The sequence below is a fragment of the Choloepus didactylus genome, chromosome 20 (genome assembly GCF_015220235.1).
Source record: "Choloepus didactylus isolate mChoDid1 chromosome 20, mChoDid1.pri, whole genome shotgun sequence".
Lineage (NCBI taxonomy): Eukaryota > Metazoa > Chordata > Mammalia > Pilosa > Megalonychidae > Choloepus > Choloepus didactylus.
Window position 1 is genome coordinate 17397629 of NC_051326.1, and position 1153433 is coordinate 18551061.

At 43.2% G+C, this 1153433-nt stretch overlaps 4 protein-coding genes and 2 long non-coding RNA genes across 15 annotated transcripts; 3 read left to right on the forward strand and 3 right to left on the reverse strand.

The window, feature by feature from the left end:
• Nucleotides 1–26884: 26884 nt before the first annotated feature.
• Nucleotides 26885–82709, forward strand: TOGARAM2 (TOG array regulator of axonemal microtubules 2). Of its 7 annotated transcripts, XM_037813139.1 has the most exons (23): nucleotides 26885–27078; nucleotides 31393–31749; nucleotides 37854–37992; nucleotides 39904–40017; nucleotides 42119–42400; nucleotides 44981–45180; nucleotides 46411–46583; nucleotides 51057–51103; nucleotides 53615–53781; nucleotides 56596–56740; nucleotides 56968–57132; nucleotides 60539–60692; nucleotides 61228–61333; nucleotides 62190–62425; nucleotides 64133–64291; nucleotides 67759–67876; nucleotides 68256–68350; nucleotides 69755–69998; nucleotides 70893–71109; nucleotides 77846–77932; nucleotides 80299–80351; nucleotides 80482–80609; nucleotides 82269–82709. In XM_037813139.1, the coding sequence occupies exons 3-23, from the start codon at nucleotides 37956–37958 to the stop codon at nucleotides 82651–82653; spliced, it is 3312 nt and encodes a 1103-aa protein (XP_037669067.1). In that variant the 5' UTR covers nucleotides 26885–27078; nucleotides 31393–31749; nucleotides 37854–37955; the 3' UTR covers nucleotides 82654–82709. The 7 variants fall into 7 exon arrangements, with proteins under 7 accessions (XP_037669067.1, XP_037669066.1, XP_037669068.1 ...); XM_037813138.1 differs by lacking the exon at nucleotides 31393–31749; XM_037813140.1 differs by lacking the exon at nucleotides 31393–31749 and having other exon boundaries at nucleotides 69806–69998.
• On the reverse strand, nucleotides 34606–35422 carry LOC119516714. The gene is made up of 3 exons (XR_005213357.1): nucleotides 35268–35422; nucleotides 34789–34863; nucleotides 34606–34685 (listed from the first exon to the last, which is right to left on the reverse strand). It is a non-coding gene; the product is annotated as an uncharacterized LOC119516714 (long non-coding RNA).
• A 9864-nt stretch (nucleotides 82710–92573) lies between the features above and the next one.
• On the forward strand, nucleotides 92574–228118 carry CLIP4 (CAP-Gly domain containing linker protein family member 4). 4 transcript variants are annotated; one of them, XM_037813120.1, is made up of 16 exons: nucleotides 92574–92591; nucleotides 156147–156294; nucleotides 174058–174197; nucleotides 174905–174998; nucleotides 176031–176192; nucleotides 177941–178059; nucleotides 184479–184715; nucleotides 195195–195330; nucleotides 200310–200441; nucleotides 201825–201914; nucleotides 202675–202818; nucleotides 206622–206756; nucleotides 209730–209853; nucleotides 214148–214212; nucleotides 220530–220602; nucleotides 225900–228118. In XM_037813120.1, exons 2-16 carry the CDS (start codon nucleotides 156162–156164, stop codon nucleotides 226219–226221), a joined length of 2106 nt encoding a protein of 701 aa, XP_037669048.1. In that variant the 5' UTR covers nucleotides 92574–92591; nucleotides 156147–156161; the 3' UTR covers nucleotides 226222–228118. The 4 variants fall into 4 exon arrangements, with proteins under 4 accessions (XP_037669048.1, XP_037669050.1, XP_037669046.1 ...); XM_037813118.1 differs by lacking the exon at nucleotides 92574–92591 and adding an exon at nucleotides 150839–150983; XM_037813119.1 differs by lacking the exon at nucleotides 92574–92591 and adding an exon at nucleotides 150844–150979.
• On the reverse strand, nucleotides 93156–100944 carry PCARE (photoreceptor cilium actin regulator). The gene is made up of 2 exons (XM_037812769.1): nucleotides 97250–100944; nucleotides 93156–93501 (listed from the first exon to the last, which is right to left on the reverse strand). The coding sequence occupies exons 1-2, from the start codon at nucleotides 100942–100944 to the stop codon at nucleotides 93156–93158; spliced, it is 4041 nt and encodes a 1346-aa protein (XP_037668697.1).
• A 6003-nt stretch (nucleotides 228119–234121) lies between the features above and the next one.
• Nucleotides 234122–959145, reverse strand: ALK (ALK receptor tyrosine kinase). Its single transcript, XM_037813067.1, has 29 exons — nucleotides 957877–959145; nucleotides 754253–754372; nucleotides 734728–734892; nucleotides 595767–595968; nucleotides 440163–440290; nucleotides 375395–375526; nucleotides 368012–368143; nucleotides 366842–366942; nucleotides 345796–345965; nucleotides 324607–324701; nucleotides 324332–324460; nucleotides 297571–297733; nucleotides 286859–287009; nucleotides 281341–281472; nucleotides 280541–280685; nucleotides 277645–277827; nucleotides 276412–276510; nucleotides 275799–275951; nucleotides 274848–274952; nucleotides 272958–273144; nucleotides 270177–270267; nucleotides 270005–270069; nucleotides 268352–268481; nucleotides 262393–262490; nucleotides 258946–259038; nucleotides 256832–256933; nucleotides 240674–240808; nucleotides 239920–240010; nucleotides 234122–236995 (listed from the first exon to the last, which is right to left on the reverse strand). Exons 1-29 carry the CDS (start codon nucleotides 958541–958543, stop codon nucleotides 236315–236317), a joined length of 4845 nt encoding a protein of 1614 aa, XP_037668995.1. The 5' UTR covers nucleotides 958544–959145; the 3' UTR covers nucleotides 234122–236314.
• LOC119516679 lies at nucleotides 361685–363376 on the forward strand. Its single transcript, XR_005213348.1, has 3 exons — nucleotides 361685–361710; nucleotides 362644–362779; nucleotides 362908–363376. It is a non-coding gene; the product is annotated as an uncharacterized LOC119516679 (long non-coding RNA).
• Nucleotides 959146–1153433: the final 194288 nt, after the last annotated feature.

Genomic DNA, 1153433 nt, shown 5'->3' on the forward strand with positions numbered 1-1153433 from the left:
CTGGGGCTTTTTCTCTGTGTCTTTTATCCTCTTATAAAGGACTCCAGTAAGAGGATTATGACCCACCCTGAAAGAGGGGGGTCACATCTCAACTTAAGAACCTAGTCACCAAAAGATCATTCTTAGAGCGGGTCCACACCCACAGGAATGGATTAACTATAAGTGCATGATCTTTTTTTGGGAAACATACAGCTTCAAACCATCACAAGAGTCTGCTTGGATTTTGATTGGGTTTTCGATGGTTTCTAGATCAATTTGGGGTGATTTGACATCTTAATAATAGTGACTGTCCCAATCCAATACCATGATGTATCTATCTATAGGTTTAGGTCTTCATTAAGTTCTCTCAACAGGTTTTATGGTTTTTAGGGTACATGTTTTATACACATTTTGTTAAATTTATCCCTAGGAAGTTTCATGTTTTTAAATGTTATTGTAAATGATAATGTTTTAAAATTTTTGTTTTAAATTTTTTGTTGCTATTATATATAAATACAATGGATCTTAGTCTATTGACCAAAGTGTACTGAGACTTTCCTAAACCCATGTACCAATTCTAATAGATTCCTTGGTATTTTCTATGTACACTGTCATATCATCTGTGAATAAAGACAGTTTTATATCTTCTTTTCCAATCTGTATGCCTTTTCTTTTTCTTGCCTTAGTGCACTTGCTAGGATCTACAGACAATGTTGAATAACAATGGTGGAAGGAAGATATCTGTGTCTTGTTTCTGATCTTAGGGAAAAATAATTCATTCTTTCATCATTGAATATGATGTTAACTGTAGGTTTTTTGTAGATGTCACTATTATGTTAAGGATGAGCACTTCTATTCTTAATTTGTTGAGAATTTTTATCATGCATGGATGTTGAATTTTACCAATGATTTTTCTGCACCTACCAGGTGATCATTTGGTTCTTTTCCTTTATTCTGGCATATAGTGGGTTAAAGGGATTGATTTCTGAATGCAAAACCAACTTGCTTTCCTGAAGTGAATCCCATTTGGTCATGGTCTGTTACCCTTTTTATACAGTGCTTGCTTCAATTTATAAGACTTGGGCAAAAAATTTTTTTGTACATGTATTCATGATGGTTGTGGGCCTCTAGTTTCCTTTGTCTGGTTTTGGTGATCAAGGTAATAATGGCCTCAAAATGAGATTGTATGTCATTCCTCCTCTATTTTCTGAAAAAGTTTGAGTTGGATCAGCACTTCTTCCTTAAACATTTGCTAAAATTCACCTGAAAAGCCATATTGGCCTGTAGTTTTCTTTGTGGAGGGATTTAAATTATGAATTCAATTTCTTTACTAGACAGAGAGCTATTCACATTTTCTATTTCTTCTAGAGTTAGTTTTGGTAACTTGTGCCTTTCAAGAAATTTATCAATTTCTTCTAAGTTGTTGAAATTATTGCCCTGGAATTTTTCATAATGTTCCCTTTCTTTTTATGTCTGTAGAATATATAGTGTCATTCCTCATATTGTGAATTTGTGTTTTCTTTTCTTCTTCATCAGTCCAGTTAGCTAGAGATTTATCAATTTTATTTATTTTCCTCAAAGGACCAGCTTTTGATTTTATTGATTCTATTATTTTTATTTTCTATTTCATTGATTTCTGTGCTTACCTTTATTATTTATTTTCTTCTTTCTACTTACTTTGAGTTTAATTTGCCATTTTTTCGCACTGGCTCCTTGTAGTGAAAACTTATTTGTTGGGTTGGAGACTTTCTTCTTTTCTAATGTAAACATTGAAAACTAAAATTTTCCTCTAAGCACTGTTCTTCCTGTATCCCACAAATTTTGATATACTTTATTATTTTTATTCAAGTTCAAAATGTTCCCCAGTTCTCTTTTCTGTTGTGATTTATTCTTTGATCCATAGGTTCTTTAGAAATGTGATTTTTATTTTCCAAAGATTTGTTATTTTTTTTTAGTATAATTCTGTTGTAGTCAGAGAACATGCTCTGTATGTTTATATTTACTGAGATTTTTCTTATGGCTCAGTATATGATCTGTCTTGGTGGATGTTTCTTATGTACTTGAAAAATATGTGTACCTTCTATTGTTGGGTGGAGTGTTCTATAAGTATCCATTAGGTCAAATTGTTTGATAGTGTTGTTCAGATTTTCTACTTTTTGTGACTACTTATCCTCTCAATTATCAAAAGAATCCTGTCAAAGTCTTCAGCTATGAATATGGATTGTGTATTCTTCCTTTCAGTTCTGCTCTATTTTGCTGCATGTATATTGAACTTTGTTACAGGGTCCATACACATTTAAGATTGTTACACCTTTTTGATGAATTGACTACTTTGTCATTATGAAATGTCTCTCTTTATACCTGGTATTATTTCTTTGTTCTGATGTCTCCTTTGTCTGATATTAATATGCCCCTCCAGTTATCTTATGTTTTTTTTGTTTGCATGACATATGCCTTTAAAGTGTTTTTCTTGTAGGCAGCATTTAATCGGCTCTTGCTTTAATCCAGTCTGACTTTCTTCAATTTAATTTGAATGTTTAGACCATTTACATTTAATGTAATTATCAGGATGACTGGAATTAGCTGTAACATTTTCCTATTTATTTATTTTTATTTTTATTGCATTTTTATTGAGATATATTCACATCCTATTTATTGTTTGTCCCAACTCTTCTTTGTTCCCCCCCCTTCCTTTCATGACTTTCAGATTGAGTACTTTTTAAAATCCCACTTTATCTCCACTATTGGCCTATTAGATCTCCTTTTTCAGTCTATATTTTTAGTGATGGTTGTATATATGCATCATATATAATATGCATCATAACATGCATGGAACTTCTGAGTTCTTTACTGAATGCCTTGAGTTATCAACAGGGACTCCTCTTTCCAGCCTGTGGCCAGTGAGGCAGACAAGGATTCCAGAAGAGTCCCAAGGGAACTTGGGTCATTAATGCTAAGAGATTCTCTTTGTGCCCACGACATCTTGGTGTTAGGGAAAAAAAAAAAAGGGAAAACAAGGTCTCAAATGAACACTCGTACACCAATGCTCACAGCAACATTGGTGTACAATGTCCCAAAGCTAGAAACAACCCAAGTCCATGTGCAATTGATTGAATAAACCAACTGCGGTCCATACAAACAATGGACAGTGTTTGGCCATAAGAAGAAATGAAGTTCTGAGACATGCTGCAACATGGATGAACCTGAAAACCTTCTGCTGGCTGAAGTAAGCCAAGCACATAAGGGCAGACACTGTATAATGTCACTTACACGAGGGACCTAGAAGTAGCAAATTTGCAGACAGAGAAGAAGGTAGATTAGACGTTACCAGGGGATGGTGGAGGGGAAAAAGTGTAGTTGTTGCTTGGTGGGTGAGTTTTTATAAATAAAAATTAATTTAAAAAATCTTTTTAAAAAGGTGTTTTTGAGCCAGATAGACCACAGACGGAATCGTGACTTGTGGGTTTCCCGACTGTGACTTTGCTGACACATGACTTTCCCCTGAGGCTCCTTGTCTTTCTTGCAGAATGAGAACCTACTAAGCCATTTTAAGGAACCCTGTCACTGCCTGGCCCCTGCTCTTCATTAAACAGGTGCTTGAAGAATGTTAGTTCCCCTGTTTTCCTCACCCCCCCCAAACTTGGGTTACCTTTAACATGAAATGGGTTCAGGGAAATTGTGTGAATTGTATGGTTTGCACAAGGCCACAGAGACTGAGCTGTGTCTGGAACCCATTTGTCCTGACAACAGAACTGCTGTGAGACCCCACAAGCTGGGTTTGAATCCTGGCTCTCCCACTACAAGCCAAGGGACCTCTCTGAACCTCAGTTTCCTCATCTTTAAATTGGGGATAATAAGCGTATCTACCCCCCATGGTGTCATGAGAATAAATGAGCTAGTATCTGTGAAATGCTTAGACTGGCAACTAATAAGTGATACCAGAATTTCTATTTAGGTTGATTATAAAGTTTTGGAAATGGATGGTGGTGATAGTAGCACAACATTGCGAGTGTAATTAACAGCATTGAATTACATACTTGGATGTGGTTAAAAGGGGAAATCTTGGGTCATACATATGTTTCTAGAATAAAAATTAAAAGATAAAAATAGGACTGTACGACACAGTGAATCTCATTGTAAATGACGGACTATAGCTCATAGTACAATTATAAAAATGTTCTTTCATGAATTATAACAAATATGCCACACTAATGCAGGGTTTAATAATAGGGTGTGTTTTGGTTTGCTAAAGCTGCTGGAATGCAAAATACCAGAAATGGGTTGGTTTTTTCAATGGGGATTTATTAGGTTGCAAGTTAACAGTTCTAAGGCCATGAAAATGTCCAAATTAAGGCATCAAGAGGTAGACACCTTCTCTGAGGAAAGGCCAATGGCATCCTGGGTTCCTCTGTCACACGGGAAGCACATGACAACGTCTGCTGGTCCTTCTCCTGGCTTCTGGTTTCAAAATGACCGTCTTCCAAATGTCTCTGGGCTTCTGTCTCTCTTAGCTTCGCTGAGCTCTCTCCAAAATGTCTCTGCCTTTTCTCCTCTCCTAAAGGACTCCAGCAACGGGATTGAGACCCACCTTGAATGGGTGGGGTCACATCTCCATGGAAACAACCTAATCAAAAGGTTCCACTCACAATAGTTCTGCCCCCCCCCAGATGGATTAAAAGAACGTGGCCCTTTCTGGGGCACAGAACAGTTCCAGATCAGCAAAGAGTGGTATATGGGGAAAAATACACCCTAATGTAAACTATGAACTGTAGTTAAGAGTACGATTATAATGTTTTATCATCAGCTGTAACAAAGGTACCACACTAATGCCAAGTGTTAGTTATTGGGGGAAGATACTATCTGGGAACGCTGTATTTTTTACATGATTTTTTCTTTAAATCTATAACTTCTCTAATTAAAAAAATAAAAAATAATAATTGGTTCTGATTATTAAATGAGCCTTTGGAAGACCTGCTCTCAGGGGCTTGTTTCTGGATATTTTCTTTGAGCCGTCCTGGGGAAGTGCTCTTTGGAGTTTGGGGTGTCCTGCCTATCACTGCGGGGAAAGGGAGTTAATCGATGTCCACCTGGTGGTGAGCGTGTGCCCACGTGCGGGGGTGTGTGTGCTGGGTTAGAAACCCAGGTGGGCTCCCCGCAGCCAGGTGCCCATGGCGTCCCCTCTGCCAGCAGCCCTGAGCTTGCTGTCAGCCTCGTTTCCCGTGTGTGTCTCCGCATGACCGAGGCGCAGAGAGAGCTCACTCTTTATATTCAACTGGTGACTGATGAGCGCCAAAAATTGATTTATATCCATGGTAACGGTCACCCAGGGGAACAGTGAGAAACAACAGCCTTTTCTTTTCGTCCACATCAAACCAATCCAGTGCCCGGAGCTCATCGGGCCTGGCTGCCCCTCTGGCTGGACCTGGCTTGCCTCTGAGCAGAGGATGGGGGTGACAGCTTGGCCTCGCTGCTGCCTCCCAGGGAGCCCCGGCTGACAGGCCCGGGCCTGTGAGGACCAGCAGGTGCCCGCGAGTCCTGGCGGCTGCAGAACCAGCACTGGGACTTCCCGCCTTTGAAAACTCCTCTGAAGTCTGGCTCCCCAGGTAACGGGGAGGGAAATCCGCGGAAGTGCTTGTCAGACCCGTTCCAGAGGGGGTTTGAAATTGTTCAGAAAGGCTTGTGCTTTAGTAATTTATAGTTTTAGAGAAAGGATTGGCGTGTGGTGGAGGGTAGGGAGTGGGGAGCTGCAGGGAGGGGGACCCCCTGTCAGCTTTCTCACAGTGAGAAGGCGTGTTCTCTGTCTCTTTCAACTCTTGGTGCTGGTTTTATGTTTCCTTGTAGGTATTTTTTTTCTCTAAAGGGTTTCTCCTCCTTTTTTGCTTCTTATGACTTTTCTGGGAGGAAAAGGGAGAGAGAGAGGGAGAGCGGGGAGAGGGAGAGGGGGAGGGACTTGCTTCGACTAATTTGGACAACTTTGTTGAGATGTAATTTTTCTTGATGATCCCAAGTGGTAAAACATTATTTGAATGGGATTATGAATTTGTTATTCTGTTGAGCTCAAGTTCTGGTGTAGTTGCCTTGGAAACTTTGAGACAGATTAGAGCAGTGTTTTACAACTTGTGTTCTTTAAAATTCTGGTCCCAAGAAATAGTTTATGAACAAATGGGTCTATGGTCATAGGGCTTTGGAAATTGCCTCATATTCTACCTCTTCATGGAACATCACGATACATAGAGCATATTAAAGACCCTGAGAAGTTATATCATTTGGACACTAGTTCAGTTTTTTTTTTTTAAAGATTTATATCCTACTTTTATTTTTTTTTAATCTTCATTTTATTGAGATATATTGACATACCACGCAGTCATACAAAACAAATCGTACATTCGATTGTTCACCGTACCATTACATAGTTGTACATTCATCACCAAAATCAATCCCTGACACCTTCATTAGCACACACACAAAAATAACAAGAATAATAATTAAAGTGAAAAAGAGCAATTGAAGTAAAAAAGAACACTGGGTACCTTTGTCTGTTTGTTTGTTTGTTTCCTTCCCCTATTTTTCTACTCATCCATCCATAAACTAGACAAAGGGGAGTGTGGTCCTTATGGCTTTCCCAATCCCATTGTCACCTCTCATAAGCTACGTTTTTATACAATTGTCTTCGAGATTCATGGGTTCTGGGTTGTAGTTTGATAGTTTCGGACATCCACCACCAGCTACCCCAATTCTTTAGAACCTAAAAAGGGTTGTCTATATTGTGTGTAAGAGTGCCCACCAGAGTGACCTCTCGGCTCCTTTTGGAATCTCTCTGCCACTGAAGCTTATTTCATTTCCTTTCACATCCCCCTTTTGGTCAAGAAGATGTTCTCCGTCCCATGATGCCAGGTCTACATTCCTCCCCGGGAGTCATATTGCACGTTCCCAGGGAGATCCACTCCCCTGGGTGTCTGATCCCATGTACGGGGGAGGGCAGTGATTTCACCTTTCAAGTTGGCTTAGCTAGAGAGAGAGGGCCACATCTGAGCAACAAAGAGGCATTCGGGAGGAGGCTCTTAGGCACAATTATAGGGAGGCCTAGCCTCTCCTTTGCAGCAACCGTCTTCCCAAGGGTAAAACCTATGGTAGAGGGCTCAACCCATCAAACCACCAGTCCCCTATGTCTGTGGTCATGTTAGCAACCATCGAGGTGGGGTAGGCCAATACCCCTGGATTCTCCACAGGCTCCTCAAGGGGGCACTACATATTTTTTTCCTTGTTTTTCTTTTTTTTTTTTTTAACTTTCCTTTCTTTTTTAAATCAACTGTATGAAAAAAAAATAAAAAAAAAAAAAAAACATACAATAAAAGAACATTTCAAAGAGACCATAACAAGGGAGTAAGAAAAAGACAACTAACCTAAGATAACTGCTTTACTTCCAACTTGTTCCTACTTTACCCCAAGAAAGTTACCTAATATAGCAACATTTCTGTGAACTTGTTCCTACTATATCCATCAGAAATTAACAGACCATAGTCATCCCTGGGCATCCCCAGAACGTTAAATAGCTTATCTGTTCTTCTTGGATTATTGTTCCCCCTTCCTTAATTGCTCTCTATTGCTAGTCCCCCTACATTCTACATTATAAACCATTTGTTTTACATTTTTCAAAGTTCACATTAGTGGTAGCATGTAATATTTCTCTTTTAGTGCCTGGCTTATTTCGCTCAGCATTATGTCTTCAAGGGTCATCCATATTGTCGTATGTTTCACGAGATCGTCCCTTCTTACTGCCGCGTAGTATTCCATCGTGTGTATATACCACATTTTATTTATCCACTCATCTGTTGAAGGACATTTGAGTTGTTTCCATCTCTTGGCAATTGTGAATAATGCTGCTATGAACACTGGCGTGCAGATATCTGTTTGTGTCACTGCTTTGCGATCTTCCGGGTATATACCGAAAAGTGCAATCACTGGATCAAACGGTAACTCTATATCTAGTTTTCTAAGGAACTGCCAGACCAGAGAACTGTCTTTTCATATGTTTTGCCCATTTTATAATTGGGCTGTCTGTACTACTGTCATTGAGTTGTAGGATTTCTTTATATATGTAAGATATCAGTCTTTTGTCAGATACATGGTTTCCAAAAATTTTTTCCCATTGAGTTGGCTGCCTCTTTACCTTTTTGAGAAATTCCTTTGAGGTGCAGAAACTTCTAAGCTTGAGGAGTTCCCATTTATCTATTTTCTCTTTTGTTGCTTGTGCTTTGGGTGTAAAGTCTAGGAAGTGGCCGCCTAATACAAGGTCTTGAAGATGTTTTCCTATATTATCTTCTAGGAGTTTTATGGTACTTTCTTTTATACTGAGATCTTTGGTCCATTCTGAGTTAATTTTGGTGTAGGGTGTGAGGTAGGGGTCCTCTTTCATTCTTTCGGATATGGATATCCAACTCTCCCAGCCCCATTTGTTGAAAAGACCATTATGACTCAGTTCAGTGACTTTGGGGGCCTTATCAAAGATCAGTCGGCCATAGATCTGAGGGTCTATCTCTGAATTCTCAATTCGATTCCATTGATCTATATGTCTATCTTTGTGCCAGTACCATGCTGTTTTAGCAACTGTGGCTTTATAATAAGCTTCAAAGTCAGGGAGTGTAAGTCCTCCCACTTCGTTTTTCTTTTTTAGAGTGTCTTTAGCAATTCGAGGCATCTTCCCTTTCCAAATAAATTTGATAACTAGCTTTTCCAGGTCTGCAAAGTAGGTTGTTGGAATTTGGATTGGGATTGCATTGAATCTGTAGATGAGTTTGGGTAGAATTGACATCTTAATGACATTTAGCCTTCCTATCCATGAACGTGGAATATTTTTCCATCTTTTAAGGTCCCCTTCTATTTCTTTTAGTAGAGTTACGTAGTTTTCTTTGTATAGTTCTTTTACATCGTTGGTTAAGTTTATTCCTAGGTACTTGATTTTTTTGGTTGCTATTGAAAATGGTATCTTTTTCTTGAGTGTCTCTTCAGTTTGTTCATTTCTAGCATATAGAAACATTACTGACTTATGTGCATTAATCTTGTATCCTGCTACTTTGCTAAATTTGTTTATTAGCTCTAGTAGCTGTATCGTCGATTTCTCAGGGTTTTCTAGATATAAGATCATATCATCTGCAAACAATGACAGTCTTACTTCTTCTTTTCCAATTTGGATGCCTTTTATTTCTTTGTCTTGCCGGATTGCCCTGGCTAGCACTTCCAGCACAATGTTGAATAACAGTGGTGACAGCGGGCATCCTTGTCTTGTTCCTGATCTTAGAGGGAAGGCTTTCAGTCTCTCACCATTGAGTACTATGCTGGCTGTGGGTTTTTCATATATGCTCTTTATCATATTGAGGAAGTTTCCTTCAATTCCTACCTTTTGAAGTGTTTTTATCAAAAACGGATGTTGGATTTTGTCAAATGCTTTTTCAGAATCGATTGAAATGATCATTTGACTTTTCCCTTTCGAATTTTTAATGTGTTGTAATACATTGATTGATTTTCTTATGTTGAACCATCCTTGCATGCCTGGAATGAACCCCACTTGGTCATGGTGTATGATTTTTTTAATGTGTCTTTGGATTTGATTTGCAAGTATTTTGTTGAGGATTTTTGCATCTATATTCATTAGGGAGATTGGCCAGTAGTTTTCCTTTTTTTGTAGCATCTTTGCCTGGTTTTGGTATTAGATTGATGTTAGTTTCATAAAATGAGTTAGGTAGTGTTCCATTTTCTTCAATGTTTTGAAAGAGTTTGAGTAAGATTGGTGTCAGTTCTTTCTGGAAAGTTTGGTAGAATTCCCCTGTGAAGCCATCTGGCCCTGGGCATTTATTTGTGGGAAGATTTTTGATGACTGATTGGATCTCTTTGCTTGCGATGGGTTGGTTGAGGTCTTCTATTTCTTCTCTGGTCAGTCTAGGTTGTTCATATGTTTCCAGGAAATTGTCCATTTCCTCTACATTATCCAGTTTGTTGCCATACAGTTGTTCATATTATCCTCTTATAATTTTTTTAATGTCTTCAGGATCTGCAGTTATGTCACCTTTTTCATTCATTATTTTGTTTATATGGGTCTTCTCTCTTTTTGGTTTTGTCAGTCTAGCTAGGGGCTTGTCAATCTTGTTGATCTTCTCAAAGAACCAACTTTTGGTGATATTTATCCTCTCTATTGTTTTTTTTGTTATCTATGTCCTTTATTTCTGCTTTAATCCTTGTTATTTCTTTTCTTCTACTTGGTTTAGGATTGATTTGCTGTTCATTTTCTAGCTTCTTCAGTTGATCCATTAGTTCTTTGATTCTGGCTCTTTCTCCTTTTTAATATATGCGTTTAGTGCTATGAATTTCCCCCTTAGCACTGCTTTTGCTGCATCCCATAGGTTTTTGTATGTTGTGTTCTCATTTTCATTTGTCTCTATATATTTAGCAATTTCTCTTGCTATTTCTTCTTTAACCCACTGATTGTTTAGGAGTGCGTTGTTTAACCTCCAGGTATTTGTGAATTTTCAAAGTCTCTGATGGTTATTGACTTCTAATTGTATTCCATTGTGGTCAGAGAATGTGCTTTGAATAATTTCAATCTTTTTAAATTTACTGAGGCTTGTTTTATGTCCCAGCATATGATCTATTCTGGAGAAAGTTCTGTGAGCACTAGAAAAGTATGTGTATCCTGGTGATTTGGGATGTAATATCCTGTATATGTCTGTTAAATCTAATTCATTAATCATATTGTTTAGGTTTTCAATTTCCTTATTGGTCTTCTGTCTGGTTGATCTATCTATAGGAGAGAGTGATGTGTTGAAGTCTCCCACAATTATTGTGGAAACATCAATTGCTTCCTTTAGTTTTGCCAGTGTTTCTCTCATGTATTTTGTGGCACCTTGATTGGGTGCATAGACATTTATGATTGTTATTTCTTCTTGTTGAATTGCCCCTTTTATTAGTATGTAGTGGCCTTCTTTGTCTCTCAAAACATTCCTGCATTTAAAGTCTATTTTATCTGAGATTAATATAGCTATACCTGCTTTCTTTTGGCTGTAGCTTGCATGAAATATTTTTTTCTATCCTTTCATTTTCAATTTCTTTGTGTCCCTGTGTCTAAGATGAGTCTCTTGTATGCAACATATTGATGGTTCATTTTTTTTGATCCATTCTGCGAATCTATATCTTTTAATTGGGGAGTTTCATCCATTTACATTCAATGTTATAACCATGAAGGCATTTCTTGAATCAGCCATCTTATCCTTTGGTTTATGTTTGTCATATTTTTCCCCTCTCTCTATTAATATCCTTTATTGTACCCATACCGAATCTCTTTAGTACTGAACCTTTCTCCAAGTCTCTCTGTCCTGTCTTTGTTTCTCTGTCTGTAGGGCTCCCTTTAGTATCTCCAGTAGGGCAGGTCTCTTGTTAGCAAATTCTCTCAGCATTTGTTTGTCTGTGAAAAATTTAAGCTCTCCCTCAAATTTGAAGGAGAGCTTTGCTGGATAAAGTATTCTTGGTAGGAAATTTTTCTCCCTCAGAATTTTCAATATATCGTGCCACTGCCTTCTCACCTCCATGGTGGCTGCTGAGTAGTCACTACTTAGTCTTATGCTGTTTCCTTTGTATGTGGTGAATTGCTTTTCTCTTGCTGCTTTCAGAACTTGCTCCTTCTCTTCTGTGTTTGACAGTGTGATCAGAATATGTCTCGGAGTGGGTGTATTTGGATTTATTCTATTTGGAATTCGCTGAGCATTTATGATTTGTGTATTTATGTTGTTTAGAAGATTTGGGAAGTTTTCCCCAACAATTTCTTTGAATACTCTTCCTAGACCTTTACCCTTTTCTTCCCCTTCTGGAACACCAATGAGTCTTATATTCGGATGTTTTATATTATCTATCATATCCCTGAGGTCTGTTTCGATTTTTTCAATTTTTTACCCCATTCTTTCTTGTATGCTTTCATTTTCCATTCTGTCATCTTCCAGGTCACTGATTCATTGTTCAACTTCCTCTAGTCTTGTACTGTGAGTGTCCAGAATCTTTTTAATTTGGTCAACAGTTTCTTTAATTTCTATAAGATCATCTATTTTTTTATTTAGTCTTACAATGTCTTCTTTATGCTCTTCTAGAGTCTTCTTGATATCCTTTGTATCCTGTACTATGGTCTCATTGTTCATCTTTAGTTCTTTGAGTAGCTGCTCTAGGTGCTGTGTCTCTTCTGATCTTTTAATTTGGGTGCTTGGTCTTGGGTTATCCATATCGTCTGTTTTTTTCATATGCTTTATAATTTTCTGTTGTTTTTGGCCTCTTGGCATTTGCTGAACTTGATAAGGTTCTTTTAGGATTTGTAGACCAATTGAAGTCCTTATCTCTAATTTATCAGATCTACAGCTTCGTGGAGTACACTTTCTCTAACTAACCAGCAGGTGCCGTCCACGAGCCACCTGTTCTCCACAAGCCAGTTCTCCCCTGCTTAGCCTTTGTGGTGAGTGGGGGAGTGAGTCTTGTGGGGTCCAATTGGTGAACCAAGCTTGTGTTTGTAGTTGGTGTTGCCCGCCCTGTATATGGGGCGTGTTTCTGGGCAGTCGGGTGGGGGGGAGGTGGCTCTAACAATCAAATCTCCCTGGTGATCCTGGAGTTTTAAAGCTGCTGCAATAGTCTAATCCTTCAGTTCAGTCCTGCCACAGTTCGTCTCTGCCACTGACCCACAAGTCCTTGGTATTGGCGTATGGCTCCTGAGACTTGCAAGTGGGCCCCTCTTCCAGGCCGTGCACCCCTGGTCCTCTGTTGAGGGATGACTGTGCTATGTCACTGGTGAGTACCGTCCTCCCAGGGCAGTTCTGGGCTGCTGGGCTGTGTAGGGAGGCTCCCAGTCTGCTGAAATGGTGGCTGAATGGGGCTTTGTTAATTCACACTGCTCCACCTTCCCAACTCTGGGACAATCAGCTGAGGTTGCAGGGAAGGCTAATGTCCATGCCCAGTTTTGTGGTGTGTGCCTGTTATTTGAAGCACTTCCGTCACACTGGGTTGTCTGGGGCAGCTCTGGGCTATGGGGCTGGCGATGGGCAGGAGCGTTTCCTGTCCACCAGGATGATGTCTGTGAGCAGACACTCCCCTTTTCTTGGGAAGTTGTGGTGTTTAGTGAATTTTCTCAGCCACTGGATTATTACCTTTTGTCTCAGAGCTCTTTTAGTTCTGGTCTTGTCTTGACCTGCCCAAATTGCAAGTCTTTGAAGCTTTCTGTATTGGGCTTCTTAGAGTAATTGTTTTAGAAAAAGAAAAAAGGGTTAAAAAAAAAAAGGCCCTCCTCAGAGATCTAATGGGCTATTGAAATGCTAAGAGACAAAGCAATTAGGGCCATTAAGGAAAGGTCCACAGGGCAGAGAGATCAGCTTTTCTTCGGGATTTGCATATGCACCTCAGGGCCTGAGCTCTGCCCTTCCCCTTTCTATGTTCACCAGAACTCCAAAAATCCTCCGCTTTTATTTTGGAGTTTTTCGTGTTGTTTTTTTCTATGCCTGTCTCTTCTCTGCTGGGCTGGCTGCTCTCAGATTCTCTGGTGTCTGGTCTCAGTCTCTCTATGGTTGGAGTTTGGATCAGTAGAATGAGTTTCTGATAAGGACTGCCACTGCAGTTCTCCCTTCTCCTTCCCGGAGCTGACAGCCCCTCCTCCCACAGGACTGAGCCTGGCAGGGAGGGGTGCGGGTCCCCTGGCCACAAAAACTTACAGATTTCGCTGATCTCAGCAGTTCGACGTTTTCGTGAGTGTTGTATGAAGTATGCCCAAAGTCAGATTGCTCTGTGGTGTCCAGTCCACGCAGTTCCTGGCTTGCTACCTACTTTCCTGGAGGAGTAACTAAAACATACAGCTCACCAGACTGCCATCTTGCCCCGCCCTCCAGTTCAGTTTTATTTAAGCCCATATTTCCCAAACTTTCTTTCCCATAAAACCTTTTTCATTGTATTCATATTCATTCCACAAAACAAGATTGGGGAGCAGGTGGCTGGAGATTTCCATGATCCTGGGGCAGGTTTGGCCTAGGGTGTTTTTCTGGACTGTAAACGAACCTCCCATATCCCCCGTATTCCAGAACCACCGAGCTCTGAAGGTTCTTGGGGTTGGGGGCCTCGGTCCCTATTAAGCGTCTTTGGAAGTTGCTCTCTTGAACAGCTCTAGGGACGGAGAAGCCACTGCTTTCTGGGAAGTCCTTGGTTAGCGTGTTTAGAAGTTCATCCCCCTGCACACCTGTCAAATAGCATCCTGGTTCCTGGAGCCGGGCGGCTAAGCCCTGTCCATCGGGGCTTCTTACATCCCTCGCTGGCTAGTGGAGTTTACAGTTCCCTTCCGAGCTTTCTTCTGTCTTCACTGTTGCATCTGAGGAGGTCTAGAGCCCCTCCCCGCCACACCTGCCTTCCTCCAGGTGGGCTGCACTTGCTGACACCTTCACGCGGTATGATGCGGGGGACCAGGTCTGCACACAGTCGGCAGGTTTTGTTGGTGTCTGGTCCAGGAGGGTCAAGCCTGCCCTCACCTGTTTGCCTTTCTTCCAGGGTGGTAACTGCTAAGGTGTTGGGGAAAGGGTCTCTGACTCGCCTGCCCTTGCCACACAGGTCTACACCACAGACGTGATTTATGTTCATGTGGGATGAATTAAGATTTGTCAAGGCTTTCAGTTCCCGCCAACACAGTCTCCTTGGCACCTGAAACTTTGATTGGATCAGGAGCCTTGTCAGTTAGGAGCCGTCAGTTTCAAGTAACAGAACCGCCCCCACCTAATGGCTTAAACAATAAAGGGGCTTCACAAGCACACTAACTTGCACCCAGCAGTAGAGCTTGAGGGATGCTTGATCAGAGGCTCCAAATGCTCAAAAATGCTCCTTCCATTTACCCTTTGTTGGTATCCAATTGTGTGAGTTGGGCCTGGGGATCAACAAGCCTTGGGAAACACTCTGCCCCATCCCACACATCTGCTCTGTGCCAGAAAGGAGAATAGTTTATTATATTTACCCATATTTTTACTCTTTCCTTGTTCTTTCTTCATTCCTGGTATTTCCAGTTTCCTCCTTTTCTCATTTCCTTCCTGTTTGAAGAACTTCCTCTAGCTGTTCTTTTAGAGTAGGTCTAATGGTGACAAATTGTCTTAGTTTCTTTTATCTAAGAATGGCTTGATTTCATCTTTGTTCAAGGATGTGTTCACTGGGTATAGAATTCTCGGTTGATGTTTTTTTCCTGTTGACATCTGACAAATGTTGTGCCACTTCCTTTCGGCTTCCATGATTTCTGGTGAGACGTCTGCTACCCTTCAAATGGCTTTTTCTCTGTAGATAATGTGTTGTTTCTCTTTAGTTGCTTTTAAGATTTTTTCTTTGTCTTTAGTCTTCTAAAATTTGATTATGAAGTGTCTTGTGTGGATTTCTTTGGGTTTATTGTGTTTGGGTTTTGTTTACCTTCTTGAATCTGTAAATTTATGTCTTTCACCAAATTTGGGGAGTTTTCTATCATTATTTCTTCAAATACTTTTTCAGCTCCACACTCTTTCTCTTCTCCTTCTGGGACTCCAATAATACAAATGTTGGATGTTTTGTTATTTTCCCACATTCTGATTATAATATCCCACAGCTTGGGTCTATTTGAGTTTATCCTGTTTGGAATTCAGTGAGTATCTTGGATGTATATATTCATGTATATCATTAAATTTGGGAAGTTTTCAACCATTATTTCCTTGAATATTCTCCCTGCCTCTTTCTCTCTTTCTTCTCTTTCTGGGACTCCCATAAGGCATATATTGGTATGCTTGATGGTTTCTCATGGATTCCTCAGGATCTGTTCACTTTTCTCCATTCTTCTTTCTGCTTCTCAGACAGGATGATTCCAATTGTCTTATCTTCAAGTTCCCTGATTCTTTCTTCTGCCAGCTCCAATTTGATTTTGACCGTGTTCTGGTATGCTAATGCTGCCGTTATGAAAAATAACAAAAAATGGATAGGCTTTTATAAAGGGGATTTATTCAGTTACAAATTTACAGTTCTAGGCCACAAAACTGTCCAAACTAAGGCATCAACAAGAGGATACCTTCACTGAAGGAAGGCTGATGGTATCCGGAACACCTCTGTTATCTGGGAAGGCATGTGGCTGGCATCTGCTGGTCCTTTGCTCCCAGATTTTGTTGGCTTCAGCTTCTGATTTCAGTGGCTTTCTCTCTAAGCATCTGGGAGTCCTCTCTTAGCTTCTCTGGGGAAAACTCTGGGCTTCATCTCTTACCATCTCCAAATGTCCTTCTGTCTGCATCTCCCAAATGTCTAAGCCTCAGCAAGCATCTGGGTCTGTGTTGGCTCTTAGCTTCTCTCTTAAGTACTCCAGTGAACTAATCAAGACCCACCCTGAATGGGCAGGGCCACACTTCATGGATATAATCTAATCAAAAGTATCACTCACAGTTGGGTGAGTCACATCTCCATGGAAACACTCAATCAAAAGTTTCCACCCTAATCAAAAGACTAATAAATCTGCCCCCACAAGATTGCATTAAAGAACATGGCTTTTGGGGGAACATGATATATCCAAACCAGCACAACCCCCTCTAGGGAATTTTCAGTTTCTGTTACTGTGGTCTTCAGCTCTGTTTGACTCCTTTTCATAATTTCCATCTCTCTATTGAGATTCTTTTTATGTTCATCTATTGTTTTTCTTTATCCATATTTTCCTTTATGTCTTTGAAGACCATTTTTTAAAGTTTTGTCTGGCGTGTCCCAGATCTGATCCTCTTCATTTTTCATAGAAGTTGTGGGTTTACAGAATAATAATGGATAAAATAGAGTATTCCCATATACCACCATATTATTAATACCTTGTATCAGTTTGGTACATTTGTTACAATTGATGAATGTATATATTTATAATTGTACTATTAACTATAGTCCATGGTTTAATTTAGGGTTCACTGTTTGTGTTGTGCAGTTCCAAGGATTATTTTTAAAAATTGTATTCTAGTAACATGTAGACAATCTAAAATTTCCTCTTTTTAGCCACGTTCAAATATATAATCTAGTGCTACTAATTACATTCACAATGTTCTGCTACTGTCACCACTATCCATTACCAAACCTTTTCCATTGTCCCAAACAGAAACTCTGAACCTTTTGAGCTTTAATTTGTGGTGTAGTCAGCACCTCTCCTGGGTTTGAGGGGGCAGGGCTGGGGTAAGAGGGGGCTGGAGTGATATTTTGGGAGGATGAGTCAGCCCAAATGTCAGCCTAGAGACTTGCCAACTTGTTTCCATTATTCTGTTTCTCTGTCTAGGGGCTGTTGATGTGGAAGGGAGGGAGGCCTCCAGCTCTTCCCTTAAACTGGGTTGCAGTGGAACACGGCGTCAGAGCTTGAAGGGTCCCAGGAGGTTGTCCAGTGTCTGATCGGCTTGTTTCACACATGACAGATTGGAAGCCCAGGGAAGACAGGGACTTGCTGGAATTGACACAGTAAAGTTGGTGGCAGTGTCAGGAGTGGAGTCCAACTCCCTTGTCTCTCCCTGTCTGGAGCTCTGGCCCTGTCACATGCTTTTGGGGGTTGAATCACATCCCCCACCAAAGGCATGTTCAGGTCTCAGCCCCTGGTCCTGGGGGTGAGAACCCACTTGTAAATCGGACCTTTAAAGATGTTATTAGTTAAGATGCCCAAACTGAACAAGGGTAGGCCTTAATACCAAAATGGCTGACATCCTTATAAGCAAAGGAAATTGCTCATGGAAAGAGAAGCCATGGGGAGGAGCAGAAGCTGAGGCCAAGAGAACCCAGAAGAGAAAGGAGAAGATGCCACCATTTGCATTGCCATGTGACAGAAAAGCCAAGGACCAAGGATCGCTGGCAATCAGACCCAGAATACTCTAGTCTTTGAAGAGAAAGCATCACCTTGTTGATGCCTTGATCTTGGACTTCTCCTAGCCTCAAAACCATGAGCCAATAAATTCCCATTGTTGAAGCCCGTCCATTGTATGGTATTTGTTTTAGCAGCCGGGAAACTAAAACACATGGTAATCACCATTAGTCTGGACTCATTTCATCCTCAGGAACAGGAACCTGAGACTGAGAGAAGGGGCTGCCCAGCCTTCTTTCCCTGGGCTCTGCCTGGGCATCCCACCTCTCTGGGGCCCCCACCAGGCAGGCCTTACCCCACACATGCCATGTGACCAGACCTCTAACTGTGACAGGATGGTCCTGGTTTTTAATGGGGCAGTGCCCGCCAAGGGACCAGAGTCTAACCCTCTGTGCTCGTTTGGATGTATCATGTCCCCTCAAACACCATTATCTTTGATGCAGTCTTGTGTGGGCAGGAAACATACTGGTGTTGATTGGGTTGGAGTCTTTTGATTGGATGTTTCCATGGAGATGTGATCACTCAACTGAGGGCGAGATCTTTCATTGGATAATTTCCAGGCAGCTGTGGCCCTGCCCATTCAGCATGGGCCTGTTTACTAGAGCACTATATAAGCTCAGACAGAAGGAGCGAGCTTGCTACAGCCAAGAGGGACACTTTGAAGAATACACAGGAGCTGAGAGGAGCTACAGATGAGAGACAGTTTGAAGATGACCGTTGAAAGCAGACTCTTGCTCCAGAGAAGCTAAGAGAGGACAAACACCCCAAGAGCAACTAAGAGTGACATTTTGAAGAGGAGCAGCAGCCTAGAGAGGAACATCCTGGGAGAAAGCCATTTTGAAACCAGAACTTGGAGCAGATGCCAGCCATGTGCCTTTCCCAATAACAGAAGTTTTCCGGACACCATTGGCCATCCTCCAGTGAAGGTACCTGATTGTTGATGACTTACCTTGGACACTTTATGGCCTTAAGACTGTAACTGTGTAACCAAATAAACCCCTTTTATAAAAGCCAACCCATCTCTTGTATTTTGCATTCCAGCAGCATTAGCAAACTAGAACACCCTCCCTCTCCGAACACAATGCATGGTGCCCAGGGACTTGCTGGGCAAGTCTGGTTGTGGGAAAAGCAGTGAATGTTGTAGGGAAAGAGGACTCATTCCACTAACAATCCCCTCTCCCCCACACAGTCAGGATTTGTCTTTTATTCACTTTCTCCCCACAGGCATTGCGTGTCTACTGGGTGCTCTGGTGGTGCTCGGTTCTAGGGATATGAAGCCATGGACCCTGCTCTCCAGGAGCTCACAGTTAGTGAGCACACATGGCTGCTGGTAGGACGGACAGTTCTTGCCCACGGTGATGAGTGGGCTGTGATAGGGGGGTGCCGGGGCTAGAGGAGCAGAGAAGAGGCCCCTTTCCTAGCCCAGGGGATTCGGGGAGCACTTCCCTAAAGGATGAGTGGGAGTTGGCGAGGGGAGGCATATAATTGTGAAGCGGTAGGAAGGGGTATGGAAAGGTTTTCTGTGTGGAGGGAACAGCACAAGCAAAGGCTGGGAGTGAGGAGGAGAAGGGTCTTCTGCATCCCAAACCCCAAGGGGGAGGAAAAGGCCCCTCACTGAGGTCCTTACTACATGTGGCCAAATCCAGGTCCCGCCTGAGAAAGGGGGAAGGTACGCTGTGAGATCCGAACTGGATGCCTGGGACAGGGCGTACGACCTGGGCCTGTTGTGGGTGACCTCACTGGCAGGAGCCCACCTGCAGGGAGTAAAGGGCCAGGAGCTGGGCATCCCGACTCCCATTGTTTGTTTTTGATGCAGCCAAGAAGCTAAAGCTCAGGGCGTGGGGCTGGAGGGAGGAGAGAGGTTCTGAGTGAGTGGGTTGGGCTGGGGGAACCCCGAGTCTGCGAGATACTGGAGGCTCTATCTCCAGTCCAGTGTGGAGGGGCTGTAGGAGACAGTCTGAGGCTTTCACTGGCTGTCATTTGTCTAGAGCGGCCACCAAAGGGGGGCAACGGCAAGGGGAAGCTGGCAAAATGTTTGTTTTAATCTAAATGTTACTTTTGTTATTTGTCATCTTTTTGGGTGTGTGTGTGAATTAAATTGTTTTATTTATTTTCCTTCAATCTTGATTTTATTAATATTTTACTGTTTTCATGTTCAGATTTCATGAAGGCAATGGAATGTAGTTAACAAGTGAACAAGTATACATGCAATTGACAAAGACTTAACTTTCTAAAAAATTTTATTGTGGTTTTATATATATATGTGTATATATATCACAAAATTTCCCATTTTAACCATGTTCAAGCATACAATTTAGTGTTAATTACATTCACAATATTGTACTAACATTACCAATAGAAAAATCATATAAAAAATACAGTGTTCCCATATACCCTCCCCTATTAATACTTTGCATTAGTTTGGTACCTTTGTTATAATTGATGAAAAAAGATTATATTATACTTGTAATTTTAAGTGTAGTCCATAGTTTACAATAGGGTGTATTTTTTCCCCAGATACCACTCTATTAACCTTGTGTTAGTGTGGCATATTTGTTATAATTCATGAAAGAACATTTTAATAATTGTACTATGAACTATAGTCCATCACTTACAACAGAGTTCACTGTGTTGTACATTCCTATGTTTTATCTTTTAATTTTTATTCTAGTAACATTTACAACCTAAAATTTCCCCTTTAATCATAGTCACACATATAACTCAGTGCTGTTAATTACACACAATGTTGTGCTATCATCACTACCTTCCATTTCCAAACTTTATAATCAACTCAAATAAAAATTCTGTATCAATTAAGCATTAACTCCCCATTCCCCACCCCACCTAGCCCTTCATAACCTTTATTCTAGTTTCTGACTCTGTGAGTTTGCTGTAACTACTTCAAATCAGTGAGACCATATGTGCAGGTTTGGATATACTATGTCCCCCAAAATGCCATTTTCTTTGATGCAGTCTTAGGGGGGCAGACGAATTAGTGTTGATTAGGTTGGAATCCTTTGATTGAGTGTTTCCATGGAGATATGACTCAATCATCTGTGGGTAAGACCTTTGACTGGATAATTTCCACGGAGGTGTTGCCCCACCCTTAATGGATGGGTCTTAATTGAATCACTGGGGTGCTGTAAAAATGCTCACAGACAGAAGGAGGTGCTGCAGCTGAGACAGACATTTTGCAGATGGCCATTGAAAGCTGACACTGACATTTTGGAGAATGCCGTTTTGAAATGCAACCTAGGAGCAAGCAGACGCCGGCCATGTGCTTTCCCAGCTAACAGGTTTTCCCGACGCCGTTGGTGTTCTTTGTGAAGGTTCCCTGTCATTGACACCTTAGCTTGAACACTTTTATGGCCTTAAGACTGTAACTTTGTAACCAAATAAACCTTTATAAAAGCCAATCCGTTTCTGGTGTTTTGCCTAATGGCAGCGTTTAGCAAACCAGAACACCACACAATATTTGTTGTATTGTGTCTGGCTTATTTCACTCAACATGATGTCTTCAAGACTCATCCATGTTGTGGCATGTGTCAGGACTTCATTCCTTTTTACAGCTGAATAATATTCCATCATATGTGTGTACCACATTTTGTTTATCCATTCATCGGCTGGTGGACACCTGGGTTGCTTCCACCTTTTGGTAACTGTGAATAATGCTGCTATGAACATCAGTGAACACGTATCTGTTCCTGTCCCTGCTTTCATTTCTTTTGGGCCTAAACCTATTGTTGATAGTTACCTTTTGTCCACTTGGTTTTAAAGAGGATTTGAGACTTTAAAGACCATTTTCTCCCTTCATCTAGACCCCAGATTGAGATGGAGAAGTTTCCAAATTTTTCCCCTTTGCTGGGGGCAGATTTTTCTCAAGTCTGCACTTTGAGCCTGTGAGCGTCCCATATCTTGAGTCCCTTTTTGTGGGTGCAGTCCTCGTCTCCTGTGCCTACTGCCTTTTTAAAGAAACAAACTTTTTATTTCAGAGCACTTTTAGATTTACAGAAAAATGACAGAGTACAGAAAGTTCCCACAGAGCCCACACCAGTTTCCCCTATTATTAGCATCTTCATTAGTGGTGCATTTGTTATAATTAATGAACCTGTATTATACATTCTTATGAACTGAAGTCCATACTTCACTTAAAGTTCCTTAGTTTTACCTAATGCCCTCTTTCTGTCCTAGGACCCCATCCAGGATGCCAGGTCACAGTTGCCACATCTCCTTAGGCTCCTCTTGGCTGGGACAGTTTCTGGGCATTTCCTTGTTTTGACACCTGGGCAGCTTCAAGGCGTGCCGGGCAGGTGCGCTGTGCTGCTGCTCGATTGGAAAGTGTCTGAGTTTTAATGATTAGACTGGGGTGGGGGGGGGGTGGGGGGCAGGATTTCTGGAGGAGGATCACAGAGGTAAATTGCCCCATCCATGGCCTCACTATCCACGTGATTTAGGACTGTCGATGCTGACCCTTGCTACCTGGCCGAGGCGTGCCTCTCAGGTTTCTCTGCTCTAAAGTTACCTTCTATCCCCATTTCCATGCTGCCCTCTTGGGAAGGACGTCACTCTGTGCAGCCCACACGGGAGTTGTGGGGAGCCATGTTCCACCTTCTTGGGGGCAGAGTGGAACTTGTCTCTTCTCCCCCATTTATTAATTTACTCAGTCATTTATTTCTATCAGTATGGGCTCATGGGTATTTATTTTATACTTTGGGTTATAAACGAATACAATTTTTAATTTATTTTGTTGCTCAAATTTTTTCCCACTTGGGCCATTGGGGCTCTTTGAGTTGGCTTCTGCCTCTCTCTGCCCCACATCCCCACCAATGTAGTCTTTTTGTTTTTTTTTGTTTTTTTTTGTTTTGTTTATGTTTTGTTTTGTTTTGTTTTTTAGCACTTCCTTAACTTCCTTACACTACAAGATTCTCCAAGATCACCTTGTATATTTTCTGTCCCAGTCCTCTTGCCTTTTAAATGAAGATAAATAAAGGGATGGGCAAACACCCGCAGACACCCTGGTGTCAGCCCCCCCCACCTCCTTTTCTCAGCATTGTCTTCCTTTTCTTGGCCTTTGGTAACCCTTAATTTCTTTGAGCTCAGCTAGGCATTTGGAAGGCCATTTGCATGCTTAAACCAGGATTTCCAGATATTTGGCAATGGGAGATGTTTTCGGATATTGAGTCCTTCATGTTACTTGACATAAAACAGTTTAGTACATTTATAAACCAACAAGGACCAAAAGGCCTTTGGTGACATTGTTATTGAGGGAACAGGGGGGTCAGAATTGAATTGTCATCCACTGAACCAAATTCGTCAATATTGGAAGTTATAGGATATCTGATTTTGAGACCTTGCACTTTTCTGGGGTGGAGGGAGGGCTGTCCTGTGTGGAGGTAGCAGGGGCCACTTACTTGGTGCCTTCAAGAGCCCTCCTCCTGGCTTGCCATCCTGCACTGTCGTTAGCCAGTTTCATTCATTTATTTCAGGTACTTACTGAACACCTTCCAGGGACAGGCAAGGCCGCATGCCCTGTGCTGGGCAGAGAGAAATTAATCGCTCATGGCCGTCGCCCTCCGGGAGCGCACAGGCAGAGGTGGGGGGCTCAGACAGGTGAACCACCAAGGGTCCGGGGGGCGCCAGGAGGGATGGCGGCGAGCAGTAGGGATGGCCGGAGGCAGACCCGTCCTCAAGGTGGGTGGTTGCAGGAAAGTTTAATGGAAGGAGAATTCATGCAGGTGCTGGTTGGATGAGGAGGAGCCGTGGGGCGGGTGTGGCCTGGGGCCTAGTCGTGCAGGCTGGAAACCTCTATGGCCCCTAGGTCTGAAAGGGCAAGGTGGGCAGTGGTTATGGGACCCCAGACCCCGAGAGAGCTGTGTGGAGGGGGCTGCCTGTTAGGAGCCCTGAACTGCAGGGGTGGGGCATGACCTTCAGGAGTAGGGCATGACTTTCAGGGGTGGGGCGTGACCCTCAGGGGAGGAGTGTGACCTTCAGAGGAGGGGCGTGACCTTCAGGGGAGGGGCACCACCAGCTACCCAGTCCCCTGGGCTGAGGCAGCCTGGGGAACAGGGACCCTGGTCTCACTGTCATCTGTCCCTCTGTTGGCCAAAGCTGGGAAACCAGCAGGCTGGACCTGCTGAAGGAGCCCCTATGGGTTAGGCCGGGGCGGGACGGGTGGAGAGGGGAGGGAGCGAGGACCCGGGGCAGCCGGCGGGTCCCTTCCTCCGGCCCAGCAGCCGTCTGGGCTCTGCTTGGGCAGGGTCAGGGAGGCTTGGCCCAGGGGCTGATTCGTGAGCTGTATTGAAAGATGGGTGGGGGTCACCAGGCAGACCAGCTTGTGGTCTGCCCAGGTGGAGCTGCAAGAGGGCCCCCCAAAGCCTAAGTGCTGCATGTTTGGGGTCTGATCTGGTCCCCCCCACCCCCATCTCATCCCTTTCTGCTGCTCACTCTCCTCCCAGCCTCTGTCCCGCCAGCTTCCCCCCACCAGGAACCCTTTCAGAGGCTCCAGGGTGCTGTGGCGTCTGCACAGGGTCCGCCCCTCCCTGCACCCTCTTCTCCATCAGGGGCCGCCCAGGCTCGTGAACAGGTGGGGGTCTCCTTTAAGAAAGTAGACAACACTAGGTATGAAAGCAACTGTTTACTGAGAATAGTAAAAGACATCACCACAAACCGCTAGAGCTTGGAGACTCAGGTCCCTTCCTCCTGCTGTCTCTTCAGGGGAGGTACCAAGGGGCCCAGTCTCCCTCCCTTCCTACTCCTAGACTCCCCCACTCACTGTGACCCCGACACTCACAGCCACCCAGGGCCCAAGCACCCTTAGCTTCCCTGCTCCCACCCCCTCTTCACCCAGCTCTCAGGGGCAGCTTGGATCACACCCCACTTCCCCGGGGCTCGCTCCTCACATCCTCACAGTAGGGGTGAGTGTGTGCTGAGCGCTTACTGTATGCCTTGGTAGTGTGCTTGAGTGCTTACTGTATGCCTTGGTAGTGTGTTTGAGTGCTTACTGTAGGCCTCAGTGTTGTGCTGAGCGCTTACTGTATGCCTCAGTGGTGCGGTGAATGTGTGATTTTTTTTTTTTTAATTGGAGAAGCTGTAGCTTTACAGAAAAACCAAGCAGGAAATACAGAGCTCCCGTAGACCACGCTCTGCGATGAGTGCTCTCTGAGGGTCTCCTCACACCATCCCAGCAGGGGAGGAAGGTGGTTCTCCCTTCCCGGCAGGTGAGGAAACCTGGGCTCACACAGCTTGCTTCCTGCCCGGGGTCGTAGTTTGCTGGGATCAGAAGCCGGCGTGGCTTCAGAGCCACATTCTTAAAGGCTCCGCGGCATGCGCCTCCCTCATTCCAGGAGCGTGCGGGAGCAGGTGTTACCTGGTGGGGTCTCTGGGGCAGGGCTGGGCTCTCTCACAGAGCCTGGCCCGGGTCAGCCCTCGGCAAACGCCAGATGCTGGAACAGTTCAGCAGAGGGTTGAAGGAGGTGCAGGGCCCGAGGGTGCAGGGCCTGAGGGTGCGCCTTACCCGAGGCCAGGGGAGCCAGGGAGGCGGCCCAGAGGGGGAGACAATCAGATCCGACTGGGGACGCTCCAGCTGTGGGGCTGGGAGGGAGGCTGGGCTTTGCAGAAGGACGGAGCATCCTTGGAGCACCCGTGTCCTTGGGGCACCCTTCCCGGGCAGAGCCAAGAGACTCCAGGGCCTCTCCCCATCCCTGCCCTTTCTGGAATTACGCTTACAAGCTGCATATGCCTTGCAGCAAGGGCGTAACCTTGCTGGGCCTCAGTTTCCCCATCTGTAAACTTGGGCTTCTTCATACTGACCTCAGAGGGTGAGTCCCAGGAAGGGCGTAGGAAGTCTGGCTCCAGTTGCTGGAGGGAGTCAAGGGGCTCGGTAGCTCTCTGGTGACCTCAGCGGGCCTGCGGGTTCCAGCTGGGGCCAGTGCCTGAGTCGGGGAATCTTGTTCTACATCCTCGTTGGCCATCTGCCTTGGCCCCTCCTGCAGCACGGGGGTCTCAGGGAGGAGGAGAGAGGCCAGGACAGTGCCGGGAGGGCCCAGGGGTGGGCTCAGTGGGCCAGGCCTCCTTCTGGGTTTGTGTGCAAACAGCCTTGTATCTGAACTACAAGCTTTTGCAGCTCACCCTGCTCTGTGTTTCATAAGCCTGCTGATTTCTCTGTAAAGAATATGGGGAGGATCCACTTGGAACAGTTCTTAGTGTCTTTGGGCAAGTGGCTGCATAACTGAGTGAGACCTCTGGCTCCCCAGCTGCACCCCTCAGGTCGGGGATCAGAAGGGATAGGGAGAGGAGTGGGAGCAGCTGTCGTTCGAGGGGCAAGAAGGCAGCCTGGGATTTCTCCCCAAGGGCTCAAGAGGAACCACATGTGAACTGCTAGGGTTCAAATTTGCCATAATTTGGGGCAGCAGAATCTTGTTGAGGAGGTGGCCGCAGACTTCCTGCTATGGAAAGTATTTCTGGGGAAGGGCGTCACCAGTGAGGGAGGGCCTCCTGAGTGTGGGACATAACCACAAGCCGGTTATAGGCATCTGTTTAATCCTTATGACAACACTAGGAAGTTAGCACTAGTAGTACCCCCATTTCATGGATGAGGAAACTGAAGCTGAGAAAGGTTAAGTATCGGCCAGAGGTCACAGAGCTAGAAGGAGCAGGGCCCGGGTTCAAAACCATGCACTCTGCTGGCCACCAAGGCCTCGCGCTCGCCCCGTCTGCCTTTTGCTGCAGGTTTCACCATAGCAGAACCAGAATCGGGCCCAGAGCCAGCCGTGGGCCTGCCACTGACGTCCCTGCCCCAAGCCTGCCATGCACCCCCTGGCCAGAGGGCCCCCCCGGCGAGGCTTGGCCCCCCTTCTCCTGCGTATGTGGCCCCTCGGGCAGGTGGCCCCTGGGAGTGCCCAGCCTGGCCGAGCCACAGAGGAAACGTGGCCATGGGGAGAAGTCCCCCAGCTCCCCTCTCTGGCTCCCAGGGAGCTGCAGACTCCTTCAGAGCTGGTTGCTATGCAGCCTTGTTTATTCAAGGAGAGTCTCTGGGAGAGCAGGGAGCGCCAGCAGCAGGACGGGCGGCAGCTCCCAGCCCCTGCCCCGACAGGAGGGCCCAGCCCTGAGCCGGGCCGGGTGTGGGGCTGCCCCATCCTTGCCCCCTGGACCCATGGGCGGCATCGTCTCTCCAGGGTCCGAGGATCCTGGATTCCTTTGGTGACAGGGGTTTGGCCTCTGGACAAGAGGTGAGGGGCCGTGTGTTCATCGAGCTGTTTGTGAGTGGGAAAAGAGGGCTGGGCAGGTTGGGATCCCTGAAGCCCTTGGAGGGAGGGACAAGGACCGGACATATTGCAAACAGAAAGGGCACGGTTTGAGCAAAAGCACCACACCAGGAAATGGAGGCTGTGTGACTTTGGGGAGGCCCCCACCCTCTCTGGGCCTTCATGTGTCCACTAAAGGAGGAGGTTAGACTTGCTGCTGTCTGAGAGGCTGCAAGCCAAGGAGGGGGGGGCTGGCCTGGGCGGTGGCCTCTGTCAGTGGGTGGTGCTTTCTGTCTGGGGGTCTGGGGTAAACCCAGAGTGTCTGGGCACCAGCTTGGGAGTGCAGAGGCTGGTGGTGCCAGGAGGGTTTGGGGGTATAGCAGGGAGGGCAAGTTGCCGAGGAGCAGTGGGGCCCAGGTAAGGGGTTAGGGATACAGTGGGGAGGGCACATTGCCGAGGGGCAGTGGGGCCCGGATGAGGCACAGATGTTGTAGAGACTCTGCTCTGGTTTGGATTCTGTCTCAGTCTCTTCCTGGCTGGGTGGACTGGGATCGTCGCCTCTCTCAGCCTCAGTTTCCTCACCTGTCAAGTGGGGTTTAAAAAGTTCTGTCTTGGGGCTATTTGTGTGAGGTGATGATAGAGCAACTGGTATGTTGGCCCATGTGCTAAACAGAAGCTGTTTCGTGGAGGCTGTTATCATTATTGGGGAGATTTTTGGGTTCTGTTCGGGAGCAGATTTTGGCCTCCTGAAACTAGGGTTTGGCAAACCGTCTCTCCCGGACAAGGGCCCACAATTGCCTGGGGACCCTGGACAGCTGGCCTTTACCCGGGAGCACTGGAGGGGCCATCCAGAGCCCAGGCGTTGTTGAAGAGCATCTTGGGGCCCGGCCCTGGAGGGACCATGCAGGGTCACAGTTGGTCCAGCGCTGAGTCTGACACACCCCGGCTGCCCTCTGCCCTGCCCAGGCAGGACCCAGCTCTGCTGCCTTCCTAGCCCCTGGCTGACAGCCTCCCATGGGTGGTCTGGTCCAGCCCATGGGGACTTGGCCTAGTAGATTTGAAGGAGAGGGCTGTAGAGGCAGGGGCGTGGGGAAGGTCAAGCTGAGCTCTGCAGAGACCTGCCTCAAAGGCATCCCCCATTGCCCCCACGGCCACCTCAGAGGCCCCAGACTCTGCTCCTGCAGTATGGACACTTGGAGGTTTCTTATTATTATTTACATCCAACCTCTTACAGACAGCACAATGTATGAAGCACATGAACATCAAATAATGATTATAAAATGACTGTGTAGCTACTACCCAGGTCAGGAAATAGAAAGCTGGCAGCTTCCCAGGGCCACCTCCCTTCCCCGGGGTTTAACCTCTCTCCTAATTATTCCCCGCTTTTCTGTAATGCTTTACCATCTGTGTATGCATTTCTAAACATTATAGTTTAATTTCATTGACTTTGGAATCTTATATAAATAGACTAACTCTCCATGCTGTCTTTTGCAGCTGGCCTTTTCATGAAACGTTAGGCTGGGGAGTCATCCATGGTGCTGGACAGAGCAGAATTTTGTTCATTTTCATCACCATGTAATATTCCACGGCACTAACATACCGCTGTGCATGCCTCCACTTTCCTGTGGGACGTTTGGATTGTTTCCAGATTGTGGCTTTTGTCAATAAAGCTGCTATGAACATTCTTGCACTTCTTTTTTCCAGTTCACGTGTGCAAGATTCCTCAAGAGTCTATACCTCACCCTGGGATTGCTGGGTTGTTGGGGTTTGCATGTCTTTAACTTTATGAGCTAAAGCTGAACTGCTTTCCGAAGTGGTCCTGCCCACTCTCACTCCCACGGGCCACGAGTGGGGAGGGTCCCCCTTGCTTTGCCCTCTGGCATCCACACTTGGTCCGGTCTTGCATCTTTAGCTCCCCCAGTCTTGCGGAGCGATGGTGGTCTCTCACTGTGGTCTGATGTGTATTTTCCTAGGGAAGCTGAGTCCCTGCCCTGGCCTTTTCCTTCCCCTTTGGGTGCCCCATTCTCTCAGTCTCCATTCACTCTGGCAGTTCTCTGATCTCCGTTTTGCTCTCTGCCCTTCCCGCCCTCTGTCCCTCTCCCCAGCTCCTTCGTGGAGGTCCAGTCGCCGGGCCACACTGCTTCTCCGCTGTTGATTTTTGAGCTACCGACCCAGCTCCAGAGCAGTTGCCTGGAGCCCCAAGTGCTTCCACTTTGGCTCTGCTTTAAACCCTCTGTAACTTGGCCCAGCTCACATCCCTCCCTTCCTGGGCTCAGATGTCCCCTCAGTGAAACAAGGATGGAAAAAAATGACCTTCCAGAAAGGCCATTTCGGTTTGCCAGGCACAAACAGCCCGTGCCCTGGAGAGGTGGTGGGCGGCTCCTGGCCATGCTCAGGAAGGGGAGTCTGCTTCCTCCTGGGGTCCTTGTGGAGAGGACAGCGGCGGTGGCTCCGGAGGCTTCTGAGCTTCTTGCAGGGAGGCCTTTGTCAGGAGCCCCGTGCTGGCTGTGACAGGCATTCAGATGAGAGTCACGGTAAATAACTGCTGAGACGCGGATGGCAAAGGCTGGTTTACTTCTTCCCAGTGCTTTCGGATCCTCTGGGTACCTGTGTGTTCACAGACTACATTTTTTTTTAATGCAAAGTTTTATTGAGATAAAATCATACATGATACAAACCATCCAAAGTGTACAACCACTGGCTCACAGTATTGTCACATGGTTGTGCAGACAGCCCCGTGATGATTTTAGAATATTTTCATTACTCCATAAAAGAAATAAAAATAAAAAAGGAAACCCAAATCCTCCCATATACCTTGTCCCTTCCATTATTGATCTATAGTATTGATTTAGTACATTTGTCACTGTTGATTAAAGAGTATTAAAATATTACTAATAACTATAGTCCATAGTTTGCAATACATACTATTTTACCCATTTACCCCTCTATTATTAACTCCTTGTAATAATGTCCTACCTTTGTTCCAGTTCACGAAAGAACTTTCTAATATTTGTACAGTTAATCACAGACATTGTCCACCACAAGATTCACTGTGTTATACATTCCCATGGTTTAACCTCCAACTTTCCTTCTGGTGGCATACATGACTCTAAACTTCCCTTTTCCACCACATTCAGACACCATTCAGCACTGTTAATTATTCTCACAATAATGTGCTACCATCACCTCTGTCCATTTCTAAACACTTAAGTTCAGTCTAGTTAAACATCTGCACATATTAAGTAACCACTCCCCATTCTTTAGCCTTATTCTATATCCTGGTAACCTATATTCTATATTTTATGTCTGTGAATTTACATATTATAATTAGTTCATTATCAGTGAGATCATACAATATTTGTCCTTTTCTGTCTGATGTATTTCACTCAATGTAATGTCCTCAGGGTTCATCCATGTTGTCATGTGCTTGAGGACTTCATTCCTTCTTACTGCTACATAAAATTCCATCGTATGTATAACCACATTTTGTTAATCTATTCATCTGTTGATGGACACTTGGGTTGTTTCCATCTTTTGGCAATTGTGAATAACGCTGCTATGAACATTGGTGTGCAGATGTCTGTTCATGTCCTTACTTCCAGATCTTCACAGACTACATCTTTTATTGTACATATTATTTTGCTTTTTTTAGTTTCTAAGATGGAATAAATAGCAGGGGGTTCTCCCCCACCTTTTGTATGGAAAACACAAACTCAAAATGTATCACTGGTCAAACAAGAACAAGCTCTAATGTTGCCTTTCCCCCATTCACCTCCTCTCTCACCCCCTCCCTTAGACGCAGATGGGTGGGGATGGGAGGGATCCGTGCCAAAAGAGAGTTGCAGGTATCTGCTCTCTTGCACTTTGGAAAAGCTTCAATGCATCCCAGCAGGACAGAGGGCTGGAGTCCTGGGAGCTTATAGGTTGGCGGTAGTCTTGGAAATCTGTAGACCAGAGTAGGTGCACATGGGATATAATCGAAGTTCTGTACCAACAGCAGTCAGATATTCATAGACAGGATGTTCTGGTTTCTTAGAGCTGCCATTATGCAAGATATCAGAAATAGATTGGCTTATGTAAAGGGGGTTTATTAGGTTACAAATTTACAGTTCAAAGGCCATTAAAGTGTCCAAACCAAGGCATCAACAAGAGGATACCTTCACTGGAAAAAGGCCGATGGCGTCCGGAACACCTCTGTCAGCTGGGAGGGCACGTGGCTGGCATCTGCTGGTCCTTTGCTCCCGGGTTGCATTTCAGAATGGCTTTCTCCAAAATGTCTCTGGCCTTCTGTCTCCACAGACTGCATTTTGAAGAACTGAGCCATAGCCACTGGGCAGGGGTCCTTGAACTGTCATACCATGCAGAAAGCACTCCTGGAAGGGAGCACCAGGCCATTTTTCATTCACGACTCCAGGACTATGATCAGGCTCTAGGAGAGCTCACACCTCATTGGTGGAAGGCTCAGAGCAGACAGAAGGCTAATTAAATAATTAACTTCAAGCAGCGACTGACACATGGCACCCAGCCCCACTGAGAGCTTGTTGCCTGGGCACACTGTAGTGGACCCTGACCTGCTGCTGTGGGTGCCAGGTGGAGAAGGAAAGCTTTCCTCCCAGCTGCTCTGAGAGCTGACGGGCACTCGCCAGCTGGTGGCCGGTATGATATTGGTGGGGTGTGGGGCCGGGAGAGGCAGTGGCTTCTGGGTGACAGTGGGCAGGTTGCATAACCTCTCTGGACCTCAGATTCACCCTTTGTTTACCCGCGAGGAGACTAGCTGACTCTAATGGCCTGGCCAGCTTGAAATTTAGTGAACAGAGAAGCAGCTACAGGAGCAGGCTGTCCCACAGTGTGAAACTTTGTTAAATTACTAGCACACATTCTGATTCATCTAATTTACAATAGGATCAACATGAAACTCAAAGGTGGGGCCAGATTTGGAAGGTTTTGAATTTTGTAAATTTACGTAAAAGTTACATCTCCTTTGTCACTAGGGCCACCCCTTGCTTGTGTGGTGCCTTTGTGCATTAGAAAAAGACGTCTCTTTCTCAAGATGCTTGGCTACAAGTCATCATAAAACATCTGTAGAAAATGTACAGATTTCTAATGTCTGAAGTATGAGTGACATACCCTTAATTACAATGCCCTTGTGAAGTGCACAGCCTAGACAACCAGACATGACAGCCCTGCTTATCACCTCTCTTCAGGGTTTTCCAACACAGCTTAAAGATAAACTTCCTCTCACCCATAGGCTTTCCTGTATCTTCTAGACCAATGACCTTCAGATCAGAATTCCCTGGGGAGACTGTTCATATACCATTAGCCCTGGCACCCATGCGGCTCTCCCCAAACTCTCCCTACCCTGCCCACCCAACCCCCCCAATCACATTGAGCTGCTACAAATGCCAGGCCACAACCCTGAGCTGTGTGAGGCATAAAACAGTTGAGAAGCTCTGCTTTGGACTCCACCCTGTCCCGGGAGGTCATTAAGGTCCTTTGCCCACCTCTGCCCAGCACTGTTGTCCCCTGGAGCCTTCCATGGCTCGGGGCACCTTCTCTCGGCCAGGTCTTCTTGGTTGATGGCATCTACTCCTGTAGTTCCAAGTGTCATCCGAGGATGAGGATTTCCAAGCCTGTAGCTCTAGCCTAAACCTCCCTCCCTTGAGCCTCAGATCAGCTGACTTCTGGGCAGCTCCACGTGGGGGTCCGAGAGGAGACACAAACCAACCTGCCCAAGCCAGGACATGGTGCTTTGTCAGACCAGCTCCTCCTCCTGTGTTCGCCGTCTTGGCCGATGGCACCCATCCTCCAGCCCCCCAAGCCAGAACCGAGGAGTCAGTCTAGACGCCCCTTCTCCCAGCCTCCCTCATCTAATCAGCCTCCTATTGACTTTACCTCTTAAATATTTCTCAGATCTGTTCTCTCTCCCCATATTTGAACCACTACTGCCCTGAGTCCAACCCTTCGCATCTCTCACCAGGATTATTTCCACAGCCTCCTGCCCTATCCACCCAAATATCAACTCTGCAGCAGCGCCAGGCAGAGTCTTAAATGCTTTTCATGTTTTACCGAATGTTCATGATACTCTTATGAATAGGTATTATTATCTGCATTTTACAATTAAGGAAATGGGTTCAGAGAAGTTTCGTAACGGGCTTGCAGGCACAAGCTAGTGGGTGCTGGAATTTGGTTTCACTCACCTTCGTAGCCTAGCGCCTAGCACGTGGCCTGACACATAGCAGGTGCTGATATAAACCAGATGAATGAATGAGTGACTCTCAGCTTTTCAGTGATTGACTGAACCCTGCAGAGCAGAGCCCAGTAGGTAGGCTCTGTCCTCGGGGGGCCTGTGGGACAGGGAACCTCTTTGGGAGGAGCAGGCACAAGTGGATGGGGTGAGATGTGTGGGTATCATGAGCAGAGGGGCCGGTGGCTGGCCCTTTACCCTCAGGGGGACACTTTGGGGGTACAGCAAGGAGTGCTTGGCCCGGTCTAAACTCTGCCAAGTGTCAAATCTTGGTAATGTCACTCATTCTCTCCATCCCTAGTCCAGAGGTTTCTAAGTGTCAGCCTTAAAATTCTGTCTAGGGCCCTCCTTCCCTAGGAAGTCCCTCCCAGCTCCCACTCGAGGGTTCCAAATGAAAACACAGATCAAACAATGTCCTTCTCTTCTTCCCAGGGTCTTCAGGGTTCCTTTTGGCTGCAGAGCATGTCCAGACCCTTTGGCCGAGCATCCCAGGTCTCCCCAGTGGCCCTGGCTCGGGACCACTTGCAGTTCCCAAACTCACGGGCACTTTCCTGCCTCCTTGCCTTTGCTCAGACCATTTCTTCACCCAGAAGTCTCGCTTCCCTACCCCTCTGGAACCCACCTCCTTCCAGGTCCAGCCCGGTTTCTGCCTTTTCCACGGAGCATCTCTGGGTCCCCGGGTCGGCCAGTGCCTATGGTCTCCCTCTGTGACCGTGCCTGGGGTGGCTCCCCTCTGCCTGGCAGCCCAGTGAGAGTTCACCGAGGGTCATAAATCAGGGCTGAGGACTCGGGGAGGCGGGTCAAAGGGATGGTCCAGTTCGACCGTCTTACTCCATAGACCTGAGTGACAGCGTCGCCTGGGTCTATCTTGTAGGAATGGAGGGCCGCGTGACTTTGAAGATAGTGGGTATGCATGCCCGTGCATGTGTGTGCTGTGTGTAGGTAGATGTGTGTGATACGTGTGGGTGCATGCATGTGTCTGCCTGTCATGGGTGCCCACATGTGCATGTACATGCATGTGCATGTGTGTGCATGTGCGTGTGTGTGTGTGTGTTCGAGGGGAGGAGGAGCAAGGATTTAGCCTGGCATTATTGAACATCTGCTATCTACTAGCAATGGTACTAAATTCTTTCTCTATGTGACTTCACTTAATCCTAACAAAGCCCTTTCTTAGGACATTTTCCAGATGAAAAGAGTCAGGCTCAGAAGGGTTAAATAGCATTCCCAAGTAATACAAGGGGGCTGGGGCAGGATTCCAGCCCACCTGTGTCCAATCCCAAAGCCAAAGTTCCAGGTGTTCCAAGCTGGGAGTTCAGGAGCACTTTGCGGTGTGGGATGGGTGGGGTGCCTAGGGCAGAGAGAGGGACATATTATGGGGTTTAAAAATTAACTTGGTAAACTCCCATCTTTCCCCTCATCCTGGGTCACCCCTCCTCCCTTTCTCTACTCACGTTCGCCTGGGCACCATGGTTGCCACCAAACAAGTCCGTGGAGACGAGGACTCTGACTTCCTGGGGCTGATGTATCTAAAGAGGGGGTAGTGTCATAACCGGGGTGGGGGTGGGTGGAGCTGGGTCTCAGGGCCTTGGGCCCCCTCCTCCCGGCCTCCTCCTCAGAGCCCTTCCCTTGTCCTCCTGTCCAAGAGCTGTTCTCTCGGGGACGATTCTCTTCCCAGCTCCCTTGTGAGTGGGGTGGGCGTGGAGCAGGGCTCTGGCTTCCTGCAGGCCGAGCGAGGCCACTGGTGTGGTGGGAGTCTGCCCCTGGGGCTGACATTCTTCGGTGGGCCAGCCCTAGCTTTTGTTTCCTTTCCACATGAAACTTGAGTCCCTTCTGACTACCTTTCTTCACTTCTGTGGCACGGTCACCATGGAACCTCTGCCGCCGTAGCTCTGGAAGTGGACAACAGAAGGAGTGGACAACGGTCACTTACCTTGGGCCACCCCATTCCCTGGTTGGGAACTAGGCCGAGGGTGTTGGAGCCAGCCCTCCCGGACAATCCAGAACACCAGGGAGCAAGGACAGGGCCCTGGTCCCCAGAAACCCCAGGCTGTGGGGCAGGGCTGGGGGATCCAGTGTGGGAGAACAATGCCTTGGTGCCTGGAATGATGCCAACGGGGCTCAGTGAATTGTGCTTTGGGAGTCAGAACTTCTGATTCTGAAATGTGTAGTTTGGACTTGGGTCTACAGGCCTGAGTGATTTTTCTGGGAGGTGTGGTTGTTTGTCCACAAGCAGCTTTTGTCAGCTCTCCTTGGGCAGCTGCTAGGAGACCAGAGGTGTGGACCTGGGGGGCAGGGGGTGGGGTGAGGGCTGCAGGGGCTCTGCCCAGTGCGATGCCTTGGCAGCGATCGAGGGGCCCCAGGTTTCCTTTCTCTGCTGCTGGTGAACCTCGGGGCATGGAGAAGGTGGGCTGCCTTGGCCTGAGGCCATTCTGTGGGCAGAGGGGTGGCAGCTCCTGGTCCAGGGGCTCTTTGCGGTAGAGGTGGCTGCTGATCCCTTGGCAGCACCAAGTCTTCTCTTTAGCTCTTTAGGCAGCAGTACCCGCTTTGACAAGCATAAGGTGAGAGAGGATGGTGTAGAGCTGAGAACTTATTATAAAGTGAATCTTCACTGTAGCCCCTGTTCTCAGTCCTGTTTGAACATTAAAATCATGTGTTGTTATTATTTTTTACTACTTCTCCCTAGAAGACACAGCAGGGCTGGGATGTGGCCTGGGACCCTGTAATAAGTTGAGAACGAGGACCGTAGCTAAACCTCCCATTTCTGCAGACAATCTGTGGAGAAAGTCATCTCTGTTTAGAGCTGAGGTAGCAGGGGTCCGTGGGGCCTGCAGCTCTCGTTGCCCGCAAGCCCCTGGGCTCCAGCTGTTTTCTTTAATCCAGCTGTGGAAATCTATCACAGCCTGGAATGTTCCTGCTGGGCTCTGCTGGTGGGCAGCAGCCTTGCCAATCTCCCGGGTCTCTTCCCTGGCTCACTGGGTGCCTGTGGAATGGGACCCCCACCTTGCTCGGGAGAAGGGCTGCGTCTCACAGAGAAGGCTGCTTTCCATGCCATGAGGCCAAAGTCTTCTTACCCCAGTAGTTATTGGACAGGCATTGCCTTTTCCCCTGGTTGAGAGGAAAGTTCTCCAGGACAGACAACCCAAGTGGCTTGATGTCCTAAGGGCGGGACAGGCAGGCGCCCAGTGGGAGCTGGGGCAGCAGGGCCGGGTGGCAACCTCTGTTTGGCCAGAGGGGTTGCTAGGAGCTGCCCTGCCTTCCAGGCCGGGGTGGGGCCGGGCAGGGTGGCTTCAGGGCGGGAGGCCCGTTTCCTCAGCTCCTGAGCTGGCCGTGCATCCTGCCTTGTCCCTCGGGGCTGTCTCGGGGGAGCTGCTCTCTGGAGCGGGAATTGGGAGACGTGGGCTTTAACCCTGTTTCATCACCGCTCAGCTCTGGCTGGTCACTTGTCTCAGGTTCCTAGGGCTTCTGGACCTCAAACAGGGTGTAGACGGGGCCGTGCTCCCTCCGCAGCCTCCCTGGGAGTCTCCTTGCTCGCCTCCAGCTTCTGGGCTGTGGCCGCCTCGCTCCCGGCCCTGCCTCGTCTTCTCCCCGCGTGTTCTCTGCGCCTCCGTATCCAAAGCTCCCTCTCCTTCTCTTATAAGGACACCGGTCATTGGAGTTGGGGCCACCCTAATCCCGGCTGACCCCAAGTTAGCTCATCACCTCTGGGAAGACCAGATTTCCAATTGGGGCCACGTTGGAGGTTGTACGTAGACATGAATTTTGGGGAAGGCCATTCAACCCCCTGCAGCCTCCCTTACCTGTCAGGTGAAAATAGGCCACCATTATGTCAGCAAGTTGTGTGAGCCGTCGAACCTGCAAGTGAGACCCTGTCACGCGGAGAGAAAATGAAGTCAGTCAAGGAGACGAGCCGATGGCCGACCCCGAAGGCTTCAGGGAGGCCGGGCAAGCGGTCGGCTGCAGCCCGTGGAGGGGCCGAGAGGGACAGAGCCGGCTTGTTCGGTGAGGGAGGGTGAGGGCTGCGAGCCCCAGGCAGGCAGACAGGCGCGTCCCAGAGAAGACGGGAAAGCTGGTCTCTGGGGAGGCCCCAGGCCCTGAGTGATGAGCAGACGGCCGGGGCTCTGCATTCACAGCCTTTCGGGGCAGCTGCCACAGGGAGGGGGGGCCGTGAAGCAGCTAGGGGCTGACGGAGAAACAGAGGGTGGACTCCGCACTGAAACAGCACACCTTTCCCCGGGACCCGCACAGTACCCAGGTCGAAGCGACAAGCAGAGGTGGTTTGTTTGTGGGTGTCTTGGACATGCTTTGGAATCAACTCTGCCCCCAGAGCCAGGCAGGCTGGGCCCTTAGAAACTCTGAAGCTGCCGAGGGAGTTAAAGTGTCGGAAAAAGAAGTGTGGTCAGGTCCCAGGCAGGTGTCTCCGCGGCCGGACTGCTGCACTCCTGCTGGGCTTTCTGCCAGCGGCCTGGAAAGCGTTGGTTGCGGGTTTGCTGACTGCCCTCCGTCCTCTCCACCCCAGGCCCCTGGATGGTGCGGGCTGGGACCCCCTGGCCCCCCGAGGATGGTGCTGACGGCCCAGTGAGCAGCGGCTGCCTCAGGACAACCCCCGGGTGCCTCCACCATGCAGGGCATGGGCACGCGTGACAATGTCCCCCCAGGTAAGCGGTGCCTCGGCAGGCCTGTGCCTGGTGTTTCCCGGGTGGGAGTGGGGTGGGCTGGGGGGGGGGGGTCTCCCCCGGGGGGTCCCAGGGGCTGCAGTCTGCTGCCTGCCGTGCCTTCCCACCTGCCCACACTGGCCCTCCCCACCAGCAGGCCGTCTGGGTGGCTCCCGGGCCTGGGGATGCACTCAGAGTGTGCCGGGCACTCGGTCCGAGCTTTGCCTCCCTCCCTGGGGTGGGTGGGCTGGCTGGGGGGCTGATGCCTTTCTGTGGGGTGGGCAAAGGACATGGGACAGGGACCTGGGGGAGGCCCAGGTGACCCTTCCTTAGCTGCTGAGTGTGCAGCAGACAGACCAGGAGGCGTCTTCCAGGCCTGGCTCAGCCTCTGGGGGCTGGCTGTGCGAGCCTCAGTTTCCCGCCCCAGATGAAGTGGGCAGCTGGCGAGGTAGAGAGCTGCTTAATTAGGAGGGGTGGAAGCAGGGGCCGTTGGAAGGGATGTGGGGAGAACCCCAGAAGCCCAGACCAGGGCAGTTCCGGGAGCAACATCCTGGGGCTCTGCTACGTTAATATGAAAACATCTGCATGATGCAGTGCTGAATCAGGAACTAACTACTGCCTGCCATTGGGTTCTAGCAGGAAAGTGGGCGGGGCTGAAGGCTTAAGAACAATCTGTACATCTAGATATAAAATGAAGAGTTTATTCACTAATTTGATTTTCTCTGAAACACAGAAAATGGCCTCTGCTTCCTTAAGTGGAGGGGACGTAATGTGGGAACCCCTGGCTTTGCGCACCTCCTTTGTTTTACAGAGAAAGGAACTGAGATGCAGAGGCTGACTCCAAGGCCTCACAGGTGGCAGAAATAGGAAAGGATCCTGGCTCCTGACTCCCAGCCTAGTGGCCTTTGGTCCTCGGGGTGCGCGGGCTGGGTCTCCCCCTGTAGGGAGTCAGGGCCCCACGGGTGGTCCCGAGGTGTGCTGGGAAGGGGCTGGGCCGGGAGGGTGTTGGACCAACCCATCAGCTTGGCAGCATTTGCTGAGTGCTTTCCTGGTGTCGGGTGCCACCACACAGAGATGGGCAGGCAAGACCCCTGCCGGGAGGGGCTGCAGGGCAGAACGCAGGAGGCTTCTGGAGAGGCGACTGGAGATGGGAGCGGTAGGGTCCCAGAGGGTCTGTGCAGCTGGGTGGCCCCTCCTCTCTTCCTGGCTGCTCCTGCTGCTCGGTGAGGTCTCAGCTCAGCGGGCCCCTCTCTCCAGCCCTGCCCGGAAGGCCTCCTGCTGTGCAGACCAGGACCACCCAACCCCCAGGGTTTTGCTTGTCAATCACTGTCTTCCCCACTTGGGGACAGGGCTGCCTGCCTCACTCCCTGTGTATCTACAGGGCCTGTGAGGCCCGAGTCCTGACACACAGTGGGCACTTCGTATGTCCCTGCTGCAGGGATAACGAAGCCACTTGCTGAGATGGGGGAGGTTGAGAAGAGAAGACAAAAGGTTAGCATAGGACACACCTGTGAAGTGCTTGAGGGCTCCCAAGCGAGGGGAGCTGAGCAGGTAACCAGATGCTCTGCACAGCGGCTGAAGCCACAGATTAGAGGACAGGGCCCAGCATTGCTGGGGTGATGGAGGAGCCCGGGAAGGAGACTGAAAAGGCCTGGTGGGAGGGTTTGGAGCAAAGCGGGGAGGGAGGGGGGAGGAAGGAGGGAGCAGCTCTGCTGAGAGGCCCAGGGACCAGGTGACAGGGTGGCGTCCTGGCTGGCGGGCCCCTCCACCACCAGTCTCTGGTGTGGGAGGCTGGGCCCCCTGCCCATGCTTCTCTGGGCAGGGGCTGTGAGGGGCTCACGGACCTGGCACCAGCATTCTGCTCCTGGCCTCAGAGGCCTCTAAGACACGGCTCTCCCGCGGTTCTGTCCCCAGCCAAGGTCCTGGCTCCGGTGGCCGTGTACTGTGGGAGTGTCCCCCGGACCAGTGCCGGGCTCCGTGGGCTCCCAGGCAGAAGTGTCAACCCCAGCCTGCAGGCCAGTGGAGAAGGTGAGTGCAGCCAGCCATGCCAAATGGCCTTCGAGTCCCTTGGTGGCCATCTGGGGACTCCAGGCAGAGAATGGGGGATCCACCCAGCAGCTGCCCCCCCCCCCCCAGGGCCCCTGACTACAGGATAGAGCTCGGGCCTGATCCCGGGGGGAGGAGATGAGGGTGTTTAGATGCCCGGCTGTGTTCTAAAGCAAATAGCAGGTGTTACTTTCACTGAGGTCTCTACTGAAAACGCCCTTCGGTTTTAGGTAGGCTCTTCCAATTCTGTGCCTCAGTGGGTGGAAGAGTTTGGAGGCAGACGGGCAGGAACTGGCAGGTGGGGATTTCTCCTGGGGGCCAGGAGGGCATTCAGCATCCAGGGCAGCAGCCGGGCAGTGGGCACCCAGCTTCTCTGCCGCTCTCTGCTCGGAGGCTTTCTGCTTTAGCTTCCAGCTGCGAAGTGGGTGCAAAGTGCAGAGCTCCAGTTTCAGGGTTTGAAAGGAGACTGATTGTTCTGGTCCATTTCCCTCTCAGTGAGGGGGCACAGCTTTGGGGCCAGACCCCTTTCAGGCCTGGCCAGCATTTGCCTTTCCAGGGGTCTGGTGCCCGATGTTGGTGGCTTGGGGGCCAGGGTCTCATGGCTTAGTCCAGGGACTCCCGAGAAGAGGCGGCGTGGGGTGGGGATTCTGCAGGGGTCCGTCTGTGGGCTTTTCCCTGCTCCTCCACATTCCAGGGCTCACGCCAAGGTGCAGTTCACACGCTGCCACGTCACGAAGGGCTTTCAGACCATCCTTCCCCTCCTCTAATGCACAGAGCATTTTGTTTTCAGCTCTTTTTTGACACGTTCCACTTTGTACCTTGTAATGAACCTATTTATGGACAGATCTTATTTCCCCTTTAGTAACAAAGGCTGTGCCTCACTTCTCTCGGGATCTCCGCTGCCTAGACAGAGCCTGACCCATAGTAGATGCTTATTAAATGTTTGTTGAATGAGTAACTGGATAACTTTGCATCTGCTTGTGAGTGTGATTTGTTCAATCCATTTCCCGGTTCAATCTGTGCTTAATAATAATGAATGAATTTGGTGGATCCCAGAGATGGAAGGAGGTGGCCTCTGGCAGGCAGATGGCTGTCTGTAGGATTTGCGGCCAGTTGTCTGATCTGCAGTTGGGCTGTGTTCTAGTTTGCTAATGCTGCTGGAATGCAAAACACCAGAAATGGATCAGCTTTTATAAAGGGGGTTTATTTGGTTACACAGTTACAGTCTTAAGGCCATAAAGTATCCAAGGTAACACATCAACAATTGGGTACCTTCACTGGAGGATGGCCAATGGCATCTGGAAAACCCCTGTTAGCAGGGAAAGCAAGTGGCTGGCATCTGCTCCAAGTTCTGGTTTCAAAATGGCTTTCTCCCTGGATGTTCCTCTCTAAGCCACAGCTCCTCTTCAAAATGTCACTCTCAGTTGCTGTTGGGGTGTTTTTCCTCTCTTAGCTTCTCCAGAGTAAGAGTCTGCTTTCAACAGCCATCTTCAAACTGTCTCTCATCTGCAGCTTCTCTCTCAACTCCTGTGCATTCTTCAAAGTGTCCCTTTTGGCTGTAGCTCCTCTTCAAAATGTCACTCACAGCTACACTGAGATCCTTCTGTTTGTCAGCTCATTTATATGGCTCCAGTGATTTAATTTAGACCCACCCTGAATACGTGGGGTAATACCCATGGAAATTATCCAGTCAGAGTCATCATCCACAGTTGGGTGGGACACATCTCCACGGAAACACTCAAAGAATTACAATCTGATCAACACTGATAAGTCTGCCCACACAAGATTACATCAAAGAATATGGCTTTTTCTGGGGGACATACTATATTCAAACCAGCACAGGCTGCCTATTGGGTCCCGCTTTTATCCCCAGGGTAGCTGCTGACACAGGACTGGTCTAGGTTACGGGCTTCACTTACACGGCGGATGAATGAACGGGTGGCAGGAGCGACTGAAACTTGGGCTGGCTGGGTTCACCGGGCTGTGGCTGTCTGTTTCCAGAAGCAGCACCAGAGAGTGTGCTGGTGCCTGGTGCCACCCTGGCCCCTGGCTGTCAAGCCACTTGAGCCTCTGTCTCCCTCAGCCTCCCTTCAGCCAGTGCCGGGCATCCTGCTGGAGAAGCCGGAGCAGCTCCTGAGTGGCCGTGGGGACCCTGGCAGCCTCAAGCATGACTCTCCTTTGAAGGGCTGGCAGGTCAGGAATGGCCACCCCAGGGGCCTCGGGGCGCTGTCTCTGGGGCCCCGTCCCCTCGCTGCCCTCCCCTCGCTGGAGTCGGAGGCCAATAGTGTGGCCCGGGACACCACCCAGATCAAGGACAAGCTCAAGAAAAGGAGGCTCTCGGAGGGCTTGGCAGCATCTTCCCAAGGTGAGCCCTGGGCCCTGCCCTGAGGTCAGAGACCCCTGTGAGGGTCCACAGGTGGCCAGGGGGCCTGCTGGGATCCAGTCAGGTCTGGCCTGGGGACCCCACCAACATCCTCTCTCCGTATCTGTCGCTACCTCCCTGGAGCACTGTCCCCCACCTCCCCAGCTGACCTCTTCATTGCCACCATGGCCTCCTTCTAGTCTTTTCTCCAGAAGCATCTTTCGTAAACACAAATCTGATCATATCCCCTCATTCCCTGCTCCCATACACACACCAGCGGTGCTTTAAAACCACCCAATAACTTTCTGATGCACCTAGAATAAATCCCCACATCTTCATACATGCAGCAGGCCCCCCCCCCCCTCCATGCCACTCTCTCCGGGTGATCCCTGGCATCGGACACACTGGCTTCCAGTTCCTCGAGCCCAGGGACGGGATCCTCCTGCAGGCTTCGGAACGCACCGCTCCTTCCAGCCTCCGTGCGAGCCTCGTGCCTCGCCTGGCTGAGCCCCCTCCTCCCCTGGTCTCGGCTCAAAGCCCTTCCTCAGAGGCCTCCTTGAGCCCCTGGGCTGAATCTGTCCCGTGGGATGCTCTCAAATAGTGCCCTCTAGCTTTGCCTCTTGGTTCTTCTTGCGGTTTGCATTTGTACATTTACTTCTGAGGTCATTTGTCTAAAACCTGCATCTTGCGCTTGACTGTAAGCTCCAAGAGGGCAGGATCGAGTCCTCTACCGTGAGGCAGAGGCACACAGGAGGTTTTTGAGAAATGTTTACAGACTAGGTTTACAGACGGCAGCACTTCATGCCTCTCTCTCGTCTGGTGGCGGGCACACTGGGTACACGGGCCAGGTTCAAATCTCAGCCCTGAGAGTCCCCGGCTTTAGGGCTTCGGGCAAGTTGGTGACCCCTCGGAGCCTCAATTTTGTCCTCCGTGTAATGAGGAGACTGATCTTTCTGCGTGAGCATGAGGGTTTACAGAGAAATTGCCCTCAGAATTCTCAGCTCAGTCACTTGCACATGGACGCGCTTAGTAAGTTAATTTCCCTCTCACCTCCTCTTTCCTTGGCAAATCGTGTTGCTGGTTCCTTCTTAGCTCCAGGGATGCTCGGGTGACACAGGACTAGGAGGCCTCTAAGTCTCAGGAAGAAAGCGGGAGCCACTCAGAGGACAAGTGGCTGCCTTTGTCCAGACCTCGGTGGTGGCTGTGCCCCTGTCCCCGCAGCAGCTGACCCTCCCTGCTGAGACTTCCCGTGGTGCCAAGGGCAGGGTGGGCCGTCCTTGGCTCCCCGGGGGCCCCGGAGGGCGCAGGGGTGTCTCCGAGAAGGAGTCACGCTGTGGCTGACCTGAGGGTGGCAGCAAGTGGGGCTGGAGGAGCCTGTGTACAATTCCCAACTTCTGCCGTTGCAAAGCCAATGACTCTCCCCTTTAGAGGTGTGGCCTTTCCTAGACATTTCATTTCTTTTTACAAAGTTCAGGTGGGAGTGGAAAAGCACAGAGGCTCGTCTACTCAGTGGATGGATGGGAGGCGATCTCTGACTTGTGTGTGGGCCCCCAAGCGTGGCCAGGCCGCCCCTGCCCCCCTGCGTTGAGGTGGTGTTGGCTCCGCCATGCAGCTTCCAGGGTGGCAGGGGCTGGGGGGCAAGGCGGCCGTGCTGCTGGCTCAGGCTCCACCTGGATGGCCACGGCTCCTGTCTCCATCCCCTCCACACACCAGCTCTGCTGACAACACCATGACCGCACCCAGGGGTGTGCAGGCAGCCAGCTCATACGGTACCTTGGCGGTTCTGACACAGCCATTTTGACACAGCAAGAATAAAATGGCCCTTGAAGTTTGAAACATACGTTTCGTGTTTTTTTTCCACCATCAACAAGGTTTGCAAAAATAATCCTGAGCTCTAGCCCACACTGGTCCCTCTTGACCCGGGCCGTTACCTGGGGATGGGATGGGGGATGCCTCTGGGGGAGAAGGGACAGGGTAGGGTTGGAGCGAGGATGTCAGTTGCACACGTAAGTTACTCATCAAAGAGCTGCAAGGGCAGGGGTCTGGGTTTCCGACTGTGTCGAGTGTCCCCTGAGCTGAAACAGCCGCCCCCCCCACCTCGTTAGCTAAAAAAGAAGAGGTGAGGCAATTGATGGCGGCTGCCACGTGCCAGCCATTGCCTGGCATTTGAGAGTCACGGTGGCTTGAATCTTTGTGCCGGCCCAGGATGCCACCACCTCCGTTTTTCAGAAGAGCAAGTGGGAGTTGAGAGGGAGGGTGACTTGCCGAGGTCTCGCGGCTTCTACATCTTCATCCGCCATCCTTGCTCCTAATCTAGCGCTGATTTTGTTTCCCTTCCTACCCACGGTGCCTCTGAATTGTAGACAGGTGCCTTTGATGGACACTTTCTAGCACATATCTCAGGAATGGAAAAGGACACTCAGCGTGGTCTGCTGCTGTGTTTGAGGGTGGGCCTGGGGCCAGGGGCCGTCCGACCCTCCCCGCTGCCACCCCAGCCTTCCCCCGTCGCTGGCATCGGAATGCCCCCCACCACCACCACTTTCCTCCAGGGATTGACTTACTCCCTCCCCCTCTTCCCTACAGCCGGTCTGGGTCCTGGCGGAGGCCTCCTGAGGAGCGCCCTTCCCCGGGCCACCTCGCAGAGGCTGCTGAGGGTGCCCAGGCCGATGCCCCCCATCCAAAGCATCCCCCCCACCCCTGAGGCCGGCGGAGCCAAGGAGAAAGGCCCGGACTCACCGGGGAGCAGCCGGGGCCCCCCAGAGCTGAGACCCGGGGCCCAGGAGGTAAGGTGGTTCCCACGGCTGTGAGTCCTGCCTGCGGCACCCTGTGTCTCCCTGTCCTTCTGTCTGTCCTTCCATCCTTTCCCAAACACCCTGGGGGCGGGGAGGGCAGCGCGGTTCAGCTGTGGCAGAGATGGGGGCCGAGCAGGATGGGGATTGGGAAACCCACATCTACGCTGGAGAATTCTGGGTCTGGACCTCAGAGGGTCCCCAGGTGGGGAAGGGGCGGAGGTGATCTGGATTTTCTCCCCCAGATGAGGGTGGGCAGGGCTGAATGATCTGGAATTCTGGCTCTTAGGGCCTAGTGCCTGCCCCTCCAGGGCCTCTCGGCTGTGCTCTGCAGCTCCACTTCCTACACCCCCAGGGAAGAGGGAGAGGCCCCAGGTGGGCAGGAGGAGAGCTGGGCTCCAGTCCCAGTGAAACCACCAACTCGCCAAGCGAACCAGGGTGAACACGTCCCCCATTTTCTTCAGCAGTGGAATGAGGGATTGCACGTTGCCATCTGTGCTTGCCACGCTGTGCCCTGGAAACCTGGGGGTCTCTGGAGGTTTCTCAGGAGCTGCTCTTCAGGATGGGGGTGGAGTTGGGCATTGGAGGGGCTCAGGACCCTCAATTCACCTGCCCTCAGAAAGTCTAAAATCTTTTTAGCTGGGATCCTGGGGTGGCTGCCCTGGAGGTGGTGAGCTCCCCATCCCTGAAAGTGCTCAAGCAGAGGCTGTGTGACCACTGGTCCTAGAACTGGTGTTCCCCAGGGCTTCTCTGGTCTGAAGATTCCAGAATTCCACGTGCATTCTGACTCTCCCCATTTGAAGCACAGGGGTGTGACAGAGGGGAGAGAACGCTGGGCCAGGACTCGGGAGGTGGGCCCCAGCTTCCCGCCCTGCCTGCACTGGCCGCGAGGCCTTGGGCAAGTCACTCTCCTCCCCGGGCCTGTTTGCACAGCTGTGAAAAGAGGGCAGTGGGCCTGAGGGTCTCTTCCAGCTCTGATGTTCTGGGGTTTTCCTGCAATGAGAAGAACAGAAAACAAATAGTAATCACGACAAAAGGGGTTGAGTGGGGATGCAGGGAGCACCCCAGCAGCTTCTCACCTGGAGTGGCCAGAAACGATGAGCCCTCTGGGGGGCCTGGGTGGAGTGGCCGGGAAGAGAGCCAGGAGGACACCCCCAGGGGTGGTGTGGGCTCTGAGAGGACTGTTTCCAGGGCCAGAGCCCGCAATCCCCCCTCTGCTCACAGGTGCAGATGTCCCCACAATACCTGCACTGCAGGGACGAGAAGATGAGCAAGTCTCTCGGGGGCATTGTGATCCCGCCCATCCCCCCGGCGGGGCGGCCCTCTGGGACCTCCTCCGGGGTGCCCAGCTCCCCGCCCAGCCCCCCACCTCCGGGCCTGCAGGCCCCATGCACGCGGTAAGCAGCCCCAACTCCAGCCTACCCTGCAGCCCCCTCCCCCTCCACCCCCAAGCAGCTGAACCTCCATGCCTGGGTGAGCTCTGGGGGCACCGGGTGGGCAAAGGGCGGGGTCCCCAACCTGTGGCCACATCCTTGGGGAGGCCCCCACATTGCTGCCTGGCTCCTCTGATTCTTGACCCTGCCAACCCGGTGCGTGGGCATAAAAAAACAATGTCTTGGGTCTCTACCTTCTTCAGATTTCCAAATGTATGTCATTGCAGTTGTGATGAATAAAAGAAATTGTTTTAAATCATGATGGAGTTCCTGGTGGAGCTTACAACCATTATCAAGCTGGGGTTGGGGTGCACAAAGCACTAGGAACTTCAACAGCCTGGGAACACGGGGGCTCGAGGGCCTCTGTGTTGTAATGAACCTGGGCTTGGGGCCTGTCAGTGGGACAGACAGCGCTGCCAGGTGGCCGGGAGTGACCCCAGGGCAGTGGGGACTGACGGGGAGCAGGTGTGCATGTCTGAGGGCCACGGTGCGGTTCACGCCGGGACCCACTTCTCTCCCAGGTCCGTGGGGCCTCTGCAGCAGCACTCTCCCATTTCTCTCAAGCTCCCACCCTCTGTCCCCTGGGCTGCCTTCCCCTGCCCACACGCCCATCTTGCCCGCCCTTTGGACCTGCTCTGGTGTGTGTTCTTCTGCCCGGTTTTCACCATCAGCCTCCTTGGACTCGTGCCTGCTCCATGGACCCCTGCCACTAGCTGTCTGATGTTTCCTCCTTTCCTGCTTGGACACCTGTCCCCGCTCCCTCTGAGAGGTGCTCTCGGGGGTCACCTGAGCCTCCAGTAACTCTCCTCCCACCTCGTTATTCCTGACTTGGCGTTGTCTGAGCTGTTGGTGAACGCTGAGCTTTTCTCCTTCCTCACCTCCTCCCTGCCTCTCGACCTTCCAGTCTCCTGTATCCTCTCCTTCATCCGCTTCTTAAATGCAGCCATCCCCGATGTCCCCGTGTCCCTGTTCTCCCCCTGTGCTGGGGGCTCCAGGTTCTCCCAAGTCTGGGCGACCTCCACAAGCCCCCCTGGGGCCCTGCCTCCCGCTCCCCCGGGCCGGGCTGCTGGCCCCCCAGCCCCTGCGCTGCTCTCCCCCGGGACGGCCAGTGCCGGGCAAGAGGCAGAGAGGACGGGCCGCCTCTCCGTCATTGCCGGGCTCCTCGTGTTCCCAAATTGCGTGCCTCCCTTCCAAGACCCCCTTGTTTCTGTCCAGGTGCCGCTGCTCTCCTCGGTCTCCAAATTTCTCCCGCGCTACTGTCTCCCGTCTCCAACAGATCTCCACCTCCCATCCAATCTTTCTCAAAACCGCAGAAATTCAAGACCCCACCACCATTTCCTGCCCCCTGCCTTTTCCTCGCAGTTTGCTTTCACCAGCTCTTTCTTGGCCTCCCACAGTTTTCTCCTGGCCTGTTCCCACGCAGCCCTCTGCCGCCCATTCTAATCTTCTACTGTCATGCATCCCCCTTTGTGACTCCTCTGCCACCTTCAGACTTTCCACAGCTGCCCACAGCTTAGAGACGACTCTCCCTGGCCCGATGTCCGGGGTCCGTCCCCAGCCCCCCTCTACACACCCGGGGACCTGCCTTCCCCCGCAGACCCACTGCTGATGAGCTGGGCCCTGGACCTCACTTCTGAGACGGCGCTTTCCCTCCCAGCACCTGCCACCCCAACTCGGGCCTTTCATCTGCTGCCCCCCACCCCACCCCGTCTGGTTTCTACTGTGCTGTGGCCCCCACTTCACACCTGCCCTTGCTTTAAAGCCTCCCTTGCTCTCCTCTGCACTGTCCCCGTGGCATCCGGCACATGGACTGCCTGGCTGCTCGCCCTCTACTATTTTTATGGCTTTTATTTAAACCTCATTCTGTTACTTAACTTGGAGCGAGTGCGAGGGGCTGGGGACCTTTTATCTCGACATCTCCCTGGCTCCCATGTGCCAAGCACTGGTGCCTGGCACAGGGTCCTCACACTATAACTACCGGCCCACCTGCTGTGAGGAGGCGGCACCGTCTTCCCTTCACTGACTCTGTGAGGCTCTGCAGCAAATGGTGGGGGGGGGGGCACATTACCATTTCGCTCACCTGCTCCCGCCCTTGCTCACTCATCCATCCACTTATTCCCATGGAAGGTATTAAGCACCTACTGTGTGCCAGGGGCTGTGCTTGGTGCTGTGATAGGAAGTCAAATGAAGCCTGGTCTCTGTGCTCTAGGAGCTCACAGGAGAGATTTACAAGAAAATCATTGAATCAAAGTCCAGTGAGGTAAGTGCTAAGATAGGAAGCTGCCCGACAAGCTGGTGAGCTCAGTGGAAATAATCGTAGAATCAGGCTGGGGAGGCTTCCTGGAGGAGGTGAGGCTACACCAAGTGTTGGAGGCTGAGGGAGAGCTTGTAGGATGGAGACGTGATGGAGGAGCAGGTGAGGAATTTAGGAGCCTGGAGGAGCCTGTTTGGCTGCACCTGTGTTTGAGTGAGACAGGTGGGAAGGTTTTCCGGGCTGAAGGGCCCTGGGCCCTAAACTGAGGAGTGTGGGTTTGATCCTGGAGTAATGAGGTGCCACTGAAGGCTTTCAAGTGTGGGGGTGACATCAGGTTTTACTCAGAAAGGCCATTAGGGCAAGCGCAGAGCTGAGGCGGTGGCTGTGTGGGGGATCCAGGGAGATGCTGGGGCGCTGCGGCAGGCCAGAGGCTGGGGGTCTGCGACGGAGGCAGAGGGGCCGCCCGCCCGCCCAGGGGCCTGGTGGTTGGGGACCAGCCAGGGCTCCTGCTTCAGCAGCTGGACCAAGGGGGGTGCCCTTCACGGAGGCTGGGGACTAGGAGGGGAGCAGGGAGGGACATGTGGGTCCGTTTCTGGGTGGGGTGAGCCTGGGACAGCTGGGAGGCAGGTGGGTGTACAGGGCTGGGGCAGGGAGAGGGCTCTTGCCGGAACTGAGTTTCGTTGTCCCTGCCTCTCTCCCTGGGGCCTGGGGAAGAACCTTAGGCGGCGGTGGGGTTTCTGCCTGGTTTTGCAGAGGCAGGGAGGGTTTGGGATGCTGCCTGGAGAAAGGCAGAGGCCCTGTGGGATGTCCATCTTGGCTTCAGGTCCTTTCTGCCGAGGGGCCTCTAGAGAAGGGGAGGGTCAGAAAGGAGCACAGCCAGGTCCCCAGATGCTGGGTCTCTTGCTCAAAGAGGGAGGAAAAGCAGCCTAAGCTTGAGGACAGAGGGCCAAAGCCGTGGGCCCTGAGCAGGATGAGCCAGGCCTGGGAGAAGGAAGCAATGTGGGAGAAGAAAGGAAGGGTTTTAGGTACCCCCTGTCCCCATCAGGCAGCCTGAGGCCTCCACGCGATCTCAGGAGCCAGGGGCCACTGCGGGACTTGCAGCTCACTCTCCCTCCTGAGCTGGGCCCCTGCCCTAATCCTGCTGGTGCAGCCTGAGCAGTGGTGGCTCCACTGGCAAAGACCTGGTGGCTGAGCTCTCTGGGCCGGGCTGGCCCTGGGGCCTTCACCCACCATCGCAGCCCTCCTGAGCCTCCCAGGTGGGTCTAGATGGAAGAGGTGACCCCTGTTCCAGGGAGGAATGCCGAGGCCTGCCTGGTGCAGGCCCACTTGGAAGCCTACCCCTCCACAGGACCCAGGGCCCCCTTTGACCGCCACAGTCGCCCAGGTTAGGGGGCCCCTGGGTTAAGGCAGGCAGTGACATGGGCTCTTCCCCTGGCTGCCCACCCTGCCCAGGGTCGGTCTGCTGAGTGACTCCTCTGAGAACAGAGCAGAGGATGTCGTGGCCGTGACACCCCGCCGGCCCCCAGGGGGTTCCGAAGGCCATGCATTTCCCTGCGGAGAAGAGAAAACCCGCGTTGGATAATACACAACTGGCCCTTTTGGAACATAAGCCCCCGGAGGGCAGGGTTGTCATCCGTCTCATTCTTGCTGCAAAGGGATTGAACCTGCTAGACCCTGGGAGGAGCTGGGGGGATGGGGCTGCTACCCTGAGGAGGAGGATATTTTATGGGTCAAGGAACTCTTACTGGGCAAGAATTTGGAGAACTTGAGCTCATTCATCTCTGAGATGACAGGAAATTTAGCCCTGATCTGCTCCAGCTGCTTTCCTCCTGCTGGGCAGTCCAAGAAGGCACAGCAGGGAGGGGGCTTCCTTTAAGACCCGGTGGTTTCCACATGGATGCCAGCTGCCTGGCGAGTAAAAGGGGACACACAGCCTGAGATATGGGGCTGAGAGCCACGTCTCGATGCCAAGCCTGGCCTGGCCTGGCCTGGCCTGCTGGGCAGCCTGCCCTTGCATCTGCATCTCTCGTGGCCAAGTGTCTCCTTACAGAGCTGCCCGCAGCCCCCCTCGCTTGTGGACCCCATCTCAGTACCTCCGCACCTGGAGCTGCCCCTCATTCCTCACAGCAGTGCCTCTAGCTTGCCTTCCCTCATGGTGCTTTTTTCTCCCCCATTCTTTTAAGATTGTTTCGGGAGAGTGGGCCTCAGGAGAAGACCCCTAAATCTCTGGGTACGTACTCTCCACGGGCATCCCCCTTTTTGTTATTCAATTCTCTGGGTTCCTGGACTGGGTCATAGCATCAGAATTGGGGCCAGAGGATACCTGAGAGAATTTGTGCCCAACACGTCATCTTATGGGCAGGGAGCTGAGGTCATCTGTGGTTCCACGGACCTGGACGAGGAGGGGCAAGAAGCAGCCTTTCGGGAGCCCCTGCTCTGGGCCAGGCACGGGGATGGACGCTGGCTCACGGAGCCTTCCCAAGGAGCCCGAGGCCGAGATGCTGCTGTCCTACCCTGTAGGCAGGGGCCCGCTGTGGCCTGGCCAGCTGCCCTGACTGTAGAGTGGGCGTGCCAGGATGTTTACCCGGATCTGCACGGCTCCAAAGCCACTGATCTCACCCCACTGTGCTGTGGCCTCTTGCGCTGTTTTTAATTCTTCTTTTTTTTATTAAAGAAGTTGTGGGTTTATGGAACAATCATGCATAAAATAGGATTCCCATCTACCACTCTCTTAGTAACACCTTGCACTGGTGTGCGACATTTGTCACAACTGATGAAAGCACATTTATTAATTGCTCTTGCACCATTTTTAAGCAAGCGGAGCAGAGCATGACTCACTGGACAGCAAGAAATTAAAGCAGGTCCCACAAACCCTTTAGTCCGAATGGTCAGGGTGGCTTAAGTGTCAGGGGAAGGGGGCCACGCCTGGGGAGGCCGAGGCTCAGGGAAGCTTTCTCAAGAGCTGAGGGGGGTGGGTGGGTGGAGGGGGAGGAAGCCCCCGTGAGCCGTGCTCTGACTGCAGAGGCAGGGGGTGGTACGGAAGCTGAGTCTTGGCTGGAGGGCAGGGGGCACGAGGCCACAGTTGTGGCTGAGGGGCCCTGGGTGGGGGAGCCCCCTTGGTGCAGGCTGCAGGCAGCAGGGGCGGGGGGCAGCTGCGGTGCTGGGCGGCAGGAGGGGCTGGCCTCACCCGGACGGGGTTCCCTGCAGGTCACTCTGCTTATCAGCTCAGCGGGTTGATCAGAGTCTGCTCAAGAAGTCCCCAGATTAGGACACACAGTTGGGCCCGAGGGCGGGCCTGGCACCGAAACCCCTGTGGCAGCTGCTTCTCGTGGCTTCTCATTGCCGGGCTGCAGTGGGGCAAGCTCTGCAGTCTGACCTGATGCATGGCACCCCGAGTTCTCCTCAAGAGCTAACCCTGAGGATGCTGGAGTGATGGTTTTGGCCAGGGGGCCACCGTCAGTAAGCGCCCCCTCCTCTGGCTCATCAGACTTGCTGCTGCTTGAGAACCCAATCCCCTGGGGCCTGTGGGCAGGGGCCAGGCTGCTGGGACAGGGCTTTCGAAGGTGCCTCTTGGAGGTGGAGCTGAGGAAGGGGATATAAAAGGGCCAGTGCTTCAAGGGCTCTGGGACCCTCCCGCTGCCAGCTGGGGCCTGCACTGCCCCATAGGTGTTCCATGCCCAGCACAAAGAAGGGTTTCCATGGTTATGTCTGAAGCTGGGGCTCCCCTGCACCCTGTGGCATCTTGTAGTCTTCGGGCCTGGCCAGCTGGGAGCTGGACCCTGGGGCCTTTGGCCCTGCCTCTTACTTCCGGGCAGATGGAGGGTCGGCTGGGCCCTCTTCCCCTTGGCCCTTGGTCCTTCTATCGGGTTCTCGGCTCTTGCTGCTCCAAGCGGAGGGATCCTGCACAGATGTGCAGGCTGGGCCTGTGGGGCCCCCAGCTCATGGCGCCCCTCCCAGTCTCTGGGGGTCCCAGATGGTGGCCGCCATCCCAGCTGACCCCTGATTTGCCAGTTCACCCAAGGACAGTGAGTGCCAAAGTTTGTGAGCAGGAGAACCTGTTTAACATAAAAAAAGAAAATTAACGAATCTACCCCCACTCTGCCTCCGTAATAAGACAGGTACTTTAACATCCATTGGTTGGGAAAACAGAGAATGACAAAGAGATGCTATGGATTTAATGACATTTGGAAGTGCATTTGCTTTTTATCAGTTACGAGAACGGCTCAAGGTCAGCTTTCCCGTATGTAAAATGAGAGGATTGGGCTGGCATTCCTTAGTCCTCTGGCTCCTTCCACTCTCTTTCAGACGGGCCCTTGGTGGCATAAAATGCTCTGTGTGTCCATTTTATTTTTTCTCTCCCTGAGGTACATACCTTCCAGGGAAGCTAAACTTATGATTTTTAAAATCTTCAAATAACTTAAAACTCTTAGAAAACATGTTTCTTCCCTCCCCTGTCTTATTAGGGGTGCGCAATCATTGTCGAATGAATGAATAAATGAAAACAAGCTTGAGTTGGAGCTTCCCAGCCCATTCCATGCCTGCCAGTGCTGCTCTGTAGACTAAATTTAATTTGTATTTTCTCCATCAAGGAATGTTGGGCGGAAGGATGGAGGGTGGAGGGCTTAGGCAGGAAAGGTTACACCGACGACAGGGTCATAGATCTTCAAGGCAGCCCAAAGGGGTGGCGGCTGCTTCAGGGTGCTGGGTGTCCCCAGCTCCATTCTTGTTTTCAACTCCTCAGAGCCAAGACCTTCGGCCCCGCCCGTCAGAGTCAGGTCTGCAGCTGCCGAGAAGCCTGCCCTGCCTTCATCTCAGTCTGCTCCTGCACTGACAGCCTTCTCCTTCAGCCACGCCAAAGAAGCCCACGCTTTGCTAAAAGGAGAGGACCAGAAGGAGAGCAGCACCAAGGTATCTGTGAAATGAGGAGAGGATGCAGCTGGGGTCAAAGTGGACCACTGATGAATGCAAGCCTGTTTTTTAACTATACAAACATGGGTCCAGCTAGCAGAAAACAGAGGAGAGCAAGGGAGAACCCCAAGGCAGCTGCCCCTAGTACTTAAGGCTGAATAAAGGGAGAGAAACAAAGGAGTGGAGAAGGATGGGGGGGAGGGGCTAGATGAAGGGGAGAGTACAGTGGGGAGCTGAGGAGGAAGGGATGAGGGAAGGAGGCAGGGCACGAGGAGGTCACACATGGTTCAGAAGGAAGCAGGATGTGGGGGAGAGTCCAGAGGGGCTTAGGTGAACCAAGCCGAGTAATCTGAGCACCACCCAAGATAGCAGCCGAGAGGCAGCTGACTCCCAGGCGGATCCCAGAGGCCCTGCAGGACAGGCGGACAAAGGCCTTGGCCTTCTGAAGTGGCCTTGGGGAGGTGGCTTTGCTTCCTGATCCTGGTGAATTTAGTAAAATTTGGAGAGTTGCTGTTATGGGCACCTGTCTGTGCCCATTAAAGTTCCGTTCACTAAACATATCTGGAAGGCCTACTAGGTGCATGTACTATGTTAGAGATGGGGACGCAGTGTTGACTCTTACCAGGTCCAGTCACATGGCAGAACATGAAACAAAAAACTGATAACTCAGTGCAATGAAATGATCTCGTCCTCTCCCCCACCTTTGCCACTCACCCCCACGGTCGTACCAAGGCCTCAGTGCTGCAAAGACCTTCACCCCCACCGCTGTCTCATTACCAAGCATCCCACTCTCCCACTACCATCTCCTCTTGCTCTAGCTCAATCCACCCAATACCCTGACACCCACACTTGTTCTCTCTCTTGCATCAACAGTATTCTCTCAACTGGACCACTCCTATCAGCATATTAGCTCTCTGCTGTCTCTCTTATTTTAAGAAAACAAAACAAAGCATGCACAATACTACTGCCACTCCTCTCCTCCCTTTCTCCTCTGAGTCTTCTCTATTCAGGTCTTCGTCCCACCACCCTGCTGAGACTGCCCATTGCAGTCTCCCCAAATGCAGGCATGCCTCACTCCTCTTCTGACTTGATTTAGTTGCAGCTTTTGTCAGGACTCATTGCTCACCCTGGAAATTCTCCATCTAGGGATGGAGGTGTAGGGATGGCTTCTTTACCTGCAGCCAAGGCAGCTCCTTCTAGACTGTCCTTTGCAGGTCCCTCTTCATCCTCCTGTTCTCTAGATGTTGGTGCCCCCCAGGGCTCAGCCTTCTGGCCTCTTGTCTGTTTCTGTTTATCCCTCAGTCCATGGCTTTCAGTATATGCTGAAGACCCCAAAATTGCCCTCTCCAGCCCAGACCTTCCCCTGCCCTCCTGACTTGTATATTTAACTGCTACTCAGAATCTCCATTTAGGTCTCTAACTGATTCTTCAAGCTTACTGTGTCTGACACTCAATGTTGAATCCTCATCCCCCCAAATTCCTCTTTCTCCAGGGCCCCTTCTCAGTGATTGGCTATAAAAGACAACTCCAGCCTTCCAGTGCCTCAGGGAGAAAATCTTGGGCCCATTCTTGCCTCCTCTCTTTTTCTCCTCCACCACAACCCACATCAGCAAAAGCAGTGGGCTCTACTTTTGAAACGTGTCCGAAATCTGCCCATTTTCACCGTTCCCGTTACCTCCTGCTTGAACTGTTGCAGGAGGCTCTTTCCTAATTGCTCTCCTGGCTTCCAGCCTGGTGTCTGCTCCAGACTCTTCCATATGCAGCTGCCAGCATGAGCCTTTTAAAAATGGAAATCAGAATTTCCTATGATTATGGAAGTTATTGTTGGAGGAAGCTGCATGAAGGGTACAGGAACTCTCGGGTATATTTTTACAACCTCGTGAGTCTTAAACTATTTCAAAATAAAAAATTATTTAAAAAAATACTTAGAGAACCCCCTCCTCCAATCCCCCAATCATGAAAGTCAGGTTACTTCACTCCTTTGCACAAAATATTCAGTGGCTTCCGTGTCCTTCACAGAAAGAGCCCAAGTCCTTTCCATGGACCATGAAGCCAGGTGATATGGATCCTGCCCCCGTCCCTCCTCCCTGTGTCAGGCCACTCCTCTGACTCAGAGTGCTCCAGCCGGTGTCCTCCTTCTGTTCCCAACCACAGCCGGCCTCAGGGCCTCTGCAGTTTCTGGTCCCTGCTGCCCTGGGAATCTGCATGACCTGCTCCCTCAGTTCATTTGTGTCTCTGCTGCAAGTTCACATTTGCAGACCCCCCTTGGCTTTCCTATCTAAAATGGAAGCCCCGTCACCCTCTGCCTCCTTACTTTTCTTTCTTTGAGCACTTACTGCCTGTCATTGTAGATTGGTCTGTTTATTGACTGCCTCCTCCACTCTAAGTTCTTTGGAAGCAAGGACTTTTCTTTTGTTCACTCCCAGCATCGTGATTGGCACTTAGGAGGCACTCACAGTTTTGTTGATCAAATGCATGAAGGTATAGAAAGTCCAGAGAAGGAAATGCATGGCTTTGCCTGGCCATGGGGTGTGGGACTGGGGAGAAGAAGGTGACATCTGAATAGGATTCTGAGGGCAGATCACAGCTGGTGGAACATCTTAGAAATGGCCTCAAGGCCACTGGAATCACAGGCTCAGGAATCAGATGGAGCAGAGGCCACTAAAGGGTCCTCAGCTCATGGGGGTGGAGGGCAGAACCAGGACCAGGTGCCTGGAGTGGCCGTTTTCCTTCTTGAATGGCTTCAGTGCCCTGGGCCCCGGGGGTGCGGGGGAGTCCCCAAGGATAACGGAGTTTGCCTTGAACCCGTGCCAGCTCCAAGTCACCATCTCCAAGTCTGCCCAGGAGAAGCTGCGGCTGAAGCAGATGAAGGAGATGGAGCTGTTTCAGAGGGTGAAGGAGCCAGAGAGGGAGCTCGCTTCCCAGAACCTGGGCTCGGGGAGAACCCTGATGAAGGAAGGTACTGGATGCTGGGGGTAGGATTCCCTCGACCTGGGGAAACCTCTTGGGTTCCCAACCTACAAAAGAGAGGCTGTCCACAGCTCCCTCCCCTGCCCTCCCTGAGACTGGAGAGGGAATGGGGTCTACTCTCATGTAGCCCACCAATGGGCCTGTCTCCAAAGGAGGACGCTGGGGTGCTGGGCAGGCAGGACCGGCTCAGCCCTAGGATTGTCTCTGCCTGCACAGGCCTCCTTCCCCTCCGGGGCAGCAGGACCCTGTCTGTGCCCACTGGGCTGAGCAGTCCACACAGAAACAACACCGGCATTGTCCTGAGGAAGCGCGCCAACCGGTCCTCGCTCCCCAGCATCCCCGTCAGCAAGCAGGAGCCCGGCTTTGCCCGCCACGCATCAGGTGGGGCCCGGGCCCGACTGGCTGGGGCGCGTCCCCTCCCCGGGCTGCCTTGGGATTCTTTGGGGCATGGCGAAGGTGACCTTGACTGCTCTGCTGCTGCCTGCTGCCCACATCAGACCAGCGGGCAGCCCGAGAGGTGGGCACCTTGCCAGAGAGAGGTCAACAGTGTCTGGGACTCAGGTGCCTGCCAGGTGGGCTGGGGATGGGAATTGTGGGTGCTGGGCAGCTGCTCCCAGCCTGTGCTGACACGTCCTAGGGGCTCACCAGGGCACCAGGACCAAAGGATACTGGAAAACAGAGTCCAAGGAAGTAACCGGAAGCTCCAGGAGGAGAGGATTCTGGGCAGAGCTTGATTTCCTGCCTGATGTCTCATAAAATGTCAGGCCAGGCAGGGATGGGATCGGAGGAGCCCAAAGTTTCCACTGTGATGCCTCGGGGAGGGGGCCAAGGGGATGTTCCCTTCCTACCAGAGGAGCTTCTATTTTTACCTCACATTTTTGCATATTGGGCACCCATATGCGATTTCATCTGAAAAAATTTTCCTGCTAAAAAAATGTCGGAGACAATCAACCTGGTTCAGAGTTGCCTTAGGTGCAGGATGTGGGCAATGATGGCAGATTAGAGCAACATGTTTGAGCTACAAATAATTTCCACTCACCTCCCTTTTCACTTCTCTTTCTATCCTTTTGATTCCATCACTGAGGAAATTCTTGAAGCAAGGACCATCTCTCCTACTCTCGTACGACATGCAAATCTCTCCCACCCCACCTTCCCCCCCTTTTATTAGCAAAGAGAGCCTCTTTCAGGCTCAGAGAGATGGGAAGCTGGCTATAATTTTATAGCTAGAGTTTATAGTGTTGTTTTATTTTTATTGTAAATCTTCATCAATTTATTTATGAGAAATGATATTGGTTTACCAATTATGGTATTGACATAAAATTTCCTTTTAAAATACATTATTTAGTATTTCTTCAAAATACTTTTGAAGAAAAGTATGTAAATAAAAGTATAGATAATTCAGAGAAAACAGCAGAAAATCATGAAAGTGGTAACTGAATGGCTGGCACTAGGAAATGCTGATCTGTTAACCCAACCCACTTGTGGTGTAGACGGCAGAACCGAGGCCAGAGACCCGAATCCCTCCAGATGATGGGCGACTGTCGGTTCAGGGCGGTCTGTTATGGCCTCGTTATGTCACCTGCTGTGTAGGTGTGTGTGCAGGCGAGTGGGTGAAAGGAATCCTGCAGGCGGGTTCACTGGGTGAGAGACCAAAAAAAAAAAAAAAAAAAAAAAAAGCCGACAATGAATCTCCTCTTGCGACTGCACTGGAAGCTGATCTTCCTCGTTCTCTCTCCTTATGGTGAACAAAGAATTTTCCAAATTTGGACCTGCCTTTACTTTTTGGTCTAGTTGGAAAGGACAGACATTGAGGATTATAAACTTGGTCATCCTCCTGATTTTCTCAGTAAATCCCCTAAGATTCTGGCCTGTTTCAGGAAACCTGGTTGGTTAGGTGAAGTCAGCTGTGTCTCCTGAACTCCCTGTTTTGTGTGTGCAAAGAACGATTTCCCTATTAAGGATTATTTCCTTAGGATGTAGTCCCAGGCTGGAGATTACTGGGACACAAGGTATAGATACGAACATATTTGAACAGGTGTCACGGGAGGGGTTAGGCAAAGGAAAACACAAACCCCACCCTCGAGAGGCTGGAGGCTGGTGCCCCTCTGCTGGTGCCGTGTGTGTGTTAGAGCTGTTGTAGGTTTACAGAAAACCCGTGCAGAAAGCACACAGTTCCCCTGGTCCCCCCTCCCTCACACACCGTTTCCCTATTATTAACATTTTGCATTAGTGTAGTGTCTTTGTTACAGTTGATGAACCAATATTATGATAATGTTATTAACTAAAGTCCATAGTTTACATTAGGGTTTACTCTTTGTGTTGTATGGGTTTTTAGAAAGTTTTTATTGTGGTAACATAGACACAACATAAAATTTCCCATTTTAACCGTGTGTGTGTGTGTGTGTGTGTGTGTGTGTGTGTGTGTGTGTGTTAATTCTAGGTGGACATTGATGTCACTGGAGGGTGAGGCTGGGGCGGGGCTGGGGGTGTTGGGGACCGAGTTACTTTCCCCCTATGTCAGTGCCTCTTTAGAGGACCTCAGATGGCATCTAATTCATTCCGTGTCGCCCAGGGAAGGACATGGAGTGGGCTGTTACCTCCTGCCCACCAGAGGGTGACCTAGTGGACTTATTAAGAGACCTCACACGCAGGGGCAGGGCTAAGAGGAGATCCAGGAAGGTGGACTTTGTGTCTTGGCTTTAAATAAAGGATGGCCTCCTAAATCGGATTCCCCAAGACCCCTTGGATATACCTGCCTGAAAATCCTCCCAAAAGTTCTGGTAATGGATGGTGGGGATGGTAGCACAACATTGTGATCGTAATACCACTGAATTATATATTTGAAAATGGTTAAAATGGGAAAATTTACATTGTAGATATGTTACCACAATTAAATTTGTTTTTCCCCAAACCCCTAGAACTTTAAAAAAAAAAAAAAGAAAAAACCATCCCGGTAGAGATAACTTCTGAATAGAACAATCCAGAAAGTGAGATGTAGTAGCGAGAGCCCTGGAGTCGGAGGAGACTGTCCCGGCTCCGCTTTCGGAGAAGCTGAGGGACCGTGGAGAGGGGAGGGGCCCTGGCCTTTCTAGGTCTCTGACACCTCAACTAATTAGGGCGTTCCAGTAGGTTCCTCTGGTTCTTTTTCTAGGGTTTCATGATTCTAGTGTCTGTCCCCAAGGAAGGAGAGCCTGGAAAACGTGGTCTGATTTTTAATAACACCCGTACTTGCCGTTGGTCCCTGGAAGTGTGGCCGCCCCTTGGCCATGTGGGTGCCGGTTAGCCACCCCAAGTCCGGGGCCTTTTCCTGAGCCTCTGCTTTCCTCCACCCTCTGCCCTAGGACCTCCTCCCTGCTCAAGGGCAGCTCCGCAGAAGGAGGGAGAGTGGGGATGTGAGAGGAGGGGCTGAGAGCACGGGCTCCTGGGTGGGGATGGGGTAAGAGCGAGTATGGGGTCTGGGGTCCTCCGTCGAGGCTCACTGGGCCTCCCCCCACCACGGACATGGGAGGACTGGGAGGTGAGCGGCTGGTTTCCTGGGCCTTGTCACGTGACACCCAGCAGCATGTCCCAAAGCTGCCTCTCTGTTTGTAATATGGTCACCGGGTTGGGCCTGGTGGGAATGGGAAGGGTCCCCAAAAGGGGAGGGTCGGTCGGTGTCCTTGGCGTCACAGCTCTCACCAGCCCCCTCGTCCCGTGTCCCCCTGGGGGTGGGCCCAGGTGCTGCACCCCCAGGGCTGAGCCTCTTGCCTGTTCGCCTGCCATGTTCTCTTCCCTTTTGCGGGTGCAGCGAACTCCTTACCTGCGGTGCTCACTTTGGGGTCTCCGGAATGGGAAGAGGAGGAGGAGGAGCTGGACCTGCGAGCCTTGAAGGAGTTGAGACCGTTCTCGAACCCAGAGCTGGGGCTGGTGGATGCCCTCCAGGGCCTCAGCAGCAGCGACTGGTGAGCAGACGCCTTTCCCCCCAGCCCCCAGCCGCCCTCCCCACCCCACTCGGGTTCTGCAGGAGGAGGGCTGTGGGGCTGTGGGGGTAGTTTCCTGCGTTTGCCCCGGGCCCCTCCCCACAGGCCCCTCTGAGGCACACCCGGGCCGGGTGAATCTGAGTCCACAGCTGTGGGCCCCACAGGTCACAGCCCTTTGTGTCTCTAAATCAAATGTCATCCGCTCTGAATGTTCCTCCCTCGGGCTGGTGGGGCACAGGGCCTGGGCCATGGGCAAGTTCCCCACTGGGGGTCCAGGACATTGGAGGGGAGCCGTGGAGGGCAGCCAGGTTTGGAGGTGGGCTCCATCCCAGCACAGCCAGAGCTGAGGGCCAGCCAGGGGCCTCACAAAGTGGCTGTCACTGAACGGTAATAATTCAGGCCCGAGTGTCCCCTGAGGCCAGCCCCTGCTGCCGGGAGGAAGGGGGAAACCGGGCCGCCCCTGGTCGTGGAGGGAACAGCCACCCCCACCTGCTCGAGGCCTGCACTTGCTTCCCAGGCAGATGAAGGAGAGGGGCCTGGCGAGCCTCCGGCGCCTGGCGGCCTGCCACGCGGACGTCCTCGCCGGGAGGCTGCACGACGTGACCTTGGCCGTGACTGGGGAGGTGAGGCTCCCGGGCGGTGTGCGCTGTGCCCTCCCCTCCCCACCCCCTGGCACTGCCCAGGGGTCGCTCAGCAGCCAGGAGGGGCCAACAGAGCCCCGCAGCATGGGCATCCCCCATGTATTTCTCAGCCCTTGGCCACTAAGGGAGACAGCTGTCCATTCTCCAGGTTGGAAAACTGAGGCCTGGGGTCTCCTTATTTAAAATCTGTTGGCATTTACACCATCAGAATCCTGTGTCCTTCGTCACAGCCCTGCCCTATCCTCTGCATTCAAAATGCCTTCAGAGTGGTGGGGTGTCCTGGGCCAGACCCCCAACCTCAGGGCACTGGTAGCATTTCCCAGGCCCATTCAACCCCAGAGGGGCAAGAAGATGCATTTTATCACAGGTGAAGGTGGCGTCCCACCCTTGGGAACGGGAGGTGAGGGATGCGGAGGCCGCGGGCTTGGCTTGGAGGGCCCGGGCTTTCTCAGCTCCATCCCTTCTGCATGTAGCCTGCAGGCTTGGTTTCTTCTGCTGCAAAACGGATGCCATTACCTACTGCTCACTGTAGTTGTGAAGTTCAAGTTGGATGCTATTTGTAGCTCCAAAGACTAATTGTTGAGCACGTATCAGGGGATACTGATACCAATGGAATTAAAAATGAGAATGATAAATAGTGGTGATGATAGCAGTTGTCACTGTCATTGGGATAAAATGCGACTGCTTTGTCCGGGGTGGCTGCAGGGTTTTCCTCTCCAGCCGGGCAAGGCCTGGGCCTGGGGTGAAGGTGGCGCAGCTGGGGGTGGGGGCGTGCAGGTCCCCGTACGTGGAAGGTTCTGGAGCCCCTGGCAGGGCCCCTCTCCCCTCTCTCCCCCAGGTCATGAACCTGCGCTCCAGGGTGTCCCGCCTGGCCATCGGCACCCTGGGGGACCTCTTCCGGGCCCTGAGGCGGAGCATGGACCAGGAGGCCGAGGGGGTCGCGCGCTGCCTGCTGCAGCGGATGGCCAACACCAGTGAGTTCCTGCAGAGGGCCGCGCGCCGGGCACTGGGTGCCGTGGTGGAGAGTGTGACGCCCGCCCGCGCCCTGCTGGCCCTCACCGCCGCCGGCGTCTAGTACGTGGGGGCCGCTGGTTTGTGGGTGGGGGGAGTCGGGAAGGGAGGAGGCCGTGGAAGGTGCTGGGAGGGCGGCGGACTGTGGAGGGTTTGGGGGCACAGGTGATGGAGCAGAATGAAGAAGGGCCCTGAGCTCCGGCCATTCAGCTCCGAGGCTGGTGACTGCCCATGGCCGTGGTAACAGCCCCCCCAGGACACCCCGCTGCAGAGTGAGGCAGGAACTCTCCCACTCCAGCCGCCTCCCCTTCGCCTCCTGGGGCTGAGGGAGGTCCTTGGCTACCATGGGGGCCTTTCTGCAGCCAGATTTCCTTTCCCCTCAAGTAAAAACCCAAAGCAAAAGCAAAACCAGAAGCATTTTCCCAGCCTTACGCCCCAAGAGGCCAACAGACTCTCCAGCCCCGTGATCAATCCCGTGTACATAGGAGGGTCTCACCTGTGCCCCCGGCCCCTGCACCGGCCCCGGGACCTCGGCCAACTTCATCATGGCATAGTGGGAAGCAAGAGGTTCCCAGAGCCGCGCTGTCTGGGTTCACATCCCTGAGGGCCACGAACTCTGCACCTCAGTTTCCTCGTCTGTGGAATGGGGATACTAGTGGTGTCTAGTTGTTACAAGGGGTAAATGAATGATTCATGAAAGAGCACTTGGAGCAGCGTGTACACACCTAACCTGTGTCAAGTGCTTCTGCAGATGCTCATGAGAGAAATTAGTTGCACTGTGTTCTGGATTCCTCCCTTTGCCTCAGCTTCACGTGCAGAATGATGGGAGCTTGCAGGGTTGATGTGGGACGATGGATGAAAGTGCGTGGCACAGAGGTCCTGCAGGCTCAGGGTAAACTGAGGCGTGATCATGGTTCAGAACCGGGTCAGGTGACCCCAGGGGAGCCTGGAATCGGGCTCTGTGCCTGTGAACTCCCCTGGGGAACTTGCAGAAATGCAGAGACACTCTGAGTAGGGAGAGCCTCTGAGACACACTCCCTGCCAGTTCTTTGGGGACCATTGGGGTGGTGCCATAAGGAGAAAGCTCTCTATGGGGTCTGCGTGGCCTGATGGGCTGTGGCCATACAGACCCTGCTTGAAAAAGCTGAAAAAGAAAGTGGTGACATCCTGACGGATTTCCCTTGTTGGGATTCAGGTTCCACCTGTGATGGTTAGCAAACCACCCATTCATTCCCTCTCCCTCAGTTCAACAAACGTGCACTCAGTACCTGCTGAGTGTCAGGCGTGTGCCAGGCACCCACTCGGCCCTGGGGAGTCATCACAGTCGACTGGTCCTGGCTCCCAGGGAGCTCCCAGACCCCAGGGAACCACATGGGTGCAACCGAGCTTCCCAGCAGACGAAGGCTGTGCTGCCCAGGGGAGCACCTGTTTCTGCCTGGTGAGGCTGGGGGAGGAAGAGAAGGATGCCTTGGTTGGCAAGGACTTTTCTAGGTAGAGAAAAGATGGGAGCACGCGTCTGGCACAGTGGAACTCTGGCGTTCAGGAAGGCAAAGAGATCGGTGGGTCTTCCTCCCCCTTCGCTGCTGTCGTCCTCTTTGATCCTAATAGCAGGAAGTGCTTGGTCTTTCTCCAAAGAGCCCTTTATTCCACCCAGCACAGATTTGCAGCCCGTCACTGGCATGAAGCCCAGGTCTGCAATGGAGTCTGTGTGTCAGTCCGGAGACCCCCACGCCCGCATCACTTGGCTGACAGTGACGCGTTTCCTTGCAGCCACCGAAACCCCTTGGTCCGCAAATGCACAGCCGAGCACCTCTTGATTGTCCTGGAGCAGATGGGTGCCGAGAAGCTTCTCTCAGGCAGCAGGGACAGCACAGACTTGCTGGTGCACAACCTGGTGAGGCTGGCCCAGGACTCCAACCAGGACACCAGGTAACGGCAGGGCCAGGGCAGGGAAGTTGCCAGCAGCTGCCCGGGCACTGTGTGGAGGGTGCTGTCATATGGACGGAAGCAGGGTGCCTTCCTTCCAGCGGCCATCCCATTTCTCTCCCCATCGTCGTAGCCACCAGGCCCATTCAGAGAATGGCTGCTACTCCCGTCCCCCACGTCCTCACCCTCCACTCACCCCTCCATCCATTGCCATCTGGGTCTTGTTCCTTTCCCACCCAAGCTGCATTCTCTATAAGACCATCCACTCTTTTGGGAGATATTTAACCAGCATTCTTTTTGTTACTGTGGATACAGCTCTGAATAAGAAAAATTAGGCCCCTGTTCTCTTGGAGTTTACCTCCACTTGGGGGAGATGGATAATAAATGAACAAAGCATTATGATAATTTTGGATGCAGATAAGGGATGTAAAGGGGAAAACCCTTTAATGATTTAACGCTTCATTAAATGAAGGCAGATCTAATGGGGAGTGGAGGTGAGGGCCACTTTAGAGTGGGGGTTGGGGAAGGTCTTCCTCGGAGTGTCATTTGAGCTGAGAGCTGAGTGACCAGGAGGAGCCAGCTGTTTGATGATCCCAGTGAGAACGTTCTGAGCCAAGGACATGACACAAAGGTCCCAAGATGGGAGCGAGCTCGGTGTTCACAGAAGGGAAAGGTCAGAAAGGGTAGGTGAGGGGAGGTGGCACCATCCGCGCAGCCTTCTAGGTTGCATCCCCCTCGGTGAATCCCCATGGAGTATGGTTTGAGTGCTGCACCCTGGCAGGGGGCAATGAGTGGTAGCCCCCCACTCATCACCATTGCAGACAGGGCTGCTCCTATCGTCCTCCGTGGCTCCTTATGGAGCTTGTCTTTGGAAGCAGGCCTGGGAGCCGGACTGCTGGGTCAGGGGTGAGTGTGGACTTAAACAGCCGAAGCACAGCCAGAATCTCTCCAGGAGGTTGTAGCTGTCCACCTCCTTCCAGCAGAGCATGCGCGCCTGTGTCCGTACTACCTGGCTAATGTGTGGCAATATCTGGTTTTCTAATTTTTGTTGATCTCTTGGGTATGCATGATAGCTTCTTGACATGTCAGAGTGCTTTCTGATGACCAGTGACTTTGAGTGTTTTTTGACATGCTTGCTAGTCTTTTGGCTTTTTGAAACAACACCCCTTTGGATGGCTCAGTGGAAGATTGATTGGTGGTGGTGGTGGTGGTGGGGGTTTGCAGAATGGAGGAGGGACATCAGGGAGATGATTACTCCTTGGTCCAGGCCAGAGGTGCTGGAGCCTAGAACTGGGGAGAGCTGTAGAGGGGTCTGGGTATATTTTGAAGCAGAACAATAGGATGTGGGTGGTGAGGCTTTCAAAGAGCAATCAAAGAAGACTGTTAGGTTTTTAAACAGAGTAACTCCATGAATGATGGTGCACCATTTACTGAAATAGAGAATATGGGTGGAAAAGTCAGGTTTTAGGGATGGAAATTAAGATCTCAGTCTCCAGATCCCATACCCCTCTCAATTCTGACCTCTGTCTTCCATTGCACGGTGTTGACTGCATTGTGTTTTCCCTCTTGGAACCCCTTGCTTTCCGGGTTCCATGGCATAGTGCTCTCCTGGTGCTCCTTGCCCCTCCGTGGTGGACTTCTCCACCCTGCCGGCCCTCTGAAAGCAGGCGACTGCTCGAGTGTGTTGTTGGTCCTGATCCCTTCTCTTGGCTTTCCGCAGGGGGTCTTATCCCCTCCGGTGTCTCCAGCCACCAGCAAACTCTGCTGCTCCTCTGCTGAGCTCGCTTCTCTATTGTTAAATGTCACCCAAGATGCAAAGTGGGGAAACTCATATTTCCTTGTTTGTAAGACACATTTTTTTTTCTTTTTTTTACACATTGTAGTATCTTTGAAATTGGCATGCTTCTTACAGTCAGAGGGGTCTCACAATTGCTGGTGTTCCAGAGGCAATTATGATTTGGTTTAGACTATCTGCACATTCTCAAACTTAGTCATTGTATAACTGTTTAATTAAGTTTTATATATATTGTAGGATCTACACTATGAGCCTTTCTTTGCTTGTTAGTTTTTTGATTTACTCTTAAAAAATCACTTTGGATGCTTTGTGGAGAATTGTTGACTTTAACTCTGTTTAATTTTCTTAGGAATCTTACCCTATTATTTGGCACTGAAATGAAAAGTTATTGCGCGTGAGAAAAGCCACGGCAATAGAGCAGTGGGGCGTAAATTAGATATTAATGAAGCAAACATTTGGTTGTTCAAGGAGTGAACACAATTCCACATTTTCTTGCAAAGCAACAACCAGATACTTTACCTGACTTAAGAAAGGAAAATACCCACAAGTAATGTTGCCTTTTGTTTCTGAGATAACTCGGAAAAGGATTGCCTTTCACACATGGGGCAGCTTAATGGAAGGCAGTAGAAATTGCCAGTGATTTCTTTTTGTCTTTTCCCTAGTGGAAAGTAAGGAATTGATGGAGTCTTAGGTCAACTGAAATATAATTCTAGCAGCTTCAGGTTTCACCTCCAATCAGCTACAAAGACCCCCTTGACAACTCCTATGTCTGACCACCTCCTCTTACCTCACTCTATCACCTCATTTCAGGCCTTCAGAGTCTCTTGCCTGGCTTCCTAACAGCTCCCCTGCCCCCTGGCCTTGTCTCCAGTGACCTGTCCTCCACACTGCTGCCTATAGGTGAAAGGTGCCTATAGGCAAAAGCCTACCTCTCTGAACTGGGTCCCACCTTCTTCTCCAGCCCATTCTACCCCTGGGCCCACTCCCCGCCTGCTGTTCTCCAAGCACATGCCTGCTGACGTGTCAGAGGATGCCATGGACCCTGGAATGGCCTCCTCTTCCCAGTTACTCCTCAATCCCATACCACGTGTGAACTCCTACTCATCTTTTGAGTCCTAACCCAAGGGTCACATCTTCCATGAAGTCCTCCTAGATTCCCTCCTTTGCCCCCCACTGTCCACCAGGGAGGATTGAACACTCACTCCTAAGCTGACCCACTCTGCCCATCCTCTGCCTTCTCAATGCCCCATACTGGAAAAAAGTTAAGCACAATTTGGTAGAGCCACTCAGTGGAATATTATGTACCCACGAACAAGAAAGTTTATGAAGACTTTTGAATGGCATGGAAAGACGATTAACAGTAAAATGAAAAAAAAAACAGGATATAGGTTGTATATACATTCATATATCAACTAAACATACATAAGCATAGAAAAAAGACTAGGAGAAAATATTAATAATTAATAATAATTGATTTAATAGTGGTTTTCTCTTGGTAGTGGGATTATGGATGATGTTTATTCTTTTCTGAATTTTACCTGGGTAAGCATACTTTCATAATTAGCAAAAGTATTAAAGACTGTTATTACAATTAGAAGACTGTAAAGCTGTAAAGCAAATTTATGATGCATTTCTGTGGCTGCTTCTTTACCTTCCTCTCTTTCTCGTCTGGCAGGTTTTATGGCCGGAAGATGGTGAATATCTTGATGTCCAATGCGAAGTTTGACGCGTTTCTGAAGCAGTCCCTCTCGTCTCACGACTTGCGGAAAGTCATGGCGGCCATTAAGCAGCGGGTGAATGTCGGCAGTGCAGTGGGCCACCGTCTCGGGGTTGGGGATCCAGGCTGAGCTGGCAGCCCCCATGTTGGCCAAGGACATGGAGAGTGGGTTCCAGAGGCTTTAATTTCATCCACGGCCCCTGACGGGGGGACACGTGATTCTCTCCCTAATTGTCTGCCTGGTTCTGCCCTCACTGCCCTTGTTTCTGGAGCCTCTGGGGCCACCTCGTCTTCATCTGTTAAATGTCGATCCTTGCCCCGAATACTCCTTGGCCCTGGACGGCTCAGAGGTGCCCTCTGAAGTCCTCCCAAGGGGAAGGGGTTTTTCTCTTGCACGGTCTGTGCTGGGTGCCTGGCAGCCACTGATGACTCATGCTCCCCGTGTGTTTCTCAAGGGAATAGAAGATAATGATGAACTTCCATCCGCCAGAGGCCGCAAGGTGACGAGGAGCCTGGTGGTGTGTGAGAACGGGTTGCCCGTCGAGGAGGGGTAGGGCTGCTCTCGTCTCTCTGGGCTCCGCATCCAGGAAGGGGTGGCTCTGGGGAGGCTGGGGGGGCCTGGGCTGTGCCGAGATCTGGTTGGTGGATTTATAGGTTCTGTTCTCCCATCCCATATCCTGGTGAGACCAAATCCTGGCTCAGGGGCATCTGCCAGGAGAAATTGATTCCTGTGGTCTCGGCTAAGCAGGTGCAATTCCGCAAGTACTGAGGGATGAGGGGATGTGCTGTTGGCCGGGCTCTCTGGGGGCCCAGAGTTTCTCCCGTGCACTTAGATCAGCAGGTCCTTTAATTTGGGGACTGAGCTGGGACAAAAGCAGATGAGACAGAATGGGCTGGTCTGGGTGGCTGGAGGGTGGGTGCTGTGGGAGGTTAGAAACCAAAACCAAGCGGGAATCGAGGGTCACTCCTGTGCTTGAAACCCTCTGCGATGCCCCGTGAGGATCTGAGCTCCTCGGCAGGTCATCTGGGGAAGCCCCTGGCTACCTCCTCAAGGGTGACCTCCCGCACATCCTGTCTCAGCAGGACCCGAGCAGCTCGTGTGCCCTGGCCCTCTGCCCTCTCCCTGTCCCTGTCCCTTGGCTTATGCTGACCCTTTACCTAGTGATGCCCCCATCTGCAATATCCCTATTTCAACTACAAGATTTGGCTTGCCTCACCTTCTCCTGGAAGCTCTCTCTGACACCTTGTGCCCCATGTCCTCGGGGAGGACAGCCTGTCCCTTTTCTTCATACATCTCTCTGTGCTGGTGTGAGCTCTTCAAGGGCAGAGATCGTGTCTCTCATCCCATTGTTCTCTGCATCTACACGGACCCTGGCACCCAGTGTGCGAAGGGCCATAGGATGACAGAATGAATGATGTCGGGGCCCAGGAATAGGGCATGAGCTCAAAGACCCAGGCTTTGAGCTGGGGTGAGGGGCTTGGGGTTTGCACGGCTGCTCTTATGGTGGCTGGAACAGGCCAGGGGGACAGGATGGGCATGTGGTCCCGACCCAAGGGGACAAGGCTTCTCAACGTTTCCCAGTTACTGGAGGAGGCTGAGCAGAACCAGAAAACTAGGGCTCAGGATCCTGGCATCAGGAAGACACTGGGCACTACCTCCAAGATCTTTCCTCTCTGTTAAGATTAAACATTCACCAATCATGCTTTTGTGGATTGCTGACCCCTCACTCTAAGCTTTGTTTCCCCCCATTCTCTGCATGTCTTCTGGACAGAGAACAAAAGGGCAGAAAGAGAGAGCTCTGACCTCTGACAAGGGGACCAGGCTCTAGGGAAACCTGTTGTTGGCCCCTGAGAGAAGGGGTTTCCAGAGATCCTAGGCCAGTGTTCCCCAAGCAGCAGGTGGAGAACCTGCGGGTGGACTAAGTTGGGGATGACACTCTTGTCTCTGCCCCAGGTGTGTGCCCATCCCTTGGGGCTGCGCGGGTCAGATGCTCCTTCCCCATAGGCTCGTCTCCAATGGGCCCCGGCTGCTGGGGCTGCGCTCCTCCATAAGGGGTGGCCTGGAGACGGTGGAGCAGCTGCGGGAGCTGACACGGCTGCTGGAGGCCAAGGAGTGCCAGTCTCGGATGGAGGGCGTGGGGCGGCTCCTTGAGCACTGCAAGACCAAGCCGGAGCTCATCACTGCCAACCTGGTCCAGGTGGGTGCCCTGTCCCCTGCCCTCCCACCTCTACCTCCCCTGCAGGTGCAGCTTTAATTCAGAAAACCCTGAACAAGATTGGACGCTGCCAAGCCCTCAGGTCTAAGGGAGCCCGATAAGTCTTTGCTGCCCAGATGGGCATTTGTCATGACCAGGGTTGGGGATGGGGGCCCTGCTTCCTGCCAGGCATCTTGCAACCACACAGAGATGTCCTTGGCGTCTCTCATCCCTCTGGCAGAGTTATGATAGGGAGGGTGGGGGTAGAGGAACTGGTGGCCATGGCTGAGGCCTCAGGTCTGCTTCTGGGTCCGTTATGTGCTTGCAGAGCAGCTGGAAGGCTGGATGGGTGGGTTAGGAGTAGATCCAGGCCTCTTGTGGGCTGAAAACCAGGACAGGTGTCTGCTTTTTCTGGGAGTGCAGCTATGGTCATGCCACGTAGCAGAGTAGTTAAGACACAGGCTGGAATTGGCAGATCCGGGTTTCCAACCAAGCTACCTAATAGCCATGTAACCTTGGGCAAGTCCTTTAACCTCTCTGAGCATCTGACTTTTTTCCACTGGTAAAGTGGGGGTGATCATGCCTGCCTCTTGGGTTGTTAAAATCATTCAATGAAAGAAACAGTACAGGGTACCTGACAAGAGGCCTGAAGGCTTTGCCTGCAGTGGGTGCTCAGGACACATCAGTTCCTCCTCTCTTGTCCCTACCTTTTGGCAGAGGTGAGGTCCCCATTGTAGGATGGGTTCTGGTGTCCATGGGATGGCCCTTGTCAGGGATGCAGGTGGGCTTCCTCCGAGGGTGGCTGGCTGGGCTGGGTGAATACCAAGGTACCTGGCGCCACGGGACCCCAGCCCAGTCTCAGTGCCCACGGGCACTTGGTTTCTGTTTCCTCCATAGGTCTTTGATGCTTTCACTCCAAGGCTCCAGGATTCCAACAAGAAAGTGAACCAGTGGGCACTGGAGTCCCTCGCCAAGATGATTCCCCTCCTTGGAGACAGCTTACACCCCATGCTGCTCTCCATCATCATTGCCATGGCAGACAACCTCAACTCCAAGAACCCGGGGATCTACGCTGCTGCAGCAGCTGTGCTGGATGCCATGCTCGAGAGCCTGGGTGAGCCCCCGGCCCCAGCTACTTGGCGCTGAGAGGCAGCCAGCTCCCTACATTCACCACTCCACCCCCTCCTGCTTAGGCATCAGGAGAGGGGCTAAAGGCACTGGTTGGTTCGTAGGCCCAGTGCTTCTGCAAAGGCTGTGGAGGGCAGGGGTGGGCCTTCTGGGACCCCTAAGGTCACACCCACCCATGCTTCTTAGCTGGTTAGAATCAGAGAAGGTTTGGAGATTCCCTAGTCAAGCAAGCCTCATGGACCCAGGAGGAAAATGACTTGGTCAGCATCAAAAACAGCTCAGCAGGGGAGCCAGTGAGCCACGAGTGCTGGGGTGGGCTCCAGGTGGGCACTGAAGGAAGAACAGGCTGGGATTGTGAGGAAGGAGTGGGGAAGTTTTGTCAGCACTTGCTACAGCTGCAGAGATGGTAGCAGTGCATGTAGCTTCTGTGGGGACAAGGAGGGAAGCTGGTGAGACAGCAGGGCACGGCTTTTGGAGCCAGGTGAGGTGCCACCTTGATTGCCTGGCTCAGGGGTCGGGCTGGAACCCCATTGGCTTTTTGAGCATGGAATGGATGAGTGTGGCCTTTTAGGAATGTTGTTTGGGGCCAGAGCTCAGAGATGGGGGGATATGTGGTGATGGGCAGGGAGGGAGGGTACAGTAGGAGTTGGAGGAGGAGAGAAAAGAAAAAAAGGAGGGAACTTTGGGAGAAGCGTCAGGAGAGGTGAGAACTTCTCAGTTCTTTATGTGCTTTTGCAGGATCACATCTTGATTCTCAAACATTAGGTGAAATTTTCTGGGGCCTCTCCTTGTATTCTCCCATTCTCTTCATGGATGATCAGAAGGCGATTTTTAGTGTATCCAGTATCTAGACTGAGGTGTAAGTTCAAACCTTCTGGTGTATGTGAGAAAGCAACACATGGGCAGGCTTCTGTCCAGGCCAAAAGAATTGTGAGTTTCTTGAAAGAGTTTCTGTGTCGATGTGAGAAAGTGTATGACTGGGACTGCCTTTGTTTGCCTTGTTGCTGTGTAGCCAGATGGACACTGAAGCTTTGTCTTTCCTTCCGCACCTACAGACCATCCCCATGGTGGGCTGGAAACACACCTGCCCCTTCTCCCATCACTGCTCCCTGGCCGGAGCCCAGCTCCCCGGGGCTTGGGACGGAGGCTTTGTCCTTGGTTGGAGCTTCTGGGAGAAGTTTCAGTCACAAATCAAAGGCCTGGTCAGGCCCTTCTCCACCTCTTGAGTTCATAAATATTGTCAATTTCCCTTCTTCATCTCAGAGGGAATTTATGATTTGCTGAGTTTGTTGCTGTAGAACAAACAATATAAATCCACCTCTAAATTATGGCTTGTTCTCAGAGTTGCTCTAGGTAAGTGCAATTGCTGCTGCCAGTAACCAAGGCTCTTGGTAAATCACCGCGGGCCCTGGATTTATTGGGAAACCTGCACCAACCAAAATAGGCTTTAGCTATTTGAAGAGGATAGCACCCTTGTCTGGGGAGGGAAACTTTTAACTCTTTCCCCCTCCAGGTGTTTGCGTTTTTCACTCTGGCACCAGGCCAGCTTCCCTGACATGCAGGAACTCCAGGGCTCACATGGTCACAAGGCTTGGGCCCCTCTACTTGGTATCTAGCTGTACCCTCCTGGGCTGGTCCCCCTGGAAAGGGGGGCCCTGGGAAGGGCCTGCCTTTGGGATTGGACAACTCTGAAGGCAAGGGTGAAGCTACAAGAAGGATGCCCGTGGTTCTCCTTTCCTTCCGGACAGGGTCTCTTTGGTAGGACTCATGGTATCCTCATGGTATCCCATCTGGTCCACCAGCCAGAGGAGCTAGTAGGGGGCAAAGGGAGGCAGGCCTAAGGGGGACTGACTGTTTTCTTCTCCAATCTTTAGGTCAGTGCTAGGGCTGGAGTGCCACTGGCCTCCAAAGGATGAATGGGACCCAAGAAATACCTGGCAAAGTCTCCCGTAGAGCCCAAAGGGTGTCTCGGCTCCAGGTGATTTTGGAGTTGGTGAAGCAATGGGCTTTGTGGGCCACAGGCTTTCAGGCCAACAGGCAACATTATTTTGGAAGTGACCAGCAGATTTATACATTCGCGTAAGTCAGGAGTGGAGTTAACCTGTCCAAACACTAGCATGAGAGATTTCAGTTACCAACATGGAGAATTCATGGTTGCCAGAGAATACCAAGGGTGGGCTCACGCTCCCTCTGGGAATGGGCCTCATCTGCCTGGAACGGTCAAAGCCTGGCCTTGCAGAAGGAGAAATGGATGCGAGTAACTCGACTTCCTACTACCCCAGGGGACGGGGGAGTAACAGCAGAGGCTGGGGCAGGTGGGACAGAAAAGAAGGAGGGTGTACGTCTTCCTTGCTAAACCACCCAGGCTGAGCTTCATGGCTCTAGTGGTTCCTTGGGGAACCCTGAGCTTCCCGAGGCCCCTCCTGGAAGTGGCTTGGAGCCCTTTGGATTGGAGGGAGCGTTCTCCCCAGCCTGCTTCTTCTTGCCCCATGGGGATTCTGGGCTCCAGGCTGGAAAAGAGCTATTAAAGGCTGGGAAATACTTAAATGTGGCAAGTCGCAAAACAATGGAGCAGCATGTCCTGATTGGTTTCCTGCTAAAATCTGGAAATGGATCCTGCTAAAACAGATCTGCTCCATGTTTCCTGCTAAAACGTAGGACCAGGGGACTCTTGGGGCCGTCTTCTGGCACTGAGTCCAGATGGCTCAGCCAAACTGGTGAGCTGGCAACCTCTTAAGATCCCTTTGGGTTCTGGAATTCAGTGACAAGGACCTCAGTCTCTCCTAGTCTCTTGGTTTTCCTTATGGCGGGTGGGGTCGGGTGGTGTGTTGGTTGGTGGAGTGTGTGGGATTTCTGCCCATGCCTCCTTTTGGGTGGGGGTGAAGGGGAGACATGAGGGGCAGCTTGCTCTCTGCCCTCTGCCTTCTGGCACAGCATCCCTTAGGGCCCCTCCAGGGCTGAGGCTGGAGCAGCTCATCCTTTCCACCGGGCACCTCAGCCTTCTGGTTCCAGGGGAATTATCCCGGGGATCAGGGATTTCCTAGGAGCAGGTTGGTTCTGTCTTCGGGCTCTGTTACTGGGTCAGTTACAGAAGACTCGTCACTAATTAAAACATCAGGCTGCTGACGGCTCATTCTGCTCCGAGTCAGAGCTCCCCATTCAGCCTTCCCAGGTGCTCTCAGCCCACCCCCTGGCCAGGCTGGGGAGAGCAGCTAAGTGAGCTCCAGTGCTGGCAGCTTCAGCTCTGCTTTCGCCATTTTGCTCTCTGACTTTAAATTTATTGCCTTCTATTACTCATATGGCCAATATTATATTGTTAATGGAATTTAAAAAATCATCCATGCTGCCACTCTAATATATCAGCTGCTTAAAAATTTCTCTGTAGCTTCTATTTTTTGTTTACAGGTATACAGATTTCCCTGGTTAAAATTCCAGGTAAATACAATTTTGATTTTGCTTCTTCCATTTAAAGCTATATTGTACCCAGTTTCCCTTCTACTATGAAGTCTTTGTAGTTAACTTCACAATTTAAGTTTATTTTCTACCACAGTACAAGTCATGCTTATTAATTATTGAGAAATGGGAAAATACAAACTATTTGAATGAAAAAAAATTCACTTAGAGTCCCAACTCCCAGAGGAAGCTATTATTAGCGTTTTGGCATTTTTTCATTTTAGTCTTTTTTTCTGTGCGTATTTGTATACGTAGTTGTGATCACATTATACATTTAAATTTGCACCGTGCTTTTAAAAAATGAGCATTTGTGTATGATTACACTTGAGGCCCTTTTATCAGCGGCATCATGTGGCTATGCCGTAGTGTGCATGTTGCCATACAATTAGATTATTCCCCATTTTTCCCTGAAATGAACAAACCTGGTTTCCATGGCCACAGAGAATTCGGCCCTGTGACATGACTTAGGAGTCTGGTGTTTAATGTCAGGAGTCCAGTTTGACTCCGGTTTCTTTGCTGCCGTGGCCCACACTGCCGTGTGTTTTGTGCTTTCCTAAAAGCTCCTCTCTGACTGCCCGGCAGCCTGGGGGTGACATGGCCCTGTGGCCTCAGGGCTTGGCTGAAGGGGTGGGGGTGTCAGGACAGCAGGAGGCTCCCGGGACCTCCACCCCATTGTAGAGGGGGGAGCCTGAGCCCGGGGAGGGGTCTCTGCTCTGCACAGCTTTGTTTTCCTTTCTAAGCGTGGGAAGCAGCAGCCTTGGTTTCCTCGTGATGCAGAAAAGGACTTGAGGCTGGGCTATCAGAGCATGGATGTTCAGAAGTCAGACTTCAGCCTCTTAATTGGTCTCCTCTGCCACGAAGGCTGTAATGAGCATTTTGGAGTAATAATAATAATAATAATAATAATAATATCTGATAGTTGCACAGGGTTCATTCAGTCTAGGCACTCTCACTTAATCCTCACAGCAACTCTTTGAGGAAAGTGCTATTATTGCCCCCATTTTATAGAGGGGTAAACTGAGGCAGGGAGTGGCAATGTTAAAACAGAGGTGCTACGCTCGCTCAAGCTGGTTTCCTAGCCAGAGCACTAGGCCCAGGTAGCTGGCCTCCCTTCCTCTGGCGACTTTTATCAGGAAGGCTCGCTTCGGGTCTCGTGGGTTTAATGAGAGGCAGTAAAGCACAACGGTAAAGGGCGTAGGCCTGGGTCCAGATGACCTGGGTTTGTTACCCTGCTCCTCCACATTTTACCGTGTAACATTGCCCCTCACCCCTCAAGCACTTATTGAGCACCTGCTGTGTGCCCGCACCATGGGAACATAATCCGGCACAGCTGTCTGCTGGATGTGTTTTCAAGCATCCTCAGATCTGCTTCTTCTGGCTCTGGGAGGCCGTGTTGGTGACCAGGAAGGAGAGGTCCAACTGTGTCCTGAGAGTGTCCTGGACAGAGCATTGTGAGGGAGGCTGAGGAGGGAGAAATCCTTGGCATCAAAGGTGAACTCACAGCGAGTGGGGGGTGGGGGGTGGCAAATAGAAGCAACTGGAAACAACAGTACAGATGATGTCAATATAAAAATATATTCGTACAGAATTACAGCTTTACCTAGACACCTTGAGACCATTTCTTGCTAGCTGAAACATTCTAGAGGCTGGCATCTTTCATCCACCTGAACAAATTATTTGAAAGATTCTTGCCTTGTGGATGGAGCTTTTGCAAACAGCAGACATGTGTACACTTTCTCTTCTATATCCCTCAGGAGAGCAAGGGAAGCAGGAATTATGTCTTAGGTAGAACTGTTGCCTGATGGGAACTAAGTCCCCAGAAGATGGAAAACCAGCTTTGATTGCCCCTTTGTGGGGATGCTAAGGCTCCGTGCTGAAATATTGAAGGAACTTGGAAAAGATGGAACTTGTCAGGAAAGATTTCCTCAGGCAGGTCTCTAATCATTGTTCATGCAAAGAGAAATCTGGCCTTGGGGTTGGCCGGCTCCTGGGCCCCCAGGACACACTTGCTTGGGCTGGCCATGGTCACTCCCACACAGGCCCTTGCCCTCACCTCCCTGACAGGTGCAGGGAAGCCCCACAGCCACGTGCCCCACAGCCACGTCCCCGACAAATGCACTTTTTTTTTTACTTGTCCCACCTCCCATTGAATTTTGCTGCGACTGCTGTGGTTGCGAAATGTTGGCAGCTGGGTGAGCTGGGTGCATCCATGGCTCACGTCAGAGACAATCTGGAGGTAAAGGAGAATGTTCTGATCCTGTGCATTTTGCAGGCTGGCACACCTTTCTCAGGTGAAGGGCTGCTTTGCTTACCTGGAGTATGTTTGTGAGGAATGCAGGTTTGAGAAGCCAGAAGTCAGCTAGAAAAGGAAAGAATGAGCAGCTTCCAAATTCAGTGTCTATGAGGTCCTGCTGGCATTGAGTTTAGAAATGCAATCAAAGGATGCTTGCGCCCCTGAGCCCCAAAGAGCCCCCCACCCTGTTGTCTGTGATTTTGCCTTTTGTGATTCATCTCTGTAATAAACACTATTTTAGTTCTTTCAAGCCCCAGATGGGGAAGTGTTTGGTTCTCGGCGCTCTGCCCATGGCATGGCTAGAAGCAGGGAGAGCTGGGCTCTGGGGCTGGGTGTGGCTGACATGCTCATGGGACTGGATGGGCGTGGGGACAATAAAAACAAAGATTAAAATCCCTTGTCCCCCCAAACCTCCAGCAAGGTGAAGTGGGGCACATGGAGGATAAACTCTGCTGTCTTTACAAGGTTGTCCACGCTGGGCCTGGGTCTCTCACGACCCAGGACTTACAAGCAAAGGGGAAATCAAGTCCAGGCATGTGGTGATACAAAAACTTCTCGGAGGTCACACATGTCCCCCACCCCCATAAATTCCCTCATCTATGTGGGCAATGGATAATCCAGTTACATAAACGATGACTGAGCCCTTTCTGTGTGGAGGGCCCATGCCAGGCTCTGCTGGGGCCCAAAGCTGCCTAAAACATTCTTGCCCTTTTCGAGGAGCGATATATATAGGAAAATATCTTTACTACTTATGGAGAGGGCTAGAATGGAGATATTTCAGGCCACTCACCCTTCCCCAAACATGCTATGTATAGTCACTCTTTTAAGTGGCCCATTGAGACCTGGAAAAATTAATTCACCTCCCCAGAGGGCCTCTTCCCCACGCGGGTGACGTGGGCTCCTGGCCCCGCAAACACTGGGGCCTCTGTGCTTGGCCCCCCCAACCATGCCCGACGACGTTCTCCACTTCTTGCAGACAACCTGTGCCTCCTGCAGGCATTTGCGGGGCGCGTGCGTTTCCTGAGTGGCCGTGCGGTGCTGGATGTCACAGAACGCCTGTCAGGTAAGCTCCCCCAGCCGCCCCTCCATGGCCTTCTCTCCTGGCATGTGGTTGAACCACCCACTTATCCATGACCTAAAATAATCCCCACACATCAGTTAACATTTCTGATATTCTGTTTTTATGTGTGTGCCAATCCCTTCATTGTCAGAAGACCATCTTTGTTTTTGGTCAAAATGAGGCAGGTTGGGTCATAACTAAAATAGTGGTTAAAAAAACAGTGATTCTGCGTTTCTTCCTCTTTGCAAACAGGGCTTCCACTGGCCCATAGGGTACCTTGTTTTTGAGAATCAGAAAAGCCACCCTTCTGGGTAGTTGCTGCCTCATGGGTTCCCGGCTGGGTGGGCAGACGACACTGTTGTGAGAATCAGAAAACGTTGCCCCTTCCTCGGCATGCACAGCCTGGCAAGAAGAGCCCATGCTGGGTTTCCACCCCGCTCAGCCCCCGCCAGGTGCCTGGGCCCAGGTTGCCTGGAGCTGGGACTTAGCCTGGATCTGCTCTGCTTTATTCAGCTTCGGCTAAGACAAGGTTGGCCCAATCCTATTTCTGCTTTGAGCCTGTAGGATAAGTCTCAAGAGATTTCATTCCAGGATTGAAACCTGTGCCCTTGAAGTGCTGCATGGGTAGGACACAGATTTGCGGCTGGCAGACACAGTTGCTACCCATCCCCTCCCACCCTGGGCGGGTCATTCACGTAGCTTTATCATCTTTCTCGCTTGCCAAGAGCCTGCTCTCCCTTCTTGCAAAGAGCCCATCTGGGGAGTGGGAAGGAGGATTCAGTCTGTCCTCTAGCCATCCACAGGACAGTGACCAGGCTCCCCAGGGTGGGCCCGCTCCCCTCGCCAGGCTCTTCCCTCCCAGCCCTACACCCAGTTGCCTGCACTGTATCCATCATCCAGTCCCAAGATGTCAGTGTCATGGTAATCCTTTTTGGAGAGAGAAGGAAAAGGAGGCTCAGGAAGGTTAAGTGCCCAAGGTCCCTTGGCCAGTAGCCTGGGATTCGGCCCCAGGTGCCTGGCTGTGCTGCCTCTCCCCGAGAAGCTCCCGCTGTCACCCCAGCACGCCCCCTCCTCGCATGGCACGGTGGGTCTCCCATCCTCACAGCGGGTCTCCCATCCTCTCGCCTGGCTCTTGGCCAACCCACAGGCTGCTCCCCTGCCCGAAAGGCCCTTCTCCAGCCTCCTCCTCCCCTGGTGATGCCCAGTAGGTTCTGGCCTCACCTCCTCTGACCCTGTGCCCCTTCTCCCCAGCCCTCCTGCCTGAGTTACTTTGCTGGCTTCTCTGGTGCCATCCAGGCCCCTCAGAGCAGGCACCACCCAGCACCCCAGCACTCCAGCAGCGGTGGGCCCTTAGAGGGGGCTCCACAAGGGCTGCCTGGCTCAGCCCTGCCTCTGCCCCAGCTTGCTCCTCTGTGTCCTGGTGCGGTCCTCTCTGCTCGCTGCTGCGGCCCCCGACCTCCCATTGATCACCTTCTCCTCTTAGTGTCCCTGGTGGTGCCAGGGCCTTCCCCAGCAGGTGGGGCGAGTGAGGCAGGGTGAGGGGCCACGAGGGCAGCCGTAGCGCAATGCCGAGGGTGCCCTGGGTGAGGACAGGGGCAGGCTCCAAGGCCACCCCAGGGACCAGACAAGAACGCTTTCCTGGTGCTCAAAATCAGTGTTCTCCGGGAGAAAGCCTTCCCTGCCCTTGGTTAGATCATTTAGGGGGCCAGATCTGGGTGAGCAGCCTCACTTCAGATCGCCTACAGCTTTTCTCTTTTTCTGTCTATATCCAGGGGTCCCCCCAAAAACAACAGTTTCTCCTTAGCTCTCCTGTTAACTGGGTTTCAGCCAGGAACAGAGAAGGTAATTTTGACCGACAAGGCATTGACTAATAATAGCACAGCTTAATGGGAGTAAATCTCTGGCTGATCACCTCAGCGGCCTTTGAAGCTTGAGTTGAAGGGGATTTCTTGTCTCGATGGCTTCCAGAAGGGCTCCAGCCACTGCTGTCAGCCTGAAAGACCCCACCTGCTAGCCTGAGGCTCCAGATCCCCGTGCGTGGGGAGTATGGTTCCCAGCTGGCCGAGTTCCGCCAGCAAAGGAGAGCAGGAAAGCAAGTGCGGGCTGTGGCAGCGAGTGGGGCCCGGCGGCTTCTCCTGCAGTGATGTCTCCTAGGCTGGGGTCCCGGGGTGGAGCTGAGTTTCACAGTCCTGCGGGGACACAGGCTCTGGTCTGAGATGCGCCGCGGCAGGGAGGATGAGCTGGAGAGTGTGGTGCGACTGGGCAGGTAGCTGTGCCATGGGCAGGTGAACTCCCCCCACCCTTTGGTGGGTGAGGAAGGAGGGGTGCCTGGGCCCGGATCTCAGGGAGGCCCTTAACTTCCTCTGCAGATGAGATTCAATGGAGATTTTGCAGACCTTTGAATTGGATTTGTTTAGTGAAGGTAACCAGTCATTTTCTTTTGATTCCTTCCACCCCAGCCTGCCCCTCACTCCTCCCACCCCATCCTTGGGGCTGACTGGGGGGCTTGGGGTGGGAGTGGCTTTCCTGTTGACTGTCCCCTCCCTTTGCAGCCTGATCCAAACCCAGCGAGCAAGCTCTCAGCCCTGTGGTGGGTGCAGCTCCTTGTCCCACTTTATAAAGTGGCTAGAGGCCCCTGTCCTGTAGGAGGCCTTTCCTGGAGAAGGCTGACGTGGCTGAGGTGACTCATGGGTGCAGCCCTGCCTTCCCCATGCACGAGGGCCACCTGCACTGAGCCCTCTGTGGCACTTGAGGGTCCCCAGGGGAGACCCCACAGTGTGGGGTGCAGGGGGAGGTATGGCCCCAAAGCCAGCATACCCATTCCATGGCAAATATCACCAAAAGTTGTTGGCTGAGCCGAGGGGCTGGCCAGGTCAGCTTCCTGGTTCTCCATTGTCCTGGGCTGGCTCTGAAAGCCGAGGGACCCCTGGGGCTCCCGGGGGAAGAAGAGATCCTGGGGGACTGGATGAGGTTAAGCTGCCGAGGGGAGGAAAGATTGGGGGTTTCATTAAAATTACAACAAAACTCCAGACCAGCCTGTGGAAGGTGGAGCCCCTAGAGGTGTGGGGGGCAGCCCGGGCTGAAAGCACACAGGCAGATTCCACCTCTGTCCCCAGCGCTGCCCGTCTCAGCTGTGGGTCTTGGGCAGGCTCCTGGGCTCCTGATCCTGGTCCCCACTCCCTTGGACCGGGCTGTGGTCCTGCCACTCGAGGCTGCGGGAGGTTGACAAGCAGGAATGCCGGCCAAGCCCCGCACTGGGCTAGGCAAGATTAGCTAACGTTGCGGTTTCTTTGCCCATATATAAAGCACTGCTCTCAGCGCCGATTGTCTTCCCCGCACTCACCCTTGCCGGTGGGGGGCGGGCTGTCAAGTGGGCTCTGATGGCACCAATGCCCCCAGGGAAGGCCCGACAGCCCTGCGAGTGGCCTGGCTCAGCCTCCACATGGCTCTGAGCGTGTCGCTGAGGCCCGGCCTGGCATCTCCTCTGATGGTGGAGGGCTGGGCTGGCTTCTGGCCTCTCTGAGGTGAGCAGCTGTGGGGGGTGGCATTTCATCCCTGGAGAGCAGTGGCCTCGTGGACTGCGCTGTTCTCAGTGCAAGGTGTGCCCACCGGGGCTGCAGAGGCCCCGGCGTCTCGCCTCCCTTTTCCTGCTAGCCCTGTTAGTTGCCAGAAGACTTGCCTGGGAGCGTGCTGACTTCTCTCCCCTTCCTGTTTCTCCTCCGTGTGTGCGGACTCTCACGGGCGGTGACCTGGGTGGAAGCAACACCAACCCTGGCTGCCGCTTGCCCCCTGCCCACCAAGGGCTGGGCTCTTTACTTCACTTTATTACCCAATCTCTGCACCAGCCTGGAGAGGGGGGTTCAGGATCGTTCTCTTTGTTCAACTGATTAGGAAAAGGGCTCAGGCTTGGAAGGGCGCTGCCTTGCTCAGGCTGTCACAGCTGGAAGGCAGGGGAGGCGGGCCTGAAATCCAGGGGGGCGGGGTCTGCCCCTTCCCCCTGCCCTGGGCTGCAGGGACACGTTGGCCCTGAGCACTTTTGCCTTGGCAAACCCCTTCACCCATAAAAAATATTAAAAATTATATCTTGCAAGTGGTTGCAATAAAAACAAATACAATCCAGGCTGGCTATATTCCTTTTTTTTCTTCTGATTTTAAAAGAAATGAGGACATTTCCCTGGGCCCCTGAAAGCATCCTGGTGCACCTTCAGCACAGGGCCTGGTGGAGAAGCTGTCCCCGTGGGCTGCCCACCCTTTGGGGCCAGAGTGGGTGTCCCGGGAGAGGACAGTGGGAGAGGGAGAGACGCCCGATAAGTGATTCCTGTTCTTTCCCGCCCAACAGTGTTGGTGACCTCAGTTTACCCCCGGAAGCCTCAGGCCGTGGAGCGGCACGTCCTGCCTGTGCTCTGGCACCTCCTGAGCAGTGTGAAGGGGAAGGGCGTCCTGCCCGGGCACAGCGGGAGCCTCCGCGCCGTGCTGGGCCGGCTCTGCAGGAGCCTCCGGGAGCAGATGGGCTCCCGGCTGCAGGACTTCACTGCTGGGCAGCCAAAGCCAGTCCTCAAAACACTCCAGGAACTGCTGGACACGGAATCCTCATGAGACCACCGCTGGGTCACCGACAGACGGCCAGGCCTCCAGCGGGACAGCGGGCAGCTCACACCCCTTTCATTTGTTATTTTTTATTTGCTTTTTGTGATGGACTAATCTTCCCCTGGGCCATCCCTTAGACTTCCAGATGTATATAGTCTATTTTGAAGTAGAAATAAAATAATTACTTATTTTTCTAAGGTTTTATTGTCTTGCATTTTCTCAACCTCAGAGAATTTTACAGTAGCTGTGTTTGTGACAAAGAAAAGTGACAACAAAACCAGTTGCAGGCGATTCTGTGTTGAAGAATGAGGAAGGAGGAGTGCGGTGCAGAGTGTGTGCTACTGCCCGTTTGCCGGGAGAGCCCCCCATCTGTCAAGAGCTGGACGAGCCCTCCTAAACCCAGAAAGCCTGATTTGTCATTCAGATCCAGTCCATGTGTTTGGGTCTGATCTGAGGTGAGTGCAGCAAACATCTCTGGGGCAGCACGCGAAATCCCCCGTGCACTGTCTGCCAGTCCTCCGGGAACCTTCCAATGGATGCTGCGCAGCTTAGCACAAAGGAGAGGGAATTTGACATTTGCGTTGCTAAAAGCCTTCTCTAGAAGTTGGCATCCTGGCTACTTCCGATAGGCACTAGCTGTGGTTTCACACCTGAAATGCTGTACATGAAAATGCTTGTAGAGCACAGAGTACCACACGGTGTACAGATGTCATGCAGAGGCCTTACAGTGGCACAGGTCACTCCTATTGGGCCATGACGTGGAGCTGGAGAGGCGTCCTGGGTGCTGGATGGGCCGGGACGTGAGAAGCTGTTGGCTGCAGGGGTCCCGGCAGTGGGAAGGGGATGTCTGGGCCGCGGGCTCTGCACACCGGCTGGGGCTAGTGGGAGGTTAATGATGGTGTGACCAGGAGGCACTGGCTGCAGGCTGATGTAGAATATTCTGGTCCTTGCCAAGGGACCACAGTTCCAGAGCCTCAGCAAGGTTTCTGGAGGGCCCCACCAGCGGACCTCTTTCCACTGGCATCTACCCCCCAGGTGCAACTAGGGAGTCTGGCCCAAATCCACTGGTTTATTTCCCAGTGCTGTGGCTGCCCCTGGGCTGGGGTGGCCCCTTTTCCACCCCTGCTGAGCACTGCCCGGCCGCCCTGGGATCTGGGCTTTACACAGGGGCTTACTGGCTTTGGGCGATTCCAGCCCCAGCGTGTGCTGCTTTTCTGTTAATTGTGACCAGGGCAGTGGCTTCTCTGCCACCAGATCACTCTTTGTTGATTCTAACCAGGTTAAAGACCTCCTAGACAGGGAACCGGCCCAAGGGGCCCAAGAGGCTCATTTTAAATGTTTTTGAAGTTTGACGCAATTTAATTAATTGTGTTTGCTTGTCTTCTGAGCAAACGTTTTTGTTTTGGTTGGTTAACGAGCATTTCTTGCTTGTCAAGATGCTAGAAGCCATCAGAATATTCCAGGATTTTTTGGTTTGTTTGTTTAAGAACCGCAGAAGCACAGGAACAAAGAATCTGGCAGGGATTTTGAAGGCAGAAATAAAGCTCAACCTTCCTGCCTCGTGGACCTGCCTCCCAGGCCTGTCCTCTGGCACCAAACTGCCCGTCCCCCTCATGGTGGGGAGGTTTAAAACAGCAGTTGAGAAGCAAACGATACAGGTTGGCATGGTTGTGCTTTTCTTCACTATTTCGGGTTTTAACCTGCTGGCAGGGGCAGGTAGCTGTGGGCTCTGCCGGCCACACCCCTGGATGTTGGGGAGGGGCTGGGTGGTTCTGGTGCTCCTTGGGGAATTTCAGTCTCAAAAGATTTTCCCACATCATTACTTTTAAAACACAGAGAAGACAGCCTATTAGTAACCTGGGCCTGTGCCTGCTGGGAGTGTCAGCAAAAACTCAAGCTTAATGGGAAGGCCATATAAGCAAACTAAAAATTTTCCCGAGAGTGCAGGGAGGTTTGGGCTGAGCTCACTCCGTTCTTTGCCCGGCTTTGTGAGTGGCCAGGAGCTCTTCTTACCGACAGCAGAAAAACTCTTCATACAATTTAGGATCTTTATTGAGCTTTATAGAGTGACTCATGAACGGGGCAGCACCCCATTCAGAGAGTAGAAGGGAGCTCCGCAGGGGTGGAAAGGGGGCCTCTTAGAGGGTGACACAGAAGAAGTGAGGAAATGTTCCCACTGGCTGACAGTAAGTTTCCAATTTTACTTGTGGGGGGGGGTCTTACAAAGTGGGGAGCTGGAAGTTGCTTTGAAATGAGGCGGTACCTGGAGCTGGCGATTACTGATTGGCTGTATTTAAATTTGGTTTTCTCGGCAAGCTGAGCATCTACAGGAAATAGAAACTAGCTTAGGTTTTTGGTTTTGCTGACATGGGGCTTGGCACCCCTGTTTTGGGCCTGCTAGATTTTATTTATCACCGCCCAAGATGCTCTTGGGGATATAACCTCAAGCTGAGGGAGAGTTCCCATTCTCTCTCTCTCTCCAGTATGAGAATCACAGGCCACAGGCTTGTCTGTTCACATCAGCCAGGACTTCCTTTCTCATCAAGTGGAATTTTTGAGGTTTTAAGAAATTTTCCCACAGGCTCTGCCTTTTCTTGCCTTGTTTTCCTCTTCCTTTCTTCATCTGCTAACTTCTAAGAAAGTATATGTTTCTCACTTTAACTGTACCTTAGAATAACCTAGTGAGGTTTTAAAAGAATACTGATGTCTGGGGCCTACCATACAGGTTTTTAATTTTATGGGGCCCAGGCAGCTGTATTTTTTTGTCGCCCCCACCGCCACCCCCACCCCCAACTCCCCAGGTGATTCTGGTGGGTGGCTAAAAATCGAAGGCATAGAAAAGCAACAATGGCTTTGGGCTAGACCCTCCTGACCTGGGTGTTCTGGGGTTGGGGATAGAGACAAAGGCCAAAGCTCAAATCTAGGTACTGTCACATGCTGGCCTATAGAATTGGGCCAGCTGGTCAACCTCTCTAATCTTTGCTTTCCTTATAAGTCAACTGTGTGTGTGTGTGTGTGTGTGTGTGTGTGTGTGTGTGTGTGTGTGTGTAGTGGGTGGGGGGATAACAATAATGCCCGCGTTAACAGGCCTGTTGTGAAAACTAATGAGTTAATACATGTAAAGTCCTTGGCACAGGTCTTGAGTACCAGAAGTGCTGGAGACACATAGGCCATTGTGTTTTGGGGGCTTACTGCCTTGGGAGCAGGTAGTGGTGGGTGGGGAGGGCTGGGGGTCTTGAATGGGCTATGCTGCCCTTGGAGTAGGAAGAGGGAATGTGCTGGAGGCTCGACTGGGCTGGGCTTGTTTCTGAGACTGAAGCGTGCTCTGCCCTCTCTGTTAGGAATTTAGGACTGTTCTCTTCGTTTGGGGTGAAAACTGCAGTTTCTCTCCAGTTGCCTTCCTCTTTCTCCTTACATTTCCCCCACAGCCAACCTCAGGATTTTCCACCCCACCCCTCCCCATGGAGAAGAAAACCAGGAAGCTCTTTCCCTGCAAAGTTGTTCCCTTCTCTTCTCTCCTTCTTGGACTCTTGCAGCTGGAAAAGAGCAGCGGATTTCTTGCTGAATGCATTTTTCTTGCTTTATAACTCAGTTCTGCCATTAGGAAAAGAAAGGGGGTGTGTTGTGAGGGTAAAGGGGCCTGTCATCAATTCTTCTTGGAATGGAGGAAGGAAAACAGAGGCCTGGGAAAGGAAGATGAGAGGAAGAGCCAGCCTTTCAATCAATGTCTGCAGTGTTTCAGGTCTGTCCTTCTTCCCGACTTCTTATAAGGAAGGTATCATTGCCCTCATTTCCTGATAAGGAAACTGGACCTCCAAGGTGCTTGAAGAGTTACCTCAGCCAGTGTTTTCAACTGTAGGTTGCATAGGCATTGCCCCAATCTTGTTAAAGTGCAGATGCTGATTCACTAGGTCTGGGATTGGCCTGAGATTCTTCATTTCCCACAAACCCCTAGGTGACTTTGATGGGCAGGCCCCGAGACACAGCTAGAAAGTGGCTGGAGCTGGGATCGGCACTCAGGTCTGTTTGCCTCCAAAGCCCTTGACCTTCTGTTCCATGATGCTCAGATGGCTCCAAGTATTTACCTCCCCTGGAATTAGTCCGAGCCCTGTGAGAGGTCCAGCTGGAGTCCCGTGGACTCCTGGAGTTAGCCTGATCCCTGAGCACCTCCAGGCAGAGAGGGCCTCATTCTGCTCTGATCTCAGCATCGGGGCGTGCTGCAGGCACTTGGCCTCTGGTGACATGGGATTCCAGATTCTGGCTTTCTACATTCCAGGAGCCCTGGTCTAAGCTGGTCTAAGCTGGTCTAAGCCCTCGAGAGGGGGGTTCACCAAGGAGGACATGGTTCTGGGCATGGGTGGCCCCTAGTGCATGAGTATGATGTGGTTTTTCCAAATGCTGAAGTCGTGTTTCACAAAGCGGGGCTGGGCTGGCTTGCAGCAGCACCCCCCACGGTGCTTGTTAACGTGCAGATCCCTGAGTCCTGCGTCAGACCTGCTGAGTCAGAACCTCGGTGATACGTCCCGGGAGATCCTTACACATCCTCAAGGCTGAGAACCTCTGCTAGAGCCTCAAGGCTCAGTGCTCTCGATGGTTGTTAGGTGTCCGGGTGTTCTCTCACCTGGGATTCAGCATCCCTAAACCAGTTAGTTCCTAAACTGGGTTGATGAGAAGATTTGCTTGGGGGTGAGGGAGAGGAGATGCTTTTGGAAAAAAAAAAAAGAAATACCACCTCAGATTCCTAGTCTAACTGTAGACCTGTCTCTGGAGGGAGAGGCCTGGGAATCTGCAAATTCATCAAGCAACCTGGTTGATTTCCTAAAATCAGGTGGGAGAAGCAGCACCCTAACTGTGCCTGCTACCAGTGGGGTTCCAGGAGGCCTGCAGTGGGCAGGCAGGATTGGCAGAGGTGTGCTTGGGTTTCTCTTCAGGTGGGTGTTTCTGAGTCAGGGACCCCTTGGGAGCTCCAGTTTGGCCCTTAACATGACTGGGGTTTATTCAAGAGGCATCGCGGCTTTGTGCAGCCTGTCTCCTGGTGTTACAAAGAAGAACACTATAAAGTTTGAAGGTTTTGTTTTGTGTTAATCACAGCTTTATAATTACCTCTCTGTGGGTTGACAGCTGTTATTAGCGTCACCTTGGGTTCTCCTTGAGACTTTTTACATCCAGAAAGTGATCCAGCATTTCTGCTTCTGGTGTCAGAAGCCATTAACTTAACAATAGCCTTTAAAAGTCCCCAGGTTTTATAAACACAGCCCACCCTGTCCCCTGCCAAAGGGAAAAAGAAAAGCTAGATAAATAATTTTCATGAAGGCCATTTGTTTCCCAGGGTCTATATTTCTTTTCTGTCTCATCCGCTGGTTTTTACTGCTTTGGGGCAACCGCCATAAAGCGAGAGTTGTCTCCTGAAGGGGGCTGGGTCTGCTCCTGCTGGGTGGTGATGTTTTTTTTTTTTTTTTTAACCTGGAAGCCCACTTTAGGGGTTCCTGGAAATGAAGAGCAAAGAGTTTGGGAGAAATATTTTTCTTTTTCTCTTAGTATTGGGGGAAGTTTTTTATGTGTGGGGGAAGTGGATGGTTGAGGTACAGGTAGAGAGGATTGTTATTTTAAAAATTTTCTTGGAAATTTTGTTTTGTTTCCATCCAAGCTAGTTTAGGAGGGATGGCTAAAGTTGCAGCTTGACTTTGACCGGAATGAAGAATAATTTCCTATTTGCAAATGTTGGGAAAAACTGAAATTTCTTCCAAGTGGGTTGTGGTATCTCCTTCTGGAGCTGCCCCCTGGAGTAACCTAAGTCCTGCCTCCAGAAGGTGTTAGGACAAAGGCAGGCTGGGGGCCAGGGGACCGGTTCTGCCACTAGCTGGCAATGCAGCCTTGGAGCAGGACACCCGACAGCCCTCAGCTTCATTTCTTCATGGGGAAAAGGGTATTTAAAAAATACTTGCTTTGTTCATCTCATTGGATTTTTTCAAAGATTTAATGGAACAATGCAGATAATTGTGCTTTGAAGAAGTGGAGTGTTCCATGCAGGACAGGGTATAATCATCATCAACTCTGGCCTCTTCCCAGGGCTTTGTGTGGAAGCCGTGGCTCTGGAGGCTCTTGGGAAGGAATTGTTCACCATCTGACGAGGACAGACCGTCCCATGATGTGACACGGGAATAGATGGGAGATGCAGGAGTTCAATTTTTTTTTTTCCATTTGGCCTATTTGACAAGAGTGGTTGTGATGGAAAGCAAAGTGTTTTAAAGTCTTTCCTCTTTACTTTAAAAGACATGGAAATCTTCAAAGCAGGAAGTCAGTTCTAGCTTAATTTGACAGCTCTTTTTTACTTTCTCCAAGTCTCAAAGCCCAGCTCTGGCACTACGAAAAACAGTACTGAGTTCTTTTCTTAATCAGAATCTCAAAGTACAGAGATGGCAGAGGTGAGCAAACAAAAATGGCTACTTTTCCAAGATGGCTCAAAGAAAAGGTTAAAAAAAAAAAAAAAAAAGACCTAATTCACCCATGCCTTGCAAATGGCAGGATAAGGAGGCTGACGTTACAACTTTTTCCAAATGAAGAAACAGACCCACAGAAGCCACCAGGTCACAGAGCTGGGTATTGGGGTGTCAGGACTCAAGCACCTGTTTTCTCCTCCCAAGCATCAGAAGAAGTGTGGGAAATCCCAGCTCCCAAGACTAACCATTACATTTCCCACATCCCTCCTTCCTTTCTCCTCCTCCTTTTTTGTTCTTCTCCCTTTCTTCTTCCTCCAATTCTGGCCTATCAGGTTTATCAATGGGCATTCACTTAACCCCCCGTCCAGCTAAAAGAGGTCATCGACTTGTGTGCTAGACAGCAGGGTGTTCTGGAATGACAGCATCAAGAACCTGGGCTTCTAGATGACTAGAATTCTATGGCCCCCCGATGCAAGGCCTACCCCAAATCAGTGAAGTTACCCTGGGAAAGGCTGTGTGTGTAATCAAGCCAGCAGGGTCCAGAGTCCTCCATAAAATTGAATTAGAGTGCTGAGTGAATTAACTGTTTGCTCCTCTGCATGTGCAATGCATCTTTAATTACATTTCATAAAAACGTCTGCATGGATTGATGGAACTTTATTTAAACTTCAGGTAGGCAGTATAACACATTCCGTTAATATAGGCTCAGAACACATTGACTTTATGGCAGTTCAACAGACTCTTTGATGTGGGGCTACTTAAAAATATATTACCTTTGGAAAAGATTTCTTTTGGAAGATGTAGTGGATGCTTGGCCGCCTGTAAGCCGCCAACCCTATGATCAATAGACAAACGTGTCGACACTCATAATTCATTGCATCAGCTCCCCTGATACATGCAAAACACTGGTTTATTTTAGGAAAAGAATATACTTCTCAAATCCCCTTTGATTTACATCGTAGGATTTATGAGGCAAGTCTTTTCAAACATAAGCTCCTCACAATGAAGGAAAAGTCTCTTTGGGTTGTCCTGCGTGTTCTGTCAACATAGACTATTTTAGGTTCCGAACTGGGTATATGACATGAGGAAGGAAAATAGATGCTACTATAGTAAAAAATGGCACAGACCCAGGCTGCAGAGGGATGTTATATTTCCTCTTGAAGAGTATATTTATATTTACAGAAAGCTACCACTATTCTGCCAGAATATTATATTTGCTTTTTTTCTCTATGAATCCTTTTGATGGCACCAGAAACCTGTGTTTTTTCCCTGAGGCAAAACTGTTTACTATACTCCTGCTGTGATAAAGGACTGGGTTGAGTGTCCCTCTCTCCGGTAGCTCTGGGGGCCGCCATGAGTGTGGACGATGAAGGCTGTCCGCTCCCAGAAGGGAGTTGGCCCAAATAAGAATATGAAAATGATATGTAGCTCTTTCAGTTGGTCTCCTGGGGTGGGCTCCCCCTTTTTCCTTTATACTCAAATTTCCTTCTTGGTTTCTAAGTCTGTGAAGAAAATGTGTTGACTCAGGGTCGTTGGTGGGTTGGATTTAGTGGCTTAATTAACTAAAATAATAAGTAGATACAGACTGCCCTTCCTTCTCCCTTGAGCAAGGGAAATGGATTTGGCCAAGCAAGGACCAGGTTCTCGGGTGGAGGTGGCGAGCACGGGCAAGCATGGCTGTGGCGTCGGGCCTGCACGGCGCAACCATGGACACGGGTTGGCAGAAAGGCCTCCTCTCCACAAGGGGTGATGCTGAGCTGATGCCACAACATTGGTTGTGGAGGATTTCACTTCTTTTGTACAAAGTCTAATTCGAAGTAATTTGAGCTAAGCCCTATAGTTAGTATGGTAGCCCCCAAAATGTATCTAACCCACCCAGGCCCATGCCCGCTCAGTAAGGCTTCACCTTTGACCTTTATTGCTCCCTGCCCCCCCTGGTCTTGTCAAGCCCTCCCCCTCTGCCCTGGGGAAAGCTCACCCTGGATTCTCATAGCCTTTGGCCCCTGGCCATCAGCACAGCTGTGCTAACTCAGTGTCCCTTCTGCCGGGGCCTGGAGGCAGCAGGGACCTTTTGTCACATTGTGTATGGGGACAGATGGCATGAGCCTACTGCTGTCCTGTACACAGTAGGTGCTTGGTAAATGAGGGATGAGGAGGGGTCATGCAGTGCTTCATGATGGGTTGGTGGGAATCCTGGAAGCCACTTACCCCCAACCGGCTGCCTCCTGCAGGGTGGGCAGGGGTGGGTGAGTCTTGCTGCTTACCAACCTGGCTTGGGGTACGGGGCAATCTCTAGTCCCAGAGAGGCTCCTGCCACACTCTCCTGGAGGGCAGCAGTGGCTCTTTCCAGACTCTTCCAGGGCACGCACTTGGGTGCTGACCTCTCCCAGCTCCCAGCTGCTCACCTCTAACTCTTACTGCCGCAGCTGGGTGAGCTCAGCCACCACCTGCACACTTAGGTGGTGAGAAACCCTGCCCCAGAGTTGTGGGATGAGAGGCTTGAAGGAAGGAGGCTGGGCTGGTGGCTCAGCCCCCTTTCTCCTTTCTGATGACCTGGTTCCCGCTCAGATTCTGGTTCCAGTAACTAGACTGGTAATCGTTCCTGGGGTCACATCTCCATGTTGAACCCCAGTTGCATCAGCGGGTCCCTGGCCTGTTTCCCTGCAGCTAGGGTTCTGCCTTGGTTTCAGACCATCTGGGCTGCTAGCACACGGCGTGGGCCACCTTCTGAGTGGACCTGTGAGCGGGGCCTCTCCACGCTGTTTGCCTCCTGCTTTCCTCTCTCGGCTCCATGCTGGGCTTACCTGGGGCCCACCCCCTTGTTACCCACACCACCTGCCTAACCATTCAGGGAGAAGGCCCGGATCTAGAGCAAACAAGTCCCCGAAGCCTGGCTCGTTCTCACGCTTTTACCTTGGCCGCTGACCAGCCAGGGCATGGCTCGGCTCCAGAACCGGCCCTGCCACTCCGGAGCTTGGCTCGGATGCTCCACGCAGAAACCTGAGCAAGTGTGAGCACATGCCTGGGGCTGCATGGGCATGTCACCATGGGGGATGGGTTGTGACCTCAGTGGTTTCATCAGCTGTTCTTTGGGGTGACAAGCCCTGTCGCCCCACTTGAATAACTGGCCAAGTCAAGGTGGGGATCCTTCACTTGGGGCATGGCTTCTCCCTGGGGGAGGCAGTTGTAGTCCTCAGAAACAAGTTTAACATATTCCTGAGCCCACGATCTGTTCCAAAAAGAAAGCATTTGAGATCTATAATTTTTCCAAACTTCAAAAACCCCCAGCTCTGCGGCAGGCCTGGAGGCTGCCCTTTAGCTGCACCCTGTGGGTGAGAAGCCTCTTGACAGTGCTCTCAGCGGCACTGAATCACCCAATTACTGCAAATTCCTTTCTAAATAGAAAGCACTCCTCAGCCTCTGATGGAAAAATTCCAAGCTCCACCGCAAGTATCCAGCTCATCGGCAGAGGCAGGTTTTTTGGCACAAACGACTGTTCTTCACTTTCATTTCGACTCCAGCAGAAGTTCTGCAGATGATCTGGAATGAGGTTGGTCAAGAGGCCTAAGGGGGAGGTGGCAGGCAGGTGCATGTGCCTTGACCAGGCCGTCCGCTCAGGGCTCAAGCTGCAAACTGTAAGTTTGGGGTGCTGGAGCAGAGCCTGGGGAGGAGAGGGGAAGAGGGTGGGTGGGACCAAGCAGTCTTAATTCCTGCTCAGTCTGCTTACCTCTGGAGGCTTTCTGAACAAAGCTTTTAATTAATGGGCACTTCAAAGCTGTGCCACCACTTAATCTTTAAAAAAAAACAAAAAAGCTTTCTCCTGATTGTATAACCACGACTGCTTAACACACAAGCGATCAAGCAGTCACTGGTAATCAAAGATAATGAAAAGAGCATAGATTCCGGAGCCAGACAAACCTGTTCAAATTTTTCTCTACTCTCCTCTTAGCTGTGTGAACTTGGGCAAAACCCTTGCCTGTCCTGGCGTCAGTTTTCTGATCTACAAAACAGGAGAATGGAATCTACTCTATTCATGGTCATGAGGATTACATGAGGATGCGATACATACATTTTTCCCCTCTAAGTTACTTTAAGGCCAGCAGTTGGAGGATTACCGCATGCCATGGTGGGGTCTAAGGTTATGGCTAACCTTTGAACCCCAAGGCAAATCAGGAACTAGGACTGAAAGTGATGACTGTTTAAAAGTTGTCTCCCTGCAATGCTTTAGCGGCCCTTCCCGGCTCTGCCAGGACACCTGAGTAGGAGAAGTTTGGTTGACCCACCACCTGAGAGGGCAGCCTGGAGGCTTGGCTGTCCCCCTTTGATTTCTGGGGTGACTGCACCAGTGGGACACCATCTGCCAGCCAGTCAGACCCCTTCCTTCTGCTGGGGCTGGACCCGCTGGCGCCGGCCTCCCGCTGCAGCCCGTGGCCCCGCACGCAGAGCTCGGGGGGAGAATCCCGTCTGCTGCCGCCCCTCAAGTCTGGGGCCCAGGGGCTGCTCCAAGGCTCAGCGTCCTTTTTGGGGTTCTCCTCACTGTGGCTGCTGAAAGAAAGGACAGGTGCAGATGAAACCCTCTTTCTCTGTTGTCCCACCTGCCCGCCTTCCCTGCTAAGCCTGGGTGTGGGGTGCCTGTCTCTCAGCCTGGCACCGTGGGACACCAGCTGCGGGCTGTTTCGGCCAACAGGTTGAGTCACATTCTTTTCCCTTCTGCTCTGAGCGAAGCGACTCTCTCACAGGGTCTGGGAACTGGGCCTTTATTTTGTTTTTGTTTTGAAAACCCTTCTCATTGTATAAAGGGCTGGGTTTAGCTAGTTGAATTAAAAAAATCCCACAACCCTGAAAAACCACTTCACTGAATTGTCCCTCTGAATGCAGGAAAACAGCAACTGCTTGTCAGGGCCCAGATGCAGCATTTGGCTAGAACAGAAGCTTCCCAGCAGCTGAGCCCCACACGACACAGCCTGGGAGGGCTTTGGGAGCAGCAGAGACACCCAAAAACAACCCTTGGTGGGACTGGGCATGCTCTGGGGAAGCAGAGCAGAAGGTGGGCCCACCGTGCAGCCAGCCTACCCCTGGGGAATGGGCAGCTCAGAAAGCCATTTGGCCATGCTCTGGCAGGCCGACCTCACGACAACAGGGTGGGGGTCAGGGTCTGGCACCTGGGCTCAAGCCTTGGCTCTTTCTCCTCGCCAGTGATGTGACCTTTCCTTTTCTTGTGAAATGGAGATAATAACAGCACCCATCTTGTAGGACACTCACAGGTATCGCTATGGTTGAGACAGGTGAAAGTCTTAGCTCCTAACTAGCACATAATAAATGCTCAGCAAACACTTGGCTGTCGCTCCAGTGCTCCTTTGTAGAATTAATGGAAAATCACACCCAGAAAGGACCCTCAGGACCACCCAGTCATACCACAGGTGGGTGCCTGAGTTGGGAACCTTGGTCAGAGCCTCAGGGCCAGGCCGGAAGACCCTTCTCTGTGCCCAAGACGGCATCTTCCTGCCTCTTCCGTGAGTTTTATTAGCCTGTCTGCTCAGCTTTATGTGGCTAGGTTCCCTGGGACACCAAACAGTGGAGGAGAAGTTTGCAGGCCGGGCCAGGCAAAGGCTTATAAGTTCTGCATCTAGGGTGAGAGGCTAGACCTTTCTTGGAGGTGCACAGCGCCCCAACGTCCTGAGACCTAGAGACTGGTATCTCAACTAGGGGAGTCAACGCATAAATGACAGTTGGCACTCTGTAATTGAACTGCCTGGGGAAACCCCAAAGGATATTCCCAATCCCTAGGGCCCCAAGATTGGGAGGGTGGGGGGTGGTGGTGGTGGGTATAAGCATCATCCTTTTTTCTCTAGAAAAAAGAGTTCATTCCCAGCCTGGATTGACCAGAAGGGCATCAGGGCTGGGTGCAGGCCCGGTTTCCCCTGCAAGCCCATCTCTGAGCTGCAGGAGTGGAGGGGTGTGGCTGTGCCCCCTCCCAGTTTCTGGCTCTCTGGCACTGGCTTGTTGCATGAGCCTGAGGAAACAGTACCCAGTTCCCTGATGGTGTTTCCCCATCTGCAGGATGGCAGGGAAAGGGCCTGCCATCTACACAGTGGCCAGTGCTTGGGATCCCCTTGCCACCAGCGTGCTTCTGCTCCCAAATGCCAAATTTACACCTTGGGGGGCTGGGGCAGGGGCATTTTCCCATCCTGTGCTCACAATTTGGAATGGCTTAGAGGAATGTCTTCTCAGGAAGCTGAGGAACGGGGGCCAGTCATTAAGTGCCCTTCTGCGTCCGACCTTGGAAAGCTCCTGTGTACGCATCACCCTCTCTCTTCCAAAGCCGTGAGCCTCCCTCCCCCCCTCCCACGTATTTCAATTCAGGACATAAAACAACCTTTCAGGCTGCACTATTCTGAGGAGAAGGCTGAGAGAAGGGCATTATTTTCTTCTTGAGCAATTTTATGTTACTTTATTATTGCTCCTGCTGTTTTAAAATGTTAGTGTTTTTAATTAATGCCATTTTATTGTCTCTGTTCTTTCAAGCTGTTCTCCTGAAGGGCACAGTTTTAGAAATCTAATAACTGAATAAGTGGCTGGTGTGAAGAATAATGCATTAACATTTATAGAGGTTCTTAGAGGAAAGCCACTGTGCTATGGGAAGCTCATTTGAGATTTAAGAAAAAACAGCAGCATTACATTAAGACTCTTGCAAAAATAATCAATATTTCATTCCTTTTAAGTGGCTGGGAAGTTTATATAACTATAATAACGCACAAGTTTCCTGAGATGGTATCTTTATGTAAAACTGACAGCCAAGTACTTTAAAAAATTACCATTTATGCCCCGACAGGCCGTTGAAGTGTGCAACACGTTTCACAGTGGCAGAAATTAACTGCTGATTCGCACAAGGGCAATGCAAAGAGAGCAAGTTGGTTGAGTTTTGTCTGATGTGATATCGAGATACATTGGTAAGACTTCCTCTCTCAGAGGCCTCAAATTTACAGTTTTGTTCCCCATGCCAGAATTCCAGAAAAGGCACATTTTCTAATGTGTTCTGTTAAAAAAAGATCCCTTGAGCATATAAGTCACATTCTTTTCCCTTCTGCTTGGGCAGTTGCTATACGTGGACCTTGCACCAGTATAGCCCCGGGCCTGGGCCTGGCTGGCTGGCTGCGCCAATGGCGTACAAATCAGTTTCCCCCAGTGAGAAAAGAGCTCTTGGAACTCAGTTGCCAAGCAGGCAGGGCAGCCCCTCGGCCTGGATTCTGATGCTCGGTGCTCATAAAGGGTCTCATTGTTACTCTGTGACCTGTGACCTGGTAGGTAGAGTTCAGGCGAGGTTGGAGAAGTGAGGCTGGGTCCTGGGGACCATGGGGAAGCCAAAAATGTCCACTCTGTACCTTCAGGACCAGCCATTCTCAGGGCATGTTCTGGGGACCACTGGTTATCCCCAAGACACATTCTGGGGGCCCGGAGGTCAAAACTCTTTTTATAATTCTATCATTTCCCTTTTCCACTCTCATTCTCTCATAAGTGTAGACTGGAATTTTCCAGAGTCTACATGACGTGTGCTATCACAACAGATTGCCTGCAGGAGCGGAAGTGAGAAGCCAGCTGTCTTCCATTGGGCCAGACACTAAAGAGATTTGCAGAAGTGGGAGACAATGCCACTCTTTCCACAAAAATAGTTTGGGAAAATATAGTTATTTTTCATATGAATATTTTATTTATGTTAACATGTAGTGGGTTTTAAAATTAATTAATAAATATTTTAAACATTCTCAGTTTTAGTTTCTAATATGGTAAAAACAGATAGATATAACTCACATAAACAAAGGCTCCTTTGGGTTCTCAATAATTTTTAAGAGTTTGTAGGGGCCCTGGTCCCCAAAAGTTTGAGAACCACTACCCCAGATGCAGTCAACCAGAAGCAATAGAAACCAGGTTGCGGGGCCTGGGAGAGGCACAGAGTCAACAGAAGGGGCAGCTTCACTTTACCTCAGTTTCCCTGTCTGTAAAATAAGGGAGACAGGGGTGGGCTGGACTAACTTGATTGTTTTAAACTTTCTTTTTAATGCAGTAGAGCCTCTTTACAATGAAAATATTTTTAACCCCTCCCCCAATGTGTAAGAGGTAGAAATTGCTCAAGGTGGAAGCTGGGGAGACTGGAACTCCACTCCTCACCCCTTTTCCCCACCTGCCTTTTTTCTTAGAGCTAAAACCACTGACCCCAATGATCCTAAGGGCCCAGTAGCTCTACTCTCCTCTGTCCTGAGCGCCCAAAGGGCAGAGGCTGGATGCCACACCTTACCTGCTCTGGCCCGGCTGGGAATCACAGGCCGTTCTGGAGATGGGCAGCCGGAGGCGGCTGCCTGGCGGGCGGTCAGAAGCTGTCCATCTGACGAAAGGCTGAGGGTTGAGGGCACACAGAGCCAGCCTCCTTTGTGAATCCACCCTCAGTCGTGGCCTTGAGCTGCTCCTCCAGCATCCTGCAGGGGTCCCCAGAGGACCCCCCACCGCTGGTGGCAGTGATGATGGAGTCAGCAGGTGGGCTCCTGAGAAAAGTGACTTAGCTGCAAACAGAGAGGAGGTGGCTGGGCAGAACATGGACCATGTATTCCCAGACCGCCTGGCTGGGGCTGCCTGCCCATCTTCAGAATCTGTTTCCTTGTGCCCCTGGGAGGGGGACTCTGGGGGAGAAGGAGAGGGGCCAGAGGAAGGAGAACTCGATCCTCTGTGCTGAGCGGGTGGGCTCTCCAGAGGAGGGCTGAGCAGCCTGGGCTGGGGCTGTGGGGAAGTTTGTTGTTTTGGCATGGGTGGACTTTGCACCCTGGGGTCCACAGTGGGGCTGGGAGCTCCAGGGCTGAGTGGCGGGCTGGGGGACCCGGGTTCAGCAGGGAGACTTGGCTGGGCCGTCCTGTGAGACGAGGGCAGGCTCGAGCACCTCTTCTCCATCCGGGGCACCCAGTGGGCCCTTGTGGGAGAGGCCTTCCTGACCACTGGGGGGCTTCTCTTGGGGCTCTGCCTCGCGGCCTCAGGGGAACGTGGCCCTCGCGCTGGTCTGGCCAGGCTGGCTTCCCAGGTCCTGTTGTGCCCAGACGTGTGGCTGGAGGGGTGCAAGGGCATTGCCTTCTGGGGGTGCTTGTAGAGGCTTGTGGCCTCCTCTGCTTGTGCCTGACGCCGAGCCCCACCTTCCGCCTCCACGTTTTGGCCGCTTGCTGGTGGGGGGCTCAGGCCTGAGGCCAGCTTTCTGGGGTCGCAGCTGCTCTTGCTGCTCCCTGGCCCTGTGCTGCGGAGCCTGCAGGGGCTGGCAGTGCCCTTGCTGGGCAGCAGGTCGAGGGGGCTCACGGAAGCTCTCAGCTTTGGGGAAGCCCATGTCCTCCTGGCAGGGCCGACCCCATCCAGGGCCCCTTCAGAGCCACTCCCTGCTGGCTCGCTGCTTTCCAGGGGCTCCAGAGAAATGAATGATTTGTCCATCAGGATTTCCAGAGCTGGAGGAGGGAGGTTCTCTGGGTCCTCCATTGCACAGTTGATGTCCTCACTGGCGGATGCTTCCGGCATAAGCAGGGGAGGAAAGCTGGGTGCTGGAGACCTCCAGCCTGTGCCCATGCTGGGAGATTCTCTGCCTGCTGCTGGAGAAATGCGGGGCTTGGGATACAAAGGGGCAAGCCCCCTGTAAATGGGAAATCTGTGAGGCACGATGGGAGCCCCCCACTTCCTGAGGCAGGAGCTTGACTCAGAGTCCTTGGCCTTCCCCAGTGTCCTCAGACTCTCGGGGGGACTGAAAGTTTCAATCAGCTTCTTGACTGATGTCCTGGTGGGACGGGCCCCGATGCTCCAGTCCTCACTTTCCTTCCCCCCTGATGGGATAGACTTTGGAAGCTGCTCTGGGCTCCCCAGCCGGGGCTGCTCTCCCTCAGGGTGGGGGCTGCCCTTCTGCCAAATGCTCCTGTCTTGACTGGGCAAGATGCTGAAGTTCTTGGTGAGGGAGGCCTTCAACCTGCTGCTGGTGTTGCTGGGGGCGACCCTGCCATTATTGGGCCACAAAGCCGCGGCTCGGGGTTTCAGAATCCGCTCCCCGCTGCACCCCTGCTGTTGGGCACCCTGGAGGTAAAACGCTGCCAGCCTCTGGCTGAGGTCCCTCTGGACCCTCCGAAGCTCCTGGAGGGTGGGGTCCTCTGTGTGGCTCTTGAGACACCCCTCTGACTGGGACCTTCTCTGCCTCACGGGGGCCCTCCTGCTCCCACTGACTGTGCTGGGTCTTGGTGGCACCGTCATCCTCCTTTCCCCCTCCTCAGCCCAATCTGGGTGCCCACAGGGCACAGGGACAAATTTGATCCTTTCACTGATGGCTTCCTTCATCTTCAGAATCATTTCCTGGGCCTGGGGGTTCCTAAGGCTCCTGGAGTGTGGCCAAAATGCACTTTCCCAGCCAGCAGGTGAAGACCGGGGCCTTGGAAGTGGCACTTCTTCCCTGCATGCACACAGACTCCTGCTGCTAACTTCCTCTTCCTCCTCCTCTGGGCTGCTGTCCTCCTCTTCACTGAGGGATGGAGCATCCAGCAACCCGGAGCCTTTAGAAAGGCTTGCTGCCATGGCAACCCCACCTCCAAGGGAATCACACGGAGGGCTCTTGGCTGGTCCCAAAGACCTGGAGAGACTATTTTCTGGGCTGGTGTTGGAGGGGTCTGGGCTCCCGGCATGCCCATGTGATGCTGGCTGAACCTTTGCCATAGGAGGCCTTGACAGTGGCCAGTCCTGGGGTCTGTCGGAACCCATCCAGAATGGACTTTGCTGCCAGCCATGTCCTGCCAGCTTGACCTCCATTTGGGGTGAGACCATGGGCTTCCATTCCGTGGGCTCCACCACAGAGTCCCAGCTGGCTGGCTTGCCCAGCTTGTCCGTGGACTGCACGGCTTCATTGTCGGCACCAATGCCACTGTCCTCGGAGAACAATGGCAGATCCTGCGCCCCTGGGTCACTGTGGCCACTCGCCAAGCTCTGTAATTGCCCCAGGGCCATTAGGAGGCGTTCATCTGCACCCCGCTTCACCTTCAGCTTCTCTTCCAAGTGGCTTGCAGCGGAGTGGAAGTATTTGCCGGAGCCCTCCAGAAAGCTGCAGGAGAGCGGGGCCACCAAGCCACTGAGGGACTGTAGCTTGCCAACTGTGTACTGCAGGAGCTGTTGCAGGAGATCCGGCTGCTCCTGGGGCTCTCCTTTCCTCAAAGGCCATGCCAGATCCTCCCTAACTTCCCGGAGGAGTGCTTCTCCATCCTTGGAGATCTCCCCCAAGAGCTGGTTGATCTTCTCAAAGCACAGCAGCAGGAAGCTGACCATGGGCTGCAGCAGCTCCTGGGTCTGGGTGGCCTGATGGGTGATGCACAGGATTGCTTCATATTTGGAGAGGCTGGAGTATAGATAGGTGTAAGCTTGGTGATGGGCCTGTATCAGGGGCTCAGGGAAGTCCACCTTGCCTTCAGATCCCTGAGCAGAAAGGATGGGTTGGCAGAAATGGCCCTGTAGGTCCAACCTGTGACAGTTTAGGTGCTTTTCCCATTTGGAGGTCTCCTGGGTATTACTTTCCTCACTCTGTTCTCCAGAAATATCTGCTCCTTCTGACCCGTGGGAGTTCTGTGTCTTAAACAGGATGTCCTTAGCCATGAAGCCTTGTGATTTGGTCTGCTGGGATGGGGAGGTTTTGGTTTCCGGCATCCATCCTTCCATATCTTTCCTTTTGCCTGAAGGAGCATCTTCCATGAGCTGACAGAGACCTTCAGTGGTGGTTTGGTTCCACTTAGAACTTGGCTGCTCCTCTGCCAGCCTCTGTCCCTGGGGCAGGTGTCCCCCACAGTCATAGCAGGTGGAGCTTTTCACCAGCAAAGGGATTGAGCTTCTCTCATTAGCTTCCTGACATCCCGGCAAAACCACTTTGGGCTTTTTCAAAAACTGAATGCCACTCTTTGCCACACTGTTGACAATATCACTGTGGGAAGGTGTACACCCCATGATTTCAGCTTGTAGTCATCTTCCACCCATAGTCTTAACAGTTTTCAGAGACCCTTATTTGAAATAGAAACAAAAGACAGTCTTACCTGTCCAGCCAGGCAATTTCCAGACTGGAATCCTTGGAAGCCCGTGGCGCCATGTCCTAAACTTGAGACCAGCTGTCTTTACTTCCTTGGCCCCACTGTGAAGAGGCAGTGGTGCCCACCATCCTGTTGTCTTCCTCAGTCTGGGATCCTTTGCTGTTAGTGAAGAGCAGGAAAATTCTAAGGGTCCTCAGTCTCCTGGATTACAGGGGCTGTGTTTCGCTCATGTCCCAACAGATGTGGATGGCAAGTGGGGCTCTAAGCTTATTAGGCTAATCATGCTTGCACCCGTCAGCACTCACAGTGTGTTCTAATATAGAACTTCTCAGCAGTTGCTATATTGGGAAGTGGATTATTTTCGCACGTGCCTATGTTTTTCACTCTGCCCAGATGCTGCCATATGAAATCTAGACAAAGGAGCCACAATTGCAAAAAGGCTCTGGAAGAGACGATCTTCTGTGGAGGGGAAGCGAGGGCTGGCGATTACAGACCCTGGCAGGGTAGAAGTGACCTTCACAGGCTAAGAAGGGCAAATCAGCCAAGTGTACTCCAACCTACTGCTATTGAGAAAGGCCCCCAAAATATAACAGACAGTATCTGTAGCAATAATACATACGACTCTAGTGATGGGGAACTTCTCGAAATAAGGCAGTAAATGAAGAAGGCAAGTTTCCTTCTCTTTTTTTTAATTTTTTATTTTTTATTAGAGAAGTGAGTTACATAGCTGGGAACCTGTCCTTCTTAGTTTGGAGGAGAAAAGCAGAAAAACTCACTGCCTTTTAAAGCTCAAGTCTTGTCACTAGGGACCTTGGAGACTCAGGAAGGGCTCATGGGAAGTGGCTTTTTATTAAACCTTTCTCATAGGGAAACAAGCTAAAACCAGGCAGTGGAGAGCCATTTAGTCATTAGGAGAACTCAAGGGGGAAAACGTAGTTTTCTTCCAAGCACAGCTCTCTGCTCAGTCTGAGCATGGTGTGTGTGACTGTGCTAAGGGTAGTGCCCACCCGTTTTAAACTTCTTTAAACTTTATTGTCAGTCAAGTCTAGAGCTAGGGCTTGGAATAGGGAGAATTGGGTTTAAATCCTGACTCCCCTTTTTAGCTGGAGGAACATTTTGCCAGTTATTTAACTTCCCTGAGCCAGAACTCATCCTTGAAATGGAAGAAGGACGCCTGCTTCATGGAGAGCTGTGGGGGTTCACTCAGTTGAGGTTGTTAAGTGCCTGGCATGTGGTAGGTTCTAAAAAATGTAATTCCTTATTTCTTTCCCCCCTGGCAGCTAGACCACTTATAATAATGAAAGTCCAAGAAAATTCATTGGTTTGTCAAAGACCAAATCCTGATCCTCTCCTGAACTGTCAGGAAGTGACTGTGTGCTGCTGAGCTTGGAGCCCTGTGGATCTGGGCTTTTTTTTTTTTTTTCCTTGCCAATCTATGTTTGTCTAGAATGGCTCTCAGCTCAGCCCACTGCTGCCTCATTGGATTGTTCTAAGGCCTCATTGTGTAATTTCTCTGTTCTTAAATGCACAACAATCCCCACTATCTGCTGGAGAAAGAGGGGCCTTTATTTAACCATTTTCCATTTGGGGACATTTAGCTTGTTGTCATTTTAAAATTTTCCTGTTAGACAAAAATATTGCATTGAGCATCTTTAAGCATTTTCTGAAGCTGCTGAGATTGGAATTGATTTTTTGGCTTTACAGTCTTCGTTTTCTCTTCCTGAGCCATGTACCACCTATGAAAATCACACTGTGGGCATCGGGATAGTCTCGGAAGCAGGAAGAGTTAGAGCCACCTGCTCTGCTGTGAGCGAGCTGGAACCTGGCTGGGGCGGAGGGTGGGAACGGCTGAGGAGCCTGACGCTTGTCACAGTCCTATGCCCCGGTGTGCGTAATTAATAAAGTTCTCCGATTTGTTTGTTTGAAGCAGTGTGCAAGGGAAACACAACGCGGAGTCAGTGCCCTGGGTGAGCTGTTTGTTAGGCTTCAAGGTGTTGATGTTTCCACTGGGTGGGCCCAGGAAGCAAGGGTGCCGTGTGGGAAGTCTCTTCTCTCCCCTTCGGCTCCTCCATCAACAGAGTGAAAAGCTCATCCGGACAGTTCTTCATGGAGATTCATCCCCTCTCAAGATTTGGGCCCCTGCTCGAATCATCTCTGTGAAAACCTTTGATCTAGGTGGCTAAACTGATTTCCAACCCAATGATCAAAATCACAGTATTTGCTGGGAGGAGCAGCTGCCAGGGAGGCCTGTACCTGGCAGACTGGTTTTCTTGACTAGCCTAAATAATTTCGGAAGCTTCGTAGCCATTGCCACACATTTTTTTTTTTTATTAAAGACCAACTTTTGTTTTTCTTCCTTTTTAAACTGGGGTTGCTTCAAATAAAAAAAAAAAACACTTGTGTGGGAATGAAAATGGTGTAACTACTTTGGAAAACTACAGCTACTTTGACAGTTCAACCCACGCCTATCTTATGATCAATTCCATGCCTAACAGTTTACACAACAGGATTGAATGACTAGGTCCACAAAATGACTGGTGCAAAACTGCTCACAGTAACTTTATTCATAATAGCCCCAAATTGGAAACAGTTTGAATGTCTAGCAAAAGGGAAATAAATAAGCAAATTTGGTGTAACTGTACAATGAAACTCAATCCAGCGGTAAATTGAACAAGCTACTGAAACAGTGTGGATGAATTTAAAAATTATTATGTTGAGTGAAAGAAGCCAGACATAAAATACTACATACTGAATGATTGCATTTATATCATGCTCAAGAACAAGGAAAATTAATCTATGGTTGTAGAACTCAGAAAAGTGGTGCCCTCTGGGGAGAGCTATTGACTAAAGAGGGTCATGAGAGAACTTTTTAGAGTAATGGAAATGTCCTGGTCTTGACCTGGGTGGTGGGTACATGGGCGTGTACATAGATAAAATTTCATTTGAGTTGTACACTTAAGTTGTGTTATGTTACCCCCCCCCCCCACACACATGGATAACTAAAATGAAGTATTGTTTGTTTTCCTTTATGCTCTTAGTCTTAGAAAAAGGTCCCTGTTTTAGTTATCTATTGTTGCATAACAAATTATCCCCAAAATTAGAGTTTAAAACAACAAATATTATCTCACCGTTTCTGGGGTCAGGAATGCAGGGACAGCTTAGCTGGGTGGTTCTGACTCAGGGTCTCTCATGAGGTTGCAATCAAGACATCGGCCGGGGTTGCAGTCATCAGAAGGCGTGACTGGGGCTGGACAATTTGTTTCCACACTGGCTCATCCACATGACTCTTGACAAAAAGCCTCACTTCCTCATCATGTGGCTCTCTCCATGGAGCTGCTTGAGTGTCCTTACAACATGGCAGCTGGCTTCCCCCAGAGCGAGTGGTCCAAGGGAGAGCAAAGAGGAAGCCACGATATCCTAGTCTCAGAAGTCACATACTTTCACTTTCTCCACATTCTGGTCTTTCAAAGCCAATCCCTAAATACTGTCCACACTCAAAGAGAGAGAAATTAGGCTCTGCCTTTTGAGGGGAGGAATATCAAAGAATTTGTGGACATATTTTAAAAGCACTATAGCCTGTCCTTTGGCCACAGATCATGTATCTTTCTCCCAGTTGCAAAATATGCAAAATTCTCTCCCAAGACTTCTCAAAAGTCTCATCCTCATCCCTTTATAGCAGTAGCTCATGATCTAGGATGTTGGCACTTATGTCAGGTCCAGAGTGGCCAAGTCTCAGTTTCTTCATCTGAAGCATGAACATAAAAATACTTGCCAGGCTGCTCCTTGGAGGGGTCATGAAGGTCAGTATAAAAAAGAAATAGTGTTTATCGAGGTGTTTTATAAATGGAACTCAGAAATTCAAATGTAAGAGGATTTTCTTGGAATTTGATAAAAATATTTATATTCATATACTTATAAGGCTAACAGTAAATCTCAGACTTACATAAACAATTAACATGTAGCACAAACATTCATATGACCACATGTCAGTCTTCTTCTATCTCTGTGTCAAAAACAAATTTCTATGTGTAATGTAATATTCAACCTTCCTGGAAAGTTATAAAGCTATCTCTTGAAATTATTCTGTTTTGGAAAGGAAAGGTTGTTCAACAATAACATCATAGCAACTGAAGACACATTCTGAAAAGGTATAAAGGTTAGGAGGGCAGTTCTCTTCACATTTACTGATAGACTTTTCAGTTCGCTCAAGACTATAAATTACAATAGCTCTATTTCTACAGAGATCTGCAGGAAAGGCTCTTGCCTAAGCCTATCTTTTTTTTTTTTTTTGGTACCTGGGCACCAGTTGTACTACTTCAAACAATCATCCTTTTGTTTGGAGTACAGATTCCAGCCGCTACTGAGATGAGCATTCCCTAATTATACTTGCCTAATAGTTTTCTAATTGGTAGTTTAATAGTTGAAGTGTCATGAAAGTAACAGATACAGCATTACCTGTGATCTATTTGTGCTGGCATGCTACTTCATTCCTCTTACAATTCATCATTGTGGGCAAGATGGCATTTTTTTTTTTTAATTCAGTTTTATTGAAATATATTCATAAACCATACAGTCATCCATGGTATACAATCAACTGTTCGCAGTATGATCATATAGTTATGCGTTCATCACCACAATCTATTTCTGAACATTTTCCTTACATCAGAAAGAATCAGAATAAGAATAAAAAATAAAAGTGAAAAGAGAATACCCAAACCATCCCCCCATCCCACCCTATTTGTCATTTAGTTTTTACTCTCATTTTTCTACTGATTTTTTTTCAATTTTTTAACTTTGTTTATCAAAAAATTAAAAACAAACAGGCAAACAATAACCAAAAAACCCCCACAACATTTCAAACAAAGCAATGGATTAAGGAAAACAAATAACCTAAAATAATTACTTTGCTTCCAATATGTTCCTACCATACCCCAAGAAAATTAATAAACCATGTCCAAACAGAGGAGTAAGAAAAACAAATAATCTAAAATAACTACATTGCTTCCAACATGTTCCTACCATACCCCAAGAAAATTAACAACCCCTAAGAAAACAAAGGAATAAGAGAAAAAAAAAAAACCTAAAATAACTCTATTGCTTCCAACATGATCTTACTATATCCAAGAAAGTTTACAAACCATAATCATTCCTGAGCACTCCCATAACATTGAGATTACCCTCCATAGTTTATCTGTTCTTATTAGATTATCATTCCCCCTCCACTAATTGGTATCTCTAGGTCCCCTACATTCTACAGTATAAAACATTGTACATTTTTCACAGAATTCACATTAGTGGTAACATACAATATCTCTCTTTTCGTGCCTGGCTTATTTTGCTCAGCATTGTGTCTTTTTTTTTTTTTTTTTTTTTTTTTTTTAATCTTCATTTTATTGAGATATATTCATATACCACGCAGTCATACAAAACAAATCGTACTTTCGATTGTTCACAGTACCATTACATAGTTGTACATTCATCACCCAAATCAATCCCTGACACCTTCATTAGCACACACACAAGAATAACAAGAATAATAATTAGAGTGAAAAACAGCAATTGAAGTAAAAAAGAACACTGGGTACCTTTGTCTGTTTGTTTCCTTCCCCTATTTTTCTACTCATCCATCCATAAACTAGACAAAGTAGAGTGTGGTCCTTATGGCTTTCCCAATCCCATTGTCACCCCTCATAAGCTACATTTTTATACAACTGTCTTCGAGATTCATGGGTTCTGGGTTGTAGTTTGATAGTTTCAGGTATCCACCACCAGCTACCCCAATTCTTTAGAACCTAAAAAGGGTTGTCTAAAGTGTGCGTAAGAGTGCCCACCAGAGTGACCTCTCGGCTCCTTTTGGATTCTCTCTGCCACTGAAGCTTATTTCATTTCCTTTCACATCCCCCTTTTGGTGAAGAAGATGTTCTCCGTCCCACGATGCCAGGTCTACATTCCTCCCCGGGAGTCATATTCCACGTTGCCAGGGAGATTCACTCCCCTGGGTGTCTGATCCCACGTAGGGGGGAGGGCAGTGATTTCACCTTTCAAGTTGGCTTAGCTAGAGAGACAGGTCCACATCTGAGCAACAAAGAGGCATTCGGGAGGAGGCTCTTAGGCACAACCATAGGGAGGCCTAGCCTCTCCTTTGCAGCAACCGTCTTCCCAAGGGTAAAACCTGTGGTAGAGGGCCCAACCCATCAAACCACCAGTCCCCTATGTCTGTGGTCATGTTAGCAACCATGAAGGTGGGGTAGGCGAATACCCCTGCATTCTCCACAGGCTCCTCAAGGGGGCACTACATCTTTTTTTTTCCCTTGTTTTTTTTTTTTTTTTTTAACTTTCCCTTCTTTTTTAAATCAACTGTATGAAAAAAAAGTTAAAAAGAAAACAAACATACAATAAAAGAACATTTCAAAGAGACCATAACAAGGGAGTAAGAAAAAGACAACTAACCTAAGATATCTGCTTAACTTCCAACATGTTCCTACTTTACCCCAAGAAAGTTACCTAATATAGCAACATTTCTGTGAAGTTGCTCCTACTATATCCATCAGAAATTAACAGACCATAGTCATTCCTGGGCATCCCCAGAACGTTAAATAGCTTATCTGTTCTTCTTGGATTATTGTTCCCCCTTCCTTAATTGCTCTCTATTGCTAGTTCCCCTACATTCTACATGATAAGCCATTTGTTTTACATTTTTCAAATTTCACATTAGTGGTAGCATATAATATTTCTCTTTTTGTGCCTGGCTTATTTCGCTTAGCATTATGTCCTCAAGGTTCATCCATGTTGTCATATGTTTCACGAGATCGTTCCTTCTTACTGCTGCGTAGTATTCCATCATGTGTATATACCACATTTTATTTATCCACTCATCTGTTGAAGGACATTTGGGTTGTTTCCATCTTTTGGCAATTGTGAATAATGCTGCTATGAACATTGGCGTGCAGGTACCTGTTCGTGTCACTGCTTTCCGATCTTCCGGGTATATACCGAGAAGTGCAATCGCTGGATCGAATGGTAACTCTATATCTAGTTTTCTAAGGAACTGCCAGACTGACTTCCAGAGTGGCTGAACCATTATACAGTCCCACCAACAGTGAATAAGAGTTCCAATTTCTCCACATCCCCTCCAGCATTTGTAGTTTCCTGTTTGTTTAATGGCAGCCATTCTAACCGGTGTTAGATGGTATCTCATTGTGGTCTTAATTTGCATCTCTCTAATAGCTAGTGAAGCTGAACATTTTTTCATGTGTTTCTTGGCCATTTGTATTTCCTCTTCAGAGAACTGTCTTTTCATATGTTTTGCCCATTTTATAATTGGGCCGACTGTACTACTGTCATTGAGTTGTAGGATTTCTTTATATATGCAAGATATCAGTCTTTTGTCAGATACATGGTTTCCAAAAATTTTTTCCCATTGAGTTGGCTGCCTCTTTACCTTTTTGAGAAATTCCTTTGAGGTGCAGAAACTTCTAAGCTTGAGGAGTTCCCATTTATCTATTTTCTCTTTTGTTGCTTGTGCTTTGGGTGTAAAGTCTAGGAAATGGCCGCCTAATACAAGGTCTTGAAGATGTTTTCCTACATTATCTTCTAGGAGTTTTATGGTACTTTCTTTTATATTGAGATCTTTGGTCCATTTTGAGTTAATTTTTGTGTAGGGGGTGAGGTAGGGGTCCTCTTTCATTCTTTTGGATATGGATATCCAACTCTCCCAGCCCCATTTGTTGAAAAGACCATTATGACTCAGTTCAGTGACTTTGGGGGCCTTATCAAAGATCAGTCGGCCATAGATCTGAGGGTCTATCTCTGAATTCTCAATTCGATTCCATTGATCTATATGTCTATCTTTGTGCCAGTACCATGCTGTTTTGGCAACTGTGGCTTTATAATAAGCTTCAAAGTCAGGGAGTGTAAGTCCTCCCACTTCGTTTTTCTTTTTTAGAGTGTCTTTAGCAATTCGAGGCATCTTCCCTTTCCAAATAAATTTGATAACTAGCTTTTCCAAGTCTGCAAAGTAGGTTGTTGGAATTTTGATTGGGATTGCATTGAATCTGTAGATGAGTTTGGGTAGAATTGACATCTTAATGACATTTAGCCTTCCTATCCATGAACATGGAATATTTTTCCATCTTTTAAGGTCCCCTTCTATTTCTTTTAGTAGAGTTATGTAGTTTTCTTTGTATAGGTCTTTTACATCTTTGGTTAAGTTGATTCCTAGGTACTTGATTTTTTTAGTTGCTATTGAAAATGGTATCTTTTTCTTGAGTGTCTCTTCAGTTTGTTCATTTCTAGCATATAGAAACATTACTGACTTATGTGCATTAACCTTGTATCCCGCTACTTTGCTAAATTTATTAGCTCTAGTAGCTGTATCATCGATTTCTCAGGGTTTTCTAGATATAAGATCATATCATCTGCAAACAATGACAGTTTTACTTCTTCTTTACCAATTTGGATGCCTTTTATTTCTTTGTCTTGCCGGATTGTCCTGGCTAGCACTTCCAGCACAATGTTGAATAACAGTGGTGATAGCGGGCATCCTTGTCTTGTTCCTGATCTTAGAGGGAAGGCTTTCAGTCTCTCACCATTGAGTACTATGCTGGCTGTGGGTTTTTCATATATGCTCTTTATCATGTTGAGGAAGTTTCCTTCAATTCCTACCTTTTGAAGTGTTTTTATCAAAAAGGGATGTTGGATTTTGTCAAATGCTTTTTCAGCCTCTATTGAGATGATCAATTGATTTTTCCCTTTTGACTTGTTAATGTGTTGTAATACATTGATTGATTTTCTTATGTTGAACCATCCTTGCATGCCTGGAATGAACCCCACTTGGTCATGGTGTATGATTTTTTTAATGTGTCTTTGGATTCGATTTGCAAGTATTTTGTTGAGGATTTTTGCATCTATATTCATTAGGGAGATTTGCCGGTAGTTTTCCTTTTTTGTAACATCTTTGCCTGGTTTTGGTATTAGATTGATGTTAGCTTCATAAAATGAGTTAGGTAGTGTTCCATTTTCTTCAATGTTTTGAAAGAGTTTGAGTAAGATTGGTGTCAGTTCTTTCTGGAAAGTTTGGTAGAATTCCCCTGTGAAGCCATCTGGCCCTGGGCATTTATTTGTGGGAAGATTTTTGATGACTGATTGGATCTCTTTGCTTGTGATGGGTTGGTTGAGGTCTTCTATTTCTTCTCTGGTCAGTCTAGGTTGTTCATAAGTTTCCAGGAAATTGTCCATTTCCTCTACATTATCCAGTTTGTTGCCATACAGTTGTTCATAGTATCCTCTTATAATTTTTTTAATTTCTTCAGGATCTGCAGTTATGTCACCTTTTTCATTCATTATTTTGTTTATATGGGTCTTCTCTCTTTTTGATTTTGTCAGTCTAGCTAGGGGCTTGTCAATATTGTTGGTCTTCTCAAAGAACCAACTTTTGGTGATATTTATCCTCTCTATTGTTTTTTTGTTCTCTATGTCATTTATTTCTGCTTTAGTCCTTGTTATTTCTTTTCTTGTACTTGGTTTAGGATTGGTTTGCTGTTCATTTTCTAGCTTATTCAGTTGATCCATTAGTTCTTTGATTTTGGCTCTTTCTTCCTTTTTAATATATGCGTTTAGTGCTATAAATTTCCCCCTTAGCACTGCTTTTGCTGCATCCCATAGGTTTTGGTATGTTGTGTTCTCATTTTCATTCGTCTCTATATATTTAGCAATTTCTCTTGCTATTTCTTCTTTAACCCACTGATTGTTTAGGAGTGTATTGTTTAACCTCCAGGTATTTGTGAATTTTCTAAGTCTCTGATGGTTATTGACTTCTAATTGTATTCCATTGTGGTCAGAGAATGTGCTTTGAATAATTTCAATCTTTTTAAATTTATTGAGCCTTGTTTTATGTCCCAGCATATGATCTATTCTGGAGAAAGTTCCATGAGCACTAGAAAAGTATGTGTATCCTGGTGATTTGGGATGTAATGTCCTGTATATGTCTGTTAAATCTAATTCATTTATCAGATTGTTTAGGTTTTCAATTTCCTTATTGGTCTTCTGTCTGGTTGATCTATCTATAGGAGAGAGTGATGTGTTGAAGTCTCCCACAATTATTGTGGAAACATCAATTGCTTCCTTTAGTTTTGCCAGTGTTTCTCTCATGTATTTTGTGGCACCTTGGTTGGGTGCATAGACATTTACGATTGTTATTTCTTCTTGCTGAATTGCCCCTTTTATTAGTACGTAGTGGCCTTCTTTGTCTCTCAAAACATCCCTGCATTTGAAGTCTATTTTATCTGAGATTAATATTGCTACACCTGCTTTCTTTTGGCTGTAGCTTGCATGAAATATTTTTTTCCATCCTTTCACTTTCAGTTTCTTTGTGTCCCTGTGTCTAAGGTGAGTCTCTTGTATGCAACATATTGATGGTTCATTTTTTTTTGATCCATTCTGCGAATCTATATCTTTTAATTGGGGAGTTTAATCCATTTACATTCAACGTTATAACCGTGAAGGCATTTCTTGAATCGGCCATCTTATCCTTTGGTTTATGTTTGTCATATTTTTCCCCTCTCTCTATTAATATCCTTTATTGTACCCATACCGAATCTCTTTAGTACTGAACCTTTCTCCAAGTCTCTCTGTCCTGTCTTTGTTTCTCTGTCTGTAGGGCTCCTTGAGTATCTCCAGTAGGCCAGGTCTCTTGTTAGCAACTTCTCTCAGCATTTGTTTGTCTGTGAAAAATTTAAGCTCTCCCTCAAATTTGAAGGAGAGCTTTGCTGGATAAAGTATTCTTGGCTGGAAATTTTTCTCACTCAGAATTTTAAATATATCGTGCCACTGCCTTCTTGCCTCCATGGTGGCTGCTGAGTAGTCACTACTTAGTCTTATGCTGTTTCCTTTGTATGTGGTGAATTGCTTTTCTCTTGCTGCTTTCAGAACTTGCTCCTTCTCTTCTGTGTTTGACAGTGTGATCAGTATATGTCTCGGAGTGGGTTTATTTGGATTTATTCTATTTGGAGTTCGCTGAGCATTTATGATTTGTGTATTTATGTTGTTTAGAAGATTTGGGAAGTTTTCCCCAACAATTTCTTTGAATACTCTTCCTAGACCTTTACCCTTTTCTTCCTCTTCTGGGACAACAATGAGTCTTATATTTGGACGTTTCATATTATCTATCATATCCCTGAGGTCCATTTCGATTTTTTCAATTTTTTTCCCCATTCTTTCTTTTATGCTTTCATTTTCCATTCTGTCATCTTCAAGGTCACTGATTCATTGTTCAACTTCCTCTAGTCTTGTACTATGAGTGTCCAGAATCTTTTTAATTTGGTCAACAGTTTCTTTAATTTCCATAAGATCATCCATTTTTTTATTTAGTCTTGCAATGTCTTCTTTATGCTCTTCTAGGGTCTTCTTGATTTCCTTTATCTCCCGTACTATGGTCTCATTGTTCATCTTTAGTTCTTTGAGTAGTTGCTCTAGGTGCTGTGTCTCTTCTGGTCTTTTGATTTGGGTGCTTGGGCTTGGGTTATCCATATCGTCTGGTTTTTTCATATGCTTTATAATTTTCTGTTGTTTTTGGCCTCGTGGCATTTGCTGAACTTGATAGGGTTCTTTTAGGATTTGTAGATCAATTGAAGTCCTTATCTCTAATTTATCAGATCTACAGCTTCGTGGAGTACACTTTCTCTAACTAACCAGCAGGTGACATCCATGAGCCACCTGTTCTCCACAAGCCCGTTCTCCCCTGCTTATCCTTTTTGGTGAGTGGGGCAGTGAGTCTTGTGGGGTCCAATTGGTGTACCAAGCTTGCGTGTGTAGTTGGTTTTGCCTGCCCTGTATATGGGGCGTGTTTCTGGGCAGTCGGGGGTGGGGTGGCTCTAACAATCAAATCTCCCTGGTGATCCTAGAGTTTTAAAGCTGCTGCAATAGTCTAATCCTTCAGTTCAGTCCTGCCACAGTTTGTCTCTGCCACTGACCCACAAGTCCTTGGTATTGGCGTATGGCTCCTGAGACTTGCAAGTGGGCCCCTCTTCCAGGCCGTGCACCCTGGGTCCTCTGTTGAGGGATGACTGTGCTATGTCACAGGTGAGTGCCGTCCCCCCAGGGCAGTTCTGGGCTGCTGGGCTGTGTAGGGAGGCTCCCAGTCTGCTGAAATGATGGCTGAATGGGGCTTTGTTAATTCACACTGCTCTACCTTCCCAACTCTGGGACAATCAGCTGAGGTTGCAGGGAAGGCTAATGTCCACGCCCAGTTTTGTGGTGTGTGCCTGTTATTTGAAGCACTTCCGTCACACTGGGTTGTCTGGGGCAGTTCTGGGCTATGGGGCTGGCGATGGGCAGGAGTGTTTCCTGTCCACCAGGATGATGGCTGTGAGCGGACACCCCCCTTTTCTTGGGAAGTTGTGGTGTTTAGTGAATTTTCTCAGCCACTGGATTATTGCGTTTTGTCTCAGAGCTCTCCTAGTTCTGCTCTTGACTTGACCTGCCCAAATAGCAAGTCTTTGAAGCTTTCTGTATTGGGCTTCTTAGAGTAATTGTTTTAGAAAAAGAAAAAAGGATTTAAAAAAAAAAAAAAAAAAAAGGGCCCTCCTCAGAGATCTAATGGGTTATTGAAATGCTAAGAGAGAAAGCAACCAGGGCCATTAAGGAAAGGTCCACAGGGCAGAGAGATCAGCTTTTCTTCAGGATTTGCATATGCGCCTCAGGGCCCTTCCCCTTTCTATGTTCACCAGAACTCCAAAAATCCTCCACTTTTATTTTGGTGTTTTTCGTGTTGTTTTTTTTCTATGCCTGTCTCCTCTCTGCTGGGCTGGCTGCTCTCAGATTTTCTGGTGTCTGGTCTCAGTCTATCTATGGTTGGAGTTTGAATCAGTAGAATGAGTTTCCGATAAGGGCTGCCACTGCAGTTCTCCCTTCTCCTTCCCAGAGCTGACAGCCCCTCCTCCCCCGGGACTGAGCCTGGCAGGGAGGGGCGCGGGTCCCCTGGCCGCAAAAACTTACAGATTTCGCTGATCTCAGCAGTTCCACGTTTTCATGAGTGTTGTATGAAGTATGCCCAAAGTCAGATTGCTCTGTGGTGTCCAGTCCACGCAGTTCCTGGCTTTCTACCTACTTTCCTGGAGGAGTAACTAAAACATACAGCTCACCAGTCTGCCATCTTCCAAGATGGCATTTTAAAGCTAACATTTAAAAATGTAGATCTAGACATACCATAGGTCAAATCATGACATCCAAAACAGAACTTTGTATAGTGAACCTTTGTTTCCAATGTGCTAGCCTTGCCCTTCAGCCTGTTAAATAAATTCTACCCTCTTTGGTTTCATGTGGCACTGAACTAATTGATCAGCAAAAGGTAGTTCCAACATGGCATCAGTTTTGAGCCAAGCCTGAAGACAACTCAAGCAATTTGAAGAAATGTCCCATCTTTCCAGTTCTATCACCATCAGCAGTGGACTTTCTTAAAACTTAAAAGCTAAGACAATTTTCCCACTAGCCAAGACTTGGAACATACCTGAAGAGATGTTCTTTGCATCCCAATTCCCTGATCTACATGTGGAATGAACAGGCAACACTGTTCATCCAAACATTTTGGATCATTGTATGGTGTGTGAATATATTTCAATAAAATTGCATTAAATAAGTTAAAAAAAAAACAAACAAAAAACCACCCACAGGACCAGGGGTTGGGACCTGAACAAGCCTTTTTAGGGGGACGTGATTCAATCCCCCACAAAACTCTATTGTTGATGTTGCCAAATCTGCTGACTGCCTATTATTGTTTGTTTGAAGTCAACCTGTTTTTTCTCTAGTTTTATTTATGATTTGTCTCTTTGCGTTTGCTGTACTATTGTTTTATGATGAAGAAACTGGATGAAGATTTACTTTTATTATCCTGCTTAGGATTTGTTGTGCTTTGTGTGTATGAGGACTTATATCTTTCATTAATTCTGAAATTTGTTTTTTGAAATTTGGCTTTTATAAAGGGATTTATTAGTTTACAAATTTACAGTTCTAAGGCTATAAAGGCATCAACAAGAGGATAATTTCACCAAAGAAAGGCCAATAGTGTCCAGAACACCTCTGTCAGCTGGGAAGGCACGTGACTGGTGTCTGCTGGTCCTTTGCTTCTGGGTTCTGGTTTCAAAGTGGTTTTCTCCAAAATGTATCTGGGCTTCTGTCTCTCTTTTCTCTCTCTCTCAGTCTCTGTGCATCCTTGCTTGTTCTCCCAGGATATTTCTCTCTAAGTGTCTGGGGGTGAGGGGGTGGAGGAGGTCCTCTCTTAGCTTCTCTGAGGCAAACTCTGGGCTTTATCTCTTCACTTAGCATCTCCAAACATCCTTCTGTCTGCATCTCCTAGCATCTCCAAGCATCTGAGTCTGTGTTGGCTCTTAGCTTCTCCCAGGTGCAAAGTCTGAATTACGTATCTTAGCTTCTCTCCAAAATGTCTCTCTCAGCATGTCTGAGCTCCTTCTCTCTGTGAGCTCTCTTAAAGGACTCCAGTAAACTAATTAAGACCCAACTGGAATGGGTGGGCTTACAGCTCCATGGAACTTTTCCCTTCTCTGAGGAAAGGCTGATGTCATTCAGGGTTCCTCTGTCACATGGGAAGGCACATGGCTGGCTCTGCTGAACCTTGTCTCCTGGGTTTAGCTTCTAGCTTCAGTGGCTTTCTCAAAAATGTGCCTAAGTATTTTTAATTTCTGTGACTATACATTCCATCGACAGAGTCTTATTATTTTTATACTGATTAGCTTTTCATGTATCTCATAATTTTAAAAATACTTAATTTGTAGTTTTTTGTTTTTTTTTTGGTTGTTTAATTTTTCCATATTCTGGGGATCTCTATTGACTAATAATTATGGTAAATTATTTTCTCATGTGCTTGGCAGGTTTTGATTATGTGCTCCTTATAAGTTGGGGCTTTTTTTAAAATGTGAGATTTCTGCACAGCTTTGCTGTAATGGTGTTTCTCCACAGTGTTATCTGTTTGCTTCTGCCAAGTGCCCCAAGAAAAACCACCAGACCAAAGCTAAATTTTCTGTTAAATTTTCAGCTGGGAGAGTCCTACAATATGTGGGACTGTACATTAGAACTTTGAGGCTGGATGTAGTATAAGGGTGAGGTTTGGAAATCTTTCTTCTTTCCTACACAGAGTCCTCAGGTAGAGACAAGCTTCCTTACCATCACCCTGACTGGAGAAGGAGCATTCTCTTTTCACTGAGGTTGCCACTGTTGAGTGTCCTGGCTTTGTACAGCTTTCTCAGGATGAGCTTCCTGCTGTGTGTGGCTCAACCCCCAGCCCTGCTCCTGGGTGGTCATGAAATCCAAGCACTGACCATTAGGTCAGATAACATTCTGCAGCCCAGGCCCCCTTGGCCACTTGGTCTGGGTTGGTACATTCACTATTTTGACTGCCAGAGCTTTGTTGGTATCTAGGGACATTTTTTTCTCTAGTAAGTTCAGCTGTGTATGTATATTTTTAAAATTATGCTTCAGACAACATTTTTATGTGTTTTTTAGTGTGAGGGGTTGCTGGAACAGGAAACAATCATTCTTTACTCAGATATTCAAACAACCTAATGGAGGGCCTATTCTGTATTTGGCTCAGGGAGTTACAATGATGGTAAGTCATTGTCCTTGAACTCGGAGAGCTTATGGGGCTATTGAGGGTTGGGGGGGAGGGGAGCAAGAAAGGGGGAAAGCTGGGCATGTACATGATAACCATCATCCAGCCCATAATACAAATTCCACAACATTAAGAAGTAAAGTAAATGAAGCACAGGAAAGGAGATGTCTAATTTCAACTTGGTGGTAATTGCGAATTCTTCCCAAACTGCTAGACCATGGCTCAGACACATGTTAGCTATCAGAAGGACCTGTGGAAAAACTATGTTCATCTCCCTATAACTGGGGAACAATTTTGCTTGTTTTCTCTAAGAACATGCTAGCAGAACTTAAGTTCTGAAATTGTGACTGGTTGTTGATCTGTGTATTTACTTTCTTTATTGTGATTTTTTTAATGAAATTTTATGAAGATATATTCACATACCATACAATCAACCAAAGTGTGCAATCAGTTGTTCACAGTATCATCATATAGTTGTGCATTCATCACCACAATCAATTTTTGCACATTTTCATTACTCCAAGAAATAACAATGAAAATAAGAATAAAAGTAATAGTACAAAAGAATACCTAAAACATCTCTTACTCCCCCCCCATTATTCATTTACTTTTTGTCCCCCTTTTTTCTACTCATCTGTCCATACACTGGATAAAGGGAGTGTGAGCCACAAGGTTTTCATAGTCACACAGTCACTCCGTATAAGCTCTATAGTTATACAATCCTCTTCAACATTCAAAGATAATACTGAATTGCAGATCAACAGTTTCAGGTATTTCCTTCTAGGTATTCTAACACACTAATAACTAAAAAGGGATATCTATAAAATGCATAAAAATAACCTCCAGAATGACCTCTCGACCCCATTTGAAATCTCTCAGCCATTGAATCTTTGTTTCATTTCTCTTCTCTCTTTTGGTCAAGAAGATTTTGTCAGTCCCATGATGCCGGGTCCAGGCTCATCCCTGGGAATCATGTCCCATGTTGCCAGGGAGATTTACACCCCTGGGAGTCATGTCCCATGTAGGCGGGAAAGCAGTGAGTTCACCTGCAGAGTTGGCTTGGACAAAGAGGCCACATCTGAGTAATAGAAGAGGTTCTCTGGGGGCACAATTTAAGTAGGCTTAGCCTCTCCTTTGTAGTAACAGGGTTCATAAGAGCAAGCACCAAGATCGAGGGCTTGGCCTACTACAATGAGAATATCAGGAATTCCCCAGGGAGGGAGAGTTTAATATTTCCAATCTTTCCTCAGTCCCTCAAGGGGGCTTTGTAAATACATTTTTATTCTCTGCCCAAATTACTCTAGCATGTATTGGGACTTCATGCTAAACTGTAAAAACTAAACAGATCTCACCCCCTATTCAAGTTTCCATGTAATTATGGTGTTTGAATAAACTGACCATACAAGTTAAATTATATAGTGTGCTACAGAAAATATAGATTTTCCTCCAAATAAACATCAATTCCTTTGGTCTCACATAGAAGTTAAAAAGTTTTAAAACACAGTCAATATCATCCTTTTCCCTTTAGGCTGGTTTGCCTTAGTCCTAACGAAGTCCATTTTGTTCATGTCTCTAATTATAAAGTCTGATATCTTTCTCAGCTTCTTTAACATTTGCTGTATGGGGTAATGCTGACATTCATAGCTGCCAACTCTGGCTCTGAGTCTCAGGTGTCACACAGATACCCAAAGTTCCAGGGACCGACCAGATTATACACAAAGAGCTCAGCATCTCAGAATTTAGAATTACCTATTACAACTCATGAATAGATGTGACTGCTGTAAGAGCTTACAATCTAGGAAACTTTACCCTAAGCCTTTTCCCTGATAACCTATGCTCTCAGATTCAATTCTCAGAATTTGCACATTGTAGTTAGTCCACATTAGTGAGGCGTCATGATGTTTATCTTTTTGATCCTGGCTTATTTCACTCAACATACAGTCCTCAAGTTCCATTCACCTAGTTGCATACCTCATAAACTCATTTCTTTTTGCCACTGCTCAATTTTCCGTATAATGTATACACCACAGTTTGTCATTCTGTTTATCAGTCAATGTACCCTTAGACTACCTCCATCCATTGTTAATCATGAATACTGCTGCCTTAAACCAGTGTTCAATGTCCATTCATGTCCCTGCTCTCAGTTCTTCCAAGTATACACACAATAACAGGGTTTCAGGACCGTATGGCAACCCCGTAGTTAGCTTCCTATAGAACCACCACACTGCCCTCCAGCTGGGCTGTGCCATTCTACTTCCCCACCAGCAGTGAATAGGTACATCTTTTTTCTCTGCATTTTCTCCAGCACTTGCATCCCTCTGTTTATTTTTTAAACAGTTTATTTTTACACCATACAATCCATTCTAAGTAAACAATCAATGATTCCCGGCATAGTCACATATTTATGCATTCACCTCCACAACCTATATGAGGACATTTCCATTTCTTCCTCAAAGAAAGAGGAAAAGGAGAAAAAAAATGAAGACTAAAAATATAAAAGATTGAAGAAAAATAAAAATAAAGTAAAACACAATAAAATGATCAGACAACACCACCACCACCAATAATCCCATATCACTCCCTTATAGCACCCCCCCTTATAGACATTAAGCTTTGTTATATTGCCTTTTTAAAAAAAAAATGATGGAAGCATCTTACAATGTTACCATTAACTATAGACTCTAGTTTGCATTGACTGTATTTTTTTCTCTTGTACCATCCAATTTTCAACACCTTACAATTCTGCCATTCATTTGTTCTCTCTCTTTATATTTGTACATTTAATCACCATCACTGACCACTCTAGGTTTCACTAAGTTATGCAATCCCAGTCTTTATCTTCTATCTTTCCTTCTGGTGTCATACATGCCCTTAGCCTTCCTCTTTCAACCATACTCATACACACTTGTTCAGAGTGCTTACAATATTGTGCTCCCATCACACAGTATTATGCTATCCGTTTCTGGATCCATGCTATCACCCTGTTTACCTTTATGTACTCCTTTGGCATCAAATGCCCAATTTCTAACCTCTTTCTATCTCTTGATAACCTATATTCTCAACTTTAACACTCAAATTTCACTCATCAATGTTTGTTCACATTATTGGGTCCATAGAGTACCTGTCCTTTTTTTTCTGGCTAATTTCACTCAACGTAATGACTATTGTTTACAATTTTGACTTTTAGAATTGATATGTTATATCTTATTTTATTTTCCCTCTCTCTCTCTTTTTACTCTCATTGGTAGTCTACATTTCTACTCTCTTCTCCAAACCTCTCTCTCCTGTCTTTTCCTATCTGCCTATAGTGTTCCCTTTACTATTTTTTGTAGAACAGGTCTCTTGTTCACAAACTCTCCCAGTGTCTGTTTGTCTGAAATATTTTAAACTCTCCCTCATATTTGAAGGACAGTTTTTCTGGATATAGAATTCTTGGTTGGCAGTTTTTCTCTCTCAGTATCTTAAATATATCATGCCACTGCCTTCTTGCTTCCATGATTTCTACTGAGAAATCTGCACATAGTTTTAATGAGCTTCCCTTGTACGTGATGGATCATTTTTCTCTTTCTGCTTTCAGAATTCTCTCTTTGTCTTCGACACTTGATAATCTGATTATTAAGTGTCTTGGAGTAGGTCTATTTGGATCTATTCTGTTTGGGGTATGCTGCGCTTCTCGAATCTGCAATTTTATGTCTTTCATAAGAAATGGGAAATTTTCAGTGATTATTTCCTTCATTATTGTTTCTGTCCCTTTTTCCTTCTCTTCTCCTTCTGGGGATATGTGTCTGGGACACCCATGACACATATATTTATGTGCTTCATGTTGCCATTCAGTTCCCTGAGGCACTGCTCATATTTTTCCTTTCTTTTCCCTATCTGTTTTTTTGTGTGTAGGATTTCAGATGTCTTGTCCTCTAGTTCCTGAATCCTTTCTTCTGCATCATCAAATCTACTGTCGTATGTCTCCATTCTTTTTTTCATCTTTTGTATTGTGCCTTTCATTCCCTTACATTCTGCCAATTGTTTTTTCAAACTTTCAAGTTCTTCCATATGTTCACCCAATGTCTTCTTTATGTCCTTCATCTCTTTTGCCATATCTTCCCTCAACTCATTAATTTGATTTTTGAATTGATTTAGCATATTTGTTTGAAGATCTTTAATTGGTTGTTTCAACTCCTGTATCTCATTTGAAGTACAAGTTTGTTCCTTTGAATGGGCCTGTTCTAGTTTGCTAATGCTGCTGGAATACAAAACACCAGAGATGGATTGGCTTTTATAAAAGGGGGTTTATTTGGTTACATAGTTACAGTCTTAAGGCCATAAAGTGTCCAAGGTAACACATCAGCAATCGGGTACCTTCACTGGAGGATGGCCAATGCTGTCTGGAAAACCTCTGTTAGCTGGGAAGGCAGGTGGCTGGCATCTGCTCCAGAGTTCTGGTTTCAAAATGGATTTCTCCCAGGACATTCCTCTCTAGGCTGCAGTTCCTCAAAAATGTCACTCTTAGTTGGGATATTTGTCCTCTCTTAGCTTCTCTGGAGCAAGAGTCTGCTTTCAACGGCCATCTTCAAACTGTCAGCAGTTACTCTCAGCTCCTGTGCATTCTTCAAAGTGTCCCTCTTGGCTGTAGCTCCTCTTCAAAATGTCAGTCTCAGCTGCACTGAGTTCCCTCTGTCCGTCAGCTCATTTACATGGCTCCAGTGATTCAACTTAGACCCACCCCGAATGGGCAGAGCAACACCTCCATGGAAATTATCCCATCAGAGTCATCATCCACAGCTGGGTGGGGCACATTCCAAAGAAACACTCAAAGAATCACAATCTAATCAACACTGATAATGTCTGCCCACACAAGATTACATCAAAGATAATGGCATTTGGGGGGACATAACACATTCAAACTGGCACAGGGTCATATCTTCATTTTTTTTCTAGTGTGATTCATAATTTTTTTGTTGTCTAGGCATCTGGTTTCCTTGATTACCCCATCAGATTTTCTCAGACCAGATGGGCCCTGGTCTCAGGAGGGTGTAATCTGTATCAGGTTTCCCTGAAGATGAGACCCAGAAAGTTGTCAGACTTTCCTGTGAGGCCTCTAGATGCTGTACTTTTCCTATTCTGCCCAGCAGGTGGCTCATCTTAGCCAACAGCTCCCCACTGGCATAAAGTGGTGTATTGCCTGTAATTCTCAGTTTACCCTGTCCCTGCCAGGTGTGAGAGTGTCAGAAGCCAAGTTTAAGCCATTTCTGTTTTTTTCCCTCCCAGACCCTGGGGTCTGAGTCTCTGAGGGAGGGCAGCCACTTGAGCTGGGCTCTGCCTCCCCCTTTTCTTAGGGAAGATAAGCCCTTTAGGGATTTATCTCCTAAAGTTGACATCTTCCTTTGTCTTTCTAACTATCTTAACTCCATCTTTGCCTGGGTCAGTGCTGACAATTGAAAATGCCTGAGGCTTTCTCTAATGAGCTACTTAGAATGAGAGAAAAAAAAAGGAAAAAATAAAGAAATCCCCTTTTCAAAGCCAATCCCCAGACCCCAATTACCAGTCAGGAACCGGAGTTTGTGCCCAGTTCTCTGTGCCCCTTTTCTTGGCACACAGCCTTTTTTCAGTATTCTGAGCTCAGCCAACTCCAAAAGCCTCTGTTTTTATTTATTTGTGGTTTTTTTTCCATCATCCCTGCCTCCTCTCTGCCAGGAGAAACCTTGGGTTCCTTTCCTGCTTGCTCCAGGTTTATCTGCACTTGTGCCTTGTATTCAGTAGTCCAAATTCATTAACTAAAAGCACAATTGGAGCTTGGTTGAGCTACCTTCCCTTTCTCCTAGTAGACTGCTTCTTTTCCCCACAGGGAAGTGTTTCAGCTCAGCTTGCTGTGCTGGTGGGGGAGTGATGCCATCTTCACAGTTTGGGGAGCTTTACTTACAATTCTTAGGCTGCAATCTCAGCCATTCCACCCATTCCAGACTGGTGTACGATGTGTGACCAGTCACAGATGTCCCCCAGAAGTTGTTCCAGACTATTTACTAGTTGTTCCTGGCTATATGCTAGTTGTTTCAGAGGACTAACTAAATGTCATACCTCCCTATGCTGCCATCTTCCCCACATCCTGTATGTATTTCTAAACATATGTACCCTATACTTTGGTAAGATGATGCGTTTTAGTTGTAAAAACTCCTCAAAATAGACTCCTCACTCTTTTTGTGGTTTACGGCTTTGCAGGTGTGTGTGACCAATTTGGGAAAGGTCACTGGGTGGTAATATGAATTCATGGTGGAATGTAAGTCAGAAGTGAGTCTCAGATTTTCCCAGGGTTAGCAATGATTCAGAGAAAGAACAGCTAAGAGTTTTTGTAACATTGTAGACAACTAGGTGCATTTCTTTTCTTATACTTAAATGCTGTAAATTTTTCCAAAAGAATTCAACAAAATTACACCTGGATTGAAGAGCAGATGGCAAACAGTTTCAATTCTCATTTAACATAACCATGGTTTGTCTATGCTGAATGGGAGATGGGACACCAATCCCATTTACAACTTTATTTCTGGGAAATTTCATTTCTGTTTTCCCACAACTTTTAAAAAAATATGCTCCAAAATCTTAAATGTAGGGTTACTAAGGCAAAAATAACAAAAATAAACAACCAAATGTTCATAGGAATGTTCAAGGGAGATAAATTATCCAAGACTTACTCTGAAGAACAATGCAGGGAGGTGACGATTGAAATATTTGGGCCTTATGAAAGGAGCATAACTCTGGACTGATTTAATTTTATTTTGGCATTTATACAGAACAAGAAGTTAATCTCTACAGGCATTATATTTTTTAAAATTCAGTTTTATTGAGATATATTCACATACCATGCAGTCTTACAAAGCGTACATTCAGTTGTTCACAGTACCATTATATAGTTGTGCATTCATCACCAAAATTAATTTTTGAACATTTTCATTACCACACACACAAAAAGAATAAAAATTACAGTGAAAAAGAACAGTGGGTGACCCCCTCTTTTTTTTTTTTGCTCCCATTTTTTTACTCATCCATCCATACACTGGACAAAGGGGAGTGTGGTCCACATGGCTTTCCCAATCACATTGTCACCCCTCATAAGCTACATTGTTGTACAATCATCTTCAAGATTCAGGGGTTCTGGGTTGTAGTTTGATAGTTTCAGATATTTACTGCTAGCTATTCCAATTCATTAGAATCTAAAAAGGGTTATCTGTATAGTGCGTAAGAGTGCCCACCAGAGTGACCTCTCGGCTCCTTTTGGAATCTCTCTGCCACTGAAGCTTATTTCATTTCCTTTCACATCCCTCTTTTGGTCAAGAAGATGTTCTCCAGCCCATGATGGCAGGTCTAGATTCCTTCCTGGGAGTCATATTCCATGTTGACAGGGAGATTTACTCCCCTGGGTGTCTGATCCCACGTAGGGGGGAGGGCAGTGATTTCACCTGCCAAGTTGGCTTAGCTAGAGAGAGAGGGCCACATCTGAGCAACAAAAAGGCATTAGGGAGGAGGCTCTTAGGCACAATTATAGGGAGGCCTAGCCTCTCCTTTGCAGCAACTGTCTTCCCAAGGGCAAGTCCTGTGGTAAAGGCCTCAGCCCATCAAACCACCAGTCCCCTGTGTCTGTGAGCACATCAGCAACTACCGTGGTGGGGCAGGCCAATACCCCTGCATTCTCCACCAGCTCCTCAGGGGGGCTCTGCATATTTTTTTCATTTTTTTAAATTAACTCTTTTTTTTAATGTAACTATTAACTATATCAAAAAAAAAAAACACAATAAAAAAACATTTCAAACAAACCATAACAAGGGAGTGAGAAAAAGACAACTAACCTAAAATTACTTTACTTCCAACATGTTCCTACTCTACCCCAAGAAAATAACCTAATATAGCAACATTTCTGTGAACTTGTTCCTACCATACCCATCAGAAATTAACAAACCATAGTCATTCCTGGGCATTCCCAGAATGTTCAATTTACCCACAATAGCTTATCTGTTCTTATTGGGTTATTGTTACCCCTTCATTAATTACTCTCTATTGCTAGTTCCCTCACATTCTACATTATAAACCATTTATTTTATATTTTTCAATGTTCACATTAGTGGTAGCATACAATATTTCTCTTTTTGTGCCTGGCTTATTTCACTCAGCATTATGTCTTCAAGGTTCATCCATGTTGTCATATGTTTCACGTCATCGTTCCTTCTTACTGCCGCGTAGTATTCCATCTTGTATATATACCACATTTTATTTATCCACTCATCTGTTGAAGGACATTTGGGTTGTTTCCATCTCTTGGCAATTGTGAATAATGCTGCTATGAACATTGGCATGCAGATATCTGTTCGTGTCACTGCTTTCAGGTCTTCTGGGTATATATCGAGAAGTGCGACTGCTGGATCGAAGGGTAACTCTATATCTAGTTTTCTAAGGAACTGCCAAACTGACTTCCAGAGTGGCTGAACCATTAAACAGTCCCACCAACAATGAATAAGAGTTCCAATTTCTCTACATCCTCTCCAGCATTTGTAGTTTCCTGTTTGTTTAATGGCAGCCATTCTAATTGGTGTGAGATGATATCTCGTTGTGGTCTTAATTTGCATCTCTCTAATAGCTAGTGAAGCTGAACATTTTTTCATGTGTTTCTTGGCCATTTGCATTTCCTCTTCAGAGAACTGTCTTTTCATATCTTTTGCCCATTTTATAATTGGGCTGTCTGTACTACTGTCATTGGGTTGTAGGATTTCTTTATATATGCAAGATACCAGTCGTTTGTCAGATAGATGTTTTCCAAAAATTTTTTCCCATTGAGTTGGCTGCCTCTTCACTTTTTTGACAAATTCCTTTGAGGTACAGAAACTTCTAAGCTCGAGGAGTTCCAATCTATCTATTGTTTCTTTTGTTGCTTGTGCTTTGGGTGTAAGGTCTAGGAAGTGGCCACCTAATACAAGGTCTTGAAAATGTTTCCTTACATTATCTTCTAGGAATTTTATGGTACTGTCTTTTATATTGAGATCTTTCATCCACTCTGAGTTAATTTTTGCATAGGGTGTGAGGTAGGGGTCCTCTGTCATTCTTTTGGATATGGATATCCAACTCTCCCAGCCCCATTCGTTGAAAAGACTGTTTTGTCCCAGTTCAGTGGCTTTGGGGGCCTTATCAAAGATCAGTTGGCTGTAGATCTGGGGGGTCTATCTCTGAATTCTCAATTTGATTTCATTGATCAATAGATCTATCTTTGTGTCAGTACCATGCTGTTTTGACTGCCATGGCTTTATAATAAGCTTCAAAGTCAGGGAGTGTAAGTCCTCCCACTTTGTTTTTCTTTTTTAGAATGTTTTTAGCAATTCGAGGCATCTTCCACCTCCAGATAAATTTGATAACTAGCTTTTCCAAGTCTGCAAAGTAGGTTGTTGGAATTTGGATTGGGATTGCAGGCATTGCATTTAAATGGGCTACTCAAAAATCACCAAGACGCAGCATGTCTCTAACCTGTTATACATCCAATGACCCTTCCCTTTTTGTTTGCTCTGATATTAAATTGAGAAAGAGGCCACTTTTAAGAACTCATTTGTTTCAGAAGCCCACATTGTTAGCTTCCTTTCTTCAGCATTTTTTTTTGAGATATAATTGCCATCTTTATTTAAAATATACAGTTTGATAAGTTTTGATATAATATATACCCATGAAACCATTACCACAAGATAATGAACATATGCATCACCCCAGTCAGTTTCCTCTTGCCCCTCGGTAATCCCTCCCTCTACCCTCTCCCCACCCCTCGGCCGGGCAACTACTGATCTGCTTTCTGTCACTGCGATTGCGTTGTCTAAAATTTCATAGAAATGGAATCATCCAGTATGTACTCTTTTTATTTGGTTTCTTTCCCCTCAGCATAATTATTTTGAGATTCTTCCTGCTATTGTGTAAATCACTAGTGCATATCTTTTTATTTGCTGCGCAGAATACCCACATGATTAACTTTTGATTAATAGCTTGACAATTCTCCTTAGAGAATTTGCCCACTCGCAAGCAATCTAATATAAGCAATGAACTAGTCTGTCTATCTCTGGAGCTGATCACTAGCTTTGCAATACTGCCCTGTTAACATGAGAGTTACAGGCAAATTTTGTCTTCATCATTGCCTACATGATGCAAAATATTGTGTAGAATTTTTGTAATAGGATGAAACCTAAAAAAACAACAAAACTCTTTCCTTTCAAATTAGCCAAAAGGAAACATAAAAATGAGTTATTCTCAAATATTACTGTATCAAGGTTCTTGCAAGAAATCTATCTGGTTCAATTTCTGAATAGTGGATTGAAAAGCTTAGTCACTCAAATTTTGTTTCTTTTTCTTCGTGAAAATATTGTCCTACATCTTTTGGACTAGGAACTTCACACGTGTAATTAATGGAAGGTTGGATTATAGAATACAGGTAAACCAATTTAAGGAATTTGTGAGAGACTCAGTACTGATATAGACAGCAGGGTGCCCCGAGAACAATTTATTTAGCTGTTATCTTTTAAAAACAACATATATATATTTTTTATTTATTAGAGAAGTTATAGGTTTGCAGAAAAATCATGCAGAAAACACTGTTCCCACATACCCTCTCTATTATTAATACCTTTCATTAGTGTGGTACATTTATTACAATTGATGAAAGGCTACTACTATAATTATACTGTCAACTATAAATGCTATATAAAAATTTAGAAAATATAGATGAACTCCAAAAAGAATAAAAATGAATCATATCATCACATATTCTTATATAGCATTTTAAATGGTTGCGCGGTATTCCACAGAGTAGAGGAAAGGTAATTTCTTTTGTCAGACTCTTATCATTGAACATATTAGATGATTTCTATGATAAACAATGCTGAAATATCCTTGTAGGTAAATCTTTGCCCACATTTGTGGTTATTATTCTCAGGATAAATTCTGGGATGTGGAATTGCTGAGCCAAAGAATATAAACATCTTTTAAAATTAAAAAATGCTTTATTTTTTAAGAACACATTTAGGATTAAAGAAAAATTGAGCTGAAAGTACAGCGTTCCCACAAACCTCCTTCCCCCAGTTTCCCCTATTATTATTAGCAACTTACATTAATATGGTACTTTTGTTACAATTAATGAACCAATATTCATACATTATTATTAAAGTTGATAGTTCATTCAGATTGCCTCTGTTTTTACTGAGTGTCTTTTTTTCCAAATGTCGTAATCCCATCTGGGACACCACATTACATTTAATCATCATGTTTCTCTAAGCTCCTCTTGGCTGAGGCAGTTTCTCAGACTTCCCTTGTTTTCGATGACCTTGACAGTTTTGAAGGGTACTGGTCAGGTAGTTTGTAGGCTGCCCTATTGGAATTTGTCTGATGTCTTTCTCATGATTAGACCGGGGATATGGGTTTGGGGGAGGGAAACTGCAGAGGTAAAATGCCATTTTCATGACATCGTGTCAAGAGTACTTAACTAACGACATGATTTGTGACCTTGATGCTGACCTTGACCACCTGGCTTAGGTCATGTTTCTCTGCTGTAAGTTTCCTCCCCTCCCCTTTCCATACTGTACACTCTGGGAGGTAGTAATCATGCACAGCCCACACTTAAGGAGTGGGGAGTTATGCTTCCGTAAATGTAAACATTTTCAAGGCTTTTCCTCCAATTGTGAAATTACTCTCCAGAAAGATTATACCAGCTTACACTGGTAGTGTGAAAACATCCACCCCCTTGCAAGCTTTCCAGTGTTGGATATTATCCTTTAAAGAAGGAAGCTCTGCTGTTTTGAAAGAGGAAAAATAGTATCTCATTTTAATTTGCATTTACTGGTTTATTAGCAAGACTAGACATTTAAAAATACTTATGCTTTGTTGGCCACTTGCATATTTTCTTTCAGGGTTTACCTACACATAAACTTTGCCCATTTTTAAAAATTGGGGTGTTTGCTATAATTTTATTAATTTTCAGGGATCTTTCTGTATGGAGAATTTTAACATTTTGCCTTTTGTTTTGCCTAGTGTTTTCCTTTTGCCTTTTAATTTTGTTTATGACATTTTGGGGTTACAGAAGTTTTTGTTTTTATGTAAACAACTTCACCAGTTGTTTTCTGTGTAATTTCTATCTTTGTTGTCATGTTTAGAAAGTCTAACTTTATACTTTTAAAAATACCTTGATAAATTTACATCCCCAAATTTATTGCTTTTAAAAGTTAAATTCCCATGAAATGGGAGGACATATTTTGGCTAGGATTGAGCTTAAACAGGAATCAAGTAGACACATTCTTAGATGGAGCATGTAAGTGATGGTTCCTCTGAGGGCTCCCTGGGACTGGGTGGTTTTTTTTTTTTTAAACAACTGGATGGATTGGAACAAAGCTTCAGTATATGGATTATTTTAACCCTGAAGTCTGTTTCCTTAGTTCTTTTTTAAATTAAATTTTATGGAGATATATTCACATGCCATACAATCATCAAAGTGTATAATCAATTGCTCACAGTACCCTTATATAGTTGTGCATTCATCACCACAATTAATTTTTGAACATTTTCATTACCCCCCACCAAAAAAAGAATAAGAATAAAATTTAAAGTAAAAAAGAACACCCAAAACATCCCATACCCCCCATCCTTCCCTGTTATTCATTTACTTTTTGTCCCCATTTTTTCTACTCATCTATCCATACACTGGATAAAGGGAATGTGAGCTACAAGGTTTTCACAATCACACAGTCACACAGTGTAGGCTATATAGTTATAAAATTGTGTTCAAGAATCAAGGCTACTGGGATGCAGTTCAACAGTTTCAGGTACTTCCTTTTAGCTGTTCCAATATGCTATATAACACATAAGAATAACCTCCACAATGTCCTCTCAACTCCATTTAAAATCTCTCAGCCACTGAAATTTTATTTTGTTTCATTTCTTATCCCCCTTTTTGTCAAGAAGGCTTTCTCGCTCCCACGATGCCATGTCCAGGCTCATCCCCGGGAGTCATGTCCCATATTGCCAGGGAGATTTACACCCTTGGGAGTCATGTCCCGCATAGCGGGGAGGGCAGTGAGTTTACCTGCAGGGTTGGCTTAGAGAGAGAGGCCACATCTGAGCAACAAAAGAGGTTCTCTGAGAGTGATACAGGCACAATTATAAGTAGGCTTAGCCTCTCCTTTGCAGTAACAAGTTTCATAAGGCAAGATCGAGGGCTTGGCCTTCTAAATTGGCAGTCCCCAATGCTTGTGAGAATATTGGTAATTCCCCAGGTGGGGAAGTTTATTACTTCCACATTTTCCCCCAGTCCCTCAAGGGGGTTTTGCAAATACATTTTTTTCCTTGCACAAATCACTCTGGGATGCAGCAGGGCCTCACACCAACCTGTACAAGCTATACAGATCCCACTCTCCACTCAAAGCTCAATGCAATCATAGTGTTTGAGTAAACTGGCCATACAAGTTCAATTATATAGTGTGCTACAGAAAATAGAGATTTTGCACCAAATAAACATCTCTTCCTTTGGTCTCACACAGAAGTTGAAGTTTTAAAACACTGTTCCAGGTATAATCATATAGCTATGCATTCACCACCACAATCTATATGAGAACATTTCCATTTCTTCCACAAAGAAAGAGGAAGAGGAAAAAAAAAATAAAGAAAGATGACTAAAAAAATTAAAGAAAAAATAAAGATAAAATAAAATAAAATAAAAAATTTAGACAACACCAACACCAAGAGTTCCATATCCCTTCCTTATATCCCCCTCTCATAGACACTTAGCTTTGGTACATTGCCTTTGTTACAATTAATGGAAGCATATTACAATGTTACTGTTAACTATAGGCTCTGGTTTGCATTGATTGTATTTTTTCACCAATACTATCCCATTTTCAACACCTTGCAAAGTTGACATTCATTTATTCTCTCTCATGTAAGAAACATTCTTATATTTGTACATTTAATCACAATCATTGACCACTCTAGGTTTTACTAAGTTATATAGTCCCAGTCTTTATCTTCTATCTTTCCTTCTTGCATCACACATACACCTAACCTTCTTTCAACGATACTCACAGTCATTTTTGTTCAGAGTTCTTACAATATTGTGCTACCATCACACAGTATTGTGCTATCCATTTTTGGGTCTACACAATCAGTCCTCTTGAACATTCCATACTCCTTCAACATCAAATGCCCAATCTCTACCCTCTTTATATCTCCTGATATCTTCATTTCTACACTCTTCTCCAAACCTCTCTCTCCTATCTTTTCCTATCTGTCTGTAGCACTCCCTATAGTATTTCTCGTAGAGGTCTCCTATTCACAAAGTCTCTCAGTGTCTGTTTATCTGTAAATATTTTAAATGCTCCCTCATTTTTGAAGGACATTTTTGCCAGATATAGGATTGTTGGTTGGTAGTTTTTCTCTTTAAACTTCCCCACCTGGGGAATTACCAGTATTCTCACAAGCATTGGGGACTGCCAATTTAGAAGGCCAAGCCCTCGATCTTGCCTTATGAAACTTGTTACTGCAAAGGAGAGGCTAAGCCTACTTATAATTGTGCCTGTATCACTCTCAGAGAACCTCTTTTGTTGCTTAGATGTGGCCTCTCTCTCTAATATGATATATCTTGAATATATCATACCCCTGCCTTTTCACCTCCGTGGTTTCTGCTGAGAGATCTTTACTTAGTTTTATTGAGCTTCCCTTGTATGTGATGGATTGCTTTTCTCTTGCTGCTTTCAGAATTCTCTTTGTCTTTGACATTTGACAACCTGCTTAGTAAGCGTCTTGGAGTAGGTCTATTTGGATCAATTCTTTTTGGGGTACACTGTGCTTCTTGGACTTGTAATTTTATGTCTTTCATTAGGGTTGTGAAATTTTCATTGATTATTTCCTCTCTTATTCTTTCTGCCCCCTTTCCCTTCTCTTCTCCTTCTGGGACATCTATAACATGTGTATATTCTGTGCTTCATGTTGTCATTCAGTTGCCTGAGACCCTGGTCATATTTTTCCATTCTTTTCCCTATCTGTCCTTTTGTGTGTGTGATTTCAGATGTCCTGTCTTCCAGTTCACTGATCCTTTCTTCTCCCTCTCCAAGTCTGCTGTTGTATGTCCCCATTGTGTTTTTAATCACTTCTATTGTGCCTTTCATTACCATAAGTTCTGCCATTTGTTTTTTCAAGTTTATGAATTCTTCCTTTTGGTCACCCAGTGTCTTTTTTATATTCTTCATCTCTTTTGTCACATTTTCTTTCAACTAGTTGATTTTATTTAGAAGATTCATTTGAACATCTTTAATTAGTTGTTTCAACTCCTGAATCTCAGTTGAGGTTAGTTTGTTCCTTTGACTGGGCCATATCTACATGTTTCCTGGTGTGGCTCATGATTTTTTACTGTCCAGTCATCTGATTTTCTTGATTAGTTTATTCTGGAGGTTGTTTTCTCTCTTTTACTTATTGGTTATCTTTGATCTCTGTCTTTTCTTTATTTCTCTTGCTGCTAGTTGTCAGATTGGCTCTGCCTGCCAATCATCTCCCTCCCTCAAAGCATGTGCCCACCGTGGCCTGGGTAGGCACTGGGCACCCCAGCAAGTTCACTGTGTGTGTTAATACAACTCTGCTGGCTTCTAGTGGTACTCTGCTTTCTGCTGGCCAGCAAGACCTGGGTTTGTTTCAGAGCCCTGCTTAAACAGTTGGGTCTTCTGTATTTCTCAGCCAAAACAGGGCTGGGTTTCCATACAGCACATGTAAACCAATCCTTGTTATCCTAAGAAAAGGTCTGAAGCATCTTTTTACAAGTTTTTAATTCCCTTGCACCTTCCAGACTGTCCACCAGATGATACTGTTCAGTTACTTAATTGACCTCAGAAGCTGCTTGACCTCTGAGCAAAGGCTGTGTATACACAGGTGAGCTAAAACTGTGGGATTCCTATGCCCTCACTTTGCCAGCCAAAATCTGGCTCACAAAGTACTTCCTCAGCTGACCCAGTGCTCCAGCCATCCACCAGGCAAGGAAATGGCCACCAGCTGCTGCGTCCCTCAAGGGTGGGGGAAGGGCTTTCAGACCCAGGGCTGTAAACACAGTGTCTGTCCACGTTTTCTCAGTCTCTTTGTCCCTCAGTGACCTGGGCCTTGAAATGTCCTCCCCTATCCCCTGGGTCTTCAAATGGTGGGGTATGTCTCACTGCTGTGAGAGATTTTGTAGTCTGTGTCCTCGGTGGGAGGGGTCCCATCTGCTGATTCTGTGCCTTTCCTACATGAGACTGAGTGAGGTGGAAGGGAGGGGTCTGGCTGGTCTGGGACAGAAGATTCCTACTGGATATTTCTTCTCTTTCTACAACTCAGCATTTGCAGGGTCCTTCTCTGTCTGTATCTTTTTCCAGAGTTTCAAACAATTAAAATTGTCCTGTTTTTTGTTGAATCTCTGGAGAGAAGTTCTCAGTAGCTGTTTATGTTGCCATGTTGATGACATCACTCCTGGGGCCTGGTTTTAATGTTTCAAAGACTCAAAATGGAAGTGAACTGGCTCTCATGATGCTAAATTATTTTGGGTCATGAAATGGCAAACTAATGGGATTTCCTGGGAAGGTGACTCAAAAATGTGTGAACATTTAAATGAGACAAGCATTCGAGCATATAAAGCTAGGAGATTCAAATTGTTAAGAGGCTAATTTTTTATCATCCTTCCATAATTTACATACCTAAATGAGCAGACAGTGGTGGAGACGAGGCGGTGGTGGCAATAAACTTGCCTCCGTACCAGTATCTAATTCTCAAAACTATTTTTAGAACAAGCAGTTTTTTAATTTTCTTCTGAGCCAATTTCAGCCTTGAAATAAGATTACTCTGATGACTGCTAGTTGTGCCTCACAAGGTAATAAAGTAAGTGGAAGTAAGCCCAGCTCTGGTGGTAGAAGGGCATGTAGGAAGTTAATGGATGGGCTTTCTTTCCCCTTCTACTCGTCAGATTCCTCTAGTGCACCGCAAGCTCCTTTCCTCATTTCCATGCTGGCTGCTGTTATGGGAGAAGCAGCTCAGGGAGGCACCTGAGACAAAGTCAGTGAATTACTGACTTGTAAATTCAAAGGCTCCACCCAAGTATAAGATAGAAAAGGTCTGTAAGGGGATGGAACAGAAAGAATATTTCCCCCCACCTCCATACCAGCTAAAAAATACCCTCTGAGTGGGTGATGGGGACAGAGTTTGGCAAGAAGCCACAGGGTTATCTATGAGCATGGGGGCTCTCTGCCCCTCTCCCAACCCAAGGCCCCACCTGAGGGCACTGTCAGAAGGGTGCTTGTGCGCCTCTGCCTGAGCCATAGTTGAGGGTGGAGTGAGACAGCAGGCTGGCAAGCCTTGGGGAGAAATGCCTCATGTCAGCCTGCTGAGGCAGAGCAGAAATGGGGTGTGGCCTGCCCAGGTGCAGAAAGAGGGGAGAATGCCAGCCCCAGTGCCCCACAGGCCAGCGGGCACAGGAGAGCCACAAGGTTCCAAAGGTTGCTGTGTGGAGACAGAGACTGTGCTGGTGGGTCAGCCAGGATGAGAGAGGAGCAATCCCAGTGCAGGCCAGGCGAGGCCAAGTGAAGCCAGGTGCGGCCAGGTGTGGCTGAGCTGAGGTGTGCTCTCAATGGAGAGGACAGATGGGCACCCCTTGTGCTCCCACGGACCACCCAGGTCACCTCTCAAGGGAGCACCTGACATCTGCTCTGCCACAGCTGGATGGGACAATTTAAGACCAAGAAGTAGACTCCTTGGATAAGCCCTTGAGAGCTTAGATTCAATTCCAAGGAAGAGGAGGGGGGTGAGGGATAGAGGAAGTTTTAAACCTACCTGTGACTGAATTATAAAGTTGAATTGACCAAGAAATGACCGAATTTGAATGAGTTTATCTGAAAGTGACTAATTAAATTTTCTCTGCTTTGAGGCAGAAGGGAGGCTCAGGGCAGAAATTATGCTCAATTATAGCAGAATAGAGAAAATTACATTTCTGTACACTCAAGTCAGTGACTGTGAAATTTGTACTGGCTACAGTGATCACAGGCAGCCAGGTGTCAGTGAAATCTCAAGAATAGACCAAAAAGTCATTGTGGGCTGTTCTTCCAAGTTATTGCCTGATCTGTGGCTGCCATTCAAAAGGCCAACACTGTGTCTTGTTATCAGAAATCAGACAACACCCATTCAAATTTCGGTCTAGAATATTCTCTTTGTATCAGAGGAGTCTAAGGTTTGTGAAGCATACGTGCATTGCAAGAGTTCCAAGGAGGCCTGTCCCAGATTATGACCCTGTGACCAAAACGGGGAAACTATGCAATTGCAGGCTGTGAGCTGGACAGCTTCTGTTTGCACCATCCAGACTCACACCTCTGCACACTGCTCTGTGTCTTGGGTGGCACGTCCTTATGGACAGTGTCACTAGAGCTCTTTGTCCTTGAGACACATTGACGGAGGTGGGAGAAGAGTGAGCCAGGGGTATTTATTTCCTCACCCTCCCTGCCAGCTCCCCAGGTCCCAGCTCTCTCTGGAAAGCCACAGCTCCCATGTAGGTGCTTTATGAGTTCCAAACATTGACTGATCCCGTCTCCCTAAGGCTGGGGTAGTAATATGCTGCTAGCACTTTCCAAGGGTACTGCCCTTTCCCTTGTGGTTTTCCTTAACTTTTCCCACTCCCTTGAAAATCATCCCTTTTAAAATCTTCTCAAATTACTCTTTTGAGTCTACCATGGTGTCCTGTCAAGACGCTGGCTGCTTCTTGGCTGATGTTTTAGGGACAGTAATGGATGTGCTACTGGCATGGAGACCAGGAAGTGAGTCAGGCTGTCATCACGGTACAAAGCATGTTTTCCTTCCACAGTCAAGTCAGAGGCCCTGATTTCATAGGCACCATGCTCACTCTACTACAAATTCCACAGTCTTTTGTGCATGGTTCTCAATGTACTTGGGGATCTTTCAACTCTAAGAGTCTTCATTATGAATAATAACCATATAGAAGTGAAAAAAGGATAATCAGTAGACAATTCTGGACACCAAAAGGCTGACTGTCCTTTACATGGTGAGTAATAAACTCTTTAGGTTAGGGATTTTTGTTGGGTAGGCAATGGCTGAGAGTTCATATTCAGATTGAAGTAGAGAAGGGAGTTGTTGTGTTGACTTTTGTCTTAAAAAAAGGCACTTGACATACATAGCTTCTGTCCTGTCACAACCAACAGTATTATTCAATAAAACCATTTTTCCCCAATCTTTCTGGCTGCTTCCCAATGGTTCACTTTGAAGAAAGCCCCAGAAGCTGTAAAGTCCCCCTCACCTTGATATACTTGACAGAGGGACAACTCCTCAATTTCTTCAATGTTTCTTGTGCCATTAACTCAAAATTTTTTATTTTTAAAATGATGTATGATTCTGATAACTAGAGTTTTATTTTTTTTAGAGGGGAGAGGGAAGAAGCTTCCTTTTAGAAATTGCATGGTAGCTGTTGGGTCAAAAATGCTTGCAATTCATTAAGATCTAGAGCTGTGCCCCGAGTTTTGTGTGGAGACTAGAAAAATATGACTGCATATTATTTTTAGCTAACTTGAATGAAGTTAGACTTTCTCTCTCTGCAAGTCTTGCTTCAAGCCAGCAAGCTATAGGCCTGGCACTGGAGAGCACATCTTTCCTTGAGCATGAGGTGATTGCTTGATGTGTTTACAGAAGAGAAACCCAGCAAAAATCCAGCAATTCCTGTTGCCTCACTGCCTTCCTGAGAGTACACCCAAGGGCATGATTTCAAAACACACTGGGGCCACATGTCGCTCATTAGTCAAAGAAACTCCTGCAGCCTAGTCCTCGGTGATGGCGGCAATTTGGGCCAAGATGGGAATTGTTTTGTCCTCCAAAGCTGACCCTCTGTGAGCAGCCCCTCCCGATAGCAGGAAGTGCTGAGTTTTCCTCAGACAGGCTGCTACCCACCCCCCCAGTGCTCACCATTGGGGATTCCCTGGCACGGAATGAAGGTTAACGTCTTGTAGATATAATACCCAATTCTGGAACCAGTCTTTTCTTGGTCCACCTGAAGAAGCTAGGCAAAAGTTCAGGCAAGCTGAAGTAGAAGAATCCCTGGATTGGAATTCTGCATGACTGAAGTCCTTAACTCCTTGATAGTCACCTAGGTAGGTGCTCTTAAGTTTCCTGGGCATCTGCTTTGCTTGTAAAATAAAGGGCCTGGCACCCTTAAAGTTTCTTCTCTCTTTGCCATTGCTGCTGGCAGCCTCAGAGGTAGGTTACAGCTCATAGATAGCCTCTGGCCCTTTAAATCTGGTATCCATAGCACCACTGCAATGCCATTATTACACGTCTGTGGCCTCTAGGGACCAGCTGGAGCGCTCAAAGCAGACCTGCCCCGAAGGGAGGACAGGAGGCAGCCAAAGCAGCCATCTCCACCCTGGCGTCCCGTAATTGGAATCTGCATATGGGCCCGAAGGGAGCCCATTTTGACAACACATATTTCCATACACTCCCAACCAACACCAAGCAATTTGTGCTCTTGCTGAGGAAGACTCCGGAGGGATTGAAAACCCTACTTCTGGGTGACATTGAGAAGCCAGTCACATGATTTGGGTAAGTCTCACTATAAAACGGATCGCCTGCCCACCCAGGTTCCCATGCAACCTCATTTCCGCTGAGACGGTGGTGAGCACTCCGGACAAGGCAGGGCACTGTTACAAATGTGCATGGGTTTCAGCAACTGGACAGATGCCGTGAAACAGTTTAGACATATTTTATAAAAATGTATCATTTCCTGCATGCTAGCATAATCAAAGAGTCAGATCAGTGCTACAAACTTGAAGGGAGTATTAAAAACGCTCCCCAGTCTACTTTTAAAAGACTTCTTTGCCCTCTTCTCCTTCTGTCTCTTGAAAGAGAAGAAATCAGGAGAAAGACATTAAATTAAATTTTAAATTTAATACAGCAGGTAGGTACTGAATGCTTTTAGGCACACAAAAGAAATGTTCCTTGCCCTCATGGAGATTACAGCCTCACTGGGAAGGTAGGGCAAAATATCTCCATAGCAGCAACTAATATAAAAGAGGATACAATTTGGTTTTAAAGTGTGTCCTCCCTTGGTGAAGGGGAGAAATCAGTGTGGTTTGGAGTAGTTGGGGCTCTTACGGAGCAGGTGAGTTGTAGGAGGGATGGTAGGGTTTGGATGGGCAGCAGAAGGGATTTCATTCATGAGGGTGCAGTGGTGGGAAGGTTGAAGGCTTTATCACACAAGGCAGAGGTGGAAGAGGAGCTTGAAGAACAAAAAGAATAGAAGTCCTGAATGTCAGAATCAGAATTAAAGAGAGTTGCGTGTCTAAGGAGATCCTTTGCATCTGGATCTTTTAAGGCCATTACTTTTTGGTTTCACATATATCTTTTTTTTTTTAATTAAAAATTATTCTTGTAACATATATATGACCTAAAATTTCCCCTTTCGTCTGTGTTCAAATATATAATTCATTGCTGTTAATCACATTCACGATGTTGCACTACCATCACCACCATCCATTACCAAAACTTATCCATTGTCCCAAATAGAAACTCTGTATTGGTTTCACATATATCTTAAGGTGGATATTCTGAACCATTTGCTTCTTTGAATCAGAATTAAAGTCTCATGCCAGGGAATGTTTCTAAAGAGTAGCATTGCCCTTCTGGGGGAGAGCTCCCAGGTGGGGGCCATGGCTTTTTCACTTGCTGCAAGAATGAATTTCAGGGACACATATCAGGAAGGAAGCCACCAGCTTCGAGGTAATGTAGACCCTACAGGTAAGTTGCCTTGAGTCCGCCAGCCCCCTCGCTGGCTCTGCTGTTCTCACTCTCTGTGGGGGCTTTGCCATTTCTGGTGGGCAGGAGACCCTGTGGGGTGTCTCAGGAGGGGGGAAAGCAATCCTGTTGCTTTAATTTCCTTTCACTACCAGGGGAAGAGCAAGGAGGGCATTAAATGCCCTATTTTCTTTCCCCAGGTCTTAGTTAACTTACCTCAAGAGGCCTGTCTAAATTAACCTGTAATTGCTTATTCAGGTCATCAATGAGAACACTGCAGGGACTCGAGCCAGTGTGCAGGGTGCAAGGACACATTCATTTTTGGAATTTTGGTCACTTCCTTCTCCCACAGACCTTACCTTCCTTCATAATATCTCTGTGCAATCTCCCCTTCCCTTTTGTCCTGGTTCTACCCGGCACCCCCGAAGTTCCGGCCACCCATGGGACCATAAGGACAGCCACGTTCTCAATCTCCCCAGCCGTGGTCCCTCTCGTGGTGGCTGGCTTCAGAGCACTGGCCCTCCTTGGATCCCTTCTTTCCCTTTGTGGAGTCTGTTCATTCTTTCCATGAAGCATCTCTTCCTTTTGATCCCACCTTTCCCCAGGACCACAGCATCTTACCTCTAACTCTCCTGTGTATTCTGCATCAAATCCAGACTCGTTGGCCTGGATCTCAAGTTTCCTTCTCAAAACAGGCACCAAGGCTGCCTCGTGCACTGCTGATACTTTTGGTCCATGCTGCCCAGGTTCATCCCTGTCTGCCATTGTTTGTTCCATCCTTCAAAGGAGAATTTAAATTCTCCTACCCTAGGTAAGGTTTCCATTTTCAGCAAATAAATATACTAGATTCCCAGTTGAATTTGAATTTCAGATGAAACAACAAATACTTTTTCCAAATACGAAACATACTTATACTAAAAAATACTTATCATTTATCTGAAATTCAAATTCAGCTGATCATCCTTTATTTTCTCTGTCAGTCTTACCACAGTGGAGTGCCTATTCTTAATGCTAGAGTTCTCACTGATCTTTTTTTGTTCTGCTTTCCTAAAATACCTAATTTAGACCTTCATGATATGCTATTTTGTACTTATTAATTATATATACAGTATTAATACTTACTGAGCAATTATTGAGTACAAGGCACTGTGCTAAGTACTTTTCATGTAATAGCTCATTGAAGTCTTACAAGAAATGTTTGATAAAATATATAAAACTATGAAGCTCTTTGTATGAGTGAGGAAGCTGAGTCCTTGCAAGGTTAAGTTATTTTATTTGCTAAGGTCCCAAATTTAGTTTTGAACTTGAAGCTGGATCTGTCTATCAGGTGACCAACTCATCCTGGTTTGCCTAGCACTGTTGTGGTTTTAGAACAAAAAGTCCCACATCTCAGGAACCCCCTCCAACATGGGCAGAGCCCTACATGTCTGACATTCAAGTCTGGAATTCTATCCTGTTTCCCATTTTTTGTGAGTTTTAATTTTCTCTGTTGGGTTAAGAAGTCCCTAAGGACAGGGGCCTTAGCTGATTGTATTTCCTGATACCAAGAATTACTTAAGAAGTGCCTGACAAATGAGGAATACAGAGGCCACCCCAGAGGCCACACTTCTCTTCTTGGGCCTCTGTGGATTGCAGCAGCTGAGGTCTGTGTGGGGCTTGGTAGTGGCCAATATTCGATACAGTTTGGTCTTTGTGATGGGGCACACAAGCTCCCATGATGTCACTGGCCACTGCTTGCAAAGGCAGAAGGTCACGGTTGCCAGCCCCAGTGCTTCTAAATTGTGAAGACGCAACTCCTTGGTAAGTGTGTGGTGGGGTCTCAATTGACCAAGCGGAACCTCGATAGACAGGGCTGTGAAGGCTGGGTTTGGGCAAGGCACCCAGAGCTGCAGAGCTGCTTGGGGCAGGCCGCAAGCCCGTCAGCACCGGGTGGATGGGACAGCACCCCAGGAAGCACTGCGGAGGCTGTTTCTTTGCTGGGACTGTCCAAGGGGGCACATATCCAAAGGATTATGATATTGTTATTACATAACTGATAAAGACATGACTATATAGGTGTTATTTTCTTCCTGCAAAGTGGTTAATTTGTGATGGGAAAGGCAGGGACAATAGATTTCCATCCCCACAGGGCAACTGTGCAACTTGTCTCAACTTTATTTCAAATGCAGGTCATCGAGTGCACATTAAGTAGAAGGGCTAAACTGTTTGTGGAGAAGTTGTTTGTAAAAAATAATTTACTATTTAAAGAAAAAATATATCAAAGTTAAATTGATAAAGGCTAAGAATCTCAAGGCAACTTTATTTTTAGCTGCTAAATTTCACTTCATAATGCTTAAATTCTTTTATGTGCATTTAGTGTTTTGGACTTTATTAGGAGACTGGAACAGATATGGGGCATACAGGTTAGGCAGGGTTTCCTTTTGAACACTGATGACAGATTCCTCTGTCTTTCCCACCTTCGAAATTCATGACAGCTTTTCCTCCTCCCCATGGGATAGACTCAGCCCCTTAGCATGATCCATAAGGCCATTCCTAGTCCAGCCCCGACATACCTTTTCAGCTTATCTCCTACCAGGCTCTTTCCATAAGGCTCTGTTCCTACCGGACTCTTCTCTTCCCAAACTCCAAACACACACTGAGCTTTTCTGCCTCCACGGCTTTCTCTTGCAGAGTGTTGTGGTTAAGAGTGCAATAACTGGATCTAGATTGCCCGGGCTCAAATCCTCATTCTGCTACTTACTCTGTCACCTTGGACAAATTGCGTAAGCACTCTATGCCTCGATTCCTCCAATTGTAAAATGAAACTAAAAATAATATTTATCTTATGTAGGAATAAAGGAATTAATCATGAAAGTACTTAGAACAATGCCTAATACAGACTAAGCACGCAGATGCTAGCTCCCCATTTACCAGAGTTAGATCTCATTATCCTCTCACTTAGCTGAAAACCTATCCCCTCCCCAAAGCCTTTTCTGACCACTGCATCCCACAAATTGACCCTTTTTATTTGGCAGGTGGTTGGATAGCCTTTCTCATGCTCAAGTCTTAATGATCGCGAGCTGCAGTTTTCATCTAGCTATTTATTGAGCACTCACTTTCAGTCAGGCCTTGAGCTCATGACAACTTTCAAGGCAGGAATTATCTCTCACCTTACAAAGGAGTAAACTGAGGCTCATGGAGGTTAAGGAGCTTGCATATTGTTAAAGAGCTAGTACGAGATGATTTGGGGGTTCCAACTCAGGCCTATGAATGAAACCAAGACATACTCTCTCTTCTCCTAGAACACAAGGAGTGAATCTTACACTTTATCACAACTACCCTTCATGCAGGAGGAGCTCAGTGTATTTCTGCTGATTTGATTAACAAGTATGTAATTTGGTTGCTTTTCTAAGTATTATTTAGTGCCTTATGGTTGTGATTATCTTGATGATGATAAAATATAATTTGATGAACCTTAAAAAGATAGGCTATGAAAACCCCGCTTTCAATAATGGACAGAAGAACTAGAGAGAAAATCAATAAGAAAATAGAGAACTTGAACCAGTCTATAAACCAACTAGACCTAACAGACATGTATAGAATACTCTACCATTAACATCACAATACACATACTTCTCAAGTGTGCATGGAACATTCTCCAGGACAGACCATGTGTTGGGCCACAAAATGAATCACAATAAATATTAAAGGATTGAAATCATACAAAGTATCTTCTCTGAGCACAATGGAATGAAGATAGAAATTAATAATAGAAAGAAGACTGGAAAATTATGAAAATATGTGAAAATCAACAACACTGGGTTAGTTTCCTAGGGCTGCTATTGCAAATGACAACAAAGTTGGTAGCTTAAAACAACAGAAATTTATTCTTTCACAGTTCTGGAGGACAGGAGTCCGTAGCTGAGGTCTCGGCAGGGCAGTGCTCCCTGTGAAGTCTCTAGGAAGAATGTTTCCTGCCTCTTTCCTAGTTTCTGGTGGCTCCCAGAAATCCTTAGCCTTCCTTGGCTTTAGCCGCATCCCTCCAATCTCTGCCTCCATCGTCACATGGCCTTCTTCTTTCCATGTGTGTCCATTTGTCTTCCTCTTTATAAGGACACTGGCATGGATTCAGGGCCCACCCTACTCCATCATATGACTTCATCATAACTGGTTTACATACATCTGCAAAGGCACAATTTCCAAATAAAGTCCTATTCACAGGTACTTGAAGTTAGGACTTCAACATATCTTTTTGGGAGACACAATGAACCCACTATGAACACACTATTAAACAACCAATGAGTCAAAGAAGAAGTTACAGTGGATGTTAGAAAACACTTTGAGGTGAATGAAAATGGAAACACAATATACCAAAACTTACGGGTGCAGTAAAAGCAGTGCTCAGGGAGAAATGTATAGATGTAAACCCCTACATTAAAAAAAGAGGGTTGCAAATCAATAATCCGACTTTACACCTTGTAGTGGGTTGATAGACATAGATCAATGGAATAGAACTGGAAGTCCAGAAATAAACCCACATATCTATGATCAATTGATTTTTGACCAGGGTGGCAAGACCATTCAATGGGGAAAGGATAGTCTCTTCACTAAATGGTGCTGGGAAAACTGGATTTCCACATACAAAACAATGAACTTGGATTCTTATGTCACATGATATAGAAAATTAACTCAAATAGATCAAATACCTAAATAAAAGAGCTAAAATTATAAGATTTTGGAAGACATTATTTTGTGGTCAATCTTCCTTTGGGAATGGTTTTTTTGGATGTGATACCAAAAGCATAAGCAACAAAAGAAAATATAGATAAATTGGACTTCATCAAACTTATAAACTTTTGGGCATCAAAGGACACTATTAAGATAACCCACAGAATGGGAGAAAAAAATTGCCAATCATGTATCTGATAAAGATCTAGTATTCAGAATATACAAAGAACTCTTTTATTTTAACAACAAAAGACAACCTGATTTTAAAACAAAGGACTTGAATAGTCATTTCTCAAAAGAAGATATGCAAATGGTCACAAGATGTGCAACATCATCATTAGTCACTTGGGAAAGACAAATCAAAAGCACAATGAGGTGCCACTTCACATGCACTAGCATGGCCATGATAAAAAAAAAAACGGAAAATAAGTGTTGACAAGGATGTGGAAAAATTGGAACCCTCATACACCGCTCATGGCGAACAGTTTGGGGGTTACTTAAAAAGTTAAACAGAGAATTACATATGACCTTGCAATCCCACTCCTAAGCATATACCCATGAGAAGTTTAAACAGGGATTCAAACAAGTTCGTCGACATGCATATTCATAGCGGCACTATTCACAATAGCTAAAGAGTAGAAATGACCCAAATGTCCATCAGCAGATGAATGGATAAACAAATGCAGTATGCTCATAACTGATACCGGACAAAGGTCGTGGATTCTTTGCCCGATGAGCTCAAATGATGAATTCCTGGGACACCGGATTTCAAGGAGAGAAAGAGTTTATTGCTAGGCGCAAAGCAGGAGATCAGATGGCCCTGCAGCTTAAAAATCTGTCTCTCCAAGTATAGGGGGTTCAAGGTTTTTATGGATTCTAACAAGGGGAGGTGAAGTCATTACAATTTCAATAGCAAGTTATAAGCAGAAAAGAGGGGAGGTGGGGCTATTATCATTTAGGTAGCAAGTACAGGCAGAAAAAAATTATAAATGTACAGGAGTGGAATGGAGCTGGAGCCAAGTTAATGATTAATGCTGAGCTGATTCAAGTCCCTCCATTAGCATAGAGATGGTTGCTCTTGTGATTACATTTCTCAAGTTAATAAAAAATGGATAAGGGGAGTACCAGATTTTTACAATCACAGAGGCACAAGATAAAGGCTTTTACAACCATTATCAGATATCAGGCAGCTGGATTACAGTTCAGAGATTTCAAGTATTTCCCTCTGTCTACTCTAATACACCAGAAAGCAAAAAGGAATATATATGTAATGATTCAGTAGTCACAATCATCCCTTAAATCCTAACTTCTCGGTTACATCCAGGGGAATATTATTTGGTTGTAAAAAGTAATGAAGTACTGATACATGCTACAGCATGGATGAACCTCCAAAATATTATGCTAAATGAAAGAAGCCAGACATAAAAGGCCACTTATTGTGTGATTCCCTTTATACGAAATATCCGGAATAGGCAAACCCGTAGAGACAGAAAGCAGATTAGTGGTTGCCAGAAGCTAAGGGGTGGGCGGGATAGAGAGGGGCTGCTCAGTGGGTACGGGTTTTCCTTCCGGAGTGACAAAAATGTTCTGGAACTAGATAGTAGTGAGAGTTGCACGATATTGAGAATGTACTAAATGCCGCTGGATTGTACACTTTATAATGGTGCATTCCATGTAATGTGAATTTTACCACACATGAAAAGATAGACTATAACTTATTATTCCTGTGCTGAAGCCCATGTGAACCTAAAAAAATGAAGCAATTTCTACTTATTCTTACCTTAACTGTTTGTTACCTGATGTTTCAAGCAGTCTAGATGAGGAATGTCAGAATCAGGTTTATTACCACGGCTATTTTTATCCCAAAGGGCCTCTTCTCATGACTCAGTACCAGCTAACTGGTCTGTCAAGGCTTTCCTTGGTTAGCTGTGTCATTTGATCCGTTGTTGGCAAGGTACAAGCTGCTTTCTCTCCACACTGTGGAAACCCCAGTGGGTCTGACATCCTTTCAGCTGCTAACCGAGATGCTCTCAAAGCAGCTGACGTTTACAGTGCATGGGAGGAAGCTGGAATAGCTCTGTGAATGGCCAGTGTAAAGACAATTAGATGGAGCCGCAGTGATGTTTGAACACCTCACGTTTTACAGTGTGTAGGGGGCACAAAGGCGACTTCTTTGATGTCTAAATTCCTTGGACATAATAGTTTCTCTCTATTGAGACTGAAATTGTAAATAACCCAACCCATTCAATCGATATTTATTGAATTTGTACTATGTACCACATACTATTCTAGTAGTTGGGATATAGTAGTGACAGAAATGGACTAAAATTCTGGCTCTTTTGGAGCTGCTTCTTTTAAAATTTTTTATTGTGGAAAAATTTCAAATTCACAGAAAAGAAGAAAGAATAATAGACCCATCATTCAGCTTTAATAATTATCAGTATTTTGTTGTTTTAGTTCCATCTACTCCTACACTCCCCATACACTATTATTTTTAATGGAACAACTTAAAGCAAATCCCACATATCAAGCATTATATCATAAATACTTCAGTATGAATCTCTTAACGGAGAGGCTTTTAAATAAAAATATAATTCCAATGTCATTATAACACCTAACAAAATTAACAAAGATTTCTTGATATCATTACCAGCCAGTCTGGGTTAAATTTTCCCCAATTGTTGCAAGAATTATTATTTTTTAATGCATTTGTTTGAATCCAGGTCCAAACAAGGTCTGCACATTATAGTTTGTGTATATAGCTCTAATGTCTCTTTTAACCTGTAACATGTCCCCTCAGCCATTTTTTAATTGTAGGGATTGGCTTATTTGTTCTTTAGAATTCCCGCATTTTGGATTTGGCTGATTGTATCATCATGGTGTTATTTACCATATTTTTTATAGCTCATATTTCCTATAAAATGGTAGTTATATCTGAAGGCTTGATTAGGGTCAGATTCAATTCTGGGGGGAAGGTATTGGAACAAACATTTGGTAGAAACTGGGTTGAAGCTGTTCTTGTGTGCCGCAGATTTTTCCGGAGGTGCCGTGGTGACCAAAAGTTTGGAGGCTAAGATGAAAAACTTTGTTGTTGGACACTGGCAGTTTTGATCCTGGTATCCTGAAACATTCCCTTCGTTCCTGCTTCCTTCACATTGTTCTGTAAAGAAGACTTTTAAAAAGTAGTGTGTTATGCAACAGAAAGTGGTGGTAAACATTAAAATTATAGATATATGTGGAATTAAGGCCAAATGATGATTAAAGGAAGCTACATACACATATGATGTAGATATAGTAAATCTATAAAAGTAACAGAAGTGCGAATGGAGACAGCAAGTACTAAACTGATGTCAGTAACTACAGGTGGCAGTATTTGGAGTGGTATTCCAAGACTGCTGTGTGTGTGTAATGTGGGATAAATCAAATGAGGAATTATGGGATATTTTAATTTTCTTATCCATTATATACTGTAAAACAAGAATTCGCAGAGTGTTAAATCTTCATGACCTTGGATTTGGGAAAGAATTCTTAGATATGACACCAAAAGCAAGAGCAACAAGGAAAAAAAATAGATAAATTGGATTTCATAGTTTCTGATTCCATTAATTTACTTATTTTAATTATATCACATGAGTGAGATCATACAATATTTGTCCTTTTGTGTCTGGTTTATGTCACTCATCATGATGTCTTCAGGGTTCATCCATGTTGTTGCATGGATCAGAACTTCATTCCTTTTTCCTGCTGAATAATATTCCTTTGTATGTATATACCACATTTTATTTATCCATTCATTGGTTTATGGACACTTAAATTGCTTCCACCTTTTGGAAATTGTTCATAATGCTGCTATTAAACATCAGTGTGCAAGTATATGTTCAATCCCTGCTTTCAGTTCTTTGGGGTATATACCCAGTAGTGGGCTTCCCAAGTCATATGGTAGTTCTATACTTAACTTTTTGAGGAACTGCCAAACTCTTTTCCACAGTGGCTGCACCACTTTTCCTTTTTATCAACAATGAACAAGTCTTCCCATTTCTCCATATCCTCTCCAACACTTGTTATTTTCTGTTTTTTTTTTTTTTTTTTTTTTTTTTTAATAGTAGCCATTCTAGTGGGTGTGAAACGGTATCTCATTGTGGTTGGATTTGCATTTCCCTGATGGCTAATAATATTGAGCATCTTTTCATAGAACCAGACATAATGTCTGGCAGGGCAGGTCTCCTTTCTTTGTTCTTGTTTTTCAAAATGGACTTATTTATTTAAAATTTTAATTTTTCTTCTTCATTTTATAAGTTTATTCAGTTCCTTCCAATTTTAGTTCCTGTGGAAATTTTGCTTGGCATAACATTGAGTTTAGAGAATGACATTTTTACAATGTAAAGTCATTGTATCCATGGTATAGTTCATTTATTCAGTCTCCTTTTACACCCTTTTAGAGTTTACAAATTTTCTCCACAAAGTTCTCCATGAAGTTCTTGCAAGCTGCTAGGTTAATTCCTAGATACTATGCTTTAGAGTTTTATTGTTATTGTGAATGATTCTTATTGTCTATTGTATCTTCTGGTTTCTCACTGCTGATGTAGAGGAACACTACTGATATTTAGAAATTGATCTTGAATTTGGCAACTCTGCTGAACTCATTACTTCTAATAGTTTGCTGATTCTATTGGTTTTCTATGGTGATGATCATATCATCTGCAAGCATGACAAAGATTTTTGGGGCTCCACCCAATAGTTCTGATACTCTGCATTTAACCAATTAAATTGGTTAGTTGGGCCCCAATCTGGTGTCCTGATTCCAATAGCGGTGTCTTCTACGATCCTATAGCCTGTTGTTCCCCTTGGGCACCCAAATTCTGGAAACTGGGTCATGGTCTTCCTCCCATAGTCACAATATCCTGCCTAATCTCTCAGTCCATGTAGGGGCAATGACCCTGCCTTCTTTAGGCTATTCCTCCTGACCCTCGTCTCACGGTTCGGGTCCTGTTAGCTACCGTCACACCTTCTCGATGTTGCCTGTCTGAGCGTCTGCCTGAATTTCTGAACGACACCAGTAGTTCAATGTGGCATTTCTGAGTCCCATATGCCCAAAAGGCGATCCTGCGTAAGCAGTACAAAATAGACTTTCTAGTAGACAGATTCAGGTTTGAATCTTATTTAAGCCACAGGGTACATTGAGCAAGTTACCCAGCCTCCCAGACTCTGTTTCCTCATCAATAAAGTGAGGGCAAAGAAGATCCCACAGCAAAGTGCCCCACGGCGGTCAGTTGGAAATATCTCTTCTCCACTACTGCGATGCCGGTCAGGGGTGCTGATCATCACCTGGGACTGTGGCCTACAGTTTATTGCTACATTTTCCAGGAATGTGTTGCTACAGATAAAATTGAATTCTCAGCAGCTGCAATGGGTGGTTTGAGTTCCAGGTTCTGGCGCCACATCATTGCCTAGTCTGACTCATTAACTGGGCAATACCTGGTTCTAATACCTGTGTTGGCTATAGAGTGTTCCAGGAAGCATGATTCCAATGAGCACTTGCCTTCTTGATGATGGTCCAGGGGGGTAACTTCAATTTTTTGAACAAAGGGAACTAGGGAGTGGGGAACTCTCTTGCTAGTGGGTTGGTGTCCTGGAAATTTGCCCGGGTACTGTACAGTATTTGGGTGTAGCAGAAAACATCCATGGCCTGACTGGTTCTAACAGAGAGCTTTGTTAGAGCCAAGAACAACTCAGCTAGCTACACCCTGTCGCCTACCAGTAGTGGTATCTCAGACAGATAATTTAGATCAGCAATGAAAGTACATGTGTGAAAACTTCACCCTAGCTCCTCTGTTAATACACAGATTTTTATGTGCTTCTCTGGCTCAATGACAATAGGCCTTATTTAAAGTTGCATAAAGCCAACCAAGGGCAGAGTGCCTTCTTTCTTTTAGCCAGTTAAAGAGGTAGGTGGGTGAACAAGAAAAGGGTGTGATGGGAGCCCAGAGAAGGAGGTGCAACCCCCAAAGGGAGAAGGAACAATCTGTGTCACATTATCAGCCGTGGGGGTGCACAAAGATGCCGAGTCTGCAGGGAAAGAGAAATGGCAGCTGACCAGGCCTATGGGATGGTCATGACATCTCAATGTTGCTCAGACTATGCATTTTAGTTGACAGTTTGCTTTACCCAATTCAACAATGTGACATGACTGCTGAAAAAGATCTATTTTGATATTTTGAATGGTTTTAGTAGGACCTAGAAAGTGGTGGCAGTCTTTCTCTACTTGACAGGCCACTCCATTCTCTCCTGAGGGTCACACTTAAGAGAGCTCTAGACAAGCTGAGATGCAGTCTCAACAGTTCCTCACAGGGCTGGTGAGTGAGAGTGTAAGCATGTCATATGAGTGGCTTAAAGGACAGGGAGTGCTTGTCCTGGTTACCTTGGAGTCAGACTTGATCTGGGGATCCCCAGGACAGAAATAGAAGCCATGGAGGAGGAGATATTGGGAGCCAGATTTTAGCTTTCCAATAGGGTTGGTCAAAGATAAAATGGCTGTATTGAAAGGTCGAGAGTGCCTAGTTACTGGAGGTAACTATGCACTATGTCTCATGGTCTCATGGTGGGAGGAAATTGTAAGGACTCAACAACTGGAAGGCGTTCTTTTCTAGTCCCTGGAATCGATGATTCTAAAAGGCAAAGCTACTCTGGTTTTCCTTGAGCCCTTACCTCTTGCTTTCTTGCAGAGACACTGATAGGCATTATTCATTCATTCATTCAGCATCTGTTATGGGCCAAGCCCTGGTGAACAAGGCAGCACAGGGTAGTATATGTGTAATCAGAGCCATAAACAAAAGAGCCTCAGAGAGCAGTCATGGCGTAAAACTATTGACATAGACAGTGTCGTGGGTTAGGAAACACCTTTGTTTTTCCACGGGATGATGGAGAACTAGGATGTTAGCACCATGCCTGTCCTGTTTCACCACATCTGGTTCCTGGGGGATGGCGAAGGGGATTAGGAAGGAAGGTAGGTGACGAGGAAGCAAAGAAATAAGCGAAACAAACTTCTGGATGACTAATCCGCGTCTACCGTCTGCTCCACACTGACACCCTGGGGTGACATTATGCGACTTGGGTAGAGTATCACCTAGGCTTCTTACAGAAAGACCTGCCAACGGGACGAATGACGCACGCTGGGCCCAGTACGGGGCTAGACACTGGGGAGCCCCAAAAGGGTAAGCCTGGGTCCCTGCCCCTACGCAGCTGGCAGGAGCGCTTCTCGCCCGGGGACATGAGACGAAGAGGGAGGTCAGACTGGATTGCTAAGGGCGGAACGAAGGACTTCAGGTACACAGTGCCAAGGCCTGCCTCTCACGGCCCACGGGCTGCTGCCACAAATCACCGCCCCGGACCAGGCGAGCTTCCCCCAAGAGCCTGCCTGGAGCTGGGGTGCGTGGAAGTGTCACAGCTGCACGCCACGTTAACCGACGATGCCCACCAGACAACCCTGACCCGGAGGCAGAAGCAGCGCCCGGCGGAGCTGAACTTGCGCCAGTTGCGGGGCGGCGGGGGCGCAGCCCGAAGGCGAGCCAGCGGCGGCGCGCGCTCCTCGGGGCTCTCCCGCGCGTGCGCGGGGCCGAGGCCGAGGCCTGCGCGCAACCCGGGCGCCTGCACTGCGCGCGCGCGCCGACCCCGCGTGGGGCCCTGCCTGGCGCGCGCGGCGCGGCAGGAGGCTCGGCGGCCCGGGACAGCCTGTGGGCGCCGCTCGCCGCGCGGGCGGCCCGGCGGCGGGGCGCGCGCCTCGGCCTTTCCTCCGTGACCCCGCGTCCCCGGCCCGCCGCCCCGGGAGGACCCGGCCGAGGCAGGTGGGGCGGGCACGCGCCGGGCCTCCCTGGGTGTGGGTCGGCTGGGTCGCAGGTGCTCGAGGGGACGGTGGCGGTTCGGGGGGCGCCGCGCGGAGGCTTCTCGTGGGCGCCGGTGTCGCCGGCCGCGGGGAGGCCTCCCTGGGGCGGCGCCGGCGGCGGATGCAGGTTTCTCGTCTCGGTGGAGGAGGGACGGTTTAACTTTAGGATGAGAGGTCGTGAGGTCGTGGCACGTGCGGGACCCGGGGGCGCAGCTGGGCGGGCGTCCCCGCTCTGCAGCCCCGGGCAGGACCCCCCGGACGCGGGTTCGCACCGGGCGCCCCCTGACTGCCTCCCCCCCAGCACCGATGTGCTGTACGCTGTGCCCTGACCTTCGCCGTTTTCCAGCAAGGTGCCTCTAGATTTCTCCCGCACCTCCCCCTCCTCCCCTTTCCGTTTCTTTTTCTTTTTAAATCAAATAGACGGTATCCTGTTTGAGAAGCTTTTTGCTAATGGGCAGTGAAAGCTCAGCTAAATGATTTGGCGTCCTTTGCTTCCCAGAGATTCCTTAATTCTAAATCTTCTGAATTGGGAAGGGGAGTTGGGGAAAACTTGAGACCTGGCCTGAACGGAGACACGGTTTAGCTTGCCTCATCACGGATTAGATTGATGGGGTTATCATGCCAGCATCCTTTTGAATTCGATGTCAGCTTGTTCTCTTCATCCGGAGACCGTGTGAGCAATTTGGATGTAAATTCTGAGACAATGTGTTGAGATGTATCAGAGGATGGTGTTCTTATGGGATACGAGTTTGCCATATATTCCAATCTAGACTGCAGTTCATATGGTAGCAAGAAAACAGTGTAAATTGGTGCCTTTGAGATATTTTAATAACCACCCTCCTCCTTAGAAAGGGCTAAATACTTGAATTGTACTTTCACATTGACATTTGTCATTTGTGAGTCTTCTGCACAATTTAAAGTAAGTTGTCTACTTTCCATAGTGCAAGACCAGGCAGTGCAGGACATGTAGCAACTACCAAGGGCAAGCAGAGACTTGAAAATGGCAGGAGTCTAGCTTTCTACAACTTACCATCCTGGTTCCATCTTATTTTGCTAACATAGATATATAATGATGCAATTGTAATGCTTTTTATTTGATATAGACCACCTGGACTATAAGATTGGATCTCAAAATTAAGGGAATATTTTTACTGTTATTCTATAGAAGATTTAACACATGATATATTATTTATGAGATTTACTTGTGACGTTTCTGATTTAACAAGTACAGTTGAATCAGCAAGGCCTTTTAAAATAAGTAGTAATATGTCTCTTATTGCTTGTGATTATTCCAGATTTGAAACATAAAATACTGATATTTGTTATAGAATCAATTTAACTCTTTTTCTTTACAATAACGTACAAACATCTGGTTATTTTAGGCTTGCCTGTTCCCTTGTTAATTATATATAATTTACTGTGCTGCGGTGGGCTGCTTAGTTTGTTAGCATATCTTTGTTTCTTGTTTTTTCAAGCATCTATATATTGTTTCCTTAGCTGGATTGTAAGCTGCACTGTTTTCCTTTAGCTCTGTTTGGTAGAACTTTCTGTGATTAGGGAAGTGCTCTTTCGGCCCTGTTTAATATGATAGCCACTAGCTACATGTGGCTACTGAGCACTTAAATGGGTCTAGAGCAATGGAGGAAGTGGAGTTTTAGTTTCTTCTAAATAGTACAGCTTTAGATTTTTTAGCCCCCCAGGAAACCCCCACTGATCCTCCTGAATGTGAGTTAGGTACTCTGCTCTCTCACAGTACTGGCACTACCTGGTCATGGCATTTATCACAGTTATACAGCAATTGTAGCTTCCTGATAGGAATCCTATGCTAGGTTGTAATCTGCATGGGGGCAAGGGCATATCTCTGCTTTTCCTTTGCTATCCCCAGCCTAGAACTTAGTTGGAAACAATAAATATGTATTGTTGGATCTAAAATGTACTTCTTGAGGGCAGGTAGCTTACCTTTTATATTCTCTCTAGGGCCTAGAGCTGACTAAGCATCAGATACTGTCAATAAATACCTGTTTTGTGATTGAACAGGTAGCAAATAAATGGATGCATGCTTAAATGCCTGTTTTGGTTAGGTTCCTTTTTTTTTTTTTTGAATCCTGTGAAAATGAAGACTTGTGACAATGCACTATTTACTTTATTTATTTATTTATTCATTCTGTTTATTTATTTATTCATTCTGTTGAATGAAGAGCTGGATGATTCCAACTCATTTGTGGGCACTGCTTGGAAATTTTGCTAGTTGAGCAGCACAAGGATTCTCTCCTTGAACCATACTCAGGTAGATCTGAGTTGACTGCAGTGAGGTTCTGTTGTGGGGACCTGTCAACCCTGAATTGCCCTAAGGAAGTTAGTGGACGTGTCTGCTCACCAACACTCTGTGTTTGGGCTTGTCTTAGTTTTCCAGGCTGCTATGACACATACCACACAATGGATGGCTTAGACATCAGGAATTTACTGTCTCACGGTTTCGGAGGCTACAAGGCTGGCTTCCTCCCGGGCTTGGTGGCGTTCTGGTGCTGGCTTGCCGCAATGCTTGGCTTGACTCTCTGCTTCTGGTCACATGGTGAGGTCCTCCCTTTTCTCTCCCAGATTCTGCTTGCTTTCAGCTTCTAGCTCATCCCTGCGGCTTTCTCTTTATAAGGCTCCAGTAATCTGCACTAAAGCCCACTGGTTCAATTGGCCACACCTTTACTAAAAATAACATTTTCAAAAGGTCAGGGTCCTATTTACAATGGGTTCACACCCACAGCAATGCAGATTAAGAACATGTCTCTTTTGGGGTACATAATTCAGCCTTACACAGGCATGGACCAGGAATCCCCGAAAAACCTAAGATATTAGAGCCATGTTACAAAATGCTTTTGCTCAGGAATACTTAGAATTCCCATCTAAATCAAAGTTTGAGGAACTTGATTCTTAGCTATCTTAACTCTCAGAGGCATCTGTTATGTACACAGTTATGTAGGGCTAACTTTCTTTTGTCTTAGGTTACTTTCTGTAATTAGTTATCACTGGTAAATCATAATAGAATTTGGAGTGTGAGTATGTACTCAACCCATATGAGTTCATCTCTAAGTTTGACTAAGATTCCTAGGTGTCCTGGGTCATCGGATCCAGCAATTGCTTTTAAGGAAGGATTCTAAGACTATAAAAAAAGTTTGTAGAGGTGTATGGTTTTCTTTGCTGGGACATGAGGTAGGATGTTGGGTTTATCATGGAGGAGAGGAAATGAGACTAGGGAAAATTGCAACAGGACACAGAAAACATGGAATTTTCACTAAATTGGTCAGGCAATATTGTAACTTCTCTGGGCCTGAGGTTTCTAACAGGGGAAATGATGAAGTTGACTAGGTCTCGTTGGATGCATTATCTTTCTGCTTTGAAGCCAGGCTTGGAATATTTATTAAATATGTGTAAGACAGTGTTCCAGGTCTTGTGGCAATTGATAGTTATAAAGTAGAATTCTTATCTTTAAGGGCCTTAGCAGTCTTCAAGGAGATGAAAAGTACACTGGGAGATAACCTTCACCATTTCTGACTCACAGAAGATCCCATGACAAATGTTCTTGTACTTGTGTTAAGGAACATATCCCAGTCTGTCTCAGAATCTATGGTTATTTGTGTTATTTTTGTAATCCTTGAAACATCTAGAATAGTGCCTGTGTACATAGTGGTTCCTTAATAGATACTTATTATACTTCATTTCTGTTCTCTGATTTTAAAAGAAGCTTCTTACCCTGGGTAGAATAGTTGGCCAAAATTTACTGCCAAGGAAGTAAAGGCCAGCAGTAGAATCTTGAGTTAGAGAGAAGCTGTGATATTAAAGGAGGGCTGTCTTTTGGGTGTACCTTACTTTTTAGAATTGATAGTATTTGACCAGCTTGCCACTGCTGTGTAACACCAATTCCTTTTCCCCATCACCTTCCTATATATGTGGCCAAATTAATGTCAGAATGATTGGAAGTATTGGGTGCCAGGTAATTTTAGCATCCCAAAAAGCTCGAATACCTCTATCATAGTAACACTGGATTAGGTTATTCACATATACTTCCATATAAGCATATATATCATGAGATAAAAGAAAGCATTCTACTCTTCACCAGTTCCTGCTAGTATTGAGGAACATATGACTCGTATTGGAAAGAAACCAGTTAGCTTTGAGAGGCATTATTATTATTACTAGAGTAAGTTATCACCTTACTTATTCTACTCTTTCTACTGAAACAATCTAAAAATCAGTTATATTTGATTTTGTAATATGATTTTCTGCTTATATTTAAAAACGTATAAGTATTTGAGACTTTAAAGATCTGATCAAAAGAAACTGGAAGGTTTCGGTCTTCAAAGTTCAGTTCTACATAGCATTTTCTCTGCTTTCAACATCATTTCTGAGATGTAGGCCTAGGGTACAGCACAAGTTTGACTTAGAACAAATTTATTCTAAGTCCTCTTGTTTTCTGGGAAAAAGAGCTAATATAAATGATATGGTTCAAGAGACATAGTCTTCTGTCTTCTGCTGGATAGAATAAACAGCTCCTTGTGCATTATTAATTAAGAAGTGGAATAATGACAGTAAGCTAATAGATTTGTAAGAGTGATGTCATTAATTTTCGGTACAGTCTTCTTGGGTTTCAGAAAATAATGGGAGCATCCTAAAACTAGATTATTTTCATTTGCTGAGCACATGGCAGTGGGCTATTTGATGACATGATATAGCCTGTGTCAGCATCTATGAGAAGTTAAAGATCCAGCAATAATATGCCCTTGTTTATTACTGTGAGTAAAGAGAATGTCATCCATTTAGATTAGCACAGCATTTAAAAATTGGTTTCACCTATTATGGGGAAATATATAGTTTATTATTCCCGAGCTTTGTCTAGAAAGATTACATGTGTTACTGACTGTATAAGAGGCAACCTGAAGTAATGTAAGTTCTTTAACGAGTTTGCTTAAAGGAAGTTTTATTCCCCCTCCCTTACTTTAAAAGATACTCTTGAAGGTTGAAGTTGAAAATGGTAGTAGGCTAGATATTTAAAAACATGGTCTTTTTGCTATTGATGGCCATCATTGTAAGTTGCATACAAATAAATAGATTTGCTTTTTGTTTCTCATTAAAGGTGGCTTTCTAGAAGATGACCATAGAGGACCTTCCAGATCTTCCATTAGAAGGAAATCCTTTGATTGGAAGATACCCATTTTTATTTCCAGGTTCTGATACACCTGTTGTCTTTTCAATTTCTGCAGCACCAATGCCTTCTGACTGTGGTATGTTAATAGCTGTTTTATTTTCTGTGTTCTGGTAACTTGACTTCTGGTCTGTGCTATTTTTGCATTCATATTTTTCCTAAAACCATTTGTTATGGTTTTCATAAAATTGCTATAGTTTTCCTTTCTTAAAAAAACAATTGCTTATTGCTTTTTCAGCTTCTTAAGCTAAATGTTGTATTTCTGCTGTCAGCATTTTTATTATGTAAAAACATTCATTTTAGCACTATGGTGAATTTAGAGGATTTTATTTTTAGAATTCAATGGTGCTTAGATATCAAGCATTCTTCTGCTATTGATGTACTTATTTTGGTTAAATATACAAACTTCCAAAGAAAGCCACCCTTTAGCTTCTTAGACAGAGGAGGTTGAGAGACTCATCCCTGGAATGTGGAGTGGAATTGGTTCAGTTTCTTCTTTCAATCTCCTCTGTAAAATGTAAATTTAGAAGTGTTCTGGTTTTCATCTATTTAGACTTATTTCCCCAGGACCACATTTTATCAGGTTGTAGATAAGTGAATAAAAGAAAACCAGGAGATAAATTTGATAGAATCGTTACATTTCCAATTTGGAGTTTTTGGCGTAAAATATTGGGTCACCATTGCAAAATGTCTTTGGAGGCAGAGATAACATGGATTCTAAATACTAGTAGATAGGAGATTATTGGAATGGGAATTTGTCTTTTTAGTCATATTCATTCTAATACCTCTTCATCTCCAATCTGAATTTTTGTGTTCAGATTCTAAAGCAACTTAACCTTGGAATCATCAAAAGTAGTACACAAAACCTGTACCTAGATCCTAGGAGTTATTTGCCCCCTTTACAAAAAACTTAACTGGGCTTATTTTCAGATGTAAAAAATTCGGTTATGTGGAAAAGACCTTGAACTAAAGCATGTTATACTTTGTTTATGGCCCTTATCTCATGCTGTCTTGATTTATAGTTGTCTTATTTCCTTTCCCAGACTATAGCTGTTTGGGATGGGGTGGCAGTCATATTTTATTTCTGTTTATCTCATAAAGGCTACTGTAGTCATTCATTGCTATTATTTGCTCAGTTAGTGTTTGTTGAATAAATACATTGAACAACAGATGATAATGGATACTGACCCCTTTGTACAACTGAAATTAAACATTGCCTTTATTCTTAGCATTATAGGTTCTTAGAACTGGTGTGGACCTATAGGTAACTTTCCCTATTTATCTCTCCATAGAGAAAATCTCTTTTCAGGATTTCTTGAGTATCTTCAATGGTGGGAAAACTAATGAAGTCATCCATTTCATGTTAATAAGCTTCAGTTTTAATAAAATTGTTTTTGCATGTGGACTCAAAATATGTCTCCCTGAAACTTTGGCCAACTGGTACTAGTTTGATTAGAGGAACAAATGCTTCTTTATCTGCTAGGCTTTAAAAATTTGAAGATAATTTGAATATTTTTACTTAGTCTCTGCTTCCTTAGGCTACACTTTCCTGGTTCCTTCACCAGTCCCTCATTGTTAGGATTTCTAGGCTCTTATTATCCTAGTTGTTTTCTTCTTAGTGCACTGTAGTTTACCAGTGTCTCCTTAAAAAGTAGCATATAGAATTGTATTTATTGTGCAAGTGTTTGTTGAGGGCTTGTTGTGTGCAAGGTCCTGTCCTAGATGCTGGGGATGCCACAGTGACCCGGACAAACATTCTAGAAGGGAAGACAGACAATAAACAAATGCATACAGAAAATATATATCATAGGTTATAAGGTCTTCTGTGGAGAGAAGAAACAGGGTGCTGGGATAGAGAATAACGGGAGCAGAGTGGCTACTTTAGATGGGGTGGTCATTTGAAGAACCAGAAGGAAGCTGGTCAAGAGAAGAGCCTGGGGAAAAGTGTTCTGGCAGGAGAATAGAAAATTGGAGGCAGAAGGCTGGGGAAAAGACCTTGGTGTATCCTAAGAATTAGGGGGAAGCCATTGTGGCAGAGAAGTGAAGTGATTGAAGGTCAGAGTGGCAGAAGAAGAAGTTGGAGAGGAAGGCAGGGGCCAGACCATGCAGGGTCATGTAGGCTTTGGCAAGGAATTTCTCTCATCCTGAGTATAATGGGAAACCATTGAATGTGAGACTGATTGAGATAAAAATCAAGAAACAAAGAATAACAAACCAATCCAAATAAGCCAGAGCTTGGACACCTAGTTCAATGTTGACTATCCCCGCGGTTACCCTCTAAGACTATATACTGTCCTTACGTAGGGATTTTTGGAGTCTTTTTTTTTTTTTTTATTAAATTCAGTTTTATTGAAATACATTCACACACCGTACAATCATCCATGGTATACAATCCACTGTCCACAGTATGATAACATAGTTATGCGTTCATCATCACAGTCTCTCTCTGAACATTTTCCTTACATCAGAAAGAACCAGAACAAGAATAAAAAATAAAAGTGAAAAAAGAACACCCAAATCATCCCCCCATCCCATCCCATTTGTCCTTTAGTTTTTATCCCCATTTTTCTACTCATCCATTCACTAGATAAAGGGGGTGTGATCCACAAGGTCTTCACAATCACACTGTCACCCCTTGTAATCTACATTATTATATAATTGTCTTCAGGAGTCCAGACTGCTGGGTTGGAGTTTGGTAGTTTCAGGTATTTACTTCTAGCTATTCCAGTACATTAAAACCTAAGAGGTGTTATCTATATAGTGCATAAGAAGGTCCACCAGAGTGACCTCTCGATTCCAATTGAAATCTCTCAGCCACTGAAACTATTTCGTCTCATTTTGCATCCTCCTTTTGGTCAAGAAGAAACTCTTAGTCCCACGATGCCGGGTCCACATTCTGGAGTCTTTTGCTTTTGAAATGCTTTGAGTCAGTCTATACAGAATATACATTGCATATGTTACAAACCCTACAATGCATTGTTCTTTTTGCTTAAACAGTGAATCTGTTAAAGAGATTTAATAATAGGAAAAAAGTTTATTTGCCCATGTAGTTACGTTTCAAGTGCTCTTCATTCCTTTGTGTAGATCCAGATATCCACCTGACATCACTTCTCTCTGCCTGAAGGACTCCCTTTAATAACATTTCTTGTAGTGCGGATCTGTTGGTGATGAATTCTTTCAGCTTTTGTATGTCTGAAAACATCTTTATTTGGCTTCCTTCTTTGAAAAATATTTTCACTGGTATAGAATTATTCCAGGTTGATAGTTTTTTCTTTCATTACTTCAAAGTTGTTGCTCTGCTGTTTTCCCACTTTCATAATTTCTAATGGGAATCTCCTGTCTCTCTATAATTGTTTCTCTGTGTGTAACAGGTCTTTTTTTATTTGGCTGCTTTTAAGAGTTTTTCTTTATCACTGGCTTTGAGCAATTTTATGATGATGTACTGTTCCAGTTTGCTAATGCTACTGTCATGCAAAATACCAGAAATGCATTGGCTTTTATGAAGGGGGTTTATTTGGCTACAAAATTTACAGTTCTGTGACCATAAAAGTGTCCAAACTAAGGCATCAGCAAGAGGATACCTTCACTGAAGAAAGGCTGATGGCATCAGAAAAGCTTTGTTAGCTGGGAAGGCACATGATGGTGTCTGCTGATCCTTTGCTCCTGGGTTCCGGTTTCACACTGGCTTTCTCCAAAATATCTCTGGGCTTTTCTCTCTTAGCTTCTCTGGAGCAAACTCTGGGCTAGCATCTCCAAGCGTCTCCAAGCATCTCCAAGTGTCAGTGTCATTGTCAGCTCTTAGCTTCTCTCCAAAATGTCCCTGTCAGCTGTTCTGAGCTCCTTCTGTCTGTGAGTTCTGTTATAGGACTCCAATGATTTAAGACCTACCCTAAATGGGCAGGGTCCATATCTCTATGGAAATAATCTAATCAAAAATATCACCCACAGTTGGGTGAGTCACATCTCCATGGAAACAATCAAAAGTTTAATGTTTGCCCTCACAAGACTGCATTATAGAACATGAATTTGAGGGACATAATATATCCAAACTGGCATATTCCACCCCTGGACCCCAAAAAGACATGTTCTATCCATACATAAAATGCATTCATTCCATCACAATATCGTAAAAGCCTAAATCATTTCAGTAATAGGTAAGTACAAGAGCCCATCAAAAATCAGATACTGGTGTGGTCTGTACTAAGGCAAAATTCCCCTCTGGCTGTGGACTTGTGAAATTCAGAACAAGTTATCTGCTACCAATATACAAAGGTGGGAAAATCATAGGATAAATGTTCCCATTGTCATAGGGAGAAACTGAAAGGAAAACAGGGGTCACGGGACCATAGCAATTACTAAAACCCACAAGGCAAACTTCTTTAGATTTCAAAGTCTGAGAGTCATTTATAGAACAATGTTTTATCATCGGGGCCTGAGAGAGCGGCAGTCCCACGCATTCCAAAAGCCTACATGGCAGCTCTTTTCTCTCCAAATTCTGGGGTGAGTAACATATTCACACGCTGGAGAGACCACCACCTTTTCAGCCCCACATTCCTCAGGCATCGGGGTGCCACCTGGACTCTGCTTCTCCGGGGCAAAGGCTGTCCCCTCTCTGAACAGTGACTCTTCCCAATGCCCAGGGAATGTGCTCTACCCTCACTGAAGCCTGGGGTGGCAGCACTGTTCCTGAGCATGAAGGTGGAAGGCCCGTACTCTGCCTCTGGGGCAAACACTCTTTCTAGGTGCATGGGTTGCTCTGCTCTCCTTGCCTAAGATTTCTTGACTCCATACCTCCACTTCCATGGTTCTGTCTTTGAGAAATTTTTCCTTTGATTTGTTCCTTCTCTGTCCCCTCCAGTCCAGACTGGCAGTGGTTCTGTTTATACAGATCTTGCAAAAAAATTTGTTGGCTTGGCATGAAGCATACAGGGGTCAAAACTGTCAGACAGTAGGACTTTCCTCAGATCCTTTCTGGATAACTCCTTTTCTAATCCTGGCTTGTACTGAAATGGTGATCAGGTTCTATGTTTGGTTAAATCCTCATGTGAGGCCTCTGGGGTCTCACTTCTGGAAGCCCAGAGTTCTCTAGACCATCAATTTCTGATTTCTTTGTACCCAGGAGTTCGGTTCTTAGCTTATCTCTTTCCTCTAGCATTTTACTGTAAGCTGCAAGGAGATACCAGGCTGCATTTTCAACATTTAGTTTAGAAAACTTAATGTCAGCTAAGTATCCGAGCTCATTGCTTTCAAATTCTGCCTTCCATCCGACATGAGGACACAATTTTGCCAAATTCTCTGCCACTTTAAAACAAGGGTTGACTTTCTTCCAGTTTGCAACAACACATTCAACATTCCTGTCTAAGGCCTCATCAGAGCTATCTTTAGACTCCGTATTTCTACCAACAGTCTCTTCAAAGCAATATAGGCCTTTTCTAGCAAGCTCCTCACACTTTTTCTGGAATCTTCCCCTTAACCATTTAAAAAGCCCTTCCAACATGTTTGGTATTTGCAAACTCAGTAGCACCCCACTTTTCTGGTACCAAAATCTGTTCCTTGGTGTAATTTTCTTTGTTTCTTTGTTTCTTGTGTTGGGGTTTGTTGAGTTTATTGGATCAGGGTTTTAGTTTTCATCATGTTTGGAAAATCATTATTTCTTCAATTGTTTTTTTTTTTTTAACCTAAAATAACTACTTTATTTCCAACATGTTCCTAATCTACCCCAAGAAAATAACCTAATACAGCAACATTTCTGTGAACTTGTTCCTACCATACCACCAGAAATTAACAAACCGTAGTCACTCCTGTGCATTCCTGGAATGTTAAATTTACCCACGATCGCTTATCTGTTCTTATTGGGTTATCTTTCCCCCTTCATTAATTGCTCTCTCTCGCTAGTTCCCCTACATTCTACATTATAAACCATTTATTTTATATTTTTCAATGTTCACATTAGTGGTAACATATAACATTTCTCTTTTTGTGCCTGGCTTATTTTGCTCAGCATTATGTCTTACAAGGTTCATCCATGTTGTCGTATGTTTCACGATATCGTTCTTTCTTACTGCTGCGTAGTATTCTATCATGTGTATATACCACATTTTATTTATCCACTCATCTGTTGAAGGACATTTGGATTGTTTCCATCTCTTGGCAATTGTGAATAATGCTGCTATGAACATTGGCATGCAGATATCTGTTTGTGTCACTGCTTTCAGATTTTCCAGGTATATACCGAGACATGCAATCACTGGGTCGAAGGGTAACTCTATATCTAGTTTTCTAAGGAACTGCCAAACTGACTTCCAGAGTGGCTGAACCATTATACAGTCCTACCAATAATGAATAAGAGTTCCAATTTCTCCATATCTTCTCCAGCATTTGTAATTTCCTGTTTGTTTAATGGCAGCCATTCTAATTGGTGTGAGATGGTATCTTGTTGTGGTCTTAATTTGCATCTGTCTAATAGCTAGTGAAGCTGAACATTCTTTCATGTGTTTCTTGGCCATTTGTATTTCCTCTTCAGAGAACTGTCTTTTTCATATCTTTTACCCATTTTATAATTGGGCTGTCTGTGCTATTGTCGTTGAGTTGTAGATTTCTTTATATATGCAAGGTATCTGTTTTTTGTCAGATACGTGGTTTCCAAAAATTTTTTCCCATTGAGTTGGCTTCCTCTTAACCTTTTTGACAAATTTCTTTGAGGTATAGAAACTTCTAAGCTTGAGGAGTTCTGATTTATTTATTTTTTCTTTTGTTGCTTGTGCTTTGGGTATAAGGTCTAGGAAGTGGCCACCTAATACAAGGTCTTGAAGATGTTTCCCTACTTTATCTTCTAGGAGTTTTATGGTACTTCTTTTATATTGAGGTCTTTGATCCACATTGAGTTAATTTTTGCATAGGGTGTGAGGTAGGGGTCCTCTTTCATTCTTTTGGATATGGATATCAACTCTCTCCCAGCCCCATTTGTTGAAAAGACTTTAACTCCAAGTTCAGTGGCTTTGGGGGCCTTATCAAAGATCAGTTGACCGTAGATCTGGGGGTCTATCTCCGAATTCTCAATTCGATTCCATTGATCAACATGTCTGTCTTTGTGCTGGTACCATGCTGTTTTGACTACTGTGATATAATAAGCTTCAAAGTCAGGGAGTGTAAGTCCTCCCACTTCATTTTTCTTTTTTAGTGTTTTTAGCAATTCAAGGCATGCTCCCTTTCCAAATAAATTTGATAGCTAGCTTTTCCAAGACCTGCAAAGTAGGTTGTTGGAATTTTGATGGGGATTGCATTGAATCTGTAGATGAGTTTGGGTAGAATTGACATCTTAATGACATTTAGTCTTCCTATCCATGAACATGGAATATTTTTCCATCTTTTAAGGTCCCTTTTTATTTCTTTTAGTAGAGTTATGTAGTTTTCTTTGTAGAGATCTTTTACTTCTTTGGTTAAGTTTATTCCTAGATACTTGATTTTTTTAGTTGCTATTGAAAATGGTATCTTTTTCTTGAGTGTCTCTTCAGTTTGTTCATTTCTAGCATATAGAAACATTACTGACTTATGTGCATTAATCTTGTATCCCACTACTTTGCTAAATTTGTTTGTTAGCTTTAGTAGCTGTGTTGTCGATTTCTCACAGTTTTCCAGATATAAGATCATATCATCTGCAAGTAATGACAGTTTTACTTCTTCCTTTCCAATTTGGTTGCCTTTTTTTTTTTTTTTTTTTTTTTTAATCATCATTTTATTGAGATATATTCACATACCACGCAGTCATACAAAACAAATTGTACTTTCGTTTGTTTACAGTACCATTACATAGTTGTACATTCATCACCTAAATCAATCCCTGACACCTTCATTAGCACACACACAAAAATAACAAGAATAATAATTAGAGTGAAAAAGAGCAATTGAAGTAAAAAAGAACACTGGGTACCTTTGTCTGTTTGTTTCCTTCCCCTACTTTTCTACACATCCATCCATAAACTAGACAAAGTGGAGTTTGGTCCTTATGGCATTCCCAATCCCACTGTCACCCCTCATAAGCTACATTTTTATACAACTGTCTTTGAGATTCATGGGTTCTGGGTTGTAGTTTAATAGTTTCAGGTATCCACCACCAGCTACCCCAATTCTTTAGGACCTAAAAAAGGTTGTCTAAAGTGTGCGTAAGAGTGCCCACCAGAGTGATCTCTCGGCTCGTTTTGGAATCTCTCTGCCACTGAAGCTTATTTCATTTCCTTTCACATCCCCCTTTTGGTCAAGAAGATGTTCTCCGTCCCACGATGCCGGGTCTACATTCCTCCCCGGGAGTCATATTCCACGTTGCCAGGGAGATTCACTTCCCTGGGTGTCTGATCCCACGTAGGGGGGAGGGCAGTGATTTCACCTTTCAAGGTGGCTTAGCCAGAGAGAGAGGGCCACATCTGAGCAACAAAGAGGCATTCAGGAGGAGGCTCTTAGGCACAAATACAGGGAGGCCTAGCCTCTCCTTTGCAGCAACCGTCTTCCCAAGGGTAAAACTTATGGTAGAGGGCTCAACCCATCAAACCACCAGTCCCCTATGTCTGTGGTCATGTTAGCAACCATGGAGGTGGGGTAGGCGAATACCCCTGCATTCTCCACAGGCTCCTCAAGGGGGCACTACATCTTTTTTTTTTTTTTTCCTTGTTTGTCTTTTTTCTTTTCTTTTTTTTTTTTTAACTTTCCCTTCTTTTTTAAATCAACTGTATGAAAAAAAAAGTTAAAAAGAAAACAAACATACAATAAAAGAACATTTCAAAGAGACCATAACAAGGGAGTAAGAAAAAGACAACTAACCTAAGATAACTGCTTAACTTCCAACATGTTCCTACTTTACCCCAAGAAAGTTACATAATATAGCAACATTTCAGTGAACTTGTTCCTACTACATCCATCAGAAATTAAAAGACCATAGTCATTTCTGGGCATCCCCAGAACGTTAAATAGCTTATCTGTTCTTCTTGGATTATTGTTCCCCCTTCCTTAATTGCTCTCTACTGCTAGTTCCCCTACATTCTACATTATAAACCATTTGTTTTACATTTTTCAAAGTTCACATTAGTGGTAGCATATAATATTTCTCTTTTTGTGCCTGGCTTATTTCGCTCAGCATTATGTCTTCAAGGTTCATCCATGTTGTCATATATTTCACCAGATCGTTCCTTCTTACTGCCGCGTAGTATTCCATCGTGTGTATATACCACATTTTATTTATCCACTCATCTGTTGAAGGACATTTGGGTTGTTTCCATCTCTTGGCAATTGTGAATAATGCTGCTATGAACATTGGCATGCAGATATCTGTTCGTGTCACTGCTTTCCGATCTTCCGGGTATATACCGAGAAGTGCAATCGCTGGATCGAATGGTAGCTCTATATCTAGTTTTCTAAGGAACTGCCAGACTGACTTCCAGAGTGGCTGAACCATTATACAGTCCACCAACAATGAATAAGAGTTCCAATTTCTCCACATCCCCTCCAGCATTTGTAGTTTCCTGTTTGTTTAATGGCAGCCATTCTAACCGGTGTTAGATGGTATCTCATTGTGGTCTTAATTTGCATCTGTCTAATAGCTAGTGAAGCTGAACATTCTTTCATGTGTTTCTTGGCCATTTGTATTTCCTCTTCAGAGAACTGTCTTTTTCATATCTTTTACCCATTTTATAATTGGGCTGTCTGTGCTATTGTCGTTGAGTTGTAGATTTCTTTATATATGCAAGGTATCTGTTTTTTGTCAGATACGTGGTTTCCAAAAATTTTTTCCCATTGAGTTGGCTTCCTCTTAACCTTTTTGACAAATTTCTTTGAGGTATAGAAACTTCTAAGCTTGAGGAGTTCTGATTTATTTATTTTTTCTTTTGTTGCTTGTGCTTTGGGTATAAGGTCTAGGAAGTGGCCACCTAATACAAGGTCTTGAAGATGTTTCCCTACTTTATCTTCTAGGAGTTTTATGGTACTTCTTTTATATTGAGGTCTTTGATCCACATTGAGTTAATTTTTGCATAGGGTGTGAGGTAGGGGTCCTCTTTCATTCTTTTGGATATGGATATCCAACTCTCTCCCAGCCCCATTTGTTGAAAAGACTTTAACTCCCAGTTCAGTGGCTTTGGGGGCCTTATCAAAGATCAGTTGACCGTAGATCTGGGGGTCTATCTCCGAATTCTCAATTCGATTCCATTGATCAACATGTCTGTCTTTGTGCTGGTACCATGCTGTTTTGACTACTGTGATATAATAAGCTTCAAAGTCAGGGAGTGTAAGTCCTCCCACTTCATTTTTCTTTTTTAGTGTTTTTAGCAATTCAAGGCATGCTCCCTTTCCAAATAAATTTGATAGCTAGCTTTTCCAAGACCTGCAAAGTAGGTTGTTGGAATTTTGATGGGGATTGCATTGAATCTGTAGATGAGTTTGGGTAGAATTGACATCTTAATGACATTTAGTCTTCCTATCCATGAACATGGAATATTTTTCCATCTTTTAAGGTCCCTTTTTATTTCTTTTAGTAGAGTTATGTAGTTTTCTTTGTAGAGATCTTTTACTTCTTTGGTTAAGTTTATTCCTAGATACTTGATTTTTTTAGTTGCTATTGAAAATGGTATCTTTTTCTTGAGTGTCTCTTCAGTTTGTTCATTTCTAGCATATAGAAACATTACTGACTTATGTGCATTAATCTTGTATCCCGCTACTTTGCTAAATTTGTTTGTTAGCTTTAGTAGCTGTGTTGTCGATTTCTCACAGTTTTCCAGATATAAGATCATATCATCTGCAAGTAATGACAGTTTTACTTCTTCCTTTCCAATTTGGTTGCCTTTTATTTCTTTGTTTTGTGGGACTGGCCTGGCTAGCACTTCTAGCCCAATGTTGAATAACAGTGGTGACAGCGGGCATCCTTGTCTCATTCCTGATCTTAGAGGAAAGGCTTTCAGTCTCTCACCATTGAGTACTATGCTGGCTGTGGGTTTTTCATATATGCTCTTTATCATGTTGAAGAAGTTTCTTTCCATTCCTACCTTTTGAAGTATTTTTATCAAAAAGGGATGTTGGATTTTGTCGAATGCTTTTTCAGCATCTATTGAGATGATCATTTGATTTTTCTCTTTTGATTTGTTCATGTGTTGTAATACATTGATTGATTTTCTTATGTTGAACCATCCTTGCATGCCTGGAATGAACCCCACTTGGTCATGGTGTATGATTTTTTTAATGTGTCTTTGGATTCAATTTGCAAGTATTTTGTTGAGAATTTTTGCATCTATATTCATTAGGGAGATTGGCCTGTAGTTTTCCTTTTTTTGTAGCATCTTTGCCTGGTTTTGGTATTAGACTGATATTAGCTTCATAAAATGTGTTAGGTAGTGTTCCATTTTCTTTGATGTTTTGAAAGAGTTTAAGTAAGATTGGTGTCAGTTCTTTCTGGAAAGCTTGGTAGAATTCCCCTGTGAAGCCATCTGGCCCTGGGCATTTATTTGTGGGAAGTTTTTTGATGATTGACTGAATCTCTCTGCTTGTGATTGGTTGGTGAGGTCTTCTATTTCTTCTCTGGTCAGTCTAGGTTGTTCATATGTTTCCAGGAAATTGTCCATTTCCCCTACATTATCCAGTTTGTTGGCCTACAGTTGTTCATAGTATCCTCTTATAATTTTTTAAATTTCTTCGGGATCCACAGTAATGACACCTTTCTCATTATTTTGTTTATATGGGTCTCCTCTCTTTTTGATTTTGTCAGCCTAGCTAGGGGCTTGCCAATCTTGTTGGTCTTCTCAAAGAACCAACTTTTAGTGTTATTTATTCTCTCTATTGTTTTTTTTTTTTTTTTTTTTTGTTCTCTATGTCATTTATTCTGCTTTAATCCTTGTTTTTCTTTTCTTCTACTTGGTTTAGGATTGGCTTGCTGTTCATTTTCTAGCTTCTTCACTTGCTCCATTAGTTCTTTTATTTTAGCTTTTTTTCCTTTTTGATGTATGCGTTTATTGCTATAAATTTCCGCCTCAGTACTGCTTTTGCTGCATCCCATAGGTTTTGATATGTTGTGTTCTCATTTTCATTTGTCTCTGTATAGTTAGCAATTTCTCTTGCTATTTCTTCTTTAACTCACTGATTTTTTAGGAGTGTGTTGTTTAACCTCCAGGTATTTGTAAATTTTCTAAGTCTCTGATGGTTATTGACTAATAATTGTATTCCATAGTGGTCAGAGATTGTGCTTTGAATAATTCCGTCTTTTTTTAAATTTATTGAGGCTTGTTTTATGTCCCAGCATATGATCTATTCTGGAGAAAGTTCTGTGAGCACTAGAGAAGAATGTGTATCCTGGTGATTTGGGATGTAATATTATATATATGCCTGCTGAAGCAAATTCATTTATCAGATTGTTTAGGTTTTCAATTTCCTTATTGGTCTTCTGTCTGGTTGATCAATCTATAGGAGACAGTGATGTGTTGAAATCTCCCACAATTATTGTGGATTCATCAATTGCTTCCTTTATTTTTGCCAGTGTTTCTCTCATGTATTTTGTGGCACCTTGATTGGTGCATAAACATTTATGACTGTTATTTCTTCTTGTTGAATTGCCCCTTTAATTAGCATGTCGTGGCCTTCTTTGTCTCTCATAACATCCTTGCATTTAACATCTATTTTTTGTGAGATTAATATTGCTACTCCTGCTTTCTTTTGGCTGTAGCTTGCATGAAATATTTTTTTCCATCCTTTCACTTTCAATTTCTTTGTGTCCCTGTGTCTAAGATGAGTCTCTTGTATGCAACATATTGATGGGTCATATTTTTTGATCCATTCTGCCAATCTGTATCTTTTAATTAGGGAGTTTGATCCATTTACATTCAACTTTCTTACTGTGAAGGCATTTCTTGAATCAGCCATCCTATCCTTTGGTTTATGTTTGTCGGATATATTTTTTCTCTCTCTCTTAATGTCCTTTGATGTACCCATACTGAATCTCTTTAGTACTGAACCTTTCTCCATATCTCTTTCTCCTTTCTTTGTTTCTCTGTCAGTAGGGCTCCTTTAGTATCTCAAGTAGGGCAAGTCTCTTGTTATCAAATTCTCTCAGCATTTGTTTGTGAAAAATTTAAGCTCTCCCTCAAATTTGAAGGAGAGCTTTGCTGGATAAATAATTCTTGGTTGGCAATTTTTCTCTCTCAGAATTTTAAATATGTCATGCCACTGCCTTCTCACCTCCATGGTGGCCGCTGAGTAGTCACTACTTACTCTTATGCTGTTTCCTTTGTAAGTGGTGAATTGCTTTTCTCTTGCTGCTTTCAGAACTTCCTCCTTCTCTTCAGTATTTGACAATCTGATCAGAATATGTCTTGGAGTGGGTTTATTTGGATTTATTCTATTTGGAGTTTGCTGAGCATTTCTGATTTGTGTATTTATGGTGTTTAGAAGATTTGGGAAGTTTTCCCAAACAATTTCTTTGAATACTCTTCCTAGACTTTTACCCTTCTCTTCCCCTTCTGGAACACTGGAACACCAATGAGTCTTGTATTTGGATGTTTTATATTATCTATCATATCCCTGAGGTCCATTTCAATTTTTTTGATTTTTTCCCCTTTCTTTCTTTTGTTCTTTTGTTTTCCATTCTGTCATCCTTGAGGTCACTGATTCGCTGTTCACCTTCCTCTAGTCTTGTACTATGAGTATCCAGAATCTTTTTAATTTGGTTGACAGTTTATTTTATTTCCATAAGATTGTCTATTTTTTAATTTAGTCTTGCAATGTCTTCTTTATGCTCTTCTAGGGTCTTCTTCATGTCCTTTATATCCTGTGCCATGCTCTCACTGTTTGTCTTTAGTTCTTTGATTAATTGCTCCAAGTACTGTGTGTTTTCTGATCTTTTGATTTATGTATCTTCAATTGTTTTTTCTGTCCCCCACCCTCCCCCTTCTTTCAGGGACTCCAATCACAAGTATGTTAGACTGCCTGAAGTTGTTCCACAGTTCACTGATACTCTTCATTTAAAAAACATTTTTTATTTCTGTGTGTTTTAATCATGGTTCTCTAGGGAAACAGCCAACAGTAGATATCTGTAAATACTGTGCGAATTTATAAAGGTGACTCATGCAACTATGGGGTTGCACAGTCCGTAGGGCAGGCTGCAAGCTGGCACTCCGATGAAGGTCTTTGATGAATTCCCCAGGAGAGGCAGGCTGGCTGAAGTAGAGACAGAAGTCCTCTTTTCTGACTGCTGAAGTCATCACCAGCCCCTTAAAAGCCTTCAACTGATTAGATTAAATGTCTCTCACTGTGGAAGACATTCCCCTTAGCTGACCGCAGATATAATCAGCCGTAGATGGAATGGTCATACTGATGATTTAAGTACATGCAGCAACAGATAGGCCAGCACATGTTTGACCAGACACCTGGGCACCATCACCTGGCCAAGTTGACCATCATGTTCTGTTTCACTTTGGATAGTTTTATTGCGATGTCTTCAAGTTCATTAATCTTTTCTTCTGTAATGTCTAATCAGCTGATGATTTCATCCATTGTATTTTTAATCTCAGACATTGTAGTTTTCATCTCCTGAATTTGATTTGGTTCTTTTTTTCTATCTATCTTGTCTCTACTTAACCTTTTTAACACTTGGAATACAGTTATAATAATTGTTTTAATGTTCTTTTTGTTAATTACATCATCTAATTCATATCTAGGTCTGTTTTGATATATTGATTATCCTCCTGATTGTGGGTCATATTTTCCTGTTCCTTTGCATACCTGATAATCTTTGATTAGATGCCAGATAATGTGCATTTTACCTTGTTGGGTCCTGGATATTTTTGTAATCCTCTAAATGTTCTTGAGCTTCGTTCTGTGATGCAGTTAAGTTACTTGAAAATAGTTTGATCCTTTAACGTTTTGCTTTTGTGACTTGTTGGGTGGTTCTGGTGCAGTGTTCAGTGTATTTTCCCCCACTACTGAGTAATCTACCCAATGCCCTGTGCATTATGAATTTTTTCAGTCTTTGTGGTGGGAACAGGCACAGTTCTAGACCCTTTGTGAGCACCTTGCACTGATCCCTCTAATTCTTTTGGATAGTTTTTTCTCTGACTTAGGTATGTATTTCCTCACAAGCATGCAAGCATGTGCTGATCAGTAGTCTGCTGAATGCTCGAGGGCCCTCTGCTGCTCTCTGTCGTTCTCTCTCAGTGCATTCTCTCCTCCCCAGTACTCTGCCCTGTGAACTCCAGCTGCCACCACCTCCTAGACACTGAGCTCTGTCTCCTCAGCACAGGGAGCCAGCTGGGCTTTTCCTCGGCCCCCCTCCCCGCAGCGTGGCATGAAAATGCTCTGAAGTCAGTAGCAGGAGGCAGTTGCAAGACACACCTCATTTGTATCAGGCTTCTTGGGCATCAGTCGCCCATTGCCTGATGTCCATGGTCTTGAAAATCATTGTTTTATATATTTCCTGGGTTTTGGTTGTTTCAGGTGGGAGGGTAAATCTGGATCCCTTGACCTGAAGTGGCAACCACCCCACTTTTTTTAAAAAAATAAAATATCCTCCCCACTTTCTTTTGACTAAAACATTCTTTTTTGAGGCACAGAGGTTTAGGATTTGAATGTGGTTGGATTCTCAGTATACCACAGTACAGTGTAAAGGTTGAGATTGTGCATACTGGAGCCAGCCTGCCTTTAGCCCTGGCTCACCCGCTTACTAGGTGTGTGATCTTAGGCAGATTGCTTATTCCCTCTGTGCCTTCATTTCATCTTCAACAAAATGAGAACAGTAATAGTAGCTACCTTGTATGGCTGTTACGAAGATGAAATACGTCAGTATACATAAAGTGCATAGAACATTCTCTGGCAACTATTAAGCACTTAAGTGTAACCTGTTATTATTATTTAAACAAGTTCTCTGTTGTTTTGTCATTACCTCATTATTTAATTACTGAACCATTGTTACATGCTTTGGTATTTATTGGGCTAATCCGCTCCCTCCGTTATTCCTCTGTGCTCACATGTTCTTGCTTCTCTCTCTTACATTTACTTTCCAATCTTTGCTAGTCAAGGTGTGGTCCTCAGTCTAGCAGCATCAGCATCACCAGGAGCTTGTTAGGGCCCCACCCCAGACTTACTGGGTCAGAACCTGCATTGTAACAATGTCTCCAGGTGATCTGTATGCGCAGTGAAGTTTGAGGAACTCTGGCATAGACGAATATTAGATAATTTTGTGTGGTTTCCTCCTGTAAATAAATCATGATGAGATTTTGATTAGAATTGAAATGATTTAAAAGATTGTTTTTGGGAAAATTGACAGCTTTATAGATATTTTATCTTCCTATCCAGGAACATGATGTTTCTCTCTGGTTATTTAATTTCCCCCCCCCTTTCCTTAACAAAGTTTGTAAGTTTTCTTTAAATAAGTGTCCCACATTTATTGTCATATTTGTTATTTTTATTGTTATTGTGTATGGAATCTTTTTTCCACTGTATATCTTTTTAACAGTTGAATAAATGAATTAGATATCTAAGTCATGTATTGATAAGGATAAATTTCAAAACATATTGATACATAAATACAATACATACAATATCATTTACATAAAATTGTAAATACACAAAACAACACTGTTATTTACAGATCCTGTATAGGTAGTAAAAGTATAATAACAAGGCCTGGAAAATGTCACTAAATATGATGTGGTGGTTGCCTTTGGGGAGCAAGAGGAAGGGGAATAGGAAGGGAATTTCACTTTATCTTTAAGGTCTTATTTCTATTAATTAAAAACCAGAGAAAAAGGAAATATGACAAAAGGCTAATATTTAATTATGCTGCTAGTACATATATGTGATGTATGTATGTTCTGCAAAATTAAAATTTGTCATTTACCAGTTGTGTGACTTTGAGAAAATTATTTAGGAGTTTTGGTTTCCTCATTTGCAAAATGGAAATAATAATAATACCTGCCAGGTAAGATGTTTGTAAGGATTTGTAAGGTATTAGTAAACTGTAAGCACTCAGCAAATGTTAGTTTTTTAATGCTTTTTTAGATCTTTCTGTTGTTCAATATTCCCTACCTCTTTTAGATTGTTCAAGGCAATAGGATCTGATTTTCTTCTCTTAAAAAGTTTCATTTCCTTCATGAGCCAGTCTGTTTTATTCTCTACTCATAGGAAAGAATCATGAATCCTAGTAAAGAAGTTTTAAGAAATATTTAGATCACATGTTCAGTTTTATGTAGTTTTCCATGTTTTTATTAATACAGATTCCAAAATAACCTATTCACTTTGCCCCAAGGTTTCATTCATTTTTACATTGCCAGATATTGCCTCCTTCTTGGCTGGAATAGCAGTTCCCCTCATGCTTATTTGCTGGGTAAAAAGTAGTACATGTTTATTATAGAATGTTAGGAAACTACAGAAACCACAGAAAAGTAAAATTAGTTAGCGTTCCTGTACAGTGCTAATATTTTGACGTTTCTTCTTTTTGGCTATGTTTTAATCATAGATGTGAATCCATTGTTCATTATATATTTATGTTTGAGAGGCAAAGATACTGATAAAGTTTGATAAACTTTCTGTGCCCTAGAAATAGTAATTGGAAAGTTCAGGGTTTGAGATCTGTGCATTCACTATTTTGTTTCATCTAAAATAAAATGTGGAGTGATAAATGAAAATCTCACTCTCACAACAATTCAGGAATGCCTCATACATTTTGAACATCTTGATTTTGGTTTTGAAAATTGCTTAAGGTAAACATTTTTCTAGCTTCTAAAAATATTTGTAATTTTAATCTTGATCTTATTATTTATTATTTTCAACATGTTTGCTTGAAGCTTTTAATAAATGTAAATTACACCTTTTATTTCAGAATTTTCTTTCTTTGATCCTAATGATGCATCGTGCCAGGAAATTCTCTTTGATCCCAAAACTTCAGTATCAGAATTATTTGCCATTTTAAGGCAGTGGGTTCCTCAGGTCCAGCAAAACATTGACGTTATTGGAAATGAGGTAAGGAATTCTTAGCTTTTAAGCTTTGCATCGTTAGGATTGTTAATGATACAGAATCCCACCCCACCCCCCATTTCCCCCCATCTCAGTGGAAGGATGATAGAGACCTTTTAAAGATTCTGATGGTTGTTCTTTGTATTGCCATGTTTTTCATGGGGCAGTGAGTTGGTACTTAGGTTCTTCCATTATCCCCTCATGTCTCTCTTATACCTGGAATCCCGACATTACAGACTCTTGGTGGGTGTAGGGAGAGACATTTTTCATATTTCCTTTCTTTGTACAAATTAATTTTGCAAAAAATTGTTATGCATTTCATTAAGGGATTTGATTATCATCATGTTCTATCTAAACATTTGGGTGGTTTGATAAAGATCTGGGCTTAAATAGAATTTTTTAAAAAATATTTGATTGAGTTGGGGAGTGAAAAAATAAGTAGGTTCCTTGACCAACATGTTGTGTTTTAGGAAGCGAGGACTTACACGTTTTTCAAATACCATTACACCCATTAGAAATTTTTGCTTTTCTTTGAGAGGATTAGGGAACATGCTTGGAGGGCCAGGTTACCTTGGAATGTGCTTTAAGAATTTCCTCTGGTCTGGTGACAGGTTAAATTTTCATTGTTGTTGGTAGACTAGCTGTGATGCTCAGCACTGATGCATAGTCCGTCAGCCATCACGTTCTGATTGTGTTTTCCTTGGTTTCCTCAGATCCTTAAGAGAGGCTGCAATGTGAACGACAGAGATGGACTGACAGACATGACTCTGCTACATTACACCTGCAAATCGGGAGCTCATGGTATTGGTGAGTTCATGGTAAATCTATCTTTATGATCGTCAGTGAGATGCAGTTCCCTTCCCTCCTGCCCCTAGGGTGGCATCCAGCTGCTGATAATGTTGCTGGAATAGGGGAGGATTCAGTTAGGTGGTTTCCTCTCTTTTCTCAGGGCGAGGTGGGGATGGGGTCTTTATACCCTCCTGGAGCCTCCAGCTTTTCTGGAGAAAGCTACGTGCCTTTTTGCCCAGTAGAAAACTGCTGGGGGTTTACAGCAAGGCCAGTTTCCCATCCCCTAGCAGGCCCCAGTCTCCAGGCCTGTCTGAGGTCTTTTCCTCCACACAGCACACATATCTGTTTCCCAAAATTGGTATCCTCCTGTGCTTTACCGTTGTTATAAACCTACTTCTCTTATTCAACTACATACTGTGAACATCTCTCTCTGTTTCAGTGGTTGGATAGTTTTCAAACTATTGGTAGCTAAGGATTTTTTGTTTTCCTGATCCATGATAGACTGATTTTTGGAAAATAAAATAAAAATTAATTGGTAGAAAAACGAAATAAAAAAGACCTACAAGACATGAGACCTGAAATCTCAAATATTTTCAAAAAGAAGTAAATTACATTTAAATTAATATAATCAGAAGAAACATTACATAGAGAATAAGGAAAGATTATAAAAAGTACCAACAAATATTACTGTTTGGAGCCTGGCAGCCAAAGCACCCTTTTGAGTAGCACTGGTCTAGTATGTTGTGTTTAATGGCTTTGTGGTATTCCACTGTATGGATTTATCAATTTACTTAACCTTCTAATTGTACTTTTAGGTTGTTTCAGAATTATATTTATAACAAACAGTTCTATAATGAACACCTCTGTAGTAAGTGTTTATCCACATCCGTGAGTATGATTATTAGAATAAATTCCTAAAAGTGAAAGTTCTAAGGTGTCGTATATATTCAGGATGGCTTTCATTTTGACTTTTTAAATGAAGTATAGATAGCCATCCATTGGAACTTATAATTTGTACTGAAGAGAAATAATTTAGTGAATTTCTTTTAGGTGATGTGGAGACAGCTGTCAAATTTGCAACTCAACTTATTAATCTGGGAGCAGATGTTAGTTTGCGGAGTCGCTGGACGAATATGAATGCTCTGCATTATGCTGCTTATTTTGATGTGCCGGAGCTTATAAGAGTGATTTTGAAGACATCTAAACCAAAAGGCAAGCACTATATTATCACAGTTTGATGTTATTAATTGAATACTTTATTTGTGGCAGAGGAATTATAATTCAAGATTTTTACTTCCAGTCCATCTTCTTCATACAGCCCATCAAGTTTTCTCTCAAATAGTTTAAAATTCCTTTGTTGAAGATTAATTAGTGACTTTTTACAAAAGGTACAATGCAAAGAGATACAAAATTTAAAAATGCTCTCTGGGTTTTCATATTTTGCAAATTCCCCGAGATAACATGTATTTTATATGTGTATTATTGAATCTATGTGCCAAATAATTGTCTTGTCTTGCTTGGGTAGCCAGGGGTAGAGGGACAAAAGCCTTCAGAGCTGGGCATTAAAATAATAAAGAATATTTATTTTAGATGGCATCCAGTTCTGAATTTCTGATTCCACATAAAGGATATAATTTCAGGATTTTTTTTCCCCTGCCTTGAAGGTGATATTCTAAAATTGAACATTAGCATGTCTGAATTATAGTCCTAGTATTTTTACTTTCCTCTCTGGTTCTCTCAGTGGGTTAGTTTTCTTTTGAGGTAAAAAATGAGAGCAAAGGAAATAGTATTACTTTAAGTTAAAGTATATGATATTTTTCCCCATTTGTAGAAGACATGTTTTAGAGTAGTGATTCAATAGATAAATTTCCCAGAGTGTTTGTTTCTGACCTCTGCTTTGTATAATTGTCCATTTTCTCTTTAAAAATTTTACCTTTCAAGTTTTGAATGATGTTAGGAAGGGAGCCTCTCTTGATAGTAATGTATCTTTTAAGCTCAAGAGAGTTTTTCCTGAGCATGTCTGGGTTGTTTGAGATTGGAGGAAGGGCATGTGGGGTTGTCATTTGGGGGAAGGTAGGGCTTGCCCACCACAGGTCTGTTAAACCCTTGTTACAGAAAACATTCAAAATGGGATTTCAAAGAGTTAAGAATAGCATAATAATGATTTATTGAAAGTTGTATCTTTAGAATTGCAAGATTCTTAATTAAGCCCAAATTCATTTGTTGAGTAGAGTATTATGAATCAATACTATATGTAAATATCGATTTGCTCAATTAGTATTTAACTGATTCCCGCTTTGAAAATTCTGCATAATTTTACCTACCATGGTCAGAAACTTTTTCAGTAAAGGGTCAGATTGTAAATATTTTAGGCTTTGCAGGCCATGTGGTCTCTGTTGCAACTATTCAGTTCTGCTGTTATAGCGTTTAAGTAGCCATAGAGAATATATAAATGAATGACTGTGACTGTTTTCCAATAAAACTTTATTTACAAAAACATATGGTGGGTCATATTTGGCCCATGGGCCATAGTTTCTTGATCCCTGACCTAAACCACACTACCTTACTGTAATTGTTATGGCAAATATGCAAGAGGTTTGATGAGAGATTGTGTTAACTTAGTTTCTTTTACAAATATGAATTATTGCCATTGATTGCTCTTAAATATGGCTTAGTTTATGATAGTTAGAAAATCCATCATAATATTACTCCATTGTAATGAAATTTTATTGTACTAGGAAAGTAATTACTTAGCGATATTGCGATATAATATGTAACATAATATGTAATATAATATGTAATATGTTACATTGTGAGGTGGTGCTTCTGGAGAGTTGGTTTAAGTCTCATAAACAGCTAAAAAAAGGCATCCTCCCCACCAAAAAAAAGTATGTGTTCTTTTAAATTTTAATAGCTAAATTTAAATTTGTAGTTAATACAGTTGTGATGTTTAATTGCAGATGTGGATGCCACTTGCAGTGATTTTAACTTTGGAACAGCTCTGCACATTGCAGCATATAACCTGTGTGCAGGTGCTGTAAAATGCTTATTGGAGCATGAAGCAAATCCTGCATTTAGGGTAAGAGGTTATATTAAAAGTGGAAAAAAGTAAAAGAATTAAAAATCTTTTCTCTCAGTAAAGAGTTGATCTATCATTATAATAGAACCTCTATGTGAGCAAATAATTTTATACTTTTGTGCCGCATGTAAATAGTGATGATAAACTTTTTATTGAATAAATTTAGCTTCTAACAGTGGATTTCATTCCCCTTATATTGATCACCTGTTAAAAACGTCCGTCAGGAAAGTAAAATGCTTCTTATGTTGTCATAATTCTTTGAGTTTAAGTATCTTTCATTTAGCATTTTTGATGTATTTGTGAAAAGTTAGCTGATAAATAAAAACATGCATATTAAAGTTATATTTTTCTGTTAGATGATATTTTAAATTCTTTTGGAAAGAAATTTCATTCCAGGAAGTTAAAAAATGCACTGTAAAGAATGGAATAAATCTTTAAAAATTAAATGTGTAAAGGAAAATTATTTTTCTCATTGTAATAATGTCACCAATTTATGAAGTTAACACACAGAATTGACTTTCATGATCTTCAAATCCTTTGTTATTTTATTGTCTTCAAGAAAGTGTTTCTCAATTTTCTTTTCCCTTGTATGAATAGCAGTGACTTGCTCTGGCAGCGATTCTTAATTGGGTGTGTGCCTTCCCTCGAAGGGATAGGAGTACGCAGTGGTTGAAAAGCCTCCTCTTCCCTCTTTGTGCTCTCACTCTCCCTTCTTTTCTATTTCTCCTGCCCTTCCTGCTTCTTTGCCACGTTTCTTTCTGTCGAACCTCATCAGTTAGTTCCCAAATTTTAATGTCCATCCTTCCTTTCATCCATCTGTCCGTTTGTCCATCCTCCCTAGTAGTTCTTGAGACTCTATTGTTTTTGGACACTGGGAGACTACAACAATAAATAAGGTAAAGTCCTTGTCATCAAAGAGAACATAATCAGGAGGGGATGAGGGACGGGCAGCAGTCGGCTGGACTGGTGTGGCCGTTGTGCCATGGGGTGACGGCACGGACATCTCTCCGAGCCTCAGGGAGGCTTCCTGGCAGAGGTGACGCCTCAGTTGAGTGCTTCAACACAGGCGAGAGCTAACCAAGTACAGGAGGGAGGTGAGAAAGCATTCTAGGCAAGGAGAAAGTGGCTTGCACGAAGGCTGGGAGATAATTCAGTTTGCCTGGGATGTGAAGGTGGCACATTTGCTTTCGCCACTACAATGGTTGAGAAAACCCTATTAGTGGGGGGAATATTTTGAATTTAGTAAGATGCAGTGAGTTATGTCATTGAGATAAATTACCAATTCATGCCAGAAAAAAATTAATAGCTTCACATATTATGAAGGTTAACCTTAAACAAAAAAAACATGCTTAACATGTGGGTCAGCAGTAGCCCCTGAATATCATACAATAGTGGCTACTTTAGAAGAAAATGTAATTTTATATTTAATCATGAATAAGCATTCTTACATTAGGAAGACCTCATCATTTTTGGTTATTTTATTATTATTATTTAGTGTTTTTCATGGCAAGGTTTGTTTACTGAATTGTGTGGGAACTGGTAGGTGCAACTTCCTCTAGAAAGGTGAGAACTTTATAAAAGTCTAAAGTAAAATAGTCATTGTAAACATAGCTTACAACTTCTCAGTATAGGTTTTTAAAAATTTGCCTCTCTTTTCTTAAAGTGAACAAATTAGCACTATACATATCTTCCTTATGTGTTGTAGTTTTTCTTTGAAATCTGGGACTAAAGCAGTCTATCACCATCTCAGAAATTTGATAATATGCCTTTCTGCCATATTTTTACTTAGGACCAAACTGACATGAATTTTAAAACACAGTGTGAGGCAGTTGCAAATTATGTGTTCTTTTATCTTTATTTGTTCTTTTAGAATAAAGCCTTATTCTTTTATCTATATGAATTATTGGATGGTTGTTAGTGGAAAAGAAAGGGAAAAAAATATTTACCATTAAAAAAAGAAGATTACTATCTGATTTTTTTCTCATAAAAATCTAAGTTTTTTAGTTAGGGAAAATAGGGATGAGGACATCTCATTTTGGGGAAGGATAGCATGGAACTGTAGGAAGGCTCAGAATCCAGTGGATTATAATGTCCTCTCCACCTGTATAATCATATAAATGACTTTGAGCAAGTCATTAATCCTTCCTTGCCTAATTTTCCTATCTGGCAAAATGGAAATATTAATAACATTTTACTTGTTTAACTGGTTAATGTTTGTCTCTCTTTCTGGGATGTAAGCTCTTAAATCTCTTAAAGGGCAGGGCTTTTTCACAAGCTGCTGCTTTTTTTTTTTTAAAATTAAGAAAAGTTGCATGTTTACAAAACAATCATGCATAAAATACAGGACCCTTACACCACCCACCACCAACACCTTGCATTGGTGTGGGACATTTGTTGTTATTGATGATAGCACTTTAAAAATGTACTATTTTTTTTTAATAGTAATTGCCTTTGTTATAATTGATGAAAGATTATTAAAATAGTTGTATCTATCGTCCATTATTTAGATGTATTTTTTCCCTATATGCCACCCAATTATTGCCACCTTGTATTAGTATTGTACATTTGTTATAACTCATGAAAGAACATTCTTACACTTTTTCTATTAACAATAGTTCATCATCTGCAATACAGTTCACTGTGTGTACTGTCCTCTGTTTTCCCTTTTAATTTTTATTCTAGTAATATATACATCTTAAGTTTCCTCTTTTAGCCACATTAACCTATATAGGTCAGTGAGTTGATTACACTCACAATAATGTGCTACCACCACCACCAACCATTTCCATCAGCCTATATAGAAATTCTTCACAAGTTAAACATCAACTTCCCATTCTCTAACTTAGATTCTAGATTCTAACTTTGTGAGCTTATTATAATTAGTTCATATCAGTGAGACCATAGAATATATGTCACTCAACATGATTATCCTCAAGGTTCATCCATGTTGATACATGCATCTAGACTTCATTCCTTTTTATAGCTGAGTAATATTCCATCATTTTATGTATATACCACATTTTGTTTATCTGAGTTGATGGACACTTGAATTGTGTTTGTCTTCTGACAATTGTGAGTAATACCGCTATGAACATAGGTGTGCAAATGTCTATCCAAGACCCTGCTTCCAGTACTTTTGGGATATATACCTAGTAACAGGATTGGCAGATTGTAGGGCAATTCTATACTTGGCTTCCCGAGGAACTGCCAGACTGTCTGCTGCAGTGGCTGCACCATGATACATTCCCACTGGCAATGACTGAGTGATCCTATGTTTCTCTATATCCTCTCCAACACTTATAGTTTCTGTGTTTTTTTTTTTAATAGTGACCATTCTGGTAGGTGTGAATTATCTCACTGTGGTTTTGATTTGCATTTCCCTAATCACTAGTGATGTTGAGTATCTTTTCATGTGCTTTTTACCTATTTGTATTTCCTCTTTGGAAAAGTGTCTGTTCTTTTGCCCATTTTCTTATTGGGTTTTTTGTCTTTTTATTGTTGAGTTGTAGGATTTCTTTATATATTCTGGATATGAAACCCTTATCAGATATGTGGTTTCCAAATATTTTCTCCCATTGAGTAGGTTATCTTTTCACTTTCTTGATAAAGTTGTTTGATGCACAAAAGTTTTTAATTTTGAGGAATTCCTATTTATCAATTTTTTTCTTTTGTTGCTTGTGCTTTGGGTGTAAAGTCTAAGAAACCATTGCCTAGCACAAAATCTTGAGGATGCTTTCCTACATTTTCTAGGAGTTTTATAGTTTTGGTTCTTAATCCATTTGAGTTAATTATTGTAAGTAGTGTGAGATAGGGGTCCTCTTTCATTCTTTTGGCTATGGATATCCAGTTCTCCCAGCACCATTTGTTGAAGAGACTTTTCTTTCTCAGTTGAGTGGACTTGGCAGTCTTGTCAAATATCAACTGGCAATTGATATTGAGGGTCTATTTTTGAACTTTCAGTTCAATTCTTTTGGTCAATATGTCTATCTTTATGCCATGACCGTGCTGTTTTGATCACTATAGCTTTGTTATATGCTTTAAAGTCAGGAAATGTGAGTCCTCCAACTTGGTTCTTCTTTTTCAAGATGTTTTTGGCTATTCTGGCCCCCTTATCCTTCCAAATAAATTTGATAATTGGATTTTCCATTTCTTCAAAGTAGCCTGTTGAAATTTCGATTGGGATTGCATTGGATTTGTAAATCAATCTGGGTAGAATTGACATCATGACGCTATTTAGTCTTTCAGTCATGAACACAGAATGTCCTTCCATTTATTTAGATCTTTAATTTCTTTTAGCAATGTTTTGTAGTTTTCTGGGTACAGGTCCTTTATATCCTTGGTTAAATTTATTTCTAGATATGTGATTCTTTTAGTTGCTATCATAAATTGATTTTTTTCTTGCTTTCCTCCTTCGCTTGCTCATTACTAATGTATAGAAATACTACTGATGTTTGTGTGTTGATCTTGTATACTGCCACTTTGCTGAACTTGTTTATTAGCTCCAATAGCTTTGTTGTAGATTTTTCTGGACTCTCTGTATAGGATCTTGTCATCTGCAAATAGAGGAAGTTTTTCTTCTTCCTTTCCAATTTGGATACCTTTTATTTCTTTTTTTTTGCCCAACTGCTCTGGCAAGAATTTGCAGCACAATGTCAATTAACATTGGACATCTTGTCTTATTCCAGATCTTAAAGAGAAAGCTGTCAGTCTTTCACAATTGAGTACAATGTTAGCTGTGGGTTTTTCATATACACCGTTTATCATGTTGAGGAAGTTTCCTTCTATTCCTGTCTTTCAAAGTGTTTTTGTCAGGAAAGGATGCTGAATTTTGTCAAATGCCTTTTCTGTGTCAATTGAGAAGATGATGTGTTTTATCCCCTTTGATTTGTTAATGTGATGTATTGCATTAATTGATTTTCTTATGTTGAACCACCCTTGCACACCTGGGACGAAACCCACTTGATCATGGTGTATAATTCTTTTGATGTGCTGTTGCATTTGATTTGCAAGTATTTTGGTGAGGATTTTTGCATCTGTATTCATAAAAGAAATCTGTAATTTTCTTTTCTTGTAGTATCTTTACCTGGCTTTGCTATTTGGTTGGCCTCATAGAATGAGTTAGGCAGTCTTCCCTCCTCTTCAGTTTTTTGAAAGAGTTTGAGCAGAATTGGTATTAATTCTTCTTGGAATGATTGGTAGAATTCACCTGTGAAGCTTTCTGGTCCTAGGCTTTTCTTTGTTGGGAGGTTTTTGATGACTGATTCAATCTCTTTACTTGTAATTAGTGTGCAGAGGTTTTTAATTTCTTCTTGAATCAGTGTGGGTAGTTTGTGTGTTTCTAGGAATTTGTCCACTGAATCTAGGTTTCATCACAGTTCTTCAATGTAGTTTCCCAGCCTCTTCCTCCTGCTCTTTCCTGGATTCTGTACAGTGTCCTTCTGGCTTCCAAATTCCCAGAACAGTTGTTTCAGACAGTTCCTGCCTGTTTACTAGCTGTTCTGGAGGAAGGAGTGAGTCCTGGAGCTCCCTCCTGCACCATCTTCCCCAGAAGGCATGAGCTTTTTCTTGATGTGAGAACTAAGAGAGAATTTATGTGATAGGGTTCTGATGATATAAACACCCTGTAAATGCTAGTGGGCTGTTTTGTAGCTGTCCATTTTATCTTGTCACACGATAAATCACAGAATATTATCTCTGCTTATAGTGAGAGCAGAGCTGTGTTTGTGATTACAGCCCAAATTTTAGAGGTCTCGAAATACAGCTTGTGTTCCTGAAACTCGAGTCACCCTGTGGGAGGTTAGGACAGGTTGAGCCGTGGCGGCCGCTCTGGAATGCTGGAGAGGTTCTCAGATCTGGGACTGGGAAACCAGCCAGTCCTGTGGCTTCTGTTTCCAAATGTGCCTTCTCCATAGCGTCCCCTCTCATGGCCTTTGCACGGCTCTTCCCTGTGCCTGGAATGCTTTCCCCTACCAGATAACCTGGATGGTTACTCCTTCACCTCCTTTGGGTTCTGGGCAAATGAATCTTACCTGTGAGGGAACTTCCCTGACATTGTGCAGGTATCCACCCCACCTCCCCCCAACCACATTTGTCCCCATGTTCTCTGTGTTCCTTCCCTGCTTAGGTTTTTTTCCATGATGCTAATTACCATTTAATATACCATCTATTTTACATATTTGGTTGTTTATAGTCTCTTTCTCTCACAAGAACACATTCCCTTCATAGCAGGGCTTTTCATTATCTTTGCTGTGGTATGTTCGGCATCTAGAATAGTATATGGCATATAGTAGGTGCTTAGTAAATATTTTTGAATAAATGATGAATAATTTGACTTAAAATTCCTCTTAAATAATTTTATATGACTCTGTAGAGGTCTAAGTAGCTATGAATTGAATTTTGTTTCTTTTCTTTATTTGTAGAATGACAAAGGACAAATCCCTGCTGATGTTGTTCCAGACCCAGTAGACATGCCATTAGAAATGGCAGATGCAGCAGCCACTGCTAAAGAAATCAAGCAGATGCTGTTAGATGCAGTGCCCCTGTCATGTGACATCTCAAAGGCCATGCTTCCAAACTATGATCATGTTACTGGCAAGGCAATGCTTGCATCACTTGGTCTGAAGTTGGGGGATCGTGTTTTTATTGCAGGACAGAAGGTACAGTAAGTAACTGCAGTCACTGAGGCTGTGTCCATGGCCTCTGTGCCAAGGGATCCATATAGTACAGTCAGAGTTTTGAGATTAAAAAAGCGTGTTCAGTGTATAGGCAGAAAGGTACTTAGTGGGAAATGTGAAACTTAGATGTAAGTTTACTATACAGTATGAATTAAATATATAAATGGTTTGGACTTAATGATGAAGGTGTCTTTATTAGAGTGGGAGAAGAGTAGAGTGTAGCAGAACTGTTGAGTGAATTTAGAAGCATTAGAAATTTTTGAGCCTGGAGAGTGTTCCTTGCAGCTTCTCCAGGCCCCCAGCGGTGCTTCCCCCACAACTACTACTTCACAGAAATAAATTTCATTTATTTCTGCTCTAAACTTTGTTATTTCTTTCCTTCTGCTTGCTTTGGGATTAGTTCATTATTCTGTTCTACTTCCTCCTGGTGTGCAGTTAGGTTTTTGATTTAAGCTTGTTCTCCTTTTTTAGTATAAGTGTTTAGGACTATAAATTTCCCTCTCAACACTGCCTTTTCTGTATCACGTAAGTTTTGATATGTTGTGTTCTCATATTCATTTGTCTTGAGATATTTATGATTTCCCTTGTAATTTTTTCTTTCTCCCACTGATTGTTTAAGCATGTGTTGTTTAACTTCCATGTATTTGTGAATTTTTCAGTTCTCTGCCTATTGTTGATTTCCAGCTTCATTCCATTATGGTTAGAGAAAGTCCTTTGCATGATTGCATTCCTTTTAAATTGAAGAGACTAGCTTTGTGACCCAACATGTAGTCTATCCTGGAGAATGATCCGTGTGTACTTGAGAAGAATGTATATTCTGCTGTTTTGGGGTGCAGTATTTTGTATATGTCTGTTAGGTCTAGTTCATTTATCATATTATTCAAGATCTCAGTTTCCTTATTGATCTTCTGTCTAGATGTGCTATCTATTGATAAGAGTGGTGTATTGAAAGCTCCAGCTATTATTGTAGAGCTGTCTATTTCTCCCTTCAGTTTTGCTAGTGTTTGCCTAATGTATTTTGAGGTACCATGTTTAGGTGCATAGATATTAATGATTGCTATTTCTTCTTGGGAAATTGACCCTTTTATGAATACATAGTGCCCTTCTTTGTTTCTTATAACAGTTTGCATTTAAAATCTATTTTGTCTGATATTACTATAGCTACCCCAGTTCTTTTTTTGTAACTGTTTGCATAGGATATCTTTTTCCAACCTTTTACTTTCAATCTATTTGTGTCTTTGAGTCTAAGGTGAGTCTCTTTTTTTTTTTTTAAGTTTTTTTTTTATTATTCATTTTATTGAGATATATTCACATACCATGCAGTCATACAAAAGAAATCGTACGTTCGATTGTTCACAGTACCATTACGTAGTTGTGCATTCATCACCAAAATCAATCCCTGACACCTTCATTACCACACACACAAAAATAACAAGAATAATAATTAAAGTGAAAAAGAGCAATTAAAGTAAAAAACAACACTGAGTGCCTTTGTTTGTTTGTTTGTTTTTTTCCTTCCCCCATTTTTCTACTCATACATCCATAAACTAGACAAAGGGGAGTGTGGTCCTTATGGCTTTCCCAATCCCATTGTCACCCCTTATAAGATACATTTTTATACAATCGTCTTCAACATTCATGGATTCTGGGTTGTAGTTTGATAGTCTCAGGTATCCACCACCAGCTACCCCAATTCATAAGAACTTAAAAAGGGTTGTCTAAAGTGTGCGTAAGAGTGCCCACCAGAGTGACCTCTCGGCTCCTTTTGGAATCTCTCTGCCACTGAAGCTTATTTCATTTCCTTTCACATCCCCCTTTTGGTCAAGAAGATGTTCTCCATCCCATGATGCCAGGTCTAGATTCCTCCCCAGGAGTCATATTCCACATTGCCAGGGGGATTCACTCCCCTGGGTGTCAGATCCCACGAAGGATAAGTCTCTTTTAAGCAGCATGTAGTTGGATCATTCATTATCTATTCTTCCAATCTGTCTTTTGATCGGGGTGTTTAATCCATTAACATTCAGTGTTACTACTGTAAAGGCAGAACTTACTTCAGCCATCTTGTCCTTTGGTTTTTATGTGTCATATCTTTTTTCTTCTTTGTCTCTCTTTTTCCCTTTTAGTTACCCTTACTAATAATGTTCATTTCTTCACACTACTCCAAGCCACTTTGTCTTTCCTTTTCCTTTCAGCCTGCAGAACTCCCTTTGTACTTCTTGTAGGGCAGGTCTCTTGTTCATGAACTCTCTCAGTTTCTGTTCATCTTTGACTATCTTAAACCCTCCCTCATTTTTGAAGGACAGTTTTGCTGGATAAAGAATTTGGGGCTAGGAGTTTTTCTCTTTCATTATCTTAAATTTATCATACAAGTGCCTTCTCACCCCCATTGTTTCTGATGAGAAATTGACAGTCTTATTGAGGATCTCTTGTATGTGATGCATTGCTTTTCTCTTGCTGCTTTCAGAATTCTCTTTTTATCTTTGGCATTTGACACTCTGACTGGTATGTCTTGAAGTAGGTCTGTTAGGATTTATTCTGTTTGGAATATGTTGCGCTTTCTTGCATGTGTATATTTATGTCTTTTATAAGAATTGGGATATTTTTGGCCATCATTTCCTCAAATATTCTTTCTGCCCCCTTTTCTTCTCCTTCTGGGACATCCATGATGTGTATTTTTGTCCACTACATGCTGTCATTCAAACATCTGAGACTCTGCTCAATTTTTTTCCTTTTTTTCTCTATACATTCTTCTGTAAGATTTTAAATCTTCTGTCTTCTAGTTTGCTGATTCTTTCTTCTGCCTGTTCAAATCTGCTGTTGAATACCTCTAGTGTATTTTAATTTCCTCTGTTGTGCCTTTCATCCCCATAAATTATGTTTCTTTTTTATACTTTCCAATTCTTCTTCATGCACACACATTGTATTCTTAATATCCTTTTATCTCTTTGGCCATATTTTCCTTCATCCCCTTGAATTGACTTAGTAGATTTGTTTGAATATCTTTGATTAGTTGTTCCAAATTCTGTGTCTCCTTTAAGGTTTTAATTTTTTCCCTTGTCTGGGCCATATCTTCTTATATCTTAGTAGGCTGGTAATTTTGCTGATTTCTAGACATTTGATTATCTTGAAGAGTTTACTCTAAAAGCCCATTTCTCCCTCTTGTCTAGGGTTTTATTGTTGATTAACTTTGTGTTAAGGGTCTTCTTTGATGCTTAGTCCACTTTATACTCTACGTTTAGAATAGCCTGAGTTTAACTGATCAGATTTTTTCAGCTCTTCTTCATCTGATTCTTGCCCTGGATATGTGGTATAATTTTTAAGATTGCATTTTTTGTGTAGTTGTTTCACCTGCAAGAGAAAGCTTTCTTTCCTCTGTTCCTTCCCTAGGAATCTTGGTTTGTTCTGTTTGTTTTATTTTGCCTCTGTAGTTTTTTACACTCCTTTTGTTGTCTTTATGCTGCTTCTGCCTGGAGGTCAAATTCTTGAAGGAGGGACCCTCACCAGAAGACTTTCCCAAGTCAATATTTCTCAGCCAAAGCAGGATTAGAGACCAATGAAATAGGCACCGACTGGCTCCGAAATTCCCTGGGGAAAGGGGATCAGGAAAGGGCGCCCAAAGTCTCCTTGATGTCTCCCCAAATCTGTGCTTTCCTGGACTGCCCAACAAATGTGGCCTTTCGGATAACTGCCCTCCATCTTTAAATCTCCACTGGTTCTGCCCCACTCTGGGGCAGGTTGAAACAGTGGCTGCCCCTGCCTGTCTTCTGGACAGGTTGAAACACTAGCTCAGAGCCAGGACAAGTGATCTGAATTTACTAATCAAAAGCTGTGTGATCAGAGATCAGAAATCCACTGTGCCCAAGATCCCTGTTCTTGGGGGAGAGGTTTTTTATGTCCCTTCCTGTCTCCAGTGAACAAGTCAGAGATTGGATCCCAAGGCAGCCTACTGAGAGAGTAGGGGATGGGCACTGGCACCCACTGTGTAGAGAGAACAACTCACTGTCTTACCACAGTTTGTCAGCCTCTTCCTCCACCCTTCCCTTCTGTTACCATGTTTTTCTGGCCTCTGGAGCCCCAGAACTGTTGTTTCAGACAGTTCCTACCTGTTTAATAGCTGTTTCAGTAGAAGAACTGAGTCCTGGAGCTCCCTCCTCTGCCATCTTCCTTGGAAATTCCTCTAGTCCTTCAGTTTTGTTCTTTTCTTTTCATAATTGTTTTGGCTATTCTTGTTTACTTTCCTTTCCATATATATTTTAGAATTAGCTTGTTATTTAGAAATAAAATTTTTTGTCTTGTAAAAAAGAATTTTTTTTACAAGAAATCTTATTGGTATTTTGATTGGAGTTGTATTGAATCTATACATCTGGTTGGGGAGAAATGACATCTTAGAAATGTCAGGTCTTTCAATTCACAGACATTGTGTATCTCTCCCTTTACATTGCTCTTTTGTTTCTTTAGTTAGGGTTTTAAACAGATTTTACATATATTCTATTAGATTTAAGTAAGTCTTTCATGTTTTTTGGTGCTATTGTAAATGGTGGGGTTTCTTAAATTTTATTTTCCAATTGCTCATTGTTAGAATGTAAAAATACAATTGATTTTTTTTAGCTTTTTTTAAAACTTTTATTTTGAATTAAATTCAAACTTACAGTAACAGTTGCAAAAATAGTACAAACCCCATACATAGAACTCCAGCATACCCCAACCCCCCTCACTGATACCCCGATTTACCAACTTTAATATTTTGTCACTTTACCATTTCTTTCTTTCCCTCCCTCCCTATCATCCATCATCTATTGTTCTGTCTTTTGAACATATGAGAGCAAGTTGCACACATCCTTGAACAAATGATATAATTCACATATACATTTCCTATGAACAAGAATATTCATTTATATAATCACATTAAATGTAGTTAAGAAGTTCAAGAAATTTAACATTGATATAAATCTTACATTCTATATTTCATTTTTTTCTTATGTCCCAATTGTGTCCTTTTGAGCCTTTTCTCTTCTATTCTTAGATCTCGTCCAGGATCATCTATGGCATTTAATTGTCATTATCTATTTAGACTGTCTTTTTTTCAATTGTGGAAACATATATACAGCACAAATCTTCCCATTCCAACCCCTCCCAAGCATTCCATTGAGTGGGATTAATCACCTTCACAATGTTGCAATGCCATCACCTTCCCACCATCCATTACTAGAAATTTCCCTTCACCCCAAACAGAAACCCTACACTCATTTCTTATTAACTCCCCATTGCCCCTTCCCCAACTTCTTGTAACCCATACTCTACTTTTCATCTCTATGATCATATTCTCTGATACTTTCTTTGTGTTTACCGTGGGGCTTAAATTTAACATCTTAAGTCTATAACAATCATGTTTTCTTTGATACCGACTTAACTTCAGTAGGACACATAATATGTTCCTATACTCTTCCATCCCCCCACCCTTATGTAGTTCTTGTCAAAAATTACATATTTTACATTGAGTCCAAAACCACTGATTTATCATTACACTTTATGTATTATAGATCCTGTAGGAAGTAAATAGTGGAATTACAATTCAAAAATACAGTAGTATTGGTATTTATATTTACCATGTGATCTTTACTGGAAATCTTTATTTCTTCATGTGGTTTCAGTCAATTGTTTAGTGTCCCTTCCTTTCAGCCTGCACAATTCCGTTTAGCATTTCTTATAGGACTATAGGACTGTAGGACTGATCTACGGGTGATGAAGTCCCTCAGCTTTATTTTCTTTTTTTTTTTTTACATTTTATTTTGAAATAAATTCAAAGTTATAGGAACAGTTGCAAAAACAATACAAACCCCATACACAGAACTCCAGCATTCCCTGATCCCCCCACCCTGATACCCTGATCCACTAACTTTAACATGTAGTCATTAATTGTAACAAAGGCAATATATCAAAGCTAAATGTCTATTTCTTTCCCTCCCTCACTCTCTCCCTATCTATCATCCATCATCTGTTGGATGATAGAAGCTCTGTCTTCTGAACATATGAGAGCTAGCTGCATACATCCTTGAACAAACACTTTAATTCACATATACAATTCCCATGAACAAGAACATTCTTTTATGCAATCCCATTAAGCGCAGCTAAGAAGTACAAGAGATTCAACAATGATACAAAGCTTATATTCTGTATTTCCTTTTCCTTTTGTCTCAACTGTATCCCTTTGAGCCTCCTGTCCTCCATCCTCAGATCCCATCCAGGGTCATCCTTGGCATTCAGTTGTCATCTATTTAGACTTTTTTTTTTTTTTTCCTCAATTGTGGAAACATATATACAGCCTAAATCTTCCCATTCCACCCCCTCCCTAGCATTCCTTTAGTGGGATTAATCACATTTAGAATGTTGTAATGCTATCGCCTTCCCACCATCCATTACTAGAAATTACCCTTCACCTCAAACAGCAACCCTATTCTCATTTCTTAACTCCCCATTGCCCCTTCCCCCATTCTCTTAACCCATACTCTACTTTTCATCTCTATGGTCATATTTTCTGATAATTTCTTTGTGTTTACTGTGGGGCTTAAAATTAACCTCTTAAATCCATGACAATCTTGTTTGTCTTTGATACCAACTTAATTTCAATAGGACACATATACTATGTACCTATACTCCTCCATTCCCCCACCTTTATATAGTTCTTGTCAAAATTTACAAGAGTTCAAAACCACTGATTTGTCATTAGAGTTTGTGTATTTTATATCATGTAGGAAGTAAATAGTGGATTTACAATTCAAAAATTAGTGACTTCTATTTGTATTCCATTGTGGTCAGAGATTGTGCTTTGAATGTGTTCAATATATTTTTTTTTTTTTAATTTATTGAGGCTTGTTTTATGTCCCAGCATACGGTCCATTCTGGAGAAAGATCTGTGATCACTAGAGAAAAATGAGTGTCCTGGTGATTTGGGATGTAAGGTTCTATATCTGTCTGTTAAAATTCTCTGTATCTCTTTCTCCTTTCTTTGCTTCTCTGTCGGTAGGGCTCCCTTTAGTATCTGAAGTAGGGCAGGTCTTTTATTAGCAAACTCTCTCAGCATTTGTCTGTCTGTGAAAAATTTAAGCTCTCCCTCAGATTTTAAGGAGAATTTTGCTGGATAAAGTATTCCTGGTTGGAAGTTTTTCTCTCTCAGAATTTTAAATATGTCATGCCACTGCCTCTCACCTCCATGGTGGCCGCTGAGTAGTCACTACTTAGTCTTATGCTGTTTCCTTTGTATGTGGTGAATTGTTTTTCTCTTGCTGCTTTCAGAACTTCCTCCTTCTCTTCAGTATTTAAAAGTCTGATCAGAATATGCCTTGGAGTGGGTTTATTTGGATTTATTCTGTTTGGAGTTCGCTGGCATTTATGCTTTGTGTATTTATATTGTGTAGAAGGTTTGGAAAGTTTTCCCCAACAATTTCTTTGAATACTCTTTCTAGACCTTTACCCTTCTCTTCCTCTTCTGGGACACCAATGAGTCTTAAATTTGGGCGTTTTATTTTATCTATTGTATCCCTGAGATCCTTTTCGATTTTTTCGATTTTTTTCTCCATTCTTTTCTTTTGTTCTTTCATTTTCTGTTCTGTGGACCTCTAGGACACTGAGTCATTGTTCAACTTCCTCTAATCTTGTATTATGAGTATCCAGAGTCTTTTTAATTTGGCCAACAATTTCTTTTATTTCCATAAGATCTTCTATTTTTTTATTTAATCTTGCAATTTCTTCTTTATGCTCTTCTAGGGCCTTCTTCATGTCCTTTATATCCTGTGCCATGCTCTCATTGTCTTTAGTTCTTTGATTAATTGCTCCAAGTATTGTGTCTCCTCTGATCTTTTGATTTGGGTGTTTGGGTTTGGGTTATCCATATTGTCTGGTGTTTTCATACGCTTTAAAATTTTCTGTTGTTTTTGGGCTCTTGGCATTTGCTTTACTTGATAGGGTTCTTTTAGGATACGAAGGATTATTCAGACCCCAATCTCTAATTTGTCAGATCTACAGCTTGGTGGTGTATACTTTAACTAACCAGCAGATGGCATCCATGAGTCACCTATTCCCCTCAAGTCAGTTTTCCCCAACTTTGTCTTTGTGGTGTATGGGGGTCTGGTTGTTGTGGGGTCATTGGTGCACGAAGTTTGGGTGTGTTGTTGGTGCTGTGGGACATGTGTCTGAGCAGTTAGCGAGGCAGGACAGCTTTAATAATCAAACCTCCCAGGTGTTCCAGGAGATTCAAGGCTGTTGCAAAAGTATAAACCTTTATTTCAGTGTCACCACAGATTTTCTCTGCTGCTGACCCGCAAGTCCCTGGTATTGGCGTAGGGTCTCTGGGTTTTCCGGGGGGTTTCTCTTCCCAGCCATGCCCTTCTAGGGCCTTTGCTGAGGGAAGGCTGTGCTACATCACAAGTGTGCTCCATCCCTCAATGGAAGTTCTGGGCCACCGGGGCATGCAGGGGCGTTCCCAGCCTGCTGTAAAGATGGCTGAATGGGGCGTGTTAATTTCCTCCTTTTCACACAGCTCCACCTTCCCAGCTCTGGGACAATTAGCTGTGGGTGCACGAAAGCCTATTGTCCACGCCCGATATTGTGGCATGTGCACGGTGTTGCCGGAAGCACTTCCCATCACACTGGGTCCCTTTGCGCAGCTCTGGGCTGTGGGTCCAGCGCCAGGCAGGAGCATTCCCAGCTGCCAGGAAGATGGCTGCAAGGGGCATGGTTTTTTCCCCTTTTGGCTCACCTCTTCCCTCCTTGCTCTGAGACAACTAGCAGTGGGTATGTGAAAGGGTATCTTCCACACCAGATATTGAGGCGTTCGCACAGCCCTTTCCTGTTGTGCTTCACTGTGTGGTTCTTGCTGCCTTATCTGCAGCCGCTTTTGAGTTTTTTTAAAAAAGAACTAGTCTGCCTTCGAATGTCAAGCCACGGTTTCCTCACACCTCAGTGTGGCTACCGGACATTCAGCTGACTTACTCACTCGTTTTCAGAACGCAGACTCCCGGTTTCACCAAGTGCATGGTCCCTGTGGATTTGGCATATCTTGTCCAGCTGGTGCATAGCTGGAACTGCTGTTCTGGGTCACTTTCTGGCCTCCAGCTAGTATTTTTCACGAAGGTGTTTTTTTGCCCTGTCTCTCCTAGCTGCTATCTTAGTTTCTCCACAATTGATTTTTTAATATTGGCCTTGTATCCTGTACCTTGCTGAACTTACTTGTTCTATTGGCTCGTTTTTTTTTGTTAAGTTTTTTGGAATTTCCAGTATAGACAATCATGTTGTCTGTGAATAGAGACAGTTTTCTTTCTTTCTTTCTCATCCATTTGCTTTTTATTTGTTTTCCTCTCCTTACTCCACTGGCTAAGACCTCTAGTACAGTGCTGACAGTAGTGGCATGAGCCGCCACCCTTGCCGTATTCCTGATATTAGAAGGGAAAACACTCTTTCACTGTCAAGTATGATAATTGTTGTCAGTTTTTGGTAGGTGTTCTTTATCAAGTTGAGAAGTTTTCATCTATTCCTGATTTGCTGAGTGTGTTTTTAAAAATCATAACAGGATATTGAGTAGTTTATAAATATTATTGTTCTTTCCAAAGGTACTAGATTTTGGTTTCATTGATTTTCTCTATTTTTAAAATCTGTTCTCAATTTCTTCTCTTCTCTTTATTATTTCCTTCTTTTTCCTTGCAGTGGGTCTTCACTTTCAAGTTTCATAATGTGGAAGCTTAGATCATTGGTTTGAGACATTTTCTTCTAATACAATCGTTTAATGCTCTAAATTTCCCTTTAAGCAGTGCTTTTGCTTTGACATATTGTGTTATCATTTTCATTCATTTCAAAATATTTTATAATTTCTCTTGTGATTTTCTCTTTCAACATGATTTATTTAGGAGTATATTGTTTAATTTTCAAATATTTGAGGATTTTCTATATATCTTTCTGTTAATGATTTCTAGTTTAATTCTATTATGATCCAAGGATATATTTTGTCTGATTTCTATTCTTTTAAATTTGTATTCTGCTGTTTTGTATGGAGAGGTCTATAAATGTCAGTTAGGTCAAGTTGGTTTATAATTGGTTTCACTCTTTTATATCCTTACTGATCTTCTACTTACTTGGTCTATTGGTTACTGAGGGAGGAACTGTGAAGTGTTTGACTCTAAATGTGGATATATCTATTTCTTCTTTTAGTTCTAATAGTTTTTGCTTCATATATTTTGAATCTCAATTGCTAGGCACGTATGTGTTTAGGATTGTTATGTTTCTTGGTGATTCAACTCCTTTATCATTATTTAATATCCCTTTTTTCCCCCTGGTATTATTCCTTATTCTGAAGTCTGCTTTGAGAGAATAGTTTTTAAAAGCTTCCATGGTAAAGTAAATTTTAAAGATAGGACACTTAGAATTACCAATGATAATCAAAAGTTATGCTGGTATCATATTTTCTTATAGGTTGGAACATTAAGATTTTGTGGAACAACAGAATTTGCAAGTGGGCAGTGGGCTGGCATTGAGTTGGATGAACCAGAAGGAAAAAACAATGGAAGTGTTGGAAAAGTCCAGTACTTTAAATGTGCCCCCAAATATGGTAAGGTAGATGTTATTTAACTTAATAAGAATTAATTTAAAACAATCAAATTTTACTCTCTTATAGTTTTTAAATAAACAAAAATTTTCTCTAGTTACTTATGTAATACATGAGGGGGAGTTAGGGAGGGCTTTAAAGATAGGAGATTTTACAGTATGTTTATGTACACTGATGAGAATGATACTGGAGAGAGGGAAGAATTGACGTTGCAGAAGAGAAACGGGATAATTGTAGGAGAAAAGGGGAGGGACTCCAGTACACAAGTTGGCTTTGTGTTAGATCAGGTGCAGCTTGCCCTTTTTTGAGGAGAGAAATGGTGAATGATGAAGCTATTCTTTTTTTTATTATTTTATTTTTTTATTGTGAAATATAACATATATACATAAAAGTGATAACTTTCCAAGTGCAATTTAACCAGTACTTAGAGAGCAAATTTCAAAGAATGTTATGGGTTACAGTTCCACAGTTTCAAATATTTCCTTATTGTGAAATGTAACATACATGCAAAAAGGTAATATCTTTCAAAGTATGATTTAACAAGTAGCTATATAGGAAATTTCCAAAAATGTTATGAGTTACACTATCATAGTTTCAGTTATTTCCTTATTGTGAGGTATAATATATATACAAAAAAAGGTGATAACTTTCAAATTACAATTTACCAAGTAGCTATAGAGCAAATTTCAAAGAATGCTATGGGTTACAGTTCCACCATTTCAGTTCTTTCCTTCTAGTTATTCCAATACCCCAGCAACTAAGAAAAAGAAAATTATGTAGAGAGTCAGTATTCATAATTCTTTGCCAAATTCCATCTTGTCTGTTGCTACCCCCTCTTCTAGTTTAATCACTTTCCCAATATTTGGGGATATCTAGGCAGTGACAACCCTAACTTGTTCATCTTGAAAAGGGGTGTTGATATCATGGGAAAAGGAGACACAACCTGGTTGATGTTCTTGAAGAGGCTATTGCCTTTGGGTTTTGGGACTTAGCTAGCATAGGATCTCTCTGGAGGATTTAAGTTTCTGAAGAATAAACTTAATGCATGAAATTTTATAGAATCTCAGATAGGGATGCAGGTATTCTTTAGGGTTTTGGGGACTACTGTTGACTTGGGCTTATCGTATTGTGGCTATTTAGCATATCTAGCTGAAGCTTGCATAGGAGTAACCTCCAGGACAGACTCTTGACTCTATTTGAATGCTCTTAGCCACTGAAACCGTTTTGTTGGCTTTCTTTTCCCCCTTTTGGCCAAAGAGGCATTCTCAATCCCTTGATGCCAGGGTCAGGCTCATTCCTGAAATCCATGTCCCACATCGCCAGGGAGACTCATTCACTTGGGGTTTCCTGTCCCATGTTGGGGGGAGGGTGATGAATTTATTTGCAGAGTTGGACTTAGAGAAAGTCCACACTTGAGCAACAAAAGAGGTTCTCTGGAGGTGACTCCCGGGCATAATTATAGGTGGGCTGAGCCTCCCCTTGACAACCAAAAGTTTCATAAGCACAAGCCTCAAGATCAAGGGCTTGACTTACCAAGTAGGGGGTTCCTAAGTTCACATAGCCTATCTTCTGTCCATGATAATCCATCCATATCTCACACTATCATGAATTAGTTGAAGGGCACCTCTCAGTTCTCACCTGACCAGTGAGAGGTTTCCAGCTCTGAAATGTGTCCACCGCATGGAAACAGCATTAAAGTACGGTGCATAGAGGATTTAAAACTCCAAGAAAGACCCAGAAGAGCTAATTACTTGTCCTGAACTTGAGTTATGAAGAAAATAGCGACAGTTTATTAGCAAATGAATTGACCGGGGACATTCTTCTAAGGCATTTTAATGTAGGCCAACTACACTTTAATAGCACTTTTTCAGGTTTGCAAAGGCGGTTTGGGAGACTCGCCATAGTCTCTCAACTTTTCCTTCCTCCCATATTCTACTAAGGGAAAAGAAAGTAGGATAGCGGAATAGCACAATGTAGGTCTTCCAGGGGAGAAAGGCAGACATGGGCCTGACCCCCATCATTAGAAATCAAGTGACAACAAGAAGGAAGCTTATTAACTCCTCTCCTCCCCCTCCCCTTTCCCTGGTGAGAGCCGGCTGCTCCTCCTCCTGGTCTTGCAACCCTGGTGCAAAATGCAAACACCACTTTACCCTGCTCTGGTCTCCCAGCGGAGGAGGAGGGAAGAGGGGAGGGCGCAGCCCAGTCAAGAAGGTTTGACAGTGGCGTGTGAAGTTCCCGAGCGAGGCAACCTGGGCGTCGGACCCTCCGCGCCGACCGGGCACCGCAAGCACTCTGTTTACCTGCCTCTCTGGAGTTCGCACCCAGCACCCCAACTCCTAGCCTGATCCCTCAACCCCGCGGCGCCCTCCGAAACCCTGAGCCTCGCGCCGGGGGTACAAACACCCCTGCCCTCTGGCGCCCCCTGCCGGGCAGAGGGGAGACGGCGGTTGTGGCGGCGGAGGAGCGGGACGCAGGGCCTGGAGGGCACTGGAGCGCGGGAAGAAGCCGGCGGCCTCCCTGAAGGTGCCGCGGGAGAGGAGCGGCGAGGGGCAGCCGGCCAGGGGCCTGGGTCCGCTGCTGCTGCTCCCGGCGCTGGGACACTCGTGGTCGTACCGAGAGAAGCCCGAGGTCGGCGACAGAGAAATTTGCTCAGAAAGCAGGCGAACGAGGACCAAATACCCGCCTGAAGCCTTCGGGCGAGCTCACCGCTTGTTGCAGATCGGAGAAGTGAGGCTCGGAGATACTGCCCAAGGAACTCATGATTCCCAGAGTTAGAGTTGAACCTGGGTTTGCCTGACTCCAGAACCCAAACCTTATTTACTAGAACGTCCTGTTTTATCATGGGAGGTATTCTTGTTTGATTGTTTCTATTGTCTTCAGAACATCAGAATTGAAGTTATTAGCTGCTGTTACGAGAGGGAAGGATGGCTAGAGATTAGAGGTGTTTTTCGGTGGGGAGACGGGTGAAAGTGATGACATGGGGAGGGATGTTCCCATCAGTAAAATATGGGGTTGTGTGGGCTGCTTTAAGCCTCAGGTTTGGTTCTCCCAAATGATTTGGTTAATTAAAAAAAAAAAAAAAAGAGTGAGAACTATAGAAATGAGGTTTCATATGTTATAGAAATCTTTTTAAACCGTAGAATTAAATATTCTTTTTAAAACAAATGTACTTTTCATATAGAAATTTTGCGATAAGACCTTGAAAGGGAAACCACATGTTTCCTGAGATGAAAAAAGGTCATTCATTGAACGACATCATCATGACATTAATGACACATCAAACAAGTTAGAAAAATAATTCTAAGTTTGACTACACTCATAAATGTTTTCTTTCCAAATCTTTCCTTTATCCACACGTAATTTTTACTGAAATTAATTATGATGTAATCAAATATATAACTTAATTTTAATTTTCTTTACTGTTCATATTTTTGTGTTGCTACTTAATTTTTATCCTTCACCCTTTTTAATGGTGATGTAATAATTTATTCACATAGTTAACTCACTCATCCTATTGCTGGGCAGTTACGTTTCTTCTTATGTATGAATAATATTACAGTGATGAAATACTCGGACTTACATTTTTTCCTTTTACTTGGCTTATTTTCTAATGATAAACTTTCCAGAAAGTGGTTGAATCATACAATCATTTTTTTGGCTCTTGAAATCTTTTTCTTATGATGTGCAAATGTAATATTGTATCCTTTGCACACACCTTTATTTCCTTACAATTAATTTCATAAAGGAATTAGGTCTAGATTCTTGTCTTCCAGAAAAGATTGTACAAGTTTACATCCCAAGAGTACAGAATAATTTCTTTCTTCAAACACCTGGCAATAGTGGATCCAATCATCCATTTCATCATCATCAGGCTTTGCAGTATATGTAAGTGTGTTTCCAAGGAAAAGAATTTAGAGACAAGAATGAAAAACCGAGGAATACTTTATAGGTAGGAGACATAAAGGAGAGAGAACACTGTGGATAAGTCAAAAAAGAATTGGGATAATCAGTATAGAATCCAAAGAAGGAAAGAATGTCAAGTTGAGCAGAAAAGAAGTAGAGTTGGCACTTTTTAGCTATTAGCAAAGCGCTCACTCTTTGTAGAGTCTTAAGCATTTCTATTCTGCTTGTAATATATTACATTTTAGTCATAACGTGTCTTTGTTGGTAAGTGAAATGAAAGGGTTTCATATATAAGACAATTTATTTTCCCTTTTAAATGTGCAAGCCACATAATCTTGGTATTCAGAGTCTGTATTCACTGTCTGTGATGTCTGTGCATACTTACACTAGAGTTTTATTCCTTGGAAAACTCCTTTTTAATGACATTTTATGCTCCCAGCCCTTGTATATAGGCAACCCTCTCCCTCTGCTCCCCTGCCCCCTCCATGTCTCCCACCCCCAACATACACTCTGCTGTTTCTGATTGTCAGGAGTGGAGGACTGGGCCTTTTGGGGGATTCTATTTTATACTCCCAAGATTAATTATATTCCTACCATATGTAAGGCACTGTGACTAGGTACAATAGGAGAATGCAGAGAAGAGTAACATTTGAATTTTGTCAAGAGGTGTTGAAGATAGATAAGATATAAACATAAAAAGTTATAATGGGGGAAATATGAAGTGATATAGAAGAACAGGTTTTTATATTATATAGTGCACTATTTGACAGTCACTTAGTCAGAAATAATAGAAAACTATCACCTTACTCATTTCTCTTTTCCATGAATTACACTTACCGCTTGCTTATGTATTTATGTGGTTCTTAAATTATTGTGTGTTTGTGTTTGTATTGGTTTTGACAAGTAGATTGTAAGCTCTTTGAAAATATTATGCCTGGATTTTTTTTTCTGTCACTTGCTACAGGACATAGAGTAGCAAAGAACTTAAAGATTTATATTACTAAATAGTTGTTCTTGCCTCTTTACTTGAAATGCTTTTAATTGCTAAACACTGACTAAAATTCTCCATTCTCCCTTAGGTATTTTTGCGCCTCTTTCAAAGATAAGTAAAGCAAAAGATCGAAGGAAGAATGTAGCGTCTACAAAAGCTATACCTTTAACCAGGTCCCGGAAAGTTGATGTGACCCATGTAACATCAAAAGTAAATACTGGTAGGTCAAACCAGAAAGTTAATTATCTTCTTCAGCATTTTGAATGTGGACCCTTCCTCACAACATGTACAAAAATCAGCTCAAAATAAATCAAAGATCTAAATATAAGAACCCGAAGTAGAAAACTCCTAGAAGAAAACATAGGAAAGCATCTTCAGGACTTTGTGTTAGGCAGTGGTTTCTTAGACTTTACACCCAAAGCACAGGCAACAAAAGAAAAAATAGATAAATGAGATCTCACCCAAATTAAAAACTTTTGTGCCCCCAAGGTCTTTATCATGAAAGTAAAACAACAGCCTACACAATGGGAGAAAATATTTGAAAACCACATCTCTGATAAGGGTCTCCTATCCGGAATATGTGAAGAGATGCTACAACTCAACAACAAAAAGACAAATAATCAAATTTAAAAATGGACAAAAGACTTGAATAGGCATTTTTCCAAAGATGAATACAAATGGCCCAAAAGCACAGGAAAAGATGCTCAACATCATTAACCACTAGAGAAATGCAAATCAAAAACCACATTGAGATATCATTTCACACCCACTATAATGGCTACTATTTAAAAAAAAAAAAAACAGAAAATTACAACCGTTGGAGAAGATTTGGAGAAATAAGAACATTCTCTCATAACTGATGGTAATGTAAAATGGTGCAGCTGCTATGGAATGCAGTTTGGCAGTTCCTCAGCAAGTTAGATATAGAATTACCAAATGGCCTGGCAATCCCACCTCTAGGTATATACCCAAAAGATCTGAGAGCAGGGATGTGAATGGATGTTTGCACACTGATGTTTATAGAAGTGTTATTCACAACTGCCAAAAGATGGGATCATCCTAAGTGTCCATCAACTGACAAATAGATACACAATACCTGGTACGTACGTACAGTGGAATATTATTCAGCCATAAAAGGGTTGAAGTTTTGATACATGTGACAACATGGATGAACCTTGAAGACATCATGTTGAATGAAATAAGCCAGACAAAAAAGGACAAATATTGTATAATCTCAGTGATATGAAATAGTCAGAACAAGCAAATTCATAAAGATGGAAGCTAGAATATAGATTGCAAGTGGCTAGAGTGGGGTTAGGGAATAGGGAGTTGATACTTAAGTTGTAGTTTATTTAAAAGACATTTTAGTGATATTTGGTGAAATTGAGGTTTTCAAGTAGGCTGGGAATACATTCTTATCTTTTTTCATTTACGTGATGAAATATTGGCCCCTGCTGTTTGTGAATTTAGTATCCAATATGTTTTCAGAAGAGGATAAGATTTTGATAATGTAAGGTGTCTGGACTTTTAAAAAATACATTTTTATGTTAAATGGTTTTTAAAAATTCTTTCCTTCTGTAAGTGTTTTGTTTCTGTTTCCTAGGATTAATGACACCAAAAAAAGATAGTGCTTCTGAATCAACACTTTCATTGCCTCCTGGTGAAGAATTGAAAACTGCAACAGAGAAAGATGGTAATAATGATTTGTTTCTCAAAATATTGATTTACGGATGGCACTTTGAAATAATATAGTGAAAAAAATCAGCTTATATGGGGATTGAGTTATAAAGTCAGTTAAGGGAAAGTAAAAATTACCCTTGAAAATTGCTTAAATAGCTCATAATAAAGTATATGCGTATTTTTTGTATACAGTCCTATACTGTGATTCTTATTTAGAGAACTAATGCAATAGTTTAAAAAAGGAATAAAAAGAGATTGCATGGTGTACATGGCTTGACCAAAATGTTTATTGCCTTTAGTTATTAAATCATTAGTTTTATAGAAAATAAGTAGAAAATTCAAAAGTATTCCTGCTTGCCTCCATGCTTTACTCAAAACATTTTAATATTAAACTTTTATTACCTGAAAATGTATTAATAGCTTTTTTTGTTTTTGTGTTTAAATGAGATAGGACTCCACTCTCTTATCTAAAATGAGTCGCTGGAGACAATGGCGGTTAGATTAGTCAGTTTATGTTAACTGATGTGATGATGTTACTGTATATGAGATTATGATCTTACAGTGTGAATCCTTGAAATGTTATTGTTTGGGTTATAAAATCTTCTATGTACAACCTACGATATATTTGGATGGAATCAGGCATTTAGCAAAGGATGATCCACAGCTGAGGAAGCGACAGAGAGTTTCAGAAAGATTTTCCTGGAAAACTATCTTGTCCACTTCTTTTCTAATTTTCCACCCTTTGATATATGCTTTTTCTTTAACTGCTTTAGTTACTCTGCTTGGATCCATCAGCACCTCTTCTTCTACATCTTCTTTGGAACACAGACAGAGCCATCCCAAGAAAGAGAACGCTGGCAGCCATGCCAAGAAGACAATGTGCAAAAGCCCCTCTGTTTCATCTAGAGCCAGTGCTGGTATCTGTGGCTTTTTCAACCAGGCTTTCTTGGTGTTTTCTTTTTTTTTTAATTCAGTTTTATTGAGATACATTCACATGCCATACAGTCATCCGTGGTGTGCAATCAACTGTTCACAGTACAATCATATAGTTAATGCATTCATCACCCCAGTCTATTTTTGAACATTTTCCTTACACCCGAAAGAATCAGAATAAGAATAAAAAGTAAAAGTAAAAAAGAACACCCAAATCATCCCCTCCTCCCACCCTATTTTTCGTTTAGTTTTTGTCCCCATTTTTCTACTCATCCATCCATACAGGATAAAGGGAGTGTGATGATCCACAAGGCTTTAACAATCACACTGTCACCCCTTGTAAGCTACATGTTATACAGTCGTCTTCAAGAGTCGACTACTGGCTTGGAGTTTGATAGTTTCAGCTGTTTACTTCTAGCTATTCCAATACATTAAAACCTAAAAAGTGTTATCTATATAGTATGTAAGTATGTCCACCAGAGTGACCTCTCGACTCCTTTGAAATCTCTCAGCCACTGAAGCTTTATTATTTTGTTTCATTTCACTTCCCCCTTTTGGTCTAGAAGATGTTCTCAATCCCACGGTGCCGGGTCCAGATTCATCCCCAGGAGTCATATCCTGCGTTGCCAGGGAGATTTACACCCCTGGGAGTCAGGTCCCACGTAGGGGGTCTTGGTGTTATTTTTATCTTGGTTTGTTTGTAAGTAGATCTGCTCTTTTTAAACGTGTAGAAGGAACCTTTACTTCAGTCTGATTGAACTACTTGTGCTCCTGTCTGCCTCCCCACTCAGTCCCCACCACTCACCCCTTTGTAAACATACTTTAGATTTCGCTCATTTTTTTGGTAGTACACGCTGTTTTCCTTGTCTTGGCTGGCGACTTCTCTTTCCCATGTATCTAAGTCCTCCATTCCTTTAATGTACATGTTAGAACTTTATGATAGATCGTTAGATACTTGGAAACCATGAGGTTTTATGATGTTTCTTGACTTATCTCTTTTCTAGGCTAAACCCATTAATAACAACTAACATTTTTGTGTACTTTCTATTTCATATACTGTGCTAGGCACTTTGCATACACTATTTCATTTAATTCTCAAAAAAAAAAACCTGGGGGTATTAATACTATCGTTTTGTGAATGAGGGAACCAGGGCTTAAGGAGGCGTGTCCCTGGGCCCTGTGTGGCACAACTGGGCTTTACCCCAAGCTGCTGGATGCTGTCACCCAAGCGCCCTCAGCCACTGTTAGATTCAGCTTTTGCTCCTGGTGCCTTCAGTGGTTCCTCCTGTGACATGCTTTCCAAACCCCTTGATGCGGAGTTGAACCGTTGCTTCTCAGTTTTACAGATATGGTCTAAGGCTGCTTTCAGTCACCTAAGTACTGTCAGCTACTGTTATGCCATCTTCATAGCTAAAAAGCATGCTTTCTCTGATTTTCCTCCATGTCATTGTTTAAAACCATTTCTAGGAGAGGGTCAAAGGATCTCCTAACAGGTTGACAATAATAACCTGTTCTGGAGATTATATATATATATATATGTATGTGTACACACACACACACTTTTTGTTTTTTTTTAACTATCTGTGATTCCTGCATACTCTGATTCAGTTCACATTTTTTCAATTAGGTGTAAGGATATATAAAACTATTTATCAAACTTGTTGAAATCAACATATATTGTGTCTAATGTAGTTCACTTTTTTATGTATATGTAAACTTGTTCAGCCGGGAAATGAAGCCATTTTGGCATAAATTGTTCTTAAGGAAGCTCATAATTATTGACAGATTCTTTTTCTAGTACTTCTGATATTTATACGGACTGATATTTTATTACAGAAAATGTTCATGACAATTTTTTCTCTTTAAAATACTTTATTTTATGGAGGAGAAAAAAATCAAACCCCTTAGCAATAACATTGACATAAGAACCTAAAAGTTTTGCCTGAAAGTGTTTACCTAGAAGACATTTTCTTTGAATAGCTCCCCCCACCCCCCCATGGCCAGTTTCTCGGTACTGTGCTAAGGAGCTGGGGTGAGAGGATGCAGTGATGCAGCAATCTTATTTGTCCTCATTTTCTTCATATTTTAAGGTTCATTTCATTTGGTATTTGAGTTTTGACATTGATTTGACTTTAAAATTTATATGTGAAAGTGGAGTTAACTTCTTTTACCTTTTACAAGAAGTTCTAGTATGCCTCTAAATTTTAATTTTCCTTCCTTTTTATAAATTTGAGGGGCATGTATACTTAAAAATAATGAAGATAAAGAAAGTTATCAAATAGAGAGAGAAAGAGGACCTTTTAAAAGAGAGAATGAGTGAGAGTGTGTGAATGAACATGGAGATATGTGAGTGAAAGCCCATGTTTGAAAACCCAGAGACATTGCCTTGAGAAATTTTTCTAGAGGGAGTGGATATTCCACTTTTTCTATAATTTTGCACTTGAGGGAGATGTGGACTGCAGAGAGTGGATACCGATGGAAGGTGAGGATAAAGAATTCTGGAGAAAGACGAGCAGAAAGAAAGGATCGGGGAGTGGGAAAGAGAAGAGGAGGTCTGGGCTCTCCTGGCCTCGGCATCACCTTGTCCCACCCTTGAATCTGCCCTCCTTGGCCCGTTGCCCACAGGCAGCGGGGACACAGCTTGGGGAGTCTGGCACAGGTTCTCCGCGTCAACCGTGGGGTGCCACTTCTCACTGTGAACACTGTATCTTAGGTGATTTCTGAGTCTGTGTCTTATCATTTATCATTGCCATTCTTATGCAAAGTACTGTTGAAATAACGGTTGCTCTGAGAGCCTAGAGCTTTTTGGTGTGTCACTTCATCCACATGTTCCTTCTCCATGGGTCTGTGTTCCTTCATTTTCAGTGTTCCTTCCTGCTTTCAATTTCTCTCCCATTCATAATGCACCTTGCCCTCCATCCCATGCCTCATCCCCAGTTCTGTAAGCCTTCTAGATGGCAGCTTGGCAGCTCTGCAAACCTAATGGGAGAACAGTCGGGGTCATCTCCTCTCTTTCAGCTGTTAAGTTTGAACAGCTTTCTAGAGACAATATTTCTCTAGTATGTCCGCTATTTAATATTGGGTATTTCAGAGTTTAGGTCTGAATCCAGCTGAGAGGAGAGTGGTTTTGCTCCTGATAAGAAAATCAATTGGGGATGATTAGAACTTTTCAGCAATTGTACTTTCAAATCACGTTCTATATGTGTCTCTTACACTGAGTTCCAGTGAACTCTTTAATTCTAGCATTTCACCAGGACAGGGATTGGCGACATCTGACCCACTGCCTGTTTTTGCAAATAAAGTTTTATTGGAACACAGCCATGCCTATTTGCTTATTCTCTTGGGCTGCTTTAGTGCCACAGCAGCAAAGTTGAGTGGTTATGACAGAGACTGTATAGCTTGCAAATCCTAAAATGTTTACTATCTAGCATTTTAAAAAAAAAAAAAATTTGCTTACCTCTGTTCTAGTAGAGGGAGAGCCAGGCAATTCTGGTCTAGTTGCCACTGTACTAGGAATCAGGTCGTGTTAATTTCCATACTTAACTCTGGCAATAATTTTCTTAGGAAACCCTTCCAATTCCCTTTGAGTAGCTTGACCTTACATGTGAGAGACACAATTAGAGATGATGTGTACAATAGAAAGGCTTCAAATATAGAAATCTCCAACTAATTATACTGGCTGGAATACATAACAGTTTCTTTGAATTTGCTTTTTGAGTTTTGTTTTTTTCTGTTTTCTCTCCCCTCCTTCTGCTCTCCCACTTTCCCCCATCCACCAACTAAACAGGTCTGAATTCCTCAGCAGCTTCTGTGGCAACTAGTGCCCGTAGTGAAGGAGAGCTACGTCTTGGAGCGAGAGTGTTGGTGGCGGGCCAGAGGATTGGGACCATTAAGTTTTTTGGGACAACAAACTTTGCTCCAGGTAACTTATCTGTATATTCTTTGCTCAATTTGAATTCAAAAGGTTTAAAATTTTACAAGTGAGTAAAATTCAATTATGGAGAGTTCTTGTGTATGGTGGTTATGACAGAAAATGCAAAACAATGATTAAAACTCAGACAGTTTTTATACAGGTTTACTGTTGTCCATAAATTTTTCTTGCCAATTGTGTTTTAAATTGTCTAATGTTGAAATTATTGTCACTTTCTTATTTTATTCTTACTGAATGTGTGTGTTAAATAACAGGAATAGCATTTTAGGATTAGGTTTTTGCTAAGGATAATCTCTAAAATGAGTAGTAAGAAGTAATTGTATATGTTTTAACATAGTGGCTTGGAGAGGAAAGCAAACACAGGGGTTCTGAGGAAAATGAAAAAAAACAAAAACATATATTTATATATTCATTCTAATCTGGACTTAATGTTATGTTTCCAAAAGCAAAAATTACCTTTCTTTTGCACCTCATTGATTGTAGTTTCAAATAGAAGCCAGTTGAATGAAGCCATGTTCTTTATGTTTTAAATAGCAGTATGCTATTTTGACACATGGTGGCATTGCAGTATTTTAGGAAAATGTTACCTAGAAATTTGATTTTTTTTCCCCAAAGTTTGTAACATTCATTCAAGAACTGTGAAGGATCTGGGATTTCACCCCATTTGCAAGCTAACAAGTTAGTCTGCCGCAGTCTCACGGATGTTGGTGGAAGATACTAGACTCCTGGCTCAGAGAGGAAGGACGTGTCACCCACAACTGGGGATGTAGCAGTAATCAGAGTGGCCGCGCTTTCCTGCACCGCTTCACTGAGCTTCAGTTCCCACACGGCGACCCGAGGAGCGCTAGGCACACCTGCACACTCTGGTTTATACCATAGGAGAGGAACCCTGAGCTTAGGAATCTGGACCTTTATACTAAACAATAAGCATGCCCGTGCCTGGCTCTGTCCCTGTACAAATGTCCATGAAAAGATGGTCTGGGATAAAGGCAAACACTCAGGAAGTGAGAGACACACGTGGTGTCATTTTTATGACTTTTAATTGCAGTCCAACTAGTTGATTTGAGATAGGTTGTTGTGGTTTATAATGCATGTCTCTTTCAAGTCTCCAGGTAGCGAGTGAGGTTAGTTCGGATGTTCCTACTAATAGTTCTCAAATAAAAACTTAGGGAACCCAAAAGTTAGGTTATTTTTCACAATAACCACATGTCTTTTAAGTTTTTCTCTGGTTATATTAAACAAGACCAGAATGGTTTGATTTTTAGGATACAATTCATCTTTTTATATTGATTTTTGATTTTGAAATTCCTAGGTAATGCATTTAGAAACTTGGGAAGTAATAAACCAATGTTATAACAGCTGGAAACATTTTTTGCCCTTGAAGAAAGTAGTAGTGTATGTTTCTTGTGGCATCAAAATCTAGACCAAATGACTCTACAGAATGGTTGCAATATCTAGGCTTTTAAAAATTAAAAGATCTAGACTTGAGATGGGTCTTGTTTCACTTTGGCATTTTTATCAGTGCCACCTCTGAAAGAAAATTAACATTTAAATGGGAACATATCCTACCACAATACCACCAGACAGTATGTCATCACTATCGTTAACATGTCTAATGTATTTCTGTTAATGTGTTACATGTTTTCAAGAGATGGAATATTTAGAACCCCAGAAAGCAGTTATATGGTAAACTAAAGTGGGAAAATGCAGTTATATAGGAAAGCATCAAAGGCAGAAGGAAATACTCTTGAACACTCTGAGAAATACCAATGGCAACCGCTAACCTGGGTTACACCACCTGTTTTCAGAGCATTAGTGTGGTTGAGCAGTAGGTTTGTAGCTACTGTTCTGTACCTACCCATGGTATGTAAGCATAAAATACACTGGTCATGGCGTTAGTCTCTGTAACCCAAACCCCAATACCTGGAATGGGTTCAGGTGTCATCTTTTTGAAGGTAAGAGAAAAAAAAGTAAGAGCTTCTAGGTTGGCTTTTTAGAGGTCGTATAACTGACTCTTTGAACTAGTAATCTGAAAGAAACCAATAGTTTTGTGTTTGGAATTTGCAAAGTTTATCAGTATCTTTGCCCATATTTTTTTATTTGATACTGATTGAAAGGGACCAAATAAATTACTATTCTGCTCTCCTTTTAAATTGCAAATAAATGGACTATTAGGCACTTTTAACTGATCTTGAGGCACCCTCAATTCCAGAATCATTGCTCTGGGAATGTTTGTCCATTTCCCTAATGTTGGGTGGAACCATACTAAAAGCACCTCATTACTTTAATTTTAGGCTCTCTAGGAAAAGGAAACCCTATTACTGCCCTCAGAGTGGGACCTTTTAAATATTAAAAGCCTTTTAGAAAATTCTTCCTGTTAGCTAACCTAAGTGTTTTCATTTAGGTTTAAAATAGTTTTTCTTTCCATTCTGGATAAAATAATAAAATAAAAACACACACTCATCATGATGTCTAGTTGTATTTTTCCATATTGTTTTCATCCTACTTTATTTAGGAACTGTTTGTGGTGTTCTAATATTAGAATATAATGAAAAGATTGCATGTTCATTTTATTATTCATCTCACACTTCTCTCTCAAACATATTATATTATCAAGTAAAGGACAGTTTCTTATTTATTATAGATTTATTATAGATTTTATATACATTTTGATCATATTCTACTTGCATAATAGCTAATCCTTGTCAAATTTGTGTTAGTGCATTTTGTTTTCCTCCCTTAATGTACTACTATGCAATTATGCTTATAAAATGTAATTCCTGTTCACTTTTCAAATTTTATTTTTATTATTTTTATCATTTGAAAGTCTAATGATAATGATGATCTTCTATCATTCTGGTCATTTGTGAAAATGTTAGACTATCTAGACTTTGGATTTGTATAATTGCATAACAATTTTGAATAAAGTGCAGATGCTTTTAAAATCTAATATTCATGTTCTAGGATATTGGTATGGTATAGAGCTTGAAAAACCCCATGGAAAGAATGATGGTTCAGTTGGAGGTGTGCAGTATTTTAGTTGTTCGCCAAGATATGGAATATTTGCTCCCCCATCCAGGGTGCAAAGGTGAGAAAAATGGAATTTCTGATTATTCACAGGAAATTCTTTTTGTAATTTGCAGTGGTTTTTAGTTAGTCCCAAATTTTGCATTAAAAACATGCTCGTGTCTTCTTTCAACGGGTTAACCAAGCACCTTCTTCAGAAAGGAAGGCTCATAGAAAGCTAAATTTGCTTTGCTGAGGATTTGCAATTTTAAGAAACCTCCTTTATTCCTCATTTGCAAACCCTGTGAGTATGTGTAGGCTATTAGAAGTGGCGTTTGCAGCTAAGAACAGTGAGAGCAGCAAGCTTAATCTGTCGTGCAAACAAAAGTAAAAATGCTCTCTGATTGCTTCAGTCACATCCTAACTACATTAAATTTCCTGCCAGCAGGCACCCCATTCATTCTCCTACAAACCTAATGGAACCAAAATGGCTTTTTCCTCTCATTTCTTTAGTTTTCAAAAATAGATAGGCAGAAGATCTTTGGGGGGAAGTGAAGCTTCAGGATTTATATATGATATACCTTGTTGGTGTTTCTTCTTAAGATGGTACACTTTTGTACCAGTTCACTCTTGCTTTAAAAACTAAACTGAGCAGAAACAAGAACTCATGGAATTTTAGGTACCGTTATGTGAAATGACTTTTCTTATGTGCTATAAGAACGTGGCTTGGTGTGCTTTCCAGTGGTTGGAAAATGGGACGATCTTTAAATAGGAAATAGCATGTATGGTATAATCACATTCATAACAGATCTACAGTCACAAACCAGGAGTCTCTTCTAGTTCCCTTCCAATCAAAGCACTGGAAAATTGGGTGGAACTAGAATACTCTCAGCAAATGTTCATATGTATTATTTCAGACTTTGTTGTAGCAATTTTGTTTAATATTTTATATACTTCTGTAGTATGTTTAATTTTCTTTTTTAGGACAATTGGGATAAATTTACATTTCTCTTGGGTTTTGTGTTCAGTGAACTCTGTTCCAAAGATTGTGACTACCTCCTGGCACATAGAACAGTTTTTATATCATTTTGGTCCTCAGTTCATTTTCCTTATTGAATAATTATATATAATTTTTGTATTAACTGATTTTCTTCTTTGATGTATTTGGTATAATTCTTACTGTTTATGATAATATAGCATTCAACATATAATGCTTTGTAGGTTTTTAAACATTTGATCCTAATAAGCAATTTAGTCAGGTAAGCTGAAAAACAGTAGTAACCCTTATATTTATGGAGCTTTTAATAAGTGGCAGGCACTGCACATTGTTCTATTGATGCATATGTTGTTAATCCCCCCAAAACCTAGCGAGGCAGGTATTAGGATCATGACAAGTTTCAAAAGAGAAAGTCAGGAGCTAGTCAGTGGTCCGTCTGGACTCAGCCCAGGGTTGTTATTGTTATTTTTTTCCTAAGCCCTTGTTTTAGACAGTTTGTTCTATTCTTATGGACATTTTCTAAATACAGGAAAAGATGATAGCTCATGACCAGTGCTTGTGTGTGCCAGGCCCTGTTTTAAGTGCTTTACGTACATTTGCGCTTGTAATCCCCTGCACCTTCCCTGAGTGTGGGGTGCTGTGGTTACCCCTCTCACAGCCGAGGAAAGTAAGGCGTGCAGTTGTGCACAGCTGCCGAGTGGGGAATTGAACCCACGTAGTCTGCGGTCACCATGTAATGGCTTGAAGAGGTCAGTGATGTTTCCAGGACCGTGTCTAGGAAACTATGGGTTCAAGAGTAAAATCCACACCAGGTCACCAGCCAGTCTTACCTGTTCTCATATTACTTTGGGCATATCTTCACCAACACATTGCTGCAGTCTCTTATAAGTTTTGTTTGTCTCTTACTCAGGAGGTCTGGGGTTCTTTTTTCATGTTTGATTACCCAGAGAAACATAGTTTGGTATATTGTAGGCACATTAAGTATTGATCAGATGCACTCTCTGTCTCCTAGTTGAGTGCTTTTTTGTGCTGCAACAGCTTTTTCTTCTTTATGTTCTGGAGCCACTTTCTCATGGTTTTATCTTTTTTTCTCTCTTTGTTTATGGAACACGTTTTTTTTTTGTTTTTTTTTTTTTTTACTTCTTCTTTCCAATTTGGCCTCTTTAAGGTGGTTCATTTAAAAGCAGACCCCCACCCCCATCCCGCAAAGAGACGGCTGTCTAAATGAACTGCTCTCTGAGCCAGCTGTCTTCCTGTCATCTTCTGATTGTTTCATTCATCATCGTCAGATACTATTAAGGGTCTTTTAGTACTTTGTGCTGTGCTAGGCATTCTATAAGCAAATAAAACAGACATGGTCCCTGATTTTGTGGAGTTTTTAATCTAAGCCATCCTTGTCGCTCTTTAAAGACACCACTGATATTTAAGATGGAAGAGTTTTAAACCAGGCACTGCTTCCTGACAGCCTTAATAAGAGAGCAACCTGTCACAGTCTCACCTTGCATTGCATGCCTCCTCAGGGTTGCAGCTGGCCTTTTCTTTTCTTTCCATTTTTAAAATTTTTGTCCCAGAATCTGTGCACATGTTATTTCTTCTGCCTGGATGGCTTTCTAGGTCCACCTACAACCACCCAATTTTCGTCTAGCTAATTTCTTCTGTTAATGTGTAAGTCAGTCACTACTTCTTTACAAAAACTCTAAGAAAATTCACTGACTAGATCAATTCTCATCTCTTATAAGCTAGTAATGTGTGCTGCTCATGTGGTCTCCATTAGCTTAGTGCTCATTAGTTTAGTTCTCACAATTAGGTATTTATTACTAAAGAACTGGTCACTTTTCAAATTAATTTCCTCTCAACTATACCTTGCTAAATTCGAGTATCTGTCCTCTTCCTCAAGTCATTGTCTTTCTATCCATCAGTCTCTCATCAATGGATATATGTTGTATATCATGTAAAAATGATGCATATGAATTACAAGATGAAATTTCAAATATTGCAAGCGTTGCAGGATTTCTAGATGGTAATGATATATGTGGGAGGAATGATAGACAAATGAAAGCATGGCCAATTTAGATCAGTAAGCAATCAAAAGAAAATGAGTCTGTCAGGATTGACTTTAAAAAAAGAAAAAGAATGATTTGAATAGCAAAAAGGGAAGGGAAACCCATAGGGAAAGCAACCTTTACGATTATGCTTAAAGTCAAATATGAAGTAACTGATGTTGAATTGTATAAGCCAGGCTGTTGTAGCAGAATAATTACATATATACATAAAACTAGCCATCTTTTATTTTTTTGTTCAATTTAAGAGTCACATTTTGCAATTATAAGCTAATAATTGTTAAATATAATATAAAATAAACTTATTTTCCACTTTTTTAGTCTCACTTTTGAGGACAAAGTTCCAAAGAAATAAAACTACATCCCTATTTTAAGTGAATCCACTCTAAGTTGGTGTTCTAGTTTGCTAATGCTGCCAGAATGCAAAACACCAGAGATGGATCGGCTTTTATAAAAGGGGGTTTATTTTGGTTACACAGTTACAGTCTTAAGGCCATAAAGTGTCCAAGGTAATTTCATCAGCAATAGAGTACCTTCACTGGAGGATGGCCAATGGTGTCCGGAAAACCTCTGTTAGCTGGGAAGGCACATGGCTTGTGTCTGCTCCAAAGTTCTGGTTTCAAAATGGCTTTCTCCCAGGACATTCCTCTCTAGGCTGCAGTTCCTCAAAAATGTCACTCTTAGTTGCACTTGGGGTATTTGTCCTCTCTTAGCTTCTCCGGAGCAAGAGTCTGCTTTCAACGGCCGTCTTCAAACTGTCTCTCATCTGCAGCTCCTATACTTTCTTCAAAGTGTCCCTCTTGGCTATAGCTCCTCTTGAAAGGTTCACTTTCAGCTGCACTGAGTTGCCTCTGCCCATCAGCTCATTTATATGGTTGCACTGATCAAGGCCCACCCTAAATGGGTGGGGCCATGCCTCCATGGAAATTATCTCACCAGAGTTATCACCTACAGTTGGGTGGGGTGTGTCTCCAAAGAAACACTCAAAAAAATCTAATCAAAACTGATAATGTCTGCCCACACAAGATTACATCAAAGATAATGGTGTTTGGAGGACACAATACATTCAAACTGGCACAGTTGGTTTTCAGTACTAATTATCCTTAGCCAATGGGAACTTCTTCTATTTGATTACTGCCTGTCTCCTATACTAGATTGAAGCTCATTCTGGCTCATAATGGGGGCTCAATAAATGTTTGTGGAATGAATGAAATAACAAAGTAATAGTTGGTGTGAGAAACTCAGCTGAGAACCAGTCTTAAATCTGAAGACCACCTGCTTCTAATGAGATATGCATTGTTTGTTTGTTTTATTCATAGAGTAACAGATTCCATGGACACTCTTTCAGAAATTTCATCAAATAAACAGAATCATTCTTATCCCGGTAAGATTACACACTTTGATATTCCTAATAAATATGTCTTTTAAAAAATTTTTTGTGAAATATGTCTGTTTATATATCAAGCAGTGTGCAAAAGGTATTTGTATAGTTCACATCTTCATAAAGCAAATGTCTATACCCACCTCCCAGCTGAGGAAGAAGAGCATTTCCTGTGCCATAGAATCCCCCCCCCAGTACCCTCCCAGTCTCGTCTACGTCCCTCTGCACATACTCCATCCTCAGGTTATGACTGTCTTGAATTTTGTAGTAATTATTCACTTGTTTGCCTTTATATTGTTACCCATAAATAATATACATTTAGTTTTACTTACTGTTTGCTATATTTTACTGTTATTTAGTGTTGCAATGAAATATATTATTTATTCATTCTGCAGTTGACAGATATTTGGGTTATAGCTATATAAACTGCACTGTGTGTGTCCCGGTGCACATGTGCAGAAGCTTCTCTAGGATTGTCTGGTCCTGGGATGAGCATATCGTCAGCTTTCCAGCAGTGCCAAACTGTTTCCAGTGCACACCCCCACTTCCATTGTTCCTTACCTCACTGGTACTGGGATCATTTGATTAAAAAGTTTTTGCCAATCTGGTCGGCATAAATAGTATCTTATTGTGGTTTTAATTTGCATTTTCCAGATTACAAATGAGGGTGAGCCTTGCCTAGTTTGTGGCTTGTCTTTTTACGGTGTCTAGATGTCTTTTGATAAGCACAGGTTCTTAATTTTAATATAGTCAAAATTAACAGTCTATTCCATTACGGTTTGCATTTTTTGTCAAGAAACCTTTTCCTAAAAGAGACATCATAAAGATATTCTCCTGTATTGCCTTCTATAACTTTTATAGTTTTGCCTTTCACAAATCTAATTCAGTCCACCTGGATTAGATTTCTGTGTTGGATAAGGATCTAATTTCTTTTTTTTTCTTTTTGTATGGATATCATTTGTGAAATTGCAGATCTCCACAGATGTACAATACCTGTATTTTCACAAATCAGTTGCATTTTATGCTCTGGAGTGTTACTGGCCTCGCTCTTCTGTTTCAGTCGTCTGTTTTTCTATCCTGTGGTTTTCTTAATTAGTATGGATTTATAGGAAAACTTGATATCTGGTAGGTTAAGAACTGGCCACTCCATCTCCTCCCAACCTCATACCCCCATCCCCGCCCCCAATATACCTTGTTATTACTCTTCAGGAACATCTTAGCTCTTCCTGGATTTTGTGGTTCCATATACATTTGGAATAAGCTTTATCAAGTTCCACAGTAATTACTGGGATTTCTGTTAGTGGTGCATTGAGTTTTTAGCTCAATTTCAGATCAAATTCCTGAGTCTTTCCTTCCCAAGGACATATATCTCTCATTTGTTTAGGTGGCCTTTAATGGCTTTCTGTGAAGTTTTGTATTTTTTTTTTCTCCATAAAGGTCTTGCATAGCTCTTGCTAAATGTATTCCTAAATACTTTATAATTTTTGTGCTTTGTAAATGGGATCATTTAAAAATTGTAATTCATGGTGGCTTGTTCCTGTTGTATGGAATTGCCTTTAACTTATTTATATTGATTTTTTTATTCCAGCAAACTTCCTAGACTCTTTTATACCAATAACTTATCTGTAGAGTCTACTGTGTGTGGGTGTATGTGTTTTACATGGACAATCACATCACATGCATATAATGGCAGTTGTTTTCTCCTTTCCAATTATTACACCCTTTGTTTCTTTTTTTTCTTACTGAAGTGGATTGAACCTCCAATACCTTCTTGAACAGAAGTGGTGATAAAAGGGGATCCTTGTCTTGTTCTTTAGGGACTGTTTTCAACATTGTATCTTTGTGTATGGTGTTGCTGTGTTTTTAAAAACAGATGTCCTTTATTACTCCTTTGCTAAGGTCTTCTGAATTTTTGCTATCATAAATGGATATAGAGTTTTATTTATTGTTTCTTCATCTACTGAGATGTTCTTACGGTTTTTCTCTTTAAACTTTTAATGTAGTAAATTACATTATTTGATTTTCTAATATTGAACCAACCTTAGATTTTAGGGATAAGCCTTATTTGGTCATAATATATATTATTTAAAAAAATATCTCTGGATTAGGCTTTTTAGTATTTTAAATGAGGATTTAAGAATATTGTATTCAATAGTAAAAGGGCCTGTAATTTTTCTTCATATATTGTCTTTGTCTGTTTGGTATCAGGGTTATGCCAGTCTCATAAAATGAGTTAGGGGAGAGTATTCCTTTTGTTTGTTTTGTTTTTGTTTTCAGGTTGTGTTTGTTTAAGACTGGAATTGTTTGTTCCATTCATTTTTGGTAGAACTCACCTGGCTCTGTTGTTGTTTACTATTTCATTATTGATGCTCCCCTTTTTTTTTTTTTTTTTTTTTTTTAATAGTTTTAGGACTTCAGGTTTCTCTATTTCTTCTTGAATTGGTTTGGTGAGTTCTCTTTTTTCCAGAAATTTGTACATTTCATCTACGCTTTCAAATTTATTGGTGAAAAGCTATTACCAATATCCTGTTATTATATGTTTAACATTTAATACGTGTTAAAATTATACTTCTGCCTTCCCATTCTTTTTTTATTGTTTATTCTCTCTTTTTTCCCTCTATCTCACCCCCCTGATTAATCTTGTCAGGAATTTAGTCTTTTCAAAGAAACTGTTTTTGGCTGACTCCTCTCCATTTATGTTTGTTTTCTCTTATTAATTTCTTTTATTGACCTCATTTTCTTCCACTTTCTTTGGCTATATTCTGTTTTTCTAACTTTTTAGGTTACATGCCTGGTTTATTAACTCAGCCTTTTTCTTTTCTAATGTTACCATTTAAGGCATTAAGTTCTCTTCAGCTACTACTTTCACTGCTTCTCTCAAGGTTGGTCACATAGTATTTTATTTTTCAGGGCTATGTTTTTTATCCAGTTTTATTTCTTCTTTGACACTTAGTTGTTTACAATTGTGTTTTAAAATTTTCAAACAAATAGAGTATTTCTAGTTATCTTCTTGTTTTTATTTTCTTTCTTAGAGGCTGTGGTCAGAGAATGTGATTTGTATCATAACCACTTAAATATTTGTTAAGGCTAACCTTATGGTCCAGCACCACGTTTTAAAAAAAATTTATTTTTTGTTGGAGAAGTTTTAGGTTTGTAGAAAAATCATGCAGAAAATATAGAGTTCCCATATACCTCACCCTGCCCTCCCCCGTTTTCTCTATTATTAATACTTTGCGTTAGTGTAGCACAATAGTTTGATAAATGATCTATGCATGCTGAAGATGTGTACTCTCTAGGTGTGTGCAATACTTAATAATGTATTTTAGATCAAGTTTGTTAATTGTGGTATTTAATTGATATCTTTATGAAGTTTTTGTCTGCTTGATCTGTCAATTACTGAGTGAGGTATATGGCAATCTCTTACTTGTCAAATTTTCTTTGGGGTGATAACTGTTGGATTTATACATTTTGAAGCTATAGTTTTTGATACATATGAAGTTAGAATTACTGTCTCTTCCTGTGAGTTGAACCCTTAATCATTATTTTTTGAGACTCTTTTTTTCCTATAGTAATTATTTTTACTTTTATTAACTTGGTTAAGTATTTCCCTAGTGTATCTTTTCTTATCCTTTGACTTCTGACTTTTCTATGTCCTTTTGTTTGGGGTGTGTGTTCTAAATAGAATATATTTGGGTTTTGCTTTGGTTTTTAATGTGGTCTGACAATCATTTTCTTTAACCCAAGAGTTTCACCCATTTGCATTTATTGTAGTTACTGATATACTTGGATTTATTTATCTTATTTGTTTTCTATTTGCTCAAATTTTTTCCTTACTTAAATAAATGTTTTTTTTTTCTTGACTTTGTTCTGGTTATAGTTGTACTCCCTGCACTCCTTTTTTTCCTGTTGAATTTTCCCTCTCTACTTGTTTAAAGTCTGCTAGTATGCTTCTTAGTAATCACTGTAAGTATTTTAACATACATACTTACAAAGTCTTAAAGTTAATCATTATTTTTACACTTTTGCCAAATAATAGAACACTCTTAGAAACTGAGTTATCCAATTTCTATTTTAGGTATTATTATAATAGTTTAATATAATCGGTGTTTACTTAATTTGCTCACATATTTGCTCATTTATCCTTAGAACTTCCATCTGGGATCATTTTCTACCTCATGTACCTTCTTTAAAATTTCTTTTAGAAAAGCTCTGTTAGTAGGAAACTCCCTGTTTTTGTTTGTTTTGATTTTTGTTTTGTTTTGTTTTTGTCTTTTCTAAATGATAGTATTACTGGGTTAGAATTTTAGCTTGAAACCTATTTTCTCTCAGTACAATGACAGTATCATTCCACTGTTTTCTGGCTTCTGTCATTGTTGATAAGTCAGCTGTCAGTCTAATTTGTTCTGTTGTAGGTGATGTATCTTTTGTCTTTGCTTGTTAAGATCTTCTCTGTTTCCTTTGTATATTATAATTTCACTATGCTGGTGTGTCTGCGTGTGTAGATTTCTTTTTTATTTATCCTGTTTGGAATTTATGGGTCTTTCTGGATCTGGGAATTGGTATCTTTGATCAATTCTGTAAAATTTTTATCCATTATTCTTTTGTACTTCAAATAGTCTCTCTTCTCCACTCTATTATCTACTTCTGAAACTATGATTAATAGTTTGTTAGACTTTCTCACTCTTGTTTCTTTTGCCTCTTTAATATCATATTTTTCACAGTTGTCTCTCTGGACTGTTTTCTGGGTATATCTTCAGATCCAGCTTTGAGTTTCCCGATTCTCTCTTCATCCGTGTCTATTCTGGTGCTTAATCCAGCCACAGAGTTTTTAATGATAATATTTTCATTTATTTTTCCTTTTTTTTTTTTTAACAAGTCTGCTTGGTTGTTACTTATAATTTCTTTTTCTCTTGTTCTTTATGGGAAATAATTTCAAGTTTTCCTTTTATGTCTGTAAATATTATAAATATTGTCATCTTTTAATTTGTATTGAACAGTTCAATATCTGAAGTCTTTGTGGGTCTGCTTATTTCCATGTGTTTCTGCTGAGCCTAACTTATGGCTTCTTCTTTCGTTGTGAGTTTTTTTACTTATTACTGCAAGGTGCTTATTTTCCTCAGAATTTTATAAATGGGAATTATTTGAGGCCTGGGTTGATACCTCTAGAGAAGATTATATTAACATCCGCCAGTGGCCTGGAGGTACTGCCAACCTGGGACTACTTTAATTTATATTCTCTTGAATGAATGTTGTTTTATATTAAATAGATAACATGAATTTGGGTTATGGTCATGGATTCTGAGGGGATAAATTTTTTTTTGGGTTATGGTCATGGATTCTGAGGGGATAAATTTTTTCCCTCTGCTGAGCACTGAGGTTGATGTAGCCACTTTCCTTATTGTCTCTGTCTGAATGGTGTCTCAGTTTGTTTCTCATTTACCCTTACACTACGGGTGAGCTGTTTGGGGTCCTAACTTAAACCAGGAGGCTTTTGTTAGAATCCCCATCTTGGCTGGCCATATACTTTATTTCCTGCACAGCCAGTAAGGCTGATACCCAGTTTCTCTAGAATTCAGTGGAAATTCTTGTGGTACAAGACAATCGATTGCTTTGGTGTCCAGTTACCCCTCACGGTTCCTCTGTTTAGTTTTTGGCCTCTTTAGAATTGTGCTTTTTATGTCAGCTCAATAGTCTTGCTTAAAAAAGTTACAGTTGCTTTAAATTGTAGTTATTTTAATCAAGAGGTTTAGTCAGCACCTCTGGTCTCCCATAACTGCCAAAACAAATCCTATGGCTCTAAAAAATAAATTTTTAGAACTTTTACCTTTGGGAAGTCTTTTTAAAAAAAATTCTGTCATTTGGAGATGCTAGTAATCATTAAATTCTCGTAAGTTTTGTTTTTAAAATGGGATATTTTTGATGATTTTTAAAACCATTTTTATTCTTTTTAATATGCTTTATCAAGATTATGATATTTGATAGTAAAGAGACAGCTTTATCAATGTGTTTAATTCAATTTTATTTGGTTTTCAAGAATCTTATAATAAAAACTTCCAAAAGTAACATCTGATCTTAACTTACTCATAGTTATGCATAGTTTGATGTGAAAGGCAAAGAGCCATTTCAATTTTGGATAAAAATTTGTGAAGAAATCTAAGCTACAGTTATGTTCTAACTATTTACTTTCTTTGCTTTCCATTTCTAAAGAAACACTTGATAAAATAGAACATCTATAGAAGAAGTGATAAAAAATAACATTTAATAAGGATTGCAAATTTGTGATTTATTTTTCCTTTCCTAACGTTAACTTTCATATTTAGGTTTTAGGAGAAGTTTCAGTACAACTTCTGCCTCTTCCCAAAAAGAGATTAACAGAAGAAATGCTTTTGCCAAGTGAGTATTAAGAAGATTTAGAAAAACACCTTTCAAGATGAACATGACTGGGGATTCAGTGAAGGAGTATAAGTGGAGTTTTATATCTTTTACATCCCTTGGTAGAATTTTAACACTTAGAAGAAAAGGTGTGATGAGTGTATTGAGATGAGTACTTTGTCCCTCCTTTGCAAACTCAAATATGTCACCAGTGACTAAAAATAGCACACCACATTTATTTTCTCTTCAATGAGGTTAGTACTGTTAATAAAAGTTGGAGGAATTTGCATTAATTTTGTGTTACCCTTGAATAGAGGAGATCGATTTTCGACTCCATTTAAAGTATTGGTCAGAGATTTCATTCAATATTGTCAGCAATACCGAAAATACATAAAAGAAATGTAAGATCTGTTTACATAAGGTAATTTTATTGTTTTTAAAAAGTTCCCACCACTTCCTCTTTTACAGTATACTGTTCAGAAAGCTTTTTTTCGTTTATTTGTGGAGAGAATGCCCTTTTCCCTTTTAATTTTATGTTTATTTCCCTCTGATGTACTTTACTTCCCCCAAAAGTTTTCTGAAACTTTTGGAAACATTTTTGCTTTTAGAAGAATATGAGATGTTTCTAGACTGATTGGGTTAAGGAGTTTTCTGTTAGTTTGTTTTTAAGCCTTCCAATTAATATGTGCGTAATGCTTGGGAAAAAAGGGCTAAGCAGGGAAGCGCACGTCCTTGCTTAAGCCCGGGAGCCCTCTGTGTCGCTAGAAATTAGAACCCTAGCCACAGCAGCTGGTGGTTCATGTTCAGACAGTAGTTTGGTGTGAAGTTGTTGGGAGGCATTGCCAAAATCTGAAATTTCACCTGAGAGCCCTAGCTCGTCCTAGGGCACTGTGTGGGTACTGCTAAGGGGGGGTTGGATGCTTTTGGTTTTTTCCCCCTTCTGCCTGCCTGAAGGCCTTCACCGGTTTTGAGACTGTTGAGATTGGTCTCCTCACTTGAGTAGCAGAAAGAGTTAAGAGCAGTAACTTTATGCTCCAGTTTATTGAAGATATTCAAGAGTTCTTAGGCAGGATGGAAGAAATTACTAAGACGAGACAACCAGGATATAAAGAATTCTGAAGGGTGAGAGGTCTCAAAATCAGTGCCAAGAAGTTGGTGTGAAGAACATGATACAGAGAAATGAGGGGAGGAAGAGGAATTCTGAGCCCTCGGAATTATATGGCAGGTTCGGCTACGCACAAGACAGGCTGCTGGTGTGAGAAGATGAGATCAGCACTTCTGTTTATTTTCTATAAAAGTAAAAAGAAATTAAGCACTGTATTACCTAGATCAGTACTAGTACTTGTTTTTTAAAAAAGAAATAAACATGCTTTTATTGAGGATATATGATAAATTGTTTTTTAACTTTATGGATCTTGTGACCAAAATGTTTGGTAATCTCTGATCTAAGGAACAAAAGAAAGACATTAGGTGCTGGCAGGTACTGGGAAATACACTCTCAACTTAGGGGTTAGCGAGACACAGCAGTGACTGGAGGCTCACCTGTGGAGGGCACTGTGCTGATTGCACATTGTCAGCCACTGTTCGTCTGGAAGTGTGGTGTGTTCTGAAGGACGTGTTGAGAAAATGAGTTTATTGAAATTTACCAACCACTATACAACTTCGTTGCTTGTTCAAATGGAAATAAATGATATTCCCAGAAGAGACATGGAAAACATAGAGATGATGAAAACTCCTTGGCAAGGATCTTGAAAGACTGGGGCGTGGGCCATGTTTGACCCTTGTGGGTAATGGGTGCCCGAGGGCAGAGGCAGTGTCAGTCCACCCCACCTTTTTGTGAACGGACGGGATTTGTTTCTCTAGCTCGTATATTGAGATGGCAGTGACGAATGTATTTCATTTAGAGGAGGAAACTACAGAAAGGGGTTTGGAAGCAATGCTTGTCTTCAGAATTCTCTCTGTATCTAATGCCAAGATGGGACTGATAAGGAAAATGTGCTTGAGAGTTTAACACAGGTGCCCCTGAGACCCGCTGGGCACAAGGCTCCTTTCCCACAGCCCCTGCACCCAGTCTTTGATCTCCCTCATCTGTCAGTGTGCCTCCTCCCTGCTGTTGCCAGCTTATTTCAGCTCCTCTTTGGGAGCTGCTTATAGCTCTTCCCTGGTCCTGTCAGTGGAACCAGCCTGTTGACTTGATCTGGGTGGTCTTTAGGGTAGAACTCACACAGGCCAGTTTCCTGCAGGTGTCATCATTTCATGTCATGTGTTTTCACTTTCTGCCTGTCCCTGAAGCTTCTGAATTCTCAAACACAGGATGAAATCCAGAGTCGTTGGCATATAATGGGCTGCGTGATTGGCTTCTGTTTCTCCTGACTTATCCCTCATGGTAAAATTCTCACAAGTGACCAGCCGTTCTCTAAACTCTGTGCTTGTTTGCAAAAAAAAAAGTAACATATGCATATAATTTGCTTTCCTAACTGTCTCTGCTTCCCCTTTTCTGTTGGCTCAAGTATTACTTCCTCATCGAAGTCTTCGCTGATACTTGCAGTGCAGCCCATCCTGGACTGTACTGAGGAACCTGAAACATTTTACTGATCATTGCTCACAATTTCCCAGAGCCTTGCCCCATGCTTGCCGTTTTGTAGGTAGTCAATAAATATTTCTGAATGAGTAAATGTAGTTTTCAAGTGTACTTGAATTTTAAGTCCATGGACATTTGAACTTTGATATAACTTAAATACATTCTTAATAGAATGTTGTGTTTACCCAGCCATTCATTTTTGGTTTAGATATTGGATTCACTTATTACTTGTTTCTTTCTTTAAAAACTTTTTTGATTATGAAAGTGGATTGTACAAAATTTGAAAAATTAATAAACATGAAACATATATATATATATGTAAAATCTATAATCTTATCACCTACATGAGATTATCACTATTAGCATTTGGTGTGTATGTTTCCAATTTTTTTTATGCATGTATTTGAATTCTTAAGCTAAGTTAGATGAATCTTACTCTGGATACTCTTTTGTAAGCTTTTCCCACTTAATATCTTATGAAAATATTCCCATATTTATTATTTGTCCTCAGTGTGATCATTGAAATGTTTTTAAAGACAATGCTGTGCTATGGAAACATTTTAATGGCATAATTATAGATGAAAAATAAACCCATCAGAATCATAATTTAATAGCAGATGCCCAACTTTTAGTGAGCATGTACCTCACTGAGCTATCTTTTGCTGCCATCACATTTGTGCGATTCTCCCCCCCACCCCCCATGGGTTTGTGTGAGATCAGATAAACATCTTGCTTTTTCATTTAGTTCTTTTCTTTTTTTTCCATTTATGCTTTTAACTCTTTAATAAATTTGAAATTTATTTTAATATATAGTGAATGCTAACAATCATATTCTTATTCATTCCTTTTCCACTTATTTGACATTCTACTTTTTCACTTATAAAATAATTGTGTGTTTTTCCAAGATCTCTTTTCTGTGTCATTTAAAAGTACATTCTGTGCCGGATCCATGTTGTTTTAATTATTGTAACTTTATAATATATCTTAATAAAATGGCAATGTAAATCTTCCCTTATTATTATTATTCAATATTTCTTAACTACTAATACCCATTGTGGTAGTAAGAGCCTGGCTTTGTACTTGGACAGTGCTGGATTTGAATCCCATCTCTACTCTTTACCATCTCTCTGATCTAGGCAAATAGATTGATTTCTCTGAGCCTTAGATTCCTTTTCTGTTAGAAGGAGATAAGTATACCTACTTTGCTGGTTTGGATGAAGTTGCACATGATATGTATTTGGTACATGGTTAGTTCCAAGTAAATGAGTGCTATTGTTATTATTTGTGTGAAATTTAGAATAATTTTGTTGGTTGCAAAAAATATCCCTTTGAGGATGAACTTGGGAAGAATCGATAAAGCTCTTTCATTTTTCTTTTGTATATTCTTTGGTAAAGATTTATAGTTTTTCTTACAAGCATTACACATTTCTTTGTTATTCATCATTGTATTTGTGCACCTGATGTGGTTAATACACTTTTTCATTATATTTTCTATCTGGAATTCTACCACTCATTGGCAAATATGGCTCAGGACAGGTCTCTGAGTCTCAATTTTCTTATCCATAAAATCAGAGTGACTCATTCATGCACATCATTTCTTACAGGGTGGTTAATAGGAGCACATGAGACAGTGTGTGTGGTGTGTTAGAAAACACGGGTAGTGACATCAAATATAAAATAAGCAGGACCCAGGTTCTGTTCATAATAAGACCCGATGCAATTTTGGTAACAGTTCCCTTATTTTATCTGCTGCAGGGGCAGGAGAAGGCTTTTTTGTTTTTGTTTTTGATGGAGGGGTGGCACAGTGGACAGGAGGGAGGCGGGAAGGCTCCATGAAGCACTGGTGGTGGTTTCTGCCTCCCTGTTTTGGAGGGTCTCAGGTTTGGGGCCCTGAGATACCTGGGAATGTTCCTCTCTTGGGGCCGGTATCAGGGTCAGCTGTTTGCGGTTGACAGAGGAGGGGGCTTGGGACAGTGTTGGCAGGTGCTCTCAGGTGAGTTCACCTGTGGGTCTCAAAAGAGTTTTACTCTTGGGTTAGGTTAGTGGTGGGTGCTAGGAGGCTTCTAGAGTGCGTTAGAGTAAGTGACACTGTAGAGAAAAGGAAATAAATCCTGCGCAAGGCAGCTAAGACCCTTTTTAATTTTAGTGGCAGGTTGGGCAGTAAACCATGAGTGTGATTGCACTTCATACACAGAAGACATGTAAAAACTTATTTTCCAAAGTTATGGATTCACAAGTTTTAAAATTTGTTTTCTTATGTAGAAATGTTTTAAAAGTGAACAAAAGGTAATTTTAATTTAGCATATCCAAAATACTAGGTTTTTTCTGTTTGCTTTATTTGACAATATTGATAATAAAGAGGTATTAGTGTATTTTCTTATTTTCCTAATTGTTATTTTACTGAAAGTACACACACACACACACACACACACACATACACACACACATATATATGATCCCTCCTTCCTCCCCAGAAATTGCAAATGAAATCTTAAATCTAGATTAGGGTAGTATTAAAATAGCCAAACGAGAAAGACTTTCTTAATGCTAAGTAAAAGTGTATTCTAATACTGCTATTTAGATTTTTTTTTTAAATTCAATTTGTGATTTTTAAAGTGTTCTCCTTTGTACTGAATTTAAATAATGAATTCTGAGTCTGGCAGTGGAAATGGGTTTGAAGAATTGCATGGCGTGGCCCTGGCACCTGAGCGTTTTTCTTCCTTGCCCCTCCGCACAGATCGCGGTCGGCTCTGCGGCGCAGCTGGAGCAGCGCGGGCGGCGCGGGCGGCACCGAGGGGCGCGTGCGGCTGCACCGGGGCTCCCAGGTCCTCCTCACCAGCTCCAACGAGATGGGCGCCGTGCGGTACGTGGGCCCCACCGACTTCGCTTCGGGCATCTGGCTTGGACTTGAGCTTCGAAGCGCCAAGGGGAAAAATGACGGCGCGGTGGGCGACAAGCGTTACTTCACCTGTAAGCCGAACCACGGGATCCTGGTGAGACCCAGCAGAGTGACCTACCGGGGGATCAACGGGTCCAAGCTTGTGGACGAGAGCTGTTGAGCGAAGCTTCTAACCAGTTGAATTGTTAGCTCTAGCTTACTAGATATATTAGGGTGTAACATAAAGAATCCATGGCAAGTGGTTTGCTTTATTTAGCTACTATTTAAATTTTGAAAATATAGTTATCGTCATAAAAACCATTATAACCATTATAACAATTCAGAGAGAATCCTTTAAAAAAGCCAGAAGACCCAGGAGAGTCATGGGTCTCTTAAAACAATTTGAAAATAAGCAATTTTTAGAGCTCTTAAAGCTTTAGACCCCAGAAAATTTAGACCCATGGTAAAAATGTGCCATTTACTCCGTTTCATTTTGCACATAGTATTGGAGTTTTCATAGTGCCTGTAATTGTGAAGGTTTTCATTAGCTTTACTTAACATATGATTTCCACAAGACCTTTTCCTGTCAAGTAGTTTTGGGGTTTTTATCACTTTCTGTGCTTTACTATGGATAAGTATGAAAAGAGAACAATATCTAGATTTTTCTGTAAATTAACTGCTCTTTCAGGGATGCCTCATCTAAAGACATACTAGAATTTCAGAGTTGGATGTGGCCTTAGAGGCTCCCAACTCAGCCTCTTGCCCAGTGCCAAATATGGAGATATATGTCTAAAGCAGTTCTTCTCTTACCAAGGCCTCCTAACTAGCTGGTTAACAGAACCGAGCATAGGACATGGGTCCGACTTGTGGCTCAGTGCTTGTTCTTTATACAAAGTGTCTAATCTCAGATTTTTCTTCTGTGCTGCTTGACTGCCTCATCTGGATGAGCTATGAAAACCCACGATTAAGGTTTATGAATTCAAGTCATAGTTAGAATTTTTTACACATACTTAACTTCCTTATTGGTTATATCTGTAAAACACACACACACTCACACACGAAGCACTTTTAACACATGATGCACTTTCATCTCTGTGGAGAATTTGCCATCATTTCCCCCTGGGATATGAAAAACATTTTTAAAAAATGTTTAAGAAAGGAGAACAAATTAATATGTGTTTGGAAGAGTATAGCAGTTATTTATGTCTGTGTTTATGATTCATCAATGGTTTTGTTTCATTATTCTTGAAACTGGTATAGTGTTTGCTATAGCTGCTGTTTTTATACTGCCAGTTGTTGCAGAATGCAGCCTGTTGCAAAGCTATAGAACTGTATCATGTTTTTATTTTCCTTCTTGTGTACATGTTAACAAACTAAGTTTCAAAATAGTGTGGTGTAATAATGCAAAACATTTGTGTTGTGTATCTGTATTGAAGTTTGTGTCCTATTTGTGTAAAAGATTTATCTTTTATTGTAGATATTTAGACTTAAACTACCTTAGGAATATTGGAACAATTTACTTTATAAGAGTAAAAGCATCCTTCAGAATGGAGCTCTCTTTGTGCTTAGAAATAATATGTTGAACTATTTTGCAATATACTATTTTTAATCTAAATTCTGTTGCTTTGCTGCCTTTTTTTTTAAGTGTGGTATTTCAAATATTGCTAGAGCTATTTTCTTGAAATACATTTGCAAAATAAGGCTGCTTTGTACTCAAGGAATATTTTTATTGATTGACGAAAATGACTGTACCGCAATTCAAAAGTAAACTTATTTTATTATACAGATTATTTCTTAAAAACTGTGTTTATACCTTCATACAAAATCTATGACTACGCTGAACTTGGGTGTCCATAATTCTTCTGTTAAATATAAAACCCCGTTAAGTTAGGAGCAGTAATGTCAACACTGAATTTATTTTTTAGGTCAAAGAACCATCCTCATATTTAGATTAAGTACATATAAATGCCTATGTTTACATACAATATACATGCAAATCAGGTGTTTTATGTTTTGCTTATTAAATGTCATTCAACATTTACTTTTTGAGCATTAATAAAATGGGAAGCTGCTCTGGATTTGGAATGGTATCTTTTCATCTACCCTTATTGGCAACTCGCCTGTTCTGGGTAATTCAGGGTGCCTGTGCTTTGTACTGAACAGTTTCTTTCCTCCACAATGGCTGTCGCTGTAGGGAGTCTACAAACTACACGCTTGACTCAAGACATAAAGTTTTGTAAGTTTTGTATTTAGCTATTATCCACCCTCCTATGAAGATTGTTTTGATGGGCAGAGGGCCATTTTAGAAAAGTGTGTTTTCTTCAGTTTTCTAAAAAATCTCTTCAGTCCTCTTCTCTCTCTCTCTCTCTCTCTTTTTTTTTTTTTTTTTTTTTTTTTTTACAGCTAGGGTTTCATTTGTTTATTTAGAGTAAGATGGAATACTTTGAATTTAGATTTTAAAAGCCAGATATAAATAATCACCTACATTCTACTAAAGAGCTTTGTTTTTATATTTTAGGGTAATTGGGGGGATGTTTTTAAGTGCTTAAAAATGAGATTCAGATGTTCTCCAGAGGTGGAGGGAGACACTGTCATCTCAGCGAGGCCCCCTTGCCCCCTCCTCCCCAGAACTCACCCCCCTCTCTTGCTTTCTGTTTCTCCTTAGCATTTACCACTGTCGGCCATGCTGAACTTTTTACTTACTTCTCTCTTCTCCACTAGATGAGTGATGGATTTTTTACTGTTTTTGTTCTCACTTTATCCTTAACACCTGGAATAATAACTTGGCACCCAGTAGAAGCTCAGTAAATGTTGTATGAACTATAGCAGTGAAGGCCATTGCTTGCTGGAAAGATAGCCACTAGCTAGCTAGCTTGAGATGCTTGGCCTCAAGAGACTGGAGAACGGGAGCAGATGCATTTGTACATTTTGCCATGTAAGGGGGTAGGAGGACAGAGAGGTTCGAATCATGGTTGCCCATCTTTGCCCCCTGAAGAGCGACATGTAGGAGAGAGAAAAGTTGGTGGCAGGTTTGGGAAGCGGGGATGAAAGCCACAATAGGTCACCCATGACAACCCCGTAACCCTTTTGCCTGGGGCCAGCTTTGGATTTCCGTTTGGCTGTGATGACAATTTAGAGGATATGGGGCGGGCTACCGTGGTCTAATGAGAACAAAGTGGATCCCACCCGTGTCCACAACATCAGCCTCAGGTGTTAAGCATTTTTTTTTTCAAAGTTGTATTTTGAAGCTACCTTTTCAGAATGTGTGATAATATAATTCAAGCCACATTTGCCCATGGCTTGAAATCCAATATGTTAAGAATCATTCTTAATTGAGAAACTGATGTAGTAATTTTAACTACTCACTGGACATGTTATCTAAATTGGCACATTGCAAATCAATAGGAGAATTTATTTTTGTTTTCTTCGTTCCCTTTGCTTCACTGTTTATAATACAAATATGTAGTTAACACAAAACTCACATTATGACATATGTTTTTACTAATCATTTAATAATATCCCTTGGTACATAGGCCCTTATTTATAAACCATGCCACATAAGCTGTGTGTATATACCACAGACACTTTAAATGAAATTTCTATATACGCTGACATGTTAAGTAGGACCCACTATGATTTCACTACAAGCAGAATATGATTGCCTTTGCATAGGCAAAAGGAATGTTTTCTACCAAAAATTTTGCTAATGCTCCTTTTTATAGGAGGGAAAAAGAAGTTAAATGTGGAAGAATTAGAGTAGATGGGCACATATTACAAACAACATGTTTTCATTTTATTTGGTAGAAATGAAATTGTTTTCTACTTATAGCCTCTCCCTTGGGGAGAAAGGCACCAAGGGTGGGGAATCTTGTCCTCTTATCCTTTTAGAAGAATATTTCACAATGGAATTCTCATGATAATAAAGCAGCAGCAAGTATACATGTTGTACTTGTTCGTAATTTACATTTTAAATAGGGAAGTGTGGTAGGATATACTGAGGAGGGGGCAGTGAGTTGTGAATTATGTGTAGTAAGATATTTTAGGTATCTTTTAGGTATTTAGATGGAGGCTATTAGCTTAAAATACAACCTGTTCCCGATGATCACTGAAATAATGTTATTGAAATAATGGTCATAAATCTGCTTTAAGTTAAACTCGAAAATCATAAATGAACTCAGACATGAGTTTGTTGCTACCATAATCATTTAGAAACTTAAACACATGCACACTGCAATAGACTTCCTTGTCAGGGGGTATTTGGTCTCAGCATTTTATAATATGTAGCCAGAGCTTTTTAGCCAAATGGAGTGAAATAGGGAGTCTTAAACCCACTTAAGCTCTACTGAATTTTAGCTATTTCAGTATAGCAGGTTTAAATATCTAAAATGCTGTGTTCTTTCTGACCGTGTCAGTCTTACAGAGATGAAGTTCTTTAAATTCTAGCATAATCAGGATTTTCATGAGTTTACCTGTAGTAGACTTACCTTCTTGAAAATTGAACATTATTTTTCACTAATCAGATTGACATAGAAACGAGTCGTGTTAAAATTATAAGCACAGATACAAGCTGTTCTTTTTAATTCTCTCTCTAATACTACTTCTGAGATGCGGCTTAAAACTCAGTCAATAGTGTTAATGATATCAGCTGCCCCTGACAGTCCTTGGTATGAAGGATAGCCATCACTATCCAATATCTAGAAAAAATATCCCCAAAAGGATTTTAAATGAATTTTAATAGTCATGAAAAGTCTCATATTGATTGTAGGGGAAAGTAGATTTTGCATTATAGATAATAGGTAGAACAGAAGAATAAAGTGAAAATTTTCAATCTCCTTACTGACCTTGCCAATAAAAATGGATTGCTAATACAAATTTCAATAGATCACACATATCAATTAAAACATTGTACTTTTCTTAAATGATCATTTCTTCTTGGAGGGACTAGAGCTTAGGGCATTAAGAAATAGCTTGAGATTCTTGAAGCCTCACGTCACACTCCTTGGCATGTGACTGAGGAAAATCTGGTGAAATGTTCCGCTTTAGTTTCTTTTCCCTTATAAGACATCGCAACCTGCTTATTGGTACATAAACGAGGAAAAAGAATTTCTGTCTTTAAAATTTGCCTGAAGTCGTCACAGTCTTGTCTTTTGGTGGGATGGCTGACATGGATATCTTTTTGGATTCCCTCTTTCTAGATGCTTTATAGAGCTATATTATTCACAAAAAGTTTTGAAAAATGGCCATCCAACACCAATGGGTATCGCTATAAACTTGAAAAGAGGGGTTCGATCCTCTCCTATGGTAATTGGGAGGGAGGACGCCTGTTATTAGTGAATTTATCATCATAACTGCACTGCAACCAGGACAGGCTCAATCTCAAATGTCTGGCTACTCTGGGCTTTGTCACCATGCTCAACACAAATTGATAATTGAAAAAGAAAGGGCATTGGATCTATTGCCAAATATTAGGTGTGGTAAAAACTAACCTTCAAAGGCTAAGTTTTGTGATTTTACTTTGCTAAGGGGGCTGAATCGGTAGCAAATGCAAAAAGAGAGTGATACATGGTATGACATGGAAAGCATCCAGGTCAGTATGTGGACACAATTTTCATAGCCTCTCCAGCTTTGCTACTTTCAGGAAACCATCCCGGATTAACTTCATGTTAGTATGTTAATGATTTTATGATTTGCAAAGGTCTTTGAATGGAAAGAATACAGAACTGATCCTAAACTTCTTTCTAGTCTAATTTTGTATAAATATTAAATATAACTTGGCTCCTGGGGGTTGTTCACAGAATTAATTGGCTTTGACTCTAAATGAATTAAGTAAGGGTCAAGGAAAAGGACACATACACACATGCAAGTGCCAATCAGTCATGTCGTAGTGATTATGGGCTGGGTGTTGGGATTTACCTTACAGAGGTGAAGTCTTACAGAATCACAGATTTCAGTCATAAAAGGGCCTGTGTGAGACCAAGCTGCTGATTTTGTAAATGAGAAAATGAGAGTTTAAGGGACTTGCCTGAGTCACAGGTAGGTAATTGCCATTAAGTATCTAGCTCTTAAACTCCTGCCCAGTCTGCTTGCTGCTTTTCAAGTAATTGATGAGTGAAGACCTGTCTCAAATATGTCATCTGAGTTTTTATCAAGCTGATATTCATCTCTGTTGAAAAATATGCTCTCTTAAAATGTAAATATTCTAGGCAGAATTAATACCGAGTTGCTAAGGCTTAATATGAATTTTATTTGATTGCCTTTCAACAAACACCAAGTGAAATCAGCCTACCCAGCAAGCATTTTAGCGATAGAGGGATAAATCATGGCCAATAGCTGCTTAAAAGGAGGCAGGTAGGCCAATGTAGACTTACAGAGTTGGGAGATAGTTTGAGGGGGTGTCAGGAAGAGGGATTTAAGAAAGGCCATGGGAAGGCATTAAAAACAAACTTTGGTACTTGCATGGTTTTTCTAATGTTAGCCCTGTCGTGCCATCTTTATATGTGAGGGGTTACATACTTGTTTCACATTTACTGAATTTGAAGTAAAAGTAATTGCTTTAGTTTTGTGGCCATAGTTCATGAACTCTCTTCCCTGCTAATTGTGTATAATAGTCAGTTCTTACTGAGCTTTTCAGATGTTTTCAAGTTGTTAAGCTAGAGCTAAAATTAGCTTTGTACTTAAGTAGTATATTAAAAATTAAACACACACTCAGTATACCAAATGCAAGTGGAAGCTTAGTAGAAGCCTTACTATTTGTTCTCAGTAATTATTTTTTATTTTAGGGCATCATGTTGGAGTTTATGGGAATGCCAGTTTTGTTTTATATGCTCACACAACAACATAGGGAACCAGCTGCTGCAAGGAAATTAGCAAAGTCAAATTTTGTGTTCTTTGGAGACCCATTTGAAAAATCATTTGTTAAAGACAGATTGACAACACACTTCATACAATTTCATGAATCTTGTCGTAGGAATCCTGTTATTCCGAGTAGTCTGAATTCATACGCATCTTGTTTTAGGTCTACAAAACTTAAATGAATTCTAATCCAGCCATTATTGGAGAAAATTTATTAAAATAAGCTGATCACTTAGAATTTCTTAGTGGTATGACCTGTGAATTTGGATATAAAGGCCCCACATTTTTACAGAATAAATATAACCTACAATTATGTAATGTTACAACTACAGCGTTTTCCAGGTACTATATGGAGAGGCAAAAAATGACCAAAAGAATGATTCAGATGGATTAGATACTTCCATTTCTGTGGTACCTATTTTTAAAATTTAGAACCTAGTTTTAAGTGTGATAGTCTTAATTCCCCTATTTTGAGCTGAAGAGGTCATGGACCTGGTAGAGTTCCTACTATTGTCATTAAAAATTGACAGATGAGGTAAAATAGGCCCAAATGGAAGACTGAAGGGGGCTGGGCGTGGGTGGGCGTAGGAGCCACCACTGACAGAGAGTGGCAGATCTAGGGCATGCACAGATCTACTCTTTTCAAGTCTTTCCACACCAAAACCCAAGTCACGTGACAATTTAAAAGGTTTAAGAGGAAACGCTAGAGCTGACACATGTTCTGTAGTCTCTCTGAGGTGCAGGGGGGAAGGGAAGTGTTACCCACATTTTGTGACTGGAGACACTGAGGTACAGACAAATCAGATCCCACAGGGCCAGTACTAAGAGCCTAAATGATGGAAGGGTTCTGGTTTTTCAACTAAGAAGATCATACTCTTTTTGAAGCACAGATTTAGTCCCACTGTCTTGATTGACTCTGTTTTTGAGATGCCACATGTTAACAAACGGGCCATTCTTCACAAATACCAATTTCCCAAAAGAATGGTTTGAAAACTCTTAAGGAACAGCTTGATAGACATGGGATATAAATTATAACATTATATATTATGATTTCATTACCATAGCTTCTGCAAACTTTCATAGTGCCTGTTCGAGCTGTAGGTAATAAAATACTGAAGTCCACAGTGTCCATAGGAAGTGCTGTGGTCATCTGGCTGAAGTGACATTTGCGTGGGCAGTGTTCAGAATCATGTCACACCTAGGGGTTACACTGAAGTAAATGAAACATCTTGAGGTCATCATATCTCCATGTGGAGTTGTTTATTTCCTTATCCACATATACAGGCTTTTAAGATTTGACTATCATTTACATGAAAATTGATATTAATACAGACGATTAGGATAAATCAACAAATCAATCTCCATGGTAGTAAGGCACAACCTGAAAATGTAATGGATTTATAGCTTTTAAGAATAGAAAGGGTTAAGGTTTTTTTTTTCTTTTTGTCATTAATAACAGTAAAGAGTTAGCTAACCACGTAGCACTCTCTCTGTTTAATTGGTTACTGGTGTGACAAATATAAAATGAATTTGTTTTTCTCAGTTTTTGACAGCTTCTCTGTCATTATCCTTTAGGAGAGTGTTTCTCAAAGTGCAATTCTTGCTCTCCTTCAGGTGGTTAGTGACATAGATAAATGTTTATGTAATTATACTATTTACTTATGAGCTTGGCATGAAGCAAAACTTCACTGGTATAGTTATTTAGAGGTGAGTTCATTGATATTTCATCTTCATGTGTGTTTGATGAAAATATTTTTGGCAGTTAAGCAGGTAAAGAAAGTGGTCCCCAGGGTATTAATGTTTCTACAGATGTACACAATGAGCAACTCCGGGAAAGGGGACTGCATTACAGGAAACAAACAGTTGTCCAGTGTTGGCTTGGGACATAATGGCTTTCCCACATTCAAAGTGATGCTTTTGATTTAGATAAAATTTTGACCTATTTAAAACTAGAAGACGGTATGTGTGTGTGTGTGTGTGTATATGTGTATATATGTATGTGTATGTACATACACATATACATACACAGGACAGGGAATCAAATCCTTTTGCTTGAGAATTTCGCAGTGCCTAGTAAGGACTACAAAATGTTTTCCTTCCAAAGTGATTCTTTGGCACAGCTACTACCAGGAAAGAAAATGGGGCATGGGAATGGAGGAAAAGCAGAAAAAAAGAATGAAGTGGAAACTCATTGATAACAAAAAGCAAAGCATTATTGAATTAGTACATTTGTAAAATTTAACAGATTCCCAAGTCAGTTTCATGGAAATAAATTTCATCTGTGCAAACCAAGTTCAGGACTCCTGCAGTTACAAGTCAACCTCAACACTCCAAGTGTTTAATTCCTTTGTTCATTGCTACACAGAGGAAAAATTCTTTGCTTTAATTTGCATTTGATAGCCACACAATTTATGCTCTGTATATTTCAGCCAATCTGTGTTCCCATGTATACTAGATCACTCAATTAAGGGCAAGAAAACCAGGGTAAACATTGGAAGGAAAGATACTGCATTAGAAATTCTTCTCAAGGTCATCGGAGGGCCTTCTATTCCGATGACCTGGTCATTCGCTACAAGTAGAAACACTTCAATTTGGCAGGTTTCATAACTGAAACTATTAGAAGATTTTGGCCTAAAACATACTGACACTTATGCCCATAAATGGGTATGTTTCTATGCTTCATGTAAGTAAGTACTTCCTAATTTAAATCTTTAGTTTTGAATCAGTAGGAAACCTCACACTCAGTTTCACGCTTTTAGTAGGAGGGTATTCTTAAGGCATGAGGTATATTAACAGGATGTTTGACTCTCTGGACGCGTACTGGCATTTTATACACAAAGCTCTCGGAATGCCTGCATTTCCTTTAGATGGATATCTACACATTTTCTCTATACTACCCAAACTATTCATTACGATTTTACAATCGTCGGATGAATCGCCACAATTGAAAGCATCAAGGTGAAGTTTCAGTTGTCCATGATTTTTCTTTCCCAAATGAAGAAAATCTCTCCCCATGCTGAATCAGTACAAAGAATCCTTTATTCTTATTCCCACTCCCCTCATATGGTTCATGTCCACATCAACAAGATAGGGAAACTCCTGTGACCCCAACTAGGACACACACAGCAGCTAATTCTGACTACGCTGGAGCAGAGCACACACATTTTAAAGGAAGCATTAGGAAGTGTACAACAACCATGCATAAAAACCGGATGCGGCCGAATCTGGGCCTTAGGCTTGTCCCTCGTTTGTATATTTTCTTCTTTCGAAAGAAGAGAATGAACCCATGCTCAAAACTTTTCTAAAGCATTTTGAAAATACAGCTTTTTTTTTTTAATGTGGCACTTCAAAACAAGTTGGCACAAAATGAAAGGTGACGTTTGGTTGGGGGCACGGCGCCCCGGCTGCTCGGCGGGCGCGGCTCAGGGCCCGGGCTGGCTCCCGCTGCGCTTGGTTTTCAGCAGGGCGGCGTCGTAATGGCCCGTTCCGGGCGCGGCGGCGGCCTCCAAAGGTAGGCCCTGCTGCTGGTAGCCGTAGTTGACGTTTCCACAGGGGAAGTGGCGCAGCCTGAACAGAGGCACCCCCTTCATGCTGGCGGTCAGCGAGGACGGTTCCAGGAGCAGGGAGGCGCCGGGGGGGACAGTACAGCTCCCCTCGCGCCCCGCGCGGCCCCTCTCGGGAGGCTCCTTCTTTGCCAGAGGACTGTTCTTTTTGGCGGGTTTCTCCGTGAACCACGAGCCGTAGGTCGGGTTCCACAGGCTGGTCGGTTTGTTCCTGGATCCCTGGGCTCTGCGCAGCTCCGGCGGCGGGTGGGCCTGGGAGAAAGCCAGGTTGACGTGGCCGCCTTCCAAGGCGGGCCCCCCGGGGCCGCGCGCCGAGCGCTCCGCCGCCGCCGGGGGCTTCTTCCCGGCCTTGTCCGAGGCGGCGGCGGGCAGCGGCGCGGGGGCGGCCGGGGCGCGCGCCTCCTCCCGCTTGCCTTGCTGAGGAGAGACCAGGAGCGGTGGCGCTCTCTCGGGGTCCTCGGGCCTCATGGGCACCTTCTCCTCTTCCTCCAGCAGGGGGCCGTACTCCACAGGCAGGGCGGTGTGGATCACATCCGGGTCCTGCAGGGAGACACGCATGGGTTAAACTCGACTCTCGGACAAAACCCGTTGGCTCCCGAAGGTAACTCAGAGGTAATCCGTCCAAACGTGTTACAGGTGAGGAATCCCGTGTTTATTGAGAGGACACCAGTTTCTAGGCACTGGGGAGATGAACGTGAAATCATCCGTTCCCATGAAGAACTCAGGGGATGCACTGAAATGGAGCTGTGCGCCCGCCCCTTCGGGCCGCGGACGGGGTCGGGCAGGGCTTGGCGGAGGACGCGATCCTGCGACCAAACCATGCAGATTAACAGACTTCTTAAAAACTTAGAAATTAGTTTTTGCTTTTTATTATTCCATTCCCACTAAATTCATTCTGACTGAAAAGAAAAATTTGTGTGAGGTTCCAAGTGTGTGGGGGGCGGGGAGGAGAGAGGAAAGAGAGAGACACACACCGAGCCTGCTTACAGGGCCTTAGTGTGTTTGTCCCCGAGCCACCTCCCATTTTGATCATATCTTTATAAAATACTTGATATTTTATATAGATACATAATATATTTGATATATATTTGAGCATATCTTTATAAAATACTATATCATTACATCATTGCACAGATGGATATCACAATACAGCAGCCCTTTCTGGAGCCCAGGAAATACTGAAATGCTATGAATAAAGACAATTAGAAAAACAATTTTGTGTTAGATCATTTTTACAGTAATAGATTGTAAAGTAGAAAGCAGAAGCAATCATAGAGGTTTAAGGAAATTTTGTGGAAGAAAACTTACGCTGGGAGAAATTTATGCAAATTGGGAGAAGACCTCCATTTCTTAAGTTTAACAGCACACAGGGGCCCAGTATTCATGAACAAAGCATTTGAAGAATAAAATAACTTCCTTCTGATTTTAATTCTTTATTCCCCTCCCTGTTTATGATTAACTTTCATAGCGAGTCATTTAAAATATTGTGCTGTTTGGATATATTATGTTCTCCACGAAAGTCATGATCTGTTAACCCAATCTTGTTGGGTGGAACCTCCTGATTGAGTGTTTCCATGGAGATTGACTCACCCAACTGTGGGTGATACCTTTGATTAAATTATTTCCATGGAGGTGTGGACCCCGCCCACTCAGGGTGGGTCTTGATTGGTTCACTGGAGTACTTGAGAACTCAAGAGCCGACACAGATGCTTGCTGATGCTTGGAGATGCTTGGAGATGCAGACAGAAAGATGTTTGGAGATGTTAAGCTGGGAGATGAAGCCCAGAGTTTGCCACAGAGAAGCTGAGAGGACCCCCAGATTCTTAGAGAGAAATGCCCTGGGAGAATAAGCAAGTATGCACAGGAGCTGACAGAGAGGAGCGAAGACAGAAGCCCGGGGACATTTTGGGGAAAGCCATTTTGAAACACAACCCGGGAGCAAAGGACCAGCAGACGCCAGCCACGTGCCTTCCCAGATGACAGAAGTGTTCCGGACACCATCAGCCTTTCTTCAGTGAAGGTATCCCCTGTTGATGCCTTAGTGTGGACACTTGTATGGCCTTTGGACTGTAAATTTGTAACCTAATAAATCCCCTTTATAAAAGCCAAACCATTTCTGGTATTTTGCATAATGGTAACTCTAGCAAGCAGTAACAAATATGCTTGTATAAAACCACCTGCTTTTAACAGAAGTGGTAAATACTTTGGAGAAAAATTACTCTAAAGTATATGCCTTTAAGTGGGAGTATTCTGTTATTATGACATAACAACCTAAAATGTCATTGAACATAAAGTTCTCTGAAAGAACCCCAAATAACTTGATAAATGATGTCCATGTATATAAATGCCAGTTCACTTACACTGGAGTTGAAAGTACTTGTGAGGTTGGTATAGCGAGGCTAGAAAACTACTTTAGTTTGAAAATGTGTGCATCTTTTGTTGCAATTAAGATGGGGAAATTTGGAGAGGTAGAGATTTATCTCTTCTAAAATATTCTCCAGAATGAGATATTCTGCCAGATTGAGAGCCAAATGAAACAGATTCCATGAAGAGAGTAGATATGTGAAGGATCAGAGTCCCTGAGGGGGCAGTGGGTGATGGAGGTTGATGGGTCAGCCTCTAGTAGGGAGGGGATGCCACTCCTGCTGACCCAGAGGGAAGGTGCTGAGAATGGGTGCAGATCAAGGTTCCATCAGAGAACGGGAGGAAATTGAGGGAGTCTCTCCTGCCAGCCTCTATTTTCTTGATGAGCTAGGATGCGTATTGGTTTCTTGAAAATGGGGGAGAGAAACGAAAGTTTATAGTCATTACAGAGGGAAATGGGAGACAGATCTGCATGGGAATCCAAGGGATTGCTAGAAAACCATGTGGCTTGGATAACCTAAGCCTCCACTTCTTGTCTGAAAAATGGGGATATCATAGTTACCTCAAAGAGACAAAATGAGATTATGCACATGAAAAGCAATTTGTGTCTTATAAATGCTATGCAACTGCTATTAATGATAAAACTTTTGCAGATTACCTTGAAGCTTCCCTCAATCCCTGTAACATAATTTAACAACTGTATATTGTGAATTATTTTACACAGTTTCTCCAGCCAGGCTGTAAACTGTTTAAGAGCAGTTGTGTTCCATACCTCTCTGAAGGTCCAGTTTTGTCTAGTAAAACAATAGGTACCTGGTAGGACTTAGTTAATACTGTATTTGAACTGATTCTCACTCTGCTATTATGAAGTGTCTGGTGCTGTGTCACCTGCTGATGGAGAAAGTGGCAGTTACCAGTATTTATTTTATAAATCAGGCAAACTAAGATACCAAGCATTTCACTTTATAGATAATTAATATCCATTCTTGAGATCATAAATAATATAATGTTTAATTTTTATTTCATATTTTGGTATTTATCATCATTAAGATTTTTCCATATAGAGTAAATGCTGGTCAAGGGTAAAAGTATGTTTATACCTGGGTGCAGTATTCGATCCTCTCCAAAATTATGGCAAAGTTGGGCCTGTCTTCCGGCTGATGTTGCCAGCACTGAGTCATTATCCGGTACCTAAAGGAAGAATAAACACATGCTTTAAAGTCAGGATGAACACAAGGATGAAAAATATCTTTTTTCCCCAGCAGGTTTCTAATTGGGGCCAGGTGGCGCCTCATCTAGGTCCTCCGTGGCTGGCAGGTGCTGCCCTCTGCTGCTGGGTCGAGGACTAGCGGCCAAGTGTCCAGCTGTTAGAGGATCCCAGCGCGTTAACAGACAGCCTGGGACTGCGCCCTCTAGGACGCCTCTCGTTCCATTCGGGAACTAGAGCCGCTTCTGGGGCAGAATATTCTAATTATACTTCCCATCAGCCTTGCTTGGGGGAAGGGGGTGAGGAATGTCAGGCCAGCAGAAAACCCAGGGAGTGGCAGTGTTTAAAGGAGACGCGGGCATATGCTCTTTGGCACATGAGGTGGGGTGTGGGACTGGGACTCCTTGAGGAGTGGAGGCCCGCTGAGTCCCAGCCTCCAGCCCGACAAGTGGAGCCCTTTTCTAGCACGGCATGGGCTTGCCCATCTCATTAAAGTCACAGGAACACATATTCCCATTTTGGGGAATACTAATTGCGGTCAGCCATCTGCCCCTTCATTCTAAAATAAAGAAGCATATGTGGCTGTGGATAGTTTTTGAGAAAACTCTGCTTAGTGACCAGTAGAAATGTTCATAGAAGAGTCATACACAGGCCCAGGGCAGTTCTTAGGTGGGTCCATCCGTCCGCCGCTGGTGACGAACTCCAGAACTTCCTGGTTGCTTTTGCTGGGGTACGGCATATACCCAAGGGAAAATATTTCCCACAGCAACACTCCAAAGGACCTGGGCACAGGGTGGAAGAAGATACTGATGTTATATATACACACACACATATACACCTGCTGCACACATACCACACTCGAGATGTTTTAAAATTTCAGTGTATTTCTCATTATACGTTCCTACAATAGAGAACTTTTAAAATACAGAAAAGCTGAAAGATTGAGATAGTACCACATGGAATGCTCCATGAAACGTAACTGTTAACATGTAGTTTTTGTTCCAGTCACGTTTCTGTGCTTTGATTATTTTTTGTTACATAATTTCAGTTATATTCAATATGTGATTTTGGACCTTGATTATTTTTTTCACATTCCATTATAGCATGAACATTTTCCATGTTAATACAAACTTTCTATAAATAGAATTTGAAATAGTTGCAAAACATTCCATTGAAAGGTCATGCCATAATTTTCCTTAACACTTCCTTATTGTTTTCATTTTTAGAAATGTTTAACATAGTGTGATGAACATCGTGCATTTTTAAAAGGCAATTTCCTTACGATAATTCTCTGAATACTGGATTAGGGTCATCTAGTAAAAAGTAGGATAATTCTAGTGAGATTATTAGATTCCACTAGATTCTTGGTGCACATTATCAATTTGATTTCTAAATCTGTCACTCTAAACGTGTATTGCTAGCACTGTACAAAAGGGCTGCAGGCACTCTCCCCAACATGTGTATTCTTATTAATAAAAGGGAACTTTTGCTGATTTTAAGGCAAAAAAATGATAGAATACCTTAAATTGTTTGACTTAATAATCAGCAAATTTGAATTTTTCCCAAATGTTTATTAATTTGATTCATTTTTCCCTATGAATTATCTTCATATCTTTTGCCCATTTTTATATTGTTTCAGTATCAATTTCTTTTTGATTTGTAGACACTATATATCAGAGATACTAATCTTTTTCATAAATTCAAACACTTCTGTTAGTTTTTTAATTCTATTTTTAGCATAAAAAACCTTTAAGATAGCTAAATCTATTGATTTTCTTCATTTTGCGATTTCTTCAATCTATTTTATAGAAGATGGAATCTTCCCTTCACCAAAGATTAGATGATTACTTGCTATTTTCTTCTGGTTGTGTGTTTTTTCTTTCTCTCTTCTCCGACCCAGGTGGAATTTAATTTGGTATATAGCATGAGGTCGGGATCTAAACTGAATGTTTTTCCAAACAACTGCACTTCTGACACTATTCATAAAGTGATTTTCCCCTTACCTATTGACTTGTGATAAAAACAGGTCTGTTTCTGTCTTCTCTGTTTCATCTATTTATTTGTCTGCTTCTCGCATCATACTGTTCTGTTTCACTTTTCATGCATTTATGTTTTAATATCTGGTAGTACATGTTTTCCTTTGGTTCTGTTTTTTTAAATGTATTTTTTTCTCATTTTTTATCTGCTTTAAATGAATTTTAGAGTATTGTTATGTTCCAAAATCAACTCCTTTGATATTTTGATTAGAACTTTATGTTAAATCCTTAATTTATGATTAGATTTTTGACAGAGAAAGCCAGAAAATCATGGTTTTCTCATGTTAATAAATACTACCACAAAAATTGTAGAGAACTATAACTTCCCCATCTTCTAAGGAACACTAAGGGCTTCCATTGGGCATCATCTTGGTGAAATTCCAAAGACTCTTGTGAGGAGGATTAAACAAAGATATTTTCCACATTTTTCAAGTGTGAAGGATAAAGCAGAGGATTTTATGCAACTTATTTAAGACAGATTGGAATACGTTATTAGCTCTCTTGATTCCACTACCTATAAATTGCTTGGCACAGATATCCTCTCCCTACCAATGGCCTGGCATAGATGTTTCTCTCTTTGGTGACCTTCCTGCCTCCAAGAAACACATCAAGGACTAAAGAATCCCAGCTATATATTTTATGTCTGTCTAGAAAGATAGATAGAAAAATAGATAAACATACAGACAGGTCATAGTATGTGTTGAGGGAACTAGTATGTAGACTGCAAATAGATGTTAATTTTCTTGGTTTTCAGTTCAAGGAAGCAAGAAGTAGTGTTGATCATAGAACTTTGATAATTTTAGGTAAGTAGGATTGTCAGATTTAGCAGATAAAAATACAGGATACCCAATTAAATTTTAATTTCATATAAAACAACAATGATTTTTTAGATAAGTATGTCCCAAACATTGCAATTTTTCATTGTATATCTGGCCATTTTTATTTTATCTAGTAATCCCATAGTAATTTTGTATGCCAGATGGTTCTTTAATGACCTATAATCCTGTCCTAAATAGGAACAATGAGGTCCAAGGCTTTGTACCAAAGCATACAAAATTAAATAAAAATGAATATTTTTAAAAACTCCATCTTGTTTCTCTCAGTACTGGGTTTGTTCTGCCTGAAATTACAGAAATAGCAAAAGTAGTTGCTGATTAAACTGCTATTTTTAATATTTGAATCAGTGAGGATAACAATTGAATGAAAAGGTTTTTAAAACACCAATTGTGCTAACTGTACTTATCAGTGTTTTTAATGCTACATTTTATTTTCCTTTATTCATAACTTGAAGGTGGAAGATTGCCTCCAGGTGTGGGGGAGGGGTACTCTCAGAAAAAATGGGAGCCCAGAATTCCTGTATTACACTCAGATGTCCAGTTAGCTGATGCGGTGCTCTCTTACAGTTCCCCTGTTTCAGACTCACGTACCAAATACTTACTCAGCATCTCCATTTGCCTGCCAAGAGGCAAATCAAAGTTAGTATGTCCAAACAGAACCCTCTCCGCACACAAGCCTCGTCCCCCTCTTCTTTCCCAGCTCAGAGGCACCGCTGTTCATCCACTTACTGAAGCCACAAGCATGGGGCTGTCCTTGGTTCTGCATTTGCCCACATTTGTCCTTCAGCAAGGCTACGTTCAGGGTAGATCTTGAAGTGGACCACTTTTCACTACTGCCACTGCTACCATGAAGCCAAGCCCCTCTCGTTTGTCACCTACAAATGTGCAGTTCCTAACTAGTTTCCCATTTTCAGCTGCCCCCTCTAGCCCACTTTTAGTGGCAGCTGGAGGGATCTTTCAAAAACAAAGATGATGTCACACGCCTGCTTACAGCCCTCCACTACTGTCCCTTTGTGCATTCTGTAACCCAGGTTCCAAGGCCCTACACTTTCTGTTACTGCCCTCCTCTTCCATCGCATCCGCATGCACCTCTTGGCTCACTCAGCCCCAGCCCATTCTCAAACAATCTAACCTTCTTCTTCCTCCTTCTGGCCTTTTCCGCTCAACCCTCTCTCTGCCTGCAAAGCCTTTCTCCCAGATCTGTACCTGGTTTGCTCTTTCTGTAATTCATGTGTTGACACGTTGCCTCCTCCAAGGAGCCTTCCTGACCATCTTTCCTAAGACAGCCCTTCCCCGCAACACACACTCTTTATCCCCTCACTCTACTTTTTTACCTTTCTAGCACTTATTCATATCTGAAATTATGTACTTTGTTTCTTTAACTGTTTTAATTATGAAACAATTTAAAATTTAAGAAGTAAAGAAACCCAAGAAGTAAATGGCTCACAAAATGCCCCCCCCCCAAAAAAACTAAAGATGGCAATATATAAGATAGCTATGTATCTAGATGTTAATATTTTGCCTTATTTGTGTCAGTTGTACCTCTCTTTTTGAAGAAATAAAATAGATAGAGGTAAGCCTTGCCTTCCATTACTTCATCCTCCCTCCATCCCCTCTTCTGAAGTTAGAATGTATCAATTCCCATGTATATTTTTGCATTTTTTTTTACAATGGGTGAAAGCACAAATAATAAAGAATCTAGACTATAGATTTTTTGTATTGTAGTTTATATATAAATTATATCCTATCTTATATTTCCTTTTTGCAACTTGTTTCTTCCACTAAATACATCGGTTTTGAGATGCATCCATGTTGATGTATGTAGATTTAGTGAATTCTTTTATCACAGTTTTCCACAATATGAATAAACCACAGTTTATTTTTCCGTCCCCCATTTGAGGGACATTTACATTTTTAATGAGTTTCTAGGTGATGCCGATGCGGCCGATCCATGGACCATAGTTAGGTTAAGCCAAAGCTCAGGACTTCAACCAACCGAGGCTTCTGGCTCACATTATCCACCACAGGTCAGAGAGGGGGCTCTGTTTACTGTGGTTGCACCATCTTAAGACATTATCTCAATGCAAGGCTTTCAGAATTTTGAGGACATTCTTCCATTGTCTTCTTGCGTGTTTTTGTGTGTTTGTGTTTGTGTGTGTGTGTGTGTGTGTGTGTTGCTGTTGAGAAATTCGATGCCAGTTGGATTCCTTATCTTATATCCATGGTCAATTTTACTATTAATTAGTTAATTTTATTTTTCTCCCTGGAAGCTTGCAGAATTTTTCCTTTGTCACCATGGATCTGAAATTCCTTGATGTGCTCTTGTGTGGCTCTTTTTATCCATGGTGCTTTGCGCTTTGTGGATGCTTTCATTCTGAAAATTTATCTCCTTCCATTCTGGGAAAGCTTCTTGAATTATTTTTTTGATAATTTTATTCCCTTCATTTCCTCTGTTCTTCCTTTCTGGGACTCCTCCTTGTCAACTAATTGGATTTATTGGTCTAACTCTCTCACTTTTCTTATCTTTTCTTTCCTATATCCGATCTCTTTATTATAGTTGCCTTATTTTCTAGAAGAGTTAATCCTCCAACCTTTATGTTGGCTTTTATATTTCTATCATACTTTAAAAAAAAAAACTTTTATTTTTACAGCAGTTTTAGGTTTACAGAAAAATTGTGAAGATTATACAGATAATTCCCCTATACTGTGCACTCAGTTGCCCCTAATTTTAGCATTTGTTAACATTTGTTACAATTAATGAACCAATATTTTGTTATGATTTAGTTATTATTTAGTTTTTTTTTAGTTATTTAGTTATTATTAATTAAATCCATACTTTATTCAGATTTCCTTAGTTTTCCCCTGATTTCCTTTTTCTGCCCCAGGACCCCATCCAGAATCCCATGTTAATTTAATTGTCATGTCTCTTTAGGCTCCTCTAGACTGTGCCAGTTTTTCAGACTTTCTTGGTTTTGATGTCCTTGTTATGAGGAATATTGGTCAGGTGTTTTGTAGAATGTCCCTCAGTTGGATTTGTGTGATGTTCTCATGGTTAGACGGGGACTATGGGGTTAGGGAGGAAAATGGCAGAGGAAAGTGCCGCTCAGCACAGATATCGAGGGCACCTGCTGTCAAGGTGGCCTGTCGCTTGATGCTGGCCTGCATCACCTGGCTGAGGTAGGGTCTAGCAGGCTTCCCCAGGGCAAGGCTCTCTTCTCCCCCTTCCATAGTTTGCTCTTTGGCAGGAAGTTGTTATATGAGGAGAAGTGGGGACTCCTTGAGGGCTGGATCATATTTTTATCTCTAAGAGCCTGCATTTTTTTTCCAGAAAAAAAAAGTTTTAAATAACTTTTGGTCTTTGATTTATGGTTCCAATAATTTATCTTCCTGGGGACATTATAGTTTTTACAAATTTTCTTAAGTTTCTCTGTATTTTTCTGCCTCCAAGTTCCTTTTTGTATGTTTGTTTTCTTTAAATTAGACTGTTTTCTCAACCATTTGGTGATTCTTGGCTGTTTGTTCAATTTCGAGACAGGAACCCTGAAAAACTGATTCAATGTAGGTGAGGCAGTGCAGCTACTGTAACAAATTACCAGAAACCACGTTGGCTTCAAACAACAGAAGTGTTTTCTCTCACAATTCTTGAGGACTGAAGACTGAAACCAGCTGCAATGAGCTGAAGTCAAGGAGGCAGCGGGCAGCATCCCTGCAGAGGCTCTAGCGGAGAGCCCCTTCCTCGCTTCTCCAGCCTGGGGTGGCCGCCAGCATCCTTTGACTGTGGCCACGTCACTGTGGTCTCTACCCCTGTGGTGATGTTGCCTCCTTGTCTTCGGTGTGTGAAATCTCCCTTTGCTTCCCTTATAGGATGCTTGTGATTGGATTTAGGGCCACCATGCTAATCTTCCTTTGTCATGATGCTCAATATACTCACATCTACAAAGACCCCTTTTCCTTATAAGGTAACATTTGCAGTTCCAGGGAGTAGGAGCTGATATCTTTGAGAGGCCATTATTCAGCCCACCTTACTGGGCATCCTCAAGTATCAGTATCTGTAGTTGTTCCGGTTTAGCAGAGCTGCCATTATGCAAATACCAGAAAAGGATTGACTTTAAAAAGGGGATTTATTAGCTCACAAATCTACAGTTCTAAGGCCATAAAAGTGTCCAAACTAAGGCATCAACAAGAGGATACCTTCACTGAAGAAAGGCTCATGGCATCCAGAACACCTCTGACAGCTCAGAAGGCAGATGGCTGGTGCCTGCGTGTCCTTTGCTCCTGGGTTCTGGTTTCAAAATGGCTTTCTCCAAAATGTCTCTGGGCTTCTGTCTCTTTTAGCTTCTCTCTCTCAGTTCCTGTGTATCCTTTTTTATTCTCCCAGGGTTTTTCTCTCTAAGCATCTCGGGGCCCTCTCTTAGCTTCTCCAGGGCAAAGTCTGGGCTTCATCTCTTAGCTTAGCATAGTCAAACATCTTTATGCCTGCATCTCTGAGCGTCCTTCTGTCTGCATCTCCAAGTGTCTGGGTCTTTGTCAGCTCTTAGCTTCCCCCAGGGACAAATTCTGGATTATATATGTTAGCCTCTCTCCAAAATGTCTCTCTCAGCTGCTCTGCACTCCCTCTCTGTGAGCTCTCTCAAAGGACTCCAGTAAATTAATAAAGACCCACTTTGAATGGGCGGGGTCACATCATCATGGAAATAATCTAACCAAAGGATCCCACCCACAATAAGTCTGCTCCCAGAAGATTGGATTAAAAGATCATGGCTTTCCTGGGGCCCATAACAGTTTCAAACAAGCACAGTAGTTTTTGTCTTCACTGGTCAGTTCCTACAAAGAGGAATTCTCTAATCTCCTGCCAGGAGTTCTTGAAGCAGAGAAGAAGGGGGCCATATATCCTTAAAGTCATGTTTTAGTTTTCCAACTGCTAAAGCAAATACCATAATGGGTTGGCTTAAATAACAGGAACTTACTGGCTCACAGTTTTGAGGCTAGAAGAAGTTCAAAATAAAGGGATCAGCAAGCCAATGCTTTCTCCTCAAGGCTGTGTGTTCTGGGGCTGGCTGGTGGCGAAACTTGTTCCTTGGCTTTTTAATAATTTATTTATTAAAAACTTAAAAAATAGAGACATTGTAGATTTACAGAAAAATCATGCAGAGATCCCAGTATCCCTCCCTCCACACAGCTTTCCCTATTATTAACATTTTGCATTAGCATGGGACCTTTGTTACAGTTTATAAAACAATATTATAATTACACTGGTAACTTGTATTCTAGTTTCTGACTCTATGAATTTACTAATTCTAATTATTTCATATCTATGAGATCATACAATATATATTCTTTTATGATTTTCTGATTTCTGTAGCACTGTAAAATAAGTTTTAAAGTTGGGAAGTATCAGTCCCCAACTTTGTTCTTTTACAAGATGGTTTTCACTGTTTGGGCCCTTTACTCTTCCATGTAAATATGATGATTGGCTTTTCCATTTCTGCAAAGAAGGCTGTTGGAATTTTGATTGGGATTGCATTGAATCTATAATTTCTTCGGGTAAAACTGACATCATAACAAAATGTAGTCTTTCTATTCATGAACATGGAATGTCTTCCATTTATTTAGGTCTTCTTTGGTTTCTTTTAGCAAAATTTTCAGTTTATCATGTATAGGTCCTTTATATCCTTAGTTAAATTTATTCCTGGATATTTGATTCTTTTAGTTTCTACTATAATGGGAATGTTTTCTTGATTTCCTATTCAGATTGTTCAGTACTAGTGTACAGAAACATAACTAATTTTTGCTTGTTGATCTTGAACCCTGCCACTTTGCTAAATTCCTTTATTAAGTCTACTACCTTTGGTGTGGATTTTTCAGGATTTTCTCTGTATAGGATCCTGTCATCTACAAAATTTGCAAATAGGGAAAGTTTTTCTTCTTCCATTCCAATTTGGATGCCTTTTATTTATTTTTCTTGACTTACTACTCTGGCTAGCACTTCCAGTCTAATGTTGAATGAAAGTGGTGACAGAGGGCATCTTTGTCTTGTTTCTGATCTTAGAGGGAAAATTTTCATTCTTTCACCATTGAGTAAGATGTTCACTGTGGGTTTTTCATATATATATCGTTATCAGGTTGAGGAAGTTTCCTTCTATTCCAAGTTTTCAGACTGTTTTTATCAAGAAGGGGTGCTGAATTTTGTTATATGCCCTTTCTGCACCAACTGTGATGAATGCATTTGTTGTTGTTGTTCCTTCATTCTGTTAATGTGGTGTATTACATTGATTGATTTTTTTATGTTGAACCACCCTTTCATACATGGGATAAATCCAACTGTATCATGGTATATAATTATTTTAATATGCTGTAGTGTTCAGTTTCCTAGTATTTTGTTGAAGTTTTGCATCTATATTTGCAACGGTTCTTGGTCCATAATTTAATTTTTTTGTGGCATTTTTAATTGAATTTGGTATTAGGGTGCTGTTGGCCTCATATAATGATTTAGGATGTGTTCCTTCCTCTTCAACGTTTTGGAATAGTTTGAGCAGGATGATATAAAATTTTTCTTGGAATGATTGGCAACTTCACCAGGGAAGCCATCTGGTCCTGGGCTTTTCTCTGTTGAGAGGTTTTTGATTACCAATTCAATCTCCTTACTTGTTATTGGTCTGCTGAGGTCTTCTGTTTTATCTGAGTTAGTGTAGGTACTTTGTGTGTTTCTAGGTATTTGTCCATTTCATCTGGGTTATCTAATTTGTTGGTGTATAGTTGTTCATAGTATCTTCTTATAATCCTTTGAAAGTAATGTCTATTAGGTCTAGTTCATTTATCATACTATTCATGTTCTCAGTTTTCTTATTGATCCTCTGTTCTATCTATCGATAAGAGTGGTGTATTGAAGTCTCCAACTATTATTGTAGAGAGGTCTATTTCTCCCTTCAGTTTTGCCAACATTTGCTTCATATTATTTTGGGGCATCGTGGTTAGGTGCATAAATATTTATGATTGCTATTTCTTCTTTGTGGATTGCCCTATTATTAATATATAGTGTCCTTCTTTGTCTCTTATAAGAGTTTACATTTAAAGTCTATTTTGTCTGATATTAGTATAGCTACTATACTAATAGTATAGGTTACTATTTGCATGGAATATCTTTTTCCAACCTTTCACTTTCAACCTATTTGTGTCTTTGTGGCTAAGATGAGTCTCATATATAGAACATATCAAATATATCTCAATAAAACGGAATTTAAAAAAATTTAAAAAAAAAGAACATATCATTGGATCATGCTTTTTTTTTTTAAATCCGTTCTGCCAACCTGTGTCTTTTGATTAAGGAGTTTAATTCACTAACATTCAGCATTATTACTGTAAAGATAATACTTCAGCCATTTTGTCCTTTGGTTTTTATATATCTTTATGGTCTCTCTTTTCCTTTATTGTAACTTCTTTTCTGTATAGTTGATCTTTTGTGTTATATCTGACTATCCCTTTCTCATTTCTCTCTGTGTTTATTTTTAAAATTCTTTGTGGTTGCTCTGGGGTTTATACTGTACAACTTACATCTATAATCTACTAATTTGAAAAGATACTAATTTAGGTTCTGTAGCATAAGTGTTCTCTGCTCTCATATCCCCATTTCCCCTGTTTATGTTGCTTTTGTCCCCCTTTACCACTTTATATGTTGTGTGTCCATTATCAGGAAATATGCCTTTTTCTTGCTCAATTATATTCTGACTCTTATAGGAATTAAAGAGTAGAGTTGTATATTGAGGATAAGGTACTACTGGGTTTTACATTTAACCTTTTAGTTGCCCTTACTGATAATCTTCATTTATTTACACTACTCCTAGCCACTCTCTCCTGTCTTTCTCTTTCAACCTGCAGAACTCCCTTTAGTAATTCTTGTAGGGCAGGTGTTTTGTTGACAAAACTCTCCCGGTTTCTGTTTATCTGTGAATATCTTACACTTTGCCTCATTTTTGAAGGACAGTTTTGCCAAATATAAAATTTTGGGCTGGCAAGTTTTCTCTTTCAATACCTTAAATATATCCTCCCACTGCCTTGTTGCCTTCATGGTTTCAGATGAGAAATTGGCACTTGGTCTTATTAAGGATCCCTTGTGTGTGACAAATCACTTTTCTTTTGCTGCTTTCAGAATTCTCTCTTTATCTTTGATATTTGACAGTCTGATTAGTAAGTATCTCAGAGTTAGGTCTATTAAGATTTATTCTGTTTGGAGTACATTGCTCTTCTTGGACATGTACCTTTATGTCTTTCATAAGAGTGTGGATATTTTCAGCCATTATCTCCTCAAATATTGTTTCTGCCCCTTTTCCCTTCTCTTCTCCTTCTGGGACACCATGATGCATAGTTTGTGTGCTTCATGCTGTCACTCAAATACCTGAGACACTGCTTTTTTTTTTCCTATTCTTTTCTCTATCTGTTCTTCTGACTGTATGATTTCAATTGTCCTGTCTTCTAGTTTGCTGATTCTTTCTTCTGTCTGTTCAAATGTGCTGTTATATACCTCTAGTGTATTTTTAATCTCTACCAATGTGCCTTTCATTCCCGTAAGTTCTGTTATGTTTCTTTTTTACTTCAAATTCTTCTTTGTGCTCACAGATTGTCTTCTTAATATCCTTTGTATCTTTAGCCATATTTTCCTTCCTTTCCTTGAATTGACTTAGGAGATGTGTTTAACATATTTGATTAGTTGTTCCAAATTCTGTGTTTTAACTTTTTTCTCATGACTGAGCCATATATTCCTGTTTCTTAGTATGGCCTGTCATTTTTTCCTGATGTCTAGGCTTCTGATTATTTTCATGAGGTAACTCTGAAGGTCAGTTTCTCCTTCTTGTCTAGGATTGTATTGTTGATTGGCTTTGTGTTAAAGCTCTTCTTTGACACTTGGTCCAACTTATTCTGGAACTTTAGAATCGCCTGAGTTTAACTGATCAGATTTTCTCAGTTCTTCTCCATCTGATTCTTCCTGCATATGTGGTACAATTTTTTAGATTGAGTTTCTTGTGTAATTGTTTCACCTCCAGGAGAAAGCGTCCTTTCCTCTCTTCTTTCTCTGGGTATCCTGATCTGGGTATCCTGATCTGTTTGTTTCTGTGCAGAATTTTCTCCCAAGCGCCTATGACTTGTTTGAATTCTCTCCCTCACTCAGTGCCTCATTTTCTTTGCACTTTTCAGTTCTGGGACCCTCCTATCTTACAGCAGTTCAGCTTAAAACCGCTCCCGCCTTTTTCCTCTTTGAGGCTTTCTGCATCTTGTTTCTTCCCCGTTAGGGTAATTCTGCCCTCAGGGGCAAATAGGGTCAATCCAAAAAGGTGGGTGAGTCCAGAAAACTTCCTTTTGTGTTCTGATGGTCAGCTGACAGTAACCAGATTGAGTGAGTACACCACTTGGCAGCCACCATTCAACTGCTGTCTGTCTTTTTTTCTTCTCCTCTCTCCCTGGGGACCTTTGGTATGCTGTACCCCTGTGCTTGTGTTCTGCCCTGAGTCTCTGTGGACTTGGGTACCTGTGCATGGATATATGTCAATTCTAACTCATTGCTGCAAGTGACTTTAAAGTCTGTGTCCTTGGTGGGAGAGAGGGATCTAGGCCACTGCCTCTGAGTAACTCCCAAGCTGCGTGGGGTAAGGAAGAAGACTGGTGGGTCTCGGACAGAAGTTTCCTACCTGATATTTTTCTCTTTCTTTGATTCAGTATTTGTGGAGTCCTCTAGTCTCTACCATCCTCCAGAGTTCTAAGCAAGTAGGATTTGTCCTTTTATTTGCTGAATTTCTCAGGAGGTTTTTTCAGGGGATATCTTACATCACCATGTTGATGATGTCACCTCACCCTCAATTTTGAAAGAAAGTCTAGATGGATGTAAAATTCTTGATTTGCAATTGTTTTCTTTTAGCACTTTAAATATTTTTTCTCATTGCCTTCTTGCCTCCATGGTTTCATATGAGGAATTGACAATCTTATTAGGACTCCCTTGTACGTAATACATTGATTTTCTCTTGTACTTTTTAGAAATCTCTCCTTGTCCTTGGCATTCAGCGGTTTGGCTTTATGTGTCTAGGTGTGGTTCTCTTTGACTTTTTCCTGTTTGAGGTTTATTTGGTTTCTTTAATGTGCATATTCATGTCTTTCCTTATAAGGATGTTTTCTGCCATCATTTATTTGAATATTCCTTTTGCTACTTTCTTTCTTCTCCTTCCGGCACTCCCATAAGGCATATATTGATATGCTTGATGGTGTCCCACAGGTCTCTTAGGCTCTGTTCACTTTTTGTCATTTTTTTTTCTTTCTGCTCCTCATCCTGAATCATTTCAATTTTCTTGTCTTCAAGTTCACTGATTCTTTCTTTTGCAAGTCCAATCTTCTGTGAACCCTCTAAGGAATTTTTCATTTCAGTTATTGTGGTCTTCAACTTCAGTATTTCTGTTTGGTTCTTTTTAAAATTTCTGTGTCTTTATGGAGATTCTCATATTGTCCATTCATTGTTTTCCCGATAGATATCCTTTGGCTATTTCTCTGCATTTTCCTTTATCTCTTTGAGCATATTGAGGATCATTTTCAGAATTTCTTTGTCTGGTATATCCAAACTCTAGTTGTCTTCATTCATTGTTTCTGGATTTTTATCTTGTTCCTTTGGATGGAAAGGAACAGGAAAATTTTCTAGTTTCTTTCTTTGTCTTGTAATTCTTGTAATCTTTTGTTCCACAGTGAACATTTTTATATTTTAAAGTGTTAACTATGGAATTTAGTCCCTGAGCTGTCTGTTTCTTAAGTTGGAATCCAGATTGTGATATGACAGTGACTTCCTTGAGTGCTAGGAGGCAACAAAAGCAAAAGAAAGCAATGCAACAAATAGCTTTTACAGTCTTTGCAAATTGGTTCTGCATTGGCTGGTGCTCTCCTTCAGAGTTTAGCTACCCTATCAAGAAGATCAGCCCATGTCATGTGTGAAGTGCAAGGTCCTCTCCATCACCGATGATCCTGTGTCTTGTCCTGAGCTTATGTTGCTTGTGGCCTTGAGTATTCCCTCATTTACAGGATTTCCAGTGCCCCCTCTATTCCCTATGGAATAGACTTTCTCCCCCTCATGAGTGCTCTATGGTATGACCTAAAGCAGGTAATCCTTTGCCCTAGGCTGCTTTGACTTAATTGTTTCTTATGCTGCTAAAGCTGTCTGCAAGCTGCTTCTGCCTGCCATGCAAGTTCTGGGAAGGCAAGCCAGAGAGGAGCTCCTGGTTTAGTGTTCCAGGCTGCCACCCAAAAGATTGGCACTGACATAAAGGCACTGCAGTATATGCATGGGGTTTACTCTGCTCCCTATGGAACAGGGACAGGGTCTCACAACAGGAGCACAGACTGGCTCCACACTGTGCCAGAGAGAGGTGGGGGAGAGGCCAGCAAGGGCATCATGATCTTCTAGCATTTTTTAAGCTGCATTTTCTTTATTTGGCATTTGCCCTTTTGCTGCAACTCTGAAATGTTTTCCAGGGTTCTGAGGAACATGGCTCTTTCAGTTTTTGCTAGTTGTTCAGAGATTCCATGGTGGAAAGGCGCCTTGGAGCATCTTATCCTGCCTTCTTGGTTGACTGCACTGTACTGGTTCCTGGCTTTTCTGTCACATGGCAATGCACATGGCAATGTCTTCTTTCTTCTCCAGGTTACACTGGGTTCCAGCTTCTTCCTGTGTCTTGCTTGCTCTAGGTCTGAATGTCACTCTGCTTATAAAGGACGCCAGTAATCCAGATTAAAACCCAATCTGATACAGTTTTGCCACACCTTAACTGAAATAACATATTAAAGAGATCCAATTTATAATTGGTTCACACCTACAAGAATGTGGACTAAGAACAAGAACATGTCCAAACTGGAGTACACAATCAAAACCACCAAAAATATGTAGGCTGTTCAAAAATTTAAGAGTAGAGTACCCCATCCTTGATGACATCTAATGTTTCTTCAGAGAGGGAACCCCAGGTCCTGTGCCAGTGGTAGGGGAGGGACAGTCACCAAGCTTCATGAAGTGTAAGAATTGACCAGAGGATCTAGTTACTTCTTAGATTTTTTAACTGATCTTCCTGTTTTCTATGGCCTTGTTTTCAGAGGTCCTGATCCCTTCAATTCCAGGCCCTTTCTGGGGCTGTAAAGCAGAAGGAGTCAGTTACTTCTGGATGTTAACTTTGGTTTAGATATCAACTCTCTAGCCTCCTAAGTAAGATACTAATTGTCCATAAATTTTCCAGTTTCTGAAATATTGTCATTGTTTTTGTCTTTGTCCTTGTGAGTTTTTTTATGTAATTAAAAAGGCTCTTTTTACTGTTGTATGTGTGTATGTATATTTTGGGAGGGAGCATGGGTTCAATCCTTCATTTAAACGTCAAGTCCAGATGTATGTTTTTAAATTTGGGGGTTTTGTTAATGATTTCTAATTTTATTCAGTTATTACAGATAACTGGTTTGTATACTTATTTTTGTTGTATGTACACACGTGGCCTTGGGCTCCAGGAGTCAGGCTCCTGATTGGATGAGTGGCTTCCAGGCAAGTCCACCAGTCCGGCCATAGACTTAAGTGCTAGGCCTTCTGAAGGGAGCCTACTGTCGTCTGAATGGGGAGGCAGGGCTATTTTTTACTTGTTTATTGTCTGTCTCCCAATGGCATAGTCTATGTCCATCTTGTTCAAGGCTGAATCCATAACACCCAGAACTTTGCCAGACACATAGCAAATGTCCAACATTGCATGACACATGCCCAGTGTTGGTCGAATAAAACAATGCATGGATGAGCTGCTAGAACATAGCCTTCAGGATGGTCAGGGAGGTGGTCTGTTCATGGACTGCACTTCAAGCTCTCTAGGTCCCTGTCATCTCCTTTCTCTGTCGCTGCTGTGATGGTTAGGTTCATGTGTCAACATGGCCAGGTGATGGTACCCAGGTGTCTGGTCAAGCAAGCACTGGCCTAACCGTTACTGCAAGGACATCTGTGGCTAGTTAATAAACCAGAAGGCTGGTTTATTAAATCATCAGTCAATTGGCTGCAGCTGTGACTGATTACATCGGCAAAGGGTGAGTCTTCCACAATGAGAGAATTCAGTCAGTTGGGATTCAGTCCAATCAGTTGAAGACTTTTAAGCGAGACAGACAGAGGACCTTCACTTTTTCCTCGGCTAGCCAGTGAAGCATGCCCTGAGGAGTTCGTTGAAGATCTTCATTGGAGTTGCCACTTTGCTGCCTGTCCTATGGAATTTGGACTCGTGCATCCCTACAGTTGCATGAGGCACTTTTATAAAATCTTGTATTTAGATATCTCTTGTTGATTCTGTTTTCCTAGAGAACCCTAACTAATATACCTGTAGAGTCAGCTCTGCCAGGCTGCCTGGTCCTGCCCTTATCACTTTGGGTCAGTAGGAATTTACCTTCTCCCTCCTCACTGCTCCCTCATGTATAACTCTCTGCTTTCAGCACCAATAATTTCATTGTCTTGAATAATCGATATATAGACCCTCCACATGATGTGGAGTTCTCTCATTCACTCTGTTCCAAATAAGCCCTGTTTGTGCCCTGTGCTGGCAGAGACAATGTGGCTGAGACTTTTCTTGAAGAGAGTGATTCTCAGCATTGGTCCCTGGGCCAGCAGCAGCAGCACTTGGGAACTTGCTGGAAATGCAGACTCTCAGCCTGACCCCAGACCTTCTGAATCAGAAACTCTGGTTGAGGGCGTCCAGTGATCTGTATTTTAACAATCCCTCCCAGTGATTCTGACACATGGCAAAGTTTGAGAACCACTGTTGGATATTGACAGTTCTTCTCCTCTTCTCCTTCCCCAGTACCACATGGCCTCCCTGATGAGAGTGTGGAGTCATCTGGCCCATGTGCACCAACGTAAGGCTGGCAGTGATACCTGCAGGGGGGTATCAAAAGGACTCACCAGGTGTCTGTTTTAGAAGTGAATATTCCTTCCATGAAGGCCTCTGGGGGCATCCATTTAACTGGCAGCATTGCGCATCCTCCCTTTCGGTAGTAGCTTGCTCTGTGGGCGAGAAGAGGAAAACCAAACTTTGTTCCAGAGATGGCAATGAGCAGAACTCTGCCAGGCAACTTGAGAAAGGGACAGTGAGATAGTCTGCTCATTAAAGGATGGAAATTAACAAGGTGTTGTTATAGTTCAGGAGGGGAACAGGGGAACACAGATCATTTAGTTAAGATCTTTGGTGTCATTTAATAGGGGACAAAATAGCCCACTAGAGGCATGAAAGAAAAGATCTATGCAATGAATAAAATACTCACTAGCAGATGTTTAGATTTCCCTGTTGAGTTTTATTATAACTCATATTACTCCAGCCTTATAAGTACAACCTGTTCTTGATGATCCACAGTAATGGATGATCCTAACTAGGTGCATGGAGAGCAGAGCTTGGGTCTAGTTTTGGGTTCTCCATGGCACTCTACAGTGTCTAGGTCAATATAGGCACCCAATAAATAATTGGTTTCATCACTGACATCACCAAAAAAAAGCTAATAAATTACTCGTACCCATTTTAAGCCAACTCCATGCCTAGCCCTGTGTTTTCCTGTCTGTGTGTGGAGGCACTTCCAGCTGGCTGCCTACATTAATTAATTGCTTCAATATACATATATTGAGTATTTAGTGTGTATCAGATAGTCTCCTATATTCTCAGCACATAAATAAGTCATAGTTTCTCCCTTCCAAGGATACAGTTTAGAAGAAGACACATGGATAAACAATTTCAGTACAAAATGACACATTCAGATATGTACAAAGTTCAAGGTACAAATGAAGAATTGATTTGTTCTACCCAGTGTGTGAGGAGTGGGAAACTGTTGAGTTGAGTGGTGAAGATACTTTCCCTGGAAGACCACTCCAGACATGAAATTGCATGGGGCATATGGGGATTGGTGAGGTCTGTAGGTAATTTGGGGTGGTTGAAGCCGAGAGTTGGGAAGTTGTCAGAGATGAGCCTGGAAAGGAACAGCCAGCTTAAGAGGGCTTGCTCAGCCAGGCCGCTACCTTTGGATGTTAAACAACAGGTAGCCCAGGAGTATTCTGAGAAAGGAGGGGAAAGAAGGCTGCAACTCTCTGGATTGTAAAAGAAGGTAAAGTGAAGCATATAAAGTAACATGATAGATACCAGTGGTTGACAATTAGTTTAAAACATTACTAACTCATAAGCTTCTGTGTATTACTACCTGTGGTAGCATGATGAGATCAGTGTTCTCATCCCTGCAGAGACTGTTACTAGTTCTGACTAAATTCTTGAGGGGAGTTTGGTCTGAGCTCACTTATTCTCCAGAGTTAAAGCTCTAGTAGCCCCGTGTCCTCATGCTACTCCACTGGGGAAGGGGAGGTAGAAATGGTGACGATGCAAAAGAGTGACTTGCTCAGCTCAGGGATTGAGTCACTGTTGTAGATAATTAGAAAAAAAAAAAAAAAAAAAAAGAAATGAGGACTTGAGAAGAGAAGGAGGAGAGAGAAATTAAAGTAGAATTTTTTTTTTTTTAATATGGTCTGGGGAATCAGATGGGAACAAAGAAAGGAAGCTGATCTAAATACCTGTGAGCTTTTGAACTATATTCTGTGTGTCCTGGTGTGAGTAAGGAAGACCAATGAGTTGGGCCCAGTATTTTGCTGGTTCCGAGTGTTCTTGTCTGGGGTGATGGAAGCTAAGGGCTTTCAGTATTCCGTTTGGTATCCCCACTAGAGGCTCTAAGGAGAGGGGTTAAGTTAAATCAAGTTTACTTAGCAGCTTTTTCCATATCAAGTATCTTAGCTGTTCTGTCTCAGGACGTGAGCGTATGAGGGGGTTGGAACCAGAAAAGCAACCTAATTAAGAACTTGGTGTCAATAATTGCAGGCAATGTGGTCCTAGAATTAGACCTTCAAGCAGAGGTCTGAGAAGGAATTTAATGAAAATTTAGTTGGAGATTTTGATGAGGTGTCAGGAAATGACAAGAAGCCACTTGCTGTTCACGTGCGATGAGGTTGAGGACAGGTTTTGATGGGTCGGGGCTGTCTCTACTCACCTGTAGATATCTCGGGCCATCCCAAAGTCTCCAATCTTGGCCACCCTTCCAGGACCTGGACAGGTCAAGAGGCAGTTCCTAGCAGCTATGTCCCTGGGAAGAAGGAAATAAGAAAACATGTCTTCAGTTTATCCCTGGGAAAGTGAATGTATAATATCTGTCTTTGGGATTTTCACCTTCAATCAGAAGCTCAGATGATTTCCTCCTCTGCCTTTTATTTCTTATGTTATATTAACTTGAGTGTGAAAGAAACAGCTATACCAATTCTAGGCCTCAGCAGTAGCAGGGATGTAAAAAAGGATTGGAAATGATTGAAAATGTTTAATGGGATAATCATAATGGAAGTAACTATAGTAGGCACTGGAGTTTATTGGCCCTTTACTACATGCTAAGCATTGTTGTAAGTGATTCTTATGTAATTCTCACAACAATACTATGAGCTATAGGTCCTATTATTCTCATTTTATTAAAAATATTAAGCTAACAGCAGATAGGATAGGGACATAAGAAATGCCATTTGGCCTTAGGCTACTGTTTTGCTCAAACCACTGGTTGGTTTCTGCCAGTTGTTAGAAGAAGTATTTTGGAATAGTATGACATCAAGTAAGTTAAGGTATTCTCTAATTATTTCTAGTTCTCTTTTTTAAATAAGCCATTATGGTTCTTACATCCATGATTTCATCTAAAGCCTTTATTCAGCTGTATACATCAGTGCTATCTGTCTGAAGAATCACTTCTTTCAAGTTATAAAACTTGTCTTCTTTGTTGTAATACTCCAGATGGCCTGGTTTCCTGTAGCATGCCTCAAAGGCATGATCAAAAGCTTTCCAAGACTCATCAACTTCTACTCACTGCTTATCCATTTTTGACATACATGTGAGAATGAAGGATGCAGCCAGAAAAAAATCTGGAATGGGTCCCTATTAATAGTAAAGCCCTGGGCAGAGAAAAAGAAGGACTTAGGGGGCAGAAGTGGTGCTTTCATATTTCCAATGGGCTTTATAAAGGTATCGCTTTTTGGTTAAGAAAGAAGGACATGGAAAATAAACAACTGACTGTTAAGGTCATATTTAAGAAAAGGATTTGGCTTGGGGATCATGGCTTAGGATGTGAGCACAGTGGGCCAAGAGGAGGAGATGGATGTTGCTAATGTCACTGACCTGATCAAGAAGGCTTAAATTGAATATTGAGGGGCAATGGTGCATAAAATGCTCCAATAAACCTATAAAATATAGCATGTATGACGTCACAAATGGGAAAAAAAATAGGATATATATCTATTAATTTTCAAGAGAAATACAGTGAGGTAGACCAGGAACGAGATTTATGGCTCCAGAAAGGTCTTTATGCTGATAGGTATGGTGTGGTTGTTTAAAAGAGTGAACTTGAAATAAATGGAAGAAAGTAAATGTAATATGGAACACACCAAGAACTGGTAGAATGACCCATAATACTTGAAATGGCAATAAACTGTGTCCAAAGGAAACAGATGTAATTTTTAAAAAAAGGTAAGTGTGTGTCAGGTGAGAGAGCACCACTGATTTTAGGAGGTGTACATGTATGGAAGTCCATGTATCTTAAGGATAGAAACCGGGTGGAGAGGGAGAGTGCATGCGTTAGAAGTAACTTGGGGGAGTACGCCACATTCTTCCAAGCCAGGTGGAAGATGTAAAAGATGCTTTCCTAATACAAATCACCTAATTATCCCCAGAAGAGAAGCTTTGTTTGAGATAGAAATTTTCTGTTAGGAAGCATTCTCCTTGTGCTTAAAACAGATCATCTGATACGTTCTTGATTTGATCTTGGACAATTTCATTTCTCAAAAAAGATAAAAGGAGCAAAAAGCTATTACTCTGGGCTCTCAGTTGGACCTTCAGTTACTATTTGGGGATGTGGAAGCGACAGGAGTCTTGAGAGGGTGTGATCCTGTTATCATCCATAAAAACAAAGCTCTGGGAATAGTCAAAATGTATCATGCCTTTAGGAAAGCAGATTTCAAAATGTCAGAGGCAAGATGGATATGATCCCTCAGCCCAAGAATCTGTGTGATGTGGTGACTGGTGCAGGGTGGAGACTGAAAAGCAGAAATGGCCTTGGTGAGAAGCAAAGGGACACATCCAAGGTCACCAGGGTGACCACACAGGGCACTCTCAGATGAGTCCAGATGTAGGGGACATAGACGGGAAGACCAAGGACTTCCCAAAGACCAAGTCTGACCAAGGACGGATTCCCAAAGCAGCACAGCCGTGTAATGACTGAGCAACAGTGAAGCCCAGGGTTGAGATGAATGGAAAATTCTGAGTACAACCAAAGGGGCCAGAACAGCTATGGCGGGACAGGCCCATCTCTGCAGGAGAAGGTGTAGCTTTGAGTGAGGATATAAAGGGACCATCATGCTCCTATTTTGCTTCTATTATTTCTATAAAGCAGAATGATCCTCAATTTAGAATCAGGAGGAAGACTTGACTGAAATGATGAAATAACAGTAAAAGGATATGCTATTGTTAGAAAGTTTATTGCCTTGTTTTTGGAGGGACTTTAGGAATTTGGGCAAGAGTATTTCCTAATCTTCAGTTTCCCCATTTTTAGTAAGCGGAAAACATAGCTTGTTATCTACTTGCATGCTTTTTGATGTCTAAATTTCTATAGTGCCTCTTGTTTTCTACTTTGGACTTTAATATTCTAATTATTATGAACATGCCTTATGCTCTTTGAGGACTGGTTAGTAAAGGATTGTAATTAACCAGATTATTATTGGCTAAATTGGCAGCAAAACATTAGGAAGAACTGCAGAGAACCTAATAATCTATTTTTCTTTTCAGATTTCAGAATCAGGCTGTCAGCCAAGAATGTAACAGCATTCACAAGGAAAGAAATATATGTAATCTACAGCATCACATGTGGGCGTGGTGTCTAAGCACCGTTTAAACACAAGGTTCATAAGTAGCAGAAGATTGAAGTTTGGAAGTAAAGAAAGTAGTCACTGTGCTTTGCTTCACAGTATTTTAGAAAGGTTAATTTATCCAACAAACATTTGCTGTGCCCTTGCTCTATGCCAGGGACACAAAGATGAAGGCAGCAGGGTCCTTGCCTTCAGGTTACCCATCTTCAGGTACTGTGAAAATACGCTTTCCTTTAACATCCCCCTGGGAACCCAATTTCCTAGGTGAAGGATACTGTCAAGTGCTCTGGGACTTCAACCTTCTTCTCCAAGACACAGGCAGGAGGCCAGGGATAACTTGCCCAGCTCTCCAGCCCTGGTATCCATGGTTTATGATATCATTTCACATATGGGGCAAATGAAGCCCGGCTGGAATAAGTCATCATGTTGTGTACAAAGAAGTCTGAGTCATTCAAGAAACTCTGGAGAGAGATCTATTATTCTGATCTATTATTCCGACACTGTGCATCAGAAGGCGGAGGGAACGGCAGGCCACTTTGACTCACCGATGGATGAAGTGGTTTTCCTCTAAATACTGACAGCCACAGGCAATGTCCCGAGCCACGTGCAGAAGGTCCAGCATGGCCAGGGAGGAGGGCTGATTCTGTGGGGAGAGAGAAGCACCTGCTGAGGAGAAGGTCCCGTGGGCAGGAGAAGGTCTGAAACACGGCCTTGCCCGCAAGGAGGCCCAAGGCCGACAGGCGGCTCCACTGGGAGTTCTCAGCCCTGGGCTGCACTGGGGCTTTAAAGAACACAGATGCCTGGGCCCACCCCGCACCCAGGAACCCACCTGTGTGGGTGGGACACAGCAGTTCTCCTTTGAACATGTAACCAGGGCAGGGATTCCCTGAAGGACACGAAGGCAGGGTGGGGAGATGGCCCTTTCCCTTCTCATTTATTCCGTACAGTCTTCCGTCTCAAACTTTATCAACATTTAACTCATAAACAAGCTTGTTGAGGAAACCAAGAGGGTGATAGATATATATTTAAAATTTATTTAAATGTTTAAAAAAATTTTTTTAAATTAATTTTCTTCAAGAATATCCAGAGCTCAAGCGGACTGAAAAAGAAAAGCTTTTGGGATTGCTGCGCAATTAAGGAAGGATCTCAAGCTTTTCTGCATGACGTTTCTTTCAAGCAAAAGGAGGTGTCACCCCACTTCTGGGATACACCCCCATCTCCACTTCTGGATGGACTTGTTGGCCACCGTGAAGTCTTTTTCCAAAGGCTGCATCCTGTTTTACTCCCTCTCTAATTCCTGAGGTACTGAATCCGGCTTTGACCCTCTGGCCACTGGAGTGTAGCACTTCTGGCAACCAAACGTTCTTAACACATTTACGTCAGGGACGTAAATGCTGGGGGCACTCAGGCATCCTTGCCCAGCGTTTCCCAGGCTTGTGGGAGGGGATCCAAAAGTCAGACAGATGCGGGAATTCCTGAGTTCAGCAATAATCAGTCGTCACCACATGCTAACATGCACTGAGAATTAAGGAGGGAAGACAGCAGGCAGTGGCTCTGAAGTTTGTTCACACACTGAATTCTTTTGAGCGAGCATATGAGTGTGTAGTATCTCAGGCACTGGCAATCCTTTTGGGGACATGTTTAGGCCAATATCCTAATTTTACAGGTGAGAAAACTAAGGCCCAGTGAAGTGAAATGGTTTGGTGTCATGGCTTCTGAGGGGCAATTCCCAAAGGATAATATATAATAATTTGTACTATTAAAAGAGAATAGTATTGATAAGATATTTCCTGCCTCTGAGTGTGGCCTCACTTTTCACTAGCACCCAAAGCCCCTTGTGCACTCTGGAGCCAGCAATCGTATTCAAAGGCCAGAGCCAAAGATTCAAACCTGAGCATTTGTCCAAAGCAGAGGTTCTTACCCGTAGCCTGTGCACCTCTAGGACCCAAGAAGCTATTTGTGTGCTGAGCATTTTCTGGAAACCACTCCCGCAGGCCTCTTGAAGCTCCAATTATAAGGAGTTGTGTGGTTAATGACCTACCCCTTTCATAAAGAGGTCACTGGCTTCATAATGGCTTTTCTCATTATTGTTTTCCATGATCAGTGGACGCCAAGAGACAGCTACCAGCCTATACCTGGCAGATCGTAAGCCCTTTGATAAGTATTGGTTGAATAAACTGGAGGTCTAAAAAAACTTTTTTGACATAAAAAAGGGGTCTTCATTCTTGAAGAGGTTGGAGTCCCAGGGACCCAATGATGTTTTTTTTTTTTTTAATAATAAATTTTATTTTGAAATAAGTTCAATCTTACAGGAACAGTTGTAAAAACAGTACAAACCCCATACATTGAATTCCATCATACCCCGACCCCCACCCCGATACCCTGATCCATCACCTTTACGATCCTGTCACACCACTTTCTCTCCCTCCCTCCCTCCCTAACACCCATCATCTATTGCTCTGTCTTCTGAACATATGAGAGCAAGCTGCACATATCTTTGAACAAACAATATAATTCACATATACCTTTCCCATGAACAAGAACATTATTTTATGCAATCTCATTAAACACAGCTAAGAAGTTCAAGAAATTCAACACTGATATAAAGCTTACATTCTATATTTCCTTTTTTTTTTTTTTCTTGTGTCCCATCTGTGTCCCTTTGAGCCTCCTCTCCTCCGACCTCAGATCCCATCCAGGATCATCCTTGGCATTTAATTGTCATCTATTTAGACTGTCTTATTTATTTTTTTTCAATTTTGGAAAGATATATATAGCCTAAATCTTCCTATTCCACCCCTCCCTAGCAGTCCCTTAGTGGGATTAATCACATTTAGAATGTTGCAATGCTATCACCTTCCGACCATCCATTTCTAGAAGTTTCCTTTCACCGCAAACCAAAACCCCTACTCTCATTTCTTAACTCCCCATTGCCCCTTCCCCCATTTCTTGGAACCCCTACTCTACTTTTCATCTCTTTGGTCATATTCTTTGATACTTTCTTTGTGTTTACCATGGGGCTTAAATTTAACCTCTTAAATATAGAGCAATCTTGTTTTTCTTTGATACCAACTTAACTTCAATAGGACATGTAAACTGTGTTCCTATACTCCTCCATTCCCCCACCTTTATGTAGTTCTTGTCAAGAATTACATATTTTACATTGAGTCCAAAACCACCGATTTATATATGTATTTTAGATCCTGTAGGAAGTAAATAGTGGAGTTATAAATCAACACTACGGTAGTATTGGTGTTTATATTTACCATGTGATCTTTACTGGAAATCTTTATTTCTTCATGTGGTTTCAGTCAATTGTTTAGTGTCCCTTCCTTTCAGCCTGCTTAGGACTGATCTACTGGTGATGAAGTTCCTCAGCTTTTGATTGTCTGGGAATGTTTTCATCTCCCCCTCAGTTTATCTTCCAGGTGTTTGTGAATTCTCCAAGTCTCTGATGGTTATTGACTTCTGTTTGTATTCCATTGTGGTCAGAGAATGTGCTTTGAACAAATTCATTTTTTTATTTTTTATTTTATTGAGGCTTGTTTTTATGTCCCTGCATACAGTCCATTCTGGAGAAAGATCCGTGATCACTAGTGAAGAACGTGTGTCCCGGTGACCTGGGATGTAATATTCTATATATGTCTGTTAAAAGTCTCTATATCTCTCTTTCATTTCTTTGTTTCTCTGTCGGTAGGGCTCACTTTAGTATCTGAAGTAGGGCAGGTCTTTTATTAGCAAAATCTCTCAGCATTTGTTTGTCTGTGAAAAATTTAAGCTCTCCCTCAAGTTTGAAGGAGAGTTGTGCTGGATAAAGTATTCTTGGTTGGAAATCTTCCTCTCTCAGAATTTTAAATATGTCATGCCACTGCCTTCTCGCCTCCATGGTGGCCGCTGAGTAGTCACTACTTAGTCTATGTTGTTTCCTTTGTATGTGGTGAATTGCTTTTCTCTTGCTGCTTTCAGAACTTGCTCCTTCTCTTCAGTATTTGACAGTCTGATCAGAATATGTCTTGGAGTGGGTTTGTTTGAATTTATTCTATTTGGAGTTCACTGGGCATTTATGTTTTGTGTATTTATATTGTGTAGAAGGTTTGGGAAGTTTTCCCCAACAATTTCTTTGAATACTCTTTCTAGACCTTTACCCTTCTCTTCCCCTTCTGGGACACCAATGAGTCTTAAATTTGGACATTTTATTTTATCTATCATATCCCTGAGATCCATTTTGATTTTTTCGATTTTTTTCCCCATTCTTTCTTTTGTTCTTTCATTTTCTGTTCTGTGCTCTTCAAGGAGGCTGAGTTGTTGTTCCACTTCCTCTAATCTTGTATTATGAGTATCCAGAGTCTTTTTAATTTGGCTTACAGTTTCTTTAATTTCCATAAGATCTTCTATTTTTTTATTTACTCTTGCAATATCTTCTTTATGCTTTTCTAGGGTCTTCTTTATGTCTTTTATATTCTGTGCCATGCTCTTCTTCAAGTCTTTTATATCCCATGCCATGCTCTCATTGCCTGTCTGTAGTTCTTTGATTAACTCTGCCAGGAACTGTGTGTCTTCGGATCTTTTGATTTGAGTGTTTGGGTTCGGGTTCTCCATGTCGTCTGGTTTTATCATATGCTTTAAGATTTTCTGTTGTTTTTGGCCCCTTGGCATTTGCTTTACTTGATCTTTAATTTTTAGAATTGCAGCTTGGTGACATACACTTTCTCTAACTAACCAGCAGATGGCGTCTGTGAGTCACTTGTTCCCAAGTCAGTTCTCCCCAACTTTGTGGTGTGTGGGGATCTGATTCTTTTGGGGTCCAATTGGTGCACTTAATTTGGGTGTGTTGTCGGTGCTGTCTGCCCTCAATGAGGGGCGTGTGCCTGAGCAGTTAGGGAGGAAGGGCAGGTTTAACCCTCAAACCTCCCGGGTGTTCCCGGAGAGTTAAGGCTGTTCTCTGCTGCTGACACAAAAGTCCTTGGTATTGGCGTAGGTTCCCTGGGATTTCCGAGCGGCTCCCCCCTCCCTGCTGTGCTTTTCCAGGACCTCTGTTGAGGTGGGGAGGGCCATGCTACGTCACAAGTGAGCGCCGGCCTCCAGGGTAGCCCTGGGCCGCCGGGCTGTGTAGGGGTGTTCCCAGCCTGCTTCAAAGATGGTTGAATGGGACGCGTTAACTTTCCCCTTTCCGCACAGCTCCGCTCTCCCAGCTCCAGGATGATCAGCCGTGGGTGTATTCAAGGCCACTGTCCACGGCCGATATTGTGTCGTGTGAGCGGTGCTGCGGGAAAGACTCCCTGTCAGGCTGGGTTTCTTGGCTTGGCTCTGTGCTGTGTGTTCGGCCCCGGGCAGGAGCAGCCCCACCCACTGGGGAGATGGCTGCGAGACTGGGCTTCTCAGCTCGGCTCCGTGCTGTGTGCTCGGCCCTGGGCAGGAGCAGCCCCACCCACTGGGGTGACGGCCGCGAGGCTGGGCCTCTCGGCTCGGCTCTGCGCTGCATGCTCGGCCCCGGGTAGGAACAGCCCCACCCGCTGGGGAGACGGCTGCAAGTCGTGTGTCTCCCCTTTGTTTCCCTGGACCCGAGACAATCAGCAGTGGGTGTGGGAAGGGGTATCCTCCACCCCAGACACCGAGGCGTTAGTCCAGACTGCTCCCATCTTATCTGCAGCTGTTCCCAGGCTTCTTTTTTAAAAAAAAAAAAAAAAACGCCAACCCACCGTTTCCCCACACCGCAGCGTGGCCGAGGGATTCAGCCTACTCACTCACTCGTTTCAGAATGCAGACTCCTGGTTTCACCAAATGCACATTCCCTGTGGCTTTAGCAGAGCTTGTCTGGCTGGTGCTACTCTGGAGATGGTGTTCTGGGTCCTTTCTGTTTTTTTATCTAGTGTTTTCCACGGAGGTGTTTTTTTCTCTGTCTCACCTAGTCGCCATCTTAGGTTCCTCCCCAATGATGTTTTTATCTGTACCCGTGGATGTCCCCTCTGTGGACAGACATAATGGACCTGGACGTCTGTCCTGCCACTTTGTGTCTGGGACCAGAGCCTCATAGGTTGCCTTATGTGACATTTTCCTAAATATTTCAGCATGTTATTTATTTTTTTCTGGTAAAACTACAAGATTGGCTTGGCCAGGTATTCTCCCTGTCTGTCCAATGAGGGAAGTAGGGTTCAAACCAGGTGGCTGGGGAGTGGCCTGCCACATTGGTCAGCTGGGTTAGCGATACGGCTGGCATGGACCCCGCTCTGTGCTCGTTTCTAGTGTGGTTTTCCAGAACCAGCAAGCTGCAAAAATGGATCCAGGCTGCAGAACCCACTGCACTCGCCTCACCCAAGCTCCTCAGGGCTCGGGCTCAGCCACTGCCCACTTCTGTCCACTCTCTCCTGTTTGCTCCCCCACCTCAACCCCCAGGGCCAACTCCATTGCTCCTGCTGAGCAGGTTGCTTTCTGGGCTGCACCCCTCACTCCTCCATATGGCCCCCTTCCCGCCGGCTGCTGGAGGAAGGGCTGCTGCTTACTCACCGGGCGAGGGCGGGTCTCCCGGAGGAAAGACTTGAGGTCTCCACCTGTCATGAGCTCCAGCAGGATAAACCGAGGCAGGGCTTGCAGACTCACCCCAATACAGCGCACGATATTCTGGTGGTTGAATTTGCTGCAGAGCAGAGGGGTGCAACTGAGTTTAACTGGGCTCAGTCTGGGGAAATTGTAGGGAGTTAAGTGGGGAAAGCAGGATACAGAGACACATTTTCAGTAGCCACTGATGTGAATGCGTTCTGTAAATGCCATAGTGGAGGTCCCAGGTTGAGCCTAGGCTGAGGCTCTCAATTTGCTGGGATTACAATTTGGCTGGAGCTGGGCAAGTTTTGCACTGGCACTGGTGGGGAGAAAGTGAGATGGAGGCCAGGAGAGTGCCTTTCTCGGATATTGGGGCATGATTTGGTTGCTGGGATTCATGTTTGGATTCTCTGGGGGACTGAAGGTGGAAGATGAAGGAGCTGCTTCCACGAGGGACTGTGTGGACCTGCCCGGCGGCAGGGGAGAGGCAGGGCCTTCTTTATGGACTCTCCTGCGGGTTCCTCGTGGGGGAGGGAGTCACGTGGGCAGGGGCAGGAGGCCCTGAGACTTGGGTTTTCTTGTTAACTTGATCCTGTTAGTTCACACAGGGCAGGGTGGTGGGGCCAGGGAATTCCTCATGGCTGTGTGTGCAAGGGTGTGTGTACATATGCACATGCACACACACACAGTTAAAAGACTGACACACCGAAATATATTCTAGTGTTTGGTTATTGCCGAGTAGTGAGATTGAATGATTTGGGTCTCCTTCCATGGATATTTTCTAAGTTTTATTCAATAATCATGTATTACATGTGTAATCAGAAAAAAAAATGTTGTCTTTAAAGCAAGGTGCTGACCCCACTGTCTGCCGTCTGTGGCCCCCAACCCTATAAGCCCATCATGCACCCTGCCCTGGCCTCACCCACTCCTGCCACTTCCACCAAAGGGAGACCCCAGGCCAGCCTGTCCTGCGAGGATGCTTGGAGCCTTCCCAGTGGGACAGGGGGCTGTAAGACCCCAGCTAGACCTGATGCCAAGTATCTTCCTCCTCCTTCAGGAGATCTGGTATCAGAGCAGACACCCTCAGAAGTCTCAGGCCCTGAGATTCCCCAGACTAGGGGTCCCCCACTTAAATTGAGACCTGGGAGCCACAAGCTAAAGGGCGCAGGTGAACTGAGGCTGCCCTTTGGACGGGGACCCAGGGTGGGGTCTCCTCTCTGACTTAGGGGCACATTTCCTTTCCACGAGATCTAAGAGCTGGGGTTGGTGAAGGGTCTTGGGGAAGTGTTACTTGGAGGGAGATTATAGCTTCTATCAAAAACTAGCATGCCGTGTTTCTTAAGAAAAGAACCAGTGGATGAAAACAGAGATGCCGGCTGCAGGCAGGGTCTTATCAGTGGGATTACTGGGCACTGGAGATGTTTTCCTGGGACAACATCCTGGGGCTGTGCCATGCTGGCAGGCTGTGTTGGGAATTTGGGGGCTCCTGCTTTGGGGAGGAAGGGACATGCCAGAGGACATCAATCCCAGTTCCCTTGCAGACATCTATCTGCTGGAAATGTCTCCATGTTCTCTACAAGGCTGGGGAGGCTGGGTGGGGGCATCTCCCCATGGCCTTACCTGATGATCAGGGCTTCCATGAGGAAATCTAGCTCGTCCTGTTCTGAACACACCTCTGGTAGCGTCTGGACACAGAAGGGGAGGATGGAAAGGAGGAGGCCATGAGCAGCGAGAGGGAGAGAGCCAAGAGCTGCCGCCCACAGAGACTTGGTGGGAGGGAGCCGCCTCTTACCTTTACAGCCACTTGCAGGGGGCTCGGGTCGCTGGGCATTCCCGACACCTGACCTTCATACACTTCCCCAAACGCACCATGGCCCAGACCCCTGCGCAAAGGACAAGACAAGATGAGCAGAATTGGGCTGCACCACCGGCTTCCCTGACATCCCTGTTGCTGACAAAGGGGCAGCTGGGCCCCCAAGCCTGACGGTCACAGTTAGTGGGTGCACGCGAGAGGTCGGGGGAGTATACACTCAAGAGGAAACGCTCTCAACCTGGCTTTGCTGTGCAATTCCAGGCCTCAAATTCTTTATCTGGAAATGGAAACAGGGGATCCAACCAGGGATTCACCACAGTGGTTAAACATTCATTCGTTGAGTTGAGTCGCTGCTGTCTGGCAGGGACCTGGAGGGCATGAGACCTGGCCCTTGCCTGGGGGTGGTTGGCAGATACTTCCCGTGGAGCACTGTCAGGGACGACAGCAGAGGGCACGGGGGCTCTGGGAGCTCGGAGGAAGGGCACTTTGAATCCTGACTGGATTCTGAGGAGAGTGCTAGGAGTGTCCTCCCATTTTCCAGGAGCACTGGACTAAATGCTGAGCTTGTTTCCAAGGGCCTTGGGGACCCAGATTTGAAGCTGGGCATCCTTTGGTGCTATAGCCTGGGTTGGGGGTGCAGCCACCTCCCAGCCTCCTGGCAGATCTGCCCTGATTTTGCTCCCAGAGACGCACTGAGCACACTCTGTCCCAGCCTCCATCCTCCAGCCCGCAGCCTGGTGCCTCGCCTCTCTCCAGCCTTTGTTTTAAGAGAAGCACAGGGATCAACACTGGCTTCCATAGTTTGCTTTTAATAGTTAGAGTTGAGGGAAAATGGGAACACAGGTGAAGGCCTGGGCATTTAACAACTGAACCCCCCACGCTTCTTCAAGACCGGGTGGGCCTTGCTCATCTGTGCCCCACCCCCCACCTCCCCACAGGCTGGCATTCCTGGTAATCGATACACATCTGGGGAATTAGAGGTTCCTCTCCCGACAGGGCCAGTCGCTCAAGAGGCTTTAAGGAAGGGAGCCTTAATTCATACTGGATTATCAGACACCTTTGAGCCGGATGACTTAGTGTCAACAGCTGCGTCTATGGGTGAAGAACGTCTGCTAATTTATTTGCAATTGGTGAACACACCCGCAAACTCACTCGCCTTTGTATTTTACCTCTCTGAAATAGTCTACTGAATTTATTTTTGAGGATTCATGTTTGTAGCTAAACTAGGAAAACATTTCGGTCTCTATATTTGTTTCACTAAGATAATTTTATATTTGTTGCTAAATAAAATCCCTAATGCATACGCTTATTGTATTGTAGTTAAATGAGAATGTTTTAAAATTAGTTGTTTTTGTAGAAGCTGTTGTCCTCCTACAGCAGGACAAGAAAGTCCCCAATGTCTTCAGTGCTCCTGTGGGATCAGACCCACTGCCACCCCCAAGTCCCCAGCTATCTACTCCTCCAGTGAATTCAGTAAGTCAAACACTGAATTTGAAAAGTCAGAGAAAAAAGAAACCCAGCTTTCTTTTAAGTCACAGGTATATGAATTAAAGTTACTAATAAACTCCAGCAATTGTTTGGTGCTTAACGGTTTTAAGTATTTAATATACATTATAAAATTTAATTCTTCTAACAGCCCCACGAGCTGGGTGGTAATATAAGCTCCCCATTTTTCAAACGAGGAAATTGAGGCTCAGCAGATTTAGTCTCCACCTGAGTTCAGCTGGCTCCTGGGTACTAGGGATCCACCCTCAAACCCCAAAGATACAAGCCCATTAAATTAGCAGCCAGACTGGCGGTTTGATGTGCTGAGCCCTCGAGCATGGGACTTGCCCTTATGAAGCTCATTACCACAAAGGAGAGTCTAAAGTTGTATGTAATGGTGCCTAAGAGTCTGCCCCTGAGTACCTCTTTGTTGCTCAGATGTGGCCCTCTCTCTCTCTAACTGAGCCATCTCGACAGGTGAACTCGCTGCCCTCCCCTCTACATGGGACCCGACTCCCAGGGGTGTAAATCTCCCTGGCAACGCAGAGTATGACTCCCGGGGATGAATGTGGACCTGACATCGTGGGACTGAGAGTATCTTCTTGACCAAAAGGGGGATGCAAAATGAGACGAAATAGTTTCAGTGGTTGAGAGATTCCAGATGGAGTCGAGAGGTCACTCTGGTGGACATTCTCATGCACTATATAGATAACACCTCTTAGGCTTTAATGTATTGGAATAGCTAGAAGTAAATACCTGAAGCTACCGAACTCCAACCCAGCAGTCTGGACTCCTGAAGACAATTATATAATAATGTAGATTACAGGGGGTGACAGTGTGATTGTGAAGACCTTGTGGATCACACCCCCTTTATCTAGTGTATGGATGAGTGGAGGAATGGGGATAAAAACTAAAGGACAAATGGGGTGGGATGGGGGGATGATTTGGGTGTTCTTTTTTCACTTTTATTTTTTATTCTTGTTCTGGTTCTTTCTGATGTAAGGAAAATGTTCAGAGATAGATTGTGGTGATGAACGCATAACTATGTTATGATACTGAGGACAGTGGATTGTATATCATGGATGATTGTATGGTGTGTGAATGTATTTCAATAAAACTGAATTTAATAAAAAAAAAAAAATTTGCAGTCAGATACCAATGCCCCCGCTCCCGCCCCCAGAGGCCCCGAGTGGTGGCTTCGCCAGCCTGTTGACGACGGTGCTGCGGTGACTCCCAGCCCCCAGCACCCTGCCGGGGGAGCTTGCAGGCGCTCACCGGATGAGGGTGATGTGTTTCCGGGGCACCTCCTTCAGGTCGCTGATGGAGGAGGTCTTGCCGGCAAAGCAGTAGTTGGGGTTGTAGTCGGTCATGACAGTCGAGGTGCGCAGCTTGCTCAGCTTGTACTCGGGGCTCTGCAGCTCCATCTGCATGGCCTGCAGCTCCTGGTGCTTCCGGCGGTACACTGCAGACAGACAGGCCACCTCCTCCAGGAAGCCTTTCTGGAGCACCACCTCCTCCCTGAGCTCTAGACCTTCCCATCACACTTAGCAATACTGACATGGATGATTACGGAGGTGAAGGTGCCACTGAAACACTGTTAACGTTTAATGGAAACGCTGTTTGAAGTTCAACGTAAAGCTTGCAATTATGTAAATGGGAAAGATTTTGTTGCTCTCATACAGGGGCAGGGGCATGTAAATCTGGGTCCTCTAAAAAGCAGACCCAAGACGATATTGGGGGAACCGCCCATGAGAGAAAATGGGGAGCGAGCTGGGGGAGGCTGGAGCGCCACCCAGCTGCAATGCAGGTCTGACCCCGAGTGAGGAGAGGGCAGGGAGTTGGGGTGGGAGACCTGGAGGGTCTGAGGAGGTTGGGGCAAGGCTGCTGGGGAGTCCTGGAGCCAAGTCGGCGGCTAGTGGAGTCCTGTGTCTCCCAGACAAGGACCTTCATTTTTCTGTTATGCTCAGTCCCTGCATGGGGCAGCCTGGGCTCTGTGCAAACCCGGCAACGGAACTGAAACCCCAGCCGCTGGGGGTCTCAGGAAACCACAAATCCCAGAGTCAGCAAACTGCCATGCGTGGCTGCCATGTGGCAGAAAGGTCTCTGAGCCGGTGCCTGAGGACCTGTGTCCTGATCCCACCTCTGCGCCTTACGAGCTGAGTGACGATGACCAGGTCACCTGACCTCCCTGGGCTTTACTTTCCTTCTTCCTCAGCAAGGACAGTAACTCTGCTGTCTCCCTAACCTCACCCACACCCCCTAGGGTTATCCTGATAGAATGAATTCACAAACACAGAATGGTTTGGAAGATTTCCAAAGAGCGCCACTGATGGTGCTCTGTACGGCAAACCCCGTCGCAGACGCACACTTGTGGTTCCGAGGGTGGACTCTGGGCTTTAACCCCAGCCCTGGCACGTACTGGCCAGTGGGGCCACTGCTCTGTGCTCAGTTCCCTCCTCTGTGAAATGTGCCAGCCACCGTCATAGGTTGTTTGGGGATTCCGTGAACGGACATGTGCAAATTGACAGGCAAATAGTCACGATCTCTTTGAATGATGGTGTCATAGGGAAACGTACATGTGCTGCCTTCCTCCGTTCCCCCATCCCTTGCCCACAAGGGGCCTGGCCTGCGAATGCCGCCAGCAGCAAGCCTGTCCTCTGCCTTCCTCCACGCCCCTGCCCCTCTGTCCTGGGCGTCTCCAGCAGTGAGGGCCTGGCGGGACCCCACTGACAGCTGTGCAGCTGGCAGACCCAGCCGGCCCCACTCGCAGGCCTAACGGGACCAGGCCCGGAAACCCACCCCCTTCTCTCTGTCTGGGAGGGAAGGTCTGGGGGCAGGGTGGGGCTTGAGGTGTAGTGACCCAAGCAGAAAGCTGTGTCCATTTGGGCACATCATCTGCTGAGAGATGAAAGCCATGTCTGGGGATTCCCTCGAAGCTTGAGCCCCCCACCCAGCTGATCTGAGAAGCCAGGAGGGAGGCCCCAAATTGGACCGAGGATGGGGAGGTTCTGCTGTGCGTGGACAGGGCTGCCATCCCTGCTACCCCACCCGCAACTCCAGGGATGTCAAGGACATCGTCACCCGTGGCACAGCCTGGGACACTGTTGGGGCCCCTGGACCTGCCTTCCCGCCCGTCTTTGGAAGCCGCGGGCTCTGCACACTCACCGATCATGATGCCGGAGAAAGCCAGGACGAGGGCGGCCACGAGGGCAGAGGTCACGACGGAGAGGACCAGCGAGAGCGGCAGGTGGGGCTCTGGGGTGGGTGACACTGCAAGACAGCACGCACAGCTGAGCGCCACGGTGTCCCTGGAGCTGGCCCCCGTGGGAGACACTGCCCTCTCCTCGCCGTCCCTGCAGACCCGCCACACCCTCCTTTCATGGGACCCGGGGTGGTGCTACAGGCATGGCAGAGAGAAAACTCAACAGGATGCACATCAGATTCTGGACACTGGTTCAAAACATCACCTGCACAACTCTAGGCGGAGGGAGAAAGGCGAGGCAATGGCACATGTGGACGGCACGTAGCAGCGACACCCCACTGAGCTGAGTGTCTCCCTAGTCCCCACATACCGGGCCGATCGCATGTGGGGTGTGTGTGTGTGTGTGTAGCTGTCCGTGTGCCCTCTGCTTGTCAGTCCCCACCCAAGGAACCCGGCCTGGTCTGGACTCGACCTTTCAAAAGGACGGGCTGGGGCATCATGAAGCCGTGCCCTGGATGAATAGACACAAACAGGGTTATTTAATCTGGGGAAGGATTGAAGGAGGAAGACAAAGGCGCGGTCCCCAGCTGCTGTGCCTCAAGGCTGTCACCTATCAGAAACCCCGTGGGCAGGGGCTAAAGGGGACAGGGCTCCAGCACCGTCAGCCCCCATGGAGCACAGAGCTGGGTGTGTTCCAGTGGGGACGCCCTGGACGATGTCCTTGGTTAGGGATGGGATGCCCTTTAGAGCCCTTGGGGGTCTCGACCCCCTTCCGTACACAGGCCCCTCTGCCCAGGGAGCAGAGTGCCCGCGCGGGGGCAGGTGGAGTCCAGGGTGCCCTGGAGTCACAGAGACCAGCTGCAGCAGCAAGCTGGGCTCCCCCCAACCCCGGCCCTGCACCCTCTTCCCCTCACCAATGCAGGAGACGCCATCCTCGGCCAGCACTGTCCCGTGATCACAGAAGCAGATGACCCGGTGGCTCTCTGGGTCCACGTGGCACTCGTCCACCTCACAGTGGCTGCAGTTGAGGTAATGCTTAATGTTCACTTCCCCGTGGCCCTCCATCACTGGCGACAAGGAGGGAGATGAGCCAGGACTGGGCTGGTGGACACCGCCCTGCACCCTGATCCCTGGGGCAGGGGGACGGGAGGCCTGGGTGCTGTGCCTTCTCCCTGGCTGGCCACTGTGGGCCTCTGGGTCCTGTCCTAGGTGCCCCCGGCTCTGGAAGGCAGTCTGTGCTGTCTGGCGGGTGGAGTGCAGGGTGCGTGGGCGCCCGTGAGTGTGTGCAGGAGGGGCTGGGGCGGGCGTGGGGACTGTGCCGCTGCCTTTTCCAGGCCGGCCTCATCAGACCACACATCCCGACCTCCAGGAAACTCGCTGAGATGAGTGTTAGGAAGACTTGCCTGCCAGGGACCCACAATCGTGCCTCTGCCTCCTGGGTGTGGGGCAGGGACCCCAAGGTTTTAGGGTGGTGGGAGAGCTGGCCTGGGGAGGTTGCACCTGCCATCTGGCGTGGGGACAGGGTACCTTTTAAAGCCGGGGTGTACAGGATACCCAGTGGACTGATGAAGGAGACCCCATCCTCCCCATCCATTTCGGGGTCATTGTTTGAGGCTGCGTTGCCCCCTGTGGCAAACCAGAGAAGAGATTAACACAGAGAGGTGGGTGCCAAGTCTGCACACACGCATGCGCGCGCGTCTGCAGGGCGGGTGGCACTGGCCGAAGCCAGGCGGGTCAGTGAGGGGCCTCGTGGGGCAGGGGCCAGGGAGGGAAGGGAGGGCTCAGGGCACAGAGGCTGCAGTGGGCTTGGCTCAGTAGGTGCCGGGTGTGTGGGCCGCTCTCCCCTGCCAGCGCCAGGCCAGCTCCCATGGGGCGCTTCCACCCCTCTGCTGGGGCTCACTTGAAACAGTCAGTGTGAGCAATGGGTCACCCCCTGGGGGCTGCTTCTAGCAGCACTGAGTAGCTGCTCCCCAGTCCCAACTGCTCAGGGTCGGGGCATGGAGGGAGATTAACAAACAGGAGGAAGGGTCCTGTGCCCTGAGGCTCCCGTCCCTCCTGTCATCTGGGGCTGGGCTACTCTTGGGCTTCCCCCTCTCCCCCTCTCCCCACCCCAGGCTCCTCCCACCCACCCAGGGCTCAGGAAAGAGGAGCACATGGTTAACACAAGCAGCCAACACACAGTGTCAAAGCAAAATGCGGGGCGCGCACACCACATGCATGCATGCATCGTCTCCTAGTCTGTGGGGTGGCTTGGCCGCCATCTCCACCCTCTCGGCCTCCCCAGGCTCTCCGTCTGCGCGCGGCGGCCGAGAGGAGGCAGCGGGGTCAGGGGCCGCCGGCCGCCTGCTGCAGGGCCGTCAGCATGGAGAGTGGCGGCTTGGGGGCAAGGAAGGGAGAGGGCGGGGGCCCTGAGGCCAGAGACAGCAAGGACTCAGGCCCGGCCCCAAGGCTCTCATGCGAGCGCGTCCTTGGGGGTGGCTCGGAGGAGAGTCCGGAGCAGCCAGTCTCTGTAGCAGTGGCTTTGGGGGAGATCAAGAATCACGGGGGATCTTGATGCTGCTTCTAATGGCGCCTCGAGGCGGGATGCTGGCTCGCAAGCCGACACCCCGCCTTGGGCTGCTCTGGCCAGGGGAGGGGCGCGTGCAGTTCTGCTTGGCCGGGCGGGGAGGTGGGGTGCCGAGCAGGGCGCGGGGAGGGCGGGGGGCGCCTAGGGCTAGGGGTGAGGGAGGGACTGACACCTTGAACACGAATCATCTTTACCTATGTATCCTCCGCCTCCTCCACCTGAGGAGCACCCCCCGCCACCCCCTCCGAAACCCCCTCTTGTCTCCCACCCCCACTTCTTCATGGCCTGGGGGCAGGAATGTCCTCCAGCAGCACCCTCCAGCAAAGATTTTCCAGACCAGAGCAAGGAAGTGTTATCATTCCAGCCACCTCCTCCACCTGCGGGGAGACAGGAGAAAGCCCTCCCTGAGGACGCTGGCCGGGTGACGGCGCCCCGCCACGGCCCAGGACGCAGCAAGGGGTGCGCAGGACGGGCGCCTGCGCCGCCTGGGGGTGGTGGGGCGGCGGGGCCTGGGGCTTCAGAGCCCACCGCTGCACCGCTGGAAAACGAGGGGCGGGCGCCTTGCCCTGGGGAACGCGCTTGGGCTACAGCCGCGCACGTCCTGAGGGGAGCAGGCCTCCCGCCGCGGCTCGGGTCAGGGGCTGGGCCTGGGGTGGGTGCAGAGTGGAGGGGCAGGCAGCGGGCCGCCCCAAGTGCTCCTCTGCTTCTCTCCGTGCCCGCTTCCTTGACTGCCTCCCCTCCTCACAGGTACCAGACGCCGCTGGTCCTCGGGAAGCCACCTTCAGAACCCCACAGAGGTCACTGTGGTGCGGCATCCTGAAGGAATCCTGGTGGCCCGGGAACCGGATGACCAATGGGATGGGCTTGACCCTTTACAGGCTGTGACACCCTGGGCAAGCTCCTCCCTAATTCTGAGCCTCAGTTTTCTAGTCTGTGAATTGGGGAAACAAGACCTGCTTTGCGGGGTTGGTATTAGGGTCCAATGGGACCGTGCGTGGGTGTAATAAACTGCCAGGCATAGGGACTATGAGGAGTTGGTGAGGCAGAGCTCAGCCGGGCCTGGCTGAGGGGGAGACAGTCCACACTTGGGGTGGGCCAGGGGAGGGCCGGGGAGGTGAGGAGCCGAGGACGGAGAGGGCCGGGCTCTCGGGCAGCCTTGCCTGCCTGCTGCTAGGGAGCTGCTCTCAGGGCAGGGGCAGAGAAGCCCTGGGGGAGCTGGTGAGCGGCCCGGGGGCTACGGGGGCAGCCGCCTGGAGCTGTGCTGCCAATGCCATGGGCTGCTTTGAGTTCTGCCCAGGGAGGCCAGCTAAACAGCTGGGGCTGAAACTGTCCTCACCCTAAGGCCACATGGCAACCACGGTCAGTCTCTCCTGCTGGTCCGTGAGACTCCAGGACCTGCCCACTCCACGCTTTCACGGGACATGTCAACAGCAGGCCGGCTCCAAAGACCCCAAAGCCGTGCTGCTCTCACAGACGATGGGTGGTGGGGGCTGGAGGCAGGAGCAGAGTCCATGAGACGGACGCAGAAGAAACAGGGAAACGGGTGCGCAGGGCTGCGGGAAGTCGACGGGCCACCGGCCTGGAGGGGCTGTCTGGAAGAACATGGCTGAGGCTCTTCTGGACCCAGAGTGGGCAGCACAGCTTTGGGGTGAGGGCAGAGGGGAGCTGAGGATGGGGATGAATACTGTTCCAGAAAGAGGTTTCAGAAAATGAGGCCGAAGCTAGGAAGGAGCTAGGAATCTAGAATGGGACAAGCAGAGTTGAGCAGAGGCCCAAGGCCGGTTGTGGGGACCTTCAGGCAGTTCAGGAAGCTGCAGGGCTGGGGTGTCCCACTTGGGCTTCCAGCGGGCAGCCTCCCTTCTGCCGCCAGAGGGTGGGGGGTGGGCCTGTCGAGGCTGTTGTTTCCCGGGGTACAGGCAAGGCCCCAGAGCTGCATTAGGGGCCAGAAGTGGGTCTGGCAGCTGTGCAGGGCTGTGAACACAGTACGTGCACAATAAACGAATTGGGATGAGATGGGTCTGATAACATCTCCTGTTCTCTCTCCCCTGACCCCACTGTCCTTCCGTGTCACCCTGCCCTGAGGACAGCACGGCGCCCAGCTGAGGGGCTTTCTGACCCCTGTCCCCATCTGGCAGCCTTCAACCAAATGTGTGGAAAAGAAAGCAATGGGATTAAAACAAAAGAAAACAAACCAACATCAACAATTATTTTTAAATAATGGACTCAGCCCTGTCTCCGTCATGAAACAATTTGGTCCAGTTGGGAAAAAAAAAATTCCCTGAACCTTCACGACCCTAGAGACTCTTCTGTAAAAATAGGAAAAATAATACCTGCCTGGAACACTCAATAGGATTATTTTGAAAAGCATGTGTAGGAGAGGTGTAGCAGGGCTCTGTCCTTTATTAAATGCCGCACCGGCGTGAGGGCTGCCATAAACGTCGTCGGTGGTGACCTCGCTCTACTCTTTCTTCTATCTCTAGCCATCTCTTGATTGAAGAGAAATTGGTTTGTTTGAAAATTTGTTTTTAACTGACCCCAAATCTTAAATGCCTCCAAAGAACCTCCCTCAGTTTGATTGTGGAAAAAACAAAATGCATTTCTCTTTAGAGACGGCTGACTTCAGAGCAATCGGAGGTCAGGTCCCCTTCAAAATCTGTCCCCCCTTTCTGCATCTCTGGCTCTCCCTGATGAGGAAAGAGGGCGCAGCCAGACAACGGAAGAGACACTTTTCCGCGAGGCTGTGGGTGAGGCCGGCCGCTGGGCTTGGAGTCTGCTCAGATTTCTTCCAACTGCTCGCGTCCTAACAGGAGGTCCCGCCCTCCTCCGGAGGAAGGAAGAACCTAACAAACGGGTTTTGGTAAACCCCAGGCAGGAGGGTCAGGCCGATTGGCCTCGTTTTCTCAGTGACCTTCGGCAAGTCCAAACCCAAGGTTGGAAGCAAGATATGCGGTCCCGAGACCCCCAGGTGCCCGCTGCCTCCACAGGTACCAACATCCAGAGCTCCCAGCATCTCCCGCCCTGCGACGGAGACACCCACAGGCGTGCCAGGGCGTGGGGTTCTGGGAGAGGGTGGCACGTGCAGCGCGTTACCTGCGGCTCCGGAATTGCCGTTCAGCCCCAGAACCGAGGAGTTGTTCTCCAGCCTCTCAGGGTGGAAGGTGTCTGTCTTGGCCCCGTAGGCCCTGCCGCCACCGCCGGCTGCGATGATCAGGGGCACTGCCACGCCGTCCCTCATCTGGCCAAGGCAAGACAGTCAGAAACCAAGAAACCGGAGCTGGGCTCCCACCCTGCCGACGCCCGACCCTGGGTTCAACGCTGACATGTGTCTGAGTGCTGGCCGGGCAGCGGGGTGGCCTCGCGGGGGTTAAGGGCTTTGAACTCAGCCCCCAGATCAGTGTCACCCAGAGAAGCATAACACGGGGAGATACAGCTATGAATCCCAGCAAGTGGGGACTGCTGGGGGCTGTCCTGGGGGCTGCTTTCCAAAGCCCCTTTCCAGAAGCTCCTCAGTCTAGCCTCACGGGACTGGATGCTGCTGGTTGGATGCAGGGCTCTCTGTCCGCTTCTTCTTCTCAATTCTTAGGGTCTCTGTCTCTGACCCCCACAAATGCAAGATCGAGTCCTCAGCACCACTGGGCAGGAAGTGTCCACCTTTAATTTCTGGCCTGGCTGTGGCCATGTGAGAAAAGCCCAGCTTTGGACCTGAGAGCTGGCCTAGGGGAGATAGCAGGAGCCTCTGGAACTCGGAAGAGGGGAAGGCAAAGCCCCTACCTGGGGAGAAATCTGCGAGGGAAGGGGCAGACCTTTCTCGGACAATGGGGATTAGGAGCAACTGGGGCAGTTCTACCCTGGGGGTGTTGTGAGGCTCCAACACCATCACTGCCCCTTACCTTAAACACGTATGTGGCTCCGCCCCCACCTCCGCCGCCACCGGCCCACTCGTGCACGCTTCTGTTCACGCGGATTTCTTCTTCTATCACGTTGTTCTCTCCAATGCAGACTTTCTGGATTAGTTCGTTTGCCTGTCGAAACGTAAAGCACATCAGGTTTGTGCCCAAACCAGGGTCCTTCTCGGCAGTTAGTCCTTCTATGCTTAAAGTAGGGTCTGAACTCTCAAAGAGCTTACAGTTGAACTGAGGAGACAAAATATACCCACAAATGGGCAGTGTTAGAGAAGAACCACAAGGATGGCTTAGCTGCAAAATGCTTTGGGAAGCTGGGGAGGGAGAGTAGCCTTTAGTCCTGACTGATGATCATGGAGGACTTCCTGCAGCAGGTGGCATTTGAATTGGGCCTTGAAGGGTAGGGAGAATTTTTAAAACACAGATAACAGAGTAAAGTAAGGGCATGCTGGGAGGAGGAGCAGCCTGAGCCCGGAGGGAAGGAGGTGAGAGGAGTGTCTGGGGAAACGCACAAGGAGTCCCTTTGGCTCAGAAAAGACTATGTTAGAAGAGAGAGATGGTCTGGAAGGACCTGCTGGGCTCCTGTGGACTCTGAAGAGAAGAGAAAGGCTCTCCATGATGAGATAGAGCTGGAGGGAGTGTAAATGGGGGAGGCTGGAAGGAATGAAACTGGACGGTCAGATCGTGGCCAGAGACTTGGAATACAATCAGATTCCCCTGCAGCCCTGACATAAAGACTAGGATGGGGCAAACCCTGGATTCACACCCCACGACTGTGGAGGAGACATTCACTCCCTCTGAGCCTCAAGAGTGGAACGGGCATGAAGACCCCGTCGGCTGGTGTGCATTTCACAGGGTGGTACGAGTGAGGTGTCATACGCTAGGGACTGAATAAGTGGCAGCTATTTTGCATCGATTCTCTGCTGGGTCCACACAAGCACCTGTGGGGACCCAGGCATCTGGGAGTCCCTGTGGACGTGCCGGGAATTCCTGTGGCACAGAATCCTGGAATTCCTGAATAGAGAGGACAGTGCTGCAAGAGGCCACCACAGCTCAGGTGCATTCTCCAGACAGGAGCCAGACCTCAGAGGAAAATGACTTTTCTCTTGCTTAATATGAAACAAAGCCAATAGAACATCACATTTCTGTCGAAAGCTGCTGTGTAACCAGCCAGTGGACATGGCAATTTGTCTTGAGTCTCTCCTTATGCTAAAGCATTCAGGGATGCTGGCAATGAATAAGTAGTAGAGAAATTTCCAGATAAATAGCCAAGATGCAATTTGTTTTATGGCATTTTGGATTTAATGATGGAAATAATTTGATATGTTTTTGAGTGGATTTAGTGTGGGTGGAAGGCTCTGAATTGCTACTGCAGAAGGCTGACATTTCTGCCGTGTGTGCCGTGCTGTCCAGGGCTGGGGGTGGGGTAGAGACTGCTGGAAGCAAACCTTCCTAACTGCTGCCTGGGAAGGACCTGACGTGGGATGGGGGGGACATGCCCATGAGGGCCGAGCCCAGGGGCAGCGGAAGGAAAGGTGGGCTCTGGACTGAGGCTGCCAGCTGGACAGAGCATGGGAAACGGGGCCTTGACCGGCTCTAGAGGTTTCACTGGGCCACACTAGGTGAAGCACCTAACCGTCCTGAACTTGCCTCCTGATCTGGAAATCGAGGGGCTGCCCCGTAGGACCCCACCGTGCTAAGAAGTCCCTTCCCTCAGGCCCTGCAATGGGACCGCTACCCCTCCTGGATGCCCCCTTCCTGTGGACAGATCTGCAGATGGCTGGGGTGGGGAGGAGAGAGTAGTTGGCTGGAGGACGGCCTTTGGTGGAACTAGAGCCCAGACTCATGCTCGCGCCGGGCAGCCCCCATTAGGGTGTCTCCTTTAAATTGGGGTGGGGGTGGGGCAATGGTCGATCCTCAGTCTGCACTTGGGAAGAACTGGTCACTCCTCCCCCAAAGCAAGCCTCCTTGCCCCGACTTCCAGGATTCCGCATTCTTTTGAGTCTATTTCTCCCTCCCTGTCTCCTTTTCAGGTTCCTTTGCTGGTTCCTTCTCTTTTCCATGACCTCTAAATGTTGGGCTCCATCCTTGGTCCTCTTCTCTATCTTCACCATTGTCTAGGAAATCTCATCCTGTCTCAACTTTATGGTGATTTTCCCAACTTTATGTCTCCTGTCTCCTGAACGCCTGCGAATCTCCCGTTGACTACCTGACATCTCCACAGACCCCGATGACTCAGCATGTCCCACAATGAAATCCTGATCTTGCCCCCCAAGCCGGATCCTTCTGTAGCATTTCCCAACTCCTTCCTTCCAGTTGCTCAAGCACAATCCTTCATTCTCTCAGTTTCTCATCTGATCTGGCAGGAAATCCTTTTGGATTTCATTTTCAGAATATGATCAGAATTCAGCCACTTTTCACCTCCTTCACTGTTCCAACCCTCCATCATCTCCTGATTGGATTAAAGCAGCCCACTAATTCATCTCCCTGATTCTTCTCTCGTTCCCACATGGTCTATTTTCCAAACAGCAGCCAGAGCCAGCCTTTTAACACCTACATTGAATTGCACCACTATTCAAAACCCTCCTTAGGCGTAATCCTTACCATGCCCCCAGCCCCTCCCTCATCTGGTTCCATCACCTTTGAACTCATCTCCTACCTACTCTCCGTCTCGCTCCCTCCGCTCCACCTGCCTGCTCCTTGGGCAGCCCGGCACGTTCTGACCTCAGAGTCTTGCCTCAGCCCGGGCCACTCTCCCCAGATATCTTCCTGGTTCAATCCCTCACCTACTTCAGGACTTTGCTCAATAGTCACTTTTTCACCCTTGTCCACCTTGTTGAAAATTGCAAACTGCTCCCCAACCCCAGCTCTCCTGACTTCCCTTAACCTGTCTGCTGTTCACCCCACTACTTTTGCCTTTGGACATTAACTAGACAATTAACTTATTCTGTGTACCTGTTACCGTCTGTCTTTCCCTTCACACCCTACGTGAATGTCAGCTCTCTGAGAGTGGAGACCTTTCTTTGGCTTACTGATGTATCCCAAGTTCCTAGAATGGTGACTGGCACATAATGGGAACCGAATAAATATTAGTTGAATGTGTCTGAATGAATTGGGCGTTGTCAGGGTTGCGGGCTGGCCCTTTACAATATTTGCCTTGGAGGTGATGAGAGTAGTGACATTTAACACGGAGTCCTGTGATTTTGCCTCCCGGGGGCATCTGGAAATGTCTGGAGACATTTTTGATTGTTATGATGTGGAGGTGGGGGGGGGTATACTACCGGCATCTAGTAAGTACAACTCAGGGATGCTTCCTAGCAAACTACAGAGCATGGGACAGTCCCCTGCAATAAAGAATTTTCTGGTAAAAGATGTCAATTGCGCTAGTGTTGAGAAACCCTGATTTACGCTGGTGCTGCCAGGTGAGGTTTGGAAGGGAAGTCGAGGGGAGGGGGTGTGTGCACCGGTGAGAGTTCACAGCTGGAATCCGTCCAGGCAGCAGGAGCTCAGGTGTGGCCAGGTACCCAGGAACGTGAGTTCCCACAGATGTGCAGGTGAACCAGCAAAGCTGCCAAATCCTGCAGTTGACTTCTTAGAGGGTCCTCTCTAGGCAGGGAGAAGTGGAGACTGGCGTAGTGCCTGGAAACCGGCTTTCTCTCTCCCTCTGCCTGTGGCTGATGGGGGTGCAGGAGGGGCCAGGCAAGACGGATGACTTTCCCACACCCCCTGCTATGCCTAGTCCGATCAGCAGAGGGGGCTGTCCTTGTCCCTAGAGGAGGATCACCTGGGCCCAATGGATTCTGAACTCGCCTTGTGCACTCACAAAGTTGGCAGCAAGTGGGTTGATTAATAAAGTGATAAAGTGCAGCAACCCAGAGGAACAAGTAGATTACAATTGAATTAAAAAAAAAAAATGTGGTCCTGTAAAAAGACATAACTGATTACTATCCAATCAAGTAAAAGTTCCTTGCAGAAGTCAATGCAATCTTTCTGCTTAGATGAAAGAATTACATTAGCACTCAATACATTCCTGTGAAAATTACAGCAGCCTGTAATTTAATGATTTAATATATCAGGGTGGAAAGTCCTGATTATAGTTGCTAAATAAAAGTTGGAGTTGAGACATTTTTCATTTAAAGGTTGTTCCTGCTAAGCATCCTCTAGTTCCCTGCCTTAACCCAGGTGGCAGGTGAGGCCTCCCAGGAGCAGAGCTGGGTGAGCTCTGCGGGGGGCTGTGCTTGATTCCTGGCTGCGTCTTTGGCTCCCAGCCTGAGGCCTGGCTCTTAGGGGCCCTGAGTTTACTTTGTGGACTAGAACTGCTTTCTCAGTAGCCCCGATCCCACACCTGCCCTCCAAACCTGTTCTCGGCTAATTTCCTGGAGAAGGAGCCTGTGTCCTGGGCACTAAACCCAGCTCCCTGCCCCGGCCCCCAGCCCAGGTGGAAGCTGTGCTTCAGGTGAGGGTGGGGAGTCCGTGCAGGGTGCTGAATCCCCTCCCCACAGGGTGGCCTCATGCCTGGCGCCCGCCTCCCACTGACGCAAATAAATGGGGTGCAGGGAGTTGGCACAGCTACTGCTTCCTTAGGCATCGCTCGCTCACTCTCCCTCTCTGACAGCTGGTCACCATCTCTCTGGACTGGTAACACTCCAGTGGGGTCAGAAACTGAATGACAGGCCATCCCTGGGGCTCAGAGGATGGCAGCCTGGCTTGTCAAGTGATGGACACAGTGGAAAAGGGAAAAAAAGGCCATGGACACCCAGACCCAAGCAATTGCAGGGTGTCCTGGGCGCAAGAGCCTGGAGACCCTGCCCTGAGCTGCGTGCTGAGTAACTCGGGCGAGTCCCTTCACTTCTGTGATCTCTACTGTCCTCTTCTGTAAAATGGGTGATATGGACGACATGGCCTCCCAGCTCTGGATGTAGGATTTTAAAACTATATATATATATATATATATATATATATATATATATATATATATATATATATAGTTTTAATCACACCAATCATAAATAATATAAGAATAATTTCTTTACAACAATTTCAGACATTACTGATAGAGCACCCTCAAATCCAGTCCCCTCCCGAGGAAGTAATGTATGTGGCTATGAGTCTGATGTTGAGCTGAACAAGAAATGTTCAATCTGGTATTCTCCTGTTTGTAATCACATGGAGAAATGCAACAGTGCCTCAGCAAGAGAGGCCAGGGGGTGGGCTTCAACTTGTACTTCTGCAGAGATCAGTAACCATTTGCTGGTTCAGGTAGGATCTGGATTTTCAGTTTCAGGGGTCACTTCTGAAAGCCACACCCCAGCCTGCAGGGACAAGAAGCTCCAAGCGCCGCGTGCCACCTGCTTTCCCTGCACCCAGACGGCCCTGGGAGAGGAGGGGCGTTTGCAGGCAGGACTCCAGCGCCTCCCGCTCGGGGCTGAGCCCTTTGCACGTGCAGCCCTCCAGGAGCCTCCGGGGCCCCGGGTGAGGGTGGGGAAGCCCTGCTCTGGGCACTTACGCTGGGGCAGGCGTCCTCCCCCTGCTGCCCGACCAGGATGTACAGCGAGTCGTCCTTCTCCAGGTTGAAGATGCCCAGCACGGACACGCCGTGGGAGCGCGTCATAGTGTTCCTCCCGCCCTTCCCGCCGGCGGCTCCGTAGCCCGAGATGCTGCAACGGGACAAAGCACACCGGCTCCTGCAGGCGCCCCGACCCGAGCCCCTCCTCCGGCCCCACAGATCCCGGGCCCCATGGGCCTTGCCCGCATCAGCCCTGGGCGGTCAGCAGCAAGGTCACGGTCGGAGGCGGGCAGTGTGTTGCCCACTCACGGGGCTAGGAAGGGGAGGCACTGCGGGGGAGAGAGGGAGGGAGCCTGTGCCTGCGGTGTGGTAATGGGGGTGCTGGGGTGATGCTCTCCCAGATGCCCGGGGCTTCCCCGCTCCGGCTTCCCTCCCTGCTCAAGCTCAGAGGACTCGTGTGTTAGTGCCTAGCAGCTGTGTGAACCTAGTCAAGTAGTCTGAGCCCCCTGCTCCACATCTGCCAAATGGGGATAATGAGAGAATTTACCTATTTCCCCATGTGTGTTATGAGGACATGGAGAGTCTTACATAATCAGCGCTCAGTTGCACCTGTTGTTATTATTACTATTATCATCACTAATGGTGGTAGTAGCAGCCGTGGACTCGGGACAGTTTTACCGTTTCCCCACGGGGTCTACAACAAGGAGCTCCCACCCGGAGCGCCCGCGGAGGGCAGCATTTGCCAGCACAGACTGTTTATTCCCATCCCACCAGTAACTCCTGCTGGAGCACTATGTGCGCAGACAACAAACAACCCATCAGGATGAAAATGAAAACAGAGTGTGGGGATGTGGGATTACTTCTGCTGCTTCTCAGATTGTTCAGATGAAGTTAAGCAAGGATGGAGGGAAAAAACCCAATTCGTGAACCATATCAAACGTGGCGTGCCTTGAAGACAGCTTGCACACCAGCTACAAATGTCTCCCCAGAGGTCTGCTGACAGGGAAAAGGGACTCGGGGGATTGTCATGCCCCCAAGTATTCAAAGCCACGTCCTTTTGAAGAGCTTCCAGGAAGAAATGTCAGGCGGGCTTGCACATACGCACATGCAGCGGCTTCTCGGCTTCTCCCCGTGCAATTCTAGGAGAGACCCCATGCTGTAAACTTGCAGAGGGGCTCCAGGGGGCTCTCCTAGGGAGGGGTTCAGGCCCCTTCTGCAGAGACAAGCATGGAGGGCTGGTGTTTGCTCACGTGGCAGGTGAGGAACCAAGGTGGAATGCAAAGGGGGAGGATCTCATCCCCACTGCCATGGTGGGTCGTTGAGCACCTACCCCCTGTAGGGCACTGCGTAAGGAGCCCTGAGACAGAGTCCAACCCTCAAAGGGCTTACAAGGAAACTGGAGAGGTGGATCCTGGTTATAAAAACAGAAAGGGCTCCACTGGGGAGACAGAGAAGATTGGCCAAAGGGCTGTGGGTCTCCATGATCAGATGGACCATTTCCTCCTTGTGAGCCTCTCAGAGTCCTGGCTTCCTCCCTAGAAAAAGAACTTCTTTTCCAAGTTCACAGGGTAGTGGGTGGGCCAACATCCAAAAGGGATAATGGGGCGGAATCCCTGAGAAAGCTGCAAATCACTGCCCAAAGGTGAGGGCCATGGGCACTTAGGGCACAGGAGGGAGACAGGTGGTTGGGATAGGATTTTGGAGGCAGCAGCATGCTGGAAGGGGGTGCCTTGGCTGATTGGGGGTTTCCTTGGCTGGATGAGGGTGCCTGGCTGGATGGGGTTCCTTGGCTGGATAGGGGGGTGCCTTGGGTTGTTGGGGGGTTCCTTGGCTGGATAGGGGGTGCCTTGGCTAGTTGGGGGATTTCCTTGGCTGGATGAGGGTGCCTGGCTAGTTGGGGGGTGCCTTGGCTGGTTGCGGGTGGCAGTTTGAAGATGGCTCCAAGGAAGAGCTGATGGGTAGCAAGGACTCTTGGACAAGCAGAGAGAGGAGGAAGGTATGAATCAGGGCTTGTATGAATGGAAGTGAAGAGGCAGGAAGGCATTTGGTTTGTGACTGTAGGGGTGGCTGGAGGTGCCAAGTGGGAGTTGTAGGGTTGGAGAGGGAAGTGTTGAGCATCTCACCACACACAAGGCATGAATGTGTGCTCGCATGCTTTATGGACCCCCAAAAGCCATAAACAGTAGACCCTATTAACATCATTTGGCAGGTGAGGAAACAGGCTCAGAAGGGTTAAGTAACTTGTTTGCAGTCACACAGCTGTTAACTGGCAAACACAGGCCCAAACCCATACATCGCCCCTTACTGAGGCCACTTCCTCTCCCACATGCTGTTGGGGGGCTCATTTGGATGCCCACCTGGGTGGTCTGAGAAGCTACTGTCCTATCCTAATTCACTCAGGCCCTCAGCCAAATACTTCAAATACCCACTCCTGCTCCATTAGAAATGGAAAAGGTGATAAGGATAATTAAAAGGCTGAGGAAAAAAGAAGACTTCTTGGTAATAGGTGAACGGAAGCAGAATTATTTAGCTCTGACAAGGGAAGGCTGGGGCAAGGGACGGTGGTGGGAGGTGACCAGGTTCCAGAGACTATCTGCATAGAGTTTAGGGAGAGCAATGCGGACGGGCCCCAGCTCTGTCCTGCACCTGCTCCAGGTTTCCGGGGCTCTGTCCTGAACATGTGGTTTGCTTGGAAAACTGCTGGCAACAAAGTCCTGACCCTACCCACTCCTGCTTCTAGGAGGGTTGACTGAGAGAGGTAAGCTTTACCTTTCTCATCCCTTTTTGCATCATTTGCATCAATCTGCATGCATTATGAATCATTCTGAACTTTTCACATGTTAAATTTAGCCAAATTATTGTGTTTTAGAAGATGTTTGTTCCTGATTCGTGTTTTCCTCCCTGAGCTGTCCCTATTTCTCCTGCTCCCAACCAAACTGGCATGCCAGCCCCATCTGTTCTGACCTAGCTCTTGGCGGTGAAGTGGAACAGATGGAGTCATGTGGCTGGTTCTGGTCCTCATTCTGCTGGCTGTGGGATCTGGGGCAACTCAGTCAACCTCCGGAGCCTCAGTTTCCCCTACTGAGGAATAACATCAGGCTGAAAACCCTGCCCTCAATGGGATAGTGGACTGGAAAATGCTGCAAAATGATGCAAAATACAAGGTAGATCTCGGGGCTGGGGTCAGCTCTATAGATCTCAAAGTAGAAAGTAGAGCTTGGCAACCAGGCGCCAGAAACCAGATTTTGCTTTCCTGTGGGTGGTCTGAGCCCTGCACGTCCATCCTGGACTAGGGGCGACTTTAAAGCCGGAGGGGGCAGTGGTGGGCTAATTGGAGGGGCCCTGGGAAGGAGTGCCTCCCTCATCACCCTCTGAGAACCCACATCCCATCAGAGCTTCACTGCTTTGAAAACTTTCAGTTGCAACTACAAGGCTGAGGAGTCAGAAGTGGAGTGTGTCACAGTGAGAAAAGCAAGGGCGTGAATGCAAACAGACCTGGGCCCAAATCCTGCCAGACACCTCCGTCCCAGGTGCCAACCCTGCACTTGAACGACCCTGAGAGTGAATTCCTCCTTAAACATTATGCCCTAGGCACCTTGCTTACTTTGCCCTTGTCCTGGCCCTGGCTACTCACTAGCTGTGCAACCTTGCATAAGTTATTTAGCCTCTCTGAGCCTGAGTCTCCTCATCTGTAAAATCAGGATAATTACACCTACCTGGAAAGACAGGTGTGAGAATTAACTGAGATAATGCATGCCAAAGTGCCAGTGCCAGAGGGCAGTCAGAGGGCAGCAGAAGAGAGCTGCTATTGTGACGTGCCACTGGGGGGTGAGTCCCTGCACTCTTTTCCCAGGGGTGACATCTGGGAGGGAGAAGGGGCCAGAGAATGAGACCCTGACTCCTAGGGGGCAGGCGACAGGTGGAGAGAGTATGGCCAGCAGAGTCTGGGGTCAGGGCTGATCAGTCTTACCTAGAGCCCATGTCTTTAGGGAGTCAGTGGAGCAGAGGCCAGCCTTGGCATCTCTGAAGACCCCCAAATTCTGTGAGTCTCTTCCTACAAATTCATGCCAGAATAATAACCCCAGACTGAATCTCTGGAGCTTTCTCCCCATCCCCTGTAAACAATTTATTTTTGATGGTTGACAAATGACAAGAAATTAATATACCTGCCACTCAAGTGGGGAAAATGACTCGCAGTGATTCCAATTTACTGAAAATTACAAGATACTGTTCTCGACGAGCTGATGCTGTAATTTTTTTGTTTTTTTTCATCTAAATCCATGTCCCCTGGTCAGAATGGATGTTTATTGGGTTTGCATTTTATATTATTGACTGTGAGCTATTGTTACCTGATGTAATTGAGTTATGAATCTTTTTTAAATAAAGAATTAGCAGCAAACCAAAGTGGCTGCCTGCCAGTTTCTGAAATGAGAGCACAGCTCTGTGCAGCACAGGAGCTGCGCCTGCTCCACACCTAGAAGGGGCAATGGGGGACGGGAGAGGGAAAGGAGTGAGTGGACCCCCACTTTAAAGAAAAGGTCTGGGGGAAATATGAAGCACCTCATTTCTCTCTGGTACCACCCACTGGAGAAGTGGGAGATCTGACCACACTCTGGGCGCTGCCTCTAACTCCCTGGGGGCCCTAGGGTGAGTCCCTTCCCTAGGCCTCGTGTCCTTATCTGTGACATCCGGAGAGTACGATCTGCCCTGCCCACCCTACAGGGTTACTGTGGGAACCTATGAGGCCACGTGACTGTGCACAGGGCTCGATCAGTAGGTAATTTCTGTTCAGACACATAATAGCATCACCCAGGTGGGTCATTTGAGTACTCAGGTGACACCCCTGGGTATCAGCACTGGGGGCAGGGGGACAGTTGTAGAGGCACCTGCTCCTTGTGTAGGCCCTGGAGGGGTGTCCCAGGTTCCTTTCTGGGTTGTGTCAATGAGCGAAGTTCATCCCGTTCAGCCCTAAGTGCCCGGGAATATCAGAGCTAGAAGGGATCCTCTCACTACAACCTCCCACGCTACAGATGAAGCCGCTATTGAGCGGGAAAGGTACACTTTCAAGGTCAAGGTACACTTTCAAGGTCACCCAGCACATCACTGGCAGAAGACGGGCCCATTCTGCCTGCAGCCCATCCATCTTTGTGCGCCACCCCTGTCTCCAGCTTTCACTGCTCTGTGCTCTTTATTGTGATGGCTATCTGCACAATTACTCCGGCAATTAATCATGCCTCATGACATCTCCTCTATTACTTTTGAGAACTTTCTTGGCACTGTGGACTGTTATTTCACTCCTCTGTCCCGCGGCCTTCCTGAGACCATGGGTCTCTAGAGGGCTGCGTCTCAGCCCCCTCCGGAAGTGCTGCCGTGCCTGCTACACGGTAGGAGCCCGTCCGTGTTCGCGGACCCCAGAGCCAGGTGTGGAAATGGGTGTCAGTGACGGAGAGGATCAGGAACAGCTGAGGCCCAGGTCGGCCGGATCTGGGGCCTTGTGTACATTACACGCAAAGAACAAGTGAGCCGTGGGAGAACGGCCACGAGGAGCTGTGTGTCGGGCTTGACAAATGTTTTATAGATGATCTGTGTGCGCGTGGCGGGTGGGTGGGGAGGACTGAGGCTGGGAAGGCTGCTGGGCCCTAGAGGTGGGACGGAAGGAGTGGGGAGGGAGGGGCGAGGAAGGGAAGACGGAAGGAAGGAGGCGTGAGAGGCGGGCAGGCCGCCCTCTGCCCGGTGCCCTCTGCCCTCTGCGTGGGGTGCGTCACACCCAGATCTCCTTAACCCCATCCCCAAGGGTCCTCGGAGCGGGACTGCCATTTCCTGCTGGGGTTGAGCATCTCGCCCGGAGCCACCCACCCCAGCACACGCCCCACAGCCCACGCTCTCTTGGTGGCATCTGTGGTCTTCCACCACTCTCTCCATGGCATCTGCTAGACGTCGTCGTCACTCAGAACCACGACCCAGCAATCTTCCTTAATCAGGTGCCTCTCTCATGAGGACCCCAGTCCTCACCTTTCCTTCTCACCCAAACCCCTTGAGGGAGGGGGTCACTCATCGTCCTGGCCTCCTCAGCCCCCCACGCCAGAAGCGTGGCTGCACCCTGGGCAGGGCGCCCCCCGCCCCACATCCTCTCAGTCCTCCAGTCATGCTGGATCTTCCTCCCAAACACTTCTTGGCCCGGCCCCCCCTGTCCACCCAGATCTCTCCGCTGTGGTTTGGCCCTCAGACTCCCGCTTCCCTCCGCACCGTCCTCACACGGCCGCCAGGGGGAGCGAGAGGCATTCGGAGGGGAGACTCCAGGAGCCGATGGGTCTCCAGCCTCCTCCCCTGCAGGCCCACGCCTAGTCCCTCATGCACCGGGGGCACCCCACTTCTGTCATCCCAAGCCCCAGCTGGAGCTCAGGCTGCCCCTTCCACAGGAAGGCCCCCCACCCTTCTTCGCTCAGACAACTACTGTCTCCTTCAAGGCCCAGTGCAGGTTTCTGTCTCCTTGAGGAAACCGTTCAGGAGCCCAGGCTGAGTGAAAGGCTGCTCCCCTGGCCTCCGAGAGGGGTGCTGGGCCAGACCCCCGTTTTGGCATCGCCTCCTCCACGGGCTGCTGCTCCTCTTGGGCAGGGATGGAGCTTACTCACTTCTGCACACCTGGCGGAAGGCACTGTGTCCTCCTAGCAGGTGACTGATGTGGTTCATTGAGACTTGAAAATCAGCAGGGGAGCAAGGCTGCTCGCCAGGACAAAGTTCTAACAGAGGAAGTGGACTTATGGGGGAAGGGGGAGCCCAGGGCAGGGGGAGCAGGCGTGTGTGTGGGGTGGGGATTTAGGTGCCTGCTCTCTCCTCCTCCCCGGCCCCTCCCTTCTCTCCTTCTCTCCGGGCTTCTTCCTTGGGGGTGCTGGGCAGAGGAGTAGAGGGTGGGAGGTGGGTCCCTCATAAATTATTGATTAAGGGTGGGGTGGGGACCGGTATTTTCAACTGTGTCTATCCCCGAGGAGCCCCAGGCAATGATCTGATGAATGCTAGTTCCCTCCCCTCCCCTCCTGGCTGGGCTCAGCGGTAGGCAGACGGCGCTAGCCCAGTGCCCACCCACTTCTGGTGGAAACTTCAGTTTCCAGGGAGCTTCTTCTCAAATTCTCTGGTGTGTCCCCTGTTTTTCTCATCAGATGAACTGCACTTATTAAATAAAGATTAATATGGAGACAAGGTCTTCCAGAAAAAGAGCACTGACCCTTCATCATGCATATTTTGACTTGGGGACAACTTGCTGTGATCTAAAAAACAAATCATTAAACTCTCAGCTTCCTTGATACCCAAATGACATTGTCATCAAAGTCCTGAGCCTGCTCCATGGCCGAGGATCAGGGAGGCTCAGGAATATTTGATTTAAAAATGAATTAAACACATCAAGAACACCCAAACCCAGTGTTGTTTGGTTTTGATTCTTCCATTTCAACTTGGCTTTACCTCAGGCCAGTTCAAAAAAGTCTCCTAGGTCAAAATGTCCCCTTGCCCAATTTGGACACTTCGAAGTGCCCAACTTCACCAGAAAAACAGCTCCTTGTGCAGGTTTCCAGTCAGGCGTTCACCAGATAATTCTGGAGGCTCTGAGCTAGTCTTAACATTTCAAAGAGATAAATGGAAATAATTCTTGGATTTAGGCTGGAGTTATGTTGACGCAGTGTGACAACACTGGTAATACGTTGATCAGAAACCTGATGTGGTGGGTTGGAGCTGTGCACCCCGGAAAAACATGTTCTTAAATCTAACCCATTCCTGTGGGGTTTGAGCCCATTGTAAGTAGGACCTTTTGATAAAGTTACTTTGATTAAGGTGAGGCCCAGCTCAATCAGGGTGGGTTTTAATCCTATTACGTCCTTTATAAGTGGAATGAAATCCAGACACAGAGAAAGCCACAGAGGGAGCAGCCAGGAGCTGAAATCAACGAACGAGAATGGAGAGGCTGCCATGTGCCTTGGCGTGTGACTAGCTAAGGACCAGCAGCCAGCTCCAGAACGCCACAGTCTTCTTGGAGAAAGCATCGTCTGATGACGCCTCTATCTGGACTTTCTTTTTGCTTCAACACCAAAAGCAAATGAACTCCCCTTGTTTAACCCGACCCACTTCATGGTGTTTGCTTGAGCAGCCCAGGAAACTAAATCACCTGACTAGCAGTTCAATACAGCTGTGATTAATAAAAGATGGGAAAATGAATTAATTATTACTTAATAAGTGCAGTTCGTCTGGCAGGCAAAATCTTTCAAAATGCAGCACCTACCTGAGGAAGTCAGAAAAAAGCCACTGGAAACAGAAATGGCAGGACTATTGCCTGCAGTGACAGTCTGTTCCCGGACATGCTGTTGGCTGCTGCGCTGTGGGGTGCTGTGGGGTGCTGTGCTATTGGGGTGCTGCGCAGTGGGGTGCTGCACTGTGGGCTGCTATACTGTGGGGTGCTGTGCTGTGGGGTGCTGCACTGTGGGGTGCTGTGCTGTGGGGTGCTATGCAGTGGGGTGGTGTGCTGTGGGGTGCTGTGCTGTGGCGTATTGCGCTGTGGGGTACTGCACTGTTGGGTGCTATGCTGAGGGGTGCTATGCTGCAGGGTGCTGTGCTGTGGGGTGCTATGCAGTAGGGTGCTATGCTGCAGGGTGCTGTGCTGTGGGGTGCCTGAGGCTCCTTTCACCCGGCTCCTTTCTCTGCGGTCAGGTCAGGGAGGTGAAGGGAAAGTGACCTCAGGCACGTGCCCTCCTACGGGCAGGCCTGGTGCCGGGAACTTGACCCCAATCTCCACCACAAACCACATAGGTGTCAGTAGCCCCTTATAAAGGATGGGAAACAGTCTCAAGAGATCACGTGAATAACTTGTCCCGCTCACCCGATTTGGAGGTGGTTTGAGTCGCTCTGTCTCGGAGGGAACGTGCCCCGGGTGGGCCTGGGATGTGACATTTGTCCACCCCTGCAGGAAAGTGCAGGGCAGGAGCAGGGCCTATGGGGGCTTCCTGTGGGAGACCCGCCCCCTCACAGCCCCTGTGCTTGCCTCCTTGTGTTGCTCTTTACCTCTGGGGATCTGAAACACGGGGCTGCGCTGGTCAGCACCCCATCAGGAGGTGGGGCCTCCTCCAGGCTCCTCGTTTCCACAGAGGCTTCCTGGAGGAGGTGGTGGGTGATGCCCCTGCCCACTCTCCCTTCCTCCCCCTCCTCTTGTCCCTCGTGTGCCTCTCTGAGTCTAGGTCTTAGCGAAAAAAACGCAGACTTTGATGCAGGGGGTCCCGGGCTCCCACCCCAGCCCTGCTGCTGATCGCGGGGCCCGAGGTCTGCTGCCCAGTTGACCTCTGACCCCAGTTTCCTCAGATAGAAACACGGGAATAGCAGTAATAATAATAAGGACACTCACTGCCAGACAGGGGTGAGATACCTGGTGGATCCTCAACAAACATTTGTCCCCTCTCTCCGGGAGTCCCTCCTGCCCTGCCCTGGGAAGGGTGCAGGACCCAGGGAACTTGTGCCTGCAGTACGGCGGGGCCGGGGTGGCTGGGTGTCTTCAGGCCATTTACTGGGGGTGCATGGGGACCTGGAGCAGCTAATCGGATTGCGGCCAAACCTGGTTATGGCATTCCTTCCCAGAATGTCATGGACAAAGCACTTATGGCTCTCTCTATAATGCGTTTCCATGAGGTCCCCGGGCTGGGGCAGCCCAGAAAACCTTAAGCTAAAGAGAAAACAGGGCAACCGGAGAAGCCCCTTCCTTCCCAGGGGGCTGAGGACCTGGTGGGGGTTGGGGGCTGCAGTAGGGAGGGAGAACTCGCACCAACAAGGGCTTCCTGCAGTGTGGCAGGAGCTCAGTGAGGGAGGCAGGGCCTCAGAAGGGTGGGGATGGAGGCCGTCCATGGACCGAGTGACCATGGAGCATCTCCTGAACTCTCCGAGCCTCAATTTCCCCATTGGTGAAATGGGGATGGCAACACTGGCCCTGCTGATGTCAGGGAGCTGGTGTGGGGGCCACACAGGCTTACCTAAGTCACAGGTTTGATGTACCTCAGTGATTCTCAAGGTTTGGTCCCTGCACAGCAGCTTCTGCATCACCTGGGAGCTTGTGAGCAATGCAAATTCCAGGGTCCCACTCCCGACCATCTACAGAGTCCGACACTCTGGGGCTGGGGCCAGCAACCCATGTTTTAATCAGCTCAAGTTCGAGAACCACTGGTCTTGCCATTAGCTTGCCTTGGTGCTGTGGCCTCCAAGTGGCCCAGTGGCCTGTCTCCCTGCAGCCTGGCCTTGGGGGTAGGAGAGAGCTGGACAGAAGTGGGAGAAAAATCTGCTTTACTTCTCAGGGAAGGCCCAGGGGTGGAGGCTCACGGGTAAGAACATCATCTTGTGTGTGCATCTGACTTTTGTTCCCCACCATTCTCACATCCATTGCCTCATTTGAACAGCACCAAGCACTATAGCTATAATTATTAATAATAAAATAAAGAATGTTCTGAAGCTGGTTCTTGCATGCATATCATCTCTGTCAACAGCCTGTGGCCTCTGTGAGGGCAAAGGACCCGTCTCCCTTTGTTGCCATGTTCTGGTGCCCCAAATCTCCCATCTGCAGCACTTATACCCCACTCTGGGGCCAGAGATTGTGGCCCCTGGGCCGTGACGTGAATCCACAGGCAGGACTCCAGTGCTCCAAGGGAGGGTTGGGTGCCCCTACCTACCCTTGCTCCCTCTGTACGCACCTGTAGGTGTCGGTGGCTGGCACCCTCCAGATCTGGACGCCCTTCAGGGGGCCCTCGCTGCCCACCACCACACTCAGGTTGGAGTTCCGGTAGGCGTTGTTGCACTGGGCCTGCGTGGGGCCATGGGGCCCGCTGGCCCCGCACGTGGTGAACAGCCAGTGAACTGTGGCACAAGAGGAGAGGCGGTCACTCACTGGGCCAGGCCCTCCCTCCTCCACGGCCCTCCCCAGGCTGCTTCCGAGCTATCTGCTCCACGCTCCCAAACCCATGTTCCTAGGTGGCACCAAGATCAGGGCAAGAAACACTTCCTGATCAGTTGTTCAAACTGAGAACTTCTGTTGAGAACCCATAATGTGCCAGGCCCTGTGTCAGATGCCAGGGAAGGTACAAAGACGGAGCAGACTTGGACCCTGGTCTGAAGATCAAAAGGGATGTAACCAACCATAATATAGGTTGGTAAGGAAAAAAAGAAAAAGCTGCAGGAGGGCTCCAGAAAGCACTGTGCAGTGAGCATTCTGGGCAAGGAGAGAAGGACTCCTTCAGCTGGGACAGGCATGGCAGTGCCTGGGTCTTCTCTGGGCCTCTGAGTGGGTCTGGCAAGGGGTCAGGCAACAGCAGGTGCTCAATCAGTGCTATGGGGGCTGCATTTAACCTACTCCCAAAGGTTAGGCATCTACATGAAGATCATCTTGGTTTGGAGAAGACTGAAGAGTAAACTGGACATGGTACAGGTCCATGACCCCAACATTGGCCCCGGGACCCAGGGCAATGGCGGGCAGCAGGAACCTCGCACTGCCTGGCTAGATGCTTTCTCCTCGACCAGGTGCTCCCTCACAAGCCCTCAGCAGGGCTCAGCCTCCTCATTTACAACCAAGTTGTGTCTGGAAAGACCTTGAGAGAAGCTTCTGGGCTTTCTACACAACAGAGTATAAAAAAATAGGGAAACAGGTCAAGTTCGCCTTTGGAGCATGCCCCTCCTTTTCCAAGCTCCTCATCCACTTCTGGTGCTCTCAGTCCTCTCTCCGAATACCCCGTGTCCTTAGGTGGTCTTCTGGGGGGCGCCCCAGGAACATGCAACACAGTGCCCCCACCCCCACTCCGGGCCTTTCTCTTTCCACCTTCCTATCTTAGAGCCAGGCCAGACCTCAGGGAGCTGTCGTATCTCATGTTGGCCAGAATTCTAACATTTTACAATCTATAAAAACATTATTGAAAAGGTGTTTCTTGATGAACTATTTTTACATAAAGTACAAAAATCTCATTGTAAAATTGCAAAAATCATTTCTCTTTAAAGAGAAATTAAGTGAAATTCTACCTACAGAAAATTACGGGAAAGTTAATTTGGGTGAACATAGTTTTATTCACTAAAATGTTTGGGTGAATTTTTTTTGAAGATGTTTAACTACTTAATGATTAGTTAAATTAATTTGCATATTAATCAATAATTAAATATGAAAGGTTAATCTGGGTTGCAATCAGATTGAGATATTGGTGGCCAGACTTGATCATCTGAAACTGGGCTGGTTGCAGCGGGACCTGTGACAGGGCCCTGGCCTGGGGGTCAGGAGTCCAGGGTTCTAGGTGGGCTTCCTGTACATGTGGCTACTCAAAACTTTTCTGGGTTCTAGTATTTTCAAATGCAGATGTTGACTTCTGGTTGGTTTCTGATGGTCCTTTCAAGGGCTAGAGGGTGATGAATCCACTCCCATTGGGGTATTAATGGCTGATTGTTAATTTTCTGATCTATTTGTATTATAAAGGGGTAACCCGTTAACTCAAAGTACTAAATCTTTACTGTAGGAAGTGCAGAAGAGCTCTTTTGGCCAGATGCCCTTGTACCCTCCCCAGTGTCCAAATCATCTGTGTGGGCTGTGCCCGAGGGGTGAAGTGGAAAGAACAGGGGCTTTGAAATCAACAAGAACACCTGGGTATGGGGGCAGCCTCATCAACTGATTGTGGGACCTTGATCAAGTTCCTTCATCTATAAATGGGGCAGGATTGGCCTGAGGATCAAAGGAAGCAAGGGATAGAAGGGTCGTCGGGAACTGCAGGACTCTCAGTATGGGAGTTGCGTCAATGACTCCTACCGACACCCATGGCTGGAGCTGCTCCTGACAATGACAAATGGGGCCATGGGAGTTTCTGAGAATACAGATCCACACCAGCAGCATCTGGGGGGTTCCCAGTGAGTTGGGAATCAGGATGGGGGCAGGGAGAAAAAGAAAATCTAGGGAAGGGAGTTAAAAAATCTACCCCTCCCATTAGCTCCGGCTCCTTGAAGCTTGTTCTGCAGATCCAGTCTGCAGCACACAGCAAGCGGTCTGCAGAAGCCTAGTGATTCATTTAGTTAATTCCATCCTGGAAATGGAAGAATATATATTTTTCTTAAAGATAAAGGGCTTGGGATCCTACCTGAGCATCTAACTTTCACTGGGACCCATTTCTAACTTTAGTCTAGGTTGACACTGTTCCAAAAAGTTCTGAGAGACCCCGGGCTTCTACCTGTTGGCCAGGTAGAAGAAAGAAGAGGGACATGGGCTTGGGATTCAGACAGGCCAAGTTTGCTCTTTCTGGTTTTTGCCCCTTATTATCTGTGAGGCCCAGGGCAAATTATATAACCTCTCAGAGCCTCAGTTCCTTAATCTCAACAAATGTGATAGTAACACCTACTACTTAGAATTCCCATGAGAATTAGAAGGTGGACCTAAGCAAAGTGCTTGGCATATTTGGCACTAGAGAGACAAAATTTATGTAGTTTTAAAAGTGTGAAACTTCATGTTGCATTTCTGACTGTAGGAAGCAGAGAATGTAGGAGGCCATTTCTCAATAAAGGGACCAGTATTTTCCCAGCTCAGTGGACATATATTAGTCTCAGGTGGTTTCTTTAGACAGCATTTTCTTTTCATTTTCAGCAATTTCTGATGGAAAGGTCCAGGGATGGAACTCTTTCCAAGTGGATTCCATGGGAACAGAAGATCACTATTCTGGGCCAGACCCATTTTTCATCCATCCAGAATTCTGTTGCTTCCAGCAGCCTTCAAATCACGGTGGTCTTCTCCGCTCCCTTGGATGACTCTGACCTCCATAAATCTGCCCAAAGTCACTTGGAATCAATTTATGTTTCCCACCAGCACCATCTCTTGGGGGTTGTGGAGTTTCAGAGATTATTGCCCATTGTGCAATGGCTGTCCTGCTTCTTCTGTATGTGGGCTTGTGTTGCTCAAGCTTCATCCTTTTGCTTTCTTTTCTTTACTCTGTCTGGAATCTCATGACACTATAGAATATCCCAGCATGATGGGATCTGGGAGATTACTGAAATCAGTGGTTCCCAAACCACTGAGGGCCTTTAAAAATACAGATTCCAGGGCCCTAGAGATTCAGATTCAGTAGATCCCATGATATAAAAATCTTCCCAGGAGAATCTGAGGCTTAATCAGATTTGTGAACTAGCCCCCACCTACCTCATTTTTCAGATGGGGAAGGAGCATCCTAGAGAGGAGATGCTTCTTCTCTGAGCCAATCAGCATTGGAGGAAGAACCAGAACCAAGGGTATCTCCTTCCCTATCCAAAGGTCCTTTTGGTGGTGATCAAGCCCTTGTCAGCTTTCTACCCTGGAGACTCCCATTCTTTTCATAGTGTCTCTGCATGAGTCCCTGTTTCCCCAAGCACCTGATGTGTCTTTCTCAGGACCTTCTTAACAATGCCAGAATATGCCTCTCGAGATGGGGTGACCAGAACTGTGGATGCTTTTGGATAAGGGCACAATCACTTATTCTGCTTATGTGGAAGGCGCCCAACCTGGTGTTGGCTTTCTGGCCTCCTTTGGCTGAGGCTTGCTGGGAACAGACACTTTCCAGATCCTTGTTGAGGGGTGGGCTATTGCTCTGAGTCTGGTGGTATTAACTGTTGTGGGGCTAGGAGGGTCCCACAGGAGGGATCTGCAGCAGGGAGCCTTGGGAGCAGGAAGGGTCTGGTAGGTTCTTCAGGCAGGGCAGGCATAAGAGAAGTCCTAGGCTAAGGCGGATAGAGTTAAAACCATGAGAGGCACACACTTTCAGAAGTGTCCCTGGGGTTAGAAGACATTAGGTACAACCTTGTAGATGAAAGCAGACAAATCTAGAACCTAAAGGCAAGAGAGTTAGTGGCTCCAGGGGCAGGAGAAGCCAAGATGAGCTTTGATTCCCTGGTAGAAGCTGTTTGTTTCTTCACCTGTTTTATGCTCCCTTTTGGGAGAAGGTGGCTCCTGAACCTCAGCTACCTAAGAGGTAATATCCAGCCATGAAGGGGGACAGAAACCCCTCAGTTCTTATGGTGCAGCTAATACAGGTCAGGCACCAAACTTTGATATATATATATATATATATATATAAATATATATATATATAATGCCTTTATATAGATTATCTTGCTTACATTTTGCAGTCCTGGAGGGAGAGTTACAGTATGTCCTTTAAAAATCAGGAAACTTGAATTCAGAGAAGCTGAGCGAGGGACTGTGGTACACACAATTGAGTAAATGTAGATCATCTGAGTCCAAATTCAAGGCCTGAAAAAGTGCTAGGATCTCCAGGAAATCCTCACAGAACTTTTCTGAGAGTCTTTTATTTTTCTTTTTAAATCACTGAAAGCCAGGACAGACCAGCCCAAGTTTGCTCAGGCCCAGCGAGAAGGCAGGCCACATTTGGGGACAGCTGAGAGTGCTGTCAGGGTGGCTCCTGGGTGGCCGTGGTGGGGGCTTCTCAGTTCCACAAAGTCCCACAGCAGGCCCAGGAGCAGCCGAGCATGACAGAACGTGATAAAGGAAAGCAGATCCTCAGGGTCAGGGTGCTGATCCGGGAGAGGTCACGGGGAGCCAGGGGGTGTCAAAATCCAGTAACTGGAACGTTTACAAGGTCAGGAAACAGAGCTATTAGAGAGGGGGCTGGGTCCTGAGCACTAAGATGAAACGTTAATTTGGGAGAGGAGATCAAGGTCATGGCGAGACCAGCGTGAGGCAGGCTTGATGCTGAGCTAGCTGCCAGTCTGAGGGTACAAGGATCCCCGTATTTCCCCTCTTGAGGGTCTGCATTGGTCCCCGAGTCTTTTCAGAGCTGTAGGAGGGATCAAATAGCCCCATGGAGGAGGCTAAAAGGCTGAATTAGGGGGCAGGGAAGGAAGAAAGAGTTTCTTAATTTAAAAAATTTAATTAATTTTAATAATTTTTCGCTTCTCTTAATTAAAAAAAAAAACTATTGTATTAAAACTCATTTATTGAAAAAAAGAACTATTGATTTATCTTGTTCTTACACATACTACATATTGTAAACCTAGTTTAATATTCACTCACATCTCAATTGTATAAAGAACCCACAAAACCAAAATACTGATTGGTTATAGACAGCTGAGTAAAGAAAACATATTAAGCACTGGATTTCTTTTTAAGTGTATTGCAGAACCCTCCAAGAAGAAACAAATCAATTAGTAATATGCAGCAGAATGCCAAAAAAAAAAAAAAAAAAAAAATAGGCTAGGCAGTGACTGTACTGCTTTTATTACTGTTGCTAAGCCATCCCATCTCCTCAATTCAGTGCAAAGAAATAAGGCATGGGACAAAGGCAAATAAGTTCTCAGCCATCACTATGACTCACAGTAATGAGGCTCTGCCCTCTGTTGAAGGCCTGGGAGTATTACCCCACAGAGGAGCACTCAATGGCCCATGTGGGTCATCTGTACCATTATGACTCTTATCCATGGAATTGAATTGTTCCCATATCTGCTGAGATAAACTTTATGGGAGCTGTGGCATACTGAACAGTTTAGATGGCCACTCTAAAGCCCAAAAAATCAGAATCATGACCAAAATCCAAGTAAATCTAATCATTCACTGGTCCAGAAATGGATAGTAAACATTTCTTTATTATAAATTGGAACAGTATTCTCCTTTTTTGAGCATATATTATGGCAATAAATTGTTCTCCTTATTAGGACAAAATGAAAATAAATACATATTGTAGTCATTGTGAGGTTAAAACATTTCTACTATCCATCTCAACTCCTTAAACAATGGAGCAATGTCCCTTTCTAGATATAGAATCAATCTGATATAGGCACTGCAACTAGCTAGGAAACTCACTAACTACCAAGGAGAAATTAATAAATTGTACCATATGGTGATCTGAAGCTGAATGTACCCAGAAAAACATGTTTGTAAATCTAATCCATTCCTGAGGGTGTAAATCCATTGTAAGCAGGACTTCTGATGAGGTTACTTCAGTTAAAGTGTGGCCCACCTACATTGGGATGGATCTTAATCATATTACTGGGGTCCTTTATAAGAGTATGAAATTCAGGCACAGAGAGGGAAAGCCATGGAAACAAGAAGCTGAAATCAATGAAACTGGGAAGAGAAGGGAGAGACCAGCAGATGCCACCATGTACCTTGATGATGCCCTGATTTAGACATCTTCCCGATCTTAAAGCTGTGAGCAAATAAATCCCATTGTTTAACCCAACCCATTTCATGGTATTTGCTTTGAGTAGCCTAGGAAACTTACACAGACCACCTCATATCTATTATTGTAACAGATGCTTCTGTTTTAGAAAGTCCTGGCTTGCATCTTTGACCTGCGGCAAATGGAAAGAAGATAAGAAACCACTTCTCTAAGTGTGCGGTGGAGAACTATCCTAGTTCATTCTGTTGATGCCATGGTATCATGAAACGCTTGAACAATAAGAAGGAAGCTTTTTATTATAAAATAAAGCACAGATACAGCAAACCCCACAAAAACGAATGTATACTTAACGAGTTATACAGCAAACACCTATTTTAACCACTGACCTGGTTAAAAAATAGAACTTCACCAGCTCCTTCAGAAGGAAGAACTTTGCCAGCTCTCTGCCGCCCCCAATATCAACCCCATTTACCCCTAAGAGGAATCATGGTCCTGGCTCATATAGTAATCACTTTCTACGCTTCTCAATAGTTGCACCACCCAAGCATGTGTATTGTTCCTAGGTATCGTTGCTTAGTTTTGCCAATTAATTGTTTTTGTTATTATGTTTTTTGCCTCTTTAAATCTATAGAACCACTCTCTACTCCTTTCTTTTCCCTATTTTACCTATTGAGGAGACTTGGCTATTTGACTTGCAATGTTTCCCAGAGTCTGGATTTTGCTGATTGTGTCCCCATGGTGCAGTTCAACACGTTCCTCTGTCCTGCAAATTGCAGGTTGTTCCAGAGGCTTGTTCAGACTCAGACTTGATCCTATTGCAAGACTATATGTGATGTTCTTTTATCAGGAAGTACTTAATTATTGCTCTTTTTTGATGTTAGCAGTTTTGAGGCTCAATACCTAGAACCATTTATTTATTGAGGGTTATAAAATCATGATCTTCTAATTATCACTGTTTTCTCCTTTATTAGTTGGAATATGTTTATAAAAAGATGCTTTCCTTCATCTACTATTTGGTTACCCAGTGATGCAGTTCATACAGGAAAGGCAAGATGAATGCTCAATTCTTCCTCCTTATTTACAGTTTTCAAGATAAGGAATAGTTCTCTACCATCCTCTCAATTGAGGATTAGATTTTTTTAAAATACCCTTATGATATTTAATTATAAACATCATTGATATTTTTAGAATATCAATACATTTTAAATCATTATGAATTTAAACATATTTTTGAGTTTTAATGACACAATTTTTAGCCTTTTGGGGAGTCCAGTGGTCCCATCTTTGGGGTGGTGACCTGAGTCCTTTGACTATGATACTCAAGACCCTTGACAGCTTCCTTGCTGTCTGGTGTGACAAAATGCTCCTTCTGCAGATATGGAATCAGCCATTTCTCCAAAAGTCCAGATTTCTTTCAATGGGAAAAGGTATTTAAAGTATACAATCTGGGGCTATGGGTACTTATTGCTCCTGGGTTGGTGATTGTTTCTAGGCCTCTTTAATGGACAGAGCTAGAAAATAACATATGTGTGTGTGTATGTATATATGTGTGTGCACATGTGTAAACACACACATGCATATGACAAAATGCCTCACAAGATCCTAGTGATGCTTCCAATTCAAACAGAGCATTTTTTTTACCCTTGTCTATATTACATCTGTATTTCTTTTCTCACACTGAGAATCTTGGTTCTTAAGAACGCAGGGGATAATAGAATTAGAATATTCTATAATTAACTTATTTACTTTATCTTTCATTATACACCCAACAGTGCCAGAGTAACAAAATTAATACCATTACATCATCATCAATATAAAAATGGAGAGCAGTTAAATATTATTTAGTTTTTAGTATATGTGCTCTCCATCATCCTGTAATTTTTTGGTAGTTGTACTAATGTACACTGTTTGGGCGTATGGCCATTACGTATGATACTCTCTCCCCTGTAACTGTTAGTCTTTGTTCTGTAAATACTATATGTTCAATGTTCAGCTAAGTCCTATGTCATTATTTCTCCAGTCATTTTGGTTGTCTGAAGATTGCTTTCAAGTAGCTTCCTCAGGAAGGGCTCACTGGGACAGTATCAAGTATATTAAATATATTAATCCATTTTCTTAAAAACTCTGATGCCAATCCAAACTTCTTTCCTTAATAAATCACTTGCTGTTTTTGCTTAGGTGCCCAATCTTTTTTTTCTCTTATAGTCTGGCAGTTTTACTAGAGTATGCTTTGATACTGCTTATGCTGGGTCAGTATTCTGAGGTACACATTAATAAGTAGTTTCAACAGGGAATCTTTTTCTTGAGTTATAGCTTTAAGTATTTGATCTGTTCCCGTTCTTGATTGTCTTCTTCAGGGACTCTTATCATCTGCCATAAAACCAAAGTGTCCTGTTGGATCTTATTCACGTTATCTTTGATATATGTCATCTTTTTTATTTTTAAAATTTTCTTTTCACCCTCCATTTCTTGTAAAGCACTGGCCATTGTGTTTCTTTGCTCTTGTGTTCCTTTGAGTCTTCATTTCTGAAATTATTTCTTCTTTTATTTCAAATTCTTTTCCGAGTTCTATCACCTAATTTCCGAGTTTTTTTAATACTGATATATGTTGTTTTTCAGGTCTTGCACCACTGATTTAATGCATTATTTAAGCTTATAATTTTGATCTGTTTGGCAGCCCTGTCTTCCTGGTATGCTTTCATTTTCTGTAGGGATGTTCCTATGCCTTCTGTGTTTCTGTGGGTTTTTTTCCCCTTATAATTTTGTATGGAATTTGACCTTGATACTTCTCTGCTATGAATTTTTTATGAAATTAGATTTTTGAACTTTTAGGGTTCAGGAGCTTTTCTGACTTCCCAGGCTCCCTCTACTTTTGGTTTCATAAAGTCCTGAAAACATGGCAGTTTGCTGTCTGAGGTTTCTGGATCTATTTCTTTCTTCCTCTTCTATCTGGACAGTGTCTTATTTTTTGCCTCTGTTACCCTCTGTTAGCAATATTGGTTCCACCCCTAGAAGTTTCTTCTCAGTCTGGGCCCCTTCCCGCCTGGGCTGCTCTGGGCCCTTCACCCTATTGCCGGTCCTGAAGATCCACACACCGCTGGGCCGGGCAAGGACCCACACACCGCTGGGCCGGGCAAGGCCTCTGCCGGTTCCAGCCGCAGCTCTCAAACTGGCCTCCTGCCTTTTCCAGCAAATATTTGTTTGTTTGGGGTTCTGTTGTTGTCAGGCTGGTAAGACAACCTGCTGCTTTCTTGTTCTTTCTTCCACACAGACGCTGATCCTGTGCGGGTCTTGTAGTTGTTGGGGCCTCGTCCTCGCCCACTTGTATTTTGGGGTTTCAGGGGAATACCTTATCACCAAAGTGTGGTGCCCATGGGTTTTCAGTTTTGATTTATCGTTGTTCTGATTTCATGTAGGGATTCAGAGAGAGTCAAAAATTATGCTGCTACCATCATCATTGCCATCTTCCCAGAGTCCTTGAAAAAATTTTTAAATTAGAAATCACTTAAGATCATTTGCTATGATTAGTCCCTTTATGCTACCTTGCCAAGTCCCTCACCTGGATCTCTACTCTTATGGCTGCAGAGATTTTCAGATTTCACCTCAGGGAATCTCCCATGTTTGCACCTATAACCTGCTGTCACATCCGGTTCTGCCTTTCTGACACAGGACACTAAGTGTAATTAAAGTTTTTACTGATAGTGCCACTTGGACTTAGCGAGTTGTTTAGGGCTATTTTCCCCTTCACTAAATGGCCCCAGGTACAAATATTTTATACCGACTCTCTTTCTGCTCTCTCTGCCTCTGGGGTGCTTTCTCAGCACTTTAGCATGCCCTCCTGTGTTTAATCTAATAACCAATGTCTGCTGAGGGCTTGAAGGGGGCCCTGGAGCTCCCTGGGTATCAGCTGAGGGCATCTACCTGCAGGAAGCCTTACCTGCACGGCTTTGGAATGTATTCATATTTTGGTATTTATACTTTGTAGATGGTGGAAGGTCCTGGAAGTTTTACCTTGGATAAAAGGGTGCTACTATGGTTCTGAAAGGACAGGGCTGGGAATGTTGAGGCCTCCAATTTCAATGTATTTAATTGCAGCACCTTTATGTAGCATCTCCGTCCTCCAGTAAGCTTAGTGCCTTACAACCATGTTTGGCTGTAGATAGGGAGGAGGGAAGGATTGTTACTTTTACCTCATGGTGGAGGCCACCGCATAAAGAAGTTAAATAACTGGCCTGTAGTCACTGAGCAAGCCTGATGCCAAGCGAGCAGGGACAGGCCATGTCTACTCTTTCTGCAACATGGTGCTCAGTTGGTGGATACTCCATCTTATTCTTCCAGTTTGTTTCTCAGACTGAATGTGGTTGCATGTGTGTGTGCACAAACACACCTATGCTTGCACACACGCCATTCATTCATGCCCGACTTTCTGGTCATTCCTCTGTTGTTCGTTTCTGCTGATGAGAAATTAGGAGGTGGTAATAAAAATAATTATAACCCTAGCCCTGTATTTTGTACTAGACGCACTCACACACATTTTCTCTATTTTACTTCAATATCTTTCTCTCCTCTGCTCCTCACACAGCTCCTCCAGACGGGCAGGATGCCTGAAAACACTGAGGTGTCCCAGGGAACAAAGGCCAGAGGCCCCCAGCCCTCCCTGCTGGGAGCTGGACACCCCTTCCCAGAGAGGAACCTCCGAGTAGAGCTCGTCCCCACCCCACAGTGCAGGGCAGCAGGGCGGGGCTGGTGAGATAAAAGCCGCTCTCAGGACTGAGGTCCCCTAACCAGCCCTGACACCCAGCGATCTGAGGCAGTGCTTAATGGCTTCCGTGCTGGTTGCTGTGTTGTGTTCTCAACCACCCCTGCTCCCCGAGGGAAAGTCAGTAACACATGAGAGAAGGGGAAGGTCACAGGAAAAACACTACCCTGAAAGCAGAGTGGTAAAAATTAAGTTAAGGGAGGCCTCATGGCTAATTTGGTTATTCCCCAGCTGGCTTCAGGCCAGAGGTGTGTTAATCAAATATTTGATATTGATTTGGGCACTCTAGACTCACCCGTCTGGTGGTTGCACGTAATGGATTTGGTTTTGCGGCTTAAGTGGGAAGTGGGAGTGGTTCAAATACCAGCTCTGCCCCACTCGGGTCCCAGGGCTTGGGCCCTGTCTATTTTGCCTGCAGGCTGGGGAAAGAAGGCCTTTGCCAGGCAAAAGGCTGTGCCTCTAGGATTCACCGCTTCTTGTTGTAAGGTCCACTGGGTCCTAAGAGAGAGGTAACAGTGCGGGAGACCAGAACCCCTCACTGCTTTATTCTTGGTAGTTACTGCTTTTTTTTTGGTTACAACTTGCCAAGGGTGAAGTCCTTACAAAGCCCTTGGGTTGTGACCCCACTGATGGATGAGCACACGAGGTGCGGGCAGCCCAAAGCCAGGTGTTTGAGTTAGAAAGAACAAATGTCTCAACTGCTGGGTCCAAGTCCCAGATCTCTGAGGTGAACTGGAGAACAGGGACATGTGTGAGAGGGTGGGAAATCCAAATGTCAAGGGCAGAAAGGAAAGCAGTGAGGGAACAAATAGGGTCGAATGGTGCACCAAAAAGAGAAAGCAGAAGCCTCCCTGTTCAAGATGGCAGAGTGAGAAGCTCCGGGACTCCACCCCCCACCCCCCCCAGAAGCTTTGCACAACCATCAGAAACTGGTAGGAACATCTTTCTCAAAGCCCCAGAAAACAATGAAAGAACTGGAGTCACAGGACGAGTACCTAATCAAGAAAAAGGGTAATTAAAATTGTAAGGATCTCCTGGTGCCCTGGCTGGCCCCTCTCTGACTCTGCATGGAGCTGGCCCATGTTCCCAGCGTGGGGTCCTGGCCCTGGCTCCAGAGAGAGCAGAGTCACCCTCACAGACATACTGGGAGCATGTCTGGCCTCATCTGTCTGTGGTGGCCGAGGGACTGACCATTCCGGAACTTGCCCTGCATGCAGAAGGCAGCTCATGAGCTCTCCTGCAGAGTGCTGTGGGGGAGCAGTCAAGCTGGGCTGTAAGGAGCAAGGGATTGCTGACTGTGGGATACAAAGCACAGAGTTTGGGACCTTGAAGAAACTGTTCACTAGAAAAGAGGGCAGATTTGTATAGTGTAAATGGGGGAATTCCTAGGGCCACACACGTGTGCCTAAGACAAGACACATGTACAGAAAGGACCAGGGAGGCCCCTGTGCTTTGTCCTGGAGCTATTCTCTAAACTTATTATTTGGATAGGCCCTGAAGTTGAGCACTGGCACAGATCAATCTGCAAAGACTGGAAAAGGTGTTTTATTTTTCCCTCCCTCCCTTCCTTCCTTCCTTCCATGTTAATTCCTAGCATACAAGTAAAGCTCAGTCATAAGAGTAGCTGGATACAAGCTTAAGGGAACAGATACCTCAGAGTCTAAATTCCAATGAAAACACATTAAAATATCAAAATGTCCAGGTTTCAGCAAAGGATTACAAACCACACAGAGAAATAGGAAGTGATGGCCCAGGCAAAGGAAAAGGTTTAAAGCATTAGGAATGATCAATGAGGAGGAACAGGCCTGGGACACAGCAGACAGCTTTAAAAAAAAAGGTCCCCATTATGCTCAAATTGCTAAAGGAAAACATAGACAAAGAACTAAAGGAAACCAGGAAAAGGATACAGGACCATAGGAAGAATATTAATAGAGGGATGGAAATTGTGAAAAGGAGCCAGAATTGAGGACCACAGTCACAGAAACTAAAGATTCCCTAGAGGTTCAACAGCAGATTCATGCTGGCAGAAGAAAGAATCAGTGAACTTGAAGATAATATAATTGAAATCATCTAGCTTGAGGAGCAGAAAGAAGAAAGAATGAAGAAAAGTGAACAAAATCTGAAGAATCTGTAGGGAACTATCAAGCATATTAATATGTGCATTATGCAAGTCTCATAAGGCAGAAGAATGAGAGAAAGGGCAGAGAGAATATTTCAAGAAATAATGGCTTAAAATTTCACAAATTTAATGAAAGCCATGAATATACACATCCAAGATGCTCAACAAACTCCAAACAAGATAAACCCAAAAAGACTCATGCCACGGCATATTATAATCAAACTGTTACATGCCAAAGATAAAGAGAATTCTGAAAAATGCAAGATAGAAGTAACGTGTCATGTACAAGGGAGCCTCAATAAAATTAAGTGCTGATTTCTCATCAGAAACCCTGGAGGCAAAAAGGGAGTAAGACGACATATTTAAAGAGCTGAAAGCAAAAAATTGCCAACCAGGAATTCTATTTCCAGCAAAGCTGTCTTTAAAAAATGAGAGAGATTAAGACATTCCCAAACGTACAAAAGCTGAAGGAGTTTGTCACCATTAGACCAGCCCTACAAGAGATGATACAGAGTTCTGTAAGTTGAAAGGAATGGACAATAGATAATAGATTGAAACTGCATGAAGAAATAAAGATCTCTGGTGAGGGTAATGACAGGGATGAATATAAATGCCAGTACTACTGTATTTTTGGTTTGCAACTCCATGTTTTATAGGATCTAAAGGCAAATGCATAAAATGTAATGATAAATCAGCGATTTTGGACTCATAATGTAGAAACACGTAATTTGTGACAAGAACTACATAAAAGCAGGGGATAGTGGAGGGGTAAAGGAACATAGATTATAAATACTATTCAAGTTAAGTTGGTATCAAAGCAAACAAGATTGTTATAGATTTAGGATGTTAGATTTGTACCCTATTGTGGCTACTGGGGGTTATCAGAAAATATGCAAGCTCATGGGGACAGAGATTGGCATGCAGGTTGCCAGGGGTGGGGGACAGGGGGAGTGGGGGTTGATGGAGAATGGGTATGGGGTTCTGTTTGTGGAGATGGGAAAGTTTGGGTCATGTAGGGTGATGAGAGGGTTCTGCAACAGAGTATATGTGAGTTCTCCCACTGAATAGTATGGTTGGGGAGTGGTTGAGTTGGGAAAGTTTATGTTATATATATGTCCCCACAATAAAAAAAAGAGAAAGAGCAGCTAAAAGGATGATAGCAATTAAAGGCAATGCATGATCCTGGATGGATCAGAGGAGGAGAGAAAACTCAAAAGGACATTGTTGGGACATATGAAAAATGGAATATAGACTACAAGCTTTATATAATGTTAAATTTCTTGAACTTCATGACTGCACTCGAGGTGGTTACATAAATGACTATCCTTGTTCTTAGGAAATGTACATGGCAGTACTAAGGGTTCAAGAAGCAAGATGTATACAAACTGCACTCAAGCGTTCAGAGGATGGACTAATGGATAGACAGGCAGTTCCACAGATAGATGGAATGATAGATAGATGGACTGATAGAATGATGGATAGATAGGTAGAATGATACAGCAAATGTGTCAAATTGTTACAATTGGTGGATCTGGATATCTAGGGGAATAGGGGTGTATTGGCAGTCCCTGTATGGGGTTTGCATTATTTTTCTAACTTTCCTATAAGTTTCAAAGTATTTCAAATTAAAATTTTTTTAAAAATAAAAATGAAATAAAATGTAAATAGAGAAGACAGAGTGAAGATGAGAAGGCTAGAGAAAAGAAGGGAAGAGGCACCTGTCTATTACTCCTGCCTGCAATGCAGTCATGGTGGTGGGAGGTGCAGCAGCTGTTTTGAGGCCATGTGGTCACAAGCTTGAGGAAAAGGCCAAAAGGATCACAGAGATGTAAGTCTTAGAATCATTGGGCATTGACCTAATGACAGCAGTCACTTACTGAGCCAATGAATCAACATCAGCAGTCAGGTATAAACAATTGCTTTTATAAGACTGGGCCCTCCTTGGGCTCCCAGCCATTGTGTGGGTCCTCCTTCAACCTGAATGGAGCATTCTAGAATCAAGATGTTTCATCCACTTGCGATGAAAACACCACTGACCAGAGAGTCCTGATGCTACCCTGCATACAGCATTATTAGCCTGGATTGGGACCAGGTTTCCCACGCCTCTGCGGACACTGTAATGTGGCCTTCCACCTGCCTTCCTTGGTGGAGAGCCAGGTGTTCGAGTCTGCTCAGTCGGAGCGGGCTCACCTCTCTCCACCAGAGCTCTGCTGTGTCTCAGCAAACTTCACTGTCAAGGTCTTCAGGGGCTGACAGCGTAGCTTTTGTGAAGGCCCCTGAAGGTTTCTCCAGGCCACACCAGCCTGAGTCAAAGGTAGGATTGTAATCATAGTAACACATAGTAACTTCCTGGTTCTCCTCTGCCTCACACTCAAAGGAACCTCAAGTTTTCTCCTTCAACACCCACCTCTGAAATAACACACAGGCACTCAATGCACACGGGCTGCTACTGTTATCGCTACCCACTTAACGGGCTTCATTTTCTTCATGACACATCATTATTTGACATCATGTGAGCTGTACACTTGTTTATTGTCTGTCTTCCCCACTAGGGTGTAAATGCTGTGTGACTGGGGCTCAGCCTGTTTTGCTCACTTTTATTTCCAATGCCCAAAACTGCACCAGTCACATAGAAGGTGGTTAGTAAATCTTAAGTGAAAACCCTCAAACAAAGCAAAATACAAAGAAGAGCATGGGCCAAATACCAGCCCTCCAATCCACATGAGCAGTCAGAGGATGTTTTAGTTTCTTAGACCGCTCAAGCAAATACCATGAAATGAGTTAACGTAAAGAATGAGAATTTATGCTCTCACAGTTTTGAGGCCAGGAAAAACGTCCAAATCAAGGCATCATCAAGGTGATGCTGTCTCCCTGAAGACTGTGGTGTTCTGGGGCTGGCTGCTGGTGATCCTTGGCTCCTCTGTCACATGGCAACATCTCCTGGTCTCTTCCTTCTCTGCTGGGATCCGTTTTAGCTCCGTGCTTCCTGCGGCTTTCTCTTTCTCTATGTCTGAATCCATTCTGCTTATAAAGGACTCCAGTAATCCTGATTGGGCTGAGCCACACACACCTTAACTGAAGTAACCTACTTACAATGGTTTCCCACCCACAGGAATGGATTAGATCTAAGAACATATTTTTCTGGGGCACATACAGCTTCAAACCACCACAGAGGGGAAGGTCGTGCCTCCTGGGGGTCTGCTGGCCCTTTGGAGTTCCTTAGCTATCTATTAGAGCAATCAGTACAGCACAGGGTTAACCAGAGGTATTCTGGGAGTATAAATGTTTTGTTGAAAGGCATTTTGTCTCTTACTGGATAGTTGCACAGCAGAGAGGGGGCAGCTCCCTAGCAGCTGGCACACAGATTCACATGCCTGCACGCACACTCACACGTGCACACAGTAGCATGCTCCTATGTGCACGACCACACACACCCATGCTGAAATGCAAGGAGCCCTTCAGTCTTTGAGACAAGCTGGAGTCCTGCTTAGCTGGAGTCCTTAGCTCTGTGGACACTCCACTCACCTGATGGTCCGTGGAACTGATCCACTGATAGCCAGATGGACTAGTCAACAGGATCAAAATCATGCAGCAGGTTGAGGGAAAAGACATAGCCCTCTTTCCCCGAGAGCTGTTCTGAGGTCTGGGGAGCTTTTCTGATACTCAGGTGACTGGACAACCCCGGGCTGTGCCTTATTCTCCTTACGCGTTAACGTTAATCCTGACATAGAGCATTAAATCTGTCAGTTACTTAATTAAAAAAACCAATTACATGAATAAAATTTGCTCTCACTTTATTATGAAGTCACTGTCAATATTCACTATAAAAAAAACAAATCAGTTCTCTCAGATGCGATCACTTAGGATTTGACAAATTTTTTCTGTATAAAGTTCTGGAGTCCCAATATTTCTGAAATCCCGACAAACTTTAAAAGATGAAAGACACTCTTTCTAGTGATAGCGATGAGTGGATTCCTTGGGGGCAATTCTATTTGTCCTCACCCATGCAGGTCACTTATTTCATCCAAGTGGAGTTTGAGGGGTTCATTTGCAAATTGATGACGGATTGTATTGTGAGATTGACTGAAAGAGAGGACACAGAATGCAAAATGCCTCCCCTACCCCCTTTAAGAGGTTTAAGAGGCTAAAACTGGAATTCACTTGAAACTTTTGCAAACAAAAATTCAGGACAATGTACCCAGAATGCATACTAATACACACACACAAAAGAGTGTGTGGTTCATAGGATGGGAACGAGGCAGATTGCAAATGCATGGAATATTATTAGTAGAAGGCAACATACGAGGCACAAGTTAATCGGCCCAAACTTTTTGGTTACAGATTTTAACAATAATATTAATAACGTGACAACACTTTATATCAGTATATTGGGTGTACTTTTCAAAGCCCATTCTTCAAAATGATCTTATTTGCTTACTAAAGTAGCCAGCTCTGAGAAAGAAGTGGGGTGGGTAATTAGGATCCCTACTTTATGGATGAGGAAATTGGGGCCCACGGTGTTTGGCTCTTCTGAACCTGCACAGCTAGAACCTAGGACTCCAGGACTCTGCGCTGATCCACTTACATCTTGCTATTGCCTGGCACTCAGTAGGTACTTCGTGAATATCTGAGTGTCTGTGGAATGCCAAGTAGATAGGCTTGAGGTTGCTTCCAGGAATTCTGCCCATCTGAATCCCCAAGAGCTCTTGGGTCTTCCTGATCTCAAGTACACAAGAGCAGCTGTGGAAGGCAGGCTGCAGGACAACCCCAGTGATCCCCACCTCCTGGCATTCACATCCTATGCGGGCCCCTCCCCTTGGGTGTGGGCACGATGTGTGAGTTGCTTCTAGCAATAGGACATGGCACAATGATTACATTACAAAAGACTGTAATGTCCGTCTTGCTCTCTCTCACTACTGGATTTGATGAAGCAAGCTATCATGATGGTGGTGGGGGGTCTACATGGCAAGAAGGAACCAAGGGTGGCCTCAGTTGGGTAGGAGCTGAGGCCCTCAGTCCCACGGCCCTCTAGGAACTGAATTCTGCCAACAGCCATGTAAGCTTGGAATTGAATCTTTCCTCAGTTGAGCTTTCAGATGATACCCCAGCCCTGGCTGACACCTTAATTGCAGCCCCATGGGAGACCAGGAAGCAAAGGACCCAGATGAGCCAGGCCCAATTTGCATATAATAAATACTTGTATTAAGCTACTTGTTACACAGCAACAAGTAGAGATAACTAATACAGCCAACCACCCCAAATCTCCTGCCCAACTCCCAGTACTTGCTTTGGCTTCCCCACCTTTTGTACAAGCAGCCAGCATGGAGGGCACTGGCTAGGCTGAGTTTTGCTCTCTGCTCTCTTTCCTCCTTGACTCAATGATAGCTAAGGTGATTCCCTCTTGGAAGGAAAAGGGGGACCCCTCTTTTGTGTCTAGAGTTAGCATTTCAGCCTTTCAATTTCTAGTTCCTCTGTCCAGTTCTGGGCCCAGAAAAATTAAAAAAAAAAAGTCTCTGTCCAAGACCACTGAAGCTCTGCTATGACCAGCAGAGAGCTAAATGGGCGCCAAGGGGACGCAGCACTGTTTTGCAGGCAGAACCAGCATATCTGGGAGAAGCATGATAATTAAATGCGGTCTTTGCCCACAAGTGCTCATGCACTTGCACTGATGGAGGAGCCCTTTGCCTTCTGCTGGTCTTCGAGCTAAATGATCTTCATCAAGGCATGCTGAGCCCAGAGTTCCCGCATCATTTATTGTCTCCCACCTATGTAACTTTTCACTAAAACAAATGGAAAAAAGCAACATGTTTTCTCAGGTCAGTCAGGAGAAAGAAAAGCACTGAGTCCTCTCTGCTGTTCAGAGGAGACCTGGCATCATGGGAAGGATTTTTGTTGATTGCATTGCCCTAATTCTGAGCACATGTATCTTTACACAAGATTTTGAGTTCCCCAGAGCGGGGAGATGCCGCACTGTTTCTTGAGTGGAGGCCAGGGTCAGGGAGTTCTGAAGTAAGAGGATAGATTGCTTGCTTTCTTGTGTGACAGCAGGTTTCTTTTAGAAGATGATGATAAGTTCAGAATAACTTGGAATGAATGATTCTTGGACGTGGAGACCTTCTCACCATCCCAGGGCAGGACGTAGTCAGGGCCATGGAGCGGGAGGCCTTACTTAATTCCAGATATGATCAGAACGGGAATATGGAAAGGGGACTGGTTGGCTGGGGTACCGCTGGCTTCGTGTCGGGTTTGTGTGGCCAGCACTGGGTGATGCCTTTTCTAAGTGTGGCGCTTTGTCTCATTCACAGCCCCACATCCCAAGGCACCCAGCACTGGGTTTGGCACAGAGAAGGCAGCTAGTGCATGTCCGTGAAATTGCTTTCAACCCTCTAAGAACTTTTTTCTAGGATCGGGATTCAGGAAATTGTGACGACTTTAACTAGAAAGCAATGTTGTTTCGTGTGTTGAACACTGAATTGAGTCTCCCATGTGGAAAGAGAAAATGGGCTGATTTGGACGCAGCAAGAGCTCCATAAACGCTGGCCTACAGCCCAGCACGTTTGGTACCATTCCTAAGGGGCACTGGGTTAGAGCGGGAAAGCTTCTGGAGGGAGCCGGTTGGATATGAATCCTGGCTCTGCAGCTGATGGGGAGGGCAAGCCGCAAACCTTCCAGATCCTGGGATTCCTCTGCTCTGAAGTGGGGAAAAGCAAGATGGCTCACACAGTTCACCATGTTGGGGCTGCTCTAGGCCCTTGACATGTATTCACCCACGTGGTCCTTTCACCAACCCTGTGAGGCACAAGTACCGAGTACTAAGCACTAAGCATATAAGCATCGATGTCTGATGTGAGGAAACAGAGGCACAGAAAAGTTCGGCTGTTCTTTGGAAGTGGCATAGCTGGGATTTGAACAGGGTAGTCTATGTGCTTAAAAACCTCACTGATTCCAGAGAGCGTCTCCCCTCAGGGGGTCTGAAGGGATCAAATGAGGCATCCCCGAACAAGCTTAGTAACTGCAGACCCTTGTACAGACGAGAGGAGGTGCCCCGCGATGGAACCACTCGGGGTGTTCTCGTGCCGGTGGGCATCTGCATTTCCACCCTGTCGCCGCCCCCTCGGCCCCCAGCCGGCCCCGGGGCCTGATGTCGGCCGCCTCTCGGGGATGCTGACTGGCTCTCCAGCGAGCAGAGCTTCTTCCGCTGGAAGAGACTAGTTGCTGCTGGGAAAGGCAATCTGGAATCATGAATTAGTCCCCTGCCACCTCTCTTCCTGGAGCTGCCGGGGAAGGGAGACGCATCGGAACGAAGAGTGACACACTAATTGGGAGGGCACCGACCTGCCACAGTGACTGGGGGCCCACGAGCCTCGTTAAGGCCGGTGACCGTGCGTCATCACTAGTACGCTTGCTATAAATAGGTGGTGACCTAAAATTAGTAAAAAAGAGAGAGCACACAGCACGTGGTTAAACAGCAGGGCAGCTGAGCCCGGAAGTGGCCAGTGCCCACGCAGGCTTCCAGGGCTACATCTATGACGCCCTGCCTGCCACTCCTTAAAGAGCTGCTCCCCCCAGTTGAAGACGTGCTGCCCAGAGTGCCTTCCACGTGCACCGTGAAGCCTAGGCAGCACGGAGGAACACCAATTAGCTGCAGTTAGCTGCTTTCTTACACGTGCATGCACAGTGCACTGTCTCAAATATTAGCAAAGATGCCGATGTGCTCAGTTTAAGCAAATTCTGATATAAGAAACAGTGTTTTTCAGAGAAGAGAGATTCCTTTAGAAGACCTATTCAACAGTGGGGTTCCTTTAAGGTTTCTCTTTCACAACTTGGCCCATTTCCTTCCCAATGTTGTCTGGCTTAGAAAATTTTATTTTTTGACATGATTTTTAAGAAACATATTCCATAGCCTTTTCCACACACTGTATAACTTAGGGCAAGTTAGTTAACCTTGCTGGGTGTCAGTTTCCTCAACTGTAAAAGGGGGGTAATGCTATTGTATCAACAGACGAGACAATGTCTGCAGAAGAGCATGGCACAGCTCCTGGCACACAGCAAGTGCTCAGTGAAGAGTGGTTATCCTGGTAAGTCAAGAGAAAACAACAAAATACAAGGCCTTTTGCTGTCTCAGAGATGGAACTGGCTCGAGCTGTCTCTTCATCTTCCCCAGGAGGGGTCAGGCAGGGGAAGGGGAAGGCAGGGGTTCCTAAACTTTGTTCTGAATCAGACTTCCCTGGAGGGCTTGTTAAAAATGCTTTGATCTCCTATTTCCAGACATTCAGACTCCACAGGTCTGTGGGGCCAGGAATCTACCTTTTTTAACAAGTCCCCAGCCCTCCACCCCACCCCTCAACCAGAGGACCCTGATGCAGGTGGCGTGAGGACAGGCTTAGAGAAGCCCTGGGTGGGGTCTAGCTCCTGAGAAGCCAACCTGCTCACTGCTGCACTTAAGAAGTCCTGAACTGTGTGTGGGCATTGCTGGAGAAAGCTGTCAGTGATACAATTAACTCAAGAATTGAGTCTCTTCTGAGCCCCCTCCCAGCCCCACAGTGAGGAGGGGTTCGCAGAAAGACTCCCCATTCCTTGGCTCCTGTCTCCGAAACTGGGATACAATGAAGAGCTGCTGCCAAAGAAGGGATCCTGGTTTCCTACCCTCTCTCTCCAACCTGGCATGGGATCATCTGCAATGCCAACAGATGATAAGATGGTAGGATGATATTTTTGGAATTGGTTCAGAATCTGTTCATTCATTCATTCATTTATCCATTCATTCATCCATCTATCCATCCATCCATGGGTGGATCCACAGGGAAGAGGCTCCAGTATTGGGGTGTGCCCCTGAAGAAGGCTTGGCCTTGGCTGGCAGGGCCTGAGTGCAGTGGTCACTGAGGGAAACAAAGACCCCAGAAAGGGAGACAGGTTCCGATGAAGCTGGCCAGGCCGGCAAGCCAGCCTCCAACAATGCCATCATCCCCCAAAGGGCGAGCTGGCAGCACGATGGCTCTAGCTACAAATTCTATTAACTCTAATCGTTGTTCTGTGGTGAATGGATAATGCATTTAGCAGAAATAGACCCAATCAATTTATATGAAACACATAAAACTTTCTCTTTGGAATTGGCATCTGTTCTTGAATCATAGGAGCGTGTGTGGAAATGGACAGTCTGCCACCCCGACTTCTGGGCACATTAGCAGTGCCGTGGGTTAATTGGAGAGACGGTCCAGATAAAGTTATTGCTCCCCAATGCCATATTCCTTCAGCCCTTGGGATTGTGGAATTGCAAATGGGAAGGGACATGGGGACTTCTACTTCAAACCTTGACTTTTAAAAAAAGAAACCCACGATCTTCTGCCGTTGCCTGTGTTCACATACAGCCCTTTCGCTCCCAGGGGAGCTCTGTTACTGAGGGTTTGCTGGCACGGCCCTGCCGTCAGACAGGGGATGGAAGTCTGATGGAGGAGGGACTGTCCCGGGGTCACAGCTTGCTAGCATAGAACCAGGGCCCGCTGTGGGTGTTCTCACTCCCAGCTCACTGCTTTTCCCATGCTTCTACGTAATTTTAATTTCTTTTTACTCCTTTTTCATCTTTGGCAAGGAGATGAGTCCTCAGCAAAGGGCAAACCAACCTGTCACCAAACAACCAAGTGGCAAGACTGTGGGTTTGATGCCAGGTTCCACAAGTAACCGTCAGTGGTGGGACTGGGCCCAGTCTGGCCTGGCTCTCACTGAGCTCACTCACCTTGGCCCTCCCGATATAAGATCTGAGCTTGCAGGAGCAGGAGAGAGGGTAGGACGCCAAGGCCCTGGGGGTCCTGAGTGTCTTCAGCAGAGCTTTTTGGGAGAGAGGGTGGCAGATTTTGCTTGCACCTTCTCACCCTAACAGTCACTCCTGCCAGAGAGAGACAAGCACAGCTCTGCAGCCCATGATTGCATTATCCCAACCATTTGGTTAGTGTAATTGTATGTGCAAAGCTGACAAATGTAATTTTCCTGGACTTAATACCTGCCCCATTTTCTCCTTCGGCTTCTTCATCTGATTAGCTGAAGTGACTCAGAGGCTTCCGAGAATGCTGCGTGAAGCGCCTGGGCAAGCTTTTCCCCGCCCAGCTGTGTCAGCAGCTCAGCTCTGCCCATGGATTTGGGAATGAGGGAACCCCCAGACCCGGGGGGTCAGGTTGAATCCCCCTGGGCACGGCTTAGGAGATGAGAGGAGTGTTTAGGGAATTTGGAAACTTTGTGAGTAACTGTTTTCAAAAGACCTGATTTGGACTCTGCATTTCCCATAGCTGCTCTGAGGCCTGCCGGGAGGACTGGTGAAGTGTCACCAGCCAATCCAGACCAGCAGAAGATGCTGGCACAGAACTTTGGAAAGAAAATCTGATTGTGTTTTCTCCTGGATACTTTGTCAGGGTTGGGAGATGATTTGTTTATTCTTTATTGTTCTTGTGGGGACTCCTTTACTCTTCTTTTCCATTTTAGTGTTTACTTCCGATTGGAGACATTAAGGCCTAGCATTGGCTTAGTTAATTGAAAGAACGTGGACTTCAGGTTCACACCCTGGCCCCACTACCAACCAGCTGTGTGACCCTTGAATTCTTCTTTACCGTGTCCTCTTCCCTAAAACGGTAATGACAGCACTGTCCCCGGGCCAGTGGGGCCTAAGGGCTGGCACGCTGGCTGATGTTTGTTTCTTGGCCTTTCCTGCCCATGCCCCACCCTCTCTCCTTCTCCAGTGGGGCCTCCAAGGTGGAAGTTCCGAGCTGGATTTCAGCCCTGGGTTGTAGGCCTTGACCTGCCTGTTCAGAAGCCACAGATCCCCTCCCTGCACCGGAAGCTCCAGGATGGCAGAGGGGTGCCGGTGATGAGAACTGAGTGGGTGAGTCCTGGCCCTGGCCTCTGCCAGCCTCATGGGTCTGGCTGGACCTCACTCCTCCAAGACCTCTCCTTTGCACGGCACCTGGCTCTACCCTAACCACCTGTCTACCTGGGCTCCTCCAGACTGAGAGTCCTTTGAGCCCCTGACCTGGATCTGTCCTTTGCAGCATCTCCTGGTTGAGCACAGAGCTGGCCACAGAGGAAGGCTGCAAGAACTGTGGGTGGGTCTGGATTAAAGGTGGGTGGGGAGAGGTATTATTGGGAGCCAATGTCCTCGGGAGCTCAGCACGGCCCAGGCTGGAGCCTGTTCACCCTGACCAGGAGGTTGAGTTCTGGTCAAGTGCCACCTTGGGGGGCTCAGTGGATGTTGTCTCGTGGGTGGCACGGAAAGGAGCCCTGCTCTCCTGGGTAAATCTCCTGATGAAAACAGACACCACCCCCACCCCCCCATCACACACTCCTAGGAATCTGCAGCAGGGCAGGACTGTAGATGGAAGTCATAATGAGAGAGAGAAACCTGCTACTGGAACACAGGCAGGGGGAGGGTTGTTGGGAGCCTGGCCCAGATTCTTCCTCACCTAAGCTAACTCCCTGAGGTGGCAGCAGGGTCTTTGGAAAACAGTAGCTCTCTTTTCAGTGTCCTACAGCCTTTCCAAGGAGACTCAGGGAGTTGGGCAGTTTCCCAGGCCACAGGGACATATTTGGCTCAATGTCCTCTTTCTCTTAAGTTGGGGTTACTCCAGAACAGTGTCTGGAGACAGCAGATTGGCCCATAACCACTTGCTAAGTCACTCCTGCCAAGGGGCTGGGGTCAGGGATTGGGGGATAAAGTGACTCAGTGGAAGAGACTTGAGTTCCAGCTTTTGTCATCTCCAGCCTCTCAGGCAGCCACTCATGTCTAATTCTATTTGGCAGTGGTAGCGAAGTCATCACCGTTTTTGAGCCACCATGTGATTTCATTAGTTTGAGTGGCTACTGGGCAGTTCCTTATCGATTAGCCTTTTAGGGACAGTGGGAGTTATGTGGCAATAAACCTGGGAGTTAGGCAGGGTGGCTGGTTGTGTCCTAAATGCTGGCTGCAGGGGAGCCGGCGGCCGACATCCGAGAGCCAAGCTGAAGCATCAGGCCTCCCACCAGTCAATCAGTAAGTGTCTCTGGAGGCCCTGCTGTGCCATCAGAGCTGCTTGTTAGACCCGGATCGGAGTCTGGCGGTGATGTTTGCTTAACATGATCACCCAAAAGGGGGAGGTCTGGCCTCTTTCCTGAATTTATTGCAGGGAGGTGGCATTTGACCCAGGGCTGTGAAGTGAATGGAGACTAATCCCTGGGGTTGGGTGGCAGGGAGGGGCATCGAATGAATGAGCTCCAAAGATGGCTCCCCCAAGTTAGACGTTTTCATTAACCACACCCCAGAGTGAGGAAATGGCGAGAGCGTGCAGCTTAGCGGGCAAGGCCTGCTTTGAGTGGAAAAATGAAACATTTTGAGGTTCTAGTTAAAGGTGAAGAGGGGGAAAGGGAGTGGTGATAAGAAATCAGGCAGGGGGTGAAAATTCATCCTGGGACAGCTTTTCAGGGCAGAGAAGGGAACGGATTTCTTCAAAGACAAAGCACAGTTAATACTTAGTTAATTACTTGAGAGCCAATGAACTTAGTGATAAAGGTAGATGCTTCTACTTTTTTTTGGTACTTTGCATTAAACAAGGACTTCACATTATAAGTAGAATGAGAGACTTATTACCTGTCTGCTATTTTAACAAAGAGTCATCTTTTTAAGGAAAAAGAGTGAAGGGGGAATGTGTGCTGTATACCTGCTTCTCCACGTTACTCACACCAGAGGAAGTTTCACATGACCGGGCACCAACGTCCCCCTGGGGGACCCCTCTCTTGCTGATGTGGGACCCAGGTGATCTTAACCAGCTTCTCTGGGGCCATGCTCATAGCCCCTGATCTAATAGCAGGTGAGGAACCATCAGACGTCTTCCTGATGCAAAGAGCAGCTGAGAAGTCCCACCCATGGTTTCCGACCAGAGGCTGCAGAGGCCTGTGTTTGAATCAGCTGGAGCTCCCATGAGAAGCCTTTCGGCCTGGGATGTGCCGAATGCAACAATATGGGAAGGGAGCCAAGCTTTGTGGAATCGTGTTGAAGTGGAAGCTTTTGGGGCTTCATCCATGATGGGGTAGCCAGCCTTCGGGCAAAGGAAAACCTTGGCCTTTGGTCCAACTCTTTCTACCAGGAGAAGAATCTGACGGAAGGGCTGCTTTTGTTCAGTAAAGGGGAGTGGTTTCAAGGAACTGAGTTTTGGAGAGAATGCCAGCCTGGATCTCCTGTTGGGGCCAGGCTATGCCTCAGGCCTGGAGGATGGTTGCTGTTCTGCATGCAGCCTTCCAGAAGCCCCCTTTCCCTGGGCACTGAGAGAACCAAGGGCTTCCCCTTGGAGCCCCAGAGCCAGAGGGTAGGTTCTTTCTAAAGGCTGACAGATTTATTCCTTAAACACTGCTCCCCACCCCAAGTATAGCACACATCTTTCTTGTCTTTTGCAAAAAGAAATGATTCTGCTTATACTTGTAAGTTGAGCCCTTACCTGTAGGGTCAAAGATGAGGGTCTCTCTGGGTGAATTTTCCCAGGGTTTCGGTTCCTTGTTTGGGTTTCTTTCAAACAGATTTCTCGATTTGGGGGCTGCATTCTGTGGCATCTTGTCCTCCCCGCTGACTAGAATAGAGAAGACCCAGGGTCTGAGTTAGGGGAGGCTCAACTGAAGGGGTGGGGGGGGGGGCAGACTTAGCTTATGCAGGGATGACCAGAACACCGGTAGTCTGGGTTGAGGGGACACAAGTGCAAGCACAGGAAGAACTCACTGGTTAGGTAGCAATCCAGGCTGATGGAGATATTGTCAAAAGCCACGGTGGCTCTGGATCCTTTTCCCCACCATGCGGCGATCTGCAGCCAGAACCTGTAGACATCAGGAAGAGCGTGTGTGAGGGAGAGCTGGGGTTGGTCACATCTTAGCATTCGGCATCTAGTACATGAGTGCAGAGTACCCTGCCTGTAACTTTAGTTTCCTATCAGCCTCTCCTAATCTCAGTGCAGCGACAGGAGGTGGGCAGCCAACTCCTCTGCCTACTTCTCTAGCACAGAGTATCCCCCTTTCTGGAATATTATTCTGCTATCTCAAAGGCCACCCCCGACCCTTCAATCCAATTTGGAGCTTGGGGCTTGGTACTGGGACTCTCTGATAAATTCAGAAGACCTTTTCTGCTTTATGGGTAGGCTTGGTATTTTGCTGGTGCTCACCGGTGGGGCTGAAACTGTTGTTAAAATATTGAAATGCTTCTGTACCAAGTGATAAAGAATGCTATCCCCTGAGTGCCCCCGGGCTTGTTGTCCCAGATGGCCCTGGTTCTTTCTCAGGTGCCCCCCTGGACTTCTCCACTATCCAGCAACCAAAGGGTTAACCCCATGCACAGCAGGGATCTCAAGTATCCTGTGACTTGCCCAGAATATGTTCTGATTAGTCAGCACAGTGTCTGACTAACTCATTAAGTGGTTTTGTAACCAGTACGGAGTGGATCAGGAAGGGTTAGCAGTAAATCCATGGAGGTGTTGTTTCTTTCCACTTCCTCGAGAGTCTTGGAGGGTCAGGTCCCCGGGTTGTGGCCAGGGAAGGCTTTAAAGTGAGACCAGTAGAAAACATCTTTGGTTCCTTGGTGTTCTGGGGAAATGCTCCTCCTGGGGGACAGTCAGTCCACCAGCCCTTTCCTGCTCTAAACGGAAGGTTTCCTGAGAACTCCACAAACCTTTGGAAAGTCAATCCAGAATGACCTGTAAACTGCAGGAGCACAGCATGTGCACTCTCTGGTGTGGATGGAAAGTGTCAAGACACGGAGCCCACACCCATCACCTGGTGACTGGTAAACAAAAGGAGGTAGAGCCATACAACGGAAGCTACTCGGCCATGAAAGAAGGGGCCATGGGGACATGCTACGGAATGGACGGAATCAGAAACACTGTGCTCAGAGGAAGAGCCAGATACAAAGGCCACGTATTCTATGATTTCATTAATATGACACATCCAGAATGCACAAATCTACATAGACAGAAAGTGGATCATGTTTTCTTGGGGTGGGGAATTGGAATGGGAAGCAACTACAAGCTAGCATGAGGGTTCTTTTTGGGGATATGGAAATTGGATTGTGCTGCTCTTTACACAACTCTACAAATTTGCTCGCAGTCACTGAATTGTACAACTTTAAAAGGGGAATTTTCTGGCATGTAAATTACACCTCAATCAAAGCTGTTAGGAAAAAAGGGAGAGAGAGAGGGAGCCCAGGCAACAGAACTTAGGCAGCGTGGGGTGACAAGAAGAGAAATCAGGAGCACTGGCCAGAGTAGGAGCCCCAGTGTGGAGAAAGGAGGGCAGAGGGCATGGAAACTGCAGAGACAGAAGTCTCCAAGAACCTCCAAGCGAGGTTGGAAAGGCACCTAGGAGAGAAGCAGGCAGGAGAGAGAACGTCCACTCGTAAGGCTTTGCAGAGAGGGCAGCAAAGCTTAAAGTCCGTGGACTTCAAGGCCACGGAAGCCACTGGGGTGGCCGGAGCAGATGACTTCTGATGGAGATATAATGGGGCTAGGCGCTGGCTGGGTTATTCCTGGCCAGAGAATGGTTCTTGGCTCCCATGGGTGAAAGACTTGAAACCAGAAGTAAACTTTTACCTAATCATCATGTTCCTGACTGATTATTCTGAACGGAACTACTTAGTCAACATGTCTCTGCCTTCGCCCATCTTATGAAACCTCGTCATTCACAAATAATCCTTTTGGTCATTAAGTCACAATTAGAGGACCTGAAATCTGGTTCAATTTTCAAGAAGAAACACCTGAATCTGTTGTACTGTGGCCAACCCTGCCAGTGCCATCTCAGGGCACACTGCCTGTCATGGGGCCTGATGATCCCATGGTCCAGACAGATCAGGAGGGCGTAGTGGGTGGCGGGGTGTGGAAGGGGGGGGGCCCAGTGCAGAATCCCCAGATCTTGCTCTGAACCACTCGGCCAACTGGGTAAGTGTGGTTGAGGGGAGTGTGGTTGAGGGGACAGGCAGCGGGAGAATCCACTCAACTTTTCCAGCCAACACTCGACACTCGGCCTCAACAGGCCTCTGAGAGGCCCCCTCTGGGCCTCGGTAAGCACCTATTGAAGGGGTTTTTATTTCATACACACCTGTTGGGGGTTGGGCCCTGCTTTGAACCCTGGGGGCTTCTAAGAGTCATGAAATAGGAAGACTGCATTCAAGTTGCTTACTGTTCACTGGTGAGATGAAGTATCTAGAAATCGGCATAGAAAAGGGTAGAAGGAGGTCAGTGCCTCACGAGAGGCAGAGGGAAAGTGCTCGGAGAGCTCAGAGGAAGGAGGAATTGCAGCTGGCTGGGGAGGCTGGGAGGACTTCACGGAGGAGGAGGTATCTGATCTGGTTTTGAAGGAAGGGAAGGATTCAAAGATGCAGACTTGGGGATGGGGAGCAGGGAGGGGAGGACAGCTCAAGCTGAGGGAACTTTCAGAGGAGGGAAAGGGCCAGTCTGGCTCACATGCGAGGGGAACAGAAAGAGCCAAAGATGGTGGGAGCGTTTGAACGTCTGGCTGTAGTTTCTCTGAAACTGGGGAGCCATGGAAGGTTTCTGACATGAGAGTGACAAGACCAAAGCCCTCTTTCTGGATGATTAGGGAGGGATCAGTAAGCAGGACAGAGAAAAGGAGACTTGAGGCCGAGAGATGAGGCAGGAGGTGACGGTGAGAGAGCCCGTTCCGCCCGTGCATCTCCCACGCCCGCGCTGGCTTCTGTCACGTCTTGGCACGGTCACAGCCATGGTTCCCGGGTCTCCAGAGGGGTCGCAGCCCAGGGGAGCACCTGGCTTGAGCCCGCATGACCTGGACAGAGCCCAGACCTGGGATTCCCATCTCTAAAATCAGGGTCTGAAGGCTGCTGTGCCCTCCTCTTTAAAGCAGTTGCAAGGGTTAGTGAGATTCTTCTCTCAGCTGGACAGAGGACAGGCACTTGGGGCTACTCGGAGAAACTGAATAGAAAGAACTGTGTCACCTGTGCAGGTGTGAAGACGGCAAAGCTGCCTGCACTCGCCCGCAGCAGTGGGTGAGGGCCCCGCAGCCCACCTTGCAGATGCTCCGTCCTGGTCATCATCCCTGCTGAGCCGCACTGTGGGTGAAACCTCCGGGGCCCGAGGCACCCGATCAAGTGCACTAAACGCGTGTGCCTGTGGAGCGTGGGGGCCAGGGGACCCTTCCAGGGAAGCTGCAGGCCTCCCTCCGCTCTCTCCTCCCTGCCCCTCTCCCTGCCTTCATTCTTTATCACCAAGAGATCAGAGCTACAACGTTCTCGGACAGACACTGGGCCTCTTAGCATGGATGGGATGAGGCAAGCTGGAGCTGGAATGGTTTCTAAATAGAAGAGTTTCTAAAGTGCTCTGTGAGGCTACAGCAGTGGCAGCTGCTGTTTTAAAAGCTTGATTGACACTGGGAATTGCACATATTTTGAGTCAGGCACACTCATAACAATCAGGGAAGACTCCGTCAGATGCCGCTGTGTACACATGTGCTGCAGCCTCTGTCACCCCTGGGGGGCCACTGCCAACCCTTCCCCAAACGCAGGGAAGGGACAGGGGAGGCAAGAGGGCCACCCGGGTGTGGGCAGGGTGGCAAGGAGCAGAGGCAGACTGGAAATAAAGCTGAGATGGGTCTGGGCATGTAGGTGAGGGGCAGTAGGGGATTCTTTTTGGGGGGCATTGGCCTGGAGACCAGGTGGGCCTCAGGGCCACCCAGACTCACACTTGTCTACTTTGGATGGTACCTGGCTGGGTGCCTTTACCTGGGCCTTAGGTGGAGAGGAGGCTGCTCCTGGCTCTGCTCACCCTCTCCCTGGTGGAGGTGGCGAGACTTCCTCAAGGCTCTCAGTGTCTCCGTCCAAACACTCTCCCCTGCTGAGCCCCGCAAAAGGGTTGGCACTAAATCACTCTCCAGGCCAGGTGGAGGCTGGGATTGTGGCCTGAGACCTCAAGTTCCAGCAAATACCAGATGGATCCCTCTGGGTTTGAGGGGAAGCAAGGGCCACACCGCATTGCTGCCAGGGTCGGAGGGGCCAGAGTTCTAACAAACATACGGGCTACGCGGCTGCCCAGCCCCAAAGCCTCGGTTCTCCCAGGGGAAAGGGAGTTGAGCCCCCGGGCTAGCAAGGTGCTTCCCCTTCCACTCGGAGGGCTGCCTGGCCAAGAAGAAGGGGAGAGTGAGCTCTTTGGGGCTCCTCCATGTTATTTAAGAACATGCCAGGAAGGCCACCTCTCCTCCTAAGTCCTTAGCAATGGAGAGTTTGCTCCCCACCCCTCAATAGTTCACACCTACTCCTCCCTTTAGAATTTTCTTAACTCCTTTGAATCCACAGTTGTGTTGCTTTTTCTATTTTCCCTAGTCAGGGGGGTTTGGAGCTTGCAGCTCAAACAGACTTGGTTAGAAATCTTGGTTGGAGGCTGGCTTTGCACAAAGAATGCATTACCCTGCTAACTCATCTGGTGAGTTACGGAGATGCCTGGTGAAAACCAGCCCAGTGGGATTCTGGGAAGGGGGTGGCCATTCTGGCCTTGGGTCAAGTTCAGAGGGGGCGGCCTTGGAACAGGGGGGGCCTCCCAGGCTCTCTGCCAGGGATCTGCCTGGGAAATGCTGATGCTGCTCATGCAAGGCTCGGAAACGGCACCATCTCGTTCAGGCAACAGACTGTCAATGGGCGGCGCGTAGAATGCCTATTTGCCACTCTGCCAGCCTTGGGGATTGACAAACCTAATTAAGTTCACTTAATGATTTTAAGTAGCTGACAAAAGGTGTGTGTCTGAATGTGGACGGAGAGAGTAGGAAGGCCTTGGAGAGAGAGCAAGAAAGCATGGCTGGACTGGATAAAATCCATTTACCGGACGGACACCCCATCTCAGATTCTGTCACTGGCCACTTAGTGGGCTCAGAAGGAGGGAGGGTTCTGCATCTCTTTTTGCAGCCAAGGCTTGTCTGGGCTCTGGTTGCTTAGGACAGAGCTGGCAGAGACTGCGGAGGTAAAAAGCTCTCTCCAATTTCTCACTGCGCAGTTGATTTGCTCAGCAAAAGTCTTCTAAAATGGACTGTCACAAAGCTACGGTCACAGTGTGCATTTCTACTGGGATAATGTATGGGATGGAAAACCCTGCCACATCCGTCCTATTATCTGTGTAATTGACTTGAGTTGCCGGTTGAAGAGGAGGGGCCGCTGGACAGCTTAAGAGGCAGAGGACCTCCAGGCTGCCTTGGCCGGGCTGGACGTGGCCAGGGCCGGACGCGTGGGCCCTGCCTCGAGGAATGTTTGCCACCTGCACAGTAGGGCAGGGGACAGGCTGGAAGTTCAAGGTCAGACTCGGCAGTTGGGGTGTCCCCTACCCCCTCAGAAGGAATTAACCACCTCCTGACTTGATTTCCCTCTGGGACTAATGACCCCATAAGCAGTGAGGGAAAAGCCATACTGTGTTGATTCTGGGGCTTTCGAGGGCCACAGAGATCTTTCATAATGAAGCTGGCTTCTGAGAGGGAGCCCTTCTGGGTAAAATAGGGGAGAAAATGAATTTTCAGTCAGGCCGAGCAAGCCTGGAGAATCACTCAGACACTTCAACAGCCACACTCTCAGCTAGAGGCTTCCAGGCACTGGCTTCCTGTGCTCCTTTTGGGGGCTGAGGCTCGAGAGTCTCGGTGCCCACGCGAGCCCTGCCCCTTTACTGCAGACTGCAGGGTAGGGAGGGTCCTCCTTCAGCGAGGGCATTCCTGCTCTTTTGCTCCCATTCCGGGCCCTGCTCTGTGCCCTCCCTGCGCCCAGGCTTTGGGTGGGGGGTGTCTGGGGCGGGGGGGCTGTGGCTTCCTGCAGCCCTGGTCCAGCAGGTTGGATGCCTGTGCACAAAAGCCTCTGCCCCAAAGGCTCCCCTGTGCCAAGTGCTCCACTGGGGGAGAAGTAAAGCACTATCCAGAGGAAGAGAGGGAGGAAAACAGAGCGGGAGAGAGGAGCGGAGACAGCAGAGGGAAAGAGAGGGAGAGACAGAGGGAGAGAGATGGAGGGAGAGAGGGAGGAAAGAGAGAGGAAGAGAGAGAGAAAGAGAGGAGACAGAGAGTAACAAAGAGGCTTCTTCTTTGGGTTGGATGTCCACATGGGGGTTACTTAGGCCAGATTCTCTCCAGGCGACAAGGCCTAAGAGGAGCACTGAAGGAGGCAGGCACCCCTTGAGAGCATCACTTACAGATACAACAGCTAAGGAGCAGTGCACCCCGGGCACCAGCAAGAGCCAAGAGGAGAACCTAGGCCGCCCACTTCCAGCCCTCGTGGACGCTGGACTCGTGGCCCATCCAAATTCTTCAAGCTCATTTAGTCCCAAACGCACTCCATACTATTTACGAAGCATGGCAAGCTCCTCGGGACAACTAGAAAGCCCCTGCTAGTGCTTCAGAGGGCTGAGACGGTACCAGAGAGGCTGGCATTCCCACAGTGGAGAGAAAACCCAGGAAAGGGCAATTTCTAGCTCCCTCCTCCCCTGACAAAGACGTCTTTATGAGGGCGAGTTGGCAGCCTTCCTGCTCCTGGGGGCAGGTACCGAGAGGCAGGGAGGAGTGAAGTCTGGGCCATTTACTTTGTGGGGCCCCAGGTAAGCCACTGCAGCTTTTTGAGCTTCATCTTGTTTTTAAAAATCAATGTCAGGTGTGTATGTTCACAGTGGAGCATGAGAGATTCTAATTTTTGTTCCTGTTTTATATTTCCATCAGATATCTGTGCTTCCTCAGGCAGTGTGCCAAGGAACAGATCTCCCCCACGGCCTCTGCCACGCTTCCTTCCAGCAAGATGGCTGGACCACTGCAATGAGTCAGACACGTGCTTGCAGCTGGGAGTCTGGAGACGTAGAAGACATGGGCCTGGCCCTTGGGGAATTCAGATGGACTTGTAATTCATGTCATCCACTGTTTAGGGGATTTCTAAGTCCCTTTCAGTCCTGCCTCCATGGAACAAAAATCTATGCAACATGGGAAAACACTGACTGTGGGCAGTGAGAGAGAAGTCAAGATGACTTTGAAGTCCTGGATGTCTAGGAGAACAGTAGCCGTGGACAGAAATGTCGCTCAGGAGTGGGGGCTGGGGGTGTGGCTGGTCTTTGGGGGAGGCCATTGCATCAGACATCTGGAAAGGCAGTTATGGGACTCAGGTGTAAACAAAGATGTATGTGTCAGCTGCACGGAGCTGATGGTGGGATCTGTGAGTGCCGATGAGGTTCCTGGGGGACAGCATATACAAAATTGCACTCTGCTTTGCTACTAATATCAGCAACCCGATTGTTCCCTAAATTCCAGAGCTGCAGACTTTATGCTTGGGGAGAGAGGAGGCTGAAAACACAGAGCTACACTTTTAGAGGCACTAAGAATTATGAAAAACATATGCATCTGTTGATTTATAAACTGAGCTGTGGATGTTACCAAGAAAATCTCGAGCAGATCTGAACATCCTGTTATTCTAAAGGGGTTCACTTTTGCCATTTTGAGCAACTATTTCTTGAACCAGGCTTCTGGGCCGGATCTGTCTCACTGCTTTGCACTCTTGATTGCAGCAACTTAGCAATCGAAAGCAACTACTTGTCCCGAATGTCACGGTAAATCAGTGTTAGAAATAGGATTGAAAGCTCAGAATTGCTAACCTACTCCTTGCTCCAATGATCTGGGATATTTTCTGGGCAAAAAACAAGACCAGATCCTTCCAGAGTTATGAATGTTTGATTCATATGTATCCATGCCTGGTTGCACATGGCACTGATGAACCACTGGCCACAGTTCTCCCCTCTTCTTGGCGGAGAGAGGACGGAGCTGACCCAAGGCTGCCCTAGGCCCGTGCGCAGGGTCTCTTCTCCTCCAGCTTCCTTCTTTCCCTTCATGTCTGCCCCCTCTCAAAAGCCTCCACTGCTTCTGGTTTCTCCATCCTCCAGTCCGTCCGTACCGCCCTTTCTGAAGTCTTTGGATATGTCACCACCCTCTGCTCTCCATGCTCAGTGGTTCTTTATCCCATGACCTAAAGTCCAAAGCATTTGCTTCAGACTCTCTGACCCAATCTAGTTGGCCACTCATTCTAGAACTCAAAGGAAACATCCCTGTCTGGGAGCCGCTGCTCATCCTGATGGGCTTCCCTGGAATGCCCTTGCCCCTTGGCCAAGGTTTTCCTTGAGATCCAGCTTATAATGAAACCATTTCCTCCAGGAAGACTTCCTGACTGCAATGGTAGATGAAGGTCACTGCACCGTCTGAGCCCTGGCTGCTCTCTGCCAGCCCTCCACAAAGCCATGCATGCTGCCGTTTACCTATCGGTGACCATGCTGCCTGTCCCCCAGTGAGTAGGCCTGTGGCCCAACATTAGGCTGCAATATACACCTTTCTATCCTCTGTGCTTGATGTAGGCTGAGGATATGTTTGCTGACAATGTGACAGCCAGGGACACCTCCCCAGTCACTCCTTGCTTCCCTGCCTTGCCCACGTGAGGGTGGATCTGACATTTATGCCAATAATTTCCAAATCTGGTTGCTCATCAAAATCACCCATGGTTCTTTTAAAAAATACAGATTCCTGGGCCCAACACACGATCTAATGAAACAGAATCTGTGTGTTTGGGGCCCAGAATTCTGGTTTTTTTTTTTTTTTATTTTTAAAAAGAATTTTCCTGGTGATTATAATGTTCAGCCAAGTCTGTAGACCATTGTCGTATGCAGTCCTGCTAATTTTAAGCCTTTTCCTCTTTATTTACTTCAGGGGGAGAAATTCTGGGCTGAATTCTGCCAGAAAGTAAGGCTTTGCTATATCATAAAATTTGGGGAATGGAACATTTATATATATTTTAGAATAGATCCTGGAATTGATTTCAGTCTTGAATTATGAAAGTCCTCAGAGAAGAAGCCTGATCAATGTTTAGAGGGGCTAAACAAGAAAGCAGTGTTCTCAAGTGACCCTCTAATAGATGTCAGAGATGAGAACTGTATTCCTTGGCTCATTCCATGACACAACATCTCATTTTTGTCCATTGAGCCCATTTCCCCTTCTTCTGGGCACATGGCTAGATGACATTCCCCAGCATCCCTTGCAGGCAAGGGCAGCCATGTGACTGAGTTCCAGCCAATCGGGAGTGAGCAGAGTGGTGCACACTAGCTCAGGGATGGCCCATAGAACCTTCCTACGTGATACCCCCCACACTCTTTCCCCCTGGGTAGGCTGAGGGCAAAGGATTCCAAGGTCTGAGGCCAGCCTGGGGCCCTAGTGTGGAAGGAGCTGGGTCCCTGAAAGACTGTGGGGAAAGCCACCCACCAACCAGCACTCAGCACTCTCATTTTGGACTTCGTGTGAGTCAGCCATACACATCTTTTTGTAGATCCCTGCGGTTCGGAGGTTTCATTTGTCACTTCAGCTAGTGTTTACCCACTTAAAATAGCATGGAGTGCAGGCTGGTTAGTCAGGTGTGTTGAGTGCACCTGTAATGGTTGGAGTGATGACTAAACCACTCCAGGATGGGGGCAGAGGTAACTTAGTCCTTAGCTGGGTGCCTTGGCTGGTGGTGGACTCTGCAGTAGCCTTCCCTTACAGCGGTGACCCTACCACCACTGCAAACTCCTGCACCACTCCAGGACTCGGAACACCCCCGAGCAAGGCAGGGTGGATTTAAGGAGCATGGTCTCGTGCTCTGGGATGCAGGTGCTGACTCACTCCTTGTGCCAGGCTGTACCCCTGGGCTCCAGCCTTACTGGGTGGGTCTCGATGAGCCTGGCCTGCTCTGACCAGGCCAACCTCCTTTCTCTGGATCCTAACCAGTGTCTGGGCCCTGCAGGTGCCGGCTGACCCCGTCACAGCTGACAGCCTGCCTGACTGGGCCTCCAGGTGGCCAGGCCTGGCTTCTCTGCCACAGTTCCTGCACATCAGCTGCCCGTGTGATACCACCTGCTGCCAGCTGTCACTGAGATTCACAGAAGAAACTTTTTTGGCCGTGAGAGCATGGTGTTGAAAGTAGGTGCTTTTTTGTTGTTTTGTTTTGTTTTTGAGAACTCAAACATTTATTCTACTTTGGGTGCTAAGGGGTAGAAATGAGGAATTAAACGCATGGGCCACCGGCAGGCAGGCCTTATGCAAAACTACTGGAAAAATGTAACGACAGCAAGCATCTACCATAAAGAAATTAGGTCTCAGGAGTGATCTTGTCACTGAACTAGGGTCCCAGGACTCTTTCCAGTGTGGGATTTCGAGCTAGGAACTTGGGTCTCGAATGCTCACCCTTCCACTTCCTAATGCATGCCTCTGGGCAGATGCTTTCACTATTCTGCGCCAGTTTCTGATTGTCACCAAGGCCACTAAAATCTGGCTTAGGATGGTGAGGACAAATGAGCACAGATGGGTGCGATGCTCGGCTCGATGGAGATACGGTCCCTCTTCTTTCCCCTGTCATGACCTCCAGAGGCACAAGCCAGGGGCTCGAGGACACAGCCCATCCCAGGCCAAGTCCCCTTGGCCTGGCAGGCTGCTGGTGAAGTCAGGGTCCTGCTCATGGGTGTGAGCAAAGCCAAGGGTCCTTGCAGGCTGATTCTGTGCAATTTACTCCCCTTGGCCTAAAATTGCCCCCAAGCCCACCACTCTCCCTCCATTCAAAGATTTGATTCAGCCTTGTGTTAATGGGCGTGTGGCGGTTCCCAGCCCCTGCAGCTTCAGGAAGGGGACACGTGCTGCCCACTGCCAGTTAGGAGCAGAGAGCTCCTTTTGTTTTCTTCAACTACTGTGGGGGGGGGGGGGTGGTGCTGGTAAGGGGCTGGGTCTTGCCACCTTATATGGATTCAGCACAATCAGACTCCCCTGAGAAAGGGCAGGTACTGCCTGGGGAAAGCAGACATGAGATATTCCACTCCCCAGACCTACACCCCTGAACCAGGAGCCTCAGGAGCTGATCTGGGGCACGTCCCCGATGTGGGTCTGTTGGCGGGGAAGAAGTGAACAAGTGCGGTCCTCCAGGACTACAGTCATGATCTCTGTTTCTGGTGGGGTGGGCAGACCCAACAACCAGAGAGGCTGGGTTTTATGGGGCCCCATGCCGCCTCTGCACTGACTGCCCTGTTTTCCCGCCAGTCTCCCCCATTCGAAGAAACCCCTGGGAGACAGAGCTGTATTGTTTAGCTAGCTAAGCCCATCCTGTGGCACTGATCCGGTCAGCAAACATTGGGTGGATAAACAAATACATAAAACCTGCATGCTCTTGATGGTTACTTCCATTTCATGCTTGAGGGTCACCAGGATTCTGCCTGGTGATGAGGAAGGAGGGGGGCAGGGGGCTCTAGGGGGAAGCCTCCATGTTCAGTCACCTGCAGACTTTTAGCAAGTTATTTAAGCCCTCTGTGCCTCAGTTTCTCACCTGAAAATGGGGGTGGGGTGGGGTGGCACCTTCCCTAGCTAGCCCACAGAGGCAGGGGCCCAATGGAGAGAAGCCCTGGGAGGGAGGCGGTGGGCTGATTAGAGCCGGGACAGCGTGGGGCAGAGAGTGTGGGGGCACGGGAGTCACCGTGACCCCCCCGAGTGGCCTGTCCATCAGGCGGCAGCAGGCGCTGGCTTGTGGGGTGCTCCCAGGCATGTGGCACGCACTCCTTCCCGAAGGCAGCCTCCTCCCTGGGCAAGGAGGGCAGGGGGAAAGCAGTTACACAAGGAGACTTTCCAAGAAAGGAGAAGCAGGCAGAGGGGAAGGATGTGTGCACGGCCTGGCCCCCACGTTCTCCCAGGGCAGAGAAGGGCTCTACTGAGCAGCTGGCCAACCTCGCCGCCCGGATTTTCTGTGTCAGTCCTAATTGCAGTGAATGCTATCCTGTACTGTGGGAAGACTCTTCAAATGTGTAACTAAATGTATTTTATTTTTATAAAGAGATCCCCTTGTTAGAGTTCGTTAGACTTCCTACATTGATACCTTTGCAAGTAAAAAAATGCCTATCAAGACTTATGCTCAGAGTTTGGAGTAAGACACTTGGTGTGGGGAAGGTCAAGGCTGGCTAGACGGGTGACTTGCAAAGGCATGTGGGGAGGGGCTCACTGCAACCTCTGGGTGGGGGTGGGGGTGATCCAGCCACAATGGCCTGGAAGGAAAAGGGAGAATTGCCTTCTGCTGGTGGTGCTGCCCCGGGGGTGCTGTGAGAGAAGGAGAGGCAGGAGGGTGGGCGAGGGTGGGTGAGGGTGGGGAGTGGTCTGTAGCCAGAGGTGGTGGTGGTGGGAAATTAAGATAGATTTCAGGCGCTGGATGAAACAAAGGAAAAACAATAAACTAACTCAAAATGAACAAGTGGTCTGGCCTAAAAAAAAAAAAAAAAAAAAAAACCAAAATATTTTAATAATCATGGCTGCTTCTTACTAAGTGTTCTCCTACATGCCAAGCACTGCACAAGCATTTCCTCAGGCCTGTACATAGGAAGCAGAGTAGCACAGAGGTGAAGGGAAATTTGCTTAGCCTCTTTAGACCTCAGATTCCTCATATATACATATATATATTAATTATGCTATCTACCCCAAGGGGCTGCTTTAGGGATGAGATGAGATGTGCACATAAAGGCACAGTGATGGGTAAACTTAAGGGAAGCACTCAGCAAATGCTTGCTCTAATCATTATTAGGTTTAACTCTTCCAAAGGTGCTAAGAAGAAAGCTGTGGTTCAAATCTACAAAAATTTGAGTTAAACTCAACTTTTTCAGGGGCATGTCTAAACCTGCAAACAGACTCACTGGGAATCTCTGCTCTCTAGTCAGTTTAGAAATAAGTAATGAAAATGTCTTCATCACAGAAAGATGCTACACAAAAGGAGAGAGTTGTTATTGAAAGCATACCCTATAAAATGGGGATTCTTTGGATCATAACAAGAATTGAAGAGGAAAAACGCCTTGGCTTTATGGCTTTTCTGGTCTAAATACTGAAGACATAGCTCTCGGTTAAACTGATCCCACTTGAAAGATGAGTTTGTGAAACACATCAGTTGTTGTTTAGGACAAAGAATGCCAAGGGAACAGGAAATCTAAATATCTCCAGAAGGAACGTTTTTTCTTGTTAGACTATGTACATGATGCACAGCTAAAAGCCTTTCTAATGATAATGCGAGGGAACAGAGCCTACACAGGTGTGATAAGTTATGTACTTTGTTTTTAACTGTAAAATTGCAGTGATTTGTGGGACAGAATTTGATCCATGGGGTTTCCAAATCCATCTAGTAATGAGTTGAGCTTAGCTTCTGCTCTGTAAGCACATCAAAGCTTATGATGGTGTGGAAACACTGTGTTTAATCTAGCAGGATATATGATTATAAACAGGAAAACTAGGAGTATGTCCCTGCCGGAGACTGATAGAATAAGGGGAGAGAATTTGCCTTTCCTTCATTTAGAGAAAAGGCAGATTTAATTGCAGCAGAAAAAGTAGTAATCGCGTGGTGGGAAGCTGATGGATGGGGGAGAGAGTGAGGTTTCAGCTGAAGAAAAATAGTTATTTATATAAGGTTGCAGCAAAGTAATGAGATAACTTTTAAGCACACATCAAACCAATATTTGAAGTGGTGTTGTCCTTCAGATTTACCTGGACATCATATCTGTATTCCAGACTGTCGCCATCTTGGACATTGCTCTTTGGAGATTTTTCTTGTTAATCTTTATAGTATGGTTGTACAGTTAGCATCACTTCAGAATGATCACAGACTATTGCATTATTTCTATCGCTTTGCCTATTTGTGAATGGACAGGAGCAATATCACTCCATGGATCAAGGGCTCCCTGTCATCAGCCCTAATGTCCATATGCCACATTTATTAAGCCTTTGTGGAAAGCCTAATGTGTGGTGGAAGTACCCTGACTTTTGCTCTTTATTCTCAGTGATCAGCTCTCACTCTCTAAATTCAAGGATCAAAGTCTTTCTTATAAAGTGATTCTGACAGGATAGTGACCAGAGACAAAGAAAGCACAGATACTAGGCAAGTGACTGAAGATAATTTCTTGTCACAAGAGTTTCAAATGCTGTTTTGGTTCATCTGATGGGGCACAGGTGTTGTTTTGTTAAACAGAACGCTTTTCAGTAGTCCTTGTAATAATGTCATTTTATCTATTTTGTTGGATACAGGTTGAACAAAGGATGGATGTTGTATGAATTCCAACAAGCAAAATTCTCAATGAGTTCTTCTGGGATTTGGAAATGTATGCAATTTTTCTCAATAAGTTATTCAGTCAACACATTGATTAGACATGCAATATGTCAGATATCGTACTAGAGGTTCAGAAAACAGTGAAATAGATAAACATGGCTCTTGCCTTTTTGGGGCACAGATTCAGTTTTTAAAAGAAATAGGTAATAAGAATTGAGGAGTTCCTGTAGGGATGTCCCAGGAGCTATGAGAATATATTGTCTGTGTACTATATGGTCTAGGTCTCAGGGAGGCTTCTTTAAAATGTGATGAAGGAAGAGTGGGAGTTAGGGAGATGGAAGGTAGAGTAAAAGCATTACAGATGGAGAGAATGTCAGGTGCAAAAGCTGGGAGGCAGAGTTAGCGTGGTACAAGTGAGTTGAAAGAAGTTCATGTGATTACTGGATGGGTGATGAAGGATGAATGGTACAAGATGGGGCTGGTGAAGTTAGGGTGGACAGAGCACACATGGGCTTTTGAGATCATATTAAGGAGTTTGCTATGCACCCACAAAACCATGGCAGTCATGGAAGGGGTTTTAAAAGAGGGAAATATGTTTAGAGAAGTTTATTCCAGCTGCCTTGTGTATACTGGATTGGGTGGGAACAAAAATGGAGGCAGAGACACATTGGGAGGCTACTGTCATATCCAGGCCAAAAAGATAGTAGCCTAGACTAGTTTCATGTAATAACCGTGGCTATGACCATTGTCTAGAGCCCAGGAGTTCTTTAGGGTGACCTCTATGCCCTAATGAAGCTGCTTTAAAAAAACTTTGAACCAATAAATTAGACAACCTAGATGAAATGGCCAAATTCCTAGAAACACATGAACAACATACACTGACTCTAGAAGAAATAGAAGATCTCAACAGACCAATTACAAATGAAGACATTCAATCAGTCTTCAAAAACAAAGAAAAGCTCAGGACCAGATGGCTTTACAGGTGAATTCTTCTCATCATTCCAAGGAAAATTAATACCAATCCTGCTCAAACTCTTCCCAAAAAAAACTGAAGAGGAGGGAACATTACCTAACTCATTCTATGAGGCCAACATTACCATAATACCAAAGCCAGAAAAATATAATACAAAAACAGAAAATTACAGACCAATTCCTCTTACGACTATAGATACAAAAATAATCAACAAAATACTAGCAAATTGAATACAACAGCACAATAAAAAAATTATACACCATGATCAAGTGTGATTTATCTCAGGCATGCAAGTGTGGTTCAACATAGGAAAATCAATTAGTGTAACACACCACCTTAAGCAAACGAAGGGGGAAAAAACACTTGATCATCTCCATTGATGCAGAAAAGGCATTTGACAAAACCCAGCATCCTTTCTTGATAAAACACTCAGAAAAATAGGAATAGAAGGAAAATCCCTCAACATGATAAAGGACATGCATTAAAAACTCACTGCTAAAAATGGTGAAATACTGAAAGTTTTCCCTCTAAGATATGGAACAAGACAAGTATGCCCACTGTCACCACTGTTATTAATCTTTGTACTGGAAATTCTAACCAGGGCAATTAGACAAGAAAAATAAATAAAAGACATCCAAATTGGTACAGAAGAAGTAAAACTTTCATTATTTGCAGATGATATGATCCTATATATAGAAAGTCTCCAAAACTACAACAAAGCTACTAGAGCTAATAAACAAGTTCAGCAAAATGGCAGTGTACAAGATCAACATGCAGAAATCAGTAGTGTTTTTATACACTAGTAATGAGCAATATAAGTAGGAAATCAAGAAAAAATTTCTGTTTACAATAGCTACGAAAATAATCAAATATAGAGGAATAAATTTAACTGAAGATGTAAAGGACTTATACACAGAAAGCTATAACACTTTGCTAAAAGAGCAAAGAAGATCTAAATAAATGGAAAGGCATCCCATACCCATGGATTGGAAGACTAAATATTATTAAGATGCCAATTCTACCCAAGAGAATTTAAAAATTCAATGCAATTCCAATCAAAATTCTAACAGCCTTCTTTGCAGAAATAGAAAAACCAATAATCAGATTTATTTGAAAGGATAAGGGGCTCTGAATAGCCAAAACTATCTTGAAAAAGAATGAAGTTGGAGAACTTACGCTTCCTGACATTAAAACTGTTACAAAGCTATGGTGATCAAAACAGCATGATACTGGCACAAGGATAGATATATAGGCCAATGGAATTGAATTGAAAGTTGAGAAATAGACCATCATATCTATGGCCAATTGGGTTTTAACAAGGCTGCCAAGTCCACTCAATTGGGAAAAAATAGTCTCTTCAACAAACGGTGTTGGGAGAACTGGAATATTCGTACACGGGAATGAAGAGAGACCCCTGTCTCGGACCATCTATAAAAATTAACTCAAAATGGATCAAAGACCTAAATATAAGAACCAGGACTATAAGATTCTTGGAAGAAAACACTGGGAATCATCTTCAGGATCTTGTGTTAGGCAATGGTTTCTTGGACTTTACACCCAAAGCACAAGTAACAAAAGAAATAATAAATAAATGGGACCTGATCAAAATAAAAACTTTTGTGCATGAAAGGACTTTATCATGAAAGTGAAAAGACAACCTACAGAATGGGAGAAAATATTTGGAACCCACATATCTGATAAGGGTTGAATATTCAGAATATAAAAAATCCTATAACTCAACCATAAAAGACAAACAACCCAATTAAAAAGTGGCAAAAAGAATTGAATGGACATTTCTTCAAAGATTATATACAAGTGGCCAAAAAGGACATGAAAAGACGCTCAATATCATTGCTATTAGGGAAATGCAAATCAAAACCATAATGAGATACCATTTCCCACCCACTAGAATGGCTTCTATTAAAAAAACACAACAGAAAATTACAAGTGTTGGATAGGATGTGGAGAAACAGGAACACTCATCGTTTGCTGGTGGGAATGTAAAATGGTGCAGCCACTATGGAAGACAGTTTGGCAGTTCCTCAGAAAGTTAAATACTTTATAGAATTACCAGATGATCTGCCAATCCCACCTCTAGGTATGTACCCCCAAAGAACTGAAAGCAGGGACTCACACAGATATCTGTACATCAATGTTCATAGCAGCATTACTCACAATTGTCAAAATATGGAAGCAACACAAGTGTCTATCAATCGATGGGTGGATAAGTAAAATGTGGTATATACATACAATGGAATATTATTCAGCCATAAAAAGGAATGAAGTTTTGATGCATGTGACAACATGGATGAACTTTGAAGGCATCTTGTTGAGTGAAATAAGACATAAAAGACAAATATTGTCTGATCTCACTGTTATGAAACAATTAGAATAAGCAAACTCATAGATCCAGAATACAGAATATAGGTTACCAGGGGCTGGATTGGGGGTAGAAGCTGGGGAGTTAATGCTTAAATTGTACATAGCTTCTATTTTTTGTGATGGAAAACTTTTGGTAATGGATGGTGGTGATGGTAGCACAACACTGTGAATGTGATTAACAACACTGAATTATATGTATATGTGAATGTGGTTAAAAGGGGTATATTTTAGGTTGTATATATGCTACTAGAACAGAAATTTTTAAAAAAGAAATGGGATTAATAACATAGACAGTGAACCCTATTAAAAACAATGGGCTATGGTTAATAGTACAGTTATAAAAATGTTCTTCCGTGAATTGTAAAGTATGTGCCAAACTGATGCAAGGTGTTGATCATGGGGATGGGTATGTGGGAATTCTGTATTGTAGATATTTTATGTATGTTTTCTGTAAGCCTTCAGCTTCTCTTAAAAAAAAACAACAAAAAAACTTTGTAATGTGTGGAAGTTGGGGAACTCGAAGGCAGTGGTGCTTTGGGATAGAGTAACAAAGTTTACGGCAGCTCAAAGATTCATGGTGGGGGAGCTGTCCAGGAGGTAAGTGCTGAATGGCTGAAGCCAGGAGCAGCGTAAGGAGGATTCATGGCATGTGGGCTGTTGGCCTGAGGTGCTGACTCCCACCTCAGAATTGGGAGGAAGGGAGTTGGTCTGTCTTTGTTTTTTGTTTTTTTTGTTTTCTGTTTCTCTCCATTTTCTTTTTCTCTTATTACTCTTTTTCTTTCTCTACCTTCCCCCTCTTCCATTTCCTTTTTCTGGCTATCCAGGAAGCTATAGGGCACTCTCCTCGGAAGGAAGATGGAGGAGTGAGGTCCTAGTTCCTCCGTCTTCCCCTCATGGGAAGGCCACAAAACAGTGATGGCGACATATTTGTGAGAACCCCACCCTTATTTTAGGATTGTGCAACTAGTTGTTATTTCTAGGTTGGTTATCCCAGCCTCTTCTGAGACATTAGGTGGGAGATATTATTATTACTATATTTTATTATTAATATTTAACCCCAATTAAGCACTTACTGTAGGTCAGGCTATTCACCAAGCACTTTACTTCCTCAAGCCCAAGAGGTAACCTTTATCTCTGTTTTATAAAACATAGCTTGACTTTGAACATCAGAGGTTGTAATTTGGGCTATTTTTCCAATAAATTACTACTGAACTTACAAAGCGACCTGATGAGGATGGAGGAGATGAGAAATATAATTCATTGATTCCTACTATGTTTAGATGCTTTTGACAGTTGCTTTATTTAGTCCTCACAACGATCCTGCCAAGTTGTACTGTTAGTGTCCTAATTTTACAGCTGAGGACACCAAGTCTCAGAGATGTTAAATAACAGGCTGAAGTCACACAACTAGTAAGTGGCTGAGCCAGTTTTTAAGCATGGAACTATGTGATTCTAAAGCCCATGCTCTCTCATACACTGTATTCTTTAGTTTTATGGGACCATCACATCTACAATCTAGTTTGATTTTAACAAATGAAAGCTGTGCCTCACTCTCCTGCAGTTCCATCTGCCTCTGGGTCTTGATGTCTCCTATATCATCTCTAGCTCTGGAAGGGCAGCTTCCAACATCAGCGCATGGCAGTGCTGTGCTAGAAAATGGAATGAGGGTACTCTCGTTTTCTGTAATTGTGCCCTTATTAGGTAACGAGGCATTACCAGACCAAGCTGCCCTTTGTCTGAATCCCCACTGGACAGTTGGGTCTCAGCATCAATATTGGAAATGTCAGTCTAGTAAACAGCCTTTAACAGGGAGAAAGGAGACAGAGAACAAAGCCTCCTTCAAACAAAACTCTAGTGGATAGGACTGAACAGAGTCAACATCTCACTTGCTGTAAATCCTCTGGAGTGGCCATGAAAGAGAGAGGACTTGCAGGATGGAGGAGAAAAAAACACACCTTTGATTCATCTGAATTAATTTAGCATCTCCCAGGAGGGAGGACTCTGGCATCAGTCACCCCCATGTTCTCCATCCTTGCCCACAGCCCCCACAGTCCCAAGGGACAAAAGGCTTGTCTGAGAGGGTACTGCCCATGCTCCCCGTTCCTACACTTTAATTAAATCCATTTGTCTTGAGGGCACTGAGCCTCAGAATGACCACGGGCTTTGATCTTTAACGCACACACATCTGAAGGAGTGGGCAGCTGGTGCTCAGAGGCAATGCCTTCTTCTTATGACACCCTGGCTCGAGTTATGAACTCTTGGAAATAACAGACTCTGTGAAACTTGGGTGAAGAATTTGAGACCCAAATTCATACTTACAAAGCTGGGTGCCAAGTGGCACCCCCCTCACATTGCTTTAAGCCCTGGGCCCTGGTTTTCAAAGGAGGATCTGCCAGGACGGTAATTTGAATGTGGTTAGGAGTCGAATGCAGAGGCTGCTCTGGACTGTAGGACTGGACAGTTAGCTTAGAAAAGACGTTTTCCCCTCCCGCGGATCCATCTGTATGGACTGTTTACAGAAATGAGCCCCTTATGGTCTGGAACAGATGAGCATGAACCCTGGAGAGTTCAGTGTGACACAGCTGAGCATCATGTGTGGGCTGCCGTGCCCAGGCCATCTTTTATTTGGGCACGGCTGGCTCCAGGCAGTCTGCAGGTGGCAGGCTGGAGCCACCCTGGGGGACAAGTGGCAGCTGAACTCTGGCGGTCACTGCTCCACTTCAGAGCCACACACAGTTCATGACCTTCTGCCCAACGTTCTCAGCTTAAAGATGAGGAAACAGAGGCCCAGAGAAGTCAAGTAACTTGTTCAAGGTCACAAAGGTCATTCACGACAGAGCCCAAACAGGAACGAGGATCCCAGGTTGAGGCACTCCTCTGTGCACCGAAGCCCCTGCTGGCCACCTTTGTCCACCTGCCCAGGGCCGCCTCAGCTGAGCTCTGAACTTGGAGTCAGGGCCTGGACTCCAGTCTCGACTGTGACCCCAACTTCACCTCTTTGGTTCTCAGTTTCTGCACTTGTATTAAGGGAAGAGCGGGGAATGATGATAAGGCCTATCCTACCTACCTTATGGGAAATTTTCTTTAAATATATAAAGTAAGGATTAATTAAAATGACAAATGAGCAAATAAGGTAAAATCCACCAAGTGAGAGAAAATGCTATACACATGTAAAGCCTGATTGTTTGGGAGTGATGTGGGTTGTTCAGTTCAGTTTTTTCTCTTCCTACAAATATTCGAGGCAGCCAATCAGACAGGGTCAGAAATGAGGGAGACGGGTGCCATGGGGAATCTCCATGCTCCCTGTAAGCCTGCCGGAAGCATGTGTGTGCATGCGCTGGTGCATGTGTGTGTGCACGTGTGTGTGTGTGTGTCTTGGGTGGAAGCAGTGGTGGGGGTGGAGGAAGACATGGGCCCCTCCTGCATTTCGGCTGATAGAGGGAAGGGGGCTGAAGGGGGTGGGTACCTACCTGTCCGACACGTTGAGGAGAGGCAGCACTGTCCACTGCCACAGGCTCAAGCCTTCATTGGTGGCCACATGCCAGACCATCCTGCTTTGTTCCTTCCCAGTTTTGTTCTCTACCAGCACTAAAGAGAGGTTTCCCCTTAGGTCTCCACTGATGAGCCAGGACATTCGGAGCTGTGAGGGAGGGAAGAGCCAGGAGAACACGGTGTTAATGTTAAAAGGAAACCTGAGGTCCCCTTCCTGGGGTTCTTAATTGAAGCCTAATAGACTTTGCTGGAGAAGCAGCTGAGGTCTCCCCAGTGATGACAGCTGGATACCACGGCCTGACTTCGCTCACTGTCCCTCACCTTTTCATTAAGTTGCAAGGAGCTAGGGAGGGGCAACTGCTGGGAAAATCTGATGCTTGGTTTAGGCGTATGCTTTCCTCCTAAATTTCACAAGATGGTGCCTCTGAGAGCAAATCAACATCAACGCATCATTCAGTGAACCACCCAGAGAAGAGCCAAAGATCTGTGGCTCCAATTCACTTTGTGACCTTGGGCAAGGAATTTCTTGACTTATATTATTTTCCTGATTTAATCATGTTAGTCCTTCTCCAAATACTTTAATCATCTTATTTCAACGGTACTATAGTCCATGTCACTTGTTAACTAATTGCAGACCCTAGGACTTGATATCTGTGGTACTCGGAAGGCAAAGGTTAGACAAAAGTCTACATATCAAGATCTTTTAATATGGTTGTCTCTCAGAATGAAGATGTACTTTGCCAAAAGGAAGCTACAGCCTTCTGTTCTCATAGTATCTTTATTAAAGGTTTCTATGGAATGGTTCCCTGGACATTATATTTGAAAGGAAATTGTAACTAATAATTTTCCTGAGAAAGTTTAGGTACAGTTTTGCCCAGAGGCAGTTATACTATAAAGAAGGTCTCTGGTCTTTGTGTTTAAAATAATAGAGGTTGTATGTTTGAAAGAAGCAACCTATAAACATTTAAAACTTGGAGCAACTACATCATATCATTGTCCAAAACATTCCTGTTCAGATCCAGTAATAAAAAACGGCTAATGTAGAAAGGAAGATAAAATACATCGTATGGCCCGCTGAAGTTTCCATCAGCTATGGAGCCATGTTTCCTCTGATTCGCATTGTTGAACATGTGCTTCCTGGTAAAACATTCCTTTGTCTCCCTGGGTTCATGGCTACCTTACAATTTGATCAAGGAAGTTAAGTCCCAGGAAGTGCTGAAGCTAAAGCCTTCTTGTTCCCTTGTGTGCAAACCCTTGGCTAACAAGGTTACCCCTGGGCACTGGAGTCTCCAGGTTCTACTACTGAACCTGGTAAAAGTCTGGTCTATTACCATTGCCTCTTCACTTATATCTTTCCCATTCCCCCACATCCAGTGTACCAAATACTTGTCTCCATTAAGAACTCCCAGGATAATTTAATGAATTGGTTAATTTTTTTTCTGGCCCACTTGGCTTTCCTGTGCAATCTGGCTGCCAATGATTGGGACATTTTAACCCCACCCTGTTAACCCCAAACTCTCTCAGTCCTCAGTCTGCTATGCAGTGCTCAGCTTGGGGAAATGCTCAATGCATCCTTTCTCTCCTTTTGCTCCTTGCTTAGGAATACTGCTGATTTGGGCTCCTATGAATTCAGGCATTGAACCACAATGCATTGGATGGTTGGTAGTTCTTATTCATCCAAAGTTGATTTCAACAATTGATTTCTAAGCACACTCAGCACAATGGGCATGAGTGCTTGCTGTAACTTCCTGGTTTCTCTACTCCTGCTGCGTTATTTTGATTCCTACCTTACTGAGAGGATGTACTAGATTAGGTGTAATTGCCTTTAGCCACTCCTCTTTTTTTTTTTTTTTAAACAACAGCATAGGTATCTATTTATCTACCCTCTCTTCCTTTCCTGTCTTAGAGGAAGATGTATCCTTCATTTTCTTCTGCGACAACCCCTTCCCAGTTTACCTCTCCCTGGTCCTTGAGCTCTTAATTATCGCTCCAGCGTTTTTAGAGTCTTTCTCCCTCCTGGCTCCTTTGTCTACAAATAAGATGAAGTTTCACCCATTCAGGAAAAATACCCTTTACTTGGTCCTCCTAGCTCCTCTGGCTTACAGCCTATTTTTGCACCTTCCTTCAGATGCTACCATCTTGGATAACTGGCAAGCAAAAGTTGCTCTATTTCCTTGTCACCCATTCTCTCTTTAAACTCTTTCATCCTGGCTCCTACTCGCATTATTCTAACAAAGTAACACCCACTACGTCCTTTATAAGTTGCTCTCTGAACTATTTCCATAGACTCCTATCATGCCTCCCCCTCTACTCTTTCTCCCTTATACATTATTTTGCATTTCTTTGTCACATTTTCCTGCCTATCACTGCCTGCCTTCTGTGACTCAGTGCTCAACAACCTTCAATGGTTTCTCATTCCTTATTAAATAAAAGCAAAACAGGCATTCATAGTTCTCTTTAATCTACGCAAATGAACTTTTTATGCATTCAATGAATATTTAGTGAGCACTTATGCTAAGCCACATGTATTCTCTACTCTAGAATGATCTTAGAGCTCTAGAATCAGAGAGCTGGGTAAAGAACCTACTCTTGCTATTTGGCCAAGCCATTTAATCTTTTTGAAGTCAGTTTCCTATTCTCTAAGATAGGAATGATTCTATTACTGTAGGGTTATAGTGAAAATTAAATGAGCTAATAAATCATATAACAAAATTTTTGGCTGAAGCACTGAGATAGCAGATATGACATTTAAAAGAGCTATTAGAGCCCTGTGGTGCAGCACTTTCAAAAGACATGGATGAAAACTGATTCTACAGTTCTCAACCCTCTTACCCATACCTTGGGCATAAAAAAGTTGGTGGTTGGCTATTCAGAGGGAGGCTTTGGGAAATGCTTTGGTGTACCATGAGTTCCACATCAGTCCCGCTAAGAAGGAGAGTGGGGAGGTGATTCTCTCTTTGTCCCAAGTCAAGAAAGAAAGGTTTTAAAGATACCGCATTGAGCACTTGATACTTATTTCCTACAGCTTGGGGACACAGCGGGTTAGTATCTACGCTCTACCTGGAACATCTAAGGTGTGAACAAGGGACTGGGTAGCTGCTCTGATGGCAGAGCCAAGGAGAAGTGGTACCATTAGGTGACCTACATTCCCAGAGTTTTCCAGGGCCAAAAAATGCATGAGTGCTGCACACAGAGGTTAGCCATGTTCAAGGGAGCACACTGTGGGGGCCGATTTAAACTTTATCCAACAGACCTGTTTGAAGGGGTAATAGACCTCAGTAAAAAAACAACACTGCATGTATCTTGAGATGCCCAAGGGCTGAAGAACGAGTAAGTGACCACATGGAATAGAGACACATATGCCATAGTCAGAGCAACTGCAGGTAAAAGATTCTCTGCAGAATCCCCATTGGAGAGAAGGGGAGACTCCAAAGAACCCACCAAGTGCCTCAAGAGAGCTCTGGTAAGCCTGGAACACTTTTCACATCCAGAGAGTACCAATGCCAGGTGGCCAGAGCAATCCCAGGCAAGTAAGAACTTTCTTGTTCTCTTTACTTCTTTTCCCTCCTATGCTTACAATCCTGAAGGGTCAGAAACCACAGTTAGCAAGATGACAGAAGAGAAGTAGTGGCTGTGTGGAGAGAGAGAGGTCATTGACCATATCCTTCCCCGGTTTCAGGCTCTCCATCTCCAATAGGCCCAAATCGGGCTGGGGGTGCAAGCGGGAAAGAAGCCCTGACTTTAAAGCAAGACTGAAGTTTTGACTGGAGTGGGCATTTTGGTTACTAAATAAGCCTGTGTTCCATTATTTGAAGTGACTGAAGAACTGTCTGCACTATCTTAGGGCGACCAGATAAGAAATGGGAGCAGGAGTTTCCATCCAGCAGCTGACACATGAGTACTCAATAAATGCCACCTTTGCACCTGCCTCACATTTTTCTGCTTCTGTGCTTTTGATCCTTCTATTTCCTCTAACTGCTCTTTCCTTCTCTCTCTTAAAAAATTAACTCTATTTTCTTTTAGGAAATCTCTTACTTTCATCCCTCTCAGAAATGCCCTCTTCCTCCTCTGAACTCATAACTGAGGCTGTTGGGAGCCTCACAGGACATAACTTTGCTACGTGTACTCTGTTCCCACTCCCTTGAACCATAGGTTCCTTTGGGAAGGGACTGTCTTCGTCATCGTGTACTCCTGGTAGCCCTGTGGGGGAGCACATGTGGTCAGAGCCGAGCAATGTCAGAATGAATACGAAAATATATATACAGGCAGACGCTCCCCTCTTCTCTGGGTTCTCCTTTCAGGCTCAGTAAATCCACTTTCCATCCTGTGAAGCTCCCTACTTCTTTCCTGCATTCTAGGAGTCAGATGCCAGGAAAGGGAGAGGATCCACACACTGTTCAGCCAAATGGCCATATTCTAAACTTCCCAGTTCTCAGCTGCTCTTGGGGAAATTAAGTCTGCTGGTGGCAAGAGCATGTCAGAGAGACGTAACCCTGTCCTGTACACACTGGGAAAGGGCCACCTGACTGCTGCACTTTCTCCATATTCCTGCACTCCATCTTTCTCCCAACCAGCCTGGGAGAGAGAGAGGAGAGAGGAGAGAGGAGAGAGGAGACAGGACTGGGCTGGCAGCTAATGGATGGTGCAAATTATGGTACCCTTAGCCTCCCAGGGAGGACCACCAGCACCCCTCTTGGTGTCAGTCCTTGAGGGAGAGGATCACCCATCCATTCAAAAAACATTTAGTGTGTACCTAATATGTGCTACCTACTGTGCACATCTTTCTTGCCTTCATAGAGCTTATTATCTAGTCAGGAAGTCAGAAATTAAACAAGTGATTACAAGTGTGTTGAGTACAGCAAAAGGGGAAAAAGTTGGAGCCACCTGATGCAACTTAATTGTTCATACTTTTGGATAAATAGGATAATTAAAAAATTGACTCTTCCTTCATATTATGATATTGCCATCTATGGTATAGCAGAAAACACATATTTATAGTCATGATTGAAGCCAAACAGTGCACTGAGTTTCAGCAATGTCTAGTTCTAGAAATACATGCCACAAGAGGTTTGGAGTCAGATCACAAATGGCAGCCAGTGAGTGCTTAGCAAATGTGTATTTTTTTGGCCATTCTTTTTTTTTAACCCACTGAGTATTTGGTAAGTTGAAGTAGCCAGATAGATACTCCTACTCAAGACACAAGCAGTCCAGCATCTACTGTCTTTCACTTGGCTGACTTCTCACCTGTAGTTATATTTCTAGTGACTTCCAAATTCTGCCTCTAGGAATCAGTTAGTGCTTTGCTACTAAAGTATGGTCCTTGGACTGGTTGCATCAGTGATACCTGAGGGTTATTAGAAATGTAGAATTTCTGGCCAACCCCAGACATACTGAAACAGAATTTACACAGAAGCACCGAGTTAGAGTACAGCCACTGGGGCCCATCCCTGGGCTTCTATGACTCATCTGCTACCTTTCTGGAATGCGCTGGAAGCAACTGCCCTTTGCATTGACATTCACTCTCCAGTGGCTGGTCAAACCATCGTTGTTTTCTCACCTGTTGACTATTGGAGTAAAAGACACACCTAGGTTTGTGCTCCAAGGTGAATGTATGTTAACTGTGTGACTTTAAGTTAACTGCTTGCCTTCTCTGAGCCTCTAATTTCTTACCCACAAATCTGTAAAAATAGCCATGCTTTCTCTGCCTGCCTTAAAGGGTGGTTATAAAGATTGAGTGAGATAAGGAAGAAGTAGAGCCCATGTGATATTGTGAATGGAATGATCAAACAATGGTTTTCAACTTTGACTGCAAATCAGAATCACCTGCGGAGCTTTCACAACCACCTGTGCACTGCCCCAGAGATTCTGATTTAATTGGTCTTGGGTAGGGCCTGCGCATCAGGAGTTTCTGAAAGCTCTCCAGGTGATTCTAAAGTGCAGCCCGGGTTGAGAACCCTGGGGAGATGAGACTACTTAGTGCAGGACATAGCCTGGCCCTCTCAGTGAGGGGTCCATTTTTGTCCTGGACTTTGAGTAAGAGGCAATTCTTAATAATGAAAAAGATGGCTTAAAATATGCCTGCCATCACCAATCTGTAGAGAGAGTGTTTTTCCTACAGGGAGAAAGCTGCAGACCCCAGCAGAGGCCGTCTCCCACTCCCAGACCAACTGGGGCAACCCTGCGAGGGGGAGATGTGCGAGTTGAGGGTGAGGTTAGCAAGATGGGGACCATTCCTTGGACGTACAGGGTAAGGTTCCCACCAGTTTCTTAATTAGAACTGGAGAATGATGTTAGTTATTGGTGAATATTCCTTATTAATTACTTGCATCTAAGTGTATGGAGCCACTGTATGTGTTCCCCAGGGAATACTGCAGACTTAAGTTCTTCTCAAAGTCTTCCCTTTTCCTTATACAGTCCGAAGTTAAAAAGCCCATGGAATATCATTATGTGTAGATCTGGCCTGTGTCCAGAGTGGGAAAAAAATGCTCTTGATCTGAATAAGTCCTATTTCTACTTGGGTGGCCAAAGGATATGAAATCATTCATTAATTGAAAGAAAGCTGTGCTAGGCACGTGCCTAGTTGCTGTGGTATTTTGTATGCACGACATTCGTGTAGGTATTATCACTCCCATTTTTCAGATGTGGAAACTGAGAGAGGTTAAGTCAGCCACCTGGGGCCACTGAGCCCATATGCTGAAGCCCAGGTTTCCACACTCGACTCCATGCTCCTTCTACTGAACCTGGAGTGCCGTGAACATATACTACATTATGGCGATACTTTAATGTCTTGAGAGGTATTGTGAATGAAGGTTTTCTAGATCCTCGTTCAAAGTGTAGCCCAAGGACCAGCAGCCTTGGCCTCACCCGGGAGCTTGTCAGAAATGCAGGATCCCAGGCACAATCCCAGACTAACTGAATCAGAATCTATATTTTAACAAGATCTTGTTCTAGAAACGCCTTCATATTGGGGGGATTAGAGGGACAATGGATTTTTAAACCCATTCTCAGCCTTTGCCCCTGCCAGACAATTAAGTCATATACATGTGTGTACATATATATATGTTACAAATGTATTTATACAAATATGGGAACTCCTTTACAAATCGTAAATAATATTTACAGGAAATAACACTTGTTAGCGCCTTTACCAATAAAAATTTTGATCCTTCTAGACATATCCTAGTAGATATAGGTTATAATTGACAGCTATAATAAACTCTTTTACATGCAGACAGCAAACGAGACGAGTGAAAAGAGACACCCCCGGGAGCACGTCGCCAGCAATTATATCTTCTGGCTCCAGCCGGCCCTTTCACGAGGGCCTTTTCTCCCCCCTCTCAGTGGGGCCTGATAGACTTTCCAATTATGCGCTACCAGTGTTTGTCATTTTATTAATTAAAGTTCTGTATGTAAAGCAGGAACAGGCATTGTGGCTAGACCTAACGCTATTATTTCCGTCATGGCCCTTTCCTCCTCCAGAGGTAATTACTGCAATTTTACGTCCAGAATATGCCCCATGCTGGCTGCGCATACCTTGTGGCAGCTTCAGAACAAATTCTTGAACCCATAAAAGAAATTCAGCATGGAATTCAGCTGAAGCTGGATAAAAGAGATTCAATGGTGTCATAAAATGTCCATTCTGCATACAATACCCCCAAATGTAGGAAATGTTATAAGGGAGAAGTGCCATCTTTCTTTGAATTTCCAAAAAGCTATATGAATTCCAGTAGCAGAGACAAACCAAGGATGGATGCTCTAGTGTGTATTTCACGTCAAAGAAGAAATACTTTTTAATGGGCAGAATGCACAAAGACGTAAGGTGCTTGCTGGGATGTGAGTGCAGGGTGCTCCTTGGGTATCTGCCCTGGGAGGTCTTTCAGCAAAGACAGGTCACCAGGCCTGGGCTTGTCAGGAACATCAACCTCTGGATGGAGGTTAAAACTCCACCTGCCCCCAACCTAATATTCCACAAGGATGTGATTCTGGGCATGAACTCATAATGTGAAGAGTTCCCAGATTTCAATGGGGTCCCTAATTTATTAATGGTCTAAACACATTAGCTGAGAGTAATGACTCACTGCGAAACTCAGTGGTTTTGAACAATTCTTCTAATTCACCTGGAAAAAATAAACACCAACTCTCTGGCTATAAATAGCCTAATGAAAAATCAACGCACCCCAGCAAGAAGCAGGCCAGATGCAAAGTTCCGATAACAAGCAAATTACACGTGGTGCTGGCAAGTCCTTGCATTTACAGAGGCTTAAAGAATGCTGGATTCCTGGTCACGGAGGAGACCTCAAAGACTAGATCCTTCCTGAAAACACCACCCCTTGTTTCCTTCTTTCTCAGGCATCACATTGAAGCTGGTAACTCCCAGCCAGGGAATCCACCCGCCCCCTTTGTAAAAAACATAGCCACAAAACCTGAAGGTAATACGTAAAAATAATAACCATGAATCCCTGGGTGGTGAGGTTATGGAGTTACAGACACTGTTTTCTTCTTTGGATTTCTCTTTCTTTTCTAAATTTTCTACAGTGAACATGTATGACTTTTGATGACTAGAAGAAAAAACAAAATAAATTTAGGGTCTGCAGCTACTCAAAGCATGTTTATAAAGATGAATTTTGATACACAAAAATGTAACATTAAGTGAAGACTGAAAACACAAAATGCCTCTATGGCATAACATCAAATTGGAATAAACCCTTTATCTATGGCTATGCTCAACTCCACATCTATCTGTCTGGAAAAGGAATGTACCAACAAAGTAACAGACATTATCTTTCGGGGGAGGGGGGAGGTAGGAAAGTGGGCAATTTCAGCTTTCTTCTTTGTACTTTACTGTACTGTCCTAATGTTCTAGTACTTTTGTAATCAGAGAAAACAATAAATGCTATGTTAAAAAAAGGCAGTGATGTCTTGGGACTTGCCCCTATGAAGCTCGTTACTGCAAAGGAGAGGCTAAACCTGCTTATAATTGTGCCTTAGAGTCTCCCCCTGAGTGCCTCTTTGTTGCTCAGATGTGGCCCTCTCTCTCTAACTAAGCCACCTCATCAAGTGATCTCACTGCCCTCCCCGCTATGTGGGACCTGACTCCCAGAAGTATAAATCTCCCTGGCAATGCAGGATATGACTCCCGGGGATGAATCTGGACCCAGCATCGTGGGATCGAGAACATCTTCTTGATCAAAAGTGGGATGCAAAATGAAACAAAGTAAAGTTTCAGTGGCTGAGAGATTCCAAATGGAGTCGAGAAGTCACTCAGGTGGGCACTCTTATGCACTATATAGATGACCCTTTTTAGGTTTTAATGCATTGGGATACCTAGAAGTAAATACCTGAAACTATCAAACTGCAACCCAGTAGCCTTGATTCTTGAAGACGATTGTATAACAATGTAGCTTACAAGAGGCGACAGTGTGATTATGAAAGCCTTGTGGATCGCACTCCCTTTATCCAGTGTATGGATGGATGAGTAGAAAAATGGGGACAAAAATTAAATGAAAAATAGGGTGGGAGAAGGGGTGTTTTGAGTGTTCTTCTTTACTTTTATTTTTTATTCTTATATTCACTTTTTCTGGTACAAGGAAAATGTTCAAAAAATAGATTGAGGTGATGAATGCACAACTATATGATGGTACTGTGAACAACTGACTGTACACTTTGGATGATTGCATGGTATGTGAATACATCTCAATTAAAATTGAATTAAAAAAAAAAGGCAGCAAGGGAGGATTCTAATACTGTTGAGAAGCAGGAAAGCAGAGTGCCGTCTTTTCACCCACTCAGGAGGAAGCAGGTTTCGTGCCTGAACCGTGGGTTTTGTGAGCGAGACCAGCGGAAGACAAGAGGGAGCTTCTGAGGCAAGAGAAGGGAGGTTCTGTGGACAGAACATGGGCTTGGGAATGGGAAAGAGTGGTTATGTTCTTATTTATTACATAATATCTCAGAGACTCAGATTCTTCATCTGCAAAATGGGACCAACAGGACGCTCCTTATAGAGTTACTGGGAGACTTTAAACAAGATGATGTGGGGCCCAGCTTAACAAATGTAGTTCATAAATGTTAGTTCATTTTCCTGTATTTCAGAGAATAGTGTGTTGGAGACAGAGTTCACAAAAAACATAATCGGACCACTGCCTGTGTGAAGGACCTGTATTAAAGATTTCAGTACAATTTCTTATTCCAGGTTCCCTAGAAATTTATCTTCCCAGTCTTACAGGGAAAAAAAAATGATGTTTTCTTCCAAGGTACATTATCATGGCGTGATCTTGGGCATACAGTCTCCTCTGTGTCTTGGTTTCTCTGTGTGTGATGGGGATGATGCTGAGAAACATCTTTGCAATTTTCCTGCCGGGGTACAGGACCAACTCTATCCAACGAAACTCCTTCGACCCTCCCAGAGAGCCACTGGAAAGAAAGCAGACTCCGGGCACAGGGGTGTCCGCAGGGCCCAGAACCATCTGGGAGTGTTTATTCCCTGACAGCTGGGGTGAGTCTGTGCTTTCAACAGGTGTCGCACTGCGCACGGGCCACACGGATGTGTTATAATGACTATGAGGGTCCACGATCAGTGTACAGCTTTGTGCCAGGTGCCAAGGAAGACTTTATTCACACCCCTGAGACTTGACAGTAATTCTTCATGATGTAATGTTAGTGGTATTAACTCTGCCTGCCCCAAAGGTATTAAATTATGTCCGACCACAATTACAATTGCTGTTGATTACTTTCGTCCTTAGCATGAATCTGGTAGTGGCAACCAAGTAACGGTAAGTGGTGATAGAACGCTGGGCTCCAGCCGCCCTCCGGTTCTGGGTAAGGAGTAGGAATTACTTGGCTCAGAAATCTCAGGTAGGGCCTCATTGGTTGGATCCTTGAGAATCAATGAGGAATATCCTTGTTAGCTTTTATCCTGGACCGGGATTATGCTTACAGTGGTGGGGAGGGTGCAACACAATTAATTAATTAGGTAAGCAGGTTTATTGGGCATGGCCTTCTGGTGCTCATGCTGGGCTCCACGGAAAAGGATGCCCCCCACCTGCCCACATGCAGCAAATTGACTGAGAGGAGAACTAGGAGCACACAATGTCTGAATGTATGTCAGCAGTGACCTCGTCGTGCCTGTGCAAAGTAAGCGGAAGGATCCTGTTCGCTGCTGCCATGGATAAAGTACTTTAGAGATTTACAGAGTTTTCACATTTTCATCTGATCCTCACTACAACCTCATGTAGCAAGTACAACCTTGAGGTATTTTTATCTTCAAGATCATGTGGCTCATGAGAGGTGGAGCTGGGATTTAAACCCAGGTGACCTAAGTCACATGCAGGGGACTTATGGAGCTTGTGGATTTGGCTTTGGAGTGGGACACACCCGGGTTTGAATCCTGCTCTGCTGCTTACCAGCAGGGTGGCCTTGGGCAAGTCCTGTAAGCTCCAAGCCTCAGGTTCACTGTCAGTAAGTGGGGCTAATAACTCCTCATGATTTTGCTTTGATTATAAGATAATGCACATGAAATGCTTAGCCCAGTGTCAGCCTTAGAAAGGGGATCGATATTCTAAACAGTCCTCTCTTTGGCTTTACAGGTACTAAAGTTCTTTTTCCCTGACCCCAGACTCATAGAAAGCTTCTTTCTCTAGGAATGCAAAGAATTGAATGTTTGAGCATTCCAGTTAAGAGTTTCAGCTTCCATTTTAATGCCACATAGCTGAGTGATCCATAAGAAACCTGGAGACCAGAACCTTTCATACCAAAAATAAGTTCTCTTAGTTTTTCTGTCAAGAACAAACCCCCAGATTCCCACGGTCTGTCTTTGCAGGCCAGGCTGCCTGGGGTACGGGCTGCGCTCAATACTTGCTGGTTCACTCCTGACCAGGGCCCTCTGAGTCCCCCTTACCCCTCCTGCCAGCTGTCTACACACGCACCCCAGCCAACTAAGCTCCATGCTGCCTCTGCGCATCCACCTGGCAGCCTTGACTGCAGTGGCCCACCCTTTCCCCCCAGAGCATGACCCCCCATGGATGGTCCATCCTGGGATGACTGACGAACGCCCTTTGGAGTCAGGTGAGTAGGATTTGAACCCTGGCCACTGCACTCCTTGGCTGTGCAACCTGGGGAAAGCTCTTTACCTTCCGAGACTCAGGTTCCTGAGGTTCTTCTCTGCCTGGATGTGGGGTGGGGAAAGGCTCTGTAATCTTTGAGGTATGGGGTTCATTATAATAGTGAAACTATTATAAGTTTATGGGATGGTGGTTTCTAGAAACTGAAAGTGGAGCTCCTAAATCTCTCACTCATCAGAGATTCTTTGGAAAAAGCCATTTGGAAAATGCCTCCGAGAACCACTTCCGGCCTCCCCCTGCCCCCCGCCATGCAAAGTAGGACATGCTCGGACCCCTGGACCCCTGTTGAAGGTTTCCATTGCTGGCATGTCAGCAGCTGCCAGAGGCAAGGACCCCTGTGGTTTCAGACGCAACATTAGGGTCAGGGAGATTTACAGGGCAGAGAGGGGGCAGCCCTGGCCGAGGCCGGTCTGAGCGGCCTCAGGCAGGGCAGATGCTTGTCCAAACGTGCCCTCTCCGGGTCTCACCGGGACCAGGGAGGACTGTGGGAGCTCACACAAGGCAGGGACCCATATGGGTTTGGGGAGAAGCCGTGGGGCAGAAGCACCTCCTCCGAGCCTCTAATAGGCGATACATATGCCTCTCGGGTGTCGGGGGGTGGGGGGACCCAGAGCCCCAGGACTCACAGGTACACCTCCCTGGGACATCGACCACTCGGGAATTGTGCTTTTGTATTTAAACGAACAGGTGTGTTAGGGAGGAAAATACAGAATTGGCATTTATTTTTGAGTTAAAAAAGAGGTTTTAAGAGAAAAGTCAGGCTTGTGATAGTCTGTTCTGGGCCACTCTGCCAGACCCCCTCCAAGGGGAGGTGACCTCCCTGCCTTGGCTCGCTCCCCACTACGCTGCTTGTCCTCGGGAGCCGGTCGCCTCATTTACGGCAGCTGCCCCAAGTGCAGCATCTCTCCTCGGGGGAAAGTGGGGGGGCCTTGGCTGCCAAGGACACCATCCTGCCCAGCATGGTCCTGGGTGACAGGTCTTCCTCCCTGGGCATTAGTTTCCCCATCTGTAAAAGGGTGACAGCACCTCTCCCATGTGGGGACGGGGCTGGGTGGGCAAAGCCTCTCTATAAACAGGTTGAGCCTATGCAAAGGCAAGGGGATATCTTTTTTTTTTTTTTAGATATCTGCTGGGAATGGGGGGAAGGAAGGGGAGGGCAGTGGAGGCAAAGGAACTTTTGCCAGATCGGAAGAAAGTGCTCCCTGGCCCTGGCACAGTGGGGATGGTGGAATGGGGTGGCAGGCCCCATCGGCTGCAGGTAGCACGTTAGCTTCCTTGAACCCCAGTCACCGAGCTGGGTAGCTCCCCCATCCCTGCTATGGCCACCCAGGGCAGAGCAGAGGTCAGATTCTCCAGACTTAGGCTCCCTGGACAGGGCAGGCCACAGCCTTTGAACTTAGAATCATCATAAAAGTCAGATTATACTAGTAACAGCAGCAGAGTAGCAGAAACCAATGACCCATGCAATGAGCATCTACCATGTGCTTGGAAGCAGGCTGTGAACTGTTGACACCCATCTCACTTGTTTCTTTGGGGAGAGGATGTGGAAGCTGAGAGGAGTGAGATGGTTTGCCCATTTGCCCAGCTAAAGAGTGGTGGGATCCCACCAAGGTCTACGGGATTCCAAGTCCCTGCTCTTCCCACTACCCCACGCTGCCTCAATGACGGCCCTTTGGTCTTGGCCCCACACAGCCAGCTGAATTCCTCTGGACACAGTAGATGTCATGGCTGTTGGACCAGGGCAGGGCCCTGGGCAGGAGGGAGGCAGCTCCCTGGAGTCAACAAGCTGCCCCAGCTGGCTTTAGGATCCCCATGGGAGCCAGGGGACACTGTGCTTCCTGCTTTACATCCTTCTATCATGACAGAAGTGTCTATCTTGGAGTCTTTGCCTTTGTTCCTGGAAAGTCCCCAGAGGTGGAAAAGGAGGGGTGCAGAGAACAGAGAGTGGAGAACAATCCCTGGTGCACCCAGCTGGCTCAATGCTCCATATAGGCAAGCCCAAAACTGGGAGCCATCCGAAGGTGAGCTGGATGTCCTACTGAGGCAGGGAGCTCTCTGTCCCTGCAGGGGATGATGTACAGCCGAGTCAAGCATCACACGAGAACAGGATTGGATATCCCTGGGAGTGCTGTGTGATGGGTGTCTTGGTTCCCAAAATACCTGTCCAAAGGAGTGCAGGCTTGGCGGGAAGGGAGATAGAGGTGATGGAGACCCTCAGCCTTGGCACTGGTTCCTAACTACAAAGTGTTTGTGCAGTATCTCCTGGCCGCAGGAGGGCAGAGGCTGGTCCTGGGCAGGAGAACGGGTGAGCAGGGAGGGGGGATTTTCCTTTTCCCCAAATGGACACATGTTCTTCTCTGCAGAGGGTAGAATGGACCCAGGCAATGACAACCTTATTAGGGTCAAAATCATGAGGCCTCTTGGAATAGCTTCTCCTTCCTGATTTGCTAAAATAAATGAGCCCACATGGGGCTAAGACAAGGGCACACATGAGGAATGAGTAACATTTGAGTTGCAGCAGGACCAAAAGCCCCACAGGGGAGCAGCCGTGTCTCTCTGGTTGCTCAGGAATTAGGGCCAGTGACTGGTTCCCACCTGAGGAGAGCCTAACTGGATAAGGAGGTTCTTACAAAATGGGGCAGCATTTCCTTTCTGCCTCCAGAGTTAGAGGAGAGCGAGGCCAGTCCACAGTCCAAGCCTGAGACAGGGGCTGGTCCTGGGGCTGCTGTCGCCATCGGGGCTCATGTGGGAAAGCCTCACATGCCCCCTCACAGGAAGACATGAGGCTGAGGGCCACGGGGGTCTAAGTTTGATCTTAATGTTGTATCAACCGGCCATGGATCTTTGTGTAAATGTCTTTCCTCCCCTGCAAGATGGGCTGCTTCTGTTTCCTTGGCAACCCTGCCTGCACCCCAACCGGAACACAGTCCTGGAAGCCCCGACAACGAGGATCTGCACAGTAGATGTGAGCTGAATTGGACATCCTGGTCCACGTCTTTTGGCTCCCACCTTGGTGAGGTTTGGTGGGGGCTGAGAAAGGAAGAGACCACCTGCTTTTGTTTTTTCTGCTCTACCTTAAGACATTTATAATAACTGTTACTGTCATCGTCCTTTTCTTGTCTTTCCATGGGAGATTTTGCCATTGGATTTAGTAAGTTTTAAAATACAGTTGTCAGAACTTTTTCCCATGTTCAATGTCTTATTTGTCTGCTAACTGGGAGGAAGAGAGGGCAAGCTTGAATCAGCCCCATCAGCACAGCCAGGGCTCTTACTTATTTTTGCTTCTGAGTCACACTGAGATGCTAGAGAAATCCCCACCAGCCAAATCCCTGGGAAAGGATGAGCCCTGTTTCCAGAAATGATCACCAAGGGAACAAAGAGCTAACTCATGGAAGGGTTCCTCAGCCTCTAGCCTTGGGGTCTGGCCCACCGCAGGGGGCCTCCTTGTCAGGGGTGCGGAGGGCGAGTCCAGATGCCGGCTCCTCCTCCACGTGTCTCAGGGCCACATTTGCCAGCTTTAAAGGCGCAGAGAGAAGAGCCTTGCAGACATGGAGGTGTCCAGCCGGGCTGCCTTCTGTCCCAAGGCTCAGCAGCCCCAACTGCTAATCAAAGTCAGCTCTTTATCACCAGTGCTGACGTCAGTGGCAGCAAGGTCCTGGCTGCATTCCAGGATCCCTGCATGTGCGCACGCGCGCGTGTGCGTGTGCGTGTGTGTGTGTGTGCGCGCGTGCACGCGTGTGTGCTGGGATTGGGGAGAGGCAGCTGCAGCTCCACAAGGTAAGGAAACCAGCAGTCACGGGGAGCTGGCCTGCCTGGGTATTGCTACAAAATTGGGTAGGTCACACTCCACTTCCCGGGGCCCTTTCATTCCTGCAGTAGGTAGAAGGAAAAATGCTTCCATGTTTGGGAAGGGGAAAGAAAATGAGGGAAGCCCACTATTTTCTGGGCCATGTCTGTCTTGTTTAAATTATTCTAGTCACAGGCAGGCTATTCAAATAACACAGAATTTCAAACCACACAGGGCTTGTTGAAACATTCAGACAGAGGGAGGGCGGGAGATGGGCCCTTGCCACTCTCCTGTCCCCTTTATTACCAGCAGCTGCCATGCCAGACACATCCCTGAGTGTCTCAAAGCCAAAGCGGACGCCGGCAGGCCTGACAGCAAACGAACACGTGAAAGCCACCGCAAGCCCCCCTCCCTGATGGCAGCTCTAATTATTTGAACTGCAGCTCAGCAAAGTGAAAATTAAATAAAATCAGAATATATTGTAAATATCTCCCCAATTTCCTGCAGAGAAGAGCTTTGGGGAAGGGGTTAGAGGGAGCGGGGTACAAAAAGAAAATAACTCTCTCTCTCGTCTGTGGCTGGGCTAGGCAGAGGTCTTTAAATATTCATGCCCCGTGTGCAGCGGAGCAGAGTGTGAGAGGAGGCCCTGCTGACAGCCGCGGGGAGGCAGGAGGCAGGAGGCGGGAGGCAGGGGTGGAGGCTGCGGGCATCTGGGGCAGAGGCCAGAACTGTGTGTGGGGAGAGTGCTCTGGAGGCCGGGCTGGCCCACAGGTGCCCTGGCTATGTCTCCAGCGTTAATGGGATCTGACCTGCTCACCTGAACTCCGAGGGACGTTCTCCCAGGCCTTCTGTCTCCTCTGTGTCTGCCTCCCCCATCGCATCATTTCTAACTCATTCTCTAACTCATCTTTCTAAAATGCAAGCTATATTGGGCCACTGGTGGTCACAGCTACTGAGGAAAACTCTCTGCAAGGGCTCAGGATGAATTCTGGTAAACATTGTCAAATACATCTTATGGCCAATAACTCTGAAGTTTCAATGTGCTGCCAAGTCACCAAGGTGAGTGTTTGAAAATACAGATCCCCTGGCCCCACCCAGTGATGTCAGGCAGGAGGGCTGGAGTAGAGCCCAAGAATCTGCATTTATTACATTCTCTGGGTGACTGTAATTGGTTGGCTCTTTTCTAGATTTCTGAGGAAATTCATCTAAGAAGACATCAGGCTCCTTTGGGAATCCACTGATGACTGTGGGGTGTCTTGAAGGAGCATTTTGAGATATTCTGCAATTACCTTAACTCCCATGGAGGTCTCATGCACCAGAAATGGTCTGGGCCTAGAGAAGATGCTCTGTGGTGGGCTGGGGGCTGTTGGGTGTCAGCCTGGAGCTCGGCTTGGCCAGCCGCCCACCCCTGTGGGTGTGACCCTCACCAGGGACCTCGACCCTAAGCCCTATCTAGTGTCACCCTTCCTGTACTTGGGCCCCACAGCCAACGGAGACCCCTGTAGGGCTTGTGGGGTTCAACAGCCCTGATGTAACTGCACAGTGATGCAATGTCCCATTTCCCTGCCACTGGAGTCCAGTAGACCTGGGAGAAGGAAATCGATTCCCTGCCTTCCGCATTCAGAATTCAAAAATAAAATAAAATAAATGGTGGGGCTTAACAGACCTTAAAATACATTTCCCTATTTTGGTTATTTATTTCTCCCCCAACATTGGAAATTAAAAAACCCAGCAGTATTAGATGGATGGCCTGAGAGCCTGAACGTGAAACAACCGCGAGCTGAGGATGAGCTGTGCTCGCTGCCTTCCTTTCAAGAGGCCTGCTGGGCCAGGGGCTAGAAGACGGCAGGAAGCAGCAGAAATAGCCCAGAGCAAATGTGACTGGAGGAAAAAAAGAAAACGTGCCGATAAAACAAAACACTTGTTTAAGCTATTGATCAGCTCAAAGGCTATTAGAGAAATGATGAAGTATTAGAAAAATAGAAAATTTTACCTTGACATCTCTTTTTCTGAAGTTAGGCTCATATTAAATCATGTGAAAAGTAAATTTACAGATCAAATGATTTTAAGATTCACCTGCCCCGCAGGGGGGCCACCCATCTCTCCTCATTTGTATTTCCTCTAGGAAGCCTTCCTTTCAGGCACCTGCCCCCCGAGGCCCCGGAGTGTATCAGGGATGGCTGGGCATCAGAGAGCACAGCTCCTCAGATACAGCTGGACTTTTTTTTTTTTTTTTTTTAATCTTCATTTTATTGAGATATATTCACATACCACGCAGTCATACAAAACAAATCGTACTTTCGATTGTTTACAGTACCATTACATAGATGTACATTCATCACCTAAATCAATCCCTGACACCTTCATTAGCACACACACACAAATAACAAGAATAATAATTAGAGTGAAAAAGAGCAATTGAAGTAAAAAAGAACACTGGGTACCTTTGTCTGTTTGTTTCCTTCCCCTATTTTTCTACTCATCCATCCATAAACTAGACAAAGTGGAGTGTGGTCCTTATGGCTTTCCCAATCCCACTGTCACCCCTCATAAGCTACATTTTTATACAACTGTCTTCGAGATTCATGGGTTCTGGGTTGTAGTTTGATAGTTTCAGGTATCCACCACCAGCTACCCCAATTCTTTAGAACCTAAAAAGGGTTGTCTAAAGTGTGCGTAAGAGTGCCCACCAGAATGACCTCTCGGCTCCTTTTGGAATCTCTCTGCCACTGAAGCTTATTTCATTTCCTTTCACATCCCCCTTTTGGTCAAGAAGATGTTCTCCGTCCCACGATGCCAGGTCTACATTCCTCCCCGGGAGTCATATTCCATGTTGCCAGGGAGATTCACTCCCCTGGGTGTCTGATCCCACGTAGGGGGGAGGGCACTGATTTCACCTTTCAAGTTGGCTTAGGTAGAGAGAGAGGGCCACATCTGAGCAACAAAGAGGCATTCGGGAGGAGGCTCTTAGGCACAACCATAGGGAGGCCTAGCCTCTCCTTTGCAGCAACCGTCTTCCCAAGGGTAAAACCTATGGTAGAGGGCTCAACCCATCAAACCACCAGTCCCCTATGTCTGTGGTCATGTTAGCAACCATGGAGGTGGGGTAGGCGAATACCCCTGCATTCTCCACAGGCTCCTCAAGGGGGCACTACATCTTTTTTTCCTTGTTTTTCTTTTTTTTTTTTTTTAACTTTCCCTTCTTTTTTAAATCAACTGTATGAAAAAAAAAGTTAAAAAGAAAACAAACATACAATAAAAGAACATTTCAAAGAGACCATAACAAGGGAGTAAGAAAAAGACAACTAACCTAAGATAACTGCTCAACTTCCAACATGTTCCTACTTTACCCCAAGACAGTTACATAATATAGCAACATTTCTGTGAACTTGTTCCTACTATATTCATCAGAAATTAACAGACCATAGTCATTCCTGGGCATCCCCAGAACGTTAAATAGCTTATCTGTTCTTCTTGGATTATTGTTCCCCCTTCCTTAATTGCTCTCTATTGCTAGTTCCCCTACATTCTACATTATAAACCATTTGTTTTACATTTTTCAAAGTTCACATTAGTGGTAACAGCTGGACTTAATGAAGCTATTTCTTTGTACCTGCACCTCTTCCAAAAGATTTAAGGTGGAACACAAGGATACATAAAATCTAGTAAGATGACAGAAGCCACAAGAGGGTGAGAAGGATGGGGCAAATGGCGAGTAATCAGATCAAGTCAGAAGGGAGCCCGAAGTCCTATTTGCTTACTAAGGGCGATCTCAGATGTAATTTAACCATTCCTCAGATTTAAGCAAAAGATCATTTATTCATATTTCCCAGTCTTACTTGTTTTAAGTCTGTGAATCTTTCTTTTTTATCCATAAAAAAATCTGGAGGGCTTGAATTTGCCTGCGCCTCTTAGCAGGGGGAAAGCTCTCCAAAGCGCCACCTCCCTCAAGTTTCGAGCAGCCAAAGGAAGGGAAGAGACTATTCCATTTGACAATGTCCACAACTTGAAAGGAAACCAACTGTGCAGAGGTGGCCCAGCAATTCCTGAAACTAAGCCAGAAAGGAAATTTCTCCTGCGAGTTTCCAAAAGGAGGGGACTGGCCAAACGTAAACTCTGAGTTGGCTTTCTACCGCGTGTAGGATGTAGGTGGGGACGCCACGGGGAAAGCAGGGAGCCTCAGGCACACCCTGCTCTCAAGAGCTTAGTTTCTTGGTCACTTCACTTCCTCCGCTCCTGTTCTCCTTCTGAATGTTCAAGTGACTATGGATTGAGGCCTGCTGGGTGCCGGGCACTGTTAGTTTGCTAAGAGGTGCCATGTCTGGGTTATTACATCGTCTAAATAACAACAGTGGCCAACCATGGCAGTGCTTGCTTTGTGCCGGACACCATATATTGACCTACTTAATCCTCGCCCCTTTGGGTAGGTGCCATTGTCGTCTCCACTTTGCGGGTGAGGAAACTGGGGACCTGGGGGTGGTTAATTAACTGCCCGAACAAACTGCACACTAGTCAGTGGTAGGACATAGCTTTGGACCCAGGTAGTTTGACTCCACCATTCATGAGCTTAACCACTATGTCATGTTGGAGCCTAAGCACATATTTTGGCCCCTAGAAAGTATGACTTTCTGTTAAGGAATGTGGCACCTGTTGCTCAGTCCTCACCCAAAAGGGATAAAGCCACAGCTACCATTTGGGTAAGTAGCTTTCATCACCGTATGCCATCGATATCAGTGAAATTTAGGCAAATCAAGTTTGTGATGCTTTATCATATTTGAAATGTATTACGAGAGCTTGCTATTTTTAAAAGGAAGTTCTGTAGAAAGTCTTTTGCAAGTCCCTGTTACCCTCCCCGTTAGGTTTTGGGAAATATTTTCTGGGTGTGCTTAAATTAAAGTCCTCCTGTAAACAATGCAGTGCAGCTGATGTACATCATAGTGGGGCTTCACCATGGTGATGGATGTTCTCTGCAGAGAGGGACCTCCCATCCTGCCCTACCCCGAGGAGAACAAGCAGCCCCAACATCCAGGCTACTGTCTTCATCTTTTTTGGGTTCATCTAGAAGTAACCAAGGTGAAGGTTGGGAAGAGAAGTAAGACAATCAAAGGAACTGAGACTTGCCTCACATGGAGAGTTCTTCATTGGTGCTGGAAACGTGGCGCTGGTCAGTGTAGCACTTTCAGAAGTGGGGGCATCAGTGGTGCTGAGCCACAGGGCATGGCCTGGGGGAGAGAGGATAAAAGTCAAGAATGTGCCATCACCATGAACTGAAGAGCCCAAGGGTGCCACAAGAAAAGTGTAGAGTTAATGGATGTTATGGGTCCCACTGAGCCTAGGAACTATTTTGAGGACACTTGTTTCGACTGCCTAAAATGGCTGAGTCAGCCAAATTGTCACCATCAAGGAACCTGGCTCATGCAAGGGCCTTCCTTCCAAACTTCCTGCAGTGTCCATACTCCTGTCTTCTGCATCTCTGCCAACCCAAGGTCATGAGCATTCAACCATAGCATGCAGGACTCCCCGGGCCCCATCCCCACCCCATATCCAGTCATGCCACCAGTTTGCCCTCCAGTGGTCCCTGTGACCTTCACTCTCCTCTCCTACCTCCTGGGCCCAGGTCATCCTGTGACCTGTGCCCTACCTAGGGAGGCTAATTTCCTTGTTATCTAAGCAGCAATCTGCCTGCAAATCTGTGAGAACACAAGCCCCGAACCCCATTTGCATGGAAAGCACATCTGTAAGCCTCCAGGAACTGTGTAGCATTTTGTGGGTGGTGAGTTCTATGGAGATGGATGCCAGTGCAAGCACGCAACCTTTTAGGCATCTCACAGAACCACTTTAGTCATTCATTTCTACCTCTCTCCATCTCTCAGTAAAGTCTGTGATTGAGTAACTACCCAAGTGACAAACTCGTGTGGGTCCAGAGTGGAGAAACCAGGACAGACCTGAGATCTTGGAAAGCATGTCAACTATCCTTGAGAAAGATTCACAGAGCTTGGGATTTGTCACTGGGGAGAGAAAAGACCATGTGCAGGTGGGTGGGTCCTGATTGTTTTCTTCAAGTAAAAAAAGGTGACATCTACCTTGGCTCCAGATTGGATCATTCTTAAGCCCAAGAAGCCTGAAGAGGGAACTGTGTGTGAACACCGCAGGGAAAGCTTTGGGCAGGTACTTAAGCTTGCCCTGTAGGGTTGGGTGGGGGCTAGCTACTCTGGAGTGGGGCCCTGCATCTCATTTATCCAGGTGGGCACCAAGATGGGCACAGGGGGGAAGGGAAGGGAGGGGCTGTACCTTGGTGGTCCTGGAACCGTCCATCCTTTAAGGTGCTGACCTGCCACTGGGGTGTGTGGGTCGAGAGTGTATCTTGGGTCCAGCCGCAGAAGCCATCTTCGAAGTTGCAGTAAAAACCAGCAGGGAGTTTACCTGCAGGGAGAGCACAGGGGGCACAGTCATTCCCAAGACTGCCAAAGGTAAAATATACCAACATCAGGCAAAACTAGTGGGTATAACCAAATTATCCTCATTGGGAAAAGCCCCCCAGCAGAACCTTGATGTATAATGATACTGATCACAATGAAAAGAAGCCTCCAGTCCTTTACTTGTGCGTATGCTGGTTTACTACCTATACATTATTTTCAGATAGATTATTGTATCTGATTTGATCTTCAGAAAAAAAGAATAGTAACCCTACAGCCTGGAATTGTTAACCCAGTTTTATATGGTGAAGCAGAGGCTCAGAAATATTAAGCAAAGCTACCAAAGTCATATAGCTAGCAGATAACCCAGTTGGGGCTTGAACCAGATCTTCTAGATTCCAAACCCAGTGCGCTTTATACTGATATACCATGAATGTGAGTCCCAGGAGAGGCCGATGTAGGACTTGTTAGACTACATTTCTAATGGTCGAGACAATGACAAGAAATGGTGGTGGTGGTGGTGGTGGTAGCTGGGGAGTGGCTTGGGTCCTTCACATCACCCCTGTCCACAGAGACATACATGGTTCAAAACTTCCCATTTGCTCCCCTTCATCTCCCAAATCCCATGTAGTTAAGTAGAGTCACATGACTAGTTCTGGCCAAAGAAATGTGAGTGCATGTGATGTGTGTCTCCTCTGGATGGAGGCCATGAAGAGCCGTTGTATAGTTCTTCAGTCTCTCTCTTTTCCTGGCCTTAGTGGTCAAGGAGAGTGCTTTTTCCTGAGGGTGCTGCTACATGGGGGAGCTTCTGCCAGCCTGGGTCCCTCTCGCTCCCAGTCCTCCCTGGACAGGTACAGTTTGCCACCAAGATTCTGAGATTGTTTATTACTGCAGCATAACCGAGCCTATCCTGACCAAACAATCCCCAGGCCCTGTGGTCTCTTTGTATCAACGACTGGCTCAGCATTATGGATCCCGTAATACTTTTCTCTATACCAGACTGATCTCAGGTCCCATTTAAGAGGCTGCAATCAATTTTAGAGACCATTTGTCTCCTAAGTGGCCCCAGAAGGAGGAGGAAAGAAGAAGAGGGTTAAAGAGAGCTCACTTTATCTGGCTTCCTCTGAAAGTGGCTCCAGGGAAGGCTCTCAACTTTGAGGAGCTAGTGGGCCATTTCAGGCTGCTCTGATAGTACCCCCAACAACTCCAGGCCAAGCTAGGAGCTGTGGAAAAGCAGAAGGGCTCTGTCTCTGTGTTGGAGGAAAGGTGCTTTCTCACGGAGACCTACCACTCTCCATGTCCTTCATCTCTTTCAGTGTTCTTGGCAGCAGCAGGCTGAAAAAGAGGGCCCTAACACTTCCTGGCTGTGATAGCACCTTAGTGAATTATTACTCATTTCCCCCTGATTCTCAGTGCATTTCACACAGAGGCAGAATTATAAATTAAAACAGGCTGTCACTGACTTTGAGCATCTCTTCCCATTTATACCCCCCTGAAGAAATCATTTCTCCCCCAAGTCCCGCATGTTCCTCTGATTAAAAATCCAAAAGCAAGGAGAGCTTTCTGTTTTATTTTTTATTTCTCCCTCCAGGGACCCCAAATCCACTTCCTCTTGCAGAAACTAACTGGTTCCTGGAAATGTCCTTCTGTTAAGTGTCCTTCACAAGCTGAGCGTTCCACCAGGAGCCTGATGGAAGGCTCTGCAGGCAATGGGCTCCTGGTGGAAGGAGGAGGCTGGGTTGAGCTAGGTCCTGATGGCCTGTCACTCCCTTCTTACCCTTTTAGGAGGAGGAGGTAAGAACTTAGCCTGACTTACGGGCATTGGTACCCAACAGCACCTTACTGCTTCCCGGCTGTTGGACCTCAGAGAAGTCACTTCATTCCCCACAGCCTCAGGTTCCTCATCTGTAAAATGGGGCAATAGTAGTACCCATGTCACAGGGCAGTTTTGAGGATAACATAAGGGACAGAGTGTGGAAATGTTTAGAAAGAGCTGCACAAATGTGAAGTGGTGGGATATTAATTATCATCCACACCTGGATCGGAGGAGCTCATCAGCCTATGGACCAAAACAGCAAAATCTTCCATGGACAGCAGAGACAGGTCCCTCAGCTGCCCCTTTCTCACTAGGAAATGCATCACGGGTGGCAGCTCTGCCCATGCCTTCTGCTGGGGCAGGACTGAGGGAAGCCATTGGCATTCTCCACCTTCTGGAAGCCCATCCTTGCTCTCGCTTAGCATAGGACCCAGGCTAAGCTGGGATGAGAAGCCCTATTTCTCTTTGGCTGATGGAAAAAAAGGAGAGGAGGCAGGCAAAATAGCTAGACAGGTCAACCAGTAATTTATGTGGCAATTAAAACCTTTAAGGGAGGGAGGGAGTGCTGAGAGGATTTTTACTATGATAAGCACATCAGGGCAGTTTGCTCAGCAAGAAGCCATTCCTGAGGAAGCTGGTGGGGTGAGGTGGGGGCAGACCAAAGACTGTTCGTGGATTAGGTCGGGTTTGAGAAATAGCTGATAAAGGCCAATTGCCGAGTGAGAGGTTGGCTTACAGATTTGGGTCTAATGGTGTCTTCTCATCTTTGGATCTTCCCTCTCTCCTCTCTTTCACCCCTATGCACCTACTCTGTGCTTGGCACATTGTAAGGCCTGAATTCTTATTTACTGAATGAAACTGAAGTGGGTTCAATCCTCTAACCCCTTGAACTCAAAGTGTGGTCTAGAGATGAGCAGTATCCCCATCACCTACAAAACTGTTAGAAGGGGAGAACCTCAGGCCCCACCCCAGACATACTAAAGAAGATTTTGCATTTTAAACAAGTTATCCAGGTGATTTCTACGCATCTTAAATATTTTGAAGATATGTTTTAACCAACCCAATTCTTGGATGGCAGCCAGTTTTTTCATTGGTGAGATGGCCAAATAGGGCTGTGTGTCGGTCAATCAATTGTACAACATTTGGCAATTATGATGCCTGATTCCGCTCTAAGAGAGACAAATCGGTAGAGCTGAAGAGATGTGACCTCAGCAGCAGCGGCAGGAGCTGCCAAGTATAAACTCTAGGCCAAATGACACTACTTTTCCTTCCTGTGTGACAACTCCGTTAACATTTTTGATAAATATGTGTTATACATTCCCTTGAAAATATAGAGTCGTGGGGAAAAAGCTAGAAGAAATACATCAAAATTTTATGGTTATCTCTAAATGTCTGAGAGGTAGGATTATGGGTGATAGTTATTTTCTCCTGTGCACTTTCCTAGATTTTCCAAATATTTCACAACAAGCATGGTTTATTTTACAATAAAAAAAACAAACTTTGTAAAAACTGTTTTCACCTGGCAGGAAGGGTATCCCCACCATACGGACAAGATTATGGCATCCCTGGAGGGGCAGGGATCTGCCTGTGTTATCCAGTGAGTCAGTAGCTCATCCAGGGAATGAAATGGGGACACTTGGGTCCTTTCTGGGAAGCCACATTCCATTGAGGCCATTGCTCAGGGCACATCAAGGAATCTAGAAGACACACTTCGATGGACTACAGCATCCTGGGGTGCCTCCCTCGGTTTGACTGTTGAATTGGTGTGCTGGAGAGGGCATGGAGGATGGTGTGTGGGTTTGGAGGAGGGGGTATGAATGGACAGATGGGTGTCATGCTTGGATGGAGGAGGGCAAGGGCAATGTGGCCTCCATCTTGGGCTTACCACTCATCCCGGCCAGTTTCTAGATTTGGTAAGGACTGAAAAAGATCCATAAGGGTGGGTCAGGGTTGAGTCTGATAATCTGAATGCGGCCCCAGAGTATGTGAGGAGCTCCCTCTGGGGAAGGTGTGGGGAGGTGAGGCCAGGTCTTCTGGTAGAATGAGCTGGTGGATGCAACCTATTCTTTCCCTCCAAATACCTGGCCCAAGATTAATGACCCTTATGGGGTCAATAGAGCTTGGTGAGACCACCTACTCAGAGAAAATGTTCTAGCAGGTTCCAGACCACCTGTGTGATCAAGGGCATTTCATGAACATCAGCATATAAGCAGGTGCCGTATTCCAACTCATATTACAGAAGGGGAAACTGAGCCCCAGAGAGGGTAGAGGCAAATGACCTGAGGTCCCCAAGAAAGGTGGTGGCAGAGCCCTGGATCTTCCCTGACTTTTCTTGGCCCCACCTTCCTGGGTGGATACACAGCTAGGTTTTGAGTTTAGCACAACCAAACATTGGAAACTCATAAAACAAATGAGTTTGGCTTGCAGTGGTTCCGAGTTGTGGGCTTTGGAGTCAGACTGCGCCTGAATCACTGCCTACCCACTGGCTAACAGTTTGATCAGGGACAATCACTCACACTCTCTGAGCTTCAGGTTCCTCAGCTGTAAGATGGAAGATGGATATAATAGCACCAGCAGGATTGTGGTGAGGATTCAACAAGTTAACATATGAAAAATGTTTAGAGCAGCTCCTGGCACACAGTAAATGCTCAATGAATGTTAGCTATTGTTGTCAGCTTAATGGGGATGCTTTCCAAAATCAGCATCAATGTGAAAAGGAAAACAGCAAAAATGCCAGAAAGAATGGGGCATGTGAATAAGGAAAAGGGTATTTGCCAAGAGTTCTGCCAAGATCAGAGTGACAAAAAGATCAGAACGATTCTCCTGAATTGAACTTCCCCTCCTGGCAACCAATTTCTGTAGCAAAGAACTTGGTGGGTGTTCTCCGGGGCCGAGCTATATTCTAACAGAGCAGCTTTTCAAGTGTGACTGAAAAGACCTCTGGACCCCAGATGCCTGCCCTTGGTGCTGGAGCTGGCTGCCCTTGAACTTGGAGCTGGCCCTGGAATCCTGCTAATGGCAAGCTCTGGAAAGGTGGGGAAATGCCCAGAGCCCACAGTAGTGGGCTGGATCCCACGGGCTCAGTGCTCTAATCACATTTCTGTTTTCGACATGCTGTGTGACCCCAAACAAATCCATGACCTCCTCTGGGTCTTTGTTTGCCCGACTGTAAACCAGGGCCTTGGCTTGCCTGACCTGTGTCCCACTGGGAACTGGCTCCCAAGAAACTTTTAAAAGGCAAAAGCAAAATCACACAGTGCAGAGGCACTGCTGGAAATACTGCAGAGACAAGTAACTAGAGAGACAGCCACGCAGTGTGGGCTTCACTGGGGCAAGTGCTGTGGAAGGGCCAGAAGCAGAGCTGTGCGGGAGTAGCAATGTGCTGCCTGCAGCTCTCTCCAGAGAGTTTTATCTAAACACACATGACAATTGCATGATAACTGGACAGCCCACTCAGAAGTTTTGTAAAAAAATGAAGTTTTCAAAACTGAAAAATAGATTTTATTGTTTCATTGAAAAGAGAATAAATAAAACCTTTTTTTCCCCCACAGGGTGTCCAGATGACTTGGGGGACATTGTTAACTTCTTTAAACACTATTTTGCAAAAATTCTGCTCAGTCAATAGCACCTCAGGTCCTTGCACAGGCGAGGCGCTTGCCCCTGCAGCTGTGCTCCCCGGATCCCAGGCCCACCTTGGCCACATCTGTTTCCAGCTGAGGCTCAGCTGTGTCACTCCTGCCTCCTGCGTTGGATTCTCAGCTCTTTGAGGGCAGAGGCTGTGTTATTCGTCTTTGCTCCAGGACCTATCCCATTTTCTAGTTTACCTCATAGGTATTCTGTGTTTGTGGTTTCCCTGGGGAAAAAGTAAAGAACTAGCGAGGCAGCTGCTAAGACCTCTGAGTTTGAGAGGTGTGAGCACTGGACTGGGGTCCAACTCTTCCTAACTGCCAGTGGAGCTACGGGCAATTCGTTTTCTTCTATGGAGCCCCAGTTTCTCAACTCAGTCATTCATTTAAATCAACAGAGAGTCTGTAAGTGCCCATGCTGGGCCAGGAACCCTGAGAGACATTGGTATGGGGAGAATAACTAGATGATAAGCTGCCCACAGAGGAGAGAGACATGGAAACAACCTCCAAAAAAAAAAAATGGATGCATACCAACTAGGATGGCTAAAACAAAAAAGAGACAGATAATAACAAGGGTTAGTGAAGATGTGGAGAAAATGGAGTGCTCATACAATGCTGGTGAGAATGTAAAATGTTACAGCCACTTTGGAAAACAGTCTGGCATTTCCTCAAATGGTTAAACATAGCTACCATATGACCCAGCAATTCTGCTCATAGGTATCTACTCAGGAGAAATGAAAACATAGGTCTACATAGAAACCTGTACACGAATGTTCATAACAACATAATTCACAATAGCTGAAAAGTGGAAACGACACAAATGCCTATCAACTGACGAATGGATAGACAAAATGTGGTATAGCTATAAATGACATGTTATTTGGCAATCAAAAGGAATAAAGTACTGATACATACGACAACATGGGTGAACCTTGAAAAGTCAGTCACAAAAGGCCACATATTGTATGATTCCATTTATGTGAGATGTGCAGAATAGATAAATCTATAGAGAAAGTAGATTAGTGGTTCCAGGGGATTGGTGGGAGGTGGGTGGTGGAGGGAAATGGGGTGGCCTTTCTTTTGGGAGTGATAAAAATGTTCTAAAACTAGATGGAGTTGATGGTTGCACAGCCACGTGAGTACTCTGACTTTGAAAGGGTGGCTTGTATGGCACGTGGATTGCATCTCAGTAAAGCTGTTGGGAGAACTTCATGAGGTCATGATGGGTGGACACATTGCGTTGAGGGTGGTGGGTCTCGGGCAGGAAGAACCACCTCCACTCATGAGGGTGGTCAGGGGAGGCCACTGCAAGAACGGACCCCTGAGGTGAGTCTTAAAGGAGCAGATGTGACTCGAGGAAGGAAAGGACACTTCGGGCAAGGGAGACCTTATGATCAAAGCCACGAGGGCCTGAGAAAGCTGAGAAATGGGTATGGCTGGAGCTGGGGGATGAGGAGGACTGGGGAGTTGTGGGGATAGGTGGGTGCTAGGTCAGGCTTGAAATGGGTGAAGTCTGGGCACAGAAGCCCTCTCATGTCGTGTTACAGAGTTGGGCTTATTCTGCACATGATGAAGCTGAGAGAATAACCCATAAGGTTCCGTTTGCTACTTAACTTATATGACCACGGGCCACGGGGGATTGTGTTGTTTCTAGATCATGAAGCTACATCGTGTGGCTTTTGGAAGCTGCCATGTAAGAGGAGATAAAGCAGACTCCGGAGGTCAGGAGGTTATCTGAGCTTGCAGTGCCTGGGGTGGTGGGGACAGAAGGGGGAGTGGGCTGGGCTGGGCTGGAGGCAACCCCCCATCGACTCACTGCATAGCTGGCCCTCGTCTTCTCCCTGGCTGCAGTCCCGGTGGAAGTCGCAGGCCTGCCCGAGCTGGAGGACCGTCCCGTTCCAGCATGTGAAGGAACTCTGCAAGGCCATCTTGGAGCCCGAGGACGTCCCTAGAGAACACAGAAACACACACTCTGGTCAGTGTGAGTGGCCCCGGCATGGCTGTCCATGGGAAGGCTGCAGGGAGAGCATCATTCCTGCCGCCTTTCACACCCCAAGGCCTCACCGAGACACCCTGTCTTACTCTGACCACACTTCTGGGCCAACACTAGGAGGCTGAGTGGAAGTTGGAGCCCCTAACACCCACCCTCAGCCCTCTTTCCAGCAATGGGGAGGAGCATCCCCGAATGCTCTGGAGCTTTCAAATCCACGGCTTCAGCGTGCCCAGAGGACACCCTCTGGGTGGGGTCTCATCTGCTCATAGGCAGCTCCACCTCAAGGTAGAATTTAGGGGTGCCAAGGGGCACATCTGGTCCAGTGTATCACCCCACATTCTGGACCCCAGATTCCACCACTGGAGTGATTACTGAAAGGATTCTAGAAACTTGCAGCCCTTTCTGCTGGGGAATGTAAACAGCACCGTGGAAAAAGCCCAGGCCCTGGGCCCTGCACCTGGCTCCTCTGTGACCGGCTGTGTGATGCCCAACACGCCCCTCCTGCTGCCCCCAGTCTCTCCTGCATAGGGAGGGATTTTGACCCTACCTCTAAGGTCCATTCCAGTTCTGATATTCTTAAATCACATTATCCAGTGGGTGGAGGGGGATGGGGCAGTTTGACACACTTTGTACGGAACTTATTAGTGGTAATTAGTTTCCTGCATCCAGAACAATTTGTTATGAAAATTAATTCACCCATGACCACTCCCATCTCTGTGGGCCCCAGAAAGCCACAATGCAGGAGGAGAGAGCTGACGGGGCCTGCCCCACTGAACGGGTGACCACGTCTGGGGACCCCCTATTGAGGGCCAGGCTGTGGCTTCTGACTGCACCTCCTGCCACCCAGCTCTTGGCTGGGCAGGTTGGGGGGCATCTGGTCACAGTGGAGAAGGGCTGGCAGGGCCCATCTGGGTCACTAACCCCCACTGCCCAGTCGGCTGCCATGTACCCAGCTTCTTTCCTAGCTCCATCCCCACAACAGCTGGTGCCTGGGCAGCCTTCCACCCCCGGCCCATGCACTCAGTGCTCAGCTGGGGGTGGAGAGGATAAACCAGGGGCCTCTCTGAGCTTCACAGAAAGGGAGGGCTCCTCCAGTCCTGGTTGTGAAATCAGACTCCCCAGGGTCGGACTGGGCCTCCCTGCCCCGAGGGGATGTGGGACTCTCCAGGCTAAGTGAACTTCCATGTCTAAAATTCCAGGGTTTTCAGGCTCTTGGAACTGTTTCTAATAGCATTGAAAACATAATCAAGCCCAGGCTGCTCACTCCTAGAGCTCCGTCTACCTTAGGACATCTAGTGAGGATGCCAGGCAAGCCTTCCTAAGTGGGGAAACTGAGGTCAGAGAAGGTCAGTGACTTGTCAAAGGTTGCACAGCTATATGGGACCTGGAGCCAGCCAGTCCGATTGCAAAGCGGCTCTCTCCAGCTCGGGTTTTCAGGTGACGGCAGAGGGACACACGGCATCCTTAGACAGCCCCCAGCCCACTGGCCATTGTCTTTAAGTGCTGGGCTTGGGAAACACAGGCCCTACTGTGAGGGGTGAGACTTTTCAGGGAATCTGATGGAGCTCTTTAACCTTTTCTTCTAGGTCTTCCGTGATCTGGGTTCCGGAAGTCTCGCCTCCCTGGTCTCTCCCCACCAACGCAGTGCTCCAGGCTCCCTGGGAGAGGCCACCCTGGCCACGTGCTCACCCCATTTTCTGCTGACCACCCAGGTCCAGCTCATGGACACCACCTGTGATGGTCGTCACCCTGTTCCCTCATACTCCATGCTTAGCTGGCATTTGTGACTCTGGGCAGCCAGACTCTAGGACATGGGTATATCTTCCCATTTGCTCCATCAGCCATGTGAGCCTTGGCAAGCTTCCCCAGCCCCAGGCAGTGCTGGCCCCTCAGAGAGTCTACAAAGAGCAAGGGGACTAAGTCACCAACCCCACCAGACTCCCGCCAAAGTCACAGACCAAGTCAGTGACGCCCTGGCCACCTGAAGCCCAGCGACTTTAGATCAACTGCTTACTTCTTTCACTTGTTTTTGTGGCCAGATCTTCACTATTCCCTGGACTAGTCACTTCCACCCCCTTCTTCCACACAGAGAGAAAAATGCCACCCCTGTCTGTCCCTGCGTCTTAGAACAGCCTAAAACAACGCTCGTCCCAAGCCCATTACAGAATTGAAGTGCAGGGACATGCACAAAACAGCCCCCTCCCCACCCTGTTCCAGTTCCAAATATTCTCAGAACAAACACACAGGATTAAAATGTAAAGAGAATGACAGAGAGAGACACTCTGCTCATTTGTAAAGGTAAAATGTCACTTTCATTCTATAGCTGTCATTTTGTGCTCCAACCCTCCACGGTCAGTCATCCCCTTGGATGCCGGGAGGGAACACGCTCCCCACACGCTGGCCCTGGTCCACTGGAAGGGGCCGTCCTCTGGGACAGAGAGGGAGGAAATGCGTCCTCTTCGAAGAGCTGACCACCGAGGTGTGGCCGAGGGTGGCCGCGGACCCGGTCCCAGGAACCAGAGGCCTGGCGAGGACACCGGCGTGCAGCACCAGCCTCCTGGCTGACCCTCGTGACAACAGGACAGGGTGGCCCGGCGAGTTCCACTTGCTGTGGGGAAAGGGGGCGGGCGGAGGGCTGTGGCAGGCGGGGCCCTCCAGCGGGGGCTGCTCCTGGGAGCCAGGACGGGAGTTCAGCTCGGCTGGAGGGCTCGGCCTGCCCTGGGACCCCACTCACGGTGGCCTGACCTTTCAGGACAGAGGCATTTGGGATAATAAAATTTTCTTTCACATTTGTACAGTGATAGCCTCCAAAACATTTTTAAAAATACCTTCTCAAATGGGATCATTAAGTCCAGATAGAAACACCTTATCATTGTTCCCAGCCCTACCCAAGAAAACATAAGCAGAAGCAAAACCTGTAAGGTCCTTCTCCATCGGAGGAGTAAATCTAAGCTTTGTAGAGCTTGACTCACGTGAGATCACATCTCATACCCCTGCTTGTGCTTCTTTCCAAACACATATGCGTTTCACAACCAATTACTTGTCATTCCGTGAATATGTTACAGTTTCTTTCCCTTTCTTTCATTCCAAAAAACGTGTGGCTATTTTCTAAAGTTTGAAACCAGAGTAAAAAGAAACAAAAATAATGCCCAGAATCCCACCATGCAGAGGTAACAATTTTTAACATCTTGATATATTTCTCTCTTGTTTTTCCCCTATGTATTACCCCATATACATGTTTATGTCTATGAAAATTTGCATCCTGCCTTCAAATAATTAAGGTTATAGCATGAGCTTTTCCAAGGGCTTTCAAATTCCCCATAAGAATACTTTCTAATGGCTACAATACTGGGTATCTACCATCAGTTATTTAAACATTTTCTTAAAGCTTTCAGGCCATTTATAATGATACTTTGAAGACTTATCTTTGAGCATAAACCTTTGCCTGCATTTCAATTATTTTCAGAGGATAGATTCCCAGAAGTAGAATTACTGAATCAAAGGATAAAAACATTTTAAAGGCTCTTGATACACATTGCCAAATCGCTTTCTAGAAGTTAATTCAATTTATACTCTCACCAGCTGTGTTCATACACACATGCTCCTCTTACCACATCTTGGTCAACCCTGAGGATTATCGTAATTTTTTTTTTAACTGAAGGTATCTCCCTGCTGTTTTATTTTGTGTTTCTTTGCTAGTTAGTGATGTTGAATATTTTTTCTCACATGCTGCTACCCCCTTCCCCCCATCCTCCCTTTTTTTTTCCTATGGCTTTCAGAGGATTGCCTATTTACTTTTGCCAATTATCTGTTGGGTTCTTCATGTTTTCATATTGAATTGTATTAGGTAATCAATAAGGAGGTTGAATTAGTTTCCTGTGACTGCTGTTAACAAATTACCAAAAACTGGGTGGCTTAAAACAACAGAAATATATCCTTGCACGGTTCTGGAGGCTGGGATTCCGAGACCAAAGTTTGGCAGGGCCAAGCTCCGTCCGAAGGCTCCAGGGAAGAATCTCTCCAGCCCCTTCCAGCTTCTTTTGGTATCCGGCAGTCCCGGGTGGTCCTTGGTGAGTAGCTGCATCTCTGCACTCGCTGCCTCCATCACCATGTGGCTTCCTGCCCCGTGCGTCTGTGTCTCAAATCCCCTCCTTATAAGGACTCCGGCCACTGGATTTAGGGCCTGGTATGATCCCATCTTAACTTGACTATATCTGCAAAGATCCTGTTTCCGAAGAAGGTCCCATTCATAGGTGCTGGGTGAGGACTTCAACGTATCTTTCTGGGAGATGCAATTCAATGTACTACAGATGTGAAACTACTGATATTATATGTTTTCCAATGTTTCCTATATTTTATGTGCATTTTCATTCTGTTTTTACTGTAGCTTGGTGTAGAGGAGTTTTAAACGTGTTTGTAATCCAAACCTATCCACACTTTCCTTGGAGATTTCTTCTTCGACACCGAGAGGGTTCTTGCCATCTGGGATGGGTAAGTAATGTGTGGACCACCTTTGCAGTTTTTGTTCCTTTTCACCCCCTCACCTGTGAAAGCCTTCACAAACTCCTCACCTTTTGGCCTGGGACATCAGGATCTGTATATCACCACCTCACCTGTGACACTTTCATGGACTCTCCCTTTCTTCCCCTCCATGAATTGTCCTTTCATTTGGGCCTCTCTAGTATTTTCCTTTTTCTTGTATTTAACATGGCAAACATTCTGCCCTATGTTACTTTTAGCTGTTACTATGCTTGTTTCCCTCATCAGACTGTAAGTGACTTGAAAGGAATATCAACTCCTGTCTTCATGAGTCTACAACAGTGTCATGTATATAGAATTCCCTTCCCCCCCAAACATTCTGGAATGAACTGATCCTGGGCAGTAGCTGTGGAGGGTATTATTATGCACATTTTATAGCTGAGGACATGAAAGGCTCAGAGTGGTCACATGTCTTGTTGAGGGATTGGTGGAAATCTTCATTTCTTGACATCTTGTTCTCTATTCTTTGCACTGGATCTGCCTGTGGGTGTCACACAGGTGACGGGTGTCCTCGAGAGTGGTGACAGTGGGTCAAAAGGGCAGACAGTTGGTCTCCCTGCCCTTTACTTGCAAACCTTGACAAAGGTCCAGATGGTCCAGGAGTGGGAAGACAGTGGGGCTTTCACGCTCTGCACACCCTGAGCTTTGTCCCCAGGACCTGAAGCCTAGCAGTGTTCCAGAGCAACCCTCCCCTTCAACCCGGCTTCCATCCCCTTCCCCCGGCTGAAGCCTTCCCATCTCCCTGGTGTAGGCTCCTCCATTCCACAGGAAACTTTATGCTTATGAGAGATTCAATTAGATGGATGCCTGGTACTCTGATCTCTACCACCAGCCCAAACTCAAAACTAATGAGGCACAACAGAAAACAACTGCTCTGTCTTCTCAAGTTCTTGTTTTTTATGGGGCCCATAAATTCCAAGGAGGAAAGTACCCTTGGTGAATGGTTTTAATCAAGGGCCTGAGTTTCCTGAACAGCATCCTCTCTGTGGCTGTGCAATGATGGCTCTGTCTTAAGGAGCAGGACTACCTGAGGCCCTGACACTCGGAGCTCACCTCCAGGGCAGCAAGCGAGTAGCAGTGTCTTGGCCATGAAGAGCCAGTCCAAGGGCCCAGGGACTCTTTCTGATGCTTTTTGTCCATGGGTGCTTGTGATTCCTGGTGATGCCATCGAACACCTGAATACCCAAATCACAAGAAGGTAATACCCAAGTCACTATGGGGGTGTTTTTCAGTAAGGGAATCTTTTTCAGTAAGGGTCTTCTCTAGGGGAATTTACTAGTTAGCCTTGGAAACAGCTTTTCTTCTTTGACTAACAATGTAAGTCACTGTGCCTAGTAGATTATCTTTATTTCTTACCTTTGTACAGTGTTTCAACATATCTCAACATGCTTCCCTAACCTTTCCATGTTTGAACCTCATGAAAAGTTGGCAGTGTAGTTACTATTATTCCTATTTGATTAATCAGAAGACTGAGGATTCAAGAGACTAAAGTATGTACAGAGAAATGCTTTTTAAACAGTAAGGCACTACAGAAAGCAACCAGCTACTTTCTAGGTGCTCTGCCTAAGGGAACCAGGGTAAACCACCGATGAAAGCCAGCAAACTCGGATGATCCCAGGTGGAGCTCCTCCCTCATGACTCAGGCTAGACCACTTTCCAGCACAGAGGTTCTCAGCCGTCACTGCCCATGGGGGCCGCTTGGTGAGTTAGAAATAGTCGATGTATCAGTCTCTCTGAAGGTAGGGCCCTTGGTGTTGGTGGTTTTAAAAGCCCCCTGTGTGTTAAGAGCCACTTCCTTGGAGGGCTGGAGGATCTGCTACTGAGCACCTGTGAATTCTGGTGGATCCTTTACCTCCCTGTCCTCAACTGCTCCCTGGTAGAGAGAGGGTGTTGGCCTCAAATCCAACCTCCAAGGCCCCTTCCATCTTGAGGCCCCTGATTCTAGGGTTCTGGGCAGTGGTTGTTGCTGGCCATATTTTCATAAGGCTGATTTGATGTAGTCAGTGCCATCTGTATTAATGAGGGCCATTGTGCCGGTTTGAATGTATTGTGTCCCCCAAATGCCATTGTCTTTGTAGTCTTGTGGGGCAGAAGTTTTGGTGCTGGTTGGATTTGCTTGGAGTGTGCCCCACCCAGCTGTGTTTTGATGAGATCTTCCCATGGAGGCGTGGCCCCGCCCATTCGGGGTGGGCCTTGATCAGTGGAGCTATATAAATGAGCTGACTCAAAGAGAGGGAACTGAGTGCAGCTGGGAGTGATGTTTTGAAGAGGAGCAAGCTTGCTAGAGAGGAATGTCCTGGGAGAAAGCTGTTTTGAGGCCGGAGCTTTGGAGCAGATGCAGGCTGCCTTCCCAGCTAACAGAGGTTTTCCGGACGCCATTGGCCATCCTCCGGTGAAGGTGCCCGGTTACTGATGTGTTGCCTTGGACACTTTATGGCCTTGAGACTGTAACTGTGTAGCGAAATAAACCCCCGTTTTATAAAAGCCAATCCATCTCTGGTGTTTTGCATTCTGCAGCATTAGCAAACTAGAACAGCCATTGTTAATGATTCTCCATGAAGCCTTCTGCTCTCCTATGCATCTTTAGTCAACGGCTCACCCAGCCTGCTTCCCTTGTCACCTCACATTGGCATTTCCCATCTCAGTCATCCGTCATTTGCATCCTGGAATATCTCTCCCAAAACGCATGCCACGTTTGTTTGTCCATGTATCTCCTCTCTGGATGGAGTAGAAACTGGTGTAGCTTTGCATTGGAGGCACATATGGCCCAGGTAAGGGTATGTGAACTGCTGTTCTACACCACAGGTGACTTCCTGGGTGCACTCACGGCCAGGGATCCCTCTTCACTCGTTGGGCATTCCAAACAGAAACCCACACCTACACCCTTTTTCCATCATGTCTTGGAGATTCGATGCTACAAAATCAATACAATGTTCCTAACTCAGATTTCTTTTTTAAATGAATGTCAAATTTTAGGGCACTTAATTAATTTTTAATTATGGTGATTTATGTGGCATTAAAAAGGCAGATTAGTGTCAGCTCTCTGGCCGTCTCCCACCTGCTTGCTCTTGCCTAACCAATGGCACTCGTTAAAGGGGAAAAATTTAGCATTGCGCCGGTGAGAAGGGGTTCCTCTCTTAAATCAAGAAGAGGAGCCTGGCTTCTAGGGCAGGTAGAGGTCTGGAGGAGGGGCTGGAACTGGAGTCCAGAGACTGGGCTGAGCTCCCACCTTCTGGGTAGAACCTTAATGTTTCCCACAACCAGGAGAATCAGGTGCTCAAGGGTGAATAATCCCAGAGACATGAAAATGGATGGTGATATGATGAGGATGGAGGCAAACAGTACACCCAGACTAACAGCGGCAGGTGCCTTGCTGATGTTAACAGGGGTGTCGGAGGCCTGGGGACTGCATAAATAAGGCATGGCAGAGAGCAGTCCTGCTGAGGGCTTTGGGCCTTATAAATCATAGTTTGGACAACCTCATTAAAGAGCTGGCATCTTGGATTCCTACTTTGAATGTACATTGGTGAGGAGAAGGCCTGGCTATGGGTGGCAGGTAGAGGGTTGGGTAAGAAAGCACTGTACTGGGGATCAGGAGAGCTGGTTCAAGTCTAGCCCTGCCACCTGCACTCTGGGACTGTGAGTGAGTCACCTTCCCCTGTGGGACTCAGTTTCCATGTCTGAAGATGTTCCGTGTCAACCCTCCAAAGCCACCATTCACATTTACAGTGGCTTAGGGTATTGCAGTTGTGGTGTGTCCACACACACCCTGTGTCAGTCAGGCAGCAGCTTGGCAACCATGCTGGTTCCTGAGCCCCACCACAGACCTATGGGGTCAGAATATCTAGGAGTGGGGCCCTGGAACCCAGCATGTTCCAAAAGGTCCCAGATGAAAGTTGAGTACACCAAAGTCAGAACCTCCAGTGTAAGAGAAATGGATCATCAGTTCCTTCTCCCTTGGAGAAACCCTAAACCTCCAGCACCACCCACCCATCCTCTGACCACGACTAGGGCCTAGAGCTCTCTGAGTTCCTTTTGCAGCTAGATTCCCTTTCTGTTGTTACTCCTGTGGCCCAAGACATCACTTTGTTCAGTTTGTGTTGATGAGACCCCTAACATGTAGGGGAAATAATGCTACTTTCCAGCCTCTCTTCTATTAGCCAGCAATAAGAACTCTGACATGATTCACAGGTTTTTGGTCTTCTGTCAATTGGGGAATGTGTGAGGATCAAATGGAGTCACACCTGCATAAAACAAAGCATTTGTTTCTAACTACGAGCTAATTTCAGAAGCCATACCAAGTACTTTGGGAGAATTGGCCTTGGGAAGGTGAGTGGAAAGATGTCAAGGAGGGAGTTGGACAGCATGAATCTTGGGGACAGACTGAAACTTTGGCCAAAGTGCACATCACATGGTGGAGGTGAGGATCTATAAGGCCAGGACACTTTCAGCAAAACAATGGGAACAAATCCAACAGTAATTTGCAACAGAAATTATAACTATTAAAAATAATAAATGCAGTGATGAATTTCCAGGATTATTTCTCTCTGGAGTTATCCCACCAACCAGGGTTAACTTTCCAAACCTGGCTCCTCTCAGGTCCTAATTCAACTATAAACCTTTCACAGAATTCAGTCCAAAGCAAGATTTTGTGAACCTGGCAGAATCTACTTTTCCAGCTTCACCATGTCCCTTTGAATCTTTAGTTAAACACAATGACTTGCAGTTTCTTGAACTTGCCTCAATTGTGACAGCCTTCATGGCTGGAATCACCTTCTCCATCTGAACAATTCCTCTAACTCAGATGTCACTTTCTCCAATTGCCTGTTCTTCTCCCTCGAAGAAAGGCACGAGTCTCCCTCTGGGCTGCTCTGGTAATTGCTACGTGCCTTTAACTGTGCACTCACTTCATTCTATTGCATGTGTGCATTGCTATCATCTCCCACTAAGTCCTAAATTCCTTGAGGCAGGGGGTCTGCCTTACTTATTTTATCTCCTGGAGAGTGCCTGGCACACAGTGAATGCTAATAAACTGTGTTGAAGGAGCACAAAATAGATCAACAAGTTTAAGGACAAGAATGTCATGAGGTGGGATTTCCTTGCATTCTGGAAATTGCTAAATCCCTTGGGCTACACCATACAAATTCCACCCACCCTAAATTTTTTTTTTTACCCCATCCAGTTCAATCTTTGATTTATTGAACAACTATTTTCAGAGCTTCTGTTATGAGCTGGCCCTGGGACGAGAGTGGTGAACAGACAGTCACCTGCATGCCCTGGTTTGATGGGTGGACCCCAAGAGTGCTCTCTGAGGAGGACAGTGGAGCTGATCCTGAGGCCAGGAGAGTCAGCCACATAAAAAGGCTGGGGAGGAGCAGGACTGCAATGGCCAGGGATGGGAAAGGACATTCACGATCAAAGGCCAGTGTGGCTCCAGAGGGTCACAGAGGGCCATGAACATCATGAGGGTTGTCAGGGGAGGGAGGCAGGGGCCCATTGGACAGGACCTTGCAGGCCGTGGGAAGGGGTATAGATTTTATTTAAGCAGTCAAGACAAGGGCTGAAAATTTTGGTTAGTCTTTAAAAAGATCATTCTGAAAGATGTTAGTGTAATGGATTGGAGGGGGCAACAGAAAAGTGGGAAAGGCAGTTCAAAGGCTGCTGTTGTAACTGACCAAGCAAGAGACGGTGGTAGCTTGCATAGAGCTGGTGACCATGGAAATGAGGTGAGCAGGTTGAGTTATCTGCTGGAGGTGAACCTGGTAGGTCTGGCTGATGGCCTGGAGGTGAGGGTGAGGGTTAGGGCAAAATCAAGGAAAACCCTAGGAAGACACCAGGCTGCCAGCTGACAGAGCCCACTGAGGATTTGTTTTTAAAAGCACAGCGCTTCTGACAAAGTCTGTCTCCATGTAAATTTAATAAGAACCACAAAGAATCCTGTAGGCCCTCAATTGGAAAGCACAATGTGTTTCATTTTTGCGGTTGAACTCTCTGAAGAAATTAAAAATTTTCTTATTCCTTTGCAGCCTAAACAGTCCCTTTATTTTGTTGCATGGTCTTTTTTCCAAGGTTCCCCAATTTGACATTTATATTCATTGCTTTGCTGAAAAACTCCCACCAATAATTTTATTTTTAATATTACAAATGACCTCCATGCACATTTTACCATTAATCTTCCCGAAAAGTGTTGACATTTAACCATTCTGCACCACAGCGCCCCATAAAATATGCCATTCTTTCCTCTTGTTTGTTCAGTAAACAATGAGCAGTTCCAATTTTACCTTGAAGAATTAATACTAATCACAAACAAATTATAGCTACAACTGAGACCACTGCAGGAACCAGGCTTTAAATTATGCAGTGGAGAACGCAGCCTGGAACTGGAGAGCAAAGGCAATTGGGGGGCTTGAGGATCATTGCAACTGGAGGAATAAGCACAGAGACCCTGAGTGTGACGAGTGGCCTCTTGAGGGACCCCCACTTAATGGAGCCTGGTGGTTTAGCTGTCTTGAAAATCAATGAGACACCCTCTTACCTCCTGTTCTGGTTTGCTAACGCTGCTAGAATGCAAAATACCAGAAATGGATTGGCTTTTATAAAGGGGGTTTATTTGATTACAAAGTTACAGTCTTAAGGCCATAAAGTGTCCAAGGCAAGGTGTCAACAATCGGGTACCTTCACAGAAGAATGGCTAATGGTGTCTGGAACACCTCTGTTGTCTGGGAAGGCACGTGGCTGGCGTCTTCTTCCTTGGCTACCAGATTGTGTTTCAAAATGGCTTTCTCCCAGGATGTTTCTCTCTAGGCATCTGGGGGTATGCTGTTAGTTTCTCCAGAGCAAACTCTATTGCAGCAAAAGTCGACTTTCAAAGGCCGTCTTCAAAATGTGTCCCTCAGCTACAGGTCTGAGTTCCTTCTGTTTGTCAGCTGTTTTATATGGCTCCAGTGAGTTAATCAAGGCCCACGCTGAATGGGTGGGGCCACATCTCCTTGGAAATATGTAATCAGAGTTATCACCTACAATTGGGTGGGTCACATCTCCATGGAAACAATTTAATCCCAATATCCCACGAGATTGGATTAAAAGATCATGGCTTTTTCTGGGGGACATAATATATCTGAACTGGCACACCTCCTTTCCATCCCTGGTGGCCAGGATGGAAGGATGGCTGCTTGGCGAGGAAACAAGATAGTCATTGGGTGCCGATGCAGGTATCCGTCGCTGTCATAGCATGACTATGACCCTTACCATTTACTGAGTACTGTACTAAGGGCTACCTATGCTTTGTCTAATTTAGATCTTACCACAACTGTGTGAAGTAGTCATTTCTGTCCCCATCTTATTGAGAAGGAAACTGAGCTCCAAAGATCTGTAAAAACATTCTTAAGGTCATAGAGAATTGGCAGAACCTAGATTTAACCAAGTCTGCCAGACTCTGAAGCACATGCTCTTAATTGATACAATGGACCTGCCAGAATGGAAGAGGCCATTATAGGCACCCCAGGAATAAACGAGAGGGAGACGCATGGCCTGCCAGCCGGTGGAGCCCCAAAGAGAGCGCCTGCAAGAGACTAGAGATGAGGGCACAGGCAAGAATGCTGGCAGGCTCAGGGCACGAGGGAGAGAGCATGGAGGGGTGGAGAGAGAGGCCCGCTGGGATCTGGAGTAGGATTCCAGTCCTGCAAAGCATTGGCAAGAGTGTTTTCAGAGGAATGAAGTACCAGGTAGGTACAAAGACAGGGTCTGGGCACAGGGGAGCAAGACAGGACTTAATATCAGAATTCACAGCTTGTCCTCCTGGGCCAGGCAAAAGCCTCATCTCTCTCAGAGGCTGCTGGGGTCAGATGAGATAATCAGGGAAAAGTACTGTGTAAACCACTGAGTGCTGGCAAATGATTAAGACTTTATTTTTATATTAACCACTTGACATTCACACAGGATCTCACCAAACTGCTAAGAGGCTCACTCCCTCTTGTTCTTGTCTTTACTCAAATGTTACCTTCTTAGGGAGGCTTTCCCTGGTGACCTTAACTAAAATCTCTCCCCTGAATCCCATAACAAAACACAGCCACTTCATATTTTCTTTCTCTGCTACTTATAATTAGGCAATATGCACTTCCTTAATTAATTAATTAATTATTGTGGTAAAATACATATACCACGAAATTTACTAATATGACATTTAATACAGTCACAATATTGTACAGCCATCACCACTATCTAGTTCCAGAACATTTTCATCACCCCAAGATGAAATTCTCCCCTCCTGCCAGCCCTTGGCAACCACTAATCTATTTTCTATCTCTATGGATTTGACTATTCTGACATTTCATATAAATGGGATCATATAATACATGATTGCTCTTGTGCCTGGCTTCTTTCATTCAGCAGTGTGTTCAAGTTTCATCCATGTTGAAGCATGTATCAGTACTTCATTCTTTTTCTTGGCTGAGTAATGGTCCATTGTATGGATATACCACAATTTGTTTATCCATTCAGTTGTTGATGTATGTTTGGGTTGTTACTATCTTTTGGCTATTGTGAATAATGCTGCGATGAACATTCACATACAAGTCTTTCTTTGAACACTTGTTTTCAATTCTTTGGGGTATAGCCCCAGGAGTAGAATTGTTGGGTTAAATGGCAATCCTATGTTTAATTTATTGAAGAACTTCTTATTGGTTTGGTTGCTAGTCTTCCTCCTCCACCAGCCTCAGGGGTCAGAGACTTTGTTCTGTGTTTTCACTGCTGAATCCCAGTGCCTAGAACCGTGCTTGGCATATAGTGGGATCTCAGTAAATGTTTTGTTGAAAGAATAAGTCAATATGTGCTCCTTAGTGAATAATTATTGGTAATGGATTCAAAATCAGGGTTTATATTTTATTTGCAGTGTGGAACTAGCATTTCAGAGAAAAGGCCTTCCACCCAGCTCCACCCCCAAGGGCCACATGTGAACAAAGCTGCGATTTGTACATATAAAAAGCAAATCATGTAAGAGGCTGCTTGTAGTGACTGTGGCCTTCTAGGTTTCTAAAACCCTCACTCCAGGGCTGCAAACTCCACTCAGGATGGCAGTCATGTGCTCACATCCCCAGCTGGGCACTAACTGTGGGCCTAAGGCAGCTGCAGCAGGCGCAGGCTGCTGGGGTCCCCCATGGAGGAGAGATGGGTCAGCCACAGTAAGAGCTGAGAGGCGAGGAGACCTCCAGAAAGTGCCACCCATCCCAGTCACAAAACCAAGCGGGAGGCTGGGACCAGGCCCTAGAGAGCAGTGCTCATTGGGTGGGACATACAGCCAGAGCACTCACACACCAGCGTATTCTACTGGAAGCCAAACCAAAGGAGAATTTTTAGGAAAAAAGGAAGCAACTGATTCCCCCCAGGCCACTGTCAGGTGTGTCATTAGACCATACCGATTTCTCCCTGCCCTATACCTCAGGGCCTGCATAACCAGTTACCCCCCCACCAAGGAAGCAGTTTCCTTGGAGGAAATGTAAAGAGCATCAGGTTCACTCAATTCGATCTACACAGTCCAGGACAAAAACAAACAAACAAACAAATCATAAAAGAGGTAGAGTCTCCTTTGAAAAGATCTATGTCACTAGATCTTGCATTTTTTAGTTTTTCCTTCATTTCTTGAGACCTTCATTTTAGGATCCAGCCTTTTCAGAACCACAAAATTGGGAGAGACCCAGGGAAGGAGGAATGCTGGATGGATGGCAGGAAGGGAGGAAGGCTGAGTACTGCTGCTTCTACAACAAATAAGGAATAACAAACAAGGAATAACAGCCAATGAGGACCTTGTATGAGGAAATTTGCTCAGTACTTTTCTTGCATTTATCTTCCACTGGATTCCCAGAATGGACATAACTGAAATATGCAAGGAAGACGACTGGTTATGCTGGCCCTGATGTGCGGGGCAGGGAGAAATCGGTGTGGTCTAATGGCACACCTGACAGTGGCCCGTGAGTTGTTCAGGCACTTCGTTTTGTTCCTAAAAATCTCCCTTTGGTTTGGCTTCCTGTGGAATACGCTGGTGTGTGAGTGCTCTGGCCTGGGAGCAAGGAGGCCTCAGGCCTCTCCTGACACTGCCACATCCTGGAGCGGTCATCTCGTGGCCCTCTCCAACCAGCCCCACTTGCTCACCTGTGGGATGAGGGGGTTGGAACAGGTGATCTCTGAGAGGCCCTTCCTTCTCCCTGCCCTGTGGGACAAGGCCTTGGCTAATAACAAGGAACAGAGGAGAAGAGTTCCCTGATGCAGGAGGAAGGCGTCGGGGTTTCGAAGTGGGGACACCTGTGGATGACAATTTGGAGTGTCTGGGGAGACTCCCAGCTCAACCAGCCCCTCGCAGCCCCTGCTTTTGCTCTTAAACATGGGTTCATCTCACAGAAGGCTGCACAGGCCCCCAGGTACATGGGCTCCATTTCTACTTTTTGAGGATTTCTGGATCACTCAGGGGTTTTCTGCCAGGTACTAATATACTTGAGATCAAAGAGCTGCTGGATAGAGTTTACAATTACATTTAGAGAAAATAGGTGAGAAAACAGACAAGGGGTGAAGGGACACGACTTTGAGGACACCTACAGGCCTCGGGCAGACCCGCCGAGACGCAGAGGCACCCGGCACACCTGTCCTCCCTTCTGGTTCAGGAATGGTCTAGATAGGAAAGTCGTTCTGCCATGGAACCCCAGGCTTCACCCAGAAATCCGACTGGGTGGTATGGAGATGACCCACTTTAAATGGGCCTGAAGTAAAGTCTTAATCGCCGGCTGCCCTGAATCTCAGCTTGTCTTTGTAACTTGCTGAGCATGTGCCAGAGGCTGAGGAAAGGACTGGTTCTGGAGACTGAAGGACCAAATTGGAATCATGGTTCTACCACCTGGGAGCTTGGTCTTGGGCAAGATCCTCCACTGCCTTAAGCTTCAGCGGCTGTCTTATAGGGCTCTTTCAAGGTGTATGAAAACTCCAGGTAAGGCTTGGTGCTTGGGACATGGTAGGTGTTCAGTAAAAGGTGGATGACAAATAAAACATAATGAACATCTCAGAATATTGGAGCAAACATATGGATAAATAATATGTTATGTGCTAAAATAGCTATGTGTTATGGCAGCTTTAAAATTTATCACATTAGTATTATTGTTGTTGGATTACATTTTACATGAGTTTTAACGAGACTCTGGGGCTGGAGACCTCTGCAGCATCATTCTGAGCTTACGATGCTTCAGAGGGGGAAATGGAGGTGAGGACCATGCGTCACAACAGCTGAGAGGCAGGGGACGCGGGCACCCCTGATCTGCCACCACCGAGCAGTTTTTCCTTGGATTTTCTTATAAAGTCCATTTGACTGGTAGCAAATGAGCTCTCTTCAGTGAGAATAAATAAGCTCACGTCTCTAAAGATAAAAGATGAAAAACTATTTCTGCATTAAAGGTGATTCAATTCAATTCACCTTCAATTGCAATTACATATAATATAAACATTTAAATAGATAAATCAGAGTGATCTAAAGGTAACATGTTGGCACAAATGTGCCATAAGATTTCTCCACGGTAACTAAAATTTGGCTAGCATGAATTTCTGTGCTTCCTAACAGCCAACACAAAAAGGGAAACAGGATCAATTACAAGATTCAAAGTGTTCATAAGGTTGAAATATATTTACTTAGGAAAATGAATATTTTCCCAGACATTGAGCTCTGAGAGAAATTGCTTTTGTGGATCCTCCAAAGTGCCACAGTTGGCAACATCTTCACCTATGTCTGACAGTGCTATCTCAAGCACATACATTAACTGAGGGGTAGATTAAAAAATTGGGCTGTTAGCAAAGATTTAAAAATAATACTCAATATTAGCAAGGATGTAAGGAGTGAGGCACTTTTACACACTGCTGGTGAGAATGCAAATAGATAGAACTTCGAGAAAACAATTTGGCAATGTTTCAAGAACCTTCAACATTTTGCTCAGAATCTTAGACCCAGAGTTCCACTTTCTTGAGAAAATATAGTTATACAGATATTTAGACCCAAAAATAGTTCCAGCAGGTTATCATATATAAAAGTAAAAACAAAGAAACAAAAAGTCCAATGACAGAAGAATGATAATAAAAACTTGCACACCTGCATCACAGAAAGAGGTTTTTGAGGAAATTTTACTAACATGAGAAAATTTTCATGATAAATTAAGTGGGGGGAAACATAACACCTGTATCTACAACTGTTGGAACAGCATGTAAACCCCACTTATATACACAGAAAGAGAAACTAGAAGGAAATATGTCAAATTATTAAGCCAAGTTGCCTCAGGGCTGGAGGATTATGAATGCTTTGAGTTTTCTTTTTGATACCTTTCTGAATTTATGTGATACATAATAGGCATCTATAACTCTTATCATCAGAAAAAAGGAAGTAAGGTTATTCCAAAAGAAGCATGAGCTGGTCAGGACTTCCTTCTCCCCTCCTAGACAGGTTCTCTCATTCTAAGAACACCAACTTGCACCCCAGAACCTCCACTCCACCCCACTCATGTGCATTCTGGAAACTCTTCAAATTACTTTCATGTCCATTATCTCATTAGTTCCTCACAATAGCTCCAGGAGGCAGGTGGAGTGGGGGTTCTGCCCTCTTCAGGGGTAAAAATGGTCCATGGGGAGGTACCATTGAATGGAGGGTCCACTTTATTTTCAGGAATCCACACTCATCCACCCCCCGCCCACTCCTGAGAGCTGCCTGCAGAGTCAGGACTGGTGCAATGAAGACAGTGATGGGGACGGGGTGATGGCTTGACCGGGGCTGGACCGCCAAGCTGTCAGCACTTCTCGAGGTGACCATGTTCCTAAGATGCCCACACTGTGGGGACAGGTTTCTAAATCACGGTTTCAGACCCATACCTCTGACAGGGGCACAAATTGCCACTTTACCACGGCAGTGAATCTCGACATCTGATTTCCACTGACAGAAAAATTAACAAACCAACCTCCAATATATTTTGCATCCTGTCTTGTGACAAATTTAATGTGTTCTAGGAACAACACAGTGCAGAGGAGGTTGAATTTACTGGCTCCTGGGTAAACTGTCAACTCTTCACCTTGTCCTTTTTACTCAGTGAAGTAGGAAGCAATTCTTAAGTCCATCTGTCAGTCTCTGAACTGGGAGGAGACGGATGAATCAGAGGCAAGGACTGAGCCAGCCCGTCCCCCAAGAGATGGTCATTTGCTCCACAATGTGCTTTCCGGGACTTCATTCCAATCAGTGGGATAATTTCACTGGTAATTTCTTGGTCAGACTTGGTCTACACCTGCTTCTCTAAACTCACTTGTCTCCCTTGAAGAGCAGTGACTCAGAATAATGAAAGCACTCTCCAGCTTTTGAAGTTCAACAAGATAAATTATTTCACTAAATCCTGACGACCCTATGCCACGGTATCTCCACCCCTATTTTACAGCTGGGGAGCTGGCTCAAGGTTAGATAGGCGATAAGGAACCAGAACCATGGTCTCCTGGCTTCTGGTCCAGTGCTCCTTCTAGAACACTCTAAGAGTGGGCATCGCTGACTCAGCTTGTGGCACGAGGTCCCTGACCACTCCCCTGAGGCCCTGGTACCCTTCCTCTGCTGAGAACCTGGTTTCCCAGGCAGGCGTCTGCTGGGGGAGGACATGGTGACCAGGCATCGAGACTCCAGCCCAGCCGGCGGATGACCTTTTTGTTTTGAGAATGGAAGAACCGGCTTCTAGTCCACAGTTGCTAAACCAGCCTCATGAAAACCTGCGGTGCCTGAGGCCTCTCCTCCATTCCTTTTCTTTCTTACCAACTTTATTGAGGATTCTTTATGTATAATAAATGACATTCATTTAAAGTGTACAAATCGATGAGGTATGACACTGATATACATCTGTGAAACCATTACCATAATCAAAATTCAGAACATTTCCATCATCCCAGAATGATTCCTGGTCCCCCTTTTCAATCCATCCTTTCCTCACTGTGGGTCCAGACATCTATGGAACTGCATTTTGTCACTCTAAATTCGTTTGCATTTTAGACAAATGGGATCATTTGGTACGATTCTCCTGTGTCTTCTTGCCCATTCTTGATCATGCCACCCGTTGAGCTCTGGGCCCAGACCTTGGAGGGTGGGGACAGCGATGGGGGACATTTGTTTGGCATTAGTGCCTGCACTGGAAGGACTCACGACAAGGTTCTGGGAAGCCCCCCAAATCAGCCAATGACCATCACCTGCTTCGAGTGCAAGCCTAACTCCACAGACTGGTGTGGCCAGATCATTTAAGTGTTTACTCACTCCACAAGCCCACATGCAACTAATTTAGAACATATTTCCCCTAAATGTTAAGACTCTAAGATTCCTGTGTCTCTGCCCTAAAGTACTGAGTCCTGAGAGGGGTTGGGGAGAGGAGAAAGTAATACTCTGTGATAAGGTGGCTTTGCATATGACGGCTCACTTAATTTTCACAGCAACGCTGGCGGGTAGGCATTGCTATTTCCATTTTCCGGATGAGAAACAATCTTTGAGCATCTAGTAACTTGCCAAGGCAATCTGGGGTAAATTAGTGCTGCAGCCCCAATTCTCCTGGCCCCCCCCTTAAGTATGGGTACCCTGAGGTCAGACCCAATTGACCCATCCAGACCACAGATCCCTGACCCACATTTCCTTCCATCTCTTTCAGTCTGCCCACCCCTCTCCTAGTCACCCCCATCCCCTTGGCAGAATTTCCTGCTTGTCCAAGGTCTCCATCCGATCTGATCCCTGCTCACCCTGACCTGTGTCTCGAGCTGGCCCCACATCCTTCCAGGCCCTGCCCGTGGCAAACCCCAGCCCTCCCGGGACCACTAATTGCCACCACGGGTCATGGCTCCACATGCAATGCTCTTCCCTCACCCCGGCTCTGCTGGTGCCACTCTGGTGAACCCAGGGTGGATTTCACCCAGTTCACAAGCAACTACCCAGCACCTCTGCCTGCCATTTGGAACTGCAGAGATGAACGAGACGTGGGATGGTCTTTGCCCCGAGGTTCTCTCAAGTCAGATATGCCAATGGTGGTGGTGGGGGGTGGTGGTGGTGCCAGACTAAACAGAAAGTGTGCCTGCTTGCTTCTGATCACCTCATGGTTATTAATTAACCTGGAACTACCTGTCAAGAACAGATTTCCCCACTTAGCAATGAGTAGTGGGAGCATTTCCATTATCACTTGGGAGAAACACTGAACAAGTCCACTAAAGATAACCATTTGCTTTGGATGGGGGTGAGTGGGGAGGGAATATAACAAGGCTGCTACTTAGAGCTGCTGCGTCTGCCTGCACCTGAGACCTTGGCCCCTTGGAGGGCAGAGAAGAGAGTTAGTTTCAAATTCTGGGCATCCAAACAAAGAATTTGGGGAGCTTATCTCCTCTTCCTCTAATTATGAAAGAACTGGATGTGTAGTCCCATCCACCCCTAAAATGTAGGGGCTACTTGGGCAGCAGCGTAGAAGGCAGGTGAGGTGTCCATCTGTGCTGCTTTCAGGCTGCAGCCTGGGGAGTAAGGTCGGCTCAGCACAGGAATTGCCACCAGGCTCACCCTCTACACCTGCGGAAAGTGCCCCCAGGAGCTGCAGATCTTTTCTACCTGGGATTTACTCCAAGGGAGTTCTCAAACTTTGGTCTGTATCAAAATCACCTGGAGGGCTTTGTGACCCAGTGTTGGGTCTCTCCTAGACTTTCTGATTCAATAGGTCTGGGGTGGGGCCCGGTCATTTGCATTTCTAATTGTGAACCTTCTGGTGCTGCTGGGACCACACCCTGAGAGCGTCTGCTGGGAGGGTCTCCCCAAAAGGGACTGTTGTAGGGGGTTGCAGTGTTGCCTTGCAGGCTTTCCCTTTAAGCAGATGTGAGCCCAGGACATGATCCCCAAGGAGAAGGGGAGATTTGGGGGTAAAGGGGTCTGGTGAACGGGTCTGCCTTCTCTTGGAGGCAACCTGGTCTGTGCTGGGTTGGGTGGGGGGTGAAAGTGTGAGTTACAGGATGCTGCCCCTGCCCCTGTGAGCCAGAATCTCCCTTTCTATCCGAGGCTTCCTTGGCACTCTCTCCCCGGCCAGATGGTTCCCCAGGGTGGTCCATCTGGGTCTGCTTATGAGAATGAATGAACAGTGTCTGTGAAGTGCTGGCAGCTCGCTGGAGAGGGCATCTGAGCGCAATCACCGTGCTAATAAAAGCTTTCCGTTCATATGGTGAGCTGTGCGTCCTCAGGGCACCCGCGAACCTTAGCACATTGCCACTGTATTGCAACTTGGACAGGTCAGGAGGAAGGAAGGTGAGACGGTGACCATGTGGCAAAAGCATTAGTTTATGGTGGAAAAGCTGAGGCTCAGAGATACTAATTTACCAGGTTAGTTGGGCAATTTCGGTTAGTTAGTTAGTAGCAGGGCCCGGGCAAACAATGGCCCTCCATACAACACCAACAAGCACGAACGGCTCCTGGTAAACGTCATCGTTTATGAAGCACTCTGACCCATATTAGGAGAGTTAATCGTAGTAATCATTCTCTGAGGTGGAGGATTGGTTTTTGCCCAGGTCACAAAGATGGAAAGCAGCATAACTGAAGGCTGCCAAGTTTCTACTGTTCATAGCTCCCTCTCTAACAACAGACTCCGAATCCAATGCTCTGGCCAGATCAACTGTTCACTGGGGACCCTTAGGGTTAGTGCAGGACAAAATGACATATAATGTATCCAAAGTGATGTGCACAGGAATTGGTCTTGAGCAGGTACTCAATGACTGCTCACTATTGGGTTTTTGGTGCTTAATCACTGAGTTTACTCAAGAGTAGTTGCTGGTTCATAAACATAGTATGGTGGGTAAGCCTGGAAGTCTCCTGGTAGTCAACAGAAATCTAGCAAGGTGACTCTTGGCTCCACCACTTACCTGCTCTGTAAGCTCAGGCAAGTGGTCTGACCCCTCTAAGCCTCAGTGTCCTCCTGTGCGTAATGGGGATAATCAGAGTACCTTCTTCAAGGGGCCTTGGTGAAGGGTGAATGAGTCAGAGCCCATTGAACCCTTACATGTGCCAACTCAGAGCAGGGCTCGAGAAGCCTGGCTGCATTACTTCCCTCCACCCTTTGATGGGGGCTTGGCAGTGCTGTGCTCGCATGGGCTTGGAGGAGACAGTGGAGTCAGCCTCTTCTGGAAGGCTTGCTGGGTCCTAATTACCCGGAGGCAGTGGGTTTCCTGGCCCGAGGCACAGCCTGCCCCTTCATTCTTGACCCCCTATTGCGACTGTTCTTTACAAGAGGCCTCAGCCTGGGTTTTGGCCTTTGCTTGTTGTGCCTCATCCCAGGAAAGTCATTTCAAACACTTGTTTGTGACTGCTGCCTCACACGGGGCAACACTGGTTTAATAGTCCATTACAAATCACAGCGGGGAAATCAGAGTACATTATGTTGAGGCAATTGGCCCATCCTCTACCAGGGCAGGGGGCAGTGGCTGGGGAGAACTCCACATCTAGGTAGCAGGGCTCTGCCTCCAGTGCAAACACCGGTGGCAGCCTGCACCCTGGCTGGTGGCCTCTCCTTTCATTATTTCCATCTCTTGAGGAGCACCTGGCAGGTGGTAGGAAGGATGTGCAGATGGTGGTCAGGTGACAGCTCCTGGAGAGGGACCTGCACATTTAACACCCCCGGGAATACATCCTGCTGTGGGCAGGGAGGGAGAACAGCATGGGGTGTGTGTGGTGAGGCCTGTGGGGAATGCTGGCTCCAAGCTGGACAAATGGAACCAGTGCCCGCAGAGTCACTGAGACCACAGCTACCAGAGAAGGCTGGTAGGAGGGACCTGGCTGGGCAGCTGGGGCCCAGGCCAATGAGGATCATTGAGACAGGAATATTCCACACTCCAGGTAGGAGCAGGTAGGACCCAGAGCCCCGGAGGGCAATCTGTGATCTGGAAGAGCATCTCCAGCACGAAAAGCTGACAGGCTGCTGATCTTAGGGCAAAGTCTTGGCAACTGGCTTATTCTTGCCAAGGCTTACTTTTCTCATCTGTAAAATGGGCACAAACAATCCTTGCCCTGCTATCTCACAGGGTGGCTGGGATTAGAACTGTCTTATTGCACAACTTCAGGGTATCCCAAGTGAGTGGCACCTTCTGATGTGCAATTCATCAGACCTGGTTGAAGTGATGAGACAGAAGTCATAAAGGAAAGTTTTTGTGAACTTGAAAGAACCATGAGAATGTAAGTGACTTTATTATTTTATTCAGCATGTTGGGTGAGTGTGGCCTCAGGCCAGCAGGCTTTCATTGTATCCAGAAAGAGGCTAGTGGCCCATCAGTGACCCCTGGTTCTGACGAGAGCCCAGCAGAAATGGGGATCATGCAAGGATCCCTCCACTGAGCTGAATGGTTAAGTCAGCTTGTCCCACAGGGGTGGCTCCCGTTGGGTCTGGCCTTGCTAGATTTCTGTTGACTACCAGGAGACTTCCAGGCTTACCCACCACACTATGTTTATGAACTAGCAACTACTCTTGAGTAAACTCAGTGATTAAGCACTGAAAACCCAATAGTGAGCAGTCATTGAGTACCTACTCAAGACCAATTCCTGTGCACATCACTTTGGATACATTATATGTCATTTTGTCCTGCACTAACCCTAAGAATAGGTATTATTATCTTAGTTTAACAGATGAGGAAACCCAGGCCCAGAGAAGTTAAGTGACTTGCCAAGGTCACAGAGCATGAGTGGAAGAGCCAACTTTTAACTATGGCTTGTCCGCTCCTGAGTCTAAGCAATTTCAACTATATCAGTGTCATTCAAACTGTTTTATGCAGGAAACACTGGTTCTGGGAGCTGTTCTTGAAGCATCATGACAAGATGGTTTCATGGCAATAAGTACAGGAAAGCTACATACTCTGTTTTCCTCTTGGGCATTTGCATTGCCTGTTAGCAAATTTAAGAAGTCCTAAACTAGAGAAATGTGGGCAACCCTTAAAAACCCAGCATTTATTACATGTATTTGAACATGGAACTCTTTTTTTTTTTCACCCTAACAGCATCACAGAGCACCAGTTGGGAAAATACCAAGTTACATCATGGCTTTTTTTGAGTCAACATACAGAATTATTAAAGAGAGGAAAAACACTTTCAATTTTTCGGGATCTTATATTCTTGTTGGGGTTAAGACATATCTGAATACTGAGGAAGGAGATGAGGAAGCCTAGTGGGAGGGCTGAGTCATTCTCAGTGAGGGCTTCACAGAGGAGGTGACACTTGAGTACGCCCAGGATGGATCATAGGGGCCAATCCCCAAGCAAAGGTAGGGGCATGAGTCACACGATGCCTCTGCCACCCAGAGTTCCTGTATCTTGTTGGGGGGGCATCTCTGTACCTCGTAGCACCTACTCCAGCCATTTCTGATTGAGCCAAGTGCAACCACTTTCTGGGCTGGCCACACATGGTGTGAAGTTTGGCTCAAAGAGGAGCTAGAGCCATCAGATCCTCAACCTGGGGAAATCTGATTAAAAAAAATTATGAAAAGAAAGTGCAGCTGAAAAGTCCTGAAGTGGACTCAGGCTGGGGAGGCCTCGGTGGGCCAGGTGCAACTCAGTTACCCCACGGGGAGGTCCAAGGACTTTCGTGTCCAGGTTCCTGCAGCCCCTGGTTTGGGAACCTCCTCAGCTCCGGCTGCAGTGAAGCCAGCTCTGTCAACACCCCGATCCTGGCAGCCACCATCTTTTTCCCACTTCCCTCTGCGTAAAAAGTTGAAAGCGAACACCAGTTTGGAGAATAGAGGTGCAGGATTGTGGGAAGGGCACCGGGTAGGAGTTGGTGATCCCGGGGGCCGGTTCCAGTTTTGGTAGTTATTAGCCGCACCACCACACATCTAAGCTGCACCCTTCCCTTCCCTGGGAAACAGGAGACAATAGAGAGTGTGAGGGAGAGCAAATTAGATACATGTGCAAAGACCCTTTGTAAACTGTTACCAGTGGCACTGACTCATTCCTGTTATTCATCGGGGAAATGTGGGTAAAAAGCAGAGGTGGCGATGGCTTTAAGAGCTGCACGGGGGGTCCAGCAATGTGCAGGGGGCAGTAGACTCTCCCAACATCGCTCTTGAACATCTCCCCCAAAATGTCACATGCCGGCCCGGCAGTGGCGGTGAAGACACTGAAGCAGAGGTGCAGAGGACAGCATGTCAGAGCTCAGGGGACTTCTGGAGACCCGGCATCTCATTCTCTTAATTTACAGATGAGGAAACTGAGGTCCTGAGAAGTGATGTGAAACCTGATGCGAAACCGTGATGGTAACTAATTCATCTGGCAAGTCGGGCACTTCCAGACCCAGCTAGGAAGGAGGTGGCCCCCCGTGGCTTAGACTGTGACAGGACAGAGGAAGGAGGAGAGAGACCAGAGGGTGGTGGGGCCGAGGAGGCCTGTGGGGTATGAGGAGGGGGCAGGGTCCAGAAAGGATCAGGGCCACGGGAGGTCGGAGGGGAAGTGTTCATTCACCTTTGCAGGGGGCTCGGGCCCACCCTGGCTGCCCCCTCTCATTTCTAGACTGTGTACTCCCATCTCAGAGGTCAGCGGTGCTGAAGGGAGGAGAGCACACTGAACCGATTCTTTATTCAGGAGAAGAGGAAACCGAGGCCCACAGGGGGAGAGTAGCCAGTTCGGAGGCACCTGTTGTCAGTGACCAAGTTGCCCCCAAGATGGTGTCTCTGGATTCTCCCTCAGCTGCCTCCTCACCCCTCACTCCTGCACCTCCCCCGGGGCTCTGCCTGGGCTGGGAGCTGCAGGGCCCACCGGTGGCCAAGTGCTGCTGGCTGGCAGTGTGCTGCCCCGGCGGCGAACATAATGAGCTCGACGCATTGTTCTTCCCTATCAATCAACCATCAATTTTTCGCTTTTTGTGTATTTACATTTGCAATTACTCCAATTTTCCAGGAAGACAGAAAAATAACTTGATTAAGCAGAAGATTCATTTCTGAAATTTTCCAGCCTGAGAACAGAGAGCTTTTGCTGCCTTGCCAAGTCCGGGTCTGGCACAAGCAAGTCTGCATTTCTAGAGGGCAGGGGATGGGGATGTGCAAGGCGGTATCTGAGCTAAATAAAGCCTGCTCCGTTTGAACCCTCCTTTCTGCACCTGAGGGAGAAATGTTTTGTGCATTACACACTTGTGATTGCACAGTCAGTGGCCCAAAGACAGTGTGTCTAGGTTTCAAAGTGTTTTCTGACCAGGAGGTCCTGGTGCAGTGATGGTCTAAAGAAAGCATTCAATGCTTCCTTTTAATTTGAACCATATGAAATTGCCGATATTGGACCTTTGCGCACCTATAGAAATGGCAACTTCATATGGTTCAACCTAATACATATGGATTCTGTGCTGAATTCTTCACAGCACACCTCAGGGAAAACGTTCACACTTTTTTCCTGATTGGGATATTGAGATTCAATGATAGGGACCAAGTTCAAGTTTCATCATTCTTCCGTTTCCATCCCATGGTGATTTGCACATGGATGTACCCCGGAAAAACATGTTCTTAAACTTAATCCATTCCTGTGGGGGTGAACCCACTGTAAGTAGGACCTTTTGATGGGGTTATTCTAGTTAAGGTATGGCCAAACCCAATCAGATGGGTCTCAATCCTATTATCAGAGTCCTTTATAAGCAGAATGAAATTCAGACACAGAGAAAAAGCCATGGAAAGAAAGAAGCTGAAATTCAGTGGAACCTGGAAGACAAAGGGATTGGCCAGGAGAGGCCACCATGTGCATGGCCGTGTGACAGAGGAGCCCAGGACCGAGGATCCCCAGCAGCCAGCCCCAGAACGCCAATCTTTGGGAAGAAAGCATCACCTTGATGACACTTTGGTTTGGACTTTTATCTTAGCCTTAAAACCTGTAAGCTAATAACTTCCCATTGTTCAAATTCTCCCATTGCATGGTATTTGCTTGAGCAACAAGGAAACTAAAACACCTCCCTGTCTTTGAATATCAATATCCCAACCAGGAAAAAAGAAGTACGAATGTTTTCCTTGTGGTGTGTCACAAAGAATTCATCACAGTGTTTGTATGTATAGGGTTGGTGAGATGACAGTTAGGAGGGATGTTTGAGCTGCGGAGGTGAAAGAAGCCTTCGCCTCAGAATTAGCCCTGACACCGTCTGCCTGACCTTCAGAGTGGTCTCATGGGCAGCCTGCAAGGTCTTCAGGGTTTTATTTCTGCCATGAAAAGGCTGGAAACATGTTCAAGGAAGGCAGAGTGACCCAGAGGCTGACTGGTCTGCTCCCTGCTCGGCTCCTAGCGATGTCTGCCCTCAGCAGCCCCGTTTGTTCTGCACTGCGGGCCCTCTTCCCGGCCGTGGTGGGAGGGCAGCCCCCCACAGGCTGACCGGTGACCCATGACTTACATGGCCTCGCTCAAACGGCTGATCTTGGCCCATCAAAGTCCCTTCCTCAGAATCTGAAACTGTGTCTGTGCTGTTGGCTGTGAGGGCTGAGCCGACAGGTCCTGGCATGGATTTGAGAGCTGCATTGGGCCTTCTAAGCCGTGTTCCCCCAAGGGAAAGAGGGAGCGCATTAGCGGAACCAGGAGGACAGGGTGGCACCCCGACCCAACAGACACAGAAACACTGTGCATGACAGACACACTCACTCTTCACCCCACTCCTCTCCCTCCTCCTCATCCCAGTTTTAGAGACAGAGAAGCTGAGGCTCATGGGCTTTAACTAGTGCATAGATGCTCACACTTCTTGAGGAGTGAGGTGAAGAGCTGCTTTCTTGGTGCCTGTAGCTTTCTGGCCAGCTCTGTCTGCATCCACTTTCCTGGAGGTGATGAGTAGGTGTCTTCTACCTGCCCCAGAACTGACTGGTTTTGGAGGCATCTCGGCAACCCCTGGGTGTTTTGCCACTTATCAGATGAGTACAGCTTAACCTCCTCCATCTGTATAGCGCTTTCACGGAGATTCTCTCACTTGAGCCTCTAACACCTTGTGAAAAAGGTGTGGTGGATGGCAAGATTCTCATATTTTCAGGTGAGGAAATGAAGCCACACAGTGTGGGGCCTGAAAACCTAGGCTCTTGGATTCCCAGTCCAGGGTGTTTTCTACCTAATTTCTCAGTTCTTTGGTCACTTTCTACTAGAGTAACTGAATATCTAAGCCCAACATGCTCAGTGCATTCCAGCCTGTGCTGCCCAACACACACACGCACACACCATGCGTCCTTGAAAGTCCAGGGATGCCTGTCGCAAAGCCATGACCCCCTCTCCCAGCTGAGGCCATTGTCCAGTAGGCCCTGGCAGTAACTGAATGGCTGCACTTGAAGGGAAATCCTTTTAGCTCCAGGAAGCAGTTCTGCTCATTCGATCTCATCTAATTAAGAGTCACTGAACTGTCAGACACCCTGCCTTTTGAATGAGGCATAAAACCAAGGCCCAGAACTCTCTGGACTCTTTCCTTCTTGCTCCACTTCTGCTCATTTCCTTAATGTTTGCCCAATATTGTGGGGAGCTTAACTCCAAAGTTCAGGCTACCCTGAGGTAGGACAAGAAAGGCAGAGCCAGGAGGGAGCCCTGAGACTCCCTGGGTCCCACGCTGGGCTGCTCGGTGTCTGAGGGTCCGTGGTGTACTGGAACCAAGTGTGTGCATCTCTTTCCAATTCTGTGTTCAGTGACCCCATGGTGGTGGCCTGAAATTGGCCATGAGGGGGGCCCTATCTGCAGCCTAGGGCCCTTCCTCTTCCAGTGTTCTGCAGGTGGCTTCCCTTCCAGAGTAATCCAGGTTTTAACTGGGGGACCTGAGGGTTCCCTTCCACCTCCTTGCTCTTTGCTGCCTCTGGTTCTGAAACTTAATAGAAGCTGCTTGCCCTAAGTTGGCTCAATCAATAAGTGATACGGATCCTTCAGAAACGCCAAACTTGTTCCACCCCACCTGGTCTTATTTTGGGACGGAAGACTGAGCAGACCCACTGGGGTGATGGAATCACTCAATCACACTGAAAATGACATCTGAATGAATAAAGAAAATCAGGGGTGCCATCTGGGCCCAGCACACAGCATGGTCCTGTGCAGCTGCTTGGTATTTATTCTGGGCTGTGTGGGACAGAGAAGGGGAGAACTGAGTTCAGCTGAGGTTAAGGAACCATTCCTGAGTAGGAACCGAAGCTGGCAGCGCCAGGAGCCTTCCCTGCCATTTCTAATCCCACCCTGGACTTCTCCAACTCTGCCTTTCCTCAAAGACTCTGGAGTCACACCCTGTGGCCTTCAGCCACACCAAATTACTTACAGCTTCTGAGCTAGCCCCAGGTTTCTTTCCCTATCTAAGTGAACAAAATGATTCAGTCAGGCCACTGCTCTTACCTCCACTATTACATATCAGCTAGAATTAAAGTATCTAAATTTTAGCTTCTTCATCTCTAGTAACCAACAACCAGGTGGGTTATGGTGAGGAGAAGACAACCCATCTAACGTGCTTAGCACAGATTTGGTACCTAGTCAGGACTAAATTCATGCAAGCAGTTATGAATGGTGATGATGACAATGCCAGTTCCTTGCTCATACCCTTTCCTCAACTTGATTCTCACCAACCCCTGTTCATGGAATGCCCTCTGTTCTGGTTTGCTAATGCTGCCGGAATACAAAACATCAGAGATGGACTGGCTTTTATAAAGGGGGTTTATTTGGTTACACAGTTACAGTCTTGAGGCCATAAAAGTGTCCAAGGTAACACATCAACAACCAGGTACCTTCACTGGAGGATGGCCAATGGCATCCGGAAAACTTCTGTTAGCTGAGCAGGCACGTGGCTGGCGTCTGCTCCAAGTTCTGGTTTCTAAATGGCCTTCTCCCGGGACATTCCCCTCTAGGCCACAGTTCCTCCAAAATGTCACTCTCAGTTGCTCTTGGGGTGTTTGTCCTCTCTTAGCTTCTCCGGAGCAAGAGTCTGCTTTTAATGGCCGTCTTCAAACTGTCTCTCATCTGCAGCTCCTCCCTCAGCTACTGTGTGTTCTTCAAAGTGTCCCTCTTGGCTGTAGCTTGCTCGCTCCTTCTGTCTGAGCTTATATAGTGCTCTAGTAAACTAATCAAGGCCCATGCAGAATGGGCAGAGCCACACCTCCATGGAAATTTTCCAATCAGAGTTATCACCTATAGTTGGGCGGGTCACACCTCCATGGAAACACTCAATCAAAGAATTACAATCTAATTAACACTAATCCATCTGCCCACACAAGATTGCATCAAAGATAATGGCATTTTGGGGGACACAAAACATTCAAACTGCCACACCCTCCATATCTATTTGTCTAAATTCTGCACCCCTAGCAGGGCCCAGCTCATGCTGTAATTCTTTGAAGACTGCTGTGACTCTTCCAGGGTGAAGTGGGCTCTCTCTCCCTTCACACAGCCTCACAATTCTGCCTCTAGAAAGAACCGGAATCTCAGCAGTCTGGCAAACTTTCATGGCAGTTGCCTTTGCTATTTAGTCATAGCACAGAGTCAACTCCCATCCTATCCTCCTGAAGATGGGTAAGTGCTGCTGCAAATCCCCAGGCACTTCAGGCTTGTAAAAAGGCAGCCTTCACCTCCCCTGGCCTGCCTGTCCATCAGAATAGTCTAGATCCCTCTTACCAAGTGCCAGGCTCCAGCTGGGATTTGGCATGGCATGCTCTTTATGTCAGCTTCCCCCTTTCCAGGATCTGCACACTGACTTACCAGGAAGCAGGAGGTCTGGAGTGAGCTCTATCTGGATTTCATAGGGAGGCAGGGGAAGAGTTTTCTCCTTGCATACAGTGATCAAGGGTGTATCTCAGGAACTGTACCCTCAATTTCTGAGACATTTATAATTACCAGTTGTCAAGTCTCCGTGTGTATTACACACTGTGACAGACACAGAATATGCAATATCTTTTTCCACTCAACAATCCTGTGAGGTAGTGGTTCACAGATGAACAAACTGAGAAGCAAAGAACTTGCCCACATAGCTGGTAAACAGGAGAATGGAGAACTGAGCCCAGAACATCTGAGTCTAGAGCTAGAGTTCTTAATCAATATGATATTGAGTTTGTATCTCCGAAGGTTTTTTATTTTTTTGTGCATCAAGAGCAACAAGGCCAGGAAAACAAGGACTACATTGAGATAGACCTTGTTCTTTGAAATAAGTGATGAGGTTCTTAGCAGATATTTTATTATATTTATTTGGAAATTTAAATCTCTGGGTGATGTCTGACAGGACTGAACAGATTCTGTAATTTCTAAGAAACGTCTGGTCTCAGATGAAACGATGGAGAAAACATCTTGCTCGGCTAAATATTTAAGCCTCACTCAGAGTGTTGGGATCCAGTCTACTTCTGCTTAGGCCTGCCTGTCTTGTTTGTCTCCAAATAAGAACAAAAGAGCCTCAGCATATGGCTCCCTGGAAGCAGTCTGCCTGTCTGACAGCGAATTCTTCCAGGTGCTCTGGAGGAGCTGCTTTAATCTCACATCCACTCAAGTGTCCAGAGAGTCGACTGCTCACCAACATGGGGTGACTGAGCCCACGGGTGTCCATCTTTCTGTACAACTTCTCATCTGCATCTCCATTGTGGTCTCGGTGAGGGGCAGGCACCCATACAACTTCTCCCATTTCTCTGCTTTCACAGCTTCTTCCCATGGTTGGACTTAATTTCAGAATAATTACTTGTAATCCATCCTTCTACTTTACTATCTTATAAGCTCTGTGAGGATCAGTGATGCCCCACTATGCCCACTTGCAGATGATTAATAAATGTTTGGGAGATTAATAAATTAATGGTTCCAGGCTATGCACAATTAACAGTAATCTAGATAGATATGGAAGGATGACCCAAATCAGAATTTAAAAGGAGCCCTTAAAGCTTGCACTGCCACATTCACACACGTCTCCAACTGGGACTGGTGACTTCCAAGTTGATACTGCAGCCAGTTCCCTGTCCCTTGAAGAGAATTATTTGGGCGGGCACAGCATCCCTCTGCACTCCTGATTCCCACACCTCCATCCCTTCTAGCCCCACCGAGCTCTGCGATGCGACTTTCAGATTGTCACCCACACAGAGGTGGGTTCCTGGGAGGGTTGGTATCCAGGCTTTCTCAGCGAGGTGAGCTTAATTAGCTCAGAAACCTGTTCTCTCTTCACTGGGGTGTTTTCTTGTGGTGGAGCCAAGTCATGGTATTTCATTAGGATAATAAAAGGGAGAAAGTCAGACCCTAAGAATTTGAAAGTCTCCCACATAATAAAAGCTGACTGGTAATTTATAGCTGTTCCACCTGAGGGTGACGTTGGGATCAATACTCTCTCTGGCTGGACTTCCAGAGACTCAATTCATAAAGGCTCTCAGTGTATCATTAGTAGGCCAGGTCTGCCAGATCGCCCACCTCCCGGAAGGTGGCCAGTGTGAGCCAGCTCATCCCCAGACTGAAAATCTCATGAGCAGGCGGTCTGGTTTGGAGCTCTCACTCCTTCTCACCTCCTCTCTCGGCATGGAGGCAATTCCATCTAACACAGAGCTGATGCAGTGCAACCCTTCGGAGGTGCTCATGACTCTGCAGACTTCATCTAAATGCTTCCTCATCCTTGTGAGGAAGGAGTGGGCATGTCAACTCCCCTCTGACATCCACAGCAGTCAAGTGTTCCGAGTCTGAAAGCCCCGACCAGATTTCTAAGCTGGGACCTGTGGCTCTTCTGGCTCAGCTCGGACCTCCTGGCTCCAGGCCTTCTACTGTCCCCCAGCTCTTCCCTCTCTGGGCAGGGTCTTCGCAGCCATGGGTGAGACTTCTGGGTCCCAGGGGCATCGAGTGTGCTCTTTTCCCTTTCATTTTGGACAATTTGCCTGCCGTCTCTCACTTGGCCAGCCATTCGCTCCGCAACCCCTGCCACATCACAAGTCTAGCCTCCGGGCAGCCCACTCGCCTCTGCCTCTGGAGAACGCGAAGTGTGAAAGAAGTCCACTGCGCATTGCTGCTCAGCACAAGGCTCACCCCGCACCCACTGGGTACCTTTTTCTAAAGCCATGTATTGAACACACCTTTGTCAATCACCTCATGCTGATTACCTCATCTTTACACGCACATCCATGTGTGCATCTGCGTGGGAAGCATCGGGTGCTGGGGGAGTGCACAGATGATTCATTAGCTCCTCTCAAAGGCTAACAGTCTCAGGGCAGGTATGACAGGAGCACAGGTTTGCAGGAATTGCAGTAAAACATAAGTACTATCAAGGTGGCAAAAATGAGCTGACAGACATTTAGAGGAGGAAAAGTTATGTCGGGTTGACACGGTGAATTAATTATGCTTAATTTATGTGCTTTATAGTTGAGATGCTTGTATATGAGGTTTCTTTAAAGCTGGGTGGTAGGATGCAATGTGTTCTGGGTTCTTCAAAGAATGGGGTGCTTCTCTAAATCTCGTCTCCCCCATCACGGGGGCCTGGAACCAAATCGGCTGGCCAGGGGCTCAGGGAGAGATGCAGAGATGAGGCAAGTGGCCACATCTGCGGGAGCCCCCCCACCCAGGGCCGCGCTGTTGGAAGCTCAGCAGCGAAGTCTTGCCGGATCCCCCTTGTTGGCGAGACTCTCTCAGGAGCCCTCAGGAAGCCGATGAATCTGCGGGCAGATCGAGGCTTTCTCAAATCTATACCCCTGATTGGCAAAACAGGTCCCCTGCTATTAGGAGTGGTGACAGCTTTCAGATGAGGCATAAACCAATTGTTAAAGACCCATCAGCATTATTCACCGGGGTGGGAGCATTAGTTTTGGTATCCCGGAAAAACAGCCGTTTGGGTAATTACATTCTGTTTCCCCGCATCTCCTCGAATGCATTAGCAGGAGATAATATTCCACATTCTGAGTCCAGACCCATCCCGCAGAGCTGTGATTAAACAGCTGTCACCTTCTTCCCCATAACTGGACTCATTTCTCAGCAGGAAGAATGACTCCCTGGCTGTGTCAGTGGCATCCATCCTGGCACGTAGGAAATGGCTGGCTGCAGTGAGAGGCAATGCAGGAAAAACACAGGACTGGGAGGTGAGACATTCTGGTTTTGGCTCAGTCATGAATTGCGGTGTGACCTTGGGTAAGTTGCTTAATCTCTCTGGTGCCTGGGCTTCCTAAACTCTAGAGTGAGGGGGTTGGGATGGGTGAACCCGAGGACCTGATGAGACCTGCAGTTTGGGGGTGCCAGGTAGGTTCTTTTTCAGCAGAGTAGGGGCTATCGTTGACACCTGCTTTGGGCGGAAACTCTCGTGGCCGTGTGATTTCTGTATACTGTGATCTACTCACTGCCAGCAACCCTACCCCTTCCTCCCTCCTTTCTTCATTCTTTCCTTTTAATGAACATTTATTAGCAACCCACAATCTGATGCATGATATTCTACATCAATATTCTAGATGCAAACATGAATAAAACATGATCCTTGCATGCAAGGAGTTTATAGTATATTAAAGGAACGCAGACTACTAATGTGTGACAAAACGTGGTAAGATCAGCATAAAAGGGGTGTGTATACAGCAAGGAGGAATGGATCATTTCTACTGGGATAAGGGAAGGAGGGTCAGGAAAGCTTCACGGAGCTGGATTGGTCTTGTGAGATGAGTAGAGTTTTTGTGTTCTTCTATTATGCAGCTCCCTCTTTACAGCTTGGTCATATTCCCTTCTGTACCAGTTTGAATGTATTATGTCCCCCAAAATGCCTTTGATGCAATCTTCTGTGGGCAGATGTATGGGTATTGATTAGATTGTAATTCTTTGAGTGTTTCCATGGAGATGCAATCCACCCAACTGTAGATGATAACTCTGATTGGGTAATTTCCATGGAGGTGTGGCCCTGCCCATTTAGCGTAGGCCTTGATTAGTTTACTAGAGCACTATATAAGCTCAGACAGAAGGAGCAAGCTAGTGACCATTGGAAGCTAGCACTGATATTTTTGAGAATGCAATTTTGAAACGCAACCAGGGAGCAAGCAGATGCCAGCCACGTGCCTTCCCAGCTAACAGAGGTTTTCGGATGCCATCTGCCATCCTTCAGTGGAGGTACCCTGTGTTGATGCCTTACCTTGGACACTTTATGGCTTTAAGACTGTAATTCTGTAACCAAATAAACCTCCTTTTATGAAAGCCAATCCATTTTCTGGTGTTTTGCATTCTGGCAGCATTAGCAAACCAGAATACCTTCCTTCACACAGGCCCGTAGTGGCTCCATCCTCCATACCGCCATGGCACCATGACACAGCTTCATCCACATTCACCCCACTGTACTGTACTCACTTCCTTCCAAGTCTGGTTTACCCACTAGACTGTGCTCTTTAAGGCCAGGAAATTTGGCTTAATTGCCTTGTATTTATACTGCCTAACACCTAGCATGGTGCCAGTAAACAGCAGGTGCTCAAAAAAAAAAAATGTTTGTTGAATGGCAGAGTAAAGCACATATAATTTCTCTTCTATGGTTCCCTCTTACATGTGTTACCATAACAACTAACTACTCACCCAGTACTTCCATCACATCATTGCCATTTGAGTGGAAAAAAGGGAAGGATGTTTCTCTGAATGCTTTAATCAACATCTGTGCCTCACCTTCCCTTGCCTTCCCTTGCCCTCTCTCGCCTTTCCCTTCCCTTTCATTTTCTTTTGCATCTGCCTCTTCCCCACGCCAAGGAGCCTTAATAGAAGTGGCTTAGTCTGTTTCCCTTTCATAACAGCCACCTAGAGCTGTTTTCTAAGAACGTGGGGCTATCAAGGATCCGTCCTCAGGCAGGGCCAGTGGCGTGTACTAACGTAATAAATCAGTGACTCTTGGGAATATATCTTCCTTGGGAGCACAGAACCCATTTGGCTTCCTTCTTCCTTCTTCCTAAGAAGCCCTCTGTGCCGGTTTGAATGTCTTCTGTCCCCCAGAAAAGCCATATTCTTTGATGCAATCTTGTGGGGCAGACATTTTAGTGCTGATTAGATTGGAATTCTTTGAGTGTTTCCATGGAGATGTGACCCACTCAACTGAAGGTGATAACTCTGATGAGATGATTTCCATGGAGGGGTGGCCCCACCCATTCAGCAAGGGCCTTGATTACTGGTGCACTATATAAGCTCAGACAGAAGGAGCAAGCTTGCTACAGCCAAGAGGGACACTTTGAAGAAAGCACAGGAGCTGCAGATGAGAGACAGTTTGAAGATGGCCATTGAAAGCAGACTCTTGCTCTGGAGAAGCTAAGAGAAGACAAATACCCCAAGTGCAACTAAGAGTGACATTTTGAGGACCTGCAGCCCAGAGAGGAACATCCTGGGAGAAAGTCATTTTGAAACCAGAACTTTAGAGCAGATGCCAGCCATGTGCCTTCCCAGCTAACAGAGGTTTTCCAGACACCACTGGCCATCCTCCAGTGAAGGTACCCGATTGCTGATGTGTTACCTTGGACACTTTATGGCCTTAAGACTGTAACTGTGTAACCAAATAAACCCCCTTTATAAAAGCCAATCCATCTCTGGTGTTTTGCATTCCGGCAGCATTAGCAACCTAGAACAGCCTCATTCATCCCTCACTGCTGGGCTAGTTCTTTGATGACAGTATATCCAGCTAACTGGAGGCGTGGCCCTTTCCACAGAGTGGGTACCTTTGAGCTTACACCATTCAGCCCCAGAGAGGTTGGTCTGTTGACTTGAAATCTCTCACCCTCCTGAAAACTTCAGTTCGAACCAGACACACCCTCTGGCTGCATGAGCTTGCTGGGCCACTATCACCTCCAGATCTAAACGGCAGGATTGCACAGTTGTCTGGACTGTTGTTAGCTTGGCCTACATACAAGTTGCACAGTCTGTTTTTCTGAGGTTGTTGTGCCTTTTCATCTTTGTACACAGGCCCATGGATGTCAGTGATGGACACATTTTAAAAATTGAAATAACTAACTCTTCAGTTCATCATGCCCAGCTCTGAAAGCAGGATTCTTAGAAAGCTGGCACAATTTGAATCAACAATTCAGATTCAGTAGTCTCTTCAGAAAAGTTATTAAGAAATGTGTAGAAGAAACCAGATTGCAATCTGTTTGTGAAGAGCACTGGGAGACTATAATACTTTAGCCGGTAACTGGGGTAACACTGGTGAGAACTGGCACACCCTCCCCTATGAGACCTTCTCCTTCCTCTCATTTTGGGAGTGAGATTATGAAACCCTTCAATGGTCTCCCCAAAGCAAATCTAAGCCCTTGACAATATCACCTAGCCTCACAGTGTCTCATGCTTAAACACAAAGCTATAAACACAGATGCAAAATGGGAAAGTCTAAATATTAACGAGCTAATGCTCTTTGTGATTAGAGATTAATTAAAGGAGGCTACACAGACACATACGTCTAAAACAGCTACCCCAACTTTTTGGCAGATACCTGGCATTTTCAGACCAGGAAAAGAACTGCCCAGCTGGGTAATGAGAACACTTAGTGGGTGGGGCTGAGGGGCTGTGATATTTCTCCCTGTTCTATTGTAAAGGGAGATGAACCTGTGTGAGGGGCTGTGGCAACTTCCCCAAGATGCAGGTCAGAGGTGGAGCTGGGGAAGGGCCAGCTAACCTGCTCATCACACCTCAGGCTTCATGTCACTGCTGCGAAAAGCTGGAAGCCCCTAGCATGTTCATGCTGAGAGGGAAGGCACTTCTGATAGGAAACTTGCCAGTTCTTTCTGAAGGACACACCGACCTTGAGGAAAGCTCCAACTTCATCTCTTATACACTCTCTTATTTTCACTGTCAAGGAAACTGCAGCCTGGCTCAGGGATCCTGTCTAAGCTCCTCCTTAACTAAATGGCTGAAGGAGATACAAGGCTCAGGGCAGTGGTGAGGAGGCCTCTGCAGGGGCACGGCCAAGCCACTCCCGTGGAGACCAAATGTGGAGTAGGGAGCAGACGTGGGTAACGCAGCATCCCCGGCAAGGCAGCTCCCCTGATGTGTCATTCATTCGCATTAGTCCATTCATCCATTCATCATCCATCCACCTAGTAAATCTTTATTGAGTACTTCTTTATGTTTTGGGCATCCTGCCAGGCCTTTTGGTGGGTGAGGGAAGGGATGGGGTGAGCACACACAGCTACACAGGGAGAGAAGGAAAAATCAGTTCTTTTGCACATTTCCTGTGGCCTGTGCATTATATAGGTTGTCTCACTGACTCCAATTCCATCCCTTCAAGGTTGGGATTATACCAGTTCCCATTTTACGTATGAGAAAAACCAAGGCTTAGTGAAGTTGAGTTAGGAAAGTGCTATAGGAGGTTCCGAAATCTTTCTCACTGTAGCCCAGCAGCCTCAGGGAAGTGAGCCCATTCTCATGTGTGCTGAACGAACCTAAAGTTGATAGGACCCAGAACACAGACCTATACTGAAAACAAAGTCACATTACACAAGATGCCACAAGGCAGCAGATGGTTTAAGCCTAGGGCCAATGAGTGGTTTAAACCATGATGCTGCAGGAAGGGCTCACGCAAGCTGCAGAGTGACCAGGGAGGAGCTGAGATTTGTGACGGCCCTTGAAGAACAGATGGGATTGGGGCAAGTGAAGGGAGCAGCCCTGGCCTTTTCAGAGGACAGGCTGTTGATCCGGAGGGTGGGAGTAGAATGTGGGATTCAGTCAGGGGCTGGGATGGTGAAAGCTGCAGCAGGTATGTTGGGGCCCAAGAAAGGGAGTCCTGGCTTCCAGGTCTTTGAATTTTAGAGGCAATAGGGATCTTAAGCAGGAAAAAACATACAAGTGGTGCTTTCAGAAAATGGATCTGGCTATAACAGATCACAAGCTGGATCCTGCTTTGGTCATCTTCTGTTTGCCAGGGGGAGAATATGGCATAAACCACAAAAGATTTACATACAGTTCCATGGGCTCTGCAGCTGATGAAGAACTACAGTCAACACACAGAAGGGGTGGGTGTTTGGGGGCATGTCTTAGAAATTAAAATCTTTTGAGTTCTGGTCCCCCCATGTTGGGAGGTGGTGGCCTGAGCCCAGCAGCAGTGCTGCTTCCATGGCACCGTGGGCCTCCAGGAGTGAGCTGGTGGTTGTGCAGCTCCCCACCCTAGGAGAAGCCACCTTGGACCCCAGCGGACAGGCATCCCCAGGAGTCCCTGAGCCTGGCTTGAGGCCCAGGGCCTGAGGCAAATGCCAAACCCACGTGGTGCTGTTTGCAACTTTCACCCACTGTAGACTGCTGAAAAGGGGCAGCTTACCCCTGGGGAACAGTTTTCTGTTACCTTCCACATAATCACCTCCTGAGTCCTTCCTCACACAGGTAGCCCACTGTCCATTCATCATGTACCCCTCAGCCCTGCATGGTGTGTCCACACCCAGGCAGCAGAAAAACACCCTCAGGCTATGGGGATCATGATGGCAGGGTGAGAAGCTTCAGGGCTCCATGCCCCCAACAGAAGAACTGAACAACCAGCAAGAACTGGCAGAAACATCTTTCTCAAAGCTCTAGAAAGCAGTTAAAGGACTGCAGTAACAGGTGAGCACCAAATCAAGGAAAAGGTTACACACAAGTGGTAGGATTTTATGGCACCCTGGCTAGCCCCTCTCCTACCCCTCACTGGCTTGGCACTAAGCTAGCCCATGATTCCAGTGTGGTCCCTAGTCCTGGCATGGGAGGAAGCAGACTAATCCTTGTGCACATACTGGGAGCATGTAGGTCTGCCTCAAACTATCTGGTGGTGGCCTGAGGCACTTGTCATTCCAGAATTTGCCCTACATGTAGAAGGTGGCCCACCATGCTCTCCTACTGAATGCTGTGGGAGAACAATCAAGTTATGCTGCCTGGGGCCAGAGATCTCTGGGTGCAGGACATTCAGTGCAGTGCCTGGGAGCATGAGGAAACTGTTTCCTAGGAAAGAAGAGATTTTATATCTGTATAAATGGGGAAAGTCCTAGGGCCACATGTGCAAGCTTAAGTCCTAGGGCCACATGTGCAAGCATAAGGCAAGACGGATGTGCAGAAAGGACCAAGGAGTACCTACACTTTGGCCTGGAGCTATTCTCTAAGCTCACTGTATGGATAAGCTCTGAAGAAGTGTACTTGCACAAGTCAATCTGCAAAGATTGGGAAAGACAGTCTTTTTCCTTCTTTTCTTCCCCTTCTCCCTTTCCCCCTTTTGTTTTATTAGCTCCTGGCATCAAGGAAAGATTTATCTTAACACTAGCTGCATGCAAGCTAAAGGAACAGATACCCAGAGTCTAAATTCCAGTGGTAACACATTAAAATATCAAATTGCCCAGGTTTCAACAAAAGATCACAAAACATACTAAGAAATAGGATGTGATGGCTTGGGCAAAGGAGAAGATTAAAGCTTAAGAAACCATCAAATACTTAAAAAATAAGGGTCTTAAATATGCTCAAAGAGCTAAAGGAAAGCATGGATAAAGAACTAAAGGAAACCAAGGAAAGGAAAACAATAGATAAACACAAAAAGAATGTCAATAGAGATAAGGAAATTATGAAAAGGAACCAAATAGTAACAGAAAATAAAAATTCCCCAGAGGAGTTCAACAGCAGATTGGAGTTGGCAGAAGAAAGAATCAGTGAACCTGAAGATTAGAGAGTTGAAGTAATTCAGTCTGAGGAGTTTAAAGAATAAAGAATGAAGAAAGTAAACAAAGCCTGAGGAATTTGTGGGACACCATCAATGCTTACCGATAAACGCATTGTGTAAGTCTCAGAAGGAAAAGGAGAGAAAGTGGCAGAGAGAATATTCCAAGAAATAACAGCTGATGACTTCCCGAATTTAACAAGACATGAACACACACATCCAAGATGTTCAAGGAACTGCAAACAGGATAAAGACCCACACTGCGCCATGTTATAATCAAACTATTATATGCGAAAGATAAAGTGAAAATTCTGAAAAATGCAAGACAGAAACAATGTGCCATGCATAAGGGAGCCTCAATAAGATTAAGTGCCAATTTCTCATCAGGAACCACAGAGGCAAGAAGGCAGTGGAATGACATTTTTAAAGTGCTGAAAGCAAAAAATTGCCAACCAGATGTAATTGTGCCTAACAGTCTCCCCCCGGGTGCCTCTTTGTTGCTCAGATGTGGCCCTCTCTCTCTCTCTGACTGAGCCAACTTGGCAGGTGAAATCACTGCCCTCCCCCCTACGTGGACCCCGACTCCCAGGGGTGTAAATCTTCCTGGCAACACAGGATATGACTCCCAGGGATGAATCTGGACCCCGCATCGTGGGATTGAGAATATCTTCTTGACCAAAAGGGGGATGCAAAATGAGATGAAATAGTTTCAGTGGCTGAGAGATTTCAAATGGAGTTGAGAGGTCACTCTGGTGGATATTCTTATGCACTATATAGATAATACCTCTTAGGTTTTAATGTATTGGAATAGCTAGAAGTAAATACCTGAAACTACCAAGCTCCAACCCAGTAGTCTGGACTTCTGAAGATGATTATATAATAATGTAGATTGCAAGGGGTGACAGTGTGATTGTGAAAACCTTGTGGATCACACTCCCTTTGTCTAGTGTATGGATGGATGAGTAGAAGAATGGGGATAAAAACTAAATGACAGGTGGGGTGGGATGGGGGGATGGTTTGGGTGTTCTTTTTTTACTTTTATTTTTTGTTCTTATACTGATTCTTTCTGATGTAAGGAAAATGTTCAGAAATAGATTGTGGTGATGAACGCATAACTATATGATTGTATGGTGAACAGCTGATTGTATACCAGGGATGATTGTATGGTATGTGAACATATTTCAATAAAACTGAATTAAAAAAAAAAAATTGCCAACCAGGAATTCTATTTCCAGCAAAATTGTCTTTCAAAAATGAGAGAGGGATTAAAACATTCCCAGATAAACAAAGGCTGAGGGAGTTCAATACCACTGGACCAGCCCTACAAGAGATGCCAAAGGGAGTTCTGTGGATTGAAAGGAAAGGACAGTAGACAATAGATCAAAGCCACATGAAGACATAAAGATCCCCAGTGAGGGTAAAGACATGGGTAAATATAAATGCCAGTGCCATTTTACTTTTGATTTGTAAATTCACTTTTTTTTCCTACAGGATCTAAAAGGCAATACATTAAATGTAATGAGAAATCAGTGGTTTTGAATTCAATGTATAAACATGTAATTTGTAACTATGTAACGATGGGGGATGAAAGAGTCTAAGAATTTAGTTTGTTTATACTATTGAAGTTAAGTTGATACCAAAGCAAACAAGATTGTTATATTTTTAGGATTAAATTTAAGCCTCATGGTAATTACAAAGAAAATATTGGCAAATATACAAGCTCTTAGAGGCACAAATTAGAGTACAGTTTGCTAGGGGAGGGGGCTGGCAGGGGGATTGTGGAGCTAATGCATAATGAGTGTAGGGTTCTATTTGGGGAGATGGCAAAGCTTTAGTAATGGAAGGTTGTGAGGGTACCACAATATTGTGAATGTGATTAATCCCATTGAATGGTATGCTTGGGACTGGTTGGAATGGGAAAGTTTATGTTGTATATATGTTCCCACAATTAGCAAAAAAAAAAAAAAAAAGGAAAGAGAGCAATTAAAGACACAGTGACAATTAAATGCAATGAGTGATCCTGGATGGGCTCTAACAAGGAAGAAGAAAGGCTTAAAGGGACATAATTGGGACATATGAAAAAACTGGAATATAGATTATAAACTATTATCAATGTTAAATTTCTTGAACTTGACAACTACACTTAAGGTGGTTACATAAGTGAATATCCTTGTTTTTAGGAAATGTACATGGCAGTATTAAGTGTTCAAGGAGCATTATATATACAACCTACACTCAAGTGTTTAGAAAATAGGAAGGAAGGAAGGAAGAGAAAGATTTGGCAAATGTGGCAAAATGCTAAAGTTGGTGGATGTAGCTACCTGGTGAAGTATATTGGAATTCCATGTACAGGGTTTGCATTATTTTTGTAACTGTCCTGTAAGTTTGAAAGTATTTAAAAATAAAAATTTAAAAAACAAAAACCTTTTGAGTTCTTTGTGTTCATCGTAATTGTTGTGGAAACTCTTTCCATGAAGATCTTCAGAAAGAACACTGATAATTCTCCTTGGTGACTGTTTAGCTTGAGGCAGGGCAGGAAAATAGACAAGTGGAAGCAGGGGATGTGGTGATGTCTATAACATAACAGTATTTTGAAATGTCCCCTGACAGTTCTTTATCCTGAGTTTTATGAATTCCTCCCTTACCCTCCTCATTAGACAGTAACTATAGCTTTCTCCATGCACTGCCTTGTGGGGAGGTCAGAAACCCTTGAAACATAGATTTTCAACAGTAAGATCTGGACTTTTAGAGACTGAATCAGATTTTGAGTCCAAAAAGCTAAGCCTTGAATATCTGGCACTAAGACAGACCCCCAAACATAGATCTATACTAAAAATCACATAGGGAGGCAGAATGTACAATGGCGTGGATAGACACCACAGATTGGGAGCAGAGAGACAATTAGAAAACAAGAACAATACAGTGGTTCTGCTAGGGCAACAGGGTTTGTGCATTTCCTACCTGGGACTTAGTCTTCCGGGAGAATAGGAAGAAAAGACCAGAAAGGCTGACAGGACTTGTGAGCAAGAAGACATGTGTCAGCTCTGGGCTGCTTTAGCAGTCAGCAGAGTTGAGAGGAGCCTCTGGGATGTCCTTGGAAGAGAGGGTCCCGGAACGCAGAACAGCCTGGGAGAGCAGCAAGAGTCTCAGTGTCTCCCTGAGAGGGTCACAGAGGTGGTTAAGAAGGTGTGGGCTGAGCCATGTGGACTCCACAACCTGAAAGCAGGCTCCTCCGTCACACCCCGTGGGCTGGGCGCTAATGACCACAGACCACAGGGAGTGAACCTCTCAGTGGAGGCCAGAGAGGATGGCTCTTCCATCTCCCAGGCGCTGTGTAAGCCTTTTCAATTTTAGTCATGCCCCAGGGAATGGGAAGGAGAATGGAAAAGGGAGAGTTCTAAATTGTCTTGTCTATACAAAAGAGACGGAGAAAATTCCCAAGTATCAGATCAAGCTGTTTGCCATTGATCAAAATGAGAGTTTTCCTAAGAGCTAATGTAAATTTAAGTTTTAAGTTTTGCATGCACACTGTAAAATTTTCATCCTCTATATGATGTTTAAATCCATTCCAATTGACTGATTCTCTTATACCTCAACTAGGCTGGCTGTTCTGCCTCCCTCCATGGCTGTCTTCTTAAGCATGCCTTCTCCCTGGGGTGACCTTGAGCTGATCTGCTTGTTGAAGATATAAGCTGAGACATAAGGTTCCGGGCTGCTTATCACCCATGTAATACTTTATTGGGATGCCATGTGTTCAGTTTATTTCAATTAAAGACCACTGACCGAGCATCTAGCAGCAGCACTGCACCTGTTGTGAGGAAAGAGAAATATATAGATTTTAAAGCCACCTTTGAATCTCTTCAAGGTTGAGAAGTAGCAAGGAGAGGCTGAAGGAACAACGGACTGGGAGATAAAAGAGCTGTCATTACTTGGCCATTTGGTAGTTATGGAACCTTAACTTCTTTGGGCCTTAGGCTGCTATCTGTAAAATTAAGGGGGAAGAAAGAAAAAAATTCTTTAGGTACTTTCTAGATGGTGTGAATGTATGAATCCTATGATTTTTAACAGTGAAGAATTACATATGGTCAACTGAAGCCCCAGAGGGTGAGGAAGTTGAGAGAATACATTGAGTCCAAGTACATTTGCTGCTCAGTTCTGTTGTAACATCTTCAGAGCAGCAGAAAAGTCCCATCTTAAGCAGATCACATGGGGGTATGTGCATCTCTGATTAATTAGGACCCAAGAAAGGAGTTTCTAGATTGTGTGTACCGAAGGGCCCACTCTTGCAATTATTCTTGTTATTTATTATTACTGGCAGGGGAGAATCAGGGAATTTAGGCATATGCTACAGGTGTGTTTGTGCTTATACCTACAAAGTAGAGTGGCCATGTAAAATGATTAACTGGATATCTGAAATCATCTGAAATATTGATACATTTGCCTTGTTTACATTTTCTAGCTACTGATCTCAAATTTCCACTCTGCTTTGCATTCATAGACAGCTTCCCACGCCATCCCTTATTAACTCATTTGCTCATTCATTCATTCAACACTCCGCAAACATTCATGGAGCCCCTACTGTGGGCCAGGCTTTAAGCCAAGTGGTAGGGATGCAGAGAGGAAGCAGACGGTCACAATTTAGCAGGAGGGAAAAATAACAGAAGCAGAAGTCACACAGGCACTTGGATGATCCATCCGGGTAATATGGAACCTCGCTAGAGCCTACTAGAGCTTTGGGAACAGCATGCCGGCTACCACTCATAGCACACACACCTGAAGAGATTGTCTGTGTGCTGGAACCAAGGGCTGGGGGGTGGGGGTGGGCAGTGGGAGAGGAGGGAGCGATTCTACACCTGGAAAACCCCTTCAAATGGGATGGGACTGTGTGACTCCCTTTCTATTCTTTACCTCGGAGGAGCAACAACCAATGACGGGAGACGGTGGCACCTCCTATGTCAGTGGAGCTTCTGACGAAGTCACACAGGATAACAGAATAACATGGAGAAGCAAACAAGATTTAAGAACATCGCAAAGAGTTTGGGTTCTTTAATAAAGCCTCCTGCCTTGGTTCTGGAGGCATAAGCATAGATTCCAGTTGTGAAAGCTGTTACTAGGAGGGGCTGTGCTGAGGTGGTGGGGAAATGCAGAGCAGTTTGTGCATCCAAATAGTAATCTGAGTAGGAAAAGTCACGTTGCTGAATCAGTTCAGCTCAGAACCAATAAGTCTGGCACAGAAGAACTTCCTGGCAGTGGGAGTGGCTGGGCTTCACAGCCCTTTCCTCCCCTTCTCTCTCATCCTTCCCTCCTTCCCTTCTTCACTCCTTCCTATGCTCTTCTTCTGAGACTCACCATCCCTTGGAGAAGCCTATGGATCACTACTGCCATCATCAATGTGGTCCCAGGGGTGATGTTTAAACCTTTTAAAACCCTGGCCACAGCCCAGAGAAAACTCTGGGAGCACAACCAAAAGAAGCTGGAATGTTCAATATGACCTGACTAAAGTGTGGGTGAAGACAAGGTGAAAATTCTCCAGTGCTCACAAGTTTAGACACTGCTTTGCTGATGCCAGAAGGTAAGAGACTTTTCCCAAGGCCCTCTTTCCTGGCGTCTAGTCTCCTCCCATGTAGTGAATGCAATATGCAAGCTCAGCTCCCATTACTCAATAGCTCACTCCAATCTAATTCCTTGATCCCAAGGAGCATTCTGTACCCTGTTATCGAACCAGCTATGCCTTTGTCATGTGATCCAGACCAGGAAAGACGTCACACTTATGTAAGACCTCACTCTTCAACTCCAATCTCTGGCCTCGCCCTGCAGCCAGCCCTCCTTAGGATGTTTGTGTCCAAATACCTCACAAAATCCTTCACTGTTTGTGTGTGTGTGTGTGTGTGTGTGTGTGTATGAGAGAGAGAGAGAGAGAGAGATAGAGAGAGAGAGGTCTCCTAACTGAGGAATGAAAGTCACCTTGAGGGAAAGGAGGAGAAATAGCAGAAGGGAAAAAGGGAGAGACAGAGAATCTATGCCTAGAGTAGGAAGAAAAGAGAGGAAAGTTCCATCGGTGCACAGCCTTGGAGCAGGACCCCAGAGTGGCCAATCTGACCAGTCAGCCCTCCTGCCACAGATGCAGGGCCTCAGTCCCGGGCTGGATGCAAGTGCAGCAGACTTCACTGATGACTGAGAGGCCACAGGGGTCAGGCAGCTGATTCCACCTCACAGGCCGAGACAAGAGGAACGGAAGACATTGAGAAGTGAGAATGAGTGAAAGGACAAGCAAAAAGACAAAGACATCCAGAGTCTGGGACAAACACAAAGCAAGAGCAGCTGAGGGTGGGGAGACGTAGGGAGAGCCTGGCCACGAGATGCCAAACCAAACAGCCAAGGGAAATGATGTATCTGCACTTATTTATTATTGCACAGAGTAAACATATGAAATAGCTCTGACTCAAGTAGATGTTTTGACATTGTGTACAGCCATGGATAGAGAAATGGAGAGAAAAGAATGGGAGATAAAGACCACTTAAGGGGAAGACTGGAAGAGAGTGGAAGGAGGGCAGTCCTCACACATTAGTTTACACACATGCTTGTTGCATCTAACAGAAGAGAGCATGTGCAAACCAGCAAGCAGGAGTTTGTGTCCACGCGCCAGCAAGAAAGACGGACACAGGCCCTGAGACATTAAGATGAAAAGGAAAACAGAGACTGTCTCTCCTTATAATTTTCTGCTTTCTCTTCTAATCCACATCATGTAATTCTAGCGATTCCTCACCCCAGTTTTACACACCTGTAAGCCCATGTCCATAGGTCAGAGGCTTAGGCCACTCACTGGCTCTCCTTGAGGTCTGGGAAATGAGGTGCAGAGGGCTTGCTTCCTGCCCCATCATCCCTGAGACCAAGCCAGGTCCTCTCCAGGTTTTTCCGCGGCTTTTCTGCTGCTGTTCCCAGCGGAGGCAGCTCCTTCACCTGCCTTCCTTAGGAGGGGAGGAAGACAGGCTCCCTATCTCGCCCTAAACTCAGGCTGCCTTGGCCCTGTGGCTTTGGAGAGCTAACCAGAGCCACTGCCCAGAGCCAGTGTTTTTATTACATTTAAATTTCATGAATGATTGAAAGAACTGGCTTATAAAAGCAAAGAAAGTTGAGGCATTCACCCTCGCTGGGCCTTTGAAGACAATCGACTTATTATGTCCATGTGAATTTCCAGGAAGAAGCCTCTAATTAAAACCCGTTGCCTCTCAGCTGCCATTGGCCAGCGATTTGGCTCTTCCTTCCTGTGAATTAGAGCAGAAGAGCAATCTAGTGGGGTGGCAGCCTTCCAGAGCCCCGCGCCCACCTTCCGGCCCACTCCCGTGTGCTCGGCTGTCCTGCCGTGGCGGCCCCTTCCCCTCCTAGGTGCGAGGCTCAGGATCCCCACAGGCTATTGCGCCTTGTTCTTACAGGAAATGTTAAGACCCTAGTCTCCCAGTTGCATGAATGATTAATAAGGGGTAATTAGTCAATGTTTGTTAAGCTTTTTATAGACACAAAATGCTGGCTAAGAGCTAAATGAAGATACAGAAGCAGCAAAAGCCATAAGACCTGACATCCACCCAAATGCGGAAGACTGGCGCTGCGGGAAGGAGGGATCTCAGAGGCGGTCCAGCCCTGTGGTTTGCAAATTAGGCATTGAGGGGCCTCCCGGCAGCTACCCAGCAACCTGTCTCCCAATGTTTCCTCCCCAAACAAATCACAACAACGGCAAAATAAAATTGTACAAATAAACCATGTTCTCAGCATAACCTGAAGACAGAGAATGCCAATACTTCAAAAGCATCAAGTCCCAGTGGTGTGCAGTCTTGTACTTCTGCCCTATGTCCTTCAGCGAACAAAAGGCTCCCTCTGTCCACACACAAAGTCCTCGGCTCCCTCTGTCTTTGGAGTTCTGATTCCCACAGCCCCTGGTGTGAGGAACCCTCTTCAGGGTTGACCAGAGAAGAAAAGTCTCCAGGATCTTCAGGTAAAGGGTCAGCGCTGCCCTCTCCACGCCCCTCCAAACTATGAGATCAGTTCTGTCCTTGGGGAAATTTAAGCTTTAGACCAAAACACAGGTGGCTTTTAAATGTAATATCTGGTAAGTCTGGCTTTGACCGGGTCCCTCAATCATTTTAGGCTCTGAGTCCTTAATTTGGGAGGTTAAGGCCCTGCTGCTAATCTCCGGTGTCACCTCAGGATACTCCCACCCTGGCTCCATCCTGCCCACCGATGGCTTGCACTTAAGGGATATCTTCCCCTCTGGCCCCAGATCTCCAGCTGGCAATGCCAGGCTTGGCTGTACCTCCTCCCATGCCAATGCCCCCTTGTCCCCTGGAGTGAGTGGTGCTTTACTAACATCCCTTCTGGTGTGCTGCAAATGGCAGAAGAGGGTGAAGTCATCCCCCAGACTCTGGGGACTCACTACAAGCATGAAAGTTCTTTGAAATCTCATATTTTACCTTAAAATTTGTGTGCAGCTTGCATTTGAACCCAGTAGATACCCATGCTTGTTTTAATATAAAAACGCTCTCCAACCCAATCTTTCGGGAAAACTGAAGCCCTAGGAAAGTGAACCGTGTTGATTTTGTGGGTCTGCACCCTCCCAGAATACCACCACATCCCCTGGAGGTACAAGCATCTGAATGAGTGTGAGAAGCACGGCTGGCCTCAGTTTACCCCCACTCTTTTGTTGAATCCTGGTACCCCCCAATTTGCCCAGGGCCAGATGCCTTTAGCTGCCCTCTCTGTGGAGAGGCAGGAAAGCGAGCGGTTCTCAGACCTAGGGGTCAAGGCACTGACAGCTGTGTCCTCCTGCCCCTTCTCCAGGGGATGCCCTTCACCCTTCATCAATTCTCTGAGTTGGACTTTTGGTCCCATTTTTCTTGATGGTCCATAATAATTGTACCATGGGTTAAGGAGGAGTTGCCAAGGCCACTGGGTCAACGAGACTGCAATAGGCTCTTTGGCCTTAGGGATCGGGTAGGCAGTGGTACTGCTGGATTTCCCACTGGGTTCCAGGCACTGTGCCAGGTGTTGTTATCTTCCTTTCACACAAGAAGTATCTCGTACGAAAGGTCATAATGGATGGATGGGTAGCCACACACAAAAGACTCAGGGTTCAAATCCATGTTTTTCTTACTCCTGGTCCACTCCTATTTCACGGTCCATGTTGCTACATCATTTGCTTTTCTTTTTGTTGCACTTTCTTTTCCCCACTTCACTCAGTATGGTCTATCAAAGAATGAAAGAAACAGAGACAGGAGAGGAGCTGAGGCTGGAGAGTCTGGATTCTGCCCTCAGCTCTACTGGTGCTTCAGGGAGACAGAGAGGGTGTGAAAGAGGTGGTGGACTGAACCCCATGTCTAAACTCACATTTCTCTCATCAGCTCTGGAATTAATTTTTCTGGGTCCTCCCTGTTGGCCTCACAGCCACAGGTTTCAAGTAAAGGCTGCAGGGGGGCCTTAGAGACTGAAGGAGGAAGCATAGCTTCCCCAAGCCCCTCGGCCATCACGGCTGGAGTGTCAACCTCATTAGTAACTGGGCTGAATCCTCCACATTCAAAGAGTTTCCCATTACCCAAAACAATAATTTTTTTAATTACCCAGTCAGAGTGGCAATGGCATATTGAACACTAAGGATGTTTTAAAACTAATAAATACTTTCGGAATTTCCTTAAACATTTTAATGAAATTAAAGTTGTGAAATATTTATAAGCAGTAACAACACCACTTAGTACCATCAATAAAATAAATACATTAGTCAGAGAAGGAAATTCATGTCCATTTTACGACTGGACATTGATGTCAATGACTGAATATTGCTCCAAATTACTTGTAAAATAGACCAACTATTTTAGTGTGATTAATCTTTTCAATTATTCTTTTATGTAGTTGTAATTTGAAAATGGTTTTCTTCAGGCAGTACAAGGACCTCAGCACACTGGTTCCTTATTTATTTACATTTAAAAACGTTTTGTGTCTGCCCCAATTTCCGGTGAATTCCAATGGTCGAACATTTAAAATAGTCACCTAAGCAATCACGACTGTTCCTCAGCATTTTGTGGAACACTTTTAAGTGGCTTTATTACTGGTCATGAATAAGCTGTTCCAAAGTGAGAAAGCCTCTGCCCACAGCGGCTCTGCCTGCAAAGTTGGCTCCTGGCACCGCTGCCTTGGCACTCTGTTTTTTTGGATTCTGCGTCTCGGTCCACCCAAAGGGGATGGTGTGAGGAGCCTGTCCAAGGATCTCAGGCTCACCCTGGGCTCCCAACCATCCCCACATGATTCAACAGCCCAACATCTGAGCAGGACACCAGGGACCTTGTGCACCAAGCCACAAGGGCAAAAAATGATGTGATCTGGGGTAAAGGTGCAGCTTGTTGCGGGGAAGAGAAGCAGTCACCCTCAGAATCAGAAATTGGATCTGGGCAGTCAGAGTCTCTGCTGAAAGTTACTTTCCCTTGACCCAAAGGCTTGGACAAGGCACAGACAGAAAGCAAAATGTGGGTGTGAACCTGCAAACACACCTTGGACTAGTTGTGCAGATTGCAACATGGTCAAGGGACCTGGGACAGACAGGGCAAGGGTGTTTATTATGCCAGGGACTGTGCTAGGGGTCTCCAGATAATATCTGCTTTCATTTTCCGACAAGCCTATAATGTACGTTTTATCAACCAGTTTTACTGATGAGAAAACCACAACACAGAGATTTAAGAAACTCTTCCAACTGAAAAAGGTGATGGAGCTGGGATTATGCACTGATTCAGTCTGACCCTAAAGCCTGCAATCTCTCTCCACATGGTCATAAGCAAACCTTTATTGAGGGCTTATCATGATGAAAGGACTGTTAGTTGCTATTTGGGATACAGAGATATAAAAAAGGCACAGTCTTTGATTCTAGGAACTTACTATTTATTGAGTGAGATACACAAATAACTGAACAAAGTAGACTGTCCTAAAATAAAAATATACAGAAACATAATTCTGAGCAGAGAGAACAGTATTTGAGCTGGAATTTCAGAGAAGTGAAGACTGAAAGGTGGATATAGATGGGGGGAGAACACTCTGCAGAGGTACAGCTAGAATGAAAGCCTGCAGCGGGGAGGTTGGAGAACTGTGAGTAGAAATGTAGTGGCTGATGAGATCATAATTCTAATGCATATACTTTAAACAGTAAAGTCTACAGATAAATTAAGGACAGGGGGTTTCAGAAATAGGAAGTTAATTTTAAGAAGGAGGGTGTTTTGCAAATAGGAGTAAGCATCCACCTGGAGTTAAACACAATGAGAACACAGTGAGGACACGAGGTGGGGCTGTGATTCCTCCTTGGCTTTCACTTCTAAGTCATTTATCCCAAACCAGGCAGAGGCCACCTTGGTGCCAGCCTCGGATTGGCAGCACTTCCTCTCCTCACCTGCTTGGCATGTGGTCATTATTAACATCACAAAGTTTTGCTGGAGGTGTCAGAGGAGCCAACTGGTTTCAGTGCAGGGCAGTTTCTCCATGCGATGCTGTGGGAGCAAGGTTGCTGCCAGGAGATCTTAGAAGGCTTCAGGCCAGGTAAGGCCCAAAGAGGTCACGCAGCTCCTGGCATAATTTACAGAGCACCTGCCCAGCCATCTCCATGAGAAGATCAATTTGAGGATAGCTATTGCACATATTTTAATCCCTATTTTTTAAAAAGATCAATGTGCCAATTCTGGGGGAGATCCTTGATGCCCCCTCCAATCCAAGAGTCGGGATATTGTACGGTAAATTAGAGGTGGAAAGGCAACTTAAATTCAGGTTTTCTTATTGCTGGATCAGGGGTCACTCTGTGGTCTCTCCCAGAAAGAGAACATTGGAGCTGCTTTGGAGGAAGGCATCTTTGCAAATGAAGCACCCATTCAACACCTCTGGTGCAAACTGAACATAAATTCAGGGGTGCCTTGGGGGAGTAGTTTCTGTGCAAAGCAGAATAGAGATTTTCAAGCCACCACACCAAACTCAGTCCTAAGATAGAAACAACAATTTTATTGCAGTGTAAATATGCATTCAGTTGAGTATTTGTTCAGTAAATCCTGCTTATGAAATGGGTGGATGCACGGATGGATGGATGGATAAGTCTGCTACATAAAGAGTTTTCTGTTGGCAGCCACAAGACAGAGTACAGTAATTTCCATTTTACAAGCACACACTGAGGATCCTGCTGGGGTGTTGCTTGCAGTTAGAACAGAAAATGCCCAGTTTAGCCCAAGCTGCCAGGATCTCACTCACCAAGTAATTCCTCATTTTACACAGCTGGCTTTTGGAGCCTTCTCCACAGGCTGATTGGTTCCACATGGCTGGCCAAAGATTAGAATCTGTTTGTTCAGCTTCTCCCATTTTCTCTTGGCTCCTCTTGGCCTAATGAGGACATCCTCCACTGCCCGTGATTATCTTTGGTGGAGTAGGAGACAGACGGGACAAGCCTGGGAGAAAACACCCATTTTTTACTAGTAACAATTGTCAGCTCCACTTCCAGCTTCTCAAAGCCGAGATACATCAGGAGCAGAACTTGCTGTGTGAAAATGGTCCAAATGGCCCACATTCAAAGTATAACAGCCTTGCCTTTAGCCCTAATCTTTTAAAGAAGGCATGGGTAATATAACTATTTTTGGCTTTCACATTTTAAGTAAATACAGAATCACAGGATCCAAAAAGCTGGAGTAAATAGGAAACTTGGAAATCAGACTGCTTAGTGGTTCTCAAACTGTATTTCACAGAGTCCCATGGAAGGAGGCGGTTCAGGGGTCTTGGAGGAGTTGGGTTCTGGGCTCCCCACACTTGCTTTCCAAGGGCAGCGCTACCTATGTAATTTTACATACTGGACTCCTAAAGAAGATTTCGTTTGACTTAAGCCTCGGTCTCTAAAATACGTGGATTTAGTCCGAGGCCCTCATTCTCAGTCCTGAGAGGTTGACATCCAGGCATCTCCAGTTCTCTGGTGACATGTGTATTAAGGTGTCCATGGTGGTAGGACTGTCTTTGGCACCTTGGATTCCTCTCCCTTCCTGAGCTAGAGAAGTTAATGAAATAACCCCTCATGGTTGAGGTGAGGACATAACACCCTCTTAGTTGAATGGATGAAAAGAGGCAATATGTGGCAAAGCGTCTTGACAGCATAAGGGACTGAGATTACTTTTGGTCGAGAAGTCCCTGTGAGTGAGCTCAATGTGGCTTTGACCTGGGAAACCTCAGACCTGACTCTTGTAGGTTCTTGAAAGGGAAGAGGAGCTCTGGTGGCCTGCAGGAAAATGTATTTAGGTGCACACCGGAGCCATTCATAGCTACTTGCTTTTCATGGGTCGAGGGGTCCACTCTTGATCACCAGGCGGTGGGACACCTAAACTGTCTTTGACCAACCTGGGCAGGAAGAGGGAAGTTCTGAGTTGGTTTCTTAGAGAACTGGACTTGCTTCTGCCTTGAGTTCTGGCTGTTGCTATCTAAATGCAGTTTCAGGTGGAAGCAGAAAGCACATTGTGCTGGGACAGTCTGGTTTTCGCCTAGCCAGTAATTTACTGTGCCGAATTTTGAGTTAAGTCTTTGAGGTTTTATTCCTTCAGTTTCCAGGCAGAAACGGAGGTGGATTAGATGCTCTCCCAGCAGAGACCTTCCACGGAAGCAGCAAGGCCTGGTAGCTAAGAGCATGGATTCTGGAGTCAGATGACTGGCTAAATGACTTTGGGTACATCACTTAGAGTCTCTGTGCCTAGACTTTCTCATCCATATAATGGTAGTGATGATAATAACAGTACATAGCTCATGGCATTATTGTGCTTTTCTGTGGCCTACTCTGACCTTATGAGTGGAATCCTACTGCTCTGGGCTGTCTGCTGAAGAGAGGTCTCTGTGCCTGGGCTAAGGGTTCTCTGGGGGTCCAGGCATGAGTGTCTTAGGGGGCTGATGTCCTGTCTGTGCTAAATGTACAATCTGCTCCTTCAAGATCACTTGGAAAAACTCCTTCTGAGCAACTTCCATTCACTGCTAGCTTCTTTTGGAAGTAGTAGGGTAATAGCCTAAAGCTATAAAAGCAGGAGCAGCATTTATCAATTGATTGATGAACCAATCAGTCAACAAGTATTTAGGTGGTGTTTACTATGTGTTTAGCACCTTGTTAACTGCTGCCTGGAGAAATAAAATAAATATAAGACAAGGTCCTGAACTTCAAATTAGTGTCCCCAAACGACTAATTCGGAAATAATTATAAAACAGGGACCAAATTTAAATGCAGAGAACCAAGGCTTCAGAGCTGAGAATAATGTTCTGGAGGTGCTGGGCCCCAAGGTGGGTCTTTAAGATGAGTTTGTCTTCAAAAAGGAAGGCCTGGGACCAAGGAGGCCATTCCAGATGTGGTGCACAGTTTGATCAGAGGGCAGATAAGTGTGAGAGTGGAGACGGCACAGTGCTGGGCAGGTACAATGGGACCAAATTATAAAGGATCTTGGAAATTGGGCAGAGACACTGGGCCTTTCCAAGCAGGACTGGATTGTGGTGAAAGCACCAAGCCCAGAGTCCAGGTGCTCCTTGGAGTTAGTCCCAGCTTCACCACCAACCATCCCATTGCTTACCTGGCCCCAGAAAATCAGTGAGGTTGTTTCACTAGTTTCTGATGTGGGGAGCAATAAAAAGTCACTGGAGTTCCATGAAATTTTCACCAGCAAAGGGAACATTGGGGAGATTTGTCTGACAATGTTTGAAGGATGGGTAAGGGTGTTAAGCAGACCAGCTGACTGCTGCTTACATCCAAGTTTGAGTAGATGGAGGCCCACATACTCTATTGAGTTGATTTTTCTACTCATTAAAGGTAGTATTTTCTTTGCAAGTCTGATAATTTCATATTGGGTGCCAGGCATTTTGAATTTTACCCTATTGTTTGTTGAATTTTTTGTTGTTTTTTTTTTACATTGTTTTGAGGTGTGTTGTGGTATTTAGTCAAGTCATTTAAAAACAATTTGACTCCTTAGACTCTTGTTTTTCAACTCTTTTATACATAGTAAGAGCAACCTTGTATCTACGACTGTTTTCTCACTCCTGAGCTATAGATTTATGTGTAGTACACCAAATGCCCAATGAATTATGAGATTTTCCTTTCTGACTGATGGGAACATAAACTGTTCCTGGCTCTGTGTGTACTATGGGAATTATTTCCTCTGTTCATAGTGGATAGTCTTTCCACAGCATTGCATAATTTTCTTAAACTTGAATAGTGATAAATACTTAGCTGAAGATGGGTTTTCAACTTTTTGAGAAGGTACATAGCTAGGAAATGAAGTCAGAAGTGTAAATTAAGTGGCAGCACAGTAGCGTCTAGACAGTAACAGAGAGAACTCAAGGAAGAAGCAAGCCTACAGCTCTAGACCCTGTCTATTTGGATGTAGGGTAAAGAGGAATAAAAAGGGTCACGGATAATTCTAAGGTTTCCAGTAATAAATAAAACCTCAGCTTCTTTGTGATCAGATCAACTTGGGATAAAGTTCATCTCTTTCCTTCACTAACTGAATAATCTTGGCAAATTTTGAAACTTCTGTTTGCTTCAGTTTCCCTACCTGTAACACAAGGATAGGGTGTTCTAGTTTGCTAATGCTGCAGAATGCAAAACACCAGAGATGGATAGGCTTTTATAAAACGGGGGTTTATTTCACTACACAGTTACAGTCTTAAGGCCACAAAGCATCCAAGGTAACACCTCAGCAATTGGGTACCTTCACCGGAGGACGGCCAATGGCGTCCGGAAAACCATTGTTAGCTGTGAAGGCAGCTGGCGTCTGCTCCAAAGCTCCGGCCTCAAAACGGCTTTCTCCCAGGACGTTCCTCTCTAGCAAGCTTACTTCTCTTCAAAACATCACTCCCAGCTGCACTCTCTTTTTCCCCCCGAGTCAGCTCATTTATGTAGCTCCACTGATCAAGGCCCACCCCAAATGGGTGGGGCCACGCCTCCATGAGAACATCTCATCAGAATCATTGCCCACAGCTGGGTGGGGCACATTCCAAGCAAATCCAACCAACACCAAAACTTCTGCCCCACACAAGACTATAAAGATAATGGCATTTGGGGGACACAATACACTCAAACTGGCACATAGGGATAGCTAGCAGTACCTGCTTTATAGCCTGTTGTAGAGCTTGCTTATTGTCTCTGCACTGGCAATGGCTCCATCAGTGTTAGCTTTGATTGTCGTTATGAGCCCATATTAACTGAGCACCTATTAAGTGTTGCATACCATGATAGGTGTCAGGATATGGAGAGGAACGAGGCATGGCCTCTGCCCTGATGGTACCCACAAGTAGATATCATCTCCTAGGTTGCACACTCAGGGAGAATTATCCCAGTGTCCCTTGTAAGGCTCTTTCTGATTACATATAATGGCACCTCTATTCATGTGGGCTAAGGAAAAGCTATAGAATTTTACAGCTATTCTCCCCCTCATGCTCTGTATGTGCCTCATTATTAGTGGACCAAGTTACTATCAGAAAATAGACCAGGCTTCCTGCAGACCTACCCACAACCCTTGCTAGTATGTCACCAGTCCTGTTCAATAACTGCCCCAAAGTTACCACTTCTTGACCTACCCAAAGCAATGATCCCTCAAAACATAGACATTTGTCTACACCAAATAAGTCTTGAGTATTCTTTCCTCTTTTTAAGTATGTGAATGTATTTTAAGATGCTTCTTATGTGTGCAAATAGGCCACACCAGGTGATGTGCACCTGAATTTGTTCTGCTGTGGGAAGAAGAGGGAGAAGTTCTCAGGAAGCACTGGGATCTCTGTTCTTCTCTCTTCTCTGCTTTACACACTCACACCAATCACCAATGCCTCCACATCCCGAGGTGGCCACAGGGGGTCCAAACCAGGGAAGGAGTGCAGGGAACATTTGCTTCCCCATGGAGACCATCTGTTCTTTAATCAAGAGTTCTGAAGGAAGGTAGCTGGGCCATGAGAACCTTCTCAGGTCTCTTGACCAATCTACCTACCCTAGGGAATCAGAAGCAGACTTCTCTGATCCTTTCCCTAAGAGGGTACTCTGCCAGCAGAAACATCCTCTGGATCATGAAAGAAAGTGTAGGAAGGCCAACTCTATCAGTTTCATAAGGGTAGAGAAGCAGACAAGGAACAGGACTTTCAAATGCTTAGACTTACTGCAAATACGTACAGCACTTGCTACAGAGCAAGAATTTTACAGGAGAAGGGGAGTTGCAAGGGTAAGGGAGGAAATATCCGCACAAGTGGTTGAGATCCTTGATTCAAAGGTACAAAGATGCAAAGAATTTTTGCAAGAAAAGAGATTTTGCAAGAGTATCTGTGCTGGGCCACATTTCAGGAGTTTTGTAGCCTTTTATTCCCTTCTCCCAATGTTGCTCAAATGAGATTACAATTCTGGGAACTAACACCTTTTTCCCATCACATTTCCACTAACTGGCTTCATTTCAACAGATGGCCTCTTTGGACAGTACATAGACCCTTGACATCTGCAAGGGCTGATGATGTCCTGAGACAATCACAAATCCCCAAGTTCTTGAGTGCCGAAGCATTTGTACAAACTCCTGGCTTGCTCCCAAACCATGTTTCTTGTACATTGCGTCACATCGTAGGCTAACCACCTTTTCAACCTGAACTGAAGTTCAATCTTTTACATTATGGTGATATTTTTTCCTCCACATAAACCATTTTGATTTAAAAAACCCACAACATTTTTGAAAGTTCTTGCAAGGCCAGCAAGGAATGAAAAACCTCAGCTGCTAAGGAGCTGGGTGATCAATGGGACCCCCTAACGAAGGGAGTCCCTTTTGTACAGCAACTCCAAGAGGCACAAGATTCAAATCCAGGACTCGACAAGCAACAGATGACTATTTTATGGGCCTTCACAGTTGTTCACGAATAGTCTACATTGAGCGTTTAGATCTGGGGATATTACAGGCCTCCTTCCTGTTTACACTCCATTCTTGGGCCTTTCAGACCACGGATTCCACGGCACAGGGGAAAGCTCCCTCCCACGTGAACCTCTAGGCAGAAGGAGGCACAGAGAGAACTGTAGGGAAGGAGTAATGAAAGCAACAACCTGAGGATTCATATAATTAAAGCCCATCTCCTATACTCTCCGCAACTGGGAAACAATAAAGGATGTTTATAATGATGACCCGGTGCATTTTAAAGACTCAAGGAAAGATAACACTTATATAGCTATTGATGATCCATTTTATCCAAATCTACCAAACAGACTTGAGGCATATCTAAAGAAAACTACATAGAAAATATGATCTTAAAAATATGAACAGATCAAAAACTCTGTAGAGGGAGGGAGCAAACAAGCTTATCAAATATCTACACAGGCCTCTGGTTGATCATAAGCCACTCCAGGCTACTGTTCCTCCACAGCATCTTTGAATAACTAGCAAAAACTGTCACAGCCATCTTCCTCAGAACTCTGGAAAAGAGTTAAAAGGTTACAGTATCTGGGAAAATGCCAAATCAAGAAAACACTGCTTTAAAAACAGCTGGAGAAACTCATGGTGCCTTGCTGCCCCCTTCACAAACCCTCCCTGGCATGGTGTGGAGCCAGCCTGCTCTCTCCTTGTGGGTCTCTGGTTCTCCCTCCCAGAACTTGCCCTGCAGTCAGAAGCAGCTTGCAGATAGTGAAAACAGCATAAAAAACAATTAAATCAAAGTGGCATGGGGGCAAAGGATTACCTGCTTTAAGTCATTCAACAGGACACCCAGGAAGGGGAGAAAGTCTATTTCCTAGGGAATACAGGGGGCATTGGAGTTCCTGTAAATGGGGGAATTAATTCCTAAGGCCATAAGCCAAAACAAGCCCAGGATAAGATGCAGGCTCAGAAAAGATGGAGAGCATCCTGCACTTCATATTCACCTTGGGGTTATCTTTTTTATAGGAGTGCTAAACTCTGAAGGAGAACACCAGCCAATGCAGAGCCAAACTGAAAAGACTGCCAAAAACTGTGTGTGTGTGTATGTGTGTGTGTGTGTTTGCATTTGTTTGTTTCTGTTACCTCCTGGCACTCAAGGAAATCTCTGTCATATCACTAGGTAGACACAAACCTAAGGAGTAGACATCTCAAGAACTAAATTTAAGGGTTAACCTTTTAAAATATTAAAATGTACAGTGTGCAACAAAAGATTACAAGACAAAAAATGAAACAGGACATGGCCCACCAAAGGAACAAGATAAAAATCCAGAAACCATCAAAGCAGGTCCTTATATACTGATAAAGGGGTCAACTGAACAAGAATACATAAAAATTATAAATGTGTACACACATAATGGTAGAGCCCCAAAATAGATGAAGCGAATATTGACAGATTTGAAGGGAGAAATGGACGGTTCTGCATTAATGGTAGAAGACTTTAATACACCACTTTCAGTAATGTATAGAACATCTAAACAGAAGATTAATAAGGAAATAGAAGACTTGAATGATGCTATAAACCAACAGGCATATATCAAACACTTCACCCCAAAGCAGCAGAATACACATTGTTCATGAGTAAAAATGGATCATATTCCAGGATAGACCAATAATTAGGTCACAAAACAAGACTCAATAAATAAAATAAATATTAAAATCACACAATGTATCTTCTCCAACCACAATGGAATGAAGCTAGAAATCAGCAACAGAAGGCAAAATGGACACTTCACAAGTATGTAGAAATTAAACAATAGACCCTCAAACAACCAATGGGTCAAAAAAAAAAAAAATCACAAGGGATATTAGGAAATATATTGAGGCCAATGAAAATGAAAATACAGCATACCAAAATTTATGGGATGCAGAAAAGGCAGTGCTGAGAAGGAAATTTATAACTGTAAATGCTTACATTAATAAAAGAAATATCTCAAATCAGAGACCTAACCTTACAACTGGAGGATCTAGAAAAAGAAGAGCAAGCTAAACCCAGCATGCAGAAGGAAGGAGATAATAAGATTAGAGTAGAGATAAATGAAACGGAGAATAAAAATTGATAGAATCAACAAAATAGAAAGTTGGCTCTTTGAAAAGGTAAATAAAAATTGCCAAACCCTTAGGTAGACTGATAATGAAAAAAGAGAGAGGATGTGAATAACTAAAATCAGAAATGAAAGGGGGGCATTACTACTGACTTAACAGAAATAAAAACAATTATAAGAGGATACAATGAACAACTACACTCCAACAAATCAGATAACCTAGATGAAATGGACAAATTTCTAGAAACACAAAAACTAACTACATTGACTCAAAAAGAAATAGATCTCAACAGGTCAATAACTAGTAAAGAGACTCAATCCATAATCAAAAACCTCATAACAAAGTAAAGCCCAGGACCAGATTGTTTCACAGGTGAACTGTACCAAACATTCCAAGAATTAACCCTATCCTGCTCAAACTCTTCCAAAAAATTGAAGAGGAGGAAACACTCTTTAACTTATGCTATAAGGCTAACATCACCCTAATACCAAGGACAGATAAACACACCACAAGAAAAGAAAACCATAGACCAATATCCCGCATGAATCTACAAGCAAAAATCTTCAACAAAATACTAGCAAACTAAATCTAGCAGCACATTAAAAGAATTATAAACCATTATCAAGTGGGATTTATCCCAGGTATGCAAGGGTAGTTCAACATAAGAAAATCAATAAATGTAATACACCACATTAACTGAACAAAGAAAAAAAAAAAAGACACATCTCAATTGATGCTGAACAGGCATTTGACAAAACCCAGTATCCTTTCTTGTTAAAAATATTAGAAAACCAGGTATAGAAGGAAACTTCCTCAACATGATAAAGGCTACATATGAAGAACCCACAGCTAACATCATACTCAGTAGTGAAAGACTGAATGCATTCTCTTTAAGATCAGGAACTAGACAAGAATACCAACTGTCACTATTATTCAACATTGCACTAGAAGTCTTAGCCAGAGGAATTAGGAAAGAGAAAAAAATAAAAAGTATCCAAATTCTAAAGGAAGAAGGGAAACTTTCCTTATCTGCAGATGACATGATCCTTCATACAGAAGATTCCGAAAAATTCACAACAAAGATATTGGAATTAATAAATAAGTTTAGCAAATTGGTGTGGTACAAGATCAACATGCAAAAACCTAGTAGTATTCTATACACTAGTTATGAACAAACTGAAGAAGATATCAAGAAAAAAATTCCATTTACAATAGCACCTAAAAGAATCAAATATCCAGGAATAAATCCAGCCAAAGATGTAAAAGACTCATACACAAGAAAACTACAAAATATTGCTAAAAGAAATCAAAGAAGACCTAAATAAATGGAAGGATATTACAAGTACATAGATTGGAAGATTAAATATTGAGATGTAAATACTACCCAAAGTGATTTACAGATTCTATGCAATCCCAGTCAAAATTCCAACAGTCTTATTTGCAGAAATGGAAAGGCCAATCATCAAATTTATTTGGAAGTGATAAGGGACCCTGAAAAGCCAAAGCCATTGTTAAAACAAAAAAAAGAATGAACTTGAAGGACTCACACTTCCTGATCTTAAAACTTATTCCAAAGTAACAGTAATCAAAACAGCATGGTACTGGCAAAAGGGCAGACAAAGGGACCAATGCAATCAAATTGAAAGTTCGGAAATCAACCCTACTGTTTAAGGCCAATTGACTTTTAACAAGAGTGCCAAGCCCACTCAATTGGGAAAGAATAGTCTCTTCAACAAATGGTACCCAGAAACATGGATCTCTATACACAAAAGAATGAAGAGGACCCCTACATCACCATATTAAAAAAAATCAACTCTATAAGATATATCAAAAACCTACATATAAGAGCCAGAACTACCAAACTCCTAAAAGAAAACAGGGAAGCATCGTTAGGACCCTGTGTTGGGCAATGGTTTCTTAGACTTTACACCCAAAGTACAAGTAACAAAAGAAAAAATAGATCATTCAGACCTCATCAAAATTAAAAATTGCTATGCATCAATGGACTTCATCATGAAAGTAAAAAGGCAACCTATTCAATGGGAGAAAATATTTGGAAACCACATATACAATAAGGGTTTAATATCCAGAATATATAAAGAAATCCTACAATTCAACAATAAAAAAGGTAAGCAACCCAATTAAAACATGGGCAAAAGACTTGAAAAGACATGTCTCCAAAAAAGATATACAGAAGACCAAAAGCACATGAAAAGATGCTCAACATCATTAGCTATTAGGGAAATACCAATCAAAACTGCAATGAGATACCATTCATACCCACTAGAATGACTTATATTAAAAAAATAACAAAATAACAAGGGTTGGAGAGGACGTGGAGAAACAGGAAGACATTCATTGGTGGTGGGAATCTAAAATACTGCAGTTGCTGTGGACCACAGTTTGGCAGGTCCTCAGAAAGTTAAATATAGAATTACCATATGACCCAGCAGTTCCATTTCTAGGTATATATAATTGAAAGCAGGGACTTGAACAGATATTTGTCTACAGCACTATTACTCACAGTTGCCAAAAGATGGAAGCAACCCATGTGTTCAATTGATGAATGTATAAACAATATGTGGTATAAACACACAATGGAATATTATTCAGCCATAAAAAGAATGGAGTCCTCATATGTGCAACAAATGCATTGACCTTGAAGACTTCAAGTTGAGTAAAACAAGCCAGACACAAAAGGACAAATATTGTATGATGTCACCGACATGAAATAATTAGAACAAGCAAATTCACGGAGTCAGAAACTAGAATGTAGGCTACCAGGAGCCGGGTGGGGGTAGGGATTGGGGAGGTAATCCTTAAATTGTACAGAGTTTCTCTTTGGATTGATGGAAAAGTTTTGGTAATGGATGCTGGTGATGTAGCATGATGTTGTGAACATAATTAATAGCACTGAATTATATATTTGCATGTGGTTAAAAGGGGAAATTTTAGGTTGTATATATGTTACTAGAAGAAAAATGAAAAAAAAAGATATAACTGTACAACACAGATAGTGAACCTTATAGTAAATGATGGACTATAGTTAACATTACAATTATAATACTACTATTTCATCAATTTTACCAAAGCTACCACACTAATTGAAAGTGTTAATAATAGGGAAAACTGTATTTGTGTGTGGTTTTTTGGGAATTCTGTATTTTCTGTGTAGTCTTTCTGTAAAACTATAGGTTCTTTAATCAAAAAAGACACATACAAAAAATCCCAAAACAATACAAATGGCCAATAAACACATAAAGGATGCTTAACATCATTAACTATTAAGGAAATGACAATCAAAACTGTAATGAGATACCATTTCACACCAACTAGAATGACTTCTATTTAAAAAATGGAAAATATCAAGTGTTGGACATACGCAAAACATTGTAATATACTTTCACTTAGTTAAGGATTTGACAACCAGGTCACTTGTACACTTAAGCAGCGTTACTCATTTTTGCATTATCTAATTCATTTCAATCTGTAATGTATTTTTTAAATATCTTTAATATATTTTTCAATTAATATATATTTTCAAGAAAGTAGGTAAAAATAGCACAAATTACCATCCTGTATAAATTTGATGTAGATGATCTTGCACATGATAACATGCCCCAGAATTCATACATTTTGTGAAAGATGTCATTCAACCTTTTAAAAATAAGATCTATGCAACTTTAGCTTTTGTTATTTCAATATCTAGCCATAAGGTAAAAGTAAGCACTTTCTTGGAAAAGAACCAGGTCAAAAAAAAAAAAAAAAAAAATCTACACAGCTATAATTCCTCTGACTGGGTATTACATTTAGTTGAGAGCTTCCTGGCAGCAACAGCAAAAAGAAAAATGACGTCCACAAATTAATCCTCAGTAGAGACATGCCTTCCTTTGGTACTAAATCCTGAAAGGAATTCACAAGGTGGGACTTAAGCAAAAAGAATTCAATGACATAGTGAACAATGTCCTAAAATTTTTTTTTTTAAATACACTGAAATATTTTCATATAACCATTTTTCATGTTGTCCCTCAATAACAGCTGAAGGCATGTCCTTAAAAATAACTTAGCTGTAAATTTTACTTCAAAAAATATATAAAATAGTCGGAGTGGGGCAGGCGGGATGAGGAGTGGGTGAGAGTGTAGATATAGGTGAAACAAAAACAGCAGACTGTTACTAATTGTTGAAACTGAGTGAGGGTATAGAAAAAAATAAAAAAAGAATAAGAACAACAACAACATAGGGAAGGCATCTGGAAGCCAGGGAAGTTATTCTAATGTGTTATTTAATAAAGACTACGCTCTATTTGATGAAGTTTTAAGTTCAGCAAATAAAATTGCTTACTCGATCTTTGAAAATTGATCATCTGGGCTATGCACACTTGTTATATTCAGAACCACCCTCGAAGCATTGAGAACTTTTCTATATGGTGTGCGCACGCCTAGCTGAGCATGGCTGCAGAGTATCAGCATGCCTAAGACAACAAGGTACCAAGGAGTGGAGGGAAAAGCCAGATTCAGATACCTTCGCTGCAGTTCTTCAGGGCAAAGAAGTCCACCGCAGACAGGCTTCGGTTTCCACTTGAGATGTATTCCAGGGCCACTCGGAATGGGTTCTCTGGGCGCCCAACTCTTCCCTGCAGCACGGTCCAGCTGGTTGCATGACAAGCAGAGGGGAAAAGCATAGAGCACAGTGGTGAGAAGCAGCCTAGGGCACGTGTTCTCCATGGACATTGAGAATGGAACTTGAAGAGACTCCAAGACAGTGACCCTGACACAGTACACAAACGCTTGTGCTTCCTTCTTCCCCAGCTAATGCATAGACCCAAATCTCAGCCCAGCTGTAGCCACTGATGATTCTTTTGTCATCTTTTTAAGGCAACTGCAGATCTTTGGAATACTTTAGTAGCTAGTCTTTGAGGGAAAGAGTATGTATACTTGAGGAAACCTCAGAGTCAAGGAAAAGTCCTCAAAACCTTTATCAGTCTTTTCATAATTATCTCTGGACAGAATGCTTGGTTATCACAATTTTATCTGATCTGAAAGTCTCAGAACCCTCAGGTTTGCTATATAGTTACTTAAAGGAGGCTAGCATAGGCTATTTATTTACTGCAGGAAAATTAAAGTGCACTGAAGCATGTATTTTAGGGTAAAAGGTACCTAAGATTGACGTGGACTGCAAAAAGTGCAAATAGAAGAAGACGGAAGCAGGTCAAATGGTAAGCTCTGCATCCATTCATAATCAAGGACACTGACATTGCCAGAGAACAAAGGATAAGCCAAATGAACATTTTTACACCTCACTCATGTTATTAACCTTTGGAATAGCCTCCTGTCACTGATTGGAACATCAAATTTATTTTTCAACATCAAAATTCAGGTATTTTAAAAATATTTATTTTGACAATTTTGTCTGGAGAATGAAAATTTCTTAGATTGTTTCATATTTTCTTTCATTTAAAAAAACTTTATTGAGGTGTAATAAACATACCATAAGTTGCATATATTACAAGTGTACAATTTGATGAATTAAAGTGTACAGTTTGATGAGTTTTGACAAATCTATGCACCCATGAAACTATCACAGTGTTCTGTATTTTCTTACCACTAGGTTTGGCTCAGGAATGGCAATACAGGTGGTCAGGAATTTAGGAATAGTCTATTTTTTAAAATATGCTCCCCCCACCAAGTATAAAGTGATGGGGATGCTGCAAAAAAAAAAATTGAACAATTCAGAAAAGCTGGTATAGGAAGGTCAAAGTCATTCGAAGACATCCAAGGTTCACAAGTTGGTGAACAGCCTTTCAGCAATGATTTTATGAAACCAAAACCATCCTATATGGTTTGCTCTGTGACTGCATTTTCCCACTCAGTGATCTTTCATGAGACAATAAATATAGATTACATTATAATTTCAATGATTGCACTTCTAATGATTTGTGTATTGCTTCTGATTTCTCTCTATCATGATTGTGCTGAGGCTAGCCACCCCCATACGTGTAACTCTGTCAACTTATCTGATTACTACCTTAGGGCAAGTTCTTCGAATCTGAGTCAAAGTGAATGTACATTTGAAACTCTGATGCATATTCACCAACGTGCATCAGAGGGCCCATGTCTCCATCTGCAGCTAACACTTGATCCCATCCTTCTCGTCCGTCTTGGCTGACTTCTGGTGATGAAGGCATTGCCGAAGGCAATTGAGGATCTCTTTCAATGCGAGCTCCTCTAAGGCAGTTTGCATCTCTGGATCCCAGCACCTTGCTGGGCAAGCAGCGGGAGTCTGCTGAATGGAGGAGGAAGTTTTGTTCCCTTCTATGTTCTTCTATAGTTAATTCAGATCACTGAAGCCAATTCCTCAGCCATTTAATAAAAGTGTATTAAGTTTCCCCACAATAGATTCTGTAGAAGGGATTATTGCTGCTGTAAAGTTTGCTTTCTGTTACTGTACCCAGCAGGATTTCTACACAGAATAAAACCAGTGCAATTGAATAAGTAAAAGGGTGCCTTTCAGTTTAAATGTGGGACTGTCAGAGAAAGAAATATTTGAAAATAAACTGTAAACGAGGAGTTCTTAAGAAAATAAACAAAAACAAACAGCAGATTTTTTTCCTTTTTTTTTTTTTTTTTGGTCTTCTGAAAAATAAAGGACCTTATTTTTGGGAAAAGATGGTGGGAAATGGCCTGGGTATACATACTCTGCCAAAATCGTAGCTCTCGCTCCAAAGAATGATGGATTTTAATTCCACGTACACAGTGGCCCTTGACAATGATTTCCACTTCTATATTGGCAGTAGCCCTCTGGATAAATGTGTCAAGAGTTTTAGGAATTCGTTTCTGAGTTACCGATGCAATAACTTTTGTCTGAAATCCTCTGGCCTCCCATAGTTTACTGCTGCAACTTTAATAACTTTCAGAGAAGTTGCGAAGCATATATTTTATGTCCAGGGAAGTTGGGACTAGAAAAGGGCAAGCTTACACCTAGGGTCAGATTTATTTTAGAGACAGCCAAAAACTCAGTGCAAAACAAGTCCATCTCTGTCTGCCTCCATTTTTTTTGCTTACATCCCAACAGTTATGAAACTAGCTCATTAGAGTCCTGTTTTCCCTGCTTTGACTGGTAGCAACATTATTTAAGTTTGCAAGGGGGAAGGTTATCTTCTGACCTAGAGCCTCCTAGAAAGAGACATGCAGCTGTACCCATGTGTTGGGGATTTGTGACCATCTTAGCACTGGTGCTTCAATCAGTCAATTTGACAGTGTGGGGAGCCCATCTGGACATCAAGAAGCTGGAAGGGCTGAACAGACAGCCTGTCACCATCCATTATCCTCCAGTCATCTCTCTAGAGCTCTCTGGTTTCAGTTCTGGCTCTGCCCTTCATTTGCCTGATAACTTTGAACAATGCACTTTACTCTGGATGCCTGAAATTTTGGACGTTTTCTGATCAATTGTACTCTCAACTAGAAAAAGTGTCTCCGACTTTGTATGGATTTTTTGAGAGATGACTGACCATACATTTTTGTTGAGTGGCTACATCATGACTAATAAATTAGAGTTCACCACAAAAGGCAGGAGGGTTGGTTTATGGATATCAAGGTCTATTTCTGACCTGGAGTCTAGAAGTAGTATGTACAAAGGCCATTGAGAGTCTTGCATTCTTGTCATGGATTTTCCACGTACAGTTTGAATGGACATGGACAAGCCCTGTACCTCCTTGAGTTATAGAGTTTCTTCATCAGCAAAATGCAGGTGTTGAATTAGATGTCCACAAAGGTCCCTTACTTATCTGATGCCAATGCTTCTCTAACAGATAGCAGGAGTCCTAATGACAGAACATTTTATGAAACCCTTGAAAGCTGCAATTGAAAGGATAATATCCTCATAGAAGGTGGAAGGAGAGTGATTAGGAAGAATCACAGGGACTCGGTTCAAGCCCCTCCGAGAGATGGAGAGACTTGCCCAAGGTCATATGTTTGGTTACCTGCAGACCTAAGATTAAAATAAAATATATTATTGCTCCTAGATTGCAAGAACCAGAAACAATGCAGCCTATGGATCAGTCTGTACAATCAGTTGCACTTCATGTCACTAAAATCACAGAGATAGAAAAGGATATGTCTACCTGGCATTACTAGAAAGATCACCAATTTGGGTTTTGAAGATACATATGCCAGCCAAACACCGAATGACAGTGAAATACATTGTCAGAAAAGTCCACACACACACACACAAAATCATAAGAAGCTCTGACATGGAAACAGAAAGAATCTCTAAGTCTCCCACAACTCCATATCAGGTTATTCTCTAAGTGTTTAAAGGACACTGTCTAGCACACCTGATGTGAGGCAAGCTGCTGATGAGATTGAAGGGTTGGCAGCAGTGACTCAGGAGAGGGTGAAGACACTGTGTTATTTTAAGTACAGAATGAAGGAGCACTTTTTGACAGCACACGGAGGCAATGGATGGCAGATGACAAGACAAAGGAACAAAGGAACATGAATTACTTTGCACTACACCATATTACAGTAGGTATAATGGTGATGTACGGCTTGCTCACAAAAGTGAGCCCTCAAACCCTACAAACTGTTCATGAAATGCCTTTCTGAGATGGTTTTAGCTGTAGTGAGGTCTAATTTCAGCTCTTGGCTCCACCATCTACCAGCTAAGTGACCTTAAGCAAAGATTTAACTTCTTTGAACTTCAGTTCCCTTATTTTTAAGATGGAGGTCATAATCTTTACCTTACTGGATTGTCGTGAGGATTTAAGAGAAGGATGTATGTGAAGTAACTAGTAGTGCTTGATGCATGGCAGGGGCTCCAGGTGGGAGCTATTCTTAAAGAAGACCATACCTTTCTTTAAGGAGTGGCATTTGACCAGGCAAATATCTGCATATCAACCCATTTATGAGATTCAACAGGGAAAGGAATGTAGATAAAAGAGAGGTGGGCAGGGATTTGTTTAAACCAAAAACAATACTAATTAAATGGATCATCACACAATAAGCAAAACCCCGAGAACACTGTTACAACAAGATATATTAGGACTGAGCTATGATAGCAAATCAACCTTCTGCTCAAAACCCTCCAAAGGCTCCCATCTCAGAGTAAAAACTTCTTATTTGCCTTGTATCTAGTTCCCTCATACAGTCTGTTGAATTGAATTCCATTTCTCATGTATTTATTGGTGCATCGTTTTACACTAGAGTATTAGAACCTGTAAGGATATTAAGGGTCTAGGACTTAGCTTCACCCTCAAGAAGGGCAAAGACTAAGATTAAAAGTATGTACCAAAATTTATAATGTGTGGCAGTATTTAAGAACTGAGTGGCACAGGTACAATGTATTAAGGAAGCTTAGAGGGCAAGGGGATGTCTCATGATGACTGATCAGGACAGGTGAGACTTTAAGGATGAGTTGTGAAGAGGAGGCAGGGATTGAGCAAAGGACAATAGACTCATGTGGTCATATGAGCAGAGGCCACAGAGAGTGTGTGTTCAGAGAACAAGTGGTCCATGCTGGTGGGCGTCAGTGTTTTCACTGGCCTCCACAAGATAGAGGTCCTTTGTGTCTCACCTCCCTATCCCCTTGAGGCTAGAGTGATGGGTCATTCACCATCGTGTCTCCAGTGCCTGATGCATTATAGATACTCAACAAATATTTGTTGAATGAGAGAACAAATCGATAGACAGACTTCTGTTAAGTTAGACAAGATTCAGACACTATTGGACAAAATTTATGTTGCAGTGGAGATGAGTTAATCAGAAAGTTTCATGTTAATTCACTACTGTTAGCTGTCATCCATTCATGTGTTAAGAATGCCTTCACTACCAGGAAGGACCCAAGGACTGGGGAAGTTTGGGGGTTGAGAGAAGAAGCTTGTATGCCCACAGGGTTTATCTCATAGCTCTTGGCCCCCCACTTGCCCACAAGGACCTTGCTGAAGGGGGCAGGGCCATGGAAAGCAGCCATCAAATTAACTCTTGTTCATGTTTAAAGAAGGAAACATAGAATTAGAGTAATTGAGATGTGGAGTGGACCCGAGTACTCAACTAGGAGAGTTCTCATCTGATGCATGAGTTCTCATTGGTGCATAGCAGGGATCAACAGGTGGGGGCTATTCTATTCTCTCTTTAATGCAGGTCAGGCTTGAACCAAATCTATATGAAGACAACCAACAGCAGCAACAAAATTATACCAACAGTACTGATATCATGATCAACACAAGAATTAATATTTATTGATGGTCTACCCTATGCCCTGCTGATAGCTGGTTTTTAAACCCAGGTTAGTGTGAATCCAAAGTCTTTACAACTACCATCTTACATTGCCCTTCTAAGTTCCTTGAGGATAAAAACCATGTCTTCCTGAGGCTTTGTTCAACTTTTGACTCTGGTGATACGTTTGGGCACCTGAAGCTATAGTAAGTGGCCATCTTCATGTTCTGTCCTGGCCACCAGAATTGAGATTCCCATGGTGACCAACCCCCTTGCTGGAACAGCCAAAGGGCATGGGTTAGATGGAGGATGATGGGAACCACATATATTAAGCAAAGGCCACGTCCCTGTCACATAGTGCTTGGTCACATAACTATTAAAACTACCAAGTGTGACCCTGGCAAGGCTCGGGCCATGCTGTTGACATTCCTCCATATGTCTCTTTGCTAAGACACTCTCTTGACAAGTGACCGGACCTGGGTGTGAAGGTGTGAGAATTTGTTAGAGATGAGGAACTGAGCCTGTGGGAGCTCATCTAGATCAATACAGGAAAAAAAGCCAATTGTACCTCTTTCTCTAATCTTATCCTAAAGGGAAAAAAACTCACGTAACTTTCAAGTTTTCCTTAAAATATACCTTGTAGTAATTCTGCAGCAAATATAAACCATTCAGCACTATTTTTATCGTTTCCATTAAATCAGCCTGCATTTAAAGCATTTTTATGGGAGACAGCAGGGAAAAAAATGCCAGATCAATGTAAATTTGAGGGTGAAGTCCTTTGTTGTTTGTTAATTTTCTGTAATAATAATGCTTGGTTTGTGGCATGGGGTCTTTTATCCAAGTAGCCTTGGCTTTGTTATCCACTGCCCTTCACAATTTCCCAGAAGCTGGATGAATATGCCCAGGAGAGAATCAGATCCAGACAGAAACAAGGTTTCAGTTGATTTGGGATCTGGCTCCTGCTGCAGAGACGCTGCATGGGTGATGGGATCTCTAAAGTGGCCTGGCATTCCCAGGGTAGGGGATGAGACAGTACTCCCCAAATGCTCTCCTCCTAATAATTTCCTCATGCTTTTGAAAAAAGAGAAAAATGAACGGTCTTGGGCTCCCTTTAGTTTTTTCTAATTTTCCCCTCCCTCCACTTTTCTTTTCCCTCCTTCCTCTTTTCCTTCCCTTCCTCCTTCCTTCCTTTGAGAGAAAGATGAGTAAGAGCACAAATTTTAGAGCCAGTCAGCCTGAGTTCTAATCTCAGTTCTGCCTCTTATTGGCTGTGATACCTTGGGCCAGCTTCTTAACCTAACTCCTCTGGGCCTGAGCTCCATCAGCATGAAGCTTACAAGGTGGTTGTGAGGGTCACACAAGTTAAGACATGTAAAGCAGTCACTAAGAGTTAGCTAATCCTCTTACTAGGTTAGGGTTTCTTTTCTTTCCTAAACCCACAATGGCAGCTGACCTTACAAGGAATGACTTCACAAGGAGGTGAAATAGGAAACTGGCCATGTGGTGGGGTTTCAGGGATTTGGGGAGAGCTTCCCACTTGAGAAGAATCATGATTTTGGAGCTGCTGTCATTCTCCCACTTGGAGGGGAGGAGACACATGTACAGATAGATGCCGGTGTCCCAGGGAACATCGTTCCAGGCACCTGATACATATATCATTTTTGTGTGAATATTTACTTATGTTCTGCCTCATTCCAGGAAGGATTTCAGCCAGTTATTTTACTTTATCTGAATTAATTTTCACAAAAATTGCATGAAACCGATATTATCACCCCTATTTTGTAAGTGAGAAAATTGAGGCACTGGGAGAGCTTACATAACTTGTACTTTCTCTGATAGTGCACATGGGTTTAAAATTTATGCCAAATGTAAATGATTACTATCAGAACATTTTATAAGAAGAGCTTTTTGGTTGGGGCTGGGAGTGGGGGGATAGGGGTGTTTGAAGAAGAGCAGGACTAAGAAAAGGGAGCATCCAAGAAATATTTTGGCTCCTTCCTTGTTTTACCACAGGCTGCCCTATTCCTTCCCTATTCAAGTTTGATATCATCACAATTCCAGGTTGGGATATGCAGGCCTGTGGGAAGTAGGCATCTTTCCTGAACCCTGGCTGAGATTTTTTTCCTCATTCTATATATGGGGTTAGGAAGTAGGAGAATTGTGAGTCTAGACTTAGAGCTAGCCCTTAAATCCTGGGTGGGGGTTGGGGGTTGGGGGTGGGAGTAGACTGATCATAACCACAGCTGTAAGGAAAAATAACAGGAGAGGAAGTAGAAGCAGAAGAAGCTTCCATGAGACCAATCTGCTTACTGGATTAGCACAAGCCCTACATTTCACATTCAGAAAACCCCCTGTGCCCTCAGCATGCTCAGCAGTCAAGCTTACTTTTGAGTACCCTTGCACTTTCTGCTTCCACTACCTGAGCTTTATGACTACTAAGAGTCAGTTGTGTTTGTTCCCAAACCTGTTTATGCCAGTTGTACTCATTAAATTGGTACAATGTGAGAGAGAAAAATTTGAATACCTTGGAAGGACTGGTAATGGCAAGTCACTAAAAATAATTGCTGTTGAATTACGTGTGAGTGGGACAACCGAAAAGATCAGGAAAAAAAATCATTAAAAAGAACAAAAAGCCTCCACAGTCAGATTCATTCACAAGCATTTAAAATTATTTTTATTTTAAAGCAACTGAAACTAAAAATCATGGATGTGATTTATGCAAAAAGGCAATGTAGAACTCTGATCAGCAGACCCACGGTGGAGGCAAAGGCCTTGGCCCTACATCAAGAGGTTGGTACATTAGCATGTATTCAGAAATTGAAAGGTAAAATAAAATGATTAAGGATATAAGTTGATTGTCAACCAACTATTGGTCCCCATCTTATTGTCTAAGAAGGTTTCAGCTTTGCTCCAGTTTGAATAACGAAATACACAGAAGTTTCACTAGTGATTTTCCTTCTTTGTTAAGGAAGGAATGCTGATTATTCAGGCAAAAAAATTCAAATGGGAGAGCACTTCTTTGAACCTAGAGTAGTGACCCTGAGAATCCTGACGTTTCTGTTTCCTTTCCTCTGAATTTTGGATTAGGTCCCAAGCGAACCACCTCCTCCTCCAGCATCTGCAGAACATCCCTCCTTGGGGAGCTGTGGGGAGGGTCTCAGATGGATTCCGGGCAGGGGAAGTGAGGAGAGAGTTTGGTTGGAGCCCACATTCTAGTAATCACTTAAAATTACAGAAGTGAACACAAGAGGGGATTCTGGCAGGGTTTCTCCCTTCAGAGATTTCTCAACTTCTCTGGCAGGAGTGTCTGGGGGTGGGGGCGGTTACTCTGATTAGAGCCCCCCGCAATCATCTTGCCTTTCTAACTCCTTCTTAATGAAGTTTGGGCACATCACCTACCAGTGGCCAGTGGGAATCTGGAATCTGGTTTCCTAATTTCCTCTTCCTTCTGATATCTTTCTAGCACCATCTGTTCTTTTCAAGTACAATCTTTTCTTATGCGCCAACTTTTGGCAGTAGGTTCTTTTGTTGTGTTTTAATACCTCACCCTCAGGAAGAAGGACAAAGACAAGATTGAAACCCAAAATGTGGCTGTTTCAGTAGGTTCCTCCTTTGGTGCCCCCCGTGGAAGTACTGGGTCCTGGGCGGGGCGGGGCTGGGCCTGGGCCCAAGCATTCATTCTGTACGTCCACCTCAGGGCGCAGCTCCCAGGATTTCCCTCAAAGCAGCCCTCCCTGTCAACGCTCAAGTGATACCCACTAGCCCAACCTGCTCCCTGGAGAGGCAGCCTACATGCCACTTAATGTGTTAGTGTCTTGATTGATTCTAATAGAACACATGCCTCGGAGCCAAGCAAAATGCTGAGGCCCAAGGCCAGAGGCTCCACTTCAGTCACAAATTCATGGTCAAGCCAAGCTACTGTGCTGAAATTTTAATATGGTAGAGTGGACCCAGCCATAACCTGCAGTTCCCTAAGAAAAACCTGGAGCTGAGATAGTGGTCAGCCTGGAAAGGCTGATGGACCCGGCAGGCCCAGTGAGGGGGAAAGGATGGCCCACAGACTTGTACCAGCCAGATGTGATCCTCCAGTCCACATGCTGCTCCTGCCCACCCCTTCACTGGGATGCCGAGGTAGGTGCCAGAGCCTTTGATGGATTGTGTTCTGAGCCCCTGGGAACACAGGAGCTCATGAGCTCTGCTGCAGTGCTTACACTGTACCATGGCAAGAATTGTGGATGATCGTGTTATTCTGTGGATGAAAGGTGTTAAAACTAGCATGACACTTGGAAATCACTGTCTCGTATTCTCAGGTAGCAGGCAAGGACTGAGGCTGAGGGATACACCCCCCTCCACTCTGCAGACATCAGAGGGCTCCACTTGACACCCCTTATCCGGAATAATCTTCTTAAAATTCAAACAGGACCACAGCATCCTGTTTCCTTCAGAGACAAGTCCACAGTTGGACCCCTGCCTGCCCTGTGCCTTCGTCACCATCTCCTGCCTCCCTCCCCCACTCCTGATGGTCTAGCAACTCAGACCTGCCTCTGGTTCTCTGCACAGGCCAATGCTCTTTCATGCCTCGCACATTTGCTCATCGTGTTCCCCGTACCCAGAACCCCCTTCTACTTTTTCTCTACCTGGCTCTTCTTCATTGATCAAGACTCAATTTGGAGAAGATTCATGGACAAGGTGACATCTGTTATTATTGGCTTGCTTCCCCTGCTCCTAGGAGGGATGGGCAGGAAGGGTGGATAATTCGAAACCACTCCTACCAACTGGAAAAACAACCTTTTAAATATTTTTACAGACTATGGGTGAGTAGCATCATCTTTCTGTGTGACAACCAGCCCACGGACAGTCTCACGAGCCGGAAAAACAACTTAGTTTTCACAAAGCAGCCTCATTTTCCTCGGGACCAGAAAGAACACAGGGCATGTTCTTACACATGTACCTCTGCTTCCCCAAAGAACAACATCACCATTGCCTTCAGGGAGGCCCCTCTGTAGAATGGCACTAGGAAGTGCTTCTTAATAGCCCACTAGATTTGCCCAGGTAATGCTCACACCTTTAAGCCATGCTTGCAAAAACTAACAGAATTTGGACTTGAGGCTTCTCCTGCATCAGCCATGTGGGAACTTTCCAGAACACAGCAGAAAGAACTGCTTGAGAGGTCCTGAGATTGCACCAATGCTGTGCTCACCTCGGAGCTGATTCCTGGGCTGGAACTGCCACTACCAATTTTCATATGATTTTACGGGTTAGCTCAAGATCTTGACCTGGAACTTAGGACAATGCTGAGCCTGTGCTGGAAGCAGAGACACAAGGAAGAGCTGGAAAGATCTGGGCCGAGGTGGGTGGGAATCCCCAGTCACGGGACCAGCCTTTCCTCCCCTCTCCTGATCCCTCTCGGGCTTTGACTATCTACAGTAAGAAAGCATTAAACACTCAGACTCTTTGACTCTGGCCCTGGTCCTATAAACTGAAAAACGGCAATTTTCTAGAAGAGCAGGATCCTGATTTGGGGCTGCTTCAGGCTTCCAGTGGTACATTCAATCAATAAGGGCTTGGGGAATGGTCACCTCCAGAAGAGGAATAGCCCATCTTCCTCCACCTGCCTCCCCAGAGATGTATGCCAAGTAATTAAGTGCTGCCAGGATATTCACTGCATTATAAATGTCACCATAGCCACCGAAGAGAAACCCAGAGCCGGCCATGCAGTTCTGTTAAAACCAGACCAAACCAAACTGAAACCTCCAAAGAGTCAATTTTTATTTTTACTGGCTCCCGGGGATGAGGCTGTAAAACCCATCTCTTTGCCCAGGCCTTTTAGTGATAGATCGTGGACGCTCATGTCTGTCCAGGTGTTTGACATGTTTCTCATGGAGCAGAGAGGGAGTGCAGAAGCCTGTCCTCCCTCCCAGCCGTGGGTGTTCTCAGAGGCCGGAGGACCGCAGGAACGTTCTATGACAGCGGCTGGGAAGACGGAGTCCGGTAGATGCGCTCCTGGCTCGTATGAGCTCTGGGTGGTTCCAAAGCTCTGTCAACAGCCCTGAGCAGGTTCAGAGACACCATTCAAAACAGCCCCGAGCCTCTGAGTTAGAGGGCTGGTGGCCTCTGCACCAAAGACAGGCTCCTCGACATGTGTCTCAGCTCTTCCTCCACAGAGTGGGCTTTGGTGGGGGGTACTGCTGTGAGCGGATCCTGAAAGATATGGAAGGGAGCCTCCGACTGTGGACTGGGGTCCCCCGAGCAATGGTGTAATAATAGTTCCATTGATGGTCTATTATTATAATTATTATAATGCTGACCACTTCTTAAATACTAACTCTGTTTCAGACACAGTGAATGAGCTTTTCACAGTTACCTCATTTAATCGATCCTCTCGGGAGCAGTGAGTAGGAATTGTGGCCCCCGTGGTACAGATGAGGACACTGAGATGGCGTGAGGAGAATTACCTTGTTCTAGGTTTAGTAAGTAACCGAGCCGAGGCACAAACCCAGGCCTGTCACACTCCAATCCACAGCTGTTCCCATGTGCCCTGTAGTCTCCTACGGAAGCAATGCCACCTGGGCTGCTGTGGGGAAGGGGAAGGGCAGCCTCAGACATGCGGAGAGACCCAAACCTCAGAGACGGTGAGATAGGGCAGTTTCCTGAGCGCCCATCAGTACTTACGGCACCCAGGACAGGCTCAGGACACAGATGGACCCCACTCCAGAAGGCTCAGTTCCAAAGGGTCAGTGCCTCGGGGTCCCGCCTCGGCACACTCACGCCCATCTGGACACACACCTGCCTCTCATCTGAATCTTCCCCCTGGCAGGCAGGGAAGGCAGGTGTTCTCACACCCTTTGTCGCACAGCTTGCTCGGAAGGACGGCTAATATGCTCTGGAGCTTGGTCTTGTGATTCCAATACTGGTGCTCTCCTATCTATCCCTTGAAGACTCCTGAAAAGTAGGAAGTGCCTCGGAGTTTAGGGATTAGCTGCTGTGTTGCCTGCCTGGGGTTTGCACTTGTTGGGCCTGACTGACGTCCCGAGTGCATGGCCATCCCTCGTGGGGGCACGAGGGGTGTGGGGGCGGGCAGGGGCAGGGCCTGCCTCACCTCCGATCTGGGAGTCTCCTCCTTCCCTGGTGGGTTCACATGGAAGGAAACGAACATCAGTTCTTGTAGGGCAGGGATAATGCATGTTTATTTCCATTTGTAGATGAGGAAACGGAAGCATGGAAAGCAGAAGAAAATGCAACCCGTTTTTTCCTTAGGAAAGAACACAGATGCCAGGAAGCTAGGCCCAGGATCTGGACCCTGAGCCCTGTAACCTCTTATGAAATGAGTACAGGTAACCCAGGGCCTCTGGTCCTCACCTACAACTGCTCGACTCCTCGTGGGCCTGTGGATGTGAGCTTGCCAACTGGAGTAGGGCTGGAGCCCCATGTTCAATTAAATCATATGTTACTGTATTCCCTGTGTCTAACACAAAATCTAGTTTACAATATTTTATTAATTATTTACCTCTGTTAGAAAAAACTTTTTGAGCACGAACCCTGATGTATATACATATATACACAAACACACAAACATAAACATATACGTACTGCTGTCCATCTGATACTAGACATTAGTAAAATTTAACATCTTATTTTTAAATAAATGGTAAATATAAGTAGATATGTAAATAGTACCCTGATGAATCATTTTGCATACTCCTTCCTAGATGTACTGCAAACCATTTGAAGACCCAGTGGCTTAGCCCATTGCTGTATTAGAAGATCCAGCTCTTGAGTGACTAAGGCTCCTGTTGCTTTGGTCCAGCCCTTTGATCGCCTTCTAGCAGACTAGGCTTGCCAATGCAGGCCACTCCCATTTAACTTCCAAAGGGCTGCTGACAGCAGGCCGGGAAAGACCTCACCAAGGTTGGGGAGACTCCATCCCCTCTTGGCTGCCTCTACCCAAGGATTGGACTTGGATCATCCACGTGTGAGCACCAGCCTTGGTTTTTCTCCTTTTGTCCCTAGCTTCTTTGGTGGATTCACCTTTTCTTAGGCTGCGCTCTGTCCCCCACCCAGCCCACTGTCTCCCAACAGAAGCAGATGCTTTCAGCTTGCAAGTAAACCTTCTTTCAGCAGTTGGTGATTCTGGATACAGAGTTATGCATTTCTTCCCCACAAATTGCTGCCACCAGATACAAAGCACTGACACCTCGGGGGTGGCTCCTGTGGCTAGTCGCACCCCACCTTAGCACCTTCACTACACCCTGATCTTTGGGGAGCAGGCTAGTAGCTTGCTTTCACTCTTGGCTTTCTCTTCGCCCCATGGCACGGCTGCCCACTGCAGACTGCTGCTGCTCCTGTTTCCTTTTTCTGTCCCAGGGGAGGCAGGACCCTTTGCAATACTGGACAACCCCTCAGCATCTGTTTTTACTTTCCCCAAAGCATTACAGGGCTCCCTAGAGTTCAGTTGAGAGATCTTTCCTCTCCCTGACCCTTCCACCCTGAACCCCCACATCATATTCCTTCAAGCTATTTCCCTTAGAAGGAGTCCCAACATGCATCTGCATGTCCACAGAATTGTGTAGTTTATAAAATGAGCATGAAAGGACATGCACATCTAACACGTCTATTTCTTGTTTGCTACCTGGAAGTAAGGGAGTGGAGGTAGAAGTGGGCATTATCCCTAACTCAAAACTCTTTTGGAGGGGAGACTCCTTTCCCAAGAATTCTGGGGCTCCTTGGTGGGACTGCAGATCAAACCCGGTATCTTCAAACCAGGCCACACGGCCTGAGCCTTGCATGCAGGCCTCCAGTGGAGGTGACACAAGCAGAGTATTTAGATAGGCCGGGTTCCAGGGGCTGCTCTGTGGAAATAATTGAAGTCTTTTAAGAGAGGTGTCTAAGAGAGCGATTAAAAGGGAATTGCAATTATTGAGCCCAGAGGTAAAATTTCAGAACTGGCCCATAAATCCTGGTCTGACATGAAATTTAAAACTCCCCAATGGTCTCCAATGCCATATTAAAAGAGTTTTAATACTAAGAAGTAGAAATAATGAATGATAATCAGGGTATTGTTTCTGGGAGTAGGGGCAGCTCTGAGGGAACAGCTTGCAGGGCACTGCGGGGGAAGCTTTGGTTGCTTTACATCAGTTACTTCACAAGAGATCAGTGAAGGAAGGGAAGGCTGGTTTGGCAGAAGGGCAGGAGTGAAACGCATGGAGAGACATTCCCCAGCTAACTCCAGCCCAAGCTCTGCTTAAAACCCAGAGGCGCCGATAAGGGTTTAATATCCAGAATGTATATAGAAATCCTACAACTCAACAACACAAAGAGAAACAACCCAATTTATAAATGGGCAAAAGATTTGAATAGACACTTCTTCAAAGATGATATACATACACAAGTGGCCAATAAGCACACGAAAAGATGCTCAACGTCATTGGCCATTAGGGAAATGCATTAGGGATGCCATTAGGGAAATGCAAATCAAACCTACTGGGATAGCTATTTTAAAAAACCTACTGGGATAGCTATTTAAAAAAAAAGGAAAATAACAAGTATTGGAGAGGATGTGGAGAAACAGGAACTCTTGTTCACTATTGGTGGGAATGAAAAATGGTGCAGTTGCTGTGAAAACCGGTTCTGTGGTTCCTCAGAAAGGTAAGTACAGAATTACTATATGACCCAGCAATCCCACTTCTAGGTATATACACAAAAGAACTGAAAGCAGGGACTCAAACACTGATGTTCATAGCATTATTCACAATCGTGAAAAAATGTAAGCAACCCAAGTGTCCATCAACAGAAGAATGGATAAGCAAAATGCGGTATATATGTACAATGGGATATTATGCAGCATTAAAAAGGAATGAAGTTTCTGATACATGCAACAACATGGATGGACCTTGAAGATAGCATCTTGAATGAAATAAGCCAAACACAAAAGGACAAAAAAATATTGTATGCTCTCACTTACATAAAATAATTAGAATATGCAAATTCACAGAGTCAGAAACTAGAATACAGGTTACCAGGGGCTGGGGTAGGGGTTGAGAATGGGGAGTTAATACTTAATTGGTGCAGAATTTCTCTTTGGGGTGATGGAAACATTTTGGTAATGGAGGTGGTGATGGTAGTACCACATTGTGAATGTAATGAACCCCAATGAATTGTATATTTGAAAGTGGTTAAAATGGGAAAATTTAGGTTATATGTATGTTAACAGAATTAAAAATTTTAAAAATCATACGTCTGTACAACACAGTGAACCTAATTTAAACTATGGACTACAGTTAATAGTATAATCATATTAATAGTGTTTCATCAATTGTGACAAAAGCACCATACTAATGCAAAGTGTAATAATAGGAAAAACTGTGAGGGGGAAGTATATGGGACCTCTGTACTTTCTGCATGATTTTTCTGTAACCCTACAACTTCTCAAAATAAAAACTAACAACGGCTCTCCTCCCAAGTTTTGAGTCATCAGCAAACGAGGCCTCCTATGGAATGAGATAAGGTACATGAATGTGTTAGCGCCATGCCAGGAATGCAGTAAGTGCTGAACAAATGTTAGATTCTTTCTCTGCCACCATCTTGGTCATGGATTCAGAGCCCTGAGGAGCCACAGGCCATGGCAGAGGACTTTGGTGGTTTTACTAGAGACACCTTCCAGGTGGAGAAAACTCATACTATGCCTCTTCAGATGAAAGTGCTCGATTTCCTGCAGACCCACCTACCAGAATATCAAGGGAAACATTGTCAATTGCGTTGCCTAAATCACAATTTCAGTGTCTGTCACATTCCTCGAACCTACTAATCGCTCAACCCCACTGAAGGAGTTTTCGCAGGACTTGTTCTAGGGGACTCTTGGAATCACCACATTCTCTTCTAAAAGTTCCCAAACCACCTCTTCAGCAACTTGTTTAGAATTTGACTGGGGTTAATCCTTTTAAATGCAACTTTTTTTGATTGACTCTTCAAGTAAACAAAATCCTAAAAATATGTCATTGAGAGCCTTGTCTTTATATATCTAAAAATAAAATTGGCTATAAAAGGAAATCTAATCACACTAGCCTGGTTTCCTTTTATGTAGAGAACATATAAATATTCACTCAAACAGAGCAGTTTACAGTTCATGTTGGGTTGGGAGGAAAAAAAACCTACTTTAAACAAAAGTAATTGTGTCCATCCAGCATGTGGACAACCTGTAAAGTAAAACCCTAACAAGTGTTCTAGAGGGAGGGAAAGGAAGAATTAGACAAGAATCCTAACTTCAAGGAATCTGTAGTTGTGAAGACTGAAGAACTGGTACAAAATAAAAGGCAAATAAGTCCAAGAAAAATATAAGCATGTTTACTGAATTCTGTTAACATTTATCGAGCATCGTATGTGCCAGGCAACATGGTAGGTTCTAGATATGGATGATGAGACAAACTCCCTTGATGAGAACTTGTGTTCAAGAGTTTGCATATTGAGGCTGCCAAATGCTAAGGAATATGAAAGTAAGGGAGAGCCCACCCCAGCATGGGATAGGATTAATTACTTAATTAACTGGAGAAAGAGGAATCTGAAGAAAGTAGAGGCAGAGGAAAGATTCACGGTGGGCACCCGGTGTCAGGAAAAGCCTATTTCAATCCTTCTGTCCAGCTCCAGTGAGGAGGGGCGAGGGTTTCTCGTGAGAGGACAAATTTGGGATTCTGCCACCTGATTGCTCCAGACTTCTGAAGTTCAGATCCCCCAGTAAGGGATAATGGCAAAACTGCTGACAGGTGCAAATTTCAAGTTTAAAAGGGAATAGATAATGTTGCAGGTCAGGGAATCTGTTTCAAAATATGACTTTCTTTTTGACAGTGTCCATATTTAAATGATATGAACCTGAGGACTTACCCTGGCTGAGCATCTGCCACCCTCCACAATAATTTGCCAGCAACATATTTTCCTCGTTGTTCCTCAAAGATTAATGAGAGGCGGTGGTAAAGGCCCGGTTAGATGGAGAAACCCTGAAGGGTTCGTCTGAACCTTTCATATCTGTTCCTTTCGGAAAGTCTGATAAACAGGTTATCAATACAACAGTGGCCGTCTGCCTTCTAACCTACAATATGTCTTAGGTGGAAGCTCAGACGTCTCTGGCATGCTGTCTCTGCCATCAGCTTTTAAAGCACAGGCACGAAAGGAGGCAGAACAGATGTCTGGGCTTCTGCAGCAGCGAGAGCACGTTGCATGCCAAAGTGATGGGCATTTTCAGCAAACTGTGTCTCCTTGCTTTTGTGCCGAGTTCCTAAGGTACCAGCAAATAGAAACTCCAGGTTACCAAGGTGCCACTGTGCAAACACAGCAAGATCTGGCCAATGTGGAGGCAAGTTCTCCTTGACGTATTTATTTTGTTCTAACTGTTAGATTTTGGCTTGTTCACCCCCTGCAGACAGCCACTTGGTGAGTGGCAGATAGGTGATAAAGAGAAAGTTTATTTAACAAAAGGGATAAAAGGAAAATGAATGGAAGTTTAAATACTCCTAGTTAAAAGTAGGCAGCTGAAAATCATGACTACAGGAGTGATAAAGAAGGTGCGGGAATAATTAATACCCTGCTGGACTGTAGGTGTCTCTGGCCCTTTAAGATTAGCTCACACGAATGGATTCAGGCTGATTTAGATCTTCCTACTCAGAGTGTTGCCTGATTTGGTCCACTTTCTGCTTTTTCCCCTCTTTCATTTCTGAGTCTGTATTTGGTGCCTTTAGTGTCTTGTAAATGCCACGTACCCAGAGGAGCTGAAAGCCCATTAATAGATGATGCTGATGATGCCGATAATCAGAGCTGGATTGTGTTATAAGCAAAGCACGTGAATAATTGCAGAGCCAACAAGGCCCGCAGCGACATTTCTCCACGCCCTATCACTGATGAACATGACCTTGGGACAAGTCAGCTCCTACTGTTCCCCTGGGACGCAAAGCAGGGAAGGCTGGGCATCTTCTATGAAGAAAAAAAAAAAACTCCAGAGGGACAAATCATCCTGTCACATCTGCTGCCCTGCATCTTCCCTAGGGACTCTGACCTCCTGAAGCTCCTCTTCACAGCTCTCCATTCTTTATTCCTCCCTCCCAGAACCCCTTTGCATGAGGACTCCTTAGGATTTAAGGATTTGAGAATCCATGAGGCTATGAGTTGCATTATTCCAAATCCCGTCCTCAAGTCTGCTTTCAATAAATATGAGCCTCCTCTCAGATTCACAGGCCCCAGCCTGGGGGGTGACCAATGCCAGTGAGTGCGAGTTCACCAGTCAGTGCCTGCAGGTGCAGCCTGGGAAGCCTGGGCACCACCCGATACACAGACCTCTGTAAGAGGAAGTTGAAACAGCATAATTGTCAGGAAAGAACTGGCCTGAGTTGTAACTGAGAGGTGGGACCTTGTGCTCCCCCATCCCGTGGCACTCTCTGGTTTTGCTGTCCCTATCTACAGCACATATTATTTTGTGTGTGAAGTCCACGCACATCCACTGTGCTCCATCATCGATCCTGGGTAGCCAAAACTGTCCCTTAACTTTCCAGCAAACACTTCTAACAGCCTAGAATGCATAACTTTCTGATTGTGAGACAGCGCTTTATCTTCTTAGCAGAATATGTGTTCTGCCAGGCTCAACCACAGATAAAACCGTGAAGTAGAATTTGTCTCCCATGGGTGAGATGTAAAACACCCTGGATGAGGGATTCAGGAGGCCTGTTGCTATTAAAGCTAACATTTACTGAGATCTTATTAAGTGTGCTAAACACTTTGTATATATTATTTTATTTAACCTTCACCACAACCTTATGAGGTAGGTCTTTCATGATGAGAACATTGAAATCCAGAAAAGTTAAGTGGTTTGCTCAAGATCACACAGCCAGTAAGTGCCAGATGTGGGCTCTGAACTCAGGACCCAGGTCTGATTGATTTCCAAGCCACTGTTCTTAACTACTACCCTCTACTGTCTCCTACACCATGTGGTCCCAGGCAAGCCCCTTGGGTGTCTGGGACTTAGTGTCTTCATTATATGGAAAATAAGGGAGTAGGTCTAGGGTTCTTCTGGGTCCTCCCCAGCCCCACTCTCACAAGCTGTGCATCAAATCCCCACACACCCTCTCGGACCCACTGGACCCCACTGGACATTTATCTCCCCCAAGCGTCATGTCATGGTGGCCCAGCTGACAACCACATCACTGGGCAAACTCCGTGCTCCTCTACCTCACCTTCTAGATGAGAGTGAGCCTTAAGGGTTGGGTCTGAAGAGGAGGTGAGCAAAACAAAGGCCAATTCCTAGTAGTGTGGTTTTGGTAATCAAGAAGTCCTTACTAGTGAAGGGAGAGAAAGATACACAACCGTGAGTAGGAGAAGAAGGAGAAAGCGTGAGCAGGCAGCGGAGGTGGGGCCTGGGAAGACTCCTGGTGGCAGACGTGCTCAGGGGAAATCCTTCTACAGAAACAGTCAGGAGCTCAGGATGTGAGTGGGTCAGGAAGGGCAATAGCCGCCTGGAGCTCGGGACGTGTGCAAGTGGGAGAGGGCCCTGCAGGGGAGGACTCCCCACCAGTCACCTTGAACTAATCCACCTTGAACTAGGGGATTCTTAACCTGGAGTCTGGGGTTTCTTAGAGAAGTATATATAAGAATATAATACATATATGCATGTACTGTAGGAACGTGAAAATAATTTTCTTTCTTTTAAAAGGTGCCCATACACTTTGATTTGAGAAATATTTATCTAATCCATTCTATGTACTAATGACCTTGAGCAAGCCATTTCATCTCTCCAGACTGGATCCTTACATTTAAAACAATTAAATGGGGGTGGGGGTGAGTGGGAGATTGGGGTGGGTAGATGAGAAAACTTTTAATTCTATGAATTTCGGGCTAAGAGGCATTTGGGAGACATGCAGACCCCTCTGAGGTTGCTGCCCTGGCTGACAGCTTCAAGGTCACCTGTCTTGAAACTGAGAATGCTCAGTTAGAAAAATGAATCAAGAAAAAAGCAGGACTTGCTGATTTTTCTCTGGAATGGAATTGCCCAGGGAAAAGGAAACATGCAAACATCCACAGCTAGAGGCTGATTTATTTCTGTGACTTCCACATCTCAACCCACACTCCTTTCTGAAAGAAAGGAAAACCAGGGGCTGTCATTTGTGTTCTGGAGACAATGGAGATACCAACTCATCAGTGAACAATAATGTACGCGAGGGAGGGACACAGACAGGTGCATCTGATGATATGCACCCAAGGAGGTAAGCCCACGTTTGTTCTCCTGTCCACTGAAATGCCACTCGTCCTTTCTCCCACCTGCCTGCAGTATACACCTCACTGCAGCCTCTAGTCAGGTAAGAGGACAGGTTGCCTTTTAATTTATTTCTCCAGTCAGAATGGGGGCATTCTCCAAGGTCATCTTTGATCTTTCTCTTTCTCTCCTCTACTTCCCTCTGCAGAGAGCTTGTCCAGTCTCACAGGCCCAGTGCTGCCTTCTGGGGGGGATGACTTTCAGATGTTCTGGCCTGATGTCTCTTCTGGGCTTCAGCAATGCATTTTCTGCTGCTTTGAACTATTTTCACTTGGTGCCGCCTATCAGGTGGGGCTCCCTTAGTCAATCGGGCAGTCCCTGTGTCCATTATTCCTACACGTCTCTAGAGGAGACAGACAATCCAGGGATTCCTTTCTCTCTGTTAATCAGAGGAGATGCCTTTGGACTTCTGGCCTTTACCCTCACTGGCAGGGTTAATAACCACCCCCATCAAGCCTCATCCTCTTCTTTGAGGCTCAGGGCCCGTGCCCCGATTTTCTTGCCGAGTTTTGCTTTTCTTTGCCAAGACTACATTCTGGATCCTTGATTCCTAATGGATGTCCCACCCGCCTTTCTGCTGTGCTCCACTGACGACTCCAAATCTATGATTCTCCTGAGCTCTGGATTCTCCTGTCCACTTCTTTACCCTGTCGCCATCTCCGGCACCTCTGGCTGCCCACTCTCTTTGTACCCTGCCAGCTGCTCATATGTTCTCTGCTTGGTCCTGGACCTGGATGGATTTCCCAGTCCTCCATCTTGCCTAAGCCTTTATCTCAATCATGTACCTCACCAAACATGTGTTCAACCTTCATTACATGTGTGTCAGGAAGCCTTGGAGAAGCATGGTATTGGAAAAAACTCTTACTATCCTCACAAGTAAGTCAAGGTGGTTTAATTGAAGATCTCTAAGATCTCTTCCAGCTCTTAAGTACTAGGGTTCAAAAACACTAGAAAACCATTTAGCTAAACTCTTTCATTTGAGAGATGAGAAACTGAGACCCAGAAAGAGAAAGTAAGTTGACAGCCTGGGGACTGGGCTGGAATTAGGATTTAGGTTTTTTGCGTCTTGGCTCTTCCCCCAGTTCTCAGCTTGGCCTTAACTGCCCCCCTCTCTCCCTGAGAGCAGGCCCCACTTAAGCCCCCCGGGCCTTCTGTTGGATTGATGTCACTTGGAAATGAGGCTGAAAAATAACATACCCTTGCTCCCAGGCCACTCCTTGCATTAGCAGCTTTAAGATGACAGTGGGAATGTACCACCCACTTATGAGAACAAACTGTTTTTAAGGACTTGAGCACATTGATTGTTTGTGTGTGAGTAGCCCCACTAATTACCAATAAGTCCTGTCTATTTATTAAAGCAGGCCCCTTTCAGACATTTCCCGCATGCAAACGATCCTTCCCTACAATTAGGGTAAATTAGTAAGGTTTTACTGAACTAATGAGACAATGTTTGTGAGGCTTGTCTTTATGTTTTCCAGGCTGTTTTGAGACAAGAGTCTATAATAGGGATTCTTAAACTGCCATACTCAAGGAAGCCTGCATGAGAAGTGACTTCAGAGGATGCCACCAGAGGTGTTGCTACAGGCCCGTGTGTGTACAGAGACGTGCACACACTCACACACACATACATGCACACACACATAGTTATACATACACGTAAAATGAAATCACGTTTGTTTTTGAGTTAAGCTTCCCCTTCCCTCATAACACATGACCATCCAAATGCCACGGTGCTGACATGAAAGGATGGAAATCCTGCCCAACTCATGAGGGACAATACAAACAAAGCAAAAATAATAGCAGGTACCATTTGTTGCCAGCTACTCTTTTGCCCTGTATTAGCAATTATCTGCACAACCTTCCAAGGGAGTATTATTATCCCTGTTTACTACAGGAAGACCCTGATGCCTGGAGACCCAAGGCACATACCTGAGCTGACATTCAAGCCCATGATCTTTCCACAGTGCCCCAATGGTCTGTTCTTTATCCGGAGTCCAGCTTCCTAGGCCAAAGCTCTATGTGGTTGCCTGTCGAGGCATGTTCTTCTTGAGAACTGGTTTTCCTTTTAGCAGAAGATGGAGCCCAGACACAGGTCACCAGCCTTCCCCTAACACCCATCCCGAACCCTTTGATCCTACAGATGTCTGTCCCTGTAGCCCTACAAGAGACAGCGGGTGAGGAGTTATCTCAGGGTGGTGCAGAGCAGCCTCGATGCCTCACTGCTTCAGGTTTGGAAAGAACAGGCTGCTGAAATAGAACCACTGTGTTAGGACATGGGCCTGAAGGCTGCAGTGGGTCAGCAGGGGCTTGAGGGTGTGATGGAGACAGAACCCTCTGTGGGTTTTCAGTCTCAGCCAGGTCCCTGAACATCCCTGTGCAAATTCAACAAGAAGCCAGAGGACCTCTGGAATGGGGTTAGGGAAAGAAACTCTAACTTGCAGGAGAGTCATCTTTTGGGCATTTCTTCAAGTGAATTATGATTTGAAATAGGACTAAATTCCCTTTTAGCTTCTAGAAACATCAACTATGCACCCAAGAATCAGGCTTCAGGTCTCTAGTTCTGAGTTTTCCAGAAGCATTTTTTCAGGGGCTTAGCATGATTCATAGAAAATGCTTCTACAGAAAATATTAAGGGAAGTGAGGGATAGTCAGAGATCATCAACCTTTGGGGATAGTGTCAGGAAGCACAAAAATATCTCCCTGTGGTGGCTCTATTAAAAAGACTACCAGGGATGTCAGATCAAGGCTCATGTTCCAGACCTCACCCATTTTGGCTTTTCTGTCTCAATTTCTAGGATGCAACATGATGTGTTGCAGCCTTCAGAGGGATGTGGCTTTAAATCCTGAGTTCACACACCAAGAGCTATGTGACCTTGCACAAATTACTTCAACTCTCTAAACTTCAGCTTCTTCGCCTGTAAAATGGGATTAGGCTCTAAGCTCCATGTTCACATCCAGTCCTGGCTCGGTGCTATCTCACTATGCAGTCAATAAATATTTGCTTATAAAAGTCATAAGTGAACTCCTGTTTTATAGATATTTGGTGCATTTTAAACATTCTAGCAGGTCATCATTTTCTTTGCTTTGTAAATTGATTTTTAAAATATTTTCTCCTTCCATTTCTCAGAATTCCTTAGGATAGTCATAAGTGTTAAACTTGTACTGCAAAATGAGAGTCCTGTCGATGCTATAAAGAACAGAGTCAGAGAATCATGGAATTTCATCAATAAGAGAGAGTGCTAGGGTTGATGGGGACAGAGAGACCCTCTGGTCTAATCCTTTTGTTCACCACATAAAGAGACTGATGGAGAGGGAAATGCTTATCCAAGATCACACAGCTGGTGAGTGACAGTCTGTTCTTTCCAAGGCAAGGCTGTTTCTACTGGTTACCCCACTTCTAGCCTATGTCCTGGGATCACCAGCCATATCGTTTCCCACCCAACTAAAAAACCCAGATATGACACCAGGGAAGAGACTCTCCTCCAGGGCTCTCCCACACCTTGTGCATGAGGAACAGAAAAGCTGGGTCATATTTTTGCAGCTGCTAAGCTTGACTGTCCCAAGTACTGTAATATAATATAATACCGTGCTTAAGACCGAGGGTGCACTTACCCTACCGGCTGAGCTTGTAAATTGTATGCTGTGGGACACATTTATTTTATGTACTTATTTTCCACAAGTACAGTTGTAATTCTATTTGTGAAAATCAACAGAAGAAACTCTTAGCCTCACAATCTTGGGACGTGGAGCCCCTCTAAGTTCGCGCTTCCTGGCCTTCTTCCCTTACACTAGACTTAAAAACCACAAGAAGTGGTTTGCTTTCACTGGTTGGATTTGATTAGTTCTTTAATATTTTAACTTGAGCAAAACCACAGAGAGCTAGAGTTCCCAAGCCCATGATCTCTGAGGTTGCGTCAACGCTGCAATTAAAACAATATTCACCTAGACCAGATAACAGCCAACCTCTTGTGCTCTGGCTGGTCCAGTTCTGATGTTTTCTCATTCCTTTACCTCAGCACTCCTTGGGGACTCCTGGGACCAGAAAATCCAGCCTCTACGCCCAAGTTTTTATGCTCTTCTCTTTTAAATTATTTTTGCAGTCAATGAGTCCAGAGAAAAAGCATAAATAGTAGCTGATCTTTTATAATCTTGCTTTGCAAATCACAATACTTATAGATAAGCTGCTTTCCTTTTGGTGGCACAAGAAAATAGGGACAAGAAGTTAAGGAAAGGCATGTCTAGTATTAATCAGTCAACTATTTGTTGATCACTCGTTCATTTATATATTCATTCCTCATTTAAGAATTATTTACTGCGTCTGTGATATGCAAAGCAGTGGACTAATGAAGATGAAGGCGCAGGGTAAAAATACAAAAAAAGCCTGGCCTCTGCTCACAATGATGCTGTGTCCTACTGGGGAAGGCAGGACATTTAATCAAGCACTTATAATACAAGCAGCACCAAAGGAGGAGTCATTAATGAAGACACAGTGACCTTGGCACATGACTTCGGATACCACAGGCAGACATGGGAGGTAAAGTCATTCCTGGTGGAGGGTAGAGCAAAGTGAAGCTGCAGAGCTGGAAGGTGCAAAGATTGATTAAAAATGAGGAGTGAACCCGCTTGGCTGGAGTGGAGAGCTCATGTCGAGGATCAGGATGATATAAAGTGGGAACAGTATAAAGGACCCCAGCTGCTCTGTACAGGAGTTTGGTTTTTATCTGAGAGTCAGTGGGGAGCTTATGAGGTTTTTGCATCAAGAAAGGTATATAAATAAAGTAGCACCCAGAGGAAGACTGATTTGGCATGAGCAGTAACAAAGCTCTTTGGTGGTGAGAGGTCTGTGAGGAGTGGGGGCAGATTCAAGCTCTCGCAGGAGTCAATCTTTGGGGGTGGGGGTGGGGGTGGGGGTGGTAAGACTTTAACCACAGTAGTGACAGTTGGACTAGAAAGGTGGGGCCCGCACTAGAAGAGTCTCCAGGTCATTCTACTGACACACATGGCATTGAATTTCTAAAGAATAATAATTCCATTCAGTCTTCCCTAACCTGTAATTTAGGGACCAAAGGTACTGGGTAGACAGGGGTGAAGATATCTTAATAAAACAAACTCTCCCTGATGTTTGATGGTTTCCGATGATGCTTAGAACTGGTTAGAAGAATACTTGTGTGCCCAGAGGCAGGAATTTCACCCTGATGGCGCTGCTCCCAGGCTCATTACTGTCTTTACATTTCAGTTCTTCTTCTCATTTGAAGAAAGCTTTCTGATTGAGGGCTGATTTTTCCTTCCAGCCTCCAACCCCTGGCCTGTGAAACTAGAGTCTCCTAACATAGCTTGTCCATTGGAGAGAAAAAAGCATTTCCTGCTTAATGTTCTGCAAATGGCACCAGCAAATGTCTGAAGTCAATCATCAAGAATGAAGTCATTTAAAATTGAGGCCTGTGACTCTTCTGTGAGGAGGAATAGCCAGGCGGAGGGGATCACCAGCAGAGAAGACTCACGGTGACTCCCTTTCTGCTTTGTCACCCTTTATGACCCGCCTTACAGTCCCAGAGCCCTTCACGGGAATGTCTTGCTTTGCAAAAAGAAACAGCTAATAACCATAGAGAGAGAAAATGCTATCCCTGCAGCCTGTTATTAAAAAGTCTGGAGAAATTGAATGCTGGCCAGACCTTACTTTTTCACAAACCCATATGCCCGAGAGCATCAGCAGAAGCAGCAGTATGGGATGCGGAGGCCACGGTCCCTCCTCCATCACAGAACTTATCCAGGGAGTAATGGCCAAGGGGGCAGCTGGTGGCTCACGACCCTTCTTCTCTCCAAGCTGTTGGTCTATGGTCCATCCAGGATGGCTGTGGCAGGACAGCACTGTTGGTTAAATCTTTCCTGACTGCTAAAGGGGAAGATGGCCCGAATCCATTCCCTAAGACAGTGCATATCCTTTGCTGGCACTGGAGGCTGCAGCCTCCTCCATCCAGAGGTCAACACAACAGCAAGAGGAAGAGCTGGACAGATTGAGTGCAGACAGCAGGCCATCTTTTGCAAGTCTGTGTTTAGCTTCCAGCGACTGTGTTTGGATGTGCTGATTTGGCAGTGTTGAGTGTTGACTTGACGAGTGAGTGGGGGAGAAAGGGGAGTCAGTCTTGCATACTAATTTTAGCTCTACCACTGAGTCACCAGCACACATAAATGTACAGTCATTCATTCAACATTTCTTGAGCACTAATCAAGTTTCAGAAAGCCTGCTAATAGCTGAGAACGTTAAGGTGAATGAAACCCCCTAGATGCTCACTGGTAGAGCAGGCATTTGGAAGGCCATTTGATCACTCTGGGCCTGTTTTCTCTAAAAGCAGCAGCAGACTTTATTTCTCAGGTCCTTTTCCATTCTCACAGTCTGTGATTCCATGATTGGTCTTTATGACAACACCAGAGATAGGTACCAGATTAGAGATGTAGGTTCTGACTCCCAGTTCCGTTTGATGCTCAGCCTCGGCTGCCTCCTGTATCTCAGAGAGACCAGAGAGTATAAGGCAAGAGAAGAATCCCAAGTGCCAGGTCATGGCCAGTGATCCTGAGTAATTTCTTCTCATGTCACAGCCAGAGTGGGGGCTCTAACATTTGAACCTTATATCAGGGCCCCTTTCTGCAAACCACAGACTTTATAGAATACCCTACTGCAAGGTCTGGAGGAAGAGTCTTGCTTTGCTAGAAATTCTAGAAAAGAAATGCATTCCAGTCAACCTCCCTTTTTCTTAACCTCCAGGAGGGTTTAAGATTAGCTTTTAGGTTGATTCCATTCTGAATATTGCTCAGACAACTTCATTGTGGTAAGGTCTCTACACTGAAACTTCTGGAGCGGAAGCCATGGAAGGAGAAGCTGGAGACTATGGCCAGAATAGTCTTCTGGGAGCCTGTAGGGAAGGTAGGCGTGCCTCAGCCACTCCAGGCCAGAGTTCCAGGATTAAAAGGCTGCAGGAACTTTAATGATTGTCAAGTCCTTTTCAAAATGTCTAAAAGGTACCCAGCAAAAATGGGCAAGATCCGGCAGGGTGACTCAGTTCTCTCCACTTTCTGACTTGTAGAAAACACGGTCCACCTTGCTGGAGAGACAGCCCTCAGGGTGACTGACTGCAGGCCCTGGACTGGTGGCCTCCCGAGAGGCTTTGCAGTCCCAGGCTTCTGACAACACATGCCAAGTCTCGCCTAGACATTAGTGTGGGGTTTTTCTGAGGTGCCAGTCAAGTGGGACACTCACTATCCCTTTTCCCAGCTACCCTAATACTTACTTTCTGAGAATATGTTTGATGAAAGCAACATGCAGTTCAAAAAGTTTTCATCTAGTTTTACTTCTTCCTGAGACTTGTTAGAAATCCTTTACACCAAACTTGTCCTTTGGAAATATGAAATGCCAATGACATCTCCAGCCAGCTGCTGTTTCTTCCTGAGAGTCCCTTTCAAGGACGGAAGCATTTGGCATGGCCTGGGGCCACTGTCCCTCAAGGGGCCCAGTTCTCACTCCTACAGATACTGGAAGTCTTTCATCTTAAAAGCTTTTTCAGGAGCTGCTTCACAAGTGGTGTCTGGTCTCTGACAACTCCAAACCTCCATCAGAACAGCACAGCACTTGGTGCCTTTTTTTTTTTCCTTTGCAGCAAATTTCTGTTCACTCTAAAGGCTCTTACCTCTAAGTGACAATGGCAAGGCCGGGGGAGATGGCATGGGTGGGGACTGCTCCTCACGTTCTTGAGAAGGAGAAACAGAGGGCACATTAATGCCAAAAGAAGGAGCAGGATTTTTTTTTTTTCTGTCTTAAAAGAAGGAAAGGGAACTGGGAATCAGAATTCGAACACTTTTTTATGCACCCCAGCATGCCAGCATTCACATGAAAGTAAGTTCCTTCATATGTCATTGCATTTAACTCTTTAAAAAAAGACAGGAAGAAAAAGGAGAAGGAAAAGGAGGAGGAGGAGGAGGAGAAGGAAGAAAGGAAGGAAGAAACTGAGACTGACCTGTAAGAAACTGTGACTTGCCTTCAGTTAGTAAGATACAAAACTAGGATTTGCATCAGGATTGAACCCCTGAGGTCCTTCCTCTTTCCAATACATCTCACCTTACATCACACAATACATCACTCTTTCCAATACATTGACCTAACCACCAACCTGGGTCTCTCTGTGGCTAACTACATGCAGCAATCACTATGAACTGGGGAGATGGTCCCAAAATGCACTACGGGACGTTCCATACCCCAACCCGTCTTCATAGGCTGCCTCAATGCTAATCTCCAAGCAAGGAAGTAACTTGCTGTTGGTGACAGAATATGCCCTTAAAAGAACCCCTTCAATTCTCTTTGCTTCTTTAGGATCAAGATGGTGTTTTACTGGACAAATAATCTAAGCAATAAAATTGCCATAAACTGCAGCAGACCAAGTGAATAGAAAATGTACACGGTAGACAAAAAAGGCACAGAGAGAAATAATGATTCCTCATTTCTCCTAGTCAGGAAAAAAAGATAATGAGGAAGAGGTGAGTGACTTCTGGAGGCAGTGGGGGGAATCACTAGAAGGTTTAGGCTGAATTTACTTTATATACACATTCATACTTGAAGAATGCCGGTGAGCAAAGGGAACACAAAGATGAGAAGGATGCGTTCTCCGTATAAAATATTAAAACTTCCCAGATGAGCCGAGTATTCTCTTTGACCAGCAGGCTCCTTCCTTCCCCTCCCCATTTCCATCCCTGGAGGTAACTAGTATATTAATTTTGGAGTATATCTTTTAAGGCCCTTTTCCATGTGTTATACACACAAATATGTATCTTAGAAACTTGCAAAAGGAGAATAAATTTATGTGTTACTTGTGTAATTTGAATTTAAATCTAACAAAGAAAAAGGAGAGAAAGAAAAAAAATGGACTGCTAAAATAAAGCTCACTTCTGGAAAGAAGCCACTGATTCAACTTTTAGAGTGCCCAGTAGATGAATTATTTGTCATAAATAGATTCACGTGCAATCACTCTGTGAATGGCATATTTGACCTGAGTTACTTAACAATGCAGCACTGAAGATGGCCAAACTAAAAACAGCCAATCTGGCAGATTATGCAAAAATTAAACAGTGCACAAGAAGACTACTATGATATCTCACTGAAATAAACTCAAAGGGAAAAATTTTTTTGCAAGTTCCAGAGAACTAACACTATATGTCTTGAACATCATGGCTACACAATATCCATTGACTTAATTTAATGAATTTAGGGTTAAGGTTATTCTTATATATTATGATTCCATTAAGGCAAAGGAACTGTAATTAGGGAAGTCAGGAGGGTTTCCGTGAAGGTGAATCCTTCAGCCTGAAAACGAATTGTGAAAAGGGTGAGGATGGCTGTGTGTTGATAGATCTTCTTAAGCTTCTGGTGCCTAAGAATTTAATTATTTGTTGATTTATTTACAATTTTTTCCCCATTCATTCAGCCAGCACCAGTATCCCAAGCAGGGTTCTAGGTGCTAGAGGCACAGTGATAGCACGATGCAGCGGGAAGCCCATGGCCTTTGGAAAGAGACTTGGTTTGGATTCTTGGCTCCAACACATACTAATGGTGAGTGTATTAGTTCCTTGGGCAGCCATAATAAATTACCACAAACTTGGCAGCTTAAAACAACGCAAATGTATTTTCTTGGGTGGTTTTGGAGGCCTTAAGTGCAAAGTCAAGGCAGGACTGTGAAGGCTCTGAGGGAGAATCTGGTCTATGCTTTTCTCTTGGCTTCTGGTGGCTTCTGGCAAACCTTGGTGTTCCTTGATTTTTGGACACATCACTTCTGCCTCTGCCTCCCCTGTTTATGTCTTCTACTCTGCTTGTCTCTCATAAAGACACTTGTCATTGGATTGAGGACACACCCTAATCTGGGATGATCTCATTTTGAGACCATTAACTTAATTACACCTGCATTGTTTCCAGTTTTCAGGTTCCGGGGATTAGGATATGGACTTATCTTTTTGAGGGCCCCACTGAAACCACATTAATGAGATTTTAGACAAGACACTTACCATCTTAAGCCTCAGTTTCTTTACCTGTAGAGTGGTGATAATAATCACTTTGCTATTCCAGAGATTAGAAATAAAATTCACAGAGCACCTAGCATAGTTCCTGACACTTAGTAAACAGCCAGTATGCTTGCATGTGGATTGGGCAAGAGAAAAATAAGGAATTGCAGAGAGGCTCCTCATTCAGAATGGTAATACAAGGAGTTCTGCAGACTTGCTCCCCAGCAGAAAAAGCATAACTGGTGAAAATTATTTTTTTAAACCAAAACCCAATTATTTAAAGTCTCTGGAAATTGTTCTCAGGGTATAAAGAAAACAAAGAAACACTAATTCAAGAAAATCTACTAAAACTCAGTAAGAACAGTGAGAGTCTGTGCTACCTGAATCAAACCAGCTCCCTCACTCCTCACCCCCTCTCCACTCCACTTGGCAGGCGCAGCCAAAAAACAAAGAACTGCTTCTCCCCCAGCTCCCAGCCAAGGGCTCCAGTTTCTCCCCAGGAAGCGCAGGCCTCGGCATTTCTCCTGTTCTCCAGCTAAGTGATGCATATGCAGAATCTAGGTTCCTGGTGATTGTAGCCAAGAGGCTGGGGACTTCCTTTCTCCATATAGCCCCGACATGAAAACAGGCTATACATCAAGCATGATAAACTGAGACTATTGGGGCCCTGATCACCCTTGCCACAGCACACTTGTAGGTCAGGGGTTAGATCTGGGAGAGGGAAGCTGTGAAGAACAGAGGCTACCAACCCCATCCAGCCCCTGCCTGTAAACCAGGGCTGCCTCTCGGAAAGAAGCAGGACACTATGCCTGTTCCCAGCCCTGCAGCTGTGGCTCAGAGATTTTGCCATGGAGAGAGGTAGGCCATAAGAACAGAGGTCTCTAAAACTCTCCCCTAAGGAACTGACTTTATTTGAAACAGTGCAGAGAAATTTCAAATCTAAAGATATTCTCAAAAACAATAGTGGCAAGTAATTAAGAGACGGTTGGTAGCTTCAGGAAAGCAACAAGTTAAACACCACAGGCCACTGTTTCAGGTTCCCGGCTGCTATAATAAATATCATATGATGGGTTGGCTTAACAACAGGAATTTACTGGCTCACGGTTTCAGAGGCTGGAAGGCTGGCTTCCTCCCAGGGTTGGTGTCTTCTGGCTGGCTGGCAATCTCTGGGGTTCGTTGGCTTTTCTGTCACATAGCAATGCAGAATGTGGCATCTTTCCCTTTCTCTTCTGGGTTCTGTTGGCTTCCTGCTTCTGTGGCCTTCTCTATACAGCCTCTAGTAATAGGATTAAGACCCATCCTGAATGAGGTGGGCCACACCATAACTGAAGTAACCTCATCCAAAAGCACCCACAGGAATGGGTTAATATTAAGAACGTGTTTTTCTGGGGTACATAACTCAAAGCCACCACAGCCAGCTAGTTTGCCAGAAGGAACCAGGGAAGGAGACTGCTAAGAAGAGCCCTCCTGGAGTCAGAACAAACTTCAAAGACTGGTTTCAAAGCAACCCCTGCAAAGGGACTCAAATTTATTTGGATTAGATTGTGGAGCAATTTATGTCCCAGAGCATTGCCAAAAACAATAGAGCAATCAGCAGGTAATTAGTGGAGGCAAACAGCTGGGTGTGATACCAACAGAGGAAGACAGTTTAACAGAGAGATCAGGGAAAAAGACAGTCAAAGAGAGCCCTGTTGAAACCACTGTCACCCCAGGGTGAGTGTGCACACGGATAAAGCTGCATTCTCTGAGGAGCAACATCAGAGGCTTCACACTGTGGGGAAAACAGACTTCACAAAAATAGTCCAGCAAATGGCTAAACAAATAGACAAGCAAACAATAGTAACAAGCCCCAGAGGTGGTGATGGGGAGCCAGTACCCAGAGCTGCTACAATATATTATCTGAAATGTCCATTTTCCAGCAAAAATTTATGAGACAGGCAAAGAAACAGGCATGTCTGATCTATGCACAGGGAAAAAAGAAGGCAAGGGAAACTGCTTATGATAGGTCCAGATGTCAGACTTAATAGACAAAAATGTCAAAGCAGCCATTATTAATATGTTCAAAGAACTCAAGGAAACCATGCTTAAAGAAGTGAAGGAAGGTATGATGACAACATCAATAAAGAGATAGACATTATATAAAAAAAGAACCAAATAAAAATTCTAGAGGGGTTCAATAGTAGATGTGAACTGCCAGAAGAATCAGTGGACTTGAAGATAGATCAATAGAGGTTATGCAATCTGAAGAAGAATGAGAAAAAAAGAATGAAGGAAATGAACAGAACCTCAGAGAAATGTAGGACACCATAAAGTTCACCAGCATACCTGTAATGGGAATACCAGAAGGAGAGGGGAGAGACTAAAGGGCAGAAAAAGTATCTGAAAAATTACTGGCTGAAAACTTGCCATATTTATAAGACAAAACAAAGCAAAACATTATTCTTTCCAAGAAGCTTGATGGACTGTAAGTAGGATAAATGCAAAGAGATCCACATGCAGACACATCATAGTAAGAGTGCTGAAAACCCAAGACAAACAGAAAATCTTTAAAGAGGCCAGAAAATAGACTCATCATACTTACAAGGGAACCCCAATAAGATTAATAGCTGATATTTCATTAGAAACAATGGAGGCCAGAGGGAGTAGGATGTCATTACATATTTTTTTAGTTTCCTGGCTACTAAAACAGATACCCTACAATGGGTTGGCTTAACAATGGGAATTTATTGGCTCATGGTTTTGAGGTTAGGGGAGGTCAAAAACTGAGGCATTAGCAAGGCAATGCTTTCTCTCCAAAGACTAGCATTCTGGGGCTGGCTGTCAGTGAGTCTTGGTCCTTGTCTCTTCTACCACAAGGCAATGCACATGGCAGCATCTTCTTTCTCATCCAGGTTCTGTTGACTTCCAGCTTCTTACTTCTCCAGTGGCTGCTCTCTCTGTGGCCCTCTCTGTAAGGCCTCCAGTAAAAGGATTGAGATCCATCCTGATTCAGTTGGATATACCTTAAGTTAAGCAACATCATCAAAAATTCCTATTTATAATGGGTTCTCACCCACAGGAATGGATTAAGATTGAGAACATGTTTTTCTGGGGTATGTAACTCTAAGCCACCAAACACGTAAAGAAGACATTTTATAAAGATAAAGGGTCAATTCATTAGGAAGATATAATAAGTATAAACCTACATGCACACAACAACAGAGCCCGAAAATACATGAAGCAAATGTTGACAGAATCGAGGGAGCCATAGATAATCAATCAGTAATAGTTGGAGATTCAATGTCGCACTTTCAATAATGGGGGAAAAAAACAGGGAGGAAGATCAACAAGTAAATAGTAGGGTTGAACAAAATTACAAATCAACTAGACCTAACAGATGAATATGGAACACTCTACCCCAAAACAGCAGAATACAAATTCTTCTCACGTGAACATAGACCATAAGACAAGGCTCAATAAATTTAGTAGGACTGAAATAATACAAGATATGTTCTCTGACCACAATAGAATAAAATTACAAATCAGAAACAAAATAGAAAGGCAGAAAGAAATTTGGGAAATTTACAAATATGTGACAAATTTAAACAATAAACTTCTAAACAACCAATGGGTTAAAGAAGAAATCACAAGGAAAATTAGAAAAAACTTTGAGATGAATGAAAATGAAGATACAACATACTGAAACATATAGGATACAGCTAAATCAGGGATTAGAGGGAATTTATAGATGTAAATTCTATTTTTTAAAATAATAAAGATCTCAAATCAATTAGCAAACCATGTATCTTAAGAAACTGGAGATAGAAGAGAAAACTATACCTAAGCAAGCAGAAGGAAGCAAATAATAAAGATTAGAGAAGGGATTAATAATACAGAGAATTGAAAAACAAAGAAAACCAATGAAACCAGTCTTTAGCTAGACTGACCAAGAACAAAAGAGAATAGACTCAAATCACTAAAACCAGGAATGAAAGTGGGGTCATTATGACAGACTTTACAGAAATAAAAAGGATTATAAGGGAATACTATAAACAACTGTATGCCAATAAAATAGATGGACTTAGATGAAATGGACAAATTCCTCGATAGAAACAAGCTACTGAAATGGCCTCAAGAAGAAACAGAAAATCTGAGCAGACATATAACAAGTAAAGAGATTAAATTAGTGATAGGAAAACTACACACAAAGAAAGCTCAGGCTCAGATGGCTTCAGTGTTGAATTAAAAACTTAATACCAATTTTTCATAATCTCTTCCAAAAAAGTAGAAGAGGGACTACTTCCTAATTCATCCCATAAGGCCAGTATTACTCTGATATCAAAACCAAAGACATCGCCATAAAAAACAAACTATGACTAATTATTTCTTACGACTCAAGATGCAAAAATCTTTAACAAAATACTAGTAAACTGAATCCAGTAACAAATAAAAATGATTACACACCATGACCAAGTGGGATTTATGCAAGGTTGGTTTAACATCTGAAAATCAATTAACGTAGTACACTACATCAATAAAATAAAGAACAAAAACTACACAATCATCTCAATAGACACAGAAAAGCACTTGGCAAAATTCAACACATTTACATAATAAAAGCACTCAACAAATTAAAAATAGAAGGAACTTCCTTACTCTGATAAAGGATATTTACAAACAAAAAACAAAAAACAAACTCACAGCTAACATCTTACTTAATTATGAAAGACTGAATGTTTTCCTCTAAGATCAGGAACAAAACAAAGCTGTCCACTCATGCTACTTCTATTCAATATTGTTCCAGCCAGGGCAATCAGGCAGGGAAAACAAATAAAACGCACCCAGATTGAAAGGAAGAAGTAAAACTATCTGTATTTGAGATGACATGATTTTATATATAGAAATTATTAAGGAATCTTATAAAAAATTTAGAACTAATAAACAAGTTCAGTCAATAAGGTTTCAGGACATAAGATCAATATACAAAAATCAATTGTATTTCTACAGACTTGCCATGAACAATCCAAAAATAAAATTAAGATAATCCCAGTTACAATAGCATCAACAAGAATAAAAGGGTTAGAAATAAATTTAACAAAGGAGTGCAAAACTTATACTCTGAAAACTATAAAACATTGTTGAAAGAAATTAAAGAAGACCTAAATAAATGGAAAGATAGTCCAGGTTCATGGATCGGAAGAATTAACATTGTTAGGATGATAATACTTTTCCAATTGATCCATAGATTCAATGTAACTCCAATCAAAGTTCTAGTCTGGCTTCTTTGAAGAAACTGGGAAGCTGATCCTAAAATTCATATGAAAATTCAAGGGACCACGAACAGTCAAGACAATCTTGAAAAAGAACAAAGTTGGAGGACTTCACACTTCAAAATTTACTACTAAGCTACAGTAATCAAAAGAGTGTGGTACTAATGTGAACACTAAAAAATATAAAATAAATGGTTTATAATGTAGAATGTAGGGGACCTAGAGATAGATAGCAAATAGTGAAGGGGGAACGATAACGTAATATGAACAGATAAGTTATTGAGGGTAAATTTAACGTTCTGGGAGTGCTCAGGAATGACTAAGATTTGTTAATTTCTGGTGGGTCTGGTAGGAACAAGTTCACAGAAATGTAGTTATCTTAGGTTATCTGTTTTTCTTATTCCTTTGCTGGGTTATAGTCTGTATATTTTCTTTGGGTAGAGTAGGAACATTATGGTAGTAATGTAGTTCTTTTAGATTGTTTTTTTTTTAATATTCCTTTGTTTTGGTTTTGTTTGAAATGTATTATTTTATTGTCTTTTTTTTTTAATTTTTTACAAAGTTAATTAAAAAATGAAAAAAAAAGAGTGTGGTACTGGTATAAGGATAGCTGTATACATCAATGTAATCGAATTGAGAGTCCAGAAATAAACTCTCAAGTTTATGGTTAACTGAATTTTAAAAACCATATCGAGACAATTCTGAAGAAAATGTAAAACAGTCAGACACTCTAGAAAAGAGTTTGGCAGTTTCTTACAAAAATAAACATGCACTTACCATAAGACCAAGAAACTATGCTTGCACATTTTACCCCCAAGACATGAAAAACTGTGACCACAGGAAAACCTATACTCAAATGTTCATAGCAACTTCATTCAAAACATCCCTAAACTGGAAACAACCCAAATGTCCTTTACTGTGTGAATGGTTAAACGAACTGTGGTACATCTGTGCCATGGACTACTGCTCAGCAATAAAATGGAAGGAGCCACTGATAAAATTTGGATGGATCTCAAGGGAATTATGCTGAGTAACTGGAAAAGCCAATCTCAAAAGGCTGTATACTGTATGGCTCCTTTTATATCATATTCATGAAATGGCAAAATTTTAGAGATGAAGAACAGATTAGTGGTTCTCTAGTGGTTGGGTGGGGAAGGAGAGACAAGTGGAGTGGTATGCGAGTTCCTTGGGATGGAACTCTTCTGTATCTTGACTATGGCCCTGCTTGCATAATCTACAAATGATAAAACTGTGTAAATCTAAATACACACACACAAATGAAAGTATGTAAAACTGGTGAAATGGGAATGGGATAGGCAGAATGTATCAATGCCAATTTCCTGATTGTTATGTAAGATAAGATGTTACCTTTGGGGGAAACTGGATGAAGGGTATATGGGATCACTCTGTATTATTTCTTACAACTGCATGTGAATCTACAATTATCTTGAAATCAAAAATATTTTTAAAAGAGTAAATGTGAAAATCAGAGGTCAATTTTTAGCAGACTTGAAAATGTTTTTCAAGTTGACATAATAAAATAATTACCAATATTTTAATTAAAAGTAAACGATCAGTGGGGAAATTTTTTTTCTGTAAACGGACAGATAAGATCATACTTTAGGCTTGTGGGACATACTATCTCTATTACAACTACATAGCTCCGCTACTGTAGTGTGAAAGCAGCCATAGAAATAGGTTACAATTAAGGATGGCTGTGAGCTGATGAAATTTTATTTACAATAACTGGTGGGCTATAGTTTTCCAACCCCTGCCTTAGAACAACTCTTGAAAAATAAAGCAAAGAGATAAAGCTAATAAGCCAATTGTTAAGATAAAATGCAATCTGTGTTGAACACCAGACTTTGATCGGTGCTCACCGGCATAAAGAGAATACTTAATGAATACTGTTTAACAGATGAACAAAGAAATGAATGGGGCGAGAACACATATTGTGTATGATGCATGGTTCCACACAAGTCTCCTGACGCCCGGTATTTCAGGGCAGCGCTGGTACACGCTGTCAGCACTCCAGATTGAACACATCCGTGCGGAAACGCTAGGCGAGGGCAAGGAGGCTGCCCTGCAAAGGGAAGGCTTTCTGGAATGGGGGAATAAGAGTAAGAGTTCTGAGAAATATAATCACCTCCACAAAAGACAGATTTGGAGATGCCAGACACGAGAGAATCAGTAAAAGCTATAAGCCAGAAAGGACAACAGTAAACTAGCTGAAAGTAAAGGGAAAATTGATTTATGTGACTCAATCAAATGATTTCTGATATAGGACACAAAAGGACCTAGGAAGTTGGAAAATCAAACCAAATGATAAGAATGGGAAGATAACATGCCCTCAGGTTGTATCCCACAGGAGTCATTAGAGTGTATTTAAGGCTATGTCTACAAGACAGAAAAAAGACAGTTAATGGATTAAATAGGAGATGGAAGATGGAGGATATGAATCAATCCTCTTGACTCCTATAGTCGACTGACTAAATTTTAGTTCAAACTAAATCACAAATAGAAATCACTGAAGTGACTTAATTTTTCCATTTGGAATGATTTATTTTAGGCACATGGGAACTGACACATCATTTCTGGTCAAATTTTTCTTTTTGCTCAGGATTTTGTATCAACTGTCTGCTTGTCCCTTGACTCAGCTGACTGACAGATGTGTGTACTCCGGCAACTGTAGCTAAGAACAACAAGAGGGACTTGGAGGTGTCTGGGTGGGTCTATACCCCTGGCAGTGGCTGTTAGTAGACCTGGGGTTCCCTGAGCCTCCTGCAGTAATTCTTGAGATAGACGCTAAGTCAATCTGTGAATTGTAAAAGAGCTTCCCGTAAAGGTTCCACCAAGCAAACAGGGATTGAAGGCCTACTAGGTAGGTACTAGGTGCTTTGGAGATACAGATAGAATCAGATGTGCTATTTTCTCTTCAAGGAGCCCCCAGGCCAGCAGAGAAAACAGTTTTCTGACCTATTCCACTCCACTCCACTCCATCCCATTCCCATTATCATTGAGTGGAAGATGCAGCATTTTAGCTGGCCTTTGAAGGAAGGATGGGAAGGGCACTTCAGCATGAAAGGAGCTTTATGGAAATCCCCTCAAGTCTTGGGGCTTGGGTAACAGGGAGGCCTCACTCCAGCATAAAAACTTCCTAGGTTGTCAAGGAACAGGTAACCTCAATGTGTATGATAACTGGGTCATTTATTTGATGATTAAAGCTTGGTCATTCTCCATGCCATCCCTGACTGATACCATAGCACTAACTATGTTTCACACGAGACACGTTTCTATGATTCTATGTTCTCCCCTTGAGATGTGGCTTTAAGCAATGGATCCTTTACCCAATGGTAAATTAGATCTGGTCATTTTTTACTGATTATATGATCCATTGCACAGCAACTGATTTGTAAGTGATTTATCCAGACAAGCCCTTCAGCCTCTATCTTCATTTCTCAATCTGGTAGAGGTGAATAGCACTAAATATTAAGTTTAGAAATCTCAATTCTAGTCCTGGATCTCCTATTTACTAGTTATGAGATGTTGATCATTTCCCCACTTTGCATTTCCTTATCTGTATTAGGAAATAAATAATCAGTAAGATTCTTCCCAACTGTACCATCTACGATTCCACATAATCAACAGAAATGTCCTCTTTACTGGAGTTTTGGAGAGAATCCATAATTATTTTCAAAGTGATCAGGCAATGTTTAAGGATTAGAAGAGACTGTTGTAACAATATTGGACACACGGTAGGGGCTTCAAGATGCCCCTTGTGAGCATCTTTCGCAGGCTAAGTGATTGTGTCTCAGACCCCCGTGGTCTACAGCAGCGCTTCTCAAAGTTCAATGTGCATATGAATAACAGGCAGATCTTGTTATAATGCAGATTCCAATTCAGTAGGTCTGGGGTGGGTTTCGAGGGTCTGAAGTTCTAACAAGTTCCCACGTAATATTGATGTAGACTCTTTGAGTAGTAAGCTTTAGAGGGTTTCGATGAGGCACAAGAGACCAGTGTTAGGTGGCTTGATACTCACTGCATCTGAAAGAAATCTGAATTTCAACTAATTTGTGTTCTCTCCCAGGAGCTTACTTCAAGACCTTGCTCAAAGCAGGTGCTAACAAGTGCTTGCTCATGGATGGATGGATTTTACTCTTTTGCAAAAGATTAGAAGAAAATGTACCTCCTTCCTTTTTCAACCCCAAGATGAGATAGCCCAAATGGCTTTGCTCTTGATATCGTCACACCCCATCCTACCTGAGATTCCTACTAAGACTTTCTAAATCTCTTAGGCCAAGTTTAATGCAATATCTGCAACAACATATTTAAAAACTCAGGGCTTCCTTGACTCCAACCTCTCCATAGCTGGAACCAGTCATTTGGCTTTCTCAAAGTAAAGGCAAAGTGTGGAGAAGGAGTGGACATGAGGATGATTTCTTTCACCCGGAATTTTATGAAGGATGTTTCCCATATCACTTCACCACTTGCACTAATGTGTCACCCTTGTGTGTCAGTTTGGATATATTATGTCCCCCAGGAAAAAGCCATGCTCTTTTAATCCAGTCTCATGGGATATCTTATGTATCTAACGGGCATGCTCTAAGTAGGCACATTTTGTCCTTTAAAAAATTGGACAGAAAGCAGAAAGCAGTCTCGAGTCTTGAGCCCCATTCTCATCCCTGCTTTGTTTCCTGGGAATATCAAATTCATAGTGATTGCTCTCTGATGAATGATTTGCACGGCTAAAATGAAAGCATGTTCATCAATTTAAGCCCTGGTTGGCCACAATGTGTTCCTTCCTGAATGTTAGTGTGTGTTACTTGGAAGCAATGCTAGTTGCATCATAAGTATTTCAGCTGCCAATGTTTGGTACTTATTTCTTTGACCTGGCTCTAAATCAGTCAATAAGTATAACAATGGGTTTGGTCTTTAGAGTTTGACAAGTGCTGACAATCCAAATGATTAAAATTCATAAGATAGGCCTTTATCAAAATAACACTTCACCCACGAAAGAAAGGCATTGATCAGTCCCCAACATGTATAACAACCACTTACAATGGGGACCTGCCTTCCAATTCTAATGGACATTGCTGGGGTCATGGTTGAGTGATGAGGCAATTATGTCTTTTCCCATTAGGTCAAAGCATGCGGTCAGTCAATCTTGGACTGCAGATCATTAGCACTGAAAGGAATAATAGAAATCATCCAGCTCAAAGCTGTCATTTCACAGATAAGAAAACTGAGACCTAGAAAAGTGAAGGGATTTGCCCAAGGCTGTACAGATATTTAAAGTACCCAGTTCTCCTGGTTGTTCGGCAGGTACAATTCAAGAAAGCACCTATACTGTATCAAACAGTACCTTAGTGGAGCTCCCAATTTAGTGAGCTCTTATCATTTCTGCCACTAGAGTTTTGTGCATTTGACCCAAAAACACAGTGGAAATGAACTAACTGATAAAGGAAACAAGCAGAGTCTCCACCACTCAACATACATTTATTCCACAAAATACATATTGTGACTACTCTGTGCCAGGCCTTTAAATGGTTAAATCCCCTAGGAATCATGGAACCCTCCTACCTATGGACCTGAAACTTCAGAACTCCTTTCTCAACAGATAGACTCATAGGAGTGTTCAGAACCACCAAGTCCAGGCTGCTGAGTTTACATCGAGAGTGATGCTTTATGCATCGTCAGAGGTGGCCCTGCCAGGTGCTGTAAATAAGAGGGTAATTGAGAACAGCATAACGTCCAAGAGTTGTTGAATGTCCGAGTGCCAGGTGCTTTCACATGCATGATCCCACCTAGCTCTGGCAGTAACACAATGAAGAATTCCCCCATTCCCCCACCCTCACCTTTTTTAAAAACTTAAGAATACAGAAGCTTGCAAAGATTTTATGAAGTCAATCCAAGGTCACACAGGTAATAAAAGCTGGAGCTAAGATTTGAATACAGGTAAACTGGATTCCAAAGGCAGTATACACTTCTCCCTCTATTTATCAATTTTATTGAGGAATTGTATGAAGAAGAGCCAGCTAGACAGACTGGGGCAACCATCACCCCTAATGTAGCAAAGGGTAGGATCCGTTTAACCATTAAGCTTCTTTCCTCCTCCTTATCAACATTGTAATTTCCCTCCATCATCTTAGGTATTTTTATTTTTTGTATAAAACAGGACCTTAATAATGGCTTTGATTATAACTTTAGTCCAAAACTGATAGTAAGAGGCAAAGAAAGCATGACAAGCAAAGCCAGAGAACTTTTCCTAATAATGCAAGAAAAATGCAGAATACATATATTACAAAACCATCAGTAAGACTTGCACTCCTTAGAAATCTGACTGTCATTTACAGTTTTCTTACTGATAAATTGTGGACCAATTTAAGCACATCGCCCCTTTCGAGTGAGGCATGTTGAACTGACAGGAAGGAGGCAGGAACCCGCAAGAGCAGGCACTCTCTGCTTCCTCGTCTCCTCCCGGCTCTCCTTGCCTATTCCCCAGGGGACTGGTTTCCTAATGTCATCATTTTTCAGCTGATATATCAGCATCAAATTATCACCTCCAAACTCTTCTACATCATTTTCATTAGTCCCTCTAAATTAATCTGATTCAACTGAAGCTATTAACTGAGCTGTGGCAGGTATCGAGAGTTCATCTTCCACTGGGTATCGCGAGGTCTTTGAGAAGAGCCCCTTTCAATGGAGGCCAATTTTGTTGCTATCATACTGATGTTCTCTCATCAGCTGATAACTCTCCATTAGCCCATCAAGTTTAGCTTCTAATGGCCAAACCGTATCTGTGACTGCAATTCAATCTCCACTCTGCACTTTTGTTTCCTTGATACCTTGGAATTCTTTAAACCTGCTTGATTAGCCACCTAAGGCAAATGGCTTAGTCATTTTAAGTTTTATGAAACATCTGTGCATTTTGATCACAGACCAGCCGGAGAAGAAAATGGCTCTGAAACCCTTCTCAAACCTTTCAGGAAGCACAGACACCATCTTATGTGACATTAAATTTAAGGGGAGTGGGAGAGATAGTCACTGTATCAAAAAGGACAAATCCATAACCAATCCCAGGATTGGACTAAAGCGGTGCCCTTTCAGGGAATCAGGCAGTGCTGGTGTTTTCTAGACTAACCATTTGATGTTTTCCCCTGATAGTGGCCTCGTGTGAGGTGGAAAATACTCAATCCCTTTTAGTTCTTCCTCTGCTCTAGGAGAATCTTGGTGGATGAGCAAACACACTACAACCTCATAATTTCTTTTCCCCTTTACGTTTCTCCTTCCTTCCTCCCTCCCTTTCTTTCTCCTTCCCTTCTCTCCGTCTCTCTTACTCTGAATACATCCATTTTTGAAACCCCAGGTGGGCTCATGGTCCTACAGAGAATCTATTGGTTTGAACGTGTGCATTGTGAGAAAGATGAAAAGAGAAGCCCCTGATGTTCAGAAACTAGCCGGGCACTCCCACCCTGGCCATGTTTCTCTCTTGTTAGACACAAACAGTCTCACAGAATACCAATCTCAGGACAAGGTTACTCAGACCATGATAAAAAGAGACAAAGTAACACCGTTTCTAGGCATGGACAAAAATAAGATCACTATGCTATCTACAAAATGCAAAAAAATACCACCCACAAAATACCAAACACCCCCTCTCTTGACCTGCTTCCTCACCAACTAGAGCTTTATGCTCCTGCTGGTCCTCCTTCCCTATAGATAAGATTTATTGAGATACCCAGTCATAGTATTGCCCCCACTTTCTGACAGCACCCAATCTAAAGCGAGTCTCTGCTTCCCTCCATCCTCCGTGGAATCATCCAAACAAAGCCCAAATCCCATAGTAGGTTCTTTGCAACCCCCTCTTACTGAAACACTCCATGGTTCCCCATGGTGTGTGATCTCCAGTGCAACAAGTAGTGAACCCAACTTGTTTACCTACAGGTGTGCTTGTTCTTGGTTGTCTTCGGCTGCAGGGCATTGACAAGTGGCAAAAATAACTTGCATTTAAACAGTAATTTACATTTTAAAAAGCTTTCACGCCCATTATCTTGTACAACCTTCGTGACAACCCCAATGAAGAAGACTGGCAGGAATTATTGTACCCCATTTCCAGAAAGTAGGAAACTGTGGTTCAGTATGGTTAAATGAGCTATGTAACTTCACACATATATTAACTATTAGAACCAGAGCTTGAGCCAAGTCTTCTTGCTCCATAGTCAGTGTTTTTTCTCCTTGGCTGTCATAGCAAAAAGAAGCTCCTCAACTCTTGGTTATTTAGTGCTTCACCAACTGGGGACTGCCGGTGAGGCGGGAGGGAGGCTGCTGATGGTATCTACCATTTAGGATAAACCTGGCATCTTTCAGAAGCATCAGTCATAACTAAAGATTTCTGAAGAAACAAATTAGTTTAATATTTTTTAAAAAGCAGGAGGTTGAAAAATTTTAGAGTTGACACAAAACTCAAGGGAATTTTAAAGAAAAAAACAGAAAGCTAAGAAATGTGTTATTAGCTGCAAGTGGCTTAAGCTCATTTCCCATTCCCCACCCTGCCCCCCACCCTCCTGGGTCTGCATTTAGAAATACTCAGGTGGGGCTGAGATGCCCCCTTAATGCCCATCCATCTGTTTCTGGGTCAAACACCCTGGACTGGCATTCAGGCTCTCTTGTCAAGATGCCAAAGGCAAACCAGAGCAGTAGGTTACAACGTCCCCCTGGGAGCCCCACTGATTCTGGGGGAGGCAGCTGTGGACTTGCCCTAGACTCCAGTTCTTCCCCAGGGGTTCAGGTGCTTGGCTATCTCCAGACCAGGCCTGATTCTGGACTCCAAGACAGACTCTGACCACCCTGGTCCAGATATTACTGTGGAGAGACAGGGTGTGGCTCTAGAAGGCTTAGAACTGATCTAGGCTCCAGGCCATTTCAGAGCCCAGCACTGACCTCAGGGCATTTGCTGGTCGTAAGAAGTGCAAACGCTTTCAGAGAACTTGAAATCTGACCAGCTCCTTTTAACTCCTTTTAAGCTCCTTTTAACTGGCCTGCTCACACACACAAATTTTTGAAAGGCATAGTCTCCACTCACTTCTAGAATTCATCTAGACCCCAGGGGCTCTGGTACTGAAACGCCATGCAGCTACTTTAAATAAAACAAATAAAACTGTCCAAGACTACCTGAACTGACAAATTATTCGTAGTATAATGTTATTTAAAAATGTATAACATAAAATTGAGTATAAACTCCTTGTGCATAGAGCTCTTGTATCACTACTAACACCGAACAAAATAATTACAATAATTATTTTTAAAATAAATACAAACACATGTATGAAACCATACAATTCAAATTACCAGCATCAATTCAGTGTGATGAAGGATGCTATTTACTGAAATAATATCCCTGCTCACAGAACAATTAGGGCCCATTCTGCCCCCTCCCAGTTTCTTTCCAGTTGACCTGCCCATACTACATGGGTTGTGGGACAAGTTTGGCCCTTCAAGGACAAGAACCCTCACCAGGTCTGCCTTTTCTTTCTCAGGCACCATGACAATTACAGCACTACTCTTTGGTACCAAAGTGATTGAAAACGCAAACCCAAAGGTGGAAGTAAAAATGCCTTTTTCTTAGATTCTCATCAAAATAAAAACATAAAATTTAAATTAACATAGAGAATTCATATACCCCTATGTATGCATGGACTCTGGTTCGAGAAGAAAAATCTCTAGCCTTTATTCATTTCTCATTCTCTCTTGCCCCCCTGGTTCTCTGACTCCTGCTTGGCTCTAGACCCCAGATGGTAACTCTTGGTTCGAGAGCCCCCGGCTTCAACAGCCAACACACCCGACCGCAGCTTGGCCTGGTCAGGCAGCCTCCAGCATCTCCCACCTGGACCACTGTCCGAGGCAGGGCTGGCACATCCTGCTCCAGGGCCAGGACCTACCCTTGGGCCTGCCCATGTCAACCTCACAGCCAACGGAGGGCACTGCACACCAGCATCAGTCCTTGTGAAAAACATGGGCCTCCTTGCACACCTGGCTGAGTAATTCAAAGACACAGTGTGATATCAAAACCATTTAGCAGCCAGTCACTCAGGACACTCTGGGGGACGTGGGTCCAGTGTCTGCCAGGAAAGCCTTCTCTCTTGGGAGAGTGGGAGGGTGGGGACAGGGAAGCACTGCTCTGGCTGGGAGAACAGAGGCTGGTACACAGGAATCTTGGTGGCCCAACTGGCTGGTTGGTGGGTGCCAGGGTTCCAGGGTAGCTCTTAATCCGTGATCGCCTGGGCTCTTGGGTCTGGGGCAGCTGGAGAAGTGATAGAGCACTTGTAGGCTTGGAGAAGTGGCTCTTTTCCAACTGATTTGGGAATATGTCAATGTTTTCATAACCTGCACGGCTCAAGTGCTGTCAGCATCTGAACACCAGCCCCATGTTACAGTGATAGGAGGGCCAGTTACGTGCTCCCAAGGAATGCTTTGGAAGGGGCTGTGTGTTTCTGAAGACCTTGATTTGGGCTTATGACTGCATTGAAATGAAGGAGTAACAATGTCTTTTTGAACAATGGCAGGGACGGGAATAGCCGTCGTTTCTCTGCAGCCCGGCAACACCCCTGTCGCATCCATCTGGTCCATTGTGAGGAGAGTAAAGAGTTACGGTCACTGGAAAGAAAACAACTTCCAGTTCTGATGTCTTGTAGAGGCGCAAATCATTTCCAAACAAGCTAAATGAGCACTAATTGAGAAGCAGATGTCCGACTCCTTGTCTGGGACGCACTGGTTTAATCATTCAGAGTCTCCCGGGACACAGGCCTCCCGGGTGCGCTGGAGAGTACCTGGGTGGCTACCGACAAGCCCAAATCCCCACCCTTCCCCCACCTCTGGCGGGTGTTGTCCCCTCCACCGTGATCCTTGTGATAATGCCACCGGGCCAGTAAAGAGCATCTGTCAGGAGGACGCACTGAATCAAAAAAAACCTGACAGTACTAGGAGCTTTGGGGCGTTAATTACACAAATTGCCCATCAAGTCCATTGTTACTTTCCTCTGATAAATTAAAAAAAAATGTTGAGACTTCTAAGCATGAATGCAGTTGTGCCAGAAGTTTTCATATAAATATGAATGGGGATCCTGGCTGCCTGATAATCGCCACAGCCAAAGCACTCCGAGGCGGTGTGGGGAAAAAGAGCCCCGTTTGGGTGTCTGGAGTCAGCTCAGCTACAATAGTCTCCTTTAATCCGGGGCAGCCTCGGCTTCTTCACTGGTAAAATGGGGACATATGACTTTTTCCCAGGCTGGTTGCTGAAAGGATGAATAAAATAATGAAAGTGAAAGCACACCTAGACTCCCAAGCATGTAGAAACGGTGTGTATATGCGCGTGCACGCACATGAATGCTACCCACGTACTCACACCTACAGTGAAATGAAGCCTGGACTGGGAATCTGAAGTCCTGGATTTTAATCCTGACTTCTTTGCTGGATTAGACAAATGATTTCCCAAGTCCCTTCCAGGGTAAATATCTCTGATGCTAATTCAGAACATGAAAGGGACAAAGTCATAACTCTCCTGCTGGCTACAGTTAAATGCCCCACGTTGGTTGCAATGTGACAGCGATGCAGATGGCTGGGAGCACGTCCCGAGTGTCCTCTCAAAGGATGACCACGGAAGGAGAAAGAGGGCACAGGCCTTGACACTCTAGGCAGTTGTGGGTGTCCCTTCTCTCCCCAGTGACAATCACACGTTTGTCTCCCTTGCTTTTCTCTTCTTTCTCCTGGCCTGCCTGCTTCTCTCCCTGCCCCTGCCTTCTCACCCCTTAGACTGCAGGCCTGCTGGAGGTTGACCAAGGACTTCAGAAGAGGTTGGGTTTGGGCGCTGCCAAGCTGTCACATTGTAACTGGGCCTTTCACCAGCCGTGGGGGAGGACTGAGAGCACTCGACAATCAGGGTCCTTTTAATAGGGGTGAGAGTCATCGGTGGTGATTCAGGAAGAGGGTAGAGGAGGACGCTTTGACCATAAATGCAGGAAGTCCCTATTCCCTGGGAATGCTGAGGGGGCTGGCTCCCTGGTAATCACACTAATAATAACTCCAGGCTGAGCTGGAATCTTTCTTCTGAAGGGCTTTGAGCACTGTCCCAGGTGGTAATTCATTCCTCTTCCCATGGCTATAAGGCCATCCTTATTAACCCCACTCCGCAGATGGAGAAACTGAGGCACCGAGAAGAGAAAGTCACTTCATGAATCGGCACTGGTCCTCCCATTTGCTATAGTAAAGAACAATATTGAGAGGCACTGAAATATGTATTACTCGCTACAACACTTCCTGAGTGACGAGGCTCGGGGAGGGTGGGCGCCACGTGACAATGTGAGCCAGGCACTCCCAGGTCCTCAAACTCCCCCTCCTCGCTCCTGCTGTGTGGCGTGAGAAGGCTGGGGGCTGTGCACAGGAGCCCGAGGAAACTGCGGGGTGCAGGGAGATGCCAGCTGTGGCAAGATACAGGGCAAGTGAATGACTGAGTCTGGACAAACCAAAGGCCATTTTGATTTAAATGATCTCCTCAGAAAGGTGGGTTCTCACGGGGCATCCTGGGGTGCTGGGGGCTGGGTCAGCACAAGGCCCGCTGATTAGGATGCTCTTTTGCAAATGGCTGCAGATTGAACAGATGAAGAGTAGGTGCCCTGGGGATGACACAGGACTGGGCAGGAGCACCCAGGTCTGCAGAATGACATTCAGGGGACCCAGGCACTTTGGCCATTATCGGTCCCTTCCTCCAAAAAATATATTAAAAATTGAATTTTATGACTATGTTGGCATAAAGACCAAAGTATTAATATTAAATATTAAAACATTTTCTTTTGCCTAAAAGTTTATATTTTTTTCTTCTGATTTCAAAAGAATTTAAGGCATTGTCATGGGGCCTTCAGAATATTGTGGGCCTCAGCACTATGCCATAGTGTCTGTTGGACTCATCAGCCCTGAGAGGATCCTCTCCTTCCCGGGGCTGCCGGCTGCCGTAGCTGACCCCCCAAACCTGCCCGCTCCACTCCAGGCCAGGCTCACCCACACTTACAGCACCAGCCTCAAACCATCAGTTTGAGCAAATAGAAGGTGCAGATGCCCTGCCATGGGCATTTTATGGAGGATAACTCCGGCCTTCCGAAGAAGGAAACATCCCAATTTTAATTTTACAGATGAAGAATCTGAAGCTCAGAGGGTCCAAGTAATTTGCCCAAGGTCACGTGAGCAAAGATGGAGGGGCCAGGATTTGAACCTAGCTCTGTCTGGCTCTAAAACCCGTGATCTTGACTCCTGCTTCCCAAGTGCCTCCCCTGGGTGCTGCTGGGCCCCACTTCCCCAGCCCGGAGGCCTTCCCACCCAGGGGCCTGCGGTAGAAACCTTTATATGTATTTTAGCAAATATGGAGATTAGCAATTAGACCAGGGTGATGGCAGATCCCAGGGAAAGCGGCCTAAAAATAAATTCTACACCAGGCAATGGAAAAGGTCCCACCGTGATGCACAGAGGAAAAAGAAATCATCCCAGAGGATTAATGTTCTAGTAAACGGTAAGCTGCTTAGATTTTCATCCCATTACCATAACTTTCAAATAACTGTCTCAAACAATAAAAAGGCAATTACTTAGGGCCAGATGCCGCAGAGGCTGGGCCACGCTGTTCTGAGCCGTCGGGGGTTTCCCTTCCACCGCTTCCCGATGGCAGTGTAAAGAGGAGGCTCTGGATTAGCAGTAAATTGGGACACTGAGCCTCTTCTCCAGGGGACGCAGGACCAATTCTCAGAACACCGGCCTCCGAGAACCAGATCCAGGCCTGAGGGTTTACTAGCGTGTAACTGCCACTTAACCTCGCCGGGCCCAATCCCCTGGCTAATTAAATGTTCACAGCAATCCCAGTCCCAACAAGCACATGGGTTTTTGTGAGGCTTAAATGAAACTCAGGATGTAAATGGGGTTTGTGAACTGCCTAGTGCTGTACAGACGTTTGTTTTAAAAGTTAGAATGCCTGAGGCTTTACCCTGCCCAAAAGACTTCCCTGTTCTCCAAGCTTGATTGTGTGAGTTCACCCCTGGATACACTGAGCCAGCCAGCCGTGGTCAGTGCTCCCTAAATCCCGCTCTTTGCATTTCCTGCCGCTGGCCCCCTCCACTGCAACCCCTGAGCTGGGCTGTCAGACAATGGCAGTAGATTACACTAACTCGTTTTATTTTATTTGACATACTTGGAATTAAGGCTTTTTGAAAGCACTATGCAAATGTATGTAAATAACTATATTTCATGCAAAATAATGTGCCAATAGTGTCCCTATATTGGTTTAGGAAAGTCTGGTGGCCAAAGGTGCTTTATAGCATCACAAAAATCAGAAAAAAAATTTTAAACTTCAGTTACTCCTCCAGATGTTTAAAAAAACACAGATGTTAGGGAACATAGAGTCTAAGCGGGTGGCTTATTAGCTGTGTGGTTATTTTCCTTTTACAGTTATCATCAGGATAGCGGACATCATTTAAGCAAAGTCTTTCGTTCATTTATTCCTTCAACAGTGATGGTGCCGGCCACTCGCTCATTGGAGGAGGAATGAGGTGACAGCTCTCCCTTAGGGACCTCATGGCAACAGGGCTGCAGAAGTCGGCCATTAAATCAGAGCTGGGGCAGCAGTTTCCCGGCAAACAATTGTGGGGTGCACCCCATTCCATTCCAAATACCAGAGGGAGGCACTCTAGACCTTCCACAACCTCGCCCCACTGCCGTTCCTCTCAGAATACCCCCTACCCCGCTGCCTTCTCGTTTCCCACGTGTTTAGTATTTCATATTATTCCAAACACACCTGCCTGCTTCACCCCTTCCCCTTCTCCGGGTCTCTGATCCCACTTGTCTCCCAAACACTAAAGAGACTTATGTCACTGCTCCTGGCCCCAGTGTCCAGATTACAGACAAATAAGTGTGTTTTGTTGGTTTATGTTTCTAAAGCCTTAGAGCTTAGAGCCGGTGGGCCTTTGGTGATCAATCACATAATGTAACACCCTTGTTCTACAAATGGGTAAACTGAGGCCCGGAGAAGGGAAGGGACTCGATCAAGGTGGTAGAGTTAGAACAAGGTCCCAAGTGTCCTGTCCTCACTCACAGTCACAGCACACAGCCATAGGCACATGGGCCTGATTAGAAAAAATGGAATTGATCTTCCCGGGGGTCATCGTAACAAATCAGGCTCTGTTTACTGAACACCTACCCTGGATGGAAACTAGTGAGGAGACACTAGAGATTTTTCAGAAGATGCCTTTGCATCCAGGGTCTTAGTATCTAGATGCGAGCAGCCTATGGATTAACAATAACAGTAGTGAGAACAGCTCACTGCTACTGACATTTATCTCCGGGTTGGGCATCCTCTAGAGTCTGGACAGGAGGGTTCCAACCTTGGCTGCACCCTAAAATAGCTTGGGTAGTTCTAAAACATCAAAGCTCAGGCCCCACCCAGACCAAATAAATGGAAGCTCAGGGGTCAAGCCCAGGCATCTGCATTTTTAATATACCTGGAGGAGATTAAAATACCAGGCTGCAGAGAGGTGAAGCGAGGCTCCCTCACTGTGTCCAGGGACTTGCTCTGTGCCTTGACTCTGCTACCATGATGCCCCGCACTTGGTTCATTCCCGGTGGAGATAGCACAGCTGCAACCCTGCACTCCTCCTGCCCCGGGCTGAGGGAGCAAGCAGGGCACAGAACATCACTTAACCCAACTGTCTTGGGGCAACCATATCACTTATCCAGAGGCCATTTGTTGCTGTTTGTTAGCACTGTCCATTAAGATTTCTTGCAGAAATCTCTCTGGCAGAGACACCAGCACCTGGGCAGGGAATGCTCAGATTGAGCACCCACAACATCTGGGTAGGATGGGAGCAGAGAGTACATATGGAACAGGTTTGCTGACATGTGGCGCTTTTGACAGATTGGGAAATTATTTTGAGCAGCACAGCAAGTAGTGGATTCAGGAAGAGAAAAAAAAAAATCCCATGTGTTTATTATAATACAGTCCAAGATGATTGTCCTAAAAGGACAAAATATTACAGTACTGGAGCTGGTGCTGGACACACACACAAGAAAAGCAAATGGACTCAGGCCCCAGCCTTCTCTCCACAGCTGTCTTTATGAGGAGATGAGACGATGCCGTGGCACCTTTGGTGAAAAAGTGGGTGGCTGGGGGAGAGGATGAGGGGCTTCCCCTTGAACACAGATGGCCATTTTAAACTCCTGCAGGCCCTCCAGGTAAGCACCTGGCTTTGTTTCTTAAGTGGAAACCCACCCACCCAGGTTGTCTTTAGTAAGGAAGGCCTTACGCTTCTCAACTTTTCCCAATCTCTCTGATGCTTGCATTTGTGTGATTTTTTCAGCAAAAGTTATTGCTTCATGGAGGGGTGGGGAGAAAGGGATGTTGCTTTTGATGCAGTTTACAAAATTGGTGAAGTAAAAGGGTGACCAAAAAGTGACGACGAGGAAACTATTTTTAAAAAAAATGACAAAGGAGGGTAACATTTTTGGTTTCTTGCATTGTTGCTTTCTTTATAAATTTAAGGCCAGATGCCGCAATTTGTGGTTTCTTATTCTTTCCTGTGGCGCTAGCTAAAAATTTCAAAGCTATACTATACTGACTTTTTTTTCCTCTTTGTATTTCACGGCTAGCAGACAGTTTGAATCAGATCTCTAACAAAGAGAGAAGGCGCAGAGCCTGCTTGTTTGCTGAAACTGCTGGAAACCCTTTTGATTTTCCAGGAAGCCATGGAAGGCACAGAGGTTTCTGTAGTCCATAGACTTAATATACGAAGTAATTTAGGAGGGAGGCTGGTTTGGTTTTGCTGGTAATGTGAGTTCATTTGCAATTCTCTTGTCTTCTTAACAGACCTGAAAATGAGTGTTGAAATTCAGAAGAGGGTGTGTGTGCCTCCTGGATGCGGTAAGCTGGAGTGTGTGTGCTCTCGGCCTGCACTCAGGGGAAGGGAAGGGATGGCTAGCCATGCATCATTTTTTACAGCTGTATTTGCACAGGTGGGAAATAACAGTGTCATCTTCAAACAGCAGACACAATGATATACATGTTTGGGGGCATCTATGGAGCCAAGTATATCATACAACACACGCGTCAGCCCCACTATAAGTCAATCCGCAGTTCCCACCTAAAGCTCCTTAGGTAAGTGGAGAGGCTGCTGTCAGATTACTCTGGAAGATGAAAAATATCCCCATATCTATTCAGACCAATAAAGCAGCCATGCCGTTGAATAAAATGATATCAGAAAGTCTCGAGGTTGGAAGAAACCTTAAAAGTGTCTAGACCAGCCAGCCACCCAACACCCTGCTTGAATCCTCTATATAACATCTTCGCACAGTCTTCTCCAGTGTCTGGTTTAAATCCCTTCTGCGATGGGGATCTCACTGCCTTCCCCAAGGCAGTCAACCCATCTAACTTTTAATGTCTAGACTGCTGGTTAAAATCATAGCACCCACTATTCAATCCTGGTTCTACCCCATATTGCACAAAGAGCAAATACAGTCTTCTGCATGACAGTCTTCCAGTAGCCAAAGAGAGCTGTCGTGCCGTGCCATACCATACCACTTAATGCATTCATTCGTTCATTCCTCAGGTGAACATGCATTGAGCACCTACTCTGAGCGAGAAAGCAGGCATAGGGGAACAAGGTGGAAAAGCTGTGGGACCCGCTCTCACAATATGTAGGGGAATCCAGCACTTAATCAAGTAATTCAAATGGACCATGGTAAGTGATGGCAGAAACATGTCCCCTAGTAGCTACAGGAAAGCGCATTTATTTGTCTAGTGGGTGGGTGGGTGAGTGGAAGCAGAGAAGGCCTCCCAAAGTGGTGGCTTTTGTCTTGGGCTTTGAGGGCTGAATATTTCCCACCTTCTCTTCAAGCTGCTCAGCAAATTCATCAGTAGGAGATATGTGTGTTGGTGCCTGCCAGCCACCGTGATGGGGTCTTCATCACAGTAAGCTCAAACAGACCTGTTACTTCTTCACTCACAGCCCAGACCTAACTTGTTTCACCTGGACATACCACCTGGCGGCACTTCACCTGAACCAGGGATGTGCTTGGAAGAGGACAATGCCCTAAATTGCTGGCTCAGTTGTGGGAACTCATGGATGTTCGTTTCCTCCCCACTCACTTCCGTCCAGAACTGTCTGTGCAGATAAGGCTCTTGTCTCAAAACCCCCGTCTGCTAACCAGAGGCACAGATTGCCAAAGGAAACCTTAAGACTCCTTTCTCAAGCATTTTGTCTGAAACATGACATATTTGGAAGAAAGGGGCCAAGTTAAATTGTGCAAGTCTCCTTACTTCTGTGGAATTGAAGGAAACATCTGTAATTATCACCCTCTGGGCTCCCCTGGTACCTGTGAATTGGGAACACTCATCCTGAAGATGTACTAATGGAATAGCTTTCTGCTAGTGCCCGGACATGTGGCATTGGAGAAATAGGGGGAGAAAGTGCCAGAGTTGGAAGTGAATGGCAGCAAGCAAAGCCCAAAGGGCAAAGGGGAGAAGCTGTTACCTTCCAGGTCTCTGCTTTGTGGCGGGGCTCCTATGACCCCAGGGAAAGACCACTGGCGTCACTAGGCACCTACACCCCTGACGCAGTATGGTGAAGAGCACAATGTATGGGATGTGGTGGGGTTCAGAAACCTTGGTTCCAAACCACCCAGGCAGTTATTGTGAGCCCTTAAGCCTGCTACTGAAACCCTCTGAGACTCGGTGGTCTCATCTGTGAAATGGTTTTAATAACTATTCCAGTTCAGGGTGGTTATTAGAACACATGTGGTACTAGTTGGGCCAGAGCTCTGAGGAGGGTCCTTAACTGGGGAAAGTCCAGGGCACCCATCCCTGCAGGGTTCATGGAAGTGACTCCAACCAGATCCCTGTCCTCACAGGGCTTTTGCTTGTATAGGGAAGTCATATAAGGGATAAGTGGGTGAAGGGTACACAAATGAAGGCATGGAAATCAGCACATGGGAAAAGGGAGAGATTGAAAGGGTAATTATTTATGCCTCTTCTAAGTGGATAAAATAAAAAGGAAATGTAAATAGAAAAATGTGTTACAGTTCTCTTAAATTGACTAATTCATGGAGGTGGCCAAATGCAAAATGGGAGAGGAACTTTTTTTAAATCTGCAGGGCTACAGTCGATGAATAGGGAGAAGGGGGCATCTGTTAACTTGAGGACAGAAAGCTTAAAAGGAAATGAGAGTGGGCAGTGTTTCTCAAGTGCTTTTCTTCACATCACTGTCCACCCTAATCATGGCTCCTTCTTGCCAAAATGCAGATTCCTAGGGCCCAGGCCTGACCTTTTAAATCAGAATTTCTGGGGGGTGAGACCCAGGACTGTGTATTTTAATGAGCTGCCCAGTGATTTCTATGAGCAGTAAACTTTAGAAACCTCTGACTTAGGGGGTTAAACGTGCCCAAAGAGCATCTGTTTATCAAATATCCTAACCAAATCCTGTGAGTCTGATGTTTGCTTGCTATAAAGAGTAAATGGTATGTTTTCAAATCTTAAGGTTTATTTCTGAAATGTTATATTTCAAGCATCCTGTCCTTATGTGCTTGAGAATGTTTTCAGTTTTCATAAAAATATGTGCTGGAACATGAATGACCTTACATCTGCTCCACTGCAAATAGATTTCCAACCCTCTTTCTGCAATCAAGCTCTTCCCACCACATTCCACCTCGTACATGGCAGACAGACCAATCTTTCTGAAGCACAGCTCTGATATAGTTACTTCTTTGGTAAAAACCACCCATGGCTCACCACTGTCTATGGGATAAAGATAAAACTCATTAGCCTGGCTCTGAGGCTCTCCACAATGTATCACCTTCCTACCTGCTCCTGTTCTCTCATGTTCTCCTACGCACACTTCCAAACTCCAGCCAATTCAGACAATTTGTTAGTCTCTTCTTGTACTTTCAGGATCCAAAATCCCAACTCATGCCAAACTTTCCTTTGGGACTGACCTCCTCCTCTTCACCTATCAGACTCTCATCTAAGTGCTGCTTCTCCATGAGGCCTTTCTTCATGTCTGGATGACTACAGCATTTTTCTGGGGCCAGGCTCACGGTTCTTATTACATGCTTCCTGGTATTGATTTATTTATTTGTCTGCTAACCTTGAAGTCACTTGGGGACAGGGACCGTAACTCACTCAACTCTCTATCTCCCATAGAAACTAACGTAATGAATGGCCCCAGAAGGCATATACAGTGCTGCTGTCCAATAGAACTTTCTGTGATGAAGGAAATGTTCTGAATCTGTGTTCTCCAATATGGTAGCCACTAGACACAATGGTGACTAGTGAACACTTACAATGTGGCTAGTGTAGCTGAGGGGATGAATTTTGTATTATATTTAATTTTAATCAAAAGAATTTAAAATTTAAATAGCAGATGTGACTAGTGACCACTGTACTGGACCACACAGATATAGAACATGTTTGCTGAAGGAAGTTGATCTATGCTTAGAAAACTTCCCAACTCTCTACCCTGCCTACAGGGTTTACCTGGTTTGGTTCTATCTACCTCTACATCCTCATTTCCCATACCCTCAGGCACTTCACTTGAGCGATGCTATCACTTCCTTTTCTCAACCAGGCCTGACTCATTCTGGCTTCAGGGTTTTTTGCTTTTGCTGGGTATTTGGCCCAGAATACGTTTCTCTTAGATCTTACTGGGCTGGTTTTTGCCATTCTAGTATCAGCTCAAATGTCACTTCCTTAGACAGGACTTCCCTGATGAGTCAACTAAAATTGATCTCTCTCCTTCTGTCACAATACCCTCTTACATTTTATTTACAATGCTTTTACTACTTAAAATCATATAATTTATTTCATTACTTCTTTATTGTTTCACTCCTCCTAATAAAAGGTAATCTTCTTGAGTAAGAAGTGCTCAAAAAACAATGGATGGTAAAATTAATGGGTGAAAGGATGATGAGAAAGAGGAGATGTGCATAATGTCAAAGTATCTCCCAACAAGATGCTAACTGATTATAAAGAGGAAAACCAAAACTTTATTACAGAGACGCAAACTAGCAAACACCTCCTCAACAAGTAATCAGGGTTTGCATCACCAGTGATAAGACATTTTGACATCATGTACTCATTTATATGAGGTATGGAGTCTCCTTCCCAAGGACGTATAACTTCCACTCAATCATGAGAAGGCACAGACAAACCCAGATTGAGGGGCGTTCTACACAATACCTAGCCAGAGGGGTCAAGGTCACAAAAGACAAAGAAAGACTGAAGAACTGCGGTAGATTGGAGAAGACTAAGGAGACATGACAACTAAATGCCACGGGGGATCCTGGATTGGATGCTGAACCAGAAAAAAGGAGTAAGAAAACTGACAACATTCCAGTATGATCTGCAGAATGGTTAATAGCATTGTAACAATATTAAGTTCCTGATTTCGGTAATTATATCAGTTATATAAGATGCTGGCATCAGGTGGAACTAGGCAAAGGTATATAGAAACTCTGTCCTATTTTTGCAACTTTTCTTTGAGCCTAAAATTATCTCAAAATAAAGTTTTTCTGTTTTTAAAGATAAGCTTCTTGAGAGCAGGTAACTTATCTGTCTTGTAGGGGAGTACCTAATACATAGTTAGGTAATAATTATTTAAGGAAGGGTGGGAAGAAAGAAACAAAGAAGTAAGGAATAGCAGAAAGGAGAAACTGATGAAGGGAAGGGAGGGAAGAGGAGACGGAGGAAGTGTGGAGGGAGTGTTTGGCTTCGGAAAGCCTTGACGTGTCCCTTGAAGAAGAAGATGTGGAACATGACAGGCTTGTTAAGGTCCCCAAGGAAAAGGCTCCCTTGCAGTGTCCACCACAAGCCGTGCACACACAGAGGCATGGGGCGCTCACCAGACGGGCTGGGGTTATTTATCTTTGTGTCCCCAGAGCCTAGCATCCATGACACAGTCTAGGTAGCTATTCAATACACATTTATTGTGCTTGATCTAATTAAAGTAGTTAATGACTTGGACTAAATGCAATGCTTGGATTAACACATGCAATGCCCTCCTAAGAGAATTCTGCTTTTGGTGGGCAGGTTAATGACTTTGGCTGCTGAACAGAAATAGCACAGTCTAAGGGCTGGGTCCTGAGGACTCAGATAAGTAAGTCTTCATAGATTGTTGGAAATTGGAGCAAAAATAACTCCATGAAACATAGGCCATCCTGGGATAGACTACAAAACTGAATTTATTTTTAACTGCAGGACATATAAAATTATGCGTCTTTCTAGTAGAAGGAATGGCCTTTCACTGATGACAATGATTTTACTTCCATGTATCAGCTGATAACAGTGTGTCTAGCTTCTAGTTATATACTCCCTCAGTTGTTCATAAGAAGAATCCTATGAGGTTGGGTTAGTATATAAGCTTCACAGATGAGGAAACTGGGGCTCAGGGAGGTGAAATAGCTGATCCAAATTTACACATTAGGTAAAATGGTGAAGCCAGGAATTCAAACCCAGCTCTCTTTGATATAAAACTCTTGAAATGAGCCCTAGACATCATTTAATCTAAACTCTACATTTCTTTGCCCCATCTTCCATGCTGCTAGTAACAGGTGTTTGCAGGTGAGATCGACTAGTCTTCAAGGGGATGAGCCGTGGCTGTACAAGGTGCTGAAGCAGGAGACGTGGGGGAAGAGAGTCCAGACAGCCGAGGGCACAGCCAGCACACTAAGGTCTCTACCCTGTTTCAGCTGGGAGAGCTCAGTCAAGGCACCTGCCTTTCAGATGAGGAAGCTACGAAGCCCCTTCCCATCTATTGAAGGAGAATGACAAGGTGGGCCTCAAGTCTGGTCTCCTGCTGGAGACTCATTTGTCCCGGGCCAGGGATGGATAGTGGGGCTTGCTTAGCTAGCAAAAAGGCCATGTGATGCTCACTGCATCAATCTCACAATCCTCTCTTTTGCTCTCTCCTCTCTCACTGCTTCTCCTTCTCTGTCTCTTCCTCTCTACCTCTCTCGCTCACTCTCAGCCTTCAAATAAGAACTTTTTTTTTCACCTGCACAATGAAAATGATAATTGGGTGCAGAAAGGAACATGCATGAAGTCCCCAGAGGAACCTTCGTCCAGAAGCAAGAAAGAAAAGGTCAAAAACCACTTGACTGAGAGAAGTAAGAGAAGCATGAATGCAAAAGCCTCTATTTATAACTGTAGAAACTGAAGTTTCGAGCTGTGCTCCTGACTAGGCAAATGTGTCCAAGAGACAGACTCTTAATACTCCGCTGGCTCTATGAAATAAAAGCTAACTCAATTGGGCTTTTCTCCTAAATGGACTCTCTCTTCTGTGATCCCCTGGGGCTCTGAATTCCTAGCGTCGAGCTGATGAATTGAACACAGCAAATGGTTTTGCGGCCAAGAGGTCTAGATTAAAATTGAGCCTCTTTTGGTTACTAACAGCCTAATGCTGAATACATCACCATCATTTTTGAACCTCAGCTTCCTTGCCTATAAAATGGGAGTAATGCCACTTACCTTGCAAGGTTATTCTGAAGATTAAATTAGATGTCATATAAAATATCTAGATCAATGTCTGCCACATGTAGTAGCTCAGCACTTACTGATTTCCTTCTCCATACAGAATATATAAATTACATGGAGTCTTTCCTTGCCTTCTGGGTCAGGAAATTTTAACTGAAAACTGGCCACACCAATAGAGATAGAAGAACATTCCAACACAAAGATAACTAAGACCAAAGAAGGAAGAAATTAATTATGGGTCAGTCTGGAGACCCTGCTTCCTTCTATCATATGCCTTACATATAATCAATTTCTTGACACAAACCAAAAGCAGAGAGGTCCACCTGAGGGGCCATTGTGAATTCCTCTTGGATTTCAAACAAGAGGGAAGAAACACCTCTCTGAGCTGAAAAGAGAAGGAAAAGTACCCTTAGCTACCTAGTGCACTGCTCCAACAAGCATTTCGGCACCAGCCTGATGCAGGTGTGGGAAATGGAAACTCACCCACTTTGCCGAAAGGTGTTCCTAGATGAGTAGTCATCACACCTTCTACCTATGCTCAGGTGACCTTCGGAAGCCAGATGAGGAGGTAAACAGGGGGACAGGTCCCTGGAGTGAGGCGTGGAGAGGGGTTTTGCAGCTGGGGTGTGAAATGGACTTCCAAGGCATGATGCCAAGGAGTGTTTCTCTAAGGCATCTTCCAAACCCAACTTCCATTGCTTCTGGGACCTTTGCGTTTGGACAGGGTGACACCTGCAGGGCTCGGGGGGACTCTTCCAGTATGAGCTCAGGCCAGCCCTGACACACTGCACACCTGTCCAGGACAGGCCGGGACTCTGTCGCCAGGATGATACTTTCTGAACCAGGTTCCTCCTTTTCAGGAACCTGGTTCAAATACTGTGAATCAGGAAGTCTGGGCTCCAGTCACTTCTCCAAACCTATCACATCTAAATGTAGAGAGTAATACAGTGGAAAAGAGTAGTAGTTTATCACACTATTGTCAGAGACAATATAGCGGCACTTTTGTTCTATAAGAGAATCCTTTGATGTTGGTGTTATTCCCATCTCGTGGATGAGGTAACTAAAATTTAGAAGGTTAGGTGTCTTGTCCAAGGTAAAAACAAAACAAAACAAATTCTCCTCCTCCCAGTTTTTTCCCTTTCCACTTCTAAAGTTTCAGCATCCTGAAGGTACAATCAACACTTTAGGAAGTTTAGGAAGATCTCAGATGCTGCTGTGTGTACACTCACCAATAGCCTTGTGCAAGTTCTGGAGGTATGCTTAGTTTGTAGGAAAAAGAGTTCAAAGAATTACAAATGGAGATATGCAATCTACTTTTTTAAACCAATAACATGTTGACTCTGTGGCTCCCATGGTGTTTTTACAATGTGTACATGTATATGCCTGTAGGTATGTGTGTGTCTGTGTGTATATTTAATTATATGTGTGTATATATACATTTAAATATGTGTGTGTGTATTTGTGTTTCACTTTCATTTCAGCTCTAGGTACATAACTTGCAACACACAGCCTGGAATGATTATCCATAACTTGATTAATTTGTTTAAACACCAACGAGGAAAGCATCTGTTCAATCACACCCAGATACTTAGCGATATTGTTATATTACGTAGACTATTCAGCATTCTGCCAAGGGTTTTGTAGTAATTTATCATCTGCCCTTCCCAACACTCTGGGCTAAGGAGATGCCACGAATCATTACACCATGACTTTGTATTATGGTGTCTATCTTTTGAGGAACTCTATATCCTTGATAGATACTGCATCAGTCTTGCAAACACCCTCAAAATAATCTTGAGGCCTTAAATTTCTTATTGATCTACAGAATGTGTTGGAACTTTTCTATTGCTCCCTGTGGATTGAATAAGGAGACTTCAGTGGTGTCTACCAAAGGCAGACACGAACAATGGTGGATTTATTTCACAGCTGGTGACTAAATAACCAAACCACTGCTGAACCAACCATTAGGATCTAGTCTCCTGGAGCTGGAGAAAACTGTCAATAATAATAAAGGTTGTCAACATTACTGGTGCTTCAGTTGTCTGAGGGGCTGTGATAAAAGAAGGTACAGTTATGTTCAGTATTCTGCCCCTTTGAATTCCCCTTTCTCATGACCCTAAAATACAAGAATGCTTGATTCTACCTCATTTTGTGGCCCCCAGTCAGGCCAGCCCATGGTTCTCAAATCTGAATAGGTGTAAAAATTACTTGGGAAATATTTTTAAATGTAGGCTCCTCGGACCCACCTAGATGTCCACTTTCCGTAGGTCTGAATCTACATTTTTAATAAACAATCCTTCTGATGCCTTCTGATGCAGGCCTCATGGGTCTATACTTTGAGAATCATGGACCAAGGACTTTCAATATCATTCTTATCTGCCACTGAAATTTTCTCCTTCCTTCATTCTTCAAACATTCACTGAGTGCTCAACATAATGAAGAATGTCATTTCTCTGGAGCTTTTAAAATTTTAAGCTCACTTTCACATATACCCTCATTTGAGGCTCATGGCAGCCATCTAAAATCTATCAGCCAGGTATGGGGGTAGACATGTCAGACACCAGTGACCACTCATTCTCTGGCCCTTCCCCTCTGCCAGCAAGACCCCGATGTGTCTAGATGTTGGTCTGGAGAGCCCTTGAAACTTGAAGGCATAAGTTCTTATCCCAATGAGGAGAGGGGGTGGGGGGTAATTTTAATTGGTCCAAACCCATTACTTCTGGTAGCTGATCAACTAAAGATGGACATATTCTAGTTAATGAGATTTAAAAGGAAGTGTGCTCGGGGGTATTTCCCTTTCCGAATTAAAAATCAAACAAACAGCTTCCTGAGGTGGATGCTCTGTCCCTTCTTTACCCCTGGGATTCATAAGTGAGCAGCCATCTTATGACCTTGGAGCACAAAGCATAAGGATGAAAGCCAAATTGCTAAGGATGGTGGACCAGAGAGACAGAAAGAGCCCAAGTCCCGAAAATATCATTGAACCACTGAATCCACCTCAGCAATTGCCCACATCTGAACTTAAGTTTATAAAACTTAAGTTTAGGTAACTATAAATTGGATTTTCTCTGTTATTTTCATCTAAAAGCGTTCCTAATTGATATAGAGATGCTGTTGTTTTTTTTTATTCTTCTTACATAGAAAACTACCTCAGAGAGGTTAAGTAATTTGCTCAGAATCACTCAGCAATAAATAGTGGGTTCAGAACTTGAAATCAGATCGACTGACTCTTAAAATCTGAACCATCTGCTCTGGAGCCTCACAGTTCAATGAAGGAACTTTAGTGATGACCTTACAATAGAAGTGGAAGGAAACCAGTGAGTACAGATCTAGGTTCCTCATTTCACTGCAACCAGAGGAATTCCTGTTAATCTATTTTCTATATTGGGTTTGCACATAAGATATTATTAAATGAAGGGCTCTGCTGATTTAAAAAGTTATTTAAAATAAAATGGCAGTGTGTCACACTGCTTTCCTCTTATATGCAAAGCATTGTAGATACAAAGAACTATAATGCTTACTTTTAGTTTGCAGAAGATTTTTTACCTAGTTAAGGAGATAAGGCATATACACATATCATTTTGAGGTGCAGCACAACAGTTAAAATAAAGCTGTCTCAAAGCAACGGCTACTTTTCACTACAATATAGCCCTGAAAACAGTGTTATAAAGCAAATCATTATAAAGTGATTCCTATTTTTCCCATAGGAATTATGTCATAAAAAGGGCTGTGCTCCTAACCAAAGACTTAGGATCCAATTAATTATAAATATAGCCAATAACAAGGCACAAGGGCAATGTGTAACATAATTTGAAATAATAAAATGATGGTCCAAGTCCTATAAAATTGGAATAAATATATTGAACATAATATAGCACATTTGGGCTTATTGTATAATCAGAGTGGTCATATAACATAAATATAAAAACGTTCACATAAATATAACGTAAAACTAAGATGCTAACAATAATAAACCAAAGATATGAAATAAATGATAATTTTGTTTCTTTTAGAACTTAGATGAATGTTGCAGGGCAATTTAATTGCCTACTTCTCTTTTAAGAGAGAAATCAAAGGAAGTTAGTGCTTTTGCCCTCCCTTTTCTGGATTGTTTCCTGCAGTAAGCAGAAGTATTTCAAACATTCCACTGAATCAAAATAAGATGATGTAAAAGACCAACAACATGGCGATGTTAAGAGAGCCCCTGAAGAAACCTCCCAGAGCTTATATGAATAAAAGGACAAACCCATCTTCCTTAGAACTCTGGAGGATGGTAGAGACTGGAGAAGGGCTCCACAAATGCTGAACCAAAGAAGAAGAAAAACATCAGTAGGAAATTTCCATCCCAGACACGCTGGTCCTCTTTCCTCCCCTCGCTTGGTCCTGTGAAGCTTGGGCGTTTCTCAGAGGCAGGGTCCCAGATCCCTCCCAACCCCCACTGGGACAGAGATGATAAAGCCACTCACTGCAGGAAGTCAGAGCCCCATGCATATCCAAGCACAGGGACCTAAGTCCACAGAGACCCAGGGTGGAACACCAGCTGCTGGGGAGGGCTGCACACAAAAGGGCCCCCAGGTTGGGGAAGAGAGCAGAATGGTGGCTGTCAAGGAGTGTACTCACTCGATCCAGTTTCAGTCAGCTGACCACCTAAACACAAACCGGACTTTTCTGGAGTGACCCACCTTTATGGATTGACCCCATCTGGTTCCCCAGGACAAGATATCCTAACAGGGAAGAAACAAGCAGGAAAGCCTCACAGAGATTTAAAAGGGAGTCAGGGGGAGGCTTAAACTGAACTGCTTTAAGACAGGAGGATCCCAGAACTGAAAAGGGTAAGGAAAATGGGGCACAGAGTGAGGGAGAGACTTTAAACAAGTCAAAGGAGTGTGGAGAAAATTCTGCACAAAAACAGAAAAGATAAAGATTCCCAGAGAAGAAGAGAGAAAATGAAGCTTTCTCCTGAAGGTGAAACACTTACATAAAAAGTACAATCTTAAAAATTATATCATATATCCTTGGCAAGAATCAGATGAAGAAGAACTGAGAAAAATCTGATCAATTGAACTCAGACTATTCTAAAGGTCTAAAATAAGTTGTACCACAGGGACAAAGAAGAGAGCCTTAATACAAAGCCAGTCAACAGTAAAACCCTAGACAAGGGTAGAAACTGACCTTCAGAATTAATGCATCAGGATAATCAGATGAATAGAAATTGACAAAAAATTACAAGATATAATAACAAACAGGAAGATATGGTCCAGTCAAAGGAACAAATTAAAACTTCAGAGGAGACAGAATTTGGAACAACTAATCAAAGAAGTTCAAACAAATCTCCTAAATCAATTCAACAAAGTGGAGGAAAATATATATAAGAAGATAAAGGATATTCAGAAGACAATGTGTGAGCATAAAGAAGAATTAAAAATACAAAAGAAACAACAGAAATTATGGGGATGAAAGGCACACAAAAATCAATGAACTAAACATAGGGCAATTAAAATAATATAGTCAGAAGAAACAGAAAAAAGAATAGAAAAAAATTGTGCAGTGTCACAGGGATTCGAGTGATAGCAGGAAGTGCACAAACATATGTGTCATGGGTGTCCCAGAGGAAGAAAAGAAGGGAAAAAGAGCAGAAAGAATATTGGAAGAAATAATGCCCCAAATTTCCCAACTCTTATGAAAGACATACACAGTCAAGTCCAAGAAGTACAAAATGCTCCAAAAATAATAAATCCTTATACATCTACTCTGAGGCACAAAGTAATCAGAATGTCAAATGCCAAAGATAAAGAGAGAATACTGAAAGCAGCAAATGAAAAGTGATTCATCACATACAGATATCATCAATATGACTAAGTGCCAATTTCTCATCAGAAACCATGGAGGTGAGAAGGTAGTGATATGATATATTAAAGGTACCAAAAGAGCAAAACTGCTAGCCCCAAATTCTTCCTCCAGCAAAGCTCTCCTTAAAAAATGAGACTTCAACATATTCAGATAGACAGAAAATGAGACAGTTCATCAACAAAAGACCTGCCCTACAAGAATTACTAAAGGAAGTTCTTCAGGTTTAAAGGAAGACAGGAGAGAGTGGCTTTGATTAGTGTAAAGAAATGAAGATTATCAGTAAGGGTAAATAAAAGGGCAAATGCAAAACCCAACAGTACTGTTTGCTCAATATATAGCTCTATTCCTTAATTCCTATAGGATTCATAATACAATTGAACAAGAAAAATGCATATTTCCTGATAATGGACAGGCAAAATATAAAGTGGTAACACAGGAAAAGAATAACATAAAGAGGGAAACAGAGGGATATAGAGAACATGTATGCTATTGAACCTAAATTGTTATCTTTTCAAATTAGTGGGTTATAGATGTAGCTTGTGTAATAAAAATCCAAGGGTAATCACAAAGAAAGTATATAAAAATATACAGAAACAAAAAAGAGAAAGGGATCAGTCAGATACATCACAAAGAAAACTATACAAATAAAGGAAGTGGTAATAAAGGAAAAGAGAAAAAAAAAAGATCTGACATACAAAAACCAAAGGAGAAAATGGATGAAATAAGTACTGCATTTACAGTAATAACATTCATTGAATGTTAATGGATTGAACCTCCCCAATCAAAGGACACATAGTGGTAGAATGGATAAAAAAGCACGACCCAACTATAAGTTGTTTACAAGAGACTCACCTTACACCCAAAGACACAAGCAGGTCGAAAGTGAAAGACTGGAAAAAGGGATGCTATATAAATAGTAATGGAAAAAGAGCTGGGGTAGCTGTACTAATATAGGACAAAATAGACTTTAAGTCAAAAGCTGTTACAAGAGACAAAGAAGGACACTACATATTAAGAAAAGGGGAAATCCACCAAGAAGAAATAACAATCATTAAGAATTTATGCACCTAACTATGGTGCCCCAAAATACATGAGGCAAACACTGAAAAACCGAAGGGAGAAATAGGCACCTCTAAAATAATAGTTGTAGACTTTGAAACCCTACTCTCTTCCATAGATAGAACACCTAGACAGAAGATCAATAAGGAAACAGAGAACTTGAATAATATGGTAAATGCACTACACCTAAAAGATATATACAGACAATTGTACAACCAAACAGCAGGCTATATATTCTCAAGTTCACATGGATTGTTCTCCAGTATAGATGATATTTTGAGTTACAAAACAGATCTCAATATACGGTAGGTTAGTATAGGCCGGAGTGAAATAGTGACACATCCCAGAGTAATTTGGGCAGATAATAAAAAATATATTTACAGCCTCCCCCTCCCCAGCCCCAAGGATCTGGGGGAAGGTGCGGATGTGTTGGACATCCTCACCTGGACTGGTGTTGATGTTGTCACAAACATTGGGACTGGCGGTTTGATGTGCTGAGCCCTCAATCATGGGACTTGCAAAGGAGAGTCTAAACTTGCATGTAACTGTGCCTAAGAGTCTCCCCCTGAGTACCTCTTTGTTGCTCAGATGTGGCCCTCTCTTTCTCTGAGCCATCTCAACAGGTGAACTCGCTGCCCTCCCCTCTACGTGGGACCTGACTCCCAGGGTGGTAAATCTCCCTGGCAATGCAGGATATGACTCCCGGGGATGAATGTGGACCCGGCATCGTGGGACTGAGAGTATCTTCTTGACCAAAAGGGGGATGCAAAATGAGACGAAATAGTTTCAGTGGCTGAGAGATTTCAAATGGAGTCGAGAGATCACTCTGGTGGACATTCTTATGCACTATATAGATAACACCTCTTAGGTTTTAGTGTATTGGAATAGCTCGAAGTAAATACCTGAAACTACCAAACCCCAACCCAGCAGTCTGGACTCCTGAAGACAATTATATAATAATGAAGATTACAAGGGGTGACAGTGTGATTGTGAAGATCTTGTGGATCACACCCCCTTTATCTAGTGTATGGATGAGTAGAAAAATGGGGATAAAAACTAAAGGACAAATGGGGTGGGATGGGGGGATGATTTGGGTGTTCTTTTTTCACTTTTATTTTTTATTCTTGTTCTGGTTCTTTCTGATGTAAGGAAAATGTTCAGAGAGAGACTGTGGTGATGAACGCATAACTATGTTATCATACTGTGGACAGTGGATTGTATACCATGGATGATTGTATGGTGTGTGAATGTATTTCAATAAAACTGAATTTAATTAAAAAAAAAAAAAGCAGATCTCAATAAATTTAAAAAGATTTAAATTATACAATGCATATTCCCTGACCACAATGAAATGAAACTGGAAATCAACAGCAGGTGGAGAACTGGAAAATCCACAAATATATGGAAGTTAAATAACACTCTCTTAAACTATAAGTGGATCAGAGAAGAAATTGTGAGGGTATATCAGTAAATATCTTGAAGTGAATGAAAATGAGAACACAACATATCAAAGCTTATGGAATGCAGCAAAGGTAGTGCTGAGAGGGAAATTTAAAGCCCTAAATGCTTACATTAAAAAGGAAGAAAGAACTAAAATCAAAGACCTAACTGCACACCTGGAGGAACAGAAAAAGAATAGCTAACTAATCTCAAAGCAAGCAGTAAGAAAGAACTAAAAAAGATTACAGCTGAAATAAATGAAGTTGAGAATAAAAAAAACAATAGAATTAACCAAAAGTTGGTTCTTTGAAAAGATCAATAAAATTGACAAACTCTTAGCTAGACTGACAAAGGAAAAAAGAGAGAAGATGCAAATAAGTAAAATCAGAAACAAGAGGGGGGGATATTACTCCTGATTACACAGAAATAAAAAGGAACATAAGAGGATACTATGAACAACTGTATGCCAACAACTTAGACAATTAGATGAAATAGACAAATTCCTAGAAACACATGAGCAACCTACACTGACTCTAGAATAAACAGAAGACCTCAACAGACCAATTACAAGTGAAGAGATTCAATCAGTCATCAAAAATCTCCCAACAAAGGAAATCCCGGACCAGATTAAGTCACAGGTGAATTCTACCAATCATTCCAAGGAGAATTAATACCAATCCTGCTCAAACTCTTCCAAAAAATCGAAGAGGAGGAAATAAATACCTAATTCATTCTATGAAGCCAACATCACCCTAATACCAAAGCCAGATAAAGATACTACAAGAAAAAAAAATTGCAGACCAATTTCTCTTATGAATAGATACACACAAATCCTCAACAATATACTTGCAAACCAAATCCAACAGCACATTAAAGGAAATATATGACATGATCAAGTGAGTTTTATCCCAGGTATGCAAGGGTGGTTCAACATAAGAAAATCAATAAATGTAATACTTCATATTAACAAAATGAAGGGAAAAAAAACCACATGATCATCTTGATTGACATGGAAAAAGCATTTGAAAAAACCCAGCATCCTTTCTTGATAAAAAAACATTTAGGAAAATAGGAATAGAAGGAATCATTTTCAACATGATAAGGGGCATAAATGAAAAACCCATAGCTAACATTATATTCAATGGTGAAAGACTGAAAGCTTTCTCTCTAAGATCTGAAACAAGATGAGGATGCCCATTGTCACCACTATTATTTAACATTGTACTAGAAGTTCTAGCCAAAGCAGTTAGGCAAGAAAAATAAATAGAAGGCATCAAAACTGGAATGGAAGAAGTAAAGTTTTCACTGTTTGCAGATCACATGATCCTATATATAGACAGTCCTAAAAAATTAACAATGAAGATACTAGAGTTAATAAATGAATTTGCCAAAATGGTGGGGCACAAGATCAACACGCAAAAACCAGTATTGTTTCTATACACTAATAATGAGCGATCTGAGGAGAACATCAAGAAAAAATCCCATTTCCAATAGCAATTAAAAGAATCAAATATCTAGGAATAAATTTAATCAAGGCTATAAAGGACTTATATACAGAAAACTACAAAACATGGCTAAAAGAACTGGAACAGCATTCCGTGCTCATTGATTAGAAGACTAAATATCATTAAGAAGTCAATTCCATGCAAAATGATTTACAGATTCAACACAATCCCAATCTAAATTCCAACAGCCTACTTTGCAGAAACGGAAAAGCCAATTGTCAAATTTATTTGGAAGGGTAACAGGCCCCAAACAGCAAAAGACATCTTGAAATGGAGTTGGAGGTCTTACACATCCTGATGTTAAAGCATAGTACAAAGATTCAGTGGTCAAAGCAGCATGGTATTGGCACAAAGATAAATATATTGACCAATGGAATAGAATTGAGAGTTCGGAAATAGGTTCTCTCATCTATGGCCAATTGATTTTTGACAAGGCTGCCAAGTCCACTCAACTGGGAAAGAATACTCTCTTCAACAAATGGTGTGAGAGAATTAGATATTCATATGCAAAAGAATCAAAGAGTACCCCTACCTCACACCATCTACAAAAATTAACTCAAAATGGATCAAAGACCTAAATACAAGAACCAGAATGGTAAACTCCTAGAAGAAAATGTAGGGAAGCAATTTTAGGATCTTGTGTTAGGCAATGGTTTCTTAGTCTTTACACCTAGAGCACAAGCTATGAAAGAAAAAATAAATGGGACCTCTTCAAAATTAAAAACTTGTGCATCAAAGGGTGTTACAACAGTGAAAAGATTGCCTCCTCAATGGGAGAAACATTTGGAAACCACATTTCTGATAAGGGGTTGAAATCCAGAATATATAAAGAAATCCTACCACTCAACAATAAAGAGACAAATAACCCAATTTAAAAATGGGCAAAAGACTTGACATTTCTCCAAAGAAGATACACAAATGGCCAAAAAGCACATGAAAATATGCTCAACATCATTAGCTATTAAGGGAATGTAAATCAAAACCACAAGGAGATATCATTTCACACTCAAGAGAAAGCTACTATTAAAAAAAAAAAAAAACAGAAATCTGTAAGTGTTGGAGAGGATGTGGAGAAATAGGAATATTCATTCATTGCTGGTAGAAATATAAAATGATGCAGTCGTTGCGGAAGACAGTTTGGCAATAACTCAGGGAGCTAAGTATAGTATTACCATATGACCCAGTCATCCCTCTACTAGGTATTAACTCAGAAGAAAGGAAAGCAGGGACTCGAAAAGATATCTGTGCACCTATGTTCATTGCAACATTATGGACAATTGCCAAAAGATGGAAGCAATCCAAGTGTTCATCAACAGATGAATGTATAAATTAATTGTGGTATATTCATGCAATGGAATATTATTCAGCCACAAAAAGGAATGAAGTCCTGATGCATGCAACAACATGGATGAACCTTGAGGACATTATACTGAGTGAAATAAATCAGACAGAAAGGGACAAATACTGATCTCAATAATATGAACTAATGAGCAAACTCATAGAAGAAGAATCTAGAATATAGGTTATCAGGGGATAGTTTGGGATGAGAGAATGGGGACTTGATCCTTGATTTGTAAAGAATTTCTCTTCTGGTTGATTTCAAAAGTTTGCAAATCAAAGGCAGTGATAATAGTACATTATTGTGAGTGTTAGTCACCAGCACTGAATTACATAGGTGAATGTGCTTAACAGGGGAAACTTTAGGTCACATGTTACTTGAATAAAAATTAAAAGATAAAACTGTATACCATAGTGAACCCTATTGTAGACAATGAACTATAGTTAATAATACAAGTAAAAGATTTCATTCATGAATTATAACAATGTGCAATACTAATACAAGGTGTTAATAATAGAGTGGCATCTGGGAAAAAATACACCCAGTGTAAACTATGGACAATAGTTAATGGTACTATTTTAAAAATCTTTCTTCAATTGTAACAAAGGTAACTACTGTTTAAAAAGTAGTACAATTATAAAAAAGGACTATCATCAATTGTAACAAATGTTACACATCAATGTAAGGTGTTGGAAGGAGGGTGGTATATGGAAATCCCGTATTTTATGCATGATTGTTCTGTACACCACAATTTATCTAATAATTTTTTTTTTAAAATACCATGGAAGATGATAACTAGTGCTCATAGAGAAACAATAGTAGGGGTGGTAGTTCTCATACCAAAAAAAAAAAAAAACGTTTCAAATATAAAAATATCCTGTTGCTTTGGTGTATTCAAAATTCATCATGGAGGTAATTGCTATAGGAATTACCCTTCTGCCATAAACAATTAGAAACCTGGATACTACATAAAATGCTAAGTTTCAGACATTGGACAATCGGCTGCACAAGACTGTGATAACTGAGAAAAGAGAAACAAATGAGGTGAGCCTTACTATTTCCCCCAGATTATTGCCTGAAAGCAGTTTCCAGGCTGCAATGCAAAGAGTGTAAAACAAGGTAGGACATGATGACCTTTCTGAGTTGAGGGGGCAGAGATGGAAGTGGGGGGGTGGGGAGCCAAGGAAACTACACTTTTCACAGATGAGAAACAGAGAATAAGAAGTTGCTAAGTACTAATTTATGCATGCATGAGAGAAAAGTACCCCAGGACAGCAAATAAGCACCAGAAAGCAATAAGTTGAATAATTCTTGGAGTAACACAAGGCAATGAATATCTGTGACCTAACTAGCCAGAGTGGAGAGATCTAGTAATACACAGGTCATTCGGTAGAGTTTTCAGAAGAATCACATTTTAGTGACTCTTTAGTAGTATAGTTAAATTAGTCCCAGAATAAAAATGATGCTGAGCTTAACACAGCAAAACTTAAAGCAAGCCTCAAAAGAATCAAACCAATCTGCAGATTACTTAACTATATGCCAGGACAAAATCCAATACTCTTTAGGAGAATGCAGCAAAATCCAGCACTCAACATTTAAATTTCATAATGACCAGCACCCTACTGAAAAATACCACACATGCAAAGGTGAGGAATATATGACCCAAAATCTGGAGGAAAATTAATCGGTGGAAACAGATTCAGAAATCATAGAGATAATGGAATTAGTAGACCACAATCTTAAAGCATGTTATAAACTCTATAAATGTGCTCAACGATGTAAAGCAGGGGTCATGAAACTTTTTTGTAATGAGATAGAGGGTGATATTTTAGGCTCTGCAGGCCATATTGTCTCTGTCTCAATTACTGAACTCTGCCATTGTAGCATCAAAGCAGCCATGACATATGTAAATGAATGAGCACGGCTCTGTTCAAACAAACCTTTATTACAAAAACAGGGTGGTAGGCCAGATTTGGCCTGTATGTTGTAGTTTGTTGACTCCTGATGTGAAGAGAAACATGAATGTATTAAGGGAGAAATTAAAGATAAAGACCTAATGGAAATCCCTGAGATGAAAAATATATTGGATGGGATTAAGAGCAGATTAGACTCGGTAGTGGAGTGGTGCTCAACAGATGAGTTCTCACTATCTGGACATTATTCTGCTTGACACAATTGGGGAGGGGTTATGCTATTGGTATCTAGTGGGGAGACACCAAGGATGCAGCTAAACATCCTATAATGCACAGGACAGCTCTCCACAACAAAGAATTATTTAGCCTCAGATATCCATAGTGCTGAGGTTGAGGTTGACAACTGTTCCTGTCTAGGAAAACATCAGTGGACTTAAAGAAAAAATTATAAAACTATCCCAAATGAAATATTGAGAGAAAAAGACTGGTAAAAAAAAAAAAAAGAGCTTCAGGGAAATATCAAATAGCCTAATCTAACATATGTGTAATTGCAGTCCCAGGACTCAGAAGGAGGGATACCGATTTTAAGAAATAATAGCTGAAAAATTTCCAAATTTGTTGAAAATGATAAAGCCATAGATCCAAGATGCTCAATGAACACTAAGCAGAAAAAAAAAAAACATGAAGAAAATCACACCAAGACCCATCATAATAAAATTGCTCAAAACCAGTGATAAAAAGAAAATCTTAGAAAAAAAAAATCATAAAAGCAGTCAGAGGAAAAAGGAATTATGTAAAGATGAGTCAACATAAGAATGGCAGCAGACTCACTGTCTAAAACTATATAAGCCAGTAGAAAATACAACATCTTTAAAGTGCTGAAGGAAAAAAACTGTCAACTTAGAATTCTATCCTCAGTGAAAACATCTCTCAAAAATGAAGGTAAGAAGATAGCAGCATAGGGAGGTGTGGAATTTAGTTTGTCCTCTAGAGCAGCTAGTAAACAGCCAGGAGAAACTAGTAAATAGTCTGGAACAACTGTTTGGGGGAACATCTGTGACTGGACACACATTGTACACCAGTCTGGAATGGGTGAAAGGGATGAGGTCACAGCATTGAACTGTAAGTAACGCCCCCAAACTGTGGAGCTGGTGCCCCCACCCCACTGGCATGGCAGGCTGAGTTAGAACACTTCCCTGTGGGAAAAAGAAGCAGTCTCTTCTAGGAGCAAGGGAAGGTAGCTCAACCAAGCTCCACTTGTGGTTTTAATTAACAAATCTGGACTACTGAATACAAGCTATGAGCACAGATGAACCCAGACTGAGCAGGAAAGGAACCCTAAAATCTCTCTGGCAGAGAGGAGGCAGGGCTGAACCTGGCATTGAGGGATTGAGAATGCCTTTTTGACCAAAAGGGGGAAAAGAAAGGCAACAAAATAAGGTTTCAGTGACTAAGAAAATTCAAATAGAGTGGAAAGGCTGTCATGGAGGTTACTACTATGCAAGCTTCAGCTAAATATGCCAAATGGTCACAGTATGGTAAGCCGAAGTCAATAGTAGTCCTGAAAACCCTAAAGAATACCTGGATCCCTATCTGAGATCTATAAAAGTTTCATTCACTGAGTTTATTCTTCAGAAACTTAAATCCTCCAGAGAACTCCTATGCCAGCTTAGTCCCAAAACTCAGAAGCAACAGGCTCTTCAAGAACATCAACCAGATTTATCCCCTTTTCCCAATAACGTTGACGCTGTTTTTCAACATGAACAAGTTAGGGCTGTCACTGCCTGGACGTCCATGAAGATTGGGAAAGTGATTAAACTAGAAGAAGGAGTAGCAATAGACAAGATGGAATTTGATGAAGGATTGTGAATACTGAATCTCTATATAATTTTCCTTTCCTTAGTTGCTAGGAAATATAATAGCTAGAAGGAAAGAACTGAAATGGTGGAACTGTAACCCATAGCATCTTTAAAATTTGCTCTCTAGCTACTTGTTGAATTATAATTGGAAAGTTATCACCTTTTTGTATGTATGTTATAAAAAGTAATGAGGAGAATCTAAGATGGCGGCTAGGTGAGACAGGGCAAAAAAACACCTCCATGAAAAATACTAGATAAAAACCAGAAAGTGACCCAGACCACCACTGCCAGCGATGCACCAGCCGGACAAGGTCTGCTGAATCCACAGAGAACGTGCATTTGGTGAAACCAGGAGCCTGCATTCTGAAATGAGTGAGTGAGCCAGCTGAAAGTCCTGAGGCTGCGCTGCAGTGTGGGGAAATGGTGGGCTGGCGATTGGAGATGGACTGGTTCTTAAAAAAAAAAAAAGCCCAGGAGTGGCTGCAGATTCGACGGGGAGAGCCACACAGTGAAGCATGGCAGGAGGAGGCTGGGCTAACGCCTCGATGTCTGGCGTGGAGGATACTCCTTCCCACACCCGCTGCCAATTGTCTCAAGACCAGAGGAGCAGAGGGGAGCCAAAAGGAGAAAAAAAACCGCATTCCTTGCAGCCATCTCCCCAGCTGAAGGGGGATGCACCTGCCCAGGGCCAGACCCACAGCCCAGAGCCGCGCCAAGAAACCCAGCATGACGGGGAATCTTTCCTGCAGCACTACACACAAGCCACGATATCGGCCATGGACAGTGGCCTTTAATACACCCATGGCTGATTGTCCCAGAGCTGGGAGGGCGGAGCTGTGTGAAAAGGGGGAAGTTAATGCGTCCAATTCAACCATCTTTGAAGTGGGCTGGGAGCACCCCTGCACAGCCCAGCGACCCAGGGATTCCCTGGTGGGCCGGCGTGCACTAGTGACATGGCGCAGCCCTCCCTCAGCAGAGGTCCTGGAAGAACACAGCTGGGAAGGGGGAACCACTCGGAAATCCCAGGGACCCTACGCAAATACCAAGGACTTGTGGGTCAGTGGCAGAGACAATCAGTGGAAAGACTGAAATGATGGCTTAGGCTCCTGCAACAGCCTTAAATCTCCGGGAACAACTGGGAGGTTTGATTACTAAAGCTGCCCTGCCTACCTAACCACCCAGACATACACCCCACATTCAGGGCGGACAGCACAAGCAACACACCCAAACTTGGTGCACCAATTGGACCCCACAAGAATCAGACCCCCACACACCACAAAGACAAAGTGGGGGAGAACTGACTTGAGGGGAATAGGTGACTCACGGATGCCATCTGCTGGTTAGTTAGAGAAAGTGTATGCCACCAAGCTGAGTTCTGTCAAATTAGGGATCAAGTAAAGCAAATGCCAAGAGGACAAAAACAACAGAAAATCTTAAAGCATATGATAAAACCAGACGATATGGAGAACCCAAACCAAAACACCCAAATCAAAAGATCACAAGACACACAGTACTTGGCACAATTAATCAAAGAATTACAGATAGGCAACAAGAGCATGGCTCAGGATATAAAGGAAATGAAGAAGAGCATGGCACAGGATATAAAGGACATAAAGAAGACCCTAGAAGAGCATAAAGAAGAAATTGCAAGAGTGAATAAGAAAACAGAAGATCTTATGGAAATAAAAGAAATTGTTGGTCAAATTAAAAAGACTCTGGATACTCATAATACAAGATTAGAGGAAGTTGAACAACAACTCAGCCTCCTCGAGGACCACAGAACAGAAAATGAAAGAACAAAAGAAAGAATGGGGAAAAAAATTGAAAAAATCGAAATGGAACTCAGGGATATGATAGATAAAATACAACGTCCAAATTTAAGACTCATTGGTGTCCCAGAAGGGGAAGAGAAGGGTAAAGGTCTAGAAAGAGCATTCAAAGAAATTGTTGGGGAAAACTTCCCAAACCTTCTACACAATATAAATACATAAAGCATAAATGCCCAGAGAACTCCAAATAGAATAAATCCAAATAAACCCACTCCAAGACATATTCTGATCAGACTGTCAAATACTGAAGAAAAGGAGCAAGTTCTGAAAGCAGCAAGAGAGAAGCAATTCACCACATACAAAGGAAACAAAATAAAACTAAGTAGTGACTACTCAGCGGCCACCATGGAGGTGAGAAGGCAGTGGCATGACATATTTAAAACTCTGAGAGAGAAAAATTTCCAACCAAGAATACTTTATCCAGCAAAACTCTCCTTCAAATTTGACGGAGACCTTAAATTTTTCATAGACAAACAAATGCTGAGAGATTTTGCTAATAAAAGACCTGCCCTACTTCAGATACTAAAGGGAGCCCTACTGACAGAGAAAAAAGCTGAGGACTTCACCACCAGTAGATCAGTCCTATAAGAAATGCTAAAGGAGTTGAGCAGGCTGAAAAGAAGGGACACTAAACAATTGACTGAAACTACATGAAGAAATAAAGGGTACCACTAAAGATCACATGGTAAATATAAATACCAATACTACTGTATTTTTGATTTGTAACTCCACTATTTACTTCCTACAGGATCTAAAATACATAAACTATAATGATAAATCAGTGATTTTGGACTCAATGTAAAATATGTAATCTTTGACAAGAACTACATAAACGTAGTTCTTTTTTTGAATAAATCCAAATAAACCCAATCCAAGACATATTCTGATCAGACTGTCAAATACTGAAGAAAAGGAGCAAGTTTGAAAGAAGCAAGAGAAAAGCAATTCACCACATACAAAGGAAACAAAATAAAACTAAGTAGTGACTACTCAGCGGCCACCATGGAGGTGAGAAGGCAGTGGATTTTTGACAAGAACTATATAAATGGGGGAATGAGGGAGTATAGGAACACAGTTTATGTGTCCTATTAAAGTTAGGTTGGTATCAAAGAAAAACAAGATTGTTATAGATTTTAGATGTTAAATTTAAGCATCACGGTAAACACAAAGAAAGTATCAGAGAATATGACCATAGAGATGAAAAGTAGAGTAGGGGTTCTAAGAAGTGGGGGAAGGGGCAATAGGGAGTTAAGAAATGAGTGTAGGGTTTCTGTTTGGGGTGAAGGGAAACTTCTAGAAATGGATGGTGGGAAGGTGATAGCATTGCAACATTCTAAATGTGATTACTCCCACTAATGGAATGCTAGGGAGGGGGTGGAATGGGAAGATTTAGGCTGTATATATGTTTCCACAATTGAAACAAACAAAAAAGACAATCTAAGTAGATGACAACTAAATGCCAAGGATGATCCTGGATGGGATCTGAGGATGGAGGAGAGGAGGCTCAAAGGGACACAGATGGGACATAAGGGAAAAAAAAAAAAAGGAAATATAGAATGTAAGCTTTGTATCAAGGTTGAATTTCTTGAACTTCTTAGCTGTGTTTAATGGGATTGCGTAAAAGAATGTTCTTGTTCATGGGAAATGTATATGTGAATTATATTGTTTTTTCAAGGATGTGTGCAGCTTGCTCTCATACGTTCAGAGGACAGAGCAATAGATGATGGATGATAGGGAGGGAGAGAGGGAGGGAGGGAGGGAGGGAAAGAACGTAAGAAATGGTGGTGTGACAGGATGTGAAAGGTGGTGAATCGGGGTATGCTGGAGTTCTATGTATGGGGTTTGTACTGTTTTTGCAACTGTTCCTGTAAGTTTGAATTTATCTCAAAATAAAATTTCTTATTAAAAAAAAGTAATAATAAAGAAATAAAAACAGAGGTTTTTGGACTTGGCTGAGCTCAGAATACCAGAAAAGGGTTGCATGCCAAGAAAAGGTGCACGTAGAACTGGGTACCAATTCTGGCTCTTGGCTGAAAAACTGGGGGGCGGGGAGTGGCTCTGAAAATGGGATTTCTTTCTTTTTTTTCTCTCATTCTAAGTTGCTCAATGGAGAAAGCCTTGGGCATTTTCAATTGTCAGTGCTGTCCCAAGCAAGGGTGGAGTTAAGATAGAGAGACAAAGGAAGAAGTCAAGTGAAGGAGGTAATTCCCTAAAGAGCATATCTTCCCTAAGAAAAAGGAGGGGCAGAGCCCAGCTCTAGTGGTGGCCTGCCTGCGGAGAATTCAGACCCCCGGGACTGGGGGGGATAAAAAAAGCAGAAAGAGCTTAATCTTGGTTTCTGACTCACCCTTGGTCCCTGGCAGGGATGGGGTCTGCTTGAAAATTAAAGGTACCACACCTCCTTACACTGGAGGGGAGTTGCAGGCTGAGAAGTACCACCCACTGGGCAGGTTAGGAAAAGCACAGAGTCTAGAGGCCTCACAGGAAAGTCTGACAATCTGCTGGGTCTCATCCTCAGGGAAACTTGATACTGATTACACCCTCCTCCTGAGAACTGGGTCCATCTGGTCTGGGAAATTCTGATTGGGATAAACAATGAAAGCAGATGCCTAGACAACACAAAATTATGAGTTACAGTAGGAAAAACAAAGATATGGCACAAAGGAACAAACTCACACTTCAAATGAGATACAGGAGTTGAAACAACTAATTAAAGATGTTCAAACAAATATGATAAATCAATTCAAAAATCAAATCAATGAGTTGAGGGAAGATATGGCAAAAGAGATGAAGGATATAAAGAAGACATTGGATGAACATAAGGAAGAACTCTAAAGTTTGGGAAAAAATTGGCAGAACTTATGGGAATGAAAGAAACAAAAGAAGAGAATAAAAACAAAATGGAGATATACAACAACAGATCTGAAGAGGCAGAAGAAAGGAATCATGAACTATAGGACAGAACACCTGAAATCCTACTTACAAAAGAACAGATAGGGAAAAGAATGGAAAAATATGAGTGGGGTCTCAGGAAATTGAGTGACAACATGAAGCACATGAATATATGTGTCATGGGTGTCCCAGAAGGAGCAGAGAAGGGAAAGGGGGCAGAAACAATAATGGAGGGAATAACCACTGAAAATTTCCCATCTCTTATAAAAGACATAAAATTACAGACCCACGAATTGCAGCATACCCCAAACAGAATAGATCTGACTAGACCTATGCCAAGACACTTAATAATCAGATTATCAAATGTCAAAGACAGAGAATTCTGAAAGCAGCAAGAGAAAAGCAATCCATCACATACAAGGGAAGCTTGATAAGACTATGTACAGATTTCTCAGTAGAAACCATGCGGGTGAGAAGGCAGTGGTATGATATATTTAAGATACTGAAAGAGAAAAACTGCCAACCAGGAATTATGTATCCAGCAAAGCTGTCCTTCAAAATTGAGGGAGAGTTTAAAATATTTTCAGACAGACACCAAGAGAGTGTGTGAACAAGAGATCTGCTCTACAAGAAATACTAAAGGGAGCACTACAGGCAGATAGGAAAAGAAAGGAGAGAGAGAGGTTTGGAGAAGAGTGTAGAAGTGAAGATTATCAGTAAGGGTAAAAAGAGAGAAAGAAAGTAAATAAAAATAAAATAAGTTATAACATGTATCTCCAAAAGACAAAATGATAGACAGCAGACATTACATTGAGTGAAATTAGCCAGAAACAAAGGACAAATACTGTATGGTCTCACTAATATGAACTAACAATAATGAGCGAACTTTGACAGTTAAGGTTGAGAACACAGGTTATCAGGAGATAGAAAGAGGGCACAGATAGGGCATTTGATGCTGAAGAAGAGTTTTCAACAGGATTGACTGTATAGATCTAGAAACAGATAGCACAATACTGTGTTATGGTAGCACAATATTGTAAGTACTCTGAACAAAGATGAGTGTGAGTATGGTTGAAAGAGGAAGGCTAGGGGCATGTATGACACCAGAAGAAAAGATAGAAGATAAAGACTGGGCCTGTATAACTTAGCAAAACCTAGAGTGTCAGTGATGTTAATTAAATGTACAAATACAAGAATGTTTTTATATGAGAGAGAACAAATGAATGACAACCTTCCAAGGTGTTGAAAAATAGATGGTATAAGGGAAAAATACAATCAATGCAAACTACAGTCTATAGATAACAGTAACATTATAATATGCTTCCATTAATTGTAACAAACAAAAGTATTTGCAGTGCCCCCTTGAGGAACTGGGGGAAAATGTAGAACTATTAAACTTCCCCATCTGGGGAATTTCCGATATTTTGCAAGCATTTGGGACTACCAGTTTAGTAGGCCAAGCCCTTGATCTCGGGGTTTCCCTTATGAAGCTTGTTACTGCAAAGGAGAGGCTAAGCCTACTTATAATTGTCCCTAAGAGTCTCCCCCAGAGAACCTCTTTTGTTGCTGAGATGTTGCCTCTCTCTCTAAGCTGATTCTGAAGGTGGACTTGCTGCCTTTCCCTCTACGTGGGGCACGACTCCCAGGGGTGTAAATCTCCCTGGCAATGTTGGACATGACTCCTGAGGATGAGCCTGGACCTAGCACTGTAGGACTGAGAAAGCCTTCTGGACAAAAATGAGGAAGAGAAATGAAAGAAAATGAAATTTCTGTGGCTGAGATATTTCAAATGGAGTTGAGAGGTCATTCTGGAGGTTATTCTTATGCATTATATAGATACCCCTTTTTAGTTTTTAGTTTATTAGAATAGCTAGAAATCTGAACCTGTTGAACTGCCATTCAGTATCCTTGATTCTTGAAGACAACCATGTAACTATACAGCTTATAATGGTGTGACCATGTGATTGTGAAAACCCTATGGCTCACACTCTCTTTGTCCAGTGAATGGACAGATGAGTAGAAAAATGGGGACAACAAGTAAAACAATAATAGGGGGGAGAGGGGTATGGGAGTTTTGGGTGTTCTTTTTCTCTTTTTATTTTTTGGAGTAATTAAAATGTTCAAAAATCATCACAACTATATGATGATTCTATGAACAACTGATTGGACACTTTGGAAGACTGTATGGTAAGTGAATATATCTCAATAAAATTGCATTAAAAATGAAGGCAAAATAATGAGTTTTTCAGACAATAAAAGCTGAAACTTACAATATAAGAAATCTGAAAGAAAGCTCTCCGGGCAGAAGAGAAAATGACTCTAGTTGGAAATTTTTATCTACACAAAGGAATGAAGAATGTCAGAAATGCTAAATATGTAGGTAAATATAAAAGTTTTCAGTATAATTTTAAAATCTGAAAGATTTGACTGTTTAAAGAAAAATAGTAACAATACATTTTCGTGGTTATAACATGTAGAATTAAAAGGTATGACAACAGTATAACAAAAGTGGGAGGGGGGGTTGGGAGGAATGGAAGTATACTAATATTAGAATTTTATACCCTCCATGGGGTGATGCTATTTGAGGTAGACTGTGATAAGTTTAAGATGAATACTGAAAACCCTAGAAGACCCACTAAAAAAAGAAGTATAGCTAATGGAGTCATAAAAAATGCTCAAGTAATCCAAAGTCTTTAATGATCCCAGAGCAACTGTGCACTATGTGGACAGCTGTCTGAATTCTTCCTTCTTTAGAAATCCATGAAAATGCTTGGTCTTGAGAGTTTGGGACTCTTTCTTACAGATAACAACTGATCACTGATGGCTTCTGAACAGAGTGAAATAATGACAGAAATAATATCCCAAATCTTTCTAACTGTGTTGGTTTCCTAGCTCCCTTTGTCTGTTGTCTTTCTATGTCTAGAAAGTCATGGACAACACAACACACATATATATACACATATACATTAAAGGTAGTGACTATTGAGCAATGGGAGTTTATTAGGCAACATCAGCAAAATCAAGAAAGAAATATATCATGAGCGAATCAGTAAATTCTGAACATATGGAGCACAGCACAAGCATTATGAATTCGGAGAAGGGTAAGATCATTAGGAGGACCTTATGGCTGAGATGAGACTTGAGCTGGTCCTTCCAGGAATTATTATAGGTGAGGCAGCCTGGGGGTGGAGATGGGTGGGGAAGGTGGGGATGGGTAGGTGAATGGGTGGATATAATGACATGATAAGCAAATATATAGAGGCTAAAGTGCACATAGCATGCTTCAGAGAGGAGAAGTCTTACTGAAATAAAGGGTACAATTAGGGAAGATTTAAAGATACTGTTGGAAAGGCAGATAATGATCAAAATCTGGAAGATTTTGAAATGTTATAACCTGTAGTGCAATGGGAATGTTGATGAGGGTGTAGGAAGAACCACACACACACACACACACACACACACACACACACACACACACACACACACACATATCAAGCTTTATCTGGAGACTGAATGCCAAATATGTCTTACATGTATATACACAACAATTTTCAATGTATATGGATGCTGTGATGATGGAAATCTATTTTAAAGTATTATGAAATTTATAGTAACTTGCTGTCATTTTTTAAATCAATCAATTATTATGACTAACAATTAACTTCGATTACGTGGGAGTCATTTAAAAGGGCTCCTCAATTATGAAGAGACTAGGAAGCTTGGAAGTACTGTGATGGACTGAAGGACTTGGATTCTTTCTTACAGGTAATAAGCAATCGCTGATGGTTTCTGCAGAGAAGGAAATAGTGACAGCAGTGCTCTCACACATTTTACATTTGGTGAAAGTGAGGGACAGAAAAAAGCCAAATGGTTTCCTCTAAGACTCACTAACTAAAACTAAATAAAATAATCACAAATTGATCACTGAATTATTGACTTAGTTGGCAAACAGTTTCTCTCATTCATTGAAGTGATCAGAACACATATTATACATGTGATATATGTTTATACTTGATTGGATGAGAATTTTGTTGATAGGTTGTTGGTTATCTTTGGTGGATTTTTGTAATTTTGTGTGTGTGAATGTACTCAGCATCCCTTTCTTTTGGTAAGTGCCATGTCCCCACGTAACTTGATTCTGTTGTGGGTGTTAATAATTTCACCCTCCCTCCCTTTCTAAGCCCTTTCTAAGCTGATAACCAGATATCCATACTCCTCACATATAATAGTTAAATTATCTTGGGCTCATGACCCAATAATAACCAAAATTTTTCCTTTTGGGGGAATAATATAGATGCTGAATGAAGGAAGGTTTGACCTTTTCTCCCAGATCATGAGCTCTAAGTAACATGTTATATCTGAGCTACCACGCGCCATCTTGACAACATAGAGAAAGTCTGACTATAAAAGAAAAAACAAGAGACAGGAGAGTTGAGGAATGGCACTGGAATCTTGCTAAGAATCATTAATGTATTTAATTAATTAACAAATATATATTGAGTTCCTATGTGCTAAGCAGTATTCTTATCTTTGGGGATATGACAATGAACAAACTCTCTAAAAGCGTACATTCTAAGGAATTTTTGAGCTTCTTTATAGAGCTGTGGTAGTTTGAAGCTGCTATGTACCCCCAGAAAAGTCCATGCTCTCTTAATCCTTTCCTGTTGGTGTAGACCTATTGTAGGTGGGACCTTTTGATTAGGTTATTTTAATTGAGATGTAAATTGGTAATCTGAGATGTAAATCTGGTAAACTTACCAGAATCCTTTATAAGAGGATAAAACACATACAGAAGCAAAGAGATGAAATTCAGAGAAACATCCAGAGAAGTTTAGAGAAAAAGCTGCAGACAAAGAAGCTGAAACTGAGAAGTTTCAGCAGACATTGCCATGTGCCTTGTGATTTGACAGAGGAACCCAAGCTCAGGGTTACCAGTCTTCACAGAAGGTATCATCCTGTTGATACCTTAATTTTCAGGGCCTTAGAACTGTAAATTTGTAAGCTAATAAATCCCCATTGGTAAGTCAATCTATTTCTGGTATATTGCATTTTGGCAGCTATACCAAATCAAAACAAGGGCTGAACATGAAATTCCTTTTTCATTTAAATTCTTTATCTTTTATTTCTGTCACTTGCAAGAGTCCAAGTATACTCTCTATTAATTCTGATTTGAGAAGCTAAGATGAACATTTAAAAAGACGAGCCTGGTTTAAGACCAGAACTTGAAATTCACCCACTCTGGTTTGAAAACCTATCAGCTAGATCAGCGGTTCTCAAAGTGTAGCCCAGGGACCACGTGAAGTCTCCAAGACCATGTCACAAAGGGTTCACAAAGTCAAAATTATTTTCATAATAATACTAAGACATTATTTCCCTTTTCTATTCTCATCCTCTCATGAGTGTGTTGTAGAGTTTTCCAGGGGCTACATGACTTCTATTAAGTCAGACATTAAAGAGATTTGCAAAAATGTACAACCATGGCACTTGCTTTTAATTAAAATATATTATTTATGTCAGTACATAATGGATTTATTATTACTTTTAAGTGAATTCATAGATAAATATTTTTAAACTTCTCAGTTTAATCTCTAATATGGTAAAATCAATAGGTATAACCTGCGGTCGCAGTTGACTCGTCTGGGGGGGGGAGGTGGCGGCCGGTTGCCAAATCCTAGGCTCTCAGGATTGCTTGGAGGGTACCGGCGGCGGGGGCTCTTTCCCGGAGGCGAGGGCGAGGCGGGGGACTGGGCCCGGTCCCCGGCGTAGGCGTGCAAAGTATGGAGGGCGGCGAGAAAGGAACAGGCGGGACACGGTTCTTTTAGGGTGAAGAAGCCAAGAGAGTTTATTAGGGGAGAGTACAAGCTTATATCGGGCGTTTAGAGGGCGGGGTAGCTGTAGAGGTTAAAGGCTTGGATTGGTTCTGAGAGGGCGCGGAAGTTGATTGAAAAGGGGCGAGAGTTGCTCCGGTAACGGTGTCTGGCAACAATGTATGCGCACTGGTGGTGATGGGAGTTGCACTGGCAACGGGGAGTGTCCGGGCAAGATAAGGGGGTGGGGAAAAGGCGGTTCCCTCCGGCAAGCCTCCCCTAACAGTGGTATTTTGGGTGAGGAAATGGGGCCTGCCTCCGGCCTCACTTTCCCAGGCCCGGGGGGCTGTGGAGGGCGCTGTCGCCTGTGCCCACCACCCTCCCCAGGGGCTGATCAGGTCCCCCAGCCCAGGCCCGCCAAGTTGAAGCACGTAATCAGTGTCCCACAATAACCCACATAAACAAAACTTTTTGGTGTCTTCAATTATTTTTAAGAATGTAAAGGGGGTCCTGAGACAAAAAGTTTGAGAACCATGACTAGACCAATACTAAGAGTCAATACAATATTTTGTGGTGAAACTGAGGAGTCATGGAGATACAGAATTAGAATAATATTGGCTTACTGGAGGTATGAGAACCATATAAGTCCACAAGCATAAATTTTTCACTTCTATCCTTCTAAATGAAAAATAAATTCCTGGTTCACACTGAATTGGCACATAAAAATGTACAGTAATTGCCTAGCCATTAATGGCACAGACCAATCTGTCTTGGAAGTAACCAGCCCTAGTGAGGCCTGAGAGGGTAAAGGTGCTGCTACCAAGCTTTCCTAAACAAAGCCACTCTTTTCTAACAACCTGAGTGAAGGAGCAGGCATTCAGTCAACACAATAATGGAAAGATGAATGTTCAGGTCTATTCCACATCATTGGATAGGTTAGGTCAACATTAGGAATTAGACAAACCAGCTACTATCTTGCGCAAAAGTGACTTCTCGATACCTAGAGCCACTGGCTTGACAGTGACTGATAAGAGCCAGTAAAAGCAACAGTAATTTCTGACAAGGAAGAAGCAAGTGGTCCTCTGAAAGTTCAGTTTAGTATCAGCCTGAATACTTTGGTAAAGGACCTGTCACTTTAATTTTGACCTGTATTTCAAGGAGCTTTCTCCCCAACAGTTAAAATCACTGTATCCATTCAGCCCCAACAACCTTTCACAGGCATGCTTAATCTCTGTAGTAATCAAACCCCTCCTTGCTTTTCCCCAATTTTGACCCTTGTTACATCCTCCTCCTTATCAATGAGGTTTTCTGCCCCAAAGTGTTTGATTTTTCCTCTCTTGTAGGACTTGATGTCCCCTCTCAATCCAGGCCCCACCAGTTTTCAAGAAGTGGTCAATTCTACCAAGTCTTACATTGAGATTTCATGAATCATGTAAGTCCTCGATTGGATCAAGGTGACCTGCCTGCCAAAAGCAAACAAAACTTCTCTGAAGAATAACACCATCCAGAGCTTCTCATTTTTTTAGGTGTTTGGAATTCAATACAATATTACCAGAAACGACAGGAAACAGAAACGACCTAAAGCCAAGATAAAAATTTAAAAACCCCAGAAAGAAAAATCAGAACCTGAAGTCTGGTACTGGAGTTAGCAAACACAGACTTTAAAATAATTACATGAAGAACAACTTTAAGAAAATAGATGAAAAATGAAGAATTTCATCATAGAAAAGGAAGCCATAAAATAGGAATCAAAGGAAATTCTAGAAGTGAAAAATACAATAATTGAAATTAACAATTCAATACATGGGTTTAAGAGCAGATTAGACACAGCAGATGAGAGAATTAGTAAACTGGAAGAGAGAGCAGTAGATATGTGCAGATTAGATCATAGAGAGAAAAATGATGGAAAATACAGAAAAGAGTCCAAGAGACATATGAGACACAATGAAAATGTCTAAGATACATGTAATTGAGGTCCTTTGTAATTGAAGCCCCAGAAAAAGAGAGAGAAAAAAGGACAAAGGCAATATTTGAAGAAATAATGGCTGAGAATTTTCCAAAATTGACAAAAACATACACTTCTTGGTGAGTCTCACATAGAATAAATATAAATAACATCTAGTCATATCATAATAAAGCTGCTGAAAATCAAAGACACAAGAAATCTTTTAAATTGCCAGAGAGAAAAAAACCTTGACTCCAAAGAAGTGTCAATAAAGCTGACAGCTGACTTTTCAACAGAGATAATGCAAGCCAGAAGATAACAGAGTAATATATTTAAAGTGCTGAAAGAAAATGACTGTCAAGTCAAGAATTGTTTACTCAACGAAAATAGTCTTCAAAAATGAAGGTGAAATAAAGGTCTTTACAGACAATACAGCTGAGAAAATTCTTCCTAGCAGACCCTCATGAAAAGGAAATATTAAAGAGAACTCTTGTGGCAAAAGGAAAGTTATCCCAGATGTAAGCATGGTAATGCATGAAGGAATAAAAGCACTAAAAGGGAAAATATGTGGCAATATTTAAATGAATGCTGACTATCTGACATAGTAGTAATTATGTCTTGAAAGATATAAATATATGTAGATTTAAAACATAACAAAAATAGTACAAATGATAGGTTGGGAGTAGAGTTTGAGTAATCTAATGTCTTTGCACTGTTCAGGGGTCACTGTATTCATTTAAGATATACTCTAATGATGTCTAGAGTAACTACTAACAGCACAGTAAAAGAATATATAACTAACAAATTCATAGAAAACATAAACAATTTTCTACAAAGAGCATTACAGGCTAAGATGGCTTTGCCAGTGAATTCTTCCAAATATTTAAAGATCGAGTAACACCAATTTCACACAAACTCTTTCCAGAAAGTAGAAAAATAAGTAAGATTTCTCATCTTATTTTATAGGGTTAGCATCACTATGATAATAAAAGCTAAGAAGGCTTATAAGAAGGGAGGATTATAAGCCAATTTCTCTTCATGAACACTGATGCAAAAGCCCTAAACAAAATATTAGCAAATCAATATGAGTTGTATATAAAATTGATAATACATCAGAACAAGATGGGCTTATTCTAGGATATAAGTCGGTTTAATTCTCAAAAATCAATCAGTGTAATTCACTACATTAATAAAAAAGAATAAACACAATCATCTTGATAGATATGGAAAAAGCACTTGATATATGATTCATGATTAAAACCCTCAGCACACTAGGAATAGAAGTTGTGACTGCCTGTATTTTCCAAAAATGGCCACAGCAATATTTCTGTTCCCACATGCTCTTCTAGAACTTGTGACTGTCATATAGAATAGAATGCAGTGGAGGTGACAGATGTATGACCTTTGAGGCTAGATCATAAAAGGCAATAGAGATTTTGCCTGCCTCTGCCATGGGACACTAGCCCTTCAAACCCAGTCACGATTCTGAGGAAGCCTAAATTAGTACTATAGGTGAGACTAAATGGAAAGACCCAAGTAAAGGGGAGATGAGCCCCCAGCATCAGCCACCAGATGTGTGGGTGAACAATCTATCAAGAACTCCACCCTTTAGCCATCAAGTCTTCCAGCTCCAAGGCCCCAGATATTGTGAAGCAAAGACAAGCCTCTCTTTTACTCCCTATTCAAATTCCTGACACAGAACCTCTGAGCATATTAAATGGTTGTTTCTTGCCACCAAGTTCTGGAATAATTTCTTTATACAGACATAGGAACTGGAAATAAAGGAAACTTCCTCAACCTGATAAGCAGCATCTACGAAAGTGCCACAGCGACCATCCGTACCCAGTGTTGAGACAGTGAAAGCTTTCCCCTGAGTTCAGGAATGAGACAATGATGCTCACTACCAGCAGTCCTCACATACCTTTTACTAGCTCTCTTAGCTAGTGCAATAAGCCGGATAAAGAGATAAAAAGCATACACACATAACAGCGTGGAAAATCTAAAAACATAAAGTTTTATAATCAATATGTACATTTAGCATGATCTCTGGATACAGAGCTAATACATAAACATAAATTGTATTTTTAAATGCTAATCACAAAGAGTAAGATGATTTTTTTATGATTACCTTTATGAACACATAACATGTCACATAGGAATAAATCTAAAGAAGCATGAGCAAGCACACAAAGAAAACGACAAAGTATTTCTGAGTGACATTAGGAAGACCTAAGTAAATGGAAGGTTATCCTGTGCTAAGAGACTGGAAGACTCAATATTGTAAGAATTTCAGTTCTACTAAAATTAATCTATAGATCAAATGCATTCCCAATCAACCTCTCAATAGTTTGTGTGTGTGTGTGTGTGTGTGTGTGTGTGTGTGAATATTTATGAGATGATTCTAAAATGTACATAGATATGCAAAGGGCCAAGCATGGCAAAACAATCTTGAGAAGAACAAAATTGGAATACTTACAGTACCAGATATTGAGATATATTATAAAGCTAGATTAACTAAAAGGAGTAGTAGTGGTGTAAAGATAGACATATAGACCAACAGAATAGAGCCCAAAAACAAACTGACACTTATGGTCTCCTGAATATATATATATACATATATAAAGATGTCATTGTAATGCAAGGAGAAAAGGAGGATCTCTGCAACAAATGGTTCTGGATTAATTGGGTATCTATATGAAAAAAATGAGTCTGCGCCTCTACTCATGCCATGCACAAAAACCCATTCCTGATGAGTTAAAAGACTTAAATGTCAAAGGCAAAACCATAAAGCTTCTAGAAGATTAATAAAGGAAAATATATCTATGACATTGGGGTAGGCAAAAATTTCTCAAAGAGGACACAAAAAGTAAGCACAAAAGTAAATTGGACTTCATCAAAATCAAAAACTTCTCATCAAAAGATACTTTAAGGAAATGGAAAGGAAAGCCACATACTGGGAGAAAGTATCTGCAATATTTACAGTGTTTATATTTGTGAGAGGATTTTTATCCAGAATGTACAAAGAACTCCTAAAATCAGTAAGGAAAATACAGACAATACAACAACAACAACAACAAAAGGACAAAATATTTGCACAGGACTTTTACAAAAGAAATGTCCAATAAGCATATTAAAAGGTTATTATTCACCAGCAAAATGCAAATGAAAATTACAATGAAATACCATTTCACACCCACCAGAATGACTAAAACAAAATGAAACAAACAAAAGAAAACAAGTGAACAAACAATTGACCTTCCCAAGTTGGTGAGGACATGGAGCAGCTGAAGTCTGCTATCCTGCTGAAGAGGGTTATAGATTGGTACAATCCCCTTGGCGAGCTGCTTAGCACTATCTTCCAAAGTTAAACAGATATGCACGTCTGACCCTCCTAACCAAATGTCCAAAAGAATTGCCTACCTGTGTGCACCAACAGACATGTACAAGAGCAACCTAATTCATTGGATAAACTGTGGTATATTTACAAATTAGAAAGTTATACAACAATGAAAACTGAATTAATGCTACATACAGTTAAGTGGAATTATCCCACCTAAACAAAACAGTTCATACTATTCATATACTTATTCATACAAAGTTATATAAATTTCAAAAGCAGGAAAACCTAATCTATAATGAAAGAAGTCCAAATAATGAATATCTTTATGGATCGGTAATGGTTAGGGTGGGTCACTGGGAGATTCCTTGAGTAGTATTCCATATATTGATCGGGGAGGCAGTTATATAAATAATTCCATTTTGTAAAAATTCATCAACTGACATATGGTTTTCAGTGTGTGTCTGTGTGTATATTTCATAAAAAGGGTTTACAAAACAAAAGAAGTGTTAGAAGCAGCAGTAACTAGGGTGGCGATGGCAGCAGTCATTCTTTCTGATCCTAGGCAGACTCGTGGGTCTGGCCTTCTCCAAATGTCCAAGGAGTGGGCCCTATGTAAACATCACATATAGCTTTCCAGTTACCACTGTGTAACTAGCTCTACAGCAATGATATCTGACTATTTTGCCTCTGGGAAAAAATCATGGATACAAGAATATGTTCACTTTGACAAGATAGTATTGCAGTACAGAAACTTACTCTTGAATTCATTTCTTATTCTGTTGGATTTGGAGAAGTTTAGTTCAGGTTGCTCTCCTAGAGAAGTAAAAGAGGGGAAGAAAGATGGATGTGGGGAGGGTTGATTCATCAGATCAAAAGCGAAGACAGAAGAGCACAAAGCCTGAGCCACTCAAGTGCTGCCCAGGGCAGGGCCTCTGTCTCCAAAGTCATTTTGAAGAAGGACTTTAGGGGACCCCTTAAAGCTCCGGAAGAAGCTGCAGGGCTCCTCCGTGTGATCCGATGCCCTGGCATTTCTTCCTTCTATCTCCCCCTTCCTGGTGGGTCTCAGATTTGTCGGATTGCCTGCTGGGGAAGCACCACCCAGGGCCCAGTCCCTACCTGCGAGGGAGGGGAGTGGAGGAGAAACCATGAGACAAAGCAGTAGGTGAGGAGCGAGGCCCTGCAGCCAGGCGAACTCCTCCAGCCTGGGAGAAATCCCCTCCTAGCTCCTTGCTGCACTGTCACATGGCTGGGACAACCCAGGCCTCAGGGAGCCCAAAGGGGGCAGTGAAAGAAGAGGACTTCCCTTTACTGAATGTCTACTACACATGCCACTATCTCAGGTAACCTTTGATTCCCATTGGATTGATGAGGAAATAGGGTCAGAGGGTTGAAGCTCCTTGCCCAAGGCCCTGTAGAAGCTCCTTTCCCTCCATCTTATCCCAGAGCCCCGCCCTACCCTGCAGCGTCATCCTCCATTCTCCAGGGGAACCTTCCTGACCAGCCCGGGTTAGCAGGAGGAGGCTCCATCTCCAGGCTCCATCTCCAGGCCCTCCCAGACAGTACTAGAGGGAGACACTTGTCTTTCTCTTCACTTTTTCCCGTCAGTGGATGCCTCAATCCCTGCTGGCTCTGTGTCGGCACTGGCAGACCCATCGGGCCAGTCTCAGCTTAGTCCTGGCTTCTCAGTCAAAGGTTTGGAAAATCTGGCTGAAAGTTTATGACCGCCGAGAGCACAACTGGCTCCCACTGAGTAAAGAAACTGAGCCCCCGATAAAGGCTCATTCATCTATAGGAGTTTCATGCTTGAAAGGCTCTGTGCGCCTGAAGAGAAATTGTGCAAGCTGACATCACAATAAACAGAGAAACATGTCTATAAAATCCCAGGCAGGCAGCAAATGCAGCCGGTGACATCAAGCCCCACAACTGCAATGAAAAGAAGGTCTCAGTTGTCCTGTGTAGGGCTGTCTCAGCCAGGTGGGATGGGGACATAGAGCATTTCAGCAGCAGAGACCCTAGACAGAGAGCAGCACCCCCACCACTGCTTGCTATGGGAGGGGATGGTTGTGAGACCCCCCCCTCCTTAGGACTTGCCACCTACTTTAAAGATGATGAGACTTGGGCTCAGATCCAGGTCTTTAGTTGCCATGCCAACTGCTGCCCTCCTCTCTCCCTTCACTCATTCATTCATTGCACATACAATGACCACATTCTAGATTCTAAGCTCTATACTGAAGACAAATGTAGTGGGTTGAATAGACCCCACCACCACCACCGCCACTAAAATTTATGTCCAACCTCAGAAAAGGGGTGCTATCATCCTGGATTTAGGGTGGGCCCTAAATCCAATGATTGATATCTTCATAAGAGAAAGGAGAATAAGATTTGGACACAGAGACACAGAGAGAAGAAGGCTATGTGAAGACAGAGGCAGTGATTGGAGTTCTGCTGCTACAAACCCAAGGAAACTAAAACAAGTAAAAAATAATAATGAAACCTGGATCCTGGCCTTGACAATCTCATACTATAGTGAGGGTGATGGATATAAAATAACAACTTTTTATAAGCACCAGTGTGCTGGTCTGGAGCTATCATGTATCCTAGATAACACCATGTTCTTTCATTGTATCCCTTTGGGGGCAGACCTACTGTAGATGGGACCTTTTGATTAGGTTGTTTCAATTGAGATGTGACTGAAAACATTGAAGGTGGGTCTTAATCCTTTACTAGAGTCCTTTATGAGAGGATAAAAGGCAGCTAAAGCAGGAGAGCTGAGAGAAACTCCCAGAGACATTTGGAGACAGCCATTGAAACCAGAACCAGGAGAGAAGGACCAGCAGACATCGCCAAGTCCTTCCCATGTGATAGAGGAACCCCGGATGGCAGCAGCCCTTCCTCAGAGAAGGCATCTTCCTCTTGATGCCTTAATTTGGACATTTCCATGGCCTTAGAACTGTAAATTTGTAACCTAATAAAACACTATTGAAAAAGTCAACACATTTCTGATATATTGCCTTCCGGCCGCTTTAGCAAACCAAAACAACCAACAAATTATTATTTTTTTCTGTTTATAAAGATAATTATACAAAAGATATATTGGAGAAAAAAATAGAAATGATAGGAAAGTATCAAGATGGGAAAAAAAAATTAAAAGAACCGAAACAGGCAAAATCCCTTATCCAGAGAGAACCACTGTGTGTGTGTTTTTAGGTATATGGATTTATATCCATGTGACCATGTGGACCTTACTATGGAGGAGACATGAATTGAGTAGGAGCCCAGAACAGTGCTGGCCTTCGCTGGCTGAGCCTGAGAGACAGAAGGAGTTTCCAGGTAGAGAAGGAGGGCAGTGTGTCCCTGGGAGAGGGGGCAGGAGGCAACAGGAAAGCATGCGGCTTAGGCTCATGTAGTCTTAGGGTTCCCAGGGGAAGTGGTGGGAGAAGACAATGAGAAGACAGGCCAGGAGGCTGTACAGGGGCCCCGGGCAAGCAAAGAACACAGATTCCATCCCCTGGGCCAGCCTTTCTCCCCGTGGAGTCACACTGCAGCAATTAATCAAGAGGGGGGTTGCTAGTTATGGAGGACCCTCCAGGTATTGGTTGGTTCCCCATTTATAGTTAATGTAAATGAGAGCAGATGCCCCTCACTCTCACTCCCTGGTATTTTCGTGGGTGCCCAGGAAAGAGCACCTATCAGACCTGCCCGTGGATAATTACTCTTTCATTTCCCCTTCCTGTCCTGATTTACTGTAAGTTCTGTGAGGGCAGAGACCATACCCACCTTCATGGCACATGTTACGTATTCAATCATTTATTCATTCAGTAAGGATTTACTGAATGTCTACTATGTACTAAGCAGTGGATTTTTTTCATGGCGGTGAAAAATCTTCCCTGCCCTCAAGGAGCTTACAGTGGAGTCGGGATGAGAGGGCACTTTAAACAAGCACACCAATAAAGGTATAATTGTAAATGGTGATAAATACTGTGAAAGTACAGTACAGGGGGGCTCTGCATGAGTATAATGAGGAGGGCTAACTAGACTGGGGACGGTGAACAAATTGCTGAGGAAATTACATTTCAGTTGATACTCAAGGAGCCTGGTGCATACTAGGCACAAAATAATTGTTTAATCGAAAAGAGTCAAAATGTACATGTACCAACAGATGTGTGTCTGGAGGAAGCTGACACTTGTCATGACTGAAGCTCAGCTTCTGTACCCTACAGCACTGAAGAGTTTTTAGATTGGGGTGACACAATCAGACTTGTGTTTTAAAAAGACAGCTGCGTCTTTTGGGCCTTTGTTTCTTTCCTGTAACTTCTGGGATCAGGCCTAGGGATTCCTAAGAACACTCTACCACTCCAGAATCCTGTCCCATCAGTCAACAAGTACCCGGCCGTCAGGCAAACTTGGCAAGTAGGCAAGGTCAGGTTTGCCCCTTTTCCTCTTCCCCCAGGCAATGTCCTCCCCCCAGTGGCTGTCGGTCTTTTCATTGTCCTGGAGCCACTTCTGCTCACCAGTTCTCCCTCTCCTTCTCAAAACTACTTTCATAAAGTAAAATGAAAGAATGCCGTAAATGTCTGATAAGGCTTGATGCATTTTTACTTCCACTGCTTTCTTGGCAAGGATAAACTCTTGAGCCAAATAAATGAATGCTCTAATGAAATTCCAGCCAAATCAAGGCTCAGGGATGGCTGTCGCCAGGGTCCATGCTGAAAGTTCCTGTTGGGCCCTGCACTCTGCCTTCAGGGACCACATCTGTGGGGTGGGCATGTGGGACTCCCACCAACCACCTGGTGGGCAGTGGAGGCAGAAGGTTCCAGGTGGAATTAGATGGAAAAGCCCCAAATAGAAAGGCTGTGGGTGTGCAGAGGGAGGGGTGAGCCAGGAGGGAGAAGCCTGGGAATCATCCTGGCCAGGATGAGAGCTGAGATGAGCAGCGTAGGTTGGGTAAGGAAGACAAGCAGGGAGGTGGTTCCTGGTGTAGATGGTCTAACAGGGTCATTTATACCCACTTATACCAGCCTTACTCACTACCCAGAGACAGCATCACACAAAAGAGAAAGCTGCCCCATCACTGACTGGCCATGCAGTCTGGAGGACATTAGTTAACCTGAGACTCCATGTTACATAAAAGAATTTGCAATAGTTAACCTATTCAGTTGTGGCGAGGATTTTCTAACACTGAAACTATGAGATTGCCATGTAGAGTGTCAGGCCCACGATGTGCAGCAGTTGATGCTAATTTCTTTTCCTGCCAGATAAGCACATCAGTAACTCCCACCCTCGGGTTCAGGCAGTTTAATCAGAGGCATTATATGATTCCTAATAACCTAGAGCTGTTCCCAGAGTTTGAAAGTCCCAGACTGTGGTGGTTTGAAGCTGTATATACCCCAGAAAAACATGTTCTTAAATCTAATCCGTTCCTATGAGTATAAACCCATTTAAGCAGGACTCTTTGATGAGGCCTCTTCAGTTAAGGTGTGACCCAACTCAATCAGGATGGGACTTGATGCTCTCACTGGAGTCCTCTGTAAGAGAATGAAATTTAGACAAAAAGAGAAAACCACAGAAGCAAGAGGCAGAAATCAGCAAAACCTTGAAGAGAAAGGAGAGACCAGCAAACACCGCCAAGTGCCTGGCCATGTGCAGAGGAGCCAAGGGTCACCAGCAGGCGGTCTTCGGGCAGAAAGCATCACCTAGATGATGCCTTGATTTGGACATTTTCTTGACCTCAAACTGTAAGTTAATAAATTCCCATTGCTAAGCCAGCCCATTTCAGAGCATCTGCTTTGAGCAGCCTAGGAAACTAAAACAGAGACTTTCAAAGAGGTCTGAAAAGGGATGAACTCTCAAAGGTTCCGGCTGTTTCTGTTTTGGGACACAGCAGTTCTGAGGGTGACAGATCTAACTGGTTGGCAGTTTCCGAGGTGCAGTGATGGGGGGCTTCGGAGGTTTAGAGGGGTGTGAGGGAAAGTGGGGGCTCTGTGTGGCAAGGGGCAATGAAGAAATGTCGGGACTGGAGGACTCGGAGCAAATTGCTCACCTGGCAGTCAGGGAATCTGAGCTGAATCTGAATGAGATTTAGAATCCAAAAGTTTGGGTTCTAGCTAGGGGTGTTATGTGGGAGCATACAGGGAAGGCAAGCGAAGGTCTTTTGCCAGCAGATAACACATCGATTTTAAACAAAAAAGAAAGCAGACTATTTTCCTGAGTCTGAGTTCAATATTGATAAGCTGTGCAAAGCCTGATGTATGTTTCTCCATCCATAAAAGATGAAGAGACTGTCTGGCTTTCGGCTTCTCAGAGCTCCCTGGGTTCCCTGCTTTTGATTCCAGATTCAACACACAAAAGTATGAATTCAGCTGCAAATGTGAATATGAATACAAGCACACATATGAATATAAACGTATATACAAACATGAATACATGTCCTTCCCTCCTCTAATCTCTGGGGAAAGACCACTCTCACTCCATGTTCATTTTAGAGGCAATCAGCAGACTATCTTTTACTGAACAGATGACTATGGTGGTCCTTATTTCGTATAAAACCCTGTCTAGTACCCCCATCTGCTGTGAGTCACACCAACTCCTTCTGAAAAAGGTAGGGGAGGTGCTTGCCCACTAGTGGCCCTGCACTCTCGTCTCTAGCCCATCACCCCATGCTAAACTTTACGAGGGCTTTGAAGTACAGGGATTACTCTGTGTTCTCAAGGCTCCTATGGACCGACTGGGAATGAGTCCTTGGCATATGCAGATCAATTTATACCATGAGGTTATTTAGGACAGATGCCCAATATGTGTTAACAATAACTGCTGGATATATTCAAAGGAAGGAGCCATTCAAAGGTCCTGGTGGCCTGAGAAGACATCGTGGAGGACATTCGCATTTAAGCTGGGGTTTGAAGGACAGGTAAGGGAGGAGACTGTGTCATATTGCAAGAATGGCAAACACAGAGATGTACAATGATACCTGGCTTATAAATTTGGTTACTGTTAAGTAAGGCTCCTAGAGAACAAGGCATTTTGGGTACACTGAAAGAAATCTAGTGTCTAGTACTGCTAAGGATAGGGCCCTAGACCAAGGTGAAATGCCAGGTTAATTCCATCGATGAGGCCCCGTCTGGGGCATAGCTTCTCCTTAGGCAACTGGTAATGCCCCATGCTGGTATGAAGGAAGGAAGGCTTGGATACTCTGAGAGTGCTGGGGCCTGACTGCACTGGAGATGGAAGTGGGATGTGTTAGAGAGAGCTCTAGGGCTTGTGGCCACTCCGAGGTCCTGGTGTGTCTCTTGTGTCCCAGGATGGGAGGTTCCCTCCACAGTGAGCAGAGTCACACTGTCCTGGGCAAAGATTCCAGCCTGAGTTTTCTAGGCTTAGGGCCAGACAAAGTTGTGGGCTCTGAGCCTTTAACCAAAGCCACAGATTTCGACTGCCTCTCAGTCTAAATCTGATCCAGTCTTCCTCTGTACACAGCTCTACTGCCAAGACCTAGGAGGGAGCTAACAAGCAGGCCCAGGGGATGCTTGAACACACAGGCCTGAAACTCACTTCTTACCCGCTTGATGATTTTGGAATTAATTAAATATCCCATTTTACCGAAGCTTTAGGGTGTTTTTGCACTAGAAAGCTTCTTTTCTCTTAACTAAATTGAGGCCCATAAATGAGAAATACAGTGCATGAAATCTCTGGATGTCACACCATAAATCTCAGGCATGCGGCTCTGCAAATCTCCTTTAGAATAAATTGTAGCAATAAAGTGTTTGAATTTTCTCCATGTATTGTGAGTGCAGGGAGTTGAGCCTTCGCCAGTCACGGGCACGTTGACTGAAGCCCACAAGGTAAGACAGAGGGAAGTGAAGCAGCCTGGCTGCACCCCAGGGGTGGCCTCTCCTCCGCCCTCCTCAGAACAGCCATGGACATAGGTGCTCTCTGCTCCGGCAGTGACCCTGGGAGGAGACGAGAAGACCTGGAGGAGAGCATTCATCTCAGTGGGTGAAGGTCTGAGTTCATACCAGGAAAAGGGGAATAGGATTTTTGGAATCTGGTACAAGAAATCTTTGACCTAAACTACAGTAGACACATAACTTAAATTATTATTTCTTTTTTTAAGCAGCCTTCCTCATTCCCTTCAATCTCTCAGGAAGGAAATGAATAAATAAATAGTGGTTTATTCATTCAGTTAAACACTAAACTGGAGTTAAAAAAGAGTGAATGAGCTCTATATATTCCAAATGCAGAAAAATCTCAAAAATACAATGTGGAGTGAAGAAATGCGAGTTCCCAAAGAACATAGAGAGTGTGATATAAGCAAGAGTATGCACTGACTACAGACACACACGTGCATGGTAAAAGTATGAAGTCTCACATGGAAAAACAAGCAGCAACTTCAGGAGTGATAGAGGAGGAAGAAAGGGAATGGGGTAAGGCTTTAGCTTTATCTCTTTAAAACGGTAAAAAAAAAACAAAGCAAATGGGCCGAAATGTTAATCTCTATTAAAGTGGTAGAGACACGGCTGTTTGCCACATTTGTTATACTATTTTCTGTATGTTTGCAATATCTCACAGTTAAAAGTAAAATAACATTTTAAAAAGAGTAAAAATGATTATTTTTATTTTTTTGCCATTTGGAGAGGTGTGAGATGATATCTTATTGCTTTACTTCGAATTTCCTGAGGTTGAACATCTTTTCATGGATTACTGACCATTCTACCTTCTCTTTGGTGAATTGCCTGCTGATATTCTTGACTTTTCTTCTATTTATTTTTCTTCTGTAGGCTTTTTAAAATTCTGGAACTAGAAGAACTTGTATAAAAACTCCTTAAGTAGACATAATTTAACCCCTTTCTCTTATTGCATTATAAGCACTTTGGTAATTTGCCGAGTTGTCTGAGACTGTTTATCTCTATACTAATGGTCCCAGTCCCTGTCTGTTTATATTTCTTGTCTCTGCTTTTCATTGTCCCCTTGCCCCAGGGATGCACTGACATTTCTTGCTGTTGTCCACCAATGTGCTCAACTTACCCACTTACAAGTTGGGAGGAGAGGCTTGGCTAGACCAGGAGGAAAGCAAAAGTGGGGCTGGCTGGGTCGCCACAGGCGTGATGGAAGCTATCTACCACACACAAGTGCAAAAGGAGAAACTGAGGAATCTCAAAGGAAAACCACTATCATCTGGGACACCGGGTGATGTGTCCCAAGCCAGAGTGTCTCAACTTCAATGTGTGTATCAATGGCCTCGAGATCTTGTTTCATGCGGATTCTCATTTGGCAGGTCTGGGAGGGGCCTGAGGTGCATTTCTGATGAGCTCCCAGGTGATGCTGCTCTTGTCCAACGACCACACATTGTGTAGCCAGGTTCTACAGAACTAAAGAGAAAAGGGTCAGCATGGTCCACATATCCCTGGGTGTGTTCCTCTCTTGGGGGCTCAGCTTCAGGGTTATGGAAAGGGGGGCCCTAGTGATTAGTCTGGAACAGGTGAGGAAATAGATGTCCAGAGAGGCTCAGTGTCTCACTCAAGGTAACACAGCTGGTTGGTGGCAGAGCTAGATCAAGAACTTGGCTTTAAGTAACTCCTTATGGACAAACCCAGATTTAAAATAAAAGATCAGTGGGAAGGGAAGAAAATCATTTTCCAGGCTTCATCATAGGATTCCTGTAAACTGCAAGCTCCCATAATAGACTCCACATATAACTTGATTTTACCAAAAACCAATTTATGTCCACTATTTTTATCAGTGCACAATACATAAAGAGAGGCCTGCTTTAACTGATTATTCTGCCCCTGTCAAACCCTAGGTCCCTGTCTTTCTTTAACTTTCAAGAATCCCTGACTTTGGTAAAGCCACTTCTGTAGGCTTCAATTTCTTCACCTAAAGATGGTGTTGGACTCATTGTCTCCAAGGCCCTTCAGCTTTAATAGTTTCTGAGTCTAAAGTTTTCTTCTTTGTACCTTAAATATGGTTTTCTGGGACTCTTCTCTCTAGCTGTCATTTTCTTCTTTACATGGTTCATAGCTTTCTTGCCCAGAAAAGTGATAAGTAAATGGAAGGACTATTGACACAGTGGTTATTTATATTCTGGAAAGAGGGTCCAGGTACTATTTAAAAACTAACAAAAACATGACTTGTGGATTGATTTTCAAAGGCTCTTAAGCCTCAGTTTCATAAAGAAAGAAAGTAATTAATTGCCCCATACCCTATCTACCTCAGAAGAAGGTACAGGATCAGTGCAATCATCCTGTTAGAAACGTAACCAGGCCAATTGTGGCTTTCCCTTCCTGCCTCTTGACCACAGATCTGAAATGGGCAAAGCATGAACCTCTCAGTATAACCCCTTGGGTAAATTCTGCCCCAGCCACTGTCTTTTTCCCCTGAGACAGGCCTGGTTTGAGATCAATATTGGGAATGAAAGCCTGAATAGAATTGGATCCATGCAGGCTATCCCCGGGTAGGGAGGGTATTTCCAGGGCGGGGGCCCAGTTGTTGGGGTTTGGCTAAACCACCAGGCAGGGTGCCGTGAGCTAGGAAAGTTACTTCACTGCTCAGGGCCTTGGTTTCATGAAACAAAAGTGCCGACCCATGAAACTGTGTAGTCTCTTTAACTCCCAATGGCGTATAGTTTTAGGATTCTGTATCTGAAGGTGGATGGAGTGTAGGCATAAATCCCACATCTTCAAGGTCAAGGGGAGCTAAAGGAGAAAGATGTCTATGTCTACATCTGAGGGACAAGGGATCTAATAATGGTTGATTTGTAAGGAAGAAGGGAAGTCATGGCTAGAATAGAAAAAAGAAAGCTGCAAACATCTGGGAAAAGTTGCCCAATGCTTTTAACCTGTTCCAAGCTAACTGCACGACATGAGGTCATAGACTTCATCTTTCCTCAGCTATCCACGCCATATAGCTCATGGGGCCTTTGCACATAAATGAGTATTTTGGTGCAGAAGATGGACTAGCAGAGTCTTTTACTTTAGCTAAAGAATGTGCTGTAGAAGAGAAAGCAAAACAAAACAAAACAAAATTCTGTGGCCTGGTTTTTGGAGGAGAAAATTCTTCCTCCATGATGACAGCTTCTGATTGTGTATGGAGAGGCAGCGGCTGGGGAGGGAGGTGGGTGGAGAGTGCCAATGGCAGCCTGGCTTGATTTAAACCTCACTTTCGATCTGCCCAACTCTCTTTCACTAGGCTGTGACCACATAGTTGTTCAGCTAAAAAGAGTGAGCACTGCGGGCCCTAAAATGGGAAGCTCAAAGGGCAAGAACTTGAAAAAGTCTGAAATAAAAATTTGCACTTGGAAAGAGAACAGGAGTGAGATTTGCAAGAATAGATTCTAGCCCCTCTCTGCCACCTGCAAGCTGTGAGACCCCGAGTAAACATTGACCTCTCCGATGTCTTAGTTGCCTTATCTATAAAATGAGGGAATAGCATAGCTCAATGGTTTTTAAACCATGTCTGCATATTGGCATCGCTTGAGGCACTCTGAATAAATACCAATATCTAGGTCCCTCCCCTGACATATTCAGAGTATCTGGGGGTGGGACACACGCAGCAGGTTCTTTTTTACAGTAAGTTTCCCAGCTAATTCTGCTCCCCGTCCAGGTTTCAGAATCACTGAATTGGACACACCATGCGACTCAAGGTGTGGTCACTGCACCAGCCCATCAGCATCACTTGGGAGCTGTTACAAATGCAGCCTTAGGTCTCACCCCAGACCTACTGAACTGGAATCTGCATTCCAATGAGATTCCTAGATGATTCATGTGCACATTCAAGTTTGGAAAGTCCCAAGATAGATGATCTCTACGTAACATTTTATGTTTAATTGTGAGATATTTTTATCATATAGAGAAGTATAAGGACACATTTTATTAACACCTGCGTACCCAATCCAGCTTTATCAATCATTAGTAGTTTGTATTTTTTCTTCTTTTTTTTAAATAACATTTTTGCTTTAGATTTTGTTTAATATACTAAAACACATTTTCAGCTGAAGCCCAGTGGGTATTCCTACTGGGTCCTATTCTTTTTCCACTCTTCATAGATGTAGTCACTATCCTGAATCTGGTGTTTTCCACCTCATGCATGTTTACATTTCATTATTACATAGGTGGGCAATCACAGGTATAGTACAGCTTTGCACATTTAATAGATTTTCTTGTCTTGAACCATCCTTGCATTCCTGGGATAAATCCTAATGGGTCATGATGCATATTTTTAAAATACTGCTGGATTTGGATGCTAGTATTTTATTCAGGACCTTTGGTATTAAATGAGATTGGTCTAAGGTGTTTCTTCATTGCTAGTTTTTAGTATTAAGGATATGCCAGCCTCATTAAGTAAGTTGGGTATTCTCACCTTTTTTTTTTTGCTATCCTCTAAAATAGTTTGTAAAAGATAGGATTTGTCCATTTCTTGAAGGGCCAGAAAAGATTGCCTAAAAAAAAATCTGGGTCTTGTGTATTTTGGGTGATGTTGTGAGGGGAGTCTTTTGATTAGATTCCTTTTAATGGATGCTTATCAATTTATTCAGTGTTTCTATTTCTTCTATGGTCAGTGTTGGTAATTTATATTTTCCTAGAAAAGTATGTATTTTATCTCAGTTTTCAAATTTATTGATGTAGTTTATTCATTTTTTTAAAGTTCTACTCTTATCTGTGGTTAATGCTTGATTTTTCTTTTTCCTTCATCTCTTTTACTTTATTTTCTTTAACTCTAATTTTTTTTCAAAAGAACCAGCTTTGATAACTACTCTTTATTACTTTTTTCTTATATATATTTTTTAAGTTTAGTTAGGTTTTATATTTGTAGCTTATTGAATTGAAACTCATGCACTTTTTTTAAATACAATAGGCATAAATTTGACCTCAAAGTTCACTTCAGCTGCCTTTCACAAATTTTGATTAGTGCTTTCATTTTCTCTCATTTCTAAATATATAGTAATTGCCACTGTGGTGATTTCTTTAATCCATGAGCTATTTAGGAAGGCATTTTAATGTTTCCAAACATATGTTGTTATTGTTTTTGAACTCTTATTCTTATTATTACTTTGAATTTAATTGCATCAGTCCTGTGAAATATAAGACTTCCTTTGTATACAGAATGGGATCAATTTTTATAATTGTTCCATTCTTGTTCCAAGAATGTATACTTTCTATTTGTTGACCCAGGATAAGATCTTGCATGCTAATGTTGTTGTTCAAATCTTCAATACCCTTAGAAATTATTTTTCTGCTTGCTCTTCAAATTTTTGATAGAGTAGTTTTGTCAACTCCTCTTTGTATTTCTGACAACTTAACTTTACGCATAAGAAGGTCATATTATTAAGTACATGAAAGTTTGCGCTTACTAGATCTTCTTGACAGATTCTTCTTTTATTGTTTTGTTGTGCTCCTGTGCTGGTTTGGATGTATTATGTCCCCTAAAACTCCATGATCTTTGATGTAATCTTGTGTGGGCAGATGTATTAGTGTTGATTAAGTTGGAACCTTTGGATTAGGTTGTTTCCATGGAGATGTGACCCACCCAACGGTAGGTGATAACTCTGATTAGATAATTTCCATGGAAGTGTGGCCCCACCCATTCAGCATGGGCCTTGATTAGTTCACTAGAGTCTTATCAAGGGGCTCACAAACAGAAGGAATTTGGAGCAAATGAGGGTGACATTTTGGAGGAGGTGCAGCTAAGAGAGAACAAAATGCCCCAAGAGCAACATTTGGAGAACGCCATTTTGAAATGTGACCTGGGAGCAAGCAGATGACAGCCACGTGCCTTCTGAGCCAACAGAGGTTTTCCAGACGCCAGTGGCCTTTCTCCAGTGAAGGTACCTGTTGTTAGTGCCTTACCTTGGACACTTTATGGCTTTAAGACTGTAACTCTGTAACCAAATAAACCCCCTTTATAAAAGCCAATCCATTTCTGGTATTTTGCATAGCAGCAGCATTAGCAAACTGCAACAGTCCCTTATCCACATTATGAGTTTTTGTCTTAAGTTTCATTTTGACCACCATTAACCATTTATTTTGGTCAAATGTTAAATATTTTTCCATCTCTTTTTTTCAAACTTTCTGTGTGATTTTGTTCTAGTAAAGCAAGGTATCCTTCTTATAAGGACTAGATAGCTGGATTCTGTTTTTCTTTCTAATTTGGTCTGATAATCTGTCTCTCTAATAGGTGAATCTAGTCAATTTAACTTTTTATGTGATTAATGATATATTCAGCCTATTTCTACCAATGGCCCCTTATTAAGTTTTTGTTTATTTACAATCTTCCTTCTTCTATTTTTCTCCCTTGACATCTGCTGGGTCAATATATTTTCTATATTCCTTTTATCGGTAACTGGTTTGGAAGCTACAGATTATCTTTCTATTTTTTCAAATTGTCTTCATCTTTTACATGCATATTTAACTAGAATTTGTTTTGAAGAAAAACTAAAATTAATTTTTTCAGTATTTTTATCCTTCTCTCCTAAACAACATAGACCTTAGCATGTTTTAAATATCCACTGAACATTATCCATCCAAATTTGTTATTTTTTTGAGTTGAATTTTACCTTTTTAAAGCACTCTAAATTATTTCTTATAACCAGTGATTCACTGTAGTATTTACAAATTTCCAACACATTGTAATTTTTTCTATGCTACCCATACTGTCTCCTCTAGATTTACTTTCCTTCTTGCTGAAATACATTCTTTAATGTTCTTTTTCATGAGAGTCTACGGATTGTAAAATCCCTTAGTCCTTAAAAGTCTGAAGATGTCTTTATTTTCCTTATTCTTTAATAATACTTTAGATGGCTTTAAAATTCTAGGTTTTCAACTATTTCTCCTCAGCATTTTGAAGGTATTAGTTGACTGTCTCCTGGTAATATGATATGAATGAGGAGTTTCCTGTCATTCTGTTTATAAATAAGCCTTTTAAAAATATTCTAGCTTTAAGATTTTTGGATTTATTATCCTTGATAATCTCAAGTTTCACTATAATTTAAGCATAGATATATCTTAATTTTGCTGCATACTTGGAGGGCACTTTTTATCTAAATAATTCTGCCTTTCTTCAGTTCTGGAAAATTCTCATACTATTTTCCCAAGTTGTACTTCTCTTCCATCCCCTCCACTCTCTTCCCTGATATCCTGTTATATTACATAAAATCTTATCTCCCATGTCCCTAAACTACTTTTGCAAAATTTTAAAAATCATTTTGTCTCTTTCCACTGTGATCTTTGAGTGTAACCATCCAGTTCATCTACCTCCCATTTGAACAAGACCATTCCAGAGTTCTATTTTTCTTTTTTTTTTTTTAAGTTTTCCTTCATTTATCTATTTGAGTATATCCTAAATGTACTCCTCTTAAAGCCTATTTAGACTGTTACAAGAACTTCTTTTTAATCTGAAGAGAACTCCCATCTCGATATTGATTTTTGGCTTTCTTCATTGACATATTTTCACATTATAGACCTTTTTATTTGCTGGCCCATTATAAGAGGTGTCTGTTTTCCTGCCTCCCCTCCCCAAGCACACTTACCCTCCCTGCTAGTGCTTAGCCTTGCCTCTGCTGCCTCTTCCCAACTTCAGCCTCCAAGCTGAACCAGATCCAATCGCTGGGTAGTTGGGTCCAGTTCTGGAGTTCTAGGGCTGTAGCCTGCTAAACACAGTAGACTCGGTGGCACTTTTAAGACTCCCTTCATGATTAGTGGAGCTTATTGTGTGTCAAACCTAGCTGTGGGCACGGAGCCCTGAGCAGTGCAGCTGAGAACTCTTTACCCTGCAGGGGCCCAATTTCTGGTTCTGTGGGCTGCTTCCTCGCTCAGAGCCCGGTAGGCCTGCGGCTTGTCTACTTTCCATTTCCATCCTGGATGTGAAGCATGCAGCCATGATGTCTATATTTTTAGCTCAGATATATTATTCCCTTGTTACACATCACTGCTATATATTTGGAGCTGGGGCATGCAAAATGCACCATCTTGCTGAAAGTCTGCATTTGCTGAGAATGGCCCAGGGACTGTCACCAGGCTAAAAGAAAATCCAGTTGTCTTGGGGGTGGGGGTGATCAGCTTAATTACGGCACCTCTTACCCTTTAGAATACAAGTTCAGGAAAGAACAGGGACTATGGTCCTCTATCATTTCATGCATTTCCAGGATCCAGAAGACTGTTTGGCATGAAATGAGTGCTTCACGAATGTTATAAAGAAAAATAAATAAGCTACTCTTTGGGAATTTTTCTGAACCTTTCTGATAATGTTGTTAGACTTAATTCAAACATCTACCCCCTGGACCATAACTTTGGTGTTTCACTGAAAGTCAGCACATTTTTAAGATTGGTGACATCTTGGAAGTCAGCCATTAACTGCAAAAGTCAGAACTGCTTAAGAGAGTCATAGACATGCCCTATTTTATCACAAAGAAGCAACATTCAAAAATATTCACCGCTAAACATCCTACCTATAAATTAAAAATAATAAGCAAATACCTTCAAATTGTTTCCATGGTGTGTTTTGTATGTCTTTCTCTTTGAATATTATTTATGAGGGATAATTTACTTATATTGTTGTTATCCCAAATTATATACCAAAGAAAATTAAAAGCATTACAGAGGAGGAAATAATGAATAGTAGCATTTAATTAAAACCCAAGTGGTATAATCAATGCCTGTCTAATACAGTAATGAGCTTAATTTAATTTTTATTTAATGGGAAAATAATCAACTCTCTATGGAATTAAAAGACATTAATTTCAAAAATGGAAGTTTTTTTAAAAGCAGAGTCCTAAGAGAATAACAATGACCAAAAAAAAAGCCCAATTAAAGGTCCACAGCCATTGCCCAGTAGTGTCTGAGGGAACAATTCCCCTGGTTAGCTGGACTCTGCATTTTAAGCTTACAGAAAGTGAAATTAATTAAAAAGCAATGGTCTTACTTTCTAAACTTTAGAGTCACCAACAAATAGATTTCTAAGGATTGCCAGAAAGGGGTGCAAATAAGCAGATTACCATATGGAGAAGTTTGGATGGATACTTCCCACCAGATGTCTGCTGGCTGTAGGCCAGAAGGCGAACTCCAGGTGGGAGACAGGTACGGAAGTGGACCTTGGACCCCCCCAGGCAGCTCTGTGGCTATGACTGAATGTGAAGCCGAGGGATTAGGATTCAGTTTAGATATGGGGTGGGATGGTTTTTTCAAGTCCCAATTTCGACTTTGAGGAAAGGAGTTTGCACTTATTTACAATAATGCTATTTATGAACTCCAACTTTGACTGAAGGAGGGACTCTACCTGAGTTGGTTAATCCATGACTGTGAGACGGGAGGCAACGTGGTGTAGTACCCTAGCATCAGATTCAAGGGTTAAGTCCCTGCCCTGTAGCCTAGCAGCTCTTTGACCTTGGCAACTCAACCTCTACGAGGCTCTGTCTCCTATCTGTAAGTGGGCTTGAAGTATTCATCTTGTCCCACCTCATGTGCTGTTTTGATGAAGCTGAGGATGGGGAGAAGACATTTGTTCAATGCCTGCTATGTACCAGTCACCTTACTAGGCATAATACATTATTTCATTTAGTTTCCTGCCCATTTACTGAGCTAGTTGCCATTTTGCTGAGACAGAATCAGGGCCACAGATGGGGCCAGACCCAGAACTTGCATCCTATGCATCTGCCCCTTCCCAGAAAGCTGCTTGTGCTGCATGAGATCCTGGGCTTGTTCCTGGATCTCAGCTCCTATTTGAAGGGAAAGGTGTCCAGTGTGGTTGGAGTCATTTTGGTCCTCTCTGCTTGGCTCAATTTATTGCTTTTCTTTTTCTTTCCATTGGACTCTTTTACACAATAGTTATACACATATACATAAGTAAACACACACACACACACATACACACACACACATACACCAACCCCTTCTGCATTCTGTCTGCCCTGCTTAGACTGGACTTCAGAGCAGCAGGGACCATTCTCACACACAGTTCTAGGTTAATTCCAGAATAGTTCTCTGGACAAAGCAGGCTTTTAATATATATCTATGTAAATGACTAAACAATTTGCATCCTTTTGATTTCTGCAAGCTGCTACTGAGGCAACTGACAAGTTCCTGTTATTTACTCCTTAATAAACTGTCACTGTGCTCTCCAGGAGTCTACTTCCTATAAGCCTGGGTAGCATTTCATCATGCTGTTGTATTAAGCAGAATGCTGGGGTCACACCCTAACTCTTAAACACCGATGACTCATCAGCTCCCCGAAGCATCTAATCAATCACAGCAGCACTGGAGCAGAACGGGATTTGCTAAAGGTGTGCCAGGTAGTTCTCCCAGCATGACTGATAGCATCCGGGTTGGGTTTGGCTTGGGCCAGATAACATTGGTAAGAATCCAGATAGCCTTCTTGGTCATATTTCATACATTTCATTGAGGTTGTTTCGAAAAGCAAAGAATAGGGAAAAAATGAGGTCCAATTCTTTTCCTTCATAATTTACTCATGATATTCACCTCTCATTTAGTAATGAGGGTTTGTGGGAGAACAGCAAATCATTCAGACCCAAGGGAGCTCCATAACCACCGCGCATGCTCCCAGGAAGACGAGGGTGCTGGGAATGGGAACACCAGGTAGGCTTAGCAGGAAAGGGAAGTTAGTCGTGCACGTTTGATCACAGCCTGGCCCTCCTCTGTGTCTTTATCTAAGCTCATTACTTTTGTTTCATGGAGCAAAGGGAGGTAATCACTTTATTAGCCAACTCAACACAACTGACCACTGGGGTATGAGGCCACAGGATATGAGAAGAAAGCATCAAGACTGAAAGTCTGCCAAAGGAGAACTCTAAGCTGGTCACCTTCAGGGTTTTTTTTTTTTATTTTTTTAAGCCACCTGTTCTAGTTTGCTAATGCTGCCAGAATGCAAAACACCAGAAATGGATCGGCTTTTATAAAAGGGGGTTTATTTGGTTATACATTTACAGTCTTAAGGCCATAGAGTGTCCAAGCTAACACATCAACAATCGGTTACCTTCACTGGAGGATGGCCAATGGTGTCCAGAAAATCTCTGTTAGCTGGGAAGGCAAGTGGCTGGCATCTGCTCCAGAGTTCTGGTTTTAAAATGGGTTTTCTCCCAGGATGTTCCTCTCTAGGCTTCAGCTTCTCTCCAAAATGTCACTCTCAGTTGCTCTTGGGGCATTTGTCCTCTCTTAGCTTCTACTTTCAAAGGCCATCTCCAAAATGTCTCTGTAAACTGCAGTTCCTCTCTCAGCTCCTGTCCATTCTTCAAAGTGTCCCTCTTGGCTGTAGCTCCTCTTCAAAATGTCACTCTCAGCTGCACTGAGTTCCTTCTGTTTGTCAGCTCATTTATATGGCTCCAGTGTTTTAATTTAGACCCACCCTGAATGGGTGGGTTAACACCTCCATGGAAATTATCCAGTCATCACCATAGGTGGGTAGGATGCATCGCCACAAAAACACTCAAAGAATTACAATCTAATCAATACTGATACATCTGCCCACATAAGATTACATCAAAGACAATGGCGTTTGGGGGGACATAATACATTCAAACCAGCACACCACCCAAAGCAGAATTAGAGATAGACTATTAACTAGAACAGAACTATGCAGATGAATATGCAAAGGAGACGAAGAGAGGCCACAATTATTTATTTACATGTTACATCTCATATTAGTCTGTGCATTATTCAAAACAAGGCCTAAATCTTGTTTTACCCTTTTTACCCCTACTACTTAAAAGGTGCTCAATAAATGATTAATTAAATGAAATATTCTACAAGAATAAGGTTTTCCAAGAATGTCATATTAATGTGATGTTTGCTTCTGCCCCAAATAACAATGTATGACAAATATGTTATCTAGGGTGTGCTGGGGTATGTCACAGTGGACTCCAGCAGGAAGGGTTGACTGAGGCAGGCTGGAACCTGGACCTCAGAGCCTTGTTCTAGGATGGAGCAGGTGCATGGGGAAACCGCTTCAGGTGCTGGGGCTAGAAATGGTCAACAATCTTGTATCTGGAGACCATGGCAATAGCTGACTGGTTATGCAGGTGTTCTGAAGGGGGTAGGAGAGGCCCCACAGAGCAGAGAAACATATTAACAGGAAGACCAATAGCACGTGATGCTCAGGCATGCAGGAAGGTGGGAATTCTATAGGTAATGAGACTTAGTCGTTGCGATACCTCCAGGGCTAGGACTCCAAACACCAAGAATGGGGGTGGCTCCTGTCTAACAGGGACCAAGGCATGAATCAGAGATTCATGTACCAAGGAATAAAGCAGGAGCCAGGTATTATCCCTGGGGCCAGGGAATATGCAGTTAGAGTTGGCCATGAAGCAAGTATGGCTTGATCCAGAATCCCAGAATATTACATGCTTCTTAAATTGCCCCTCCCTAAAGACAGAGCTGGATCTAGAAACAGGAAGTGGCTGGCCCACAAGCAGCAAGGTACATGACCCGGTCCTTGGGATAAAGCTCATCATGGCCTGGCCAGCACGGTCAGGTGGCATGTTAACCTGTTGCTCCGGCTCATTTGCTAGCATGCCAATCACTGGAACGAGTTCCCATGCCAGGTCAATGTGTGGAGGAGACAACATTCAAATACTTACTAAACACTTACATACCACACTCAAAGATGACCACGAGCATCACTGAAGAAGTTATTAGAAATGCCATTTATCAGCCTCTGCCCCACAACTGCTGAACCAGAAACTCTGGAGGTGGGGGGTTTTAGGCAGGCAGGAATGTGTGTTTTAACAAGCCCTTCAGGTGATTCTGATGCCTGCTCAGGTTTAAGAACTACTGTAGTAGACAACATTTAAGTCAGGGGCTCTTAACTATTTTTATGTGTCACTTGTTCCTTTGGCAATCTGATGAAACCTCTGGAACCCTCCTTAGAATAATATTTTCAAATACATAGTTATATAACAGAAACTGAGAGAGTTCGTCAACAAGAGACTTGCCCTGCAAGAATTATTAAAGGGAGTTCTGCAGGTTGAAAGGAAAAGACAGGAGGAAGCAGCTTGTAGTAGTGTGAAGAAATGAAGATTACCAGTAAGGGTAACTAAAAGGTTAAATGCAAAACCCAATAATACTGTATCCTCAATATACAACTCTACTCTTTAATTCCTATAAGAGAATACAAGTAACCAAGAAAAAGGGGTATATCCTGATAAAAGACACACAAAATATAAAGTGGTAAAGTGGGACAAAAACAACATAAGGAGGGAAAACTGAGGGATATGGGAGCAGAGAATGTGTATGCTATAGAAGCTAGATTGGTATCATTTAAAATTAGTATGTTAGAGATGTAGGATGTGTAATATAAACTCCAGGTTAACCATGAAAAAAGTATTTCAAAAATATACAGAAACAGAAATGAGGAAGGGATCAGTCACATACGTAACAAAAGGTCAACTTTACAAAAAAAGTGGTTGCAATAAAGGAAAAGACAGACAAAAAAAGATATGACATAAAAACCAAGGAAAAAATGGCTTAAGTAAATACTGTCTTTATGGTAGTAATATTGAATATAAATGGATTAAATTCCCCAAAGGACAAAGAGTCTCAGAATGGATAAAAAGGCATGACCCAACTATATGGTGTTTACAGAGACTCACCTTAGACCCCAAGACATGAATAGACTGAAACTAAAAGGTTGGAAAAAGATATTCCATGCAAATAGTAACCAAAAAAGAGCTTGGTAGCTGTACTAATATCGAACAAAATAGACTTTAAGTCAAAAGTTGTTACAAGAGACAAAGGACACTATATATTAATAAAAGGGGCAATCCACCAAGAAGAAATAATCATAAATATTTATTTACCTAACCATGATGCCCCAAAATACATGAGGCAATCACTAGCAAAACTGAAGGAAGAAATAGGCACCTCTAAAATAATAGTTGGAAGCTTCAATAAACCACTGTCATTAATAGACAGAACAGCTAGACAGAGGATCAATAAGGAAACAGAACTTGAGCAATATGATAAATGAACTAGACTTAACAGACATATGTAGAACAATGAACCCCAAAACAGCGGGATACACATTATTCTCAAGTGCACATAAATCGTTCCCCAGGATAGACCATGTGTTGGGTCACAAAACAAGTTTCAATAAATTTGAAAAGGTTTAAATTATACAAATGCATATTCTCTAACTATAATGGAATGAATTTGGAAATCAATAACAGATGGTGAACTGATAAATCCACAAATATACAGAAGTTAAAACACTCAAACAATCAGTGGGACAAAGAAATTGCAAGGTAAATCAGAAAATGTCTTGAGGCAAATGAAAACAAGAACACAATATATCAAAACCTATGGGATGCAACAAAGGTAGTGCTGAGAGGCAAATTTATAGTCATAAATGCTTACACTAAAAAAGAAGAGCTAAAATCAAAGACCTAATTGCACACCTGGAGGAACTAGAACAAGAATAGCAAACTAATCCCAAAGCAACTAGAAGGAAAGAAATAACAAAGATTAGAGCAGAAATAAATGAAATTGAGAATAAAAACATAATAGAATTAACACACCAAAAGTTGGTTCTTTGGGAAGATCAATAAAATTGACAAATTCTTGGCTAGACTAACAAAGAGAAAATGAGAGAAGGCGCAAATAAAATCAGAAATGAACGCGGGGACATTATTACTGACTGCACAGAAATAAAAGGATCAAAAGAGTACACTATGAACAATGTAAGTCAACAATTAGATAAGCTAGATGACATAGACAAATTCCTATAAACACACAAACAACCTACAATGACTCAAGCAGAAACTGAAGACCTCAACAGATGAATTACAAGTAAAGAGCTTCAATAAGTCATCAAAAACCCCCAACAAACGAAAGCCCAGGATCAGATGCATTCGTAGGTGTATTCTACCAATCATTCCAGGGAGAATTAATACCAATACTGTTCAAACTCTTCTAAAAACTGAAGAGGTGGGAACACCACCTAAATCATTCTATGAGACCAACATCACCCTAATACCAAAGCCAAATAAAGATACGACAAGAAAACTACAGACCAATTTCTCTTATTAATATACATGCAAAAATCCTCAACAATATACTTGCAAACCAAATCCAACAGCACTGTAAAATAATTCTACATCATGATCAAGTAGGTTTTAACTCAGGTATTCAAGCATGGTTCAACATAAGGAAATCATAAATGTAAGACACCTCATTAACAAAACAAAGGGAAGAAAACCACATGTTCATCTCCATTTATGCAAAAAAAGTCATTTGACAAAATTCTGCATATATATATATTTATTTTGTGCCTGAAAACAACATCCATTTATTATCTCAGTTTCCGTGGGTTAGGAGTATGGGCATGGCTTTGCTGGGTTTTCTGCTCAGGTTCCCACAAGGTTACAATCAAGATGCTGGCCAGGATGTGATCTCATCTGAGGTTCAGGGTCCTCTTCCAAACTCCCTGGTTGTTTTCAGAGTCCAGATCCTTAGCAGTTGTTGGACTAAAGCTGTCAGCTCCAGAGGCCACCTGTCATCCCTGCTTGGGACCCACTCCACAACAGGCAGTTTGCTTCTTTAAGGCCAATGGGGTAACATCTCTGCTGCTTTGGGTCTCTGACTTCTAGACCTTCTTTTAAAGGGCTCACCAAGTTAGGTAAGACCCATCTAGGCCAGCATCCTTTATTGATAAAAAGCATTTAGAAAAACAGGAATAGAAGGAAATGTCTTCAGTAAGGAGCATATATGAAAAACCCACAGCTAGCATCATACTCAATGGTGAAGGGCTGAAATCTTTCCTTCTAAGATCTGGAACAAAACATGAATGCCCACTGTCACTGCTGTTATTCAGCATCATGCTGGAAGTTCTAGCCAGAGCAAAGAGCAGAGCAAAGAGCAAAGAAAAATAAATTAAAGGCATCCAAGTTGGAAAGGAAGAAGTAAAACTTTAAATATCTGCAGATGACATGATCCTATATATAGAAAGTCTGGTACAATCTACAACAAAGCTACCAGAGCTAATAAATGAATTCAGCAATATGGCCAGGTAAAAGATCAACATGCAAAAATCAACAGTGTTTCTTACATGAATAACAAACAAGCTGAAGAGGAAATCAAGAAAAAAATTCTGTTTGCAATAGCAATTAAAAGAAGCAAATATCTAGGAACAAATTTAATCAAGGGTATTAAAGACTTATACACAGAAAACTACAAAACTTTTCTAAAGTAAATCAAAGAAGACCTAAATAAATGGAAGGACATTCTGTGCTCATGGATGGGAAGACTAAATATCATTAAAATGTCACCTCTATCCAAAATGAGTTACAGATTCAATGCAATCCCAACCAAAATTCCCACAGCCTATTTTGCAGAAATGGAAAAGCCAATTATCAAATTTATTTGGAAGGGTAAGGAGCCCTGAATAGCCAACAACATCCTGAAAAAGAAGAATGAAGTTGGAGGACTCACACTTCCAGACTTCAAAGCATATTACAGAACTATGGTGGTCAAAATAGCATAGCATTGGCAAAAGTACAGATATATTGACTAATAGAATTGAATTGAGAGTTTAGAAACAGGCCTTCACATCTAGGGCCAATTGATTTTTGACAAGACTGCCAACTCCACTCAACTGGGAAAGAATAGTCTCTTCAAGAAATGGTGCTGAGAGAAATGGATATCCATATGCAAAAGAACGAAAGAGGACTCCTATTTCACACCATATGCAAAAAGTAACTAAAAATGGATCAAAGACCCAAATATAAGAACCAAGACTATAAAACTCTTAGAAGAAAATGTGGGGAAGCATCTTTAGGATCTTGTGTTAGACAAAGGTTTCTTAGACTTTATATCCAAAGCACAAGCAACAAAAGAAAAAATAAATAAATGGGACGTCCTCAAAATTAAAAACTTTTCTGTCTCAAAAGACTCTGTCAGCCTACTCAATGTGAGAAAATATTTGGAAGCCACATATCCAACAAGGATTTAATATACATAATATATTGAAAAAGCCTACATCTCAGCAAATAAAAACAAAAACCCAATTAAAAATGAGCAAAAGAATTTGAATAGATATTTCTCTAAGGAGGATATACAAATGGCTAAAAAGCACAGGAAAAGATGCTCAACATCACTAGCTATTAGGGAAATGCAAATCAAAACCACAAGATATCATTTCACAACTATTAGAATGGCCAGTATTAAACAAACAGAAAACTAGAAGTGTTGGAGAGAATATGGAGAAATAGGAACACTTATTCACTGCTGGTGAGAATGTAAAATGGGACAGCCATTGTGGAAGACAGTTTGGTGGTTCCTCAGGAAGCTAAATGTAGAACTGCCAAATTATTTGGCAATCCCACTACGAGGTATATACTCAGAAGAACTTAAAGCAGGGATTCAAACAGATATTGAAGAATTATTCAAAATTGTTAAAAGATGGCAACCATCCAACTGTCCATCAACCGATGAATGGATAAACAAAATGTGGTATATACATATGATGGAATATTATTCACCTATAAGAAGAAATGAAGTCCTGATGCATGCAACAACATAGACGAACCCTGAGGACATTATGCTGAGTGTAATAAGCCAGGCACAAAAGGAAAAATATTTTTTGATCTCACTAATATACATAAATATAATGAGTGAACTCATGGAATTAATATCTAGAATACAGGTTACCAGCAGATAGATGATGATAGAGAATGGGGAGTTGATGCTTAATTTGCACAGAATTTTTAAGAAAGTTTACTGTAAGTGTTTGGAAATGAATAGAGGTATTGGTAACACATTAGTAAGTATGATTAGCTGCGATGAATCATGTGTGTGATTGTGGCTGGAAGGGGAAGTTTATGGTCATGCATGTCACCAGAAGGAAAAGCTAGGGGATGAAGCTTGGGTCTGTATAACAGCGAACTCTGTTGTGGATGATGAAGGTGGTTAAATAAGAATGTTCTTCTATGAACAAATGTATGTCACTATTACAAGGTGTTAATAATAGGGTGGTATATGGGAAAAATATAACTAATGCAAACTATGGACTGTAGTTAACAGGCATATCTTAATGTTCTTCCATCAGTTGTAACAAAGGTACCACACTAATGCTAAGTGTCAAAAATAGGGCAGTATAGGAGGTAAGGGATTTTTCTTTTTGGAGCAGTGAAAATGTTCTAAAATTGACTGTAGTGATGAATGCACAACTCTGTGATTATACTGAAAGCCAATGATTGTACAAATCGGATGGATTGTGTGATATGCGAATAAAACTGCTTTTAAAAAATACATCCAATTTAAAAATGGGCAAAACACTTGAATAGATATTTCTCCAAAGAGGAAATGTAAATGGCCAAAAAGCACAATAAAAGATTCCCAACATCACTAGCTATTAGGGAACTGCAAGTTAAAACCACAATGAGGTATCACTTTATACCCACTAAAGTGGCTACTATTGAATAAACAGAAACCACAAGTGTTGGAGAGGAGGTGGAGAAATAGGATCACCCATTCATTGCTGGTGGGAATGTAAAATGGTGCAGCTGCTGTGGAAGAGAGTTTGGCAGTTTCTCAGGAAGCTAAGTATAGAATTACCATGTGACCTGGCAATTCAACTACTAGGTATATACCCAGAAGAATGGAGGGCAGGGAATTGAACAGATATTTACACACTGATGTTCATCTGGCATTATTCACAACCGCCAAAAGATGGGAGGAACCCAAGTATTCATCAACAGATGAATGGATAAATTAATTGTGGTATACAACGGAATATTATTCAACCGTAAAAAGGAATGAAGTCTTGATGCATGTGACAACATGGATGAACCTTGAGGACATTATGCTGAGTGAAATAAGTCAGACACAAAAGGATAAATATTGTATGCTCTCACTGATATGAACTAATTATAATAAGTAAACTCATAGGGTTAGAATCTAGGATGTAGGTTACCAGGGGATAGACTGAGGTTAGAGAATGGGGAGTGAATGCTTAATTTGCACAGAATTTCTATTTAGTTTTATTGTAAAGGTTTGGAAATGGTTGATAGTGATGGTAGCACATTATTGTGAGTGTAATTAGCAGCACTGCATTGTATAGGTGAAAGTAGTTAAAAGGGGAACTTTTAGGTAGTGTTAAGTAACTAGAATAAAAATTAAAAGATGAAAGCATAGGACTTTATAACACAGTAAACCTTACTGTAGATTATCGACTACAGTTTATAGTACAAGTATAAGAATGTTCTTTAATGAATATAACACATGTATGACATTAATACAAGGTGTTAATCATAGGCTGATATATGGAAAAAATACACCTAATGTAAACTATGGATGATAGTACTTTTTTTCATAATTTTTTATCAATTGTAACAAAGGTAACTACTGTTACAAAACAATTAGTACAATTACAAAATAGTGTTATCATCAATTGTAACAAAAGTTCCACACCAATGTAAGGTGGTGGTGGTGGGGTGGTATATGGCAATCCTGTATTTTATGCATGATTGGTCTGTATACACACAACTTCTCTAATAAAAAAAAATCATAAATCTATCAAGGAAACTATACAGAAATATACTCATCAAAATATAAAAAATGATGTAGTAATATGTGTACTTCTTTATTAGTATCTTAAATAAGAGTATCTAATGTTGGATCTAATAATATCTGCAATTGGAAGCAGTGATAAGCATAAACTGCATTTCAAGATGTCTGCCACGACTGGAATGTGATTTCTATTGGCAACAAAGTCACGTATACTGCCACTATTACTGTGGTTTGTTGCCTACATTCATAATCGCAACTGGAAAAAAAATTGGTAAATTTCAGTCAGAAGTAGTGAAAATAAAAAGGTGTTTTTTTTCAATGCAATGCCATCCACAGTCCTCTAAAGCTCCAGGGACCCTAGATTAAGACCTCCGGTATAAGTACTTAAATATTTTATTTTAACTCTTTCAACCATGCTATTCTTAATATTCCCATTCAATGGATGATGAAATTGAGGCTCAGAGAATATAAGTGACATATCCAATGTCTAGGCAGCTAGTAATACATGCAGTGAAGATTCCAAGTCCTTGTGAAATCAGATTTTCCTATCTGATTCACTAATGTCTCCCCAGTGCCTAGAACAGTGCTGGTTTCATAACAGGTGCTCAAGAAGTATTAAATGAATGAATGAATTGAATGAAAGCCAGGTCTGCCTATCTCAAATGCCCTTGCTCTGTCCACTACCCATCTACCTTATCTTACCATTAAAGGGGGGACATTTCTCCTTGTTTATCCAGAAGGCAGGGAAAGGAAAGATCAGATCCCTGATCTGTTAGAGCTGACAGCTGAGCTTTGATTCTAAAATTCATTTTGAGTACACACACATCATGAGAAACATTATTCCATCAAAATCAGAAAACAATTCAACAAATTGAGAAGAGGAGCATCTCAGCAAGGAACATGAGTCCCTCTGTTTCCTCTTGGAAGCAGCTCAGCTCATTTATGAAATAGATTACTTTCACTCCACGTATGTCCTTCTTTAACTGACAAATTAATTAGCGCCAGCAGGAGAGGAAAGAAGGCAGAGGCTAGCAGGGAGGGGGTGTGAGGAACCCAGGCTCCGGGAGAATTGCAAAATGAGGATAAAGAAACATAAAAGGGCTTCCTATCTTCTAAGCAAACTAAATTTTTCTTGGGGACTTTTCATAGGTGTCTAATGTTCTTAACTAATCACATTTAATTAAATTACCTTAAAGGATAATTGGATGCTGGAAATCCATTTACATAAGAGCAATTCGAATTCTTATAAATTGTACAATCAATTAAACCTTTAAGAACAAATGTATAGGTTGTAAATGAAATATCCATCTAGCAGGATTAATCAAAGCTAATCATTTCATAAACTGTGAAAAATATCACCCCTGGTCTGACTGGAAGAAGATACTACAGTTACCAAGTCAAATGACAGCATTGCAGAGCTTGTCTTAAGACATATGAATTGACATTGAATTCATATGAATTGGCAGCACTATACTTAATGTGGTTCCATAGCCCCTTCCTTCTGAATCAGACTTCATTCATCTTTAGGCTTCTGGTCTTGATGGACCACCATCAGCAGTGTTACCTCTGTGACAAGCACGTATTGAATGTGTTCTCCGGGAGGACGTAGGGCTGGCCTCTGGGGAGGCATTGCGAAATAAGACCCAGTCCTGTCTTTGATGGGAGGAGAGACAAAGATCCAGATCCTTGATGGTTCTGCCAGAACTGTTTAAAGAAAAGTGGTAGAAGAGTCACCAGGAGTGGGAAGAAATAACTCAGGGCATTAGGGTGAGATTCCCACATTGAACATAACCTCAAGGAGGTGGTCCCCTCAGCTAGGAAGTTGTCTAAGGCCACATGTGGACACCTGCTGCAGACTAGATGTCAGGAAGTGTTCTGATTTTAGAAATCGACTTTATAGTGGTAATTTGGGAATAGATCTTTGGCCAAATTTTAAAACAGATTTCTAACCAGATGTTTGGGGGTATTTAGAAAAGAAAGCAGGGATGACTAAAAAGCCATGATGGTAAACTCAGTATCAGGGGTGAAAACCAATCTTGTTTTCTTCTGATAGGCTTGGTGCTTGGCAGGCTGGGAACACAGTGGCGAGTATGCACCTCATTTCAGCATCTGATAAAATCTCATATGCCATCCTTTTGAGTAATAAGATAAACGAGAATTGGTTGACAACCGTATTAAGTGGATCTGCAGTTACTTGACCATAAACAGCAAGGAGTGTGGATTGACGTGCGTCTTCTGGCCTGGCCTTTTCAACGTTTTAATCTAAGGTTGGGATGAAGGCTGGAAGGCTTGCCTTTCAGGTTTTCAAATGGCTCCAGGTGGGTAGCTTACTCCTGAGATTTTGACATCTCCAATTTCCTTGTGAACTCTGCTCCAGTCCCTGGTCCTGAAGTCCAGTCCCCAAACTCTGTTCCCTCCCCATCCCCAGTCCAGCTAAGGCCAAAAGCTTATGCAACACTGAGTGAGCGTTGTCTTCAGTTGTCCACAACAGAATGAGCTTCCTTGGGAGGGAAGTTAGGAGGTGTATTAGTTAGGCTTCCCTAGGAAAACAGAACCAACAGGAGATATCTGTCAACTACGAGATTTTATAAAAGTGTCTCACACAACTGTGGGGATGCATGAATCCAAGTTCCACAGGGCACGCAGCGAGCTGGCAACTCTGATGAAGGTCTTTGATGAACTCCCCAGGAGAAGCTGGTTGGCTGAAGAAGAAATGAAAGTTCTCTCTCCTCTCCCTTAAGAGTCTTCAAGTGACTGGACTAAATCCAGTTGATTGAATTCTCTTCATTGCAGGAGACACACCCTTCATCGATGTAATCAGCCACTAGAGCTGCAGCCAATTGATATGATTTCATAAACCAGCCTTCTGGTTTATTAACCAGTCACAAATGTCCTTGTAGTAACAGTTAGGCCAGTGCTTGCTTGACCTGACACCTGGATACCATCACCTGGCCAAGTTGATACATGAACCTAACCATCACAGGAGGTTTTCTAGGAGGTTCCGGTATCAAGAAGGAGTTGACTAAGTTGTTGTCTGAAGCTTGCTTCTTTTATTCTCTGAGCAAGCAGCGGACAGTGGAAAGAACACTGCCTTCAAGACATGGCTTCGCTCTTTACTCCTTGGGTAAATCTCAGGTTCCTCATCTGCATGATGCAAATAACAATTCCTGCCTCACAGGGTTGTGGGAAACTGAGGTGATTGTGTGTGTGTGTGTGTGTGTGTGTGTGTGTGTGTGTGTGTGCGCGCGCGTGCGTGCATGCACCAAGAATCTCAAAATTCTGATTAAACCTCAATTGGAACTCATTTCTTTCATTTATTTTTTCATTCTATAAATATATATCATTCACCTACTGTGGCAGACTCTGTACTTTTTTGCTGTATTCCCCCAAATTGCACAAAGGAGGGCACAAAGGAGGCCCTCAATAAATGCACGCTCCCTTCCCTCTCCGAGCACCCAGGTCTGGAGTGTGCACTTTGGGAGGGGGCTGGACAAAGCTCCCGGCCGCTGCCTGGCCACAGCCTGGGGGCTCGGCTAGTGATGCAGCCCACTGCACCCTTTTCTGCAAAGCCATCCCTGCTAGGATGAGATGGCGCCAAACATGGTGAAGTAGCACGTGACTTCTACCCTTGAAAGTCTTCGATTCTGCCAGAGCAACAGGGAGGCAGTGGGGTGAGTGCAGAGAGAATCTGGTTTTCCCACTAACCTGTCAAGGAGCCGAGGGCAGGTTGCTTAGCCCCGCCGTGAGAACACCATCCCTGTGTCCTCAGATAAGCGGTAAGGAGCAGAATCCCCAATTTGATGGGTATGGGGAGGGCTGGATGAGACGAGGGCAGTGAGATCACCTGGATCACAGCCTAGCACTCAGAAGGCACTGAATAATAGCAGTTTTTAGTATTGTTTTCAGCAATAATAATATCAAGAGAACACCCCAGCGTTTAGGTCTTCAGACCTGGTAACAGTCCACCCAGCATCTCTGTTAATGGTGCGGGAGAGTGCAGACAAGAGAACTTAAGCAGAAGCTGTGGAGGAAATGTGTGGTGGGAGGTGGTGATGCTGCAGAGAGCTCAGGGAATCAGACGGCACTGGAAGGCCACTCACAGTGGGACAGGAGGAGCGAGGCTGAAGGTGGGGAGGTCACAGCTGGGCATGGCTCGAAAGTAGGCTCTGTCCTGTCTAGGTCTGGGAAGCCAGTTTCCTGGGCAGCACGCAGCAACCCAAGTCTTTCCCAGCCTGAAAACCCCAGGATTCCAGGTCTTGCTGGCTTTGGGAGATGGTATTACAATGGGATTCTTGGGGTGCTTCAATCGTTTTGCCTCAAGGCTGAGGTTTCAGGATTGACTCACTGCACAGTGAATTCCATGCTATTGTAAGAAGCTCAAAGTTATTTAGAGACTGTGTATGTGTGTGTGCGCGCACGTGCCAAGAATCTCAAAATTCTGATTAAACCTCAATTGGAACTCATTTCTTTCATTTATTTTTTCATTCTATAAATATATATCATTCACCTACTGTGGCAGACTCTGTGCTTTTTTGCTGTATTACCCCAAATTGCTAGCATGTTCTCTACTAAAAAAATTATTCTAATACATTTGCTTTTTGGCATACGGCAGAGGACAAAATTCTTGTGTACATGAAGGAAATTCCTAGAGCTGGGATGGACCTTAGAGAATGTGCTGGATAGACCTGTCTACCCCCAGATCTGCTCTCTGCCCTCAGCTCCCCTCCACTTTGTGCCTCCCAGGCTGAGCTCTATGCAGTATGTCCCCAGCTCCCTTACTCTCTGGCTTCTTACTGGGTTTGGCCAATGGGGAGCACTACAGAAGATCAGAGGGAGGGAGGAGAGTGGAGTAGGGGAATGCATTTCTCTAGCTTTCTTTCCTGTAGCAATGCCACAGTCTGTCCCTAAACAGAGGTTACTGCCCCTCTTGAGGCAGCCTTCTCTACACAACTCCCTCCCTCTGGATTCTAGTGACCATGCCCTCCCCTCCCCTTTCCAGGACTGGGATGGTGGGGTACTGCCCCTGGGGTACTGCTCTCTCTCTTTCCCCACCCTGCCCTCTCCTCCTTTGTAAAGAATCTCCTTTTTCAAAATCCCCTCCCATAATCCCATTTGAATGTGCCAGCTCTTTCCTGCTGGGGCCTTGAATGATAGAGATCATCTAATCCAACCTCCTCTTTTGACAGGAAGTCACTTTCCCAAGGTCGCTCAACAGGATAGAAAGCCAGGATACATATTTAAGAAGCCCATGATGAATATACTGAAAATTGACCCCGATTTTTCTGTTTTCTTGTGTTTAGTCTTTTTTTCTCAGTCCCTGGAAAACAATGTCAAGAGGTTTCACAGTGTAATTAATTATGCTGGCACATCCAATGAGTGGAGCTATGATTTAACAAGTCTACCCTAGATGCTGATAAATTAAATAATGAAATGCACATTTCAGTTTCACTTAAGAGAATCCAATCCTAGTTAAGGGAAAGAGCACAACCTCACATTCGTTTTTTAAAAAGGAAAGGGGGGGGGGTTCTATAACACCTACTTTAAAATCTCATCTCCCCCCTACCCCCACTCTGACTGATGATTCCACGCCATTCTTTGTTCCAGAATCTACTATAGCCCCACTTGCAGGGGTCACATGAAATCACCTATCTGAGGTATTTTTAAAAGTGCAACGTTTCACAAAATGCAAAACATTATAGATATTCAGCTGATAAATATCTGATTTAAGGATAGCATATACTTATAAACAGCCTATTTGTTCTTAACCATTATATCTGTATCCAAACTCTTGAGAAAAAAAAAATTAAGGCCCTCTAAAAATGTACTGGCATTTTTCCTACACCTCACTCGGTTTCATTAAGGCAATGTGGAGTAGTGGGACTAATACAGACAATCCATATACAAATTCTGGTTTGGGGCCATTGTGTACAGCTGCCCAGGTTGTGCACTGGCACAAGGATGCTACATCCGAGGATTTGCATCACAGATGCTGCTGATCTTTATATTTTTATGACAATTTTCCATAAGAGGGTAGTAAAGTGACTTGCTCTGTTAAAATTGGTATATTATGTCAATTTTACAATAGATGAAAGTGAAATGCCCTGAGGAAGGGAGGACTTTTCTAATTATGATCTTGTCCTGGCTTCACAAAAAGCAACTATGTGAGTTTATGAAAGCTCTTTAACTTAACCCTGGTTTCCTGGCATCCCTTACAATAGGGATAGCAATTATTTGCCAAGAATACAACAGAGACTCCTACAACCAATCCTGGCCCCCTTCCTCATGAAGCCAGGATGCAGCCCCCACAGTACCCCACACAACCACTTCTAACCAAATGGGGTTGGCATGCTGGCTGACACTCATTTCCCTTCACTGCCTAAGAGGGTTGTTATGAGGATTTCAATTGATGAATCTATAGTGTTTGGAACATGATGATGATTATTGTTATGTGAGAAACACAAAACTTCCACCAGCGCTCTGGGAATTTTTTCCATGTCTCTGCAGAACACTCCCTTTATCAGCAATAAACCAATGTTCTGTCACAATTCATTGATCAAATAATGCTCTGGGTCAGTCAGTATGCTTGTGAACCAGTGTGACCTGGCTCCCAGCTCTAAGCCCATCCTCACCGACCTCAGCTCCTGCTCTCTTGATAAGCTCTGCACAGACACATACTTCTTGTTCTCTAATAAACAGCACTTGATGTGCAACTTTATAAAACCTGTTAACTCTTTTATGTGTCTAGGCCCTGTATTCCTATCAGGAGGGTAAATCTCTTGAGGACAGACTCTGTCTCCCCATTTAGGTTCTCCTTCCTTGCCTGGCTCAATGTTCCACTCATATGGGGACCAAACTGTTTTGTTCATGGGGTGGGGTAGGGGGGTGGGACTTGAAAAATAAGGCATGATCATTTGTTATAACCAGTTCCTGATTACCTTTTTTTCATCTGATGCTAAAAAAATGAATAGTAATACAATGATTTTTGCTCTCCTGGTCTAGAAAGTAAACTTAATTTTTTTTTCTATCTTCTCAATTCCAGCAAAACAAAATAAAACAAAAACCCACAAAACTAACTGAAAGTACCTGATATCTTTATAATACCATCACTTATAATAATTAATAGTATAAGTCAAAATACTGTCCTTTATACCATTATTAACTTCCTTAGGATTCATTTATTCCTTCCTTCCTTCCTGTCCTCTTTCCTTCCTTCCTTTCTTTCTCTCATTTAGCCAAATGAATTTCAATAAGTGCACATGGGAGCTGAGAGGATGATAAAGAATTATGGGTTTCAGTACTTATTCCTTGCTCTCCTAAAATTGCAGCTGTATTCCTTCCAGATGGGATGGCGTTTTGACTGTAGGTGATATGATTAATGTTCAAATATGGCTTGAAAAGTGGGATGGATGGTGTGGCTGAGTGGTGGGTGTAGACATCTTTTACTGAGTGGTAAGCCATTCAGGCAAGGAATTAATCATTAAAAAATAAAGAAAAACAACAGAATAGTTGAAATGCGACCTAGATCTCGTGGAGTCAGCATATGTGCGTGGAGAGCCTACTAAACATAGGGACAATTACTGAAGCTTTGTGTGTTCTGATTTCTTCAGCTGAAAAATGGGAGTATTGACCTTGCTTTCAATGATGCCTCTGTTGCTAGGAGGTTTGAAATAGGGGTCACAGGTGCAGCTGTGCAGGTTGGGTCCCATTGGGCCACCCTGCAGATAGGAGAAGTGGGAACCGGATTAGCCAGGCCACAGGCCCAGCCCTGAGAAGGGGTGCCTTTGCTCATTCATCTGCCCAGAGTGGGGGATCTTTTCCTAATCTGCAAGAAAGAATTAGTTGTGCTGGCAGCCCCCTGACTGAGATGAGTATGTAACAATATTAATATTCCACCAAGGGCTTTCACTTTTTCCTAATGGGTGTCTTTCCCTCCCATGGGTGGAGAGATTATCATTCTAATCGAACACAGTCAGAAAGGGCTGCAGGAAGAGGCCAACGACATAGATTACAAGACAGTATGCCGAAGCTAGAAGACCACCTATTTCCAACACTCCACTTGGCAGAACAGGAATCAAGACTCAGAGGAACACACACCTTCAACCACCACCCCCAGCCGCCCAAGCTCCTAAAAAGGTTTACCTGAGGTCATGAACCTGGCTGGTGGCAGTTGAAGGAGAACCCAGGTTTCCTGACTGGCAGGCCTAAGCACCTTAGAATTAGGTGTCCCCCATTCCCAACCTTAGAAACAGATGTCCCCCATTCCCAAGACATGTCTATCCTAGGTTTGTTGGCACTTGACATTCCCACATTCAAGCACTTCTCCGGACCTCCTACTTGGGTGCCCTCCACATTCAGGGTGATGGTGGCTAGTTTAGCAAATATTTAGATGATGATGCTTTCCTCCCCACATCTCCCTCCCCAACTCCACCCCACCCGAATCCTGTTACTTCTCTCTAGGCTACGTCTTCATCCAGGTTTCCACAATTATTGACCAAGCTGTAGATCTCCAACTCCTGCATTCTCTTTCCAACTCTCACTCCTCTGCACGTGGCCTCCCCTTTTCCCACAGTGAACACTCTTCAGTGGAAGTCAATCCCTGCCCCCAACCCTATTCCTTCCTGGCTGCCTGGCTCAGGCTCCTGATGCCTCCAGGTTGCTTCCCAACAGTAGATACACCTCTGTCTTTCAGCAAGTTCTTTTTCTTTGTGTCCTTGCCATCCAATCAGCCCTCCCCCATCCCATCCTCTGCTCTCCCCAGTGACTGATTTCCTTATTCATCTAACACATTCACCTCATCACCCTGTTACCATCCTTGGGGACATTTCAACATTCTCCAAATACCTGGACCTCACAGATTCTCGACTTAAATGTGAATGGTCTCCCCACCTCACCAGCCCTGCTCTCCTTGGACCCTGACCTCCATTAGAACTGCTCCTCGACCATGATTTCAGACTCCAGAGGACCTCTCAGACCACCATTTCCTTTCCTTCACCCTGGCCCAGCCCCCCTCTTTCTGCCAGAACCATCTCTTCACCCTCATCATGACTCTAAACTCTGACTTCTCCATATCCTTCTAGCTCCCTTGGATCCTGATTTCCTGACCATCCAGTTTGGCCTTCACGGCCCTTAGTTTTGTTCACACTTTTGCCTGCCCTGGGAAAGCATGTCCCTATGGTCTGCCACTGACCCCACCTTACCCATCACCACCCTGGTGAATCTATTTGCTCTCTGCATTCAGGTCACTGGGAGCCAAGCATGGCCAGGACATGTCATGTCTCAGTGCCGACTGGTCCTCTCACGAACACAGAGGCTGGCTCTAATACTTTTATTCATCTCCAATTTCTTCCTTACCACATTCCCCGTAACACTGGCTCCAAACTCTCCAACTCTTCTCCAACCCTTAGGCCCTTGCCTATCTTCTCTTGCTCAGCACTTGGTCCTGCCACCTGCCTCCCTATGTAGCCTGGGCTGTCTACCAGGAGCCTCCAACTCTCTCCTCTCCTCCTTACCTTTTCCTGAGACCTCCTCTATCTCCTTATCTTACCCTTTCATTATTGGGTATGAGGGCAGAGACAATTGCTGGTTCCTTTCGTGGCCCCAAATCCCTAGCAGAATCTCTTGCACGGGTTGATGCCAAATAAAGATTTGTTGAATGAGTGAATGAGTGAACCTAATACACATTTGCAAATAGATCAGTTTTATAAATAACTTAAAATCTTTCTCTTGAAGTTTCTTCCCCAGAGAGTGTTGGCAGAAGTCACCTCCAAACACAGCATGGATTACTCGAAGTTTTACTACTGAGAGATTCTTGTGATTCCATAAATCTTGAGATCTCCCAATGCAATTGCCATTAAACAAGCAGAACAATGACGTGGACATTCTTTTTATCAGAGGCCTAGTATCAAAACAGATTAACTTGGAGAGAACAGTACCAGTCTGGGTATCTGCCCCATTCCTCATTCTTATTGTGATTAATGAGATGGGGCACGTATTTTTTTCTACTCTGCCTGAAAACATATTGAGTTTATGCCTCATCCCACAATGTTAAATATTGTCTTAGGGTTATATTAGCTCTTACACAGATGGATGGCCCAGTACTGTGTGTGCTGCTGACAGTTTTCCTGAAGTGGAACCAGGATTGGTAAGGGAATCATTCAGCCATGATAAGAGCTGGAAAGCATGCAGAAACCTCCAGTAAAATTAGGATATATAAGTATGAAATGAATCCAAAAGCAAAGGATTAATGACAAGACACAAAGATGCTCTCAACCAAGAACCAAGGCAGTAAGAGGTAGACCTGTATTTATGGTGGGCAACTACCTGGTAATAATGGCCATCATGAAAGGGATGATGTCCTATATTTGTAACTTAAGTGCCTTGATATTAAGTAAGGACTCAAATATTTTCAAAATGAATGAATTTATATTTTTCAAAGTATTTTCACACTTAGTATTTTATTTTATTGTTAAAATAACCTTATGATATAGATAAGTAATGAATTATCATTCTCATTTTCTAGATGAAGAAACTGAGGTACAAAGTGGCATTAAGGTTACTCTGGGTTACCAGGGAGCTGGGGTTAGTAATCTGGTATCTTGGATTTACATCCAAGGACTACTCTTGCACATAATTCATTCATCTTTTCAACAAATGTTTGCTGAGGAACTAATATGTTCTAGGATCTGTTCTTGATCATGGATGAGGTTCGGGGAGATGAATAAGGTATGTTCTCTTTCCTTGAGGATATATCAGCTTGCAGAGGATGTGGATATGAGAATGAGTTGTCACAACCAAGTTATCAAGAGCAAGAACAGAGGCTTAGGCGCCATGCTGTGGCATTTGGAGGTCTGAGGGTCTAATTTGGCCTGGAAAAGCTAGGAAAACTTTGGAGAGGAAATGACATTCAATTAGTGGAGTTTTCTAGGTAGACATGGCGACTTAAGACAATCCCAGCCCAGGACCTGTGGAAAGATACAAAACTGTCTGTATCTTTAGGGAATTCTCAGTTAGTCAGCATAGATGGAATATGGGTGTTGGGGTGAGTAATGGCAAGGGAGAAAGTCTAGAGAAGTAGCAGGGGCTAGATTCATTTGACATTCAAGAGATAAAATTTATGGAGGGCCTAGCAAGTGCTATCAACTGCACTTGATGCTGTAGATCCAGTAGATAATGAGTAGATGATCTTCTTATCCTCACAGAGCTTTCATTCTAGTGAAGGGAGTGAGGCAATAAACAGGAAAACAAAAAAATTAATTAAATAATTACAGATTGTAAGTAAAAGGAAATAAACAAGATGCTGTGACAGAGAAAAACAGAGGTCACAGAAGGCATTCCGAAGTGGTGGTATTTTAGCTGAAATGCAAAGGATGAACAGATGATAGCATAGAGCTGAGGGAAGGATATTCCATGCTGAGAGAGCAGTAAGTGCAAAGGACCTGTGGCCGGGAGAGAAAGAAGTGCAGCAGGTGATGGGAAACAGTATGAGAGACGGTCAGAGAAGGTCAGAGAAGTAGGTGGGCCAGGTCACGCATGGCTTTCGGCCAAGACTTTATTCTAAGACAACGGGAAGCCATTCAAGGATTTTATATGGCAGTGACACCATTTGATTTATACTTAAGAAGTTTACTCTGGCAGCTGTGCAGAGAATGAACTAGAAGGGAGAAAAAGTAAAAGCAGGGGAGAGATGATGCTGGCTTGGACTACGGAAGTGGTGGGGAGAGAGAAGGGTAAGTGGGTAAATATATATTTTGGAGGTAGAATTAACAGGATGTGCTGCCAGAGTAGAGAAGTAAGGGGTGAAGGAGGAGACAAGAAAAATCAAAGCCTTTAGTAATGCACAGATGGTGGCACCATTTCCTGAGGGTGGGGGGTCGGTGCTGGGGGCCAGACTAACACGGAGAAACTGGATCAATTTGAGGCTAGTCAGCAAGATTGGGTTTGATGCCATAGGAAATAAGGAGCTGCCGAATGATTCTAAGCAAAAGAATAATAGACTGGCCTTTTAGAAGATCGTTTTAACTGCTGTGTTGTGTGAGGAATGGCGGCAAGGAGCCTGGAGGCCGGGTGATGGGTCCAGAGGTGACGACAGTGATCAAGACAAGAGGTGACCTAGGGCAGAGACCACAGGCTGCTTATAACCTGCTGAGATTAGGCAGACCAACGACAGGTCACTCCAGATACCCAGCTTTGCGAGGATTATGAAGGAAAAGTTTCTGCCTGGGAGCAGTTAGAAGTTGGATGGAGGTAAGGGCTGAGAGTAACTCGAAAGCCTTTGGGGCCCCTTGATGGGGTATAACACGAGAAGACATGAAGCTGAACGGCTCGACAGTGCTTGGGGGAGGATGGCTGATAAATTCCTTGCTGGGCTGGTTACCCTGATGGCGGTTTCCAAACGCTCTGGGGCACCCAGACCTCACGCAGTCCTCCAGCACACCTTCCCCAAGACTTCAAGGAGGAGCAGTGGGTCCAGAGTCCCACAGCTGTCCCAAGGCTTGGAGGTCATCTCTTCTCCCTGGACATATGCCAGCTTCTTCTCCGTAGACTCATAGAGACACTGACAGCTCTGGAATGAATGTTCCATCTAAAGATGGATTTAACCCTCTTTGGGAGAAGTAAGTTCCCTGTCACAGGAGATGTTCAAATAGACTGGACACCCACTCAGCAGGGGCCTCAACTACCAGATGGAAGTTGGACTCACTGCCCTGAAGGTCACCTTCCTGCCAATGATTCTAGTTCCCCTCAGGTTCTGATGGAGCTTGGGAGGAGCTCTATGTAGGGTTAAGTTCTCCTGATACAGGAGTGAAATCCCACTCTGGGTAGAGGAGGTCAAAATGGGGTTCCTGGCATCCTGGGCCCTGTCTGTGACGGCAGCAGGCTACAGGTCATTGCTTCACACTGGTAAATGGACAAGCCAGGAATAGCAGTGGCCATGCCACACTTAGAGCATTCATGGAATGGCACAGAAGTCAACATAATAAGGCATGAAACCAGCACCATTAGCCTTTTCTATAAAAAAAAAAAAAAAAAAAAAGGCAGTTGAAGGGTACTATAGCATCCCTGAAGAAAACAATCAGAGGTTGAAAAGATTGAAAACTCAAAGAGGGGAGGATTAAATGAAGGGGAAAAGAGACAGAGTACCTTTTGTCTGGTTTGGCAGCCGGCAGCAGCCCCGCTGGGGCTATTTACTGGCGTTCAATATGGCGATGCCCTAGAATGTGGAAGAAAACTCAGCCCTCGTGTAATGTGAGGGGCTGCGGACATTGTAATGAAACCCCCATGGACTCCCGCAGCAATCCCCTGAACCGATAAAGTCCGGTTTGCTACAGACTTGTGGCCGGCTCTCCACAGCTAGTCCTCCTTGGAGAAGCATTTCCACTCATCAGATGATCTTAGGGTCGGCGCTCCTCAAAATGAGTGTGGCCAGGAGAGGGATGTCTGGCTAGCATGTCCCCATCAGAGAAAATGTCCTGGGGGCTACAGGACTCCGTTTACTTCTCCATGTACCAAGTTCTCAGACCAGGGAACAAGCTTTGGGCATTAGATCCCTTTTTCAGATTCTGCATACTTCTGGCTTTTCTTTATTTTAGTCTGTCAGACAAATTGCAACAGATACCAATTGCTTCTTCTGTTTGGGAAGACCAAGGAGCAAAAAGCATGACTTCAGGTTGGGGTAACCAGAGGCAAATAGAGGACAAGGGGCTCATCAGCAAGGGAACACATGGGTGCTCTCAGATACAGACAGGGTGAGTTCATCATGGGCTAATGTCGGCAGACATTTTAGAAAACGTGGGACTTGGCTTTAGAGATTGAGCGGGATTAGAAGCAGGCGGGCAAGGGTGGCTGCTTCAGGTGGGACACTGGGACCATGGCTCAGCTTACAGCCGAGGAAGCCACTTACAGTAAGAAGCAGGTTGACCTGAATCAGGGGGAGCAGGGCTCAACGGTCACGAGCATTCCTGTGATCTCAGAGCCCAGCACAGCACCAGGGCCTGGGAGATGTTTAATGTTTTGAGGGATGAAGGGACAAGTTGAATTCAAACACGTCATCAGAGGCAGGAACTTGTCAGAACAGGAGCAGGAAAGGCAGGCCATGCAGATGGGGGTCCTCATGTATGACCCAAGCTGTGAGTGTGTCCCCTTGATAGAGGGAGACCACTGAGATCACTCAGTGGGAGCCTCTGAAGGCCTGCTGGCCAAGCCACCTGCTGATTATAATCGGGTGCTACGTTTTGGCTCCCCACATGGACCTGCCTGCAGACAGAGAATGCACTGGTCGGCCAAGGAGAGAATTCAGTCAGATCAGTGTGAGTTTTATTGGACCTTTTTAAAATTAGTGTTTATAGCCTACATGTCTTTTCGGAGTGTGGTTAGCTGGATCCTAGCATATCTGGCCCTGCAAAACTGAAGGTCTGATCTGGAAGTTGGTGAGTGACCTAGAAACTGCTGCCTGCAGGACTGTGCTGGCTTACTTGAGAAGCTTTTCCACCGTCAGTCATCAGATGTATAAGGAGAGCAGAAGGTATGTTTATTCCCTCTCTAACTTTGTTCTGATCTCTAGCCTCAATTAACATCTCTGTGTGGTCACCCAGGTGCATTTCCTTTAGACACTTGCTGCCCAAAAGTGTTCCCAGCAGTATCAGCATCACCTGGGAACTTGTTAGAAATGCAGAATCTCAGCCCCATTCTTCACCTACTGAATCAGAATCGGCATTTCAACTAGACCCTTAGGTGATTCACATGCACCATGAGCTTTGAGAAGCACGGCTTCAGACCATCAATTCAGTGTTTCCCAACTTTGCCCAGTCGCAGGAATCATCTGGGGTGCATTACTAAACAAAGAGATTCCCAGGAACCTCCCTGGGTGATTCTGTTTCAGTAGAAAGATTAGAAATGGAATATAAGTAGTGTGTGCAGGTACCCCCAGGTGTGAACACACAGAGAAGAGGGAGACCCAAGCCTGGGAACCATGGTCACACTCGGGAGGCTTCCCTTTAAATGAAAGCTTCTAGAGGAAAGGGCATTGATTTTGGTGACTATTTATAGGCAATATGTAGCAAATTTGGGTTATTCAACATTTAAATAATTCTGGCTTTGACCTTTATCAGCATTACTGATTTCAGCTTCATCTTTCACTGAAGCATCTACAAAACATCCCTGGTTTCCTCTAATACATTAAAAGCAGCTTATTATTATTTTTTTTTTGTTAAAGAAAGTAGCCAAGATGGAAAAGCTTAAGGAGAACAGGGATCCTTTCAACCATGGAGAAGGCTGTTTTAAGAGTAAATACGATCAGCAAAATCATTCTGTGTTCACTTGTACAATCCCTTCCAGTCTCTTCCTACTCTCATGCTTTTCACTGAATATAAACTCTGAAATCTGGAAGAAAAGAGTCTTTCTACCTTCAAGGCAAGATCTCACTCTGGGTCCTCATTAAACCTTGGAAACCTTCATTTATGAACAAATCCTTATCCCCCCACTGATTCATCAAGGAACTGTGATTCACCTGAAATTATGCAAAAATAAAGATGTGTAATTGGAATCTAGGTTTCTTAACATGTTCCTCTTCTTTCGTTCCAATTATTTCTAACAGAATGCCTTTCAGAACAACTAAGAAACTTCTAAGTAAGCAGTTAAAATGCAGACTTTTGAAGATACTAGGGAGCCAGAAAGAAAGAAGGTAAGGTAGGGGAGAGCCATTTAAAGAGCACTATGGAGAGGAACTTCTTTGCAAGGCAATGAAGAGGTAGTTCTGGTGTTTGGCGATTATGGTCCGTTTGTGTTTCAGGTTTGGGATGTGAACACCTGGCAATCAGTAAGAAGAAAAGCCAAGCAGTGGCTTCAGTCACTCTCTGCTCCAGGATTCCCTGGGGTCACAGTGGGTAATGGAAGCTCCTGCACTGGGCCTGGGCCAACGTGGTCAGTAGGAGTGACCACAATCCCCAGACACACTTATGGAAAGGAAAGAAGTCCCAGAGGAGGCAGAGAGAGAAGGAAGCTGACTTACCCATCTCTCCTCCTACCCAGGCAGTGACAAAAAGCCTAGGGTTCCTTTAATTAATTCCTGCATCTGCTCTGGCAAGGATGAAATATATCTACTAATTGACATTCTTAAAGCCTCTTGAGAGTCCCTCATGGTAGGTGGTAGCTATTTTAAAGCATAAAAATATTAGTTGAGGGACTCAATCAATGCATAGATCAATATTTGCATTGCATCTGCAATGTGCTTAACTCCATACCAGTTGCAATGTGAGTAAAGAAGGCATGAAACATAGCCCTGACCAGAAGGAGGCCTTGTCTAGAGTGCTCGTGAGAACACTAAAGGGTCAGAAAGACCTGAATTCGACTCCTAGCTCTACTGCTTTGAGAAGTTACTTAATTCCCCCATGCCTTACTTTTTTCCCCTGTAAACTGAAGTTAATTTAACAACATTTATTTTATAGGCTGTTACAAGTATTCTATGTATATAAAAATTTGTAAGATGATTAGCTTATAGCAAAAAATCAATAACTGGCTGCTAAAGAACAGTCTCTTTGGGAAAACCAGAAACACCTACACAGAACAATTTGTAGGCAAAGATGCGCTGGATTTTGATAGACTAAGGAGACAGAGTACAGTATAGCAATTTACAGGCGTTCTCTAATCAGGTGGGACACTAGTTTGTAGTCTAGACAGCTTTATAGAGTTGGAGAAAGAAGACAGAGTGGGTTGAGTCTCTGAGTACAACTTCATGAAGGAGGTGATTCAGGGAGGGCTCAGAAATACCAGCTCCATCTTGCCTAGTCGTCCCCGAGCCACAGACGTCAGGGGGGCAGGTGGCAGGAGGAGAGCTGAGCCTCGATCCCTCTGTCCTTCCAGCTGCCACCTGACTGCTCACCAACCGTTCACAGTTAAATGCCTCAATATGATTGTCTGCAGGTGCACACCCCACTTCCACATCCCCCTTTCACCACTCAGACTTCTCTCACCTGGCTTTTGCCCTCCAAGACCCTACTAATCTCTAATTGTTAGTTTTAAAAAATGATATACCACTTAAAGTCAGTCTAATACAAGTTAAGGCCCAAATCCCCACTCTGTCTCCCACCTTGTGCCTCAGCTTTCCATCTGTAAAATGAGGAGAATAATAGTATTTTTCTTGCAGGGCAGTTTTGAGGTCCAAATGTAGTGGACCCTGACCCATTTTTCATACCACCCACCCACCCCCACCCTGCTGACCACTTTCCAAAGCTGCTCCCTCCCTCACTACGTTGTAAAAGTTTCCATTTCTCTTTTCTCCGATCTCATAGATAGTTTCCTGTTTTTTAACAGCTCCACTAGACTAGCCTAATTGGCTTTAACTGCCAAGGTATGCATAATTAAGAAGAAAGTTAACCTAAAAGAAAACTTTGCCTAATTATGACAACAAAAAACACACTCACTGAACTGTAACGCAGATGCTTTCTTTTACTGATGCTATCTGTGCTTTGAAACTGTACCCTGTAACCAAAACAATTCGTGATTGACCTTGCTTGCATCCCCTTATCTTGTTTTGCAACCCTGAAGTCGGATGCCCTTTGCATGTAGCCTTGAAGTCGGGTGCCCTTGCACTCAGCCCCTTACTGATCAATATAAGGCAGCCCAGAACTAACCACCCCAAATTCCTACACTATCTTGCTGAACCAAGCCAGTTCTAATCAAAGTTAGCCTGCCTGACATGCACAGCAGCCGAACTATGCAATCACTCTATACATACTCAGCAATTAGACTATCCCTGATCTTGTCATCCAAAACAGCTTGCTTATTATCCTAAGCCTGCCTGTCTTTGATTGAATGCTATAAAACAATGAATTTCTCCAGTTCAGGGAGACTGATTTGAAGAAATTGTCCTCCTGTCTTCACGAGGCTAATTTTTGCTAAATAAACTTTTCCTTTTCTCAAAATCTCAGTGTCTACTGATTGACTCTGTGCACATCGGGCAAGGACTCACTTGTGAGCCGCAACACAGATGTGTAAACAGTGTCTGGGCACATACAAAGGAACTGACAAGTGTTGGCCATTAACATCACCATTGCCTTCCATAAAGCTACATCCAAGGAGGAGCACCTTTAGTCTCCATCTTACCTGACTTCTCCGACACATTCCACCTCTGGTGACCACATTCTTGTCCTCGTGCAAACTCTTCTCCTGCCACTTACTGACCCGTCTCCTCTGGGGGGCCCTTCCATGAGGGCCTCCTTTTCTCTGGCTCGTCGTCCTCCCCTACTCTTGGCTTCTGTCTTCCCACTCTGCTTTCTCCCCAGGTATTTCTTTAAATTAACACGATTGAGGAAAAATTTACGTACATTAAACAGCATCCTCTAAAGTCTACCATTTGATGAGTTTTAATGGTTGTTACACCAGGAAACCACAAACACATTCAAAATATAGAACATTTCCATACCATCCCCCTGCAAAGTTCTCTCACCCTCTGCAGTCAATCTGGTCCTACTCCCCAGGCAACCACTGCTCTGCCTCCTGTTGCTACAGATTGGTAGGTTAGTTTGTATTTTCTGGAATTACATATAAATGAAAGTATACATATACACACATAGATATATGTGGTCTTTTGTGCCTGGCTTCTTTCACTCTGCTTAATGATTTTGAGATTCATCCACACTGTTGCATGTATCAGTAGTATCAGTTCTTTTTATTGTTGGACAGTGTTCTACAGTATGCATATACCCCATTTCTTCATCCACTCACCTCTTGATGGACAATTGGAGGCTACTGAGAATAAAGCTGCCATGAACATTAGTGCACACATCTATTTGGATATAGGTTTTCATTCTCTTGGGTAAATATCTGGAGTGAAATGGCTGAGTTGTGTGGCAGATGTATAACTCTTTAAACAGCTTCCACCTTGTTTTCCAGTGTGGTTATACCAATTTACAGTCTGACCAGCAGCATATAAGAGTTCTAGCTCCTCTATGTGCTCATCAACACTTGGTATGGTCAGTCTTCTTAATTTCAGCAATTCTAATTTTCCTGATGACTGATGATACTGAGAATCCTTTCATGTTCCTAATGGTCATTTATACATCTTTTGTGAAATGTCTATTCAAATTTTTTGCCCATTTCTTGATTTGGTAGGCACAAGTCCTTGGCCAGAGATATGTATTGCAAATATTTTCTCCCATTCTGTGTCTTGGCTTTCATATTTTAAATGTAATGTTTTGAAGAACAAAAGTTTTTAATTTTGATAAACTCTAATTAATATTTTATTTTATGGTTTACGCTTTTTGTGTCCTATCTAAGAAATCTTTTGCTTACCCAAGTTTACAAAGATTTTCTCTTATGTTTTATTCTAGACATGTCATGGTTTCAGATTTTACATTTAGGTCTATCATCCATTTTGAGTTAATTTCCTAAGCATTTTAATATATTCCCATGGCTCCAAGGCCTGTCTATATGCCAAGAATGCCTAAGTTTCTCCAGCCTACATCCTTCTTCTGGATTCCAATCCCTTGTGTCCACCTGCACGTCCACTTGGATATTTTCAAGTTCCTAAAACTCAACATTTCTACATTTCTCCCTGCTGCCTTCATTTTTCACCTGTTTTAGTGAATGGCTTCATCCACCCAATTGCTCAAGCCAAAAATACCTTCCTCTCTCCCACCTGCATCCACTCATCACCACATCCCAGCCATCTCACCTTACACATGTCTGTAAGCCCATTCACTTCTCTCTATCCCTCTGACTAGTCAGGCCTACCATCCTCTTCCCCTGGGCTTCTCCAAAGGTCTGAGGTCTCTATCCCCACTCCCACCCTACCTGCAATTCACATGCAGTCCCTTGACTCCTAAGATAAAGATTAGGATCCTAAATGTTCCTGACCCATCCTCTGCCTGTCTTTCTCTCCATCCTTCTCTCAATCAGTCCTCTATTCCCTTCAGGTCTTGTGCATCCATGTTCCTTGATTGCCTCAAAAAAATGCTTCATCTCACTCCCTTCAGGGCCTTCATATGCTGCTCCCCCTCCCAGAACCAGTCTTGCCACTTGTCACCCCCACTTGCCCTTCAGAAATCAGTTCAAATGCCACTTCCTCAAGGAAGGCTCCCTCATTCCCCCACGTGTAAGAGTTCATAGAAGCCTGTGTTCCTCATCATGTTTCCCTGCGGTGATTACATGATTAACTATTAATGTTAATTAGTAATTTAATGTTCAGTTCCTCTTCTAGAAAGGAAGCTTCATGAGGATCAGCAACTCGTTCTGCTTGTCCCCAGCTCTATTTCCATCATCTAGTACATTTCCCTACACATGGAGAAAGAATTCTTATTGAGATCAGGATTTACTATAATGAATGAATGAATGAATGAATGAAGAGAAAGAGAAGGGCAACCCTGGATGGGGGAGAAGGGAAGGAGCAGGTCACAGGGTAAGAGCTTCACAAGACACGGAGGTCAGAATGGAATTATGTGGTTGCGGAAAACATGTCTGCTGATTTTCTTTCTGAATTGAGAATCAATAAATAATTTTCTTCCCCCAATCATGGAAGCAGACTACTAATTATACCAAGATTGGTGGGACTTACATTGCTCTCATCAAAATCAACCTGTAACCAGCTTTAGCAATGCACGGTAAAATAGTTTTAGCACAAAAGCTGCAGATGTAACTTTGAATTCTCTGATCACAGCAGTTTCCTGTTTAAAAGCTATTAAGTACACGAATCAAAAGGCATGGACTAGAGGGGAAAGTTCAATTAGAGGAAGATATTTTCATAAGGCAATGTGAAAAAAGAGAGAGAGATTTTTCACTTTCCTCTAGAGCTTTTGGAAATCCTATTTACATATATGTGAAAGGCCCGTTCAAGCTTGACTGCGTGAGCCTGAGGAGAGACTAAACCTGTGTGCAGTGATCTGAGTGCAGCTGGGCAGCGAGAGCTGCAGTCTGGGACGAAGCGCGGCAGCACAATGCATGCCGACTTGGTTTACTTCCATCTTGCCTCGGTTCATCCAATAATACATTATGTATGTGTCCTTCCTTTTAGTGGTTTGTTATTCAATTTAGTCTATGACTAGAATAAAACAACTTCTTTAAGTGCATTGCTAGGGATTTGGTTGGATGGCAAATCAGATCCTGCCTCCCACTCCCGACAAATGTCCCCACTGACACAAGGATGTGTCTCTTGTGCTCACACTGAAAGCGCAAAGGTTCTGCTCTCTTTTTTCCCAAATCCAGTACCGGCTGGCTTTGCATAGGATCCTCCCTTCCAGGTCTTAATGGTATGTGAATTAGCAGGGCCCAGTTCTCTATCCTGCAGGGGATGGTGTGTCCCTGGGCAGGTGGGTGGAGATGTTTCATGTGGAACATGTAGAAGAGACAGTCTCCTTTCACTGGTGTGTGCCCGGTCCACCTAGCATGTCACTGGGCCTCTGACAGCTCCCACACTTGTGAATTCCCCAGCACTCCACCGTCTGCTGCTCCCCCCCTGCCACCTCGCTGCTCCTCCTGTTTGCAACTTTTGGAGAGGTCACATCATATGGCGTGGTGATCATGGGCTCTGGGGCTAGACCCTGTGGGTTCAAATCTCAGCTGTGTCCATTAATGAGCTCTGTGGCTGTGGGCAAACTCGGCCTCTTCTTCTATATAGTGGGAATAATAATAGTGGGTTTAGCATATGGCCATTGGGAAGGTTAAGTGGGTAAATATAGGTAAGGCACTTTAGATAGTGAGTGCTATAAAAGTGAGAACTATTGTTATTTTAAGGCAATGAGCTTGGTTATCACTGAGTCTTTATGCACTCTTTTCTGATATCTGGTTAGAGATTCTACGACTTTAGGCCTGACCAGCACAAAACGCATGAGATACTCTCTCACTTATAATCTACTTCAACACAGAAATCACTGTGACAAAATCTTTGAGGCTTAATTTGGGAATTTTACTCAGTCTACAAACATTTATTGGAGCATATTCCATGCCAGGCATGATTCAGACTTTGGGGACACCAAGATGAAAGTAGTGTACCTGCCTTCCTGAAATTCAGATTCCACTGGGAGAGGTGACCAACATGCACACTGTGGTGAATTTCCACAGGCCTGGGACTGCTACTTACAGGGGGCAAAGATAGGGGGGCTTCTCAGGGGCAGACCTCCCTGAGAAGGTGCCGTTATGTTGCTGGTAGTTGTGCACCTTGGGGCTTTGTGACATTGTGCAACCGATATCTTATTTCTCTTGTATAGCTAATGGATCACCATGTTTCTAAACATACAATTAAAATAGACTGAATAGATTCAACTAGCTTTTGCTGAGGCACTGTGCTAAGGGCTTTCACACACATTATATCATTTAACCAATTCTCTGTGATGACATCCAGGTTTCTTCAGAAACTAGGAAGCCCGATAGAATAATTTTTTGATGGATGGAGTCCATTATCAGTTTAGGCCATGAGCCCAGGTGATGGAAAAAGCATAAATCAGGCAATTGTGCTGGTGTTGCCACTGTCTCCTATTTTTAAGTCTTCTGCTATTAATGGAGATATTACCTGACTCTCTTGATGATAAAAGAATTAGCTCATCAAATCACCACATGATCATCTGTATTGAAGCGTTTCTTTCTCACCAGTTTCTGAACACTGTTTAATTTTTTAAACTGGAGAGAGTTGGCAAGTGTCTTTTGTTTCTTTGTGAAGGTTTTCTTTTACCTCCAAAGATTTCTGGCTGCCTGATTTCTAGTTAAACCTAGGTGTCGTGTGCATGAGATGCATGATGAAACAGAAAGAGAACCTCGCCTCCCCATTGTCTCCGGCATCACCCGGCTTTGCTTCACTCTGAGATCACCAAATCAAACTCAGTTTGTTAATCAGGTTCCCAATTCTGAGCTCTTAAAAGATGTCATGTAGTTCAAGCTCTCCCCACAGGGACAGAGAATAAAACAAGGCTAGTGATGGGCTCTAGGGTCCCCCAGTTCCCTTCTGTGGAGTCCAGTGCAGGGAATGCGGTAGAATAGTCATGCAGCCCGTTTTAAATAACACATCTAAATGTTAATGCACACTTAAGACAACAGGGCAGCTCATACTCCTCCCAAATTGATTCATTTTGCAGTGAGCCTGATACAATTTACTCAGTATAAAAATGTCTCTGGCAATTAAGGGAACAAAGGGGCAAAGCTGATGGTACAATGGGGATGACAAACAAAGCAAGATGATGTGAAAGATGGGCCAGAATTAAATTTCATTTTGAATCAGACACTGGGGGGAATGTCAATAGGAAACAAGAAAGGCCTTCTCTGCCTGCAAGAGAAACTTGAGGACTCTTCACCAGGAAGAAAAGATGCAAAGAGCCCAAGAAATGGTTTCAGTGACATGTTCCAGCAGCCTCACCGGTTCCTAACGGTTTCTGCTTTAAGGATGGTTGGGTTCAAACAGCAGGATGTGGCTAGTAAAGGTGTGAGCCAAGCTTAAGCTGCATCTGTGGGTAGAGGTGTCCAGATCACTGATTAGACCCCTCATCTATTCACTGACAATAGGTTTACATCTGAAGAATGTGGCTCTGGAAAACATGCTTTATAAGAAATCAAAATTTTTTTGTCTAGGAAAAACAGTTAAGAAAAGACATGCAAACTCTACTCCAAGTGATGAAAATTGCCTTGGGTAGGAGAAAATAGGCATGTTCTATATGATTACAAAGGACTAATATAGGATCAACCAGATTATAGTGAAATAGGAGAAGAATTGAACTTTTTTGGGTGCTCCAATTATTCTAGGTGCTGTGTATGCATTATCATAATGCTACTTCAAAGGAAAATTGTAATATTAAAGGCAATCATATCTTAGCACTAATAACATAGTAAACACCCAATAAATCTTAGCTATTATTAAAAGAAATAATCCTTACAAAGATCTGACAACATAGATATTACTATTCCCATCTTATGGATGAAACATCTGAGGCTTAGAGAAATTATATAACATTTTAGAGGACTTAAGTAAAATTTTAAGGTCACAAAGCCAGTGGGGTCATTAGCAAGTTCTTTCAAGCAAAAAAGCTGCCCTACTACGAAGCAGTCTCCTTCATGAGGTAGTGAGTTTCCTATTTTTTGGAGCCAGCTAAGCCCAAGCCAGATGAGCTTTAGAAGATGAGCTTTCATTGTTCTGGAGTGAGGGTAAAGGGACTGAATTCAATTACTTTTAAAGGTTCTTTTCTGCTCAATGATTCTACAATTGAGCTATTTTTCAACTTCTTGCCGGCTAGATTATACCTTTAGCCCGTTTTAGCATAAATGCTTATGTGGAACGGTGAAACTGGAGAGGCAGCCACAGAAGAGTCAAGGACCAAGGACATACAGTGGAAGGTGGGGTTTTATTTCCATGTGAACTCTGGCTTCACCAACCAGCGAACCTCCAGCTCATATTCCGTACACAGTGAATTCCTGCCCCCCGCACTCCAAACCTCAGAGACCAGCCTTACGTTAGACAAGGTGGCAGAGTTAATCAAGAAAGTTGCTAGACAGAGGAGGACTTTTAGAAGTGGAAATCACCTGGGTTACTGAAAGGAAGAGAGAGTGGGCAGCAAGAGGCTCCCCAGGGAAAGTGAGCAGCAGCTGAGAGAAAGGCTGGAACTACCCAGACGGGAGGAAAAACTCTGAGAATCCAGCAGAATAATGATTAGAGTTTCCTACAGTCAGGGAAGAATTTTGCTCCTGGGAGAGAAAAACAAAATAACGGAGGAAATATTTAAGGAACAGTTGGAGAGAAGGCAATTGAAATTCATCCTAGCTTGTCTGAGAAGATAAAAAAACAAAACAAAACAAAACAAAACACCTCATCAGGAGTCAGTGTGCTTAAGTGGGGATGTAAAGATGAGTGAAGTACAGAGGAGGAGGAATCGGGAGGTATGCAAGTAGAAGTTGTGAATGGAAGATTAGCAAATACATATCAGAAATTACCCTGAAAGTCAGAAGAGCTAAGAGGAGCACAAGGAGGGCCATCGGCTGGCATTGTCACCGTCTTGTTTCAAGGCTACCATAGGCCAACATTTCCTTAGCAGCGTGGGATGGTTAGAGCTATAGATGTAGATGACACAGCCGAGGGCAGGGGGATGGAGAATGGAGATGAAATTTAGGTCAAGAGCTTCCTGGATGCCTTTTTTTCTTAAAAATGTATCTCAAGTTTTCAGGGAAGAGTTTCTGGTCCAGTTAATAATTTGAAAATGTGTTCATATAGTAAGCACTTATTGTGCATATGCTATGAGTCAAGCATTGTGCTAGGCACGGGAGATACATCCCTATTCTTAGGGAGCCTAAGTGGTAAGAAAGATGTGAGGACTCGAATCTTAACATGGAAATGAACATGCAGCAGAGATTGGTGCAAAGGATGGTGTACGTCGCTCTGGAGTGAGACTGGGGTCTCAGGGACGGCTTCATGGAAGATGAGCTAAGAGATTCTTTCTTGAAGGAGGAGAAGGAATGAACTAGGTGGTCAGGGAGGTTGGGGAAGTCCGGGCGGCTTGCAACAGCTTGTTTCACTTGGTGCACTGTGAGCGGTTTAGCATGAATGAAGCAGGAATACAAAGGAATGGAGTAAGCCACAGGAGACTCGAGAAGGGTGGGGCCAGATCAGGGGCTTCATATGCTGTAGTAGACTTGATGCTGCATTTGACAGAGGGCCACTGCAATGTCTGAAGCTGGAGATTAATAGCTTGTGACAGTCACCTGCCAGTTCTCTCATCAAAGTCTTGATTTGCTCCACTTGGAGATGTCTTAATGCCCAGAAGAGTCATTGAAGTTTTTCAAGCTTCTGAATCATACTTTTACCCAACGACTTCAAGGAACTTTATAGAGAATTAACAATGCAGGGTTTTCCTTTGACTGGGGCTTCTCCCTGTACTCCATCATTGGAATTGTGAATTGAATTTTCAGTGAACTGAAAGTTTCTGTCAAGAAGCGGGCCAAGGAGGAAGCAGCACAGGACACGGCTCTCTCCTTAGACTCCTGCTGTCTGCCAGTCAGCTGAGCTAAGCTGTCCTCCAGGGCAGAAGAAGGCCCCAAATCCTCAGGTAGCCTACTGCCCACGGGTGACTGGTCTCAAGAAACATCCCCAGGCTCTGACAATGGTAGTTCACAGACTTGGGCTTGCCTGCTCTCAGTTGAAAAGCTTTGGCCTTCCTTCTGTGCCTGCCCCGTTCTTGCTACCACAGGACTTCCATTCAGCAGAGAGAAAGCGATCAGTGACTCGAAAGTAATGGGAGCCCACATTTTCTGGGTTTAGTGATGTAAGATACTCTCAGGAATAGACATTGCACCAAATCTGTGTGCAGATTTTCTAAAACCTTTTAAATTTGAAATCCCTTTGTTGGTTTGGCTCTTAACTAAGGCTCTGAACCACAAGAAAATGAATTTCTCTATAAAAGCAAGGAGTTTAGCCAGACATGTGAGCGTGGAACTATAAACACAACAAAACAAAATAACGGAGGAAAAGAAAGTCTATCAGCGAGCCAGGTAGTGAGAAACAAGGTGGTCTACTTTGAGGCTTGGGGCGAATGCAGGGTAGAGCTGAGTGATTCAACGGGCCATGCTGTTTCTTTCCTCTCGTGCCCTCTGCACAGTCACCTAGACTTTTTCCATTATAACCAAAGGAGACGGCAATTCTATCCCTGATGCTGCCTTCTCCTCATAGACAAACTTGGTTTCTGAAGGCAAGGAGGCCTGAATTGGAGTCTCTGGATGGACTTTCCATGACCTCCCGCAGTGCCAGGCTTGATGCTTTGCAATCCCTGTCCTCAGGATTGCCTGATCTCCAAACTGTGTTTCTTCTGCAGGCAAGGCCTTAGACTTTCACCCTTTATTTTGTGTGGGAAGCATTATATATACACTGTAGAAAATACGCAATTGGGTATTTATTACAAATAAATAATAGTTAATAATTATAAACAAACAATTTATTCTTTATTACCAGTTGGTAACAGGGAGGCCCATAGGGTAGTGATCAGGGGCATGGACTGGGAAGCTAGACTGGTGAGGTTCATATCGAGTCTGCTCCTCACTAGCTGTGTGAACCTGGGCAAGTTACTAAACCTCACTGAACCTCAGCTTTCTCACTGTAAAATGGAGGTAACGGCGGTACAGCCCTCGTGGAGTGGTGGTGATATTATAGTAAGTGAGATGACCCATGGAAGCACTTAGAACAACGTCTGGCACCACAGGGTAAGCACCGAGGAACTATTCCTCCTTCTCCTTCACATCTTCCTCCTCCTCATCCTACAAATTAAGGGGAATGTGGGAAGGGAACTAAGTTCCTGTTTAGGCTGCCAGAGTCCTGACTCTGCCCCAGCCTGTGGCCTCATTCCTTCCCTGTGTGTCAGCACTTAGGGGCCAACAAATGGAAGTATACCTGGTCTCTGTCCTCAACTAGGGAGACTGGAGTTGGGGACAGCCAGGGACAGACTGGTTGAGTAGATGGGTGGGTAACTAGAGTATCCCAAGGCTGCAGGGTCAATGCTATTCCAGAAACCCTAAAAGGGCTTCTCAGAGGAGGCATCATTGAAGTGAGTGCTGAAGAATGAGTTGGGATCTTTGTGGTAGAAAAATGGGTGAAGAGTGATCCATGAGGTATAACCAACCTTAGCCACTCTTCCTACAAAGGTGGAGGGGAGGGAAGAGACAATGGGAAACTCCCAGAGTCTGAACCAACAGGAGGCAAAAAGTATGAGGCTCTATTTTCTTCATCTATAAATAGCCTGTTCTTTGAAATCCACTTGTGGTGGGGTAAAAAATGATTGCATACATGGATTTTCCATGGGAAGCTTCCACAGGAACTTGATTGAAGTCTTCACTGGGGAGGAAGATGCTACCATTGAGAAAAGTGTCTGGACCAAAAGCAAGGTCTTTTGTATCTCTGTAGTCAAAGATCAGCCACAAGAGCAGCCTGTTTTGGTGGGAAGAGGAGTGAGTTTTGTTGCCACACAAGCCAGAGGAACACCTTGTGAAAGCATGCACACCTTGAGGGACTGGATGAGGGGTTGTGTGGTCAAGTGATAACTCGAAGGACCACACAGCCATAGCACAGAACTTACCTTCTCAGACCGCCAGTCCCTGGCACGTGTGCTCTCTCTGCAAGGGATGCCTTCCTCTGATTGTTCGCCTGACAAACCCCCTTCTTCCTCAGAGCCAGTTCAAGTTCCCTTCCCTGAGCCACCATGCCTGTTGGCCACCTGTTGGGCATGCCTCTCTGCAGCCCCATGGCACCCATGCCCAATATCCATTATAGCCCTTTTCCTCAGCATCACAATTGTCCACTGTCATCTAACACTGAACTTACTGTGAGCCCCTTGAAGGCACGATCAGAGCTTCCAGGGTCCAACCAGTGCCAGGAGTGAGTGCCACTCAATAAAGATATGTTGACAGAATGCATAAACGAATGAAGTAATGAGTGGATTGCTTGACACCAATGGTCTATTGCCTAAATTCCACCACTTATTTTTAATATCTCCATCTCCACAAGGAAATGGTAAGGCTCAAAAAACACTTCTGAGATTAAAAGTGATTGTTTCTATGCATTTTGACTTCTCTTTGTATACAACATATATTTAACATTATGGTATTTACCAAAATGCCATTCTGATAAGCCAAAGGGATACAGATATGCACAATTCTCTCATCTTCCTAGTGTTCAATCTATCAAACATCCACAGAACAGTGAGAAAATGAAAGCAACCAGTTCAAAAGAGCTCCACTACAAGCCTTTGGATGTCAAGTCTTGAAGGTCAAAACTGGCAGAAGCTGATGGTCTTTTCATTTATTTTTCTTGATGCCCATCAATGAAAGCAATCGTGAGTAAAAGTTGTACCTGCCAGGAAAGGTATTGTCCTTTGTACTTAGTGGCAACCTTCACAGTTGAGGTGCACTTTGACAGCAGCTTCCTGAGCCCTGGGGAAGATTATACATCTATCACTGGGCATGGGTGGAGGGCAGGGAGAAAACAGTTCTCATCAATTGGAGACTCTTCTGTGATCTCAGACTATGCTTTAATTTTTAGATACAGAGCTTAGGTTTAAGAAGAGTCACATCATAACACTGCCTTAAGTTGATCTGGTATCTATTCATCTACCATTTAACACCTACTATGTACCAATTGGCGCTTTGTGCTAGGCATGCCGGGAATAAAAAGATGTACAAGCTGAGGTCTCTGACTTTGAGGCTTATGATCCAGCATTAGATGATTATTGGATAAGTAGTCTTGAGAAGACCTTTCCTGACTGCACGAGAACAGGTCTCAGTCTTCTCAGAGCCAGGCATAACACAGGGTTCAATTTCAAGGCCCTCTAAAGGAACGGCATAAAAAAAGAAGGAAAAAAAAAAAACAAAACTCAAAAGATCTGCGTTTCCCCACGCACTGGTGGGATGACCATGGGTAAATCATTGCTTCAAATGTCTCCAAGTTTCAGTTTACTCATCTACAAAGGGAGGATAATAAAATGTATCACAAAGAATCACATTGAGGATGAAATGAATTGATGCACCTGATAAACTGAATGCACACTCTACAGGTACTCACCATTAACAATATATTAACTGTCTCCTGAGGACAAAAAGGAGTATCTTAACACAGGACCTAGTGTGAGTGTGTGGGTAGGTAGATTGGATGAGTGGGTCAGTGGACGGGTGGATGGGTGGAAGGATGGATGGATGGGTGGATGGGTGAATGGATGGGTAGAGGGGTGCATGGATGGGTAGATGGGTGGGTCAGTGGGTATATGTATGGGTGGGTAGATGGGTGGGTGGGTGGATGGATAATTGGATGGGTGGATGCATGGGTGGATGTATGGATTACTGGGATGAAGATTCCCTCTGCCTCTGAAAGGCTCTGGCTTCTTTGTAGTCCACTGTACTCTTCTCAGTACCCTGTGGCTTTGAAAGTCACAGTTCTTTTGAGAGAGAGAATACTATGAGTCATAAGTAGATCCTACAGCGGAGAAGAGTCACATACATGGCTTTCGACACACCCCAGCTACCCCAGCGTGGGGGCTAAACAGGCAGGATTAAGCCAGGGTTGACAGCCTAATCATCAGCCTGTCTACCCTGTCTCTATAGCCTGAGTGGGTGAAAAAAGGCTCTCCAACCTGCACATAAGTCTGTCCCCTTCTCTATGTTTTCTTGTTTTATTTTTCTCCTTAGTTTTTGGTAACCGGTTATATAAAGCTACCAGCTTATGTGATCAACCAATTCAAGCTAAGGTATTAGCCATGATTCTCAGTTTTTGATGCATATCAAAATCCCTGTGAAGTTTTTTAAAAATGCATATGCTCATGACTCTTCCGAAGACTAATAAAAACAAAATCTCCCAGGATGGGACTCAGTGTTGTGGACTTTATAAAATGTGTAGCACTGATTTGTGCCACCATGAGCTTGAGAGCCACCATGTTCATAGCTTAAAGTCTAGCTCCTCTAGAAAGGACTTAGCATTTTACCAGCTGCCTTCAATATTATTACTCAAAGGGGTGAGGAATATGGTAACTCCAGGCATCTTGGCCCAGCCAGTGGGACTGGTACTTTGGGGTCCAACATAGAGAACAAGAATGAAGGGCATGAAATCCCTTGCCTTGGACCCCTTCCTGCACAACCCCGAGCAGTGTGTTGGAAGGAAGGCCCTGGAACTGTCAGAGGGGCTGGGGTAGGCAAACACTACTAGCACCTGCTCTGCCTTGGCACTGTGTGAGAAGTTTTGCATTTTATCTTTTTTAATCCTCACAACAATCCCATGAGGTGGGGCAATTATTGCCATTTTACAGATGAGAAAGCTGAGGCTCACAGAGATTCAGAGTCTCTCCCAAGCTCACGCTGCATGTGGGGGGCTACGTCCCAGGGCACCTGGCCTCCGTCTCATGACCGCCCTGTGCCTGGTTCTCTGAGCTGCACCTTTGTCCCTGTGCCAGAGTATCCAGGAAATATGCCCCTGACAAGCCTGCGTTGGGTGTTTTAAGACTTTGAAAAATTATCTTTAAAGCCTTTGAATGGCTCTCTCTTTTTTAGTGTAAATCACCCAGACATTAAAGCCCTTATTGTATATTTATTAGTGTGTTATTCAGATCAAGTGGAAAAAGAGAAGCTGACACTATGAATGACTTTGAAAGTGAGAAAAAGCTGGGCCTGAAATTAAATCATTGTGACACTGCCACTTGAGGGCATCAATTTCAGTAAATGATCACCTTTTTTTATTCCTGATCCCATTTATTATGCAGGCAGGATGTGAGGAGAACTTTGGTGTGGATGCTAAATGCCACAGGCCTCTGTTTTCCCCAACTGGGCAGGCCTGCCACATCGCCAGGGGCCTACTGAAGTTAAAACCCCACCACAGCCTGAGAAAAGCAATCAGAGTTCTTTCCGGAAGCACATGCTTTGTGGCATCTTTCCATGTATGTCCTACTCTGAGGCCGTCCCCCACTCAGCTGGTGGGAATATGCCCAGCCAGCCAATTTGCAGTGAAACTCAGGGGTCTGTAGATTAGCAGTGGAAGGTCCTGTGGGCCGATAAGGGGTAACTGTCCTGCTCACCAGACTGGGAAGGCCCAAAGAGCAAGAGTCTGGGAGGGGAAAATCACTTCCTGGAGGCCATCCTGAGCTGGCGTCGCTGGTGCTGCAGGAATGGAGGAGGGGAGCAAAGGGAATGCAACCCGAATCTCCACCTCAGAGGGCAAGCAGCTGACCCTGGGAAGAAATGGGGTTGTCACATAACCGTGCTGCTTATTAGTGGTGGGACCAGGGCTGAAACCGCATCCCCGCCTCCCACCAGTCTCCTTGGCACATCTATTAGGATGTTACTGATTCTTAAAGCTGGGATCTTTGGTCGAACTGCCTGGCTTACATAAACGTGGTGGCCACATGGATACCCGGTGTGGACACAGGTTTTTTCCTCATCCCAGGTGTGTGGCTGTGGATTTGAATCGAAGGGCAGTGAGGGCTGAGGGTTTCCTGATGTAGCTGCTCAGCGGGGAGACAGAAGACAGTGTGGGAAGCCTCGGCTGGGGACTGCTGAGGTGGAGGTGAGTCCTGGCTTCACCACCAGCAACCGTTTGCCTTTAATCGCATCACATCAGTCCGGAGGCCTCAGTTTCCCCATCAGGGAACCAGACCCATCACGGAGGAGATGGAACTTGAGTTTCTTCTGGGTCTAGGGGTCAAGGTCCTGTGTAAGAGTGAGGCTCAGAGAATTCTACTTCTCTGCTACCCTCAGGAACGAGCTTTGTCTGTGCTGGGCAGTGCCCCTGGCAGCTTATTTGGCTGAAGCCTGAGTATCACCAAATCCTTTCAATTTAAACCGTCTTTTCAAATATTAGTAATTTGAACGATTGGCAACTTCTATCCCCTTGGGACCCAATTCTTCTCCCCACACACTGTGAACTCCGGTCACACATAATAAAGTCCCCAGACACCCGCAGCTGCAGGAGAAACCCTGCCCTTGGAGAGGAAGGAGGGCTTGAAAGGGGAAAGCAGCCCTTGAGTGCCTCTCCAAAGCTGCTACAGCCGGAAACACCACCAGTCTTTCACCCTGGGTCCCGCATTCAAGAGGGCTCTGATTTCACACAGCCAATTGCAGCCGGATGGCTCTTTCTAGAACATTGTGCTCACTGTTGAATAGACAGGTTGAAGTCCTAACCCCTGGTAACTTAGGGTGTGCCCTCACTGCAGATGGAATGAGTAAGTTTAAGATGAGGTCATACTGGGGTAGAGCGAGCCCTTAATCCAGTACGACTGGTGTCCTGATATGAAGAGAAGAGCAACAAGACACGAGAGAAGAGGCTGTGTGACGGTGGAAGCAGAGACTGGAGCTGTGCTGCCACAAGCCAAGAAGCAGCTGGGACCCCCACAGGCCAGGAGGGAAAGTGGAACAGATTGCTCCCCAGAGACTTCCGAGGGAGAATGGCTCTGCTGACACCTTGATTTCAGACATCTAGCCTCCAGACCTGTGATACAATCAATTTCTGTTGTCTTAAGCCCCCATTTGTGGAACTTTCTTACGGTGGCTTTAGGAAACCAATGTATGTTGCTTTCAGCAGAGGAGCAGTACAGATGGTGGGAAGGAGCCGGGCTGCCTGGCTGGCTCTGCTGGCCAGTGAACTTAGCTCAGTCTCTTAATATCTCTGGACCTGAATTTAAAAACATCTGTACCAGCGTGTGCTGCTGTTGCAATCTTACTTGTATCTTTCCCCAGTGGACCGGATATTTCTGGCAAGCAAGGAACCATATTGTTTTTGGCTTTGTATTCCCAGCCCCTCTTACACAGGAAGCACTTAATCCATGTTTGTCAAATGAATATGTGAACTGAGAAGGATCTAGCATTGATTAAACATCTACTACAGTCTAGGCACAATGAGCCCTTTCCTTATGTCCTTTCACAGCTCACCATTCTAAACAGAACATACCAAGAGAACTTTGCAGCCTCTCATTTCTAGCTAAGATACTCTATGCCCATTCGATTCTGTGGACAGCCAGGGCTGAAACATTTGGCAGACCCAGTTTCTCTGCTTCCTTGCTCCTGCGGCCATCCAGCTGGGCAGATGAGCGGGCTGGGCCCTCATTTGTCTGCCCTCTCCGAGACCCCAGCCAAAGCCAGGCCGCCTTGGCAGACTGGGCCGGCACACTCTGATTCATGCGGCCCACGCCGTCTGCTGCTTTCCGCTCTGCCTCCCCCTACCTCCCAGGGCCTCGGGCAGGCTGCGGCTCCCTCCTGATGTCGCACGCCTGCCAGCACCGTGTGCTCACGACTTGGTGGTTTCCGGGGGACCTGGTGGTGTCTCACTTGTCATTGTTCCTAAGCCCCCTCCTCTGAGTCAGGCTCTCCTCAGCCAACTTTGTTATTACAACTTCTTCCCTTGTTACTACAAACACCGAATGCTGCTTTCCAAATAGCATCCCCAAATCGCCATCTTCTCTTATGAGAGGAAGCCAGCCCCATTTGCAGTCAGCACAATCATTGCCCCCAGGATATCACTGTGTCCCCCCTTTCCACTCTGAGCACAGCGCTACTGGGGTCATCTCTGACATTAAAGGAGGGGAGCTTTCTGCAAGGCTAACTGCTGACCTCATAACCAGAGAGCAGATGAGTCCTGAGCCCTTGTGATCCCAAACTCTGAGCAAAGCAGATTAGGACTAATGACCTCTCACATTTGCATCATGCTCGGAATGCAAAACCCTTCACATCCTTTATTGCATAGACCTCACAACAACACATGGGCCAGGCAGGCATCATCATCCCCCACTTCACAGATGGGGAAACTGAGGCTTGGGACGGTATGGGATTTGCCTGAAGACATACAGCTAGTTCGCGGAACATCCTTGGTGAGAGGGCTGGCCTATGTGTCCCCAGCACCTCCGAGGTCCTAAGAAAATAGCAATTACTCAATAAGAGACGGTTCATTGAGCTGAGGATCAAATGGTGAGCTAGGACTTAAATTCAGGGCTGTAATTAATAGCATCACAATATTTCTGCTGCACGGCCCTGCTGAACCGAGCTTTTCCAGCGATGGATTAAAACAATTCGAAGCCAGCTGGCTACACTCAGCCACCTCCCACCCGGTCTAGCCAGTGACCTTGGACAAGTTATTTGACCTCACTGAGTTTCCTCATCCATAAAATGGGGAGATAATAACAGCACCTGCTTCATCCAGTTGTTGCAAGAAAATGCATGTAAAGTGCACAGAAGTAAATGGCTAGTGCATCTTGTAACTGCTTAATAAATATTAGCAGTAGTTACTATTACTCGAGGATGGGGACCGGGCCTTATGTATCTTTATAACTCCAAGACCTACTATGGTGATTGGCCCACACAAATGAGTGTGGGTCCCTTCCCCTTTCTGGGCCTCAGTGTGTGCAGAGAAATCCCATGGTCCTTCCCATCTCTAAAATGCTCCATTTAACTCACTGGTTCTCAAGGAGGGAGGGGAGGAGTTGCACACACACATCTCCTCACTGGGGACATCTGGCAATGTCTGGAGACATTTTTGGTTGTCACATCTGGGGGATGCGCCTGGCATCTAGTGGGTAGAGGTCTTGGAGGCTGCAGAACAATGCATAGGACAGCCCTCACAACAAAGAATGATCTGGTCCAAAATGTCAATAGCGTTGAGGTTGAGAAAGCTTGATCTAATGCTACCCAAATACCCAAATACCCATAGCTCTGTGATTTGTTGGGCAAATGCCTTGTGTTTGCAGCTTGCCAAGACATCCAGGGAGCAGAGTTCCTTGATGCAGTAGAGTGCTCTGTCAATTGCCCCTTCAGCTGCCACCTCCAACCTCACCACACTGATCTTGTTGGAGGGGGTTAGGCTGGCCCAGACACCTTTTAATCTAACAGTTTGGAAGTACTCTTGCTCATCACTAAATTCCAAGATGGGAATGGCTCTGCCACAGCTAGGGGAGAACATTTCTATGCCTAAGATGCACAGAACTGGGCATGAGACAAAGTCCCCATGTATGTAGGGTCTGCCCCAGACAAAGCCACCAAACACCTCTAGCTCCCTTTCTCCTGCTTCAGTTCACAACCCCTGGAGGGCACACCAATTCCTCTGGGGACAGGAGAGTCACCTCGTGAAGGGAATGTTTTGGCCAGAGGCGTGGACCTTTAGACTGGTGGTCACAGCAAGCTCCAGAAGGGGTCCATGTCCCACCCACACCACGCGGGTTTGGTCTCCTTATTCTCACCACACAGGAAGGACCGGCTGCCCCTGAGGCCCCTAACATCACATGCCCCAGAGATTCTAAATGATCTCTTTTTGGAAGGTTCCTTTGCTTTCCATTCTCTCTTTCCCAACCTACCCTTTCCCTCTAAGTTCCTGCTAAGATGCTGTGGGTTTCCTAGAAAAAGCCTGAATGAGGAAAGGAGAGGCCTGGAGTCCAGTTTGGGCCCTGTCACTACCTCCTTCTTCTCTCTGCCTCAGTTTTTCATCTGCTCCATGGGAACTTGTTTGGTAGTCAGGAGCACAGGAACAAACACCCACGGCTAGTCATGCCCATGGAGCTACTGGCTTCCTGGTTGTGCTATACAGACAGATGGGTCCTGCCACGCAGGGTGCTGAAGTCCCTCTGGCACTCTTCCTCTCACACTCATGACATTCTCAGGGAGCCTCTGAACTCCATCTCCCCCAGGACATCAATGAATTTCCCCCAGCACCACAGGCCCAGTAGGCATGGCCAGCACCCCCCAGTCTCTGCTAGCTTTGGTAGGGCAGGAATGTTGACAGCGTAAGTCAGAATAAACAGCTCACTAAGCTGAGCAAATGCCTATAGGACGGCACCACGGCCAAAGACACTTCTACCTCCAACTGGGTCTTTGCAACTAGGCATCTCATGGGAGAAGGAGGCTGTTCTGGAAGCAGGTTTGGCCCCAGAGGACTGTTCATCCAAAGCAGAGGGCAGCTCAAAACCCTGATGTTCCTGATTCCAGGTGAGCAGAGCAAAAGGCACTTGGGGGCTGGACCAAAGATGCATTTCACATGGAAAGAAGAGAAAGAGGAGTTTTAGCAGGAGGACAGCATCCTTCTTGATGAGTTTTTATTCTTATTGGGATTTAGCAGCTTGTCATTCTTTTAAGCACAACTAGATAAAGGTGAATCAGTTGAGGGCAAGGAGGAGAAGACTTTCCAGAAATATAAAGGGGGCCATAGAGCCTCATTGGCAAAGCAACAGGCAGGGCCTTCCCCCCAGCACGCCATGGGGGAGGAAGATGGATAACGGGGTTGGTGGGATATCTCAGAAAAGAGGTTTCTCTTACAGGAGAGCTAAGTCTAAGCTTAAAGCTAGAAATTTGGGATGTTTTTCCTGTAAACATGCTACCAAGAATAGACAAGAATAGTTCCCTTGCCCTTTCCTATTATAAAGTAAATCAGAACTGTTGCCCCTTAAAACTGGTATCTTGAGATTTACACTTAAGGAATGAAGAAATAAAAGGGTCAGGTACATGGCTGCTTTCCAGTGTCACTACTTCAAGGGGCATTATGTACTGCTGAATAAGCAAGTGAGAATCTCCAGAAAGCGTAGAGGATTTAACTGACTTGGGTATTGGGTGTGTCTTCCATGTTGTGTAAGCATTGCAGGTTCTAGGATAAACGTCTTTTCCCATCGCTATTGAATGGATACTGTTGTGGTGTCCTTGACCAATGGAACACCACAGTCCCCCAGGGCCCGCTTGGGTATCGGAGTATGTCGCTTCCTTTCTTGCCCAAGTTCTGTCCAAGTTCTGCAAGCTCTCTGGCTTCTGGCATATTAAATTAATTTCTGCCTTTAACACTCCCCTTGGCTGTTTGCTTCTTGACTCCATCTGGACTTTTGGAAATGAATATCTTTAACACCCACTCATTAAATGGCCACTCTAACTCCTGGTCCTGTGGCCTCTGGAGGGACCCATAGGCCATTTCCTGAGACACTCCCAGGGAATATTAGTGGTAATGGCTCAATCCAGATCTTACCCATTAAAAGGCCATTGTGAGTTGTAAGCAGACATCTCAGATTCTGGAAAATTGCAGCCAAAAGCCAAATCACTTTTCATAAAATTGATTTTGAACAAGGGAAGGACTTACCCGTGTTTGCCCGCACTGGGAACCAGGAGGATCTCTCGTCCAGCCTCGTTGTGGGGCAGCAGCTGGGCGACGTACCTCCCAGAGGGCTGCAGGTGCCTGTGCACCGAGACGGCCAGTGTGCAGTGCTCACTGCTGCTCCGCATCCACGGGCTCAGGATGGTGTGCTTGGAGTTCGCTGAGGTGTTGAGGAGAAGGAAGGAGCCTGGAAAGAGATTGAGAAAGTGATGATGTGTCCAGACAGGAGGACCAGCAGCAGCTCTGTGGCAGGATTTAGAGGCTGAAGGTATCAAAGCCAGCACTGCCCCAGACCTTCTTTCCCACATACCCATTCCCCATCCCTTTCCCTTAGCCTTTGTTTGTAAAAAGTATAACCTGAAGCAGGAGGATGGCGATCAGGGACATGGGCTTCACAATCAGACAGAACTAGGTTCTAACCCTGGCCCACTGCTGACTAGCTCCGTGTCCTTGAGCCTCAGGTTCCTCATCTGTAAAATGGGGATAAAAATCTCTCTTTCCAAGGGTGGTTGTGAGGGTTATGCGAGATAATGCATGGAGAGCACCACAGTTTTGGGCAGAGGAAGCACCCTATACATCATCAATTATTTGGTTAAAATTTACAGTCATCTAAGTTAAAGCAGAGATGTCAGCTCATAGCTCCACCAGCCAGTAAGCACAACTAAGAGAGTCCCGTGGGAAACATGTGAAGAGCAGGAGGCATCACCTCCACCCCAAACAGTGACCAGAGACAGAAACCCAGCTGAGTCACAAGACGTTCTTAGAGATTTGCATGCTGGTCCAGGGTGACAGCAGGAAGGGAACGGCTCCCACCACAAATGTGTCAGGAGTGGGGCCAGAGAATAAGGGTCATCTTGCAGACTACTGTTTAGTGTGTATCCAAACACTGCAAACCAGGACACTCTGGCACCTCAGGCTAGCAGACAGGTCACAGGTAAAATCAGAGCTGACCTGAGATCTCCACATCACATTCAAGCCAACATGGGACTCAATTTATATATGTTGACCAATTCAGAGTTTCCTAGGAACTTAGGGGATGGCTCTAGGCTCTCAAATAGTTATAACCAGTTAAAAGGTTTTTCCTGAAAGGTGGTGACTTAGGGGAGGATCATTTGGGTCACCTGTCATGTAGCAGTGAAGAGCAGGGGTTCTGCTCCTTTATCAGGAATGAGTGACCTTGGGTAAAGCATTAACTTTCTTAGGTTTCAGTTCTCTTGTTTGTGAAATGGGGTGAGAAGGGTTGGTTGAGCTCAATAATCTCTGAGATCCATTTCAGCTCTTTGAGTCTATGAGTCATGGGAATTTGTAATTGGTCTCTACAAAGAAAGCCCTACAAATTCCCCTGGTGCCGCGCCTGTAGCTGTTTCCTTCTGGGGCAAGCCGACCCTAATTCCAGGAGCACAGGCCAAGTGACCTAAAAGAAACCTACATTCATGGGGATTACTTTCAGCACAAAAGCACAGCACCTTTTTATTTCTCCAGGAGTTCCTTCTGATGCATTAATTGTACTTGCCGCACTTCTGCATTGATGTTTTGGACCATTTGATGCTGCTTCTTTTGCAATGGGAGCTTCTTCCAACAATATTTCTGACTTGTAGGAATCAGCTAGTAGTGCTCAGCCTTTTAAACCTTCCCTGGTGCTTCAAATTAGTATCTGTCTGCTGATAACCCAACTTACCAAATAGGCAAATGAACTAGCATCCTGTGCTAAAGAATGATGCAGATGAAAGAAGGAGAATTCCTACCAGAAGCAAAGCATTTTCTAGAGACAAGAAATTGTGCCAGGAACTGGAGATTTGCAACATTCTGGAAGTAGGTAAAAGTAACTTCTAGTTAAAATCAGGACGAGGTGAACCTAAGACTATTTCTGAGCCGGGGGTGGGGTCAGGCATATGGAGGGGAGTTAGGAGCAGCATTGGAAATGGAACACTCCGTAATTGCTGGGGAGCATGAGCATGGCACAGGGGCATTTGAAAAGTGCCCTACAACCCTCAGTAAATAATCTATATTATCACCCTACTTTACAATGGGGAAAATGTTCTTCTCCTGGGCACAGAGGTAAAGGAGAGATATTAGAATCAAAGATTTGGAAATGGAAAGGACTTAAAGGTCATCTACTACACTCCCCTTGCTTTTCTAGAGAGGCAGACTGGAGATGAGTGTGGGGAAATGACATATCTCAAGTCTTACTTTGAAAGTCAAGACAAGACTCTAGGTCTCTGGACTCCAAATTCAGTGCTCTTCCCCTTGTATCTGTCTCATTAACCCACCATATCCTTAGTCTAAAATGAGATTGGGGAACCTTGTGGCCAGGTTGTGTAGCTCAGGAAATCAGAGGCACAGGACACGAGAAAGAAGGACAGATGGGCACTGGACCAAGTTCATGTGTTCACTCCCTTCCCTTATTCTCTCCTTGTTCTCCCTCAAATTCCATTTGCTGGATGCCTATTGTGAGCAAATGTCCAAGTACTGGCTCTGTCCAGGGGACACAGACATGAACCAGACATAGCTCAATAGTGGGATGAGATGTCTGCAGATAACTATAATAAAAAGTAAAGGTTATAAGGTCATAAGACACACACACATGAAGCCCCTGGGAGACCCCTGAAGGGAGACATTAGGTCCAGCTGGGAAGATTCATAAGGAGGGAACCTTCGAGCTAGGTCTTAAAGGGAAGAAAAAAAATATTTGCAGACCTGACTCTGCAGGAGTTGAGGTGAGTAGGATTAAAGGCACAGAGGCGAGCTGTAGAGTTTGGCTGCAGAGTACGGTGCAGGGTGGGGTGCATAAAGGGAAGGTTGAGAAACAGGAAGACTGAGATGACAGTCATGACGGGATACCACCATACAGAGCATGTCATTTCTAGATGAAGATTTTCAACCTTATTTTGTGGACAATAGGGATCCAGAGAAGGTGTGTGAGCAGGACGGAGACATCATCTGAGCAGGGCTTCAGGACGATTAATCTGGACTGATGTGAGAACAGGGGACGTCAATATAACTTAACCTCATCCTACACCCCCGGCCCACACCAGGGCAAGGCTGTGACTAGATGCTCATGTGAGGCGTTTAGCACGCATCGGCGGTAAGCAAGGGCATCATGTTGGCGATGGGCCCTGGGGCTCACCAGGGTTTCCAGTACCATGTTGGTGTGTGTCTGTCCAGAGCAGGTGAGGGCCCTGGAAACACTTCTCTAGGCATAATCTTGTTCTGGACTCTTTAGGGTCATGGTCTGGGGTTAGACCAAAGCCAATGCTTTGTTCTATGAGACTCTTTCCACATAAGGGAGCAGAAACTCTGCCTCAGTCTGAGACCCTTTTCAGGTTGGTAGAAAGTTGAGTTGAAGCCAGCAGTTTTTTGAGATGCTGAAGGAAAGAATGTGGGCAAAATGAAGGCAGTGCCTCCTTCCTCTCAGAAATACTGCACGTGTGTGCACATGCACGTGTGTGTGCAGACACACCACACACACAGAATCCTGGGAAACTCAAGTTCCCGGGACAGGGGAGAAAATCAAGCTGAAGGTGTCGGGGCTCTTCCTACTCTCTGCTCCTCCTTCCTGGGTGTGGAACTGCATGCAAACTCTGTCCCAGTAATTCAGTATCTCAATATGGGGCTCTTTCAAAGTTGGCTGGAAGATGGATTATTTTTCCAGTTCTAATATATGAGATGATGTTTATATGAATTTTATTTTGTGCAACTGGAGTATCAATAAGAGACTGAGCTTAAAGTACTTTCACTCTCAATGAAACTATAGTCGAGAGCTATCTCTTCATCAGCAGCTTTCCTCTGCCAAAAAAGGGAAAAAATACATTTCATAAGCTCCTTGGGATATTGTCAGTATAAATCTTTTAAAGTCAGTAAGAATTTATCTCCTCTCTCCCCCTTTTCCGTTTCCTACTTATTTTGCTCAGAATAGCTTGGAACCATGTGAAAGCCCCTGGGATCCCTTCTAATTAAAAAGGATGGCCTGGCAGCACACACAGACCTTTCCTCAGTGTGACTCAGGAAGGCGAGGAAAAGCAGATCAAAGAATTCCACTTATACGGCGCTCGGGTCGTGTTTTCCTTATTTTTGGATTCTACTGATACATTCAATGATTAAATATGAAATGGCTACTACTTTTACTTCTTGGTCACCAATATAGGGGTATGCTGCTCTCTTCTTGACCAGCAGGTCCTAATTATGAGACAGAAACCAAGGGGCATGGACCTTGAGGTCAGATAGATACCTTTATATCAGCCTCTGTTTCTATCCAATTCTGGGCCTTACACAAATAATTTAAACTCTCTAAACCTTAGTTTGCTCAACCTTAAAATGGGCATAACCTACCGCATGTGGTCATTGTGAGGATTAAATGAAATAGCACGTATCGATTGAGGGGCTAGTGCAATGCCTGGCCCATAGGAGACATGGGAAAAATGTTGGTTTCCTATTTTGGGGGGTGTCATAGGCTGAAGGGCCGTTTATCTAGCATGGAACTTAATCAGAAGGACTGAATTTGAGCTCTAGCTTAGCTCTGCTGCTACCAAGCTTCCTTTGTTTGTAAAATGAAAGGGTTGGATAGAGTCTCTCTAAGGACTCCTACAGCTCCAAACTGTCAGTAATTCTATCTGCCTGCCTAGAATATTATCAATCTAAAGGAATCACATCAAGTCTCCAAGCCCCCAAGTCCTAAAGACTTCCCCCACTTTACTTCCCTTGAGGGTGCTGAGCCAACAGTTTCAATCAATTGGCCAAATAACCAGTGAACCTTCCTGCTGGGAGGTGAACTGCGATTCCCGGCCCAGCCTGCCTCTCTTCTGGTTTACACAAACACATCCCAAGGAAAAGCTCCTGCCCTAGCATCATTTGTTTCTGTAGATGCTTCTGCTACAGGACTGCCACCTCCTCCAGATGCCTGCCACCCAGCACAGTGTGTGCTCAATGTTTTTAGAAAGTAAAATAATATATATACATGGCAAGTCAAATAGTTCAGAATACCTTATAATGATACTTTTAAAATCTATCCTCAAATTCTGAAGCCCCCACCAAGTTCCATGGCCCAGAAGCAACATATATTAAGGTTGTTTAATTTATTTTGGTGGTTATTCCTATAATTCTAAACATTGTGATCATACTGTTAGGTTTTGGTGTAATAACTAGATTTTTTGCATTGACTGTACAATAAAAAAGACAATGCTTTGACTCACTAATACATGATATTTTTAAAATTTCTACTATTTACCATTTTAACTTACATGATATACTTATTACTTGTCACATCAGCTTCAGCCAGTATCACTTGACTCCTCACTGGAAGATGAGGCTCTGGGTCTTCTTGCCCGTCCCTGCACTTAGCCTTTTCCAAATCTACTTCCCAAGTCAGTTGAGTTTTTCGGTAAGTTGTTGAGGTTGTGTAAGAATGGTTAAATCTTCTGTGTTTGATTAACAGGTTGGTTTTAAACGTTGAAAATCAATAAACAGAGTCTTTATAATGATGAGTATACATTTTTTTTTTTCACTGCAGTGAATAAGGTTTGTATTTATAACCTTCTCTACAAGTCCAATAATGCATCCATCCCACTCCAAGGAAAACGTTTCCAGCATCAGGATCAAATGGATTTATTTTCCCATTTTCTCACTCTCTCTCTCTCTCTGTCTCTCTCTCTCTCTCTCATTTTTACATGGTCTATTTTCAAAGTTGTGGCATATTTTAATTTTCTTTATAATTGAACTAGGACTCTCTTGTACAGTTTGTTTTTCCAACTGCTGTTCTCTTTATTAAATTTTATATCTGCCTTCTTTACCATATCACTCACACTTCTACCTACTCCTTGAAAATCACTTCCCTCTTCTTGGAACCTAATGACTTCCCTTTTTAATTCATACCAATTGACTGTGGATCTCCAGTACAGCTATTATCCCTGAATTTCTTTTCACTGGACTCTTACATTAGTCCCACCATTCTCAGAAAACTTCCTCAGGGGGATATTGTGTTTTCTATATCTGACTTACAGAATGTCAGAGCTCAAAACAATATGGTGGCCATGCAGTTTAATCCCTTGTTATACTAGGGAAATAACCAAGAAGCAAAGAAGTCAAGGACTTTCCCAAGGTCACACTGAGAATTAGTAGTGGATCTGGGATTAGAAGCAAGGTTAACAGACTCCCAGTCCAACAGGTCACCTGATATGTGCTGGTCCATGACAGAAATCTACAATGATGTTTTCAGTTAGTCAAATGTCCAGGAATCACTTTCTTTCTCTTCACTTTTACAGTTTGAGGATCAGACCCAGCAGGGGTCTCAAACCTTTCTATCTGATTGTCCCCAGGAGACCACAGCCCAAAGGAAGATGGCGCCCAGAGAGACAGGTCACCTTTTATCACTCATGGGGACTTCAGATGGCCCCACAATGGGCAGTATTTGAGAATCTCATGAGGTCTTATGAATTGGCCAAAGCAAATTGGAACCACTGAACGTGTCCCTAATTGTTTATTTTGCAAATTCTAATACTACTGCTCTATGTAGCCTCAAGTCAAGTCTCGGGTTTTAGAGCAGAATTTTGAAATTTAGAGGAAGGAATGGGGGGATCATCTTCATTGGCATACTTTGCCTAATAGTGGGATGATTAAGGAATAAAGAACTACAAAGGCTGAGAGCTCCAACCCTTTCATCTTGCAGGTAAGTAAGCTCAGTCCAGTGGGGGGAAAGATATGCCTGAGGTCCTTAGCCTCCAAGCTGTGTTAGGACCCAGCCCTCCAGTCCCAGCCTTGCACACTTTCACTCTCTCCATCTGCCTTATGTCAAATATTTGAGATTAGCTCTGCTATTCTCCAATGCCAGGACATAAATGTATTACTTTTCTGTACCTTCATCTGAAACCACTTTGAAGAGAAACGGTATCAGTTTTTGAGATCAAATGATTAGAAAAACCAAATGTGTTCATTCAGGGAGGAAAGGAAGGAGGAGATGATTTTTCTTGAGAGACAGTGTTACTTATCTTAACACAATGAATTCAATTAGAGCCTAGAAGTAGTGGTATGTGTGCATGTTTGGCAGACTCCTATAAACCAAAAATGCAAAACAATCTCTTGGGTCACATTCCAAGCTAACCAGAGCAAAATTCCCTAGAAATGGTAAACAATATTTACGTTTGTGTGTATATGTGTGTGTGTATAGTAGATATATGTATACTTGTGTGTATATACATGTACGTGTGTATAAATATATATATATATATATATATATATATATATACCTACAGATATATATGCATACCACACCTATCCCCTTTCAAATATCTGACCCTGTAAAAAAAAAATAAACCTTTTTGGGGAAGACATAAGAGGATTTTTTTTAAACCAACATGTTTCATTTAAGAAAAAGGAAAAAAGCCAATAATCTCTACACACTGCATGTGTGTCCTGTGGTGTCAGCAAAAAAGATAAAAGGCAAAGCAAATACATAGAGGGAAACAGAAGCCAAAGTGCTGAAAAACCTGTTTTTTCCACCTAAGAGTTCATTTTGGTAATCCTTAAGTAAAATAGAAAAGCACTTGACATGACAAGAGGGAGAAAGGGGAAGCCAAATGAAAACTAAACAACTGGTTTAACTCAATGAGAAATGAAAGGAACGAAAGATAATGGTACCTGCAGCAGGAGGGGTAGGGAAGGGAACCAAAGTGCTTTCAGTGTAACAAAATCCACTTTGGAGAGAAAGAAGCACATGAGCAAATTTTCCCTTTTCCACTTAGGAACCTGGCTCTGCAATCAGATTGCTCAGGGTATACAAATCTACCATGTTACTTTTCAAATTTTTGCATAGAGGTAACAAGTCTTTTTAGCTTTTCTGTGCATTTCATTGATTTTTTTAAATTACAAATTAAAAAAAAAAAAACAATAATTTTCCACCCATTTCCTTGTAGGAGTCCCACAGGACCCCAGCGTCACAATGAGTTCTAGCGTCCCAGGTACTGGTGAAGGGGGAGCATGAAGTGCGGGCAAGTTGAGCAACCAAGCCATGCAGACGACAAGCAAGGGAAGCTGACTACTCAGACCCGTGCAGCTCCAGAGGAGCTGTGCAGGGCATCAGGGGACAGTCCTGCTTAACCCTTTCCTCCTTCAGAGGCCGAACTCATAAGCAGGAAGGGGAGGTGTCCATCTGAGGGGGGCTGGGCAGGGTAAGAGGGCCAGGCTGAGTTCACAAAGGTTCCAGAATGAATAAGGAGGCCTTCTCACTGGTTTCCCTCTTCTCATCTCACTCCTCCCCACTCCCCACCAGACGGCACAGCAGCCAGAGCCACCTTCTTAAACATAACTTAGTGCGTCACGCCCTCATTTTAAACTCTTCGATGGCTTCCTGCTGACGGCAGATTGAAATCCAAGTTCCTTAAGACCCAAGAGGAACTGACCTGTAGCAGATACTGAACATTGGCTCACTCAAGCCTTGGACCAACTTCCTTCTCTTACCTTCATCTTTTACCGATACTCAGAAGTTAAAAATGACTTGATTTAGTTCGCCTCCCTTGCAGATAGGAGAGGCCGTGAAACACAGTTCAGGCCAATAAAAAGTAAGAAGAATTGTGTTGGTAAGAGTTGCCGGATTTAGCAAATAAAAATACATGTGAATTTCAGACAAACACTGCATATGTTTTTAGAATATTTCTCAAACATTGCATGGGCATCCTATATTTTATCTGGCAACCCTAAGTGCTGGGGATTTGAAGGGAAAGTTCCCCTTCTTGCTTCTCTCTTCTTCTTTCCTGGAACGCCTGGAGGTGGCAGTTATCTGTGACTATAAAGTGACAAGCAGGAGCATGTGGAATAGAAAGGTAAAGAGAGATGGTCCCTAATGCTGTCGTTAGGTATCCACACCAGTGCTGAACCGCCTGCTCTTGTTATGAGAAACAAATGGGTAAAATAAAACACCCAGCATCTTCAACTGGCTAAGCCACTGTGGGGAGGCCGTCTGGTTTTTTCAGCCGAGGCTCAGTGAGGGCAGGGGCTTGTCCACCCTGTACCTGCTCTATCTCTAGCGTCTAACACAGTGCTGGGACAGTGGTTCCTCACAAGCATTTGGTAATAGAATAAAAATATTTAACAAAAATAAGTAATTCGTATTATCTCTTTGCATCTTGTACAAAATAGTGCCATACAAATTTATCCTGAAGAGGACTTTTTTTTCCCTTTTGAATGAGTAGTAGCTACAGAAGAAGGGTTACATTTTTGCAAAACAAAGCAAGTTTAAAAAATGCTTGAAACTTTGGACTCTTAAGATCAGTGTTTTTCAAGTTGTGGTTTGCAACTCATAAAACCAACTTAGTGGATCATGACCAGCATTAAAGAAAAGAAGGAGAAGGAGAAAGGCAGGGGAAGGAAGAAATAGAAAGGAATTGTGAAATATCAGCATTGTACCTTTCTTTTGGAAAATAATGGCCCCTGATCTATATGTATACACACACACATTTATTTATACTGTGCTGTGATGTAAAAGGTATTTTTCACTGTGGATCACAATAAATCAACAACAACGAAAAGGTAACAGCCAGGCTGAAGATGACTATTCAAATTTCAAATGTTCCAAAGTGGAAATCATACTGGCCAGTTCTGGTACCTGAGCCACCTCTCAGTAGCTGGCTAACTGGCAGGAGAAGCAATCTATTTGGACAGTTTTTTATGATTTGTAAAACTCTCTCATACAAACATTCAAACAGCAACTCAGTGACGTAGACGCTAACCCCGGTTGTAGCTGTGTCTAATACAGGAGCCCTTAGTCATACGCAGTTAACGTGCACTTGAAATGTGGCAAGTGAGACTGAGGAACTGCATTCTTTATTTAATTTAATTTTAATTAATTTAAATTTAAAAACTGATATTTGACTCAGTTATTGGCAAAATGTACTTGGAATGGGTACAGGAATCTAATTTTTCAGCTATAAACTTTATGAAATACAGATGAAGTATTTCAGATGAAAATTTAACATTCAAATTGAAATGTTCCATCAGAATAAAATACATATTAGATTTCAAAGACTTAGTAGAGAAAAAAGAATATAAAATACCTCATTAATAATTTTTACATCGAGTACATGCTGAAATGATAAATTGGGTTAAATAAAATATATTATTAAAATTAATTTTTCCTGTTTCTTTTTCACTATTTGTAACGTGGCTTCTAGAAAATCCAAAATTACATTTTTTGGCTCATATGATATGTCTGTTGGACAGCACTGTTCTAAAGATTAAGTGTCTTGCCCCAGGACACAGGAAGAATAAATGCTTCAAACACTACTGTTACAGTCAAGGTCATTTAACTCCAAATCCATGGCTTTTTCCACTAAACTACAAGAAGTCACATTTCTCCGGGCCTCACTCTTCTCATCTTCAAAGACAGTGAGTGAACCGGAGGACAATGACAATGACGGCTAACATTTACCCAGTGCCTGCAACACCCTGGGCACTCTGCTGACATTTTATAAGCACTACCTCATTTGACTTTCTAACAACCCTATAAGGTAGGTATATTATTGCTATACCCACATTTTAGATGAGCAAACAGGCTCAGAGCTATGGAGTGACCTGCCCATCTGTGGCTGTAGAATCAGCTCAAGGTGATGCAGATGGAGAGACCCAGAGCCCAGGGGCCCAGGCAGATAACCGAGCAGCGTTCTTGCCCTGGGCTGTGGCTGGACTCCCTTTGGGAAGTCACATGTAGCCATAGCTTCTTGAGTCCTGGTAGCTTCATTTCCTTTGGGAAATAATGGACTGCTGATCTTGCTGCTGATTCCAACACTATTGGGTAGAAATCTCCAAGCCCCAAAGTCTTTGAATATATAGATAAGGCTCAAGGAGGTGACTCTATATCTGAAAAATTTTCAGCCAGAAAATTGAAATATAGACTTCATTATTATGGGTGCTTATTTAAAGATCTACTTGCAATGTGAGACTAAATTCCAATAACAGTCTTCAAAGAGAGAGACAAATCATGCTTTCCAGGGAAATTATTTTTCTTTTGTTACACTATATATGCTCATTATTAAATACAATTTAGAAAAAAATGGTAAGAGAAAAAATGACCTCATCTATTCTGTTCTTTTTGTTCCTCCATATGGATAAGATTTTTAAAATTTATAATTGCACTAAATACACTTTTTTCTCCTACTCTTTCACTTAATACTATGTTATAAGCATTTCCCATGTATTTACAGACTTTGCAAACATTTTTATAAATACTTATATAATATTGCAATAAATGCATTCACTATATTTCAAACTATTTGTTTAGTTTAGACAATTGAGTTGATTTCAAGTGTTTGGTATTACAGATACAGCTGTTCTGCATATCTGAATATTACAATCCTTCTGGAGGGTGATCTACTGGGGCGGTTTGGAGCATGTATGTTCCCCAGACAAATACATTCTTTAATTTAGTCCACTAAAATGGGTATGAACCCATTTTAAGTAGGACCTTTTGATGAGGCTACTTCAGTTAAGATGCAGCCCACCTCAATCAGGATGGGACTTAATCCTATTACTGGAGTCCCTTATAAGTGGAATGAAATTTAGACAGACAGAAAAAAAGTCACAGGAAGCAGGAAGCTGAAATTCAGCAGAACCCAGGAGAGAACTCAGAGGCCAGGAGACCCTGCCGTGAGACTGAGGAGCCCAGGACCAAGGATCACCAGCAGCCAGCCCAAGAAAGCCATAGTCTTCTGGGAGAAACACTACCCTGATTTAGACATTTTCCTGGCCTCAAAACCATGAGTGATTAAATTCCCATTGTTTAAGCCAAAATTTTTCATGGTATTTGTTTGAGCAGCCAAGGAAACTACAACATCTACCAATATGTATCAGAAACCTTCAACTAGGCATATTACTTGAACCCCAAATTCTCTTTCTAGCAACTTACTCTAAAGAGACAGGTTATACATAAAGACTTGTTTGCAAAGTTTTTCAGCATTATTTACAGGAGCAACTATTTAGAAGTAGCAAATGTCCAACAGTTGGAGATGGTTAAGTAAAGTCTGGTGCATCTATATGATAAAGTACTTTAGGAAGCCATTAAAAATATTGCCTCAAAGAATGAGGATTATTAAACATGGATTTTAACAACAATGATTTTCTTTTATTGATAACTAGGTGCTTATAAATACTCAAGATCTAATTTTATCCTTAAAAATCCTATGCATTTGGTACTGTAATTGCCATCTCCTTTGTACAGATGAAAAAACAAACTTTGGAGGGTGATTTGGCTTCTCAAGGCCATGCAGATGGTAACTGAGTAAGCATCAAAACCGAGACATGGACCCAGCAGTCTGTCTTCAGGACTTGTACCTTTACCACTGTGGTCACCTAAGTAATGCACCCTCACCCCAAAGATGCCCATGTCCTAATCCCTGGAACCTGTGAATATGTTACCTAACACACCAAAGGGCCCCTGCAGACAAAAGTTAAGGATCTGGAGATGGGAAGATTATCCTGGATTATCTGTGTGGAACCATGTAATCAAAAAGGCCCTCATTAGACAGACGCAGGAGGGTCACAGTCAGAGGAAACATGACTACGGAAGCAGAGGTTGGAGCAGTGTGGGGCCATGAGTCAAGGAATGTGGGAGGCTTCTAGAGGCTGGAAAAGGCAAGGGAACAGATTTCCCCTAGAGCCTCCAGAAGAGCACAGCCCTGTAGATCCATTTTAGACTTCTGACTTTAAGAATTGTAAGACAACATATTGTGTTGTTTTAAGCCACTAATTGTGGGGACACTGTTACAGCAGCAATAGGAAACTAATACAACCACCATCTGTAGAAATACTTAGACTCTTCACAGTCTATCCTTAGGTGGGAAAAGGCATTGTATAAAAGACATTATGAAACAGCATGGATGCTGTGACTCTGATTTAGTAGAATATAATAAATAAATGAATATTCATAAGGAAAAAGAAAACACCCAAGGGTATTCATGCAAATGTTAAATGACTAACTCTGAGTAATAAGATTTTTTTCATTATACTTTTTTGCATTTGCCAAAACATCGATTACTTTTGAAATTAGAAAAATAAACCACATTGACTTGTGGGCAGGATTTTACAGCACGTATCTGTGTCTGTTCCCTGCTTCCACCCATCTACTGCCTCCATGATGCAGTTCACACTACCTAAGCATGGTGTTTCCATTTCCTTGGCTGCCCAAGCAAATACCATGCAATTGGTTGGCTTAAACAATGGGAATATAATGGCTCACGGTTTTGAGGAAGGAAAAAGTCCAAATCAAGGCATTATGAAGGCAACACTTTTTCCCTAAGGCTGGCATTCTGGGGCTGGCTGCCAGTGATCCTTGGTCCTGGGCTCCTCTGTGTCTTGGACTCTCTCTTCTCCTGGGGATCCACTGAATTTCAGCTTCTTGTTTCTTGTGGCTTTCTTTCTCTGTCCAAATTTCATTCCACTTATTAAGGACTCCACTAATAGGACTGATTATTGAGGTGGGCCACATCTTACCTGAAGTAGCCTCATCAAAAGGTCCTACTTACAGTGGGTTCACACCTACCGGAATGGATTTAGTTTTAGAACATGTTTGTCTGGAGCACATAGCTCCAAACCACCATATATGACAAAGCAAAGGACTGTGATCCACCACACCCCCTCTCCAGCCTCCCATCCAGCCCCTCTACCTCTGCTCAATGCTCCATGCGTCTCACAGACTCCATGACTTTGCCCATGATATACCTTTTGCCTAGAATGCCTTCCCTTCTCTCCTTTCTTGTCTCCCTTCTTCACCCAGCTAAATTCTACTTACCCTTGAAGACAGCACAGGATCATTTCTTCATATAAACCTTCCCAAGACTTTAGTCTGAGCTACATTCTTACCCGTTGCATTTGGCACACCATGTGGATGCCTCCTCCATTTACCTTTTAATATTGAATAACCCGTGTCTGTATCCTCTCGAGAGCAAGGATAGATCTTTTTCATTTGCATACACCCAATGCCTAGTACACAGAAGGAGCTCAATATTTGTTTAACAGAACTGAACCCTTGATTTATATTAACTAATTATCTACAAACTAGGTTTTCTATTTTGTCTATCAGTACTGCATAGCAGTACCTGTTTGATTGCACCCTTGCTAGAACTGGGAATTGTATTTGTTGTTTCAATTTGCATTTCTTAAATTACTAGTGAGGTTGAATCATTTTCCTGTATGTTCTTTAATTAGCTCTTTCTCCTCTTTTGTGAATTGTCAGTTCATTTCTTTTCTTTAGTTATCTACTGGAGGCTTTGGACTTTCCTCATTGATTTGTGAAAACTCTTTAAAAGTAGGCCATTAACCCTTTGTCTATTGAGTTTGCTGAAAAAATTACTCCCATTTGTTCTTTGTCATTTAATTTTGTTTTTAATATAAAACATTTTTTAAATTTTAGGAAAATAAATCTTATATGAGAAGTTTACCAATTTGACTTTTTATATTTACGAATTTGAGGGTTCTATAATGGTTTTGCATTGTAGTCCTTTCATTGTTATTTGATAAGAACAATCACTTTAAAGGTATACCAATTGCTTTAGGGTCTTTGGCTGGAAATTTTAAGCATAACTATATTCAAAGAAAGCAATAAGTGAAAACAAATACATAAGTGAAACCCAGTGAATTTGTATTGTAAATTGAGCTCTCTTTAGGACTTCCTTAGCTAGTAGACTGAGGAGAGAGAAAAGCCCTAAATATCAAGGAAGATCTAAATTGCAAAACAATAATTCTGGCCTGGAAAAGGAGCTTTAGAAGAGACCTTGAAAACCATCAGCCCTCAGAGCACACTGCCCATGGACATGTTTCATTTGGCTCATACCTTGGCCAGCTCTGGCTTCTGAATTTGAATTGGTTGTCAATGTTTCAAGTCAGGAGACATCAATCACATGAGTATGTGTCTATCTAGCTGCTCTGGGTGAAAAAGAAAAAAAAAGGGCTCTGGCAATACCGGGCCTGTTGTTTTGATGGTAATAAATTGGCTGGAGCTGGGAAGCCATTATCAGAAGGCCATGTGCTTTCCAGTTCCCTGCAGTCCCTGCCATTCCCTAGTGTCCCCTTCACTGAGGGCCGAGGGTCAGTGGCCATTTATCATTTTAGCCATGGCTGGCTCCCTTTCCTCATTTTCTTTACCTGCCAGGCTGCTGTGGGCATCGGAGCTTTGGTTTAAGACATTAGATCAGGCTCTTGGGATCTACTGGATAGCCTCACACATGATACAGCTATGATAATTACATTTAAATCCAGTTCTTCTGAACCAAGGAGCCATCTGTGAATATCTGTTCTGTTCCTGTAAGGAGATATTGCTGCCTGGGCCCTGTCCCTACCCGCCACCCCTCTCTCCTGCTCCCTCCCTTGCTTTGGACCTAATGCATATGACTTATGTTGACTTCAATTCAGATATTCTGTATCTAAAACACAGTTAAAGGAGCTGATGGTGAAATGATCTCCACTGGGAGAGCCAAAAGATACAGTTGCTGTCTTGTATCTTAGATTCTAATGGCCACAGGTAACTGGTGGTAAATCAACAGGGACAGACTCTCAGTTTCCCTGGAAAGCCGAAATGTTTCGAGTTTCAAAAATCAGGAGGAAAAAAAACAAAAGACCAAAGATCAGTCAGTAGTTTAGGACTAAAGAAAAACTGTTAAATATTTATAAATAAAATTTAGAAAAACATTTGGCTACAGAAGAAAAAATGTTTGGATTTTTTTCATGCAGCTAAAGGTGTAAGTTTGTGCAGCAACTGTTTCGGTTTGCTGATGCTGCCGGAATGCAGAACCCCGGAGATGGACTGGCTTTTATAAAGGGGGTTTATCTGGTTACACAGTTACAGTCTTAAGGCCATGAATTGTCCATCAACAAAGGGTGCCTTCACTGGAAAAAGGCTATTGGCATCCGGAAAACCTCTGTTAGCTGGGAAGGCACGTGGCTGGCGTCTGCTTGCTCCCAGGTTGCATTTCAAAATGCCATTCTCCAAAATGTCTGCATCAGCTTCCAACGGCAGTCTTCAAAATATCTGTCTCAGCTCCAGCTAGCTGTGAGGAACTTCAGTCTGAGCTGTTATAGAGCTCCAATGAACCAACCAAGGCCTACACTGAAAAGATGGGGCCATGCCTCCATGGAAATTATCCAATCAGAGTTATCACCTACAGTTGGGTGGGTCACATCTCCATGGACACAACCTAATCCAAAGGTTCCAACTTAATCAACACTAATATGTCAGCCCCCACAAGACTGCATTAAAGAACATGGCTTTTTTCTGGGGGACATAATATATACAAACCAGCACAGCAAAAAATTTCCTTAAGAGCCTGGCTATAGGATCCTGCAGGTGAAGCCAGATTTGGGATCCTGGGCAGCTATGTCTCCACTGGCCCTAAGCTGAACTTGGCATGGGGGTGCTGTGCCCCTGATGGCCCACTGTGCCTGGTGCAGCCTACCTGGGAGACACTGTATCCCAGAGTGGTTACTGACCCAGAACTCAGGGCTGTGACCATTACTTGCTGTGTAATTTCACTCCAGGACATAATCTTTCTAAGCCCCAGATTCCAACAGAGTTGTGGTGAAGATTCATAGAGGAAACCCTTTTAAAAGTGCTTAGCACTTAGTAAGGGCTAATACCTGTTCACTCTCAATATTGTCATCATGATCATTCCTATTGGAAACAAGACTGTCGTGAGTAACTGTGTTGCTGTCACTGCAACTTCCAATGATGAGGGATGGAAGAAATTGAGCAGGGGCAAATTCTCAAGGTCACAGGCACCATACAGGGACTTGAATGATGGTAAATGAGGCAGGGGAAATAGAAAAGCAGCTATTGTGATTTTATGGGTTCATTCTGATTTAAATATGAAAGTTATCATCAAGAAGTCAGGTTTTGCTTGGGATTTTAGTGGGGCCTATGAGAACTATGCAGGTTTCATTTAAACTTGGAAGTTACATTCAGGTTAGGGTTTTCTGATCAATATTCCACCTGCGCAGGTTTGTACTGATGACAGGTTCATACTGATGACAGGCTGGTCTCCATTTGGTCCATGTAAAAAGCTGTAAATAGCTCTCCTCCAGACAACTTGTAGTAAATTACATTTCCATATTTTGATGTCTTTCTTCTTTTAATACTACCTGGTTAAATCAGAAACAGCTTTAAAAATGCTTCAGTTTTATTATCTGACTCTCTTCTACAGTATTTCATAGATCATGTGGCTTATTCTATGGGTGGAAATATTTGTCACACAGACGTATAACAAAGTCAAACACTCTTTGTTCTTTAACTACTGTGTGGGTCCTAGACAGGCAGATGTTAACTGTCTGACTGATGGCTGAAAAAAGCAAATGCAACAATTTTTTAATGGGAAAAAATACGAGAATAAAGGAACTGAGCATAATGCTGATATTTGAAATTCTGTTTGTAAGTGGCCTAGAGCAGATCATCGAATAGCCTATTTGGAAACACAAAAGCATATTGAAAGTGCCTGGTTCTCAGTAACCAAATGGTCATGAGAAATGTCAGTATTTCCTACTTAGCCAAGGATGCTCACACTTTCTTAGGGAACTACTTCTGAAATAATTCTGATCCGGTTCCTCAGGGCTCAGGGCTCAGAGCTCACCAATCTCAGATCCAGGGGCCTTTGGGCACATTCTTAATATTCACCATCAACCTTTAATGAGGTTCTGTATCTTCACTGTGGGGCTATATTTCTGTTAAATTATTACCTTCGGCCCCATGAGAAGGCCCCATGGGTAGCAGTGCAGCTGAGCCTCCTTTACCTGGATCCTAACAGCTGGGCATCAGACAAAACTGAGTGAGGACCCCCAAATGAAAGCATTCTCTTTCAACTGAAACTTCCATGGAGAGGTCAGGAAGTAGATTTTAAGCACCTACTATATACAGCACTATTCTGAGAAAGGTGGGAATTTATAAGTGGATATATACCCTCCCTGATTTCAGGGATTTTACAGTTCGTTGGGAAGACAAGCAAGAATACAGCAAGAAGCAAAGACTAGGCAAGATGTGCCAAATGACCAAATGAGTGGTGAAATAATGAAAGCTGGGATTTTAGATTGTGGAGAAAGGGCGAGCATTTGCACGTGTCCAGTGTCCAGTTACCCCTCGCCAAGTTGACCCAGGGGGTCTGAGCTCGCATCCATTCACCCTTTTGGGGGCTCAGCAAAGTGTCCCTCCAGGCCAGGAGACCCAAACACCTTCTATGGAATGAAAGCCTGTATCCTTGCACATTCAATGTCTTACCACTGATGTCTGCACTGTGTTGCTCAGTGGACTTTTGTTCCCAGAACTGTTCTGGTTGCTGGAAAGGACTGAAGCCAAATCTGATCTGAAAAGTTCTTTCCTCTTTCTGGAGTCTATGAACACTGCTTAACCTTCCTTTATCAAGGGCCTATCTTTTCTTCATTTTCAAACATGTTTGTTTGCTGGCTTGTGGCACCCCCACACTTCAATCATTCCCAGAATCAGAGAACTTTAGACTTGCAAGACACTTAGAATTGAAAATTTCTGATTCCACTCAGACTGGTGCATTCCTGCTTATCTCAGGATTAGTCCTTGGTGAAATGTACTAACTTTATCTCTCTCGGGAATCCTTTGTGCTCTTATTTTAGCCCACAGTAAGAAGTCCAAACACTTCAGCTTGGCCCCAAAGGGTCTTTATACCTCCCTGGCCTCAGATCCTGTTACTCAGTCCATGACCCACCCCCCAACCCACAGAAGTGGTCACTGCCGACTGAGGGCACTTTTCTTCTCCATGTCACCAAGTGTTTGCACACACCGTACCCCCCTGCCTCTCCTCCAATTCTCTACCTAGAAAAGCTCCTACTCACCCTTCAAGGCCCATTCAAGGGTCACCTTCTCTGGGATGCCTTTTCCAATTTCCTCAAGCAAGGTTAGTCTTGTTCTCCTTTCTTACATCCATAACATTATGAATAATATTTTCTGAAGCCTACTGCATTATTATGCCTATGTTCTCCCCAAAGGCAGGAACCACAATTTATTCATTCAGCATTCATTTGTTCATTATTCATCCTCAGTCTTGGTACACAGTAGGCACCTATAAATACCTCATGGATTGAACTAAAAGGGAATTTAGGTTTAAAACTGTGAAATAATCTATCAATTGCTATCATAAATCAAATTTGAAAATTTTAAGAGGATTGTCAATAATTTTCTGTCCTAGTATATACATGCACAGGTGGGGAGGTTATCTTTCTAGCCAATATACATCCAGCAACCACTACACCTTTAAGAATTCCAACAGGTTGGATCTGAAGAGGAGGAGAGTTCCTGAAAAGTTGTCTAGGCTTTAGCATAGCTGCCTAAAATAGTATAGAAAATCCTATACTGAACTTCAGCAGACTTTTAGCCTTGGGAGCCTTACTCTGTAGATGGTTTTAGAGATTCAGAATGACATCCAAGGTTGTTGCTTAGGGATTCGGAGAGCTGAGCCAGACCTCTTGAGATCTTGCATAACTGAGTAGGAGTAACCGAGTAGGTAGGAGAAGCAGCTCCAAACTTCTGCCTACCAGAGAATCGCTGGCTGAATGCTGCATTGCTGACAAATAATACAGACCTCCAGAATTACAATACAATTTAAATATGATCAGCTTTCTAATCTCTGTTGTCTCTATACATTCTTAATATTTGCCATCAACTATTAATGAGGTTCTATATCTTCATTTTGGAGGGTATATTTCTGTTAATTTATCACCTTCAGTCCCATGAGAAATATATTTCAGCAAGCCATGGATAAATTATTGTAAGGCATATTTTTTTTAGAACAATTTAATTATTGCAACATTCAGTAAATGCAAATGAATAAATCATAAACGAAGGGTAATGAGGGCGGAGCTGGGTGTGTGTGTATGTATATACGTGTGTGTGTGTGTGTGTGTGTGTGTCCTGACCTGGTTTGGAATTCCAGAAAATATGCCTGTGCAGAGACACTTTGCCCTGTGCAATGAGCCCCATGTGGCTGGTAAGCATTTGAAATGTGGCTAGTCCACACTGAGATGTGTGATAAGTATAAAAAATACACACCAGAATGTGAAGACTCGATTTTTAAAAAAAAATGTGAAGCATCTCGTTATTTGTGTGCCAGTTTGGATATATTATGTCCCCAAGAAAAAGCCATGATTTCTTAATCCAATCTTATGGGATACTGAGATTAGGTTGTTTCCATGGAGATGTGATCCACCCAACTGTGAGTGACACCTTTGGTTAGGGTGTGACCTCTGATTGAATGTTTCCATGGAGGTGTGGCCCCGCCCATTCAGCATGGGTCTTGATTAGTTCACTGGAGCCCTATAAAAGCTCAGAAAAAGAAAGAACTCAGTGCTGCAGCTGAGAGACGTTTTGAAGACAGTCGCTGAAAGCTGATGCTGACATTTTGGAGAATGCCATTTTGAAATGCAACCTGGGAACAAGCAGATGCCAGCCACGTGCCTTCCCGGCTAACAGAGGTTTCCCGGATACCAATGGCCTTTCTACAGTGAAAGCACCCTATTGTTGATGGCTTACATTGGACACTTTATGCCCTTAAGCCTGTAACTTTGTAACCAAATAAACCTCCTTTATAAAAGCCAATCCATTTCTGGTATTTTGCATAATGGCAGCATTAGCAAACCAAAACAATTTGGAAGATGTTTTGGCAGTTTCTTAAGAGTTACTGCAATTCCCTTCTTAGTTATCTGCCTAAGAGACATTAAAACAAATGTCTACAGAGAGACTTAAATGCAACTGTTTACAGCAGCATTATTAATGATAGCCAAAGGGGGGAACTAACTCACATACCCTTTGACTGGGGGGTGGATTAACCAAGCATGGTCCAGCCATACAATGGAATATTATTCAGACAATAAAAGGAATGAATTACTTTTATATGCTACATCATAGATAAATGTCAAAAACATACTAAATGAAAGAAGCCAGAGACAAAAGACCATATATTGTATGATTCCCTTTAAATGAAATGTCCAAAAAAGGCAAAAATATAGAGAAAGAAAGATTTGTGGTTGCCTGGGGCTGAGGGTGGTAACTCACAATGATTGTAAATGGGCCAGAGGTTTCTTTTGGGGGTGAAGCAACTGTTTTAAAATTAGAGTATGGTGGTGGTTGCACAACTTTGCAAGTTTACTAAAGATCATTGAATTGCCTACCTCAAATGAGTGAATTTTGTGGTACTTAAATTATACCTCAATATCTCATTAACAATTTTTTGCATTGATTACATATTGAAATGGTAATATTTTGGATATATTTGGTTAAATAAAATACATTACCAAAACAAATTTTATGTTTCTTTTTACTTTTTTTTTTTAACGTGGCTACTAGAAAACTTAAAATTACATTATAACCCCACCTCGATGGTTGCTAACATGACCACAGACATAGGGGACTGGTGGTTGGATGGGTTGAGCCCTCTACCATAAGTTTTACCCTTGGGAAGACGGTTGCTGCAAAGGAGAGGCTAGACCTCCCTATGGTTGTGCCTAAGAGCCTCCTCCCGAATGCCTCTTTGTTGCTCAGATGTGGCCCTCTCTCTCTGGCTAAGCCAACTTGAAAGGTGAAATCACTGCCCTCCCCCCTACGTGGGATCAGACACCCAGAGGAGTGAATCTCCCTGGCAACGTGAAATATGACTCCCGGGGAGGAATGTAGACCTGGCATCGTGGGACGGAGAACATCTTCTTGACCAAAAGGGGGATGTGAAAGGAAATGAAATAAGCTTCAGTGGCAGAGAGATTCCAAAAGGAGCCGAGAGGTCACTCTGGTGGGCACTCTTATGCACACTTTAGAGAACCCTTTTTAGGTTCTAAAGAATTGGGGTAGCTGGTGGTGGATACCTGAAACTATCAAACTACAACTCAGAACCCATGAATCTCGAAGACAATTGTATAAAAATGTAGCTTATGAGGGGTGACAATGGGATTGGGAAAGCCATAAGGACCACACTCCACTTTGTCTAGTTTATGGATGGATGAGCAGAAAAACAGGGGAAGGAAACAAACAGACAAAGGTACCCAGTGTTCTTTTTAACTTCAATTGCTCTTTTTCACTCTAATTATTATTCTTGTTATTTTTGTGTGTGTGCTAATGAAGGTGTCAGGGATTGATTTAGGTGATGAATGTACAACTATGTAATGGTAATGTAAACAATCAAAAGTACAATTTGTTTTGTATGACTGCATGGTATGTGAATATATCTCAATAAAATGAAGATAAAAAAAAATTACATTATAAGATGTCTGAAGATGGCGGCATAGAGAGGAGTGGAAGCTAAGTACTCCCCCTGGAACAACTACAAAAAACCAGAAACAACTAGTAAATAATCCAGAATAACTGCAGGGGGACAAACGAGACCATCCACTCATCATACACCAACCTGAATTGGGAGGAATGCCAGAGAACACAGCATAAAATCTGTAAGTAAAACCTGCGGATCCAAGTCGCAAGACCCCCTCCCCCATAGCCCAAGCTGCAAAGTCTCGTGGTGCCAGAGAGAAGCTCTCTCCCAGCAAGCGGATATAGCTCAGCTGAGCTCCAACTGGGGTTTTAAGTAGCGAGTGTGAACTGCTCACTACAGGTACGCAGCCCCAAAAAACAGACAGAGGCTTTGGGTGACGACTGACCTTAGAGAGCTGGAGGGTCGCCTTGGACTGGGTCTGAAGGGGACTATCTGTTTCTTTTTCGGCTCAGTGGAGAAAGCCCCAGTCATTTTCAGTTTCCAGGGCTGTGACTCTGGGAAGGGTGGAGACAGCACAAGCAGAGAGCGAGACCATTGAAATGCTAATGACCTCCACCTGGGGGCTCTGTCTTCTCTAGGAGGAAAGGGGTGGGGCCCTTTCCATTCAGAACCAGACCCCAGAGCCTGGGGGAACATGGCCACACCTCCTCACACCAGTCAAGAATTATAGGCTAACAGGCATCACCTGCTGGGCAGAAAAGCACAGTGACCTGAGGCATCAAAGGGTGGAGCAATTTTCCAAGACACACCCATAGGGAAACCAGATACTGAATATTTCTTCCCTCTGGGACCTGAGCCTGTTCTGGTCTGGGAAAACCTGATTTGGATAACCAAGGAAACCATGCCTAGACAACAGAAAATTACAACCTACACTAAGAAAAACAAAGTTATGGCCCAGTCAAAGGAACAAACGTACACTTCAACTGAGATACAGGAATTTAAACAACTAATGTTAAATCAAATCAAAAAGTTTAGAGAAGATATTGCAAAAGAGATAGAGGCTGTAAAGGAAACACTGGGCATATATACGGCAGAAATCAAAAGTTCAAAAAAACAACTAGTAGAATCTATGGAAATGAAAGGCACAACACAAGAGATGAAAGACACAATGGAAACATACAACAGCAGATCTCAAGAGGCAGAAGAAAACACTCAGGAACTGGAGAACAAAACACCTGAAAGCCTACACGCAAAGGAGCAGATGGAGAAAAGAATGAAAAAATATGAGCAACGTCTCCGGGAACTCAAGGATGAAACAAAGTACAATAATGTACATATCATTGGTGTCCCAGAAGGAGAAGAGAAGGGAAAGGGGGCAGAAGCAATAATAGACGAAATAATTAATGAAAATTTTCCATCTCTTATGAAAAACATAAAATTACAGATCCAAGAAGCGCAGCGTACTCCAAACAGAAGAGATATGAATAGGCCTACGCCAAGACACTTAATAATCAGATTATCAAATGTCAAAGACAAAGAGAGAATCCTGAAAGCAGCAAGAGAAAAGCGATCCATTACATACAAAGGAAGCTTAATAAGACTATATGCGGATCTCTCAGCAGAAACCATGGAGGCAAAAAGGAAGTGGTGTGATATATTTAAGATACTGAAAGAGAAAAACCACCAACCAAGAATCCTATATACAGCAAAGCTGTCCTTCAAATATGAGGGAGAGCTCAAAATATTTTCTGACAAACAGACAATGAGAGACTTTTTGAACAAGACACCTGTCCTACAGGAAACACTAAAGGGGGCACTACAGGGTGATAGAAGACAGGAGTGCATGGTTTGGAACACAATTTTGGGAGATGGTAGCACAACAATGTAAGTACACTGAACAAAGGTAACTATGAATACGGTTGAGAGAGAAAGATGGGGAGCATGTGAGACACCACGAGAAAGGAGGGAAGATAACGACTGGGACTGTGTAACTTGGTGAAATCTAGAGTGTTCAACAATTGTGAAAAAATGTACAAATATGTTCTTTTACGAGGGAGAACAAGCAAATGTCAACCTGGCAAGGTGTTAAAAATGGGGAGGCATTGGGGGAGGGATGCAATCAGCATAAACTAGAGACTGTAACTAATAGAATCATTGTATTATGCTTCCTTTAATGTAACAAAGGTGATATACCAAGGTAAATGCAGATAAAAGGTGGGGGATAGGGGAGGCATGTTAGACACTTGACATTGGTGGTATTGTCTGATTCTTTATTCTACTTTGATTTGCGGTTGTTTTTCCTTTTGCTGCTTCCTAGCTGTCATTTTTTTTTCCTCTTTCTTTTGCCTCTCTGCCTTCTTTGACTCTCCCTCCTGCCTTGTGGAAGAAATGCAGATGCCCTTATATAGATAGTGGTGAAGGTGGTGAACACATAAACGTATGACCATGCAGAGAACCATCAATTATTTACTTGGGATGGAATGTATGGTGAGTGAACAAAACCATATTAAAAAAAAAATGGGTTGATGACAAACCTCGAGGGCAATATATTGAGTGAAATAAGCCAGACACATAAGGACAATTATTGCAGGGTCTCACTGATAGGAACTAATTATAACATGTAAACTCATAGACATGAAATATAAGGTACCAAGATATAGGATGAGGCTTACGAATGGGGAGTGGTTGCTTAGTATGAGCAGAATGTTCAATTAGGATAAACTTAAATGTTTGGAAATGAACAGGGGTGTTGGTAGCAAGATGTGAGAATAACTAACAGTGCCGAATGGTGTGTGAATGAGGTGGAAAGGGGAAGCTCAGAGTCATATATGTCACCAGAAGGAAAGCTGGAGGTCAAAAGATGGGAATGTATAAAACTGAATCCTATGGTGGGCAATGTCCATGATCAACTGTACAAATATTAGAAATCACTTCCATGAACCAGAACAAATGTATGACAATACAACTAGAAGTTAATAATAGAGGGGCATATAGGGAAGAACTATATACCTATTACAAACTATGTACTATAGTTAGTAGTATTTCAACATTTTTTTCATAAACAGTAACAAATGTACTATACCAATACTACGAGTCAACAATTGAGGGGGGTTGGTTAGGGATAGGGGAGGATTCGCGTTTCCTATTCTTTTTTTCTTTTTTTCATCTTTCACTTTATTTCTTGTCTGGAGTAATGAAAAGTTTCTAAAAATTGAACAAAAATTAAGTGTGATGGATGCACAGCTGTATGAGGGTACCCAGGGGCAAGTGGTTGTACACTTTGGATCTTTGGATAATTATATAGTATCTGAACAATCTCAATAAAAATGAAAAAAAAAAAATTGTATTATAAATTTGCATTATATTTCTATTGGGCAGCACAGCTTTAGAAGGTCCCATGATACAAAATTAAACAATCCCCATATTTCCATTCAATTTCAAAGAATCTGCTTACCTTTTTCCTTGCTTATACCCAGTTCCCAATGGGAACTAACTGTCTGCATCCTCAAAAACACTCTAACAAGTGGGAAATTCCCCACATTGCAGCTATCTAGGCCACTGGCTGTATAACAGCACCCTGGGGACCTGGACATGGAGGAAGGGGCCGGCCCTGTGCCAGTTGGGGCACATGACCATCAGGAAAACTAAGTTTAGCGTCAGTAGAGAATTTAACATTCAAGTCTGAAGATGGATCATCCCACTGTGTATCCAGTGTCCATATCCCCTTTCTATCTCTCAGTGCCAGAGTTATATGCTAAAACAGCACAAGAATATAACCCACTGTCTCGGAGTAGCTAAGCTTAAATGTCATTCATTTATTGAGACAAAACTGAACTTTATTTTTAAAAATACTCATGCCGTGTGTTCGGCAGGTGAATGTCAGTGGCCTGGAAGGGAGAAGCAGTGCCACTATCACCCTCTCTCCTTCATCTGGACCAGTGTTTCCCAGCCCAGGCTTCCCATTAATATTACTTAGGGAAAAACTACCTGGGGAGGCTGATGAAATAAGCGGATGCCTGGGCCCCACTCCCAGAGGCTGGGATAGAACTAATCTGGGGTGGGATCTAGGCAATGTTATATTTTGAATGATTCTCAAAGAAATTCTAATGTGAGCCAGGGCGAGAAGCATCCACCCAGGGCCCTCTCAGCCAGCGCTTAATAATGAACTTTGGATTGCTAAAAGGGGGAGGAGGAAGAGATGGACAAGGAGCAACCACAGAATCCCACAAGCCAAGGGAACTTTATAATCATCGTCCCAGGCAGGGCTGGAATGCCCTTCAGCTCTCCTGGCATCCACCCGCTGGACACCCCCAGGGATAGAGGCTGCCCAGGGCTTAGGAGGCAGCTCCTTCTGTGTTGGAGGAGCTTTAACTATTCGAGTCTTTCTCAGCCCAAGCTGCACCGACTGCTCTCTAACGTCTACTTATGCTTTGCCATCTGGACAAGACTGAAGAGGTCTATCCTCTCCCCCGACAATGATCTTTCTACTATTTGAAAGCAATTATCAGGATCTCCCAGTTCTCTCTTTTCTACACTCTACACCCCCAGTTCCTTGATGCCTTCGTTACATGGTCCCCTTTCCAGGCCTGCAAGCACCCCTCAGCATTACTTGCCAATTTCCCCTTTAAAATGCGAAGCCCCCAAATGCCCATCCTCCAGATGGTGCCTGCCCAGGACAGAGAGCAGCAGGACAATGACATTCCGTGACAAGGCCATTACATGCCGAGTAACCCATGCACCAAACTGCATTGGCTCAATAGCCAAACAACCGGAAAGAGGAGAGAGAAGAAGAAAAGTGGATGCTAGATTCCTGAAATCTCTCATATGTAAAGTTTTGGCAGTTTGATGCTTCACAAAATACTCACCTGAGTGAAGGAAGACCCAATTTATTCGCGTGCAGGGATTGTCAACAGACAAAGGGTTTCTCATTGTCCCCACTTATCTCTTAACTACTTGCCTTCCTTCAAGGGCTCTAGTGACCAAAGGATGGAAACAATGGCAAATGACAGTACTAAGCAGGGGGCTTGATGGATCTGAAGGGTTGGGGCCATCTGAGTTGAGTACATTCCACCTGAGGAAATGATTTGATCCCCAAAGACAAACTGAGATCAAATGCAAATTCCATTCCCAGCCTGGAGAGGCCATTTGAATTCCAGGGTGTGAGTTTAAGCCGGATCTTATATTGCTTTGCTCACAAAAATATGGCAGCCCAAAGAGCAGTGGCCCTGTTTGCAACTCTCTGCTGGTGCAGTGTCCTAGTTGTACTAGGCATCCAATAAATAATTGTAGAATGTATTTGCTTCTCAGCCAGATTAATTACCTGCATCTTTCTCCAGAGACAATTCACTTCAAATTCAACTTACTTACATTGAATACTCGTTTTTGTGCCAACTACCTGGGTAGGGTGCCTTTACATAAGGTTTATTACATAAAAGTTTCCAATTAGCTGCAATGGGGTAACTTGGGTTGCAGAATGGAAAGGTCACCTAGTGACATTCAGAAAGGAATTCCGGACTCCAGGGGGATTGAAGACTCATGTAGGAGTCGGGGAAGGATCCAGTAGAGTTCTAGAAAAACTCAGGAACATCTGCCTTCCTGCCTGATCTTGAGGATCACACAAAAAGGACTATTTTCAAAGCATAATCCATGCCATTCCATTCCATAGTGACACTACTCACATGGATCTTGCCCTCTGCCCGAAATGAGCAAAATCCTGCAGACAGACACTGCAGAACCCGAAAGAGACACCTGAGGGAGGAAGGGCAAGTGAAGAGCTTGTAACATATGAGCCAAAAAGCCTGTTCTTGGTGTGGAAGAGCCTGGGAACAGCAGAACTCAGAGGGCTCGCTGCTGTCATTGAGCAAGGACAGTGAGGGCTGCTCTGAGTCAGAGAGAGGCTGAGCCACTCTCGTCATCTTGGGGTTATTGCTTTACATTTTTGGTGTTTGTGCTGCTATCTCATTAGTTGTTCATGGTTATTATCCAGGGCTTGAACTGAGAGAACCCCGGTGCCTTCTGCTTGATTACAGGGAGATCAGGGGAGGGTGTCCTATGGATCAGGGCAGAATGATTGAAAACTGTATTCTGACTCTGTCTCTAAGGCTTTGACCATGCTCATCTGCTGAGTTTTTTCCAGGAAAATGACCAATTAGATGCTGTGTGTCTGGAGATGGCAAATATAACAGCATTACGACCCATTGGACAAGACAAATAAACAAAGCCCACAGCAAGTTTCCCAGCAGCCTCTTGCAGGGGCCGAGGTGGGCCAGGAGATGGTGGCAGCAGCTGGGCCAGAGCTCTGAGCTGCTCTGCAGCCTCGACCTCTTTCCACCTTCAGCTAAGCCAGGGCTTCCCAAACTGCTCAGCCATAGGCCTCCCCTGGGGACCTTAAAAATACTGATGGCTGTGTCCCACTCCCAAGGCCGTGAATAATTGGTCTGGGTGGAACGAGCTACTGAATTTTAAGAAGATCTCTAGTAATTCTGATATGCAGTTAAGTTTGGGAACCACTCAGAGGAACTGTCGGAAAACACCGTTTTCCAAAGAAATCCAGAAATTGCAGTCTGATGGTTAGACCAGAGCTCCAGGTAAACCTCAATGACCCACTGGTGGGGATTTCGAGGTAGCTCTGGCAAAGGAACTAGTTTTATTCTCACAGGTTGAAGTAATTACCTTTCTGCAGCATGGCTCTGTCTGAACAATGAATATGTGATGATCCCTCAAAGACACTTTGCTTTCTTCCCTGGGAAGGAGAGGACTGTGTGTGCCTCTGGCCTACTATTCATGGAGCTTTCCAGAGGGGCAGGACAGCTAACCTCTCACTGGGACCCTGGGCATGCAGGCCTGTTATAGACAGGTGTGTTTGGCAGAATTCCCTTTGGGAGTAATAGAACAGCCCAACGACTTGAGGCCATTTTCAGAAAGTAGAAAACAGTAATAATATTACTAATAACAAGAACCATCATGATCACAATTTCCATTTTCTGACCACCTGCTCTGGGCCGGGCATGGAGCTGGACAAGAGACCACTGCATGGCGCACTCGGGATGACAGTGTGAATGTGTGTGCTGTGCTGGCCCTGCAAGGCCAGATGATTTCATATATTCTTATTTGATCCTTACATAAATCCCCGAAAGAGAGGCATCATTATCCCCGTTTTTGCAGATGACAACACTGAGGCCAGGAAGGCCCAAGCCCAAGACATAAAGATAGTAAATGGCAGAACTAAGAATTGAACCTGAGTCTATACTTCCTAGCATGCAGCTAGTAAGTGCTGCAGGAAGATACACAGGTGCACAATAGCTCTATATCCCAGCACCCTCTTCAGCGGTTTAGCAAGCCCAAGGAAAGCTTACAATTGATGACGAAAGGTGAGGAAAACAATGGAATGCTGGAAACCAGGCATCAGGCAAGTAGATTAGGGGAAAAATAATATTTAATAGCCACCAAACAAACAACAGCAGAGCCTAAACAAATAAGGGAGCCCCTCAGGATCTGCTTCTCAGCCAGAGTACTCAGTGGAGAATCCCTGAGGCCGGGGCCAAGCTCTCCCATTAACTTTCAGGCACCACGTGTGTGAGGGGCCTGGCTTACCATCTGGAAAAGCAGGGTTGCGGGACAAAGGCGGCCAGCCACCCCCACCCAATCATGACTGCACAGCAGCAACTCAACAGCATCTTGCAAGACTGGTAGATTGGTATTCTGAACATAAACTCTGTTTTATTTCTAAAAGGACTTTATTATCTTTCACATATGAGCTTGATCCTTTGCCAGATTAAATAAGAGTGGTTAAGGGAAAAAAAGAAGAAAGAGGAGGTGGAGGAGAAGAAGAAAGAAAGGGAAAAAGAAAAGAGGAGACAAGAAAGAAAATCTGGGTGCAGAGGTGGGGAAACTACTAGTAACAGCGAAAACTTTGTGTGACTCCACCAAATTAGCTTTTATCGTCTTGAGTAACTTGCAGTGTGACTAGTTCCAGTGATCTTCAGGAGCTGTCTTTAGGGCTAGTTAGACCTGGTGTTCCTTTGCTTGAGCAACAGTCTTACAGGGAGGACAGGAAACCAGATGACCGCTGGAGCCAGGGCCACCCTGCTATGGCCAACCTGCCTGGACCACTCAATGCCCCCTCCAGTCTATTCTGGCATGACGATGGCCATTCACAACAGCTGACTCTTCAGCATTAAAAACGTCCAAGTGATTGGATTGGTCATGTCACCACTGGTCTGGTTGTCTTGTGTTTATACACAGAACTTGCTAGAGCATCAAACAAGGTTGATAGCTTGCCTCATTAAATTTAAGAGACCAAACATATTAGCAAAATCAACTTGCTGTACTCCAATACAAGAAACAAGAGGCTCTAGTGTACTGATTTGGGTCTACGTGGAACTTTGATGATACATTGTTAAGAAGTTAGCTCTTGAGAGTTCAAGGAGCCAAGGCAAAGCTCTGGTGAAACAAGTTGCATTCATTGCTGGTGGGAATGTGAATTGTTTGAAGATTTCTGGAGGAAGTTTTGACGAAAACCTTGAACGTATACATACTTTTTGCCCCGCAATTCAAACTTCAAAATTTGTTTAATGGAAATGATTATGGAGGTAAGTAAAAACTTAGTTTCCAGAGTATTCAAAGGAATATTGATTGCAATAGCAAAAGATTTACAAACAGCCTAAAAAGGAGAATGGTTAAATGAAGCAATTCATGCATACAATGGGAATAGGAGATAAGGTTGAAGGAGAACAAATAAAATCCTGGAAAGATGATGGTGATAATATTTTCATGTGAAAAATAAAGTCACAAAATAGAATTGCAGTATGAGATATAAACTATGTGTGTTTATGCATAGAAAAGAGACTGGAAGAGTATGCATGAAAATGTTAAATGTGGTCATCTTTAAGTCATAAAGTTGTCAGTAATTTTTTTTCTGAATTTTTCTGCTTATGGTGGTTTGGAGCTGTGTGTACCCAGAAAATCATGTTTTTAAATTTAATCCATTCCTGTGGATGTGGACCTATTGTAAGCAGGACCTTTGACCAGGCTACTTCAGTTAAGGTGTGACCCACTTGACTCAGAATAGGTCTTAAACCTCTTCCTGGAATCCTTTATAAGAGAATGACATTTAGACAAAGAGAGAGAAAGCCACAGGAAGCAAGAAGCTGAAACAGAACCCAGAAAAGAAGGAAGAGACCAGGAGACACCACCATGTGCTTGCCATGTGGCAGAGGAGCCAAGGATCGCTGGCAGCCAGTTCTCAGAAAGAAAGCAATAACCTGATGATGCCTTGATTTAGACATTTCCTGCCTTAAAACTGTAAGATAATAAATTCCCATTATTTAAGTCAATCCATTTCATGGTATTTTCTAGAGCAGACCAAGAAACTAAAACACTGCTTAACTACATTTTCTCAGTCTTTCTACAATGAATATGCTACTTTTATCAAAACAGATTTTAACGATTCAAAAAACTCTGGGTGGAGCTTTAAGTAATAAAGAGCTCACAGTATGGTGGTGGTGGGGTGTGGTCTTTCAGTATTTAAGAATAGCCAGCTGCTCTGCATGACCAAGGCAACTTGGTTGTCTTACTTGCCTTCTGTGTTTTCAAAATATTAAGAACTCAATTGACACTCAATACATCCTTGCTGATAGATTGGTTACCTATGGCTCGTTATATGACCATAGCCCCCAAATACTGGCCTTGCCAAGAGTCAACAAGCACAGTCCATCCTGGTGCAGCTGCTCATGAATGGGCAGGGGCCATGTCCTGTGTCTCCACCATGTCCCCAGGACCTGTCCTGTGGCAGGTACATAGTAGGTGCTCAGTTATCTCCCTTGAATTGTCGCAGCTTTCACCGGCCTTCTGCTTCTAGTGGAGTGACATTTGAAAGGCCCTTACCTGCAAAGATTTCTTTAGGCAGGCATTTCACCACCACACGATATCATTAACTGACTGCTACACTTGAAAAAATTTAAAAACTTGGTGTGCTTTTTCCTTTTGGGATATTATTGTACAGACTCACTGAAAGTGTTCCACAGGCAAACTTAGCCAGGTTTCCACTTTCAGAGCAAGGTGGAAAAGACGAAGCAATTATCTGGAGAGTTCGGGGAAAATGTCAGCCTTCTTTGGAATCCCCTTTCTAGTCTAAATCCTATTCCATTTCTAAGAAAGCATTTTCCTGGTTCATTTTACTACATTTTCTCAATTCCTAGTTTAGTTTCAGAGAGAAGGCTCAGCCTATTAGCATTAAATACTAAGCTCAGGGATGTGTGCACCTCATACCGTCTCTTGGCAGAATATTTTACCATGAAAAATGGGCTTTAATAACAGAAAGTTGAGAAAGATGACACGGAGATGATTTACCAACGTATATATTGTGACATATTAAATTGCAGACAGTTTGGGTGAGACTCTGAGTCTTAAATGAAACATCTGATATCTGCACCAGCACACAGCCACAGAAACCACAGAAAAACAAACCATGGAAACATCCATATGTTCCTGGGAACAACAGGGCCAAAGCCAAGTTCCCCTGCAGCCCTCCTCCGAAATGGCTCTGCAGTGGGTTTATGCCTAGCTGCGAAGCACTGAACTGAAAAAGTGGTTAATTAATGAAAAACTTAAAATTCAGCAATGAAATTACCTTTCCCAGTGACTGACAAAGGCGGTATAAATAATTCAGTCTCTCCCACAGTTGATTGAACAGAGTGCCTTTCCTCTTTTGTCAAGAGCAGAGAAACATTTTTTTTCCACTGCCGTGTTTGTGTAGCTGTTACCACAGGTGTCGCCGCCTAAGTCTAGCCGGGAAAATGAGACGCGGCCAAGGAAATCAAAGACTGGTTTCAGCCAGTAACTCCCCATGTTTAGTAGGCGTTCATGCGGGTGACCCCAAAGTGCAGGAAGGGCTCTTCAAATCGAGGGTTCCCCAGAGGTTAGAACCTGGGTGCCACAGCCACTCTGGGAGGGGAAGAACCTGGGTGTAAAATTGTCTGCCTCTTTTCCCTGGCCCGATGTGCTCACCGATCCCACAGCCTCTGAAGTGAAAGAAGGAAGCAAAAAAATGTGGACTGGGCAGCTGGTTAGCAGAGATGGTAAAGATGGGCAAAGGATTAACTTGAATTTGAGGGCAGGACTTCTTGCCTTCTGGATCTTGTTTTCTCGTCTGTAAAATTGGCATGTGTGGCCAATGTGTTCTCAGCAGGGCTAGGTGAGAAGTGGCCACGGCGTGGCCCCGGGTGAGGACACCTCATCAAGCTGCCGCTTATGTGCGGGCCACAGGAGGGACCCACAGAGAGCTCCAAAGAAATGCCAGGACCCTCCACTGCTTTCCAGGACCCCTCTTTCTACCCAAGGAATATGGGCAGAGGCTGGGCACCCAAAGGCTTCCAGCCTCAAGGCCCCACTGGCAATCACTTTGGACAATTCGCTGTTAATTTGAACTTACGTATGACTTCAACTTGACTTCTGTCTACAATGGTTAACACCTCAGGGCCCTCACTGGTGCCAGGCATTAGACCAACGGACCTAGAACAGGTCCTTCCATGTGTTAAGCCATTAACCCCATCTTTATCACTTAACAACTGTGTTAATCTTGGGTGAATCACAGCCCCACTTACTGAGCCTTGGCTTTCTGATCTATAAAATGGGTGGGCACTAAAATGTGCTTCATAGAGATTAGGGGTAATACATACTTAGCACAGGATGGCTCTCATAGTACATGCTCAATAAATGAGACTTACTTTCCCTTTCTTACCCAAATGAGGTCAAGAAACAGTCTCTCCTTCCACAGATGACATGGGGACTGCAAGAAAGCTGCTGAGGTTCCTTGGCTGGTGCTCAAACACTCAAGGAGCATGGCAGGGCTCCTGAGGACAGGGCTGAATTCATCACCTATCACCAGCCCAGCAAGTGGTGACTGAGTCCTTCCCCTGCCCCGCCCTGTGCTAGGGACTTAAGGGAATACCCTAGTAGGATAAGAAAGATCCCAGCCCTGAAGGACCCTCCTATCTAATTGGGGAGTCACATAATACCAGTTGAAACAATTAGCAAGTCGCCTTAACAACAGAGCCTCTGGGTAAAGAGTTTATCCTTCATCCCTAAGGGAGGCTATTTAGGATTATTTATTTCTCATTAGACTCCCCGGGGCATGCTAAGAGCTGCACAATTAAACTCATTATATCAAAGAAACAACTATTAAAACCCAGGATTCTAATGGATTTCTAAAAAGAAAGAATAGCTAAAACAACTTAGAATGATAGATTCTCAAGATCTTACAGAGACGCTAGACCTGGGAAGAGCACTGAGATATACGCTTGCAGGTGTTCTGTGCATATGAAATTGGCTTATTGTTTTCAGGACCTCTTCTTGGAGGGAGCTTGGCATGTTTGTCCAGATAGGACATTTCACATTCTGGGAGCGTCTTGTGCCAACAGGGAAATGTCTGAACAGAAAGTGTTTGTAGACTTTTTGGGCCTAAAAGGACTGTGATGATCACCCAGTCCCAACCACGGGATCTCGAACCAAAACGGAGGCAGCCCCAGTGGGAGCCAGCTCTCAGGCCAAGCCCTGGGAGAAACCTCTCCTAGAACGTGGTGAACTTAAAACTCCACGGTAAGGGTTCACTGGACCCCTGACAAGCATAGCTTATCACTTTAGAGATTTTTCACTCTCTCAACTGTAAAGCTGGCTGGTCAGGAGTGATTTTGACCGGAATAGAGTTCCCTGATGAGAGGCATCCTTGAGCAGAGAGCAGATGGGGAACATTTTATCCAGGACGGGCAGTAACAGAGAAAATCTTTTATTTATGTGTTTCTGAGGAAGGAAAATAAAATTGTTCTCTCATCAGCCTTTTAAACCAGAAGCAGGAAACAGAAAATTTCTTCAAATAATTACAAATAAAATAATCAAATCTGTTCTTTATTATAGATTTATTATTCTTTATTATGGACATTAAGACTCAGGGAGAGAGGAATGGGGAAAAGAGAGTAGGAAGAGAGAAAAACAAAGAGGAACAAAGAAAGAGGGCCTTGCCTTCAGCATGCAGACCTGGGGGTGAGTGGTCCCTCTGCACAGGTTTCCCTTCTTCCCTCATGGGTGAAAGATTAACATGAATAATGAATAAGAGCTCTGCAGAGGGACCTAGGAGACCTAAGGGGCCACCCAGAGAAGTTCAGAGACACTCAGAGGAGCCCAGAGGCTCATGGAGATTGGCTCGGCCATGCCACCAGAGGGTCTTATCAACCAAAGGACCCAGAAACCCAGAGAAAACCCAGCTGAGGAATGGCCATATCTTATGAGATTGAGAGATAAAAAGGTTAAGAACCAATGTTAGAGAAATGAGCTCATCCTCAATTTCACTGGCGAGAATTCCTACTTTGTATGCTGCAAAGTGGGTAGAGTCACATCATCTTTTAAAGAAAAGCAGGCCTGTGTTCAGAATGACATTTCCAAATTGTGGCACGTTAAATATCTCTGCTGACCTCACTTCAAGCCATTTTGGGTTTGGTCAGCCCTGGGTCTCTACCGGGATTTCTTTCCTTGGAAATTGCCCAGTCAGGCGGATCTGATGAGGGAACTGAGATTTTAGGCCATCCAGAGAGTCGGCTGGTCACCATTCACATGAAAACATTCTGACCTCAGGATGGAGCCGAAACTCCCTGGCTTGGTATCTGAGACCCTAGGGGAGCTGGCTGCTCCCTCACAAAGGACCCTCACTCCAACCCGTGGCAGACAGCTCACATTCCAGCCTTACCCACGGCTCTATTCCTGAGCACACCTTCCGTGCACTGGGCCTTTGCACACGCACTGTATGGCTGACATGCCCCTTCCAACCTTGACTGCCAGACAATTCCCTACCCTCCTTGGCACTCCAATGGCTGCCCCTGGGATATTCTCACAGCACCCCTTTATTCCCACTCCTTAGCACTTACCACATATGTAATGAACTAATGTTTACTCGTCTATGAACCCCTCCCTACTGTAAGTTCCTTGAGCAAGAAGCCATGTCTATCTTATCTTCCATTCTTATCCCAGTGTCTATCAAAACACGGGAGCTGAATGAAAACTCTCACATATGCCCTCCTGAGGAACACGCCTGGGGAGGGGCCTCTGACTCCCACAGGCCTTCGCGCTTCCCTTCGCCAGGCAGTTCTCTACCAGTCCCCGAGGGCGGCTGTCTCTGGAGAACCAGGTGCCCAAGATGTACTGCCCTCCTCAGGGCTGGCTTCTGAGCTCGTCTTCCTGCTCGCCCTTATTTCCAAAGAGGACTGGGGGGACCAATCTCTGGGTAAGCTTCAGGGAGGATGGGTTGACTCCTTGGCTTCCTCATGTCCCAACAAGCTCCCTGTTTTCTCCCCCTGCAGAACCTCCTGAGGACAGCGCTGTGCCTGCCTTCCGGAGTGTCCCTCACAGCACCCATTGCTCAGTGAACACCTGAAGGCTGAGCAGCCATTGCTCGATAAATTTCATGATAAGTTGAGTTACGTATTACTGTGGTCACTCACTCAACGATAATTTACTGAACGTACACTGCATGCCAGGCACCGATCTGGAATAGAGGTCTGCAAATGACGGCCCGAGGGCCAAATCCACTCAGCTGCCTGTTTCTGTACAGTCCGCAGGTGCAGAGGCTTTCTAACATTTTTAAATGGTTGAAAAAAAACACAAGAAGAAGAGTATCTCATGACACATGAAGATTATATGAAATTTAAATTTCAGTGTCCATAAGTAAAATTTTATTAGAACACTGCCATGTCCAGTTATTGCCATATTGTCTATGCCTGCTTTTGAACTTCAATTGCAGAACTGCATAGTTGTGACAGAGACCGCAGGGCCCTCAAAGCCTAAAATATTTACTACCTGGGCCTTCACAGAAAATCTTGCCAACCCCTGATCTAGGCACTGGGAATTGAGCAATGAGCATGGCCAAATCTTGGCCCTCATGACACTTCCATAAGGAATAAGACAGTCAATAAACAGATAAAAAATAAGTGCCATGGAGAAAAATAGAGTAAGGAAGATATATTTGATGGGGGCAGATGGGTGGCAAGGAAAATTCTCATTTATGAGCAGGCATTCAACAGTGATCCAAAGGAAGGGAGACCTAGAAATAAGGAAAGAATTTCAGGCAGTGGGAATGAGCAAGTACAAAGGCCCTGTGGTAGCTTGGAGCCATGCAGCCCTAGAAAGCCATGTTCTTAAACTTAATCCACTCTTGTGTGTGAACCCACTGTAAATAGGACCTTTTGATGAGGTTACTTCAGTTAAGGAGTGGCCCAACTGAATCAGGATGGATCTTAACCCTTTTACTGAAGGCCTTATAGAGAAGGCCACCATAGAGAGAGAAAGTCAGAGGAAGCAGGCAGAAACTGGAGGCCAGAGGATCCCAGAAGAGAAGGGAGAGGCCAAGACAGGCCGCCATGTGCATTGCCATGTGACAGAAAAGGACCCAGGATGGTGGGCAGCCAGCCCCAGAACACCACAGCCTACTGGGAGAGAGAATCGCCTTGATGATGTATTGATTTTGGACTTCTCCTAGCCTCAAAACCGTGAGCCAATAAATTTCCATTGTTTAAGCCAACTCAATGCATGGTATTTGTTTTGGCAGCCAGGAATCTAAAACAGGTCCCCAGTGGAAATGCCCTTGACCAGAACTTTCCATTTGAAAAATTGCAAGAAGGTCATTGACACACGCTAGCCCCACTGTTTGTATTCTTGTAAGGAAAAGGAGAGTGGTACAAGGATTAGAACATAGCTATGGGGTCAGAAGATCTGTGTTTGTCTCCCAACTGTGCTAGGAGATTTGCTCTTGCCATCCATCTCCCTGAGCCTCAGCTTCCTCCCCTGTAAAACATGGCCACCACAATGAATACAAAGGCTCTTTCTGATCTGGACCATGCACGAGGGGGCTGAGGGTCACTATGAGGGGCCTCTACCTGCCTGCCTGTGTTTGTGTTCTCTAATTTTGATTTTAAGCCCCTATGGGTTAGCTATCATTTATCGTGAATTTTCTGGGACAGCCTTAATTTCATATGCTCGGCCCCACTGGCCCCATAAACCAATGAAATGTCCCAGAATGGTTCATATTTCAGCTTCCAAACTACATCTCCCTAACTGCTTCTCACATGGAGGTGCCCCTTTGCAGAACCCTGTTAATTAAGACTTGGTGAGAAAAGCCTGACCTCTGGGCATGGGAGCAGGAATGGGTAAAAGCTCCTTGGCCTCGCTTTGACACCCGGCTTCCTGCAAGTTGGCAAGGAGAGAAGGTGGCCCCACATTCTCCTCCCAGCTACTGCTGGGGGGCTCAGGGGGATCTCTGATGGGCCTGAGCTTTCTGCTCTGGAAAACGGGGATGGGGCCACCGCCCCGCAATCCCCTTCCCTAAAAGGATGGCTCCAGGATGGAAGGGAGCTTGCCGCAGTGCCCTTTGATGCCCGGGAGACACCTGCGAGAGAAGCAGCATGTGAAAACCAGATGAGATGTCAGCTTTATTAACGCACATTCCTCGGTGACTTCAGAGATTTCAGGCAGGCACAACCGGCGTCATTCCAGCCGCAAATGCAATTCCGTTTCCTACTGCAATTCCCCGCGGAGAGCCTCTCTAAATCAAGCCCCAGTTCTGATTGTGAGAACTTTTGTTTGCTGATGAACTTCGATTCATCAAGTGGCCACTCGAGGTGAAAATGTTCATAGAACTCAATTAGACCAAATTGATTGTGGTTGGTTATAAGAGTGAATTGGGGGAGGGGGGAGGAAATCTGTGAAAGGATTTCTATAATGTTAAGATAACTCTTAAGAAAACTGCCAAAATAATAGCTTTTTTGCCTCTTGCAAGAGGCCTTCCACAGAATCTTCTTTTATGGCAAGCCGTGAGTGTCTTAGCCACGTTTTATCAGTTTTCATTCTCCTTAATTATCTAACCAGTGGCTGAGGTGTGAGATCAAATGATAGCTTCTCCACCCCCTGCTGCACCCCCTCATCTGGCCAGGTCTCTTTAAGGATCACTGTAGCTCGGTGACATTTTAATTTGCTAGAATGAGACAGAATGTAAGCAGGAAGGCTCAGGTCTGCGCATTCATCTTGCTTGGGGGAAATTAGTGCTGGCTCGAGAGCACCCCCACTGTATACACCAATGAAAAAATACAATTCAATTTGTGTTGGCAGCTTTAGGAGACCCGGGCAACCATTTGTTAAGTGCAGGGTAATTCAGCGCCTGTTTTTGCAGAGAAGCAGTGCTGAATCCCCAAGCTGGCAATTTTGTCGGCAGATTGGTGAGTTCCCAGGCCTCCAGAAAGTTTCTGGGTATTGGATTGCTCCTCTGCAGTGCTGTGGTCCCAGGACCACATTTCTGTTGGCCTTGTCTGCACAGCGCCAGCCTCGCCACACATGCACACAGCATGGGGTGGAGGGGGCTTCCTCGTGGGGGTCGTGGCTGATGCTCCCGTGAAAGCCGTACCCCGAAAACCAGTGAGTGATGCACGGGAAACGTCTGTATTGAGAATACACTGTGCATCTCCTTGGTTCCCCACTCACGACCTGCCTACAGGCTCGTGACCCTCTCACTGATGAGCAGGGACCCAGGAGGAACTCCAGGAGAGAGCCTGCAGCGTACAGCCTGCGGGAGCCCCTTTTGCTGGTAGATGGTGGAGTCCTGGGGCAGGGGAATCAGGGACTGGGTTGACTCATTTCCTATTCGAGGCTGTTGACATAGAGGTTGACATTTTAGAGATGAAGAAATGAATAAAACAGAGAAAATGATGTGTCAAAAAGTAGGGATTGTCTGTACATCCCCCAAATGATCACAGAACAGTATGAAATTGTCCGGCTTACAAGGACACTTTGTCCCAAAGGCCTCTGCTATGTCCTCCCTCAGCTTGCTTCCTTCCTGTCACTCAGCTCTCCCCTCCAAAGGCAGGCTACCTCGACAGCTCCCCCTTTCAACTGTGAACTCAACTTCCTGAGGGCAGGGGCCAGGCCTCCTCAGCAGGGGCCCAGGAAATGGACTCCATCCTCAAGTGAAGCCACTGCCCACTACAGATGCCTCTTACAGCACCAGCTGATGGGTCCTTATGAGCCCTTCCTAGTTGCTTGTCAGCTTGCTTCACATTTCTTGCGAGCCCCAGGCTTTAGCCAGATTCTTCCTTGAAAAGGCATTGAGGTTCGTACGACACTGGTGTGTTTCGGTTCTAATCTTGGGTCCACCTTTTCTCTCCCTGAGTTTCAGTTTCCTCATTTTGAAAATGCAATGAAACTCCCCTCTTCAGCAGATGATGTTCATAACAATCCTCAAATGCCCTGTGCTGGCAGCCGGCAGTCACTTAAACCATCCCTCCTTCCTTCCCTGGCGTGTAAAAAAGGCAAGAAGGAACTTAGTGGGTGGCCAAGGGTTAGGAACATGTCTAATTGCCTTAAATAATAATGGGTGCAAAGAAGTCAGTTGGGAAGTCCACAGAGAGGAGATCTGGGGTCTTGACAGGGAATGATTAGTAGAGGTAGAGAAAGGGGATGAGGGTCCGGCCGGAGGGGGGCTACAACCCCCTGCACCTCTACCTGTCACCAAACGTTCTGAGCCGCGCAATCCCCAGAGCTCGGCAAATGCAGGAGTCCCTCACAACCTCCTCATTTCCCGGATGGCCTAAAACACTGACCTGGGAGTAAACTTGGTGCTTGGTGAGTCTCTGCCTCAGTTCTCCTGCGAATCCGGCAAACAAACTGGGAGTCTAATTCAATGGTCATGACACCATGTTTGCAGCATGGAGTTGTCAGTCCTTGGAGCAAGGCTGTTTCTCGGATCGGGACAAGGCTGAGAGAGAGGGGCACTGGGTGCCGCAGAGGTTGGCAGGCCCAGGCTGGCATCCCCTGGCTGCACTGGACTCGTTCCTTGGGCAAGGAGGAGCCAGAGAGAATCCTGATCTGCAGTAGCTCAGGGTCACAGGATGCCGTGCCCTGTATCCATGGTCTCTGTTCCGCCACCTGAGTCCAGGCTATCAATAGGTCACAAAATGCTGATCCTGAAAGGGCCTTTGAGACAGCTCGTACCAGCATTTTTCTAACCATGCTCTACGGGGTCCTGAGCTTGGAGGATGAGCCCCAGGGCCAATGAGGGGGAGCAGAGGAGAGAAAGTGGGTGCATGTGGGCCCTGACATCCGTTCCTCCCTGCCTTCACCAGGAGTCACACACTGCACTCTGTCTCTTTCCTCATCCTGGGGTGGGAGGCCCATGATGTTCATCTGGAATAACAGGGTCCCACTGCAGCAAAACACACACTGCCACGGAAACCACTGGTTTATTCCATCTCTGCATTTTAGAGTCAAAGGAGACTCAAGTCCAGAGACTTGCAGAGACTTGCCCGAGGTCACCCAGCTGGTGAGTGCAGATCCCAGGCTGGAGTCCCCGTTTATCCCCTTGGTCCAGGACCCTCTGCTCCTCCACCTCCTTTGAGCATTCCAAGTGCTTCTCTGAGCTTTCTTGTGGTGCTGCCTGGAAGAACAGTCCCGGAGAAGGGGAATGGAGCCTAAGCAATGTCTACAGGGGCTGCTCCGTCTTGAAGAAATAGCAGCTGTCGGCACCGTGAGGTTTTGGGAGGCCCTTGGGTAGCCAGATGCTTTCCTCAGCATCTCTAGGTAGCCATGCTGAAGAAGTCTGGGAATCCACAGGCATGAAGCAGCGTAAGACAAAGAGCCCAAGTCCCAGGGTTCTAGCCCTGACTCTGCAGCCAATTTTCCAGGTGACCTTAGGTAAGTAATTGTGTCTTGGAGTCTCCTCATCATTTCCAAGTTCCTTCCCAGCTTTAGGATTCTAGGAACCCTACGACTTTAAAGATGACCTTATCCTTACATCAATGACTAGTTTTAAACTAACTTGCCATGACAAATGAGTAGGTGCTCCTTTCTATTCCACAAGCTTCAGGGGCCTTAAGGATCCCCATGGCTGATTTAATCTGACCTTCAAAAGGTGAGCCTCTGGTCCACGTGAGGGACAGGATAGAAAACGTTCAGCCAAACTTTGATGTCTACACGTATGGTTCTATGCAAAGAAAGTCCTGATAGTCTCCTAGCACATCCTCAGCAATGTTCCTGGCACACTTTGCTGGCATTTCTTCTTTTCTTCTGTGCCCTGCATACATGGGCCATTTAAGGCATCTCTCAGGGCATCTGCTATGTGTTGGACTTGAAAAACCATGCATATAGTCAACTAGTCAGACTGAGAAACAGCTGCTAAGAGGGCAGGAAGAGCCCACATGGAGCTCTCAGCAGGGAGGAGATAATAATACGTGTGGCAAATTGAAGGTGGCTCCCTGTGCTGTGGATACTGGTTTGTAGAGGAAAGGTTAAGAGACCCCACAACAAAAACTTTAGACCTGACCAAGTTAGGCATGTGGATATACTGCTCTCAAAGAAGGCATAATTCTGAGAGTCAACAGTTTCAAGTTCTTCACCCACCAGAGTTTAGATTCGTCATAAGAAAAAGCAATGATTCACGCTGAGGCTTCGGAACAGTATTAAATTACTTGTCCATTATTATGTGATTTATGCCAGGACTGGGCTGAGAGATCCCTGCCTTGCTTTCTCCTCCTCACCCCACCCACCCCCGTTTCAACCAAACTGCCCAAACATCACCAGAATTTATAACACAGAAATTGGCTCTGAGACCCAGAGCTGTGGCATTTTCTTTTCTGCCAGAGGTTCTTGCTACTGTGTTGGTTTTATGCATATGTCCAGATGATTCTTATATTAAGCCACAGGAAAAAAATTCAATTTGTTTTTTATTAAAGTCCAACTGCTGCCCTGCCAGTCAAACCCATTTATCTCACTGAGCATGGATTGCTCATGTCATCCAATGATTACCGTGCACTACCTCGATAGCAGCCTGCTGATTATCCCAACATCTGAAAAGCTGCCTTTTGTAAATTACATTGCAACTAATGAAGCCCAGATGCACTGGCTTCCGTGTCCTCTCTCGCTCTCCCTCTCTCTGTCACGCACAGGAACCAAACCACAGGGCCAGTGCTGGCATCCGAACATCATCAGAACCAAAGCTGAAGATTTCAAGCTCAGCTACAGAGAAGGCCCCCTTTGCTGTGACGATGGAGAAATCAGGTTTGCGTGATCCCCTCCAATTCAGTATGCTTTCTCCCAAAGTTTGACTGGAAGACAGATTGGAGCTCTCCTATGGCAGCCAGTGCAGAAACTCCAGACACCAGGCAATACTTTAATTTGGGATGATAAAAAAGATGAACAACATGTGCTGCTGCTCATGTAAGTGCAAGGGCCGTGATTTTTAAATTATGCTAAACAGATGTGGAGGGGAAAGTTGCCATCCCCATGACAGTTTAGTTCAGCTTGAACAAAGAAAGGCCTTGACGTGGTTTGGGGCTATTTTCACTGTCCTGCTGCCCAGTAGCCAGGAGTCAACAGGCTGAACGGTGGGCTTGTGGCACGGGCTCAGCAGCGGTCAGGCTCTGTTGCCTTTTGCTGAGTGATGGCTTAAATGCCCTTCCTGTCTTGTTTCCTCCTGTCTTGAGCAGAGAGAAAGAAGTGTAGAGGGCTGGGACTAAGGATACATCAACAGAGGTGAACACATGATGCCTTTCTTCTCAAGATCAAGGTCTTCTGCACATCCCAAACTGGGTGGTTCTGCCAAGAGGTGCATGGATCAGAGCCTGCACAGAGCAATCCTCAAGGAAGGGCCTCAGCTGCAGGAGATCCTAGAAAGTCCACCCCAACTCCTGGAAGGGAACACATCCTGGATTACTTTGCTGGGCCCACTTCCCACCAGGCTCTGCTCACCGTTCCCTGTGGTCAGCGCACTAGAGGGGGAGAAGCAGAGAAGGTCAAGCGTGGTCTGGGACGTCCTGATGCCTAGAGGTTGCAGATCAAGGCCAGAGAAATGGGAGTCACCTTGACCCAGACTGGGAGCTCCAGAAAATGATGTCCATCCTACATGACCAGGGCTCTGAGGGTGAAGCAGGGACCCCAGCCATCTGAATCCCCAAACCAGGAAGAGTCTCTTTCTTCTCTCTTCTTAACTTCTTTCTTTGTCTCCAAATTGCAATAATTCCTGAGGAAACTGGACATTGGCTCTGTCAAGTTTTTGCTAACTGAGACTTAAATGCCCTCCCTGCCTCCATTTCCTCATCTGCTAGGCAGAGATGAACAGGTGTCAAGAGCCAGGACTAAGGAATGAATGTGTGTGAGCAGAGTGGGTCACAGGGGCAATTGTCATTGTGTCATTCTGTGTTCACTCTGTCTGCGTGTGCAGACTCACGTTCAATACTCCTTTGAGCATTTATTGGGCTCTGACTGTGTGCAAGGCCTAGGGCTAGTATGGCAGACATATCTCCCTCATACTCCTTGAACTTGAGTTTGCTGCTTGAGAAGAAAAGGTCTGAATAGGCAGATCCATTCATGAAGGAGAGAATGTGATGAATGCCTAAGAGGGTTGGCGGGACAGCAGATGGAAACAGCCTTCTTGCAGAGGCAACCCTGAAGGGCTCATGGAGGAAGGGGATAATGGAGAAGAACCTAGAAAGTCCACTCCAAATCCTGGAAGAACATAATCCTTTCTTCTATGTATTTTCTTCTAAATGCAGAAAGGATTTTGTCTTGTATTTCAGTAGCAGGGCCTGGGGAGGGAGTATGAAGTAGGAGCTCATGGGATGGGTCTGATAGCTAGGACCTAAATAAAAGTGGTGCCTTGAGATTGGGCGGGTGCCATGGACGTGACAGATTGTTCACACATCCACCCTGGACATTCTCATTTGCCCTGTACTGCTGGGATTCTGCAGGGCTGCAATGGCTTGCAAACTAAAGGGATACTATGAGGCCAACTCATTTTGTTAGTTTCTGTGTTGAAGTTCTAAAAATCGTTTACCTGCACAGTCATCTAGTTTCTCTATTCTCTACTCTTCCCACTACACTTTGCTTCCAGCCATTATTACATAGTATTATAATAATATTAAACATTTGCATCAAGCTTTACAATTTACAAAGTGTTCCAAGCCTCACCATTGTTTGGCGATCCTTTTATTATTACTAGTCTCCATTCAGAGATGAAGAAACCACGTGCCACAGACATCAGGTGACTTGCCCAAGGCCACAACACTGGTCAGTGGGGAATCCCACAGCCTGTCCCTCTGTTAGTTCAATGCAATCAAACTTGTGGGCTCTCTGCTAGGCCACCAGTCAGAGCACGGCATTGTGCAAAGCACACAACTCAGACACATCTTGGTTCTAACTCCAACCTCTCCTGATTTCAGTTTCTTGATTTTTAATATCAATCTAAAAATGCTCCATCTCTGCTCTTCCTTTTCCTGCTCCTATTATTGTGGGGAACCTGATTCCTTCTTCCCTAAAAGAAAAAAAAACAAACTCTTTCTGAAGTGCTATTCTCTGATTTCTTCTGTGGCCACAAATGGCAGTTCAGTCCCCACACACCGGAGACCTCTTGTCTCTCTTCTTCACTTGTCCCTTCTCTTGCAAACACAACCAGCTGATGAGCCAGATAAAGCCTTCTATAGAAAACGCGGAATTGTAACAGGGTAACAGGCTGGCATATGTCTCTGGCGCATTGCACAGCCTCCAGTCAAAATTTCATTATCTGCCTAAATTTGTTTACTAAATAAATGAGAGAACCTATTTATTTATCATGTAAATTTAATTAGAGGCCTGACTTATTTACTCTGTGTCTATCAACAGTCTCACCACCTTCTCCAGCTCGGTGTCCCACCCACTCTAACCGTGGCATGAAGCAAAACAAATTAGCTTCTGTCTTTCTGGATTTGGGCCCCGAGCAGCAAGGAACAGAGAGCAAAACCAAGGTGGGGTAAAGGGTGAGAAGGGTGGAAATTCCAAACAATCAGAATTGCTTTTCTGATTTACACCTGCTGCATAAAATGCACTGGGTGATGATCATTTCGATGAGGTTGCATGCCAGCCTCTCTTTGAGGATACACGTAAAATATTTCTCTCTGGTCCCAGTTTCAGAGCACATGTGTTTCTATTAAGCAACTAATTTGATTTTACTTTAGGCACACTATGAATTTTAAAACTGCAAGTGTTTCTTGCTTTGTGCTGGATGCTAGGAAGCATATAGCCAAATTTGTGGCATACCCTGTTAGGTTCATGGCCCTACACAGCATATGCTTTGTAGTAAAGACATTCTAACATATATCCTATAATGCTAAGGACATTCCTAGATCTGTAGTAACTTTCTCACCCTCATTTTCTCTTTTATCTTTCTTAATTATTTGGAAGTTATTTTATCTTACTCAATTATTCATATTTTAAAACCCTAAATTCTCTTTGGAATAAGGCAAGGCATAAATACATAATGAACATTTTTTAAGTACTCATTTTAAGTGATGATACAAAGACAAAAGTAAAAATCATCTGTAATCCTAACACTAGAAAAAGTTATGCGCTGCTAATATTTTTATATATTTTCTGTTAATCATTTTTATAAAATAGGAATCATTCACTACACAGAGATTTATTTCTTGTTATAGTATGATGAACATTTTTCTATGATATTAAATATTCTACATATCTAACAATTTCTTACTTGGGAGCTTTTAGAATATTTCAGGGTTTTATTTTCTTTTGTCTTTTGCTATTATAAGTAATTTTGCATTGAAGAGCTTTCTATAGCATATCTTTGTCTGAGTTTCTAATCACTACCTCAGGATAGATTCCTAGACAGAGAATTAGTAGGTTAAAAAATAAAAACATTTTAATGCTTTTAATAAATATTATACAACTGCTTTCCAAAAACATTTCATCAATCTACATTCCTAAACCTCAGTGACATTACTGCATTTTTATCATTTTAAAATTTTTGCTAACTTCAAAGTTGAAAACAGCTTATTTTTTATTTGTATTTTTGATTACTAGTAATCGCAATCATTTTCATCTCCTTAACTTTTTATATTTTCATGTTCTAGTGCTAGTAGCTCCATTACCTAACCTGGGAAATGGGACCACTTCTAGCAAACACTTAGACTGACCTTTTAGGGGAAAGTAAAGCTGGTGATAATTTATGCAATGTGATCAGGAGTGGCATGAAGCGGAAGATTCATCCCCCACCCCCACCCAGTGCCTCTAGGATCTAGGTACAGGACCCCTGATTTCACCACCACTATAAATGCATCCCTTAAAACAAATAACACAGATTAAAAAAAACACCAAAACTTGGTAACTACAGGCCTGGATTCAGTTCCCAGAGTTAGGAATGATAATTTTCCAAGACTTTCAGCTGAGGGCACCAGACTCACTGGGGATGGACCCAGGAGGGAGGAGCACTGTAATGGGGGACCCATGAGGCCAAGGTGGGCCCAGATCATGGCTTTCCATCTGCATCTCCAAGGATCCCTCACCGGACAGGCAGCCTCCCTCCCACCAAGGGCCTTTCTTCCAGGGTGGTGAGGAGGCCCCACTCCAGGGCAACTGGAGGGACAGTATAACACATCCCCCTTGTATCCAGAGGAGGGACAAGATATTCCTAATGTTTCAGAACTGGACACAGAAACCAAGTCTCTGGCCTCCTGGTGCAGCTGGCCTGAGATCCCCAGCGGCTGCTTGATGTGTTACCTCTCTGCATCGGTTTGCGTATATTATGTTCCCCAGAAAACACCATGTTCTTTGATGCAATCTTGTGGGGGCAGATGTATTAGCGTTGATTAGATTGGAATTCTTTGATTGAGTGTTTCCAGGGAATGTGACCCTATCAACTGTGCAAGAAATGTTTGATTGGGTAATTTCCATGGAGGTGTTACCCCACCCATTCAAGGTGGGTGTTAATTGGATCACTGGAGTCATATAAAGGAGTTCACAGACAGAAGGACCACAAGAGCAACTGAGAGTGACATTTTGAAGAGGAGCTGCAACTGAGAGACACATTTAAAAACGGTGGTTGGAAGCTGACACTGACATTTTGGAGAATGCCATTTTGAAACACAACCTGGGAGCAAAGGAAGAAGACGCCAGCCACGTGCCTTCCCAGCTAACAGAGGTTTTCCGGATGCCATTGGCCATCCTTCCGTGAAGGTACCCCATTGTTGATGCCTTACATTGGACACTTTACGGCCTTAAGACTGTAACTTTGTAACCAAATAAAGCCCCATTATAAAAGCCAATCCATTTCTGGTATTTTTTGCATTATGGCAACAATAGCAAACCAGAACACACACTCTGTCGTAACTGGCTTGGGCTGTGAGTTTATTTTCAAGGACAATTCAAAGCACTGATTTCACAATGAAGTATAAAGCCCAAGGTGAAATGGCCTGTGCCCTTCTGAGAGATTACTTCTCCTTCTACCCCTACAAGAGTCAATCAGCTGTTTTTTGTTTTGTTTTGTTTTGTTTTGTTTTGTTTCCTGAGATGAACTATTTGGAGATCCAGAGGTCTAAAAGCCACTTCTCTTTTCAGTTCAACCACATGCTAATGTGTCAACTCGCTGGCCTGGCACAAATGCTTAGCATTTTGCTTTCGGTTTTCCTGAAAATGCATAACTTGTCAGCAGGTTCACACTTCCTTCTTTAACTTACTTCATTCCTGATCTGCCATACAAATATCTAGGGGCTGGGTGATGGACTTATTTTTAGCAAATTTCAAAAACAAAGGTGAGAGACTGTGTCCATGCTCATCATTCAACATTCTCTTATCTACTAAAAATTTAAGTTTTTAAAAAGAAGATTAGCCCTCCCAAAGCAAGAACATATGGAAATATTAAAATATTGACCAAACACTGAGGGGCCTGGGACAGGAGAAGAGGTGGGTAGACAGGTTCCATGGCTGCCTGGGGAGGCAACACCCCCTGAGACCAGTCCTGCTGCTCTCCATTCTTGGGCAAAGAGATGTATCTTACTTCTAATTCAGGGAGCCAGAGAATGAATCCATAAGAGTTCGAGCCAGGACAGCCCTCTCCCACCACAAACAAAGTGACCTTGGTTTGCTCACACCGAGGATTCTAAGCAGGGTTCCCCAGCTTGGCCAGGACAGTCCCAAATGTATCCATTCAGACAATAAATTATATGGTTACCCTAATTATTTGTGGAGAGAAGATGAGGCATGAATTAACCTCTCTTGTTTCTCTCCAAATTTGGGGATTGAGGAAAGTGAGGCTCATGTTATTTCAAGGGGTCAGCAAACTTCCTGGAAAGGGTCAGAGAGTTAAATTATTTAGGCTTTGCAGGTCATACCTTCTCTGTCTCAACTAATCAACTCCGTAGGAAAGCGGCCATAGACGGACCATATGGACACGATGGGGTGGCTGCATTCTAATAAAATACTTAAGGACACAGAAACTTGAATATAATTTTCACATCACAAAATAATTTTCTTCTTTTGATTTTTTCCAACCACTTCAAAATGGAAAAAAAAAAAGCTTAATTTGTGGGCTGGATTTGGCCTGCAGGTGGTAGTTTACCAACCCCTATGTTATTCCACCCGTTGAACCTTACTCTCTCTATTTATATTTGGTATCATTGTCCTCAACATTTGCCTTTATGGAGCCTGGACACTCACATGGGGTTTGAGATCTGTAGAGGCAGAAGAAAGCTTATCATCTAAATCTGCAGTTTTCAACCAGGAGAGGTATGTCACAAGTAATTTGCTACTGATAATAAACCACAGAATCTTGTGAATGATTTATGCCTATTTATAAATTAGAGCAGATCCAGTACTCTCACTATAATAGTGCTGTTCTCCTTCACTTGCATTCTGATTCACTTTCTTCCAGTAGAGAGACAGGGTCTGCTTCGACATGCATGACAAATGAAGTTTACAATGCACGACAAACAATCACGGAAGTCCCCAGAGCTGCATGACAAAAGAAGGTGGAGAACCACTGACCCAGTCCAATCTCATCCTTCTTCAGATGGGGAAGGAACTTACAGCCTTGCAAGGAAGGGAGGCAAAGTGTGGTTGTCCAAGTTTCCACAATGAGGAAACCGAGGGGCTCGAAGTCACACAACTTATAAGCAACAGAGCTGGCCTTTTGAGTCTTGACATCTGTGGTTTTGCTGTGTCACACAGCCTTGAGTATCACAGGTTTTACACAGACCTCAAAAATTCACAGTCTACTGTACTCAGGTTGTGACTATGACAACAACATCCCGAAGCACTGGATGTTCTACGGTTACTGCAGAGTAGGGGCTTTCTCATTGATGATTCTAGCATGGAAAGTTGCACTACCCCCATTTTGTGGATGAGTAAACTGGATTTTCAGAATATTACCTAGGATCTAATCAGTATTCAGAGAAATGGCAAAAAGTACTTCTATAAAGTCCAGGGATTCTATAAACCAGGGATTTGTTATCCCTTGTGCCAGGTGGAAGCTCTTTGGCAGAAGAGAAAGTAAATAGGAAAGTACCTGGAGCATACTTGTTGAACTGCCAGCCTGGAAGGGCTTACTAACTCATCAAATCAAGTCTCTATATGCCAGGGAATAAGACATTATTGAACACATTACAGGGAAGTCGCCCCTGGAATATCTTCCAGCTGTAGTCAAAGAGAGCTTATCTGGCTTGTCATGGACGGAACTTCATCAGCAACACTTGCACGCATCTGCAGGGCAACGGTAGTTTTATGTGCATAATTATGACACAGAGTCACTTGGAGAAGAACAACTACATCCTTAATCATGGAACAATTACTCTAAACATAATGTTACTGGTAGCTTTATTATACTTTAATTCCTTGAAAATCAGTTACTAACTTGGAGTGCGTCAATTAGCCTACAGTAGTACCCAAATCATTCATGGTTTTGGGTTTCAGTTGGTCATTTTTAAAGTTTGAGTTTTTTACAGACAAACAGATCTTCTCAGATCCAGCATCCTCCTTATTAAGATAAAACACCAAAGCCATCTAAACCAATTTCATTCATCAGGTCCTTTAAATCCTCATTCTGACAAGCTAAATTCCTTGTTCTTTCCTTTTGATCACTAGAAAGAAGTTCACTGAAGATTTAAAGCTTCTCTTAAGTTCGGAATCTTAGAGAATATTTGGCTGACCAAAGCATCTAGCCAGCCGCAGCCGGTATGGCAAACAAACAGAAGCACAGAGCGCAAGAAGACAGAGAGACGCATCGGAGGCTTGGAGGTGGGCAAGTGGGAATGGCTGCTCCCCAGTTACATCCCAAAGCCGTGAAACATTCATGTTGGTGGCATGGAAGAGGAACAATATAAAACCTCAGAGGTGCACAGGCAAAGGCTGGGCTCTGCTGGAATTTGAAGAGATGAAAATAAACATAGGGCTCCAAAGTGACACCCTGGAGACTGTGTTTGGGATTTTTCTTACTAAAGGTCAGAGAAAAGAGGGAGGCAAGAGGGGAGGGCAGAGAAGATAAGGAGCGAGAGAAATCAAAGGAGGAAAAGGAGACCTGGTATGAGAAGGAAGAAAAAGAATGTTTTTGTCAAAAATAGTCAATTCACAGAGTCATAGTTACGTATATTACGTTGTCTTCCCTGAACGGGGAACTGTGCCTATTAGTCCTACTGTTAGCAGAATTAAAATAAACCCTTTGGGGCATCACTAGCATTTTTCAGTACCTGATTTCATTGTGGATTTTACTTCCTGACATCTTTCTCAGGGGTTTACTTTTTTCTTTTTGGCCTAAGATCTCTTGTCAATCTTTGGCTTAAGATTCTTCTCCATCTCAGTAAAAAAGCCAGGGCTACCAACATTTAAGACTGGAGAAGACTGGAGAAGACTGTCACTGGAGAGCCAGCCTCTAGGGTGTCAGGACGGCAACCCCTCCTGGCAGGGAGGGACCTGGGGAGTGGGGTGAGAGGAGGGAAGGGGCCGGGACCCCCTGAGTCTCCAGCAGCTGGTGGCTGCTAGGGCATTCGGAGAGAGGCTGGAACATTTTTGCACCTTCCCAGTCTCCTTGCTACCCTCATCTTCCTCCAAATCCCCATCTTTTCTCTCCTAGTAACTCCTGGCCCACAAGAATGAGAAAGTCAGCCCTTCTTCACCCAGATCCCTGCATTAGAGGCCCCTGCTCTCCCTCCGTTCTCCACCCCTTCCCTCCCACTCCAAAGCTGGCTTCTCTGGAAAGCACCTAAGGAACCAAGGGGAGGTCCCTCCAGTTGGCTGAGCAGAACCTCACAGTCACCTTAGAAGGGACTCTAGTGGACAAAGGCCACTTTGGAAGAAAGTTAGGCAGTCAGCCAAGGCACTCTTTAACTCAAACAAAACCAAAAAAAGATGAAAGAAAGAGTCTCTCTGCATGTAGGGCTGAGGAGAACCCAAAAAGATCAGAGAGAAAGTGTAGCTGAAGCCTCCTCTTTCATTTCCTTTGATACACTCTGAGACTTTGGCAAACCATTATAATCTCAGGGCAAGTGTCTGTGAGAGACGTAGTGGTGTCCTGGAGCTGACAGAACCAGCTCGTGAGAGCTGACAGCTAAATTGTCAGGAATTCTGAGAGAAGGTTGTTAAACACAGTCATTATTAAAATGAAATTATACAAACTTGCAATTAAATCAGTGCTTCTCATTGGTGGTGATTTTACACCTCAGGGGCCGTTTGGCAATGTCTAGAGACTTTTTTTTTTTTTTGGCTGTCACTACAGGAGGTTCTATCCCCCTAGTGGGTAGAAGCCAGGGAAGCTGCTAAACTTACTTCAAGTACAGGACAGCACCGCACCCCCTCCCCCAACAACAAAAAAATCCAGCCCAAAATGTCAATAGTGTCAGGCTAAGAAGTCCTGAATTAAATAAATTGTACAAAGATAATAATCACTGAAAACTCTTCACTTGCTGATTATGTTACTAGTATCTATCTATGTCTTTGAAGTTATATATTTATAGACACACTGTATCTAAATGGTGGAAATGCTATATCATGATGCGAACTGTGCATCTTTTCCAAATTTCATTTTAAGTAAAATCATGTCAGTAGCTTAAAATCAGTGGGAGTATTTATGTCATGGAAATAGGCAAACATTACAAATAAAGCACCCCCCCTCCCCTTCTTGGAAAGCCACTTGTTAGATATTCACTAGCACATCACTGGAATTGTGGGTGTGGGGTGTGTTTAGGGGGGTGGGATTCTCTCTCTTTTTACTTTTCCCAAAAGCACACAGTGAAGCTGAGACCTTTATTTCTAAAAACTGGGGAGGGGGCTAAAGGAGACTGGAAAAATGAAGTCCCTAATAAAAATGCAAAAGGAAGAAATTAAAGGAACAGGGTATTTACAAGAAATAAACTTAAATGGAAAGGAAGTCATGCATCCAAATCTATCTTTGTACACTATCAGAACATCTGGATGAAAAGTAAAAATCACTCCTTCACCCAGATGTCTTTTCTTTGTGATGCCAAGTAGATGGATATTTGAATATTTAGATGATATGAAGCATAAAATCTCAATATTAGGAAATATTAAGATGATTTCCCACTTTTTTCTTGTTGTTCAGATATTTGAAAACAATTTCACTTTGGCTAAAGTACCTCTTTGTTCCAGAGTGATGCAAGTTGGAAACCAGGGCACGAGACTGTGGCTGCCTCCTCCAAACTTGCTAGTTTGTCGTACGCAGAATTTGAGATTACTCTGCGGGTTTGTAACCGACTTGAAACGTCTCTCTCAATAAGAAAACATGGGACAAAGATGGAAAGAGGAAGTCAGGGAGAGAGAAAACAAGACATTTTCAAATAAAAGAAGAATCTTATAAATTTTAAAACTGAGTAAGTGAATGAAATGTGTCTGCTGAGACCAAGTGGTGGTTTAGAGTGCCTTGGGAATAGGTTCTCTGATGCCAAGAGAATTTCTGGGACTGGGGGGAAGCAGGAGAGTGGTGGACACCAGCCAGAGAGCGAGGTGGCTGACAGCTAGAGCTGGCTTGGCAATGAGAAAATGAGCCAAGTGTGGGAGGTGGAAGGGCCTTGGCTTCCCAGGGCTCCTGTGACAAAGCACCATATACACTTAGAGGCTTAAAGCGACAGAGTTGTACTGCCTCACAGTTCCGGAGGCTAGAAGACTGAAACCCAGTGTCAGCAGGGCCTCGTTCCCTCTGGAACCTGTAGGGAGAATCCTTGCCGTAAGGCCCCATCCTACTCCAGTATGACCTTATTTTAACTTAACTAACTGCCATCAACAATGACCCTTTTTCCAAATATGATCGCATTAGTAGAGGAGATTATTTCAATACATCTTTTGGGGGGGCATAACTGAACCCCAAACAGTGAGTAAATGAGAGTGTCTGCTTGGACCCCACCCAGGTGAGCAAGTGCTTGTTCCCAGAGGTGGAGATGGGGTGTGGAGAGCATCTCAGGGCCTCTCCATGGTCTGTCTACCACTAATGGCCAAGTCAGCCTCAGCTTGAAGGGCTGCAGGAAAACTCAGTATCCTCAAAAAAAGACCGAAAGAAACAAACCACATCAGTAGAACAGGCCATCTCCACTAGCTAGGATTATAGGGGGTTTCTATTTTCTTCTTTCAACATTTCTGTAATTTTCAAAATCACACACCACAAGCAGGCTAATTTATAACCAGAAAAAAAAAAAATGTTGTTTCTGAAAAAGAGAAGATAAACAGAAGTAAATATATATAGAGGGTCTCTATCCTCCCAGGTCTTAGAATAATCTAAAATTGCCCAAAACACAACACTGAACTGCCATTGCTAAGGTCTGGGTTTGTTTTCCAAATGCATCAATGCCATGTCTGACTAGTGATATTTTAGATATCTTCTCTGAGTAATGAAGACTCAGGTTGACTTACATCTTTCTGATTTTAATATGTCAAAGAGAGTGATTTAGACTGGTGATTCTCACACTTCTTTGCCCCACTTATACGTCTTAATTTCAACTCTAGTTTCACATGCTTTTATACCTAGAATGAAACTATATCTGAATACTTACTTAATTTGCTTTAGGAATTTTGGGATCATCAGATTTTTATCTCGGTTACTCTTAAAAGGTTGTCTTAAACTATTCAGGTTCTCCATATGATAATGCCTATACTTTTGTTTTAAATCAATAAAAATGATTTATTTATTCATTTATTTAACAGATATATATTCAGTGCCTACCATACTCTAGGCAGCGTTCTAGGACACGCTCGTCAACAAAACAGCAATGCTTCTGCCTCACATAGCACTATACCAGGTACCTGCATTTATAGCAGAAGTCACTGAATTATGTTTATGGACTCCAGTAAAAGCTGGAGAACAGAAAATTTAATAATATACCCCATTTCACAGTTGTAGAAACTGAGATCAAGTGCATTAGTGACTCAGCTAATTAATGGAAGAGTTTGGAATAAAACCTCTGTTTTTTTAACTTAATGTTTCTTATACCATACCCCAAAAGTGATAAATACTAATAAAAACTAGACCTCATTTCAATAGTGACTCATCTCTTGACTGTTATCAATGACTTCCTTTAGCTAGATTCAGTGATCATTCTCAATCTTCATCCTATTGATCTCTCTATAATACTTGGCACTGGAATCATCTCTAGGGTGATGTATTGGGGAGAAAATAAGCCTTAGGTCTGAATTTCAGCTATTACATATGTAAATCACCTAATATAGTGTTGGCATTGCTAGATACTTAACAAATGTTAGATTCCTTCTCTTACTTTCAATTACACAATATTGTGATTTTCCTCTTAACTCTGATCGTTCTTAATTGAACCTACCCCAAACCTGCCCCTTTGCCAGATTTCTCTTCCCCTAACACCCAACAGAGACCCTGTCTTGGGATCTGGGCACTTCTCCCTGCACTTCCATTTCCTCGGAGTACATACACAAGCTTGACAGCTTCAATTGCCCCCTCTCTGAAAATGATTCTCGGGTCCATTATCTTGTCCCAATATCCTGCTTTCTCCATGTCCTGCATTTTTAACAGCCTATAGACATCTCAAATGTTTTGCTGTCACCTTCACTCAATGTGTCTAAAAAACCTCATCATCTCTTTTCCCAAACCATCTTACTTACCTGAAAATATTCCAGGTAAAGGGAGCCCTATACCCAAGGGCTGGGAGGCAGCAGGAGAGTGTAAAGAAATGATGGAAGTTCAAAGGGCTGGGAAGTGGGGGTGGGGAGAGGGGCGAGGAGGCTGGAGAGGTGGGCACGGGCCAGATCTGAGAGTCTTGGGTCATGTTAAGGATTTACGACTTGATCCTAAACCCAATGGAGAACTCCACAGAAACCAGCTGTAGGCAAAATGGTATTAGAAGAAAACTGACTCTAGAAAGAGTGCCAGGCTGGTGACAGGGGCTTTGGCCACTTGACAATTCCCCAGGGATGCTGGGCCACATCCTGACTCCTAACAAGGCGCACTGCAAGCATGTGGGGAGCCTCCCTGTGACACTCTCTTTGAGTACATGCTGGCTACTTTGTCTTTCCATGAGGTCAGAACTCATAAAGACATCATTTGTCATCACCCCTTGTGGTGGAGTTCAAAGGGGCAGAATTCCTCTCCAGGGGAACGGAGCTCCAGGAACATTCCAGGGTCTTTAGTTTATGAAAACTATGGACCAGTCAGTGCCTACATCCCTTGGCTTCAAAATGGACTTAAAAATACCATTCACTCCAAGGCCAGGAATAAGACAAAGACTTGAAATTCTTTAAAGCCACAGAAAAGTATCTGGGAAATATGAGACGATTATTAAAAGTCAGGTGAAGGGAACTGGAAGAAAAGAGAAAGCCGTTGGGAAAACCAGTCCCCTGGCTGGCAGGTGACTGAGGTGGTGTACGGCAAGCCCAGGCAGCCTCACAAATCAGACTCCACTTAAGTAGCTACTGTCAACAGGGTGGTGAGAGAGGGGAGATTTAGTGCTCATTCTCGGAGCCATCATATCTGTTGTGCCTCTAAGCATGTGAAAGACAATAAATCAAATAAGAATATGAACCGATGCTGCTAATTTGGTGCTGAGTTGTTCCATTTGCCATGGAGTCATCAGAAATTCCTCAATAAAGCCATGTACCTTTTTCTTAAAATTACATAACCAATCAAATAATAATAAACGTATTATTTCCTAAAATGGAAGGTGACTCATACAGATTTTTGCTTTAGGGGAAAAAAAAAATATGACAGCTGAGAGGCCTCAACTGGTCCAAATGATCTAATGAGTAATTCTGTCCATGAAAGGAAGATGTGGCTTCCTGATTAACATAGAACCTTAGCAGTGTTTTTAATAAAAGTTTTAATGTGTATTGTTGCTTGGCTGGTGTCATGTTTAATCAAAACCTTGAAGGCTCCTAGAGCTCTCTTCTCTTTACCAGCTGAGATGCAGAACAGCTCGAGGGGGCAATGGGACACTGTTCTGATGCTGACAGGGCAGGAAAGGAGTGCAGGGGTGAGGAGGGGTGGAAACAGAGCAGGGGGCCTGGGCACCACTGTGACGAGCCGGGTGGTGCTGCCAACCCCAGAGTCTGCCAAGGGAGGCAGGGCCAAAGTGCCCAGGCTCTGCTTAGGTCTTTTTTTTTTTTTAATGCAATTTTACTGAGATATATTCACACACCATAGAAACCATCCCAACCATACAATCACCGGCTCACAGTATCATCACACAGTTGTGCATACATCCCCATGGTTAAATTTAGAACATTTTCATTACTCCATAAAAGAAATAAAAATAAAAAAGAAAACCCAAATCTTCCCATACCTGTTATCCCCCCTATTATTGACCCATAGTATTGATGTGATACATCTGTTACTAATGATGAAAGAATATTAAAATATTACTGTTAACTATAGTCCATAGTTTGCAATAGGTAATCTTTTTTAACATATACCCCCCTATTATTAACTCCCTGTAATACTGTCGTACATTTGCTCTAGTTCATGAAAGAATCACTTTTTTATATTTGTACAGTTAATCATGGACATTGTCCACCACTTTGCTTAGGTTTGCATCTCCTCACTTTAAGGAAAAGAAAACAGCAGCTCAGAGAGTGCATTTAAAATGCACACTAGTTTGTTGTTGTTGTTTTTTTTTTTTTTTGCACATGGAGTATCTAACAGGACTCTGTATAGAAAACTAGGGGTGACACTAAGATATAGCATGATGCTAAACAAATTATTCTTATCCTAACACCTTTTATTAGGGACACCGTGAAAGCTCTTGGCTCCAATGGACATACAGAGCCAAGGGCTTCTTGCTCTGGCTTTAAAATTCTATGACCCTAAGGGAAAATTGTGGTTTATAAAACTATATATAATATGATTTTAGTTATGAAATATATAATACACGTGGACACTTACATGAACAGAAAAAATACTGGAAGGAAATACTCCAAAATATTAATAAAAATTAATAGCTTCTGGATAATGGGATTATGCATGACCTTTACCTTATTCTTTTAAAATGTGTATATTTTATGATTATTTTATAATGGGCATCAATTGCTTTGATAACTGAGAAACAATATTATAAATGAATAATTTATATTATAAAAATAAATATATTATGTTTTAAATTACAAGACACCATAAGCCATCTCCTTTGTTCCCCATTACAAAGTATATGGACAACTAAACTGCACATCAGGGGACACAGAGAAAATCACAAAAAAAAAAAAAAAAAATCTCTGCTTTAAAAAACAATGTCCAGGCACTTAAGCTGTATGGTGTGGAACACTGTAAAAAGATATAGCTGTGTCATCAATAGATAAGTTACCCTCAGAGGTAGCTTAAGAAACAGTGGCTGGCTTTAAAATGACTACAAAGAAAACCTGACAATAAAATTCACTTAAATATCTCACTCTGCAAAAAAAAAATCACACTCTGTCCTAGAGGAGTGCTATGTAATTGAAAAGTCTATGGTGTAAAAAGAACATCCTTAGTATAAGGGACAATCCCAGATGTGATAAAATAGAAATGTGAGCTCTTAAGTACTTCTTAACGTTCAAAGTCAATGAGGACTGACTGCCGGGAGTAGGATAGTGACTCACTTGATAACATGTTCTTAAGCTAAAACAAATCCCTAAGAAGGGGACGTAGAGTCGTCATTAAGTAGGTCTGGAGGCTGGAGTTGTGACATACCGTGGGGGCTTTTAACTGAAGCTGCTGAATGAGTCTGCTTTTGGGATACAAACATGTGACCAAAGCTCTACCGGCAGGGCCTGCAGTAAAATGCAGGTTCTTGGGGGGCTGGCTTGCACCAGGGGAAGGGGAGAGGGTGGTACAGTGCTTTATGTCCAAGACGGCACATTGAGCACAAGCGACCACTTCCTGTTCCAGTCCAAACACAGGAAAAGATAGCAAACTATTTAAAAGTAATAAGCATTTACAAATATATATGCATACTCAAAACAAGAGACATCTCACTAGACTACACAGGATTCCTCAAATCCAATAAAAAGAAAAGAAAATCCACAATGGGTAAAAAAGCCAAAGCCTTTTTGCCTACAGTGAGGCCAAGACCTCCTTTTGATACTGAATGTGGGGTCATGATGTTCATCAGTGTTAAGAGAACTATGCTATATCCTCCCTCATCCCTACTGTCTTCCCAAGGTTGGGGTCAGTGGTGAGCTGCTCACCTGGGGCTGGGTTAGGAAATGGTCACATGACACTAGTGTCCACAGTATGTTACAACAGTGAGGATAGGGCTCGGAACCACACCACCCATACGAGAGGGGCCAAACCAGGTAGCCAGCACAGGCCTGGAGCAGAGACACTTCCCCAAGCCTGGGACTGAGGTTGGACAAGACTGCTTTCCTGGGAGGCCTCCATCACCCAGAACATTCAAAGGCAAAATCTCTGGTGGAAGATAGACTTCACGAACTAAAAATCCCAAGCATGCATGGGAGAACACCACCGTGAAAAGCAGACACCAACCAGAAGAACTTACACGATAATTTTTACTTATTCACTTTAAATAGGTATTTTCATCAAGAGATAAAGAAGGGAATAGCATCCATGGAAAAGAATAGAAGGTTGTGAAATAAGAACAGGCAGAAATTTTGGAAATGAAGGCAGTAAAAGTAGAAGAAGAAATAAAATCATAGTTTATGTGGGAAACAAAATGCTGAGGCTAAAGAAGTAGCACGTAGTATGAGGTAAGAAGCAAACTGGAAGACAGAGATGGTGGAAAAAGACTCTCAAATGTGCTGTGAGATGCACAAGGCAAGTGGTCCAAAATCAGACCATGGAGGCTGCATGTGGGATAAGGGCTGCTTAGGTGTAGGGTTGGTTGCAGGGCACTGAGTGGCCTGAAAGCACAAAAGAATGGGGCAGGACTGGACTATGTAGGAGCTAGAGGTGAGATGAGACGATTCCAAGGGAGGGGATGGAGGCACGTCACAAGCCAGGGTAGTGAAAAAACTATAGAATGAAGATACACAGAGCTGAGGAGGTATGCTGGTGAGTCAGAAGGAACCCAGGTAGGTGTCTGGAAATAGGCAGCCTAGCTTGGAAAACTATAAGGGGGCCAAGAATATCCACTGAGGCTTCATAGCAAATTTTCTTAACAGCCAAACCCAGAGGGACACCCACCTCGCTGGAAAGGGAGAAGGTTGCTGGGGTCAGCGAATATGTTTCATTGATGGTTTCAGAATCAGATTTACATTTACTTTATAATTCCTCAAAATCATTCATTTCTGGAGCTCTAAGTCACCTTAAATAGCTTGAAATAACAGAATTGCATTTGCACATAGCTCTGCCTATAGACAGAGAAATTAGCTCTGACACCCTTCTAAAAGCAGTTTCAAACCAGCCAACTCAGAGCTTGATGAATGGCCTTGCTGAATACAGACCTATCAGGGAGACCAGGGAGGGGGAGCCTAGCACCGCAACATGTTCCCAGGCTGTTTCTAAGTGCATTACAAACATTAATTTAATCAAAACCTTGGGCACTACTCTGGCTCTACTCTATTAAGTAACCTGGTCCCGGTGCCTCCACTTCCCCAGGCATCATATGGGATAACCGTGCCCCCTCCGCCTACCCATCAGGGTTATCTTGAGTGTCCAATGCAAAAATGTGGAAGAAAACGTCAACTGTGGTGTGATGCCACGTGGGACTGTCACGAGGGACTCATAACCCCCTTTATCTCAGTGGGGGTGCCACGGGCTCCAGTGGATTTTCTCTCAGCGTGGCAGTCATCTGGAGAGGACAGGACAGAATCACGGAGCTCGTTCAGCTTCTCTCCGTGTCCCACAGAATGAAGGGAGCCAGGGGAAGAAGCCGCTGAAGAAGGAGCAGGAAGGTCATGAGCGTGGGCCTCCAGACCTCACCCCGGGGAGAGACGGGGAAGCCGTGACTCGGGAACACCGGGGAAGACTCAACCAAGAGGGTCTCGGGCCCTATCCCACCATTCATTGTTGGATGACCCTAACTAACTGGACTCAGATGCCACAGCCTTTTGGCCCATAGGACCACAGGGAAGATGCGTCTGACAGACACATGCTCGGGGTGACACTGGATGGAGCTGGGCAGAGGCCCTGAGGCCACCTCCTGCGACACCTGAAGGTGTGCGGGTCGGGGACTGGCCTGGCTCAGCGTCCTCCGAGGGTGTCTGCACCTCAAGGTAGGATGCTGATTTGCCAGGCAGTGAAAGGGCCGTCACCTAATTTATGCCCCTAATTGCCTGTGGTGCCACTAAAGTAACAGAGAACTGAACAAGCTTAACATGAATGGTATGTTTTGTTTTTCTCTTGACACTTTGCCTGCAAGATAGGGTTTATCATTTCCTGAAGAAAACGGACTGATTTTCCTTGGTTCCCATTGCAGAGAGTGCTTGGATGTTCAGCACCGTGGTCCATTTGCCCCTGGGAAACCCCAAACCAGAGTCCCTCCCTACTCGGGACATGACATGTACAGGCTTGGAGAAGAGCCTCTTTTCATGGAATCACATAGGGCCAGGCCTGGGGAGGATCCCAGCAATCATGGAGCTCAGCAAGCTTTATTGCGGAACCTTAGCATTGAATGAACCTCGCCACAGAACTTCAATAAACAGAACAGACAGAAGGGGCTGCTCTGGTTGAAGAAGCCCAGGTGCCATCTCTCCATCATGCTTAGGTCACCTGCCCAGAAACTCCTGGGAGGAACTGCTAGGAGTCAAGGAACAGTCTGAGAACTCTTGACACATAAAAGCCCTTGCATTTTAAGTTAATGAAAACAAGGCCCAGAAAAGGTAAGTGATGGACTTAGGATCACGTGGCAAGGTGGTGGCAGAACTGAAATCAGAACCCAGGGTGCCCAACCCCAGCTGCGCAGAGTCCTGTGTTGCTTCATGATGTCACTGCCCCTCCCCTGCCACCCAGGGAGGAATAACGGTAACGAGCTGAAGGGCTTGAACCTCCGCGATGACAAGCAGGAGCCTACGGGGAACTTCCCTTCCTGTGGCTCTCTCACATCCACTGTCACACTGGGAGACGAGGCCACTCCCAGCACACTTCAACATCCATGCTTCTAAAAACTTCCTGGCAGCACTTACCTGACAGGGCTGTAAAGTGGGATAAAAAGCATCACTCAGTTTATCCATTTGGGCTTATGATTCTCCCTCTGCCTAGATTGCTGCTTCTTTTATTCACTCTTTACATGCCTCAAGACCACACATCCTGAGGTCTCTACTCCCACTTCGCATGCTGATTCCCCACTTTAAATGATATTTCTGTTTTAATTTCTAATTACATTTTTATTTTCCCTTCCTAAGCAATCAGTTATTACATAAGACTACTCAAATTATTTTTTTCTTTATTGGAGAAGTTGTAGGTTTACAGAACAATCATGCATAAAATACAGGTTCCCACATTCCACCCTATTATTAACACCTTGCATGGGTGTGGAACATTTGTTACACTAGTAACACATTTTTATAATTGTACTGTTAACTATAGTCCATGGTTTAGCTTAGAATTCACTGTTTGTGTAGTGCTGTTCCACGGATTTTTAAAAAAAATTTTTTTCTGTTACCATATATACAATCCGATATTACACGTCTAATATCCATCACTCTCACAAATGGTAAAGACCATCAGGCCAGGCCCACGTCCATCACCGCCCACCTCTGACACCCAGGGGTTGGCCCAAGTCTGTACTGATGCCTGGTTTTCTACAACCCAAGAGTTAAGAATGGCTTCTAAGTTTTAAAATGGTTGGAAAAAAATCAAAAGAAAAATAAGATTGTGTGACATGAAAATTATATGGCATTTAATTTAAAGTGTCCATAAAGTTTTATTAGAACACAGCCCTGCTCATTTGTTTATGTTTTGCCTGTGATTGCTTTCATGCTACAATTGCAGAGTTAACCAGTTACTACAGAAACCATGTAGTCCTCAAAGTCTAAAATATTTATGATCTGGCCCCTTACAGGAAGAAAAACAGAAGACTCCTGGTCTACCAACTGTCTGACTTAGAGGAAACACTCAATAAAACTGCTGAGTGAACAAATGAATAATTGAACGAGCTAGGCAAGAATGAGCTAGGGTGAGAATAGGGGGATGGAAGGATGAAGAGAATACTATTGAGAGTTGAAGAATATGAGAACAATATTTTAGAAGACACTCTGATAGGATGTAAGGAGAATTCAAAAAAGAGTTAGTTTCAGGATAAACAGACCTCAATCCCAGGGAAAGATTGACTTGATAAAGGGAGTTACTTTCTAGGTTTGCAAGAAAAATTATAAAATATAACTAGAACCATCAAGAAGGCGGCTTCCAGGCAAAATCTTAAAAAAAAAAACACAAAAAATCTAGCATCCTAGATCTTGGTTTAATTGAATTCTGCCTATGTGTTCAAAACATGGCAGGTGGAATGATGGATGTAAGGAGGTATAAAACTATTTCTCTTATTAAGGAGGTTACAATCTCTTAGTGTTGAACACTGATGAAATAAACTTCCGTCATAAAATATGACCATAGATCATCTGAACAGTCATTGACCTTTTAGAACCGGAGGAAATCATAGAGATAGTTCAGCATCCATCCCCCTAACTTTGTGTATGGGAAAACAAAGACAGATCAAATGACTTGCCCAGGAGCACATAACAAGTCAATGGAACGTTTGGAACCAAATCTCTGGCTCTTAATTCCTACTCTAAGACTCTGCATTATCAGCTGTGGATTTGTTGATTTGAATAACAAAGTGCACTCTCTGTGCACTGGGCATTGCTCTCTATAGCAGAAAGCCAGGAAGACAGCCAGTACTGGCACATGCTCTACCACGGCTCCAGGCGGCTATAATGAGAGAAGATCATGGCATCAAGCTAGGCCAACAAACAAAGACTCAGATCCCAATCCAGGCTCTGACCCTTAAGAGATAAGTAAGCTTGATCAAGTCAGCTCTCTCTCTCTCTCAGCTTTCTTTTCTTTCTCCCCTCTTCTCCCTTCCCCTCCCCTCCGCTCCCTCATCTCCTTTCCTCTCCTCCTCCTTTCTAATCTGTATTATAGGATAATAATCCTTCCCAGTGTTGTTAGGAAGATAAAATGAGGTGGTGCTGGTGAAAGCACTTCACTTTGTAAGTTGTAAAGTCCTAAGTAAAATCAAGTGCAATTTTATTTATTTTTAAACGTGCATTCCGACTGCAAATCCTTTCTCACTTATACTGGGTCCTGTCTCCAAGTGTGCTCATTGTCCCCATTTCTGGAAGGGAGAAAAAGGAGCAGAGGAGGGCCATGCCAAAGTTCTTACACATGCCAGGGATTAACTCAGGCCTTTCATAGTCCTGTAGGGGTTTCACTTACTGAATTTCTCTAAGCTGGCACCAAGGACTGCAAAATTCATAGTCCTGAATCTAGCCTCCTCTCAGCAGGTTTCTAGATATCAGTGATAAGTAAATATTCCCAGGGCCTGGGATATAAGCTGTTTTGTTAAAAGTCATTTTGAACACCTCCATGAGAGAAGACAGTTAAAGTGGGTTCTGGTGAAAAGAGGCCTTGTGTGTCCTGTCTGTGCTGAAGGTGAGCTTGGGTTCCACTTCATTACAAAATGCAACAACCCTAGGAATTTCATGTTCTGAGACCACATCGCTCTGCTTTCAGATCTTGCTTTTGTTCCTGCTCGCATCACTGGCATGGGAACAGTCACAGCCCCGTGCAGATCAATGTCCCTGGATCAGAGTGCCTTCCTTCAGCTCACCCAGCTCAAGTCAGAGCTGTATTAAGATGGCAGCTTGGGGGTTAATTCAGGTCTCTGGTAAGTCAGTGAATCTTCCCCTCAATCAGCAACACATTACAGATGGGATATTCTGGCATTATTAACTCCAGCCAATAAATATAGGTGATGTGTAGTAACAACAGATACCAGGGAAGTAGGAGGAGGAAGTTATGGGGAATACAATAATCTACAGTCCATATGAAACCATGTTTGAGTCGACAGCTTCACTCTCATAGACTCTTAGGATTAGGAGTCTTAAAACATTGTCCAGTTCATCGCATACCCAATGTTCAAGTGTCCCCTCCACAGGCTCTGCTTGAATGCCCACCTGATGCCTCCTCCAAGCCCCTCTGACAAAATCAGTGATGCCGGATTATCAGTTGAAATCTGCTCCCTGTAAATCCAAACTGATGGTCTTGATTCCATCCCTTGGATCCCAAAGGAAAAGTGTAATTTCCCTTCTATGAAGCAGCTCCTCATGGGGCAGCCATCCGTGTAACCTCCCACTCCCACCACCGCCTCCCCACATCTTCACCAGTCTTCTTTTTCCACACCCAGCAAGTTAATATTTTCTAACCATTCTTCACATGATATGGTTCCAACTTCCATTTTTCCACCAAAGCTTTGAAACGAGAGAATGGGCAACACTCACTTCATTTCCCCTCCCTTATCTCCCTTGCTTTCAGGGAGCCTGGGAATGAGGAAAGCAAGTACAAAAAAGGCCTATTAGACAAGCCAGAATTGGGATGTTTTAGAGCTGATTTCCATTTAGACCCTGACAGTGCCTTGTGGAAACTGCACAGGAAAAGGATACTCCTGGTGTCAATCATAGGGAAAGGGGGCGGACTCAGAAAGGAAATGGGAAACTGGATGGGCCAGAGGAGGGACACTTCTCATTCCATGTCCTGGGCTTCAGTGCTGGATTCTGAGGTGCTAAAACATATGTAAGGTTCTCCTATATGGAGGGTAAATAAACTCTAGCCCCTGCCACACAGAGGTGCCAGGCTTTGGGCATCCCTCTGGGCAGCTGAACTGAAGGAGAGCAAGCTCACTCCTTGAGTCAGATGACCTGGTTCAGTGGTTGACAAACTATGAGGGCTTCTGGCCAAATCCATCCCGCTGGACTGTTTGTTATTGAAACACAGCCATGTTCATTTGTTTCCTTATGTCCATGGCTGCCTTTGCACTGCAACAGCAGAGTTGAGTAGCTAGGACAGAAACTATATAGCCCACAAAACCCAAAATATTTACTGTCTGTCCCTTTCCAGAAGAAGTCTGCCAACCCTAGACCTAGTCCACTGTTTCCTGTAGTGTATGCCTTGCAACCCTAGTTCTGTGTGATACTCCCCCGAACAGGTAGGGGGTGATTCTTCTCGTCAGGTGTCTGGGTTGGAAATTCACATGCTCACCAGCCTTCTAGGGCTCCAGGAAGTCCCCCAGCATGTATGTCAGTTTAACTTTGTTTAACTCGGCATTCTTCAGATGGATTTGACCCTATCAACATTCCATGGAGCATAAGGCACACACTTGGTGAAACACCAATCTTGTTGCTAATACTGTTCTCTGAATTGATTTTCTTTCTATTTTTTCTAAGCCTGTAGAGGAGTTTTGCTTAGATTTTCCAGTCTAGTGACAGTTATGCCAATAGGATCTGAAAGAAGTGTTATGATTCTACCCTTAGACCAGAGTGGTTGAGAGAGGACAAGTGCCTTCCTCTGCCAAGGAGGGGGCAACATCAGAAACTGGGGAGAAACGAGTGGGACAGAGGATTCTCCCTTCGATGTCATCATATTCTCCATCTTTACTGGATTATTCTTATATGCTCAGAAAGAGTCATCTTAAAAAAAAACAAACAAAAAAAGAAAAAACACCTCTCTTGAACCCCATCCAGTTACCATCCATTTCTCTGCTCACCTTTACAACAGAACTCCTCTAAAGCACTGTCTATATTCATTTCCTCCAATCCCTTCTTCCCATTTTCTCTTGAACACACCCTCATCAGGCTTTCTCCCCTGTAATGGCTCTTGTCAAGGTCACCATGACCTCCACATGGCTTAAACCCAATGGTCAAGGCTCAGTTCTTACAACACCCAAAATATCTGCAGGATTCTGCAGAGACAATGACCCTCCTTCTCAAAGCTCTCCCTTCTTGTGGCTTTTGGGACTCCACTCTCTTGGCTCTCCTCCTACGTTATCGGCCCCTCCTTCCCAGCTACTCCTGGGCTCCCCTCATCTCCTTGTCCTCAACATGTTGAGTGCCTCAGGGCCCACTGCTGGACTGCTTCTCTCTGCTTACATTTCTTCCTGGTGATCTCATCCTGTCTCATAGCTTTGTATACTAAGTGCATGCTGACAACTCCCACACTTACATTTCCATCTTTTTCTAGAATGCTCTTCCCCCAGAAATCCTCTTGGCTCACTCCCTCATTTCCTTCAGGTTTCTGCTAAAATGTCACATTATCAGTGAGGTCTCCCAGACCATTCTCTATAAATATGCATGTGAAGAGTGCCCCAACCCTCACCCTGTCTCCCTAAGCTCCATTAACATGCTTTCTTTTGAGCCCTAATATCCTCGATATATTTGCTTAGCAATTTGTTAGTTGTCTGTCCCCCCTCACTAGAACATAAGCTTCATGAAGGCAGGGACTATTTTGTATTCTGTTATAATCCCAGGGCCTAACCCTGCAAGACACAAAGTAGGCACTCAGAAAATATTTTAGGATAGATGAAGAGGAATGTCAAGTTTTGGCCTTGGGGTTCTAGAATTCAATATGATTTCAGAGTAGGGGAACCAAGGTTAGGTCTTTCTGCCATAGAATCGCTTGTCAGTGGCAGAGCTGATATTAGAAAGCTGGTCCTTCAAAGAGTCTGTACTAAGTGCCGGACATCCTGATGGAGAGTGGGGACCCACATTCTATTTCTGCTTTCAGGGAGCTTTTCAATGAAGACTGACTTTGACCAGACAACAGCATCTCACCCTTGCGCTCTAGGCCAGGCTCTTTCCATGGCCCCTTGCTACCATCACAATGACCATTTGAGGCCAAGAAGACATTTCTCCTTCCCCTTTCCTGTGGCATAAATCTGAGACAGAGGACTTCTGCAGTAGGAAATAAATTCATGCCTCATATTGAAGGCAACCAATTCAGTTCTCTAAATAAGTGGTGGGTATCTCGGGGAGTTTGTGAGGTGCCCAGGTATCATCTGGCTGGTCTCTCATATTTGCATTTCCTGTTTTTAATGCCTATACCCTATCTGAGTGAACAGTTTTATTTCTGTTCACCCTCACAGTACCCACTCCAAAGCACTGCAAGCCTGCTCTTCACTTGTAGAAGGCTCAGTTTTTGCAAAGGCAAGCTGCAAGTGGCAGTAGCTCTGTGAGATCTTTCCTTCACCCTGGTGGTCCACAGAAAAGACAGATTAAGAACCATTGTTTCAGAGGTCTCCTTCACTTACGTACACATTCAAAGTGAGTGACATCTGAGAACCCTGGAACCCTTAGAGCCCTGACATCCTTAGATTTGGATGTGATCTCAAATGCCATGTTGTCCCACTATTCTGCACCAAAGCAGTGACCCTTGGAACATCTGTGACCTATGGGTCACTTCTGCTTGACTCCCTTCATCAACAGAACATATTCACTCTCACACAATTTTCCTTAGATTGAGCAAAAAAATGGCCACCCTAAAGCCTCCACACATTGGTCCTGATTTTGTCATTGAAACCTATTATGAATGAATCTCATTTTTCACTCATTTGCCAGGTCTTCAAATAGGTCTGTGAACACAGGAAAGAACATTTATCCCATTCATGTTGGACCTAGATACTAGTATAACTTGGCCAGCTATTAAAGAAAATATAGGTTAGTAAATCTTTGCTATTTATTCACAGGCTGCAACAGGAATATAAAGTGCTGCCATTACCAGTATGGATGAGGAAACCAAGGCATATGGACGGTAGATGACTTGCTGTCAGCTCGGTGGACAAATGATTCAGAGCTGTGCATCCTCTGCTCTGACACGGATTCCCTAATGTACTGCATACTCCAGAGAAAGCTATTATAATAACAACTGGGAGAACATTAGAATTCCTATTATTGAGAAAGATGCACTTTCATTTAAAGGGTTTCATTCTTCTTAGATGAGTTCTACTTTCTGCTTTCCCTTCATTCGCATCCCATGTTTATTATTTCCGCTCCACTGCTGGCCTGATAAAACTAAAATTCCACTCACAACAGCAAGCAAACTAGAGTCCAGGCGGCAGCAGCAGACATGAGCATTTGGTCTCTTGGAGAAAAAGGTTTCTCTCCAGTTTGGTCAGCAAGCTGGATTTAAACTGACAAGATCATAGCTCTACGAAAATAAGATCTATTAATTGTCCTCGGGAAGGAAAAGGTCATTGGGCAAATTTTACCCTGTATCGCATTTTACAGCTAGAGTCTGGACATCAGCATCAAATCATTTATCTGTAACTAGATTCTGCCTCTCAACAATAATAAAAAAAAAAGACTCTGTGGATAAAATCATGCTCCAGTTCTGCTTGAGAATTTTGTTACTTGAATACATTTCACTTGCACTGAAATCAGTCTGGAGTGGTTGACACTGACTTGCTCCAGGACCCCACTGAAAAATGTATTAGTGGTGTCTGGGATCATTACTTGATTCTCCAAGGATCCCCCTTGGAGCCCACTTATCAGGCCTCAGCGACTAAGGTGGCATGGAAGTTTCCTTAATGTGGTCTGGGTCACTGATACCAACCAGAGGGTGAGAGGGGGATGGGCTGGGAAATCTCGCCTATCAGACCAATGAGGCCCCTGACAGCCTCTAGGGACAGATGAGCTGCAAGGTCATGGCAGCAAAGAGCACATGACAGAGCTACAGGCTGTGAGGGGATGAAAGGTGTGACAATGCCCGGGAAAGGAGGCTGCATAAGGGGTTTTCCCTGGCTCTCCGGAGGGTGCTGTGGGCAGCACCTACCATGTTTTACCTCTTTGGGCTGGTAGGAGCACTCAGATTCAGCAAACATTTACTGAGTATCCACTATGTGCCAGCCAAAGAGTTCAACATTTTCACAGGCAGTACCTCACTTAATCCTAACTATAACCTGTTAAGTCCATAGTGTTCAATTTTCTGGGGTTCTGTTTGTTTGTTTGTTAACTTTGCTATTAACAGCAGTTTGATTAAACGGTTTTGTCAGCCATACTAAGTCTTACCTGGAGGAAGGGGGAGGTTGGATAAACAAACAACAAATAAGCAAACAGGCTCTCCCACCAGTGTCAATGCCAACACCTCTTGATGGGAGCAGATCCAGGTAGGATGACTTGCTCAAGATCACAGGACCAAGAAGGAAGTGGCAGATCTGGGACTTGACCCCAGGGGGGCCACCAGAACACATTCCCTCCCTCCACCCCTACCCCTGCCATCTTCCCCTCTCCACTGTCTTCCAGGTTAATTATGTTTAATGCTTCTGTGCTTATAAGACACCTTTGCAGTCATCATCTCATTAGTGTTCTAACAGCAGCTCTTATTTTAAACTTGAAGAGATTTATTTTTAAATGAGGCCTTAAAAATATACTTTGCATCTTTCTCCCCTTTCACTTTTAGCTACCAGTTTGATTTTTTTTTTTAAATCGTTTTTCTGGATGATCACTAAAGTCACTGGTAAGTTTCATTCCACTCTGCTTTCTGGGTCTCACTCATTCTGGGGAGTTACGTCCACATTTCAGGGTTCCATGTTGAATTCTACTTCAAGCAACAGAGACCAGCTGACGAACCATTTGAGAAGGAGCCCCCAGGTTGGTAGGAGAGTTCTCACTGTTGTCATTCTCCCCAGCTGCTGTTTCTGAGCTCCCCAAACACCGTCTGAACTTCTCTTCCCTTTCACCCAACACCAAGCCTTGAGGACAGACCTCTATTAAGGAGACAGTGACGGAAACTTCAAGTAGCTAGCTCAGGAAGGGGAGGCGGAAGTGAGAACAGGAAAGCCACAGGATGCTTCCTAAGTGGTTGAACTGTTCCTGTTAACAAGGAAGTGGATCTGGAAAAAGGCAGCCGAGCTCATCCTGCATGGAGGAGGTTTTGCTATTTTCCTACAAATACATTTGGAGATTTTTTAAGAGTTCCACACGCTGCCTCTCCCTCAGAACAACCAGGCTCTCCTCTGAAGCATCACAACCCCAGAAAGCTTGGGAAGAAGGAATTAAAACAAATATGAAACTTAGGGAACATGACCTCCTCTCACTCTGGCTGGGCATGATGGGTGGCCTGAGTACATATATTAACTCAAAATGTCAAACATGATCTTCCTCAGAATGGACAATCATTGAGGGCAAATTCATGAATTCTAGTCCTATTTACATTTCAATCCCCAGGCTAATTGCTTAGTCATAAGAATTCTGTCATGGTCATGGTCATCAGTAGCTTTTGGTAAATGAACCTAAAAAACTTTATTAACCCAAATTATTGTTTGAATGTCTGAGCTACAAGGAAGCCTAGAGCTAAATTTAGTACTCGACCGCAATAATAAACTTATCCCAGATGCCTGGCATTTCTCATTCTCTTCTCCTTTTAATTGGTTTTGGCTCTCTTTCCATTTTTAATTGTCCAGGTTTATTTGAGATTTAACATAATAAACCACCCCAATCCCTTTTGCATTTCACCCCAGGAAGGCAAATTAGCTGATATTTTTGGATGTTGATACTTCTATTCAAGGCCTAAGCCTTCCTTTAAAGAATGAGCTTTGATAACACAGGTTTAAATGGAAACGTTTCTCTGACTTGGATGCTGCTCTTCCTTACCGTGGCCCTCAGCAGACGCACGCCCCTTAGCCGAGGTGTGTACACGCGTGCACCCAAGCACCTACCACATCGAGATCTCCTCCACGAAGAAAATGAAACCTCGCTCTCTGTGGAATGGAAATCTTGAACAGTAGGTAGCATGCCTATGAGTTCAGTATTTTTCCACAACAAATAAATAGCATTTTATAGCACAAAATGAATTTGCATTGTCCAAGCAAAATGGCTTTGAATACTGCCAAATGCGATTATCCAGGATTGATTTACTCCTGCCCTGAGGTAACCTGGTTATTTAGCTTTGTGCAGATTCAGCTGGGCTCGCTTTTCCCTCTAGCTAAGGGAAAAGGTGAGCTCTACAGCCGAGGCACTAATGGGAGTAAAGCAGAAGGCAGAGGTTCCTAGCCAACGCCACCATCTTGCTGGCGGCCACATTGTCCCTGCCAAGGCAGCCCAGTGCCAGGAGGCTCAGAGAACATGGGAAGGGCCAGGAAGGCCTTGGGCTCTGCCACCCTTCCTGTGGCCCTTCTTTCTCTTCTCCTGGGTCCCTGGATCCTCGCGGTGACTGCCTCCCAGCCCCTCTCGGCATCAACCCTGCAGAAAGTTCCAGGGGCACTGGCACCAGGAGGTCCTGGTCTCCCCCTCCACCCCACCTCTTGCCAGCTCCGTCTTCTGATGAGCTTGGTTTGCTCATCAGGGGGATTCATCCCCACCTGGCAGGGTTCCAGTGACTGGCTCACCTCCTTCAAGTGCCCAGTACAATGTCAGGCCACCAGGGAAAGCACCGTCACTGCCAGTTCTCCTCCCTCCGGCCCCTGGCCTGCAAACTCTTCCCTCCGGCTCTCCCCTCTCTGGGCTGACAGCACCGTCCAGCCGCCAAATGATTCCATCCTGGACCTTCTCAAATTCTGGTCCCTCTACCTAAAATGCCCTGTTGTCTTTCCTACTTGGCTAAATGAGATTCACTCTTGAAGATATAATATCATCTCCTTTATGAAAATTTAACTGGATTCCTCCTCCCAATCCCAAACTCCTTCTGATCATCTCTAGCGACTGGGGCTCAAATCCCAGCTCCACTCTAACTTTTGACCTCAGGCATGTTATTTACCCGCTTTGTGCCTCAGTTCCCTCATCTAAAGGTAAGGATAATAATGCTACCTACCTCTTTGGGATGGTGTACTGGTACAGTGCTTAGTAAACTGGCTCATGGTAAGTGCTCAATCAATTTTAAACACTGGTAGAGCTCCCCTCACAGTTTATAGTAGTTGTTATTCACACTGTCTACCCTGCCCCTTTCCCCAGTGTTAGGCCAGGAGGCTCTTAGGGGCAGCGGCTGGGTCTTAATCCTCTTTGAAGTTTTTCTTCCAGCTTCCCACCACATAGCAGGTACTGTCTGATAACCAACAGGTCTGATAAAGGAGTCACAGCAGGTGTTGACAGATGCTAAAGGTGTAATGTTCCCTCCCAGGCAGTTTACCTTTATTTTAATAGGGGCCTTCAAGGTATTTGAACCCCAAGGAATACCTGGCAGGAGGGTGAGGCAAACCTTGAGTCGACAGCCCCCCTTCAGTACCTCTGAATTTCATCATTTAGTCAGTGGCCCATCTCCTTTTGAATCACTTCTACTCATAGACATTTATGGGGTCAGGGACCCAGTCCCAGCGGGGCTGACATCTCTGTGAGTGACTGCCTCGGGTCCAGCTAAGGATGTGATGCCCCGCAGAGCCTGGTCCAGCTCTGCAAGCATTAGAAAGGATGCAGGGATTCTCAGGGGAGAGGAAGCTGCTCCTCCTTGGACTTCCTGGGGGCTCTGGTGGAAGAAGGGGGTTTGAAGATGGGCAGGATTCCTACTATTGGAGTTAGGAGGAAGGGCAAAGTAGGGGAGTGAGCAGGATTACAAGCAATGACACAGAGAAGGGAAGAGGGGGAACTGCCACCCATTTCAGCTGAAGTCTCTATCTAGGAATTAAACTTTGGCTCAGTTTTGCAGTTCTGCAGAGCTCACAATGGTAAGAGGGAATATGATACAAGATTCAAGAATCAAAGGGTTTGAAGAAGCTGTGGGGAAACTGTACCAGGTAGCTCCCATCTTCCGTCTGTGTTGATAATTCTAGACATGCAAGTGTCTTCTCTTTTTACAAACATCTCTGGGGAAGAGAAGCTCACACACTGTGCCAGGAAGCATTAAGTGGTAGGAAAACTTTGGGCTTAGGGATCAGAGAACCCCGAAATCAAATTCAAATCCAAAATCTGAATAGCCATGGGCCCTGGGCAAGAGACAAAACCCCCATTTCCTGTTTTATTAGTTGAAATCAGCCTTCCTACTTCATAGGATTGGCGTGACGATTACATTTCAAAGGGGATGTACAACTCCTAGCCCAGTGCATGCTGATGACTATCACTGTTATCCTTCCTCTCTTCCGCAGACCAGGAGTTCTCGGGATTTGTCTACCTGGTTCCTGGCTGAGAAGGTGGCGTGCCCGCAGCTCTTCTTTCCAGGCATCACCGTGGGGATGGGAGACGTGGGTCAGACAGGGGAGCTACAGAGGCTGCCTGGGCACATCCCTCCATTCCCTTCTTCAGGGTCGCTGTGGCCGACTGCCCAGGAAGGGCTGAGCCAATCCACTAGAAGCTGCTCTTAGTTTCTGACCCACATTCAGCCCTTTCAGAGCAATCAAGTCAGCCTTTATTCAGGGAGAGACCTCATCCAGGAAACCACCATTTCTGATCAAAGGTCAACCTCAAAATCCAATCCAGAAGCACTTACAGCAGCGTCTTAAGAACCATAGTTGAGGTTCAAAGTCCAGCTTTTTTTTTCTGAAACAACTGGCTTCTGCCCTTTGACAAACAAGGTTGAGTCTCAGGGGACTATAATACAATTTAAATTTAAAATGTGATACTCGGTACTCCTTTCAAGTTGTCATCAGTTTGTCCTACCATGTTTTTAAGAAATCAAGGTCAGTGGCATTAGCCCTGTCATCTTTCTCCTCCATTCCAGTGTTGCTGTCTCTCTGAACGTACTTGCCTCATTCTGGGGGAAGAGGGTCTGTCCTCCTCTCCAGAGCTAACCTCGTGCTCCCAGCCCAGTCCACTCCCTCTCCCTCCAAGACTCAAAGGCAATGCCCCTGCCCTTCGTTCCCCTCTCCACATCCTTGTCATCTCCCAGGGCAGAAGTGCCTGAACAATGGAACTGATGTTACTACCAGTGACATGCAAGGTGGTTAAAAAATTTATATAAATACTCATTCAGAAAAAATATATGTAATTGCACACCATAATTTTGTGGCTATTATCAGTTAGGATGAGGTTAAATGTATTTAAATTAAAAAAAAAAACAAGGCTAGTTAACTTATAGCAATACCAAGTAAATGACAACAGAAGTGAAAAGGGGCTTTGGAAACCATGGACCAAAGTTTGGGTGGCCTTGGCACAGTAGAGAGAGCCCAGGCTGGCAGCCAGGAGCCCCCACTCTGCCACACACCCACCATGAGGCCCTGGACAAAGGGTCTTAATTTCTCTAGGCCTCCTCTGGAATCCTCTGTGCTTTCTTTGGATCTTCAAATGTACGGAAATTTCCTCAGTGTAAGAGAAAACAATCTCTAAACATGGTTCCGTGAGTGTGCTGAACTCTCAATTACTATCCTGGTTCTTTCCGTCCCTATTTGGAGGGTAATGGTTCTGAGGGTGTTGGGCTCTTCACCCCTACCCCTCCATGGAAATAGCTCTCTTCGTGCCACTGAAGACTTCCCTGACAATAAACAGCACAGTGAGTATGCAGCCTCTAGAACAACATGATTTACATGGGATTTGTGGACATACCTGGGAACCTAACTGATGTACAGTGTGCTTTGCCTCAGGAAAATGGATTCGGAGTTCCCAACATCTCATTTACAAACAGACGTTTAGAACACATCTCCATCACTCATAGTTGAAGACTCCTCTTACGTTGCCAACATGGAGTGAGGGTCTCCGTGGCTACTGCCCTCATACCCTCTCTCAGCTCAACTGCCATCTTCTGATGACGGGAAGGACATCAGAGCAAAGCCAGGAAGCACCCCCAGAGCCACCCTGGGCAGCAAGCCAGGGCTGCCCAACTCCAGTGATGCTGGAAGATGTCCTGCTGGGGCGGAGCAAGCAGCTCAGGCTTCTGCGGTCATTCACTGGCTCTCCTGTCCAGACTTGGACCAAACAACTCCCTTTCCTCCTGCTGCAATCTCCAAATCTGCCAATGGCAATAATTAGCATTACCAGTGGGAAAGAGATGAAGAAGTGGGTGAGAAGTCAAGACACCTGAGTACTACACCCAGCTCTGCCACTAACCAGCTGTGTGGCGGTGGGTCTGTCAACCCAGTTCTCCAGGCCTCCTCGTGGCCTCAAATGAGGGCAGCACTAGATGTCCCCAAAGTTTTCTTCTGGCTCCAGCAGCCGATGGCTTCAACATCTAAATGAAACTGATCCAAATGTTTGCCGAGCATTTGAAACTTCTTACATGGAAGATACAGTATAAACACTAAGAAATAATAACCCCTGAGCCTCAGTAGGAAGAGTGCATGTAAATTCAAAGTGCTTTTCAAACATTACTTCATTAATCCTTACAAATCCCCTGTGAAGTAGTATTATTAAAGAGCAAACTGACAATTGTACTCTAATCTGGTCAAGTAAAAGAACAGTATCTCAGACAAGATAATAGCAGACTTATCTGCCCCAAGGGAGGGCCGAATATGCAAAAGGGCAAGGGAGTTCGAAAACAAATAGAAATTTTATCTCAGGTGGCTTTGCAAAAGGGCTTGGAAATGAGGCTTTGGCTGCCATCCTGGGACTTCCCAAAGGAGGGAGGTGAGAATTACGAGCAGACTTTCCAGAACACATACATCATTCATGGCTTCTCATTTTTCACTCATAAATGTTTGAGCTGATATTTAAGATCTAGGAAATCCCCTGGGAGGGAATTACAATGTTTTCCCGAAGTGAGAAAAAAAAGTCCTAAATGATTTTTTTTCCTTTTTTTGCTACCTAGAAAGTGGAAAAGAATACCAATTTTCTTTTTTCTTCAATCAGGACTAAAAATATAGGTGAAGTTTAGATTATGGAAATGAGGCCATCCCACAGAGGCCTCCTGGCCACTGTCCTGATTCTGACCGGCTTTCAGGGACACCTCACGGGCACACAGCCCGTCCTGGGCACCACCTCCCACACTCCATCTAGAAGGCAAGGTGAGGGCGGCCACCCAGGGCTGCAGCCAACCCTGGGCTGCGGATGGAAGGCTACAGCCAGTTCTGGATGTACACAAAGACTCTCCATCATGCTGGACTCCGGATGGGGCCGAGAGGCACTGCTTGCCCACCCCAGCCTTAAAATATCTCCTCCACTGGCCTGCCTTCTGACCTGAAATTCCGCCACTGGGGATTGTTTTGGTTTTAAGAGTTTCTATCTCCAAGTGACTTCCTTGTAAAACCAAATGCCCTGGAGAGGTGAGGGTTGGACTTCTTAGCCAATCATCAGCATCTTAGTGTAAAGAAGTCTTTACACTAAGAGAGAAGCACTGAGAGGAGGTTACTTGTGTCCGAGAGGGATTGGACAGGGCAGATCCCCAAACCTGTGGTGGCAACCAGGAAGGAGGAGAGGAACACGAAAGTGGGAGGAGGGTGGGTGGAGGACTCTGAAGATACGTTTTGCCTACTTTATGGCTCTGCCAAACCACCTACAATACAGTTAACCTCATTTAGTGAAGAACCAATACTACCAGTTTACAGGTTAGCCGTATTTATTGAAGCATCAATACTAGTAATTTATAGGTTAGCCTTATTTAGCAAATCATCAATACTGCTAATTTACTTTTATCATTTATTACTGTAGCCCAGTTGGTAAACCTGATCATATAGAGTCAAAACCCTCTTGCAGGGTTCTATTGAGACTGCTTTTATTATTAAAAACAAACAAATAAACAACAGACAACCTTTTAAAGACTGTAAGTTTAAAAGAACCAGCTTCCGCTGTCCTCCCCCTTACATGGGACATGACCCCCAGGGGTGTAAATCTCCCTGGCAACGTGGGATGTGACTTGCAGGGATGATTTTGGCCCTGGCATTGTGGGATTGAGAATGGCTTCTCGGACCAAAAGGGGGAAAAGAAAGGAAACAAAATAGAGTTTCAGTGGCCGAGAGATTTCAAACGGAGTTGAGAGGTCATTCTGGAGGTTATTCTTATGCATTATATAGATATCCCTTTTTAGTTTTTGGTGTATTGGAAGAGCTAGAAGGAAATACCTGAAACTGTTGAACTCCAACCCAGTAGTCTTGATTCCTGGAGATGATTGTATAACCATATAGCTTACACTATGAGACCGTTGACTGTGGAAACTTTGTGGCTCCCACTTCCTTTATACAGTGTATGGACAGATGAATAGAAAAACGAGGACAAAAAGTAAATGAAAAATAGGGAGAGATGGGGGTATGGAATGTTTTGGGTGTTCTTTTTTACTGGATTTGAACCCAGCCAGTCTGTCTCCAGACACTGTACTCCTAACCTCTATGATATAAAATTCATCTAGAATTTGGAATAGAATCAAGTAGAAAGCCATTGCTTTTTTCATGCTGTAGAACTGCAAGTGGATTCTTCTTTTTCTTTTTTCTTCTATATTTGAGATGTTCTTATTCTTTTTTGTATGTGGTAATGAAAATGTTCAAAAATTGATTGTGGTGATGAATGCACAGCTCTATATTGGTACTGTGAACAACTGATTGTACACCATGGATGACTGTATGGTATGTGAAAATATCTCTATAAAATTGAATTAAAAACAAAAAACAAAAAACAGAAGCACCTTCTCTGAATGATCGGGCCTCAGCCTTATCCCTCAACACACCTTCACACAGACGCACACCCAGCTTTACGTAGCTCCCCACTGTGCCAGTTCCCCTCACACTTCCTCAACACACACTGCTCCCTTGGAACAACCCTCCACTGCCCTTTCCACGTGGTTCACTACTGTTCCTTATTCCAGACGAAACTCAAGCTCCACCCCTTCCAGGAAGACTTCCCCGACATCCTGGACTGGATTGGGGTACCCCCCCACCCCACTGTGTTCTGTGACACTTATCCCACTGTTGTAATGGTCCACTCTGTCTGCCGTGTCTTCCTCTAGCGCACGGGTCCCACTGACGCCTCTGGCTCAGCATCCCCAGTGTGAGGCACGGCCCCTGCCCCAGGGATGCCGGACAATGTTTACTGTGAATGAACCATTTTGATACCAAATAAATTTGCTGATTAAAAAACAATGGTGACTTGAAGCACATACCTTTTACTTCACAGGTAGAAATATAAATTGATTCAAAGCCCTCAGAAAGCAATTTGGCAAGATGTATCATGAGCAATAGCAACTTTAAAGCCTTTGACCCACGTATTCCTCTTCTGGGAATCTATCCTAAGGAAATAATATGAACTATAAAAAAGTGATTTCCATGATGATATTCATGGCAGCTTTATTTAAAATAGAAAATACCTTGAACTCACTTAAATGTCCAGCAATAGAGGAATGGTTAAATTGTGATCTGATCAAGGTTTTGCAGCCATTAAAAATCATGACTATGAAAAACTATGACAAATGTGAAAAGGAATTATGATAAAACATTAAATGAAAAAGAATATAAAATGCATGTATAGGGTGATTACAATTATCCAAAATAATAATAATAATAATAATGATAGCTAACACATGTGGCTCACTTTCATACTTTACTATATATCAACTCAATTCTCATAACAATCCTATGTGGCAGATATTATTAATATCTCCATTTTATAGATGATGGGGCCAGAAACACAGAGAGTTTAAGCAACTTACCCTAAATCACACAGCTAATTAGTGACAGAGTCTGGATTTGAACCCAGCCAGTCTGTCTCCAGACACTGTGCTCCTAACCTCTATGATATAAAATTCATCTAGAATTTGGAAGAAAATCAAGTAGAAAGCCATTGCTTTTATTGCTTTTTTCATGCTGTAGAACTACAAGTGGATTCTTCTTTTTCTTTTTTTTCCTATATTTGAGATGTTCTATAATATGCTTATGTTACTTCTACAAGAAAATATTTTAATTAAAAATTTTAAATTGAATCATAACATAGCAATCTTTCTTCAAATGTCTATTTGTGAGGTAAACTGTTTACAACAGTTGTAGGTTTAAATGGCCTGTAACTGTCTTGGATTAAAACATTTCAATACTGTGTTACCTGATGCACACACAGCTACACATAAAGCTAAAACTGTATTTCTGCTCATATAAGTTTTTTTTTTCTTTTCAATAAAATGTGCTCACGTAATGTATAACATATGGGATTTGATGTTTATACCCTAGAAAGATTCTTCATAGAAAGAAATCAATTCACTAGTCAGGAAAAAACCTTTGTCAAACCATGTCCGATTTTCGGTTTGTAAAATATGATCGCTGCTGTGTCTGAGGGCTGTGGGGCGGGGGGAGCTGGTGACGGGAAGAGGGAGCTGCCACTGATCCTTCCTCCACTCAAGCACCACGCCGGGCTCTAGCTGGTGGCCAGAACCCCAAGCCAAGCCCTGGAAGGGCTGCTTAGCTGGGACAGTGTGAGGACGACTGGTGTTAGGTCTGCTCCTGGAGCAAAGAAGGGAGCCCTTAGTTTCTTCCAAGCTAATCTGATTTAAGGTCTTTTACAAAAGCAAAACTAACCACCCAGAATTCTTGGAGCTTTTAGGCAAAAATGATTCTTTGTTACAAAGGGAGGTTAAAGGTTGTAAAGGGAGAGGAAATGCCTGATGGAGGGCTCCTCTGACTCTTCAGCCTTCAGACCTGCAGGAAAGAAGGGCCGAGTTTGGTTTGGAGGGAGCTTCCCTGTGGAGCCACTACCCACCGCGACTCACGTTTACCTGTGTTTGGTCCCAGTCCCAGCTACAAGGCACTATAAATTAGGACATTCGTTCAACTAGTGTATACAGGGAGGGTGTCTGCTGTGGGCAGAGCTTGATGCCAGCTGAGATGACAGGGACCTCACCTCTAGATGAGGGAGTTAAGACAAACATCCTGGATAAAGGTAACTGAGAATCCCAAGCTGGGTGTGATCCGTATTTGCCAACACGAGCGGACTGGGAAAGGAGCCTTAAAAGCTCAGTGCTGGGAGGACGGTCAGAGAAGGCATTATATGATACTGGAGGCTGTGGTGTGTGTGAAACCCAAGAACGAGATCTACAGATTGTCTCTTAGAGGCTAGGCTCTGTGACAGGCAATTTAACTTATTTTATGATATCTGATCCTCACCAATATGCCGTCTTTGTTTTCTTGATCTTGCAAATGAAAAAAATAATAGTCAATTTTGCATAGCCAGAAACAGGCTGGTGGTTGATATCAAAATTAACTGTTTGACTTCAAAACTGATTGGTAGAAGGAAGGAAGACTATCTAGGCACCTCCACATATGTATGTATGTGTATGTATGTGTATTTCTATGTATTCCCAAAAAGCTTTCCAAAGGTTTTAGATCCAATAACATTTTGCCATTGACAAAACCCTTCCCTTCTGGGTGTTTAATTTGATTCTCTCAATAACTCTGCAGAGTAGCAATTATAATTACCTCAATTTCACAGACAGAAAAGTGATAACCAGAGAGCATGAGTGAGAAACAAGCTAGTAATTTGCAAAGTAAAGGCTTGAACCCACTTTTTTGGACTGCCCATTCCCAGGAAAGGCCTGAGTCTGCAACCACCCATTCATCCAACAACCTTCTCTAACTGCTGCTTGTGGGCCAGGAACTGTGCCAGGCTCTGGAGACACAAAGAGGCATCAGATGCCACCCCCACCTGATGGGGAAGAGACATGTGGGCTTTGCATACCTTTTCACAAGAAGAGTGATAGGCACTAGGATGGGGTATGAACTCAGGGCAGAGGAATGGGTTTTATGTTTCACCTGGGAAACTAGCTCAAGGTTAGGGAAGGCTTGAAGACCCCTAAAGCTGCATCTTAAAAGATGGGTTTGCCCAGATGAAGGTATTTCCAACAAAGGAAACAACCCCTGCAAAGGCAAGAAGTGAGATGCAGTCTGGGGCTTTGGAGAAATGGTAGTAGTCTGCTTTTCCTGTTTTACTTTCCTGCTTTGAACCCGGTGGCCTTCTAGCAAGACAAAGGCCTCCATCTCTGCAAGGTTGACATGTGGTGGCCCAAAGGCATAGGAGAAGCTTGCAGTAAGAGAGCTCCACTTATTCCTTCCCAGCTGTCAAACATCCCTGCACTAAGGGGCTCCTGCAAAATACCTGCAATCTGTACATTGCAGTTATTAGACCTGCTTCCAGGAGCCTGGCTGCAGTTTCCAAAGAGGGAAGAAAAGAAAAAGAGAAAGTTTCCACAACAGAAAGGGTAATTATGCCCATCATCCCCTAATGATGCTTAATGCCAGGCACTGCTGTGGCTCTGAAGGTTGGCTGATGCAGTGAAGCTCTGCTGGACAAGATTCTCTCTGGACGGTAAACAGCAGTCTTTTCCAGACCACCACAGTTCTGTTTTGCAAAAGATTTCTTTCTTGCCCAATTATAACAGAAAATTCTCCTCTGTTTTCCAGCCCCAGATGCCCTTCACACAGTATGTAGAGAGGACAGCACAATCATCCGATGCATTCAAAAGGCATCTCACACATTCCTTGTTTACAAGGAAGATCATTTGCCTGCCCCTCACACCCTCTCCCCCAATACACCTCTCACTGTTGATGCTGCAAATTACTGCATTAGATGGCTAGTAGCCCATTTCCACTCCCTAATTTAGCAAATGAAGATGATTATTGTATTTATGTTGTGCAAACTAAACTGGGCCAAGGAAGTGAGAAGCACTTGATCCATCCAACTTGTCTCAGTTCTCGCACATGTGTCCCTAGCTAATTTACTGCTAAGATCGGGACAAGAGAGTAGAATGAAGAGGTAGGGGTCAGGTCTTGTTTGTCACAACAGGAAGATGTCCCAGGACCTTTAGAAGGGGACAAGGGGGGTGGAATGATGACTACTTCAAGTTCTATGAATCAAATAGGAATTGAACTGTAATCTGGGCTTAAAGTAGATGGCTGCATAATAAGTGCTCAACAATTCATCTTTCTGTCAGGAGGCAGAAAGTAAATTTATTAATTACCATTTACGCAAGAAGAGATCTTGTGTGCTTAAAGAGAGAAAAGTTTGGCACGTTCCATTTTAGATGGCACTGCAAAAGGGCCCAAGGTAAAAGAAAGTGCTGAAAAAGGGAAAAGGCGTGAAGTCATGTTTGGAAGATCAAACCCTTATTTGGCTTGGGAAATACCAATAATTTCCCTTCAGTATTTAGTTAAGGAATCAACAGGGCTTAGTTTAAAAATTCATCAGATGAAGAATTGGTAAATTCAGTAAAGCTTGATCTTAACTTTATGCATCTCATGCACTCCCCAAACAGCGATGCGTACAGTTTAAAAAAAAAAAAAAGTATTAAGCTACATTGCTTTCCCTTTGACTTCCATTATGATTTCAGAGATATGTTTTCTCCAGACCCCAAAACACAATAAAAGCACCATTTAGGCCTCTTAGGATTCACTGTGAACATTCTACCTTTGTCAACATGCAATCTATGAACATTAAATCCTCCCACAAAACTGCAACTAAAATTTACAATTTTACCATATAATCTTAGCACATTCAGGATGAATCACATGTATTCTCCATTAAAACATGTTATATGGCTCATTTTCATTTGACAGTAATTTTTCATGACTCCATGGGACTTAAGTGTATAAACAGCCATAGTTACCAGGAGAATGCTTTAGGATTTCAGCCAAACTGATGAGCCAGAGGAACCATATGGAGAAGATTTCTTGAACAGAATTCAGCTGTACCCCTTCACAAGTATTATCTTTACTCATTTGTTATTGCATAGCAAATACTGTGCTGCATTATAAGGAAAGTGGTATACAGTTCCGTTTTAAAACTTAGCAAAATTCTACTTAATATACTTGAGTTAGAAAATATGTCTGGCCACCTTAAAAATTAAAACCAAATCTTTGGCAGATAACAGACTGCAAATATGGTTTGCTATAATTGTTAGTGTGTAATCCCAAGCAATTCAGTGCAAATAATTTTAAGCAAATTAAGCTTTAAAGAAGATGCTACTCAAAGACAGAAAAGTATGATTTTTAAAAACACCACAATAAATGAGTCACAAGATACAGATTTACCATGGCCATGGCCCTGTGATCTGTCTCTCCACAGGAAACTGAGCACCCCCAAAACAGATACTGGGCTCACCAGCAGGACCCAGACGTTTTCCCTAATGCAAAGATGATGCAAGGAACCAAAGAGAAAAAGCAGTCTAAGGATGCCATGGAAGTGTTTAGAAAGCAAAGTTGTATGTTTTCTAAGATAAGCTGCATTTTATTATTTAAAGAGGGTGTGCAGAACTCTGTCTAGTTACATGCATGCTGAGGCAATGGGGTCGGATCTAGGCGTGGAAACTTCGGAGAATTTCCTCCATTTCACACAAAACTGGATGCAGAAGAATCTCCACACTCAAGGCCAACCCACAGGACCACTGGCTATTAACTATGACTAAAACAATTTGTCATCATACGTATTTAAACCTTTATATATTTATTTATTTTTACAAAATAACTCTATATAAACGCTAGACATCTCGAGAATCAGAGAAAAGAATGGAGCCGGTGGAAAGCTGTTTTCCAACCACAGGTGTTTTTTCAAGCAGACAGGTATGCTAGTGAACAGACATATAATGGCCTACAGCAGGAGTTTTAACTGTTTGCATCTTCCTTGAAATGGCATAGAGAATTTTCCCATATAGTGATCAGAGTTTTCTTTCAGGGTTTTTAAAGCTAAGGTTTATAGGAGAATCTTAAATTGAGTAAAGTGGTTGCTCTCTTAATTCTTTCTGTTATATCAAGCACAGGTTCAAAGAACCCATAACCCAAGGCATTGCTGCCCATTAGTAATTGTGATCTATCTTGCAAAAACAACAAAAACAAGAATAATAATAACATCTAGCGTTGTTGAGTTCCCTGGCACTATGCTAAGCCCTTTACATCCATGATCTCAGTCAATCCTCGTAATGACCTTCTGCAGTGGATTCTATTATTATTTCCATTTTACAGACAGGCAATCAAGGCTTACAGCAGTAAGTCACATGCTGGCATGGCATGGACCCAATCTTGAACACAGGTCTGCCCAGTCCATGCCCAGAGTTTTAACCATGCAGCTATTGGGAAATAAGCACATTCCTAGACCTATAAAATGATGGGAGTATCCCAGAGGCAATGCTGTACCTAGCAAACAAACCCTTCTCACCACTGCCCGTAAAAACACCTTCATAATAAGTCGTAAAACACTATTTTTTTTTTAGGTAGTGCATGTCAGTTCTCTTTCTCAGGCACCAGACATGCAATTCAGAGTCTAGACAGAAAATTGATTGAATGTTAATGGACACAGGTACCATAAAGTGTTGGGAACTGACATGGAGGAGGGTAACTTGGAAGGACATGTGTTAGAGAAGAAGAGTTATAGAGCCCGCGGAGGAGCTTAAAGTGGATGGATGGCAGGCTTCTGCCAAAACCACTGGGGAAAAAATAAAAGTTTCTCCTCCTTATAAAGAAAGAGGAGAGTTTAAAAAAAAAGCAAAAAAATGACCTTAGGGAATCTCTGATATTAATAGAGCCATCATAGATAAGGAATTTTATTTTTTTTTGCAAATGATAATGAGCCTAACTACAGGGTCTCTAATTCTAAGCAACAAGAGTTATATGGTAGTCTAGGGACTTTGGGAATCCAAAATACCATAAATGAGAAGAAAATGTTACAGTTTTATTGAAAGCAGAAAAGCAAAAGAGAAGTGGAATCAAAGATGGCAATTACTAAGTAACTGAGTATACTAGATACTTAAAATTTTTAAAATATTGTTCTAAAGGTTATAGCTAGAAATGTTATACAAATTATCAGGTGTTAGAGATCCTCCTATACTAATGCTTTAACACACATTAACGAAATAAAGGGAAAAAAAAACACATGATCATCTCAATTCATGCAGAAAAGGCATTTAACAAAATCTCACATTCCTTCTTGATAAAGACAGTTAGAACACTAGGAATAGAAAGAAATTTCCTCAACATTATAAAGGGCAAATATGAAAACTCCACAGCTAGCATTCTATTTAATGGTAAAAGACTGAAAGCGTTCCCTCAAGGATCAGGAGCAAGACAAAGATGCCCATGGTCACCACTGTTATTCAACATAGTACTGGAAGTTCTTGCCAGAGCAGTTAGTCAAGAAAAGGGAATAAAAGGCATCCAAACTGGAAAAGAAGATGCAAAACTTTCCCTATTTGCAGATGATATGATCATATAAATGGAAATTCCTGAAAAACCAACAACGAAGCTCCTAGAGCTAATAAGTGAACTCAGCAAAGATCAACACCCCAAAATCAGTAGTGTTCTTATATATGAACAATGAACAGTCAGAAGAAGAAATCAAGAAAAAATTCCATTCACAATAGCAACTAAAATAATCAAATATCTAGGAATAAATCTAACCAAGGATATAAAGGACTTGTACACAGAAAATTATAAAACATTGCTAAAAGAAATTAAAGAAGACCTAAATAAATGGAAGCATATTCTGTGTTCATGGATTAGAAGACTAAATATTATTAATATGTCAATACTACCCAAAGTAATTGATAGATTCAATGAAATTCCAATCAAACTTCCAACAACCTTCTTCGCAGAAATAGAAAAGCCAATCATCAAATTTATATGGAAGGGTAAAGGGCCCCAAATAGCTAAAGCCATCTTGGAAAAGAAGAATGAAATTGGAGGACTCATAATTCCCAAACTTAAAACTTATTACAAAGCCACAGTAATCTAAACAGCATGATACTGGCATAAGGACAGCATATGGACCAATGGAATCAAATGGAGAGCTCAGAAATCAACCCTCACATTTATGGCCAACTGATTTTTGACAATGTGACAAATACTACCCAATTAGGAAAGAACAGCCCCTTCAACAAATGGTGCTGGGAAAACTTAAACTCCATTTGCAAAAAAAGGAAGAGGACCCCTACTTCATGCCACATACAAAAATCAACTCAAAAGACCTAAATATAAGAGTTAGAACTATCAAACTCCTAGAAGAAAATGTAGGGACACATCTCCAGGACCTTGTGTTAGGCAATGGTTTTTAAGATTTTACACCCAAAGCACAAGAAACAAAAGAAAAAAATAGATAAATGGGACCTCATCAACATAAAAAAATAAAAAATAAAAAAAAACTTTTGTTCTCAAAGGACTTTATCATGAAATTAAACAGATAACCCACACAATGGGAGAAAATATTTGGAAGCCATATATCTGAGAAGAGACTAATATTCAGTGTATGTAAAGAAATCCTTCAACTTAACAAAAAGACATACAACCCAAGTGTGCCAGTTTGGATATATTATGTTCCCCCAAAAGCCTTATTCTTTAATGCAATCTTGTGGGGGCAGAGTTATTAATCTTTTTGATTAGTGTTATGACCCCTTGATTGAATGTTTCCTTGGAGATTTGACCCTGCCCATTCAGCATGGGTCTTATTTAATTTACTGGAGTCCTTTAAAAATAGCCACACAGGCCCAGATGCTTGCTGATGCTGATGCTTAGAGATGCTAAGAGATGCTAGCCAGAGTTTGTTCTGGAGAAGCTGAGAGAGACAAACCTAGAGACATTTTGTAGGATGCCGTTTTGAAACACAGGAGCTGAAATATAACCTGGGACAAGCAGATGCCAGCCACGTGCCTTCCCAGGTGACAGAGGTGTTCTGGACGCCATTGGCCGTTCCTCAGTGATAGTATCTTTTTGTTGGTGCCTTTGGACACTTTTATGGCCTTAGAACTGTAAATCTGTAACTTAATAAATCTCCTTTATAAAAACCAATTCATTTCTGGTATTTTGCACAGCGGCAACTCTAGCAAACCAGAACCCCAAGTTAAAAATGGGCAAAAAACTTCAGTAGAACTCTCTCCAAAGAAGATATACACATTTCCAGAAAGCACATGAAAAGATGCTCAACATCATTAGCCAATAAGGAAACTGTATTTGTAATTTAAATACTCCCCCAAAAGAAATCTCCAGGCCCAAATGGTTTTACTTGAGTATTCTATCAAGCATTTAAAGAAGAATTAACTTCAATTCTATACAATCTTTTCCAGAAAATCAAAGAAAAGGGAACACTTCCCAATTAACTTTATTAAGCTAGTGTTACCCTAATACAAGAACCAGACAAAGACTGTAGACAAAAGGTAAACTACAGACCATTATCATTCACAAATATAGATGAGAAATTCATTAACAAAATATGGGCAATAGAATTCAGCAACATATAAAAAGAATTAAACAACATGGGTGAGTGTAGTTTATTCTGGGGATGCAAGTCTAGTTTAAAAGTAAATCCAATACAACAAATCAACAGGCTAAAAAAGAAAAATCACATGATCATACAAATTAATACAGAAAAGGCATTTGACAAAATTCAGCACCCATTCTTCATAAAAACTCTCAGCAAACTAGAAATAAAGGGGCTTTTCTTCAACTGGATTTTAAAAATTGTAGAAAAACCTATAGCAAACATTATACTTTTTAGTAAATGCTTTCCACTTATATCAGGAATAAGGCAAAGAAGCCCATTCTCCTTAGTTATAACTTAAATTTAGTACTGGAAGTTATAAACAGGGTAATAAGGCAAGAAAAGTAAATAAAACATATACATATCAAAAAGGAAGACATAAAATTGACCCTATTTAAAGATAACATGATTGTCTACACAGAAAATCCCAAAAAACTAACCCAGAACTCCTATAATTAATAAGATCAGCAAGTTTGCAGGATACAAGATCAACATACAGAATTCAATTGTATTACTATATACTAGCAATGAACAGATGGATACCAAAATTAATAATATAAAACCACTTACGATCTCTGAAAATAAATGAAATACTTACATGTAAATCTAACACTTGTACAGAATTTTTATGTTAAAAACCACAAAATGCTGATGAGAGAAATCAAAGAAGATTCAAATAAATAGACTGGAAGACTCAACATAGTAAAGATGCTGTTTTCCCAAAATTGTTAAAAAAAAAAAAAAAAAAAAAGTTTGTGGTAGGGTAAACAATGGCCACCCAAGGTCTCAGGTCCTAACCCCTGGATCCTGTAATGTTATAATGAAAAAGAGTCTTTGCAAATTTAAATAAATTAAGGATCTTGACATAGGGAGCCTATTCTGGACTATCCAGGTGGGCCCTAAATCCAATCACAAATATCTTTATAAAGGAGAGGCACAGACAGATTACACACACAGAGAGAAGGCAAGGTGAAGACAAATGCAGTGATTGGAGTGACATGGCCACAGAAGCCAGCAGCTGCCAGAAACTGGAAGAGTCAAGAAACAGATTCTTTTTTGAGACTTCAGAAGGAGTGAGACTCTGTTGACACCTTGATTTCAGACTTCTGTCCTCCAGAACTGTGAGAGAACAAATTTCTGTTGTTTTAAGCCACTAAGTTTGTGGTAATTTCTTACAGAAGTCACAGAAAATGAATACAAGATTTGACACATTTCTTACCAAAATCCCAGGAAGATTTCTGTAGCTCTCGACATGATTATTTAAAAATTTACAGGTAAAGGAAAAGGAGCTACAATAGCTAAAACACATTTGAAAAAGAAGAATAAGCTGCAAGGAATTATTCTACCTGCTTTCAAGTCTTGCCGTTTAGCCACAGTAATCAAGACTGAATGATATCGGCAGGGGGACAGTCATACAGACCAGTTGAACAGAATGAGAACTCAGAAATAGATCCACACAAATATACCCAACATATTTTTGACAAAGGTACACTAGCAATTCAACGGAGCAAGGATAATCTTTTCACAAATGATGCTGAAGCAATAGGACATCCAGAATCTCAAGCAAAGTCTTACACAAAAATCAACTCAAAATGGATCACGATCGTAAATGTAAAATGGGAGAAAATGTCGGGGAGGCAGGGTCAGGCAAAGAGTTCTTAGACGTGATAACAAAAGCACAATCCATAAAAGGAAATATTGGGACATTGGAGTTCATCAAAATTAAAAATTTTTGCTCTGCAAAAGACCTTGTTAAGAGGATGCAAAGACAAACTACAGACTGGGAAAAAATATTTGCAAACCACATGTCTGACAAAAGACTAGAATCTAGAACTTACAACGAACTTCAAAAATCAGCAGTAAACAGACAATCTAATTAGAAAATGGGCACCAGACATGAAGAGACATTACACAAAAGCGGAGATACAGATGGCAAATCATCACATGGAAAGATGTTAAACATCATTAGCCATTAGGGAAATGAAAATTGAAACCACAATGAGATACCACTACACACCTATCCAAATTGCAAAAATAAAAAAAACAGTGCAACAGCAAATGCTGGCAAGGCTGCAGAGAAACTATATAGCTCCAATATTGCTGATGGGAATTTAAAATGGCACAGTCACTCTAGAAAACAGTTTGGCAGTTTCTTTAAAAAACTAAACATACAACTACCATACAACAACCTAGCAACAGCACTCTTGGCCATTTATCCTAGATAAGTGAGAACTTATGCTTATGCAAAAACCTGTAAATGAACGCTCACGGTCTCTTTATTCTTAATAGCCCCAAATTGGAAACCCAGATGTCCTTTAACAGGTGAATGTTTAAACAAACTGTGCTATATCCATACCATGAAATACTACTCAGCAATAAAAAGAACCTAGTGTTGATACATACAATAACTTGGATGACTATCCAAAGAATTATGCTGAGTTTAAAAAAAAAAGCCTATCACAAAAGGTTGTATACTGTATGATTCCATTTATATAACATTCTTGAAATAGCACAGTTACAGAAATGGAGGACAGATTGTTGGTTGCCAAGGTTTAAGGAAAGAGTAAGGATGAGAGGGAAGTGGGTGTAGCAAAGTACAAGCGCAACATGAGGGACCCTTGTCTATGACAGAAATATTCTGCATCTGGAGTATACCAATCTCAATATCCTGGTTGTGATATACTTAAGTTCTGCAAGGTGTTACCATTGAAGGAAACTGAGTAAGGGAGAAATGGGATCTCTCTGTATTATTTCTTATGACTGCATGTGAATCTACAATTACCCCAAAGTAAAAAGATATATACAGCTATTAAAACTTAAGCTGAGAATGAAATCCAATACAGAGTTTTAAAGTAAATGTGAAAGAATCAATGTGCGTATCAGTGAACTGAGTGGAGAAAACTAGTATTTAAATCAGAATTTTATGGAAGTCTGTGAAATTCATTCTTCTTTATGGACTCCCTTCTCCCTAAAGGGGCACCAAACTTAACACTTAGAGAGTGATCTTGATGAACCTACTGGCATCTCAGCAATGATGGAGAGTGGAGGCAGGAAGCTGGGGCACCAGAACTTACTAACAGCAAAACCATGACTTCTGTAAACCTCGGCTCTCTCAACTGCAAGATGAAGATTATAATGTCTATCACATTGGGTTGCTGAGGCTTAAATAAGATAATGCCTCTAAAGGATCCAGCACATGACAGTGCACTGAAACAGCAACTTTCACCAATATCAACATTCATTGATTAATACCCACCATCAAGGAGCACCTCCACCCCGAAGGATACTGCGGACATACAGCTCTGCCTTCAAGCAGCTTCCATTTTGTTTGGAGACACAGAATAGTAAGATCAAGGATAACCTAGAGTGTCAGGGAACTTTTTTTTGTGGCAAAGCCAGCAGTGCCAAACTGGTTGGAGGAGGGACAGTGACGTGGATTGGGACAGGGGCATCTTCACTGAAGACAGGGGCTGGGGTGCCCCCAGATTCTTCCTTTCTCTTGTGCCTACCTCTGATTCCTCTCCCAGCTCCAGATGGGGCCACTCTTTATCTCATCCACTGAACAGCCCATTTCTTGTCCGTCAGTTTCCCTTTGCTCTCACACATTCTTCCCAGTGGGCTGCAAAAGATCCATCTAGTTGGGGTAGGTGATCTGGATTGAACTCAGGCTCCACCTCTCATTAGTGAGGTGACGTTGGGCAATTCTCTCTCTGAGCCTTGTTTTGTGCTTATATAAAAGGCACAGTAATCAGCTTCTGTGAGAGGTACATGCACAGCATCCAGCATCGGGAACATTAGAACACATGCTCACTCCTGCTTCCCTTTAACAGAGACAGAAATGAATGCCACCTTCTTAAAGTCAGTAGGGTTTTTACTGCAATGTTGAAAACTTCAGGCAAACTGGAAAGTAGCTGAAGTAACAGTCTTGCCTACAAATACACTGATTCTGACCTTATGATACAAGACCTCATGTCAAAAGAAATCTAGTTTTCACACGGTATGGCAAGACAGATTGCTGGGCTCCCTGACCAAGATTCAGACCCCAAATGGAGGACCGAATCACGCACACTTCTGCGTCCCTTGATAACAGCCTCAGCAAGAGATTAGAAACAAAACCACCTCAATAGTGGTTCAGAAGGGTCTCTCTCCTAGAATCCTTGCCATGTGCTTTCGTGGTTAAGGAACGTGCTGCCAGCAGTGCTCCCTGCGTTCACCGCTCCAGCCAGAACCAGCCAGCCAAAGGGAATATAGCTCAGATTCTTAGGAATTTCTTTCATGTATTTCCCTGCTTCAAGGATTTGAGGAAGCATACATAACTTTATACTCTAAAATAGAAGGCCATAAATAATTTAACAAATGGGGACTAGAGAAAATATATTTAGAATAGAAAATCAAGATCAAGGCAAAACCAGGCAGCACAATTTGCCTGCTCTCCCACAGCGTTCTGCAGGGGCGCTCGGTGAGCTGCCTTCCACCCACGGGCGAGTTTTGGGTCGGTGAGTCCCTCAGGACACCACCAGGCAGACGGGCCAGACATGCGTTCCCCCAGTACCTGCACCAGCGTTGCTCTGCTCCCTCTGCAAGGGGGTCCAGGGGCCTGCACCGGGAGCAGAGGCAGCTCCACCCCATGCTGGTAAGGGGTGCAGAGGGGCCAGCCAGGGGGCCCTGAGAAACTACCACTTTTAAGTAGCCTTTTTATTATTATTATTATTATTTGGCACTCACCCTGTTCTGCAGTCCTTTGTTTCCTGGAGCTTTTAAAAAGATGTTTCTGCCAGTTCTTGGGGGTCTTTCAAAGCTGCTATAGCGGGAGGGCGGCCTAAAGCGTCTCACTCCGACATCTTGAATGATGGCGGGGCCAACTGAATTGAAATTTGAATAATTTGACTCCAATTTTGCACTCTTAACTAATATGTTCCAGATTTTTTTTCTTTACTTTTAAATGCAAAATAAGTAGTTGCCATATGGGTTGAATTGTGTTCCCCAAAAGACATATTGACATCCTAACCTCCAGTTCCTCAGAATGTGACCTTATTTAAATAGGGTCATTGCTGATACAATTAATAAAGACGAAGTATTCGTGGACTAGAGAAAGTTCTAAATTTAGTTTGTAGTGCTGAGCATGCCAAAGAAAAAATCTAATTGATAATTGATAAAGATTGGAGTGATGTTTGTGAAATATTGAGGAAAATCAACGATTGCTAGCAAACACCGTATGGAGGTGGAGGCATAATACCTAAAAAAGCCGTATGTGCCAGGTTGCAAGCCCCAGGATTTTACGATTACTGCTACGAGAGTTAAGCTAGAAATATGACTTAGCTTCCAGTTTTCTAAGGAAGCAAAGCTCTTCTTGACAGTTCTCTGGGTGGGCCTCGTCATGGGGAACACAGAGTAGCGAACAGCATCCCCAGAGAAGAAAAGCACGAGACTTTGTACAGTTTCATCCACGAGCCCTCCCAGGGTAACACTGCAAAAGTAATTCTAGGAAATGCAGATCAGCTATCCTGGGTTTTGATGTTTGGTTTATGAATAAAATATTTCAAACACTTAAAGTTCATCTTAAAATTATTTTTTGAGGAATGTGGAAGATGCGGATGTGGGGAATTACTTACCTACACTGACACGGATTCTTACACTCATTCCCCCAACAAATATCTATTAAGCATCTCCTAGGTGCCAGGTAAGCATTAAACAATGAGGAGTTTAGCTTTGAAAGGATATCCGTGCCCTTTGGGGTTTATCATTAGTGGGGGAAGAAAGATACTGAACAAGCAATTACTAGTGGGGTCAGTTACCAATAGAGAAGTATCAAGTGTTATGGAAGGGGTGGGCCTGGGGAGCTGAGTCTGATAGTCAGAACGGCTGCCTGAGAAAGGAAGGTTAGCTCTGAAGGAGGATGAGGAAATAGTTGGGGGAAAAGTCTTACAAACAGGGAGAAAAGCATGTGCAAAGCCTTTAGGTGAGAGAGATGTTAGACATTCCAGAAACTGAAAACAGTTTGGTGTGAGGGAGGGGAAGAATGGTTGGGAATGAGGCCACTGAAGGATGAGGCACAGTTCATTAAGGGCCTGGGAAGCCTTGCCATGAATGTTGATTTTATCATAAAGGAATAGGCAGCCATTGGCAGGTTTTAAGCAAGGGAATTGTAATGCCAGTTCTGATGATTGTTGGCTGCTATGTGAAAAAAGGATGGGAGGACAAGAGTGGAAGTAGGGAGACCATAAATTTCCTAAGATTAGATTATTTGGGGGTGGGGAGACATCTTGAGAGAACAACAGGTCAGCACCAGGAAAGAAAAGATGACCGCAATGGATCCGGAAAACCAATCAAATAGCCTGCAAGTTTAGCATTGCAAGCATGGTACATGGTGAATCATACCTGCTGAACGCAATAGCTCTTGGGAAAGGCAGGAGCCCTGAGACAAATACTAATAACAATGCAAAGTCATTCATGCTTATATTGTTCAATTACAACGAGTCCACTCATCTTGGTAATAATAATAATGTGCTTGAATAACATAACTGCTTAATAGGCATTCCTTACCACCATCACCGCCACCACCCCCTGCCATTAGGATGAAATTAAAATAATCTAGAGTGTTTATCATTCTAAAAAAGGCAAAAAAAAAAAATGGTTTCCTGTGTTAGCAGCTTTTAAGAAATAAATTATATACAGGATCCAGTTATTTCTGTGGCTTTAAAAGGAAACTTCCCTTGGAAAAACAAAATGTCTAGGGTTTATTCTTTCAGGAAAATCCCTTTCATAGCAACAGAATCTTCCTTCAAGTTGCCTCTAAGGTTCCGTTTTGCCCTCCTTAATAGGGGATCAGGCCATATTTGTGGTTCCCAAACCAAGTTGTGCATCAGAATGAGTTACAGCTCACCTGCCTGGGCCCCATCCAAAAGACTCTGGGCGTGGAGCCCAGAAATTTGAATTTGAAGATGCTCCCTGAGTGATTCTAATGATCAGTTGGGGTAGGACACCACTGGGGAATTTGAAGATGCTCCCTGAGTGATTCTAATGATCAGTTGGGGTAGGACACCACTGGGGAATTTGAAGATGCTCCCTGAGTGATTCTAATGATCAGTTGGGGTAGGACACCACTGGCTTGGATGAGCTCTAAGGTTCCTTTTGTCTTCAAAAGTCTAGGACCCTGCTATGCATAGCTATGCAAAGTGCTATGCAAAGTGTAGCCCACCTGGGAGATTCTTAGATATGTCTCAGGTCCTGTTGTAGACTTGCTGAAACAGAATCTGCTTTTATCAAATGTCCCAGGAAATTCAGATGTCCATTAAAATCTCAGAAGCTCTAGTCTAGACACTACCTTTCACACATAGTCCTCAGGAAAACTTGGCAGCTGGAGAAGAAGCCAACTTTCTAAGAGTCACACGACAACTCAGTAATTGAGCCTAGAATGCAATCCAGTTGCCTTTATCAGCAAGGACACAATGCATCTCTCACAGACATAAATATGCTCAGAGAAGAGAAGCCGAATCAGCAAAGGTAAATCAAGTCCTGAATTGTGCTGGCTCATGAATAAATTGGGAGACAAATAAAAAAGGAAGCACTAAAATCTTGAGCATATTTCTTAAAATATATATAAATAGTAGATAGCCAGAGGTTGACTTCAGATCTAGGTCACAGTAAATTCCTCCTCGGGGGATACCGCGTACTCTCCTCTTTCGATTTCTTTTCTCACTGAGCCCTTCTCATCCTGGGCAACATTCTGTAGTTTCTCTCTAATCTCAGACCTGAATCTACTACTTCAGCTATGAAAGAAAGAAAGCGGGGGAAGGGGGAAGAAAGGGGGGGGGGAGAAAGAGAAAGAAAAGCCATCCTCCCCCCCCAAAAAAAAATTACAAAAAAAAAAACAACAAAAATCCTGTTCTAATTTCTTTGAATACTAGCACATAGATAAATTCCAAATCTCTCTCCATCTTTACTTCTTGCATTCAAACCCATTTCACCTACAGGATATTTATTTATTCATTAACATTCACTTAGTCATTCATAGTATCATACTGCGTAATAAATTAAACCCGTCTCTTCCTTAAACCCGTCTCTTCCTTCTGGGAGCTCGCAGTTTATTAGGGATTTAAGCCTCAGGCATAATAATACTCAACAGAAAGAGAAAGGAGAATTTCAGAGGAGGAAATCCCTTTGGCTGGGAAAAACTAGTAAGGATTTTATGGGGGTCACAGTGGGTTTAAAACGTGCATTGAAAAGTGAAGATAATATGGGTAAGTGTTAAATTTTCAGGGACTGGCACTGGAAAGAAACCTCCTCAGCAAAGGGAGTAACATATGCAAAAGGCAAGGCGGTTAGCGTATTTATATAGGGTGTGTGGACAACTGAGGGAGGCAAAGTTGACTTTAATGGCCCCAGCATGAGAATAAGTACTGGAAAAATATGTTGGAAAGGTCTGTGGATGGCTTTAATTTTTAGACTAAGAGATTTCACTTTCTTCTATAAGTAATGGGAACCACTGAAGCTTTTGACTGAGAAATAACATTGCCAAGTCACAGCTCTTGGAGGAAAATACTGACTAAGGCATTCAGGACCCTGAAAACCTAGGGAGGGGCATCACAATAGGGCATCATGAAAGGATGAGGCAAAGCAATAAGGGCCTGAGCTTAGACAAAGACAACAGAGGCAGAGAGGAGGAGGTGGGTACCAGAGATGCGATGGCGATGAAAGACTACAGTCGGCATGTAATTAGATTGTGTTCCACTGAGGATTTGCAAGGAAGAGTAAGAAGAAAAATTGCGCTGAAAGTTTGTATCTCAATGTCTGGGAGGATGATGTTGCTAGTTAGGGAACCAAGAAAGTCTTCCTGAAGTTCAGATACTAAGTTCAGGTCAGGAATCTCCAGTCTGAGTTGCCAGTGGGAATCCAGAAGGAAATGTCCAACAGGCAATTGGAAATATATAATTGGAGACTAGAAGAGACTGAAGGCAGTGATTTAGGGATCATTAAAGGTAAGAGGCCCAAGGCCATGGGATTGGCTGAAAAAGGAGAAAGAGAAGGAATAGGAAGGCACCAAGGCTGTTCAGTTGAATGTTCTGAAATCACTGTGGCAGAACTAAACTTTCTTATCCACTCCCCCTTTAGAGTGGCTTTCCCTGCCCATCTCTATCAAAGATCATAATTCAGACCTGTCCCTTAAGTCTTGCACTTGAGAGGTGGCTTAAAGATGTCACTGAAGCATTGGAAAGAATACTGGCCTGATGCCTGGGAGACGCAGATTTTGGTCTTGATTCTGCACTAACTCCCATGAGACTTGGAATAAATAATCCTACTTCTCTGGTCTTGAATTTGCATCTAACGTGGATGGGATGAGAGCAGTAGTCCACAGTCTAACTAATTTTAAGAGTCTTTCCACTCTGACATGCAGGGTGCTATGAAGACTAGCTGTTTCTCTCTCTATCACATTGCTCAAATATTCCACATTTTCTTTCTAATGTCAAATCTCTGATCATTTCACACCTGTTCTACTAAATTCACTTAAACTGCCTACTAATTCAACTAAAACCATTTCAGGCTTCTAATGCCTTCTTATTTCTTCCCATATCAGATTATATCATTAGATTGTAGTATGTATAGGTCTCCACCACTAGTTGGGCCTACTCGTTTCCTCTGATCTTCTGCCATGATTAGCAAAGCTGTCACCCTAACATTAAAGAGTACAATTGTTATATTTTATAAATTTACATAGACTTATTTCAAGAAACGAACATCCAGGTAAAAGTTATCTTTCATAATGATCTTATATGAGATTTAATCCCTTCCTTTATCGACAGAAACTCCAATACCTTTATCTCACTCAGTTGATTTGGTGTCAAAATCCAAGGGTTGTTCAGGACTCAACAGTATAGACTTTGAGAGGAAAAATCCCCTTCTCCTCGGTGTCATTCATAAGTGTGGCTCTGTCTTATAACTCAGACCCTCTTCTCTGAGTTGGCACAGGAAGATCAGGTTGGGGAGTGGAGGAAACTGGGGTGGTGGTGGTGGTGGTGGTGGTGGTTAAAATGATGGAAATCTAGCACAGTTCCCTTTATCCTTTACTAGTCCTCACCTAAATCAGCTTCCAGCATTCCCTGTGGTTCAGAAATGACTAAGAGATTAGTCATGCTAGTATGCTCTTGCGTCAGCAGAATAAATCCTTATGACTATTTTTTTTCCAAATCAAAAGGGATTTCTTTTTCTCTCCAGGGACAGCAGAACCCTCTCCATTCATGTGGGAACCCAATTGTTAGCAATCATGTTTGCTGGTAATTCAGAGAAGTTGATACCCTTGGCAACCAGATATGCTCACAATTTTTCTCTGACATTGACAGAAGACCTAAGACAAAACAAAACTCAACCTCCACTAGCAAGTTTTTAAAAAGTCCTTATTTAAAAAGGTAAATGAAAGAACAATACTTGCATAGGTAATTTCCTAAACAGAGAGCTAAAGTGGTTTCAGAAAATCAGGATTAATTTTAATGACCCTGACTTATTTGGTTTATTCCCCTAGGACTATCGGTGTCTCTGGATTTCACTGGCTACGAGTGTGAGGGCTCCACCAAGACCCAGGTGAAATGTGCCCAGGGTTCCTGCAGATCACGCAACCTCTGAGACCTGGGAGACATCACAAAGCCAACATTGCCAGGAAAGACCCAGTTCTAATCCTTAGGAACACTGAACTAAGAAAAGTTGCTTTCTTTACTACTCCTCTTTTGCTCTGTTTTGTAATATTTTTGCTACCACCAGGTGGTAGTAGGTAAGTGCATCCATGGGAGAGGTGTAATTCTCAAAGTGTAAAGGCTCACTTTCAAGAAATTACCCAAACGAATTCTGTTTAATGACAGTCTGGAAACCTTAATTAAATAGGATCAATATTACACACAGAACAAAAGCAAAAGTACAACTATAAATGAGGAGTCTTTTCTTGTGGGAAAAGTTAGAAAAATAATATATCTATGGTGTGGGTGTGGGTGTGTGTGGGTGTGTGTGTGTGTGTTTTAACTACAAACTACAAACTCTCTTGGCTTCCTTCACATAAGACTCAATGGTTAGTTTGCTGAATGTCTCGTATTCCCACCCACATTTTCCTTACCCTGAGAAAAGAGGATTATTGCCTGTGCTGGTTTGAATGTATTATATCCCCCAGAAAAAGCCATATTCTTTGATGCAATCTTGTGGGGCAGACATATTAGTGGGAATTAAGTTGGAACGTTTGGATTAGGTTGTTTGCATGGAAATGCGCCCCACCCAAGTGTAGGTGATAACTCTGACGAGATAATTTCCATGGAGGTGTGGCCCCACCTATTCAAGGTGGGCCTTGATCACTGGAGCCATATGAATGAGCTGACAAACAGAAGGAACTCAGTGCAGCTGAGAGTGACAGTTTGAAGAGGAGCTACAGCCAAGAGGGACACTTTGAAGAACGCACTGGAACTGAGAGAGGAGCTTCAGCTTACAGAGACATTTTGGAGATGGCCTTTGAAAACAGACTTCTGCTCCAGAGAAGCTAAGAGAGAACAAATGCCCCAAGAGCAACTAAGAGTGACATTTTTGAGGAGCTGAAGCCTAGAGAGGAACGTCCTGGGAGAAAGCCATTTTGAAACCAGAACTTGGAGCAGACGCCGGCCACGTGCCTTCCCAGCTAACAGAGGTTTTCCGGACACCATTGGCCATCCTCCAGTGAAGGTACCTGACTGTTGATGCCTTACCTTGGACACTTTATGGCCTTAAGACTGTAACTTTGTAACCAAATAAACCCCCTTTTATAAAAGCCAATCCATCTCTGGTGTTTTGCATTCCGGCAGCATTAGCAAACTAGAACACTGCCTTTATTTTATTTAGCATTTGCCAAACAGAAAACCATATGCAAGTTCCATATTCCAAATACTTTAGTAGTGGCAGTTTAATGAAATAAACTCTGCTCCATTAGAATCATTACACTATCTTAGAACTTTAGAGCCAGAAGGACTTTTAGAAATCTAGTTCAAATCCTCCCACTTTATAAATGAGGACACAGACTGCAGAGAACCTCCATGATTTATCCAGTCACTCAGTGAGTTAGTGGTATAGGCCAGAACCCAATAATTCTGACTCTAATTGGGCTTTTACCCCCACCCTCCCCTACAACTGCTCTCATCAAGGTCACCAGTCACCTCCGCATTGTTAAATCCATGGTCAGTTCTCAGATGCTCTTCCTTGACCATTAGGAGTACTAATGATCCCTCTTACTCCCACACTTTCTTCACTTGGCTTCCAGGACACAAGACTCTTGATTTTCCTCCTACCTCATTATCCTCTCTTCCATATCTTTTACTGGTTCCTCCTCATTCCCCCAACTTGATGTTGGAGTTCCCCAGAGCTCAACCTTTGGACCTCTGCTCTTTTCTATCTATACTCATTCCCTTGGGGAATCTCATCCAGCCTCATGGATTTAAATAACATCTCCCTAGTGAAGACCCCAGAGTTGTATCTTCAGCCCAGACTCTCCCCTGAGCTCCAGGCCCATTTATCCATCTGTTACTTAAGATCTCCACCTGGATATTTAAAAGATGTTTCAAACTTTACATGTCAAAACTTGAATTCATGAACCACCTACATAAACTCGATCTATCTGTAGACATCCCCAACCACAATTAATTGCAACTCCATCCTTCCAGGCCCAAACCAGAGATGTCATTATTGTTACCTCTCTCACACAATGCTACATCCAACTCGTTGGCTCTGCCTCCAAAGTACACCTTAAATCTGACCACATCTTAACCACCAGCTTTACTAACATCTGGCCCAAGTCACCTTCTTTTCTTGCCCAGTTTCTTGAAAAGCCTAATCCACATCTACCTGCCTCATCCCTTGCTGTACTATAGTCTATTCTCAACACAGCAGCTAAACAGAACCTTTTAAAACTTAAGTCTGAGCATATCAATCCTTTGCTCCAAACCCTCCCCAATTCCCCCATTTCTCTAAGAGTAAAAGCAAAAGTCCTTACAATGGTCTACAAGACCCTCTACAACCCACTCCTAAAACCTTCTTGACCTTATATCCTGCTACCCTCCTCCCAGCTCACTCTGCTCCAGGCCACACAGGCTTCCTTGTTGTTCCTAGAATATTCCAGCCATTCTCCTACCCCAGGGCCTTTGTGCTTGCTAGTCCCTCAACCTGGATGTTCCTCCCCCTGATGTCTGTGTGGCTCATTATCTTACCTCCTTCAAGTCTTTACTCAAATGTCACTCCCACACAAGGCTTAAACTAACTATCCTTTTAAAACTTGCACCCACCACTACTGCCTTTCCTGCTTTATTGTTCTTTTTAGCAATTTCCTTCCAACACTTTATTACATACTATTTATTTATTTTTCTGTCTACTTCCCTGAGAATGTCAGACGAGAAAGGCAGGAATCATGTCATTCTGTTCACTGATGTGTCTCCAGTGCATAGAACAGTTCCTTGCACATTTGCGTTGAATAGAGTTGTATGAATGAATGAATGAATGGCTCCAAGTCCAGTTTCCTTCTATAAAATACTGCTCCTATTTTGGTTTCAAATTCTTCTGGGATTAGCAAATCAGTTCCTATTACCAATGCTCCTAATGATGTTAGATAATCCAATATGGCAATGAATTTCTACCATTGCTTTTTTGTTTGGGCATATGAGCTCTCTAAGAGCTACTATTTCTTCATGAGTGCTATACTTGCAGTTCAGATGAGCTGCAACCAGGTAGAACAATAGGCTTGCTTGCAGTCAGGAGCATTGCTTCCCTAATTCATCTCCTCCTCTCCACAGATACTATCCCAGGCCAGCTTGGCATTATCTCCTGTTAGGTAGCCTCTCAACTGGTCTCCCTGTTCTCAGTCTTTCTCCACTTTAACTCACCCAAAAAGAACTATCTCTCAGTGGTCTTTTATTTTTAACAGCCACTCATTTTTACTCATATGCAGACATTACATAAAACAGAACATCTCTAGTTGAGCTCCATCTCTCACTCCCACCTCAAGATAGACTCGGAGGATATCTGCAGAACCCAGGAAATTGTGGAATACAGTTCATATTTCCCTGATGGATTTAGTACAAAAACTTGGCCTGGATACTCCTCTGCACAAAAACTATTGAAGGTTCCAGTCTCCCAGAGAACTGTTTCCTCTACTTTAGTTGTCCACCTACCACCTTTGCTAATTTTTGCCACATTTATGTGCTTCTCATATTATTATTCGCTTAATGTTTTTCTTAAAATCAACTCACTTTGGTAAACCTAAATTTTGTTTAAGGAATCTATATCATTGCTGTCACTATCATAATTAAAAACTGGTGAAATTTGTTATAAATAGAAGGTAACCTTAAAATTAAACATCTATTCATATGACAAAGATCATCTGTGTACATCTGTAAATGTGCATCACCCTGTGGGAAATGCTGGCTTAGAGAATAAAGCCCCAGCTCCTTTACATGGCTTGTACAAGGCTGTTTTATGTCTCCCTGACTTTGCACATGCAGTTCCCTCTTCCTGGAATGCCCATCTCAATGAAAATTTAATTTTATTTTTCTTATTTTTTATTTTTATGTAAGTATTACATACACAAAGCTTTTAAAACTCATTTTGTGCTCTAAAGTTTATAACAGAAAGCAGCTGCCCCTTTTCAGAACTCCCCCTAATTCCCACTCTCAAGAGCAAACACTTTCATTCTTTTAATTCTTCTAGTATTTGTCTTTGTATTTCTAGGTAATATATTTATAATGTTACTTCTTGATTTTATTTATTTTAAAAATTATATTTACTTCCTTTCTAGAAGATGAAGATTTAGATTTCTATATCTTCCTTCCCTACATCTCCACTCATACTTCCTCTCTCAACTATCTTTCAATATAATTACAATAATAATTTTTGGTTAAATTATTATGACCATGAATATGTTGTTTGCAGTCCAAGCCATATGGCATATTATGATTGTATTACCTTTCCTGAATAATTTTTTATTTTCATGTAGCTAAGAATTTTGTACATTTACGTTTGCCTTATTTTCTGTGCACATGCCAGCAATTCATCCCCAAACTTTCAAAGAGAGCCATAAATTCATATGGATATGATAAAACTCATCAGGTAGTCTATAGTTTTCTTCTTCTTTTTTTCCTACATCCTGCTCCAAACTAGTCTTACTGCTGTCAGGGTGTGCTGCCATCCCAGGACTTCAGTTTACTATCCTACTGGGAATTCTCCTTGCTTCTCTTCTGGGATAGATCCCCTGTTTCCTGGCTACCATGCGTTCCCATTTCATGTTTATTCCCCACCCCCACCCCCTTTTTTAAAAAAAATATGGTACAGCCTCCAGTATCTTTCTAAGGTAGAGTACATGCAAGGTAAATTTTTTCAGGCTTTGCCTGTTTGAAAATACCTTTATTTTACCTTCACATATTACTGATAGTTTGGCTGGGTATGGAATTTTAGGTTGGAAATTATTTTCCTTTAGAATTTTTAAGACATTTATCAATTGGCTTCTAGCTTCCAAAATTGCTGTTAACAAGGCAGACACTATTCTGATTCCCTGTCATTTATATGTGTTCTATATTTTTCTCCCAAAAAAGTAAAAGATCTTTCCTTAATTATCTAGCATTCTAAAATTTCATAATCATGTGCTATTGTGTGTGCCTCCTATTTTCTTGTAATTAATTATGTTGGGCACTTTCTGAGATTATCATTTATGTGTTGTTGTTCTTGTTGTTTTAAATTTTATTCCTGCTCCCTGAATTAACTTGATTACATCCTTCCCTCACACTCTACTTTGTTTTCATTTGTTTTTTGGTTTTGGTTTTTGTCTCTATCTTTTCAGTTAGAACTGCTATCATCAAATGTCTGGTTATCTTTGTCTTTTTTTTTTTTGTCTAGGATTGGGAAGAGTTAAAAACTGATTGGAATCTCTAGGTGCATGAATCAGGGCTGTTGCTTTAAAAACTTTACAGGAAGATGAGTGGACCAGGATCCAACCAGTGTGTCAAGAGTCCCCCTGTAACATATCAGTAGATCTTTCTCTTGAGCTTGCCAGTCTCCTCAGGGAGGAGCCCTCTGGTTTCCTGCCCAGGTAGGAGGGTATAAGCCTGACTGACACCTTTCTGAAGGTTGGGGGATAAGGGACTAGCAAATTTCACAGTCCTGGAGACAATCTCCCTTAATCAATCCCCCAGTCGTTAGTATGGTGCACACCCATCATCTCACCTCTGCCTATTTCTTTTTCTCTGTCCTTATATTCCATTTTGGGTTCCTCTCTTCTCTTCCTCAGCTGACCCACTTCTACCCTCAAGCCCTTTCACATGGCTCCCCCATGGCCTTCTCTCGTCCCCTGCCAGCCCTCGGATCAGACATAATATCCCTTATATCTGTTCATGAACTCGTAATTTTTATCTTTCATATAAGAAATAGAGCATATGTGTAGAAACAGACTGATTTTGTTTTGGGAATCAAACTTTCACATCCTTAGGACACAAGGAAAAGAAAGAAGAAGGGAATAACTTCCAGAGTTTCCAATCCCGGACTTTAAGATACCAAATAGCAACAGATTGAAAATGAATATTAGGAAATCTTTCAGACTGAAGCAAGCCTTCAAACATTTATGCACATAGTAGATGCTCTATAGAAACACATTAAGGTAAATTGAACATATGGGTAGGGTAGGAGGTATATGATTGCTTCTTATTGGAAATAAGATTTGGGGATCTTTAGATATCTTGGTGCGTCATCAACAATTGACTTCCTAATACTTTTTGTTGATACACTGCCCCCCTCTAACAGGGTCCTTAGTTTTCAGTCTAATCTTATTTATCATGATTCTCTAAGGCATGTCAAATGGAGCTTTCACATCTTTGTATTCTGGTGTCTGGATATGTCTGAGTCACTTAAGGGCTTTCACCCAGTGACAGTAACCATACCCGATGAGGTCTCCACGTTAACAGGGCTTAAATGTTTGCTACCCCCTCAGGCTCTTTGGGTGGTGATTCAACCAAAGAGAAAATGGGAAGTGAGAATTTGTATCCCCCTCCCTTCCTGACTCCAGTGCATTGCAATAGGACTACTTTTAATGTGCTTAGCAACAATTAGCTCTTGAAGCTGCAACAGCTGCACAATACTGATGCTCTCCAGATGCAGCAAACGAATTAAATCATGCGATAATTCAATTGGAAAATTGGGTGTAATTATGGAGAATGCAGAGTCTGCTAGTCGCCTCATGGTGACTTAGAGCGCTTGGAACAACAGTGGTGTGGGTTGTTCGGAGAGTGTGTAGCATACACAGAAACAGAAATGGAAGTTTGCAGGAATCTTGGTCCCCTGTCTGTTAATGATGGTGTTACCTGGCTTTGTATTCAGTAAAGAGCTAGAGCTAGCTGAGTGCCACTAAAAGTATCTGCTTTCTAATACTTCAATACTCTTCATAGACCACCCTTCTGACTTAATAGTGGTTGTACTTCAAGTATCTGCTGATTGCAAACACATAAACAAGTGAAGACTAGAGTCCAGAAGGACCAGTAGTTCATGGATTAATGAAAAGAGCCAGTCAAATCAGAGAATCATAGGATAGCTTAAACATTTTATTTTAACTAGGAAACACAAAATCTATATTAATAAGTCAAAGTTTTGATGTAGGGCCAAGGCCAAGTTCTTGGGCCCTCTGTTGTGGGTCATCTTTCTTACATTAACCATAACCTTAATGTACCATCTACAATTTCTAGCTCTGGTTTATTTAAAGGAGAATGAGAACCTAAGAAGATTTGTGAAGCATTTTGAGTAGAAACTACTTTGAGATAGTAATGATTTCCTTTCCAAATTTTTACAGTCATCTTACAAACACTAAACTCAAGGGTCACCGTGCACCACCATGCAGGTCAAGCCCTACACAACTTGAGGGGCATCACTCACAGAGCGCTCCATAGAGCTGTGTGTTGACAACTTACAGAGCCATTCTCAAAGGCCCTGTCTCATCCAGCAGCAGCTTCTTTTTTAGTGGCTTGCCTTTATTGGATCCTTCCAAAGCATTCAAATGAATGTTTGTAGAAACAATAGCTCTCTTTTTGCATTGTAATTAACTTTGTAATTACCATGAAGATCTTTGAGAACAAATATGACAGTCTTTGGGGAAGTCAATATCATAACTGATGGCAGCTATAGTATGCAGGTACACTACAGAGTAGTCTGTTGACCTCGAGTGTCCAGCCTGCTGTGGGTACCAGTCAAGATGCTTCATAGAGGGAGTGGTTAATATAGTGAGTTGGTAAAGAGGAGGTTAATTAAGAAAGCTTCTACTGTCCTATGAATTTAGTGTTACTTTTGAGTGGATCTGTATTTCATTCTTCACTATTGCATCTTTACATATTTGAAAAATAGCACCTAGAGGTGTGAGGTGTTTCATGTTTTATAGTCTACAGATAGATTTAGGGATTCCTCAGGTTGGGAACCCCTAGATTAAGGTCTCCTGCCCATTGTAGAGTAAAAAATGATTGAAGTTGGTTAATGTGGAGTACTTAATCATGTCTCTCATAAAGACACGTTCAAGTCTTCATCCACATTCCTGTGAGTCTAAAGCCTTTACAAATAGGACGTTTGATGATGTTGTTATTGTTAAGATGTGGACTCCTTTGTGAATAGGATTTTCAAAGATCCTATTTAGATGAGGACAGATTGAATCAGGCTGGGTCTTAATCCATAATCCATATTGCTGAGGTCCTTATATAGAGAAAATCGAGCTAGAGAAACAGACAACTGAGCAGAAGTGAAAGCCAGAGGAGAAGCCAAGTACAGACACAGAGATGAAAGCCAAGGGACCCCAAGGATTGTGGCAAGCCAGAACCAGAACACTAGACACTGCAGAAGAAAGCATGGCCCATCGAGACCTTAATTTTGGACGTCTAGCCTCCAAAACCATGAGACCATGATTTCCCATTGTTTAAGCCAACCCATCATGTGGAATTTATCATAGCAGCCCTGGAAAACTGAGATAATTACATGGTAAGAAGTTCTTTTTTGTGTAGCAGTTATTCAAAATCAGAAGTGAGAGTGGTGAAGGTGTCCCATTGTGAGCCACCATTTTCTGTAGTAAAAGCTCTCTGGATAGTCTGAAGGCCACCAGAAACATTAATGTTAAAGGGGAAGAAAGTCATCAATTTAGCCATTTGTGACTTTCTAATTCCTACTTCTTGGACTCTGCCTTTGAGCACATCAGGTCTTATCTTTTAATTTGACCAGGCCAGGAAATAGCAACTTCTTTAGAACTGCAAAAGCACCTCATTGAGGAGTAAGGGTCAAGAAATCACAGTCTTTAGTTCATATCATGGCTATGGCACTTGCTTTCTAAATTAACTTAATTTGAACTTTAGTTTTTTCATCTGTCAAAGGAGCATGACAATAACTACTCCACAGTTACTATAAGGATTAAATAAATGGTCCAACATACCTCAAAGGACTGAATATATGTAGATGCTCAGGAAATGTTATGCAGGAAAAAAAGGTAACTAAATTTTACCATAAAGAAAATAATGAAAATAAATTGGGGAAGATGTAAGGTGTGAGGGATTATAATGCAAAATAAGGGGAGAAAAAAGGATTGGTTAAAATGCCATACAGAATTGTATAGCTACAAAGCAATGATATGCACATTGTACCACTGGTATACTGCACCACCCTGGTGAGTTAGACAGGACTAGCATTGATACTTATTTTATAGATGAGGAAGCTGAGGCAGCAAAGATGAAAGGACTTGGCCAAGATAATGGAGTAGAGTTGAGACTAAACCAAGTGTCTACTTATTCCCAGCCTAGTGCTTTACTCATAAGGTCATATGACCTTCAAGTTTCTGTTTTACCTCACCACTTTGGGGACTACATGATGGATCCCATGCTCCAGGTGACCTATTTTTGATCTAGGGAGATCTTATACAAACAGAGTCAAGGCTCTAGAAAGATGCTTTGGTTCTTCCAGGTCTGTCATGGGTTCCAATAATTATTTGGAAAGAAACAAGGATGGATGGATTCCATGTAAAAGAAAGCATGGGCCATGAAGTTTAAGGACAAGTCAATACTGGATATGAAAATTGCAACCTGAGACCACCCATTCAGGTTAGGAACTAGAGAAAAATGATGCTAAGGATTCTGAAAGTTGTTTGTATAGTGGATAGAAAATTACAGGAAGTGATATGTTTTAAGGATGAAAATTTCAAAGGTCTAATGTCACTCTCCAGCATATTAAAAGATGCTATTTCCATATTCTTCTGGGGTAATCAATCATGCCAAAGCAAATTAAGAGTTCTTATTTTTATCCCTATTAGCTACACAATGATAATGAAAATTGATTACAGTCACATTCTACTCCTTAAGACACTGTCAGTAAATGAACTGAAATGCCCTAGAATCAATCCATATAAAAAATATACCAAAGGTTGAAAAAAAAAAAAGCCCTCATCAATTACTCTGACATCTGTTAATAAAGAAAAGATGATAAACTGGCTGTTTCTGTCATTGCTAGCTTACTGTAGGCCAAGAAAACAAGTTATTTTGTGCCACTTCAAGAAGTTTAATGGATCTGAGTTGCTGAAGACCAGATATTGGTTTCCAGAAATAGAATTCAAGGAAACTAATAAAAATACTAACAGAAGAGTGCAAAATCCAATCAGAATAAGCCATATTTGTCTCTGATTTATCAAACTTCAATATCTAAGAAGGTTCTCTGTGTCTGGTTTAAAGAAAGGTGATCTCAGGATGCTCCTATAGGCAGAAACTTAACAACTTGGGGATATTGTAGAAGTACTGGTAGGGGCTGAATATTTTGACATTAATAACTAGGAATTTGGAGGACTGGGAGCTGCACATTTTGTTGACGTAAATGAGTGATTTTGTTCTTCATGATTTTGGAAAGATATCAAGATGCTTACTGGAATAGCGATGATAAATATATCAGCTCTCTAGGGGGCCCCTACCAAGCCAATCTCATATGTGCTGGAAAAGGTACTGAAGATAGTATCTGAGGGGATCCCATACTAATGCTGAAATGTTGAAATCTTACTAACAACAGGTTCCATGAGGAACTCATCATGTCCTCCCTGTGGTTATTCGGAACTGAGTGCATGGAGACCTAGAAAGGCTCATTTGACCAAACGGGCAAGAAGACATGATCTCTCACCTTGGAGTTGTAAAGTACCAACTAGTTTCAGAAATCAGGCTCATTAAAAAACTCACAAACATGAATAGCTTTTGAACAATTATAAAAGTTCTAGACACTCTTTGTAGAAAAAAAACTGAAAATAAGCAAAAATATTTTATTTTTCCTGAGGAACTGAATTTAAGCAACTTAGAAAAAGAAGTGGGCAAAATTTCAGGTTTCTTAATATTTCATGCATTTCTCTACTGAAGGACACGTGATCATACAATAGCTGGAGATTGGGTCTAAAGGATTTAGTCTCTGTTCCTCTAAATGCTTACATCTATTCTGTATCTACATCTATCGATCTATACTACTATAGTTCTTTCTCTAAGAGTGTATAATTCTGAGGGTCAAAAGCATATGCATATATACAAATTCAAACACACAGAGGAGACATGAGAGAAGTTTTTGAAGTGATGGAAACATCCTATTTTTTCTTGTGGTAATGGTTACATGACTGTGGACATTTATCAAAACTAATGGGGCTGTACATGACAAAGGGTGAATTTTACAAATGTAAATTGTACTTCATTAAATCCAACTTAAATGTATGTGTTTGTGTGTGTGGGTGTATGTGTAGGGGGGGACAGTTCTTAAATATAAAATTTTTAGAAAGCCTGTAATGAAGTCTAGTTTTCAGTTCTTCACAGGGATAGAAAAGGGGTTGATTGACTGGATGATAAGTAAGGTCCTATCCAACTCTAACATTATATGAATATATTTAAACTATCCCTATTCAAGCACTTTAAATTCCTCTCCTGCAGAACACTAATAGGAGAACTAATGGTGGTAGGCATATATTTAAACCTGGCTAACATACAGACTTTCTTCCCATACCCAGGGGAGACATATTGAATGAAAATATGAATATCTCAATTCCTAGCTAATGTAACAGTAATAGCTAATATTTATTAAATGTTTACTATGTGCCAAGCATTTCTACATAACATACATGTATTAATTCTTTTAATACAACAACTCTGAGAAGTTGAGACTATGATACCTCATTTTACACAGGAGGAACCCAAAACACACAGAGGGTGGGTGATCAGTTCCCCAACATATGCCAAGTTGCGGAGCTAGGATGTAAAGCTGGGAGTTTGGCCCGAGTCTGACTCTTTGTGGGGAAACTCTGCATCCATAGATGGGGGAGAGATCCAACTGCACCCAGTGCAGAGGTAAATCCAGAGTTTTGGAGCCTATGAGTCTCCATCAAAGACTTCATTATCCTTGCTCCTCCCACTCCACCCAATTAACCCATCCCTTTTTTGTATGGAATAAAATTAAAATTGTTCAGAGAAGAAATCTCAGAAACCATTTCCTATTTAGATAAGGACAATGGTGTCTCCCTGGTCTGCCTCTTTGCTTTCTCTTCCTCACTAAGCAAGCACACAAAGGCGCCATGAACACGTAGAGCATCAGTTTGGAGCTGTTGGCTTGAAGCAAGATGTCTGAAGTTACAAAAAGGATGAGCTGTCTGGGTGGATCCTTTGCAATTCAGTGTCCCTGCCCTGCCCAACATTCATTGGTGGCCTTAAGCCAAGTAGTTGGACCCAAAAGTCTTAAAGAAAGGAGTAACTAGGCTAAGGTCAAAGAATGTAGGGGGATGCAAAATCTGGAAGGCAAATATAGTACGGGAAAGCAAGGGACTGGGAGGCAGCTGCGGTGGGTTGGAAAGAGCCTTCAGCATTGAGTCAAAGTTCAGGTCTCAATACCAACTCTCCCTTGAGGTAGAAGCAGAATGCTGGTATGTCACCTCTGGAGGCTCTGTGACCTCATCTATAAAATGGGGATGCCACAGCAGGGTTGTCATGAGGACTAAAGAGATGTCTTCAAAACTGATATGCCCATCGTAAAGCACTTTGCAAATACGAGCTAAAATGGCAGAGCACCAACTAAAGGTGCCTGGGCAAAGACACCAGGGAGGTTGGGAACAGAGACAAGGAGTTTCCATGATTATTCTCTTTCCAACAAATGCCCTGGTTGATAAACACAAAATAGATCTGCTGTCAAGGGGAAAAAAAGAATTGTGGGTAGGTACGTATGTTTGAAAGTCACTTCTGAAAGAGACCTTGAAGAAGGCATGGAGAATGTTGGGGCGGAGAGAAATTCCTCCCAGTAAGACAATGAAAGATGACAACTTAGGTCACAGTGGGCTGAAGAGGAGACAATGATTTGTTGTCTGACTCTCCAGCCACGATGGGTCTGTAACTAATGAGGTTATTCTGGTTACAAAGGAAGCATTCAACCCCCTAATGAAAAACTCTTTGGCAACTGGTGTTAGGGAAAGAAAAAACAAACCAGCGGCTTATTATTAGTTCCGCCGCAAGTTAATTAATTTTTGCCAGTCACTTCAGGTCACTCGCCGGCCTGAGCATCTGTCTCACTCAATTGAACAGCTGGAGGGACGGCGGGCCCCTCTCCAGGCCATGCACATGTCCTGGTTCTGGGAGGAGGAGGTGGGGCCAACCACAAGGCTGGAAAGAAAACGTGTGTTCTTCCCGTTCCTCTTCTCCCCACTGTCCCCTCATCCTGGCCGAAAGCTTGTGATGCCATGAGACACAAAGGAAACAAAAAAATCCTTTGAATGAGGTTATGTCTGTCTCTGTGTATCATTAAAATGAAGAGCCCAGTGATATGGAACAATGAGCACTGTATCAGTGGCAGAAGTCCGAGCTCCAGACTCTAGGGGCCTCCCTGACTGAACAGCTCTGGAGCCACAGAAAGGTTGCTCAACCTCTCCAGCTTCTGTTAGCTCATCTGAAAGCCACCTGCAGGCAAAGATGCTCTTTGTGTATCTCTTCTAGCATAAAGAAGTTAGAGTTAATAAATACATCCTTTCTCAGAGAACTGTCATTTACCAGCTACCACTGAACAAGTCTTTCAGAAAGACAGCAGTGGCCTGGTGTAGCCCTTTTTCACGGATAGGTATTTGACTAAAACCCACATATTTGCTCAGAGATGACCTGGTCTCAAAAAATATTAGCATTTTTTAAAAGACATGTAATATGCTAGTACGGTGAATGCCATTTTGTTTAGCAAGCATATTATTGCTAGTGTATTTACTTTCTAGGATAGATTAAGTGATGTAAATTTTCTTAATTATGTGTGCTGCATAATATATAATACACATATATAATATTTATTACCTATTCACCTACAGAATAGACCAAGATAAAGAAGCTCATAAACTACACTGAAGCAGTGACCATAGTGTAAACCACTCTTTGAGCCAATTGAAGGTACTGTTGGCTGCTGTGTTTTTTAAAACTCTTGTATTTTATTCAAGATTTGAAGTTTTCAGGAAAAAAAAAAAACACATCATCATCATCATCATCATTATTATCATCATCATCATCATCAAATTGGGATGGGCTCATTACCTCAAGCTTCCATGTACATTTCACTGGGCTTTCAGAGTTGCTCTCCCCTCCTCTTGAGTAGGAGACTGTGATGTGAAAGCCCCAAGTTCGATGTCGGGCCATGTGCTCAAGAATGTGCATTTCCTCTCCACCCCTCTCCCCCAGCATCCATCCTCGCTTTCAAGCCTTCTAAACCCAAGCAAACCAAAGCATTGGTGACTGATGGGGAGATGTGCAGTTTCACCAGGAACAATGCTACTTAATGACGTAAGCATTGCATTCATAGACAGCATTTCAGGCCCCGTGGCAAATCAGTAGTTGAGGCCCCCGGGAAGCGAAGTGTCTAAGAGGAGTGTGGCGTCACTAGCCTGGGAGTGGGGCTCCTCTGCTTTGGGAAACTGCATTGAGGAGAGGTGATGGGGACCTGGACTAGTCACAAAAGTTTGTTGCACACTTTATAGGAGCAACATATATATAAAGGAGGGTGAGACACTGTAATTGCTATGTAATACCCTAGGAGACCTAACATCAGAGAGATGAAGGAAATCATCCATGTCTTGGGACTGAGACTAGAACCAAGATAATAAAATAGAAAACAAACAAACAAAAACCCCCACCATCCTACCATGTAAACAAACCCCCAAGATAAAAGCAACCCGCCTTTACATTTACAGTACTCACCTTTAGGGACCAGGCATTTCTGCATTTCCTAGGATTCACTCCCATTCAACATGCATTTACTTGGAAAGTGTATTCGTTTTTAAAAATTTATTTTGTGTGTGTATGTATGTACTTTTATTTAGAGGTCTTGATCTTTATAAAATAAAATGTTAATCTAACCAATGTAAGCAGGCCTAGAGGCACCCTTCCTGCCTCCTTCTTTCTCTTCCTATCTGCTGCTCTTTATGTCCGTTTTCCACCTTCTCACTTTAACTCGTCTCTCCTCCTAATTCTATGCTGTTTCCCTTTTAATTGCCCTAAATATCACCCTTTATTATGTACCCTTATTCTCTGCACTATTAGCTAGAATCTGTCTTTTAAAAAGATCAACACTCCCATCCCAGGACAAAACAAAATAAAACAGCCTTTAAATATATTCAGTGTGGGGAGGCAGCCTTGCCATGGCTATTGAGCCCCGATGAGTGATGGAAAGCGTGTTGGCACCGTGAGTCTGCCCAGGAAGGCCCCTCTGGAGCCTGGCCCAGCCAGGCCCCCACACCCGGACCCCAGGCACGCTTGCTGCCTGTTGTGAGATTAAACCCTGGCCCAGAAGACACCGCACCAGCTGAGTAAGGGAAGTGCCTGGACTAACTGAACACAGACCAAAGAGCATCTTAAAGCCTGAGTTATCTGTGTCCCCTTTGTTCAGAGGAGTCAGGAACAAATAGCCCAAGAAAAGCAGCCAAGGCAGGGGGCCTCTTCGTGCTTAGACTTGGCAGCTCCCTTGGAAGCCTCTCTCTCCTGGAAGTCACCTGTGGGGCGAGCCCACTCCTGGAGCCGCCCTCCCTCCCTGCCACCCCTCAGGCTGATGCTGAGGCCTGTCCTGGCTTTCCTGCCCAGGAAAGGGAGTGGTGGAGATGGGGCCTGATGAGGGAGGAAAGAAGGAAGATACCCAGGGGGCCATGAGGGTGGAAAGGGGAGAGGGAAACCAGGAGGAAAATAATGAAAATAGAACAATGGGGCCAAGGGAGAGGGGAAGAGAGCAAAAAGGGTGGTGGAAAAGCTCCTTAGAAGCCAAGGAAGGGGGCAGCTGGGCCTCCCTGGGGGAGATGAACCAGCTGTTCTAGCTGAGAGTGTGCTCAGTTGTACCAAAGTGCATTGATCCTTCCTTTGTGGTTTTCTCAGTTTCCCATTCTGCTCTGTCGTTCGTATCTCTTCCCGAATCTGATTCCACAGCTTCTCCCACTGCCCATCCCCGACCCCTGCTTTGAAGTACTACTTCAGCGGTGAGGTCATGGAAGAATTAGACAAGACACTGCCGCAACGGAAACCGTGATGCTCCCCTACTTCTCACTGGGTTGACTTATTCCACGAAGCGCTTGTGGAGGACATCCTCATGTGTGGTGGAAAGCTCCTGCTGCCCCACTGCTCCTCCCTGGCTCCTTGCAGCATAGTTATGCGATGAGAGGGGGAGCACTGTTCCACAGGTTTTATATAGGTTGGCTTATTTAAATCTCATCACTGACCTTCAAGAAAGTATTATTATTGTTATTCCTATTTTATAGATGATAAAGCCAAGGTGTAACGAAGTTAAGTATCATGTCTAAAGTCACACAGCTGCAGGGAACAGAGCCAGCTGGATCTGACCTCACTCTCTCCAGTACACTGTGCTCACCCTCCTCTTTCCCCTCTCCACCTAACCAGGAACTGGTTAGTAAGAAGAGAGTTTTGTCATTTTGCACTGACACTGATTTGGAGCTTATCTCCAGGACTCACCACGCTGACCGGCTCATTACATTTTCACTGAATGAATAAACGAATGTTCCACTTCTATGATTGGAACAAGAATAGTTTATTGCAATGTTGTGAGGACATATGAGTGTGAAATCACTTTGAACTCCAACAACAAAAAGAATAATGACTATTTAGATATTATAGGTGCTGTTCTAAGGCCTTGCCATGTATAATTATTTAATCCTCACAATAATCTCATACGGTAGGAACTCTTCATTCTCTTTATTTGCATTTTACATGTGAGAGATCAAATAACCTTCCCCAAGTCACACAGCTAAGTGTGAAGCAGGATTTGAACTCAAGCAGCCTGACTGCACTGGAGTGTGACCACTCTGCTACTCCACTTACATGCTCATGGAATGGCCAGTCTGCATCATTAAGAATCCTCATACGAGGAAACTGAGGCCCAACAGGGTCAGTGTAAGAAATGCCTGCATCTGCTGAGCTCTCACGTATTTGATAAATTGTATACTATGTCTTTTGCCAATGTATTTTCAATACATATGTCACCAAGAGGTGACTGGGGCCTGCCTCCCTGCCCTTTGAGCTCTAGAGCAGGTGAGCTTCAACGTCCAATTCTATACCTTGTGGAAGTCTAAAATCCACATTAAGATTTCCAAAATCCCCAGGTGCTTATGGCCACTTCTGGCCCCAAACCTGTGTTTTCGTGATTTACAGGTGGTCTCATTTGTGCCAATGTCATGTCTGGTTCATAACAAGTTGGCTCAAAGTGAACATTGGCCCCTTCCTTGAGTTCCACCCCAAAGCCCACTTATACAAGGGGCTTTGGGGTGTGTTTACCATGAGGTTTGGGGAAAGGCACAACAATTACAGAGAAATAATTTATATCAGAGAAATACAACCTGAAAATTCAACCATCCCTCTAGTATGGAACCATCAATGACAGCTTCACTGGTCCTCTCTCCATCCCTCTTCTTTTAGGAAATGCCCTCTTATTATTTTCATGCAGAACATATGGACATCCATGACTTAGAGCCACCATCTACCTCCTAGCCACTTATATAAAGGTATTTTCCCAAAGACAGTTTCCTTGCAATAGTAATTTGTGTCAGCTCCTATTATACAGTTTTTATCCTCGCTATATGTTCATGTCATCAGATTGATAAAAAAGTATAATCTTCTTAGAGCAAGTACCATAGCTTACATTGCTGTGCATTTCCCACTAGGCTTAGATAAATGCACAATATATAGTAGATGCTAAACAAGAAACCAGAGATCACAGTCATACATTGACTCATAGGAAGTTTGACTATTAGACTAACACTCTCCACTGAACAGCACTCTCTGGACAATTCTGACTTTCCATAAACCCATGTTCAACTACCACTTTATTTTCTTAGAGGGCAATTCATAAATCAGAGCAGTCCAAATTGTGGGACTAATTTCCCCATTGAAACTTATAACATTCATCTTCCTGAACAACCATAAAGCATGATTCCAAAATGACCTAGTGATTGTCTTGGGGACATTGAAAGAAATTTAAGTAAAAATGTCTTGATTACTCTGACTTAAAATTCTATCATGAAGCCACACTCCTATTAATCACTTAAGGTGAGTCAAAGTAAACATAACAATTCAATGCTTTAAAGGAATGGTTTGAAAGAAAATTCTTGATCCAAAAATGATTGCTCTCCCTCCCTTTCTCTTTCTCATCATCCTCTTTTACCCCACCCACATACGCTCATCAACTTCAACCAAGCAATACTGCAAACAGTGATGGAATCTGTGAGAACCTGAAACGATTTCCCTCCATAGAATTTAACCTCATGAGAACCATTTAAAGAGGACCAGATTGTATTTTGGGTGACTCACAGTTGGGTCATATGTCTAAGACATCTTGACCATCTTCTTCCCATGGGTTATTAGACAGTGGTTTTCTTTCTCTTTTGTTTAATTATTAAAGGAAAGGAAAGGACAAAATCTAAGTTTGGCTTTCAGGAGTTGTGAGACTGTAGACTTGGTTCTATGTAACAATGCAGGGAAATCATAGCAAATAGATATTACCTAAACCTGATGTTTCAGGTCAGGACATTTCTGATGTTTCTCTCTAGTGTTTGCCTACATGTCTGTAGCAAAATAAGGAAAAACATTTGGCTCCATGTTGAAACCACTTAAAGAGGGACTTTTGAAAACCTTTCTTTGTTAGGTTGAAAATAATGAAATGAGAAGTGGAAGAAGGGAAACACTGCTGGGAACTTCCTTGCTTTCTCGGTTCCTCATTTATTTCTTCTGATTGGTACAGTTTGCCCAGCTGCCCTCTGGGTAAAATCTCCCAAAACGTTGCTCCTACAAATAGCACTGCTCCCATTGTCCACGTCTCTGAGAGCCTGGAGAGATGACCTCAGATTCAGCCCATTAAGTTCTCACTTCTACAACTGAAGGTGGTAATAAGGAGGCTGGCATCCCCATCACAGTGCAAAGCCACAATTTGCATTAGTTTGCTCTAGACACCTTCTGTGGGATTAACACACCAAACTATCTGTCTGCTCTTTTTGTTTCCGAGTTCCATTGCTTACACAACAGCATGACTAAATATCCATTGCCCAAGCTAGATAAATAAATTATCATTCATTCCCTTTTCTTCAGCCACCAAAACAGAGCTCAGATCCACTACCTTGTTGCCACTCCCACTGAGACCGCCATGATTTGGGTCTTTGTCTTTCATTTTGAGTCGCCTTATTCTGGTCATTATTTCCCTCCTCCTATCCCTTCTCCACCACTACCAGAGTGATCTTGGTAAAACATGATCTGGACAAGTTACCCCTCTGTTAATACGTATAATAATGTCCCCCCATTGTCTATCCAAGAAAGTTTGGATATCTTAATATGACTTTTAAGGTCCTTCTTCAGAAGCTGGTTCTAGAGCCTGTCTTTCCAGCTTCTTAACTCGTCATATCACACACACCCCCACCCCACCCATCAGCTGCAGCAGAGTAATGGCTTCCAACCATTGAGCCTCTTCTCTGTGCTCAGCACTGTGCTATATACTAAATAGATAACCTTTCACTTCTATTTTCTTTCCGCTTTCATAAAACTTAGGGAGTGATATGATTATTGTTATAGTTTTATAGGAGCTTACAGAGAGGTTCAGTAACTTATCCAAGGCTATCCACTGGTCAGGAGCTGAGCTGGGGATTGAACTCATTTTTCCACCAAGTAACATCTTGACATCCTCATCCTCTGGCTAGTTTGCCCTTCCTTCCCCCAAACCTTGATAAAAATTCAACCTTCCTTAAGTTCCTGGTCAAATATCCCTCATCTTTGAGGCTGACCTCAGCAAGCCCCAGCTCTCCTAACACCCCTCCCCACCCCTGCTCCACATCAAATGTTACTTGCAGACTCCTCTGTTATCCCACAAGATTCTGTTTAAACATGACTGCTGAATGATCACTGCCAGTTTGAGCCTTAAGGTGTCTGTGACCTACTCTGAACCACAACCTTTATGTCTTATGTCTTTATATTATCCCACCCTAACTTTATATCTGCCAGGCACCCGGCACATAGTAGGTCCTCAGTAATTGATCATAGGGTTAACTGCTGGGCTTCAATGTACTGGGGGGCTCCCAGGTGTTGGGGGTTGAGAGGGCTTGGTGGCCTTTGGCCCAGCACACTGCCCGTGCTGGATAGGAACACAGAAAGGAAGGATTCTTGGCTAAGGTCCGTATACCCACCTCATCTTTCCAAATTAGAGTTGAGCTTAGTTCTGGGCCCACTTTATATTGTCTGCATCAAGGCGCTTCTCCCAGGACCCAGAACAAGGCTATACCTGGGATTGGAAGCCAGATAGGCTTGCCAGCTTTCAAAGGAGTTTTTCATCAAGCACACAGATAAGATATACTATGAATTTCACTCACGTAAGAGCATCTTTCTCTTCTTTCTGAGAAGTAATGAAATAATTAAATGGAACTGACCCCTGACCTGGAACACCCCGCCTCACATCCCCCCGCCATGATGCATGGCCATTTCTCTTTCCCTCTGCTGTCCTGCCACCACACTGCAGTTCACGCAACAGTGCTCGTCTCTAGGCCATTTCCAATTAATTTCCTGAGTAAAATTTCATGAGACACTATCAAACCTTTTGCTAAAATCAAGATATATTACATCTACTCTATTCTCTTAGTCTACTAATCAAAAAAGCAATCAACTTTGTCTGGCATGATTTGTTCTTTTAAAACCCATAATGCTTATTGCTCATAATTCCATTATCCTAGATAGTTTTTTTTTTTTTCTCTCTTAATATTTGTTCCACTATTTTAACAGGGAGCAAATTACTAGATGGTCGTTTCTAAGATCCCTTTTTCCCTGCTGCTTTGAAAGTTTGGTAACCAATTTGATGTCGATCAACCAAATGGCGTTTCCTTATTTTGCTGGATGACAGCGGGATAAGAAATGGGCTTGCAGGTGTCACAGCCAATGCCCCCTGTTTCTTGCAAGGCTCTTGTCACCTCCCAAACCATTTCAGACAACTTCCCATTCCTCTGTATCTCCCAAGCAGGAGAGTCTGTGACTTCTTTTGATGCATGAACGAGTGACTCACAACCATATGGTCAGGAAGAACATTCTGATTTCCCATCCAGGTCCCTTTCTGAAGGAGAATGGTGTGGCAGAGAGGGCAACGGTCTGGGTTAAAAACCTGAATGTGCCTCTTACTAGCTTTTTAGGCGTGTAAAGTCACCTTACTTCTGTTTTTAATGGGAAGTAAATAAGAATTTTTAAATAAAAACATTTAAAATTTTATATTTATTTTCCTTAGTTTTTTTCTTTATTACAAAAGAAAAATGTGAAAAATTGTAATGATACAGAGAATTAGTCTCCCCTTGGCTCCCCAACCAAAATTCTACTCTCCAGAAGCAATTGGCAGTAACGATTTGACATGTATCCTCCAGGATGTTATCTATACCCACATAAATGTATACAAACCAAAATGAGGCCATAATATGCATATTGTTTTACAACCTACATTTTTTCATTTTACTACATATTGACATATTTCTATGTTAGTACATATAAAATCTATCTAAAAGATTTTCATAATAAGTATGTATTACTTCTGTAATTACATTTGCTAGGGATAAATCCTAGTTAATTTGGTCAGTCCCCTGATGATGGACGTTTAAAGTAGTTTACAATTTTTCTTTATTCCAAATAATTCAATGAACTGTAATAGTGTTAGGACAATTAATGAAAATCAAATGGGGGAAAAAAGCCAGCACTCTGAGCATCGCCCTATGAGCAGGCTGCTTCCCCCACTTTCTTTCCCGTCAACCTCCTCAACCAAAGGAGCTGCATGCGGCTGAGCACTGAGGGTTGGCTCGCCGGAGGGAGGGCCCAGCCCCACCCCTCTAAAAGGAGGGGATGTCCCAGGGGAGCACCTCCACTCATCCAGTACGGAGCTCCTGCAAACTTTTCTAAATCCTCTTTTGGGCATTGCAAGTTTCTGTCTGGGTCTTGCTGCTGTTTATACCCTAAATGCCCTCAGACAAGTTCTTTATCTTCTCTGGAGCTCAGTTTGTTCATTTATAAAATAGTGATAACCTCTCTGACCATAACTATTGCTGCCATTTATTATTTACTGTATGCCCAGCATTGTGCCAAAGTGAGCCTTAGTGTATTATCTTGTTTAATTCTCAATAAATCCCTTTGAGGTAGTGGCATGAATCTCATTTTTAATGAGATTGTTGGTCTTATTGAGTTATAAGGGCTATTACAGATTCTGGATACAAGTCCTTTATCCAATATATGATTGGTAAATATTTTCTCCCAATTTGTTACTTGTCATTTCACTTTCTTAATGGTATCTTTTGAAGCATAACAGTTTTGAATTTTGATGAAATACAACTTATGAATTTTTCCTTTATTGATTGTGATTTTAGCATTATATCTAGAATACTTGATCGAGGTCATGAGATTTTCTCCTGTTTTCTTCTAGAGGCTGTATACTTTTAGCTTTTAGGTCTATGATACAATTTGAGTTAATTTTTGTGTATGGTGTGAGAGAAGCATCTAAGTTCATTTTTTGCATATGGATATCCAATTATCCCAGCACCATTTATTGGAAAGACTATTGTTTCCCCATTGAATTGTCTTGGCATCTTTGTCAAAAATCAGTTGGTCATAAACGTAAGCATTTATTTCTGGACTTTCAATTCTATTGCATTGTTCTATATGCTTCTCCTTGCCTTAATACCACTCTGTTTTTCTTACTTCAGCTTTATAGTAAGTTTTGAAATCAGACGAGTGCATGTCCTCCAACTTTGTTATTCTTCTTTTTAAAATTGTTTTGTCAGTACTAGGTCCTTTGCATTTCTATAAAAATTTTAGGCTACAAAAATTGTCTGCTTTGATTTTTTTATCATATTTTTTATTGTAGAATATAACATATATACATAAAAGTGATAACTTTCCAATTATTGCTTGGATTTTGATACGGATAAAATAGACTTTAAAGAGAAATTTAGGGAGAAACACCATCTTGACACTATTGAGCTTTCTAATCCATGAAAATGTAATGTATCTCCTTCTATTTAGATCATCTTTAATTTCTTTCAGCAAAGTTCTGTAATTTTCAGTGTACAAAAGCATGCAATTCTTTTGTTAAATTTATTCCTAAGCTATTTTCTTCCTTCTGGTGCTATTTTCAATGGAATTGTTTTCTTAATTTCATTATAGAATTATTTGTTGCTAGAACATTGTAATACAATCATTTTTGATTATTGACTTTGCATTCCGTGACCTTTCTAAACTTAATTTGTTCTGGTAGTTTGTTTTTTTTCTGAATTCTGGGGATTTTCTACATAAAGGATCATGTTACCTGGTAATATAATAAAGACAATTTTACATTTTCCTTTCCAATCTGTATGCCCTTAATTTCCTTCCTTCCATTTTTATTTATTTGTTTGCTTAATTAATTAATTTTTTCTTTATTGCACTGGCTAGGTTCAATGTTGACTAAAAACAACAAAAGTGGACATCCTTGCCTTGATCCCAATTTTGGGGGAAAGCATTCAGTCTTTCATCATTAAGTATGATATCAAAAGCGGGTTTTTCATAAATGTCCTTTAGCAGGTTGAAGAAGTTCCCTTCTATTCGTAGTTTGTAGGTAGATTTTATCATGAATGGATGTTGGATTTTATCAGATGCTTTTTTTGTATATCAATAGAGAAGATCATTGATTTGTGTTTTATTTTATTAATATGTTATATTCTCTGATTTCTGTTTGTTAAGTAACTTGGCATTCATAGATAAATTTCCCTTGGTCATGGTCTATAATACTTTTTATATGTTGCTTGATTTGGTTTACTAATATTTTGTTAAGAATTTTCACATCTGTGTTCATGATGGATATTGGTCAGTTGTTTCCTTATGCTGTCTTTGTCTAGCTTTAGAACCTAGCTAGTGTCCTCAAAGAATGAATGAGATGTGTCCCTTCCTCTATTTTCTGAAAGAGTCCATAAGAATTGTTATTATTTCTTATTTAATTATTTGATAGAAGTGGCCATTGAAGACATCTGGACCTGAGCTTTCTTTGTGGGAAGATTTTTAATTACTAATTCAATTTCTTTGCTCATTATAAATCTAGTCAGATTATTTCTTCTTAAATTAACTCTGGCAATTTGTGTTTTCTAGGAATTTTTCCAATTCATCTAAGTTGTCTAATTTGTTGTGAAAAAAATCTGTTTGTAACATTCTCTCATAATCCTTTAATTTCTTTAAAATCAGTAGTAATGTCTCCTCTTTCATTCCTGATTTTTTGTAATTTGTGTCTCTCTTTTTTTCTTGGTTAGTCTAACTTAAAGATCTTGTCATTTTTTTGTTGATCTTTCAAAGAACCAAATTTGGTTTCATTAATATTATTGTTTTGTTTGTGTGTTTTTGTTTTGTTTTGCATTTCTTTGATTTCTACTATAATCTTTATTTCCTTCTTCTACTTTCTTGAGGTTTTGTTTGGTCTTCTCTTTCTACTTTCTTTTCTAATATAGACATTTATAGCCACACACAGCTTTAGTTTGATATGTTTTATTTCATTTTCATTCAGTTAAAATATTTATATTTCTCTTAGTATTTCTTTTATGATTCATGGATTATTGAAAAGACTGTTGTTGATTTCTAATTTATTCCAAGTGCACAGAGAACTTTCTCCAGGGTAGGACATATCACAAGTCTAATAAATTTACATAAATTATGTTCTTCTACCATAATGGAATAAAATACATGTATTTGAAGAAATAATGGCTGAAACTTGCCAAATTTGATGAAAACATCAATCTACACAACAAAGAGTATCAACAAATCCCAACTAGAATGCAAATAGAATACAAATACAAATATAATCCACACATTATTTTACCTCTTTCTCTTTCTTCTCCTCTGGGACCCCCATTATACATGTGTTGGAATGCTTAAAATTATCTCAGAAGACTCTGAGGAAGTGAACATTTTTCTCCAACCTTTTTCATTCCTTGTGTTCTTCAGATTGGAAAATCTCTATTGATCTATTTTCATATTCTTTGGTTCTGTCTACTGCCTTCTTTAATCTGCTGTCAAGCTCCTCTTTTGAATTTTTCATTTCATTTATTTACTTTTCAATTCAAGATTTTTCCATGTTATTCTTTTTTTTAAAATAAAAATCTATTCTTTCAGTTTCTCAATTTTGTAGTTTTGTTAATCATTGTTGTGATACTTTCCTTTAATTCTTTCAGCATTTTTGTTGTTGTTGTTACTTAAATATAGTTATAATAGCTGCTTTGAAGGCTTTTCCTGATAAATTCAATATCTTGGGACACAGATACAGTTTGTATTGGCTTTTTTTTCTGAGTATGGGTCATACTTTCCTGTTTCTTTGAATGCGCAACAATGTTGGCTAAAACTGAACATTTTAGACAATATAATGTAGCAACTATGGATTCTGATTTTTCCCTCTGAAGATTGTTGTTGGTACTGAATTTGTTGTTATTATTTTCTTTGTTAGCTTGTTTGTTTCTTTGGTAACTTTCTTGAGCTATATCTGTGAAATGTGTCTCCCCTACAGTGTGCGGTTGCTGATGTGCCTACACAGTTTTATTTTTTGTGCTTATCTTTATTTTTAAAATTGTTTTCCTATGGTCATCCCTGTTGCAACTTAGTGGTTTTCAAATGATTGCCTAGTGGATGTGCTTAAACATCTTGAGCTGGTAAAACTTACGTGCATGGGCAAAGAAATGCATTCAATGTTCAGGCCATTTTGAAGTCTATTCTGAATTTTGTTTTCTGCTGGGCCTTTTCATGTCTCCTTTGCACATGCACACAACCTCAGCAATGGCTAGAAGACTGGGGCTAGCTTGGGTCCTCTTCAATATCCACTGGAAATATATACACCCTCAGCTATGAATATATACACCTCAACCATGATCAGAATCTCAGACTAGTAGAGTTGTTGGGCCTCCCCTCCTACCCCTAGCCTATCCACCTCTGGTAATCACTTGTACCTACAACACTGCTGGGCATGTACTTTGCCCTGCTTCTACATCCCCTGACTGCTACAAATCAAGTGAGTCCCCTTCAACAGTGACAGAGAAACCATCAGTCCTTGTGTTCTACCTACTTTGGCATAACCTCTGGACTGACTAAGCTGGGTAGATGGGGAAAGCCTCAAGCCATAACATCATAAATTCCCACTGTTCTTGCATGATATTCACCCATCTTCCAAATATAAACACTTCTCAGATTGTTATATACCTTTAGTCAATTTCCAGAGCACTGAAATGGTTGCTTTTGTCAATTGTATCTAGATTCATGATTGTTTTATGGAGAGAGAATTTGCCACTCTCTTCACTTGGCCATAGCTAGTGCTACCAAATAACACAGAGCTTGGACGTGTCGGGGAAGGGGGTGGTGGTGGGGGGATAGCAGCAACTGTACTCAGCAATCTCACAATGGGTTCCCTGAGTACACACTATTGTAGAATGGAAAATTTGTGGCATTAAAACATAATAATTTTAATAAATGAAGAAAAAGAATTCTTAGGTGAAGAGAAGATATAATCTAAGGAATACTATCTTAATAATACTTCACATTTGTATAGCCCAAGCAAGATTGGAGATGAGGGTTCATTTTACAGGGCATACCAAACTGCTATTGCAGAAGTAAATTTAATGGCTATATACTTTAGTGTCAGGGCACCATGCAATATGAAGACCATTCCCATTTTTGTACCTTGAAATAGTTCCTTATACCCAGAAAAATATTTCAAAAACCTCTTCCATTGACTCCAGGAGCTGATCACACCAGAGAGAAGACAGTTATCAAAGAGAACACAAATGCAAATCACTGTGTTGCGTAACAGAGGCACAGGAGTTGCCACACCACACAAGCAGCCAATTTCATTAACAATGACTTTCAGAACATTTTCAATTAAAAGATTCTATAAAAATCAACTAAGAGAGACCAGATAACCAAGAAATGCTCTTTGATCAAGCATGACTAGAGATCAATACTAAGAATCCTAAAGCAAAAAGTAGAACAAATCAAACTAGCTTATAATGCTTCAGAAAAGAATAACCTGGATCACAACCTTAGCCACCCAGGCTAAAGGGTCTCACCAATTCCCTAATAGGGAGAGCTGGACACTGAGATTTGAACCCCTGTGTGTTCTTTAGAGCCTGCTGCAATTCCATTGGTAAACTGTGCATGGTCACCATCATGGGGGAGGGCTTGGTCATTCTTGGCAAATTCTTTCATCATGTTTACACAGTCCTTAGCTTAAAAACAGCCCTAGATATGTTGTACATGGATACCTGGGCCAAATAAGCCTCTCTACTTAGTAGGGTCAAAGTTTTCAGATCCGTACAGAGCAGATTCCTTGCCTCATGCTGCTTTGGCCAGACTGATTGCTGTCTGGCTGGACTACACATTACTCCACTGTCCCATTTTCCTCTTTATATATTGGCTTCATGCATTATTTTAGTGTTTACAATAAGTCAGGTGAGAAAGATTACAGAGGTAAAAAGACCCTCAGATCCCACTTCATACTCACATTAAACCAGTCTTTCTCCATCCTGAATGGTAAGGATTATCTTTCCACACTAAATAGAATTATGCTGTTGTTATCCCCATTCAAGAGAATTTTATTTTATTCCTCTTTGTCAAGTCCTGGCTTCCCTTCAAATCTCTTTAAGCATAAATTTAGAGTGGTTCATAACTTTTCTTAAACAGAGCCCATATATCTTTAAGATGTATCTTATCTGAACCGTTTGATATATAGAAATCAGTGAAGCTAAAAAATTCAGATAACACTAATAAAAGCCTCTTAATAAGAGGAAGTGAGGAAATCTGAAAGAGAGCTTTACATACTTTTAGAGATTATTTAGTCCCACCCACTCAATTTGCCAATTAAGGAACTGAGACCTGAGGTAATGTGTCAGTCAATGGCCTGTCTTCCAGCACAATGCTCCTTCCATTTCTAAAAAGGCAGCGGGGCTGTGAATATTTCAGTAACCTGTCATTATTCCATGTGTCCTGGCTGGTGAGCTTCATGCCATGACTGCCTGTGATAGATTAGATTGTGTACCCCAGTTTGAATGTGTTTTTGGTCTTGGTCTGCGTTCCGGTGGGTGTAGACTCAAGATAAATAGGATCTTTCAAAGATGATACTTCAGTTAAGGTGTGGCCCAACTGAATGAGGTTGGACCTTAACCTGGATAACTAGAGTCTTTTATAATAAAAAGAAAGTCAGACAAGGAAAGAGAAAGCTGCTGAGAGGAGCTAGAAGCTGAAAGTCAATGGAACCCGGAAGAGTAAGGAGAGGACATCACCACATGATACAAAAAGCCAAGAAAGCCCAAGGATTGCCAAGCTAGGGGGCAAGCAAACCTTCTAGTCTCTGAGACTGTGAGTCAATAAATTCCTGTTGTTAAGCCAACCCATTGTGTGGTATTTGTATAGCAACCTGGAAACTGAGACACTGCCTTAGCACCCCTCACTCCAGCCATAGATGCCATGAAGACATAGGTGAGAGTGGATTACTGAGACCCCTCTGAAGACATTGCATCTCCCAGAACCCACAATGGATATACTTCAGTTTTGTCATAGAGCATAGTGAGTCTCTCCAACATCACGACACATGGACAATGTCCTGAACTTCTGAATGTACTTGCCATCCATTTAATGAGGGTAAGTCTTCTGTAGGAGTAGGCCCGGGAAATGTGTTTCAGAAAGAGTTTGGTATAATGGAAAGAACATGAGATTTGGTATCCAAACACTGCATTTCAAGATCTGACTCTGCCATCTACCAGCTTCGCAGGCTTGAGCAATTTTCTTTATCTCCCTAAACTTCAACCTGTAGATCAAGAAATGTGTAACGAATGCCTATTTTATACTGGGCCTCAGCCTCAGCTCTTGGGACATAGCATTGAATGTGAAAGACCCAAGCTTATCCCTTTGAAACTTACTATTTAACCTTGGTTTACCTATCGATAAATTAAGGACACTGACAACACTATCTTGCTGTGTTGTGAGAATCAAACATGATCATGGATGGATATGCACTTTGCAGTCTGTGACTCTTGCCAGTTTCATGTGGGACAGGTCACAGGGAAGTTCCTGAGGCCTGTCAGCAGCTCATCCAGGCCCTGGGGCTGTGGTTTCACTGACCTCTCAAGGACAGGAGCTTCATGGAAACATGTCCTGCTTCCTTCAGCCTCCTTTTACAGGTGAGGAATCCTCTGCCCAGCCCTACCATTTCAAGAAATGTGCCTTCTCCAGCCCCTCCCTGGTTATACTTTTGGTTCTTATTATCCTACAAGAGCCAAACTCCCAGATGCATCTCCTTATTGTTAGCTTTGGTTCTTCCTATTGCTAGATATTTCTTTTCTATTTCTGGTCCACAGGGAGATTCACTTTGTTTGCAGTGGAAAGGGTGGTTTAAAAACTGCACTCTCAGTAAAATTTCACTAGAAACCATCTATAATAAGTATAAGCCGGTTTGTCTTTAAGGCCCAGTCAGGCCTCTGAGCCCTGCCCTTTCTAGAACAGTGCCCCATGCAGGCCCCAAGCATATCACTTTTCCTCCAGACTTGGTCAAGACTAGCCATCTTAGTTTCCCAGTGCTGCTAAACAAATGACTGCAAATTTAGCAGCTTAAAACAACACACATTTATGTTACAGTTCTGGAGGTCAGGGGTCTAAAACGGGTCTGCAGAAGGAGAGGCTAGGCCTGCCTATAATTGTGCCTAAGAGCCTCCTCCCAAATGCCTCTTTGTTGCTCAGATGTGGCCCTCTCTCTCTAGCTAAGCCAACTTGAAAAGTGAAATCACTGCCCTCCCCGCTATGTAGGATCTGACACCCAGGGGTATAAATCTCCCTGGCAACATGGAATATGACTTCCAGGGAGGAATCTAGACCTGGCATCACAGGATGGAGAGCATCTTCTTGACCAAAATGGGGGCATGCAAGGAAATGAAATAAGCTTCAGTGGCAGAGAGATTCCAAAAGGAGCCGAGAGGTCTCTCTGGTGGGCACTCTTACGCACAATATAGACTACCCTGTTTAGGTTCTAATGAATTGGAATAGCTAGCAGTAAATACCTGAAACTATCAAACTACCACCCAGAGCCCATGAATCTTGAAGATGATTGTATAAAAATGTGGTTTATGAGGGGTGACAATGTGATTGGGAAAGCCATATGGACCACAGTCCCTTTGTCTAGTTTATGGATGGATGAGTAGAAAAAATGGGGGAAGGAAAAAAAAAAAAGGCACCCAGTGTTCTTTTTTAATTTAATTGTTCTTTTTCACTTTAATTTTTATTCTTATTATTTATGTGTGGGTGGTAATGAAAATGTTCAAAAATTAATTTTAGTGACGAACGCACAAATATATAATGGTACTGTGAACAAGTGAATGTACGCTTTGTATGACTGCATGGTATGTAAATATATCTCAATAAAAATGAATTTTAAAAAAATAAAATAAAAAGGGTCTGCAGGGCTGCATTCCTTCTGGAAGCTCCAGGAAAGAATCAGTTTCCTTGTTTTTCAGCTTCTAGAGACCTCTTTCATTTCTGGGCTGATGGCCACTTCTTCCATCTTCAAAGACAGTAGCACAGCATCATCAAATCTCTCTCCTCCCCCCCCACTTCTGTTGTCATGTCTTCTTCTCTTTCATTTATAAGGACTATTGTGATCACATTGGACCCACCCTGATAATCTAGGATAATCTCATCTGCAAAATCCCTTTTGCTAGGAAAAGTAACATAGTCATAGTTCCTGGGAGTTAGGAGATCTTTGTTTTGACAACCATACTAGTCTTTAGCACTATACTGGGAACTCTACTCAGGCTCCCCAGCCTCAGGGAGCTAACCTGACAAATTCAGCTTTGCTAAAGCACAGGAGCTTCTGCTTCCACCCTCCAAGATACCCCACAGGTTTCTAGAGGCAGTGCTTCCACCTTAGTGCTGTGGTCCAAAGGGTTGACCCTAGTCGCAGGACTGACTGGCTTCCTAAAGCCAAGACCAAACCTTGAGGGGGTATCTCTCCCTGGGCTGATGGGGGTTTCTGTGCTTCCCAGCTTTTATGCCAGGCACATGGGAATCCTTTACAGTGGCTATGCCTACCTGTTGTGTTATATCAGAGCAGGAAATGTTCTTAGTGGCAATGTAGTCTAGGACTTTACCTTACCTATGGGAACCCAAAACCCAGAGAGCTAAAGTGACATCCCAATGACAGAGCTGGGACCAGAGCCCAGGTCCCTTCTGCCCCCACTCCTGTACTTCTTTCCTAACTCCACAAGCCTACCTCTTCACCCTGTGAGCAGGGTTGTTAGGTTCAGCTAAGGAGGGGCATCATGTTCACCATAGATCCATAATCCACACCCTCACACTGAAGACGCTATCCTCAGAAGGCCAACAGGCAACACCTTGGGAGAGGTCCACCATGATGGGGAGGGAAGGAAATACTTCCCCAGAGAGTCCTGGTCCTAAGGCAAGTGTGCCAACTCATTAAGGCGAGTCACTCTCTTGAGCTCAAGTTCCAGCTGTTAGGTTGGTACCAGGATTGCATTAGGATGAAAGAATTGCAAAGCCCAGCTTGTCAAAGTGATTGCTGAAGGATCAGGATCTCAGGCCCAGAGGGGAGGGACACGCTTCTGCAAACAGAACCAGAGAACTGATGTGGCCTTTCATGGTGACCTTCAGGAGAGGGACAGGAAAAGAGGCTACACATCCTCCCAGTGACTCGTCACACGACTTGTATGATGACAAGTCGTGCTCAAACGAAAGTCATGACCAACCAACCAGCAGCTCTCTGATAAGTCTGAAGGGGCAAAGATTGAATTAAATAGGATCTGTTTATGTCACTCCTGCTTATACACTGCGCATGGTCCCTGGGTACATCCCTGAACCTACTGCACATTTACTTTCCACAATTATCCTTTCCAAGCCTTCAAGGACACTTCAGGGATAAGTCAAGCAGGAGGAGGGTAGAGTGGGGTGTTCTGGATTTGAGGACCGACGTGAACTGCCAATGCACTGTGCCTGCTAGTCTGTCTGTCTGCTTCACTGCAGCCAGTATCACAGGTGTTTTTGTAGTCGTGGTGGCAGAAAATGGTTGTTTTTTCCCCATAAGCCTAAAATAATCCAATAGAATACAGTCTGAAATGAGAATTTTTGATAACTGTGTATTAGAAATAATATATTTTATCTGATTATAAAAGTAAGACATGATTATGGACTCAAATTTGGAAAATACCAAAAGCACATAGAAAAGAATCAAAAATATTGACCAATCAGTCACCTAGAAACAATTTCTGCTACTATGTTGCTGTGTTTCCTATGGACTCTTTTCCTTATGTATATATCAAGTTTCTGCTTTTACAAAATAAGTAATATTTATTACACATCCTGTTGCTTAAGCTGCTTTTTTTACTTAATAGTTCTTGAGCATTTTCCACATTATTAAATATTCTTACATAGAACAATTGCAATGCCTGCATAGTGCATTAGGTATACTACACTAAAATTTCCTATTGTTTATATTTAATTATTCCTTGTTTCTCACCACCATAAACACCACCACCAAGATGGTCTTTTAGATAAGCCAGGAGGACCTATTTGGTTGTGGCCCTATACTTTTGGTCTGTCAGTTGAAAGGGAAACAAGAATTTCTATAGCAAAAGGCATCTTTTGACTCTTGAGAATATTATTTAGCATTTACCCAGAAGTTCTTTCATCTCTAAAATATGCAGATTCTGAGAAAAGAGACAAAATGGTCTTTGAAGCTTCACAGTCAGAGACACCACAGAGGTGGGACCTTCCTGGGAGGCCTCTTGGTGAGGAGGTCCCTGGCCAGCCCAGCCCAGGTTGTGGGAAGGTGAGTGGGCAGGGAAAAGCCTGGGAGCAGCTAGGAGGCTCCTAAAGGGCTGACGAAGGGACAGAGACACCAGTCAGTAGGCCTGGAGTCAGCGTGAGGGGCCTTAGTGAACCAGGAGGTCCAATCCCATATAGAGGTCGGATGTCCTGCAGCAGTTTCCAAAGTGGGGGCATGAGTATATTTAATTTTATCTAAAAAAGTAAGAAAGAAATTAAGCTTTACTAATAGTATTATATACTTGGACAGAAATACTTGCATGTAACTGATTGTGCCGGTTTGAATGTATTGTGTCCCCCAAATGCCATTATCTTTGTGGTCTTGTGGGGCAGACGTTTTGGTGGTGTTTAGATTTGCTTGGAATGTGCCCCACCCAGCTGTGGGTGGTGACTTTGGTGGGATACTCCCATGGAGGTGTGACCCCACCCATTTAGGGTGGGCCTTGATCAGTGGAGCCATATAAAACATGCTGACTCAAAGAGACTGAATGCAGTGCAGCTGTGAGTGATGTTATTTGAAGAGGAGCAAGCTTGCTAGAGAGGAATGTCCTGGGAGAAGCCATTTTGAAACCAGAACTTTGGAGCAGATGCCAGCCATGTGCCTTCCCAGCTAACAGAGGTTTTCCGGACGCTATTTGCCATCCTCCAGTGAAGGTACCTGATTATTGATGTGTTACCTTGGACACTTTATGGCCTTAAGACTGTAACTGTATAGCCAAATAAACCCCCTTTTTATAAAAGCCAATCCATCTCTGGTGTTTTGCATTCTGCAGCATTAGCAAACTAGGACACTGATGAATATAGACATGGTAGGGGAACATGCTCAAAAATATTTTACTGATGGACCATAAAATGAAGAAAGTTTAGAGACCACAGCCTTAAAGTAGAAACAGGGGGACAGTAGACAGAGAAGCACAAGAAGGGAGTGTCAGGGCCCGGGCCGATGATTCTGGTTTGGATCATCCAGCTTGAAACAGGTGGAAAGAAATGAATATGGTTCTATCCTGGGGTATATATACCAGTTGCTTCAATTACATTTTTCTTCTAATCCTATTTGTGTCTCTCCTGACTGCTCTCCCAGCTTCAACATCCTAAATCCAAAGATCTTTTCTAAAGTCTGCTCTCACAGGCAAAGTGAGGTGAGCAATTATTGACTCTCCATTAACCAGGCAACCTTTATAGTATAACCACTAAACTCTGTGAGCTGTAAACGTCTGATTTTCAGCCTGCACTAGCACATTTAACCTCTGCAAAAGTGCAGGTGGGAGCAGTGAGGGGGGAGGGGCAGGGAAGGAGAGCAAAACTGAAGACAGTGCTCTCAGTGATTGCCCAGCTCTGAATGTCCTCCCTTCTCTATTTCACTATTTCACTGACAAGCTGTCCTCATGCCACCTCCTCCCTTCCTAATCCATGGAACTTGTTCTCCAGAAAAAATGGTAAAGCTAGCCACATATAATTGGCCTGTGAAAAGGCCAATTTATGAAGCCCCAGGCAATCAGGGTACAAAGGCTGCGGGAAGGAATGGGTGACCAGTAAGTTTCTTTAGATGGAGGAAACGTTGACAGACTTTCATCACTCCAGTCACCTATCAATACCCAAAGGGTCAAAGACCAGAACGTGAAACCTAAAGCCCACTCAGCCTCCCAGCTACAGCCTCCAGCTAGGGGGTGGTAGCCTAAGAGAACTTTTCCACCAAGGATGCGCCTGCAACACAAAAGGTGGCCAAGGATCCAGTTACTTCTGGGCTGGAGTCCACATGAGAGGAGGTTCAAGGACACTTTCACCCTTGAGAAGGGGGAAGGAATTGGAGGAAAGATGAGAGAACCTGGAATTAAGCTGGACTCCTTTGGATCTGCCTAACCTTGCTTCCTGAAGGGCTCAGTATCACAGCTCAGATGCAGGAAGAGACACATGGGATCCATATGCCAACCAGATGCAAGGGGAGAAAAATCAAAGTACAACAGAAGGCTGACTCACACCCATCCTGGGGTTGCAGTGCCCCAGTCATCCGTGACCAGCGTCCTTAGGCATTCTAGGACTCCAGGACAGTGTTCCTCAACCTTTTTAAAACTAAGCCATCTTAATAAACAGAACAATCTTAGTATTAGAGCTCCATTCAGGCCCTCCACCAAAATCAAAGCAAAATAAAACAAACATTTGAGAATCGGTGCCCTAGAAGATGGTTGAGTTGATACAAGAATGTCAAGCCACTCATGGCTGAGTCTACTTGCATTCATTCTGCGTGAGCATATGAGCGAGGGGTAGGCAAAGGGGCTCTGTGGCTGATAATCTGTTTTCTATTTTAGAGCAAGACTTCATGCTAGAGATCAAATCTTTTCTTGCTGGAGAAGAAAATTTGTTGCCTTGACTACATTCCAAAACACCGGAAATCGTAAACATCAAATATGCCCCTGGCACTTCTTTAAAAGTCACAGAATGCCTCAATCTGATGATCCTTGAGATTTTATTAATTTATAATATTGTGTTCCATCAAGATGATCACTTTTTATTATCTCACTGCTCTGAATTGTATCTCCCTTATTATTCTCAGTTACAGAGACCGTAAATTAAAATCATTCAGAATTTATACTCTTACAGTTCATTATCTATGATTGGTATTATCCTTCCTCACTGCCTTTTTCTGGCCCTTCTATAGTCTCTGACAAGAAATATTACAATAGATTCTAAATACTATCTAACCAATAAATGTTGAATTAAATAAAAACTCAGTGACTATACTACCCTAAAGGACACCCCATCGCTCCTTCTCATCTCCACCACCAGCATCCTTTCTGCCTAAATAAGACGGAGACTGAGACTCATAAGGACTTGAAAGCCAGCTCTGGAATGTAGGTTCTTGCTTTGTCACTGTGCACACTGGGGCATACATTTCCTCTTTCCTTGAAAATCAAAATATATTATTACATTAACCTTCTTCAGAAGAAACCCCGACTTTAGGAAACAGGTAGTGATGTAATGAGTTGACTCAAGCTCTCCATTACTAGCAAGTGTGAAAGAGCTTTCGGAATACCTCTCTGTGATGTTGCAGAAGGAGTCTAATGAGCAGGAGGCTGGTCCCCTTTGTTTTGAAGACTGACTGATACTATGTGCGTATAAACGTTTCCATTAGACCCCAGAAAAAATGAACACAAGTGTGTGGCAGTGGGAAGTTTCCTTCAAGTTATGTTTAAGTTATGTTTGGATGTGTTAGTTCACTAGAGAGCTTGATAAGTGGACCCATATATCCAGAGTGGCTCTGATTGTGGTTTCCTTTTCATCATCCTTCAGATGCTTCACACTACCATATGCTAAGAGCAACCATTTTTCCATTTTTCAGAGAGATGGAAATTGACAACATTTACTTAAAAAAGAAAAAGTTACTACAATCCTGACTGATTCATTTAATGGGAAAAGGATCAAATTCAACGCATGCATTGACCCTCGGGACTCAGCTTCATAAAAACATAAAGGCATCAATTCTCACTAAGGAACATGAGAAGAAGTGAGAATTTATTTCTTCCTTTCCTCCTTTTCTCCAGCTGCATTTGGCCACAGCTTTCGTGTAACATGTACATGCCAGAGATCACAAGGTAAAGAATGGAGGAGGGGAAATAGGTCAGAAAATGGCAAAGCACAATTTTATTGGCACCATTTTAAAAATTAAAAAAAAAACAAAACACCAACTTTCAAAATTAGAATGCCTGATTCCACAAAGTCTGTGGCACTAACAAAGAATGCACACCAAGGGGAAAAACCACATGATCGTCTCAACTGATGTAGAAAAGGCATTTGATAAACTCTGCATCCTTTCATGATAAAAACATTTCAAAGAACAGGAATAAACGAAACTTCCGCAACATAATAAAGAGCATGTATAGAAACCCACAGCTAACATTGCACTCAGTGATGAAAAACTGAAAGCTTTCCCTCTAAGATACGGAATAAGACAAGAAGACTTATTCTTGTCACCACTGTGTTTTAACATTGTGCTGGAAGTTCTAGCTAGACCAGTTAGGCAAGAAAAAAATAAAAGGCATCCAAATTGGAAAGGAACAAGTAAAATTTTCACTATTTGCAGATGACATGATCCTATATATACAAAGTCCTGAAAAATCTACATTAAAAGCTACTAGAGCTAAAAAATGAGTTCTGCAAAGTGGCAGAGTTACAAGTTTAACACGCAAAAATCAGTAGTTTCTATGCACTAGTAGTGAGCAATCTGAGGAGTAAATCAATTCCATTTTCAATAGCAACCAAAAGAATCAAATATTTAGGAATAAATTTAACCAAGTACGTGAAGGACTTTTACACAGAGAACTACAAAACATTGCTAAAAGACATCAAAGAAGACCTAAATAAATGGAAGGACATTCTGTGTTCATGGATTGGAAGGCTATTATTAAGATGTTAATTCTACCCAAATTGATATACAGATTTAGTGTAATCTCAATTAAAATTCCCACAGCCCACTTTGCATAAATGGAAAAGCCAATTATCAAATTTATTTGGAAGGGTAAGGAGTCCCAAACAATTAAAAACATCTTTAAAAAGAAGATTGAAGTTGGAGGACTCACACTTCCTGGCTTTAAAGCATATTAAAAAGCTACAGTGGTCAAAACAGCATGGTACTAGCATAAGGATAAATATATTGATCAATGGAATCAAATTGAGAATTCTGAAATAGACCCTCAAATCATGACAAATTGATTTTTTTTTTTTTTTTTTTTTTTTTTGCACATTGATTTTTGACAAGACTGCCAAGTCAGCTCAAAGGGACAGAATATTCTCTTCAACAAATGGTGTTGGGAGAACTAGATACTCATATGCAGAAGAATGAAAGAGGATCCCTATCTCATACCATATAAAAAAATTAACTCAAAATGGATCAAAAGTCTAAATATAAGAACCAAGATTATAAAATTCCTAGAAGAAAATGTGGGAAAGCATCCTTAAGATCTTAGACTTTACATTCAAAGCATAAGCAATGAAAGAAAAAAATAGATAGATGGGACCTTAAAATGAGAAACATTTGTGCATCAAAGGACATTGTCACAAAAGTGAAAAGACAACCTACTCAATGGGAGAAAATGTTTGGAAAGCACATATCAGACAAGGGTTTATTATCCAGAATACATAAAGAAATCCTACGACTTAACTGTAAAAAAGACAATTCAATTTAAAAAGGGTAGAAGACTTGTGTAGACATTTCCCCAAAGAGGAAATATAAATGGCTAAAAAAAAGTACATGAAAAGGTGCTTATCATCACTAGCTATTAGGGAAAAGCAAATCAAAACCACAGTGAGATATCATTTCATACCCACTAGAATGGCCACTATTAAAAAAAAACAAAACAGAAAACTGCAAGTGATGGAGAGGATGCGGAGAAATAGGAACATTCATTCATTGCTGGTGGGAATTAAAATGGTGCAGCTGCTGTGGAAGAGAGTTTGGCAGTTCCTCAGGAAGCTAAGTATAGAATTACCATATGATCTGGCAATCCTGCTACTCGGTATATACCCAGAAGAACTGAAGACAGGTACTCGAACAGCCACAAACACACACCAATGTTCACTGTGACATTATTCACAATTGCCAAAAGATGGAATCAATGCAAATGTCCATCAAACCTTGAATGGATAAACAAAATGTGGTAAATACATACAAGGGAATATTATTCAACCATAAAAAGAAATGAAGTCCTGATGAGTGTGATAACATGGATGAACCTTGAAGACATTATATTGAATGAAATAAGCCAGACACAAAAGAACAAATAACATATAATCTTACTGATATCAACTAATTATAATTAGCAAACTCATAGAGTTAGAATCTACAATATGTTACCAGGAGATAGAGTAGAGTTAGAGAATGGGAAGTTGATGCTTAATTTGTATAGAATTTCCATTTAGGTTGACGGTAAAGGTTTGGAAATGATGGTGGTGATGGTAACACATTATTGTGAGTGTAATCAGGAACACTGTACTATGGAGGTGAATATGGTTAAAAGGGGAAATTTAGGATGTATATATTTCTAGAATAATAATTAAAAGGTAAAACACAAGACTGTACAACACAGTGAACCCTATTGTAGACAATGAACTCTAGTCAATGTATAAGAATGTTATTTCATGAATTAAAACAAATGTATGCGGTGTTAATAATAAGGTGGTATATGAGGAAAAATATACCTAATATAAATTATGGATGATAGATAATAGTTCGATTTTAATAAGCTTTCATCAATTGTAACAAAAATAACTACTATTAAAAAAATAGTACAGTCCATCAGAAAAGGACTGTTAAAAATTCTGGTATTTCTATAAAATGGGATGCCAAGGAAGGTACAGAACACTAGGTATAGGATGCTACCATTTGTGTGAGAATAGTGGGGATATTTATGTGGTGTCCTTTGTCAGAAAACAATAAGGCATAGCTCAAGGGATATATTATAAACTAATAACAGTAATTAACAAAAAAGGGAACCAGAGGACTTGAGTATAGAAAAGAGGGGAGACTTATTTTCACTTTATATCTTTTTGTCCTTTTTTTTTTTTTTTTGCATTTTAAATCACGTACATGTATTACTTGTTCCAGTTAATGGTACAAATAATGTTTAAGGAAATAAAAAATATAGTACAAATATAAAAAGGTGCTGTCATTAAGTGTAACAAATATTCCACACCAATGCAAGGTGTTGGCGGTGGGGTGGTGTGTAGGAATCCTGTATTTTATGCATGATTGTTCTGTAAACCCACAACTGCTCTAATAAAAAGGTTAAAAAAAAAAAACAAAAAACAGGATGGCTAATTAAACTTGAATTTTTAGTATAATTTGAATAATTTTTAGTATAAGTATGTTCCAAAATTACCTTTTTCTGAAATTCAAATTTAACTTGCAAACCTATTCCACATGGACAAATAGATCAGCACTTTCTCCTGCATTTTACATTGGGAAAGATACGTGGAAAAGAGTTATGAAATCCAATTTCCATTACTTTGTGAAAGAGTAAAAAGTTGACTGATCTTGGAATGGGATTTCCATATTCCCCTTACACCTCGTATGGCCCAAGAATCTATGGAGAGACACAGATATCCAAGCAGGTGCTCAAGGGGAAGCCTCAAAGTTCCAAACAGAAATGGGGATCTCAGCCCAGTCCTGGCCCATGCAGGGCTCGGCCCAGTGGCCCCCCCTTACCTCTGGGCATCTCTTTAGCGTGCTCTGCCTCCGGCCCGTCCAGCAGGTCCATCTGAGAGGCCTCCTCGGAGGGGACGCGGCGCCAGGACCAGCTGTGGTTCCCGTGGTCGTGCAGGGGAGGGGAGTACTCCAGCTCGCAAGGGAAGTCAAAGCTGCACTCCAGACCTGCAAAGACAGCCAAGGGTCAGCAGGAAGCTGGTGGCCACAGCTGGTGCCCATAGCTGGCCTTCCACTCCCGCCCTCCTCCACTCCAGGGGATTGGCTTCATGTCATCCACAACCTTTACTCTGTCCAGCGATGGCGAGTCGTCAGTTCCACAGGTGGCTGCACTCCATTTGGAAAGGAGATAAAGAATAAAACGTGTCTCTTTTATAACTCAGATTATGGAAGGTGCCCTCACAGCACGCTGGAGGGAGAACTGCACCTTCTGGGAGGTGGCATGGTGACAAGGACAGGGCCTGAAGTCGAGTGGAGAGAGCTAGGCTTTGCAGTCAGATAGGACTGAATCTAAATCTGGCTCTGCCATTTACCAGTGGGGTGTCTTCAGGCAAGAAAATTAATCTCTCTGGCCCTAAATTTCCTCACCTGTACAGTGGGGATGATGATATCTACCTCTCTAAGCTTGCTGCAAGAACCAGTGGGATCATGTATTCTATAAGCCTAGTCCATAGTTGATGCTCAGGAAATCCTATCGGCCCTGCCCTGCGAGACTGAGAAGACAAAGGCCAAAGGGGACTGAGGTTTTACTCAGAGCCCTGCCTTGCTGGTCCTGCAATCTAACCTTCAACTCTTCCTCCAGAATACAGGGTCAAGGCCACGATGGCTAACCAGGGTTTGTTCTCTCTGGGCGGGGAGAGGGGAGTAGAAGGGAAAGGGAAGGTTGCTGTGTGAGAACAGAGAAGGGAGGCAGGAAGAGGCCCTGGGACATTTTATTTACCTTTTACTGAGTAAAAGGATCATCTGTGTGTCCGACTCATTCCATGTTGCCTAATTTCAGCACCCACAGGTCCCTCACCTTCCCTCGCCTCTTCCTCATGCATTGTCTGTAACCTAAAGTGGCTGAGGTGCTTTGCACATGGCTCTCAATACTTGCTAATGGATTTACAGAATATGTGCCAAAATGCAGACTTTTCAGCCACCTCTTCCTTCATCCTCTCCCCTCAGCCATGGGGATACGAAGAGTGGGGTGATGTGACGTGGAAGACAGAACCTTGGACTGGGAACAGGAAGGGTTTGGTTTGGGTCCAGATTGGCAGTCGCCTCTCATGGGTGTACCTTGGCTTCCTCATTGGCAAAACCAGGGTTTCAGACTAGATGATTCCATAGTGATACCTGAGTTCCGGCCTCAGCTCTGCCACTAATTTGCTGGTGACCTCGAATAAGCCACTTAACCTCTCTGGGCTTCAATTTCTTCATATATAAATTGAGACATAGACCATATGTTTTCAAAAATTCTTTCCAGATTTGACTTTTTTAAGATTCCAAAGTCCTTGCTCCCAGAAGGGGTACAGCTAATTTGACATATCAATCTGGGTGGAAGTGCAAATGCTTGCTAATTCCCAATTAACATCTGTGCATTTCAACAGCTGCTTATGGAGCTACTGCTATGCTGATCTCCAAGACAAGTCCAGTGTTGGAAACTTCAGAATGCAGCAGAGAAGTGGGGCCCATTTCAGGGCAGGAAGTGGTCACTGTATTGTCCTTTAATCTCACCCTAGGCAGCTGGCCCTGCCCTGGAGTCGGAATAAAATAATTTTCATCAACACTAGCCAAACTAAGTTTAGGGGGAGGGAAAAAAAATCCTTCAATTACACTTCTATTAAGTATCTTTCTGCTTCTTTACTGGTATAGATTTATGCTTCCCAGCTGCTCTCCTGGAGCTCTATCCTTCTGGTGCTAAGGTTAATACCACTCACCCTTTTGCATTTCAGACAATTCACCTTTATAATGGCAAGCCGAAATGAGTAGAACTCGCCTTGTTTGAGTTAACATGCCACTTGCTTCCTACATATTTTATCAGCCTTGAAGACTTTCTAACAGCCTCCGGGTGCTAAGTTGCTACTATCCATTAATGTCCATGCCCTAATCTTTAAGACTTGTTTGCCAGACATCTGGTTTTGAACGCAGAAAACAAGGAGAAAACAGGTCCAACATTTCATACTTAGCAAAGCCAAAATGACCTTTATAAGGAAAGGCGAAGCCATTAAACATGGATCAAAAAGTTCCAACCACATTATTGGATGATTAGTTCAGAAGGTGGAAGAGAAAGCTATGGGCACCTCCATCCCCACCTTGGCAAGTGTTTGTACTTTCTCCAAGCTTCAAAATCTGTAACCATCCTCTATCTTGATTTTTCTCCTCCAATTAAAGATGTCCTATTTCTATTTGGGGAGAGAGGTGTGTAAAGCCAACTCAGACACTCCTGGCAAAAGCACCTTGTGTGCATGTGAGACAAACAGATGACAGAATATGCAGGTGCAGCACAAAGCATAATCAATACAGGGATCTTTGAACTCTGGACAGTCTGACAGTTGTCTGTGTTTGGGCCAGACCCTGCCTAGTGAAACAGGCTATGCAAAAATCCTGATTATCAAATGAGCTCTCTTTGAAATTCTTGCTCTGAGGCAGCCTCCTGTTAGCCATCAATGCCATACTCTCTGGTTGTAAATAGTATTGGAGTTAACATTACCACTCAATTTGGGTGAACTTGAATTGGGCTTTTCTACACTCTGATTTAATTTCTTACAAAACTTTGGGATACAGATTTCTTTCTCTCTCAACTAGTCTCTTACAGCACCAGGTTAAATCTTATTTTCCTAGGCCTTTGCTATGATTCTAAACTAGGGTGCTTCTTGAATCTCTCTCATTAACCCTCCTCTGACTCAGTCCCTGAGTGGTGGGGACTGTAGAGTCCATATTACAGACTCAGAGGGTTAGAGTATTTTGGTGAAGTGTCCAGACTTAAGCAATCGGATGGTAAAGGCAAGTCTACAACCAAAGAAAGGGGTAGGAAATAACATTTACTGAGCCACAGCTGTCTACCAGGGACTGTCCTAGTGTTTTTCTTACATCAACATATTTAAACTTCAGAACATCATTGAGAAGTGGATGATGTCATATTCTCTCTACAGATGGGGAAACAGAGGCTCAGCGAGTTTATACTGCTTGCCCAAAGACCAAAGAACTAACCTGAGGCAGAACCAGAATGTGACACAGAGGTAGATAATGCTTAAGATTCAGGTGTTTTGTTGTTGTTGTTGTCGTTGCTGTTGTTGTTTTATTACTCCTCCATAGCTTCAGATTCTCAATTTCTCAACCCTGGGCCAGTAAGTTAAATTAAATAACGTATGAGAAAACTATGGAATGTTATAGTTTGGTTATTATTAGACCCAAAGTCTGCAACCTTTTCATATCTGCAAATGCTTCTCCACTATCCCAAGGGGACAGACCTATATTTCTTGAGTGTCAGGCCCATTTGGCAAGGTGACTGTTTCCTTCAAAAAGACCCAAAGATCTCAACCTTACTGTACCTATTCATTTTGGCCCAGGAGACTCTGGACATTGAAAAACTCCCATTAGAAAAAGACACATTTTCCAGAACCTGCTGATCACATAGTTGAAATCACTGCTACATACTTTCTTGTCACTTCCATCAGGGAAGAAAGAAAAAGTAATGGAATCTTCTGGAAATGGTTCACCTCTGATAGGAATGTCAAGTGTTATGAATAGAAAGGTCTTTAGCAGAGCAGTGAGGATGGCTTCCAAACTTCATAGCAGCTGGGGAACCTCAGCAGGTCTGTTCCCATCTCTAAACTTGATATTCTGCACTTGAAAAATGAAAAAAATGGAGCATACACCCTCTCTAGTGCCCTCCATCTCTGAAGGTCTGTGATTCTATAGGGTTCATCCAGGGCCAACACAACCACACCTATAGACATCAGTCATTTGAACCCTGCCTGCCTCCACTGGGGCCCTGCTACCACTACACGAGGGCCTATTGCCATCCCTGGAGGGAGATTCTCCATGGATAGAGGCTGAACATACATCACAGTCACTGGGGGACTTGATTTACCTCAAGACTCTGAAAGAATGAAGAAGCAGCTCGCAGGCCAGTTTTACTGATGACTATTCCAGGTGCGCATTGTGTGTGTGCTGGTACATTTTTGTCAGCTTGTGCCTATATCCTGAAACCTTCCAAGGTATGAGTCACATTCAAAAACTGAATTCATTAACAAGCAACTCGCAGACATTTCTACTATAAAATGCAGACTTTGTTATGGTAGCTGATTAGAAAATCTCCATGATGCCTTTGGCCAAAGAGATGCTCAGTCCCTCTCAACAAAACCCCTTGGCTGAGGAGTTGGCAATGACCACTCACCTTGACATTGAACCTGAGGGTAGAAATCTAGCCTCTAGGAATGTGTGAGACTACCAGAGCAGCCACGCCAAGGCCTATGCCTAGGAAGACAGCCTGAGCTGTGTTTCAAGCCTGGACTCTCAAGTGTACCTGTGACACTTGGGTCTCCCTTTGGATAGGCTAAGAAAATCCAAATCCTCCTTTGTATCCAGACTTACTTTAAGGTCCATAAAGTCCTTTGGATCAAGACTCTTTGTGCCTCCTTCATCCTGACTCGTAACCCAGGGGCATCCCACTAGTCTCAGTCACACGAATCAGTTTCAGGTTAGGGGTCCAGCAGCCCGTTAGTTGTCAAGAAACCCCCTCCAAGGCTGGCGAGTTCCTGGCTGCCCACAGGTGACAGGGACCCAGAAAGGCAGCCTCCTGGGTGGTTCCACATGAGCCCACTGGATGAGGTCTCTCAGTCTCTACCCAACAGAAGTTTGGAAGTGAATATTGCCGAGTAATATTCTACAGGGTTTATCCGGAACCATGTTCATCGGTCCCACAATACATTGCCCTTCTTCATTTTTCCCTTATTACAAACATCTCAGAAGTGAAGCCGGAGTCTAATTTATGTTCTTGTCTCTAGCAGCACTGGGTGTTGAGTTAATAAAGAGCCTAAACCCCATGGGAGGACCTCCGTGAGGGCCAGTGAGAAGTATGTTAATAACAATTGATAGCATTTCCCGGAGCTTAAGTATAGGCCAGCCATTATTCCAGACACCTTACACTGTTATCTTATTTAACCCCAATGAAGCAGGCCATATTCTTATTCCTAAAGAAGTGAAGTCATAGCTGAGGTTACTCAGATAACAAGTGACTGAGTGAGCTGTCACTGACCTGCTTCTTCCTGGTGAGAACTGAGGCCTTGACTTCAGTGTCTCACACACAGGGAGTTGCAAAGGGGAAAGTCAGCAGAGCAGAGGCATTGAGAGTCACAGACACTAATAGGATTCAAGACCTCAGTGGGGTGGGAAAGGAGCTGGGCCCATGGGGGGACAGGCAGGGCCAAGCCAGAGGCAGGACAGGCACAGAAGGATGTCAGCTGTCCCAGAAACCCCGACACCCCTTTATAAAGTCTGACCAGGTTGCCCTGGGTGATGGCTTGAGTCAGAGTAAACATTTCTAAGGCTCAAGTCCTTGCTCCAGTGGGTACACAGTTCCGGACACAAAGGCTATGTGTGCAGGAAAGCCCAGGGATCCAAGCTCATGTCTAGGTTTCCTGATGTCTTTCAGGATATCTGCTGTGTTTCCTAGGTAGGGTTAAGGGGGCCAGGTGAGGGCACTGAGGTGGGCAAGGATTCCACGGACACGTGTTCTTCCGAACAGGTCCACAGAAAGTGGGAGAAATGTCCACCGTCCTGGACTTCAGCCATGGGATCTGCATCTGAAAACAAGATAACTGGGTTTGATACTAGTTTAAAATAAAATCTGAGGAGATGACTGTTATTTTCGTCTTGTGTTATTTTCCTGCTATAAATGCTTTCCAATTTTGAGTTCTCTTGATCCAGTATGTAACACTGGGACTCCAAGGCCTGACTTTGGGCCTCATTTATTAACGGCAGTCCCGTGGTTCCATCTAGCCCAGCAATCTTTTCCTGAATGTCTACACTCATATACCCGATTCACTTAGTTGACCTTGATTTCTTTATGACCATTTCACAGTGATAGAGCACAGGATGTGAGGTTTAACTCCAATTCTGCCACTATTAGCTGTGTGATGTGGGATACTTTCTTGATCTCTCTGAACCCAGTCATCTCAGTAGTAAGGGCTGGAAAGGGCTCTGTGTGTCAACGAATTCACACATTAGCTGAATCGGAATCTGTCTGGCCACCACTTCTTAAAAATATCTTCCTGTTTAATATTTATACAGGTTATTCCAACTCACAGCCTGAAGGGGGTGATGGCAGATAACCTCGTCCTTAGTACTTTGTTGTCCAGTGGTCAGGCTGGTGTGTCTGTCCTTAGGTGACATTCAGAGTCATGGGCTATTAGAACCTGAAACTACATTGAGAGCAACCACTTGTCCCATTGGACAGTTGAGAAAACTAAGACTAGGACAAGGTAAAAATTTGCCCAGGGTCATGCCATTGGTCAGAAGTTCTTTTCCACACACAGCATGGATGGAGTGTCTCCTGGCCATGGAGACCTTTCAGGTGCCATCCTCCCCAGGGAGTTCCAGGCCTGGGCCAGGCTGAGTAGCAGAGTCACTGAACGACCAGCCCTTACTTCCTCAGGCTTGACTTACGGGCACATTTAAGCTGAGGCTGGCTTGCTCCATTGATGCAATATACAAATGTCAACATATTCCTGACAAGTCTGATTCCTGTATTCAGTAAAAAACAACATGAAGACCAGACTCCTCGTGCAGATGTAGCAATTCTCTTACAGTTGGCCTTTCAGGCTTCCATGTTTGAAGCTACAGCTTATTAAATAGAACTCTAGAAACTGAGATTCTACAAACTGAAATTCTCCAAACACAGTCAGTCCTTAAGGATTGTATCCAGTTCAAAGGAACTTCTTCATAAGGCAGGGTCTCCCTTTCTCAAAACGGTAGTGAGAACTTCCCAATCTTGGCTTCAGGGTCATAAAGGATATAATGGAGCCTGCCAAAGGGCGCATAGTGGGTGAAATGCAGAATTTGTACTAAAAGCCAGCCCCTAATCCTGTGATTTTATCATTATTAGTAGCAATAGTAACAGTTTTATAAAAAAGCTGTGGGTAATAAACAAAGGAAAACAGTACCTTTAACTATTATGGAAATTCTCAAAAATCTGTACTGTGTTTTTCTGGAATAGGCTGGCAAAAACACCCATGGCTAGGCTTCAAATGTCTTCCAATGATTCAATGGTTCAGCTAATCTTCAATAAGGCTTTCTGGCTTCTCTCATCCTACATCTACACTTGTGCCAACAAACTGCCTTTTGATGGTTGCTGGAAACACCCTGCTGATGAGCTGTAGGTTTGTTCACAGGCCAGAAACTTCCATGAGAATGGGGTAAGGGAAAGCATTGGATTAGGGGTGAAGGGTTTGAAAACTCACTAGAGAATTCTTGGGAAACTTTCCCAGCTCTGGGCCAATTAGCCTGGTGATTTGGGGCAGTTTATTTAACCACTTAAGGCTTGGTTTCCTCAAGTATAAAACAAAGATAATTTTAATGATAATGAAGAAGATGATTATGATGATAATACCTGCTGTGGTGATTAAATAAGGTGATGAATGTAGAAGAGCTTTCTTAACTGTGAGATACTATATAGACTATGTTCTTATCATCTTATTACGTTGGCCCTGTGATGTGGACATACCACTTTGCCTCTGATTTATCATCAGAACCTGAGGATGAACTAAACTGACTTGACCTTGGAGAACTCAGGAGATAATTAGAATAGGTATCCTCCTCCACTTGCCCTGTTTTATATCAAAATCTCAGGGTTGCACCAGGGTGTCTAGGGAGGCAATAATTAAGAGCATAGACCCTGCATGGGATCAGGCTGCCCTAAGTGAAATCTTGACTCTGGCCTCTATGGGCTGTGTATGTTAGGACAAATTATCTCTGTGCCTCAAATTTTTCATCTGTAGAATGAGGATTAAAGTTGGGACCACCTCAGGGAATTGTCATGAAAAAGACTAAATGCAAGTTATATCAAGCTCTCAAGAGAATTTGGGCTTATTGTATGATGGTAGTCTTCACTGTTCTTTAGGCAGCTCCAGGGTCAGCAATAGCAGAGGGGTGATACGGGGGGAGCATCCAGCCCTAAAGGCAGAGAGCTTTGAGTATGACAAGCTTTGTTGTAGCTGGAGGGATGAAACAAAAAGGGGGGAATGAGAAATGTGTGTTCCTTACCTATTGTTTGCTTTCTGACCCATGGATAATGCTTCCTTTTGGGAGTGAAGTCACACTAGACCTCAAATAAGGAGCTCTGGTTCTAGCCCTAGCTCTGTGGTGACTTCAAGCAAGTCATCTGACCTCTACAGGCCTCAGTTTCCTCATCTAAAAAATGAAGTAGTAGAATAAGATGATTCTCAAGTCTTTTCCATTTCTACCATCCTAAAACTAATTGTCCCTTTTGAGCAGATGGCCAAAACAAGCTTGTGAACTTAACTCTTACCAGATGGTCAGCAGGAACCCAGGAGTCCTGACTTCTAGCCCAGGCTTGGATAATTAGGGACTTCTACTACCCCTTTCTGAATTATCTCCTAAAGGGGCACTTAGCCTCTTTGATATTAATCCACCAGCTGCCACCAACATCTGGCCACTCACTTTGTAAGAGTAAGTATCAAACCTGGCCCCTGTCTGCCCCCAACCACAACCACTATTCATTTGTCTTGGGACCCCAGAACTGAAATCATTCACTTCCTCCCACTGGCCTGGTCCCTAGAATGCACCTGGGGACCAATCACCCAATTCAAGACATCTGTTTAGCTCACTTATAATCAAGCTGCAGTGAAGAGGGGCCAAGTCTCCTTCAATCAATCAATTACATAAGCACAGCCTCAGAAGACAGCCTTGGAAGGGAGTGCATGTGCACGTATGTACGATTGTGGGAAAAAGCCACGGAAAGCTTCATCCTCATTTATCTGTGGCCATAACAGTGTTATGGATTGAGGAAATGGGACACTGCTCTTCAACCCAGAGCAGAAAATTGAAAATAATTAAAATTCAACACATTCTGAAGTCCACATAGGGGAATTGAGGCCCAGGATGGTGAAGTCCCTTGGCCAAGGTGGATGGCCTGGCATGTGGAACAGTGAGAATTACGATCAGAACCTCAGCTGGACTCCCCATCCAGTCCTCTGATTGCAATTTCCATGAAGCATTCATGCAGACTGTGTGTGGAGTAGGGGGAAGGGGGTGGTAGCCTCCCTGAAGAGAATCTCTAACCCAGTCAAGCCAGTTCCAGGGGGCATGGTGAAAACCCTTGCAGTTCATACAACTGCTCAGCATGACATCCATCCAGATAGGATCATTCCTCGAGCCAGAAAATCAGTTCTGAGCAAAGTGGAGTCTGTGACAGCAGGAAGGAGGCTCAGAATATGGGAAACAGCCCTTCCTACTTACTACTCTGACTCTGAGGTGAAGGTCTGCTATGTGGGAGGTAAACCTGGGGGTCCTCCTTGATGCCAATCTAGAAACAAAGGCAGATTCGGGGCTGCTCTAGCCTGGAGCCTGTGCCAGACCCTGTGTAATACTGGGAAAACTGGGCTGCAGGAGATGATGTCTCTGCCTTCCAGGGACTCCCAGTTCAGCGGGGGAGATGGCCTTGCCCACACCTGACTCTTCTAGTAGGCGGACACTAGTGAGGCCCACTGTGCCGTAGGGGCTCAGAACTGGGGGGGACTCTGCCTGGGAGGATGAGTGGCTCACAGAGAAGGCAATGCCTGGGCTGCGTCTTGAATGATGAAAAGATTTTGACAGAAGATAAACATTTACTAGGGAAGCTGGCTGAGAAAAAGAGAAGGTAGTAGGTAATTCCAGGTAGGCTTATGAACTTTAAACTGCCTGCATGGGTTTAAATCCTCATTCAGAGTATCATGGTTAAAGGGGAAATACTTTCAGGTCCCAGAGGGAAAACTAGGAACCCAAAGGGGTGTGTGTGATAGAACAAATGATGTACCTCAATTTAGACATGCTCTTAATCTCCATCCCTGTGGGTGGGAACCCATTGTAAACAGGACCTCTTAAAGATGTTATTTTTAAGTTAAGGTGTGGCCCAACTGAATGAGGGTGGGTCTTAGTCCGGATTACTGCGTGCCTTATAAAGAGCCAGAAGCAGGAAGTCAGCAGGAACCCAAAAGAGAAAGGACCAGACATCATCATGTGTCATAAGACAGAGATTCAAGCCAAGGAACTCCAAGGATTACAGCAAGCCAGCACCAGAATGCTACCAACCCCAGGGAGAAAGCAAACCTTCTAGCCTCTGAAACCATGAGACAGTAAATTCCTATTGCTTAAACCAACATTGTTTGGTATTTGGGATAGCAGCTCTAGCAAACTAAGACAGTAAGGAAAAACCTTCTAGCAAATGGAACCATGTCACCCAAATCCAGGCTGTTCATCTCTCTCTGGCTGGAACAGTCTCATTCTTCTTCAAGGAGAATTAGTGTGGCACCTGCCCTCCTGGCACCTTTAAATCTGTCCTCAGAGTTATTTCTTACAATGATGTTGTCAATAGGAATCAGGTTGTTCCCATTTTATAGATGACAAACAGAACCAAAAAGAGGGGGCCACTGGCCTAAGCAATAAAATTCATAAGAATCAGAGCTGGGAATTCCATGTTTCAGATCCCAAACTGAGATTTTCCCATCTGTGCCAGTTTGGATGTGTTGTGTCCCCCCAAACGCCATTATCTTTGATGTAATCTTGTGTGGGCAGACCTATCAGTGTTAATTAGATTGTAATTCTTTGAGTGTTTCCATGGTGATCCGACCCGCCCAACTGTGAGTGATGACTCTGATTGGATAATTTCCATGGAGGTGTTGGCCCACCCATTCAGGGTGGGTCTGAATTAAATTACTGGAGCACTATATAAGATTAGACAGAAGGAGCAACCTGCTACAGCCAAGAGGGACACTCTGAAGTATGCCCAGAAGCTGAGAGAGGAACTGCAATTTGAAGACGGCCATTGAAAGCAGACCCTTGCTCCAGAGAATCTGAGAGAGGACAAATATCCCAAGTGCAACTAAGAGTGACATTTTTGAGGAACTGCAGCCTAGAGAGGAACATCCTGGGAGAAAGCTATTTTGAAACCAGAACTTTGGAGCAGACACAAGCCATGTGCCTTCCCAGCTAACACAGGTTTTCCGGACACCATTGGCCATCCTCCAGTGAAGGTATCTGATTGTTGATGCCTTACCTTGGACACTTTATGACCTTAAGACCGTAACTGTGTAACAAAATAACCCCCCTTTTATAAAAGCCAATTCATCTCTGGTGTTTTGCATTCCGGCAGCATTAGCAAACCAGAACAGCCTCCATTCCCCTCTTGCCTTCAGACAGGTTGGAAGACCAGTTACTACAGAGGAGATGTAAATAGGCAGTGAGCAGGTAAACTAAAGACCGATGGTTCCCAAACCTCGTCTTTCTGTGCAGGCCCCCAGAATCTTGTTTTTAAGAAGCTCTCCAGGTGATCACCAGGTGGCTGGACTGGACCTGACAGCACCCCAGCATGGTATTGCCCCCACACTGATGCAATCCTCAGGGCAACACAAACATGCTGGGCTCTGCTAGAGAGGAGCTAGTGTGGCCTCTGCCCAGCAGACAGGCTGGGCTGGAATCTCAGCTTTGCCTCTTGCCCTTGGCAAATCACTGACCTCTCAAGTCCTCAGTTTCCTCATCTGTAAGATGAGTTATTTGACCAATCACTGTGGACCCTAACAACTCATAATTTCTATGAATTTCCCACAGATGAAATTATTCTAGTCATCTACCCACATGGGCTGGTTGAAGTGCTGTTAATCCGAATTCTCTTCTGACATAGAATTTTGCAACTGAAGTTGCTCCTGACAAAACATTTCACTTTAAGAGGATTTCCTCTCATTTTTCTTACTCTTGATCAGTCATTTTCCTGCATATGTTTTGGACACATGTCTTTCTAGGCGGGTTAGAAATGCTCTGTATACAACATCTCAGATGTCCCAAAGCTGTCAAAACAAAAATTCCTCAGCTCACTCATGTCTGCTGATTATGCTTTTTTAGATTGAGACAAGAGAAAAATAAGCCTGCCTAAAGTAGTTAAAATCACAGCTCTGAATTCTAAGCCAAAGTACGTCTAGCCGAGGAACTGTTCTGTTCTCCCCTTAGATGCATTTCTTTCCTGAAACCAATTAATATGATTTCAGAAATGAGAGGGCTGGGGGGAGTGTCTCTACCTTTTACTAACCCTGGGAACCTTAGGGGCTGTAAAGTTCCAGGTTGAAAATTGAGAGACCCGAGTCTGCTCCTTGCATGTCCCCTGGATTATTCGGCAAATATTGCACTTACAGGGACTATACATTTACTGAGATCCCAACTGAGTACAAAACACTGAGAAGCGCTGTGGATGCAGAAGGGAACAAGACATGGATTCCCTGACCTCTAGGAGTTTACAGTCTAGGAAGAATGATGATGCAGGGTCACAAGGACACAAGGAGAAGTGTGACATCAAAAATACAAAGTGCTATGAAAAGACATTATATAACCTTCCTCAGTGAGAGAATGGTAATAGGTGAGGTCCACAACGTTCCAGGATATTCTAATTTGGGGGTTAATGTGGTCACTAGCTGCATGGTGTGAATGCTCACTATGTGGTTTTCAGAAAGAAGCTCGACTAAATCTAACAGGCACTCGACATCTTTGCTAAACCTGAGAAGCCTTATTTCCCAAGCAAACCTACTGGGCATTGATGGCTAATGAGACTCAAAGAGAGATTCTCCTCAAGACTAATCAGAATGTTGGGATACAGCATACCTACAACACAATCATAAAACACTTATTAAGAAGCACCTTCCAGGTGAATATTTGGGTACATGTTAGACGTGTGATAAAAATGGACTAGACTTGACTCTCTATGAAGTCAAGGGCAAAAAGCTTGGCAAATTGTGGACACTCATTGGACAAATTAATATGAGATAGTAAGAGAAAGAGAGAAAGAGAGAGAAAAAGAAAAGAAAGAGAAAGAAAGAAAGAAAGAAAGACAGAAAGAAAGAAAGAAAGGAAGAAAGGAAGGGAGAAAGAGAAAAGGGAGGAAGGAGGGAGGGAGGGAAAAAGAAGGAAGGAAGAAAAGAAGAAAAGATAAAAGTGACATTTAACATCTTCTCTGCTTCCACTTGGGTACATTAGACTCCTGCATGACTGCTTTATCAGGTGACTTAGTTTACACATGGGCCCATGAAGGGAAGGAAATACAAGCTAGGAAAGTTATTTGGTTGAAATGAAACAGCAGGAAAGCCCCGGGTTTTGTGAGGCTAGGCATTGTCCAAGTCAGAGTCTTCTCAAATTTCAAGAGAGGCATGATCCCATACTAGTGTAGCTGAACCCATAAAAAATTCCAAGGAGAAACAGACATCAGGGTAGCCACCCTAGAGTACCCAAGTAAGGATCAGTCATGTTGGTGTAGGTAGGGACTCAGCTGGGCCCTATAAGATGGAGCAGGTAGGCTTTGAGAAAACAGGTTCAAGGGAAGGAAAAGCAAAGTACGTGGGGGCAAACTGGAATGAGAAAATAGGAAAACAGGGGAGGGGAGGGAGGATGTAAAACGTAAAAGGTATTTACCAGGGTGATTGATGAAAGAGCTTCTTACAGTCCTTGCCCTACTTTGTCTCTCAGTATCTTCAGCACTTGATGATTCCCTTCATGTAAAAATTCTTTTTTCCCGTGGCTTCTACCAACTTCTGGTTCTCCTCCAACGTCTCCTTTTCCTCCATCTCAGACTCTTTTTTTTTTCATGCTCCTCTTCTTCTGTTCACCTCTTAAATGCAACATTCGGAATGTTTTCTGGGTCTTCATGCTCCTATCACCAGATGTGACCCATTCTGAATGTTAATGATTCTCAATCCCAATCTCCACTCAAAGCCAAGACCTGGATTCATAACTCTCTGCTGGCCATCTTCTCCTGGATGTCCTGAAGGACCATCTTCTCCCCTCCCCCTGGAGGTCTTGGTCACCTTCTCTTCTTGCCAAATGTTTCTCTTCTTCTCTATTTTAGTTAATGTCATCTCCATCCATTCAATTACTCAAGTTGGATTCTATTGAATAGACAACCGAGTTGTATTCACTTTACATCCAGAATTTTTCCCAGACTGATCTCCTGCCCTTCCTTTTCCAACCTATGTTTCACATGTAGGATAATGTTGTTGTACGCCCAGAAGCAACTGTTTCTCCAGCTTCATCCCTGGTGCTTCCTTCCAGGTCCTCTACACTCTGTGTCACAGAGATTTACCTATTCCTGGAAATGTCCTTGCATATTCATTCTCTGTGTCCAGAATGTTCTTCTCACTGGCTGACTTCATCTCCAGGATGTCTTCCTGAGTTCTCTTACAGAACTGGCCCTCCCTCTGTATTCCAGGGCACTTGGAACATACCTCTGTCACTACTCTTGCCACAAAGCAGACATGCTTGCCTCTTCCATGAGATCTCCTTGAGGGAAGGGAGCATGCCCTACTTATCTTTACCCCTGACATGACTAGAACAAAACCAGGAGGCACATGGTTGGTGCTCAATGAATGTTCATACTCATTCTCCAGTTCTCTGAGGTTGGAGACACACTAAGGGCAGGAATATAGGCAGGTACAGATGTCAAGACTGAAACAAGCATTAGAGAGTTCCCTGTCCAGGTGTGAGAGCTGGGAACTTTAGCAGTTGAAGGAATAAATTGAAAGGAGACCAGACACCCATGAGTAAGTGTTTAGATCTCTCCAACTCTCTCTCTATCTCTGTCCCTTCATCCATCTGTCTCTTTCTCTTTTGTCCATGTCTTTCTCTGTCCCTCTCTGTGATAATTGTTTTAAATCAATCTCTTTCAACTTGCTTTTCTTACCTTTGTATTGGTTGATAATTCTCTTATTATCTTTTATTGACTTTTTCCTTTTTACTTTTCCTGTCTGCCACTAACTCAGAGACAAATTGTCCTTTTTTTGAAGGGTAGTATTTATTGAATGGCTTTATGTGTCTTCTTTTTAGATGTAAATGGCCAAATGGAACATTTCTAATATGCCTCTGTTCAAAATACCTAAGCCAACTGCTTTATATTTTTTATTTCCGTGGATTGAATTCATCTACCCAGCATGTCAGCAGTCTTCAAGGTGACAGTTGCTGCCTGTCCTTCTATCTTGTGTGACTCCCAGCCTTGCTATCCCCTTTGTGACTCAGCCTTGTTAGTGAAGGTATCCAGAAGCCTTTTGATTACCATGCTGTGCATAAAAATATGAAGGCATGGGCTAGGAAAGAACTGGACTCACCAGCTCAGTGGAGCAGGCTGGGAACAGAACACGAAAAAGGACTTGGCCTGTCAAGGGCAGAGGAGTTGGTAGGAAAGCTTTCAGTCCTGACAATGGTCCACCAAGGAGCTGGGAGCTGCTTTTCACTGACGCCAGGCTCCTGAAGGCCAGGATGGCTGATCACGGCCAGCCACATTAAATATGTAATTTCAGAAATGTGATCAAACTGACTTCCTGCCAGAACTACGAAGCAAATACCATAAGGGGCTGGAGGACCTTTTTGCTTTCCATTTTTGATTCTTGATAGGTTGTGTGTGTGTGTGTGTGTGTGTGTGTGTGTGTGTGTGTGTGTGTGTAAGAGAGATATATTTAATTTGCTCGTCTTTTCAATCAAAGACATTGATACATTAACAGAACTGGTGGTGGCAGTGGTAGCAGAGAAAGTAAATTAAAAAGTCTAATTTTTCTTTCTCTCCAAAAGCACCAGCTCCTAAATTGAATGGGTCCCCATAGACCTGAAAGCAGACAGAGTTTTAGTAGAACTTTTATTTCAAGTCCAGCAATGGCAGTGCATTATTGTGCTCTAATATTAGTACATAGGGAGGAATATTTTCTATTCCGGAAGTCAATGTTCATGACCTTGGAAGGCTGGAAGGACAAAGGACCACAGTCTAAGGTGGTAGAAGAGACAGGAGAGTGGACAAGACCACACACAGCACCAGGGGGTGCCTGCCTGGGATAGTTTCGATTTGTGGACATCAAGTCTTGGTCCTATAGCTGTCCAAGTTTTGGACATCAGACTCCTTGCTCGTTCAGTTCAAGACCAGGAGGGAGAGTTCATCGTTGAAACAACCTTGTAAAATGGTAGAAAAAGCACTCAATTTGAAGTCAGAATATCTGGGATCATTCTTTTCTAACTGCTCACCTGCTCCATAACTTGTGAGTACATTAATAAATGTCTCTGGCCTTCAAGCATTTCTAAAAAATGGGATATTAAATAACCTTCATCCATCTCACAATTTCATAACAGTGTGTAAATGAGAAAAATGGGCATGCAAGAGTTTTGCAAAGTATCACTTTTTGTTTTTTTAACAAATGAAAATGTTCTTTCTCCTCATCTGGCCATTGTGTTTAGCATGTTGATCCGGTGCCTCTCATGCCCAGAGTGGGCAAATACGAATTAAAGTTGGTTAGGATATGGTCTGTCTCCGGGCTCTAGGATTCAAGGTGATCAAAACGCCCTTTCAAAACCCTCAGGTGGCCTCAATCTTTCAGCACCTAATGCTGCTGGGCAGAAAAGATTTTTATCTGGGTAGGTAGTTAAAGTCCAATCCTTTAGTCAAGCCTATAAATAAGTCTTAAGACATCAGAGCTGATGATAAAAGGGGAAAAAAACCTCTTTCTTTAGATGTCCTCCCTCCTTCAGAGCCTGTGGGGAGGAATGGGCAGCTGTCCGCTTGTCAATGATGGAATTAGTGGGCCCCCGTCATTCAAGACCAGAGGTAAGAAAGAGCTGGCATCTGATACCAAGTGCCACTGAAGAGAATGTACTTTACACAACATAAAAGGTCCCAACATAAATTAGAAGAAATATGGGGTGGCTTCAAAACGGTAGGTCAAATTTTTCCTCAAGCAGATAATTACAGGCTGGGAGTGAGTAAATCTTATTAGCTTCTCTCCACCTCATCTTTTCTCATAAAACACTGGGAAGGAGAAAGCCATGCTCAATTCAGGCCTGGACAGCTTGCGGGGTAGGACGGGCCTGCCACTGTCCATCACGGTGCCTGCAGCTGGACTGCTGATCCCGACTCTCCTTACTCCTTCCCCTCTCCCTCAGCCCCTTCCCCTAATAGGATGTGGCGAGGACAGTCGACCAAGTGCTGAGCTCCAGCACTGAAGTCCCGCACCAACTTGCTGAGGCTTCATTCCTTCTCATCCTCTGAAGAACTATCCCTTCAGGCAGCAATTTTCCTGTCAAATTCTCCACCTAAGATTAAGGCCTTAAAATTAATGAAGTTGTTAACATTTCTTAAAATGTCTTTCACGGCAGTTGAAAGGTGTAGATTTATCAGCCACAAGCCTGATGGCCTCTTTGGTTCTTAGAGATATGGGAGTTGAGCCCCACAAACATCCTTACAGGAGTCTTGGCCTTAACTCTGCCTGCAGCTTGCTCTGCAAGGCTATTGGGGCAAGGGCTTAACCTCTGTGCTCCCAAGGTCAGCCCACAGAGACACCCTCCATGGCATGGGATGGCTGCCTAGAGGACTTTTTCTCTGGCCTATCAGCTTTGAGAGGGCAGGTGGAAAGGTTTACTATCTTTGCATGGCCTCTAGCATCTGGTATGGGGCAAGGCACATGGGGTGGGGGGAAGACTTCGTGAGTCTCAACTGAATTCAATATGGTAGGAAGATGGAAAGGCTCTGACACTACCCCCGCCCTCAGTCAGTGATGCACCAACCAAGAATCATCTCTCCTCCTCTATGTAAATAAGTAGTAGAAACAGTGCTGAGTCTGGCACCCTCATCCAGCATTTGGGTAATGTCTGGCCAATGGTTTGGTCCTCTCCAAGAGGGAAAGCATGAGGATTCTAGGTCACAGGGAGAGTTGATAAAGAATCTCAGAAATCATCCAGGTGTACTCCTTCGCCCCAAGGAGGCACTCCACCACACACTCATTTTACAGAGAAGAGGAAGTTGCTTTATCAGGGTCAAGCAGTGCACAGCAGCTTAATAAGGTCCCATGGTTTTCTCCTTTCAACCTGTAACCTCTCAGGATGCTTCCTAAGGAGCAAATGCATTGCTTTCTAAGGATTCAGGAGGTAGACCTGCCTTTTTGGGACATCTGCATTTTATAAAGGTTATAATCCTGTGGAGATGCTGGTAACGTTTTAGGACAAACTCAAAAGTGTCATCTGAAGACCAACCGATTTAATCACAAATCTGGTTACAAAGCAATGATGATACATAAGGGCTGGATTTCAATTATTTACAGACACTTCTCGTTATCATAAGATGATACTCAGTGTCTGCTTAAATAAAATCAAGAAGTAATTCTTGTCTGGAAACTCCTGACAACCAACAATCCTCCTCTTCTAGTGGGGGGATGTTTTGGAGTGACAAGAAACATCCCATCACATACCATAATCCTAAAGTGCCCTAGGGTTTTTGATGCATTTACTTATGACTTGAACTAAAAGGTCCACAATCTGAACCAAGACTAACTCTATCTGAATGAGGGATGGCAGGCATTGGATTGGAAGCTTTTCTATATAGTGTATAGAAGATCTTGGTTAGATGTACTTTAAATAGCTCAGGCCCAAGGGCAGAGACTGAGTAACAGGAATAGGTAGATACGCCCAGCGGGGATCTGGAACTCAGTGCTTACTAGGTTCATAAATACTTAATTGAATTGCATCTGATGAGTGAGTTACATCCCTGGAGGCCGCCTGCATTCATTTGTCTTACACAAGTTATTAGGAGTGCCTTCCATGACAGGATACAGTGGTGAGCAAGTTGGCACAGTTCCTGCCCTCATGGGGTTCACTCCAGAGGAGCTCAGAGACAGGTGCCCACCTGGAAGTGCAGCAGCCTCTGCAGAGGTCCAGCCTCCCTGTCTTTTTAGCATTAGCACTGAGAACGTGGAATTCTACACCGTGTAAGCAGGAATGTGGATCTAGCAGGCAGAGTAGAAAAAGGCTGGGAGAAAGGTAGACTTCTGTCTTTGTTGCTAGAAAACCCTGTCTGTGTGATCTTAAAAAGTTCATTTTCTACATCTTGAAAATTGAATGCGACTGGGCCTCCCTACCTCCAATTTTGGTACAGAATCAAATGAGCTGAAAAAACAGCTAAGAACATGTTCATTTGATAAGATCTGGAAGACCTGTGATCCTGGTAATAACAATCCCTTCCCAAGAGATCATCATTGTTCCATTCACTTGTGGGTTAGAACCCTCTATTAGGGAGCCACAGACACCTAGGGATAACCATGACATCTATTGGCTGGTGAGGTGATGCCAGGAAGATCACACTGCAGGGGGGCTGGGCTATGGCAGCAAAGCCCTGGGCCTCCTCCAGCTGCCAGTGAAAGACTTCCTCTGCACATAGGGGTGGAGGGATCCCTGGAGAGCCATGAATCACAAACTGAAATCACAACTTTCTTAATTATGAGAAGGACATGGTACATCCCAAATAACAATAAAAAAGCACACTTACCATATCGGCTGCGGTGTGATAGGAAAGGGAAGGAATCTTTCATTATCCAGGTTAGATTCCACGCAGAAGAATCAGGAGGAGGAGAAGGCATGTTTGTTGGTGACTCCAAGGAGCTGCGACCTGGACATAAAAAAAAAAAAGAGAGAGAGTGCTGATCCGTGTGCTAAGAATACGTTTTTTAGCTGTCACTCAATATCTGTTATAAAGATAGTCCATAAAGGGCTTTCATGACATCCATTGAAAAGATGAGGAAAATGAGACTGGCTTACTAATAGATTGACCTCAGGACTGTGATGCACATTTTCTACCATGGGTAGCAGATCTAAGAAGGCCGAGTATTGTGACCAAGGCCATGTCTTGGGAGCTGTCTAGGAGATGAGCTAGAAATGAAGCTACTTCTTGGCTTGGTCTAACAGCTCCATCCAAAGTCTATTCTGTCTATAAGAATTTGTGCAACTTTATAGAAAACTTCAATTCAACTTGTCAAATAATGATTCCATCTCTCCTTTATGTTCAGACTTGTAACTTCATCTAATGTTGTTTGTTTGGGTTATTGCCTTATCAATGAGAGGGCTGAAATTGCACTCACAAGTTATGAGTTCTTGAAAATTATGTTTGTTTTCAGGGGGGGAAAAAAAGCTAGGTGACTATAGGTTTTCCCATAGCCAAGAGGCTGGACAGCCACAAAGGATTAATGTTTCTGATTTGCATGAGAGAAAGAAAGCTTGAGAAAAAAGCAGCAAAAGCAGCGTGATTCCTTTCCTTAACAGTACCTCAAGTGGGTTTTGTGTGGTGAAAAGTAATTACAATATATCTACAAATCAAATGAAAACACGCTGCAAGCTCTTATGCAGTTCTCCCCAGAAATTCCCCAACTCAATCACTATTTGCTAATGTTTTATGGCACGCAAAGCATTTTCTGTTAAAAAGGGAAAAGTTTAACAAGTTCTGTTTAATAGATAGATGAGTACAAAGTGTGAGTGCAAGGAGGAGGGAAGGACCAAAACTAGAATTTCTTCTGCCCCATCCAGGTACCATACTGGACTATTTACCCAGCTAATCTCACATGATAGTCACAGTGACGATCTAAGAGAGAGATGCTACCGTCTCATTTTACAGAAACAACCACAGAGGCTCAGAGGCGCAAGTGATGGAATCAGGAACTGAACTCAGGTTTGTTGGGCACTAGAAGGCCACATTCTACCATGAGTGGGCTGCCTTGCCTACTCAACAGTAGCTACTGAAACAACCTGAAGTGACTTGGCAAAGTGGAGGAGGAGAAACAATAAGAGAAAGCAGCAGCAGCCTTTTTCTAGCCTCTCTGCTTTGCAGTCTCTTCCATATCACCCCCAGCACCCATTCCTCCAGGCCCTATTCCTCAGCCCCCAACCCCTTCTGTATCAATCCCACTTCACAAACTTGAAGTAAATCACTGCTGGGTGGCCATGGCAACCTGTTGTTTCCAGGCACCTCTTCTGTTTTAACTGCAGTTGGCGCACTTGGGTAAAGCTGACCACAGGCCCATGTGCCTCTAGCAACTAGAACAGGATGGGCACTCTACAGTCCCGTTCCTAAAACAGACATTCTTATCTCTGCCTTCCAAAGGTGAGGTGGAAGTGTTGGCACCTGGGCACATAGAGAGAGTTTCTGATTTTCTCCCACATCTGTTCCAAAGAATTGAATTGGTTGCTGCCAAGATACATATTCCTGTTAGCGTCTCTACAAAATGGTGCAGAGGAGATGATGAACCAAAAGGTGGCAGGAGCTATGAGAGTGACTTTCAGAGAGAAGCCATCTCATTTCATCCTCATGTCAACTCTGTTTTATAGATGGGCAGTAGGGCTCAGAGGGGTGACGTCCAGGATCACACAGGTCTACTTAGGAGCAGGGTTGAGTTAATTAGAATTTTTTAAATTAATAATATGTATAGAGCACATATGTACTAGGCACTATGCTAAATGCTTTGAATATATAATTTCATTTACTGCTTACAATGACCTTAAGAATAAGTACTACTATTTGTCCTCATCTTGCAGCTGAGGAAAATGAGGCTTAGAGAGGTTAGATCCCTTAACTGAGGCCACACAGCCAGTAGGCAGGAGATCAGAAAGTCAACAACCAGGTCAGTCTGATGCTAAAGCCCATGCTCCTTCCACTACCTTACATCAACCCCAAGAAGTAGTACAGAGTGGTCTTGGGCTTTCCACAGGGCCCAACGGGACCCCACATGGCAATGGCTAAGGTCAACAGTGATTATGTTCCAGAATAGGACATCATGTGAAGGGCTTGGGAAAACTCTGATGACCAACTCCCCACAATTATCCCCATGTGGCTATAAATTGGAATCTGTATGTCTGAGTCATCTGCTTAGCTCAAATTTGAATTAATTTTGAAGTAACAGGAAGACAAAGCCTAGGCTATAATTCCCTGTTTCCAAGTAATGTCATTTTTCTTAACCTTACTGTTTGGGAATGGTATTCACTTCTTCCTGGATGTGAAGCACCAAACATGTCTAGATTTTAGGAAGCACTTACAAATCTCTGAGTGGGCACAGAATGGCAGATGACTTTTAATATGGATGAGGGCTGGGTAATATATTCAAGGAAAAAAAAAAAAAACCATTCAAAAAGAAGGGCATTGAGGGCTGAGTTATGACCCAGCAAGGAGCTTTGGGTATCATGTGGCTTATTCTTGAAGACATAAGCTTAAAGTATTTTATATCCAAAAATGCCAATAAATTGGTGGACATCTTCTAACTTAGGCACTGGAAAGAAGCCAGAAAGTTTTGTCCTGCTCTTACAGAACCCCCTAGCATTTATGCTAGAGGGCCGAGTTGACTTGGGTCCCAACTTAGTTCCTAGGAGGGCGGTGGGTACAGTGATTAGTTGGATAAGAGCTGGGAAACCAAAAGAGGGGCTGAACAAAGGTTGAGCCTCATTACCTAGAGAGACAAAGACCAAGAAAAACACAGCCGACATGCATAAAGTTGTTTAAATCTGAAGTACTGGGATCGAAGTGAGTTCTAGTCCAAGTTCTTTAAAATAGGCAGCGAATTTAGAATACAAAAGAAACTACTTCTGAATTTAACTAGTGCAGAGTGAAGAGGCTTTCTGTATCCTCCACACTCCTTATCCCTTCCCATCCTCACTCCTGGTGGGAAGGGGGTTTTCTGGCACAAATAGAAGGGACACCATAAGAAGCAACCCATTTAAGTGAGAGAAAAGTTTGTCTTTTTGGTGCTCTATTCTGAAAATGTGAGGATCCAGGGTGAAATGGGCTGGAAACTATCTTGACTACTGCAACAACCAACATGGGTTAGTGGGGCAAAGGTGTGAATTAAGACCTGCTGGCTCAAGTCGGGTGAATCTTGGGCCCTGAGAGAAAAGGAGAAGAAAGGAAAGGAGATGGGAAAGGAGGAAGAGGAGCTTCCAGGTGTGGAGTGGGGCAGACTAGTGATGGCTGAAGGACCACCCAGGGAGAGAAAAGTAAAGAAATGCTCTCTGGGCTGAGGGCATAGTAGATTGGCTACAAGCAAAATTGGTTTGTTTTCTTTTTTTCTGGTTATAACCCTGAGTACTTTCCAGATGCTGCAGGATGTAAATACAGAGTGAATCCCCCACCCTCTTGACGTTACTATATTTTTCACTGTGCATCACCGCACGCGCCTGCAGCTTAGAATCCAGCGTCCACCACAATAACCAATCCTCTGCATGGGACCTCAACTCCTTTGCCTCTTTCTTCCTTCGAAACTGCCCTGAAGCAACTTCCAGTGGCTTTAGCCAACTCTCTTCCTCTTTTCTAGAACTTGAACGTGGCTGGGGAAAAAAATACCAACAATGCTGACAAGTCTCACTTTAAATTCATGACCACAAACCTCAAGGGGGCCTTCAGGACTGCCCAGCAATGCCACTGCCCTCCCCAGCTAAGCAATGCACCCGCCCTCTCTCCAGCATAGCTGCTGCACATTTTCCCTTAATCCTCAAGCCTCCAGTTCCTCGCATTCCACCACATTCTCAGCTAATGACCTTGTTTCTCATTTCATTGAGAAAACAAAAGCAAACCTGTCGACTTTCAGGTGTCAGTACCCACGTACTCCATCTCTCTCCTGTCATAATGGAATGAGCCATCCACACTCTTAGGTATTATCAAGTAATGCCCACCTCTCTGTTCAGGTGCTAATCTCATCCCCTCTAAAGGAATTTGCTTTTACAAATGTTCCCTTTTTCTCTCAGCAATTTTTCCTCTTTATCAAGTCAGTTTCATCTGCAGCAAACACATTCCATCTTAAAAACAAACAAAGACTTCCTTAAACCTACATTCTTCTGCAGACATTGTCCCATTCTTTTTCTGTCCTTTACAGCAATTCTTGTAAAGGACTTGTCTGTGTCCCTGTCTCTACTTTCTCACCTCCCTCTTCCTCTAAAACCCGATAAAATCAGGATCGTCTTTACTATTCCGTTGGACTCACACCTCCCAGGGTCACCAGTGACTCCCAAGTAGCAGATACAATGGAAACGCCTCCATCCTATGTTGCTAGATCAGCAGAATTTTAGCCAGCTGATCCCTCCTCCTTCTTGGAGCTTTTTGGAACCTTTCCTCGCCTCTTGGTTACTGCGTAATCCTTGGTTGCCTCCTACTCCAGTAACAGGTCCTCTTTTCTCTTCTTTGACAGATCCTCCCAATTTTCCAGTCTGTACAAAAGGAAAATTCTCCACTTTCCAGCAGAACTTGCCTAGGAGATTTCACAACTGAATATTGTTTCATCACAGAGGTTCTAGCCAACTGAAGATGATCAATGATCGTGAATTTCAAATGGCCCCAGGATATCAGACCCTTACTGGTCCTAAATGAAGACTCTCTCCTTACCCATGAACAAGGGAATTTGTTTTAACCAAGCATGTAGACGTGTATGAACTCATTCTATTTTCAATTCTACATTAGCATAACCACCATGTAATCCCCTCCCTAAGTCTTAAAAAACTCTGACTTTCCTTCCTTAAAAAACTACTCAGTGAATTTCTTCACTGTTGTTCTCTTGCCTAACATGTAAATAAGATTAACTTATTTTTTCAAACTCTGGGGGTCTTTGTCTTAATATTTTACAATTGTCAAAAGTTGGGGAGCTTGGACATTCTTCTATTCTCTCCTCCATCTAAACTCACTCCCTAATTGATCTCCTCCAGTCTCAAAGTTTTAAATACTGTCTGTCTACGAATGCTGCTAATTTATATCTCCAGGTCCAACCTCTCCTACGAATATAAGACTATATATCCAACCATCCAACCGCTTGTTTGAAATCTCCAACTTATCGCCTAATAAGCATCTCAAACTTAACACAAGCAAACCCGGACACTTGATTTCCCTCCACCTAAACCCCAAGTGTTCCACATTTCTGAAAGTGATAACAATATTCACCCAGTTGCTTGGGCCAAAAACCAAGGACTAATCCTTGACTTCTTTCCTTCTCTCAGACCCCGCATCAATTCATCAACAAGTCTTATCAGCTCCACCTGAACTATTCTCCTTTTCACCTTTTCTTCCATCACCTCTCATCTTGACCATTGTAATCAGCACACTCCTGTTCTCCCTGCTTCTATTATTGTTGCTCTCCAGTCTGTCCTCCGCGCAGCTGCTAGACTGAGCCTTCAGCCCTGAGATGGCCGGCAAATGCCTTGCCACGTCCTAGCCCTCGAAGGTTCCGCATGACCTGGCCCCTGCTTATCTCTCCGACCTCATTTCCAACTGTTTTCCCCCATGCCCCAACCACACAGGCCTCCTCGCTCTTCCTGGAACTTGCAGGAGCACACTCTCACCCTGGTGCCTTCACACAGACAGGTCTCACCACCTGGAAAGCTCCCCACAACCCCACAGGCATGTTTTCACTCCATCACTCCATCCAGGTCTCTGCCCAAAGGTCACCTCCTCAGAAAGAACTTTCCTGATCACCTTGTCAGAAATAGCATTCCCCATCAGCCACTCTTGATCCCCTTTCCCTGCCTTTATATTTCTTCTTAGCACATATGTGTGTATGTATGTATGTATGTTATATACTCATTTGAATATTGCATACCTCCTGCACTAGTCACTGCTATGCCCCCATGCCTGGCACATAGTAGGCACTTAATAAATATGTGTCGAATGAATGAAAACAGAGCCATGGAGAACGTTTTTAGCTCTGGCACTTATTAGCTATACAACTTCAGGCTAATGACACTCTGCAGTATCTCAATTTTCTAAGAATGATGAGTAAGAATAATGCATATTCTACCAACTCTCAGGTTTTGTAAGGACCAGATGAAACATTGTGTGCATGATGTACTCTGAATGTCAGTCATAGCATTTGGAAGTTTTCTACTTCCATCTCTATTTTAGAGCCTTGAATGAATGGGACTCTGATTCCTTTCTTATAACCAGGAGATCTTGTAGCAATAAATGTAATGTCTACAAATCGAAAGTGCCCCCAAAGAGCTACTCCTCTATTATTCACTAATTAATTATCGACTTTGCCAACTGTCCATGATATCTACAAATTTCAGCCAATTGGCAATGTCTCTATTTCTGGTCCTCTATTTGTACATGTCTAACTGTGTGTCTCTCACTGCATTATTCCTAAGCCAATGTGCATAATAAGGTGAACATATCATACTTGTGTCGGTATAAATAATAAAGAGCTGTGTGTGCAATGGTTATTTGTATGAATGCCCTGGGTTCACTAGCAAGCATGATCTACAACCTTCATCAATAAAATGTAACAAATGCTTTCATCCTAAACACTCTGTGGAACTGCTCCTGCCTTGCCTTATACACGACTTACTTATTTATTTTGCTTCCAACAATAAAACAATCAGTGACACCCTGCTAGTTTTTTTCCCCTTATTTGAAAACATACTTAATAATGCATTATTTTACAATGATTTTGTGTCACACAAAGCAAAGCTTAATGCGACCAAATAAATAGTTGTCCAGATGTCAAACAGTGGTAAGCGGGCCCAGCAGGGTGGGGGCACACAGGGCAGGCCCCCATTTGGGGATTGGCAGCCAGAGGGAAATGGTTTCCATAGTCACTGGGCTGAGCACACACCTGTTCAGTCAAAGAGCCATGTTCTCAGTGAATTTACATGACTGCGGGGTTTAGTGAGGATGCTGGTGTTGTAATAGACAGCTAATTTAGTCTGAAAAACAGAGATGTGATTTTCAAAGACATGAAAGACAGAGCTCACAGATGTGCCCTTTAAAAAGGGCAAATTTTGTCCTCAACACACAGACTTTCACAAACTTTGGGTAGGCCTGAAAAATGAGGAGGTTGAACTAAGGTCCCCTCCGGTTCACTCATATTCGGTTCTCCATAGTTTGCTTTCACATTGCCTTCCAGCTGTCTCATTCAGAGAGTGCCAGGAGGAATCTGAAGGGAATTAAACAGCCCCCACTCTACTTCACCTTTCTCTAAACCCCACTCCCATCCTGCCATGATTGTTTGTGTTCTCTCTTAGCTCAAGCTTTGAAGCAAAAATTAGTATCTCCTATAATATTCTCTTGTACAGTTGAAAGTAATAGTTGCAACATGTTTCTTGCTTCTTGCCAACCTCAAAAGGACCTGTGGATAACTAAGGAGTCAACAAACTCAAGTACAGGAAACACACCTCTCAGACAATAAAAACTCAAGCACTGATCCCCAAAGCACAGGCATTAAGGAAAATTGAGGGCAAAATGAAGGAAATTGTTAGCAGGGTCCCTGCCCTTGGGGAGTTGGTTACCTGTAGGGTTTACTGGAGACACACTAAAAAGGGAATGACAGCAGGTCACGTCAGAAATTGCTAAAATGTATAAATGTGAAGTCCTCCCAATCTGACCACTACTTATTTTTCAGCTTTATTTCCCACTTGGAATCCCTTCACATCCTATGGTCTTCAAACCTTTGCCCAAGCTAATCTCTGCCTAGAATGTTCTTACCCACCACCTCCCTAATTCTAAGTCCCACCCTGTCTTAAAGGCCCAATTCAAACTCCTCCTCCCTTGAGATCCACTGTCATTCCCAAGCCTGAGCCCAGTTGAAGCAGTTGATCTGGGATTCAGAGTGGGCCCAAACAAAATGTGAACTCGGCCATCCATCCTCCTTAACCACTTCTGGCTTATTGATACTCAGGACAGTGACATTTTGGTAATTCATTAAACATGGTTTTCAGGCTACCTTGATTATTCATAATAGTGTATTAACTTCACTCATAAATCTCAGGCTTTGGGTCTATTGCTTATGCTGAGATATTTTTGGCTCACAGACTTAGAAGAAATTAGGAAAAAACTTTCCATGTGGCTCTTGTTCAATCTCCAGTAAGACACATTTCACAGGGTCAGGGCCAGATTAGGCAGAGATTTCTCCTGTCAATTGGGATAGATACCATGTGTGGTCGTTTGGAGCCGTTATGTACCCCAGAAAAGGCCATGTTCTTTTAATCCATTCCTGGGGGTGCAGACCTATTGTGGGTGGCACTTTTTGATGAGGTTGTTTCCATGGATATATGACCCACTCCATTCAAGGTAGGTCTTAATCCTTTTACTGGAGTCCTTTATGAGAGGATAAAAGACAGAAAAGTCCCAGAGAAGCTGGGAGCCAAGCACACACCCACAGAAGCTGAAAGAGCCACAGAAGCCAGACACTGAAAGCAACAAAACCCAGGAGAGAAGTGCCATGTGCCTTCCCATGTAACAGAGGTGTCCCAGATGCCAGCAGCCTCTCTTCAGAGAAGGTATCCTCCTGTTGACGCCTTAATTTGGATATTTTCATGTCCTTAGAATTATAACTTGTAAGCCAATTAAATCCTCCATTGTTAAAAGCCAGTCAATTTCTGGTATATTGCATTTTGGCAGCTTTAGCAAACCAAAACACCATGTCTAAACAGATCACTGGTAACACCTATTTCATGGCCAAAGCCAGATAATGAATGAAGGGAATGTGAGATCTGATGCCTCCCCTTCAGAATTTGTTCCTCTCTTGGATAGTCCCAAGTCACTATATTTTAGCCTATATAGAAATAACCTCAGTGACCTGAGAAGCTGCTTCTGTGGACTGTGAGCTCTGCAAGTGTCTCCTCTTGCCCTGGAATCACTGCTTCAGTATTGGTCCTGCCTACGTGCCACAGGCTTTGCCTATAGGGTGGACCGACAGGCTTGTGGTAGCAAGCTAAGGGACAGCAGAAGACTAACCGGCATTTGTACTAATCCAAGAGACTATGTATGAAGAGGGATCTCACTCTCCAGGCACTCTTAATACTCTCCCAACCACTCCATTCCCTCACCCTCACCCAGCTTCAACACTTCCATTAGCAGGTCAACACAACTCTCTGTTTCAGGTCCATTTCTGTGCCTTGCTTGTACTCTACTCTTTATGAAATTTACTTCACTGTGATCTCAAGCCTATTTTCTCCCCTTACAATATGTTGACTGGTATAATAATCAAAAGAAAGACTCTGAACTGCTACCGGGCTTTTCATCTTGTGTTCTCAGAGAGCTTTACCAGGCACTAAATAATTAATGTGCTGAAAGCAACACAAAGCCCGGACAGTCTGGAAAACCAAGTCTTTCAACAAAAGGTCATTCTCTTTTGGACCAAGGCAGTTCTTGTAAGGACAATCACCAACTAGTAGGCCTAGTCATCTCTGGGTATTCTGGACATGAGGCTACGAACATCCCAGGGAAAACTGGCTCTTCTCTTGACCCTATGTTTCAAGTTATAAAGCCAAGTTACCGGGGTAACCCCTGAGATCACACAGTACCCTGGGGAGGATATGGCCCACTTTCTCAACATGAGGGGATACAGAAGAGGAGATATAGAATAGTAGATACTAAATATTTTCATGTTCACCATGATCTATGGTTCACTGATGGCTTTCAGAGCCACCAACTCTGACAATCTTCCCAATAATTCTGTTAACCACCTTTACAGATGAAAAAATTGGGGCTCAGAAAACACAACTGCCCTACCCAAGGTTGCATGGCTAGTGATTATAGGGATGAACACATGACTGAGAAACCCAGAAGATATGGACCAATCAGAAATGCTACTATGCAACACAGAACTTCTTGGACATGATGTTGCTTCCCCTGGAGAACAGAGATACTGAATCAAACACAGCAGAAAGACATCACTCAGATTGCAGATGTCTACAGCATTCTCTAATTGGGGATGACAGTCCTCCTTCAGGTCAACCAGAAAGATGACCTAGACATATATACCTTCAGTCAGGGCAGCTGGCTCTTTGGGACCTCGGGCTCAGCCAGCATTATTTCTATGGCAACACCACCAGGCCTGGTGCTTTGGCCCTTGAGATGAGGCCTTGGCTGGTCCAGAGGGAGGATGCTTGGGGTGGAGGGAGGAAGAAGGGCAGAACTCTTTCTACCAACTTCCAGCCCTTTAAATGCCTCTTTATCTACATGTCACTTCTGTCTTTTAAGGAAAATGAGTCTATCCTCCAGGAAACCACAACTCCAAATACCACATAGCTCAGACAAAGACCCCTTACCAATGGCTGGACTCATTTCCAGAGAGTGGAAGCATAATGCTCTAATAGGCCTGAGTGCTGGACCAAGACCTGGGTTTCTGGGAACAAGGATGTTTCTGGGTGACCTTGAACAAGCTACTTAACCTTTCTGAAGCTTCGTTTCTCTGCATATAAAACAACTCATCATGCTTTCCATCTGACTATAGGGATGCTCAGAGAATTAATGAGACAGTATCTACAAAGCCCTTCAGTCTCTTTAAAAGAAAGATCCACTAGAAATCCTTGTGCTGTTACTAAGGGGCTTTGTCATGATGATACATTTTAAAACATTCTTCTCCTGTGTTACTAAAATAAATGCAGCCATACTAAAATAGATGGGCCCATAGTCTGGAAGCTGAATCACAGGAAGGGTCAATGCTTTACCCAAGGTCACCCTGTTAATGACTTCTGACCCTGTGTTCTGTGTCTCACCCAACCACAGAAGAAGGTAGTAAAGAAGAGAGGAGAGGCAAGAACAAATAGGGAGAAATGTTTCTGACTCTTTAAACCTTCAAAGGCAGTATTCCTCCATGTAATACTCTGGGATGGAAAAGTAACTAATGAAGAAACCAGTGTTTTGTGTGTTCATGCCAGGCCCCATATGAGGTGCTTTACAACCGTTGTCCCATATAAGTCCCACAACATTCTGAATGGGTGATTATTTTTCCTCATTTTCCAGTGAGGGAACTGAGGGTCAGAGAGGTTAAGGACCTTACCCAAGATCCCAGGGCCAAAAGGACAGAGCCAAGACTAATTCACTCATTTAATTAATACTTATTGAGTATCTCCTATATGCTAAGCTTTGGCAATCAGTATGCAACAGTGAGCAGAATCAAACACTCCCCTCCTAAAGCTTACAGCCTAAGGTGCTTAGAGTTTGGTGGGGTGACTGGCAGCTGTCCGAAAACCTCACAGACACTCAACATCTCAATGCTGGGATGTGTCATAAAGGAGAGAATCACAACCTAGGAAAATGTGTAATAAAGGAATTTGACTTCATCAGGGGAAGGCTGCCTGAAAAACTGATGCTTAGTTTAAGGCTTTCAAGTGGACAAGTAGAGTTAACTAGTTAAAGGGAGTAGAGTAAGGAAAGGGGACAAAGATGGCACCCACACAAGAAAGTAGTAGAAAAGGGAGGAGGGAGAAGGACAAATAAGGGGAGATGTCTTTTTGCTCTTTAAATCTTTAAATTTTTGCTCTGTGCAATACTCTGGGATGAAAGGAAAGTAAGGAAGAGAGCACTATTTTGTGAGCCCCAGTCTGTCTCAGTCCAGAGCACCTGCTCCTCATTCCCTACCGAGAAAGCTGAGGTATCAGAGCAACCTGAGGCGTGGACCAACCAGAAACGCCGCTCCCCAACACAGAACCTCTCGGAGACGACGGTGGTTCCCTGGAGCGCAGGGACACTGAATTAAACACAGCTGAAAGAGGTTGCTCAAATTGCAGGTGTCTGTGGCATTCTCTGAGTAGGAGCCAGTCCCTTCAGGTCGACCACGAAAGCAACCTAGAAACACACAACATCTGTCGGGGCAGCTGGTTCTTCAGGACCTCAAGCTCAGCGTGCGCTGTTTCCATGGCAACACCACCAGCCCTGAGGCCTGGGACCTTGAGATGGGCGTCTTGGCTGGCTCAGGGGAAGGATGCTTGGGTGAAACGTGCCAGAGGCCTGGGGCCCTGATGGCGGATGTGCCGAGGAGGAAAGCCCGAGAGAGTAGAACCTCAAAATCCAGCCACACAGGCAGACACCAAGGGGAAAGGCTGTGGCTGGTCCCTGGATCCCAGGTCTGCTGGCTGTGGGAGGCTTGGCCCATAGGCCCCATGAAGAGAAAGGAAAGGAGGATGACTGACCAGACAGGACAGTGTTAGGAAGAGGGTGGGTCACTCAGTTGTTGCAGGTCTGAAGACTGAATTATCCTCTGGAAAAGTGAAGGGATAAAAACCGCCCCTGGAACCCACTTGCAGTTATCTAGCTCCTAAAAATAAACCTGTATTTGTGTTCCCTTCACCACAGCCCAGGCCTTCTTCCCACTGCCATATTTTATTTGGCTTTGAAGATTAGGTGAAGGGAAGAGAAGAGGGAGAGAAGCAGCAGGAACAGAGAGAAAAGGGGCAGGAAGGTGAAGGAAGAGACGGGGAGGAGACTAACATTAAGGAATGGAGCAGAAACCAAGTAGAGGAGAAAAGTGGAAAGGAAGAAATGAATCATCTGATATTTTTCACTATTTGGAAGTTACTGAGAGAAAGTTATTTAAAGCACTACTGTAAAAAGGCCATAAAACACCTTGGGGAAAACATGAAAGTCACGCTGCCACCATACAGATGAGAGCCCTGGAGTTAGCTGCCAGAGCATGTCTGAAAAGAGGAAATTCAATGGCCCACATAGCTGCCTCCTTCCCTCCCTCCCGGCTTCCACCCCCTCCAAATCGCTGGGCTGAAAGGAGAGGCAGTAATTTGGAGTCAGCAAGTGTGAAGGAATGTCTGAGCTGTTATTTGCCCTTCTTGCAGCACATTTTGAGTGCATTTCTTAAAAATATGATTTAAAATATACTTTCAGGTTCACTATAGAAGATGTGAAAAAATCAGGAAGGTCTGAAAAAGAAAATAAAATCCATACTATCCAGAAAGCCAGTGTCAACATTTAATGGCATATTATTTTGTGACTTGCTTTTCACACACTTAACAACATAGCATTTGGTTCCAAGCCTGTTGAGGAGAAGGGCAAGAGAGAACTCCTCTCTGCTGAGGAGGTCTCTGTCTATGGGGCTGGAGAGAAGCCATTTTCCAGAACCATCTGGTGTTCCAACAGCTCACACCCTGGAGCAAGGACTCTGGACCCATGGAAACTTGAGAAGCTCTTAGCCCTGAGCAATGGCCTGCAGTGAAAGGTAGCAGAACTAATAAGAGCAGAGGCCAGTCTTCAGCAGGTGGAGCAGGCCTCCGGCTGTGTGGATTTGGGAGACCCCTGAGGCAGGAATGCAGGGCGAGGCAGATACACTGATGGGTGTAACCTTAGCATCAATGGTAGAGGAGCAGGGATCTTCTGCTCTGGTGGATGCTTGGGAGAAGCTGTCATAAGAAACAAAGGCTCTCTAGAAAATGTATTATGTCAGTGCTTGAACCTAAATGGTAGGTGTGACATACTGATTTTATGACTTGGGGGGGATAAAAAAGTGGAACTTCATCTCAACTCACTCTGAAAGGGACAACCAACAAGGATAAATTGGAGACAGAGTCCTATCTCTGGGGTCAGTGATATATCCCACGAAAGTATGGGAGCTCTTCAAGTCCCTTTATATACATTCAAGGATTTGAGCCTCACAAAGGTCAGGTAAGAATAGAAGATAAGAAGGTAAGTTCAGGTAAGATAAGAAAACACATCCCAACTTACAGAGGTGGAAAGCAAAAATCAGGGTGGTTAAATGCTTCCCGACCTTTTCACATCATGCACATGCAGATGATCATCTTTGTCTGGCTCACTGGGGAAAATGGAAAAGGCTGCCCACAGTTAGGAGCAACTGGCCTAAGGACTCAGCCACTCCTCCTCTGGACCAGCCTCCCAAAGGGCCCAGGGCCTCACTGTTTCGGTGTCTGGGCACAGCTGGCAGCCATCTCAGCCCATGTGACCACAGCTGAGGAAGGAAGCTCTGGGACCACAGATGTGGCCACTGTCACACAGTGAGAAGTGACAGGGTGCACCATCACCCCACCTCTTGTCCCGGGACATCTCCAAACAGCAATTAACATGTCAGCTACAGAAGAATCCTAGGGCTTATCCTCTGGAAAGTCAGAGTTGGGAAAAGAGCAGATGATTCCAACACTCCTAAACAAAGTCGGTGTGTTGGGTGGATAAGGGTCTTCAAGGAGGATCTGATGGGGTCGTAGAAAGTTCCTTTCAAGCATTTGTAACTGCTGAGATGCTTCACCAAAGAAAGGGGGTAAAATTCAGCCCCTTTCTCTACTCTGGGAAATTCAGAAAATAATTTCACAGGATGGTTATTGAATGGCCAAAAAAGTAATGATTACAAATGACTGAGTTAACTGCAGTACGTGGCCTCATCTGTCACCATAACACAGTCTTAGAAGCCTCATCAGGATTAGCAGCTCATGGTGACTGATGACACTTGCCACCCAAAACTGCTTGGCTCCCTCCATTGCCCTTTCAATCATGGTGGCAGGAGGAGCCTTTGAAGGTTTGAGCATAAACTCTGAGAAACTGCTTTCAGCGGTGACTTCAGGAGTGGCTTCCAAGCTAATGGGCTCTTTTTCTGCAAATGATGCACTATCTCCCCAAGACTTCCCAGGTCTATCACTGGAGATTCTGGCACCACTGGGACATGATTATCTACTGGCACCAAGAGTAAAAAACACTAATGCATCAAGGCTGCTGAATACAGATTATGTTAGCTTCGGATAGGTCACCCTTGAACAGTGCCTACACAACGTTAAACCTCAGGATAGAAAATGAAAATATTCCCCCGATTCTCCAGCTTTGCGAAATACAAACCAGAGATTTCTAAATATATCAGGACAATGTGCCCTATATCAATCCAGCCCAAGTCAAACAGTGGGGACTACGCGTTAAAAAACATTGGAGCAGGTAAATGAAATATGGGCTAATTGGGTAATACTACCCATATGGCCTATAGCTGTGTATAAAGAGGTTGTGTATAAAGACCTGTAAAGGGTTTGTGGGAAAGTGAAATCAATTCCCGCCAACTGCTCAAACTCAGTAACAGATCAGCAGTGGGTGTGTAGGAAAGATATCACTTTGCCCAGGGACTTGCACACAGAATAAACCCCTGATGTTTGCTCAGGATGCATCCAGAAACTTCTGGAGTCCCCACATTCATGAATATGGCTGTAGCACATCTTTATCTTCATAAAATGCACTGCCACCATAGGCAGAAAGTCTTGCAACCATACTCAGCCGAATAGTGTGAGACTTACAAATTCTTATCTCAGCAAAATGACAATTCATTACGTTCCATGGAATTTGGGGTCACTCACAAATAGTAGAGACAATGACTATTAAATCTGCCACTACTGAGAACTGTTGCAGTCGGAAATATGAGTGTTATGTGAATAAAGACAGATACGAAAGTTACTTTTCCAGGTACATTGGGGTTTCAGGTCTGAAATGTGTGGACCGAGGCAACAACTATTAACACATACCCCAGGAGTTCTCGCATGGCTTCTTCACTATCTACATCTGTAGATCAAGGTTTAAGTCAACCTTGAGGCCAAAAGACTTGAGGGAGGCATTTTTATGGATTACTGACTGTTAGGGAGACTCCAGGATAAAGACATTGAGCTCCCAGACCCTCAAAAGTGAGTATAAATGGAATGGATAGAATTTCAACCTAGAGGAGCATTATCATGTGAAGCTGCCTGCTGGGGAGAGCAGGAAGTAAGTTAGAAAATGAGTAGAAGGAAATCTACTTGCAGAGCCAATAGAAGAATGTGACACCAAAGAACAAAGACACACAGCTGGCTGGTAGAGTCCTTGCTCTGCAAGGGGGATCACCCTAAAGAGGAGTAACCCAGCCATGCTCCCCAGAAGGATTAGAGGCAGGATCAGGGAAGGCAAAACCTGATAGCACCCCAACAAAAAGAAAGGGCAGTGAAGGCAACTTCCAGCTTTGAATTGACATTGTTTTTAGAGATATGTGGCAAAACACATGGGTTTTATCCAAGGGCCTATAATCTGGATTGAAAGAAAAGAGCAGACAGAGAGTCCCAGATGGAACAATATCATTCTGGAGTTGAGACCATGGACTCGGAGGTCAGGCTGACCTGAAATCAATTCACAGCTCCACCACTTACCTGTGACCACAGGCAAGCAATTTAACTTCTCTAAACTTTGCTTTCCTTGTTTGTGATATGGGAATAATAATAGAACCAACCTTACACGCCTGCCATGAAGATGACATGCAAGTTTATGAACCGCTTAGCACAATACCTAGCACTAAGTGTCCAGTAAATGTTATTTATATTATCACAAATATAATTTATTATTATAATAGTAAATAAAGGAAATACTGGACAAAATTTGGGCCTAGCCATGAAGAAGTCTGAGTTCTAAAATTTCAGGGAAAAGTTGTGTAATCCCTATGAGTGAAAACATAAGCTTTGTGGGCAGCAGGCTACGATCTGAAATCCAGACATTCGCATGGGGAGGGAACAGCATTTCAGGGCTGGTTAGGCAGTGACCAGAGGGAAGGTGCTATCTCAAGAAAAGGTGGTGATAGGAGCACGGTCTGCTGATGCTATGGCCAGCAACCCCAGGCGGGCCATTGGTCAGTCGGAGGGGCCAACAGTAGATGGCCTGAACTTGGAGTTCTGCTACTTACAAAGGGTTGAGAGTTCCTGCGAGTGGCAGTCTAGGAGTCAGTGAAGCATGAATCAGATTACCAAGGTGAAAACTCAAGCATGGGGATGCAACTTAAGGACCCAACTAGGGGACCTGGACACCAAGCAGGGAATAGGGCCTAGAACCAAGGCCAAGCCCAGGCCTCTATCTCCTTCTGAACACAGCCCCTTCATGGACTTTGTAATCAAGTAATCTGTGCTCTTTATATTCATTACCCCTCACCCATGTTCAAGCCCAGATGAAAGGGGCTACAGACAATCTCCATGTCTCCATCACAGCTCTGGAAACTCTTGAGATTTCAGATTGTGCCAGAGATAGGAGATTGACTAACATTTTCAGGTTTTTTTTTTTTTAATGGGAGAAATGGATGGCAACCAGGGATCATAGATTTATAAGCTTAACAATGCTTTTTTGGCAAAATTCTAAAATGGATAATATATCAGATGACTAGGATGTCTTTGGAAACATACACTGATCATAGGGAGATAAAACTTGTTCCGCAAGTTTGTAAGGATAAGACATGATCAGATTAATACGCTGAATATCAAAAGAGCAGCCTCTCACCCCCAAAAAGAACAAAAGCAAAACCCCCATAAACAAATAGGTACAGAAAATAGATAAATCTCCTTTCTCTGTCTTTTTCCTTTCTCCCTTCTCCTTCTCTCTCACATACACAGAGAAAAATAAAAATGGCTAATAAATATTTGACAAAAATTCAACCTCAACAGTGATCAAAGGAAATATTCTTCACTTTTTTTATTCTTCAATTGTTGAATTAGAAAGTATATTTTTAAAATAATTGTATTCCATGCTGATGAAGGGCAATGACATGGACAATTTTATGCATTCTGGATTCGAGTATCATTATAAATGTAATATTATTTATAATAATAACATAATAATGACTAACAATGAGTGATTACTATGTGTAAGACCCTATACTAAGGGCCTAACATGCAGTGTTTTATTTAGCATGACAACCCTCTGAAGCAGGTATTTATTTTGCAGATGAAGAAATTAGGGTGACGAGTGTTTCAAAGGCCCCAGAGATTCTGATTCTTATGTGCCAGCTGGGGAGGGGGTGTTGGGGATGAGTGGGGAGAGGATGAGAGAAGTGACTAAAAAGTCACACAGGTGATTCTGCTCTATTCTGTCTTAGATAAGCTACTTTGGTAACATCTAGTTAACTAACATGTAGTTTTAAGAAGGTTCATATCTTGGACTTTGATTCTATCCTAAGAGAATATTTTAAAATTTAAAAATGCTTGTGAACAATTTTATTCATCAGTGACTTTATAATAGTAAATGTTATCGCAATTGGAAACAAGTACTAACAATAGTCAGAATGATTAAGAAAATAATATTAATAATAACTTTTGAAGTGCCTATTATGTGCCAGGTACAGGTTTAAACTAGACTTGCATTATCTCATATATTCCTTAAAGAAACCTTACAAGGTTTCTTTATCATTACTTCCATTTTGTTAGTAAGGGAACTGAGGCTCCCAAAATGTAAGCAACTTGTCTTTGATCACAGTCTAGCCCCTGTTGGCTCAGGATTAGAAGGCGTGCAGTTTTACCCTGAGCTTTTACTCTTAACCATCAAACTATAATATATTTAAATCATTTCCATGATGGAATATTACGGAGCCATTAGAGATAATGTTTTCAAAGATTTTTTTAAAACATGGGGAAATATTTACATCATACACTTTGAAAATTGCATAAACAGTATGATTTCAGCTATGTAAAAAAAAACACAAAGAAAATGCCTGGGAGGAAATACACTAATTAACAGTAATTGTCTTTGAATGATCTGGTTATGAGTCATTTATTTTCCTCTGTATACTTTTCTGAATTTTTCTAATTTATTAAATAAGCATGTGTCTTTTTTTTTTTTTAATCCAGGGTGGAAAAAATGTAAGTCATGCTCATGCCAAATTACCCTTACTTCTGTTTTTGACAGTGTATTTTTAAATTTGACAAAGTAACTTATGATATTTTAGTGCATTAAGAAATGGGAACAAGGGAACTAGTTTAACCAAAAATGCTTCCAATTGTTTATTAATGCATCAATGTTTCCTGTAATAAGTAGGTAAAAGGGATCAAGATTAAAACTTAGGTACTCTTGAATTTCTTTTCATTCCCTTTATCTAGCAAAGTTCCTTATGTAATGTTAACTTGACAAATGTTTGTAGAAGGAATGCTTCTATCTTATTCAACTTTTTTTTTTTTTAATCAATGACAAGACATGTATACATGCTTACCAAATTTGTAGTGATTACTAAATGGAACAGAAAACAGTCAAGATTTGAGATCATCTTGATAGGCTGGACTCTAAACCAAATACAGGATAAATTTAATACTCATTAAAATTCCCAAAGTATCAATTATTTATACAACACAAGTCTTAAAATATTTTTATCTATTGACTTGCTGATTTTAACTCTAGAAACATCCCACAGAAATACCTAAAAATGGGCACAAAGATTTAGCCCCAATGATATTCCTTGCAGGACTTGGTAACACCTAAAGATTGGAAAGAATTAGATGTGTAAAATAGAGGATTGGCTAAATATACTCAAGGCATCCTTAAAATAGCATATTATCCAGTAAGATGATGATGTAGAAATTCACTTATTGATGTAGACATATTTTCATGATATGTTAAGTAAAAAAGGTGGTTATAAAAGAGAATAAACAGTGTGATCCTAATTTGTTTAAAATATGTAGACAATAGTTGGCTAGAGATAAATGTGTGGAATATAGATTGGAAGTTTATACATTAAAATGTTAGCAGTGGACTTCTTTGCATGGTGTAATTATGAGTAGCTTTGTATATTTGTATTTTTTCACTATGCTGCAATGAATGTGAATTACTTTTGAAAAATACATTTTAAAATATCTTCTATACAGCTATAGAATGTGTTTTGGGTGTTGGATGTTGCAATTTGTGTTGATTTTACTATATATATAGAGAGAGACAGAGATAGATAGATAGATAGATAGATAGATAGATAGATAGATAGATAGATATAAATGGGTTTAGATTGCCCCAAGCTCTATATAACTAGCTAATAATGCAGAATGGCAGCTAAAGAGACATTAATTCCTATCTTAAGTGACACTACTAGAAGCAAACCTCCAGACTAGGAGCAGCAGTGACTCCCCTAGTCTCTGCAGTGGGCAAAGAAAGCACTTTGATAACATTGCATTCAGCACTTGCATTGTTTTAGGAAAAGAACTAACAAACCAGACAGTCCAAAGCACAACAAGCAGGTGGTAGAGACATCTGCCATAAGCAAGGTTTGCTCAGAAAAGAAGAGTCTACTGGGAGGCATTACCTCTACTACCCTTCCCAAATTTGGGTCTATATTCTTTCACATAAGTGAGTGTCTACCTTCAGGAAACATATTGGGCTGGTTCCCCAGAATAATACAGTACGTCTGCATGGAGGGTGGGGAGTGGTTGGAGTCAGAGTTGGAGACAGATCCAGGAAGCACTAAAAAGCCCTGGTGAGGGTAACTGAGATCAGGTGAGATGGGAAAACAAAACAAACAACAAAAACAAAAACAAAAAAAAACACCAAGGTGTAAGAGGGGACAATGGCAAAAGTGCAGGCATGAAGAACCTAATGAGAGCCTTGAAACCCAGGTCCTAGAGCAGAAGGAGTTGAGAAGGAGTGAGAGCACAGAGCAGCAAGCCCAGAGGACGGCTTTGGCAGGAGCCTTTAATGTGCTTGGGTCATGGAAGAGATCATAGTACATTATAGTCATTCATTTATTCATTGACTATTACTTGAGTACTTGCTCTGTACCTTCAATATAACTAGAGACTGTGGGCACAAAAGTGAGTAAAATTAGCATGGCCCCTGCCCTCATAGAGCTTGGAGTCTGGATCAACAGAAAGAGAATAACCAAAGGGACTTTGTTGAAAAGTAGATGATGCATCTCAAATCTGCAGTCTCCTTTAGCAGAAAGCTCATCCTCATATTCTATGTATCATTGCCTGTTATCATAAAATAGGCCTTCATGTTTATGTCCTGACAACATAATATAGCTTATGAGCCCACTGGGGAGATTCTGTAACTTAAATAATCATCAACTACTTTGTTGTTGCTCCAAAACTACAAGATGGTGAACGCAGCTCTTGGATCAATCCCTGCTCATATTTGGAGGTAGTTGTCCAGGTTTTAAAGATCAAGAAAACTGTGAGGCATGTTTTGAGTGTACAGATCTTAGAGCTTTTCAATGTGGGAATAGGGTGTCAAATGAAGACATTATCAAACAAGGACTACTGAAGGGAGATTCATTTTTCCTCTACTAGGATTGAATCTATTAAAGAGTGGCCTTGACTTAAAACTAAAGCATGTTAGGAATACCACAAGCCATTTGCCTACCTGGTAATTTGAATCTGTAGGCTTAAGTTTTCATGACACTCAAAATGGAAAATTACTAAGAACCATAGTCAGAACATACAAGAACATTTGCTATCAACACAAAACCAAAAATAGCAAAAACAAACAAACAAACAAATCAAAAAAAATAAAAAAATAAAACACCCTCAAAAACCTATTTCTGTGACATACGATTTCAAGGATGTGTAGAAAGGGATGGAAAAAACATGAGTGCATGATTTGTAAAGTTTGATAAATCCAGATTAACATTGCCATCCCTACCACACATTAGGTATCTGATTGAGACAAATCAATTAACATACTTGAGCCTCAATTTTCTCAGGCTACCAAATTTAATGGGGATGAAAATTTTGCCTTATATGACCTGTTAAAAGATTTTATGAGATGTATATTGTGAATGCCGCCCACATACCAATGACAGTTTTTAATGTGAGTTCCCCCTACCCCATTAGAATCAAATTACTGGAGGTGAACCTTGGTTTTGACTCACGACATGACAGCACGAGGGACTCTATCATCATATTTGCCAGGTGCGAGGGATGCAACCAGGCTATAGATATAATGTCAAAAACACCTCTCAGTACCTGTAATGAAGTTTTAAAAAATGCATTTGTAATGCACTTTTATCATTTTTGTTGCATTTAAATCAACAAATATTTATTGAACGCCCTAGCCCTACATATCCATTCCCCAGTTCAGTAGAACTTCCAAGAGCTATTGTATTTTGATGTGAGGTCAGAGGCTGGTGTTTCAAGTCCCTCCTTCTGACACTGAGTTTTCTGTCCCCAATGCTGCAGAGCCAGTTTACTTGGCCATTAAGCTTCACACAAGTACAAAGGAGCTTTATCAGCTCCATGTATTTCCCCCAAAATAATGCTTTGCATATAGTAGCTCAAATATTGACTCAATGAAAAATGGAAGAAGAAAGGGAGGGAAAAAAGAAAAGAGTCAGAAAGAGGGAGAGGAAAGACATCAGTGACATAGAAAGAGGACAGTCACACAGAGACAGTGAAACAGACCAAAAGACACTCTTACTTATCCTCTTGTCCTGTTATCTTTTGATCATGCCCGTTCTTACTTACTTCACAGGGCTACTGAAGTAAACATATGTTAAAAATTAGAGAAAGCATTAGGTTCTAAATGGTGATGAAGAGTGTCTATATTAAGTAGCAAATGAAACAAATACTAACATAAGTATATTTAATTTCACTGAAAAAAAGCCAATCAATCTTCATTTTAGAAAGCTAAAAAAGAGGTCAGATCCGTTCTGAGCTTTCAAGTTGAGTTTGCTCGGTTATTAATAGCTAACTTTCCCACACCTCCCCAAGTGACCTTCATCTGATCAATGGGACGCTGACAGGGACCAAGCTACTATCTCTGTTTTAGAATTAGAGTATTATTCATGGTGGTGCTGCCAAGACAAAAGCTTCTTTGACCTCTCTTCCTTACAAAGTCTCTGGGGCAAGTTGAAAGCACCATACAGATAGACTCTCACGTCAGATTGAAGCCACGTGACTTGTACAAAACTACAGAGGGATTCTGGTACACAAGGCTTGTCAGTTACACGATTGGGATCCAAACCATGTTTAGAAGAGGAGGTGGGGTGGGCATGGAGGGTGGGATGTTACTCACCAAAAGTGCTGGGACTGAGAAGGTTTCAGTCATCCATGGAAAACCCTACATGTTTTCATTCAGTAACAAAACTGAAATGTGCCTCCCGTACCAGTGAGCCTAAGGGCCTCCTCTACACCAACAATTTAACTACCAATGGGACATCCCTGAACTTGGAGACGGTCTCTAACACATGGTACGGCCTGAGTTTCCGTGCAGCCTCACTTGGGCACAGCTGGCCTGACTACGGATGAAATAGACATGTAGTTTTATTTTGCCCAGGGCTCTTTTGCTAGAGTGGGAATAGCAGAGCCAGGCTCATTATGTAAGGTGCCACCTTTAACTCAACAGTGGCACTGCTGACAAATGTCCTTCAGGCAAACACTAAATTGCTTTTCCCATAGTAGGTGTGGGCAAACGGTGACAACCCCTCCTCTGGTCACCTTGTGATCAAGGGCCTGTGTTTACAGGAACATCTGACCTGGACTGAAACCTGGGCTGGAGGTGAGAGACAAGATTTACAGCCCCATCTCTGTTTACAGGCTATGGGCAAACTGCTTCTCGGGGCCGCGCCCCTGTCTGCATTCCTAATGGAAAGGGACTAGACTAACGGATGGTCAAGGGGCCTCTGGCTCTGATTTTACGGACAGCCTCTATCAGTGGTCTATAGACTGTCTGCCCAGCCAGGGATCCAACAATGGACATTGGCCCATTAGCTCAGTGCTCTAAGGAAAAGAAATCAGGCCTCTGACATGTCAAACTTGACCTACTCTCCCATTCTAGCTGGGAGTCCAACATGAAGGGCTTATTTCACTCCCTTTCCTTTGCTCTAAGACAGAGCAGCCAGAGCAAGAGGCAACCTACACACACAGCTGCAGCCACCACCAGGGTAGAAGCTGCGGAGTGCAGCCATCCAGCCACCCCTCAGTTAAGGATACATAACACCAAGTGCCTCCTGCACTTTGGCAATATCTCTGCCAATATCACAATAATGGCCAAGCTCCAGGCCGTGGAAGGAGATAAAACCCAATATCCCAGGGATATAATCCAATCTCAGCAGCCTTAAACAGACCAAGAAAAACAAATTGTATTCTTGCTGGGCTCTTAGTATTAATTTTTGCTGACATTGAGTTTCATGATCTGTCTACCCAGGGGTGGGGATGGGATGGGTGGTGGAAAAACAGACAAATCCATTTTTCCATATTGATAGTCCATAAACTGGCTGAGATCTCTAAAGCTCCCATAGTCTAATTTTTTTTTTTTCTCCAAAGCATGCCCATAAGTTTCCTTTAATTAGAATAGTTTCCTCTGTTTCATTTAGAGGTATGACATTCAACTTGGAGACATGAGGTTCAAAGCTTCGCCTTTTGGGGGTTACGGTTACATAAAAGGTGGCACGGGACTCACCTCAATGGTATGGAATCAAAGAATAAAGGAGGAGGTAATAGATGTGAAAGGAAAAGCCAGCTCCTCGGCAGAGGAAGGGGCTGAGAACAAGGATACTTGGAACGGCAGGGATCACTCTCCATTTGTCATCAGCGAGCCCCCGGGACCGATTCCTGTTTGACTTGGAGCCTGTAGTTTTGACAAAGTCCCCGAACATGACCCCTAAATTGATTTTAAATCCCTCTTCAGAAGAAACTGAAATGATAAAACACACAGCACCCTTCGGAGACCATCTGCCAGAAACCAGCCACCAGATGGGGGCTTAAAACTCTGTTAGCCGGCAGCCTGCCGGTCTTGGTTTAAACTTTAAGAAAATGTGCAGGTGTTAAATGGGCCCCCAGGATTGCAGACCTCTTCGGAGCACAGGTTTTAATGAGAACCTGAGAAGAGAATTACAAGATAATTGGATCAGGATGGTCTGCAAGGCTCCAACTAAGCCCATTTCATGGTTCATGCTGAGGTCTTGGGAAATGCAAAATCTCCCTCTCAAATCAAAAGTGCTTATACCATGTTTTTTTAATTGAAAACTCATAAAGAAGGATCTCAGAGAACACTGGATTTTTATACTACAGCATGCAAAACTTAGGTTTACAACCCCAAGTCCTAAAGCTTTCAACTTGTCCTATTTCCATATTGGTCTCTTACATGACTTGGGATTAGCCAATGACCGCAAGAGTATCTAATCCAAAACCACCACATGGAGGGGGGACTGAGGACTACAAAGGAGGGGCTCCTTTCCCGAAGCTCTGCAGGATATCAGAGGTAGAAACAAGATCCCTCCACAGGGCAGTCTCTGCTACTCCCGAACCCAGGCCGGTGGGAGAGACACTAAGGCAGGGGCAGGATGGACCAAGACAGGGGAAGTGTACTATTCCGGTCACCTGTCACTGTGCAACTGCCCACCCCAATAGTTAGGGCTAAAACAATGACAGCATTTATTTGGCTCACAGATCTACATTTTGGGCAGGGCTTTGCAGGGTCAGCTCCTCTCTGGGGCATTCAGAGGCTGGGAGCTGCAATCACCTGAAGGCTCCTTGACACGTCTGGAGGTTGATGCGGCTCTTGGCTGGGACCTCACCTGGGGCTGCATCCAGAACACCTGCAAGTGGCTAGTCCTGTGGCCGCTTGGCTTCCTCATAGCTTGGGGGCTGGGTTCCAAGGGCGAGCATCCTGAGAAAGCCAGGTGGAAGCTGTTTTACCTTTTCCAGCGCAGCCTCAGAAGTCACTCAGCAGCACTTCGGTTGCCTTCTATTGATTAGGCATGAATCGCCAAGGCAAGTCCATATTCAAGGAGAAAGGAGCTAGACTTCATGTTTTAGTGAGTGGTGTATTAAAGAATTTGTGGACGTGTTTCAAAGCCACCAAATATGCCAAAGACTCCTTTTCCAACAAAGCAGGTGCTTGTCTACCATTTTAAACCATCACAGAGGTGAGCTTGTTTTACGCTGTACCAACCCTATAACAGGCACTCTATTGGGTGTTTTATATGCAGCATCTCATTTCAATTTCAATCCTAACAAAACAAAACCACATTTACTTTCCCCCCCTTTCTGGGGAAATTTTTTTTCAGGATCTGTATTTAAGAACAATTAGTACTTTCTAAATCCAGAAAGCTTTTTTTTTTTTTTTAAGATCACATTTACATTTTACAGATGAAGAAACTGAGACTCGGAGCTTTGCTAACTTGTCTAAGATCACACAAATAATAAGTGTCAGAGGCAGGTTCGATCCCACGTCTGGGTCTAAGGCCAATTCTCTTTTCATAAGTTGCACTTCCTCAATATGGGCAGGAACCGTGCCCTGGTCATGCAACATTTCAAAACAATGCTGAGTCTAAAGAACTGTGATGTCACTGAGCCTCTGCCACATGCAATAAAACTGGCAAAATCTGCTTGTCCAGACAGGAAGAAAGCCGAGGCTCTCAACTTGGCTGCAGTGAGTTCTCCTGGTGGTGCTATGTCTACCACGTGTGCTGGTGGAGGGATCAGGAGTTCTTGGTTTGGCTGGATCTGTTACATCCTCAGGCCCTAGCTTAAATGTCACCACTTCAAAGTGGCCTTCCCTGGTCACCCTATCAAAGCAGTTTTCCCTTAGAGGGGAACTGCTCATTGCTTGCCTCCTTCACAGCGTTTATCCCAACCTTTAATTACATATTTGTTTATTTACTTGCTCATTGTCTGACTCGCATCCTAGGCTATACGCTCCACGAGGGCAGAGGCAATCTCTATTTTATTCATCTATACATAAACTGGTGCCTGGCAGAGTTGGTGCTAAGTAAATATGCCAGATGAACAAATGAATGAAGGAAGGAATCTTGAGATCAATAGAGTTTCTACTCTCCTCCAGGATGCTAGGACCACAGGTCCACACCGTCAAGGCCCACGATAGAATGATGGCAATCTTAATAGTACTTACTATGAGTCAGGCACTTGGTGGGCACTTTACGTACATTATCTTATTTAATGCTTACAACAGCCTTGTGAGGTAGGTATTAGAATTATTCCCATTTTATAGATCAGGAAACTGAGGTTGAGAGAAGATATATAACTTGGCCTAAGTTAAACAGCTAGAAAGAAGCAAAGCTAAAATTCTCACAGAGGTCTCTTTGACTCCATAGCCTGCTCTCTTTTTTTTTTTTTTTTTTTAATCTTCATTTTATTGAGATATATTCACATACCACGCAGTCATACAAAACAAATCGTACTTTCGATTGTTTACAGTACCATTACATAGTGGTACATTCATCACCCAAATCAATCCCTGACACCTTCATTAGCACACACACAAAAATAACAAGAATAATAATTAGAGTGAAAAAGAGCAATTGAAGTAAAAAAGAACACTGGGTACCTTTGTCTGTTTGTTTCCTTCCCCTATTTTTCTACTCATCCATCCATAAACTAGACAAAGTGGAGTGTGGTCCTTATGGCTTTCCCAATCCCATTGTCACCCCTCATAAGCTACATTTTTATACAACTGTCTTCGAGATTCATGGGTTCTGAGTTGTAGTTTGATAGTTTCAGGTATCCACCACCAGCTACCCCAATTCTTTAGAACCTAAAAAGGGTTGTCTAAAGTGTGCTTAAGAGTGCCCACCAGAGTGACCTCTCGGCTCCTTTTGGAATCTCTCTGCCACTGAAGCTTATTTCATTTCCTTTCACATCCCCCTTTTGGTCAAGATGTTCTCCGTCCCACAATGCCAGGTCTACATTCCTCCCCGGGAGTCATATTCCACGTTGCCAGGGAGATTCACTCCCCTGGGTGTCTGGTCCCACGTAGAGGGGAGGGCAGTGATTTCACCTTTCAAGTTGGCTTAGCTAGAGAGACAGGGCCACATCTGAGCAACAAAGAGGCATTCGGGAGGAGGCTCTTAGGCACAACCATAGGGAGGCCTAGCCTCTCCTTTGCAGCAACCGTCTTCCCAAGGGTAAAACCTGTGGTAGAGGGCTCAACCCATCAAACCACCAGTCCCCTATGTCTATGGTCATGTTAGCAACCATGGAGGTGGGGTAGGCGAATACCCCTGCATTCTCCACAGGCTCCTCAAGGGGGCACTACATCTTTTTTTTTTCCTTTTTTTTTTTTTTTTTTTAACTTCCCTTCTTTTTTAAATCAACTGTATGAAAAAAAAGTTAAAAAGAAAACAAACATACAATAAAAGAACATTTCAAAGAGACCATAACAAGGGAGTAAGAAAAAGACAACTAACCTAAGATAACTGCTTAACTTCCAACATGTTCCTACTTTACCCCAAGGAAGTTACCTAATATAGCAACATTTCTGTGAACTTGCTCCTACTATATCCATCAGAAATTAACAGACCATAGTCATTCCTGGGCATCCCCAGAACATTAAATAGCTTATCTGTTCTTCTTGGATTATTGTTCCCCCTTCCTTAATTGCTCTCTATTGCTAGTTACCCTACATTCTACATTATAAACCATTTGTTTTACATTTTTCAAAGTTCACATTAGTGGTAGCATATAATATTTCTCTTTTTGTGCCTGGCTTATTTCGCTCAGCATTATGTCTTCAAGGTTCATCCATGTTGTCATATGTTTCACGAGATCGTTCCTTCTTACTGCCGCGTAGTATTCCATCGTGTGTATATACCACATTTTATTTACCCACTCATCTGTTGAAGGACATTTGGGTTGTTTCCATCTCTTGGCAATTGTGAATAATGCTGCTATGAACATTGGCGTGCAGATATCTGTTCGTGTCACTGCTTTCCGATCTTCCGGGTATATACCGAGAAGTGCAATCGCTGGATCGAATGGTAACTCTATATCTAGTTTTCTAAGGAACTGCCAGACTGACTTCCAGAGTGGCTGAACCATTATACAGTCCCACCAACAATGAATAAGAGTTCCAATTTCTCCACATCCCCTCCAGCATTTGTAGTTTCCTGTTTGTTTAATGGCAGCCATTCTAACCGGTGTTAGATGGTATCTCATTGTGGTCTTAATTTGCATCTCTCTAATAGCTAGTGAAGCTGAACATTTTTTCATGTGTTTCTTGGCCATTTGTATTTCCTCTTCAGAGAACTGTCTTTTCATATCTTTTGCCCATTTTATAATTGGGCTGTCTGTACTATTGTCATTGAGTTGTAGGATTTCTTTATATATGCAAGATATCAGTCTTTTGTCAGATACATGGTTTCCAAAAATTTTTTCCCATTGAGTTGGCTGCCTCTTTACCTTTTTGAGAAATTCCTTTGAGGTGCAGAAACTTCTAAGCTTGAGGAGTTCCCATTTATCTATTTTCTCTTTTGTTGCTTGTGCTTTGGGTGTAAAGTCTAGGAAGTGGCCGCCTAATACAAGGTCTTGAAGATGTTTTCCTACATTATCTTCTAGGAGTTTTATGGTACTTTCTTTTATATTGAGATCTTTGGTCCATTTTGAGTTAATTTTTGTGTAGGGGGTGAGGTAGGGGTCCTCTTTCATTCTTTTGGATATGGATATCCAACTCTCCCAGCCCCATTTGTTGAAAAGACCATTATGACTCAGTTCAGTGACTTTGGGGGCCTTATCAAAGATCAGTCGGCCATAGATCTGAGGGTCTATCTCTGAATTCTCAATTCAATTCCATTGATCTATATGTCTATCTTTGTGCCAGTACCATGCTGTTTTGGCAACTGTGGCTTTATAATAAGCTTCAAAGTCAGGGAGTGTAAGTCCTCCCACTTCGTTTTTCTTTTTTAGAGTGTCTTTAGCAATTCAAGGCATCTTCCCTTTCCAAATAAATTTGATAACTAGCTTTTCCAAGTCTGCAAAGTAGGTTGTTGGAATTTTGATTGGGATTGCATTGAATCTGTAGATGAGTTTGGGTAGAATTGACATCTTAATGACATTTAGTCTTCCTATCCATGAACATGGAATATTTTTCCATCTTTTAAGGTCTCCTTCTATTTCTTTTAGTAGAGTTATGTAGTTTTCTTTGTATAGGCCTTTTACATCTTTGGTTAAGTTTATTCCTAGGTACTTGATTTTTTTAGTTGCTATTGAAAATGGTATCTTTTCCTTGAGTGTCTCTTCAGTTTGTTCATTTCTAGCATATAGAAACATTACTGACTTATGTGCATTAACCTTGTATCCCGCTACTTTGCTAAATTTGTTTATTAGCTCTAGTAGCTGTATCATCGATTTCTCAGGGTTTTCTAGATATAAGATCATATCAGGAGAGGGGCTCTCTGCTGGTTGGGGATCGGTGGCCCAGAAAACGGGAAGGGACTGGCCTAAGGCTATACAGCCATCCTAGGCCGGAGCTACAAGGCCCCAGAACACCGGATTCAGATCCTGGTTCCATAACTAGCATGTACCTGACTTCGGTTAGGTCACTGTCTCTCAGCCTTGGTGCTTTCATCTGTAAAAGAGGCCCGTGGAGGGAGAGGCGGGGCAAGATGGCAGACTGGTGAGCTGTATGTTTTAGTTACTCCTCCAGGAAAGTAGGTAAAAAGCCAGGAACTGCGTGGACTGGACACCACAGAGCAATCTGACTTTGGGCATACTTCATACAACACTCATGAAAATGTCGAACTGCTGAGATCAGCGAAATCTGTAAGTTTTTGTGGCCAGGGGACCCGCGCCCCTCCCTGCCAGGCTCAGTCCCGTGGGAGGAGGGTCTGTCAGCTCCGCGAAGGAGAAGGGAGAACTGCAGTGGTAGCCCTTCTCAGAAACTCATTCTACTGATTCATACTCCAACCATAGATAGACTGAGACCAGACACCAGAGAATCTGAGAGCTGCCAGCCCAGCAGAGAGGAGACAGGCATAGAAAAAAAAATAACGTGAAAAACTCCAATAAAAGCAGAGGATTTTTGGAGTTCTGGTGAACACAGAAAGGGGAAGGGCGGAGCTCAGGCCTTGAGGCGCATATGCAAATCCCGAAGAAAAGCTGATCTCTCTGCCCTGTGGACCTTTCCTTAATGGCCCTGGTTGCTTTGTCTATTAGCATTTCAATAACCCATTAGATCTCTGAGGAAGGCCCTTTTTTTTTTTTAATCCTTTTTTCTTTTTCTAAAACAATTACTCTAAGAAGCCCAATACAGAAAGCTTCAAAGAATTGCAATTTGGGCACGTCAAGTCAAGTGCAGAACTAAGAGAGCTCTGAGACAAAAGGCAATAATCCAGTGGCTGAGAAAATTCACTAAACACCACAACTTCCCAAGAAAAGGGGGGTGTCTGCTCACAGCCACCATCCTGGTGGACAGGAAACACTCCTGCCCATCGCCAGCCCCATAGCCCAGAGCTGCCCCAGACAACCCAGTGTGATGGAAGTGCTTCAAATAACAGGCACACACCACAAAACTGGGCGTGGACATTAGCCTTCCCTGCAACCTCAGCTGATTGTCCCAGAGCTGGGAAGGTGGAGCAGTGTGAATTAACAAAGCCCCATTCAGCCATCATTTGAGCAGACTGGGAGCCTCCCTACACAGCCCAGAAGCCCAGAACTGCCCTGGGGGGACGGCACTCACCTGTGACATAGCACAGTCATCCCTCAACAGAGGACCCGGGGTGCACAGCCTGGAAGAGGGGCCCACTTGCAAGTCTCAGGAGCCATACGCCAATACCAAAGACTTGTGGGTCAGTGGCAGAGACAAACTGTGGCAGGACTGAACTGAAGGATTAGACTATTGCAGCAGCTTTAAAACTCTAGGATCATCAGGGAGATTTGATTGTTAGGGCCACCACCCCTCCCCGACTGCCCAGAAACACGCCCCACATACAGGGCAGGCAACACCAACTACACACGCAAGCTTGGTACACCAATTGAGCCCCACAAGACTCACTCCCCCACTCACCAAAAAGGCTAAGCAGGGGAGAACTGGCTTGTGGAGAACAGGTGGCTCGTGGACGCCACCTGTTGGTTAGTTAGAGAAAGTACTCCACGAAGCTGTAGATCTGATAAATTAGAGATAAGGACTTCAATAGGTCTACAAACCCTAAAAGAACCCTATCAAGTTCAGCAAATGCCACGAGGCCAAAAACAACAGAAAATTATAAAGCATATGAAAAAAACAGACGATATTGATAACCCAAGCCCAAGCATCCAAATCAAAAGACCAGAAGAGACACAGCACCTAGAGCAGCTACTCAAGGAACTAAAGATGAACAATGAGACCATAGTACGGGATATGAAGGAAATCAAGAAGACCCTAGAAGAGCATAAAGAAGACATTGCAAGACTAAATAAAAAAATGGGTGATCTTATGGAAATTAAAGAAACTGTTGACCAAATTAAAAAGATTCTGGACACTCATAGTACAAGACTAGAGGAAGTTGAACAACGAATCAGTGACCTGGAAGATGACAGAATGGAAAATGAAAGCATAAAAGAAAGAATGGGGAAAAAAATTGAAAAGATCGAAATGGACCTCAGGGGTATGATAGATAATATGAAACGTCCAAATATAAGACTCACTGGTGTCCCAGAAGGGGAAGAAAAGGATAAAGGTCTAGGAAGAGTGTTCAAAGAAATTGTTGGGGAAAACTTAATTGGGGAGTTTAATCCATTTACATTCAACGTTATAACCGTGAAGGCATTTCTTGAATCGGCCATCTTATCCTTTGGTTTATGTTTGTCATATTTTTTCCCCTCTGTCTATTAATATCCTTTATTGTACCCATACCGAATCTCTTTAGTACTGAACCTTTCTCCAAGTCTCTCTGTCCTTTCTTTGTTTCTCTGTCTGTAGGGCTCCCTTTAGTATCTCCAGTAGGGCAGGTCTCTTGTTAGCAAATTCTCTCAGCATTTGTTTGTCTGTGAAAAATTTAAGCTCTCCCTCAAATTTGAAGGAGAGCTTTGTTGGGTAAAGTATTCTTGGCTGGAAATTTTTCTCACTCAGAATTTTAAATATATCGTGCCACTGCCTTCTCGCCTCCATGGTGGCTGCTGAGTAGTCACTACTTAGTCTTATGCTGTTTCCTTTGTATGTGGTGAATTGCTTTTCTCTTGCTGCTTTCAGAACTTGCTCCTTCTCTTCTGTGTTTGACAGTGTGATCAGTATATGTCTCGGAGTGGGTTTATTTGGATTTATTCTATTTGGGGTTCGCTGAGCATTTATGATTTGTGTATTTATGTTGTTTAGAAGATTTGGGAAGTTTTCCCCAACAATTTCTTTGAATACTCTTCCTAGACCTTTACCCTTTTCTTCCCCTTCTGGGACACCAATGAGTCTTATATTTGGACGTTTCATATTATCTATCATATCCCTGAGGTCCATTTTGATTTTTTCAATTTTTTTCCCCATTCTTTCTTTTATGCTTTCATTTTCCATTCTGTCATCTTCCAGGTCACTGATTCGTTGTTCAACTTCCTCTAGTCTTGTACTATGAGTGTCCAGAATCTTTTTAATTTGGTCAACAGTTTCTTTAATTTCCATAAGATCATCCATTTTTTTTATTTAGTCTTGCAATGTCTTCTTTATGCTCTTCTAGGGTCTTCTTGATTTCCTTTGTATCCCGTACTATGGTCTCATTGTTCATCTTTAGTTCTTTGAGTAGCTGCTCTAGGTGCTATGTCTCTTCTGATCTTTTGATTTCGGTGCTTGGGCTTGGGTTATCCATATCGTCTGGTTTTTTCATATGCTTTATAATTTTCTGTTGTTTTTGGCCTCATGGCATTTGCTGAACTTGATAGGGTTCTTTTAGGATTTGTAGACCAATTGAAGTCCTTATCTCTAATTTATCAGATCTACAGCTTCGTGGAGTACACTTTCTCTAACTAACCAGCAGGTGGCGTCCACGAGCCACCTGTTCTCCACAAGCCAGTTCTCCCCTGCTTAGCCTTTTTGGTGAGTGGGGGAGTGAGTCTTGTGGGGCTCAATTGGTGTACCAAGCTTGCGTGTGTAGTTGGTGTTGCCTGCCCTGTATATGGGGCGTGTTTCTGGGCAGTCAGGGAGGGGGGGTGGCCCTAACAATCAAATCTCCCTGGTGATCCTAGAGTTTTAAAGCTGCTGCAATAGTCTAATCCTTCAGTTCAGTCCTGCCACAGTTTGTCTCTGCCACTGACCCACAAGTCTTTGGTATTGGCGTATGGCTCCTGAGACTTGCAAGTGGGCCCCTCTTCCAGGCTGTGCACCCCGGGTCCTCTGTTGAGGGATGACTGTGCTATGTCACAGGTGAGTGCCGTCCCCCCAGGGCAGTTCTGGGCTTCTGGGCTGTGTAGGGAGGCTCCCAGTCTGCTCAAATGATGGCTGAATGGGGCTTTGTTAATTCACACTGCTCTACCTTCCCAACTCTGGGACAATCAGCTGAGGTTGCAGGGAAGGCTAATGTCCATGCCCAGTTTTGTGGTGTGTGCCTGTTATTTGAAGCACTTCCGTCACACTGGGTTGTCTGGGGCAGTTCTGGTCTATGGGGCTGGCGATGGGCAGGAGTGTTTCCTGTCCACCAGGATGATGGCTGTGAGCGGACACCCCCCTTTTCTTGGGAAGTTGTGGTGTTTAGTGAATTTTCTCAGCCACTGGATTATTGCGTTTTGTCTCAGAGCTCTCCTAGTTCTGCTCTTGACTTGACCTGCCCAAATTGCAAGTCTTTGAAGCTTTCTGTATTGGGCTTCTTAGAGTAATTGTTTTAGAAAAAGAAAAAAGGATTAAAAAAAAAAAAAAAAAAAAGGGCCCTCCTCAGAGATCTTATGGGTTATTGAAATGCTAAGAGACAAAGCAACCAGGGCCATTAAGGAAAGGTCCACAGGGCAGAGAGATCAGCTTTTCTTCGGGATTTGCATATGCGCCTCACGGCCTGAGCTCGGGCCTGAGCTCTGCCCTTCCCCTTTCTATGTTCACCAGAACTCCAAAAATCCTCCGCTTTTATTTTGGAGTTTTTCGTGTTGTTTTTTTTCTCTATGCCTGTCTCGTCTCTGCTGGGCTGGCTGCTCTCAGATTCTCTGGTGTCTGGTCTCAGTCTATCTATGGTTGGAGTTTGGATCAGTAGAATGAGTTTCCGATAAGGGCTGCCACTGCAGTTCTCCCTTCTCCTTCCCGGAGCTGACAGCCCCTCCTCCCACAGGACTGAGCCTGGCAGGGAGGGGCGCGGGTCCCCTGGCCGCAAAAACTTACAGATTTCGCTGATCTCAGCAGTTCCACGTTTTCATGAGTGTTGTATGAAGTATGCCCAAAGTCAGATTGCTCTGTGGTGTCCAGTCCACGCAGTTCCTGGCTTTCTACCTACTTTCTTGGAGGAGTAACTAAAACATACAGCTCACCAGTCTGCCATCTTGCCCCGCCCATAGCCTGCTCTCTTAATTAGTAGACCATACTGCTACTTATGGGTTTCTTTAAAGGCTTGATAAAAAAAAGCAGCTGGAGATAATTCTTAAACAATCAGTTTTTATGAAAAATGAGGATCACACACTTGAACATCTGACAATGAATTCTTGACTTAAAGCTAGTGTTTGGACCAGGTCTTGGCATGCCGATTACAGGTATCCAAACTTTTAGGAGCAACTTTTATGACCCTCTTGAAACTTGAATCTTCTGAATACAAAAAGGGAGTAATGCAAGGAGGTTTGACTTTGCTTGAATTCTTAAAATAAGAGTATGACTTGATTTAAATTATAATAAGCTCTCGGTTTTCTACCAAGGGACAGTTTTTAATGCAGACCTGTATTCCAAACCTGTATTCAAGAACTTCAGGCCAGTTTTGCAAGAAAATTTCCTATAATTTTCTAGCTTTCAAATATCTACTGCACTCCAAGCTTTTATGGTTTTTTACTGAGTCCTTTTCGTTTGAACCATGTCCCCAGTTTCTATTCAGTTGGGAGAGAAAAATACAATCTAGCTTGCATCTGTGAGACCTTTATTCATACTACAGAAGCACAATAGAAGGAATAAACCATGTAGTTGTCTTTATGGCCAAAGAACCACAGTCCCTGAGACTAATCTCGTGCGATCCTGTATTTCTCAGAATTTCAGGGTTGGAAGGTACTTAAGGAGTCTGGGTCCCTTTTCAAAGCCCTTGGCAATGACAGCTAATCCTTCAGCCTCTTCTCCACCAATTCCAAGTCCTGGGTGTGGGGTGGGGGTGGGGGATGTCACCCCAATCCATGTATGGCAAGTGCTAACTGATAAAAAAAAGTCCTAAATATTTTGAACTTCATTTCCTTCAAAATGCCTTTTGGGAAACTGGGGCAGGGGGTAGGGGGGATAGGGGTGGGAGAGATGATCCATTTCTTTTCCTCTAATCACTGCTTATTCATAATGATATGTTCCAAGTGGTCTGAAACTTTAAAAACTTGTCTTTGGAAGCAAGGATTCTCAAGAAACATCACTTCCATAATCAAACATAAATCAAATTGAAAACTCAGGAACAATTAATATCAACATGTATTAGACATGAAAAAATAATTGTTGAACAAATGAGTGAATGAATGAATGAGTTTTCTCACACCAAAAAAAGTGGAGAAGGTTACCATGGATACTACTGGGCCACCCTCATGGCACATCCGTTTTGAAGTTGAGAGGTGGAGAAGAGAGGGGTCTTTGCCTCTCCCCCACCACCTGGTGGACCAAAAAGAGCATCATTGTCTTAAACTTCCTGCCCCTTTGGTGTCCAACAAAAGGCCTGCCATGGACTGAGACTCCATCAATACTGCCAAGAATTTCCAGGGTTGTAAAGAGACCTAGGAACCTTTCAGCCCAATCATTTTCCTCCAAGAAATACAGAAGAGAAACAAAACGCCAGCAGGATTCAAAGGTCAGGCCCAGGTAGACTGGGCATGACTTCAGGGATTCCCCAAGACTCAGAATTTGAATGCCCCCTCCTCTAAATACCTTTTCATCTACTGTTGGTGCCTAAAATTCCTTCAATGGAAGGCTATAGCCTGTCGTGAACTCATTATTAAGCTTTCCCTTCTAAAGCATTGAGACCCAAAGAGAAGATAAATTAACCTAAACTAGCATTGAGGTGTAAAGGTCTGTTGTCAGATCCTTTCTCGGAAGCTCCCTGAAACCATCTACACACAAGAGAACAGTCATTCCAGTCCTAAATCTATGCTCCTCCAGGATAAGCAATGGGAATGAACTAATGAGATCAGCTACCTGTCGCCCCTGGGAAAAACGAAAAACAGTTTTCAAAGACATTTGAGTGGACTTACTTTCCTAAAGGGGGTGCAAGACCCACAACAAGAGATCCACAGCTTCATTACCACGGACCAGCTCGCCAGTGCTTTGCAAAGCCTTCTATCATCTTATTAAAAACACGCTCAAACGTCCAGGATGTTTGACCCAGGACCCTAAGCAACACGTACTTTTGAAAGATCCCACGGACTACTCTGGAATGAAACTCCCCACTTGCAGGGTGTTGACTAAACTGTCAGTCAGCTGCTCACACAAAACAGGTGCTCTCCGGGCACAGCCCTATGAGCACATGAATCACCTGGGGGTCATTTAGAAATGCAGATTCGACTCAGGAGGTCTGGGTCCACCTGCGATTCTGCAGTTCTAACAAGCTCCCAGGTGATGCCCATGCTGCTGTCCACGGACCATGTTTGAGTAGCAAGCATCTGTTCCTGAGGTCACTCCTAAAATATAATGGGGAGTTTATTAAGCAGGCACAGTCCCATGCCCCCAACCTCAAAAGTTTTCACTCAGCAAATCTGAAGTGGGGCCCAGGCATCTGCATACTTGATAGGCACCTGAAGCAATTCAGTTAGTGGACAGTGCTTTAAGAAACACTGACATAGAAGCTCTCCTTGGCGGTATGTCCCCTGGCATATCACAGAGAAGAAACCATTCACCTGGCTTCCACTCCTCTTGACTGCTTAGGAAAGTACATCAATATCACCTGGAGTGTTTATTAAATCACAGATTGCTGGGCCTCACCCCTGAGTGTCTGATTCAGTGTGCGTGTGTGGGGGGGGAGGGGGGCGTGGTTCTGGAAATCTGCATTGCTAACAATTTCCAGGTGATACAGATGGTCTGGGGGCCATTATGAGAACCACTGGTCTAGGGGAAGGAGAACCTTATTAAAATCACCAGAGGAGCTGTTCAACCACCTGCCTACATTCCCACCCATATTATGATATGCCTTGGGGTGTGGAGCTTTGGTGAGTGTTTGAAAAGAGCTCAGATGCTAAACCCGTAGTCTAAGAACCAGCACTCAGGGGAAAAGTTCCCTCGATCCTGAATAGATAGTAGAGTTAAATAAATATCTTCATGGCCCTGGAATGACATATGGGACTGATTATCAACCAGGGTCAGGCAGCATTTACCTTCCATCTCTGTGGGGAGTCCTCAGGCCCAAACCCAAGGAAGGCCTAACAGTTGCTCAGCAAAAGAGAAGCTCCTCCGCAGGGCTTGGGACCCCATTCCCCCTCTCGGTCCCCAAAGAAAATGGGGCCCTGGCTTTCTCCATGGCCCACAGAACTTCCAACCCAGTGAGCTCAGTCGTTTATTGGACCACTTAAGAACGGCTTCAGTTTAGCCAGATATCTAAATGGAAAGTAGGGGTAACACTTGCTAGTTCATTGACTTCCTCCCCAGATTCCCACAGGGAGAGGAGAAATGGGTTCTTTCCTTACACAGCATGGGAACACTTTCTACCTGGCATCTGTAGTAATCAGAAGTGCGAACCGTCCCCCTTAAAACAGCTCCAGCCCCTGGAAAACCTGTTCAAGTCGGTATCTTCAGAGTGGCCTGAGGCAGAAGAAATGAGGGTTCCCTGCCTGCAAGGAACAGACTAGTGAAGTATTTCAGGGAAGCAGCGAAAGAACAAGTGTCCCCGACAGACAGCACCCCAGCTGAGAATTGTGTGCCTGGAGCCGGGCCGGGGAAGGAGTTGTACGGAGCCGGCCTGCCCTTGTGGTCTGGGGGTGAGGAAGGCAGGGAGAAGCCTCCTTGGGAACAAGCATCTCTGCTTTTTTTCTTTTAAATTCCCACTTAATGATTGCACTCTCTGCTTCCCTTGCCTTCTGCCACCCTGACTTAATGAATAATGCAGACAAATTGGTCCCTGAAGCAGCACAGGATCCCTAATTCTCAAGACCCTGCCTGCCTGGGGCCCCAATTTACCAAACCTGAGGGACAATTCTGAGGCAGGAACCACCTTCCAGAAGGTGACTTATGTCACAGGGCAAGTTAGAAGGAGAGGGGGTGTCCATGATGTCCTAGGGGTCCAGATTTTTCAGGACAGTTTCCAGTTCAAATATTCTGTCCTGTTCTTTGATCACAAGTCTTAATCTTTGGTGATCAAAATATCCATAAACCCTAGAAACTATTAAGAACCACAAAATAACAATGCTTATTATAGCTAAGGCCCTTGAGCCTCTTGTGGTATAGATATTGTTATCTCTGTAGTAGATTTAAGGAAACTGAGGCTCAGAAAGCGAAGGTAATTGCCCAAAGCTACCAGGATGTAGCCCTAAAAGGTAGGAAGAAAAAAAAAAGTCTTGTCATTTGAGCCCACTATGCCAACCACACTCCCCAAGGACAAGAGGGACCTACCCAAGCCTGCTGGACAGATGCCCACACTCCAGCACAGCTAGCTGGGTGTCTGCCAGGGCCTGCAAGTGGAGCCAAGAGGAATATTCTCTGCACATCTATCATAGGGTCTTGAGGCTGGAGGGAGGGGCTGTGTACATCCAACCCTCCTGCTCACACCAAGCCCAGTGCCTCCCTCCTTTGCTAGACCAATTCAGGCTCATTTCCCCTCTCCTCTACGTCCTGCTGAGCGTCTGCAAACTCAGAAAAGGCCTTCGAAGCTAATGTGGTTCTGCCGACGGCAAAAACACACGGATGGAGGAGAATCAGTTGGGAACTTTAGAATGTGCAATAAAATGGAAACCCTTCCAGTGTTCCCATCACTGAAGCATTAAAGTAAAATCATTTCACAATTATTTGTGTGGCTCGAGAAAGTGAAGTCATTTCAAGAGCTGCCACTAATCTTAAAAAATAACGAGTGTGATTTGATCCATGCAAGGAACTAGAATATTTGATGATTTCACTGCCAGAGGCTCCGCAGTTCCCGGAGGTGTCCACAAAGACCGAGGGTGAGAGTGATGGGGGGAGGTGGGGTGGGGGTGGGGTGACCACTGCAATCATTTGCAGAAGTGGTGGGAGCCAGCTAAGTTAAGATCAATGATTTCCTTGATTACCTGGCTTCCCCTCTCGCAAGCTTGTTCTCAGTCTCAATTTCCATTCCTATCGGCCAGAAAAAATAAAGATTGTTTACAGAGCTGAAATAACACCTGCTTGGTTTATCTTATTTTAGAAACAATAAAAGCTAGGGAGTTGGAGGGATTAAGGGGAAAAAAATCAATTGTGTTCTTTCATGTTGGAAACATTAAAAAATAAGTCACCCTGCTACCTGCTCTAAGGCCCAATTTGGCTCTCCATTACCCAGGGCGATTTCCAATTTCACCCTGCAACTTCCCAAGGTTTAAACCCTACTGAACCATAACTGGGTGCCCTTGACAGTCTCCAAGAAACTTTTTTCTAGTCAGTTTTTTACAATCCCAAGCCATGAATCTGATGCCAAACATGCGGAGGGAAACAACAGTTGGCTTTTAGCATTAACACCTAAACACGGTCAGTAGCCTGAGTATGGCTGAATCGCTTTAAATGTTTTCAAAGTGTTTTACATCTTGTTTACTTCATGGCATCTTTGTGAGGAAGGCAAGACGGATTATTTTTCCCATTGTATGGGTGTTGTAGGTTTTAAAACCAAAAAAAGGGGAAATGACTTGCCCCAGGCCACAAGGATGATAGATGGTTGAGCTGAATTAGAACCCAAGTCTGTGACTCCTACTACAGTGCTCTTTCTGCTTGCCTATGCACTCTCGCGGGCTACTGACTGCCCGAGAGGCATTTCCAAACATAGGAAGAGTAGGTTTATCAGATAAGATAGCAAGGTCCTCAAATCCAGGCAGGACACAGAACACAGCAGCCTTTCTCCCCCAAGTGAATTCCCTGCAGAAGGAGAAATAGAGGAGGAAGGGGCAGTTTGAACAGTGCTCCCTTCTCTGCACCATCACACGTTCCATGCACTTGCACACCACAGCCCCTGCTCACCCTGGCTAACTTCAGGCAAGACACCAGCTGCTGCCTGACTCAGTTTCTTCTTCTGTGACAAGGGAAGACAAAATATTCCAATGTAGCAGTCTAAACGTTTTTGAGAATAAACATCTATTTTTAGGATAAAAAGTTTTGCTAACCCAGGTTAGTCATTGTACTTTAATACTCACTGATACTATTATTTATCAACAAGAGAAAAATTCTGAATGAGTTTGTATTTTTCTAACCACAACAGCCTCTATTATCCATTTGAGAAATATCCTTTTTTCAAAATATCCTTTTTGCTGCTGGGTGCCAGCATGGATATGCAGGCGGCAAGACATCTGCCAGACTCCAGCCGCTGAGCTGGTATGAGCACGGTATGAAGGGCTATTTTTGGGCTTGGTTGCCTGTGAAGGAATGTCTATGAAGTTTTTCCCCCAGAAGCTTCCCTAACAACACTAACTTCTGGGTGGGGTGGGGAGACAGTGGGAAGAGGCTGTGAGGGTCCCCTTGGCCCTTTCCTATAATGAGGCGATTTCCTTCCAGAAGCTGATGGCCAACACGGCTGCCTGCCTGGAGGCTACCTGTCTCTTATCCTGCTTCCCTGCCAGAAACCAGTCCTTTTCACTCTGAAACCCCTCAGCGTTGCACTCCCAGGCCTTGAGTCCCCAGAGGGGAGTGGCTCTGCACAAAGACCTCTGCTGCATCACCAAATGACTTTGCCAGAAAGCTCCAGTGGCTCAAACACCCAAATGTCTTCAGCTTGGGCCGAGAAAAATCCACTGGTTGGTGCATTGAGGTTGTGGGAAAGGAACTCTCCAAGGACTGATTTTACCATGGTACTATTTCTGCAGACTATCTCAGGGTACCGGGATTTCAAAGGACACAGGAAGGAAAATGCTAACCTAAAGTCTTCCGTCTCCTCAGAATGAAGCCTACCAAGTACAAGAAGGCTGAGCTTGAGAAGGGGAGAAGTGGGGACACAGGAGCTCACCATTCTTGGGTGACCTGGCACCAAACTCAGCACATCATATCCCTCCTCATTTAATTCTCATATTCACTTTGGAGGCACATGTAAGTACCCACCTCCCCATCTTATACATGGGGAAACTGAGGCCCAGAGAGGGTTGGTAATTGTTCATGGTCACACAGCTTGTCAGGGAAGAATGGAGAGTCACACCAGGGATGATTTGAAGCCGATGCTATTCGAACTAGGCTACCACCACCAAGAAGGAAATCTCAACAAAGAGAGGTTGTGGTGTGATATCCAGCAATCTCTGTCACATAATCAACCTATTGATCAATTTTTAGGCTTGCTAGTTCATTCCTTTCCACCAGTGCTAAAATGACTAAAAAACTGAAAATAAGCACAATTTTTGGAAAGTACATCTGAGGAGGTATGCAGTTAGCCCAGATCCATCTCAACAGTGCTGACATAGCACCAAGCCAGAGTACAGAAGACGGCACCACCGCACGCAGGCCTGATAGTTTGCTGAGCACAGTGACATGGAACTGTCCTCGGGTTTCCTAGGCTCCTGTGGCTCCTTGAATGTGAGCTGTGCCTGCCCCGCCTCCAGGCTTTTGCACGTGCTGTTCCCTCTGGCCGGAATGTGCCTCCTCCCCTCCTCTACTTGGCTAAATTCTGGTCTTGCTTCAGGGCTCAGCTCAGAGGTCCCTTCTTGGAGGAAGCCTTCTCTGACTCCCTGTTAAATGCTCTCACGGCCCCCAGGACTCCTTATTGTTAGCCCTTTTCACGTTGGAACTTTGTACTTCATCATTCATAATTGTTTGTGTTGTATCTGCCTTCCTAGCCAGGCTATAAATCCAAAGTAGGGCAAGAACCCTGACTGTTTATTCACCAGCATGGAGCGGACCCTCTGAAAACATGCACTGACTTCTTTACAGCCACTTCCCTGGCTCTGAACTAAGCCCCTTAGTGAAGTACAGTAAAGCATTTATTCATTCATTTTTTTCTTCCAAATACGTGCCAGACACTGTACTAGGGATTAGGAGCACAGCACTGAACGGGACCGGCAAGAGCCCGTCCCCAAGAAGCTGGCCTTCCAGGGGGACAGACAGCCATCAGCAAATAACATGGATACATAATGCCAGGTATAGAACGAAGTTATGACAAAGTGAAGAAGAATAAGGGGCTAGAGAGTGGCAGGCTGGCCAGGGAAGGCCTCTGGAGAAGACGGCCGTAGAGCCCAATCCTGCATGCACTGACGGAGGAACACCATGGGAGGAAGAGCGCTCCGGGCAGAGGATTCCCCGGGTGCAAAGGCTTGAAGGGCAGAGGATTCCCCGGGTGCAAAGGCTTGAAGGGCAGAGGATTCCCCGGGTGCAAAGGCTTGAAGGGCAGAGGATTCCCCGGGTGCAAAGGCTTGAAGGCAGGAGCATTTGTGCAGCAGGCCCAGCAAGGCCAGAAGCCAGCGTGGCCGGAGAGAGGTGTGGGAGGGAGAGACCAGCAGAGATGAAGTCAGAGGGGCAGCCTGGAGGGAGAGGACATAATCTCCTCAGCTGGTGCCTTAAGGCCCTTCCTGGGTGCCAGGCACTGTCCAGGTGCCCCATCGGGTCCCCTAACCCGCATTTCACAGATGACAGAGCCGAGGCACAGAAAGGTCAAAGCCCCCTCAGTTATAAAAGTGGAAGAGTTGGACGTGAATCCAGCAGACTCATTTGAGAGTCCATACTCTTGCCATGCACCCCCTTTCTGTCTTGTGGGCAGGGTTGCCAGATAAAATATAGGATGCACAGCTACATTTGGATTTCAGATAAACTGCAAATAGTTTTTTAGTATAAATAGGTCCCATATATTGTATGGGCATCCTGTTGTTGTTTGTCAAGTTCATAGACTCCACCTTTCAGCCATAATGAACTCTGGCTTTTTTTTTCTAAATGTTCGAGGGATCCTCTGGAGCAGCAATTGGCAAACTTTTTTCTGTAAACGACCAGAAAGTAAATATGTTAGGGTTTGCAGACCACATATAGTCACTGTCATATATTCTCCTTTGTTTGGGGTGGTGGTTGTTTCTCATTTTTATTTTTTTTTACTTGTTTATTTTCAACAACTCTTCAAAAAATGTAAAAACCATTCTAAGTTCACAGGCTAAGAGCTGCAGTTTCTGACCCCTAATCCAGAGGGTTTTAAGAACTGGATGGACATGATCTGACTTAGGTCTTGACTCGCTGCATTCAGAAAATCTCTCACATTCTTAAGAGATGGTTTTCACATCTTCCCTGCAATAGTCTTATCTGGGAAGCCTGGAAGGGTTAACTGTGATTTTAGGTTCAGCTTTGGCAAGAGGAACAGCTGCCTGGCTGAGGAACTGGGCCCACGTAGGCATTAGGGGCTCACCATGGCTCCTGATTAGATGAAGCACTAGATAAACCTTGTGCTGAGGATCAGGCATGTCCTCCCATGTCTGGGTTGGTGATTTGGCTCCAGGATTTCCATGGAACGCATCAGAGATGAGCAAGATTTGCACCCTGTGGACCAAGTCCCCTTGGGCTCCTTTCTGCTATCTGTCCCTCTGTGTGTTGGTAGCCAGGCCCCAGCACTCTCCTCTGCTTCTCCCTTCCCGCCCGGGCTCTGCTCCTGCTTTATTCATCACCTGACTCCATGGGCGACCCCTTCCCGGCCTCCACTTCCTCTTTCTCTCTTTCTTCTCCTCCTAATTAAAAAGGCTTCAGCCAAAACAAATTCCCTCCTCTGTCAGATCTGCCAGTTTCCTGTTTCCGCGACATTTCAGGTTTGCCTTGCAGAATCACAGAGGCAAAGCCTTGTTTGGCTTTTGTTCTCCCCGTGCCTTACCAGGTCCCTTCACAGATGTGGAGCCCTCACTGCCTCTTTATGTGCTTGGCACATGTTGTCCTACAATTCGTCTTCTCCAAGGATTAAAAGATATGTCTTGCTTATTGCTGTGTGTATTTTTTTCAATCCACACTTCACTTTCACTGTGTTTTGCACATAATGAAGGCTCAAGAATATTTGCCAAATATAATTCTTTCTTTTCCCATCCTTTTCTCTCTGCATCTAAGCTGTCTCCTCCCTGCTAGCCAGCCTCACCTTTCTTCTGAAGTTAAAACTGATTTTAATGCAAGTCTGCAGGATCCTCACGCAAGACCTTTTTCTTCATTATTGTACCCTGCTGTTCCTTGAGAATAGTCATCATCCTTCACCTAACTTAGGTTTTCTGTCTGCCTTTCCATTTAGCCAATTTAGTGTGTGATGTAGCTAACTCTAGGACGCCTGGTGCACGGGAAATGGTAAGTAACAATAAAACAGACACGCAGTCCTAATGATGGAGCCCTCCCCCAGGGGCTTGGAAGTTCTAGAGAAATAAAAGATCCCTGGGGTGTGCGTATGAGTGTGTGTGCATGAATATGTGTGGGGTGCGGGTGGGAAGGTCATTTTGATTTAGCCGTGTAGGGGCAGGATGCAGGGAGACAGTGCAGGAGTGTTCTCCTTGACGTCAAACTCTGGGGAGTTTCGAAAGCCTGGCTTTGACCAATCTGGCTGTTTTAGATCAGAAACACTCTGGCTTTTGGACAGGATTCAAAAATCATAATAAAAGAAACATCCATAATTTCACTTTTTTTTTCCTGCTGTCCGGTCCTTTGGGCTGCACGATCTTGTGGAATTTGTAGCCAGAGAAATCCACTGGTGATAGGTACCACGATGAACACACCCGGGTGTTTATTTAACAGCCCTGCAGATGAAGGCATTAACAAGTCACTGCTTCCACCATCGAAAGCCATTGTCACATTAATTCATTTGTGCACACAAGATGTCCACTGCTCCTACGGGTGCAAATAATAGCTTTGCCAATATGAAAGCAAAACATAATTACTCAACAATAAACACACTACATTCATAACAGCTGTTATCAACAGCATGTTTGAAGCCAAAACAAAGGAAGTATTAGAGGATTTTTTTTAAACCCCTGCCTGACATTCTCATGGAGGTAACGTCATTTTTTTTTTTTTCAGAAAGCTAAAAGAAGATAAATTAAAAGCATTTTCCTCAGCCATCATCTTAATCCTGCTTTCAAGCCAGGGAAAATGCTTGGCCTTATTTTGTCTTGCCATAAAGTGGGAAGATTAATTCTAAAGGAGAATTACTTAGAAGGTCCTTAGGACAGTTCTGTTCATTGAGCATGTATTAATTTTTTTCCCTTAATATCGCTGAATTGGCTTTGATAATGCCTTTACTCTGATAGCAAGAGAATTTTCTATCAGTCTTTCTTGATAAGTAGAAGTCCAAAAAGCCAAAACTGGTCACCATTTATATTGAGAATCTTCTCTGATACAAGATTCACTAACAGTGGGGGAGAAAAGCGAGGGTAAATAAAGTCCATCAGGAAATATCCATCCATGTATCTATCTATCTAGCTGTCTATCTCATCTATATTCAGATAGCCATAGAATGCCAGCCCAACTCAAGGCAAAATGTGGAGTAGCCAAAATCTCCTACTCTTTCAGCATCTCCCCGCCCTCTTCCCCACCCCCATGATGAAATAAGAAAATGTATGTAAAAGTCCTGGCTACCACCCTTGGCACATAATAAGTGTTTGATAAATGTTAGCAAGTACCATTCTTATTAGTCACATACACCACCACCCTCCTGCAGAACTTCCCCAAGGCTCACTCTTCCCAGGGATGTCCCCAGTGCTGGACTTCAATATCAAAATGGGCCCATCAGAGTTTATTAAGCTTGCTCTTTGCCAACTAATCTGACAGGTAAACTGGTCCAGGTGAGTGCTGGTGGATCCATGTGTTGTCCTGTTTACCTGGCAGTTGCCTCTTCTGCAACAGGCATTATAGACACTATTATTGGGATCACTGCTGAAGTGGGGGAGGGGGTTGGGGAGGGCATGGTATTTGACACCCTGGAATCAAACCATGCACACAGCTTTGCAGACAATTGCTAACTTATGGTAAGATCAGCGGAGCTGTCCTCTGCACATCTCAACATGCCTCATCACACTCTGGCTCCACCCTAGAAATCTGAAGTTGCCTCTGGCTGTTTCCATACCAACACCCACCCAGAGCCTCATGGTGCTCCCCACCTTCCCTCTGTCCCAAGGAAAGAAACAATTGCCCGCGGCTACAGGTTTCCTAGGAAACTCCAATGAATCATCTCCACAACTCTTGCCTGCACATGGACATGAGGTACCACCTGCCCAGACAGAAACATCCTCTCTTATGAGCCTTGTTATAAGAGTGCACGATCTGGCAGCTGCGGGGTCAACACGGCCAGAGGGGCTTCCTGTCCACTGACAGAGAGTGCCTTAGGAAGCAGACCCAGAGCTTCCTGCTTGAAGGACCAAGACGCCCTGTAATGAGGCAGCAGAGTGCAAAGGAGAGAGAGAGACTTTTAACTCAGACAGATCTGGGACGAGCTCCTAGTTTTTCCAGCCACTTGGTGGCACTGGGCACGTTCCTTGGTCCCTCCTCTAGTCAAGGATGAGAAGGAACAGCTCTGGCCAGCACTGGAGAGGGTTAGCACCCCCTTCTCAGCTGAATCCTGAGGGCAGCACTACCTCAGGGCTGTGAGGCTCTGCTCCTCCTGCAGAAGCAAAGCCTTGAAAGCACAAAGGAAGAGCCCGCACTGGCCAGCAGAGTAGAATAGATTGGAAATGATTTCCAGTGCAATTTAAGCAAAGAACCTGGAGCTGCTTTCCTGGTCTGCTGTCTGCTGAGGGTTCACTGGGGAGCTGTTTGGCTGCACGGCTGGTCTTCTGGCTCCATAACCACAGGCAAAGGAAGTTTGTACCTTGGGGGTGATCATCACCCTCCCAGACAAAGACAAACTTTGGATGGGATGAGAAATCTCTCCCCATGGGGTTCCAGTAATGACTCCAGAAGTTGAGAAGGACTTTAAGCAGGAGGCAAGGAGAACACAATGTATATTTAGTATCTAATTTAGACGGTTCATTTAAAAATCAGAAAGCATTCACCTCTACTCAAAAATGGCCCATTCTAGGTTAAATTCTTAATTATTCTAAAAAATGCAAATGAGAAGCTATAAATATAGTCGGGGAATAATCATGGTCTGTACAGTGTAAATTCAAGTCAATCGGTAAAGGGGGAAAGAAAATCATTTGCCTTTGACATTAAATCCAGCTGTTCTTTAAAGCCACTTTTCCCCATGGAGGATTTTGCATTTGCTATGACCAAACCATCTCCAAAACCTTCTGAGTTTAGACAATACTTAATCTGAACGTCTAACAGTTCATTCTTCTCTAACAACATCGAACACTTCCATTAAACCAAAGTTATTATTATCAACATTATGAGGCCTGTCAGAAGCAAGCCCATTGTTCAAACGAATTGACCTCCACTGCAATTGACCTCAACATTGCTCAACTGTTTGACAGTCAATTATCTCATGATCTCCCTTCAAATGGGCCTCATTGCTGAAATAACTAATCCATTACTGAGGGAAGGTTATTTTAATAGCTGAACAGAGGGTTGCTTTTTGCAGTCGCCCCATGAGCATATATTGTGGAACAACTTGTAGCCCCAGGTCCAGCTGACAAGGGAAAATCATTGCACCAGATCCATGTTACAGGGGAAGGGGGAATAAATAAATAAATAAATAAATGATTGTTACGACTCAGTTATGGCTGAGATGATGTTAGGCTTTAAAATAGAGCAGCCCTTGGAGACATCTCCCACTGTGCCTCTGAATTGTGGAACAGAAGAAGAGATGAGAAGGCAATGAGCCTCAAGCAACCAGCACAAGGAGGCTGGGGTAGAACATTCTAACTCCCTTCCCAATTGTAAGAATCTCTGGCATGCCCCTTGAAAAGGATGGGCTTGGGAATCAGATGACCTGTGGCTTAAGCCACCACTTTCTAGCTGTGTGACATTGGACAGGTTGCATAACATTGCTAAGCTAAGCCTCAATTTCTTCATTATATACTATCCATCACATAGTGTTGTTTTGAGGATTAGATGACATAAAACACACTAGTACAGGATCAGGGCCCATAGTAGGCATTAAACAATGTTATTTCAATCATTGGAAATGCTATTACTGTTATTCTAGTTCCTTTGACTGAGGGATAGCTGCTCTCCCAGAGATGTGATTCCTGAGCATCTCTCTGCCTGGGTGGCGATACTGGTGTTGAGAGCCACAAGGATAGGGATTTTCCTCTGCCATGAATGAGGCCTAATAAAATAGGACAGTTCATAAAAATCAAGAGTGCCTCATAAGTCAGGAAATTAAATGCTACCCCATTAAACCAGGCCCAGCCCTTGGAGATCCGGCTGCCTCTGAAGGGGTTCACAGGGGTTCTCTGCTGCAGGGAAACCAGTTGGCCCTGCCCGGCAGGTCACAGGCTGTGGCAGAAGGGCTGAAAGCACAACTCCCCAGCTTACCTCTGATTTGTCTCAGCCCCCTAAGATCCCTGAAACATGATTCACATCTCGCCACCCAAGACACTAAGAGGAAGTCTTGGCTCCTATTCCCACATAATACAGTCCAGGTCAATTTGGGGAGGGGTTGCAGAGAGGAGAAGGGGAAAGGAAGAAAAGGCATTCTTCAGAGCTTTATACCCACTTTTAGGGACACTTACACTCCCTCCAGGAATACCTTATTTTGCTCTCACAGCCATCCTGGGAGGTAGTTATTTCTATCTCCATGAGACAGATGAGAAGACACTGTCTCATCTGTTTCTTATCTATAGTGCCCAGAGATTCCTGTGACCTCCTTGTGGTCACAACCTAGATTTCCCTCAACCCTAATCCAATGTTTCCTATGGATTCCCTATTTGGGGTCAGTCCCTTCACTTTGCCTGGACTCTGTTCAGGGACCACAACACCCATTGCAAATATCCACAGAGTTGGGGGGAAGCTTGGGGACTGAGCACCAAGTGAAGGAGTTGAGCTTTGCCAATGGTCCACAGGGATTCATCACAAATGTTTAAGGAGGTGATGGAGAAGATCAGATTTATGAATTTGAACCCCTGCTTTGTCTACATAGATTTATCTGCAGTTCCATTCATCATAGTCTCATTCACTAGCAAAAATTAGTTTATATGAGTAACTTTGAGTCAGTTATGCAGCACTGATACAAAGGAATGCTATATTAAAAGTGATATCATTGATGTATATTCGTTGACATAGAAAGACTTTAAAGAGTGGGTTACAAAGCAGGATGTAACATTTCCACATTTCACTTAAAATTACTTGTATATTTTTCAGTGGTGGGCTGGAGACAGCTCATGTGAGCTCATAAGAACCAATTGTTAGCATACCTTCCCAACTCATGTTCAGTTATGTCATGCTGGTAGCTTGAAATCAGCTATTGTGCGGGTATTTATCATGGAAAAATGGTAAATACTACAAATCAGGGCTTCTTCTTTTTCCCTCAGAGATCCTCTTGTTAAACTTGTTAAATAGTTACCAGCACACCACCATGTATCCAGAAATATTCAGAGAAAAGCCTGGGCATTACAGGATGGTGAGATTATGGGTGATTTCTTTGCTTATCTCTATTTCCCAAGTTTAAAAATTGACATATATGATATAGGTAATATCTTCATTAAAAAGAAAGCTCACTTTGCAGCAGTGCTGATGATGAGAATAGGAGCAGGGGGATCAGTTAGGAGGTTATTCCGACAGTCCTGGGAGAGCTCCTGAGAACCTGGGACTGGACACTGCTAAAGTGGTGGAAAGATTTCTGAAAGAGGCCACCCTATAATTTAAAAAACTCTCAGTCATTTTCAAGTGAAAAATTCATTGGAAATGGCTATTTTGGCAATACTTCTATATCACCAACCCAAGGAAAACCAGAAATGAAGGTCATGGAAAATGGAGCATCTATGGGTTTCAACACAACATGTCAACTTTCGTTTTATCTCATAATTTCAAATCCTTTTCCAACCTCATCACTGTTAAAACTGATGACCACAGCAAGCTGGCTGGACTTGTATGTCCTTGCTCATGGGAGTAACTGCCTACCCTTCACTTTGCTAGAAACATTGAGCCAGAGAAATAAAGACAGAAGAGGACAAGATCCCATATTCATTTTTTTAATCCATAGTGCCCTGCACACACAGTGCCTGGCCTAGAGTAACTGTTCGAAGAATATTTCAAGACTGAATGAATAAAATACGGGGTTTCTCTAGCCATGTGCTGATAAATGTTTACCAACCAGTTCCTCAAAGGAAAAAAACCTCTTGATTTGTAGCATGTCCTGATATTTGTGATGTAAATACTCCCACCATAGCCAATTTCATGTTACAAGTGTGAAGTCACACTCACCTCTCTTACAGCACCCAAGCAATATCTGTGATCTAGAGCTACGTAGATCTGTCTCCTCCACAGGACTGTGACCCCATGAGGACCTTCCTCATCTTTGTCTCCATAGAAACCAGTATCAGGTGTGGAGCAGAGCTGGAGTTTAATACAAGATTGTTGAATAAAATCCTTTATATGCCTCTCCACCTGGCTCCTCCGCAGCCATTCTGATGAGAAGCATGGAACTGTCCTAAAGAGAACTGGAGCACATGTCCAGGGGAAGAGGAGACCCTTTCTGCTTTGGCTGTCACCTATTAAGTGTGACCCCTAATTTGCCTAGAGCCAAGCCTCTAGAAGGATCTTCTAGAAGCCATTGAATATTCTGGCCTTCTGAGACTATACCTGGCCCCTCTGGATGAGGGTAATCTAACTTAAAGAAGACAGGGTTGATTTTCCTAAATCCAAGGACTTCTCTAATAACAATGACATCTATGCAGTCTGGATGTGACAACATTCTTCCACTGATAATGAGAACCATAGCTGGTAGGCAGCAGGGCTGACCACATGCCAAGCACTGTGATCAGCTCTTTACACTTAATTCTCACTTTTCAATGAATTCCCACAGAAATCCTGTGAGGTATGGACTAGAACTACTCCCCATTGTAGAGGCTAGGAAGTAAGATTAGACTTAAAGATGGCAAGCAACTTGCCCAAGGTCACACGACTTACAAATCGCTCTGCCTCCCAATTCCTCAGCGATGCTTACTTCCACTCGGCGAAGGCAGACGTGGGCTCAGCAGGGTAAATGGCATGCCCTCGTCCACACAGCTAGGTAGGGAGACTAACTGTACTGGTTGCCCAGGACTGTTGCAATTCTAAAATGGAGCATCCCATGTCCCAGAAAACCTCTCATTCCCAGGCAAACTGGGACAGTTGGTCACCCTAGAAGAGAATAGAACCCAGAGCCTCCGGCTCCTAGCACAGTGCTCTTTCCACTGCAAAGTGTACTTCTCTCTCCATCAAGGACCTAACGAAGATGAAGTCATTAGAATGCATGTACTAATTTTTCCTGGGCCCTTAGTGAAACAGGCATCTCAGAATCTGTTTAGACCATCAATCACTCAGGCTCTCAAGAAGAGACAGACCCCAGCTGGAACTGTTCTTTCTAGTACACTCCAGTGATGAAACGCCCAGTTTCTCCCCTGCCTCCTCCTTGACACAGCACACCTGGACTGCTGCCACTCATCTGTAAATGTACCTCGTGCCATCTGGCCCGGTGTCGCCTATCCTGTCAACAGGGATGTCAAACAGGCAAGATGAAAGGACATAACTCTAAGGAACACTGCCAGTCTCTTAGCCCCAGTCTGGGGGAAGTCACTATGATTACTCATTAGGTAGCTACAAGGAGAGAAAAATGACTTGTTACTGCCTGGCTGTCAGCTGGTGCCTGAAGCAGTCTTTGCTATTTCTTGCTTTAGCAAGTCTTCTGCAGAGGATCCTAGGTGGCTATAGGCTGAAGTATCCCAAGGGACTACCAGGGGAATTTTCATGGCTTAGAGATATGGTGACAGCTTGGCACAGCCTGTGTTTCTGCTGGGAGCTGATCACACCAGCAGCCAGAGCGACCTCTTTGTGAAAGTGGCAAAGGGGAGAATGGACAGATCTAGCACAGGGAGAGGAGGGTCTAAAGAAGCTAATCTTCACATCCAGTATTTGAACCAGCCTTCAGATTCTGAGTAAATATGGGCCTTATAAATGGTAGACAACATTTTGAGAAGTACACGTGCACATGTCCCGTTAAGGAAATCTGCAACCTTTTTAATATAAAACAAGAAGAAATTGTAAGGAAAGATAGACAGTTTTGATCACATAAAAATCTATTGATTTCTGTAAAACAGAAAATGTCAAAACAAAAGTAAAAAAAGAAAAATAAACTGAAGGAAAAATGGTTATGGCAAAATAAAGGGTTAGTTATATTGATAGAGTTCTTAATAATCAGTTAAAAATGATAAACTCCTAAATACTAAAATGGACAAAATTTAACAAATTAGTAATAAAACAAGTCACCTGACATTTAAAATAATAAGGAGAATAGTTTAACTAAATATAGAAATGCAAATTGAAAAAAAATGGCATCTGTTTATTAGATTTTCAAATATATATAGTCATGTGTATAGTGAGGGACTAGAGAAATAACCTCTTTTATTCCCTGCTGGTGGTACTATACATACTGGTACAACTTTTTTGGTTGGCAATTTGATAATATGCATTAAGATCTTTAAAAATATCCATTCCCTCTAACCCAGTAAATGTATTTCTATAAATTCTAAAGAGATAATAATAAATAGGTCCAAATGGTTTGGGTATAAAGTTATTAATTAAAGCATTATTTGTAGTGCTTTACAAATGACAAACTAAAAAGAGCATAAACAGTTTAAATGATATAGTATATCTACACAGTCAAATATTTTGCAGTCATTAAGAATCATGCTTCCAAAGGAGATTTCATGATATAAGAAATGCTCACAATGTAACGCTGAATACAAAAAAGCAATATATAATGTTATATTCAGCATGATTCCAATATTCTTAAACTATACATGTGGGCATATTAATATATATATACTTATAACAATGTTTATAGGGGTGGGATTATCGACAATTTTAAGTTTTTCTGTACACTTCTCTTATTTCTCAAATATCCCACATCAAGCTTGTGTTACTTTTATAATCAATAAACATACTTCATATAAAAGAAGGTGAAGAAGAATGAAAATGAGTTGGAGACTCTTTATTTTCACTGTCATCCCAGCCCTTCCTTTTCCTACAGTCATTAGAATATTTTGTTTCTAGCCTTTCTTTCACTTCCCTCCACGTCTCTTTCCTGATAAAGAGGGAAAAAGGAAAGCTCGTGACTACAGCCATCACTTCTTCGCTCCCTAGCCATTGAGATGCTGCCAATCAAAACTATTCCTTAGGGATGGAGGGAGAAAACCCACCCCCAACCAAGGGCTCCTTGGAGCAGAGATGCGCCCACAGGAGCTTGAACCAGGACCTGGCCCCAGCACACCACTATCCCTCCCAGCTAAGTACCAAAAGTTATTAAGTGTGCGGGATGCGACTCTTCCTTCAGAGAAGCTCACAGTCTGTGAGGAGAGATTAGACAGATTTTCAATGAGCAAAAGAGGCGTCATGAAATAAACGTGCTTTGAAATGCTACAGGGAGAAAAGGGGAGTATAAACTGGAAAGGACAAAGAGAATGAGAAAGCAGACAAGAGCAAAAAGGTTTAGGGAGCTGGGCAGCAAACATTTGACTGGACTGAAAACTGACTGAACCCATCTGAGAAGCTGTTGCCTATGCTAACAGCAGGGAGGCCAAGAAGCAGCCCTATTGTCCCAGCAGCACTCCCCAAAGAATCAGGAATTGACTGTGCTACCTCTGGGACTGTGGGAGGGAAGGACCTACAAAGGGTTTGATCAAAGACTCAAGTAGCAGTTAGATCTGCAGATTCCCTCCTCCACCCCAGCAGGAGACTAGAGGTTTGCTTGCTGGCTGGGAAGGGAGAAATGGATTCTCTTGGTTGGAGGCAGAGGACAGCAAACTGAACAGGGCAAAGGTGGGTATCACACCCTATATGTGGGGGCCTCCTGCCTTCTCCCCCACAGATCCCCTGGAACACTGCTGCCAGGCAGATAACTCTAAGCAGGAGACTGAGGTCGCTTCTCCAGGCGGCTCTGAACAGCTGAAAGGAAAAACCTGAAGATACTGGCATTGAGGTTCCCCAGGAAAATAGCCCAGCCAGATCCTGCTCTGAAACTCAGAGTCCACAAGCCCGAATGGCAAGTTCAGTGCTTCCAAACAGCATTTTAGTGACCCATTTTTAATAAGAGCAGAAAACTAGAGTTTCCTCAGACATCTGAGGGAAATCTCCAACATGAAAGATAGAAATCAAATCAAACAAACAGGAAAAGAGCAAACTAACAGAAATTATGCAAGGAAAAGAAAACATTTTATATTCAGAATATATTTAATATCCTGAGAGATACATAAGAAGATCTATTGTATTCATGAAAATAAGAACTGGATGATAGCAAAATGAGAACACAAAGAGAGCTAAAAAGGACACCAGTAAAATTTAAAAATTACAGTAGAAATGGAAAAAAGTCAAAGAAGGGACTCTTTCTCTCTTTGAAAAGAAATAATGTATGGTGGAAGTAATTTAATGTTGAACTGAAATTATAACATAATTTGTGCAAAGACTGGGATAGAAAATGGAAGAATGCTATTGTAATTTTCTTGTATGTTTGAAGTCTATGAAGTTAGAGTGTGATAAATTAAACAAATATATTTTAAATATTAAAGCAGCCATATAAATGAAAAAATTACAGCTAAAAGTCAACAAAAGAAATATGATGGAATCATAAAAATAATCAATGATGGTAGGAAAAGAAGGAAAATGGGGTGGCGGGGGGACCAGAAATGACAAAATAGATTGCAAAATAGTACACCTGAATTCAACTACATCAGTGATCATATTACATGTAAATTGTGTAAATATCCTTAGTATAAGATAGAGGTTTTAAGATTGGATAAAAAAGCAAGACCCAGCTATCTGCTGCCTGTAAGAATTTCACCTTAAATATAAAGACACAAATACAGAATAAAAATTTTTTAAAAAATCCATGGAACTACCTTCACAAACAGTGCTCCCCACTTTTAAATCATAGATTTTAATTAGTAATACAATTATAAAAATGTTCTATCATCAGTTGTAACAAATGTTACACACCAATTCAAGGTGTTGTTTGTGGGATGGAGTACGGGAATCCAGATTTTTAGGTATAATTGTTCTGTAAGTGCACAGATTCTCTAATAAAGAAAAAAAAAAGGAAATGATCAGTTCAAGATGTTCAAAATCCAAATAATGAGAGTTTCAGAAGGAGAGAACTTTGGAAGGAAGGAAGGGAGGGAGGGAGGGAGGAAAGAAATCAACCACAAAATATTTCAAGATGTCCCTATACTAAAGGATGTGAATTTCTAGATGAAAAGGGTTAACACTGCAAATTAGATGAAATAAACTCAAACCAAGGCACAGTGTCACAATATTTTAAAACACAGAGGACAAGGAAACAAACAAGACTCCAGAGAGAGAAAAAATAGATCCCATTCCAAGTATGAAGGATAGCAATGCCAGAAGAACAACAGATCTTCAAAATGTGAAAAGATAGGACTTCCAACTCAGAATTCTATACTCAGAAGGACTGCCAATCAAATATGAAGGGAAAGATAGTGGCTTTCTCGGATATGCACGCCCTCCAATGTTTTGTTTCTGCCAGAAGATGTGCTCCCCCAGTATCAACAGGACACGGGAGATAGGGACCCAACAGGAGCGAGGCCAAGGGAACTCCTGGGATGAGGCAGGAGGGAGGACACAGAGATGACCCAGCCCAGATGGGAGCATCCCAGAGGGCTCCAGGAGAGAGTTCTTAAAGAAGATGAGAAGGGCGGGAGAACAGAGGGATCTGACACATGGAGAGGAAGTTTAGACCACAGGCAGAGAGCTTGGGGCTGAAACTGATAAATTCAGAGAAAACCTACCTAATACAAAGAATATAATCCAATGTAACTGCAAATAAAAAACAAAACAAAAACTTCTAGGGAAAAAAAAAAGATTTTACACAAAAGGAAAAGTAAAAAGGCAGCCACAAATAGCAGTTACATTGCCATATAATATAAACACTGAATATTGGTATTAAAAAAAAAACTCTATGGTGTGAGTGGCAGGAAAAGAAAGGCAAGTCTTGGTGAGGAGGGCAGGGTGCTGGGCGGGGGCAGGGGTGAAGCCTGAGAGAACCAATTCTTCATCCACCATAGTGAGAAATCAATACTGTTTACAATTAAAAATCAAGACATGACAACATAAGCATGTTATTTAGAGATATGGAGCTGTATGCTCCCAAAATCAGCTAAAAGAGTTGAAAGTGATCTCTCTGGTGAGCGGAAATGGAGGGTAAGGGGAGGGGACTGCTGTTTCTCCTGACAAGCCTTGTACAACTATCTACCTTTTCAAACGATGGGCATAATACAAAACTTTATAAAATATTAAGAGCTTAGAAAAAGAGTGAATCTCAATCCTTTGAAGGGCCCTTCCTCTCACAGGTCATAATAGAAAGTGTTTCCCTTTCTATTCTCACGTTCAAAGAGGAGGACTGGCTTAACATGCAAAATGAGCACTTGGGTTTCACTTAGAAAGAAAAACTTCGAAAAGAGAAGTGCATGCTGGAGCACACCTTCAACAAATAAGTGAAGTTCTGACATATATCTTTTGTGTCACTTTCGTTTTACTTATTAATATAAATGAAATTATCAATCAAACATTAACTCATTTATTAATTGCAACCATAAGCTGACTGGAAGAAAAAATTTCAGCAAAAATCAACAACAGCATGCTGTGAGTAATAGTTGGAATTTATTTTGAAGTATTTTATTTTTATATTGTATTATTATTTGTAAATTGCATGCTATGCATCCTTTACATCAGTAAAATATATAGTGAATGTGTATATATATGTGTGTGTATATATGTATGTGTGTATATATATATATATACACACACACGCACACGCATTTTTCTTTTCCGAGAGCCAGCTGTAAACATCTACCAGCGCACCACTGGACCCGTAGCTATTGCTCAGGAGTGAAGAATGAGGAATTCTGACTAGAACAGAGAATTGGGTAAATAATCCTCAGGAGTCTGGTTCTAGGAAACAACTTCTGTCCTCCTCTCTTCATTCTCTGCCACCTTGGGGAGAGAAGCCTCTGCCCTTAAGGAGGGTCTCAGCATTCAATTTTACTGATAATAACTTTGATAGATTTCCCCAAAGAGCATTGGTGACCATAGAGGGCAAAACCCACTAAATAATGAGTTTCTTTAATATAAATTAAGAATTTTTGATAACTTAACAGACATTATTTTTCAAAGAAATACCAAGAGAACATCTTTCCATTGGGGTGGATGATGGAAATGAGGACTGAATTATTTATTTCATTAAGCAAAAATTGTATGCTTTTTTGGCTGAATTTTGTTTCATAAATTTCAAAATGAAATTCTTTCTTCAAAAGTGTCATTAAAAACCAATAAGACTTCAAGATGAGGAAGAGATTAATTTAGAATCTTGAAGGGAACAAGAATGAGGAAGAGGAACTGTGAAGACTTCTTTAAAGAGAAGTTCTTAGAACTGGGATGGGGGCAGATTTATAAAAATCTTGGGAAAAAATAGTTTGGTAGGATAATATCTAACTGAGAGCTAGTCCTGCTGAAGAAAATGTCTAAAAGATATAAATAAGCCATATGTGGATGCTCAGAGCCTCTACAGGCAATTCACAGTAGTGGCTGCAACAAGGCATCTCTGGTTGATGCTATCTCCAGAAATGGTCCAGGCAAGCTTTATACTGCACTATCTTCAGTGCTATTTACAAACAGGATGCTTAATTAGTATTCATCAAATTCGTACAAAAGCTGTCAGCTCATTCTCTGCCCCCTGTTGCTTTGAAACTCCCTGACACATTTCTGACTGACAGAAAGGCTCAGCTCAGAGACAACTTAATAATCTCAAGCCCTCCCAGACATCTGCACACACACTCAAAGACCAGAATCACCTCTCCGGCTGAGGGCTTTTGGTTTTCTTGCTTTCTGGATTCTCATCTCCATACTTACCCATTCATAGCCATTCTGGGAACCCAGAGCTTTGGTCTTATTTTTGCCATGCTATGTTACAGTTTACTAAATGCTCTTACAGACATTCCCTATTTTGAGCTTCTCAACAACGCTATGAGAATGGCAAAGCTGGCAGAATGCCCATTTTCCCCAAGGATGACACCAGGATTCCAAAAGGTGAATGCTTTGACTGAGGTCCCATGGCAGAATTAAATCTAGGACTTACTCACTGTTCCGGCTTCTAGCCCAGTGTTCTTTCTGTAAATGTGCTAACATTTAGACTCTGAGGTGGGCCTAAGAACGCAAAAGGCACAGCTCTGTGGACCAAACAAGGATGAAAAGTCAAAGAGTAATTAAACAGTTTCTGTTGTGTACATATGGGCTCTCTTTGAAAATGGATGACCAAATTGTAATCCCAAATAAATTCAGTACATGAGATAAACTTCATCTCAGAGTTGCCGAAAAGGATGATTTCAAAATTCTGATTTGGGGTTGGGTTAATTTAAATTTATATATGTAATCATTCTATAAGTGAAAGAAGGAATTTGTTTCTGGATATAACTAACCTGGGTGCTCATGTCAAGCAGACTAATGGTTTGTAAGAAGAGAAAAGATGGAAACAAGAAAAGAAAGCTGGGTTGATGTTTAAGAATAAGACACAAAAACAATTTCTTAATCATTGAAAATGTCAACAAGCACAAAGCCACCTTAGACTGATTAAAAGGTAAACCAAAATACAACATGAGGCTTGGTGGAAGGTTATAAAGGGGAGTCATGAATCAGATGAGGATTTGGACAAAAGGGCTTTTAAAATCCCTTCCAACCCACTGGTTTTGATTAACTCTTAAAAAACCTATCTCCTAACTTGAAAGTCGTTTAATGTTCTCTTAGAAACCCACTGTTCTTGTTACCAGATACACTTGACCTAAAAGAAAGTGACCAAGTCTTGTTATTTGCTAATGAAGGGGACCCCCTCCTAAGTCACTGGATCCACCTGATGGAGGAATGGCATGCTGTACCCCAAACCTCTTCCAAGTAGTCAGGAACCTGTGCCCCCATGTAGTACAAGAACAGTAGTAATCAGCTCCCAGAGATTAAGATATGAATAAACTCAAAACACATCCTAGTTTGTGTCAACTCCTGGAAGCCAATATTATTTCATGATTACTTCAATGCACTGGCTCTTCCAAGGTGAACCTAGGATTACTCGAGGCTTGAATACTCACCTCTCCGGGTGAAACCCCAGATCCCAGGGTTCTGGCCCCCCTCTACCATGGCTCTGTAACTTGGAGGGAGCCACAGTGTCTGGACTTTGGTCTTATCTAGTCTCAGAAACATCTCTCATCAGACCACAGAGAGGCAGGATGAGGGTGCAGAGGGGAAGGGTCCAATGATCTGACGACCCAATGGTCAGACTAAACAAGTGCTTAGAGCACCAGCAATGCAGGGGATCACACACAAAACTGTTTTTGCTGTTTTAAAGCAAAGATCAAAGTATTCATCAAGGGGAAAATGAGAATTTTATCTGATTTTTTATACCCATTTTATATTTTGTTGTTACTTTATTTTTAATTCTATGGCAGGAGGAGGTTAATGGGCACACCATAAACTTCTTAGGGGCCTCTTAAAATCATAGTCCAGCCAAGAGGTGGGCTATAAGAGTTCAGTGGCTTCTCGTTTGTACAGAAGATGAGCAGCAGGGAAAGCCAAGGCAGGCAGAGCCTGTGAACACTCAGGCTTCTCTCTGTTCCATCATGTACTTCCCAAGCCTGTGGATAGGTACTTGGCCCTTTTGCTCCCCAGAGGCCCTGCTACAAATTCCTGCTGGCTTTCTTCCTTTCCCTTCTCCAGGTAGACATTTTCTCTGTACAATATACCTCAGAGGGACGGTTATTAGGAGAATAGCCCATAAGATGGGGGGGCTGACTCTAATCTGCCTACAGATTACCTGGGGATCTTGTTATAATGCAGATTCAGTGTGTCTTGGGTGGGGTCTGAGATTCTGCATTCTAACCAGCTCCTGGGTGATGCTGACGCTTCTGGTCCTCAGGTCACATTCTGAGTAGTGAGGGACTAGAGCCCCTTCATCTCTGACTTTGTGATGGCCTCCAACCTCAGACCTCACCCCAGAACCACCTCAGTTAGTCAGAAGTTCCCAGAGCTATATCATCTCAGGGATGAAGCTAGAGGCCCCAAGTTTCCATGATATCTCCGCACACCAGACCAGTCTTCCACCTGTGAAGACAGTGAAGCCCAGACATGAAGATACTCCAAGTAACAGCTGTGGGTGGGAAGGTATTGCCAAGGAAGCTCACAAATGCGTCAGATCTCTACAGCAGGTCTTCAATTGCTTCAGTTATTCTCCCTGGGGGAGTCCTCAGGAAAGAATAAAAAGTCTAGAAGAACTCCCCTAAATCATTTGCATTCATGGTACAGGAAATGCAAACCCATCAGGCTGCACTCTGAGTCCTCCGTGTCAGGTGGCAGAGCTAATCACCTCACAGTGAATCCGATCAGATTGGTGGCGGTAATTTAGCCTCCCTTAAGCATCCCTCTGGATTCATAAGTGAAGATAAAAGACTGAAAACACTCTCAAACAAATAAAGAAAAGCCTGGTGACAGACTGGGCTCCTAGGAAAGGTCACTGTCACTGAGGAAACGTCAGCTCAAAGACCAGACCTGGAGAAGACATCTTCCCACCAGAGTGAGAATGGCCCATCAGAGTGTGACAGTGCTGTGTGCATCCCCAGACCACCCAGATTCACCAGCTTTGCCAGTCCAACAGGCAGGCTGTGTCCATACGAGTATTGGGCAGGCAGCAGGAGCAAGGCAGGGAGGAACAAAAAAACACACTAATCCTTTCTCTGTGAAATGGCTGCCACCTCCTCAGCATTCTCCTTTCGATGGCAGTTGAAAGGAAACTCGACTGCCTTTCCTCTATACCCCTGGAAAAAGTGGCATTAAAACTCTTTCCTACCTTTTTCAAGCATCTAACAATCCTAAATAGGAAATAGAGTCCACTCTTCTGAGGTCAGGGGAGGGATTATGGTTCTAGCATCAGCTCCCCCCACCTCCACCGCCCCCACAGGTCCTGCCAGTCTGAGAGGACATGGGCTAAAGAAAAGCTTTGTGACGGTTTGATTGGACTCCCAGGAAGGGCCAAGTAGAAACAATCTGCTCCTGATTTCTTCCTAATTGGCAGCTCTGTGTGTCCTGAAATCTTTGCGCATCTTTCCAGAGTACCCATCAAGTGCTCTGTGGCACTGGGCTGGGGCCGACTGGGCTCAGAACCCACTGTTATGATGGAGCAGGCCAGACTCCCCAGTGGCACTCTCCAGGCTTCTCTGGCAGTGATCCGATAAGCATGGGTAAAAAGGGAACATCTTGGAAGAGCTTTGAGGGAGCTCTAGAATAAAGGCATAATTGGGGATAAAATTAGGTCTCCCAATCCCTAATTCAAGCCAAGCCTCTCCCTACACCAGCTCCATGGACTCCTGGTTTGAATCCACACAAATTCTGTCTGTAGATGCCTTGGTGGTATTTAGAGTGGCCACCTGGACATTCAATTCTGCCAACGCAGCTCCCCAAGGAAGCCAGTTCTTGGTTCTGCAGATAAGATATCATATGGTAAATCACTCAGGGATGTGCCACCCAATTGTTAGAATAAAGACAGTTTAATTGCCAAATAGTGGGCTTTAAAAACCAGTCAAGTGCAGAGGTAACTTTAATTAGACAGAATAATCAGATAAGCAGAGTGTAAAAAGCTTAGTGGTTGAACAGCATGTATCTCATTGTGCCTTTATTTTCCAAAGACATGGAGTAAAAAACAGAGATCAGTGCTCTTCTATCCACTTTGGGACAATTATAAGCAAAGGGGACAAGCATATTACTTCAATCACCCCCCAGAAACCCCCAGGCTTTCATTTACAAGACTTCGGACAAGACTCCTTGATCTGGGGAATGCTGAGACCCAAATGGGCAGCATCAATCGTGGGTCAAGCATTCCAGCCCTGGAGGCAATGGGTATTGATTTCTGATCTCCACATGCACACTCAAAGCACATACTGAAGATTATCAATCGACTTGCAATCAATACTGCCTACATGGCCCATCCATCTTGAAAATAAAACAAACAAAACAGTTGAGACATTTCAAAGCCACTTTCATCTCAACTTTCAGGATCCTGGTGCCTCATCCTCTGGACACAGGGCACGTCTGTCTTCCGTGAAGCAGAGATTGCCAGGTGACAAGACGCTCACTTTCCTACTCTGTCTTCATCAGAGCCCATTTCTTGAAGGCTTGAAGATGATGAGCTCATCCAGGTAAGTTCCCTGTCAAGCCCCAAAGATCCCCGTCTACCAGAACAGCTTTGAACTGCACGGCTTAGGTCTCCCACTCTCACTAGGCCATTTTTAAAACTAAGCATAGAACAAAACTGAACTTTTCAAACAGGAAAAGAATGCAAAAGTGCTTAGGGCTGCTTTTCAAAGGGCAAAGCTTATTTTAAAAGACTACTGATCGGGCCTAACTGCAACAAGACAAGGTCAAACCGAGTCAGGGGCATGTGCAGGAGGAAACCAGGAGGGGAAAGCTAATCTCTGGGCGATGGAGGGAGGGCTGGGCGGCACTGTCCTCTGAAGTCACCACAGCCCATGGAGTGGACAGGGAATGGATGCTGCCAGGAAGAGCCCATGTTGGTTAAGGAGAGTGATGCTGAGGAAAAGGTTCTCCAGATATGTTGGCCTAATCATCATATTGAAGCTTAAATTCTAACTTTTAAGATCAGTTCCCTCCTTCTCAGCAAAATGTCCTTTGATGACTTTCTGGATGCTTAAGTGTAATTTGAAGAGCAGGCCGGGTGGAAATGACAGCTAATATACCAAGGCAGCCAAGCAACATCTTCAGAAAAGACAGACCCTCCATGAGCTCTGTTCTCCCCTTCCACTCATTTTTATAATGGGCATTTTCTGTGCACCCACTATGTGCCTGGCGCTGGCTAGGAATGAAGGAAACAAAGGTGGATTCAGACTCTGCCCCCAAGGTGTAGTGAGAAACTTACACGCAAATATTTAAAACCCACCCACTCACTTCCAAGACTGAAAGCTGCTTCAGCTCTGTTAGAGTAGCAGCAGCTGTTGTTTTGGAGAACTCATCTTTGTTTGCCATCCCATCCTCTCCCTTGGCAGAGGGATCCCTTCAAAGAACTCCATCCCAGCATTCAAGCTTTTGCACAAATCTCTGTGTTCCAGAGACAAGTGGAAACCACTCTCTGGGCCTCTCCGAGGCTCACCGATAGCTCCACCAGTCTCCCCACCTACCTGGGGCCTTCACATCAGAAAGGAGGCTCACCACCTCCAGGCAGGAGAGAGAACATGGTCAAGAGAGGAAACACGCCCGAGACCCCACAGCTGATACACTAGACACACTTCTTAGAAACAGATCATCTGCAACATGACATCAAATCATTACAATACACAAAGTAAACAAAATAAATAAACTATCCCACCCATAGAAAAATGTTGCTGCATACCTACAATGATGGGTGATGAGTTGATGGAGTATTTCCCTCTCTCATCTCACATCCCTGTAAACATAAAATATTAGTTCATCTAGTCTGAGCTCCTACCCCCTATTTTAAAAAGGAAAAATAAGCTGGGGTTGGGGAGAAAGACTTTCTCCAGCCAGATTTCTCACGAGTTCTTTCCTCCATCCTCTGTCTTCCTATGCAAAACAGACCTTCACAGGGCTTTTGGATTTGTGAGCTGCCCACAGGTGGAACCGAGAGAGTTTCTTCTTGACAGGAAGCTGACCTGGGAGTGGGTCTGGATAGCCCAGGAGTAGGACAAGTGTCAAAAATGAAGTGTAGCAGGATAACAGTTGGAGATATCAATGGATGTGCTTTTTATTCATATATTTCCTCTTACCTTGTGACCACCCCTTCCCCATTAGTTGTCCCAGGAAAAGGATGACAGCAATAGAAAAACAAAGAAAAGTAGTCGAATCCCAAGAGCCAATGCTTTTGCTCTGCAAGCCTAAAACCGGAAGGGCTCAAGGTTTAAATAAGAGATTGGGACTCGCAATCCCAACTCTACTGCCTGAGATTTGATAAGGACTGTCTCGGGTCAGGAGCCAGAGGTAAATCGGGGAGACGGGAGGAGGCCCTTGGGTTCCTGAGAAGAACCTGTGCCCATTAGCGCCAGGCTTGAATTTCTTTGTGGGACACAGTCCAATCTTCTGCTCTAACAACCCCCAGCTGGTCTGTCTACTTTTGGCCTCAGGATTCCCACCACCCTCACCCTCAGGTGCCAGAGGAGTAAAGCCCTTGTGGTGTTTCCCTTCCCTTTTTCCTCCTTGCCCCTGCCCTCACGTCACCACCATCACCACCACCACACCCTGACTTTGCCTCTCTGTGCCCACCCAGCACTGAGCTCCTCCCCGTTCCAGAGACAATTCTGTCCCTATTGCCCTTCTCAGCCTTTGTCAGTCTCCCTGGAAGGAAGACCAAAGTCAGTGAATGCTTTTAGGAACCCAGCTGAAAGCCATGGAGCTCATTTCCCATCAGCCACTAAGCAGTAACAATTTCCAGCACTCAGGAACCAGTGACCTACACCCAAGTGAAAAGCTCCATGTGCCATTATCAGTCCCCAGAGCCAGCCTCTGCCTCTCCTCTCACGTTTCTGAGATCACAGACAACTGAGCCTTCTCACCGTGGTTATGCCAGTTCCTCTGTCTGGTCCTTAGCCCCAGGCCCTTCTGCTGAGTGCCCTCCTCTGGCCACATCCTAGGCAGGTGTCCTGTGGCATGAGCCGTTCTGCCGTTCATTAGTTACTCAAACCAGCTTCCTTAGATATCGTTCCTGCTGCCTGTAGTGGTGTGGGCTCCGTTTCCAGGTCAGTTCAAAGAAATCAGAGCCAGGGCAAGGCCTTTGCCATGACTCAAGGACTGTCACTTAAAGATAGCTGCCTACTTTTAGAGGTGCCCCATTTTTTTCCTACCTCTTTCTCCCAGATGTGTTGTTCTTTAATCAGGATCATAATCAGTAGTTCTCTCCTTTGTGCCTGATCATAGCAGGCGCAACTATGTGAAATTGTCACCTGACAATTAGTTTGGATGCTATTCTCCTGGATGGAACACAATTTTCTTTCTCCTCAGTGCCTGGGATATTGAAAGGGCTAAAGCAACAATGTTCAATTATGTGTCAAGTCACAGTTTTGCATAGAACAAAGAAAAAAAAAACCCATCTGCAGCCTAGCTCCCAACTCACCACGGACCAATAAAAAGAAAACTCACTGAGTGTCAACCTGCCTCATAATAAAAACCCATTTATTACTGAGAAATCAGGCACACACAAAAATCAGATTAAAGACCCACTACTGTTCATTCATGATGTACTATCCATGCTGAGCAACTGTAGACGTTCTTTATGACAACAAAAGAAAAAAATTTTTAATACCCCCAGTGCTACAACAAGAGAATTTCACGAGAAACCTCAGCTGAGTTTTGCTGCCCCAGGAGATGAGCAGGTTTAGCTCATCAAAGAGCACTGAAATACAAAATGTTCCTAGGGGTTAGAAAGGAAAGAATCAAAAACACTGCCCTTTTGGGACTGAGAACCGTAACATCCCTGCCCTCACTAGGATCCCTGGAGAGAGACGACCCCTTGCATTGTCACCCCCAGGAACTGAGTGTCGTAACGGAGCAGGTAGACGGAGAATGAGACCTGAGTTCTCCAGGATTCTGCTGACTGGGAGACCTTGTATAAGCTGACAATATCCTTGGGCTTCAATTGTCTCATTTAACACACAGGAGCTACATCTCAGCCTCTCCAAGGGCCCTTTTAGCTTTGAAATTTTGTGATTCTTAGATGGAAGCGAGAAGGGGAATTCCATTATATTAAACGAGAAAGATAGGCATAGAGGAAGAAACTGGGGAGTGAGGAGAGACAAAATGTCTTTGAGATCATACAGAATAGGCTGCCACAGAGAAGTACAATGACAGAAGATGAAAGGGTACACAGAGTGAAGAGGTGAGGACAAAACAAAGATGAGGGAAGAACCAACTACAGTGCTAATACACGCTAAGGATAATAATAGTTTCTATTTATCCAGCACCTACCATGCTACATATGCATTTTCTCTAATATATTTACAGCTTTGCGAGTTTGGTATTAATACATCCATTTTACAGATGAGGAAACTGAGGCTCCATGAAGTTAAGGGGCTGGTCCAAGTTCTCACTGCTAATAATTAGTTGGAACCATGATTGAGATCAAGTCAGGCTAAGGGAAAACCCAATCCTCCTCCACCAAGCCACACTGACCCGAAACTGTTCTCCCAGTTGTTTAGCAAGAGAACCAGCGCTCTCTCCTGCTTTAGTTTTCAAAGCATACTTCAAGTGGAAGATCTGAAAAAATTCATGAAGGTGATATCTTCATCCTTCAGCAGCGTTGAACATGCTCCTGACCCAGAAGGAGAAGATCAAAGTGATCATGTCTTAAATCACTGACGACAAAGGCTGCGGTTTAGGATGAATTCCACCCCTGGCACAGAGAGAGAGACACAAGCACTGGCTTACGCATCAGGAAAACTGGGTCTAGACTCTGCCGCAAATTTCACACGTGGCTGAGCATAGGGGCTGCCTGCCCCACCGCTGCAGAAGTCCTGGGTGTAAGGCGTTGCATATGTGCAAGGGATGACCTGGTGTCCTACACACGGCAGAACCTACTCATTGTTCCAGGAAAGTCAGGCTCAGCTTTAAGAAAATCAATGATTTAAAAAAAAAAAAAAAAAAAAACTACCTTTCAGAGGACACCAACTGGAATGTGAGTGGGGTTGCTAAAGTCTTTTTCATTTTGCCAAAGGCTCAAGCCTGGCTTCTGTTAAATAGAAAGTTCCCAAGTGTATTTGAAAGATGATTAGATTTACAAGGTTCCATTTGTCCACAACCTTTCACATGGCCTTGCATTAACAGAGGAGAGTTATATGGGTGTGAGTCCATGGGACTTAAGGAAATGTATCAAACAGAAAGCAAGGCATGCACATTTGTGCAGGTCCAGGGGCTAAGTCCCAGAAAGAAATCACGTGGGACTGAAAATGGATCCTGTGACAGAAAAAAGAATTCAGCATAAACTGCAGCCATGAACCACCGCTGCCCCTGTGCCAGTCTCCCCATCAGCTCCCTTCTCCGTGGGTTCTGAGTGTACCTCATCTCCCACCCCCACGACATAAGGCAGCATAGGAGAGGTTCAGAGGAATTTCATCCACTGGGAGAAAAGTGTTTTAGAGTTGATAGCTTTTTATATTTATTTTTTTTTTAACTCTATCTGCAAGGTTGGAACTAAATATCTTTCTATTCACTGTTCCTGGATAAAGTGGCTTTTAAAAGTTATTCACCATTGTCACTGCCACTTGCGCCTTCACTCACACACACAATGGAAATAAAATGAGACCGAGAATGATTGATGCTCTTTTTAATGACTGTGACCAATTTTTATGTCCCTTGGAGAAGTATTTTTCCATATTCGTTTTCTTTGCCTAAGTTAGATTTTTCCCCATTTTCCCATCCAATCTCTTACTTCTTTCCCTTACATTATCTAAAACTTCTATAAACCCTAAAAGAACAAGGACTCCTTTCCCAGCCCTAACCATTACCCTTGAACAAACGTGAGTGGCAGTTTCCAACAATATGAGAATGGGAGCCTTATTCCATTTAACTATAGCATCAGCACAACCCTTAGGAATTCTTTTTAGAGGACAATCCAAAGGCAAGCGAGTTGCACTTGAAGAAATAACTTTGCCTAGAGAGGAAATGACATTCATAACAATAAGCCAAATGAGAGAAGGAGCTACAGGGCTTCCCTGAGAAGAAGAGAGATCCTGTGGTCATTCATTCCATAAACATTTATAAAGCACCAACTGTGTACCAGGCACTGGACTGGGAAATTAGAGTACAAGGTGAGTAAGCCACAGTCCCTGACTGGAGAGGCCAGCATCTCAGTGGCGGAAGCGTGGAGTCCAGGTGAAAGAAAAAAGGAAATGAAAGTTTCCTTTTATCAGCTTGTTGAGTATGCACAGATAAATGGTCTGAGTATTTCCCCAGGAGCTTTCAAAAGGGATGCAAACCTATTGGACAGGGGTAAAAAAAAAAAAAAAAGGTGTCCTCAAGTCTAATGCTCCATAGTAGGTTCACTCTAACCCTAGCAAATGTCATTTCTAGGTGGGGCAATAGGCACCCACAAGAGTCTGTCTGGTGATGGTTTGTTCATCCAGAAACCACATATTGTGCACCTACTATGTATTAGATGCTATGTTAGTTGCCGGGTGGAGGAAACAAACATGAATTAACCAGGACGCCTTTCCTGAAGCCACTTAATTTTTTTTCCAAGATTGAGCCAGAAGTAACAGATGGCAACTCAAGGCCCTGTGTTTGTTACTTTGCACTTAAATTTATTCATTTGTGCCAAAATACTTATTGAGCTCATACTGTGCACATCATGTAAGTGAAAATAAATGATTCACAGGCCTTCTCCTTGAAGAGCTCAAAACAATGTGATAAGTGATCCAGTGGAAATATGAACACAAAAGGTACTCGGGCATGGAAAAGGAGGATTACTCAGGGAAGGTTTGACATAGGGGTCAGCCTTTAAAAGATGAGTGAGGATTAGCCAGGAAGAGGATGAGAAATGGACGTTCCAGAGAGTGGGAACTGCAAGTGTAAAAAGATGGAGCTGTGGGCAGGTACAATGAGTTCAGTAAGGGCTCTCTGAGGGAAAGGCAGGGAAAGAAGCTGAAAAGCTGCTTGGGACTAAATGAACAACCCTGCCCTGGACCAAAGGGAAGAACCAAACTTACTCTTCTTTAGACATTAACCTCTTTTGAACTAGATTAGAATCTACATCTTTATTGAAAGTGTTACTGTCTGAGCATGTTGGTCAGGGCTTAGCCCCGGAGTGGCATGTAAGCATAGTTGTGGACATGGAGACACATCATTACTTACTGCAGACATTTCAGGATTTCTGTGATGGCGTGAGTTGCTTGAAAACAAGCAGTGATTACGGCTAATAAGAGATCTGCCTCTTGGCCTCTATCTGGTCTTTCGCCCGTGACCTGTCTTTAGGAACAACAAATGGAGTTGTCTTAACTCATCTAACTGTCTGACTGTGAAATAGCCACGTAGATTAAGGAGCCTCGTTATGACCTGCTGAATGCCTCAGATACATGGCTCATGACCTGGCCACGAAGTCACCTCCTGTGATAGGTTTTGTGAAAAGAAGGGTTATAATGTCATGGGAAGCAGGCAGTGAGGGGATAGTTCTGTGGGACAAATTAGCACGGCCTTCCTGGTCCGGGGAAGGAAGGAGTCTGACTGCAGAAATCAGAGAAGTCTAGAAAGAGCCCCAACAGCCTGTCATAGGACCAGGGATGTCAATCACTCCCTTCTCTTTCCCTTTTCATCGTTTGTGTGATACAGAGGCAGGACTCCCGAGCCTGGAAGAACTGATGGGTTGTACAGGGACTCAGGGATCCGTGAGAAAGAAAAAATGGGATGAGGAGACTCAACAGGGGCACAGTTCCTGAATAAAAGATAGAAAACAATTCACATGCAATCGGGCCAGACACTATCTACTGGGAACAGAGCACAAAATATGAGCAGGATCTCAATAAGACTGACTGATTTTCCAAAATAACAGAACCAAAAGGGACACGCAGAGCTACTGAGCTGGAGGGAGAGAGGGGATTCAAGATTCCAGGGACAAGGGCTTTAGCTTTAGGAACTGGAGGGCTAAACAGCAGGAGCCAGAAGATCCATTATAGCTGTCCCTCATGTAAAGCTGAAAAGCAATCTGATTGTCTTATTCAGACATAGCTTTATGCTTTATGCTGTTTGTGTGCTAGCTCCCCAATCAATGCCACTTGTTCTACTGCCACTTTTATTCTGGAGATAAAAGAGTTAAAAGACTGGTTGTTTCTTCCTCCCACCCTCACCTTTGCAATTTTGTGAATAGCCAAGCCTAAAAACATGTTCTGTATAGGCACACTATGTATGAGTGTGTGTGCAAGTGCAGGTGTGCCTGTCAGGGTCTTGGTCTGGGTCTATGCCCTTGTAGCATCCTAAGGCAATAGGAGCATAATAATGCTACCATTTATGGAGCACCTACTATGGGTCAGGCAATGTGAAGATTCTTTAACATCCAATCCTGATAGTGCCTGAGGATATGGTTTCGTTTATTCTTTTATGGGGCTAGTGCCTAGACTCTCCATTGCTCCCTAGCGCTGAGCTTATGATAGAAAATAAATATCCTCACTCCCTGTAAAAGGCAAGGTCTAGAAAAATAATATCCACACTTAGGCAACCAGGCAGGCCATTTTATCTGGAATGGCTAAGTCAGCCAACCAACTGATCTGACTGATTTTGTCTAGTGAACTGGCTAGTTGATTGATTTGCTTGACTGAATTGCATAGCTACTTTAGCCTCACATTCCCCCAGCTTTACAATGTGCCTCTGATGAAATGAAGTGAAAAGCTAAGAAATTACCCCAATTATTTCCTGCCTGAAAGACACTAGCCTGGATTGTTAAAACCTCAAGAAATTCTTCTGCCATAAACCAAACTGTATGGCAGAGAATAACAAAGTAAGGCCATGGAAGGAGCCCTTGACTGGGATGGGTAGACAGGACTTCTCCCCTTGGATCTGCCTTTATTCAGCTCAATTTCAACTCTGGCTACTCACTGAAATCACAAAAGGAGTTGTTAAAACCATTGATATGGGGAGGTCCCAGAGATTCTGATAAAATTGGTCTGGGTTGGAGCCTAGGTAAAGGCATGTTTTTAAACGCTTTCCAGGTGATAAGAACAGATAGGCAGGGTTGAGAACCTTAGCGTTTAATATGACCCCTTAGGGCCTCAGCTTCCTCTTTATTTAATGAAGATGTTGGACCAGGTGACATGTAGGGTCCTGCACAGTTCTAAGATTCCTGGTTAATCCTGATCCCATCCCCAGCTGGCAGGCAGCTCTGAAAAGACCACTTTCTCTTTGCATAATTCAATTCCCGAATACCGCCAAGACGGTTGACCTACCATAGTGGGTTGGCATGTGGGTTAATGAGATCACATTTGCAAAGTGTTTGGGGCCCTGGGGAAGGAGTCTCTAATATATGCAGCTAAAGGATGATTACAGAAATGTTAATGTGATTTTTTTTTTAGGAAGGGTAAACCTCAGTTCATAACCCTGCATCTGCCATAATTATCCTATCTTGCTGAGATGGAGAGCGTCAGAGTGGAAAGTAAATTAAAGCCGGGCTGCTCTTGTTAAGACTAGATGCCAGGTCAAGTCTCCATAAGACATGTCTATGCAGTCACAACTGACATGGTTTGAGTTTAAAAAAAAAACAAAACAAAACAGTTATCTCTGTCGAATCCTCTGGTCCTCGGGCACACATCAGCAGACCCTTTTGCAGCCCAAGTCTTTGTGGACCTACTTCTTTACAACAGGAAAAAAGATGAATCTTGTGAGTCTTTTCCTAGGGTAAATTATCATCAGTGGGACTCTATTTCTAAAATGTTAACCCTAACCTTAACCCAAGAATGCTGACCTTTTTATGCTGTTTCTGATGGAAACCAAGAAATGATCTTCATTCTTTAAGAACCTATGCATTTGACTTGTCCATGAACAGCCTATAGGAATGGGAGTAGATGGCAAAGTTCCTGAAGTTCAAGAGAACTGGAGCCACTCTTACAACCTATGGGCAAGCCTCTTCCTTCTTTTAACCTTACTTTCTCCTGTTAGACAACATGAAAAGCACGTAGCAAAATGCCTAGTACAACTCAATAAATATTTAGTTCCGTATCTCCATACCACAAAAGAACCATTGGTTGATGTCATCAGACTTGGTGTCAGGGATTTGCAAACAACAGTCTCCACTGTCCAGATGGCCATGGAGGCCTCTGGTAAGCCAGGTTCCAGGTTCCTTGTTTTTTATGGCCCAGCTGTAACCGTATTTACTCACTCACTAATTGTTATACCTTCAGCTAGTTTTTATATTTTGTCTGAGTTAGGTCCAGAGACAATCTTGTCATCAATGATTGATTAATAATTGAACTTACAGCAAAGTTGAAACATTCCATTTCAGAGTTTTCACCAAACAATCAGATGATTCAGATGTATCAAGTGATCGACAATCGGTATTTAGCGTTTGTTCTAGTTTGCTAATGCTGCCAGAATGCAAAACACAAGAAATGGATCGGCTTTTATGAAAAGGGGTTTATTTGGTTACACAGTTACAGTCTTAAGGCCATCGGGTACCTTCACTGGAGGATGGCCAATGGTGAATGGAAAACCTCTGTTAGCTGGAAAGGCACGTGGCTGGCGTCTGCTCCAAAGTTCTGGTTTCAAAATGGCTTTCTCCCAGGACATTCCTCCCTAGGCTTCAGCTTTTCTCCAAAATGTCACTCGCAGTTGCTCTTGGGGCGTTTGTCGTCCCTTAGCTTCTCTGGAGCAAAAGTAGGCTTTCAAAGGCCATCTCCAAAATGTCTCTGTAAACTGCAGTTCCTCTCTCAGCACCTGTGCATTCTTCAAAGTGTCCCTCTTGGCTGTAGCAAGCTCACTCCTTCTGTCTGAGCTTATATAGGGCTCCAGTGAACTAATCAAAGCCCATGCTGAATGGGCGGGGCCATGCCTCCATAGAAATTATCTAATCAGAGTTATCACCTACAGTAGGGTAGGTCACATATCCATGGAAACACTCAATCCAAGACTTATAATCTAATCAACACTAATATGTAACAGAAGATTACATCAAAGATAATGGCATTTTGGGGGACATAATACATTCAAACTGGCACAGTGTTTTCCTTGGATGTTTAAGGTTCAGCAATTCTGATCATAGCATGAGCTTATGAAATCAAAATGAACTTGGAACCTTGAGAAGGTTGGGTTCATGCATAGGTTTAAATAATTCCAATCAGAACAACCTTGAAACTTGGTAAAATGACTCTAAAATTCCTCTGTTATAATAAATAATTTTAAAATAGTTTTAAAACTTTTTGATAAAGAAAATACATTCTCTTACCATACATCAGGATATTTCATAAATCTTTAGCTCTTAAAAAGTGTGATGCTGACACACGCAAAAAATAGATCACTAGAACAGAATGAAGACTCCAAAAATAGACCCAGGTTACCCAGAATTTAATGCATGATAAATGGAGAATCTCAGCTTAATAGAGGGTAGGATTAGTCAATGAACCCTCTTGGGGCCACTGGTTAACTATCTGGGGGAACGTTCATTTGGAATCTCAATTCAAATCAACATCATGATGACGATTGAAATATGTACCTCACAAAAGACATGTTCAAATCTTAATCAGCATTCCTGTGATGTGACACTATCAGCAATTGTAAATTGGACCTTTGGAAGATGTTATTATTGATTAAGGTGTGGCCATATTAAATCAAGATAGGTCTTAATCTGTATTACTGGAGGTCTTATAAAGAGAAGCCAGAAGTCAGAGAAAGCCACAGGAGGAGAACAAAGACATTGCCATGTGACGGGGGACTTCCGGAATGCTACTGACTTGGAGAAAGCATGGCTTTACCAACATCTTGATTTTGAATTCCTAACCTCAAAACTATGGGCCTATACGTTCTTGTTTAAACCAACCCATTGTGTGGTATTTATTATAATGCCTCTGGCAAGCTAAAACATGCCACAACAGATAAAATAAATATAAAAGAACCAAACTATAACAAAATTTAATGGAAATACGAATTATCATTTCACACATCTCTAGATAAGGGAGGACTTTCTAAGCTTAAAAAAGCAATAAAAATTGTTTAAAAGAAACAGAGATAAAATTTGATCACATGCAATTTCAAAACTGGATAAAAGTCCTGTAAAGGCTTTCAAACTAGGAAAAATTTACAACAGAGCAGACAGAGGATTACTCCTGATATCCAAATCATTTAGACAAACACTAAAACTAATAGGTAAAAAGGCTGTGGACATTAATAGAAAATTCACAAACACACATACGCACACAAATAGCTAACAAAAATGAAAAAAAATTTTTAACTCACTAGTAAGCAAAGAATTATAATTTAAAATAATGTCATTTTAACCTATCATATTAAAATATATTTTGAAAATAATATTCAGTTCTGGCAAGCATTCAGTGAGATAAGCATCCTTATACACTGCTAGTGGGAGTATAAATTGTTCTAATAGAGCATTTTGAAAAACTCTCTGAAGGAAAATATAGACAGCCTTTAAAATATGCCTAACTTTTGACCCAGTAATTTAACTTATTGGAATCCATCCCAAGAAAATTATCTGACATACACATGAAAGCTTTTTGCATGGGAACATTCACTGCTTCAACCTTTATACAGAAATGAATACAACAAAAACTAGAATGTAAACTACCTACCTGAAATAAAAAATGATAAAATAAATTATGGCACATCCACAAGATAAATTATTACATAACCTCTAAAAAAAGATGTTTGTTAAGAGTTTATGTAATGTTAAGTGAAAATATCATCTTAAAAAATTTTAAGAGGTCCTCAACTCTTTGTTTTAAATTTACAAAGTAAAGACTGATAGAAAACAATAAATTGTTAATAGCTATCTTAGCAGAATTATGGACAATTTTGTTTTCTTCCATATTTTTCAGTTGTAAAAATAATATATATTACCTTGATATGTAAGTTAATAAACTTTTATAAAAGGAGCAGAGATGTATATTCCTGCTCTCACTTTGCCACACAAGAAAAATGGCTGTTGCTTGACAATTGTCTTCAAACTCAGTCATACTTTCTTTCTAACCTCATCCTGTCTTACTTCCTAATCTCCCTCTAGGAGGCCCATACACACAGCCTCAAAGGAGGAATAAAAGAATTTTCTCTTTCATCCTAGCAGCCAAATGGGTAGACTTCCTCTAAACAGAAGATCTAAGGTGTGATGCAGGAAGGAAAATAGATAAACGCTCAACAAAGGCTCTCTGTGCTGGGGAAGAGTTACTGGAACAGCTGGCAGATTTGTGATAAAGCATCCAGTCTCCGAACCTGTCTTCCCAATAAGCCAGAAGCACATTTACTGTAGTTTGGTGAATGACAATCAGCAAAACCTACAAAAAAATATAGCACGGATTTCCTCCAAATGCTAGGAGCCAATTTCACTCTGGGAGGTAAAATTACTGGAACTGATAAGCCAATATTAAGGGACCAAAAAAAGCTCCTTAAGTATTCCAAAGACCAATTCGAGCCATCAGACCTACATCTGAACAAACAGGAAGACGGCGATCTGAAAATTATAATAAGAATGAATTGATTTTGTACCTCTTTTCCAGTTTCATTATGATCTCTGACAGCAGCATGGATTAATTTCATGTCATTTTCTCCTAAGCCTCAGAGAATATTTTCTTTCAGGTCCTAAGATATGACCAGCAGCACAGATGGCCCTGTCTGCTTCAACCCAGCAGAAACTGAACGACTTTGGAGTTGTTTAAATGTTTCTTTTTTCCAAGCAACCTGGCTATTCAACAGCTGTTCATTTCAAGGCTCAGAAAGATGCAAGTGAAGACAGAACTACCTTTAAGCAAACTTGGGGGAGGACAGTGCAAGAAAAATGGCATATGATAGGGACTGAGCTTGCATCTAAAAAAGTTGTTTTTTTTTTTTCCTTCTAATGTAGAAGAAATACAAGTAAAATCCTGTGTTTCACTCTTAGGGGATACAACACAGGTCATGAGGTACACAACTTACTATCAAATGATTCAATGATAACACAAGTTTATGAATATACATATTCATATTCGTTTACATATACATAAAGAGAGAAAGAGAGAATGAATGTGGCAAATTTTGAGAACTGGAGAATCTAGAAGGGTATATGGAAGTTTGAAATACCATTCTAGCCACTTTTCTGTAGATTTGAATTGTTTTTAAATTAAAAGATGTTTGAAAGTAAATAAAGAAACGGTTTGTTTTTAGCTTCTTTTAGCAGTCCTGTCTCTTTGATTGGGTGTACACCCTGTGTTCCTATCAGTCCACATAGCTCTCTGTTTCTTGAGCGTACTCTGCTTTCCCACAGCCATGTCTTCACGCTTGCTACTCCCCTCCACCGAAAATTTTCTCCCCTGCTCCTATTCACCAATTGAAACTATACTCATCTTTTAAGGTTTTGTTGTTTTCAAATGCTTCTCCCTGAAGCTTCTCCTGGTCTCTGCTCTTCCATCCCCAACTATATTTGATCTCCCTCTAAAGACATTCTTTGAATCTCTCTTAAGACCCAGTTGATTGGATTTGGCGCACTGGCTATGAGATCCCAGAGCCCTCTTCTTCCCCCATCGAATGACTTACCACTCCTTTGCTTGTCCGTTTGTCTTTCTTCCTCTCTGAGGTGTAGGTTCCCCTTCAGAGGCAGAGACTCCTTCACATTCCCCAAATGGCAGGGACAATGCTTAGCAAAGTAAGTGCTCACCAGGTGTTTGTCAAATGAAAGAAGTATTTATGTTCTCACTAGTTATCTGTCTACTACTAGATTTTGAATCTCCTTGAGAGCAGAGGCTTTGTTTTACTCATCTCCATATCCAAAGAAGGTGTTCACTAAATATTAATTGAGCTGAATATTTTAAAAAGGGCAGAGAAATGGGAGGAATTTGTCACTTTCACCAAAGAACTAGATTGTTTATGCATGGAGTCAATGGTCCAGGAGTTTGGGTTAAGTAAGGCTTTAGCCCTGGCCATCCAAGGAAAAGAAAGTTAAGGCAGAAGTGTGAGCTCCAGCTCTTCCTGGTGAGTTAGCAAGTCTTAGAGCTTGGAGAAGCTGCCTGGGCGCTAACGTCCAGGTGTCTGAGGGGTGAGCTCTGTTTGGTTATTGCCATCAAGCATTGATCTGGGAAGGTGAGAGTTCTTAGAGACCTGCTAATAAATCATACTTGGCTGAAGAAGGAATGCAGGAGTGGGCCCCAGAAAGGCATGAAGCCACAGCTAGGGCTGGGGCCAGAGTTGGGCACATTCATCTATTCCTTCTGTGCACCCCTGTTGAGAATTTACTCCGTGCAGCATTAGAGTAACAGATGAACAGGACAAAGTCCCTGCTCCCAATTAGGGGAGGCAAATATGCAAAATGCCAGTTGTAATTCACTGTGTTGGTTCCAGGACTCTAGAAATGATGGCGGCTCAGACAGTGAACACCATGTACTGCTTGGTGGTAGGACTCTAGGGTGGGGAGGGACATGGAAGGCTGGGGAGTGCCTCAGAGGAAGCAATGCCTGAGCTGAACCTAAATGGGTGAGGGGGGAGGTAGGACATTCGTGGCTGAGAGACGGCAAGGAGTAACATCTCAGAGAAGAAGGACCAGCCACCAGCATGCTGGACAAAGGAAAGGCCTCCAGACGGATCCAGCCATTAGCCTGCTTCTGCGCAGAGAAGTAAGTCCTTGCACATGCCTTAAGTACTCCCAGCAAAACATGAAACTCAGCCAAGGCAACTGCACAATTCACTGGGTTTTATTTGTTTGTTATTTATACTCTGCCTTGTTTTAAAAATAATCTAAGGTAGCTATAAGAAAGTGCGTAGGTATACATAGTGAGCTTAGGACTACACAGAGGATAAGTTGTTACGGAACAGGGGTCCTGTTAGGAGGAGCTGGTCATCAGAGTGACACAATTTTGGGAGCTGGAGTGACTCACAACTTCATCATTTTGCAGCTCCGATGGGTGTGGCAGAGCAGAGCCCTGCACCAGGCGCACCCAGGCTCCTGTTTGCACCCTACGCACTTGCCCTCTCTCATCCAGATTCAGGTGGGTCCTACTCACAGCAGGGGTGCAGCAGCCCTAAAGCCTCGCTCCTCTTCATCTGCATCCTTCTCCTTCCCCAGGCAGGGACAAGAGCTGACACAGCATCTAAAAGCCCCCAAGCTCCCAGGAGCCCACAGATGGCAAGAGGGGTACAACCTTTACCCCAGGGAATACCATGGGGCCCAGAGATCCCCTTCTCCAACCCACTGGATGGAGCAGAAAGCAAAGCTACATACAGTGACAGGCAGATAGTGTGAGAAATGTCTTCCACCAGGAGTGAGTGAAGAAAACAAGAAACATGGGAAACAATAACCCATTTGCTTTCCCAATTTGCAGTTCCCCCTCATTGCACCTAATTTGAAAAATGCACAGAAATTTTTAACCTTGATGGCTAGTCATCTACCGCTCAGTCCCAGAGACTATTTTGCTGAAGAAATAAAAAAAAAGTATATAAAAGTATTCTATTTGCTACCTGTCCTGAGCTCCGCTTCAGTTTTCTCATTTACTTTTAGTGATTTTGAATTCAGCAGGAAGACGTATAGGTTCTGCCCGCACTGTGCCCATGTGTGCTGTTGCTGTGCCACTGTCGGTCTTCAAGGGCCAGGAGCCACTTAGCCACTTCAGTAGAAATGGGCCTCTGTTACTTGCTTGGGGGTCTCTTCTTCCCTTTCAAATTTTTTTTTTTTTTTTCATTTTCTGTTTTCCTCCTTCCTTGCTTCTTTCTTCCTGCCTGCCTATTTGTCTGACTTCTTTCTTTGTCTAGGAGGAAAGAAATATAGCTCTCCATTTGCTAGAAGTATATAGAACTTTAAAGTCACAAGCATCCCTAGAAGCCTTCCAGTAACCCATCATTTCATATTGAGGAAATCAAGGCCAAGAAATCACAACCTGGAATCACAGTTATTGAAGCATCATTTCTAGAACCTGCTTTGGTTTAACTCCAATGTCAGTGTTCTTTCTACTGCAGCACTGCAATACAGTTGCCGGGCTAAGCAGTTTGGGAAAAGATAGAGCTAAAAGCTTTTACCTCTACATCTAGAAAAGCATAAATGATGATGTTGCTATTGATGATGATGATGATACACTCCAAATCAAAACCTATCTCTAGTTCTGTAAGGTAAACTACACCATCAAAGAAAATATCTCTGATTCAAATGTTGACTTGGCTTAAAAGTCAAAACAAAACAAAGTAAAATCTCCCAAACCCAATAAGATTAAATATGTTTTCTTCAGTAACATGAGTAACTCACACATGTCTACCTAAAGAGTCAACCACTAAAGCTCAGTCAAGTATGGAGATTGGGAGAAGAAGATACCCTAGCAGTTTATTGCAATGGTTTTGCCTCTTACTTGAGAGAGACAGAGAAGATGGGAGAGAGAGAGAGATAGAGACAGAGAGTGAGAGAGATAGAGATAGATAGATAGATAGATAGATAGATAGATAGATAGATAGATGATAGATAGATAGAAATTAGGGAAATTTTCCACAGCCAGTTCTGTATTCAGGGCTGATTTTCAAATCTGTGGATTGTTCAGGATCTTTGCTTTTCCCATATACTGCCAAAATGATTTTTTGATCATTGTTCTATTCTCTTATATCTGCACTGAAAGGGGGGAAAGAAACAAAGCACTGAAGCTAATTTGTTTGGTTAATAGTTGTGGTATACAGCAACAACAGCGAGAAGGATGAGCTTGAAGACCAAAAAGACATAGTTTAGATGAGTATACTTGCCCCTTCTACACCAATCCCCAGATTACATATTCTGACTCAAGTCCAGTTTCTCTGTTCCTGTGAATCTGTAAATAACCTAAATGGGGCTTTTAAAAGCATCAGAACTTTTAAAAACAGTTAAAGATGTATTCAAAGGAATTCTTTCTTAATTATCTAAATGTCCTGAATTCTTAGGCGAGTAGGGATTGCCTGTTTTAAATGCCAAATCTTTTTTCTTTAAAGTACCCTTGGGGAGACACTCACTCTCAGTGAGCTGCAACCATGCCAGCAAAACAAAGTGGTAATTTGGGCAACTGTCCACATAATTCAGATCAAAGAAACCCGCCATTGCCACGACTCCGTTACCATGGGATTCTGAACAATTCGGCTCATTAAGCAGCAGATCTGGGCAGGGAATGGGCCAGAAGACACAGATCTCCCACAGGCGATTACTGAAAACCTGCATATAGTCAAGCAAGTCCTTTTTTGCTTGAATTCAACTGGTTGTTTAATAATAATTAAATGACCAGTAACTGGTCATTAACTTTTTAAAACACTAATTGGTTGTTTGCTTGAGTCCACTGTCACGTTTGTGGTATTCTTCATAGCCAAGGTGTGGAAAATTGAACTGAGAGTTTTAACTGTCTCTGGCTCTGTTTAGAGAGAAAAATAACATTGGGCTGACAGGGCGCTGGTTTTCACCTTCTTAACCATTAATTCTGATTACTGTGTGTTTGATCCCATCTATCATGTGGAAATTGTCTTTTTATCCTAGTAAGAGAAATAAATTGACTGCACCGGGGTTGATTCATTCATGTAGAATAAACATTGTCTCAGGCTGTCTATATAGTGAAATGCAGATTTAAGACAGTTATGTGGGTAGATAATGGGATCCCTAGCTTGGACAGAGTGGGGGTAGCTAGGAGATCGGGGTGAGAGTCTAAACTGCTCCTGGACCTAGAACTCAGGAAATAGGTCCAAACTGTTCCTGGATCTGGGACTCAGTAAATAGCTCAGTTCTCCATTTTCCTGGATGGGCCCAGCCACAATGTCCCTTAAAGGAGGAATTTTCAAGGAACAAACAACTTAGACCAAGGAGCAATTAGCCTTCCCCAAGCAACAGTGGCAAATGGATAAGTAAGCAGGGAGACATAATATATGGATACTTCATATTAGAAGTTGAGTAAGAAATACCAAGTCAATTGTTTTCCAAGACAATTAGGCAATACTTGGAGGCAAATCAAAATCTCTTTTTTTTTTTCTCATTATTGCACTGCAAAATGTAAAAGACTGCCTATCTGTGAAACCAGCAGTTATAACATTTTCAGAATGGTAATTTCATCCTCCAAGAGCTAACTACTGTATCTGAAGATGAATTTTTCCAAGCGCACGTTAAAGGGTCTGTCTGTGACCACCGGCTCACAGAGAGGCGAGCGAGGCCCACAGGCAGTGGGAAGCAGGGCAGCCTGTGAACTCTTCCCTGGTTGCCACTTCACACCATTTGGAACTAACGGGATCGAGATGGTTGAGAACTGCGGCAGGCCCAGATGCAGGGTTTGAATGAGCCCCTTAAGCCTTCCATTTGCCCAACACTCTTCAGGTCACAAAGAATTGTCACACCCTCGCCTCACAGGAGACTAGTGACCATAACCATGTAGGATGAGGAGGGCTGGAAGGACTGTATTCAGCAGCTAAGGCAGCAGAGGGGCAGAGATGCTACTGAGCTAATAATAACCTATATGCCTGGGGGGCCTGTGTCACCCGCTCCACCTCTGCTACCCCCCATTCTCTGGAGGAATGCCACCATTGGTTTCAAGATACTGAACAGGGCTGGGGTGCCCGTTAGTCCCACCTTTGACCTTCCAGGTTGGAAAAGACACCTACCCTCTCTGTTTCTTAGAATCATCACCTATAAAATGAGAACACCCATAGTGCCCACTGCCCCAACCTCACAGAGTGACTGTGATGACAAAGGAGTCCTCTCGCACATAGGGTGCTACAAGACAGGAGCCATCTGGAAGCAGCCATAAGCCCCCAGCTCACTTTCTCTCGTTGCTACCATCCTGTCTCCCCCCTTGTCTGTGTACACCAGAATGCCAGCTCTCCCCTCCCTGCTCCTGTCCCTCCATCCTCTGTTCCACTCCCCAGTCTGAGCACCACCTTCATGCTGCTGGGTTAGGCAAACAGAGGCATCAGCTCAGGATGGCAGAGTCCAAATTATAAGGAGTCCAGCACATTGGGCAAGGCACGGACGTGAGAATGAGGAGGTGGGATGGAGGGGTGTCTGTCTCTGGGTGCACGTGCATGCACACACGCATATCTACTGGAGTGTGGGCAAACCACAGATGGACCATACGAAGCCCGGCCTCAACAGGTGAGTTACTACAAGGAGATTTCAGCCATCCAGATGCTTGATCAATAACATCAATGCATTATCATACTTTTCCGTTGTCTTCTAGCTGTGGCACTGTCTGAAAAGGCCTGACTGGTTTAGGCTGAGGACAAGCATCAGACAGAGTTGAAAAATAGGCCCTAAAACACACTGTGTAGGTGTTTGTCGTGTCTGTTGTTGTTGCTGGGTGTAGAATGGCAAAGTCCTCGACTAGCTTCTTAATAGCATTTCAGAAGAACAGTGTTTTATATTGGAAGTATAGGGGCCCGTGGGATATAAGAAGAGAAAAAAGTTTAGAAAAGAGGACATGAGATAGAAAGCCAGGGACATTCCAGAAAAAAAATAGTGGTCCCGTTAGGGACTCAACTATTAAACAACTGGAATTTGGGAAGAAGGAGCTGCAAGCTGATGCGGGCAAATTCAAATCTTTTTTTACAAATTTTTCTTTTAGGTAAACACAATTTATTTAACTCACAGCTCTTCAATAAAAACTGTATTTAAATGTCAATGCTGGGAAAAATTCAGAAGAATTACTGATCAAAGTTAGAACATCCTGCCTTCCAATCCATCCTCCATGAACTTCTTATAAAATGCCATAAATTAAGGCCATCCTTTCCACACCCTCACCCAGCAGGGTTTTCCATCTGAGCAATGTGGATGTTTCTAGATGCTTTGCAGGACTCTGGAGCCAGTGAAGAGAGAGGTGAGGACTTAAAGCCTCCTGGGAGAAAATTGAGGAATCAGTGACACTGCACAAGGGTCAATGGAGAAAATAACTGGTTCATTCCAACTCTCCCACTGCATAGGGAATATCCAGGCATGGATAGATGGCCAATACTAGGTAGCTAAGGGACAGTGATCAAAAAGAGGGCATCGCAGAGGAAGGGCTCAAGTTAGATGGTGGTATAAATCAGCAGGGGCTTGGAGGAACAGACTACCAGTTCCCATTAGACAGTCATCAGGGAAAACATAGACACCCTCCCCACCCCACACCTTCATTAGAAAGATCTCAAACAACCCAACCACCTAACGTACTTTCATACTTCACTTGGGAGCCATCCTCAGCAAGGATTACAATCTGTGTGGATTGAAGATGACAATTAAAACATTAATTTTTTTAAACCCACAAGCAGTGCTCTGGGTCTTTCTGGCGAGTTGTCAGGTGCTACAAAGAGCTCATCTTCCCTATCTCTCCCTTGACAAACTAGAAATATCTATCAATCGCATCCCTGTGGCTACAAGAGTGTTATAATAAGAAACAAGGGAGGAAATGGATCTCTCCCCAGACTCTCATCTAGAGAAGGCAAGAGAGTTGAATAGAAAGGAACGGAGGATAACCAGCATGGTGTGAGTCTTGTGCTATCGATTTTGCATCTGTCCCAAATCATTCCTCATTGGAATGGTAGCAGTCCTCAGCAAGGGAGTGGGCAGGCTTCCCCCCGCCAGGGTGGGCTCTGCACCCAAGGGCCCCGCACAAGCCTGGAACAGCACCCAGAGGGGCCTCATCAGCCTGTCCTTGGCCCCCCTCCAGCCTCTCCTAATTTGCTGAGTGGAAGTGTCAATGGCTTTTAATTAGCATCTGGAAATTTTTTGAAGGTGCAAAATGCTGGAATGGGTGGTTCAAAGAGCAGCTTAATACATGCCAGCAAGCAAGTAATAAAAGTAGAAGTGGAAATGGTTAATTAGGTGAACATCAGGGATAATTGATGGAAATAATAAACATTTTGGAATTGAAAGGGAACCGAAAATTGTCTCTGAAGTGTAGGATTCATACCAAAGTTGGTATAAGACATGATTTTAGATGGGATATGATTTTAGATGGTCCAGGAAATGCTTTAGGTGACATGAGGACAAGCTATTAAATAACATTAAATCACATTGTGAGAAAGTTATTTCCATTTCCATTCTCCTTTAACCCCTCTGTGTACATCAAAGAGAAAGTCTCAGTTGGATGCTAATATGCCTTTAGCACGTCTTGTGACATTTGCCAAGCTCCCTTTTTAACAGAGAGCAGGCTTCAGGCTTGGAGGCTTTGAGTTGGCAAAAGCATCTAGCAAAAGTTTAATCCATCATTTGGTTTTCATTGTATCTATTTGTTCAAGTAATCTCTGTATCCTTTTACTATGATGATATAAGGCTTTTTCTTTAAAAATAAGCTTATTGAAATTAAAAATCAGTTCATTTGAAAAAAATTAAAACACATGTCTCACCAATAGGACATAAGTGGTGAAGATGGTGCAAATGTGACTGGAGTTTAGAAAACAAAGATGTCATGAAGTGTGAAACACAGAGCAGAAAATGACTTGCCCACACTGGCACATTTGGCTGATATCTTCCAGTCTTGCTGGTGGGTCCCAATGAAGGCGGAGAGAAAGTGAAAGTCGGCCTCATCTGAACAGCATCCGGAGCTCAGGGAAGCCCCAAGACTTCTCTGAGGCTCTGGGTTCCAAGAGCTCCAGTAGCAGTTGTCCCTTTTCACAGCCATGAAACCTGTAACCAAGAAGCAACTGACCCCCATGGGGTGCTTCACATGGCAGTGATAGAATTAAGTCACTTTGCCTCATTTTCTTCTCTTTTCCATCTATTTCCTAGAACCCTGGGAGAAAAAGAGAGAGCTCAAGCCCTGGGCACCTATCAGATAAGAAAGCAGACATACTCTTACCCTGTACTCACAGGTCCATTCTCCAAACCCCTGCTGCCCTGAGTGTTCCACCGTAGGAGGTGGTGACTGCAAAGAATGGTTTAAGTACAGGATTCTGAGCCTCTGGAGGGCTGACTGTTGCCTCTCCACATGGCAGCCCAGCGTGACTGGAATACAAAGTGGAAAGCAAAAGTCTATCCTTGCACTGCCTGCAATGCATCACGTCCATACACAATTGCATCTTGATGGATGCAGCAAACACAACTTTATATGTCTGCCATGGCCCCAATGACCTTTCAGATCCCTGAGTTAAAGGAATCGTTATTCATCTTTATGTACAGCTCCCTATGACAGTCTTTCATGATAAAGCTCAGAGACACTTTGATGAAGTAAATAATTTAGCCCCATCCATAATCACTTGCCATTCCCAAATCCTAATGCCTTTCCAGGGATTGCTTCACCAAACCCAGTGAAATAATGAGTCTCTTATTGATGACACTGGGGCAGCATAAACTTTATGCAGAAGCTAAACTGCATCCAAGAGCGCATGAGTTTTAAAGTAGAATTAATATGGAAGAGGAATGTTTTCTTATACAAGGCTCTTAAACACAAGCCTACCACACAGGTGAATTTCAATTTTTAAATAATGGATATTGTATATTGGACACCTACTATGTGCCAGATATTGGGCCTGGAATATTCATGCATGATATTGTTTAATCCTTCAAACAGCCTTGTAAGGCAGCTGTAACTCTCCCCATTATACAGATAGCCAGAAACCAGTACAGTGACTTGCTGAATGTACCCCAGAAGCACTGGCAAGGCAGCAAACCATTTAAAAATTTTGCTGGAACAAGGGAGAATATGAAAGAATCAACGTCTACATGGCAGAGTTGGGATGTGACCCTTGGTTGGTCTGACACCATCCACACACACCCTACTAGACCTCACTACTTCTCTCCCCATGATGGCAGGAGGAGGCTGCTGTGTCTTGATGTAATTTGTCTTCACTTGTCTGGTGCCTCCTCAGAGTCTCTTTTCCTGATATTGGGGGTGCAGGACTTTTCGAAAATTGTGTGAACTCCCAATAATACCCACTCCCACCTTGACATAAGGTAGAGCATAGGCTCTGTGGGGATCTTGACCTGTGTTCTGCTGATCTGTCATGAATTCAAATGATTACTGCCCAGAGGCACACATAAGGCAGGAAAGTCTAGAACGCAGCTAGTATTGGCCAGTGTTTGTGGAAACAGCAATAAAGTCTGCCTCATGGGAAGAGAACAAGTTTATCTGAGAGAAGTTTATACTGCATGGTCTTGTATTTGTCCATAGGTTTGGGATCCCCTCAAGCCACATATATGAAGAGCTTGAATCTTCTATTACAACTTACTAATGAATGCATATGGTTAAAACTTGAAAGGTGACATGGACAAAGGAGAACCGTGATGGTGTTAAGATGGTGGTGTTTTGGGTAAAATCTTTCCTTTTCAATTTAAATTAATCAAGATGTCATCATTTTAAAAAAATAATGGACATGTACCATATTGTTAAACGTTGTTAAGATTGAGAAAAAACTATTGTATTTTTTAGTTGGGGAATGAACTGTATTGGAGAGCCTGAGAAAGCAAGGGAAAGAGGTGACAGTTGCAGAAGTCAGAAAATTCAGGTTCTCCCCCACCAACTTCAACATTTACCACCCCGATAACCCTGTACAAGTTGTTTGACCTTTATGAGCCTCAGATCCTATAATAATAAAATGACAATCACAATACCTGCCTTGACTGTCTCCTGGAGCTTATATAAAGATCCAAAGAGATGAGGTTTGAAAAGAATTGTAAAGTACCACACAAATGAGGGGAATTCATGTAGTGCTGGGCCTAAGGCCAGGCTGGAAGACAGCAAGGGGAAGGTGAAGAAGCAGAGAGGGCACACTTTGACTTCTCCTTTGGAATTTAAGAGCACGACAGGGGAGGCTGCACACCAAAGAGAAGTTGGGTAGGATGGAGTCAAGGTCTCATAGAACCCATAAGAGAGGATGGGTCCACCAACTCTTGAGACAGTCAAAAATAGTATTTACAGGGGTCATTATGAGGTGGAGTCACTTCTCAAGAGAAGATAAGATCAAACTTAACAGCCTTTCCAAATTGGTATTCCCTCCTTAAGCCTATGCATAAACAGAGTTTGAAGTCTTCAGTCATGTGACTCACTGCCATGGTGTGCAATGGAACTATTTATTTGCATTACTGTTCTTCTCTTAACACAAGCTGATTTCACACCAAGGAGTTGTAACTGAAGCACAAAAGCCACACAGCATGTAGCCCAACTGACCAAGCAGAGGAAGGGACAATGAATTGTAAGATCTATAATCTCTGGGCTTCTCTATTCCTGGTTCTAATCCAGATTTAAAGTACATGTTATTGATGGTTCCCTTCTCCTCTCTCAAGGCTGCGTATCTCACTGCATAAATGCAGTCCAGGGTGGGACTGCTGGGAAGAGCTGGGTTTGAATCCTAGCTCAGCCACTTACCAACTGTATGACCCCAGCACGTCATTTAGCCCTTCTGAGCCTCAGTTTCTTTACCTATTATTGAAGTGGACTGAATTGCATGGCATGTGCAAAGCCAGCCCTGCTCCCCATACCCCTCCCCCTTGATGGACATAAATAATCATTCCTGATTCTCATTCTTATTGAACCCTGACACAGATTCACAACACAGGCAGCTTCTATCAGTGCATTGAATTTGGCACAAGAAATAAAATGTATTCACCTTCCTGGGTATTAGATGATGTAGGAGCCCCTTCCAGTTCAAATGCTGTCATATTCTGTGATTCTCATGTGGCAAAACTATAGCACAAGTAGAGTAAAAGCTAGGAAAAAATTGAGTAGAGGATGCAAGGGGAAGAAAACTGAAGGCAAAAACACAACACAGAAACTAATATGAAAGATGACAAGGGAAAACCTTGCTTTAAAAAGGCAGTATTTCAGAACCACTGTGTTCCTTGTGCCCACCAGGTGTTACCTGGGGGCTGCAGGTGTCCTAAGCAAGGAAAAGGTAAGAGCCCTAGAAGGCTATGGGTTCCCACATGCAATTCTACAACACAGTTCATATTTACTCAGCTCCCCTCCATGTATCTCACTGTACTGGACCCATCACAGCTTTGGACAACAAAGCCAAGAGCACACAGAGCCTGTGGGATAGGGTGGGAGTAAGGATGCTGGTAAATGTTTAATAACTGGCCTTGGTGGGAAGAGGGGGAAAGTGCTCATTGCAGCATTTGCAGATTTTTGTGGTGTAAACTCTCCTACCCTGTCCAATTCCAAGCTACCAACAAAAAGTCACTGAACAAAACTGGGAAGAGATACACACAACTGGCTCTCAGGAGCATGTGACAGCAAGTCCAGCACCTGTCTTGGGAAAGGGCAACATAAGATGACTAACAATTGTTGAATAACTTCTATGTGTCACTTACCCACAGTACATCATTATTCCCCATATATAAAAATTCCATTCCCTTTTTAAAATGATGGGGTTTCAGATTAAATTACATTTGCCTTCTACCAAGTAAATCTGAGGGTATTGATGTCACCAAAATGATGCTAAGCTCCAGGAACCAGAAGCCCAATGAGGCACAAAGAACCCCCAATTTGGCTCTGCTGAAGGGCAGGCTGATGATGCTACATGAAGGTGAGAGAGCCATCTGTCGGGAGACCTCCATCCCGAGGTCCTTTATAAGCCCCATCCCTCCCCAGCTGTTCTTCCCCTTATCCCATCTCCTGCCAGGGTTCATGTACTCAACAAGTATTTGTGCATCCCTGATTATATGTCAGGCCCAGAACTGGGCACTGGGGCTTGACATAGACACGTACACGCACACAGAGACACAATCTAGGAAAGGAGTCAGATGTGAAATATTACAGTAGGATAAGTGCATGTGATGGCTAATTTTATACATCAACTTGATTAGATTATGGCATCCATCTGTTTGGTCTAAGACTGGCCTAGATGTTGCTGCAGATCTATTTGTAGATGGGATTTGCACCTACACTTGGTTGACTTTAAGTAAAGGAAAGCACCCTCAGTAATGTGGGCGGGTCTTGTCCCATTAGTTGTAGGTCTTAACTCCAAAGAACCGAGAGCTCCAGAAATAAGAAATTCTTCTTCAAGACAACACCAAGACTAAACTCTTTGAGTTTCCAGCCTGCTGACCTCCCCCACAGATACCAGACTAAAGGCTGCGTCATTACTCTTACTGGAATTTCCAGCCTGCCAGCTTGCATACAAATCTCAGATTTGCCAGCCCCCGCAGTTGCATGAGCCAACTCTTTAAAATAAATCTTTTATGTGTGTGTCTGTTTGAATTATATATACATTTATACATTTATATATATACACATATATATATTTGTACAGATATACATTTGTGTGTGTGTACATATATATACACATACACATATATCCTGTTGGTTCTGTTTCTCTGGAGAACAATGCAACAATGGAGTCTGATCTCCTTCCTAGGTTCATGTACAAAGTATTAATCTTATGTTATTTATTCAATAATCTCTTTGTTCAGCTACTATAAACCAGGTTGTCTATTAAGTATATGGGTGGCATAAATGAAGGAAGAAATCAACTCTCTTAGATGGATCAGAAATGACTTCTGGTGGAGAAAGGGTAGCTGAGCAGGGTGTTGAAAGATGAGTAGAAATCTGGCTGCAGAGGGAGCAGAGCTGGGCATCCCTGCAGAACAGGTGACAAGTATAGGCATAGAGCAAGTATCAAATGGGCTGTGTGAGGAGCATGAGGCTCAGCCATGAGCTATGAAAATGAAGATGCAATCCCCAGCCAGGAGGCTCAGAATCTAGTAGACCTAATAGAGAAAAGGCTGTTGAAATTCACATGCACACACATACACATGTGCTTCTCACTAACAGGCTCCATGCTGGGTACCATACAAAGAACAAAGATGGAACCAACCTGGTCCTGACTTGAAGATGTTTACAGTCCTACCATGGAGCCAGGACTTGCTATTTGAAGTGTGATAATCTCTTAAGAGATACAGATAAAGCACCATGGGATTTCAGATTGGAAGACATTATTTCTGGATGAAGATACAATCAGGAAACACTTCACAGAGGAGGTGATGGAGATTTGAAGATCATCCCAGTAAAGATGGCTGATTCTAAGGACAGCATATTTGTGCCCTCATCCAGCCAATATTTACTGAGCACTCACTAAGGATTCCACGCTGTGTCAGATGTCACCGGAAATACAAAGATGTCCCATCCAAGCTCCCTCCAGCCTCTGTACTTAGGCAAAGGTACCAATCATCCCTTTGAGTCTGGTCAGCAAGCTCACAACAGAAGTGTCACAATCTGTAGCCTCTGCGGGACAAGGGTGGAGACATCTTATGAAAGTAGAGAATGGACGGAGGAGGAGGAGGAGGAGGCAAAACAGACTAAGAAAACAACCCTGTCGATGGCTCAAGTTTGCATACATATTCTTATCACACCAGAGGCAGGGATCCAATGTCTCCCCCAAGACAGCCCACTGAATGCATGTCTTAGATGAAAAAAGAATCATAAAAATAAATCTCCCCCAAATTACAGGGATATAGGCATATGTTTCCTCAAAAATGAGGGAGCTTCCTGCTCCTCCAACAAATACTGCAGCATTGAAGTGATATCACATTGTTACCTAGACTCGATGCTGAACTCTCCACACACACACTCGCAGCACCTTCACCTGCCCACACCAACTCATTTAGAACCTCGAACCGTGTTCTGTGGCACCCTTTAATCCATAAGTGTGTGGCAAATAGCGGTTACAGGGTCAGTCCCACAAGTAGCTACCTGGGAAAGTTCCTTCTGCAGTTCATATCCAGAATTAATAGAACTTTAATGAATTGAATTCTCTTAAGTGCTTGGCTGTCATGGCTGCAAGAGAACGAAAGGATAAGCTAACGTCTCTGTAACATCAGGAAGGCTTTATCTTGCAATCTCTCTCAGAAATTTGGGGCCATATTTCTCCTACAGTGATAAAGGGTTGAACAGATGTCCTCCAGGAGTGAGAGCAGAGTCGGGGCTATAGAAACAAAACAAAACAAAACAAAATGATAATAGCTAACCCTTCAATAGTGCTTCAATGTGTCACGCACTGTCTGAGCACTTTACAATAGCCTTCAGAGGTAGGTAGACTCTTGTCATCCCATTTTACAGATGAGGCCATGAGGCCCAGAGATGCTAAGTCACTCTCCCACATCACACTGCACTGTGTAAGTGGCTGAGCCATGATTCCAATCTGAGCAGGCTAGTGGCGTTCCACTGGGTGCCCTCGGGGAGGGGCAGACTATGCACCTTCTCCAACCCTGTAACTCCACGCTGCAGATGCGCCTGAGTCTGAATCCTGAATCATGCAACTTTTTAATTGTATGAACCTGACCAAATTATTTAACCACTTTGAGCCTCCATTTCCTCCTCTGTAAATGGGACTAATATCTATGTTACATGACTGGCATGAGAACTAAATACGTAACTAAACCTGGGGCATGGTAAGCTGTTAATGTAGCTGGAAATGCTAGTGGTAGCAGTGGTGATTGTTGTCAGAATCACAGAATGTCAAGTCTTAGAGACCCTGCTAATCCAGTCAGGAATGAATGAATGAATGGCCCCAGGCTTCATGTAGCATATGGTTTCTGGCATGTCGCTGGCTGTTAGTGGAGAACCATGGAAATCCAGCATCTCTTTCAAGTTTTGTCTGGAACCTTGGATACTCCTGGTGCAGCAATCAAAGTGGGTTTAAATCCTACTTCTGTCACTTAATAATTATATGACTTTTGATAAGTTACTTTTGCTTTCTTAGGCTTTATTCTCTTCTCTGTCAAATGGGGATAATAATAGCCAACTTGCTGGGTTATGAGGATAGGAGTAAAAGTTTGTAAAATATTTGGCACACGATCTGGTATTTCTTTATTGAGTCACTACCAATAGCACCTAGGTGCACACGTTTTAAAAAAAGATGAGTAGCAAAAGCTTTGGGGTCTACACAACCCCTTAAAGAGCCCTCCTCCCTCCCGGCCAGGCCCCAGGGCAGGAGTACCTGGGATGAGGTCACCCGTGGGCTGCCAGCACTGGGGGTTCCAGCAGAGATCTCAGGCTGGTGGCCCGGTGTGCATCCTGCCCCATAGTCAGTCTTGCTTATCCCGCACAATGTTTTTCATGTCATTTTATCTTGCTTTAATTTAAATTTATGCTAACACTTAAAAACAGAGAGCTTTCATTTATGATTTCAGATTCCCACAGGGCAACAGTCTGCCAAAAACCTGCCCCCTCCTACTGACGCTAGCCTGTCCCATTTTGTCAGACTGGGCTCTTTTCTTTTTTTCATTTTATTACATAATTTGTTCCTAAATGCATTTAAATCTGTGACCCTTTTGGATTCAATTAAAATCTCCTATGTTTCCACAGCACTTCCTAATTTTTCTCTTTTTATTTTTTTTTAAGGCAGAGCTGTTCGTTAGAATCTTCGAGTGACCCCTGGTCTGCCATTAGTTTAATTAATGGGTCTGTCTCAAACTTGTATGTTGGGCCCTAGAGGGTAAGGGAAGCAGCTAGACCCTGACCCAAGCCTTGCTTGCACTGGTCCCTCTCCTAAAGAGGAGAGCTTCTCCCTAGGAAGCCCCCTGCTGTCAGACTGTGGCGAGGTCTCTCTCGTGGGATTCATGAGGAGGCCCTGCAGGGTTGCATGGAATCAACTGCTTTAATGAATACTAAGGCCAGAGTAACATCGTTAATTCATGACATAAGGATGCAGTTAAAGATCAAGGAAATAAGGTGCGGTAGCCGGTGAGTCAGGCATCTCCCCCCACCCTACCCCCATGTCCCCTCCAACTTTTGCTTCCTGACGTAATCCTGAAATGCTCTGTTCCAAGACTGAGCCCTGAGGCTTCCATATGCACTACTTCCCCTGGATTTGTGTTTAAGCAATTGAATGAATCCACAAATATTTATGCATCAGCCTGTTCACGAAACAGCATCTAGAATTTAAAAGTATGTAAGTAGCTTTGACCACATTTGACAGAGCAAGAAACAGAAACCCGGCCTGAGAAGCAAGTGGATTAAGGCCACACAGCAAACGATAGCTGTGTGTCTGGACAGACCCCGTCTCCTCAGGGTTGGAGGCAGCAGTGGAAGTAACGTTACTAATTGCATCAACAAAACATTACATACACCTGCTGTGATTACTATAGACTCTGAGAGTACAAAGAATTCTTAACCCATGGGCCAGGCAGTCTAGTTAAGGAATCAAGACAAATCCACACGAAACATTAAGCAACAGATTCATTGATTAGGGCAAACTTGAGTAGCAGGGGGCTTTTGCAAACAGACCCAGCTCCCCTCTTTGTTGGCTGGGTAGCACGGAGCACGTGCCTTCTTTCTCCAAATCTGTTCCTTCCTCTCTAGAGCAGATAAATATAATCCCTGCCTCATGGTATTGTTGTAACAATGAGATAGTAATATATGTGGGAAGTGCTGTGTAAACAATGACTTGCTAATCCAATAAATTCATTATTATTATTATCATCTGTGATGCCTACTATGTACAAAGCAATGTGCCCAGCAGGTGGGGATACAGATTAATCAAGAAAGGCTATTATAAAAGTGATTACTAATTATACACTGGTAAAAAAAGCTTCCCAAGAGAGCAAGTGCCAGAAGGAAAGATGCTGGCAAAAAGCTCTGAGTTCCAATAAGGGAGGCTGCCCAGAGTTGGAAAGAAAGCCCCGGCTGCCAGGTCCACCTCTCCCCCTGGGTTCTGGTTGGCACTGGCTGCCCCAGCTGGCTCTGCAACCTTGAGCAGCGGACGGTGCCTCTCTGTGCCTCTGATTTCTCATCTGTAAAATGAGGGGGGTGGATTCAATTACCTGCACGGCTCCTCCCAGCTTGACAGGCAGCAATCTATGGTCTTTGAGGGGCTGGGCCTTGAAAGCTGAATAATTTCAGTAAAGGAATGGAGCTCACGAAAAAAGGCACAGAGGCAGAGATGGGGATGGGCGAGAGAGGGGGAGTGGGAAAAGAGCCGACATTGATGGAGTGCCTAATTTGGGCCCTGTTTTAAGTGCTTTATACATATTCACTCATTAAATCCTCACAACAAGCCTACAAGGTAGAAAAATTACAATCTCTATTTTCCAGGGGATGAGATGAAGGCCCAGGGAGGTTAGATAGTCACTTGCCCAAGGTCATGGGCAGGGAGCAAGACTTGGGAGCCGTAAGGTTCTGCATGGCCCAGCCACTCACTGCTCTGCTCTGGGACCAGTCAAGTGGGAGTTCAAGGCTGATAAAGAAGAGGATGTATGTCACACTTGGAAGGGGGAATGTGTTCTGATCTTTGTCCCTCCACTGATCTCCCTGCTGCACCTGGGTAACTCAGCTTTCCTGGACCTCAGTTTAACGAGAACAAAGTATCACTCACACAGTGTGGGTGTGGAGGAGGGACAAAATATGAGATATTTAAACAATGTGACTTCTCCATCCTCTGGGTGCCAAGGCCAGGGCCACCAGTTTGCCCAGACAACCCCTCTGCTCCGGGCAGTGTGGTCAGCTAGGCAGGAAGAGCGAAGCCTTTGGAATGGAGCAGCTTAGAGGTCATTGGCCCAAACTCTTCCCCACCAACTTTTTACGGAGGTGGAAACAGGTCCAGGGAACTTAAATGAATTTCCCAAGAACTCATTCATTCATCCATCCATCCTTTCATTCATACTAAGCATCTCCCACATGCCTTGGACTGTGCATGGCCATGGAGATGCAGGGCTGAACTAAAGAAACAGATTAAATAAAATGAAGAGAAATGAGTTCTCTGATGGAGAAATAGGGGGGATTCTGGGACTTTAGAGCTGGAGAATTTATCTTAAGCCAGGGGACTAGAGGAGCCCTTCTACAGGAAGTTAAGTGCAAGTTGAGTTCTTAAGATTGGCTATCTAATTATAGGAAAGCCAAGAATCAGACCCAAGACCAACTACTCATGGCCAGTCCCCCAGGCTTTGTGTAGAATATTAACAACACGTGCCCTCCACAGCCGGTGCTTCTTCACAGAGAACAAAGTGCATTACAGATACTCTCTCGGTTCTCTCTGCTGTGCGAAAGGCAGGGAGTAAGACTTATTCTTCTTATTATTATCTCCTATTACTGTTTGCTTCCATTTTTCTTAGGGTTTTGAATTTGTAAAACTAGACAGGAGTTTTGATGTGACCTGGATTATACAAACACCTGCCTGGACGCCACTGCTGTTTTCTCTCTCCTAGCGAAACTGCTGCGAGTGTGTGTTGGAAACAACTTGACCATTATACCATCTGAGTTTTTCCCTTTTCTGTGGCCTATTTTTAGATTTCTTCTCCCATTTCCCAAGCTCCATTAGAATAAGGTTTTCATTTTAATCACGCTCTCTGGGCAGGCCAAATTTAGGCATAATGAAAACAAAAAGTGTTATGCAAAATGAGACATTAGAGGAAGCCCGGCTCTGGTGCGTGTGCTGCATCTCCAACGCGTGTTGGCTGGGAACAGCGCGCAGGTTTTCCAGGCTGGCCCAGCTCCGGGGGCTGACAATGCACCCACTGTTCTCCCCCAAAGCGAGGCAGCCCGTTAGCACTCGAAGAATATTCCATGGCATAAGTAATGCAGCTCCGCACGCCTCGGTCCCCAATCCCTTCAGCAACTCAGCAGGCAGCACATAAGGGGTCTGGTAGTTCCTGGCTCAGAGTGGGGTGGGTCCTCACAGTGGGAGCCCCCCACCCAGTGCCATGGCCTTGGCAATGGGAAACGAAGTCTGTCCGCCCTCGACTGGGTGGGGCTACAGAGAAAATGTTCTTAGCAATGTGGAGATTTGCCCCTAGGGTCTTGGTTTTCCACCTGGGCTGCACAGGAAACTCACCTGGGGTGCTTTTAAAAAAATACTCCTTTCTCCATAGGCCAAGGGAACTAGAATCTCTGGGGGTGGAGCACAGACAAGAGGTTTCTCTTTAGCATCCCCAGCCACCCCAGCCCACCCCCAGCTGTGGTTCTAAGGTCCAGCCGGGGTGGGGAACCACGGCCCAGGAGAGGAACAGGAGGGAGAGGGAGGGACAAGATGCAGAACTCCAGGCAGCCTCACCTGGGAGCCTGTTAAAACCATTGAATCAGTCCCCAACCAGGACCTACTAAATCAGAATCTGCATTTGAACAGGTACTTGGACCCCAGGAGATCCATAATCACAATTCAAACTGGGAAACATTGTTTGATTCCCTTGTTTTTCACCCAGAAGTATGTGAAAAGCTGCCAAGACTTGCACCTAAGAGTACAGACTCTGGGGTCAAACCCTGTCTGCTGTCAGAGCTTTTCTCTGCTGCTTATTTGACATTGGATACGTTCCATAACCTCTTCATGTCTCAGTTTCCTCATTTGTAAAATGGATTATTGGTGGGGTTATCACATGAAGGAAGGAAATGAGCTAACACTGCTTGAAACAGTGCCTGGCTGTTTGAGTGTTATTGTTGACATGAGAGTGATGATGGACGAAGCCCTAGGCTCCTGCTCACCCTGCCTGTCCACTCCTGAGTGCAGCCCTCTGAGGCACAGAGAACATTGCATTGCCATGAACAATGGATCCCAAATGGATGCTACCAGTTGAATGGAAAGAAATGTATGTCTGGGCATCAGGACACGGAGACTGAGAGCATTAGGATGCATACACCTTTGCTGTCTTTTGCTAAAAGGACTTTGCTCTGAGGGCACTGGCTCCTGTGTTGTACTCCCCGCAATCAGTAGGGCTCTGAGAGCTCTTACCAGAAGTGGCACCTGCCTTACACCATCCATACTCCACGAAGCATGATCCTACCTCTCGGCAGACCAGAATGAAACGTGTGTTTCTTGGTGGTGGGCCCCATTGCAGTTGAGGAATAGGCAAGGCCAGCATCCATATCCACTTGGCATGAGGATGAGAAACATCTGTCCCTAAGATTGGGCAACAGGCTGTGGTGGTTTTAAAATATATCCACAAATTATTTGATACTCTCTCTTCAAGCAATGTAGCTTAGTTCTTCTTTCTTTGAGAGTGGGCAGGACTTAATGAACCACTTCAAATGAATGGAATATGGTGGAAATCACGTAAATGACTTCCAAGATTTGGTCAGAAAAGGCATTGTGGCTTTCTCTCTCTCTCTCTTTCTCTCTCTCTCTCTCTGTCTCTCATCATTGCCCTGAGGGAAGCCAGCTGTGAGTTCAGTTAAGCCTTCAGATGACGGCAAACCTGAGCCAGAACCATTCAGCCAAGCTGTTTCTGGATCCCTGATCCACAAAAACTACAATAAATGTTTGTTGCCATTTTAAACAATAAGTCCTCAGGAAATCTGTTATGTAGCAGTAGATAACTACTGCACTGGCCTTGTGAAGTTCTAATGGATACATTCCAAAAGCCCAGGCAATGCAGAGAAATAAAAGAGGATGAGGATCCAGCAGAAAAAGAGGCAAGTCCCAAGACATGAGAGAATATGTAGATCTGTGAAATCCTTGTCTTAACATCTTAAAGGACAGACTTTATAGCCTGGAAGTCCTGAGTTTGATCCTGGCTTTACCACCGACTAGTTTTGTTACCTTGGATAGGCTCCTTAATTGACCTTCCTTTCAGAATAGAGATGATGCGATGTCAGAAACCTAACAGGGGGCTTGCCCTATGGGATTCAATGGATTGGAGCTGTTACCACTACAGTTCTCTTCCTTTCTCTCCTTCTCCTTTTTCTGATCCTAACACTCATATCCTATTTAGCCTTTAACCTCAATACAATTGTCTTGGGGCAGATGTTTCCATCAAAAGGGTGAATGTGAGCAAAGAGTGAAGATATGGGGCAAAGAAAGAAGGAGGGGATAGCCCTGGTGGATGAAACGTGATCCTCTGAAGCCTGTACCAGAGGAGTAAATGAAGAGTGCTGCCAAACCAAGGGTGCCTCGGGGACACGTCCGTTCTACCACCCACTGGTGCCAGAGAGAGAGAAAGAGGTTACGAGAACAACGGAGGGCATTCTCCCCCACCCCACCTTCCACCCTCTCCCCACCCCACCTTCCACCCTCTCCCATCCCACCTTCCACCCTCTCCCCACCCCACCTTCCACCCTCTCCCCACCCCACCTTCCACCCTCTCCCATCCCATCTTCCACCCTCTCCCCATGCCACCTTCCAACCTCTTACATGCTCACTGCAAAGATTTGTAGGGAGGCTGTCTTCTCAATCACTGGGAAGAAACCTATTCTCTTCCAGTGTCTAGCTTAATTTTACTCTCCCCTGTACTCTCTGAAGCCTTCCCTCCTATCCCCTCCCCTACAGGAATAAAGCTCCTTGGAAGGACTCTGGGAGAATGAGTAGCAATCTTAAGAATTTTCTCTTACATAGGAGATAAAAGTGAAGAAAGCCTGAAGTTCGGGGCTAAGAGGACTTCCAAGTGAGGATTTCTGATCCCCAAGACTCAGTCCTCCTGCCCCTAGAGGGCCAAGACCAATCTCCACAAATGAGAACAAAAAGAAAGCCAGCCTCATCCCCCCTTCACCCCCATCCCAGGCCTGGCCGCATCACCTGATGAAATGCATCTGTGAGGGCTCTGGAGCGCTCAGTTACCCTAGACCACTTGGCTCCTGATATCTTCCCAGCACCAACTGAAAGACCTCTGGAATGTGTTGCACAAGTTGAATTGTCACCTCCCTCTACTGTCCCCATTCCTCAGACCTGGGGGAAGAAAAGGGAAACTCAATCTCCTGTCTGCCGGCCATGATCCAGTCTTACCCAAGGAAAATCCATCTTGCCTGCACTGGTTCTCTCCACAGTCACCCGCTTGTAGGTGAGCACAGGTTGGGGTTTGGGATCCAATGGGCCACTCCAATGTGGTGATCTCACACACAGCCCTGATCTTCCTAATGGCTTGTTAGGAAGTGAAAGATCCCCAAAGAGCTTTCTCAGCCCCTGTTTGCTTAGCTTATAAACCTGAAATATGGGCCTTCTCCTACAGGAAAGTATAATGATGATGTCTGTAATTTACATTTCCCTTTCCCCTAGGAAGTCCACAGGATTTGGGAAACATTTCTTCAGCAATCCAATAAACTCAGCTTACAGGCCCTAGATGCTCCCTGATTCCACTAAGGGAGGAACCAAGACACAGAATGGTGAGTTGTTCCAGATCTCCTACCCTGTCCAAGGGGGAGATTTGGAATTCAAATGCCTTGGCTCCCAACCAATGCTTGGTTTTGGACCACTATCTAGCATCTGCTGGTGGTTCATAAGACCAGTCTGGAAAACTAAAGGGCCAGGCAGATTAAGCAGAGGGGAGAAAAAGGCAGAACCAGCTCTCAGTTGGGAGAAGGGGGAAGAAATATCAAAGTGGCAAAGCTGAATCTGAATTCTGCCCATTTGCTGAGGGGCATCATCCCAGCCTCATGTGTAGTCAGAAGTCAGGTGCTTGTTAGCTCACCAGTTGCCTCACTTCAGCTTGGCAGTGGCTATGATTGAGTGACTGATGCCCATCCCTGCTCTCTAGGACTTGGGCAGTTTGCAAAAACTGACCTGGAGCAAGTCTCTCTGCTTCTCTGAGCCTCAGTGAAGTTTCTCACTCATAAAACAACAGAGAGATTCCTTCCATCTCTAAAGTCGTAGGAGTCAGCAAACGTTACAACCTTGAGAATATAGAATAGGTGACCAGAAAACTATTGGACTAGGCTTTGGGAAACCTGGATTGTAGTTCTAGCCCATTAGCTGGCTGTGTGATGCTGGGTGACTCACTTGGCTCCTCAGAGTCTTGGTTTTCTCATCTGTAAAATGAGGTTGTTGCCTTGGCAGGTGAAATCACTGCCCTCCCCCCTACGTGGGATCAGACACCCAGGGGATTCAATCTCCCTGGCAACGTGGAATATGACTCCTGGGGAGGAATGCAGACCTGGCATCGTGGGATGGAGAACATCTTCTTGACCAAAAGGGGGATGTGAAAGGAAATGAAATAAACTTCAGTGGCAGAGAGATTCCAAAGGGGCCGAGAGGTCACTCTGGTGGGTGCTCTGGTTGGCACACAATATAGACAACCCTTTTTAGGTTCTAATGAATTGGGGTAGCTGGTGGTAGATACCTGAAACTATCAAACTACAACCCAGAACCCATGAATCTTGAAGACGATTGTATAAAAATGTAGCTTATGAGAGGTGACAATGGGATTGGGAAAGCCATAAGGACCACACTCCCCTTTGCCTAGTTTATGGATGGATGAGTAGAAAAATAGGGGAAGGAAACAAACAGACAAAGGTACCCAGTGTTCTTTTTACTTTAATTGCTCTTTTTCACTCTAATTATTATTGTTATTTTTGTGTGTGTGCTAATGAAGGTGTCAGGGATTGATTTAGGTGATGAATGTACAACTATGTAATGGTACTGTGAACAATCGAATGTATGATTTGTTTGTAAGACTGCGTGGTATGTGAATATATCTCAATAAAATGAATATTTAAAAAAAATGAGGTTGTTGCTTCTTTTCTCTTAAAAGGTCTCTCTCAATTCTGGCCTCTAGCACTTAATTCAATAATACCAAGTAGAAGGAGTTATGATAGAACATTCCTTTCCAGACATCAATACTCTTCTTTGCTTCATCTCATCTGTCCATCCATTCCCTAGACACACACATGTTTAGTTCCTATTATGTGGCCAAGTTCTCTGTTAGGCACTGGAGCACTACTACGAACAAAATGGGCACCACTTGGTCATGTCCTAATGAAATTACGGTTAAGGAGGAGAGACAAATCTAACAGAGAAAGAAAACTGAAGACCCAGAGGAACAAGAGACCTTAGTGCCTTCAAGGAACATTCAAGGAACGTAAAGAATGTCAGTAGGGTTGGACCATGGCGTGTAAGGCTAGGAGCACTGACAATTGAAGCTGGAGAGTAAGTGGGAGGCAGATCTGAGGACCTGATACTCCAACTTAAGAATGATGTTTCCTATGTAAAGGAATCCTAAAAGAAATCACTGAGTGATTTGTAAGCTTTTTGTCTCAAAAAGATCGTTTTGCACTAAATTAAAAAAATCTCTTGTCATGTATCATGGACTGAACAGATGTAGATTTAGAAAAAGGAACTCAGTTAAGAAGCCAGTGCAGTGGTCCAGGCAGGAGATGATTTGGACTTAGACTAGGATGGAGATGGAGAAACATGGAAGTATTTTAGAAATATTTGGAATCTATAATCAAAATAACAAAAAGAACAATTGGATGTTGGTGTGGTGGGCGTTGGAAGAGACCAATTATAAGAAGTGTTTCTGGAGACACGGGGATCATGACTAAGAATACTTGGTGATCCATAGCTTGGTGATGTGAATGGTGAACAAACAAAAGAAACTGTCCCTACACAACTGATCTCCCTGTGTCCTTTCAGGTGAGAGATGCCCACCTCAAACCGGCCTGCCCTGAGCTATCCTACCTACCCTCCCCAGCAGTTCTGTCATGACTGTAGGAAGAACAAACAAATAACAGTTATGAAATCTCCATGAAGCCAGCCCCTCCCATCTGGGGCAATAGAAATCCAACCATAAAACCCCAACTATTGGAGGAATAAAGGAAGACAGAGTGGCTGTGATTTTATGAGACTTTTCGTATGGAAAATCAAGCAAAAGTAGGAAATATCCCTATAGTTTTTGGTTTGGGGGCTTGCTCTATTATGGGCTTTGATATATCACCATAGAAAAATTGTACATTTTGAATCATCAAAAAATTCTGAGTTACTATAGACCGTCTCTCCAGTTGATAAAAAAGACAGTTTTGTGTCTTTACCAGTGTTTCTCTCTCTTTCTGTCTCCTTAGGTGTCAGAGTTTAGCACTCACATACTCAGTCAGTCTTATACAAGCCTCATGCAATATTAAAATGTTTATGCAACCCTTTCTGTGCTTGAAGCAGCAGCAAATGTTCCCAGTGTGCAAGGAGAATAATGTTCTCACACTCTCCCGAGAGAGAGTCCGACACCAGAGCAATGCCTGTCTTGCCCTCCATGATTAATCAGAGCAATAAATCAGATCTCGCTCTCCTCAGCTATCCGCCACCTCCTTGGGACCCCTAAACCTCGACTGGGCACTGAAGAGAAGGCACTGCCTAGTTTCTCTGCCATAAGGACCAGAGAATTGGCCTGGCACTTGCAGTGTTTTACCTATGCTCATGGTTGCAATGCTGCAGGCATGTGCTATGAAGATATCAAACTTTAAAACCCATTTAAGGAGGCATGTTAATGGTCAAAATTTCAGAAAAGCTTGCCTTCAGCTGCTGTGCCCTTACAAGAGACTGGTTTCTAACTATATATACCCAAACCCAAGTATTGGAGACAAACAGAGCAATCAGTCTCAATCCAGTATCTTTCAACCAATGATCATAAGATATTTGATGGCATAAATGTTGCTAGAAGGGAACTAGAGGCTTAGAGATATGAAGTAATGGTCTCAGAACAGCACACAGCTCAGAAACAGCCCTGGATAGATAACTTGCTAAGCCCAGAAAAATTAGAACATCACAGCTGGAAGAGAAGGCCTCCCAGATTATTTTACATATGAATAATCAAGGCCCAGACAGGCTAAAGAATTTGTTCAAGATCCTTAATTTGCAGTCCAGCATCTAATGCAAAAAAAACCCATAGATCTTATCCAAGAAAAAAGTGCAAACCGAACATTTCCAACAAGAAACTCACTCATTCCCTGTGGTTCACTATAATGATGTGATGTTCTCTAGTTGTGCAGGCCTTCTTTGCTTATGAGCTGTTCCCAAGTTAGGCTTTTTGCAGAGTTTACTTATTAGAGGTGATGTCTGGTTATTAATTCTATTCCTTAGTTTGAGCTGTTCAGTTAGATCTGCCATCAGAAGGCAAAGTCAGGGATTTAGTGGACAGGCTCAAACAATGTATGAGATGATTTAGCATCCCTATTGAGAAACTGGCTCCAGAGCCCTAGAAATTTCTGCTTCTCACCACTGTCCTTGCAAGGTATCCTGGGAGGAAGGGTGGGGATGGCTAAACTAACCCAGCTCCATGGTTGGGGCCTGCTAGAGCTGAGCATGTAGATTCTCATGTCCCTCCCAAGACCAAGGTGCTGGTGGGAAGCAGTCCAGATGGTTGTTTCTAAGGGCAGAGAGCAAGACCATCCCTTACTCTCACCCTACTGAGCCTAAAATCATCACCAAGCAAGTTTGTATATGCTTTATGCTTATCATAGGAGATGTTCTAAGGCTCGATTACTTGGAATCAGAATACAGATTTACATTTGCATGAATGGGGTGGGTCTACCACCAAGATCATTTCTACCTAGGAAGGGAAGTGTATTATTATTCTTCAGATTACTTCTCAGTGAGGGGTGAACCCATCCTCATACTGTTGAGGTCTAGTGTTAGAAAAATTCCAGGATGCCAGTGCAATGATTGTCCCAGATTTTCTGAAGTCTTTGCCCCAAGCTATTGGTGCATGAATCTACTCCTCTGCCTGGGAGGGCTCTGTCTGTGAGGCTCCCTCTCTCTGCTGAGCTTTGATCATTCTGCTTAGTAGCTACGGTCTCAGCAAACACCCTGGGCTGATGAGAGCACAAGAGCTGTCAACCTCTGGGTGAAGATTTGAGATTTCCATTAAGTTGATGCCATAATTTGCTGTCTCTCCCAAGGTTTTGCTCTCCAGTCTGGACATCCTTCATCACTCCCTTGGCAAACCAAAGTGGCATGGAGCCACTAGCTGCCGAGAAGTTCAGCATTGACTTGGCTCCAACTTGCTAAAGACAGAGAGTTTGTGTAGCCTATTATCCCCTCTATTCATGTAAAGTGGTTGTTTTAGTGAGGTTTTTGGCTGTAAATACCTTCAGAAAAACGTATTTCCAATTATTCCTTTCAACTCTGTGAACAAATATATGCTTTGTCCTTCACAAAGACTTTCAACTGAAGTAATCATTGCAGGGAGAAAAATCTCAATCTTCAAAAAGGAGGGTTGTTGCTAATTGTAGTCTGGGAAAAAAATCATTGGCTGATTTTTGGGACCTAAGCACAGACCAATATTCCCCACTGACAGTTACCTCCCCGGCCCTAGGATGTCAGAAGCCTTGCCTGGGGGAAGAACTTTCAAAAAAGACTTCAGTCCTGTTGGTGCAAGGTCTTCTCCAGTCCCAACCATGGGCTCCAGAGACCCTTGCTATTCAAGGTGATTTGGGGACCATTAGACCAGCATCAGTTGGGAGTTTGTTAGAAATGCAGAATCCCAGACATCTGAATCAGAATCTGCACTTTAACAAGATCCCCAGGAAATGGGTATGCACATTAAACTGTGAGCAGCACTGCTTGAGATCATTTTTCTTCTATGCCCTTACACATGATGACTCCACTGCAGAAGGAATTCCTAGGTCCTGATCAGCTCCTCTCCTATTTCTACCATTTGTGCTGTTCCCCGTCCTGATCCCAGCCCCAACACTGACAACTCAAATCATTCTATATTTTTGGCTACTCACTCCACCTTACTTGAATTTACAGCTTTTATTGCACTATTCCCCCCAAAATGCAATACCTCCCCAAGGTTCAATGCCTAATAGTTATCTTCTGGATTTGATAAAAATCACTTAACCTGTCTGGGCTACAGTTTCTCCAGATGCTAAATGACAGTATACATGTGTGTCACTCTCTATGGGACACACATGTCAGGAGGACAAATGAGGTCATTCATATTTAATAGTACTCATTACTATGCAGTGAGTGCAAGGCATTATTTGTGAGATTCTGTCTGGGTTAATGGCCGATAGCTCCTGAATAGGCTAACCATTTTCACTGCATGCTTAATTCTAGGACTGTTATAAAAGTTGAAATTTCACAATGCTCTCCCACTGGGTAATATCTAGACAAGATCATTCCAATATCTAAGTGTACTTAAGCTTTATGAAGAACCTCTACCAAAAGGAAAGAGATCTTGAGTAAGGGTGAGTCTTCAGTACTACTGGCAGATGAAGTTCCCATCTACATTGTTATCTCAGTGGAAATAGAGAAGCAAGGAACAGTGATACAGGGGCATCATGCTCAACCTCAGGAAGAGACTGGATTAAAATTCAGGATGCTCAAATACCAATTCCATATGGCTCTGGACTACTGTCAGGAAGGGAGAGGGTGGGGATCCAGAAAGCAGGAACACAGGGCAAGCAGGTGGCAACTGCAAGAAGCTGGGAGTGGGAGCCCCACCACATAGGTTCCTGGCAGGAGGTCTCACAAGAAGAATGTCCAAGAGTCAGGATGCAGAGTCCAATATGTCAGAACCAGGTAAATAAGGTGACTAGAAGAGGAAGGGATGGAGGTCTCACAGGGGTGAACAAACAAACAACCAAGAAGCCCAAAACAGGTTGTCTTTGGGAGGAAGGGTAGGTAGAGTATGTAGAATGCAATGAGAAGGAGGGCATGTATGTGCACACCAGGGCCTAGACAAACCAAATGCCCTAGATTTCTGTCATGCCACATCACTCTACACATGTGGCTCTTTTACCCAGAGATCTTAAAGCTAGAGCTAGCCAGAGACCATTGCACCTGCTTCCTCCTATTCACCCACCCTACTTGTATCCATCAAGCCTCCAAATATTAATGGAGCACCTACTATGTGATCTCATGGTAGGTGATCTCGAAGTCTAGTTAACATGGATCAACTAAGCACATAAACAAATGAAAAATTGTCACTCCACTATGAGAGCATAAAAGGGAATTTAATGCAGTTAGGAGGTCAGGAGAGGCTTGCTTCCCTGAGAAAATTGCATTCGAGCTGAACTCTGAAGAATGTGTAGGAATTAATTTGGCAAGGAGGAATAGAACAAGCATGTCCAACGGAGGCAGGAGCATGGCAAGAAAGAGAGTAGAAAGAAGGCCAGTATGGGTGGGATGGAGAGCAGTGAGACCACTGAGGCAGGGAAGCAGAGTCACACTAGGGAGCACAAAGAAATCTGTTAGTGGACAAGACCTCCAGGAAAGCCCCAGATACCAGCCCTTAGGTGGCCAGTGAGCAACACGCCCCTATTCTCTGCTCTGTTGGGGTCTCTGCAGGTGTCCGACTGAAAGATCAGTAAGAGAGCAGCTCACCCTGTGCCTCTGCACCTACATCGTCCTTCACCACCCCTCACAGCACCTGGGTGAGGACCAGCTCATTAATAATGTAGCAGCCTCGAGGCTTGGCCCTGAATCTGAAAAAGAGTGGACAAAACAGAAAATCTAGCTATCTTCATGTTATCAAGTCCATTTTTGGGCATAACAGTCTCCCATGCTCTACAGTCTGCATTTTCACTGGTTAGGTTTAAGAATTTAGAGTCATCTATTTTCCATAGTCTGTGCTCTCCGAGAGGCTGAAGTTACAGATAATGAAGGATTCCTGGGAGCAAGGATCACTCTGTACATAGGATAACAGTTTCTTTTCTGTGAGTATTTACTATGTGCCAGGCATTGTGGGGGGCTACACATGCATTGTTTCATTTAATATTCACAATAATTCTGCACACTGTAGGCATTTTAACCCCTGTTTTAAAAATGAGGAAACTGAGACTCATAGTTGTGGACTTTACGCCAAGTTACACACTAAGTGCTGGATTCTGTATTGGAGCCCAGGTCTACTTGATTCCTACCAAGAGAGGAATTCAGCATCTCCTTTCATGAGAAAATCACAAACACAACTCACAACCTCCAGTTCCAGACAATTTTGTTGCCATTGACCTTGGAAACTTAATAATGTGGTTTCTGGAGGCCCCTTATATCCTTCATCAATAGTGAATCAACCATACTTCCTAGCCCAACACAGCCCTCATTTTCTCAAGCCAAGGAGCACAGTTTACTCACGAGAAGTCAATGGAACACATGGTTGGACAGATAAAGTGGGAGCAGATATATAAAAACACTTTGTAAACTGCAAAGGGTGATACAATTGTTTGCAATATTAGTAAAATTATCCCAAGATATAAACCAGAAATGTGAGTCTAAAATGCTAGTGAAGTTAGGTAATGTGTCCACCAAAGTTACACATTTGGTAAGGTCACAACCACTGACTTCTTAGCAAAGGATTTCTTGGGGCCAGTATGAGAAGAACACTTCTTTCTATCCAGGTGCTCTAATCACATGTGGAATTTATTATCTGTATAGTACTCATCCAATTAGTAAAAAGTGAAAAATTCAGCTGACTTAGCCAGGTTTTGTGGGCTTGGCACAATGCCAAATAGCAAGTTTTATCAATTTTCTCATCTGATTTGACAGGTTATTTTGGTAAATAAGTTGATAGAACTAGAGGCAGGAAAGTATGGTAAGGATTAACTCTAAATCATTAGGGCAATGCCAAGATATAGAAACTAGATAGCATGGGAGAGGACAGTAAAGGTTTTCCAAAGTTAAGTTTGCTTAGACATCAGCTATAATGCCAATACAATAGACATTATAGGAGGTTAAAAATCAAGATGAACTGAGATTGCAACAAAAATACTTTGTCCAGAAATGTCAAAAATCAAAAGGAGTGTGAATGTGGGTTGGGCTGGGGAGAGGATCACAAAAAAAAAAAACAAAAGAGGGAAAGGAAAAGAGGGGTGTGGTTCTATACTTCCTAATTGTCTGCTGGTCCCAGACCACTTAGCTGTGGATTTAGAAGTCTTCCCGTATAATTCACACCAAAGCATGTAAAGACGACAGTTTCCCCAATCCGCCTTCAGCAAAACTGTAACAGCAGCTACAGAAAATGAAGCTCACACTTTTACTTCAAATGGTGGCAGGCAAACTTTCATTTGCTTTACCTTTCAAAAGAATACAAAGGCAGCATAACTCACTTAGCTCTCTTGGTAAGGAAACCTGCCCCATTAGAAAAGCTCCCCAAAGCCTTGCGATTTAAGCCAAATAAGTAGGCAATCATCACTCAGGCTGGGCTGGAGAGTGGGTAAATCAAGTGGTGACAAGGAAACAAGCAATTCTGACCCATGTCTTTTTGTGTAATAAAAGAGTTTCTGAGTTTTCTGCTGGCAGCCAGCATGTAATAAATAACAAGATTTGAAGGCAAGTTTCAAACTCTCTTGTGCTCTAAGTTGATTAAGAGGCTGAGAAAGTAGGAAGAAATGGAGGGATTTGGGGAGGGGGTTGTGCCGGTTTGGATGTATTATGTCCCCCAAAACGCCATGTTCTTTAATGAAATCTTGTGGGACAGACGTGTTAGTGTTGATTAGGTTGAAATCTTTGGATTAGGTTGCTTCCATGGAGATGTGACCCAGCCAACTGTGGATAATACCTTTGATTAGATTATTTCCATGGAGGTGTGGCCCTGACCATTCAGCGTGGGTCTTGATTAAATCACTGGAGCCCGATAAAAACTCAGACAGAAGGAGCTTGGTGCTGCAGCCAAGAGAGACATTTTGGAGATGGCCACTGAAAGCAGACTTTTGCTAGCCCAGAGTTTGTCTGGGAGAAACTAAGAGAATACCCCAGACACCTAGAGAGAAATGTCCTGGGAGAAAGCTGTTTTGAAACACAACCTGGGAGCAAGCAGATGCCAGCCACGTGCCTTCCAAGTTAACAGAGGTTTTCCGGACACCAATGACCTTTTTCCAATGTTTATGGCTTGGTTTGGACACTTTTATAGCTGTAGAACTGTACACTTGTAACCAAATAAGCCCCCATTTATAAAAGCCAATCCATTTCTGGTATTTTGCAAAACAGCAGCATTAGCAAACCAGAACAGGGGTGAATTCAATGGGTATCCTATATAGTTTCTAAGACAGTCAAGACTTCCTGACATAGGGAGAAAAGGCCTTTTTATCTGAGACTCCTGCAACCACCAGCATTTCTATCATCACATAACATTACAGTGCATTTATTCCAGGCCATCTCCATGTCATTCTTGCAAGACATAGGGAATTATGGTTCTTCCCATTATACAGAACTGAAAATGAATGCGCTGAGCTATTTCTTCCTCTCTTGTGGTTACTGTACTGGACAATGCTGGTGCTTCATGCCGTTCTCCTTGTATGTCCTTGTACTGATTCTGTGTGCACCAGCCCCATTCACCCACCTAAACCCTGGTTATGTCGGTATAAGAAAGGCCAACTTCAGGGCATCAGGATGCAGCCTACCATCTGAAGGAATTTTGCCTGAGATCACACCCTAATTTAGTCTTTTCCATACCTTGTCCTGCTTCCCCAACTCCCTTAGCATTCTCCTGTGGAAGCAGTTTATTTCTTATTTTTTTAAAATTTTTATTGTGGTAACATATATACAAAATAAAATTTCTCATTTTAACCACTTTCAAATACACAATTCAGTGGTGTTAATTACATTTATAATGTTGTGCAACCAGAAACACCACCACATCATTACCAAAACTTCTCCATCACCCCAAACAGAAACTCTGTACTCACTAAGCATTAACTCCCCATACCCCAACCACTTCCCCTGGTAATCTGTAATTTAATTTCTGTCTCTATGAATTTGCATATTAGGAGCACTTTCTTATTAAGTAATTTATGCACTAATTTTCATCTTAGGGTCTGCTTCTGGGCAACGAACCTAGACAAACAACTTTTATCAAAATTATATCATTGAGGATAGACTAAGTCATGCTGCAAAATCATAAAATCTCCCAAATCTCAGGGACTTAAAACAACAAAGAATTACTTCTTATTCATGCTACTTATCCACTGAGGACAGGGAAGTGGTCTCTGTTCACCTTAGTCACCCAGAGACCCAAGCTAACAGACCCACTTATCTGGAACATTGCCAGTCATCACAAAAGAATGAAAACAAGGCTGGAAGGGTTATACCAGAAATAGGTATTCACCCAGAATTGACACACATTATTTCTGCTCATGATTCATTGGCCAGAACTGGTTTCATGACCCACCCACTAGAAGGGAGCCAAAAGTCCAATGCTACCAGATGCCCAGAATAGGGGAAAATTGCACTAATGACTACTACAGTAAAACAGAGTTCAAAACTCTGAGATTCATTGTTTCTCTAAGAAATATAGTTTTGTTTCCATTAATATCAATTTATCCCTACAGTCTGCCCACAGCTATTTTGTAGAGACTGTGAGATTAGTTGGAAAAACTAATAGCTGAAGAATGTGCTATTGTTCCAGCTTCACCATGGGTTGGTAATATGATCCTGGATAATCTATGTTCATTGCCTTGATGTCTCCATTTGCAAAATGAACTAACAGAATTTTACGTGGTCTTTCACATTGGTCAAGATGGAATAATGGGTAAAGCACTAAATTACCTGTATGAGTCAGGGTTCTCCAGAAAAACAGAACCAACAGGAGATATATATGTGAAATATATATATATATATATATATATATATATATATATATATATATATATATATTAAGAGATTTATTATAGAAATCAGCTCAGATGACCATGGGAATTGGCAAGTCCAAATTCATAGGGCAGGCCATAATTTGGGAACTCAATTGTAACATTGAATTCCCCAGGAGAAGCCATAAGTTGGGAACTCTGATGAATTCTCCAGGAGAGCCTGGGTGGCTGAAGTAAAGATAGAAGATCTTTCTGACTTCTGAAATCCTTAGTTCTCTCTTTAAGGCCTCCAACTGATTGGATGAGGAGAGTCCTCTCATTGCTGAAGGCAACTTCCTTGTTGTAGATGAAATCAGCCATAGATGCAATCAACTGACTCATGATTTAAATGTACAAAATCCCTTCACAGTAAAAATCAGGTCAGTGTTTGCTTGACCAAACAAATGAACATCATAACCTAGCCAAACTGGCAAATAAAATTAACCATCACACTTCCTAATGTAAACATTTATAAAATGGGGAAAAATATGAAATAACTCTTCAGACATTGGACAGCAGGCTTCCAAAAACTGTTATGCCTGAGAAAAGGGAAACAGATGGGTTAAGCCATGTAGTTGCCCAATTTTCTACTGCAGGCACTTTTTTTGGATTGTGGCACAATATGAAGGAGCCAAAACACAATCTTACTGAGCCAAGTAGAGAGATATTGGATTGCTGGATTACTGAGGTGGCTGGAATTTGTGGAGTAAGGTACCAAAAAAAAAGGAAGAATGCAATAAAAGATATCCACAAATCTACATAAAAGTCCCCTTGAGTCTTTGGCTGAATACTATGCTGCACATACAAAGGGAAAGACTTCACAAGCCCAGGAAAAATACACCTACCAGGGAAAGAGCATCCACCAGAAAAAAAATTATCAATGGATAATTGTTCCCATATCTACTGGAGGTTGTATCCCAATCTACTGAAGATTGCACAGGGCTGTGAGACATTAGAGTTCTTACCTACTAGAGTAAAGAGACCCCACTGAATTCAGTAGAGACCCCAGAAGGCCATGTCTTAGAAGGAGGCCCAAGCTAGAAATAGGTTAAAGACTACTCTAGACCATCCTTAACAAAGCTTCAAAAGGATTAAACTGAGTCACTAATTAATTGCTTGCTAGAAAAAACTCAACCATCTATTAAGGAAGACAACAAAATCCAGATAGTCAAAAATGTAGCATCAATAATGCCCAGCTTATAACAAAAAATTACCAGATAGGCAAGAGGCAAGAAAATGTGATTCATTAACATGAGAAGTGATAGAGAAGAAGGAATTAGCAGTCAATGACTTCAAAATAGGCAATATAAATATGTCCAAAGAGTTAAAGGAAAATATGCACTAAATGAGAAAACAGAGGGAATCACAGTAGAGAAACTGTAGGGTCAGAAAAAAAATATTTGAAGAAATAATAGTGAATTTTTTTTTCAAATTCAGATGAAAAATACAAATCCACAGATCTAAGAAGCTCAACAAGCCCTAAGCAGGATAAACACAAAGAAGGCTACATCAGGGCACATCATAATCAAATTGTTGAAAACTAATGATAGAAAAATAAAAGATTTGCGTAAGAAGGTTCATAGCAGTTTTATTCCTAATAGCTCCCAATTGGAAATAGTTCAGGCATCCATCAACAAAAGAATGAATAACAAAACTGAGGTACAATCATGCAGTGGAATACTATTCATCAGTTAGAAGGAAGAAACTACTGATACAACAACAGCATGCATGAATCTCATTGATATTATGCTGAGCCACACACAAAAGAGTACACACCTATCAATGCATTTATATGAAGTTCTAGAACCAGCAAAAATAATCTAGAATAATCATTTCTAGAAAGAAATGACAGTGGTTCCTCTGTAGGTTGGATTAACTGGAAAAGGGCTTGTCAGATCTTTCTATAGTGATGTTGTATGTTTTGATAGGAAAGAGGATTATGCAGGTGAATACAATTGTTAGAACTCATCTAACAATACACTAAAAATATGTGCATTTCACAGTGCAAATTATTCCTCTGTTATTAAAAAAAAAGTTAAAAGCCAACCTAACACCTTATGTATAAATGATCAATTACATACTTTTATTTTTTAAATACACACTAATACCATCTTGACCACCCCAAATGACTTCCCTATATGCCTGCAAATGCCTAAAATTCCACCTTGAAGCTCTATGCCTATTCAAAAAACAAACAGTCCTTAAATGGGGTCACATTGAAAACCATTTTCACCTTAATGTAAATTAGTTTATCAGTGCCTTTTCTGAAACTGTTTTTTGGGAGGATGGCTGGGTCAAATACCACAGGGACGATGGGAGATAGTTTTTCTTATGAGTCCTAATTTCTCTCTTCAATAAACATATATTACAAATGTATTAAGAAAATATTTTTTTAATATTCTGGAGATTCTGGATGACTAGATAGGGTGGGAAGCCCAGAAATATGGGAAACTGACAGAGGGAAGAGTAGCTGAGAATTCCAGAAGACAAATTTCATCATCTTCAAGATTTCACATAACTGCCGTCCAATTCAGACCAGTTAGCATTAGGATAATTGAAGCAATTTCCTACACAGGGAGACATAGCAAGATATCTTATGGAAATTTCAAAGTCAGAATGAATACATTAAGTAGATCATCACAACATGTGGTTTTTTGTTCATGGCAAAATGGATGTCTCCCCATTCCCACACCTACCACATTCTTACCTTCTTCCTACCTTCACTCATACCCCTCTGTGCTGGTTTGAATGTATTATGTCCCCCAAAACACCATTTTTTCTTTGATGTAATCTTGTGTGGGCAGACATATCAGTGTTGATTAGATTGTAGTTCTTTGAGTGTTTCCACAGAGATGCGACCCACCCAGCTGAAGCTGATGACTCTAATTGGATAATTTCCATGGAGGTGTGACCCCACCCATTCAGGATGGGTCTGAATTAGTTCACTGGAGCATTATATAAGCTCAGACAGAAGGAGCGAGCTTGCTACAGTCAAGAGGGACACTTTGAAGACTGCACAGCCGAGAGAGGAACTGTAGTTTACAGAGATATTTTGAAGACAGCTGTTGAAAACAGACTCTTGCTCTGGAGAAGCTAAGAGAAGACAGACATCCCAAGAGCAACTAAGAGTGACATTTTTGAGAAACTGCAGCCTAGAGAGGAAAGTCCTGGGAGAAAGCCATTTTGAAACCAGAACTTTGGAGCAGACGCCAGCCAGGTGCCTTCCCAGCTAACAGAGATTTTCTGGACACCATTGGCCATCCTCTAGTGAAGGTACACTTTGTTGATGGACACTTTATGGCCTTAAGACTGTAACTTTGTAACCAAATAAACCCTCTTTTGGCCTTAAGACTGTAACTTTGTAACCAAATAAACCCTCTTTTATAGAAGCCAATCCATTTCCGGTGTTTTGCATTCTGGAAGCATTAGCAAACTAGCACAACCTCCTTTTAAAGTCTTTTGGTATAACCTTTTCCTTATCTTTGCCATTGGAAAGCCTCCTCATCCTGTAAGTGATCAAGAGCCATTCCCCACAAATCCTTGGCTGAGTGCTCCCTCCTCTGAAATTCCATAGGTTTGGATGCCTCTCCTGTGAAATCTTTCTTGGTATTGTGGCTTAGTATAATAATGGTGACTATACCACTCATGATTACTATTCATTGTGGGTTTGCTTCATGCCAGTCACTGTGCTGGGCACTTTACATATATCAACTCATTTAAGCCTTCTGACCACTCCTCAAGGTAGACAGCATTAACCAAATTTATAGAAGAGGACGCCAAGGTTTAGAAAAACAAATAACTTGCTCAAAGGCAAAGCTGGTCTACTTAACACATCTTGGATTAGACTCCAAGGCTCTTGGACTCCATAGCTTTTCTTCTTAACCACTATGCTTTCTTGATAGCTATGTCTTATTTTTCCAAAACAAACAAAAGCAAAACCAAAAATCTATCTCCCTCTATCTGTGTATCACTTACTATGCTCCAGAAAGAGGATCTAATGATTCCTGAAGGGAGGGGTCATGTCTTGCCCACCTTGTATTGCCATCTGCATCTAACATAATATCTTACAGAGAGGCCGTTTCAACGTAGTCTTGAAGGGATGGAGAGATAGGTAATTCCATTGCAAGACCCCAATTATTTCTCCAATTCCAAAATGTGTATTCCTAGAAATTCAAACAATTGAAATGAATGAATAAACAAATGAATGAAGACAAAGCTTAGTTTCTGCTTCAAACACAGTTTGAATACTGGCTACACAACACCTGATTTTGCTCAAGCTCTTGAAATTCCTTCCCACTCACTTGATATGTGACTCCAGTTCCTGGTCCTCTGTACCTCAGAAATATTTCTATATCTCTTTTATAATTTCTTTTACTATTGAAAGAAGATTGTAAAGAAAAACTAGGGCTATAATGTGGTTTGTATAGGATGTTAAGTTCAGAAAAGAAAGCATTCAAGGTATTCAAACATACCATGTCACTAAGATTTGAACCAGGTAAATAGTTGCATGTATTAATAGCTGAACATGTCCACAGCACAGTATGCAAAGCACTTCCATTGCATTATCTTCTTTGACCTTCACACTTTGGAGTAGGCAAGGCAGTTAGGATTATGCCCAGTTTTATAGTTGAAGAAACTGAGACTCTGAGAAGTGAAGTGATTGGCTAGTAAATAAAGTCAAGATTTCAATCTAAGTCTTTTGGCTATAGTTACTGCCATCTTTTACACACCATGCAGTCTCTAGCTCACTGGTCATCAAAGACTACACTCCCTGTTCCAACTATTACTCTAAGTATATAATAGAACCATTTTATGTCCCTATCAGTGGACAGGGTTAACTCTTTTCCTTTTGAGTCAGCCATGTTTTGTCAGATTGTTCCCGAATGTGGTTGCTGAAAGTTGTAGTAACAGAAAATTAGACATTAAGAGGTCTTAGAAAGCCAGACATCCATTACCCCAGTATCAGCCTATCATTTAACAAAAAAAAAGGCAAAATGAAACCTAGAGATAGTAAGTGATTTTTCCAAGTGAGCAAAATCAAGGATTTAATGTATCCAACATACAATGTTTTATAAAGCTCTGCCAGCTATTTCCAGTAGAGATATTTCAAGTAAAGACACAGGCTTGTGTTTGAAAGGGGCCTTAAAGCTAATTTAAGCCGAGCTCCCTCCAATGCAAGAAACTTTTTCTACTGCATTCATGGCAGGTGCTCCTATCTGAATCCAGTTCTGTCCATTGGTATGTTAGGTAACCGTAATAACCACTGCCATTACAGTTGAATCTCTTGGTGGTGACTTCCACCGAGTTTTGCTCAGTGTTCTTGGGAGCCCTCTATTGGCCTCCTGGGTAATGGCAGACAGACTGTGCTGAGGGCTGTGCTCTGAGTTCTAAGTAGCTCTGCTGAACAACCAACCCAGTAAGTACAGCCCAGTCAGCACTGCTCCTTTCAGGACCATCTGAAACACAAAACGGGGTGGAGAAATCTGTGTTGGCCAAATCCAAACAGGCAGATTTGGCAATGAAATAACCTTCCATTTTCTCAGCTTCCAAAAATACCCATCAAAACTAGTTTATCCAAAAATAAAACTTTCTGCTCTGAATCAAGGGCTTGTCTGGCCTTTCTTCATGAATACTCAACCAATAACTCATCCCAGTTTCTACTCATCTCTTCCCCGACTCTTACCCCAGCCATGGTGCACACAGTGTAGATTAAGCAGGTCACAGATCTCCTCAAAAACTCACTTTCCTTGATCCTTCCCTTTCTATTTATCTCCTTCTTCCTCTCCTCCCCTCTCTTCTCTCTCCCTCCTACCTTCCTTCTCTCTCTGCCTCTCTCTCTTAGTCTAACAAATTTTCATCAGAAGCGGAAAGATGACTCAGAATTGGAATCTGTCTTCAGAAGTCTACAATCTGAGAGGGAAAATATGACCGATAAACCTTTATGACTATTTTTAAAAGAATAAAATATTAAGGACCCTAAGAGAGATTCTAACTAGGTTCTTGTGGCAGCAATGCACAGAGATTCACCTGAGTTACCTCATGTAACAAGGGGTTTATTGGAAGCATATTGGTGCCCAGGAGCTCAGGAAGAGCCCACCCTCTCCCCTCAGGAAAAGCAGGAACTAGAGGATCTGGATCTGGGTGCATTCCAGAGGCTCATCTTTCATCACTTTAGTGCTCCACTAAAGCAACAGCTACGTCCCATGCGTCTTCTTCTTTTCTCATTTAACAATGGACTTTCTCACTACACTCAAAGCTCCACAGAAAAGAACTCAAGTTTCTGGGTTAGCTGTGGCAGTAAGGACTCCGGCCATTTCCGATGGTAATAAGGCAGTAGCCGATTGCGACCATCCTCCAGGTCCCCACAGCATAGACCAAACAATGGGACTGGGCTACCCAGAGAGGGAGGAGGGTGATGGGTACTGAGCAGGCAGTGTTCATTTCCATTGGAGCAAATTTACCAAGTGGCTATATTTGACTGTGTAGTCTCAGTGATAAGAGTGATGTGCTCTGAGCTCCTGGAGCCTGGAGCTGTACAAACATCCTTTTCACACATAGTTCCATCCCAAACTCCCTTCTTCCAAATGGGAAACTGAATTGCCTCTGGGGAACTATGAGCTCACAGGCCATGGATCTTTGGGTGCAGGATGCAGAGGGGAAGGGGAAGTTGAAGCAAACGTTCTAGCATTAAGGACAGAGGAAATGAGAAAGGGCCTCTCACCTCGTATGAGGCTGGATTTCTCTTCCCGACTGTGTGAAGTCCCCAGGACATAGTTGGAACAAATGACAGGTTGAGCAGGTAAGGGTGGTTGATTGGGAAAGATGTTAGGGACTGATACCTAAGTAATTCTGGCATTATGAGGTTGTGCTGATGGAGAGGAGGGGAATGGGCCTGGGTCATGGGAGGGGAATACAATCACCCTCACTCTGATATCCTCCCACCCCCAGCCCCACCCCACACACACCACGCTGCCCATCCTAAGGAAAGGCTCCTCTCATGCTGTGTATATTGACCTTTCCGGAAGATTGACATTCAGGGTTCACATGGCGGACATCAATAGTCCACGAGTGTTTTCATAACCAGTTCAATCACAGCAGAGCCTAGAGTGGGTTATCAATGCATGTCTTACTCACTTTTTCTCTCCAGGCACTCCCTTGTCCTGCTAGCAAAGTGAAAATAAAGCAAGTGGATCAAAGCCTACAAAGGCACAGTTGACACAATGATTTGAGTCACAGAATAGGATCATCTGCAGAAACAATCACGAGTGCAAGGGGTGACTCATTCACTGAGAAATCCCAGGGCTGAAGCTACTGATCCATCAGGCCACCCCAGCTTTTCCTTCAGCATTGATTCCCAAAGGGTGTTCCTTGGTACCTTAATTCCAGGGGATGTTAATAGGAGTTCTGAAAATACATAAGGTTCCATGGTCAAGTAAATTTGGGATACCTTGGGTTATAAAAGGTTATATGGATATCTTTTCTGCAATGGTATTTTTAACCTCAGAGAAGGAAATCTGGTTAATGATTGCCACAAACTTTTGAAAGACTCCCAGAACCCTGTGGTTGAGGAGCATCTCATAGCACTCACGCTCTAAGGCATACTTTGGGAAATGCAGCTCTCCAAAGTACTTTTAAAAGAGCTCCCTTAGCACAAGGCACAACCCTTATTTCTCAATCACAGCCCATAACGAATCTTACCTCCTGAAGGAAGCCTTCTCCAGTGGTCTAGTCTATATTCAGTGCTTACAGTTCTGAACCATCCATTTTGGTCCATAATTATAAGAACTTTAATTTAGGACTTGGGAATATGATGTCTTATGACCTGCAGGCTCTCCAAGGCTCTGCCAGGCTCTCTGACCTCAGCTGGAATGGGGCTTCCCCCAGGCCAGTCTCCGTGGCCCTTAATCGGTCAGGGTCAGTCCTGCCTCCAGCCCCTCACATTTGCCGCCCCCTCTGTCCTACAATCTTTCTCATCAGCCACTGAAGCTCAGCAGCATCCCCTCCAAATCACCTATGGCCTCATCGCCCTGTTTTATTTTCTTCATAATACTAATCACTATGTGAAATGATCCTGTATCATTTATTGATATACTTGCTTATTGTCTAGCTCCCTCTCTAGAATATAAGCTCCGTGGGAACATGAACTTGTCTGGCATGTTCATCCAGCACTTGGCTCTTAGTAGGCATGTAAATAATTGTAGAGTGAATGACTGTTTTTAATGATTTGTTACTTATAACTTTTGTCCCATATAAAGTATCATATTCCCTTGAAGGCAGAGAATATTGTTGCTTCAGGGTGGCAGAAAGGGCACTGGAGTACGCGAGAGGAAGTCTGCGTTCAATCCTGATTCTGCTGCTGTGTCCCCTTGATCAAGGGTCTTGACCTGTGTGTGCCTCATTTCCTCCTTTCCCATCGCGGCTCAGCTCATCCACCATTGTACACCTACATCCCCTCTAGAGCAGGCACACAAACAGGCACTGAGTGATTGAAAAAATATTTATCCCACATAATCTCAGTGAGCACCCAATAAATACCAAAATAAAACAGTGATTGTTGCTTTATTTGTTGTTTATATGGAGAAAGGGTATATAATCCTTTGGCAAAGAGAAGCAAAGCATTAGGTATTAGTGGCTTTTACTGGCACGTATGTTGGTGTTCAAAGATGGACGCTGTTCCACCTTTCGGTTTTCTCCGTCCCCACAGCCTGTTCAGTCCATCCTGGTGCAGCCCTTCCTTTCTCCATCCATAGTCTTTTGAGTGATCCAGACCCACCTCCTCCTCCCAGAGTAGAAGGACGTTCAGTACTGCTGGAGAGGGAGGCTGAGGTCTTCCAGAGAACATCCGGGGCTGGGCAACTCCTCGCTGGGTGGCAGGTAGGAAGTACAACTCCTCCCACCACTAATCCTAATTGCGCTAGTCGCCGCCACTTATTGAGAGTTTACCAGGAGTGAGGGACGATGACAAGCTCTTTACACACATCATTTAATCTTCACCAGATTTCCATGAAGTAGGTTCCATTATTATCCTCTTTTTACAGAGGAGGAAATGCAGCTCAGAAAGGTGAGTCCATTCGCCCCGGGATTTACAATATGCAGGTCCACCTGTTTCCGGAGCTGAACCCTTACTGAGCTGTAAAATTTATAAGTTCATGTGAAAGGAACAGGAGTTCAAACAGCCCTGCCACAGTTGCCATCTCTCCTCCATGGAAACATGGGAGAAGGGCCTGGGTGTCCCTCCCAGCAAAGGCACAGCAGGAATCTCACAAGAGGTTGGGCATAGGACAGGAATCACTAGGAGAAATTCTGATTCTAGGAAACCAAGTTCCCCTTCCACCTCCGCAGGGCCTAGGCATCGCCCTGCCTGTGGCTAGGTAGCCCCGCTCTTACTGAGATGAGTCTAACGAACTGCTCAACACTTAGTGGGCAAAATGCTAGTAGGCAAGCCAGGATGGAGACTGGGGTGGCAGAGGTGGGAGATGGGGAGATGGGGACATGTGTGGCCCAGGGCCTCTGGAATCTGCTCCTATCTCCCCCGGAGCTGCAACTTTGCCAGCTGCCCATGGAGATGAACAAATGCTCCAGGAGCCCTGAGGTGCTAGGAAACCAACAGGGGATTTTAATTAAAAGCAACTTGCTGATCAGGTATATACTTAATGTTATAATTACCCAGTGATGACAGCACCATGAAGTACAGGCGGCAGGAAGTACTGACCAAGCAATTTTAAAAGGTTGGTCTAATGCTCTTCATTTTTCACTAAAGCCTAAACTGAGTTTGTGCTTTCAGGGAATAATGAAAAAGACAGAAAGGTGAACATGATAATCTAGTTCCAAGCTCCCCAGAATGAAAGAAAAAAAAATGAATTTTTCTCTGAAGTCAAAAAATGGCATTCATTCATTCATCACATTTTGTAGAACAGCTGTTCTGTGCCAGGTACTGTGCTCAGTGATGGAAACGTGGAGGAAGAGAAAGAGGGGGGAGGAAGAGGATGGGGGGAAGAGAAAGAGTAGAAGGAGGTGGGGAGAAGTAGGGAGAGGAGGGAAAAAGAGGAAGAAGAGGGAGAAAACGGGAGAGGTAGAAGAGGGAGGGGAAAGAAGGAGAACAGGGAGAGGAAGGAAAAGGGGAAGGAAGGAGAGGAGGAGGAAGCAGAGGATAAAAGAGGAAAAGGAGGAGGGGATGAGGGAGAAGAGGAGGGTGAGAGGAGGAGGAAGAGGAGAAGAAGGGAGAGGGAGAAGTAGGAAGAGAAGGAAGAAAGAGGAGGAGCAGGGAGACAGTGGATGAAGAGGACGGGGGATGCAAGAGGGAAGTGGGGAGAGGAGAGGAGAAGAGAAGGGGGCAAAGAAACTTCTCTCCCTGGCTGTTGTTCCCAGGGTCCCAGCAGTATCCTGCCGCTCGAATTCTGAAGGTAAAAATTGCAGAGTCAAAACTATCCTTTAATGTCCTTTAAATCGCCTGTAAAGGGCAGCATACGTGGTTTGTGTTTGCCACTTTGGTTGGAAATGCTTTTGCACAAGCAAGTTGGAGAACCACTGAGCTAGACTTACAGGCGGGAAGGAAAGGAACACCCATATGCAGATGTGTGGGCTTTCAAACCATACTGTCTTCAAGGTAATTACCAAATTGCTGCTGGTGAAAGGGGTATGAGTAGTGAATTCTCAAGTGTTTCTGAGTGCCTGCAGGGCTTTCTGCATAGAGTCTTTATACCTAGCCTCTAAAATCTTAAGAAACCTTAAGTGTTTGATGGTTGTTTAGAGGGTTACAGGGATCTGAGTGGAGGTGATGCTCTCAAGTCTGTGGGAAGGGAAAGGCTCCCTGCAGTTCTCACCAATGTCCCCTGACTGGATCTTGGAATCTGGGCCTGGAGGAGGACGTGGGCACAGCCTTGCTCTGAGGGTCTATGTGAAGGCCCCAAGCAAGGCCTTGTCTGGGGGGGGGGGGGGAGGGTGCAGAGGGGAGCTGAGCACCCTATCTAATGTGGAAGTTAGAGCCACAGAGATTCAGCCACCAGGGAGCCAAACAGCAGCGAAGCCTCAGTGATCTTGGAGAGTGAAACATGAACTCAGGCAGCCATTGGTGGACTGACCCACCACCTCAAGTTTGTATCCAGGAACAGCCTTCTGCTCTTCCCATAATCCCACCTCCCCTGGCCAGCCCCCCTGGCCCCTGGCATTCTCATCCCCACCCCAGGGTCTTTGCTCAAGTTTCCCTCATCCCATATGACCTTCCTGCTCCTCCCCACTTGTCGAAGCATCCCCCCATCTTCCAGCTCCCACCCAAGCCCCACTTCCTATGCAAACCTGGACACCCCCAGGGGCCCAGCCTCAGGAGCCCTTCCTGTGTGCCGTGCTCATCTGACACCAGTCAGGTTGCAGCTAAGAGCAATGGCCCAGCTTTTGGTGCTGACACTCATTTCATTAACTGTCGCTTAACCAGCTGTGCCTCAGCTTCCCCATCTGCAAGTGGGGTAAGAACAGCAGCCACCTCACAGACTCGTGCAAGAACTAAATGAGGCAATGATGTAAAGTAGCTGGAAGGTGCCAGGCACCAGGTTGTGTTTGCCAAACATTTTTCAAATGATCCGCAAGAGAAGGGCTTTCTCCCTGGCTGTATTCTCAGGTTCTATCTGGCACATAGATTCGCAAGCAACTTGTATGCTCTATTTTGTTAGAAACCCATTCATTCAAGAAACATTTACCAAGTGCCTGCACTGAGCCATTTGTAAAAATGAGCAAGATGTATTTCCTGCCCTCCACAGGCTCCTGAGAGCAATCTGACTCACCAGTGCTGCTGCTGCTGGGCTGTCACCAGCTCTGAGCTGGCTGCGGCAGTTTCTCCTCGCCTGGGTTTTCTGAGGAGGAGGAGCAGCGGCAGGCAAGGGGAGGGGAGTGAGGGGAGGTAGTTTACCAGAGCAGCTCTTGCCTCCCCCTCATCCCCTTGTACCATCTACCTTTTGGTGTTGATTTTTGATTTGGTATTCCTTTCTATTTGTTTCCTTCACCAAAAATACATATTGTTAAGTAAAACAAAATGGTCACCTGCATTAGGCATTGCTGGGAGAAGACCCCTTTCCAAGAAGAGCTTGTCCAGAAGACAAAAACAATTGACTGGCAGAGGTTTTCCAAAAAAAAAAAAAAAAAAAAAACAGAACACACCATACAGGATTGCTAAGCAAAACTTAGTGATGAAACTAGTTTCTTTCTAGTAGACATAGGTTAACAGAATGGACGAACATACCATAATAATCAATATAAATCTGCTCCCCACTTTGTAAGACCACCCCATCCCATCCCAAATAAAATGGAAACTTAATGTCAGCCAATCAGAACATTTTCTCACTTGTCTCTGTTGGCCCCATGTGAGTTTCCCATTTCTACTTCCTCAGTGGAGCTCTGCTCTACTATCTGAATGGGGTGCTGCCCAATTCATGAATCGCTCAATAAGGCCATGAGATCCTAAACTGCATGAAAAGTTTTTCTTTTATCAACACAATAGAGCAACTACAGTTTTGGAACAGATGAATTTGGTGACAATAAGAGGAATCTAAGCAAACTGAAGAGGAAGACAGAGATCAATGGGTAAATGCAACAAAATAATAGCCAAAAACCAGACACCATCTAAACGCCCAACAACAGTAGAATCGATTAATAAATGGTAGTGTATTTGCATGGTAGGATACTGGGCAGCTATGAGAATGAGTGATCTACAACTGCAGACAATGAAATGGATCTAGCTCATGAACATAATGTTGGAAAGCCAGAAACAAAAGAGCACATGAAGTACAAAAACAGGCAAAAATAATCTATGCCATTGGAAGTCAGGATAGTGATTTCCTCTGTGGGGGAGAGGGGAATGGTTGGGGGCCTTCTGGGCCCTGGAAATGTCCTGTTTCTTGATCTTGGTGGGGGTTACTAGGTGTGTTCATTTAGGAAAAATCTTTGTGCTGTGCACCTTTTTCTATGATGATTGTATTTCAGTAAAAGGATTTAAGAGCAAGTGCTATAAAACCTCTCTGCCATACTAAGCAAAGCAGTGCACCATCAAGAGACGATCAAAGACCTGGGAAAAAGTTGGGAGAAGGAATTCTCAGTGGCAGAAGATTGCCAACCATCCAAGATGGGATCACTTGGGGTCAGGATAGTCTGGGGCCTACATCACCAGACTGGAGAGGGGGCAGGGAAGGGGTTTCCTCTCCCTAGGTCTGGTTGCACCATCTGGTCTCAGCTTGCACATCCGAGCGTCTTTTCCAGTATTCCCCAATGTGGACTGTTGACTCCCATCAAGCCCTTAGGAGACAGAATTCTTTGCTAATTCCTGCCTCTGTGCCTTCTCCCAAGTCGTCTCTTCCTCTGCCAGCCAAGCTTGTGCCCACCTCCTCTGGGAAGCCTTCTCTGATTGCTCCAGCACTTCTTTAACTTCCCAGTCTCTGAATTTCTGCCACATCCAACCCAGACCATTAAGAGTTTAACAGGAAAATGTCTGGTGTCACTCACTGGTGGTTGTATGTGTCTGATCTGGCCTTCTCATCCAGGTTCTCAATCCTCTGAGAGAAGCCAGATCTTTCTTGGCATTCTCCATTGTGCCTAGCATGGTGCCAACTACATTAGTGTTTAATATATATTCATGAATTGGCACAATAGTTAGATTGTGCCTTGCCCTGAATTAGAGAGTAAACTCTAATTAAGATTATTAGCTGCCTTTATTGGATTGTAAGGAAATGTTATAAAATTATAATCTCATGTTGTAGATGAAAGGAAAAAAACCTTCCCTGCTCAAAATGCTTTAATGGCTTCCCACTGACCTGCGTATACACAGCAAAATCTTTCCCGTGGTTTACATTGCTCCTTACACCTGCCCTCTTCATTCATTCCCTTCTTTCCTTATTCCTTCTTTGCTCCTACTACATTGGACTCATTTTGATTTCTCAAAAGGACCAAGCTCTCTCTTGCCTCAGGGCGTTCGTCTGGAACAGTATTCTTAACTTCACTCTCTGCTCCTCTTTGCCTGGCTAAAATCTAATAATTTCTCAGGTTTCATTAAAGACATTTCCTCAGGAAGGCCTTCCCTGAATGCCTAGACCAACGGTTCTCAAACTTGGGCCTAAATCAGAATCTCCGAAAGGGCCTATTAAAACTCAAGCCTTGTCTGTTTCTGATTCTGTAGGTCTGTGTGGAGCCTGAGAATTTGCATAGAAAAGTTTCCAGGTTCTGAGAACCACTGCCTAAACCAAGTGGGTCGATTTGTTATGGTTTCCAAGGACACCTCTTATTACGCCCCTTTACGACCGCACTTGCTAGTGTTTGTTCAGTGTTTATCCTACAGCTTTCACGAGGTCAGTGGGCGTGGCTGAATAAATGAAAACAAACAGCTTACGTGTCTATCACATTAGTGTTACCAAAGCACCTTCACACCTGATTCTTAAAACAGCTCTGGGAGAAGGGAAGAGCAGAACAAAGGCTGTTCCTGTTTCACATATGGATGAGCTGAGATTTGGGATGGTTAAGGGACTTGCAGAAAAAGGTCAGACAGACAATAAGTAGTAGAATTAGAATTACTCGCATATTCTTGTCAGTCCAAGAGAATGTTTTTCATATTATTACTCTGTTGTGGCCACATCTTCCTTTGGGGGAAAATGCCTCCATATGAATAAGAAATCCAGCTGCTGGGAGAGTAAAATGGTGCCGCTACTTTGGAAAGCAGTACAGCAGTTCCTCAAAAAGTTAAATACACACACCCCATGTGACCTGGCAACCCCATCCTAGGTACATACCCAAAGAGAGTGGAAACAGGGTCTCAGATACTTGTATATCAATGTTCAGACCAGCATTCGCAATAGACAAAAGGTGGAAATGACCCAAGTGTCCATCAGCACATGAATGGAGAAACAAAATGAGGTACAGACACACAATGAAATATTACTCAGCCGTAAGAAGGAATGAAGTTTTGAGGCATGCTGCAATATGGATGAAACCTGAAAACACTATGCTGAGCGAAGTAAGGCAGATAAGGACAAGTACTCTATGATTTCACTTACAGGAAATATCTAGAAATAGAAAATTAATAGAGTCAGAAAGTAGATTAGAGGTTACCAGGGCTGGGGAGAAAGGATAAGGGGTTGTTGCTTGGTGGGTATAGAGTGTCTGTAAATTTGGGGAATTTTTAAATAAAATTAATAAAAGAGAAAGAAAAAAGAAATCCAGCCTTTTAAATAACATTTATCCTATGATCTGTGGTACATGTGACAGGTTGATTCAAAGTTTGAGTCCTTGTGTGTGTGTGTGGGGGGGGGGGGGTGTCTTAAATCCCCGGGGCCACCAAAACAAAGAAGCACAAACTGAGTGCCTTTAAACAACAGAAATTTATTGTCTCAGTTCTGAAGGCCAAAGTCCAAAATCAAGGTGTCAGCTGGGCCATGTTCCCTCTGAAACCTGCAGAGGAAAATCCTTCCTTGCCTCGTCTGCTTCTGCTGTTTGCTGACAATCCTTGGTGTTCCTTGGCTTGCAGATTCATCACTCCAATCTGCCTCCTCCATTTCACATGCCTTCTCCCCTCTGTGTCTGTCCGTGTCTCTTTTTCTTTTCTTTTCAGGATACTAGTCACATTGGATTAGGGCCCACTCTAATGAAGTTTGGCCTTAACAAATCACACCTTCAAAGACCCTCTTTCCAAATAAGGTCACATTACCAGAGTTTAGGACTTGAACGTATCTTTTGGGAGGAAACAATTCAACCCATAATTGGGCATGTGCTAAGGTAGCAGTGGATCAGTAAACCATACAACATTTTACCTTTTCAAGAGCTTTATAGCCTTCCACTTAGGTGACAATCAGACAGGCAGACATGGTGTTCAGTGAGGAGGCTGTGAACTTTCTCCTCTGCAGTGAAATCCACATGGCCTTCCCTGGTGATTCGAGACTCAAAAACAGACTGGCAGCCTGACTCACCATCACCCAAGCTCATCAAGAAGGGCCCCCCTCCCCACCCCGAGTCATGCCTAGGAGCCTGACAGCCACTGATCTTGCACCAGAGATGTGGAGAAGGTGTTTCCAGACCATGGGATGCATCACTCAATTTCCTGCTTTAGGGGTCAGAATTGGAGGAGCAGCCTGCCCAGCAGAAAATTCCTGCAGTTCTGGAATCTTGGTCCACAAATACTCCCTCTGTGCTGGTCACTCAGTACAACTCCTGGTGGATCACAGCCTAATGGGTATTCTTGACAGCTATAGCTGAAGGAACAACCCAGAGAAAGTTCATAAATCAGTGGTTGCCATTATTATTCTTGCACAGGAATTGAAAGTAACTTTTATTGATTTAGGCTTTAAATACCATCAATATGGTTTATGACTTCCAAACTGATATCTCCAACCCCAACTTCTCCACAGCCTGCTTGATTTCTCCATTTAAATATCTCACAGACATTTCAAATTCAACATGTCCAGAGCCAAACTCTTTGTTTCTCTCCATAAACTGATTCTATCCTGAGTCTTCCCCATCTTAGTAAATGGCACCTTGACTATCCCTATTACTTAAACCAAAAATCCAGGCTTTGCCCTTCATTCTCTATATTCCCTCACTGGAAAATGCAGTCTATCAGCAATTCCTATTGATTCTGACCCCAAACAATGTCTCAGACCTGCCCACCCTTGCTCTCCCATTCCACCAGTCCATTCCAGCCACCATCAACTCTCACCTCGATGTCTACAACAGCTTCTCAACTTACCTCCAGCTTCCGCCTCTGCTCTCCTCGCATCCATTCTCTACCCACATTTAACATGTAAATCAGATTGTGCCATCCTCCCACGTAAATCTCTTCAAAGGCTTCCAGTTGGTCTTTGAATAAAATCTAAACTCATTCCCATGGCCTGTGAGACCCCACAGGATCTGCCCCTGCCTGGCTCTGCAAACTCTCAGGCTTCTCCTTTCCTCCGCCTCTTCTCTCCTCACTCAGGGCTCATCTTCCATGCTTGTCAAACCCCTTCCCCTCTCAGCCTTTGTATTCACTGTTCCCTCCACCAGGAATGTTCTCTCCCTACCCCACATCTTGCCCTGCATGGATGAGTCTCTCATCTTCTGTTGATCAGTTTGTCAGTTCCTCCAAGAGACCTTGGCTGTCTACCCTATCTATATTAACACTTCATGTATTCTCTTTTAGAGCCCCTTATTCTTTTCCAATTTGTAGTTATATATTTTATCTGTGACTTTTTTGGGAGTTTGTGTTCCCAGTTAGAGTATGAGCTCCATAAGGGCAGAAATGATGTCTACCTTGCTTTTCACTGCAAACAATGCAATCCATTATAACTCTGGGACACAGCACAATCAATACTTCTTGAATGAACCAATGAAGGAGCAAATACCTCAGACCCTGATACACATTATGTCATTTAATACTCACAGCTGCCCCTATGGCAATTATTAATACTATTTCCTTTTTATACTTGAATAAACTGAGGATTAAAAGTAAAGAGACTTACACCTGAGTCAGTTTGACTCTTGGACCCATGCTCTTCCCACTGCACAACACTGCCACCCAGATGCACAAGCAACCCATCTCTTGATGCAGTGTCATACTCATCCCTTGAGAATGACAAGGGAAGAGTTATTCCTTTCATCCTTCTACTAAGAGATGGCTGCCTCAAACCCCTGGGGATATGAAAATGTATTAAGATGAGAACCTTGATTAACAGACCCACACATAACCTTTAATTAATTGGTCAATATTCCAAGATCACACCCTTGAACTTTGGCAAGAATTAACACAAGAGCTCCTAAAAATAAATTAGCAGGAATCAACACATCGACAAAAATCTCCATGCCTCACAGTAGACACAGGAGTTTATAAGTCCTGGTACAGGCTTCAGAGTCACAAGGTCAGAGCAGACTGGATGGCTGGAGGCCCTGCCCATTTTATCTTAGTACAACGATGGCTTTGGGTTCCTAGAATCATCCTGATCAAAACTAACCTCCATTTAGTCTTCCCAATCCTTCAATTATTTAGTTGTTTATTTCTCTGTAATTTGCTATGTACATAGAATCATCAAATTTTAAAGCCAAAAATTACCCTAAAGATCATGTTGTGTTTCTTTAACGTGTGACCCCGTTAATTCAGAGGACATTAATTCAAAATTCATGGTAAGTACATAAACATCGAGTGGAAGGTATTGCGGCTACTTCCAGTTGAAATATGCATATTCTCTTTACTGATATGCTGTCGCTTCCCAAGAAAGATGTGAGGTGACTGCCTGATTAGTGTGTTAAGGTTCTCTAAGAGAGAAAGGAGAAAAAACAGACAACACAAGGCTGTGGGTTAGGATTTATTCCTCTAAATGTCAGAAAAATCAGGGACTGAATCTCAGCTTTATCTCTCTCCAGCTATGTGACTTTGGGCAAGCGACTTAACAGGTTCCCACTTCTCTCATCTGAGCAGTGGGAAATGATAATAGCTCCTTTATCAGGGGTTCTTGTGAGCAGTGAAAATCAATATTGCATGCAAAGTGCTCAATGCAGCACCCAGCACAGAGTAGGTGTTGAGTACATTATGGGCTGTTTCTCCCAGTAACGCGGGTCATGGCAGGGGCAGCAACTACTGTGCACCATGTTCTTTACATACGTGCCTCACTTCTCACCTCAGCCTTTGGAGTTGGGTTTTATTTTTCCTACTTTACATGAGAGGAAACTAAGTGTTTGGGTGAGTTAGCAATTTGGCCTAAGGTCACCCAGTTAGTAGATGAACAAATCTATGCAACTCCATCATCAGGCTGCTTTCTCCAACCATGTCTCCTTTGAGACACTTGGCATTAAGTGCCTCAGGGAGGACAGGCAGTGGGCCCTGTCTCCCCTCTGAAGTGCAAGAGATGGCTGAAGGAGGGGGCAGCACGGTGCCGAGGTAACAGGTATTTCCATTTCTGGAGAAGCTCTCACAGGTGCAGGAGAAAAGAGAAAGACCCTGTGTCCTCCCTCCAGAGGGCAATCAGTTGTGGACTCACCATGAGAAAGAGTGTCTAACAAGTGAAGTTTCTGAGTTAGGTGGAGCATTCAGAGATGACCTCACAGTCTTTCTGCCTCAAGAATCTCAAGGATTCTGTAATGAGTTTGACCACTATCTTTACTTTTCTTTCTAACCAAGTCACCTTCGTTTCGTGTATATAACTGTGTGTGTTGGGCAGGGGACTGTAGGGGTGGGATTTGGCAAATACAGGATCCTGATCTAGAGGAAGAGGTGAATGTGTATGTCTACGGAATGAGAGTTGGACTCAATCCTGTTTATTTTGTTTATAAATTACCCAGAGGAGGGAATATACAGCAGAATTTCAGATTTTGCAGACAACATTAAGTTCTTTTGGACACTGAATTGGCAAATTGATGAGAAGAAAGCACAAGCTCCCACAAGACTATGTGAATGGGTGGAAGAGGTGGCAGAGGAATTTTCTCCAACTTAAAGGATTCAGTTAAGACCCAGGGAATTACTCTGGGAGCCTTTCCCACACTGGTCCCCAAAGGCTTCCACTTAATGTGTTTCTTAGCTAAAAATGCCAAAAAATAAAGAACTAAATGGAAAATAAAAGCCAAACTGCCCCATTCTGCCCATGTCAAATCATGGCACAGTTCCCCTTGGTGGCAGCCGAGTGTGGTCCTGACCTGGGTTTGGTCCTGGCTTTAGAAAGAGAAAATGCCTGGGTGTGAGGAACCAGAGAAGAACAGTTTACAGAGGCAAAGGAACACTTAGGCTGGGCTACAATTTCTGGGACTCTTTAGTGCATGGGCACAAGAACCAAGGGAGGTGTGAGTAATGTCTCTAACATCATGAATACAGGAATAAATAGAAAGAGAAACTGAACCTAGAGGTACATTTTGGAAAGTAAGTGGAAACATTTTCTCATTAAGTGAACAAAAACCCCATCACATGTATTAATCCCAAGATGTAGAATTTGCTGAAAGAATAAATGGTTCAGTTCAACAAATATCACTAAGTGTTAGAATGAGGCATGCTAACATTTTTTTATATAAACTTTTTATTTTGAGGTAATTATAGATTTACACACAGTTGTAAGCAATAATATAAAGAGATCCCAGCTACCTTTCCTCCAGTTTCCCTCACTGGTAACATCTTGCAAAACTCTAGTACAATATCACAGCCAGGATCCTGGCATTGATACAATCCATGCATCTTATTCAGATTTCCCCAGCTTTGCTTGCACTCATTTGCTTGCATCTGTGTGTGTGCATGAGCATGTGATTAGTTCTATGCAATTTTATCACGTCAGTCCATGTATCCACCACAGTCAAGACACGGAATAACTCCATCACCACAAGGATCTTTTATATTGCCCTTTTATAACCACATTCACCTCCCTGCCACCCCCATCCCTAACTCTTAGCAGCCACTAATCTGTTCTCCATCCTTATAATTTTGTCGTTTCAAGAATGTTATATAAATGGAATCATAGGAGCTCTAACATTACATGGATGAAAATGCACAATTACAGGGAACATTGCTTGCAGTGATAATTGAGACCCATAAGTTGAACTACCCCATTTCACAAAGTGTGTCTTCTCCTCTAGCAGTGGGCTACATGGACATGGATGCTATTGGAACTTCTCACATGCTCAGGAAATGGCCAACCTGACTTACTTTTGAATGGGTGTGGCATGTTACAGGGGAGGGCTGGGGTTCAGAATTGGATTTGTCCCACCAGAGTGGGCATGTGCGGCAGACCAGAATCCCTATAGGGAATGAGAAGAGTAGCAAGACGCAGTGTCTGAAAGATCAGGCACAGGCAGTGGTGGTTCGGCCAGCGGTCCGGTATGGGATGGGAGTCAGGCCAGATCAATAGGAAGGCCTCAGGACCCAAGATGGCCTCTGCCCTGGCTACAAGAGCCAAACCTTATGCTCAAGTGCTGTGGGTTAAGAAGATTGTAAGATGCTGAAAATGTTGAAAATGAACAATTGCAAGAACTTTAAAAATCACTTTAACTTCACTCATATGCATTAAATAATCAACAGATGGTTCCAAATAATCAGAGGGGTCAGGGGCAGGCAGCAAGTACAGTGATGAGGATGCCACAGCAAAACCACAAGTAGGAGGAGAGAAATTGAGCTAAGATGATGGCACAGAAGTTGGAGAAAAGAGTGATCCACTTGTGGAAAAAAATAAATAGAAGAGACTCAAGGAGTGACAAAAAGTAGGGGTGGGGGAGAAGAAGGAACATTCACAGATGTATCCCAGATTTCAATCCTGAGTGATGAGGAAGATGGGAGGAACCAGATTACCAACCTGAGTTAACAGGAAACCCAGACGGAGAAGAAGGTCTGTGGGAGGAAAAATGGTTGGTTCTAGTCATGTTGAGATTGAGTTGCCAATGGGACTCCTAGGAGAAATGACCAAGGGAGAGCTGAGCTGCGATGTGGAGCTTGGACGAGGTGAAAGCTACAGGTACTGGTTTGACAATGATTGCACCTAGTCTAAGTTACAGTAGATTTCTTAAGGAAAACAAGTGTTAAGAGATCTTAAGTTTCCCAAAGGATGTGAGGAAGAAGAGAAGTCAGTAAGGAATATAGAGATGGACCAAAGAAAGACGAAGGGAGTAGAGACAAGAATCAGTATAGCAAGGACTTGTGGATGAGAAGGGGAGAGAGAATTTCAAGGAGAAGGTACATGATATTGAATGCTTCAGATGGCTGAAGAATACAAAGATACAGAAAGACCTACAAGAATAGGCCCTTGAAATCGTCCTTTGCAGCTTAGGAGCTGTGGTCTGAGGCTTATCTCAAAGAAAGAAATTCTTGATGGTGGAACTTCTAGCAGTGTGACAGTTTTTTGTTTTTGCTTTTTAAAAAAGGGAAGTTTAGTAGTACTCTCAAATCCTACCATTAAGGCAACTGCTTACACTGTCTCTTATTAGGAACCCCTCGCTCAGCCATGAGAATAAGTAATATCCAGAAGTTCTACCAGAAGGCTCAGGAGCAGACAAGGCAGGGGAGAAAGAAACAGAAAAGGAAATGCAGGAAAGGGAGGATAACAAGTAATGATTAAGATTGCTTAGTAATAACAACAAAGCTATACTTTACACCTGTTATGCACCAGGGAGTCTGCTAAGCACATACTGGTGGTGACCACAAAAATGTGCTGCTGAGATCCCCTGCTGTGGGGACCATCCCGGACAGATAGTAGCCTTCCCTCTGGACTCACCACTGAGTTCAAGGCAAGGCCACACCTCTCTCCAGGCACTTCCCAGCCAATGACTGAGCACAGCAGTGACACAAGTCAAGTCCATTGCTAGAAGGCAACTCTGGCCAAATCTTTCTTGGAACTCCAACCTTCCCCTTCTCTTGCATCAAGGTATGAGTTTCTCCTCACCTTTTCAGATTCCTCCCCTTTATCCTTTGTGCCAGTTTGAATGCATTGTGTCCCCCAAACGCCATTATCTTTGATGTAATCTTATGTTGTAATCTTATGTTGGCAGACGTTATCAGTTTTGATTAGATTTCTTTGAGTGTTCTTTGAGTGTTTCTTTGGAGATGCACCCCACCCAGCTATGAGTGATGACTCTGATTGGATATTTCCATGGAGGTGTGGCCCCACCCATTCAGGATGGGCCTTGATCAGTGGAGCCATATAAATGAGCTGACGGGCAGAGGGAACTCAGTGCAGCTGAGAGTGACATTTTGAAGAGGAGCTACAGCCAAGAGGGACACTTTGAAGAAAGCACAAGAGCTGCAGATGAGAGACATTTTGAAGATGGCCATTGAAAGCAGACTCTTGCTCCAGAGAAGGTGAGAGAGGACAAATATCCCAAGTGCAATGAAGAGTGACATTTTTGAGGAACTGCAGCCTAGAGAGGAACGTCCTGGGAGAAAGTCATTTTGAAACCAGAACTTTGGAGCAGACACCAGCCACATGCCTTCCCAGCTAACAGAGGTTTTCCAGACACCATTGGCCATCCTCCAGTGAAGGAACCTGATTGCTGATGCATTACTTTGGACACTTTATGGCCTTAAGACAGTAACTGTGTAACCAAATAAACCTCCTTTTATAAAAGCCGATCCATCTCTGGTGTTTTGCATTCTGGCAGCATTAGCAAACTAGAATATCCTTCAAGGGACTTCTCCCAATAACTCTCTTGCACATCTAATCCTGTCTTGGCTTCTGCTTCTCAGAAGGCTCAGACCAAAACAGTACTTTATCCCATTGAAAAATTATGCTAACCGAAGACATAAAGACTATTATCTCCATTTTTCAGATTAAAAAAAAAAAAGAAGAAAAAAAAAACTGAGGCAGAGGGTGGTGAAATGCTTGTCCAAGATCATCCAGCTAGAACCTAGGCAGAGCTGGGATTTAAAGGCAGGTCTGTATGAGTCCAGAGCCCATGCCCTCCCCTGGCCACCTCATGTGCCCCGCCCCCCACCCTTCATTTGCCGCAGCCATACTGGCTGTCTTCTGCTCTTCCTGCCTCGGGCCTTAGCCCACACTGTTTCTTCTGCCTGGAAAGCTCTACTCTTGAAGGGCTGACCCCGTCTCCTCTTTTGGGTCTTGGCAGAGGAGTGCTTCCCATCTAGGTAGATCCTTTCCATGTTTCTCTACCTCTGCCCCTTGTTTATTTCCTTTATAGTACTCACTGCAATGTACAATTGTTTCATGTGCTTTTCTGCACATGGTCTCATTTAATTCTGTTTCTGCCCCTAGAATACAAGCCCCATGATACCAGGAATCATGGCTTTCTCCTTTACCATTGCATTTCCAAATTCCAGTACAGTGCTTTGCACATAATCATTAAATATTTGTTAAATAAATGAATGAATAGATGAAAAGTAGGCATATTTGCATGGCATTTCCCCCACATATATTACCTTATTCAACGACAGAGAAAGAGAACACAAAGGAAAGAAAAGAGAAAGAGAGAGGACAAGATTCCTCCTCTACCCCCAAAATGTCCTCAGATGGCCGGGTGTCCATTGGAGAGCCCGCAGTCTACAAGGACACACCTCACCTTTGGAGAACTGGCAGTGTTTTTCCTAGAAGAGATGAGTATAGAACTAGCAGTTTGACATGCAAGTCACATCCTGATGACAAACACCTCCCATTTTCTCTCCTGAAGGACACTGGAGATCAAGCGGGGCTGATATCCATCAAAGATGTCAGAGATGTCAGCCAACTTCTCTCAGCCACTCTGCCCTGATGCTATAGAGTTCAGTGGGTTTGCCCCTGTCAGCCCAAGGCAGAACTCTCCTGCCAACAATTAACAAATCTGTGGGGTCTTCCCAACATCGCCTGACCTCCTCACCACCCTAAGTGACTGCTCAGGGCATGTGCACTCCATGAGACTACTGTGCAGCTCCCAACTCTTACTGAGCAGCTGGTGAGTGCTAGCTCAAGGTAGTGGGACTGGAGTTGGGTTGGCAGTAGACAGGACAGACCCTTTTTGGGGACGGAAAATATAACTGACAGATTTAGAGAACTACTTCATAGGGCTCTTTCAAGAGGCAACTCAACTGTTCCCAAGTATTATTCTCACTGAACTCTACTTCTAGATCAGCCCCAAATTTGTTCTGGAAGCCACTGGGTCCAGATAGAATCTGAATCTTCCTCCCCCTGTCACAAGGTAACACTAAGATCATTTGACCTCTATAGGAAATGTCACCTGATTGCACATCTTATGGACAGTTTAATTTGTCTACTGTTGTGTGGTGATATTACCATCATCGTCATCATCATGGTCACCCAATAATCCCTTGCATTTTCAATAAACTCTTATACCTCATGAAGCATTTTCAGACACATGGTCTCATTTAATTCTGGCAATACCTCACCACTTTACACAAGACAAAGAAGACATTTTTATTACAATGGCTGGAGATCCAATTCAAACTCACTCCAGCCAAGAAAGGGGATTTTTGCTAGGGCGTGGGCTATGTCACAGAGCCAAGAACAGACAAACAGCTGAGCATCCAGGCACCCTGGAACCTGGACCTGGGGCTCCCCAGGGCCCTTCCCACCTTCTTTTGTCTCTGATTCTCTGTTATTCTGCTTCATTTGTGTCTCAAGTGTAGTCTAGCTTCCTTTGCCCCTCATCTGCTCCTGGATTTGCACACCTAGAGGCACATGGATTCGCATTCTTCCTCTCTCTCTCCTAACACAACTCAGCCCTGTCCCAAAATTCCTGGATAAGGAACTGTTGGACAATCTTTGCTCAGAAATCTACCCTTAGATCACTGCACCATGGCCACGAGGGTTTGGGAGGTGGGTACTGGGGTGGAAGGAGAGCTTGGCTGACAGAAAGGATGTCAAATACGAGGAAATTGAAAGTTGAAAAGGCAAATTTATGTAAATAGATACGTGTGTGAAATCACCTAACATTTTGCCTGGCACACAGTGCTCCAAAATTAAAGTGGTTATTGTTATTACTGTTATTGTTATCACTGCCCAAAGTCATATTGCCAGTGAATGAAGAGTCAGAATGTGAAACCAGGTCTCCTGATGCCCAAGGGCTCTCTCCCCGGGTCCAAATGGCTCTGGGGGCAGGGACCAATCTATTCAGCAGCCTCAGCATCTATCACTGTGCTTGGCAAGGCTTTAGTTCTTCAATTTTTTTTTAAACCAAAATAACAGTTGTTTCTACTGTTTCTAAACCACAGCATTATGTCCTTCTCTGCAGGGCAGAGAAAGGAAGGGGCATGGGAAAATAAGGGGAAAACTATAGACTGACTCCAACCAGAGGCAGAAAGGGGCTCCTCCCACTCCTCCGGAAGTGGAATGGGGCCCCCTTTTCCCCCAGGAGGCAGGCCCTTCCTCCCCCACCCCAGCCCCTCATTTCCAGCAGAGCTTCAGGAGCTGAACTCCCTCCCACTGGCTTTGGCAACGGGAATGAAAGGAAAGGCAGTGAAATCCATTCTTGTTTACAGAGCAACATTTGACAGTGCCGGGTACACAATACGCTGGAGGCCAAGAGCAGTGGGAGCTGGCAGCCTTGATGCCTTTCAGAGGATGGTGCCAGCTCTGCGTGTGGCAAGCACAGGCTTCGGCAGCCCACTAGGAGTTGGCAGGTTTAGCGGACCCTGTCTAAGGACCAAACTTATGTGTGACTAGAAGAATTTTTAATTTCTATGATAATAAGGAGCTTAAACTCTGGTTCTATTTACAGGCTAAACTTATAAACTATATCCCTATGTCCCAGGCTGATCACTATGATATGTAGATTCAGCCAGGGATTGGTGAGGTCTAAAGAGAACCTACAAGAGGAGGATTTGGAGTAAGAATACGAAAAGAAATTTGTGATTAAAGGATAGAGACATACTGAAACAGAGAAAGGACTGAAAGAAAAAGGTCTAAAGGCCTACTGAACATGAGCTACACGGAATATAAATCATCTGTTGGAAACTCTAACACTCCTCGCCGTCCCTAGGGGCAAGGCAAGGAGGGTACTGGGACCCCCCAGTGAGGCTCCTCAGGGCTCTCAGCTACTGGTCCCCCCAATCCTGTGGTTCACAGACAGCAGCATGCACCAGAATCCCAAAGCACCTGTTAAAACTGTACATTCCAGTCCTTTCTGCCACTTATGAAACATCCAGTTTCTACATTTTGGCTGAAACATGTATACTGGTTCAATGCTTGAAGGATAAAATTGAGAATCTGGCTGGCACTGGATGGCAGTCTCCAGGGTGGTAGAAGTATTAATATATTTATGAAGAGAAAGTCTCCAGCCCACTGAACATTTCTCAGGACACTCCGCCACATGACAGTGGAGAGCTAGGAGCTTCCAGAAAACAGTCTTCCATCTTCTTGAGGTCCAGAGCTCAAATGAGCCTGTCAAAGGAATGGCATAAAGTTATTTTTTTATGTGTCTTCATGTCCCTCCAAGGAGATTTATCCCTCTTTAAAAAAATCAAGATTGTCAAAATGGTCTCTGGAGTGAAGGTAGCAGAAGTAGAAGAACCATAACCAAAACAGTCATTTGCTCATTATGTAACTTCTGTTTTAAAAATAGTTAAAATGGTATTTCTGGAAGGTAATTTGATCAAATTACAAGGTTTACTTGTCCTAAAGAGATATTCAACCCCTTTGAAAGGATTCATGAATTGCCACAGTGCTGTTTTGACAACTTGAGGGCTTACAAATGCCTAACAACTTGGAATGTTTCTTAATTTCCTTTTAAGAAAATTGAAATCCAAAGAGACTGAGAAGCGGCCGAGACTGACAAAGTAACATAGCCACCATTTTGAGAAGGGAACTGGGGCATATAAATCAAGATTCATAGACTCCAAGTCAGGGCAGTGTAGTTCTAGCTGCTATTCTTTATAAACTTTGGCTATTCTTTAAAACTCTTTTACTGCATGGCATTTAATTTCCTCATTTGCAAATGGGACCTCCATACCTGACCTTCCTGCATGTCAGGGTTGTTCTGAGGACCAAATCTCCTTGAGCTGCTTGAGTCAGGGGTGTGGTGGAAAGAGATGGTACAGCCATAGTTGGTGAGGACAGGACAAGTGGGCAGCCACACAGAGTAGTGCCCTCCCTTTCCATCAGGAGGTGAGGAATAATGAAGACAGGGGCCCTGCAGAATCAGGTGGAAAGCAAGTGTGACAAGATCCTGTTTGACCTGGGAGGCTAAGAACCTAGAGAGCACTCTTGACTTCAGCTGGAGCAGAGCAAGTACAAGTGCTGGCCATTAAAGAGGGAGAGCTGAGCAGAGAAGCTAAAGAGTTGGGCAAGAAGGTGGGCAGGCCAGGAAGTCAGGAAAAGGAAAAGGACGGAGAGCAGATGGGCTGGTTGTCTCTTTTGGCTTCCAAAGAAGCCCCAAAAAGGGGATGGCCAGAAGAGAGAATAGGATGTAGGGCTCTGCTCTCCATTCATCAATTTATTCACTCAATAATTGTGAGCACCTACTATGCACCAGTCATTGTTACGGGCACTCGGGATACATCCGTGAATAAAAGGGACAAAGAGCCTGCCTTTGTGGAGATTGTATTCTACAGAGGAGAGGCAGACAATAAACAATAACACAATATTGCATGTTACATAGTGTTTTGAAGAAAAATAAAGCAAGGAAGGGTAATAAAGAGTTCCAGCGTGTGGGTGTCGTCACTGTGCAAAGGTCCGAGTTTAGAGAGGCAGTGAGCCGTGTCGATACCTGGGGGAAGAGAATATTAAGCAGAAGAAATAGCCTCAGCCACATGCTTCAGCCCAGCTTGCAAAGTTCCCTGCTGTGACAAATTGTATCTTCATCCAAAGAAGGCCACCATAGCATCGCCACAGGCTTGTGACTACGGCAGAAGTGATCCTACGTGACTTCCAAGGCTAAGTCATACACGGTAGTAAAGTTTCTACCTGGTTCTCTCGGGTTCCTCGCTCTCAGAACTCGGCTACCATGCCGTGAGGAAGCACGGCCACGTGGAGAGACCACATGCAGGTCTTTGGGCCAACATCCCCCTGAGGTCCCAGCTGACGACCATCACCAGCCAGGAGACATGTGAGTAAACAAACTTCCAGATGATTCTAGCCATCAAGTCACCCCCCAGCCTTTGAGGCTTTCTAGCTGCAGCCCCAGAAATCGGGGAGTAAAGAAAAGCCATCCTTGCTGTGCTCTTTCCAAATGTCTGACCCATAAAATCCATAGACATAATAAAATGGTTGTTTTATGCCTCTAAGTTTGGGAGCTTTAAGTAGCAAGAGATAACTGGAGCACCTACAAGCGTAGAGCCCTACCCCAACTAATAATAAAAACGTTACTTTGATTTGCTTGTCCTTTGTTTCTTTGTCTTCCTCAGGGACCTCACAGGGAGGAGAAATGGTTAGACTAAAGTAGGATTGATGTGTTTATATGCCCTTGACCTAATAACTATCTAAGAATCCCAATGTTACCCCTAACAAAGATCAGTGAAAAAGAACAAATAGCCCAGAAACAAACCTTAATAAAAGTTAAAGGAAGCATCACAGATCAGTGAGGAAGGGAAGGAGTATTTCAAAATTGATACTGGAACAATTGGTTAACTATTTGGAAGAAAATCAATTTAGATCCTACACGTAAATAAATTTGATATGACTCAAAAAACTTAATGTAAAAAACCAAATCATAAAAAAGAAGAAAATACATATAAAACTTTATTTGATTTCTTCAGGGGAAAGACTTTCTAAATTTTAAAGAAAACTGCAAAGGAAAATGATAGATTGTGTTGCATGCCAAAAAAACTGTAAGCAACATTAAAAGACAAAGAACTAGGAACAATATCTGCAACAAAGATTATAAGCAAAGAACAAATACCAAAAAACAAACAAACAAAACAAAACAAAAACACTAAGATCTCAATCAGTTAATCGGCAAAGGACACAGAGAAAAATTCCAAATGAGAAAATTCAAATGGTAAATGTCCAACCTGATGAGTTATCAAAGAATTTCAAATTAAAATAATACTGACATAATAACAATATTCATCTACAATAACAACAAAATGATAATCACGGTGCATTGTGAGATAGGTAGTCTCATACATTGCTGGTAGAAGTATACATTTAAATAACCTTTGGTGAAGCAAGTTGGCATAATTTATAAAGGCAAACAAACAAAAGAAAAAGTCTGGGGTAAATTTCCACCATTAGCGAAATAGTTAAGCAAATTATGATATATCTATTTTAGAAAACACTATGTATTTATTAAAACATGTTTACAAAGTGTTTTTGATGATATGGAAAATGCAATCAGACTTTAAATTAAAATATGCAAAATGTGTATGCTTATGCATAGAAAAAAGTGTAAGAAGATGAACCTCAAACTAATAGTGCTGGTTATCTCTAGGGATTACTGGTGATTTTTATTTTCTGTTTTATAAGATTCCATTTGGGTGGAATTTTTCAAAGAAACAAGGAAAGACCGATCAAGATTTGTATACCAATTTCCTTGTAAGAGGAGCTAAGTGTTATAGGTCTCCAACAAAAAGCAATTGTCACTGCCCACAGGAACCACAAGGTCACACAGGATCATAGGACAATGCAAATGACCATCTTTGGAGGAAAGGAAACCAAGTGTGATAAATCCAGAACTGTTTTACACATCAGCCCTCAGCGTGTGAATGCATGTGTTTCATGTTACTTTTTCAGTCTATTGTGGGAAAAGAAAGGACTGGCTGGTCATCACATATAAATCTTGGTAGATATGCCATTGGCTTTAAGAAAGTCTGTAGAAGCCAAGTGCTGAGGGATGAGATCTCTGACTGCAGAGGACAGATCTCCAGTGAGATCAAGGCTACAACAAACCATCAGGACAACTATCCTCTGGTGTAGAAGAACTTTGTATCTAGACTAGTCCAGAATTACCTCGGTTATTTCCAAGGCCAACTAGTACCCAGTATATCACATTCCCATCTAGCTACTCTGCAGTTACCCCTTGAATCTTACTGGATGGAATGTCCTAGACAGCATCATAGGTTTGTCACCATATTCCCTTATTGGGTCCTCCCACCCTTGTCCACTCAGTCCCCATAGATGGGAGTCCAAATCTGGCCATTGGCTGAGTATGTGGCAGAGGGAAACTTAGGCCCATTAGATGAAAGCAGCATGGAAAGGGAAAAAACAAAGCAGAGGCAGGCCCAGCATCTAACACCTCTGATTCTGGAATCAACTCTCAACCACTGGTTCCAATTACATTCTTGACCATAAGAAGTCGTAGAGAATTGTAGAGGCTAAATCTGAGCTTGAAAAGACACATTGCTCCACAATGGATGCTACCAATATCACACGGGACATGGAACAATAGACTCCCAGAAGATCTTAAGTATCAGAAATTCCCTTTGTTTTATAGAGGAGAAAAGCTGAAACCCAGAGAGGGAAAGTGATTGGACCTGGGTCACTCAGCTGGTTCTCAGCAAATCCTGGGCCAATTCTGATAAAAGCCTGACATTAACTTTGAAGCAACCACAAATTCAGAGCTATGATAGCACCTACCTCGTGAGGGTGGAGAAAAACCATCCATGTCTGCTAGAGAGGTTGGCTTTCTAACCTGCCCTCTTGCCTAAAAAGAACGATGCAGGCTATTACCTTCCAAGTCCCAGATTTGATAGAATTAAGTGTATAGCTGAAGATCTCATGGACATCCTGGCATGCTGACCCATAGACTCAAGTTTAGGAAACTTCACATCCTCCACCTACTTCTGTTTTTGAGATTAAGCTCCAGATGTGTCAGGAGCAGAGAGCCCAGAATATTTGAACAATGACAGAGGATTGCCTGAGCTGATCCCCAGAACATCCTTAATTCAGAAGACCTGAGAGATTTGTAAGTCCAAGGAATTTAAGATCAGAACCAGACAGGGGATACTGCTGAGTGGTAGAGAGCAGTGTGACATTAAGGACTTCTTCTTATTTTCCAGGCTTCAGTTTCCTCATCTAACACAACAAGTAAACAAACTAGATAATCACTAAGGTCTCTTGTCTCTATATGTTGCTATAAATTTCTTCCTCATCTCTGCTGTAGACCTTTTCGAAAGCAGCTCTTCTCATTTTCAAGGTGGCTGGCACATTTACCAGTCAAAAAGCAAGCAGTTAGGAGATGAACAGCATCTCTCTTTTAAGTGACACAGCAAGTGGAATTCCTAAAGGCTTCTTTGAAACCTGCTTAAACTATATGGACTCCTCAGCTTGCCGAGTATACTTCACCATCCTCGTCCACTCTCCCGCCAGGAATCAGGGGCACTGCAGGGTCCACCCCAGGCTGTGGCTCCAGCCACTGACTCTGATGTTTCATCAAAGTGAAAGCTCAGTGCTATGGGCACCTAATTCAAACAGGCAAGAGGTCCAAGTTTCATCTCTCATGGTTAATGATAAGAAGTCATGAATCTGATGGCTCAATTTCAGATGGCCCTTCTCATTCAGATGCCACAATACTACCAAAGATCATATCCCAAGCCAGGATGACAGTTGAAGGAGGTGGAGAAACCATGGGGAAGATGTGCACTGGGATCCAAAAAGCTTCTGAGGCCAGGTCTGTGTGTCAGCACATGCCAAGAAGCAACAGAAGCTGAGGCAGGACTAGAGTATCAGCATTTGGTGTGTACAGGCACCAGGAATGGGAAACTCAGTGGTGATGATGGGGAGGCAGTAATAGACTGTGCTCAAGAATTTGCTCCAGGTCAGAGACAGGAGGTAAGGAGCAACAAAAATCAGTGGAGCAAAATAAGATGCTAGAATTCTGCCCAGAATCAGAATCCAGGCAGTGGTTAAAGCCAAATTCTAAGAAGAGAATTCAGCATCAGGAGTCAAAGCAGATTTTTAAATGAATCCAGAACAGGAAGAAGCAGATGCCTCACAGTGGCCTCTTCCTGGGCAAAGCAGGATCATGGAACTGAAATCATCCTTCCTGAGCTCCTCTGATATGGAAATGGCCACCAGAACAGTCAGAATACCCTTTGGTTCCTCACTACCCAGACCGCAGTCACCTGATATCACTTCTGTTCTGCACTGGGCTTCAAAGACCTGACCCCTTTAATATCCCCAAGTGATGGCCTCTGGCCAATAAAACAGATATTTCTCTGTGCATCATGGGAACCTGGTTGGTACTGGAAGTGCTTTCCTTCAGCATGGCCCAAATTTAGGAGTAGAAGAAATACTGACACTATCAAAGTATCCACTAACTACTGACCAAATCTACTGAGGCAAAGAGATGTATATGCAAATCCTTCTGTCCTGCTGTCCCAGGATTTGTGCATCCTGAAGCATTTGTTAGTATGATTTGCTTTGGTAGCTTCCAAAAGATTATAAAATTATTTCCTCCTCTATGGATTCCTTCACTGGCCCCCACCCCTCCCCACCACCCAGGACCAAAGAACACTGGACATCTGTTACCTTAAGCCCAGTACAAATAATGCTCTGTCGGTATGACAAAGAAAGGCTGAAACACTTGAAAGGAACCTCAGCAATGACAAGCTGAATCCAAAGGGACCAAGTGAAATACCAGATACATCAGATCAGACATTTTTCTCTTTTTGAGAGGAACTTAGAAAACAACATGAAAATTCAGATGATTTAGGTAATGGACGCTGCTGGAGCCCTTACCTAAAGCAGTTATCGTATCATGGTCAGGACTTCTGACCTACCTGTACCCAGAGGAAATGCTGTTTATATTTCTCAAGCACTTTTTTTCTTCAGAGATTTTGTCGCCGCATTATCAATATCATTTCACAACATGCCAGGAAGGGAGAAGAGGAGCAGGCATGACGATTTTGGATTGGTTATCAGATTGGGAAACTGAGATACATATGGGAAGTCATTTTCAGAAAATCCTACTGGAAGCCAACGGGGAAGCCAAAAGTGGATTCTGGACTCCCATACAGTTAGTTCCCATATCAGAGGGGCCTTCATAGATGAAAGTGGAAGTGAGTTTCCACAGATACAAGCACTCTGGACTTAACTACCAAGATCTGCCTTTACACCTAGCTCCCCCCTGCCTGAACTTCGCACGTTAGAACCACCTAAGGAGACTTTAAAACCATACCTGTGCCCATGTCTCTCCTAAGAACAATTGAATCAGAATCTCTTGGCAAGTGGGTGAGGTGTTTTTTGATATCTTACCATTCACTCTGCCTTTTTGATCACCCTTTTTTGCCTTTCTTCCTACAAAACAATTGAATAAACATTAAATGCCTTGCAAGTTTCAAGCAGTGAATAGGGCTAGAAATGAGCACCTGCAGATCAAAAGTTAACTACATGACAATGGCCTATGAAAGTAGTGATTTTTAAATGTCCACAAATTCTCTGATACGTCTCCCTTTGAAAGGTGGAGCCTAATTCCTCTCCCCTTGAGTATGGGCTAGACTTCACGAGTGGCTTTTAAGGAATAGAATAAAGCACTGCTGCTGCCTGCTGACTCCCTCACTCTCAACTCACTTCCCCTGGGGGAAGCTAGCTGCCCCCTCCTCAGGCCAGGGCTAGGACTTGTCTCATCCCAGCCTTGGTCCTAGTCCTGGTCTTTGTCCTGGTCCTGGAATTACCGAGGACACTCCAGCCGTCCTGTGGAGGGACTGAGACCTCCCGCCCACAGCCATGTGAGGGAGCCAGCCGGGAAGGGGATCCTCCAGGCCTTGCCAAGCTTTGAGATGAGTGCAATCCTAGACAGCAACTTAATTGCAACCTCCTGAGACATGCTGAGACCCAGCCAAGCCAATGCTGAATTTCTAACCCTTAGAAACTCTGTGAAATAATAAATGTTTGTTGCTGAAAACTGCTGCTAAATTTTTGGATAATTTGATATGCAGTAAAACCTATATTCAAATACTGGGTTGAAAAAGGTTCTTAGGACTGCAAGAGACCTTAAAGGTCACCAAATACAACCACCCAACCCCGTCACTCCCAAGCACCCACTCCACTGCTGACTTTAGCTTTTCCTCCCAGCCTCCACCTGTTTGCCTGACTTCTCAGTCATTCACTCAGCAAACATTTACTGAGCACCTTGTATTTGTTGGGCATGAATACTAAAGGGTTAACATAAACAGAGATAACACACCTAAGTGTAATGCACCGAACAGGACCCTGGGAACACATGGGTGGGGCAGTCTTAGAGTATATGAGGAAGAGTCAGAATGTCTTCCCAGAGTTGAGGATCCTCCAGTTAAGACCTAATAAATGAATATAAGTACCCAGATGAGCGGGAGGAGCAAGCACATTTTAGGCAGAGGAGACTAGCTGGTGCATTTGGGGAATCATGATCAGTTCAGTGCATGAGTATTGATGTGACTAGAGACTGAGGTCAGATCCGGACTGCCTTGAACCCCATATTGGGCACTTGGAATCCATCCCATCAACAGGGGAGCCTCTGAGGTGCTGGAGGTTTCAGATTTGCATTTACAGAGCTCACCCTGAGCAAAGGTGGATAATCAGTGAGACAGGGTAGAACTGGAGGCAGGGAATGCCCTAAGAACCTGCTGCCACATCCAGGCAACAGAGAAGGCAGAGTGAAACCAAGTAGGGATAGAATGAGTGGAGAGAAGGGGGATGAACTCAAGAAAATAATTAAGAAATATTTGGGAATAAGATAGAAGAGATGAGACTGACTCCCAGGTTCCTAGCTTGGGAGACCAGGTTGGAGTGAGGCAAGAAAGGAAGTAGCAAAGTAAAGTTATACATCTTGAATACTGTCTGACTGTCCGCTTGTGGCACACCCACCACTCCCAGGCTCCCTTCTGTGTGGGCTTCCAACCCTACATGCTCATGATACGTTGGAACTGAAAGGGCTCAAAGGTCATCTGGGCAACCCCCACCCCCACCCCCCACCCCATCCTACTAGATGCCCAGGCCAGTATATCAGGATCTTACAGTCTCAGTTCCTGGCCTGTCTCGATGTGGTGACACAGCCAACACATAAACCATGAGAGGTGACTCTTCTTTTATCCTTATCACGATGTGGCTGCTGGGAGCTGCTGTTCTCCCAAGACTTACTTCTCACGCTTCATTCCAGACAGGAGCTACCTCGGCAGGACCCAGGCTAGCCAGGCTCCAATAGTCTCCAGCCTCAGAAGGAGCCAAGGAGAGCTTCAGGCCTGAATTAAAGCATTTCCCTACACTGTCCCTTACCCTCCCCACCACTATCCACCTTGCTTTGCTTCATCTGCTCATGAAGATCTCCCCTCACTCTGGATGTCTGACTCTGCCCAGCTGTGTATATTACATCCTTCTGTCAACCTGGGCCCTTGCACTCACAGGCCTTGGGCAGGTTACTTCACCTTTCTCATTCTCAGTTTTCTCACCTGTAAAATGAGGATAATAATAGTCCCAACCTCATAATATTGTTGTCAGGTGTGAGGGAGATAATGCAGAGAAGATGATCATCAAAATGCCTGGCACACGTTAAACCTTCATTAAAGGTTAGTGGTGGTGGTGATGATTGTGTCAAAGATGATGGTGGAGATGATGGTGATGAATGACAGTAGTGATGATGATGGTAGTGGTGATTGTGGTGATACCTTCCCCTTTTGGACTGCCCAGTGGTGGTGCCCCACCTCTGCCTTGTCCAAGGTCCAGCCTTCTCTTGTCCATTCTTCAATCTTTCTCAATTTCCTTGATCCTAGTTTCTTCCTGCAATATATGACCTACCAGTATCCATAATAAAAACCAGTCTCCGAAGTAGAAGGGAGCTGAGACCTAAGCTCATCCAACACATTTATATCATGAATGAGTAAACTGAGGTCCAAAGAAGTAACTTGCTCCAGGATCAGTATCTCCTTTGACCCCTGCAATGTCATACTTACGTATCAGAAATAAACATGTAACATTTTTTCTACCTTTTTATAAGCTAAAGTTGGGGACAAATGTGGGCCAAAATCCACTCCCACCTCAGACCCTTTGTACTAGCTGTTCTCTCTGCCTGAGATCTCTTCATGTAGAGATCCACCGAATTCTAGCTCTTATGTCATTCACATTTCTGCTCTAACATCAGCTTATTACACAGGTTTTCCTGACCATCCTATGTAAATGAGCACCACCACCCCCATCACCTGCTGTCCCATTCCAAGGCTTTATTTTCTTCTTAGTTCTTATCCCATCTTATATGTTGTATATTTCTTGGCTTATTGTCTTCTCTCCCCTCTAGAATATGAACACTATGTGAACAGGAACTTTTTGCTGTTTTGTTTACTGCTGAATTCCTGGTGCCTAGTCCATGCCTGGCACATGACAGATATTAAATAAATAATCATCTGTTCATTTGTTCACTCAGTCAGTAAGTCAAGGTTAATGAATGAATTCCCGATCCCCAGTCCACCATCTATTTAATTGGTTCAAATTATCACAGAACGACAGAACGCATGACAAATTCTGGGCAGGAACTCGAATTCCCCACTTGTCCCACACAGAGGCTCTCCTCAGTCTGCTCTGCCCTGGGAAACTGGTCTTCAGGGCAGGAGATCCAGGGCTGCTCCTCGCAGTTCCCCCCTAGCACCGTAGAAGAGAACGCAGTGGACGGCCATGGAGGTTGCCACTCCCCATGGAGTGACAGGCTGCCACATGGCTCTCAGTGAGGTAGAGGCAAGGAAGCCCCTCTCCCCTCTGCCCAACACCAAGATAATGGCCTCCTTCCAAAATTCAGGTGTGTGCCGGTTTGAGTATATTGTGTTCCCCAAATGCCATTATCTTTGTGGTCTTGTGTGGGGCAGAAATTTTGGTGCTGGTTAGATTTGCTTGGAATGTGCCCCACTCAGCTGTGGGTGATAATTTTGATGAGATGTTCCCATGGAGGCGTGGCCCTGCCCATTCAGGGTGGGCCTTGATCAGTGGAGCCATATAAATGAGCTGACTCAAAGAGAGTGAAGTGAGTGCAGCTGTGAGTGGCGTTTTGAGGAGGAGCAAGCTTGCTGGAGAGGAACGTCCTGGGAGAAAGCCGTTTTGAGGCCGGAGCTTTGGAGCAGACGCCAGCTGCCTTCCTAGCTAGCAGAGGTTTTCCGGACGCCATTGGCCATCCTCCGGTGAAGGTACCCGATTGCTGAGGTATTACCTTGGACGTTTTGTGGCCTTAAGACTGTAACTGTGTAGCAAAATAAACCCCTGTTTTATAAAAGCCTATCCATCTCTGGTGTTTTGCATTCTGCAGCATTAGCAAACTAGGACAAGGGGCGTGGCCCAACAGATGAGAAGGTGTTGGGTCCACTTGTTTACTACAGTCTCTAGCGGCCATTATTTCATCCATCCCAACTTGGAAAACAAGCTGAGCAGAGAATTGTTTGGCAAAAATGGCTTTTCTGCTATTGTACAGAATAAAAAGCCATCTCTCTCATTTTGTTGGATTGCAGAATAAATCAAGTACATAGCTTTTTGTTTACCAAGAAACCACCTGTTTACCATTCGTAAAGGGACTTGATTGCCTCCAAGAAGTATTGTGTGGGGCTGCAGTATTACATCCACTGAGAAAGAACAGGAGGCACAGAAATTCAAGAAAAAAGATCAAGGGGAAAGTTATGACCCTTATGGAAATTCAGTTTCCCTAAATTGAGTAATAATAATGGAAACTATTATAAGCCAGATGTTACGTTAAGCGTGTTGTACACTGTATCTATTATCCTCAAAACAATTCTATGATCACCTATGTTTTACAGATGGAGAAACTGAGGCTCAGCAGTCACATGACTTACCTGAAGTTCCACAGATATTAAGCTGTAAAGCCCAAATTTTAATCACAAGCCTAAATTCTTCCTCTTAATCACTCTTTGGCAAATATGCATAACTCTCCTGCTGGAGCATTTTCAAATACAACTTCACCCAGCCCAGATCTCTACTAGGTCTGAGGTATTTCCACTTTACTCTGGAGAATGAACCAGTTAGCAGTTACTATGGTGAAGGAATTCCCTTATTGCAGGATTAGGGAGCAAAGAGAACTCAGAAGCATGAGAGTTAGGCAGCACAGTGGCATTAGGCACAGTGGAGACCTGGAGTGGAGAATTAGGGAGCATTACAGTTGACTGGCGTGTGGGGTATATGGTCACCAGATCTGTGAGGGTGACCATAGGAGACAATGTTGGCCAGGAATTCACAGACAAGAAAGCAAGGCTGGTAGATGGAGCGGGAGAGAAGCCAGGGCACAGAGCTATCCAGGAACACAGCAGGCTTGCTGGGTAGAGTCCAGGCAGAGGCGCCAAGCAGTGAGCTGGCAAGAAACAGGACTGACGCCAGGAAGTTCCAGCCCCAAGGCCCAAGTTCCCCCAGAGATGTCAATTCCATCCAGCAGCCTTTGCCAGCAACCATTCCAGAACCACAGGGGCCTTTGAACTCAGTGAACCAGGACATTCAACTCTCATCTGAACCAGGACATTCAGATCTCACATGCATGGTCCCAAAGGGGTACTGTCCACATGTACTCTGGGACTTCATGGCAGCCCCAGGACACAGTCCTAACCCAGAGGACAAGAACTCCTCCTCCAATCAATCCTCATAGGTTTTGAGAACATCTGCCCTGGAAAACTTCCAACTCTTAGACAAAGCAGCCTAAGGAAATACTTTCATATTAAACCAGTGACTCTCAAGGTGCCGGTCCATAATGAGATCAGGAGTTTGCACCAGAACATGCATCAACACATTGCTTTCTCCATTAAGAAAGTCTTGGTATGAAAAAAAAAAAAAATGTCTACTAAACTAATCTGTGAATTTGGTAATGAAGTTGCTCTACCTTCTGGTACAAGATCCTTATCTCACCATAGACTGATAACAAACAGTCTGTAAACTGGCAACCTGTTTTAAACTACTCTCCTCCAGATCCTTGGTCTAAAGCTCTTCCTCTCCCAAACCAATCCAGAAATTCTACCCATGTCCCAGGAAGCTGACAATGTGGAAAGTCATGGCCTTGAGGACTTGCCTCATAGAAAATGGTCCATTCAGCTTGTCTCAAAGGATGGAGTGGCTGGAATGTACCAGCTTCTTCCATCCTTCTGCTCCCCAAAGCAACAGAACTATTGTTCTTTGGAAACAAAGATGACATTCCATCTTATGAAGCAGAAGAGGAAGGAAGAGAGCCAGACCAAAGTCTTTTAGGAGGAGAAAATCTCCCTTCCTTGTGGCAAGGAGCAGCCAGTAAGTCTCCTGTAAATCTGCTAACTAACAAGACGGATACTTCATGGGCTGACTCTGTCAGAAAGAAAAAAGACCACCTAAATTATTTCAAAGGGATGAATTATTACCTCACCGGCATCTGATGCTAATCCAACTCTTTTTCACCTGAGATGATTTTCACTGTCTGCCAATGTCCCAGGACAGATTTAAAGCAGAGCCAAGAAGCCCTGTCCTAGAAATTTCCTCTGCATCTGTTAAAGGTTGCTGTCTTGTCAGAAAAGGGACTGGGGAAATGCCATCATTCCTACAGACTCATCCTTGGAGAGATGTCTGCCTCATTAATGACAAGGCTACTTTGTCATCTCTTAAAGCAAACCTCCCCCTGGCTATCTTGAGGAGGAACCTGCCCCTCTCCATTCTGCTTCGTGCCTTTGCTATCTGTCAGGTTCTATCTTAATTTGTTCTATAGTCATTTCAGAATTAGCTGTGAAGTAGGAAGAACCGTTTGGGAAGGCTGAGGTGCTCTATACAAGAGGGTGGTGAAAACCTATTTCAGAAGGAAGTCAGGGCAGAGGGTCTGTCAAAGGCCTCCACTGACTTGCTGAGTGACCTCCTAAAGTTCTGGAGTCATGGATTCTACTGAAAAGGATGGACCCTCTACTCAACAAAGTAAAAAAAGGTGCCCATAAGTGTTACACACACACACAATTTCTAAAGCCACTCGAGGGCCACAGCTTAAAAAGCCTCTGACTTAGGGATTCCCTGTAAATTCTACCTACCTAGGCTCCTATTTTCCTAGGTTCCTGAGGTTCTATGCATGGACAGATTTGGATTTTTAGTGCTGAAAGAACCACCTAAGTCAGTTTATAGTAAGGGCATATGCCTGGGAGGAAGAGATCTGAATTTTAATTTTTCCAATATCTAATTGCTAAGGCATAGGGAAGCCATATTCCCTCTAGCCCCCCACCTTAAAATGAGGATGATGAATTAGTTCTTCAAGGAATCCTAGGGGTTTCACGGAGCAACCATGTGGCTATAGCCAGGAGCAAGATGGAGGCTGATAAACAGGGTTTTGTGGAAGTTCTATGACGACCCCTCTCCTTCTTTAGAGCAGCATTTCTGATCTTAGAAAGTTTGAAAGTCCCTAGATTAGAGGATCTCTGAGGTCCCTTCCAGAGCTAACTTTCTAGTATTCTAGGTCTGGCCGGGACAGGCAGATAAGCCATGAATAGAGAGCTGAGTAATGGGCCTCACTGGGAACTGCATTTCCTGCCTCTTGCCTCTACCCCAACAGAATGTAGGTCCACAAGGGCTCACAGTGGCCACTGACTTATGTCAGATGCACCTGCAAAATGTACGGAGCAAAGTAAGGAAGAAAGAGCTTGCTGGGAAAGGGAGAGATGTAGTCACAGGGAGCTGAGCCTTGCAAGTTCCAGGGGCAAAGTGCGAAAGCTTAGAGAAGCAGCAGGCTGCTCCTGCTCCATTCAGTGTCGAGCTGTGTTACTGGCATTGTTCTGCTAACTTGCTAAATAGCTATAATTAAAACCAGGCCATTATCATTAATTATGATCTTCCCTCTTCTGATTGGCAGGTTGGTGCTTTTACCCAGTTCAAAGAGCGGCATTTCTATATCTTACAAGAGACATAGCTGGGGCTGAATTGCTCCGACCTTGGAGCAAAGGGCGTGATAGCACTGTCAGGCACTGCAAACTTTTGTGCCCATGGCGCGGGCCTCCCTGCCAGCTCATCCCGACACAACAGGCTGCAGGCTGTCTCCCCGGCTCCTCTTATCCTCTTCTTAAAGTAAAGGGGATGAGACTGAGTGAATGGATGAGATTCCATGGCAAGAATAATACCCATTTAAGGCTCAGTCAAAATGTCACCTCCTCTATGAAATTTCTCCCAATTCCCTATCCTCCCCCATTCCCTTCACCTTCCCCAGGTTAAAATGAATCACTCTCTCATTATTATTCCCATTACATGTTGTGGCAGACGGAATCATGATTCCCAATGAAAGATATGTTCTCAATCTTAATCCGCGTTCCTGTGGGTGGGAACCCATTCGTAAATAGAGCCTTTTGAAGATACGATTAGTTAAAGTGTGGCCAGATTGAATCAGGTGGGTTGTAATCTGTATTACTGGAGGTTTTATAAAGAGAGAAAATTCATATGTGTTCGGAGAAGCCAGAAGACATCGAAGCCAGAAGCCAGAGAAAGCCAGAGGAGGAGACCAAGGACACTGCACATCACAGAGGACCACCATCACTGGAACGCTAGTGACTCCACAAGAGAGCACGGCCTTGCTGACATCTTGATGCTGGACTACCGACCCATGGCAGGGTACTTTTCATAGCAGCCAGGCAAATGAGACTCATGCATTCCTTCCATTTCACTACTCTTAAACCTCAGATTCTCTACAATGTCTACTCCCATCAAATTGGAAGTGAAACATTTATGAGAACCAAATAAAGCCTCCTCAAGTCCAGCAAGTCCGGGGGGTGGGCATACCTTTTTTGCCAGGCCCTCCTTTCCTGACCCTCAGCTCTTCAGCAACCTGGCTAAGACCACGACCCACTCCACAGGCCCCACCCAACTTGCCTGTCTGCAAACAGGGACTCTGTTGGGGTTGCCTAAATAATCTTAATCATTTTCAAGTTTGGCATGAAACAGAAAAGATTGGGAAGGATTCTATGTGTGAGAGCCATGACGTTCACTCTTGACAAACCTTGGCTTGGGGTAGAACACCTTCCAGAACTAGGATCATGAAACTTGAAAGCATTAAAATCAGGAGAACAAAGGCATGCAGGGAGAAAACAAGTGACAGAGTACAAACAGGCCTTTTAAAAAATTAAAACAATAAAAAATAATGTCTTAAAACATAATGTCTTGATGTAAGATACCACACTGGGTTAAACTGAAACTTTATTTATAAAAACTAAATAATACTTAAGTTTCATGTCACCTGCAGAATAGATATGAGGTGTCAAAGAGGGCTGTTTGTGCTTACCTAATACTAGGATTGCTATATAAAATACAGGACACCCAGTTAAATTTTAATTTCAGACAAATAACCAATAATTTTTTAGTACGAGTATGTCCCAAATATTGCATGGGACGTGTTTATCGGAAATTAAAATTTAACTGAACATTGTTTATTTTATTTGCTAAATCTGGTAATGCTACATAATACCCAAATCTTTTTGCTTGGTCATAAATGGAAGAACAAGTAAAATTACTATTGATAGTCACATGCATTTTTCTCTCAAACGAAAAGAAGAAGAAGGAGGAGGAGGAGGAAGGAAGGAAGGAAAGAAAAGAAAAGAAAGAAGAATTAAGGAAAGCCTTACCCCTTTTTCCTCTGTTAGGAAGGTTAACAGGATGGTTGTCCGTACCCTCTACCACCCTTACCCATGCTCCCCTCCCTCCCACATACACACACCGCACAAAGCCTGTACCATGTCCGCCTGCTAAGGTCTGCTTTCCATTCTCCAACTCTTCTGGACCTTTCCTTACTTTAGGAATTCCCCTGCCTGGGTGTTCTTAGCTTCATTTCTGTCTAGTGAAATCCTTCAAGGCCCATTTTACACCACCTTCTCTAGAAAACGTTCCTTAACCTTCCCATTTACTCTACCCTCTGGCCTCTGCTTGCACTTAGCTCATCTTCCCAGTGTGCCCAGTGGCATTAATTAGTGGATGATAATAAATTCCTGAGTATGTCACTCACCATTGTATTTCCAGCAGTGCCTAGCACTGAACCAGGCATAGTGGGGGCCTCAGCAGAAGATGCGGAATTGAAATGCATTCCCAGCTCCAGAGATAAATACAGAGGAGCTGAGCAACTCAAACTCAATGGGTTAAAAAAACAAGGCTCAGATGTAATCATTCTTTAAAGAATAAGATGGTATTTTCTCTTAGGCCAATTAATCACCTTTGTGCCTTCTGCCTAAGAACAAGCAATCACGCGTGTGCTGTGCTCTGGCTCCATGCCTCTCCATTGCCCGCATCTTGGTCGTCGTTAGCCCTTCCATCAGAGAGGAGATATGAAAAAAGATGAAACTCAGTCCAGCCCTGAACATTACCTCCCAGGAAAAGAGAAGGAGGAAAGAGTGCCCTTATCTGGCAGTACCTTGTCTGGCCTGAGGATAAATGCATCTCAGTCTTGTGCCATCAAGAAGTGGCAAATGCCTGGGGGAAGGAGGCTTTCAAATCAAACAGACCTACATTCATCTTTCAGATGGTTTACCTTAGGCGAGTTATATAACCTCTTTTGGCCTCTGTACCATCGTTTATAACACAGTAATAATTATACCTAACTCACAGGGCCGTTATGAAGATTCACTGAGATAACACAGGAAGGCACTTAGCTCAATGCCTGGTAGAGTAGACACTTAATAAATGTCAGTTTCAGAATTCTTATCACTAGGCTTGCTATGGTTTACACAATAAAAATGAAAAGAAAAGACTGAAAGAGGAACATTCTACTTGAAATCAGGAACATCTTAACCCACTCTAGCATGTTGACTGCTTTGTAGACATTCTCTCAATGCCTTCCTAAGTGATTTATGGTTGTTGCTTGGCCTAGTGCTTCTCAAATTTTTATTTGGTGTACAATTCACCCGGTGTTCCAGTTTTCTGGCTGCCAAACATACAATCTCCAAAATTTAGTGGTTTAAAACAGCAGCTCTTGTTTATGTCTCATGAATTCTGTGGTTCAGGAATTCAAGCAGGGCTTGGTTAGGAGATTCTTCTGCTCTAACTAGAATCACTGGCATTAACTGATGTCATTGGATGATAGTCAACGGGCAGAAAGGCTGGTCTGCAGGGCCCGAGCTGGCTTCAGTCAAGTGTCTGGTGCTTTGGTGAGGAGGGCTGGAAGTCAGGCTTCCCTGGGACTGTCAATCCAAGCACCGTCCTGAGGCCTCTCCAGCACGGCTGGCTCAGGGTACAGGCTTCTCACATGGCCGCTGGCTTCCCCCAGAGTGAGCATCCCAAGAGAAGCAGGACAAAGCTGCATGGCCTTTCCTGACCCACCCTCAGAAGGGAGACAGGGTCCTTTCCAACAGACTGCATATTCTATTGTTGTGAACAGCCACAAGCCTGCCCAGATTGAAGGGGAGTGAATATAGACAACCACGCACCCCACACCCTTCTCAGTGAGGGGACTCTTAAGAATTAGTGACCATATTTTAGAACTGCCATACCTGGGGATCTTGTCAAAATACAGATTCTGGTTCAGTAGGTCTGGGGTGGGGCCTGGGATTCTGCATTTTCTAACAAAGTCCCAGGTGATGCTGCAGGTTCATAAATGACACTGCATAGGAAGGGTTTCAGCAGCCAGTTATGTTGCATCTTCTGCCCCACCAAACTCGGTCTGTCATTCTTTCTGTCATCTCTTATCCTTTGGTAGCTTCATTTAATTTAATCTCTGTCAGCCAATCCTCTCTCAGACTTACTAGAAGGTCTGCTGTGTTCAAAGACCTTTATTTCAAAAGGAAGAAACACCCTGGTTGTAGATTTTACAAGGGAGCCTAAAATGACTAAAAGCAAAACCTTTGAGATGATAATGTCAGGTCAGATAATCACAAAACCTTTTGGGTACCTCTTTCTCCATCATAAACTTTGAGTGGAGAGTGAGTCTGTTCTAGTTTGCTAGTGCTGCCAGAATGCAAAACACCAGCTTTTATAAAGGGGGTTTATTTGGTTACACAGTTACAGTCTTAAGGCCATAAAGTGTCCAAGGTAACACATCAGCAATTGGGTACCTTCACTGGAGGATGGCCAATGGTGTCCAGAAAACCTCCGTTAGCTGGGAAGGCACTTGGCTGGCATCTGCTCCAAAGTTCTGGTTTCAAAATGGCTTACTCCCAGGACATTCCTCTCTAGGCTGCAGTTCCTCAAAAATGTCACTCTTAGTTGCAATTGGAGTGTTTGTCCTCTCTTAGCTTCTCCAGAGCAAGAGTCTGCTTTCAACAGCCGTCTTCAAACTGTCTCTCATCTGGAGCTCCTCTCTCAGCTCCTGGGCATTCTTCAGTGTCCCTCTTGGCTGTGGCTCCTCTTCAAAACGTCACTCACAGCTGCACTGAGTTCCTTCTGTTTATCAGCCCATCTGTATGGCTCCACTGATCAAGGCCCACCCTGAATGGGTGGGGCCATGCCTCCATGGAAATATCTAATCAGAGTCATCACCCACAGTTGGGTGGGGTGCATCTCCATGGAAACACTCCAAGAATTACAATCTAATCAATACTGATACTTGTGCCCACACAAGATTACATCAAAGATAATGGTGTTTGGGGGGACATAATACATTCAAACTGGCACAGAGTCCAAAAAGATGATTGTGAGAAGAGTACCCACTGGAGGCTTATCACCTCTTTGAAAAGCAGACAATACCTGTCTTAGCTAGTTGCTAACTGGTAAACATTGATGCCTTGGATTCTGATCATATATGTCAATTATTCATTTATCATGGCTGTTCCAAGGTGTAGAGGTTGAGCCTCGAGGCCTCAAGTATGTGGTCCAATCAATTATGTTTTTCTATTTCAAAAAAATAAAAAAGAACCTATTATTAAGCCAATGATCAATAAAGTTAATACAACTTTATTATCTAATATTTACTTGCATACTTTAAAGAATGATACAATTCAAAGCAGGATTCAAAGAAATATATACCTCTAGATACAATATGGTGACCTCTGTGTTCATTCTCAATTGCCATAAATTACCATCTTCATAGACTCTATTTTCTTTAGGAGGATTTTCCCCTTTGTTCCACCAGACAAGTGTAGGTTTTGTCTTGTGCAGAACTTCCAGGGGCTACGTGACTCCAGCTGTTGAACCCACTTCAGAACTCAGAGGCACGTAGGCACCAGTGGCCTTGAAATATGTGCTGTAATTTACCCAAAATAAACCATTAATCCTTCTTTTCAGTATACCTAATTAACTCTGGAACACTCTAATTTCACAGAAGTCAAGTTCAAGATATGTACGTGATTTCCTATTAATTTCCCCAAAAGGACTTACTCTTACTATACCCACAATCATTGAATCTTTTACACTGTCATTTAAAAACTACTTGGAAAAAAATAACAAGTTACATGCCAATTTCTAACGTGGTTTCTTTATGCCCAGGAAAACGTTACCCTAACAGTTTTCATGCCTTCTCCTTCTGACTCATAGGAAACTCAAAGTTACTCTAAAAGAGAGATTTGCAAGCTTTTTATTTTTCATTTTTTGTTATCAGAACATTTTCTCAAGTGAAGTCCTAAGGGAATCCCAGCAAATAAAACCAATGAGAGTGAGTAGCTATGGCTGACTCAGAAGTGGAGGTGTCTCCACCTCAGAACACAGTTTGAAAACCACTGGGTAGAAGTTAATTTGAACCAAAAAACTACTTTAATTAGAAAACTAGTCTGGAAGCTTCTCTTCAATGAGTTCTATCTTTTTATTTTATAAAAGCACATTTGAATGTTTCCAGAGGTGTAGAATGGTTTCTCTGCAGAGGGAAGAGAGAAAAGAAGGAAGGAGAGAGACAGAAAGATGGAGAGAGCTGGAAAGAGGGAGAATAAAACCAGAAAGGGTGGACAGTAAGGTGAGGCAGAGGAAGACCATCTGATGGAGACGGGCCTCAACTTCTCCTAGTCCTGGCTGGCAGAGCAGTAACTTCACCTCTTTATAACCCATCTTGTTAAAGGAAAAGCACAAACTGTCTGTTTTTGGACTCTGTTGTGAATAAACCAAAGTCCTTTACAAATATGTTATAGACAAATGCTTCTTTAAAAAATGTGTAGTCCTGAAGGTTTCACGTCCCCTAAACTAGTATTTCCAGGCTATTCCCACTTCCAGGTGAACGTGACCATCTTCATGTAGGAGGGGCACTTGCTCTGCCTTCTATCTGTAACCAGACGTTCACTTTGGCAGTAGACCCCATACCACAGCCATTTTATGAAAGTGTGCCCTGCTCACCCCCCCAATTAGAGTGTGCACTGCTAAAATGGAAGAGACTATGCCGAATATTTGGTAACCTCTTAGTACCTAACCTAAGCAGTGTTTTATATTAAAAAAGTGGAACTTTCCAAAGTCAAGTAAGCCTGGGCCTGAATCTTGGAATGCCCTTTCTATAAATTTGATTTCTTTACACTGAATTTTCTACAAGTGAATTTGTACTCCTATCTTTTGCTCTCCCTGCTACAAAGAAGCTGAAGACATGATACTCCCTCCACTGTGCCCTGGGCCCCCCAAAACAAGCATTCTGGGGTGTGAGATTTCCTTTTCAGGCAGAACCTCTCTAATAGAATTAGCAGTTAGCTTTGCTCCCATTTCCTTCCAAGGAGAATTAACAACAATGCCACATATCTGAATAATGTTAAATAGTATTCAATGTATTTTCACATACATTCTTTCCTTGGACACTGAGAATCACTGTGAGGTGGGAAGGTAGGTATCGTAAGTTGTTTTGTATATGTGACTGATCCAAAGTCATTGAATTAATAAGCCATGAACCTGGGTCTAGTGGCTAAATGTTCCCTTACCTTAATTCTGCATTGCCAGAGACTTGCCTTGGGCTACACAGTTGGGAAGCAGGCTCAAGTCTTGGATGGGGGTCCCCAACTCTTAGCTCATTGCATATTCCATCAAAATGTAATAAGCGGGGAATGGAAACTGCAGTTAAGAAGACCTAAGTTTGAATCCTAGATTTGCCATTCCTGGCTGTATGATTTTTGGTAAATTAATTTCTCTGGAACTCAGTTTTCTCATCTGAGAAAATGGGAATGCTAATTCTTCTTTCAAGGGGATTTTATGAGGAGTAAGTGAGACAACATAAATGAAAGCATATGGCTTGGTGAGAAACACAGTAGGTGCTCAATGAATATATATTGAACTGGAATAAAGGAAGAAGAGGTGGCTGTCACAGTCATATAATGGGATGGGCTTTCCTGTCCTAAAATGTCTGCCTCCATGTACCTGTCACATCATGGTATTTGTATTCATCTCCTCTGAGAATGTAAATAATGATCAGTTATAAACACCTTAGTGACACCTTGCAGCAGATTTTTTTAAAGGGGTGGGGAAGGAGAAACAAGCACCCCAAGGTAACAGGAAACCCAGAGAGGATGGTGAGTGATAGAGAAGGCCCTGATCAATCACTCTTTTATGGAAATGTGAGTAATGCAAGCCCTCTTTAACGGACGCAAGGTTGAGATTAACACTTATCTACACTAGTCGGTTTCAGATCAAGTATTTCATACATGCCTCCTATACACTTGTCAAATCGTCATGGTGATAGACCATAAGAACTGGAAATGGCCTTAGAGATCACTATACCACATCTCATTTAAAAACAAAAAGTCTGAGACTCATAAAGAAGAACATTTTATGATTCTGGAGAGAACTATAAGAAAATGCTGAATTCCAATGCTCCCCAGGAAACAAGTGTTAACATTTATATCAAACTTCTTAGAGACACACTGACTCATCATTGACGCACACAGCCGCGGAACCTTATGCTACCTGAGGGCTGAGAGCCGAAGAGATTAGTCAGGTTTGTCATGGCACAGGTAGTGGCACAGACACAGCTGGACCTGAGGGCAACAGTGGTGGGGAGAACTCGGGAGCAGCCCTCCTGACATCCAGCCTTTCTCCACCCAATGGCAGTTGTGAGGTCAGCCAAAGCCCACTGTCTGACCTCATGTGCCGTCCTGGGGTAAACAACAACCACAGTGACTTGACTGAGTTCAACCAGTCTCGTGGATCCAGTTAAGAGGCTTTGGTCCTAAGCAGACCCCTTGGGGAAGAATACGTTATTGTTATGCTTATGTTCAGTCTCTGCTCTCCACCCACCATGGGAGGACCTACGTCCCAGCCCTTCTGATGTTGGCCTCGGCCCCAGGATTTGCTCTGGCATTTGGAATGTGTGTAGAAGTGGCAACGAGCCAGTTCCAAGCAGAGACTCTCTGAGGCACTGCAAGTCTCCACCAGCTCTCTTGGACTAGCTTCCTCCTTCTTGAGATCAAGACTCAATAGGAGATGCCCCTTCATTCTGGATCCCAGAAAGAAATAACTATGAAGCAGTTCTGACCCTACTGACAGCCAGGGGCAGAGCAGCAGAAGCCACCCCATGACACCCACAAGAAACATGAATGAGAAATAAATAGATGTTGTAAAGCAACAAGGATTCAGGCTGTTTTTGCAGCATAACCAAAGGAAAATTGTCTATTACTCTCTTTATCTGTTGGATGGTGATTACTGAGGAAAGGAAACCCCTATTCTCCCCTCTAATGATTGCTTCTGATCACGTACTTTACAATCGTTAGCTCACTTGGTCCTTATAGTGGACTATAATTGAGATATTATTGCCCCTGTTTTACAGATGAGGAAACTAAGGGAAGTTCAGCCATTTACCCAAGGTTACATGACTGGTAACTGGCAGATCTGGGACTTGAAACCAAGATCCTGGCCAGAGGCTAAGCTTTTACCACCCCTGCAGACTGCTTCTATGGACACTGATGGAATCAGAAAACTGTATGGACCTGGAGGCCTGAAACTCTCCCCTGCTCCAAAACACCTGCTCCTTCCCAAAAGAACATAATCTTTTCTTTTAAAGTAGACTCTTGGGAGAGGAAAAAAAAATGCCTTGTGGCTCTTCAGAATGATGCAGCACCCCACAAGTCCATTTCTTAAAAGCAAGTTGAATTTTGAGCCATTCTAAGGTTGATCCAGTGAATTCCATCATGCCCAGAGCCTGGCAGACCCAGCTTTATAAAGTCCCCCAGTCCATTCCCCATTAGGGAAGAGTGGTGCCTTGCATTGGCCATAACACATCCCCCTTTGATTTATCACCCCATCTATTCTGGGCCACCCTGACATGCCGATGTCGCCCCTCCTGCCTGTCGCCTCTGCTTTAGAGATTCTTCTCAAGCCATAATTTCTGAATATTTCCACCCCTCTCCTTCCCTGGCCCTGGAATTTCAGCTACTTTCCATTCAGAAAAAGATTGCTCCATTTATTCTCAGCTTCATGGTCCTTTTTACATTTATCTACTGCTCAGCTGCCTTCCTGATCAGGTATTTAAAGATAAGCCCGTCCGCCTCTGACGAGTGACCCTGCTCCTTTTCCTCATTGCTCTGAGCTTCCCCCTTGCAGACTCAATACCATTTTCTATCTTTGCAGGCTTCCAATTCATTCCATTATTCTTTTCTCCTTATCAAATAAGATAATGGATATGGACAAGCCTGGGAAACTATAAAGCGGTACATAAATATTAGTTCTTGTTGTTGTTATTGTTGTTGTTATAACTAACAACCTTCCAAGTTCAATTCACCGTGGTTAAATATTAACTTTCATGGCTGTGTAGGTTCTGCGATTCATTCTCAGCTTTGAACAACACAGACACCACAGTTAATGCTCTTTGGATATGAATTCTCTGGCATACAATACTATACTGCCTGTAGTAAGCAGCTTGCTGCCCCAGCTTCAAGATTGCTCGATTACATGGATTTCTGTTTCCATGATATCTGGTAATAGGACTTAGCTTGTTTAAATGAATGGAACTTATTAAATTTCAAGAGCAGTAGCCCAGGAAGGGGGTTATGTGGGAAAATGCATGGAACTTGGGGCTGGCAGAACTGGGTTCAGATACCAGCCCTGCCATTTACAAGCTGGATAACCTTGGCCCAGGCAACCGCCCTGAGCCTCTGTTCCTCATTTGCAGTCTCTTCCCATACTGGTGCACTGACTAAATCCAGCAGTCTTATAAAAAACCTGTAGCAGAGTGCCTGGCACATGACAGTTGTCCAATACAATTCTGCGAATGATATTAATAAAGAAAAGGAAGACTAGAACTCAATGCAAATAGTTTAAACACCGTAAGTTTTCAAAGTTGAAAGGGATGTCAAGGATGCAAACCCTTCATCTAACAGCAGAAGTCGATCAGAAAACCCGGAGACCTGAGTTGCCCTGATCTGTAGGCGGAGGGCAGCGGGCCTGCTTGCCTCGCTCACACTGCCCGGCTCCTGCTGAGCCCTCAATGCATCTTTGCAGCTGTTAGGGACGGTGGTGGTGAATTCAGGGGAGGGAGCCTAGCAGGTGTGTATTTGGGAGTCTATGGGAACTGAGTGCAAACTCCTAGTTAGTTCTACCACTTAACCCTGAGCTCCTGTGGCAAGTGCCTAAACATTTCTAAGCCCTGTAAAGTGGGAATAGTGCTAACACCTCCCTCATAGGGTTGCTGGGAGAGTTACACGAGAAAATGGACACACAACTGGGCTCCATGGGAAAAAATAACCAATAAAATGTTATCTTTTATAATTATCAAGAACTTATTTAAGTTCACCTAGTTAATTAGTGGCAGAACAGGGAGAACCCAAGTATCATGACTTCTAGTCTAGGATATTTTCCTCTACAGTAGAAAAATAAAAGAAAAGAATCAAAATGATCTAATGTTAGTTAATGTTTCTTTCTTACTCCTAAGCACCTTTTTTAATGCAGTATATTCTTTGACCCTGGACTTACTTTAAATTCTCCAGTATGCTTTTTCATTAGGAGGAGGACAAGGGAAAATGCCAATATCTGTGAGAATGGTGATGTCTAAAACACACACACACACACACACACACACACACACACACCACTTACACACCCTCCTCTTAAAATGTACTTTTTGGATCAATATTTCCAACAAAAAGATGTAGTATTTGTTTAACACTCAACGGGAAACAAAAGCCCTAACCTTTCTGTGAGTTGTGAAACCTCAATATGTCAAGTCCTATGCGTAGATTCCTTTCTGAAAACTTAATATCCAGGTGTCATCATTATCCATAATGCGTTTTTGAATCAAGTCTTAAAACTTAATGTAGCTTTTATGCCTGGAGATAAGGCAAGGTTTGGGGTTGGCAAGTTACAGAAGCACACACGGGGGCCACTGGCTGATTCTAATTCTCCAGGATGATTTAAAACCTTAATTAGCCCTCAGAGTGATTGCTCGCACTGCCATCCTCCTCGGCGTTTGCACCGTGAATGGTGACAGACTGGGAAGCAGACCACACCGGAGTGAAATGGGATTCCATTAGAAAATCTTTTTTTTCTTTCTGAGAGAAATTGAAAGTGAACAAGGGTTAAAAGACAAAGATTTTCTTTTAAAGGGAATTGGCTGGGAGGTGAAAGTTATAGACTGAAAGGCTTGGCAGAGAGACAAGAATGGAGAATGGACGCGGGGAGCTGCGGCTCTGAGAACCCCAGGGCTGTACCTGGGAGCCTGGCAAAGCCTCGGTCGGGCCCTGCCCAGTCCAGCTACTCTGAAGCCCACTGCTTACCTGGTTAGAGGATGAGGAAAAAGACTCCACAGTCTTTATATAAGACTGGGTGATCAGCTATAGTTTATTTTATTCTTTATAGATAATATCTATATTTTAATAGTCGTTCCAGGGGCTAAATCCAGGAGGTCCCTGAACATCTCTAGTCCACAGTTAACTGTGGGTCCCCATCCAGTCAATTAGAGGCTTTATTAGCTCCTCCAGCATTCTCCTTGCGGCCAATGGGCATTTGAAAGGAGAGCCACTGGCGGGGGCTGGATGGAGAGCCCCAGAGGCTCTGGGTGAAGAAAGGAGGCTGGCTGCAGGTAACAGGTCTGTCTCCTTCCCTGGCCTTCTTTGCATTTGTGATGGGGAGCAGGCACCGTGTCCGGTGCCAGAAGATTCCAGCACAGGCTTCTCCATCCTGAAGCAAGGGGCACATACTGAATGTCCCCCTAGAGTTCACACACTGTTCCCTCCAATTGGCAGGTGGGAGTGAAAGTGGGGGTGCAACAGAAACTGCAATACAAGGCATGGAATTGCAAGCTCTTGGGGGACACTGAGGAGGGGGTAGGTCTCTCTTGTGGAGGTGCGGAGGGGGCCTGTAGAGGAAATGTCTTGGAAGAGTTGACATTTGAGCAGAGACTGGAGATACGAAGAGCATCCCAGGAGGTGGGAGCAGCTTGACAAAGCACAGACTGTGCAGGCGAATTGTCTCCTCCATGGAGTGTTGTGCAGCATTTAAAAGGGACTTTCTAATGCAATTTATTTCCATGATAGCCTTTTGAATAAAAATTGATTGCAAGTAGATACTAACTCTATGATAATTGTTACTTCACACAGGCAGGTACTTTATGCTTTCTAAAAATATTATGTAAATACACAGAAAATATTTGGAAGACTACACCAAGCTATTAATACTGGTTCCCTTTGGAGAAGGGAGCAAAGAGCCCAGACTGAGGTTTTCATAAAAGGCAACCTTAGCTTTATCTAGAGTCTACCTTAAAAGAACAACAACATAAAACAAGAACAAAACCCACATTCACACACACACATTTATAAATAAAATTTAAATAGTAAAAGCAATTATGAAGAGGAGGGGAATGGTGCGTTTTCTCTGCGTTACCTGGGTACAAAGGGCATCAGGGTGGGAGGGAGTGGGCCGGTGGGAAGACCCTGAGGGGGCCTGTGCCCGATGGATTTCCCCGGCAGCCCCTTCCTCAGCGGTCAGCAGCACTGCACTGGGTGATGCACCACCTCCAGGTTCAGGGCTTCCTCTCTCATTCATTTACCCTGCGATTTGGTGACTAAACCCCTCCTCACCCCATCCATGGCTTTTGATAATTGTGTGGCTATAAGCCTATCCCCCCTCGGCCTTCCCTTTCTTTTGAGGAAAAGCCCTGACCCTTTTTCAGGCTTTCCTCATATTTGATGCCCCTCCCTTGACTCGTTGCCCACCCGCTTGGTCCTGTAAGAGCCCGTCTCTCAGTCCATGTAATCTTTCCCATGGCAGCCACAGCCATCCGGGGGCCACCATGTTCCAGATGGATGTGCAGACTTGTGCTAACTGAGAAGGAAGGAAAAAGGGAAGAAGATGAAAGAAAAGACTGTAGATTCAAAGGCAGAGAAGTGAAAAGGAGATGGAAGAATGGAAGCAAGGGGGAACAGGGGAAGGCAAGGCTGGGAGAAAAGAAACAAGAAAGGACAGAAGGGCAAAGGGAAGGAGAAAGAGGGGAAGGAAAAAAGAAAGGAGGATAGTGACGAAAAAGGCTAGCCGGCGACCCACCTGCTTCCCAACCACGGAACCCCGGGACTATCTCTCCCACCGCCTTCCCCAGGCCTAGGCACGCCGTCCATCTCCTGCTGCCATCGGTAGCAGAACAGGCCAGTTTTCTCAGTGAGCCCATCTTGATTCCTTCATGCAGATTTTAGGTTTAAAGGGACAGGGGAAGGCCACGTTCCTAACCAGAAATGGAAGAAAAAAGTGTTTCTCTGAAACTGATCAAATGCAATTAAGGCAGAGTACCCAACTCATATATCTTTGATTAACCTGTATCTGGAAAGAAATGATTGGTGATTAAGAATTAGATGAGGTGACTAATTATATCAGAAATCTGCCTTCGAAGAAATCTCTTTCAGCACCAGAGAAAAAAAGCTGATAAAAAACAATCATGGCTGTAATGGTGCCTTTTAAGGAGAATAATTAACCTGTAATAACAATTTTGGCCTCAACTTAAGCCCTGTAAAATAATCCTTTTTCATTAACTTCAAGTTCAATTAGCATCAGTAATGAGTACTCATTTAGAAGTAACCACAGCATCAAACCCCCTGATGGCTGAACACGTAGCTGCTCGGCTTCCAGCTGAAAGGCTATCATCCTTGGCTGCAGCTGGAGCTGAATGGCCCCAAAGTGGGAAGCTTGAAGGGTACCTTTTACAGCGCAAGGAAGAGTTTGTCCTTCTAAGGAGAAAAATTTATATTCACATGACACTAACATCTCTAGGGTTGGAGGGAGGAGGAGAGTGGGGGGAAAGGAGAAGAGGGAAGAATCCACAGCCACCATCTCCAGTGATTTGCTAATCTAATGTTTGGTACCCACGAGCAAATCTATCAGAATGATAGTGAAATTTCTCCTACCTCCAACTGAGTTAGATCTGTAATCCAGACACTCTCTGGGACTTGTCCTAATGAAGAGGAAGCCCTCTATGTGGTATGATCCAAAGGTGGTCAAGAGCCCCTATATGGAAACATCTGCCCATGTATAACTCCCAAAATCAACCATGGTGCGTGGCTCTCAGTGGCTACCCAGCAGTCACTAATTCCACTTCCTTCTTGAGAACGGAACTTCCCCTTAGTTCAGGTTTGAGGCAGTCATATACTTCAAGTGCCCTGCCATAGGCCTGGGAGATGACTGCCAAATAGTTTAAGCCAGTGATTCTCAAGGTATTGACCCAGATCAGCAGAGAACTGGTTGGAAATGCAAATTCTCAGGCCCTAACCCAGTCCTACTGAATCAGAAACTCTGGTGACAGGGCCCACCCAGCAATATCTGTTTTAACATGTCCTCATAGTGATTCCAGTACATGCTCAAGTTTGAGACTAAATGAATTATTTCCTCTAATGACTGATTGGGGCCTAGTCATGTGCGGCAGCCCCAGCAAATGAGACACAAGGGGAAACCCACTGGGGCTTCTGGAAGAGTTTTCCCTTTTCTTAACAAAAGAACTCAGGACAAACACTTGCCCCTTTTCTGTCTCTGAAGGCATCTCTGTGTGGAGGTGTTCCTGGAGCTTCTGCAGCCATGTGGTAACTCTGGGAGAGTTCCTAATCCTGACAAAAGCAGAGTGGAAATACACAAGGGTTCCGGGTCCCCAAATTCATCCTTGTGCAGCTGAACTAACCAACCCTGGAGCCACATGAACTAGCCTAGTCCTCTTATTGTATGACATAACACACCCCTTATTATTTAGCTACTTTTCTTCCTTGCAGCCAAAAGCATTCTAACCAACTTTGATGAGAATAAGCATGATAATGATCCTAATATCATGTATGGCACACTCACCAGTGCTAAGTAAGCACTGTAGTGACGTGCATCTTCTCAATTCATCACCATTGGCCTCTCCTCCAAATTGGCCTAAAATACTCATAATTAGCAATGCTTCACTTGACTTGAGAGTGGTTTGGGGAGGAGGCCTCTGACCCACTCCAAATTTTCCTGTCTTGGCCAGATTAACGGGCCTTAGAAGGCACAGAGAAGGCAGACTCATCCACTCATTCATGTATTAGATTACAGAGGAGGAGGAAAAGGTGAGGGGAGTAGAGGATTTGCATGGGGGTATCAACTGAGGGATGTCAGGGGAGATGAGCGGCCTAATCAGGGAGCACTGGGCACAGGAGCACTGTGGACTAAGCAGTCACCCTGCAGTGGACCAGCTGGCCGTGGACCGTGCATCAATCTGTCCTTGCCTTTGATCCCAAGGAATGTGTTAGCCTCTAAGCTGGGTTGCATCCTCTCCCTTCTCCACTACTTTCCCATTGGCCTATAGTTCCTAAACTTGCAAAATATGTTTGTTTAATTTTAAGGAAATTTAAATATAGTCACTTCAAAATAATTGTAGAAGCCACTATGGTGCTCTGCACATGGTAGGTAATTCACTCAATGTTTTTCCATAGCCAAAAAGAAAATCAAAAGCTCTAATAAGGCAAAAATGGAATATCAACAAGCCCTTCATCTGGCTTCACAGGTCATTCAGAGGTGCCCAGCACACCCTGGAAACTGAAAGACTTGATGCTGCACTGCTTCACCAGCCTGCCTCATCCTTTGACCCATCAACCTCAAGAGAGAGAAATGTAAGAAGAGAACTGGGCATCCCACTATGATAAGGTAAAGGAGAAACAGGAAAGAATGCGGGAAGGAAAGAGGGACCAGAGGGGTAGATGGGTGTCAGGCTGATTCTCATTCAACTCCATGGGCCTCTGGAAAACTATAATCAAGTGTTCCTTATAAGACGGATGTGAAGGAAGCACGAATTTGGAACAAGGAGAGGATTCTCAGGGTTAGAAACCTATGATCAAATCCCAGTTCAGCTACTTAATAGTCCCAGGACCTGAGCAACTCATTTAACCCTTTAAATCCTCATTTGTGAAACAGAGAGTTAAATACCTACCTTTTGCATTTGTAAAAATTAAATGAGAGAATGTCTGTAAAGTGTCTGGCATAGGGTAGATGTTCAATAAATGTTAGCTCCGTGAGTCTTTCCTCTCAATCCCTGCCTCTCGCCTTCCTCCAAATGAGTACCTTGTCTTAGGTGATGTCTGATAATGCCTGAGAATGTCTAAATAAATTGCTGGGAAATTTTTTTTTTTTTTTTTTGAATGAGAAGGAAAAACATGATTAAACTGTTTCTACTAACCTGGTTCAAACCACAAATGAGAGCTTGGTGCCCGGAAGGGACTCCCAGCTTCAGGTCCATCCACCAGGTCTGAGAAGTCCTACTTCTCTGATCACATTATCTGCCAAGCAGCTGATCTCTGTTGAGAATCAGTGCTCTACTTAAGAAAAGCTGCAAATCAAACAATGGGAATGTCCAGGGAACTGAGAATTTAGCTCTTTAAACATTTCCTCCTATAAAGATAAACAGCTGCTTTCCTCTAGAGAAAGCTTCTGTTCCTCTGATCTCTGAAGGATTGGAGAGAACAGCAGGAGGGCTGCTGCATTTTCTGGTGAACATCCCCAATCACCTCAATCCTTCACTGACAATCTTCTGATCTGACAGGAAGATCATTTATTGTGTCCCTCAGTTTATAAAGTATTCAGGGAATGGGGAGTGGATCAGAGGGAAGAACGGAACACCAACATCACCAGGGAGGTGGAGGGGAGGAGGAAAGGAGAATAACTTATAATACAGTTGCATAATCTATAATTCAGCAAGCATTTCATTTCTCTTATCTTTTAAAAAACAAGAAATTAAGTTCTAAGCAAAGTGCATAATTTATGAAAAGTCTCTGTGCTAATGAGCCCCAAATCCCCATCCTAGCCCTGACTTCTTACATGACTTGTAGTCCCGCATTTTCATCTACAGAATGCCACTGCCCGGGCCTCAGCCTGTCATCTTTGTAGCAATCCCTGTGCAAATGGGACTCAACTCTTCCTCCCAAAGTTATTTTCTTTCCAAATTTCTCTTCTTTATTAAATGAGCCACTATTATTCTAATTTTGCTAGAAGAAGGTTCCAGAAAAATGTGGATTCTTCCCTCTCCTGCCTGTAATGCCAAAGTCTGTAAAACCTTCTTGGAGTCATCCTTTCCTCTCCTGTCCCACTGAATCTACTCCTTTCCAAATCTTCCCCCCCACCACCACCACCACACCCTCCTCCCCAAGATTACTGAATAGGCTCCTCGCTGGGTTTTCTGACTCCAGTCTCTACATGCTAATCGAGACTGCACGCAGTTATCAGCTTCATCTTCCTAAAATGCTATTAACATCAGGCCCCTTCTCCAAGCAAGATAGGCTATTCCCTGCTACGAGAAGGTCAACCACCCGTGCTTGCTTTCCAAGGTCCTCCTATCACGTGCTGATCACATCCAGCCCATCCGACTATACTCTCCCAAGTCTCTCCTTCAAACACAGTGGCCCAACCAGAACATGAGGCTCATACTCCAAGAAAACTAGTGGAATTACTCAAAAAGAAATGAGCACCTCTCACTCCATGGTTACACCTGGTCATACTGCTCCGTGTCTGGAACTCTCTCCTTCCTTCATCCGAACTCTCCAAACCCCACTCATCCTCCAGGGCTCTTCAAACCTCAGCTCCATCAGGAGGTCTCTGCTCACCACCTCTACTCACTACTCTTTTCCCCACAACACTCGGCCCTTAAGTCCACACCCTGTTGTATTTTTTTTTAATAAGAGAAGTTGTGGGTTTACAAAGCAATCATGCATAAAATACAGGATTCCCATACACTACCCCACCACCAACATCTTGCATTGGTGGGGAATATCTGTTACTATTGATGATAGTACCTTTTTAATAATTGTACAGTTTTTTAATAGTTGTTACCTTTGTTACAATCGATGAAAGTTTATTAAAATAGTTCTATCGTCCATTGCTTACATTAGGTGTACTTTTTCCCAAATACCACTCTATTATTACCACCTTGCCAAACATTTGTTATAATCCATGAAAGAATATTCTTTTACTTGTACTATTAACTATAGTCCACCATCTACTGTATCACATTCACCTATGAGGTTAGGGAATGGGGAGTTGATGCTTAGCTTGTACAGATTTCCTATATAGGCTGATGGTAAAGATTTGGAAACGGATGGTGGTGATGGAAGCACATTATTGTGAGTATAGTTAACAGCACTAAACTGTATAGCTAAGTGTGGTTAAAAGGGGGAAGTTTAGGATGTATATGTTACTAGAATAATAATTGAAGGATAAAACACAGGACTGTACAACAGAGTAACTATAGATGAAGGACTATAGTTAATAGCACAAGTATAAGAATGTTCTTTCATGAATTATAACAAATGTACAACACTAATGCAAGGTGTTAATATTAGGGAGGTACATGGAAAAAATATATACATAAACCTAATGTAACCTATGGACAATAGTTAATAATACTATTTTAATAACCTTTCATCAATTGTAACTATTGTTAAAAAATAGTACAATTATTAAAAAGTGCTATCAATAATTGTAACAAATGTTCCACACCAGAGCAAGGTTATGGTGGTGGGGTGAGGTACAGGAATCCTGTATTTTATGCATGATTGTTTTGTAAATTCACAACTTCTCTAATAAAAAATTTTTTAAATAATAAGTGAGAGCCCTGATCAAGATGGCTGTTTGAGCTGCTTCAGGACTCTGTTCCCTCACAGAAGCATTGAACAATCAGCAAGAACTGGCAGAAAGATCTTTCTCACAGCTCCGGGAAACAGTTAACGCACTGCAGTAACAGGATGAACACTGAACCAAGAAAAAGACCACTTAAAAGTGGTAGGTTCTTGTGGTGCATTGGCTTGCCCTTTTCCTACCCCTCACCAGCTCAGCATAGAGCCAGTCTGCTCTCACAGTGCAGATCTCTGGACCCGGTTCTGGAGGTAGCAGAATAACTCTCGTGTACATACTGTGAGCATGTACATCTGGCCTAGTCTGTCTAGCAGTGGCCTGAGAAACTAACCATCCTAAAACTTTACCCTATATGTAGAAGATGGCTCACTGACTCGCCTTCAGAAAGCTGTGGGAGAGCAGTTGCATTGCGCTGTCCGGGGCAAGGGATTGCTGGCTGTAGGACATATATTCCAGCGCCCTGAACCATGAGGAAATTCTTTCCTAGGGAAGAGGGCACCTTCGGAACCCTGTAAACAGTGGAATTCCTAGAGTCACATGTGCATATGTCCAAGACATGCACAGAAAGGATCAGGGAGGTCCCTACACCTTGGCCTTGAGCTAGTCTCCAAATTCATTGCAGGATAAGCCTGAGGGAGAGCACTTGCACAGGTCGATCTGCAAAAAAATGGTAAAGGGGTTTTCTTTTTTCTTTCTATCTATCTACCTTTATTTCTTTTTTTGTTGTTGTTAGCTCTTGGCATTCAAGGAAAGCTCTATCATAACACTAGCAGGACACAACCTTAAGAAACAGACGCTGCAGAGTCTAAATTCCAGTAATAACACATCAAAATAGTAAAATGTCCAGGTTTCAAAAAAACGGTTACAAAACATATGAAGAAACAGAACTTATGGCCCAGACAAAGGAGAAATTTAAAGCATTAGAAGCAATTGATTAGGAGGACCAGACCTGGGATGTACCAGACACAGATGTTTAAAAAAAAAGTGTCCTAAAAATGCACAAATAGCTAAAGAAAAACATGGACAAATAACTAAAGGAAACCAGGAAAACAATGGATGAACACAAAGAGATATCAACATAGAGAGAAAATTATGAAAATTATGAAAGAGACCAGAATAAACTGATATTAAATTCCCTAGAGGGATTCAACAGCAGATTGGAGCTGGGAGAAGAAAGAACCAGAGAATTTGAAGATAAAAACATTTGAAATCATTGAGTCTGAGGAGCAGAAAGAAGAACGAATGAAGAAACGTGAACAGAGCCTGAGGAACCTGTGGGACATCATCAAGTGTACTGATATATGTATTGTGGGAGTCCCAGGAGAAGAAAGGAGTAGAGAGAATATCCAAGAAATAATGGCTGAAAACTTCCCAAATTTAACAAAAGATGTGAATATACATATTCAAGATGCTCCACGAAATACAAACAGGATAAACCCAAATAGACTCACACTGAGATACATCATAATCAAAATGTCAAATGTCAAAGATTAAGAGAGAATTCTGAAAGCTACAAGAGAGAAGCAACTTGTCACATACAAGGGAGCCTCACTAAGATTAAGTGCCAACTTCTCATGGGAAACCATGGAGGCAAGAACCCAGTGGGATGACCTATTTAAAGCGCTGAAAGCAAAAAATTGCCAACCAAGAATTGTGTGTCTGGCAAAATTATCTTTCAAAAATGAGGGAGAGATTAAGATATTCCAAGATAAACAAAAACTGAGGGATTTCATCACCACTAGACTGGCCCTACAAGAGATGCTAAAGAGAGTTTGGCAGGTTGAAAGGAAAAGGCAAGAGATCAAAGCCACATGAAGACATAAAGATCTCCAGTAAGTGTAACTACATGGGTAAATTTAAGTGCCAGTACCATTTTCTTTTTGGTTTTTAACTCCACTTTTTACTTTCTACAGGATCTAAAGGGCAAATGCATAAAATGTAATGATAAATCAATGATTTTGAACTCATAATGTATAAATATAATTTGTGACAAGTTCTACACAAAGGCAGGGAGCTATAGGGGTATAGGAAATAGTTTTTGTATTCTATTGAAGTTATGCTGGTATCAAAGCAAAAGGACTTGTTATGGATTTAGGATGCTAATTTTAAGCCCCAAGGTCACTACAAAGAAAATATTGGAGAACATGCAATTATTTTGAATACATGTTCCCACATTTTAAAAAAGAAAGAGCAACTAAAGAGACAATGACAATTAAAGGCAACACATGATCCTGGATGGGATTTAGCAAGGAGGGAGAAAGGCTCAAAGGGACTTTATTGGGATATATTTTTAAAATTGGGATATAGACTGCTAGCTTTATATCAATGTTAAATTTCTTGGACTTGATAACTGTGCTTAAGCTGGTTACATAAGTGAATATCCTTGTTCTTAGGAAATGTACATGGCAATATTAAGTGCTCAGGGAGCATGATGTACACAACCCACACTCAAGTGTTCAAAAAATGGATTGATAGAATAATATGGCAAATGTGGCAAAATCTTTAAATTGGTGGATCTGGGTATCTGCAGGGGGAGGGATATGTTCTAGTTCTTGGTACGGGCTTTATATTAATTTTGTAACTGCCTGTAAGTTTGAAAGTATTTTGAACTAAAAATTTTTTAAAAAAGCAAGAAAAAAAGTCAATGAGCCATTAAATAGTAAATAAACGAACTTATGAGACAACCACTGTGCTCATTGGGGTCTGAGTTATAAAAGATGAAAAGGACTTGCTCAAGTAGCTCTTTTCATATACCATATTTACACATTCTTCATTCTTTATTTCTTTCTTCATTGAGTTGGCAATTCCTTTGTCCCTCATTTAGACATAGATAAGTCAGACACTCCTTAACCCTCAACTTCACTTCTAACCTAAACCCTTCTCAATAAAGAAGTAGCAATACAGGTTTTATCTATCTGTCATCTATCTAACCTATCAGTCATCTATCTATCTGTCTGTCTATATATCTATATCTACATCTATCATCTATTTTTTGCTTCTGTCTACACAGTTGGTCCCTGACTGGCTGTAATGAAAAGAACAGAAGATCACAACAGAACAGCTTGGGTGAGTTTACTATGCTTCCCAAAAAGCACCAAAACAACTTGGATTTTCCGCCTCGGTGGAAATGAAAACAAATCTATTTAATTTTGTGGAATTTTCTTTCTAAGTATATTAGTTGGAATAAACAACTCTTATCGTTACCTAGTAGTCACCAATTATATAAGAATCATAGAAGATTATCATTTCTTATCACTGCTCTGTGAAATTCTAATTGACCCTGCAACTGTTTCTAGAAATAACATCTTCCCAGGAATGCTTCATCACCAGCCCCAAGAAATAGCTTTGAAACACAGAATTTTGATATGAAAAGGATAACAGAGATTAGAACACACTTATTTGATACTACAGAAATGAAGATTCAGAAGTTTACGTAATTTGCCCAGGTTCAAATATGGCTCATGCTAAAATGAAAACTTACTTCCATGATTACTGGTCAGGAACTCTCCCCTTCTTCCTCTGCCTCAACTTATATTTTAGTTTTTCAACCTCATAATTAAGTATTGAGAGTATAAAATCTTTATATAATAAATATTCTTTACAACAATTAAAACTCTTTGATATTACAAAAAAAGACTTGCTGTTTCTGAAAGGACCTGTGGGTAATGCACATTGGCACAGCGCTGATGTTCTGATACTAACTCTTTGAGCAAATAAGACTGCTTTAGTCCACAAAATTTAAATATTTCTTTTGGAGTCTTCACTTATTTAATTGTATGTCATACAAGATAACCCCTAATTTTGAGTATAGTTAAATTTGTATGGAGAGGAAGCCACAAAAAATAATCAGGGGAAAATCTCTTTATTAACAACAACAATAATAGAAGATAATGGATAAGATAATATTTTCAGTGCTTTAACCATATGCCAGCTGTTACACTAAACTCTTTATAGAAATTATCTTATTTACTCCTCATATAATAAAGTAAGCATTATAATAATCACCATTTTTACAGATGATTCCAAGAGCAGAAAAGTTATTGTTTTACTAGCTTAGGGACTTAAAATAGTGAGTTTTGGAGCTGGGTACCAAACCTAGAACTTACTCCAGATTCTATGTTCTTAACACTAGGTAGTACTATCTCCTTTCAGAAGTAAATGGATTAACTGATATTCACAGTTCTTAAAAACAAAACAAAGCCACCTTTCAGAGCCTCCACTCAGAAAGGGGTGCTGCTGCTTCTGATGATAATTGAATATGAGACTGAGTAGAAAATTACACTCTGGGATGGAGGATTACACTCCTATCAGGATTTACACAGCTGGACCAAGATGTTCCCCGTCTTCCTTTTTTAACAATAAAATGTCTTCAGTAAAATGGGGATAAATCATACAGTAAACATGTATATGTAAAACACTTTGCACTGAATCAAAGGAGAGGAGATACAAATTGTGGGGCTTTCTCTGGAATCCCCCATACCACACCCCTCAGATATGAAAAATGCAAACACAAGTTTGTGAAGCAAAAGACTTTCTTGATGTTATCAAAGATTCTCATTACCTTCTGCGATCTTTTACCACTTCATTCTATTCTGATTTTTCAAGTTTGCTGTTTTCTGAAATGTAAACATCACTGCTTGGGCTGGTTCTTTAAAAGTGCTTGTGACTCACGCAGGTCAGAATCTTCATGTAAATTACACTTAAGTCCAAGCTGTGTTTCTAGCCTAAATATTTAAGCACATAATAATCTCTAGGCATCCTGGCTGTCATTTTAAGCTATTTGACATTTATTGTTCTGAAGAGAAGAAAGGTCAGATGTATCAAATGTGCATTTGTGCTTCAGGAGATAGAAAGAGGGAGAGGTATTGAGATAGAGAGATAGAGAGAAAGAGAGAGAGAGAGAGATAGACAGAGATAGAGATAGAGCGGAGGGGAAGAGATATGGAGGGAACGGAGGAGAAACCTTTCCTTATGGTCCATTTCCCACATTTGCTGCCCACACTACAGCACCTGAGTATTTAGCAAACCTTTGTACTTCCCGTCAGCTGCATTTGTCAAGCAGATGTGGAGGCGCAGGGGACTGGAGCAGAAAAGGAAAGCAAGATCCGTGGAATGGAAGGGGATGCGTGGTTTTGTGATCTATTTAGCATGACCTTTGCACGGAACGTTTTGAGACCACCTGGCCTGACCCCCGTACCTCTTCACTTCGCCTCAGTGTGGCACTGTGCACATCTGTCTTCTCATCTCGGAGAAAGAAGTTGTTTCCTTCTCTCCAGTCACCCGTGCCAGTGGTTGTGGCCATTCAGACCTCTAGGCAGCAGTAACGTAAGATTTCCGGGTTGGAGACGACCACCATGCTCTGGGTGTCAGAACGCAGCAGGAAGGCCTTGAAAGAACCCAGCACTTTGAGTGCTCTGAAATCCACAGCATTAAGAGCAAGAAGGCAAGGAGAGCTAGAGACATTCATTCCTTCACAGCACTTGTTATCATTTCTTATTATACATTGACCTGTGATTTCACACATGTGAATTCTCCTTGCCCAGACTGTGAACTCCGTGAGGGCAGAGCTGTATCTGCTTTGTTCATTGCTGTATCTGCAGCACCTAGCACATGATCTGATATGCTGAAGGTATTCAACAACGATTTGTTGAATTAACAATCACAAAAAATAAAAAGGACAGGAAAAAGAGAAAGGAAGAGGGAAAAAGGAAGAGGAGGAGGAGGCAAAGAAGGAGGAGATGGAAGAAATTATGGAGGGTAAATGGGATAACTGACTCCAAACCTTTGACGGACCCTGGTGTTGGAAAGAGGACAAGGCTTGGAGGCAGAATTAGCAACACAAGGGGCAGCAATAAGGCATAGAGATCATAGGTGTAGATTTAACAAACTGGGGTTCAAATACCAGATCCTTCACTTACTTGCTGTGATCTTAAGCCAATTACTTAACCTCTCTGTGGCTCAGTTTCTTAATCAGTAAAATGGGGATAATAAAATCAACTTTACCATGTCATGGTGATGATTAAATAAAGTGATCTGTATACAACTGCTGAATGGCAGTCGTTATCCTTAGTATTAAGTTACAAAAAAGTAGAATTCAACCAGTATAAAATATTTTCTCAACAGATCTCTCCAGCACACATAGAGAGCTCTACTTCCACGGAAACATTTTAAAAGATCTATTTTAAGGAAAGGCCCCTGAAGTAGACAGGGGCTTGGGTAGAATGACATCTAAGGTCCCTTATACCAAGAGTCTGCAATGTCTGGATTGAGTGCTTTGCTACACCATTATCCCCTCCCTTTCTGATGCCCAAAACCTACTTTCCCTCTAGTTTTTTCTCTTCTAATTTTCAACATTAAGAAGTTCCATCTATGCTTAAATACATCTTTTCTTCATTCGGCTGAATCCTCTAATATTGTGAGATTTTATCCTCTTTTCTTTTTCCCTCTTCCTTCCAGATACACTCCTTGAGCCAGTACTTGTACACATTTTGCCTCTATTTCTTTAGCACTCCCTCTAAACCTCCTCTGCCTATGTCTCCTCAGCCAGCGAAATCCTCCTTGACAGCCTTTTTGTTTCGTTTTTGAAACACCTGCCTCCTTTAGCTTCCATGACACCACATGATCCTGGGGCCTCTTTTCCTACTTGCAGAAATCTCTTTCTGGTGACATCACTGACTCTGAAACTCTAATTCTGAGCCTTTCTAAAGCCAAGCTATGACCTTTTCTCCCTTCTTTCTTCTTCCTCAGGAAAAACTCATCTATGTCCAAGAATTAAACCAAGTCCATGTAAAGAACTCCCATATCCATATCTTCATCCTTGACCTCTCCCCTGTTCATGCTTCAGTCTCATATCTTCATGTGCATACCATATAACCTGATCTTCAAATGGACACCATATCACAATTGTCATCATGCCATTGGACCAAATCCTCTTCCCAATTGTCTTCTTTTTCAGTAATACTATCAGTCTTCAAGGTCCCCAGGCCAAAACCTTAGACCATTGACTCCTTCATATCTTTGTTCCCCTTAATCTGAGCTTCTCTTGGCTGAGCTCTCTCCCCCTCACTTGAGACAGTACAACAGCCTCTCAGCTCCACTCCAGCCACCAGCTCTCTCTGCACTCCAGGCTTGACCACTACCAAACTACGTTTCCTGAAGAATTTGCAGTCACCATGCAGTCAATGTGTGTCTCCCCTACTCAAAAACTAAAAAGTTCTGATTTCTTCAGTATAAAATCTAAATTCCAGACCCAAAAATCCAGCTTCACCTCTAAACCAGGATATCTGACCCATCCTCCCAAACCCCCAATACTCCTGAGACCGCTCTGCTCTGGTTGGTCCTGCTTTCTTACACAGACAGACAGACACACACACACAAACACAGTCTCTCCCTCCCTCCCTCCCTCTCTCTCTCTCTTTCTCTCTCTCCCTCTCTCTCTCTCTCTCTCTCTCTCTCTCTCTCTCTCTCTCTCTCTCTCTCTCTCTCTCTCACCAACTGTTCCTTCTATGGACATTTTTGTGCATGGGCCATTGCCAACTTGGAAGGCCCTTTGCCCTTTTCTTTCCAAATCAAATTCTGCAGTCCCTTTAAGACCTTGATCTCAAATCACCTCTTACTAGAAGCTTTTCTTAACTCACTTTTACCTCAATCCCAAAGGAACCCATCATTTTTAGCAGATAACCTTTGACCTGACTCCTTGCAAAAAAGCAATAAGCACATACTTCTAAAACCCTAGAGTTATAATTTCCAATCTCAGAGGCTAACTCCACACCCATCTGTTCATAAGCTGAACAAGAAGAACCTTTTAGGGAATGCTTTTTGAGACCTGAAGGTAGTGGATAAAACTGTCCCTAATCATGCCAGAAGGAATTGCCCTCTCCAAGTCTCTACTGAACTAGTATAACCACTTGCACCATTTGTTCAGCATTCAAATACTGCCTTTACTGCAGTTCTTTATTAGCATACCTTGTCTGCCTTTTCTCCCCAACTAGTTTGCGAATTCCTCTTGGAAGGAAGAAATTGTACCTCATTCAAATCAAGTGCTCAGTTAAAAACAAAACAAAACAAAACAAAACACTGAGCCAATAAATAAGCATTTCTGAGGCTAAAGTACAAACTTACAGATGTCAATAAAAACCATTCCTTTGTCTAATTTCTCTTTTGGGAGCACCTCCCATACTGATCTCTATGGTGTCTCAGGAGATAGGTCAATATAATTGTGATTTCAAAATTCATCATATGGGCTCTTGCCATGATGGAGTAACTAGCACAAGACTAGCCCCCCAGCCATAAACAGCTGTAACCTGGATGAAATACACGAAAAAAAATTGTTTTTAGTCATTGGATAATCAGTACACAGGACTATGATCTTGAGAGGTGGAAACATATGTGAAAGACCCTATGACTGCCCTCACTTTCTGCCTGGAGGCATTTACCAGAACTTGACACAGGAAGGAGGGTTCCAAACAGAGCATGGTAGTCTCATTGGCCTGAGGGAACAGAAATTAGAGTTTGGGAAGGCTGAAGCAGCTTGAATTTCCAGGTTGTAAACCAAGGAAGGGGCAGACAAACACAGAGACAGAGATAATGCTCTATAAAATTGCATAGGGGTCCCCTTGAGTCTTTGGCCAAATTTTAAGTTGTGCATTCATAGGGTGAGATTCCACAAGGCTGAGCAAAGAACAGTTACCAGAAAAAGAACATTTATCAGAAAACTGTAAGTGAGACAACTTCTGGAACCACATAATGATTGGGAAACATTTGCTACCTAATAACCAGAGTGGAGAGACCTCATTGAATGTCTGAGCATTCAGTGGATACCCCCAGAGAGGCCAAATCTTAAGAATAAAGGCTCTACTAAACAACCTCTAACAAAGTTTGACAATAATATTTGAAAGGATCAAAATAATGGACAAATAAATTAACTGCCTAGCATATGAAATTCAACAGTCTTTAAATCCAAAATCCACGCAGTCAACAATTTAATACTTATAATGCAATATTGATAATGTACAGTATCCAATAAAAAAATAGTATTCTAAGAAGCAGGAAAATGTGACCTATTACCACAAGAAAAGCTGATCAATAGAAACAGACACAAAAATTACAGAAATAATAGAATTAGCACACAGGAACTTTAAAACAGCAATTATAAATATATTTAAAGACTTACAGAAAAACAAGCATGATAAGGAGAGAAATAAAAATAGAAGTAAATATTCTACAGCAGAAAAATACAATATGGAAAATGAAAATTTACTAGATAGGTCCCCTGGAGCAACTAATAAACAACCAGGAACAATTAGTAAATAATTTGAAACAACTGCTGGGGGACAATTGTGACTGTCCACACATCGTACACCAATCTGGATTGGGTGGAATGGCTGAGATTGCAGCATAAAATCTGTAAGTAAAAACTGCAGAACCACTCCAGGAGTCCCCTCCCCCCACAGCAGGCTGAACTGCAAGACCTCCCTGTAGGAGAAAGCAGTATTCCCTGAGCAAGTAAATATAGCTCAGCCCAGCTCCAACTGGGGTTTTAATCAACAAATGTGGACTGCTAAATACAAGCTACAAACATAGACAAACCCATAACAAGCAGCAAAGTATCCTGAGGTTGCTCCCAGTAGAGAGGAGGGGGGAGGGGACTGATGGAAAAAAATTTACTTAAAAAAAAGAATGAAAAATATACAGGCTTTTAGAGACAACCTTAAAGAAGCCAGAAAATGCCTATGCCCTGGGAAAGGGAGCCCAGAAGACCAGGTCCTCTCTCTGACCACAGGCAAAACGTGGACTGCCTCTGAACAGATTTCTTTCCCTTTTTCTCTCTGTCAACCTGAGTGGCTCAGTGGAGAAAGCCTCAGCCATTTTCAATTCACAGCATTCTGACACAGACAGAGGTGGGTGGAGTTAACAGAGTCAGAGAGGCAAAGGAGCTATTCAAATACAGAAGATAACTCCCTGTAAGTGTATCTTCCCTAAGAGGAAGGGGGTGGAGCCCAGCCCTTTTGCCAGGCTTCCCTTCAGAAGTCAGACTCCAGGGCTTGGGAGGAAAACAGTCAAGACAGAAACAACTTAAACTGAGAGGTAAAGGGACCACATCTCTTTACACCAATGGGAGTGACAGGCTGACAGGCACCACCCTCTGGGCAGGTTAGGAAAAGTACAGTGGCTAGAGGACTCACAGGTTCTAAGACACCCTCAGGGAAACTTGAAACTGAATATAACTGTATTCTGAGACCTGAAGCTGTTCTGGTCTGGGATAATCTGATTGGGGTAACCAAGGAAACCATATGCCTAGACAACAGAAAACAACAAAATACCCTTGGAAAAATGAAGATATGGCCCAGCCAAAGGAACAAACTTACACCTCAGTTAAGATACAGTTGAGATATTGTTCCACTTTAATGTAAAGATTTTCAAAAATTATGCTAAATCAATTAAAAACCAAATCAATGAGTTCAGGGAAGATATGGTAAAATAATTGAAGGATATAAAGAAAACACTGGGTGAACATAAGGTAGAAATTGAAAGTTTGAAAAAACAACTGACAGAATTTATGGAAATGAAAGGCACAAACAAGAGATGAAAAACACAATGGAGTCATACAATAACAGGTCTCAAGAGGCAGAAGACAACATTCAGGAATTGGAGAACAAGACATCTGAAATCCTACACACAAAAGAACAGATAGGGAAAAGAATGGAAAAATATGAGCAACATCTCAGGGAATTGAATAACAACATGAAGCACATAAAAGTATGTGTCATGGGTGTCCCAGAAGGAGAAGAGAAGGGAAAAGGGGCAGAAGCAATAATAGAGGAAATAATCACCGAAAATTTCCCATCTCTTATGAAAGACATAAAATTACAGATCCAAGAAACGCAGCATACCCCAAACAGAATAGATCTGAATAAGACCTATGCCAAGACACTTAATAATCAGATTATCAAACATCAAAGACAAAGAGAGAATCCTGAAAGCAGCAAGAGAAAAGTGATGCATCACTTAAAAAGGAAGCTTGATACAACTAAGTGTGGATTTCTCAGCAGAAACTATGGAGGCAAAAAGGAAGTAGGGAGATATATTTAAGATACTGAAAGAGAAAAACCTCCAACCAAGAATCCTATTTCTGGCAAAACTGTCCTTCAAATATGAGGGAGAGTTTAAAATATTCCCTGACAGACAATGACAGAATTTGTGAATAAGATACCTGCTCTACAGGAAATATTAAAGGGAGCACTACAGACAGGAAAAGACAGGAGTGAGAAGTTTGGAACACAATTTTGGGTGATGGTAGCACAGCAATGTAAGTACAGTGAATGAAGATAACTGTGAATATGGTTGAAAGAGGAAGGTTGGGAGCATGTGGGACACCAAAAGGAAAGAGGAAAGACAAAGACTGGGACTGTATAACTCAGTGAAACCTATAGAGCTCAACAATTGTGATAAAATGTACAAATATGTTTTTACGTGAGGGAGAATAAATGAATGTCAATATTGCAAGGTGTTAAAAATAAGGTGGCTTTGGGGAAAAATACAATCAATGCAAACTAGAGACTATAGTTAACAGAAACTTTGTATTATTCTCCCTTTAATATAACAAAGACAATATACCAAAGCTAAATTCCTATAAGAGGGGGACATAAGGGTGGGGGATGGGACTCTTGGCATTGGTGATGTTGTCTGACTCTTTTATTGTGCTTTAGTTTAATTCTATCTTTCCTTTTGTTGCTTTTTAGCTGTTACTTTTTTCTTTCTTTTTCTTTTTCTTTTGTCTCTCTACCTTTTTTGACTCTTCCTCCTACTTTGTGGAAGAAATGGAGATGTCCTTATATGGATAGTGGTGATGGTGGTGAATGCATAAATATGTGATTATACAGGGAACCATCATTGTTGACTTAAGATGGAATATATGGTGGGTGAACAAAACCGTCTTAAAAAAAAACGGGTTGATGAAGAAATCTTGAGGGCACTAAATTGAGTGAAATAAAGTCAGACACATAAGGACAAATATTGTATGGTCTCACTGATTTGAACTAATTATAATATGTAAACTCACAGACATGAAATATAAGTTACCAGGATATAGAACAAGGATAAAGAATGGGGAGCGGTTGCTTATAATGAGCAGAATGTTTAACTAGGTTGAACTTAAGTTTTTGGAAATGGACAGAGGTGATGGTAGCACATTATTGTGAGAAGAACTAACAGTGCTGAATGGTGTGTGAATGTGGTGGAAAGGGGGAGCTTAGAGTCATGCATGTCACCAGAAGGAAAGTTGGAACTTAAAATATGGGAATGTATAAAACAGTGAATCTTGTGGGGGACAATGTGTGTGATTAACTGTACAAATATTAGAAATCTCATTCATGAACTAGAACAAAAAAAAATTCATTGTGGTGATGAACGCACAGCTGTATGTGGTACCATGGGCAATTGATTATACACTTTGGATCTTTGGATGATTGTATGGTGTGTGAACAATCTCAATAAAATTGAATTAAAAAAATTTTTACTAGATGGGCTGGATTAACAGCAGATTAGACACTGCCAAAGAAAAGAGGGTGAACTTCACGACAAGCAATTAAATCAATCCAAACTGAATTATGGAGAGAAAGGGGGTTGAAAAAAATGAACAGATCCTAAATGAAAAGTCAGAACACATTTAATAGTATAACAAGTGTAATTGGATTCCTAGGAAGGGAGAACAGAAAAAAATTTTTGAAAAATTTCCAAATGTGATGAAAAATATAAACCCACAGAACAAAGTCTCTTTCAACAAGGCCTTAGCAGGGAAAACACAAAGAAGACCATATGATGGCTGAATAATCAAATTGTTGAAAGCCATGATAAACAGAAAATTCTAAAGAAACTACAGCAGGGGCAAAGGGAGAGAAGGAGAGAAGAAGACACACCACATAAAGGGAAACAGATAGAGACTACCTCTGACTTATCAGAAAAAATGCAAACCAGATATGCCAGTTTGAATGTATTATGTCTCCCAAATGCCATTATCTTTGATGTAATCTTGTGTGGGCAGACCTATCAGTGTTAATTAGATTGGAATTCTTTGAGTGTTTCCATGGAGATGCACCCCACCCAACTGTGGGTGATGATTCTGATTGGATAATTTCCATGGAGGTGTTGGCCCGCCCATTCAAGGTGGGTCTGAATTAAATTACTGGAGCACTATATAAGATCAGACAGAAGGAGCAAGCTGCTACAGCCAAGAGGGACACTTTGAAGAAAGCACAGGAGCTGCAGATGAGAGACATTTTGAAGACAGCTATTGAAAGCAGACCCTTGCTCCAGAGAAGCTAAGAGAGAACAAATACCCCAAGTGCAACTAAGAGTGACATTTTCGAGGAACTGCAGCCTAGAGAAGAACGTCCTGGGAGAAAGCCATTTTGAAACCAGAATTTTGGAGCAGATGCCAGCCATGTGCCTTCCCAGCTAACAGAGGTTTTCCAGACACCATTGGCCATCCTCCAGCGAAGGTACCCAATTGCTGATGTGTTACCTTGGACACTTTATGGCCTTAAGACTGTAGCTGTATAACCAAATAAACCCCCTTTTATAAAAGCCAATCCGTCTCTGGTGTTTTGCATTCTGGCAGCATTAGCAAACTAGAACACCAGAAAACAATACTATATCCAATGAAAATCTTCAAAAATAAAGCAGTTGCTTTTTATAGTTAAAAATTGTAAATAATTAAAGCAGAATTCTTTGAGATAATTAAAAAACAGAAGAATAGCATAACATGAAACATTAAAAGCGGAAGGAAAAATATTCTGGATGGAAGTGATTAATTCAAAAAGGATGAAGGACTTCTAATGCATCCAAGATTAAGTAAACCCACTAAATCCTATTTATCTTTTTGCTAACAATGAAGAACTGTAACAAAATACAAAAAGCAACTACTTGAGAACTCTGAAAATTAAAAAAAAAAAACATCAGGAATATTGAGGAAAGGACTCAAAATCTGGAAAAGTAACCCATATGGAGATGAGTTCTCTGTTTTTACCTCTTTTCTTTTTCAGACTTTAACTAGATATGGCCACCCAGCAAAGCTGCAGTTCACAGTGCCACAGACAGACAAAACATGCAGATAAATCCTTCTTTCTGATCACAGAAGATCAGAAAAGGGGGGCCTTGGGATCCAGGAAGTATGGAAGGAAATCCCAATTTCTTTATTTTTTTTCTTCTCTTTTTTCTCTCATAGCTCATGAATGTGAGCCCCCAACAAAGCCAGCATAGTTGGTGATGCCAGCAGCTAAAACTCTAATAGAAAATCTGATAGAAACCACATCTTTCAGGCCAGAGGAATGGATAAAGCAGCTTTCAGTCCAAAGAGCACTGGGGAATTCTTTGTTTTGTTTCTCTTTATTATCTCCTCCACTTTGCCCCATGGGCAATTCCAGTTGTGGGAACTGTGTAGCAGTAGTGCAGGTAGGTAAAGCTCTAAGCTAGTGAGGAGAACCCCAAAGAGCATGGAGCTGGAGAAGGAGATATGCAATTCTGTGAAGGAATCAGCACAAGACCCCAGCTAATTTCTGAGCTCCACAAGTGTAGACAGACCCAAAACAATATTGTGAAGACTTTGGGAACAAAAATAAGGTTTAAACCACTCCCAAGTCTTAGACTAAGCAACACAATGTACACAGTTTTCAAGATACAATCTAAAACTACTCAAAATATACAAAGAACCAGAAAAATGTGACCAATTCATAAGGGGAAAGACAATCAGCAGATGTTGACAAAATGATTCAGATGCAGGAATTATCAAAGACTTCTATTATAACTATTATAACTATATGCCATGAAGTAAAAGTAAACATGCTGGAAAAAATGAATGGAAAGGTAGAAGCTCTCAGAATAGAAATAGAAATTATTAAAAGAAATGGAAAATGTACAACTGAAAAATAAGATATCTAAAATGAAAAATTATGGCAGAATGGAGATAACAGAGGGGGGTGAGTAAATTTGAGAAGAGATCATAGAAATTGTTCAATCTTCATAAGCAAGAGGAAAATTTTTGAAAAAAATTAATAGACCCTCAGGAGTTTGTGGTACAATATTAAAAGGTCTAATATCTGTGTCATTGGAGTCCAGCATGCAGAATAAATATACCAGTGCAGAAAAAAGCTTGAAGAAATAACAGCTGAAAACTCACCAAATTTGATGAACAGCATAAACTTATAGATTCAAGAACTCAGCAAACCACAAACAGGGTAAAATCAAATAAAACTATCCACAGACACATCATAATCAAACTTCTGACAACCAAAGACAAAGACAAAATCTTGAAAGCAGTTACATATAAAGTAACAGCCATTCAAATGACAGCAGATTGCTTATTGGAAATTATGAAGGATAGAGGAATAGCATTCTTCAAGAACTGAAAGAAAAGAACTGTCAACTTCAAATTCTATGCCCAGTAAAAATGTCCTTCAGAAATGAAGGTGAAATAAGGACATCTCAGATAAAGGAAAACTAAGAATCTGATGCCAGCAGACCTGTTTTAAAAGAAGTACAAAATAAGTTCAAGTTGAACGAAAATAATAAAATAGGAAAAACCAGAACTTCAGGAAAGAAGGAAAAGCAAGAAAACAGCATATATATATGAGCAAATATAAAAGACTACTTTTCTCCTCTTAAGTTATTTAAAATATGTATGACTGCTGAAAGCGCAAAAAAAAAAGTATAAAATTGTCTGGCAGGGTTTACAATTATGTAGATATCATACATATGACAATTATAAAATCAATCAGGGAGGGGAAAGAGCTATGTGGTTGTAAGGCTTCTATATTTCAGCTGAAGTGGTAAAATATTAACTCTAGACTGTGAAAGGGTAAATATATATATGTATACTTGATAAGAGCTCTGGGATGTTTTATTTTATGATAGTTGTTTAAAGTTGAAAGGGATGAGGACTGTACAACTAAGCGAAGATAATGTAAGAAACTGACTTTATCTTGGGATAGAATATATATTAAGTGAAACCAGGAACATACTATTAATAAATCAGGCCCTCAACTTGAGGCTTGCTCTTGTGAAACTTAGGGCTGTAAATGAGAGGCTGAGCCTTCCTATAATTATGCCTAAGAGGCACCTCTAGGGAACCTCTTTTTTTGCTCAGATGTGGCCTTTCTCTAAGCCCAACTCAGCAAATAAATTCATTAACCTTCCCTCCACCCCCATGAGGGACATGACTCCCAGGGGAATGAGTCTCCCTGGTGACATGGGACATGACTCCCAGGAATGAGCCTGGCCCTGGCAGCAAGAGACTGAAAATGCCTACTTGACCAAAAGGGGGAAAAAGAAAGGTAACAAGCTGAGGTTACAGTGGCAGAGAGATCCCAAATAGAGTCGAGAGGCTATCCTGGAGGTTTCTCTTATGCAAGCTCCAGCTAGACATCACAAATGGGCCCAGTATGCCATGCCCTTACCAAAAGTAGTCCCAAAATACCTAGGTCCCTACATGAGATTCTATTAAAGATTCATTAAATTTTAACTCTCAGAAACTTAAATCTACCAAAGTGTTCTTATGCCACACAAGTCCTAAAAACCCAGAGGCAATAGCCTCTTTAAGAACAACAATCAGATCCAGCCCCCTTCCCTATATTGTTGACACCCCCTTTCAATATGAACAAGTTAAGGCAATCACTATGTAGACAACCCTGAAGACGGAAAAAGAGATTAAGGGTGAGGAAGTGGTAGAAACCAAGAAGATAAAATTTAATAAAGGTCTATGAAATAGCTGGAAGGAGGTAAGTGACATGGTGGAACTGTGACCTATAACATTCTTTGAAATTTGCTCTATATCTACTAGTTGAATTGTGCTTTGAAAGTCTTCATGCTTCTCTATATACCCTATATTTCATAATAAAGAAAGAACTGAAACTGTGGAACTGTAACCCATAACAATTTTGAAATTACCTATATAACTGCTTGTTGAGCTGTACATCAAAAGTTAAGAACTTTCTGTATGTATATTTTATAATAATGGAAATAGCTGAAGTTGTGGAAATATGACCCATGATATTCTTTGAAATTTACTAACTACTTGTTAAATTGTACTTTGAAAGTTATCACTGTTATGTATATATGTTAAAGTTCACAATTTAAAAAATGCATTTAAAAAAAGAAGATACTAGATGACCATAAAGAAGAATTTGCAGGCTTGCTTAAACAAATGGCAGAACTTATGGGAATGAAGGGCATCATGGAAGAGATGAAAAACACAATGGAGACATAAAACAGTATATTTGAAGAGGTAAAAGAAAGGATCAGTGAACTAGAAGACAGGACATCTGAAATCCTACACACAAAAGAACAGAGAGGAAAAAGAATGGAAAAATATGAGCAGGGTCTTAGGGAACTAATTGACAACATGAAGTGCACAAATATGGGTGTTATAGATGTCCCAGAAGGAGAAGAGAAGGGAAAAGTGGTAGAAACAAAAACGGAGGAAATAATCACTGAAAATTTCTCATGTCTTATGAAAGACATAAAATTACAGATTCAAGAAGTGCCGCATACCCCAAACAGAATGGATCCCAATAGACCTACTCCAAGACACTGATCTGATTGTACAATGTCAAAGACAAAGAGAGAATTCTGAAAGCAGCAAGGGGAAAGCAATCCATCACATACAAGGAAAGCTTGATAAGATTATGTACAGATTATTCCACAGAAACCAGGGAGGCAAGAAGGCAGTGGTATGCCATATTTAAGATACTGAAAGAGAAAAACTGCAAGCAAGAATTCTATATCTGGCAAAAATGTCCTTCAAAAATGAGGGAGAGATTAAAATATTTTCAGACAAACAGACACAGAGAGTTTGTGAATAGGAGACCTGCACCACAAGAAATACTAAAGGGAGTGCTACAGGCTGATAGGAAAAGACTGAAGTGAGAGGTATGGATAAGAATGTAGAACTGAAGACTATCAGGAAGGGCAAAAGGAGAGAGAATAAAATATAAGGCATGACATATAAAATCCAAAAGACAAAATCTTAGAAGAAAGTTCTGCCCTTACAGTAAAAACACTAAATATTAATTGATTAAAATCCCCAATAAAAATACATAGACTGGCAGAATGGGTTAAAAAACAGGTCATCAATATGTTCTCTACAAGAAACTCACTTTAGACACAAGGACAAAAATAGGTTGAAAGTGAATGGTTGGAAAAGATATTTCACGCAAACAACAAACATAAAAGAGCGGGGGTAGCTATATTAATATCAGACAAATTAGACTTCAAATGTAAAATAATTAAAAGAGACAAAGAAGGACACTATATATTAATAAAAGGGACAATTCATCAAGAAGACATAATGATCATAAATATTTATGCACTGAGCCAGAGTGCCCCAAAATGCATGAGGCAAACACTGACAACACTGAAGGAAGAAGTAGATACCTCTACAATAATAGCTGGAGACTTCAATACACAGCTGTCATCAATGGATAGAACATCTAGACTGAGGCTCAATAAGGAAACAGAGATGTTGAATTGTGTGATAAATGAACTAGACTTGACAGACATTTATAGAACACTACATCCCACAACAGCAGGATATACATTTTTTCTCAAGTGCTAATGGATCATTCTCCAGGATATACCACATGTTGGGTGACAAAGTAAGTCTCAATAAATTTTTAAATATTGATATTATACAAAACTTTATCACATCATAATGGAATGAAGTTGGAAATCAATAACAGGCAGAAGGTCAGAAAATTCACAAATACATGGAGGCTAAACAACACACTCTTAAACAACCAGTGATAAAGGAAGAAATTACAAGAGAAATTATTAAATATCTCAAGGCAAATGAAAATGAAAACAGAACATATCAAAACTTATGGGATGCAGCACAGGCAGTGCTGAGAGGGGAAACTTATTGCCCTAAAAGCCTATATTAAAAGAGAAGAAAGAGCAAAAATTGAAGAATTAACTTTCACTTGGTGAAACTAGAGAAAGAACAGCAAACTAACCCCAAAGCAAACAGAAGGAAAGGGATAACAAAGATTAGAGCAGAAATAAATGAAATTGAGAACAGAAAAACAATACAGAATATCAACAAAATCAGAAGTTGGTTCCTTGAGAAAATCAATAAAATCAATGGACTCTTAGCTAGGCTAAAAAAAAAAAAAAAAAAAAAAAAAAAAAAGAGAGAGCAGATGCAAATAAATACAATCAGAAATGTAAAAGGGGAGTAACTACTGACCCTGCAGAAATAAAGGAGATAATGGGAGGATACTTGAGCAAGTATATGCTAATAAACTAGACAACTTAGACAAAATGGACAACTTCTTAGAAAAGCATGATCAACCAACATTGACTAAAGAAGAAATAGATGGCTTCAACAAACCAATCACAAGTAAAGAGATTGAGTCAGTCATCAAAAAGCTCCCAAAAAAGAAAAGCCCAGGTCCAGATTGCTTCACATGTGAATTCTACCAAGCATTCAAGGAAGAATTAGTACCAATCCTGCTCAAATTCTTCAAAAAAATTGAAGAGGGAAAGCTATCTAACTCATTCTATGAAGCCAACATCATCCTAATACCAAACTCAGACAAAGATACTACAAAAAAGAAAATTATAGACCAATCTCTTTAATGAATATAGATGCAAAAATCCTCAACAAAATACTCACAAAGCAAATCCAGTAGCACATTAAAAGAATTATAAACCATGACCAAGTGGGATTTATTCCAAGTATGCAAGGCTGGTTAAACACAAGAAAATCAGTTAATGTAATATACCACATCAATAAATCAAAGCAAAAGAACCACATGATTATCTTGATCAATGCAGAAAAGACATTTGACAAAATTCAGCATTCTTTCTTGTTGAAAACACTCAAAAGATAGGAATAGGAGGAGGAGGGAACTTTCTCAATATGATAAAGGTAGTATATGAAAAACCCACAGCTAACATCATACTCAATGGAGAAAGACTGAAAGCTTTCCCTCTAAGATCAGGAACAAGACAGGAATGCCCACTGTCACCATTGTTATTCAACATTGTTATGGAAGTTCTTGCTAGAGCAATTAGGCAAGAAAAAGAAATAAAAGGTATGCGAATTGGAGAAGAAAGTAAAACTTTCACTGTTTGCAGATGACATAATCCTATATGTAGAAAACCCAGGAAATGCAAATCAAAACCACAATGAGATATCATCTCACACCTACTAGAATGACCATTATCAAAAACAGAAAATAACAAGTGCTGGAGAGGATGTGGAGAAAGAGGCACACTTATTCACTGCTGGTGGGAATGTAGAAATGTGCAGCTACTCTGAAAGGCAGTGTGGTGGCTCCTCAGGAAGTACAGAATTGCCATATTATCCAGCAATTTCATTACTAGATATATACTCAGAGGAACTGAAAGCTAAGACACAAATGGACATTTGTAAACCAATGTTTATAGCAGCGTTATTCACAATTGCCAAGAGATGGAAACAGCCCAAATGTCCATCAGTGTACATACTGTGGTATATACACGTAATGGAATATTATGCATCTGTAAGACAGAACAAAGTCACGGAACATATAACAATGCAGAATGAACCTTGAGGATGTTACACTGAGTGAAGTTAGCCAGAAACAAAAGGACAAATGCTGTATGGTCTCACTAATATGGACTAACATTAATGATCAGTCTTTGAGAATTAAAGCTGAGAACACAGGTTATCAGGAAATAGAAAGGAAGTAGAGATTGGGCATTTGATGCTGAAAGAGTATAGAATGTTCAACAGGATTGATTGTATAGATCCAGAAATGGATAGCACAATACTGTGTGATGGTAGCACAATATTGTAAGTACACTGAACAAAGATAGTCTGTGAGTAAAGTTGAAAGAGGAAGGCTAGGGGCATGTATGACACCAGAAGGAAAGCCAGACAATAAAGACTGGGACTGTATAACTTAGTGAATGGTCAATGATGTGACTAAATATACAAATATAAAAATGTTTTTACATGTGGGAGAACAAATGAATGTCAGTCTTGCAAGGGGTTGAAAAGGGGATGGTATTGGGGAAAAAAAATGTAATCAATGAAAACTAGAGTCTATAGTTAACAGTAATATTGTAATATTCTTCTATTTAATGTGACAAAGGCAATATACCAAAGCTAAATATCTATAAGCAAGGGATGGATATAAGGGAAGGGTATGGGATTCTTGGTGGTGGTGTTGTTGTCTGACCCTATTATTGTAATGTATTGTATTGTATTGTATTTTTATTTTATCTTTTTTATTATTCTTTTTTTGAATTTTTTTGTAGTAATGAATATGTTCATTTGCTGATTCTGGTGATAAATGCACAACTATATGAAGATACTGGGAACGATTGTACACCATGGATGACCATATTGTATGTGAATATATCTCTATAAAATTGCAGGGGGGGGAAATAAACAGAGGAATACAAGTGCTGGAGAAAACATGGAGAGAAGGATGTACATATTCACTGTTGGGGGGGAAGTAGAACGGTGCAGCCTATCTGGAGGACAGTGTGGTGGTTCCACAAGAAGCTAAGTATGTGGGTGCCATAAGGTCCTACAACCTCATTATTGGGCATAAACATGGAAGAACTGAGAGCAGGGACATGAATAGACATTTGCACACTGGTGTTTATGGCAGAATTATTCACGATTTGCAATGGATGGAGGTGGCCTAAGGGTATATCGACTGATGAACAGAATAGTAAACTGTGGTGTATACATACAACAGAATATTGTTAGAAGGAAATACCTTGAACTGCAACTCAGTAGCCTTGATTCTTGAAGATGATTGTATAATTATGTAGCTTACATGGTGTGACTGTGTGATTGTGAAAACCTTGTGGCTCACACTCCCTTTATCCAGTGTATGGAAAGATGAGTAGATAAATAGGGACAAAAATTAAATGAAAAATAGGGTGAAATGAGGGAGATGGGATGTTTTAAGTGTTCTTTTTTACCTTTCTTTTCATTTGTATTTATATTTTTTCTTTGGAGTAATGAAAACGTTCAAATATTGTTTGTGGTGATGAATGCACAACTATATGATGGTATTGTAAACAATCAATTGTATACTGTGGATGATTTTATGGTATGTGATTATAGCTCAATGAAATTGAATTTAAAAAAACAAAAAAATAAATGACAGAGTTCATGTGAAAATAATAATGATAGTAATGGAATATTATGAACAACTTTACATCCAATTTCTTAAAAGATACAAACTGGTAAAGTTAACTCAAAAAGAAGTAGAGAATGTGAATAATTCTATCATTATTAAAGAAATAAAAATTAGTAATTAAAAACTTTCCAACAAAGAACACACCAAGATGGTTTCAGTAGCAAAGCCTATTAAACAAAAATTCAAGAAGGAAAAAATTCCAATTCCACACAATCTCTTCCAGAAAAAACTGAAGAGGAGAGAGTACTTCCCAGCTCACTTTACACTGCCAGCATTACCTTCATCCTAAAACAAGGCAAAGTCAAGGAAGAAATCCACAGACCAATAATCCTAATGTACACAGATGAAAAATCCTCAACACACTAAAAATATGTAAAGCTAATACAACATTTAAAATTTAAACAATGTAATTCATCATACTTACAGAATACAAAAGAAAATCCATCTGATCATCTCAATAGATGCTCACCTTGAGGGAAGCCAGTCACCACAACATGAAGATGTTTTAGCAGCCCTAATGAAGAGCTGGAGAAGAAATGGGACTACTGCTGTTATCCAGCAGCAGCTTGCCAGCCATGTAAGCCTTAGAAGCCATCCTGCAGCCCACGTCAAGCCCTAAAACAACAGATGCTTTGGCTGACATCTGACTGCAGTCTTACGGGAGACTCCAAACAAAAATCACCCAGCCAAGCTTTTCCCAAATTCCTAACTCAGAGAAATCAAGAAAGATAATAAGTTACTACTGTTATTTTGGGCCACTAAATTCTGGAGTGATTTCTTATGCAATATTTGGCAACCAATACAAAAGAAAAGTAAATTAAAACTGTAACGAGATACCACCACACCTTGACAATACCAAGTACTTTCAAGGGTGCAGAGCAGTTGAAATCTCATAAATTACTGGTGGAAGGTAAAATGGTACAACCACTTTGAAAAATAGTTTGGTAGTTTCTTATAAAGTTACACATACACCTATTATATGAGCCCCCAATTGCACAATGTATTCAAGATAACTGGTGTGTTCACAAAATGGCTTGTACACAAAATGTTCATAACAGCTTTATTCATGAAACCCCAAACTAGAACTAAATGTCCATCAACAGATGACTGGGTAAACAAATCATGGTGTATTCACATAATGATATTACTATTCAGCAATAAAAAGAAACAAACTACAAATATATATGACAACATGGATAAATCTCAAAAACGTTACTCTAAGTCAAAGAAGCCAGACACAAAACAGAACACATTGTAAGATTCCATTTATATAAACCTCTAGAACAGACAAAACTAATCTGTTGTAATAGAAATCAAATCAGAAGTCCCCTGGAGCAGGAAATGTAGGGGGTTCATTGCAAAAGGTCACCAGGAACAGTTGAGGGATTCAAAGAAATGTTCTATATCCTCCATGGGGTGGTGGTGACCCAGGTATATACACTTATCAAAACGGGTTAAAGTGGACACTTAAAATGGGCACATTTTATTGTAATGTGAATTAAACATCAGTAAAGTTGAAAAAAAAAAGTCATCATATAATGTTGATCATAGCTTCAGGGTGCAGACTTTGATACCAGGTCAGTATCCTACCAAAATAATTGATTGTGGAACATCCACCCTGGTCTGCAGACAAAATGAAAAGCCTAGTAGAGCGGGCTTCTTTTTATTTTGTTCTTGAAATCAAGAGAATGGACGATTCCAGAGTGCCCTCTTCAGAAGGAGGGAGGATCCCTAGACACTTTCCTAATTTGGGCTGTGGGAGGCAGAAGGATTAGGGGATGCACCAGGAATCACTGGTCATAAACATGATCAAGCTATGGAGGACGAGCACAGCAGCATTCCGTAACAATTCATAGAGGCCCCAGGTGCCCAAGTCTTTAAATCTTTCTATTTAACCCCTCTCTCCTCTCTCTCTCCTTCTCCTTCCCTTCCTCCCTCTTTTCTTTTCTTTCTCCTGCCTCCCCTTGTCTTTTGTTTGATCTCTTCTGTGTCTATGCATCTCAGTATCCAAGAGATAATTCCCATCTTTGTTTTCCCATCACCTCTTCTTGCCCATTCCTTTCCCAATTTCTCCCCTTGTATCTCTGTCACTCTCAGTCATTTTTGTTTCCTTCTTTATGTAAATGTGGTTGTATTTCTGTCCATCTTTTTCTGCTGCCTCTACACATTTTTCTCTCGTCTTTAATTGGTCTGATTATAAAATCAAAGGTTTCCTTTTTAATTTGATTTATTTATTGAATAGTTTGTTTTCTTTATTAATTTTAAAACTGAATGTAATAAATGTTTGTGTTTTTATTAAAAATGAAAACTTAAGTTTCTATAAAGTCCTTGGTTGTTCCTTTTCCCACTGCAGTTTAATGACTTCATTTGTAAAAAGGCTCTCTTTCTCTGCTCCAGGAACAGTTTTTGAAGTGCCCATTCTCACTAAGGGGAAAAAATATAATCAAGAGCTGGGAAGAAAAAGTAGCACTGGAACACTGACTGTGTGTGTCAGGGCCTACTCCATGCATTATCCCATTTAATTCTCATGATAACCCTTGGAGTTGGGTATTATTTTTCTCACTTTACAAATATGAAAATTGAAGTTCCAAGAGAAGAAAATAAATAGCCTCATGCCAGCAAAGGTAGAGCAGGGCTTCAACACCAGATCTGTGAATTATTCTATCCATTATCTGAAATAGACTCTTTTACTTTTGATTTCCCACAAATCCAACTCTTTGGTAGGGAAAACAACCAGGAAAATAGATAAATGGTATTGTATTCATACAAAGAATATAATATAGCAATAAAAAAGAAAGACTGCTGCTACACAAAACAGCACTGATGAATATCACAGAAATCATGTGAGTGAAAGAAGCTGGGCACAGACAAATACCTATGCTATGGTTCCATCTGTATGAACTTCAAGAACAGTTGAAAGTAATCGATGGCTTGGAAATTGCAAGGATGCTTACCTTGGGTGCAGGGTAGATACAGACTGGACAGGGACTGGAGAGCTCCCTAGGATGCTAGAAAAATCCTGTATCTTTATATGGATGCTGTACATGTAAATTGTCATTAAGCTGTACACAGGACTAATGCATTCAGTGCACTTTATTGTATTTGTCATCCCACAATTAAAAGAAAATCATTTTTTGTTGTTAAAATGCAGGTTCCTGTGTCCCACTACCAGAGATATCTTTGCAGTAAGATCTGGAGTTGGGGAAGATGATTTCCATGTAAGGACCCCATTCTGAGAACCCTGCAGAGGGGCCACACAGCTCCTTTTCAGTGCTGCTGGGCTTTTAACAGAATCCCAAGGCCTGACTCAAAATCCAGGACCCCAAACTGCTGGTCCTATGACCAAGGGTTGCCAAGGAATGGATGAAACAGATCTCAGCAATTTTTAGTACCTTGGTCATTCAATTTGCCACCACCTTATCCAAACTGGAGCCTTCCACATAGATTTTTTCATATAATGGTCATAATGACTCCATGAGGTAATCAAGATAGGTCTGTATACTCTCCTTTAGGAACAAAGATCCAGAGGCTCAAAATGTTTAAGAAAGTTGCCCAGGGTTTCAAAGTTAACAAAAGGCAAATAACCAGAATAGAATCTAAATCTTTTAGCTCCTGATCTGTTGTTCTTTCTACCACCAGAACACTTGCTTTAATTTTCTGAGAATGTGGAATGGGTTTTTAAAGGAGTCCTCTCTACGCCTACCCTTATCAACCCACATTCCAGTGAAAACTGAATGAAAGATAAACAGGAGGAAAAGAAAAACATAGCCAATGGTTTAAATTTTCCTTCTGATTTCCTTTGGCTAGTTACCTGATTTCCTTTGTCCTCTGAGCTCACATGTTTTTCTTACCTCCCCTTTAGCCTTTTCCTTACTCCAAGGAAGAGCTGACTGCCTTCCTCTTTATGAACCTGTTGTTACTTAGCCAGAAAGGTAATGTTCAAGGAACCTGAAGGCTCAATTAACACAGTGGTTGGTGTATCTGTCCCCAAGGGAGCTCTCATCTGCCCTCTTCTGGGGGCTCCCACTTTCCAGAATACTCACATTATATCATCAAGTGCATCTGGTAGGATTTCCCTGGGATAGGACCCAAGTTCAGAACAGCCCAGCTGGAAAGTTCATCACAAGATTTTCTAAAGAAAAAAAAAATTGTTCTTCCCAGAAATCCATAAAGGGTACTGGGATCCCTCATTACCAGAACAACACTCTCTTTGAACATGAAACAGCCCAGGCTGTCACTAGGTTAAGAAATGTTGGCTGCACTGTACACTGGAGGACAGCACAATGGCGCTAAGGAAGCAAGCATCCATAGGGCTCCGTGATATCTTTATGCTCAGCCCTCCACATGTGACCCCTGGGCCTATAACCACCCCTTCACACACCTTATTCTTCATCTTCCCCCAAGCAGAGATGATGTCATGTGCATTCTTTAAAGACAATGGCTCAGCCATGGCTCATAAAAACCACTGCCTACAAAATACTGTCAAGAGACTCTTTTAGATTGAGGCACTTTCCTAAGGCAGCCCCTCACACAAGTCCCTGGGTTATACGTCACCATGGAATCTCTAAGCTTTGACTGCTCTTAAAAGGCTCATGTCAATTACCCAATTAGTACTTAACATTTCTCTCTGTGCCCTCCACTTGACAATAAATGGCAAGGACTGAAAATGTAAGGGAAGGACACAGCTTCAGCTAATTAAAATAAAGGAGTTATCAGAGGACAGTGACCCAGCACCTCTCTGGGCATGGGTGGGGCTTGGACTAGACAGATCACCCTCAATTAAAGAAGATCTACCATCTGAAAACTACTCTTGCTTTCATACTTTCATAAATTAAGGCTTGGTTTCTTTCTGAAGAAATAAAAAAAGAATTGGATGGTGAATATGCTGTTTGAATCTTTAGATTGACTCCAAGGTCAGAAGATCTACAAGAGGATACTAGTTGATGGAAATAAAGTAAAATTCCACACTTCAATCTCCCTTCTCATCCACATTTCTGGTGAATTCAGAGCCTTCCATGGTGAGACAGCAGGAACTACCACCATGATCGCACTCATTATTTCACATTGATCCCATCTCTCATCTCTTGGGAGTTAAAGCTAGTTGCATGGGGAGCCCACAGGATCACAATTGCCACTGCCAGGGTTGTCACATATGGCCGCACATATGGACTGCACAAATCTAGATGGCACTATTCACAGACTAAATGTATATGGAACCCTTGGAATTTAGAGCACACAACCTGCACAACCACACCCAGAGAACTTGAGTGTTGCTGCTACTAGTATAAAAACAAACAAAAAAAAAAACCATAATGTTTCATACTGGTGATGCATTTTATTATACGCCAAGCACTGTGTTAAGGATTTGCATGCATTATCTCATTTCATGTTCCTGGCAACCTCTTGAGATAGAAATTATTAATATCATTTTCTAATGATGGATCTGAGCCTCAAAGATTTTAAGGAACTTTTCCAAGGCCATGGCTCACCAAATATTTGTTCACCAAGTTGGTCACCAAAAATTTGTTTGATGGGCTTCAGACAAAGATAAATGTGCAGGTTTTCATCTATTTACATGTCTTGGTTGTTTTTAATCTGTAACTTGGAATGATTTCCTTAGTGGAAAGAGCCCTGACTCTGGGCAAGGAGAACTGTGGACCTAATCAGTGCCTAATAACTTGTCAAAACATAAATGAAAGTTTCAAGGTCTACCACTTTCTACCTGTGTGACCTTGAAAGTGTTATCATCTAGATTCTAGAAACTCCATTTGTAAAATAAAGCAAATTCTTGCCCTGTCTACTGTACAGGATTGATAAAAATGATAAATGGGAATGTGCTTTATGCATTGTAAAGTCTCATACAGCTGTAACAGGACATTAATACTTATTAATACTTATAAGGCAAAGTAAAATATCCTTTACAAGTCAGGCTGGGCAAATTCCCACAAAGTGAGGTTATCAGGCTGTCATCCTGTGGCAGGGTACCACAACTTCTGCTGACCCAAGTCTCTCTTCTCCTCCCACCCACAGTTCAGTCCCTTCTGACCCTCAGCAGACCAACTTCCTAACAAAGACATTCACTTTTATTAACGATGACACTCCCCTCCCATACACCACACTCAAACCCCTCATGGACAGATTTTTTGTTTTGGTAAATGTGTGAAATGTTCAATTGGATGTGGATGAACTTTGTCTTCCAAATAGTCTTATATATTCTCAGATTCCAAATGGTTTCCAGGTGTCCAGCAGGGACCCACTGAATCTAAAACAGATCTAATCTTCTCAAGACCCAGGTGACCTTCTGCCATGCCCAGGAACTTGCTGCTGCACACACTTATAGATGTTAGATGCATAATGCTCTGGAAATTGTGCCTTCCCCCAACAGATATACAGACAGTATACGGCACCCCAGAGGAATATTTTATGTTTAATCGGGGGTCAAGGAAAATAAGCACAGTAATTTCAAAATATTCTTTCCACTAACAATCTTCTTGTAAGCTTTTCCCACCAACTTCAAAGGTACATATGCAATTATTTTCTTTTCCCCTGGAAACACTGAAGCCCAAAAGCTCTCAGGAGTTATATCCAAAAAAGATCCTGTTTCCTGCTGCATTCCCCATTCCAGCTCTCCTGCCTGTTGTGGTTTCTCAACATTTGAAAATATAAAACAGATTAATTATGAATGTTGTGGCTTGTCTGACCCACATCTCACCCTGCTCCCTGTTCCCTTGGAATTCCATTCCATAGTCAGAGGAATATCAATTTCAGAAAATAAGAAGGTTTCCCCTGATATCCAACCTAAAGTTTCCTTCTGCAAGTCTCATCCTATTACTTCTATGGGTCATGCAAAATAACTCCTCTCCTTCGCTGCCACGCTCCCTCCTCAGAGATTTGTAGATTGTTACTATGGCTTTCCCTTCATCACCACTTAGCCCAGCCGTATATATTTAATTCTTTTCATCTTTCATCGTAAATCAGTCCCTTCAACTCTTAAATCATGCTCTTCTCTTCTCTGGACTAGTTCCAACTCTTCCAATTCACCTACAATAACTGACATCCCTTCTGGGAGCTCCAATTTCCCCCTCTATCATCCCTTACTCTCTCTGCCCTCTCCAGAAATGAAACGGGAAGGGCTGACAAACATGGGGGGTCAAGGGTCAGGGGTATTACATTGCATACTTCCACTCTAAATTGCTTAGGCCTCTCCATGGTACATGGAAGGTCCCAAACTATAAATACCCTTTCCTTGAGTAGAGAAAAGGAACTGCTTAAAGAAAAACAGGCCCTCCTATCACACAGGTCACCACCTTCCAGAGGTATGCTTGTGGGGCTGGGAGAAGCAAGATCTCACAACACCTACAAAACAGGATACAAACTGGAGCTGAGGGTAATGTGGTAGCCTCCAGAGATGTGGGGAGTCCCAGACAGGTGCATCACCATTCATACAGTCCCAGCAACTGTCTCTCTCTACCTCTTCTCCATGGATGTGTGCTTTGGGGAACTTCCTTAGATGCTGAAACACTGTTCCTATTTATGAATTCAAAGCAACCACGAAGAAAAACTACTAGTATGTTATAAGGATTCTCAGACATCGTTTTTGTCTTCTCAGACATCTTCTTTGTCCTCTCAGACATTCCAAACCACAAGTAGTATGAAAGTATTTCTTTGTCCTGACCAAGTGCTTTTCCATTTTACCACATCCCCAGTCATGGATGGCTGTGCTAGGGTTTGGGAAGCAATCTTCAGCCTGAGACAAATGGACTGCTCCAGGCCTCTCACCAAAAGGGATGGCAGAACGACCACCCCTCCCTCCCCTCTCACAAATAGCCCCATCAGCAGGATCATGCACCTCTAGGACAGATCACCAGTCACTTGAGCAGGAGCAGACAGAAATGAGCTGAGTTGTGCCTACCTTTCCTTCGTATAATTGAAATCCCATGTCACAGAAGAGTTAAATGTTTTTTCTATAAATCAGGTCTATATAAAAATAACAAAACCATTTTCCCCAAATGTGATAAATAGCAAAATCAATCCAAGTGGCAGGACCTAAGCTTGAATTTTCATACAAGAAAATGGATGGAACCACAATGATATATGTTGCCCCAAACAAGAAACATGATACAGCAGGGGTGTATACACTCCATGGAGAGATCTGCAGTGGAGCCTGCATCTAAATGAGGCTGGGGAGGCAGTGGTAAGGCAAGAGGCCAGTCCTGCACAGCCAGCTGCCTGACTACAGACAGCATATGTCCTCAGAGATAGGAGAGTCCAGCCTGTTCCAAGTGTGATCACCATGAGGCCCGAAGTGTTTTTCAATAAGCTGTCTGTCTCTCTGGAGGTCACAGGGAGCTCATCCAGTTACACTTAGTGTCTTATTTGATCTCATCAATAATCATTTGATCCTAATCCTGTTGAAACATGTTTGGCCAAAATTTCTAGTCTTTTAATGGCAGAATCCTGGCTTCTTCTGAAGCCAGCCCTGCTAGATGTGTCAAATGATGCATAAGGGCTTGGTCCAGCTGCCAAATGGACTGCGATACTGAGGAAGGATGTGGGATGCTCACGGTGCTTCCCTCCTGCCAGTAGCAGAGCAGCTCCTGGAGCGCACTCCATTCTACATGTAACTCCCCCACTCAGCAGCTCTGACTCCTTATCTAAGGCTTGACTAGAGTATATTCTTTGAATGCATTAAGAGTGTGATTCTTCAGAGACACCCACTGATGGTTTCATGCAGGGCCTGCCTGTTTATAGTAGGCAAATTTGGGGTGGTAGAAAGGAACCCTTTTGCCTGTCACCAGCATCTGGCAGCACTGACATAGACTGCTGGGGCCAAGAGGCATTTAAAAAGAGATGATGGGGAAGATCCAGAGATGCTCATGGACATGAAAGTGGAAGAAAATCTGCCTTTCCAGAGAACTCACTTGCATACCCATTACAAAAACATAGGGCACTAAAAGAGAATGTTCCATGTATGAACCACAGAAGCCACAATGGCTTTAAAACCCAGCTGTTTTAAGTGTCTTTGGTGAGACAACAGTATTGGTTTCCCATGTCAGTCCACAGACGGCAACTATCAAACTCACCAGATCTTGTCTCTTTCTATAAAATGCAACATTCCAGCATTGAAAGCAAAGGGATCATTGAAGGTGCCAGTGCCATTAATACTAATACTGAAATAAGCATTCAGACTCTGTTTTCCTTGAAGACCACATACCAGTATGTTTTCTGCACAATACTAGGGAACCTCAGCTTCCAAATATCCCTGCTGCATGAGATTATTGGGTGTGTGTGAGCATGTGTATGTGTCAGGACAAGCATGGGAGATACTTGTAGCTCTACAATGGGCCTTTTGCAAATCTTTCCATCCAATTAATACTGGACATTAGTAACCAGTAGAGCATAAGAATTTCATTTATTTCTAACAATGAAAATGATTTTTAAAAAAGCTGGGTTTGCTCAATGGAATTGGTGTAATGGCATGATTTCTTTTCTGTGCTTTTCTCATTCATTTACATTGTATATTTTATTCATGAGTTCTTCCTTGGTGGTCTTACAAGAGAAACATCCATTTAAGACCACCTGGTTTTCAAAGGATACTCTGGGACGAGTTAGAAGTGTCTTCAGTCCCTGCCCATCCCCCACCCCACCCCCCACCCCCACACACTCAGTGAATATGGGAAGAAAATGAAGGAGCGAATGAAACAGAACTCTAATTTCAGGAGTCTCCAGCAGAGAAATCTGCAATGAAACAGGCCTGCCAGAGACTGTCATCAAGAGCTATGGCTGCAGACATTCAAGCTAAGAATCAGAGGGGAAAAGGGGACAGGAGATAAAAGCAGGGAAACCAATTGTCTCTCTCTGTTGCACAGTGACTTCCCCAAATCAAGACAATCTTGGCAACTTTCCTCCCTCTTTCAACATCTACCTCTGTCCCTGTCCCTTGGTCCCTCTGGAGCTCTCCTAACAACATCTGGGAGGAAGAACAAGAATTTAAGAATGGATAGCCAGCCAGAAGAGGCAATCTCTGAGCAAGCCAAAATCTGGACTGACAGCTGAGTAGGATTTAATAATATGAAGAGGAATTCTATATTCCTGGAGAAAGTGTACCATATTCTCCTAATCTGTGGTTGTCAGGAGGGGGAACAAGAGGGAGGGGAAAAGGGCAATAGTTTTGAGATCTAGAACTAAGCTTGGAACCTAGAACTAATAGACATATTGCAATCCCAGGGGCCCAGGAGGCAGGACCTCCAATTTTGGCTCAGACCGTGTGTAAGTTGGTAAAAGGCATTCCCCCAAGAGGAGGAAACTTTTCTCCCAACTTGGTTGCTAAAGAGGAAGGAAGGCCCTTGGGGAGTGACTGCGTTCAAGGGAGAAAATCAGAAAATATGGTCTAACTGGGGAAGGAGATTTGCAGAAGGAGGAAAGAGCGCTAAGAACCAACCAGAGACTGAGGTTTTGGAAAAGGAAGTTAATTAATGGTGGATACAAAAATTGTGGTGATTAAAAAAAAAAAAAAAATCTCGACACTCTCAGGCGGGAGTGCTCACCGGTCCCGATGATCTGGAAGAGAAGGCGGGGCTGGGAGGCACGGATTGCTGCGGACAGCCTTCCCTCTCTGCCCACTTCCGACGCCTTCTTCTCGGGCATCAGGCGGATGCGCAGCCTCCCTTCGCCGTGGTGAATCCACCAGCTGAACAGCTCACTGAGGTTGAACTGGAGCAGCCCGGCAGCCTCTTCCTCCGGGGTTCCGACGCAGCCCTCAAGGATCGCTTCCTCGCCCAGCTCCAGCACCAGCTGCTTGGCGCGCCGGAGCTTGCGCACCGAGCCGCCCTTCAGCACCCTGGACAGTGTCCGGGCCGGGGCCGGCGAGCTGGAGCCTGCTGTCCAGGCGCTCCCGGGCGGCAGCCCCAGCAGCCTGAGCAGCGGGGCGCAATCGAGCGCCAGCGAGCCGCGCGCCTCCGTCGATCCAGCCCTCGGTTCCGAAGAGGACGGCGGCGGCAGCAGCAGGTCTCGGGCGTACACGCGGAAGAGCGAGGGCACCACAAAGTCCACTGCCAGGCTCTTCCTCTGCAGACGCGAGTGGCTGAGAGGCTCCCGGGGCTGCATTGGCACCCCCATGGCCGGTGGGCCAGCACTCTCGCGGGTCCCGGTCCCGGAACTCGAGGCTGCTGCTGAAAGCTGTAGCACCAGCCACAAGAGCTCGATGGCTCCCATCCCGCCAGAGGAGGGCTGTTTGTACTTGTTTCCCTACTCTCCCCGGCCCAGCCTCGCCCTTCACTTCCCCCCAAATGGGAAAAGGCTCCGAATAGTACTTGGTCTTGAATGGCTTCTTCCACCTGATGGGCGTGCCCTCGATCCTCTCGCTTCCCCTCAACTCCAAGGATGCGAGCAAGAGTCTGAGGGAAACGAGGCTAGAAGCTCAGGGAGGAGTCCAGAGACCCTAAAGAGCTCGGGGCTCAGCAGCTGGGACTCTGTGCCTTCTCGCGCGCTACTCGAGTGCCGCGTCCCCGTCCGTAGCTCGCTGCGCTCCGAGAAGGGAGAAACTACTCTGGTTAAAGGGAGGCGGCAGTTGGGTTCTGTCCTCTGCTGCCCCTCGCAGCCAAAGCTGGGTCTGTCCGCTGTCGGGGCGGCCTCCTACCCTCAGCAACTTCCCGGGCTGAGAACGGCGGCTCCGAGCTGGTGCCGGCTGTCCTGGCCGCCCCCCGCGCTGCTTTCGGTTCCTCTGGGCTTCTCTCCCCTGGTCAAGGCGAGAATTCAGGATGGGGGCTGCTTTCTCGTTCACCCTCAGGCGACCCTTCGCAGCGGGAAGTCTTCGGACTGCGCCGTCCGCTGAACTTCTAGGTTTGAATCGGAGCCCCCGCTCTCCGGAGCGAAGGCCCAGGTAGCAACCGCATAAGTTTGCAGCGTCCTTGCTCTCGGCCCGCGCCTCGGCTCCTCGGAGTTCGCAGGCACCGAAGAGGCCCCGGAAGCAGCAGCAGGGTGAACGCATTCAGGGCAGGGGAGCCCGAAATCTCGCTGACCCCTCCTCACCCATCCGCAGCCTCCGCGGCTCCGGGTGGCCGGCTAGAGGGCGGCCCGAAGAACCCGCGGTGCCCCGCGACCCTCCAGAAAGCGGCGGCGGGAGGTGCCAGCTGCTACCGCCCTGCCGCCGGGGGAGCCGCTGGATCGCATCTGCCTGGGCGCCCGCCACTTGCAGCTGGCGGAGCCGCGAGCGCGCGCCGGGAGGGGGCGGGGCCGCGGCGGGGGCGTGGCTCGCGCGCCAACTCCTAGCCACCACCGGGCTCGCGCCGGCCCGCTTCCCTGCGCCCCCGCCCCCGCCCCCGCCAGCCAGCCAATGGCGCGGCAAGGTCGACTCCTATGCAAATCTGCAGAGGCCTCGGCATTCATTGAGAAAAGCACAGAGCCCACCCTACCCTCTCTCCCGCCCTCTCGCTGCCTCCTCTCTCCTTCCTCCCCCTCCTCCAGATTCCTGCCCTATTTCTCTGCCGTTTGAACAGCCAGGGGCGTGTTTTGGACAAATGGGAGAACTGGAAGAAGCCTCTGCAATCAAGCACTCTCCCTAATTATGCATTTAAGAGATTAAACGGGTTCGACTTGCGAAAAGCAAGTTCCGGAATAAAACTGGAGGGGAGGGTAAGGGGAGGAGGTGGGGAGGGTAAGGGAAGGGTGGGGGGAGAGGAAAGGTGGCAGCGCGACATTACCAAATCCGAGAACAGCTTGGATTATGGACCTGAGACAGACTCGCCTCTGATCCTTCCATTATCTGAATGCATACATGAGAACCTGAGAACCTAGCCGATCCACACAGAAAGAAATGGCAGATTCGGGGAAGCGGGCTCGGGGGCTCGGAGTTGTTCTTCGGCTACAACAAATACATTTCAGAGCTTCCACCAGTTAGTCCGCGTTTTCTCACAATGGTGCCTGAAAATGGTTATCTCCTCTCCTCCCTGCAAAGCAAATATTTTAATTCCAGTTTTACAGATGAGGAAACTGAGAAGCGGTGAACTTATTATTTGATGTGACTCCTTAAACATTTACTCGCTGTTGTTAACCACTCCTCTGCTGTACTCCTCCATGAATAAGGAGCAAGTGAGACAAGGGTGTCACAGCTGGAAAGAATAAGGATTGGACAATTTATATCAAGCCTTGGATGTGAGCATTCTGAACTGCAGTCCTTTTCTTACTCACCTCCAAAGTACCTCAGGTCTCCCTTTCCCTTCTCTCTCCCAAAACCAATGGTTCATTAGACCCATAGACAAGACCACAATCTTTGGTTCACATAAATCCTTCAAAGGTTGGTCCCCAGGCCTTGTGCTAAACGTCAGACCTAAAAATACGGCAAGATCCTTCCTCAGGGAGTTCATGGCCATTGAGGTAGCAGGGGAGCTTCCTCAGAGTCACATAGCTGAGAGGCAACCCCCTCACTGAGCTCCAAAGGGTTGTAGTGACTTGTCCACAGCACCCAAAGAAGGGCCTCTGCTCTCCCAAGCTTTGGGCTCCTTCCAGCATTGTGGCACTACATTTTCTTAATAATTCCCAGCCATAAAGGAATATCAGTTCTCAGGATGAATAGCTTCCTGCTCAATGTTTGGCAACTCACTTAATTTGACAGGCATCTGGCCACTCCCTGGATTTTACAGGTTTAAAGGCAAAAAATTGTCTGACCCAAGGAGAAAGGAAGGAAAGAGAGAGAGAGAGGAGAGGAGGGGAAAGGTGTGGATGCTAACACTTGCATTGTGCATACAAGTTTGGAGTTCCATCAGATTTTGCCAGCATGCACACTAATGGAAGAACACTTTTCTATTTGAAATGTAGAACGGACTAAAATTCAGGCCCTTCCACCACCCCATCCACCATCCCTTATATCTCTATATAATTCTGTCCAAAGGCAAATTGACTAGTATAGTTAATCGTCATTGACTATGAATCCTCAGCCGCCATCAGTGGCCACTAGGGGGCTGCAGAGACTTGAAACTCCAGACGAGCGGCCAGGGTTTGACACCTCCCTGACAATGTCCCTGACCAATGCTCACATCCAAGGCTTGATATAAATTGTCCAATCCTTATTCTTTCCAGCTGTGTCACCCTTGTCTCCCTTGCTCCTTATTCACGGAGGAGTACAGCAGAGGAGTGGTTAAGAACAGCGAGTAAATGTTTAACTCCTTGTGGACACAGGAGTTGCAATTAGTTCTGGAACTTTAATAAATTCTCTCACTGTTCCTCAAGGAAGTGACAAATGCTTTTCTCTGGTCTAAATCAACCTGAATCTAAAAGATTTTGCTTTCCTTTCAGTTAACTAATTTTTGAAAAGAGGCAGAAATGAACATTTATAGAATCTATCAGGCACTATACACATGCATCTGTAGATGTGTGTATGAGTATCACATTTCATGGTGGCCTTTTGGCCACTAATATATTTTTGGTCACTAAATATATAATTATTTCCATTACAGAGACAAAACAACTAAGACTCAGAGAGGCAAAATAATTCACCAAAGGTCAAACAGCAAGTAAATAACAGTTCAAATTCAAACCACTGCATCTTTCCCTCCAAAATCCACACATCCTACTGGGGCAAAAATTAGTCCTTTTCCTCATACCTGCAGCTATAATTTTGACACCTCTGCTCCCATATCATTGCCATCTAGAGGATGGGAGATGGGAAATAGAGTAAAGACCAAATGGGGGAAGTGCAGAGAGAAAGATGAGAGCAATAATAGCCAACATGTATTGTGCACTTATTATGTGCCACTGTATTTCAAAATAATTCTCGGGCGTCATCCTGCTTAATATCCACTGTAACCCTGTGAGGGAAAATAATATTGTTATTTACATTTTACAGATCAAAAATTGAAGTTCAGGGAGAGTAACTTCCACAACAAGGCTGCACGGGTAGTAAGAGGTAGACCCATGGTCTGAACCTGGATGCCTAAGAAGTCCAGGTTCTTGAGCCCTGGGTGACTTCACAGGAGACAAAAACAGGTGGGGTGGAATGCAGTGAGATGAGAAGTGGTGGGCAAAGGAAGAAATAGGTTGAGGAGGCAGGGAACGCAGGCACAGGAAATAGTGGAAGTCCCAAAATGACAGTTAAGTGAGGAGGGCTGCTCTGGGTCTCCCTGAAGATGATTTGGGCAGCTACACTGAAGAGGAGGGAAGTGGGTAGATGATATCCTGGAGAGGAAAAGGCCAAGAAGGGTAATGAGGAAAATTCCCAATTTCTGGAAATGGGGAATTGGACAGCTCCATCAAGGAAGAGGGATCTGAATTCTTCTCTGTAAGGGAAGCACTAACAAAAACAGCATTTCAAATCCAGGTAGTGTGACTTAAGGCAAAACACACCTTAAAACTGCAAAATCTGACAGCTACAGCATTAATCAAGCCAGGCATTCAGTTAATCAACAAATATTTCTTGAGCCCCTGCTATATGCAGGATGCTGTTCCATGTTCCAGGAATATTACTCTGAAACATAAAGAGAGTCCCTGTGGGGACTCAGGGCCCAGGCTCCCCCTCTCTCATGGGGAATAAGGCCCTACAGCATGTAGCAGCCTGAGTGACTGGGACAGATGTTGAAGGTCATCAGACCTCCTCAGGAAATAAAGCATGTACAGATAGTTATGGTAAACAAAGCATTGACATTCCCCTCCCCTGATCACTGTTGATAACAAACACCAGACCCCTGTGTCATGAGACCCTGCTAAAACTCTGTTCTCATACCCTGTTGAATGTCTTTGTCCTAAACCCTTATAAGCTGTCCCTTCGCACCCCTACCCTTGTGGAGCGCTAATTCCATTTTCTTTGGACAGCTGCCACCAGGGATCCTCTCCTGTTCATAAGTCCCAATAAATCCATGTCTCACTCTGTGCCTGGCATGTTCTTTGGTCTTAGGACTGCACCGATCCAAGCCCTCCAAGAGCTGGGTTGGAATAGTCACTAACCTCCACAAGCTCACATTCCCATGAGTGGGAGAAAGACAATAAACATGCAATCTTATAAAGTAATTTAAGATAACAAGTACTTATGAATAAGTTTTTATGAAAATAAAAACTACTTATGAAAGATAAGTTTTTATGAAACACATTAAAAATGGGTTCTGCAGTAGACAAGGACAGGGCTTGGGGTGGGGTGCATTGCTTTAGCTAGAATAGTCAGAGAAGGCCTCTTTGAGAAGGGGAAATTTACTTTAAGACCTTAATAGTGGAAAGGAAGCAATCATGCAAAGATATGAAGGGAAAGTGTTCCAAGCAAAGGGATAACAGCAAGTAAAAAGGCCCTGAGATGGAAACAGGTTTCATGCCCAGGGTACAGGAATGGCAGTATGGCTGGAGCATAGTGAATGGAGGATATAAAGTTGGAAAGGTAGCCAGAGTCCAGGTCATTTAGGGTTGCATAAGCCATGGAAAATTTTGAACTTTATTCTGATTGCAATGAGAAGATACTGGCTGAGTTAATGGAGGAATCACATGATTTGTTTTATGCCTTATACTTGCACTGTCCAATATGGTACTCATTAGCCACATATGACTGCTGAGCACTTGAAAGGTCTCTAATCCAAATTGAAATTGCTGGAAGCATAAACTATACACCAGATCTCAAATATTTAGTACAAAAGATATGCAAAAAATCTCAATCATTTTCACATCAATTACATGTTGAAATGATAATATTTTGGATATATTGGGTTTTATAAAATAAAATAAATTATTAAAATTAATTATTTTGCCTATTTCTTTTTACTTTTTTTAGTGTAGCTACTAGAAATGTGATTCCTATTATATTTCTGTTGCACAGTGTTTGATCTTGAGCAAGCATTTTAACCTCGTGGATCTTATCCCTCATCTGTAAAAGTGGATCACAATCTCTTTCTGAGAAACTTGTCAGGATTAATTATGATAGCAAATGTAAAAATTCCTAATACAGAGCTGTCACATGATAGGTACTTGCTAGAGTGAAGGAAGTAAACAAATAGGGTCAAATTTCAAAAAGGAAGCCCAGGATAGGGATGTGTTGCAACTGAAGTAAACCATGTGTTATATGGGCGTGATGCTGACTGCGCTGACCTTGGCTTTCTGGATTCTCTGGCATAAGTGGAGTGATCTGGAAATGACCCTTAACAATACATCTGAGGTATGCAGACATCAGAGAAATAGGAAGAAAAGTTGAGAGAGAAATAGAAGAAAAAGGAAAGAAAGCAGAAGGGGGAAGAAAGTGAGGGGAAGGTAAAAAGAAGGAGTAAAAAGAGGAGGAGAGGAAAGAAGTAGGAGAAAAATGGCAAGAGAAAAATCAGTATGCCATTCTGAAGCTAGAGTTTACAAGATACCTACTGCTAAGACACTTGGAAACCCACAACCAGGAGAGTAGCCTACCATAGGCCAAGAGTGGGAATTGGTATGCAGAAGAGACAATCCAATGAACCATGGATTTGGATTTAAGAAACTGCATTTTAATCACAACTTTGCCACTAGACTTCTCTGGGCTCACATATCATATTTGAAGAAAGAACCAGATATAATCCTCAAGACACAGGTCCACTCTGAAATTCTATGTGAGATTCTTCAAGGGAAAGCAGCCAAGGGGCTTCATCTAAGACTGGGGACAGAAGTAGGCAAGTACTAGAAAGAGACTATGAGCTTCCACAGGAGGCAGGAGGAAAGCTTAGATCTAATGCTGAACAGAGGAAAAGCACAACAAAACAAAAATTCCTTTAAAAAAATATGTCTCTGCCACTGGACAAACCTGAACTATGAATCTATTCAGAGCCTGTGATTGCTGACCAGTCATAAACACATTATCTTCTAACAATCTTCATGTTAAGAGGAAAAAAAATATTAAATATTGATTCATCTATTATTTATTAAGCACCAACTATGTGTTTGCCTTTGCATGAGATGACAAGGACAGATTTTGTGGTGAATAAAACAGTCTAGGTTTCTACCATCAATGGGGCCTTGATAAAATTAACTGAAAAAACCCAGAAAACAAAATTGAATTTGAGGTATGGAATTTAGTTAGTCCCCTGGGGCAACTACTAAATAGCCAGGAATAACTAGAAAATAGTCTGGAACAACTGATGGGGGGACAGCCACGACCAGACAACATCATACACCAGTCAGGAATGGGTGGAACAGCTGAGATCACAGAATAGAGCTCTAAGTAAAGCTCCCCAAACTGAAGAGCTGGCACCCCTCCCCAACTGGCACAACAGACTGCTTTGGAACCTGTGGAGAAAAGCAGTCCCTGATGGGAGCATGGAACATAGCTCAACCAAGCTCCAATTGCAGTTTTAATTAACAAATTTGAACTACTGAATACATGCTACAAGTACAGATAAACCCAGAGCAAGCAGAAAAGGAACCCAGAGCTTTCTCCTGGCAGAGAGGAGGCAGGGTTGATGAAGAAAATACATAAATAAAAACAGAAGCTCTTGGAGTCCTCTGAGCTCAGAATATTGGAAAAGTGCTGTGTCCCAGGAAAGGGGGCACACAGAACTGGGTACCAACTCTGGTTCTTGCTTAGTGAACTAGCGGACTGGGGACTGGCTCTGAAAAGGGGACTTCTTTTTCCCTTTTTTTTCCCTGCTCATTCTAAGTAGCTCATTAGAGAAAGCCTCAGGCATTTTCAACTGTCATCACTGACCCAGGCAAGGGTGGAGTTAAGATAGTCAGAGAGTCAAAGGAAAAACACAAGTGTAGGAGACAATTCCCTAAAGGGCTTACCTTCCCTAAGAAACGGGGGTGTGGGGCCCAGTTCAAGTGGCAGCCCTTCCTCAGAGAACTCAGATCCAAGGGACTGGGGTGAAAAAAAAAACAAAAACAAAAAACAAAAAACAGAAACAGCTTAAGCTTGGCTTATGACATCCTCAGTCCCTGTCCCAGACAGGTCCATAGAGAATTTAATGCACTGTACTTCTTTACAGTGGTGGGGAGCTGCAGACTGACAAGAGCCACATGCTGGGCAGGATAGGAAAAGCAGAGTCCAGAGGCATCACAGGAAAGTCTGACAATCCACTGGGTCTCACCTTCATGGAAACCTGATACTGAATACAGTCTCCTCCTCAGACCTGGGCATGCCTGGTCTGGGAAAATCTGATTGGGGTAATTAAGGAAAACAGATGCCTAGATAACAAAAAATTATGAATCACTCTAGGAAAAATGAAGATATGGCCCAGTCAAAAGAACAAACTTACACTTCAAATGAGATACAGGAGTTAAAACAACTAATTAAAGATATTAAAACAAATATGCTAAATCAATTCAAAAATCAAACCAACAAGCTGGGGGAAGATATGGCAAAACAGATGAAGGATATAAAGAAGACACTGGGAAAACATAAGGAAGAACTCAAAAGTTTGAAAAAAAACAATTGGCAGAACTTACGGGAAAGAAAGGCACAATAGAAGAGACAAAAAACATAATGGAGACATACAACAGCAGATTTGAAGAGGCAGAAGAAAGGATTCAGGAACCAGTGGACAGGACATCTGAAATCCTACAAAAGAACAGATAGGAAAAAGAATGGAAAAATAAGAGGAGGGTCTCAGAGAATTGAATGACAACATGAAGCACACAAATATATGTGTCATGGTGTCCCAGAAGGAGAAGAGAAGGGAAAAGGGGCAGAAAGAATAATGGAGGAAATAATCACTGAAAAAGTTTCCCATCTCTTATGAAAGACATAAAATTACAGATCCAAGAAGCGCAATATACCCCAAACAGAATAGTTCCAAGTAGACTGACTCCAAGACACTTAATAATCAGATTATCAAATGTCAAAGACAAAGTGAGAATTCTGAAACAGCAAGAGAAAAGTGATCCATCACATACAAAGGAAGTTCGATAAGACTATGTGTGGATTTCTCAGTAGAAACCATGGAGGTGAGAAGGCAGTAGTATGACCTATTTATGATACTGAAAGAGAAAAAATGCCAACCAAGAATTCTATATCCAGAAAAACTGTCCTTCTAAAATGAGGGAGAGTTTAAAATATTTTCAGACAAGCAGACACTAAGAGAGTTTATGAACAAGAGATCTGCTCTACAAGAAATACTAAAGGGAGCACTGTAGGCAGATAGGAAAAGACAGGAGAGAGAGGTTTGGAGAAGAGTGTAGAAATGAAGACTATCAGTAAGGGTACTGTATGTTCTTACTAATATAGACTAACAATGGTAAGCAAAATTTGAGATTTGAGAATGCAGGTTATCATCAGGAGATAGAATGAGGTTAGAGATCGGGCATTTGATGCTGAAGGAGTACAGAAGGTTCAAAGGATTGATTGTATGGATCCAGAAATGGAATGGATAGCATAACAGAATGTGACGGTAACACAATATTGTAAATACTCTGAACAAACATGAGTGTGAGTACGGTTGAAATAGGAAGACCAAGAGCATATATGACACAAAAAGGAAAGAAAGAAGACAAAGACTAGGATTGTATAACTTAGCAAAACCTAGAGTGGTCAATGATGTTGATTAAATGAACAAATATAAGAATGTTTTTAAATGAGGGAGAACAAATGAATGTCAACATTGCAAGGTGTTGAAAATTGGATGGTATAGGGGAAAAAACATAAACAATGCAAACTAGAGTCTATAGTTAACAGTAACATTGTAAGATGCTTCCACTAATTGTAGCAAAGGCAATATACCAAAGCTAAATGTCTATGAGAGTGGGATATAGAGAGTGATATGGGATTCTTGGTGGTGGTGGTGTTATCTGACCTTTTCATCGTATTTTATTTTTATTTTTCTTCTATCTTTTGTATTTTTATTCATTTTCTTCTGCTTTTCCTCTTTCTTTGGAGAAGAAATGGAAATGTCCTCATATTGACTATGGTGGTGAATGCATAATTATGTGATTATACTGGGAATCACTGATTGTTTACGTAGGGTGGATTGTATGGTGTGTGAATAAAATTTTTTAAAAAATAAACAGAGGGATACAAGTGCTGTAGAAAATGTGGAGAGAGGGATGTATATATCCTCCATTGGTAGGGAGGTAGAATGGCACAGCCCAGCTGGAGGGCAGTGTGGTGGTTCCACAGGAAGCTAACTATGGGGTTGCCATATGGTCCTGCAATCCCGTTATTGGGTATATACGTGGAAGAACTGAGAGCAGGGACATGAATGGTATTTATGGCAGCAGAATTCATGATTCACAATGGATAGAGGTGGCCTAAGGGTAAATTGACTGATTACTGGAATGGTGAACTGTGGTGTATACATACAACGGAATACTGAGTGGCGGCAAGACGAAATGAAGTTGTGAGGTATGCAACTAGGTGAATGGACCTTGAGGACAGTATGTTGAGTGAAATAAGCCAGAATCAAAAGACAAACATTATATGCCTCTCTAATATGGACTAGTTAACATGTGCAAACTCTGAGAATTGAATCTGAAAGCATAGGTTATCTGAGGAAGGCTTATGGTAAAGTTCCTAGATTGTAAGCTCTTACAGCAGTTCAGCTAGGAAATGACACAAGTCAATTCCACTCACAAGTCTTTGTCCAGAAAAAGTCACCTATCAAAAGAGGGCCAATCACATCTATTCATTAGTTGTAACAGTTGTTTCTAAATTCTGAGATGCTGAGCTGTTTGTGTATAACCTTGTTGGGCCCCAAACTTCAGGTATCTGTGTGACACCCGAGACTCAGAGCCAGAGTTCAGCAGCTATGAATGTAAGCATTACCCCATACAGCAAATGTTAAGAAGCTGAGAAAGATATCAGACTTCAATTTGAGATATGAATGAAATGGACTTGATTAGAACTAAGGTAAACCAGACTAAAGGGAAAAAGATGATGTTGACTGTATTTTAAAACTTCAGCTTCTGTGTAAGACCAAAGGAAGAGATGTTTATTTGTTGCAAATTCCATATTTTCTGTAGCACACTATATAAGTTAACTTGAATGGTCAGTTCATTCAAACATCATAATTACATGGAACCTTGAATAGGGGGTGAGATCTGGTTGGTTTGTACAGGTTAGCCTGAAACACCGATACATCCCAGAGTAATTTGAGCAGAAAATAAAAAGTATTTGCAAAGCCCTCTTGAGAGCCTGAGGGAAAATGTGGAAACATTAAACTTCCCCACCTGGGGAATTCCTGATACTCTTACATGCACTGGGGACTACTAATGTAGGTAGGCCAAGTCCACGATCTTGGGGCTTGCCCTTATGAAGCTTGTTACTGCAAAGGAGAGGCTAAACCTACTTAAAATTGTGCCTAAGAGTCTCCCCCAGAGAACCTCTTTTGTTGCTCAGATGTGGCCTCTCTCTCTAAGCCAACTTGGCAGGTGAACTCTCTGTCCCCCTCCCCTATGTGGGACATGAGTCCCAGGCTGTAAATCTCCCTGGCAAGATGAGACATGACTCCCAGGGATGGGCCTGGACCTGGCATCAGGGGATGAGAAAGCCTTCCTGAACAAAAGGGAGAAGAGAAATTAAATAAAGTTTCAGTGGCTGAGAGATCTCAAATGGAGTTGAGAGGTCATTCTGGAGGTTATTCTTATACATTACATAGAAATCCCTTTTTCGTTTTTAGTGTATTAGAATAGCTAGAAGGAAATACCTGAAACTGTTGAACTGCAGCCCAGTATCCTTGATTCTTGAAGATGATCATATAACTATACAGCTTATAGAGTGTGACTGTGTGATTGTGAAAACCTTGTGGCTCATACTCCCTGTATCCAGTGTATGGACAGATGAGTAGAAAAAAGGGGCAGAAAAGGTAAATGATTAATAGGGGGGAAAAGGAGTAGGTTATGTTTTGGGTGTTCTTTTTTACTTTTATTTTTATCCTTATTTTTAGTTTTATTTTTTTGAGTAATGAAAATGTTCAAAAAATTGATTGTGGTGATGAATGCACAACTATATGATGAAACCATGAACAATGATTGTACACTTTGGATGACTGTATAGTGTGTGACTATATCTTAAAATTGCATTAATAAAAAGAAAAATTATTGAATCTGTGACTTTGCTACAACTAAGAAAACATTATTTTTTGAAAAATAGAAATGATTTGACTTATTGAAGGTGACAGAATTTTTTTCTTTTTCATTTTAAAATTATCTTCTAATGGTTTTGTGTAATTAAGTAGTAATAAAATTTGACTCCCCAAAAGAAAATGCATCAGTCAGGATAGGTAGGTTATATTATAATTATAAAGAATCTCAGTGGCTTAAAAATAACAAAATATATTTTTTCTCATAGTCCATGCCCATTTCAGGTGAGCAGAGGGCTCTGATCATCAGGGTCACTTAGGGACCCAGGTTGATGGAACAGCTACTATTGTAAACTTGGAGGGCCTTGTACCAGCAATAAACAGTTCAGCCAGGAAATGATACATGTCACTTAACACTCACAAGTCTTTGTCCAGAAAAAGTCACATGACCCTAACCTATCAAAAGAAGGCCAGGAATTTTAATACCACATGAGCCTGTAGCATAGAGAATCAGATGTGTTTAGGAAACAGCCCTATGGACTCCAAAAGAAGGGAAAGACCTGCAAGTGTTGCATTAGATGACAGACCAGGAGAGGTCTAGAAGACTGGTGTCACCCAGAAGGAGAAGGACCTTGGCTTCCCCAGGGATCCATATCTAGACCCATTACCATCAGATAGCACCGACTTTCTTTGACATGCTCTTGTTCAGTGCATAATATCATCATGGAAACAATGAAAGAGCCCAGCCTGTTCTCATCCTTCCTGAGGAATCACATTAAGAGGCAGCAAAAAACACACAAAAAGAACTTCCCAAATACCAAAGAGCAACAGTTCACTCCTAGAAACTATAAACAACCTCACATCTGCTGGAGGCGGGGAGAAACAACAAGAGATAAAAGCAAACTGTGTTCACCACTATGTATTTCACAGCAATCCCAGTGCTTGTCAAAGCATGGTACATAGGGAAAAAGGGCATGAGCTATAACTAACTAACAAATGTTGTTCTTATCACCTGCTGCTATCCTAATGTTTTCTTACCTTTTAAAATATCCTTTTTTTGGCTGAGGAAGATGAAAGAAAACCTTTTTGGGTAATTTGGTTATCAATATAGCCTTCTTGAAACGTCTTTTAAATGGCTCCAAACCAATGCACAGTATCCATTCCATTCTGTTCTTTCCAACTTTCTGCCAAGATGGGTTAGTTGCCTTGCTTGTGACTTTGTAGTGGCATCAGAGAGGCGGCCTTGGCATCTTCAAGCCATGTCATGTCTATGTGATGGATCATATAGACCACTGACAAGTCAATCTCTGAGCAACGGATTACATCCAATTGACCTGCTCCAGTCATCTTAATTATCAAAATAAAAGACAGCTCCCACTGGCTAGTCTTATCTGATCCGTCATTTCACACCTGCATTGTCCTGCCTGTGCCTCTACCTCTGCCTCCCTTTTCTATCCAGCCCCAGGGCTGACTGAACCCTTTTAATTGACCTCTGCCCAGGTTCAGAGGCCAATCTTGGCCCTACTTAGGAGGAATTAAGATCAGATGGCTCAACATCAAGTCATTCTCATGCTAATCTCCTCTTTCTCTGAACCCTTTCTAATAATCATTGTTGCCCTAGCCATACCTTATCCCCAATTTCTTAAAGGGCTGGACTTAGCCTTCCTTTGAGATCTGCTACCCACCAACAGGCTTCCCTGATGCCAGTCTGGTGCCAGCTCAGCTGCGTGTACACTAGTTCCCAGTCCTCTCTCCTACTGGTGTGAACTAGAGATGCCCATCCTCCCTCCTTTCCCCTCTTTTTCTGATTGGGCCCATAATCAGGAAAGGGCATCACTAATTACCATGAGAACACTGGCCATGACTGTTTAGGTCAGAGGTGAAGTCAAGAGGAAACGCAGGATAGGCTGAACCAATCAGCTTCCCTCCCCAAAAGTTGAACCAGGAAGCACAGAGACTTTATGAAACTGGCATTTAAATCATTCATAGTGGAACATCAGAATGCCCTGATGGTCTCCATCAGATCTGTGGCTTCATAATGAAGACCTCACTTTTTGAGCTAATTTGGGGTAGATTTTGCACCTGGGAAATCAAACTAAGACAAGCTGGGATGCTTGCCCTTTCCCTCTCATGGTCCTAGTGTTGGCTCCCCACAAAAGTCCTGCCCAGACATTGTTCTCTAAGTCCAGTAGTGTCTAACCTCCAGCACCTGTCCACTGTGATTTATCTACGATTGCACTGGTTCACCCCACTATGACAGAACCCAAGTCCTGTGCTCTCACCCCTGTGCTGATTGTGAACTGAGAACCCGGATGGATTTTGCCAGCATTGGAGAAACCTCGGTGCATAATGACCACATTTTCAGAGGCACAAATCTGGACATGTGGTCTGATAGAACTTCTGTGTATAACAGGTGTCTACATTTGAGGCAATTTGGGAGAAGTCGCTTGGATGCTACAACAATGTTTTGTAGATATTTCAAGGCTTTATGGGAAATAAAGTTACATCGTGGCTCATGCAAAGCATCCAGGAGAGCAGTCCTGTAGACAGGGAGCGCCATCTTGTTATGAGAGGGAAAAGTCTCCTCTGTACCTCCTTCCCCTTTCCAAGTCCCAAACCCTGCCATATGACTCCTAGAGGCCTAGGAGCCTCAGTATGGCCCAGTTAGCCAGTTCCAAGTCTGCAAAACAGACCTTCAAACCTCCTACCAGTCCAGGATGCCTGACCCTGGGATAACCTAGCTCTGAAGTTTTACAGACTACTTTGAATAACAAGTGTCCACCTGTGGTAATCAGCCTCAAAGATGGCCCTCAATTAACCCTGCCTCCTGATATTTGCACCCTTGTGTATTGCCCTCCCACTTTGAATAGGGCTAACCGATACCACCAACAGGATAGGTGGAATTAATGGTGTAGGACTTTGAAGCTTGGTCATAAAGGACATTGCAGTTCTCTTGGATCACTTGCTTTGGCGGAAGCCAACTGCCATGTTGTGAGGGTGCTCAAACAGCCCTAAGAGTGGTGCATGTGGCAAGGAACTGAGGCCTCCTGCCAACAAAAAGCCCTGACTTGCCAGGCAGGTGAATAAGCTACCTTGGAAGTGGATTCACCAGCCCCGTCATGCCTTCCATGATGGCAGCCTCAGCTGGTCTCTTGACTGTAATCTCGTAGGAGACCCTGAGCCAGACCCACCAGCTAAGCCAAATTCCAACTCACAGAGCCTGTGAGATAATAAATGTTTGTTGCTATTTTAGGTTGTTAAGTGTATTAGTTTTCTAAGGCTGCCATTAAAAAGTACCACAATTTGGGTGGCTTAAAACCACAAAAAAATTATTCTCTCACGGTTTTGGAGACCAGAAGTTTGAAATCAAGGTATTGGCTGGGCTGTGCTCCCTCTGAAGGTTTTAGGGAAAAATCCTTCCTTGTCTCTTCTAGCTTCTGTTGGTGGCCAGCAATCCTTGGCATTCCTTGGCTTTAGTTGTATCACTCTAATTTCTGCCCCCATCTTCACACGGCCTTCTTCCCTGTGTGTGTCTGTGTGTCTCCTTAGAAGGACTCAAGTCATTGGATTTAGGCCCCCCTTAATCCAGGACAACCCTTAGCTTACCTAATTGCATTTACAAGGATCCTATTTCCAAATAATTACATTCACAGGTACCAGAGTTTGAGACTTGTAAGTATCTTTTTGGGAGACACAATTCAACCCATTATAGTAAGTTTGGGATTAATTTGTTATGCAGTAATAAATAATATACTGCCTTTTCCAAATCATCAGTTTCTTCTATCTTCTCTTTTACCTGTTTGCCCAGCCAAGCCAAGCCATTGCAGGCCAATCTGGTATGGCTGATACTGCTTGTACCAAACCCTCTGCCAAAACAGGGTTCACTGCACAGGCTATGGTCTCAGCAGCCAGAAGCAGGACACCCCTCAAAAACACTTCATTGCTCCCTTAGCACTGGCAGCAGATGCTGCACATCCCCTTACAGCCCTGGGAATGCATCCTTTAAATTTCTTTTCCTTTCTTTTATAGCATTTTTTTTCTGCTTATAATACATTAATTATAAAGCATATTAATTGTAGGAAATTTTTAAAATTCAGAAATATAAATAAAAGGAAGTTTAAGTAACCCATATTCCTGCCACCCAAAAATAATGACTCAAAATTTTGGTATATCTCCCTTCCAGTATTGTTTTAAATCAGTACAATTTGGTCCATGCAAATTTATACCCTGTGCTATTTTTTTTCTACTTAATATTATATTGTGAGCATTTTTTCCCATATCACAGAACATTCTAGGAATTTATGATGTTTAATGGCTACATAGAATTACAATGTATAGATGTACTATAATTTGTTTAACCAATCTCTATTTTTAGACATGTGGGTTGTTTCCAAGTCTTTGCTGTTATAAATAATATTGCAACAAATATTCATGTACATCAATCTTTGTCCATGACTCTGATTAATTCTATAGCTCATAAATCTCTGTTTGCATCTCGGTTTATTTCTTTAGATCCTTAAGTTTCTTTTTAAAAAATGTAATTGCTAACACATGACTAGAATTTAAACATTACAAAAAGATATGCAGTAAAAAGTACATCTTTCTCCCACCAGAGTTCCCTGGTCCCCCCAATTCCTTTCTCCAGAGGCAACCACTGTTACCCATCCTGGGGAATTCATGAATAACTCTTCTTTACACATACAAGCACATATATATAAATCAGCAGTTCACAACGTGTGGCCCAAGAACCCCTGGGAATCCCTAAGGCCCTTTCAGGGCGTCTGCAAGGTCAAAACTACTTTCATAAGAATGCCAAAGCATTCTTTCTCAGTTTCACTTTCACTCTCTCACCAGTGTCCATGGAATTTTCCAGAGACTATATGACATGTGATGATGTCATAACTTTGATGGCTGATGGAATGTGTACTTTAAGTATTTTGGGATTTTCTAGAATATTCTAATATAATTCCTTGGCGTCCTCGATAATTTTTAAGATTGTAAAGACTGCCTGAGATCAAAACTTTTGAGAGCTGCTGGCTTAGATCTGAAAACACACACACATACATGATGTGCACTCACATACAACTGGTAACATGCTGTAAGTACAGTTCTGTAGCTTTTTTTAAAATATGGCAATATAACTTTGATATTGTTTTATAACAGTACCAATAATACAGCCTTGGGGTTTTTAAGTGACTGAATATATTTCTACATTGTGATTGTTCCACATGTATTCAGCCGGCCCCTTTAGATGGAATTTAGGGCTTTTTTTCCCGTTCATTATTACTATTCTGTAACAATAAATGTTGCACAGAATAATCTTGTATGTTCTTCATTGTACTCAAATGCAAGTACATCTCTAGGTAAATTCATAAGTATACTGGATCAAACAGTATGTACATTTAACGTAGATACTGCCAAATCATCTTCCATAAAGTTTATCAATTTCTATACCCATCATAGTTGACAGTGATTGCTTCTTCACATTTTCACCATCCCAGTGTGTGTTATCAAACTTTGGGTCACCAAAATCTGATAATTTAAAAATGTTATCCCACTGTGCTTTTCAATTCCATTTCTTCTATTATAAGTTGGTCAAACATATTTTCCTGTTTTTGAAGTCTTTTGCATCTTTTATGGAAACTCTCTGCTTATGTACTTTGCCCAATTGTTTTTTGATTTGTTGGTTCTGTCTTACTGATTAATAGGAGTTCTTTATATACTAAGGAAATGATCACATTTCTGCCTTTTGTCTTTTGATCAATTTTACCATGCAAAATAAATTTTGCAATGCTCAAATTAATAATTTCTGTTATAGCTTCTGACTTTTATGGCTTCCCACCATCCACACACACAAGTATTTTTAAATTTATCCTATATCTTCTTCTAGTATTTTTGTGGGTTTTTACATTTTAATCTCTGTTCCAATTGGATTTTGTAATGAAGAATGAGATTAGAATCAAACTATATTTTAAAAATTTTCTTCCTACATGGGACCAATACTATTTATTTAACAAAACATCTTTTTCCCATTGATAAGAAATGCCACCTTTATCAAGAAATAAATAATAAATTTTTGCCTGTATTTTAATCTCTTTCTGCTTCCCTCATTCTGTTACATGGATCAACTGTCTACTCTTGCTCAGTCTCACACTGTTCACATTATTTAGCTTCATAATAGGTAAAAATTCATCCCTTCTTCCAAATTATTCTGTTTTCAGAATTTTCCTAGCCATTCTTTTTCCTTTTTTTGCTATATGAATTTTATAACTGACTCATCTAGTTCAAAAAAAACAAATGCTGTCTCTTTATTGAGATCGCTTAACATTTACAGATTAACAGGAAGAAATGACATCTATATAAAGTTGAGTCTTTCTATCCAAGAATAAAATAGGTCTTTTTAAATGTTCTTAAGCAACATCAAGTGATTTCTCCATATAATTCTTGCATATGTCTATAAAGTTTATTCTTATTGTTTCCTTTACTATAGTAAATGAGAATTTTTTCTTTCAAACATAATTTCTAACTGGCTATTGCTTGTATATTGGTATACTATTGATTTTCTATGCTCATTTTGTATCCAGCCTTCTTACTGAATACAGTTATTGCTTGTAATAGTTTTCAGTTGATTCTCTTGGATTTTCCAAATATACAATTATATCATCTACTAAACTTGTTCTTTCCAATTTTTTTAAATCTCCTTTCTTTCTCTTATCAAATATCATTGGGTAACTCCTCCACAACAATATTAAGGAATAGTCCTGGTAATGCAGAGTCTTCTATTGTCCCCAACTTTATGGGAATGATTTTAATATCTCAATATTAAGCCTAATGTTAGAATTTGCCTTGGGAAATATGTCTTTTTATTGAATTACAACCTTTATATTTCCTAACTCAATGCTCCCATCCAAAATTCAGATCCCTAATCAATCCTTGTGCTCCTGTCCCGCACCTGCCAGAGAGTAGGTGTGTACATCTCACACTGGAGGAATGCGGCCATCATCTAGCGTTGTCAGTGTGATTCAGGAGGCAAACCTTGGCCTGATGACCAAGATAAGATACATATGTATTTTAAAATTTTCCTCTAAAGGAGAAAAAATAGGTACTATACAACTTTCAGTAGGGCTGCTGAGTAAGAAGTTACCATTGGGGCATGACTAGTTTTCAAGGAACATTTCAAGAAAGGAGATGGCACCTGTAAAATCCTCAAACACACCCAGAGCCTTACACCATTGCTCTATCTGAGGCCTCTCTCCCCACTGAGCCCCACAAACCGTTGCCTATCTGACTCAAAATGTACGGCTGGGTCCGACCTTACAATCATTCCAAACACTCTCTGTATCCTGACCCCGAATGCTGCCCCTGTGCAGGCTGTAAAACCAGACTTCACAGCAGTGTTTCTCAACAGACATAAGAACAGCCTGGTACACTTGCTTAAAACTTTAGAATCCTGGGCTCCACCCAGCACCTGCTGAATCTCATCCACACCAACATTTGCGAAACCCAGCTTTACAGTTCTGTGGGTACTGCAGGAACTGCTGAAATTCCCCTAAGAGCCACAAAGGTCTAACCCTTCTAGATCCAGGTTAAATCACTGAGCTGTCTCTAGAACCATTTCATTGCTTTGGCCATCCTAGATAATTTACTTTTAAATTATCTTGACCCAGGGTCTCCAAGGATGGCCAAGTGCATAGATTTTAATGGAATCTACCATGGTGGGTAGGACATGTCCACTAAACCCAGAAGGAGATGAGGTACCCTTAAAACATTTTTTTTTTTTTTTTTTTTTTTGAGTAATCAGCCTTTCCTGGGATGGACCATGAGAGCCTATGACAACAAGATCTTTCCAGCCATACAGAATATGTGCCCAAGGCTGGCTCTGCACCTCTGTATCCATGGAATGAGCCTGCCTCTAATTCCCCAGTGTGTCAGAAGCCCATTCCTGCTCCTGAACTGCCTCAGATATTAAGGCTAACAGGAGCCAAGATGGTGTCTTCTGCACCCCTTGGTTACTCTGGCTCCCACTCTTGGAGAAAAGGGTTGGTTACCCTGTACCCATCTCTGTCCATCCTCTATTTCCTCCATTTCCCCACAATCTGATGATGCTGAGCAAACCTCACCTGCAAGCCCACCTGTTATGGCCTCGGGTAAGGACGGGCATCCCTGGAGATGAACAATCATATTTACAAATGTCTGGTGCTCACATGCACAGAGTCAGAGGCCACTCTGGAAGTGACTTAGAGCACCAAGGAGACCCACAGGTAGCCTCCCTGTGACTGGAGTCAGGGGTGATGTGAAAGCAGTGAACTGTTGAACTGCTTTTAAATTGGTCTTTAAGCAAAAGAGTAAAGCAGCTCTCCAAAAAAAAAAAAAAAAACAGCCCATTAAGGATTAAGGAACCCTCATTCAGAAGCTGTCCCACCAACATGACTCCCAGGGCCTTAAGGGACTCTGCTAATGAACCTCCAGCACCACCAGCAATTACTTCTCTGTGAGTCACAGCACATCCAGGCAAGTTCACAGAGAAACGAATGAGCGCCTGGCTCACGGAGGTTGCCGAGAGCCCATCTGGTGAGCTTAGTTTCTGTCTCCAGCAGCATGACATAATGAAGGAGGCTCCTTTGAGAAAAGCAAAGCATTTTTCCACTCTGTTTCTCTGCCTTCTTTATAGCAGCGATTTTCAAAACCTGGCAAATGCAAGTCCTCTCTCCCCTTCTTGCAGAGAATGATGAGGAATTTTGTAGACTTCCGCTTGACGTGGGACTATGGGCTTCTTAGTTACAACATACATTGAGTTATTGAGGTTATTAAAGGTTGGCATTCCTAAATGAAAATCAGTTCATTTTCAGAGTTAATGAGGAGTCTAATTCAGTATCCACTAAAAGTGAGGATGCCTTGTGAAGTCTGGACATGTTACCAGCTCCTACTGTACATGCGATGCCTCCTAGGTTGTTGTAGTCCAACAATTTTGAGAAAGTGTGCCTGCTTATCACTGGATCTTCAGTGATATTGTGAGTTGGTAAGGTTTCCAAGAGCTGCTACTTTTGCTTTTTTAAAATATAAAGTGCTGCCCATTTAGCTTTATTATTATCAATTTAAGGTATTATCAATTATTGGTTAACTCTACAGTGTGTGGTGATATATAATTGCATTAACAGTAGTTTGGACCTATAATTTTTCTGATAACTCAAGTTTAATATTATCTATATCCCTGTGGTAATTTGTTTTTATAAGGACACAATTTGTAATGTGCTGCTACGAAATTGTACCATTTGAATAATTTGAACCTTCTATCAAAGAAAGAATAATAAAATCACTGGGACATTATTTTAGCAAATATTGACTCTTGTATATGCTCATTTTCTTCTTCTACAATGCAGATAATAAAATGACATGTATTTCTTTCTAGCAACAAGTTTACCACCATTTATTGAGGTAAATTCTTCTTTACTTCTTTTTTTCTTCCCACCAATTCTTATTCATAACTAAAAGAAGGAACAAGGTGGGCCCTGAAGTCTGTTGACTCACCCAAGTGGACAATGTGCAAAAACATTTAAGGACTAGAGGGGCTGGGCGGGGCACTGATGGGAGGCCCCCACCACTTCATCCAAGCCCAGAAGTTTGCCTTTAATCTGGGTACACATTGAATTTCCATACTTGCAAAAAGAATATTACTTACAAATATTGTTTGGAAAAATACAATGACCATTTAAAACCATGACAGAAAAATCCAGAAAGAAAACATCATCTTATTAGTAGAAATTGCAGCTTGATTCTTAGAAAAGGAACAAGGATATGAATAGCAAAAACAAAAAACAAACAACAACAAAAACCACAATTGCAGAACTGGGCAGAAAAACAGTAAGATTTACTGGGTACTGCGAAGGAATGGTGTAGGGGTGATTCTGAGATAAATAAGATAAGATTCTAGACCTTTTGGTCCAAGAGAATGAGCGAAGTTCAAAACTGACTTTGATCCAGAAAAGAGAGATGCCAAGGGCATGGGATGCAGAGTCGGAAAGAGAGGGGAACACTTTGATTTTGAAGGACTAGGGAGAAAGCTTCTCCCCCAGTCCTGGTCTTCTGGGTTGGCATGACTTTTGCAGTCATTCAGCAGAAATTTGCCATTGATAAGGCACTGGGTAAGACCAAGGGAAGGATACCAAGAGTCAGGGACACCTTTGTTCATTTTGATTCCAAGGAAAGTAACCTAAGATAATGTTTCTCAAATCTGACTGTGCATACAAATCACCTGGGGGGCTTGTTAAACGCAGATTCCATTCAGCAGGTGTGGGGTTGGCCTGAGATCCTGCATTTCTAACACACTCTCAGGTGATGCCAACGCTGCTCATCAGGTGACCATACTTTGAGTAGCATGGATCAAAACACAGATCTCACTCAGGTGTTAGTAATTCATTATAATGCATTAACTTCAGTGACAGACACAGCTACTTGCGTACCCACTATCCATTCTCCTCCTGTTTTACAGAGCCCCAATTTTGTTAGGCAGGGCAGTATGTCCAGCTAAAATTGTTACATTTTCTATTATCCTTTGTAGTTGGGGACAGGGGTGACATAATTCTGGCAAAAGAGGTAGAGGTAGAACTCCATGGAGAAGGCATCCCTTCCTGTTTTAAATGGCAAAACCTCTGGAGGAGAAAGTTTAGCCTTTGTCTTGGCTTTTGGTGTTTTCTCTTTTCCTGGCATCTGAAAAGAGGGCCCGACACTTGGAGGTATGGTTGAAAACTACAGACTCAAGACAATGGAGCTGGAGAAAGCAGCCTAGGTCCTTCATGCCTTGTGGAGCTGCCCTTCCAATGCCTCAAGCGCCTGCCTTCAGTTTTACTGTTACCTGGTGTTTCAGTTTGTGTTTCCCTAGAAGTAGCCCAGAGATAAGAGTGTGAGCTGTTTATTAGGGATGTGATCCCACAGGACACTAGAAGGGGATGGGAAGTGACAGGGAAGGGAGGGAAGCTTGTAATGGTGCGTCATCAAATCAATTGCCACGGTGGGCAACAGGGCAGTCCGGTAGACAGTATGGAACATATGTTAGAATTATCCCACCAAGGGGTGAGGAAGCTGGGGGTACATATCTGCTAAAACCTATCCATCCTTGCAGGAGGCCTGCTTCTGAGGGACACTGGTTCTCCAGCACTCCGGCTTGCTCTGAACACGGGCCCAAAAAAGCTCCAGGATTAAGAGTCAGGGTGCTTGTAGTAAGCAGTAAGAAACTTATACTTATGGGGGTAGGGGGTATCTGCTACAACTGGGGAAACTAAAGCCATGCTCTTTCCCCAAACACAATTCTGAATGATAACTTTCTTAGGAGTATTCTGATTTTAAAAGAGGTCCTCATCCCCACCATACACAGACTTAACACTAAACTATGTATCTGTAATGGCAGGCTCCAAGACACTATGCTTAGAGGCAGGAAGCTTTTCCCAGCAATCTTAAAAACACACTCCAGGCCTCCACCTCCTCTGTCAATGGCAGCAGCCAGCCGGCCTCTACAGAAGGTGGAGATTTTGATACAACACCAGAGCTTATAAATGTTACTCACACAGAATATTTTCCCACTCAGTCTAGATTTTATTTTCTTAGTTTCTGGGCAAATCAAAGAGATTTTCGATGAGTTCAGGAAAAAGCATTCTCCAGGTAGCAAAAACTCCCATCTTTCTAAATTATTAACATCCTCACGAATGACCTAAAAGATGAAATAAGAAGAAATTCTGTTACTCAGAAGGGCACCTAAAGCTGAGACAAGGTAGAAATGCAAAGAGAGATTACAAGAATGATTTCATAAAGTTCTTGAATGTGGAAACTGGAAGAGACGGTGGAGAGACCACCTTATATTCTCTTCTCGGCCCTTTGACTGGCCTGGGGGAAGGGGAAGGGCCCGAGTCTCAGGATGGCACATTCCTGCCCTCTGTACAACACACATCCAAGAGCTGGCCACTGCCCAAGCAACACCGACTGGAGATTAAGTAGGGCTAGAATTTCAAAGGAAAATCTCAGCAGGAAAAGAGGCCATCGCTGAGGGGCAGGAAGCAGCAGTGGCTGCAGTGATACACAGCTCACCCAAAGAAGGAGTTTTGAGGAGGCCAGACCATTGTGCTACCAGAACAGAAACACAATGAACCCAGGATCGTGGAGGGGAAAGTAAGTGGCTTTCTTTTTAAAGAATTTCGGGAACTTTTCAGTCAAATATATTCAAATCAGTTTCGACATAGCCGAAGGGCATGCAATTAAGTAAATGATTTTGCTATAGATGAGTAAACATTTTGTTTCCTTTGTGTTGTACAATGATGGGTTTGCCCCTCTCAAATCCCCAGTGCAATCCCCCTGGGGTGATCATCAATTCTTTCCTGCGTGCCTTTGGCCTCTGCTAGTCTCAATTTCCTTGTCTATAAAGTGACCATACATCCACCCTGTCCACATCTCAGGGTTGTTGCCAAAGTCAAACAGTAAGAATATCATAAATGAGCAATAGCTTCAAGGCTGGAAGTAAGGCAAATTACTATTATTAGCATTACTATTCTCCCGTAAGTATGTCTGAGTTTGTTTTTTATACAGTATTAGTGTTGGTGATAAATATGACCTGTGATAATCTAATGTGGCAGTTAGGATTAAAGTTCACAGTATGTATATAGATTTAGCATGGTTCCTAGCACATAATAAACACTCTGTATGTGCTGGTCATTGTTGTCATCGTCATCACCACCATTACCAACACCATTACCACCATCATCACCACCACCACCTTCACCATCATCACCACCACCACCATCATCGTCATCACCATCACCACCACCTCCATCACCACCACCACCACCATCACCATCACCACCATCACCATCATCGCCTTCACCAGCAGAAGCATCAATATCACCATGTGTGGTTCATTTTAAATTATAAATGCCTCAAATCAGTGAAAATTTCCTTTCTTTATTCATGGGTATTTGGCTGCATGCATTTCCTTTTCAAGCCAATCTCTGAACCACTGAGCAGCCATAGAAAATTGAATAGTAAGGCTTTCTCTCATACTCTGCAAGGTTTTCTACTCCAAAAGATGAGTAAAGAATGGATGTGAGATTACTTTGAAAACCAACTAACATATTGTTATTGCTTATTGTTATTCTTTTGCCTAATTTTCAGTTTTTGTTGACAGTCAACACTCATATTAGTATTGTCACCACCAAGCCTGGGGAGATGGAGATCTGTAGGCTGAACTTACTCAAACTAACAACCATGGAACAGATATTTCATTAGCCCTGGAGCCAGCAAGGGCAGTTTATCCACCTGTGTACATGCCACATCTCTCCCTCCCAATGTGGATGCTGGAAACTAGTCAACCCCTCCGTGTTATGGATGGGGAAACAGGCACAGAAAAATAAAGTGCCTTGCACAAGAATACACAGTTACTGAGAGGTGGGAACAGGACCAGAACCCATGCCTACTTCACCCCCAACCCAGTGTCCTTTTCACTACCCACTGTCACCTCTTCTTGGCATCAGATGGCACTGTCAGAGACTTGGCAATAGGTGTGGAGGTGAGAGAAGCCAGGAGCAGCTGGAAATTAGCTGGCCAGAGTGGAGATGAAACAAACATGGAAACAAGCCCCAGAACCAGACAGAGATAGGCATGAAACAAGGCAGGAACTGAGAGGTCATGTCCAGAAGGAGGCAACAGATGGAGTCCAAACCCAGCTGGCAGTGGCGTCTAGTCAAGCTGCTCGGTAGCCATTAGCTGGGGGCCAGACTCATGGGGCTTTCTGTACCACTGTTTCTTCCAGCCCCAGAACATCCAGCCCTGACCTGGAGTGACCAGGGTTATAGACTGGCTCTATCCATTCTGAGACATAAAGGGTTGTCTTGATTTGTTCTGCTATTTTGATGGTAGTTATTCCAACCTCACCTTTCTGTAGGGTCTTACCTGATGAAAGCATAGATTAGGGGAGGAAAACACAGGCCTGAGGGCCAAATCATGAGTTTTAGAAGCCTAGAAAAATGGAGAAGACGTTTTTCCCTGATTGGGAGGTATAGAACAAACAGGTCCTTAATGAAAAGAGGTTTTAATTTGTTTGTCCCATGATTTATGTGTGCCTTTAAAAATAAATCTTCAAAATCAAACCCTTTTATTCTGAGCCAGATATAAAGATAGCTCACCATTGTGTTGGAGACTAGGTTTTCTACTCACTGGTATCCCCGAGAACAATAATATCTTACCTTTGTGAGGGTAAATGCAGGGTGTGCAATGGCACTGAGGCTCCATTCTCTCATCAGAGAATAGCAAGAATGGCTGGAGCACAAGGGAAGTATCGGGGAGCGGCAGTGGGAGGGACTGGAAAAGCAGGCTGGACATAGGTCTTGGAGGGCTGTGCAAGCTAGGTAGGGTCATTTGGACTCTGTCTCAACAGATCTCACAACAACCCTCTGAAGTGCTTAGACTGGCTTTATTTTAATTTACTTCTAAATCTCCACCTCACAAATGGGGAGCCTACCTCTCACCAGGCTACTTGACCAAAGCCCCTATCTACTGAGTGACAGAGCCAGGACATGAATCCAAATGGTCTGACTACAAATACCACCACTTTTTTGATTCTGAAATGCAGCAGATGCTAAAACGGAAGAAGTTCCAGTGTTCAGCAGGTCGGATCCTAGAAATCTGCAGCCAGCCCCACCGTGAGGCAGAAAGAGAATTTAGTGCAGGTCTACCAAGATGCTTTCATGGACTCTTCCTGGAGGGAATGACCAAGGAAAGGCCTCAAATCCTGCCTGGCTCCACATGAGCTGGGCTTTCCAAGGACTCGATTTTCCAGTGGCCTGTTCTGGGATGTAAAGTGAGATGCTGCAGCCCTCGTAGGAGCCCAGTGCCTTCCCATTCCAGACAGAGCAGTGCCCAGCAGCCTTGTCAATAGCAGCTGGGGGTTGTGCATGCAATATTCCCTCCCATAGTCCCAGATTACTTCTGAGGTTGTGCACTATTCTCGGGAAGGCTGAATAGTTACGAAGGAACCCCAAAATGTGTGCTGGGGGACCAAACCATGAGGAGGAGGCCCTATGGGGAGAAGAGAGACAGAGCTGCAGTACTCTCCTCAGGCAGTGCTCCTTTTTGGCTTATTGGATACCTTTTCTCTATTCAGCTGGTCTACATGAAGATGTAAACATAACCAGCAAGCGATATGGAGTGGTGGGGATTTTGTGTGTGTATGTGTGTGTGTGCGTGCGTGCATGCGTGTCTGTTGGGCAGGCAGAGTGCAGGGAAAACCAAAGTATCAGAAAAAAGAAGAAAGGAATCTTTTCCCTTCTGACATATCAGTAATTGACCATCTCCCTAAGAGTCTCTTCAAATCTGCCAAAATTATAAGAGCAGAAAATCTTTTCCAGGCAATATTCCTTCAAAGAAGAGAAATAAAAGCAAAAAAGAAAAAAGCCAAAGTAGACTGCAGCAGCCCCAGGAAAATTATGGACTTTGTTTTATGAGCCCCCGGCTTCTTGCAAGGCCCCCTTTTGCCCCTCACAGACACAGAGACAGAGGGGCCCCATAGTCTTTCCTTAGGTCTACCCTCCAATTCATTGTTTCAGAGGCCCTCCCTCACAGGGCATCTAATAAGAACCTCCACCTAAGAGAGGAGTATACCCACCGCCTACTGAGAGACAGTCTTTCAGCTTCTGCACATTGTGCTCCCAGTTGTGAGCAGGAGCCAGACTTACCACTTACTTCCAACAGCCGCCCACTCCCCAGGTGCTCCTGTAAGGCAGAGGTCAGCAAACTATAGCCATGGGCCAAATCCAGCCTGCCACCTGCTTTTGTAACTAATGTTTTATTGGCTCACAGCCATGCCTATTAAGCATTGTCTTTGGCTGCTTTTGCACTATAGCAGCAGAGGAGAATAAACTGTGACAGAGACTGCATGGCCCACCGAGCCTAAAATATCTACTATCTGGCCCTTTAGAGGAAAAAGTTTGCCAAATCCCAATCTAAGAGAAACGATGGATTTCTTACCTTGCACTGAAATCTGCCCTTTTGGTCATAGTTCTCCCACTGGGGTGCCATAGGAGGCAGTTCTACACCCTCCTCTATCAGACAGCCCTTTGGCTATGTACAGTCAGTTCTTTTGATTTGCTCTGGGTTCTCTGTTCCCCAGTTGGAGAACACCCGCCTTTTTCAGTCCCTACTCATCCTATGGAGGAGGGCCCACCTATACACAGGCCGGGTCCTGCTCTGCTTTCTGAGGAAGCTGTGTATTTCTCATGCCCACTCCTACCCCTCCCCTACCAGAAATCTTTGGGTTCTTAAACTTAAGTACTTAAACACGTAGATGTGGCTTGTATTTATTCCACCATCAATTCCCTTTAGGCAGAATTGTCTGGTGTGGTTTGCATAGCCTATTAATCAATTCATAGCCCCCAGCCAACTGGGTAGAGTAGCAAGTACAAGCAGACAAGAAGGAAAAAAATATGTTCAACTCAGTTCGGCTGGATATTAGAATCAATGATTGCTGTAGCCAAAAAAGACCTTACAGACCAATTCCTTTACTTGACAGACGAGTGAGCAGAGACCTAGAGAGCTTATAGAACTTGCCCAAGGTCATGAAACAGCAGTAGTGGGAATTAGACCAGAACTCAGGAATCCTGACTCCAGGATCCCTCTCTCCACTGGACTTTCTTTCCATCTGGCTAATTTCCTTAGATCCACAGTAAAAATGTTTTGAATGTCTTAATGAATAATCTGGGGGTAGGGGATGGTTAGTGCTTTCTTACACCATATTGTCCTATATCCAAGGGTTCCCCTTCATCTCGCCTTCCCACCCCACTTTCTGAGGATCCCGAGTCAGGACCAGGAAGTTCAAAAAAAAAGTTTCAACACTTACATAATTGATATACCAAGCACTCTGACAACTGTTTCTACATTGATTGTCTCATTTAATGGTTACAACAACCTACGAGATAGGCATTATTGTTATCCACATTGTGTGAATCAGAAAATAGAGCTTTCAAGGTCCACCTGCATGGTGATTGGTGGAATCTGACTCCAGAGTTAGAGACCTCAACCCCTATACTCTCCTGCCTCCCACTTACTGAGACTTATTGAGACTTCCCTGGGGCTTATCTGTGGCAGTGCATGGAGTCAAGTCTCTTCACAGAGGTGGCTGAGTCTATGAGACACTATTTGGTTGTCCTCTCTCTAATACTCTTCTCCTAGTTTCATGCTCAACCAGCAACTACTAAAGTTATATGACAGACCCATTACAATTCTACTTCTCTTTCTGTTCATCCTCTTCTTTTCCTCTTCTCCAATTTTTTCTCTTCCTTTTAGTGGCTTAGATCTGCCAGAGGCCCCCACAGGTATTGCTAGCTCAGATAAAGACACTCAGGACTAAGAGTTTTGTTCCTCTTTTGGATCCTGTTCTAGTAAAGGTGCAGATGATGCTATCAACCCTACCTTGTTCAGCAGGCCTCTTTTCCTGACCTTTGGAGAAAGGGACAAACTCGGACCCTGAATTCAGTTCAGCTCATATTGGCCCTTTCTGTGTCATGAACTGTGGGTGACGCTGGGAAGACAAAGAGGAAAAATATAGTCCTTGCCCTCCCAGAGTTTATGACCTAGTGGAGGAGAAAAACACACAAACATAATTTAAAACAATGTGGTATACAAGGCAAACTATGGAAGGCAAAAGAGGGACATTCAGCTCAGCTTGGTGGGAGCTCAGGGCAAGTTCCAGAGAGAGAAATGCTCGAGCTGAGTATTTTAGGACTAGTAAAGCCAATCCAAATCAGGAAGGGGAGAAATGATGTGGGTTCATTCTGAGGGTCTAACAGGCATGGACTCCGAGCCTGGGGCCACTGAGGGTCTGAGAAAACTCTAGGGCCTATTTATGGAGTGAGACTAAGGTTCCTTTACTCAGTTTCTTTGCTGATATAATAGCCACCATTTAGTGACCTCTTACTTCATATCTTGTGCCCTTTAAATGTTATCTATTTAATCTTCAGAACAAACTACTGGTAGGTAGCATTAACCAGATTATACAGATAATCAAGGCTTAGAGAAATCAGTTCTTTGTCTAAATTCCTAGAGATAGGAAGTGATAGAGCTGGAGTTGGAAAAGTGTTTGCTCTGACTGAAAGCCATGCTCTTAACCACACACAGCTCTGCCCTCCCCGGAACAGTGTGAGTTTCTCTCTTACTCAACCTGGGACAAACTCACACGTTCACTCAGAGCGTTCATAAGAGGTGAGGTTGGTCAATTATGATGTCCTAAATATGAACCTCAAGGGCAAATTACCAGGAGGCGCAGGGGCAGCTGTGCCCTGCCAGCAGCATCCTTCCCCCAGAAGGTCCACTCTTGGTTCAGTGGGGTAGCAGGAAAGACACTTGGTACCCGAGGGCAAGGCAATGTGTTCACACCTCACCCCTCCACTACACCTCGTCTCTCCACTTCTCTGCCACATCACCACGTTTTGCAAAGGCTGATATCTTTGCAGGACCCCTTAGATGGGCATTTGGGACCTGTGTGCCCATCCCCACTTTCGCTAGATCCCTGTGTTTGGATGCTTTCTGACTGGTAGCAACAGGGGACTCTGCAGTCCCTCAGGGCTCCCAGCCTCCCCCTCTCCAACAATTGTCTCCATTTTCCTCTGTCCTGGAGCCAGGCTGAGTTTCAAATTGGCTCCAGGATGACCTTGACCTGGAAGGTGCCAATTGCTTTTGGTAATGACATTGCCACTGGTGGATAAATGTTTTACTACTTTTTCCATCTCCTTGCTGAGCATAAGTATCTAAGACTTAAAAAACAAAAAACACTCAGTCAGCAGGTTTGCAATAATTAAACAAAGCCTTGCAAAGCCCAGGTCCAGCGCAACACCGGGTGAGCTGCAGGTTGGAGCCTGTGTCTGCACCTCCCTGTGGGCCCAGCAGCTGGGACCTGGACGCGTCTCAGTCTGAGGGCCAGGTGCTAAATAGGAAAACCAGGCCTTCTCAGTGCAGAAGCCAGCTGGGTTTGTTTTTCCCCTAAAGGCCCTGAGAGTGCTAGCTGCAGCCAGAACAATCTTCTTCAATCAAGCCTGGTGTTTTCTTCTCTCCGATCTTAAGTATGAGTGGGGTTAACCTCTAGAAGATGGTCACCTGTGTCAGGTACCCAACACTCAAAAGAATGGAAGGTTTTAAGTCAGAAGAGCTGGATGTGAGTAATGCCTTTGTCATTTATTGGCTGTGTGACCTAGGACAAAACCTTAATCACCCTGGACCTGTTTCCTCACCTATAAAATGAGCAAGGATAAACCCCTAGACCATGATTACATTACTCTGTGAACCGACTGAGATAGTGTATGCAGAGAGCAGGCACACAGTAGGAGCTTAATCTCTCCTCTCTTTGGTGACAGCTGCCTTGTTTGTGTCTTGGCTCCCCTTTTAACTTCAGAGAACTGTCTATGCACCTTTATCAGAACACAACACATTGTATCGTAATTCTTATTGGATAACTCTCTTTTATCCATTTTATTTAGAATCTCTTAAGAAAAAAGTTTGTGTCTTTCTTATTTTTGTATATTTAACATCATACATACATAGCAAAGGTGAGGAGAAAAGGTTAAATGAATTTGTGCATCCCTTTACTTAGTGGAACAAACAATGGCTAAAAAGAAATTTGCAAATGTATTTAATTCAAATCTCTTTTGCCAATGCTCTCTACTTTTCTTGCCCTTCCATCTTTTCATTTACTGATTCAGCAAATTTATTGAATAGTTCTTATGTGTCACCCCCACTCCAGGATGGACACAGTGGTGTGTAAGGCATGGTCCTCATCTTCTTCAAATCCAGAGGAGTAACTATACAGCTCTGACAGTGAAAACATGGGGCAGCATGGGTTATGTCCCATATGGTTCTGTGTTTAGAGGAAGGAAAGGTCTCTGGGGTTCCTGGTGCAGCTTCATGGAACACATGGCCTTTGAACAGGGTATTGAGTTTGTTTCACATTAGCCTGGGTGGTAAAACTTAATCACATTACCCTCAAGAAATGGGAGGCTAATTTTAAGAATGTGAGCAGTAATGAGGAAAAAGACTCCTAACCATCAGCCAGTCCCCCAAATATTGCAACCCCCCAAGAAAACAATCCAACTGGATCTCACAGGTCAAACAGGCCCATGGGGCAACTGAGCCTCGGAGTCTCAAGCAAGACCCAGGTCACCTGGGGCACAATACACCAGCAGCCTCGATTTTTTTTCTCTCTTTCGTGCCCCACCATTTAAGTGACTCAGCTCGTCTCCCCATGCCTGCTTCTGACCACGTGTTTTTGTCTTTGCTCACACTCCCGACTATCACTTAACTAACCAATGGAGAATAATGGGCCCAATTCAGCCACCATGGATCCTGTTAGATAAAACGAGGCGAGTCCACCTCACAGGTGCTGTCACATCTATAGATTGGCTTTTCTTGGGTCACAGCCAGGCCTCATACAATCAGCTGTGATGGGGAGAGGGGACACACAGGGTACTGACATGACAACACTTGTTTAAGGAACCTCCGATGATTAGCTCATTAGAAGAAGGTGTTGATAGAGTCTGCACCTGGGAAGGTGGAATTTTTATGGGAGGAAATGACAGCTGGGGTGTGGAAGAAAGGAGTGAGCTTTCTAGGGGAAAGAACAAGATGGGCCAAGGCTCAGAGACAGCAATGCCTGGGACAAGGGTACTGTTCTACATTACATAATCATGGCTAGGCTCAGGAAAGCCAGGGATTTGGGGAGGTTCCAGAAAACCAGGATTACTTATCAAATGATAAATATTGATTCTTGGTAAAAGGAAAATCACTAATTCAGGAATGAGTAAGTTTATACCTACAATAGTTTAAAAACAATGCGTTAATGGGGTGTTAAAAAAAATGCTTGTGGAATCTCTTCTCTAAATTTAAAATAAGGATTAGTCTAACCTGCCTGGGATAGCACAAGGGCACTATTGCCTCGAGGCAGAGAGCTTGGCCAATGACCCCTATTAACAAAACTGTTGATAATTAAATATATTCCCAATGATAGTGGACAAAACATATATCTTATTTCTCCCAAGACCTCATAAACAGGAGAGGGCCATCAGCAGACAAAAGAGCTCAACAAAGACAGAAGAAAGTATTTTGATGAGTATTTGACTGATAACTGATGAAACTGCAGCCTAGAATCAGAGTTGGCTACAGATGATGAAGTCAAAATTTTAGGCTGTTCTCCAAAGGGGGTGTGATGGTTAATTTTATATGTCAGCTTGGCTAGGTTATGGTGTCCAATTGTTTAGTCATATACTGGCCTAGTTGTTACTGTCAGGGTATTTCATAGATGAGGTTAGCATCTACAATTAGTTGATCTTAAAGAAGATTACCCTCCATAATGTGGGTGGGCCTCATTCAATTATTTGAAACAGCAATGAATGAGGTTTCTAGAGGTCAAAAGGATTTCTGCCTCAAGACTTCAACATCAACCCCTTGCCGGAATTTCCCACCTGCTAGCTTCCCCTAAGGAATTCAGCCTCAAGAATTCAATATCACCTTTACCAGAATTTCCAGCCTGCTACCTGCCCTACAAAATTCAGTCTTGCCAGCCCCATAATGACATAAACTAGTTTCTTATAATAAATCTCTCATATATATACGTGTGTGTGTGTGTGTGTGTATTTATATATCTATGTATAAGAATATGTATGTTTATGTGTGTATGTATATGAATATGGATATGTATATTGTATGTATGCGTGTGTGTGTGTGTATATCCTGTTAGTTCTATTTCTCTGGAAAACACTGGCTGATACAGAAGGGACAGAGAACCCAGGAGTCAGAATGGGGCAAAGATTAGAGGTGTGTTTGTTTATGGTACAGTTTACCTCCCCTCTCATATGCAGAAGACTAAACACTAGACATTTACCCTGGTCAAAGAACTAATAAAGAAAGTCTCTTTTTCTAATGATTGGAACAAGTCATCCTGGGAGCACTACTGTCTTCACAGTGAGGGTTGTGTTCCTCACAGCTGCAGGCCAGCCTTCCACGTTTGGGCATTTGGGAAAGCCAAAGGAAAGGGCTCTCACCCTAAGGAAGGCTGCCACTCATGAAGCTCAGATAAGTACAATGTGCTCCTAATAAGCCTTTCCAGAGCCTCAGCCAAAAAATGAGTGGACAAGTAAAGCCTGCAGCATAAAGGAGAAACATCAAGAAACATCAAGATTAAAAGAATTCCAATGGAATTCAAAAAAATACTGCTTCATAAAACAAGATCAGGGTATCTTTTTTTTTTAAGGGGAGGGGGATGTTCAGAGAAATGATTGCTTGGAAATAAAAAATATGATCCCCCAGGCAAACATACATAAAGAGAGGAGAGGATAAAGTCAGGAAAAACTTTCGGAATGTAGACTGTGAAGACAAAGAGATGCAAAATGTTTGAAAAGATATATGAAATAGTGGTCAATTCAGAAAGTCTACACTGAATTGAGAGAGTTCCTAAGAGAGAAAACAGTGTTAAGGAGGATGAAAGCTACTGACCCACACCTGGATATAATAGTCAGATTTTAGACCAGGAAGCCTAAGTAGAAAGGTGGTGGTTTGAAGCGGTATGTACCCCAGAAAAACATGTTCTTAAACTTAATCCCTTCCTATGGGTGTGGACCCATTGTAAGTAGGAATTCTGATGAGGTTACTTCAGTTAAGGTATAGCCCACCTCAATCACGATGGGTCTTTATCCTACTACTGGCATCGTTTATAAGCAGAATGAAATTCAGACACAGAGAAAGAAAAGCCAAAGGGAGCAGCCAGAAGCTGACCATTAGTGGAACCCAGAAGTGCATCCCATGTGACAAGCTAAGGACCAAGGATTTCCAGGGTCTTCAGGAAGAAAGCATCACCTTCAGGATGTCTTGATTTGGACTTTTCCCCTGACCTCAAAACTGTGAGCAAATAAATTCCCACGTTTAAGCCAACCCATTGCATGGTATTTACTTGAGCATCCCAGGAAACTAAAACAGATTTTGGTACCAGAATGGTAGGGGGCTGCAATTGCAAATGACAAAAAAAAAAATTGTGGAAACAGCTTTGTAATTGGGTAATGAGTAGGGGCTAGAAGAATTGTGAGGGCTCAAAAAGGAGTGAAAGCAGTAGAGAAAGTTTGTACTGTCTTTGAGAATGCGTAATTCTTCATGAACAGAATGTTGGTAGAAGGATGTTAAATGCAGTTCCAGTGATGCCTGAGGAGGAAATGATAAATGTGTTATTGGAAACTGGAGGAGAGGTGATCCTTGTTTTAGTGACTGAAAAATTGAGTTCTGATGTTGGATGGAAAGCAGGACTTGAAATCGATGAACTTGGATATTTAGCTGAGGAGATTCCCAAGCTAAATGTAGAAAGTTCAGCCTAGTTTCTCCTGGCAGCTTATAGTAAAATGCAAGAGGAAAGGGATAAACTGGGAAATGAACTCCTGGGCACGAAGAAGCCGGAAATGGATAGTTGGGGCCTCCCTGAACTACATGGACACGGACAAGTTTTTTGTGAGATTTGTATGAGTGGAACCACTGACAGCTTGGACTGAAAGGGACAAAGAAGGGATAAATTAAAGGAAGAATAACTTCAAGGGAAAAACAATGGAAGCTGAGTTCTGAACCAAAGAGATCTCCTCGAGCCAAGAGATGGGGCCCACCCAGGTGTGTGGAAAGGGTGGGTCTGCCCTGATGATTGGAGGGGGCAGTCCTTCCACCCTGTTGTTCAGGAGGGAGTGCTGCCACCCCAGTGTGCAAAGAAGGTGGGGCCAATGCCCTGGGGTTTGTGGAGAGACTGGCCACCAGCCCATGCTCAGAGAGGGTGGAGCCTTCCTCCATGTTCAGAGAGAGCATGGACATTGCACAAGCACTTGGAAGGGTGAAGCTCCCACTCCATCAGGCCCAGGGGACAAAACATTATTCCATAGATGACTCTCAGACTTTGAAATATAATGGAGTTTTCCCTGCTGGGCTTTGGAATTGTTTGGGACTCGCGACCCTGTTTTCCTTCCAATTTCTCCCTATTGTAATGGGAATGTTTATCCTATGCCAGTCCCTCCATTGTATATTGGAAGCAGGTGACTTGTTCTCTAGTTTTCACAGGTCCACAGACAAAGGGGAATTATGCCCCCGAACAAATCACACTCATAACCACTTTTGATGAGACTTTGTATTTAGAGCATTGTGACTTAAGGCTTTGGGGTGTTATGATGGAATTAATGTATTTTACATGTAGAAAGAACCTGCCTTTTGGGGGTCCAGAGGGTGGAGAGTGGTGGTTTGAAGCTGTATGTACTCTAGAAAAACATGTTCTTAAACTTAATCCATTCCTGTGGGTGTGAGCCCATTGTAAGTAGGAATTTTGATGAGGTTACTTTAGTTAAGGTGTGGCCCACATCAATCAGGATGAGTCTTAATCCTATTAGTGGAGGCTTTTATAAATGGAATGAGATTCAGACAGATAGAAAGCCAGAGGGAGCAGCCCAAAAGTGAACATCAATGGAACCCAGAAGAGAAGGGAGAGACCAGGAGATGCCACCATGTGCCTTGCCAGTGTGACAGAGAAGCCAAGGATCACCAGCAGCCAGCCCCAGAATGCCACCTTTCTTTGGGAAGAAAGCATCACCTTGATGAAGACTTGATTAGGACTTTCTTTCCTAACCTCAAAATTGTAAGTGAAAAAATTCCCATTGTTTAAGCTGACCCATTGCATGGTATTTGCTTGAGCAGCCCAGAAAACTAAAACAAGAAGGTAATAAAACTAATGGAGAGTTTCTGGGCAAGATGGCGGACTGGTGAGCTGTATGTTTTAGTTACTCCTCCAGGAAAGTAGGTAGAAAGCCAGGAACTGCGTGGACTGGACACCACAGAGCAATCTGACTTTGGGCATACTTCATACAACACTCATGAAAACGTGGAACTGCTGAGATCAGCAAAATCTGTAAGTTTTTGCGGCCAGGGGACCCGCGCCCCTCCCGGCCAGGCTCAGTCCCGTGGGAGGAGGGGCTGTCAGCTCCAGGAAGGAGAAGGGAGAACTGCAGTGGCAGCCCTTATCGGAAACTCATTCTACTGATCCAAACTCCAACCATAGATAGACTGAAAACAGACACCAGAGAATTTGAGAGAAGCCAGCCCAGCAGAGAGGAGACAGGCATAGAAAAAAAACAACACGAAAAACTGCAAAATAAAAGCAGAGGATTTTTGGAGTTCTGGTGAACATAGAAAGGGGAAGGGCAGAGCTCAGGCCCTGAGGCGCATATGCAAATCCCGAAGAAAAGCTGATCTCTCTGCCCGGTGGACCTTTCCTTAATGGCCCTGGTTGCTTTGTCTCTTAGCATTTCAATAACCCATTAGATCTCTGAGGAGGGCCCTTTTTTTTTTTTTTTTAATCCTTTTTTCTTTTTCTAAAACAATTACTCTAAGAAGCCCAATACAGAAAGCTTCAAAGACTTGCAATTTGGGCAGGGCAAGTCAAGAGCAGAACTAAGAGAGCTCTGAGACAAAAGGCAATAATCCAGTGGCTGAGAAAATTCACTAAACACCACAACTTCCCAAGAAAAGGGGGGTGTCCGCTCACAGCCATCATCCTGGTGGACAGGAAACACTCCTGCCCATCGCCAGCCCCATAGCCCAGAGCTGCCCCAGACAACCCAGTGTGACGGAAGCGCTTCAAATAACAGGCACACACCACAAAACTGGGCGTGGACATTAGCCTTCCCTGCAACCTCAGCTGATTGTCCCAGAGTTGGGAAGGTGGAGCAGTATAAATTAAGAAAGCCCCATTCAGTCATCATTTCAGCAGACTGGGAGCCTCCCTACACAGCCCAGGGATGCAGTGCCCCTTTGAGGAGTGCCCCTTTGAGGAGCCTGTGGAGAAGGCAGGGGTATTCGCCTACCCCACCTCCATGGTTGCTAACATGACCACAGACATAGGGGACTGGTGGTTTGATGGGTTGAGCCCTCTACCATAGGTTTTACCCTTGGGAAGACGGTTGCTGCAAAGGAGAGGCTAGGCCTCCCTATGGTTGTGCCTAAGAGCCTCCTCCCGAATGCCTCTTTGTTGCTCAGATGTGGCCCTGTCTCTCTAGCTAAGCCAACTTGAAAGGTGAAATCACTGCCCTCCCCCCTACATGGGATCAGACACCCAGGGGAGTGAATCTCCCTGGCAACGTGGAATATGACTCCCGGGGAGGAATGTAGACCTGGCATCGTGGGACGGAGAACATCTTCTTGACCAAAAGGGGGATGTGAAAGGAAATGAAATAAGCTTCAGTGGCAGAGAGAATCCAAAAGGAGCCGAGAGGTCACTCTGGTGGGCACTCTTACGCACACTTTAGACAACCCTTTTTAGGTTCTAAAGAATTGGGGTAGCTGGTGGTGGATACCTGAAACTATCAAACTACAACCCAGAACCCATGAATCTCGAAGACAGTTGTATAAAAATGTAGCTTATGAGGGGTGACAATGGGATTGGGAAAGCCATAAGGACCACACTCCACTTTGTCTAGTTTATGGATGGATGAGTAGAAAAATAGGGGAAGGAAACAAACAGACAAAGGTACCCAGTGTTCTTTTTTACTTCAATTGCTCTTTTTCACTCTAATTATTATTCTTGTTATTTTTGTGTGTGTGCTAATGAAGGTGTCAGGGATTGATTTAGGTGATGAATGTACAACTATGTAATGGTACTGTAAACAATCGAAAGTATGATTTGTTTTGTATGACTGCGTGGTATGTGAATATATCTCAATAAAATGAAGATTAAAAAAAAAAAAAAAAAACTAATGGAGGAGGAGATTACTTACCAGAAAAAATTTCAGTTTGAAACCATATTTCTCATCAGGCATCTTGGAAGCTAGAAGATGGAAGAATATCTTCAAAGTTCTAAGGAAAAAATATTTTTAATCTAGGAATTCTATTACTTGATTAATCAAGTGCAAAAGGAGAATAAAAGTATTTTGACACATGCAATACCTCACAAAAGTTTATATCCTGTGTATCTTCTCTTACAAAGTTTCTTGAGGATGTACCTCAACAAAAGAGGATGGAGTAAAGACAGAGGAAGATATGAGATCCAGGAAACAATACATCAATCCAGGATTAGAGTGGAAGGAAGTCCTAGAATGAGAGCTATGAAACAGGCTTAGCAGCCAGAGCAGAAGAGATCCAGGAAACAGAGGCCCCAGAGAAGGAGGGTTCTAAGAACAAAAAGCCAGGGGGGAGAGATGGGAGGAAAGGGACTCAATAGAACAGAGAGTTTGAAACACATTAGGAATGATAAAAGCCAAAAAGCATAGGGGTAAATAAAGGTACTTTGATACTCCACCAAAAAAAAAAAAAGCCCCTGAGAAAGCTACGGTCAAAATATGAAACAGCTAGTTCAAAATAGAATATGAGGTCAGTGTCCTTGAAGAAAAATGAAATGGGTTTGGAGCAATAGAGAGATTAGGTAGTAAAAGGAATGAGGTGAAAAGCATGTTTCTTCCCTTAACAAGAAAAATGCAAAGCAATCAGGAATTTGAGGATGGGGGTCAGGAAGGGCAAGTACAAGAAAAGCAGAGTCCAAATATGAAATCAGCTAAACTGTCACATGATGGAATGAATGAAAGAAAAGTCCACTTGAGGAGTAAAGACATTGCAACCATAGAAAAAGAAATGCAATCAGAGCACAGTCTTGGCTCTGCAATAAGCATTCAGCACCTGCTCTTAATAGTGTAAAGACTGCATTGGTTTCAACTTTGGAAACAACTATAGTCAAAGCAAAGAAAATGAAATTATAATTGTGGAATATAATATAGATACTCACAACCTCAATGATGTAAAAGAAAAGGTTCAACTCACAGAAATTGAGAGGAGGAGGAGGGGCAAGTAGAGAGGAATGGAGTGCTCATGCTCTCATTAAGTCCAGAGATATGGTCTTTACTTGCTTATATGAGATACAGAGATTTAAGTACGCTATTTAAAATGCCAGAGCTAAGGGACTGAAAATAGTGACACAATTCTTCTAAAGGGAGGGAAAAAAGGATGAGAGTCTAAATTAGCCAATCCTCATTCATCAAAGGAGGAAAGTCAATTGACACTGTCACAAATTGAGAAGGGTATCTGTGTGTCATTTAACATACAGTGGGAACCAGACTAAAACCAGGAAGAGTTCAAAGGGATTGCTCCTGAGGAAAAGAACTGATGTTGAAGATGGGTAGGACAGGGAGTAGGGTAGAGGTCCTTGTTTTTATTATAAGCCCTCTGAGCTGTTTGATTTTTTTTAACCATTTGTATATATTAGCCTTGTTATTTTTTATTTTAAAAGAATAAATATTATTTCCAAGAGAATGATGAAAAATCTCCAAGTGTAGGATATACCCTATTTTTAACTAAAGGGTAATCTAATTCATGCATAATATAGCGTAGGCCTTAACAGAGCTTTGGATATTATTCCAGCCATGTAAATTTTTTATTAATTTTGTAATTTTAAATGATTTCAAGCTTACAGAAAAGTTGCAAGAACAGCAGAAAAAACATCTGCAGTGGGTTGGATTGTGTCCCCCCCTCAAAAGACATTTAAGTCCTAATCCCCAGTACCACTAGTGGGACCTTATTTGGAAGCAGTGTCTTTGCAGATGTGATCAAGTTGAGCTCATACTGGATTAGTGTGGGCCCTAAATCCAATGACTGCCGTCTTTATAAGAGAAAGGACAAGGAGAATTGGACCCAGAGACACAGATGCACACCAGGAAGAAGGCCATGAGACGACAGAGGCAGAGGACTGACGGCAGCCAGCAGGAGGTAGGAAGAGGTGTGCACCAGAATCCCTCTTGGAGCCTCCAGAAAGCACAAAGGTGCCGACACCTCGATTTCAGACCTCTGGCCTCCAGAACTGAGAGGACGAATTTCTGTTGTTTAAGCCACCCGGTTCGTGGTAATCTGTTACAGCAGCCCTGGGAAACGCATACAACATACATGTAGCCTTTACCTGTATTTACCTATTTTTAACATTTTGCTAAATTTGTTTTAACATTTCTCTCTCTGTTCCTGTCTGTGTATACATACACACACACAAAATTTTATGTATACTCATATGTACAATAAATAAAAATTTATATATATTTAAAGTTTTTCTGAGCCATTTGGAAGTAGGTTGTATGTATCACGCCCCTTTACCATTAATGCTTTCATGTATATTTCCTAAGATCAGAGATAGTCCCTTGTAAACCATAATACAGTTATCAAATTCAAGAAATTTAACATTAACACATTTTATCTAATCTATAGGTATTTTCTTAATTTCATCACTTGTCCCAATAATGTCCTTTAGAGTTTTTTGGGTTTTTTTTGTTTTTTTTTTTTTTCAGAAATGGATCCAGTCCAGGATCACATATAGCATTTAGCTGTCATGTTTTCCTTAGTCTTTAATCTGAAACAGTTCCCCAGCCTTTCTGTGTCATTTATGACATTGATATTTTTTAAATTACAGGTCAGTTGTTTTATAGAATTTCTCTCCATTTGGGTTTGTTTGATGTTTCCGTATGATTAGATTCTTTTTTTTTCATATTTGGCTGGAATACTGTTTAAATTACATGCCCTTCTCCAGGTAGCACATCCAGTGCTGTGTGATGTCCATTTGTTCCTTATTCACAGTGATGCAAATTTTGATCACTTGGTTAAAGTGTTCAATTTTTGCAACTCTATTGTTAATATTTTTCCTTTTATAATTAATATGTGGTTTATGGAGAGATACTTTGAGACTACATAACTATCCTGTTCTTCATAAAACTTCCCCACCCCACCCCTGCCAAATTTAGAACCACTGATGATTTTTGCCTGAATTAATTTGTGCTATGATGGTTGGAAAATGATGATTTTCTAACTCCATCATGTCTTCCATATTTAATGGATTGACATTCTACTGCAAAAAAAAGAGCTTTCCTTCCTCACTCATTAATTAATTTACTTACATATTTATTATCATTATAGACTCATGAATTCTCATTTTTATTAACAGCTTATAATTCATTTTTGTCTCTATTTGGATGCTCAATTTTTAATATAACAGCTGTATTGAGATGAAATTCACATACCATACAATTTACCCCTTAAAAGTATACTAGTCATTGGTTTTTAGTACATTTACAGAATTTTGCAGCCACCACAATGAATTTTAGAATATTTTCATCACCCCAAAAAGAAACTCTGAATCAATTAACAGTCATCACTATTCACCCTCTCCCCAGTCCTAGGGTACCACTAATCTACTTTATGTCTTTATAGATTTGCCTCTTGAGACATTTCATTTAATGGAATCTTATAACATATAGTCTTTTGCAACTGAATAAAGTCCTTGTAAGGAAAAGAAATTGGACTCAAAAGTAGAAACCAAAGGAGAAGACAGAAAGAGACAGACTGCCATGTGATGGAGGCAGAGATTAAGCCACGCCAGAATGTTGCAAACTTTGGCAAAAACATGGCTTGCCAATACATTGATGTTGGACCCCTAGCCTCCCGAACTGTGAAACAATAAATTCCTTATTGTACAAGCCAAGCAGTTTGTGATATTTGTCTTAGCAGTCCTGGCAAATCAAGACACTCCTTCTTTCCAATATTTTGTGATTACAAATAATGTTGTAATAACCTAATACATACATATTCTTCATTGTTGGGTTTATATGTTAAGGGATATCTCAATCAAAGGTAAATACATAAAGAATTTTGTTAGATATCACCAAACTCCTCTCTATAAGGGTTTGTTTTAGTTTCTACCTGCTAAAACAAATAACATAGTGGGTTGGCCCGAAGAACGGGAGATTATTGGCTCATGGTTTTGAGTCTAGGAGAAGTCCAAAATTGAGGCAGAGCAGGACAATACTTTCTCCCCCAAATCTGTGGCATTCTGGGGCAGGCTGCAGATGATCCTTGGTCCTTAGTATTTCCATCACACAGCCATGCACATGGTGGCTCCTTCTCCATTCTCTTCCAGGTTCCATTGACTCCCAGCTTCTAACTCCGCCCCATGGCTTCCCTTCTGGGTCCAATCTCCTTGTTTACAATGACTTCAGCCATACTGGATTAAGGACCACCCTCATTCAGTTTGGACACACGTTATTTGCTAAAGCAAATGCCATGCAATGGATTGGCTGATACAATTGGGAATTTACTGGCTCATGGTTTTGAGGCTAGAACTCCAAATCAAGGCATCATCAAGGCAATGCTTTCTTCCTGAAGACTGGCATTCTGGGGCTGGCTGCTCGTGATCTTTGGTTCTGGATTCCTCGGTGACGTGGTAATGCACATGGCAGCCTTTCCTGACCACTCCCTTTTCTTCTGGGTTCTGTTTACTTTCAGTTTCTGGCTGTTCCCTCTGTGAAATTCCCTGTAAGGCCTCAGTAATAGGATCAAGAGCCACACCTTATCTGAAGTAACCTCATCAAAAGGTTCTATTTATAAGGGTTCATACCCATAGGAATGGATTAAGTTTAAGAACATCTGGGATACATAGCTCCAAACCACCATAAATACTATCTCAGTGTGATTTAATCATAATTTCTCCTATTATGAGCAAAGATACAGGTGTTCTTTTTTCCTCTTTTTATTATTGAAAAGTTTCTTTTCTTATTTTTACATAGTCAGAAGTACTGATCTTTTCTTTTATTGCATCTGTATTTACAATCAGCATTCAAAGCCTTCCCCTATACCTAGATTATATTGGAATTCTCTCCTTTTATTCTAGCACTTGCATAGTTTCATGTTTTACTATTAAGTCTCTGATCCATTTGGATTCCTGGTATAAATTCCATGTGGTCACTATGCATAATACTTTTTGTTGTGTTATTTTGTCCATTATGTTTATTATGTTATGGATTTTTAAATCTATTTTCATGAGGAATATTGTTCTGTAGCTTTCTTCCTTGTGACATCTGTTTGGCTTTCTATCGGGGTAATATTGGCTTCATAGAATGAGTTGGGAAGAGCTCCCTTCTTTATTTTCTAAAATAGTTTGTGGAAGATTGACATATATTTGATAGAATTCAGCAGTAAATCCATCTAGGACCAGGCTTTTTGTTATGGGACAATTTTTAACTACCAATAAAATGTTAATGCTTTCTGTAGGTCTATTAAAATTTTCAATTTCTTCTTAAGTCAGTTTTGGTAATTCACGTCTTTCTAGGAATTTGTTCATTTTACCTAACTTGTCAAATTTGTTGGTAAACACTTATAATATTCCCTTAAAATTCATTTAATTCTTTTGGCATTTCTAGGTTCCTTTTTTGTTCCTGATTTTGATAATTTGTGTCTTCTCTCTTTTTTTATTAGTCAGATTAGTTAAAGGTTTATCCTTTTTTTTCTAATTTTCTAAGAACCAACTTTTGGTTTCATTGATTTTCTCTGTTGTTTTTCTGTTGTCTATCTCATTGAAAATATATTATTTCTTTCCTTCTACTTACCTTGGGTTTAATTTGCTCTTCTTTTTCTAGCATCTTGAACTGGAAACTTTGATTTTTTATTTTAGATCCTTCTTCCTTTCTAATACAAGCATTTAAACCTATATATTTTTCTCTAAGCACTGCTGTACCTATAGACCATATATTTTGATATGCTTTGTTTTCATTTCTATTCCGTTTTCCTATGGTTTCTTCTTTGGCCCATGGATTCTTTAGAAGTATGATAATTTTCAAATATTGGGGGATTTTCCAAATTTCTTTCTGTTATTGATCTATAATTTTTTCCCACTGTGGTTAGGGAATATATTCCATATAGTTTCAATCCTTGTAAATTTATTGAGACTTGTTGTATTGCCTCATATAAGTTTTATTGCAGAGAATATTCTGTGTGCACTTGAAAATAATGTTATGTTCTGTTGTTGGGTAGCATGCTTTATGATGTCAGATAAAATCTTCTATGCCATTTTTGTCTAGTTCTACTTATTACTGAGAGTGGTATATTGCAATAAATTATCATTATTGAATTGTCTATTTCTTCTTTCAATTCTGTCAGTTTCTGCTTTGTGAATTTTGGGATTCGGTTGTTAGATGTGTATTTTGGTTTTCTAAAGCTGATGAAATGCAATATACCAGAAATGGGTTGGTTTTTACAACAGAGAGTTATTAACTTGCAATTTACACTTCTCAGGTCATGGAAATGACCAACTCAAGGCATCAAAAAGATAATACCTGGACTGAAAACAGGCTGCTAGCATCCAAGACACCTCTGTCACATGGAAAGGCACATGGCTGGCGTCTGCTGGTGCTTTTCTCCTAGGCTGCATTGCTTTCAGCTTCTGGCTTCAATGGTTTCCTCTCTTTTGCTTCTCTGGGTGTGTCCTTTCTTTCAGCTTCTCTCTCGGGCTTGTATCTGTGAGCTTCTCTCAATTTCAACTCTTAGCTCCTGTATGTTTTATCGTCTTCTAAAGGACTGCAGCAAGAGGATCAAGACCCACCCTGAATGAGGTGTGTTGACTTCTCAATTGAAATAACCTAATCAAAAGGTCCTGCCTATAACAGGTCTATACCCACAGGAATGGGTTAAAAGAATATGGTGTTTTCTGGGGTACGTAACAGCTTCATACTATCTCAGTATGTATACATTTATACTTGTTATATCTTTCTCATGTACTGACCCTGGTATCATTATGAAAAATCCCTCTTTGTCTTCAGTTATAGTTCTTGTTTCAAATCTGCTTTGTCTGATGTTATTTATAGCCACTCCAGTTCTCTTCTAATTATTGTTTGTATGATATATTTTTTCTACCTTATTTGTGTCTTTGGCTTTAAATAAGTCTTATAGACAGTATATAGTTATATCTTGCTTTTTAAATCCAATCTGATATCCCTTACCTTTTACAAGGAGTATTTAGTCTAATCATATTTAATGCAATTATTGATATGTTGGAGTTATGTCTTCCATTTTATTATTTATTTTCCATATATCTCCTGTCTCCTTTGGTTTCTCTGTTCCACCTTTAGTACATTTTGTATTAAAAATTAATTTTTAGTATACTGCTTTATTTCCTCAATTGATTTTTCAGCTATATTTTTGAGTTATTTTCTTAGTGGTCACTCTAGGAAGTATAATATTGTTAACTAATTACAATCTATTTCAGGTTAATGTGGTCTTAATTCCAGCAAAATATAGCTGGATTTGTGTGGTTCCAGACCACCACAATAAAACAAATATATATTTTGTTGCAATATAGCTCCATTTTTTCCACTCTTCTTTATACTTTAGGCACATATGTACCATTTCTTGTGCTCTTCATTTTTTCCTATGGATTCAAATTAACATCTGGTCATTTCCTTTTGGCCTGAAGGACTTTCTTTAGAATTTCATGTAGGCTAGGTCTGCTAGCAATGAATTCTCTCTGTTTTTGTTGTTGTTGTTGTTGTTTATTTAAGAAAATCTTTATTTTTTGTCTTTATTTTTGAAAGATAGTATTGTTGGGTATAGAACTCTTGACTGATACTTTTATTTTTTCTTTCAGCACTTTGAATATGTCACTCCACTACCTTCTTACCCTCATTGTTCCTGATGAGAAATAAGTCATTAATAATTTTTATTGCCTTGTATATAATGAATCATTTCTCTCTTGCTGATTTCAAGGTTTTCTGTCTTTAGATTTTATCATTGACTATAGTGTAGCTAGATGTGACTCTCTTTGTGTTTCTATTACTTTGGGTGCATTGAGCATCTTGGATCTGTAGATTCATTATTTTTAAGCAAAGTTGGGAAGTTTTCAACTATTATTTCTTTAAATACTTGTTATTCTCTTTTCTCTTTCTTCTCTCCTTCTAGTACCCCCTTTACAGGTTTGTTGGTATATCCGATATTGTCCCAGAGGTCTCTGAGGCTCTGTTTATTTTTCTTCAATTATTTTTTCTATTCTTTGGTTTATATAATTTTATTGCAGTCTTTGATTTTATTGGTTGCTGCTTCTGCCATCTCAAATTGCTGTTGAGCAAATCTAGTGATTTTTTAATTTTAACTATTGTGCTTTTCAATCATAGAAATTCCATTTTGTTTTTTAAATAGTTTCCTTTTCTCTATTAACATTCTGTATTTGTTGAGTCATCGTTATATCTTCTTTTAATTATTTGAATACAATTTCCTTTAGTTCTTTGAACACATTCATAATAGCTCTTTATTTGCTAAGTCCAACACTCTGGGCCCACTTAGAATCAATTTCTACTGACATCTTTTCTCCTTCAAGGGGTCATAATTTCCTGTTTATTTGCATGTCTCATAATTTTGTTGAAAATAAAATTTTTAAAAATACATTGTAATAACTCTGGATTACAATATTTTTCTGATGGATTTTTTTTTCCTAATTTGCCTGGACTTCAGCTGCAGAATCTCCCCATGGTGAGTAGCCTCTGGTGTCTCTTTCCATTTTTAAATTTTAATCTTCATTTTTTTACCCTGGATTTCTAGGGAACACATAGCTTGGTGGACAACCAATGATTTGGTCAGAGATTGTTCTCAAACACGTGGATCCTCTAAGTCTTCAACTCTCACCTTTGCTGATCTATCTTTGGTATAGGTTGTGAAGCACATTCAAAGTTCAGTCAATTCTCACGTGTGCTTCTCTTTCACTTTTCAGTGGACTTTGTACTTCTTTGGGTCTCCCTGAGCATGTACATAGTTTCCCAGTCAGCCAGGGATGTGTGGAGACCTTATCTAGCCCTTCCATGACTCTCTCATTTCCAGGGTCTCCCTTTTAAATTTCTTACTCTTCTGCCACTTGCCCTGCCTTGCTCTGGGATGACAACCTCAGATTATCAGAACTGTAGGTTTTCTATTTCCAATTTTTTACTGAGCTTGCTACTTTAATGGGCATACCTCAGAGATAATCATGGATTTGGTTCCAGATCACCACAATAAAACAAATATCACAATAAAGTAAATCACATTAATTTTTTGATTTCTCAGTGCATTTAAAAGTTCTGGTTACACTGTACTGTAGCCTACTAAGTATGCAATAGCACTGTGTAAAAAAAAGCAATGTACATAACTTAATTGAAATGTGACATAGAGACAAAAAGTGAGCACATGCTGTTGGAAAAATGGTGTGGATAGACATGATCAACATAGGGTTACCACAAACCTTCAATTTGTAAAAAATGCAGTATCTGTGAAGTGCTAAAAAGTGAAGCACAATAAAGTGAGGTATGCCTCTGCTAACAACACCGGGGTTTTTACCGCTGCCTCATATGGAGTCCATCCCCTTGGCAGCAACTCTGCTGTTTTTCCTGGCCAGTTCAGCATTGGTGAAATTACAGTTCTTGGCAACAGATGTGCTTGTGTGTGTGTGTGTGTGTGTGTGTGTGTGTGTGTGTGTGTGTGTGTTGGAAAAGGATGATGGTAGCAGCCCCAGCAAGTAGGTTGCACACTCTGCTGTTCTTACCCTGTACTCGGGCAGATTTTTCAAGTAAATGTTTCTCAATTTGTTTTCTGTTGATGGTTGATTTCTTTTCCCTGAAGTGATTTTTATTATAATTTTGTCCAGTTTTATACTTATATTGGGGGGATAGAATATGTCAACTTCCTGATGCCACCACAGCCAGAAGTTCCATTCTCCCTCTGATCCATCTGGAGTTTATTCCTGCTTATGGTATAGATCTAAGTTTTTTCTTTTACTATATGGCTATCTAGTTCCACATTATTTATTAAATATGCATCTTTTTTTCAAGGATTTCATATGCCATACACTAAATTTCCATGTGTACTTGGCCTCTTTCTGGACTTTCTATTTTATTCCATTGCTCTATCTGTGTTCCAGTACTACAATGTTTTAATTACAGAGACTTTGTCCCTCCCCCTCCTCTTTCCTCTCCTGAACCCTAATCACCATCACATGGCTACTGTCTAGCTACAAAAAAAAAATACATGCTAGCATTTTTATTTGGATTACGTTAAATGTATGTATTAACCTCAGGAGAACTGACATATTGGTGCTATTAAGACATCCTATCTAAAAACATGGTGTGTGTTTTCACTTGTTCAAGTCTACTTTTGTGTCTCTCAGAAGTATTTTATGGTTTTCTTCATATAGGATTGGCACATTTCTTCTTATGTGTACTCCAAAATATTTTATTTTTTGTTTTCAAAGTTGGACATTTAAAAGTCTAACAGCATGACCAAGATGGCAGAACACAATGTGCCACAGCATTGTTCCCCCACAGAATCCTTGAACAACTAGCAAAAACTGTCAGAGTCATCTTCCTCAAAACTCCACCAAACAGTTAGAAGGTTTCAGTAAATGGGTGAGAGCTGAATTAAGAAAGCGTAGCTTTAAAAACGGCAAGAGAAGCTCCTGGTACCCTTGCTGGCTCCTTCCCCCTCACTCCCAGTGTGGTGTGGAGCCAGCCTGTGCTCCCATTTTGGTCCCTGGTTCTGGGGAGAGCAGAGTAACCCTATGCATATACTGAGATGCCTGTATGTTGGTGACAAACTATCCAGTGGAAGCTTGAAAAGCGGAACCAGGAAACTCCTCTCTGGCTCACCCTCAAGTCCACTCAATGAGGAAAGAATAGTTTGTTCAAAAAATGGTGCTGGGTAAACTGGATATTCATATGCCAAAGAATAAATGTGGACCCCTAACTCATGCTATATACAAAAAAATTAATTCAAAATGGATTAAGATCTAAATATAAGAACCAAAACTATAAAACTTCCTGTAAGAAAACATAAGTAAGCATCTTTAGGACCTTGTATTAGGCAACAGTTTCTTAGACTTTACACCAAAAGCATGATCAACAAAAGAAAAAGAAGAAAAATGGGACTTTATCAAAATTAAAAACTTTTGGGCATCAAAGGACTTCATCATGAAAGTAAAAAGACAACCTCCAGAATGGGAGAAAATATTTGGAAACCACATATCTGATAAGGGTTTAATATACAGACACATAAAGAAATCCTATAACTCAACAATGAAAAAAACAAACAACCCAATTAATAAATGGGCAAAACTTGAATAGACATTTCTCCAAAGATATAAAAATGGCTGATAAGCACATGAAAAGATGTTCAACACCATTAGTCACTGGGGAAATGCAAATCAAAACCACAATAAGATATCATTTTACACTCATTACAATGGCTACTAAAAAAAAAAAAAAAAAAAAAAAAACAGAAAATAAGAGTAGGAGAGAATGTGGAGAAACAGGAACACACATTCATTTTTGGTAAGAACGTAAAATGGTGCATCCACTGAGGAAAATAGTTTGGCAGTTCCTCAGAGAGAAAATTGTAGAATTACCATATGACCTGGCCATTTTAATTCTAGGATATACCCACAAGAACTGAAAGCAGGGAATTGAGCAGATATTTGCACACCAATATTTCTAGCAGTACTGTTCACAAATGCCAAAAGATGGAAACAACCCAGATGTCTACCAACCAATGAACGGATAAACAAAATGTGGTATATACATCCAATGGAATATTATCCAGTCATAAAAAGGAATCAAGTTCTTAGTCATGCAACAACATGGATGAACCTTAAGGATAACATGATGAGTGAAATAAGCCAGTCACAAATGGATGACTTTTGTACAATCTCACTGATACGAAATAATGAGAATAAGCAAATTCATAGAGTCAGAAACTAGATACAGGTAACCAAGGGCTGAGGTGTGGGTAGGGAATGGGGAGCTAACACATAAGTGGCACAGAGTTCCCATGGGGTGGTGGAAAGGTCTTGGGAATGGATGGTGTTGATGGTAGCACAACATTGTGAATGTAATTAACATCACTAAATTATATGTTTGAATGTGGTTTAAAGGGAAATTGTTAGGTTATATGTATGTTACTGGATTAAAGATTTCTAACAACATGGAACTATACAACACAGAGAACCCTGATATAAATTATGGACTATGGTTAATCTTATAATGATATTGTTTCATCAATATCAACAAAGGTACCACACTAATGAAAAGTGTCAATAATAGGGAAAATTGTGTATGTGAGGGTGTGTATATGGGAACTCTGTATTTTCTGCATGATTTTCCTATAAACCTACAACTTCTCTAATAAAAATTTTTAAAGTATATAAAAAAATTTTATGTCTAATAGCATTGACCTTCATCCTCAAATCAGAACTCGAGCATGGTAGGATAAAAAGTACATGACTCTCAGAGTCAACTTAACCTGGATTCAAGTACTGATTCCTCCTCTTCTTTACCATGTGACCTTGAATAATTTACAGCCTCTCTGAGCCTCAGTTATTCACTTGTAAAATGTAGATGATGATACCCCTCTAACAGATATCATGGAGATGAAATGAGATGATCTAAATAAAATGACCAGCACACAAAATTGTCACTCCCTCTCCCATCCATTTATGATGTAATTGCTGTTTCTTGGATTCTGAGCTTTTATACTTCTATAGTTCAGATTTTGTTGCTTATCTGAGGATAAGTTCTATCAGCTGATCCCTTGCTGAGGTCTTATTAATAAATTGGTGGCAGTAAACAATGAAGCACAATATGTTTTTTATTCATTGTAATTAGGAACTATTCAATGGGTGGAATGTGCTTGCTTTTCAGGCTCCTTAGTAATTATGTAACCCCCACTTTAGGATTATTTTACTGGGGATATTTTGAGGAATGAGAAATGAAATTCAAAAGCACATGATCTCCCCATTCCACATGGGGAAAAAACAGAAAAGGAAGGAATCCCATCAAATTTCCAACAGTGTGCCAAGGTCTCTTCCAGCTTCAGGATTTATTGACAACTCACCTTCCCCTCCCTATCTCCTCCAGAAGGCTCTGTTCTCGCCTGTCTCTATTTTCTCTCTGTACAGCTGAAGTAATCACCCTTAATGCCAGGTGAGATGCTTTGAGATTTTAACATGAAAGGATCTGGGCACATAAAACATGGAGTTTGGGCTGCTTGATGATGTATATCTCCGAACCCTTTAAGCTATCAAAATTAAAATCCTGCTCCCTTTCAAAGTACATGTACCACGTGGGAGCTGGGGGTATACTGCCTTTAAAGACAGCAAATGTCCTATTTTCAGAAAACAGCCTGTTCATTTCTGAGGCAGCCCTTGGCTGCTGCTCCGGCTTCTGTAAGCCAAACAAAACCTCCCAGAGCAGCTGGGATAGGCAGGTGCTTCCTGGCTCCTCCAGTTTTACACCTGGTCCCATTCTTTGCTGGTGTCCTCTCCCTACCATCAAAGGGAAATAAGGGAGCCAACAGCTGCCCACACCCTGTGCTACCCACCCACTCTGACCCCCCACAACTCAGACCTAGCAAGGGGGATGGTTTCTTCTAAAGAGTGGTTTTCATACTCTATTTTTTGGTTAGTGGAAACTCTTTTCAAATTCAATTTTCTTCTGAAATCCAGACTATATGAGAAAGAACATTAGAGTAGTCCTAGATAAAGGAGGGCTGAGCATGCAGGACCTTGTTGCTTTGTAACCCCTCTCCAAAACCCCAGCACCACAAACTCACCTGGGGGGACCAAGTCATATCCACAGAACTAGCAGGCTCCTTGGAACATAATCAAACACTCCTGGGGAGATGGCAGCATAGAGAGGAGTGGAAGCTAAGTAGCCCCCTGGAACAACTGAAAAAAAACAGAAACAACTAGTGAATGATCCAGAATAACTGCGGGGGGGGTGGTGGCAAATGAGACTGTCCACTCATCATACACCAACCTGAATTGAGAGGAATGCCTGAGATCACAGCATAAAATCTGTAAGTGAAACCTGCAGATCCAAGTCGTGAGACCCCCTCCCCCATAGCCCGAGCTGCAAAGCCTCATGGTGTCAGAGAGAAGCTTTCTCCCAGCAAGCGAATATAGCTCAGCTGAGCTCCAACTGGGGTTTTAAGTAGTGAGTGTGAACTGCTCACTACAGGTACGAATCCCCCAAAAATAGAAGCTTTGGGTGATGACTGACCTTGGAGAGCCGGAGGGTCACCTTGGACTAGGTCTGAAGGGAACTATCTGTTTCTTTTTTGGCTCAGTGGAGAAAGCCCCAGCCATTTTCAGTTCCCAGTGCTGTGACTCAGAGAAGGGTGAAGATAGCACAAGCAGAGAGAGAGACCACTGAAATGATAATGACCTCCCCCTAGGGGGTCTATCTTCTCCAAGAGGAAAGGGGTGGGACCCTTTCCATTCAGAACCAGACCCCAGAGCCTAGGGGAACATGGCCATACCTCCTCACACCAGTCAAGAATTATAGGCTAAAAAGGAGAAAAAAACGCACGACTTGTAGCCATCTCCCCAGTGGGTGGGGGCACTCCTGCCCGGGGCCGAACCCACAGCACAGAGCCATGCCAAGAAACCCAGTGTGACAGGGAGTCTTTCCCACAGCACCACTCACACGTCACAGTATCGGCCGTGGACAGTGGCCTTGAATACACCCACAGCTGATTGTCCCAGAGCTGGGAGGGCAGAGCTGTATGGAAAGGGGAAGTTAACGTGTCCCATTCAACCATCTTTGAAGTGGGCTGGGAACGCCCCTGCACAGCCCTCCAGGCTTCCCTGGAGGCTGGCGTGCATTTGTGATGTGGCACAGCCCTCCCTCCCTCAGCAGAGGTCCTGGAAGAGCACAGCAGGGAAGGGGTAATAACTCAGAAATCCCAGGGAACCTACACCAACACCAAGGACTTTTGGATCAGTGGCAGAGAACAGCCTTAAATCTCCAGGAACACCTGGGAGGTTTGATTATTAAAGCTGCCCTTCCTCCCTAACTGCTCAGATGCACGCCCCTCATTCGGAGCAGACGGCACCGACAGCACACCCAAATTAAGTGCACCGAGTGGACCCCACGGGGGTCAGATCCCCACACACCACAAAGACAGGGTTGGGGAGAGCTGACTTGAGGGAAATTGGTGACTCACGGACACCATCTGCTGGTTGATTGGAGAGAGTGTATGCCACCAAGCTGCAATTCTGACAAACTAAAGATCAAGTAAAGCAAATGCCAAGAGGTCAAAAACAACAGAAAATCTTAAAGCTTATGATAAAACCAGACAATACGGAGAACCCAAACCTAAACACCCAAATCAAAAGATCAGAAGACACACAGTACTTGGCGCAATTAATCAAAGAACTACAGACAAGCAATGAGAGCATGGCACAGGATATAAAGAACATGAAGAAGAGCATGGCACAGGATATAAAAGACATAAAGAAGACCCTAGAAGACCATAAAAAAGATATTGCAAGAGTAAATAAAAAAATAGAAGATCTTATGGAAATAAAAGAAACTGTAGGCCAAATTAAAAAGACTCTGGATACCCATAATACAAGAATAGAGGAAGTTGAACAACAACTCAGTCTCCTTGAGGACCACAGAACGAACAATGAAAGAACAAAAGAAAGAATGGGGAAAAAATTTGAAAAAATCAAAACGGTTCTCAGGGATATGATAGATAAAATAAAACGTCCAAATTTAAGACTCATGGGTGTCCCAGAAGGGGAAGAGAAGGGTAAAGGTCTAGAAAGAGTATTCAAAGAAATTGTTGGGGAAAACTTCCCAAACCTTCTACACAATATAAATACACAAAGCAAAAATGCCCAGCAAACTCCAAACAGAATAAATCCAAATAAACACACTCCAAGACATATTCTGATCAGACTGTCAAATACTGAAGAGAAGGAGCAAGTTCTGAAAGCAGCAAGAGAAAAGCAATTCACCACATACAACGGAAACAACAGAAGACTAAGTAGTGACTACTCAGCAGCCATCATGGAGGCGAGAAGGCAGTGGCATGACATATTTAAAATTCTGAGAGAGAAAAATTTCCAACCAAGAATACTTTATCCAGCAAAGCTCTCCTTCAAATTTTCGGGAGAGCTTACATTTTTCACAGACAAACAAATGCTGAGAGATTTTGCTAATAAAAGACCTGCCCTACTTCATATACTAAAGGGAGCCCTACCGACAGAGAAACAAAGAAAGGAGAGAGAGATATACAGAATTTTAACAGACACATATAGAATATTACATCCCAGGTCACTGGGACACATATTCTTCTCTAGCGATCACAGATCTTTCCAGAATGGACCATATGCTGGGACATAAAAACAAGCCTCAATTACAAAAAAAAAAAAAAAGAATTTGTTCAAAGCACATTCTCTAACCACAATGGAATACAAATAGAAGTCAATAACCATCAGAGACTTGGAGAATTCACAAACACCTGGAGGATAAAAATGAGGGGGAGATGAAAACATTCCCAGATAATCAAAAGCTGAGGGACTTCATCACCAGTAGTCAGTCCTATAAGAAATGCTAAAGCTAGTTGAGCAGACTGAAAGGAAGGGGCACTAAACAATTGACTGAAACTACATGAAGAAATAAAGATTTCCAGTAAAGATCACATGGTAAATATAACTACCAATACTACTGTATTTTTGATTTGTAACTCCACTATTAACTTCCTACAGGATCTAAAATACATAAACTGTAATGACAAATCAGTGGTTTTGGACTCAATGTAAAATATGTAATTTTTGACAAGAACTACATAAAGGTGGGGGAATGATGGATTATAGGAACATAGTTTATGTGTCATATTGAAGTTAAGTTGGTATCAAAGAAAAACAAGATTGTCATAGATTTAAGATGTTAAATTTAAGCCCCACAGTAAACACAAAGAAAGTATCAGAGAATATGACTATAGAGATGAAAAGTAGAGTAGGGGTTCTGAGAAGTGGGGGAAGGGGCAATGGGGAGTTAAGAAATGAGTGTAGGGTTTCTGTTTGGTGTGAAGGGAAACGTCTAGAAATGGATGGTGGGAAGGTGATAGCATTGCAACATTCTAAATGTGATTAATCCCACTAATGGAATGCTAGGGAGGGGTTGGAATGGGAAGATTTAGGCTATATATATGGTTCCACAATTGGAAAAAAAAAAAAGACAGTCTAAATAGATGAAATTAAATGCCAAGAATGATCCTGGATGGGATCTGAGGATGGAGGAGAGGAGGCTCAAAGGGACACAGATGGGACACAAGGAAAGAAAAAAAAAGAAATATAGAATGTAAGCTTTATATCAATGTTGAATTTCTTGAACTTAGCTGCACTTAATGAGATTGCATAAAAGAATGTTCTTGTCCATGGGAAAGGTATATGTGAATTATAGTGTTTGTTCAAGGATGTGTGCAGCTTGCTCTCACATGTTCAGAGGACAGAGCCATAGATGATGGATGATAGGGAGGGAGGGAGGGAGAGAGGGAGGGAAAGAAAGAAACAGCAGTGTGACAGGATGTTGAAGGTGGTAGATCTGGGTATCGGGGGAGGGGGTCGGGGTATGATGGAGTTCTATGTATGGGGTTTGCATTGTTTTTGCAACTGTTCCTGTAAGATTGCATTTATTTCAAACTAAAATTTATTAAATTAAAAGAAAAAAAAAAAACTCCCGGGAATGGCGGAAAAACATACTTAGCTCTATAAATGAGGTTTTAAAAAAAGGATAACATAGCACCATATGACATTCTTAACAAAATTAACAGCAAAAAGCAGCATTTTAACTTCAGGCACCAGTGGGGGCTTGGAAGTCAGGGCCCTTAGCTTTCACAGTCTCCTCTGCCATTGATGCAAAGTGTGACCTTGGGCAGTTACTTAAGGCTTCAACTTCATCTTCAGATAAGGATTAATGATGTTGACCCATGCTTTTAGGTCTTTACAAAGCAGTCATTTGCAGAAGTCTTTTTTCCTCCAATAATATTCAAGGAAGTATAACAGAAACTGATGATAAAATGTCTGTTGCATAAAAGTCATTGTTTACAATGCTTTGTGTGAGCCAAATGTAATCCTGATTATAATTACAATTAAAATAATTATTTACTCACATGTAATCATTCTTCTTTATTGGAGTCTAAAGTTGCATATGCAATTGATTAAGATTTTTATTATTTTGTAACTTTTCTGTATGATGTATGTATTCTCTCTGCTTTGCAATATATCCCTAAAATGTGTTCCAGGTAAGTCTGACATTTTTAGGACATGGTTTTTAAGTGGTATCTATGTGCAAATAACATTAGCACATCCAAATTAAATTGTTTTTACTTTAATGCATAGTGTCAAACAAATAAATACCTAATTTGCATTTTTGGGAATAGAGTGATATTAAAAATATCAACATAATAACATGCTTAAAATCTGAAATTCAAGGAAAGTGAGAAATATACAATGGGGTTTTGCCTCATAAAATCATTTTCTCCTTAAAACTGGTTTTGAGGTTTCTGGAACAAATAAAATATGTCAGCTCCTTCCACACAGAGAGGACGGCAAGTTGGCAGAAGATGGAGGGAGAGAAGGAGAGAAAACCAGCCCAACCTTAACATTCTTTTCTTACCTTTTTTGCTTTATTCTATAAATTTACCCAATCTGGTCTTCAGCTTGACTCTGTGTTAATTATTCCATTCATTTAATAGCTGTTGACAATTTATAAAACACTTTCACTCATCTTGTATAATTTATTCCCAGGACAGCTGGGGACAGCTCTTTGTACCTGTTCTTCAGAGCAGGAAGCAGGCCCTGTGCATAATCGACAGCCTCAGCTGCCCGGCCAGATGGGGGCCCGCATCTCTGTTCACTCCCCCGCGCAGCCTTCTGCATATTTAGCGGCAGCAGCCGTAGCCTGTGCTGGGACCCTGCCTTTCAGGCCTCTCAGGTCCCCCGGGAGTAGAGGTGGCCTCTGGGCAGCGGTGCTGGCAGGGGCAGCCTAAGTTCTGGTTCTTGCCTTGGCCCTGCCTCCACCCACTCAGCCACTGCGGTGCTTCACTCACTCTGCCTGGGCCTTGGACCCCTCCACACCCACCCCCCTCCACAGCCTGGGGTGTCAATGTGTCCTGCCCACATCACAGAATCTCAATATGATGCTTTCCAAGGCCGTGTTTTCACTTCATTGTGTCCCACAGACCCCTGCAGATGCCCTCTTTTGAGGCCTAAGTCTAGGGACTCATCATCCTTTGGAGTCAGTCACCCAAGACCCCCAGGTGCCTGCCACACAGAAGACTTTGGGGAGAGAAAGTGCAGCTTTGGTGCTCCACCCTTCCCCTAAGGGACTCTCCCAGGGAGGCTGCCCCCAAGGGAACTGTCCAGCCCTGTCACTCCAGCCCTGCCCACAGCCCTCCAATTGTGTCACTAGTCTGGTCCCACCTGGTGGCCCTGCCTCAACCAGGGGGATCAGTGACTTGATGAAAGCCACGGCCACAGCTCAGGGCTGAGGCAAGTCAGCCCCCCATGCGTGCCCCCACCAGCCTGCTTGGGCAGCCAAGACTCTAAAGTGAGCTGGGTGGGGAGCTGAGCAGGAAGATCCGAGCAGAAACAGCTTCTCCAGCTCCAGTACAGGGATTTGCTCCCAGGGGCCTGCTCCCCTCCCTCCTGATACCCCGGAGACAAAGAGTTCACTGTGCTCCAGGCTCATTAAATATGGGTTAAGCTTCAAAGGCTCTGATTAAGCAGGTCCCTGCTCAGCTCTGGAAATCTGCAATGCTAATCCAGGAACTGGGGAGAAAGGAGAGTAAGGGGAGTGAGAAGATGGGGGTGGGCAGATTAGTAGGGCAGGGAGGCCCTGGGGCAGGGGAGGGAGTGGTGCCAGGAGAGGAACCCTGCACTTGGTTTATGGGCAGGGCTCAGACATGCCTCCTAGTATGTTACAAACCTGAGGCTTTACATGACCACCTACATCCCCAGCCCCCTTAGTGCAGGGACAGCGGTGTCCAAGACACCTTGCTGGTCTGCCGTGGGGGGCCCTATCCTTTGGAAGATTCTCATTGTCATCTGTCTAGTGTTTTTATGGGATAGTAATACTGCCTGTAAAGCTGGCATTGATTGAGAGTTTACAAGGCACTGAGCTCTATATCCTTTGCATGCAATATTTCATTTAATTTTCAGAATGGTTCTGTGATAGGAACAATGAGGAAACTGGGCTCAGCCATGCAAATCGACATAGCCTGTAAGTGGCAGATTTGAACTAGGACAGAGGGTTTGTCTTCAGAGCCTACACCCTCATCCAGTGAGTTGTTTTGCACTGCCTCCCCGGCATGAACAGGATGTGCTAAATGATCTCTGGAGCTTTTTTAAGGAGAAAGGCAAAAATGTGTCTACTGATCACCTACTTTCTGCTAGGCACTTAACATTCATTACCTGACATAATCCTCTTGACAATCCTATGAGGTAACTACTCCTATCTCCAGTTTGCAGATTGAAAAATTGAGACTCACCCAAGTTATCAAACTGGGATCCAAACCAGGGTCTGTCTGACTCCAGTATCTGTACTCTTTCCACTAGGCTGCTCTGTGTTGGTTTATTTGTGATTCCACTCAGTTCAGGAGCTCCTATAGCCCCTTAGTAAGCATTAAAGGGAGAAGGCCCCTGAGGATGCCACATGATTAAGAGGGAAAGGGATCATGAATTCAGCCTGGGAAGTGACATTCCAGGAAGTTTTCTACAAACCCCCAGATTCTGGGAGTTACTGATCCACATTTTGAAAATATCACTTTCAGAGCCATTAATCCAGAATACCCTGAGATATAAAGACACATGTTTCTGAAAAGTCCTGCAGGGAGAAAACACCAGACCAAAATTCAGAAGTTAGATTAAATTCTCCCACTAACTTTTAAGGTGAACTTGGATAACTCATGTATCCTCTCTGGGCCTCAGTTTCTCAATAGGACCTCTTAAAGACCCTTCCAAATCTATTCTCTGATCCTGCAGCTGAATTTGTTAGGCTATGAAAGTGCCTCCCAGTAGAGGTGTTTTGACATGTTAACTGGGCCACATGTTGCAAATAGTTTGTCACTAATTTTAGATTAGAAACAATTTTAGTAACAATATCATTCTCACTCGTGATGATAGAGAGAAAGAGTGGCACTACAGCTAGCACAAGGAATGGCACAGGTACAAATTGTGATCCAAGGATCAGAGAATTGTAGAGTTGAGGCTTCAAGAAGGTAGCCCAGAAGACGTCATTTGTGCTGGGTCTTAAAGACAAGGAGGAGTTTTCCAGGAAAGAAGGGCCTCCCAGACAGAGGCCGCATTAGATGTAGAAGTTCTTTGCCAACCATTTTGATGTTATTCTGTCCTACCCAAGATGATTGCACCTCTCCTACAGAATCCTCAGGGGAGGCCTCTGAGCCTGGGCTACCCTTGTCCGAGTTCACAGCCCACAGTGGAACCAGGACAGGCAGGCTCCTGATACCCAGTGAAGGGTGAGTTCTGGGGATACAGTTTCTAGGGACTTCTGGGACCAGAGAACATTCTTCCTTCAGCGACTCCTTCCACAGTCCAAGGCCCTGTCCTGCTAAGCCTTGTACCCTGCCCCGGCTCGCCCAGTTCTGCTCTGGCTGTCCAGTCCTGCTGAGCCCTGCCCAGCCCAACCCTACCCGGTCCAGTTTGTGTCCTGCTCTGCCCTGCCCTGCCCTGCTCACTCATGCCCCTCCCAGCCCTGTTCAGCTCAGCTTTCTGCCTTGGTCTGCCCCATCCTGCTTTGCCCTGGTTCAGCACCTCCACCCCCCAACCCTGCCCTTCCCAGGGGCAGGAAGGAAGCCTCCTTTCTCCAAGCCATCCTACTCCATCGCTATATGATGTCTCTGTATGCAGACATCATAAGGACCAGCCCTATGAAGCCCACAACTGCATTACCGCATCATTGAGGACATTGTTTACTAAAAGGGTTTTCTCTACAGAAATCCCTGGGGGAATTTCTCTCTGGACTCAACAACAGCAATAGTTATGTATTCTGTGGATTGTTGCATGTATGCGGGACCCCATACTCTTTTGCACACCTGGACATGGCATATGGGAAAGTTCTCCGGATGCCTGTGGTGTTAACTCCACACAGTCCCTGTGAACCAGACGTGGCCTCCAGGCAGAGGGAAGAACTTCACTCAGCAGAGAAGGATTGTTGTCACATGGAGAACAAGTAGTAAGTGCTTAAAAACCGGCTGTACTTGCTTTAGGGGTTTTAAGAGAACCAGGTCTGAAAAATAAATTCTGTGAGAGATAAAATGATTGACAGCTTTAGATTTCCTAGGGACAGAGCTCATAAAGTGAGTAATCACTGTCTGATAATTAATTATCTTAAGGCCAAGGAAGGGAGGAGCTGAGTGGACACAGAAGAGAAAAAAATCCAAATGAACATCGATTTGTATGCAATGGGCAAAATGTATACTTCAATGCATCTTCTTATTTATTAAAAATGACCAGAATTTATGGTGCTCCCACTAAGGGAGAGTCTGAGGATACAAAGGGTAGAAGAGGTGATTTCTACCCTCAAAGATCTCACATTCTGGTTGCGGAAAAAAGTCAGAAGGATTTTATAAGTCAAAGTTGTCTGTGCTGAGCATCCAAATGTCAGTGGAGAACCACGGAAAAAAACTTTCATCAAGGGGGTGATGATTGTGAAGTCAGGTGTCAGAAGCTTTATTTGACGCCAAGGTGAAGAATGGATGGAAGCAAGGAGAGACCAGAGAAGGAAGCCAGCTATCCAGGGCTCTAACGGATTCCGGGAGCACACAGCAGGGTGATGACAGGGGTGGCAGGAAGGAGGTGAGTAACACCACCATGACCAGTAACAAAATAGGAGTCTCATCACACACACATTTAATCGACATATATTCAAATATAGGATTGTGTGTGTGCATGCCTAGAGAGAAAAATTTTAATATGCAAGTCTATGAAGAAAAAAATGAAATCCAAATAAATTTTTGTCTATTGGGAAAACAACCAAGAGAATGAGAATTAGAGAGGAGGAAAAGTCCTCGAAAGGAACCTCCAGGCATTAGCCTCTCCTGCACTAAGTTCCTAATCAAAAGGCCTAGTATTAAAGGCTCCAAGTTCTGGGTGTTCCAAATCACTTAATCTCAGGCAAAGCCCCTGAAGAGTTACCAGCTTTATTGCAGCAGACTAGAGGGAGACTGCAAAGCCCTCAGTGCCAGGGCCTACCAGATACTCAGCAAGGTGCCTCCAGACCCCTCATGACCCACCTTCCCTCACCATCCCAAGGGCCCATCACCCAATATCCTCATTTTAGGCAATGGCAACTACCACAAACCTGCTAGGACTCAGTATGTCCCCGGGGCTCCAGCCACAATCTACAACAACTGTCCTATACCTCTCTAGTAGTTCACAATTGACAAACATTTATTGCCTTAATCAATACTGGGTTCAAGCTACAGTTATATCTGGGGATCCCAGTAAATTTAAACAAGCTATCCTGTAGGGAATTTAAGAGACATAAAATATTGGGCAAACAGGTATGTCTCACTTAACCATCAAAACTATTACCTCACCTAAATTCCCCATGGTCATAGCACCCATTGCCCTAAAATATCCGATAGTAGGCATGGATACCCTGACCCAAGAATTAATAAATTAGAATAAAATTAAGTCTTTGGCACTTACAGTTGGCACTTACACCTCTACCCCAGTTAAAATAGTAAATGTTGCCCAATATAGATTTTTAAAAGGCCTACAGGAATTAAGACCCATTATACTAGATTTGAAGGAAGGGGTCATCATTTCATTGTCCCTACAGTCTCCCTCTTTCATAACACAATTCGGCCAGTTCTCAAACCTGATGCTTACCGACCTTACCACAACCTAATGCCATGGCTCCTGCAATTAAGGCCCCCATTCCTAATGTCATTGAAATTACTGGCTGTCCAATCAGCAACTGGAAAGTATTTTGGTGTTGTAGATTTGGCTAATTTGTTATTTTTAGTTCCTAGTTTGATAGCCTCCCAGCCACAATTTGCCTTCATCTTTGAGGGAACACAATAGACCTTCACTTGCCTCCCCATGGGGTATCATAAGAGCCGTGCCATCACACTCAGTTTTTGCAGGCAGTATCTTAACCATATCCAACTTTCTCCAGGAATACAAGTACAAACTCACACTAATGGCACTCTCCTCCAAGGAGATACAAAGGATACACTCATACAGGGTATATAAACATTTGTCATAAGCCTTTCCAACTGGAGCTGGGCCATTGTGCCCCATAAGATTCAAGGCCATAAAAACCAATTGTGTTTCTATACGCTAACAATGAACAATCCAAAAAGGAAATTAAGAAAACAATTCCATTTACAATAGCATCCAAATGAATAAAATATCTAAGAATAAATTTAACCAAGGATGTGAAAGACTTATATTACAAAAACTATAAAAAACACTACTGAAAGAAATTAAAGAAGACCTAAATAAATGGCAGGACATTCCATGTTCATGGACTGAAAAATTTAATATTGTTAAGGTATAAAAAATACCCAAAGTGATCTACAGATTCAATATAATTCCTATCAAAATCCCAGCAGCCTGTTTTGCAGAAATGAAAAAATTGATCTTCAAATTTGTATGGAATTTGCCCAAATAGGCAAAACAATTTTGAAAAAGAACAAAGTTAGAGGACTCATATTACCTGATCTCAAAACTTAACAACAAAGCCAGAGTAATCAAAACAGTGTGGTATTAGCATAGGGATAGACATATAGAATAAAGGAATAGAACTGAAAGTCCAAAAATAGACCCACACATCTATGGCCAATTGATTTTCAACAAGAATGTCAACCAAGTTCATACAATGGGGAAAGAATAGTCTCTTTAATAAAAGATACTGGGAAAACTGTTATCCACATGCAAAAGAATGAAATTGGACCCCTACCTCACACCATATACAAAAAATTAACTCAAAATGATGAAGTTCCTTAATATAAACACTAAAACCATAAAACTCTAGAAGATAAGATATGGGAAAATCTTCATGGCATTGGATTTAGCAATGAATTCTTAGATATGACACCAAAAGCACAAGCAACAAAAGAAACAATAGGTAATTTGGACTTATTCAAAATTTAAAACTTTCGTTCATCAAAGTACATTATCAAATCAGTGAAAAGACAACCTACAGACTGGGAGAAAATAGTTGCAGATCATATATCTGATAAGGGTTTAATATCCAGAATATACAAAGAACTCCTACAACTCAACAAGAAAGAGACAAACAACCCAATTAGAAGGTGGGCAAAAGACTTGAACAGGTATATTCCCAAAAAGGGTATACAAATGGCCAACAAGCATATGCAAAGATGTTCAACATCATTAGCCATTAGGGAAATGCAAATCAAAACCACAATCAGATTTCACTTCACAATCACAAGGGTGGCTATTTTTATTTTAAGGAAGATAACAACTGTTGGAGAGGATGAGGAGAAATTGAAACCTTCATGCATTGTTAGTGGGAATGTAAAATGATGCAACCACTATGGAAACAGTATGGCAATTCCTCAAAACTTTAAATGTAGAATTACCATATGACCCAACAATTCCACTCCTAGGTATATACCAAAAGAATTGAAAACAGGGACTCAATAGATATTTGTACACCAATGTTCATAGCAACATTATTCATAATAGCCAAAAGGTAGAAACAACCCAAGTGTCCATGAACCAATGAATCAGTAAGCAAAATATGGTATATCCATACAATGGAATATCAGCTATAAGAAGGAATGAAGGTCTGAGTCATATTGCAACATGGATAAACCTTAAAAACATTATACTGAGTGAAATAAGAAAGGCATATAAGGACAAAAACTGTATGATATCACTTCTCTGAAATATCTAGAAATAGAAAATTCATAGAGAGAGAAAGTAGTTTAGAAGATACCAGGAAGTGAGGGGTGGAGAGAAGAGAAGGCATTGCCTGGTAGGTATAGAGTGCTTGTAAATTTGGGAAATTTTAAAAATAAGAAAATATTCAAGGCGCTGCCATTTCTGTAAAATTTATGGGCATTATTTGGTCAGCATTGGGATGATCCATACAAATGTAGTAAGGAATCAACTCCTTACCTCATCATCACTTACTATTTTAAAGCAGGTCAAACACTTATTGGGTCTATTTGGGTTTTGAAGGCACTATATTTCTCATTTATAAATTTTTATCTCATTTATGTTGTTACATATTAGCCCACTATGAATGGGGGCTCCTACAACAAAAGGCTCTAGAATTTGTCCAAATTGCAGTACAACAGGTCATGCCATTATACTCATGAATAGGAGTTGGCAACCTCCTCTTGTACCTTCTGGAGCCTCAGGACCACCCAGGATGGCCATAAAATGCCCACGGGCTTTTGGTGCAACAACTGCTGTCTCCATACTGGGTCCTTCTGGAGAAGGAGGCTCTCACAGGTCCAAAGCCTGTGATACTCTTTACCCAGATGCCTATTATGTCTTAGGTCATGGAAGCAGCACCCCACAAAGTCAGCATGGCTACTGAGGCCTCCTTAATGAAAAAGAAAGGGTATGTGCATGACAGGGCCCAACTGGGCCTACTGGCATATCCCACTACAGCAAGAAATGGCTCCCCAGTCCTCAATTCTTTGCCAGATGCAATAGTGCCAGATGGAGGTCACCCATCTACCAAATCCACTGGCCATGTAGGGAGTGCCTTGGGATCAACTGAATGATCAGAAAAGGGGTCTGTATACTTTATGGATATAATGCCACCATCAAATATGATAGATCCCATTAGAGAGCTGCTGCTTTCCATTCCCTAACCAGGATATCACTGATCAAAGATGGGACCCAAGGATCAGCACAACTAGCCACATGTCAGGCAGTCATCTTAGCACTAGAGAATACCCTGGCCAACAATCATGTGTTTACAGAATCTTGGGTCAATGCCAGTGATATGACTGTCTGGAATGACCAATGACAACAGCAGTTCTTTACCCAACATCATCTCCTTTGTGGTAAAGAGCTCTGGAAATGTCTTGCCTCACAAATATCCAAAATATAAATCAAGATCACACGTTTCCACACATACCAAAGCCACAATGCAAGGCCTCACCAAGACACTCCTTATCGCCTTCAGAGTTCCAGACGTTACTGACAGTGACCAAGGCATGAATTTCACTTCTAGAAATACAAAATTCTGGGCTCATAGCCAGGTTTTACATATACTACTAATTCATTCATTCTTCAGTTATTCATTGAGCCATCATCAATATGCCAGGCACTGTGTTAGGTTCTGGGAATACAATAATGAATAAGCAGACATGGTATTTGCCGCTAGGAACTCATAATTCTAAAGAGAAAAAGTCATGTCAATAATAAATTAATGTACTGATAAAGATAAGCTTGGATTGCTAAGGGAGCTCAGAGGGGGATATTTATATTGAGAACTGAAGAATGAATAGAAGTTAGTTATGTTTAGGAAGGAAGAGAGAAAACTGTTTCGGGCAAGCAAGGATTCAGGGTTTCAGTGAACTGAAAGATGTTCACTGGTTAGAGAATAGAATGCTAGAGAGGTTTAACAGTCAGGGAAATAGAAATATCCCAGATATTTCAAATGGAAGAAATTTAATAGAGGGAAATATTTATACTGTAATGGAAGACTTGAGAAGATAAACAGAGCATGGGGAAGCAACTCAGAGATCAGTAAGAGCAGGAAGCCAAGGGAGGAGTGGGTTTACCAGAGCCCTGAACTGGAACCTCCTGGCAAGGGCATACCATGGTGGTGACTGCCAGGCAGAAGAAGAGCTGCAGAGGAGAAGGAAGAAATGTAGCCACTTCTGGAGACAGAGTGGTAGGGGAGCAAAAATACCCTCCAATTCTAATCTCCTACCATGCCTTCAGTGGCCCAAACCTAAGTGGAATCCAGCTGATATGGGAGCCATGGAACACATCCTTTAAGGAGTCAGTTCTACTGTTATATGGAGCAGAGCAAGGGAAGCAATGGATCAGAGGACAAACAGGTAAATGACTAAAGCTGCAACAGTAGGCAATGGTTGGATCACTTAAGGTCTTGTAAGCTCTTTATCCTAAAAACCAATGCAGCACTATTGAAGACTTTTAAGCAGAGAGTAGACCATTGGGTTTGTATCTTTAAAAGATTACTAAATCGTTTAATGATTTATTTCAGTTTTAGTACCTAAGCATAAAAAAATAAAGGTGTCATTGTAGTAGATGTGGTCAGAAGACCCCTGAAACAATGATGTCCCCATTTAAAAGCTACACTGGTACGTTAAGCTGTATCTAGAGACTGGAAACAAGAATAATGAGGCATCTGGGAACCGTGACACTGAGGGTATTAGTCACATTTTGCCTGTAGTGTGTTCTGAGGGGAGGCATGACACCTGTCTCATACAATGCCAAGAGCTGACATGTAGAAGAAAATGCAGATTTCTCCTTTGATATTTGAGAGGGAAGAGTGAGGAATCAGGCAGAATGATGGGAAAGCAGAATTTATTTCAATTTTCAAGGAAGAACTTCCCCAAAATTAGAACTTTCTAGCAATGGAACAGACTCCCTTCGAAAAGCTAAGTCTTTCACATGATAGTAAGCACCCAGTGAGTAAAGATGATCAGATGGAGCCTTGTGTTAGTTGGGAAGGGTCAGGTTATAGGGCAGCTGCAACATTGCACAATTTCAGCAGCTTAAAATGGCAAAAGTTTAATTTCTCTCTCACACTACGGGTCCAATGTGGTGTGGTAGGGGTCTCTGTCCACTGTGGTTAGTCGGCAAGCCAGTGACAGGGACACTAGCATCCTTGAGCATTCCCACAAGAGTGGGAAAGGAAAGGTCCTCTTAGAGCTTCTGTTCCTAAATGACACAGACTATTTCCTCCTTGAATTTTTGGTCAGAGCATGTCACATGGGCACAACTACTTAAAAAGGCTGTGTTCAGAAAGCAGAAAGCCAGAAAGGTTTTTGAATAGCACTAATGAAAATCATAACCATCACTCTCTTGAGTTATATTCATCCTGCCTACTTTGCAGGATGGTTGAAAGGATAAAACTGTGTGAAAGTTCTTCATACAACAGTAAAGTGCTATGGAAATAAATGACATGCTGATGATGTTCAGCATCTTTTTTACTGCTCTGTCCTCAGGGCCTAGCACCAAGTCTGGCACATAGTAGAGGCTCAATAAATATTTGCTGAAAAATTATATGGATTAACAAACATTTTTAGTCAATCTATTATCTTACTTGGGAAATGAAGGTTGAATCTATATATACTCAGGAAAAAGTCGCTCATGTACTATCAGTTGTTGGGACATTGAAAAACAGATTCTGTGTTTAGATGGACTATGAACTGCCTGATTTCGAAGGTACTTTTAAACAACAAAATGCTAACTGCACAGTTTCCCCCTGGAGACATAAAAATACGGTGGTTATCCCGAAACTAGGTTTCATGACTTGTGAAAGAGTTTTTATTCTTTCTAATAAACCCCTCTTCCTACCACTCTTTACGGTGTTGCCTTGTTTTATTACCTTAATAGCATGAAACACTTTCTGAACTTTATTTACTGTCCATCCATCTAGTACAGTAACAGCATGAAGAAAGGACATTGTTTTTGTTCTCTCTGGTAACCTTACTGTCGGAAGAGTTCTGGTCACATAGTAGATGTTCAGTATTTGTTCAAAGGATACTGCTTGACCCAAGAAAAAGTAATAAATTTGAAGCTTAGAAAACCAAATGACAAGCCAAGATTTCTTACACAGAGTATATGACATAAGGGCTTCATGGACTGCGAAACAGAGCCTCCAACCTCCAAACACCCAAAAAATGTCCAGGGCAAATGAAGCTTTGCTCTTGAGCCCAGTCATTTCACCCACCAAAGAGAAACAGGGACCTCATTGGGAAACACAACCCCTTTGGGGAAAGAACTTTGGCCCTCACAATAGCAGTTTTCTGCCGAGGTGGCATTTTTCCCAACACATTATGCAAAAGCCAGTTGGAGAAGATGCTGAGGACTGTTATTTCCTAATTTGATTCTGCCATTTCCAGTAATGGAAAGCTGCACTCTAGCCATCCATCTTAATAAGTGACAGACGCATTTCATTAAAACTTCCTTAAATAATTTTGTGTGGTTTTAGAAGGAGGGGAAAACAAGAAAGAGTGCTGTTTTGTGCTCTCATGGATGTCAACATTTTGAGAGCCACTAAAATACAGAAAGAGGTTGTCTTAGGTTGAGTATTAAGTGGTCAATCGATGCCAATCCAAGTGTGTTTCACAAAAGCAGTTGCTCATTGGACAAAGTAATGAAAGACTGTTAGGCTGCCTGTTGGCGAATGAGTAATAATAGTAATTACACAGGATTTGACAATTCTTATTGCACTGTCTGTCCCTAAACACATTGCAGAATGGAGATAGGTAATTCTGTAAATGGACTCTTCCCAACTTTGCAGCTCTCTGCAGGTAAATCAGTATATAAAAATCCAATATAGTGAAAAAATTTACATTGGATTCAGGAGATTTTGATTGTAGTCTTGTTTTTACTACTTGGGAGCAATGTGACCTTGTCCAAGTCAATGAATTAATCTTTCTGAGTCTCCATCTCCTCCTTTGTATGGTGAAGATAAAATACTTGTTGAAACAAACTCACAAGATTATTGCAAGAATTAAATGAGACAATAAAAAGAACTTGCTAAACTAAAAAGGAACTTTCACACACAAAAAAAAAACTTCATGAAAATAAGGATTTCTTTTTCTTTCTTTTATTTTTTACTTCCATAACTCCAGTGCCTAGAGCAATACCTGGCACACAGGAGGTACTCAAACATTTTTTGATTAATGAATCAAGTACAATAAAATGTGTTATTATTAATAAGCCATTTCAGTTGATCTGACCTCTAAGATATAGACACAAAGAATTTAATGTTGAATCTAAATAAGAGAAATGTGACAAGAAAGTTCAATTCAACTCAGGACATGGCATTTTACAATTGCATTCCTAGGAAGGAGGCTTCAAGGTTTGTAGTTTTTTGTCAGTACTATTTTACTACCCTTTACTGGGCTCTCACTATATACTTTATCAGTTTAATGCATTATCTCGTTAATCCTCACAAGCCTATTATTGTCCTTACTCTGAATATGAAAAATACTGAGTCTTAGTTCAAATACTCACCCAATGTAACAGATCTGGTGATGGATGGGTACAGCTATACCATGGATGGAATGGTAGAGCTATACCTTGGATAGAATGGTAGAACTATACCATGGATAGAGAAGTAGAGCTCTACCATGGATGGAATGGTAAAGCTATACCATGGATAGAGTGGTAGAGCTATACTGTGGATGGAGTGGTAGAGCTATACCATGGATAGAATGGTAGAGCTATACCATGGATGGAGAGGTAGAGATATACCATGGATGGAGTGGTAGAACTATACCAAGGATGGAGTGGTAAAGCTATACCATGGAAATAATGGTAGATCTATACTATGGATGGAGTACTAGAACTAACCTAACCACTATGCCACTGCCTCTCAGTTTGCAACTTTGATGGCAGAATTATGCCTGCATCACCTACTATATATTCTATTATGAGTATTAAAAAATCCAAATCCAACTGGAATGACTTGATTCATAACATAAAATCTCAATGTAAAGTGGTCTTCAGTGCATTTGATCCAGGCTTCTGTTCCATTTATCTGGTTCTACCCTCTGCCATGTGCTGATTTCACCTCTGATTGACTCATTTCATGGAAGCAAACTGGTTCTAACATGCTATTCATGCTCTATATCATCCAGAGTGAAGTGAAAAAATGGAATCTTCTCTTCCCTAACCTTTGGACAAACTACTAAACTTCACTCTGATTTGGAGCAACCTGAAAGAATTGGCCAAAGTATTGACATGCACTGATAAGCTTAGCCTGGGATATCACCTGACCTTAGACCAACATTGAGGCAAGGAAGATGAGACTGTGCTGATTGGATGAGAGCAAGGTAATCCTCATGTAAGCCACATGAAGGGAAGTCTGGGTGCTATTAGAAAGAGAGAAGGGCAGGAGTGCATGCTAGGGTGAGCAGGAAACAGATGTCCACTAAGACATTAAAACTGCTGCTCCCTCCGCCCCCCCAAAGTGTCGGGACACTTCTTTTGAGTAATGACAAATGGCCTACATTTTCTCATTCCTCTGAGCCAGCTGTGTCTGACAACTCAACATCCATCCTCTATCCCACTCATTCAACAGTCCAACAAACATGCATTAAGCATCATATTCTGTACAAGAACCAGTGCCTTGAGAGTCATAGACAAATAAGAAATGATTCTTCTCAGAGGACTTGCAGTCTGGTAGAACTGGAAACTGGTCACAAAGTATGGAAGGGAAAAGAGGAAGTAACTGAGTGGACAATGGATGGACATGTATGCAATGGACAGTTGGAGTCTCCTAAGTCCCAAATTGAAACAGACCCTTCAACTATTTCTTCTGCGGAAGAATCAACCTGACACTTTTAACCTGCCTTCAGAGAGCTCACTTCATCATTTTCACTACTTTCCTTTGGATGGCTGCCAGTTTCCCATCTCTTTTTTCAGACCTAGAGTTGCATAGCATATGCAGTGCTCTGGAAGTTTCCTGATTCATGCTGAGTCAATCCCACTCTTTTCCACCTTAGGGCTTCTCTCCATTTATTCATGGCTGGCTTGTTTTTGATCTTCTTTAAATGAAGACACTGGGGAGGGGCTGTTTTTTAAAATGCTGTTAATTGTAGCCTGCTCAGAGCATAGCTATTGTTCAATATTGTTCAATAATGTCTATTAAAAATAGTAACTATGCTGATAAAGAATTTCAATTCCTGGAGCTGTTAATCAAATGCTTTTTGACCAATCATAAATTCATTTCATCCTAAAATATTTACTGTTCTTGATTGTTAGCAAGTTGTTCTGGTTGGTTATTTTCTACTTGCTGGTATAGTGAGATTAGAAACTGGATCTCTTCTCTTTCCTCATTGTTCTATAGATTTTTCAGTCCTAGAAGCTCAACACATTTGCCAAGCCTTGTGAAGATAGGAGGGGGTAGGCCTAACTCCTTGCATTTTTATGGATAAAAAAATAACAAGGCACAGAAATAGGACACATCTTGTCCAGGGCAAGAATAGCAAAACCGAGACTACAATTTCAGTTGCCAGGTATGTTTTTTCTGCTGCCCACAGTTATCTTCATCAGCAGGGACAGAGCTGAGGAAGAGCTGAATGAATTGCAGAAAAGAACAGGAAAGAAGCAGCTATTTACTGAGCACTTGCTGTGTGTCACATTCTTTGCCAGATGTTTTCACGTGAACCATATCACATATTCTTCACAATAGAAAGATAGTTATTATTTTTACTACATAAAGTTCAGAATTATTTAACTTGCAAAGAGCTAGTAACTGGTAGAAATGGGATTAAAACCCCAATCTTACTCCAAGCTCTGCCCTTTCCTCTGTATCCTGTTTCCCAGGGTAAACAAGCCCCTGAACTTGAAAACCCTTAAGAAAATGGCATCTGAGAACTGCAAAGATGAGCAGCCCTACTAGTTTGAGCTCACCACCTTTCCCTGATGTTCTTTGTTAACGGCTGAAGACAGCAATGAGAGTAGCTGCGGAAGTAGACTACTGGTGTCTAATCATTGCACTGCCAATAACTGGCTGAGTAACCTTGGGAAACTAACATCACCCTCCTTCCCTCTTTCCAGCCCCCTCCCATAGACTTATAAAGGAAGAGGTTGAACTGGGTGATTGCAATGTCCCTTCCAATAACCAAGTGTCTGTTTCTAAATAGGTCGAACTATTCCTGTGTTGCTAACCCATGAGGAAAGTTTCGGGGTAACCACTCCCTTCTGTTCCCATCCTCCCTGAAGGAAGGGTTCTTACCTTATAAACTACAGAGATAAAAGTGTCTCTGATCTCAGGGTGAGTATCACTTTGTCAACAGGAGAGTGAGTTCAGCAACCTGGGGCCCAGAACTTGCACACATCTTTTGGAAACTGGCACAGGTACTGGAACAGAATCTGAGCCTCTAGGAAATAATAGATGTGACTCCCCTCGCTACACAACTCACTGAGCAGTCTCCAGGGAAGTGACTGCGGAATGTGAGCACTGGTAGGCGTCACGTGAGCATCTAGCTCAGGGGTAGGCAGATTTGTTCTGTAAAGGGCCAGACAGTAAATATATCAGGATTTGTGGGCCACATGGTCTCTATTGCAACTACTCAACTCTGCTGTAGTGCTAAAACTGCCAGAGACAACAGGTAAAACTTGTTTATAAAAACAAGCAGTGAGCCATATTTTGCTAATCCCTGATGTAGACCAACTCTCTCATTTTATAAATGAGTGAACCAAGGTTCAGGATGGTCAAGTGACTTGCCCAAAGTCACACAGTAAGTTAAGGATGGTGCATCTCAAGACCAACACTCCCACTCCTTGTCCGGTGTTTCCTCCACTTCACCACAGCTAGCCATAGATGTTTCTTAATAGCTGGGTGGAGGCTTAAATTATTGAATGCTTGATTGAGGGAGTTATTGGTGACTTTGGCTCTCTCTGCTCCTCATGACCCAAAAAATATGTGAGTTTGATCATGAATTTAAGAGTGAGTTACTCTTACAAAATTACTCTAAGAGTTCTGTGAAATTAACCAGAACAAGAGAGCCAAGTTATTGCATCACAGGTGGGTTTCTGTTTGCACAACCTGTCATTTAAATTATTCTCTCTTTCCACAGATGATATAATTGGTATGTAACTATGCTTCTTTCCCCACTTTACACTCAGTTTTGGAGGGGTCAACATTTTTTGAGCATCTACCACATGCAAAGCTGGTAGAAGGATACAAAAGTTGTAAAATATGCTCCCAACCATTTTAGGGAATGGAAATACCTACCTAGACCCACATCCCATATTTAATAGTAAAACTAGTTTGGAACTTTGGTAGGCAGAACGATGGCCCCAAAAGATGCCCATATCCTAATCCCCAGAAGATGTTAAGCGTTTTAGTTTCCTAGGCTGCTGCAGCAAATACCATGAATGGGTCAGGTTAAACAATGGGAATGTATTTGCTCATGGTTTTGAAGCCAGGAAAATGTCCAGATCAAGGTGTCATCAAGGTGATGCTTTCTCCCTGAAGACTGTGGCATTCTGGGGCTGGCTGCCAGCAACACTTGGCTCCTCTGTCACATGGCAAGGCACATGGCAGCATCTCCTGGTCTCTCTCCTCTTTTCTGGATTCTGTGGATTTCAGCTTCTGGCTCTTTCCTCTGTGGCTTTCTCTCTTTCACTCCACTTATAAAGAACTCCACTAATAGGATTAAGACCCTTCCTGACTGAGGTGGGACACACCTTAACTGAAGGAACCTCATCAAAAGGTCCTACTTACAGTGGGTTCACACCCACAGGAATGGAGTACATTTAAGAACATGTTTTTCTGTGGTACAAACAGCTCCAAACCACCATACTCCCATATTGGTATGTTATTATTAACTAAAGTCCATAGTCGATATTAGGTTTCCCTCTTTGTGTTTTACAGTTCCCTGGGTTTTGACAAATATAATGTCATGTATCCACCATTACAGTATCATACAGAATAATTTCTCTGCCCTAAAAATTTCTGTGCTGTACCTATTCATCCTGCTGGCCCTCCTCCCAAACCTGTGGCAACCACTGATCTTTTCGCTGTGTCTATAGTTTTGCCTTTTCCAGAACATCATATAGTTGAAATCATATAGAATGTAGCCTTTTCACACTTGCTTCTTTCACTAAGCTATATGCATTAAGTTTCCTTCAGATCTTTTCATGACCTGATAATTCACTTCTTCGTATTGCTGAACAATATCCCATTGTATGGATGTGCCACAGTTTGTTTATCCATTTACATCTTGGTTACTTCCAGTTTGGGACAATTTTGTATAGAAGTGATATAAAAATTCTTGTGCAGGTTTTCATGTGGACATAAGTTTTCACCTCATTTGGGTCAGTACCTGGAGCACAACTGCTAGATCATATGGTAAGATTAGCTTTCTAAGAAACTTCCAAACTGTCTTCCAAAGTGCTCTTTGTATTGCTACCAGAAATGCAAGAGTTCCTATTGGTCCACATCCTTTCCAGCATTTGGTATATTATCGGTTTTTTTATACATGAGCCATTCTAATAAGTGTGTAGTGGTATCTCATTATTTTAATTGAAAACTCTTAATGACCTATGATTTTGAGCATCTTTTCATATGCTTATTTGCCCTATGCATATGTTCTTCAGTGATGTGTCTATTCAGATCATTTGCCCATTTTTTATTTGGATTGTTTGTTTTCTTACTGTTGAACTTTAAGTGCTCTTTGTGTATTTTGGATACAAGCCCTTTATTAGATATGTGTTTTGCAAATATTTTCCCCAATCTGTAAGTTGTCTTCTCATTCTCTTAACACTGTCTTTTACACAGCAGAATTTTAATTTTAATGGAATCTTACATCAAATTTTTTCTCTCATGGATTGTGCTTTAGCTGTTCTATCTAAAAGCTCACCATCAAACCAAAACTCACCTAGATTTACTCCTATGTTCTCTTCTAGAAGTTTTAGTTTTGCATTTTACATTTAGGATTGAGATGGTTCATTTCTTGTATAAACTTGGCTATGTTATGGTGTCCAGTGTTTTGGTCAAGCAAGCACTGGCCTAAGTTTTATTGTGAGGGTATTTCGTAGATGGATTTAAATCATTAGTCAGTTGATTGCATCTAGGGCTGATTGCAATCAACAGAGGAGATTGCCGTCAGCAATGAGAGGAATCTCCTCATCCAATCAGTTGGAGGCCTTCAAGGGAGAACTGAGGGTTTCAGCAGTCCGGAAGTAGAATTTCAATCTCTACATCAGTCTGCCAGCTTCTCTTGGGGAATTCACTGTCACCTTCATTGGCGTTCCCAACTCGTGCCTGCACTACAGAATCTGGATTTGCCAACCTTCATGGTCACATGAACCGATTTCTATAATAAATCTCTTAATATTTACACACACACACACATACACACACACACAGCTTGTTGATTCTTTCTCTGGAAAGCCCTGACTACTGCAAAATCTATGAGCTATTTTGTGTTAATTTTTTGTGAAAGGTATAAGGTCTATGTCTAGATTCTTTTTTTTTTTTTTTTTTTTTTTTTCGCATCTGGATTTCCAGTATTCCAGCACCATTTGCTGAAAGGACAATTCTTTCTCCATTGAATTGTCAAAGATCTGTTGACTCTATTTGTATAGGTCTATTTCTGGGCTCTCTATTCTCTTCCATTGATCTATCTGTCTGTCCTTTCACCAATACCACACTTTCTTGATTGCTGTAGCATTATAGTAAGACTTGAAGTCAGGTAGTGTGAGTCCTCTGCCTTGGTTCTTTTTCTTCAGTATTGTGTTGGCAATTCTGAATCTTTTTCCCTTCCATATAAACTTTAGAATCAGTTTGTTAATATGCACCAAATAACTTGCTCAAATTTTGATTGGGATTGTGTGAATCTATAGATCAATTAAGGAGAATTGATATTTTACCAACATTGAGCCATTTTGGAATAGACAATCTGCCACACTTTATGTGAGCAGGGATGTTGACTATTTTATGTACTATCCCTAGAATGTAGAATTTCACTTACCACATAATAGGTGCTTAATAGATATTTTATTGCACAAATAAATGAGCCTTCCCAACTTTAATATCCATCCATGCACTCTGTATCTACAAAATTATCACCTTGCTCTGAAGCTCTGGGTCAAACTCAGAGGGGGTGGTCTCTATATTCATTTGGACCTTTCTGGGTCCCTGTGGTGGAACCCAGAGCCTGAGGCTAAAACCCCCCCAATCAAGAAGCACAGCATGGGAGTAACTATCATATGTATGTAATGTCCATCCTGTTCTTAGTGGCATCATCAAGTGGGATGCAAGTTTCTTCTCCTGACATTCAGGAAAGGCCTCTATCTTCTGTGATAAGATCCCATATGCTCTATCTAGAAAGGGCTGCCACCAAAATCGCCCATTGACATCTGTTCGCCACCCAATAGAGCAGTAACCTACCAGAGACTCTGGTCACATCAGTTTCTCCTGACCCTGTACCTGGGGGAGAGGTTCAATTTTATTTGTTTTTATTGTTGTTTTTGTTGTTGTTGTTTATAAATAAAATCAGAAATAGGGCCTTAAAGATCTCCTTCTGTGAGTCAAAAACTATCTTAGTATTTTCTTGGGAATTTCAGAGAAAATAATATTGTCAGTATAATCTTTACAAGGCTACACTTGTGTTCTCTTCTTTCCCACCTTCCTTTGTAAGCTACCCTGTATCAAACCAGAGGTTTTAAATCATTCTATAGTTTTCTTTCAAACTCAGTTTCATCACTGGTGCATGGTGTTCTCCAAATCAGCAATGACTTCTGAGAGTTCACACTCATCTCTGCCCACTAGTTTTCCAATAGGGAAGCAGCCACCTCCTCAAAACCAAGTGCTCCCACCACTGGGGTCATAATCAATCTGTGGCACAGACATGTTCTGCACTGGAATTCTTAGCAATCCTAGATGAGGTCCCCATGTGTAGTAGGTATGAAATTTATTTCACAACATGGGACATAAGAAATTTTATTTTTCTTTTTTCTCCTGAAAGAAAATTTAATCTTTTCTGAGTCCCATCCCCCTGGATTGATGTCAAATTTAATTTTTGCAACTATTGGGTAGTACTTTCCTCACTCACATCTGGCCAAGTTTCCAGGGTCCTTACACAGTGTGTATCATTCGGGAATGGCTCTTTAGTCCACGGCCATCACTAATGTTTCATTGTCCACACCCATGAAATTCCACAAAGCCAAGTCTGAGCGTCCAGAGCCCCAGGTCCAGCCTCCTGGGATGCCTCAAGTAGCCATTCTCTTTTGAGATCCTGCCACCTCCCTGTAGTATCTTTAAAGGCAGGTGCTTGTGCCTACTACCCTATGAACCTAAAAACTTCTCTTTCACCCCCTTCTTAGGGGATGATCTAAACACCTTTTCCTCATTTGGCAGCCTCAATGACTTGAGCCTCTTGGAAGCCAAGAGCGTTCCTCCATCCCCTTTCCCTTGGCATCTCAGCACATTTCCTTCTGGAGGATACACTTTGGCACCCATCTGATTACTGAGTTTAGAAGAAGAATCCGAGCAAGAGTAGCCCAGCCCTTTCTTCTATGCTTTCTCTTGAAAGTGAGCTGCCCACACGATGCATGCATTCTCTCAGCTCTAGCACCTCACAGCCAGGATGGGCAGGTCAGCCTAATTCTAGAGTTTTCAGCCTTCATCTACAAATGATAGTCATATTCTCCAACATCAGCTTTATTATTAATAAAAGCAATATTCTGGCCACCCTCCATTAACTCTTTCATCTACATCAATATTCAGTTGGTTCAACCCCCAACTTTATGGAAAGAGAATGATATAACTTTAATGAAACACGGTAATAGACTGAAGTAAAGAGGCCTGAGCTCTGCCTTGTCTTCCACTTACCAGCTGAGTAAACTTGGGGTTTTATTTTATTCCACCAGCATTCAGTCTCCTCACTGTTGCAAGTGGTGCACTAGATGATTTCCAAGATCCCTTCCATGATTCTAAGCATCTAGGATTAACAGCATGTTCTGCCTCTAGGAAGCTTCCCCTGTGCCACTTGGACAGATGCCCTTCTTTGTGTATCCTGTTAAGGATAACCCTGCTCCCTCCCTCATGGCAGCACTTAGCACATCGTTTGCAATAGCCTGCATCCTCAGCTAGTCATCTCCATTGGTGCAGGACCCCTGCCCGTCTTTTTCCTGCTGTGGCCCCAGCACCTGGTACATCCATTAATAAGTATTGGCTAGATTCATAACTGTGACATAATCCAGGGCAGCAGAGGTCTCCATGGCACAGGCAGCCACACCTCCACTGTGGAGTAGGAGAAGAAAAGCATTACCATTGTCCATCTAGGCACATCTGTCATACCATCTGTCTTGCTAAGCCTTTCACCCAAGGAGTCTGGAAAGTACATTAAATGCAAGGGCCTGGATTATAGATCTATTCCTGAAAGGGAAAGTTTCTTCCTATATTGTCTTGCAGATTAATTAGCAAATTCTGGGGAAACAGCAAGTCATCTTTAAGGGGAGAGGCAACTACCTCATTCCCATTGATTCATCCATATTTATGGGCATCTGGGTTGGGGCTATTTACTGTGTGTGTGCTGAGATTGTCAGTGAGGCTTTTAGCCATTCAGAAAGCACAATCAACTCCTCTCTGCCTCCATCTGCAGAACCCATGCTGTAGTCATTCCCCTCAGCAAAGTCCACCTGCCATCACAAGACCTCCTTCCCCCAGATTGGAGGAAATGAGCAAATCAACCCCATCGTGCTTCAGGTGGCTCTGTGACTTTGAATTCCTCCCAGTAACCTTTCTCATGGTTACTTTGCATGGGCAACTCCAGCCATTACATTAGCAACACACAATTACACCTTCAAGGTAGATTCAAGTTCGGGCTGTGCTAGAACATAAATACCTTAATGAGGTGACAGCCATGCAAAATTTCTGAGTGGTGTAAATCATGGGTCCGACAGATTGCAAAGATGTGTTGGCAGGTTCATGCCCTGTCACAATAAAAAAAAAAAAAAAAGAGAGAGAAAAGAAAGAAGAGAGTCAAAGAGAGAAACTGAAAGAAAGAAGGCCTTTCCATGATTATTACAATGCAATCATGACACTAACTACACAGAGTTAGGCCAAGTTCACTGGTTAAGGGTGCAGTCCCTTTGTAGCTGTCCTCACTGCAGACACCAGCCACAAATTCAGGGATTTTCAGATTTACCTTCTGACTAATTAGCTCCAAATTTGGGGGTTCCCACCACTTCCTCAGGTTTGATAATTTGCTAAAACAATTCAAAGAACTCAGGAAAGTGTTATACTTATGATTGCAGTTTAATTATAGCAAAAAATATATACAAATAAGGAGCCAAAAAAAGAGGCACATATGGTGAGGTCTGGGAGGGTCTCAAATACAAAGCTTCCAGTGTCCTCTCCATGTGTTGTGAGGATACATCACCCTAATGGCACATTGTACCAGTTTGTATATATTATATTCCCCAGAAAAAGCCATGTTCTTTGATGCAACTTTGTGGGGCAGATGTTTTAGTGTTGATTGTTGGAAACTTTGGATTAGATTGTTTCCATGGAGATGTGACCCAGCCAACTGTAGATGATAATTCTGACTAGATAATTTCCATGGAGGTGTGGCCCCGTCCATTCAGCATGGGCCTTGATTAGTTTACTAGAGCCATATATAAGAGCTCAAACAGGAGCTCGGAGCTTCAGCCAAGAGAGAGCAACTGAGAGTGACATTTTGAAGCAGCTGCAGCCAAGAGAGTGACATCCTGGGAGAAAGCTGTTTTGAAACCAGAGCTCCAGAGCAGATGCCAGCCACATGCCTTCCCAGCTAACAGAGGTTTTCTGGACGCCATTGGCTATCCTCCAGTGAAGGTACTCGATTGTTGATTCCTTACCTTGGACACTTTATGGCTTTAAGGCTGTAACTGTGTAACCAAATAAACTCCCTTTATAGAAGCCAATCCATTTCTGGTGTTTTGCATAATGGCAGCATTAGCAAACCGGAACACACATCAAAGTGTATTATCAACAGAGAAGCTCATCTGAACTTCAGTGTCCAGAGTTTCTATTGGGTTTTCATTACATAGACATGATGATTGAATAAATGGCCAGTGGTTGAACTTAATCTTCAGCACCCTTCCTCTTCCTGGAGGTTCGTCTGATATTACCTGGCTCAAAGCTCCAACCCTGTAATCACATGGTTGGTCTTACTGGTGTGGCCATCCCCATCCTAAGACCACCTATGTGACTGGCCCTACCCAGAATCATCCTGTTAGCATAAACTATCAGGTATGAGGAGTCGCCCATCATGAATAACAAAGACATTCTTTATCACTTGGGGGGTTTCCAGAGGTCACTCCAGGAGCCTGGAAAAGGCCAGACTTCTTTGTAGACCAAATTCCTTACTCTACAATTATGCTGCTGGTAGCACACAGTATGATGTTCTTAGAAGTGATTTTTAATGCTTCCATCTGATAGTCGTGTCCCCTCTCCCCTATTACTTTGATTCCTCTGGTGGTTAGAATTCCTGCTGGCACAGTTGGGGCTAAGCACACAGTAGGTGTTCAGCAAGTGCCTCTGAGTTGATAGGACAAGCTTTGGCTCTAGATTTTCCTTGCCTCTACAGGCATCCCCCAGATACTTTGGCCCATGGGGCAGAACAAGGCAGGGTCTCTACTGCATGGACATTCCAACCTCTGCAAGTTTCTAAGGGAATATAAATCTTCTGTCTAGAGGCCCAGTGGTTGGGAAGCAACTACCTGGCCCCCAAGTGCAGCCAGGAAAGAGGACACTGATGCTGGTGGTATGGCCATGGGGTGGTAGAAGGGTCTTTTCATTCCTGAACTTGCTCACCAGACTCAAACAGCAGGTGGATCAGTTCTATATTGTCTGCAGAACTTAAGGGCTGTTTGTAAAATGGCCTGGCCATACTCTCAAACTTCCAGCCAGAGTCAAAGGTCAAAAGAAAGGATATAACAAGTAACAGCTCTCTGCAATGCATCCAGCCTGAAGTCCTCTCCTTGAATTGCCATTTCCTTTAAGGGTTCAGTGTCTACTCTATGGACATACATTTGCTTGTCTTAAAGGCATAGTGGTCCGAAGCGATGTCTGACGTTTCTAGGCCTGGTTATTCCTCTCACCACAGCCCCACCATCTCTCGTGAGCTGCAAAGTGGTTGTTCCCATGACAACAAGAAAAGAATGAGCAATTGTTATATTTATTTTTGATTAGCTGTGTGACCTTGAGCAAATCAATAATCATTCTAAGCCTCAGTTTTCTCATCCACGAGGGGAGACCAATGATTCTGTTTTTTGGGTTAATGTAAAGATTTGGTAGGGAACACACTTAGAGCACCTTAGCCAAAGTCATGATATATGATTCAGTAAAAGTGGGTTCACCTTTCCCTTGATCTGGAGAAGACAGACAGAAATAAGAAGTGACAAGAACTGGACTGAGTTGAATATCAGCCCTCATCCGGCCACCATAGGGTGTCCGCACTGATACAAGTCTCCGTTCAGGCCTTCACATCAAGATTGCTCTGACCCTCAGTCTAATTTTATCCTGGCCAAAGAGGCAAGTAGCAAGAGATGACGTCCTAATTTGTGCCTTGATTTAGAGAGCAGCCCACAGTTGAAAACCTGAACAGCAATGTACTTAGAGGGTGCAAGATGAGAATATAATTTCCTTGCATTTGTGGCTACCTAGGTTGTTTTCTTGGTTTCATATTTGATGCATGTTAATTAGCTTGCTTATGTGTCTTGCTCCATTTCACTATATGTGTTTTTAATCTCTCAATATATGTCTCCCTTATCTCCCCCGCCTGTCTATCTTTACATGATTTTACTTCTGTCTCTCTCTCTCTCTCTGTCCAAAGGCTTCTTTCTCCTCTTTGTTTTTTTTCCCATCGTTTTGTTCTCTCTAGCCCATTTTTTCTCTTTCTTATCTTGTCATTATATAGAAATGAATATATACTTTAAACTTATTTTGTGTATTGCTTGAATATGATAAATTTTAAAGTGGAATACTTCATATTTTTCTCTCTCAGGAAAAAAAATCATGTTGGCTTTATTTTTTGTGTTTCAATTGGTTGGTTATTTTCTGCATGCTATTATCTCTCAGTAATAATAATAATAAAACATTTGTATAGCACTTACTTTATGTCCAACACTGTTCAAGGCATATACTTCTCCTCCGATCCTAACAACTCTATGAGGTATTATTATCCTCATTTTACACAATAAGAAGCTAGAGTGTCTGAACAGCCTGTAAACCATCACTCTCCTCCTTTCTCTGGGAATGGCTCCTTCTCACCTAAGCCTCCAAATAGACTCTTAGCCATATTTATAATGAGTAGATCCAGCCCTTACCTATAGCTGATTTGACTAAAAGAGAACACCTGAATCATGCTGGGCACTCAGATTCTCTCCTCATAGGATTTGGAAAGGACACCATGAGAGACCCCATTCAATTTGTGTGTGTGGCTGGACCCATACTGTGTAAATTTTTGAGCTAAGAGGTGACCAAATTCTATCACATGGACCAGAGAAGGAGAGAGAGCAGACATGCAGAGAAAGAGAATAACGGAGACATGCAAAGGACAGAGAGATGGGGGAAGAAGACAGAGAGTGAGCTCTGGCATCTTTCCAGTTCAATTCCTGCACTTACTGAGGCAGCAGCTTTCCTGCTCTTGGATCCCATAGGACAGCTTTGTCTTGTTATCTTAAAAATAATTTTTCCCTTTTGATTGTTTTACTTGCAGCCAAAGAGTCTTGCCAAATATACACATTTATATGAATCTGAAACATGGATTGCCATTCTGTCAAATTCTTTAGGTTTCCTCACTACCACTCAGCAGCATGTACCCCTTTTGTCCTGTCTGTTCCCCTTGCAAGGCTCAAAGCCAATCAGACTCCTCTCTCTCCTTGGGTGGTTTGTCTCTGAATCATGCCAGTTCACCCTCCAAAATCCCCTCCCAGCTCCACTCTTTTCTGTCCATGTCCAGAGCCCAGTTCCATACCCTAAGCAGGAACCACCCCAATCTGGAATGACTCTTGTGCCAGTTTGAAACTAATATGGATCCCAGAAGAGCCATGATCTTTTAACCAATCTTAGGGTGGAACCTGTTGATTGTATGTTTCCATGGAGAGGTGACTCACCCAATTGTGGGTGATACCTTTGATTAAATTATTTCCATGGAGGTGTGGACCCTGTCCACTAAGGGTGGGTCTTGACTGGTTCACTGGATTACTTAAGAGAACTCAAGAGCCAACAAAGATACTGGCTGATGCTTGGAGAAGCTTGGAGACATAGACAGAAGAATGTTTGGAGATGCTAAGCTAAGAGATGAAGCCAAGAGTTTGCCCTGGAAAAGTTAAGAGAGGACTCCCAGATACTTAGACAGAAACATCCTAGGGAAAAGAAGGAAGGACACACAGGAGCTGAGAGAGAGGAGCTGAAACACAGCCCAGGAGCAAAAGCCCAGCAGATGCCAGGTACGTGCCTTCCCAGCTGACAGAGGTGTTCCAGACATATCGGCCTTTCTTCAGTGAAGATATCCCCTTGTTGAAGCATTAGTTTGGACACTTTTATGGCCTTAGGACTGCAAAATTGTTACCAAATAAACCCCCTTTATAAAAGCCAATCCAATTCTGATGTTTTGCATAATGGCAGCTCTAGCCAACTGGAACAACTCTCTTTATAGGCCTCCCTGCTTCCAGCCTCTCTGGACAGAAAGGGGAGCCAAAGTAGAGTGAGTTTAAGATGACAAAGCACTTCAAAAGACTACACCATACTTTCAAGATTACATGAGAAAAGAGGAGAATGATAACCTGGAAGGAGATATAGCATATGGAAGGTTTTCTTTTGAGGATGGAAGCCATTTGAGCATATTTCCAGGAAGAGAAGTTTAGCCATTGTCCTAAACAATGAACAAGAAGCCTGTGAACCTAACTACCTCTCAAATCACATGAAAACTCACTTCCCTTTCCTGTCTAAGTATAAGCCTTCCTTCCTTCAAAATTTGCTGAAGTCATCCCACACTAACTTCTTTAGCTATAACCATTTCTGCCTTTGGGTGTAAACCTTGGAACTCATTATTGTTGTATTTGCCTTGTAAAAAGATTACCTGATGATGGAAACAAAAATTATGCACACACACACATGCAGACACATATACATTAAATACATACACACACACACACTCTCTAACACACACATATAGATAAGAAATTTATTTTTAAGGAATTGGCTCATATGATTGTGGGAGCTGGCAAGTATGAAATCTGTAGGGCAGGCCAACAGGCTGGAAACTTAGGCAGGAGCTGATGCTGCAGTCTTAAGGAAAGATATCTTCAAGAAGCTGAGAGAGAAAGATGTGAACAGAAGTTCAGAAAAACAGCCCAGACAGAGCAGCCAGAAGCAGCAACAAAACTGAAAGACAAGGACCAGCAGATGCTGCTATGTGCTTGCCATGTGACAGAGGAGCCCAGGATCACCTGATCACCTACTGATGCCTTGATTTGGACATTTTCATGGCCTCAGAACTGTGTGCAACTGAAGCAAATACAAATCTCTCTAGAGAAATCCACATTTAACACAGGCTCCAAAGAATTCCCTCAGATGCAGTTCCAAAGGACATGAACTCACAATCACCAACCACAAAACCCACAAGGAAATTGAGTATCAGAAGTAAAGCTAGCGAGACCACTGGCCTCTGAATGAGGCATGTAAAGACTGTAGTTACTCAAGTTACCAGATGTAGAATATAAAATAATTAAATTAATATGTTTAAGAAAAAAAAAAGAAAAATTTCTTCTTCTTCTCCAGGAAACCAATAGTTTTTGCTCTTAAGGACTGCAACTGATTGGATAAGGCCACCCACATTATTGAGGGTAATCTCTTACTTAAATTCAACTGGTAGTAGATGTTAACCACATCTAAAAATACCCTCACAGCAAGACCTAAATTAGTTTTTGATTAAATAAGTGGGTGCTATAACCTAGCCACATGACACACAGAACTAACCATCACAGAGGCCTTGAAATGCTCTAACATATTCCTGAGAATCTAGAAAGCCATGCAGTGGGCATCCAGATCTGTGTGCATGCTCAGGAAAGACCTGAGAAGGACCTCTGGCTAACTCTGAGACTGTGTACAAACAGGAAGTAAAGGCTAAGGCAGAATTAATTGTATGGTGCCTGGCTAAGGGCTGAAGGCATGCACCAACATACACAAAGCATTCTTATCAAAGACTGGGAGACTTATTGGTTGTGAGCATTTAAGGAAATCTTTATCTAAATATTAGATTACCACTAAGTAAACCAAGAAGAGACTTCAATGGCTACACCTAACAAAAAATACAGAATTAGTTCAGAAAACTCACTAAGCCAGCCACCACCAACAACAAACAGCAACAACAGATCCAGAAGAGGGGAAGAATGTGATTTCCAGAGCTGCCACATTTATTATTTAAAATGTCCATTTTTCAAACAAAAAAAAATATATGCTACATGTAAAGAAATAAGAAAGTGTGGCCCACACACAGGGGTAAGGGTGGGAGGGAGAAGGGGGAATCAATCAACAGAAACTGTGCCTGAGGAAACCAAGATGTTGGACATACCAGACAAAGACTTTAAATCAAATATTTTAAATATGTTTAAAGAACTAAAGCAAACCACATATAAAGCACTAAAGGAAAGTATGAGACTGATGTCTCACTAAATAGACTATCAATAAACAGCTAAAAAATATTTTAAGAAAAGAAAGGAGTTCGAGACTTCCAGGAAGATGGTGGATTAGGAGAGGCAGAACAAACTTCTCTGTGAAAAAAAAACTAGATAAAGGGCAGAACACCCCACAATGGGAGTTCTAGGGTATGACTGGCTGGAGAGTGACCTCTACAAAATATAGTGGAGACTTGGATGAAAAAGCAGAGAAATTGCATCTGAAAGGACAGGGTAAGTTTATTCTATTGGGACTGCCACCAGGGGCTGGCAGCTAGAGCTGGCTACCAAGCAGAGGAGGGACTGGTTACCCACTCCCCATGCACCCATCTCAGCAGTTAGCTGGGGAGATAACCCTTCACAGCTCTGCAGTTGGCAGCTCCCATGAGGGAATTTCAGAGTCAGCAGACTTGTGGTGACCACATTAACTCTTCCTCCATGGGAGCCCATGGTGTGCACAGGTGAGAGGTGGGGAGAGGCAAGGGTGGCACACAGAAGTGCAAGGAGCCCCTCCCCAACCCCAGAGGCTCACAGGTACAGGGTGGACAGGGACTGCAGTGCATTTGAGCTGAAGGGTGAGACACACAGCCCCACAGCCAGAGAGTGAACCAGTCGGAGCCCTAGGAACCACTAGACCCACTGTGCTCTTGAGCAGACTCCCTGCTGAACTTACGGGTCTGTTCCCCATCCATAGAGCTGGCAGTCCCCGGTGCACATGGAGAACTAGGGGGCTGATTGGATTTCCACCTGGTTGGAAACCCACATAGAGAACAGGCAAAGTTGAGAGAGCGCTGACTTGAGGATAAAAGGTGGCTCAAGGGCACCATCTGCTGGGAAGACAGGGAAAGTGCACTCCAGAAAGCTGTAGCTCTGCCAAATTATAGATAAATGTTCAAATAATCCTGCATATCCCCAAAATAACTTTATCAAGATAATCAAATGCCCCAAAGCCAACAGAAAATCATAAAGCACATGAAGACCCAAATAGATATAGCAAGCCAAATGATAAATTCAAACGCCTGGAGGAGACACAGAATCTGTAGCAATTAACCAAAGAAGAATATACAAATATCCAAAACAACTTCAATGGGATGGTTAAAGACATAAAAGACATCAAGAAGACTTTAATAGAGCACAAAGAATAATTTTAAAGAGTAAATAAAAAATAGCAAATCTTATGGAAATAAAAGTTATGGTAGATCAAATTAAAAATATACTAGAGACACACAACAGTAGATTTGAAGAGGAAGAAGAAAGAATAAGTGAATTAGAGGACATGACAATTGAATGAAATGCACAAAAGAAGAAATGGTGGGGAAAAAAATGAAAAATTTGAAATGGGTATGAGGGAAATGAAGGACAACATGAAGCACACAAATATAAGAATCACTGGTGTCCCAAAAGGAAAAGAGAAGATTAAAAGGCTAGGAACAGTATTTGAGTACATTGTTGGGGAAAACTTCCCAACCCTTATAAAAGATATAAATATGCAAATCAAAGAAGCCCAACAAAACCAAACAGAATAAATCAAAATAGACTCTCTCCAAGGCATATACTAATCAGATTGTCAAATGCTGAAGAAAAGGAGAAAGTCCTGAAATCAGCAGGAGAGAATTGATCCACCACATACAAGGGAAATTACAAACCAAGTACTGACTACTCAGTAGCCACCATGGAGGCAAGAAGGCAGTGGTGTGACGTATTTAGGATACTGAAAGAGAAAAATTGACAGCCAAGAATTCTTCGTCCAGCAAAGCTCTCCTTCAAAATTGAGAGACAGTTTAAAATTTATACAGACAAACAAATGCTGAGAGAATTTGTTAGCAAGAGACATGCCCTGCAAGAAATACTAAAGGGAGCTCTACTGGCTGAGAAAAAAAAGAAAGGAAAGAGAGCTCCTGGAGATTCCTGGAGAAGGGTGCAGAACTGAAGAGTATTAGCAAGGTTAACTTAAAGGAAAAAAAAAAAGAGATGGGAAAAATAGATCTGACAACTAAAGACTAAAGGATAAAATGACTAGTTCAAGAACTGCCTTCACAGTAATAACTTTGAATATGAATGGATTAAACTCCCCAACTAAAAGATACAAAATGGCAAAATAGATTAAAGACTATGACCCATAGAGATGCTGTTTATAAGAGACTCATCTTAGACCCAGCAACACAAAGAGATTGAAAGAGAAAGGATAGAAAAAAATATCCCATGCAAGCTGCAACCAAAAGAAAGCAGGGGTAGGTATACTAATATCAGACAAAATAGATGCAAAGATGTCATAAGAGACAAAGAAGGACACTGTATATTAATAAAAGGGACAATTCACCAAGACGTAATAAATATCATAAATGTTTATTTACCCAATCAAGGAGCTCCAAAGTACATGAGACAAACAATGGCTAAACTGAAGGGAGCAATAGACATTTCTACAATAATCAGAATGTCAAATGCTGAATAAAAGGAGAAAGTCCTGAAATCAGCAAGAGAGAAGCGTTTCACCAAATACAAGGGAAATCACAAGGGACTAAGTACTGATTCCTCTTCAACAGATAGAACAAATAGACAGAGGACCAATAAGGAAACTGAGAACTTAAAAAATGTGATACATGAATTAGACCTAACAGACATATATAGATCTTTATATCCCAAATTACCAGGATATTCATTCTTCTCTAGTGCTCATGGAACATTCTCAAAGACAGATCATATTCTGGGGTACAAAACAAGTCTTAATAAATTTAAAAAGACTGAAATTATTCCAGGCACATTCTCTGACCATAATGGAATGCAACTAGAAATCAATAACCACTAAAGAACCAGATCTTTCACAAATATGTGGAGGTTAAACAACACACTCCTAAACAACCAGTAGGTCAAACAAGAAATTGCAAGAGAAATCGGTAAATATCTAGAGATGAATGAAAATGAGAACACAACATCTCAAAACCTATGGGATGCAGCAAAGGTGGTGCTGAGAGGGAAAGTTAGAGCTCTAAATGCATCATCAAAAAGGAAGAAAGCACTAAAACTAAAGACCTAACTGAAAAACTGAAGAGGCTAGAGAATGATCAGCAAACTAAACCTAAAGCAAGTAGAAGAAAGAGATAACAAAGATTAAAGAAGAAATAAATAACCTGGAGAACAAAATAATAATAATAACAATAATATTAATAATAATGAGAAAGAAAAAACAAAACAAAGAGTTGGTTCTTTGAGAAGATCAACAAGATTGACAGACCCTTAGCTAGGCTGACAAAGTAAAAAAGAGAGAAGACCCAAATAAACAAAATTAGAAATGAGAGTAGGTCACTGCTATGGATCCTGAAGAAATTTAAAAAATCATAAGAGGATACTAAGAAAAACTATATGCCAACAAACCAGACAACTTAGGGGAAATGGACAATTTCCTGGAAACACATGAACAACCTAGACTGACCCAAGAAGCATAGAAGACCTCAACAAACCAATCACAAGTAAAGAGATCCAATTAGTCATCAAAAATCTTCCTTTAAATAAAAGCCCAGGGCCAAATGGCTTCACAGGGGAATTTTAATAAACTTTCCAAATAGAACTGACATCATTCCTGCTCAAGCTCTTTCAAGAAATTGAAGAAAAAGGATCACCACCTAATGCATTTTATGAAGCTAATATCACTCTAATATCAAACCGGATAAAGATACCACAAGAAAGGAAAAATACAGGAAATCCCCTAATGAATTTAGATATAAAAATTCTCAACAAAATACTTGCAAATTGAATCCAAAGGCACATTAAAGGAATTACACACCATGACAAAGTGGGGTTCATTCCTGTCATCCAAGGGTGGTTCAACATAAAAACAATCAATGTAATACAACACATTAACAAATTTAAAGTGAAAAATAAAAAATCAAATGATTATCTTGATAGATATTGAAAAAGCATTGGACAAAATTCAGCATCCCTTTTGGGAAAAAAAAAACAATTCAAAAGGTAGGAATTGAAGGAAACTTCCCCAGTACGATAAATGGCATATACGAAAAACACACAGCCAGCATAATACTCAATGGTGAGAGAGTGAAAGCCTTCCCCCTAAGATCACGAACAAGACAAGAATGCCCACCATCACCATTATTATTCTGGCTAGAAGTTCTAGTCAGAGGAATCTGGCAAGACAAAGAAATAAAAGGCATCCAAATTGGAAAGGAAAAAGTTAAACTGTCATTGTTTGCAGATGATATGAACTTATGTTTGGGAAATCTTGAGAAATCAATGACAAAGCTAACTGAGCTAAAAAAATAATCAATAAAGCAGCAGAATCCAAGATTAATGCACAAAAATCAGTAATGTTACTCTACGGTAGAAATGATCTAACCAAAGAGACACTCAAGAAAAAATTCCATTCACAATAGCAACTAAAAAAATCAGGAATAAAAAAACCTAGGAATAAACTTAACCAAGGTTGTAAAAGAACTCTATACAGAAAATCACAAAACTTTCATAAAAGAAATCAAAGAGGACCTAAATAGGTGGAATGATATTCCACATTCATAGGTAGGAAGGCTAAACATTATTAAGATGTCAATTCAACACAAACTCATCTACAGATTCAACACAATTTCCAATCAAAATTACAACAACTTACTTTGAAGACTTGGAAAAGCTATTATCAAATTTATTTGGAAGGGAAAGGGGCCTTGAATTGCCAAAAACATTCTAAAAAAGAAGGACAAAGTGGGAGGACTTACACATCCTGACTTTAAAGCCCACCGTAAAGCCACAGTGGTCAAAACAGCCTGGTACTGGCACAAAGATAGACATATTAATCAATGGAATTGAATCAAGGGTTCATAAATAGACTCCAAGATCTATGGTCAACTGATTTTTGATAAGGCCCCTAAATCTACAGAACTTGAACAGAGCAGTCTCTTCAACAAATGGGGCTGGGAGAACTAGATATCCACATCCAAAAGAATAAAAGAGGACCCCTAACTCACACCCTATACAAAAATTAACTCAAAGTGTGTCAAAGACCTCGATATAACAGGCATTACCATAAAAATCTTAGAAGATAATATAGGGAAACATCTTCAAGACCTAGCAATAGGAGGTAGCTTCTTAGACCTTACAGCCAAAGAACAAGCAAAGAAAGAAAGAAAAAAAAGTAGGTAAATGGGAACTCCTCAAAATCAAAAGCTTCTGTGCCTGAAAGAACTGTCAGAAAGGTAAAGATGCATCCAACTCAATGGGAGAAAATATTTGTTTGCAGATGATAAGAGATTGCTATCCAGCATATATAAAGAAACCCTACAACTCAACTACAATAATACAAACAGCCCAATTATAAGATGGGCAAAAGATATGAAAAGACATTTTTCTGAGGAGGAAATACAAATGGCTAAAAAACACACACACAAAAGGTTCATCTTCACTAGGTATTAGGGAAACACATATCTAAACTGCAATGAGATATCATCTCACATCAGTAAGAATGGCTGCCATTGAACATATAGGAAACCACAAATGCTGAAGAGGATGTGGAGAAACTGGGACTCTTATTCATTGCTGGTGGGAACGTATAATGGGAACAGCCACTGTGGAAGACGTTTGGTGGTTCCTCAGAAAACTAGATATTGAATTACTCTACGATTTGGCAATTCCACTTCTCAGCATAAATCCAGAAGATCTGAAAGAAGTGACATGAACAGACATTTGCACACCAATATTCATAGCAGCGTTGTTCACAATTGTCAAGAGATGTAAACAATCCAAGTGTCCTTCAACAGATGAGTGAGATAAACAAAATGTGGTATGTACATTCAATGGACTACTATGCAGCAGTAAGGAGTAGGGTCCTGAAACATGTGACAAAATGGATGAACCTTGAAGACATAATGCTCAGTGAAATAAGTCATACACAAAAGGAGACATATTGTATGTTACCACTACAGTGAACTCCCTGAACAATGTAAAATCAATGTCTTATAATGTAGAATATCAGGGAACTCGAGATAGACAGAAGCTAGTGAAGGTGGAATAATAACCCAATATGTACGGACATGCTAATGAGGGTGAACTTAAAGGTATGGGAATGGACAGGGGTGATGATTATTCATTAAGGCATTTATAAGTATCAGTGCTTCATGGAAGGCAAATTTGACCAAAAGTGACTGTTTAAATGTATGTATCCCACAAATTAACACTACAAATATAAATAAGTGCTTGCATGATATACTTCTAAGTATGACACTGGTAAAAAGAGTTAACAACTGAGTGGTATACGGGAAAAATCTACCTATTGCTTACTAAAGACTATATCAAATAGGAGTACCTTACTAGTACCACACAAATAGTAGGGATAAATAATTAGGGGCTGATTAAGAGCTTTGGGGTATTTGGAGTCATGATAATTGTTTAACGTTGAGAGTAATGATGATTGTACAACTAAATGAAGATGTGCCAGTTTGAATGCATTATGTCCCCCCAAATGCCATTATCTTTGATGTAATCTTGTGTGGGCAGAACTATCAGTGTTGATTAGATTGTAATTCTTTCCATGGGATGTGCCCCACCCAACTGTGGGTGATAACTCTGATGAGATAATTTCCACGGAGATGTGACCCCACCCATTCAGGGTGGGCCTTGATCAGTGGAGCCATATAAATGGGCCGACAAACAGAAGGAACTCAGTGCAGCTGTGAGTGACATTTTGAAGAGGAGCTACAGCCAAGAGGGACACTGTGAAGAAAGCACAGGAGCTGCAGATGAGAGACATTTGAAGATGGCCATTGAAAGCAGACTTTTGCTGCAGAGAAACTAAGACAGGACAAATACCCCAAGTGCAACTAAGAGTGACATTTTTGAGGAACTGCAGCCTAGAGAGGAATGCCTGGGAGAAAGCCATTTTGAAACCAGAACTTCGGAGCAGACACCAGCCACGTGCCTTCCCAGCTAACAGAGGTTTTCCGGACACCATTGGCCTTCCTCCAGTGAAGGTACCCGATTGCTGATGCATTACCTTGGATACTTTATGGCCTTAAGACTGTAATTGTGTAGCCAAATAAACCCCCTTTTATAAAAGCCAATCCATTTCTGGTGTTTTGCATTCCAGCAGCATTAGCAAACTACAACAGAAGATAATGTGAGACATTGTTTGTTTTGCACAGAATATATGCTATGTGAAATTAGGAACCCCCTACTTAATAAGTCAAGCCCTTGATCTTGAGGCTTGCTCTTGTGAAACCTACGACTGTAAAGGGGAGGCTAAGCCCACCTATAATTATGCCTGGGAGTCACCTCCAGAGAACCTCTTTAGTTGCTCAGTTGTGGCCTTTCTTTCCCTAAGCCCAACTCTGCAAATACATTCATCACCCTCCTCTCTACATGGGACATGACCCCCAGGTGAGTGAGTCTCCTACATAGATCCCAGGAATGAGCCTGGCCATGGCATTGAGGGATTGAGAATGTCTTCTTGACCAAAGTGGGAAAAGAAAGGTAACAAAATAAAGTTTAAGTGGCTAAGAGATTTCAAATAGAGTTGAGAGGCTATCCTAGAGGTTACTCTCATGCAAGCTTCAGCTAGATATGCCTAATGGCCACAGTAGGGCTGCTGAAATCAACAGGACTCCTGAAAACCCTAAAGAATACCCTGGTGCCTACCTGAGACTCTATAAAAGTATCAGTAAGTTTATTTATCAGAAACTTAAGAGGGGGAGAACCTAAGATGGCAGCTAGGAGAGACAGGGCAAAAAAACACCTCTATGAAAAATAATAGATAAAAGCCAGAAAGTGACCCAGAACACCAGTTCCAGTGATGTACCAGCTGGACAAGGTCTGTTAAATCCACAGGGACCATGCACATGGTGAAATTGGGAGTCTGCATTCTGAAACAAGTGAGTAAGCCTGCTGAATATCCGGCAACCACACTGTGGTGTGGGGAAACCATGGGTTGGCATTTGGAGGCAGACTATTCTTTTTTTAAAAACTAAAAAGCAGCTGCAGATATGGCAGCGAGAACCACACAGTAAAGTGCAGCAGGAAAAGGCTGTGCGAACACCTCAATATCTGGCGTGCAGCACAGCCTTTCATACACCTGCTGCTAATTGTCTTGGAGTAACAAAGGCAGAGGTGAGCCAAAAGGGGAAAATAACCACGCCCCTCACAGCCATCTTCCCGGCGGGCTGGCAACACTTCCGCCTGGCGCTGGTGCCACAGCCCAGAGCCACGCCAAAAAACCCAGTGTGACAGGAAGTGTTTCCAGCAACACATGCACATGCCACAATATCGGGCGTGGACAATAGCCTTTTGTGCACCCACAGCTAATTGTCCCAGAGCTGGGAAGGTGGAGCTGTGCAAAAAGGGGGAAATTAACATGCCCCATACAGCCAACCTTACAGCGGGCTGGGGACGCACCTACATGGCCTAGCAGCCCAGAACTTCCCTTGGTGGACAGCACACACTTGTGACATAGCACAACCTTCCCTCAGTAGAGGCTCTAGAAGGACATGGCTTGAAAGAGAGATCCACTCAGAAATCCCAGGGACCATATGCCAGTACCAAAGAGAAAGAGACAATCTGTGGCGAGACTAAAATGAAGGTTTAGACTCTTGCAACAGGCTTAAATCTCCAGGAACACATGGGAGGTTTCATTATTAAAGCTGCCCTCCCTCTCTAACTGCTCAAACACAACCCCCACACTCAGAGTGGACAGCACCAACGATACACCCAACCTGATGCACCAATTGGACCCCACAAGAATCAGACCCCCACACACCACAAAGACAAAGTTGGGGAGAACTGACTTGAGGGGAATAGGTGACTTGTGGACACCATCTGCTGGTTAGTTAGAGAAAGTGTACGCCACCAAGCTGTAGATCTGAAAAATTAGAGATAAGGATTTTAATTGGTCTACAAATCCTAAAATAACCCTATCAAGTTAAGCAAATGCCAAGAGGCTGAAAACAACAGAAAATTATAAAGCATATAAAAAAACCAGATGATATGGATAACCCAAGCCCAAATACCCAAATCAAAAGACGAGAGGAGACACAGTACATGGAGCAATTAATCAAAGAACTAAAGACAAACAACAAGAGCATGGCACAGGATATAAAGGACATGAAGAAGAGCATGGCACAGGATATAAAGGACATGAAAAGGACCCTAGAAGAGCATAAAGAAGAAATTGTGAGAGTAAATTAAAAAACAGATGAGCTTACGGAAATAAAAGAAACTGTTGACCAAATTAAAAAGATTCTGGATACTCATAGTACAAGACTAGAGGAAGCTGAACAATGAATCAGCAACCTCGAGGATCACAGAATGGAAAATGAAAGAACAAAAGAAAGAATGGGGAAAAAAATTAAAAAAATTGAAATGGACCTCAGGGATATGATAGATAAAATAAAACATCCAAATATAAGACTCACTGGTGTCCCTGAAGGGGAATAGAAGGGTAAAGGTCTAGAAAGAGTATTCAAAGAAATCATTGGGGAAAACTTCCCAAACCTTCTACACAATATAAATACACAAAGCATAAATGCCCAGCGAACTCCAAATAGAATAAATCCAAATAAACCCTGTGCCGGTTTGAATGTATTGTGTCCCCCAAATGCCATTATCTTTGTGGTCTTGTGGGGCAGACGTTTCGGTGCTGGTTAGATTTGCTTGGAATGTGCCCCACCCAGCTGTGGGTGATGATTTTGATGGGATGTTCCCATGGAGGCATGGCCCCACCCATTCAGGGTGGGCCTTAATCGGTGGAGCCATATAAAGGAGCTGACTCAAAGAGAGGGAACTGAGTGCAGCTGTGAGTGATGTTTTGAGGAGGAGCAAGCTTGCTGGAGAGGAACATACTGGGAGAAAGCCATTTTGAGGCCAGAGCTTTGGAGCGGACGCCGGCTGCCTTCCTAGTAGCAGAGGTTTTCCGGACACCATTGGCCATCCAGTGAAGGCACCCAATTGCTGATGTGTTACCTTGGACACTTTGTGGCCTTAAGACTGTAACTGTGTAGCGAAATAAACCCCCGTTTTATAAAAGCCTATCCATCTCTGGTGTTTTGCATTCTGCAGCATTAGCAAACTAGAACAAACCCACTCCAAGACATATTCTGATCAGACTGTCAAATACTGAAGAGCAGGAGCAAGTTCTGAAAGCAGCAAGAGAAAAGCAATTCACCACATACAAAGGAAACAACATAAGACTAAATAGTGACTACTCAGCAGCCACCATGGAGGTGAGAAGGAAGTGGCATGACATATTTAAAATTCTGAGAGAGAAAAATTTCCGACCAAGAATATTTTATCCAGCAAAGCTCTCCTTCAAATTTGAGGGAAAGCTTAAATTTTTCACAGACAAACAAATGCTGAAAGATTTTGCTAATAAAATACCTGCCCTACTTCAGACACCAAAGAGAGCCCTACTGACAGAGAAACAAAGAAAGGAGAGAGATAGAGAAAGGTTCAGTACTAAAGAGATTCAATAGTGGTTCATTAAAGGACAATAAGAGAGAGAGGGAAAAAATATATCTGACAAACATAAACTAAAGGATAGTATGGCTGATTCAAGAAATGCCTTGACAGTAATAACATTGAATGTAAATGGATTAAACTCCCCAATTAAAAGACATAGATTGGCAGAATGGATCAAAAAATATGAACCATCAATATATAGAATGTACGGGAACTAGGGATAGAGAGCAATTAAGGAAGGGGGAATGATAACCCAATAAGATAAGATATCGTGGGTTAATTTAATGTTCTGGAAATGCCCAGGAATGACTATGGTCTGTTAATTTCTGTTGGGTATGGTAGGAACAGGTTCACAGAAATGTTGCTATATTAGGTTATTTTCTTGGGGTAGAGTAGGAACATGTTGGATGTAAAGTAGTTATCTTAGGTTAGTTGTCTTTCTTACTCCCTTGTTACAGTTTGTTTGAAATGTTTTTTTTCATTGTATCTTTTTAAAAATTTTTTATACAATTGATTTTAAAAAAAAAGTTATTTAAAAAAAAACAATGAAAAAAATATGCAGAGCCCCCTTGAGGAGCTGGTGGAGAATGCAGGGATTTTGGGCTCCCCCATCTCTATGGTTGCTGATGTGCTCACAGACATAGGGGACTGGTGGTTTGATGGGCTGAGCCCTTTACCACAGGACTTGCCCTTGGGAAGACTGTTACTGCAAAGGAGAGGCTAGGCCTCCCTACAATTGTGCCTAAAAGCCTCCTCCCAAATGCCTTTGTTGCTCAGATGTGGCCCTCTCTCTCTAGCTAAGCCAACTTGGCAGGTGAAATCACTGCCCTCCCCACTACGTGGGATCTGACATCCAGGGGAGTAAATCTCCCTGTCAATGTGGAATATGACTCCCAGGGAGGAATCCAGACCTGGAATCATGGGATGGAGAATATCTTCTTGACCAAAAGGGGGATGTGAAAGGAAATGAAATAAGCTTCAGTGGCAGAGAGATTCCAAAAGGAGCCGAGAGGTCACTCTGGTGGGCACTCTTACGCACAATATAGACAACCCTTTTCAGGTTCTAATGAATTGGAATAGCTAGCAGTAAATACCTGAAACTATCAAACTACAACCCAGAGCCCATGAGTCTTGAAGATGATTGTATAAAAATGTAGCTTATGAGGGGTGACAATGTGATTAGGAAAGCCATATTGACCTCACTCCCCTTTGTCTAGTTTATGGATAGATGAATAGAAAAATGGGGGAAGAAAAAAAAAGAAAAAAAAAAGGCACCCAGTGTTCTTTTTTACTTTAATTGTTCTTTTTCACTTTAATTTTTATTCTTATTATTTTTGAGTGTGTGGTAAAGAAAATGTCAAAAAATTAATTTTGGTGATGAATGCACAACCATATAATGGTACTGTAAACAACTGAATGTATGCTTTGCCTTGTATGACTGCATGGTATGTGAATGTACCTCAATAAAAATGAATTAAAAAAAAAAAAAAGAAACTTAAGTCCTCCAGAATGCTCCTATGCCAGATAAGACCCCAAATCCAGAGGCAACTGCCTCTTCAAGAGCATCAATCAGGTGTGTCCCCCATTCCCATAATGTTGACACCCCTTTTCAATATGAGCAAGTTAGGGTGGTCACTAGACATTAGTAGAAGTAAACATCCCTGAAGATCAAGAAAGTGATTAAACAAGAGGAATGTGTAGCAACAGACAAGATAGGATTTAACAAAGGATTATGAATACTGAATCTTTATATAAATGTTTTAAGTTATTTTATTATTTTTAATATTTTTTTATTTTTTTTTTGCTAGGACATTAGAATAGCTAGAAGGAAATAACTGAAATGGGGAAACTGTAACCCCTAACATTCTTTGAAATTTTCTCTATAGCTACTCATTAAGTTGTACTTTGAAAGTTATCACTTTTCTGTATAAATGTTATATTTCCCAATAAGGAAATAACTGAAACTCTGGAACTGTAACCCATAACATTCTTTGAAATTACCTATTTAACTACTTGTTAAATCATACTTTGAAAGTTATCACATTTTTGTATATATATGTTATATTTCACAATAAGGAAATAATTGAAATTGTGGAACTGTAATCCATAACATTCTTTAAAATTTGCCCTCTAACTACCCATTAAATTGTACTTTGAAAGTTATTACTTTACTGTATATATGTTATATTTCACAATAAAATGTAAAAAAAAGAAAGGAGTTGTAAAGCACCATAACTGAGGTGAAAAATTCATTAGATGTGTGTAACAGATTTGAGCAGGCACAAGAAAGAAATAGAGAATAGAAACACAATACAGAAAAATTAAAGACAAAATGAAAGGCTGTTCTTAGGAGAGATCAACAAAATTGGCAAATCTTTAAATGGATTGACCATGAAGAAAAGAAAAAAGACTCAAGTAACTAAACTCAAGAAAGAAAGAGGGGACATGTCCACAGACCTTACAGAAATAAAAGATGAAAAACTGTGTACCAAGAAATAAGACAGCTGAGATGAAATGGATAAATTCCTGGAAAGATTCAAACTGCCAAATGACTCAAGAAGAAATAAATAATCTGAATATAACTATAAACAGTAGAGACTGAATTAGCAACTTCCCACAGAGAAAAGCCCAGGCCCAATGACTTCACTGATGAATTTTATCAAACATTTAAAGAAGAATTAATACCAATCCTTCATAAACCCTTGCAAAAAAATAGAAGAGGAAGAAACACTTCCCAACTCATTCTATGAAGCCGTTATTACCAATATACTAAAAACAACCAAAGACATCTCAAGAAAAAAAAAAACTATAAACCAGCTTCCCTTTTGAATATAGACTCAAAACTCCCCAACAAAATACTAAAAAACTGAATTCAGCAACTTATAAAATTATAACATACCATAACCAAATGAAATTATATAAACATACAAAATTCTATCAAGATAATACCCTGTGCTGGTTTGAATGTATTATGTCCCCCAAAACACCATTTTCTTTGATGTAACCTTGTGTGGCTAGATGTATCAGTGTTGATTAGATTGTAATTCTTTGAGTGTTTCTGTTGAGTTGCTCCTGACCCAAATGTGGGTGATGACTCTGATTGGATAATTTCCATGGAGGTGTTAACTCATCCATTCAGGGTGGGTCTAAATTAAATCACTGGAGCCATATAAATGAGCTGACAAACAGAAGGAACTCAGTGCAGCTGTGAGTGACATTTTGAAGAGGAGCTACAGCCAAGAGGGACACTTTGAAGAAAGCACTGGAACTGAGAGAGGAGCTTCAGCTTACAGAGACATTTTGGAGGCAACCTTTGAGAGCAGACTTTTGCCCCAGAGAAGCTAAGAGAGGACAAACACCTGAGAGCAAATAAGAATGACATTTTTGAGGAAATGCAGACTAGAGAGGAACATCCTGGGAGAAAGCCATTTTGAAACCAGAACTTTGGAACAGATGCCAGCTACATGCCTTCCCAGCTAACAGAGGTTTTCTGGACACCATTGGCCATCCTCCAGGGAAGGTACCCGATTGCCGATGTGTTACCTTGGACACTTTACGGCCTTAAGACTGTAACTGTGTAACCCAGTAAACCCCCTTTTATAAAAGCCAATCCATCTCTGGTGTTTGGCATTCCAGCAGCATTAGCAAACCAGAGCATACCCCATATCAATAGAATAAAGGATAAAAATCACATTATCATCTCAATAGAAACAGAAAATGCATTTGACAAAATCCAACATCCCTTCAAGATAAAACACTCAACAAACTAATAATAGAAGGCAACTTCCTCAACCTGATGAAGGACCTCTAAAAACCCCCACAGCTAGCATCATACTCAATGGTGAAAGACTCAATGACCAAAGTTAAGCAAGACTGCAGGATACAAGATCAACATAGAAAAATCAATTGTATTTGTATACACCACCAATGAGCAATCCAAAAATGAACTTAAGAAAACAATTCCATTTACAATATCATAAAAAGAATAAAATAATTAGCAATGACTTTAACAAAAGAAGTTCAAAACTTGTACTTGGAAAACTGCAAAACTTCACTGTAAGAAATTACAGAAGAAAAATGGAGAAATATCCCATGTTCATGGGTTGGAAAACTTAATATTGTTAAAATGCCAATACTCATCAAATTGATCTATAGATTCAACACAATCCTTGTCAAAATCCAACCTGTCTTTTTGTAGCTGATTCTAAAATTCATATAGATATAAAAGGGACCCAGAATAACCCAAACAAATTTGAAAATGAAGAACAAAGTTGGAGGAATCACACATGCTGACTTCAAGATTTAATACAGAAGTAGCTGTCCTCCCTTAGAGAATTCAGACCCCAGGGCCTGGAGGGGGGAAAAAAACAGAAACAACTTATGCTTGGCTTCTGACACCCTAGGACCCTGGCCAGAACAGGGTCTGCTGAGAATAAAAGGCACCACACCTCTTTACACCAGTGGGGAGCTGTGAACTGACAAATGTCACCTGCCAGACAGGGTAGGAAAAGCACAGTCTAGAGGTAGCACAGGAAAGTCTGACAACATGCAGTATCTCATCCTCAGGAAAACTTGATACTGATTACACTCTCCTCCTGAGACCTGAGCCCACCTGATCTGGGAAAATCTGATTGAGGTAATCAAGGAAACTAGATGCCTAGACAACAAAAAATTATGAATCACACTAAGGAAAACAAAGATATGAACCAGTCAAAGGAACAAACTTACACTTCAAATGAGATACAGGAACTGAAACAACTAATTAAAGATTTTCAAACAAATCTTCTAAATCAAATCAATGAGCTGAAGGAAAATGTGGCAAAAGAGATGAAGGATGTAAAGAAGACACTGGGTGACCAAAAGAAGAATTTGTAAGCTTGAAAAGACAAATGACAGAACTTATGGGAATGAAAGGCACAATAGAAAAGATGAAAAACACAATGGAAACATACAACAGCTGATTTGAAGAGGCAGAAGAAAGGATTCATGAACTGGAGGTCAGGACATCTGAAATCCTACACACAAAAGAATAAATAGGGATAAGAATGGAAAAATATAAACGGCATCACAGGGAATTGAATGACAACTTGAAACACATGAATATATGTGTCATGGGTGTCCCAGAAGGAAAAGAGAAGAGAAAAGGGGCAGAAGCAGTAATAGAGGAAATAATCAATGAAAATTTCCCATTTCTTATGAAAGACATAAAATTACAGATTCAAGAAAAACAGCATACCCTAAACAGAATAGATCCGAATAGAGCTACTCCAAGACACTTAACAATCAGATTATCAAATGTCAAAGACAAAGAGAGAATTCTGAAAGCAGCAAGAGAAAAGCAATCCATCACATATAAGGGAAGCTCAATAAGACTATGTGTGGATTTCTCAGTAGAAACCATAGAGGCAAGAAGGCAGTGGTATGATATATTTAAGACACTGAATGAGAAAAACTGCCAACCAAGAATTCTATATCCAGCAAAACTGTTCTTCAAAAATGAGGGAGAGTTTAAAATATTTTCAGAAAAACAGACTCTGAAAGAGTTTATGAAGAAGAGACCTACTCTATAAGAAATACTAATGGGAGCATTACAGGCAGATAGATAAAAACAGGAGAGAGAGGTTTGGATAAGAGTGTAGAAATGAAGACTATCAGTAAGGGTAAAAAGAGAGAGAGTGGGAGAGAAAATAAAAATAAAATAAGATATGACATACAAAATCCAAAAGACAAAATGGTAGACAGTAGACATAAACTGAATGAAATTAGTCAGAAATAAAAGGACCAATACTGTGTGGTCTCACTTGTATGAACTAACATTAATGAGCGAACCTTGAAAGTTAAAGTTGAGAACACAGGTTATCAGGAGATAGAAACTGGGTAGAGATCAGTCATCTGATGCTGAAAGAGTACAGAATGTTCAACAGGATTGATTGAATAGATCCAGAAATAGACAGCACAATACTGTGTGATGGTAGCACAATATTGTAAGTACTCTGAACAAAGATGAGTGTGAGTATGGTTGAAAGAGGAAGGCTAGGGGCATGTATGATACCAGAAAGAAAAATGGAGGATGAAGACTGGGACTGTATAACAGTGAAACCTAGAGTGGTCAACAATGGTGATTAAGTGTACTAAGATAGAATGTTTTTACATGAGGGAGAACAAATGAATGTCAACATTGCAAAGTGTCAAAAACTGGATGGTATAAGGGAAAAATACAATCAATGCAAACTAGAGTCTATAGTTAACAGTAAAATTATAATATACTTCCATTAATTGTAACAAAGGCAATGTTAAAAAAAGACTTCATACAAAGCTTCAGTTATTAAGATAATGTAGTACTGACATAGGAACAATCATATAGATCAATAAAATAAGACTTATAGTCCAAAAGTAAACCCTCACATTTATGATTAATTGATTTTTGACAAGCATGCCAAGACAATTCAATGGAGAAAGAACGGTCTTCTCAACAAAATGGTTCTGGTACAACTGGATAGCCACATGTGAAAGAATGAAGTTGGACACCTACCCCAATCCATATACAAAAATGAAGCCCAAATAAATGAGACTTAAGTGTAAAATCTAAAACTATAAAACTCTTAGAAGAAAACATAGCAGTAAATGTTCATGACCTTGGATTTGGAAATGGTTCCTTAGATAAGACACCCAAAGTGCAAGCAACCAAATAAAAAATAGATAATTTGAACTCATTAGAATTAAAACATTTGTGCTTTGAAGTACATCATCAAGAAAGTGAATACATAGGCATGGAATGGGAGAAATTATGTATCTGATAAGGGCTAATATTCCAGAATACATAGAGAAAACATTCAAATCAACAATATACAGGCAAATAATCCAATTTTTAAATGGGCAAATGATTTGAGTATATATTTCTCCAAAGAAGATATACACATGGCCAATAAGCACATGAAAAGATGCTCAATATCATTAGTCTTCAGGGAAATGCAATTGAAAACAAAAATGAGATACCACTTCACACCTGCTAGTATAAGTAAAATAAAAAATATGAACAATAATAAGTGTTGAAAAGGATATGGAAAAATTGGAAACTTCATACTGGAAAACAGTATGGCAGCTCCCCAAAAGTTAAACATGAACTACCTGAAACAGCCATTCCACTCTCAGCAATATACCCCAAAGATTTCAAAATACGTCAACACAAAAATCTGTACATGAATATTCTTAGCAGAATTATTCCTAATAACCAAAAAGTGAAAACAACTCAACTGTCCATCAATTGAAGAATAGATAAATAAAATGTAGGATATCTTTACAAAGAAAAATTATCCAGTCATATAAAGAAATGAAGTAATGATTCATGCTACAAAACGGATGAACCTTGAAAGCATTATGCAAAGTGAAAGTAGTCAGACACAAAAGGCCACATGATGAGTGACTCCATTTGTATGTGATATCCAGAATTGGCAAATCCATAGAAACCAAAAGTAGATTAGTAATAACCAGCAGCAAAGGGGAGAGGAGTGGGAAGTGACTGATAATGGGTATAGGCTTCTTTCGGGTGTGATGAAGATATTCTGGAATCAGATAGTAGTAATGGTTGTACAATTCTGTGAATATAGTAAAATCCATTGAATTGTATATTTTAAAAGGATGGATTTTATATGTGAATTATATCTCTACTTAAAAAAAGACCACCTGCCTTTGAGCCATGTGCCATTCAGCTACCTAGCTCCCTTTTCATTGTTCTAGTCAATTGGACAGTGCCCACTCCTTTCCTTCACAGAAAACTTGGGGACCGTCTCACCATAATGCCACCAGTCATCTGGTTTCACTTCCTTAATTTCCTCAATTTCCCAACAACCATCCCCCACTCTCAGCAGATGACCTTATCTCCTACTTCTGTGAAACCAAAGCTATCATGGAATGTTCCTGAAGATTCCAATGCACATTTATTAAAACCCAGACCCATCATAAAACTCTTCCACTCATTATTGGAAGAGGAGATGCCCTCCTCCTTTCCAAGGCCATTCTGTCCTCAGTGCCCTTTATCATATGCCCTCCAGGCTTCAGGATCTTGTACCTTCTAATTTTGTATCTTTAATCTTCACTTTTCTGGTGGATCCTTCCTTCCTGTCCCCCTGGAAATATGCTAAAGTGTCTCCCATCCTTATGAAAAAACCTTTCTTGATACTGTGTCCATTTCCATTTACTATCTCATCTTTCTCCTCTCCTTTCCTAAACTTCTCAAAGAGTGGTCATAGTTATTCTGCACCTTCAACTCTTTCCACTCTGGCTCCCACTCTCACCCCTCCTCTATTGAACCCATTTTAAGATAACTAGAAGACTTCCTCACTTGCAAATTCAATAGATAGTGCTTAGTGCCATCTTTTTCTTCTACACATCTCTGCTGCATGTGGTACTGATGGTCACTCTCTCCATCTGGAAGCACTAATCCCTTGACTTTTAGGATACCATGCTCTCCTGATTCTTCTCCTGTCTTTCCAAACATTCCTTCATGGCCTCTTTAGGGGGCTCTTTTCCCTCAGCGCAATGATTCTCTATTGGCATACCCAGGCTTGTTCTGGAATGCTCTGATCTTTATACCCCATTTTTTTCTCCCCAGTTGATTTCATGGTTTCAACTATATGCTAATAATTCCTAAATGTCTCTCTCCACTTTGAACATATATATCAGGCTGTCAATTCACATACCCACATACCTTCTGGGTACGTCTATTCAGCTGTCTCCCACATATCTTAAATTCAGTGTGTCCAAAACAAAATTTGTCATCTCAGTTGGCAATCTACTTTCACTGGTTACATAAACCAAAAAAAAAAAAAAAAAAAAAAAGCTATTTTATTTTCCTTACCCCCACATCTGGGCACAAATACTACAGATTTTACTTGTAAAATATTTTCTTAATCTCTATTTGTCTCTCCAAACTTGATTCAGACTGTTACCCCCCATGAGGATTAGGGCAAGAGCCTCTTGACTGGTGTGCTGGTTTGAATCTATCACATCCACCATAAAAGCCATGTTCCTTAATCCAATCTTGTAGGTGCAGACTTACGATGGGTGGGATCTTTTGATTAGGCTGTTTCCATAGAGGTGTGACCCTGCCCATTCAAGGTGGGTCTGGATTAGTTTCCTTTAGTCCTTAAGAGGGCTCAGGGACAGACACAGACCCAGATGCTTGGAGATGCAGACAGAAAGATGTTTGGAGATGCTAAGCTAAGAGATGAAGCCCAGAGTTTGCCCTGGAGGAGCTAAGAGAGGATCCCCAGACGCTTAGAGAGAAATGCCCTAAAAAAACAAGCAAGGATATATAGGAGCTGAGAGAGGGAAGCTAAGAGAGACAGAAGCCCAGAGACATTTTGGAGAAAGCCATGTTGAAACCAGAACCCAGGAGCAAAGGACCAGCAGACACCAGCCATGTGCCTTCCCAGCTGACAGAGGTGTTCCAGACACCATCAGCTTTTCTTCAGTGGAAGTATCCTCTTGTTGATGCCTTAGTTTGGACACTTTTATGGCCTTGAAACTGTAAATCTGTGACCTAATAAATCCCCTTTTTAAAAGCCAATCCATTTCTGGTATTTTGTGTAATGGCAGCTTTAGCAAACCAGAACAGCTGGTCTCCTTCCCTCCAAGTGTCTTTCTCAAATGCATTCTCCATATAGACACTGGTATGACCTTTCAAAACACCCCTCTGCTTTATACACTTTACTGGATCCCATGACCTGCAGGATGAAATGAAAACCCTCTAACATGCAACAGAAGTCCAAAGTCCCTTCATGGTTAAAAGTCCTCCCTGATTCCTTTCATCATCCCACCATTTTCATTATTCTCAATGATGATGAGCTGGCCAGAGATACAGCCACTAATCTCAGGGCCACTACCAAAGGGGAAGAGTTATGCTGAAACAACAAATAATTAAGAAGGTTAGAGTGATTCACTACAGAATGGGGAAATAGAAAAGGGAGAGTCAAAGGATTCATCCCAGAGGGTGGAAATCATTACTCAGTTATTAATAAATGAAGTAAATAAAGTGAACATTAGTGAGAGCAAAACAAGTCTTAATGCAGCATTATCAGAGGTTGGGTGGACAAATATGAAAACCTACTGGTCCTCCAACATTGAAGTGTCCTCAACAAATCTGCTTTATGCACTCTAGTTTGGGGGAATTTAAAAACCAGAAGGCAAAGATGACAATGGGAAACACAACCTCCAATCTCCTGGATTGAGATGAAAGGGCCAGGCTCCCTTGGCTGAAGCCCCAGCTTGGGGACAAAGGTCACATGCACATGATTGGGTAAAATGGGCAGGGGATGGAGAAGAAATTTTTCTGGGACTCTTTGATATGTGAGCCCCAAGAAATATGATTCCATAACCTGTTGGTAAAATTTTAACAGGGACTACAGTTAGATAAGGAGGATGTTGGAATGCAGTGATTGATGGGATTAAGAAAAAAGTTTGGATGAAAATTGGAATGTTAGAACAGACTTCATATGAAATGGTTGCATCTCCTTTATCTGAATGTGTTATGGGGATGGATATTGTGTCTGACTGCGGAAGGGTTCCCCTACCTAGTATTGTAAAGCCCAAGGCATGAAAATATGCCTTTCAGCCAATATTGATTGGACATGCTATATGAGAACCAATAAGATTGTCTGAACTCACACAGGTTGTTAGTTTGAAACAGTATAAAATAGTTGGTGAACAAAAAGTGATTACCACTTTAATTCATGCCCTGTTAGAAGCTGGAGTGCTGGCGCAGACGAACTCTCTGTACAATAGTTCTGTATGGAATGCACCCAGTGATGAACATTGACATTTTATAGCAGAAAATTTCCATTTTAAGAGACAATTACTTGCTTGCTGCTGGACATTAATTGTAACTGCCTCTATGACTTAAGGACATAAAATAATCTTGAAACCTGAAATACTCACAATATCTTGGGAAATATTAGAGAAATGCTCTAATGGGGAGTGCAGTGCCTAGAAGAGTTCCATAATGAAATGGAAATGGTTTATATAGGAATATGCTACCAGAAGAATGCAAAGAAAGTCTTGAGAGCAGGTAGCCTCTTTTCCCCTAAGACCAACTTTGGAACCACATAAGGAGTTGCCAGATTCTATTGCCACTTGAACAGCTCTTGATTGACCAGCAAAAACCTAGTTTATGGATGGCAGCTCCAAGGCAAACAGAGAGCATCCTGTTTGGAAGATTGCCAAACATAAAAACAAATCAGCTTAGTGGGATAAATTACATGCTGTTTGCCCCTATGTTTGTGTTTTTACCAACTCATGAGTGGTGGCCAATGGCCTGGCCATATGGTCAGTCAGATGGGCAATCAAAAACTGGGTAATTAAAGGGATGCCCATACAGGGCACAGTCCCATGAAAATCACTATGAGAATTTAAGAGATGCATTAAGGTAGGACATGCCAATGCCCCTCACAAGAACCCCCTTCCAGGATCAGGAAGTGATTGGAATTTGCAAGTGGATATCCTAGTGCATTCACTTGAGGTGGCCACCTTGGTCCATGAAATAAGTTGACATAAGGGTTCTACAGCAATGGAGGCAAGGGCTGAATCTAGACATATTATTCTTGTACCTTCTGCAGCACAAAATACTAATAACTGTTCTGGACTTGCAAGTCCCAGGGACCATATGCCAATACCAAGGACTTGTGGGTCAGCAGCAGAGATAAACTGTGGCAAGACTGAAGTGAAGGATTAGACTATTGCAACAGCTTCAAATCTCCAGGAACACCTGGGAGATTTGATTATTAAAGTCACCCTCCCTCCCTAACCGCTCAGACACACGCCCCACATTCAGGGCAGGCAGCACCAAGTACACACACAAACTTGGTGCACCAATTGGATACCCACAAGACTCAGACCTCCACTCACCACGAAGACAAAGTTGGAGAGAACTGGCTCGAGGGGAATAGGTGGCTCACGGATGCCACCTGCTGGTTAGTTAGAGAAAGTATACTCCACAAAGCTGTAGATCTGACAAATTAGAGATAAGTGTTTGAATCAGTCTACATATCCTAAAAGAACACTATCAAGTTAAGCAAATGCCAAGAGGCCAAAAACAACAGAAAAATTTAAAGCATATGAAAAAAACAGACAATACGGATAACCCAAACCCAAACATCCAAATCAAAAGATCAGAGGAGACACAGTACTTGGAGCAATTAATCAAAGAACTAAAGACAAACAACGAGAGCATGACACAAGATATAAATGATAGGAAGAAGACCCTGGAAGAGCATAAAGAAGAAATTGAAAGAGTAAATAAAAAAGTAGACGATCTTATGGAAATAAAAGAAACTGTAAACCAAAAATAAAAAGATTCTGGATACTCATAGTACAAGACTAGAGGAAGCTGAAGAGCGAATTAGTTACCTCAAGGACAACAGAAAGGAAAATGATGGAATAAAATAAAGAATGGGGAAAAAATTGAAAAAATTGAAATGGACCTCAGGGATATGAGAGATAATATAAAATGTCCAAATATAAGTGTCATTGGTGTTCCAGAAGGGGAAGAGAGAGGTAAAGGTCTAGGAAGATTATTCAAAGAAATTCTTTGGGAAAACTCCCAAACCTTCAAAACAACATAAATACACAAATCATAAATGCCCAGCGAACTCCAAATAGAATAAATCCAAATAAACACACTCCGAGACATATTCTGACCAGATTGTCAAATACTGAAGAGAAGGAGCAAGTTCTGAAAGCAGCAAGAGAAAAGCAATTCACCACCTACAAAGGGAACAGCATAAGACTAAGTAGTGACTACTCAGTGACCACCCATGGAGGCAAGAAGGCAGTGGCATGACATATTTAAAATTCTGACAGAGAAAAATTGCCAACCAAGAATTCTTTATCCAGCAAAGCTCTCCTTCAAATTTGAGGGAAAGCTTAAATTTTTCACAGACAAACAAATGCTGAGAGAATTTGCTAACAAGAGACCTGCCCTACTTGAGCTATTAAAGGGAGCCCTACCGACAGAGAAACAAAGAAAGGAGAGAGAGAGATGGAGAAAGGTTCACTACTAAAGAGATTCAGTATGGGTACATTAAAGGACATTAAGAGAGAGAGGGAAAAAATATATCTGACAAACATAAACCAAAGGATAGGATGGCTGATTCAAGAAATGCTTTCACAGTAATAACATTGAACGTGAATGTATTAAACTCCTCAATTAAAAGATATAGATTGGCGGAATGGATCAAAAAATATGAAACATCAATATGTTGCATACAAGAGACTCATCTTAGACACAGGGACACAAAGAAATTGAAAGTGAAAGGATGGAAAACAAGATTTCATGCAAGCTACAGCCAAAAGAAAGCAGGAGTAGCAATATTAATCTAGATAAAATAGACTTAAAATGCAAGGATGTTATGAGAGACAAAGACAGCCATGACATACTAATAAAAGGGGCAATTTAACAAGAAGAAATAACAATCATAAATGTTTATGCACCCAATCAAGGTGCCACAAAATACATGAGACAAACACTGGCAAAACTAAAGGAAGAAAATGATGTTTCCACAATAGTTGTGGGTGATTTCCACACATCACTCTCTCCTATAGATAGATCAACCAGACAGAAGACCAATAAGGAAATTGAAATCCTAAACAATCTGATAAATGAATTGGATTTAACAGACTGTTATAGAACATTACATCCCAAATCACCAGGATACACTTTCTTCTCTAGTGCTCACAGAACTTTCTCCAGAATGGATCATATGTTGGGACATAAAACAAGCCTCAATAAATTTTAAAAAATTGAAATTATTCAAAGCACATTCTCTGATCACAATGGAATACAATTAGAAGTCAATAACCATCAGAGACTTAGAAAACTCACAAATACCTGGAGGTTAAACAACATGCTCCTAAACAATCAGAGGGTTAAAGAAGAAATAGCAAGAGAAATTGCTAAATATATAGAGATGAATGAACATGAGAACGCAACATATCAAAACCTATAGGATGCAGCAAAACAGTACTGAGGGGGAATTTTATAGCTCTAAATGCAGACATTAAAAAGGAAGAAAGAGCTAAAATCACAGAATGAACGGAGCAACTGAAGAAGCTAGAAAATTAACAGCAAACTAATCTTAAACCAAGTAGAAGAAAAGAAATAACAAGGATTAAAGCAGAAATAAATGACATAGAGAACAAAAAAAAAAAAAAAAAAAAAAAAACAATAGAGAAGATAAATAACACCAAAAGTTGGTTCTCTGAGGAGATCAACAAGATTGACAAGCCCCTAGCTAGACTGACAAAATCAAAAAGAGAGAAGACCCATATAAACAAAATAATGAATGAGAAAGTTGACATTACTGTGGCTCCTGAAGAAATTAAAAAAATTATAAGAGGATACTATGAACAACTGTGTGCCAACAAACTGGCTTATGTAGAGGAAATGGACAATTTTCTGGAAACACATAAACAACCTAGACTGACCAGAGAAGAAATAGAAGACCTCAACCGGAGGGCGGGGCAAGATGGCAGGCTGGTGAGCTGTATGTTTTAGTTACTCCTCCAGGAAAGTAGGTAAAAAGCCAGGAACTGCGTGGACTGGACACCACAGAGCAATCTGTCTTTGGGCATACTTCATACAACACTCATGAAAACGTGGAACTGCTGAGATCAGCGAAATCTGTAAGTTTTTGCGGCCAGGGGACCCGCGCCCCTCCCTGCCAGGCTCAGTCCCGGGGGAGGAGGGGCTGTCAGCTCCAGGAAGGAGAAGGGAGAATTGCAGTGGCTGCTCTCATCGGAAACTCATTCTACTGATTCAAACTCCAACCATAGATAGACTGAGGCCAGACACCAGAGACTCTGAGAGCAGCCAGCCCAGCAGAGAGGAGACGGGCATAGAAGGAAAACAACACGAGAAGCTCCAAAGTAAAAGCAGAGGATTTTTGGAGTTCTGGTGAACACAGAAAGGGGAAGGGCGGAGATCAGGCCTTGAGGCGCATATGCAAATCCCGAAGCAAGGCTGATCTCTCTGCCCAGGGCACCTTTCCTTAATGGCCCTGGTTGCTTTGTCTATTAGCATTTCAATAACCCATTAGATCTCTGAGGAGGGACTTTTTTTTTTTTTTTTTTAAATCCTTTTTGCTTTTTCTAAAACAATTACTCTAAGAAGCTCAATACAGAAAGCTTCAAAGAACTGAAATTTGGGCACGTCAAGTCAAGAGCAGAAATAAGAGAGCTCTGAGACAAAAGGCAATAATCCAGTGGCTGAGAAAATTCACTAAACAACACAACTTCCCAAGAAAAGGGGGGTGTCCGCTCACAGCCACCATCCTGGTGGACAGGAAACACTCCTGCCCATCGCCAGCCCCGTGGCCCAGAGCTGCCCCAGACAGCCCAGTGTGACGGAAGTGCTTCAAATAACAGGCACACGCCACAAAACTGGGCGTGGACATTAGCCTTCCCTGCAACCTCAGCTGAATGTCCCAGAGCTGGGAAGGGGGAGCAGTGTGAATTAACAGAGCCCCATTCAGCCATCATTTGAGCAGACTGGGAGCCTCCCAACACAGCCCAGCAGCCCAGAACTGCCCTGGGGGGACGGCACTCACCTGTGACATAGCACAGAGGACCCGGGGTGCACAGCCTGGAAGAGGGGCCCACTTGCAAGTCTCAGGAGCCATACGCCAATACCAAAGACTTGTGGGTCAGTGGCAGAGACAAACTGTGGCAGGACTGAACTGAAGGATTAGACTATTGCAGTAGCTTTAAAACTCTAGGATCATCAGGGAGATTTGATTGTTAGGGCCACCCCCCCTCCCCGACTGCCCAGAAACACGCCCCACATACAGGGCAGGCAACACCAACTACACACGCAAGCTTGGGACACCAATTGGGCCCCACAAGACTCACTCCCCCACTCACCAAAAAGGCTAAGCAGGGGAGATCTGGCTTGTGGAGAACAGGTGGCTCGTGGACGCCACCTGCTGGTTAGTTAGAGAAAGTGTACTCCACGAAGCTGTAGATCTGATAAATTAGAGATAAGGACTTCAACTGGTCTACAAACCCTAAAAGAACCCTATCAAGGACAGCAAATGCCACGAGGCCAAAAACAACAGAAAATTATAAAGCATATGAAAAAACCAGACGATATGGATAACCCAAGCCCAAGCACCCAAATCAAAAGACCAGAAGAGACACACCTAGAGCAGCTACTCAAAGAACTAAAGATGAACAATGAGACCCTAGTACGGGATATGAAGGAAATCAAGAAGACCCTAGAAGAGCATAAAGAAGACATTGCAAGACTAAATAAAAAAATGGATGATCTTATGGAAATTAAAGAAACTGTTGACCAAATTAAAAAGATTCTGGACACTCATAGTACAAGACTAGAGGAAGTTGAACAACGAATCAGTGACCTGGAAGATGACAGAATGGAAAATGAAAGCATAAAAGAAAGAATGGGGAAAAAAATTGAAAAACTCGAAATGGACCTCAGGGATATGATAGATAATATGAAGCGTCCGAATATAAGACTCATTGGTGTCCCAGAAGGGGAAGAAAAGGGTAAAGGTCTAGGAAGAGTATTCAAAGAAATTGTTGGGGAAAACTTCCCAAATCTTCTAAACAACATAAATACACAAATCATAAATGCTCAGCGAACTCCAAATAGAATAAATCCAAAAAAACCCACTCCGAGACATATACTGATCACACTGTCAAACATAGAAGAGAAGGAGCAAGTTCTGAAAGCAGCAAGAGAAAAGCAATTCACCACATACAAAGGAAACAGCATAAGACTAAGTAGTGACTACTCAGCAGCCACCATGGAGGCGAGAAGGCAATGGCACGATATATTTAAAATTCTGAGAGAGAGGAATTTCCAGCCAAGAATACTTTATCCAGCAAAGCTCTCCTTCAAATTTGAGGGAGAGCTTAAATTTTTCACAGACAAAGAAATGCTGAGAGAATTTGCTAACAAGAGACCTGCCCTACTGGAGATACTAAAGGGAGCCCTACAGACAGAGAAACAAAGACAGGACAGAGAGACTTGGAGAAAGGTTCAGTACTAAAGAGATTCGGTATGGGTACAATAAAGGATATTAATAGAGAGAGGGAAAAATATGGCAAACATAATCCAAAGGATAAGATGGCCGATTCAAGAAATGCCTTCACGGTTTTAACGTTGAATGTAAATGGATTAAACTCCCCAATTAAAAGATATAGATTCGCAGAATGGATCAAAAAAAATGAACCATCAATATGTTGCATACAAGAGACTCATCTTAGACACAGGGACACAAAGAAATTGAAAGTGAAAGGATGGAAAAAAATATTTCATGCAAGCTACAGCCAAAAGGAAGCAGGTGTAGCAATATTAATCTCAGATAAAATAGACTTCAAATGCAGGGATGTTTTGAGAGACAAAGAAGGCCACTACATACTAATAAAAGGGACAATTCAGCAAGAAGAAATAACAATCGTAAATGTCTATGCACCCAATCAAGGTGCCACAAAATACATGAGAGAAACATTGGCAAAACTAAAGGAAGCAATTGATGTTTCCACAATAATTGTGGGAGACTTCAACACATCACTCTCTCCTATAGATAGATCAACCAGACAGAAGACCAATAAGGAAATTGAAAACCTAAACAATCTGATAAATGAATTAGATTTAACAGACATCTACAGGACATTACATCCCAAATCACCAGGATACACATACTTTTCTAGTGCTCACGGAACTTTCTCCAGAATAGATCATATGCTGGGACATAAAACAAGCCTCAATAAATTTAAAAAGATTGAAATCATTCAAAGCACATTCTCTGACCACAATGGAATACAATTAGAAGTCAATAACCATCAGAGACTTAGAAAATTCACAAATACCTGGAGGTTAAACAACACACTCCTAAACAACCAGTGGGTTAAAGAAGAAATAGCAAGAGAAATTGCTAAATATATAGAGACGAATGAAAATGAGAACACAACATACCAAAACCTATGGGATGCAGCAAAAGCAGTGCTAAGGGGGAAATTTATAGCACTAAACGCATATATTAAAAAGGAAGAAAGAGCCAAAATCAAAGAACTAATGGATCAACTGAAGAAGCTAGAAAATGAACAGCAAACCAATCCTAAACCAAGTAGAAGAAAAGAAATAACAAGGATTAAAGCAGAAATAAATGACATAGAGAACAAAAAAACATTAGAAAGGATAAATATCACCAAAAGTTGGTTCTTTGAGAAGATCAACAAGATTGACAATCCCCTAGCTAGACTGACAAAATCAAAAAGAGAGAAGACCCATATAAACAAAATAATGAATGAAAAAGGTGACATAACTGCAGATCCTGAAGAAATTAAAAAAATTATAAGAGGATATTATGAACAACTGTATGGCAACAAACTGGATAATGTAGAAGAAATGGACAATTTCCTGGAAACATATGAACAACCTAGACTGACCAGAGAAGAAATAGAAGACCTCCACCAACCCATCACAAGCAAAGAGATCCAATCAGTCATCAAAAATCTTCCCACAAATAAATGCCCAGGGCCAGATGGCTTCACAGGGGAATTCTACCAAACTTTCCAGAAAGAACTGACACCAATCTTACTCAACTCTTTCAAAACATTGAAAAAAATGGAACACTACCTAACTCATTTTATGAAGCTAACATCAATCTAATACCAAAACCAGGCAAAGATGCTACAAAAAAGGAAAACTACCGGCCAATCTCCCTAATGAATATAGATGCAAAAATCCTCAACAAAATACTTGCAAATCGAATCCAAAGACACATTAAAAAAATCATACACCATGACCAAGTGGGGTTCATTCCAGGCATGCAAGGATGGTTCAACATAAGAAAAACAATCAATGTATTACAACACATTAAAAACTCGAAAGGGAAAAATCAATTGATCATCTCAATAGATGCTGAAAAAGCATTTGACAAAATCCAACATCCCTTTTGATAAAAACACTTCAAAAGGTAGGAATTGAAGGAAACTTCCTCAACATGATAAAGAGCATATATGAAAAACCCACAGCCAGCATAGTACTCAATGGTGAGAGACTGAAAGCCTTCCCTCTAAGATCAGGAACAAGACAAGGATGCCCGCTGTCACCACTGTTATTCAACATTGTGCTGGAAGTGCTAGCCAGGGCAATCCGGCAAGACAAAGAAATAAAAGGCATCCAAATTGGAAAAGAAGAAGTAAAACTGTCATTGTTTGCAAATGATATGATCTTATATCTAGAAAACCCTGAGAAATCAACGATACACCTACTAGAGCTAATAAACAAATTTAGCAAAGTAGCGGGATACAAGATTAATGCACATAAGTCAGTAATGTTTCTATATGCTAGAAATGAACAAACTGAAGAGACACTCAAGAAAAAGATACCATTTTCAATAGCAACTAAAAAAATCAAGTACCTAGGAATCAACTTAACCAAAGATGTAAAAGACCTATACAAAGAAAACTACATAACTCTACTAAAAGAAATAGAAGGGGACCTTAAAAGATGGAAAAATATTCCATGTTCATGGATAGGAAGGCTAAATGTCATTAAGATGTCAATTCTACCCAAACTCATCTACAGATTCAATGCAATCCCAATCAAAATTCCAACAACCTACTTTGCAGACTTGGAAAAGCTAGTTATCAAATTTATTTGGAAAGGGAAGATGCCTCGAATTGCTAAAGACACTCTAAAAAAGAAAAACGAAGTGGGAGGACTTACACTCCCTGACTTTGAAGCTTATTATAAAGCCACAGTTGCCAAGACAGCATGGTACTGGCACAAAGATAGACATATAGATCAATGGAATCGAATTGAGAATTCAGAGATAGACCCTCAGATCTATGGCCGACTGATCTTTGATAAGGCCCCCAAAGTCACCGAACTGAGCCATAATGGTCTTTTCAACAAATGGGGCTGGGAGAGTTGGATATCCATATCCAAAAGAATGAAAGAGGACCCCTACCTCACCCCCTACACAAAAATTAACTCAAAATGGACCAAAGATCTCAATATAAAAGAAAGTACCATAAAACTCCTAGAAGATAATGTAGGAAAACATCTTCAAGACCTTGTATTAGGAGGCCACTTCCTAGACTTTACACCCAAAGCACAAGCAACAAAAGAGAAAACAGATAAATGGGAACTCCTCAAGCTTAGAAGTTTCTGCACCTCAAAGGAATTTCTCAAAAAGGTAAAGAGGCAGCCAACTCAATGGGAAAAAATTTTTGGAAACCATGTATCTGACAAAAGACTGATATCTTGCATATACAAAGAAATCCTACAACTCAATGACAATAGTACAGACAGCCCAATTATAAAATGGGCAAAAGATATGAAAAGACAGTTCTCTGAAGAGGAAATACAAATGACCAAGAAACACATGAAAAAATGTTCAGCTTCACTAGCTATTAGAGAGATGCAAATTAAGACCACAATGAGATACCATCTAACACCGGTTAGAATGGCTGCCATTAAACAAACAGGAAACTACAAATGCTGGAGGGGATGTGGAGAAATTGGAACTCTTATTCATTGTTGGTGGGACTGTATAATGGTTCAGCCACTCTGGAAGTCAGTCTGGCAGTTCCTTAGAAAACTAGATATAGAGCTACCATTCGATCCAGCGATTGCACTCCTCGGTATATACCCGGAAGATCGGAAAGCAGTGACACGAACAGATATCTGCACGCCAATGTTCATAGCAGCATTATTCACAATTGCCAAGAGATGGAAACAACCCAAATGTCCTTCAACAGATGAGTGGATAAATAAAATGTGGTATATACACACGATGGAATACTACGCGGCAGTAAGAAGGAACGATCTGGTGAAACATATGACAACATGGATGAACCTTGAAGACATAATGCTGAGCGAAATAAGCCAGGCACAAAAAGAGAAATATTATATGCTACCACTAATGTGAACTTTGAAAAATGTAAAACAAATGGTTTATAATGTAGAATGTAGGGGAACTAGCAGTAGAGAGCAATTAAGGAAGGGGGGAACAATAATCCAGGAAGAACAGATAAGCTATTTAACGTTCTGGGGATGCCCAGAAATGACTATGGTCTGTTAATTTCTGATGGTTGTAGTAGGAACAAGTTCACTGAAATGTTGCTATATTATGTAACTTTCTTGGGGTAAAGTAGGAACATGTTGGAAGTTAAGCAGTTATCTTAGGTTAGTTGTCTTTTTCTTACTCCCTTGCTGTGGTCTCTTTGAAATGCTCTTTTATTGTATGTTTGTTTTCTTTTTAACTTTTTTTTTCATACAGGTGATTTGAAAAAAGAAGGGAAAGTTAAAAAAAAAAAAAAAAAAAAGAAAAAAGACAAACAAGGGGAAAAAAAAAAAAAAAAAAGATGTAGTGCCCCCTTGAGGAGCCTGTGGAGAATGCAGGGGTATTCGCCTACCCCACCTCCATGGTTGCTAACATGACCACAGACATAGGGGACTGGTGGTTTGATGGGTTGAGCCCTCTAACATAAGTTTTACCCTTGGGAAGACGGTTGCTGCAAAGGAGAGGCTAGGCCTCCCTGTATTTGTGCCTAAGAGTCTCCTCCTGAATGCCTCTTTGTTGCTCAGATGTGGCCCTCTCTCTCTGGCTAAGCCAACTTGAAAGGTGAAATCACTGCCCTCCCCCCTACGTGGGATCAGACACCCAGGGAAGTGAATATCCCTGGCAACGTGGAATATGACTCCCAGGGAGGAATGTAGACCTGGCACCGTGGGACGGAGAACATCTTCTTGACCAAAAGGGGGATGTGAAAGGAAATGAAATAAGCTTCAGTGGCAGAGAGATTCCAAAAGGAGCCGAGAGGTCACTCTGGTGGGCACTCTTATGCACACTTTAGACAACCCTTTTTAGGTTCTAAAGAATTGGGGTAGCTGGTGGTGGATACCTGAAACTATCAAACTACAACCCAGAACCCATGAATCTCGAAGACAGTTGTATAAAAATGTAGCTTATGAGGGGTGACAATGGGATTGGGAAAGCCATAAGGACCAAACACCACTTTGTCTAGTTTATGGATGGATGGGTAGAAAAGTAGGGGAAGGAAACAAACAGACAAAGGTACCCAGTGTTCTTTTTTACTTCAATTGCTCTTTTTCACTCTAATTATTATTCTTGTTATTTTTGTGTGTGTGCTAATGAAGGTGTCAGGGATTGATTTAGGTGATGAATGTACAACTATGTAATGGTACTGTAAACAATCGAAAGTACAATTTGTTTTGTATGACTGCGTGGTATGTGAATATATCTCAATAAAATGATGATTTAAAAAAAAAAAAAAAAAAAAAAAAAAAGAAGACCTCAACCAACCAATCACAAGCAAAGAAATCCAATCAGTCATCAAAAAACTTCCCAAAAATAAGTTTCCAGGGCCAGAAGTCTTCACAGGGGAATTCTACCAAACTTTCCAAAAAGAACTGACACCAATCTTACTTAAACTCTTTCAAAACATTGAAGAAAATGGAACACTACCTAACATTTTATGAAGCTAACATCCATCCAATACAAAAACCAGGCAAAGATGGTACAAAAAAGGAAAACTACAGGCCAATCTCCTTAAGGAATATAGATGCAAAAATTCTCAACCAAATACTTGCAAGTCAAATCCAAAGACACATTTAAAAAATCGTACACCATGACCAACTGGGGTTCATTCCAGGCATACAAGGATGGTTCAACATAAGATAATCAATCAATGTATTATAACACATCAACAAATCAAAAGGGAAAAATCAAATGATAATCTCAATAGATGCTGAAAAAGCATTTGACAAAATTCAACATCCGTTTTTGATAAAAACTCTTCAAGAGGTAGGAATTGAAGGAAACTTCCTCAATAAGATAAAGAGCATATATGAAAAAGCCACAGCCACCATAGCACTCAATGTCAAGAGACTGAAAGCCTTACCTCTAAGATTAGGAACAAGACAAGGATGCCCGCTGTCACCACTGTTATTCAACATTGTGCTAGAACTGCTAGCCAGGGCAATCTGGCAAGACAAACAAATAAAAGGCATCCAAATTGGAAAGGAAGAAGTAAAACTGTCATTGTTTGCAGATGATATGATCTTCTATCTGGAAAACCCTGAGAAATCGACAATACAGCTACTAGAGCTAATAAACAAATTTAGCAAAGTAGCGGGATACAAGATTAATGCACATAAGTCAGTAATGTTTCTATATGCTAGAAATGAATGAAGTGAAGAGACACTCAAGAAAAAGATACAATTTTCAATAGCAACTAAAAAAATCAAGTACCTAGGAATAAACTTAACCAAAGATGCAAAAGACCTATACAAAGAAAACTACATAACTCTACTAAAAGAAATAGAGAGGGACCTTAAAAGATGGAAAAATATTCCGCGTTCATGAATAGGAAGGCTAAATGTCACCAAGATGTCATTTCTATCCAAACTTATCTACAGATTCAATGCAATCCCAATCAAAATTCCAACAACCTACTTTTCAGACTTTGAAAAGCTAGTTATCAAATTTATTTGGATAGAGAAGATGCCTCAAATTGCTAAAAACACTCTAAAAAAGAAAAATGAAGTGGGAGGACTTACACTCCCTGGCTTTGAAGCTTATCATAAAGCCACAGTAGTCAAAACAGCATGGTACTGGTGCAGAGATAGATATATTGATCAATGGAATCAAATTGAGAATTCAGAAATAGACCCCCAGATCTACAGCTGACTGATCTTTGATAAGGCCCCCAAAGTCACTGAACTGGGACATAACAGTCTTTTCACCAAATAGGGCTGGGAGAGTTGAATATCCATATCCAAAAGAATGAAACAGGACCCCAACCTCACACCCCACACAAAAATTAACTCAAAGTGGATCAAAGATCTCAATATAAAAGACCGTACCATAAAACTCCTAAAAGATAATCTAGGGAAACATCTTCAAGACCTTGTGTTAGGCAGTCACTTCCTAGACCTTACACCTAAAGCACAAGCAACAAAAGAAAAAAGAGATAAATGGGAACTTCTCAAGCTTAGAAGTTTCCATACCTCAAAGGACTCTGTCAAAAAGGTGAAGAGGCAGCCAACTCAATCGGGGAAAATTTTTGGAAACCATGTATCTGACAAAAAACTGATATCTTGCATATTTAAAGAAATCCTACAAGTCAATGACAATTGTACAGACAGCCCAATTATAAAATGGGCAAAAGATATGAAAAGACAGTTCTCTGAAGAGGAAATACAAATGGCCAAGAAACACATGAAAAAAGGTTCAGCTTCACTAGCTATTAGAGAGATGCAAATTAAGACCACAATGAGATACCATCTCACACCAATTAGAATGGCTGCCATTAAACAAACAGGAAACTACAATGCTGGAGAGGATGTGGAGAAATTGGAACTCTTATTCATTGTTGGTGGGACTGTATAATAGTTCAGCCACTCTGGAAGTCAGTCTGGCTGTTCCTTAGAAAACTAGATATAGAGTTACCCTTCTATCTAGCAATTGCACTTCTCAGTATACACCCAGAAGATCTGAAAGCAGTGACATGAACAGATATCTGCACACCAATGTTCATAGCAGCATTATTCACAATTTCCAAGAGATGGAAACAACCCAAATGTCCTTCAACAGATGAGTGGATAAATAAAATGTGGTATATACACACGATGGAATACTACGCGGCAGTAAGAAGGAACGATGTCGTGAAACATATGACAACATGGATGAACCTTGAAGACATAATGCTGAGCGAAATAAGCCAGGCACAAAAAGAGAATTTTTATATGTTCACATATAATATAATATTATATTATATGTGAACACTGAAAAACATAAGATAAACGGTTTATAATATAGAATAAAGGGGAACTAGCAATAGAGAGCAATTAATGAAGGGGGAACGATAACCCAATAAGAACAGATAAGCTATTGTGGGTAAATTTAACATTCTGGGAATGCCCAGGAATGACTATGGTTTGTTAATTTCTGGTGGGTATAGTAGGAAGAAGTTCACAGAAATTTTGCTAATATTAGGTTATTTTCTTGGGGTAGAGTAGGAACATGTTGGAAATAAGGTAGTTATTTTAGGTTAGCTGTCTTTTTCTTCCTCCCTTGTTATGGTTTGTTTGAAATGTTTTTTTATTGTATGTTTTCCTTTAAAAAATTTTTTTATAAATAGTTAATTAAAAAAAGAGATAATTTTTTAAAAAATGGAAAAAATATGCAGAGTCCCCCTCTGGAGCTGGTGGAGAATGCAGGGGTGCTGGGCCTCCCCACCTCAATGGTTGCTGATGTGCTCACAGACATAGGGGACTGGTGGTCTGATGGGCTGAGCCCTTGACCACGGGACTTGCGCTTGGCAAGACTGTTGCTGCAAAGGAGAGACTAGGCCTCCCTATAATTGTGCCTAAGTGCCTCCCCTGAGTGCCTCTTTGTTGCTCAGATGTGGCCCTCTCTCTCTAGCCAAGCCAACTTGGCAGGTGAAATCACTGCCCTCCCCACTATGTGGGATCTGACACCCAGGGGAGTAAATCTCCCTGTCAACATGGAGTATGACTCCTGGGGAGGAATCTAGACCTGGCATCGTGGGATGGAGAACATCTTCTTGAGCAAAAGGAGGATGTGAAAGAAAATGAAACAAGCTTCAGTGGCAGAGAGATTCCAAAAGGAGCCAAGAGGTCACTCTGGTGAGCACTCTTACGTAGGCACCCCTTTTTAGGTTCTAATGAATTGGAATAGCTAGCAGTAAATACCTGAAACTATCAAACTACAACCCAGAACACTTGAATCTTGAAGACGATTGTATAAAAATATAGCTTTTCAGGGGTGACAATGTGATTGGGAAAGCCATATGGACCACACTCCCCTTTGTCCAGTGTATGGATGAGTAGAAAAATGGGGGAAAAAAAAAAACAGGCGCCCAGTGTTCTTTTTGACTTTAATTGTTCTTTTTCAGTTTAATTTTTATTCTTATTATTTTTGTGTGTGTGGTAATGAAAATGTTCAAAAATTAATTTTGGTGATGAATGCACAACTATATAATGGTGCTGTGAACAACTGAATGTACACTTTGTGTGACTGCATGGTATGTGAATATATCTCAATAAAATTTAATTTTAAAAAAAAGGTATACAAAAATCACAGCAAAATTGCAAAATAAAAACTTGGAAGAGTAACACTCCCTGTGTCATGCCATCAAGACTATGAATAACACAGCAAGAAGATAGGAGCCTAGATTCTTAACTTGTAGAGTAGTGTTGTTAGCTCTGTACTATTTATTCAGACTTTTAAGTGATAGAGGAAAAAAAAAGCAAAAAAAAACAAAAAAAAAAAACTATTCTGTCTTCCAAACAGAGAGAGGGATACTGCAGATGGCCAGGGGGCAGATCGCCTGTGGGGAACGTCTTGCACATAGCTGGCAAGTCAGAGTGATGCCAGTAGGCCCTGGAGGCTACAAATAAATCCTGACAAGAATAGACAGTTACTCTGGATGGATGGATGAAAATGCTCAGAGGACTATAAAAGGACCTGAACAGAAGACACTGCACCAATTTGAACCACTGAGTCACATTTCTTCAGACCAAGGAACACACTTTACGGTCCATAACGCCCACCCATGGGCAGATAGATATCATCCTCAGAGTAATGGCTTGACAGAGAATTGGAACATTTATTGTCTAAAACAGAGCATATTAGTTTCCCAGGGCTGCTGTCACAAATTACCACAAATTGGGTGCTTAAAACACCAGAAATTTATTCTCTCACAGTTCTGGTGACCAGAAGTCTGAAATCAAGGTGTCAGCAGAGCTATATTACCTTTGAAACCTGCAGGGGAGAATCTTTCCTTGCCTCTTCCTGGCTTCTGGTAGTGGCTGGAAATCCCTGACATTGCTTGGCTTGTAGATGCATCACTTCAATTTCTGCCTCTGTCTTCACACGGCCTTCGTGCCTGTATCTCTGTGTCTGTGTACAAATTTCCCTCTTCTTCTAAAGTTACCCGACATGGATTAGGGCCCACTCTAACCCTGTGTGAACTCATCTTAACTTGATTTTTTTTTTCCTTTTCCCTTTTCTTTTTTTTCCTCCTGGTCCCAGCCCCGAGCGGGCAACCATCCAATCACCCATCTCTCAGTCCATCTGTCCATCCGCCCTTGTGTCTGCAGGTCCAGCACCCAGGTCTCCAGTCACATGACTGTCTCCCACTCTTCCCACAGTAGGGCAGGTGGCCACTCAGGTTCAGTGATCTCCTCATCCAGCCCTGAGCAGGAGCCTTGAGGAACCCATCATCCTTGGGAACAGTCATGGCAGGTGGCATGGTCTCGAGGGCTGGGGCCCCTGGCTTGGTGTGGCCAGGCAACTGGGGGTAGCTGTTGGTGATAGTGGGCAGCAGGCAGGGGCTGAGGGGCAGGCCAAGTCCTGCACAGAGGCCTACATTGGTGACACTCGTGTGTGACACCATCAGGCCATAGCTGTAGCTGCTCCTCCTGCTGCAGGCCTTGTGCTTGAAGTCCAGGGCCAGTGTCCAGCGGCTCCAAGATTTCTCAATTTCAGCCTGTACCTCCCTGTTGTAGAAACAGTTTATAAGGGTGACAAAAAATCCCTGGAAGGAGTTGACGAGCATCTCATAGTGCATCTGGACTTGCCAGAGCATCCCTGGGACCTCAGTGGATGGTGTGGCCATGAAGACGATATGGTGGATGTAGGTCACATTCACAGGTGCTGGGCCTTAGGACTTGAATGTATCTTTTGAGGGGACATGATTCCACCCACTACAAAGGATGAAGAGAGATAAAGACATAAAGAACTGGCTTACATGCCTCCATGAGTATGTACACACACATACACACACACACACATGCACTCAACTTGAAGGACCCCACTAGATAGATTCCTCAGCCTTTCTGGAGGATCTGCGGAAGAGAGGGCAATGCAGTGCCAGAAGCAGGGATGATACCTAAGCAAGAAATTGTAACCATCCCTTCAAACCATTAAGTCAGAATTCCTAAGGTCTGAGGGGATGGATTATGGTTTTACACTGTCTGGCAAATTGGGGTTGTTGGGGAATGTGGCTGTATTGTCTAGTGGTCCAGATAGCCCACTAGTTCTGTATGTATGCAACCCTCCCCTATATGAATGCAGATGGGGCTGTGGAGGAAATTGCAAGACTAGAATTTCTGCCAGCAATGTAGACCAGCACAGTGGCTGAATCCAACGTCCTTTCTAAAGGTGGAAAGATTTGAGTAAATAAATGAAGACAGAGAAAAAAAGAATAGTAGCTAAAGGTAAAGGAATGAATAAATGTGTTATGCAATGAGGGAAATCAAGTATTGCATTGGTGCCTAGAGAGAGGCTCAGATTAAGAGATGCTATTGTCTTTTTTTCTCAATTATACTAGATGCCTAAAGGGTGCAGACATATGTTACTGAGACCACTCCTGCTTTTGGAACCTGAAAAGGTTGAATGAAAGCCTGCAAACCTTAGTGGCATTACTTTGGGAGACATTTTGATAAAACAACGCGATGCTGGATAGGACTAACTGTTTATGTCTGAGTGGGACACCAGTAATGTACCAGAATCATTTGACTCTTATTTTTCAGGTTGCATCCGCTACCGTACTGCAATATGGTATAACATCAACATTGTTGGTCAGATTCAACCATCATATGTAAATAAGTCTTATGATAATACTAATCTAGATAGTAAAATGTATTAGGAGACTGAGTTAAAGCCTCCTCAGGATGTAATACTGAAGAAAAATGACTGGCCCAAGGAAGAACTGGATTTAGTTAACCATCAGCTAATTTCTATGCTAAATATTTTTATACACATTTATCATCAGGGACAAATAGTGGTAGATCAAGGGGAAAAATAAGTAAGTAAATTAATACAAAAATATGAAAAAAAGGTATGCAATGGCTTTATAGGATGGATCAGCTGTTTCTTGAAAACTATCCCTACATCACACTAATTCCTCCAAATATTAGGCATTTCACACTGATTCTATTGCTGAATCTGTCATAAATACCCTATACTAAATGCAGATGCCCAGAGAAATATGATCATTTTGCTGTAAGGAAGTGTTGGCCAAAGTCCACGGGGTGGCATGTGTAGTGAAGAATTTACCTTTCCTGGCCTTTTCTCTTGGTTATTTGGAGGTGATCTCTACATCCTGGAAAGTCGTGCCTGAGAGGAGCATCTTTGTTTGCCTGGGGACCTTGGCCAGCATACAGTCTAACAATGTGATTTATGATGGGAACTTTGGGCCACATGTTATCTGCCTGACCTCTGGAGGGAATGGAGACTAAAGGTCTTAGCCTGACCACAGAACAGCTAGAGACTAAGGTCAGCCCTGTGGGCAGTATGTGATCAAGCCCCAGTAGCAGTGCGGACACCTAGGCATGGGTGAGCCTCACTGGTTGGCAATGTTCACCCTTCAACACCAGGAAAGTAACACTGTCCTGAAGCCACCAGGACAGGACGACTGGAAGCTCTGCGTTTGGTATCTTTCTTCCCTATGTATCTCTTCCTCCAACTGAATTTAATCCATGTCCTCTACTTATAATAACCTGAAACCATGAGTATAACAGCTTTCAGTGAGTTCTGTGAATCTTTTTAGTAAATTAACACACTGGAAGATGGTTTTGGACACCCTCTCCCTGCCCCCAGAAGTTGCAATTGACGTCAGAATTCAAGGTGGTCGTGTGGACTGCGTGGCTTGTTCCCTAACCCACAGTTGTCTAACTCTTTGAGGCACCCGATAAGTTTGTGTGGGCTAAAAGAATGAACACGGCCATAGCTAGTTAGATGGCTGCGTATATTCTTGACTGGATTAAAAAAGGAAAAAGAGAATCCACTGGCTGGGGTAAAGGCAAAGTCCAATGTAAGCTTCAGTCTCGGCTGGATCCAGATGCTCAGAAATATCACTATGAAACTATTTCTGGACATCTTCAGGCTCAGGAAAAGGCTTTTTTCACAATATTGACTTTCAGTGGGACAAACTGACTTGTCCATCCCAGATCCAATCACCAAGGCTCTGATAGAAGGACTGGGTTGTGTGCCTACTTCTGGAGCAGAGGGCTGAGGTCAGCCTCACCCAAATACCACGTGGACAAGAGTCGGGGAAGGGTGGTTAACGAAAGGAAATAGAGGTTTTCTTACCACAAGGCGGCTAATGAAGGGCAGACAGGAGAACAACAGTCATCTATGACAGGGTCTCTTAGGTTTCCCGCATCCTTGTGTTCCTCTCATCCACTCACTGTGCTTGGCAGTTCTTTAGGACAATGCATATCCTTCCTTTGGAGTATTCTACAGATTCCTGCAAGCTGCTCCATGTACCGTGGCCACTTACTCCATGCTCTTATGCTCTTGACTGACTGACAGACAGGTCGCTGGAGATGGCACCAGCAGTATATGTCCAGCTCTGTTAACACATCTGTCAGGCAAGCATCACAGAGCAGGTGGAGGCACAGGTTGAAAAACATAGAGGACACAAAATGAGTACATATTTGGATTAATGGCTTTCAGAGTTGCTAGATTTCTAATGTAAATCAAATATTTATTGCTGATAGTTGGCAAGGAGAAAAAGTACACTTTGGGGGTAATTATTCATGTATTATCACTCATCTGTCATTTGAGCAGCTGAATTTCAATATTATAATCTGGGGACCCAAGCGATAATCATATTAATAATTCCTCCCACTTATATAGTGATTTAGCATTTACAAAATCCTCTCATGTGTTATTCCATTTTGGTTGTAAGTCACACAACTGTGCAATGTGGATCTGTATGCCCATTTTATGGATAAGGAATAGGAGACTCCAGCGGTTAAGTGATTTATCTACAGGTGGCAGAGCAGGGATTAGAAACCATGCTACCTGATGCCAAAGCCATAGCTCTCACCAAGATATCACTCTGCTCCCTCACTCTCCTATCCTTGTCAGTCCCCTTAAAATATTAGTTGAGGGCTTTCATGCTCATAATCTCATTTTGTTTTGTCAGCAACCTGTAAGATGGATATTTTTATCCCTTTATTTTTCCAACAAGTGCTCCCAGCTCAGGGGTTGTGACTGTGACTGTGATTAGACTAAAGAGGTGAGTCAGAGATAGATGGTATTGCTTGACCAGTTACTGCTTTCTTCAAAAATAATTTACTGTGTCCGGCTTCTCTTGAAAGATCCAGATGCATGCCAAGCCTTGGCTGTTTCTGATCATTAATCAAATGCATAGCAAAATCATCACAGAAACTGTCCTCTTCAAGCCTTCGCTCAAAATGAGTCTGTTCTTTCATCTAAATTTAAGTCCTCAGCCATCATTCTCACAGATAATTGTCTATTTGTACAAACCAAATTTCTGACCTTTTCAAATTTCATCAGTCTTGCAGATGATGGGGCACCACTTCATGCCTGTGTCTGACCTTCATGAATCCTTCAGTGTCAGCCAACAACTTTTCCTTTGACCCACTTAAGCTTCCTTTTACATGTCAAATATCTCATTTGAAGATTTATTTAACTACACAGAGAATTTTATATGAATTCTTTGCTCTTGATAATAGCCAGTCAGCTTCCACCTGCATGAAATCCAGCATTTCTCCTTGCTGTGGCTGCAGCACTAGGATTACTCACTGACCTTGGACCATCTCCTGTAGTTGAAAGACCAGCTATGTTCCTGCACAACTGCACTGTGACCATTCCTGAATCCACAGTGAGAAGGGAAGTCATTCTTCTTACTTCATATCACATATCATCTTAGATTTTTTATATCATAGAATGCTAGGGTTGGAAAGGACCAAGTGCCAATCATAAAATTTCCTCTCTTTAGATGAAGAAACTAAGTTCTTCTCAACGTACCTGATGGAAACGTTGGCTGTAGGGTGAAAACAAGGCCTCCAAGATTACAGACAGGTTCCTTCTTCCTTAGGTTCCCTTGGAAAATAATCTTTTAGGTCCTCTTGATGTGTTTTGAGACCTGAATTCCCCTGTCTCACATATTCTCACACTAGTTTCTTCTTTACCAGGGCAGTAATGTTTTAACAAGATTTATAGTCAGTCATGCTCTCTACAGTTTTATTGTGGAAGAAAGAGCCCTAAGCCTGGACTTGTGAGATCTGGGTTCCAGTCCTGACTCTGCCACATCTGAACTTGGGGAAACCAGAGAGCCTCTGTGAGTCTCCACTTCCTGATCTCTGAATCTGAGGTAATACATCAGTCTTCACAGGATTCTCCTGGCATCAGATGAGATCATGTAAGCACGTGGAAGACCCCACTGCCATTGCCCCCACCACCACCTCTGGAGGATTGTGACAGACTGGGAGGAAGACACCACACCAGAGAACTTGCTTGGGCCAAAGCTGAAGAAAAGTGATAATTTCTAAATAAGTAAGCAAGTAAATAAGTAAATGAATAACATTCAGGGTCTTTGACTATCTTTCTCTTTAGAGCAGTGGGCCTGGGACACAAGAGGATGAACAAAGAACAGGCTACCCTGCACTATCTAAGCTGTCAGCAGAGCCATCTATGCAGATGATTTTGCAGAAAAGATAATGTTTTTTTTTCCCCGATTGGGATGTATACTGCTGTCTCAGAGAAATATTGTGGGTCTCTGTGAGATGTCCATTGTGTGTTTGTGTGTGCAGGTTTGAGGACCAGGAATAAAGAAGGGTCACATCTTCACACAGTTAGAGGAGTCCCCAGAGGGCACCAAACCAAAGCCAACCCTGCCCTGACCTGCTGAAGCTCCCCCTCCCTCCTCCCTCCTCCCTTTATGCTGTTAGGGATCAAGTCCCTGGATCGAGGCATGGTGAACTCTGAAGTGACACCATCCCCTGTCCTAGAGAGTGTGAGTTTTAATTTTTGGAAAAGAGGTTTTGCATGTTGGATAATTGATGCAGTCTCTCAGAAAGGGGGTGAAGAAGAAACCTCAGGCACAAGTAAAGATGGTAGGTAACAGAGCGCAACCAAGAGTGACTCCTGTGAAGAGTACTTATTTGACTGTTTTTCCCTTTGCATTATGGAAACAGGCAAAACAAGCTTTGGTTCACCTCTTTCTCTCCAACTATGTAATTACCTTCACTTACTGTCCCCAGCCGTTCAGCCCTGTGTGGGGGTGGGATGGGGGACAGGGCGGACGTGGCAGTGTAGAAGTGCAGCCTTCCCCCACTTACCCTCTGCTGAGGTCTACAAGGCCTCTGAGGGGGTGGCAGTCCCTGGGTTCCAGCTGGTACAGCAACGAGAGCCTCAAGAGAGACCCATAGTGGGACTGGGAGGGAGGGACGGACGCCCATCATGGAGAAATGGATGCTAGTGGGCAACCCAGTGTCAGCTCAAAGTAAAATCCCCTTGTTCTCTGAATTAACCTGGGGAATGTGAGCCTTGAAGGGGCGGAGGCTGACACAAGTATGTAACAGCATTCTTTTGTGAACAACTAAGCGCACCCTAGTAAGGAATATTAGCAAAGCTGCAAGGTTATACCTCCTGCGGCTCCCAAGCCCCAAGCCTCCAATGGTGCAATCTAATTGTCAGGGAGCAGCCACCTGCTCTCAACCCCCTCCACAACCCTGTCCCCCAAAGCTTACAAATGATGCCCTCCTGGTCCCCAAAATGATGGAGGAAATTCAGCCTGCTGTGATGATATAGGTTACTTTCCAGATTTTCTCATTCCAGTCACTGGGCATGGACAGAGGGTTTCTGGGCACTCCGCTATCCCTATCTTAAGTGACCTTGCTATTTCCCGCTGCCTGGAACAGCAGCACACATCAATTATGGTAAAATAGCTCCTGTCCCTCAGCTCCCCAATGCCACAAGGCCCTTTTGGGAGCAATAAACTGTGTGCTGATCTGAGACAATCACTGCACTCCCTCTTGATTAACCTCTTTAAAAACCAAGCACTATTCCCCAGAGCAGAAAGTCCCTCCTTGGAGTACAGTCATGAACCATCTTCAGTGCCTCTCTGTGCTCCCATCTCCAACTTGACACATCTGAATAAAGCCACTGCAGTGCTGGGGAAGCCATCCCAGGGCAATTTCCCATCTTGCAGAGGCACCAAGGGATCATGGAGTTTGGTTGAGGTCACGGAGCTGGGACAAGGACGCTCATCCATAGCATAGATCAATAGACGATGTCTGAAGTTCATAAATCAAGAAATGGAAATGCACACATTATTTAGAGGAGTAGAAATCACCTCCAGTAGAACTAAAACTGGATATAGTCATGAATAGTTTTCTCTGGGGAGTAACATTAGAGAGGAGAAGAGGTGGAGAGCAGGGCACTGTTTTTCATTTTCAGCACTTGCGTATTATTCAAATTTTTAGCCAAGTATATTAATTTAATTTCTTAGAGCTGATTCAAACAAAAAGAAAAGTAAATAAAAGGTACCAAAAAAAGTCAAAATACAGTGAAATAAATAGTGAAAATATTATCATGGGTGTATTTTAGGTTCAGAGAATCTGGAGCTGGAAAAGAAAAAATATCTAATGAGCCCCTCTTCCAATTCACGCTTAGCCCCCTACTTATTTACAGATGGGGAAAAGCAGATTCAGAGAAGGAGAAATTACTTGCCCAAGGTCTCACAGGAAATTGTTTCTTAAAATAATTTTTTTCAACAACACAGCCCTGGAGCAGTGGTTAAAGCAGGGAGGTAGAATGGGGAAGAACAAGGACCAAAATCCCCCTGTCATTGTGCCATGATAGTCACATGGGTTGTAGTAGCAGAACTAATTGCCACTCCCGTGATTTCAGTCTGTGGTACAGGCTTCACACTGAGTGGAAGGATGTTGCCTTAGGGAGCTGGAGCTGCAGAAGCTGGGCCCAATGGCTGATAAGGAGGAGAATGCAAGGGGACACTTTGGATCTGGATTAAAAAGAAATTAGTTTGGATATACCCTGGTTTGTGAACCTGACTAAACTCTGTGCCTCACTCTTCTGATCTATAAAATGGGAATAAACAATAATACCTACCTCATAGGGATGTTGTAAGGAATGAATAGCTTAATAAATATTAAACACTTAAAACAAAGCACAAAATATTGTGTAATATAAACATTAACTTTCCCATCCTTCCTCCCCAAATATTATTTTAGAAAAATAAAGAGAGAGAAATTCTGGGTGGATCTGAAGCTGAAAAAAAAGGCAGATGTGATAAGCTGACCTATAGCAAATATCCAGAATTCAGCACAGAGATAAAGAGCAGAAAATATAAAATAAGATTGTGGTAGATTAAAAAGTTTGATGAGAAAGTGCTGACTGTGGTGATAAATGCACAACTGTATGATGATACCGTGGACAACTGATTGTACACTGTGGATAATTGTATGGTATGTGAACATAGCTCTATAAAATTGTATGGAAAAATATAAACAGGGATACAAGTCCTGGTGAAAACATGGAGAGAGGGATGTATGTCCGTATTGACTGTTGGTTAGGAGGCAGAATGGTACAGCCTTCCTGGACGACAGTGGGGTGGTTCCACACAAAGCTAAGTATGCAGGTGCCTTAAGGTCCTGCAGCCTCATTAGGGGGACTTTACTTAGAGGATCTGAGAGCAGGGATATGAATGGACATTTGCACACTGGTGTTTATGAAGAAAGTATGCATGATTTATAATGGGTGGAGGTGGCCTAAGGGTACAACAACTGAGGAACAGAATGGTGAACTGTTGTCTGCTGTGTGTGCATACAACGGAATATTGCACAACTGCGAGAAGGAGTGAAGCTGTGAGACAGCAGTGAGGTGAATGGAACCTGTAAACAGCATTTTGAGTGAACTTCGCCAGAAACAAAGGCAAACACTATAATGCCTCACCAATATGGACTAACTACAATGTGTAAAGTCAGAATTGAACCTTAGGGTACAGCTTATCAGTGGAACACTTATTGTAACGTCCCTAGATTGAAAGCTCTTACAGCAGTCACATCTATAACCGAACTGTAATGACTATCTCCAGATTCCGAGATGCTGATCCCTTTATAAAAAAAAAAAAAAAAGTTTGATGAGCAACAGGATAGTATTTCTCCCACACGATTTTTATAATAAAAACTTAATAATTAATTAATTCTATTAATTATAAGGGAAGGAAGTATTGATTTTCCATTGGACAAACCCAGCAGATGCCAACCTATCATGTGATCAGAGTTAACATTACAGTAATAAAAGAAAACCAACATCATGTTTCCCCCAGAAGGGCACATTGTCACATTTGTGGTATTCTTGCCAAACATATTTAATCTATTCATGAGAAAAACATCAGACAAACATTAGTTGAGGGGCACTCTACAATTACCATGGATTCTTTAAGCTTTGAGGTTATGAAAGGCAAAGGAAGTCCAAGGAGCTGTCACAGATTGAAGGAGTTGGGGAGATATGCCAATTCAATGGGGAATTCTCAATTAGATACTGAAACAGAAAAAGAACGTTGGTGGGAAAACTGGTGAAATTCAAATAAGGTCTGGAGAGAAATTAATAGTATTATATCAATATAAATTTCCTGGTTTTGACAACTGTATTACAGTTATACAAGATGTTAAATTTAGGGGAAGCTGGATGAAGGTATATTAAAAGTCTGTGTACTATTTTTACAACTTTTCTATAAGTCTTATATTATATAAACACAAAAAGGTTTCTTTTAATCACTTAAAACAGTGCCTAACACAGAGTAAGCACTCAATATGTGGTTGTGGTTGTCGTCTGGTTATTTGGAGAAGGAACATTCAAGAAGTTTTCTTTATATCTACAGTTACTAACCTGTGAGCTGAGATTCCTAAAATTCACCTGCACACCAAATAGTGTCTACAAATAGAATATGTCTTCTACATTTATATACTAATATTTTTCAAAAGTCTATAAAATAGATTTGTTAACTAATAAAACTGCATTCACATTTTTTAAAATATAGTCACACTATATTGTACTTTCACTGTCAAGAGGCAGAATCTATTTCTCCAACCCTTGAATCTGAGCTGAACTTGTTACTTGTTTTGACCAACAGCATGTGGTGAAAGTGATGTTTTACAAGTTTCAGAGCCTAGACCTCAAGAGATCTTGCAGCTTCTGCCTTTTCTCTTGGACTACTCCCACCACCATGTAAGGAAGACCAAGATAGACCAAGGAAGACAGATACACATAGCCCAAGAATGAGAGATCACATGCAGAGAGAGGCATAACCAACAGCCAGCACCAAGGCCTACACACATGGGAGAGGGTATGAGAGATGCTTCAGCCCCAGTCAAGCCACCACATGAGACACCTTAGCTGTGTCCATGAAAAGAAGCATCCAGTTAGCCCAGGAAACCCATTGAACCACTAGAAATAATAAATTATTTTTGTTTTAAGCCACCAGGTGTAGGGTGTTTTGTTAGACAGAAATATGTGACTTATACAAGGAGCTAAGCAATATGAAGGACAGAGTAAGAGGATCTAATCAGGGTTCCAGCAGGATATGATACAGAAATGGGGCAGAGGCAATAAAGGAAAGATAATGACTTAGAAATTTCCATAGTGGATTAAAAACACAAATAAATGAGTTTAGGAAGTCCAACTGAGCCAAGAAACAAAAGTATTTAAATAATCTACATCTAGATACATAATAATGAAACAGGTACCCCTAATGATAAAGTGATCTCAAAAATGCCACAGAGACATGCAGATTGGCATGAAAGGGATGACACTTAATCTGACAGAATATTTCTTAACAGAAGTAACAGAAGCCTGAAGACAGTGGAGTACTATGTTCCATAGACTAAAAGAAAATATCTGTTAAATTAGAAAATAACTTTGAAAACAAGATAGACATTTTCAGATAAAAAAAAAAAAAGATGAAAGTTTGATACAATAGACAGTCACTAAGTGGAATTTAAAAGCATTTAATTCAGATGAAGGAAGGTGACCTGAGGTATAAGAACTAACACAGAACACATTTAAGGTAAATATGTAGGTAAATCTAAAGAAATATGGACTGCATAATACAATAATAAAACATTTTGTGGAGTTAGAAATAAAGAACAAAAATTCATAATAAAAATAGAAATAAGTCAGGGGAGAGGTGAGCAGAGTTAAACTGTTTTATGATACTTTTATTGTTCTGTTAAATGAATTGGCAAGGGCCAGGAGGCAATTTCACACATATGTGTAAAGCAAAATTTATTTATACATGTTGAAATCATCCACATATACCCAAGATAAGTTGTCTAAGCCTCTCCGACCTTGCACACCTGCCAGGACATTTTGACATTCTTTGAATGTGGGTCTTGATTTCCCTGAAACCAGGAGTTTTGTTTCGGCCTGTTGAATAATCTTTGTTAGTTAGCATTCCATTCCTTTATAAGGCTTGCTTTGATTATTATTTTTTGTCTTAACCAATCAAATTTTTCTTGTGTAACCTCATTGTATTTACTATATAAGCTGCCTATTAGAGGAAAACGAAGCACTTTTCTTTCAGCATAAAGAATTCCCCAATTAGCAAATTGTTCTGCTTTTGATAAATAAACAGTCCCTCTTTTCTAAATTCTTAAAATCTGTTTTGTATTTGACAGTTTTAAATGGGATAAAAATACTGATAAACTTTAGCTTTTATAAGTTAAGTGTGAATGTTCAAATTCTAGGGAAATTAAAAACAGAGTGGAAAAGTAGAATGAGAAATTATGCTCATTCCTGGTTAACAACAGGGATTTACTGGCTCATGGTTTCAGAGGCTGGATACCCAGGCTTCGTGTCTTCTGACTGGATGGCAATCTTTAGTGTTCCTTGGCTTTTCCATCATATGGCAATGCATATGGTGGCATCTTCTCCTTTTTCCTCTGTGTTCTGTTGACTTCTAGCTACTGACTGCTCCCTGAGGTTTCCGTTTCTGTGGACTTCTCTGTAAATTCTCTAGTAATAAGATTAATACCCATCTTGATTTAGTTAGACCACACCTTACCTGAAGTAACCTCATCAAAAGGTCCTACTTAGAATGGATTCACACTCACAGGCATGGATTAAGATTAAATACAGTCCACCCGTAGCTAGAAGAAAATATCTGAAACTGTCGAACTGCAACCCAGTAGCCTTGAAGACAATTGCATGACTATGCAGTCCCAATCAAAATTTCAACAACCTACCTTACAGAAATGGAAAAGCCAATAATCAAATTTATTTGGAAGGGTAAGGGGCCCCAAATAGCCAAAGACATCTTGAAAAACAAGAACGAAGTTGAGGGACTTAATACTTCCCGACTTTACAGCATACTACAAAGCTACATGGTTAAAACAGCTTGGTACTGGCATAACAATAGATATACTGACGAATGAAATAGAATTGAGAGTTCAGATACAGATCCTCACATTTATGGCCAATTGATACTTGACAAGGCTGCCAAGTCCACTCAATTGGGAAAGAACAGTCTCTTCAACAAATGTTGCTGGGAGAACTGGATATCCATATGCAAAAAATGAAGAGGGACCCCTATATCACACAATTTACAAAAATTAACTCAAAATGGATCAAAGATCTAGATATAAGAACCAGGACTGTAAAACTTGAAAAGACAAGTATCAGGATAGGGGAATATATTTGCAGCATATATAACAATATTCAGAATATATAAAGGATTCTGTCAAAAAAATCCAAAAGAAAAAAAAATGGCCTAAAAATGTCAACAGGGATTTCAGAAAGAGAAAATACAATTGCAAGTAAACATGAAAGATGTCCAAGTATATAGCAACTGGGAAAATGCAAATAAAAGTAATGTCATGCAATTTCAAATTCAAAAAAAAGAACAATACACCCCACTCTGGACCCCAAAAAAACATGTTCTTCCAAAATGCAAAATATGTTCATTCCATCACAACATCCCAAAAGCATTAAGCCATTTTAGAACAATGCTAAGTCCAGTCTCATTAAAATCAGTTATGGGTGTCGTCTGTCCTATGGCAAAATTCCTCTGTCTGATGGACACAAGAAACCTAGAAAACACATTATCTGCTTCCAATATACAATGGAGAGACAGGCATAGGATAAACATTCCCATCTTCATAGAGAGAAATTAGAAGGAAAACAGGAGTCGTGGGGCCCACACAAGTCGAAGGGAAAACAAGTCCCAGTAGGGAAAACTCAATTAGATTTTAAGGTCTAAGAGTAAGCCATGCAGCTTCAAAACAGTAAAAATAATAACAGGACAGACAGCTCGGCTCAGGGAAACCTCAGGGCCATCTGAGGGTTACTATCACGTTAATGCCTCAAAAAGTCATCCGTTTCTTCAAAAAATCTTATTCTAAGTGATTTGATATTTTACTCACAGAGAGCCCCAATAAAACAGAGGGAGCGCAGGTTAAGCAGGGGACAATTTTAGACAGTTTTAAATCAGACACATTGAGAGTGAACCCATCCCGTAGGAGTGAGGGGCTTGTCCCCTAAATCCCTCTCCCCTCATGTAACCCAACTCGCACGTTTTGGCTGCACAGGGCGGACACGCAGCTGAGTCCGCTTTACAGAGGGAAATCCATGTGGGGGTCAGGATCCGACAGCTGGCTGGAGAGAGGGGTTCCGTAGAACAGCTTTGTCTCTTACAGCTGCCTTTCAGAGTGCTGTCATCTCACCGGCTTCTCCCAGATGTGACATCCCGGGAAGAGTGAGCCCTGTCAGCGGGGAGGGGAGGTCCAGCGGGCAGCTGAGCCATCCAGAGTGCAGGCTGGGAAATGGGAAAGCAGCAACTATCTTGTTTGAAGATGCAACAAAATAAATGGCATTTAAACTCCTGGAATAGGGCGAGGCGTTGTACTTTTGTGCAACGGGTGTTATCTTGGATTAAATGCTGACATGGGTGAGTGGTTCCTCATGGAAAGAGGCTTCACGTGTGCCTGTGGGATACCCAAGGAGAAATCTGCCGGAGAGGCTCTGTCTTTTCAGGTTTCTAGATGCCTCAGGGAACTCGGGCACCTGGGGAGCACAGGCAGGCCATCAAAGAATTACTCAACAGCCATCTGGGCACCTCCAGGCTCCACCTGGAAGGAAAGGTCCCTACTTCACTTGGGCAGAAGCCCAGAGGCTGGGGACAAGCAAGCAGCACTGAGGATGGCCTGGCGGCAGTAGTGGGACTTTTCTGTATTATTACGGGGATGGGATTTTAGGAAATGTAAATTCCCTCTGTGTGTATATTGGGGAAGGTAGAGAAGAATCTGCCATTTCTCTGAATATTGATTTGACCAAGGCCGGGCCTGGAAAAGTCCAAACCCTCTGCTGAGTTACATTGCATGAAGATCAAGTGGTTTTTTTAAGTTGTAAGTTGCTTTATTGTATTTCGAGTTGACATAAATAAACATGGTGATTTAAATTAAAAAAAAAAAAAAAAAAAAAAGAGTAGGCCATGGTTTGATGTTTTGTCCTCCAGACTGATGGAGATGCAGTCTTATCCCTTCCACCACCCACCTGCTCAGCAGCATGCTGTCCCCAGACACTGAGATGAAGCCCACCCTCTCTGATCATTGAAATGGTGGCCAGGCTCTCCACAAAATATGGGGGCACAGGCCCCACCCTCTCCAAGCATTGGGATGGCAGCTCTCTCCCTGAACAATGGAGCCCAAGGCCCACCCCCTCTAAGTGCTGGGGCAGATGACCTGTCCCCTCCAAGCTTTGATGTGGACCTTCCTTTCCGCACACATGGGTGGGCCCACTCTCTTGGTCCACAGAGCTCTTTTTTGGTCTAGAGCTCAGCTTCCATGGTTCTCCCTTAAAGTCATTCTTCCTTCAATTCATTCCTTCTCTGTCCCTTTCAGTCCAGGCTGGCAGTGATTCTGCTCATACAAATTTTGCAAAATCCTTGTCAGCTTTGTGTGCAGTTCAAGTGGATCTAAACCACTGACAACAGACCTTTCCACAGATCCTTCCTGGATAGCTGCATTTCCAACCCTGATCTCCACTGGAATGCCTGACTGGATCCATGGTTAACCACACCCTCTTTAGCAAAGGGTTGTTCAGTTAAAATCTCATGTGGAGCCGAGTCCTCTGGGGACTCACTACCTGGAAGCTCAGGGAAGTCTCTGATAGAGCTGCTTCTGGAGCTAGTCTCAAAGCACACTATCTGGAAAAGTCAGAATTTTCTAAGCCATCAATTTCTGGTTTCTGTGTGCCTAGGAGTCAAGTTCTCAGCTTATCCCTTTCTCTTGGATTTTACTATAAGCTGCAAGGAGAAACCAGGCTGCACCTTCCACAACCTGCTTGGAAATCTCCTCAGCTAAATAGCCAGGTTCAGCACTTTAAAGTTCCACTTTCAATCTAAAATCAGAACACAATTTTTCCAAGTTCTCTGCCACTTTATAACAAGGACTGCCTTCTTCCAATTTTCAATAACACATTCATCATTTCCTTCTAAAGTCTCATCAGAAGTATCTTTAGCATCCATATTTCTACCAACAGTCTCTTCAAAGCGATTTAGGCTTTTTCTATCAAGCACCTCACAATTCTTCCAGCTCTATTATCCAATTCCAAAGTTGTTTCCACATTTTTAGTTATTTGAAATAGAGTACTTCACTCTCAGTATCAAAAACTGTATTAGTTTCCCAGCTGCTAAAACAAATACCTTAAAATGGGTTGGCTTAAAAACAGGAATTTATTGGCTCATTGTTTTAGAGGCTAGATGGCTTGCTTCCTCCTGCAATTGGTGTCTTTTGGCTGCTGGCAATCTTTAGCGTTCCTTGCTTTTTCCATCACATCAGTTAGAATGCTTTTGGTTGCTCATAGTAGAAACCTCAACTCAAACAAGCTTAAATAATAAAGGTGAATATGGTTTATATTATATATAGGCTCAGTTTGATGAGGGCTTGGAATCAATTTCTCTTAAATTCTTTTAGCTGTGCCATCCTCTAAGTGCCATCTTTATCCTCAGGATAACTTTCTTATGGTCCAAAAGTTCCAGACATCACATCCACATTTTACATTATCCAGAGAAAGAATGCTCTCAGAATTCCTAATCTATGTCCTAAGTTTTGTGCATGTTGGATAACCCCAAACCAATTCTTGTGGACAAGAGAATGCTAGTGCTGATTATCTTTGCCTCCATGATTTGAACCCATCAAACATGCTAAGTGGAATGAGATTTCCCTTACTGATTAATAACAATTCAGAGCCCACCCCTGAAAGTGAGTTGGGGCCCATTGCTCTCTACAATAGAGAGGGATGGCTTCCCAAAGGAAAATATTTGTTAGGAAGGAGAACAAATATCTAGTGGACCTGTTCAATTTAAGACTAATTCCTTTTTAAATGATATATTAAAGGGTCTCATACAGCAGAAACTTCAGCAAACGTGATTTTTCATCTCCCTTTTTCTTCAACCCTTTCCTATTCCATGACACATTAAATATTTCCCTTTGTTTTTACCCAAGGATTTCTCAGACTCAGGATTCCAAGACTTGTAAGAACTAGTGGTGGTCTATGAGTTTTTTAAATTTTATATTTTCATTTTGATAATAGGAGAGAAAGGGGTGGGGGGGAGAGGCAGAGAGAGAGAGAGAGACCAATTAGGGATCAGCAAACTTTTTTCCTAAAAGGCCAGATAATAAATATTTTAAGCTTTGTGAGCCAAACGGTCTCAATTTCAACCACTCAAGTCTGCTGTTGTAGCTAAAAGCAGCCATAGACAATATGTAAAAAAATAGGCATTGTGTCCCAATACAACTTTTTTTCACAAAAACAAATGGTGGCCTCTCTCAGGCCACAGTTTGCCAACCCCTGATATATACAATAGATAGTTAGATGTTCAGAATTATATGGATGTACTTCTTATAACCAAGTGTTGAGAAGATATTTCAGTGCCCACAAATAGTCTTCCCTAATCTCAAAGCTAACAGCCTTCTCTCAATGCTCCAAGCACCCCATGACATCCATCCACACTTCTCATTTGGCATGCATTCCTTCCAGTCTTGTATTATTGTGATATGTCTGTTTGTACCCAATCTGGACTGAGAGCTCCCTGCGGTAGACAGATTTGTTTACTTTCACCCCAGCATCTATTTCCTTTCTTTTGGTAACACTATCAAAGTTTCCCTTTGTGGACTTAAACTCTCTGTCTCATGCTAAGATGCTGTGCTTGGATGTAGCTGACTCCACCCCAAGTCTAGGAGTGGGCAGGTATCTTACCTCTAAGCCAATCAGTGAGCCCACAGGAATTGCTTAAGAGATGGGCATGTGATCCACACTTTCCATCTCTATATTACTTATATATAAAGCTCTAAGTGTTTTATTAACATTGTCCATTTAATCCTCATAACCATCCTATGAAGTAGATATTTATCCATTTAAATGAGGAAACAGGCACAGAGATTAAGTAATTTCCCCAAGATCAAACAGTTAGTAAGCTACAGAGACAGGGCTCTAACTCAGCATAATTCCATCACTGCCTTTTGTATTTACATATATACTGCCATAGGTAACGTCCACTTGTCCAGTGGCTCATCTTCCAAGACACCACTCTTCTGAATGTCTCTCTTTGGTCTTTCTGCTCTTTCACCCACCGTTTAAATGTTGGTCTTCCTCATGGTTCTGTCCTTGGCCCTTTGGCTTTTTCACGCATGCTCTCCTCCAAAATATATCATCCATTCTTATAGTTTCAGTGGCCACCAACAGCTGATGATTCCCAACCCTGTATTTTCATCTCAGCCCACTTTCCCAAGTTTCAGACTCAGACAGTTAACTACCTGCTGGATATCCCCACTTGAACATCTGTATCAGCTAGGAATTTCTTTGGGTAAGATACCAGCTAAAACAAATTAAGAGGGGTTATCTCATGTAACAAATATATCCAGAGAAAGTGGTTGTTGTTATTTGTTCAGCAGCTCAAAGATGTCGGGAACAAGGTCTTCTAACTTCCCTTGGCCTTTCCCTTATGGCTGCAAGAAGGTTGCTTTAGGTCCCACAGTCCTCACTCCAGGAAGCAGGAATGGGGAAGAGGCAAGAGAGAATGAAGGTGCCTATAATATAAAACCAAAACCTTTTGTATAAAAATACAAAACCTATCTCATTGGCCAGAACGGTTTCACATGGTTACCCCTAGCTACAAGGGAAGCTTGACAATGCAGTTTTTAGCTGTGCACATTGCTGTTGGCAAGGAGGAATGTCTCAGTGTTCTTCAGGCACCTGCAACACAAAGTGGCCATAACATACTCCTCACCTGTCTCCTTCACCACCTGTGCTCTCCGTCACCACCACCCACCTCATTCTCAAGTCTGGGCCTCATCATTGACTCCTTCCCCTCGGCTCTCACATAGAAGCCTCCAAGCCTTTCCAAACACCTGTCACAATTGTCCACTTCCCTCTGTGTCTCCAGGTCCATCACCCTTTACCTGGACTTCTGTCAGCTTTGCTGTGGTCTCCTTATCCCTCAAACCTAGTCTTTCCAATCAGCCAGAGTAATATCTCTACAAAACAAAATAGATCATGAAGAGGCCTTGTGCCAGTTTGAATGTATTGTGTCCCCCAAAAGCCATTATCTTTGATGTAGTCTTGTGGGGCAGACGTTTTGGCGCTGATTAGATTTGTTTGGACTGTGCCCCACCCAGCTGTGGGTGATGACTCTGATGAGATATTCCCATGGAGGAGTGGCCTCACCCATTCAGGGTGGGACTTGATCAGTGGAGCCATATAAATGAGCTGACTCAAAGAGAAGGAACTCAGTGCAGCTGTGAGTGACGTTTTGAAGAGGAGCAAGCTTGCTAGAGAGGAACGTCCTGGGAGAAAGCCATTTTGAAACCAGAACTTTGGAGCAGACACCAGCCACGTGCCTTCCCAGCTAGCAGAGGTTTTCCGGACACCATTGGCAATCCTCCAGTGAAGGTACCCGATTACTGATGTGTTACCTTGGACACTTTATGGCCTTAAGACTGTAACTGTGTAGCCAAATAAACCCCCTTTTTATAAAAGCCAATCCATCTCTGGTGTTTTGCATTCTGGCAGCATTAGCAAACTAGGACAGGCCTCCACTGTCTTTAGGAGAAAGTCCATATTTCTTATTTTGGCTTATGAGGCACTTCATGATCTGGCCTTTCTCTATCTCTCTAGTGGCATTTCTTACCACCTTCCCTCTCATGTTCTTTGCTCCAGTCATGCTGAACTTCTCCCCACCCCAATTCCTCTAATGAGCAACACTTTGCTCTGAATTCAAGAAATTTTACAGGATCTTCCCTCCACCTGGAATACTCCTCACTTCTATTCATTCTGCCCAAGTAGGATTTATATCATTTCCAGGCTAAACTGAAAAATCCTTTCTTCCAAAAACTCTATCCTAATTCCCTCCACCCATGGAATGATAATGATGATATTAGTCAGCTTTGCTGAAACAACAACCAACCTCAAAACTTCAGAGGCGTACACTTGAGTTTTTCTTCTGTTTTATGTCAGTGGCTCTTTGTGTCTTATTCTATGACCCAAGCTGATGGAGCAGTCCCAATCTTTGGCAGGGCATCCTTAAACATGCAAACATGGCATGCCTCTGAAAACTTCTCCTCAGATATGATACACATCATATTCTCTCACAGTCTATCCACCAAAGCATGTCACATGGCCAAGTCAGTCATCACTAGACTGGGGATGTGCACACCTCCCACTGTAAGTCACATGGCAACAAGAGATGTTCAGTCCTCTTACTTGGGGGAAGGGGATAATTGAGGCTAATTACACAGTCTATCATGATGATAATGACTGATGATAGTGATAACAGTTATCATTTATTGAATATTTACCATGTTTCAGGCTTCATGCTAAATGTATTACATATACATTTTACATTCTATTCTCACAACAATAATAAGCACTATTATTATTCCCATTGTACTGATGAAAAAACTGAGATGAAAGGAATCTGGGCAAATTGCTCACGGTCACAGAGTGAGTGGTGAAAGCCTGGATTTAAAACAAATTCCAATCTCCCTGGTCAAAATCCATGCTTTGAATCACTATACGTGCTTCTCCCATAGCTCCCTGTTCACCCCAAGCTTAGCCCTTTTGACAAAATTGTAATTTCCTGTGTAGCCTCTAAAAGAAGATTCACGACTAGCAGAGTACCTGGCATAGAATAGGGCTCAGACAATGTTAGCAGGGTGAATAAATAAACTGCTGCACTTCCTTCCCCTGTTCTTCACTTAGCTAACTTCTGCTCAAAGTTTAAGTTTCAATTTAGGTGCTAATTCCTTCCAGAAGCTTCCTCTGACCATACAGGGTGAGTTAGGACTCCGCCTCTGTGCTCCCATGGGAGCTTGAGCACACAGCTATTCCTGTTTTTACCATAATGAATTGTAATGATCTTTGTGACTCTCAAGGGCAGGAATCACATCCTATTTTCTCCATAGTGCCTGACAACATGCCAATCACAAATGCTCAATCAACGTTTGCCGAATGAATGAACATATGAATGAGTGAATGGTGAGAAGACACTAGGCAAATTTTATGGCGCTCAAACCAGAGCCAGGACTAGGGAAGAAGCTGCCGTCCTTCTCTTCATATGCACCACCCTCTCTTACCCTCTCAACTCCAAACCCACTGCATCCAGCTGCTCAAACATGTAACACTCCCTTCTGCATCTGCCCTCTTTGTTTTGGGGACATGATACTTTTTCTGGGGTGAGTATTCCAGGCTTCAAAGAGGCAGACTGGTGGGGGAGAGAGGGGAATGTCTCAGAGGCTGCCTATTCCATATAAGCACATCTCCACCACAAGCAAGGTCACCTTGCCCCCAAACCCAAACCAAAAGACACAGAAGATCTGAGGGCAAGCTGAATTACTGCCACCCTTCCCTGAGTGGTAAGAAGGTCTGTGAAATGGCCCCAGGTAGGCTTATGACTGGATCATGTGCTCCAGACAAGTTGGGAAACCTGCTACCAGGTCAGTCTAAAGCAGAATTGTGAGGCCAGCATCATTTGTCTCCATTGCTCATGGCTTCCCATGCATGAAACTGTTTCTCTTTCTCCATTCCTTTCCTTCCTTCTTGCCCTTGATTGGCTCTCCTGAGCAGGGTAATTGTGCTCCCGAGATGGGATCAGATACATACGCTCACTTTCTTAGGGGCCTGCTCTGTGCACCAGGTACTGTCATCTGCTTCTCCACCATGATCAACAACATTTGACCCTCCCTGCTACTACAGGGCCCACAGCCCAACAGGGGAGCAAGACAAGGGACATGTAACCAGACTAGAAGCATAAAATAATTACAGACTGTAAGGTCAAAGACAAATGTAAACAGGAAGCTGAAATAGAAAATGACAAAACACAGAATATCTACTTAAGAGATGGTGGTAGTAAACCTGAACCCTGAAGGATGAGAAGGAACCTGCTGCGCCAAGACAGTGAAAGAGCACACATTCCAAGCACGTAACAAAATAAGATGCCAATCATTGTGCCCAGGAACCAGAGGCAAGCCTGTGGCTGGAGTGCCTGGGCTGCTGGGGAACACAGGTGAGGGGCGGTGGGAGGGGCAGCAGAACCACTTGCACGGGGCTTTGGAGGCCATGGTGAAGAGCTTAGAATGGAGGAGCTGTGATAGATCGTCACAGTAAGAACATCACTCAGCTGCTGTATGGAATAAAGTGGGAGGAGACCACTGCATTGCCCAAAAGATAGATGATGGTGGCCTCAACCAGGGAAGGGGCAATGGAGACAGAAAGATGGAGAGAGTTCATATGTGTAATGTGGCTTTAGACAAATTTCATTTAAGGTGGCTGCAGACATCTGGGTGAAGCTGTCAGGTAGACATCTGGAATTTAGAGGAAAGTTTCAAGCTGAAGGTGTAATTTGAAATCACCAGCAGCTCATTGGGGTTTAAAGTTAAGGGGATATCACACAGGGGGAGAGAAGAGTGAGCCCAGCACCAAGCCCTAGGGCAGTCAATATTTAGAGGTCAGGAAGAGGAGGATCCAGTGAAGGGGGCTGAGGACAGGCAGGAAGGTGGGAAAAAAACAGTGTTCTATGATGGCATAAACAATGTTAAGAGGTTCTAAATAAAAATGACTTGTAAGGCTTCCTGTTTCTTTTTTGATAGCTGGAGCAAGAGTTTCTGAATAAATGTTCATTTTCTTTCCTCCCCTGCCCTTAGATATTTATAAGTTAATGAAGTCAAACCTTTACATCAAAAGAGTTGTTCTCTATTTGTGGAATTTTAAGCATTAGCCCACACACAGGAAATTTAAGGGAAGGAGGAACAGTGATGATGAAATTATGTCATACGTAAAGCCATATCTTTGTTTATAAATAAAATTTTTGTTGCCAAGAGAAACCTTAGAAAGCATCTAGTGCCAGCCAGGTGACAGCAATAATGAAGCACCCGACAAAGACACTCAGGTGCTCATAATGTACTCATCTACAGCCGCTCCAGGGGTGGGGCCAGTAGTCCCTGGTTCCACAAGCCCTTCAGGTGATTCTGATGCACTTTCAAGTTTGAGAACTGCTATATTACAAGAGCCTCCTGGCCTGTTTTACCATTCCCAGCTAATTGGTATTGCAATGGCCATCCTGGAATAAAAACTAAAGCCTAGAATTGGTAATCAGGCACAGACTGGCAACTCTTGGCAGTCAATAGTAAGATAACAAAGGGAGACAGGCAAGGCCAGGGATCCCACGTCAGTGGGATCACTGTCCCTGGGCTGTAATTCCTGCTCAAAGATTCTCCATCTCAGTAGTGCTGCTATCCCAGGGATTATGGCCAAAGAGAAATGCATTAAACTGTAAATCACCTTCCCCACATGGGCCAAGAGAAGTCCTGGAAGAATTCATTAAAGTCTAATGACACCTGCACCTGTCATTGTTGCACACCTCACTCAAGTAGGCTGCAGAATACAGATTATTCACCCTGAATGTGATCACTTTGTAATGAGCTCCTCCAGGGTTAGCACCTGCTGCAGAGGAGGGAAAAGTGAGGCAGCTTACTGATAGCAAAATGATTCCAAGTAGCAAGGACGCTGGGCTAGAAGTCTTGTCCGATCTCTGCACTAATATTCTGCATGTCCATAGGCAAACTGCTTCCTGTTCTCGGCTCTGTTTCCTCAACTGTGAAAGGAATTGTTTCCAGTGCCTCTCAAACCTTATAGCATATAAATGTCAGCTCACAGGCTGACCAACCATGCTGATTTCCCAGGGCTGAGGGAATTCTAGGGATGCAGGAGTTTTACTGCAAAAACCAGGTGAGTTGGTCATTTTATACCTGGAGGGCTTTTGAAACATAGACTGCTGGGTCCCATCCCAGAGATTCTGATTTAGTGGTTCTGGGGTTTGGCCCAAGAGTTTGCCTTTCCAACAAGTTCCCTGGAGGCTCTGTTAGAAACTAGACGGTGGTTCCTAAATGCCTTCCTGCCAACCAGCTACAATAGTCGCGCCTGAAGAGCTTGTTAAAAGTACAAGTTCGAACATCAGAGATTCTCCTTTAGTGGGGCTGGAGCTGGGCCCAGGAATCTGTATATTTAACAAGCTTCCCAAGTGATGCCTTGACAGGTTTGAGAATTACTGGAATAGATCATGTCGAAGGTTCCTTCCAATTTGGACATTCTATTGCATTTTAAATGTCTGTGCTCATCTCACTCAGTAAAAAGCCTACGAAAGTTTGATGGACAACCCCCAAGTTGTTTGTGCTGTACTCAGATCAGTCAGGTCTGGCATTAGGCAGTTCCATTTTTGCCCTAAGCAAACGCAGCTGTCGGAAACCATGCGGGGATGCCCCGGGAGACCCAAATGCACATCCAGAGTGAGCCAACACACGCGCTTACTCACAGATACAGCTCTCATTTGCCCTCAGGGAGACCCGAGCCTGCGTCAAGGAGCTCCAGCAGGCTGCCCGGATATGAGCCAGTCACTGGGGCCTCATTCGGGATGAGTGAGCCCTGGCCTGTGTGTCAGATGCAGGCAGAGTGGGAGCAGTAAGAGCTTCCTGTGCCCAGGGCTTGGCAGTCTTGCCGGGATCCATCTAATGACCCAGCAGATTACAAACAACCTGCAGTGGAATGCAACTAGAGTACAATGGGCCTGGAGTGTGATGTACACCCCGGCCCTACAGAAGTGACAGACCAGACCCTGCGGCTGCAGCTATCGGGCTCCGAGGGAAGCAGGTGCTGCCACCTCCTGGCAGCAGCTCGGGCTGAGCCACAGCAGCCTTCTCAGATGCATCGGAAATCAGAATTTTTGAGTGTTTGACCTAGAAAAGACCTCAGAAATTGTGCAGGAAACTGAGCCCCTTGTATGTTGACAGTTCTCCGTACATCCCAATGCAGGCAGAACCAGTCAAGCCCAGCCTGGCGCCCGTTCCCAGCACCTTGCTGATTTCCTACTTCTTTCAGCCAAATCGATACCTCCCAATAACCTTGGCCACAAAGGGAGGTGGGTTTGTTGAAGGATCTTAGCAAAAAGAAAGACTTGGCTGCTCTTCACTGCAGTCCAGCTTGCCTCCGCCATGCTAAATCCTCCGCTGGAGGTGAATAGAGACACTGGCCAGGGAAGAGCACTTGTTGATTCTCAGAAAGAGAAGGGAACACTCCACAGATGGGTATTTTCAAATCATACCTCCAAAACAAATATGCATCGTATTTCCTATTTCCCTGAGACCAGACCTTTTGAGTATGCAGTTTCTTTGTTGTTGTTCTTTAAAAGTTTTTTGGGACCATGGCCAACTCCCCCTGTAGCAGGAGTCAGCAGCCTGGAGAGATGGGGAATGCCTAGCAGAACTATTTAGAGTGCCAAAACTGGGGACAGGTGAAATCAAAAGAAGAAAAGAAAAAGATAAAGAAAGAAAAGGGAAATCTAAAGGGGAGATAAAAAAGAAGGAAGGAGAGGATTGACAGATGAAATATTGGGTGCCAATCAAAGACTGCTAACCCTTGCCTCAATAAAGCTCTCATTCATTCACTCATTCAATATTTGGGGGTACTTTCTTTACTCAAAGCATCTGCCTGACCCAGAGTAGACACAAAAAGGAATCACCCCTGCTTTCAAAGAACATATGAGGTAAGGCATACAGATAGAAGAGAAAGTCTACCAAACAACTTTACTATAAAATAGAAGGTGAAGGGTATTATGATAAGAAAGATACAGTGATATGAGAGCCCAGAGGAGGAAGAGTCCAGTGGTTTCTAGTTGGGAGAGAGAAGCCAAAGAAAGACGTGCCACTTCAACAAGGCTCTAAGATAGTAGGAAGAATAGGGGCAGGCAAAGATGGATTAGGACATTTCAGGAAGGAAAGAAGGGAAAGGCAGGAACTGTAGATGGAGGAGGGAAAGCAGAGGATGGCAGAGGGACATCGTAGTTCCATCTGGCTGAAATGCTATGTGTAAGAAGGGAAAGGTGGGCAACAGGGTGGAAAAGGGAGGCAGGGGTCAAGTCAAGGAATGGAATGTGAAGCAAATCTGAATGCCAAGTTAACTTTATTCTGTAAGTGAGAGGGAGCCCCTGCCAGTTCCTAAATAAACGAGGGCAAGATTGTAAGTGCACCCGAGAAAAATTATTTCAGCAGCAGGGTAAAAGAGAACTCTTTACGAACACTGCAGTGCGAGGAAGAAGAAGGCATGAGTTCATGGTAAGAGGGATCCCTACCCATGGGGATTTTATTCTGCAATTCAACTTAAACTGCTGAACAATACGTCCCAGTGTTCATATTGCCAGGATTACATCCACCAGTTACCACTTCCTGTGCACTCATTGCCAGAATTTCTTCTCCACGAGCAGCCCCAGAGAACAATGATAATATCCTCTGCTTCCTACTCTCCTCCACTCTGCTGTAATGTCTGAAGGCTGCATTTCTCTTTGCTCCTAGCTGGATGAGGGCTGTGTTTCTGATTGATCTTACAAGTCACGTCAACAGCAACTGCACAGGAGGGGCTGGCTGCTGCAGAGAGGCTGGTCGAGGGGTCACTACCAGGGATAGAGACCAGGGGCTCCCTTGTTCCCACGGAGAGCCTTGCTGAAGCCTAAATGATAAGGGCATGCTGGACTTCTTTGACTCCTTCCCTTCCCTTCTCCAGCCCTTGTAAAGTGGTGGCACTGAACAATTAGGGTAACTAATACGGCATCTCAGAATACACAGAGAGAGAAGATGAAATAAGCCTCATCAGTGCCGTCCTGGGGTCTCCTCCCTTAACAAATGATTCATCCAACAAATTTGCCAAATATCTAAACCTTAATTTTAAATGACTAGGTTTGCCTGTCGTTCACAGCCAGATAATGAAATTCAGCATATTGGAAACATCTTTCAGTCTTCTCTTGGTTGTTCTTTATTTTGTTTGCAATTTTACATAATTAAGAGTTCTTTTCCAAGGCAGCTTTTTATCTCCTTTGCTTCACAGCCTCATTATTGATAGGCTCAACTCCACAAAAGCAAAGAGAAGAGAGGAAAAATTGAAGCCCTGGCCATTTCCACTCTCTCCTGGCCTTCCAAGAGAGGTTTACTGTCACCTCTGCTCCAGGATATGACCTGAGCTTCGGGCCCCATGCTCTTAGGGTAAGCCTCCATCTGTGACTGAGCTAATTATCCTTTGGGGTCTGGGCTAAATATCATCTTGAAAAGCCATGTGGAAACCACCACGACTCTACAGACTCCTGACTCTTCACTATGAGTTTCCACTTATGGGATAAATATGGGGGCAGTCATGTGGTGGTACAAAGAGCAGTGGATTTGGAGTCAGACGCCTGGGTTTGAGACTCAGGTCTACTCTTTGCCATCAGTGGGGTCTTAGCCAAGTCACTTACCTCTCTGAACTTCAGCTTCTTCTTCTCTAAGAAGGAGCTACTTTCAGGCTTGTTGGGAACATTAAATAAAATAAAGTGGGCAAAAGCATTATGCAAAAAATATGGTATGAAGGCTGATAAAATGCACCTGCTTCCTACCTGACCACAGGAGAGATCACGTAGGTCAAGGGTGTTGAAATCTTTATGAGGTTCCCTTAGAAACAGCATGGTATAGTGGAAACAACTAGGGATTTGAAGTCAAACAACCTCATTTTGGGTCTTGGCCCTATTGTGTTAACTTAAAACAACTCACAACTCATTCCTGGCTATAAACACAAAAACGAGAGTAATGGTACCCACTTCACAGTGCTTAAAAGAGGCTGGTTCCAATCTCCTCTTCAGGAGTGTCACTTTTGTAGTAAAATTCACATGAGAAGCTCACCTGAGTTATACGCATCCTGTGGGGCATGACTACCTCTGGTGCCAAGTACTCAGGAAAAGTAGTGAAACTTCTCTGCATGAAGAGGAATGTCTAAAAGAAAAGGCAGAGAAAAGCATGCGGGAGAGAAGAAAAGGGGGAGCCGGGGAGATGACCAGAGGCTGTGATGGGCAGAATGTGCCCCAACCCCTCAACCCCTCCTCCCCAATCCTGCCCCATGACTCCTCAGGTCTATAGCAAAGTTGCTAAAATGAACAAACAAACAAAAATACTTGATCTAAATGGAGTGTGTGAGTGTATGATGAGGCTGCCTTTTACCTCTGGCCATTCCAGCTCAGCTTAGAGGCAGCACTGAGGCTTAATGGTAAGGACCATGAGAGAGTGAGCCAGCAAGAATTTGCAGAAATCTTGAGGACAGGCTCAGGGCTTCCCCAGGCTGTGGAGGCCCCAGCTGACATCTGTGTTGTATTACTATTGCTGCAATAAGAAATGAGTGTGACAAAACAGGAGCATTTGATTCAAACAGTCAAACTTCCAAAGAACATGGTACCTACCCTGGACATGGTAGAATCAGGTGCCTCTTTTCCATTTTTAGTCTAAACATTCTGGTGGGGAGAAGGCAGGGAGCCTCTGCTTCTGGGTCTCAAATGGTAAAGGAATGGAGCTTCCCCAGTGGAGAGAGAGAGAGAGAGAGAGAGAGAGAGAGAGAGAGATTAAACCCCATTTCAAGAGGAAACAGAACTAACAACTTCCCTGGCAGGCTAGTTTTATGTCGCACCTGTTCTACAGTCTACCTTATTTCTGCCTCAGTGACATTTTGCATATTTTACCCACGGTGCCTTGCAAGAATTTAGTTGTCAATGGATTGCCTTTTGGCAGTTCTCCTAACCTAATTAGGTATCTGCTAAGCCAAGGGAGTGACATTCTTTTCTGGCTGAAGTCACCCTCCCCAGGTCATGAGCACACATGCCCAGCCTATCAGGCCCAGGCTTCTGGTGGACATCGCTTACACAGCTGGGACAACGAAGGCCCCGATCTTCCATCTCTGCCTGGCATCTACAGTCTATTCAACTTCATTTGGAGAACATTATCCATGGAATTGCCTGGCAAATTATCTTATCTGTTGGGTTATTGTAGTAAACGTGTAAGCAGATGGGGTTTTAGATTTTCCATCCCGTCTCAAAGAAAAATGAATAAGGAGCGTGAGACATCTAAAATCCCTCATCCATCATCGGCCGGCTGGCAGGTGATCTGCTTTAGCTGTTCTCGCTGCACCCATCTCCTGCATTTCTCTTTCATTCTGCTATGAGGGAGAGATGTGAATCCTCGGCACCTCTGATGTCAGCAATACCCAGATGGTCAGCCGGCTCCTCTTCCTGTGCAGGCCACAATTTTTGGCCTCTCCTGGCTTCCCTTACAGAGCCCTGACACTGACATTTATAAACCCCAGCTCTGGCTTTCCTTCGCTTTTCACGTCATGTCCCCAATTCTGGCCTCACCCTCACAGTTTCCTAGTGTTCTGCTCTGACAGACCAAAATTCCCTTATTTCCATCAGGGTCTGTCTAGACTGGGTCACTAACTTACTTCCGGCTCTCCAAGTTACAGAGTTCATCTGCTGACTCACAAGAGACAGCTAAAGGAAGCCCTTCATTAGCATTCCTGAGCTGTTCATTAGCCGCTGAGAGAATCACACCATCCAAACAGTCACACCCAGCCGCCTGCAGGATGGAAAGCACTGGGCTTGGATGACTGGAAGTGCACCTGAACTCCACGAGAACTGGGCGTCTCCCCAGGAGGGACACCAAGTCCGTGCTGGGAGAACCCGTGACCGCAGGGGTATGTGGGCAAGACCCACAAGCATGAAACAAATAAAATGTACCATGTAAATGGCTTAAACTGGTACAGAGTCTCTGTTTTGGGTGATGGAAAAGTTTTGGTAATCGATGGTGGTGACAGAGGCACAACTTTGTGAATGTATTTAACATCAGGGTAGAACTGTTCAACACAAAGAGTGAGCCCTAATGAAAAGTACGGACTATAGTTAATAATATAATTATAATAATGTTTCATCAATTGTAACAAAAGTACCACAAATGTAAAATGTTGATAATAGGGGAAACTGGGGGGTTGGGTGGGGGGTGGTATATGGGAACTCTCTGCTTCTGCATGAATTTTGTATAAACCTATAACTGCTGTTCCAGGAAAAATATTTTTTAATTGTGGGTCCCTCCTCCCACCCAATATCTCTGTACCCACAGATAGTGAATAAATAATTGCTGGGTCGATTATTTTGAGGTTAAAGAACCATGGACTAAAGAGGATTCATGCAGAGGTTTGACTGACAACATTCCAAACTGCCTCACTAAAAATAAAATCCACAACCCCTAACACGGGCCCTGAGGACCTCCACACATCTGGCTTCTGCCACCACACTGCTCACAACACTCCATCCATCCTGGTCTCCTCTCAATTCCTTGATTTGTCATGGTCATTCCCACCTCAGGCCTTAGGTCCCAGCGTCCTCTGCCTGGAAGGCCCTCCCTCAGTGCTCTCCTGTTGGTATTTACTAATCTTTCAGGCCTCAGCTGGAATTGCTTCAAAAAAGCCTTCCCTGACCTCCCAATCTAAACTAGGGCCCCTCCAACATTCTCACAGCACCAATACATGTCCTTTATTTCATTTAGCACAGTCTGTAGATTAAATATATTTGTGAACTAGTGTGTTTAATGAATGCTGAGATGAGACTGAAGAGGGCTTGAGGGAGGGTGGGGGCGAGGGGACATGTCTACTTCCCTAGTCCTATAGAAAAGTGACCTGGCTGCCTCCTTAGAGCACCGTGACTGGGTAATGAGGCCTGTACCCCATGCATTCCTTTTGACATTTTTTTACTCATTTTCATTTCTTGCCCAGGATTTTCTCAATACTGAAATGTTCTCTTTTATATACCTCTTAGGGTTGCCAGATTTAACAGATAAAAAAACAGGATGCCCAATTAAATTTGAATTTCAGATAAACAATGAATAATGTTTCAGTGTAAGTATGTCTCATACAATATTTGGAGTATACTTATACCAAAAATTGTGATTTATCTGAACTTCAAATTCAATTGGGTGTCCTGTATTTTATCTGGCAGCACTCTTCTAAGAGCTTTTCTTTAATAGTAGCTAACAATGAAGACAGTAAAAAGGTGATTGTATGACTATACAATCCTTTTATAGTCCTTGTTGTCCTTTTCTTAATTTTATTTTAAAATGCAATGCCCAGGGAAGGATTGTATACTCTTCTCTGAACAGGACAGCCCCTAGCTTCTTTCTGGTTTTTCAAATAATAGCCACCATCATAAAAGGATATTTCAAAAAGAATAGAAAGTAGGAGGTTGATAGCAAATAACAACTATATCTAGGGTTATTTTCCCTGGTTCTGGCTTCTCTAGAGGCCAAACCTACTTCCATGATTGAGAGAGACCATGCTTTCCCTTAGCCCCTCTGATCATAAGAAAAATATCAGGAATTTCCTTCCTGTAGCAATTCTCTAAGGTTGCCTGTAGGGCTTTGGACAAAATAATATGGAAGAATTCATGCTATGAATAAATGACAAATAAAATGGAAAAATAGGAAAAGCACTCAAGAATAAATGGTAATGAAAGAAAGAGGAATAAAGGTCAAATTATTTAGGGGTATCGACCCTCAGGTGCTGTGTACCAGGGAATGAACTGAAGGTAGGAGAAACCACGCAGAACACAACACCCACCTTTGGTGTTTGTGAACTTGGGAACTTGACTACAGTAGCACAGCCCCTCCTCCTATCACCTGGCAATTGAGCCTTAAAAACGAGGACCAGCTACACAGGTTGCCGCTTGCTGCTGAAGAGGTTAAACAAGTAAAACTAAATGGCAAGTTGTTATCTTGTGAGTGGAAATGTGCTAGAGGTTATTAGTCTGATGCTTTTCTTCTTAAAGTGTGGTCCAAAATTCCTACCCAAGATGGTGCTGTGGCTTCACCCAGAAATCCTGAGAACCTACTCCCAACACATAGCAATGACGGATTTCAGAGTTTAAAGACTTAGACTGCTCAGAATCGGTGTAAGCATTTTGAGTACAAGAAATGGAAGAGAAATGCCCAGAAGCCTTTAGGGGCTAAAGCCATAGATATTCAGGCAACAGTAGGAGAAATGAGCAGAGGCTGTGAGGACTCCCCACACCTCAAGGTGGGCCAGCCTTGGCAAAACCTGGGGTTGAAGCCAGAGTGTCCCGTAAGCAAAAAGAGACTTTTTTAAAAATCTGCAACATTTTTCCAGAGCTATAGCAGACTCAGTTGTTGCCTGGATTAGCAAGATGGTGCAGCTGGGATCCAGGGCAAGCCTCCTGCTAACTCAGGTCCAGGGGCAATCCTAAAACCAGCCAGCAGAGAAGAGTATAGACAGTAGGTAGAAGACAAACCACACAGACAAAACCCTCACCCGAGATGGGCTGGTAAATGGAAATTTCGACCAGGAGCTGGAAAACAAAATCATGAAGATATAAATCAAATGCAAATGGCTATAAAAAGAGCCAATTAGAAATTCCAGAAATATAATCTTTGAAATTAAAAACTAAATAGACAGAATAAACAGCATTTTAAACTTCAAGAGAGAATTCATAAATTAAAGATAGAACTTAAGAACTGACAGAGGATACAATACAGAATGAGAAAGAGATAGAAAAGATGAGAAATAATTACTAAAATGCATGGAGATCAGATTAAGGAGTGTCAGCATACGCTTGGAAAACTGTTCTCACAGATAGCTTCCTCTCTCATTTTCCCCAGATCTTATTCAAAGAAATTGAGTAATAAAAAATATTTAATCAATCCAAAGAAAGCAAGAAAAGAGAGGGAAAAAGAATATAAAGCATGGAGAAAAACAGAATAGAAATAGATATATAGTAGATTTAAATGCAAATATATCACTAATGTTCCAGTTTGCTAATGCTGCCGGAATGCAAAACACCAAAAATGGACTGGCTTTTATAAAAGGTGGTTTAATTGCTTACACAGTTACAGTCTTAAAGCCATAACGTCTCCATCAACAAAGGGTACCTTCACTGGAGAAAGGCCACTGGCATCCAGAAAACCTCTGTTAGCTGGGAAGCCATGTGGCTGGTGTCTGCTTGCTCCCAGGTGTTTCAAAATGGCATTCTCCAAAATGTCTGCATCAGCTTCCAACGGCGTCTTCAAAATGTCTGTCTCAGCTCCAGCTCACTATGAGCTCCTTCTGTCTGGGCTTATGTAGGGCTCCAGTAAACTAAACAAGGCCCAAGCTGAATGTGCAGGGCCACACCTCCATGGAAATTATCCAATCAGAGTTATCACCTACAGTTAGGTGGATCACATCTCCATGGACACTGAACCAATAGGTTCCAACCCAATCCACACTAATACATCTGCCCCCATAAGAATTCACCAAAGAATATGGCTTTTTCTGGGGGACATAACATATATAAACTGGCACAACTAATTATATCATATGTAAATGAATTAAATTTTCATATTAAAAGACAAAGACTGCCAAAATTTTATTTTTAAAACTCCAGTGCTGCTTATAAGAGAAACATGTTAAGTGTAAGGATATAGAAAATTTGAAAGTAAAAAGATGGAATAAACCATGCTACCATCACCACAACCCCCAAAAAAGCCAGAAACAAATGAAGTACGAAACAAATATGAAATCAAGAAGATCAACAAAGCAAAAAGTTTTTTATTTGAAAGCATGAATAATCCTAATACATCCCTGGTAAGATTAATTAAGAAAAGAGATAAGGCACCAGTAATAAGTATCAGGAATGAAAAAGGGGGAATTATTTCAGATCCTACAGACACTAAGAGGATAATAAATATAATGGACAACAATACATTTGAAATTTTAGATGAAATTTGCAAATTCCTTGAAAAATGCAACTCGCCAAAACTGACCCAAAAAAGTAAAGCTGTCAAAAACCTTGTTACAATTCTTTTAAAGATGAACATATAATTAAATCTTCCAACAAAGAGAACTCTAGGCCCAGATGATTTCATCATCAAATTCTAACAATAAGGGAGAAGTAACAATATCTTATATAAACTCTTCTCAGGAAAAGAAGAAGAAATAAACCACATCTTATTTTATGAAACCATCATAATCTTGTACCAAATCCAATAAGGATATTATAAGATCTTCTAAATTAGCTCTGATGGTCTAAAATATTAGCAAACCAAGTCTAGTGATAAATAAAAAACATAATACATCAAGACCAAAGTTAGGTTTATTCTAAAAAGGAACAATGGTTTAACATTTGAAAATTAATCAACATAATTTGCCAATTTAATAGAATAAAATGAGAAAAAAATCATATGATCAATTTAATAAACGCAGAAAAATCACCTGATGAAATACAACACCAATTTATGATTTTTTTAAAAAATCAACTTTACAGCCAACAAGCAGCAGAAGGTTACCTTCTTCATCTGATGAAGGATGGCTAACAAACACTGCATTTAACGATGAATGGTTGAAAGTTTTCCTCTGAGATTACGAATAAAACAAGGATGGTCATTATCAACACTTTCCAATTTCTGGGTAAATTGGGTATCCAAAGGAAAAAGATTTTACCCCTACCTCATACCATACACAAAAATCAATTCCAGATGGATTACAGATCTAAATATGAAAGGCAAAACAATAAGGCTTGTAGACGAATAACATAGGAGAATTTACCTTAGCGGTAGGCAAAGATATCTTAAGTAACACACAAAAAGCACCAACCATAATGAAAATATTAATAAATTTATCCTCATTTAAATTAGGGACTTCTGTGCTCCAAAATACAGCATTGATAGAGAAAAAGTTATTACATATAACAGAGAAAAGATCGTACCCAGAATACAAAATAACTTTTACAAATCAATTATACAGACACTCAGTTTTTAAAAATGGAGCAAAAGATTTGAACAGGCATTTCACATAGAGAATATCCAAATTGCCAATAAACATATGAGAAATTTTTAACCTTATAAGAGATCAAGGAAATGCACATTAAAACCACAACATGATGCCCCTATACTCCTTCCGAATGAGTAAAATTTTAGGGGTTGATTATGCAAAGGATTGGTGAGTATGTGGAGCACCTGAAGCTCTCCTGCACTGCCGATGGGGGTGTAAATTGTTATAACCATTTTAAGAAAATGGCAATATTTAGTATGGTTGGACATACACCTACTCCATGGCCCAGCCATGGGGTATATACCTAGTCAAAATGCCTACATATATATATATCTGATTAAAATGTCTACAAATGTGCACCAAAGGTCATGTACAAGAATGTTCACGGCAGCCTTGTTCATAATAGACAAAAAGTGGAATCAACCCAAATGTTAATCAACAGAAGAAAGAATACACTTTCATATATTCATACAGTGAAATATTACCCAGCAATAGAAATGAACGACAGCTACACACAAAATATGGATGCATCTCATGACTATAATGCTAAGTAAAAGGAGTCAGACTTGAAAGAATACATTCTGTATGATTCCATTTGTATAAGATTAAAATATAGGCAACACAGATCTTTAGTATTACAGAAAACTATTCCAGGTGTTCTATTTCTAGGTATGGGCAGTGATTACCTGGATGTGCTCATCTTGTGATATTCACCAAGTTAAGGTAGCATACTGCCGTTAGGCAAAATACCAGAAATGGACAGGCTTTTATAAAGGAGGTTTATTAAGTTACAAATTTACAGTTCTAAGGCCGTAAAAGCATCCAAACTAAGGCATCAACAAAATGATACCTTCACTGAGAAACAGCCGATGGCGTCCAGAACACCTCTGTCAACTGGGAAAGCACGTGACTGGCGTCTGCTGATCCTGGATTGTGTTCCAGCTCTCTGAGCTCCTGTGTGTCCTCAGCTTCTCTGGAGCAAACTCTGAGCTAGCATCTCGTAGCTAAGCATCTCCAAACATTCTTCTATCCGTGTCTCCAAGCATCTCTAAGTGTCAGCAAGTGTCAGCCTTGGCTTAGCACATCCTGGGGCGTTTTTCATCCCTCTGTTCTCTGTGTGAGCTCCCTTTAAAGGACTCCAGTAAACTAATCAAGATCTACCCTGAATGGGTGGGGCCAAATTTCCATGGATACATCTAATCAAGAAATCACAGCCTAATCAAAAAGATTAATCAATATGCCCCCACAAGATTGCATAAAAGAATATGGCTTTTGGGGAGATATAATATATCCAAACCAGCACACATACCAAGGGAGGTGGTGGGAACAGTCTACCCCAGCAAGGAGGAGTATTTTATCCCTGACATTGTTTAGGAAATCCAATGCAGGATGATAACAAAAAGCAGACTAACTGCTTTTCTCTTGTTTTCAAGAGAAATTTGAAAATTCTCTACAGACAATGAACCCCCTTATTGCATGGATCCAGGGTGGACTGCCCCCCACCACCACCCTGCATTGTATACTACTGTCAAGCTGTATGCTAAGGATTTGTAAAATTTCTATATTCATGCTGCACATCAATAAGAATATTTTTAAAATGTTATGGTATTCATACATACGATGGAATACTACACAGCAGTAAGAAGGAATGAGGTCATGAAACACATGACAACATGGATGAACCCTGAAGACATAATGCTGAGTGAAATAAGCCAGGCACAAAAAGAGAGATATTGTATGTTACCACTAATGTGAACTCTCTGAAAAATGTAAAATAAATGTTTTATACGGTAGAATGTAGGGGACCGAGCCAAAGACAGCAAATAGTGAATGGGGAATGATAATCTAATAAGAACAGATAAGTTATGGACGGTAATCTTAATGTTATGGGAAGGCTCAGGAATGACTATGGTTTGTTAATTTTGAGCGATATGGTAGGAACATGTTGGAAGCAATGTAGTTATTTTAGATTATTTGTTTTTCTTATTCCTTTGTTTAGTTATAGTTTGTTAATTTTCTTGGGGTATGGTAGGAGCATGTTGAAAGCAATGTAGTTATTTTAGGTTGTTTGTCTTATTCCTTTGTTTTGGTTTTGTTTGAAATGTTTTTTTATTGTTTGCTTGTTAATTTTCTGGTAAAGTTAAAAAAAATTTTAGGGTGGCAATTAAAGACCATAAATACAATCTGTCACTTCTAAGTCAGAAAACATTCATTATAAAAGATAAACTCAAATTCATTTTGTGACAGTGGTTGACTCTGAGAAGGGATGGCAATGGAACTTAGAGGGAAATATAAAGAACTTCAGTTTTATCTGTGCTTCTGTGCATGTGCATGTGTGTATGTAGGTGTGTGTCCGTACAATGGAGTCTGATCCAAGGACCACCTATATAAGGATAATTTCTTCAGGAGAGGTAAGTGAAGGCAAACACTAAAACATCATGCAGTGTGGATAGGAAAAAATTTCAAAAACATTCAAGAAAAGGTCGTCAAAAAACAGCCCATGTGTTCTACTCACTCATCCCTTACAGAGAGGTTCTTAGAGTCAGAGCCCACGCAGAACTCAGGCAAAGGAGTGTGGCGAGGAGGAGGGACATGTGCCTGCCACTTCTCTATGGCAAGATCTAGCTGATGCAGCAGGCAAAACACCTTGGGTCCTGGAGCTGTGGAAGGTGCTTCTGGAAATCCCTCTAGATGTTTGTGGAAAGTGCTGAAATTAGGGCATGCCAATGCGGAGGGTCAGCCTGAAGGGTAGGTGGTCCCATAGCAGAAGTGAAGTGGAGCATCAGGGTCTCTGTCAACCTCCAGGAATGTCTCATTAAAGTTTTAGGGACTCAAGAGTAAAAGACCTGGCAAAAGAAGTCACCTCTGAACAAGCAAAGGGAGACCAATTTAACCATAGTGTTTCAAACCCATTTGGTAATTTTATCATGGTAAATCTAATCTTCACAGCACTTTGCAGTTTTCAAAGTACATTTAAATACAATATTTTGTTTTATTTCCTGATCCACTTTATAAAGTTGGCAGAGACTATGTTTTTCCTCTCTTACTCATAATAAAAATAATAAACATTTTTTCAAGAAATTTGGAAAGGAGAAGTAAAAAACTATACATAGACCAGCATTCTTAACATTTTGTTATAGTATTTCATGTCCTATGAATTGGTTTTGTGGGATTTTTTTCCCCTTTACCAAGCTGTAATCATATTAAATATACACTATTTTAAAGATGAGGAATCTGTGGTTTAAAGAAATTAAATAACTTGTCCAAAGACACAGGACTACTGAGTGAAAAAGTCTCAGTTCTCAGTTTTGATGAATTTGTGAGACAATAGAATCCTGCTTTGTCATCATACCAGCTCAGGCAGCCATTTTCTCCTTTATCTGCCCTTCCTGGCAGGAAAAGAAGAAAAAGACAAAGTCTCAACCAAAAAGAGCCAAAAAAGCTGGGGAATTGGGATTGATGGCAGTTGTGTGGGGCAATGAGGAAGTCACATGTTTACTTTCTATTGATCCTCCTTTGGACGTGCATTGGTCAGAGATCTGGCAGTAAACAGATGCGCCCTTTAAAGCAGGGGAATAAAGCAAGTTTAATGAGGGGACAATTTACAAAAGTGTGGAAAGGGTTAAAAGAACTTGCCATTGGTAAGAGAGGGATTCCTGCCCTAGGGTTCTGTGATGGCCAAACACCCAGCACCCAACACAGGACAGATGAGATCGACTGCAGTTTGTCAGCCTGGAGAGGAGGACACCCCACGCCGTGCAGGCCACATGGGGTTGCACTAGGGATAACCATGGGCCGTGGGAGGCAAGCTCTTTAGCTTCGAGGGTGGGGTGCTCCCTGGTTCCCATGGGAGGATGTGATCGGCTTGATTGAAGAATTCTGCAGACTGGCAGGGAACTAAAACCTGCCGCTAAGGAATAAGCACCTGGTCTGTTTGAAAAGGAGGTTTTTGGCTGGCAGACCTTATCCACGGGAGCAGAGTAGAGAGGAGTACTTGCAGCTATACCATTCAAGACCCCCCCAATTTCACTAGATGTCAAGGCAGCACATAATATTGGTTCTTAATGTTGGGCCTTATACCCCAAGAAGTAACCAAAAATGAGAAAGCATCCCAGGCCTAGACGCAGTAGGAATGGAATCTGCATAAATCTGGGCTGCAGGAAAGGAACTCAGCTTCCCTAAACCACAGCCATCAGGAAGGGAGCTGGGAAATAACACACCCCTACCTCTCTCTTTTCTTGTCTCTAATTCTTGCCAGTGCCTCTCAGGGAATGAAATCAACCAGAAGCCACAGGAAAAAGGCATTCAGATTAAGCTCATTTGGAGGTCAGCCTCCTGGGTCAGGGACAGGGTGGAAAGGCCATCTGGAGAGGCCAAGAGAGCATATCCAGAATGAATTTTCCTATAACCGCCTCATCAGAAGGGCCAAATGTGGTCTGTTCCTGAAATAGAATAATTCCTGTGATATAACACATCAGAAATCAGAGTGACTGAGTGGATCTACATAAAGGATGGACAAACTACAGCCTGTGAGCCAAATCTAGCTCAAAGCCTGATTTCAAAAATTAAGTTTTATAGGAATACAGCCACACCCATTTATCTATGCATTGAACATGGGGCTGCTTTCATGCTACAGCAGCAGATTTGAGTAGCTGTACCCAAGACACTATGCTCTAGGCCTGCAAAGCCTAAAGTATTTACTATCTGGCCTTTTACAGAAAAAGTCTGTTGCTCTCTGGTCTACAAGAATTATATTCATTCAACATTCATACAATAAGCATTTATGAGACACTTACTATGTGCCAGATACTCTTTTAGGCACTGGGGATATAGGAGTAAACAAAATGAACAAAAACACTGCCCTTATGGAGCTTATGTGGGGAGAGATAGATGCTAAACAAGAGAAATACGCAAATTATATAGAATTCCAAAAATTGATGAATGCTATAAAAAAAATAGAGTTGAGTAAGGGAGATGGGGCATGCTGCAGTGTGGAGGGGAGATTATAATACAACGTATACTCTGCAGGTTGCCTTATCTAAATAACCCCAATATGATGGAATGACATATGATTCTTCCACTTCACAGATGAAAAGGAAAATGAGACTCAAATACAACTGGTGCAAGGCTACACAGCTAATTAATTATTTTGCTGGGACTTGAACCCAGGCCTGTCTGCTCCGAAGCCCATGCTGTACCACCACAACTATGCCTCATCTGCCTGCCCCACCACCACCAAAAATTAGGGCATAAGCTCAAAAAAGTAAAGTGACTTCTGATCAATTTTCTCTTTTGATGCTGAGAGATAGCCAGGGCTAGTTATCTTCTTCCTCCTGAGGGCAATTTGCCCAAGCTCACACTGTGAATTACCAGCCAAGCAAGGCTTACAAACCAGATCTTTAAAGCCAAACCCAGAACATTTAATCTACAGTAATCAAACAGAATTCTTAGCAGGAAATGTTTTGAGGGATTGATTGGAATTGAGAAAGTTAAAGATGAATGTGTAACAGAGTCATAAAAGGAAAGGGAACACTTTTTAGGCCATAAACTGGCTTCCTTAGGGATGCAATTAAGCAAACAAGCATGGAACGGTAAGGCTGTAAACACATGCTTTCCCAAAGACAGACTGAAGATTCTAACAACATTAGAGCTATTTGCTTGTCAAGGCCAGACCTCCCCAAATATCTGTGACCAATCATTCTCCCATCTTCCAAAGGCCATATTACAATCACCGAGGTGAACCGGATGTGGGCATAGGTTGTAAAGAGGTGGACTATCTAGGGATGTATAACAACAAAAATACATTTTTACCTGTCAAATGTCCATTCCAAGATGGCAGCAGCTTCTGTTCTTGGATGGTCTAGGGAGCTCTAAGTAGGAAGTCCTGGGTCATAAAGAGCCTGTCATTGATTCTCCCTTCAGTTAATTAAGTCCCTAGGCTAGGGGAGCTATTAAATTTCAGGGCCAAGTATTAGTACCTTTTCCTGATTTTAATGATTCAACAGCCCCCAGTGAGGGTAAATCACAGGAAGAGGTGGATCGCAGGCCATCGTGTTCATGGACATCACATGGCATTTACATCAGCCAAGCAGCTAAGCCCTTGGAACAAATATCACCAGCATCATCCTGTCTGGCCACCATCATTCCAGCAATCACAGCAGTCTGTTCCTTGCCCACAAAACCAGGATGCACCAAGGTTGGGTCTGCTTTCTGGACAGATGAAATGGAAGGTGTCAGGGACCATGTGGAGCCAGAAAATATATTTCTTTCAAGGCCATCCATGAATATTCTAATCTAAAGAGGAGAGATGAAGGCATAAATGAGAAAGAGCTAAAGATGAAAGAGCTGAATTAAAGATTGAAGGGCAAAGGATATGACATAAATGGTCTTTGGATAATAGGGTTCATAGACAATGGGAGGGAAGAAAATGGGATTTTTATCATCAGACAGAGGAAGTTTCTTTTTTTAAAGCAGTTTTATTGAGATATAGTCACATACCATGCAATCCATCCAAAGTGTACAATCAATGGCTTATAGTATAATCACAGAGTTGAACATTCATCAACACAATCAATTTTTGAAAGTCTTCATTACTCCATAAGGAAAAGCCCCATATCCCTTAGCAGTCACCTCCCAAACTCTCTATCCTTCCCCAGCCCCTAATAACCACTAATCTGTCTCTATAGATTTATTTACATTTACATTTTACATAAATGGAATCATACAATTTATAGTGCTTTGTGACTGGTTTGTTTCACTTAGCATACTGGTTTTTAAATTTTTATTTTTTTTAATCAGAGAAGTTATAGGGTTATAGAAAAATCATGTAAAAAATACAACATTCCCTATACCCCTTTATTGTTGACACTTTGCATTTTTGTAGTACCTTTGTTACAACTGACAAAAGAATATTGAAAATAGTACTATTAACTAAAGTCCATAGTTTACATTAGGCATTTTTTTCCCATATACCACCCTATATTAACACTATGTAATAGTGTCATACTTTTATTATAATTCATGAAAGAGCATTCTTATACTTGTACTATTAAACCCAGCCCATCGTCCAAAACAGGATTCACTGTGTTATACAAACCCATGTTTAAATCTTCTAACTTTCGTTCTAGTAACACATAGGACCCAAAGCTTCCCCTTTCAACCATATTCACATACATAGTTCAGCACTATTAATTACACTCACAAAAAGGTGCGACCATCACCACCATCCATTTCCAAATCTTTACAATCAACCTAAATAGAAATTCTATACAAATTAAGCATCAGCTCTACATTCTCTACCCTAATCTATCCCCTGGTAACCTATATTCTAGATTCTAATCATGAGTTCTCTTATCATTATTAGTTCATATCACCGAGATCATACAATATTTGTCCTTTTCTGCCTGGTCTGTTTTACTCAGCATAACGTCTTCAAGGTTCATTCATGTTGTCTCATGCATCAGGAACTTCACTCCTTTTTACAGATGAATAACACATTTTTTTCTTAAGTTGATGGACACTTGGGTTACTTTCATCTTTTGGCAATTGTAAATAATGTCACTAAGAACATTGGTGTGCAAATGTCTGTTTGGGTCCCTGCTTTCAATTCTTCTGGGTATATACCTAGTAGTAGATTGCTGGGTTGTACAGTAATTCTATACTTAGCCTCCTGAGGAACTGCCCAACTGTCTCCCACAGCAGCTGCACCATTTTACAATCCCACCAGTAATGAATGAGTGTTCTTATATCTCCACATCCTCTCCAACACTTGTAATTTTTGTTGTTTTTAATCATTGCCATTCTAGTGGGTGTAAAATAATATCTCACTGTGGTTTTGATTTGCATTTCCCTAATAGCTAGTGATGTTGTGCATCTTTTCATGAGTTTTTTAGCCATTAGTATTTCCACTTTGGAAACATTTCTCTTCAAGTCTTTTGCCCATTTTTTAATTGGGCTGCTTGTATTTTTATTGTTGAGTTGTAGGATTTCTTTGTATATTCTGGGTATTAAACCCTTATCAGATATGTGGTTTCCAAAAATTTTATCCCATTGCATAGGCTGCCTTTTCACTTTCTTGACAAAATTCTTTGAATCACTGAAGTTTTTAATTTTTATGAGGTCACATTTATCTATTTTTTCTTTCATTGCTTGTGATTTGGGTGTAAATTCTAAGAAACCATTGCCTAACACAAGATCCTTAAGATGCTCCCCTATATTTTCTTCTAGAGTTTCATAGTCTTGGCTCTTATGTTAAGGTAGTTGATCCATTTTGAGTTAATTTTTGTACATGGTGTGAGACAGAGGTCCTCTTTCATTCTTTCGCATACGGATATCCATTTCTCCCAGCACCATTTGTTGAAGAGACTATTCTTTCACAATTGAGTGGACTTGGCAAACTTGTCAAAAATCAATTGGCTATAGATGTGAGGATCTATTTCTGAACTCTGAGTTTGACTCCTTTGGTTGATATATCTATCTCTGTGCCAGTACCATGCTGTTTTAACTACTGTAATATGTTTTAAAGTTAGGATGTGTGAGTCCTCCAACTTCATTCTTTATCAAGACACTTTTGGCTATTTGGGGCCCCTTATCCTTCCAAAAAAATTGATAATTGGTTCTTCCATTTATGCAAAGTAGGCTGTTAGAATTTTGTTTGGGATTACATGTAAATCAATTTGGGCAGAATTATATCTTAATGATATTTAGTCTTCCAATTTATAGACATGGAATGTCCTTCCATTTATTTAGACCTTCTTTGACTTCTTTTAGAAATGTTTTGTAGTTTTCTGTGTACAAGTCCTTTACATTATTGGTTAAATTTATTCCTAGATATTTGATTCTTTTAGTTTCCATAGTAAATGGAATTTTTTTCTTGATTTCCTCTTCAGCTTATTCATTACTAGTGTACAGAAACACTCCTTATTTTTGTGTGTTGATCTTGTACCCTGCCACTTAGCTGAAATATCTCTGTTGTAGATTTTAAAGGACTTTCTATATATAGGATAATGTCATCTGCAAACAGAGAAAGTTTTTCTGCTTCCTTTCCTATTTTGATGCCTTTTATTTCTTTTTCTTGCCTAATTGCTCTGGCTAGAACTTCCAGTACTATGCTGAATAATGGAGTTAACAGTGGACATCCTTGTCTTGTTCCAGATCTTAGAGGAAAAACTTTGTCTTTCTTCGTTGATGTTAGCTGTGGGTTTTTCATATATGCCTTTGTCATGGTGGGGACTTTCCTTCTATTCCTATCTTTCAAAGTGTTTTTATCAGGAAAGGATGCTGTATTTTGTTAAATGCCTTTTCTGCATCACTCAAGATGAACATTAGTTTTTCCCCTTCATTTTACTGATGTGATATATTACATTAATTGATTTTCTTATGTTGAACCACCCTTGCATACCTGGGATAAAACCCACTTGATCATGGTGTATAATTCTTTTGATGTTGCTGATGTACAAGTGTTGATGTACAAGTATTTTGTTGAATATTTTTGCATCTATATTCACAAAAGAGATTGCTGAAGATTTTTGCATCTATATTCATAAAAGAGATTGGTCTGTAATTTTCTTTTTTTGTAGTATCTTTATCTGGCTTTGGTATCAGGGTGACGTTGGCCTCATAGAATGAGTTAGGTAGTTCCCTATTCTTCAAATTTTTGGAAGAGTTTGAGCAGGATTTGTATTAATTCTTCTTGGAATGATTGATAGAATTCACCTTTGAAGCCAACTGTTCCTGGCCTTTTCTTTCTTGAGAGATTTTTGATGACTGATTCAACCCTGCTTGTAATTGGCCTGTTGAGGTCTTCTATTTCTTATAGAGCCAGTGCAGATTGTTTGTGTTTCTAGGAATTTGTCTATTTCTTCCAGGTTATCTAATTTGTTGGCCTATAGAGGCAGTTTTTTAAAAGATTGCACCAAGCCAGAAAACAGCTCACTCCATTTGGCACTTGTAATAATGAGCTCCATAAAATGCTTCACATTCACGTCACAGGCCCATCCATTGAGATACTACCCCATCCACAGGCCAGGGGTGGACAGCTAATCCCAGATGCTGCAGTTTCTCTCCAGAATGACCAACATTATGAAATAAGGATAATAAAAGACTAAGACAGTAGGTCATAAGGGGGCAAGCTAGGGGTTGCTTAGACTCAGAGGCTCCACTTTGTGGCAGCCATCATGGGCTTTGGGGAAATAGATATAGGAGCATATGCACAGGAAAGCAGAGAAAGTGGCCTGTGAAGCTCTCGGGGCAGAATGGAAAGTAGGCTTACAGCATTAGGCTCCTCTGAGCCCAGTAAGAAGCCAAGTTCCATTATCAGAAGCTCCTCTAGGACTTGAGTTGTTTGAATGAGCTCCTCTTCCTTGAAACAGAACAATCCTGAGTATAGGGCTTTGTCCTCTACTGTCCTTTGGAGAATTTTACAGACACGAGAAGAAATTGGTTTCTTTTCATAAAAAGAAAAAGAAGCACTGCAGTAGAAGAACTGCTGTCCTGGAGTCAGTGAATCTGAGTTCACAAGCAGATTCTGAACTATTTCACCATGTGACTTTGGGCTGGTCACAAGCCCTTTCCTGGTGTCAGTTTCCTCATCAATAAAACAAGGGGATTGGATTAGATCAATAGCTCCCAGTCTGAAGTCCCTAAACTCATTCTGTGGGTCCATGCATCAGGTCCTCTGACAGACTCCTCCAGATCCGGAGGTCGTCTTGGCCTTCAGCAACTACGGGAACAGCAGCAAGCATGGGCAGCCTATGGCTTCTAGCTCCAGAGTCTGGATGTGCTATTGGAGATGAAATTGACTGACCACAAGCAGATGCTGCTGCCCTACCTGGTGAAAATCACTGAGATGGACCCACAGTTCCCAGCCTTCCACAGCGACCTGCACTTCCTGGACAAAGCAGGCACAGTGTCCTTAGACAGCATCCTGGGGGAGGTGCCCTCCCTACAGTGCGCCTGGAGTCGGTGAAGCGGGAGTTTGCGTGGCAGGACCACTGTGTAGTGCTCAAGTTCCTTAGGACCAACACACCCATCATGTGTTGGCCCTAAGGAACTTGGACAAGCTGCTGGGGATAGCAAGGGTTTCATAAGATCACGCAATATCGCCAAAACCTAATAAAAATTGCACATTTTTCCACCAAAAAATTGCAGAGGCCACTCTTCTTCCTGTGCACAGCTCTGTTACAGCATCTCCAACACTGGCTGGGTTCACCTGCCTGTTCCCTCATCAGACCAGGTAAGTTCTCTGAAAGCAGGGGCTGTCTCAGCCACATCACAAGCGTATCGAAAACACGCTACTAGAGGAGTTCCCAGGAAAGAGAGGTGAATGTTAAAACTACTGAATCTTAAAGTTGGAAGTGACCTCAGGAACTGACCTCAGATATCATCTAACACACATTAAGCAAACCACTTTATTTCCATAGGCTTCACTTTCTTCTTTTGTCAAATGAGATGCATGGTAGCTTTCTAGCTCTATGTTTTAGTTCTCTTATTTCTGCATAACAAATTGCCAAAACAACACCCTTTATTAGCTCACAGTTCTGCAGCTCAGAGTCCAGGCTGGGTCTTGGGAGACTGAGATCAAGATGTCACCAAGGAAATAGACCTTCCCTAACCTAATCTCCCCATCTTAAGATCAACTGACCAGAAATGTTAATTACACATACAAAATCCTGTTGGCCTTATAAGATAACATATTCACAGGAGTAACACCAAGAAGCCAGCTTAGAATTCTGGCTACCACACTCCATTATAGTTATTATTTTCCAGCAATTCCTTCTCCTTTCTCTATTTTCTCATCTACTAGATGAGGTAAGGATACCAGCCCCTCTAATTTCATTTAGCCTCAACATCATTATGGTGTAATTTCAGTTTTTATTATCAGTGTAGTTAAGTCATAAATGAGTGTAAAACATCATTATTTCAAGATAAAGGAGAGAAGAAATAAATATCTCTGAATTTTGTGAAAAATGGGCTTCAAGCCTACAGAGCCCCTGAACAATAACAAGAGTGAGAAACACTCTCACTTTTAATATTTTGGAATCATTTTTGCCAATGTATTTTCTGCAGAACACAAATCCTTCCAGGATTCCCTTAATAAAGAGGCTCTATGGTCAAATCAGTTTTAAAAATGCTTTATTGCATATCCTCTACCCTTGCCTATCCTACCTTCTTCACCCCTATGGAAATTTATAACACACAATAACGTATTAAAGACATAAGAAACTCTGCAGTTAATAAATATGTTTGACTACAAATTCCTCTTACCCTTTTATTTTTTTAATGTGTTCAAATCTTTCACAACTAGATCACAAGCCCCAAGAGAACACAGATTTTGTTTGGTTCTCTGCTGTAATCCCAGTGCCTATAACACAGTTGTGGTTCAGTAAATGCTTATGGAGAAAATGAATGAACCAGTGAACAGACTTTAGGAACTGCTGATCTAGAATCATACATACAAGCCAGTCCAGACCACAATGCCTGGTCCGGTCCAAAAATGGGAGTGAACAGTGGCTCAGACTTCATTAAGGTTGCCTTCACTGAGATTAATTTCTGAACCAGCAAACAGGCAGTGCAAAGGTATTCACAAAACCAAGGATACAAATGAATTAATGCAACTCCCCATGTCTACCCAAAATCCAGTAGTCTGCACAGCCTTCAGAAGTCAGGTTAGAACAGGGCTTTAATGAGCACAGGAACTACAGGGGCTCTTGTTAAAGGTGCAGATTCTGGTTCAGTGGGTCTGGGGTAGGGACAGAGATTCTGCATTTCTAACAAGTCCCAGGTGATGTGGTGTTATTGGTCCAACGTACTTTGAGAAGCAAGTGGAAGAGGATCCCTGGGGTTGGAGGTTGCTAATATTCATGGGTCCATCCTTAAACTATGTAAGGAAATTTTTGCTGCAGCACAGTGACTTATTTTACTTTCTGTTTCTTACAGGGTCATTGATCCCACAGCAGGCCTGGCCAGGACCCACATTCATGGAAGCAAACTTGACCTTGTGCTTGATAGAATAATATTTACTCATAGTGTAAACTCCTCCTTAGCCACACTTGACAACCAGAGTTCCTAAAAATCCAACATCTAAGACTTATTCCTTTGAGTTAAGAAATGGACCTCTATAATCAAGATTTTAAATGTTTAATTTTTAAATTTAAATTACAAAATGCAAAACTCCAGAAACAATATATTAAGCGGAAATCAGTCATTACCTTGATAATAAGATTTTTAAAAGTCTCTCTTCACCTCCAAAGAACCTCTTTTATTTCTCCGATGTGGACTCTCTCTCTAAGCACTCTGCAGGTAAACTCACCACCCTCCCCTCTATGTGGGACATGACTCCCAGGGGTGTAAATCTCTCTGGCAACATGGGACTCCCGGGGACAAGCATGGACCTGGCATCATGGTATTGAGAAAGCCTTCTTGACCAAAAGGGGAAAGCGAAATGAAACAAAGTTTCAGTGGCTGCGAGATTTCAAATGGAATCGAGAGGTCATTCTGGAGGTTATTCTTTTGTGTTATATAGATATCCCTTTTTAGTTTTTAGTGTACTGCAGTACCTGAAGCTGTTGAACTGCAACCCAGTAGCCTTGATTCTTGAAGATGACTGTACAATGATATAGCTTACACAGTGTGACTGTGTGATTGTGAAAACCTTGTGGCTCACACTCCTTTTATCCAGTGTATGGACAGATGAGTAGAAAAATGGAGTCAAAAAGTAAATGAATAATGAGGAGAATGGGAGGGATGGAATGTTTTGGGTATTCTTTTTGCTTTTATTTTTATTCTTATTGTTATTTTTATTTTTTGGAGTAGTGAAAATGTTCAACAATTGATTGTGGTGATGAATGCACAACTATCTGATGGTACTGTGAACAACTACTTGTACACATCACTACGTGTACACTTTGGATGATTGTATAGTATGTGAATATATCTCAATAAAATTGAATTCTAAAAAAACAATAACAAACATATTTAAAAAGTCTCTCTTCTAAGACTTGGGTGAATTAAGAGTGTTAAAGGAAGTAGGGTTTCCAAAGAGTAATGGTTCACAAACATTAGTGTTCCTAAGAACCTCACCTGAAGCTTGTTAAAATTCAGATACCTGAGCCATGCCACAGATATTTTGAGTTAGTAAGTACATAGTAGTACCCAGGAATGATCATTTTACCAGCCCTCTGTAGAAAAACTCTCCAGTCAGAGTTCTTCTGGGCCAACCCCCAAAGAGTGATCAAGAATATTTTCTGACTCCAAGTTAAGTGCCCACAAGGGTCTCTTAACCTGGACCCAAGCCTCAGTGCTTCATACTATCCCAGTACTAATTTATCAGGCAATTTCTCATCACATTCCTCACCTAGTCACTTCCTTCACTTGATAATCTCATGAATCATAAATGGGGGGGAGGGGGGTAAGTCTAAATTTACTTCAACATTATTGAGTATTTATGAGCCTGGGGTAGAGATTCCAAAAAAATGAATTCATGTTCTGCTAAATATTTTGGTTGTTGTTATGATGGTTTGACAATTTTAAAACAGACTGATTCACTTTTTCTGTCATCCATATTTCTCTAAAAACAAAAAATTCTGGTTATCAGACAGAAAAGTTTTGATAGAAAAAATCCATTATGAGTTTAGGCAACAAAACTGGATGTTTGAAAAAATATGAATCTGTGAGTGTCATTAACATAATAATCCTGCTCTTCTATCTTGTTTTTTTATGCCTTCTTCTACTCAGGGATTATTTGTGATTTGATAACAAAAGTAATAGGCTATTGGATTCATCACATAGGAGTGACTTTTCATCATCACTATTTCATTACTCTACTTCTTTTTAAAAAGTAAAGATTGATTACAATTCTTTTAATTCCTTTTTATGGCCGTGTCTTTTTTCATTATCAGATGGATAGATAGTCACTGAAGAAAATTTAGAAACTAAACAAGCAAAAAGAATATTTAAATTTCCCATTTTCCACCACTCAATCATTCTAACATTTTGCATATCCATTTATTTTTCTACTGTCTATAATATTAAATATTACATATTATAAAATTGATTACTACACACAATTGTGAAACCTACATTTTTACTTTTTAGATTGACTGTCTTTCTATTTTTAAAGTATTCTTCTACAGAATGATTTTTAATGACTGCATACTATTCCACTGTATTAGCTTATTTAATAAAACTCCTATGTGACATGTAAAATTGCTTATAGTTTTTCACTATTACACACAACATGGAACTGAAAACCTTATAGCTAAATGTTTGTATGTGTAACTTAATTATCTCCTTAGGATAAAATTCTGGAAGTAGAATTACTTCATTTAAAGTTATGCCTTTGGTTTCCTTTACCTCTATTTTTACTCTCTTCATCTCTGGTTCTAAATGTCACAATAGTTATGAAGGGGTGTGTGTGCATGTAAAAGACAAGAAGCAAGATAGTTAGAGAATGAAAAAGAGAACAACTAAAAGAAGCCAGGACAAAAAACTATTATTTCTCACAAGCACTAACCTGATTCCTATTTTATCCTAGCTCTTCTCTGGCCAATTCTTGGATTTAAAAACTTAGAATCATAGATTCATCAAATGAGATAATCTCATCCAGCCCTTAATTCCCCATTCCACAGAGTTATATACTAAGTCTCTGGGCCACAAAAATTTTAATTTCTTTCCATATTTGAGCTCTGAACCCCAATAAAACTATCTAAAAGTAATCATCAACCACAGAATAATCAAAATATTGGCATTTAATAAGGAACATTCAGATGTTCATCATTTATTCTTCAGATGCTTAAGATGGCCATTTGTGGAAACAGATGAGTACCATTCTCTTCACCAACACATTGACAAGGGCATGGTGGGGTTCACAATAAATTCTATACTATAAATAAACAACAAGCAAATTTTTGCCATCTAACGGTTCACATGCACAGGTACTGAAAGTCTTGTAAATTATCCACAAAAATTCACATCACTACACACAACTACCATAAGGGAGGGAATATAGTTACAATTAAAACACTTTTCAAGGGTCCTAAATAAAACAGCCATTTGCCTTTAGTAAGTGACTTCCTATAGTTATTTTTTATAGCTTTACTGAGGTATAAATTATATACAATAAAATTCATCCATTCAACTTGTATAGTTCAAAAAGTTCCCTTGCACCCATTTGTAGTCAATTCCTGACCCTTAGGTCTTAGGGTACCATTGACCTACTTTCCGTAACCATAGCTTTGCCTTTTTCAGAATTCCATTTAAATGGAATCATACAGTACGGAATCTTTTGTGTCTGGTATCTTTTATTTACCATGATGTTTTTAAGAATCATCCATGTTGTCACGTATCAATAGTTCGTTCCTTGTTACTGTTGAGCAGAATTCCATTGTAAGGATAGTCCATATTTTATTTATTTATCACCAGTTGTGTGATATTTAGCTTATTTCCAATTTTAGGCTATTTTGAATAATACCACCATGTATGGTCATGGTCTTAGATAGATACAAGCAGTAGAATTGCTGGGTAATATGGTAAGTGTATGTTTTACTTTTTATTTTAAAAAAAACTACCAAACTGGTTTTGAAAGAGCCTATTTCATTTTTCATTCCTACTAAAAATACATGAGAATTTCAGTTCTATATTACTTCAACACTTTCTGTCATCCTTTTTTGCTATTCCTGGGAGTGTGAATGGTATCTCATAAGGGTTTTATTTGCATTTCCCTAATGACTAATGATGTTGAGGATCTTTTCATGTGCTTGTTGGTCATTCATGTATTTTCTTTTGTAAAATGTCAGTTTGAAACTTTTGCCTATTTTAAAAAAATTGAGTTGTTTGCTTATTACTGAGTTGTAAGAGTTCTTTATACTTACATATATGTCCTTTATCAGATATACTTTTCACAAATATTTCCCAATCTGTGGCTTTCCATTCATTTTCTTCATTACCTTTAGATGAGCAAAGGTTTTTTAATTTCAATGAAATCCAACTGTAATTGTTTTCTTGTATCATTCATGGCTTTTTTGGTTTTTGTCCTAAGAAATCTTTGCCTAATCCAAATTACCAAAGATTTTCTTTTATGTTTTCCTCTGGAAGTTTTATGACTTCAATGCTTCTTGTTTAGGTCTATGGATTTATTTTTAATTAATTTCTCTGTATGGTGTTTTAATCAGAGTTCTCCAGAGAAACAGAACTAACAGGAGAGATATACAGATTATTATGAAGAATTGGCTCATGCAACCATGAGGGCTGGCAAGTCCAAACTTTACAGTGAAGGCCACAAACTGGAAACTTTGATAAAGGTGATTCTGAAATCTTGCAAGTCCACATTACCCAGAGGAATCTTACTGAACTTGAGGCAGAAATTCTTCTTTCTGATTCCTGAAATCCTTACTTCTGGCTTTTAAGACTGCCAACTGATTGGATGAAGAGACACACATTTCTGGGGCAATCTTTGTTGATTGTAGATGCCATTAGACATAGATGCAATCCACTGATTTTAGATGCAAACCCACGTACGAAATACCCTCACAGTAACAATCAGGCCAGTGCTTAACTGACCAAACAACTGGACACCATAACCTAATTTTATGGAATTAACCATCACAGGTGTGAAGTAAGGATCAAAGTTCATTTTTTTCCATATGAATAACCCAGTTGTTCCAGCACCATATCCAAAAAGACTATCCTTTCACCATCTAATTACCCTGACCCCTTTATTGAAAATCAATTGACCACATAAGTATAATCTGTTTCTGGTTCCCCAGTTCTGTGCCAATGATCCACAGTCTATACTTATGCAATGCCATATTGATTTGATTACCATAACTTTATACTAATTTTTGAAATCAGGAAATGTAAGTCCTTCAATGTTGTTCATTTTTAATTTAGTTTTGGTTATTCTAGGTCCTTTGCATTTCTATATAAATTTTAGAATCAGAGTGTCAGCTTCTACCAAAAAAAAAGCTTACTGGGATTTTAATGGAATTACATTTAAATGATAGATTTAAGTTTGGGAGAATTGTCATGTTAACAATATTATATATTCCAATCTGTGATCATCATATACCTCTTCATTTATTTATGTATTCTCTAATTTCTCAGCAGTTTTCCATACTTTTCAGTACAGAAGACTTACAATATCTTTGTTAAATGTATTCTTGACTATTTTAATGCTATTGTAGAAGGAATATCTAAAATTTTATTTCTGTTTTTTTTTCTAGTATGTAGAAATGTAATTAATGTTGGTTTAATAAAGTTGTTTCCTGCCATTTTGCTAAATTCACTTAGCAATGAATTAGCTTTTTTTTTTTTTTTTTTGGATCTCTTAGATTCTGTATACCATGATAATATTTTCTGCAAATAAAGTTTTCTTCTTCCTTTCAAAGCTGTATCTTTTATTTCTTTTTCTTACTGTATTGTACCTCCAGTACAAGTGGAATAGAAGTCATGAGAGAAGATCTCTTCCAGTATTCCTGATCTTAGAACACATTCCCCATAACTGTGATGATACCTGTAGGGTTTTCAGCTACCCTTTCTCAGACTGAGGAAGTTCACTTCTATACCTAGTTTGCTGAGAGTTTTTATTCTAAGTGGGTGTTGAATTTAGATGTTGTTCTCCCCTTTATTTTAGTAATATGGGGCATTACACTGATTTTCTAATATTAAACCAAACATTGAATTCCCAGGATAAATTCCATTTGGAGTATTATCATTTTTACATATTGCTGGATTGAATTTCTTTAGTACGTTGTTAAGGATTTTTATATCTATGTTTGTAGGATATTGGTCCATGGTTTTCTTTTCTTGTGATGTCTTGTCTGACTTTGGTATCAAGGTAATACTGGCCTCATAAAATGAGTTGTGTAGTGTTCCTTCCTCCTCTATTTTCTGAAAAGTTTATGTAGGATTGGTACTATTTATTCCTTAAATGTTTGTTAAAATTCACCAGTGAAGCTATTTGGGCTTCGAGCTTTTGTGGAAATGTTTTACATTAAGAATTCAATTTATTCAAAAGATACAGGACAATTAAGGTTATCTGTTTCTTCTTGAGTGAGCTTTGGTTGCTTGTGTCCTTCAAGAAATTTATCCTTTTTATCTAAGTTTTCAAATTTGTTGGGGTAAAGTTGTCCATACTTGTCCTTTCAATGCCTATAAGATATTTAGTGATGCATTTCACTTCCAATATTAGTAATTTGACTATTCCTTTGTGGTCAGAGTCTGCATTGATTTTAAGCTTCTTAAAGGTTGTTCCTCACATGGAAATCAAAAATAGCTTTACTATATACAGTAAGTAAGAGGAAGAATATCAGTACGTCCTTTACTTCCTAAACACATACGTTCCTTCTAAAGCTCATGCAGGCCTTTGAATAGCCTTAAGAAAACCCTGCCCCTGTGAGCTGTGAACTGGTATCCAGCCTATGTGTCACTTGTTCATAAAGCTTTCCCTAAACATCCCAGGCAAAATTACACTCTCTGATCTCTCAGCTTTGTTACAAAGCACTTGGTTACTGTATGTATGCAGTGATTAAAACCAAGAGGAATCCAAAGTGGGTACAAACCTAGCTCTGCTGCTTGCCTGCTCTTGGTATTTTGCAGATGAGTTACTACAACTGATATTACTGCCTTTATGGTTCTCACTCTTGATTTGCAGCTGTTAAAGATAAAATGTTTCTCATGACTTACTGAAAGCTTTTACGTTTCTTTCTTCAGTACTTTTGGAATATCTAGAAAATTGCTCTGTAGTTACAAGGTAGTTAGAATTCAGAAGACATATCAGGCAAAATATTGGCTTTTTTTTTTTTATTTCAGGGACATGGTCAATTTTTTAAAATTTTTTGTTTAAATTGAGTAAAAATCTTTTGTAACACTCCAAAAGCCATTTTAAACTGATATAAAATAACCTAAAAAATTCTTCCTCAGAACTTTGAAGAATTCAAAATGGGAGTGAAATAATAAAAATTTCAATCCTAACCACAATTTTGTGCCACTGCACAAGTGTGATTTTTGAGCAACAATTACCACAAAGGACTAAATTATTCAAAGTTCCCTTGTTTTTACCATAAATGGTTTGATTTAAATGTATATAAAAGTGTGTGGCATGAGAAGTAATGCCCCCTCCCTTACCCTACCTGGAATTCTCATTTCCTAGAGGAAACCAGTGATTAAAGTTTGATTGCAACTGGTTTGGGTTTTTAAAAATTGTTATTTAGTAACCTCTCCAAGGTTATTGACAAGGCATGGATGGGATTTTCCCTGGCATGTATTTCTGCTTCCATCTCAAACTCTACTAAAATGACAGTAAAGGAATCTGTATGAGTGTATAACCGAACCACCCTTTGCTAAAGAGAAGTAACTGAAGAACTCTTTGCTAAAGGGGCTGTGGCTCAACATGGATCCAGTTAGCCCTCTCAAAGGAAGTCAGGATTGTAACTGCATTTGTCTAGGAAGGATCTATGGTACATCCTTTTCTCCGATGATTTGGATCCCTTTGAAATACACGTAAAACCAACAAAGTTTCTGAGAATTTTGTATGAGCAGATGCACTGCCAGCCTGGACAAAAGAGGACAGAGAAAGGAAGAAATGAATGAAAAATGGCTTCAATGCCAGAACAATGGAAGCAGAGGTCTGGACCAAAGAGACCTCCTTGGGCGATGAGTGGGGGGCTTCTGCCCAAGCTTTTGGATGGGGTGAGATTTCTACCCCAGTACTTGTAGGGGGCAGAATGTATGTTCCAGTGCTTGTAAAGGATGCTGAAGTGGCAGCCCCAGAGGACAAAGCATTGACCCACAAATGGCTCTCAGACCTTGAAACATAATTGAGTCCGCCTTGCTTCTAAGAAGCCACTGGGTTGTTGGTTTGTTTACTTGCTTATTTGTTTAACAAAGCTTTTTATTTCTATCTCATCCTTGGCAATGTTTTTCCTCTTTCTCTAGGAAGACAACTTCAAGCAGTTGACTGGTAGTTTTACATGTTTGTAACATTCTCTATACATCTATACATTGTTTAGAGAGTTCCCACTCTCTAAAAGAGCACATTTAAACCAGGAGATGCAGACTTAGAGCCGTAATACATAAACATTTACCTAGTGTAAGCTCCTATCTTGCTATAGTCATGACATTGCTTATTTTGTCAGCAGTTGGCAAAGCAAATGCTCTAACCTTGCTATGTTCAGTAGGTACATACTATTACTATTCCCCATTTTACAGTTAAGTAAGCACAGGATTAGAAAGGTTAAGTTCCTCACCAAAAATCACCCAACTAGTAAATAGAGATAGAGCCAGTTTTGTCAGACTTCAAAACCTGTGCTGTTATCCACTACACTATTCTGCTTCTCGTGTGTTTTATAACAAAATTGCCCATCAATGCATCTGGTTCCTGTTTCAGTGCTGCTGTACAATGCTGGTTGAGGTGTTGTTGTCATTAGGGCAATGATTCCTTTTCTCCACGCACTGTCCACCTATCTGTAAGTGCTACAAGATAAAAGCATTGCTATTTCTCCCTGGCCCCAATCTCATTTCTCACTTGGTCAGACTGCAAAGAGATTCACTTGAAAAGAGTCTGCAAGGAAAATGAAAAGATGGTCTTTGTAATTTAAAAATATCCCTTTTAGGATGCTTTTATGTCTATTCAGTAGTGCACCTAAGAATAGATAGCTCTTGTGAGAGCTTGGCCAAGGTGTTTATTGATATCCAGCTGTCTTTCTACCAACAAATGTTGGGAGAGGAATTTAGTTCCCTGGAATATTCAAGTTTCTTTCAGATCTCAAAGTCACAAGAGCATCTTAGCAGAACATCTGGGTGGACAGCATGGGTAGAGAACCTGGTATGCTCATCACCATGGTCCTCTCACTCCCACTCACACACAGTCACAAGAGAATCTTCACATACCAACAAGTGCTTCGTTATGCTTACAGCCTTTGGAAAGAAACATTTCCTTGACAGCATTTGCAAATCATGTTTTGATTTTATCCTCCAGAATAATTTGCAGTATATAAATCCTTCCATATGTCAGAAGTTGGTCTCATCATTTTGCTTGAAGAAGGGAGGTAGGGAAAAAGACTGTAGTTAAGGAACTAGTTTAAACCAGAGCAGGTATAAATATTGTAACAGGATACTCCTGGCATAACACTCCAAGAACTTTCTGTTCCTGCAGGCTTCACCTTACTTCCAAAATGTAGGTTATTTTGCATTAAACATCAGGTTCTGACATGAAAAATATGGCAATACAGATAAAATATGGCTTAATATCCTGAATTTTGATAATACTAACATCTTAACTGTTACGGCACATTATACTTTACATTAGCTAACTGATTCCCATAACAACATGGTGAGGATACAGGCAGAAGTACTACCTTGCTATTTAAACTTGCATTGTTCTATAGATGGTTGTGTACATTATCTATCAACCTTACTTGATTGTAGGCTCTTTGAGGGGAGGAACTGGGGTCATCCATTGACTATATCGATGGGACATGGGCCCTATCATGAAATGTCAATGGGGCCTGCTTCACTCACTTGCCCACTCTCACTCTTTCTCACTCACTCTCTCTATCTCAGCTTCTCTGACCCTGAAACTTTCAGCACAGCAAGTGCTTGCATGGCCAGTCTCCATGCATAGGTAGAACAAACAGGACACAACCATGTCCTATACTCCATTTCAGATCCTTCGTAACCGCATGAGCAAGTCAGGATTTAGCAAGATACAGGCCTCAGTTCAGATATGAGGCTTTCCTTCCCCTACTGCTTTTCCTCTAAGAGCCTGCAAACTTTTGCATCCTCCCAGACTTAAATTCTGGGCCAATTACAATGCATTGTTATTCTTGGGAAGGGGATGCATATAAATAAATTATGAAGAGCATGCAAACAAACATTTTGAGTACCACATCCTGTACAATGGCCTCACTTTGCTATCATTTGCATAAATTTGCATACAGTTTTAAGTGTTTTTAAAAAATGTTTTTCTCAAAGCAGTTCATGACATAAACATCAGAAGGCAGCATCCAACAGAGATTCAAGGAGGGCAGAAAACTTAATACCTTTCTGACCTGCCTGGAAGCCCCATGAGGCCTGTGTCCCCTCCTCCTTGCCTCCTCCATGTCCACTGCCCTTGCCCTGGGGCTGCTCTCATTGCCCTTTATGTCTCCAAGGCCCACGATCTTGCTCATTTAGGCTTCTTTAAATCCATCAGCCACTACACCCTTATGTGCCTGCATCCCATCCCTCTAAATCTTCACATAGTAGCACTGACAATGCTACCAGCTAGGACAGTAGCCACTTGACACCATCCCCTGCATAGGCTCAGCCTGTTATTCAACCACAGTTCAAACCAGTTGCAGCACTGGACAATCATTTTATCCCTCATTCTTGAAATTTCCCTTACCTTGTTTCCACAAAGCTATTGCTGTGGGAAGCCCCACTGCTGCAACCAAGACCTCTTCCTGGCTGGTCAATTGAATTGCACACTAATGATCATGCCCTTACATGTATCATAGATTTCTTAGGACATGGCTTATTAGCACAGTTTCACAGCTGACTTAGCTTTAGTCCAGTGGTTTTCAACCCTGATTGCACATTAGAATCACCTCGAGAGTCTTTAAAGCACACTAATGCTTCAACCTGTACCCAGAGATGCTGATTTAATTGATCTGGGTAGGCTCCAGGCATTGCTATGCTTTACAAAGGATTCCAATGTGCAACAAAGGTTGAGAACTACTGCTTTATAACCTCTATGTTCCTACCTGTACGTGAGGTATGAATGGTGCTTATGAACTTAAGCTACATCAAACACATGCAAGTTAATAAGATACCCATTCAACTTAGAGTATATCCGTATCATCTTCACATTTTTATATCATTACGAAGCTGCCCTTGTGGTGTTCATGGTCTAAGCACCCAAGGGATGGGAAAGCAGGGCACTTCTTTCAACACTATTCCAGTGTCGCTTCTACTCCAAGAACTTTGAGGTCTAGGCAGGTATAACTAAAATCTATTCACATATCAACATTAGGCAAAATGTCATCCATAAGTCCAACAAGGTAATGAATTTTCTTCCTTGTAACATAAGGATGAAGTGCTCTTAGTAGGCCAATGTGGATCTTTCTCTTAAATTTAAGAGTTGTCTTCTACTACCTGTTCTCAGTGAAGGGGAGTGTGATGATCTGGTAGGATAGTCAGAAGTGAACTTGCTGTACTTCTGTGAGGGATGCCTGGATCTGACAGCCTGGTCCGATCACCACAGTTGCTCCATGATAAGACTTTGGCTGGAGCTTGTTACTTTACCAAGAAGCTATGCCCCACATCAGGCCCACCAATTAGGCTCATCTTTATTTCTTTCAGTGAGCTGGGAGGTGACACAGAATTCCTAGGCAATATGCTTCTGTTTGAATTCCAGCTCCAATACTTCCTAGTTGTGTAAATTGGAGGTAGTAATGATGATCTAATTCATAGATTTATTTTAAGGATTAAATGAGATAATACACGTAAAGCTACTTAGCACAGTGCCAAGGTAAGTAATCAATGTTTGTTAATAGAGCTTATAAATTTTTCACTTTGTACAACTTTAGAAATCACTTAGGGGAATTAAAAAAAACAGAGCCATGTGAGGAACTTATCCTATTCATTCTATTCACTGTTAATTTTTTTAAACAATTTGGAAGTGGAAGTGGGGAAAGTCCCTGAGGAAGCAAACATTGAGTGGGGAAAGAGGTTTTTCTGTTCCTTGTCCAACCCCTTTCTTTTGCAAGTAGTGAGGGAAACTCTCCTGGATACAACAGAAATCATTTCTTCACATTCCCCCTCTACATCCCCCCTCCTTCCTTGGGGCCAGGAAGGAAAGAAAGGAGGAAGATTCTGAATCAGATAATTCCCACAGAATATAAGGCAAGAGCATGGCCTTTGCATCCCCATACCATGGATCCCATAGATCTTGAGGGTATGGGTAAGTTTCCGTGACCTTTCTGGATACCCACCACAAGAGCTATCTAAATCTTCTCCATTCAGCCACTAACCTCCCAGTGACCACAACAGCCAGTACCATAAAGAAAAGTTAACTTTTCTCACTAGACAGTAGCATGAAGTTGCTCTGCTTCTCCACAACGGCAGTCTCCTGTGTGCTAAGGCAGCAAAGTCAGGCTGTGATTGTTCCAAATTGACTCCAACCCAACCTCCTAATGCCCTTAACTTCACTTGTAGCTGAGCACTAAGGGAAGAGAAATTCTCTCTCATCTTTGGTCAATAAAAAAGAAAAATCAATAAAATAATTTCCAATTTGTTCCTTATGACTCGATGCCCCACTGATTAGAATGAGTCAGGAACAAATACATTAGCTTAGAGAGAAAACAACTTTTAGAAATAAGATTTGATCTAGTTGGCTGAGCAATCATTGTGCCTGAAATTCTCTGTACCATATTTGCCAGTCAATAGAGCACATGGGGATGTAGAACACAGAGACAGTGCCTTTCAACTGGCTCCAGCTTCCAGGAGGCATTTATAACTGCTAGGAAGATCATCAAACCATCCAGCCACTTCAGGGAAAAGCTTAATTCTCACCAAAATGAAGCAACAACTAGTTTTTAACAAAATAATAGAGTGCCTGTTGGGACCCAGTTCTTCATTTGAGCTTCTCAAATTGGAAATACTATCTTTTCTTTTTACTAAAGGAAAGTATAGTTGCTGTTAACCCCTGCCTTACCTAGCCCTGTTCAACAAAGTCTTTGAGGCCCAGCTCCATGCAGTCCCTGAGCCAACCCTAAGTCAAAAACATGCCAGAAGTCCCATTACTTTCAGCAGATAGGGTCAAGACAAGTTGTGCTGACATGGGTCCAGATTTTGAATTCTTGGGTTGATCCATGGACCCTTTGGGTCCTGTTCTAGAATCACAATAATGTTACCCATCTGACCATAACAATGCCATTTTCTAGAGACTCCACTATTTTGTCCAGTTCCCTGGATTAAAGAGTGTTTTGGATATTGACAGGCTTTCCTGTTCAAGAGTCTCTGCTTTAACTAGCCAGTTCCTGTAGGGCCAGTCTTGACTTCATTCCCTTCTGGTCTTTCCCACTCTCTACTCCCAGAATACTTTGCCACCAAGACTGCCTGAATTATGGTAAATGTTTGGGATTTTTTTCTCCACCCCAAATAATTTAATCTCAGATTAAGTACTTATGTTATGAACTGTATGGTCTTGGGCAAATCACCAAATAAGCTAGGCTAAGGTTTAAGGGCTGCAGGACTATATCTGCAAAGCATTAGCTGTGTCTTCCTAGTAAGTCAATTTACCAGCTGTCAGCATCAGATTTGCATTTTAGGTTTACCTAGTATGATGAATGCAGCTGGTACCCAGCCCATTGCCTTTTCTAGATGGGGTATCCATGCCCCGCTGCTGTGAGTACTCGCTGCTAACACCCACAGCTGCCTCTGTCTTTGAAGACTTGCCTTTAGCCTTCTCTCCACTACCCTGAGCAGTCCACAGTCAATGACCTATTGATAAGAGGTACAAAAGGTTGATCCACTTGCCTCAAGGTGGGAACACATGTGTGTGGCCATTTCTACTCCAGAGTCTATGAGATCAAGCTGAAGCTGAGCTCCAGCGGAGACCACATCCTTGCTTCCTCACCCCCCATCCTGCTTCTCTCATTCCCCTTCTCCCAAGAGCACTCTCTCAATAAATCACTTACAGAACAATCACCATCCTCCAGCTCAGGCTCTGCTTCTAGACATGCATGACAACTATGAGGTGGTGTGGAAAATGGGTTAGAGCAGTGTGCCAGTTTGAATGTATTATGTCCCCCAAACACCATTATCTTTGATGTAATCTTGTGTGGGCAGACATTAACAGTGTTGATTAGATTGTAATTCTTTGAGTGTTTCTTTGGAGCTGCGCCACACCCAGCTGTGGGTGATGACTCTGATTGGATAATTTCCATGGAGGTGTTGCTCCGCCCATTCGGGGTGGGTCTAAGTTGAGTCACTGGAGCCATATAAATGAGCTGACCGACAGGGGGAATTCAGTGCAGCTGAGAGTGAACTTTTGAAGAGGAGCTACAGCCAAGAGGGACACTTTGAAGAAAGCACAGGAGCTGCAGATGAAAGACAGCTTGAAGACAGGTGTTGAAAGCAGAGTCTTGCTCCGGAGAAGCTGAGATGGGACAAATATCCCAAGTGCAACTAAGAGTGACATTTTTGAGGAACTGCAGCCTAGAGAGGAACATCCTGGGAGAAAGCCATTTTGAAACCAGAACTTTGGAGCAGATGCCAGCCACGTGCCTTCCCAGCTAACAGAAGTTTTCCGGACACCATTGGCCATCCTCCAGTGAAGGTACCCAATTGCTGATGTGTTACCTTGGACACTTTATGGCCTTAAGACTGTAACTCTGTAACCAAATAAACCCCCTTTTATAAAAGTCAATCCATCTCTGGTGTTTTGCATTCTGGCAGCATTAGCAAACTAGAACAGGTATACCGGTTTGTATATGTTATGTCCCCCAGAAAAGGCCATGTTCTTTGATACAATCTTGTAGGGCAGACATATTAGTGGGGATTAAATTGGAACACTTGCATTAGGTTGTTTCCATGGAAATGCACCCCACCCAACTGTGGGTGATAACTCTGACTGGATAGTTTCCATGGAGGTGTGGCCCCACCCATTCAGCATGGGCCTTGATTAGTTTACTAGAGCACTATATAAGCTCAGACAGAAGGAGCAAGCTTGCTACAGCCAAGAAGGATACTTTGAAGAAAGCACAGGAGCTGCAGATGAGAGAGTTTGAAGACGGCCACTGAAGGCAGACTCTTGGTCCAGAGTAGCTAAGAGAGGACAAACGCCCCAAGAGCAATTGAGAGTGACATTTTGAAGAGGAGCTGTGGCCTAGAGAGGAACATCCTGGGAGAAAGCCATTTTGAAACCAGATCTTGGAGCAGACGCCAGCCATGTGCCTTCCCAGCTAACAGAGGTTTTCCAGACACCACTGGCTATCCTTCAGTGAAGGTACTCTATTGATGCATTACCTTGGACACTTTATGGCCTTAAGACTGTAACTGTGTAACCAAATAAACTCCCTTTATAAAATCCAATCCATCTCTGGTGTTTTCCATTCCAGCAGCATTAGCAAACTAGAATAGCAGGTGAGAATGAAGATGGGAAGTCAATTTAGGAGGCAGCTGTAATAATCCAGTTAAGAAATGTTGGTTCTTTTCCATTCTACTCTGAGATTCTATGAGTCTCTGACTAGGATCTGGCTAGTAGTCATAACAAGCTCAATAACTCTGCCCCATATGTTAGAATGGACATGGGTCAAACTGTTGAGTCTAGCAGTTAGAGAAACAACAAACAGAAAAAAATGGAAGTGTTTGATTTCCCAGACAATCAGATTAGAAAAATCGATCATCTTCCATTCCTCAATGGGAATTTAAAATAAAGAAATTCTGCTGGGGATCCAAAGACAGGTCTCTTGGGCTTGGGTGCTGGTGATTACACACAGGACATCCAAGGACAATTTGCAGCCCTGAGTTATCAACACAGTTTCCTTTGGAGATAACAGGTGTTATAAGAATGTAATGAACATAACTGGAAGGTAAACTTATTTCAAAGACATCAAGATGCACTCAAAAATGAAAGGGGAAAAAAGTAAGAGAGACTTCTGAGAAGATGGTGGAATAGGAGAGGCAGAGCAAACTTCTCCTTCATGAAAAAAAATAGAGAAAGGGCACAAAGCATTCCAGGGTGACAGCAGCCAGAGAGGGACATCTAAAATACATAGTAGGGAGGTGGGTGAATAAAGCAGAGAAATTACATCTGAAAGAATGGGGTGAGTTTATTCAACTAGGACATCTGCCAGGAGCTGGTGGCTGGAGCCAGATACCAAGAGGGGAAGGGACCAGCTAGCCATTCCCTGCGCACCCATCTCAGTAATTAGGTAGGGAGATAAACCCTCCATAGCCCCATGGCTGGGAGCTCCCATGAAGGAACTCAAGAGTCAGTTGATCTGTGTTGACAGCATTTACTCTTCCATGGAAGCCCATGTTGTGCATGGGTGAGAGGTGGAGAGAGGTAAGGACACCACATGGAAGCACGAGGAGACTCTCCTCCAACAAAGAGGCTTGTAAGGGCATGGCAGGCAGACACGAGGAAACATTTGAGCTGGAGGGTGAGATGCACAGCCCCACAGCTCAAGAGTGATCCACTCAGAGGAATCACAAGACCCACTGTGCCCTTAAGCACACTCCCTGCTGAACTGAACAGGGCCTGCCCCCCACCCCCAGGACTGGCAGTCCCCACTGCACATGGAGAACTGGTATGATGATTGGAGACCTAGCTCAGTGAGCAGGCTCAGTTGGGTAAAAGCTGGCTTGAGGGTAAGTGGTGGCCTAAGTGCACCATCTGCTGCGAAGACAGGGAATGTGCACTGCAGCCAGCTGTGGTTCTGCCAAATTTTAAATAAATGTCAAGGTAATCTTGCACCTCCCAAAATAATCTTATAAAGATAAGCAAATACCATGAAGCCAGCAAAAAATCACAAAGCACATGAAGACCCAAGTAGATATGGACAAGCCAAATGCCCAAATGAAAAAGCCAGAGGAGACACAGAATCTGGAGCAATTAATCAAGAAGTACATACAAATCTCCAAAACAATTGCAATGGATTGGCTAAAGACATAAAGCACATCAAGAAGACTCTAAACATAAAGAAGAAATCAAAAGAGTAATTTAAAAAATAGCAGATCTTATGGAAATAAAAGGTACTGTAGATCAAATTAAAAATATACTAGTGATACACAGCAGCAGATTTGAAGAGGCAGAAGAATGAATAAGTGAACAAGAGTACAGAAAATTGAATGTGAACACACAAAAGAACAGATGGTGAAAAAATTGAAAACTTTGAAATATAGCTCAGGGAAATGATGGACAACATGAAGCACACAAATATAAGAATCACTGGTGTTCCAGAAGGTGAAGAGAAGAGTAAAGGGCTAGGAAGAGTATTTGAAGACATAACTGGGGAAAACTTCCCAACCATTATAAAGGACATAAGTATGCAAATCAAAGAAGCCCAACAGATTCAAAATAGAATAAATCCAAACATACTGGCACTGAGATATATACTAACGACATTGTCAAATGCTGAAGAAAAGGAGAAAGTTCTGAAAGCAGCAACAGAGAAGCAATTCACCACATACAAGGGAAACAACATAAAACTAAGGATTGATACTCAGCAGGCACCATGGAAGCAATCTGGCAGTAGTATGTCATATTTAAGATTCTGAAACAGAAAAAATGCCAGCCAAGAATTCTTTATCCAGCAAAGATCTCCTTCAAATTTGAGGGAAAGTTAAAATTTTCACAAACAAATGCTGAGAGAATTTGTTAACAAGAGACCTGCCCTGCAATAAATACTAAAGGGAGTTCTAACAGCTGAGAAAAAAAAAGAAAGGAGAGAGAGGTCTGGAGAAGGGCACAGAACTGAAGAGTATTAGTAAGGGTAATTTAAAGGAGAAAAAAGAGAGGGGGAGGAAATATATCTGACAATTAAAAACCAAAGGATAAGATGGCTGGTTCAAGAACTGACTTCACAGTAATAACTGTAAATGTGAATGGATTAAACTCTGCAATTAAAAGATACAGACTGGAAGAATGGATTAAAGACTATGACCCATTGATATGCTGTTCACAAAAGACTCATCTTAGACCCAGCAACACAAAGAGATTGGAAGTGAAAGCATGGGCAAAAATATTCCAACCAAGTTGCAACCAAAAGAAAGCAGAGACACACTAATATCAGAAAAAATAAACTTTATTTGCAAAGATGTCATAAGAGACAAGGAAGGACACTATATATTAATAAAAGGGACAATTCACCAAGAAGAAATAATCATAATTATTTATGCACCCAGTCAAGAAGCTCCGAAGTACATGAGACAAACATTGGCTAAACTGAAGGGAGCAATAGACATTTCTACAATAATAGGGGAGACTTCAATACACCACTCTTTTCTATAGATAGAAGGACCAATAAGGAAATTAAGAACCTAAACAATGTGATAAATGAATTAGACTTAACAGACATATAGAGATTGTTACATTTCAGATTACCAGGATAAGCATTCTTCTCTAATGCTCATGGAACATTCTCCAGGATAGATCATATGCTAGGGCACAAAACAAACCTTAATAAATTTAAAAGATTGAAATTATTCAAAGCACATTTTATGACATAATGGAATGCAACTAGAAATCAATAACCACCAAAGAACCAGATCTTTCACAAATATATGGAGGTTAAACAACACAGTCCTAAACAACCAGTAGGTCAAAGAAGAAATTGCAAGAGAAATTGGTAAATATCTAGAGATGAATGAAAATGAGAACACACCATATCAAAACCTATGGGATGCAGTGAAGAATGGAAATTTATATCTCTAAATGCAATGCATACATTAAAAAGGAAAAAAGATCTAAAACCAAAGACATAACTGAACAACATAAAAAGCTAGAGAATGATCGGCAAACTAACCCTAAAGCAAGTAGAAGAAAAGAAATAACAAAGATTAAAGTAGAAATAAATGATTTGGAGAACAAAAAAAGAGAGAGAGAATAAATAAAACCAAAAGTTGGTTCTCTGAGAAAAGGTCAAGACTGACAAGCTAAACTGACAGAGTCAAAAAGAGAGAGGACCCAAAAACAAAATCAGAAATGGGAGCAGGGTCATCATGATAGATCCTGAAGAAATTTTAAAAATCATAAGAGGATACTATGAAAAAATTTATGCCAACGAACTACACAAGTTAGAGGAAATGGACAATTTCCTGGAAATACGTGAACAACCTAGACTGACCCAAGAAGAAATAGAAGCCCTCAACAAACCAGTCACAAGTAAAGAGATCCAATCAGTCATCAAAAAGCTTCCTACAAATAAAAGCCCAGAGACAGCTGGTTTTACAGGGGAATTTTACCAAATTTTCCAAAAAGAACTAACACAATTCCTGCTCAAATTCTTTCAAAAAATTGAAGAAAAAGGAATACTACCTAACTTATTTTTTGAAGCTAACATCACCCCAATACCAAAACCAGATAAAGATAGTGCAAGAATGAAAAACTAAAGGCCAATATCCCTAATGAATATAGATGCAAAAATTCTCAACAAAATACTTGCAAATTTAATCCAAAGGCACATTAAAAGAAATATACATCACCACCAAGTAGCATTAATTCCAGGCATGCAACGATGGTTCAACATAAGAAAATCAATGTAATAAAACACATTAACAAATCAAAAGGGAAAAAATCAAATGATCATTTTGATAGATGCTGAAAACTCACCTTGACAAAATTCAGCATCTCTTTTTGATAAAAATACTTCCAAAGTTAGGAACTGAAGGAAACTTCCTGAATATGATAAAGGGCATATATGAAAAGCCCACAGCCAGCATAATACTCAACAGTGAGAAACTGAAAGCCTTCCCTCTAAGATCAGGAATGAGACAAGGATGCCCACTGTCACCACAATAATTCAACATTGTGCTAGAAATTCTAGCCAGAGTAATTCAACAAGACAAAGAAATAAAAGGTACCCAAACTGGAATTGAAGAAGTAAAACTGTCAAAATTTGCAGATGATATGATCTTATAGTTGGAAAATCCTGAGAAATTGATGACAAAGCTACTTGAGCTAACAGACAAATTCAGCAGAGTGGCAGGATACAAGATTAATGTGCAAGTCAGTAATGTTCCTATACACTAGTAATGACCTAAATGAAGAGGCAATTAAGAAAAAAATCCATTCACAATAGCAACCAAAATAATCAAATACCTAGGAATAAACTTAATCAAGGATGCAAAAGACCACTACACAGAAAATTACAAAAGTTTACTTAAAGAAATTAAAAAGGACTTAATTAGGTGGAGAGAGATTCTGTGTTCATGGACAGGAAGGTTAAACACATTTAAGATGTCAATTCTACCCAAACTGATCTATAGATTCAATACAGTTCCAATCAAAATTCCAACAACCTACTTTGCAGACTTGGAAAAGCTAGTTATCAAATGTATTTGGAAGGGAAAGGAGGCTCAAATTGCCAAAAACATTCTAAAAAAGAAGAATGGCATGGGAAGACTTACACTTCCTGACTTCCAAATAGCATGGTACTGGTGCAGAGATAGACATATTGACCAATGGAATCGAATCAAGAGTTCAGAAATAGACCCCCAGATCTATGATCAATTGATTTTTGATAAAAGCCCCAAATCCACTAAACTGGGACATAGCAGTCTCTTCAACAAATGGGGCTGGGATAACTGGATAACCATATCCAAAAGAACAAAAGAGGACTCTTATCTCACACCTTATACAAAAATTAACTCAAAGTGGATCAAAGATCTCAATGTAAGAGACAGTACCATAATACTCTCGGACGATAATATAGGGAAACATCTTCAAGACCTAGTAATAGGAGGTAGCTTCTTAGATCTTACACCCAAAGCACAAGCAACAAAAGAAAAAAATAAATGGGAGCTCCTCAAAATCAAAAGCTTCTGTGCCTCAAAGACTTTGTCAAAAAGATGAAGAGGCAGCCAACTTAATGGGAGAAAATTTTTGGAAGCCATATATCTGATAAGAGACTGATGTCTAGCATATATAAAGAAATCCTACAACTCAACTACAATAGTACAAACAGCCCAATTATAAAATGGGCAAAAGGTATGAAAAGACATTTTTCTGAAGAGGAAATACAAATGGCTAAAAAAAAAAAAAAAAGTTCACTTCACTAGCTATCAGGACATGCAAAACAAAAACACAATGAGATATCATCTCACACCAATAAGAATGGTTACCATTAAACAAACAGGAAACTAAAAATGCTGGAGAGGATGTGGAGAAACCACAACTCTTATTATATTGCTGGTGGGAATGTATAATGGTGTAGCCATTATGGAAGACAGTTTGGCAGTTCCTCAGAAAACTAGATAGCAAGTTACCCTACTGTATTGGTTAGGGTTCTCTAGGGAAACAGAACCATCAGGAGGTATCTGTAAATATGAGATTTTGTAAAAGTGTTTCATGCAACTGTTGTAATGCATGAGTCCAAATTCCATAGGGCAGGATGTATGAGTCCAAATTCCAGAGGGCAGGATACGCGAGTCCAAATTCTGCAGGGCAGGTGGTGAGCTGGCAACTCTGATGAAGGTCTTTGTTGAACTCCACAGGAAAGGCTGGCTGGCTGAAGAAGAAGTGAAGGTTTTCTTTCTTTTCCCTTAAAAGTCTTCAACTGATTGGATTAAATCCAGCTAACTGAATTCTCTCATTACAGAAGACACTCTCTTCATTGATGTAATCAGCCACAGATGCAATCAATTGACTGATGATTTAATAAACAAACCTTCTGGCTTATTAACCAGCCACAAATGTTCATGCTGTAATGGTTAGGCCAGTGCTTGCTTGATCAGACAACTGAGCACCATCACCTGGCCAAGCTGACATGTGAACCTAACCACCACAGTCCACCCCTTATCAACTTGGCAGCTATACACATCACCTTAAACCTTACTAAATCCCTAAATAGAACATAATAACAAACATATGTTTCACCTAACAATACTCAGCTGTCCTGCATACAACCAGAAATGCACTAAATCTCTCCAGAATAGGGGGCAAGTATTTGGGTACCATTCACTCTTAAACTTGATATCCTATAACTTAAATACACCACAGTCCTCATTTCTGTAACTGGTCATGTGGTCATAGTTCATATTTATCACTACCTTCTTCCACTACGCATTCCTTGTTCCCTTTACCCTCCAAAAGCACTTCAGCTGGCCGTGGTTCTTTGCCTTCATTCCTGAAGTTTCTTGGCCAGGGCATGGTAGTAGTAAGATACACCCTAGGGGATCTCCTGTATTCCAGGAAAACTCTTCTTTACCTCCATTGTGTAGTTGCAGTCCTATTTCCCCTTAATGGTCAGGATCAATCACCCCAGCCAGTACAGTAATCCCCTTCCTTGCCTATTGATTCAGAGGCATGAGAAGCCCAAAGTGGCTAGGTGGCAGTCTTAACTTCCAGTTCAATGGGATCATTGTTGTGTCTCCTGGTAGGAGCACTCCTCCTTTTGGAACTAAGACATGTAGACAAGCAGAGATTAAGGCTGCAGGGATAGGGAGCAAAATTTTTTAGTGGATCACTAAGAGTGGGAGAAACAGCAGCATAGAGTGGACACTGATTCAGAGCATACACAGCCTCCAGGAGAACACTGCCCTAGCCCTGCAAGGTACTGTCACCTAGTTGGTGCTGTAACTGAATCTTCAACAGGCCATTCCACCATTCTATCAACCCAGCTGCCTCTGGGTTATGGGGAACATGGTAAGACCAGGGAATTCCATGAGCATATTCTCACTCCTGCATTTCATTTGCTCTGAAGTGGGTTCCTTGTTCAGAAGCAGTGCTGTGTGGAACACCATGAGGGCGGATAAGCCATTTCTGTAAGTCCATGGAGGGTAGTTTTGGCAGAAGCACTGCATGCAGTGTGCCAGTTTGTATGTATTATGTCCCCCAGAAAAAACCACGTTCTTTGATGCAATCTTGTGGAGGCAGACATATTAGTGTTGATTAGATTGGAATTCTTTGAGTGTTTCCATGGAGATGTGACTCAATCAACTGTGAGTGAAATGTTTGATTGGATAATTTCCATGAAGGTGTTACCCTGCCCATTCAGGGTGGGTGTTGATTGGATCATTGGAGTCATATAAAGGAATTCACAGACAGAGGACCTCAGAGCAACTGAGACTGACATTTTGGAGGAGCTGCAGCTTACAGAGACATTTCGGAGAACACAACCCAGGAGGAAGCAGACGCCTAGAGAGGAATGTTGTCGGAGAGAGCCATTTTGAAACCAGAACTCCAGAGCAGATGCCAGCCACATGCCTTCCAAGATAACAGAGGTTTTCTGGATGCCAATGGCTATCCTTCAGTGAAGGTACCCAACTGTTGATGCCTTAGGCACTTCATGGCCTTCAGACTGTAACTTTGTAATCAAATAAACCCCATTTATAAAAGCCAATCCATTTCTAGTATTTTGCATAATGGCAGCATTAGCAAACCAGAACATGCAGGGAAGGCAAACCCATATCAGGAGTATGTGTCCATTCCAGTTAGAACAAATTGTTGCCCCCTCCATGATGGAAGTGGTCCAATGTAATCAACTTACCACAGGTAGCAGGCTGAACACCTTGGGGAATGGTGCCATCTATTTAGCCTCAGAGAACTTCCAGTACATACGTCCACTTTACCCGTTCTCTAAATGCTCATGTCAGGCATATTTTTATTCCTTGGAACCATGCATTTCTGAAGCTCTGTATAGTTCAAAAAGCTCCACAATAACCCAACAGGGTGGGTATTACTATCTTCATTTTATACATGAGAAGAAACCAAGACTCACATGGTCGAAGAGGAATTTGAAATTTGGATTTGTCTCACAGTTGATTCTTCTGTACTCTAAACAGTGCCTCATAGTACCCACAAAGTTTGAATCACTTACGAAAGTTGTTACTGAGCCTGAGTTTGATGTGCCCTTGGAAGAGTGAAAAGCTCATTCCTTTCCCCCAACACAACCTCTCCAGGAAGGAGAGGCAGTGCTGGTCTTTCCCAAGCTCCAGTGCTGTATTAGGGTTCTCTAGGGAAAGAGAACTAACAGGATAACCAACATGAACCTAACCATCACACCTATGATCCATCAATTCCACTTCTTGGTATATACCCAGAAGATCTGAAAGCAGTGGCATGAACAGATATTTGCACACTGATGTTCATAGTGGCATTGTTCCCAATTTCCAAGAGATGGAAACAACCCAAGTGTCTTCAACAGATGAGTACATAAAAAAAAGAATGTGGCGTATACATATATGGAATACTATGCAGCAGTAAGAAGGAATGAGGTCCTGTAACATAGGACAACATAGATGAACCTTGAAAACAAAATGCTGTGTGAAATAAGTCAGACACAAAAGGAGAGATATTGTATGTTATCACTAATAAAAATTCCATGAACAATGTAAATCAGTGTCTTATAATGTATAATATAGGAGACCTAGAGATAGACAGAAGCTAGTGGAGGGGGAATTATTACCTCATATGAACAGACATGTTAATAAGGGTGAACTTAAAGGTATGGGAATGGACAGAGGTGATGAAAGTTCATTAATGGGATTATAAGTATCAGTGCCACATTGACAGCAAACATGATTGAAAGGGATTGTTTAAAGTCTGCATCCCACAGATTAGCACTACAAGTATAAATAAGTGCTTCCATGATCTACTTCAAAGGTATGACACTGGTACAAAGAGTTAAAAACAGTGATATATGGAAAAAACTATCCATTGCATATTATAGACTATAAATGATAGGAATACCTTCCCTGTACCACAGTAACACTAGGGATAAAAAATTAGGGGCTGATAAGAGCTTTGGAGTGTTTGTGTTATGATAATTGTTAAAAATTGAGAGTGATGATGATTATACAAAAGTGAAGAAAATGTGATACATTGATGGTTTACCTTGGACAGAATATATATTATGTGAAATTAGAAATCACTTACTTAGTAAGTCAAGCCCTTGATCTTGAGGCTTGCTCTTGTGAAACTTATGGCT

Excerpts from the sequence above, each read along its gene's own strand:
- CLIP4 (XM_037813120.1), top strand. The coding sequence starts at position 156,162 with ATGACCATAGAGGACCTTCCAGATCTTCCATTAGAAGGAAATCCTTTG. Across the intron at positions 178,060-184,478 it reads AAGCAAATCCTGCATTTAGG|AATGACAAAGGACAAATCCC; the intron begins GTAAGAGGTTAT and ends CTTTATTTGTAG. Across the intron at positions 214,213-220,529 it reads ACAGAATCATTCTTATCCCG|GTTTTAGGAGAAGTTTCAGT; the intron begins GTAAGATTACAC and ends TTTCATATTTAG.
- ALK (XM_037813067.1), bottom strand. The coding sequence starts at position 958,543 with ATGGGAGCCATCGAGCTCTTGTGGCTGGTGCTACAGCTTTCAGCAGCA. Across the intron at positions 277,828-280,540 it reads CGGCAATTCCGGAGCCGCAG|GTGGAGGAGGTGGCTGGAAT; the intron begins GTAACGCGCTGC and ends GTCTCCCCGCAG. Across the intron at positions 275,952-276,411 it reads GTACACCCCGGCTTTAAAAG|TGATGGAGGGCCACGGGGAA; the intron begins GTACCCTGTCCC and ends CCTTGTCGCCAG.
- PCARE (XM_037812769.1), bottom strand. The coding sequence starts at position 100,944 with ATGGGGTGTACACCTTCCCACAGTGATATTGTCAACAGTGTGGCAAAG. Across the intron at positions 93,502-97,249 it reads TCCCAGCCGGGCCAGAGCAG|CAGCCACAGTGAGGAGAACC; the intron begins GTAAGGTGTGGC and ends CCTTTCTTTCAG.
- TOGARAM2 (XM_037813139.1), top strand. The coding sequence starts at position 37,956 with ATGCAGGGCATGGGCACGCGTGACAATGTCCCCCCAG. Across the intron at positions 46,584-51,056 it reads CTGCAGGCCCCATGCACGCG|ATTGTTTCGGGAGAGTGGGC; the intron begins GTAAGCAGCCCC and ends CATTCTTTTAAG. Across the intron at positions 56,741-56,967 it reads GAGAACCCTGATGAAGGAAG|GCCTCCTTCCCCTCCGGGGC; the intron begins GTACTGGATGCT and ends CTGCCTGCACAG.